The sequence below is a fragment of the Natator depressus genome, chromosome 6, assembly GCF_965152275.1.
Source record: "Natator depressus isolate rNatDep1 chromosome 6, rNatDep2.hap1, whole genome shotgun sequence".
In the NCBI taxonomy this organism is placed as follows: domain Eukaryota; kingdom Metazoa; phylum Chordata; order Testudines; family Cheloniidae; genus Natator; species Natator depressus.
Window position 1 is genome coordinate 28,756,730 of NC_134239.1, and position 921,522 is coordinate 29,678,251.

The 921,522-nt window shown below is 42.0% G+C and overlaps 13 protein-coding genes and 1 long non-coding RNA gene across 32 annotated transcripts; 7 read left to right on the forward strand and 7 right to left on the reverse strand.

Annotated features, from left to right (window-relative positions):
* Window positions 1–5,011: 5,011 nt before the first annotated feature.
* On the reverse strand, window positions 5,012–41,378 carry GTF2H1 (general transcription factor IIH subunit 1). The gene is made up of 15 exons (XM_074954887.1): window positions 40,973–41,378; window positions 35,247–35,415; window positions 33,908–34,100; window positions 28,110–28,272; window positions 27,175–27,268; window positions 24,656–24,805; window positions 22,780–22,859; window positions 21,003–21,133; window positions 18,344–18,431; window positions 15,697–15,785; window positions 14,381–14,498; window positions 13,136–13,226; window positions 9,723–9,838; window positions 8,584–8,676; window positions 5,012–7,921 (listed from the first exon to the last, which is right to left on the reverse strand). The coding sequence occupies exons 2-15, from the start codon at window positions 35,398–35,400 to the stop codon at window positions 7,835–7,837; spliced, it is 1,647 nt and encodes a 548-aa protein (XP_074810988.1). The 5' UTR covers window positions 35,401–35,415; window positions 40,973–41,378; the 3' UTR covers window positions 5,012–7,834.
* HPS5 (HPS5 biogenesis of lysosomal organelles complex 2 subunit 2) lies at window positions 41,254–89,311 on the forward strand. Of its 5 annotated transcripts, none has more exons than XM_074954884.1 (23): window positions 41,254–41,331; window positions 43,900–44,072; window positions 45,109–45,219; window positions 47,838–47,902; window positions 48,445–48,637; window positions 53,060–53,193; window positions 54,602–54,817; window positions 56,385–56,456; window positions 57,041–57,129; window positions 58,384–58,562; window positions 58,824–58,982; window positions 62,795–62,954; window positions 65,799–65,922; window positions 71,859–72,011; window positions 72,798–72,869; window positions 73,864–74,483; window positions 75,930–76,050; window positions 76,341–76,496; window positions 77,011–77,130; window positions 77,899–78,012; window positions 78,877–78,983; window positions 79,756–80,041; window positions 80,960–83,269. In XM_074954884.1, the coding sequence occupies exons 2-23, from the start codon at window positions 43,965–43,967 to the stop codon at window positions 81,018–81,020; spliced, it is 3,420 nt and encodes a 1,139-aa protein (XP_074810985.1). In that variant the 5' UTR covers window positions 41,254–41,331; window positions 43,900–43,964; the 3' UTR covers window positions 81,021–83,269. The 5 variants fall into 5 exon arrangements, 4 of the variants coding, with proteins under 4 accessions (XP_074810985.1, XP_074810987.1, XP_074810986.1 ...); XM_074954886.1 differs by lacking the exon at window positions 41,254–41,331 and adding an exon at window positions 41,416–41,432; XM_074954885.1 differs by lacking the exon at window positions 41,254–41,331 and adding an exon at window positions 41,595–41,612.
* LOC141988864 (serum amyloid A-5 protein-like) lies at window positions 87,734–90,326 on the forward strand. The gene is made up of 3 exons (XM_074954888.1): window positions 87,734–87,864; window positions 89,294–89,432; window positions 90,180–90,326. Exons 1-3 carry the CDS (start codon window positions 87,762–87,764, stop codon window positions 90,319–90,321), a joined length of 384 nt encoding a protein of 127 aa, XP_074810989.1. The 5' UTR covers window positions 87,734–87,761; the 3' UTR covers window positions 90,322–90,326.
* Window positions 90,327–104,386: 14,060 nt separating this feature from the next.
* Window positions 104,387–107,603, reverse strand: LOC141989974 (serum amyloid A-5 protein-like). The gene is made up of 3 exons (XM_074956918.1): window positions 107,501–107,603; window positions 105,274–105,412; window positions 104,387–104,528 (listed from the first exon to the last, which is right to left on the reverse strand). Exons 1-3 carry the CDS (start codon window positions 107,601–107,603, stop codon window positions 104,387–104,389), a joined length of 384 nt encoding a protein of 127 aa, XP_074813019.1.
* Window positions 107,604–110,100: 2,497 nt separating this feature from the next.
* LOC141988363 (interferon kappa-like) lies at window positions 110,101–110,634 on the reverse strand. Its single transcript, XM_074954143.1, has one exon. It carries the CDS (start codon window positions 110,632–110,634, stop codon window positions 110,101–110,103), a length of 534 nt encoding a protein of 177 aa, XP_074810244.1.
* A 16,378-nt stretch (window positions 110,635–127,012) lies between these two features.
* Window positions 127,013–129,366, forward strand: LOC141988865 (serum amyloid A-5 protein-like). Its single transcript, XM_074954889.1, has 3 exons — window positions 127,013–127,115; window positions 128,164–128,302; window positions 129,027–129,366. Exons 1-3 carry the CDS (start codon window positions 127,013–127,015, stop codon window positions 129,166–129,168), a joined length of 384 nt encoding a protein of 127 aa, XP_074810990.1. The 3' UTR covers window positions 129,169–129,366.
* A 5,036-nt stretch (window positions 129,367–134,402) lies between these two features.
* On the forward strand, window positions 134,403–151,455 carry SAAL1 (serum amyloid A like 1). 4 transcript variants are annotated; one of them, XM_074954890.1, is made up of 14 exons: window positions 134,403–134,499; window positions 137,556–137,734; window positions 138,880–138,993; window positions 139,195–139,236; window positions 141,098–141,181; window positions 143,393–143,472; window positions 144,140–144,199; window positions 144,482–144,597; window positions 145,420–145,603; window positions 145,876–145,958; window positions 146,074–146,262; window positions 147,397–147,593; window positions 149,039–149,131; window positions 149,837–151,455. In XM_074954890.1, exons 2-14 carry the CDS (start codon window positions 137,612–137,614, stop codon window positions 149,927–149,929), a joined length of 1,458 nt encoding a protein of 485 aa, XP_074810991.1. In that variant the 5' UTR covers window positions 134,403–134,499; window positions 137,556–137,611; the 3' UTR covers window positions 149,930–151,455. The 4 variants fall into 4 exon arrangements, with proteins under 4 accessions (XP_074810991.1, XP_074810994.1, XP_074810993.1 ...); XM_074954892.1 differs by lacking the exon at window positions 134,403–134,499 and adding an exon at window positions 135,348–135,512; XM_074954893.1 differs by lacking the exon at window positions 139,195–139,236.
* Window positions 151,456–190,279: 38,824 nt separating this feature from the next.
* Window positions 190,280–214,278, forward strand: TPH1 (tryptophan hydroxylase 1). Its single transcript, XM_074956919.1, has 11 exons — window positions 190,280–190,421; window positions 197,691–197,828; window positions 200,250–200,433; window positions 202,353–202,453; window positions 203,054–203,121; window positions 204,917–205,113; window positions 206,389–206,524; window positions 207,144–207,270; window positions 208,498–208,593; window positions 209,643–209,776; window positions 211,715–214,278. The coding sequence occupies exons 1-11, from the start codon at window positions 190,332–190,334 to the stop codon at window positions 211,887–211,889; spliced, it is 1,446 nt and encodes a 481-aa protein (XP_074813020.1). The 5' UTR covers window positions 190,280–190,331; the 3' UTR covers window positions 211,890–214,278.
* A 7,396-nt stretch (window positions 214,279–221,674) lies between these two features.
* SERGEF (secretion regulating guanine nucleotide exchange factor) lies at window positions 221,675–686,268 on the forward strand. Of its 6 annotated transcripts, XR_012639851.1 has the most exons (12): window positions 221,677–221,880; window positions 228,952–229,090; window positions 229,757–229,912; window positions 230,501–230,595; window positions 232,847–232,907; window positions 234,248–234,361; window positions 235,455–235,517; window positions 238,112–238,270; window positions 281,592–281,758; window positions 374,548–374,584; window positions 431,490–431,571; window positions 477,783–477,805. XR_012639851.1 is itself a non-coding variant. In XM_074954902.1 (11 exons), exons 1-11 carry the CDS (start codon window positions 221,851–221,853, stop codon window positions 446,582–446,584), a joined length of 1,227 nt encoding a protein of 408 aa, XP_074811003.1. In that variant the 5' UTR covers window positions 221,675–221,850; the 3' UTR covers window positions 446,585–446,599. The 6 variants fall into 6 exon arrangements, 5 of the variants coding, with proteins under 5 accessions (XP_074811003.1, XP_074811005.1, XP_074811006.1 ...); XM_074954902.1 differs by lacking the exons at window positions 431,490–431,571; window positions 477,783–477,805 and adding an exon at window positions 446,379–446,599 and having other exon boundaries at window positions 221,675–221,880; XM_074954904.1 differs by lacking the exons at window positions 431,490–431,571; window positions 477,783–477,805 and adding an exon at window positions 642,614–642,881 and having other exon boundaries at window positions 221,676–221,880.
* On the reverse strand, window positions 331,292–338,288 carry LOC141988364 (uncharacterized). The gene is made up of 3 exons (XM_074954145.1): window positions 337,873–338,288; window positions 336,846–337,284; window positions 331,292–331,364 (listed from the first exon to the last, which is right to left on the reverse strand). The coding sequence occupies exons 1-3, from the start codon at window positions 338,276–338,278 to the stop codon at window positions 331,292–331,294; spliced, it is 918 nt and encodes a 305-aa protein (XP_074810246.1). The 5' UTR covers window positions 338,279–338,288.
* Window positions 346,635–349,404, forward strand: LOC141988870 (uncharacterized). Its single transcript, XR_012639852.1, has 3 exons — window positions 346,635–346,700; window positions 348,460–348,499; window positions 349,242–349,404. It is a non-coding gene; the product is annotated as an uncharacterized LOC141988870 (long non-coding RNA).
* Window positions 493,067–649,602, reverse strand: KCNC1 (potassium voltage-gated channel subfamily C member 1). Of its 6 annotated transcripts, none has more exons than XM_074954900.1 (4): window positions 647,916–649,602; window positions 514,932–515,469; window positions 497,142–497,330; window positions 493,067–495,155 (listed from the first exon to the last, which is right to left on the reverse strand). In XM_074954900.1, exons 1-4 carry the CDS (start codon window positions 648,483–648,485, stop codon window positions 495,019–495,021), a joined length of 1,434 nt encoding a protein of 477 aa, XP_074811001.1. In that variant the 5' UTR covers window positions 648,486–649,602; the 3' UTR covers window positions 493,067–495,018. The 6 variants fall into 6 exon arrangements, 5 of the variants coding, with proteins under 5 accessions (XP_074811001.1, XP_074810998.1, XP_074810997.1 ...); XM_074954897.1 differs by having other exon boundaries at window positions 493,067–494,340; window positions 514,536–515,469; XM_074954896.1 differs by having other exon boundaries at window positions 514,536–515,469.
* MYOD1 (myogenic differentiation 1) lies at window positions 679,134–682,194 on the reverse strand. The gene is made up of 3 exons (XM_074956920.1): window positions 681,646–682,194; window positions 680,026–680,104; window positions 679,134–679,384 (listed from the first exon to the last, which is right to left on the reverse strand). The coding sequence occupies exons 1-3, from the start codon at window positions 682,192–682,194 to the stop codon at window positions 679,134–679,136; spliced, it is 879 nt and encodes a 292-aa protein (XP_074813021.1).
* A 5,058-nt stretch (window positions 686,269–691,326) lies between the features above and the next one.
* LOC141989978 (ferritin light chain-like) lies at window positions 691,327–699,366 on the reverse strand. 2 transcript variants are annotated; one of them, XM_074956922.1, is made up of 3 exons: window positions 699,209–699,366; window positions 693,568–693,714; window positions 691,327–692,600 (listed from the first exon to the last, which is right to left on the reverse strand). In XM_074956922.1, the coding sequence occupies exons 1-3, from the start codon at window positions 699,335–699,337 to the stop codon at window positions 692,103–692,105; spliced, it is 774 nt and encodes a 257-aa protein (XP_074813023.1). In that variant the 5' UTR covers window positions 699,338–699,366; the 3' UTR covers window positions 691,327–692,102. The 2 variants fall into 2 exon arrangements, with proteins under 2 accessions (XP_074813023.1, XP_074813022.1); XM_074956921.1 differs by lacking the exon at window positions 699,209–699,366 and adding an exon at window positions 698,748–698,940.
* Between the last annotated feature and the right edge of the window lie 222,156 nt (window positions 699,367–921,522).

Genomic DNA, 921,522 nt, shown 5'->3' on the forward strand with positions numbered 1-921,522 from the left:
CAGACTGTGAGGGCTGTACGGTGCTTTGCGGAGAACGCGTTAGGTCTGTGCTCACAGCTTAGTGTTTGGGGCTCATTGAGGCATCTTTCGTGTCATTTTCAGAATTGATGTTCATCAACTTTATTATATTGTAGTCACATTCAATGGCTCCAGTCAGGATCAGGGCCCATTCTGCTGCGGGCCATGCAGACACCACACCTACAACCAAGACAGAATAAGCAAAGGGGTAGTTTTTAAAATGAGGAAATCAGGCTCTTCTGTTTAAGTTGGATAGAAGAGTGTATGTGAACTTTGGGTGTATAAATTTAGCTCACTTTACTGTGATCTCTTTTGCAGTTCTCCCTCCCCTTCTTGATTTACTACCACCGGCTGTTCCTGCTTTTGCAGCCAGGACTTTATTTATGTGCCCCCTAGTGGACATTGTGTAGTTTTTGTTTAAGATGCTTAACTTGCTAGCATCAGAGAAATGGGGACAGCATGTACGGACTTGGACTCTCGTGTCTTGTTATATAAAGAAATGGTGAACAATGGTAAACCAAGTATAGGTCCTGCACAAGGGGTATTAAGCTTATTACTGGGGTTGGGTAGGCAAATCCCCTTCACATACGCTTTTTAGGAACAGCTCATATTGGAACAAATAGAGCCTTGAGATGACTGAGCTATGCCAGAGATGAATTTAAGAAACTTAAGAGCTCAGTCTGTTAAGCTAATCAAAAATATTGAGAAGTGACTTAATTACAGTATACAAGTATCTTCAGGGGGAGAAAATACCCTGGTTCTAAAGGGCTCTTTATTCTAGCAGCAAAAAGTATAATAAAAATGAGTGGCTGGAAGCTGAAGCCAAATTCAAATTAGAAATGTATACACAAATTTTTAACAGGGAGGGTGATTAACCATGGGAACAAACTACCAAGGGAAGTGGTGGATTCTCCATCTCTTAATGTCTTCAAATCAAGACTGGATGCCTTTCTGGAAATTATGCTTTAGTCCAACAAATTATTGGGCTCGATACCAAGGTAACTGGGAGAATTCGTCTGAAATCAGCAAGATGAAATTCAATAAAGACAAGTGCAAAATATACTTAAGAAGGAAAAACCAAATGCGTAACTTACAAAATGGGAAATAACTGGTGAGGTAGTAGTACTGCTGTCAAGGTCCCTCCCCCACTCTGAACTCTAGGGTACAGATGTGGGGACCTGCATGAAAACCTCCTAAGCTTGCTTTTAGCAGCTTAGGTTAAAACTTCCCCAAGGTACAAACTATTTTACCCTTTGCCCCTGGACTTTATTGCTGCCACCACCAAGCGTCTAACAAATATATAACCGGGAAAGAGCCCGCTTGGAAATGTCTTTCCCCCCAAAAATCCTCCCAAGCCCTACACCCCCTTTCCTGGGGAAGGCTTGATAAAAATCCTCACCAATTTGCATAGGTGACCACAGACCCAAACCCTTGGATCTTAAGAACAATGAAAAAGCATTCAGTTTCTTAAAAGAAGAATTTTAATAGAAGAAAAAGTAAAAAGAATCACCTCTGTAAAATCAGGATGGTAAATACCTTGCAGGGTAATCAGATTCAAAACATAGAGAATCCCTCTAGGCAAAACTTTAAATTACAAAAAGACACAAAACTAGGAATATCCATTCCATTCAGCACAGCTTATCTCCTCCGCCATTTAAAGAAATCAGAATCTAATGCATCTCTAGCTAGATTACTTACTAAGTTCTAAGACTCCATTCCCGTTCTGTCCCTGGCAAAAGCATCACACAGACAGACAGAGACCCTTTGTTTCTCCCCCCCTCCAGCTTTGAAAGTATCTTGTCTCCTCATTGGTCATTGTGGTCAGGCGGCAGCGAGGTTATCCTAGCTTCTTAACGCTTTACAGGTGAAAGGGTTTTTCCTCTGGCCAGGAGGGATTTTAAAGGTGTTTACCCTTCCCTTTATATTTATGACAACTGCTAAAAGGGATCTGGGGATGAGAGTTGATCACAAATTGAATGTGAGTCAGCAATGTGGTGCAGCTGTGAAAAGACAGGGTGTATTAACAGAAGTGTTGTATGTAAGATGTGGGATGTAACTGTCTCACTCTACGTGACACTGGTGAGGTCTCAGCTGGAGTACGGTGTCCAGTACTGGGTGCCACGCTTTGGGAATGATGTGGAGAAACTGGAGAGAGACCAGAGGAGAGCAACAATGTTGATAAAAGCTTTAGAAAATCTGATCTATGAGGAAAGGTTTAAAAAGTATTAAGGGCTGTTATAAAGAGAATGGTGCTCAATTGTTCTCCCTGTTCACTGAAGGTAGGACAAGAAGTAATTGGCTTAATCTGCAGCAAGGGAGATATAGGTTTAGATTTTGGGAAAAGCTAATGATCCAACCAGTGGACCAAATTTGGTGATGAATCCTGGTCATGTGCCACCTGAGACATGTTGTGCATATGCTAAGATGACGACTTAACTATACGGGTAGTTAAATTCTGGAATAGGCTTGTTGCTGAATTCCCATCATCCCGGAGGCTTTGAAAAACACCTACCAGGGATGGTCTTGATTTATCTGATCCTGCCTCCGTGGGCAGGACTTGATGTCTCTAGGTCCCTTCCAACCCTACATTTCTAGGATTCTAAATTTAATGGCCTGTGATATACAGGAGGTCAAACAAGATGACCTAATGGTCCCTTCTGGCTTTAAACTCTCTGAATCAGTCCCTCCCTTTGACTAAAGTAGTATATTTGCCATTAATTGCTAGTGTTTGCAACTGAAGGGTGACTTTTGGACACACTCCCAGGTGCTGTTTATTCCATATTACAGTAGTGACCCATCTGCAGCTAGCTAGGACGTTGTCACCTTTCCACCCTTATCCAGGCTTTTTTGTTATGTTAAGATTACATTATTGCAATGCACTCTACATTGGACTCTACTAGAGCTGGTTGGAAATTTTTTGACTGAACAGTTTTATCAGAAAATGCCAATTTGTTGCACCCAAAATGTTTCAGGAAACATCACAGGGTTCAGTGAACTTTTGGCAGATCAGTGTCAGGGTTCCAGTAGACCCTTGCCTGCTCAGCAGGTTTCTGTAGGAAACCTGGCAACTTGCTGGGGAACCCAATCTTCCAGGGTCCATGGCTCTGGGAAAGTCCCAGTGGATAAGACTGCAATTCAGGGAGCCAGCTCGGCCAAGAGTCTGCAAGTCCTGAGGTTCCCCAGCCCAGGACAGTCTGCATGGCAGGGCTGCCCCTGCCAACTCCAATAGTTGTTGAGTGAAATTGATGTTGTCAGTTTTACGCTGCTAATAGCAGTTGTGAAACAGACAAGAATGTCATTTTCACTCAGCAGCCATCAAGATCTTGGGCAGCAAACTTGGTTTTGTAAGCACAACCTGTCAGTGTTTCCAAAATGACTTCTTTGGAGATTTCTGGTTCATGTGAAATGTTTGAAAAATTTGGATCTAGTCTGATTTAGACCAAACCCGCAACATTACCCATGAACTGGAAATTCCACATTTTTGCCAGCTCTGTGTTACACCTTAAAATCAACTGGAGACTGAAGCTGTTGCAGAACACAGTGGCTTACTTATTGAGGGGATGTGGGGAGAAATAGAACAGTGCTTTAGAATCTGCAATGGCTGCCTATTGGTGTCTGGGTGGAATTTTAGGGGTTAGTTACGACCTGCAAAGCCCTGAATGGCCCAGGACTAGCCTACTGGAGGGATCACTCCTCCCCCTGTGCCATTCTGCCACAGCTGTGGTCAGCAGGGGAACTGAAGCTGACTATATGAAAGAGGACTGGCAAGGTGTTGTGAGGCCTCAGACTCTGGCACTCTTCCCCAATCCAAAATAGCCCAAATCTGATGATTTTCCAGGCATGTGCAAAAGATACCTGTTTGAACAGGTTTTCTACCTGATGAAGGGGTTGGTGGATGGCTGGCAGAGCTCCTGTGGAAGTGATGATTTTAAAGAAGCTGCAGCTTACTTATTTCTTGCATAATTAATTGAGCACCTTGCTTAACTTTATTTTAAATCAAGGTAGATGGTGGCCTAAAAAGGCAGATTTTTCTATATAAAGAGAAGCAAGGAACAGAGATGTGATAGTACAGTCCTATGGCTTTGGACTGTGTAGAAATTGTAGAGGATCAAGAAGGGTCAGACTGTATACAACAAAACTCATGCATGCAGAGGAAGTAGCATTGCCCATACGACGGATGGCAGGCACCCTTTCCTCTGATTCAATGGCCCAGTGTTAGCATAGTGCTTCTGGTAGTAGCAGAGCATCAGTCTTTCAGTGAGGCCTCCAGCTGAAGGACCCAACCCCATATTCTCCTTAAAGATCCCACAAGGACTAGCCCATTTTTTGTTTTGTTTTTTGCCAGATTCCAGTGTAACTAGTCACTGTAGCCGTAAGAATTCAGTAGATGAAATTCTTTACTTTCCATTCTCATTTTAGGGTTAGTATATGCTGTTAAGTAGCTGCCATCTTCCACCCTAGCAAAGCCCGCCTTTGAGAGATAGATGATGCAATTGTTACAGTACCTATAGGTTGTAAAGTATTTTTGGTAATTAAAGGTGCTATGTTAGTATATATAAATACTAGGGTTTTCCTATATTACAGTAAAGCTCCAAGACTTAAGAGGGGAGCAGGTTAATATACCACCAATGTCCTCTTATCCAATAGCTGTTGTACGACTGACTGGGAAAAGTCATTACAAGAGAACAGAGTAGCAATAGGAAGATGGTACTCTACTGTTGCAGCAACAATGAAATGCTTCCTACATTTAAAAGCTAAATGAGGAATTTCAGAAGATGTTTCAGTCACACAATAAAGAGGATTCCTTTGCTGCAAGTAAGTCCTCTTCTGAAAAGCACTCTACTGCCAAGAAGAGAGCTGAGCTTATGCCATATGCAGTGCCTTTGGCTGAGACCCATAGTTTGTTTTGGTTTCGATTTGTTTGAACATCGCAAAATACATAGTCGGAAGCATTAGAGAAGACTTGACTGCAGAATTCAGTAGGGTTTATTCTACAAATACTTTGAATCAATGCCAGTGATACAAGTTGTATGAATTTCCTTTAAAAATACAAGTCAGTATAAAAGATTCCAATTGGCATATAATGCAAGGTAGTGAATGATTCAGTTTCAAAATGGTTAAGGAATTGTCAGGTCACTTATTTGACCATGCTACAAAAATATTGAAATCAATGCTGTCAGGAGACAAGTACGTAAAGGAAGAAGTATTTCAATTTGTAGGAGAGAGGGTGACTGCCTCCCTTACTTTAGGAGGGGCTTGCATCTTTTATTGCCAAAATATTTGAAAGAGCAATATGCGCAGTGCATAGCAGCCTAGCTCAAATTGTTCCTGGACAGAACTGCTGCTTTCAGCATTTCTTCTCAACACATGTTTTATTAATCCATCACACATTTAGGTAGCAACAAGCTCCCTGGTATCCATGTAAACCTAAGGACCCGTGAAGAGGAACATATCCCTCCCTCAAACAATGATTGCAAGGCGAGGATTCCCCAGAGTGCACGGACAGTGTGCATATGCCCTGAAACTTACTAAACGTTTTGCCCAACACCATTTTCAGGAGTCATTAATGCTGTTGCTTCAGCCTAAATGCCACTTAATTTGATGTTCAAAACCCTACCTTTGTAATGTTAAAACAGTGCAACTGCTTAAAAAAAAATTCAGTGCAATCTTGCTTAAGTTTATCATAGCTCCAGGGAACATTAGAATGCAACTATATCAATTTTCCTCATTCCTGGTCTGATGAAAGTTCTTCCACTGAGAAATGTACTACAGTTTAAAAAAAAGCCACTTAGATTTACTTTATTTTGGAGCATACTGCTCTCTTTGTGGCTATTTGAAAAGCGAGATGTATGACACTGATAGGTGTCCAATGTTAAAGACAACTCTTGTGGGTCACTGTCTCCCTGATGTGAGTCCATTAAAATCCAGTGGAATTAGAGCAGGGATGAATGAGGTTTACTTTAGTTTTAGTTCACGGAGAAGTAGGTTACTTTGTTTCTACACAGACAGTAGGACCATAGACTACCAGAACACACACTGCATTTTTAGCAAGATGGCTCCCCCACCTCGTCCCCCTCCTGCGCTTTTCACCATTTAAGGTTAGAAAAACTGTTCCTCTTACTAAACCCAGCAGTCTGTGCGGTAGCAGAACCGTATTAGTTACCACAGAGCAGATAACAAGCACCTATCTGCAAGGGCAGATTGAGGGAAGCTAGGTTAACAATGCATTATTAAATTTCTAAACAAGGCTTCGTCAGTGCAGACAGGGAGAGAAATTCTGATTGTACCAAAAGCCTTATCAGACTATGCAACCCAAAAAAACTGCATACAATAAGCATGTAGCTTACATACTTTACTCAATGAGAAGACCCTCCACCCCTTCAAAGGGAGTAGCGGTAGAGCATGGACACCATAGATAGATTCTGCTTGTGTGTGTCTATATAAACACACACACATTTTGTCAGGATTAGGTGCCATCCCCTTACTGACAACATGCTGTAGGGTTTAAGTACCATTGCAATGCTCATCTGTCTCTCTAAGGTAAAGCCATTCTGGAGGCTGATGAGTCAATCTCCAATTTGAATGGCTGTCTGCTCTTAAATACATACTGTCATTCTGAGTTGTCTCAGTGTATTAAATACATCCCAATTCTCCAACAGTCACATTTAACCCAAGTCAAAAACTCAGTAGCCCATACCATGGGCCTTGTTAATGATCAAAATGAAATACAGCGTGTCATTACTGCATCTACTAATATAGAACAGGTTTACTTTATCTCCAAGTCAAATATTTAATACAAGACCGATAGGTTTTATGATCAACTCACAGTTTATGTATTTGGAACAAAGTATGGCACAGATTCCAGATACCTCAGGAGCTTGTGTATTCACACACTTTTCACTCTTTTGCAATGATTATCAATTCGCCAAAAATAGTGTGACAGTCAACAAGGAAGAGTGGAGAAAAACAGATTTAGGAGAAATCTCTCTTCTAAGAGGTGAAAGTAAGTGACTTTTCCTCTAGTTCTTTAGTAAGAAACTTTATTTTAGAAAATGCATTCTCTCCTTCTCAAAACAGATGCCACCTTAAAAAAAAAATTTGCAATAGCAACCCTTGCATTCAAAGGAAAACATGCAAACTTGATGGCTGAAAATATTCTGCATAAAAATCCAAGACACGAGGCAAAAGTGTGCCCTCCCCCACTCATGCCTTTAGGGACTCCAAACCATAAACAGCTTTCAGTGCAATGTCTGTTGCTTCCAGTTTGTGGGGAAACATATGGCCGAAGCTGGTCTTCTGACAGCTAATCTTGTCAGATGTTTGAAGCAAAAACAGTCTCAGCTATATTTAAAATGTCATTGTTAACCTCTGTTTCAGTAAGTACAAACAGAATTCAATAAAATGCCAGAATCCAGTGAAGAAAAACATTACATTCTACCCTGTGCCATACACATTTTAAAAAAATTAGACAAACAGTTTCAGATTTTATTAATACACCCTTTTTAAAGTTTATTTCTGAAAGCAGCTCTTTATGCAAATCAAAAGCAGTTCCTGAGTAACTGCAGTAAACAGCATCTTAAATATGTTATTTTTTTTTGCCTCTCAGCTCTTCTGTTTTGGTTCTTCCTCAATTTTTCCCTAGTTTCAAGTTTAATCACAGGTCTTTTTCCAAAAAAATGTGCAAGTTCAGTTAGCAACATTTCCAGGAATCCACATATTGCAGATGTTCCTGCAATATCTAAGAACTGCACATTTGCCAGGTTGTGTTCCTACAGCTATTGCAGATTTCCCTCTCCAACCTTTATAGCAGGAGTCTTCACGTTTTCTTCAGCATACGTCGGGACTGCCACGTGTGGAACTTATTGTAGGCTGTCTGCAGCATCTCTTCTATGTGATTTATCAACTGAAAGATAAAACAAAGGGATCATCCCAGTATCTGAGAAATGTGTGCCCTTACTCTGCTCAAACATAAATGGGATTGATTGTTGTTTCTCTCAGTATGAGGAATCAGGAGTAACTCCTCTAAAGCCTAGGGAGTTGCATCAGGGTATGTGATGTGAGAGGAGAATTGGCCGCAAGTTTCAATTACAAAATGTCTCGAAGTCAAGTATGGCAGAGTATCAGTAAAGACAGTGGATATGCAGTTAGCTAGTTCAAGGGAAACGATGTGGACAACTTATGTTCAAGTGCTGTACTTAAAAGCACTTTCCATAGTCACTGGAAACTAGCTAAACAGGCCGTTCATCCAGTCATTGAGAAATCAGACTATCAACTTGAAAGATGATAAAAGGAGAAAATTATTCCAAAATATAATACCCCTAACATCCTTTTCTCCATCAGCCATGGGTTTTTTTTTTTGGGGGGGTGGGGGTGGAGAGATGATGAGAGAAATACACTTAAGAAAAATTAAGCATTATACGTGTAGTTAACGGAACAAATTAAAACCCCCCAAACACAGGAGACCAAAATCTGCCATCCTGTGATAAATATGAGTCTTTTATTTTTTTTAAAAGATCAATATGTGCACAAATAATTGAAACTGGAAAGAATACTTTTTCCTCTTACATTTGTGCTTAAATACTGTCTCCGAATTTTTTCTTGGAATGGACAGAGCTTTGTAACTTGAAATCTTTCCAAGTTACTCTTCATTTTCATAACCTGAAAGAGATCAACAGGAAAAAGAGTACAAACTCCTTCACATGAACATTTTCTTGCTTTCAGCAAATTGCTCCTGCAAATTGAAATACCTTGAAGCTAGTACCTAGGATTACTGTAAATATGTACAGTTAAAGCAAATTGCTAGGAAGCACTTACTGTATTGAAAATGTGATAATCTTTTTGCTTTAAACAACTGGAAACAAGCACTAAATGGCTCTGCATTTTTCTTAAACTTAAGCTGTTTAACTGAGCATAATATGCTTTACACCTGTACTGTGGTAATTTCTACAGTATCTTTGTCAGCAACACCTCACTTTTAACATTATTTATCTCTCTGCTTCAAGCCAACAGCATACTATGATTTTTTTTAAGTTTTGCAGTAGAAGGCCCAAGCCATCTGAACAGAAGTTTTCATTTCACACAGTAACCTACAGTGGCAGAGCTAGAATCCTATGCTTTGTTTCCGATTCTTAACCCCATGCTCTAACCTTTTTGAAGTGCAGTTATACTCTGCAAGGTGACTAGAATGGCACAATGATTCTGTGGATGTGTGAGAGATTCTATACTAAACTTGCTCTGTTTAGACAAGTTCTCTCCTGCCTACCACTGTTATCTTCATTTTGAGATCCAAGGTTGATTGTATTTTCTTTCCAGTTCTCATTACCAGTAATCAGGATTCTACAATTGGAATATAGGTAATATGACAATTTCTGAGCCACAAGTATTCAGCCCCTTCTTCTGTACTGTAGTTAACAGGACAGCGAAAAACAGTTTTAGGCAATAGCACTGGCAGATCACACTCCAATTATGCAGAGGGAGCAGATCTGCTGAGTTAATTATGCTGTTTTTACATAGTGCCTTTCTGTCCATAATCATTTCAAGACTGAAAGGACAATCATAATGTAGAGTTATATATACCGCATGATTGATAGCGTGATACTACAGCTTGAATAAAAATACTTTCAATGGTCTCATTACAGAACACACACCGTTACAAGATACACTGACATTTATACTGGCAAGTTTATACCATCAATCCCTCTTACCTTTTCTTCTAGGAATGGTGTATTAACAGGAAAGCAGGACCAGAAGTGTCGCAGTAGCTCCCCAACTGCCACATACAAGTGTTTCAGTTCAGACTGAACATCATTTGGCACCATCTCTGCAATAGGAAAAGAAATTTTCTAAAAGGCATGTCACTTAAATTATGTAATGTTTAAGTAAAATAAGAGCTGGCTAATACATAAAGAAAGATGTTTGATACCTGTAACAGGAGCAGTCTAGGGCTCAAACAACTGTATTGTGCCAGTCCACAAACAGAGAGTCAATTACACTATTTCTTTGTAGTCTATAAGTCTCTTAAAAAAGATGCTCTAGGGCTCATTTAAAGTTAAGAGTGTTTATTAAATGTATCCCCTTGGAGGTAATAGGACCCGAAAAACCACCCAGAGTGGTTAGGAACACTGGACCTTAACCTGCTGCTACATCCTCCATTTTCTTCCAATGGGGGCTGAGGGTGAGAGCCCCCGGAGCACTTCCCCAACCTGAAGTGTGCAACACTATCACAATCCACTCATTGTGGAGCAGAAGCAGCACAATCAGTTTGGATCCTACTGACTCACATAATCAGGGTCCTTCCCTCCTCATGACATACAGGGGTAGGGGCAAGATCATGGTGGCAGAGGGGGTAGAGAGGAGAAAAATACTGAGAAGGAAAAAGCACAAAGAAGCTATAGGAGTGAAAGAAGCAAGGGAAAAGAATTAGAGACTGAGATGCACAGGAACAGAAGTTAGGGAAGGAACAATCAGACAAAGTGAGCAAGAGAGGAAAGGGAAAAAAAAGCAGAAATATAAAATAGTCAGTGAGGAAGAAGCTGTACAAGGAGCCCCCCAAAAGTCTGTGTGGGGATAAAATGGGGGAGGGTGGGTCCCCAGTAAACATGATGTTCTGGGGCCCCAAATTTCTCTCAATGCACTGTGCTGTGGCTCTTTAGCCTTGGCGGGGAAGGGGAGCTGTAGAGGCACAGTCCCAGCAGGGAGACACTGTGCCTGACTCGGGGGGTATGTGGCTGCCGTGCCTCTCTCACCAAAGGTGCATGGTGCCCTTGCTCCTGCATGAGGATGGCCTGGCCTGCTCCCTTGGGGAGGTTTGTGCCATTGCAGTGTGGTACTAACTGCACGGAGTCCTTGTGCTTCCAAAATGCCAGGCCTCAGACTCCCATGCGGGGCCGTGAGGGGAAAGATCTTTGAGCTGTCTCCCCTGTGCCCCTTACACACCTACCTAGGGCTGGGTATAGTTGAGCCCAAGTCTCTAAGGTCTCTGTCTTCACTGCTAAAAAAGGCTGCGTCTTTTACTTGAGGGTAACTACTGTGTCTGAGCTAGTCCTGGGTAAAAAACAGCTTTTTTAGCAGTGAAGCCAGGCCCTGAGACCGTTCCTGGCCAGAGTTCATCTCACCCTCTGCTTGTTCGCACGCACGCACGCTGCTCTTTCCTGGCTTCTCACAGGCAGGCAGCAATTTATTCAGTCTGGTTCAATTCAATACCTAATTGCAGCTCTCCAGAGCAGTCACACAGTCCTTCCCCATGCCAAAGCGTACTGCAAAGAGGTATCGTGCAGCAGAACCACAAAAGGCTAATAGCTGTGATCAAGTAATACAAACTCACAGTAACCTTAACTCCACGGTGTCAGCAGAACTCCAGAGACCGCAAACAATGCCGCTGTTTGAGTTTGTTTCATTAAGGAGCTTGCAACTCAGCATGGCCTCATTATAAACCTGGCCCCCAATACTATTTGCAGGCACTTGTAAGCTTTGACCTATGCATTACCCCAACACCAGAATTGAGCACTTTAGCTCTCTATAGTACCCCCAAGGTCTTACTACACCTTGCATTTTGGGCGGATCCATCCTACGTAGCAACTTACTATGCCTACTTAATTTGTATTCACTTCTACCCTTTCTGCATTCTTGAGGGTAGAAGAACTTGTGGCCTGCTGAGTAAGGTATTATTTTTTTAAGAGTGGGGTAGAATACAAAACAAAACCTGACAGCATAGGAGGGAAAACCCTGTCCTTTCCCACCTTTTATTGACCCCTTTTCATCTATTCTGAAGTGCACTCTACACTTTCCCTTGTGGTACCTGACTGTGGCTACTTCTGCCCTTGTTTCTGTGATGCTTCCTGTCAGTTACCAGGGAAGTAAGAGTGCAAACTGGGCCTTACAGGGACTCAGCTTAGTCGCTGCAAGGCTGAAGAGGCAGGAGCTCAAGGAGGTATAAGCAGGATCGGTTGAAAGGGGAAGAACTAAGTGGACACATAGGGCCTGTTATGCCTCTGTAATCCATAAGAAAAATTAACATTGAGCAATTATTTCATAGAGACAAGGTGGATGATGTAATATCTCTTTTGGTTAGAGACGAGCTTTTTGAGCCACACACAGTTCTTCAAAAGATACTCCGAGCATCACAGCTAAGTCCATTTAGCTGTGACACTCGGAGTAACTTTCCAAGACCTGAAGAAGAGCTGTGTGTGGCTTACACTCATCTCTCTCAATTGGTCCAATAAAAGATATCCCCTCACCCACCTTATCTCTCTAATATTTTGGGATTGGCACAGCTACAACTACACTGCATACAATTATTTCACAGACAGATTTGGTTACAAAATCTGTTTCCAAATCAAATCTACAGCTTGCTCCCCTGGCATAAATGAAGCTTTATTTTGTAAATGGCAGAGAAAATGTAAGAGCCAAGAAGCTACCCCTCTGCTTTTACACTGTGGCATACCTTCCAAGGCCAGGGAGTGTTGAGTTTTAGCCCTTAACTCAAGGTTTCAGAGCTTTCATTTGTGTACATCTGGCAGCTGGACTGCTGCTGCTACCTCTTATCTCTTGTGATTCCTCATTCCTACCACTGCAGAAAGCCAGCAGAAGGAGAAAGAAAGGGGAGGAGAAGCCTACACAAAGCAGGTGTAGAGATGAAAGCACCTAAGTGTGAGCAGAGATATTGGAGGAGAAAGTAGGTTTACTGGCTGTCCTCAACTCAGAGTGGCCACTTGGGTTTCACCCTATCTGCTCAAAATGGTGGCAACAGGTTGGAAGCAGCTAGACAGGGCCTTTAGTGGAGGAGTAATAAATGGTTTTACCTTTAAATAACTTAATATTCTGAGAGTCAGTCTGGCTTTGTTTGCTCCTAGCTAATTTAATTCCATTTACCTCTGCACCAGAGCCACCACTGCCTCCCTATCGGGCAGACTGGATTGCTAGTTTCTCTCAGAATTTTTCCTTTGTCACTTCCGCCTGATAACTTTTATACTTTGCAACAGTATTTTCGATGAATGTCTCTGCATTTGCTTTGTCAGTATAACCTGTTGTATCCAAAAATTTAAAAAGCCAGGGCACGCCACCTTGCTGTTGGTATAGCCTATACGGCTACAAGATAACTTACTATGCAAAAACTTACGGTTTATGGCTTGCTGTGTCCCACCCTGCATAAGGGCTCCTCCAGGTGACAGGGCTGTGATGGTGCTCGTAGCAGCACCACTTGAAAGAACCTTAAAAAAAAACCAAAGCCCTTTCATATCACTTTCCCCAGTGACTCGCTTTAAAACATTTTGGACAAAGTCTTAAAGAAAAGTGTGAACTGCACTGGCTCAGACATATCCATCAGGACGTTAGTTAGTGATCTTAGATTGAAATAATTTTGAATTTTGCAAGTATAAAAGTCATCTCCTCATTGATGGGATAGGGAATTGGACATGTAGTTCTACTAAGCATTAACTCATGTTGCCTTTGGAAGTTCCAGAACCCATGATGGGAACCCAGACAGCACCTGTCCACCAGTATTGTTCTCTACTTGATGTCTATAGTGTGGGTTCTTAACATGCACATGATATTGCTGAACTCGTGCATGTATTGGATGTAAGTCAAGATCATTCAAACTTTTAATAAGGCAATATGACAAGTGAAGGAAAATTTTCATTGGTCCTCATGACTTTACTAGAACTGTGACGCACAAACATTGTGGTAATTTAATAAGGGCCAAAAGTAAATTTTCTGAGTGCAAGGGAAGTTACGAGAACCAGCTGCCCCAGTCAACCTGAGGGCACAGCACACATGCAGCCATTTGGCAACCTCAGAGAGGTAGTAGCACCTGTGTCCTACAGATCCACTTAGTCACAAACCCACTGGCTGTGACCTTGTATTGCCATCAAACCCACCCCACCCCTTCCCGTGCCTGAGGTAAGGGCCGCCAGAGATAGCTCCACAACGTGAAGGTGGAGCTAAGTCCCCACGTGTGGCTTTCTGTTCTACCCTGTGCAGTACAGCAATGCTGATTCCACTACATTTGGAGCTTCCTCGCAGGTATGAGAGGGCTATAGGATTTGCCAATCAATACCAGCAAATATGGTAGTTACTTGTCTTAATATTACAACTTCAGAGAAGAGCTGAAGTGGTATGGCTAAAACACTGCTCTGCAACTTATTAAGTGTTGTTCTGATGGAAGACTTCACTTCTAAAATAGTTTCCAACATTACGCAACTTAATCGGAAAAGTATCAGGCTCATCTTGAGGGACAAAACTCTGTAAGTACCATAATTCTAGTAAGCCAAGAAATATCTAGACAAAGCTAATTTGACACTAACTTTCCAGTATTAAGGAGGGAGTTTTACTTTTTTGTATTTAAATTAAAATGAATTTTTCCTACCTGAGTTAGTCTGGGTACGTAGGCTTCCATTTCTTGTCTAATACTATGAAAAGAATTAATAATATCCTGACTGGTTGCATATTGCTGTGATTGAATTGGAGTTGGACCATGATAATACCTATGGGAAGAGAAAGGGGAAGAAAACAAACCAAAACACAAGGTAACTTAATTCTCAGTAGACTAAGATTTATTAGCAGTCGCACCTCTCAGATTTTAGGTGCTGTACAAACTTGGCTTTTGGCCTCTATTAAAAATTAAATAAATCAATAAATCCAGTGGTCTGATTGGAAATGTAAAACAATTAAAACTTAACTGGAAGCTTCCAAATTCCACCTACAACCTAATTTTCTCCCATACGTGACAGCAAAATGAGAAGGGACATGCCATTCTTGATTTTTTGTTATGCAGCTCTTAGGGCAGGTCTACACTTAAAATGCTGCATCGGCACAGCTGCAGAGCTCTCCTGTCAGCCAAGTTAATCCACCTCTGAGATGCAGTAGCTATATTGACAGGAGAAGCTCTCCCATTGACAAAGCGCTGTCTAAGGGGGGGCGGATAAGGTTGGTATGACTATCACTCGGGGGTATGGATTTTTCACAGCTGAGTGATGTAGTTATACCAACATAGGTCTGTAGCATAGAGCTGGCCTTAATGTCATCACCCCTTTTATGCTTTGCTCAGCACTGGCAGTACTGTCACTTAAACTGACAGACTCCAGATGAGTGGGGCAAGTCCCACCTCTCAGGACTAGTATTTGACAAACACCACTACACCATTTGGAAGGTTCTCTTTGTATCTCTTGTCCTGACAGTTGCAATGTTTTTCAAACTGAAAGCTTAGGTTCTGGAAGACAAAAGGGCAGCCCATCACAAAAGTAGTGAATCAAACCATTGAGAGTTGTCCCAAGTCAAAACCCAAGTACAATCTGTGTCTGTGCAGAGAGTGCAAATATTTCCAAATACATCATACCAACAGAAATGCTTATAAGATGTCTCAAACTAAATTAATAAAGGTACATTTGTTAGAGTTTCATACTCAGACTAAAATTATGGATCTCTTCTAGTAATCATTTGTAATAGGCTTACTAAATTCAAAAGTCAATATGAATTAAAGATACAGTTTTGAAAATGGTAACTAAAATTTATTTAAACAAGGTTTCAGATTAATTAAATTTTAATTTAGAAGCATTCAAACACAAAGCAGATTAGCATATTAGGGACAGATTGATTCTGAATAGATCATAAAGAGATTTATATTAGTTTTAATATGCTGAAACATCCAAAGAACTGCAGTTTTCTTTTATCCATTGAACTTACCGATCAGATTTCTTTAGGTTTAGTGCAATAGTTTTAATGCTATTATTCTTTCCTAAATCTTCATATTCAATAGCCTCCTGTAGCTTCACCTGCAATATGATAAGAGACAATAAAAACTAAATTACTTATGATATAGTTGCACATATACAGACTGTGCTTTTTTCCTTGTCAGAATTTCCTGGTAAGAGAATGGAAAAAGCCAAGATAAACGAAAAAAGCCCACGTGGCTCAGATCCTCTGCTCTGGCAGTGCATCACCAGCGTAGGTTGGGAGGAGAGGTGTATAGGTGGCTCTGGTTGTCTAGTGCAGTTTTCAGTGACACTGGCTGTGAAGGCCACAAGATCCCTATACTATTTGCCATGGCAAAGGGGGACCTCCTTTCTCCCATCACAGCCCAACTGGCAACAGCAAGACGAAGGAGGAGGATGGCGGCCTAAGAGCAGCCATATTTTCTCTATACCACAAGTGGATTACCCCCATATAAATGCGTCTTCCTTCCAGGGCAGGCTGTTGGCCCAGTGATTAAGATTCCCTCAGCAGCGCAGCAGGAAGTGGCCACATGCTGTGCTATGATCTCAGCCAAATCTCAAAGACCTTCACACAAACAGACAGGTCTAATTTTACAAATGACTAGCATTCCTGGGTATCCAACTTAACATCTTAAAGGATCCAGGTCTTCAGAGAGCAAGTACTCAGCACTTTCTGAAAGTCAGGTCCCTTTAAGGATCTGAAACTGGGCACTCAGAACTTAAGACACTCAATACCACTGGTTTCAGAGTAGCAGCCGTGTTAGTCTGTATTGACAAAAAGAAAAGGAGTACTTGTGGCACCTTAGAGACTAACAAATTTATCTGAGCATAAGCTTTCGTCAGCTATAGCTCACTTCATCGGATGCATCCGATTAAGTGAGCTATAGCTGACGAAAGCTTATGCTCAAATAAATTTGTTAGTCTCTAAAGGTGCCACAAGTACTCCTTTTCTTTTTGTCAATACCACTGGTCAGTTCTGAAAAGGTAAGACAATTATAATTGGAGTCAATGCTTGTGTGAGGGCTTCAGAATTGGGCTGAGTGTTTAAATGCACTGGAAGTTACGTGGTGGTAAATCCGATCGTAAAATTATTTCTACTATTTTTAAACTAAAAAGCACAGAAGCCAACTAAAATGTTTAAAAATTCCAAAATCATTGTCTTGTTATACAAATTTTTAAATGGCATTTGAGAAATTTTAATAAAAGCAGAAACTTGTCAAAGAACCTAGTGTCTGCCAGTTTTGAAGGAAGTTACGGTAAAACTCACTCTATGAATATATGAACAGGAAAAACATGACCAAAGCCATATTTAGGTAAATACTCTACTGACATCCCATGGGCAGAGCTCCCTGCCACCTTCCCTTTTTTAAAAAAACATGTTCACATGCTTGTTTTAGTACTAATGGCCTTTACTACTTTTTCTGCAGATCCTGGCCCGGATTTTTTTTATAATCAGAGCCACCTCATTTAAAAAAAAAGTGCACACATACATAAACAACCCTTTGTAGTCCCTGTTTATGTGCATATGTTACTTTAATACAAGAGGAAGGAACAGGGTTAATGTTTTTAGTGCAGGAATTTAACCTTAGAGCCAGTGCAGATATGTAGCTAAATAAGGTGTTCATTTGTGGTAGAAAATATTAAGGATCATTAACAGTAGTATACTTAAATATGATACAATGAAAATTAAGTGAAAACTGCTTTGGAGATCTCTTGCTTTCTTCATTCATTAAGTGTAGAGAGATTTTCCTTTAGTCCTGCTCTGTTGTTCATTCCCACTGAAAACTGCACCATATAGTGAAGTCAGAGCTAGTGACTGCCACAAAAGCTACAATGGGTATTTTCTACAAACTGTTTGTTACTTGTGTAGATTTCAAGTAATTTTTGGGAGTTGGGGGAAGTGTATGTGCAAAGGTTAAAAGTCAGTGAAGTTTTCCCTCTTAGCTTTTTGGATTGCAGTCATTCAAAACATTCTATTTTCTTTGCAATTTTTACATAATTCCAGTATCCTGAACACAGCAGCTCTGTGGAAAAATTCTAAGAGAAACACTATAGTTGCCTCATTTTTGTGCACCAATAATCAATCAAATTTGAAACTCACTTTCAGTTGAGCACTGTGATTCTGATGCAAGGTCAACCCTTTTAGCTTAAGTATCAAATTAGCATTCTGTTTACTAATAAGTAGTAAGTGTGCATTCCTTCCCCAATGTATTCAATATATTAATTCCATGCAGTGGTTGCAACTACTACTATCTTAATTCTTTGCCTGGATGTTCTCCTAAAGGTGCTCAGGCACTTACAGTGGTAATGCATAAATACAACCACACACAATGAACAGAACATGCCTTTTAAGATCCATTAGAAAGGTATGGGGGAAAATGTCAATATTTACTCAGTGAAAGGAAAAAAAACAGGAAGATTGTATCATCAATTAATGTTATTTGCATTTAAATAAATGAAGAGCTCTGTGTCAACAGCATGTTCATCTTAAGGCTGTTGTATTTAAGACTTTACATTCATATCATTCTTCATACTTTTAAGCAGATGATGCCTTATGCAGCTGTTCGCAGTATTATACGTCAATTGGAATTGCAGTGGAAAACTCACTTTGTTCATACCTTTTTTATTGGTGTCTGAAAGAAATCTGAATCCCGGGAGTTTCCATCCATACTGCTGGTCTCATTGTAGTGATCATTTTGTGCTTCTCTTAAAATAAAAGACAGTATTAAAAGGAAGCGAATAATAAGTCATCTTGTGGGAGACTGACATTTAGACTGAGGACATGTAGTAGGTTAATCTTTATTTCTTTCAAAAAGGTCTGCACTTAAATGCTGGACCCCTGGGTGTCACTCTAAAAAGGGTCAGTATTTTGTTGACGACGGGCAATGGGGATAAGATTCCTCATCTCTGCACAAACTAAAAAATAGTGTACTCTTGACATAGACAGGGAGGTAACAGGACCATACTGCAGTGAAGTCCTCCTGCCAACTAAAACTTTAGTCACACACGTTGTGTGCTACTGTTAATGCATTTACATCACATCATTTCCATGTCAGTGTTGGCACACAGGACAGAAACTACTCTCTTTTAGTCCTCTGTTATTTGCTGCTGCTTCCATCTGCTCTATGGTGTTGAGATCTACTGTTCTGTCCTCCCTGTTAAGGGTTTTTCTTAAGGTGTCTCTTGGACACCCTTGTTTCCTCATACCAGTTAGTTTCTACTTAACATCTTCATGTGGGAGTCCATGTTAGTTTCCGGAGTACAGCTACTCCTTCTGATTCTGGTGGAGATGAGTGGCTGGTGGCTGATTTCTCACATCTCTTCGCTGGTAAATATGCATTTCCAACCAATGCCCAGGATCTGTCATAGGCACTTATTTTCAAAGGGGTCTAGTTTTCTGTCTAACATTTTGATAGATCTCCAGTTCAAGGCCATATGATAGCACTGAGATTACGTTTGAATTGAAAATTCTCAGTTTTGTTCTGAGTATCTTAGCTTTCCATACGTTAAGTTGAATAAATGCTCTGGATGCCTTTCCTATCCTTGATGTCACTTCCTTCTTGAGGTCTCTGTTGGCCATGATGGTGCTGCCCAGGTAGGTGAACTATTCTACTTTCTCGATGTTTTTGCCTTCAAATGCGATGTTACTGCTTGATGTCTGGGTTTCCAGGATGTTTATTTTAGCAGATGTCTGTTCTGAGTTCTGCTTGGCATGCTGTATTTGCCAGGTTGTCTTTGTTTTTAACTTTTCAGGGGTGTTGTTCAGTGCAGGAAAATCTCGGCTTTCTAGGTATTTGCCATCTATCCATGCTATACCAGTATTTGTATTGCTAATATACTACTTTGTTATCCAGTCTATGACCATGCCAAACAACAGCAGTGATAAAATGCAGCCCTCATTTCATGCCACTCTCCACATTAAACCACTCTTGTGTGGTTGTTCCCCCCCTTAGAACACTTCTGATCTCTGCACATGGCCTTGATGATATGGACAACTTTAGCTGGGATGCTATAGAACTGAAGAATATTCACTATGTATGTCTGTGAAGGCTGTCAAATGCCTTTTGATAATCAGTGAAATAGGTAAGGAGGGCAGCTTGCCATTCTATACACTCCTCTATGAGGGTGCTAAGTGAGAATATCTGCTCTACATAGGCTCTCTTGGGCCTCAATCCTGTTTTTCTCTAAGCTTTGCATCCACTGCCTGCATCATCGTCTTTAGTATCACACTGAAGAAGTCTTGCCCAACACCACACTGTCACCTCCACACAAACTTGTCTGGAGTGTGGGAGTGCTGGGCGTGCTACGTTCACAGTATGAGTGTTGCTATTCTCCCTCTAATTGGCACTCTGATTCTGATTGCTGCTGTGCACATACAATAGGGAGTACTCCCACACAGGACGGGCAAGTAAAGGTGCCTTAATATCCAGATTGTGCATTTTGTAGAAAGGAGCAATATAAGTTTTGGGGGATGGAATGTTTCCTATCAGAAAGGCTTATTAAGGTAATGTATTCTATTTAAATGAAAACACAAATACATCATATGAGCAAATAAAGAAGCACTAAGGGGAAAATGTGTCTCCTAAAGAACAGACTGGATAAGTTGACTATAGTTGGCTGAGTTTTGCAGGACTCAGATGGAGAAGGAATCCTTCCTGGGCTGCACAGCAGCCACTACTGCAACAGAACTGTAACTCAGCCACCTCGTGGATCTGCATTAGTAAACCCAGTTGCCCTGGCTCTTCTGTCCCCTCCTCCTGAACACAGCAGTATAGGAAGCCCCTACAGAGCTATGTTAAAATGTGCAGGTGGCATGAACTCCATGTGATGTCCTTGCATCCAACCAATCTATCCCTCTGCATGGTAAAAACTGGACCAATTTCACTGCACTCATGGCCTTCTAGGCCTTAATTTGGGCTATCGTCTGGATGAGGTTGTCAGTTGTCAAATATTCTCTAAGGCAAATCAGTCAAGGCACTTTTTTAAAATAAAACATGAAAAAAATCCATGTTTGAGATACAGTACAGAAGAGGAATATATGAAGGTATTTCCAGACGACCATATTTTACGCCACCTTGTACAAAAATAACATCTTTAATTTTGGTGGTTGGCATAGCCTTATACATTGAAAGGGATTTTAAAAGTAAAAATGGAATCCACACTATCAGATTTGTTTTTAGATCATAATACTCCACAGGCTTCAAGATAACATTTGTAAAATTTTCAAGTTTGAATTAGTCGCCAGTTCGGAGAGCTTTTTCCTATGCTGAAACTTACTGTTTTCTGAGCCCAGCTGCAAGGACCATGGCACTGTGATGATTAAAGCGTTTTATAATGGCAGCATTGCTACTCTCCTTTAAGGACTTTGAGGAGTTTGATGTGGATGGCACAGAGGAAACACCATAACCCTGCAAGTAAAGTAATTAACAGTTAAGTTATTCCAAACTAACTGCAGCATGGGGCACAGGTCACTTGCAGGTTTAAACTAATGTAAATGGTGGAGGATTCTCTGTAACTTTAAGCCACAATTTGAGGTCTTCAGTAACTCAACCAGAGGTTATGGGTCTATTACAGGAGTGGGTGGGTGAGGTTCTGTGGTCTGCAATGTGCAGGAGGTCAAACTAGATGATCATTTTGGTCCCTTCTGACCTTCAAGTCTGAGTCTAAAAAGTGAGACCATTCCCTATGTTCCATTAGATCAGACATGTAGCAGTGATTCTGCATTTCCCATTTTCTGGGCTTCACTGAATGAACAGCATTGCAGTGTGGTTTAGAGGAATATACATAGTATTGGGAGTCCTCAGGGTCCTAATGCTGGCTCTACTGCTTCTGTGCAATGTGACCTCTTCACCTCTGCCTCGTTTCCCCATTTGTACACTGGGGATAGCACTTCCCAACCTCAGAGGGACGTTGAGAGCATTTATGCTTGTTTTGCACTTTGAACATGTAAACCTCTGTATAAATGCTAATTCTTTATTTTCAAACGGTTAGCTCCAATTACCAAATTCTTACAGAAGTTTACAGAAATCCAGTAGGCCAAGGACTATTTAGTAAACAAATGAATAGGAATGTCGTTCACCAAATCTGTCGTCATGTTTTAAATTTTATTAAGTGCTTAGGGATACAGCTTTATATCATTGTAAAACAATATAAAGTTGTATTAATTTGCACTCTGACTCTAGCTACTAATTCTTCTGTTTTAACCATTAAGTCAATGCTATCTTTGGAACTATCAAACAGGTCTTTGCTGTGTGTGGTGCAAAGTACACCTCTATAACGCAACCTGATATAACACTAATTCGGATATAACGCGGTAAAGCAGCACTCCGGGGTTCGGGGCTGCGCGCTTCAGTGGACTAAAGCAAGTTCGATATAACGTGGTTTCACCTATAACACGGTAAGATTTTTTGGCTGCCAAGGACAGCGTTATATCGGGGTAGAGGTGTATTTAGTATTTAATATTTTTAAATTGATATTAAGAAGTGTTGTATATAGTTAACTTCATTTTAAGTAAATAAGTTGGACCAAAAATGTGGTAACTTTTATATTTATCTTCGCTTTGATCTTAATCTTCTGTATTGTAGGATTCCTGTTTACCAATGCCAGGTAGCCTCTAAATGGAAAGGATTAAATAAGGGGAGGTCTATTTTAAAATAAAAAAGCTGTACAAGAATGCTTCTAGAAACAAAATCAGATTTTATACCAGTGTGCTTAGGAAGCCAGCTGAGGTAATGCAGCGCCATCAAATAAAGAAAAGATGCATAGCACACAGACTGAGAATACAAGTTCTGATTCTCCATCCACTACCCCAATGTATATCAGAAGTAACTCTGTGCAGTTACACTGGTGTAGAACTGATGTGATTAGAATCAGACCCAGAACATCAACACAAAGAGGAGAAATTCAGTGAAAAATTAGCATTGGGCACCAGAAGTTATTCAGTGGAAAGTTTGTATTTTGGTATTGTTTGCAGTCCTTTTTTAAGCTGATAAGTTGATCCAGTTTTAAAATGTGGAAAGTCTTACTTTTTTTGTTTTACAGTCTCTGTACTTACCTCATCTAACGATTTATCCTCCAAGGCCGTTAAATCTAGCAGTGGATTTTTCACCCCTTGAGACACCATTGTTTTTAACCCTATGAGAAGGAAAAAACCCAATGTCTTCTTGCAAAGTAGTATCTAAACAAGAATATCTGTCAACACTCAGGGCTGATAAAGCGTGAGCCTCCAAGTTATCTGGACTTCAGTACCTTTTTATGATTCCATAATTTTCTTACACAACATATAGTACTAAATTACTATTAGACACCAATATATGTGCAGGAAATTTATTTCTAAAACAGCACTAGTTGTTGCCAAACTTGAATTTGTAGTTTATATCTAAACAACCAACATGTAAGATATCTGGTACATTTTAGATTATATGGGTTTGCAGGAACCAGTGAACTGAACACTACAGGTATCAAAAAAAACAAGGCTGTATCTATTTTAGAACACAAGTATTTCTAAAAAGTACAACGATTTTTTTTTTAATCCTCCGAACATGTTCCATGGTTGGGAAAAAGGGTATTGTCAGAAGGTTTTGCATGTGTCCAAGTGCTATTATGTGCAGTAACTTTCAGCCCTTTATAGCATCTATCATTAAAGTCAGTCTTTTGCTCTGTATTTTTGAAAATTATTGCAGGAATTATTCTAACTAGTTCCAGATACTTCCACCCACAATTCTGAACATTTTCTAGTAATTCATCAATGGTACTGCCTTCAATATAAAGTATTATATTTAATTTTTAAATAGATAGTATTAACTAGTGGTTAGACCAGGGAACTGGAAGCCATAACTCCTATGTTCTATTTCCAATTCTGCCACTGTCTTACTGTGTGATCTTGGGTAAAACACTTAGCTTTTCTATGCATCACTTTACACATCTGATGATGAGGTATGGCTTTTGGTTGTTTTTGCTTTGTTAGTGTCCTTCAGCTGACAATCCCAGAATGAAAAGCATTCAGTATTAATATATTAAAGGATCTAATCTTCTCTCCATACATGTGTGTATCATTCGTGGATTATACACATGCATCAAGAGAAGATGACATTTTCAGAATATAACTGACGTTTTTCACCTCAAGGTCATGGTTTCAAATATGTCTCAGAACTGTGGTGGTCAATGAAAGTAGAACGTATTCAAATGGCCTGTGAAAGAAACCAATCTTTATCCACTTTCTAGAGAACTGATTTATCACAAAACCCATATCTGTTGCAAGTCTCAGCAGAGACATCACAGAATAAATAGTCACCTGAACAAAACTATGCCCTACTATCAGAGGTATGGTTAAGGCCCCTTCGTTGTACATTATGAGGAAGCTTTCACTGACATTATCCATGCTGCATGAGTTGTGTATAAAAAGGATTTTCTAGTGCTGGCATCTTTTAAGCACTAATTTGTTTCTAAGCATTTTAGTACAGGACCTGAAATGTCTTCCATAATCAGATACTGTAAATATATAGGTTTCAGAGTAGCAGCTGTGTTAGTCTGTATCCGCAAAAAGAAAAGGAGTACTTGTGGCACCTTAGAGACTAACAAATTTATTTGAGTATAAGCATCCGATGAAGTGAACTGTAGCTCATGAAAGCTTATGCTCAAATAAATTTGTTAGTCTCTAAGATGCCACAAGTACTCCTTTTCTTTTTGTAAACATTCAGCGTGATCAACACTGTCTAAAGATTACATCACAGGTCTTGGCTCCTGTCATCTTGCAGCATTTATCAAATAACAGGACAAATACATAATTTTTAAAAATGAGAATGTTGGTTTTATCTGATTAATCTAATGTGGCTTTCAAAAACTTAGCTTTATTTTTTTAATTAATTTTGAAGTTTCAGTTTACTGTGGCTACCACCACAATCACCTGTTGCAGAGAAAGAAAAGCTTACCTTTTTCATCCATTTTGGCACATTCAGCAAAGAGATCTTTTGAGCCTGTATTCAGCCTATCTCGATGGAAGTAGTGAGACTGGAAAAATCGTGTCCAGAATTCTTTTTCCGTCATATTATGTGGAACATTTTCTGCATATTTCACTTTTACTGCAAACAAACCAAAGTGTGTTTAAGCTATTTTGCAATTCAAGATACTGTATTAATTGTCGGTGTGTGATGGAAAATGACCAAAGCTTATGTTGAATAGGCGTAAACACTTACTTACGAAAAAGATATGGAGTTTGGATTTTAAAAAGAGATGGCAATTTATGCAACAAACTGAAGTTCTGTCATGCCCAACAATGCTTATTAGGTATTGGAAACAAACACCAATAGCCTATAAACTTTGAAAATGGTACAGCTGAGCACATCTGGAAAATTTCGAAGGTCAGAAGTCTAGTTATTTAAGAGGAATCCTTCCATAGTGTTCCCAAGATGGACTGGTTCTTTTTCATCCAGGACTGATCAAACTAATGTCAGTATCAGGGTCCAATCTAGCATTTGTAAATCAGATAATTTACCAACAATCTCTCATTAGAAAATTTTAGAATCGTTAAAAAAAAAATCCTTCAACTGGAGAGTGGAACTTAGCATGAACATTTACTCATGGCTTAAAGGCAAAGCAAACTGAATAATTCCAGAGTCTCTTTTCAGCCTCAAGCCTTAAAATTAGGGCCGTCAAGTGATCAAAAAAATTAGTTGTGATTAATTGCATATTAATCAAACTCTTAAACCATGGAATACCATTTATTTAAATAACTTGATATTTTCTACATTTTCAAATATATTGATTTCAATTACAACACAATACAAAGTGTACAGTGCTCACTTTATTTTTTATTACAAATATTTGCACTGTAAAAAATAGTATTTTTCAATTCACCTAGTACAAGTACTGTAGTGCAATCTCTTTATCATGGATGTTGACCATACAAATGTAGAATTATGTAAAAAAACCAAAACCCCTGCATTCAAAAATAAAAATGTAAAACTTTAGCGCATACAAGTCCACTCAGTTCTACTTCTTGTTCAGCCAATCGCTCAGACAAACAACTTTGCTTACATTTGCAGAAGATAATGTTGTCCACTTCTTGTTTACAGTATCACCTGAAAGCGAGAACAGGTGTTCGAATGGTACACTATTGTAGCCGGCATGTGCCAGATGGACTAAAGATTCATAGGTCTCTTCATACTTCAACCACCATTTCAGAGGATATGCGTCCATGCTGATAACAGGTTCTGTTCGATAACCATCCAAAGCAGTGCGGACCAACACATGTTCATTTTCATCATCTGAGTCAGATGCCACCAGCAGAAGGTTGATTTTCTTTTTTGGTCGTTCGGGTTCTGTAGTTTCTGCATCAAAGTGTTGCTCTTCTAAGACTTCTGAAAGCATGCTCTACACCTCGTCTGTCTCAGATTTTGGAAGGCACTTTGGATTCTTAAACCTTGAGTAGAGTGCTGTAACTATCTTTAGAAATCTCACATTGGTACCCCTTCTTTGCGTTTTGTCAAATCTGCAGTGAAAGTGTTCTTAAAATGAACAACATGTGCTGGATCATCATCTGAGACTGCTATAACATGAAATATATGGCAGAATGCAGCTAAAACAGAGTAGGAGACATAATTCTCCCCCAAGGAGTTCAGCCACAAATTTATTTAATGCATTATTTTTTTAATGAGCATCATCAGCATGGAAGCATGTCCTCTGGAATGGTGGTCAAAGCATGAAGGTGCATATGAATGTTTAGTATATCAGGCACGTAAATACCTTGCAATGTGAATGCCTGTTCTCTCTTTCCAGTGACATTGTAAACAAGAAGCAGGCAGCATTATCTCCTGTAAAATATAAAGAAACTTGTTTGTTTTAGCAATTGGCTGAACTAGAAGTAGGACAGAGTGAACTTGTAGGCTCTACAGCTTTACATTTTGTGTTTAAGTGCAGTTATGTAACAACAACAAAAATCTACATTTGTAAGTTGCACTTTCACCATAAAGAGATTGCACTATAGTATTTGTATGAGGTGAACTGAAATACTATTTGTTTGTTTAATTACAAATACTTGCACTGTAAAAATGGCAAAGTGAGCACTGTCTACTTTGCATACTGTGTTGTAATTTAAATCAATATATTTGAAAATGTAGAAAAACATCCAAAAATATTTAATACATTTCAGTTGGTATTCTATTGTTTAACAGTGCAATTAAAACTGCGATTAATATTTTTAATCGCGTGAGTTAACTGCGATTAATCGACAGCCCTAAAATATTTCCAGAACCTACAAAAAACACCACACTGAAGTAAGGAAGTAAGACCACATAAAAAGTGCAGAAGGGAGTAGGAGGGAATGTTCAGAAGCCCTGTACATTTTACCAACAGAAACAAGTGTAGGACTAACCCTCTAGTCTTCTAATGATAAAACATAAAATCAACTTGGCGTGCTTTGTATCACATATGTATTGATTTTTCTGCCTACCTGCAGGATAAGTCCTGAATATGGATTCAATAATATCTGAAGTTAAGTTATACCTCAGACCATTGCAGCCATCTGTTTGAGGCCGAACATCAGCCTATGGGAATAACATAAGAATACTGTCAAACTGGGTAAAATCTTGTTATGGGTTGAGTTAAAACCTTGTTAAAACTGATGTGTGAACCCACATTTAAGATAGCTGTAAGAGAGAATTAACCTATATAAACAAAAACAAAAGTAGCAGAGTGGGTAGTTTTTTTTTTTTTAAAGACACAGTACAAAATGAAGAGCAGCTTTGATTGGCTGTAAGCAAATAAATTAGTTTCCTTAAGAGACAATGTCTTTCACTATAAAATTGTCTTTTCAGGTGGGAAGAATGATTTATCAATTTAAAAAAAAAAGACCGAATACACACATTTCTTGGCTAAGAAAAGATAGCCTACAAATATCTGAAGGTATAAAGAAAAAGGGCAGAGGAAGTATCATACAAGGAGTAAGAAAATGAAATAGAAGAGAAAAAATTTAGGTTAGATATCAGGAAAATCTTTCAGATGGAGCGGTATAGCAGAATATGGAAGTGTAACAGGAAATAGAGGAAACCTCCTTTCTCATGACATTTATAAATAGACCAGACAGAACACTTTAGGGTATATGCAGAGAACAATCCTGCACTGACAAGGAGATTGGCTTAACTTCTGAGACTATGGAAAGATAATGGATACTCTTGTTTAGAATTGGGGAATTTCACTTACAAAAAACACCACATTAAAACTCAAGGCAGGGCCTTTTTTTTGTATTGCATTAGGTAGAAAAAGATTTCAAAGCAAATTGTATCTGGGGTAAAATTTAAATTCATCCACATTTTACAAAGAAAGTCTAGTCAAGAAATAAATGTTTTTGTTTTAAAATCCTTCCTATGCTATGTAGGTCAAACGTACCAGAAAAGCTGCAGAGATGCCCACATCCTGCTTACTAGGTGCCACAGAATTATCCACAGCATTCAAGCTTAAACGGTTGGCCCAGAATTCTTCAGCACTAATTACTTGGCTCACAACGAGATCTTTATAAAGCTGAAACAAAACAGGATCTTCTTGCAGCATTCTAGTAAAAGAATGTATTGAATAAAATTGAAACATTCCACACTAATTCGGCAGGATTTCCATGTCAATAAGCCATATGGGTTCCTGAAGGGAACAGATCAGTGAGGTAAGAAACGCACAGCATTGTCAAAGAAAAATTAATTAGTCGTACAAGTGAGATATTGAAGCCAATACTGCTATTCATATTGGCCAAAGGGGAGAGACTAAGGGTTTGTCCGCATGGGGACACTCAGTTGATTTGTTTTCACTTCCCTGAGAGTGTGAAGTTCACAAGCATTAGTTTAAAAGGCATTAAACTCCTGTATGGTCACTCATTCAGAAGTAAAATGGCCGTAGTTCGCTGTAGCTTAATCCTCACTTAAGAGTCCACCCAGGTTTAATGTGCTTTAATTTATGCACTTTAATTTCACATCTTTAGTTGATTCATCTTAACTTTTGTGAGTGTCCTTGTGTAGACAAGCCCTAAACAGAAACAAAGCTGCTGGATGAGGGATAGTTTTAATGGGCAAAAATGGTGATCCCTAGAAAAGTTAATACAAGACAGCACCCACAAAAAGAAAAAAGTTACTTGCCTTATAGTAACTGGAGTTTGAAAGCTGTTGTCAATGTATAGTCACTCTTGGTGCCCAGGTGGTTGAGATCGGAGTCTTAGTCTTTTGGCCAGCACTATCCAGTGGGGATGCACATGCACCCTGAGTATCCTCATGCTCCTGTTCCAAGGACATAAAGGGCAGAGCATGCCCAACTGCCACTATTTCCTTCACCATCACAGAATCCAGATGTTCTAGGACTCCATAGTAGCAGGGAAGAAGGATGGGTCACGGAATATACATGGAAAACACATTTCAAAGAACTTTTTTTCCTAAGTGGTTATTGATATATATTCCATTCTTGATGACTCACAAGCAGTGACCTGACACAAGTAGGTAGGTGCCTGGAGTTTACTTAAAGATTGAAGCACAGCACCAGACCTCAATGCTTCTACCAGGGAACACGTTTACTGAAATATGGATTGAACCACAAATAACTTCTTTTCAGGTGTCTGAAACAGGTATGCTTTGCCAGGCAGCTGTTGGGTACCTAAACTAGCTAATTTGTAACAAATCTTAATATAGACTGAACACACATGGATAGCCTCTGGGCTGATGCTGCTCGACCTTTCATTTTCTCAGCAAATGCTGTAAATTGATTCAGAGAGGTCCTGAAGGATTTAGTCCTTTGAAAATAAATGGATAGAGCTCTGCAAATAATTTAAGGTGTGCAGCCTAACCTCCCCCTGATTAATATATAATTTAGGGAAGAATATTGGTAAGTGAATCATTTGGGCAAGAACTTGGGATGGGGTGTAAGTGATACCTTATCTCTAAGAAATACGGTATAGGGAGGTCCTGTCATATGAGCCTGTATTGCCCCAACTCTAATTAGCTGATGTAACTGCTACTAAAAAGGATGTTTTCATAGATAAGTCAAGCACAGGGCTAAAGGTTCAAATGGGAGGAGGGGGAAGAGCATTAAGTATGCCACAACCATATTAAGGTCCTGGGAGGTTTCCTTACTAGTGGAAAAACATAAGGCCTTTAAGGAATTACACCACAAGGGGGTGAGGAAGGTGTAATAAGCAGAAGGGGCTATGAGGTGCACTTTAACAAAGCTAATCAACAGTCCAAAACTCTTTAGAGCAAGCAAGCAATCCAAAAGAGGAGGGACCTGGTTGTCAATAGGCTGTGATTCACATTGTTCACAGCAAATCCTGGATCTTTTCCATTTAGCAGCATAAATTAGTCCTATTCTGGACTAACACATGTTCCTCAGATGTCCAGAATGATCTGTCTGACGACATCCACTCAGTAGCCAAGCAGTGAGATGGAGGGAGGCTGGATTTGAATGCGAGTTGTTCATGTTGGCTTTGAGAGATTAAGTTTGATAGAAGAGGAAAGGTTTTCAGTGGATGAACTGGTAACAGCATCAGCTCCAGGTACCAAAGCTACCTCAGCCAGGCGGGAGCTATCATGATAACTGTGGCCGCATCCTATCTGCTATTCCTCAGCACCATGGGAATCAGGGATTGGCTTGTAAGCATACATCATCCCTGGTGAATCACTGAATAAGGAGTGTTTAACAGAGATCCTGGAGCAGAATCTGACATACTACTTGCTCTTGTCTGTTGTGAGTAGGTCTATTGAAGGATGCAGCAGAAAACAGAATCCTTGATCATCCACTGGTGGTCTGATGAAAAATGTCTGCTCTAGCAGAACATTTGAGCTTTCTGTAGACCTGGAAGATACTTGGTGCTAAATGCACCAGTTCCATAGCGAAACCACGTCCTTCTGCCATAATGGGGATGAATAGGCCCCTCTCTGCCTGTTTATATAAAACATGGCCATTGTGTTGTATTTCATAACTTGACTAGTTAGTCCTTGAGTCAATGGTAGGAACATGGCCCAGGCTTTGTGAAGAGCTCTGAGCTCCAATATGTTTATATGTAGTAGAATCTCCTGATGATGGTCCAGGTATGCTCCCAAACCCTAAAAGGGACAGGAAGATGGAGTGGGCATAGTATGGAACTGTAGAGAATATCCAGCTATGAGCATCTCCGTTATCAGGTTCCATGACTCCTTGAAAAATTGAAGGAGATTCCCAATTGCATGTGTGTAGGGAGTGGCACAAGAAGGAAGGGTGTTGATCCAGTAGACTGATCAGAGCGACTATCAACCAGCCGATTGAAATAATAATTTAGATATAGACGGAGAATGGGATGAAGTCATAGCCAAGACAGAAGAGCTCCTTTTTTGAAAATGCTGCCTCATTCTTGGAAGCTTTGAGTTTCTCTGGTGAAAGAAGGTACCAGATGGTGGTCTCTGTTTGGCATAAGTGTGAGGTCTTCCCTATTTTGTCCAGGGGAGAGTCTTCCCTGCCTGAATCAGAGACTGGGTGCATTGAGTGGTCTAACAAAAACAAAACAAAACAAAAAAAAAAGTAAGAAATCCCAAATCTTTAAAGTCCTTTGGGCCATAATTAACTTATTTCGAGGGGGCTGGACTAATGGGATCAGGTGATAGTAAGTTGAACATCTGGGCCTCATAAAAAGGCTTGAGAGGGAACAGTTGGAGAGAAAGCTGTGCCAGAGGCCACAGACAAGAAGAAACTCCTGGAGGGATAAGGAACCAAAGGGAGCAAGTTAAGCTCCTATGGGCGGCCTTGAGCTATGAGTTTGCAAGAAGCAGGGAGGTCCTTGGGATGAGACACACTGGGGGGGAACTTACTATGAAAATGACTCCAGGAAAAGCAGCCTAAAAATCAGTGCTGTATTACAGCCACAGGGAAAGATTTAAAGTATGGCTGTCAATCACAGTTAATGCCTGTGATTAACTGAAAACAAAATTAACATGTTAATAGTTTTAACAGTATTAATTGCATACCTCTGGAAGGGGAAGGAGGCATCGGCTGTGGAGGGACCCTACAGTGCCCAGTCAGGTGCAGTAACCCAATCTGCCTCCGGAGGGCAGGAAGAGGAGAGAAGAGAAGAGGAAGTGGCTATCATCCCAGCTCCGGCGGAGAGGAAGGGATCCTGACCCTGCTGTCCACCACTGCCCCCAGCCGGCCCCTCGCTCTGGGGACCAACCTCCCCGCACACCCTATTGTCCTTGGCCGGCTCCTTGCTCTGGGGACTACCCCCTCTGTGTTCCATTGCCCCGACTGGCCCCTTGCTCCCGGGGGGGCACCCCATAGAGAACAGAGGCCTGGTGAGCTCAGCCTCCCTGCACCAGCCTCTACAGTACTTGTATGAGGTGAATTGAAATACTATTTATTTTGTTTATCTTCTTTGCAGTGCAAATATTTGTAATAAAAAATATAAAGTGAGCACTGTACACTTTTTATTGTGTTGTAATTGAAATCAATCTTTGAAAATGTACAAAACATCCTAAAATATTAAATAGGATACCACTTATTTAAACAGTGCTATTAAAACTGATTAATTGCAATTAATTTGTTTAATAGCTTGACAGCCCAAATTTAAAGGTGGCCCAGAAGAGGCTGAGAACAGAATCCAGAAGGTGGGCTGAAGAGTAACCCAAAAGGGGCAGAAGAATTGTCTGACCTTCTGGTTGGACCTTTGCTATCCAAGAGCGAGACTGAACTTTAAGTGTGACCAGGCCACAGTGCCAGGTTGCTTGAAGAATGACTGCTGCAAAACAGATCAGCCAACAAAAGGAAGCGCGGGACTGGAAGAACCACTGCAATGTTATGTACTGACATGAGGAGGAGCTCTGACAGCAACTTTCACCTAACAACAGTCTTGCACAGTGAGTGTCTGTCAGAGGTATGAGCCTTTCCAAGACAAAAAGGCATCTGGGATGCCCATTGTTAACTGGAATTGCTGCCTGGCACAAGGGACAATACTTAAAGCCATGTAGTCTAATCCGTACTGACAAGAACATCCTGATCAGAGGTTCACGGGGAGGGAGGGAGGGAATCAAAATAAGGAAGGTAAACATTTCCAAAATCAAGTAACTATCCTAGCACTAATATAAATATATATACACAATTATCTATAAAGATTATGAAAAAGGTTGCATTGAGACCTGGACACTGAGGAGCTCCATTTTGCAGTTTTGGATGGTGAGAAGGAACTGAGCGGCAGAGGGACCCACTCTGCCCTTCGTGTCCTTGGTACAAGGACACTCAAGGTGCACGTGTAGCCCCAAAGGACAATGCTGGCCAAAAAAGACTCCAGTCCAAGCACGTGCTCAGCAAACAGAATATATAAATATGGAGAACTCAAATAGCCTATGTTTAGTTTCTTGTAGGCAGTGTATTTATTGCACCTCACATGTTAAGACAGTTAAAGAAGAATTTCCTACTCAAATTCTCACATTACCCATCAGAAATTCTAATTTAGAAATACTACAGAAGTAGACAGAAATCAGTTTGAGAGTTATTTAGAAAGGGGTAGTTTAAAAAAAGCCTAATTACTAATGACATAGCAAATTCTAGTCTGCAAACCCTCCATCATGTCCTTTCTAAATAGATACAACAAAAAATTCTATTTTTTTTTTTTAACACACAAACCTGGAGTTTTCCAATACTTCAAAATTATACAGCTGTTCCTACTCTTTAAAAATACTGTAATATTTAATGAACTGTGCACTCAAGTCTTATTTGCCATCCCGCTGAACACAAGTCTATTTAGAAAAATGGTATAGCTATGTTCAATTTAGGAAGGAAACTGTTTGGATAGAAAAAGTATTTGTATTCCTGGGTTGGGGAGGAAATGAATAGATTCCAATGCATCACTTATCTTGCTCTGCTTGTCTGCTAGAAGGAAGTAATTTCTAGTCTCTCTCTGAAATCCATTGATCCTTATAAGGTAACAGGTTAGTCACAAAGCTTTTAACAAAATAAATGGCTTGCTTACATAAGTCCTGTGAAATGAAAACATGCCCAGAGGAATTTCACCAGAATCTAAAGCCAACAGATTTTTACTACTGAAGTAGAACACAACAAGCATTTTTGTGCTACAGCAATATAGCTCAAGAACTGTTCACAAGTCATAAGAAACATTTATGTTGTAATTAGAGAGGGGGAAATGACAGATTCTCTTTTGAAGATCTTCTCCTTCTCCCCTCCCACTTTACCTGTTCTTTTCCTCAAGTTCTTTATTTGCTTTCCTCTTGAATTTGGGTAACAGCTGCTGAAGAAGGTCCTTCACTGCATCTCGCTCTTTCACTGCTGTGCTTTCATTAGAGAAGTGGAAGTTGGTTGTGTCCCCTGCATGCAGTACCAGCTGTAGCTGAATTTTAGCCTTTCCTTCCGGACTGATTTTCTGGCCTAGAATATATAAAGAAGAGCAATTAGTGATATAAGTACATTTATGTAACAAACTTTCTCCCCAGATCATTCATTTATATGCCGTTGTCGGTATCATCCCATTAAATCCTGATATCCCACATTGGTGGTATTATAGCACATTTCTTCCAGCCCTGGAAGAGAAGCATGCAGCTGCCTCTACAAGTTAGCTTAAAAGCTGCATCTCACTTTTCCCACTGCAACCAAAGACATCCTGGCCCAGATCCTGAGCTGCAGCAGAGTACTCCTTGGCCACCTTTATGTTCCACCTTTGCTAGTTTTCTAGCAAAACTCAGAGCAGCCCTCAGTGTCTGTTCCCTCCAAGTTGCAGGACCTAGCAATGGCCCCATGGTGCTGCTTAGAGCATCTGGAGATCACTAAGGCATAAGGATACCTGAGCCCTTCCTCCTTTCCCATAGCCACAGAGAAAAAGGAGATACAGGACCAACTAGGGGAGATCGACACCGCCCATAGTGAATATCTACCTGCTTCTACATTGAGGCATTATCTTATTTGCATTGCTTCCCTAAAACCAGCATAAACTGCCCTACCACACCTCAAGATCTGAGCCCCTTTCTCCAATATAACCCCACTGTATATCAGATTTTAATCTAGATTTTCAAAGATCAGAGGCTAGTATAATAAACCATCAGACTACATAACTCTACCAAACTTTAATCAATTTATTGTGAGCTGGGTTTTATAGAACAGACTGTGGCAGAGCTAGATGCACATCCTAATTAGCCGAAAATGGGTTAGATAGTTCCCTCTTGGGCCCCATAAATCCTGTATCCTCCAAAACAAGACATATGGCCTAGTGATTTTCCATTAGGCTACAATACATATTTCTGCTTCCAAGCGATTGCAGAGATTAACAAATTGGAAAAATGAAAAAAAAATTAAGAAATTTGGGGTCTACATTAAAAACACCTGAAAATTTTTTGAATTGCAGAATCTTCTATGCCTGTAATTTACTCCTGGTTCCACTCATGCTTGCCAGAAAGAATAATCTAATGAAATACCCAAATTGGCCAAATACATGTGAAATAAGGTTTGAGTCTTATTTAAATATTTACTGATAATTTGCATACAAGAGCAATAGATAAAATAGAAAGTGCTTTCACTTACATTTTATATCTGCATACATATGGCTGACTGTGAATCGGTCTTTGCCTTCAGGTGCCCATGCTATCCTTTCAGCCATAAGGTAGAGAGCCCCATCCTGTTTCTTTTGACGCACCTTCTTTACTATCAGTAACACTTCCTCAGATGATGTTGCCATGATGGCTATAAGGTGCTATTAAAAGCACATGGTACCGTTAGTTACTTAATTCAATAGCAATTAGTACAGTATTTCCATTGACCGATTTTTTCCCCAGTATTCCAACTTGTTTCAAGGCATTAAGACTTGCATTTTCACTTCAATACTTACATTCTGTAAACTAACAGCAGCATACAGTCACTGTCCAAGCCTTATGAGACACACTCTGAGCTCCACTTTATACATGCAGTCAAACATTTTCGGATTAAATAAAATAATCACATACAAATATAATAATCCACAGCCATATTATACCTAGATTTCTTTTCCAATCCTCCTTGTGCTCCAGCTACACCTACATTTCATCTAATTCCTATATTTTCTATTTCTCTTTTATGTTTCTTTACTGGTTTGTCCAGTTGTGAAGAGGGCTTATACCTCAGAGAGCATGTACATTCCAAATCCCCTGTGGCATTTCATAATGCTTTCCTTCTGTGATAGGAACTCTATATGTTAAAACTATTTGGAAGGGGAGAGGGACGAAAGTATCGTAGACTTACGTGTTCTTGCAACTGTGTACCTCCCAAGTAAAAAAGATGAACCAGTTACTTTCCCCTTCCTTCAGCACGATCCACTGATTACCATGCAAGACTTGAATGAGACTTCAGACACAATCATAATTTTAACTGGCCTATTTATTTTGTTCCCAAAATACTCAGGATCTAATCTTGCAACAACAGAAAAGAATGTTTCAGAGCAGCAGCCGTGTTAGTCTGTATTCGCAAAAAGAAAAGGAGTACTTTTGGCACTTTAGAGACTAACAAATTTATTTGAGCATAAGCTTTCGTGAGCTTCAGCTCACTTTATCGGATGCAGTGCTTAAAAGCTCACAAAAGCTTATGCTCAAATAAATTTGTTAGTCTCTAAGGTGCCACAAGTACTCCTTTTCTTTTTGCAGAAAAGAATGAGAGTTTTGTCATTGACTTCAATAAGACCTTTTGTAATTGGGAGGAAGGATAATGGGAGTGCTAATATCTTTTTTCCTTTATAGTTTTCCCAATCTTAAATTTCTCAAGAGAACAGATAAACAGTAACATACAAATTTTACTGTATTCCATCACTACACATTTCACTCCTATCAAAATGACATGAAGTTTCCTTCAGTACTATATCCTTTACATATTTTATTCCCATCCTACTCCTGCAGTTTTATTTGCCATGTACCTTACTGCCCCCTCCTCACTTTGCTACGAGTGTATTAAGTAGTTTTAGAAATCCTTTCAATACTTTGAATATGTACATGTACATTTTCTTATTTTAATTGCCAAGATCTACATCAATACTTTAAAAGAACACCTGTACCATATTTTACCACGTATTAATAGGCATCAGAAACCAATATACATATCCATTTATACTTACATAGGGATATGTTTTTAAACTGGATTTTAAATACTGTACAACGTTGAAAATAAAAATCTAATTGTTTTAAATTTGAACATCTATATAGATAATTAGTAATGACCAGCGCTCTGCTCAGTGAAAATCTTATAAGCTGAGCAATCAGACAAGTGTATTAAGTACAATATTTATGAGAGAAGATGAAGATGTATCTGCACGTAGGCTTTGGTCCAGAACCAGATCAACAGTTTTGCTATTGACTTCACTGCTGCAGTATTGGGCGCTTATGTGATTTCTGCCTGTTTGTGACAAAACTGTGGTTATCACTAGAATACTTAGTATTTAGGGTGCTATAGCTAGAGAAGTTCTGGTAATACTTTGCTTCAGAGGCAAAATGAGACATGTATGAAGCCATGATTTCAAGGTAGCACCCAGGATATTCTGTGCCATTTCCCCTTCCCCCCAATACCACTATTCTTTCCTGGTATTATTTAGGACACCCATCTCCTTTAAGATTTAAAACCTTCCCAGCTCTGGCTCTGCAGCCTCCCACAGGATTCTTACCCTTGCTGGAAGTAAGAGATTTGGCCACAGAATGAGAACTTCAGTGTTTTCTCAATAGTGTAGATTTTAACAATTTTCTCACTTGTTATTTTTAAAATTATATACCCCACGTTTACTACAGTTGAAAGAGGGCACAACTGCACTAAAGGCGATGGACTTCAAATCACACTGAATTGAGATGAATTAAAGGCATTTTCATGCTTAGGCTTAGCCTATTGTGCAGTTATACTTTCTCAGCTAGGTAATGTTTCCTCTATAAACAACTGATTTTCCAAATGAGAAAAAAATATCAGCTGTTCCTGATTTATCTAACAAAGACAATATTTCTGGCACCGTACTTTGCAGTGTGCAGCTTCTGAATGCATAATATCCCACAAGTAGCTTGTTCCATTGTCTGGGAAATTGAATGCACTAAATCAGTGCTCTTCTGTTCTTTTTCGGTCATTGCTATTTCTTTTGCTTTCATGCCTCTGTAATAACTGCACTTTAAAGATGACAGCTCTGACATAACTCTGTCTGCAAACTACTTGCAAGCAGCAAACATTATCCAAGATAGGGGGGAAAAAAAACCCTGGAGTCCTCCTTTAAACAGTGCATTAAGAATCAAAATATTTCACTAATCAGGGTTTAAAAAAATACTATACACCTACAACCTAACAAGACGAAATGGCTCCACCAGTTCGGTTCTGAGGTATTACTAAAACAGAAATCCAAATGCTTCTCCTCTAATTGCTGGTGGGAAGGCTCTCTTTTGTATCATCTCTAGATAATAAGTGTCTTCTCCACCATTTAAAGCTTTCTAGCTGCTGTGAGGGAAGAAAAGTTCCCCAATACTCTACCCCCCCCCCCCACTCCATTTTTTGGGGCACTTTCTCTTGAATGTCTGCAGCAGCACTGTGAAAGTGACATGATTCACGACAATATCACTGCTGCTCCCAGGGGTCTGAACTACAGTTGTCAAGCTGACAAGTTTTGTTAATTTTAATCTACTGTTTTTTTTTAGCAAAAGTATAAATTAGCAGTAAAGGCATTGGAGTTGTCTAGTTGAAACTCAGGAAGATGGCTCTTTGTCAGTTTACACTTGTTTCAAATTTGAAAGATTACCTTTGCAATCATGAAAGATAGAAACCCAGTTTTATTTAAAAGCTTTAATTCTGCAGAAATTGATAGTTAAGAGACCCCCACTCAAGACCGGTAAGTGGACTTTACATGCCAAGTACTAAGCAATATGAAAAGACAACTTGTTAGATACAGGTTTTTGCTGCTTTGCATAGACACGTATCTCTGATAGTAACTTATCTATGAAACAAGAGGTTATGTTGTTGAACATTTGTGTTCTGCAACAGGGCCTTTGAAATAATAAAATAGGTAATATTTTCAAAAAGCATGTAGATAAATCAGTGGTTCCAACTTGTGGGTAGGACTCCATGGAGGAGGCACAAAACTTCTCCCGGGACTGACACTTTCAGCTGTACATGACTACTGACACCACTCATCCTGCAGCATAAGTGGTGTGTTAAAAAAATGAAAACAAAGGAAGACTGAGCTGCAAGGGTTGTTTATTTCCCAGCCCATTTATGAATATTCCCCATGAAATTGGAAAAGGAGGGGTAAACGCAGCATGTGAAGAGTCCAGCAAAAATTGGACCGCAGTAGTGGGGAAAAGGATCTTCAACATACCCACTTCCATTTCCCTAGTTGGTGGATTAAGTCAGGCAGAGACAAGCTAGCAGCTACTTTTAAGCCACCTGCCTGGCTTCTTTGTTTCTCTTTAATTAGCTCTCCCCTACCATTCCTTTTCTCTGCTCCTTCTAGAGTAGCCAAGTAACAAGGCACCAGGGGATCTTGCCTATTCCCCTCCCACATGGATTGCTTTGGCAAGTGAGATTTGGATAGAGAAGAGAGGCCACCAGTACTCCTGCTAATAGTCCTGATTTGGCTGAGACAAAAATGGGTTTTGAAATGGTCCTAGACTTCTATGACAGGTGGACAAGAAAGGGAGCTCATCTGTCATTTTACTATAAGGAAGGGTAGAGCACAACAAGTTGTTCTTATTAGGCAAGCAAGACAACAAGCTGAAGAACTCTGGAACTTATGTTTTGGCCTGTCTACACAATAAGTCTGAACCCCTGGCATGGTTAGAAGCTTCTGTGGTCTAATGTAGTAAAAATTTTAGTTGCAGTAAGACTAGAAGAAACAACACATTACTTGCTTAAGTGAGAGAGAAAACTAAGCTGTGAATGCATGTCAGATGCCACCTCTTTTTAAATCGGTGGAATTTTCTTTTAGATTTTGGAAAAGGGAGAGTGGTGCTATCATTTCTTTGCCTTTGTATATAGGCCTAATGGCTGTAATCTCCAGCTAAATTTCCCAATATCAAACCTCTGAATCTTGAAGTTTCATTTCAGCTACAGTTTCAACGTCACAAGTAAAAGGAATACCGTAGTTTCCTGCCCTCTTTGGTACTTCTCACTATCTTGGATTTTATGGCAAGACAGCAATGCTGAACAATAGACAATTACTGGTGACATTTCCATCTCTCCCTTTCCTTAACCTTTTGTTCCAGTTTTATCCCTCCCTTTCTCAAGTTTCAGTGTCTCATGTATACCCCAAACAGAAAAAGATCACCCAATCTGTTGATGCCATCTGTGCTTCTGCACAGTGGTGCTTTTATCAGCAGAGACAGCACAGAGTATGGAGTGGTGAACAGGATCAACTGTGCTAGCAGCAGCACAGCACACGGAGATGTGAGCAGACCCACGTCAGTCAAAACACGTGGCAACAGGGTCTAAAATGGGATGCTGATTCTTTTAAGGAAAAAAAATGTAGGGAGGGAGGAGGTAAGCCTCACAACTATTTACAGAACTATAACTTAAACCTTGATCCTACAAGCTGCTCCACACAAGCAGACTTTCACACCCACATGGGGTTCTGCAGAGGTGCAGAAGTCCACCTGCATAAAGCAGCTTGCATGATCAAGGTATATATTTTAGGGAGGCACAGCATGATTATCTGAGCTGGGCTGCAACCAGACCATCAGGCATCAAATCCTGATCATTACACAATGGCATTTTTTATCTTTAACAAACACACGAGCCGGACCTTGGTTTTACCTCATTTGGAAGGGCACAGGGTCAGCAGGGCAACATTCCCACACGTTACACACCGCTGGATCAGTCCCACCTCAGAGAGAGGAACATGTTCCTGCCACCACGCGCCCCTGGGTCCTCTCCCGCCCAGCTTGCCCTGTCATTCCCTCAACCCGGCTGCACGCCCTCCCCCACGTCCGAGCACACCGTGTGTGTCAATAAATCCGCCTCTTCCCCCGGCCGCATCCCGCTCAGCGGTAGCCCCCAGGGCAGGACAAGCCGAGCTACCCTCGCCCGGCGATAGCTGGGGAGCCCGGAGCAGCGGGGGCCGGAGGCGGCCAGAACGCGTTGCGCTCTCGGGCTGTCAACGCCGGCTCGCAGGGCTGGGTGCCTCGCTCCCCGCCAGGAGCCAGCACAGGGACCCCGGCCCGGCCCATCCCCTCCCGCACAGACACGGGCCCCCGCCTGGGGAGCACCCCCGCTGCCCCAGCCCGCCCGGGAGACTCCGCCGAGCCCCTGGACACCGTCCAGACTCCTACCGTGCGGGCGGCTGCTCAGGCCCCAGGCCGCCGGGTGCGGGCGCGGCGGGATGAGAGGGCGGGTGGCGCTGGGCACTGACTCCAGCCGCTGCCGGTGCCGCTACTCGGGGGGGTCTCGCCGCCTCCTCTCCCATGGGGCGGCCAAACTGGGCAGCAAGGGCACGTGACCGGAACTAGCTAAAGTCCCGCGACGCACAGAGGGAGACCGGGTCACGTGACGGGGGAGACTGGTGTCGCCATGACACCTCCCGGTCACATGACAGGTTCTCCCCGCGACCATCACAATCCTGCATCACGTGACGGTTTCTCCCTTCCCCCTCCCGTCGCCATGACAGTGCACGGGAGGGGGTGGTGACCAGGTACCAACAACGCGGCTGCCACCGTCCGGTCACTCCCATCCCGGTCACCCGGCCCCGAAGAGCGATGAGTCCGGCTCCGTCCCTTTCGTTCCGCCTGTTCGGTCCTGTCTGTTCCGCTCCGGGGTAGCGCGGCGCTGAGGGGGGGCGGGGACTTCCCTAGGCAACCGCCCGAGGGGGGGAGGGGTGAAAAGAGCGTACCCGTCACGTGACGGGGGGAGAGGTTGTGTGCGCGTGACGCACTTTTTTGCGGGCGCGCGCGCGCACGAGGTGACGTGTTTCAGGTAGGCTGGGGAAGGATCGCGTGCCGTGGGGGCGGGGCTGGAGAAAGCAGCTGACGGGGCCGGCCAGGTTGGAGTTCGGTGGGTGAGTGTCCGCGCGGGGAGCTGGGCCAGGATCGGGCCAGCAGTAGCAGAGCGCTGGGGCCCAAGCATCGTGCAGTGGGTGGGTCCCATCCGTTTTCTGCCTCCCCCTGTCCCGGTGCCATGGTGTGACTGGCGCCCAGCTCCGCTGCCTAGGCAGTGCTGGCTCTCGCAGGGGCTGTCGTGCTCCCCGGCTGCCTCCCCTGGCTGCCACAGCGGGCACTGCCCCGCCAGCAACCCCCAGAGGGCGAGAGCCACCCTCCGCAGACTGGGAGCCTGCACTTTGAAATAACTTCTCGGTTTCGCGTCCTGGCGGCTCCGTGTTGTCGTTGCTAGTATGAGTGGCAGCCGGGAGAGTCTCCCCAACCAGGTCCTGGCCCTGTTGCCCAAAGTGTTTGCAGTCTGAGCTTAAAAGCGAACGTACACGTGGGTGAAACGTACGCGCCGGGAAGAAGCTGACCCCGATGGACCTGAGTCTGCAGGCAGACAGCGCTAGTGGCACTGCTGCTCCTTGGGAAAGCCACGGGCTGACTCTGGTATTTAGGTTCCTGTGGCAGCAATGCAGGAACATGTCAGTTTCAGGCTACAGCCTGAGGAGACTGTGGGTGGTAGACATGAGTACTGGAGTTATTCTCAGAGGGAAGAGGGTCTACAAAAAAAAGTTGGGGAGCTCCCCACCCATTCCTCAGAAGAGCCTGAAGGAGGGGAGGAATGGCAAAGCCCCTTCCAACAGTTGTCAAAAGCCTGTGGCAGAGGGGAGAAAAAGATCCTTTTCTAGGCGTGGGTGGTGTGATTTGTACAAGGGTACACTCCCTGAACCGTATTTGGGGAAGTGTGGATTCGATCTGCTACTGTATGTACTAGAGTGGGATTAGAGTATTTTGTTTATTAGGCCAAATCTCCCCTAAAACGTGTGAACAGCAAAAAATATGTTAGTCTGTAACCACTAGAGATGCTCCCGTCCATATCCTGGAACGGACTTAAGAATTCCAGAAGTCCCAGTGTTACTTCGTTGTCAGCAAATATCTTTGAAACTTGCTGTCAAAGTATGTGTCTTATCCTTCTAGTGACTGGTCCTCAGTAAATAAGTCTGCTGCTACTGGCAGTTAAGTGGTAGAAGTCTGTGCTGTGGAGCTAAAAATGCGCGCCCCCCTTCCCCCCGACCCTAATGACATGTAGAGTGGTCGGTATAAAAAAAAATGGTATGTTGTTTTTTGTTTTATTTTGATAAAGCTTGTGAGGAAACTGCCAATTTTGTATGCAGTGCAAGGTTTGGATGATGTGCAGGAAATAATGCATGGGGCCCCACACTGATGGTGAAGATAAAAATATTGAATAGCTATCCCATTCAGTGCATGAATGATGGGTCCTGTGGAAACTGTTGTACGTCGTTAGGGTGTTTCATAGTGCATGTGCACAAGGAGGCTGAATTAAGGTTGAATGGACTACCCTGGTTTTGGTATTTTTTAACTTTTGAGTGCTTGATATTGTAACATTCATATTTTAACAACATATTTTACATGTAATATCAATTTTAAGTGTGTCAATGCAGTGATTTACACTGGTTTAACCAGATTGATCTTCAAAATTGATTTTTAGCTAAATCAATGCAATTTGAGTCTATGGGCTGGGCTTAGATTGCACAGGAGACTGTAAACCCATCAGATATTTACCTTTAGGAATAATCAAATTGTAGCTCATCCAACAGACTAACATTTCCAGTGTAAGTTCATAGACAAAACAAACTAGGGCCCTGCCCTTGCAGTCGGATCCATGTAGGAGGATCCTTATGCTTGTATGGGTCCAGTTGCACGATCAAGCCTGCAGCCTGTTAGATCCCCCCGCCTTTGTATCTTCATGAGCAGTCTTAAGTCTTTGTCCCCATTAAAAAGGGTTTTCCTGTATAGCTATACCAGCTAATCCTCCTTGTGTAGGCAAAGTTTATACCAGCAAAAGATTTTTTTTGTCAGTATAGCTTATACCAGTTCTCTGAACAAAATAAACTGTACTGCTATACTCGTGTTTGCTATCAGGCTATATGAGGTTAGGGGTGTTTCCCCTCTCCCCCTCCATCCCATTTTCCTAAGTGACATAGCTATGTGAGCAAACTTTTAACTTTAGACTAGTTCTTAAAGAACAAAGGTGGGGCTAGAAAGCAAATTGTAACAGCTCAAGAAAGGGATTATATTCTTAAATTTAACTTCTGCAGGTACAGCTAGAAGCTGAAGTAAATAATGCACCAATGATTGAGTATTGCCAGGCTTTCTTAACTCAATGACATCTGTGCCAATGATACCAGAATCTTACAGCCATGTATTGGCAGAACTTGAATGTTTGGATCCATTGCTTTCTGCACTCAGGTTGGATTCTAGCCGTCTGAAGGTAAGTTTGGTTCTTGCTTGTTGCATTTTTTGCTTTGTTGCTTCTTGTTTTTCAGACACAGAAGTCAATATTTTTGTCATGCTACTGCTTGGTGAATGACTGCATAAAATTGCTTTGATTTGTATAGCTCTAGAAGCTATTATGCAATTTGCAGATTATGACTTAGTGTTTGCTACTTAAAGCTTGGGTCCAGTTTTATTACAGTCAGCAGCATGGTCGAGAACAGTGGCTTCTTGGAAGAACAGTTAAGAGCAGTGTAGAGCAAACAAAGATGGATCTTCTTTTGTCTGTTATGAAATAAATAGAAAAATCTTGCATGTATCTTTAAAAATGTTGCTTGCCCATTCTTAAAGTCAGAGTAATTTGCTGTTTAATTCTGTTTTTGAAGCAAATTACGAATATAAGGTACTTTAAGAATAGATTAGTCAGTTCCAGGAAAAATGCAATATTTACCCCCAAAGCCTCTAAGTGCGTAGTCACTTAATTTGAATTAAAACATTTGTATTATGATTTAAGGTTTATTTTTTGGTCAGCCCATGAAATCAGATGATTGGTTAAACTTTAAGTGGATGCTACCTTATTCCGATGTACAACTTAATAGCAAACTGTTCTACGCTTTGATCTGTGCTTATTGAGTATGATGGCAGATCCATCAAAAGAAAATAACTTTTGCCCTTGTTTAAAAAATATCGTCTAACAAGGTTTAAAGTGCTCAAACAGCTTATGAAAAAACCTGAATTTGTCTTTTTCTGTGTCCTTTATCACTAAATATATTTGCAGGAAAACAGTGTTCAAGAGTTTGTTTGCTTTTGCTGTTGACTCCCCTCTTTGAATGCATTGATTTCATTTCTCTGACAACCTGGCCTTGCTGTTGCATACCTTGAGGGGGGAAGGGGGGGGGGGAGATGAGTGGCAGGCATAGAATAGGTTCATTGTTAAAGCTTTTGTTTTTAACAAATAAAGGACAAATGAGATGCCATTATCAGTGGAATTTACGTTTAAGTAGCTACAGTGTCCTGTGTCATAATTTTTTCAGTGCACATGTATAGCTGTGTCTCGGAAATGGCTGGCTCTGGGCAGTTCAGGAGGGGGATTAAACCTGATTCAAAAAGATGGTTGGAAACAGAGGCTGTTCCTCACTCATAAGGTAAGGTTAGAATTATGCAAAAACCTCAGGAAGGGCAATATTTCAATTGAAGAAGTGGGGAAATGGTATATTCATATTAAAGTCCCAGGAACGTACAGCCTGTTGAATTATCCAAATAAGGTGAATTTTCTCACTACTTGTGTTTGAAGAGAGAGGTGGTTGTTTGCAAAAATAGCGCTTTGCAAAGTGTGGGGGTTTGAAGGAGGAGTAGCCTGAAAGGGTGCATAGTCTACTCAGTTGTTCTCCAGACTCATAGCTTTCCTTTTTTAAACAAGTCTCTCCCTCTCTCTCTCTCTTATGTTCAAAAGAAAATCTTCAAATCTTATGTGAAGTCAGCATATCCAGTTTGGAGATATCTACCTAAATTTGCAGTGAACCTGAAACAATAACTCTAGCTGTGAATTGCCTCAGTCATTTCAATGGGTGTTAACTCAAACGCCAATGATGATTCTCTATATATTAACACTGTTAGCTATTACTAAGGCTGCGAGTTTGTCACGGAAGTCACAGATTCTGTGACCTCTGTGACTTCTGCAGTGGCTGGTGTGGCTGGCTCCGGGGCTGCCTGATCAGCTCAGGCAGCCCCTGGACCAGTCGCACCAGCCCCTGCTGAGGGAGTCTCAGGCCACTGCCCCCGCAGCAGGAGGATTTTGGATGGCAGGCTTAGGGCTGGGGCTAGGGGTGCGGGAGGGGCAGTGCTTATCTTGGGGGGGGCTCCCCAGAAATGGTAACATGTCCCTCCCTCTCAGCTCCTAGCTCTACTTGCTGCCTCCGTCCGCAGGCACTGCCCCTGCAGCTCCCATTGGCTGCTGTTCCTGGCCAATGGGAGCTGCAGAGCTGGCAGCGTGCATAGCTAGGAACTTAGGGAGGGACATGTCGCTGCATCCCAGAAGCTGGGTAGGGAGCCTACCAGCACCAGTGGGGGTCCCGGGCCCACCAGCACTCGCGGCACCCCCCGGACCACTCCCCCAGCATGTGCAATTGCGACGCTCCCTTGACCGCTCCCCCCTGCAGCACATGCACTTGCGCCCCTGCCCCCAGCACCCATGGCACTCTCAATATTTAGTCAGGGGTATAGTACAAGTCATGAACAGGTCACGGGCAGTGAATTTTTGTTTACTGCCCCTGACCTATCCATGACTTTTACTAAAAATACCCGTGACTAAAACATAGCCTTAGCTATTACCATGCTCAACGCACTTAAGACTGGAATAGATCTTCAGAATATACTTCCTTTCTTGTGTTCCCCAAAGTTGGTGGCATATGTAAAGGACTAACTTGGGCTGGAGGAGGTGTTGAAGATATATAAATTAGGATTTTTAAAGGATTGTTGGCTTTTAACAACACGTGGCAGGATTGGAGGCAGAGAATGATGGATTTAATTTTCCTGTGCGGAGGAAGGGGGATCAGCTTTCAAAAAGCTGAGACTGTGTTATGCAATCTCTGCATTATTAGTATATCAAATGGTCTGTTTCATTTTTCACTGTTGTGGGGGGGATGATGGATGAATAAAAGTTTTGTTTATTTACAAGTCTTGATTTCTAAAAAAGTACAGAATTAAAACTGCTTTGATGCTGGTGATGGGATCAGTAAAGTCCTTGTCAACCAAATGATTTGGAGGCACCTCTATTACAAAAATTTCTGTTGTGTTGGTCTTCTTGTAAATGTATCTCCTTTCACTTGTCCAAGTGCTAACACTGTGCTTGCCTTGAGACAGACATAATTGGCAGCATTATTTTAGATATGATTATGCCTTTATTGGTATCCTTGTGTATTTGTGTATGCCAGCATTTCCCCCTTATTTGGTTACTTTTCAAAACTTTACCTTTAAACTTGAGTTGTGTACAATTATTTAAAAATATAACCACAGATTTCCAGTTGGCTCAAGGGCCATATGAAAGATCCCCTTTGTTACTTGAAGCACAGAGTGAAGAGGATGCTGTCTAATACAAATGGTATACTTAACTTCCGTGTGCAGGAGACTGTCTTTTTCACTGGGCCAAAGTAGGCTGTCAGTTGGACTCAGTTACACTGACGATTGGTAATTCGTTATGAAGCCTTTTGCATTGAGTTCATCAGTTTAGAATCCAATACAGATCAGTCGTGATCAGATATCTTTACAGTCTAACAATAGTTGGCGAATTGAAACCACAAACTCATTTTGGTTCCTTGTGCATTATTGCTGTTTGTATTCTGAAAACAACCCTCGTCACTGGCAGAATTGAATGGGTTTGAAAACTGAACCCTTGTCACTCATAGAGCTGGTTCCTTTAGTCCAGAATTTAAGACGTTGCGTAGACTGTGTCAGATGAAATAATTTTCATTGCCACTACCTATGTTCCTCTTCAATGGATAAACATAGGGCTTCAGTCTCCAGGACTGTCAGTTGGACGTTTTTCACAACCAGTAAGTTCCACTTAAAAAAAAAAAAAGTGAAGAGAAGGCAAAGAATCCAAGAGCACTCAAAGCAGCTATGAAGACTGACTTTCATCTCTTGTTGTAGTTCTCAGGTAGAGGATAAGAACTGTTTATAACTAAACGTAGTAATGAGAACTAACTTTACTGCTGCACTTGGAACTATATTCACTTCATCACTTGACTGGTCTTTCTTGCATCAGGAAGGTGCCATTTCCCGGGTTGCCTGTTGTTTACATGATGAAGATTATGTTGCTGTTGCCACCAGGTGAGAAATTCGATTTAATTAATTTTTCCCTTCCTGCCCCAAGGCTATAAAGCATCTTCTCTGCTGGAGTGTATTCCACAGTAGCCATGTTGGTCAATTTCTCTGTTAGCTAAGGCCTGAGACATTTCAGTGGCACGTGAAAGTGTGTTTGCTGACCTGATAAAGTGAAATGGGTAGCTAAAACATTTATACGTTGAAATTCCAGTTAGTTACATTTATTTAGCTCACAACGGACACCTTTATTGGCAGTTTCAGAACAGAGGCCCAGGTTTGAGTGAGCAACCCTCCAAGTCAGGGCTGATGTATGTTGGTAGGTTGGTGTGTGGAAGCTTGTATCTTTGGATAAATGTAGCACTTTATTTTTCAGAATGGTCAACCTCGTAATTTTCATATGTACAGCATTCAAACACAGCATTATTATATCAAAATGTATTCTTTGCTTGCCTCTTTCTGCAAGCAGCACTTCTTTACTACTAGTATAAATGATAGTCACTTTCAAAAGGTCAGTTCTCTTAAAAATGTTAATCTCCTAACTGTTACAGTCAAGGCCTTGTAGTTGTCTGGGAACTCAATCAGGAGCGTCGTGGAAAGCCAGAGCGGATTTATGTTTCCACTGAGCACAAAGGCAAAAAAGTCACATCTCTTTGTTGGGATACAGCCGCACTTCGAGTTTTTGTAGGAGATCATGTGGGAAAAGTGTCTGCTATCAAGATTAATACATCCAAACAAGGGAAGGTAAAATGTTACCCATTTTCTTTACAATGAGAGGAGATTCCAACAGACAGACACACAGATTCAATGTGTCCATGTTTGTTAGTAAAATCAGGGTGGGGGAAAGAATTCACTAGCAAATTAAGTTCTGCTCGTTTTAGTGACTAGACAGGAGTGATTAACTAGATACTGGTATAAATGTTTGCTTCAATTCTTGACTGTATATGTAGCTAATCCAGCAAGTGGCAATATAATGTAAATATTCTAAAATACATTAGCATTCAATTTGGAGGTACGATTTACCACTTTTAACAGACATTGAGTTCAGGGTGGATTTTTTGCACAGTGATGCAACTCCTTTTTAGAAGTCTGAGCTTAAATCCATAATTTCTGTCTTGGCGGTTACGTCAAATAGTCTTAAGTAATCAAAAGATGGATGCACCACTTATTATGGTACTTCTGCTTAATTGTAGAATCAGTCCATCACTGTACAGGATATTAAGTTATTGTCTACACTTATGGCGGCATATAGAATACAGGCACAGCACGCCCAGCTAGCACAGGTATAAATAGCAGTGTAGACATGTCTTAGGTGAGTAGAGTAGAGTGCCCTCCATTGCTAAACACATGAGTATATATTCTACGTAGCTCTCTACATGTTCAAGCATTGCCTCCTATGTCTACACTGCTGTTTTTAACAGTGTAGTATCAGAGTCCGTTCCCTGCCACGGGGAAAAGCTCTGGTATGGGGGAGGCATAAGGGAAACTCCTCCCCCCCCCCCCCCCCCCGCCAGAGACTTTCCTTGCTGTCGCCCCGCCAGAACTTCTTACTGTCATGTCTTGCTACACACCTCAGTGACAAGTGTGGACGCAGCCTTCTTTCACTGCGGCATGTAGTTACATGCATAGTGCCTGTAGACAAGGCAAAAAACAGTTTGTCACAGTCCTGGCTAAGCTTCTCCCACTGGATGCTTGGCAGACAGCTGTGTTTGTACCCACATGCTGGATCCATGTGCTGCTAAGCTCCTCTGGATAGGCTTCTGGTTTCTCGGGCACACTTCCCAGGCATAAACTCTCTGATGACACTTATGGGGAATGGGACCTTGTGATTGAGCAGTCTTGGATTCCAGGATCAGTGCTGACCCCCAAAACCCTCCAGTCTCCCCAATAGCTTAAGCACACCTTCCCCAGAGCTCCATTCTCATGAGTGTTCTGGTTCATAGTTTAATCCTTTTGGGACATGTGAAGTTAAAGGAGGTAACGCACAAGGACTTTCTAAACTAGTCATGCTTTATTCATCAATCACAAGAGATAAACAGATATAGGCAAAATTAAATACCTTTATGCAATTCCCTCCCCGAGTGCCCATGGTGAGAGGTGTTTGGATTTTGGTTAGTGTATTCAGGGTCCCAGGACCTTCCTCTCCTTCCTTCCTCCTGACCCATCTAGCCACCTTGTTCTGTGCCCTGAGAGAGCTACTCAGAGCACACTGTGTCCATTTATAACTTTCCAGTTCCTCTGCCATGTTACTCTCCTCGTCAGCCTCAAAGCTTCCCTCAGGTGATCAAGATCCACCGTCAGGTGTGCTGTTGCTTGGTTACTGCCTGTCTGAAGTCCAGACTGAAAACACTAGTTTCTTGCAACACAGCCTCCCCATATGGGTAACAGTTATGGCCAAGGTACACCTGTTTAAAATGTTAATGACTCTTGATGTTCCTGTCATAGCTGTCTAGTTAGAGTCTGTGCCATGTATAATACAGTCCCTATTATCAAATGGCTGATTCAGTATACACTGAGGCTTTCCATGGTATAGCAATTTCATAATATGAACCAGAATTCATAAGTTTTACATAAGGAAAGTCCCAAATCATGTCACAGCTCCACAGTTAAACATGTTACCAGAACAATTGCAAAAAAGAGCAAAAGTGGAACTGAAAATTATAGTAAAGTGGAAGTTCGGGTTTTGAGGTTCATGTCATGTCAGATCTGAACAATACATTTAGCATTAAATCTGCAAAGAACTTTTAGAAAACTGGCCTCTATCTTTTTTGCTTTTTTATAATTTGGGCTTCAGATATGTCAGGGCATTTTATATAAAAATTCATGGAGCAGTTGCTAAGCCTGTGACTTTTACTAATTTTATTATGACTGCTCTGTGATTCTTGATAAAATATGCCCTGACAAATGAGGGGGCACCGACCAGCTGCAGCAACACCTTCTGCTCTGACACCACAACCCTAATCGTGGCCTGGGAAGGGACGGGGCTTCAGAGCAAGCCCAACCTGCACTCACCTCGAGCACAGGGAGCAGTAGAGCTTGCATCCTGTGGGGCTGGTCCCAACTTCCCACTCTGGGCATTGCAACCAGGCATGCAGGATTGCAGCACTGCTCAGATTTGGCCCAGCTGCCTCTTCGTTGTGATAGAGGGGCAGGCCAAACCTGAGTGGTGCTGCAATCCCATACACCTGGTTGCAACACACAGAGCGGGGAGCTGGGCCCAGGCCTGCAAGACAGGAGCTGATGGTGTGAGGTGAGTGAGTCATGGACGAAAAAAGTCACGGATAAGTGGGAAGATCATGCTATTGTGACTCTTTCTTTTTTCCTGCCATGACAAATCTATAGCCTTATTTATAATGTATAAAATATAGCCTGTAAGAAGGCCTGAAAGCCTTTGTATTAAAGAAAAAAATCTGCTTGTTTTATTTTAGAAATATCAAGTAAGTCAACTCTATTCTTCCCTGGTTTTACTGGGTTACGTGGGGGACGAGAAGAGAAAATGTCTCCGGAATATATAATGTGTGCACTAAACCCTCTGTTGAAGGGATTGGACTGTTGAAACTCTGACGTACTTTCTCCACAGTGTTAATTGGCCATTGAAGCTAAATAATACCCAAAGGTTTAATAGTCAGGCTATGGCCTGTCTGTATTAGAGAATTGTAACGAACTTTTCTCTTGTGCGCCTCCTGGTTCAGCTGCATCAGTGTCATCACGAGTGAGAGCCCAGGTGTGTGCTACTTGTTGTATGGCCCACAGTCAATGCAAGGCATCTGTGTGAGAATTATGTAGTAAATGGTATTTAGACAACATGCCGCAGAGTAACGATGAAACTTGCTGGCATTTGTAGGTCGATTAAATGTGAAGCTAAGTTACCTTAGTAAATAGGTGTATTCCCTATGGGAATACACCTAAGGGAGACTATTGCACGCTTAAAAGAAAATGTGCATTACATGGGTAATGACTCTTTTATATAGAAAGAGAACTTACTAAAAAAAAAGTCAGAGAGGACTATGATGTACAACAATGAATATAGTACAGGTATACACTGATGGGGAGAAAAATTACAAGACACTATAGATAGGGCCCCCATCTTGCAAGCACGTATGTGAATAACTGTATGTGTGTGGATCAGAGGTTGGCAAACTATGGTCCGCGGGACCGTCCTGCCCGGCCCCTTAGCTCCCGGCTGGAGAGGTTAGTCCTCGGCCCCTCCCCTGCTGTCCCCACTCCCCCGCAGCCTCAGTGTGCTGCGCCGCCAGCGCTCTGGCTCGCCGCTCCTGCCGGGCAGTCTGGGCGGCGTGGCTGGCTCTGGCATGGTAAGGGGGCAGAGAGTCCCGGGGGGCAGACAGGGAGTAGGGGGTGGTTGGATGGGGGTGGAGGTTCGGGGGGGCAGTCAGGGAACGGGAGGGGGGAGCTGGATAGGGCATGGGAGTCCCAGGGGGCTGTCAGGGGGCAGGGGTGTGGATAGGGGTCTGGGCAGTCAAGGGACCAGGAGCAGGTGGGGCAGTCAGGGGACAGGGAACAGGGGGGTTGGATGGGGCAGTTAGGGGACGGGGAACAGGGCGGGTTGGATAGGCGTGGGAGTCCCAGGGAGCCTGTCAGGGGTCGGGGGTGTGGATAGGGGTCGGGGCAGTCATGGGACAGGGAGAAGGCTGGGTTGGATAGGGGGTGGAGTCTCAGGGGGGGCAGTTAGGGGTGGGGGTCCCGGGAGGGGGCGGTCAGGGGACAAGGAGTGGGGGGGTTGGATGGGTTGGGGATTATGAGGGGGGAAGTCAGAGGGCGGGAAGCAGGAGAGGGAAGATAGGGGGCAGGGGCCAGGCTGTTCGGGGAGGCACTACCTTCCCTACCTGGCCCTCCATATAGTTTTGCAATCCCGATGTGGCCCTCGGGCCAAAAAGTTTGTGGATAGTCCATTGAAATCTGTAGGGCTATTCACTCGCATAAACATTCTCAAATCCAGGGTTGTATTTGTAGGGGGAAAGTAATGGTGTACGTTATTGGACACAGGGCAGAGTTAAATTAATGTGAACAACCACAAACAGTTTGAAGCTTGCCGTTTTCTGACCTTTGAGTGCAGCAGTTTGCAATTTTTTCTTAATGTCGTTTTTATAGAATCTTACCAACATTGACCTAAGCCCAGTATATGTTATTTTTTGTTTGTTCCTTTAGGCAGCTGCTGCTTTTGTGATGTTTCCAGTTCAGATTATAACCACTGTTGACTCCCGTGTAGTTCAACTTGATTATTTGGATGGAAGACTGCTTATTTCTTCACTTACTCGCTCCTACTTGTGTGATACTGAGAGGTAAGTTATAGGCTAACAGCAAAAGTATCAAGACATCTCTTAAAGCTGGAAACTGATTCAAATGGATCAGCTGAAAGATCATTCTTTAGCATTTACATTTATTATTTGTAAATTTCATCACTCAACATTGTTACCATTTAGCTGGTCATACATACTCATCATTGAAGAAACTTACTGGCATATTGTAGACCAGATATTACCCCTTAACAGTATTATCTTAACAGTATTAACTTACTTCTTGGTTTTGCTTCTGATTTTAGGGGTTGGGTTTCATGGTTTTAAAATGAATGATAACTTTAGTTTACAGCTCTTCAGAACAGTATTTAGTGTCTACACTGCACATGCAGTTTAATGGACACAGTTAAACTTTGAGTTAAGCAGAGACAGCAAGGAAGATACCGGCCCTGCTGTGTAGACCCTAGTTAGATAGACCCAATTGGCTAGGCAAATATCATAGAAATTACTTTGATTGCTAAAGCAAAATAAGTAGTAAAAATTAATGCAGAAAGGATGCAATGTCTTCGTAAAGTACAAATTTAAAAATAATGGAAAACTGACTTGTATCAAGCAAACGGGTTTCGTTTTGGTTAAACTGCAACTATCTCATCACTCTATACTTTGAATTATAATAGTGAGATTTTTTGGTTTAACTTACTGGTCATCAGGAAGTTTAGACTTGAAATTAGATGAAGGTTTCTAACCAACAGAGGAGTGAAGTTCTGGAACAGCCTTCCAAGGGAAGCAGTCGGAGGCAAAAGACATCTCTGGCTTCAAGACTAAGCTTGATAGGTTTATGGAAGGGATGATGTGATGGGATAGCCTAATTTTGGCAATTCATTGATCTTCAACTGTTAGCGGTAGATATGCCCAATGGCCTGTGGATGGGATGTTAGATGCGGTGGGATCTGAGTTACTACAGAGAATTCTTTCCTGGGTGGTTGGCTGGTGAGTCTTGCCCACATGCTCAGGGTTTAGCTGATAGCCATATTTGGGGTCAGGAAGGAATTTTCCTCCAGGGCAGATTGGCAGAGGCCTGGGGGTTTTTCGCCTTCCTGTGCAGTGTGGGGCCCGGGTCACTTGCTAGAGGATTCTCTGCACCTCCAAGTCTTTAAACCATAATTTGAGGACTTTAATAGCTCTGACATAGGTTAGAGGTTTGTTATAGGAGTGGGTGGGTGAGATTCTGTGGCTTGCGCTGTGCAGGAGGTCAGACTAGATGATCATAATGGTCCCTTCTGACCTTGAAGTCTATGATTCTATTCAATAAACTTTACCATATCAAATACAAACTAAAATATTTTGGAAGCTTACGGTTATGAATGTTCCTTTGGTGGATACAGTCCTCCAAGAAAATGTTAAAACAGAGCCTGTTTTCTATATTGTCTAAATATATATTTTCCCCCACTAGAGAAAAATTCTGGAAAATTGGTAACAAAGAAAGAGATGGAGAATACGGCGCCTGTTTTTTCCCAGTTGGAAAGAGTTGTGGGAGCCAGCAGCCATTAATATATTGTGCACGTCCTGGGTCAAGGATGTGGGAGGCGAACTTCGAAGGGGAGGTGCTAAGTACCCATCAATTCAAACAGCTGCTCTCATCTCCTCCTCTCCCCGTTATTACTCTAAGGTAGTGGTATTGATGGTGGTTAGTGATAAATTGGGTTATGCTTTCATCCCGTGACTCTTTCTGTGAAAGCTACTCTCTGAAAGTCACAAAATACAGTAATAAAAAGTCAAGTCATGAACAAACACTTCCGCTTGTCATGCAGCCTAAAGTTTTCATTTTGCAGCTCTCAGAAATATTTGTTCAGCTGTTCTTTATAGCATCCACTCGCCCACACACTTGCATCCAAAAGTTTTCTTCTAAAAGGAAAAAAAAAAATCTTCTAATGACAAAAGATCATGCTTAAGTAGTGACTAATGCAATGGTTGCCATTTCAATTAGAAGTGCTCAATTTTTATTACATATCTTCGAGTTGGCAGGAGCTCTGTGCATGAGTGCTTTAAGAACTGATTTCTTTGTTTTGTAGTCAATTCTGGCTTCCAATTTAATGTAGCTGTAGCAAGTTATTGTCATATTTGATTAGAGAAGTGAATTCATACTTTGACTCTTGGGTTATATTTTCCATAGCAGAGATGCAGTTTAAAGTAATAAATCTACAGTGTTGCCTTTGGATGCTCTAAAATTATTATTACTAAACATAGAGCTGTTAATGCACTTCTGTTTGGTAACAACATGTTTGACTCTTTTTGGAATGGGTTAGGTTGGGGTAAGGGTCATAGCTTTATCAGAAATACTTCCAGTGTACTTTATGCCTATGGAAAATATAACTACATAATTATTTCATAGAATAATTAATTTTTTTCTATATTTGTATTTTTAAATGTTTTTGATGGGAAAAACTTTTAAACATACTGATCTCTGACCTTTACTGTAAATTATCTTAAGAGTTAAGGCAACCAGAGGTCTTGGACTCTTGTAAATTGCTATTTCCTGTTCTGAAGTATCAGTCCTTTTGTAAAAAGAAAAGGAGTACTTGTGGCACCTTAGAGACTAACCAATTTATTTGAGCATAAGCTTTCGTGAGCTACAGCTCACTTCATCGGATGCATACTGTGGAAAGTACAGAAGATCTTTTTATACACACAAACCATGAAAAAATGGGTGTTTACCACTACAAAAGGTTTTCTCTCCCCCCACCCCACTCTCCTGCTGGTAATAGCTTATCTAAAGTGATCACTTTCCTTACAAAGTCCTTTTGTAGTTTATGATGACCTCTTCCTTCCATATTCATGGCTATTTAAAATGCCAGTGAAAAACAATTACTGCTGTTAGTTAAAAGATTTATGCTAATCCATCCACCCTGTATTAATTTGAGAGGTAAATTGTAATATAGTCAGATTGTGACTTTAATAAATATTGAAATTCCTAAGTATTCCACTTTAGTAATAGTAGGTCTTTTGCCAATAAACTTTGTTCATAAGTGACAGAAAAAACTAAAGCCTCAATCTTACAAACATACCCATATGTTTAACTTCATACATATCACTTTAGTGGGACTAAATACATGCTTAAAGTTTAAGCGTGTGTGTAAATGTTTACGGGACTGAGGGTTTAAATATTTTGCTAACGTGTGTTTTGTAATTAGAATGAATAATTGTCAATTGCCATTTAGATATTATATGTTCTATAGGTTGGATCCTCAGTATAATACTTCCGCCTGCTCCCTCCAGTCTTTGTCTTTCCCAAAACTGTTATATTTGACGTAAGTATTTACCAGCACTTTGCTTTATTAACAATATTGTCTTTGTGTTAGCTTTCATCTCATCTGTTCAAATTAATATCCTGCCAAGCTCATGAGCAGTAGTTTTGATTTGTTTATCCTCTTCTTCCCATGCTCCAAATCCTCTTAACCCACTTCCCCCCAACCCTGTTGTCTAGTGAATTCTTTTCAAAATCCTAATTACTTTAAGTTTCCAGGTCTGTTCAACAAAATATAAATTTGTACTAACTTTTAGCATTTCCACTAAACGCATTTTTTTACGGGTTCACAGTTTCATGTAAATTTGCAAACCTTCTCCAAAAGTCTCAGTTTTTTTTTAAATCTACAAAATAATCTTCCTACCTGAATTCCCTGTATGCAGGTTTGGTTAAAGACTATAGAAAACAGATGTGTTAGGTCAGGAGGCTGTATCTTAAAGTTCAGATCTTGTTCTCTAAATAAAAAATAATCAATAGGTTAAGTAAATACACTATTAAATGGCGTACTCTGGCAAGAGAATTTCCTTCTGAAATGAGTACGTTAAAACTTCTTGAAACAATGCTTAATATTTTTTTCTTTGCTTACAGCGAGCATTGTGTTATGACGTGGACAGAAAGAGGCATTTATGTCTTCATTCCTCAGAACGTTCAAGTTTTACTTTGGAGTGAAGTAAAAGGTGAACTTTAAGGAACTTATGTTTTTGCTGCATTGTTCATTACATTTTGACTCTCTAAAGTCCTGTACTTACAGTTCAGTAAACCAATTTCCATTTCCACAAAGGGGTAAAATAACATTCATTAATAACTTTCTGGTTTAATAGTCAGCAATTTATATGACAAATTTTTGAATATTAAAAAAAAACAAACCCTTTGAAAACTAATCTTTACAAATTACTTATTTGGATGCCTGTGCAATGAAAGTAATAGGGGACAGTGTATTGAATCTCAGAAATAAAATGACCAAATGTGATTCAATGAAACATCATAAATATTATGGTTTTCTTTCCTTGCTTCTCCTTACTCCATTTTATTATCTTTCAAAGAATATCTGATGTGGATCTGACTCTAACAGATTAGGAGACTTTTGTATAGTGTTCTTCTAAATTGTATTGTATAAATTACATTCTTCAGTTTAGACAACTGCCGAGTTACACAGAAGGACTAAGAAATGTCAAACACATATGTGCTTACTATATTGGTTCTAGAACTGTTCTAAAAGTATTTAACTGCACTCTTGATATTAACAGTTCAAAATGCCAGTGTTATGGAGCATTTGCACATTAAGTGTTTCTTGTACATCAAATTAATTAAATCCTTAACAAGCAACTAATTAATTTCAAATAATGGGACCTGTCATTGTGCTATGTAGTCTCTGCGTTTTGGTTTGTTTTCTTTTCCAAAGAAAAAACATGTGCATAACTTGTAATTAAATACTTCCAAGTAACTTGGTAAAGATCAAAGGACTCTTAGATTTTAATTGTGTGCAATGGTAATTATATATTAACGTACTGTCATCTAATTTTATCCCATATTCTATTGGTCTATTTCAGGAATGGAAATTTGTTGTAATCATTAGTAGGCAGATGGAAAAAGTACAAACTGTTTCCAATGTGTTTGTGGCCGTGTCAGTCCCAAGAAATTAAAAATGTAAGGTGGCTGAAGAAATGTCTTTTATTGGACTAACTTCTGTTGGTGAGAGAGACAAGCTTTCGAGCTTACACAGAGCTCTTCTTCAGGTCTGGGGAACTTACTCAGAGTGTCATGCTAAATCTGTTCTACGTTGTATTGGTCCAGTACAGAATTTGGTCCAATAAAAGATATTACCTCACCCATCTTGTCTCTAAATTGTTTCCAAGTTTACCCAGAAATGGAAAGGAATACTGATAAGTACATTCATCCCTAAGACTTCTCTACTCATCTGTTTTATATAGATATCCAGGATATAGCAGTGTACAGAAATGAGTTGTTCTGTCTGCATACGAATGGAAAAGTCTCGCACTTCTCTCTTCTGCTAGTCGAGCGGTGTGTAGAACGTCTGCTAAGAAGAGGTTTCTGGAGTCTTGCTGCCAGAGTCTGCTGTCTTTTCCAGAACTCTGTTATTTCCTGCAGAGTAAGTTAGGACCTCTTCCCACCTCTTTACTACATCTATTCAGTTAAGACCTTTTGTCCTAAACCAAATCCTATAAAACTCTGCACTTCGGATTTTGGAGCTTTTTATCATGTTGAAATGTTATTGTAGAACTAATCAGCAATGATTCCTTTATTAGAAAACTTAGCCTATACTTGTATGGGTAGTAAATTAAAACCCATCTGTTATGTTTCATATGTGCATTAAGACTATTAACAAACCTCTTGCTTTTTGTATTGTTAGGCAAGAAAATTTTTGCCTCTAGACAAACTAGAGCACTTGAAATCACAGCTGGACCTCTCAACCCAAAGTGATGTCAGTAGCCAACTGGAAGAATTGATATCAAAGCTGGAACCTTTAGATTCTGCATGCAGCAGCAGAAGGAGCAGTATTTCATCACATGTAGGTGTAGATAAAGTTGAATTTTTTCGTTAATTGAGTTCTTCCTCATTTTGTTATAAGCTTGTCTTTTGCCATCTTTGACCGGGGTTGCTGGAGGGATGATACTGAAAATGCTCAAATGCAAAGAATAGGGCAGACAATCCCCAAAACGGGTAGTTTATTCTAATAATTATATTCACCAGGCCAGTAACAAAACAGCCTCTGTAATGCCTGACAGGTTCCCTTTAAGCACTCTAGCCTTTGGCTTCCATTCAGACAGCCAAGTCTATATGGTGAGGATTATTTAAAACCTTATTCACCATATATAAAGTCCTACCAGTCCCAAGGGATCAGACACATTACCCACCAGGTTTATGAATATTTCAGATCTTACCCAAATACATGCTTACAACCAATTCTTATTAACTAATCTAAGATTTATTTAAAAAGAAAAGTTACTGTGGTTAAAAATCATTATACATACAGATATGAGTATAGTTCTTAAGTCAGTTTCATAGCAGAGATGGTGATGATGCTGATTTGTAAAAATCCTTCCTGAATCGGTTCAGTAGGTTATAGTCCAATAAGCAGTTGATGTGTAGAGTTTGTTCAGATTCTTCCATGAGAATTTGCAGGGATAATTCAGGGTACACCTGGAGACCTCTTGCAACTTGAACTTCCTCATCAAAGTTTAAGCAAATCTGAGATAGTAAAGATCAGGCCCGAGCCCTTTATAACTAAAGCTCAGCAGATAAGTCTCTTGAGAGCAAATGATCACAGCAGGGGCCTTCCTGGATGAAGAATAGGCAGTGTATATTGTGCTTTGAAGCTAAACTTCTATTTCCTATGTATATGCTGATAAACTAGTTGCATTGATTTGCATTATCGCAATTACCCATTCAAATGGTTAATAGGTAGTGTACTGCACACTTCAAAGAGAAATAAAGACGATATTATTACACCACAAGTCTCATCTAAGTGTTAATATCCCTCTTTGATCTCTGAATCAATAGAATATAGTAATGAAACATTACAGACAGGAATTGAAGTTTAGCATGTACAAGCTAATTAGATTACATTGTTAAACTTCTGATAAGATATAGGTAAACAGACAAATACAATTAATATCTGCTTCTAATTCTTTAACAATAGAGGTTTACATTTCAAGAACTCCTAGTGTATTTAACATGGCTTTCTTAACTATATACAAGGAATGGTCCTGTTTACCATTTCAGTACTAGTCTAGTATGTCCTTAAAGGTTGATTTTTGGATCAGCCAGCTGCTGGTTGCTTAACCCTCGCTGGCTCAGTGTCACACAATCCTTCACTCTGCAGATTAGAAAACAGGTTTATCTTATATTTGCCTTTCTTCACTGATAGTGGTCAGATATTTCGGGTGTGGGGGAGGTAATATCTTTTATTGGACCAACTTCTGTAGGTGAAAGGTACAAGCTTTTCAAGCTACACGGAGCTCTTATTCAGGTCTGGGGAAGGAAATCAGAGTGTCTTAGCTAACTACAGTTTGAGACACATTGCTAAACGTAAGGGTTAACTCATATTGTAGGAGGCCACATGAAAAGAGGTGGGCAATTGAGGGTTTAGACTATTATTCATAAGGGGTTTGAAGTGGGCAATTAAGGATAGCAGGCGGTGGTGGGGGTATTACAAAGTGTTGTAATGAGCCATAAAACCAGTGTTCCTGTTGAGTCCATGGTTTTTGTTGTCCACCAGAGTTACGAATTTAAGTTCCCAGTTGACACCTACCACCCCACATTGGAACCCATACTGCACGTCATCATACAGTTAAAACCCATATTTAATGCGGACCACATCCTGAAGTAAATCTTTCTTGAGCACCCTATTCTTGTCTTCAAACAATCCCCCAGCCTTGCCAAGCTCTTCATCAGAAGCAAGCTCCCCACAGACCGGGATGTACCAACTCAGAGCAGCACCAAACCCTGCCAGAATAACAGATGCAAAACCTGCAGACATATCTCCACTGCTACAATGATCAGTACCTCACACAACAAACACACCTTTTGAGATTCATGGGTCCTACACATGCTTATTACAACTCATTCAGTACATCAAATGCCCCAAAAAAACTTATGTGGGTGAAACCAGTCAATCATTACATTCTTGAATGAACTCTCACAAAAAAATGATAAAAGACAAAAACACTTACTGCCTATGGGCAAACTTTTCTCACAAAGTGATCACTCCATATCTGGTTTCAGAGTAGCAGCCTTGTTAGTCTGTATTCGCAAAAAGAAAAGGAGCACTTGTGGCACCTTAGAGACTAACAAATTTATTTGAGCATAAGCTTTCATGAGCTACATGCTCAAATAAATTTGTTAGTCTGTAAGGAGCCACAAGTACTCCTTTTCTTTTTACTCCATATCTGTTCTTTCAATACTCGCCCTCAAATACCACAATACCCTCAAAAGGTGAGCTTGGGAACTTAAATTAATAACTCAGCTAGACACCAAAAAACACGGATTCAACAGGGACATTAGTTTTACGGTCCATTACAACAATTTGTAATATCCCCCACCCCCACTGCCTGCTACCCTTAATTGTCCACTTCAAATCCTTTATGCATAACAATCTAACCCTCTGTTGCCCATTTCCTTTCAAGTGGCTGCCTACAACATGCATTATCCCTTACGCTTAACAATCTGTCCCAACTTGTATTTAGCTTACACACTGATTTCCTTCCCCAGATCTGAATAGGAGCTCTGCATAGCTCAAAAGCTTGTACTTTCCACCAGCAGAAGTTGGTCCAATAAAAGGTATTACCTCACCAACCTTGTCTTTTTCATATCCTGGGACCAACCTGGCTACATCCACACTGCAAGATACTTAGGGTGTCTATTACTAACTAGACTAATGGGGATAGGAACCTAAAAATGTTAATTATGCAGTTTTCTAGATTTGTGAGGGTATGATTTGATAGATTTCATGTTCATCTAGGGCTACTTAATTCTATTCTCTGACTCACAATGATTCCTGCATAACAGTACTTCTCTTCTAGAGTTATATTTTAGAGTGCTGTAACATTCTTCAGAAAATGCCAGTTTGTGTGGAAATGTGACCTCATTTGGGCATAAGACCTTGTACTCAGTTTTAAAAATTGGCTTTAACCTTACTTACAAAAGTGTCAAGTGCTGTTTTACTCATGTGGTTGGTAAGATGTTGACCCTTTTAATGTCTTGTGAAAAGGAAAAACTTGCTTCGTATTTAGCACTTACATAGCTGTTTTCATCTTCGAAGCACTTTAGACAACTAATTATTCTCACAACATCCTGTGAGGTTATCCATGTTGTAGAGATGTAGAAATGTACAGCTTGAGCTGAACCATGACCAGGGAGAAACGTGTGTTTTGGGGAAAACTTTTGTGGAGGGTCTATAATTGCACTTACAATTGTGTTAGCAAACTAGTTATTTAAGAATCAATTAACTGCAATTATACCATGACCAAAACTCCCTTTATAGGCGAGAGGAAGTGTCTTGTACAGTGTGGCTTTGTCAGAGACGATATTAAAACTGAGGAGTTCTTAGTTCCTCATCTTGTGCTCAGCCCACCAGACTTGCCGTTTTTTTTGTAGTTACTCTTCCTGTAAAAGTTTCATTTTAACTCTTACTTAGTTCAATTTCTTTATAAATATACAGTGTGGCATACTCATCTGCATACAAATACCAGAATGCTTTTCCAGCATACATGTGTTTATTTCCAAGGTTTCAGATTAAAAGCTCTGGTGGTTCACTGAATTCTCAGTGTGGTTTAATAAGGATATTTTTGTGGCTCATGTGACTATTATTTGCCCCCACAGGAAAGTTTCAGTGTCTTAGACTCTGGAATTTATCGTGTTATTAGTCGAAGAGGCAGTCAGTCAGATGAAGACTCTTGTTCCCTAAACAGCCAAACATTGTCAGAAGATGAGAGACTTAAAGAGTTTACTGCACACCAGGAAGAAGAGCAGGTGGAGCTTGGTAATGGCTTGCGATGAAAATTGCTTTTCAGTTGCCTTTTTTGTGTTCAGCAAGTAGCTGGTGATATGGTGTCTAGGTTTAAAACAACAACAAAATCCTTTATAGCTGTAAATTCCATTTGTCTTCCACCATTTAGATATCCCTGATTTAAACCCTGTAAACTGTGCGGTGAATCACATGTGCCACATCTTGCTGGTAGACCTAAAGTCATCACTTATGTGGCCTCTTGTAGTAAAACATTGTACTGAAAACTTTAGGGTTGAGATCCTGACTCAATTGAAGTAAATGGCAAAATTCCCTTTTATTTCAGTAGAGCCAGGATTTCACTCAAGATTTCCTTTTTTTGTAGGTAACTCAGCTAGGTTATTCTTAGCATTAAGGCAAAATACCCTGCTTCAGTATTAATCCAGCCTCTGCTAGCCAGATTTCCACTTTCGTTGTCCTATCCTAACTCTAGTTGAGCCAGGCCTTATATTGGTGCCAGGGCGCTGGTCGGTGTGGGTCAAGAGCTTTTAACTTTCTTGCAGGGTTTCTTTTCTGGGTTTTTTGGAAGGGATTCCCTCCTGTACAGTTACACATGGGTGTATGAGGGATGCAATCTTTTGAAATAGTAACCCCATTATTCCACCCAATCAGCTTTGTTCTTTTCTTCCCCCAACAAATGTCCATCTCTGGACAAAAGTAGAGGCTTCTCTGGCTTTTCAAGGGGTAGTGTGATTTCTCGTTTCTGAAAAAAACACACCTTTGTTAGTAGCTCCTTTCTCTGCTGCTGCCTGTCTGTGTTGATAGAGGAAGCTGTTTAAAGCTGGGTAGAGGATAGAATGGCCTGCAGAGAGGGAGATGCTCTTGGGTTTCTGCTGGGAATATACTCCAGTGCTTTAGGGAGAATATTGGGGTTTATTTTTTGTATAGTGAGCTCTCTCTGCAGATGCACCAGAAGAGCTGGATGAGGCAGACCTGAAGGCCCACTCCTATTAAATATTAAACTCCTTCCACCTCACCCACCCAATTTAGAGCTGCTAGCTATGAGAAGGTGTGGAGTCTTTCTCCTGACCCCTAGGTTGCTGATGACCTAAAAATTAAGTGGGGCAGGAGAGCAAAACTCCCTTCTCATCAGGGAGTCAACCTGCTATCCCCTGCAGAGTGGGAACGTCCTGTAGGAAGGGATGGCGCCCCTTGTGATGTCCCTGATTTTGAATTGAACCCTGCTCTGTTTGGTCAAGAGGGAAGGTGAAGAATGCAGCTGTATTGGTAGACTCATTCTTTTCTAAAATCAAGTGGATTATACTAAAGTGTATGAAAATATGTCAGGGGGTTTCTTTGGCCTCTCTTTTTAGTAATCTGTTGGTGTCAGAAACTAAAATGTCGTAGTGCAACAATTTTTTTTGCCAAGGTGTTTGTGGACTTTCTCACAATGTGTGTTAAGAAAGAGTGGAAAATATAAAGGTTTAAAAGCTAATACCATCTTTAGGTAGGTTTGTACTATTAATAAATGCATGTTTTGTGACCATGAACTTTACACTTGTCATTTGTGACATTTGTTCACCCATTTTCACTTTTTGGTTATGCCATCTTAATGTGTTTTAGAATGTAAAATTTTCAAGTGAAGAGACTTGGCTTTACACGTTTGGAGTTAGAGCTTTCCTGTTGCTGCTCAACTAGTGATCTCCAAGTGGCTGGTTATTTCAAACTATAAAAGTCCTAGCTGCTTCTGTATCTCAGTGCATGTGAGCATCATTTGGTACTTTCGATCAGTGGTTTGCAAACTGCGGGTTGTGACCCAGAACTTGGTCGCGGAATGTAAGGTACTGGGTTGCGGCGGCTCTGGTCAGCACCGCCGACCTGGTCGTTAAAAGTCCCATCGGCGGTGCTGCCTGACTAAGGCAGGCTAGTCCCTACCTGACACTGTGCTCCGCCCCAGAAGCGTTCAGCAGCAGGTCCGGCTCCCTGGCGGGGGGGCACGGGGCTCTGGATGCTGCTCCTGCCCCAAACACTGGCTCTGCACTCCTAGCCAATGGGACGTGGGGGCAGTGCTTGCGGGCAAGAGCTGCGCGGAGCTGCTTGTATACCTTCGCCTAGGAGCCGGACTTCCTGCTGGCTGCTTCCAGGGCACAGCGTGGTCTGCGGTGCCAGGACAGGCAGGAAGCCTGCTTGAGCGCCCTCACTGCACCGCTGACCGGGAGCCACCTGAGGTAAGCATGCACCCCCCATCCCCTGCCCCACCCCTGAGCCCTACCCAAGCCCGGAGCCCCTTCCTGCACCCAAACCCCTCGTCCCTGGCCCCACCCCAGAGTCTGCCCCCTCAGCCCAGATGTAATCTAACTTTCCCAGCCCAAATGTAATCTAACTTTCATGAAATATCACTACATAGTTTAATATGACATATTTATGTTAATTTTTTTTGAGCCATCTTGGTTACCTGCTGAAAACAGCATTGAGCTGTTGCCTCAGAATAGGCCAGAAATCCATGTACAGAAGACAGTCACCCATCCAGTGTTCTCCTCTTACTGCCACTAGTTTGTCAGTTGCCTCTTTATCAAATAAAGATTCAACAGGTTAATAAAACAAATAGCATTACTGGCCTTAGACCAGTAGGTAAAATTGCCCTTGATCCCAAGGACTGTGTGTGTGTGTTGCTAGTTCCTATCCTATCTCCAGTCTCCCACTCTCCAAAAAAAAAAAAAAAAAAATCCATGATAGAACCTGCAAGTAAAAAAGAAAACACAATTTAGGCTACAAGAGTAAAATTTCCCAGTTAAAGGAAAGCGTGGGTCCTAACTGGATTATATGTTTCATTGTCAAGTCATTGCTTCATAATTTTATTATTTCAATTCCGTTTGTTAGACAACGTATCTCATGCTTCTGTGGTGGTTGAGACTGATCGGAATGAGACTTTTCTCCCATTCAGTATTCCATTGTCATTTCGTTCACCATCTCCTCTGGTCTCCCTCCAAGCTGTCAAGGAAAGGTAAAAATCATAGGATATTTGTTCATCCATTATATTCCTTTTTTTCTGAATTCATAGCATTGTTGATTCATACTTTGCCGAAAGATAAAATATTACATAAAATACACAATATAAAATCAAATTTGATAGGGAAGTTAGAGTTTAATCCTGACTCCAATGAAGATAATAGGAGTCTTGCCATTGACTTCAATGAAGCCAGGATTTCACTCTTGAGTTTTAAATGGAGGTTAAGAACACATACCATAGTCTTGTGGCTAGCATTTCCAACTTTTGAGTGAGTCTATTGATTGTGGCTATGGGATTTAGCATTTTGGTACTTAGATTGTTGAAGATGTTAAGGTCCTGCTGTGTATTTTAATGATGGTATGTATTGTCAAGAGATGTACCCCAAATCAATTAACTTGTCCCTTCCTTCCTTCAGTAAATCTTTATGCATTCCTCACAGGTATCTGGAATCAACTGTGGTTTATACTTACTATATGTGAACAAACCCAGTTTTATGTCTAAAAATCAAAATGTGCAGCTTTAAAATATAAAACAAGCAAGCCACTAAAATAAGGGGGGGAAATAGCTTGCATAAAACTGGTTATTTCAAAGCTCTGAATATAATGTATCTTATTTAAAACCAGAAGTGCTGGCCCATGGTGTTTGTAGCATTATCTTGAAATGTTGGGTTAGCCCTTTCATTCAGTTTTCTAAGGTAAGTGTATTGCTCCCAGACCCTTCAATAATAAAATAATGTTTTCATCAAATTACTTGATGTCTGTTAGTCTATTGAAAGCTTCATCCATAAGCTTTATGTGGATATTCACACCTCCATTTTCCTCTTTCCAAATACCAAGCTATATCCATTTAAAAAAGTTTATTACCAGAGAACATTAATTTTTACACAAGCAGAAAATTAAATCCATAAGTATTCATATGCTACATTCTAGTTACTCCAGTTTAAAGGCTTGGGTCAAGTATCCTATTTTATTTTGCGGTCTATAATCTTTTATAAAAATTTCCCTTCAACACTCACTGTATTTTAAGATCAGTAACCTACTGGGCTTAAACCCATTCCCTCTTCTTAAATTTGAAGAGCAGCTCTTTTTGTGTTGTACTGTGCCACCACTAGGAAGGGCTCTTTGAGTGGTGAATGTTAACTGTTTAACCAGAGAATCCAGAAGTTCTATTTCGAGTGATTGTACAAATCAGTTCCACTGTAGGGGGGTGTGTGTGTGTGTGTGTGTGCCTTGCACAATTGTTGGGAACCTTTTACCTGAGTGGTACCCAGCAGGGTGGGTCAAGCGCTCTCTGCCATCACTCGCCACTGCTTGCAGGTATAAAAGGACAGTGACAGCTTTTGTAACACTTCCAGTCTTGCTATTACATATTTATTTCACTTGCTCTTTGTATATAGTCTGTTGTTTAGTTGGTAGTTCGATATAGTTCATGGTTAGTGTTAGTGATAGGTTTCAGTTTTTAGATTCTTTATGGACCAAATTTGATTCTCAGTAGCAGGCACTGTACTGGAGCCATGCCTTGTTCTCTGGGGTTCAGGTCCCGCCAATCGTGTGCCAGAGCTTTGCCTGTCAGTGACCCACAGCCCAGTTGCCTAAAATGTTTGGGGGAGTCCCACATCAGTGGAAAAAGTGTCACATTTGTAGAGAGTTTAAGCCTCACTCGAAAAAAGAGAGAGCAGCAAGACTTAAACATCTCTTTATGGAGGCGGCACTTTACCCTCCTTTGGAGCCGTTGGGTTCAGAGCATATTCCAAGCCCGGCGCCATCAGTACAGAGACACATCTTCCAGGGACTCAGTACCTCGTTCAGCAAGGCCAGCTAGAGATGAGGACTCTGTGAGGGACTCGAAGGGGAAGCGTTTTCTAGAGCATTCCTCTGCCACAAAGTGGGGTTTGTCAACTCCAGAATCTATGCCAGGTCTGTTGAGGCTGACCCCTGAATTTATTATACAGACACAGCAGACTGAAGACCAATTCTGGTATTGATGACGTCAGAGGTAGGCTGCCACAGAGAATTGCTTAACCTTTTGGTACCGGCATCCCCAGCAGAGCAAGAGTGGTTTCAGCAGGTCAGCAAGAGCATGCAGTCCTGATGCCGCTTCCAATACCTAAGGGGCCAGTACAATCCAGAGGCAAGCCACTGTCACTATCCTGAGTACCACCACCTCTGGGTTCAGCTTACCTGTATCCTGTCTACATGGGTTCTGCTCCGCTGTTATTGCAGGACTCAGTCATCTTGGTCAGATTTGGAAGTGGGGTCTTCTGTGTCCCAAACCAGATGGCAGGGTTATTGTCCATCAGAACTTTGTGGTTTATGGATGTCCCAGTCTGAGAAGTCATGTCTGAATCCAATGGGAAAGGCAGAGGAGACCCTACTAGTGTTGCTAGAAAGACGAACAACCAATTTGCTGAGATCATGCTGGTGCAATTAGTATGAGGTAAGCATGATCCTGCTTGGCCTTGAACAGGACATTGGGTAGTAATGTATGCATTTCCTCTAACAGCAGCAGGGAGCTCATCTGTGATAGCATGAAACTCTGTCAAAGAACCTGGGCTGTGACCCCCTCTGGAGCAGAACTGATGGCACTTTCTATTGGTCTTTGTTGCAAACAGGTCCTCTTGGGGAGTTCTCCACAACTGGGCGGTGGACCTGGCCACGTCCAAACAGAGACCATTCATGGTGAGCGGAGGAGGACCTGACAATGTGTTCTGCTCGCCTGGGAAGCAAGCAGCTTTGGGGTGAATTGAGTTAGTTATACAGAACTCCCAAAGCAGAATTACCTCATGGCACAGCTAGAAGGAACACACCCCTCCCTGTCTGTTCACATAGGACATAGTCGCTGTATTGTGCGTTAACGCTAGCAGACTTTTCCCACACAGTATGTGGACGGAAGGTCAAACAGGCTAGATTGGTAGCATGTAGCTCCCTGATGTTTATTCGAATCCTCAGATCTTGTGAGGGCCACAATCCTTGAGTTGCAGGGTTCTGATATGGCCCACCCAGGGATGAGGTATCCATGACCAGCTTGAGCATTCGTTGCGGAGAAACGAAGGGAACTCCTGCACAAACATACCAAAGGTCTGTCCATCAGTTCAGAGAGGATAAAGTTACCTATGGAACACTAATCACTCTGCCTAAACTACGTCGCAGGGGACATACACCGACGCCAGCCATTCCTGAAGCCTTCTGAGGGCAGAAGTGTAGTCTGGTGTGCTGCACTATACAGGTACATGCCGCCATGTGTCCCAGAAGCTTGAGCCAAGTGTGTGCTTGGTAACTGGATATGCTTTTAGATCCAAGACCAGGTCTCTGAGCATTTGAAGAGTTGACAGGGACAGATACACTCTGACTTTTGTAGCATCCAAGCATGTGCCGATAAACTCTATTCTTTGCACGGGTTTTAGAACTGATTTGTCCATACTGAAGAACAGCCCTAGTGTTTTGAAGGTGGACTGAATGATGGTCATACTGGACAGTGATTGAGACTCGGACTGGCCTCTCGTCAGTCAGTCGTCCTGGTGGAGGAATCACATGGATTTCCAGTCTCTGCAGATACACAGTTACCTGCGCCCTGCACTTTGTGATAATGCAACAGGCTGCTGATAGGCTGAATGGAAGCACTGTGAATTGGTAGTGAATTCCATTGACTACAAACCTGAGAAACTTCTGGTGGTTTGGATGGGTTGCAATATGGAAGTAAGTGTCCTTTAAGTCAGGGGCAGCATACAAGTCGCCCTGTTCCAGGGAAGGCCAAATGAAAGTTTAGGGTAACTGTAAGGAATTTTATTTTCTTCGGGTACATGTTTAATTCTGTTAGGTCTAAAATAGGTCTAAGACTGCCTTTTGCTTTGGCACAAAGGAAACAGCATGAATAAAAACCCTTCCCACTGAGGAACAGAGGAACTTTTTCTCAGGCTCCTGCTAGAAGGAGAGATTGGACCTCCTGCTGAAGAGTGGTCTTGCAAGAGTGGTCCCTGAAGAGTGACAGGGAAGTGGGATTTGAAGAGGGGTAGAAACAAATTGAAGGGAATAATCTCCCCTCCCCTGCCCCCCCCCCCCCCAATCTACAGGCTTTCCACATGGCCACAGGGATGCCTCTTGGTTAGCACTATTGGAAATGGCTCACTCAACAGACTTTTAGGAAGCACTTCTGAGTAGCAGAAATCCTTCAACTAGATGTGCTTATCTGGCCACATGGAAACGTTTTTCTATTTTTTCTTAACAGAAACGGTGTCTCTCTAGTGCAGGCTTCCATTAACCATGTTTTGGATTATCTGTTGCACCTCAAACATCAAGACAGTTCAATTAAAGTCCATTTGGCGGCTATTTCAGCATTCCACCCTCTACTGGGTAATAAATCACTCTTTTCCAACCCCGTAACTATCAGATTTCTAAAAGGGTTGGATGAATTATACCTTTAGGTACAGGAACCTATTCCCCCAAGGGATCTCAACCTGGTGCTAAAAAAATGAACGGGACTTCCCTTTGAACTTCTTGCAAATTGCTCCCTGCTCCATCTCTTTATGAAAGTGGCATTTCTGGTTGCGTTAACCTCAGCAAGGAGGGTGGGTAAATTGAGAGCCTTGGTTTCCAAGCCTCGTTATACAGTTTTCTGTAAGGATAAAGTGTACCTCCTCCCCCATCCAAAATTCTTGACAAAGGTGGTTTCCAATTTCCACATTAACCAGGCAGTTTATTTGCCAACTTTTCCCCAAAAGCCTACATGTGTACAGATGAGCAAAAACATCATTTATTGGATGTGAGGAGAGCATTAGTCTTCTAATTGGGCTGCCCCAGACCCTTTAGATCTTCAGCACAGTTATTTGTCATGATTTGCAGCCAGGGTGAAAGATTAACTGGTTTCCACTTAGGAAATCTAGAAAGAAATCCTCTCTTGCACTTGTTTGTGCAGTTAGCTTATGTCACGCCACCTCTTACCTGGAGTATTGGCTCATTCAACTAGAGCACAAAGAGCTTTCCTCATGCATGTACCTGGTCGAGGCATTTGCAAAGCAGCTACCTGGTCATCAGTTCATACGTTTGCTGCTCATTATGCCATTTCCCGTCAGTCCAGGAACAATGCCAGTTTTGGATGGCTTGTTCCACCATAGCTGTTCAGGTAGACTCCAAACAGTTATCTGCTTGTGAGTCACCTGTAGTGGACTGGACCTGTGCAAAATACTTTGAAGAACAACAGTTACATAAAGGTAGGTAACTGTTTTTTCTTTCTGACATGGCTAAACCTGTTCTGACCTGGAGTGCAGGAACTTGAGGTTGCTTTTGAATCCTGGTTTTCTAAAAAACTCTTGCATGTTTTGGGCCAATATATTAGACTTTTGGAATGTAGGTAAGCCTTCCTTTGGAATGAGACATTCTAAGGGTTAGGAATGTATAAGTGAAACAGAGGACCTCTTAGAATGCTCTCTAATTTATTAATAACTGTAAATTACCTGAACAATTTTCTTGTCACTGTGAAGGTCATTATAGACCAAATTAAAAGATAATTAACAAAATTCTTGTGTGTGTGCTAATTTAGAGGCTTTGTCATGGAAAAATTAACCTCTCTGTATTGCAAATAAAAATCTCATAATTTGCATAATTGTTAAATCTCCTCTACGAGCAGCACAAAACCAAACTTCCAGTGTTTTATTTTGTGATTTCCATTGGGGCCTAAAAATCTTAGGAGTAAAGAACTTGATTAAAGCGTACAAGTTCTGAGATGTTTCTCACTGAGTGCAACATGCATTTTTTTCATGTTTGGTTCTGACTGACTGATACTTGCTGGTTGCCAGTGCGCCCATCTTCTCTTCCTGCCTCCTTCAGATGATAAAGGTTTCTGAAGTGAGAAGCTGGCTAGAAAGACTGAGATTTATTGTGTTGACTGAGCTCCCCCCTACTGCCATCTCAGTTGTTTGAACTTTTGACTTTTAGTGTTTCCAGCTTTGTACGCAAAACCACTGAAAAGATTGGCACCCTTCATATGAGTCCTGATGTCAGAGTGAGGCAGGAAATAAAAGATGATGAGGAGTCTCATGAAGTGACTGCTAGTATAGCCATGCACTCCCAGGAAGAAGATGAAAACGAGTAAGTTCAAGCTCGCATAGTTTTATTAGTCGAATATGCCAGCTGCTCAAGGACTGGGAACTCTTGTCTTCCACAATGATCCCATTCATTTAAAGAATGGGGAATCACATGATTCTGCTGGAGATTTTTTTCCAGCTGGCTGTATAGAGAGGCTCCATGAATTCATCTGGTTTCTCCCTCCTCCCCCACCCCCTTTCTCAATTTTTTACCTCCAAGCTTGTTCAGGTGTCAAACTCGTCTTGAAAATGGATGTTAACAGTTTACATTCGTGGTGCTGGAATGGTTGAGGAAGGGGAAACGAATATAGTTCCCTACTTGCCCTTCTTGGGTACCTAAGCAGGCTTGTTGACGCATGTGAATTTTAAAGCCTACATCCTATTTTTAATGAAAAGAGGAACAAGCAGCTGTATCGCCCTCAAAACTGGGTTGTTTAAGGGAATAAGAAAACACTCTAGTGGCTTAGTCATATGAATAAAGAATGAGAGCTAAATTGTTATCCGGAGTTAAATTGGCAAATCATTAAAATATTTTAAGCAATGAATTTGTAATAGCTTAGTGTTAGTTTTGTTTCTTGACATCTGAGAACCCTCATAGGTAATGAATTACAAGATGGAAGAAATTATTTTTCTTCTGCTCCTCAAGTCCAGCTGCTCCATAATTACTGTAGTCTCATTTGTCTGTTTCTCATGAAAAGTAACAGAGCTGCATTTCTCATAACAGAATTAATGCTATTTCTCCCTCTGTTTTGAAAAGAGAGCACAATTTTGTCTTCATATTTCTTTCTAGAGTGGAACTACAGAGCCAGCCTCAAGAAGAGGATCGGCTAAGAGATCTCAAGGTAGCAACGACAGAAGCTATGTAAGTAGAGAGCATAGAGCTATATTTTACTTTGGCAGAAAGCCTTTATTGTAAATATCTGCAATAAATGATACTGTGCAAGTATATCCAGACATGGTGTATGGCTATCTTGGGGGTGGGCAAACTTTTTGGCCCGAGGGCCACATCTGGATGGGGAAATTGTATGCAGGGCCATGAATGTAGGGCTGGGGCAGGGCGTTGGGGTATGGGAGGGAATGAAGGGGGGGGTTGCAGGGTGCAGGAGGGGGCTCAGGGCAGGGGGTTGGGGTGCAGGAGGGAGTGTGGGGTGTGGGAGGGGGCTCAGGGCAGGGGGTTGGGATGTGGGGTGCAAGAGGGATGTGGGGTGTGGGCTCCGGCCCAGCGCCGCTTACCTCAGGTGGCTCCGGGGTGACAGCGGCACTCAGTGGGGCTAAGGCTGGCCCTGTGCTGCTCCCGGAATTGGCCAGCATATCCAGCAGTGGCTCCTGGGGGCAGGGTGGGGTAGGCGGCTCCGCCGAGCGCTGCCCTCGCCTGCGGGTACCATCCCCAAAGCTCCCATTGTCCACCATTCCCCATTCCCGGCCAGTGGGACCTGTGGGGGGCGGTGCCTGCAGGTGAGGGCAGCCCAAGGAGCCGTCCCCTCCCCCCACATAGTTTGCCCTTCCCTGGGCTATCTGAAAGTCCTTACTTGAATAGTGGCTTTTTTCCATTAAAAATATAACTTCATTGTGAGTTTTGCTGAGAAAAAGAGGACTGTAGCATTAGAGGTAGAATCGAACAGTTGCCTACCAAGCTACATGAATCATTTGGAGGGGAGATCCCCAAAAGCAAGCAAGGAGAAATTATATAGTGACTTTCCTACTGTCCTGACTACTCAGGAAAACAGCATTGGTCTGACCAGTATCTAGGAATATACTAACGGTTGCGTTGTCCTCTTGATATGTCTAATAGATCAGCTCTGGCATCTCTTGATTATTAAATAGCAAGTTCAATGCATTTCCACTTTGTTTTACAGAAACAAACTGCAAGATCCACTGGTTTTGTTAGAACCACAATGCTTGAGAGGAGTTTTGCAGGAGTGGTTTTTGTATCTGGAAGAAACATTTGGTTTCAAAGAGCCTTCCTTTTCAGGTGACTGCTTATCCATTAAGAAAGTTAAGAACGTGCTTGCTGAAGAACAGAGTGAGGTTTTAGAAGAAAATATTGCACCAGAGCAACACAGTGAAGATCATGTAGGCAAAGGACAGACAGATGCCTTGCAAGGAATTACTGAACAGGATCAAAGTAGCGAAGCTCATTTTGGCAGAGAAGTGTGTGAAAATGATGCCAATTCAAAGGGAGCCTCAGACCATGTTTTTCAAGTGTATCCTCCATGTCTCATAGCGCACGATATTCAAAAGGACCTAATGGAGTTGACAACATTATGTTTTGAATTAAATGTGTTTCCTTGCGAGAATGGGAATGCGGAAGAAAGTGCTGAACAGGATTTACAGCGAACAATGTCATGGGTCTTGGCTTGCCAGTTCATAAAGGACTATTTCTTTCTCTTGGATTTAAAAAGACTGAAGCGATGTATTACAATCAATTACACTAGTAGTCCCAGTGTTTGGGAAACTTACATTGAGGGATTGAAAGGTAATGGCTGTGGTGGGTTTTTGTTTTAACTTTTAAACCAATTGAAGCTAAGTTTTAGGTTTTTGTTCTGGAAAAAATCCAGATTTAAAAAAATAAATAAATAAAAAAAATCCAGCCTGAGGGGACATTCCTTTCTGAACCACCTCTGAAACAAGTGGTCTTTTTCGTTTTTTTAATAAACAAAACTAGGTTAATAAGAACCAGTGGCTTCTAGGGGAAAATGCTTCTTGTTTAGTTACTACACTGATGTTATTTCTAAACAAGTTAATCTCTAGTGCAGCTGCAGTTAGCTGAACACGGTAGTGATATGAATCAAATGTGTTGAAACAGAATATGCAAATGTCAAAGAGAACTTGAAAAAGTGTGGTGCTGTTGAACTCAAATAATTTCAATTATTTAACATATAAGCCTAAAATTAGGGAAAGAGTTTCAGCACCCTCAGGGACAAAGTAGGCACAAATATTTCAGCTTGTTTCCAAAGCTTGGACGACAGCACATTTATGAAGATCAGCAGTGAATTGGAAAAACATTCCCCATATCACCTCAGACATCCTTTTCTTCTCCAGAAGTCCCTTCTGCCCTTTCTCATACCTTTGCACTCCAATGAATGAGGCTTCCTGGATGTAACTCAGAACAGAATTTGGTCCACTATATGCAACTTCTAAAACTGAAGCAAAACCTTTTTAGGCAGGTCTTCAGGGCTACCAATTGATAGAACCCTGATTCGGCATAGAAAGTTAAGCACATGCTTAAGTTTTTTGCTGGATGGAGGACTGTGTTTGGGCATGCAGAAATATGTTCCATGTTGGCGTAAGCAAAGTTTAGAGTAGAAAAGTATTAATTGCATCCCTGCATTGATTTGAGTGGAACTGGTTATTTGCATTCAGTTAAGGATGTGAGGTTTCGCAAGATCAGGGCTTATGTGCCCAGTTTGCTTCCTATGAATTCAGTTACAGAATTCCGAGTGACTTCAGTAATGTCCTTTATTGGTAATTTAAGCTTTAAGTTGAACCTGTGGTTCATTAACAGTTGGTGTTGAAATAAATTCAGGATGGTCTGTTCTGTACACGTGAAGCATATGTTCTGAAATTCCATGTGAGTTATGTAACTTTATATAGTAGAAAGTAAGTTGCCTTAAATCTTAAAGGGAAGGAGAAGTGGAAAACCTTATCTTGAAGTTTTTATACAAAAAAATTCCCTAACAAAAAAAAAATCAATTTAATAATGTTAACTTTGCCGTAACACTATTGATGGTAATTCAGTCAAAGCCAAACACACAGCTTAAGTGTGATTTACTCACCTGCTACCATTGCAGGCTAGAGATACATTTCCATGATGGGGACTTTGGAAGAATAAAGGACATTTTTCTCTTCCTTAATTGTTTTTTAAACTAGCTGAGTTGAAAAAAATAAAATCTTAAAACATTTACAATGTTTTGTGTTTCAGAACTGACTCACGCTAGTCCAGTGACTCTGGCAATGGAAAATGGAGATATGTTGAAAATATTAAAACTGTTAAATGACTTGGGGCCCTGGGATAGTCCTCTGTTATTGGCACATGCTCAAAGGTCTGTAGTGTGTGACTCTTTTTTTCTTGTTGGTTAATATGACAAATTTCAGACTGTCGGTTCACTTTCTGTTTGCCTTGCTCTGGATTTGTATTCCCACTAGCCTCTTCAATGTTTTGTGAGACTTTTTTATGGTAATAGTTCTAGTGTTAGCCTTGTTAAAGCGGAAGAACTTGAAACATGCTGGTAAATAAATTAGAATCTTGAAATAGGGTTGTATTTTTTTATCAAAGGGGCAATCTTGCTGTGATTTGGCATTAAAGATAATGTTTGTTTGTTTGTTTGTACAGGCTCTATGAAAAGTTTGGGGAAACAGCTATAAGGCCCTTGATCAAGTTCTACCCATCAATCTTGCCCTCTGACATCATGCAGCTTTGTAGACATCACCCTGCCCACTTTTTAGCATATTTAGACAGTCTTGTTAAATCAAAGCCAGAAGATGAAAGGTAAAGGGGCTGCATGTATGCTGTGTGCCTTTTTTTGTTGTTGGGAAATGGTTACGTAATAAAAAGACTGGATATCATCCAGGTGTGTGGGTTTTTTTAATGTAATGCTACTTTGCCTGCTCATTTAAAAATAGAGTGGAACTTAACATTAAATAAGCTTTTTGTTTTGCCAGTTAATTTCTGTGCACCAGTCTCTTCCCATGTTGCCTCATTACAAAGCAGGTTCCATTTTATCAAGATTTTTATAACAACTCTTTAATGACTTAGTGTTTTATAGACTGTAATGTATCAAATTAACTCAAACTAGCAATGGGAAACATTTCAATATGTAAAATTCAAATATGGATGTAGTCTGTAATATTTCTGAAGATTAAAGGAAATGTAACTTGTCTAGAAATCATCTTTCCAGTGCACTGATCATGGGTATTTTTAAATAGTATATATAAAAAGTTTATCAAAAGTTTACCATATTTGGTCAATTTAAAACCCATGGATTTTCCCATTCTTTTTTTAGGTCGTCCCTGCTTCAATCTCTTCTTAATCCTGAAGCATTACGACTGGATTGGCTGTGTCTGGCAGTTTCCCATGATGCGCCACAAAGAACAAATACAGTGGATTCTGAAGGAAACCCTAGGTAAGGTAGTAAATAATGTATATTTAATTGCACTGTGCAAACCAGATGTAGGTGTCCAGACTTTCTATGTGTTCCATGATGGAGCTGGCTACCTCAGAGTAATTTCACTTCCCTAGAGGGTGAAATTCACCCCAGTGGAGAGAATCCCTATAAAGCCTTCAGTTAAACAAATGGCTGTAAATGATGCATAGTCTTGCCTTGGCTCTTCTGCAGCAGGTTGAATTTCGTTCTAGAGTATGTTATCTCATCTACCTCAAGATGTCTAACAGCAGCAACCAAAGGATTAAATAACTTTCCTATCTTCATAATCCAGGCCGGAATGATCTCTTTAACGACTATAAATACATCTTTCTCTTAAGAAGCTGCCACTTCGTTTTTCAGAATCATTTTCAGTGTGTTTCTGGGGAAAACATTTTTTTAAAATGTGTGAAATTCCCCTACTGGCTCAGCTGGAGTATACAAAACGCCATTCCCTGCGCTGTGCACATGCCTCCTAATGTTGATGCTGATACACAAAAAGGCCACATTAACTTTTTTGTGTCCCTCTGTAATCACGTTAATCTGTGCCTACAGGGAAAATCTAATTTTAAGTGAATCTGTTAAGAAGATAGCAGGACGCACTGCTCTTTGAATTAATATTGTCAAAACTTCATGTGAAAGATGAAACAATCCCATTCATCTATTTGGCCTCCTGATAAAAAAAAGTTGTTGTTTTTTTTAAACTCATCAGAATGTTAACATTTAACTTGAATTAAACTGTCTTCCCAGACCACGTTCACATTTGTTTACCTGGGGCTATAGCCAACTGATTTTGCTTCTGATTAAACTCCCAGCTGATTTTGTAACAAAAGAGAGGATGGCTGACTGCTGCAAGTCATATGGGTAAGTCGGAAACTTTGTAGTTTACTGAAAAATTATGATTATTCTTGAAACTGGTTTAGTTGGTATCTTGGCCCGCTGAACATACAAATGAAAACCAATATGTTTCCTGCCAGTCTACTGTCAACTAAATCTGTTTAAATGAAGTATTTTGTGGCTGGCTTTATTTTAAAGTGTCGTCATGTATAGGTTATAAATAGCCAATGTGAAACATTCCTCTGCAGTATTACTGGTATTTTGCTTTGTAGCTAAGAAGCAACAAAGTCAAGTTGTAGCACATACTACACCATTACCTGTTAAGCTCTGTTTACTAGCCAACAAATGTTATTGACCTAAAATATGACCAAGGAAATAACCCCAATGCAAGTCACAAGGGTTATACCTTCATAATTACACTAATGCCTCTCCCATATTTAACCTGCTTTAGCAGAGAGAAATTTACCTATCAGTCTTCATGGACCTCTTGTAGGCATAAAGACATTCCCTCTGTTCCTAATTACCCCCACTCACTTATTTCCCTAATGACTTCCCTTTTCCTTATGCAGCTCTTACTTCCGTATGATGATTGTTTTCCACTTGACCCTTTACACTGTCATTCACAAAAAAACCCTCATTGTAATATGGGACCTGGATGTGTTGATCATTGAGCACTTATGACCTTTGTGAGGGTGGTGTTTGACAGAAAGCCGGCTCTAGTTCATTCAGTAAACTGACAGTTCTGGGGACTTATGGCATGGCCAGGTTATTCCTAGTATTTGGGGTTATTTGCTTTCACTGATGAGTTTGGTAATGAAATGCTGATTTACCAATGACATTAGTTTAGAACAGATAAGTATTTGATTTTGGAAATTTTAATCTTTTTTTAAGCTTCTGGCCTGGATATCTCTCTCTGTGTTTGGAACTGGATAGAAGAATAGAAGCCTTTACTAATATTGTTCATTTGGATGATATGAACCTGTTGGATGGAGAACATGGTTAGTGAATCTTAACTCATGAGCGCACCAGTAGAATACATGATCTATATTGACTATTTACTGATTACCATCTAAATATAGAGAAGCATTTATCGAGAGTTGAATGATGTATTTTTTAAGCACTGATGTAGCAAGATCACTTAGCGTTTTGTATAACTTCATATAGTATATTGTACAGCATAAATATAATGGAGTGTATAAATCAGTGACACTCTTTGTAGTTAAATTCTTGTCTTCCAACAAAACAGCAGTGTTTTAAAAAATAAATAAATAAAAATCATAGTCTTGTTTTGAGTGGTTCAAATCTCTTGACATTTTAATCGGATTTTTTGGCTCCAGCTTTCCCTCTGAGTTTTTGTTGCCCAGTACCTTGAAGGATCAGCTAATTCACTAGCACTATCTTGTGGCTTTTCTAGAATATAGTGAGCAAGTTTCTGTATCAGATGGCAGAATTGCAGTGAAAATCTACAATATACTAAAAAGACACACAAAGGAGCTCTTTCACTCTTAGTTGAATCCAAAATCTCAACAATGGCTATGAAAAAGCTGTTTTTAGTGCTAAATGTCCCATCAGCCCTAACAATTAGCTCCAATACACTTGAAAATGTTGTGTGCGACTGTCAAAAAATCAAATGCATTTTAAGCCATTTAACTAAGATATGAATGTAGAATGTTGACTCTAGAAAACTAGCTTCTTTTAAATGCCAATAGATGTAAAATTAGGTTGCTACAAGCTTTTTCCTCACAGCCAATCATTTAATTTTGCATTTAGGCTCAATTCCAGAGACCGTGGAAGAATGGAAGTTCCTTCTCCATCTTGCACAAAGTCACAGCACTGACCTCCACTATCATGGTACACAGAATGGGAATACTGTCGGCAATGGTAGCACTAATTGGTCAAACTGCATTACTGTTGAAAATGTAGCTCTTTTGTTGGCTAAGGTAATTGGCCCAGATCGTGCCTTGCCAGTACTGCAGGAGTGTGATTTGACGGCTGAATTCTCTGAGAGATTTACCAGGATCTGTGAAATACTGAGAATTGCTGAAAAAAGGCAAAGGTAAGATGGGGGTGTGTGTGTGTGTATATATATATAGAGAGAGAGAGAGAGAGAACTGTATTGATACTTCACTCAGTGCCATCCTAGGCCATAGTTTTGTCTTTCATTAAATTTAAAAAAAAGTGAAAACACTTCAGACTTCAGCTCCAAGAGTTTTTAAACAGTGTTACAGAGTGGTAAAACTACCTGAAAATACTTCTGTCTCCAATTTAAGAGGTATATTTGAGATCTGTAGCTTAAAAATGAAAAATGTATTAACAGAAAATATATTCAGAATAAATGTTTTAAAAAAGGGGCGGGGAAGGACTAAACTATCAAAAGTCCACTGCTGAAGAACTCAGAAACTCCTCACCTGTACTTCATCCTCCTATAGCTAGACTGCTCTGATGGCTGCTTCATAAATGCTGTAATAGTGCAATGAGACATTACAGTATTTGGGATTTGAGAGTCTACTTACACTGCAGCTGTTGAAGTAGTTCACCTACAAATACACTATTTAACTCCTTTACGAAAAAAAGCATGCATGGAAAAACATAAGAGGTTTTGGAATTAAGTGAATTAAGTTCTAGAAGATGGCACTTGAAAAGGTCCTATTGCAATCTCTGTTACACCAATCCTGAGGGGTGGTTACAAGCAAGAGTGAAGGCCTGGAATCTAGGAAGCTTTAAATGCTAGCATTAAATACAAAATAAAATAAAAAACCCCTGGTATCTTCTATTTTCTATTATTTACGGTTTGTCATTCATGCTGTCTATTCAGGTCAGTGGAAAATCTTTAAAGGCAGGGGCATGATAGGGCTCTCTCTGAAACTGAATTGTATTTATCTCTGCATCAGCCAGTTTAAACTCTTTCTAAAAGCTAGTGTCCAGCAAATTAGGTAACTAATACGTTGGATTTTTTTTTCTCTTTTGTCTGTAGAGCCCTGATACAGTCCATGTTGGAAAGGTGTGACCGTTTTCTGTGGTCTCAGCAGGCATAGCAAATATTCCAGGAAACACTGAAATGAAGTTGTGTACTGTGCATCTTCTACATTAAATTGCCTCTTAAGTTTCATCATCTCTTAAAGAAACAAACTCTTGTCCACACAATAATGTATGCAGCCACACTGCATGAAAATAGCACCTGAATTGGGTTTTCTTCTACAACTCTTCCTAAATAGTTTAAAACGTGCTTCTAAAACTGGTTTTAGAAATTGTTAGGTTGAAATACTCCAATGTTTATGTTGAAATTAAGACCACAAGTGTCTAACAGATTTGGGTTTTTTTTACAATAGGATTAAAAGTGCTGAATGAACTTGGTAATAACTCTGCATGAATTAAAACAGTTGGTTAAAAGTACAGTCTTTTGAACATTAAATTATGTTTGAAAATAGTGTATTTTGCCTTCAGCTGCTTTTCTGTGGGTTGGTTAAGATGTAAATTTCAAACAGATTAATTCTGTGTATACTGCGAGTATGAGCAGCCCCTGGTGGTAAATGTTAAGACTCACCCAAACTGTTTTCCCCTTCTGACATTCACTTATGCCAATGGCTGCAGTGAATCCATGCAAGAATGCAGATTTTTCCTTAATTGTATAGAATATCTGTTCTTTTGATTTATTTCTTGGAATAGCTATATCTTTATCTTAAGAGCTATGTAAAATAATGTTATGGGGTATTCATTGCATATTGTTGAAATATGCATTAAATCTTTGAAATACTCATTTATTAATAGACCACTGAAAAGACGTGTAAACACAGCATTCTTAAATTGTATGAATCTGTCATGAGGTCATCTTCAGATAAATTACCACACAATGAACATATCTTTAGATGTCAATATTTCATAACTGATTTTTGATCTTTTTGGAAGAAATGATGTAACTGCATACTTTTTTATCTAAAATTGCCTTAAAAAAAAGTATTTTAAAGGGAGGCTGTCAAGTTAAGAATCATATTTTTTAAAAACCTTTACCTCTGTTAAGATAAACATTAGATTATTAAAACTGAATATTTAAAACACCCAATTTTACTTAATCATTTGCAAAAACTAGCTTTATACCTATTCTGTTTACTCTGTGAACTTCCTAGAGCTTAGATAGTGAAAACAGACTAGTGAGATTTACTTTTGGTTTTAGCTTATTTCAATTTAGAGCCTCATTCACTAGCACAATCCTATAATATTTAGGCAGTAGTCAAACCCCAAAGAACTAACTCCCTATAAAAAAAAATTTGTCATTTTTTCCCTCGTACACTGACATTTTGTGAGTAAATTTATGTGACAGTATCCCTTTAAAATAAGAGCCTTTATATATTTTATGTATATAGTTTTGTCTCCATTGTTTGCTGCATTCCAAATTAATGGTTTTGTTTTATTTTATTTAAAAATTAATTATTTTTTGGTCAATGTGAGTTTTATCTGTGAAGTTTGGTCTGATATATAAAACTACAGTTGGATGGGTAACCTCTTTGTCTCAGTTGCTAGTACGAGTCACTCCCTTATGGTGGAGTGTTTCATAGCTCTTCTGGTGTGGGAATAAATGTCTACAGAAATAGGCCCAGTGGCAGGAATTTCAAACCTTAAGGTTCCTGTCTCTGAAAAGCCAACAAAACGTCCCCTTTCAATTTCAGTTTTTCCTGGCGTTGAGATTTTCAGCTGAAGTTGGGAAACAGCACAAATGTGCCATCCTATACCTTCAGGCACACCATGTCTTATTTATCATAGGTATAAAAAGGATTGGAAGTCAGGTACTCCTCTGTCGTCCTAACTTTGGTATTGCTATGCCATGAGGCTTAGAACAAATCACTTTACCTTTCTGTGCCTGTTTCACTCCCTCTACAAAGAGAACACTTCTACCTCATGTGGGTGTTAGAATTAATTAGTTCAGTTTTATACAGCACTTCAAAGAAGTAAAGATCTATATAAGTGGAAGAATCAACTGTCTCAGGAAAATACATAACCAGTGCTCTTCGTCAAAAGTCTAGCGAAATCTCTTCAGTTTAGAGGATAAACAGCTGAAAGCTTTGTGTACATAATAACCTTTATTTTAAAACGCACAATTAACAATGCTGACTTTTACAATATATCACAAACTTTCTTTCAAAGAGCTTGTTTTTCATCTTGCATAGCACTGTTCATATTAACCAGTTCTACAACAATATTTAAGTTTATTGCACCTAAAATGAACTTGTAGTCATGGTTTCAACTAATTTTAAGAGATTTCAATAAAAAAGAAAAGTGTTTAGACTTAGTCTTGATTTCCTTATTTATACGTGAATAAGATGTGAAGGATACGTGAACACATTGTGACTTCATCCTAGGAAATGCTGCATTTGCACACTTGCAAGCATAAGAAAGGGAAGTCCATCACCCAGATACGTCATGAGCCATTTAACACTTGTGTTTAACCTTTTTGGTGTGGAAGTGGAAAAAGGGATAAAGGGAATTTGAACGCAGACATCTTAGTTTTCTTAGGAATAGATCTAACTCTAATAATGTGAGACTTTAAGTCAGGGCCTGGACGAGTGGGAAGACTGCAAGAGATGCTATTTTGACCTTGTGTTAGATAAGAATGGAATGCAGACTGTAGCAGTAACTGCTGAAAAAAGTAAGATATCAGGAAGGAATATGTATAAACAAAACATGGCTGTTGATCATTATTGTATGCAACAAAAGGTATAAATGCTTGCCCTAATTGTTTATCTGGCGGAGACCTGCCTAGGAAGGGGGAATCCCTGTCCGTGCACGCTCTCCCCCTTGCAATTGCTCGAGAATAAACTGTCTCTGACTTGTTACAAACAACCCAAGAGTGAAGACTGCGTTTTTCTTCCACATTGGCTAATACTTTGTGAAATCCTGTCACTTGGCTTACGAGTAAGATGGTCTATATAGTGGGTTTGCGTGTCAAGACAAGAATCCAAATATGTTGGTCAAAAGAGGTGTAGTTTAAATAATACCGAAGTGAATTTACTTTTTTGTACATCGTTTCACAGAGGAAAAATATACAAAAGAGCCCAACTGTCAAATATTGCAAGCATGAGGACAACACTTTATTTTGATGCTTAGCTGTCCTCTGCTGGACAAATTGAAAGGTCTTTCTTGATCTGTGACTGAAACTGTACCTTTCCTCATTAGATACTCTAATCATCTGTCTTACTGGAATGCCCAGGCTCACTTCCAAGTTTCCACAATAAGTCTAGCCTTTTGGATATCCTCTGAGTGAGGCGTGGTAGGTCTCAATAGATAAGACAACTTCACTGAGAATCCGTAGAAATGGGTTCTACCAGTTAGTGCTGTGGCCTTGAATCTATTATTCTCTGTGCCTCAGTTTCTCTATTTGTAAACTGAAGATACTTACCTGCCTATGTGAAATGCTTGGAGATTTGTAGATGAAAAAGACTATAGCCATTCAAGGGGTTCATGCACCTGTGGCTGGTGCATGTGATCTCAGCATCAGGTGTGTTCCCTGCACAAACACCTTTTAAAAAACTCCAGTCAGAGCAATAAAGACTTGGCATTTCCTGACTTCAGTATGTTTCAATGTAAACGTTAAAATTGAATGTGCAGCCTTAACACTGTTTATGTGCATGTATGCATAGCTATATCGCCCTCAAATACTTTGTCCAAATTTTGGTAACACTGTATATTATGCCATTTTTTCTGATGGCCTTAGACACGTGTGTGACACTTATATCACTGTGTACAATCCGTAAGTCACACATGTAGTTTGTGAAAATAGTTTATACACAAGATGTACAGTTAATAAGGCCAGGGCCCTACATCACTCTCTGCTCCTCCTACAAGATTGTAGAAATAATTGTGTTCTTTGAGAGTGTTTTCAACGATGTGATTATATACACTGTAATGCAAACAGCTGTGGAATCTTATTTTTGCCTGTGTAGGTTTAAGAACTTTAGAAAGTTATGGCATTTAAGCTTTTAAAAGAAATCATATTCTGTAAGAACAACCCTGAATTTCACTGAATTATGCACATTACTGAATGGACAACTTTATACTCGGAATAGATGAAGCTTTTAAGATTGAGTAATATTAAAGGGCTGTCTGCATGATATTGTAAATTCCCAGCACTCTGCTTCATACTGCTTGCACTTTTAACTGTGCAGGTCCTACAGTAGTTGCCTGGCATACTGCATGGCAAAGTTAGCCACAGCAGCATACTCTTCCTTAGGAAATCTTTTAAAAAGGGCCAAAACATCAGACCAAACAGTGTTTAAAGATAAGGTGAGATTCTTAAACCCTCATGCCTGCCAAATCCAAAGTATTGTTACAAGGAACTTCCTTTTTTTCTTATCAAATGTTCGCTCCAGTCATTTTGCCCTTCAAGCTTTTTTGTTACAAAAGGACAAAATGTACAGAATCAATTTTCATTTCAAATTTTTAAAAAAATGTTTCTTTTTGGGTGTAGACCAGGCCTGTAAAATTTCAGTCCAGAAGCTTGAATGTTTTCAGAATGTTGAGTGAATGAAAAGAGGGCTAAAGGAAACATTTCGATAACCTTAAATACCGCTGTTAGGAGAGCTCCAGCTATACAACCCACCGCTACTTTAAATGATGATGTGCAGTGTCTCTGGTAGGCAGATCATAGAGGGTCTGAAAAACTAATGCATTACAGCAAGGTTTTCAAAAAGATGGAGTCACATAATTTAGGAAAGAAAATGGCTCTCTCGTGCCCCTTGAAACCAGAATTGTTTCCAATTCCAGGTATCAAAGGTGGAGATTTACCATAGTTCAGTTCATCTAGGGGAAAATGCAGTTGTAGTTCAGGGACTACTGAGCTTCTCAATCTCTACAGCTTTGTTACTTCAAGTAGTAAATGCTCTCCAGGATAACACGACCTAGGAGTTATCTTTCCCTTTTTTAAAGAACTAGTTGGAGTTTGTCTAGAAAAGTGTAGGTGCTCATGGGAATAAAATGAATAAGATTAAAAGAAAATTACACGATTCAGCCTAACATGTCATTTTGCTGTCAAGGCTGTTACTGTTGAATGTAGACACTTCCAAAAGCTTTCAGGAAGCTCAAAGCCAGATTGGTCAACAGAGCATTGAGCATGGACAGTACAGCTATGGTCTGTTGTGTTTACAAGTCATAGCATTCTGTTGGGCTAGTGAGCGGGACTGATTTAGCACTGGTTTCACAACACCTTCCCAATCATGATGACTTTATTCAGATTACATTCCCATAAGAACAGCTGCACTGACCATTTACAAGATCTGCTGTTTAGTTTACAAACTTTAGAGGACAAAGTCTGACCTGAACTAGCAGATATTTACCTGCATCTTTCCAGCTAGAATCAATAGGAGTTTTACATATTATCGCCCATGCACTTATCTGAGAATGTAAACCGTATTTACTTCATTTAAATACAATTTTGATAGTTCAGATTGTTATTTATCACAAATGAAAACACTTTACAAAGTACCCTGAATTCCAAATAGAGCTGATTATTCCAATCCACTGGTAATATTTTGAATTAAAAGATATTTTTGTAACTCTTCATATAACTGCATCTAGCTTATGGCTTAGATCTTACCAACAGCTACACAATAAGTTAACAGCTATTCATACAAATTAACCTCTCCCTTTTGAGGTCATAATGGTGGTAATCAAAGCTCGTTGATGTTCAAAATTTTGACAAGTTTCCATCTAAATTTAAAAGGGAAAAAATGAAAATGTCTACAAAGATGACATCCCATTTCTGACCAGCTCTGGTCATTTAAGTTTTATTTATTTCTATTACCATAGCCTCTTGGAGCCCAAGTCATGGAGCAGGACCCATTGGCTAGGCACTGTACCAACAGTACAAAAAGATGGTTCATGCCCCTATAAGCTGATGGCAAAGGCTTCTCCAGCTACCTGTGGCATCTCTTGTGCGATCCCCTAATTAGAATTACACATGAGGATAAAACTGATTTGGTGTCTATGGTACATGCAAGATGATTACTTAAAACTTCGGCATAAAAATCTCACATAAAATATTTCACTCATTTCAGTCATTAAAAAAAATTAGAAGCAAGTCAGAAAAAGTGATTGCCTGCAACTTCCAGTAAATGATGGACATTTCAGCATATTAGGCACTGGTGAAGTAATTGATCGTTGGATCAATAGAGAGACAATACAGACCGTGACCAATTGAAATCGGGAAGGCTCAAGAAGAAATAAGGAAATTTACTGCAGTAAATTCCCAACAGAAGCAATGTTTGTTTGCATTCAACAAGCAAAGAATTGCCCAATTTGAATTTAGTCAGGTTTCTGTAAATGATTTCCAATTTGCTCTTTGAGATAACGATTCCTATAAATATAGTACCATTTTTCTTGTGAGAATCCATCAGAAAGGACTCCATTTTTCCGGGGCTTTGCAATACAGCAGTGGTAAGTTTCATTCCATATGGAAACTTCATATTTGTACCACTTTACCTTGTTGTGTATTCAATTTTTGTCTTCGAACAAGTGATTTTTATGATGTAAAAACTTAAGCAGAAACGAAAACTTCTATCTTTACAACTTATGTCCCAGCCTGGTGCTGTGATGGCAGAGAGCATTTCATTTTTCTGAGTAGAAATCATCACTTTGGGAACTCTTCTGAATTGTGTGTGACCCTGAAGATCCATATACCTGTTCCAAAGCAGATATAACAGGAATTTACATTATGTCTGGAGTCTTTAAAAGATTGCCCAGTTTTCTGACATATATTCTCCTTTTATTACAGCCTAAAGAAGTGAACCATGAAGTTCTACAACTGCATGTTGTTGTTGTCCCTGGTACTATGTGTCAGTGCCCAGAACTGGTTCACTGATGCTGGATCATTCATAAGGGATGCTTATCGAGGTATGCTTTTTACTCACTGCATGTTCTTCCTCCAAACTGTTCTCAAAAGTTACGTGCAGGCAGCATGGTGTAGCTATTAATAAAAACCCAGCAAAGCCAAGCCAAAGGCAGGCGCTCTAGAACAATCTTTGATAAATTCTGGTAAATAAGAAATTTACTCAGTTCTTCACAAAAAGATACATTAGAATTTTTTTTTTGATCCCTTAAAACAATGTGGTTTTAGGTCCCTCATTGGGAGTCCAAGTACAAGACTGCTGAACCAGAGCAAATCAGCTGGCAGGTATGGGCCATAGATTGTAAAAATTATGGATCATAACTAAACAGATATTTTCACCAGACAAGATTCACTTAACATTTAGCAAGATGTTTAACTGCAACCTGTGCACCCAGCTGACCATGTTCTGACTGTAACTTCTGCACTTTCCTGATGTGGATCTCAGTGGGTCTAGTAAAATCTGGAGGCATATTAATACATTGAGAAATAATGGGTACCTTTTATTTGTTTGTTCTTGGTTCAGTGAGAGGTGTATGCCAATTCTCAGTAAAGGAAATCTAACATACTGTAAATGTTGGTTGAATATTTTCAGAAGCTTTCCTTCCCCTTCCCGGAAATGTTTCTGGGGTCAGATAACTTGGGTCCTGATTCAGCACTACAGGAATGAGCATCTTCTGCAAGGTGCTGAACTTCCCTTATTCCTAAATCATGTTTCTAAATCATAGCTCTACTCCATTGTCCTGGTGAGTCTTAAAAGAGCACTGAGAGAAATTTGAGGGTTTCTTTGTCCCTAAAGAATTCCCCAAAGATATTACAACAGAGTTTTGTGGAGATTCCATGTTTTTATGAGATCCTTCTCAAGGGAACTCCCTTTCATTTCCTCTTCCAAAGATGTCAGCTGGTGGAAGCTTCAGTTAATAAAATAGCATAAATAGCTGCAAATCCATGTATCTCTAATGGGAGTCCTGGGTACCAAAGGAAGTTGGGCAATTTTTTTTGGCAAATATTAAATTCACCAAAAAATGCATTTCAGGGGGACACTGCAACTTTTGGCAAATTTTGGTCAAAAATAATTTCAAAACTGATAATTTTCACAGTGAGCTATGCTGACATTTTGCTGCAGAAATGTCTATTCAAATCAACCTGAACTATTTTTTTTCATTTTGATGAGAAAAACCCTAACAAATCAGTTTTGGTTTGTAACTCAACAGTCTTTCTTTTTTGGATTTCTCAGATCTTCCACTGAACCAAAAAAATCAGTTTACTCAGCGATATATAGGAGCCTTTCTGCCTTCTGTAGAAGCACTATACTTGGAAGCCACAGTGCTGAAGTGTCGGAAATGGGGCTTGACGACTTCAGAGGAATGTGGGTGGAATAACCTCAAAGTGTTTTTAAATTTGTAGAGTCTCTATAATCCTTTCTCTCTTCTCCAGGCGCTGAGGATATGTGGCGTGCATACAGCGACATGAGGGAGGCGAATTATAAAAATTCAGATAAATATTTCCATGCTCGTGGGAATTATGATGCTGCCCAAAGAGGGCCTGGCGGTAAATGGGCAGCAGAAGTTATTAGGTAATGGATTCCACTTGGATTACGAGTTAAATGTCAGTAAAGAGCTATGCAATCAAATAACTATGAAGTACATTGTAATTCATAACTCCTTATTGTCCTGTTCGAAGCAAGAACATTTTTATTTAACCTCCGAACTATCTAAGTGTGACGACCGTGCCCATTCTTGAGTTGTAAAGGTGATTTCTGAGCTGACCTATTTAGATATATTCTGATATCAGATCTCATTACTATGTGCCAGGAGGCTGATGTGTTCACCACAGGGCTTTTAAAACTTAAATAATTGCAGGACCTCACTTTAATCTAGAACTGGTTCATATTGCTCTGGGTATTTCATCCAAGAAAACTATGATCAATGGTTCATTTACAGTCCTCTAATGAGGATTGTTTTAAAATATTGCTGTTCAATCTGATGACTATGATATAAAGGAGGCTTATGAGGAGTAGGCAGAACTTAGTGGAGGCAAGTAATGGGAAAGCTTTTTAATTCACAACTGCGGGACTGATGCACTTCTGGGATGACCGATGCTATTCACAGACAGGCTAAGATTTGTGTCTGTGTGTGTGTGTGACAAGGTAGGCGAGCTAATGTATTTTATTAGAATAACTTCTGTTGGTGAGGTATTTGTGCGTGTCCTCAGTTTTATGGAAAAGTAGGGATTAAACTGGGGAAAAAGTGAAAAGTAAATAATTTAGTTATTGAGATTTAATAATAAACTGTCTAAAGTAATCTTTGTTTCTTCTTTCCAGTGATGCTAGGGAAGGTTGGCAGAGTGACGTTAGCGGCAGAGGAGCCGAAGACACACGTCAAGACCAGGAGGCAAATGCATGGGGCAGAAGTGGAGGAGACCCAAACCGCTACAGACCAGAGGGCCTTCCCTCGAAATACTAATGCAGCCTGTAATACTTTACAATGGTTCCATTTTTCTACCAGCTGTGCAAAACCACAATAAATAAAACCTTAAATTTCTGAAGCTCTCAGTGAATGAACAAACATCCTCAGCTACATTAGAAAGGATAAAAAGCAATATACATACAAACCTTCATGATTTGGGGCCAAAGGTAACCCTTAACTGCCCGGGATTTGGAAGATTCTTCCAGATTATTTAACGATTGTTCTTTACTTGATTTGTTGCGTATTCCTGTGAAGCAGCGGGCACTGGCCACTGTCACAGACAGGCTACTGGACTATTGTGATCCATTATGAAAATTTTATTTTTTAGTGTTGTCCCCATTTTACAGACAGGGATCTGAGAGATGTTAATTGACTTGCCTAACATCACAGGGGAGTCTATAGCAGAGCTAGGAATGGAGTCCAGTCCTCTAACTATAAGACCATCCTACCTGGCTAATTAGTTGGGGGCATAAAAACCACCCTACAAAGGTTTAGGTATCATGGAAAAAAAAACAGAAATTTGTGGGGCAAGTCAGGAGGAAAGTTAACATTTTAAAGAAAAGATGAAAACACATTTTCTATGGGGCTGGGAGTCTGGGTCCACTTTAATAAGCAGTGATGGTGCTTAAGTTTTAAAAGTATATATTTATTGTCAGGTGGGTAGAACCGCTGTTCCGTCTGAGGTCAGGCTAGAAAGGCTGGATCAGAGTCATCACTGGATGAAATTTCCCATTGTTGCTGAAGACCAGGAGTGAGTAGAAACAGCATCAGAGAGGGGTGGCAAAACTAAGTTCAAAACTAGTTAATGTACATTGATAAAAACCTGAAGAGATTATAGGGGTTAAAAGACTCAATGCTCACAACTTGAAGTAGAAAAGAAAGAAAAGGAAAGTAGTAGCACAAAACCAAATCAAAATGAAACCAGTGTTTTCCGGCTGTGTGCTTCCCAGTCTTTGGATAGTTACCAGGCAGCTGACAGCAGTCTCATGAGAGGTTTCTGGTCGTGCATTTAACCCTAACATCTTCACTTGAAAACAGAGGAATCTTGGCTTTCAGAGTGGTAGCTGTGTTAGTCTGTGTCAGCAAAACCAACGAGGAGTACTTGTGGCACCTTCGAGACTAACGCATTTATTTGGGCATAAGCTTTCGTGGGCTAAAACCCACTTCATCAGATGCATGGAGTGGAAGATACAGGAGGCAGGTATATTCACAGTACGTGCAAAGATGAGAGTTGCCTTACCAAGTGTGGGGATCAGTGCTAATGAGACAATTCAATTGAAGTGGAAGTGGGCTATTCTCAACAGTACAATACCAAGGGAGGAAAAATCACTTTTGTAGTGGTAATGAGGCCAAAGTAATCAGGGTGGCCCATGTCAAACAGTTGACAGGAAGGTGTAAGTAACAGTAGAGTGAAATTAGTATGGGGAAATTAGTTTTTGTAGTGACCCATCCCATCTTCATGTCAGCCTAACAGTCCTGAGGAAGAGCTCTGTGCAGATCGGAAGCTTGTCTCTCTCCCCAACAGAAGTTGGTCCAATAATAGACATTATTACCTCACCCACCTTGTGTCTCTAATATTCAGGGAGCAACACAGCTACAACAACACTAATTACTCCTAGTCCCACTCTTGAACAAAAGATCAAAGAATTTAGCAGCATGCAGTGGGGGGTTCTTAGCATGACTCTGCTCAAATAATTTTTTAGGCCTTTCCTCAATTTTTAGGGTAAAAGTGCGTAGTCAATAGGCCTCACATCTTACAATTTGTTGGAGGCAGGGGGCGCTGTGGGGCGGCTGAGGCGCTGTCTGTCTGTGGGAGGCCGGGCTGCAGGGGGCGCTGTGGGGCGGCTGAGGCGCTGTCTGTCTGTGGGAGGCCGGGCTGCAGGGGGCGCTGTGGGATGGGTGAGGTGCTGTCTGTCTGTGGGAGGCCGGGCTGCAGGGGGCGCTGTGGGGCGGCTGCGGCGCTGTCTGTCTGTGGGAGGCCGGGCTGCAGGGGGGTCTGTGGGGTGGGTGAGGCGCTGTCTGTCTGTGGGAGGCCGGGCTGCAGGGGGCGCTGTGGGGCGGCTGAGGCGCTGTCTGTCTGTGGGAGGCCGGGCTGCAGGGGGCGCTGTGGGGCGGCTGAGGCGCTGTCTCTCTCTCTCTGGCTGGCCGCGGGGCAGGGTTGTTGGTGCCCGCCCCAGGAGCCGCGCGCCGGAGAGCGCTGAGCCCCGCTGGCCGGGTGAGCCTTGTGGGGTGGGATCCGGCCCCTCGCGGGGCTGAGCAGCTGGGGCCGATGCAGGAGCCGCTCCCGTCCCCGCAGCGGCGTGAGGGGTCGAGCCCCCGGGGAGAGGGAGGAGGGAGTGGGCCGCGACTTGCTCCGGGTGCCCCCCACGTTGCGCCCCTGCCTCGCCAGGCGTTGGGCGGAGTTGACTGCCCCGGCCTGTCCCTCCCAGACCAGCGGCTGCATGGGCGGCCGGGGGAGCCGGTGCCCCATGGGGTGTGCGCGCTGTGGGCTCTGGGTACATGGTGGTGCGGGGGAGCCTGTTTCAATAATCCGCCGCCTCCGAGGGCCCCGAGACGACTGGCAGCTCTTTTTTTCTCCATCCAAGGGGTCTTCAGCGAGTTGTCTCCAAGCTGCACCTCTACCTCTTCCGGACCTGCAAGCTGTTCTCTGCGACCGGGTCCGTTGTGGCCACCGAGGGCGCGGACCTCCTCCGGGTGCCCCTGCTACACAACCCCCACCTTCGTGTGCCGTGGCAGAGTCCCCCTCGGTGCGCTGGAGGCTGGTCCTGGCAGAAACCACCAGAATCAGACACTTCCTGGACTATGACAGCAGGCACTGGGTGGATCCCCGAGTGCCAGACAGTGCAGGGGGCTTTCCATCCTTCAGATCCTGCACGTACTCCAGGAGGTGGGGGCATGCTTCTTGCCTACCTCTCAGGTTTTCTGTGAGTGGGTCCTCCGGGAGAGTGCTCCCTGCTCACCCCTGACCCTCCGGACCTTTTCATCGGGCCCTGACATGTGAGCCCCTCGGCACCCTCCCGTTTATACTCTGACCTGGCTGTGTGCCCTGCAACTGGTTCGCTGCTGAACCGCACCACGGGAACAACTATACACGTTCGTGCTCCACACATTTAATTTCCTCACCCTCGTGTCCCACCCCGATGCCAAGTGGCAGGACTATTTACCACCTGTAGATGGTGAGGAACCCTGGTGGGCCAGACTCTTTTCCACCTCTGTCCAACATCCCACTGGGGATACTGGTTGGTGGCTCCTTCATGGAGCCAGGCGCACGGGGGTGTACCTGGCATGGTTCGCCCCCATTCCTGACATCTACCCTTTTGTGGCATGAGGCAGAACCTGGCGCATGCTTATCTCGTATGTGCCAGGTTGCAGCCCCTATTCTGGCTCCTCCAGAACCTCCTGTTGTGGTTCTGGATGCACTTTTCCCCATCTCTCGTCATATAGTCACACCCTTTCTGTGGCCCCATGAAGTCGTGAGACCTCGTCATCAACCTCCTCCTGGCACTGACCAAAGTGTCCATTTACAGCACCAGGATGAGGATGCTAGACAAGGGAGTACTCTGTGATTGTGGGGCCTATTTCCACTCCTCCCTGGTCTCACACATCCGGGCAAAGTTCCTCTGGGCAGCGTCTGCTGGCTCCTTAGGCAGCTTTTAGGAGCAATGGGTGCTGTCTGGGGTTCTCTGCTCGGTGTCGCTCTCTGGATCCCTAGTTCTGAACCTGTGGCCTCCACTCCTGTCCCTGTTATTCCTTAGTTGTTCCAAGAATTCATTTGGATCCCGCGTCCAGTGGTCCCTCCCACAAGGCTGGGGGGAAGGGCCTTTAGATGCGGGTGGGCTTGTGCAGCTGAGCAGCGAGTCCAGCTGGGGCTGATTCAGAAGCTGCTCCCATCCCCACAGCGGCGTGAGGTGCTGAGCCCCCAAGCAGGAGTGGAGGGAGCGGACTGCGCTCACTCCAGGTGCCCCCCCCCCCACACCATGCCTCTGCCTCGCCAGGCGATGGGCGGAGTCACTTGCCCCGGCCCGGCACTCCCAGACCAGTGGCTGCCTGGGTAGGTTGGGGGAATCGGTACTTCTTGGGGTGTGTGTACTGTGGGGCCTGTGTACCTGGGGTGGATGAGCTGGTGCTCCTTGTGGTGTGTGTGGTCTGGGTACATGGGACGGGGAAGCCTGTTCCCCGGTGGTCGTGTGTGCTGTGGAGTCTAGGTACTTGGGCGGAGGACAGGGGAGCCGGTGCCCTGTGCAGGGGGTGTCCAGGTGGGGTAGGGACCTGGGTTTAGAGAGAGTAGATGGGATGGAAGGAGGAATCAGTGCTATGTGGGATGAGGAGTTCATGCTGTGGTGGGGAAGGGGACACAGGTTGTGGCTGTGGGGGACCCTCCCATGGTTTGGTGGGGACAGGGATGCTGCTGGCTCTTGCCTGGAGTCACTGCATGGTCATCTCTGTTTCTAGAGAATCAGGATTGCTGGAAAGCTTCTGGTCCAGAGATCCTGCTGGATTTCTGAAAAATGGACCGGAATCCTTCGCCCCCTTCTAGTGATGCTGAGGACAAGGAGGCTGCAGGGGATTCCATTGCGAACACAGTCTACAGAAAGAATTGGCTGTTCAGTGACCTTACAAAACTGATTGACGTGCATGATAGGTCCAGATCTAATGCATCCGAGGATGCGGAGGGAATTGGCTGATGTGATTGCAGAGCCATTGGCTGTTTTTTTGAAAACTCATGGCGATCGGGGGAGGTCCCGGATGATTGGAAAAAGGCAAATATGGTACCCATCTTTAAAAAAGGGAAGAAGGAGAACCTGAGGAACTACAGCCTCACCTCAGTCCCTGGAAAAATCATGGAGCAGGTCCTCAAGGAAACCATTTTGAAGCACTTGGAGGAGAGGAAGGTGATCAGGAACAGTCAACATTGATTCACTAAGGGCAAGTCATGCCTGACCAACCTGATTGCCTTCTATGATGAGATAACTGGCTCTGTGGATATTGGGAAAGCAGTGGACGTGATATATCTTGACTTTAGCAAAGCTTTTGATAACGGTCTCCCACAGTATTCTTCCCAGCAAGTTAAAGAAGTATGGATTGGATAAATGGACTAGAAGGTAGATAGAAAGCTGACTAGATTGTCAGGCTCAATGGGTAGTGATCAATGGCTCGATGTCTAGTTGGCAGCCGGTATCCAGCGGAGTGCCCCAGGGCTGGTTTTGTTCAACATCTTTATTAATGATCTGGATGATGTGATGGATTGCACCCTCAGCAAATTCGCAGATGACACTAAGCTCAGGGGAGAGGTAGATATGCTGGAGGATAGGGATAGGGTCGAGAGTGACCTAGACAAATTGGAGGATTGGGCCAAAAGAAATCTCATGAGGTTCAACAAGGAGAAGTGCAGAGTTCTTCACTTAGGATGGAAGAATCCCATGCACCGCTACAAGCTGGGGACCGACTGGCTAAGCAGCAGTTCTGCAGAAAAGGACCTGGGGATTACAGTGGATGAGAAGCTGGATATGAGTCAGCAGTGTGCCTTTGTTGCCAAGAAGGCTAAAGGCATATTGGGCTGCATTAGTAGGAACATTGTCAGCAGATTGAGGGAAGTGATTATTCCCCTCTATTCGGCAGTGGTGAGGCCACACCTGGAGTACTGAGTCCAGTTTTCAGCCCCCCACTCCAGAAAGGATGTGGACAAATTGGAGAGAGTCCAGCAAAGGGCAATGAATATGATCAGTGGGCTGAAGCACATGACTTACGAGGAGAGGCTGAGGGAACTGGGCTTCTTTAGTCTTCAGAAGAGAAGAGTGAGGAGGGATTTGATAGCAGCCTTCAACTACCGGAAGTGGGGTTCCAAAGAGGATGGAGCTCGGCTGTTCTCAGTGGTGTCAGATGACGGAACAAGGAGCAATGGTCTCAAGTTGCAGTGGGGGAGGTCTAGGTTTGGTATTAGGAAACACTATTTCACTAGGCGGGTGGTGAAGCACTGGAATGGGTTACCTAGGGAGGTGGTGGAATCTCCATCCTTAGAGGTTTTTAAGGCCCAGCTTGACAAAGCCCTGGCTGGGATGATTTAGCTGGGGTTGGTCCTGCTTCGAGCAAGGGACTAGATGACCTCCTGAGGTCTCTTCCAACCCTAATATTCTATGAGTCTATGATAGGTATCATTTACTGGTCTCAGAAGATGTGCTGCAGACACTCTTAGGTACTGAGCTCTTTCTGTGTTAACAGTTCGCCTGCAGGTTAAATAATGGGTGTTGTAACATGGAGAGAAAGTGACCTCCTCAGTGAGTGACCTGCAATATGATTGCTCACTATGAATCCCTTAGTGGGGTCAATACAAGGGAGGATGAAGAGCTGTTTTAGCTAAAGGACAACTTTGGTGCAATAATAAATGGATCAGAGGAATGGGAACAGCATCCCAGTAGGAGTTGTGGGGGCAACCAACTCAATGAGTTTTAAGAAAGCACTGGAGAAATTTATGCATGTAATTGTATGACAGCGTTGATTGTGATGTAGGGAGTTAAGGCTTAAGAGCCTTTGGGTTCACTTCTGGTTTATGTCTTATGTTCCTAAAAGCTCATGCTTCAGGGTTTTAGTCAGCCACTGGCAGGAATCAGAAAGGGATTTCCTGCCCGCCGCTGCCCCCTCATGTATTCTGGGAGTGTTTTCCTTTTTTTTTTATTACCTTCCTCTGAAGCCTCAGGGATAACCAGGACTGGAGATAGCATACTGTACGGGGAGGGCCAGGACTATGGGGTGGCACCAAACATTCTCTCTCTCAGGTGCTTGGCTTGCTGGTTCTTGCTCACATGCTCAGGGTCTAATCGATTGCTATATGTGGGATCAGGCGGAATTTCCCTACAGGTTATATTGTCAGTGGCCTTGGGGGATTTTTGTCTTCCTCAGCAGCATGTGGATTTGGGTCACTTGCCAGGTTTATCTAAGTATAATCTCACATAATTGATTATTTCCATCCCATTTCAGGAGCCTCAGGTACTGGTACACCTCAGTCTTTCCTGTTCTCTGTTTGTGACACATGATAGTCTAGTCACTTATGGACTGTAAAATTTTTGTCAAATTTTTGTTGTTGGGTTTAGTGTTCAGGTGCTGGGTGGTGATGGTGGCCTATGATATGTAGGAGGTCAGATTAGATGATCTGGCTGTCCCTTCCCGCCTTAAACTGTATGACTGTAACTTGTTCTCATCGCTTTAGTTATTTGAAGTTCACTAGCGATCTCTAATATCATTGTATGATTTCATAACTTTAATATGGCTAGCCCAGTGCACACAATTAATTCTGATCCATGAGAGTTTCACTTTGTCACTCATATAATGTTTTAGTAAGTAGTCTGAAGATTTGTTATGAGAAATATATCTTAATTCATCTGTATGTAGTATCTCTGCAAAGGAAGTAATACGTGAACTTTTCAATAGAGGACCTTACACCCTCTAACAAATGTTGATTAAACTTCCCAGCAATCTGTCAGGTAGGTAAGTACTGTTGTCTCTGCTTTTTAAGATGGGTAAATTGAGCCAAGATGAGGTTAAAGACCTGCATCTCTTTCAAGGAAAGTCTTTTCTGCCTAAGACGATTCATTTAGAAAATGCTTAAAAATGAGCAGTACAGTTTTGGAAGGTCTGAAAAGAGTAGATTGTTAGTGACGTCTGGCTTTGGATAACTAAAGCAATAGTTGTAGTTCTTGACTGTGACTCCCTTACTATTGCCCCATTTTCTTTTACTTCACTTGATAGGTCATTAGCCCTGAAAAGAGTGACTCCAACTTGAACCTGAGGAAGTGCAGACAGAGCTAGATGAAGAAATGGAGAATGACATTTATAAAGTGTGGGACATGTCAATGGACGAGGTATGTTGGTGAGCATCCTGTAATGAAGTGTTGAATACAACTGTAAAGCTGAATAACGGATGAAATGCTGTGGTTGAGTGACAAGAGTGGTAAGGTAAAGGAGAATAAAAAGGAAAGACGCAAGTCTAAGAGGGGAGAATAATAGGTTGACCAGAGAGGTGAGACAGAAAGCAAGGGATTCCAAAACAACTGGATAAATGAACAGCGTAAAGAAGCAGAGAAATACACAAAAAGAAGTGTGACACAAGTTGTACTGCAAGATAAGAAAACTGAATGGAACATATGAGTTGAAGATGTCAACTGTGAAAGAGAAGCAGGGCAAATAGTTGAGGATGAAAAGCAAATCACAAATGAGGGAAAGCGTATTTTGCAGAGCTGTATGGAATTCAAAACACAGGACAAGTTTTCCTGTACAAATGAGGGAGAACAGAAGCAGGAGTTCTTAGAAGTAAAGATTTCACTAGAAAGTCTGAAAAAGGAAAGGTGCTGGGAAGTGACGAGCAGAGCAGTTAGGCGCAGGTGAGGAATACACATGAAAGGCAATGCACAAACTATGTAACCAACTTTACGAGCAAGGGCAGAGCGAATGGAGGAAGGCGATAATAGTAGTGATCTATAAAATAGGAGATTGAATGAGTTTAAGAACTATGGAGAAATCAGCTCACTGAGTGTGTGGGGGGAAAAGCACTCACCAGGATATTTCAGAGGAGAATGAAGAGGTACATAGAAGCATCGCTTGCAGAGGGACAGGCCAGATTTAGACCAGGATGAAGTATAAAAAGTCAGCTGTTTGTGATGAGACAGATATCAGAGAAGGAGCTAGAACAAATTTGGTTGTGTTCTAACAACTTGAGAGCCTTCAAACAGTCTTTTGATAGCATTTGGCAGAAAAGATTATGACAAGTCTTGAGAACATATGGCATCGCCAAGAAATTGATCAAGCTGGTAGAAAACATCTATAGCAAGTCAATGAGTGCGGTGAGAGTAGACAAGAAGCTGATGGAAAGGTTCAGGATAACCATAGGAGTGAGACAAGGATGCACCCTTTAGCTAGATTTGTTCAACTTGATACTGGAAGCAGTATTGTTTAGCACTGAGAGATAATATGACTCCTTTTATTTCATGTGGGAGGATAGTGAATCACCTTTAGATTCACAGAGGATATTGATTTCATAGCATTGTCCCAAGGAAGATTTACTGAGAATAACTGCCAAGGTAGATTAGGAATGCATAAAATTTGGACTGAAGATCAACACGAGGAAGGCAAAAACTGTGACAACTGGAAGAGAAGAGGGAAGAGGTCGAGATCAAACTTAGAGACAAAGAACTAGAACAGTTGGAAAAACATGGGAATTGCGAAGATGATATAAAAGAAGACTGCATTGAGAAAACTCTGCAAGATGTGGAAGGCTAAAATCAGTGTGTAGGAGACAGTTATCATGCCTGTACCGTTGTACAGGTTGGAATGTTGGAGTGTGAGGAAAGCCAAGGAATGTAAGATACTAACTGCAGAAATGAACTGGCTGAGGGGAGTATTGAGAGTTTCAAGACTGTGGAAAATGAACAATGAAATAAGAAAACAGGTAAAGCAAGAAATAGTGCTTTTATGGAAGAGTGAAGAAAGATAATTACAGTTTGGACACGTGTCAGGAATGTACCCGGAAAGGGCATCATTTTTGGTGGTATATACCAGAGTTCAAGGAACTAGAAATGAGGAAGACTGAGGATGCGTGTAGGATAGGCACAGTGAAGAATGATATAGAACAAAAAGGTTTAAAGATGAACAAAACCGTGGAACTGGTACAAGACAGAAAGTGATGAAAAGACTTCTTTCGGCCCCTTCATCGCTGGCCGATGGGAATCAAAGAAGAAGCTAGTTCCCAGGTTGATCTTTGAAGTAAGGGAGCCGGGGTATGGGAGTTGCTTGGCGTACAATCTGGTGGCCACTGGTTGAGGATCACCTGAGATAAATGGCTGCAATTCCTTGTATTTTACATATGATTTGAACTAAAGCCTTTGGTAATTAGAGCTCAATACATCAGCCATTATTGATGCTAATTCTGGTGGCTTTCAAATTTATAATGGTTGTTTAATCTTCAGCATTTTTAAGTATAGAGATGATGTGATGCTGCCTTTAAAATGACACATTTCTCTATAGCCATGATAACTATTATTGCTATTAAATGTAATTAAATCTGATCAATAGACTAGGTTTATCGGTTTGATTGACAAAATCCCAAGGTAGGGATATAACATGACTTGTTTATTTTGTGGGACAGATTGATACCCAAAGATTACAAACACTGAAGTATTAGCAAATTCTCAATTAAAGAAAAGAGATATTATCTGCTTCTCTCAATCTTCAAAATAAACAACTTGGGAGATGTCTCTCTCACTTCTTGTGGCTTAATGAGGTGAAATAGGAGGAGGAGGAGAAAATTTCTAATACATTCCTCTCTTGTACGCGCTGATCGAGTCTGAATGGTAATCCCTTCCCTTGTGTTTCTTTTTATATGCCTGATGTGAGGTCATTGGCTAAATTCTCATGGATTAGGGAAGGGGTCAAGTGTGCTGAGAGAAGAAAAATAATTAAAATATAATTTTTTTTTGGTACACTGTTGATAATTCAAGAATTTGGAGATATGCTGAGTAGGAGTTTGTAGAATTTCTCATTGATCGGATTGAAGGAATAAGGATGATAACGCCTGTGGACACACCAATGTACAGTAACTCCTTGCATAATGTTGTAGTTATGTTCCTGAAAAATGCTACTTTAAGTGAAACCATGTTAAGCAAATCCAATTTCCCTATAAGAATTAATGTAAATGTGTGTTGGGGGGTAGGTTCCAGGGAAATTTTTTTCACCAGACAAGAGACTGTGTTTTTATATATATATATATATATATATAGTGACAAAGTTCCTCCTCTGCCTTGGTGGGTCCTGTGCTTATTGGCAGTTTTTCTTGCCTCAGAGGTTCACAGCTCAAACCTGCCGTTCACTCAGTTAGCCTCATCGCTGGCCAGCGTGGGGAAAAGAAGAAGAACAATACCCGCAGTCTCTGCTGATTAAGCTTCTGGCCTGGATATCTCTCTCTGTGCTTGGAACTGGGTAGAAGAATAGAAGCCTTCACTAATATTGTTCATTTGGATGATATGAACCTGTTGGATGGAGAACATGGTTAGTGAATCTTAACTTGTGAGTGCACCCGTATAATACATGATCTGTATTAAATATTGATTGCCGATTAAGTATAGAGAAGCATTTATCCAGAGTTGAATGATGTGTTGAGTTTTTTAAGCACTGATATAGGAAGGTCACTTGGCACAGTGTATAACTTCATATAGTATATTGTACAGCATAAATATAGTTGAGTTTATAAATCAGTGACGCTCTTTGCAGTTTAATTCTGGTCTTCCAACAAATCAGCAGTATAAAATCAGTCTTGTCTTGAGTGGTTCAAATATCTTGACATTTCAATCAGATTTTGTTTTGGCTCCAGCTTTCACTCTGAATTTTTGTTGCCCAGTACCTTGGAGAATCAGCTAATTCACTAGCATCATCTAGTGACATTTCTAGGATATAGTGAACAAGTTTCTGTATCAGATTGCAGAATTGCAATATCCTAGAAAGTCACACAAAGGAACTCTTTGGCTCTTAGTTTAATCCAGAACCTCAACAATGGCTATGAGGAAAGCTGTTTTTAGTGCTAAATGTCCATAAGCCCTTACAACTAGCCCCCTCAGTGGCCACAACGGACCTGGTTGCCAAGAACAGCTTCCAGGTCTGGAGGAGGTCCTGGTAGAAGACTGGCAGCTCAGAAACATCTCGCAGAAGACCCCTTGGATGGAGAAAAAAGAGCTGCCAGTCGTATCGGAGGCGGCGGATTATTGGAACTGGCTCCCCTGCCCCGCCATGTACCCAGACCCCACAGCGCGCACACCCCACGGGGCACTCGCTCCCAGGGCCGGCTCTAGGTTTTTTGCTGCCCCAAGCAAAAAATTTGCTGTCCCAAGCTTAGGTGGGGCTGGGGCTCGCAGGCGGTGCTGGAAGCGCAGGGAGTTGATGTCACCTTCTCCCAGCGCCTGCAGGGGCTTTATCCCCTCCCCTGCCCTGCTCCCCAGGCCCGCCCAGACAGCCGCAAGTCTGGGAGTGCTGGGCCGGGGCAGGTGGACTCTGCCCAACGCCCGACAAGGCAGGGGCACGATGCGGGGGGGCACCCGGAGCAAGTTGCGGCCTGCTCCCTCCTCCCCTCCCTGGGGGCTCAGCGCTCTCTGCCACGCGACTGCTGGGGCCAGCACCAACAACCCTGCCCAGGGGCTGGCCAGAGAGAGACAGACAGACAGCACCTCAGCCACCCCACAGCGCCCCCTGCAGCCCGGCCTCCCACAGACAGACAGCACCTCACCCACCCCACAGCGCCCCCTGCCTCCAACAAATTGTAAGATGTGAGGCCTATTGACTACGCACTTTTACCCTAAAAATTGAGGAAAGGCCTAAAAAATTATTTGAGCAGAGTCATGCTAAGAACCCCCCACTGCATGCTGCAAATTTCTCTGATCTTTTGTTCAAGAGTGGGACTAGGGGTAATTACAGTGTTGTTGTAGCTGCGTTGCTCCCTGAATATTAGAGACACAAGGTGGGTGAGGTAATAATGTCTATTTTTGGAACAACTTCTGTTGGGGAGAGAGACAAGCTTCCGATCTGCACAGAGCTCTTCCTCAGGACTGTTAGGCTGACATGAAGATGGGATGGGTCACTACAAAAGCTAATTTCCCCATACTAATTTCACCCTACTGTTACTCACACTTTCTTGTCAACTGTTTGAAATGGGCCACCCTGATTACTTTGGCCTCATTACCACTACAAAAGTGATTTTTCCTCCCTTGGTATTGTACTGTTGAGAATAGCCCACTTCCATTTCAATTGAATTGTCTCATTAGCACTGATCCCCACACTTGGTAAGGCAACTCTCATCTTTGCACGTACTGTGAATATACCTGCCTCCTGTATCTTCCACTCCATGCATCTGATGAAGTGGGTTTTAGCCCACGAAAGCTTATGCCCAAATAAATGCGTTAGTCTCGAAGGTGCCACAAGTACTCCTCGTTGGTTTTGCTGACACAGACTAACACAGCTACCACTCTGAAAGCCAAGATTCCTCTGTTTTCAAGTGAAGATGTTAGGGTTAAATGCACGACCAGAAACCTCTCATGAGACTGCTGTCAGCTGCCTGGTAACTATCCAAAGACTGGGAAGCACACAGCCGGAAAACACTGGTTTCATTTTGATTTGGTTTTGTGCTACTACTTTCCTTTTCTTTCTTTTCTACTTCAAGTTGTGAGCATTGAGTCTTTTAACCCCTATAATCTCTTCAGGTTTTTATCAATGTACATTAACTAGTTTTGAACTTAGTTTTGCCACCCCTCTCTGATGCTGTTTCCACTCACTCCTGGTCTTCAGCAACAATGGGAAATTTCATCCAGTGATGACTCTGATCCAGCCTTTCTAGCCTGACCTCAGACGGAACAGAGGTTCTACCCACCTGATGACAATAAATATATACTTTTAAAACTTAAGCACCATCACTGCTTATTAAAGTGGACCCAGACTCCCAGCCCCATAGAAAATGTGTTTTCATCTTTTCATTTAAAATGTTAACTTTCCTCCTGACTTGCCCCACAAATTTCTGTTTTTTTTTCCATGATACCTAAACCTTTGTAGGGTGGTTTTTATGCCCCCAACTAATTAGCCAGGTAGGATGGTCTTATAGTTAGAGGACTGGACTCCATTCCTAGCTCTGCTATAGACTCCCCTGTGACGTTAGGCAAGTCAATTAACATCTCTCAGATCCCTGTCTGTAAAATGGGGACAACACTAAAAAGGAGAATTTTCATAATGGATCACAATAGTCCAGTAGCCTGTCTGTGACAGTGGCCAGTGCCCGCTGCTTCACAGGAATACGCAACAAATCAAGTAAAGAACAATCGTTAAATAATCTGGAAGAATCTTCCAAATCCCGGGCAGTTAAGGGTTACCTTTGGCCCCAAATCATGAAGGTTTGTATGTATATTGCTTTTTATCCTTTCTAATGTAGCTGAGGATGTTTGTTCATTCACTGAGAGCTTCAGAAATTTAAGATTTTATTTATTGTGGTTTTGCACAGCTGGTAGAAAAATGGAACCATTGTAAAGTATTACAGGCTGCATTAGTATTTCGAGGGAAGGCCCTCTGGTCTGTAGCGGTTTGGGTCTCCTCCACTTCTGCCCCATGCATTTGCCTCCTGGTCTTGACGTGTGTCTTCGGCTCCTCTGCCACTAATGCCACCCTGCCAACCTTCCCTGGCATCACTGCAAAGAGGAAACAAAGATTATTTTAGACAGTTTATTATTAAATCTCAATAACTAAATTATTTACTTTTCACTTTTTCCCCAGTTTAATCCCTACTTTTCCATAAAACTGAGGACACGCACAAATACCTCACCAACAGAAGTTATTCTAATAAAATACATTAGCTCGCCTACCTTGTCACACACACACACACACAAATCTTAGCCTGTCTGTGAATAGCATCGGTCATCCCAGAAGTGTATCAGTCCAGCAGTTGTGAATTAAAAAGCTTTCCCATTACTTGCCTCCACTAAGTTCTGCCTACTCCTCATAAGACTCCTTTGTATCATAGTCATCACATTGAACAGCAATATTTTAAAACAATCCTCGTTCGAGGTCCGTAAGTGAACCATTGATCATAGTTTTCTTGGATGAAATACCAAGGGCAATATGTTCCAGTTCTAGATTAAAGTGAGGTCCTGCAATTATTTAAGTTTTAAAAGCCCTGTGGTGAACACATCAGCCTCCTGGCACATAGTAATGAGATCTGATATCAGAATATATTTAAATAGGTCAGCTCAGAAATCACCTTTACAACTCAAGAATGGGCACGGTCTTCACACTTAGATAGTTCGGAGGTTAAATAAAAATGTTCTTGCTTCGAACAGGACAATAAGGAGTTATGAATTACAATGTACTTCATAGTTATTTGATTGCATAGCTCTTTACTGACATTTAACTCGTAATCCAAGTGGAATCCATTACCTAATAACTTCCGCTGCCCATTTACCGCCAGGCCCTCTTTGGGCAGCATCATAATTCCCACGAGCATGGAAATATTTATCTGAATTTTTATAATTCGCCTCCCTCATGTCGCTGTATGCACGCCACATATCCTCAGCGCCTGGAGAAGAGAGAGAGGATTATAGAGACTCTGCAAATTTAAAAACACTTTGAGGTTATTCCACCCACATTCCTCTGAAGTCGTCAAGCCCCATTTCCGACACTTCAGCACTGTGGCTTCCAAGTATAGTGCTTCTACAGAAGGCAGAAAGGCTCCTATATATCACTGAGTAAATTCTGATTTTTTTGGTTTGGTGGAAGATCTGAGAAATCCAAAAAAGAAAGACTGTTTAGTTTCAAACCAAAACTGATTTGTTAGGGTTTTTCTCATCAAAATGAAAAAAAAAGTGTTCAGGTTGATTTGAATAGACATTTCTGCAGCAAAATGTCAGCATAGCTCACTGTGAAAATTATCAGTTTTGAAATTATTTTTGACCAAAATTTGCCAAAAGTTGCAGTGTCCCGCTGAAATGCATTTTTGGTGAATTTAATATTTGCCAAAAAAAAAATTGCCCAACTTTCTTTGGTACCCAGGACTCCCATTAGAGATACATGGATTTGCAGCTATTTATGCTATTTTATTAACTGAAGCTTCCACCAGGTGACATCTTTGGAAGAGGAAATGAAAGGGAGTTCCCTTGAGAAGGATCTCATAAAAACATGGAATCTCCACAAAACTCTGTTGTAATATCTTTGGGGAATTCTTTAGGGACAAAGAAACCCTCAAATTTCTCTCAGTGCTCTTTTAAGACTCACCAGGACAATGGAGTAGAGCTATGATTTAGAAACATCAGCCTCCCAAATCTCCTTTAGGGCTTTGTCTACATACGGTTTGTGCATCAATGTAACTAAATCTGTTTAGAAGCCAGTTCAGTTAAATCACTGCCATACAAGTCCATTTAATCTAAATCCATTTAAGGCATTCTTAAGCGTGTCTATTCCAGGGTTTATCAGCAATTTAACTAACAATTTCTCAAACGATTTACACTAGAGACAATTGCGGACAACTTGGTGAGAATATTTAAGATGTGAGTGTACAACGTGAGAACAAAAAATCTGATTTCATAAATGTGAACCTCTATCTACCATTATAATTTAAAAAAAACCCCAACACTTCTTACAGCAAAAAGGTGAGATCACGGAGTATCAACCTAAAATAGAAGCATGAGGATATTTGGGCAAATAGGAGACAATAACTAGAATCAAAGACTATGCTGAGTTGTTTCTTGAGACTAAATAAATCATAACAGTAGAAGACCTCGTGGTCCATTTTAATTTGATCCACATCTCCATCCAGACAAAGCCTATTATATCTCACGTACCTCCCTGATTGAGTAAAGCATCTCTATTCCGGAAGGGTACTTAAGCACATGCTTAAGCTTTCTTAAACAAGGATGAATTTAAGCTTGTGCTTAAGAATGCAGTTCTGCAAGGTGTTGTATGCCCTCAACTAACCAGCCTGGGAATAAGGGAAGTTCAGCACCTTGCAGAAGATGCTCATTCCTGTAGTGCTGAATCAGGACCCAAGTTATCTGACCCCAGAAACGTTTCCGGGAAGGGGAAGGAAAGCTTCTGAAAATATTCAACCAGCATTTACAGTATGTTAGATTTCCTTTACTGAGAATTGGCATATACCTCTCACAAAACCAAGAACAAACAAATAAAAGGTACCCATTATTTCTCAGTGTATTAATATGCCTCCAGATTTTACTAGACCCACTGAGATCCACATCAGGGAAGTGCAGAAGTTAAAGTCAGAACATGGTCAGCTGGGTGCACAGGTTGCAGTTAAACATCTTGCTAAATGTTAAGTGAATCTTGTCTGGTGAAAATATCTGTTTAATTATGATCCATAATTTGTACTATCTATGGCCCATACCTGCCATCTGATTGGCTCTGGTTCAGCAGCCTTGTGCTTGGACTCCCAATGAGGGACCTAAAACTGTATCACTTTAAGGGATCATGAAAAAATTCTAACGTATCTTTTTGTGAAGAACTGAGTAAATTTCTTATTTATCAAAAATTGGTCTAGAGCGCCTGTCTTCAGCTTGGCTTTGCGGGGGTTTTTATTCATTTATTAATTTTTTTAATATCTACACTGTGCTGAGGACAGTTTGGATGAAGACCAAGCAGTGAGTAAAAAGCATACCTCGATAAGCATCCCTTATGAATGATCCAGCATCACTGAACCAGTTCTGGGCACTGACACACAGTACCAGGGACAACAACAACATGCAGTTGTAGAACTTCATAGTTCACTTCTTTAGGCTGTAATAGAAGGAGAATATATGTCAGAAAACTGGGCAATCTTTTAAAGACTCCAGACATAATGTAAATTCCTCTTATATCTGCTTTGGAACAGGTATATGGATCTTCATGGTCACACACAATTCAGAAAAGTTCCCAAAGTGATGATTTCTACTCAGAAAAATGAAATGCTCTCTGCCATCACAGCACCAGGCTGGGACATAAGTTGTAAATATAGAAGTTTTCGTTTCTGCTTAAGTTTTTACATCATAAAAATCACTTGTTCGAAGACAAAAATTGAATACACAACAAGGTAAAGTGGTACAAATATGAAGTTTCCATATGGAATGAAACTTACCACTGCTGTATTGCAAAGCCCCGGAAAAATGGAGTCCTTTCGGATGGATTCTCACAAGAAAAATGGTACTATATTTATAGGAATCCTTATCTCAAAGAGCAAATTGGAAATAATTAACAGAAACCTGACTAAATTCAAATTGGGCAATTCTTTGCTTGTTGAATGCAAACAAACATTGCTTCTGTTGGGAATTTACTGCAGTAAATTCCCTTATTTCTTCTTGAGCCTTCCTGATTTCAATTGGTCAGGGTCTGTATTGTCTCTCTGTAGATCCAACGATCAATTACTTAACCAGTACCTACTATGATGAAATGTCCATCATTTACTGGAAGTTGCAGGCAGTCACTTTTTCTGACTTGCTTCTAATTTTTTTTAATGACTGAAATGAGTGCCTAGCCAATGGGTCCTGGTCCATGACTTTGGCTCCAAGAGGCTATGGTAATAGAAATAAATAATAAAACTTAAATTACCAGAGCTGGTCAGAAATGGGATGTCATCTTTGTAGATATTTTCATTTTTTCCCTTTTAAATTTAGATGGAAACTTGTCAAAATATTGAACTTTGAATAACTTCAACGAGCTTTTATTACCACCATTATGACCTCAAAAGGGAGAGGTTAATTTGTCTGAATAGCTGTTAACTTATTGTGTAGCTTTCTTGGCAAGATCTAAGCCGTAAGCTAGATGCAGTTATATGAAGAGTTACAAAAATATCTTTTAATTCAAAATATTACCAGTGGATTGGAATCATCAGCTCTATCAGGAATTCAGGTTACTTTGTAAAGTGTTTTCATTTGTGATTAAATAACAATCTTAACTATAAAAATTTTACTTAAATGATGTAAATACGGTTTACATTCTCAGATCAGTGCATGGGTGATAATATGTAAAACTCCTATTGATTCTAGCTGGAAAAATGCAGGTAAATATCTGCTAGTTCAGGTCAGACTTTGTCCTCTAAAGTTTGTAAACTAAACAGCAGATCTTGTAAATGGTCAGTGCAGCTGTTCTTATGGGAATGTAATCTGAATAAAGTCGTCATGATTGGGAAGGTGTTGTGAAACAATGCTAAATCAGTCCCGCTCACTAGCCCAACAGAATGCTATGACTTGTAAACACAACAGACCACAGCTGTATTGTCCATGCTCAATGCCCTGTTGACCAGTCTGGCTTTGAGCTTCCTGGAAGCTTTTGGAAGTGTCTATGTTCAACAGTAACAGCCTTGACAGCTGAGGGTTTAAGGTTTCTTGAGGGTTTAAGAATCTCACCTTATCTTTAAACACTGATTGGTCTGATTTTTTGGCCCTTTTTAACAGATTTCCTAAGGAAGAGTATGCTGCTGTGGCTACTTTGCCATGCAGTATGCCAGGCAACTGCCTTGGGACCTGCACAGTTAAAAGTGCAAGCAGTATGAAGCTGAGTGCTGGGAATTTACAATATCATGCAGACAGCCCTTTTACATTCCTCAATGTTAAAAGCTTCATCTGTTCCAGCTATAAAGTTGTCCACTCAGTAATGTGCATAATTCAGGGCTGTTCTTACAGAATATGATTTTTTTCTTTTAAAAGCTTAAATGCCATAATTCTCTCAAGTTCTTAAATCTACACAGGCAAAAATAAGATTCCACAGCTGTTTGCATTACAGTGTATATAATCACATAGTTAAAAACACTCTCAAAGAATGCAATTATTTCTACAATCTCGTAAGAGGAACGGAGAGTGATGTAGGGCCCTGGCCTTATTAACTGTACATCTTGTATATAAACTATTTTCACAAACTGCATGTGTGACTTACGGATTGTACACAGTGATATAAGTGTCATACAGGTGTCTAAGGCCATCAGAAAAAAACAACATAATATATAGCGTTATCAAAAGTTTGACCAAGTATTTGAGGGTGGTATAGTGATGCGTACATGCACATAAGCAGTGTTAAGGCTGCATGTTCAATTTTAACGTTGGCATTTCCTGACTTCAGCATGTTTCAATGTAGAGTCTTTATTGCTCTTACTGGAGTTTTTAAAATGGTGTTTGTGCAGGGAACACACTTGACATTAACATCACATGCACCAGCTGCAGGCTGCATGAAGTTGGAATAGAGCCCTCTGCATGTGGCTCTTACCTATGCCATGTGGAAGTGTGTGTGTCAGGTGAGATGAGGTGCCATGGAGTCAGATGCTTTTGCACACGGGCTGTATTGCTTTTCTTTCAGGAAATCGTCTATTGTCTGGAAGTATCTCTTCAGTTTCAGGCTAGTGAGCAGGAGGTTCTCATTTCCTGGGTAGGTTATCTCCTTTCCCTTCTCAGCACTCAAACACATCCCCAGCTTCTCAATCTGCTGGAGAAGACCATTTTGGAATTCCTGTATGGAAGTCCCATTCCAGACAGCTTGGATGAGATTGTTGTTAAAGATATGGAAGAGCTCTTGGAGGATCTGTTGGATGGCTCCCTTGGCATTCTTTTGTAGGGACAGTCGGATCTTGAGGATAGCTCTGGGCTTGAAAGCTGTCCTTTCCTTTAGACACTGGAAAGGAAAGTTTCCACCCATTTTCTCCAGACGCTCTAGACTCTCGCTGGTCATTCTGGCTTGTAGAACATAAATCCCATTACAGCCCAGACATGAGATTTCACTGGAGAAGAGCAGCATGAGGCAACATTGCAGCAGCCACCTGCTGATCATGATGATGTCTTAGATTCCCTGTGTTTGTGTAGAACTTGAGCAACTGGTGCCTGTCCAAGGTCTTCCGTAGACTTTTGTGGTTTTGACCCCTGTCTCTGAATGGAAGTATTCTGGAGGAAAAGATTTTTCTTGCATCACTTTCTACTTTTCAAGGCTTTTCCTGCTTGAGGTTTTCACTTTCAGTTTCCTTCTTTTTATTTAGTGGAAGCGAACAAGTCCTTAGAAGAACAAAACCACAGTCATTACCTTGTTTAATATTAAAGAATCCCTACATTCCTTTCCTTAGGTCCCCCCGGCCCTCTTAGAGAAAGAAAATTGAAAGGGTAAGACAAGTATGATGATTAACAGTCACCCAGTTACAGGTTAGAGTAGGGACCTGTCTGTCTACTCCCAAGTTCCTGTAGTTAGCACTGCTAGGCAGGTCTGAATGTCTGTTACATCAGTAAGACTATCCATGCTTTTAACTAATAACAATGAATATTGGCCGATGGGCAGGCGTGGGGGGGAACTACTGCAGAGCTTCTTTTTGCTCGACTCTGCAGATAACCGCAGTGATGTGATGTGTAAAGCTGCTGTTCCTTCACCTTGCCAGCAGCTGGAAAACTTTCCCTCTCTGGTGTCGCACTCAAAATCAGAAAACTCTACTATGCTCTGGCTGCCTCATTCCCTCCTTCCAACCTAATATTATAGGGACCTTAATATTTGATAAGCATGGAAAAAATTCCTATGAGAGATTGGGGCCAGACAAGTCTCTATTAATCTCACGCAATTTCCTGGCCATCTGAGATAGGAGAGAGGAAAAACCATGTGTGGAGGGAATACCAGAGGATGGACAGAGGGCACTGAGAAACTGGGAGGTTTACTTAAGAACCCGATACCAGAATTGCTGACTTGAGTGTACATGAGCCTGATTCATATGGCTTGATTTGTTTGTGTGTGTGTCGGGCGGGGGTGGGGTGGGTCTTTCTGTAAGACTTGTGAATTCTAGTTGTTGTCATGAAATTTCCTAATCACAGGAAACCTCTTTCTACGTGTATCCATCCTGTTGGACAGGACCTACAGCAGGTTCTCACCAGGCTGAGGACAATGGGGGACACTTAACTTTAAAACTATGTTCTGATGACAGCATCTTTATGCTAAGTACGGTGCCTGAGTTGGGAACCCAGTTTGGCCAAGTTGGTGTTAAGGAGAATGGGGGTTAGGAGTGGAAAGTTACCGAAGGTTGACAGAGACAGATGACAAAAACAAAAGGTTCTAAAAGAAATCACTAGGGGAAGACGCACAGGACATTTGGGCAAGAGGAAGGAAGGGGATGAACTGGCCAAGGTCAGGTTAGCTGAGCCTGGGGGAGAAGGCTCTGCTTTTGTGCATAAAAGTGATGCATTGCAACAGAAGGATGTTGGATGACCCCAAGTGACCCTGATCCAGGCCCATAGAATGGCCTGGTGTTTTGAGGAAACTGAGGCCGGGAATTGTGTATAGGGTTTACAATTTAGATAACACTATATATTTACAATTAGATAACATTATATATTATGCCACTTTTTCTGATGGCCTTAGACACCTGTGTGACACTTATATCACTGAGTACAATCGGAAAGTCACATATGCAGTTTGTGAAAATAGTTTATACACAAGATGTACAGTTGTTAAGGCCAGGGCCCTACATCACTCTCCGTTCCTCTTATGAGATTGTAGAAATAATTGCATTCTTTGAGAGTGTTTTTAACTATGTGATTATATACACTGTAATGCAAACAGCTGTGGAATCTCATTTTTGCCTGTGTAGATTTAAGAACTTTAGAGAGTTATGGAATTTAAGCTTTTAAAAGAAAAAAAATCATATTCTGTAAGAACAACCCTGAATTTCACTGAATTATGCACATTACTAAATGGACAACTTTATACTCAGAATAGATGAAGCTTTTAAGATTGAGGCATGTTAAAGGGCTGTCTGCATGATATTGTAAATTCCCAGCACTCTGCTTCATACTGCTTGCACTTTTAACTGTGCAGGTCCTACAGTAGTTGCCTGGCATACTGCATGGCAAAGTTAGCCACAGCAGCATACTCTTCCTTAGGAAATCTGTTAAAGAGGGACAAAACATCAGACCAATCAGTGTTTAAAGATAAGGTGAGATTCTTAACCCCTCATACCTGCCAAATCCAAAGTATTGTTACAAGGAACTTCCTTTTTTCTTACCAAATGTTCACTCCAGTCATTTTGCCCTTCAAGCTTTTTTGTTACAAAAGGACAAAATGTACAGAATCAATTTTCATTTCAAATTTTTAAAAAAATGTTTCTTTTTGGGTGTAGACCAGGCCTGTAAAATTTCAGTCCAGAAGCTTGAATGTTTTCAGAATGTTGAGTGAATGAAAAGAGGGCTAAAGGAAACATTTCGATAACCTTAAATACCGCTGTTAGGAGAGCTCCAGCTATACAACCCACCGCTACTTTAAATGATGATGTGCAGTGTCTCTGGTAGGCAGATCATAGAGGGTCTGAAAAACTAATGCATTACAGCAAGGTTTTCAAAAAGATGGAGTCACATAATTTAGGAAAGAAAATGGCTCTCTCGTGCCCCTTGAAACCAGAATTGTTTCCAATTCCAGGTATCAAAGGTGGAGATTTACCATAGTTCAGTTCATCTAGGGGAAAATGCAGTTGTAGTTCAGGGACTACTGAGCTTCTCAATCTCTACAGCTTTGTTACTTCAAGTAGTAAATGCTCTCCAGGATAACACGACCTAGGAGTTATCTTTCCCTTTTTTAAAGAACTAGTTGGAGTTTGTCTAGAAAAGTGTAGGTGCTCATGGGAATAAAATGAATAAGATTAAAAGAAAATTACACGATTCAGCCTAACATGTCATTTTGCTGTCAAGGCTGTTACTGTTGAATGTAGACACTTCCAAAAGCTTCCAGGAAGCTCAAAGCCAGATTGGTCAACAGGGCATTGAGCATGGACAGTACAGCTACGGTCTGTTGTGTTTACAAGTCATAGCATTCTGTTGGGCTAGTGAGCGGGACTGATTTAGCACTGTTTCACAACACCTTCCCAATCATGATGACTTTATACAGATTACACTCCCATAAGAACCACACTGACCATTTATAATGACAGGTTTCAGAGTAACAGCCATGTTAGTCTGTATTCACAAAAAGAAAAGGAGTACTTGTGGCACCTTAGAGACTAACCAATTTATTTGAGCATAAGCTTTCGTGAGCTACAGCTCACTTCATCAGATGCATACTGTGGAAAGTGTAGAAGATCTTTTTATACACACAAAGCATGAAAAAATACCTCCCCCCACCCCACTCTCCTGCTGGTAATAGCTTATCTAAAGTGATCACTCTCCTTACAACGTGTATGATAATCAAGTTGGGCCATTTCCAGCACAAATCCAGGTTTTCTCTCCCCCCCGCCCCCAAACCCACTCTCCTGTTAGTAATATTTCCAACATACCTCTGAACAACATACTAATCCACAGAGACCTCCCTACCAACATTACAAAAAGAAGGATTCTAGGTGGACTCCTCCTGAAGGTCAAGACAGCAGACTGGACTTCTACATAGAGTGCTTCTGCCGACGTGCATGGGCTGAAATTGTGGAAAAGCAGCATCACTTGCCCCATAACCTCAGCCGTGCGGAACACAATGCCATCCACAGCCTCAGAAACAACTCTGACATCATAATCAAAAAGGCTGACAAAGGAGGTGCTGTTGTCATCATGAATAGGTCGGAATATGAACAAGAGGCTGCTTGGCAGCTCTCCAACACCACTTTCTACAAGCCATTACCCTCTGATCTCACTGAGAGTTACCAAAAGAAACTACAGCATTTGCTCAAGAAACTCCCTGAAAAAGCACAAGATCAAATCCGCACAGACACACCCCTGGAGCCCCGACCTGGGATATTCTATCTACTACCCAAGATCCATAAACCTGGAAATCCTGGCGCCCCATCATCTCAGGCATTGGCACCCTGACAGCAGGATTGTCTGGCTATGTAGACTCCCTCCTCAGGCCCTACGCTACCAGCACTCCCAGCTACCTTCGAGACACCACTGACTTCCTGAGGAAACTACAATCCATCGGTGATCTTCCTGATAACACCATCCTGGCCACTATGGATGTAGAAGCCCTCTACACCAACATTCCACACAAAGATGGACTACAAGCCGTCAAGAACACTACCCCCGATAATGTCACGGCTAACCTGGTGGCTGAACTTTGTGACTTTGTCCTTACCCATAACTATTTTACATTTGGGGACAATGTATACCTTCAAATCACAGTATGCCAACATTTTTGTGGCTGACTTAGAACAACGCTTCCTCAGCTCTGGTCCCCTAATGCCCCTACTCTACTTGCGCTATATTGATGACATCTTCATCATCTGGACCCATGGCAAAGAAGCCCTTGAGGAATTCCACCATGATTTCAACAATTTCCATCCCACCATCAACCTCAGCCTGGTCCAGTCCACACAAGAGATCCACTTCCTGGACACTACAGTGCTAATAAACGATGGTCACATAAACACCACCCTATATTGGAAACCTACTGACCACTATTCCTACCTACATGCCTCCAGCTTTCACCCTGACCACACCACACGATCCATTGTCTACAGCCAAGCTCTGCGATACAACCACATTTGCTCCAATCCCTCAGACAGAGACAAACACCTACAAGATCTCTATCAAGCATTCTTACAACTACAATACCCACCTGCGGAAGTGAAGAAACAGATTGATAGAGCCAGAAGAGTTCCCAGAAGTCACCTACTACAGGACAGGCCTAACAAAGAAAATAACAGAACGCCACTAGCCGTCACCTTCAGCTCCCAACTAAAACCCCTCCAATGCATTATTAAGGATCTACAACCTATCCTGAAGGATGACCCAACACTCTCACAGATCTTGGGAGACAGGCCAGTCCTTGCCTACAGACAGCCCCCCAACCTGAAGCAAATACTCACCAGCAACCACATACCACACAACAGAACCACTCACCCAGGAACCTATCCTTGCAACAAAGCCCGTTGCCAACTGTGCCCACATATCTATTCAGGGGACACCATCACAGGGCCTAATAACATCAGCCACACTATCAGAGGCTCGTTCACCTGCACATCCACCAATGTGATATATGCCATCATGTGCCAGCAATGCCCCTCTGCCATGTACATTGGTCAAACTGGACAGTCTCTACGTAAAAGAATAAATGGACACAAATCAGATGTCAAGAATTATAACATTCATAAACCAGTCGGAGAACACTTCAATCTCTCTGGTCACGCGATTACAGACATGAAAGTTGCGATATTACAACAAAAAAACTTCAAATCCAGACTCCAGCGAGAGACTGCTGAATTGGAATTCATTTGAAAATTGGATATAATTAACTTAGGCTTGAATAGAGACTGGGAGTGGCTAAGTCATTATGCAAGGTAACCTATTTCCCCTTGTTTTTTCCTACCCCCCCCCCCCAGGCGTTCTTGTTAAACCCTGGATTTGTGCTGGAAATGGCCCACCTTGATTATCATACACATTGTAAGGAGAAAAGGAGTACTTGTGGCACCTTAGAGACTAACCAATTTATTTGAGCATAAGCTTTCATGAGCTACAGCTCACGAAAGCTTATGCTCAAATAAATTGGTTAGTCTCTAAGGTGCCACAAGTACTCCTTTTCTTTTTGCGAATACAGACTAACACGGCTGTTACTCTGAAACCTGTCATTGTAAGGAGAGTGGTCACTTTAGATAAGCTATTACCAACAGGAGAGTGGGTTTGTGTGTGTGTGTGTGTGGGTGGGGGGGGAGAAAACCTGGATTTGTGCTGGAAATGGCCCAACTTGATTATCATACACATTGTAAGGAGTGTGATCACTTTAGATAAGCTATTACCAGCAGGAGACTGGGTGGGGGGAGGTATTTTTTCATGCTTTGTGTGTATAAAAAGATCTTCTACACTTTCCACAGTATGCATCCGATGAAGTGAGCTGTAGCTCACGAAAGCTTATGCTCAAATAAATTGGTTAGTCTCTAAGGTGCCACAAGTACTCCTTTTCTTTTTACTGACCATTTACAAGATCTGCTGTTTAGTTTACAAACTTTAGAGGGCAAAGTCTGACCTGAACTAGTAGATATTTACCTGCATCTTTCCAGCTAGAATCAAAAGGAGTTTTACATATTATCGCCCATGCACTGATCTGAGAATGTAAACCGTATTTACTTCATTTAAATAAAAGGTTGATAATTAAGATTGTTGTTTATCACAGATGAAAACACTTTACAAAGTAACCTGAATTCCTGATAGAGCTGATTATTCCAATCCACTGGTAATATTTTGAATTAAAAGATGGGTACCTTTTATTTATTAGTTCTTGGTTTTTGTGAGAGGTGTATGCCAATTCCCAGTAAAGAAAATATAACATACTTGTTAGGGGGCTTATTCCTTCACCCACTTACTTCCCTGGTCCTTCTCCCATGAACAGAGAGCAACAATACCCGAAGTCCAAAAGTGCAAACAATTCGATGTTTATTGGGGTGAACTTCCAGCAAGCATGATTCCAGTTTCCTTCCTTAGTGTCCTCCTTCCCAGCTCCGACACCACAGAGCCTTACACCTGTGTTCCTGTTCCCATTCCTGCCCTTAGCCAAACATGATTCCAATTTCCCCACCCCCATTCCCTGTTCCCATTTCCCCCTTTAGCAAAACATGATTCCAATTTTCTTACCCCCATTCCCTGTTCCTATCTCCCCCACCCACACACCCACCCACTCACTTCCTGATTGACTGCAGACTATATAGTAAAACTTGAGTTCAGCTTAGCTATACCTAAACCAATCATTTTCCTGAAATTTAACTAACGAATCCTAACATATTGTAACATGATTATGTAACCAATTATATCCCACCACCTTAATTAGTTTACACCCAGCAAAATTAATTATACAGCAGAAAGAAACAATCACAGAACCAGACAGAGATTATACGGACAAACAATAGTAAAGTGGGAACTATGATGACAAAACAATACAGAAGTGAGGATTTCACATCCCAGCTATGGATAAGTGAGTTCTTGCCAGACAGGATGCTATCAAACTAAGTTTCCTTTTACATCTTCTAGGCACTTCCCTTTCTCTGGAGGCGATAGGCATTATCAGGACAGGATTGTATTCCTAACAGCCCAATAGCACCTTCTTTCAATGTGACTAGTTTGGAATGTGAGGATGTGACCATAGCACTTCCCAGCTTATGGCTGCCTCTGCTGCTTAGCCAAAGGCCTTAGCCTAAAAACAGAGCTTCAGACTGTCACAGTAAGAGAAGGACCTTACACTGGCAGACAGTGATTTTGATTCTTTCTTTTATACCTCTAACTAGCCAAGTGATAAGAATACACCTAAATTCTTAAAGGACAGACCTTTGCAGACAGGCCTGAATATCTATATCCTAACAATACTGTAAATGTTTGTTTGTTGAATATTTTCAGACGCTTTCCTTCACCCTCCCAGAAATGTTTCTGGGGTCAGATAACTTGGGTCCTGATTCAGCACTGCAAATATGAGGATCTTCTGCAAGGTGCTAAACTTCCATAATTCCCATGCTGGTGAGTTGTGGCCATTTAACACCTTGCAGAACTGCACTCTTATGTCCTGACTGAGGAAAAATACTTAAGCACATGCTTAAATTCATCCTTGTTTAAGAAAGCTTAAACATGTGCTTAAGTACCCTTCCTGAATAGAGATGCTTTACTCAATCGGGAAGGTATGTGAGATATAATAGGCTTTGTCTGGATGGAGATGTGGATCAAATTATAGTGGACCACCAGGTCTTCTAGTGTTATGATTTATTTAGTCTCAAGAAACAACTCAGAATAGTCTTTGATTCTAGTTATTGTCTCCTATTTGCCATTGTACTTTTTAGAGCCAAATACCCTCATATTTCTACATTGAGGTTGATACTCCATGATGTCTCCCTTTTGCTGTAAAGAAGTGTTGTTGTTTTTTTTTAAACTATAGTGGTGGATAGAGGTTCATGTCTATGAAATCAGGTTTCTTGTTCTCACATTGTACACTCATAGCCTAAAGATCCTCATCAGTTTGTCCCCAATTGTCTCTAGTCTAAATCAGGTTAGAAATAGTTAGTTACATTGCTGCAAACCCCTGGAATAGACTCTCCTAAGAATGCCTTAAATTGATTTAGATTAAATGGACTTATGTGGCAGTGATTTAACTAAATTGGTTTCTAAACAGATTTAGTTCAATTGATGCACAAACTGTATGTAAACAAAGCCCTAAAGGAGACTTACGTTTTTAAGTTGGAATCACACCTCTCTACTCCATTGTCCTGGTGACCCTTAGAAAACCAGTGACAGAAATTTGAGGGTTTCTTTGCCCCTAAAGAATTCCCCAAAGATATTGCAACAGTGTATTGCGGAGATTCCATGTTTTTATGAGATCCTTCTCAAGGAACTCCCTTTCATCTCCTCCAAGGATGTCACCTGGTGGAAGCGACAGTTAATAAAATAGCATAAATAGCTGCAAATCCCTGAATCTCTAAAGGGAGTCCTGGGTACCAAAGAAAGTTGGGCAATTTTTTGGAGGGGCAAATACTAAATTCACCAAAAAATGCATTTCAGGGGGACACTGCAACTTTTGGCAAATTTTGTTCAAATTTGGCAAATAGTTTAGGTTGGAAAAAAAAAACTTCAAAACTGATAATTTCCACAGTGAACTATTCTGACATTTTGCTGCAGAAATGTCTATTCAAATCAACCTGAACAATACTATTTCTGTTTTTCATTTTCATGAGAAAAACCATAACAAATCAGTTTTGGTTTGAAACTAAACAGTCTTTTTTGGATTTCTCAGATCTTCCACTGAACCAAAAAATCAAGTATTTGCTCAATGGTATATAAGAGCCTCACTGCCTTCTCTAGAAGCACTGTACTTGGAAGCCACAGTGGGGAAGTGAGAAGAATGGTGCTTGACGACTTCAGAGGAATGTGGGTGGAATAACCTCAAAGTTTTGTTTTAAATTTTCAGTGTCTCTATAATCCTTTCTCTCTTCTCCAGGCGCTGAGGATATGTGGCGTGCATACAGCGACATGCGGGAGGCGAATTATAAAAATTCAGATAAATATTTCCATGCTCGTGGGAATTATGATGCTACCCAAAGAGGGCCTGGCGGTAAATGGGCAGCAGAAGTTATTAGGTAATGGATTCCACTTGGATTATGAGTTAAAAGTCGGCAGAGAGCTATGCAATCAAATTACTATGAAGTACATTGTAATTCATAACTAGTTATTGTCCTGTTTGAAGCGAGGACATTTTTATTTAACCTCTGAACTGGCTAAGTGTGAAGACTGTGCCCATTCTTGAGTTGTAAAGGAGGTTTCTGAGCTGACCTATTTAGAAATATTCTGATATCAGATCTCATTACTATGTGCAGGGAGGCCAATGTTTTCACCACAGGGCTTTTAAAATTTAAATAATTGCAGGACCTCACTTTAATCTAGCATTGGTACATATTGTCCTTGGTATTTCATCCAAAGAAACTATGATCATAGGTTCACTTGCAGGCCTTTAATGAGGATTGTTTTCAAATGTTGATTTTGAACATGATGACTATGATACAAAGGAGCTTATATCTTAGTGGAGGCAAATAATGGGAAAACTTTTCAATTCACAACTACTGCAGTGATGCACTTCTGGGATGACTCCTGCTATTTAGAGACAGGCTAAGATTTGTGTCTGTGACAAGGTAAGTGAGCTAATATCTTTTATTGGAATAACTTCTGTTGGTGAGGTGTTTGTGCATGTCCTCAATTTTATGGAAAAGTAGGGATTAAACTATGGGGGATAAGTGTAAAGTAAATAATTTAGTTAATGATATTTAACTATAAACTGTCTAGGATAACCTTTGTTTCCTCTTTCCAGTGATGCCAGGGAAGGTTGGCAGAGTGACGTTAGCGGCAGAGGAGCCGAAGACACACGTCAAGACCAGGAGGCAAATGCATGGGGCAGAAGTGGAGGAGACCCAAACCGCTACAGACCAGAGGGCCTTCCCTCGAAATACTAATGCGGCCTGTAATACTTTACAATGGTTCCATTTTTCTACCAGCTGTGCAAAACCACAATAAATAAAATCTTAAATTTCTGAAGCTCTCAGTGAATGAACAAACACCCTCAGCTACATTAGAAAGGATAAAAAGCAATATACATACTAATCTTCATGATTTGGGGCCAAAGGTAACCCTTAACTGCCCGGGATTTCGAAGAATCTTCCAGATTATTTAATGATTGCCCTTTACTTTATTTGTTGCGTATTCCTGTGAAGCAGCGGGCACTGGCCACTGTCAGAGACAGGCTACTGGGCTATTGTGATACATTATGATAATTCTCCTTTTTATTGTTGTCCCCATTTTACAGACAGGGATCTGAGAGATGTTAATTGACTTGCCTAACGTCACAGGGGAGTCTATAGCAGAGCTAGGAATGGAGTCCAGTCCTCTAACCATAAAAGCATCCTACCTGGCTAATTAGTTCGGGACGTACAAAGTTTTAGGTATCATGGCAAAAACATGGCCAATGGGGGCTGCGGGAAGCAGCGCAGGCCAAGGGACTTGCTGGCCGCCCTTCCCGCAGCCCCCATTGGCCTGGAGTGGCGAACCGCGGCCAGTGGGAGCCGCGATCGGCCGAACCTGCGGACGCGGCAGGTAAACAAACCGGTCCGGCCCACCAGGGGCTTTCCCTGAACAAGTGGCGGACCGGCTTTGAGAACCACTGATCTAACCAATTGAGGCTATGTCCGCACTACAAAGTTCAAAGCGCTGCCGCAGGTGTCAGTGTCTGGATTAGCTCTGAGCACTGGGAGCCGAGCCTGTCCACAGTAGCGCTTTAAAGTGCTCAAACTTCTTGCGCTGGGGGGTGTGTGTGTATGTGTGTGTTTTCACACCCCTGGGCCAGCAAGTTAGAGCTCTTTAACTTGCTAGTGTAGATCATCCCTGAGATTTAATTCAGTGAAACATTTTACATATATCCCCTCAGAAACAAAGAATCCCTTATCACTGTATCTGATTGCATAGAGTCTCATCGTCATTTCCCAAGTTGTCTTATCTGCTGCTGGGATTCCCTGAATTTTTAATTCTAATTTTTTCATCTTATTTTTAAAGCAGATGTTTATTCTGTTTGATCATCTGACGTCCACTCTGACTGAAAATCTGGCCTAGTGTCAAAACTTTGTTTTGATTCAATCCACCAATGGGGATTGCATTTTTGCAACTGTTATTTTGCCTCTCAATCCAGCCCTTAGTGTTTTTCCGCATGCCATTGCTTGTGTGTACAATTTGATTCTCAAATATTCAATAAAGGCAGTATACTAGCTCCTATAACATCTTTCTCAAAGGCAAAAATCTGTTGCAATTTTTGCTGAACATTAGAACTCCAATAGTGGATCAGACAAATAGTCCGTCTAGTCTAGTATCCTGTCTTCTGACAGCGGCCAGTGCCAGGTGCTTCTAAGGGAATGAACAGAACAGGCAATCACTGAGTGAACCATCCCATTGTCCACTCCCAGCATCTGGCAGTCAGAGGACGGTTTAGGGACACACAGAGCATGGAGCTGCATCCCTGATTATCTTAAGAATGGCCCTACTGGGTCAGACCAAGGGTCCATCTAGCCCAGTATCCTGTCTTCCGACAGTGGTCAGTGCCAGGTGCCCCAGAGGGAATGAACAGAACAGGTAATCATTAAGTGATCCATCCCATGTCGCTCATTGCTAATTTCTGGCAAACAGAGGCTAGGGACACCATTCCTGCCCATCCTGGCTAATACCTATCCTCCATGAATTTATCTAGTTCTTTTTTTGAACCCTGTTATGGTCTTGGTCTTCACAACATCCTCTGGCAAGGAGTTCCACAGGTTGACTGTGTGTTCAGTGTGAAGAATACTTCCTTTTGTTTGTTTTAAACCTGCTGCCTATTAATTTCATTTGGTGACCCCTAGTTCTTGTGTTATGATAAGTAGTAAACAACACTTCCTTATCTACTTTCTCTACACCAGTCATGATTTTATAGACCTCAATCATAACTCCCCTTAGCCATCTCTTTTCCAAGCTGAAAAGTCCCAGCCTTATAGAATCCTAGAATATCAGAGTTGGAAGGGACCTCAGGAGATCATGTAGTCAAACCCCCTGCTCAAAAGCAGGACCAATCCCCAATTTTTGCCCCGGAATCCCTAAATGGCCCCCTCAAGGATTGAACTCACAACCCTGGGTTTAGCAGGCAAATGCTCAAACCACTGAGCTATCCCTGCCCCCATCTATATGTCTTATTAATCTCTCCTCATATGGAAGCCGTTCCATACCCCTAATAATTTTTGTTGCCCTTTTCTGAAACTTTTCCAATTCCAATATATCTTTTTTGAGATGGGGCGACCACATCTGCACGAGGTATTCAAGATATGGGTGTACCATGGATTTATATAGAGGCAACATGATATTTTCTGTCCTATTATCTATCCCTTTCTTAATTATTCCCAGCATTCTGTTTGCTTTTTTGACTGCCACTGCACAATGAGTGGATGTTTTCAGAGAACTATCCACAATGACTCCAAGATCTCTTTCTTGAGTAGTAACAGCTAATTTAGACTCCATCATTTTATATTTATAGTTGGGATTATGCTTTCCAATGTGCATTACTTTGCATTTATCAGCATGAAACTTCATCTGCCATTTTGTTGCCCAGTCACCCAGTTTTGAGAGATCCTTTTGTAGCTCTTCGCAGTCTGCCTTGGTCTTAACTGTCTTTAGTAATTTTGTATCATCTGCAAATTTTGCCACCTCACTGTTTACCCCTTTTTCCAGATAATTTATGAACATGTTGAATAGGACTGGTCCCAGAACACACCCCTGGGGGACACCACTATTTACCTCTCTCCATTCTGAAAACCGACCATTTATACCTACCCTTTGTTTCCTATCTTTCAACCAGTTACCAAACCATGAGAGGACCTTCCCTCTTATCCCGTGGCAGCTGCATAAGAGTCTTTGGTGAGGGACCTTGTCAAAGGCTTTCTGAAAATCTAAGTACACTATATCCATGGGATCCCCCTTGTCCACATGCTTGTTGACCCCCTCAAAGAATTCTAGTAGATTGGTGAGGCATGATTTCCCTTTACTAAAACCATGTTGACTCTTCTCAACAAACTATGTTCATCTATTTGTCTGACAATATTGTTCTTAATTATAGTTTCAACCAGTTAGCCTGGTACTGAAGTCTGGCTTACAGGCCTGTAATTGCTGGGATCACCTCTGGAGCCCTTTTCCAAAATTTGCGTCATATTAGCTATCCTCCAGTTGTCTGGTACAGAAGCTGATTTAAATGATAGGTTACGGACTACAGTGAGTAGTTCTGCAATTTCACATTTGAGTTCCTTCAGAACTCTTGGGTGAATACCATCCTGTCCTGGTGACATATTGCAGTTTAATTTATCAATTTGTTCCAAAACCTCCTCTAATGATACCTCAATCTGGGACAGTTCCTCAGATCTGTCACCTAAAAAGAATGGCTCAGGTTTGGGAATCTCCCTCACATCCTCAGCTGTGAAGACTGATGCAAAGAATTCATTTAGTTTCTGTGCAATGTCCTTGTCATCCTTGAGTGCTCCTTTAGCACCTCGATTGTCCAGTGGCCTCACTGGTTGTTTAGCAGGCTTCCTGTTTCTGATGTACTTAAAATTGGTTTTGCTATTACTTTTTGAGTCTTTGGCTAACTGTTCCTCAAATTCTTTTTTGGCCTTCCTAATTGTATTTTTACACTTCATTTTCCAGTGTTTATGCTCCTTTCTATTCTTCTCACTAGGATTTAACTTCCACTTTTTAAAGGATGCCTTTTTACCTCTCACTGCTTCTTTTACTTTGTTATTTAGCCCTGATGGCTCTTTTTTCGTTCTCTTACTATGTTTTTTAATTTGGGGTACACACAGGGGTGAAAGTAACTTAAAGGACTTACGTAGGGCTGGGGTTCTGAGCAGCAGGGGGCAGGGCCTCAACCAGAAGAGGCAAGGACTTTAAATCCCCGGGTCCTTTAAATCGAGATTTAAAGGGTGCGGGGCTCCAGCTGTGGGAGCGGCGGCTGGGAGCCCTGGGCCCTTTAAATCACCACCAGAGCCCTATGGTAGCAGCAGCTGTGGCAGCAGCCAGGAGCCCCGGGGCTCCCAGCATGATTCAGCCTAATATGTCATTTTGTTGTCAAGGCTAATACTGTTGAATGTAGACACTTCCAAAAGCTTTGTTCATGGCAGGTATTTTGTATGAGCTATTGTCCAAGGGAAATTTTCAGAACATCTCCAAAATGCTTTTAAAGCTTGGACAATATATGAGTGAATTATTTCAGCACAGGAATGATTATTCCTTTTTAGGAGAATATACCCAGTTAACTTTCCATACATCATGAGAACTTATGAAAGGGCGAGGTGGTGGATTATGTATTTAATATGTCTTCAGTCACATGTCCTACTGTCCTACTTCAATAATATATAAAGTTTCCATTGCTGAGAAATCACTTGTGAGCTTTACATAGAATCTCAAGTTACAGAGTGGTGGTGAAAGAAGTAAAATAACCATAAATAATTGAAAAGAACAAACTATGACATCTGGAACATGCAGGAAGAAATTTGACACCTTCAGGGAAGAAATTCTGCAGAAGAAGCCAACCAGTGAGGAGGTTCAAAGCGAGATTGGTCAACAGGGCATTAAGCAAGAACAATACAGCTACTGTCTGTTCTCTTTACAAGTCATAGAATTATGTTGGGCTAGCATGTGGGACTGATTTAGCACTGTTTCATAAGACCTTCCCAGTCATGATGACTTTATTCAGATTACATTCCCAGAAGAATCACACTGAACATTTACAAAAACTGTGTTTTAGTTTACAAACTTTAAAGGGCAAAGTCTGACCTGAAGTAGCGGATACTTATCTGCATCTTTCGATTTAGAATCAACAGGAGTTTTACATTTTATCTCCCATGCACTGATCTGAAAATGTAAACTGTATTTACGCCATTTAAATAAAATTTTGATAGTTAAGATTAGTATTTATCAGAAATAAAAACACACTTTACAAAGTACCCTGAATTCCTGATAGAGCTGATGATTCCAATCGACTTGTAATATTTTGAATTAAAAGATTATTTTGAAACTGTTCATATAACTGCATGTAGCTTATGGCTTAGATCTTGCCAACAAAATTACACAATAAGTTAACTGCTATTCAGACAAATTAACCTCCCTCCTTAGAGATCATAATGGTGGTAATAAAAGCTAGTTGTTTTCCAAAATTCAAAATTTTGTAATATTTCCATCAAAATTTAAAAGGGAAAAAATGAAAATGTCTGCAAAGATGACATCCCATTTCTGACCAGCTCTAGTAATTTTTTCTATTACTATAGCCTCTTGGAGCAGGACCCATTGGCTAGGCACTGTACAAACAGAACAAAAAGATGGGTTCATGCCCCAACAAGCTGATGGCAAAGGCTTCTCCAGCTACCTTTGCCATCTCTTTTGAGATCCCCTAATTACAAATATACATAAGGATAGAACTGACTTGGCATTTATGGTATATGCATGATGATTACTTAAAGCTTCTACATAAAAATATTGCTCATTTCACCAATTAAAAAAAATTAGAAGAAAGTCCGAAAAAGTAACTGCCTGCAACTTCCAGTAAATGATGGACATTTCATCATATTAGGCACTAGTTAAGTAATAGATAGTTAGATCTATAGAGAGACAATACAGATATTGACCAATTCAAACCAGGAAGCCTTGAGAAGAAATAAAGGAACATAGAAGCAATGTTGGCATTCAACAAGCAAAGAATTGCCCAATTTGAATTTAGCCACGTTTCTATAAATTATTTCCAATTTCCTCTTTGAGATAAGGCTTCCTATAAATATAGTCTTGTGAGACTCCATCAGACAGAACTCCATTTTTCCAGGGCTTTGCAATACAGCAGTGGTAAGTTTCATTCCATATGGAAACTTCATATTTGTACCACTTTACCTTGTTTTGTATTCAATTTTTGTCTTCGAACAAGTGATTTTTATTATGTAAAAATTTAAGCAGAAATGAAAACTTCTATCTTTACAACTTATGTCCCAGCCTGGTGCTCTGATGGCAGAGAGCATTTCATTTTTCTGAGTTGAAATCAGCACTTTGGTAACACTTTTGAATTGTGTGTGACCCTGAAGATCCATGTACCTGTTCCAAAGCAGATATAAGAGGAATTTACATTATGTCTGGAGTCTTTAAAAGATTGCCCAGTTTTCTGACATATATTCTCCTTCTATTACAGCCTAAAGAAGTGAACCATGAAGTTCTATAACTGCATGTTGTTATTGTCCCTGGTACTATGTGTCAGTGCCCAGAACTGGTTCACTGATGCTGGATCATTCATAAGGGATGCTTATCGAGGTATGATTTTTACTAACTGCTTGTTCTTCATCAAAACTGTCCTCAGCACGGTGTAGATATAAAGCTAAGCCAAAGACAGGAGATCTAGAACAATTTTTGATAAATTCTGGTGGATAAGAAATTTACACAGTTAGTCACAAAAAGATACATTAGAATTTTTTTCTGATTCCTTAAAACGATGCAGTTTTAGGTCCCTCATTGGGAGTCCAAGCACAAGGCTGCCTGAACCAGAGCAAATCAGATGGCAGGTATGGGCCATAGATTGTACAAAGTCCTATGGATCATAATTAAACAGATATTTTCACCAGACAAGATTCACTTAACATTTAGCAAGATGTTTAACTGCAACCTGTGCACCCAGCTGACCATGTTCTGACTTTAACTGTTTCAATTTCCTGATGTGGATCTCAGAGGGTCTAGTAAAATCTGAAGGCATATATATGCATTGATAACTAATGGATAACTTTTATTTCCTTCTCCAGAGGTGTCACCTAGTGGAAGCTTCAGTTAATAAAATAGCATAAATGGCTGCAAATCCCTGTACCTCTAAGGGGAGTCCTGAGTATCAAGGAGAGTTGGGCAATTTTTTTTTTCCAAATACACCAAAAAATACATTTCACAGGGCACTGCAACTTTTTGCAAACTTGGGTCAAATTTGGCAAATAGTTTTGGCTGAAAAAAAAAACTTTAATAATTTTCACAGTGAAGTATTCTGACATTTTGCTGCAGAAATGTCTATTCAAATCAACCTGAACAATACTATTTCTGTTTTTCATTTTCATGAGAAAAACCATAACAAATCAGTTTTGGTTTGAAACTAAACAGTCTTTTTTGGATTTCTCAGATCTTCCACTGAACCAAAAAATCAAGTATTTGCTCAATGGTATATAAGAGCCTCACTGCCTTCTCTAGAAGCACTGTACTTGGAAGCCACAGTGGGGAAGTGAGAAGAATGGTGCTTGACGACTTCAGAGGAATGTGGGTGGAATAACCTCAAAGTTTTGTTTTAAATTTTCAGTGTCTCTATAATCCTTTCTCTCTTCTCCAGGCGCTGAGGATATGTGGCGTGCATACAGCGACATGCGGGAGGCGAATTATAAAAATTCAGATAAATATTTCCATGCTCGTGGGAATTATGATGCTACCCAAAGAGGGCCTGGCGGTAAATGGGCAGCAGAAGTTATTAGGTAATGGATTCCACTTGGATTATGAGTTAAAAGTCGGCAGAGAGCTATGCAATCAAATTACTATGAAGTACATTGTAATTCATAACTAGTTATTGTCCTGTTTGAAGCGAGGACATTTTTATTTAACCTCTGAACTGGCTAAGTGTGAAGACTGTGCCCATTCTTGAGTTGTAAAGGAGGTTTCTGAGCTGATCTATTTAGATATATTCTCAGATCAGATCCCATTACTATGTGCAGGGAGGCCGATGTTTTCACCACAGGGCTTTTAAAATTTAAATAATTGCAGGACCTCACTTTAATCTAGAATTGGTACATATTGTCCTTGGTATTTCATCCAAAGAAACTATGATCATAGGTTCACTTGCAGGCCTTTAATGAGGATTGTTTTCAAATGTTGATTTTGAACATGATGACTATGATACAAAGGAGCTTATATCTTAGTGGAGGCAAATAATGGGAAAACTTTTCAATTCACAACTACTGCAGTGATGCACTTCTGGGATGACTCCTGCTATTTAGAGACGGCTAAGATTTGTGTCTGTGACAAGGTAAGTGAGCTAATATCTTTTATTGGAATAACTTCTGTTGGTGAGGTGTTTGTGCATGTCCTCAATTTTATGGAAAAGTAGGTATTAAACTATGGGGGATAAGTGTAAAGTAAATAATTTAGTTAATGATATTTAACTATAAACTGTCTAGGATAACCTTTGTTTCCTCTTTCCAGTAATGCCAGGGAAGGTTGGCAGGGTGGCATTAGCGGCAGAGGAGCCGAAGACACACGTCAAGACCAGGAGGCAAATGCATGGGGCAGAAGTGGAGGAGACCCAAACCGCTACAGACCAGAGGGCCTTCCCTCAAAATACTAATGAGCCTGTAATACTTTACAATAGTTCTATTTTTCTCTTAGCTGTGCAAAACCACAATAAATCAAATCTTAAAATACTAAAGCTCTCAGTGAATGAACAAACATCCTCACCTACCACCACCGTAAGCCATATTAGCAATAATAAAAAACAATATCGGATACAAATCTTCATGATTCGGGGACAAAGGTAACCCTTCACTGCCCCAGATTTGGAAAAAACTTCCAGATTATTTAATGATTGTCCTTTACTTGATTTCTTGCATATTCCTGTGAAGCAGAAGGCACTGGCCACTGTCAGAGACAGGCTACTGGAATATTTTGATTCATTATGGTAATTCTCCTTTTTATTATTATCCCCATTTTACAGACAGGGATCTGAGAGATGTTAATTGACTTGCCTAACATCACAGGGGAGTCTGTAGCAGAGCTAGGAATGGAGTCCAGTCCTCTAACCATAAGACCATCCTACCTGGCTAATTAGTTGGGGGCATAAAAACCACCCTACAAAGGTTTAGGTATCATGGCAAAAAAAAAAAAAAAAGTCTGAGGAAGAGCTCTGTGCAACTGGAAAGCTTGTCTCTCTCCCCAGCAGAAGTTGGTCCAATAATAGACATTATTACCTCACCCATCTTGTGTCTCTAATAGCCAGAGAGCAATACAGCTGGAACAACACTGCAATTAACCTCTCATCCCACTCTTGAACAAAAGAGCAAACAAATGTGCAGCATGAGGTGGGGGGTTTTTAGAATGACTCTGGTCAAAATATTTTTTCAATAAGACTCAAATCTTACAATTTTTCGGCGCGAGGGGGCACTGTGGGGTGGCTGAGGCACTGTCTGTGGGAGGCAGAGCTGCAGGGGGCACTGTGGGGTAGGTGAGGCGCTGTCTGTCTGTGGGAGACAGGGCTGCAGGGGACGCTGTGGGGTGCATGAGACGCTGTCTGTCTGTTGGAGGTAGGGCTGCAGGGGGCGCTGTGGGGGGGCTGAGGCGCTGTCTGTCTGTGGGAGGCCGGGCTGCAGGGGGCGCTGTGGGGCGGCTGAGGCGCTCTCTGTCTGTGGGAGGCCGGGCTTCAGGGGGCGCTGTGGGGCGGGTGAGGCGCTGTCTGTGGAAGGCCGGGCTGCAGGGGGCGCTGTGGGGCGGCTGAGGCGCTCTCTGTCTGTGGGAGGCCGGGCTGCAGGGGGCGCTGTGGGGCGGCTGAGGCGCTGTCTGTCTGTGGGAGGCCGGGCTGCAGGGGGCGCTGTGGGGCGGCTGAGGCGCTGTCTGTCTGTGTGAGGCCGGGCTGCAGGGGGCGCTGTGGGGCGGGTGAGGCGCTGTCTGTCTGTGGGAGGCCAGGCTGCAGGGGGCGCTGTGGGGCGGCCGCAGCGCTGTCTGTCTGTGGGAGGCCGGGCTGCAGGGGCGCTGTGGGGCGGCCGCGGCGCTGTCTGTCTGTGGGAGGCCAGGCTGCAGGGGGTGCTGTGGGGCGGCTGAGGCGCTGTCTGTCTGTGGGAGGCCGGGCTGCAGGGGGCGCTGTGGGGCGGCTGAGGCGCTGTCTGTCTGTGGGAGGCAGGGCTGCAGGGGGCGCTGTGGGGCGGCTGAGGCGCTGTCTGTCTGTGGGAGGCCGGGCTGCAGGGGGCGCTGTGGGGCGGCCGCGGCGCTGTCTGTCTGTGGGAGGCCGGGCTGCAGGGGGCGCTGTGGGGCGGCTGAGGCGCTGTCTGTCTGTGGGAGGCCGGGCTGCAGGGGGCGCTGTGGGGCGGCTGAGGCGCTGTCTGTCTGTGGGAGTCCGGGCTGCAGGGGGCGCTGTGAGGCGGCTGAGGCGCTGTCTGTCTGTGGGAGGCCGGGCTGCAGGGGGCGCTGTGAGGCGGCTGAGGCGCTGTCTGTCTGTGGGAGGCAGGGCTGCAGGGGGCGCTGTGGGGCGGCTGAGGCGCTGTCTGTCTGTGGGAGGCTGGGCTGCAGGGGGCGCTGTGGGGCGGCCGCGGCGCTGTCTGTCTGTGTGAGGCCGGGCTGCAGGGGGCGCTGTGGGGCGGGTGAGGCGCTGTCTGTCTGTGGGAGGCCAGGCTGCAGGGGGCGCTGTGGGGCGGCCGCAGCGCTGTCTGTCTGTGGGAGGCCGGGCTGCAGGGGGCGCTGTGGGGCGGCCGCGGCGCTGTCTGTCTGTGGGAGGCCAGGCTGCAGGGGGTGCTGTGGGGCGGCTGAGGCGCTGTCTGTCTGTGGGAGGCCGGGCTGCAGGGGGCGCTGTGGGGCGGCTGAGGCGCTGTCTGTCTGTGGGAGGCAGGGCTGCAGGGGGCGCTGTGGGGCGGCTGAGGCGCTGTCTGTCTGTGGGAGGCCGGGCTGCAGGGGGCGCTGTGGGGCGGCCGCGGCGCTGTCTGTCTGTGGGAGGCCGGGCTGCAGGGGGCGCTGTGGGGCGGCTGAGGCGCTGTCTGTCTGTGGGAGGCCGGGCTGCAGGGGGCGCTGTGGGGCGGCTGAGGCGCTGTCTGTCTGTGGGAGTCCGGGCTGCAGGGGGCGCTGTGAGGCGGCTGAGGCGCTGTCTGTCTGTGGGAGGCCGGGCTGCAGGGGGCGCTGTGAGGCGGCTGAGGCGCTGTCTGTCTGTGGGAGGCAGGGCTGCAGGGGGCGCTGTGGGGCGGCTGAGGCGCTGTCTGTCTGTGGGAGGCTGGGCTGCAGGGGGCGCTGTGGGGCGCCCGCGGCGCTGTCTGTCTGTGTGAGGCCGGGCTGCAGGGGGCGCTGTGGGGCGGGTGAGGCGCTGTCTGTCTGTGGGAGGCAGGGCTGCAGGGGGCGCTGTGGGGCGGCCGCAGCGCTGTCTGTCTGTGGGAGGCCGGGCTGCAGGGGGCGCTGTGGGGCGGCCGCGGCGCTGTCTGTCTGTGGGAGGCCAGGCTGCAGGGGGTGCTGTGGGGCGGCTGAGGCGCTGTCTGTCTGTGGGAGGCCGGGCTGCAGGGGGCGCTGTGGGGCGGCTGAGGCGCTGTCTGTCTGTGGGAGGCCGGGCTGCAGGGGGCGCTGTGGGGCGGCTGAGGCGCTGTCTGTCTGTGGGAGGCCGGGCTGCAGGGGGCGCTGTGGGGCGGCCGCGGCGCTGTCTGTCTGTGGGAGGCCGGGCTGCAGGGGGCGCTGTGGGGCGGCTGAGGCGCTGTCTGTCTGTGGGAGGCCGGGCTGCAGGGGGCGCTGTGGGGCGGCTGAGGCGCTGTCTGTCTGTGGGAGTCCGGGCTGCAGGGGGCGCTGTGAGGCGGCTGAGGCGCTGTCTGTCTGTGGGAGGCCGGGCTGCAGGGGGCGCTGTGAGGCGGCTGAGGCGCTGTCTGTCTGTGGGAGGCAGGGCTGCAGGGGGCGCTGTGGGGCGGCTGAGGCGCTGTCTGTCTGTGGGAGGCTGGGCTGCAGGGGGCGCTGTGGGGCGGCCGCGGCGCTGTCTGTCTGTGGGAGGCCGGGCTGCAGGGGGCGCTGTGGGGCGGCCGCGGCGCTGTCTGTCTGTGGGAGGCCGGGCTGCAGGGGGCGCTGTGGGGCGGCCGCGGCGCTGTCTGTCTGTGGGAGGCCGGGCTGCAGGGGGCGCTGTGGGGCGGCTGAGGCGCTGTCTGTCTGTGGGAGGCCAGGCTGCAGGGGGCGCTGTGGGGCGGGTGAGGTGCTGTCTGTGGGAAGCCGGGCTGCAGGGGGCGCTGTGAGGCGGCTGAGGCGCTGTCTGTGGGAGGCCGGGCTGCAGGGGGCGCTGTGGGGCGGCTGAGGCGCTGTCTGTCTGTGGGAGGCCGGGCTGCAGGGGGCGCTGTGTGGCGGCTGCGGCGCTGTCTGTCTGTGGGAGGCAGGGCTGCAGGGGGCGCTCTGGGGCGGCTGAGGCGCTGTCTGTCTGTGGGAGGCCGGGCTGCAGGGGGCGCTGTGGGGCGGCTCAGGCGCTGTCTGTCTGTGGGAGGCCGGGCTGCAGGGGGCGCTGTGAGGCGGCTGAGGCGCTGTCTGTCTGTGGGAGGCAGGGCTGCAGGAGGCGCTGTGGGGCGGCTGAGGCGCTGTCTGTCTGTGGGAGGCAGGGCTGCAGGGGGCGCTGTGGGGCGGCTGAGGCGCTGTCTGTCTGTGGGAGGCCGGGCTGCAGGGGGCGCTGTGGGGCGGCCGCAGCGCTGTCTGTCTGTGGGAGGCCGGGCTGCAGGGGGTGCTGTGGGGAGGCTGAGGCGCTGTCTGTCTGTGGGAGGCCGGGCTGCAGGGGCCGCTGTGGGGCGGCTGAGGCGCTGTCTGTCTGTGGGAGTCCGGGCTGCAGGGGGCGCTGTGGGGCGGCCGTGGCGCTGTCTGTCTGTGGGAGGCAGGGCTGCAGGGGGCGCTGTGGGGCGGCTGAGGCGCTGTCTGTCTGTGGGAGGCCAGGCTGCAGGGGGCGCTGTGGGGCGGGTGAGGCGCTGTCTGTGGGAGGCCGGGCTGCAGGGGGCGCTGTGAGGCGGCTGAGGAGCTGTCTGTGGGAGGCCGGGCTGAAGGGGGCGCTGTGGGGCGGCCGCGGCGCTGTCTGTCTGTGGGAGGCCGGGCTGCAGGGGGCGCTGTGGGGCGGCCGCGGCGCTGTCTGTCTGTGGGAGTCCGGGCTGCAGGGGGCGCTGTGGGGCGGCTGAGGCGCTGTCTCTCTGTGGGAGGCCGGGCTGCAGGGGGCGCTGTGTGGCGGCTGCGTGGCGCTGTCTGTCTGTGGGAGGCCGGGCTGCAGGGGGCGCTGTGGGGCGGCTGAGGCGCTGTCTGTCTGTGGGAGGCCGGGCTGCAGGGGGCGCTGTGGGGCGGCTGAGGCGCTGTCTGTCTGTGGGAGGCCGGGCTGCAGGGGGCGCTGTGAGGCGGCTCAGGCGCTGTCTGTCTGTGGGAGGCAGGGCTGCAGGGGGCGCTGTGGGGCGGCTGAGGCGCTGTCTGTCTGTGGGAGGCAGGGCTGCAGGGGGCGCTGTGGGGCGGCTGAGGCGCTGTCTGTCTGTGGGAGGCCGGGCTGCAGGGGGCGCTGTGTGGCGGCCGCGGCGCTGTCTGTCTGTGGGAGGCCGGGCTGCAGGGGCGCTGTGGGGCGGCTGAGGCGCTGTCTGTCTGTGGGAGTCCGGGCTGCAGGGGGCGCTGTGAGGCGGCTGAGGCGCTGTCTGTCTGTGGGAGGCCGGGCTGCAGGGGGCGCTGTGGGGCGGGTGAGGCGCTGTCTGTCTGTGGGAGGCCGGGCTGCAGGGGCCGCTGTGGGGCGGCTGAGGCGCTGTCTGTCTGTGGGAGGCAGGGCTGCAGGGGGCGCTGTGGGGCGGCCGCGGCGCTGTCTGTCTGTGGGAGGCCGGGCTGCAGGGGGCGCTGTGGGGCGGCTCAGGCGCTGTCTGTCTGTCTCTCTCTGGCTGGCCGCGGGGCAGGGTTGTTGGTGCCGGCCCCAGCAGCCGCGCGGCGGAGAGCGCTGAGCCCCGCTGGCCGGGTGAGCCTTGTGGGGCGGGATCCGGCCCCTCGCGGGGCTGAGCAGCTGGGGCCTATGCAGGAGTCGCTCCCGTCCCCGCAGCGGCGTGAGGGGTCGAGCCCCCGGGGAGGGGGGGGGGGGAGCGGGCCGCGAGTTGCTCCGGGTGACCCCGGCGCTGCGCCCCTGCCTCGCCCGGCGATGGGCGGAGTCTCCTGCCCCGGCCCTCGCAGACCGGCGGCTGCCGGGGGAGCCGGTGCCCCGTGGGGTCTGCGCGCTGTGGGCTCTGGGTCCGCGGGGTGGCGGGGCGGGCAGCCGGTGCCCGGCGGAGGCGGGGTGGGGACCTGGGTTTCGGGCGGGCAGGTGGGGCGGCGGGAGGCAGCAGCGCTCTGCGGGATGCGGCGTTCGTGTCGTGGCGGGGAAGGCGACACAGGTGGTGGTTGCGGGAGATCCCTCGGGGCCGGATTAGCGTTTTGTGGGCCTGGCCCCACACACACACATCTGTGGGGCAAGGTGCAGGGGGGCTCGGGGCGGTCGGGCTCCGGCGTGACGGGCGGGCTGGGGGCACGGAGCCGCAGGGCGGCGGGAGCTGCCCAGCAGGAGGGCCCTGGTTACAAACCTGCGGCTGCCAGGCGCACACTGGCCTGCCCAGCCCCGGGCGGCCCGCAGGCCCCTTCCCCTTGAGGGCGAGCCCGCCCCACACCGCCCCCTGCCCAGAGGCCTCCCACCACAACTGCACCGCACCACTTTCCCCCCCAGAGACTTGCCCATCGCCTTTCTCACAGCCCCCCACCCCGTCACAGCCCCCCATATTCCTGAGGGGAGTCTGCACCAACGCATTACAATTTCTGCGCACAATATTTTAAGATTCTGCAGAGTTTATTCGTCAATAAATAAATGTGGAGGCTCCAACGTGGCAGTGGGGAGCACAGACCGCTGGTTGCATGGAGGTGGGAGATTACCCTGCAGCCTCCCCCCACCCCATCCTGGGACAGGGACTCGGCCGTGAGGCTGCACCCGATCCGGACACAGTGCAGGTGCCAGGCCTGCCCCAGAAACACCCTGGGGCCCTTCCCATCCCCCCCCCCGGTGCCAGGCGCATCAGGTTGTGGGTGAACAGGCTGAGCCCGGCAGCAGGATCCAAATGCAGAGGGACTTAGTGCAGGGCTAAGTGAGTTCTCTGTGGGGCAGTCTGGGTGCGGGAGGCTCAGTGGGAGAGCTGGATGCACAGAAGCTCATAGGGGGGTTTCGGGGCAATGGGACTTTGCAGGGGATCCAGGTGAAGGTGTTTGGGGCTCAGCGGGGAGGGGGGTTAGGTACAGGGGAGATGGGGTTCATTTGGGTGGGGGTGCAGGTGGTTGGGGCTCAGTGGGGAGGGTGTCTGGAGGGTTCATCGGGGTGGCTCAGATGCAGGGGAGATTGAGCTTGTCAGGGTGAGGGTTGGATGGGCCTGTTTAACAGGGGAGCCCCAGTTTCTGCCAAGGGGATGGCGCACCCTGGGTTCCAGCTTTCTCCCGCCCCTGCTTTCCCTTCCCTTCCTCTCCCCACTGCTCCATCTCCTCCCTATCCCACCCCTTTCCTTCCCCCCTGTCTCTTTCCCCCTGTCTCTGCTTCTTCCTATCCCGGCTTCCCCATCCCCTTCTCTTCTCCATCCCATGCCCCTTCCCCACCATTCCATGTCCTCCTCTCCGCACCCCACCCCACCCCCTTCCTTCCCCACTGCCTCGTTCCCCCAAGCCACAGCCTGCCCCTGCCCTTCCCCACCATAGGCACTCACTGTTGTACAGAAAACAGGATGGCTCCCAGCACACAGAAGGGGAGCTCAATCAGCACTAGGACACAGAAAGTGGCATCTTCTGAGCAGCACTCTCTTTGGGCAGCTCTGTGCTTGCAGAAAGGTTGGGGGAGGCAGTGGCATGTGACTCTGTGTGCCCCCATGCCTTGCCTCTGTTAGGGGATACTGCCTCCCCCCCCAAACTAAGCCCATGTGTGTTCTCAGCTGCCACCCCCCTCCCTTTGCTTCTCCGTCACTTTTGAAAGGGAAGCAAAGAAATCTGCAGGGGATCTGTTTTCATTCCCCCAGGAGTACCCCATACAGAACACCCACTGCCCAGTGGCCCTCCCCCGACCCTCCAGAGACCTACTCCCCCACGCCCTTTCTGCCCCCCAGCCACACTCACTGGCCTGCTGGCAGTGACTATGTCCATACATGGGCTGAGCCTGCAGCACTGCTGGGGCCGGACAGGGATCCCTCTGGCCCCTTGGAAGCGGCACAACCAGCCAGGACAGAGCGGGAACCTGGCCTGCCCGGGCCAGGCTCCCTCAAGACCCACATGCCTGGAGGGGGCCAGTAGGGCTGCCCCTAGACATGGTGGTGCCCTATGCAGTCCCCTGTGGGGGGGAGGAGGGGCTGCACCCAAGGTGTGTGGGGGGCAGGAGCAAGCTTGGGGGGTAGGGGGGAAACCACCCTCCAGCACGAGCTGGCGGAGCAGGCTGGGGCTGGGTCGCTCCCTTTCCTGCTGCCTGATGATTGCAGGGTGGGCCTGACCCCACACTCATGGGGTGGTGGGAAATGGAGTGACCCAGCCCCAGTCTGCTCCGCTCTGCTCCCCTGGCTCCCAGCCTTGGGACTGGGGGGCACAGGGGAACCGCCCCCCAGCACTCACTGGTGGTGCGGCTGGGAGCCGGTGGAGCAGGCTGGGGCCGGGTCGCTCCACTTCCTGCTGCCCCCTGAGCGCAGGGAGAGCCTGACCCCTGCTGCAGTCCCCCAGGACTTAGCTCAGGGGAGGGGGTGGGGTGAAGTGGGGGCAGGGCTGGGGTGGAGCAGGGGCAGGAAGAGGCGAGGCGGGGGTGGAGCAGGGTCGGGGGTAAATTTCCTGGCCTGCTCAGCCGGCTGGGAGATCAGGCTTGAGGCTGGAGCAGCAAGTCCGGACACTGGGGCCCCTTCTGAGTGTGGCCCAGCGCCATGGAGCCACTGGTGCCATGGTAAACCCAGTACTGGGACCCCTCCGTGGTTTGGTAGGGACAGGGATGCTGCCAGCTCTTGCCTGGAGTCACTCCCCACTCATCTTTGTTTCTAGAGAAGCAGGATTGCTGGAAAACTTCTGGTCCAGAGATTGTGCTGGATTTTTGAAAAATGGACCGGAATCCTTCGCCCCCTTCTAGCGATGCTGAGGACGAGCAGGCAGCAGGGGATTCCATTGGGAACACAGTCTACAGCAAGCATTGGCTGTTCAGTATCCTTACAAAACTGATTGAGGTGCGTGATAAGTGCCATTCCTCGGTCTCTGAAGATGTGCTGGGGACACTCTTAGGTACTGAGCTCTTTTTGTGTTAACAGATGACCTGCAGGTTAAATAATGGGTGTTGTAACATGTAGAGAAAGTGACCTCAGTAAGTAACCAGGGATAAGATTGCTCACTGTTATAAGGAAGGTGAACAGCTGTTTAAGCTAAAGGACAACTTTGGTGCAAAAATAAAGGGATGTAAACTGCTCATGAACAAATTCAGGTGGGAAATTAAAAGAATGTTTCTAGTCATTAGAGGGGTGGAAGCAGCATCCCAATAGTAGTTGAGGGGCAACCAACACAATTAGTTTTAAGAGAGCACTCGAGAAATTTATGAGTATAATTTATGAGTATGTATGACAAATATGTGATGTAGGGGGTCAGGGCTCAAGAGCCCTGGGGTTCACTTCTGGTTTATGTCTCATGTTCCTAAAAGCTTATTCTTCATGGTTTTAGTCAGCCACTGGTGGGGGGTCAGGAAGGCATTTCCTGGCCCCCAATGTATTCTGGGGGTGTTTTTCTTTTTTTATTTCCTTCCTCTGAAGCATCAGGGATGACCAGGGCTGGAGATAGGATACTGGATGGGGAGGGCCAGTACTCTAAGTTGGTACCAAACAGTCTCTCTCTCTCTCAGATGCTTGGCTGCCTGGTTTTTGCTCACATATCGTTGTATGATTTGATAACTTTAATGTAGCTAGCCCAGTGCACACAATTAATTTGTTATGAGAAATATATCTTACTCACCTGTGTGTAATATCTCTGCAAAGAAAGTAATACTTGAACATTTCAAGAGAGGACCTCATGCCTTCTAACAAATGTTGATTAAACTTCCCAGCAATCTGTCAGGTAGGTAAGTATTGTTGTCCCTGCTTTTTTAGATGAGTAAATTGAGCCCAGGTGAGGTGAAAGGCCTGCATATCGTTCAAGGAAAGTCTTTTCTGCCCAAGAAGATTAATTTAGAAAATGCTTAAAAATGAGGAGTACAGTTTTGGAAGATCTGAAAAGAGTAGATTGTTAGTGTCGTCTGTCTTTGGATAACTAAAGCAATAGATTGTCTTGAAGAATTCACTGTCACTCCCTTACTATTGCTCCATTTTCGTTTTACTTCACTTGATAGGTCATTAGCCCTGAAAAGAGTGACTCCAACTCGAACCGTGAGGAAGTGCAGACAGAGCTAGATGAAGAAATGGAGAATGACATTTGTAAAATGTGGGACATGTCAATGGATGAGGTATGTTGGTGAGCAGCCTGTAATGAAGTATTCAACTGTAAAGCTGAGAAATTTCTCTGCAGTGCTTCAGCCTTTCACTGAATGTCTTCAGTCGAAATGCTCTTCTAAGAAGAGGATTGATAGCTCTGGTTAGTGGAAGACTTAACAAGTACTCTTTGCCAGCTTCCGAACTTGGATGGTGTTGCTCCTTCTCTATTCTAGTTGGTGCTATCTGCTGAGGATCCCCTAAGCAGAGTACGCCTGGTAAGTTGACATAAAAGATGCCTGTCCCTATCATGAAATTTTTTCAAGTACCAGGCTGAGAATTGCAAGATTTTTTATGTGCTTTAAAGCAAACACTAGCTCATGAAGAAAGACCTTCTATTAGATACAGGCAGTTGCGTCCCGGGAAGGGAAGGGGCGGACACCAGGATGGAGTTGCGTTGGTGCTAAAGTCCAATATCTTTTCATATGTTGAGGAGATTTAGAATAAAATCTGCTTCTGTCACAATAGTACAAGTATATGCACTGACTTTAGCAGTGCGCAAGGAAGAAATCAATGAATTTTATAATGATGTACAGAAAGCAATACAAGAAGTTTGAAGACAAGATAGGTTATAGTGTTGGGAAACTTTCATGTGAAAGTAGGATTGGACTGGATTTCTGGGATGGAGAAACAGGCAGATTGAAACTCAATGAAGAAAGCAAAAGAGGAGAGAAGCTACTAAATTTCTGCCTATGCAACAACCCAGTGATAATGAACACCACTGTTCCAACAAAGAAAGCTGATGAGGGAGTGGAATTGGCTATCACGTGATGGGCAAAGTAAGAATACGATAGATGATGTACTTGTGAATCACAGGTGGAAATCAAGTGTGTTGTCATGCAGATTATTTGTGGCAGATATTGGATCAATTCATAAGTTAATGTTGGCATTGATGGGGTTGAGGCTGGGCGCAACTGAAAATGTTCCAAGAACTAAAATCTATGATCAATTTATCAGGAAATGTGTCAGGAAAGAATATAAAGAAGCTGTTCAGAAAAACATCATGTTTCTGGTGAAAGAAGAAATGAACATTGAAAAGACATAGAACAGTGTTTTGTTTTGTTTTTTAAAAAAAGAGGAATACACAAAAAGAAGTGTGACACAAGTTGTATTGAAAGATAAGAAAACTGAATGGGACATATGAGTTGAAGCTGTCAACAGTGAAAGACAAGTGGAGGCAAATAGTTGAGGATGAAGAAGCAAAGCACGAAGGAGGGAAAGAATATTCTGAAGAGTTGTACAGAGTCTGGAACACAGCAGATGAAATGGTCCCTGAAAAGAATGGAGAGGTGCATAAAGCAGTGCTTGCAGAGGGACAGACCAGATTTAGACCAGGATGGAGTATAAAAAGTCAGCTCTCTGTGATGAGACAGATATCAGAGAAGCAGATATAACAAATTTGGTTGTGTTCTAACAACTTTAGAGATTTTAAACAACCTTTTGGTAGCATTTGGCAGAAAAGATTATGACAAGTCTTGAACATATGGCATCCCCAAGAAATTGATCAAGCTGGTAGAAAACATTTACAGCAAGTCAATGAGTGTGGCGAGAGTAGACAAGAAGCTGATGGAAAGGTTCAGGATAACCATAGGAGTGAGACAAGGATGCACGCTTTAGCTAAATTTGTTCAGCTTGGTCCTGGAAGCAGTATTGATTAGCACTGAGAGATAATATGACTCCTCTTATTTCATGTGGGAGGATAGTGAATCACCTTAGATTCACAGAGGATGTTGATTTCCTAGCATTGTCCAAGGAAGATTTACAGAGAATAACTGCCAGGTAGACTGAGAAAGCAGAAAATTTGGACTGAAGATCAGCATGAGGAAGGCAAAAACTGTGACAACTGGAAGACCAGGGAAGAGGTCAAGATCAAACATATCTACAGTTGTGTGTCTCTATTTTCATTTGTCATTGACTGTAATTGACAAGCCTACAGGGCTTGGTAGATAACTCACCTGTCATAGTGAATCTGACAACTGCTTGATCCAGCCTGATTCCATGAGAGAAACATTTGATTTGCATGTGGAAATTATATTTTAAAAAGGAAAAAAAAGTCTAATTAACACTTTTTCTCCCCAGGATGTTGCATTATTTCTCCAAGAATTTAATGCCCCTGATATATTTATGGGAGTGTTTGCCAAGTCTAAGTGTCCTCGACTTATTGTAAGTATAGATTAATGGAAAGTGCTGTCCTGGGTGAACACTTGCAAAATATCCTCCCCTTTCTCCTTCCTTCTTGTTTTGTTTGTATATGAGTTGAATGGTAAGGTGGAGTTGGGGGGTGGCTTTTAAAATACACTACAGCCAGTGCTTTCAATCTTCCTTCTGCTCTTTGGTCTATGATCAGTGCTTAGAAAATGTTACAGGTCTTGAATGTAGGTATTTGTTCTGGTCTCCCAAAGTGATTTTGGTCTTAGTGGATTATCAGATATCAGTACTTACAATTCTGTCATTCTTATAATCACTTGTCTTGCCCCCTCCCCCTCCGCTTTTCAGTTCATGTGATTTTAGCAGTCTGTATCTCACAATCCGCTCTAGATAGGAATTAAGATTAGGAATTCCAGAAGTGCTCAGTGTTGTGACGGGTCTGGCACTGCTGCGCCCCTTTGGGGCGGGGGCGGGGGGTGTCGGTGCCTAGCCACTCCTACATTCCCACGCCTGTCCTGTAAAGGCGTTCCAATGTGGCCCAATGGCTGGCTTCCCTGTGCTCGCCCCTTAGTCGGGGTAGTGGGACCTACCCGCTTGACTCCAGGTGTCGCCCTGAGTATCGGGCAGTGTGGCCCGACGGCCGGGTCCAGATAAATTGCTCCCCATGTTGGGGTAGTGCAGCCTGGCGGCCGGAGTCTATACAATCCCCCTCGCAAGCAGGACAGTGTGGCCCGGAAGCCGGAGTCCATATAACTCCCTCTCAGGCAGGGAGGTGTATCCCAATGGTGGGAGAGGTAGGGGGACCCGGGCCTGCCCTCTCCACCGGGTCCCGACCCAGGGCTCTCCTATTGGCGGTGTTTCCCCTCGTGCTTAGCTTGGCGGGGATCCGCCTGCAACACATCAAGCGTCAGTGCAGCTTTGACACTGCCTGTCTCTAAGATGCCCCTGGGTCACTTCCTACCCTCAATGTCGCCTTCTCCAATCCTGCGGGGGGGTCCTCCAGTCCGTCCCCTCTGGCCAAAACCTCTGTCCTGGGCGTCGGGTGTGTCCCGGCTTGGCTGGCCCCTGGATCCGGGAGCTTTGGCTGTCCCTCCTCCAGAGCTGGCAGTGTGCCTCCTTCTCCTCCCGTGGTCAGCCTAGACTGAGCACCTTTGCAGGCTTTTATACTTATTCCCCAGTTGGCGCATGCCCAGCAGGGCTTCTGGGGCTGGGCTTCCTCTGCCAGGAAGGAAGGGTTAACCCGCACAATACCAGTGTGGGGCCACTCTGCCCCATCACAGTTGTCTTAACTCCACTCTCACTGAAGTCAGTGGAAGAAGAGTTAGGCTAATACTGATGGCTTTTGAAAATCTCACTTTTAATGCTTTATGTCATTTGAAAGTTGGGTTCCAAATTCTCTGATCATATATGCCATGGCATTGGCGTCTCTCCTTAGCAATTTGAGACAGTGGCTGCTAAAATTGTGTGTAATTTAAAGGTGGTGAAAAAAGATGGGAGTAAAAATGACTTTCTTTTTTACCTTTTTACCTGTCAGGGCTAGAATCCAAACTTTACGTTACTGAAGATTTGAGATTTCAAGGTTTCCAGTGACATTTGTTATTAGCACTGGTTGTTCACAAGATACTTCAGAGTCCTTGATCTCGGTGTAGAGCTGTACATTCTTTTGGTCATTGTCCAGGAGTGAATATAATCTGTTGGTGATATCTGCTGCATTTTGTTTTTAAAAATACTGCAATCAGCAATTGAGGTCTGTGAGGGGTTTATTGAGAAGATCCTTTCTCTTGTCAGGAGGCAAATATGTCATGGGGTTGCATTTGTGTGCTGAGTTCTTTGTTCTTATGCTGTTCTTATGCTTATGAATCCAGCTAAGCTCCAAACTGATTTGCACAAAGTATCTATTTGTCTGGCCTAACTAACGAAACCAGAGAAGTTTGTTGCAAGGTATATTCATTTTTGATTTTTTAAACCCTTAACTATGATAAGCCTGAGGAATACTTGCCATCATTTGTCCATAGTATAATTAGCCATCAGTGCATCCGAGGCATTCCTACATGACATCTCTAATGGAAACATTCAGTCTGTGTGGAAAGTGAACGCTCATACTAACTCATGTAGAAGAGAAGTGAGAACCAGCTCCCCCACAGTTAGATCTGTACCCTAAGGGCATGGAAAGGAAATTGTCACCTATATTGCATTGTCTAATCCCACTGTAATTTGACTTCACAGGAAATCTGTGTGGGAATATTGGGTAATATGGCCTGTTTCCAAGACATATGCATGTCTATTAGTAAAGATGACAATCTTGGGTGAGTTTGTTTGTGTGTGCTTTTGCTTTGCATCGTGTGTGTATATGTTTACAAAATATGGATTAAACATTAAGACTCTTTTTAGTCTTAGATTTTGGACCAAATAGATTAGGGTTAAATGTTAGAAAATTAATTTTATTGTAAATATTTTTGTCTCTGTAGTCGTTTCTTTTCTTTATTTTTTTTGACAAAGGAAGGGTCATTTATTGGGCTTGTCTGTCTTGAGAAGTGCAATGCAGATAAATTAATCCACTGTTCTGTATCTCACACGGGTTATGTTAAGAGGAGGAACAAAGTTTCTCGTTCTCTGCCCCAATTTAGTTCAGGCATTTCAACTGACTAGTTGCTGAATGGAAGATAATGCTGCTTTGAGAAATTTTCAGTGCTAAAAAAAGCTATGATGAAGAGAAGAACTATCAGTTAACCATGAGTCTCCTCCTAGCAACTCATCATAAACCCTTGAGCATATATTGATAGATGCCCAGGAATGCATTTTTGTCTGAATTTTTAGAATTGGAAATATCATTAATTTCTGCACAAGTAGAGGAGGATTTTACTTTTATGTTGCGGCAAACTGCTGGTATGAAAAATTGATGTGAAATTAATCCTGTTCTAAAATTAATTTTTTTTAAGAACAATTCAGTTAAATTGTAACTTTTATTTACAGACAAATATTATTGCAACATTTATGTGATTCGGACTCTCCTACTTTGCTGGAAACAAGCAGGTAGGGCATCTTGTTAGCAACTGAAATATTGATGTTTGATAGTTTTAATGTGTTCTAATGCTTGTAAATAAAATCCTTGAGAGTGGGCTGATTATTTTGTTTTCTCTCCCTTTCCATTCTTAAGTTCCACAGTGTACTTGGATTTCATCCCTCGTGGGCTTGATTTTTTTTCTCCATTGTATCAGTAGGATTAGTGTAAATCCACAGTAACACTACTGTAACTAGGACCTGACCCACTATATTTTAATTACATGCAAAGCTAAAATTGCAATTATTATCTAGGTTGTTGTTAACCTGCCTCTCCCAAGCTGAGGTGGCCAACATCTGGGTTGAAAGAATCCGAGAAAACCCATCTGTGTATGACTGTGTTTGTTTTATCATGTCAAGCTCTACAAATGGTAAGTTGCCAAGTAATTTGGGTATTGGTGTTGACAGATAAAACACAATGCTGAAGTACATCTGAATTGTAAAGACAAATTGTTTTGTTTTGAAAGTGTAGAATACATTAAAAATAGTAAACTTCATGAGTACAGAATAAACTGCATGTACTCTTGCAGGTTTTATAGATCTGTCCGATCCCTGAAGAAAAAGGGAAGATTGAAATCGGCCCTAGATTTACATCTGTGCAGGATCAAATTTCTTTCATTAAGGCAAATCACATGATCCTTATTGAAGTACATGTACTTGTTGGCATTTTTATTGTTTTAAAACAAGCCCATGTTTTCAGTTATTCCAGTGTAACATTGGTATCTCTTTTTAAGGTTTGCTATCTAAATGCACTGTTGTCTTGTTAGGACTAAACTGAAAAACACTTTTAGAAAAATAAGCCAAGTAATAGGCAGCTATTCTGCTTCTTCTTGTAACATTACAATTCTTACACTGTTTTAAGCATGTAGCTTGACTGACATTTATAAAAAATGTGTTTTTATTTTCAGCTAAATAAAAACAGCAGAACGTTTATGCAAAAATCCTAAAATTTCAGCTTTTTGACTTAGAAGAATGTCATCCCTACTGTTCCCTATTTTAAGAAATAATAATACTTTGCTCTTCTATTTGAGGGTCTTGTATGTTTGATTTCAGTGGGACTACCGAAAGTGTGAAGTGCTACTCAGCATGAATATTTATTCTAAATTCTGTTTTTTGTGTGTTAACATGGGTAAGAATTTTGTATGCTAGTTTTTCATTATTCATCAAAATTTATTATGTTTTTGTCTGTGCAGTTGAACTGCTGGTTAAAGTGGGCGAGGTGGTGGACAAGCTCTTTGACCTGGATGAAGAACTAATGTTAAATTGGATTAAAAATGGCTCTTGTCAGTCAGTGGGACAGTCTACAGATGATTCCCCAGAAGAACATCCAGATTTTAGGATTGTATCTTGTGTACTTGAAGCAGCAAAACAAGTCTGGTACGTGTACTTTTCCTCCTTCATTTTGGGGCTAGGGTGACTGCTGATTATCTTCTTGCAGCCCAATCCTGAAACTCTTGACTTCAGTGGGGCTACTCCTATGAGTAATAGGATTTGGTCCCTGTGATTTGTCATGTAAAAGTGCCATGATGATTTATTCTAAAGTTTCTTGTTGTTTGTGGGCCAGTTGGGTAATCCTTGTATCCTAGTGTTCATGAAGAGTCATTTTTCTATTAATAATGAACTCATCTGTTTTCTTTTGTTTGATGTAGCTCAGATAATCCAGAGGGGCTTGATGTTTATATGCATATCTTGCAGCTCCTAACCACAGTGGATGAGGGCATTCAGGCTATTGGTAAGACACTTGAATTGTTGTATATTATGGAACAATGCTGCAGTGACGTTAGATCGTGACAGATACTTAAGTAAAAAAAAATTCTCTCCTTGAATCGGTTTTTTTCTTTCTCAAGTGCAGTCTCCTGATGGAGGAAAAGAGACTTGGACTTTACTTTATGGTCTGGTTTGCCATGAACTCTGCCAGCCAGATGATCCACCGATCATCATTCAAGAGCAGAAGAGTGTATTGGCCTCTATTTTGTCTGTACTGTCTGCCATGTTTGCTTCACAGATACAACAGGAATATGTCAAGATGAGAAAAAGCAAGTATCATTTTTACTTCTTGTACAATTGATGACTTTAGAGTCATGCCAGTAGTGGGGTGGCATGTTAATTTAATTTATTAATGGTTACTCAAGACTGGTTTAGGGCACAGAATTGTTACAAGTTTAGAACAACATAAAGGTAACAAATTGGCCCATTATAAAGAAAGGGGTGACTTGCAAAATTCTTATCTAAACCAGAGTTCAGATTTAAATGTTTCTAAAATTCGGGGGGTATTTGGAGCTGGATTTTCAGCTGTCTCTCCTCTTTACCAGTTATGGTGATAAGTAGTAGAACTGCAAAAATAATACTTGTTAATGACAGAGGCTGGGGTTGCAGTTATTTTAAGAGGTAGGAGGGAATTCTGCATTTAATTTGTGCATTTTTATCATTTGCATCAACCATTGTGAATGTCTCTGAGAAATGGATGAAAACATAGGCTAGCCTTTAAGATGGAAAGGAGTGACATGGAATGAGAGTTGATTTCTTTAAGAGCAGAAAATTGCACTGCTCACTTGGCTGGCAGTTGGGTTTATTATTGTGCAAAGTTTACTGTATTACCCTCTGTTTTCCTTTCTTCAGATGGTGACTAAATTGAATGGCTTACAGCAATGTCCAGGTTTCCTTTGCTATTGGGTCTGGGCTTGGTGCAGCCTAGGTATACAAGTAATGGGGAGAGGGCTCAAGGTAGCACATACCCTTCCAGTAAAAGGGGGGAGATTGGTTTGGCTTAGGCATCAGAAGCATGGGAGGTATTGTGCTTTCTGTGAACTATTGCTGGGGAAATTCCCCCATGCCATGGGGCTATGTTTTTAAAGACACATGGCCTGCAGAAAGGAGTGGTGTGCAGTTATGATAGAGAGTGAGATACCAGTTGTATGTAACAATTCCCAGGTCTCTTGAGTTTTGTCTCCTGGATTGTGCTATCTCCTGACACTTTTAAAAACCTTATTGACAAACAGTGACATATACAGATAACCTATGGTCTTGAAGCAATCTGAATGTACATTTCTACATCCTTATCAAATCTTTCTTCATGTTTCAAAATGGATCCTCTTGACAGTATCTGGGGAAAAAAACCCAAATCTGTCTTTCAGTTTGTAAAACTGTGGTTTCCTGTTTTTGTATATTAGATATGCCTCTGATTGGGAGTTTGATTCGAATCTTACAAAACATGGAGGGCTGTGGGAAGAGATCTTTTGATAACTCAAAGAAATCACAGCCAGAGGAGACTAAGAAGTCAGGAACAGTTGAGGAAGACTTCCATCTGAAAATCTTGAAGGATATCTGTTGTGAATTGCTTTCCAATATGCTTCAAGAATTGACTAAGGTAAAGAGAAAAATTTTAGGAGGATTTTATGCAGAGGAGGGAAAGAGGAAATCTTATTATTCAAGGGGCATTTTCTTCCTTTTCTTTGCTCAAAGTACAACTATGTACCAGAATTGAGTTGTGTAAGGTTCTGATTAGAGAAGTGACTGGAGGCACAACTGTAACCTATATGGCACAAGATAGAGACCAAGATATTTCTGAGGACTTCAGTCAGTTTATCTCACAAAATAACCTTCTTGATGTACATTGGTAATTCCTTTTTGCATGTGAATTAATGAACTTAAGTCAGTGAAAGAATACATGTAGGTCTTTATTTAAGTGGCAATTTCTCAGCTCCTGGCTAAGAAGTTCTGAAGATTTTTTTTGTAAGAGCATTTCAACTGAGAGAATGTTTTCCCATTTTCTGTTCAGTTTTGCATCAACTATTGTCTCTAGACTTTCTTATTTATATGATGTATTTTACATGCTTTACAATACAAGGACATGTATATTTAGAGCCCTTTATTTTCAGTTTTTATTTTGTTTGATTTTTCCCAGGAATTTATCAGTGTTTATTACCACAACAACAAAAACAGGTGAAAATCAGTGCAAAAAATTATTAATAATTTTTCTGGGTAAATATTGGGGTTTATTTTGGTGGATGAAAAGACGGGGGGGGGAAGTATTTAGTAGATTAATGCTCTGAATTCCATTCATCAATGTGGTTTGCTGCAGAATTAAAACACAATGCCACCTCTGAGTTTAAGAACCAGTATATCTCTAATCCCCAAATAAAACTTTTCATTTGAATAAAAAATGTACTCTTGTAGCCTTAGAACTATTAGACTATGAATATTTACATTTAATAATTGGGACACATTGTGTGCAGCGCATACACTCAACTTCATCCTTTTCTCCTGTTTTTGTTTTTTTTAAAACTTTTGAGTACTTCCTTGAGTTCTGAAACATATTCTGATGCAGATTTTTGTTTTCTTCCCATTTGTGTATGTCAAATCTTTAAACCGTTATCTGCTAACAGCTTGAAATGTGTACGTGGTGGGTGTGAGATTCATCAGTACGTTCGGATGTGCATGCACTTCAGAGCTTGTGTGCGTGCCTGTGTACATCTTGTAGACTAATTTGTAGCTTTACTTCAACGGGCAGCTTTGCACATACACACAGACTAGTGTATTATCGTAATACAATACAATGCATGAGATATCTGTGTTTTCATAATAGAACAAGTTATTTTTTATATATTTGAATGATACAAAAGTAGGGTGGAACTCAGGAAAAAAAAGAATAATACTTTTTTGTAAAACCTGGGAGTTTTTTGGTAAAAATCAGTTTAAACTGAAAACGAAGGGGCTTATGTATATGGCACTATGCACGTGGCTGTGAGCTTATGTATTCAGCAACTGTTTATGAAATACTAGTTGCGTTTATTTTTTACTGTTGTTTTCTAGGAAAACATATTAGAGGGATTGAACCAGGGACATCTAAACGAACAGAAATGTTCCTGTGCGTTTCAGAATCTTTTACCACTATATTTCACTTCAGTGAGTATGTGACAAAATCTTTAACATGGGTGAGAACATGCAGGGCAATTTATAGCCAGGTTTAAAGAGGGCAGGATTACTCTGACATAAGATGCAATATCGAATGACACATCAGACATTCATATTTTCTTTCCTTTTCTTTTGGCTCACATCAGCCAAAACTTTGAGCTAGATCATCAGCTAATGTAAATTGGCAGAGCTTCTTTGTTTTAATAGAGTGATTTTAAAAAAAAAAAGCATATCTGATTTCCAAAGTACAAAAAATATACATATATTTTTTAAGCAAGCTCAAACCTTCACTGGTATTGGAGCGAATTGTATTCTATAGATTAGTCTGTGGATGTCGTTGGACTCAATGATATCTCGTGGCAAGAGTTTAGCATGATTCAAAAAAGGTTTAGCTATTTATATAGATAACTAGAAGATCCAGTTCTACATCAGTAAACGCTTAAAAAAAAAAGTCTTGGAAGTGATATAAACACTCGTTTTTCAGGCTTCAAACCAGCTTCTAATTTTGGATGTTTGGGGGGCAGATTAATTTGTCCTATAACTGCCTAGTGCAGGGTTTCTTGCACCTTCTTCTGAAATAGTACTGTCTGCTGTCAGTGATAGGCTACTGGAATATACAGACCACTGGTCTGAGCCAGTATGGCAATTCCTTCATTCCATCTGAGTGTATTTGGCATACTTGTGTTTTATTTCTAGGTGGAAAGTTTCCTTGAAGCGCTGCGTGAGGCTGATCAGACCCTTGCGGACAGTCTAGAAAAACATTTCCCAAGCCTGAGGCTGCAGACATAAGAAAGTACATGGAATATTTTCTTCCTATGGAATGAGGATTTTGACTGTTTCTTTGCAGTATTTTAGAAATCAACATGTCCGTAAACTCAGAAGAATGAGTTTAACCCCCTTACCTGCAGATGGTATTTAAGAAATTTCACAGATATTCCTGGTTAATCTTGGATTAACCTGATCTGGGATGGGGAAGGAAATAAACTCACTTGAAGTCAGTTCTTCATCCTGCAGTCTTGTCAGCTTTTGTGATCAGAGGCTTTTGATTTCTAGCTGCTTATTTGAAATGCAAAGCAGAACTATAAATATACTTTTGTATTTTAATAACCTGTGAGCTTGTGCTTTTCATCTGTTGAAACAATGAAATGTATGGAATCTTTTAAAATGCTACTGACTCTCTTACATTGTTCTTGGTAGGAGGGTTAGTCAAAAAAAAATCTTAAATATCTTCTAGCTAAGCAATCATTAATTTCTTCAGTCACCTCAGTAAAGCAGTTATATCACACTGATAAATGACTTGCTTTGTTTTGGAAGATGTCAGTAATGTGTGCAGATGTTATAGCAGAAATTTTGCAACCTATTCTGCTATGATGTCTGTACATCTGATTTCTAAGCCCGTTTCACTATGCGGCAATCTAGGGACTCTAGCTCCAACACAGTTTAAAATGAATTACTTTCAGGCTACACGGCAACTTCTGCTTGTTGTAGTCAAGTTGCCTGACGCAGAGTTGTAGAGTAGATCTAGATTTAATCTCTTGCATACAACAAGACGCTGCTTTTTAGAAATGCTCTCTATGCTTCAGTTCAGAAAAATATCAAACAGTTCTCGTTCCTTATTGATGTATGTTGTTATGTTGAATTATTTTGAATGAAATTAGAAATGGCTTTTTAGGCTGGGATTTTCAAAGATGCTTAAGGAAGTTAGATATCCCAACTCCTACTGAATTTCAACTCTCAAACACTTCTCAAAATCCCACTCTTCAGGTTTTTTTTTAACTGCAGTACATTTTCATATGTTTTATCTGGGTGCAGTGCAGCTCATCTTGTCTGCTGTGTTTGGACATCAAAGATATTACAACAGTATGTTGGCTCATGTCGTTTCTATAAACTGGAACTGGCAACAAGTAGACAAAATTAATTTGAGATATAAAGATAGGATGGAACAAGTTCATGGAGAATAGCTCATTAGCATACATTCATTCCACAGTTATCCAGATTTCTCTAGGCTTCTACTTTACTTGTCCTGAGTTACATGTACAGGTCGTAATTATTGAAGATACAGTATCTGTACGTGTGCTAAGTCTTTTCATCCAAACTTGTTTTCAGAGGTGGTATTACTCAGCCTTTCCATCAGGTAATTGACAGCATCTCTGTTGTTGGCAAGGGGACTTAAAAGCTTGAAAACGCTGACTGAAGTCACCATAAGAATTGCAGTCGTTTCTTGCATTTTTTATATGTTATTGGAAGCAGTTGGTAACTGAGTGGCTACAGGGTTTTCATACTACGTTGGCATTTTTGAATATTTTATTAAAACTACAGGTTTATAATAAAGTTATTTTTAAAAAGCACTTTGGTTTTCTTTACTTTGTGTCAAATATGCCTTCTGAAGAACTGTCAAATATTTACTACTGTCTTGAGTGAAGGTAACTTCTAAGAATAGAACTGAAATCTGTTTCCTGTTGTAAATATCCTGTGAAACATGTCCTCCTTTACCAGAAATTTGTTTTTAACACTGTCTCTCAATATATTGTAAGCCTTTGCTTTGTCACTAAAGCTAATGAGACAAATTACCTTTCTTCCAGTGGAAGTAGCCTTCTGGCCTTTTCCCTACATTATTTTAACGATGCTTATCTAAGAGAATACCATAGAAGTGCCTTTATTGGGAAGGTACCATAGGTTTCTTTAAGCATTCACAATCTTTGCTTGTTTTCATCTCTTGATGTGTAGTGCTTTACAAACTCTCCTTAAAGTAACTTTCATAGAAATTGAGAATGGAGAAGACCTATTAGCTCATCTAGTCCAACTCCTGGCCAATAGAAAGTCATTCCCCACTCCATATTATCAATGCTTTATGCAGAGGTTGTATGTGTTTTAAATGATTGGGTGGGGGCGAGAGGATTCAGCTGTTTCTGGAATTTTTTTCCCCATAGCCTGGGTAATATCTAGCATTGCAAGACATGGCCTGAACATTATATTCTGTGGAGAAAAAGTGACTGGTTTTAACTTTTTTTTTTTTAATCAGAGGAAAACACACAGGATCTGTTTAGATTTGGGTGGCTCTAAATTCAGGCTAGTGTCCTATATAAACAGAAAATGTCAAAGGTCTATGTTGTTAAATCCCTGTAAAAATGGTCCCCAAAGATATAATACGAGTACTTCTCAGCATGCTGTGAGAATGGAAAATTCTCCGTTCCATGCATTCTGCCTTTTTACAACTAAGCCGACTGTCATTAAACAACATTTCATCTACAAAGTTTTAAGATTAAAAGGGAATTGGACTGGTAATGGGATATATTATTAATATATTGGGCTTTAGGTGTAGGGACTCCCCAGTGAACAGCTCTCCCCTCTGAAATTCTTTTTCCCACTGTTCTGACAGAGTGCTAGAATTTTAACCTTCAGGCCAAGAGATAAGATTCCAGCTCTTACTTTTCTCAGGCTCTTTCCTGTGGGAATGATTATCAGCATAGTATAGTTTATTGGTGGAGTAGAGTCCACTAGTGACATCAGCCAAGCTGCTGGGTTCTTTTTAATAATTAGGGTGAATTCCTAGCCTCATTGAAATCAATGGCAAAATTCCCATTGACTTCAGTGGGGCCAAGATTTCAATCACAATCTGTTCACACCCATTTGATAGTGACAAAAAATTGTTCCCAACTGATGGCTTGTTTGGCCTATATGAGATTAGCTGAAGATCCTTGTCCAGCCCCTGCTGGACTGCAGTCAATACAAAAAAACACTATTTTAGTTAAATTAATAGATTTTAAGGCTAAGAAAGGGTCCACTAGATTATTTAGTCTTACTTCCTGCATAACGCAGGTCAAAGAATTGCACCCAGCTAACTCAGTATTGAGCTGAATAACTTGTTTGACAAAGGGCTTGTCAACTTGGGGAAATTTCGTGACATAGCTACAATGGAATTACTATTCTGTTATAATTATATCAGTACATATCCCTGTATAGACCTCTATTGTGGAATAAAGGTGATTTTGTGTGAGAAGAGTAATTACTCTGCTTCTAGTCTGCCATAAAATTTACTTTTATTCTGCAATAGCGGTCCATACAGGGACTTGTATTGATATAATTATAGCAGAATAATTATTACAATATAATTGTGCCAGAAAATTTCTCCATGTAGATATTCCCTAAATGGGAATGTAGATGGAACTCTCTCCTCACGACCCCCCAGAGTCAGCTCTTCATTGTCTGAGCTATGGTGTATTGTCAGGAGAGTGCAGGGAGAGGTGGGTTTTTTTTTTGCTTCTGCAACTCATCTGTGCTAGTCTATATATAAAGGGTTCAGGCTGCTGATTCGCACCTTTTGCTGGTGCTAAATTCTCATGAAAAGTTTGAAAGGCAAAAGTTGAGATTTTAAAATATTTTCAGTTGTGACATATTTCTTGGTGATAATCCCTTTCATGCTAATATCATTTAGAGCAGAGATCATGTTTACTGAGCCTGGGGACTTGTTAGTGTGTGTTTTAAAAACCCCCCAGTATAGTGGGTAAATACAGTAGAATCCTAGTTTTGCAGCACTGCGATAGGAAACCTTGCTGAACAAAAATCTGGCAGCAAACGTGCATTTCCCCTGCACACTAAGCAAATATATGTAATATTTTCAGCATTCAGAAATGGTGCAAGTTATGTTTCTACATTAGTTGGTGGTTTATGTGTGTGGATGTTATGCAAGGTTATGCAAGTGCAGTATCCATAATTACCACAAGGGATCTCTCTCAGCCTGGGCTTTTATATCGTGCTCCTGTTTAGATTATAATCTTTATTCTTAGTTTTGGCTCCCATTTCCAGCCTTGTTATCATGCTCATTGCCAAACCAGAGCTATCTACATCATTGTGATTTTGAATATCTATACCTGTTCATACAGGCAGGTAGCTTACTCCCGAACGGAATGGTTACCTTCAGTGACATCTTATCTTCCTTTTGTTAAAAGAAAGCTACATCTCTGTGACTAGTGCAGAGTTCTAAGAGAGAAACATATCAAAGTGCCGAACCAAGAAGACAGAGGATTTTGGTCCCAATGAAAGTGAACTTGGCACGAATCTTTAGTGATCTGTGACAGCACCAAAATATTACAGGGATGGGAGATTTAAAAATCAAGAGAAAAAGCTTAGTTGGTTCTATGTACAAACTAGGAATTGTATTTGAAAACACTAAATTAGATTCATCTATGCTGTAATTCTGTTGACTTCAAGGGAATTACAACAGATTAATTTGGCCCATGTTTTTATGTAAAATTGCAATTTATATGAGTCCTGTGGGTAGCTCCCTGCTGGTGGAGCACTGTCTTATAAAACCATAGAAACTAGAACTGGAATAGGACTGTTAGAACATTTAATCTATTCCCCAGCCAGTGCATGTTTGTGCTCTACATCCCAATTTTTGTAGAGTGTTGCCGTATAAATTTATATGTCCCAACTGGTGGGATTTTTACAATTTCCTTGTGGGGAGACTACACCACAGTGCTTAATGTTGGGAGATTTTTTCTCTAATATTCAGGCTGAATTTCTGCTTTATCAGTTTTATCCCATTAAATTTTTTAGTTTATACTCTCTCACCTCCCATGTTTTTTTCTCTCTTTTGTGATTATATAGTTCTCACCCTTGTATATCTGTTTTATCTACCTTTAATCATTCTTCGTAAGGCTGGCTATCTGCTTCATTTGTGACAGTGGTATGAAAGACGCCTGATACAGGATACCTTAAAATCAGTTAACATTCTGTATGAATGGTTGGTTTAGCTACCAGAAGAGCATTGCTGTTGTCTTTTTTTTAGTTTTTGTTTTGTATTTTCTTTTGTCCTCTTGGATATTTTTCTTGTCTGGAAGAAACTAAAATAACTTTTTCTTCCAAAATTTTTTGTTGATCACATACACACTCATTCCATATACACAGATATAAAAAACTATATTATACCAGAGATTTTTATGTAGCGTGTTTATTGAAGGTTAATGTTTGGCTAAATCCTAAAGTCCTTCTTCAGTTTCTATTTAGTCCTTACTGATCCCACTGACTTCAATGAAAATTTTGTCTGAGCAGTGGCTACAAGAGTTGGGATAAGCGCAAAGATCCAAAGTGTTATATGAATGAAATATCTGTACTATCTGGTCAAACAGGAGGGAAATACCTTTGGAATGAATATACTGTTCTACAATGTATTTTTCTTGTTAAATCTCTTCAACTGAACTATATCAGTGATTTTTTTTTAATAACTAGCTAAAATGTGTGTACAGAACATTCTTATATGGAAGAAGGTTCTGTAGCTAAGTAAAGCCCTGTCTACACTGGCAAGATTCTGTGCAGTAAAGCAGCTTTCTGCGCTGTAACTCCCGAGGTGCACACGCTGCCAAGCCACTTAGTGCACAGAAACTGCGCAGTTGTAGCACTGTATGACCCCAATGAGAGGCGTACAGCTTTCTGTATTGGGGCTACACCACTGTGGTGCCAGTGTAGACACCCTGGTGTCTACAGGGTGCTGCGATTGGCCTCCGGGAAGTGTCCCACAATGCCTGTTCTCGCCTCTCTGGTCATCGGTTTGAACTCTACTGCCCTGCCGTCAGGTGACCAACCATCATCCCCACCCCGTAAATTCCTTTGGAATTTTGAAAGTCCCCTTCCTGTTTGCTCGGTGATGCATGCAGTGGTTTCAGCACATCTTTCCAGGTGGCCATGCCTGCTGCACGCAACAGGTGATCCCCCACTTGGAGCAATGCCGAGCTGCTGGACCTCATCAGCATTTGGGGAGAGGAGGCTGTCCACTCCCAGCTGCGCTCCAGCCATAGGAATTATGAACCCTATGGACAGATTTCACAATGTATAACAGAAAGGGGCCATGACCGGGACACACTGCAGTGCAGGATCAAAGTGAAGGAGCTGTGAAACACCTACCACAAGGCGCGGGAGGCAAACCACCACTCCGGTGCTGTGCCCACAAGCTGCCGGTTCTACAAAGACCTGGACGTGATACTTGGTGGTAACCAACCTCACCTTCACTGCGAAGACCACTGTGGATACTTAGGTGGCTCATGTGCCAGTCAAAAGTGGACCAAGCCAGGAGAAGGAAATCTTGTACGAGGATGTGGAGGAGGAAGACCCAGAGGCAGAGGATGACTTGGAGGTCAGAGCTGCATGCAGCCAGGAGCTCTTCTCTACCCCAGAGGAGCCTAGCCAGTCACAGCTGTTGGATGTTGGTGAAGTGCAAACAGGAGAGGAAGCCCCTGGTAAGTGGATTTGATTTTGGGAATCACTGAAGCAAGTTATTGGGGGAAGGAGGGTTGCAGAAAGCAGGCTTGTCTCCCACCGCATGCCTAGTCTGAGTGGCAGAACAGGCTGTTGATTGACTCCCTCACTTCATGGGAATCTGCCTCAGAGATCTCCAGGAAAGTCTCATGAAGATATGGGGCAATCCACTACCACAGGTTCTTCGGCAGAGCTGCTTTGTTTCTTGCCCCATTAATGGCAACTTTCCCGAGCCACTGTGCCATCACTGGGGCGGGGACCATTGCTGCACACAGGCGAGCCGCATAGGGGCCAGCATGGAAGCTGCAGTCTTGGAAAAGACCCTCCATTGATTCTCTGCTGACCCTCAGCAGCAAGATATCTTCCATAATGATCAAATCCTGTGGAAAGGTTTCAGAGTAGCAGCCGTGTTAGTCTGTATTCACAAAAAGAAAAGGAGTATTTGTGGCACCTTAGAGACTAACAAATTTATTTGAACATAAGCTTTCGCGAGCTACAGCTCACTTCATCGGATGCATTCAGTGGAAAATACAGTGGGGAGATTTATATATACAGAGAACATGAAACAATGTAAGGAGAGTGATCACTTAAGATGAGCTAATACCAGCAGGAGAGCGGGGCGGCGGGGGTGGGAGAAAACCTTTTGTAGTGATAATCAAGGTGGGCCATTTCCAGCAGTTGACAAGAACGTCTGAGGAACAGTGGGGGGGGGGGAGGAAATAAACATGGGGAAATAGTTTTACTTTGTGTAATGACCCATCCACTCCCAGTCTCTATTCAAGCCTAAGTTACTTGTATCCAGTTTGCAAATTAATTCCAAGTCAGCAGTCTCTCGTTGGAGTCTGTTTTTGAAGTCTTTTTGTTGTAATATTGCGACTTTTAGGTCTGTAATCGAGTGACCAGAGAGATTAAAGTGTTCTCCGACTGGTTTATGAATGTTATAATTCTTGACATCTGATTTGTGTCCATTTATTCTTTTACATAGAGACTGTCCAGTTTGACCAATATACATGGCAAGAGGGGCATTGCTGGCACATGATGGCATATATCACATTGATAGATGTGCAGGTGAATGAGCCTCTGATAGTGTGGCTGATGTGATTAGGCCCTATGATGGTGTCCCCTGAATAGATATGTGGACACAGTTGGCAACGGGCTTTGTTGCAAGGATAGGTTCCTGGGTTAGTGGTTCTGTTGTGAGGTATGTGGTTGCTGGTGAGTATTTGCTTCAGGTTGGGGAGCTGTCTGTAAGCAAGGACTGGCCTGTCTCCCAAGATCTGTGAGAGTGATGGGTCGTCTTTCAGGATAGGTTGTAGATCCTTGATGATGCGTTGGAGAGGTTTTAGTTGGGGGCTGAAGGTGATGGCTTGTGGCGTTCTGTTATTTTCTTTGTTGGGCCTGTCCTGTAGTAGGTGACTTCTGGGTACTCTTCTGGCTCTGTCAATCTGTTTCTTCACTTCAGCAGTGGGTATTGTAGTTGTAAGAATGCTTGATAGAGATCTTGTAGGTGTTTGTCTCTGTCTGAGGGGTTGGAGCAAATACGGTTGTATCGTAGAGCTTGGCTCTAGACAATGGATTGTGTGGTGTGGTCAGCGTGAAAGCTGGAGGCATGTAGGTAGGAATAGCGGTCAGTAGGTTTCCGGTGTAGGGTGGTGTTTATGTGACCATTGCTTATTAGCACCGTAGTGTCCAGGAAGTGGATCTCTTGTGTGGACTGGTCCAGGCTGAGGTTGATGGTGGGATGGAAATTGTTGAAATCATGGTGGAATTCCTCAAGGACTTCTTTTCCATGGGTCCAGATGATGAAGATGTCATCAATGTAGCGCAAGTAGAGTAGGGGCGTTAGGGGACGAGAGCTGAGGAAGCGTTGTTCTAAGTCAGCCATAAAAATGTTGGCATGCTGTGGGGCCATGTGGGTACCCATTAGCAGTGCTGCTGGTTTGAAGGTATACATTGTCCCCAAATGTGAAATAGTTATGGGTGAGGACAAAGTCACAAAGTTCAGCACCAGGTTTGCCGTGACATTATCGGGGATACTGTTCCTGACGGCTTGTAGTCCATCTTTGTGTGGAATGTTGGTGTAGAGGGCTTCTACATCCATAGTGGCCAGGATGGTATTTTCAGGAAGGTCACCGATGGATTGTAGTTTCCTCAGGAAGTCAGTGGTGTCTCGAAGATAGCTGGGAGTGCTGGTAGCATAGGGCCTGAGGAGGGATGACATCTTCATCATCTGGACCCATGGAAAAGAAGTGAAGAAACAGATTTACAGAGCAAGAAGAGTACCCAGAAGTCACCTACTACAGGACAGGTCCAACAAAGAAAATAACAGATGGCCACTAGCCATCACCTTCAGCCCCCAACTAAAACCTCTCCAACGCATCATCAAGGATCTACAACCTATCCTGAAGGACGACCCATCACTCTCACAGATCTTGGGAGACAGGTCAGTCCTTGCTTACAGACAGCCCCCCAACCTGAAGCAAATACTCACCAGTAACCACATACCTCACAACAGAACCACTAACCCAGGAACCTATCCTTGCAACAAAGCCCGTTGCCAACTGTGCCCACATATCTATTCATAGGGCCTAATCACATCAGCCACACTATCAGAGGCTTGTTCACCTGCACATCTACCAATGTGATATATGCCATCATGTGCCAGCAATGCCCCTCTGCCATGTACATTGGTCAAACTGGACAGTCTCTACGTAAAAGAATAAATGGACACAAATCAGATGTCAAGAATTATAACATTCATAAACCAGTCGGAGAACACTTCAATCTCTCTGGTCACTCGATTACAGACCTAAAAGTCGCAATATTACAACAAAAAGACTTCAAAAACAGACTCCAACGAGAGACTGCTGACTTGGAATTAATTTGCAAACTGGATACAAGTAACTTAGGCTTGAATAGAGACTGGGAGTGGATGGGTCATTACACAAAGTAAAACTACCCCCCCCCCCACTGTTCCTCAGACGTTCTTGTCAACTGCTGGAAATGGCCCACCTTGATTATCACTACAAAAGGTTTTCTCCCACCCCCGCCGCCCCGCTCTCCTGCTGGTATTAGCTCATCTTAAGTGATCACTCTCCTTACAGTGTGTATGGCAACACCCATTGTTTCATGTTCTCGGTGGATATAAATCTCCCTACTGTATTTTCCACTGAATGCATCCAATGAAGTGAGCTGTAGCTCACGAAAGCTTATGCTCAAATAAATTTGTTAGTTTCTAAGGTGCCACAAGTACTCCTTTTCTTTTTGCATCCTGTGGAAAGTGTGGGCACAGGAATTATTATCAGGCCCCGCCTACAGTGCTGGCTCTCCCCAAAAGCCATGTGCCCAGTGTACAGGAGGGTCTGGGAACACAGATTTACCCTGCCCCTGTGGCTACTCACCATTTTGGGGGTCTTGTGGCTTATGTGTGCTTGCCTGGGGTCAGCCAGTTAGTGACTGGTGTGTGAGTACTGGCTGTGTTTTAAATCACTGAATCAGTGTTCTTTGTGTTGCAAACAAAACTGCTTCTGTAAAATATTGCATTTAAACTTCACAGAGGTGACCTTGGGAGGCCAGCCTCCCTTACCGGCAGCAGAACGGCTGCGCAGAATTAAAAAGCGGACAAGAAAAACTAAGGAGGACCCTCTGCGTGATGTTATGATGCTCTCCACCGCTGAGAAACAGGAACTGAAGGAGTGGTGGGACAGTGAGAAGAGGGACTGAAAGGAGAACACGGCATGCCAGAATGAAGTTATGGAGTGGCTCTTAAATGTTATGGAGGACCGAGCAGACACGCTCCAGGTGATACTAGCTCTTCAAACCAAGCAGCTCTGCGCTCGCCCTCCCCTTCAGCCGCTGTCACAAAACTCTTTCCCATGCTGCCCCCAGACACCGTCAACACACTCTTATCAACCTCCTGGCTCCAGTCTATACCCGTGACATTCCACTCCACCCCCCTGCGTTAATGTCTGTAAAATGCCCACGGTAATCCACAAGCTCCTGGAGAACCATTGAGAAATACCCCTTGCAATTAATGTATCTAGTGGCTAGGTGATCTGATGCCAGAATTGGAATATGCGTACCATCTATCACCCCTCCACAGTTAGGGAAGCCCATTTGTGCAAAGCCATCCACAATGTCACGCACGTTGCCCAAAGCCATGGTCTTTCGGAGCAGGATGCGATTAATGGCCCTGCACACTTCCGTCAACACGAGTCCAACGGTCGACTTTCCCACTCCAAGCTGGTTAGCTACCGATCGGTAGAAGTTTGGAGTAGCCAGGTTCCACAGTGCAATCACCACACGCTTCTCCAGTGACAGGGCAGCTCTCATTCTCGTGTCCTTGCACCGCAGGGTTGGGGTGAGCTCACAGTCCCATGCATGTGGCTTTCCTCATCCAGAAGTTCTGCAGTCACTGCTCATCATCCCAAATGTACATCACGATGTGATTCCACCCCACCACTCAGTGCTTGTTTCCTGAGCCCAAAAGCAGCGTTCCACTGTGGTCAGCACCTCCGTGAATGCCACAAGCAATCTCGTGTCATAGCTACTATGTGTGGTGAGATCAGTGTCGCACTCCTACAAAGGCAAGAGTTTAAGGAATAACTCCACTGCCACTTGTGACATGTTAGTCAGAGTGAGCAGCATACTGGTCAGCAGTGCGGGATCCATTCCTGCAGACCGAAGAGGCAGGGCGCGCAATACACAAACCAGTGAAAGATGGTGCCAAATGCAGATGGAAGCACACGGATTGCTGGGATGCAAAGCAATGTATCATGGGGCACTTGGACAGGAAACCAGGATGCCCCGCGACCCCCTCTACTTCCCACAAGTCTTAGCGGCAAAAGAGAAAGAGGTGCTCTGTGGGATAGCTGCCCAGAATGCACCACTCCGAATACGGCTGCAGGTGTGAACACGCTATTGCACAGGCAGCTGACAGTGTGAACACACAACAGCGGTTTCCCTTCAGCACTCTCTGAGCGGCGCTGTAACTCTGTCAGTGTAGACATGCCCTTAGACTCTTAAGGGTTTTTTAAAAAAAAACAACCTTATGTTGGCCTAACTCTGCTCCTGTTGAAATCAAACTCTCATTGATGTCAATGGGAGCAGAGTTAGGCCAACACTGAGCACTTTGAAAATCCTACTATTTAGCCACATCAATGGTTTTCAACCTTTTTTCATTAGCGGGCCTCTACAAAATGTCAAATGGTGGTGCAGACCCCTCTGGAAATCTTAGACATCGTCTGCGGGCCCCGAGGGGTCCACTGACCGCAGGTTGGAAACCACTGAGCTATATCATTTACATTTCTGCAGTTTACAAATTAGAGTTATGAAAGCAACATCTTTACTATATTTTCCACTTAAACATTTCCCTGTAGATCTTGGGCAAAATGTCTTGGTATCAATAATGGTCTCTCGCCTTTTCCTTCCCAAAGAGTCTGAACCTTTGTCGTCTTTGCTGTATTTTTGTTCTAGACAATAAAATCATATTTCATCTGTTGGACCAGATGAGACCTTTTGGGGTCTAATGTACCTGAGGTAATAACTATTCCACCATAGTCTTATGCAATTTCTCAAATCTTTAGTAGAGCACAAACCGTACTAGAGCAGCCTTAGGCTCCCAAGTTTCAATTGTGCACGTCAATCATACCAGGTAGTGCGTCCACAGCTGTAGGAGTAGGTTTTGCAATAAGAAAATACTCCTTCCTTTGCTTCCTTCTCTGAGTTTAAGACTTATTTTCTGATTTATCACTTTTTTTCTCCCATGCTACATAAAGTAGAAACAACGTAAGAAGCAGAAATTTAAGAGTGGTAAACTAAAGAAACAAATGTGTTCTTGCAGAGTAGTTACCGTGAAGGAAGCATGGAAAATTACTGTACCATCTGAAGTCGGTTGAAGTTTTCCACTGACATCAATGAGAGCTGGATCAAGCTTTTAGCAATGGGGAACAGAAAGGTGCACTGTGCAAGGGCTTAATTTTACATACTGACCAATGTGAACTGGATTCACAAGGAGATGACAGCAGTAGGATGAGATGGAAAAACAGCAAAGTGAGAGAGAAAAGATGAAAAAACACAAGAGAGAGGTAGGAGAAGAAGCGGGAATGGAGAAAGAAGAAAGGAATTAGGAGTAGAAGAATGGAAGTCTAGAACAGACGAGAGAAATTTCTAACAATCCCGACATTGAAGAAAAACGGGGTTAAATAGTAGTAAAAAGGGATGTTAATAATTCTAGGCCACTAACTTCCCCCTAAATGCCACATTCAATACACCATTGTATTTCTCTTAAATATGAGGTTGATCTAACATGTTGAAAAGTGAATGCACTTTGCAACCTTCTAAGAAGATGTGAAGAAGTTCAGCTAGGCTGGATAAGGTGGGAATAAACATTGCTGAAGATCAGAATGAACAGGGATATGAGGGCTTCTGATCATCCATCACAGTCTTCATTTGCCAAAGAGTGCAGTTTTTAACTGGTTCCTAAAATGAATGGGAAGCCAATGGAGTTGTTCAGCGATGGGTGTGTGTGTGTGTGTGATGCAATTTCCGTTTTTTGTACATGTAAAAGTTTGGGCAGCATTTCATAGAGCTAATACTGATTGTTATTTTGCAGTGCTTTGGCATTAGTGAAGTACCTTTCAGTGAGCTGCAGAATTTTATAACTAGTCAAACATCAAATTAAATGGTATCATATTATTTTGAATGTTTGCTACTTTTCTTTCTTGTGAAGGAAATAATTTCTCAGGCTGCAACATCACTCACTGAGGTGACCCAAGATATAATTTCAATAATTGTTGTCTAAAATCTTTTGAACTAGATCTAGAAACTCAGTCAACTAACACATTCAGTTCCTGTTAGGATCAAAACCCAAGGCCCTGATCCAAAGACTATTGGAGTCAATGGTAATTTTCCCTATGACTTCAAAGACGTTTGGAGTAGGCTCCAGGTGCAGAATAATCTGATTTACTGATGACTTCCAGCAGGCTCATGTACATAATAACTATAAGCCACAGTGATTTAGGCAGTCCCATGCTTTGTTTTGTTCCTTCAAGCTATTTAAACATTTTTCACTTCAAAACCATTTCAAAGGAAACTCTAAAGAGCAAATGCATCTCCATAGTCCTCTGTATTGCAATGATAGCAGTTATTAATGTTGCATTCTAGTTTATGCAGACAATCTTTTAATTGGGCACTGAGTTTGTATCAATATTATTTTTGTTGCCATGCAGAGCATTTTTGGTGACAGCCTATTTAAAGAAGAAGTTGTAACTTTAACAGGCCATCTGTTAACCCTCCTTAGAGGGAAATGCTTCCGTCAGTTACTCTAATGAAATCACAAAAATCATTTCCTGGTTTCCAGTCCTACCACAGGTCTCCTATCTTCTGTCAATAGAGGATATTGAAATACACAGGAAAGTGTACGTATACTTTTATCCAGCTCTACAATATAGCCACAACGTTATATTCTAGTGTTAAAGATCATAAATAACCTGTGACGTCAAACCTTTTGCAGTTATAAAAGGTGATTGATTAAAAATCTTCTACATTGCATAAACTCTGCTTTATTTAACATCATGGAATATGTTCGTAAATAATGATTTGGCTAAATAAAGAGTAGAGTCTTGTTTGAATGGGCACAGCATGCGGAAGGAGGGTTAGAGACGAACCCTGGGAGTGGCTGTATCTAAAGTCCCTCTTGTGCCTTGTTCAGGTCTGTCCTGATTTGTGAGGACTCTGATTTCATGGCTTAAGGGTGTAGAAAGGAAACAGTAGCACAGTAAATTCTTTTGGGACAGACCAATCCTATATAAAAAAGATAATCTGCCAAATAACTAGATAATGTTTGTGAGGCAGGCATTAAAATTAGCTGACTGAAGGAGGAGGTGAGAGGTAGGGGTGTGTGTGTATACACAAACACACAAGGTCTGAATGGCGAGAAAGATAAAAATGAAATGTGATTGTAGTGGAAATACATTAAGGAAAAACAAGCAATTTTGGGTTTATGGACTATAATATATAGAAAAAAGTAAGCTCGGTAATGTGTTGTATACAACTGAAAGACGTCTAGGAAGGAAAAACAGGAAACATGGAGGCAAAATTGCATATAAGGCATTAATAATGTGGATCCAACTGAAGCCTGCCTGGAGCTGTGACACCTTGGCCATTGAGTGTTTCAGGTTGTTTCTATGGGACTGTTCAAAACACAGATAAAGGGAAGATTTATCCTTTTTTGTTAGAGAGGATTTGATAGTCCTTGAAAGGAAGGAGGAGACGGATTTGGAAGATATTGGCACCGAGTCACTCTACATGGAGGCTGAAGATGCATGAGTCAATTACTTAGAGGACTAATGTATATTATAGGCCACCTGGTCTTGAGGATGAGCAACTAATAACTGGAGTAGTCCGGGTACAGACTGCACAGGCAAGCTTCTCCACACAGTTCAGCCAGCATATTTTAGCCCTGACCTGCAACACCCCTGCTATTCCAGTCTTGATCAGCTCTTGAGCATACTGGCAAACATAGAATCATAGGACTAGAAGGGACCTCGAGAGATCATCTAGTCCAGTCCCCTGCACTCATGGCAGGTCTAAGTATTATGCCAGTTGGTGAAGTGGTTTTATGATGTAGACAAATGATGACTAGGAAGAGCCTATATAATTCACTGCACTAGTGACCTGCTTGGTATTTGAACTTACTGTAGTTTTCCAAAGATGAAAGTCTAGCATAAGGGATTAGAATGATGACTTTTACTACATTTTTCTGCATGATTTGGGTGCATGTTTTGGGTCAAATTCTGCTAATCTATATCCCCTAATGAATTCAGTGGATAAGTCAGCACAGAATTTGGCCCTTTACGTGTAAATTATAGTCTCATAATGCAAACTTTGGTAAAAGTATATTCAAGGACTGTCCATATCAGTGTGTTCCATAGGTGTTCTTCATTTTACAACACAATGGTGATGTCATGGTGTGATGACTACTTTAGATCTGGAAGCAATTTTGCTGTATTTTTGCATGATCACTTGTGGGTAGTTGGGTGGCAGAGTGAATAGGGATTCTTTGCTTTCTTTTGGCTAATTCATCCCTGGGCATATGCCCATTAACTTCAGTGGGCTTTCAATCCAGGAGAGTGTGGCCCAATGGCTCTATTTTGTCCTGTTTTTGTGGCTGCCGCAGTCGTGGGTTATAGTAGCCCCTTTGGATCAGTGTCTGCATTGTGTACTACATAAAAGATGGTCACAGTTCCATGGGAAGCAGATGATAGATGAAAAACAAGGCATTCCCACTTGGAGCAAGAGTGCAAGGAACAGAATTACAGGAAGGAAGGAACAATTACAGGGCTACCCCATGGATGGCAATTCTGAATTAGAAAATCCCCTTGTAATGTTGATATATCATCCTTTAAATGCTAGAATGTTTGCTAAACCCAGAGTGTAAAGTACTACAGAACTGCTTTGGAGGAACGTGTCAGGTGCTTCATAGCACAATGCTGGCTGTCCTTTAAGGAAACAAACCGTGTTCATAATCTAATTAGCCTGTTTGCTCTGGATCCAGAGTTTACTCAGACTTGAAAGAAGTGAATTTAATTAAAATTAAACAAAGCTCTTCCCTCCCCCTGTGGTCCAGTCCCTTTGCTGCTTCTCTGAGATGACGAAAAGGCTATAAATAAGTGAGTAGTGCTTTTTGTTGCCTCGTCACAGAAGAATAATGAGAGAAACATTGAATCCAGGTGCAAAGTGTTCATAGAACCAGAGAAAAAGGACACGGGTGTATTTAGAATGAACTTATTACATTTAAATCTCGAGGGGTAAACACTGTAAAATGATTGAACTGTCAGAAGTTCAGTATGACACATTTACAGTGTGATCAAGATCGCGGTAAGAAAAGAGTGGGGACAAGAGAGGAAGCATGCTCAGTTGGTTCTGTTACAGAAGTAGGAGGCAGGAGACCTGTGGTCTGTTCCTGGCTCTCCCAGTGACTGTGTGCAACCATCAGCAAATAAGTTAACGTCTCTGTGCCTTAGTTTCCCCATTTGTAAAATGTGGGAAATAATATTCACCTATCTCAAGGGAGTGTTGCCAGGCTTATGAATATGAAGCCCTTTGAGATCCTCTGGTGACAGGAGCTATATAAGATAAAAGTATTTTTTATTTTTTTATTTTATTTACTGACCTCTCCTTCCAGCAGTCTTCTGGTAGGAATGGCAGCAGGCCCCAACTCCTGGAGTTAGTGCCTTGTAGGAACTGGCTGAAACCTGAGCCTGGCCACATTCAGAAACGGTTGTAAAAAGCATTTCTTTGGCCTGGCATTTTGCTATGGCTGTATTCTCCTGTCTGGTCAATGGGAACTGGGATTGGAACGGGGCCCCAGCAGCAAGGCTTTCCAACTCGCTCTCCTAGTAAAGTCATGGTGCCGAAGGGGATTTGTGTACTATTAGCGCCTTATGCCTGGAAAATATATTCTTTTTAAACTGTGCCAGGTGCAGCCCAGCTGCTGACCTGCAATATTTTCTTAACACCCATTTGTTTTCCATTTGCAAAATGAATGTGGGTGCAAATGACACTGAATGTGTGCACACAAATGCCATTTACGTTACAAAATTATAGGTACAAATGTAGTGGCAGCACTGAGGTGTCATTAATCATCTTTCCCTACTGCTGCTTTTCATACGAACTCCTACCAAAGAATCAGATGGATGCAATTCATTATAGGCTCAACCCCCATAGATTGTTTCAAAACATCTCCATAAAACTAGATGTGGGCTTGACCCCTAGAATTCAGTCCCAGGCTTTCCCAATTGCTGGAGCTTGGGTCCATTTCTACAAAACTGGTATTATAGATCTCCCCCTCCCGCATAAGATTTGGTACCTGTGCTTTACAAGCCTCCTCAGTGCCTCCTTCAATGTCATATAAAAATAAATAAAATAAAATCAGTGGCCACAGTAAAGAGCTAGGGCCAGAACCTGAGCTGGAGTAAATCCACATAATGCCATTGAAGTCAATGGAGCTACAGCAAATGACACTTGCTGAGGATCTGACTCATTTTGTTTCGAAGTCATGGCTGGCTTTGTGCTAATTGGCTTTTCTTTTAATACTATAAAGTATTTCTCTGAAATGAAATTTTGCACAAGCTGAAACTGAAAGCAGAGTCCCCTAATCAGACAGATGGAGCTCATTAACAGTTCATTTAAGAAAGATTTTCTTTGATGCAGACTAATGAAGTTTACCTAATTACAAAGTTGGGCTAATGCTAATGGTAGGTAAAATTTAATGACAGAAGAAGAAAGGAGACTCAGATACAACATGGGCTGTCATGAGAAGGCAGGTTTTGCTAATCTTGGCCCTAAAGGTTTGTATTAAAACTCTTGGCCATTGTAGGATCTGATTCCCCACCAGCATACTGTGGCTATGCACAAAGCCCCTAACGGCATGTGAGTGGGCAGAAAGTGTCTTTGATTTAATTTACCAAATTCATACTGAGCCAATGCTCCATCCCAGGGTGAGGGGACAGTGTGTTGTACTGGTACTGGGCCAGACTTTGGCCCCAGTAGCACAAAACAGATTTAAAACTAGTTTATGTGATCAGCTGGGGTTTCCCCTTGCATGGGGGATCCTCAGTGCCACAGAGGTGAGATGATTTATGAGGGAAAGTTCTGCGTTTTGAGTACAGTTGTCCAAGCTCATTTCACTTTGGACTCCCATGGTACCTAAAGAGTGGACTAAGGTAAAAGATCTCTCAGCATTCTGTGCTCCAGAACAGTGTACGGTTTATAAAGATGAACAATGGAGTGAACACAGAAGACTGCTTTAATAGGCAACCTGTATTTTTAAGCACCCTCTTGTAAAGCATCTTCAAGTTTGATCTTTAAAGACCCAGCACTTGATTTTCTTACTGGCTCCTTAGTCTGACAGTTTTCACTATATTTTTACATCACACCGACATATCACATGCAGTCTTTCTGTTTTCTAAATGTGACCATCTGGAGAACTTATACGGCATCTGACTGATTATGAATAAGGAAGATCGTGAAGTGTGTGTGTGTGTGCGTAAAAAAGACAGAAGGACGCCTGCTTCGTCAGAAGTGACTGAAAAGCTCTCAGCTGCGTTTGAGTGGATCAAAGCCTGCTGAGTTGCTTTCTGAGCTGTGCTTACTCATATAATTTAAAACTACAAAGCCTGCTCCATTGCTACGGTGCTTTTTCTTCCCCTCCGATATAAAATGTGTTGCTCGTAACCTGTGTGCCTGTTGGCCTAATTAGTATAACAAAATGTTCAATAGCTTCTGTCATTAACAAGATTATTTATGCATTTGATTATTTGGCCCTGTGTTTGGCTACACCAGGAAAGACTGAATAACTCATGAGTTTATTTGTTTAGTGGAACAAATAGCACAGTAGCAGTACACGACAGCGGCCCTGCGGTGAATGGTTTATACTGTATGTTTGTTTCCAGGGGTGTAGAAGGTGTTTGGAGGGGTGTAAAAATAATACATGATTTTGAGTGCAGGTGAAAAGTGTTAGACTAATAGCACTTGTGGCTGATATCCACAGAGAAGTTATAGCAGGGGCATGCTCATGGGGCTGTGGGCTCCAGGGCTTCCCCAGCTAAGTGAGGAATAAGGCATTGTTGTCCTCCTCTTTTCCAGTGTTTTATAATGTTTCCATCTTGCACCTCTTACTCTTAACAGAAGGTGAAAGGCAGCATTAAGAAAACAATCAAGATTTGCTGTTAGGAGAGGTTCTTAGAATAGGGCTCTTCAGCTACTATCAACATCACTAGCAGGGCTAAATATTTATTAGGATTGGACACCAGGGGCTTGATTCCACTGCCTGGCATAGACAAATACACTTGTGAGGACAAAAGGGGTGTAAAATGCCAGATCAGAATGGTAGTTTTTAAGATTTGCACTGGTGTCAATAACTGCACCAGGTAAGAAATAGAATCAGAGAACTGGAAGGGACCTTGAGAGGTCATCTAGTCCAGTCCCCTGCACTCAAGGCAGGACTAAGTATTGTCTAGACCATCCCTGACAGGTGTTTGTCTAACCTGCTCTTAAAAATCTCCAGTGACGGAGATTCCACAACCTCCCCAGGCAATTTATTCCAGTGCTTCACCACCCTGACAGTTAGGAAGTTTTTCCTAATGTCCAACCTAAACCGCCCTTGCTGCAATTTAAGCCCATTGCTTCTTTTCCTATCCTCATAGGTTAAGAAGAACAATTCTTCTCCCTCCTCCTTGTAACAACCTTTTATGTACTTGAAAACTGTTATCATGTCCCCTCTCAGTCTTCTCTTCTCCAGACTAAACAAACCCAATTTTTTCAATCTTCCCTCATAGGTCATGTTTTTTAGATCTTTAATCATTTTTGTTTCTCCAGTGTGTCCACGTCTTTCCTGAAATGTGGTGCCCAGAACTGGACACAATACTCCAGCTGAGGCCTAATCAGCTCAGAGTAGAGCAGAAGAATTACTTCTCGTGTCTTGCTTACAATACTCCTGCTAATACATCCCAGAATGACGTTTGCTTTTTTTGCAACAGTGTTATACTGTTGACTCATATTTATCTTGTGACCCACTAAGACACCCAGATCCTGGCAGTACTCCTTCCTAGGCAGTCATTTCCCATTTTGTATGTGTGCAACTGATTATTCTTTCCTAAGTGGAGTACTTTGCATTTGTCCTTATTGCATTTCATCCTATTTACTTCAGACCATTTCTCCAGTTTGTCTAGATAATTTTGAATTTTAATCCTGTCCTCCAAAGCACTTGCAACCCTCCCAGCTTGGTATCGTCTGCAAACTTTATAAGTGCACTCTCTATGCCATTATCTATACCACTGATGAAGATATTGAACAAAACTGGACCCAGAACTGATCCCTGTGGGACCCCACTTGTTATGCCCTTCCAGGATGACTGTGAACCACTGATAACTACTCTCTGGGAATGATTTTCCAACCAGTTTTGCACCCACCTTATAATAGCTCCATCTAGGTTGTATTTCCCTAGTTTGTTTATGAGAAGGTCTTGTGAGACGATATCAAAAGCCTTACTAAAGTCAAGATCTACCACATCTACCGCTTCCCCGCTATCCACAAGGCTTGTTATCCCATCAAAGAAAGCTGTCAGGTAGGTTTGACACGATTTGTTCTTGACAAATCCATGCTGACTGTTGTTTATCACCTTATTATCTTCTAGGTGTTTGCAAATTGATGGCTTCATTATTTGCTCCATTATCTTTCCGGGTACAGAAGTTAACCGTGCAACTAGTGGAGAATCAGGCTCTGGCTGTTAGGTATAGGCACGTCACATGGACAATAGAAGATGTGCTAAAACTGTTTACAGATGCTTTCTTTTCCTCTGTGTCTTAAAGGTTCCTGTATATACAACCGTATTTCTGGGGAGTTTGGAGATCCAGTTTTCATCCCGTTCTACTTGAGTTTTACCTTCCTCTGTTTCATGTATTGCTGTTGGATCAATTTGTGCTACCATGGAAATCAAGAAACCCCTCACTGACTTCAGGGCAACTGGGATGTATTCCAATACTGCAGACACTTTTTCTCCTTTCACTATTTTCCAGGCCTTGTATTTTGCACATTCAGTTTGAATCTGAAAGTTTTACTGATGACAACCCACTCAGGACCCTGTCCTCTCTCTTGTGTCATTTTCCACATTCGTTTACTATCTAGAGAGGTGACTTTATAATCTAAGTTATGGGATTTTCCATTCATGGGATCACTGGTAGTTGAAGGCTGCTCTAACTTGAGCTGAGGGGACCGACACAGCACTGAGCAGACCCAAGAAGTGGGGATTGCAAGTGGCACCTTTTCCCTCACCTTCGCTTGCAGATGAGGAATTTGGTCCAAAGAGTTTTTCAAGGATTCTACAGAGTTTTGATCTAGAATCTGAAAGCAATTTCGATTGGAACGTAGCTGATGGTACGTGCATGGTTGCATGTTCAGTGTCAAAAAGAAAGCAAAGCATAGTTAAAGTTTTTCTCTGTTCTCCTCAATATCCTTAAGCAAACCTTTCATAAAAAACTTACACAGATATTAATTGGCCAAATGACAACTTGTTTGCTCAGAGCAGCACCTAACTCATACCAGTCAGAGTGCTATTTGACTTCTATAAAAAGAAGAAGAAAAATGACTTGGTTCACATGAAAGGGCTTATGTTACTTCTTTCAACAATGCAAAGCAAACACAAAAACAGCTGATCGTCTGGAAACTGAATGCGCTTTACTACATTTACAGACTTTGTTTTTTTTTAAATAAGCATGGTTAGAGATTATTGATACTACAGCAGTTGAATCATTCATTGTGAATAATTGACCCAATCAATTCTGGCAATTTTTTTTTTACTGGAAAAAGGTATTTGTGAATATTTTAAAAATGATTTGACCAGTTCAAAGCTGCTTGAATAATATCTAATGAATAGTTTTTTCCTCTCAGTTATTATATAAATTATTTGCAAAGAAATGTTTTCATTATTCAATCAACTGTAAGTGATACTGTAGAATTACCTTTTTGCTAAAACCGTGCATAATGAGTCAGCCTGTCCAGTTACTGAGCTTCTGCATTCTGCATTAGCTGAAACCTCCAGATGCTTCTCAAAGTCACTACAAATGCAGCGGATTGCAGTATTCCAGCTCTAACTTTGCAAAGGGATGGCTGAATTGCTGTGGTGAGGTATTCACTGGAGAATAATGGTTCAATTGCCACTGGCAGAAGCGCTAGGCAAACAGCAGTTTTCCCCACGTTAAATTTCTGGCACAAAATGAATGTTTTCAATTAAGCTGCGCATTCTTTCAGAAGTTTTAACCTGTTCTTGAGATTTGGAGGCACTTACCTTCTTTAATTTAAAGAAAAAGGAAGCTAATATATCACTAGATAGCTAATGTGCTTGGAAGTTAAGGGGTAGGAAAATGGAGATGAGAGGATGGCTGGAAGAGAAAATTGTCAGCGAGACCCTATAGTCAGTGGTGTGCTACAAATATTTATGATACATTGAAGAAAATCAGTCAGAAGATCTGTTAAACCAGTAGTGTCCATAGCAACAAGTTCTGAGGATGAACCATAAGACCCACACAGGCATATTGTAATTCAAGCGTTCAACCTCTGCAATTTCTATCACTTAAGCTACAGTGCAGGAGGCGTCAGTCAGGTGAGTAAAATAAATGTAACAGTGAAGGGTGACACAGGTTTTCAACATCCCTTCCAAAAGGCTTGTGACAGGTGCTGTAGCATACGGTATAATCAGTGGAAGTTCCCATTGTGCTAAATGGGGATGCTGAGTTCTGCTACTGTCATGTCAAAAGACAAGATGGTAATTAGCGCATTCATGTCTCCTGTCAGCCGTAAATACATTTTCTTAGATTCACAGGGTGCGAGCCTCACCCCCCACTCTGGCCCCTTTACACGGGCTAAATCATCTGGAGTGGCACAGGGGGGTCCTAAAAGTCACGGTTTTGGCTGGAGAAGCATTCTCCCCAGTACAGAAACGGCAGAAGCCAGCTGTCAGGCTACTTCCTGAGGACTACCTCCCAAGTAGGGGGTGGGGCATGTCTGGGGCGGGTGCAGAACTGCAGAGATTCAGGGCAGCCCTGGGAGGTGGTTGTAATTTAGACAGGACCCCCAGGGCTGGTTAAATTATGCTGGGGGTCTCTCCAGGCCTTGGAGGATATAAAGGCGACTTAAAGCCACACTAGGTCTCCCCTCCTCCTTGGCTTCTAGTTTTATCCTGCACCTCTCAGAAACATAGCACAGCCTCTTACCTGCAGAAAGTAAGGCCAGCAGGGACCATTATGATCATCTCTATTTAGTAGCAGTCCCAAGAGAAAACTAGAAAAGCCCTTTTCCTACAGTTTCAAAGAGCTGCATGATACTGATCTGGGTGCTTCCTATTGACTTCATTGTTGTTTGGCTAAATCTCATGCAACCCTTGACCATTTAACTCCCCTGTAGCAGTTAACAAACAGAAACGTAAAGGCTGTGGTTAGACCTTGCAGCAGTCTGTTTCGAAGCAGGTAATTAAGACAAAGCAGACCTGGTATTTGATTGTCTTAAACCTGTTTTGTAGAGGGACTTGACACTTTATACCTCTTACTGTAAAAGCTTCAGGTAGCTGAATTCTGCCCTCAGTTAACACACGGGCAACCCCATTGGCTTGAAAGAGGTTACATGTATGTACCTGAGGGCAGAGGATGGCCCTAGAAACCTACTTCCCAGAACTGATAATGTGAAGTTGCCTCTGAAGATTAGAGCACTTTCTCCTTTCACAATAGGAGCAGATTTAGTCGACTCTGATGACCTTGAGAGGATTGAAAAGACTTTATGGCTGACTGATTATCTCTCCAGCATTCCTGCAGCCCTCAGGTAATTAATCTCATCTTTCTGTAGCAGATTAATATCTGTGCAGATCATTCTTGCCTCGTCTTCCTACAGTCCCGATCACTTGCGTTATGCATATTTGGGCAAATCCATTTCCCCAATCCCACCATGGCCCTTTATGGGCAGAGAGACCCGTAATGCATCAGAAATGGTTTGGTTTCACTACAGCCTACACCGAACGCTTGGGGTGTGATAAAGAATAGGTGGGGATGGGTGACAATACAGATTCCCAGTCATTCTGACTGTGCGTGTGTTGGGGGGGCGGGGGAGTCCTAGTGCATATAGGGACTGTTGAAACTGCTGCCGTGGATCAACTCTGCTACTCTTCCAAGGCACGTGAGAAAATTCCTTCCCCCAGACTAATGGAGAACACTGGTGCCAAGCCCATGTAGTTGGGCTTGGTGCAAGGTACAGTATGTGCCCCCACATTGTACCTAGAGTAGTACAGACACAGCAGTTCTAGCAGCCTCTGAGGCAGTTTGGACAAGTGATTAGACTCCTGGGGTGAAATCCTGACTCCACTGAAGTCAGTGGGCCTTAAATGGAGCCAAGATTTCACCATGGGCTTAAATCCATTGGCTCCTTTCCTCAACTTTGCCACTGACTTAATATATAACCTTGGGCAGATCATTTAACCCTGGCTTTTAACCTATCTATAAAATGGCTGTGGTAATCTGACCTTCCTCATAAATCAAGTACCAAACCCAGGCCTAGAGGGCTGCTGAGCAAGAGCCTTAGCCTTTATGCTATTGCACTGCAAAGGGGGAGAACAGGGAACTGCAGCTAAGACCCCACCACCAGAAGCTACACCCACTGACGCTGTTGGGTCAGGTGACTAGCACCAGACTGCTGATTGGACACCACTGTGCATAAAGCTTCCTGTTCCTGTACCACCCTTTGTCTAAGCAACTAGTTGCTAGACTTCAGACTAAGTAACTTCTCCTTATTCCTGGTTTTGCTCTTTGTCCCTGTTATCGCTACTTGTTACTGGTTCCTGCTTCCTCACCTTAAATCCAGTGACTACTCTGGCTTTGACCTTTGATGTGACTTCCAGTGGTGACCCTGACTCCATCCTGTGTCTGATCACTGGGCTGGACTGCCCCAGTATGGGCTCTCACAGATAGTGAGGGTTAATTGATTTAATATTTGTAAATCGCTTGTAGATCTGCAGATGAAATGTGATAGTTAAGGGCAAATTATATTAATAGTACTTTTCTTATCATTTTTTATTTAGTGGCTACTGTGGCTTTTACATTGAGAACCAGATTATAAAAGGATCTAATCAGATTTCTCCCCCCCTCCAAAAAAAGCCCCAACCAACCTAATTTTATAAGTTTTACAGTGGTGTTAATGCTATGGGCATGTATGTTTAAGAAGTCTACATTATTACTTTCCCCCCCTTTTTTTAAGGAGACGCTGAACAGGGGCTAAAGAATTAAGGTCAAAGTTATACAGTTACCATCAAAGAGTGCAGTGACTGAGGTTTCTACAAGTGGTTAATGATGGTCATGGTGAATGGGACAATTAAACAAAACACGCAAGATTTAAGCTACTCAGAGCTTCATGAGAAACCCGTGTAGGACAAGAACTAAATCAGTCACTTCCATAGGGCCTGATCATTCCACTGGGCACTAAAAGCTGCCCAAGAGGATGGAAACTCCATGAGGTTCCCCTTCTGGAGGAGGATCCTGCTATCAGGAGCAGGGGGTGCAAGTTTGCCCCCTGCAAAAGAAACTAGGGATTGAGCCCCTGGAATCCAAATTTCTCTCAGGATTTCCTACAGATCTCAAAGGCTCCTCCAGAGGTCAGAGCTATCTATGCAGTCCCTGTGTGAAATCCGAGACCCTTTGAAATCCATGGCACAATTCTCATTGACTTCACTGGAGCCAGGATATAACCCTCTGTGTCTCCACAGCAGCTTCTGGGCCTCCTGCTTCTTGCTCCAGCTCCCAAGCAGTGGATTTCCAATGAAGTCATGCTGACGGGGACCAATGCCATCTGTCAGGGTTCCTTCCCCACTCTGAACTCTAGGGTACAGATGTGAGGACCCGCATGAAAGACCCCCTAAACTTATTCTGACCAGCTTATGTTAAAAACTTCCCCAAGGTACAAACTTTGCCTTGGCCTTGAACAGTATGCTGCCACATACTGAACAAAGAACAGGGAAAGAGACCACTTGGAGACGTCTTCCCCCAAAATATCCCCCCAAGCCCTACACACCCCCTTTCCTGGGGAGGCTTGAGAATAATATCCTAACCAATTGGTTACAAAATCATCAAAGACCCAAACCCCTGGATCTTGGAACAATGGAAAAATCAGCCAGGTTCTTAAAAGAAGGGTTTTATTAAAAAAAAAGAAAGGTAAAAATCATCTCTGTAAAATCAGGATGGAAAATACTTTACAGGGTATGCAGATTCAAAACACAGAGGATCCCCTTCTGGGCAAAAATTTAAAGTTACAGAAACCAGGAATAAACCTCCCTCTTAACACAGGGAACATTCACATAAAACAAGATTTGAAAATATCTTGTCCCCTTATTGGTCCTTTGGGTCAGGTGCCAGCCAGGTTACCTGAGCTTCTTAACCCTTTACAGGTAACAGGATGTTGCCTCTGGCCAGGAGGGATTTTATAGCACTGTATACAGAAAGGTGGTTACCCTTCCCTTTATATTTATGACAGGAGCCCTTGTATGCCCTGGGGCTGCATTAATTTTAAAGACAATTCCCTACAAGGGTGGTGGATGGGCAATGTGTGTAGCATTCCCATTCCTGCTATTGGTCAGCCATGCCTCTTCCTCTCCCCATAGCTCTTGCCCCATGGAGAGCCCTTTGAGGGTCTACAGATGGAATAGGGTGTGAGGATAATGCTGCAGAGGTGCCAGCCCCCCTTTTCACATGGAACAAGAAGGGAGTCCCTTCCACATGTGCATTGTTTGGGGGGGGGGGGGAGATCAGTGATCCAGCCCTTTATATTTTCAGTACTTTTTAGTCTAACGATTGCCAAGTGAATTTCTTTACAGATGTATACCCAGAAAACTAATCTTGCTCTTAGGCTTTGACTGCAATGCCAAGGAAGACTAGGAGGATAGGACTTTATCCTGAAAGAGCCGGCAGACCCACATTGACCAGTATAATAGCATGTACAGAGCCATGCTAATAATTATGTCAGTTATTTCTTTTGGAGACACTCCACTTTACTGGAGCTATGCAGATTTATACAAGTTGAGGCTCTGGTCCTAGGAATTTTGTGGCTTCTCTCCTTGTTTTAATACTGCCCTTTTGCTCCAAGCATTAGGGTGCCGTGAAGATGGATTTATGCAATGGGAGTAATTAATTACCAGGGGATAATGTAATTGAAAGAACAGCTCTACCAGCTTTTCAGATAGGGTGATATTACAGTTCTTGTTATGTCAATGGAATATGTCAAGCAGGCACGTGTGACAGAACTCTACTTTTCAAAACGTAGGATCAGTTTCCTTGACCCAGTTTCTAGCAGGGTCAGATTTGTACCAGATTCTCACGTGCTGACAAGCTGAGTGTTTAGAGGGACTAGCAACTAGAAGCCAAGTGTCTAAAATCTCCCCCTAGCTAATAAGTGATTAAATGTACATAAGTCCAAAAAAACCCACAACCCTTTCTCACCTCTTGTGCAGCATGCTGAACATCATTAACACCATGTGGATTTTCTGGATCAATAATTGTTTCAATGTGACTATAAAAGGCCGTTAGAATAAGTCAAAGATTTTTACATGTGCTTAACTTTATAGTGAGTAAGCTAGAACATAAGAATGGCCTCAGTGGGTCAGACCAAAGGTCCATCTAGCCCAGTATCCTGTCTTACAGCAGTGGCCAGTGCCAGGTGCTTCAGAGGGAATGAACAGAACAGGTAATCATCACGTGATCCATCCAAACATTATGTGGTTATGTCTTTTCCTCTCTGCTTTCAGTGTCTTTATTCCCTGCTTTCTCTCCCATCTATGACTTTCATTTTTTCTTTTCAATTTCCCTTTTTCTATCAGTCTGTGTTTCTTTCTCTTACTCTGTCTCTCTCTCTTTCTCTCTCCTGCTGTAGTTTATTATTATTGTATGTCCTCGTTCCCTGTGCTTGCCTCTGGTCTTTTTCCTCTCTCTATCCTGGTACCTTTCTTTTCCTATGCATATTCCATTTCCCACCTGGATCTTCCCTTGTACTCTGTCATTCCTCATTCTTTCATCTTATTGTTTGTTTCAGAGTAGCAGCTGTGTTAGGTGCCCCAGGTACTCCTGTTCTTATTGTTTGCGTTACTGCTGCACCAACCAAGATCAGTCTCCACCAGGCCACCCAGCCACTAATCACATAGCTATAGACAGTCCTTGCCCTGGAGATTGTATACTACAACTAGACAAGACAGACAATGGAAGCGGTGTTATCTCCTATTCCTCTTTCCCCATATCAGTCTTATCTTTCCCTCATGCTCCTACAATATTTGTGGCCTTCTACACCGTATGCACCATGTCTTTCCTTTTCTCACAAATCTGTCATTCCTCAGTATCTCCTAAGTCATTCTTAAATCTATCCCCCGCAGTCTCACCTCTTTTCTGCCCTCCCCACTTCTTGCCGCCCGTGCACTCCTTAGCTATATTCCGGTGATTGCATGAGTTTTCTGGATCAGTCACTGGTCATCTTCTCCCACTCCAGGCCATATGTGTGGTGACCCTTATAGCCCAGTTGTTTTTACTGGGCTCCATAGGCTGGCTGCTGGCACCTTATCCGCTGCAATGTGTTGCCCATTCCATCCCTGCCCCTGTGGCCACAGTTAACATCAGCACCTCAGCTATATGGTCAGCCTTTTGAAGAAGGGTTAGGTGGCCATTGGCTTAATGGGCCATGAAAGGCAGCGCTGACTAGGGCCGAGTTGTAAAAGGAATACTGTTATTACTGAATCATCCCTGGATCCAAAATTACAACTTGGAGTTGAGAACACACAACGGGACATTTCGCCTTGTAAAAAGTGATATCCTGCTGCTAAATTTCCTGGTCATAAGGTTCCCTTTGTCCTCAGAACAAAGCTAGAAATGTTCCTTAGCATTAGATGTATACGCTTTTTATCTGCGGAGACATCAGGAATGTAACTTTCTAAGCATTTGATTTGTTTAATTTCCCCATTTGTCCAGACATTACAAAGACTCTGCTTTCAGATTAAGCCTTTTAAACTGTTCCCCTTACACCATCTTCAAATGCACGGCAACTACAGATCTGGGTTGTGGAGAGTAGAGAAGAACGGGGCAGACTGTAGTAAATATCCAGTGAAAAATGAAGTGGACCTTAATGTAGTCAATTCACGCTTCCATGGTTCTTCTCGTCTAGACTATAGGTCACTGACTGTGGTAAACTACAATTGTTATGATCCAGTGAACTGGGTTTAACCAGTGACGGTAGGATCAGGGTCCTGTTGTGCTAGGCAGTATCCACACACAGAATAAGACATAGTCTGTGTCCCAAAGAACTTTCCATCAAAATAGACAAGATGGATGAGGGGCAGGGACTGTTTTTTTGTTCTGTATTTGTGCAGTTCCTAGCACAATGGGGCTTCTAGGAGCTATGGCAATGTACACAACAGCAAAGGAACATTTAAGCTAACGTTTAAGGGGAAAGGTAAACTTGATGCCCAGAATATATCATCACTGGTTAAACTCAGTTCACTGGTTCATAACAAATATAGTTCATCACAGTCAGTGACCTGTAGCCTGTACGAAAAGACCCATGAAGCATGAATTTACTAAATGATGGTTCATTTCTTATTAACAAAACAAGAAAATTGTTAATCTAATGTACATTCCTGATTAACAAACTGATTTTCTACTGTAGATTGAAGATAATGGCTCTGGGTACTTTCGCCTTTTATTTTCTATGTCTGTATCCAGTAACGAAGCTGATAATTTCCAAGCTAGATTAAACCCTCATTCCTAGACTTCAAGCACAGTGCTGATGAGGGTGCCTCACTTGAGAAATGTCATCTGTCCAAAGAGAGAAGGGCTCTCTCTCAAATGGGCAGTTGATCACAGAATACTTGCCACCAGGGCACCTAATGAAACGATTTTCACAGTGTTGAATGAGTGAGCAGATTACCATCACTACATTGGTTATGTATGCAGTTTACTTCTTTGGAAAATTATTCTATTGTAACCTAACACATGCTGTTTCTCAAGGGAGATTGTAATAAGAAAAGTGTATTTGTTTGGAAGCAGTATAGTTAGATTACTGAATTTGTGCCTTTGTAATCTGAGTTGTGTATGGCACTTTATTTATTCTGTTACTTTATGAAGTTTAAGGGCCAAATTTTCAGCCACAGTCACGAAATTTGAATCCACAAGATTGCTCATGTGTGTGCAGCTACAAAATTCCATGCATGCTCATTTAGGGCAGGCAAATGAATTTTGCATGAGCAAATTGGTTGGGTACCTGTTTGTCTGATTTTGCATGCAGATACAGATGTATATGTAACTACATGTACTTTCCAGCCTCCAACATTTGTGCAAGTGTCAAATATTTGTGGCCTCAATCGATGAACGACATGGTTATCCATTAAGCAATAAGACATGTTATTCCTTTACAAAATAATGAGAAATTAAATTCCTTGTAGCTGGAGTTCTTGTAAAGCAGAATGCCCTGTAGATTTACACTCCCTGGTTCTAGTACTTTGAAAACCGGGGCCATATTCCGCTCTGTGCAACCACCGGATTGACACTTCCACTGTATCTTTTATTTAGCCAAGTTAGGCAGTAGAATCAAAATAAACTAATCACTAGTGCCTTGGTGCTTGGCCATCTCCTTCATACGATCCACATCCAGAATTTAATTAAGGAGGCTGTTTGTTATTCTAGTCAGCCTTAAGGATAGTGATCAGTTTTAGCTAAAAGAACCAAACTGAGTCTTCACCCACAACTGAAAGCAAACTGAACCCCAAAGTTTTCTGATGCCTGAAAAATTCTGGTTGACTTTTAAAATATTTTTTAACAAAAATTTTGGTCTGCATTTTCTTGGTTTTATCCAGGATGGATGATAGCAAAGGTACCATAATAGCACAAGAAAGGCATGCAGTGTTGTTGTAGCCATGTTGGTCCCAGGATCTCAGAGAGACAAGGTGGGTGAAGTAATATCTTTCATTGGACCAACTTCTGTTGGTGAGAGAAACAAGCTTTCAAGCTACACAGAACTCTTCTTGAGGCCTGGCCTGGCATGTCCAGGAAATACTAGAAAACTGGCATTATAGCCTGATCTTGGGAGACTTCCAAATAAGGGATATTCAGGTAAGTTTGGAGAAGCTTGGCTTTAGCAACTGAGCTTTTAGATACTTCTCTAAACTTTTAGAGGCCTAACCATGACCAATCAACTTTAAAATCATACCTAAGAGGAGAGGACACTATCTCTGACTGTTGCTGTGTGGTAGGTGCTGTCCCTGGTTAAACTCTTACAGGTTAGCCACATTAAGTCATATTATAAACATTTTACTGTTCGCTTGTTTGCAGTTTCTTTATTAATAACAGGATCTTGTACGCTTAAATTTTGTTGTAAAGATAATATTCTGATGAGCAGGAATATGAATTGTTTGTCTTTTGAGTCAACTTGTTTGCTGGAGAAATGTTTTCAGGAACCAGGAAGTGAAATGTCTATTGTGGTATTAAGAATATACAGCAAGTTAATGCTGTGTCACTTTATGAATGGAAGACTGAGTCATTGTGTCACATGAAATTCCTAGTAAAAGATCTAGGCAGACTAGAATTTTCCATTATGGGTCATGTCTTATAACATGTTCTTTTGATGCTCTTGTGTTGTTAAAGGAGCAAGGCGAGTCCCCATTTTTGCCAACATAGAGGTCCCCTTGGCAGCAGAAATATTTGAAGTTTCATGTCACAAGCAGGAAGGGCTAGATTTGGGGGTCCATACCCCCTGCACTGACAGAGACCAGCTTCACACAGGGTGGGTAGTGGTGGAGTCTCTCTTCCTGCTTGGCCCCCACCCATTCCTCTGCAATGCCAACAGAAGAGTGCAGTTGTGTTTCTGTGACTTTCAGCTGGAGGCTGAATCAGGGCTAGTGTGGTCCCCCAGTGGTCTGCAGGTTTTCTGCTCGCTGTTTGTTTATCACCAGCCAGGAAAGTGGCATTTTAGATTTGCATTTGTCCCACTAATGCTCTAATTGCAGACTGGTTCCCTGACTCCATTTATTAGAGACAAAGCCCTGATCCTGCAAGAAACTAATGTCCCTTACTCCCATGGGACTTCACTGGGAGGAGAAGAGGCTCAGCATCTTCCAGGAGGTGCTCAACACAGTGCAACCCTGGGCCCTATTTCAGTAGGAGCAAAACAATTTTGAAAAGTTCAAGGAGTGAAATTCTGTCTCTATGGAAATTTTACCTGTGTTATCAAAATAAGTCCAAGTACTTCCCTTCCTAGCCATTACTGCTCACTTGCAAGAGAGCTGCATTTCCTTTACAGTATTTTCTTAACAAAAACCAACCAGCAAGAAACTCTTTTATCCAACATATCTTCCTCCTTAAATGTTTAACCTAGCAGTCTGTGGGGGGCATAATTCTGATAAGCAGGAATATGAATTGTTTGTCTTTTGAGTCAGCTTGTTTGCTGGAGAAATGTTTTTGCCTGTTTGAAATCTGCAGGATTTGCCCCGAATCAATTATTTTAATGTGAGTTTCCTTTCATTCACATGCTCAAAGGATTCCAGGGGTGTTACTTACGAAAGTTGCCACGATAAGGATTTTGCAGAAGGAAATAAAGCCCTGTACATTTTCTCTACTTGATAAATGTCTCCAAAGTGAATAATCACTTACAAAGGCGAGGAGCTCAGTTTAGATAATGTTTGGAAAAATGCTTTTTAAAAAAGAATGGTTTTCCGTAGCTTACCTGATTGATTGTCGTCATTTAGTGTAACAGAGATCAGCTCCCACCCAGACAGGCTTAAGGGGCTAGTTCAAAGGGAGAACTGCTGATAGCTAGCACAATAGAATGATGATTGCTTACAAAACTACTGTAAGTGGATTTACCTTTCAAGGGCCTGATCCTGCAATTCATTCTATGTGGGCAGGCACCTGCACTGGCCCTCAGGGAACTCACTGGGACCCTGTGTGAGCAGCACAGTCTGTCCTTGTGCAAGGAATTGCAAGAGCAGGGACCAAGTTGATAAACAGGGGCTTGATCCTGTACCTTTGAAGTGATTTGTTGGAGTTTTGTTATTGACTTCAGTGGGAACATGCTTAAACCCTAGATTAGCTACTCACACCTGCTTGAAACTTTGTTTTATTTTCTCAGTTATTTTTTGTTTGAGAGGTGGGCATCTGAGTTCCAAAAAAAAATCTGATTAAAGTAAGGAAACAGATGAAGAAGGTCCCGTTTTAGAACATAACTGCTAACTTTGCCCCTCATTCAGCAAAGCACGTGCTTATCTTTATTCTCCTCTCTCACTGCCATATACTTTATTACCATATCAATGAGTAAATATTAAATCCTACTGGAAACAATGAGGCCTAATTATATCCTTTTTCAGGAATATATTTTTAAGGGGATAGCAAGTAAAGTTAATAATATACGAGGAAGTAGGTTTATGTAGGGGAAAATAGATCTAGATTTCAGACTATTCTTCTTCCTCCTACAGATAATCAAAGCCTAGTGATGACAAGATTATTATTTTCATCAGTTTTATTGTCCCATATGAATCTTCTGGTCTCAGAACAGGATGTTTTTGCTGCATTTTTTTATAAAAAGACTCACTACCGCTGTTTTAAATAAACATTTTAGGACTTTTATGACGGAGGGACATGAATTACACAATAGGGATAGAATCCTTATTCAGACAAAACTTGTTGAAATCAATTGGATTTTTGCCTGCATAAGAACTGCATAACTAGGCCCTATTGTTATAATTTATACTTTGTATTATACAAGTGCTTTGAAGACCCAGCCAAGATCAAGATCCCACTATGCTAGGCACTGTATATACAGGATAAATTGGGTTTGCCTAGGCACCTAAATGAATTAGGTGCAGTGGCTTTATCACAAGACTATTCTTCTTTTTGCAGTTTTCTTTGAGCAAGTTTGTACTGTGTGTCTGAAAAGAGCTGGAGTGAGATGGCATTCAGGGCATGACGAAAGTTTATTTATGTGAGTTTGGTTTTTTTGCGATGTTTATATATTTAAAAACATTCTGGGTGGATCTGATCCTGCAAAATACTGAGTGCTCTCAGTTTGCACAGACTGCAGTGAGAGTTGCTTAAATATGTCACTGAGGAAACATGAACCCAACTGAGGTGAGTTCACCTCAAGTGTCGAGGACCCTCAGTTCCTCTTTTAATTTAACCAGTGGAAGTTGAAATCACTAAGGACCTTGCAGGATCAGGGCCATCATATTTTTAAATAAAATCTAGTTGCTATGGCTCTAGGCACTGTGGGTGTGATCCAAAACCTGCTGACGCCCATGGGAATCTTTTGGTTGGCTTTGATAGGCTTTGGATTAGACCCAAAGTAATTTACTAATGTTCTGATTCCAGAAGTGATGACCAGGGCTGGCTTAAAAAAATAAAAACTTTCATGCAAAGTTTAAATAAAAATTCTTCCTGTTTTTTTGTCAAAACTTTAAAAAAACATTTTTTTTAACCAGCTCTCATGATGAACAATCCCAGCTCCTATTAGAGCCAGTGGGAACTAGAGTGAGAACTTGGGAGGTGTGTGTATGTGTGTGCGTGGGAGGGCTGAAGAGTTTGATCCAAAATAAAATATTTTTGAAATATTTTAGCTGCCAGTGACAATGTATTAGCTTATTTGTTTGTATTGTGATAGAGCCTATAAACCTTAGATAAGGACCAGGACCCCACTGTTAGGTCCTGTACAAACATAGAACAAAAAGACAGACTCTGCCCCAAGGAGCTTACACAATTTCAGAATCTCAGGACTAATATTCCTGGTCTTGCTATCATAAGTCAGCTAAACTCCACTTAAAGTCACCTGAGAGTTTTTCCTGAGTAAGGACTACTAGTATCAGGCTCATGCACTCCTCGTTTGATCAATGCATTACAAACAGGTTTAAAGTTTACTAAATTGAATGTTTCATGTTATCTGAAAAGGACAATGATTCTGAATCCTTATTACATGTGCAAGTACTTAACAGTTCCAAAAGGATGATAGTCATGCACCTTTTATTTTAATTAGCTGAACAATGTGTTCATTCCTTTAAAGAATTTGGGATTTATGCTTCATCCAGCACAGAAACTGGTGATGGAATCAATCTAGTCCATATCCACCAAATGTGGAGTTGGTATTCCTACTGCATGAAGCAATTTACAATCTGCACCTTGCAGGTTATTTGCAAAATACTGATGGGGCCAGATCCTCAACTGGTATATTGACTTTAATACAGCTAAGCCATTGACTTTAATACAGTTTTGCTAATTTACATCAGTTGATGATCTGGCTCTGAAAGTTTATAGAAAATTATTTGAGGGAGTCAGCAAGCATGTGGACAAGAGTGATCCAGTCAATATAGTGTGCTTGGACTTTCAGAAAAGAACAAGGTTTCTCACCAAAGGTTCTTCCGCAAACAAAACAGTCGTGATAAGAGGAGAGATCCTCCCAAGGATCAGTAACTGCTTAAAAGATAGGACACAATGGGTAGGAATAAATGGTCAATTTTCACAATGGAGAGAGGTAAGTAGCATGGTATCCTAAAGATCTGTGCTGTTCTGTTCAACATATTCATAAATGTCCTGGAAAAGGGGGTGAACAGTGAGGTGGTAACATTTACAAATGATACAAAATTACTCAAGATAGTTAACTCCAAAGTTTACTGAAAAGAGTTAAAAATGGACCTCATTGAACTGGGTGACAAAATGGCAGATGAAATTCAATGTTGATAAATGCAAAGTAGTACACATTGGAAATCATAATCCTGACTATATATGCAAAATGATGGGGTCTAAATTAGCTGTAACCACTCAGGAAAGAGATCTTGGCATCATTGTGCATAGTTTCCTGAAAACATCTGCTCAATGTGCAGCAGCAGTCAAAAAAGCGAACAGGATGTCAGGAACCATTAGGAAGGGATAGAAAATAAACAGAAAATATCATAAAAACCACCGTATTAATCCATGGTACATGCACACTTTGAATACTTCATCTCAAAAAAATATATATTTGAATTGAAAAAGGTACAAAGAAGGGCAACAAAAATGATTAGAGATATGGAACAGCTTCCAACAGAGGAGAGAGACCAAAGACTGGGATTGTTCAGCTTGGAAAAGAGCTGACTGGGAGGAATATGTTAGAGGTCTATAAAATCATGAATGGTGTGAAGAAAGTGAATAAGGAAGTGTTATTTATCCCTTTTTACATAACACAAGAACCAGGGGTCACCCAATGAAATTAATAGGCAGCAGGTTTAAATCAAACAAAAGGAAATACTTCCTCACACAATGCACAGCCAGCCTGTTGAACTCATTGCCACTGGGTGTTGTGAAGACCAAAACTACAACTGGGGTTCAAAAAAGAATGAGAAGTTCATGGAGGATAGGTCCATCAATGGTTATTACCCAATATGGTCAGGGATGCAACCCCATGCTCTGGGTGTCCCTAAACCTCCAACTTCCAGAGGCTGGGACTAGACAACAGGGTATGGATCACTCAATAAATTGCTCTATTCTCTTCTTTCTCTCTGAAGCATCTGGCACTGGCCACTGTCAGACACAGGATACAGGAATAAATGGACCATTGGTCTGACCCAGTATGCAGTTCTTATGTTCTTACATAAAGGCTGTGGCTATACAAATGTTTTTCTGGTAGGTTAATGCACTTGTTACTGATAATACCTTCTTTCGGTAAAATGGCTGTATGAAAAATTTGGAAATACAGACATGTGTGATCCATCATGGAGGATCAATTTCAGCACCTAACAAAACAGCTCCTTGCTGTCAGCAGCTTTGTATTAAACAGCTGTAGTTTTTCAGCACCACAGTTATCGGGACAGCTCCAGAGCCACAGCTGTGTGCCTGCCACCAGTACTGAAAAGAAAGGAAATTTAACAATAACCCTTCATCACTCTCAACCTTCACCTGCTTTATTTGAACCGACAAGAACAAGGAGATTTTGAGGCCACTAGGAAAATCCCTCTTCCCTAGATTTTTCAACACATATGGGATATATATGGTTATCCACTATTTGGAGAGCTCCCTGCCCTAAACACACACACACGCTTGATTTTCAATTTGAAATCAATCTGTTGTGATTTTTTTTGAATGGCTAGGTTTTATTTTTCTGCGGTCAAAGAGCTTAGCTGTGATCTGGACAGCAGTTCTTCCTTTGGTGCTCACTGTTATTAATCACAACTACCTACTCTGCGTTACAAAGTTTGGGAAGCTGTGAATGCAAAGACAGAAGCATGCTCGTGTGTTAGGAGTGGGATTCCGGCTCTAGCAGGCAGACTGTGCCATTGGTGATGGGAATGATCACATGGCACCAGCCAGATAACTAGATCTATTATGAGCCAGACTGAGCAGTGCTGGAGAGTCTGCTACGGGCCAGGGTAAAGATCATCGATTTGAGGAACAGCTAGGGGGCCTGGGCTCTTACCTTTAGCACTCACCTGTTCCAGAGACATCCTGTTTATTCTCCACTCCCCGTTCGCTCCAATTACATTACAGCGGGCCCTCATGCCACGTTCCTGGGGGGATCGAACCAGGACTGTTCCCGCACGGACAATAGTTCAGCTGGGCTTGGGTAAACTCCAGTAGACTTCAAGCCCCTTCCCCGTGGAAATCAGTGGCCAAAAACATGTTTAGATGGGCTGATATCGGTCTTCTGCGCCCTGATCAGACGCAGGGCTGCTGAAAAACCGTGACCATGATTCACACACAACATGTAAAACTTTTTCACGAAAAATTGTTCAGGGAAATTCGAAAAAATGTCAGCCAGTTCTCGAAGTGCTAAGGAAAGATGCTTTCGGAATTACACAGCAAGCCGCTAAAGGAAAGGACATCGGGGAACTCATTTCACCCCCAGGTGGGCGGGAGAGAACACCCGATAATACAGGATTAGATCGACAGCGAATTATTATTCTGTTTTCAAACTCAGTGTGAGGTCAATTGAAGCTCATTTTCAAAAGACAGAGATCTCAAGGGGACATCAAAGGTGGAGAAACCCGTGAGCAAATATTCAGGTAGCGACGGCACGAGGAATGGCTGGAGCATCATTTCCCCCTGAAAGATTCAGTTCGTTTCCCTGACCAGCTCTCACGTGCTGCAGGGCGAATAATGCCCCTGGAAGCATTAACGTGTGCAGCTTCCCGTCCTAAACCTGCGTCCTTTCTGTGCCAGCAACCCCACCCCGCCCCTCGTTCCTTAGTGGTGACTTGTTGGCCCTGTTGAAGTCAATAGGAATTGCCATTGACTTCAATGCAGCCGGGGCTGTAAGGAAGGGGCTCCCCACTGGTCCTAAAATTGCCCTGGGTTTTCTCGTGCGAGTGGACGGGCACCGCAAGAAGGGAACTGTTTGAGGTGGGAATCTGGGCGAATAATGGGAGCCGCTGGTAATGTCCGTGCAAATGATATTGTTGCCAGACAGCAAGAGGAGCCGTCCCGATTTCGCTCTCCTTGTGGCCCGGTCGCTTGCAGGCTGTTTTCTGGGACATCCCCTGAAGCTGGGCAGCCCTGGGGCTCTGCAGCCTTCAGTGTCTAACCCAGTGATCGTGTGGAAACCACCAACAGATCTGGACACGGAAAAGTGCCCAAGATGGTCCAAACGAATTCACAGGGTGGTTGTTTTTTAAAACCGGAACACCTCCCACCCCCAACCTGCTTATAGGACCCTAATACAAAATCTTCCCCCATCTCCCTCCCACCCCCAAAACTCACGCTTACCTCACCAAAATGGAGCCGAAAAGCACCCGAAAAAGAAAGCCCCCCCCCCTACTGTGTACATGGAAGATGGTGTGCTCTGGTTTGGGGTTGGGTTGTTTTTTATTTTTGCTATGTCTTTGCATTCATCTCCTTGGCTGCTTTCTCTAGTCGTTTCGTTCTCTTTCCGCTTCATTGCACTTCGTTTCGTTATTTTTCATTTCCTCTGTTGCTTTTGCTTTACAGACCCAGTTGACACTTTTCAACAGCCGCGAAGAGGGGCAGTGTGTCCCTGCCTAGTTAGGATTACTAGTAACTTATGTACGGTCGCCTTCAAAATAGAGGAGTTCTCTCTCTCTCTCTCTCTCTCAGTAGGCAGGTATGGAAGGGGTTTACAGGCAGTATACAATTGCTCCTTACAATTCATCTAGGAAATCTTTAGGCTAGGCAGAAATCACAATAAAGAAAAAAAGCTTCTTCGAAAACAAAGGGTTAAAAGGAAAGGAGGACTTGTGGCACCTTAGAGACTAACACATGTATTTGAGCATAAGCTTTCCTGAGCTACAGCCCACTTCATCGGATGCATGCAGTGGAAAAAGGGGTTCAATTGACTTCTGTGAGATTTAACAGCGCGGTGGGGATTTATTGCAGCTCGCACTGGGAGGGCTGGCTTAGGCGATAATAGGCGATTTACCTTTGCTGAGGAGAAGCTGGCCCTATATTATTAGAAGGCAGTTAGAAGCTCTGTTAATTTCCAATGGCTGGGATTGTAATTCACTTTGTCTACTTGGGGTGGGATGGGCGCGGAGGGGAACCGCGTCTGTGTTGATATCGAAACCCCGCTGAGTGTTTCTGTCTGTTTGCCGGGTGTCATTTCTTCTTGGCTGAGCGGTCTCCTGCTCTGTCGGCGAAGGGCAGATCTGGACGCTAACCCACCTCGATGTGTTTCTGGCCCTGGAGAAGAGAAATGATCACACACACCCCCTTCACTTCCTGACCAGCTTGTTTTATTATTGGGATCTTTGAGGTTTGCCTGGAGCTGGGGTAATGCGCTTAGCTGTCAGCCCGTTTCTAGGAGAAACATGTTATTTTTGAAGTACAAGTTAAACGTGAGAAATCGCTCCGGAGTTTTTTTGTGTCCGGAAGAGAAGCCTCCCAAATCCCAGTTCTCTCTCCGCTGGGTTTGCAGCGGGGTGAACTCCGGGTGGTTTCCAGTTCAGGGCCGTCTAGCTGAGCTGCCAGCCGGGCTGGTACAATGCGGACGCCAGGATCGGCAACCCCCGGCCTCCCTTTGCCCGTGACTGCCCGCCGGCCTTTGGAAGGGCCAGGATCAAACAGCCCCGGGGCCCCTTGTACCGCAGGTGAGTCACTTCCCGCAGCGCTGTCGCTGCAAATGGCCCCGCGGGGCGTGGGAGTGACGCCTCGCCAGGGGCGGATCCACTCCCCGGGGAGCGCCTCTCCCGTGGGCCCTGCGGGGGGGGGGCGCCCCTGCCGGTCCGTGACTGGAGTGGCCGTGACGCGCCCTTTTTTCTATTTGCTTTGGCAGGAGATTAGGAAAGGCTCTTCCTGCCCCCCCCCCGCCGCCCCTGCCTTCGCCCCGCATAAATAGCCCGGGAGCCGCGGACGGTCACAGATCTAGGATCCCGAGCTGCACGCCCCGGAGTCGCTCCTCCAGCACCATGTTGTCCAGCCGAATGGAGGGAGCCCGCAGGGGACGGTCCTTCGACTCCATGAACTCCAGCTTCGAGGAGAACCAGCTGAATAACGAGGTAGGGGAGCCCTGGGGCGGCGAGCAGTTTGTGCGGCACACGGGGATCAGCCCTGGACACCTCTCTCCCCCCACGTCCCCCACCTTCATGCAGCCGCTCCAGGCTGGTGGGTTCAGACTGATCTCAGCTCGTTGGGAGAGCCCAGTGGCGTCTGGCGACCGCTGGTTGACTCTTGTGGCTATTAAATATCCCCAAAGTATCCTAACGGCATCGGGAAGATGTTTGTGGTTCAGTAACCTCTAGTGAGAGCTTCTGCTTTGCTTCCCTGCTGGCAATGTCAGTGTTTTGTCTCTCCTGTTTTTTGGGCAATTCGTAAAACTCAGATCTCAAAGGGACAGATGAGATCTAATGCAGTCCAGCTAGACCAGTGGTTCTCAGCCAGGGGTACGGGTACCCCTGGGGGGGTACTCAGAGGTCTTCTAGGGGGTACATCAACTCATCTAGATATTTACTTACTTTTACAACAGGCTACATAAAAAAAGCACTAGTGAAGTTAGTACAAACTAAAATGTCATACGATGACTTGTTCATACTGCTCTATAGACTATGCACTGATATGTAAGTACAATATTTATATTCCCATAGAATTCTAAAATAAATCAATGGTGGAAATGAGACAGTCCGCAATTTTCAGTACTAGTGTGAGGTGACACTTCCATATTTTATGTCTGATTTTGTAAGCAAGTAATTTTTAAGTGAGGTGAAACTTGGGGGTACGCAAGACAAATCAGACTCCTGGAGGGGGTAGTCTGGAAAGATTGAGAGCCGCTGAGCTAGGCCATCAAGCTGTCTTTCCGCAGTACAGTCACATTTGAACAAACCTATAAACCCTGTGTATGATTGAAACCACTTCCAGCCAGGGGGCGATGCAACACCCCTAGCACCTCTATTTCCAGCACCTATGCTCTCATGCTACAAAAATACCACATAAGTCTCCTGATGTTTGAAACTACCATGAGCAAAAGGTGAGCTGGGCTGTCCATCTTAAGAGTGCATCGGGGACTTATTGGAGCCAGCACTGGGAGGGCTGGCTTAGGAGGTAATAGGAGATTTACCTCTGCTGAACCTGCCCTTGATGTAAGTAGTATGAACACCCCTTCCTTGAGATCTGGAGCAGATTAGGAAAGGCAGAGGCTCCATATTAGTTCAGCACTAACATCTGCCCTTCACTAACCAGGTCTGAATAAATTAGGCAGCTCTGCTCTAGAGCCATCTAGCCCCTTTCTCCACCACACCAGGGACAGGATCAGCCGTGTCCCACACCCAGTCGACATTTGGCATGAGGTGGGCAAGCCTATCTAAAGCCAGACAAGATGCACCAGTTTAAAGCAGCGGTTTTCAACCTGTCCCATTACACCAGAGGAAAGTTTGGGGGTAACACTGCTCTCTACCCATAAAGTCTAACATGAGCGTGTTCCCCGACCACCTGCTCCTGGCCCCTCTCTGGGGTTGCAAGAGCCTCAGCTTCAGAGCTCATGCATGGAAAGCATAAGGGGATTGGGTAGTGCCTTGTCTTGGGATTCATAAAGATAAAAGGCCTGTTTGCACCCCAAACAGTCAGTTTCACAGCCGTTTCATTAGGGATTAGAGATGTCTCCCCATGGGTATAACATGAAGCCAATGAATTCTTGAGCCTGATTTTCAGTCGTTTGGAATAAACAACCTGCTGACATTTTACTTCCTAATGGGATTAAGACAAACACCCTGGGGGCATTTAATAACTCCCCATTTAATCTTAGCAGTGCCCGTGTCCCGCTCTATCTGCACAGTCACCTACAAGATTAAGGTGGATTTCGCTGAGCCCTTTTCAGCCCCACTGAGAAACTCTATGGGTCTGTGAATTACACAAAGTGGCTATGGCCCACTGGACTAAATTGTGAGCTCGGGATTACCTTTCTAATGTTAAGACTGCTGAAAACATGGGGAACCCCCCACTCCATCTTCTTGTTTGCCAGCAGTTCTGCCATTGCTCTCAGGGTATTTTCATTTTTAGAAAAAGGAATCTGGAATTCTTGAATTTTTGGTCCAGATTCTGATCTCAGATACACACCAGTGTAAATCCTCAGTAACTCCACTGATATCAGTGGAGTTACTCCAGATTTGTGCTAGTGTACCTGAAATTGGAACAGGACCTGTTATTGCAAATTGTGCTTGTGTCTGAATAGGAAGGAAAACATTTAGCTAAGCAAGTAACATTCAGAAACATGAGCAAATGAAATACAGGTAGCATAGAAGTTACTTTTGGCTCTGTGAATGTGTGAGAAAGAGAGAGATCTGTTCCAGGAGGGGAAGAAGAAGAAAGGGGAAAAAAACCCTAAACAAGAGTAGGGTTTTAAAATGTGTCCGAGCATAGCGGATGAAACAGGCAGTTATCTGGGCAACGTCTGATTGCCCTTAAGGGTATTATTCAGTATTCAAATGAGATTGAAACTTTATTCCATTACTATCAGAAACAATAGCTTTTCCATGTTCAACAGATATTTCAGGAAGCCAAAGTAACCAAAATATGAATTGTATTGCAGAAGCTGGCCAGCGATGATATTTTGTTTTCCAGAATTAGGTCACATGAAAATTTTAAGTGAGGGTCCAATACCTTCCCTATCAGGTTGCATCCAATAATGGTCACCCAAAAGAACATTCCTTCATGCCTATTTAATAACAAACATGTTTAAAGGAAACTGAGGAAGTAACCTGCAAATCAATACTAATCGAGGGGAGGATTAAAACATTAATTGCCCATCAAGTTATATTCTCACATAAATTTGTCTGCCTAAATTACCGTAGGCCCCCCAAACATGGCTTTATAATGGAAATGCTGCCAGACCCTTAGTTTTACTTATGTTAGTGATATTATTGTGATATGAAAAATACAACTGGGCTGGATCATGTACTTCTACTGCACTCAATAGCGAAAGGCTCATCGACTTAAATGGGGGCAGAATTGTCCCCCTCTAACGTTCCCAGTTTACACAGTAGCCAAGTATGAATCTTATTTTTCCTTTAAATGCATGTTTAAGGAGAGCTTAAACCTGCTCAAAGCCACACAGATTCTAAGGAGCAATAGGTAACTCAATCAGCAGTAATTTACATTCACTATTCTATTTTAACAGAGTTTTTTCTCATCATTTCAGCTGTACAGTTAAAGGCTTAAAAAGATGGTTATAATTTTAGAAGACTATATTTAGATCTGTTTACACCCCAGTCTCGCACCCCAAAAGTAAATTAATAAGACAAAAACCCTACCCCAAGAATGGGTTTTACCTGAAAAGGGAGAAGTGCTGGAGATTCAATGAAGTCTTGTGGGGACTTTACTATTATTTTTTATTTTACATAGAAGGCACTCAGATACTACAGTGATGGACAGCAGTATAAAATTCTCAGATGGATGGACGTTGAGTGTGCATTTTCACTGAGATTTAAGTCCTATCAAAGGCTAATTGTTTAATAGATCACTGTTACTACATTATTAGATAAAGAAAATAACAATGAATTGGGGGAAAAGGTACCATTTTACATTTTCAAAATACTTTTTTCTTGCCTTCTGGCTCATATTCTGTGTAGAGACTGGCAGGTAGAGCAAAGAGAAGCATTTTTAAAATATGTATTCTAGTTAAATTATAAACTATTAAAATCAGTTGTTGCAACTATGTTACCATATTTTAATCAATAATTCATGCAGAGATTGGTTATGGTTTGTACCTTAACAGGAATAGTCTTAAAACACGAGGCCCAGTCCTGCTCTGCTGATGCCAGAGACAACAGAACAGGATTGGGTCCCATGTTGTCTGCTAGTTTTCTCTAGAATTATGACCCAATTTTGCAAGGTGATGTGTCCTCAACAGACCTCCCACTGAGCTGATTTTAATGGGAGCTGAGGCTGCTCATCATATCCCAGTTCCCATTAAAGGGCTTAGCACCTTGCACGATTGGGCCCATAATTCACAAAGGTGACCACCTGCATAGGAATTTTTTTTAATGGGGGTTTCTACCTTCTTTTGCCTCTTAATGAGGTGTAAAAAGGCTTGACAAATTATATTTTTAAAAGTATTTGTTCTGACTTTTTTGGTTTTTTACTGTAGAAGTACAAGGAATGTCAAGTCTAGTCTTCACTGGAGGACTTGTTTTTTTTTAGCTATTTATTGTGAGGTCCTTTCCCCCCTTCTCCATTCCTGGTTGAATTACATGGCTAGAGAGTTATGCAGGTTTTTACTTTCTGCTCTGAAAACTGAACATTTTATATTTAATCTAAGTGTTACTGTAAAAAAAATATATGTATATATATATATTAGCTTTCTCTCACTTCCCATTCCCTGCAAAGGAGTGCATAGATGCTAAGAGGAAAAGAAAAAGTGACTGACCAGGCAGAGGTGAATAGGCGGTGCAAGGAAGAACTGGAATGCTTGTGGTGTAGAATAGCTATTCTCTTCTATGCTACCATTTTGTTTTTGTCCTGGGGTTGCAGCAAAATGGTGGCTGCATTTACTCAGACCTCCTTCGCCATCCCGTTTTTTGTTCATTCTGTACAACATTATTATTGGAAGCCAGTGGTCACCACTGGCTTTTTCATCACGCAACGTATGCATACAGAAGAATCTGTATTCTAGAGATCTGTGAATTTTTAGTATTCCAATTTCTCTTCTCTTCTCCCCCCTCCCGCCCCAGTTTTGCAAGATGGAGACACTCTTCAGAAAGTACCCATTACAATATAATACATTCTTTTCCTATGCTTTCTATGTCCCAGAATGTAGCATACATATGCTTTGTATGCTACATAAATTGATCCTAAATATGACATTGTTTTAACTAGGTCAATATGAAAAGAGAAAGTATTAGTGTTCATTTGTAATTACAGTTTGTGGTCAGTTGCACATCTTACAATATCATTTATAACTATGTCGAATTTCAGAATAAGGTGGTGCATTACACTGTATAAAATGATTTTGCTGTCTGACAGCTTTCGCCCTCAGACAATGCCATCCCACTCTGTGTATCCACAATACAGACCCATATTCTTCACTTCTAACTTCAACTGTAGTGTTGCTGGTGAAGGATGTGGTCTGAAAATGGAAATGTGGGCCTCTGTGTTTGAGAATACCATGTTAATGCATGTGAAAGGTTATTAAATTTTCCTGTCTGTGCAATATGATACTACTCCCCAAACACCATAACTTGAACAGGTCCCTTTATGGATCTGATCCAAATCTCACTGAAGTTAATTGAAAGAGTGCAATTGCCTTCAGAGGACTCTGGATTAGACTCTATGGTCCAATTTCAGCAAAGGACCTAAGCATGTGCTTAAGCCCCAGTGACTTGAATGCACATTCTTGAGTGTTACGTCGAATCAGACTATGGGTGTGTCTACACGACAAGTGCTACTGTGGCACAACTGCAGCTATGCTGCTATAGTGTTATAGTGTAGACACTTACTACAGAGATGAAAGGTTTTTTTCCATCACTGTAGTAAATCCACACCCTCAAGAGGCTGTAGCAATTCTTCCATTGATGTATTGGTGTCTATAGTGAGGGTTAGGTCAAACTACATCTTCACAGCCCTGAATAATGCAGCTAGATTGATCTACATTTTAGATGTAGACAAGGCTTGAGTGATGAAGTCTACACCATTATTCAAAATCAACATTCGTCATATAGTAAAGAATCTTTAGTGGCGCCCAGGGGCCTGATCCGAAGCCCCTTGAAGTAAATGGGAATACTTCCATTGAGTTCAGTGGGCTTTGAATCAGGCCCTAGCAAAGGGGATAACACCTGCATGCTCCAAACTAATGCATATAATTATGAAAAATAACCCAGTTAATTGTTTTCTGCTCATATGCAGCTTGGCTTTCTCTGATAGAGTACCCATTACTTTCTCTGTAACCTAGAACTCTAGCTTCTCTAAATATATGTACCTGCTTCTGTTCTTTTTCAGTACTCACTCCTTGGGAAACACAAATCCTAACGGCTTTGCCCTGATCCAATCCCACCCTTCTGCTTGTGGCCTAGTATAAATCCTGATTCTACTGGAGTCATTCATTCCAGTTTTCCTAATCTTATCATTTGAAAAGGCCATCTGTGTGCAGATGAGGTAGTCCACTTGAAGCAATGTGTGCCAAAATTAGCTGGGCCAAGTCCAACATATGTCAAATAGAGATGATCCACCCATAAAAAAGTTTACTTTGCCAGAAATGATAATGGGATGCTATTTATAGATCATATGAGCTTGTTTTCTGTCTAGAGGTGGTGTCTGTCCCTGGATCTTTTTTAATCCATCTTGAAATAAGCATTCTCATCTTGTTTTCAGCAAAATGTCAAATATTTTGCCACTTCAAGCAACCTGCTTAATGTACCATCACTTAATACACAACATTCCTTAATTCACCATCAGAGAAAGGGAAATGAGGCAAAGCGGGAGCTACAAATGGGATGGGGGAAGAAGGCAGAGGGGGAATAAAGACATTTGAAGATCAAAATGTCATGCCAATTGATATATCTGAAAGCTTTATACATAAAACTTGCCAGAGACTAAACTGATCAGAGATTGTTCTGAGACTTACATGTCAGAGCATGATTCTGATAGTTATTTTAAAGCATATAGCAAGGAATTCTGAGAAGAAATTATATGGCTTTATTAATCAGATTATACCTAAGTTCCTAGTTAAGGGATTTTATTCAATATATAATTCTGGTTCCTTTAGGTTTTTGTCTGGTTCCTTTGTAAAAGTAGTCGCTTATGTCCAAACAGCAATTCTGACTCAGGGATACAGAATGGAGAGGAACTCCCAGTGCTAGGATATTAGGACTTAATGCTGCTCCCGTTGAAGTCAATGAGAGACCTTCCATTTGTTGACTCCAATGGGTTTTGGATGAGGCACTCTAGCTTTTCAAGTTTGTACTTAACCCCTAGAAAGTATTTTATTGAAGACTCACGCTAACCCTTATTACTTCTGTGAATCATTTATTTTTAATTATAAACTATACTTTTATGAAATATATGCATTGCATCCTGCTGAAGAACTACCAAAGACCTCTCAAAAGGGTCCACATTGATTTTTTTTTGAAACCCTATATTAATCCCCAGTTCTGTAAAGACTTGTACATGTTCCTATCTGTATGCATGTGAGTGTATATAATGATTTGAATGGCACTTTATTTTTGCAATTGCTCCATCAAAATGTGATATTCCTGCACGGAGAGCTGTAGCATATAAACTGCACAGGAGTCTTTATAGCTTATTATTATTCAACAAATCTATATTTTCTTATGTGCTTTTAGTTAAATAAGTCGAATTACACAATGGTTGAAGACAATAAAGAGAACAAAGACAATTCAGCTGAAAGAGGTAGAGCGGCTGTTATTTTTTCCTTAAAGAATGAAGTTGGAGGACTTGTAAAAGCGCTAAAACTCTTTCAGGTAAGTAGTCCTCACATTTCTACAGCTTTTTTTTTTTTTTTAATGTAAGTGTCATTTTGGCCCCCAGCATAATTTATTTCCCCTAGTAAGAAAAGACCCATAATAAACTCTGAATGCAAAATTGTGCCTGCAAAATTAGAGGCTGCGTTGATACCCCTCAAAAACGGGGCCCTGTCTCCTGCTCCCACTGAAGTCCAGAGAGTTTTGTCTTTAATAGGAGAAGGATCAGTACGCTTGGCCTTTTAGAAGGGCTGGATCTGAAATAATAACCCCCCTGATCAGAATACTCCAGATCTGAACTCTACTGCAGCTCCCCATTTCTATGGTGGGATGAATCAAAACCCCACATGTGCAATGTTTCAAAGGTTGGGAAGTTCAGCTCTGAACTCTGTGGCTTCAGCCTATGGGTACTGCTTGCTGTGTTTTCCCTTGAGTATGCTCCTCTTTGTGACAACTATCCTACATATGAAGGAAGACTGAATTAACTCTTTTCCGGATCACCAATGTCATTCCTTTATCAATGGAAGAAGCTGCATTACCATTGAGCAAGATGAGATACCCCAGGCTTTGAACATTACCGTCTATACAGCACACTGAACCATTGGGGAGTAAGTGGGTTAATACTGCTCTCCAATGTGTCCTTGCATAATGTTACTACTAAGAGAGCCCTATTCATTCATTTTATGAAACATTGTTAAGAAATATTCTTTCAGATAAAACAAAAGTTAATGATACTATTGGAAAATTATCATTTTCACTTTTTTTTTATTTTTAAGAGTAACAAACATTTGTTGACTTGATTGGCAGACAGTGATTTATAGTGACTCAACTGCTAATCAACTATACTAGTTAATTAACCTGCAGATTTTACGCTTTCATTAGCCAGTGGAAGGTTTGCTAGAATAAGGACTATAGGATTTGGTTCACTTTATTATGCCGCTCTGTGCTTAAAAATTTTAAATAAAATGTATTTTACTATAGTTATAAATTATAATGGTATAGATTTGATGAGTCAAACAATGAAATCATGGAGAGAGTCCTCAATAAGAGACAAGCAGTGAGGTATATATTAGCACAAATCAATATGGCTTCATGCCTGGAAGGTCGACGGTAGTTGCAGTTTTGCACTGAGACAGCTAGTGGATAAATTTAGAGAGGAAAGGAAATATATTCACATGATGTTCATTGTTCTGGAAAAGGCTTTTAACAGAGTTCCAGGAGAAAATGATACCAGAACTTTATGTGCAGCATGTTCAAGCCACGTATGTACGTGCAACAGCAATAGTCAGAACTTCTAGTGGTGAAACAGACAAACTATTGGTTAAGGTGGTGGAAGTGCATCAGGGATCAGCACAGAGCCCTTTCTTGTTTATCCTTCTCTTGGATACCCTTACAAAGAACATGCAGAAGGAGGCACCTTGGTGCACATTGTTTGCAGATGATATCATTCGACTCAGTGAGGAGCAAGTTAGTATAGAAGAGGAACTTGATAAATGGAAGGATGTGTTGGAGAGACATGGGCTCAAAATAATCAGAGGAAAAACAGAGTATATGGTATGGAATTTCAATAATGTGAACACTGAAGAATTATCATTGAAACTAGATGGGTAGACAATACTGAAAACACAAAGTTCCAAGTATTTGGGGTCCAGAATCCAGGGAAATGGTGGACAAAATTAGAGATAGGATAATAAATGCTTAGCTCCAATGGAGAGAGATAAATGGTGTAGTATGTGACAGGAAGATACTAGTAAGATTAAAAGGGAAAGTATACAAAAACAGTGGTCCATCCAGTTTTAATGTATGGCACTGGGCACCAAAGAAGAAACATGAGCAAATGATCTGTTCCACAGAAATGTGAATGTGGAGACGAATGAGTGGTGTAAGCAAGAAAGACTACATGAGGAATGTGTATGTTAGAGACATGCTCGAAATAACACCCATAAATGAAAAAATGAGGGAGTGCAGGCTCAGACCGTTTGGTAAAGCAAAGTCCTGACAACTACATGGGGAAGAGAATCCAACAGATCAAGGCTGAAGGAAAAAGGCAGAGGCTGACTGAAGAAGGAGTGGTTGGTTGGAAAGAAGGAAAAGGAAGGAAGACATTTTAACATGTGGGGTGATAGAGAGAGAGAGGACCCCATTTGATGGGATTAATGCAAGAAGAGGAAGACATTTCTACCATACTTCTAAATTAAAATTGAGGAAATAAAAGCACCCCTCTTTCATTTTCTATGACATGGGGAATTTTTTTTTTAAAACAACCATTCCTTATCTTTTTTTTAATAAGCAAGCTGCTATTAATAGGTCTGTTTACCTAAAGAGACTTCACAGAGATAATGTTAAGCAGTAGAATATTGGCTTGGCAAGCAGTGCAGATTATCTAATCAACCTGGCTTAAAACATTTTTCTTATAAATAGGAGAAACATGTGAATCTGATGCACATCGAGTCCCGAAAGTCAAGGCGAAGAAATTCAGAGTTTGAGATCTTTGTGGACTGTGATAGTAACATGGAACAACTGAATGAGATCTTCCACCTGCTAAAATCCCACGTCAATATTGTATCCATGAACCCCACAGATAATGTCACTGTGCAGGAGGATGGTAAGTATGGAGGGATGTTCTAGCAAAACTACACATGGGGAAGAGGATATTGTGCTACTTTCTTATGAGTTAGTTTTCAATCCTTTTATGTCAGGTATTTGGGAACTAGTAAAACAAGGAAATGGGGTAAAACAAAAGGTATGTTCCATTGAAAGCTATAAGATGAAATGCTCAGATGGTGAGTTGGCATACCTTCATTGAAATCAGTGGGGCTATGTTATTCACACCAGCTCAGGATATGGTCCATCACTTCAGTCAGTGCAAGGTATCCCTTCCTACACTTCACACTCTGTAGAGATCCATCTTGTGCTCCCCCAGTGGAGATGGTTCCATGTTCTATCCTCTGTGTAGAGATTCTCTCTGGTGCTCTTCCTCCCAGGCAGAGATACGCACCTTATGAATCCCTTCTTGCTCCAGAGGATGCCCCTCTTGTTTCCTTCTGACTTCCTTTCCCACATCAGGATGGTGAGCCTGGATTAGTGCTGGGCTCATACAAACCAGGAAAATGCTTTAAAATATCAATGAAAGAGTCTTTTTATTTTCTGGTTCCAACGTTCAGGGGAGGTGAGATCCACCCCAGAGTGCAGGTTGCAGAGGACACCCTCATCCTCTTAATTGCCTCTTGAGTTCACTTGTAGCTGCCAGAGCTAAACTTGAAACAGGCATTTCCTCTTTTAACCCGCTGGATTTTATTAATAATTTTGTGGATTTCATTGTAGCAGAACTGCTGCAGTTTCCTTACATAGGGTTTGGGAAGCTGCAGATTGGGTGAACTGTGACCCTGCCCCTGCTGAGCTCTGCATAGGCCAGCACTTTGACTGAGGGCCTGGCTGAGGGACAGGCGGGTGGCCAGTGGGTCCAGGACTACAGAGATGCAGTGGTCACGGCAGCCCTCCACGTTTGGGTTTGTACACACTGTTCTGAGCCAGGAACTGGAGTGATGGCCACAGCAGGGGGGTCCTGTGTAACTCCCTCACACAGGGCATGATTCTCTACCATGCTGCATCCTGGGTGCAAGGTGGCTGTAAAATGCTGTCATTCTGATTTGATGGTGCTTTCCACCTATTTTGCACTCACGTTGCACTGGTTGAAATGATTGCGTGAAGTTCAGGGCAACCGGAGTATCAGACTCCTAGTCTTTGCTCAGTTGTATATTACTACACAAGGTGCAGTGCAATGGAGAATAAGGCTTGTAGCTTCCCTGGACAACACCCATTTACTCTGGCTTTGTACAGGGGCAGGAGTTGAACATAGCCCAGCTGACAGGGGAACAAAGGCTCTCTTGGGCTAAGCAAAGCCGAGTCTGTAATAAACAATGACATGTCCCTTTAAGGCTGCAGGGCTACTGTAGCTGAGAACCCCAGACTCAGTCAGAAAAGCTATTAACATTGATGAGCACTTCTTTCTCCTTATTAGGGAGGCAGTGTGGTTCAGTGGTCTGGGCTCTACAGTAGGACATGGGAGACCTGGGTTCTATTCCCACTCTGCTGTGAAAATCACTTCACTGCCTCTGTTTCCCTTTCCACCCTTTGTCTGTATCTTCTAAAGCTATGTAGGGCAGGGACTGTCTCTTACTATGTGTTTGTACAGCACATAACACAATGTGCTCAGCTGGGGCCTGGAAGGTGCTACTGTAATACAAATAACAGCTAGAGAAAAACCATTTAAGCTCCAGGCCCTTAGTTAACCATTTCCTCCCCCTATTTTTATGACTTAATGCTCTTTAAATAGAGTGTTTTAGTGACACAGGAGGAAGTGTTAGATGTTGTGCTGGTGCCAGATAGGCAGAGGACACCCCCATCCTCTCAATAGCCTCTTGAGTTCACTTGTAGCTGCCATAGCTAAAGTTGAAACAGGCATTTCCTCTTTTAACCCACTGGATTTTATTAATAACTTTGTGGATTTCATGCATTCCTTAGACATGGAGAATACCCCCTGGTTTCCTAAGAAGATCTCAGATTTGGATAAATGTGCGAACCGTGTTCTGATGTATGGGTCTGAATTGGATGCCGACCATCCAGTAAGTAGCTTCCCTGCTTTTTGTAACAATGAGTGAAGACAGATCAGTTTTTGCCCTATAAGAGTGGCTTTGTGGTTTTGACTGTGTCACTCTGGGACTTATTCCTGGTGTCCTTGCTCAGGCATGGCTCTCATTGACCTCAGTTCTGAAAGCTTTAAATGGAGTCTTGCCTGTGTAGCAACTGCAGGGTTAGGTCCTGAATACTCAGACAAAAGGAATGCTGTTTTGAACTAGATTTATTTTTCCTCTAAAGTAATGACACCCTAGTTTTTCCCCACCCCCCCAAATAAAGAAAACAAATCGAACTGGGTATAATTTCTAATATTCAGAGCAATCAATTAAATAACCAATTTAGTGTAACGCTTTGAAAAAGGAATCCTTATCTACAGAATATACTTAAATCAAGAGTTATGTGCATGAAGTTGCTGATCTCTGTTTTAAATTGGGTGATTTATTTATTTCATAGACTAACAACCGCTAACAGGCTCCTATTTTGACCATTTATTTTCCCAGGACATGCTTTTACAATAGTGTTTTCTTTGTTAATAAGCTTATTTATTACAGAGATGGAAATGTGTATTACTTTTTCTCCACACATAGGGTTTCAAAGACAATGTTTATCGTAAGAGGCGAAAGTATTTTGCAGACCTAGCTATGAACTACAAACAGTAAGTATGACTCTTTGCAAAACAAGTCTCTTGCTTTGGAATAATGAGGTGGATAAAATAAGTAGTTCTCATTCACCAGGCCAGATCTCCAGGCCTAGCTGAGCTGTGTTTGGTATAGGAACCAGGGTGGGAGGAATAGAAAGGTTGATCAAAGCCACCTTACTATTCCCAGGATCTCAGATAGGTCTGAGGATCAAACTATAATTTAAAGCTAGCTATTTATGCCATCTAGAGTGGTCGCAATGGGATGGCTCCACCAGCTGGGAATAACTGGACTGTAGTGATTTCTGGCTTAACCCTCTGTCACTTATGGTCACTCCTCCATCTTGCCTAGGAACACACACTTGTAACTGAGAGAGTGGGGAACACATGCTGTAGAGCTGGCTATACCAGCTTCATGATTACCCTATTAGGGCAGATCTCTATCACCTTTGTGCCACCAGAGTGGGGCAAAGACGTTGAGGTCAGAATCTAGCCTGCTGACTGATAACTATAAATGAAGCAAGAAAATAATCATTATTCTAGTTTCTTGTTCAAAATAGTGCAGTCTGGTTCATAATAGGGCATTAGCTACAGTGGTTTAGAAGTGCACAGTGAAATGAAACTGAAAAGGGCCTTGTGGTATTTAGGACCCCACAGTGGGCTCTCCTCGAGTCAGATACATTAATGACTTAAGTGCTATAATTTGACTCTGAGCATACTTTTTATGTTGTTCCCTATCTGGGTTTAGATGTCAACCCCCTCCACTGGGAATGACACAGAAATGTTATAAACCTGTAATCACAGCAGCATACACTAATGCAGGGGTTCTCAAATAGGGGGTCGCGAGGGTATTACATGTGGGGTTGCAAGCTGTCAGTCTCCACCCCAAACCCCGCTTTGCCTCCAGCATTTATAATGGTGTTAAATGTATAAAAAGGTGTTTTTAATTTATAAGGTGGGTCGCACTCAGAGACTTCCTATGTGAAAGGGGTCACCAGTACAAAAGTTTGAGAACTACTGCACTAATGGAATCAGCAAGCACCGCATAAATCCAATAGTCTGCAACATTATTATGTTGATACAGTTATCTTTGGGAGGTTAATTTCTATCATGTTTGTTAGTCAGGCCCTGAAATCACTATTGGTAAAATCATGACACAGCATTCCGATTACCCTCAATGGGTTTTGACTCAAGTCCTCACAATAGTCCAGTTTAATCAAGATCCAGGAGGATAATGTGAGGTGATAGGCTAGGTTTAATACATTTTGACAGATACTCATGGTTTCTCTAGAAAAGCATGATTTTCACATGGCAAATGAACATTTAGATGCTTAGATTTATCATGATGATAACTGAGCTCATTATCTTTCCTTTCCTTTAAAGAAATTGAAAAGGTAATGAAGACTAGTAATATACAGGTTGAGGAAAAATTTTACATTCTTAGGTCCTGATCCTGCAAAGTCTTATGCAAGGGTTGAACTTTTTACTCCCAACGTTAAACACATATGGAACTCTTTGCAAGGTGTGGGCCTGAGTCCCTGAGCCAATTCCACTGACGTCAGTGGAAAGATTCCCATTGATTGACTTCAGTGGGAGTTGGATCAAACCTGTAGAGTGTAAGCTCTTCAGAGCAGAGACCACATCTAATCTTCCTGTGTATTTATAAATTATCTAATGCAACAGAGCCCTGATCCTGACTGGATGTTACAGCAACATAAATGTTAAATAATAACAGTACTAGGTAAATGAGTCATCCATTTCCAGAGCTATCCATTCTGAGCCATGACATCCTTTCTTTCTCCTTTCATTATAGCGGTGAGCCAATCCCCAAGATTGAATTCACTGAGGAGGAGATCAAGACTTGGGGCACTGTATTCAGAGAGCTCAACAAACTCTACCCAACTCATGCCTGCAGAGAGTACCTTAAAAACTTACCCTTACTCACCAAATACTGTGGGTACCGAGAAGACAATATCCCCCAGCTGGAAGATGTATCGCGCTTCCTGAAAGGTAATGTGCTAATTTCTCTGCTATACCAATGGGAGTTAAACACCTAGGTGCTTTTGAAAATCTCCCTTGATGCCTATCTGCATGTTTAGGCATCTATAAACCTTTAAAAAGCTGCCCCTCTGTCATCTGTGAATCACAGCCACTAGAAGGTGACATGCTCTCTCTCTCTCTTCATATTGGCACTACAAATTATAAGCAGTATTTAGCTACTAGATGGTGACTTCAGCAAGTACTATAATCCAATCAATATGGGGCAGGGGTGCACATGTACGTCGTGGGAAGACAGACAAACATCATGTAACGTTATAGAGATATGAATATTACATTTTTCTATTGCATGCATTTTAAGGGACCTCTTATGCCCAGTATATACTTTTTTGTGATTAAAACAATACCCTGGGTTTTATCTTGTTCCTGTGCCACATAACACTTTAAAAATAAAAGGACTGTATACAGCCACTGATGTCAGTGGAAGTTTTGTGTGGGGATCACATGATGTACATGACCTGCATGCTGTACATTTGAAAAGCACAGGGTCTGGTTTTAAAATAAATATCTGCCCTAAGAAGAGATCCTCTCTCCAAAAGGGAGAGGTGGTGGGTTTCCCATCACATGAAGTCCTTAAATCGAGACTGGATGTCTCTAGCTCAGTCAGAAGTTACAGACTTGATGCAGGAGTCATCTGGAGAAATTCTATGGTCTATGTTGTCCAGGAGCTCAGATTAGATTATCATAATGGTCCTTCCTGGCCTTAAAAGGTTTGAATCTATGAAAGCGAGTGCTCTGTAGTTCTGAACACAATACAATGAATCAAAGGAGAAAGAGAAAGGAATCATTACACAATGAGACCACATGCTATACTGACATGGACTGCAAGCAATGCTAACCGAATCATGAATAATACACGAGTAAATCATAAAGGCAAACAGCAACCCTTTTGACATTTTCACCCCTCTCCCTTATGGTCCTTTATTATAGCTTTCCCTCTCCCCACCATTTTTATATATGTGGTATTATTGTTTTATATAATAGTGAAATCTGTGGGCAAGGCCAGCACTAAAGTGACTGCTGGAGTTTGTGAATGAGATGGTTAGGCATTATCTTGGTAATTTTCAAATGTGGGAATTTTAATCATGGCTCATCTTTAGTTTTCCTCCTTGTCCTTGAGCAAAGCCATGCTGTGGTATCTAACCCAGAAGTAAGAGGAGAAACACAGTTTTGAACATCCTACAATTCTATACCACATTGACCTATGATTTATCTATTGCTTTTCAGAGCGCACAGGTTTCACCATCCGTCCAGTTGCCGGATATTTGTCACCCAGAGATTTCTTGGCAGGCTTAGCATTCAGAGTTTTTCACTGCACTCAGTATGTTAGGCACAGCTCGGACCCTCTCTACACCCCAGAGCCGTAAGTTGTTTTATTTCTGGGGAGAAGTCAAATATGTGCAAAAAACCTGTAGCTTATAGACAAAGTTTTTAAATCTGGGTGCCTGAAGTTTAGGCTCCTACATCCATATTCAGGCATCTGGGTAAGAATGGCCTGATTTTTCAAAGATACTGGGTGCCTGCATCTCTCACTGCCTTTAATGAGATTTTTGGATACACAGCACTTCTGAAAACCAGGCAACTCCTTTCTTAGGTATGGTATTTTCAAAAGCGCCCAGTGTTGGCCGAACATTGCTCCTCTTGCTCAATGATAAAACTCTCACTGACTTAAATGGAAGCAGAGTTAGGCCAACATTAAGCAATTTTGAAAATCTCACCCTAGGCTCCTAAATATGGGTTTAGGAGCTTAACTTTGGGCATCCAGATTTGAAAATTTGGGCCTAAGTATTTTTTGTAGAGTTAATATGATGCAATCTAATACGAGAAATGTTTTTTTTTCTGTCATTTTGAGATTAAATCATTTTTCAGTGTTACAAAGAGTTTTCTTCGGAGACCATTGTATTCATTGGATGGTGCTGCTTTTTCACTCCCTCAGCAAGAAAGAGCATCATCTCACAGCTTCTGCTTTGTTTCTTTTTCAGTGATACCTGTCATGAACTCCTGGGTCATGTCCCACTCTTGGCTGAACCCAGTTTTGCTCAGTTCTCCCAGGAAATTGGCCTGGCATCGCTTGGGGCATCAGATGAGGCTGTTCAAAAACTGGCAACAGTGAGTAGTATCTCAATCTTTGGTGGTGATAATCCCACTTGCATTGCTCTCAGCATCTTACAGGGCTGATCCCACTCCCGTTGAAGTAATTGGGAGATTTATCATTCATTATCAGCAGAAGCAAATCATTCACTGTATTGTCTGTTTCACTGGTTCTAAACTTTTTCTGTTCTGTAACTCCATAATAGAACAGAAGTGATATGAACTGAATGATATTCTCCATCTAGCCATAAAATAAGTGTCTCTGGGTATCATAACTTCCAGACTGAGAACCAATGGTCTGGTTCTTCTAAATCCAAGCCCTTTTACCTCTGGGATGAATTCCCACAATAATCTATTTCTTTATCCTTTAGAGTTAACCCAAAGGAAATATAGTTGTCATAGGATGCAATTGGTTGTGTATCTTTACAATTTAGTAGTGAGAGGGTTTTCCCCTCAACAAATTAAAAATATATATATTGTGGGTGCCCCATGTCCAAAGTCTTCTGGATGTTCTGAAAGAAATTTTAAGAGGGAAAAAATAATTATAATAAACCGAGACAATGGGTGGGATTTTTCAAAAGCACACAGCGCTGGCCTATCTTTGCTCCCATTGCCGTCTATGGGAGCAGAATCAGATCAATACTGCTAAGCACTTCTGAACTCTCCCCTCCCCCAAATATACCTACACAAATCTCCAAAGCCAGCTAACTGAAATAAACATAAACTCCTTCAGACAACAGAACTAAAGAGAAAACAGGGAGCTTTGCTCTTTTTCATGCCCCTCTGGCTGACCTCATTATTTATCAGTTTTTTAAAAATTCGGTCGCTTCCAGTGCTTCTATTAAGCTGTCTCATGACAATTTCAACTGGATGGTTCAGTGCATTTGTGTGACAGGACTAGAGCTCAGACTAGATTCTGCTGAGATCAAAAGTCTCTGTGATAAAGGTGAGCCTAGGGTGTGGAATAGTAGCAGTAAACTCACTGGTCAGAACTGTCCAGCTCAGTGGTTCTTAACCTTTCTCATTCTGGGCCCCCTTCCACTTAGCAAAATGGGAAAAGCAGGGTAATTGTGACCCTCTGACATTTGCTCAAGACTCTATTAGGGGTTGTTACACCCAGCTTGATAACCCTTGGTCTAGTTTGCTTGACTTACAAAATCTGCTGCACCGATAGTTGCATCTGTGTTGAAGACAGTTTTCCCCCCCACTCCATTTCAATTCTTTTTTGTTTTCCTTCTGTATCAGTGCTACTTCTTCACCGTGGAGTTTGGTTTGTGTAAGCAAGAGGGACAGCTAAGAGTCTATGGGGCTGGTTTACTTTCTTCCATCAGTGAGCTCAAGGTAAGAAGATGAAAACATCCTCCCTTTATTTGCCCTCTTTGTTCTCACCTGATTTTTGTGGTAGTTTATTCAAAATATTGGGTGGAGTGAGTAGCTATGGCCAATGGCCCATTTCAAAACTGTGAACTGAAGCATCATATCTTTGGGAAGCATTTCTTCTGGAAGCTCCTAGAGCCAGATTTTAAAAGACATTTAAAGGTATTGATTTCAATGGGAGTTTGTACCTAAATACCTTTAAAAAACTGGCTCCTAGAGACCTCTAGGGATGATTCTGGTTAAGTGAAAAAGCATGGAACTAATAATTGGAAATTGTGTCTTTTGGTGTGTGCTGAACCCTATTGCTCCCAGTAGTTTTAGATGGAGGTGAATGTGCCCTGCATTTCTTAGAATCAGGTCAAAAGTAGATGTGTTTTAAGCATAAGGCTCGGCTTGTCAGACCAGATTCTGATCCTATTGTTCTCATTGAGTAGCCTCTTGCTACATTTGCAGTCACATTGGCTTCAGAGTTCAAGTATGCTGACTTGCTCACATAACAAGATACTACTCCCTGTAAGTAAGGGGGGCAGAATGTGGCTCTTTAAGCATAGCCAGTTTCCTAAGGGTTAGCTGGTACTAATCTGCAGACACAACTCTTAAGAGGAAAAAAGAAAAGGAGTACTTGTGGCACCTTAGAGACTAACCAGTTTATTTGAGCATGAGCTTTCGTGAGCTACAGCTCACTTCATCGGATGCATAGCATATTGTATGCATCCGATGAAGTGAGCTGTAGCTCACGAAAGCTCATGCTCAAATAAACTGGTTAGTCTCTAAGGTGCCACAAGTACTCCTTTTCTTTTTCCTTTTTACGAATACAGACTAACACGGCTGTTACTCTGAAACAACTCTTAAGAGCTGATGTGCTACAGAGATTTCATTTATGGCATCATTTTGTCCTCTTCAATACGCTGTTTATATCCTCCGTTTTCTCCTGTGGACTATTTTGGTGCTGATACTACTCTGACATGTGCTAATGTTAATATATTTGCTTCAATGCTTTGTCTATTATCCAGCATGCTCTCTCTGGCAATGCCAAAGTCAAGCCCTTTGATCCTAAGGTGACCTGCAAGCAAGAATGCATCATCACAACTTTCCAGGAAGTCTACTTTGTTTCTGAAAGTTTTGAAGAAGCAAAGGAAAAGATGAGGTACAGTCTGTTTAATCTCGGTTATTACCTAAGCCAGATTTATTCTGATGTGTGTGTGCCAGCAAAAATTTCCTTTAATTTTTATTATCATGCTCTATTTTTAGCTTCCTCTTGGTTGAAAAGCTGCTGTTCAATATTTCCTCTCTCTCCCCTGTATTATTATAATTATTTTATTGTTATTTTATTATGTCAATTGATGTGGTATCTGAGCACATCACACATAACAGAAAACATCAGTCTATAAATGCCCACAAAGGAGAGCAATGTTAACCCCGTCCCTGTTACCTATCCATCTCATGAGAAAGAAATCTGAGAAAGAGGAAAAATAAAAGACAAAGCTTTGGTTTAGAGACATCTGGCAAAGGTAGGGCCATAAAGATGATCTTTGCATCATGCTATGAAGGCAAACTGACCTGAGGTCTGATGGACTAAGTTTCAGTGTCTGGAAGCCTCCACTGAGAATGGGTACACCATCCTGGCCCTGCCAGCAAAAGCATCTCTGCTGATCTCAGTTCTCACAATGGGGTGGAATTCTCCCCTGTGTAGAGGGACAGACAAGGCCAAAGCACTCCTCGAGTTCCATTTTGAGGGTTTAAGCGGGGGGGCATCAGATGTGCATAAGGTTTCTGTTGGCTCTGTGCACAAAGGAGAATTTTGCGCAGTGGGACATGAGAAAAGAAATGGTTTCTAAAGTAGCTAAGTCCCAAACCACATAGGCACTAACAGATTAAAAACAACAGCTTGAACTAGACCTAGAAACAGATGGGGTAATTTAGTGTAGTGCGGCGCACAGGTGTAACATGCTCAGACTGTATACCGCTACGTATGGGTTGGGAAGTGTGAATCCCAGTTTGTGTACATGTACCCACGCTAGCTCTGCTTGAGCTAGCACCCAAAAATAGCAGTGCATCTGTGACGGCATGGGGGGTGGCTTGGGCTAGCTACCTGAGCAAGTGCCTGGGAGCAGGGTGGGATTGTACTTGGGGCGGCTAGCCCGAGCAGCTGCCTGTGCTGCCACAGATCCACTGCTGTCGATAGGTGCTAGCCTGAGCAGAGCTCATGCAGGTATGTCTATGTGAGCTGAGAATCAGACCGCCCAGCTCAAAGGCAGATGTATGCACTGACCCATTTGAATCAGCTGCATCTGCTGTAGGTTTTTAACTTTGGCTGCTCTTGCCCCAGACAATGAGGATGAGTTCACCTGTCAATGTGAGAAGGAGGATCCTATAAAAGAAACACATTAATGGTTTAAACTGTTGGCTCATGAGGAAAGAAATATCTGCTCTAAACAGCAGGTGAAACGCTGCTTTCAGTTACACTAGTATAAATCTAGAGTAAACCAGTTGATGTCAAAGGACCTGATTCTGATCTCCCTTACATTGGTTTTATGAAAGTGTCATGCCATTAACTTCAATGGAATTATTCTGAACCAATGCAGTAAACAGTAATATCAGTGCAGAATGTAGCCCATAACTTTCTCCTGTGACATACAGCAGAGACAAAGTAGATGAGTTATTGAAGATCTAGGTTTAGCAAGCCCACTAGATAGGGCGCTGGACTGGGACTCTGGAGACTTGAGTTCAATTTCTGTCTCTGCCACTGACCTTCTGAATGACCGTGGATAAGTCACTTCTCTGCTGTGTGCCTCAGTTTCCCCATCTGTAAAATGGGGATAAGAATGCTGACCTCCTTTGTAAAGTGCTTTTAAATCTGATAAACATTATATCAGTATTATATATATCTATATAGATAAAGCTAGGAATTATGAAGGAGAAAAAGTGGTTTAGCAAATGGGTTACTGATGCTGACTTCCTTGTGGAATTCATGCCAAGCTCCCTTAGACAAAGAGCGATGACTGGCTCAGGGACACATTTGGCTTTTTGTTGATTTAATTTGAAACACCGTCTCTCTTTTTTTTTTGTTTGTTTGTTTGAACAGAGAGTTTGCAAAAACAATCAAGCGCCAATTTGGAGTAAAGTACAACCCATATACACAAAGTGTGCAGATCCTGAAAGACACCAAGAGCATCGCAAGTGTGGTGAATGAGCTGCGTCATGAACTGGACATTGTCAGCGATGCCCTCAACAAGATGGGCAAGCAGCTGGGCATCTAACTCGGCCAATCCTCAGCACTTTGCACTCAGCAGCTCTCTTTTTTTTGTCCTGTTCTAGGCATGAAGATACCTGTTAGGTGCTATACATAGAAACCTCCTCTCTAATAACAGAAGAATGAATGACTAGTTGGGATAGTTACTTTAACTTGCATGTTTCTCTACTTAACACCCTTTGCCCTTACAAAATGTTTACGTGACCCCTCTAATCCCCCCCACTCCATAAACCAATCAGGAAAGAAATGAGCTGCATTCATCCTTGAGAAGTTGGTGTACAAATACAGAAATCACCATATTGGATCAGAACAGAGGTCTGTCTAGTCCAATATCCTGTTTGTGACAGTGGCTAGGGCCAGCTACTTTAGAAAAAGGTGCAGGAAACCCTGTGGTAGACAGCTATGGGATAATTTACCCCCTGGCAAAGTTTTCCTCCTACCCTCCACTAGTAAGAGGTTGGTTTATGACCAACCCTGTCCCAGGGCCTCCAGTTCCTCAAAGTTCATCAGGAGAAAATTGCAGTGGTACAGGCCTTACCCCCAAGAAGGGGATCTGTACTGATCTGGGAAATGATGTGATTGGGAGATGTACTGATTCTGAACATCCTCACTGGGTGGCAACCTCTGTTTGCAACATAAAGCTGCTGAATGAAATCCTGACTCCACTGAAGTCAATGGGAATTTTGCCATTGACTTTAATGGGGCCAGAATTTTACCTGTTGTCCCGGGAGTAGCATTTGAGGGAGGCCAGTATTGGTAACACCACCTGCCCTCTGCCTTGGGGAATGAATCCCACCAAGGTCATGGCAAGCCATGCTGGCGCAGGGAGCTGTAGTTTACACCTCTCTAATTCAGCTGGGGAGAATGTAGACCTGTGTCTAAAAGCATTTTGAAATGGCATTTCAGTATCCACAATAGTCTTACAAAGGTGATGGAGCCCAATTCTTAAATAGCCACTGTCTAGTATCAGTTTATAGGGAAAACAAAAGTCCCTCTGATTACTCATTTGCATCATTGACCTTTCAAGATGCATTGTGATATGTCCCAATTCTCTTCTGTAGGGCCTGATCCTGAGGGGCACTGAGCACCCTGAATACCCATTGAGGCCAATGGGAATTGAGGGATATGTTTTTGGCAGGATGAGGCCCTAAATCTTTGTAGCTCATAGGTGTGTTCAAAGATCCTGTAATGAAAAAGAAATCTAAATAGAATTCTGCTGATGTGGGAAGCAGAGTCATGTGGAACTGGCAACGTGAAGCAGTAGTGAACTCTCCAGTTTTGTGAATGTTCAAGCATTGTGGATGTTTGCACTTAGTCACCCAGGGATAGTTTCTGCTCACTCTTAGAAGCTGCTCACTCTTAGAAATTAACGTCTGTAGATTAAATAAATACATTAAAAGGATATTATCAATTTTAGTAGGAAATCTGTGAAAGGCAGGGCAGACTTTTTAGCATGCTAAGTATTGAACCTTCACCACTCCAGGTGATAGGGGAATGTAGCTGTAAATATCTGTATATTCACTGGAAAAATGGGATAAAATCATGGCCATATTGAAGTCAATGGCAAAACTCCCATTGATTTGAATATAGCTAGGATTTCATCCCTGGATTCCTAAAAACAGGGTGTAAGTGAGACTTAAATATTGCAAATGTTCATGCTGGCCCTCTGCATAGTGGTGAATTTTACCCCAGTAGACCATATGGGCCACATACATATTGAACATCTTAAAATATGCTATATTAAGAGAGACCTAATTTAAAATATTTTTTTCCTTTTAAAATCAAATCTGGATGACTTTTTTTTTTTTTAAACATTTAGGAAAGTCAGACCATATTTTTGATAAAAATTCATTTGACTTCTTAAATTACACTTTAAAATAACCTTTGGGAACCTCATGTTTTTAGAGAAGAATCTATTCAGTTTAAACAAGTGATAAGTGTGGATCTGTTTTGTCTGCTTATGTAGTATTGGTTAGTGTTAAGATATTATTTGCTAAAACTATTGGATTTTTATATTTTCAAATTATAATCAGAAGATTGTAATAAGTGTTACTTCAAATCTTAAATCTGTATTATGTACAAATTTCAATAGGAAAAATTGGACCTATTAAATTTCTGCTAGATTTAATAATTCTAGTGTTTTGTGACGGGGGAATTCTATCTGTATTATATGATGCAAAGATAGGAAAACGCTAAGTTAACATGTTTCAAGTGATGTCTTTTCAGGTTATAACCACATTTATATTTGGTTTTACCATGTCCAAACCTGCTGGCTATGTAAAACAGTAATATACATTTAAGTTTTTTTTAAATATTGTGGATGCTTTAAATGATTAAAAATTGCTGAATTGTTAGCATGAAAATCAATGTAAAAACAAAAATCCCTAACTCTACAGCCAAGCAATAAATATGACTACTTGTGATTTATGGATTTACCTCTTTAACGGAACAATTCTGTTATTCTGGATGCAGTCTTGCCTGCACATAACACATATATGACTCCCACTGACGTCACAGGGATTTGTACGTATTTATTTGTGGAGGGAATTGCCTCCCCTTGTATTTTGCAGGCTCATGCTCCCATTGACATTCCTGAGACCTGGAGTGTAGAATGGATTTCTTAGGCCCTGATTCTGCAAGATGGTCCCTGCAGGTATACCCACTACCTTCAATGGGTCTCTGCACTAACGCAGGGCTCCATCCATGGGGCAATTGGGCCCCTAGGCTGTAAACATTTTGAGGGAGGAACTGTGATTATCTGTGCGTGTGGACAGCACCGTGTGTGTGTGTGTGATGTTCCCCTCTGTTGTCTGAACTGGTGATCTGCTAGGTCACACCAATCCTTGACTCTGGGAGCCAGGCTTGCTCTGCTCTGCTGTGAGAACCCCCACTCGTGGGCTGTTCATGCACAGCCTCTGGCGTGTAAGTTGACCCCAGCTACTTGCAACCGAATGACACTAGCCAATATCTCCGGTTCCAGACACAACCCTAGGAACTTCCATCTTGCAGTGTTCAGTTATGCCCGCTGGACGCTGCAAGCTTATATGAGTTCATCAGTTTAACAAAGAAATCGATAAGTACCAGGCTTGTTATCCCAAGGGGAGCCTCTGACACACTTCAGACCAAACACACTGCTTCAGGTAGAATAAACAAACAAATTAACTATAAAGATAGATGTTATGCTCTGACTTACAATCACTTAAGTCAGATTTGGTCAAATGAAATAAAAGCAAAAAGCATTCTAAGCTGATCTCAGCACTTTCAATGTCCTTACAAACTTAGATGCTTCTCACCACAGGCTGGCTGCTCTTCAGCCAGGCTCTCCCCTTCGATCAGAGCTTCAGTTGCTTGCTGCTGGTGGTGGTGTCTGTAGATGTAGGAGGAAGAGCATGGAAAACGTCTCCCTTTTATCATGTCCTTTCCTCCCCTTCAGAGTCAGGTGAGCATTACTGAGTCCCTCCAAGCAAGGTTAAGTAATTCCCCTGGTGTGGCCTCATGGAGGTGAGTCATTGCATTGTAGCTCCTTTGCTGGACAATGGCTGTTGATGGGTTGTTTGACATCCTGCCCGGGCGTTGGTTACTTTCCTTGCTGTTGCCTCTTGGGAGCTAATATCTGGCTGATTTCCCCAACTTACAGCATGTTTTAGTGACAACTATACTACACAGTTCTCATAACTTCATATGAATTAATGATATCAGGGCCGGCCCACAACATTTTGGCACTTGAGGCGGGGAACTCAAATGATGCCCCCATGCCCCCTCGCTTGGGCCAAAATTTTGAAAGTTCTCAATTCTGCCTTCTTCCTGTTCTACTCCTTTCATGGTACTGCTCTGCTACGTACCCCAATAACGGAGAACTAACAACTTAAAATGCCTTGTTCAAAAATTTTAAGTAACACTTACATTTGCTGTTCAGGCATTTGAAAGTTAACTTTTCTTGTCTGCATAGTAAACACTGGCATTTTTATCTGTTTGAATAATCAAAGTGGTGCTTTCCATGCCTTCTTGGTTGCAAAGATTTGAACTGCTTCCTGCTGAAGGTCCACAGTCTGGGCCAGCTCATGCTCTACTGAGATGGTTGCAAGGCCAACCAGCCTCTCCTGTGTCATTGTGGATCGTAGATGTGTTTTTATTAACTTCAGCTTGGAGAAGCTGCGTTCTCCACTGCCAGCCATTACAGGAAGTGTTAGAAGTATGCGCAGAGCAACAAAAGCTTTTGGAAAGAGGGTGGTCATCTTATTTGTGCACATATATTCCAGAACAGCCTTTGGAGTTGATCCTGCTGAAATGTATCTTGAAAGGGCTTTCAGTTCATCACCTAAATCACTCACATCAATATCGCGCATGTCATCATGTGTCACTGTCTCTAGTGCCCTGCATTGCTGGTGTAGGTCTTCTTCAGGTATAGTGAGGAGTTCTGGAATATCTTACAACATCCCAAATATACTGTTGTGTTCCTTGAGCTGCATGAAACATGCTTCAACTGACTGTATTGCACAATCTAGCACCTGGTTAAAGAATTCAACTTTGAATTGTTGCTTGGGGTCTCTTATGGGATTATCCAGTGCCTCGTAATCAAAATGTCTTCTTCGGTGATTCTTGTAGACTTGAATGGGTGGGAAAAATAGCTTCAGTGTGAAGTTCCTCTGCCAACTTCTGTGCACTTTTCAGAACATTTTGAAATCCCTCATCTGACTGGTAAGACTATAGGTATGACTTTGCTTTGTCCAGTTGTTCCATTACTCCAGATATATCAAGGTCAACACCTTGGAGTCTCTTGCTTACAACATTTACTTCAAATAGTATGTCATGCCACAACACTAAGCCACACAGAAATTTGAAGTTATGTGTGTTTCTGGTGATTCCATTTCCCTCTGCCACTGTTCTCCCACAAACAGTTCCTGTCATAGCATTATCCTCCATAATGGCAACTATGGCATCATCTATCTTCCCAATTTGCTGTGTGATAGACTTTATCGCCTCCACTCGACTTTCCCATCGTGTGGCACTCAATGGTTTCAGTGTCAGAGAGGATGTGCCCAGATGTTGCTTCAAAATTTGCCATTGATGAGTTGATGCAGAAAAAAATACAAAGATGCTTTGAATTACATTAAAAATTTCAGCAGCCTCACTAGAAGCTGATGCTGCATCACTGACCACCAAGTTCAATGAATGAGAACTGCATGGGACAAAAAAAGCTTGAGGGTTTAACTCTGGGATCCATGTCTGCACTCCTCTGTTCTTTCCTCTCATGTTGGCACCATTATTGTAGCCCTGACATCTCATGTCAGCTACCACAATTCCTGTATCTTCCAGCTTTTCAAGAAGCACATTTGTCATACCAGCTCCTGTAGTATCAGTGTCAATAAATTCTAGAAAATGCTCTCTGACAGTCACAATTGCAGGGACATTTTCACTAGGTTCTGTTACAAAACGCACCAATAAAGTCATTTGTTGCGTATGGCTGATGTCAGGAGTGCAGTCCAGAATAACAGAGTAATATCTTGCTGACTTCAGATCTGCAACAATCTTCTGTTTGACTTTTGTTGCCAGTAACTGTATGATCTCATTTTGAATTGTTTTTCCAAGGTAGTGGTGTGTGTACATTTCTTGGGTGGTGACTCTTCTTAGATGCTCCTGGAGTACAGCATCAAACTCAGCCATCAGCTCCACAATTTTAAGGAAGTTTCCATTGTCTGGCACATACAGCTGATCTGAAGTGCCACGCAGTGGTAGGTTTTGGGTAGCAAGCATTCTCACAATGGCAATGAGCCTTTTCAGAACATTTTGCCAGTAAAGAGATTCTGATGCAATCGTCTCTTGATGCTGATCATCTGTGGTGGCCTTTAACCTTAGTCTCATCTCAAGCTCTTTCCACCTATGGAATGCTCTCTGGTGATTTGCTGCCTTCTCATGGCATGACAGATTTCTAGCCAGATTTTTCCAGTCCTTTGTTCCTGTAGAACCCAATGTGGCTGGAACATTAGACTGGAAGAGTTTCCAACAAAAACAGGATGCAGCATTCTGGGTTTTTGAGTACATAAGCCATGGCCTCTCCACTTTGTCACCATTGGGGATTTCACGCTAGTAATGTGTTGGATGGAAACTTCTATTTTCATTGTCTTTGGGGAACATGAAGTTTTTCACTTGCTGTGGCCCATGCAGTACGAGGAAGTCCCTCAGGCTACTGCTCAAGTGGGTCCACAGTTCTGGATCATCTAGACTTAAGGAACTAAGCTCAGCAGCAGCTGTTTCTTGCGCTTCCACCACTCTTCTCTGATCTACACTTTTCTTCAGGAATGTGCATGGTTACATCCATTTAAGATGGAGATATGGATGCTGCAGTAGCTGCCAGGTCACCTGCACTCTGACTAACTGGAAGATCAGGCATCTCCTCACCACTCACATCCTCACTGGGGCCGGAAGGCTCACCGTGAACATTTGTGTCTATGTACCTCAGGAGAGCTCCTTCCTGCTTTGATAGAAAAGCTTCCTTTGCTTGCTTTCTTTTTCTGAATGCTGCCCCTGAGGGGCGTTTTCTTCTTTCATGCATGACTGCTGTTCTGTGCCAGCTACAGTGGCTCTCAACACTCAAGTGAAGGGGACAAATAAGCAGGCTGGTAGCAGGGCCTGGATGAAGGAAGATATCAACGTCTTAAGGGCCTAACTGGTTCCTACTACTTCAGCTGACTGCCTGTTCTCCTCAAGTGGGTTCAGGGAAGCAGCAAAAACAGGAAGCTCCCTGATTTCAGAGTAGCAGCCGTGTTAGTCTGTATCTGCAGAAAGAAAAGGAGTACTTGTGGCACCTTAGAGACTAACAAATTTATTTGAGCATAAGCTTTTGTGAGCTCACTTCATCGGATGCTTATGCTCAAAGGAGGCTCCTCCTCCTCTCTCTCCCTGCAGCTCCTGCTGCTTTCTGTTATTCCCTCTCACCTTTTCTCCTGCCTGCCTGTTATGTCTCTTGTGCCCTTCTTCCTCCAGCCCAGCACTTCACCATCTCTGTGCAGCTAGAGCAGCGAGAATACATATGCCCCAGCAGCACATACAATTTTCTACACTCTGGGTCCTAGTGGCGTCGTCCCCCCCCGGCCCCCCGCAGTCTGGCACCTGAGGCGGCCACCTCAGTTCGCCTCATGGTAAGGCCAGCCCTGAATGATACACATATATGGATAGAGAAATGACTTTCAGCAGATCATAATATTTCCCCTGATACCTTACAAGGCATGCTTTATACGTAAGATCAAGATTGTATGAAAATGAGGAATATGGGGGTTACAGCACGCTCCCCCAAGGTACTGAATGTCACAGTGTGCCACTGGAATAGAAATAATACTCATGCAGGGTTTGCCACTAGCTTTAATTGGGACAAAATCAGACCCCTTACACACAAAGGCACCTGATTCTCAAAAGCTTTATAATTTGTATAGCTAGTTATACCTGGGAAAAATGAATGTAAAAAAACCCTACCAAACTAGTCTGGAAGCATTTTACACAGGTGTAAATGACTACACTAAGTGCTCTTCTCTTTTAACTCGATAGACTGGTGCTAACATGCTGTTCCTGAGATACTTCACATTGTCTTTTAGTCTTGGTGCCCATGAATCCAAGAAATGTCACTGCCTGATGCTGCCACAAATAGGTAAATAAAATAGCAAATAACTAAGCAAGAAACATGCTTTAGGTATGGGCCAGATCCGGGTCCCTTTGACGGTAATAGCAGTTTTGCCATTGGCTTCAATGGGAGCAGTACCGCAAAATAATCTGCACCAATTGGTAACTCTTGAATGAATATGCTGTACATGCTTGTTTTATCTCATATTGAATAAAATTCACCTGTAGGCCTTGTGCAATCCCTCTGCCTATGCATTGCATAAATCTCATTTAAATGCTGTACTGATGTCATAATTGCGATTTAAATCGTACCTAGGCCTAGTTCTGCCCCACCTTCACTGAGGTGAATTACTCCCCACTGTGAATGCACATGCTTCCTAGTAAATGGGAATCGCCCAGTTGAGTCACCATTTTAAATTTTGAAGCCAAGGATTTTTAAGGTCACAAATGTGGTAGTTACCTACATTCCTGCTTATTAATATAGAGTTTGTTATTGTTATCACAAACACATTATTATCACTATTATTATGGGCCCACACACACAAGAGGGCTACCTTAGGATGCATCTTTGTCTTGGCTTCCCTAAAACCATCAGGCTGACTCTCTGCACATTATGCTGGGGCAGGGTTTAATAGTTGGTGAACATATTCTGTGTTTTAGTTCAGCCCCCCTGGTCTTGAGAGACACGACAGACCCTCTGTTTGCCTCTGGCAGGTGTAATCTGCATGGATTTCTGTGCAGGGCAGCCAAAATATAGTTCAAAATAGCCACAAGAGCATAATAAACTTGTGTTTATTTGGGGGCATAAATCCAGACATGAGCAGGAATTTGGTCCTCTGTATATAAACTGAAGTCTGAGACAGTACAACAAACAGATGAAGCTGAATACGGGATTAAACAATTGACACCATACTGGGATGTTATAGTCAAGAATATTTAAATAATAACAAAAGGTTTAGCATAATTCTGGATTTTTTAAAATTTGGACTATACCACAACAACAGTTCACATAAAATACCACAGAGACCAAAGCATATAATCTCTCAATATGCTATTAATTTGTGGGTGACAAATGATGATTTACTTGTATGGTAGGATCAGGGCCCTGTTTGTGTTAGGCACTGTACACACATATAACAAAAGGGCAGACCCTGCTCCAAAGAGCTTATAATCTATTAGCCATTTGGCAGTTTGCAAGTGTAATATCAAAATAGCTAATACAAAATTGTGGGCAAGTGTTAAAATACCAACTACTATCCTTTCTTGCAAAAACCACAACAGGAAAGACAATGCGACGGCTATTTCTAGATCTAGCTAAATAAACCACCATAACGGTCTTTAATTTTTATTTTTTTTTGTAAATCACATTTATATGATTTAAAACCCCCCTCATGTTTGAAGAACTTTGTGAAGATTGAAGCTAAGCATCTGAAAGGTAGGAAAGGCCAGATGGAAGGTTGTCTGTGTCTTCTGCAGTCAGAGGCCCTGAGCATACACCTGACGTTTTCAGAGTAGCCGCCGTGTTAGTCTGTATCCGTAAAAAGAAAAGGAGTACTTGTGGCACCTTGGAGACTAACAAATTTATTTGAGCATAAGCTTTCGTGAGCTACAGCTCACTTCATCGGCTGCATTCAGTGGAAAATACAATGGGGAGGTTTTATGTACACAGAGAACATGAAACAATGGGTGTTACCATAAACACTGTAAGGAGAGTGATCAGGTAAGGTGAGCTATTACCAGCAGGTGGGGGAACCTTTTGTAGTGATAATCAAGGTGGGCCATTTCCAGCAGTTGACAAGAAGGCGTAGGGAACAGTGGGGGAGGGGAGATAAACATGGGGAAATAGTTTTACTTTGTGTAATGCCACATCCACTCCCAGTCTTTATTCAAGCCTAATGTAATGGTGTCCAGTTTGCAAATTAATTCCAACTCAGCAGCTTCTGGTTGGAGTCTGTTTTTGAAGTTTTTTTGTCGCAGCCTTGCATGACAGGAGCACCGACGCTCCTGCTGGCTGCAGGCAGTGCCCAGGCGCGAGAGGCCTCAGGGCGGGAATGGGAGCTGGGCCGTGAAGCGGCTCCTTGTCTCCAGCTGCAGCGTGACGGATCTATGTGTACGTGAGGGGAAAAGTCCCCCTGGGGGAGAGCTCGGGCCTGCCCGGAGAAGGCTGGCTCCGGAAATGACAAGGCGCCGCGCACAGCACGCGTGGCCCTGGGTGAAAAGAAGCAGCGAGCGCTCGGCTACCTGTAGCCCAGCCAAGCTCCCCACCCCGTCCTCTCCATCCGAGCGCTGCCCCGGCGCAGGCGGGGCTTCAGGCGGGAAGGGGCCGGGCTGCGCGGGGCCGCCGGGTTGGGCCCATGGAGGCGGCGCGGGCGCTGTTTGCTTGGGTAGGTCGGTGCCTCCAGGGCAGGCGCCCTGAGCGGAGAAGGGGAGGCTACTGCCGGGGGTCTGGTTTGCTGCTTGCGCAGGGAAAAGAGAGAGACGAAACAGAGGCCGGGGAGGTATTTTCCTCCCATTCTCTTTCACCCCCCGGCACTTGTACCTGCCCCAGCAATTTCCCCTTCACTAAAACAAAATTATGGCTCCTTTGCAAGACCCCCCCTCCCCCCGCACCAGTGGGAGCCGGACTGTAGCCCTCTGTGCCTGCAGGGGGCTGTGTGTTGTGCCGCGTGCAGGTGCCCCTTGACCGTGATTTCTGGAGCCTTTTGCCGGTGGGATAATGGGTCCCCCTCACAAAGCCCCAGGCGTGGCCCTCACAGGCCGGGGTGGGACTCCTGCACCATTAGTTCTGGACGGGGGCTGTGGTAGAAAGGGGGCTAGCCGCGCACCTAGGGCTGGGCAGAGCAGCGCTGCCGGAGAGCCCCAAATGCCGCGCTTTGCAGTAGCGGGGGCTGGTGCAGCGCGTGGGTGTCACGGCAGAACGGTGTAAATAGGCTTCACCCCCTTCTGCCCTTTTATCTGTCAGACGTCTCACAGAAAATCGACAGTCCAGCCCATGCCCTTACACTGCCTGGGGAGCCTCGCTGTGGCAGGTCTGAGGAATGGGGGATTGCTGGAGTCTTGTAGCAGCCGGGGCTGCAAAGCCGAGGGGTGGGGAAAACGGCTAACTTTCCAGGAGTCCTTTGAGCTGCCACTGTCTTGCATAAAGACGGGTTTCAGAGTAGCAGCCGTGTTAGTCTGTATTCGCAACAAGAAAAGGAGTACTTGTGGCACCTTAGAGACTAACGAATTTATTTGAGCGTAAGCTTTCGTGAGCTACGTCCGATGAAGCTTATGCTCAAATAAATTTGTTAGTCTCTAAGGTGCCACAAGTACTCCTTTTTGTCTTGCATAAAGTAGAGTGAGTAGATTGCAGCCACTGTTGTGTTTAATATAGAGCAGTGGTTCCCAAACTTTAACAGCCTGTGAACCCCTTTCACTAAATTGTGAAATCTCATGAACCCCCCCTAAAAATGAATATTTCCAGGGGTTTAAGTTTAAATTTTCTCTGCACTCCAGGGGTCTCCTGCTGCTGGACCCTGTTGACTGCCCCGGTCAGCTGAGCTCCACTGAGCTAGGGCTGCAGCCAGCCCCAACTGCCCGGCCCCGCTCTCCCTGGGGCTCGGGTTGCCAGTCCTATGCTGGGGTTCGGGCGGCTGGCTCCCCCGCTCACAGGGGCAGGGCTCAGGCTGCCAGACCCAACTGCCCTTCCCCACTCTCCCTGGGGCTCGGGCTGTCTGCCCTGCAACCAGGTCCCACCTGCTGCCTCCAATGGCTGGGGACCTCTGGCCGCCATTCGTGAAATTTTTCTGGCGAACCCCCTGTAACGTTCTGTAAACCTCCGGGGGTTCACGATCCCCAGTTTGGGAACCGCTGATATAGAGAGATTATGCAAGAAGATTACAGGGCATAGCGTGAATGCAGCCTGCCACTCCTTGTGCATGGGCAGGCTGCTGTCCAAGTGAAATCAGTGGGGCTCACTGCTGCTGAAACTGTTTTTGCAGTAGGGGTGCTGAAGGCAGAAACCTTGTATTTGGGGGGTTATTACTACTTCAAGCCAGTGGGTGCAGCAGCACCCCTAGTTCCAGCCCCTATGATAGGGCTCCTTGCAAGGACAGCAGTTCACCCATGTGCACAATTGCAGGGTCAAGGCCTAGATTTATAACAAGTGGGAACATTGCACACTGGGTCCAGTGGTCTCCTCAGGCTGCCTGCAGTAAATGTGAGTGTGGCTATGCATTGCATTGTTGAACTCTGTGGGTTCGCCTTTGCGACTCCTGATGCAATTCTAGGGCACACATTATGGGCATTGCCATTTGTACGGTTGAGTGCTAGCAAAGCATCCCCTTATACAAACATACCACACTGAATAAAAGTGCTAAAAATAAATAGTAAAAGGCTGTAATGGCTGTATTAAGTTCTCTATTTCTGAAGCTACCTTGTTAATCTTCATATAGAACAGATTGTGTGCTTCTATGCTTCCTTATTAATGTTTATCTTTGTGATCCTCCCTTTTCTGATCCCATTTGAAAAAGTTCAGAAATAAAATATATTTTCTGAAAGATTCTATGTTATGCCTCCCCCCCCCCCCCAGCAGTCAGAATTTCAGCAGCTGTGTGTATTTTGAGAACTGCTACTGTCCAAAGTTTTTGAAAAGAAATCCTTCCTAGGAGTTTGAGAGAGAAGTTTGCTCTGGCAAGTGTGCGGTCTTATGCCACCAGTGTCTGCAGAATTTAAGCTTTTATTTAAAAAAGACATCAAATTTCTGTTTCTTATTGTTGTGAAGATCACCGTATAAATGTAAGCTGAATGTGATGTCTGCCTGAGACTGCTGACACTCCCCTGCCAGCTCTGCTACTTTATAGCTTTGCTAAGCATTAGCAGAGTGAAATTAACCGACTCAAGGCCAAATTGGGGTTGCTGTTCAGAGCCACAGTTGCCAACTTTTACGTGGTAAGTAAGCACCCCGACTTTCACAATAAGCCAAAAAAAATCAAGCTAATCCCATTTCAAAACAAGGCCAAAACAAGCCAATCCCTAAGAACCCCAACACTCTATGTGACTAGATCCACCAGGGGTGCAGTCTGGGACTGGGGTGGGCCTGCCGTGCACCCCAACTCTCTCCCCCCCCTTGCCCCCACTTGCTGGGAGCTGATTAAAAAAAAAAAAAGAAACAACAAGCTACAAGCCAAAAACTAGCTAACAAGTGACTCACAAGCCAGTTAAGCCAAAAACAAGCCCAATTTCTGTGGTTTTTTTTCATGGATTTGGCATGTCTGTTCAGAACCCTATTTAAAGGTTTCTGGGAATGGACACCTGAAAATGTACTCTCTCTCTCTGCAGTGCATCATTGCAATGTGTCATATGGTAATACAGTCACCTGGTATCCAACAAAAATAATCCATTAGTAGCGGATTGTGCCTTGGCCTTTACACCGTGGAAGAGGGAGCCAATGGGCTATGCATGCCACAACCCATATGCAAAAAGATCATAGCTGCTGATTGTCAGTCTGCATTCTGCTCAAATATCTGCATGGTTCGTGGACACCAATTCCTCTGAAAGTTCCCCCCTTTCCTTTGAAGTCAAGAGGAGTTTTGCCATTGACTTCAATGGGACCAGGATTTCAGCTGTGGTACATAAAGGGACATCGGAGGCATGGTGTGGATAGCTATAGTTGGCCCTACCTGCTCTGATACTCATCCACAAACTCTGGTGTGCAGTAGCCATATTGGTCAAAAATAGTCATCATACAAATTTGCAAGAGTAAGTGGAGATAGGCAACTGGAAGCCTTTCCCCCCCATTCTGAAGGCTGCTAGCTGCCCAAGGTATCCATCTTCTCTCTTCCTGCCGTCTCACCTTGCCCTTTTATTTTCATCATCTAATTGTGCTATACTCCTTGCAGTGTGTATATGAGTTTCCCTCCAAGAAGAGTTGTGCAATTAGTGAGCAGTGATAAATCCCCAAACCATCTGATATTATATGTACTATTTATAATGGAGTGATTAACACCAATTTCCAGCTTCCTGTTGAGCTAGAATCTTGAAATGTAATGCACACATTCATTGTAGGCCATGCAGTGCAGCCCAAATCCCTAAAATGAACTTTGACCTCTCCATCCAAGTGCCCTTTTGTGATACAGTCTTAAAATTTGCTACATTAATTTCTTATTGGTACCATCTCTCTTTAAGAGACATCAGGTGCTCCATAACCTGTGTGGGAGAGAGAAGGAACCCAGATGAGGCAGGGGATTTGAGGTGGAAAAGGGCCAGTGAAAAATCATAATGATTAATTTCTGTTTGGGGGCAGTAATTTTGGGCTGAGGTCAACACCACCCAGGACCAGGTGTTTGCTAAGAATGTTGTGGAAGGCAAGATAATGTGCTGTTGGCATTGATGTTGATAGCAGTCCATGAGTCTGGCTGATCTGACTATCAACTCGTGCTGCTGAGAATCCTCAAAGACATTTTAAGACTTCCCATATTTTATTTTTGGTGATTACTTTGTGCTATTTATTTAGCTGGCTTGGTTTTAGCTTATAAATATACCAGTAGCTTCTCTTTATGCCCTGTCTGAATTGAAAGAGCTGACTAATGAGAGACAAGTGTTTCCATTTCACCAGTTCCAACTTCCAAATGAGACAGCATGTGCTTCTTACCTCATTTTGTGGATAGTATGCTGAGAGAGCATCTACATTAATGAAAACTTAGTGGAGGGTGGTTACATTTATTAGCATAATTACTGCATGCATAATTTTAACACTAACAAGCCTTACACATTCTTTAGTTGTAGGCACACTGGGCTAAACTCAGCACTGATATGTTTGAGGAACAATTCGATGAATAGCATCGTAGTTATGCTAGCATACATCAGTAGTGAATTTGGCTCAAAGTGCCTCAAATTATCTTGCCAAATTTTCTTAGTTAGCCAGGGATACATTTTATTTGTACTATTATAAAAAGGAATTTGAAAATATTCAACAGCTTTTCTGTGGAATATTTGACAAGCCCAGGGCTCCATAAAAAGAACACAGCTTATGCCATTTGTATCACTCTGTGGGTTGAGGGTTTGTATGATAAGGAAACAGATGCATGCAAAAAATAAGCAAATTTTGGCATAGAGAAATAGGATAGCTGTTTTTTAAAATAATCAGCCAGATGTTCACAGTTGGTCTCTGCTTAGGGACTTATTTGGTAAATTAGTGAGAGCGGTGGCCATTTATACTATGTATGGTATCACAGTGCAGACCATTCATAGTTTTCCTTATGGCAGTCCGTGTGTTTGAATGAGAAGCTGCACTGGAATTGATTTGCTACTGCATGGTGGGAAGGATGGTTTAGTAATGGCTAGAGTACTGGACTGGGACTCAGGAGACCTAGATTCAGTTTCTGGCTTAGCCGCAGACTTGTCATGTGATCTTGAGCAGATCACTTAATCTATTTTTTGCCTCAGTTCTGCATTTGTAAAATGGGGATAATACTTTTTACCTGACAGGGATGATGTGAGACTAAAATTCAGGAAGGGGAGTGACGCGCTCAGTAACTATGGTATTGAGGGCAACATAAGTACTTAACTGACTGCCCACAGCTTTATGGACTGCATCAATGATGCTGACTGCCTTATTTTTCTGCATCTCAAGTTGTGAACTGAAACCCTCCCATGATTTAAAATGTAGTATAAACCTTGCTCAGCAGCTCTGAAAATCAGTCCCTATACTGTACAGTACAACATTCTGCATTACCTACGATATTTCTCTAAAAACAGGCGTTCCCTTGCTTAAGATACATCATGGCAGATGTAGCGATTGCTGTGATAAATATGTATTCTGTATTGATCACAATTGCAAATATTTTTTATGAGTGCTAGTTATGGAGAATCCTGCATTTGTACGCCAGCAGTTAGGCACTTCACATTTTATATTCTTTAATACCTAGTAGTTTATTAATGCAGTCTCTTACACTTTTACATAGTAACTTTTATCCATATGTTTGTGGTTTATAACAGGTTGTATGTGTATCTGCTACAGTTTTACATGCATACTGTAGGCATTGCCATGCATCTTTTAAATATTATGCGCAATACAGCAATTGCCACTTTGTCTCAATCCATTTGCTCACTCAGGCTTCTAGTTTACAGTGCAAATATTCTTAGGAAATTTATAATCTGCTTCTAATAATATTTCGGGCTACAGTGGAGGAAAATTAAACTAATAGATTTTAAAACCAGATGGGACCATCATGTAATTCTAGTTTGACCTGTTGCATGACATAGAATTTCACCAAATGATTCCTGCATCAATTACATAACTACTGTGAAAATATTGCATCTTGCAAATTTTAGTCTGAATTTGTATAGCTTTACCTTCCAGCTATTGGATCGTGTTATGCCTTTGTCTGCTAGATTAAAGAACTTCTACTTCAGAAATATTGTCCCCATATATCAGAGTAGCAGCCGTGTTAGTCTGTATCTGTAAAAAGAAAAGGAGTAACCTTAGAGACTAACAAATTTATTAGCGCATAAGCTTTCGTGAGCTACAGCTCACTTCATCGGATGCATGTAGATACTTACAGACTATGATCGAGTCACCTCTTAACCCTGTCTTGAATAAACAAAATAGATCGATCGTTAGAGCCCTGGGCGGATACAAAATTTGCATCTGCATCTGATCCTCAATCGCAAACGTGATATGAAGCAGATATCCGCAGATTTGCAGGGCTCTAGATATAAAATTTGGATCTGCATCCATCCGCGATATGCAAACATGGTCCGTGGATATCCCCATCTACAGATACAAAGTGGATAGCTGCAGATTTGCAGGGCTCTATTGATCTTTAGTCTCTCACTGTAAATGCAGGTTTTCCAGACCTAAAATCCTTCTTGTAGGTCTTTTCTGAACCCTTTTCAATTTGTCAACGTCCTTTTTAAAGAGTGGACACTAGAACCGGACACAATATTCCAGGAATGGTCTCACAAATACTGTATGTGCAGTGGTAATACCACCTCTTTACTCGTAATCAGCACTCCCCTCCTTTTTTTAAAAATTTCCTCAACAAAATTCATGTAAGAGTGCAAGATTTAAAGATGGAGGTGCCAACAACCTTTGCAAAGTGCTTAGATGGACCTGCTGCTCTTTGAATAAAATACAGCTCTTAAACTGTATGATATTATACATGCAGTATTCAGCTCTTTCAGCTTCACCGCAGTCTTGTGAATTCTTAAGCACTAGTGGATAAAATTGGCTGCTGTTTAGTGGCAGAGGCATGTTGAACTTGCACTATCTGATGCCTGCTCAGTAATTTTTAAAGGGTTTGCATATAATGGGCCTAAGATCCAAGGTGTCTGTGTTCTAGGTTCTGCATAACAAAATACGGACAAGTTGGGTTTTTGCAAACCCTAAATAAACCCATTTCTAATTAAAGGCTAATAAATTGCTTTATCAATAAAGCTCTCTCATATTTTTATTTTTCTGTATGTGTTTAAAGGGTGCAAACAGCTATGGGCAGCTCGGCCTTGGTCATAAAGAGGATGTGCTGTTGCCCCAGTCTCTGAAAGATTTTTCCTGCAAACATCAAAACATTAAGAGCATTGCTGGAGGAGGAGGACACTCTGCAATTATTACTGGTAACAGACATTCACATGACATATGTAATGCAAGGGCTGGCATGTTTCTGAATATGAAGCTTCTTGCTGGGCCTCTCCCGGCGCTGTGCTGCCACCTATGTGTGGATTGCAGTTTCTAGCAAGTGCCAATATGTAATTGCAAAGTGGAAAAGTTATTTGCTGCCAATGAATTGAATTGTTTTGAAGGGGAGTTATATTATTTCAGTTGCCTCTAATGGTTATTTTATGATTATGTGATAATTATTTCTTAGCCTGTTCTACCTGCTTAGTATGCAAGAGGGTTCATTACTTTGTGGGGAAGAGAGGATATTTCACTTTACCTTAAGTGGTGTCCAAACCCCCCTGATTGGAAAGTTCTACCATAAATAATGGCTACTTAGGAAATAGGAAAGATATGAAGGAGAAAGTGAATGGGATGAAAGACTTCCCTCTGAAACACTGAGGGGGAGCAATGTTAATGTTAGAATCATCTCCCTTGGCAGTCACATTCTCCATGGCTGTGTCTATACAAGAAAGAAAAATGTATTTTTAATTCGTTAAAGATATATAATTTTATCTTGAGAAGACAAGGCCTATGCATGCAGTGCTAATTTATCACAGGATCACAATGTGTGTATGATTCTATTTTGCCTGTGTTATGACTGTGACAGTGGTTTTATTTTGCAGGTGCAGGAGAACTCTTTGTATGTGGCCAAAACAAAGGAGGACAATTGGGACTCAATCACACTGAGGATGTCTTGTGTTTTACTTCATGCACTGCACTGTCTAGTGTTTGTGTGATACAAGTTGCCTGTGGTTGGGATTTTACAATCATACTTACAGGTAAGTCCATCTCACTAATAATAATACCTGCCTCTTATATAGTGCTTTCATCAGCATACCTGAAAGTGCTTTACAATATAATTATCTCCATTTTACAGATGGGGAAACTGAGACTCAGGGCAGTGTAATGGCTTGCCCGAGGTCACCCATCAGGCCAGGAGCAGAGCCAGGAATTGAATTCAGGTCTCCCAGTCCAGTGCTCTGTGCACTAGGCCATACTGTCTCCCACTGGGGCCTGGAGAAATATTATGACATACAGTAAAAGCACAGAGCTCTGTCGTACCACGGTCTGTACAAAGCCTGAGTGCTCAGAGATTTTATGCTATTTGCTTTGCAAGTGGAATTGCTGAATGTTCCGCACACTCCCTCTTCAGTTATCTTTAGACCTTTACTGAATATGGTTTATAAGACCACAAGCCCTTGAGCTTTTGGAAAAAGGACCGTTCAGTTCTTTATATGATGTGCTGTGGTATCTGGCATATAATTCTTTTAATGATGTGTTATGGTATCTTGCTTATAACCATAAATGTACCCTAAGGTATAATGTTATGAGTTGCACTGCTCCAACAAGGCTGTATTACGTTGCAGGAAATGGCCAAGTTTTATCCTGTGGGTCTAACTCTTTTGGACAACTAGGAGTCCCTCAAACTTCAGGAGGATGCTTGATTCCACAAAAGATTGAGGTAAAGACTCAACAAAGCTGTCCTCTACAGATCTGGTCCTGTTTTCAGCGCCCCAGACAAAACTCACTAAAATCAGTGGAAAGACTCCAATGGATTTCAGTGAGTTTTGGATCAAGCCCTTGGACTCATTTAAGAGAAGAGAATTACTCGTGTGAATGATGCATAGCCAGGATTAGGCACTTTAAGAGAGTGAATACTATAGACATTAGAAAGTCAGCACTTCAGGAAGTTAAGGGTCTGTGTGGGGGTGTGTGTGTGTTTTAGATGAAGAAGGTGCCAACTTTTACTAGAGGAGAATGGTACATTTTGGAAAAGGACATAAAATTTCATCCACACACATTTTAATAACCACGGTCAACCAAACAATGGGCCAAATCCTCAGATGTTGTAAACTGACTGAAGTCAAAGGAGTTATGTTGATTTTCCCCATCTGAGGCTCTGACTCAGGGCTTATAAGGTGTTAGAAATGTTTCAGTACACATTTGAGGAAAGAAGGAAAGGATTTCCACTGATCTTAAACTTTATTTAGTTTCTTAGGGCTTTATGTTTAAAAATTCAAAGGAGAACTTGTTAAAAAACACAGCTGATTTCAATACAATCAGCTGTGTTCTGGGACGTCTAATGTAGGAAAGGTTTTGTTCAGTTGAGTTCCTTCTGCTGGCACATGCTATATAAATGCCAATTCTTTGGTTTTGTGCTTCTTCATTTATAACTTAGCAGTGCAACATAATATGTGGAAAGATCTTTTAGCAAAGGTTGCAGAATCCATTCCTAAAATTTTATTTTTCATAAGAAAAATCAGTGTGAGAAATCAGCACTTTTGATCATCCCTACAATAAGAAACTAGTGTGTGTGCAGGGAAATTAAAATTTTATGGATTTTAGATGCATTTTCTCTGACATTATAAGCAGCAGCTAAAAAAAGAATTTTAAACGAAGTGAAAAATACATTAGTATTGTCCTCATTTAACCTCCAAACGTTTATCAAACCATATCAATTTCAAAAGAAATATGTTTGGAGACTAGGGAAACCCATTTCTTATTGGTCTGTCTCTTGCACTCATAAGCACTGAGGGGCAGACTCTTAAACCCCAGCCTGTGCTGAATAATACCATACTCCACAGATAGTCATCATTGCAGTCAATGGGAGTACTTATGGGGTAAGGCACAACTCAACATGAATAAGGGTATCAGAATCTGTGTCTGAAGTAATTGCTTTAAAAATCTTATAAGAAATAGCTACTGAGACTTATGTATCCTCAGAGCAGCTTTCCTACTGTTGGCTATGAACCCAGCAGTGTGAATGAATTCCTCATGGCAGCACTATTCTCTCCTTCTAATTAATCCCTATTTATACTTTGGTTTCGATTTTTAGAACATTAATGAAACTCTTTCCTCTCCAAATAAATTCCCATTTCTGTTGTATTGGAGAGAACTCCTGGTCTGTAAAGCTTCAGAAATGGCAAAGTCCTTTCTGGTTCTTTGGTTAGGATTACCAGTCTCATTGCCAATGCCAAAACCTGTCTGTTGCTTTTTTTAAATTCAGGGACAGCATGGTTATAGAAACGAGAGAAAGACCTGTAAAGTTATCTAGTCCTCTTTGGCACAGGGACTGTGTCATGCCTTATTTTTGTACACCACCTACCATCCTTGGAAGGTGTTGCATTACTACTGATAATTATAGTCTTCCACCCTGACAATGCAGGCTCATTCTGCATCTACAGTATTTTCTAGTGGGGTTTTACACAGCTGGTATAGATCTGTCAATTACTAATTTAATAAACCACTTGAGCAGTGTTTTGTAAGTACTACTTGTGTTACATTAAATGCTCATGTTCGCTGCCATTTCTTTTATATCAATATTACACCCACAAAACTATGTTAAAAGAATGTTAAGTTTGCAAAATCAAGCCCTCAAATTAGGAAATGCCAGAATTAAGGCATCCCATGCAACCTTACTTTGGTCCCTCCGTGCATAAGTGTTATAATACAGTTTAATTCAGTGTTCTTACCTAAAGACAGGGTCTGCTGTACTATTGCACTTCTGGAAGCTTTGCTTGGTTTTCTTAAGCAATTCCCAAGGCTGTTTTGAAATGAGACTGAAATATATTCTAAAATAAATATCTTTATGCTGAACTCTGTGACATATAGTCTGTAAATGTGATACCTTTTTCTTGCATTTGCATTGATAAAACGTGTTTCCCTCTGAGAGGTGTAAAATGCAAATATGATTTTTTCTTATGTTTGAATAGTCCCTCACAGAGAAGGTGGTGAATGTTGCTGCAGGACTCAGACATGCTCTTGCTGCTACAGGTGAATATGCCATCATAAATTTAACATTTCAGTTAGAAACTAATAGTACTTTTAGTATGTGAGATGTCTAATAGCTTACATTAAAAAAGAAGGCAGGGGAGGGAAAGGATTTATGATTTTATTCCTGTTCGCTACAGAAGCCATAGGAAAATGACACCTGAAAAATCCTGTCCAAGTTAAGGGCAGGCATGTTAGGCAAGAGCATGATAATGAATATGCTAGAAACACCTCTTTCTAAAAAATGGTGCTGAAAGAAGACTGTCCAAGAGCACGGGGCCAGATTTTCAAAGCTATTTAGGCACCTAAATAGCTTTGAAAATTTGGCCCTTAATGACTTTTTGGGTCTCCTACTATCAGCAGTGCTCTATCGTGGCGGGTCATAGTTTGTATGAACTTTAAGGCCTTTTCCTGCTATCTGTTTTCAGAATTCTCCAAGGCTTGATGGGGAGTCTTCCACAGACATTCTATGGATTTGGCAGGGTTTTGCTGCAATCAACAGTCAGCACATTGCTTTCTTGTTGTTACTTGCATATGAGTTCCAGACAGTTGGGTATTGGATGAAGGGGTAAAGGGCTGAGATAGAGACTAGAAGAAACGTGTAGTCTAGTGGTTGGAACAAGAACTAGGAATCAAGTACCCCTGAGTTCTGACCACAATTCTCAATTATAATCCAGATCTGGATACTTGTATCCTCTGGGCTAAATTATGACCAGCCATAGGGGTCTGAGCAGAGGACTACTGGGTATAAGAGGTTAGGTCACAGTGTAGCAGGGAAATCAGCCTCTGTGGGGTTTGTTACTCCTTTACTGCTTCCCAGCATGTCGGCCAGCACAGCTGAGTTGTCATGGAGAGTGTAGTAAGCTGTGCCAGGTAAAGGGGTGGCAGAATTTATTTCTCCACTGGAGGCTGAATTGTGGGACTTAATTGTGATTCTTTGAATCACAGTTTGGTCCCATATCCTCTCTTGAGGCAGTGCAAATACGCAATTCTCCTTACCGTGAGTCTTGAGCAACTCCACAATGTAGCCCTCAGGGATTTGGAGCAAGACACATACCCCTCTTTGGTTCAGGTTTCTCCATTTATAAAAGGAGAGTAATAACCACCTGCCTCTTGGAGGCCTTGTGAGGATTCATTCAATGTGTGTAAAGTGTGTTTGGGATGAAAAGGGTTGTATAAGTGGAAAATAGTATTCGTTATAGATAACTTTTTAAATTAACACCAATATAAACTAAGCCAAGCAAACACTCTTTTGAAATTAGTTAACAAGAGAAAAGCCAGTCAACTGAATTTGTCAGTAATTGTTGTGTTTTAACTTCCCTTTGTATGCTTGCACTGAGAAGAAAGCGGCATGGTGTTCCAGTGGGGAACAGGCATGGCTTCTTGGGCAAACCGGGCAAGCCAAGGGAAAATGATCCCATCCTTCTTGACAGCAAAAGAACCTTGTAAAGTAACAGGTAACTAAAGAATCACACTTTTTCTTTGTAAAGACAGTAGTACTGGGAACAGTAATATATAAACCATGTACGTATATACAAACAATGCACCTTTTCTTTAACCCCCTTGGTGTGTTATCTACGCTTCCCATAATTTTGCAGTGATTCAGATGCATTACAGAAGGTCATTACAGAAGTAATGGATTCATTGATGCTGGGTAAGGGGCAAATCCAGACCCCCTCCTGCATGGTCACAGTGGGAACTAGTGCAGCTGCTGTGTGCAAAGAGGGGATGTGGATGTAAGGGAGCTGTGTTCTGTGGCAGCAAGGAGGGGCTGGAACATGGGTGGGCTGATGTGCTGGGAGTGGGACTTCAACACTCCATGGACCCTCCTGTCTCTCTCACATTACAGGGATGTGAGTGGCCATGTTAACCTCCATGGAGTGGCTCTGCAGATGTGCTGTGACTTGCAGATAGGTTTCCCCTCTGTGTTCCCAAGCGTATCTCTTTAACACCTGGTCTTGGTGTTCCAGTGTGAACTGGCATGACCAGGGCTCGGGGTCTGGATTTCCCCTTAATCACAGGTTTCAGAGTAACAGCCGTGTTAGTCTGTATTCGCAAAAAGAAAAGGAGTACTTGTGGCACCTTAGAGACTAACCAGTTTATTTGAGCATAAGCTTTCGTGAGCTACAGCTCACTTCATCGGATGGATACTGTCACAGTATGCATCCGATGAAGTGAGCTGTAGCTCACGAAAGCTTATGCTCAAATAAATTGGTTAGTCTCTAAGGTGCCACAAGTACTCCTTTCCCTTAATCACAGAAACACATCATCAGCACCACATTTTAAATATGTTCTCAGGAACTGGCACAGTCATTTGCAGTGTGTCTGTGGTATGGAATGGGAACACAGGTTCACAATCCCCTGGACAAATAATGCTGACTTCCTTGGGAACTGTGTTCCATATGCTGAGACCTTCTGATGTAAAATACATAATACACAGCACTTATGGTGCAATTTCTGAAGTAATATAGTTCTGTTCTGTACTACAAGGGATCTGGGCATAGAGTTGTGTCTTGCCTGTACTTATTCCATGGAACTGATGTTTCCTAGGTCTGGAAGATGTAAAGGTGAAAAGAGTCACTGCCAGCTCCTACCATTCAGTGTCACTTACAGGTAGGCCCTAGGTATATATGTACGTATTAGTAGGCTTGGGCAATGTATTTAGAAGCTAGATATTTGTGACTCTTAATTTTTGTTCTAGCTGGGCTCTGCTTAGTTTGTAAAATCTGATGGGATCACAGCACAGCATGCTATAACTTCAGTGGTAGTCATTTGTTTGAAAGAGTAAATTATCAAAAAATAGACTTAAGTGGATTTATTTGCTTTGAACACCATCTCCTCCCAAAGAGATCCTAGCCAGCACCCATTCCTGGTTAGGATCTCTTTGGGGAGGAGACGGCGTTCAAAGCAAATAAATCCACTTAACTCTATTTTTTGACAGTCATTTGGGGGCAGGTTCTGATACACTTACTCCACAAATAGTTTCATTGATTTCTACAAGGCTGTTCTGTGACGCATGGTGTTACCTGTTGTGAGTAAGAGTTGCAGAATCTGGGATTTATCAATGCACCTTGGTGGGACGTGTTCTTCTAAATCATACAGGCGCTTTTGTAAACACTACCTTTTGCACTCCTCAGTCAGTTCTTCTGTGCTTGCTAAACAGGAACCAGCATGTTACATGGAAAGGCAGCTAGAGTGTTGCTCTGCGTGAAGGGAAACAGGATTCATAGTACCATCAATTTTAAGGGCGGAACCGATCATCAGATCATCTTGTCTGACCTCCTGTATATCACAGGCCACCCAGCCTACCTGCACGCTGAACCCAACAACTAAAATTAGGCCAAAGTATTTACAGCCAACAGGAGACTAAACTGTTGTGTGCCACAGGCAGAGTAGAGGAGGGACTGAGGTGCACCAGTGACTGAGGCCCCCACAATGGCAAGGAATTTATTGAGTGAGATATATCCAGATGATCCTAGCATGCAACCCGCACCCTGCATTGCACAGGAAGGCCAAAAAAAACAAACCCCAAGGTCATTGCAAATCTGACTAGGGGAAAATTCGTTCCTGACCCCACATATGATGGTTGCTTCTTATGCTATAGATTTATAACCTTGAGGCATGGAAAATGTATTAATCTTTCTGAAGACATGGAATCTTGAGTAAAACTACACGTTTGGGATCTCTAGCATCCTCTAAACTGTGCACCAGTGTATTTACTTGGGCTAATTTACAGAGAGCAATAATTTTGTGGGGAAACGTTGCAAAATGTGAGTTTTATTGAATTCTAAGACATGCAGACTGAGGTATCCCTAAGTATAGGCTACTCTGGGGAAAATCAATATATACCAGACTAACTGACATGTTAATTTATTTAAGTAGCAAATGGATTATTCTTCCATGTTTTTATTTTCTTGATTTTGATTAAGCAAGCAATCCTTTTTGGCTACAAAAAGACCAAAGCTCCTGATGCTAAGGATCCAAAGCTATTTAATAATAAAACATTTCTGTCTCTCTCCCTCCTGCATTAGCTTTTAAAGGTGTGTGTTTGACTCAAGGTACTACAGTACTTGTTTTTAAATTATAAGTGAGCTACAGTCTGCAGGGGTTTTTTTACAAGGATGTGAGGCACTGTTTATTGTATATTTCATTTCTGCTTAGTCTCTCCTGCCACCTGTTGGTGATACTTGGAACACCTCTAATTTGAAAGAGTTTTACAGAACTGTAGAAAGGATTGTTACAAAAACATATGGCACATTTTAAAAAAAGGATGATGAAGCTGTTAATTCACTCCTTCAGTGCTCAGCTTACTACTTACATCCAATATAGTAGCAACTATATGGCCTATAGGCATATGCTGTACTGCCTTTGGTTGTGTACAAATTACAGGGATCACATTAAAATATACAAAAGGGGCTAATGGTAAGTAGATTGTTGTAGCATCCTTAGTAAATTGTAAGCCACACAAATGGTATGTTGGTTATAGCCTTAGAAAAACTTAACTTTTTTTCTTTGCTTGAAATTAGCTGTTTCTGCCATATAGTTCCTCAGGGGAAAAGAAGATTTCCTTTTTTCTGGGGAGGAATTTTAGGCAAATACAAGAGTCAATTACTTGATTTTTCTCCCCCCTCCCCCTTTTTAATTGAAAAAAAATGACAGAGTCCTTTAGAAAACCTAAAAAATTCTGTTTTGGCATTCATTGTTTCTCTTAACGGTTCGTTAATGCGCTTTGATTAGTCCCATTTCAAAGAATACTAAATTCAAAAAATTGTTAATGCATGTCAGCAAGGTCTACGTGGACAGTTATTCAGTGGCAGGGTAATGTGGGTCAGATTCACACCCCAGCTTGCATTGTGATTTTGTGGTGTGTGTATATGCAATTTTTTTTATTAAACAAATAGAGGAAAAAATAGTAATTATCCACCAATCTATTTCAATGGTAGTCGATGTCCTTGTAGTGGAGAGAGGCATGAGCGGAGTTATTAGTTCTGCCTTGGAAAGGAAAATGTGTTGAGGGCCCTTATGGCTACCTTTATTCTTTACAATCTAGGGTGTGTGTGTGTAGAGGAGTATAAATAGTGGGGAAAATATACAAGGAAAATTGAAACTGAACTAATGTACTACCCTCCCTTTGTATTTTTCTCCATCTGTTGATATTTCACAGAAGTAGCTTCCCTCTAATTTCTTTACTTTTGTATTTATTTCAGATGAAGGAGAATTGTGTGTTTGGGGTAGCAACAAACACGGGCAGCTAGTGAGTAAAGAGACTTTTCTTGTTGAGCCCCAGAAAATAGATGCTCATTTTTTCTCGGGTGAAAAGATTGGAGCGGTCTGGAGTGGATGGACGCACGTAGTGGCACAAACAGGTAGGAGATCCGAAAAGCAGCCAGAAGTTACAAGCAAATACTTAAATATCCACATTATTCTAGGCAAAACATTATTTTAATTTGATCTTCCTCACTGTTAATAGTGATGCACAGAGGTGTTTTCAGATCAAGCTGTACAGTGATAGTCTTCAAAAAGTAGGGGAATGGACTTCTTTCCATCAAGAGTACTCCTGCTTCTCTGAAAACTTCGTATACAATAAGAGCGTCTGGCTTATTTTAGATGCTTGCTGCTGCAAAAGCACCAATATACACAAACAGCTCAGATCACCAGATGATAGAAAGGGGGTAACTCTCCAGTAAGTGAGAAGTTCCTGGGACCAGCCCTCTGGGCGAGGTGTAGCCTCGTCCTTGGAGAAAAGGAGTCTGGTGGTGTTCCATGCAGTGGTAGAAGATTTTGGCTTTGGTTTCCAGGTTGTAGGGTCATCATTGGTGAGAGGCCTCTGGCAGATTTCTATCAAGGCCATAGAAATTATACTTTGAGGAAAACCTACTGATGAGGCTCCTTGTGGTTCCTCTAGGCAAGGAGTTTTTCCGGGCAGTGGGATCATCATTAGTTAGGGAGGAAGGATAGTCTGGTGGTTAGGGCATGAGCCTGGGAATTAGGAGACTTTGCATCAGTTAATTGCTTGGCCACATTCTCAGGGCTGGCCTTAAACCAAATGGCACCCCAGGCGAGGAGTGTCTATGGTTGCTCCTCCTCCATTTGCTAAACTTTTGAATACCTTATTTTTTATTGCATTTTTAGCCCATTTTGCAACTTTGATGTATGATTTGCATGCATGATTCATCCCTGTCGTATAAGACAATACATTTGCATGCTAGGATCTGTAAATCTGTACTTACTCATGCCATATGTAAGCAAATAAAAAAAATTCATTTCCTCTATGCTTATAACAACTTTTTAATTTTAAGAATAACTGAAATGTACTAACATCAAGAAATTGAATTGTGCACCAACATTGGGTGGACCAGTGTTAAATAGTGTTACAGAAGGTGACATCATTGGAATATTAACCCTAGTCCTGTTTTAGATATTTTCCCATCAAATTTGCCCCTTTCTGCAAACTAGATTGCAACTGAGCTTTTTGCTTCCTATACTGAGCTCCTGAAGGCTTCTTTGGGGACATCTTTTATTTTCTATGGGGAAAAAGAGACAGTATTAGGGAGAGCAAAAGTCTATGTTCCGCAGACTTAGAAAGTCATCAAACGTTACTTCTTTTACCATGCTTAAGATGTAACAGTAGTTCTTTTATATTGTTACGTAGATAGGGGTTTGCTAGATAAGTTATTTACTTGTTCCCATAATATAAGAACTAGGGGCCACCAAATGAAATTAATGGGCAGCAGGTTTAAAACAAATAAAAGGAAGTTCTTCTTCACTCAGCGCACAGTCAGCCTGTGGAACTCCTTGCCTGAGGAGGTTGTGAAGGCTAGGACTATAACAGGGTTTAAAAGAGAACTAGAGAAATTCATGGAGGTTAAGTCCATTAATGGCTATTAGCCAGGATGGGTAAGGAATGGTGTCCCTAGCCTCTGTTTGTCAGAGGGTGGAGATGGATGGCAGGAGAGAGATCACTTCATCATTACCTGTTAGGTTCACTCCCTCTGGGGCACCTGGCATTGGCCACTGTCGGTAGACAGGATAGTGGACTGGATGGACCTTTGGTCTGACCCAGTATGGCCATTCTTATGTTCTTATATCACCGGTGTCTCTTTAAATATGTCTTTTATTAGTTGCTACTTACAGACTTCAAGTCTTAAAACACAAGTACACCTTCATAATTACACAGTAAAGCAGGGTTAATAATACCGTAGCTGGGCTTTCACTTCACTTTGTTCTGTCATCTCACTGACTGACTGGCGATGCCCCGCCGCTTATGTATCCACGAGGGCATGGCTCACAACATTCTAGAAGATTTGAGGAAAATGTAGTTCTCAGAAAGCCTGGAACATTCCACGAGATTATACAAAAGTCCAGAACATTCTAGGAGGTTAGTGAAAAATGAATCCATATATGGATACCTGAAACACATTACTTCAAGCATTCTATTTTCCCTTTTGTCACTAACAACAAAAACAGCACCTTGAGCCCGGTGCCCCCCAAGCCCGGCATCCCAGGCGGTCGCCTGGGTTGCCTGCCTGTAAATCTGGTCCTGCACATACTTCCAGTGTGATCTTGGGCAAGACTCTGTGCCTTGGTTCCCCATCTGTAAAATGTAGAAAATTCTTATATCAAATATTAAATGTACTATACAATTATAGTATTTATTTACCTCATGAGGGCAATGTGAGGAGAAATACATTAAAGACTGGGAAGGTGTTCAGCTACTGTGGTAATAGAGGCCATATAAGTACTTAAGATTGAACTCAACCTAGACAGAGATTCTGGATGGTACTGTGAGTCATCTTTGCAGTTATACAAGTGCATGCTAGCAGGACCACACTGTCTATACTATTTTGTGGTCGCTTGTGAACCCCAAAATGATTTTTCTTAAACTATTATAAAAAGGACAGTTAAAAATTATATGGCAGGCATCAGGAAAACCTGGTGGAATGGGATTTAGTTGTTTTTAAGGTTGGGAGCCTAAAAAGGTCCAATATTTCCTCTTTAATCTACTTCTAAATGGGAATGGCTTTTGAAATTTATCCCTCTGTAAATCTTGGTATTTATGTCATCCCTCATTACTATAACTTCTGAGTGCCTCTCGAGTGTATCCATTTGTTTTCACAACACTCCAGAAGGAGTTGGGGGAAGTATTATCCCCATTTTGTGCTTTATCGAAGACATCTATGCAATGAGATGTGGTAGAGGAAATAACAAATAATATAGCACTGTACTCATGTCTTCAAATAGACTAAGTTTTTTGCATTTTCTCTTAATACTAGCTCTGCATGTACTTGAGTTTTCTTGATTTCCTTTATTATTCTTTTTAAAAACTAATAAAAAGTTGTATTTAAAAATATCCCAGAAAATAAGATGCTAGGCTGTATTGTTCGGTTTTGGTGAGCCATCTCATAGACAGCAAAATAGAAAATATCCACACAAGACTGGGAAAACTTATTACAATGAGGGGGACTGTCCCTATGAGACAAGATGAAAGAAAATGAGTATGATTTTGATCTGATTCTACAGACCCTATGTCATCATGTGAAATTAAAGAAAATGGGACTATTCAAGTGTGCAGCGTATGCTGGATTGGGCCCTTGGCTTGGAAAATATAAGAGTCAGGCAATGTGATAGAGATACTTGTATGTACAATAACTGGTGATCTGATGATGGCCAGCTGGGGGCACTTTCATTGTTGCTCTGTCCAATAATGCAAGGACAGGAGGAAACTGGATAAATTAAAAAGCAACCCATTAAAAATGGATAACAGGAAATATTATTTTTAGTAACATGTAAGCAGCCTGTGGAATTTGCTGCTGCAGCATATGTCACTGGGCTGAGCTTCTCCCTGGCTCCAAAGCATGCGCTGCCATGCCCAATCTTTTGCACGGAGGTTTATTTCCTTAACAGAGGTTAGCAAACAAACAAAAAACAGCCTTTTAACTCTATCCTTGGCCCCAGGCTTCAGGGCCACCTTTCCCAGGGGTCTCTGGCACTCCAGCTCCTGGCAGCTTCCCAGTCTCAGTCACTTCTGCTCCCTTCTTGGAGCAACCCCCGCCAGGGCTGCTTCCCTGAGCCCCTGGTCCCTTGCTCCAGGGACCCACCAGAGGATCTAGCTCCTCTCCAATGTGGGGGTGTTTCTTCCATAGTGCAGCCTGTTTCAGTCCTTCCTCCTCCAGCTTCCCATTAGCAGCCCTTTATAGGCCCAGGTGTAGCTCAGCCCTCTTTAACTAGCTGGATTGGGCTCACCTGCTTTGGTCCCAGGAAGCTGGGCTTAGTCTATCCATAGGGACCCACTACTCCATGACAGCATATTATTTAGGCAAATAGCTTACTGAGATTAACAAAAGGATTCAATGCTTGTATAGAATAAAAATAGCATTTGCAGTTATGTTAGCTAGCATAAATTACAAAGGACATAATCCTTAGACTTTGCTGTATACATTGATTGTCAGCTTGGGGATGGGGTGGGATAGGCATGGTCAAGAAATAGCATTTCCCTGGTAGTTTTGCAGAACTTCCCAGAGGGGTCTTCACTTTCCTCTTAAACTTCTGTTTTAAGCCATCGTCAGAGTCAGATTGTGGGCTGGATGGCCTCTTTGTCTGTCCTGATGTGACCATTCATATGCTCCGATTGATTATCTAAAGACAGTATTTAGGAAGGGGCGACAAATCTCCCAGCATTATTATCTGCAGAGAGTTAAAATTATTGCACTGGTCCAAGGTTCAGGACTTGCTGTGCTAGGCCTTGATCCAGCAAAGCACTTAAGTAGGTGGTTAACTTTAAGCATATGAGTACTATAGTCTCATTGATTAAAATTCAGCACATGCTTAAGTGCTTTGCTGGATTGGTGTCATAAAGCATGGTACCAAATAATACTATTGGTGTGAGAGAAGAATGTCTATGATAATGTTTGATATATTGCAAACTGTTGTGCTAGAAACGAGTGGAATGCAATGGATCACTGGATACCAAAGCATTTTTGCATTCTAGTGGCAGATAGCATTTATCACTAGCGCTCATGATTCATGAGGTATGCATCACTTGAAAGTTGCACAAATCTGACAACTACCTTAACTTTTTTAACCCTACTTAAACTCTAGCCTGTTTTTGGAGGCTTCTGTCTTGAGAATTCTTAGAGCTATAACCAAGGCAATGCACTATTTGAAAGCGTATTATCTTTGTTTTCAGGTGGAATAAAAGCACTCATCTCTAACTGTAGGGTTCATGAGAAAAGTGGTTCCACCATTAATGCTGACACTGAAGTGGGGGAAGCAAGACGTTAGTCAGCATAACCTGATTTTAAAGAGTGGTGATTGTCAAAGCGATCAGTTTGTTTCAGTATTTGTTGGCAATGAATATCAGCTATGTGAAACTTCATGTAGCGGATATTTATCACCAGCAAACACTGAAACAAATAAATAGCTTTGACAACCACACTCTTTAACATCAGGTTATTTTGACTAATAGAGAAAACACTTTTGAAAATAATTTAAGTGGAGCTACGCTGACTTCTACCCTCTAAGGATCTGGGGCAAAATTTTCAAAAGAGACTAAGTGACTTAGGAACTTACTTCCATTTTTAAAAGTGACTTTTAGGCACATAGGAACCTAAGTCTTATTTAAAATCAATGGGATTTAAGATTCTCAATCCCATAAGGCCAAATTTTCAAAGGTATTTAGGCACCTGAAGATGCAGATAGGTGCCTAGTGACCTTTTTAAAAGTACCTAGGCACCTAACTCTCATTGATTTCAAGCACCTAAGCACTTCTGAAAATCCCATTAGGCATCTATCTACATCTTAGGCACCTAAATACCTTTAAAATCTTAGACCCTTAGACACTTTTGAAAATTTTACTCCTTCTCTAATATGTGTTCCTCCATTATGTGACCTTCTCCCTGCAATGAATGAGAGACTGCTTGAGTCTCCTGCTGCTGAGTTCATGAGCAGTTCCAGATTCCCCTGTAAAAGAGGGACCTAAAATCACCAGATTGAGGTACATGGATGGATTGAGGAAATAAAGGATTTAGGGGGAAAAAAAGGATGAAATCTGATATTTTCTCCACTTTGGCTACTATGGAAGGTGGAAACGGGATCTATGTTTATCACCAGAAACATCAGACTCAAATTGGCTTCAGCAAACAGAATCACAATGAAGGAACTTTGTTGTGTGAGAGTTTTACTTAGTTAATAGTCTATAACACAACAAAATATAATAGTTGAAATAGAAGTTACTTTAAGCTTCTCTGTTTCAGGACCCACCAGGACGAGAGAAAATTTGGGAGAGCGGTACAAATTCGGGCCCAATAACTGTTTTGAAGCATCATCCAGATCAAAAGTTTAAATTCCTGCCAACATGGCTGTAAAATACTATCTATCAGAGAAGACATATAATGAAAAGGGTTGGGTAAAACTTGAACATAAAATTATAAATGCTGCTATTCCAACATGTTCTCTTTCAAAACATTTTGATTTTTATCTGCTCAGACAAGCAGCAGTTGACTGCAGAGAAAACAGAACATTAAAGAAGTAAATGGGACAGCGATGTTGCTAAAAGCAACCATCTGGAGGAAGAGTTGGCTGTTTTTTTGGTTGCCCTGATTTGACACTGTGTAAACATGTCTCAGGAAGTTATTTCTTCATTATTAGATGTAAGGAAGCAACATGGCCTATTTTTTCCCTCAGTTACATTAAGTTTTGCCTCTCATACTTACACTGATCTTATTTTTAAAAACTGTGTTTCTTGTATGCTGTTGGTAGGGTTTTGCAGGGCAATGTTCAGCAATATTTGTGCTTTTCATTTCTTCCTACTTTCTCCTTCATCATAGTTGGGAACTCACTTCTGAGGTTAGGGAGATGCCTGACTTTTTTTTCCATGCAAGATATGCCATCGCATCCAATGATGATGAGAGTTCTCCTCTCTGTCATTCTATTGTTGTTTTTTTGCTGTTTGTTCTGTCACAAAATTCATTGGTTCAGGACTAATATACCTTTTTCTGAGGAACATGAATTGCTTGTCTGACTAGGGCTGTTGCTGTCTTTCACGGAATGTTCTATATTCTATATTCACATTCGCCTTAACTGATCTCCTTTAAGTTTCATTTTTTATCCTTCTAAAATTGGGTTGTTTCTGTCAGAGTATTCCAGTCTCTGTAATTTTGGGTCTCTCATTCCCCTTGTGCTATCTTATTTTCAGTAGCAGGTGAAGGTCTTCAATGCAGGCCCTCTGCTTCTGCTTTGATTCCCGGGTTCCCCACAAAAGGAGACATGTAGTTAAGCTTGTACAGCCCTCCTTGTGCTCTTTCAAGAAGAATTACCTTGTACAGTGAGGTCAGGTCCAAAGCACATTAAAGTCAATAGAAAGTCTCCCATTGCATCCAGTCGGCTTTGCATTAGATCCCTAGTGATCAATTAAACACCTGTATTAGTCTCTACTTTGCTTCCTATATTGATTCTTATGCTGAGTGACTTTTCAGGCACAAATTTCAATTGTAACAATACCTCTGTTACTGACCGCAACATCAGTATTGCTCTCCACATCAAGTACGCATCTGATCCAAATCTCATGCCTCAGTTCCCAGTTCCAGCTGTGCTCTCTGCAGCTAATGAGCACAGCACTGCTCTAGACAATGATTTTTGTCACCACAGCCTTCGTGCCAGCAAAATGCTCAATGCCGCAACAGTCATTGCTACAACAGGCATCTTCAAAATAGACAATGCCTTATAAACACAAGCAAGTGCACCCTCTCACCTTGCAAAACAGCGTTAGCTGTCATTTGTGGTCTCCCTCAACATGTTTACATCAGTCAGAGTGGAATTGCACATCGATCAATGTGAATTTAGAAGTTACTGCTCATCTGTTTCAAAAGAACTGAGCCCTCTCCTGGAAAGCTAAAGATGTAAATTAGGCTACTCTCTGAAAGAGTAGAACTCACCTGACTTGAAGGCAATCCTAAATATAGCAAAAGTGTGAGAGAAAAGCCTTTATTAGACTTACAGAAGGTGAATCATCATCTTCAGTTCAAAACAAGTGATTTCCTGATTAACTGGGATGGCAGATAAATAAGCTTCTTTAATCTGGGCTGTTTTATTATCTAAGTATTCTCCTGAATAAATTCACTAATCTATTTTTCATGTATCATCAAATGAAATTACACGTCAGTTGAGTTTGGATGAAGAAATTCTTGGATGAAGAAAAAAAACTAAAGAATTCCCAGCTCCTTCACCTAGAGGGAGTATCTCAGTAGTGCAGTTACAATGCTATTTCTGCCTCCTCTGCAAATCTCACTGCAGCTCTAAGAAGTCTCAGAGGAACAATACACAATCAACCCCTATGAAAACAGCTTCACTAGCATTAAATCCTGAAGCCAAACGCAATTACTGAATCTGAACTTCCTTGGATGTCCCTTAGCATCAAACCAGTTAGCACAAATAAAATTATTTTATGAGGTCTTTTCTGGCATGTTAGTCATCCACATAGCAAAACTGAATCATACTCTCTTAGTCCAATAAATGCCTTTTAAAGCAAGTGGGGATCCATCCCTGCTAGGATTTGGATGAAGGCAATAACTCGTGTCACTGGAAGCAAATGGAAATCTCAAGTCATTGTCTGCAGTACTTGCACAGGTATCTTCTTTCTCTATCACCACTGGGTAAGGCCATCACATTTGCTGCTAAGTAATGTAATAGGTCTAGTGCAAATGCAGCTAAGTAAGGCCTAACCTACGCTAGGAAATTAATTCGGTATAACTACATTGCACAGGACATGTCTACACTACCTACTTAAGTCAACCATGTTAGGTTGATTTACAGCCACCACTGCAGTGGCTCATGTCCACACTACCCTCCTTCTGTCAGTGATCTGCATCCTCACCAGGAGCGCTTACACTGACTGAAGAGGAGCAGTGTGGGGGGCTGAGAGCCAGGGCTGTCAGCTCCATGCAGCTCCCTGCCAGGAGTGGTGGGTGGCTGCCTGAGTTTCTCGGTTCTGGAAGTGCGGAGCCAGGCGGCTGGGAGCAGAAGCCAGGGGCAGCCAGGCTCTAGCTGCCCAGCTTTCTTGACAAGACAGCCAAGAGCTGATATTAGTAATGCAATGTTTGCATAGACACGGCATCACCCTAACTACACTGACATAAGCCATATGTCTCTTATGGAGGTGGAGTTATTATGTTTGTATAGTAGGGTATGTACATCAGCAGGACTAGGCTGTAGTGTGTGCACTGACATAATTAGGTCAATGTAAGCTGCTTTACGTCGACCTAAAAAATCCACACCCCTGAGCAACGCAGCTAAACCAAACTTTCCTCCGGCATACACAGTGCTGGGTGGATGGGAGAATTCGCCCGTCGACCTAGCTACCACCTCTCAGGGAGGTGGAATACCTGTGCTGATGGGAGAACCTCTCCCATCAGCGTAGGTAGAGTCTTCACTGAAGTGCTACAGCTGTGTGGCTGCAGTAGTGCAACTGCAGTGTTTTAAGTGTAGACAAGCCCTAAGTGGAGTTATGCTACTGATGAAACTGGCCTCTGAAGTCTAAGCAGTACATTTTCAGTCCACTAGAGGTCCTTTTCGGTATTGCTTTGAATTAAGTCTCAGAAGCAGCCCTTAAGGGATGCCTTGCCAGCCTTGGAATACTGAGAAGCTCCATTGGAGTCTAAGCACTGCTTTGTGGCTCTTACTTAGTGCCAGTAAAGCCTCCGTTGTTAAGGGGAACCTATCTTTAGCTCTTCAGCTGCCCTATTTTAGCCGAAGAATCCTTTGCAGAAGGGACTGCTTTTGGGTAAGGGCTACCTTAAATAAGGTGCAGTCATTTAAGGAGCTCACATTTAATGGAGGTTAACTGTATGTTGGGCATATAGCTTTGACCTACTAGAGCCTAGATTTACATAAATACTAGAATTTTCATTAACTGCCGTTAAGGGGAGATTCACAGTCTTGTTTCCCCTTTCCCTTCTTAAGAAGACCTTTAGAAAAATTACCTTGCCAAGAGGCAAAGTGCAATTTATATTATTCCAGACCTAGTAGCCAATATTGATGTGGCAACATCTGCCTTTAGGGGCATCTCTTTCTAACAGAGCTTTCGTTGCAGATTTGTTCCTCCATGGGTGGCTCAGATGTACTCTTCCTACAGTACTGAGCACACCATTGGCTTGATGAATTTGATTGCCAAAATGTTATATTTCATATGTTGCATGCAAATATGGGCTAAATCCTGCCCTGTATAGGTGAGAGCAGAGTAGACAGGCGGGTGTGTTCTCTGCTTCAGCAATCCAGCTGCCTCCATAGGGCACAGTCTGGTGAGGCAACCTGTACCGTTTCTCTGAGCAGGAGCAGTTTATGCACACAGATGCTCAGTTAGTGCCTCCCCCTTACACACAATCCACAAACCAATACCCTGGGGGATGTCTGTGTGGGCCAGCATGTTTGCCACATGTCACTCTTGGAGTTATGGAAAAAATGGGTGCATGGTTTATTTTCTTTTTTTTTTTTTTTGTGGGGAAGGAGGGAAAGATGCAAGGAGTCTTTCCCAAACTCTAAACTCTTGTATACTAATTAACACCCCTCACTTTATATTACTAAATAGTGCTATGACAGGGCACAGGAGCACTCTCTGGTTCTTGGAAACAAAGAGTTACCCTGGTCTCAGCTCCTCCCTTTGCCCCCAGTGGTAACTGGCTGCTTGGGAGGGGGTGGAGGGAGAATATCTTGGGAAAGGATTATAGCAGTGGGCTGAATGTCAAGCTGGGGAGTTTTTGTTTCCTTTTCTGCTTATGTGAACTTATTTTGCCTTCTTATGATAAACCTCATTCATTCTGGCCAAGACCTTGCTGACCACAGCTCTCTTTTTTCTGTTGAGCCGTTTTTCAGCTGACACATGCTTTCTAGGCTGGACTTCTGTCCCTGCGTCCTAAAGATACTTCTGAAAAGTAAACCGTTGTCCGTGGAGTGTACAAGATAATTACTACTGTGTTACTGAGCAGTAGTTTGCTCTGATGTATTGCCTCTCAGCTGAAGACCTCAAAGTGCTTTATGTGAATAAATCCAAACTTTACAACTTCCCCATGAGGGTGGTTAATTTCCTGTCTGTTTTGCAGATAGGGAAATAACCAAGTCTTTGGAAGGTTGGGTGACTTTTGAAAGGTCTTATCAGGAGTAAAACCCAGGTCTCCTGACTCTAAGTCCTGTGCTGTAGTCACAAAACCATCTATGATAATGTAAAAGTGTACGTCACAAGCCCCACTACTGGAGGGGGTTAACTGGCAGTCACATGTGAGATTGAGTGTGGGGCTATAAAGATAGAGGAAAAGTGGCTGGGGCTGCCTGTGGGTAAGGGTACTTCCTTTTTCCTCCCAGCTGGCTAAGAAGTTGGAAAGCTGTTCTGTATAGGTTCTTATACTGCCCTCATCACTGTAGTATCTGAGCGTCTTCCAGTAGTGCATTAAGTGATGTGACTAACACCTGCCACATGCGGTTTGTTCTCTCTCCCCAAGGGGAGAATTGTGTGTTCAGTGGGGTATTTTGTTTTGATAGGGAGTTATATGCTTTTGTTTTTAAAGACAATATTTTTCTGGCAATTGGGACCTGCTGTTCTGAGTGGCTTGGGTTTGTTTAGGATCCTTAATTTGAATCAATAAAATAAAGCTTTGAGGAAAGGGATTGAAATTCCTCTGCCGGTGAAAGGGTTCGTTATTCATCTTCCGGAGCTAGTGGTTCTGCCCAGTGCCTTACACCATCCTTTCACGCTCCTTTCTCAAATGATAGAGTTTTCCAGAAGGAGGATACGTCCATAAGAAATATTTACTCATCCCTCTCCCATCAGACACACATGCATGTGACATGTTGTGGGTTGATAAAAGATATCATCCAGGAATCTTGTGCCTGCTATCCTGGCCCTGTTGGTGGTGCGTGTTGTGAAATGCTACCCTCTTTGGTTGTAACATCCGTTTTGAACTCTTCTGCCTATAGTATGATTGAAAAGGATTAGATGCAGTACAAGTGAAATGACTTTACTACATTATAGAACAAAGTTTCAACAAGACACTTTTTCAGATTTGAAGTAGGCAGACTATAAATTGCAGTTAATTGAATGAATGTGACAAACGCTCAATGCCAGTTGGTGACAATCAAACACTTTGAATGAAGTCTCTGACATTCTTTCTAATGCACAATAGTTAAGCTTTCAGGGGCGGAGGGAGTGTGATTTTGAGATTTGGAAGAATATATAAAATATTAGAGATCGGTCAAATCAAAGTAAAAAAACCATTGGCAGGTCTTAAACTAAAAAAAACAGTGGAAAACTAGGTGGTTTTAAGGCTGAAAACTACTTGTATGGCTGCCCTTTTGCATTAAGCATCTTATCTGGTAAGGTCATTTGCTGTTCTAAAGTCATCTGGTGGAAAACTGTGTTCTTACCTCCCATATGTGATGCAATGGTTGGGTGTAATGAAGAAGGTGCGTTGTCATTTCTGAATTTCTTGTATTTTCAACCGGTCTAGTCATCATATTCAAATGTTCTTTTCTTATGTGATTATTACATAACCCAGTGTTTTTTAAAAAAGAAACTGAAATTCAGCTTATGAGCTGATCTCGCTCTCCATGATGTCTTCAGGTTAAAGGGAGCAGGGTCTGGCTATTAATGTAATAACATCAGCGATGCTGCTTTTCAGTAACAATGGGAAGGGTTTGTTATAATGCGTTTGTGCATAGGAAAGGGGATCTCTGTAACATGATATTTATCCTCACAAACACTCTGTGAGATAGGTAGACAGCTATTATTATCTCCATGTTTATAGATGGGGAGACAGAGACAGAGGCAGAGGCTAAATGGTTTACTGTGTGCCACTCAGCTAGTCACTTGCACAGATGGGATTGCAACACAGAACTTCCAGGTTTCCACTCCCATGCCCATTTGTCTAGTTTGCACTGCCTGTCCATGCAATGAAAAGTTACACTATAACAGTCTTTGTGCTTATGCATGTTGCTTGCTGTCATGATTGTTATTTGTTGTTTGTAATACAGTAGCGTCCTTAATAAAGGATTCATAGATTTGAATGTTGGAAGGGGCCATTACATCATCTAGTCTGTCCTCTTATGTAACACAGGCCATGGAATTTCAACCTGTTACCCCTGTACTGAGCTCAATAATTTGTGTTTGGCTAATGCTTTTCCTCCAGAAAGGCATCCAGTCTTGATTAAAAGATATCATAGGATCATAGGGTTGGAAGGGACCTGAGGAAGTCATCTAGTCCAACCCCCTGCTCAAAGCAGGACCAATCCCAATTTTTGCCCCAGATCCCAAATGGCCCCCTTAAGGATTGAACTCACAAGCCTGGGTTTAGCAGGCCAATGCTCAAACCACTGAGCTATCCCTCCCCCCCATACCAAGAGATGGAGAAGCCACCATTTCCTTTGGTAGTTTTTTCAATCATCAGGGCCCTGTTGTTACTAGGAACTGTACAGACAAATAACAAAGAAGATAATCCATCCCCAGTGAGCTTTCTGTCTAGGAGTGTGAGAGAGGAGACAACAAGTGAACAAAAGAGACAAATGGGATGGGGGAAAGTGGGAGGATGAGGTGACAAAATGAAGAGTTGAGCAGAAATATGTGGTCAGTAATAACCTCTTGTGGTACTTTGAGTTTGTTATATATATGTTTAATAAGCCCTTGTAGGACCTAACTTACCGGGGTGGGAAAAGAAGAAATTCTAGCCTAAACACTAAATAATGCCTAAGTAAAAATGAGTAGAGTGAAATGCGGACCAATATAAAGTGGGGTTTGGAGGAGTATTAATACAGCAAAGAGAACTCTGGCAATTGTGGAACAGCTTTTGCTTAAGTTAAAAATTATTTTTGGCAATATTATACACTCCCAATTCACACATTCTAGAAAAGATGGCAGGCTTCAGGTGATATTGAACACTACATGATAATGTTAATCATGGGCAGACATCTCTGTGTACGATGTCATTGTCTATAACTCATTGAGATATAATGAGATTGGTCTGTTGACAAGTGTAAAGTGATTTGTAATAAAAATAAAAAACAATTGCAGATTACTTTGCATTGATCTGCTTGATAAGGTCTGTCATATCCTAGAGAGTTATGACTGCAGCTAATGCCGGTTCTTATCTGCTGCTGGGTTCCATAAAATACCTTTTGATGTTATTGAATCTCTGTGACAAGTGAACAATATAGCTATGCAATATTTTGGAAGTGAAAGTGCTAGTTAAAACAGTGAAGCTTGACAGAGAATTGCCAGATCATGGAATATACATTCAGCATTGGCATGAGCTGTATTTTCAACTAAATCATCCTCTTACAATATTTTTCCTGGTGAGGTGTTTGGCTTAGTATGTCATAGTACTATGACTGATATGGCCTAATTTTCTGAAGTGACTAGTGATTTTTGGGTGTCTCAGTTTTTGGGTGACCAATTTGAGACACATTAAGGTGGCTCACCCTGATGGTTTGCATTCGAACTGGACAGTACGGACAAAGGGAGGGAGAAAAGGTATACAACATGAAAGCAGATTGGGAACTTAGAAAATTAAATGATTCATCCAAGGGCACGCAGCAAGTCTGTGGGAGAGCTTGGTATTGGACCCAGATCTCATGAGTCCCAGTCCAGTGCCTTAGCTTGAAGACTGTTCTTCCATAAAATAGCATAATATCACTTATTTTTATTTGATTAAATGGTTTTTATATTGCCTTGGTGGGGGTCAGTCCTGGACACACAGTACTTCCTTGCTAAATCAATGTTTGTACGGGTGCCGGTTGGACTATGTGGTTACCTAATGAAGTTTGTTTGTGGGCACCAGTTGTACATTAGTTTATTTGTTCTGATGGGTGAAAATGTGTTGCTTATGAACTAGCTGACTTTCATTCATTTAGACTTTATTGACTGCTTATAGTTGTTTTGCTTTGTCAAAACTGTAGTCTCCTTGGTCAGTCATTTTGTGATTCAAGTTGCTTTTTAATTCTGGGAACTTTAGCATTGTTAATATTTCTAAAATGTATGGAATTAAAGCTTTGCAGAAATCCATTTTAAGGAATCTACAGATCATTCGGAATACACAGGAGCAGTAATAAAGATCTTTGGTGCACATCTTTTGGTGCAAAGATCTTTGGCTCATTTTTTCCTTTAGTTAAATCTCTAAACTGGGTTCCCAGTTTCATCACACATTGATCTTTCACTGTCCTTTTAACTTACAAAGTTTATGGAAGCTGCAGCTATAGGGGCTGATGGAACTGTGTGGCAGAGTTGTTGGCAATTTGATTCCGGGCAGACAGCTGGCTGAAAGCTGACGTGGAATGCTGGACTTACTCTCCTGGGAACAGGAGCCAAATCAGAGGCAAGTGAGTGTGTAGGGGATGTCAAAATGCCATCTTGAGGGATGACTATAATTGTTTTATAATACTTTTCATCTGTAGCTAACAAAATGCTTCATGAAGAAAGCTGTTCCATTACAGTCATTATGCAGAGCTGTGATTATGGGAAGCACAGAGATTAAGGATATGTCTACAGAGCAGAGAAAAACCCACGGCTCGCCCGTTGCTGACCCGCTGCTTTTGAATGACCCAGCCTGCATCTCCTCATCACCAGCTCAGCCAGTTTTTCTAAGGGCTGCAGGGTGGCCAGTCCAGCAGGCCCTGCTAAGTATCTGGAATGGAACAGAAGACCAGTAGAAAGTAGCTCCAGGGGAGTGCGTGGTGCTGCAGTTAGGTCACAATCAACACACATAGTGAGTTATTTTTTGCTCACTTGCCAGCTCCTTCCCTTCAGTGAGAGAACTAGACGGCTGTCCATGGTCCCCCGCTGTAAGCTGGCTCACTCCAAAAGCTCTCTTAACCACAGAGCCTTCCACAGTCTTCCACAAACTGATGCCTCACTCCCCACCTCAGAGTATAAGCCTGAAGCCTAAGGGTGGTGCTTTACCTTACTAATTTATTAGACTCCAAGAAAAGTGTCAAAGTTTTCTCTGGACCAAGGAGGATGCAGTTTTTATTCAGTATTTTTTTTTTTTTTTTTATAATCTGTGGGTGGCTTCCATCTCGTTCTGGACCTATCCATTCTTGACCTATCAGAAAAAAAGAGATACTGCACTGATTCAAGCAGTAGGCAAAGAAATGTGCTTAGACCTGAAAAAAGGCCTATCTGTACTTCTCTGACCCCAAAATACCCTGTGATTCACAGCAGCCAATCAACATGGTCAGTTCATAGCAGTGCCTTTCAGGTTGTCGTCTGCTGCCAGAGCTTTGATGGTGAGTCTCTTTTCTGATCTCAGACAGCAAGGATTTCAAATTTATCACAGCATAGACAACCTATTAATAAAAGCCCATCTGCAAAGTAGACTGCCTGACACAGCACTCAAATCCTGCAAGAACTTGGCTTTATTATTAATACAGAAAACGATTTTGCCAGTGCCACTGCAGAAGAGCCTGCCTCTGGGGGCTCACTTCCCAGTGAATCCAGGAGTAATCATGCTATTAGAGCATTTCAGAAAATCTGGGATCTGCTGTGCTCACTCTCCAGGTCTTGCCAGGTTTAATCGCTGCAGTGGTTTCTACTCAGCACAATGGTAACCTCCCATGATGTCTTGCTCCATCTTTTTGAGCTCCAATCCTTCTTCCTCACTTTCAGCCCTACAGTATGGACAAGCTGCTTGTGCTTCCTTTTTACAAGAGCTACAAACAAAAGCTGTTGGGATAGACTCTGACTTTGTGTGGGTGAATCCCTCTTGGCAACTGCCCTCCCTTATATATACATTTGTATCTCATTTCTCTCAACTGACTAGCAGAGCTGGTTGTTGGCTCACTGCAAGTCTTGAGTTACATACAAAAATATATGTGGTTTGCAGGTTACCATAATGTCTGTAAATATGTGGCCAAGGATTGTTACAGCACTTTCTTCCTTGAAGTTCAGGGGTCAGCAGCCTCGTTGATGTTATTTTTAATTTTACATGCTTGGGACGGTTACACATCAGGAAGAACACTGGTAACTGCCCCATCTCCCTGGCGGTGCCCAGAATCCTTAGAAAATCAGCATTCCTATTGCTTCTGGTTTTCTGAATGTAATGGTGCTACAGCTGTAGTTAATTCTTTTTTTTTACTATTTTGTAATTCTATATTCCTGGTAATCTTTTTGCTCCCTACTGGGAGTTGCCTCTACACGGTCGCAATCTTGAAGAAAATGTTTCCACTGATTATATCACAATGGACAGATTAGGTTTGAGGTTTACCCTAAAAGTTTTCCATTCCGTGTTTCAGAGTTGTTCATGTGTACTGTTTCTCAACAATAGTTTGTTAACAATAGTTATAGAGTAATTCAAGTCTAGTTTATGGAGCAGCTGTGTTTTTTTTCCCCTTCCTTTTTTGTTGGACGTGAGTCAGTGAACCAAACTGAATGATTTTTAATAAGCGTGTCATGCCATATTTTGCTTGCATAAAAAGAGGAGGCCAGGAAGGTGCTAAAGCCAAAATAATTTTGTTTTAAATGTTTTCCCTAAAATAGAGATGTATGTGACTGGCAGTAAGCAAGATGGGACTTAATACATTTATTTGAACTTGAATAGACTTTCACAAACAAAATGTATTATGAGAGGATTGGCAAGCTGAGATTTGGATGCCCTTTGGAAAATAGGATTTAAATGGGTCTCAGTTAAATTTAGATCATGCTGGATGCTGAGAGCCTTTTGTCAAGGGGTTTAAAATGGAAAAAATAACCATGCTGAATTTTGCAGTTCTTTTCCACTCATCTTTGGATGTGACAGTTTGGAAAGTGTCTCTACATAGCAGAGGGTAAAGTGCACTCTGCCTGTGGGAAAGGAGGGTATTAAGAGGGTACCTGTGGTGATATTTGTATTTGTTATAACAATATTTTCAATATATTATGCATGTCCATTTCTGAGCAGTCTGCCTGTTTGCAGAGGCAGCTGACATTTTGTGAGACAGAAGGATGCAGTGTGCTACATGGGAGATACCCTGTGCTCTCACCTGAAGGCTTTGCTTTTGTTCTTCCATGTTTGTTTTTTTCATTTAATGTAAGTTAAGTCACTGCAGCTGAAAGTATATGGTTCCCCCTTGCATATGAGAAAGCATACCACCTGTTATTCAGTAGCTGTAACAGGTGGTGAAATCAATCTAAATATAATTTCCTTTCAGGAGGAAGAATTCAGTGCTATGTGTGACTGTGTCTGCTTCTTCTCTCTGGTTACCACTGGAGTACTAGTGACAGTTATTGCTAATGTTGCCTAATTGTTGTAATCCGTACCCTGTTTTGAGTTGCTCCTTCGTAGTTTCACTTTGTGTTCTGATATTTTCGCAGCCTCGTGAGATTAAGTCTTGTTTTAGTATGAAGAGAATAGGTTAAACACCCTTCCCTCCCCATCCCCCCCAATGCTTTACCCATTATTAAGAAAAATAGGAAAAAAAGAGAATGAGGTACAAAGCAAAAAATTTGCAGGGAAATACCCCAGTCTGAGAAGCACCTTTTAATGTTTCAGTGAGAACTGCTTTTGTTTTAGCAGAGTTAGAAGACTGAAAATCAGTCATGACATTCACGGTGAAATTTAGAAAATCAGTTCTTATTAACCTATCTCAGCTGTCACTGAATGAAGTCAATGGGAGAGCTCTAAGTGTAAATAAGATGCTATTAAGGCTATAAGGCTATCGTTTACAGTGGCAGCTGTCTGCTCAATTCTTAGGATTTACCTCAAACATGCAAGAGATTCTTATATTAAGTCTGATTTGCAAATACTGTGATTTTATTTTTATTTATTTTAATATATTGAAGTGCTAGAAAGGATGCCTATTCATATACTATAAGTGTCCTTGACGGAACTTAAAAGTATATCCTAAGTGCAACAATGTAAGCTAACCCACTACAAATCTGCCTCACCCTACAAATTATATTTCTTCACATTTTCAAATGCCTGGGGAAAAAAGATGAAAGTTGCAACATGCCTTGAAGATCATTAAGTCCTGTTTTCAAAAGTGATGTAAACTCTTAGGTACCTAAGCCTCATTGAAAGTCAATGGGATTTATGGTTCTAAAAGCCTAGGTTACTTTTGAAAATGAGACGTAAGGTCTTAAGTCACTAAGGCGTTTTTGAAAGTTTTCCTCTGAGCTATTTTGGTCAAAGTAGGGGAGCAAATTCTAGAGCCTTGGGACCCCTCACAGAGCATTCCTGGACCTTCACTTGTTTATATCAGTGGAGCTTCAGCTCAAGTTCTTCCATGGATCTCGACTGTGATATAACACTGGGGAAGAGGTGATCTCTTGGGTGGGTAGGTAGGTCCTAAGCCATTTAGGACTTCAAAGGTCAAAAACGTTTTAAACTTCAACTGCGAAGTCTCAGGCACCCAGGGCTGATTATGGAGCATTGGTTGAATGTGCTTATGGCAAGATAGGTCACTTACCAAGCAGGTTACCACTTTCTATACCAGTTTTTAGTTTTAAAAGTTGAATTGAAATTAGATTAGACTGTGACAAGATTTAGCTCAGCTTATGATTAAAGTCTTTATCACTTAACCTAATGATGAAGCTGAAAAAAGACAAGCGAGTACTGAAAACTCTCTTCCTTCTTGGCCTCTCTCTCAACCAGCATTTTAAGCTCAGGGCTTATTGGTGTCACCAAAGAAAGAGCTAGTGCTTGAGATAGTGTAACTCACTGGTCAGCGTGTTATGTGTCCCCCTCTGTACCTAACCCACAGAGGGTGTGAATGTGTAATCTCCTCTGGCTACAGAGATTTTTAGTTCACACTGTAGAAACTCATGCTTTCAGCTCTGGAGGTTCCTGGTTCATTCGCTGGCATTGGCGGCATTCACAATACCACATCTTTATGTCAATGGTGTTGTTATGCTCCTGGGAAAAGAGGAAGAACAGGCAGGTGGACTAGTGGCTGGAGCACTGAACTGGGACCTATTCCCAGCTCTGCGATTGGCCTGCTGGGTGACCTTGGCCAAGTCACTTCTTCTATCTGTACCTTAATTTCTCCATCTGTAAAATGGAGATAATTATACTGCTGCCCCCTTTGCAAAGTTTGCTTGAGGTCTACTGATGAAGAGCTATGTCAGAGCTAGGTAGTGTTACTGCTACTGCTTAGGCCCTGTCTATATTAAGGACATTTTGCACTAGTCTAACCACGCTGAGATAGTTACATTGATTTAGATCCCTAATGTAGATGTTTTGCAAGCATGCAAAGTGGGATTTATCTTGGTGCAGCTTAATCCGGTAGAAAACTGTACTGGGTGAAGCCCTGTTTGGCACTGGTGCAGGGCTTCCACATTAGGGATTGCACTAGAACGACTAAATCATTGTTGTCCCCTTGGTGCAAATTGCCTCAGGACTTGTCTGTGTAAGAAAATTGCATTAGTGATTTTAAACTGGTGCAAATCCCTCTGTGGATGCTCTTATTTTAGTTGAAACCAGATTTATTGTCATCTAGTTTACAGCAGTTAGGATAGAGCTTATGCTAAACTGAAATAAGCCACTCTTAAACTGAAATAAAAGTGTCTACACAGGGGTTTGGACCAGCTTAACTAAGTCACATAAAAACATCCATTTAAGGGTATGGCTACACTTCCAGATGTAGAGCGCTTTGAGTTAAACCAGCCTTTGTAGAGCGCAGTAGGGAAAGAGCTACAATCTGTCCACACTGACAGCTTCAAGCACAGTGGCGTGGCCACATGTGCGGCACTTGCAGCGGCATTGGGAGCGGTGCATTATGGGCAGCTATCCCAGCATGCAATTGACTGCAACGTTCTTTTCCAATGGGGGTGGGGTGGGGTGGAGTGTGACAGGGAGTGTGTTGTGTGTATGTGGGGGGAGAGTGGGTTTTTGGGGGGCTGAAAGCATGTCAGCGTGTTGTCTTGTAGACCTCCAGCAGCAGACCTCCTCCTCCTCCCCTCCTCTCTCTCTCTCACACAGACAGCATTCCACAGTAACAGCTTGCTTTGTCTCAGAGCCGGCTGTCAGAAACGGAGCTTTCAAAGGGCATATCCACATTCCTAGGTGAGTTCAAAACAATGAGAAGAGTGGCCACTTGACGTTAAGGGGATTATGGGACTTTTCCGGAGGCTGATCAGAGCTCAGTAATGCAACACGTCGTTCATACTGATGCCCGGGCGTTTCAGCCACTACGCAACAAGTGTTAATCTTCTCGTTGAGGTGGAGTACCAGGAGCGCTCTAGCCAGAGCCAGAGTCAGAGCGCTCTATGTGCCTTGCCAGTGTGGACTGGAAGTGAGCTAGGGTGCCTGGGGCTGCTTTAATGCGCTCTAACTTGCAAGTGTAGCCAAGCCCTCAGTTAAATCAGTGGAACTTTATTGTGTAGACAAGCCCTTAGTATAGATAGAGGCCGTGTATACCAGAGCTGTAAGAAGCATAGCGATTGCCACTTAGCAATTCAGTAATAGGATCAGAGGTACTTAGAAAAAGGTGAAACTAGATAACTTTTCAGTTGATGTAACACAGTGTTTTCAGCATGAGTTTCAAGATGGTGGTAATGCTGAGCAAAGAAACATCATCAGTATCTGCAGCATTTTAATATCATAGAATCATAGAATATCAGGGTTGGAAGGGACCTCAGGAGGTCATCTAGTCCAACCCCCTGCTTAAAGCAGGACCAATCCCCAACTAAATCATCCCAGCCAGGGCTTTGTCAAGCCTGACCTTAAAAATATCTAAGGAAGGAGATTCCACCACCTCCCTAGGTAACGCATTCCAGTGTTTCACCACCCTCCTAGTGAAAAAGTTTTTCCTAATATCCAACCTAAACCTCCCTCACTGCAACTTGAGACCATTACTCCTTGTTCTGTCATCAGCTACCACTGAGTAGACTTTGAACAGTCTAGATCCATCCTCATCCACCCCTTTCAGGTAGTTGAAAGCAACTATCAAATCCCCCCTCATTCTTCTCTTCCGCAGACTAAACAATCCCAGTTCCCTCAGCCTCTCCTCATAAGTCATGTGTTCCAGTCTCCTAATCATTTTTGTTGCCCTCCGCTGGACGTTTTCCAATTTTTCCACATCCTTTTTGTAGTGTGGGGCCCAAAACTGGACACAGTACTCCAGATGAGGCCTCACCAATGTCGAATAGAGGGGAATGATCACGTCCCTCGATCTGCTGGCAATGCCCCTACATATACATCCCAAAATGCCATGGGCCTTCTTGGCAACAAGGGCACACTCTTGACTCATATCCAGCTTCTCTTCCACTGTAACCCCTAGATCCTTTTCTGCAGAACTGCTGCCTAGCCATTCAGTCCCTAGTCTGTAGCGGTGCATGGGGTTCTTCCGTCCTAAGTGCAGGACTCTGCACTTGTCCTTGTTGAACCTCATCAGTTTTCTTTTGGCCCAATCCTCTAATTTGTCTAGGGCCCTCTGTATCCTATCCTTACCCTCCAGCGTATCTACCTCTCCTCCCAGTTTAGTGTCATCTGCAGACTTGCTGAGAGTGCAATCCACACCATCCTCCAGATCATTTATGAAGATATTGAACAAAACCGGCCCGAGGACCAACCCTTGGGGCACTCCACTTGATACCGGCTGCCAACTAGACATGGAGCCATTGATCACTACCCGTTGAGCCCGACAATCTAGCCAACTTTCTATCCATATATAAATAGTTAAGTGCAAATGAATGGATCTTGTCAGCTCTTGTTAAGTTTAACTAGAAATATGTAGTGATTTATTTGTCTTGACTGGCACTGTGGTCCTTTTGGCCAAAAAACGAGGATTTAATTATAAGTGTTATATATTATCATATATTAAATCTGTACACATACTTGAAGGACCATGAGAATGACCAAAATGATCATAGAATAATAGAATCATAGAAGATTAGGGTTGGAAGAGACCTCAGGAGGTCATCTAGTCCAACTCCCTGCTCAAAGCAGGACCAACCCTAACTAAATCATCCCAGCCAGGGCTTTGTCAAGCTGGGCCTTAAAAACCCCTAAGGATGGAGATTCCACCACCTCCCTAGGTAACCCATTCCAGTGCTTCACCACCCGCCTAGTGAAATAGTGGTTCCTAATATTCAGCGTAGACCTTGCCCACTGCAACTTGAGACCATTGCTTCTTGTTCTGTCATCTGCCACCACTGAGAACAGCCTAGCTCCATCCTCTTTGGAACCCCTTTCAGGTAGTTGAAGGCTGCTATCAAATCCGCCCACCGTTCTCTTCTGCAGACTAAATAAGCCCAGTTCCCTCAGCGTCTCCTCGTAAGTCATGTGCCAGAGCCCCCTAACTATTTTTGTTGCCCTCCTCTGGACTCTCTCCAATTTGTTCACATCCTTTCTGTAGTGGGGGCCCCAAAACTGGATGCAATACTCCAGATGTGGCCTCACCAGTGCTGAATAGAGGGGAATAATCACTTCCCTCAATCTGCTGGCAGGTCTCCTACTAATGCAGCCCCATATGCCTTTAGCCTTCTTGGTGACAAGGGCACACTGTTGACTCGTATCCAACATCTCGTTCACTGTAATTCCCAGGTCCTTTTCTGCAGAACTGCTGGTTAGCCAGTCGGTTGCCAGACGGTAGCAGTTCATGGGATTTTTCCATACTAAGTGCATGACTCTTCACTTGACCTTGTTGAATTTAATCAGATTTTTTTTGGCCCAATCCTCCAATTTGTCTAGGTCATTCTGGACCCTATCCCTACCCTCCAGTGTGTCTACCTCTCCCCCTAGCTTAGTGTCATCCACGAACTTGCTGAGGGTGCAATCCATCCCACCATCATTAATGAAGATGTTGAACAAAACCAATCCCAGGACCGACCCTTGGGGCACTCTGCTTGATACTGGCTGCCAACTAGACATTGAGCCGTTGATCACTACCCATTGAGCCTGACAGTCTAGCCAGCTTTCTATCCACCTTATAGTCCATTCATCCAATCCATACTTTTTTAACTTGCTGGCAGGTTTGGAACTGAAAGCATTAATAATACAAAGTATTGACATGAAACAGCCTAATAAGAATACTTTGCACTTTTACAACTAACTGAACTTTGAAACTGTGAAAACTGTGTATAAAAACACTACCAAACCAAAGCTCTTTGCTCATGCCAGCAGCAGCGCTTTGCACTCACTTCGTATAGGGTGAATGGATATATAAGATTCAAGGCCTGGGAGTTGAAACTGACCATCACAAAACAATGAAACAGATTGTACACTGTAGCAGTTAAATGTACAAAGTAAACAATTTGTAATCTGTCTCAGTTATAGTCATTTTAGAAGTTGCTTGGAGCAAAAGTAGGAAGCCATATTTTTAGATGGAAATTTGATTTTTTTCCAAGTTTACAGTGTTCTTTGAGCTTAAAACATTAATAGCTTTAAAAAATGCTACTGAACTGATTTGTTTTAAAGAAATATGGCCTTTTTATGTGTGTGGTAGTAGTGGGTTTTCTTTGTTTTTTTTTTTTTTTTTGGTAGAGATCAAGACTTCAATCAACTTTAGCATTTCCTGGCTTTTGACTAATTGATTACCACACCTTAGCTATTACTATTTCTGTATGTGTTATTTAAACACTAACATTGTTCTCTTGAAGAACAGTGATAGTCTAAGCAGCATTGTTAATGTCATGTGAATGCAACTTTGATGAGAGTTAGGTGCCTAAGCACTTTTGAAATTTCCACTAGATACCTGTCAGCACTAGGAGGTGCCCAATAGCTTTAAAAATCTGTCATTTTGTTCTTTTAATTGTTGCAGTAAAGTCTCGTAAGTAGTATGCATGTGTGTTGTGTGAATAGTTGCTTTATGTAAGATAGCGTGGGATGCAGAAGAAATATCAACCGTTATGAATATTAAGTACTAGATACATCAGTCTGAGATCTCATTTATGCTAAGGCCCCTTAACACTGTTTTCGCACCACAAATGAGCCATAAAGCAGGTGTAAGTTACACCTTTGTGCAGTTGGGAATCAGGATCATAGACTTTTTCAATAAATTTTTCCAATTGTGAAGTATAGGATAGTGATATGGGGGATCCAAAGCTCGCTAAAGTCAGTTGGGAAAGGCTTTGGATCAGGTTAATACACTGGATCAAATCAGTAATGTTTGTTAAATTTCCCAGCTTCCTTCTAGGTGCTAGAAATGATTCCACATCAGATATATCACCACGGAGTATCTTTCTGTCTTGATAAGTAAATAGATTTATAAACACAAAACCAAAATGTTTTCCCTGTTCAAGGACCTAATCCAGTGTTCTTGAGTGCACGTAAATTTCATTGACTTCACGGGGATTTTTGGGTGCTCAAGAACTACAGGATTGGCCTTTAAATATGCGCTTGACTCTAATATATTTATTTATATAGTTATCAACCTAGCTCCCTAAGCATTCCTCCATCTATTACATTAGTCAGAATTATGTAATATAATTAATAACATCCATATATAATCTCTTTTTGCTACATCAATTTTCATCTCTTTCCTTCTTCCGTGGAATGTGTTGCTCTGTGGTATGGATTTTCTTAAATCACAGCTTTTTTATAACTTTTTTTTGTTCTTTTGGTTATAGTATATGATAAGTTTTTGTATTTATTTCTCTAACATTAGTAACATCCAAGCCAATAATGTATTCTCACTACATATTACAGGTATATTTGTTGGTTCTGGGTTCTCAGTCTAAACTCTAGAATGGTATTAGGGTGGACTACTTGATTAATCTTCATTTGAAGAATTTTATTTTTGCAAGGCGCTATTGTAAGCAAGTAATAATAATGCAGTCTAAAGAGACTGAAAAACAAGTTGATTCAGTCACACTAAAATTGTGCAAGGCTGAGCAGCTTCTCCGTGGCTCTTTCCTAGAAGCTCATTCTATAAACTGTAAGACCGAAGTGGTTTATTAATATTGATTCAGATGCCTAGCCCTTTTAATCATAGGGCTTTAGCCTACCCCGTTGAATTAAAATAAAATCTTTATCATGTATATGATTCTCCAGCATTTTTCTCTTAACCTGGATCAGTTGCAAACCTGGATCTAGTTTGCTGTGCATGTGTTTTGATAAATACAATATTACTTTGTTTGTATTGTTTCCAATACCTTTCCAAGTAGAGTTCCAGAGTTTGTATTTAATTTCATTTTTTCCCTATCACTAAATTCTAGAAGATTGTGTGAGGTGGAACGAGCGGAGTTCCACAGGAAAACTACTGTTTCAGGAAAATGCAATGACTAACAGTCCTCTAGGGGACAGCATTGCTTTCTGGTTTTGACTTGTATTTGGGACGCTTGTCGTGAGATACTAAAGCCTAGAAGAAATACACTGGAATCTATCCCCATTTATGATGCTAAGGTGAAAAGCAAGCTTTGCTAGCACTTTTATATTGCCAAGCTAGTAACAAGACTTTTTCAAATTCAAATAATTTTTATTACTTCTTTGAAAAACCTACATATACCATTCAGAGAACCCACAGAATAAACCATGACCACTGCTAAGGTCCAGATTGATGAGATAGTCTTATCGTTCCTTAGCTCAGGGTGTTGTTGCTTCATGTTGCAGTTCTCTGGCAGGCCAGACTGTCTCAGTGCTTGGCCTGCCATATGCACTGGCCCTCATGCCATTTGCTGCTCGTCAGTGTTGGGATTTAGCATGCTACCATGCTGTTAATTATGGAGTGTCATAATGCATACTGTAGTAGTGTGATAAATTCAAACACAAGGTGACAGAGGGCAGCTGGGGCCAGTCTCTATCTCATCCTGAGTCCAACTCCCAAGGCTCCTGGCCCCAGTTGTGTGGCTTCACTAACATCATCCGCAGATTTAAGTTCCATTGGGCACTGGGATCCCTGATAGCCAAGAATCGGATCCACAGATCAGTGGGATCTGCTTAATCTGCCACTGCTTGGTGGGGACTCCAAGTCCTGGGGCCTCTCTGTTGGACAATATTTCCCCGTAGCCCTGTCGGACAGTCTTGCCTCTTTTCCTTCCCAGCCTCAGAGGTCTTTGCATCAGTTTCAGCCCACAGAGATTAACTGCCATCTCTGCAAGTCTTGGCTCATTCCTTTCCACGCTCCCCCAGCCCATGCCATTGCGCTAAGCACTTTGTTCTCCAGTTCTTACTTTCTTGAAACATTATGGCTGAGACATGAAACAGTCAACAGAAGTGCACTCACAAAGGAAGCTGGTAAGAGAAGATCAGAGTGTGCACTGGCCCTGTGGAAACAGTGCTTTAATTCTTCCAGTCTGAAGATAGATGTGGATCAGAAACTTATGATAAAAACCTAGGCATCATTGTGGACATCTCAATGCAATGGTCAACACAAAATGTTAGGATGTATACAAAATGGGTTAGAAATCAATGCTGAGAATATTGTAATGGCCTTATACAAATTAGTGGTGCACGCAATATAAACGATACTAAAAAGTCACTTTTTTTTCTGGAATAGTGTGTCCACGTGGTGCATTATACCAATATTACTTGCGCATCATAAGTGTACGGCTATTGTTCTGCTGGTCAGTTTCCTTATGTAGACAAGCCCTTAGTTACATAACTGGCTTATTGTGGATTCTGGTTACACTGATCTATTTTCTTGTGTAAGAGAATCCTGCATTTTCTAATATAATTGCACAAAAGCCAAAAACAGTCTTTTCATCCCAGTCAAACATCCAAATCAGTCGTATGTAAGCTATTCCATCATTTATTGATCGCATTATTCTCTTGTCACTAATTATTATAGGCAAAATCTGATTTCAAAGAGACAGTTTGAAGTACTGATAAGGTGTAGGAGGCCTTTGCAGAAAACTTGTCTTTATACTTCCCAGTGAGTTTTGGCCATGGTTATCAAAACTGCGTGTATAAATCAGGTTCCTAAGCCACAATTTAAGCACCCACGTTTGAAAATAGTAGGAAAAAGATCTTCTGAATTATCTGGTAACAATAATTTCTCCATTTTATAAAGGAAAAGCTAGCCCCTGGAGGAAAGAAATACTGTTTGCCAGTTCCCCTCTGCAGGACTCACTTTCCATCCAATACTACAATTAACAGAGTAAGAATGAAACGTTATTGGGACAAATTCCTTTTTGGGTAGGAGGGACTTAGCATATATTTTATACGAATCAGATGACCATGTAAGGGTTTCCTCTTGAAACTGTCATTTCCACTTCAGTGTGGTCATATCTTATAAAACAAGTAAACAAAAGAAGCAGCATGGAAACTTTGAAGAAGACACATCTCTTATTCAGCAAAAAGAAAGGGAATACTTATGGCACCTAAGAGACTAACAAATTTATGTGAGCATAAGCTTTCGTGAGCTACAGCTCACTTCATCGGATGCATTCAGTGGAAAATACAGTGGGGAGTTTTATATATACACAGAGACTGTCCAGTTTGGCCAGTGTACATGGCAGAGGGGTATTGCTATGCCATTGCTATGCCCCTCTGCAATGTACACTGGCCAAACTGGACAGACTCTACGTAAAAGAATAGATGGACACAAATCAGAAGTCAAGAATTATAACATTCAAAAACCAGTCGGAGAACACTTCAATCTCGTTGGTCACTTGATTACAGACCTAAAAGTGGCAATTCTTCAACAAAAAAAACTTCAAAAACAGACTCCAACGAGAGACTGCTGAATTGGAATTAATTTGCAAACTGGATACAATTAATTTAGGCTTGAATAAAGACTGGAAGTGGATGGGTCATTACACAAAGTAAAACTATTTCCCCTTGTTTATTTCCCCTCCTACTGCTCTTGTCAACTGCTGGAAATGGCCCACCTTGATTATCACTACAAAAGGTTTTTTCCTCCCCCACCCCCACTCTCCTGCTGGTAATAGCTCACCTTACCTGATCACTCTCCTTACAGTAAAAAGAAAAGGAGTACTTGTGGCACCTTAGAGACAAACGCCACAAGTATTCCTTTTCTTTTTGTGAATACAGACTAACACCGCTGCTACTCTGAAACCTCTCCTTACCATGTGTATGGTAGCACCCATTGTTTCATGTTCTCCGTGTATATAAATCTCCCCACTGTATTTTCCACTGAATGCATCCGATGAAGTGAGCTGTAGCTCACGAAAGCTTATGCTCAGATAAGTTTGTTAGTCTCTAAGGTGCCACAAGTACTCCTGTTCTTTTTGCGGATACAGACTGTCACGGCTGCTACTCTGAAACCTCTTATTCAGGTGCAGTTCTGTCTGCCAGCTCAGTTAAGATTTTTCTGTCTTGAGCACAGGATATTATATATACATATAGTTCTTTAGGGATATGAATCACTATGCATTTTCCTGCTAGTGTCTTCTCCCCCAAAGTGATAGTCAATTTGGCAGTTCTCATCTCAATGTTCTGCCCTGATTCTTGGTCCTGTACTCCATAAGAATTCCCTTGGATACAAATATTTTGTTTCAGGCTCCTGTCTTTGTGAGCATAGGTGATTGCAAGATGAGCAACTTGTTTAAAAGAAAATGGACAACAACTCTGTGAGAAGAGAAGGGCACATTTTGGGGATGATATAAAGCTGACAACAAGGGGTGTCCGAACCCATCTATTTTGAAGAATCAGGCTGGCAAGTCACACAGGACAAAGAAAGGCACTAAATCTTTTTTGCTTGTCTCCTCTTGCTTGCCCTTTAAGCAGAAGATTAAAAACCAGCATGGTTTAGCACACATGCATGAGATAATAATTGGAATGTGTGCAGAGACCTGCTGACATGTTGGATCTCAAAATCCAGAGTAGCTGTTGAAAAGGTCCTCATCACATTGTAGCAATATTTATCAATATCAATATTTATCAAAATCAGGTCTTCAAATGTTCTTCGGGTTTGAGTGCCTGCAGTGAACTGAGCCTGGCATATAAAATGGTTTCATGAGTCTTTTTTTTTTTTCCCCCCAGCTCTGCACTTCAGCACAAGTCAGTGACTCCTCCTCACCTTGCAACTTCCCACAAGGCAGGAGGATAGTCATGATTTCTTTCCAAGCTGTCCCATCCCATTGCAGTCTATGAAAAATGAATGTGACAGCCCTGCTTCTGCCAGTCAGTGTCCTTTTGATGTGTCAGAGGAGAAAAGGCTGTGAAGAACTGGAGTGCTTTTCATTCATGCTCTGTTGTTCTTCTGTTTTGTTCCCGTCCAACTTTATTCTTCTGAAAGAGAAATGGTGTTAAGCTCCTCTCTAGCCTGATGCTTAGGGGTTTGCACTGGTGTAGTTACATTGGTACAAATGTCTCTAACGTAGACAGGGCTTCAGTTGCTGGCTCCCATGTTTTATGACCTGTGGCTATGAAATGTTGAAAATCTCTTGCAATCACTGAATTCTAGCTGTAGGTTTGAGCTAGAGAAAGATGGAAGGGTTGGGAAGAAGGTAGAACTCAGGCTGGGTTGTGGGAGATATTTTGAAAACACAAATGGCAGTTAGGCTTGTGACTGTTATGGAGCTAGTTGCACCTCTCTCCCCTTTCTGGTCTCTCTGACTGCACCTTCCTAGATGTTGGGCCTCTTACCCTTACCTGTCTTGGGGTGGGATCCTCATGATTCTTTTGCTATTAGACCAGGACCCTGGCACACTACTTGTGTATTCCAGCCACTTATTACTGTGCAGATGCTATACTCTGTTGTTCAGTTATCGGGACCTTTAGAGTGTGATTCTGCAAGATGCTGAGGCCTCCCTCCCATCAATAGTAGCTGAGGCTGCTCAGCAATTCCAAGGATTGATTGCTTAAGGAGTTCAGCTTCCACATGCTACTTATTTCTCTTGATATCCTAACTCTCCCCATTTTTCATTTAAAAAAAAAAACTTGAGCAATCACAACCGCAGATGTAAATCTTGTGTCTTGCATGTCGGTGCGTCGGGCCTGATGTAGTAAAAGCCTCTGCAAATGGCCCCTCTTATATGTTCATTCTAACAAGCTTTAATCATAAGCTACAGGAAGAAGGCAGAACCAGCAAATGCATAACTCCCTCCTCTCATCTCCAGCCTGAGTTGAAGTCCCTCTTGTTTTTGTCTGAGCTTTCTTCCTGCTGCAAATCTTACTCTTGGGGGAATTCTGTGCCAAAAAATTAAAAATTGGGTGCACAATATTTTAAAATTCTGCATATTTTATTTGTCAAAATAACGCTATATAAGCATTCGAGTTTCAATTATTTTGGTAATTTATTTAAAAATACCTATCCGCAACTATGTCTGTAACAATACAGACAGACACACACACACACACAAGTCCCCCAGGAGTAAAGAGTTAAAGAAACCCCTACAACAACCCAGTTCCTGTTTTTTCTGCCCCCCAGAACCCAGCTGGAGTGCTAGACACCCACACCCCCTCCCCCCAGAGCCCGCTGCGGGGTGCCCTCAGCCCAGACACCCGCATCCCCTACCTCTCAGAGCCCAGCTGCAGCCCCCCTTCCCCCCCCGGCTAGCCCAGACACCAAAAGAGGCTGAGGATGAGGTGGACTGAGTCAGGGAGGGAGTTCCAGGTAAAACAGGGGTTGTATGGAATAAAGCACAGAACTGAGAGCAGAAGAAGGACATGAAGGTATAAATATAGAATGTCAGTAAAAGAGTTTGACTCATCCTGCCATAGTAGCATAGCGCTGAATTTATTTGCAGAAGTACACAGAACAGTAAACCTCTGGTAATACTATAATGCATTTGCAAATAGAGCTTTTCCATAGCTGGTTAATGTTTTATGCATCTTTGCATTTTAGAGGCATCACTAAATAGCACTTTGATTTTTTTTTCTCCCTACATGTCATTAGGATACAGTTGTTTTTAGATGAAAAGTCAAGCCCTCTGTTGAACCTTGAGTGCAGCAATTTTGTTTGCTGGGGTAGAGATGAGTTAGATTTGTTTTTAATTATGTAACTAAATTTAGGCAGCAATCTGCATTTTAAGGCATTGCTAATAAAAGTCTACAAGTGAGAGATGCATCATAGTTAGAATTTAAAATGAGCCAGCGCACAGCTGGTGAAGCAGAGTCGTGTCTCTAATCAGGAGGGAAGAGATATGAAAGGGCATTTTTTCAGTTTGAAAATGAATGCAAGGAATGATAGTTGGCTTAACATAACCCCCTGATGGTGCTGTTTCTGATGGGATGGCAGAGTGCAGAAACAACCGTATGTACTGGAGAGAAGCCCACATTTCAGTCTATCATTGACAATAGTTCTCCTCTAACTAGATTTTACAACAAATAGGTTTCATTTTAATTTCTTCCAAACATAGTAATTCTGGTTTGCCCATAGCCTCATCTGATACCTAAGGTTACAATGTCTTTACCAAAAAATCTAGCCTCACAGTATGTTCTACCGATTCTTGCCCAGTCCAGCTAAGCACTTAAGCACAAGTTCAACTTTAAGCATGTGAATATCTCCGTTGACTGAATACAGGTATTGCCCATTTTGAGTGTTCAGCCAATGTAAATGTGGAGGCAAAGAGACAAACATTTCTCTGGTTTTATTTTTTTAATAATGGGGCAATCTATGGAGGCTGTTCAAAGCTTCTTAAAGGTTTGGAATATTAGGTGCAGTCCTGACAGAGATGGCTCAGTGGACAGAGTGCCGGTGAAATTATCAGAGCTGCACAGTAATTAGCACGATACATTGAATTTATCATATGATGTTGTCAATTATCACCATCCTATTATCTGGCATGGTAATTTGACATGTTAATTCAGGGCCCTCTTCAGCACTACTTAGCTATTGCAAAGATCCCATTGAAGCATAATGCTTTAATAAAGTAAAAGGGAGTTTGCCAGAGTAAGGAGTGCTTAATTTTGTGCCCTTAACTTTTCTATCGGAATTTGTGCTAAAGGCCTCAAATTTGGGAATATTTGCTTTCCTTTTTAGGAACCTAACAGTCCACCTGTTTTAGAGAATTTTCTGCCCCATATGGTGAATTCCACTGAATAACATTTATTTTCTCTAAACGAGATACAATCTTTCAACAGGAAAAGCTGGAATTTCAAGGTTATAGAGCTGTGAATACAGGGGCGCTGGAACAATTTGTATAGTGGGGGTGCTGAGAGCCATTGAACCAAACTGTAAACCCTGTATATGATGGAAATGACTTCAAGCCAGGGGGTGCAGCAGCACCCTTAGTTCCAGCATCAGTGTATGAAAAGAGTGATATAATGAAAAGCCGTCTATTGCTCTGAGTTGATTTTACTGAAGAGGCATTAGTAGATACGTATGTCTAGGACTGTGTTTTGTGTGCAATTTTTTAATGGATAAATTTAAGGTATTATAAATAAAATACAAAAAAGGTACTGGAAACATACCCAACTATATAAAATATGCAGAAGAGCACCAAGAGGGATATGGATCATAGAAAGAATTAATATGAAATTTAGAGGTTAACAGCAGATTCAAAATGGACCTCAAATTTTTGCATAAGAACCTCTGAATTTTCATGAGAAAGAGATGTAAAAAGAATTTTATATAACGATTCCTATCGTAACTTTGACCAAATAAAGTTCTACCATTCATTGTGACTATTCAGCGATTACAAGTAATGTTACTTTAAATTCATCCATGAGTTGTAATAAAAAACCTAGAATATTAACTATTTTCATACGTAATTTATTGGATAGAATTTATGAAGAAATAGCTTAGCGAGTGTCTAGTTCTTGAATTTTGGGTATTATTAACTTCATCGATCCAAAGGCCAGAAAGGACCATTGTGATCATCTAGTCTGACGTTCTGTATAACAGGCGTCATAGAATTTCCCCAAAACAATTTCTGGAGATGTCTTTTAGAAAAACACCCAATCTTCATGTAAAAATTGTCAATGATGAAGAATCCACCACAAGCCTTGGTAAATTGTTCCAGTGGTTAATTACCTGCACTGTCAAAAATGTATGCTTTAGTTCTGGTCTGAATTTGTCTAGCTTTGACTTCCAACCATTTGGTTGTGTTCTACCTTTCTCTGCTAGACTGAAAAGCCCATTATAAAGTGTAATCAAGTCGCCTCTTAACCTTCTTTTGGTTAAACTAAATAGATAAACTCAAAGAGATCAATCACTATAACACAGGTTTTCTAATCCTTCTGTCGTTCTTCTCTGAACACCCTCCAATTTGTCAACTTGCTTCTTGAGTGCTGGACATCAGAACTGGACACAGTATTCCAGCAGTGGATGCACCAATGATAAATACAGAGGTAAAATAACTCTCTACTCCTACTCAAGATTACTGTTTGTGTTCCATGGTCACATTAATTCTTTTGGCCATAGCATCACACTGGGAGCTCACGTTCAGCTGATTATTCACCACAACCCCACATCTATTTCAGAGTCACTGCTTCCCAGGATTGAATCCCCCATATGTTAATATGGCCTGCTTTCTTTGTTCCCAGATGTACACGTTTACATTTAGTCATATTAAAACACATATTGTTTGCTTGTGCCCAGTTTACCAAGTGATCCAGATTGCCCTGAATCAGTGGCCTGTCCTCTTCATTATTTACCACTGCCCCAATTTTTGTGTCTCCTGCAAACTTTATCAGTGATAACTTTGTGTGTTTTTTCAGGTCATTGATAAAAATGTTAAATAGTGCAGGACCAAGAACCAATGCCTGTCAGCCCCCGCTGGAAACACACCCAGTCGATGACGATTCCCCATTTACAATTACATATTGAGACCTTTCAGTTAGCCAGTTTTTAATCCATTAATGTGTGCCTTGTTAATTGTTTCCATTGTTCTAGTTTTTTAATCAAAATGTTGTGTGGTACCAAGTCAAATGCCTTACAGAAATCTAAGTATATTATATTAGCACTGATGACTTTATCAATCCAACTTGTAATGTCATAAAAATATCAAAATAATTTGACAGGATCTATTTTCTATAAAATCATGTTGATTTGCATTAATTCTGTTACTTCCTTTAATTCTTTCTTGCTTATGAGTCCCATATCAGCTGCTCCATTATTTTGCCTGGGATCAATGTCAGGCTGACAGGCCTATAATTACCCAAGTCATCCTGTTTACCCTTTGTAAAAATCGCTTCTAGACTTATTGACAATCAACATTAATGGTCCAGTGAGCTCCTCAGCCAGCTCTTTTAAAACTTTTGGGTGCAAGTTATCTGGACCTGCTGATTTAAAATATGTCTAAGTTTAGTAGCTTCTGTTTAACATGTTCTAGAGATACTAGTGCAGGGGTCGGCAACCTTCGGCACATGGCCCATCAGGGTAATCTGCTGGTGGGCCACGAGACATTTTGTTTACATTGACCATCCGCAGGCACAGCCCCCCGCAGCTTGCAGTGGCTGTGGTTCGCTGTTCCCAGCCAATGGGAGCTGCGGGAAGCGGCGGCCAGCATGTCCCTGCCGCCCACGCCGCTTCAAGCCTGCTCACCATGTAAGACTGTCATCTGTTTTTTCCCCAAATATAGAACAGAAATACTTATTGAGCACTTCTGCCATTTCTGTATTTTTATTGATAATTCTGACATTTCTACCTAGTAATGGACCAATACCATTGTCAGGATTTTGTTTATTTCTAATCTATTTAAAAAACTCCTTATTGTCCTTAACTTTGCTGGCCATAGATTTTTTTCCTTGGGTCCCTTTGTTTCCCTTATCAATTTTATACAGTTGTAAATTTCTGAGTTATATACATTCATTCCTTTCTTCCACTTGTTATATATTATTATTTTTATTTTTTTATAGCTGCCATCATTTCCCCTCTAAACCAGCACAGCCTTCTTCCTTTATTGTGGCTTTTTGTGTGTCTAGTAAGGTGTTCTTAAATATAGTTAAGAGGGATGTCAAGATAGGTTACATAATCATGTGATAGGTGATGTAATGATGATGTAATTTTAAAATAGTGACAACTATAACTTCAGACAAAAATGAATCTGGAGTGATGTGGAAGAAACAAATCAACACATTTACTAAAATTCTTATCTGTTCTTTAAAAGTGGGTCAGTTTCAGTGTCAAATGTGCAAGACCAAAATCTCTTCAGCCATATGGATTGTTCAGGTACAACTAAGACTATTTATAGTTGTACCTGAACGGTCCATATGGCTGAATAGATTGATTAGGAAAGGGCTAAGAAAGAAAAACAACATACTTTACATTCCTGACAGCATAATAAGTAAGCATGGTGAAGTGTACAATGTCAGACAGAAATGTAGAAGTGTTGTAAGCAATATCATTAGACATGCTCAACTCCACTGACTTTGGGAGTTGGATTTCCGTTTTCCTTCATGGTGGCAGTGTATTTGAAGGAGGATATAAAGTATATTTAGAGGAGCTTTCATGAAGTTGAACTGCAGGTTAAAAAGTGAGGTCCCAATTCAGCAAGCATTTAAACACATGTTTAAGTCAATCCCTGTTCAGCAAAGCACTTAGGGATTTTCTGATTATGAACTATCCACTTTCAGAATAGGAGAAAATCAACTAATTCCATGTGACTGAGATAAAGGAAGGCAGATTTCTACGGATACATAAGACACCATGAATAATGTAACATTAATTTCAACATGGACCAGTTAAAAGCACACATGAAAATGGTAAAAAAAACCAAGTTCTGTACTATTGGTTTGGATATTAGTTTCACTTAAAATATGACACACTAAAGTTACACAATTAAGCCCATTGTTTCTGAGTTGGGATTCAGTCCTGCAAGCTGATGAGCAGTCTGTCCTGATCCAACACAGCGTGTGCTTAACTTTAAGCACATGTATAATTCTACTGATGTCAGTGAAACTACTCACATGTTCATAGTTAAGCATGAGCTTAAGTGCTTTCATGGATTGGGGTCAGAATGCTGAGCACCTTGCAGAATCAAGCTCTTACTAAACACTGTCAGTGTTTTGATAGAAGTGGAAAGAACTTCCAGCATGGTGTTCTGCATCCCGTCCCACAAATTTCAGGATTGTCTTCTATGTGCTGAGTCTTTTTATCTTGTCTGTTCTTGAACATCAAGTTCTGATGCCTTAGCAACCCACCTTGTTAAATGTACTCCACTGTCTAATTGACTCACTGCTAGAAGTGTTTTCTTAACTTGTAATTAAAAATTGTCCTTTTCTAATTTTAGATCAATATTCCTTGTTATGTCACCTTTAATTCTTAAGTAATTCATCCCTCAGCCTCTTATTCTATATGACTAATATAGTATGTATTTTTAGGCCATTATTAAATACCCCCTATGTTATAGGTGGCAGAATAGCAGTGCCTCTTGTTACGAGTGCCTAATACTTTCCATTATAACCCAATGCTTATAACTTTGACAGTCTTAAACCTTTCGGGATGGAATTTTCCATGCTTTGTGTCTGCCTCAGGTAGAATTTTTTTTTGTTCACATGGTAGCTACATTCTGCAGTAAAATTGTCAACCAATGTGGGGGTTGTGACTGTGGGAGACAGAATGTTCTCAGGCTCTGAAGCGGGACTATGGAATTCATTCCCATAAAAGATAAGTAGTAGGCATCCTTCAGTCTTGAGAGACCATGGGTATCTGCCCCCTGAGAGGTAAAGAATTTATTCAGCTGGTTTTATGGCAGCTGTGGCTGAAGAGCCCCATTTGAGAGAGACAATTTCTGCCGCAGCTGTCACATTTAAAGGTGATGTTTTGGCCCTTTGGGCTTTGCTTTCTGCAAGCTCTTTTCTCCTCTGCTAAGCTGGGCGGCTTCCTCTCGTAACTCCAGAGACCTTTGTTAAGTTCTTCTTTCCAAAGGCTGCGGTCTTGAGTGTGATCTTCCCAGTTGTTCACATCCATGTCCATTTCTTTGAGGTCTAGCTTGCACACATCCTTGAAACGCAATTTTAGGCGTCCTTTGGGTCTTTTTCCCAGATGCCAGTTCGCCGTAGGGGATGTCCTTTGGGATGTGCCCCATCATTCATTCAGCACACATGCCCAAGCCAGTGGAGGTATCTCTGAGGAGTGTTGGTAGGCTGGGCCACTTGAGCACCTCAGTGTTGGTGACTCTGTCCCTCCAGGAGATGCCAAAGATTTGATGAAGGCAACGTATATGAAAGCTGTTGATTCTCTTTTTCTGATGAGAGTATCAGGTCCTTGTCTTGCTCCCATACAAAAGTGTGCTAATAACACACGCACGATACACACAGATCTTTGTGTGTTCTGTCAGTCTGTTGTTTTGCCATCTCCTCTTGCTCAGTCTAGACGTTGTTGTGGCGGCTTTTCCAGTGTGGATGTCGAATTCCATTTCAAGTGAAAGGTTGACTGCGAGAGTGGATCCCAGGTATTTGAACTCATTCACCACTTCAAGTTCATAGTTGTTGATCTTGATGGAAGGTGCTTCCTCAACATTATGTTCATCTTTTTTAGGCTTATGGTAAGCCGAGTGTCTTGGCAGGCTTTGGGAAAATGTCTATAAGGTTTTGAGGATGAGCTTCTGTGTGGGTTGTCACTGCTGCGTCATCAGCAAAAAGGAAGTGTTGGATAAGGGCCTCCTCTGAGTCTTGCAAGACTGAATAGCTTTCCATCAGATCTTGTGTGCAAGTAGATTCCCTCAGTTGAGAAACCAAAAGCTTGTTTCAGTAGCCAGGAGAAGAAGATCCCAAACAGAGTTGGGGAAAGTACACAGCCTTGCTTAACTGTGCTACGAATCTAGAAAGCTTCAGAGCCTGAGCCATTGTATTGAACTGTGCCATACATATTTTCATGGAAGGATCGAATCATGCTTAAGAGCTTGGGGAGAGAGTTGTCAAAGCACAAATAGTCTGCCTCTACTGACAAGATCAAAAGCCTTTGTGACGTTGATGAAGACTATGTAGAGGGGCTTTTTTTGTTCTCTGCATTTCTCTTGAAGTGTTCTCAGTGAGACGATCATGTCAATAGTAGGCCTTTCAGCTCTGAAGCCATACTGTGATTCAGGATAGATTCTTTCTGCAAGGGTCTGAAGTCTGATCAGGAAAACTCGGGCAAAGGCTTTTCCCATAATACTAAGAAGGGATATGCCACGATAGTTGTTACAGTTGCTCCTGTCATCCTTGTTTTTATAGAGAGTGATGATATTGGCATCTCTCATTTCTTGTGGTATTTTGCCTTCTTTCCAGCACAGGCAGAGCAACTCATGAAGATGGTGCAGTAGAATAGATTTTCTGCATTTTATGACCTCTAACAGTATGCAGTCTTTTCTGGGGGCCTTTTCATTGGGGAGGCCATCTATGGCAAGGATAAGCTCCTCTACCGTTGGTTCATCGTTGAGTTGGTTCATAATAGGCTGGTTTTTGATGACTGTGTCTGTAACAATATTTTCAAGAGGGTAAAGCTCAGAGTAGTGTTTTACCCAGCGATACATCTGCTTGGTATAGTTGTTGATTGTTTCCTCTGTTCTTGATTTCAACGGGGCTGTCTTCTTTGATGTTGGACCCAAGGCTTTCTTGATCCCATTATGCATGTTTCTGAGGTTGCCTGCATCAGCTGCTACTTGGATGCGTTTTCATAAGTGCAGCCAATAGTCATTGGTGCAGCGTCGAGCAGTTTGTTGTACCTTGGTTCTTGCCACTCTTAGTGCTTGTAAGGTTTTTTCATGTGGGTCTCTCTTGTAGTTGATTTGGGCTGTGCGTATGGCATCCAAGACTGGTGTCAACACATTGGGATATGTGCTAAGTCAGTCGTTGGTCTTATTTTCCTTCTTCCCAAAGACAGCCAGCCAGCTGCATCATAGATTGTGTTCTTCAGTTGCTCCCACTTCAGCTGGGCTCTTATGGCACAATGACTGGAGTCAAGGGCTTGTTGGAGTGTGTTCTTGTACTGCTGTGACTTTTCTTAGTCCTCAGTGGCACTAATGTTGGTACGAGGACATCCTTTTACTTTAGATCTGTGTATTTTCTTTGGTTCTTTCTCTGCATACCAGAGAATGGTTTGGTCGCACTCAGCACTTTGATAACTGCGGGTAATGAGGACGGTGTTAAGGTTGGTACGCCTTGTGATGATAAGATCCAGTTGGTGCCAGTGGCCAGATCTGGGATGTTTCCAAGACGCTCTGAAGTGAGACTATGGAACTCATTCCTATGAAAGTTAAGACTGACATAGTATTAACCACTTTCAGAACTAAGATGGAGAGAATTGGGTGCCTAACTGACCTTTGTGCCTTTGAAAATCTTCCTGTAAATGCAGAACTCATTTGTTTGACTTAGTTTTCCTATAATAATTTCTGCACACACACATAAATAACCCGCTATCAACTAGTCAAGCTGTTTTCCCTACAGGTGGGAATGAAAAAGAGAAGGTGTTGTTGTTGTTCCAATTTGTATTTTTAAATACTCTGTCATGCTTAGATATTATGGTGATGTGGGTCATATAAATAAGGCTAAGATTTTGTCATGGTTATATTTAGTAAAAGTCACAGACAGGTCATGGGCAATAAACAAAAATTCATGGTAGCCCGTGACCTGCCCCTGACTTTTTAACTAAAATTAACTGTGATAAAGTGGTGAAGAAGGGGGGTCCAGCACTCACTGCTGCTGCAGCTCTGGGGTCCCCCCTCGCTACTCAGGATGGCTGAGAGTGCTGGGGTCCCCCTGCTGCCCATGGTGGCTGGGAACTGCCTGTGGCGGTGGCTGGGAGCTGCGGGACCCACCCGTCGCCTGCCGTAACTGAAGCAGAAAACGTCATGGAGGTCTTTGGAAGTCATGCATTCCGTGACCTCCGTGACATAATCTTAGCCTCACATATAAGTAACCAGATGTTTAGCTAGAGCTAGCCCTAGTTTCCTTGCTTTGTAAAGCACAGTGAGATCTGTGGATAAAAAGCACTTTCTAAGAACTAAATATTGTTGTTGTTCTTCCTCTCTATGGCCAACATTGCTGTTGCTTAAGTCTGTGCTTAAGTCTCATTGATGCTACTCGCAGCAGCAGAGTTTAAGCAGGTGTGTGTTTGTAGGATCAGGGCCTTTGCGACCAATCCTGCAGGTGATAGCATGTGGGTGAAAGGCTCTTCCCTTGCTTAGCCCCATTACAGTGAATGAGACTCTGCGTGGGGGACAGTAGTCGACTGTGTACTGTCAATTGTAGGATCAGAGCCTAAATCCAGGTCTATACTTAAAGTTTTTACCAGTCTAATAATGGTTTGGGATGTGTTTTTTTTTTTTAAGGAGATTTTTATATTGGCAAAAGCCTAATTGTAGACACAGTTGTAAAAAAAGTGCTTTTTCTGGTGTAGCTGATTTTGTTTGGGGGAACGGGTATAAGCTGTACCAGCAAAAGCCGGTATAACCTGTGTCTTCACTAGGAGGGTTTGCCCATATAGAACTGCTGGAATAGCTAGACCAGCAAAACTTTTCTAGTGTAGACTAGCCCTTAGTATCAGATTGTTTATTAGGATATACCATATGTTAAAAAATATACTTGCTAAAAATGTTTCAGGTGTGTATCAAAGCAGCAGTACTGTAGGGATTCTCTTTGTCTTACCAACTGCCTTTACATTTTTTTCTAGAATGATCTAATTTGATCTGGACTTGCCCCGTTAAGCTTTCTTGCATCCTTCAGTCTATTTAAGAAAAGGCTAACAGGTTTCAATCATGACAAGCACGCTTACTATAAACCCACTGTGATGGGTTGTCACCCCTGGGGTGCAGTCTAGGAGCTGTGGGAACTGCTGTGCCCCCTAATCCCCCAGCTGGTCTGGTCTAACTCACACTGCTTTGTTGGAGATTCCAGCCAGCCTCTCCAGGCCCTTTTATCACCCAGCGTGATAGCTGGTGGTGCCACACATCCAAACTGAGCTACCTGAGTGCTTTACCTAAGCCACTCAAAGACAGGCAGGAGACAACAGCCAGTTTCCCAGCTCCTCCACCATGCACCCTTGCTGGAGTATAAACCCAAAATTATACCATCTTGCACTGCACAGGGATCTGTACTGTGTTAACTCATTAATAAAGTTCACTTTCCCCTTGATGTGGGAAAGATATGCAACAGCCTTTTGTCACAGAGCTGAGATTTTCCCCAGACACTTCACTTAAAGGCACGCTGGTTTAGATAAAACAAGTTTATTAATTACAAAAGATAGATTTTTAAGTGATTATAGAATCATAGAATATCAGGGTTGGAAGGGACCTCAGGAGATCATCTAGTCCAACCCCCTGCTCAAAGCGGGACCAATCCCCGACTAAATCATCCCAGCCAGGGCTTTGTCAAGCCATTCGCTTCATCTGTAGAATGAGAAAATGAGGTTAATGATACTTAGCTTCATTTATAAAGCAGTTTGAGAGTTAAAGGTGAAAAGCTCTACATAAGTGCTTGTGACAGGGTAGACTAGGTCTGGAGGCCCTGCCCCAGAAAAGAGCAAAGGAGGAGTCCTCCAAGCAGCCTAGAGTGGCTGCAGGGGAGCAGCCAATCAGAGGGGCTGCTGGCGTGACCAATCAAGGGTCAGAAGGTCCATATAAAAGGAACCAGCAGAGACAGAGCAGTCAGTTGATGCAGGGAGCTTGAAGAGGGAGGACAAGGTGCCTGGCTGGCTAGAAGAGCAGCAGGACTGTGGACAGATCAGTGCAGGCAGGCTGAGTTCAGGGTACTGAGCCCAGGACCTAGCCAGACCAGGTGAAAGTACTGAGATGGGCCCTGCTGGTCTGTTAAAAAGGGCAGTTGTCTCCAGGAAAGAAGCCTTGGTGCTATGGCACCATACCAGTGCTGTGAGAAAGAACTAGGGACTGTATACCCTAGAAGGTGGGGGCGGGCAGTGTGTGTGACTTGGCCAGAGGGCTGAGTCATTGAAGACCTGCTGAAAGAAGCATCGGCCGGGGGTGCCACCCCGTTGTAAGAACTGAAAGAAAAGCAGGCTCACAGAAAGGTGGTGCTCGTGAGAGGCAGGTGCTGACGCCGTTACAGTGCTATATGCATTAAGAATGTCTATGCTTAGAGCAGGAGCTCCATAGTAATGGGCCCAATGTACTGTAGCATGGAAGGGAACTAAACTCTGCTGACATTATTTAAAATAAACTTTTCTTGGGGTAGGGGAGGGGCGACAAAATTCTGTTTCCTACCAAACAAATCAATATATTTAAAATGTTTAATAATGATTGTGAACATAAAAATAACCATACTGGGTGAGATCAGTGGTCCTGCTAGCCCAGAATCTTGTCTTCCAGCAGTGGCCAATGCCAGGTGCTTCGGAGGGAATGAACAGAACAGGCAATCATTGAGTGATCCATCCCCTGTTGTCCACTCTCAGCTTCAGGCAGTCAGAGGCTAGGGACACCCCGAGCATCTTGTGGCACCATTCCCCCATCATCAGTTACCATGCAGAACAAACCATTATTCTGCAGCTAACGGAAGTTTGTGGCAGAAGGTATCTTCTCTGAAGAAGACATAAACCTTATATTAAATACAGGGACACAGGATGTTTCTGTGCCAAATACTGGGAAGGAAGGAAAATCTCTTGGAATTTAATGTAAGCTATTTTATGTGCGTGTCTCTTAAAACAAAACAAAAAGGTTTCTTTTGTAAAACAAATATGTATACAAATTCTATACAGCACATCTAGAGGATGCAGATTTCCTGAGACAATTGCATGTACAATCCATGCCTCATCAGACATGGCATTTCTGTTTGAAAACTAAATGCTGAAATTTTGGGTAATTGCAATGAGTTTCTCAGCTACATTTTAATACCTTTTCTCCCATCATGCTCCAAAGAGTAAGTAGATTCCTCACTTTTTCACTGTTGTGTTCTCTGAGCTTTTAAGTAGGATGCAGTAAACAGTACATAGAGTCGACTGTTCTAGTTTTGAAATTAGCGTTCCAAATATTGTCTGGCTGCAATGGAGAAATAACCCACACTGTGCGTTTGTATTTAGAAACTGGCAAGGTCTTCACGTGGGGTAGAGCAGACTATGGGCAACTCGGAAGGAGTGCAGTGGTTCACGATGGACAAAGAGAGGAGGTGCAGAGATCATCTGAAGAACATGTGGAGCAGTTATCTAATGTGCCGGTTTCAGTGCCTTGCCTCGCTGGAGCATCTGAGGTAAGGGAAAAAATGTGTCCTTTTCTCAGCTTTAGAATTACCCCTCTTTGCACAAGTCAAGATGCTCAGAATGATCGCCTGAAAAACTGTTCTTCAAAATGAAGCAAAAACAGCCCTTCCCTCCCACTCAAGTACTCCGAATTTAATTTGATTCAATTATTTGTAATTCTTAAATAATCATTGTGTTCTGAAGCAAGTTTGTTCTTAGGTAGAAGCTGTGAGTGAGGGATTGGAGTTTTCATTAGCAAAAAGATGGCTTTAGATTTGGTATCTTCTTTAGATGTCAAATTTGAAAAGGAAGTAGTTGCTGCTGTAATTCTGTATAACAGATTAGGTATGACCCTAACCATTTTCAGTGTTGCTTTCTTCTGAAGAAATCTGAATATGCTACAGTTTAACCCGTGATCTTCCCGCACTTCACACAGTGTTGTTCATATTGAGTTTCACTCTTAAGGCAGTAGTGTTTTTAGTTCTGAAATGAGAAACAACCTTCCTTTAGTGGGCAGCTGAATCCAGAAGGAACAAATAAATTAGTATAACTGGAAAAAATGAAGTTACACAGTATGAGAAGTAGACTGTCATTTGAATGGAATTGAAGATCTCTAAGCGCATGATTCATAGTCCCTTGACATCAATGGAAAGACTCCCATTGACTTCAGTGGGCTTTAGTTCAGGCCCTAAATGATAGAGAATTTCTCAGAGGTTGGACATCCATGCCATCAACAAGGACTTTGGAAAAGAGTAGTAGACTTATTTTTGAGGAAACTGAGCAGTGAGACTTACAGGAGTCAGAATTAAACTGTTAACAAAGAAAGAGCGTGGAAAATTTGACACTGTTTAAGGAGTACTTGGTGCTGCAGCCACTGCAATAGAAAGATTTGGCGGAAAACTAGCCTTCTGTACTAAATCAAACAGTGCAAATCTCAAAATTCCTGGAGATCATTAGGTCCTGTAGAACAAAAGCTGGAGTTATTGTTAAACACGAAAATCTTGGTAATAGCCAATATCTTCAGTAGCATTACCATTTTAGAATACGGAGAGTTTTTCCAGGAATGATTGTCACAGTCCCCAAAGGAACTGCACCCCTTTATGATCTTCTTGGGTGACTACACTTAGGTCTCTATCCTCAAGCTATCACTTTTCTTAGGGTGGGATCCTGCTATCCACTCCCTATAGACCAGGGAGTTGGACTGCAGACTCGTGTGATTCATTATGATTACCTCAGCAGGTCTGACTTTAGTTCAGTGCCCGCAGTCCTGTTTTCTCAGGGGCAATGATACGGATAACCCGTGACCGCCTGCTTTTATAAACCAAAGTACTATTCAGAACAAAACCATTACCAGTGAATCATACCTCAGAAACAATAAACAGCTTAAAGGCAGGTCTTGGCTTGCCAGACAGTCATCCATCTTCTGCATGGAGATTCCGATAAGGTCAGAGTACTTCAGGCCCTTTTCACATGGTCTGTCTCTCTCGGTCACAGTTTTATGCCAGTTCTTGAATTGTGTATGAGTAACCTTTCTCCCCAGATCGAGGCTGTTTCTTCATACAGTTTGACATTTTTTGGCAGATCGAACCAGTATATATTATTGTCTCTGGGGAGTGAAACTTCCCCAGACTAGTTACTGGCACTAGGAATTTTCATTCTCCCCTCCCACCCCCTACAAATGACTTTGGGTCATATAGAAAATGTTTCTATCTCCTCATTTAGCCAGAAGTGCAAGCCAGCCCACAAAAATACTACATTTATAAAGTTGATATTGATAGTCTTTGACTATCCCATGCATCCATAGCATCTTTTGAATCTCACTACAATAGTTTTTGAATATTCCAGGCTACCAAAGCATGGCATTTGTCACAATGTCCATGGGAAAATATTGTACAAATCATCTGTTTAAGCACCAAATTATACCTTTGTGTAATTGCAGGTAGCGTAAAGGCTTTGGAAAATATGAAACTAGCAATTTGTTCAATAGCTCCTGGGTCCTACAATAACAATACAACATATTATTATAGAGTGCTTTTCATCTCAGGATTTCAAAGCATGTCACACACCTCCATTAAGCCTTGCAACACCCCAATGAGGTGATATCTATCATTACCCTCATTTTTATGGGTAGACCGAGGCAAGAAAGTAAAGTGACTTGTGTAAGACCACACAGCAAGTCAGTGGCAGAACCAGGAATAAAGACTGAGTCCTAGCTCAAAGTCCTTTGCTCTAGTCACTAGACCATGCACAACATTATTACTGTTAACTTTTATATGTATTATGGGTACTGCGTAGAGATCTCAGTCAGGAATGGGGTCCCATTTTGCTAGGTGTTGCATAAACTCATGGGAAGATCTAGCCTCTGCCCTGTGGGAACTTATTATTTAAGAAGACAAGTGATTCATGAAAGGTGGAGTTCTAGTCTATTTTTATACACCTTGCAACAGAAAAGATGGGTAAAAATCACCTCAACTTCCTTCAACTGCCCTCATCCCTATTCATCCTTAGGATGGTTGTGGGAGAAGGGTGGTCAAAGCAAGCATCACTGCTGCAGCAGCAGGGATATGGGATGATGGGAAAAGAAGCGAGAGCAGATAAGACCAGGGGCAGAGCTCTGAATGGCTTTGAACAGTTAGGTTACAATAAAACAAAATGATGCCAGAACTCAGGTGGAGTCTGCAGTCTACCTATAAGATTTAAGTCTTAATTTCAAGTGCAAATTGCAGTGTGAACGCCACACCAGACAGAGGGAAGAAGGAAGTTGCAGTCAATAGGGTGCTTGTCTGGGATTTAGAAAACTTGAGTTCAATTCCTACTCCTGAGGGCATTCTGCTCCAAAAAATTAAAAATTCTGCACACAATATTTTAAAAATCTGCAAAACTCTGCAAGTTTTATTTGTCAATAAATAAATGTAGTGGCTCCAGCATGGCAGTGGGGAGCACAGGCCACTGGTGCACGGAGGTGGGAGATCACCCTGCAGCCTCCCCACCTTCCACCCAAGGGACATGGACTCATTGGTGAGGCTGCACCTGACCCTGACACAGCACAAGGACGGGGTTTGCCCCAGAAACACCCTGGGGCCATGCCCCTCTGCACCAGGCACATCAAGTGTGGAGCAGGAAGGCTTAACCAGGCAGGATCCAAGTGTGGAGGGGCTCAGTGTGGGGTGAGAGGATTCTGTGTGGGACAATCTGGGTGCAGGCAGCTCAGTGCGGGGTCTAGATGTGGGAGGATCTGGATGCACAGAGGCTCGTTGTGGGAGTGGGGATTTCCAGGTGCAGGGGCAATGGGACTCTGCTGCGGCTTCCAGGTCAGGGCTCAGCAGAAGGGTCTGGGTGTGTGGGTCTCAGCAGGGGGGGGTCTGGGTGCTGGGAGCTCCAGATGCAGAGGTTGAGGTTCAGTGGGGTGGGATTCAGGTGTGGAGGGCTAGGGGGGCTCTGGGTTTACAGCGTGAGGCTTGGCAGGGGTGTCTCAGTACGGGAGGTCCAGATGCATGAGAGTTGGGTGGATGGGGGAGCAGCTTCCTCTACAATGACCCCTCCCCCTGCAGTTGAGGAGCAATGGGGGCAGGAAGCAGGGGAGGATGCTGAGCTTCCTGCAGCTGGGGGAGGTTTCTGGGAGTGGGTCTGACACAGCCCCAGCCACTCCTTGTAGGGGAAGGGGAAGTCCCAGTCCTTTTCTGCCTTCAGCCCAGCCATGACTAGCAGCTGATCCCGGCTCAGGGTAGGCGCCACTGGCTGGGGTGTCCACATCCCTGTGGTGATTTACCTCTCTGCCAGCCGCTTTGGTGCCTGAAACAATGTACCTGCACAGTTAGGGAAAGGTGCATGACTGCTCTTGCAGCTTCCCTTTGCTTCCCTGTCATAAAGTCATTTTTCTGCAGAAAAGCAAAGAAATCTGCGGGAGACATGAATTCTGCACACGTGCAGTGGTGCAGAATTCCCCCAGGAGTAAATTTCCTGCTCCACCACAGGCTTCCTGTGTGATTTATTCTCTCTGTCCCTGAGTTTCTCATCTGTAAAATGGGGATAATAACACTGCCCTACCTCTTAGGAGTGGTGTGACATTAAAGATTGCAAGGCACTGAGTACCTGAAATAGGAAAGATGTTTGGTTGCTTGTAGTTCTTTAGGGAAGTAGATTCTAAATGCCCAAATCAGTGAAAGCGACAACACCTAGATGTACGGTAATTCGTAAACAGCAACAAACTTCACCTCTGACCTGGGGAATTGAATGGTTGTAAACATCTGCTTTTCCTTTTGACTCCAACTATCCTCCTGCATGTGCTTGTGTTCAGTTCATCCTTCACTAATGTTAGACTCTCAGCCTGGGAATTTGAGTTCAAGATAATCACTGCCCACCTTCATCCCCTCAGAACTGACAGATTAAGCAGCAATGGCTGACTTGTCTGCCTTTCCTGCTGTTGCCACCTCAAGGAGAGGCCTGAGTTAAACATCTGTGCTTTGAGGTAGCCCCTTTTCAGTGAGACTAGGGAGGTTTAGGAGAAAACATTAAGAAGAGAGCAGAGTTTAAGGGAATACAGATGGACTGATTCAAATGCAGTATTGGCAAAGAAAGGACAGATTGAAGTTAACCTTAACTCCAATGTTCAGTTTGGGAGACAGTTCTTAAAAATAATATAATCTTTATCCTGAGTAGAGCCAGGTGATAATTGTTTTGATGAACAGAAATTTTGTTGAAAAATGCATTTTTTGAGGAGTTGGAAACAAAACTGAATTTTTCCCCCTGGAAATGTTGAAACAAAGTGTTTCAACATTTCACTTAGAAAATGTTGACATTTTGTTTAAAAAGTCATTTTGAAGTGCCATTTTGAGTCAATATTCAAAACGTTTAATTAGATCTGAACAAAATGATTTGGGTTTTTCGTTTCTTGTGGCAAACCAAAAATTCCATTTCTGTTTTAAACAATCCTTTTTTTGGATTTTTCAGTTCAGCCAGTGAATGGAAAAATCAATTATTCACTTATCTCTAATCCTGAGCCTATTTGTAAGTTTATATAAAATTGATTGAAATAAATTCTTGGCAAGGCTATAATCTGCTGGTTGCTTAGTGACTTGAGTTAGCATTGTTTAAAAATACAAGGGGAAAATTATGTTCAGATAATACTCAGCATCAAACATAAATAAGTTTGCTTTTTATTGTCGGTTTAAGGCTACTGTCCTGTCGTTAATGCAGACTGTGATCTCTGCTATGTAGCTTGTTGCTTCTACTCATGTGGTTGACCTACTGCTTTCTCCTGCAAAGGGTGGTGATTGTTCTGTGTGTGCTGCAAATATTCAGGATGTCATATCAGTCTGTACTGAAAATCTCCTTGTTTCTGAGTTAACCGTATGTTGCTTTAATGTAGCTTAATTCCATTACCTGTATTCACTTGGAAATGTTGTTGGGAAGTATAAGCAAAATCTTTTTCTTTTTTCTTCTTTAAATGTAAACAATGGGAAACAAAAATCAATAAAAGGGACAATCTTACAGCAATGTAATGACTGCTCAGCACCTCTTTCAGTGATAGCTTAAGCTCATGAAGAGTTGGTATCTATATTACAATCATGAAGCATCATGTGTTTAAATCTACTGAATAATTGTATTGCAGATAAATATATTATTTCCCTTTCTGTGCAGAATAAGTCACTGAGAAGAAATTTCAAGTTTGTGCTGAAATCAGTCATGTGGCATTATGCATGAGGTACTTTTGTGTTGTATGGGGGTCCTTGATTGGACCTCTTAGGAACATCTGATTCATCTATTGCCTGATGTACATTCATATCCGCTGCTCTTGAGATGAAAGGACAAATGGAGATTAAATAAAAATGGATTGAAATTTGATTAGCCTCTCTGTTTAGTGACTGTTACAAAGATCTATTTTATCTTTTCCTTCTTCTCAAAATGCTTCTCCAGCCTGTCTGGTATTTTTGGTTTTAATAGCTACCCTTTTACTGTTTGTGATATGTTCGGCATGTCGTTCATTGCAGCGAACATTCAGCGTAAGCAATAAACTGAGAAGAAGACATTCTATATGACTAAATGGCTTTCACTAAATTGAAGGGAAGAAGGGATATTTTCTCTTTGGGAATAAAGAATTGCCTTCACATACAGCCACATTCCCATTGTAGCCCTAATATCACTAAAGAAAGTTCTGCTAGTTTGCAGCTGATCTGGGCAGTGAGCACTGGAGTTTCTGAATGAAAAGAAAAATTAGAGCAGCGAAGTGAAAAAATGACGATTTGCTGCATTACACGGTCATCATCAAATGAGTGACTGTATGTGCTTAGTCCACTCCATCAATATCAAGCCAGTGTAATAATGGCGTATGCAGGGGGTCTACCACACATCTCAGGGCTGGAGACTGAGAATACCCTGTGAGCTGGAGTAGCTTCTCCTGGGCCTGTTGTGTGGCTCCCATGACCCTGCCCTGCCTTCCCACCCCCTATGGAGCCTGTGTGGAGACCTGTCCCTGCGTGTGTAGGGATTGTGCAAGCACTCCCGTGTGGCTGCTTCCCCTGTGCAGGGCATTAGGGGTGCAGTGTGTGTTGCACTGGCCTTTTGCATCTGGTAAATTTTACTGTGCAGTTAGGTATAGCTGGCTTTGTTAATACTTTACCCTCTTTGCTGCACTAATTGATATATTTGTTCATCCATAAGCCTTTGAAAGGCACGTGCTTTTATTTTTCACCCCACATCACTATATTATAGAGATATATAAATAATATTGTACTTGCAAGTGATCAAGCTTCTAGCTACGAAGTACACAATCTCAGCAGCTATCATAAGGTGACAAATCTCCGTGGGGAACTTTGCCTCTAGACTCCTGTAAATGGAGTAAAGGGAAACCCTAATCTCGGAAGAATAAAATACTTCAATAAAGACCCAATAGGAGAACATCTACTTCAAACTACTCTTCTAGTTTATATTGTGACTTCTGATGGTAAGTCAATAAATATTTCTTAAAATCTTGAGGATAGATTTATTTATAAAACATGTTAGCAATAAAGTGAAAATGAACACTTGGGAAGATAACATATTCATGACTGCTTTCAACTACCTGAAAGGGGGTTCCAAAGAGGATGGCTCTAGACTGTTCTCAGTGGTAGCAGATGACAGAACAAGGAGTAATGGTCTCAAGTTGCAGTGGGGGAGATTTAGGTTGGATATTAGGAAAAGCTTTTTCACTATGAGGGTGGTGAAACACTAGAGTGTGTTACCTAGGGAGGTGGTGGAATCTCCTTCCTTAGAAGTTTTTAAGGTCAGGCTTGAGAAAGCCCTGGCTGGGATGATTTAGTCGGGGATCGGTCCTGCTTTGAGCAGGGGGTTGGACTAGATGACCTCCTGAGGTCCCTTCCAACCCTGATATTCTATGATTCTATGACCTTTGAGTTACATATTACCCGCATAGCTCTGTGACAGAGTGGTGGACCCCGCACTCTGATCACTTAAGCCTTAACTAGCTCCACCAGGAAAGGCCAGGAAAGGCCTGATGGAGGAGGAGAGAACTTTATTGCCAAAGCAGAGTTGGAGGGTGGGGGTTTGATGAGCTAGGGAGCTAATTATCGCACCACCTGGGGAGGCTAGTTAAAAACACAGGAAGGAAGAGCAAAAGGGCAGGCTAGCAGAGCCCATAGGAAGAAAGGTCTCAGACTGATGAGGTCTCTTTTGCTTCCTTTCCGTGGAGAGAGAGAGAGAGAGAGAGAGAGATGAGGATTAGGAAAAGCTGTAAATAGACTTGCTGCACAGGATTCTGGTTAGCCTTTTTTGATGAGGGTAATAAATAAAATTCATAGAGGTGATAACCAATCAAAAGACATCTGAGACTTTTTGTGAGGGATCTCAGGACAGGAGAGGAGTCTACCCTGTTACAAGTTCATATGGCTTTATTTGTTCCATTGTATGCTGTAAAGGTTTGTAGCCACGGGCCATATGTTAGAGTAAAAATCTGAAAACAGAAATAAGTTTTATTTCTCTGTAAGAGAAATCCTATAGATACCCAACTCCGAAAGGCCAGATTTTGCTGTGTACCATTTGAGAGCAGATGTATGTATGGTGAGTTTTATGAGGGGGTATAATAGTAAATTATTAATTAATAATAAAATTAAAATAAAATTAAAAATTAATTAATAATTTCCCACTCTTTGTGCAGTAACTTTTTAATTAGTAAAGAAAATATTTTGTTAAAAGTGTTGGGTGAAAAATAAAAGCTTCTGTTAACACTTGCTCCTTGTTTCAATTCTGGGGTTTTGAGCAGTGCCATTGAATTGCTAGGACACCACTCAGTGTTGTTATTTATATGACAGAAACTTAGAGAAGGCGCCCCCTTGTAGTGGCACTGTACACAATCATAGTAAAATATGATCTCTCTCCTGAAGAGTTTATAATGTAAGTAGACAAGACAGACAAAGGGTAGTTGTGGAAACAGAGAAATGAAGTGACTTGCCCAAAGCCAACTGCAAAGCCAGGAATAGAAGCCAGGGCTCCCAAGTCTCAGTCCAGTGCTCTCTTCTATTACTGAAGGGGAAAGTTACCTGATGTGTGCACGCAGCAAATAGTGTTGATTATCCTGATCTTAATCCTGACCTTGTTTGGTTCCTTTGTGCTGCTGTCACTGTGCAAAGTGGCCAGAAAGCTACTGGATCTCTACAGCTAGCATGGGGGTGACCCCAGTTGGTGGAGAGGTGGCACAGGTTGTTTCCACCCCTCTTCTCTGCAGCCTCTAATGTAGGGCACGTGGTGGGCTAATTCCTGCAGGAAGGGATCATGGCTGGAGCACACTGCTTTCCAGCAATCCCTGGCTCGCAGACTGCCCTTTTACACCATAGCCAGCCGGGTGTGCTTTAGAGCAGCCTTGGGGATATTGGATGCAGCTGAAGGTTGGGGCACCAGCACTCCAAACTGCTTTCAGTGTTGGAAGTTTGTTCCATCTCCAAATCTTTCATACGTGATACTTTCTGGACAGTATAAAGGTTACTTCTGAGCTCCATTACAAGTATTGTTAATGCTCGTAGAAAAAGCTACCAGTATACAGACCCTTCCTTTTCACTTGAAGGAATACATTTGTTTCAATTTATTCTTTTTATAAAAACCATGGTAGGCTTTAGATATTATCTATGACCTGGTTCGGGGGTGGGTGTCCATTCCTCAATTCAGTATTTCTCACTAATGTTAATAGTTCATAGTTAAATGTTAATAGTTCATATGCATGTACAGCTGTGGTAATTTTGAATGTGTTATTAGGAAGCATATACTTGGTTTTGGAAGAACATAGAATAATTTGCCTTGTAACCTATGTGGGGGCAGATTATTCCACATCTGCCTACTGTGGTGTACTTAAAACTTTCTCTGAAGCATCGTGTTCTGGCCCGTCAAAGGCAGGATACTGGACTAGTTGGACCTAGGGTCTAATCCTATAAACCCAAACCATGGGTGCAATAAGATATTCAGAGGACCATGGCTGCTTCAGAGAGAGAATGCAGACCCCTTATGTAGGCGAAATGGTGTTATGATGCTATAGATGCCTTTCATAGGGTAAACATACCTTGTTTCCAGTGTTCTAGAGTTCATAGACTCATAGAAGATTAGGGTTGGAAGAGACCTCAGGAGGTCATCTAGTCCAATCCCCTGCTCAAAGCAGGACCAACCCCAATTAAATCATCCCAGCCAGGGCTTTGTCAAGATGGGCCTTAAAAACCTCTAAGGATGGAGATTCCACCATCTCCCTAGGCAACCCATTCCAGTGCTTCACCACCTTCCTAGTGAAATAGTGTTTCCTAATATCCAACCTAAACCTCCCCCACTGCAACTTGAGACCATTGCTCCTTGTTCTGTCATCTGCCACTGCTTTGAACAGCCTAGGTCCAACCTCTTTGGAACCCCCATTGAGGTAGTTGAAGACTGTTATCAAATCCCCCCTCACTCTTCTCTTCTGCAGACTAAATAAGCCCCTTTCTCTCAGCTTCTCCTCATAAGTCATGTGCCAGAGCCCCCTAATCATTTTTGTTACCCTCCGCTGGATTCTCTCCAATTTGTCCACATCCTTTCTGTAGTGGGGGGCCCAAACTGGACATAATATTCAAGATGTAGCCTCACCATTGCCGAATAAAGGGCAATAATCACTTCCCTCACTCTGCTGGCAATGCTCCTACTAATGCAGCCCCATATGCCGTTAGCCTTCTTGGTGACAAGGGCACACTGTTGACTCGTATCCAGCATCTCGTCCACTGTAATCCCCAGGTCCTTTTCTGCAGAACTGCTGGTTAGCCAGTCGGTAGCAGTGCATGGGATTCTTCCATCCTAAGTGCAGGACTCTGCTCTTGTCCTTGTTGAACCTCATCAGATTTTTTTTGGCCCAATCCTCTAATTAGTCTAGGTGACTCTGGACCCTATCCCTACCCTCCAGCTTATCTACTTTTCCCCCCAGTTTAGTGTCATCCACGAACTTGCTGAGGGTGCAGTCCATTCCATCGTCCAGATAATTAATGAAGATGTTGAACAAAACCAGCCCAGGACAGACCCTTGGAGCACTCCGCTTGATACTGGCTGCCAAGCAGCCATTGAGCCATTGAGCCCGACGATCTTGCCAGCTTTCTATCCACCTAATATTCCATTCATCCAATCCATACTTTTTTAACTTGCTGGCAAGAATCCTATGGGAGACCATATTAAAAGCTTTGCTAAAGTCAAGATATATCATGCCCACCGCTTTCCCTATATCCACAGAGCCAGTTATCTCCTCATAGAAGGCAATCAGGTTGGTCAGGCATCACTTGCCCTTGATGAAGCCATGTTGACTGTTCCTGATCACCTTCCTCTCCTCCAAGTGTTTCAAAATGGATTCCTTGAGGACCTGCTCCATGATTTTCTAAGGGACTGAGGTGAGGCTGACCAGACTGTAGTTCCCAAGATTCTCCTTCTTCCCTTTTTTAAAGATGGGCGCTATATTTTCCTTTTTCCAGTTGTCCAGGACCTCCCCCAATCACCACGAGTTTTCAAAGATAATGGCCAATGGCTCTGCAATCACATTAGGCAACTCCCTCAGCACCCTTGGATGCATTAGATCCAGACCCATGGACTTGTTCATGTACAGCTTTTCTAAATAGTCCTTAATCTGTTCTTTCACCACTGAGGGCTGCTCACCTCCTCCCCATACTGTGCTGCCCAGTGCAGCAGTCTGGGAGCTGACCTTGTCTGTGAAGACGGAGGCAAAAAAGGATTGAGTACTTCAGCTTTTTCCACATCATCTGTCACTGTGTTGCCTCCCCCATTCAGTAACGGTCCCACATTTTCCCTGACCACCTTCTTGTTGCTAACATACCTGTAGAAATCCTTCTTGTTACCCTTCATATCCCTTGCTAGCTGCAACTTCAATTGTGCTTTGGCCTTTCTGATTAGACCCCTGCATGCTCGAGCAATATCTTTATACTTCTCCCTAGTCACCTGTCCAAGCTTCCACTTCTTGTAAGCTTCCTTTTTGTGTTTAAGCTCACCGAAGATTTCTCTGATTTATATCATTCCCCAAGACTTGGTCTTGTCACCTATTTGTATTGGACTTTGCTACCCTGAGATATACTTGAAAACATGATTTCTTGCCTTATTGAGGGAGAAGACGATTTTGTGACTAAAGCGCAGGACTGAAAATCATGTTATTGGCTCTGTTGCAGATGATGTAAGTGGCAGCTGTTTCCCTATCTTTAAACATGGTCCTGACTCAGTCTCATTGTCGAATCACTTAGACCTCTTTTACACTCTAATGGTCAGGACACTGTCACTCACTCAGCCTCACTGCACTCTTCTCATCTGTGTATGGTTTGGTCAGCTGTGTACATTGGTATAACTCCACTGAAATTGCCAGCTGAGAATCTGGCCCCATATTTCTTTTGTGGCTAAAGGGCTCACGTTCATTTGCTCAGCTAACTCTGACCTGTTCTCTTCAGAAGTACATCACCACATAAGTGAAGTCCTTCACTGTTGGGACTGATGTAGTTAAGCTCCACTGTGAATACATTGAGTCACTGATAGCTGCTGAAGCTTCACTTTGGTGACGTGAATTAAAGATGAGGCTCTCCTGAAACTACCTTATTGGGCAATTCGGGATACTCTTCCTCATTATTATCTATTAAGTATTAACGATGTATTCTGTACTGTACAAAACTCAGGATGACACTGTTCTTGCTCCAAGGAGCACAACATGGACAGGTAGAACAGCTCACACATATAAATGCTTTGGATGAGTGGAGGAAGAACTCAGTGGAGCTACACCGATTTAAATACTGGATGTGAGGCTGCATTTCTTCCTTAGCAGTTAGTAGGCTTGTGGAAGAAGTGGAAAGGGATTTGAATTAAGTGTGATCTCTAAACCATCAAGCTTGGAAAGCAGTGGTTCTTGAAGAAATATCATCCTATCCAGAAAAGGAGCTTGGCTGGTTTTGCTGTGTCACTGGCAGTTCTGCCTTGTTCTGGTGATAACTCTGTGAAGGGGGACAAGTCCTTTTTGCTAGTATTTATAGAGTGCCTGTGGCAGGGTGAGGAGGACTGGCACATCCCTACCAATCCATCTCCTCTGTACATTTGGAACGCTTGGGATTGCTGATTAAACTCACAGGCTTTCATGAGAGACCCCTGTGGATCCAGAGCTCTGTTTTAATGTACTCAGTTTAGTATGAGAGGGAGTGCTGGTCTAATAGTTAAATCAGAGAATTGGGAATCATTCTGAACTCTGCCACCGATTCATTCTGTCACTTTGGCCGTGTCAGTAAACCTCTCCATTCTTCTGTTTGTACATCCATAAAGTAGGTATATAAAATGTACCTATCTTAAAATGGTGGTAGGAGACACAATTAACTTATGTCTATAAAATGCATTGAGATCCTTAGATGAAAGGAGCCATATTAATGTATTATCATCTTTTGTCTCAATATCGGTATATTGATTTTATTGCATTGGCATCTAAAGACAATAGAAGAAAACAGTCTCTTTGTGGTACTTTTTTTTTAGATGCCTTATTGAGTTTAGATGTTACTTTTGCAATTAACCCCCTTCATTACTAAAGAAATTTTGTTTTAATTAAAAAAAATTAAAAATTAAACGTCCTGAGTTCTTTTACTCCCCTCATCCCCACATATTTTTTTAAAGAACTTCTCCTCATTTCTTTCTTTGTTTGTGGGATATTCCGGTGGTGTCTGTCTTAGAGAGAGGTGAAAATTAACAGTGTGGTGTTGGAAGCTCGCTTACCAGAGAGAGGCTCCCTAACCTTGCAGTGTTTTGAGTCTGAAATAGAACTGAGATCAGGTGCCTGAGGGGTGTGTCATAGAAAAGAGCTGGAGTACTGATGAGCTGCTAATTTGGTCCAGAGTTGTTGCACAGATGAAAAGGTTTTGTTTATGCTACTTCAGTCTATCAGATGGATGTGTTAGGTAGCTGCATTCTGATACTTCATTATAAATTAGAAAAATGTAGCCCATGTCATCTGTTTTTATAACTAATCAGATCAGGAGGAAGCAAGTGTTACACTGCTTTTAAGGGCACAATTGCTTTATTTCTGGCTATCGTAATTTAGAATTAGCTCATTATTTTAGCCTAATTCGTAGCTGAGAAGAATACATACAACCTGTCAGTCTGATAGGTAGGTAATGTAATATTCTCTTTTCTGTCCATAGAGGCTTTATCCAGTTTGCTCTTGAGACTGATTGCCTCTGAGAAACTGGATTGTCTGATTTTTCCTTGATTAGTGTTTAAGATACATTGATAAAATAGCAGTATAAGGAAGTTCACTTTAATTTTTTTGTAAACAGGGAACATCCGTTTCTTGGCTTCTCAGTTTATCTTACACAATACCGAAATGTACACAGGTGGAATAAATAAAGGCTCAAGGGTAGTGGATTCCTAATGTAATTCACTGATGTTTGTGTCAATAAAAATAGAGATAAAAGTTTGTGTTGAAAGTATTGAAACTACCTCAGGTAAAATTGGTATTGAATTTGTCAAAGGAATATAAAAATAGACTCTTGATTCCACCCCCCCCCCAAAGTGTTAAGCTAGTTGTAGCAATTAGTTTGGTAGTGAAAAAGCAAAAGTTACTAATCCATGAGATTGCCAGTGAAAACTTCACCAGCAAATAGGGCTGCTGCCTGAGAGTTGCTAAGATAGGCCGTGATTCAGGGAAGCAATCCTGTGTAGGATAGAACTTGAGCATGTCCTGAAATTTGATGCATGTGCTTATGTTCACTGAAACCAAGCTTTAAAATTAAGCATGTGCTTCAGTGCTGTCTTGAATTGGGGCCATCTGTTGTAGGGTGCAGAAGGAGTAAGCCAGGGGCTCTCTTAGGTATATTGGTACCTTAGTTGGAAAATATATTAAGGCCTTTCTATCCCCTTTGCAACCCTCCTAGACAAAAGGTGTCAATGATACTGACAATACTATCAAATAGAGCAGAAAAGACAAGACAAAAATCATCTCTATTCACATTCGTCAGGGTTTCTCCTAGAATACGGCCTGAGAGGCAGGAACTAAAGAAATAAGATTTGCTTGTCATTTTGGTCAGGTCTCCTCCTTTCTCTTTCTCTCTCCTTTTATATAAGAGACTGAGGGTGGCGACATAGGATGGGAAGGGAACTTCTGAGTCATGGAGACAATTCCCCTGCTATCATAGGGAACTCTTGTCATATTTATCAAGCTCCAGCTTAAAACTAGTTGTTTGTCCCCAATACTCCTATTGGGAGGTTGTTCCAGAACCTCACTCCTCTGATGGTTAGAAATTTTCTTCTAACATGAGTTGGAACTTCTAACAACTCCCTGAAACCCATTCACAACCCATCAATTAAATACTTGCCCTATCTCACACAAGCATGACCCCAGTTCATAATGGTCATATTATGGCCTTGTTAGAGTGGTGGTACAAGGCTGCCCCCTTATGTCCCTGCGCTGGCTACCTGCACGGTGGGTAGCAGTGAGGGAGAGGAGAAGGATCCACAGACCCATTTTCATAGGTGGGTGAGAAAGGATGGAATCCCTCCAACGTGCTGGCCAAACTGTGCTGTGCCAGAGAGAGAGCGGACACAATTTACTCCCACCTCAAAACAGCTGGGAAAAGGGAGGGATATTGTGAATTGGTGAGTCATAGCTTTCCTTGCAGACTGTCTCTGAGGCAGCGTGACACCATGCTGCTCCCAGCACTGCACTTTTAGCCAAGTCACAGCTGAGCCCGTTGGTGGTTGTTAAATATTCTTACTAAACTAGCAAAAGCTAGTAACGCTTTCAGTGCCAGGCATGCACATGGCACAATATAATTTCTACCTACAAATAATTTATCATGCACAGACCTGTAAAAATAAACTAATAGTAAGTCTAAATACAGTGAAGTCTGCCTGAAAAGCTGCCTATCATAGTATGTAACTCTTAGATAGCACTTTTCACCAATAGATCTCAAAGCACTCTACAAAGTAGGTTAGCATCTCTATCCCCATTTTATAGAAGGGGATACTGAGGTATAGAGAAATAAGTAATTTGCCCATGGTCTACCCACAGGCCAGTGGCAGAGCTGGGTATAGCACCCAGATCTTCTGAATTTGAGTCCAGTGCTCTATTCACTGAGCCACGGTGCTCTATTCACTAAGTCACACTGCTCTGAAGAGAAACTGAAGTATTAGGTTGTCTAGAGTGGCTTATGAGCATGAGTGCCAACCTCAGGGCAGACTGTTTGGGAGTGGGGCACAGACCCCAAACTGGTTGTGTGTTCTAGAATTGGATTTCACCAACCAAGTAACAAGTGTGAACTCCTAAAGTACTGTAACAGCCCTAACATGGAGTCACAGGCAGTCCCATTAGGCACTCTGCTCTGTCTTATCAACTCAGGCAAGCATGACTTTGTGGTAAATGGTCACATTACACCAAAGATCACAAAATATTCAGGTTACTCCCAGTCCTGAAGGACCAGTCACTCATTCCAGGTCAATTTGCACCTTAGATCTCTCACCAAGGATAATGCTTGTAGCCAGTCCTGTAACAAACTAAGGGTTTATTAACTAGGAACAAGTGTCATTTACAAGGTTAAAGCAGGTAACACCTCTCCTCCCCCCAAATGAGTTAGTCGGGTTTCAAAAGGTAATAGTAACTTCTGTAGTAAGCAGACTCTGTATATCCTTTAGGGGTAAGCCAGGCAAAACAACTGGGGACTCCTTGCATGCTTAGGCTATGTCTATGCTACCACTTATGTTGGTATAACATATGTTGCTCAGGGGAGTGAATAAGCCACCCCCCTGAGTAACATAAGTTACACTGAACTAAGCGCTGGTGTGCAGAGCTTCTCCCGCCGACATAGCTGCCGCTGCTTTTTGGGAGTGGATTAATTAAGTCGATGGGAGGGCGCTCTCCTGACGGCTTACAGTGGCTACATGAGAGCTTATAGGCATGCAGATGTGCCACTGCAAGCTCTCTAGTTTAGCCATAGCCTTGGAAGTCCTCACCCCTCAGAGTCCAAGCAGCATAGGAATAAGAAGTTCTCCTTAACAGCCATTTTTATTCCCTTCCCCTGGTGTTCAGCTGTGATGGGCCAAGGGCTTGGGCATGTACCCTCTTTAGAGCTGTGGGGGAAGCAATCGACAAAGTCTTTGTTCCACTATGGCCAATTTGGGTTCAGTAATCCTTCCTGATGGGTAGGAGATAACACCTTCTGTAGGAATCCAGCATTTTGCATTAGGTGAAGTTTTTTTCCCTGTTTGGTGAGTTCTGTAGTTCAGAACAAACATTTTACAGTTATAGAACAAACACTTACTTATTTCCTTTTAGCATGGGATATAGAGGTTATAAGTGAGATTAATGCATGCAACAATTTACAAGCATTTCATAAAGTCTACACACTGCACACAGTGATATAAGTCCAATACCTATATTAACAATACTACACACAGGTGAGACAGACTGGTTTTCAGCTATGTATTTGTCACTGTTCAGTGAAGCCTAAGGGCCTTGGCATGAGTTGACACCTGATCTGCCAGCATCACATAGGCAATCTCCTAAGGTGTCTACAAGTGTAGAAGTTCTGCTTCACCTCATTCTAAGACTGCCTCCGAGGAGCAAATTTATCAACAGCCCTGAGAGCTTGCTTAAAGAGGTTTCACTGTATGAAATAGCAAATGATGCCATAATACTGTCCAGGCTTAACGGATATGCACACGGACCAGTGCCAAATCCAAATGAAATTATGGTTTAAGGCAAGAGGCTGGTAGAAAATGCCCAAGAGCATGCAGTTTTTCCTCCTCAATTTGTCATTAGAGCTGTTACAGAGAAGAGATTAACAAATCAATACAGTCTAAAATGAGAGAAAATCGATAGAAAACTGTAGTGGACTGGAACGAAGCTATCAATTTACAGTATTCTGTGCAGAGAACTCTCACCCAAGCCTTCTTTCATTGATGAAAAATAATACAAAATGGCTATTTTAGGGCAGATTAATTATCTGTTTTACTTGGCTGACCTTCATGACCTCAAGCCTTGCCACATTAAATTTGCTGGTCCAGCACTGCTAACTTTTCCTCTTATTAGTGCTACATTATAGTTAAGGTTTTGTGAAATAGCTTTATAAGTGTGCCATAAAATCGTATGCAAGCTAGAATCTGGCATATAGTGTGTCACCCCAGGAAAATTCTTCAGCCAACCAACCAAAAGTCAAGAAAAAACATTTTTTTTATTTTTATAGGAATTAGTTGGAACGTGGTCACATAAATTATTTATCTCTTTGCTCACCAACATTTATAAAAATATCATTATTGTTTTCTCTGTTTTCAAATGAAAACAGCAGAGTTAACATTTGAAAATAGATTTTTACTGATGATGTTATACAGGTTTTTGGAAAAATATTCGGAGTAACGTTGGGATATTGCATAGTGTACTACAAATGGATGACGTGGGGCAGATCTTAATGATTCCAAACTAGCTTTTGTTGTATATTGAATTGGTACATTGAACTTGCAGAAATGATTAGCTGCTATGTGGCTTTAAACATGGAATAAAGTATCTCTGAACAAAGTATGAACATGGAATAAAGTATCTCTGGACTGTACTTTGACTATTTCTCTCTGCTGTAAAATTTTATTTTACTTTTTTTGTATTGCATTTGAACTTTGAATATGTTCACATTGATACATTGTTGAGACTGGCACCTTTGCTCCTCTAATGTTCCCAGTCTTCACCTCTCTTTAATCCACTTCCTCCATGAACACCTCCATGCTTTCTCGCATGCGGCTGATTCTGTGTGTCACAAGCTTTGCAAAGCCACTGTTTAATCCTTCTTTGTATCTCTCCTTACAACTAACTTCTGCTGTGATGGTTACACAATGCTGCCAGGTGATACGGAGCAGGTGGTGAGTTTCATTGTGTGTGTGGGTAGTCTCCATGAAAGCATATTTGTGTTATTGTTACTTCATCCTCCCACCCATTGGTTTCTCATCCACCTGTTGTGGTCTTGTTACTAATCTAGACTATAAGCTATTTCGGATACAAGCTGCCTTTGAACTACATGTCTGGTTTGTATGGTGCTTATATAATGGAGCCTCTACTTGAGTTGCCACCACAATACAAACAATAATATGCAAAGGGAGACCAGGAAGTAATGTACATAATAATGCATAGTCTATTTACATAAATCCAGGAAATTAGAGATGTTCAATAGCATCTGGTCTAAATTTATCCCTATTTTAAAATGCTCCCTAAAAGCTCAAACCTGGTCCCACCAAATTCAATTGCAAAACTCCCACTAAGTTCTGTGGAGAAATCAGCTAAAGTCACTTACTCCTGTGGTCCAGTCACTGATTTGTTGCAGGGTGATTTGCATTTCATAAGAAGACTGTTTTTTAATATTTGTTCCAGCGTTAGGAAGGAGAAAATTATGAATCTCCTAGAAGATTGGTTCACAAAGTGCAAGCTCTTGAGGAGTTTTGCAATTCTCCCTGCCACCCAAGTATTCAGCTGTGTATATTATTCTTCCTGGTAATGCATGATTAGCAAGGCAGTGGGGAAACCCTCACTGCTCCCATGCACATATTAGTTTTTTTCTAAAGCATCCATTACCAAGACACATGGATCCCTCACATTCAGTTTAAAACCACACATCTAACAAATAGGAGCTGCACAGAGTGAACAATCCACTAAACTTATATGCAGTCCATGCCTTTGTGTAATGGGAAAGTGCCTCTGGTTAAATTGCTTCAGTGGAGCTTTTTCCCTCCCCCTTTTTTTCCAGGGCAGATGGGCTTACTTGGGGCCACACCTGTTGGATGAGTTTCACCCTTTATGAATTAGTGATTAATTAAAAGCTTGAATAAACCTATAAACTTTATGTATGGCTCTGAAAATCATCAGACTCTAGTGCAGGGGTGGCCAACCTGTGGCTCCGGAGCCACATGCGGCTTTTCAGAAGTTAATACACGGCTTCTTGTAGAGGCACCGACTCCGGGGCTAGAGCTACAGGCGCCAACTTTCCAATGTGCTGGTGGGTGCCCACTGCTCAACCCCTGGCTCTGCCACAGGCCCTGCCCCCACTCCACCCCTTCCCGCCCCCTCCCTTGAGCCTGCCATGCCCTCGCTCCTCCCCCTTTCCCCCAGAGCCTCCTGCACACCCTGAAACAGCTGATTGGGAGGTGTGGGGAGGGTGGGGGAGGTGCTGTTCGGCGGGGCTGCTGGTGGGTGGGAGGCACCGGGAGCGGGGGGGGGTTGATGGGGGTGCTGCTAACTTATTACTGTGGCTCTATGGCAATGTACATTGGTAAATTCTAGTTCCTTCTCAGGGTCAGGTTGGCCACCCCTGCTCTAGTGGACCATAAGGAAGGCTGTATTCCATTGGCAAAGACCCTCAGAAGAATATATCCTTCCCGCTGATCTTGAAAAGTTCACTTTAGAAATGTTAAGATGCCCAAGAGACATTTAACCACTATGACACTATGTAGGTACCAGTGACAGGGAAGGATAGGAAAGGGGTCCTGGAGGCCAAATTTAGGCTGCTAGGTAAGAAATCAAAGTCCAAGACCTCCATGGTCATATTCTCTGAAATGTATCCAGTTCCTTGTTCAGGGCTGCTTAGGCAAGCAGAACTGCAGGGTCTCAATGCATGGATGAGACGATGGTGTAGGGATGAGGGGTTTAGATTTATTAGGAACTGGGGAAACTTTTAGGAAAGGTTTCGGAGTGGTAGCTGTGTTACTCTGTATCAGCAAAAACAACAAGGAGTCCTTGTGGCATTTTAGAGACTAAGAAATTTATTTGGGCATAAGCTTTCATGGGCTGAAACTCACTTCATCAGATGCATGGAGTGGAACATACAGTAGGGAAGTATAAATACACAGCATATGAAAAGATGGGAGTTGCCTTACCAAGTGGGGGGTCAGTTCTAATGAGCCAATTCAATTTGAGTTGGAAGTAGGCAATTCTCAACAGTTGACAAGGAGTGGAAGTCACTTTTGTAATGTTAATGAGGCCAATGTAAACAAGGTGGCCAAGGGGGGAAAGGGGGAGCCTATACAGGAAGGATAGGCTTCACCTAAACCAAAATGGAACCAGATTGCAGGCACTTAAAATTAAAAAAGTCATAGAGCAGTTTTTAAACTAAGGGCTGGGGGAAAGCCGACAGGTACAGAGGAGCACGTGGTTCAGACAGAGACATCCCTTAGGGAAGGATCTATTAATGGAGATTCTCTATGTCCTAGTAAGGAGGAGGGGATGGAAGATGATAAAATACAGGTAGGATCTGATGAGAAACAGTCAAATGAAAAAAAGACCCATTCAATTATACCATGTAATGACAGACCGCTAAAAAGTGACAAGTTTTTAAAGTGCTTACATACAAAGGCTAGAAGTCTAAATAATAAGATGGGTGAATTAGAGGGCCTCGTATTAAATGAGGATATTAATATAATAGGCATCACAGAAACTGTACCCTCTGGGGCACGTGACATTGGCCATTGTCAGAAGATGTGATACTGGGCTAGATGGACCTGTGGTCTGACCCAGTATGGCCGCTCTTATGTTCTTATGACAGAGAAGAAGAGAGTAATGTACAATGCAACTTCATTCTGCAAATTGCTTTTGTATATTGCGTGATGCCGTATTTTGGCTTCCTGTTTACAAATTCTATCTTTTAAACCTGTATACACTAATGCAGAAGAATTTGTCTGTTAGATATATTTTTAACATTCTTGTAATCTGTAATTCTGGCCTACCCCTTTTCTCTGTTCCCTATTTTGATTTTTTTGTTGGGTTTTGTTTGTCTGGGGGAATTAAATCCCTCCCCCCTTTGCTTTTGTAATTTCAAGAGCAGCTTTAATAGTATTGCAGAAAAGCACACAGAAGGAGAGTTGTTCTTTTGTTATTTTTGTGGCTGCCTTGAGCAGAGTCCAGAAATAGCAATAGAAAACTGATTTTCCTTGCTTTTTTTTAATGAGGATTTAACCATGAAAAAGCAAAGATGCAGTTTTCACTAGGGTAAAGAAGATTAAACTGTAAAAGGGAGTAGCACATTTAGAACAGGTATGGGTATGTTAACAATCAGGAAGAGGATATTAAGCCAAGATTTTCATAAGTGACTAGTGATTTTTGGATGTCTCAATTTTTGGAAACCTAACTTGAGACTCCCTAAAAGGATCTGATTTTCAGAAACTTGAGAGCAATTTAGGATTAGAATGGAAACTGTTGTGTTGCCTTAAATATAGTGGCTACTACCGTTCTTGCTTTAAATGTAACTGTCCATTGCCAAGAACGCTCTGATGGCAGTATGTTGTCTTCCTGCTTTAGGGCGTGATCCAGGGTGCACTGAAATCAGTGGTGGGGTGTCTTTCCAGTGACTTCAGTGAGCACTGTATTGGAACCTTATGCACTCCTACACAGCAACGAAAAAACCCACGGCTGCCTTGTGCCAGCTGACTGAGGCTCACAGGGCTTGGGCTGCAGAGCTGTTTCATTGCTGTGTAGACTTCTGGGCTTGGGCTGGAGCCCAAGCTCTAGGACCCTGCAAGGTGGGAGGGTCCCAAGCCCAGAACTCTACACAACAGTGAAACATCCCTGTGAGCCTGACTTGGCTGTCACTGGCCAGCTGTGGGTTTTTCTTTGCTGTGTAGACATACCCTAAGTTTCTCAGAGGACGCCACATTTGACTCTGCTTCTTGAAGTACAAGAGAAGGAAGTGCAAATGAAGATCAACACATTTCCAGCAGGACAAACTTGCTCTTTGAACTGACATATCTTGCTGTCAGAACAGTCACCTCCACAAAATCAGTGTGTTTTGCAGGGTGGATAGCCTCTGTCAGAACCTGTCCAGTTGGTGGTCTTCAGGATTGTTGACAGTCTTACTCATCCAGAATTTCTGTAGCCAGTGAAGATGATTTAGGACCCAGTTCAACACCCACCAAAGTAAATAGAAAGACTTCCATTGGCACTGGGCCTTAGTTCCTTGAATTTCTTGGCTTGCTCAGGGGAAGAAGTGCTTTTCACAGTCAACTGTCCATTCACCTAGTTAGCATTAAAGCAGCTACCCCCATTTACTGCTGGCAATATGATCTATGCTACATTGAAATCATGTATCATATCAGCAGTAGCCAATAGGGAAGGTTGTTCCAATATAGCTTTGCTTAGTATTGTACATTGAATGTTTGCTCTATGGACGGTATCGTTTTCTCCAAATCTGAGATATAAAAAGGGTGGCTGCAGGCCATATTTTCAGACTAAATGGGCTGGCTTAAGTGGTAGCACATAGAATTGATCTAGATCAGAAATCTCTGCTTTATCCTGCTCTTGCTTTCATGCTATTGTTTGAATCATTAGATGTAGGGTATAATTTTTTAAAAGTGGCCAAATGATTTAGGAACCTAAGTCCCATTTTCAAAAGTGAGGTGGGCAGTAGGAGCCTAGGTCTCTTTGGAACTTATGGTCCGGAGCACCTTAGTCACTTTTGAAAATTGGACTTACGTGCTTCTGAAAAAGTTACCTGGAATCTTCATGTAGACTTCCCAAGAAATTGTAGGTTATGCTTCTAGTCCCTCAAGAGATGATAGGATTTTCACTGGGAATACAGGTGTGTGTTACTCTTCTCTATCATGGCAACACATGTTGGAGGTGGATATTTTTTAGAGAAATTAATTTTTCCAGAAAATATTATTCCCATTATTATTATTTTATTATAGCACCTATCATAGTTTGATTCCTGATGCCATTTCTGCTCTAGAAGAGCTGAAAATCCAATATGGCTGATACTGACCATTAAACCAAGGCGGGGGGGATGGATTTCTCACAAGTCAAGTGAGAGAAAATAGAAACATCTAATAAGGTGGCAGTCAGTTTTTAAATCATGTTAAGTTTCTATTTCATTTTTTCATTTCTACACTGGTGAGGTTATCAAGTTACAGTATCTACATTTGGGACATCTGTTTAAAAAACTTGGGAAAAGAAAAAATGTACCGTTATTAGTTGGGGCAATAAGGAAGTTGGAAGAGCCAGATAGGGATAGCATTTGGGCGTTGCATATTCATTAGCCATCAGGCTGACAAGCCTGTTTTTTATTTTACTTTATTTTACATTGGTAGCCAGAGGTGCACATAAAGTAGCAATAAGACTTGCAGCTTCAGAAAGGGAAGGGGAATGCTATGTGCACACCCGGCAATAGAATTCTATTTATTGATCCATCAGCTTGCGTTAAATCGTATGACATAAATCTTCTGGTTTTCTCTTGCACAGCAAGTCTGAAGTGCACATTGTTTGGTGAGGAGTGCAGAAAAGCAGCAGCAAAATGTTTTTGTATATTAAGAGCAATATTTACACTAATGATTTGTGGTGTTGGTGTCGTTAACCTTCATGTACATCTGGTTTCGTTATGTATATTATCATGACCTAAAAGCCATTCAGAAATACACAATAAAGCATCCAGCTCTTCTGTTTGAGTATAATGTTGCAAGAGAGGGTCTTCCCCCCCCCCCCCCTCTGATGAATGAAGGCACTGTTCCATTTGCTTTTGTGTATGGTACGTAAAGATGTTTCTTACGTAAAAGCCCTGGAGATATGCATTAGGAACACACTAGGACTGAGAGAATGCAGTGGATTCAGAGGTGACCTTTTGTTTGTTCTACGCCTCAAGTTTGCAGCCAGGCTGGCAGTGAAGCAGTGGGAGAATAGCTTTTTATTCATTTATGCTGAGTTCATTCTCAGAGTGCCATGCCAGGGATAATTATAATAAAGTCAATTTATTTAAGGACTTCAAATTTAGAAACTCTGCATACTTGAGGGACCTTTTGTGTACTGCAGCTGAGTTTAAACAGACACCGTTAGTCTTTTTTCAACTTTTTTTTCCCTTTTACTTACTGATAGCTTCTTCTCAATACCTTTATTACTACAGGGATCATAAATTACATTGCCACACATTCTTTCCAGCAACAGTTGACCTGCTTCTGGTGGGTCTCTTCACTTTCATTGAGGCTGCATATGTTTCCTCTTCAGTCTTTTTAACCAAAAAGGGAGCCGGGGCTTGTCTGAAATCTTCCTCTGGCATTACTGGGCTAAAACTGTAATAACTTGGATGTTGTTTGAAAAGTCTGGACCTAGTACTCCAATCTATTTATTTGTACCATAAAAATCTGATACACTGTGCTGCTTATATACTGGAGGCTTATAAACTCTTTTGAATGAAATGCTTCTACTTGCTTTAATACAATCCTTCTTTCTTGGCTTCATTTCTTTTTTACGTTCAATACTATATGTTGGCTGATGTTCAGGGGAAAAAATGAATCGGAAACATAAAGGAAGACAATAAGACATGTGCTAGCAAATTAGTTTTATGTTAAAGCTACCAAAAATGAATCTCTGAATTCCAGTTTTACTGTCCAGCTAAGCCATTCTGTTGTCATTCATTCAGTTACAATGTTCCTGAACAGTGATCTGAAATATAAATTTCATTTTAAATTGGGCAATAAAATTTATTGTCTGTCAAAGGTAGCAGTTATGATATACTAAGCAACAATGCAAATACAGTTGAGAACGTTTGCATTTTGCCAGCCAATTTTTGTATAATAGTTATAACTGAGGGGGAATGTGGGTGCACACACTACTGTTTTTCTTTGATGAGAGGATCTATGCTAGAACATCTTACTTTTTTGTAAATGGGTAGGCGTCTCAGCCCATTCTATATGCAGCACAAGCTTCTTAGATGAACCGCTGCATATGTTTGCTCTTATTCTTAATCTACTGTCCTGATGCCGGACTGTAATAATAACATAAACCTTAGCATGAGCTTCCTCCTGAGCTGTCTTTTTCTAAGATTTAGCCCCGTCTCTATCCCTCCCTTTAGTTCTCTCTTGCTTGAGTGAGTCTTACTCCTGAGTTTGACTGAATGAGAATCCCCTGGTTTGGTTGCTAGGATGAGTCAGCAGGTTAGCTCTGCACACCTAAACAAGGTCTTAATGCCTGTGATACTGTTTAGCATTATGACAGTGTTGGATTAATTAAGAGGGGAGAGACAATTTTTGGTTACCTTTGTTTAAATGCATGTTCATTTGATAATTAGCATATAAGAGTATTTCATTGTAATATTTCTAAAACATAGAGATTTGGATGAATTTGGGGAAAAAAGAGGAGAGCTTACAAAAAAGATATAGATCATAGAGAGCTATTGTTCCGCATTGTAAAGTCCACAGATTCTACAATGGGTCATCAGCTTGTTTGTAGCTTTTGGGGGCAGAATTCAGACCAGCCAGTCACTAACTCAGAGACCTGCCACAGATTCTGTACAGCCTGCTAGCTTTGCTCTGCTTCTGCAGCTACACGTAGTACAAGGAATAGAGCTGGGAGGGAAATCAGTTTCTTGTCCCACAGAACTTTCTGAGATTTCAAAAAATTTCCCATTCTGCATTTGGGACAAACTGGAGACCTTTTGAATTTTTTTGTGAAAAACCAGAGTCACACCCCAGAGTAGCCAATAGCCTGGTGGCTAGGCCACTTACTTGGGAAGTGACCCAGCTTCAAGTCAGGCAGAGCAGGGACATGAAACTGGTTCTCCTACATCCCAGGTGAGTGCCCTAACACTGGGCTATTGGCTATGCTAGGTTGGGTTTCTCTCTTTCTGGTTTTGACCTGATACCTCTCTTAACAAAAATTTTATCTCAATTTTTGTGTGAGAAGTTTTGGTTTCAATAAATTGGCATTTTCTGACTGAAAAACTGTTGTCAAAGAATCCCGCAGCAACTCTAGTGAGGAGAGACCTCCCTGCTGCAGTGCTTTAGGATCTTTGGATCTAGACCTTTTCTAAACTAAAACAAAACCTAACAGATAAATGTGTGGTGCAATAGAGTGTTTTAGTTTGGCTAGATCTCTGCCAAACTTTTCAGCTGGCTTTTGGGACTGAGTCACTTGATTCTTAGCTTCCATTTCTTCCTGTGGCTTTGCAACAGTGTTTGCCCTCTGCTAGACCCTAGCATGGCAGACAGTCAAGTTGGTAAGACGTTTAAAGTGAACACTATTTCCTCATGCACTTCTTTGTGGATAGAGTTAATATTTTCTTCAGTAATACCTAGCGCCCCCAACTGAAATTGAGGCCCCATTGTGCTATGTGCCATACATACCCTTTTTGGGGGGAGGAGATTCAGGGTTATTGTTGCGTGGGGAGTATTTTGGAAAATACATGCCAATTGGAGCATTGTGAAGGCAAAAAATTAACTCTGTTGTTGAAGTTTCTCTCTGAGTCAAGGCTCAGAGTCTTCAGAGTTTATAACATCCAGAATGGGGGGATGAAAACCACTAGGGGCAAGGGAATCTCACTTGAGGAATTCCATCAAGATTTCAACAATTTCCACCCCACCATCAACCTCAGCCCGGACCAGTCAACACAAGAAATCCACTTCCTGGACACTACAGTGCAAATAAGCAATGGTCACGTAAACACCACCCTATACCAGAAACCTACTGACCACTATACTTACCTACATGCCTCCAGCTTTCATCCAGACCACATCACACGATCCGTTGTTTATACCCAAGCGCTAAGATCCAATCCCTCAGACACAGACAGATACCTACAGGATCTCTATCAAGCATTCTTAAAACTACAGTACCCACCTGAAGAAGTGAAGAAACAGATTGACAGAGCCAGAAGGGTACCCAGAAGTCACCTACTACAGGACAGGCCCAACAAAGAAAGTAACAGAATGCCACTAGCCGTCGCCTACAGCCCCCAACTAAAACCTCTCCAGTGCATCATCAAGGATCTACAACCTATCCTGAAGGATGATCCCTCACTCTCACAGACCTTGGGAGACAGGCCAGTCCTTACTTACAGACAACCCCCCCAACCTGAAGCAAATACTCACCAGCAACTACACACCACACAACAAAAACACGAACCCAGGAACCAATCCCTGCAACAAACCAGTTGCCAACTCCGGCCACACATCTATTCAAGGGACTCCCTGGTAGGACCTAACCACATCAGCCACACCATCAGGGGCTTGTTCACCTACACATTTACCAATGTGATATAGGCCATCATGTGCCAGCAGTGCCCCTCTGCCATGTACATTGGCCAGACCGTACCCTCTGTATGCAAAAGAATAAATGGACACAAATCAGACATCAAGAATTGTAGCATTCAAAAACCAGTAGGCAAGCACTTCAATCTCCCTGGACACTCAGTAACAGACTTAAAAGTGGCAATTCTTCAACAAAAAAACTTCAAAAACAGACTTCAACGTGAAACTGCAGAACTGGAATTAATTTGCAAACTGGACACCATCAAATTAGGCCTGAATAAAGACTGGGAGCGGATGGATCACTACAAAAGTAATTTTCCCTCTGCTGATACTCACATCTTCTTATCAACTGTTGGAAATGACCAACGTCCACCTTGATTGCATTGGCCTCATTAGCACCACAAAAGTAATTTTCCCTCTCTTGATATTCACCCCTTCTTGTCAACTGTTGAGAATAGGCCACTTCCACCTTAATTGAATTGGCCTCGTTAGCACTGACCCTCCACTTGGTAAAGCAACTCCCATCTATTCATGTGCTGTGTGTATGTTTGTGTGTGTGTGTGTGTGTGTGTGTGTGTGTATATATATATATATATATATATATGATGAAGTGGGTTTTAGCCCACGAAAGCTTATGCCCAAATAAATGTGTTAGTCTCTAAGGTGCCACAAGGACTCCTCGTTGTTTTTGCTGATACAGACTAACATGGCTACAAGAATCTCCAACAGTTTCTCTCTTCCTTTTCTCCCCCATCCTCTCTTTAAGATAAAAATTGAAACACGGTTTTGCTGAATGGAGAAGTGCAACCTGAGACCAGCATGTCAAGTATGTGAACTTCATTTTCCCTGTGAAACCAGGACTCCTCCCAGCAGAGCAGACTGCATGAATCTAGAACTGCTGAAGTGATACACCTGTACTCTTGTTTAATAATACAAAGGTGGTTCATTAGCGCAGCCTGCAGATAAGTGCAGCTGCAGTTCCCTGTACAGAAGCTGCCAAGAGACCCCTCTTGTGTGTGTAGTTCTCTTTTCATTTAATTGTTGCTCTAAAATCCAAGGACTTCATGGACCTGCATTCTGCCCTGAGTCACATCACAAGGCGTGGCAAGATGAAGCAACCTTTGCGGATGAGTTGTCCTGGAACAAGCTGTTAGATTCAAAGTGCACCCAAAGACAACCACTTAGAAAAGGGGGACTGGAAAGTAAAAGCACATCTTGTAAGATAAAAGCAGGCTAGTAATACTTAAAGGTCCCTGGAGGGCTGGTCAGGATAAAAGATGAAACACATTAGAGAGCATCCTCACATATGGTGTAACCATTAGAGGTAAGCTTCATGTGGCTGTGATACTCTGATATCAATCATAAGGCAACACACAATGATACACAAATCTTGACTGGAATCCCACAGCATGATGGGGTATGGAGCTACTGGGCCAAGTTCTCTGCTGGAGTAAACTGGAGCATTGAAGTCAGTGCAGCTGTGCCAGTTTACACCAGCATAAAATTTGTCCCCTATGCCATAGGGTCATTCAGCTCCTGACCAGTGTCGTTAAGATAATGATATACAAGAGAATTATTAGATGTTTCAAATATGCTTGCTGATAGCTGATGCTGGCTTCCTATTGAGGGTGCGTAGTACCAGGCAGGATTAGACTCATCATGCGTTGCAGTAAGGCTTTAACACTGACAGGCACAGCAAATTTTTGAAAGCTGTTCTCATTAATATCTTTTGTTTTTATAAAATATATAAAACCCCATGCAAGTTGTGCCCTTAGTAATAGGATTGCAGGTTTGTGAAGACTGCTGTTACCTTCACCCTATCCTATCCTTTTTCTCTTCTCCCTCCATTTGTTATATCTGTGCCATCTTGTCTTAAGTTACATTCCCTGCTCCAAAAATCTTACAGTATATCTTATGACGTGTGTCAAGGTCCCTCCCCCACTCTGAACTCTAGGGTACAGATGTGGGGACCTGCATGAAAAACCTCCTAAGCTTATCTTTACCAGCTTAGGTCAAAACTTCCCCAAGGTACAAAATATTCCACCCTTTTGTCCTTGGATTGGCCGCTACCACCACCAAACAAATACTGGTTACTGGGGAAGAGCTGTTTGGACACGTCTTTCCCCCCAAAATACTTCCCAAAAACCTTGCACCCCACTTCCTGGACAAGGTTTGGTAAAAAGCCTCACCAATTTGCCTAGGTGACTACAGACCCAGACCCTTGGATCTTAAGAACAATGAACAATCCTCCCAACACTTGCACCCCCCCCTTTCCAGGGAAATGTTGGATAAAAAGCCTCACCAATTTGCATAGGTGACCACAGACCCAAACCCTTGGATCTGAGAACAATGAAAAAGCATTCAGTTTTCTTACAAAAAGACTTTTAATAGAAATAGAAGTAAATAGAAATAAAAAAAAAATCCCCCCTGTAAAGTCAGGATGGTAGATACCTTACAGGATAATTAGATTCAAAACATAGAGAACCCCTCTAGGCAAAAACCTTAAGTTACAAAAAAGATACACAGACAGAAATAGTTATTCTATTCAGCACAATTCTTTTCTCAGCCATTTAAAGAAATCATAATCTAACACATACCTAGCTAGATTACTTACTAAAAGATCTAAGGCTTCATTCCTGGTCTATCTCCGGCAAAGACAGAATGTAGACAGACCCACATACCCTTTGTTTCTCTCCCTCCTCCCAGCTTTTGAAAGTATCTTGTCTCCTCATTGGTCATTTTGGTCAGGTGCCAGCGAGGTTACCTTTAGCTTCTTAACCCTTTACAGGTGAGAGGAGATTTCCTCTGGCCAGGAGGGATTTTAAAGGGGTTTACCCTTCCCTTTATATTTATGACAACGTGTTTGTACAGTAGGACTCTGATCTGACTGGTGCCTCTGGGCACTTCAGCACTGTTGCCAACTCCCACAATCTTATTGTGAGTATTGCAATATATGGTCTTTTTTCTTAAAGACACAGATGCTGGTCCAGGGGAATATTGAATCTCCACTTACTTTTTTTTTTTTTTTTTTTTTGGAATGAAAATTTGTAGCCCTCATTGTTGCCAAGTTTAACTCAAAGCTAGAAGGCAGAGAAAAAGTGCCCAGTGTTTTGTTTTTCATGGGACTTTCATAAACAATCTTGTGATTTTTTTTTTTGCAGTCTGACTTAGGAGTTTTGAATGCTTGTGATTGATGCTATTGCTACTGTGATTTAAAAATGAATAATGAGCTAGTTCCTTCCATTCTTAAATAGATGGAATAGTACCTTGCTTCTTGAATAGTCCTATTGATCTGAGAAGGGTGAGTAAGGGTAATAGAATCTGGTCCAAAATGTACATTTTTTTTATCTAATTAAACTTTTATTTTTAGTCAAGAATAATATATTGTCACCCTCTGGTGCTATCGGCAAGCACACTAAGTGATGGAGGTATTTATGTTTATTAACTTGCCTTTAATTAGTTTGATGACATGACAAAGGTCTGCAACCAAAGCGTCTGTATTTTTGACATAACTGAAAAAGTACAGCTTTTGGCACCAAAAGAAAGCAAGTTTTAAATTATTCATTCTCACTGCCTTTCTTATTGGAATAAAGCATTTAGCTTTGCATTTTTGTTCACTTACCACACTACATATTTTAGAGACATGCTGTATAATATTATTAATCGTTGTGCAGGCTGATGTGAAGCTTTCTGACACAATATATTAAAAAAACATAGCTGAGAATTAGACATGAGAAATCCTCTAGAATAGTGCCAGGGGGTCATTGGTTCCAGAATAAGACTAAAAGTGAAATTGTGTCTAAATGACTTTTTCAGTGAGAGCTGAGCTGCTGGAACATACATTATCATAGTGATTGAAAAAATTATTTAATCTGTTCTGAGGGCTTTTAGTTAGTTTAACCCCATTTCACATTTCTAATGTTGATTAGGCCTCTGATCTATTGGTTTCAGTAAATATTTGAAGTTGGAATTTTCCATGGCCTTTGTCATGTCTTGGTTAATATTTCTTAATGCCGGGGAACTATAATTTGTTATGTGGAAGATTTAGAGAGTAACAGCATAGCCTCAGGGGTGGGGAACGGGGGTAGTCCATTCCCAGTGGAGTATCATGAATCCTAACCCAAGCAAATCTTACTTAATGTTATCGCTGTTCTGTGGGTGAAGGTGGCATGACAGTTTCCATTCTAAACTCCTGTTTTCAGTGGCTCATAATTTACTGAAAGTCACCTTTTGGGCTGAAATTTTCTGTGCCTCGTCTCTGCCCCAAGGTGGCTTTATCTTGCAAGACTGAGCAAAAATGGCTTGACCATTGTCAAGCAGAGAGAGAATGTTTCCACCCTTGAATAGCACCGATGGTGGCTGTGCTGCTATTTGAAAAGAAAATGTAATCTTCATGGGTGTTGAGAGAACTAATAAAATACATACTTTAGAGAAAAGGGAGACTTATCTCATAAAATTACTAGTCAAAAATTTAAATACACAATACTGTTAGGGCAGCAAAATTAGTGAAATATGAAAATAAGGTGGGAAAACCCAAGTTGCTGTGTGTACATCCAAAGCTGTCAAAAAAAAATCCATGAAAATAATAATTATTGTTGTATATTGTCTGGAGTCTTCAACCAGATTAGGGTCCCAATATGCTAGGCACTGCACAAGCATGTAGTAAATATGTTAAGGTGTTTGAATATTAGTACTTGATCAGGTAACTAAAGACGGTGGGCCTGATTCTTATTTACATTCAGCCCCCCTTTATACTCCTAAAGGTGCCTTGGATATAAACATAATTTGCACCGACTTAAAGGCACCTTTACATGCTGCCAGGACACTGTAAAGGGCCTGTGTATAAATGAGAATTAGGCCCAGTATTGTAATACATATGAAAATTGGAACAGAATTAACATTGTGTTCAGTCTTAGCTTTAACATTTCTTGACTCTTGAATGATTAACTCCAAGTACCGCAGCATTGGTTTTTTGCATGGCATATAGGTTTGATACACTGTATGTATAGAATAATCCTATGTAGTTATTTCGTGAAAAGATATTTTGCCTGTGGGCCAGGTGCAGGCTTTAAAAATTGAGTATTAAACGAGAATATTTTCTGTTGGGAAATTTGAAAGGAAGACCCCTACTCGGCACTAGGTACAACCAGACTCAAATGCAGATTAGATTGTAGATGGGATCCTTCTTGATAAGGAGGCAACCTCTGAGTAAAATGGGAATTAAAGTAATGATGTGCATTTTCCTATCACCTCTGATCTTCTGGCCGTATCAAAATGTATGGAAAAATACCCATAAGCCCTTTCAAGCTCCAGTTGTGCCCGTTCAGATAAAGAATACATACTGCCTGGCTATAGGTAGAAGCCGACATCTTTAACTTTCAGGGTTGGCCCGTGTAACTGGAGACTGCAAAACTGAAATAGCAGCCTGGACATTTATTTTTTTTAAAGCAGTTAGAAATAAAACACTCCTCCTCCTCCTCCTTCCTCACCTCGCCCCCCTACCCAAATCCATTAAATGGGAATTATAAAACAGCTAAATCTTCCTTTTTGTTACTGTTTCTGCCCTTGTCAGATGTTTCAAAGAAAGATGGAAATGGTGCACTGCAGTAATTGGAATGTCCCACTGAAGATGCTGAGATCAGCACATGTACATGGAATCTAGGCCAGGTTGAAGGACAGAGTGACCCTTAAGGGAAAATAGGGATGGAAATAGAAGCCATGTCAGGTTTTTATATTTCTTATCCACTGTCTTTTTTTATGGAGGGTCAAATTGGAGACTAAATATACAGAATATGACTAATATTCATTGCTACTGGGGAAGCATATTATAAAAGACATCAACTTGTACCCTAATTAAGAGCAGTTCTAAACCAGTTATGTTTAGTCTTCAAACAATGTATTTAGATATGACTGTCCTTTTGACCACATAGGGAATGGTCAGAGCAGTAGTGGGGCTTCTGCTTTTACATTTTTATTATACTTCTACGTTGGGATTTTAAAAGGGGCCTGAAAGGAGGTAGGCACTCAACTCTCATTGACTTTCCCATCATCAAGTCTTGGAGCACTGGGGAAGTTCCAGAAGACTGGAAGGGAGCTAATGTTGTACTAATTTTAAAAAATTTAAATGGGATGACCTGGTTGATTATAGACCTGTTAGCCTGACATTGATCCCAGGCAAGATAATGGAGTGGCTGGTGTGGACCCCAAAGGCCCAACCTGCCATTCAGAACATGACTTTGGACAATCAGACCTGAAATTTTAAAAGTGACTGGTGATTTTGGATACCTAATTTTTTGGCTGCCCAACTTGGGATACCTTGAAGGGGCTGAGCACTCACCCTCTGACAATCAGATCCCTTTAAGGTTTCGCAGGTTGGACTCCTAGTCACTTCTGAAAGTTTAGGCCTCAGTATCTAGAGCAGTACTTCAATTTTTCTTAATCATGCCTGACCGGAATGGTGTGGGGTTTTTGTTTGTTAGTTTTGTTTTAACACTCTGGATCAAATTTTAACTTGTATCCACTTACACCTCATCTGCATTTGGCTCGAAATATCTTTTAAGGATTGTTTTATGTAGCTGATACCTCTTCTCTCTTTCCTTCATTTTTACTTTTTCGGTTCACAGGACATGAAATGTAGAGGGGCACAGGGAAAGCTGTGTGTGGGTTTGACTGACAATTGCCCATCTAATACATTGGTTTTCAAAGGTGCAGTCATGCCTCTTTGGTTGGTGGGAGTAACATGGGTTTATTGGGGGGCATGAGGACGTGACCCCTACTCCAGCGCCTGCTGGAAGGAGGAAGAGGGATGGATGAGGAGCGAGAAGGCATGGCTTCTCCCTGTGCAGGAGTTCCAGGGTGGCTATACCAGCTTGCTCACCTCTCCAGAGGGTGATGTGCAAGTACCCCTGCCCTGGCTCTGCACTGGCATGCTGAGGATTACACCAGGGCAGAGGAACCTGCAGTCTGTGATTCTGGAAGTAGTCCTGGAAGGGTGGGGGATGGGGGCGGTACGAAGAGAGGGTCTCAGCTTGGCTATCTGTGTCCTGCCAGTGCTGCCCACCCAGAGCTTGCCCTGGACAGGGGATGCTTGCAGACTGTGGAGCAGCAGGGCACCCTGGCTGGAATGGGCTCACAGACCCCGGTAATCTGCGGGAATACTGTTCCTTAGAAAGAGGTGCCTGGGATTTGAATCTCCAAGGTGGGGTGTGGCAAAAAAATGTTTGGGAGCCTTTGACCTAAAGTATTGCTAGGACCCTGGAAATAGACTTCAACTTCAACCCAGGTTACACAGTTTACAGTGATTCATGAATAGTTAACGCCACCATTATGACAAACATCAAGCTGGCACCTTTAATTATTTTATGGCCACATAATGTGACTTTAGTGGTACTAAACAGAGGGTCCCAGGTAAGCAGCAAGGAGTCCGTTGGTCCTGTATCTGTTACAAAGACTGCCCTAACTAGAGCTGGATGGACTGCCTTGTAGCTGGGCTACGTGCTGGATAAATGCACAAGTGGGATGGGAGAGGGAAGGAAGTATCATATATAAAGTAGCCCTGTCCTGTGTACTCCTAACATTGCCCCACCAAAGAAGAAAAGACTTGGGGGAATCAGTGCAGTGGCAAATTTTTTAAGCTGTAGCTGCCCCCTTTGGGCTGCCATGCAAGGACCCCTTGGGAAGTTGAGCTTTGTGTCCTATAAGGCAGTGGTTCTCAACCTGGGGTATGAGTACCCCTGGGGGTACACAGAGGTCTTCCAGGGGCTACATCAACTCCTCTAGATACTTGCCTACTTTTACAACAGGCTACGTAAAAAGCACTTGCGAAGTCAGTACAAACTAAAATTTCATAAAATGACTTGTTCATACTGCTCTATATACTATACCCTGAAATGTAAGTATAATATTTATATTCCAATTGATTTATTTTATAATTATGTGGTAGAAATGAGAAAGCAAGCATTTTTTCAGTAATCGTGGACTCTGTCACCTTTCTATTTTTATGTCAGATTTTGTAAGCAAGGTGTTTTTAAGTGAGGTGAAACTTGGGAGTACACAAGACATGTCAGATTCCTGAAGGGGGTACAGTACTCTGAAAGGTTGAAAACCACTGCTATAAGGGGTGTGCACTTCCTGCTCAACACCCTGGAATCCAGCCCTTGCTTTTGAAAAGAGGAACCACCTTTATTAATAGATTCATAGATTTATAGATATATTAAGGTCAGAAGGGACCATTATGATCATCTAGTCTGATGGCACAACGCAGGCCACAGAATCTCACCCACCCACTCCTGCAAAAAACCTCTCACCTATGTCTGAGCTATTCAAGTCCTCAAATCATGGTTTAAAGACTTCAAGGAGCAGAGAATTCTCCAGCAAGTGATCCATGCCCCATGCTACAGAGGAAGGTGAAAAACCTCCAAAGCCTCTTCCAGTCTGCCCTGGAGGAAAATTCCTTCCCGACCCCAAATATGGTGATCAGCTAAACCCTGAGCATATGGGCAAGATTCACCAGCCAGATACTACAGAAAATTCTTTCCTGGGTAACTCAGATCCCACCCCATCCCATATCCCATGTTGTCTCATTTGCATTCTAAACATCTTAGTGTGTGTAAGATGGCAAACTTCCATTCTGTCTAAACACTGGTAATACTGTCTACTTTTCTACTGTGGGTGAGCTTCAGTGAATTCTGTTCATATTTGCTTTATTTTCATTTCCACATCCTCCCTTCCAAGGATAGCCAGTTTGTTAATACCTATTCCACCCCATGTGCTCCTCATCCAGAGATTTGTTGATAATTCCGTGATAAAATGTTTAGGAAAAATGCCTTTTTGAAACCTGTAATTGATTTTACTTCCAAAGACTGAATTTCAGGTCACAACACCACAAATCAAGGGATGGTTCTTACTGTATTGTCTTGGCAAAGGTCCCTCTCCCTAGGTGACAAGGATATCAGTCCCCTAAAGGGAAGGGTAACTTGTGTAGATCTTCGTGATACTTATCCTGGAAATAAAAGGCTGAAGTGAAAAGGTATTAGCTGTATCTAGGAGAACATACACTTGATGAGTTAAATCCTTTCCAGTGGGATATTTAGAAGTGTAGGAAGACCACTGGCTACAATAAAAATCAGTGTTTGGAAGAAGAAGCTTTTGTCTTGGAGAGCTAATGCAGATCTTGAGTAATTTTTGTGATCTCCAGTGCTTTACGTTTAGAGTTAATTCAGACGTGGTTAATTATTAACAAGTAACATTTAGCATATCCATTGTTTTGCCTTTCCTAGATAAATGAGGCTCTGCATTTTTAAATGTAAGATATAGCTCGCTCTCTCTTGATTTTCTGAAAGAGAGGATGATACAGCAAGTTACAATAGTCCTTACCATGACATTTTTATTTCACTGGATACCCTCTTAAAGGAGCACTGTGCTTTGTCCTTAAACTTTAAGATTGTTCAGTGAGTGCCACCCAGACCAGTAAAGTAGCTAAACTCACAGATTGAGATTTGTCTCCCCTTCTCTGGTCCCTTTGCAATGTATAAAAGGGCTGGAGCAGCATAAAGAGACCCTAAAAGCCCTATATCCAACCAGGAAGAGGCTGGAGGTGTTTCCCCTTGTGCAGTCACTGTGGAAACATCTGTAAGATTGCCTCTTGAGGACCCCCTTGCAAGATCTCGGGAAGGGAGATCTCTGTTGTTATCAGAGCTGCAGCACACAATACTGTGGAGATTCTTGGCAGTGCCAGTGCCCATGGGGCAGTCCTTGGTAGCTGCCATAACTTAGGTCTTAAGGGGTGTCTGAATTATGCTGGGAGCTTCTGCAGCCCCTGGAGCAGCCCGGAATTTGGAGAGCACAAAGGTGGTTTACAATCACTTAGGGTGTGTCTAATGCTGCAATCAGAGGAGTGATTGCAACACATGTGGATGCACCTGAGCTAGCTTTGATCTAGCTAGTTCAAATAACAATGACAGTGAAGCCACAGCAGCTCCAGAACCCACCCAGGACCCTAGGTATGTACTCAAGTGATTAGCTAATGATACTGCTTTGCTGGTATTTTTACTCGAGCTAGCTAGAGCAAAGCTACCTCAGGCATATGTTACTCCTGGGGGAATTGTGCGGCACAGCACATGCACAGAATGTATGTCCTCCCACATATTTATTTGCTTTCCTGCAGAAAAATGACTTTCTCATGGGGAAACAAAGGGAAGCCACAAGAGCGGTCATGCAGTCCTCCCCAGCAGTATGTTTCAGGTGCCCAGGGCAGCCAGCAGAGAGGTAAATCACTGTGGGGCAGGGGGCAGGACTGGGGAAGACACAGTGGGTGGCTCCTATCCTGCTTTGGGCTCAGCTGCTTGTCCTGGCTGGGCTGGAGAGGATGGGACTTCCTCTTAGCCTGCATGGCATCCAGGGCCGGGTCAGACACACCCCCAGATTTCTGCCCCAGTTGTAGGAAGCTCTGCAAACTCCCCTGCCCCTCACTTCCTTCACTCATCGCTCCTCAGCTGCAGGGAGTGAGATCCTGGTACAGGGAGCTGCTCCCCCATCCACCCAACCCGCATGCATCCAGACCCTCCCACACCCAGACCCTCCCACTGAGCCTCAACCCCTTCCCTACTCAGAACCCATGCAATGAGCCCCACTTCCCCTGCACCTGGATCACCCCAATGAGCCACCCACACCTGGATCCCCACCCCACCAAGCCCCACTCCTCCAAGCATCTGGATGCCCCACTGAGCCTGCCACACCCAGACCTCCCTGCTGAGCACCAACCCCCTTCACCTGGACCCCCTACAGAGTCCCATTACTGTTGCACCCAGATCCCCCCGAAACCCAGATACCCGACTGAGTCGTTCTGTGACAGATTTATGTTCCCAATCTGCCTGGGGCGTCAGGTGATCAGGCGGAGGCCTCAGGATCTTTAGGGAGGAGATGACAGAGTACACTGTGTAACTGAGTTTTAAAGCTTTATTGATAAAATAATAAAGTAACAGTGGAGAGTGCTGAGGGTGTGTTTGTGTGTGTGTTTCCCCACGTCACTCTGAGGAAGGAAGAAAGCGTTAGTGCCCCAAGCCCTAACCCACTTTCATACTCACACCCACAGTTCCTGAGGCTGGCCAGGCCTGGGTGTAACATAAGAAGAAGAGGGAGAGGGGTGGACGGGAATTCTGTCCTGTGTGCACAGGTTGTCCAGGGTCTGCTGTTGAACTCCGATTTGCCTCGGTTCTCAGAAGGGTTTTTAAGTCCTTGGTTCTTTTGGGGGCTTTTCGTTCAGCAACCTCTGTTCCCTGTGCTCTTTGTACCAGTCCTAACCGGGTGTTTGTGGCCTCCTCAGCTTTCCCAAAACACATCGGCTCCAGGGAAGCAAAACTTTGTTTTCCCCCCACTTCTGCTGGCCTTTGCCGTCTCGTTTGTTTTTGTAATCTCTTCAGTCCTGCTCAGCTTAGTTCGCCTCTTCTCATGGCTGGCGGGGGGGTTGGGTAAAATGTGAATGCAGCTTCCGACTTCTCGTTGAGCCCCTGACCTTGGACCGGGGCCAGCATCTTATCTTCAGACGGAACTAGCTGAGGTGTCGAGTTAACCTGTTCTTTGCTCTCTTCCTCCTTCTCCCTTTGGCCTCTCGAACCTGCAAAGGAATCTTCCACTCCACACTCACACTTTTGACCCTTCCCAAAATGCCTTGCGAAGCTTGCAACAGCGTTAGCAATATACAGTGCTGATCTGCCTCTCCCAGAAGACCCCCTGAAGGAGGGGCCATTGGGGTGTGACAGTTCACACCCAGATTGCCCCACACAGAACCCTCTCAACCCACACCTAGGTCCCCCCACACTAAGCCCCTCCACACTTGGATCCTGCCTCGTTGAGCCTGCCTGCCGACAGCTGGTGCACCTGGCACAGAGGGCCAGGGCCCTGTGGTGTTTCTGGGGCAGGCCCTGTCTTTGCACTGTGTCAGGGTTGGGTTCAGCCTCACGGCTGAGTCCATGTCCCGGGGGGAGTGGGGGGTGGAGCTGTACAGTGATCTCCCACCTCTTTGCAGCCAGTGACCTGTGCTCTCCAATGCCATGCTGGAGCCTCCGCATTTATTTGACAAATAAATTTTGCAGATTTTTTCAGAATTTTAAAATATTGTTCACAGAATTTTTAATTTTTTGGTGCAGAATGCCCTCGGGAGTAATATGTAAATCGCTGCAGTCACACCTCTGATTGCAGCGTAGACAGACCCTCAAAGATGCAGAACAGAATTTCACCTGTTCTTCTCCTGAGAATTGTGTCTAGTACAGTAACTGGGTAAGAATGAGAAGCAGGTTAGTACATCCAATTAGTGTAGAGACTGGGTTAAAGGGTAGAGCTAGACTGTGTCTTCATGCTATTTATAGTATTGTCGTGCTGTATTCAAGCAGAGATATATTGTTCTGTCAACATTTGCACTCTGAGTGAAGAACTGACTGTAAGACATTACAGATGGTTGACAGACTGCAGTTAATCCCAACTAATGAAGAAATGCAGAGCATGTTAATTTACATGTAAGTTGAAGCAATTGGCTGCTAACAAAGCCTTTAAAATTATCTCTGTACTGAGTGATCATAAATCACCTGTGTGAGACTAGGTTTCAGAGTAACAGCTGTGTTAGTCTGTATTCGCAAAAAGAAAAGGAGTACTTTTGGCACCTTAGAGACTAACCAATTTATTTGAGCATAAGCTTTCGTGAGCTATAGCTCACTTCATCGGATGCATACTGTGGAAAGTGTAGAAGATCTTTTTATACACACAAAGCATGAAAAAATACCTCCCCCCACCCCACTCTCCTGCTGGTAGTAGCTTATCTAAAGTGACCACTCTCCTTACAATGTGTATGATAATCAAGGTGGGCCATTTTCAGCACAAATCCAGGGTTTAACGAGAACGTCTGACGGGGGGTGGGGGGGGGTAGGAAAAAACAAGGGGAAATAGGTTACCTTACATAATGACTTAGCCACTCCCAGTCTCTATTCAAGCCTAAGTTAATTGTATCCAATTCGCAAATGAATTCCAATTCAACAGTCTCTCGCTGGAGTCTGGATTTGAAGTTTTTTTGTTGTAATATCGCAACTTTCATGTCTGTAATCGCGTGACCAGAGAGATTGAAGTGTTCTTCAACTGGTTTATGAATGTTATAATTCTTGACATCTGATTTGTGTCCATTTATTCTTTTACGTAGAGACTGTCCAGTTTGACCAATGTACATGGCAGAGGGGCATTGCTGGCACATGATGGCATATATCACATTGGTGGATGTGCAGGTGAACGAGCCTCTGATAGTGTGGCTGATGTTATTAGACCCTGTGATGGTGTCCCCTGAATAGATATGTGGGCACAGTTGGTAACGGGCTTTGTTGCAAGGATAGGTTCCTGGGTTAGTGGTTCTGTTGTGAGGTATGTGGTTGCTGGTGAGTATTTGCTTCAGGTTGGGGGGCTGTCTGTAAGCAAGGACTGGCCTGTCTCCCAAGATCTGTGAGAGTGTTGGGTCATCCTTCAGGATAGGTTGTAGATCCTTAATAATGCGTTGGAGGGGTTTTAGTTGGGGGCTGAAGGTGACGACGAGTGGCATTCTGTTATTTTCTTTGTTAGGCCTGTCCTGTAGTAGGTGACTTCTGGGAACTCTTCTGGCTCTATCAATCTGTTTCTTCACTTGGGTAGTAGATAGAATATCCCAGGTTGGGGTTCCAGGGGTGTGTCTGTGCGGATCTACTACCCAAGATCCATAAACCTGGAAATCCTGGGCGCCCCATCATCTCAGACATTGGCACCCTGACAGCAGGAGTGTCTGGCTATGTAGACTCCCTCCTCAGGCCCTACGCTACCAGCACTCCCAGCTACCTTCGAAACACCACTGACTTCCTGAGGAAACTACAGTCCCTCGGTGATCTTCCTGATAACACCGTCCTGGCCACTATGGATGTAGAAGCCCTCTACACCAACATTCCACACAAAGATGGACTACAAGCCGTCAAGAACACTATCCCCGATAATGTCACGGCTAACCTGGTGGCTGAACTTTGTGACTTTGTCCTTACCCATAACTATTTTACATTTGGGGACAATGTATACCTTCAGATTAGCAGCACTGCTATGGGTACCCGCATGGCCCCACAGTATGCCAACATTTTTATGGCTGACTTAGAACAACGCTTCCTCAGCTTTCATCCCCTAAAGCCCCTACTCTACTTGCGCTATATTGATGACATCTTCATCATCTGGACCCATGGAAAAGAAGCCCTTGAGGAATTCCACCATGATTTCAACAATTTCCATCCCACCATCAACCTCAGCCTGGTTCAGTTCACACAAGAGATCCACTTCCTGGACACTACAGTACTAATAAACGATGGTCACATAAACACCACCCTATACCGGAAACCTACTGACCGCTATTCCTACCTACGTGCCTCCAGCTTTCACCCTGACCACACCACACGATCCATCGTCTACAGCCAAGCTCTGTGATACAACCGCATTTGCTCCAACCCCTCAGACAGAGACAAACACCTACAAGATCTCTATCAAGCATTCTTACAACTACAATATCCACCTGCGGAAGTGAAGAAACAGATTGATAGAGCCAGAAGAGTTCCCAGAAGTCACCTACTACAGGACAGGCCTAACAAAGAAAATAACAGAATGCCACTCGTCGTCACCTTCAGCCCCCAACTAAAACCCCTCCGACGCATTATTAAGGATCTACAACCTATCCTGAAGGATGACCCAACACTCTCACAGATCTTGGGAGACAGGCCAGTCCTTGCTTACAGACAGCCCCCCAACCTGAAGCAAATACTCACCAGCAACCACATACCTCACAACAGAACCACTAACCCAGGAACCTATCCTTGCAACAAAGCCCGTTGCCAACTGTGCCCACATATCTATTCAGGGGACACCATCACAGGGTCTAATAACATCAGCCACACTATCAGAGGCTCGTTCACCTGCACATCCACCAAAGTGATATATGCCATCATGTGCCAGCAATGCCCCTCTGCCATGTACATTGGTCAAACTGGACAGTCTCTACGTAAAAGAATAAATGGACACAAATCAGATGTCAAGAATTATAACATTCATAAACCAGTTGGAGAACACTTCAATCTCTCTGGTCACGCGATTACAGACATGAAAGTTGCGATATTACAACAAAAAAACTTCAAATCCAGACTCCAGCGAGAGACTGTTGAATTGGAATTCATTTGCGAATTGGATACAATTAACTTAGGCTTGAATAGAGACTGGGAGTGGCTAAGTCATTATGCAAGGTAACCTATTTCCCCTTGTTTTTTCCTACCCCCCTCCCCGACGTTCTTGTTAAACCCTGGATTTGTGCTGGAAATGGCCCACCTTGATTATCATACACATTGTAAGGAGAGTGGTCACTTTAGACAAGCTATTACCAGCAGGAGAGTGGGTTTGTGTGTGTGTGTATGTGGGGGGGGGGGTGATAAAACCTGGATTTGTGCTGGAAATGGCCCAACTTGATTATCATACACATTGAAAGGAGAGTGATCACTTTAGATAAGCTATTACCAGCAGGAGAGTGGGGTGGGGGGAGGTATTTTTTCATGCTTTGTGTGTATAAAAAGATCTTCTACACTTTCCACAGTATGCATCCGATGAAGTGAGCTGTAGCTCATGAAAGCTTATGCTCAAATAAATTGGTTAGTCTCTAAGGTGCCACAAGTACTCCTTTTCTTTGTGTGAGACTAATAATTCAATAATAAATAATATATTTTAAATTAAAAACTACATAGCTTTAAATTATACTGTTATAATTTGATAACTTGTCCTGTAATTCACTGAATGAACTTCAGGCCATATGCCGAAATAATGTTGCAAGAAATAATTATATTTTACGGAACCAATTTATTATGAGTAGCAACCTCAAAACATGAATATTTTGTGTTCCAGATCTAATTGTTACAATGTTCAGGTTATGTGGAGGATATAGCTGCAGTTTAGTAAACATGTAGCATACAGTACATATAATTGTAAATAAAAAACAATTCCAAAAAGCACAACGTTTTTTACAGGGTGATCCACTTTAGCAGTAGTTTGCAATTTTACAATCAAGGAAAACAGTAAGATTAGATTCTGCTTCAGTGGAGAAATTGGTTTGCTTCCTGTGACTTGACTTTGGAAAAATAGATTCAAAATTTGTCAGTGGATTTCTCATCTTGATGGTTATCCTCCAGACTATTTTAAAAATTGGCACTGTTGAACTGACAAATATCTCTTCATCAGTACTTGACGTTAGCATGGCTGTACTGTCAGAATACTGCAATCTCCAGAGTATTATGTAGAGAAGTAGACAAAGAAGGAATGAAATAGGGAATAATTAGTATGCTCCATTCCACTGTATATTCTTTGTGAGCACACTTCATTTGCCAAAGAGTTATTGGTATAAGGCATTCTAATGAAACAACCTTGATGTAAGTCCAGCTGCAATATTTAGAAGTTCCATCCATATTTTAGGCTGGTGTTAAAATTCTAGGATATCTTTAAGGAAGATGTTTAGAAATAACTATTTTTTTGTTCTCTGTACACTTTTGCTGACACAAATCATCTGAAAATGTGAAAACAGCTAGACTGAAACAGCAGCTATACCTCCTCAGGTTAATTGTTCATTATGGAGTCTTCTCACCTGGAGCTGGCCATTGTTGTAACAGGGTCGTGGATTAGATGGACCACTGGACTGATCCAGTATGGAAGTTCCTATGTTCCTCTCCTCACTGCAGTATCAGAACAGCAAGCCAGGACTGCTAAAAATGACTAGAATAACTTTGTCTCTAATTGTCTTCACCCTGTTTTGAGAGCGTGAGTGTGTGTATAATATAATATATACACATACACACTACATAGCAGCATGAGGTGGATTTTCTTTGCCAGCCTGATGGACAGTTGCTGATTCATGAAAGAAAACAACCATCCTGCCAAGAACTGGAAACTTGCCATGTTGCTAAATAAGCTGAGATCCCACTCCCATGGGCAGAGTGGGATTTCAGAATGAACCATTACATAGTCTTCTTACTGAATGCAGCAAGATTGAACGTAACAAATGAAACCACTGTTATTCTGTGGTTTTTCCTCTTACTCTAATTTAGAACTCCACAACTAAGAAACAATTTAATGAAGGCGTCTTAGATTACATTTCCACCAAAGCAATTCCTTTTGCCAGTAATCTATTTGTTATGATAGTTCTCTGTATAGATAGATTCTATTTTACTTTTATCACCAAATTCTTTATATGTGGGGAGGAGGAACAATTCAGAGTAGATCCATGGATTGCAAGAGGGGTTTAGTTAACAAAATAAAGGTTCAGAGTGATGAGAGGAATTTTAATAAAGTGAAAGGTATCAATGAGGACAGGAGCTTAGAAGGATTCAGTAAAGGGTTGGACATTTTATGAATAACAGGAACGTCCAGAGTTACAGTAGGAAGTGTTAAAAACAAACTCTAAGAACTTTGAAAGGGGGATAAACTTTCATGCGTAAGGGCATCAGCCAATGCCTAACTAATGGGGGTTAGGAAGAAACTTTCCCTGTGGGCAGACTGTTCTGTAACTGCCTACTGTAGGGTTTCTTGCACCTGCCTCTGAAGCACTTGGTACTGGCCAGTTTCAGCAACAGGATACTTGACAAGATGGAGCACAGATCTGATCCAGTATGGCAATTCCTGTGTTCGTATGAAAACTTTTTTTCACCTAAATCCTGAAGTCTATTTCAGGCAAAATTCCCATTGCCTGAATAAGTACTGAGAGCTTGACGCTCTGCTCAGACAGAGCGGAGAAGTGGGTTGCAGAGAGCTGGTTGCAACTCCCTGGTCATACCTGACCCCCACATACGTAAAAGTGTTGGGAGAACTGGGCATAGAGGAACACTGCTCTGCAAAACTCCACCCACACTCAGTCATTGGAACATCTCTGACGTGCCCCTTTCCTCCTCCTTTGTGGCGAGGCAGCAGAACCATCTCCACTGGCTTTTATTGGCTGAGAGATTCCTGTGCAGGTGGAATTTGCTCAGTGCAATGTGGCCTTACCAAACTGGAGAATCCAGCCCTGAGTAAAAACTTAGGCCCCATTATTCTGTTGACATTAATGAGGCTGAGTAGTATCTTACTCCATGAAAAGTTTAAATTAATTGATGTTAATCTGACCTAAAATAAAGGGCCTTCTTGCAGAGTAAAGTACTGCTTATTTGAAGTAAGAGTGGGAAGGTCTGGCCCTGGGTGGAGGACTCTGTGTAGGAGATGGAACGTTAATTATTAATAGTAGTAGTGGCAACTGGTAGATAAGAGGAATAATCAACAGCAAATTTCTTATTTAAAATTCCTCCTATTTTGCATGTCTGCAAATCCATCAGATTAAAGGATTTTACTGCATATAAAATATGTGAGCTGCCAAATTCCTTAGTGATAAAGATGCCAGAGTGGATTATCATTTCTGTCTCAAGATGAGGGTCATCATTGGGTCAGGGCAGTGAATGATGAAATACAATTATATTGTACATTATAATAATGACTCATGTATTGTAGGTGCCTGTGGTATGCGGTCTGGATGTATTGCACATTCTGGTGGATGTTTAATTTTGTTTTCTCTTGCCATTGGCTGGCATCACCTCTCTTAATGGATAATCAGACTAGCTGTTGCAGAAATTTTGCATAAGAACTTCAGTGTCCATTTTTGGAACTTTGAATTTTGATTCAGTAAATTAGTGCAATTACAGTAGTACAGATGTCAGTGACTGCTTGTTTCTATTGCTTATCTCAAGCTACAGAGATTTTACAAGAACCTTTCCTCAACCAAACCAAACCTATTGCACTTTAATATGTAAACCTTTGCAATTGGCTCAGTTGTTCTGTTGCTCACGCAGTGGTGAACAGTCGTTTCCCAGAGTACTTCCATTGAAGTCAGTGGGACTGCTCATGTGAATAACTGCTAATACAAATCAAAGGCTCTCATTTTCTCCCCCAAATGATTTTAAACATAATAGGCCAGATAATTAGCTGGTGTTAAGGGATAGGGGTGTAAATCCATTGGCCCAAAGCGTGCCCCCTTATGCAACTCTTCAACATTGCTACAGTTGCATTCTACTTAATACTTTGTTTTTTATTATGGTCAGTGCTAAACATAATATGATATGTTCTTCTTTTGGACTGTCTGCATTGCCATTCATATGAAAGGGAGTTAAACCAAAATAGCATTAATACTGTAAATAACTGTAATTTTGTTTGTAAGGGTATGAGCGCAGCAAGAGAAAAATATGTCCCACTGAGTATCTTACTTCAAATTATCCCTGATAATGGGTAGTCAAAATTTTTGAATCTTCAAAAGCTTCAAATTACTGGAAACATGATTTTGTGGTTAACATGCAAGAATATAAATCAAGCAATCTGGTTTCTATTCCTGCCTCTTTGAAGAGTAATTTAAGACACTTATATTCTCCATACCTCAGTTTCCCCAACTGTCAAAGATACAAGATGATGTTCTTTGCAAGGGTGTTGTGAGACTAAATTCATTGAAGTCTGCAAAAGGTCTTTGGGGTCCTCGGAGGGAAGGCATTATGGAAGTACAAGGTCTTACCATTATTATAACAGAATACTGCCATAGTATTGGGCTCTTTTGGCTAAGATCTAGTATCGTGTCAATTTTCTATCAGACGACTCCTATGACTAGGGGCTGTTCCGTCTCTTTACAGAGAAGGGGACTGTTTGGTTCCATCTCTCACTACTGTGACCCCACTGTGTTGCAGTACATCACAATGTAACCTCACACCCAGAATAATCTTCATTGTTAGATATATATTGACACAGTGAGATAAACGTGCTGGATCAGATTCTGCCCTCAGATGTGTGTATGTGCAAGTATCGCTGAAGTTAACAAGAAGTAAGGTAGGTGTGGGTGTGTGTGCGCGTGCGTGCATGCGCCTGTGGTCAGGTTTGACTACAGGGTACTTAAGTACCTAATCTTAAATACGGCAGTAGTATTAGGGTTGCAGTTTTCCTTGGCGTTAAACTGTGGAGCCCTTCTGTAATGACAAGTAAATGAAAGGAGGAGAAATTGTGTGCTGGCTGTAGCGTTTTAAGTTACATAACTCATTAGCTGGTCCAGAGAAGAGATGCCAATGCTTATGGCTTTATCAGCCTTCCTTTCACAGACACTGAGCAGAAAGGATCATTTGGGTTTACTGTGTGTATATATGCAGGAGATTTACACGATTTAAAAATAGGAATGTTGTTCTTAATCTGCTGGGAACATTTTATTTTTTGTATTTGATGTAAAATAAGTGTATGAAAATGACTTCAGTTTAAATAGACTCCGTTGATACAGTACTTTTCCACTGAATTTACTAGGAGCTGTGAATGTGTTATAACAAACTGCACTGCAGGCTGCAGCATCTGATTGTCATGCCAGGAGCATCACTAGCGTAGAGCTAAATAGAGATTGGTGAGGAAACTGGGTCAGGAAACAGGCCTACTGTACCTGCAGAGACTGCGGAGTGCAATAGCAAAGAAACAGAGTGTCCACGGCATGGCACTGTCTTACAAAACATAGATGAGTAGGCTGGTGAGAACGTGTTTTTGATATTATGCATGGCTCACGCTAGAGATGCTTCTGCTCCCTGCTTCCAGCCCCTCTTTTTTGCCAGGTGATTTTTAGTCATGGCCATTTTGCCTCTCTCCCTTCTGTAGTCCATAATGCATTTTCCTTTCTCCCAGAGCTCAGAAATATCCATGCTGATTTCCTATAAAATAGGAAGGACACTGTAGGTTGATTTTTGTATTAAGTGTGGTGTTAAATGTCGTAAGATCAGTTAACATCCCTCTCCCCCATCACCGCATATGAAAACTGTATGAAAGGTATGTGGCAAACTGGCCAGGAATCTTGAGCACCTTGCTCAAAATAATAAAAAAGACCCTTCAATCTAGTTTGATTCACTTAATAACATTGGCTTATTAGTTGTGTCATGAAGAATAAAATTAAAAAAAAACAAACAAACAAAGGCGCTACAAGGTCAATAAAAAGCAATGCCATTCAGAAATGGAACACTGCATCATCACAGAATGTGGTTGTTGCATGAATGTAGTGTTAAACATCAGGAATGAAGGGAAAGCAAAGACCAAGTCCAGAAAGAGCACTTTGAAACACTTTTCCTTGGGCATTTTGAAATGAGCCATAAAAGAACTTTTAAAGTACTTCTCTCTGAGTTGCAGTGAATTGAAGATAGGAGGCAGAAGAAACATTGATTATGGCCCCAAATAGCCCTCTTTTATTGGAGATTCAGTACATTATTTGTGTATCTGTGTCAAGAGAGTAAGTGAAGACCTAAAAAAAAGAAGGTAAGTAAAACAGAACAATTAAGTGTGGGATTTTTTTAGTCCTTAAAGATTATTTTTTTAATTATAGCTGACACTGGATGGAGTGAAAGAACTTTTATCATTATTAATTTTGTTTTGTTTTTGAGGTTTGCTTTAGATGTGAACCAACTAGGGAAATGTGGAAACTGCAAAAATAAGTACCCTGTATATACATATTGTAGTTTGTAGAGGTCTGTACCACAGTAACTAAAAGGGAAAATACTTTTTAGAAACATTGTTATATGTGGCCCAATAACTGCCACAGATAAATGGAATATAGGCTAGTTTCAGAGTCGTCAACATTTTAGGCAGTCAGTCCTGCAAGGTGTTAAATGCCGTCATCCCCTCAATAGCTGACTTCAGTGGAAGTTAACGGGTCTCATGCAAAGCCCATTGAAGTAAATGAAAGGCCTCCCATTGGCTTCAGGGGGATTTGGATCAGGCATAAGGTGAGGGAAGCAAGAGCTTTGGTGATAGTCCAGGTTTTTTATATATCCCAGTCTTTGAATCTGAAATTGGAAGTGGAAGTTGAGAAGCCTGAAGTTTTTGTGTGTAAAAGAAAAACAGAACAAGAAGGGAATTAGCAATACAGCCTAAGTGCCAAAAACAGGGAGGAATCTCTCCTCTTCCTCCCCGCTGCCCATTCTCATGCCACAGCAGAGGTCAGTGATGGTAAGTTAGTTGTATTGATGAGGTAAAAGACAGGATGGTGATGCTACTGGTTTGTTGGTTAAGCCCAGTTCACTGTATCTGGTGGCAAAAGCAAAATGTCACAAACATGAGCACAAGTTTTTCATTTCAGCCCAGAAATAGACGCACATCCACAGCAATTTCTAGTTATTTGCAAAGATAATGAGTACCATTGCACGTCTTGAATCCATGTTGGCAAATCTTAGCTTGAGCTATGCATCCACTTCAGTATAGCCTGGCTAAGCAAAGTAAAGAGGAGGTTAGGGATGGTGCAATGATTAAGGTGCTAGCTTGGACCTGAGACCTGTGTTCAGTTCCCTTCTCTGCCACAGAACTCTTTGAACCACCTCGGGCAAATCACTTAGTCTCTCTGGGTAAAATGTTCAAAAGCACCATTTTCAAGAGTTATTTAAGCATGTGGAAGCCTAATCCCATTGCAAGTCACTTTTGCAAATAGGATTTAGGAGCTTTTGAACATTTTACCATGTGTTTCTCAGTTCCTAGTCTGTAAGATGGAGATATCCCTTCCCTATCTGACAAGGATATTGTAAGGATATATACATTAAAGATTGTGAGTGCTCAGACACTGGTAACTGGGACCACATAAATCCCATAGATAGGCTCAGGGAATTGAGGTATCAGAAAGGTACTCTGCCAGCATGAACTTAATGTTTAAATTAAACTGTGAGGGATACAGTGGAACAAATAGGATAAAACTTTCTGCCCTTAACCAACCACAGTCATTGCAGACTAGAGCTCAACCCTGCAGGCTCCCAAAGGAAGGTTATTGAAGCAGCCACAGTATCGCTTGTTGTTACCCATCAAACTCAGCTGCACTCAGCAAGGGGTTACAAACATCTCTTAGGCAGTGTGTTGCCATGGTTTTACATATTACCCTTAACCTATTTTCCTAACCTGTATAATACCACCTTTGTACAAGGCTTTAACCCCCTTCAGACAACAAGCCTTGAAACAGAGGACTCACAGGATATATACATAAAGTGGACAACACTTGATCATATATAACACGGCTACCACTTTGAAACAGCTCACTGGGTGCCATTCCAAAATGCATCTGTCTCAGACACTGACATCATTTCCTTCAGAAAACAGCTTGCAGTGTGTGCATTTCTGGGCTTTAACAAAACACCCAATGTACCATAAAAGCTTAAATGCCAGGTAAATGTGTGGCTTAGTCTTCAGGGTCTTTCCTCTTGTTTTATTGTCACTGACAGCAGAGCTCATGCGGTAGGAGCAGGGCAAGGTGAGACCGTATGCTGTCTGAGCCTGACCTTCTGAAGAATGACCATGCACAGTATCTTCTGGCAGAGGCATGGGAAATCTGCATCTCTGTTAGTCACTCAGAGAAGCACTTTTCCCATTAATTTTAAATGCCAGCTCAGTAGAGCTCTCTGAGTGGAGCTTTTTTCCCCCCTTTTTTTTTTTTGGAAAAGGCAGTCCCATGATTAAAAACAATAGCCCGCAGGACCTATGGTGGTGGTCTGAATGGGCTCAAAAAGGACATTTGGTCAAATTTTCAAACCTGTTTGCCTAAAGTTAGGCTCTGAAATAGTGTTTAGGCACCTGAATAAGTGGCCTGATGGTAAAAAAATTCTGAGCAACCCAGCAGCTGCCATTGACTATCCATTTTTAAAAACAGGCCACTTATTTAGGTGCCTAAATAATGTATTTGGAGCCTAGCGTTAGGCACCTAATTTTTAAAAATCTTAGCCTATGGCTCCCCATTGCTCTGCAAGGAATCAGGTCTCATAATAATAATAATGTTCTCACACCTGCAAGTGGTTTCTCAACGGATGTGCATTTAGGTCTCTCAGGGTATGTCTACACTACGGAATAAGGTCGAATTTATAGAAGTCGGTTTTTTAGAAATCGGTTTTATATATTCGAGTGTGTGTGTCCCCACAGAAGTGCATTAAGTGCATTAACTCGGCGGAGTGCTTCCACAGTACCGAGGCTAGAGTCGACTTCCAGAGCGTTGCACTGTGGGTAGCTATCCCGCAGTCTCCGCTGCCCATTGGAATTCTGGGTTGAGATCCCAATGCCTGATGGGGCTGAAACATTGTCGCGGGTGGTTCTGGGTACATATCGTCAGTCCCCCCCTTCCCTCCCTCCCTCCCTCCGTGAAAGCAAGGGCAGACAATCGTTTCGCGCCTTTTTTCCTGAGTTACCTGTGTGGACGCCATACCACCGCAAGCATGAAGCCCGCTCAGGTAACCGTCACCGTATGTCTCCTGGGTGCTGGCAGACGCGGTACGGCATTGCTACACAGTAGCAGCAACCCATTGCCTTGTGGCAGCAGACGGTACAATACGACTGGTAGCCGTCCTCGTCATGTCCGAGGTACTCCTGGTCGCCTGTGTGAGGTCGATCAGGAGCGCCTGGGCAGACATGGGCGCAGGGACTAAATTTTTAGTGACTTGACCAGGTCATTCTCTTAAGTCCGGCAGTCAGTCCTATTGAACCGTCTTATGGTGAGCAGGCAGGCAATATGTCCTTCTGCACCATCTGCTGCCAGCCAAAGATGTAAAAGATAGATGGAGTGGATCAAAACAAGAAATAGACCAGATTTGTTTTGTACTCATTTGCCTCCTCCCCTGTCTAGGGGACTCATTCCTCTAGGTCACACTGCAGTTACTCACAGAGAAGGTGCAGCGAGGTAGATCTAGCCATGTATCAATCAGAGGCCAGGCTAACCTCCTTGTTCCAATAAGAACAATAACTTAGGTGCACCATTTCTTATTGGAACCCTCCGTGAAGTCAACCCCGTAAGCCGTGTCCTCAGTTGCCCCTCCCTGCGTCAGAGCAACGGCAAACAATCGTGCATCTGAGTTGAGAGTGCTGTCCAGAGCAGCCCAATGGAGCACTCTGATTGGGCTAAAACATTGTCGCGGGTGGTTCTGGGTACATATTGTCCGGCCCCCGTTCCCTCCCTCCCTCCGTGAAGGCAAGGGCAGACAATCGTTTCGCGCCTTTTTTCCTGAGTTACGTGTGCGGACGCCATACCACCGCAAGCATGGAGCCCGCTCAGGTAACCGTCACTGTATGTCTCCTGGGTGCTGGCAGACGCGGTATGGCATTGCTACACAGTAGCAGCAACCCATTGCCTTCTGGCAGCAGACGGTGCAGTATGACTGATAGCCGTCCTCGTCATGTCCGAGGTGCTCCTGGCCACGTTGGCTGGGAGCGCCTGGGCAGACATGGACGCAGGGACTAAATTTTTGGTGACTTGACCAGGTCATTCTCTTTAGTCCTGCAGTCAGTCGTATTGAACCGTCTAATGGTGAGCAGGCAGGCAGTACGGATTGCTAGCAGTCGTATTGTACCATCTTCTGCCGGGCAGGCAAGAGATGACGATGGCTAGCAATCGTACTGTGCCATCTTCTGCCAGGCAGGCAAGAGATGAGGATGGCTAGCAGTCATACTGTACCATCTTCTGCCGAGCAGCCATGAGATGTGGATGGCTTGCAGTCCTTCTGCACCGTCTGCTGCCAGCCAAAGATGTAAAAGATAGATGGAGTGGATCAAAACAAGAAATAGACCAGATTTGTTTTGTACTCATTTGCCTTCTCCCCTGTCTAGGGGACTCATTCCTCTAGGTCACACTGCAGTCACTCACAGAGAAGGTGCAGCGAGGTAAATCTAGCCATGTATCAATCAGAGGCCAGGCTAACCTCCTTGTTCCAATAAGAACAATAACTTAGGTGCACCATTTCTTATTGGAACCCTCCGTGAAGTCCTGCCTGAACTACTCCTTGATGTAAAGCCACCCCCTTTGTGGATTTTAGCCCCCTGAAGCCAACCCTGTAAGCCGTGTCGTCAGTCGCCTCTCCCTCCGTCAGAGCAACGGCAGACAATCATTCCGCGCCTTTTTTCTGTGCGGACACCATACCAAGGCAAGCATGGAGTCCGCTCAGCTCACTTTGGCAATTAGGAGCACATTAAACACCACACGCATTATCCAGCAGTATATGCAGCACCAGAACCTGGCAAAGCGCTACCGGGCGAGGAGGCGACGTCAGCGCGGTCACGTGAGTGATCAGGACATGGACACAGATTTCTCTGAAAGCATGGGCCCTGCCAATGCATGCATCATGGTGCTAATGGGGCAGGTTCATGCTGTGGAACGCCGATTCTGGGCTCGGGAAACAAGCACAGACTGGTGGGACCGCATAGTGTTGCAGGTCTGGGACGATTCCCAGTGGCTGCGAAACTTTCGCATGCATAAGGGCACTTTCATGGAACTTTGTGACTTGCTTTCCCCTGCCCTGAAGCGTATGAATACCAAGATGAGAGCAGCCCTCACAGTTGAGAAGCGAGTGGCGATAGCCCTGTGGAAGCTTGCAACGCCAGACAGCTACCGGTCAGTTGGGAATCAATTTGGAGTGGGCAAATCTACTGTGGGGGCTGCTGTGATGCAAGTAGCCCACGCAATCAAAGATCTGCTGATATCAAGGGTAGTGACCCTGGGAAATGTGCAGGTCATAGTGGATGGCTTTGCTGCAATGGGATTCCCTAGCTGTGGTGGGGCCATAGACGGAACCCATATCCCTATCTTGGCACCGGAGCACCAAGCCGGCGAGTACATAAACCGCAAGGGGTATTTTTCAATAGTGCTGCAAGCTCTGGTGGATCACAAGGGACGTTTCACCAACATCAACGTGGGATGGCCGGGAAAGGTACATGACGCTCGCATCTTCAGGAACTCTGGTCTGTTTCAAAAGCTTCAAGAAGGGACTTTATTCCCAGACCAGAAAATAACTGTTGGTGATGTTGAAATGCCTATATGTATCCTTGGGGACCCAGCCTACCCCTTAATGCCATGGCTCATGAAGCCATACACAGGCAGCCTGGACAGCAGTCAGGAGCTGTTCAACTACAGGCTGAGCAAGTGCAGAATGGTGGTAGAATGTGCATTTGGACGTTTAAAGGCGCGCTGGCGCAGTTTACTGACTCGCTTAGACCTCAGCGAAACCAATATTCCCACTGTTATTACTGCTTGCTGTGTGCTCCACAATATCTGTGAGAGTAAGGGGGAGACGTTTATGGCGGGGTGGGAGGTTGAGGCAAATCGCCTGGCTGCTGGTTACGCGCAGCCAGACACCAGGGTGGTTAGAAGAGCACAGGAGGGTGCGGTACGCATCAGAGAGGCTTTGAAAACCAGTTTCATGACTGGCCAGGCTACGGTGTGAAAGTTCTGTTTGTTCCTCCTTGATGAAACCCCCCGCCCCTTGGTTCACTCTACTTCCCTGTAAGCTAACCACCCTCCCCTCCTCCCTTTGATCACCGCTTGCAGAGGCAATAAAGTCATTGTTGCTTCACATTCATGCATTCTTTATTCATTCATCACACAAATAGGGGGATGACTACCAAGGTAGCCCAGGAGGGGTGGTGGAGGAGGGAAGGAAAATGCCACACAGCACTTTAAAAGTTTACAACTTTAAAATTTATTGAATGCCAGCCTTCTTTTTTTTGGGCAATCCTCTGTGGTGGAGTGGCTGGTTGGCTGGTGGCCCCCCCCACCGCGTTCTTGGGCGTCTGGGTGTGGAGGCTATGGAACTTGGGGAGGAGGGCGGTTGGTTACACAGGGGCTGTAGTGGCAGTCTGTGCTCCAGCTGCCTTTGCTGCAGCTCAACCATACACTGGAGCATACTGGTTTGGTCCTCCAGCAGCCTCAGCATTGAATCCTGCCTCCTCTCATCACGCTGCCGCCACATTCGAGCTTCAGCCCTCTCTTCAGCCCGCCACTTACTCTCTTCAGCCCGCCACCTCTCCTCCCGGTCATTTTGTGCTTTCCTGCAGTCTGACATTATTTGCCTCCACGCATTCGTCTGTGCTCTGTCAGTGTGGGAGGACAGCATGAGCTCGGAGAACATTTCATCTCGAGTGCGTTTTTTTTTCTTTCTAATCTTCACTAGCCTCTGGGAAGGAGAAGATCCTGTGATCATTGAAACACATGCAGCTGGTGGAGAAAAGAAAAGGGACAGCGGTATTTAAAAAGACACATTTTATAAAACACTGGCTACACTCTTTCAGGGTAAACCTTGCTGTTAACATTACATACATAGCACATGTGCTTTCGTTACAAGGTCGCATTTTGCCTCCCCCCACCGCGTGGCTACCCCCTCAACCCTCCCCCCTCCCTGTGGCTAACAGCGGGGAACATTTCTGTTCAGCCTCAGGCAAACAGCCCAGCAGGAATGGGCTCCTGTGAGTGTCCCCTGAAGAAAAGCACCCTATTTCAACCAGGTGACCATGGATTATATCTCACTCTCCTGAGGATAACACAGAGAGATAAAGAACGGATGTTGCTTGAACGCCAGCAAACATACACTGCAATGCTTTGTTGTACAATGATTCCCGAGTACGTGTTACTGGCCTGGAGTGGTAAAGTGTCCTACCATGAAGGACGCAATAAGTCTGCCCTCCCCAGAAACCTTTTGCAAAGGCTTTGGGAGTATATCCAGGAGAGCCGCGAATGCCAGGGCAAAGTAATCCTTTCACATGCTTGCTTTTAAACCATGTATAGTATTTTAAAAGGTACACTCACCGGAGGTCCCTTCTCCGCCTGCTGGGTCCAGGAGGCAGCCTTGGGTGGGTTCAGGGGGTACTGGCTCCAGGTCCAGGGTGAGAAACAGTTCCTGGCTGTCGGGAAAACCTGTTTCTCCGCTTGCTTGCTGTGAGCTATCTACAACCTCGTCATCATCATCATCTTCTTCGTCCCCAAAACCTGCTTCCGTATTGCCTCCATCTCCATTGAAGGAGTCAAACAACACGGCTGGGGTAGTGGTGGCTGAACCCCCTAAAATGGCATGCAGCTCATCATAGAAGCGGCATGTTTGGGGCTCTGACCCGGAGCGGCCGTTCGCCTCTCTGGTTTTCTGGTAGGCTTGCCTCAGCTCCTTCAGTTTCACGCGGCACTGCTTCGGGTCCCTGTTATGGCCTCTGTCCTTCATGCCCTGGGAGATTTTGACAAAGGTTTTGGCATTTCGAAAACTGGAACGGAGTTCTGATAGCACGGATTCCTCTCCCCATACAGCGATCAGATCCCGTACCTCCCGTTCGGTCCATGCTGGAGCTCTTTTGCGATTCTGAGACTCCATCATGGTCACCTCTGCTGATGAGCTCTGCATGGTCACCTGCAGCTTGCCACGCTGGCCAAACAGGAAATGAGATTCAAAAGTTCGCGGTTCTTTTCCTGTCTACCTGGCCAGTGCATCTGAGTTGAGAGTGCTGTCCAGAGCGGTCAAAATGGAGCACTCTGGGATAGCTCCCGGAGGCCAATACCGTCGAATTGTGTCCACAGTACCCCAAATTCGACCCGGCAAGGCCGATTTAAGCGCTAATCCACTTGTCAGGGGTGGAGTAAGGAAATCGATTTTAAGAGCCCTTTAAGTCGAAATAAAGGGCTTCATCGTGTGGACGGGTGCAGGTTTACATCGATTTAATGCTGCTAAATTCGACCTAAAGTCCTAGTGTAGACCAGGGCACAGACAGCCAGTACATTCTCTGGAATTAGCCTTGCCTCAGGATTTTAGTTATTGGATGAAATTTTTCCAATTGTGGTTACCAGAGCTCTTATTCAGTACCTTTTGTACTGCTGTCTGGTGAATGTCCGCCATAAACTGGTTCGAACACCCTCCTGTCTGGAATGGATGCTGAATTCTTCCCTGGCTTCCTTTTATGGCACCAACATAACAGTGAAAGGCGGTTGGAGACTGGAGATTAATCACAACATTTAATAGGTGTAGAGAAAGATTCTCTGAAGTGGCAAAGTCTATTGGCATGAGCAGAAAGTTGGGAGTCAGGCTATTTGATTCCAGTGCTCTTTCATATGCTTTTTGTATGCAGGACAAGTCCATCAACCTCTCTCTACCTCTGTTCCCCTGTCTATAAAGTGGGTATAACAATATTTGCTCTCCTTTTTGAACCACTTTCAGATCCTCAGATTAAAAGGAACTGAAGGGGAAAGTACTCATCTTTTAATTCTAACTTTTGGGTCATGGAGCTTTGCAGTAAGTCCATTGACCTTTACTCTCATGAAGTATGGAATTGGCTTTCATTTTCTGAAAAGAGATGAGAGCAAAGCATTCAAATATGTATCTAACTTGTAGCATCAAGTATTAACTTTTATTGGGTTACACTACTTTTGTGACATTATTTCATGGGGATGCTGTAAGTGGTTTCCGGTCACCAATGTAAAAATTGGCAGATTTTGTAGTCAATGGAGGAGACCACCCATGGAGTTAAAGGAGATCAGTTGAAGTAAAATCCTCCTTGTCAATCATTATGAAAATACAATGGTAATCTTAGACGAGAACTTGAGAAGGAACAGTTATTACTGTGAAAGTGGCATGGCCTGGTAATTGAACCCAGATCTCCTGAATTACCAGTCCAGTGCTGTAATCACAAGACCATCATTCCTTAATGCACTCTCTATGAACAGGAATGATATTTGTATCGTAGGAACAGGAAGAAATAAATACACAGGCTACAATTACTCATGAGGTTGGAGGGAAAGAAATATTTTTGACATTCTTGCCAGTAATCGAGAGTGGCATGTACCTAAACATAGACTCTCTTCTGCTCTGAGCAGATTGTATTTTCCAGAATTCATGGTATTCCCGATCCCTTGAGTTAATAAGATGAACACTAGGGCCTTGCCTTTAGTTTTGGTGAGGCTGGTTTCAGGTTTCATTTTATAAAAAAACCCGAATTTCACTGCCCTGTTTTCTCTCCCTATTTAAAAATTCTTCCGCTAAGCTCATGAGCTTGTATAAGTTTTTGTTTTCATTTTTATTAAGTGAGCTTGCTTGCTTATGAAAATTCTTCATCTTTCATTGCTGAAGTAAAAAAGAGATGTATTTACACAGTGTATTTTATTTATATACTGTTTTTAATGTTCATATCTCAAACCCTCTGAATGTTGTTTGCCTTTTACATTAAAAATACAATGCAGTGCATATAAAAAAAATGGAAAACTTGAGTGTTTTGTTTTTGTTTTAACCAAAATAAAAATCTCTTCAAGGATGTTAACCGTTTGGCATTCATTCGAGTTGAAAGGGATAGCGCCTGGTTCTCGGCAGTATAATGGCAGCACTTAGCGTCATTTCAGAATGTTACCTCCCCCACCCCACTTGCGAAGAAGAAATGTGTATTTTGTATTTTTCAATATCCACTTTTTAATACATTCTCCCCCTCCACTAGTGTCCATAGAATCCTGTAGCTGAGTTTAGTATCACAAAGAAGCATTGGAAGTTGCAGCCGTTGAAGTACAGACACTTGGATATCCAATGACATGTCCACAACAGGGATTAAATAGATGGAAAAAAAAGGAGATGTTCTGCCTAGCTATCATTTCTGCTAAAGTTATCCCAGAGCTGATTTTGTCATGAGAAAGATGTTGATAAGTTTTTGGTTATCATCTGTGTATTTTTGTCAGGAATTAAGAATCTGTAATCAGTGAAAACATTACATGGTGCTGATGTGGTGGTAGGCCATTCACGTCTCAGTTTTATTTCTGTTCCTTTTGTATTTATTTTCATGGTAGAGTGAAGTAATGATGTCTTCTTTAACACTTAATAATAGAATATAGCAGCCCAAACACCGTAAGTACACTTTAGATAGAAACAAATAGTTAAAATATGCAAGGCTGCATTTTTAATGAGTTGCTGTGCGAGAAATTGTAAAATTCTGCGTTAGAGTTTGGGATTTGGGTGCTTAACTCCCTTAGGTAACTCCAGCTTCTGTTAACATTACACCAGGCACGTATAAGTATTGTGTGTGTTTGTCGGGGCGGGGCAATGATTGCAGTAGTTCAGATGTGTTACTGTCAGTACTTCTGAGCTCACAATACAGACAGTTTGCCTGAAAGGCTCCTGAGCCAATAGCTAAGCAGTTTACTGATACAGTACCTCATCCGAAGCCCATAGAAGTCAGTGGGAGTCTTTCCATTGACTTCAGTGGGCTTTGAATCTGGCCCAAACTAAACTTTTCCTTAAAGCTTGTTTGTTATGCCTATTTCAGATAAGAGCTCTTACTCTCTATTTAAAACAGTCCTGCAAGAGTGAATCGCCAGCAGTTCACCTTTATTTGGTTTTGATACCTAAGCACTTTTATTTGGATCTATACAGTTATCATAATGTGTGACATCCAGGTCATGACTCACTCTGCATTGTCTGTTTACAGTTGTCCTTTTTCTTCCCCACCTCTGGTTATTTGACTTCTGGACAAAATCCTGAGTATCTTTACTGTATCTCCACCCTTTGAGCTATACCACCCACGATGCCCAACTTTGAGGCCACAAGAAGTAGAATAGGAACAATTGGCTTCGATTGCTGTCCGTCATTACTATTCCTTTACTTTTACTTCTAGGGCTTGATTTTGAGTAATGACAGGTGCTACTCTCCTTTACTTCTGAACTGAAATACCTTTGAGGATTCCCATACTTCGGTCAGAGAGCAAAAGGGTAGGACCAAGAATTGAATTTTCAGTTCCTTTGTGCTACAATTAAGATAACATTCTAGCTCTTTGTTCTACAATTTTAAATTTTCCAGGAATTCTATAAAAGATTTGAAACAAAATAAGAGCTATCCCCATTCTTCTCTTTGGAAACCATAATATTTTTTTCTGTAAATGGAGTCTCTCCTACCGTTCCTCAGCTTATAGTGTGATGTTTCCCATTTCCACATTTGTTTCTGAGGTTTGCTAGAGCTTGTCTATGTTATAGACTGTACCAGAGAGAGGCACTTGGATGATAGGACAGATACAAGTACTCTGAGAAAGATTAGTCATGTCTGTAAAGACGAGATCATTGTAAACCTACTGAATGAACAGTGTGATGAAAACAAAACACGAGACTTTTTCTAGAGACTTAACTTCTGCCTATATTTAGTTCTTTCATTGTCTCCCAGAGGTTACATGTATTAAGGATGTCTTCCATTAGAAGCGGTAGTCATTCTATTTGTAAAATCCACTCTAAGCCTTAATGCAAAATCTAGGTCAGTGCCAATGATAAAAAAACAAGCTGGGCACTTAGTTATATTTTGCTTCTTTATCATCTATTTCCCTTGGGGCCTTTTGCTATTGTTAGAATTTCTGTACCTTCTTTTGCTCACAGCCCATTTTTAAGGATGCACAAAAACTTTAAGTTCAGCAGAGATTTGGAAGCATAACAAAATGATCTGTCATTTTGCAGCACTCTGTCACTACTGAATCCAGGGGCTAAACTCATTTTCTGCAAGTAAGCTTTCTGAGAGAAAAATATATGGACCAAAATCTCGAAAACTTTGGATTTTTGTTGTTGTTTAGTATTTATTGAGAGATCAGGGCCCCAGTGTGGTAGGAGCTGTACATACATTATATCTAGGAGCAGAGAGTCTCACTGCCCTAAAGAACTTGTAATCTAAATAGACAAGAGACATAAAAAGGATGGGGGAAAAAGTGTTACTGACACTTTTTTACAGATGGGGGACTTGAGGTACAGAGAGCTTAAATGACAAAACAGAATCATTCAAAATACAACTATACATGCAAAATGATGGGGTCTAAATGAGCTGTTACCACTCAAGAAAGATCATGGAGTCACTGTGGGTAGTTCTCTGAAAACATCCCCTCAGTGTGCAGTGGCAGTCAAAAAAGCTAACCATGTTGGGAGCCGTTAGGAAAGGGATAGATCATAAGGCAGAAATTATCATAATGCCACTATGAATCCATGGTATGCCCATATCTTGAATACTGCATGCAGATGTGGGTGTCCCATCTCAAAAAAACATATATTGGAATTGGAAACGGTACAGAGACGGGCAATAAAAAATGATGAGGGGTGTGGAACAGCTTCCACATAAGGAGGGATTAAAAAGACTGGGACTCTTCAGCTTGGAAAAGCAATGACTAAGGGGGGATATGATAGAGGTCTATAAAATCTTGACTGGTGTGGAGAAAGTGAAAAAGGAAGTGTTATTTACTCCTTCTCATAACACAAGAACTAGGGGTCACCCAATGAAATTAATAGGCTGCAGGTTTAAAACAAGGAAAAGGAAGTACTTCTTCACACAGTGCACAGTCAGCCTAGGGAACTTTTTGCCAGGGATGTTGTCAAGACCAAAACTAAAACAGGGTCAAAAAAGAACTAGATAAATTCATGGAGGATTAGGGCCCTCAATGGCTATTAGCCAGTATGGGCAGGGATGCAAAACCATGCTCTGAGTGTCCTGAGTCTTTGTTTGCCAGAAGCTGGGAGTGGATGACAGGGGATGGATCACTCGATGATTACCTGTTCTGTTTTTTCCCTGGCATTGGCCACTGTTGGAAGACAGGATACTGGGTTAGATGGACCATTGGTCTGATCCAGTATGGCCATTCTTATGTTCACAAAGGAAGCCAGTGGCAGAGCAAGGTTTGGAACTCAGACTGAGGGTTTGTCTACATGGAGAATTAGTGCATGGCAAGCCAGGGTATGAATCTACAGTGTACTAGCTTGCCACACACTAACTGGCCATGTGGACCCTGCTATTGTGCACTAAAAGTTCCAGAGTGCACTCTGACATATTACCACCCAGTGGGACGCTGCAAAACCCAGGATAGTCACAGCTAGACTGAGACTGTTGAGAGTTAGGGGAGTTCTTGCTTGGTTTATTGTCCACTATGTCAGGCTAATGAAAGAGTCTTAAAAGCCCAACTCACTTTTATCATTGGGTAAACGAAGGGTATAGGGATTTAAAAATGTTTTGACTTTTTAAACATTACTTATGAGACATTTCATTAGCCCATTTTGAGTGGAAATTTACAGTGAATTGTACTTATCTATTTTGGTACTTCTGAGGCCCTGATCAGTGTAGATCTGAGTGCCTTGCAATCATTCAGGGATTTATCCTCACAACTCCCCAGTGAGGTAGGCAGTACTATACCCATTTCACTGATAGGAAACGGAGGCACAGAGTAGGTTAAGTGATTTGTCCAAGAACAGAGTGTCTGTAGCTGAGCTGGGATTAGTACTAGATCTCTTAAGTCCAAGTTCAGTGCCCTGTCCATTATAGCATCTTTCCTTCCTGCATGGACCTTAGGTCTGTTGACATTTGAGAAAACTCAGTCAGACTTGTGCAATCAGAGGAGGGGCAGTTTGAGGGTACGTGACACAAGGTACCCTTATGCTGTATGAGCGTCAGTCTGATATACTATATAAAACCTTTGGATTGAGTACATATACTTATCTCTTGTGTAGCTTTGGGTGCTAGAAATCCCTCACACACCCACTTTGAAAAGTAGGAAGAGCATAAATTCACCTTTGCTTAAATAAACAGACGAAAAAATAACAAATCAAAGTAAAAATAAAACAAATAAATAGAAACCTCCCAAACAAACTCTGCAAGAGAGGTTTCCAGCTGCTCAGGGGAATTGTTGACATTTTGTGTGTCAAAGTTATGCAGCATGATTGGTTTCATCAGGGAAGGCGGACTCCTACCATACTGTGTACATAGAATCATAGATGTTAAAGCCACAAGGGAGCATTATGATCATCTAGTCTGATCTCCTGCCTAACACCGGCCATGGAATCTCACTCAGCAATTTGTGCATCACGCCCATAAATTCTGTTTTGAGTAATAGCTTATCTTTTAGAAAGGCATCTAGTCTTGATTTAAAGACTTGAAGTCATGGAGAATCCACCACATCCCTATATACGTTTTTGCAAAGGTTAATTACACTTTGACCATTGTTAGATATTGGAAATAATGTAGGTTTTCCTCCGGTAGAATCATTGAAGAATAGAGGCCAAGAAAAGCTGAGTTTTCCTGCAGGTCTACTATACTAATGTAATTCTTTTCTGGGTGAGATTTACAGAGCTGACAAGGTGATCTGGATGCCTAATTCCTATTTTAATGGGAATTGGGTATTGAAATCATGTAGTGGCTGAAATTTTCCAAGGTGCCTGTCTTTCTGATGAACCTTGAAACATCATCATCTTCCAATAAACCTATACAACGTATTGATAACCCATACATGTAGTTAGAAGTTGCGTCTCTTTATAAGTTCATATGCTACTCAAAATATGTATTGCCAAACTGGACTCAAACTTCTACATTCAGGAAAAGCATTTTTCTCTTTTCATGTATGATAAGAAATACTTTAAATTTAGGAAGGGTCCTATTTGTTATAATGATGAATTTTGAGTCACTACTACCTTCCTTCTCCCTTTCAAATATTACGTTATGCAGTCACACCAGCTTTTCAACCATGGAGAGTGAAATCATAGCTGTTGAAAGCTTTGTGTGGTCTTTTTCTGTCTTGTTAGTAATCTGCCTAGGTAGTCTCCATATTGTCATTTGGTTGATCATAGAGTTACATTTGCAGCTCCTCATGCAAAGAGAAGAGATTACATTCCAAAATCTTGAGGAGGCCACAGAATCTTTGAGTTTAAAAACTTTTGCCTCATTTCAGCAGCAATAACTGATCACAATCCGTGTTTTCTTATTGTTGATATTTGTTTTACCTCTTTATACATACTATTTTCCTTTTTCCTTTTGAGGAAGCTACAGCATTTTCACCATTACATTTTGTCACAACTTATTAATAGATATTTCTGTAACAGTAAATTTTGATGGCACTTCAAACACAAAGAGAAAGATGCATGTTCCCTTGTCTGAAGAATGTAGTCTAAATAAAACAAGACAAACCAACACAGTTTACAAATCAGTCACCCAAATGATTTTCATTACAAAAGGCTTATATTTTATTACAGATGATGCACAGCAAATTTTCACAGTCTTTTAAACAAATATGCCAAAGGTTGCATGTGTTCGTGGAAGAATAAAAGAACATACAAACATGACTGTGCCTTAGAGATGCAAACCCCATCCTGGAGAGTTCTTTTGTCCTGGTAATTGTTAGAAACGTAGGTCTCTTCTTGGGGAGGAAGAGGCTTGAAGAAACTCCTACTGTCCTTATTTAAAGCAGGCAATTGCATACAAGTGAGAGAACAAACTGAAGATTGCAGAATATTGTATTATGTGCAGTGTCATCATGTACATTAGCCATGTTGGATGTTGTGCTTAATGTTTTAAAAGTAATTTCAGAAGTAAACAGGTGGAGTGATTTTACTCTCCCATAAACTCTGCTCATCAAATAATTTCACCCCAGTACATTCAGACCAGACACAAGGTGTCAGCTGGTCCAGGTAATTCTATGTGCTAACCAATAATCGGAAAGAAACCTCAGTAGAGGGTGAGAAGCTGTTCAGAAAAATTTTACTGTGATGCTGTTGCTAGGGAAACTGCTTCTATTGTGTGTGTGCTGTGTGTGTTCAGAACAACTGGTTCATGTGGAGTCTGCCGCTTAGACATTGCAGCATGGAAAAACATCACCTGCTCCCCCCTGCTTTTGGTAGGTTTGAGAACCGTGAAGTTTGGAAAAGCCTCTCTTATCAGTAGCCCTTCTTTGTTAGTTTCATAGTTCATGTGTGTCTTTTGCTTGCCATGCCGAAAAATGAAGGAGAAGCCAGTTTTGTTGCTGAAGTGCTGTCTCTGTTTCTCACTCCTAGTGACAAGCCAGAATGGCTGGCAGGAGCAGGTAGAAAATTTTGCAATAGATACTGCCCCTTCCTCTGCAGATGGGGAGGAGCTTCTTGCAGTGGCAGTGGTATAGTACTACTTTGCTGTGTGTGTGTGTGTGTGTGTGTGTGTGTGTGTGTGTGTGTGTGTGTGTGTGTGTGTGTGTGTGTGTGTGTGTGTGTGTGTGTGTGTGTGTGTGTGTGTGTGTGTGTGTGTGTGTGTGTGTGTGTGTGTGTGTGTGTGTTAGAGGGGAGAGGATTTGAAAACTTACCGGGCACCATATGCTCCACAGACCTCGGCTCCCCAGGGACTCTCCCTGGATATGAGTGCACAGTAAGGTGTTGATGGATGGGCTAAAGATGAGCCAGAGAGAGGAGGGGCTAGCTCTGCTTACTGCTTGCGTCACTCTCTTGAATCTGCCTCCCCGCACATCATATCTCCAGGCACTGTGCAGGTTGCTCCTGCGTTGCAGCTAAGGTACTATGACAAATGGTCCTAAAAAATATTGTGGGACTTTTTGTCTGATTTAAAGGTGTTATCCCTGGTGTCCTGGACAAATGATGAATTGGGGTAATTTAAATTCTGCTTACCCAATTCCCCCTTCTCTTCAGTTTCAATTGGAAAAGGCCTTCTTCATTTCTTCTCATATGCTGTGTGTGCACTGCTAGAGAGGTGTCATGTTTCATGGGGCCAAACCACCCTTGTGCACCAGGTCACAATGCCACTCACTGAATTTTGGTCATGACGGGGCTTTGGGGCCAAACTTGAGTGGAAGTGTGGCAGCCAGCCCTGAGCTTCCTCACCGCTGCCATGGGGCTGGCTCCTGCACCAGGAGGCCGGCACCTGCCTGCCTGGCTTCATCATGTTTCCACAGCCCGTATTTACTCTCAGGGATGGGGCATGACACTGCACCTGGGCAAGCTGGGCCACAAGGTGTAGCCTTAATGTGGTGTGGATTCGGCAGGTTAGGCACTGCGGCCAGCAGCTGCAGTGGGGACAGCTTCACAGAGACTGATGGCGTGTACCTGGGGAAAAACTTCTGGGGGGTGCCACTTGATACACGCACACATGAGTTTATGTGAGAATGATTACATGACCACGAAACGCGGCAGATGCACAAGCCCCTCTGACCACACACAAGGAGATTGTGTTCGGTAGCTGTGAACTTGGGGGCGGCATATATCAGTTTGATAAAGTGAGCTTTCAACTTTCATGTGCTGCCTGCCATTCACAATGACTTTTAATTGCTTTTTTATGAATCAAAAAGATCCCACTTTTGCTGCCAGATGGTGGGCGAGTACTGCTAGATCCTAGACTGCAGTGCAGTGTATTCATATTTGTAGGTTATTGGAGCGAGAGAAATGAAAAAGGGCTTGGGGAGCCATGAGCTGACCGCCAAACAATGAAGTTGTGCTTGGACAGCCTTTGGGTGGAAGCTATATTTAACTTTAATGTACTACATAGCCCTCAATTTTTCCCCTCTAAAAGAGTTTTTGTTGTCCTGATGTGTTTTTAGACAGTTTTTTTCATTTGGTCAACAACATTTCATTCATTTTGTTTTGTGCTGAATGCATTGTTCTGTTGGTTTGCAGGAGACTGACAGCAGTGGAAGTGGAAAACTTTTCTTAATCAGTAAGCACAAGGTGGACGCTATTGCTGTCCTTGTTAACATGAAAGAATCTTTGTCTTCAGGCAGGATGAATTTAGCCTTTGATGTTTTAGCCCCTGAAACAGAATCCACTCGCTGCTTGGTGCCCCCCTTGGCCAGGTCTGGCATAGCAGCTTTCTTTCTAGGCTAAGTGCCCATTGCAGATGGCTGCTGTGGCAGTTTCTCATCTAGTGGCTTGGCCCTCTGGCTGGGTCACCAACTAAAGTCCACCCCTTCCAGGGTCACAATTGTCCAAACTGAAAGTCCCCAAAATGTCTTTAACACAAACAAAAATCCTTCCCTCTCTCTGGAGCATTTCCTGTCTTAGACTCAACCTCTAGCTCCCTTACTGGGCTCGATAACCCTTTTGATGGACTTCTTTCGGGTCAGTAGGGGGACCGTGTCCCACCCTATAGTCTGGGTTCCTGCCCAGGGCCCTGTACTAATCAGCTAAGTCTGCTCCTTTACCTGTCCTGCAGTTTTCCAGGGGCCTCTTCCTACAAAACCTCTTAAGTTCTCTGGGTCTCTCTGTCTCTTCCCTGCTTAATCAGGATCTCTCCCAGGCCTCTCTCTCTGGAGAGCTTTTCCCTACTCTGAGCTTTTTGCCTGGCTCTCTCTGCTGCCCTTCCCTTTCCTTATCACCCCTTGTGACAAAGGGGGTTTTATTCATCTTTTTATATTGCATGTGAGTCTTGCTGTCCTGTACTAATACTGTGTGTACCATAGTTTCCCAGTGTACTACACCAATACTTCGGTGATGGGAATTGGGTGTGTGACTTTGCTGAGGCCCTCAGGGCAGGTGAGGCTGCCCAGCTGTTTGCACCTATGTAACCTGAGACCCAGGAGGTGGGGGGATGCGACCAGGTGACAACTTCTGCCAGGAAGCAAGACAAAGAGAAGGAGGATGAGCAACAGCGGGGTGCCAGAGGTCGTGTAGCTGGAAGCTGGCAGTCTGGAAGAGGGGGAGTTCAGGGCATCTGGCTCAGGACTCTCAAAATGGACTTGGCTGAAAGTCACTGATTTCTGTAATAACAAGTTCTGTTCTACACTGTGTTCCTGTCGATTAATAAACCTGTTTTACCGGCTGGCTGAGAGTCACATCTGACTGCGGAGTTGGGGTGCAGGGTCCTCTAGTTTCCCCAGGAGTCCCTCTGGGGCGGACTTGCTGCGGGAAGCGCATGGTGTGTAAAGGGATGCTGAATGCTCCGAGGTCAGACCCAGGAAGGTTGAAGCTGTGTAGGATTCTTGCCCTGGAGACAGTATGCTCAGAGAGAGGAGGCATGCTCCCCTTGAGTCCTGACTGGTTTCATACGGAGTAGTTCCAGAGCACTTACCCAGTGACTCCGTGACACCCCTTAAGCCTGGCTCTTGTTCCCATTATTGCAGCCACCTTCTGCTCTTTATGGGGAATTTGCCTGATTCCCCTTAAATGGGGCTTATTCTGAAATCATCAGGTTTGCTTAGCCCCAGGCTCTTCAGCCAACAAGTAAAGCCACCAAGTTACAGTCTCTCTTGGTCAAGTGAGAGCCTCTATAGCAAAACATGTGGGAAAGCATTCAGTTAAAATGGAAGGTGATTGTATATATTCTATTTGCGACTGTTAGGGTTTAGGGTTGATAAAGCTAACACAACTCAGTTCTAAGGTTTTTCCTGCTTAATATTAAACCAAATAGTTTTTGTTATTCAGAAAAGCACATACACGCATGCTTAATTTTAAGCAGATGCGTAAGTCACAGTTAGACACAAGCTTTTGTACTTGTGTGCATGTGTTTTAATGGCACTTTGAGGCTACAAAATGTCGCAAGTCTCTGTAAGACAGAGAACAAATTATTTTTATCTCAAACAGTAGCCTCCACAAAATACTCCTTTGAGAAATGGGAAAGAGAGGCTAACTCTTTCAGGAATGAGTGCTTCAAGTTTTTCCTTAATAGAAATAGTTATAAGCTGTATGCTGAGATGACAAATTACAAGGTAAGAAGAGATGATTGATGTAAATGGTAAAGAATTTATACAAATACTGGGTTATTCAGCATCTTTTCTGGTTAGTGGGCAAATGAAAACAGGCTTGTAACATCAGAAAAAAGGAATGGCATTTCACACAAAATATTTTTCAGGATGTTGATGTGTGGTTCTAAGAAACCATGACTAGTCAAGCTCTTCATTCTCCTATAAAGAGCTCCCATTTCACTAGTAGGCTGTGATTTGAAAAGACAAATATAAAAATGTGTGTGAAATATTTAAAATATTTGGCTTTTTTAATACCCCTTCCTTTTCCTAAAAAGAGATCAATATATTTCCCCCCGTGGATTAATGTATGTTTTATTTATAGAAGAGGTGTGTTTCTTTCTTAAGCACTCTTAAGCATTTAAAAGGGTTCATTTAAAATGCAGTATAACTTAGGTCTGTTGTCATTTTAACAGGCTGTTCTTCTTACTCATTAAAATACAAACTTGGCACTGTTCGGAAAAATGTTGTTTGAAAAATCAACTAGCACACATTCCCCTCTCCTTGTGATTCTTCAGCCTGAATGAATTGCAGAGAGACCCTGTGATGACAAGAAAGGGCTTCAACAAGAATAGGAAGGGGCTTATAGTCCTCTTCCTACAGGAACTTTACCTGTCTTTACTGTGGATTTGATTGACGGAGGCTGAGATACTATATCAGTTCATGTACCCTTGTAGTGGAAAAGTTTTTCCATTGTTTAGCTTGGCTGAATCTTCTGCTTGTAGGCTACATTTTGTATCAAAGGAAATGCCCTCCTTTAAGCCCTGATTCAACAAAGCACTTCAGTATGAAATCTGGGGGGAAAGATTTGCATAGTTGGAATATTAAAATCAATTGTCATAACCTATTAGTATTTAGGAAGGATGAAGGTGGGTAAAAGGGGAGCGGGTGGCGGCACTCTGTTAAAAATGGCATCACCCAGTTTCCAAGTCACTGACAACTCAGAAACAAATGATTTTGTATGCTGCTAGATCAGTGTCCTAACAGGTAAAATACAAGATTGGGTGCTACGTGGTATCCGCTACACTCACCAAATCACACTCGAGAACAGGATGATCGGCTTCTGAAGCACCTATCTATCACAGGTAGGGGGAAAAAAGCTGTATTATCATGGAGAACTTCAATCGTAAATCCCTTGAGTGACACATGCTGGAGGTCTCATGCTGCCACTAATAAAACAAACTTGGAATTTCTAAATATTATAGATGATAATTTTCTAACTAAAAAGCATTGCAACCAGCATGGGGGAATTTTATAATAGACTCAGCTTGACAGATAAAGAGGAACTGATCTGTGTGGTTATTCAGGTGCTGCTTCCTATGTGCCTTCGCAGGTAGATATGCATGAGCTCCATGCTCCTGAGACCGGAGGTTTGTCATAAGTAGTGTCATATGGTCCATGCACACGCATCTGCTCCCCTTGTGCTCAGAGCCAAGGGCATAAAGGACTGACGCCTCTCTGGTTCCTTCTTATCGCTACATGGCTGGAGTCGGAATTCTTTGTGTGTCTACTTCCAATACCTGGAAATATATAGTGTAAATAGTTTTTAATAAGTTACAGTGTTTTAGTATTTTTATAGCCAGTATTGTTAGTTAGTGCCCCCACCTCAGGGAGCTTCTCCTCACTGAGAAGGACTATGTCAAGAGTCCTGAGGTTTAAGAACTGTATCTCCTACCCCTGTTCCTTCTCCATCAGCAATGAACTCTTGCCTTGATTGCCTTGGAGAAGCTCAAATCGCTGCCAAGTGCAACATCTGCTGCTCCTTTCCTCCTCAAACCCATGAGGGATGTGACCTCTGTCTGTGAAAGCACCTCCTGGAGAACACCATGAGTCCCCAGTCATATCCAGGCCAGGACACTTCTGTGAGCAGCGGCCTCAGACTGCGAGCAGTGCACCTCTTAGCATGAGCTCTGGAGTTGGGGTTAAAACAGTTAAGCCTGAGAAACCCTTTCATGAGAGGTCATGGCCATGCCTTCTCATGACCATAGGCATGAGGACAGATCACTATCCAGGTCTGCCTCTAAGAAAAAGGATCCCTCCTCGTCTTGATCCTAAGGAATTAAATCTGCATAAACCTTCTGTTGAAGAAGGAAAGGTGCAAGGGAAGAAGAATCTGGTGGTACCACCTCCAGTTTTGTCTCACAGGCCAAAAGATTAACACTTGTCAGTCCTGTCTGGGAGCTCCTTATTGGACTTCCATTTGATGGTTCCAGTACACTCCAACTGGGGATTCTCTGAGTACCAGATCATTGGATGTCCTGGGTCTGTTGGTTTCCACCTCAGAGACTCCATGAGCTCCATGAAGGGCTGAGGGCTGAAGCCTTTACCTCACTGGATTATATTTTTGCTCTGCCCTATCCTCGATTCCCTCTTCTGTTGGGCCCAGTCCTCCTTATAGACGTTTCCACGTCAGAAACCGCTTTGAGGAGAAGGGGATCCTCCCCTTCTGTATCCACAAGTCATAGAATTCTTCCAGCAGTAGAACAGTAGCCTACCTTTTCATCAGATGAATCTGATGCTCCAGAGAAGCCTTCCCCCTGAGGGAATCAAATCCAGAACCTATAGCAGGTCTTGGAGCCTCCTCCTCCTCCTCCTGGTTATGAGTACCCAAGGGACCAATGCTTTGGGGCTTCTCCCAGCCACTCAATCCTTCCTACTGGCCTTACTGGGCCCCATTAGAGCTGTATAATAGATTACCTGGATCCATGCAAGAATCACACCTACCTTCCTCTCCCAGACAGTACCACCTGACTCTATTGGAGTTTGCAGAGGAAGAAATCAAACTTAGTCCGCCACTCATGAGAATTGTCATCCTTCTCACCCAATGAGGCAGTTGCTACATCATCCCATTCCCTGCCTGATGATCACAGGCAATACGAGTAACTGTTACAGAGCATGGCAACCGAGGTCAGAGTTGCCAACTACCAGGCATTGTTAACGAAGTAGGACTTCCTAAAATACTCTGAATTTCTGAAATTCTGAGACAAACTTCCCTGGGAAGAGAGGGCTCAGGTCCAGCCCTAGTTGGTGAAGGCAGGTTGGGGTCGAAGACATCATTTCAATCAGCAGTGGATACAGCTAATGCTGTGTCTAGGGCCATTCCCACAGCTATAGTCATAAGGCGAGAATCGTGGTTTTGCTTTTTGGGTTCACCAGGGAGGTCCAGAAAACCACTGAGGATTTGCCCTTTGAATCTAATATCTTCAATGAGAAGACTGAGTCACTATACTCTCTTAAAGACTCTAGGACAACACTCTGCTCCCTGGGCATTTACACTCTGGCCTCAAAGAGAAAACACCACATGCAAGCTTACAGACCTAGAATGCCCCCACCCCAGCATTTTATCACTAGAGCCTTTATGAACCACTACACAAATGACAAAGGTTTCAGAGACACAGGTCTGCAGCTTCCTCCACCTCTGTGGACGCTACCCAGTCCCACCCATCCTCCAAGGGTTTGTTTTGATGAGACACTCAAGGATTGCCTACAGATATTGATGCTATGACATATTGCCCCCCAAACCTTTGGTGGTCACCTTACCCACTTTGCACACAAGTGGAGGGCCACAACAGACAACTGTACTACAGTTCATGCACTCTGGCTCACAAATGAGTTTATCTCACTCCTCCCCCCCCCCAAATTCCTTTCCGAGCCCCTTCTCAGGGACCACTCTCCAGAGGAGATACTTCATCAGGACAGGAGGTGAAGTCTCTCCTTCAGAAGGGGGCCATAGAGAGCCATCAAGAGAAGGGTTTCTACTCCCATATTTCATGGTTCCCAAGACAAATGGAGGATGGGGACCAATTCTTGATCTATGCCAACTAAATGTCTTTACTGGAAAATGAAAATTCTGCATAATAATAGTGGCATTAATAATTCCCTTCCTGGAGGAAAACACATGGTTCGTGGCCCTCAACATGAAAGCTGCTTACTTTCATGTGGATGTTCACCACTCACACAGAGAGTTTCTCAGATTCATGCTAGGAGAAGATCACAGCCAGTTTAAAGTACTCCCATTTGGGTTGGTGACAGCACCCCATGTCTTCATGAAGTCTTCTCTATGGTGTCTGCCCAGATGAGATGCAGTGGCTACACTGTCTTCCTATATCTGGATGACTGGTTATTAATGGGCAGATCAAGTCAAGAGGTCCAGTTGGCGACCCTATTCTTACTACACTTTGACATAATTGGGGGTCTGTGTAAATGAAGAACAGTCCCTTTTGCATTAGGACTACAGATTTCATAAATGCAACACCAGACTCATCCTCTGGAAAGGCCAACCTCCCTATAGGCAGATCTCAATCTATGGGTAGCCTGATAAATCAAGTCACCCTCAGACCTCCTATCACAGTCAGGGTCTGTTTTTCCCCATTTGGCCACATGGCAATGCACAATGCCACTCGCCAGACACCATCTCTGTTGCTTTCAAGCCTGACTTCAGTCTGTTTACTCACTGGACAAGGACAACATGAATCCCAGAGTAAAGGTCCAGCAAAAGGTCAGAGCCTCTCTCTTACAGGGGACAAAACCAGACCAGGTGAGAGCTGGAGTCCTCTGTCTTCCAGCCAAATCCACCCAACCACCCAATGCATCTTTACATAGGATGGGGAACCCATATGGACAAATCACACTGCACAAGGTGGTCCCCACCAGAAGCCAGAATGCATATCAATCTGCTGAAGATACAGGCAGTTCACCTAGCCTGCAGCTCATCCCCCCACACATATGATCCCATTACATCCGTATAATATCAGACAGCGTGATGACTTTGTCTTTTATAAAAACAAACAGGGTAGAGAGACATTTCTTCCTCGAGGATCGAAGCAGTGAATTTATGGAACTGATGCATCAAGAACCCCATAGCACTCCCAGCAAATAGTCTCCCTGGTGTGCAGAATACTCTGGAGGACAATCTCAGCAGGAACTTCTCCACAGACCATGAGTAGGAAGTTCGTAATTCTGTCTTGACCAAAATCTTCACCCAGTGGGGAACACCATCTTGGAACCTGTTTGCCTCTCAAACAAACAAAAAATTCAATCTCCACTACTCCAGAGTAATATTAGGCCGAGAGTCCAGGGGTGAGGCCCTTTTGTTATCCTGGATGGCTATCTAAGGTACACCTTTCCTCCCATCCCCCTCCTACCCCAGGTTCTTAGGAAAATTTGCCATGACAGGCGAAGGTTATCTTCATCACACCTCATTGGCCCAGATTGTTTTGGTTTCTAGACTTTCTACAAATGTCGTCCCCTCTATATTTGACCTTTTCTGGTTCTGTTGGCTCAGAAGAAGGGCAGGATCAGACATCCCAACCCAGACCTTTTTCATCTCACAGCCTGGTATTTGGATGGGCACCAGACTTAGAATGTTCTATGTTCCAGAGGCCAGCTGAACTGTCCTCAATCACAGCAGAACAATCTCCCCTAGAAAATGCTGTCTAGCTGAGTGGAGGTGTTTCCCTACCTGGTCACAATGGAAACAGTTGTCACCAGAATTGGCAGGTATCCTTGTCATTTTAGACTATCTTCTGTCACTCAAAATGTTGGGGCTTTCCACTAGCTCACTGAAGGCCCACCTGGCATCTGTAATTGTGCCTTCCATCCCTTGATGGAAGGGTCACTCTACCTTTACGCATCCTCTTACAATTCAATTCCTGAAAGGCTTCTTTAGGATCTTCCTGCTTGTGATGAAGCCCACACCACAGTGGGGCCTCAGCCTGATACTCTCAGCTCTCACCAGACCATTCTTTGAACTGATGGCTATGTGTTCCATGTCACATCTTTCCATGAAAATTGCTTTCTTAGTTAATGTCACATTGGCCAGATGAGCGAGTGAACTGGGAGCACTCATGGCTGTCCTTCCATACACTGTATTTCACACAGAGAAAGTCTCTCTTCATCTCCACCAAAAGTTAATTTCCAAGATAATTTCAGAGTTTCACACAAACCAACCCTATTCACTTACCAATATTCTTCCTAAAACGTCATGCTTCCAGTGAAGAAAAAAGACTACACTTCCTGACTGTCAGATGGGCCTTGGTCATCTATCTGCAAAGACCAAAACTGATTTGGAAAACACTGAGACTGTTTGTTTGTTTGTTTGTTACCATAACAGAGCTATCACGAGGACAAGCATTATCAACTCAGAGAGATTCTAAGTGGCTCTCTGGATGTGTCATTCAACGTTCTCATTTGGCACATATTCCTCTTCCAGATAGGGTAAACACTAAAGCAAAAGCAACCTCAGTGGCATCTCTTCGAGATGTACCAATAGTGGACATTTGGAATGTGGCTGCTTGAAGCTCCATCCACACCTTTACAAAGCATTATGCCCGAGTCCAGGTTTTCTCAGCAGATGCAGCTGTGAAGTAAGCAGCGTTACAGGCGTCCGTACCAACTGCATCCTCACACCTCCTCCTGTTTGAATACTGCATATCAAAAACTGTATGGAATACACATAGAGATCTGCACTTTAAGAAAGGGAGAGTACCTGTAACTGGAGGTGCTTTGAGATGTGTGGTTTCTCTGTATTCCACTACCCTCCCTTTCCTCTGCTTCAGATCATATCTGATTTGTATCAGATAAGGAGAAGGAACTAGAGAAGTGTTGGTCCATGCCACTCTTTATGCCCTCAGTTCGGAGCATTGAGGAGAGCACCTGTGTATGTGCAGACCATCAGAGACTACTTGCTACAAATCTCTCATTTCAGGTGCATGTAGCACACGCATATCCCCGCGTGGAATACAGATAGGGAACGCACATTTTGAAGAACCTTCAGTTACAAGTAAGTAACCTCTATTTGCTTAGATTCAGGTTGTCATGACTTGATTCCATTTGTCGTGTTCAAACAAAATGAAGTCCAAACCACTAATATATATACTTGGTGCTCTAGATGGGCCAGTTTCACAAAGCTGAAAACAATTATGAGCCAGATCTTCTGGAAGACAGAATGTAAACAGAAAAATGTGAAAGATAATTGCGAACTATTTAAAAATATTTTATTAAATGCCCCCAAAACCACAGAGAAGCCACTCGAGGAAGCCACTTGAGGAAGGCAGCTATACTGGTTAGAAAAACAAATCTGGCTTAGCGGAGATGTAAAAGCACCTATTAAAATATATACATATAACAACGGGGAATTTGATAGTTATGAATATAAATCAGAAGCTAGGAATGGTAGAAAACTGATAATGGAAGCAAAAGGACATAAGGAGAAATCAAAGGCCAGTAGAATTAAGGACAATAAGGATTTAAAAAATTTATATTAGGAACAGAAGGAAACCTAACAATGGTATTGTTCCATTATTAGATGGAAATGGCAGAATTATCAGTAATAATGCAGAAAAGACAAATGTTCAATTTCTGTTGTGTATTTGGGGAAAACTCCAGATGATGTTTTCATATCATATGATGATGATTGATGAAATACTTTCCATTCCAAAAGTAATTCATCAGTAGCTTTGCTGAATAGGGATATAGTTAAACAGATGCTTAAGGTTAAGCAAGTGCTTTTCTGAACTGGGGCCTCAGTCAGTGAACTGGATATGACACCAACTATAGTGGTAGTTTTCTATGAAGATGATACTACCTATGACTCTGTTGCGAAAGAAAGGAGTGTTCTGGCTAAGTGCAGAGACTAAATGGGTTTGCACTGGTATTTTGCTCAGTTTTTGTTTTAATTTATTCAAGATAGCTCAGCTCAAATGTAAAATTTGGGCTTTCTTTAATTGGATTCTTTATTTAAAAATGCATCTGTTTCTCTTGCATACATTACACAAAAACGTTACTATAAACCTAATGTACGTATATTTAGCATAGTCCAAGTGAGTTCGTCCTTACTAATTTTTAAAGTACTCCTAGTAAATATTAAAAGTATTTATTGTTTATATAGTACCCCAACATGCTAAATGTTTACCAAGCTGGTGTGGTTATCTAAATTGTACTGTTAAGTGAGGAGGGGAAAAGAAATATTAACGTTAATGATAGGCAAGAATAGTGCAAATGGATCTATAAATCATAATGTGACACATGCAATTCAATCCATTAGCTTTGTGAACAGTCTGTCAGTTAAACCCAACAGTATTATATAAAGTGAAATAAAATACACAAGAGGAAAGTGCACAGCAAAAAACCCTTTCACTAATGCACACTCAATTCCAGTTGTTTTTGATGCTGTTGTTTCTTAAAAACAAACAAAACCCAATGTTGTTAGAAAAGTTCATGTGTGTGTTTTCACTCAACCATTACTGAAAAACTTGCTTAGACTTCAAATACGTTAAAAGAAACCAATGATAAGCATGCTCTGCCTCAGGTTAACATTTAGGAAAATTATATCTACATATTAGAGCATGGGAACTGTTTTACAACGTTAGTTATAGTTGGTGCAGCCAGTCTGATTATAATAAATAAAGACACCTGGGAAGAATGATACTCTTTGAAACAGCTTGTGACATTCCTGGACTGGCTTCGTTCTTGGTCGTTATCATCAGAATACAATGAGCCAAGTTCATCCTAGGGCCTATGTGGGTTTGGAGTCTGGCTGAAGGCTTTAGAAGCCCCATTGTGGGATGACTGTGGCTGCGAAAGGAGACGGCAATGGCAGGGAAGGGGCATGGCTGTGCAGTGCCCAGGGGGATGTGTTGATATACTCTCCCCCAAACAAGTGCTACCTCAAACATAAAGAATCATTCAGTTTATTTTCTTCCAAATAACTGTACAATAGCTGGGGCTGATCATAGACTTTATGTGAAATCTGACTGCCTCTTCATGTTTATTTCCTCTTTGTTCCCATGGTGAGTATGCCTGTCTCTGGCAGACTCTGGGGCCCTGTTCTAGTTACACATTTCCATTATGTCTCTTACACCAAGACCATTCAATCTCTGTCTTGTTGCGTCAGCTCTCCTAGCCCTGGCAGCGTTCAAGGTGAGGCTGTAAAATATAATCAGTTTGTAGAATGACATTACTGTCTCTATCCTATTTATAACAGCCGAACATCTTGCTTTTTTGGCGGCCATTGCACATTGAACAGACATCTCCACTGAGCTGTCCACAGTGACGTCTAGATCTCTCTCCTGAGAGGTTCCAACTAATTTAGAATCCATCAGTATGTATGAGTAGCTTAAATTATTCCTTCTAGTGTATGTTATCTTGCACCTGTCTACACTAAATTTCATCTGTCACTATGTGGCCCATTAATCTAGTTTTCTTAGGCCATTCTGGAGTTCTTCAGAAACCTTCTTAATCTTGACCTATCTAAGTAAGTTTGTGTTACAGAACTTTGCTATCCATCCATTATTCTTTTTAACATGATTCTAACTGGCCTCTTAAATATACACAGTACTATAGAGGATGATCCTGCTTCATTGGAAAGATTCAGAACAGCAGGATTACCACAGCATAAGCTGTGTGTACAACATATACCATGTATATGTATTCTGAAAATGTCTTAAAGTATTGTTTTTTCAAAAAAACAATGTTTATTTTCCTAATCAAAATCTGATATATGGCATTGTCTGTATGTGGCAGGTCTGGAAAATAAAAGTGAGAGGATTCTTATGTATAATTGTATTGAAGTCAAATACAGCTCATCATTACTTTCTAAGGCTGTTCTGAAGATTCCAGAATATGGGAATGATGATGAGCGGTATTTCACAAATGGGGGTATTCACTAGGACTCATACCAATCTGTGGTCAGCTTAAGGTGATGTTATAATAGGATCAGCCATTTAACAGTCAGAATTTTTTTGAAAAAAATTCTATTATGGATTTCATATCTTGCAAAACTGATTATATTTGGTAAGGACAAGTTGCCTTGTGAAATGTGTTTAACAGTCCCACAGAAAAGAAAAATGCCTTTTAGTTGTAAGATTTATTTATGGAAATTCCGCAATTGGATCTTGAATTTCAGCACTACCTTTGGAAATTTGGTGTTAACATTTGTCAGAGTTGTGTTGATCTGTTTGCTTTATCTGAAATAATCCTTTCTCCCCTGTAGTTCGTGCATTATAACACAATGGGAACAGAGTTAGGCCAATGCTGGGCATGTTTCAGATCCTATTTCTTCTAATGCTTACAAGGTTGGTATCACAAATATGAAATGAGTCTATTTATACTCTGATTGGTCAGCTCGTTAGACCAGTGGATCTAGTACTCTTGACTAGGCTGGTTTTTTGTTTCACATGTCTTATGTTCCAGCTTCTTACTCAAGAAAGCGTTTACTTTTGAGGAAGAAAGAGGCATGGTTCTCAGACTATATAAATATAACAAAGTTTGAGTCAGAAGGGCCTCTTTGGCTTCAACTGCAGACAGAATCATTATTGGATCATCTCCACTCTCAGTATAAGGGATTATTGAAGACAGAGGATTATTGCACAGCATTTTTTTGTAGATGTAGGTTCCGCATGCGGGCATACTCCAGGCATAAACAAATCTTAAGCAGAGACCATAATCTCCTTACATCAAACTTCTCCATCATTGACATCTGTAATCAGAACATGGTAATGCTTAAGCTATCATTCCATTGTTTCAACACTACAAAGATCTCTTTGCTCCATTTAGGGTCATGTAATAAAGAATAATTGATCCAGATCATCTGCTAAAGCTGAGGAGTGCATAATACAATTTAGGAGGCAGCGTACTTTCTGGATCATCTTCTGGCTGTGCACTGGGCCCATCACCCCGTGTAACTTAGGAGAGTCCAAGTTATGCTGGCTAGTTAATTCCCTGCTGCCAGTGCACGAATCCCTTGCCCTGAAAAATGCAGTCCTGAGCGAACAAGTGAGGAAAAGGAAATTTGAAGCTGATGCACAAGTACAGAGAGGAAACAAATGATCATACCTCTGCATGAAAACAAAGCAGAGTAAATTGTAACACCTGCACTGAGGTAGAAATTGCAAGTGGAAATGTCTTGCCATTGCCTAGGTGTAGACCCTAATAGTCTGAAAACTACCACATATGGATTTAAAATGTACCATTGCAGTGTGAAACAAATTTACATTGTCCTACAGCCTGACTGGGTAGAGGTCTTTTTGTGGGCTGTCTAGTCAGGCTGGCATTGGCCAGCTTGCTACCACTTTGGGGGGTTATATGGGACGGAATGCATATTGTGCTCTCTGACCCCACTCCCAATACAGCTACTTCCAAAGGTTTGCAGTTCATTCTTCTCCCATTTCATCTTGCCAAACAACTGTGTTTCCATGATGATAGATGGCTTTCTGATTCAGCTACTGTGCAATACAGTCAAGATGTCAAAGCAAAAGACTTCACATTATTTTGTTATGGAATTAAACAAGCTTTATGCGAATTCAGCTTTCTAATGAGTATGCACTTAACAGCAGCCAGTATGTCACTTCAGAATATGATGTGTTTTTCCCCAAACTTCCTTTTGAGACTTGCATTAAAGTGCAGGCTCAACTGTCTCTATCTACAGGTTTCAGAGTAACAGCCGTGTTAGTCTGTATTCGTAAAAAGAAAAAAGAAAAGGAGTACTTGTGGCACCTTAGAGACTAACCAGTTTATTTGAGCATGAGCTTTCGTGAGCTACAGCTCACTTCATCGGATGCATAGCATACCTATCTACTGCATGCTAATCCTTACTTACCCAGGAGAACTTTTTCATTCATCTTTGTGCTGGGAGCTTGCGTGTTTATGGAGACACACTTATTTATTTCCAATACGTTTGCTGCAGGGTGATGGATTGTTACTAAGTGCTGCCCAAATATAGAATCCAGGCTTCAAGAGAAGAGCGTTACGTGACACCCTAAAGGTAAAAGCACCATTTATTGGAATGGGTAAAGGAGCAGGCAGGCAGTAGAATTCATGACTTGTGGAACTTATATAAAGCTAACTCATGGCATCCGCATGCCTGCAGCTGCACTGGAGACTAAAAAAGCCTCTTTGCAAGATGAGTTAGTTGATATATAAAACTCATACTTTTTCCTCTAAATGTTTATTTTGACATATTTCAGGGGAGGGGGAAGTATAATGTGCTGCTGTTTTTTTGACTTACATATTAAAGGTGGTGCTAACATTTTTCCATTTATTTTTGTGCGTGTACATTTGTAAGACTTGTGCTGACAACAGGACACAGCATTTGTCTTCCTGAACAATTGATGGTTATCTTACATAATTTTTCCCGAGGTACGTTTCAAATCGGGGTAGGTGGCAGACGTGCTGTATTTCCAGTGTCCTTAACATTCCCTTCTCTAGTATGGTGGAGGTTTTTTTCTTTTCTGCAGATACAATGTGCCCATATAAAGCCTGAGCCTGCAAACTCTTATTTATGCAACCAACAAGCCACACTGAGCTTCAGTGGGACTACTAACAAAAGTGAGGATGTGCAGTATTGGCCCCACTGTGTTTGAGTGACTTCCTTACTTGTCATTCTTCTCTGCAACATTCATTGGCCACGGTTTTCAGATAGGACTAGTGATTTTGGATGTCTCCGTTTTTGGATGCCTGATTTGAGACCCCTCAAAAGGACCTGATTTTCACAGGGTGAGTGCTTAGTGCTTTCTCTGACAATTGGACCCCTTTAAAGTGTCTCAAGTTGGACACCGGGAAAGTGAGGTATACCAAATCACTAGTCCCTTTTGAAAATCATGACCTTTTGGTTTTGACCCTGCAGGAAGCTACAGACCCAATTTATGATGATGGGTTTTTTTAAGATAAGGAGTCAAGCCCCTTTAAGGTGTCTTACTTCAAAAATTACCACTTGATAATGGTGCCTCGTAGTTCGGGTGCTGTTTTTTAATAAATGATGCACATACTTTGGGCTCCTCCAAACAAATGAAAAACATGCAAGAACAAAGAGAGGCATACCAATGAATCAGTGATTTGAAATAAACTTTTAAAAATAACATCTTGTTCCTTTACCAGATTTATGAGTGCTACAAAAGTCCAAGTAACTCTGTGATGTTAAGTTTCCTTGCAGGTCCTGTGTGCCAAATTCTGCCCTTAGTTACATCCCTGTAAATCCAGAAAAACTCAAGTGAAGTCACTGACGTTAATTAAGGCTTACCCCAGTGTAGGTGAATGCAGAATTTCCCCGAATGTGTGCACTACATTCTAGCTGCTCTGTCATTTCTTCTAGGCTAACTAAAATATTCCTAATCCATTATGAATTGACTATAATGGATTATTTTGCAATAAGAAAAAAGATGTAAAACCCAGACTCTTACAGAAAGCCTAAAACTGTTCCCAAATGTTATGCATTTTTAAAAGAACCTTGCAAATAGGCTGCTATGTAGAAGCTGATATTTTATAACCACATATTACACTCACCTTTGTAACTTGTATTTTAGGCTTTTAAATATTGAATAATAGAGTGTGCTTTGACAGAATGTTTGCCTACAGTTATTGCCTAATGGAACTGTTAGCTTCATTAAAGTGGCAGTGATAGAAATTAGCACATTTGGATTGATAATGATGACTTTTATGCTAGTTTTCTAGTTCTATCTATATTTAATACCATAGAAGGAAGATGCTGGAACCCTGTCCTTTTGGCATTCTGCAGGATAGAAGTCTTGAGCTGAAAACATCTGAATAATATGAAGGCAAAGATTTGCTTGCAGGTAGCATAGCAGAGTCAGTAGTGTGTCTAACAATTTTTGAAATATATAGGCTTTGTGTTCCATGTTTTCTTCCTCACATGTGGAAGAAGGAAAGTGTCTGATATGGGAACTTTTGATAACTCTTTGATGACCTTGCAGTAGTAACACATGTTCATGACAATGAGGCTTAATTATTCTAGCTTCCTCCTTAACACGGCTTCCCTGTTGCTTTCAGCTTGTTTAGAATAGAGCAACTAGCTTTCCCTCTGCTTTGAATAACCATGCATCTATTACATGCACTCAGCTGTGTTCACACTCCTTGCCTAGAACCTGACAGAGTGACTGTAAACTGACACTGCTGATTTGTAAAGATCTTTGAGGTATGCCTTGGCAGCATTTTGCCACTTCCCCTCACCCCCTTGGCCCTAATTCTGAGGGGTATGTGTACTTTGATCTCAATAGCATTTGTATCTTTGAGTCTGCAGCTGCTCAGGCCTTTCTAGAGATGGGTACAGAACTTGCTTCCTCTTGACATTTCGGTTCATCTGTCCCCACTTCAAAACAGACACAACTCCTCTGTCCCTTCCAAGTTTTTTTTTTAGTCTGACCACTCTTCTCCCCACATTTTGATTCTAAAAATTCAGGGCAGGGACCGTGTCCTCATTTGTGAGCATTTGTGCCTAGCACAATGGGATCGTGATCCTGACTGGGGGCTGAGCACTGTATCAGTTACAGAACCTTTCATTCTTCCTCTCCATTTCACAGTGTTTGTTCTCCTTGCTTAGAGTTTTAAGAGGTGCTTTATAAATCACTTCAAAAAATATTTTGTTGCTTTTGGATTAATGCTATCTCCAACTCCCACAAACATTCAAGACCCAGATTGCATCCATACTGTCACAGAGAGAAAGCAGAAAGGGAAATTTTGCATCTCCTGCGCAAATTAGGCAATATTCTGCAGTGAATCTCTCTGTATGTCTGCAGTGAGGAGGTGGGCTTGGGATCGGTTGTGGGGATGGACACAGGCTATGGCCAGTTCGTCTGTAAACTATGCTGATCTACTGATCAAACCCCGTTAGTGTTTGGGAGGTTTCCTGCCCCCAGGTTAGTTGAGAGGATAGGGCCAGGATTTAATCCCTTGCAGTACTCTCTACCCCAGCAAAGGCCCATGTGCTTGGGCTTTGTATGAGGGACCAGCATTTGGCCCATTATCTGGGTAAGGAACATTTTATGCCAGGCTGAAATAACAAAGCCTCACTTTAAATTTTATTATGACTCCCGCTTTGTAACAAAGCTAGAAATTGTATTTCAATAAACGAAAGATTAGATTGGCAGAAAATAGCAAACACAGAGAAAAGACTGTCAAATCTCATGATTATTTGGCCCTCACAATTTTCCACTGACATTCCCAGCAGCAGGGAATGGCATTAAACTGCTGCTCTGGGTGGGGTTATACCCTTGTGCGGCTAGCTTGTATTGCAATAAACTACATTTAGTCTGGTACTAACCAAGGAAAGTGACTAGGTTAGCAAGCTGCCTCTCCTTATCCATCAGGAGTCAAGTGATCCGGAAGAGGAACACAAAGTTCCTAGTGAAGGATCATTGGAAGCAAGACAGCTTCACTAATTATATTCAGTTCCTCCTCCTTCCCCCATATCAGTGGAATTCTGCATACAAAATGTAGTTAGTCAGTATGTGTCAAACAGTACAAATCAGTTACAATACATTAATCAAGGGCATGAAGGAACAGCACTAGGAAAGAATGATTATACCATATTATATAAACCTTGATCTTTAGTCATCTGCAATCTCTCTGTCAACTCTTATCATTCCCTTTTGGCTTCTAATCCCTGGAGGAATAAAGTCTTTCTTTGCTTCTGGCCTTGCTGGTTTCCTTAATGAGACAAGATCTGTCAAGGAGATCATGTCATTCTGTGGTCAAACATCTATATCAAATCTTAGATGAAAGAGTGCCTTTGTGCTCACCTTTTTGATCTTCTCTCCTCCCCTTTCTTCACGCCACAGGGTACTGTCTGTAGAATAACCATCCCTTAATGTACTAAAAATCAGAATGCAGTGCCTGCCATCTAAATGAAAGTCCTTAAACTTCATGTCTTCATTCAGGTTTAGAAATCCTATAGTACAGTGGTTTTCAAACTTTTTAGGCCGTGTACCCCTTTCCAAATAATATAATCTACTGGGTCCCCCATCTGAGATAGGGTCATAATATACTTATGATTAGATTGCCAAGTCTTACTGAATTAAATGTATTGTCCGTCATTACAGGATTTTACTGACGTACCCCCTAATGAGAGCTGGTGTACCCCTAGGGGTATGCGTACCTCAGTTTGAAAACCATTGCCATAGTATAGTATAATCTTTCCCCTGAAGGGAAGTGCTGGAGGCCCCCATATCCAAGGACTTTTAAAAGCTGATGTACTGAGGGAGCATTCCTGTACTGGCTGGGCCATGGGCTAGATGACCTAATAGTTCCTTTCCGCTTAGACATCTGTCATTTGAAAAATAATGTAGAGGCCTGCTAAAGGTATTTAGGGTTATTATCATGGAATGTTATACAGTTCTTTGAAGCTGAGTAAAGCATAGGTTCACAGCTACCTCTTCTCTGAATTGCCATGGTCAAGGCTCAAAAGCTTTGGAGGCTCATTCTGGGTAAGTGCCAATATGTTCAGAAGCTTGTCCAGGCTGCTTGAGATCTTCTCTCTCTTTCACCACTCACATCACCATGTCCAGCTTTCTCTCTCCCTCCTCCTAACCCACCACACTGTCCCTTTTCCCTCTTTACAGCTCCAGTCTTTCCTCCTCAACAGGTCTCTGACTTGATGCCCTCTCACATGGGAGAATTGAGAGAGAGAGAGAGAGAGAGAGAGAGGAAGGATGCTTTAGTAGTTAGGGCACTAAGGGCCTCTGAAGACCCTGAGTTCTATTCCTTCCTCTGTCACCTTGGAAAGTCACCTAGTCTTTCTGTGCCTCCGTTTCCCGTCTGTAAAATGCATAGCTCTTCTCTACCTTACAGGGATGCTGGGAGGATAAATACAATAAAGATTGTGAGGCACTCAGATGCCATGGTGATGGAGGTAATATAAGTATCTAAAATAGATCCTTCCATCCAGGACCCAGGAAAGGAAAAACAGAGAACTCCCCTTAACTTTTTTTTTCTTCCTCACATTTTGCGTGATCCTCAAAAGCCTCTGATTTGTGTTTCCATCCCCCTCTCATACTATCTTATCAATTTAATAATTAAATATTTTAACTTACTTATTTTTGGTATGTTTATACTTGGCTGTGCTACCTTGTGCCACCAGATCTCACCAGCTAACTTGGGTTGCTCAGTAAATCAGAGCATAATGAGTAGGAACACCAAGGAACACAAAATGCTACAGGATGTGGTGGCGTTAGCTGGCTGTCCGGGTTAAGGAGTCACTGTGCTGCTGATTATCACATTGTCACACTTTGCTGCTGATTATCCAGCACATTATCAATGATCTACAACCTCTCCTAGAAAATGATCCCTCACTCTCCCAGACCTTGGGAGACAGGCCAGTCCTTGCTTACAGACAGCCCCCTAACCTGAAGCAAATACTCACCAGCAACCACATACCACACAACAGAACCACTAACCCAGGAACCAATCTCTATAGTAAACCTCATTGCCTACTCTGTCCCCATATCTACTCTAGCGACACCATCAGAGGACCCAACCACATCAGCCACACCATCAGAGGCTCATTCACCTGCACGTCTACTAATGTTATCTATGCCATCATGTGCCAGCAATGCCCCTCTGCCCTGTACATTGGCCAAACCGGACAGTCCCTACGTAAAAGAATAAATGGACACAAATCGGACATCGGGAATGGTAACATACAAAAGCCAGTAGGAAAACACTTCAATCTTCCTGGACATTCTATAACAGATTTGAAAGTAGCCATACTTGAACAAAAAAACTTCAGAAACAGACTTCAAAGAGAAACAGCAGAACTAAAATTCATTTGCAAATTTAACACCATTAATTTGGGCTTGAATAGGGACTGGGAGTGGTTGGCTCATTACAGAAGCAACTTTGCCTCTCCTGGAATTGACACCTCCTCATCTATTGTTGGGAGTGGACTACATCCACCCTAATCGAATTGGCCTTATCAATACTGGTTCTCCGCTTGTGAGGTAACTCCCTTCTCCTCATGTGTCAGTATATTTATGTCTGCATCTTCACTCCATACATCTGAAGAAGTGGGGTTTTTACCCACGAAAGCTTATGCTCAAATAAATCTGTTAGTCTTTAAGGTGCCACCGGACTCCTTGTTGTTTTTGTGGATACAGACTAACACGGCTACCCCCTGATACTGTGCTGCTGATGTCTTTCAGATGTGATGTAGAGCAGGAGACCTGATTGTATGTGACCATTAAAGATCCCTGGGCTTGTTTAATAGGAGTTATTGGTGTTAACACTGAGGAGTCAGCTAAATTTCAGCTTGAATAGTTAGGTTCCATCTGGTTGCTTCTGCAGTTTCAGTTGGAAATGCCTTTCCTTGTCTCAAAGGTGTGTTGTGAGCCTTGATTAGTTGTTTGTGTATTGCTTTGAAATCTTTCTGATATATAGAGATTAAAATACGTTTATATGCATGTGAACAACTACTAAAACACTCTCACATAGTGTTTTGGTTTTTTTGGTAGAGGAGAGATTTTAGTTTGAAGGGGGTTGCATTGTCTAATATTCCAGAGGGCTTCAATAACTGCGAGAGATTGATTCTGACTCTCTGTTAAGATTTGTGACCTTTTTTTGTCTGTTTAAATATACAGCGTAACATAATTGCCGAACTGGAAAACAATATTGTGTGCAGAAGCTCCATATCTTCTTGACTTCAACGTATTTATCTATCCTCCAGGAATATGCAGATGTGTGCTAGAGTTTCATTTCTTCTGCAACACAGAAAAAAGACCAAGTAGCTGAAAAATGATGGCTGTTGCAGTACATACCAGCATTGTGTTACAAAACTATAGTCATCGCTGAATTAGTTGCACCTAATATAAGTGTGTGTTATGTCTTTGGTGATCCCATTCTCCCTTGCTGGCATGTCACCTACCAACAAAACATAAATTCTGACTCCTACTAATAGTTTTTTTACGTTGGGTGATTATTGTCTAATTTGAGGTGGGAGGGTTATATTTTAAGAGGCTGACGTGCTATCTGGGATGCACACAAGATGACCCTGCACTTCAAGTTGAAGCAGACAGGAGCCTTCGTTCACCTCTGGGTTATGCTGTCTTCTGTTAGAGTGAAGCAAGATTTCCAGTCTAGCCGGGGTTCTGCAAGAGGCAGGCACAGCCTTCAGTGAGAGACAAGGATATGGCAGCAGTGCCTGAGGGATGCACTGATTCAGAGAATCCCTTAGGAAGATTTTCCCAGTGGGGCTCCTAGTGGAGTCCAGGCTACATTTTAAAGTGACTGTGATGGGTTGGATCACAGAAACTCCCTTGGAGCTGCCAACTGATGTGCCAAGACTACTTCTGCCCCTGCCTTCCCTGCCCTCCCAGCTTGGGACTTCAGTGCCCTGTTCTGGTTTGTGCCAGACCCACTAGCCTGCTGCAAACCCAGACCCAGGTCTGAACCACGTCCCCTAACAGCTGTAGGCTTAAACTGAAAGAAGGTTAAGAAGCGTTCCTGTCTTTAACACTCAGATGCCCAACTCCCAATGGGGTCCAAACCCCAAATAAATCCGTTTTACCCTATATAAAACTTATACAGGGTAAACTCATAAATTGTTCACCCTCTGTAATACTGATAGAGAGATATGCACAGCTGTTTGCCCCCCCCCCCACTATTAATACATACTCTGGGTTAATTAATAGGTAAAAAGTGATTTTATTAAATACAGAAAGTAGGATTTAAGTGGTTCCAAGTAGTAACAGACAGAACAAAGTGAATTACCAAGCAAAATAAAATAGAACACGCAAGTCTATGTCTAATATAGTAAGAACTCTGAATACAGATAAAAACCTCACCCTTAGAGGAATTCCAGTAAGCTTCCTTTTACAGACTAGACTCCTTCTAGTCTGGGTCCAGCAATCACTCACACCCCCTGTAGTTACTGTCCTTTGTTCCAGTTTCTTTCAGGTATCCTTGGGGGTGGAGAGGCTATCTCTTTAGCCAGCTGAAGACAAAATGGAGGGGTCTCCCACGGGCTTAAATAGACTTTCTCTTGTGGGAGGAGACCCCCTCCTCTCTCCTATGCAAAGTCCAGCTCCAAGATGTATTTTTGGAGTCACCTGGGCAAGTCACATGTCCATGCATGACTTAGTTTTTACAGGTAGCAGCCATTGCCCACATGGTATCTTGAATGTCTCCAGGAAGACTTCTTATGTGGATTGGGGCCTTCCAACATCCATTGTTCGTTAAATGCTTCTTGATTGGGCATTTAACGTGCAAATTCCTTTCTAAAAAAGCTGACCAAATGCCTTAGTAAGGTTATTTAAAATCAAACACGTATACAGCCAATATTCATAACTTCGAATACAACAATGACACATGCATACAAATAGGATGAATATATTCAGTAGATCATAACCTTTACAGAGATGGGTTACATGGCATAGGTAGCATAAAACATATTCCAGTTATGTCATATATATACATTCATAAGCATATTTCCATAAAGCCTTATGGGGTGAACTGTCACAGTGACGTCACCTTGGGCTAGGGCAGCAGTGCAAACATCCTGTGCTCTCCTGTTGGGTGAATTCCCCACTGGAGCACAGAGACTGCTGCTGCTACCAGGGTTGCCATGTCCCTGCCCTGTGCTAGTGAGGGCAAATCAAGGTGACTGCCAATAGCCTAGTCTATGCATGGGACTTGCCCTGATAACAGTGATTGGTGGCACAGCGGCTGTTTCCACCAGTGCAGTTTTCCCCTGCTTGAAAAAAGCTGCACTGGTGTAAATTGTTGCTTATAGTGGGTTGTCTCATATGCATTAGGAGATTGCACTGGTGCAGCGACACAAGTGGTTAGTCACCAATGGCTATAATGGGGGCAAATTACCAGGGTAGACAAGGCCTATAATGCAGTGAACTCTGTTTCTGCTGCTGCCTTCCACTGTGGCAGATTCCCATAAACTCTGGTAAACTAGGTAGTGGATGGCTGTGTAGTGTAGGCAGAGATTCTCAGAGTGCTGCTGTTGGTGGCAGGTGTATGAGTGGATTACAAAACAGTGAGTGATCACCAGCTTGCTTTATTTTTCTGTCAGAGTTGCAGACTGGATAATTGTTGTTGTTAGGTATTGGAACAAAATGCCACTTTAGCAGAGCTGTCACACATTCTAAACAGCGTGTTCCGTTTTGAACACACGGCATTTCCAGTGGGGCCATTAGCTCTAAATATACAAGACCTACAGAAGCAGGGTGAACAGCCTGTTTCATAGAACTATCTGAAACAATATTTGTGTTCAGTATACTTTGTACAGAAATATGAGATTAGGTAGCTCATGCTTCACACTGATTTTATTAGCAGCAGCTTTAATATCCCATTTTTCATCATGCAGTGAAGACACAGAATTTGCTGTTTTGATTTTTTCCACCTATCGAGTCTTCACATGCATTTCCATGAGCAGATCTTGTTTCCATGGCATCAGCCTTTAAACCCCATCATTGGTGGGCTGCATTAGCCAATGAAAACACATAAAAAATCAATACTGCTATAATGTATGGCCCTGTTGCACGAAGAGTGCAATAATACAGTGATATGTTATGCATTTTAGTATGCCAGTGCTTGAAGCTCTGAGTAGCTGTAACACTGCAAGATAGAAGTTTTACAGCTACTTCGCTAGTACCGTTCCAAGGCCATTGTTTTCTCTGAGTCCTTATATATTAATTGTTCCAGAAAATGAGATTCATCACAAAATGCATGATGGCTTTTAAAACAATTTGTTTTTCTTATTGCAGTTTTCCCAACCCAGACGCTTCCATTTCTTGGCTCAATACATTCAAACCAGAGGAGATTTGTTGAATCTCAGCTGTCAACTTTATTAGTACAGCATCTATGAAATAAGATTCCAGGATTGTCCGTCACTCTGTATGTCACTCTGAAGCCTAGAATGTCTGAGTCAGTGTGAAGTAATGGAAACAGCTACAAGTATGGCTGAGAGTGCTTATTGTTCAGAGTATCATCAGGTTCAGTCATCACTGGGATTTGTGGTCTGTTACCATCCTATTTTTAAGTTCTCGGTCATGTTGACTTGATGAATTACACCCATGTGACAGTAAGGTAATAGCTATTGTGATGAACTCAGGACAGATGGCTGCAAGGAGTGGGAGGGGGGATAGAAAACAGTCCCAGATGGTTAAAAGGCCCTCCTCCCTATCAACTGAGGAGGGGTGACTACAGGTCAATCAGGTTCAGCTGAGAAGGGGTTACTAGAGATCAGTTAGGATCAACTGAGAGGGAGTTGCCTGAGGTCAATTAGGATCAGCTGATTCCAACTAAGGGCCACCTGAGACCTTTTTAAACCCTCCCCTGTTGGGAGAAGGGGAGTAAAGAGAGAGAGAAGGAGTCAAGCTACCAGTAGACAAGTAGCAGCAAGGGACAAGCCTCTCTAGGAGGGAAGGCTGCATTCCGTCCCATAAGGGAGAAAAACAAACCCAAACCACTGGCTGAGAAAAGGACAGACTGCCCCTGTGCAGCCAAGAAGGACTGTTTTACCCAAGCCCGTCTCACCAAAGCTAAAACAGCTGAGGCTGGTGAGACCGAGAAGGTGCCTTGCCACACTATGTAATGCCAAGAGTCTGAGACCAGTGTGGTATCGGAGGTAATTCAACAAGACACCATTGTTACTCTGCAGCTAATTTGCATGCAACAGTTTCATTGGTTGTATGAGGGAGACTGCACATATGGTGGATTACTTGGTCCTACTGCCACAACATGGGCTTTCAGCTACTAGTTAGCTAATAATAAGGTGTTTTCATGTCATAGTTGTGCTGTTTTGCATACTCAGTACCCTTGATCATAGCGTTTACTTCTAACATAATGATTCAAGACTGGATGTCATAGACGTATGCTAGCTCAACCCAAAATTGTGGGTTTCACGCACTTGGAGAAATCTTATGACCTTTGCAATGCACGGGCTCAGAATACATGATCACAATGATCCCTTCTGGCCTTAAAAATCTATAAATCTAGTATCCTTATTTAAATATTATATAGAAGAGTAGAGTTTGATTGCAGTTTATTCTGGTTAGTTCAGTAACCTCAGAGATTAGCAGTGAATTTCCAGATTTATTATTAACTGGGTGTATGGGTTCCTTTCCTGGTGATTTACTTGGTCAAAAGGTTAAAACTAGAAGGAAGTAATTAAAAGAACCTTTTATCTAGTGAAGTCCACATGATGTCTGATAGATGATTGCGGCCATCAGTCAATATTCCAGAAGAATGCAGAGGTAGCACTACCTGCCTGCAGTGGGTATGGTCCACTGAAGGAATGAGTATTAAATTATTAGGGATTAAATTAGGATATGGAACTTGGTCACTGAGATTCCCTGACATGTGTGACAGTAGCTCACGCATTTTCTATCTTCATAGCAGCAGCAAAAATTAAAAAAAGCTTTGTGGGTACATGTCACTGTTGACTTTAAAGTCCTGGGCAGAGAAAAAGAGAGAGAGAGAGAGAGAGAGAGAGAGTGGTGGAAGGGAACCTTTTAAAATATAGATCACACTTTTATCACAGATCATCAGGACAGAATTCATTTCAAATTGACATGGGGGAAAATTTCAGCCAAATTAGCTGCTTTCAGGTGAGTTTGTGGTGCTGCCTTTAACAAACAAGCTAAAAAAAGAATTGCATTGCTCTTTAAGCTATACAAATTACAAAAAAATTCTGAGTTTAATGCTGGTGGAAGGAGCATTATGAAATCTGCATTATGAAATCCTTTGCAGTACATGTCCTCTCCTGCAGATGAGGACAGGGGGGATAGAATCACTGGAAGCTTCACCGCACAGCCCTGCCAATATGCCTCAGTGCTGTTCAGGAAATATCAGTAGCTGTGAATGGGTGAGAAGGAAATTAGATCTTCATTGTCCATTTGATTCCTGATCTTTCTCCCTTTGACTCTGATCCCCAAAAGACTTATGCTTGTGCTTAGTTTATGTGCACAAATAGTCCTGTTGATACAAGTGCATAATGTAAAGGTCTTTGCAGATCTGTGGTCTACCTTGTGAAAAAGGATAGAAGTACCAATTGTGATTTTGGTTGTCTTTTTTAATGTAAACAGCTGTTTATTAACAAATGAAGTGAGACCACTAATGAAATTTTCTCCGAAATGTACAGTAGTGTACTTCAAACTTAATTTTACATTGTACAAACCACAATTGTTTTTCAGCCTCATTTTTAATTGCCTGCTGTGCTTGTCTTGGTCCAAGTACTGTATCTACTTAAACTTGTCCGCAGATTCTCTTTCATTCATTCACATTTCTTTTGCAGATTGCATGTGGCTCAGAGCATAATCTGGCAGTAGTTGGTAAGTAGCTTAATTTTATATCAAATGCTATGGTTGCTTTTTTTTTCTCATTTGTAAGTAGCACAAGATTAAAAGAAAATGTACCCAGTGAATTATTGCAGAATGCTTGGGAGAGCTGAATATGGTAGCAGAAAGGAGGAAACAATCTATTTGTATTGGTGAGAAAAGAAATCTGAAATATAAAAAGCACTGGTAATAATGATACCTGGATAGCACTTTTCAATGCTCTTGCTGACTAGCTACAGAGAAAGGGAGAGAGGGGAGTTAGAGTGTAACAGCAAAATTAATTTAAGTAGTCCTAGGACATATTTTACAATCGAACCATTAAAGCATGAAGTCTCAAATTCAAAGGAGCAGCTAATCTTGGTTAAAAAGTGGTAAACATTTTAAGTGAAATATTTCACGGAAAAATTCTTGTAGTTTTTGTTGAAATTTTGAAAATGTTCAAAATGTCAGCCAGCTTTATTTAGCATGTATAGTACCTCTCCACTTAAATGTGGCTCCTATAGTAATGGTGAAAGGTTCTAGGCCTAACACCAATGGAAAGATAATCCTGAATTTCTACTGACTTCACAGGATACCTGCTGATGTGCACTGGGACTGAAGCCCCATGATTATAATTATAGTAATTAATACCCAGTTCTTATATAGCACAATTTCCATCAGTAGATGTTGAAGTGCTTTTACAAAGGAAGTCAGTATCATTAGCCTGATTTTTACAGATGGAGAAACTGAGGCCCAGAGAAAGGAGATGTGACTTACTCAAGATCGGCCAGTAGCAGAGCTGTAAATTAAACCCAGGGCACCTGAGTCCCAGTCCAGTGCCCTAGCCACTAGGCCACACTCCTCTACTGGTTCAGGCTTTAAGGTGTTAAACAAGGAATTTGCCTAATTGTGACACTAAGCCCTGGTCTACACTAGGACTTTAGGTCGAATTTAGCAGCATTAAATCGATGTAAACCTGCACCCGTCCACACGACGAAGCCCTTTATTTCGACTTAAAGGGCTCTTAAAATCGATTTCCTTACTCCACCCCTGACAAGTGGATTAGCGCTTAAATCGGCCTTGCCGACTCGAATTTGGGGTACTGTGGACACAATTCGACGGTATTGGCTTCCGGGAGCTATCCCAGAGTGCTCCACTGTGACTGCTCTGGACAGCACTCTCAACTCAGATGCACGATTGTCTGCTGTTGCTCTGACGCAGGGAAGGGCGACTGACGACACGGCTTACAGGGTTGGCTTACAGGGAGCTAAAATCAACAAAGGGGGTGGATTTACATCAAGGAGTATTTCAGGCAGGACTTCACGGAGGGTTCCAATAAGAAATGGTGCACCTAAGTTATTGTTCTTATTGGAACAAGCAGGTTGGTCTGGCCTCTAATTGATACATGGCTAGATTTACCTCGCTGCACATTCTCTGTGAGTGATTGCAGTGTGACCTAGAGGAATGAGTCCCCTAGATGGGGGGCGGTTTGCAAATGAGTACAAAACAAATCTGGTCTATTTCTTGTTTTGATACACTCCATCTATCTTTTACATCTTTGGCTGGCAGCAGACGGTGCAGAAGAACTGCATGCCATCCACATCTCATGGCTGCTCGGTAGAAGATGGTACAATAGGACTGCTAGCCATCTTCATCTCTTGCCTGCCCGGCAGAAGATAATGCAATAGGACTTCTAGCAATCCGTATGGACTGACTGCAGGACTAAAGAGAATGACTTGATCAAGTCACTCCAAATTTAGTCCCTGCGCCCATGTCTGCCCAGGGGCTCCTGATCGACCTCACACAGGCGACCAGGAGCACCTTGGACATGACGATGACGGCTACCAGTCCTACTGTACTGTCTGCTGCCACAAGGCAAGGGGTTGCTGCTGCTGTGTAGCAATGCAGTACCGCGTCTGCCAGCACCCAGGAGACATACGGTGACAGTGAGCTGAGCAGGCTCCATGCTTGCCGTGGTATGGCGTCTGCACGGGTAACCCAGGAAAAAAGGCGCGAAACGATTGTCTGCCCTTGCTTTCACGGAGGGAGGGAGGGAGGGAAGGGGGGACTGACGATATGTACCCAGAACCACCCGCGACAATGTTTCAGCCCCATCAGGCATTGGGATCTCAACCCAGAATTCCAATGGGCAGCGGAGACTGCGGGAACTGTGGGATAGCTACCCACAGTGCAACGCTCCGGAAGTCGACTCTAGCCTCAGTACTGTGGAAGCGCTCCACCGAGTGAATGCACTTACTGCACTTAGAGCATTTTCTGTGGGGACACACACACTCGAATATATAAAACCGATTTCTAAAAAACCGACTTCTATAAATTCGACCTAATTTCGTAGTGTAGACATACCCTAAATGAGGAATCAGTGGGAGTCATGCCCTCCAGTATCCAAACATACATCCTTGTGTATCCTGTAAAATCAGAGCAAGTCTGGTAGTTACCCAGATAGACTATGAATATAATAGTTTTCATCAGAAAATATTTTGTGTGTGTGTTACAAAAATAGGGTCACGACTTATCCATTTTAGGTCCAAGCAGCCCATTTTATTTAGTACAGACTTTTTTTTTTGGAAGAGAAAGATTCTTTGGATGAACGGGTTTTCTGAGTCTTATCTGTCCATCTGCCTGTGATGGGGTGGACTATGCCCAGAGGCCCCCTGCTGGAGGCCTCGGTGTCCAGCCATACCTATCCCAGGAAAGGAACAGTAGAGGAGTCCTCCAAGCAGCCAATCAGGGCCCAGGAGGGCCATATGAAAGGAGCAGCAGAGACAGTCAGTTCCTTACTGGTGTTAGAGGGGTGGTGCTCCTGCCTGGCCAAAGGGAACTGCAGCACCATGGACAGCTCAGTGCTGGCAGGGAACCGGACAGCGAGGAAGAGCTGTTGGCTGGCTGCTGGGCCTGAACTTAGGTGAGCCCTGAGGTAAGGTGAAGCTTGGGCGAAGGTTGGGGCTGCGGGAAAGTGGCCCAGGGAACTGAAAACACTGTAGTTAAAGGGACATGGCTGAGACCTGGAGTAGTTGGTGGGCCTGGGTCCCCCCAGAGGGTACTGGGGAACTGGCCTACAACCGGACAGTGAGAAATGCCAGAAGGGGAACTGTAGTGGCCCAGCTGGAGACTGGAGCCGGAGTACACCAAGAGGGCAAAACCATTGCTTCCAGGGAGGAAGCCCTGGGGGCACGGCCAGATACCAGGGCCAGGACTATTTAAAGACCGCAGGCAGATCTGACGAGAAGGGGTGCTTGCGAGAGGTGGGTGCCATGCCCTTACACTGCCCCTTTGCACCTAATGAATGGAATGTCTGTAATAGCTCCCTTGAGCTCCCACTCACCTCCACAGGAATCATTACCGCATATCTTTGAAAACTGGCTATTTGATACGTGATGCACATTCATGTACTGTTTTCAAGGAGGTATTTATTTCATGTTGGGGTCTTGATTCTAGATTCATAAACCATCCACAGAGCACATTTTGGACGCAGCATATAATTGATTACCCTTGTATGATAAATCTTATTATGAACTATTCAATCTGATTCATTCTACTGACTATGGGAAGGTATCTCACCCCCCACCCCCAACCAGTTGTTCATTGTCACATGCCCTTGCTGATTAGGGACTCGGGTGCTGTTGAAAGCCAACTAGCAATCTGAAAACTCACATTGGGCTTCTCACTGAATTTATGGACTGAAAATTTAGCTAGTAGCAGATTTCTCCAGTGCAAGTGAAAGCAAAGTATTGGGTTTAAACCTTATCTCCCTGTCCCTCCCAATGTCCTCTTAGTAAATAATCTTCTGCCACATAGAGATAATCTCAAAAATAAATATGCAGGCAAAAGAAATACCTTTGAAACAACTAGCAGTAAATTTAATGTCAATTGTGTAAAGATTTTACATACCTAATTTCATGCCCTGTGAGTACACTCACAGACTTAGAATCATAGAATATCAGGGTTGGAAGGGACCCCAGAAGGTCATCTAGTCCAACCCCCTGCTCGAAGCAGGACCAATTCCCAGTTAAATCATCCCAGCCAGGGCTTTGTCAAGCCTGACCTTAAAAACCTCTAAGGAAGGAGATTCTACCACCTCCCTAGGTAATGCATTCCAGTGTTTCACCACCCTCTTAGTGAAAAAGTTTTTCCTAATATCCAATCTAAACCTCCCCCATTGCAACTTGAGACCATTACTCCTCGTTCTGTCATCTGCTACCATTGAGAACAGTCTAGAGCCATCCTCTTTGGAACTCCCTTTCAGGTAGTTGAAAGCAGCTATCAAATCCCCCCTCATTCTTCTCTTCTGCAGACTTCTGTAGGAATGTTCTCAGAGCATAAAGTTAAGGATATTTTTATTGTGACATCACAACAGAAATATTTTGTTGCTGTTTTTTTTTAAACTTAAAGCATTATGGTAAGACCTACTTGTGCCGTGAATTTTTAAAAAGGTTGAAAGGTTAAAAGGTTGAATTTTGTGGAAAGGATTATTTTTTCCAACCTTTCATAACTTGTTGCTAGTTCAAAATGGCCAACCTTTTCACTAGTTAAATACATCTCGCAATCTATAATAAATATGTATGTTTGATTGTACAGTTTTTCAATAGCATTTATAATAGAGACTTTAATGAGCACTGATAAATAATCTATGCTTTATTAGTAGATTTCCAAACACTTACCCTGCATAGATTTCAAATTAAAAAAAAACATAAACTTTCTATAGTAAAAGAAATATATAAATTAAAAACAGCCCCAAACCCTAGAATATTAAAGCAATTTCAATTCTGAAAGCATGCATACACGCACTTTATAGGCAAACACACATGGTGTGTGTTTTTGTTTGTATCTTCCTTTTAAGTTAAAACGTTTCCTTTGAGACCCAGAAAATACATTTTACATTAATTTCTTAAACTTAGTGAAGAAATTGTTCCTCCTAGTCTTGTTGATAGTGCAAATTGTCTTGAATAGGTCTATTTGGCAGCTAATTTTCCTTCCATGTTACTATGGACAGTCTATCGTCATGTGTGATTTTGTGCCTCTTCATAGGTAGCTTATTTGATGTACTACTTCCCTGTTTTTCCTCCATTAAAGTTTTTCCCTCCTCTCCCCTATAGGGTTGTTAATAAGCCCCAGTCTTATAAAGAGATTTACGCAGGTGGACTGTTTGCTCTTAGTGGATCTTTTGTAGAATTGAGGCCGTAGACCCTTCTCCTATTAAAGTGAATGGGAGTTTAGCTATTCACTTCAAGGACCCAATCTCACACTGCTGTTGTTGGGTAAATGGGGAGACCTTCTGTTCTAATCTGGTCATTAGGTGACCGTTAACGTTATAGAAATGTGAGAGACTGTGATTTGCCATATCATGTACTAATTTGAATCTTGGGAGTTTGAAATACTAGCTAGGATGTGGAAAATTGTGATTTTTTTCATGCTAACTTTTTAATGGAAATGTTCACATTTTTGTTTTCAGTGATGTTTTTTGTGTGTGGGGGCGAGGAATCTCATGACATGGAGTTTTGTCATTAAAATCATGCAGCTGTGAATTTTTGCATGTTCATGTGACCCTTTGCTTGAACAAGGATTCACATTTTCACATGGATCCAAAAATTATATTTGTAAATATTGGGCAACTTTCTGTCTTATATTTCCAAAATGCTCTCAATGCTCACATTTTCAGTTTTGTTAGGAAATTTTCACAGAAAGTTGTCAATGAAGTTCACAATGAAAGATGTCATTTTAACCTTGTATGAGAAGGTGTTAAACTTATGATACCGAGGAAGATATGATCAATAACATCTAAGGTCATGATGGATCATGCCATGATCTTTGCATGATACAACCATGTTCACAGTAGTGATGCTCAGCATGGGCTTAAAATTTGCAGGATTGGGGGACTAAAACCTTCAAACCCCTGAAAAAATTATATGATGAGACTTCTTCTGTACATGGAAGCATGGAAGTTGTGTGTTTGTGAGGAAGAGCTATATTACAGATTTTTCTCTCTGTGGGGCTATGTTCTAAACATATGTTTTCTAAGAGAATAATTATCCTGAAATACAACACTTGACATACTACATGTGGGATGTAGAATAATCAAGCAATATAAGTTTGTAAATGTGAAGTTGTTGTGAACATATGCATGTCTTTACTGCATTGTGAAGTACAAGTTTGAAGATGGAGTGCCTCCAGCATCAAAGAAGTGTAGACGTCTTATTAAATTAACAGGTCCTGACATGTTTACTGCTTTTGTTAAATAGTTGTACAGTTTTCCTAATGTAAGCATAAACATAATGTGTTTTCACTCCAATTTTCCTTCCTCTCCTCTATAATTTTAAAAAGAAAAAAGAAAAGGAGGACTTGTGGCACCTTAGAGACTAACCAGTTTATTTGAGCATGAGCTTTCGTGAGCTACAGCTCACTTCATCGGATGCATAGCATATCGTGGAAACTGCAGAAGACATTATATACACACAGAGACCATGAAACAAAACTTCCTCCCACCCCACTGTCCTGCTGGTAACAGCTTATCTAAAGTGATCATCAGGGAGGGCCATTTCCAGCACAAATCCAGGTTTTCTCACCCTTCCCCCCTCCCCCCCCCCCACAGACACACATACAAACTCACTCTCCTGCTGGTAATAGCCCATCCCTCTTTGAAACCTCTCTTTATAATGCGCATGATAATCAAGGTGGGTCATTTCCAGCACTAATCCAGGTTTTCTCACCCCCCCCCCCCACACCCCCCTCCAAAAACCACACACACAAACTCACTCTCCTGCTGGCAATAGCTCATCTTACAATGTGCACAGCAATAATCCAAGTTTAACCAGAACGTCTTGGGGGGGGGGGTTTGTAGGAAAAAAACAAGGGGAGATAGGCTACCTTGCAATAATGACTTAGCCACTCCCAGTCTCTATTCAAGCCCAAATTAATAGTATCCAATTTGCAAATGAATTCCAATTCAGCAGTTTCTCGCTGGAGTCTGGATTTGAAGTTTTTTTGCTTTAAGATAGCGACCCTCATGTCTGTGATTGCGTGACCAGAGAGATTGAAGTGTTCTCCGACTGGTTTATGAATGTTATAATTCTTAACATCTGATTTGTGTCCAAAACCCCCCCCCCCAAGACGTTCTGGTTAAACTTGGATTATTGCTGTGCACATTGTAAGATGAGCTATTGCCAGCAGGAGAGTGAGTTTGTGTGTGTGGTTTTTGGAGGGGGGTGTGTGTGTGTGGGGGGGGGTGGTGGTGGTGAGAAAACCTGGATTAGTGCTGGAAATGACCCACCTTGATTATCATGCGCATTATAAAGAGAGGTTTCAAAGAGGGATGGGCTATTACTAGCAGGAGAGTGAGTTTGTATGTGTGTCTGTGGGTGGGGGGGAAGGGTGAGAAAACCTGGATTTGTGCTGGAAATGGCCCTCCCTGATGATCACTTTAGATAAGCTGTTACCAGCAGGACAGTGGGGTGGGAGGAAGTTTTGTTTCATGGTCTCTGTGTGTATATAATGTCTTCTGCAGTTTCCACGATATGCTATGCATCCGATGAAGTGAGCTGTAGCTCATGAAAGCTCATGCTCAAATAAACTGGTTAGTCTCTAAGGTGCCACAAGTCCTCCTTTTCTTTTTTCTTTTTACGAATACAGACTAACACGGCTGTTACTCTGAAACCTGTCTATAATTTTACTCTATCCTCCTTGTGTAGTGAGTTATAAACAGGTAAATCCATTAAAAGATAAGATCGCAGTATTTTTGGCTTCCAGAATCCATTAAAAGATAATATAATTTGTTTTGGCTTCTTCTTGGAGAAATCAGCTTTCCTCATTTGTATAATTTTAATAAGAGATATAACTTTTAGAAAGAAGGGAAGTAAGACAACAAGACTTTAGGATGCAGAAGGGAAAATATTTATTTTTAAAAAGCAGATTTAAAAGCATACTGCTAACTCCCAGGTTGAAGGAGCTCCTTAAATCTAGGCACTAAGACTTGATAGTGAAGTATATAAAATATGAAGTTTATTGATCATGTCTGTGCAGGATGAATAGTCAAATAGCACTCACTAAACTTCCAGGTCAAATCCTCAGCTGTTGAATTGCAAAGGAAATCACTAGAGCTACAGAAATTGATGCCAGCTGGATCTGGTCCCCAAAGTCCTGTCCCAGCATGACTTGGTCTTCTACAAACTGGGGTAGACCATCTAGGGTGGGCCATTCTTTAATAGTTCCAGAGTTCTGGATAGGAAGACATCACAAACCATCAGAATAGTATTTATGATCCTTTTATTACATGCTACAGGTTGAAACTGAATTCATCTCCCTTGAACTGTTTTTTCTCTTGCAAACGTTCACTGGTTATCTGTTGTTGTAGGGTTATTCACAGTGGTTGAACTACTGACATTGAGTATGGTGACATTGAGTGTCACACGTACTGGACTGCTGCAAAACTAAACTAGTTGCCGCACAATTAAAACAAGACTGTATCTGTGGAACACATTTTCTCCCTGGTCCTCTTTATGCTGACAAAGTAAAATACTGTAGCCCCTGCTAGAGTAAATTGAAGTTACGTTTCCAGTAGAAAACCAGACTTGAAAGGTTTAAGTATAGCTGAAATGGTGCTCTGGAAATGTTAAGATCAATAAAACTAACTAGAGCTGGATGTGGTGGAGGAAGGCACAATACAGCTTTCCCACTAAGTTCTACTAGTGTAAAAAAGATCTATGGCACAACAACGTTCCCAGTCCTTCAGTCTGTCTCAAGCAAAGACTGACGGTCTCATTGAATTCTGCAGTGGGTTTTGTGATTGTCCACTAGGGATTAAGTCCTTGTCTACAATAAACATTTCCCCCCTAAATTTTTCCTCCAGTGCTGCTCCACCAGTGGTAGTAGAAGTGGGAGGTCTAATGTAGACAAGATGCCAGTGACCACTGGCATTTTAACCACCATGTCAGCTAGACCCACTTTGAGCTAGTTCAGATGCCACAGGTATAAAAAGAACCCGGCAGCTTCTCTGCTACAGCTTCTGTTGTTGCTGGTGGCTGTTGAGGTGCCCAGGTGGAAAATTCTGTGGAGAAGAGGCCAGTGGAGATATTTTGTAACATGCAATCTCCAAACCTTCTTTCATCTCTGTGAAAAGTAAGATTTGATTCTGTGTCTCCTGAAAGATAGCTACTTTTTAATGAGGCAAAATGTTCAGTGATATTGGAGGGCCTGATTTTCACAGTTGGTCACGTCTAATTGTGCACCTAATTTTTGCATCCATGGCTGCATACACAATTGGCCATTTGCAAACCCAAACAGATGCCTAACCAGTCATTTTCAGTAGATTAACTGTGCACATGCAACTGTGATAGCTGCACAAAATGCAAATTTTTAAAACCTGTGTCTAACTTTCCAGAGTACAGTGGTATCTTACAGAAAAAGGATCAGATTTATCTCTACTGCCAGAGTGAGGCATTTTATTTTCCTGTCCATGTTCACTGGATTGAGGGATAAGTGTACATTTTGTGTCAAGGTTGTATGGTTATCTGCAAATTTAATTCAAACAATCCCATAAATGTCAAGACACGGGCTTTCTGGTCCCACTGAGACTGAAAATCATCCAGTTGCATGGGAAAAAAATATTGTACATATCTTCTTGAATTGAATGAGAGAATCTGCTTTGTCAAGCAAATGAAGGAAAACATCTTTCTGTCAAAATTATTGGTGGCTCCTTTAATTTACTGAACTGAAAACTGCATAATAACTTCAGAAGTATAGTACAAAATCTACTGGGAAAGGTCTGTCTGCTATCTTGTGAAAAGCCTGGGTTTCGGCTTCTGGGAGAAAACGGGACAGGATGAAAGCAATGGATTCTGAAATCTCCACCCAGTTCACTTCCCTTTTGGGATGATCCCTCTCTCTCTCTCTCTCTGAGCTCGCTGCCCCTTTCGGCTGGACCCAGTTCCTGCCACTGAGCAGGTGAACTGGTGATAAAGAAACCAAACAAGCCCATGAGGCGAGGGCCCTCAGCTGTTGTGCTGGGCTCAGTCCCATGTGCTGCAGTGCTGGGAGCTGGGGCACAAGATGGCTCTGGGGGAAGTCCCTTGGTGGCCTGGTGGGGAGGGCGCACCAGGAGGAAAGGGCCTGCCAACTGGGCCTGGGGTTGGATTTGGCCCAGCCTTTCCCTGGGGTGTCCTGGGGAAGCCTGAATTCCCTAGTGCCCATCCCCACCTTCACACTTAGTGACAAGGGGCACACTCTCTGGAAAGGGCAGACCTGTGGGAGCTGTATCCTGCAGGGTGCCGGGATCCTGCCTGAGCTCTCTGCCTTGTTAGGGCCCTGTTGGCCCTCTCCCAAGCACTCCATCCAGCCCCTCCTTGGGGCAGGCCTGGGCTTCTAGCCCTATGCGCCTGCCCAAGAGTTGGGCCAGGACTGGCCAGGGTCATACAGGAATACTGCAACAGCAGCCTCAGCCAGTCTGCCACCCCTTTCCCCTAAGTCCTCCAGGCTGGAGGGGAGTGGAGACAGAGACCCCATCTGTCCCTTGAAGCCCCTCCAAGTTACCTAGGCTCTAGGAAGCTATCTAAGCGAGGCAGGCGCACTGGTGCTGGCGGACCCAGCAGGGCAAGACCCGCTCTCCAGCACACTCACCTGGGTCAATGTGGAGAATGGGGGCAGCCCCATACCCCAGGGCACCAGATCCTCCTGGCTCCAGATGGAGTGGGGGTTTGACCTGGGGAGGGGATGCACACTTGGCTCAGTGTCTTGGGGGGGGGCCTGGTCCTCTCTTCCCATGGGGCTCTGGCTGCCAAGGGGACATGGGCAGGGGATGCCCACAAGAGGGAGGCAGGCAGCAGTGGCACCTGTCCCATGGGGCTGGGCCTGACCAGTTCCCCACTCCGGCCAATTGGCTTTTGTGGGAGCCTGCCACAGCATCCCATAACGTGTGCACCCTCAATGCCCTGCCCCCTCCTGGCCCTGGTACACCAAGCTAAGGGGCTGTGCCTGGGGGACTGAACCCACTCTAGCCCTAGCCACTCACTGCCTATGAGTGTCAGGGATAAGTGAGAGAAAAATACGAATCCAAATCCAGACATAGTCTCTGAAATTGTAGCATTGACAACTGGCACCCACAGCACTGCAGTCTTCATCTTTATAATAAAGAAGGTGAAGGGTTTTCACACTGAAATCTTTTGCCTTTTAATCCAGAAGGTCAATTTCTTTTAGATAAGCTCCATGATTCCACCTAAATTATTGTAAAGAGCTTTAGACCAGGAGTTGTTATAACAGATTATGAAAGACATATTTCTATGGCAGAGTGAGCACCAATAGAGAAGGGAGGCTGGGGCAGCCTGGCAGACAGATCTCTATGTTATGCTGAGAGTGTTATTTAGATGTTCACGGCAGCATTACAAAGTGGCAGATGTTGTCGTGTGTCTGACATTCAGTCCCTGGGGACTCAGCAGGCAGTCACAAGGAGAAAATCATAAATTCTCTGTGTTTCTTTTTATCCTACCATAATACTTGGTGGAATCTTTAACATACACAGTGCAAGGCATTGGTGTTCAGCAAGGAGCTCAGCCTGCTATTCTATTACTTTATTTATTATACATGAAAAATCCCACTGAGTCTAGGGTCTCTATTGTAAGGGTGTCCTGGCAGACCAACATGGAGTCATGTTACAGCCTGCTGTCTCTTCTCATTGCTATACTAATCAAATTCACTGATTATTAAAGGGCACCTGGCAGGGCTTCTAGTAACCATCGTTGTTGTCATTTTGAAGGGGTTTATATGTTGGCCATCAAAATTTGCTTTCTGGCTGAACTACTTATATATCATTTAGCTGTCTATGGAGCTTTAAAGAAGTCTTTACAATGTAAATGGCTGAAAAGCAGCTCCTGCACATGTTGAAGATATACCATGGTGACCAGCTGCTTTATAAGTGCCTAGATATTTAGCCTTAGAATCACAGAATATCAGGGTTGGAAGGGACCTCAGAAGGTCATCTAGTCCAACCCCCTGCTCAAAGCAGGACCAATCCCCAGTTTTTGCCCCAAATCCCTAAATGGCCCCTCAAGGATTGAACTCACAACCCTGGGTTTAGCAGGCCAATGCTCAAACCACTGAGCTATCGCTCCCCCCTTGCCATACAACACAGAGATTCAAATGCCCACTGATGTTGGTGGGATTTGGGTTACTATTCCATAGAGTATTTTCAGTGCTCCAGGCGCATTAATCACTGCTCTTTTGGGATAGAAAATCAGAATGAAATTGAAACGTATGTGGTGTGTGTGTGTGCATGTTTTGCAGGTTACACTCACAAAGACTAATGATCCGACCTCTTTGGGACTTTGTCAAAGGGATACTGAGAGACAAGCTGCCAGTCTATTTTACTGAGTTAATATTGTAGCTGGTCAGATCAGATATAAAAATGTTGACTTCTGCATTTGAAAAGGGAATTCCCTGATAGCATCAGAGGAATTCTTGTCTCAACCAGTTGTCTAGTATCAGAGTGAATAGGAAGAGAAGATGCTACAGAATGAGAGGTCATCTGGATGCTTAATATAAAAAGGGCACAATACTGAGCAGCATGGTCTAGGAGATAGGGTACTGGACAAGCACTCAGGAGACATGGGGTGAAATCCTGGCCCCACTGAAGTCAATGGCAAAACTCCCGTTGACTGGAATGGAATCAGGAGTTCACCTTTGGGTTCTAGTCCAGGCTCTGCCATTGACTTGCTGTGTGATCTTGGCAAGTCAGCTCTCCTCTCTGTGTTTTACTTTTGTCCCTTGTGTGACTTGTCAATTTAGATTGAGACATTTGGATCAGGGACTGACTCTTATGTGTTTTTACAGTGCATAGCACAACACTGTAATACAAATAGTAAAATCCTCCTACTCCCTGCCAGATAGATCATCTTTAAAAATTAACTGGTTCTTAATGTATGTCTTTTTAAAAATGTAGATTATTTAGCTTATTAACAGGCACTGATTTTGTTGCTTAGCGGATTGCTTAAGTAAGCTCTTTTGGATCTACATGTAGTTAGCAGGTGTAGGTGTACTTGGACTCTGAAAATCTTGTTCTGCCAGATTCTAAAGGATTACCATATTGGGTTTGTCTTTAGAGGAAAGTTCACAATAGTTGTCAACAATGTTTTATTGACCTTTATGTGTCATCACAATATCAGCTTCTTAGTGTGTCTGGTATTGTGTTTTTATTGTGCGTTAACCTAGATTATGAAGCTTTTGGGGCAAGGTATCATGTCAATGGGTTGTGAGGATCCTGCTGCATCTAGAATTCTGCAAAAGCTTGGTGGAGAGGCAAGTGCAGATTATAAACCTCTGGTAATAGCTGAAACCCTCAAGTTGGAATTAGGAATTGAAATTAGTTAGGTAAGGTAACTATCATGGGAGAGCTGGAAAACTGGCAAACAGGCACATGCTGAAAATGCTGCAAGGCAAAAGCTTCATTGAAATAGATTGAGGACAGAGTTCTTTCTCACACTAAGTACCACCGAGAATGGAGAAGTAGTTCACCTGGCTATTGCTGGTTCTGAGAAAATTATGGGCGATTTGGAGGCTCATGACCATTTGAAAGCAGCAGTTATTATGTGGTTATATAGGATCCTTTGATTATCAAACAACTGCACCCAGTGAAAAAAATTGTTGTGTTTTAGGAAAGTAAGTTCTATTATTTCTGTTTTAGTTCCAATAGAGGGATTAAGTGGAACTACTTTATTTAAAGGCAATTGGAAATAAATTCAGGGTGGGTTCACTTGGCACACCGAGCATATTTACCTTAGTTTTCAAGAAAGTAAGGGGGAGCAACAGTCGTCCTGGCTTCTCAGGGAGAGAGAGATTAAAAGTGTGTTAGCAGAGAAGAAAAGTCTTTTTTATAAAAAATTGAATAGCAGGAGGAAGGAATAAGGGAAGTCTGGGTTCAGTGAGCAAATCCACACAGACACACCCCTAGAATCGTGACCAGGGGTATTCTGTTTGCTACCCAAGATCCATAAACCTGGAAATCCTGGACTCCCCATCATCTCAGGCATTGGCACCCTAACAGCAGGATTGACTGGCTATGTGGACTCTCTCCTCAGGCCCTACGCTACCAGCACTCCCAGCTGTCTTCGAGACACCACTGACTTCCTGAGGAAACTACAATCCATTGGTGATATTCCAGAAAACACCATCCTCGCCACTATGGATGTAGAAGCCCTCTACACCAACATTCCACACAAAGATGGACTACACGCTGTCAGGAAAAGCATCCCCGATAATGTCACGGCAAACCTGGTGGCTGACCTTTGTGACTTTGTCCTCACCCACAACTATTTCACATTTGGGGACAATATATACCTTCAAGTCAGTGGCACTGCTATGGGTACCCGCATGGCCCCACAGTATGCTAACATTTTTATGGCTGACTTAGAACAACGCCTCCTTAGCTCTCATCCCCTAACACCCCTACTCTACTTGCGCTACATTGATGACATCTTCATCATCTGGACCCATGGCAAAGAAGCCCTTGAGGAATTCCACCATGATTTCAACAATTTCCATCCCACCATCAACCTCAGCCTAGACCAATCCACACACTGGACACCACTGTGCTAATAAGCGATGGTCACATAAACACCACCCTATACAGGAAACCTACTGACCGTTAGACTTACCTACATGCCTCCAGCTTCCATCCAGGACACACCACACGATCCATTGTCTACAGCAAGCTCTAAGATACAACCGCATTTGCTCCAATCCCTCAGACAGAGACAATCACCTACAAGATCTCTATCAAGCATTCTTAAAACTACAGTACCCACCTGCTGAAGTGAAAAAACAGATTGACAGAGCCAGAAGAGTACCCAGAAGTCACCTACTACAGGACAGGCCCAACAAAGAAAATAACAGAACGCCACTAGCCGTCACCTTCAGCCCCCAACTAAAACCTCTCCAGCGCATCATCAAAGATTTACAACCTATCCTGAAAAATGATCCCCCACTCTCTCAGATCTTGGGAGACAGACCAGTCCTCACTTACAGACAGCCCCCGAACCTGAAGCAAATACTCTCCAGCAACCACACACCACACAACAAAAACACTACCCCAGGAACCTATCCTTACAACAAAGTCCGATGCCAACTCTGTCCACATATTTATTCAAGTGACACCATCATAGGACCTGATCACATTAGCCATGCCATCAGGGGCTCATTCACCTGCACATCTACCAATGTGATATATGCCATCATGTGCCAGCAATGCCCCTCTGCCATGTACATTGGCCAAACCGGACAGTCTCTACGCAAAAGAATAAATGGACACGAATCTGACATCAGGAATCATAACGTTCAAAAATGGATAGGAGATCACTTCAACCTCTCTGGCCATTCAGTAAAAGATTTAAGGGTGGCAATTTTGCAACAGAAAAGGTTCAAAAACAGACTCCAACGAGAAACTGCTGAGCTTGAATTAATATGCAAACTAGATACCATTAACTTGGGTTTGAATAGAGACTGAGAATGGCTGGGCCATTACACATATTGAATCTATTTCCCTAAGTTAAGTATCCTCACACCTTCTTGTCAGCTGTCTAAATGAGCCATCTTGATTATCACTACAAATGTTTTTTTTCTCCTGCTGATAATAGCTCATCTTAACTAATTAGCCTCTTACAGTTTATATGGCAACTTCCACCTTCTCTGTATGTGTATGTGTGTGTGTGTGTATATATATATACTTACTACATGTTCCATCCTGTGCATTTGATGAAGTGGGCTGTAGCCCATGAAAAATTATGCTCTAATAAATTTGTTGGTCTCTAAGGTGCCACAAGTACTCCTGTTCTTTTTTTGGGGGTTCAGTGAGTTACCTAGAGCATGCAAGAGAAATAATCCCCGAACCAAAAATGCAAGGACAACAGAGTGGCTGAAAGCACTAAGAAGTACAACAAATTAGGGTTTTAATATTATAATGCTGAGCAACAAATAATCAGAAAACTCAATCAGCAACAATGCAAAGCCTAATTTTTTGCACCCTTGCTAAAGGCTTTTGGTTCTGTGTATATAGTAACCACCAGAGACCTAAACTTGTTAATGTATCACGGAGAAGAAATATCGTACCTGAAGGGGGTGGGTGGAGAGAAGACACTGTACACATATTTAGAAAATAGGCCAAGGATGGTCTGTGAAGACCTCTCAGGGGTCATATTATGGCTCTGTTTTCATGGTTGCACAGGACAGTAAGGGGAAATAAGATCTCCTGCTATGCCCCTGTGCCACCTCCATGGATCTCGGGTCAAGATACATGGGGATAAGGAGGCACTGTGTACCTGCTGCTCCCCTCCTGAGTAGGAGGGATGGGAAGTGGGCTATTCATGATGTATTGATTCTTTCTTAAATGATGCTGTATGTGTTTCAATGGTGATCTTTAAATGAAATGTTTTCTGAGAAGGCCTTAATGTAATAGTCAAAGTCAGGAATCCCTATTAGAGCTATAACTCACCACCTCAGTCAGCCCAAAATTTAATATTTTACTCTACATCCCTGCCCTTCTCTGTAACTAAGTGTTAGATTATTATAAAGTGAGCATGATGGAAGACACTAGCTAAAGGCAGTGTGCTGGAGAGATGAAACTGCTGAATCAAGTGAGAAAGATGACATAAAATGCAACGTAAAGTTTTGCTTGTTGTAGATGGGTAGCACAGCTTGCTGTTCAGTTTGTATTCTCTCACTGTGCCTCAAATGTGATACTGAATCTAGGGTGCCTCAGAGCTGTGTTCAGTGGAGCATCTCGGGCAAGATCGTCATGTGGTGTAAATTAACACAGCTCCACCACGGAGCTTCATCCGTTTATACCAGCCGAGGAAGTGGTCCCTCAGGTTGTTCACAGCCTCTAATGGGACCTATTGTACTACTGGGAACAAAGCATAACAGATTCTCTGGTGTGAAGTGACCTGCAGTATTAGTGACGTGAGAATCTAAACACAAAAGGGCTACTTTGCCCCCTTCAATGTTTATCATTGGCCAGACACCTGGGGATTATTTTATTTTGTTATTTGTACTGTTGGTAGCACCTAGGAATTCCAGTCATGGACCTGTACCCAGGGTGCTGTACTGTACAAACATAGAACAAACAGGGGGTCTGAGATTGGTGATAAGTAGCCTGGGTGCAAGGACTGAGAGCGTAAAAACTGAAGGCAGTTCAGTATCTGATTTCCTACCCCCACCTCCAATCCTCAGGGCTCCCTGGCTGGGGCTGAAGCCAGGGAGCAGAGAAGAATAAGGTCACTCGATGGCTCTCTGTAAGCTTCTGGCCAGGTATAACATTATTGCATTAAAATATGACCATGCAAATCATTGTTGCTATCACTGTTATATAATTGCAACAAATCTTATACAAAATGTGCCAAGAAGATGTCAATAGAAAGGGTTAAGCAGCTCACAGGCTAAATGGCCCAGAGTCAACCTTTAGAGACATGTTAGAAAAGTATGTGAATGGTAATTAGGTCCATTCCATGCTTGATAGGCTAGACTTTTGAAATGCAAACCTGTATTTTTAGAGAATTGGAGGTGATACTAACAGTATGTGTTTACTTATATCTTGTTAGATGTTAGTCATGTAAACAGACATGTCTATCACTATAGCATTTGATTCAGAGATCAAAAGGGAATATTAACATTCAGATGAATCTTGGGTGAAATAGTGTCATTGTCTATATGTCTCTTTAAAGTTTGTGATAAACTGCTTAATGGATAAATTACCTTATGTTAATCCATGTAGTTAATTGCCAGTGGTGCTTTGGAAATAGGTCTACTTCAAAGTCTCCATGATTGCCTATTGTTTGCCTAAGGACTCCATGCTGTCAAGAGAAGGCCAGGAACTGTATAGAAACCCTTGGGTCTTGATCCTTTTTATCTCAGATTTGCTTGATGCGTCATTCAGGGGAAGCTTAAGTCGTAAGATTGAGATCTCCAGTCCTGTCTGTATCACCCTGAATATGAACATTGGACTATAACCTATGGACTAATTCTGAAAGAACCCTTTGCAACTACAAAGCTCACCATCTCTACTATGACAGGATGAAGTGAGCTGTAGCTCACGAAAGCTTATGCTCAAATAAATTTGTTAGTCTCTAAGGTGCCACAAGTCCTCCTTTTCATCTCTACTATGAATCTGATCTCAAAACTGTATTCATATCTGTATGTATACTGATCTTTTAACCAATACACTCTCTCTTTTCTTTTTTTAATAAATTTTAGTTTAGTTAATAAGAATTGGCTATAAGCGTGTATTGGTGTAAGATCTGAAATATTCCTTAACCTGGGAGGTAATGTGTCCGATCCCTTGGGATTGGTAGAACTTTCTTATACGAGGAATAAGATTTACAGTAATCCTCATCATATTTGACTTGGGTGTCTGGGTGGAGGCCTAAGGCTGGGTTGCTTTAAGGGAACGGTGTTGTTGGCTTCTGGGTAACCAGTAAGGTATTATAGAAGCTGTTTTGTGCTGGTTTGGTAAATCTAAGTATTGGAATATCCACCAGCTTTGGGGATTGTCTGCCCCATTCTTTGCAGTTGACCCTAATTGAGTAACTATAGTGTGGCTCCCTGGAACCCAGGTCACACCAAGTGACCACTTTTGTGCAGCTTTTCCATGTAGTGGTCCCTGCTTCAGCAGCTCTTGAGTTCCATGGAGCAGGGTTTAATAGGGTCTCAAATATTTGTCATTGATCTAATGATGAAATTTCAGTGATTCACAATGTAACTGAAGTGTTTGGACAGCTAGTTAATTTAAGGCTTGTTGCAGAGTGACCAGTAAACTTCACTCTGAGCAGGTGAACTCTGGTGAGGGGCATTGTCAGCATCCAGAAGAGTATGGGGGGTGGGGGCAGCAATTGGTGGGCTAGGAAGCCACCCTAGGAAATGGAAGCAATGAGGGGAGGTGAAAGGAGAGAGGTGATTGATGGATGGGAAAGAAGATGGGGATATGAGTGTGGATGAAGTGCACCTCTTTCTCAGATATTGGAGTATATTGTTCTTGATATATGATATGATATAGTATTGAAGCATACACGCACACACGCAACCATGCCTTAATAATGTTAAGGGTCTGATAAATCTTGTGTTACACACGTTTACTTTTAAAGATGAATCATTTGACTTTGTCCAGAAATGTGGCAGCATGGGATTATTGTAGAAACAATGGAATGATAAAACCATATGCTTCTGAAAGAGTTTTTACAGCCCACTGGATCAAGGACTTTCAGTAGGTTTATAGTAATTATTACCATTTGGAATTTTTATGCGAAATCTTACTGATTAGGACAGGATCACAATTTGATTTCTCTTCTTGCATTCTCAGGCAATATGATAGGTAGAGAGGGCAAAACTGTACAGTGGAAGACATCTAAGATGGTTGATGTTTGTACCCTGGCAGAGAGTGGGACTGTCAGTAATAGATACGGGGGTTGACAAAATAAAATCATGTGGGCTGCCATGTTCCTGCTACCTGGGAAATCAACTGGTCAGTCCTAGCAATTCCTGCTGTGGAAGGAACTGTCTGAGAAGGAAATTACATTTTGGGTGGGGATAGGATTGCAGACCCACCCAACTGTAGAAAACTCTCTCTCAAAACTGGCTACCTCACTGCCCAAAGGTAGCTCATGCTGAGGGGGCCATCCACCAGATCTGCTTATTCTGAAGTCTTCTTCCATTTACATTGGAAAGAGGAGCAAACTGATTTCTCACTCCTGAAGACTGCTCCTGCCAATGGGAGATCCTGTCCTGAAGGGTGATAGAAATCATCTATCAGCGTATGTCCATCTCTGATTTCTATGGTACTGTGATTCTCTGTCAATGAAAGGACCACAGTGAAATAGCTTTGAATTAGAAGTACTGTTGAACATGATGAGATTTAGACTTCAGATTTATTTGGGTCATTTTCTGGCGCTATAAAACATAACTCAATGAAACATGAAGAAATTCCTCTAATAGAGCAAGCCATTAATTTTGTTTCCTAGACATTTCGCTATTTATGTTTGAAGTGCTTAACCCACTAGGACCTTGGTGACAATTCTGAGTTACATGTGAGAGAGTGAGTGACATTTACAGCAGAGCATCTGCTTCCTCAAAGGAATTAAGCTTGAATTTGTTTGCTTTCTATAGTTCTTTGATTTTCAGGGCAAGCAGCTGCCGTCTCCCTGAGCTGAGACATCTCAGATAATGGGCAAAATGACAGGCAACACAAATCCACGTAATAATTTAATTCCAAATAGGAAACCCACTGAGCTTTAGAAATAGGTTGTTATGGTTTTTTTGGTAGCCTCCCTTCCTGTTTTTTTTTCTTAATTGTTCCTCATCACCTAAACACATCAAGGTCAGTTTTAAGCATAACGAAACCGAAAGTGAATTGTAAAACAGCATTATACTTTTTAAATTGACATTACCATGTTAATATACGACTCCGTGTCCGTGAGCGAGTGGGAAGTGTGTCCATTGTCATAAGCCATCTACAGAAAAATCAAAACAAGATGTTTAATGGAACTGTTATGTTAAAACATCTTTACACATATTCTAGTGCATTTTGTCGTATTGGCCAAATCCTCAATGTATATTTTTTTCTGATTATTGTCTTAACTAACCCTTACTTGCAGCTTCTGCAGAGTAAATATTGCTCTGTGGTTCTGATAAGAGTGATTCATAATCTTTTTTGACTGGGCTATTCAATTTCCTGATAACCGAGTAGATCAAATCTGTGACCTTTACTTCAAAGGGAGTCCTGTAAACCACCAATTCTTCTACATGTGACTGTTCCAGAAATAATGCTTGTATACAAATCCATCATCTTAACAGGCACATTACGTCAGGCAAGCAGGTTGATGTAGTATGGATGATAAATTTAAATTTAGAATATAGTGATTCTGTACTGTGCAAAGCACAAGTATTCAATATCTCTGCATTCCCTAAATGTAGAATTAGTTAAAGGTGCAATACAATTAAAAAGTTTAATTTACACATGCTATTTTTATAGGGAGGACGAAAAATGATTTATATTAATCTGTTGAACCGATTTCACTCTGGATTTATGCTAGCCCCTTTAGAAACCCAGGTATAAGGCTCTGAGGATTGATAGCCTTCTAGTCATGTGGCTATGAACGCAGAAAATGGCAGCAGCTTCATCTGTGCGACTGGGGGGATAGAGGGATAACACCACAAATAAAGAGGGAGGCTCTTGTTGGAAAGGGGGCATGGCAAGGGCAGCCAAGAAACACATTGGTTTCCACTTCCCTCAGCAACCTTCACTGGTAGGGCTTCTAGCACAAGCTGTCACCAGAAGCTGTCTCCCTCTCCTCCAACAGAAAATCCCTGAGTGAGTGACCATGACAAGACCCCCTGCTGCTCTCTGTGGGAATGAAGGCCCAGTTGGAACACAGTGTATAATTTGCACTCCCTTTGCCAGTTCTGGTGAGTCTGGTCAGTTACAGAAGACTAAATGGTCACATAGATTTTTTTAATATGCCCAAATAAGAAAAAATAAACTGCATTTTCTCCTACCACCAAGTCTTGCAGTGCCTGCCATTTATAATGCGAGTATGATGGTCTTGCTGTCACTCAAATGTCATTCAATTTTCCTTCAGTCCAGATTGTCCATCTTTGATGGAAGTGATTGAAGATCAGAATCCTGCCTGATTAAACTGTGTGTATAGTCTAGGTTAAAAAAACAAACACCACATGCCTATTCAACTGATTTGCTGAATCAACAGGAAATCACTTGATTTTTTTTAGCACTGTAGTAAAGAAATCTTGTTCTATTGACAAGTTCTGCATGAGTTTTCAATGTGATACTTCTCTGTCTGCATCAGTTCTTCCTCCCTCTCCCGTCTGCCACCCGCTCAGTCTAGGGTAAGGAAACCATATTCTGTCAAAACAAAGCACCAGGTAGAAAGTGGGAAAGACTTCTGAGATGAGTTTTTTGGAAGGGACCATTTAGTGGCATTAAAAGAGCTTCATATAATCAGCGACTTATTATGGTAGCATCCAGAGGATCCAACAGAGATTGAGGCTCAATTATTCAAGCACATAATAAGAGACCTCCCCTAATCTGGAAATCTTAGTTTAAATAGACAAGACAGACAAAGGGTGGGAGGCAAAACAGACAGACAGAGGGCCAAAGTGACTTGCCCGTGTCATGCAGAACATCAGTGGCAGAGGTGAAAATACAATCTAGGTCAATACAACCTAGGTCTCCCAACTCCCAGGTTAGTACCCAAAGTGATAGATCACAATCTTTACAGTGGAAATAGTGTTGCTATCGTTCATTGCGTTGGGTTGTAAATACCTGTTAAATTAAATGTCAAGAGTTTTTAATCAAGGATTTCTTTGTAGCACTCAAGAATAAGAAAATACAGAATGAAGGTTACATACTCTAGACGGATGCACTTTAAACCCTCAGTAAACTGCTACATCTGAGTGTATATTACAGAAATTTTAATTTTCTTAAAATTGATTTTATTTTGAAATATCTTGTTCAAGGGTAAATATATTCATAGATCTAAAGTCTTACAACTTTTACCTACTTTTTGAAGCTATTGTCATCTAATACTTTGAGTATTTTCTCCTGTGTTGGTGTTTGGCTCCTTTATTTTGAGCTGTGCTGATACACATTTGCACATTTTGCACGATCAGTCAAAGCCTAAGGAAGTTGTAGGGTTAACTATCAAGGATGTCAGTGCACTCATCTTTGACCTCCAGAGTTGGGAGCTCAAATCCTGCAATGGATATAAGTAGAAATGAATTTGTTGGTTTCATCCTAATGTCTAAGGGACATTTATCTGTGTCCTAAATCGACCACAAAATATGATGCAATTAGTAGTCTGTCAATATAAAATTTAGGATTGGAGAATTTTAGAATTGTTTTAGCAGGTTCTATTTGAGATAGCAAAGCAGTTTGTGTGGTGGCATGCATAGCGTTCAGCGATACTAACATCATCTCATGCTTTAGGACTGAGATCTGATTTTCAGGGGATTGTTTGGGCTGTCAGAACTCTTGACAGGTGCTGTGGCTGCAAGTTCTGCAGCTTAAAATATTGAATTGGATTGTCAAATGGGTCCTTCTTGCAGGCCTCAAAAAAAAAAGAGTTCAAATTATTATTTTCTTACTTCAGAAACATTATTGTACTACTCCCCTCTTTGCAGTGGCGGAAGAAACCTAAGGTTCATTCACTTCTTAACCAGTCAGCAGTCATTAACACTTTATAACTTTAAGTAATATTTTGTTGCTTGCCTCCAAATCCAGTGAACAATCATTAGTGATAACATTAGAAAAGGGATGGAGGCATATACTAACTACATTACTTTTCTTGCTTAAATGTTTCTGGTTTTAATTTCTCTACTAAGTAATTTTAGAGATTTAGGCCAAGGTTTTCAGAAGTGACTAATGATGTTGAGTGCCCCAATTTTTGAGTGCTTAATCTCAGACACCTAGTCTCTACAAAGCAGGCCTTGTTATGGTGTCTCAGATTGGGTATCCAAAATCTCTAGTCACTGTTTAAACTCTTGGCCATATAGGCTTTATTTTCAGCATCCTGATTATAAAGAGCAACAATGTGGCAATTTCTCTCAGCTGTTTTTTATTCTAGACCCATATTTGCCACCATCAGACCCCACATATTATTACTAGCACTGCAGTATTTTAAATAATTTATTCTAGAGACACTGATTGGTGAACCTGAAGTTATTGAAATTAATCCTTCAGGTGTGTAGCAATTCTCCAAAAAGGGCCATATTTTTGGAGTTTTTTTACCCACCCTACACATACTCACACCATCTATCATTTGAAAGCTTATTTTATGTACATTTAGAAAAAGTATGATGTGAAGCTGCCAGGTAGTGCTATAAGCCTGTAGGTGAGGTGAAACAATGGTACCCCGAATGAGAGAGTGTCATTTTTTTGCATAGTTCCAGAAACACCTCCAACACGACCATGACTACAGTTTTTACTGTTTAAGTTAATTTCAACACCTTAATGTGGTATTTATTGGTCAAAGTTACTAAACAATAATGTATTAAAATATTTTTATTGGTTTTGCATGGGCAAGTATTTTTTTCCAGAAATTATGAAACTAGTTAGCATGTGGCAAAAATGGTGAATATCAACTTTTTACAATATACTAACATGAAATGTTATCACATCACGTATTCTTAATTGTCAAAGTATCTCAAAAGTGTTTATAATAGTTTTCTATATTTTCAACTGAAATTTTCTGACCAAATCAATCTCACATTGAAGGTTGTGCATCAGTAACAGTAGATTGTGTGCCCATAGTTTGTACCATATAGTGGGTAGATAAAAATGTACCTGAATTCCTTATGTAATGTTTCTTCATCTGTAAGCTTTTGTACATACAATGTGGCATCTAGTCTGCCTAGTAGAGGGTTTTAATTTGTTATTGCCAATGTATGCAGTACTAACCTTTGCAGTATTCTTGAAAGCTTTTTAATTCAGTGACACTTATGCACAGTATTAGCATTAGGGATGACAATCCACAGCATCATATTATGAATATGCAAATGCAATGAGAGAGCGAAGCGGCCTAATAAGAAATAGCGAAGAAAAAGTCCACAAACAAGTCATTGCCTCTGCACTGGAGAGGGTTAAAGAGCATGTTCCAGGTCTTACCAACTATGTCATCAACAATATGACAAATCAGTTTGACCCAGCAGCACATCCAGAGGTGCTAATCAACATATGTGTTGGAATGCATGTAATATCAGATGTGCAAGAATCTCTACTGAAAGTAGCAGATATTGGTGAAGCACAAATGGAGAGATTTGAGAGAGACGCACTTGATTCTGATGAGACACATTGTTTCTTTAGGCCAGTCAAGAAATCTGGCATCAAAACATTTGCTGACATAGCCAAGAAGACCAAATTTAAGTCTGGCAAGGGAGGGACAATCACAGCACCTCTTAGTCCAGAAATTGTTTTCCACAGAGGCCTGTCCTTATCAAGATGCAGAGATGATGTTTCAATAACAACTGTTCTTAGTCACCCAATAGGACCTGTGCCTATGTTCCTCTCCCATGTTGACGGAACAATGAGAAGAACAGACAAAGCTGAATTAGGGCATCAGCTGGAAGCTCAAGCTTGTTGTACCAATAAATTAAAAACCAGCAGGATCTTATTAAAGGGAAAAAGGCAAAATACCACATTTATTGTGAATACAGAAAGAATCATAGTAAGCAGTTAGTTACAGCTGTAACATTCCATTCAATCTCATCTTTATTCACTCATTCATTCATACAAACACACACACACACACACACACAGGTTCTGCAAGGTTGTTATCATAGTAAGCAGTTAGTTATAGCTGTAACATTCCATTCAATCTCATCTTTATTCACTCATTCATTCATACAAACACACACACACACACACACAGGTTCTGCAAGGTTGTCATCATAGTTACCAGCCTTAGAGTTGCTCATGCCAAGCCACTGGCCAGGTGGCCTGGACATGAGGAGGGAGCAGGGCCTTGTCAGATGCTCATCTGATGCTCCTGGAAGTTGGTTTGCAGAATCAGACCCCAAAGTTCTCACTTTTTAGAGTCTCTTTTTATAGGAATTTCTTCCTAGGCCAGTCTGTGGGAATTGCTTCATCATGCTGTTGCTGAATCAATCAGCAGATGGCACATTCCTGACGGCTCCGTGCTGCTAGATGTTATCTTGTTCTTTGGTTCTCCCATTCTTGAGGCTGTTGGGTGGATTCCAGTCTGCCCTCCGGGGGTCCTCTGGTTATTTCCACTTGACGCCTTCTTCAGCCGATGGACACTGGATTCTTAGGCTGGCACCTCCCTGATCATTCAGTTATTATCCACACCAAGCATCCATCCACATACATCCTCTATCTCTATTTTAATCACAATTGTTAATACAACAAAAGGGCGGGGAGTCTCTGGGTGCTGTTTCTGTTGTTAGAGTATTGCTTTGAGTCTCTGTGAATTGCTTTGAGAACAGACTCTGTCTTAGAATGTACTAACGCAATTAGCAGCTTGCAAGTTTCACACATAGAGGGAGAGAAACAGTACCAAAACCCAAGAGACCTCTTAATTAGTAATACCCTGGAATTTAAACTATGGGGAATCAAACTCATTTGTGATTTTAATACAGAACTTCTTTAATATGATCCAACAAGCTGAAAGAATCCATGAACTAAGAGCATGCAACAAAGAAACCACAGTGTACATCAAAGATGCCCTGACTGTCACACAAGTGGTGTCTGGGGACAAATTCCACACATTCAGTGAACTGGTTGCTGAGTATTTGAGAAAGATCCTAAAAAGATTTGACAAACCTAAGTCTGTAATCAAATACTTTGACAGATATGACAACCATAACCCTGTGAAAACTGCAGAAAGACAGCACCAGACAGGAGGTAAGGCTGGATGCAAGAAATGCCAGGTGACTGGAGGACACCCTCTGCCTCCATGGAAAAAGTTTCTAACCGTGGCATCCAGCTAGCAGTCACTTGTAAATTTCTCTGTGAATATATGGTTCAAAATGCACCTGACCATGTAGGAGCACACCCAACACAAACACTCCTCCTGGCAGGAGGCTTTTCCAATTCTGAAGTACAAAGTCCATCACCAGTAGAGATGTTGAAGAAGCCCAAGACTTCTACAGTACTCAAGAGTCTGTGGGCACAAGGATGTATGTGCCAGTTTGGCTTTTGGTCTCTTGGTGTTAAAGGAACCATAGTGATTATGTCTCCTGATACAAATATTTAGGTCCTTGCTGTTCATTAGATAATTTGTATTGAAACAGGCACCATTACCAGCACAACTGACAAGTGTCATGCAATTTGTGATGCACTTCTGACTTCTGCAACATATTTCCTGCTGTACACACATTAGCAGGGCGTGACTCTGTCTCATCCCTATTTAATATTGGGAATAAAATCTGTTTTAATGCTGTCAAAACAAAGGGAGCTTACCACCTCAGATATCATGCCAAATAGGGAGAGAGTGACTGATAAGCCACAATTTCTGCTGCAGGGAAGTTGGTAATGGTGCTATATGACTAGAGCAAGAAAGAAAAGGACCTGAAATGTTTGTGCCTTATTCTGGCCATCAGAAAGGACAAGTCATTGGCCAAACTCCCACATGTGAGGACAGTTTTGAAGAGCGTGGCAAAAGAGCATCTTGGCAAACAAAGATCTGGATATCTTTGTACATAGGTGACCCAGATGTTGGATCATCATGGCAACATGGATGGAAAAATGAGGATGATGAACTATTTCCTGTGTTTTTCAAGGGTCCAGTGCCATTTGACCTTCTACAACACCTTATTTATACCTCTACCAGTAAGGGTCATTGCACAATCAACTATTTCTGTAGTCAGAACAAGCTTGCCTGCACAGAACTGTGTACATGCCAAGGCAATGAAGACTGTGGTAACCCACACACTCCCGACAGAGATCGTAATGATAAACAAGATGATGACAGTGATGTTGACTAGAAATGTTACCTGTGCTATTACATTTCAGTGAAAGCTGTACACATTTATTATTTAATTTTGTTTTATCCATTAGATTGTTGTGATGCTTTGAGGTCACAAAGAAATCAAATTTTGTGTCTTGAAACAATAGAGTCACTAAGAGAAATGAATGCAAATATTTCAAAGTAGTCATTTTATTGTGCTGATGGGGTGTCATTGTTTATCCTCATTTTTGTGATAATGGCACCATGTGATAGCTCCACATCATACCTCATCTTAAAGTAGACATAATAAGCTTTCAAATGATATATGATGTGCCTGTGTATAGAGAGGGTACACATTAAATCAACCAAATCAATGGTGTCTGCCACTCGGCTCCGTGTGCAAAGCAGCTGGAATACGACTGAGGATCTGGCACAAGGACTGCTCTCTCCTAGAAAGAAATGGATCCTCATCTTTCTAGTAGTGTATAGTAGCAGTTTCTAGCTTTGCTGTTGAGAAATCCACCCCTGTGCAGAGGGCCAGCACCAGGAGTTTACAGCATTTACATCTTATTGAAGTTCTTTTTAATGGAATTTAAATCACTGTCAATTGGTGCCCCTAAAGTATGATTTTGGTGTAGTAACATAATTTTGTTGCCACTGTGCCTACTAAAGTGGAATTTGGTTGCATTTTTAAACAGAAGAGGATGAGAGAGCTGTAAATATAAAGAATCAAGGAAAATATTTCATGAGTATTTTCATTGCTGTGAATTATTGTCAGCACTAAAATTATTCCATCATGCCACTGTCTTGTAACTTTTGCTGTAATGAATGTTACATATTCATCTTTGACGTTTCAAGTTATGTTTAACTGTGGTTCATTATGAAAAAGATAGGATTAGTTCCTTTTGCCTTGGGAAAACCAAAGAGTAATGGTGAAGTGACCGCAAAGCCTATTCTAAGCAACTATTCAAAGTGACAAAAATTGCAACCTCTAATAAAGGTGAAGCAGAACTGTGCTCAGTACATTGGTGTATAATCTGGGGTAGCCTTTAAAACAGGAGATTGGCTAATAAGGGAGGTTACTTGTTGATCAGTTTTCTCTATTCAGTTAAATGCCTGCAGAGCTGTTGGGCTGGATGTTCAACAATCCAAGTCTAACATTTTTGTGAGGTATAGTGGTAAGTGGTAAAAATCATCTTTTCAACCCCTTCTGAATGTATCATCTTCCTGTTTGTGTCCTCATGTTTTCCAGATGGTGTTCTTCATTTTAATTAGCATTGCTCTGATTCCGCCATCAGAGAGTTGATCGTATCTTCCTTGTCGGTATCCTTTGTGGTTTCTCTTCCCAGACCCAGGCTGGCATTTTACACAGAACATTCTGCTAGATTATCAAAACAAAGCCAGTTTGGGGATTGGATCAGCTTTGCTCTGACATGTTTTTGTTGATTGGTTTGTTTGTTCACATTACCAGACTGAATAATTAGTTGTCTTATGCTAGTTGGCCCAGATAGGAGAAGCATGGAGCCTGTAATCATCCAGATTAGTGGAAGTTTATCCAGGGTACTGCAGGTTTACATTGCATAAAAGAAGCAGTGGCCTGTGGATAAGTTAAAATGTTCAGCCTCCAGCGTGCTCCAATCCTCCAACATCACTGAGTTTGTTCAGAACAACAAAAAAGAATAAAAGGGAATTGATTACAAAAGCATCGATTGCACTTCTTTATTCTGACAGATCAGCAAGGGAATTCAGATGTGACATAACCATTCCTACCAAATTTTCCCTCTCCTCATCTTTATCATGTGAGTTTCAAATAGAAACTGCACAATTAAACGAAAAGCGGGAGACGTGCACATGTTTTTAGAATCTATTGTTTATCTATGCTTTGTGCAAATGCTATAGCTGTTTTGGGTAGAGAGCCGGTATATATAATTTCCAAGAGGCAGACACTTCATGCATCTTCACAAGAGTTACGACAAATAACTGAAGTGACATATTGAGGCTTCCAGCATGCAGTTTATAACGCCAAGAGTAAGGCACATTTATATGAGGACTTAAACAGCCTACATGAGTCTTAGTCATTCTCTATTATGCTCTTAAGAATCTTCACTATAATTTATTGTCTACCTGGCATGTCTACCTGGTAGTCATACCGGTGTGTAACTGACAAAGAATCATATAATCTAGGCCAAAAAAAGGTGTTTACCTCAAGGGAGAACTGATCTTAAATTGGTGTGGTTTTTTTTTTTTTTGTTTCTCTTCTGAGCTCATACCAATGGATCTCCGTCGTTAAAACTGTTTCTTCCTTCTCCTCGCTCTCTCTGCCGCTCATAAGATTTTAAAGGTACAGCTGTATATTTAAAATTGTAATTAGGGGAATAAAAAGATGCAGTAGGTTATGATGGAAGCATTCTCTATTCACAAGTGGCTGTGGAAAGCAACATTTTAGCAATATCTTCCTTCTTCTCTGTTTGTATGAGGCCCACATCCCAGCCTCTGCACCATCCTTGGAGCGTAGTGTCTGAATGACCATGGATTCCCATGCAGTTCCGATGCACCGGAGTGTTTGTTGTCTGCAGACAGATTGTGCAAAGATGGTTGCACCCCTTTCATTCCACAGAGCCATGGTCTGTGGCAGTCTACATCCACAGTAACAGAGCCTGGGTTTTTTTTCTGAGCAGGCCAGGAGAGGAGGAGGGATATGGCCAGTGGGTGGTGTACAACTGTGTGCCTTAATCAAAGCTGCCACTTTGAGAGGATGTTAATGAAGTGGTTGCAGAGGCTACTGTGACCCATCAGGTACAATAATGACCAATGGATAGGCAGGGAGAGGATTCTGAGTCCTGACAGCACCACTATATGTAGCCTGTTTACTTGGGCTCTTTGAGCGTGGATGTGCTTTGCTTTAAAGAATCATTTTGTCTGTGCCACCCTCAATCTGAATGGTTATTCAAACCTTTACTAGAGTTAATACATCATAAGAACAGAACATTTACTTGGGAGTAATATGATGAACCAAAGTCGTTACTATGACAACTTTTCTGTACTATGTTCGGGAAGCTTATTTAATAAATATAATTGTTATAGACTGTTGTATTTATTATATGTTAACAACATATATATATTACAAATATTGAACATTAAATGGCTGACAGGTCTCCAAATGTAATTATACATGAAGAATCAGCATCAAACAGGGATTGGTTCTTGGCTCTACACTATTTAACCTTTTTTATCAATGAGCTGGGAGAACACACAAAATCATGACTGATAAAGTTTGCAGATGGCACCTAGACTGGGGGAGTAGTAAATAATAAAGAGGACAGGTCACTAATAGCGATCTGGATCACTTGGTAAATTGTGTGCAAGGAAACGGTATGCACTTTAATATGGCCAAATGTAAAGTTTTACATTTAGAAGCAAAGAATGTAGGTCATATTTACAGAATGGGGGAATCTATCCTGGAAAGCAGTGACTCTGAAAAAGATTTTGTGGTCAGGGTGGATAATCAGCTGAACATGAGCCTTCAGTGCAATGCTGTGGGGAAAAAGGTCTAATGCAATCCTTGGATGTATAAACAGGGGAATATCAAGTAGGAGTTGGGAGGCTATTTTACCTCTGTATTTGGCACTCGTGTAACCACGGCTGGAATACTGCGTCCAGTTCACATGTCCGCAGGAAGGAAGTTGGAAAAAATGGGAGAAGGCTCAGAGAAGAGCTGTGAGAATGATTCAAGCATTGAACAACATGCTTCATAGTGATAGACTTAAGGAGCTCAATCTATTTAGCTGAACACAGAGAAGGTTGAGGGGTGACGACATTAAGAAAAAATATTTGATAATGCACTTTTCAGTGTAGCAGACAAAGGTCTATAACAAGATCTAGTGGCTGGAAGTTGAAGTTAGACAAATTTAGACTGTAAATAAAGAATACATTTTTCACAGATCAGGGTAATTAACTATTAGAACAATTTACCAAGGGTTACGGTGGATTCTCTCTCACTGACAAAAACAGGATATGTTTCTGGAGGTTCAAAGACAGTATATCAGGGAAAATATATGCATTTTGCCAGTTTGGGTGCATAGGTAATGCGGTTGCCATACAAGATAGAATTCAACTTCACTTACTCTTGTGGAAGGTTTCTTTTCAGTGAACTGAAAATATCTTGTAAATTTCTGAATTTGATGTGTTGTTACTAAAAATAGCAAGGTAAATTATACAATAGTATTCCATTCATTATTAATTATGTCTTTTTAAAGTCTGCCACTGGTTTATTCACTACGTGCGATATTTGGTTTATGATTTTGGTAAGTTGTAAAGTGGCCTAATTTAAACAAGGAATTTAATCATATTGAAACAAATATGAAGAGGTTGAAAATGCTCCTTTAAATCATCTCTGCTTATAGTTAACAAAGAATTCAGCCTAAAGGGTTCAACAGTCACATTATTTCTCTCGTGGCTCTTCAGATTTCCCATATAAAGAAAGAGCAGGGTACTCTTCCCAGTCCCCTTCTATAACATTCCTCTTCTGCCTTAACAGTCCTGTCTATTTCCCCATTAGTGTTCCTTCCAAAGCCCAAGCTTGTCAACAATGAAGCTATTATCAGCACAGTATGAAATCAAAGGTAATACAAAGATAGTTTTTAGTCTAGTCTTCAGCAGTGTTTTCTCTATGACGGGTATTTTTAATTCTGCAGCTGCTGAAAATTTATGGGAATTAATGTATGTACAGCCAGATAGATTATAAATCAGCAACTGATGACGTAACATCTGTACCATACAGATACATTCTCATATGTGTTAAGAAATGTGGGGAACTAGATCACAAAAATATCTTCACTTAACTAGTATGTACGGATAGCTTTAGTATGAGAGAGCATATAGAAGGGGGAGGGTTGGGCATTGTTGATTTCACATTTGTCTGCAGGTGTTTAAAGCCCAAAGTAGGTTGGAAGCCTTTTTTTTAACCGTGTGAATGCGATATCAGTGTTCCGTACATTAGTCTATATATTCTGTTTTGAGAAACACAGGCTTCATGATAGTCAGATAAATATTTTTTAAAGTTGAAGGAAAAAGTGGTGACAGGAGTCTTCTTTCTCCAACAGCTTTCACTTTCTTATTTTGGCCATATGGAGCAGCTAGATTCCTATTATCTGTAACAGCACCCCAGCCCTACCTATCTTTTCACAAATTAATCAATAAAATAGGATAGCTACAGCTCCCATCATGCACAGCATTTAGTGTGCCATAATAACTTGGAACCAGATTTATAAAGGTATTCAGCACTCAAAGGTGCAGGTAGGTGCCTATTTACAGAAGTGCCCAGTGGGCGACTTTCAATGACATTAACTGCCTAACTCTCTGAGTTGCTCAGTGGGATTTACATCATTAGGTGCCTAAATACTTTTCAGAGTAGCAGCCGTGTTAGTCTGTATCCGCAAAAAGAAAAGGAGTACTTGTGGCACATTAGAGGCAAACAGATTTATTTGAGCATAAGCTTTTGTTAGCTACAGCTCATTTCATCAGATGCATATACTTTTGTAAATCTGACCCTTAATCTGCTATGTTGTTAGAAGTAAAAATGTGCCAGTTTATTTAGTAGGCAGCTGAGTGCCCCGAGTGAGGTGGGCTTAATGGATGACCTGCAAACAGCAATGGTTGCGGAGGCTCTGGAACACAAAAGTCCTGATCCTGTGGCTTTGCCTTGGTATAGGGGTCCATCCATGTAGAGTAACTTATAAAATCAGAGCCTGAACATGCAGAGAGGATCTTTAAATGTTTCTTTTGTGGAGGTTTGAACAAAACTTTTTTTAAAAAACAGAATCTGATTTCTTTCTTTTTGCTCTTTTTCTTCTAATTTTCTGACCTGGTTTGTACCATATTACCACATTGGACTACATATTTCCCACTCTGTCCACCCCTACACATTCCTGAAATATCCAGGCAGTAGCAGGCATTCCTTGTCTCCATAGCTCTCGTATTTACTTGCAACAGTCAGAAAATAAATCCCAGTTATTTGGAAGAGCCACAGAGCTTTTATCGCAATTACTTTTAAAGAACAATTTAATTAGGGCTTGGGAAGCTGGAGCGCTTCACAGGCCAGGTATTCTTTTGCTTTTTTTCATTATAAGGCAAGTACTTATTGTCATGGGCTTGTACCAGTTTGGAGTGAAAGAGTATGCAAAGATATGAAGTAGACATCATGACTCTAGGCCAGGAAAGTTTGGGTACGTCCAAGCCACTTACTGTAGGAATAATCCTGCTGTGCCCTTCATCAGGGGAATTGGCACAAATGTAATCTATTATTTTCACTCTTCAAATTTGTAAAGGAATGTTGGGAACCTCTTTTCTATTTGTTTTGAGCACTGGTGTGGTTTAGCATTGCTGCCAAGTATCTCACTAATACTTTTGACTAGCACTCTGTGATGGGGCTTGGGGTACAATTCAGACGAATGAGAGGTTGTGTCACCTCTTACCCTGTAACCCTGAGTGTCTCACAGTGCTACTGTAGCTCCCAGCCTGGGACACTCACAATTGGCCTACAAGCGTGCAGCTCACAGCCTGAAGTGTCTGTGTGCTAGACAGCTCTGGTTCAGCAGCTCTGACCCCAGCAGCCTGTCTGCAGCCCCCCTCTGGCTGCCACCAGCCTTGGTTGCAACCTTCCAGGTGACCCCAACCCACTTCCAGACCCAAATTTCCCCCAAACCGGGTGCTCTGCAATATTCAACCCTCTCCAGGATAGTTCAGAGAAATAATAAGGTTCCTTTGTTCCTCTTAAGACACAAAAAACACATCACAGCTTATTAACTTAATTGGGGTAAATACATCCTTCAATTTAAACACAGCACTGAGTTAGTTTGTAGGAAAAACAAAACAAATTTATAAAAACAGATGCTAGGTTAAGTGTTGCCAAGTAAAAGCAATAAAGTTAGAAAGGGATACAAGCAAGTAGAAATGAAATCATAGAATCATCGGACTGGAAGGGACCTCAAGAGGTCATCTAGTCCAGTCCCCTGCACTCATTGCAGGACTAAGTATTATCTAGACCATCCATGACAGGTGTTTGTCTAACCTACTCTTAGAAATCTCCAATGATGGAGTTTCCACAACCTCCCTAGGCAATTTATTCCAGTGCTTAACCACTCTGACAGTTAGGAAGTTTTTCCCAATGTCCAACCTAAACCACCCTTGCTGCAATTTAAGCCCATTGCTTCTTGTCTTAAGAAAAACAATTTTTCTCCCTCCTCCTTGTAACAATTTTTTATGTACTTGAAAACTGCTATCATGTCCCCTCTCACTCTCCTTTTTTCCAGACCAAACAAACCCAGTTTTTTCAATCTTCCCTCATAGGTCATGTTTTCTAGACCTTTAATCATTTTTGTTGCTCTTCTCTGGATTCTCTCTAATTTACCACATCCTTCCTGTAATGTGGCGTCCAGAACTGGACACTATACTCTAGTTGAGACTTAATCAGCGTGAAGTACAACGGAAGAATTACTTCTTATTTCTTGCTTACAACAATCCTGCTAATACATCCTAGAATGATGTTTTCTTTTTTTGCAACAGTGTTATAGTGTTGACTCATTTTTAGGTTATGGTCCAAAATGACCCCCAGATCCCTTTCTGCAGTACTCCTTGCTAGGCAGTCATTTCCCATTTTGTATGTGTGCAACTGATTGTTCCTTTCTAAGTGGAGTACTTTACATTTGTCCTTATTGAATTTCATCCTATTTATGTCAGACCATTTCTCCAGTTTGTCCAGATAATTTTGAATTTTCATCCTATCTTCCAAAGCACTTGCAACCCCTTCCAGCTTGGTATCATCCGCAGACTTTATAAGTGCACTCTCTATGCCATTATCTAAATCATTGATGAAGATATTGAAGAAAACCAGACCAGAACTGATCCCTGTGGGACCCCACTCGTTATGCCCTTCCAGCATGACTGTGAACCACTGATAACTATTCTCTGGGAATGGTTTTCCAACCAGTTTTGCACCCACCTTATAATAGCTCCATCTAGGTTGCATTTCGTAGTTTGTTTATGAGAAGGTCATGCGAGAAAGTATCAAAAGCTTTACACTAAAGTCAAGATATACCACATCTACCGCTTCCCCCCCATCCACAGGGCTTCACCCCCATCTACCGCTTCCCCCCCATCCACACCCTGTCAAAGAAAGCTGTCAGGTTGATTTGACATGATTTGTTTTAGACAAATCCATGCTGACTGTCACTTATCACCTTATTATCTTCAAGATGTTTGCAAATTGGTGGCTTAATTATTTGCTCCATTATCTTTCCGGGTACATAAGTTAAGATGACTGGTCTGTAATTCCCCGGGTTGTCCTTAATTCCCTTTTTATGGCACTATATTTGCTCTTTTCCAGTCTTCTGGAATCTCTCCAGTCTTCTATGACTTTTCAAAGATAATCGCTAATGGCTCAGATATCTCCTCAGCTCCTTGAGTATTCTAGGATGCATTCATGAGGCCCTGGTGAAGATATCTAATTTGTCTAAGTAATTTTTAACTTGTTCTTTCCCTATTTTAGCCTCTTCTGATCCTACCTCATTTTCACTGATATTCACTATGTTAGACGTCCAATCATCACCAACCTTCTTGGTGAAAACCAAAATAAAGAAGTCATTAAGCCCCTTAATGACTTAAACAAAGAAGTCATTAAGCAAATCGCACAGTTAGGATGGCCTCATGATATTCTTTCCTTCCTGTAGACTTCCCAACCCCCTGCTGATTTCTGTGTAAATGGGGCTTTCGTTGTTTTTGGTCACACCTTGCTTAATTTCATTGGAGACTGGTAGATAGCTGCTTTCTCTCCTATATCGGAGGGAACCTATTTCTCACTGTTTGGCCACAGACATTAAAGCATAATATCATTAGGTATCCATATTTTGTCATATAATGTTAATACATACATTTCACAGTGGCATTTATCACCAGAGTACCATTAGCTTTCAGAAAAGACCTCACTCTATACACTTTTATAACACAGTAATATTGTATGCTATCAGTTGATTCAATTGCATATCACTTGAGGCTCAGCCCCCTCAGTCTTTATAGACCAGTAAACCGTTGCAATGTATTTTTTGAAAAGTAAAACCCAGATTAAGCATCTCTCTCCTGCTGGGTGAGGTAGATGCCATGTTGTCTCGTTCCCAACTTGTTTGTTTGATATCTTTATTTACCTTATATATAAAATTGGATCTTCATTGTCTCTGCTTGATGACCAGGCTGGTCAGAGAAGCAAATACGCATTCCTTTGTCAAGGGCAAACCTGTTTACCAGCTCCCTCTGACATGCCTGGTTTAAACATGCTTTAGTAATAATTCAAGCATTTATCCATAACTATTAATACATACTGTGTATATACATTATGCAAGAATATTAATGAGCAGTGAGTTATGAGTTTTCAGATGATACCCCACAAGGCTTTGTATTTCATACAAAGATTATCACAGTAGAGTGTAGGATGTGAATACATGGTTGCTTAGGGTCACACACTCCAATTAGTTGTCTGACCTGTTTATCTACTGTATGAGCTGCAGGCAGTTATAGTGGTCTCAAATAATTTTAAGAGTATCTCATTTTTTGAATAGGTTTCTTGACTCAATAGGACTTCTAATGGCGTAAAGTGCGAGTAAAGGTGGCAGAATTCAGACCTATAGGATGAATAAGTATATCTTTAATTTTAATTACGCGAAATGAATTTAACTGTTTTTGATCATGTAAAACAAATGTGCAGTTAACATAATACTATCTCACAGATGCTAAGGGTTTGAAAGAATAACATTGTATTGAGCAAAATATTTATTTGGACTGAGATTTTCAACAACACTTGAAGGGTTTGTATACCCCATTCCCCTAAAAAGTAATGAGAACTGCGTGTCCCAATTCCTTAGACAGGCTTGAAAATAAGAACCTTAGGATTTAAGATCAACTGTCTCTTATTCTAGATGTCCAACAATAACCTCTCAGTCATCTTACAGAAGAACATAGCCACTGAAGAGCAACTTTGTCTACACATGCTAAGCACCTCAGGTGTGTCCCCATGGTCAATGCTATCAAAGACAGCCAATAGTTCTAAGGAGCTGTCTATAAATTATGTAATACATTGTGTGGGTGTGGGTGGGATCATTAATTTTGCAGGTATGTTTGTGTTAAAAAGTGTTACAAGGGGTAGGTGGGTCTTGAAAATATCCAAAAATATGGGTTATGAAATTTATGGACAGTCCCTTTAAAAAATCAGAGGAGATAGATCTTTATCCATCACTAGATGGAGATGAACCAATACGGTTTCTGTTCTATACCTAGGTCTGCCGCTTGATTGACTAGGGTGAAGGATGTCTGAGTATTTGAAACACCACCAGAGCTGCTCAGCCACAACCTTCTCCTTGACCTTTCCAAAAAATGGGAAATTACATACTAGTCAGTGATACTAAATGTCTTGCTTTCTTGATCAGAGACCTTACATACCTTCCTTAAGAGGCAATGCTTCCCCTCTGTGTGGTTCTTCCTTCCATCAACAATGGGCCTAGCACTTTTCAATTAACGTTTACCTTCTGGGGGAGAGCGTGGATTCAGCTCACAGGTTCTGACCTGTAAGGCACCTCCAGCATCTCAGTGAGAGATACCAGCTGAAACTCAGGCAAGTAAATGTTGCGTTTTGTCCCCTGAATGCATCAGTCTTTCTAGCTGACAGTAAAGTAGTTCAGCCCAGATCCAAGCGACATTATCCTCAAAGTAATAAGAAAATGTTTTCACAGCAAGGAACTTGACTCTGCAATCAAGAATCAGCAACTTGGATTAACCAAGCTATTTACCATCTGTGTAGCCCTGGCATAAATGCTTTATGTCATGATTGATCAGATTAAGGATGAGACTTGGACAACTGGTGTTTTACCCTCATGGGATTGGTAATGGAACTCTGTATTCTCAATTATTATTTATTTATTCAGTGACTTTCATCTCTAAATAACCAGCTCATTTCCAGTCCAGTGAACAAAGCAAATGTGCCAGTCTTTTTAGCAGCAGGGGGAAAAAGATGTTGATAGTTCTGTAACTGAAAATGATTATCATTTGATTGCTTTTCCAAGGTCTTTGTCAAATGAGTCAACGGTCTCAATCCACTTCCTTGTGGACTGGTGTCTCCTTAATAAAAACAAACCAACGAGCACTAACTGTCTCTGCAGAAAGCTAATGGATCAAATAGACATACTGAATTAACCTCATCCCTGTAATGTCTTTGGAAGATGAGATAGCGTGATCTACTGGATGGGGCACTGGATTTAGGGTCAGGAGATCTGACCTGGGTTCTATTCCTATCTCCGTCACTGACCTGCTGTGTGACCTTGGGCAATTGTGGCACCTCTCTGTACCTCTGTTTCCCCTTTGTCTGTCTGGTCTGTTAGAATGAAAGCTCTTTGGGATGTGTTATTTTTAATATGTGTTTATACAGTACTTAGCACAAAGTGGCCTGGATAATACAAATTAATAATATCCCTTCCAGATTCCTACCAAACTTTATGACCACTGAAGAAGATCCTGCTCCTGGAAAATCCATGCGTAACTCAGGGTGAAAACAATGCATTGGTGTTTGTTGGGGCAGTCTTTTGGAATTTTACTCAGTGATGTGTGATACTAGTATAGTGCACGTAGTTGTGTATCGTAATACAGACTCTCAGTGCTCTGATTTGAGGAGACCCCTTTAACCTGGACCACAGCAAGGTGTTCCTTAGAGTTGGTCCCTCTGGATTGCAGAAGGAGGGGTTGAGGTATAGTGGTAGGGCATGACGAGGAAGTTTTCTCTGTCACTAATGGTAGCTGTTCTGTTAATAAAAGTCATCAGTGTTCAGGACTATCAAGCCAGCCCGTCTCCAAGAACTAGATTCACTTGCAAACATGTTTTCTAAGAAAAATATTGAGAAACATAGACTGTAAATCTAGCAAACAGGAATCCCAGCTTTTAGGTGCCGGTAGGGCTTTACAGCCCTCTGATATTAAATAGGATAGTTGGATTTGGCTGCAAACACAAAGTTTGCAGAAAACACTGATCTTAAGCCAAGTGCCTGTTATGCTTTCTCTGTCCTCATGAGAAGGCCAGCTTGCACATGTTTGGCAGTGAATTAGTTAATTTACTTAGTGTTTTATGTATAGGCAGCATGCAGCTCTGTGAGACTGCAGTGGGCAATGAAGCAGCAGAATTCAATTTGCAGCAGTGACCTAAGAAGGACTATTTTTAGTAATAAAATAGGTCAGGGAATGCAGTAGTACCGACTGATAAATGAACAGTCTTCTCCTTAACTCATGGGGTTTGTTTCCTCTTATTATACAGCAGCTCTGAGGTGGGGAAACCACATTAAACATTGTCACATGGTCAACGTTTGAATTTTTCATTGTGAAACAATCACAAGAAAACCACTGTGGTTTCTCAGGCTGTAATGAAGAAAGAAACGAGGTAAATACTTTCTTAGGGATTTGTGGAAGGGAAGACCACTTGAGAGCTAGGTGACATGAGTCATTTTAAGCACTGTTGTACAGTGCATATGGCAGGCAATTCTCCATTTTTACTACACTGGCAGGTTTTCGCATATTCCCTGTACTTGTCTCTGGAATTCATTTATTCTCTGTGGACCATGCAGGTGAGGGCTAGCATCTTCTTTTCAATGTGTGATAGATGGAGGAACTGGCTAAAGCTATCAGCTTGATTCTATGGCATTTTCAGTTTTCTCTTTGAAAGGAAGAACAATCTGGCTATGTTTGTTGTGGTGTTCAGCATCCTGCTTACAGTCTCTCTTTCCAGTGTCAGATTACTTCACTTATGTTCACCAGGGGTTCTATTCCTGATTGCAGAGGAGTCAGTGAGTGGCCTTGGACAAATCATGCAAACTTTTACTGTGCCTTTATTTTCCTCGTTTGCAAAACAGGTTTAATATTGTACCTACCGTTTGGGGATTTTATGAAATTTAATTCATTCATGCTTGTAAAGGACTTTGAGATCCTTGGATAACATATAGCAAAATATTTTATTATTACATAATTGTGTAATCAAAGTAGGAGGGAGCATGCACCACTGTCATGAAAGGTCATTTCTGTTGCTATAAGTTGCAGATATCTGGCCTTTATCTTAAGGTAGCAAGTAGGGCATACAATATACTTACAGTGTTGTCCTTAATAATGAAAACCCTCTTCTTATCAGATAATTTGACATCAATGCTTCATGTATAGTAATAGTAATTTTCCACTTACATGACCTGCTCCCTATTAACCCTTACATTTCTCAACTGAAAAACGAGCCATTTCAGTGGTTTGGCATTTGAAATTCATTTAAAAAACGCTGTTCCTAGTGGGATTGATCCAAAACCTATTGAAGTAATTGCAATGGAAATATTCTCACTGACTTCAATGGCCTTTGGATCAAGCCCCATAATCATGTATACAATATGTGTCCTGTCAGCTGCTCTAGTCTAATTCAGTATTCTTAAAGCAGCCCTCTTAATGAGAACATCAATGTTACTGTTTTTCCTTTGGCGCTAAAATGAAGGAAGCTTAATTTTTTTGCGTGGAATTGTGAACATGGCAAAAGCATCACTTATTGTAAACTTAGTCATTCTAGTCTCCCTGTCCACACCCCAGTCTTCCCACGCAACCCATCCCTTCTAACTCATCATAGGGGCCATGAGTAAATGACAAATCACGATCTGCTCACTGCATATGTATATGAGACTAGTCTCTTGCTAGCAAAAAACACTCATTGACATGAAGCCATTCATTATGCATGCAGTAGAGAGCTCTAGCAGGAACACTCTCTTTGTCTCCATTTTTAAGAGCTAGAGTGCAATGTTCTGGCCCTCCCAAAAAAATTACTAGTGTACGTGCCATAGCTGATGTGCTTCACTAACTTCCTTAAAGTAAAGATCATACGGTAGAAAGCCTGAATTTGGGAAGTAGCTAAGCCTTGCTTTTATATCATTAGTGTTTTATAGTGATTACGTTTAGAGGTGGTTTTAATCTCTCACATTGCATTAGGGGCTAATTTATTTAAAGTACATTTTTGAAAATCCCTATTCTTTATTATTTCCTGATCTTTCATCAGCAAGATGGATGAAAACAATTTGTGCTACAACAGAAAGCTAGCAAGACATTTTTAGCAGTGTGCCATCCCATTTATTCATGTAAAAATGTTTCTATTTCTGTCCCGTGGGTTACTGTGGTTGGTAATCAGATTTATTTTCTATCAGGGTGTGGATGAACTGTAGTGTCTGAATTCTGAGGGACATTATCTCAGATAGGAAAATGAATGGTCTTGCATCATTGATCAGTGTCACATGTTCACATTATGAGCCCGACTCCAATCTCAGCTGTAGTACACACACAGGTGTAAATAGGTGTTACTTTGGATGTACGCTGGCTTAACTGAGATCACCCCTTCACTTTAGGGTTATATGCTATACCAGAGGACAAATCTGGAGGTGGAATAGCATTTTTGTCTTCACCCAAGTTCGAATGTGAGAGTAGCTCCCTCCAAACAAAATCCATCATATAAATCCAGCTAATCTGCACATCTGCAGACCAGACTAACTTGGGTATCTTGTTAAACTGTATGCCTTCAGAAATCAAAGGCTTTCCAGAGAAGCTGATACAGATGATATCTGACATGGCAATGAAATTCTTGAGGCTTATTGTCATGGGAGTCTTCAAAGTCCATAAATCAGTACCTCCAATCCAGTGGCACCAAACTTCCTATCTGACCTTTCCATGTTAGGTTTCTCACTGGCACTCTCTGGACTGGGTCCTTGGGCTGGATGTGCACAAAAGGAACCACCTATTTTGGTCTGTCCATACCCTGCTCAAGGTGGAAGGCTCATGGACCCCACTAAATTCCAAAACTCTACCCAGACAAGGGGCTAAGGAGTAAAAGAACTAGTGAAACACTGTAACTGCTCCCTGACAAACACTGTTGATCCACTGTCAGCACTGTTAGCATTTGTCCCTGTATCTCTCTCATTTAATTGCTGGTGCTTCAGCTTTTTCTATGTATTTATTGAGAACTTGCTGGTGTTTTCATACCTGTGACTACTTGTCATCTCTGAAATGCCCATATTCCATCCCACCCCACCATAATATTGTTTCTATAATCTTAGTGATGTGTGTCATCAACAGCTGATGGGAGCATGTTCCCATGTAGCACCACAAGTTGTCACAAACAATGTCCTCTTATTATCACTGGTTGGCTTGACACGGCTTGCAAAATTAACATGCCAGCTGAAAAAATAAAATGTGTCCCCATGGTTCTTCCTGTAGGGTCTGGTGCTTCTCCGAGTGATACAGAGTGCTAGCAAATTAGTGTTTCTGTAGCTGCATGTCACTCCTAGATGTATTGCCTGAAGGAGGGAGAATGTCTAAGAATGAGGCCAAGGAGCATAGTGTGGCTCTTATGGGGTAGGATCTGCCAAGGATAGCAGAGTATATCCTGACACCAAAGTTGAGATGTCCTGAAGGGATACTTGTGAAAATATTTTTTTATTTACTATACCATATATGCTTGTGTATAAGCTGAGAAATTCTGGGCTGACCTTCAAGGCAGGTTTAGATGGATTCCCTTATATTTAGGTCAGTTTGGGAACAGCTCTGCCAATAGATCTGCAGCTCTCTGTCTCTCTCCTTTCTGCAGCTCTCTGTCTCTCTCCTTTCTGCCTCTTGGATGGTTTCTCTGGAACTATACAACTTTTGCAAGTCCCACATTAACATAACAATTCTCACAGCTCATTGGCTTGTTCAGTTTCCTGGGTATCTGGCTGGTGAATCTTGCCCATATGCTCAGGGTTCACCATATTTGGGGTGGGGAAGGAATTTTCCTCCAGGGCAGATTGGAAGAGGCCCTGGGTTTTTTTTGCCTTCCTCTGTAGCATGGGGCACGGGTCACTTGCTGGAGGATTCTCTGCACCTTGAAGTCTTTAAACCATGATTTGAGGACTTCAGTAGCTCAGACGTAGGTGAGAGGTTTTTTGCAGGAGTGGGTGGGTGAGATTCTGTGGCCTGCGTTGTGCAGGAGGTCAGACTAAATGATCATAATGGTCCCTTCTGACCTTAGTATCTATGAATCTATGAGTATCTTGAAGCATTTCACAAAGTGTATCCATTTGTTTCCGCCTCATTGTGCTCTGTAATTTTTAATGTATACCATTCCATCAAGTGCAGAGCAGGAACATAGAAGAGGTTATAGAACAGAGCAGTATTCTACCATTAATGTGCATTAGTTGAATTTTCCTGTCATCTTACCTGCAGCCCTGCTGTGGAGTGGGGACCAGATGGAACCACTTGCAGAGGGAGCAGAGTGCTCCAGGTTGTCATCGAACCACCTCCTCCTCCTAATGGGGTGCAAAGTTAGAAAAGAGAAAAGCTATTTCTGTGCTTGTTCCTAAGTGTTACAAAACCTAGCTGTCAGGTGACATATGAAAAGAAGTAATCACGATGCCAGTTAATGCCAGTAGTTAACCTGCAACTTTGGGCGTTATAGATCAATAACTGATCGGTTTTTAAATCTGTTGGGTAATAGTTAACCTCAACACCAGTTAGCAAGGTATCACTGGCATAATTTGAGCCACCAATGTTATGGGCATGATTTCCAAAGGAGCATCAACCTGTCCTCCATTTGGGTGTGTTGCACAGTTTTTTGCACACTCACACATGCACACGCCTGCATGCACGCTTCTTGTGCACTGTCACCTGCACATGCAAATGGTAGATTTTATCACTCCGAGGTACCCACTGTCTATATCCACCTGTTTCTTGTTTTATACTTAGATTGTTAGCTCTCTGGGAAAGGGTCACTCTTTTTGTTTTGTGTTTGTGCAGCACCAAGCGCAACGGGGTTCAGCTCGATGACTGTGGCTCTTAGGCATTAAAATAAAATAAATAAATAATAAATATGGGTGAGAGTTCACAAAAAGTACACTTGCAGTTGTACGTGTATACACACGAAGACTAACTTTTGAAGATTAGGCCCAATAGATGTTCTCTCTCTTAGTGTGTGTGAATGAGAGCATTCCAGGTGCATTATGTTACACACTCTACCTTTTTTATTAGATCTCTGGTTGGTGCTGAAACCGTGTTTGGGGGCGGGAGGGAGAAAGTGATTTGATTCCGAGATTTAGAGGTGACTTATGTCAAGATTATAGATTGTGCTGTGCAAAGATGGTGCTTTGATAAATAGGTTTATTCAGGAATCACAGCTGCAAAAATTGTAAGCGGAGGCAGATTTGTAGATCCTGCCCTGTGGGGGTTCTCCTCCCTGCCCCCCTTGAGAGAGTGAAAATCTGGAGGGAAGGAATTAGAGCAGCCTTTCATTACTGAGCTGGCAGTGGTAGTTGGCATTAACTGAGCCCTGCTGTTGGAAAAGTCTGGAGAATTGGTGCAGGCCTTTGCTCTCAGTTGGTGATGCTGAGACCACAGGTGCACAGAAGTCAAATGCAAAAGGAAAAGTCTGATAAAACAATAAATGTAATTTGAGTGAACATGAGCATCGTGTGGCTGCAGAATGGTCAGGGAGTGCCTGTCAACTTTGCCCTTCATTCACTTCATATTATTTTTTAAAAGCTTTGATTGTAAGCATTGTTCAGAATGTGCAGAGAATTACAGTAAATCCAGCCTTAAAATACAAAATTGAGCGTTAGGTCTCAGCTGTTCTGTGTGATTCTAGGTGTCGCGTTTCTCTAAAGAGCATTCATAATTCCTTCATTGCAACATTGGGGTTACAAACTTCAACAGAGGTAGCGTCAGAGTGCTCCTTCCTGGGGTGCTTGGCATGGAGGTTGGAGAGGAAGGTGAAAGAAGATATTGGGGGTAGGGGCATTAGATGATGGCAGTACGGAGGGGGAAAGGAGCATTTGCAAATATAAGGGAAAGAAAGAGTGATTCTGTTTCTCTAAGAGTCCCAAAATAGTCTACAGTTTTTATCCTGCTGTTCTCTTGTACCATTATTATCTGTGCATAGCTTTTCCATAATTAAAAACTCTTTTAGTTGAGCCTACTTTTGCACTGAAAGCAGAGTGAATTTCCAGTACAAACAATGGTGGAAAATACAAAATGAAACATAAGAAAAACTGTTCTTTGCTCACTTTTAAGAGGTTATTCTCAAGTCTCCAGCCCATGAATGCCAAAGGTCTATTGTAGGGCTGGGGGTGGGGATCCGGATCTTGGTCTTCAGGAAATGACAAACTTTCAACCCGAGTGAAGTCTGTTTGCTTTTTTCAAGGCCGTCTCCACAAAGAAAAGGGCTGCTTTTCCCCACAAAGAAAAGGGAAAGTTTAGATTAACCCAGCTTTTATTAAATACCCCCAAATTATTGAGCATTCATAGGCTTTGTAGAGCCCAAAAGCCAACAGTGCCTATATGAAATTCCCTCTATTGACTCCCAAAATAGGAAGCCAGGAAACAGTAGCTAATGCCCTTCTGTCACAGTTGGTTTTGATGCTATTTAAAAGGTATGCATATAATATATTTGTATGTGTGAAACATAGTATTTTAAACAATTCAGAATTAAAGTGGGGAGAAAGCATTCAGCTATACAGGTCTAATGCAGAGTACAATCTGGGGAAGGCTGAGGTTATGTTCCTGGTGACCATTATGCTGCTTTGATTTATTGGTCAGCTGAGTTAATTCATTATTTGTATATGATTATTTTTGCTGCTTGGTCATAATTTGTTACAGTAAACTTAATTAATGGATGAGGTGCCTAGAGCTTTCCCTGTAGGGTTTCTTATTGTTGCTTAAATCTGTATAAATAAATGAAAATATTTGGAGAGTGGTTGGCTCTGTAGATAACCTAATTCCCAGAATAGGGGTTTTCTGATGAATGTTTTTTACTCTAATTTGTAAGGCCATAGTATGAAAATTATTGACTTGAAAGGTTATGTTTGTCCTGATGTTTGTCACTTACATGAAGAAGTCCCTTCTGATCCAAAAAATGCCATGTTCCCTGCTGTATTTGGCTAACTGGTAATCTAAAATGAGAGATTTCCATGCACAGTTGATGGTGTACCATGAGGCAGAAGCAGAGACAATGGGTCTGACCAGATGTCGCTATATGTAAAAGAGTTGGCATTCAGACATCACAGTGAGTGGCACTGTAGAATGATAGGTCAAGATTTTCCTGACAGAGGAAAATGAGGTTGCTCAGCACTTCTGAAAGTCAGGTCACTTATTTATGGACCCTTAACGTTAGTGACCCAACTTTGAACAAGTGCTATAGGAAAGGCTTTATTTCCTGTGAACAGTATGACTTGCAGATATTCATCCTTTGAGCATCCTCCTGCCTAAAGCCATGTGAAATGGAAGCATTGAATCCACATTTGTATACCCTTTGTCGGGTCACTACTCTAGGGTATCTTCTTCTCTGCTGGTGTGTGTGGCAGCAGAGCTGAGCTGCTAGGGCATTGCTGGGAGTTCTAGGAGGAGATCCACATTTGCAGGGCCTGCTCTATTGGCCAGTCTATGGTCTGCTATCAGACTGTCTACACTCCTGCATGGGTCTTGTCACTGTTATTGCCTGTATTCAGCCTGCCCCTTCTGTGGCATGTAAAAATAACAGCGGGGAAGTTGCTGTTAATTATTTTTGCATTATAACCAGTGCTGCTGTGAGGGGGGAAGATAGGCCATACAGAGGCCATTTCTTGGACTCCTCTCCCTTCACTAGACATCTCTTCTGGCCACAAGGTTGCAGCAGCAGGAGGAGCTGCTTGAGGTGGCTGTGCAGCATGGGGGATTCTACCATGTGTCTCTTTTCCCTCTGTGCATGATCTCCACCACCCCCCCCGCCCAGTTTCAGACCACATTAGCCCCTATTTCTACTACCAAGTAGTAGGTGGGAGTGTGTACCCCCAAGTCAGCTTTGTTCCAGAAGAAGTGGCCACTCTATCTATTTATTTTATTTTATTAACTGATAAATCCACTATTGACTTCGAAGGGCTGGTGCAGGACCCTCAAGCCGTTAATGCTGCTTACTGTGTGTTCTATGAAAACGAACTCTGCCAATTAAAAGTTTATCTCTGGGAAAGTATGCAAGGTTACATCTTCTCTTGCACAAGTGTATGGGATAGGAGTAGCGTGGCTCAGGAGTATTGATCTCTGTGACTGTCGTGAGAGAGGTGCCCTGGTTCAAACCCTTGCCAGCTAGTCACAATTTTTAATCTGTCGCATATGCTTATGTTTGGTGATGCTGATGCTCTGTGTGTGTCGCTGCTGTGGTCTTCACTGAAATTTCCACATCCTTGTGCTATAACTTTGATGTTATCATTTATACCTACTGTCCCAAACGGGGTTAATAGTCCATTCTCTCCTTTGTCAAGTGCTTTGAGGACTCTGGATAAAAAGCCCTCTAATAAGAGAGAAGCATAAACATTAACATATGTGTGGCCTTCTGGGTAGCTTATCAAACAGACCCAGAAGAGTGAATTCTTTAGCAGAAAAGGTAAGATTTCCATGCTGTGTACGTTTCTAATACCTAAGTTATGATATCTTTACTTTACTTATACATTGCATTTTAGGGTACATGCTTTGACTGGGGTCCCAGTGTGGGCCAGCTATGGTCACTCAATTCGGGTGAACTGCAAAGAATGGGGCAGACAATCCCCATAAAGCTGGTGGCTATTCCAATACATAGATTTACCAAGCCAGCATAAAACAGCTTCTTTATTTCCTTACTGGTTACTCAGAAGTCCAAACAACACAGTTCTCTTAAAGTGATCCAGCCTCAGGCCTCCATCCAGGTACCCATGTAAAATATGATGAACATTTCTGTAAATCTTATTCCATCATATAAAAGAAAATGTTCTATCAATCCCAAGGGATCGGACACATTACCTCTCAGGTTATTGAATATTCCAGATCTTACCCAAATACACACTACAGCCAATTCTTATTAACTAAAATTTATTAAAAAACAAAAGAGAGAGAGTATGGTTAAAAGATCAATATACATACAGACATGAGTTCAATTAATTGAAGTGCAGATTCATAGCAGAGATGGTGAGCTTTGTAGTTGCAAAGATTTTTTTTTAGAAATAGTTCATAGGTTATAGTCCAATGTCCAAATATTATATTCAGGGTGTACCAGCATAACTGGGACCTCAGTCTTGTGACTCAAACTTCCCCTGATGAAGCCTAAGCAGATCTGAGATGACAGAATCAGGACCCAAGGTTCTTTTATACTATTTCATGTCCTCTTTGACAAATTTGAGGGTTGTTTATTTTGTAGGATGTTTAACTCTTTCTAGCCATGCATCACACATGCATAAGCTCTCTCTTTGTAACCGACAATATAGACAGTGAAATGTAGCAAAAACATAAAGGATCAAATTCTACTCACAAAAACCAGCTGATAAACACAGCTGCAACTCCATACCTCTCTACCCATAGTCCCTTTCTCTCTCTCTCTCCGGGATCCCTATCAAATAGATGGGTTTGTGTAGCATGCATTGAAGGTCGACACATTTGAGCTAATTTGGGCAAATGAGGAGAGTAAATTTCAGGGCATAGAGAATAACCAAAATGACATCCAAAACAATTCCCTCCTCTCAGCAGGCAGGCACTTCTAACCCTGGAATGTGACTGAACACATGGGCCTTGCAGCTTGCTTGAAGGTCAACAAATTCTGTGAATTCTGGACCATGGGATGGAGGTTAGGATTGAGGGAATAAATTCCAGAAGTCATGGGATGATTGTTGGAATACCCAGGACGGCGAGTCATCTTGTTAACATTCCCTCCCATCCCGGCCTGTAGTGAGAGTTATCCTTGCCCGTGGTGACTGGGTGTTAGCTCCCTAACACCATCAGTCTGTCAACCACTCAAGTTCTCTCCTCTAGGCTCTCCAAGGCCTGTCTTCACCTTGCAGATTAACAGTGGGGTGCTTCATTCCTCTAGTAATATTTTTTCACTAAGCCATGCATCTTATAACTTGACAAATTCTTATATAATGTTATCAGATCAGTGTTAGCGGGAACTTTCCTAACGGTTAGGAAACAGACTCATATACAGTCAGTTAAGAACACATATGAACAGTATGCTCTTTGCTCCCAAAGAGGCAGATTTGAATGGGAAAGCTTAAGAGACTCAGTGCTCTGCCTCGAATCTGACTGTTTTCAGAGCTCTGTTCAAAGCCCACCTTATCAGAGAAGCTTTCACAGAATAACCGAAGGTGAAGAATGAAGATAGCGAAGGAAGAATAAGAAGGGAGAGTGGAGACAAACAAGAATAACCAACAGAAAGTCTCTCCAACTATAAGCTATTGAATTCTAGAATGGCGAGAGCAAAGTTCAATTTCAGATGACATATGCATGCTCCTCTTAAACTATATTCGGCACATAGATACTGTGGTGATTGGTGCTGTATAAAGCCCACAGATAAATGAGATAGGAGTCTGTGCATCTACAGCAGAGGCAGCTTTAAGGCCTATATAAAATCTGTCTGCAAGCTTCTAATAAAGTAAAATACTTATGTCCAAGGTGCAGGAAGCATGGTGTTTTCATTTTTTTTTTCCAGAGATGAACATATTGTCTCGTTTCTCTTGTTTAAAACAATGAGATCTCCTGAGACACTCCCTCCATTGCATCCCCCCCTCCCCTGACTCCAGTGAGATTTAGGTGAAATCAAGGCTGCAGTGCACCGTATAATGCTTAGGTCAGAAATTCTCATTTCTTTCACACAGGCTGCCAGTAAGACTCTAAGGCCTCATCTGGCTTCTGAGGATGATGGGTCAGGAACAGCTTTTTCATACTAACAGATTTTCCTTTGGAAGCCCGATGCTGCTGCACCTGCAGAGATTAACAAAATAGTCAATAATGCTCAAAAGTCAAAATTGTAAAGTAACAGTTGGTTTGATAAGATGGGAAAGCTGCTGCAAAAAGCAATTAAAATGGATGATCAAGATTTAACATAATATGGAATTCTACTTTGATCTACAGGAAAACACATTCTATCCACAGGAAAAAATCCTCCTTTAAGACCGCTGAAATAAGGAGTGTATTTTTAAATGGGTAAAACTCTCTAATAATTTTCTGTCTAATGAACTATTATGAAAAATAGCATTAATACAGTTCATTGATGATAATGAACATTGGTTCTGTAAATGCATTTAGTTTCTCTACAGTAGATTTTCTATATATTCGAACCTGAGCATTTTATCTGTGTCATTTAATTTTCCTGAAAACCCTGTATTGAAGCTTGGATATGTTTCCTTTTCCCTTTTATGAATAGGAGACTCCTCATGGGAGTCTAGTTTCTGGCAATGGGTTAATGATGATTAGAACTTTGATATGTACTAGCTTCTACTCTTTTGTCATGCTGCTCACTCTCGAATGGCTTCTGTCCTGCCCAGCCAGTTACTTCATGGACTAAGGACACAATCTTGTATTGCTTTCTCAGATGTGTGCTTTTCCCTGAGTTCCAGACTATTCCCCCTATTTTAGACCAAGGTCATCACAATTTGGTTTCTCCCTGAGCAATATTCTGCCTTTTCATAGACCTCAGCTCCTTACCTAATAAGATTGAATGTTGATATGTTTCCAGATCCAGATATGCCAATCATGCCTTAATTGACTATAATGACTTTAATTGGATGAGAATAACAAGACAACAAAATAACAAAAATTAATAAATGGAGCTTAGTGAGTAGCTCCTTCTTTACAAGCTACATGCAGCTCACCTCATTCTTATGTCAGGTCAAGATTCTTAGACGTGACGAGTAACTTTTGGGTGCCCCATTGATGACACCTTAAAGGAGCTTGATTTTCAGTGCTTTTGGGAAAAGGGAGACCCTTTAATGTGTCAGTACGCAAAATAACTAGCTGCTTTTGAAAATGTTGGCTTTAGTCCTCAACTTCAGCTGCAACAGAGTGTCAGACTCTCTGCTCCAGGAGGCACTTGCTTATGTCAGAGAGAAGCTCTTTTTCTTGTTAATTTAACACCTCTACCATAGCAGTCTCAGGTATTCCTTTGCATCACACCTTCTCTTTCATTTCTACCTTGTAGTTCAGTAATCTTATTTCTCATGACGGTTGTATTTTTAAAGAGATCACTGAATGTAGACACACATTTCTTTGGATAGTTTCCACTGGCAATAGCTTCTGTTTGCCTAATCATTACTTAATATCTTAAGAACATTTACAGGGCAGCAGCTTCTCTTTTACTTTCTGTTAATCTCCTGGGTTTATTTCATTAAGGTGTTTATGGATAAAACTCTCAAGGCCAAATTCTCAAAAATGGCCTTTGAATTAGCACACACAAGTTCTTGTGTACCTTGAAAATCTAAATTTCATGCTTCAATTGTATCTGTGTTTGAAAATTTTATAGCAGAACTACCTAGTTTGATAGGTGATCTGTAGGGTGCTCAACATTTTTGAAATTCAGCCTATTTGTTTAGGTGCCTAATTCTGGATTTATGAATTTAACTTTAGTCACCCAGGTATGAACATTTTTGGTCCAGAAGATTATTGCTTTTCTTACGATCCTCCTCTGTCACTGGGACTGAGCTTGTGCACACAGTACCAGTGAGTAGAGGTGAGGTGTGACTCAATAAATGCTTTGCAGTATACAGAAGAGCATTAAACAGATCTTTCACCAGATCCAAGGAGTGCACTCCCCACTGAAAGAAATTAATATATGCAGAGAGAGAATCTTTTTAAAGATTTAAAGGCAGAATCAGACTGAATGAATTGAAGACAATGAAACAACTCACACGCACAAGATTAGCAAAAGGCTCAGAGAGAAGATGGAGGTCATGGAAGCTTGATCTCACTGCTTTAGTGAAAAGTATAATTGTATTTCCAGAAGTAGGAAGGAAATAGAAATATGCTTGTTTTTTATTAATTCCCTCCTTCAGGAAATTTTGTCAGTTGAGGATTCTGTCTCAGACTTTGATATAGAAAGAACACATGAGACGTGATAGCCCAAACTTGCTCCAGATCAAAGGCCAGGAGCAGTAATTATTAAAATCTTGAGATTCCAAGAGTCAGACAAATTGCTTCACTTAGAAGGGAAAAGGATTCAGTTACATACTAAGGCCATAAGATAATGTTCTTCTTAGATCTGAGAGCTGAAATTCAATTTAGAGGGTTGCAGTATGGTGCCCTGCAAAACTCCAGGCCCAGATTATTTAACAAGTATGAGGAAATGGGTGGCTTCCTGGATGTCCTTACAGACATTGATAACGAGAGGGAAAAGAGACCAGGAACAGACACCTACCCATGAGAGAAATGGAGAGGAACTGAGCTAGAATGTGCATATTAGTGAGAATGAAAGCGAGTTTCAAGATGATAATGCTGTTTATTGTCATGAGAAGGAAAGAAGGAGAGTTTTAGCAGGCTGATCTTTAACTGTTTGCTCCCAGGTTATGTTAATAGTTGGTGGTAATTGTTTTACCTGCAACAACCAATGCTTTTAGACAGAAGAAGCTGGAGGGGCGGGGAGGAAAAGAGGGACTCTGGAGGCTGTTTTTAGGTACAAAGGTGCCCAAAGTGAAAATGGCTGGGAGTGGGGAGTGTCGAGGGGCTGCCTACTGCTCCAAGTTGCATTCACCAGAGCTCTGAAATATCTGAGGATGTAGGCCTCTGTTTGGACTTTATTTAGAACATATAAATGCTTATAGGTATCTATTTACTCTTTCATAATACCTCACTTGGAGCCCTGTAGACAAGAAGCAGCATGAGACTGGTCCACAAAAGGGCCCTCAATCACTATCTCTTGGGTTTGTAAACACTTTCCTTGATTATTTCTTTTCTTCTTTTTCTGTTCCTCTCCCACATCTTGCAGAGCCATCCGTATTATATTGTACAGTTTTTTCAAGTCTTACTCCATGTCCCTTAATTTAATTTTCTTAGCAGTGCTTTCCAAAGCAAAATGACAGAGCTGAAAATGTATGCAGAGCTGAAATCGGAAGATCATGCTGACCTCACCATATCACCATCCCTCTTAAACAGTTGGGAGCAGTCTCCTATAGGTCCCAACTTCTTCAGCCTTTTAGGCAAAAATATGGGGCCCTGCAGTGTGGCCCAAATATCAGAAGTCCCTGGCTGTTTCAGATCAAGGGCAGAAGCTTGTTCCACAGAAGAGAGACCCTTGTGGAGCATCCTCTACTACCAACTCCCTTTGTCAAATCAAGGGAGATTCAGCTTGAGCATCATTCCTGACCATAACTGAGGCAGCGTAACACAGGGAAGGAGGTGGTCTTGGACAGGTCTTGGACAGGTCAAAACCAACACCTTAAACATCACCTGGAAACCCATAGGTAGTCACTGTAGACTGTAGAGCACTGGTGTCTCATGCTACCAATAAGATGTACACATACCAATCAGGCTGCTGCAGCCTGCACCACCTTTTGTTTCCAGATAGTTTTGAGGCATGCCCCCATGTAGAGGCCATTGGAGCAGCCCAGCCTTGAGGTGGCAAAAGGCCTGGGTTGCTATAGGAAGGCCTACATCCAAAATGCAATCTCCTGATCAGGCAGAGATGGAAGGAAATATTCCTGATCATGGCATAATCCTCTAGCACCAGCTGGGGATCTAACAGTACCCCTGTGTTACAAGCTTGAATAATATATGAGAGAAACACCCTCAATAAAACAAGGAGATATTATCCATACCATATCTTCCTTTTTTTCTTCTGGCTCAGAAGCATCACATTGGTCTTAGCCTGGGTTAAGCTTTATCCAGCTACCTCTGATTTGTGCTGTAGCCTTCTCCAAACACTGAGCCAGGTGTTCCCCAGTTACTGGTGGGATCAGGTGAAGTGCTCAAATGAGGATTTCTGCTAACCAACTGTCATAACCATAGGGGTAGCCTAAATTCCCCCTTACCTGTAAGGGGTTAAGAAGCTCAAGTAACCTGGTTGGCACCTGACCAAAGGAACCAATGGGGACAAAAGATACTTTAAAATTGGGGGGGGGGAGAGGTTTTGTTTTGGGTTCTTTGTTTTCTGTGGCCGTTCGCTCTTGGGACTAAGAGGGACTGGACATCAATCCATGTTCTCCAAATCTTTCTGAACAAGTCTCTCATATGTTGTGGAAAAATTAACCACGCGTTGTGTTTGGACCAGAACAAGCCTGAGGCTCCTTTATTGATTACAAGTGCAGGGGGGTAACAGCCCTAAGTAGCTGCCCTCCGATGCAAAGCAAACACAGCTTTTCAAAGCTTAAAACCACAGACAAATTACACATACTTCCGTAGTAATTACCTTATTTGGAATACATTGCAAAATTAACACTGGTCAAAAGCAAAAAACAAGCTTCTCCCCCACTAGGCCCTTCCTGTTATTCACTCTCTGTTCTTTTGCGGTCAGCGACCTTTTTAACACAACTGTTGCGGTTATATATTTCATAAGCTTGACTATTGCAAATTTGTTCTGTCTGGGGACTTTTCCATCCTGCCCCTTCATGCCCTTTCTGCAGAGAAAATCATTGTTCCGTTTTGGGGACTTTCCACTGTGACTTCTCCTACCCCTTGACACACATAAGCAAGCAGGATCTCAGTTTACGGCCTGCAGGCAAGCTTAACCAAAGTCAAGGCCTTGACCTGAGTTTTATGTCCTGTTAATTTTCCCTCACACGTATTTCAAACTTGTAAGTAACAGCCAGGCAAGGCGTGTTAGTTTATCTTTGTTTTCTCAACTTGTGAATTTTCCCTTTGCTAGAGGGAGATTTATCCCTGTTTTGTTGTAGCTTTGAAACTAAGGCTAGAGGGGTTCCTCTGTGCTCTTTGAATTTTCTGCTACTCTGTAAGGTTAACTACCAGCCTAAGTTTACAGAGGTGATTCTTTTACCTTTTCTCTTTAAATAAAATCCTTCTTTTTAAGAACCTGACTGATTTTTCCATTGTTCTAAGACCCAGGGGTTTGGGTCTCTAGTCCCTTTGTAACCAATTGGTGAGGATATATGCTCAAACCTTCCCCAGGAAAGGGGGTGTAGGCTTGGGGGAATATTTTGGGGGAATAGGACTCCAAGTGGTCCTTTCCCTGATTGTTTGTTAAATCACTTGGTGGTGGCAGTGATCCCAAGGCAAGAAAGGAATCTGTGCCTTGGGGAAGTTTTAACCTAAGCTGGTAAGAATAAGCTTCGGGGGTCTTTCATGCGGGTCCCCACATCTGTACCCCAGAGTTCAGAGTGGGGAAGGAACCCTGACACCAACCTTCTTTGTTTTGTTGCTGAGATGAAATTTATATTATCAGAGAGTCATATCTTCTCATTTGCTTATGTTTCAGGCATCAGGCTCTTCTCTGGCCTTTCAATGTTAAATCCTTCTTGCTCTTTTGAAAGACAGTGTCTCATTATTTCTCAAATGGCCAGCAAAATAATCCTTTTCTTCTTCCTTTTTCCAAAATGTTAATGTCCCACACTAGCTACCAAATGTTGTCTGCCTACTGCTTTCTATAGTCTCTCTTTAGATTGCTGTGAGTTTTTGACAAGACCAGCACTGTTTTCCTTGAGTCAGAAAAGTGTAAATAATTATGTGCACAACAGGAATCCTCAGGGCCCGTCTGCTTACCTCTACCTTGACAGGTTATTCTTTCACTTAGTCATTTTTACTTTTTATGTTTCACTGAACCTGCATTCAAGGGAAGAAGTTTTCTTTTAGGAAGAAGTCTGACTCTCACCTTGACAATTCTAAATATAGAATTGCCTGAGAGATGGGAGCATGTATGTAATAATACAGTTTTATTTATCAACTTCTTCCTTAGCGTTACCTTCTGGTATATTTCTGAACATGCCATCTCTCCTCCTCTCTCTTTAAAAGGCTATCAGAGTTTAAAATATATTCAGATATTAGACCTTTAGTTAAATTTAACTAATTAAGATTAACCACCACTTAATTAAGCTAACATCCTCAGGATAATTAAACTTCCTTAGATGGCATGACAAAGCCCCAGTGATTTACAGCCTATTCTGCTCCATTCTGAGAAAGTATCAGAGGGGTAGCCGTGTGAGTCTGGATCTGTAAAAGTGGCAAAGAGTCCTGTGGCACCTTGTAGACTAACAGACGTATTGGAGCATAAGCTTTCGTGGGTGAATACCCACTTCGTCAGATACATGTAGTGGAAATTCCCAGAGGCAGGTATAAATATGCAAGCAAGAATCAGGCTAAGGATAATGAGGTTAGTTCAATCAGGGAGGATGAGGCCCTCTTCTAGCAGTTGAGATGTGAACACCAAGGGAGGAGAAACTGCTTTTGTAGTTGGCTAGTCATTCACGGTCTTTGTTTAATCCTGAGCTGATGGTGTCAAATTTGCAAATGAACTGAAGCTCAGCAGTTTCTCGTTGAAGTCTGGTCCTGAAGTTTTTTTGCTGCAGGATGGCTACCTTTAAATCTGCTATTGTGTGTCCAGGGAGGTTGAAGTGTTCTCCTACAGCTTTTTGTATATTGCCATTCCTAATATCTGATTTGTGTCCATTTATCCTTTTACATAGGGACTGTCCAGTTTGGCCGATGTACATAGCAGAGGGGCATTGCTGGCACATGATGGCGTATATTACATCGGTGGACGTGCAGGTGAATGAACCGGTGATGGTGTGGCTGGTCTGGTTAGGTCCTGTGATGGTGTGGCTGGTGTAGATATGTGAGCAGAGTTGGCATCGAGGTTTGTTGCATGGATTGGTTCCTGAGTTAGAGTTACTATGGTGCGGTGTGTAGTTGCTGGTGAGAATATGTTTCAGGTTGGTGGGTTGTCTGTGGGCGAGGACTGGCCTGCCTCCCAAGGCCTGTGAAAGTGAGGGATTGTTGTCCAGGATGGGTTGTAGATCACTGATGGTGTGTTGGAGAGGATTTAGCTGAGGGCTGTATGTGATGGCCAGTGGAGTTCTGTTGGTTTCTTTCTTGGGCTTGTCTTGCAGCAGGAGGCTTCTGGGTACACATCTGGCTCTGTTGATCTGTTTCCTTATTTTCTTGTGTGGGTATCATAGTTTTGAGAATGCTTGGTGAAGATCTTGTAACAGATCAACAGAGCCAGATGTGTACCCAGAAGCCTCCTGCTGCAAGACAAGCCCAAGAAAGAAACCAACAGAACTCCACTGGCCATCACATACAGTCTTCAGCTAAAACCTCTGCTTGAACTAACCTCGTTATCCCTAGCCTGATTCTTGCTTGCATATTTATACCTGCCTCTGGGAATTTCCACTACATGCATCCGATGAAGTGGGTATTCACCCACGAAAGCTTATGCTCCAATATGTCTGTTTGTCTATAAGGTGCTTCAGGACTCTTTGCCATTCTGAGAAAGATATTTTAGGAAGACTCTTTGATTGGCCTGAGCAACAGTCATTTGGCAAAGATCAAGAACTCTGTACAAGTTGCACTTGCGCTAGTGAGGATTAGAGAATGTTCTTGGCAAATTTTAATGTTGTTTATTAAAGGAAGCACTTCCTAATGTTTTAACAAACATTCCCTATATTGTGTGTGAGAAACTGATCTCAATTAGCAAGACTTTTTTAATGAGTCAAGGTGATAAATTTATTCTTTTCACCCCATAATCTATCAGTTTTTGTAAAATAGAATTTATGCTTGCCCTTTCAGAGACAGCTTAGTAAGAAGTCATGTCTGGTTGCGGAAATCTGTGCTGTATTTTTCACAACTGTACATTCAGTCTCTGTGGTTTTTAAAAATAATTTATTTCTGAGTAAGGCTTAGCATAAGGAAAACAAATATAATAGTACTATAAAGATACTATAATAGTATCTATAAAGAATCTTCTATTAGTAAATACTGTAGGCTGAATTTATCCGAATGCAGATTTGTTCATTTAAAATCAAAATGGTTAATTCAAAGTGTGTTTTTCATAGAAGAACTGGGTATATGAATCAACATTTAAGGTGTGTGGCGTGATTCTCCTCCCACTTAAATTAGTTTTACACCAATGCAATTCCAGTTCATTTTCAATCCTGTGAGAGGAGAATCAAGTCCTGTTTGTGTGTATCGTCTTATGTAAGAAGAAAGGTTGGGGGTTTTTTTAACCCCTTTTCCTCATCAAAACGTAAACATTCATGTAATAAGATGCTTTAGGTACCATGTAGCATTTGAAAATGCACTTTCTACAATTACAGCTTGTTGATCATAGTGCACATCTTGCTTAAAAGAGACATTTGTGATACAGGGTTAGGAATGGGAATCTGTAAATCAGTTTCATTCTTGCTTTAACACTTGTTTAAAATCAGAAGAAGAACTGTGGGGCTTGAATCCTCAACTTGTGTACAGTGTTTAGATCCTGGTCTATGTACCAAGACCTCTAGGGGCTATGATAATACAAATAATAAATAATTGACGTAACTCAGTTGAAGTCAATGGAACTATGACAATTTACACCAGCTGAGGATCTGGCCTTTAATGTTTAACTATGGGCTGCAGTGAATAAATAAAAGGAGGTGAAGCAGGTGAATTTCCCAGCTTTTGGCCCACATTGTTATTCATTGTTAACAAGCAAAAAAGTAGGTTAGAAGTAAGGATATAAACCCCTGTTCAGCAAGATTCTCAACCTAACTTTGATCAGGTGAGCAATCCCATTTCAGTTTTTCATCAATAAAAGTTGAGATAGTCAGTGAGACTATTTAAGGATAGGCATGTACTTAAATCCCTGGTTGAGTCAGGGCCTGATTCACCAAAAAATGCACAGATTATATGTTTGGAGTCTACATCTGACCAAGTGATTCATCAAAACTCATTCAATCTAGGGCATACTTTTTTTTAAATGTAAAGCTGAATTTGGGTGAAGACTGTATTTCAAATTATTCTCTCAAGACTTTTATCCTCATTCAGGAGACTCAAAATATTTCCTTCGGTAGCTGTAGTTAGGAAAATTCTCCATAGTATGTTTTTAGCTGATCCTTTGTCTACCTGAATCTTATGACAGGGCTTGAGAGCACTGTTAGGACTCGTACAAAATTTTCCATCAAAACTTTTTTTTTCAATGGAAAATAGGGATTTCAACTAAATGAATATTTTAGTAGGAAGTGTCAGGTTTCCTTGAAAATGTTTTTCAGAAAAACAAAAATTTCAATGGAAAATAGATTTTTGGCAGTTTTTGTTTGCCAAGAACATTTGTTTTCAGCAGTTACAGAAAAGTCTAAACTTTCCACTGAAAATTTCAACAGAAATGACATATTTTTGCTTTCATCAGAATTCTGTGTGAAAAAAAAATCCTTTTCTGAGCAGCTCTAGGCACTATTCTCTCTACTTTTTAACTTTGGTTCAGTTGTTGCAACTTTTAAGGCTCTCAGGTTGTTGTCTAGGAGCATTGGGAAGTCCTTCTCCTTTTGTAGATTGAAGAAGCACATTCAGCTAAAATCTGTCTAAGTCTATGTATTGACCCTGTATCCTATTGTTCCTACTGTATATAGAATCTCATCCTATGAAATGATGTTTTAAAAAGAATATATTGAAATGTTTCCAGCCAAACACAGAAATATCACTTTAGGGAACATATGCTCTTGTGATAAGTTTTGTAACTGAAAAATCAGAGGAACGGAAGCAATGACAGCAATGTATATTCTTCTGTAGAGAGCAGAGAAAGAAACACGTGCCCCTCAAGAAAGGGAAAACAGTGTTCCTTGTTTATTTTCGTTAATCTAGGAAGGATATGTCCCATTATTCCTTTATCACTGTTTTTGCCTCCATATGAATGTCAGAATGGGATTGAGTCTTGTATAGTTGCCCTTCTTTCCAGATACTCTGTGTCCCCTTCAGTTTCTGTAGTATGTCAATTCTCAGTTTAAAAAGAAAAGTATATTACTGTACAAAGGAAGTCCTACATTTTTACCTCACTTTTACCAAACCATCACAGCAGTGACATGCTTATTATTACTTCAAGAGTTATTTCACTTTGTCCGGACCTGTAGTAGAACACTTCAACTTCTTTTCTGAAAACTCTGTATTCATTATAATTAATCTAAAATAATCCAGAATTGTTGACAAATGTAATTCCTTGTGGTAGGCGTTTGCGGCTGCTTTTTAAGTGGTTAGCACCCAGCAACTGTGCCCAATGTACATCACAAGGCATCAAGAGATAGTGTTTCATAGCAGCCATTGGAAGTATTTTTGTGGCTAATCCTCACAATAGGCTTTCCTCTCACTTTCAGCACTCCTACACACTTAAGGAAAGCAATATGCTAAAGTGACAGGAAACAATCAAAATGGTCACTATACACTTCATTTTTTGGTATAATCAGCATCCTAACCACATTGTCTCCATCCTCAGGCATGCCCACTTCCCACCCACTGCCCAGAGCTCACGTTTGTACCAGTGCAGTTTTACTCATGTTGCACAGCACTCCTCACATTTTTCTGTGTTATACAAAAGTCTCCCTCTTCAGGTGCTGAATCAACACTGAGTGATTTGCCTCTCTGCACCTTTCTCTCAGCAGCAGCCTGCAGTATTGAGGCCTGAGAGATGTACTGAGTGCATAATGGTTATTGTGTTTAACTTACCTACGCCAGGGCCGGATCTACCGTTTTTGCTGCCCCACACAGCGCTCCGAATTGCCGCCACCGTGAGCGGCTGAAGAGATGGGTACTGCTGCCAAATTGCCGCCGCCGCGAGCGGTTGAAGATAGAGGTTGCCGCAGAAACGCCTGTGACAGGGTGGGGCCAGATGGCTACAGGAGAGCAATAGAAGGCAGATATATTAGCCCCAGGTTAAGTAGGTCCCTTTTCCCTGGGTAAGGTAACAGGGAAGGTTCCAGAACAATCAGGAACCTTCTGGAGACAATTAAAACAGACAGTCTGATTAGAACACCTGCAGCCAATCAAGAAGCTGCTAGAATCAATTAAGGCAGGCTAATCGGGGCACTTGGGTTTAAAAAGGAGCTCACTTCAGTTTGTGGTGCGCGTGTAAGGAACTGGGAGCCAGAGACGCTAGGAGCTGAGAGTGAGAACACATACTGTTGGAGGACTAGAAGTACAAGCATTATCAGGTACCAGGAGGAAGGTCCTATGGTGAGGATAAAGAAGGTGTTGGGAGGAGGCCAGCGGGAAGTAGTCCCCGGAGTTGTAGCTGTCGCACAGCTGTTCCAGGAGGTACTCTAGACAGCTGCATTTCACAGGGCCCTGGGCTGGAACCTGGAGTAGAGGGTGGGCCCGGGTTCCCTCCAAACCTCCCAACTCCTGGTCAGACACAGGAGGAGTTGACCTGGACTGTGGGTTCACGAAAACGGCCAAGCTGAGGGCTGCTGTGAAGCTCCAAGGTGAGCAAATCCGCCAATAAGCGCAAGACCCACCAAGGTAGAGGAGGAACTTTGTCACATGCCTTAACGGCACCCGGACTGCTGCCACTTGCAGATTGCCGCCTCAGGCACCTGCTTGGAACGTGGGTGCCTGCAGCCGGCCTGGACCTACGCAGTCACAGCACTACCAGTATCTGTTGCTTTGTTTGTATGGCACTCTAGGCTACCTTGAATATGAAAGGCACTATTATATGTTATTGTATATTCAATCAAATTAGATCTGTTCTAGATGACTGTACTACAACTGTATGGTTATTCTTTGCCTCACTATAACTATTTGCAGAAAGAAAGCAGAAAATCCCATTTGTAGATATATTTTTTAGTTTGGTGGTGGCTGGAATGGCTAGTAATTATTAGGTGCATGCTCTATGCTTCAGCACTTTTCATTACTGTAGAAATAAATCAGGAGAGGAGGGTTCATTGTTTTATTAGCTCCCTGAAGGAATCAGATTGTCTTGTGAGCCTGCACTTTTACTTGTTTTTGATTTGCTGTTAGGGAGCAATGACTCTGAATGGCACTTTGACATGGGGCTGCTAATCTAGAAAACTACGCTAAATCCAGGCCAGGATGGAATAATTAGTGTTAAAATACATTGAATTCGTGGCTTTTTCAGTGCAATGTATCCAAATAAAGCTTGCTGGACTTTCAGATAACCCAGATGCACCATGGATTTCTTTGTCCAAGTTACTAGGGTGCTTCAGAGATGAGTGGTCTCATAGAGTTTCAAAAGCTGTGCCAGGGGGAATCGGCTCAGTGGCTTTACTGAGGCACTTCAGGCATCTGCGAAACGTTTGTTAAAAGTGAACGTAAGCAGAACAGCAGGAATAAGGGATGTGAGCAAGCTTGTGACCCCTTCTGAGTTTGTGACTGAAGAGTTCAGAATCACTGTGCCTTAATTTAAAAACTTTCTGGCAAAAAAAATTTGAGTCTTGATGCAAGGAGTGGGGCGGGGAGGGGTAAGAGACGTGCAGGCAGAATGTGAATGTAACTCCCTCACTGCCTTGAGATACTGTAAGAGAAATTAAGAGCTATTTACACATTCATGTAATCTGGAAATTTCTTTGCAAAAGGCAACAACTATCAGACTTAAGAAACAGCATCTGGAAAAAAGAAGGAAGCTGTGAATGCCTCATGCTGCAGCAAGGTGTGTTTATGGCTAGTATATTTGACACAAAGAATATGTATTAATGCTACAGTTTGGTTCACATGAACCGGTCTGAGGGGTATAAATGAGTGAAGAAGAGAGCTTTCTGTGAAATTCCATATCAACATAAACAAATGCTGTTCTGTGCACTCAAGAGCTGGGCCTTACAACAGAGACAATAAATGCTTTTGGCATCTTAGAGACTAACAAATTTATTTGGGCATAAGCTTTCGTGGGCTAAAACCAACTTCATCGGATGGGTTTTTTTTGCTGATACAGACGAACACGACTACCACTCTGAAATAAATGCTTTGTTGTTGTTGTTTGGATTCGTTTTTTGTTGTTGTTTTTTTACTGGTGCTTCAGTCTCAAGTTCAGCTTTTAAGTGTCTTGTTGCTATGGAGAAAGAGTCACTTGTATTCTGTGCCGTGAGTGCATATAGCAATACTCCTTTCCAGTTCCGTGGTGGTGCTGTGATGCCTCTGCATTCTGCAGCTTTTTCCCAAGGAAATCCAGTTCTAACCTGTATGTTGTCTCTTGATTGTCTCTGTCCCTGACTTTTTGATCTCTCTCTCTCTCTCTCTCTCTCTCCCCGGTCCCTTTGTGAATGCTTCTTTTCTATCCTTTTTCTCCATCTCTACTCTTACCTGTATCTCCTCTTCTGCCTTTACTTCTCAGCAATGCCTCCCTTTACCTGCACAATTAAATGAAACTATTAGCTTGCCCTTATCTCCTTTCTCTGACATACTCTTTTCTCTGCATCTCTGCTCAGTGAGGCATACCACACTGCTCTACAAGCGATAGTACCGTATATTTTTCTGCTACTCCATATTTTTTTTTAACTGAAGCATTCTAGCACTCAGGTACCTAATATACAGTGGCAACAAATAATAGTACTTTGACTAAACAATAATATGACACCATTAAAGCGTTGTGAGTTCTTACTGCTGCAGGGAAAGTATAATTTCTTGCATTTCAAAAAACTTACAAGTCCACTGTTCAAGCAGCAGCACCAGGATATAGTATTTCATATATATAAAACTGAGTTCATTGCCACTGCAGGGGTATGGAATGGTCACAGGTATGCAGTCTGAGAGCATCAGTTTATAATGGTCCATGCCCACAGGCCATCCATCCAGAGTTTCTGTCACCTGCTAACTGTGTACATGTGGTATGCTTATATGTAACTGGTGATTTCCCTTTCAGAAGAAAATGCCAGAAGAGTGGGTATCGGGGCAGAGCAGGAAGGGGGGCGGTATGTGAGGATGGAGTGAAGCGAGAACCTACATAGGTTCTGAAAGTTAAGAAAAACATCAGACCTTTTGAATACTCTTCTGAACAGAGCTCCACAGCTGTTGAGTTTCCCTTATCAATAGCTCTTATCCTTATAGGAAACCTCTATACATATTTTTCCAAAGTTGAGGCTAGGTTATTGAGTGCTTTTATATATATACTCTTGCCACGCGACTGCTGAGGTCTGCAAGGATTAGATAAAGGGGAAAAGTAGAGTATTTTTTCATTTTGGTGAGTCCTGAATGAACAGGGGGAGCTTGGAAAGGGCAGAGTACCTGCTGTGAATACAAACCCCCCCTTTTCTTGTCCTCTCCATAGTTTTTATGTAGTTGATCACAAGTTTTTCAAAAGGGCTCAGCTCCCATTTAGGCCCCTAAATGAAGTGGCCAGGTTTTCAACGTTCTGAGCACCCAGCAGCACCTGTTGAGCTGCTGAGCACTTCGGACAACCTAGTGCTAGCTGTATTGGACTGGTCTTTTTATATGCAGCAGTCATGTGCATACGGATGGGGTGAAGTGGCCCCACTTGTTCTTTTGGTTACCTTCACTTTAATATTATATTACATTGAAACTCAGTCTGTTCTCTGAATTATCTCTGATACCCTGCTGTGGAAAAAGCCAGCTCATCTGTTCCTGCTGCTCTTAGCTGAGATTGTTATTAAACTTCCATTTGTTAATTGTCCTGTGTCTGTTACCAGCCTGGGGAGTCTAACCTTGCCACTGTGGTGGCCACCCCTTAAGCACATGCATCTGTTTACCTATGCTCAGGTATCCTTTCTCTCTTGGGCGAGCATTGGTTTGGCCACGCAGGCACAGAATCAGGTTACACCTCTTTGTGGATCCTCTTAAATTGCATCCATATTTCCTTAGTCTCCTGAGAATAACCCAGAATTTCAGCTAACCTGTACCACACTCTGTACATTTAACACAGGGGTGTCAAACTCCTTCTGTTCTGAGGGTTGAACTTCTTTCCCAGTAATAGACCATGGGCCAATAAAAGATACTACCTCACTCACCTTGTTTCTCTGATATTCTGGGACTGACAGGGCCACAACAACTCTGCATACCTGGACCAGGTTGTAAGTTTAGGACTTTATGCTGCTTTCAGTCCACAGTGGCACTCTTGCTGATATCCGTCATTTTTTTTCTAATTCTGTGGCTGAATTGTAGACGAAATATTCCTTGAGAAAGAGAGACTGATTCTGTCTTCTGGTGGTGGTTAGGGCACTCGCCTGGGAGAGGCAGACTCAAGTTTCAGTCCCTGCTCCAGTGCATGCATACTTGTTTATACAAAGCAGAAGAGCTTCAGCAGGAGATAGTGAGGGAGAGCCACCTCAGAATGCCCAGTGGTTAGGGCACTCACCTGCTATGTGGGTGACCCCCATTGAAATCCCTGCTCTGAATGAGGTAGAGTGAAGACCTGAGCCCAAGTTTCCCACATCCCAGGTGAGCGTGCCAACAACAGGACTCTAGGGTATAAGGCTGGGCACCACCATATCCCCCTCCATTTTGTGAATGGGGACTAAGTCCCCTTGTAAATCTACTGCCATCCCCATTTTTTGGCAAAAACTATTTGCTAAATTTATGCTGAATTTGCATACAGTTTCGGTCAACTCGGAACTGCATTTTTCAGCAAATAGACTATCCTTCTGAAAAAATTCATCCAGGTGTAGTCTGTGGGAGATTTGCTCAAAGATCAAGGGTTGCTCAAAGATCAACCTAGCCTTTATAGTAACTGAACTGATTGTTGTTATTGGTATTGTAGTAGTGTCTGCAGGCCAGGGCCCCAGTATACTGTAGAATCATCTAACAAATCACTGTTTATTCAGCGCCTCAGTATCTTGCTGTACTATGTGGACCTCTCATCATCATTTTCCTCAACTTGATCTGTGTCTCTTCCGTGTTGGATTGTGTGTCAGTGTGTAGCAGAGTAGTTTTCTATCCGTTCTATCTACTGATGCTGGAATGGAATAAGAATTTCTAACAAACAACTTCCTGTGTAGATGCTTGATTAAGTTAGACTGTGAGCCCTCAAGTCAGGGACAGTGTCTTGCTATGTGTTTATACAGCGCTTGGGACAGTGTGCCTCCAACTTGGCTTGCGATTTTTTGGCACTATTACAATATAAAGAATAATAAAAGCATGTTATTATATGTCATAGTAAATACAGACTTCAAGTGCAATAATATAAAGGATGTCACTGTGGAATCTGGACCTCAACCATCAACATATAAAAGAGTGGCAGAAAAATCTTGTGGGCTTTTCCAAGGTTAACTGCTCATATTTCCATGCAGACACCACTTTGTTGGCTTGCTTTTTCTCATTAAATAGAAAGGTTATGGAGAACGAGGCCCTAATCTTACAGTGATCCCAGCACAGGGGACTCGTTATAAAGTTGGGGGTGGGGTTGCTTATTGCAAGTGGAAAATCAAAGTTGGTATAAGGGGAATATAATATATAATAAATTATTCATTCTACATTTATAAGTAGATTCATTTAAGAGTTACATATTTGTATTAATGGTACTGTACATGCATCATAAACACACAAGCGTGCTTTTAAAAAAAGTGATGTGTGTTTATCGAGTGAAGAGAATTATGAAACACAAATACTCCATCATAATTTCTTTGGCAAGATGAGCCCAACTGTGATGCTGAAGACTCTGACAGGTTTTCTTCATCTTGCAAGCCTAATTAGGTTTCTGAAGAAAAGCCTACACAGTTGCATTTAATGCCTGCAAATAAGATGCTAAATCAAAGAAGGATGTTTTGGAAAATAACACCTTTTTTCTTTCAGTTAAATGGAAGGGAGAGCAAGCCATGTATTTTGAACCTGTTCCTTCTCCCATTTAAGTCAGTAGAAAAGTCGCTATTGTAATGAAGCAGCAACAGGCTTTTTATTTGCATATCAACCAGTTGTGTCTGGTCTTTACATGGATGCGTGGTGGGAGGTGGGACATCAAGAGACTTTTCCCTCTGAGGCACACGTAAAGACCAGACAGAACTGTGCAGCCACTGCATTCTGGAGAGAACAGGCCCTACTGAGTTCCAGGTGAGCAAGGAAGGTTGTGGAATCCCCATCAGTGGCGGTTTTTAAGAACAGGTTGGACAAACACCTGTCAGGGTTGGACTAGGTTTACTTTATCCTGCCTCAGCACAGGAGGCTGGACTAGATGACATGGCAATGATACTTTTTGTGATATGAACATCTGCCTGCTGGGATCACCAAAAAGCCATCAGATGGTAACTGTGCTGGGAGGCACTTAAAGCATTAACACTGATTTAGTTGGGGATTGGTCCTGCTTTGAGCAGGGGTTTGGACTAGATGACCTCCTGAGGTCCCTTCCAACCCTGATATTCTGTGATTCTTTGGTTTTATGTAGATCTCACTTCCGCCAGACGTCGCGCTATCTGGGTCACATCCATTCCCTACTGACATGAGCTGGATTTGAACCAGTAACCCTGAGGCTTTCCATCCTAATTTCCTGAGCTATACAATCACCCATTGGGTCTAGACTCACATTTTGTGTGTGATTATAATTTCATTTCTTTCTGAATGAGAAAAATACATGTAGTTTCACCCTCCATTTTGTTCATTTCCTGCCCTCCCCTTTGTAAAATCTCTGTGAGGCCTAAGTGCTCAAAGATCTGTAGTGATGTTAGACAAGGCAAAATAACACTTCAGTGTAAATTTCCTTGCTGGAGCTAAGTAGGTTGCCACAGTTGTGTAATTTTAGCAAAAAATCAAGTTATAACCCAGGCAAGACTAGTACTATAAAAATCAAAATGACCGAAACAATCTCAGGATTTAGGTAAAGGATGCCTGTTGCAAAAAAATAAAGGAATGCGCTATTGCTTATTTTAAAACCAAGGGAAATCCAAAGGCAAGGGAAATGACTGTACAATATCTGTGCGTGATCATTTGAGAGTTCCACGCTTTGCTAGGATTTCTCTCTGGCATTCTAATCTGCCTCAAGTGGCTAAAGTCTGTTAGCTTTCTGCAGATGGAAACAGATCTTGACTTTGCGACGCACAGTCCATATCCTTGCGGGATGGCTCTCAGAAAAGATTAGCTTTCTTACTGAGTTCATTCTGACATTAAAATATGTCTAGCTTGTAATGATTTAAACATTAACACAGATGGTCTTAGCCATAGTAACCCATCTGTGTCCAGTGATAAAGTTCATCTGTTCAGTTCATGTAGTGTATTGTTTTCTTCATCTGCAGATATAGAGGCTGTCACAGTTCAGGGCAACTCCAACTCCAATCAGGGTCTGGCAGGTGAACAATCCTTCAAACCCAACCAAGGGTTTTTTCATGTGATCACAAGTTCATAGCAGCTTTTGGCTCAAAACAAGCACCCCCATGAATCTCTGACTCACTGCTTTATATAGTTTGGGTCTTTGACCTACAGAGATTGTGACTAGATCATCAGCCAGACAATGGTCCCCTCCTCAGGTCGAAGCTTCAAAAGGTTGGAGATGGTAATTTGCATTCACCTCTCCCCATCTCCCGGCATTTCCTAGGAATACCACCTAACTTTGTTTGCCTGGCACATGGTTTAAAAGAGAGCTTTGAAGCTTATAACACTTCCCAAAGTTTACATTGGCCACGTCTCCCACAAGAGAAGTTCCAACCCCACAATAATACACAGACGATGGAATGCAAAGGTACTTATTCAATAAGGTTTAATTTAATTCAGTAAGGTTTGTCCAGGATAGTGCAGAAAATTGCCATAATTGTCACATAGGATTTGTGCATATTTTAAAAAAAAAACTCTTTGGAAACAAGCTAGTTCATATGTAGACATCACCTGGAATATGGCTGTCTTCATAGGATTTTTTGGGTAGCCCCCCTGAGGTGCTCTGTAATGGAGGAGGGAGGATTTCTGGCTACGGGGAGGCATAGGAAGAAGGCTCGAGAGAGACTGACTTAAGGGCTTATAACAAAGGAAAGTTTGGTGGAAACCTGCAGCAGAACACACATAGGAATAGCCAGACTGATTCAGATCAACGGTTTATTTACTCAGTACTCTTTCTCTGACAGTGACCAGTACCAGATGCTTCAGGGAAACAACAAGGAATCCCACTGTGGACAATAATGTAATAACCTATCCATAAAGGAATGTTCTTCCTAACCCCACACAGATAGTGGTGGGCATATCCGGAATCATAAGGATTTATATCCTCCCTCAAATTAAAAATGATGTGCATTTGCCGCTGGAAACACTCTGATATTCTCCTAACCCCAGGTCATTTAACTCCAGGTAGGAAAAGGTTCTCTCTTAGGAGCAACCTCTTTACAATGATGCATTTTGTGGACTTAATGGCTAAACTAACATACAGTAACTGAACACCTCAGGTCCACACTCCCTGGTGTGTATGCAGGACAGAATTGCTTGTGTGACTTTGTAGAGATGCACTGGGAGCATAAGGAGACCCTTTTATTGTAGAGCCTATGAACAGGCCGGCCAAAGGCCAGGGGGTAGTTTTGGTGGTGGTGGTAACAATTCTCTCTGTCTTTCTAGTAACTCCCAAGTTCCCACCTCCTCTGGGAAGCCCAGGTGGATTGCCAGATTTTTTTGTTTTACTCCTACATCCCTAAGAGGAACCCAACTGAAAATGGGTGAGAGATGATTTAACCACAAGGAAACAGCATAATTAACAGCAATGGAGCAATATGAAAGTCACGTTCTGTGTCCTGGACAGTGTTCAGGGAAGATACTTTACAAAGGTTTGTCCATTTAACGAGGGAAGGCTGGGGAGATACAGTAATAGTGTGGAATAGACCCCTCCCCCACCTCTTTTGCTAATCTTTTCCCCAAGATCAGCAGAATTTACCATGACAGGCATTACAAATGCTCCCAATTGGGTTGTATGCAGATAGCAAATACGGATTTCGGTATGAAGTATAATCAGTGAGAAAGGAGGAAATATGTCTTTCAGAGGAGTTGGAGGGAGACCTTGAGGTACTGAAATCAATAGGAGTAATGAAAATAGAGATTCCCAGGAAGATCTGTTCCCAAGGAGGGAGTAAGGATTGTGGCTGGGGGAGACATGAAGCCCTAGGAGCAGAGAGAGTAAATCCTCCAAATATTACCATGAAGCTCCCTAACTCTACTTTGCATAGGAATAGCTTGTTAGCTTAGAAAATATTCTGATGAAAGCAGTTGCTGTTGCTGCTCCTTGAAGCATTGATTTGATGAGTGGAAAATGGTGATTGATTTGCAGCTGGCAGGAGTGATAGGACAGGATGGGGGACCATCTGAAAATGGATTTGGTAGCGAGCACTGAAGGCTTCCATATTATATCCCAGGGGTGCAACCATGTACCATGAATCTACTGAGCCAAGTGGGGCTGTAATTCTGCAATTTTGTTTTCATGCACAAAGGGGTAAACTAATTTGTTTAGTTAGCAAAACTATTTCCCCATGTTTATTCCTCCCCCCGCCCCCCCGCTGTTCCTCAGACGTTCTTGTCAACTGCTGGAAATGGCCCACCTTGATTATCACTACAAAAGGTTCTCTCCCTCCCCCGCTCTCCTGCTGGTAATAGCTCACCTTACCTGATCACTCTCCTTACCATGTGTATGGTAACACCCATTGTTTCATGTTCTCTGTGTATATACATCTCCCCACTGTATTTTCCACTGAATGCATCCGATGACGTGAGCTGTAGCTCACGAAAGCTTATGCTCAAATAAATTTGTTAGTCTCTAAGGTGCCACAAGTCCTCCTTTTCTTTATACAGGGTTTTGTGTTACACCTTAATCTGGGGGTGAGTATGGCTAATTGTAGTTAAGTTTGTTTTTTTTAAAACGATGGCCTTTTAGCATGTCTGTAGGAGGAATAATGCAGACCGACAGCTGATGCCTCTCAGTCCTGATCTGTTGTCCCAGTACGGTGATCTGTCCTATGAGATGATGGCTAATAACACCAGTGTCATGTGGTGGGAGTTTTGGGATGTGGGTATATATCTACTAAAAACTCCAATCGAAGCACTAAATTCAAGTTCAGTTGTAGGCGAATAGTCTCTTTAGATACCACAATGATAGATGCATAATGGGGGAGAAGGGGAGGTTGAAAATAGAGCTGGTTAAAAAAAATGGTTTTCTTGTCTCACCAAAAAATCAACAAACTATATTTTCCCCATTTTCAAAATTTTCTGTGCAAAATATGGACTTTTTGGTGAAATATAAAAAACTGAAATATTTTGGCTGAAATAACCAAAATCTTTAGTTTTGGGGTGTTTTTTAAAAAATTAAATAGCTATATTTTCTGTGGAAAGCAGACCTGTCATAGTACAACCCCACCTGGGGTACTCTCCCATGGCAAGCTGCAGCATGACTGATGTGCCTGCCTCAGTTTCCCCTCTCAGGTAACCCTAGGATTCTACATCAGGCTCCCTTGCCTCAACACTACTGCTCTTTGGGTAGTTTATTGCTGGTTTATTGCAAAAACATTGTGCAAATGGTCCAACACGTAAGTCCCAACACATAGTCCATTTATTGTTTCAGTGCAAGTAATCATTAAAACCCCAAGACAGTTTATCCCTTGTTGCCCCACATACCACGTGCCAATACCTTCTGCCACACCATGATTCTTTGACGGTCCTCTTCTGTCCCTCTTCTGTCTGTCTTCTCTCCCTCCTTCTAGATGGAGTTGTGACCTTGTTCTCCAGTGTGGAACTCCAGAGCCTCTCTGCTGGGAGATCATCCTCACCAAGGGAGCATCCCTCACCCTCCTTGGCCCTCTCACTGTTCCTCTGGGTCCAGCTCTCTAGGGTGGAGATGTCAATGTGTAAGCCCCTCTGCTACTCCCCTGTATTCAGCTCTCACCTGCCCTTAAGCTCTCCATCTTAGAGAGAGCAGGCACCTTTCTCTGCCACTTCCTCCTGCCTTCAGTCTTCTCCCAGGATCCAGTGCTCTAAAGCAACCCCTCACTCACCAGGTCTACCTTCCTTCTAGGCCCAGGTGCCCTTTTCTAAATCTGATTGTGGTCATCTGACCAGGCACAGGTGCACTGGCCCTGCTTCTTCTTAAAGAGCCAGTGTTACCCTGTGACAAGACCTTTTCATGAATAATTTTTTTGGTCAAAATCCCAATTTTCTGTCAACAAAAGGTTTTGACGGAAAATTTTCAACCAGCCCTTGTTTAAAAGCATGTTTAAAAAAAATAAACCTTCCTAACTCAATGTATGTGTAGCATTACCTCTGTGATTCATCAAAGTAAATGTGATTTCAGAAGTGGATCCAAGTTACTGATTTTTGGAGGTGCTGGGAATTCACAAGTTCCATAAACTTCAGCTAGAGTTGTAGATACTCATCTACTGTGAAATTGTGGTCCTTAAAATATTGAAATATGTGGGCAATCACGTCCCCATTTATAAAATGGGAAGAACGTTTCCTTTGTCTTGTTTACGTAGATGACAAGCTTTTTGGGTACAGACTGTGTCTTACTATGTGTGTATACAATGCCTAGCATAGTGGAGCCCCAGTCTTGGTTGATGCCTGTAGCTGTTATGGTCATAGCAATTGTAATATTAGGGAAGGGGGTGAAAACTTTGTTCTCTTCTTTGAGTAACTTGATGTTCTTTATTTTAAGGGCATCCAGAGAAAGATGAGTACTTTAACAGCATGCATAACAACACATAATATTTACCTGATTCTAATATTGGTTGGTATTAGGGAGTTTCAGACCCAAACACCCTAGGAATTTTTGAAGTGGTTGTGTACTGTGGGAGAAGTGGAGGAGATGGGTGGGGGCGGGGGAATGGAAGCCAGTTAAATGTGGTCTCTTTTGTTGCTGTTGTCGATCATTAACTCCTCGTTAACCTTTTGGTGTTCAGAATTCATCCACTTTTTAGAATATTCCTACTCAGGAGCTCTCAGTGCAGTAAAGATTCATGGTTGATTGGTATGGGAGTTAGTTTTCATCTTGGAATGTGCCAGTACAGTCATTCCACTGGGTGTGTTCAAGTGAAAGGGAATATATGCTAATAGAAGTGAAGTATATGCTAATGGAAAGTGAGTGAAATCAAGAAAGAATGGTTTATAATACATGAGTACATTCCATAGGGCATACAGCTTATCATTTACATTATGGACGCCAGATCTCTTCAGCTTTGTTTTGTGGTTCTCTGATCCATAACACAAAACAAATGGTTACACTTATTAACATACAAGGTAGTCTCTTTCTCCTCAAATGGTGTGTATTTATGTATAAAAACAGGTCTATTTTTTGAACGGGTATTTAGTAAATTGGTTTCACAAAGGCTTGCCAGTTGATTTCCCAGTAAAATAACAAGTAGGGTGCACTGACACAAAGTTAACTACAAATCACTGAACACTACATTTTGGGCCAATTTCTCTGCTGCTGTTCCTGCATTGGAGTCAAAGGAGTTTTGCCAACAGAGAATTTGGCCTGTTGTCTTTTGTTTGATGTTCAAAAATGCCTGATTACTCAGTGAGTCTTACAAGATTGGGAAAACCGTGTAGGGATAAATCAAGTTTAGACTGAAACCATCTCTTCTAGGAAATAATGTAGAATTAGGATAATCAGTGGCTAATTTAATTTCTGAACAAGCTCTGGCACTGTGTTAATTGCTGCAGTCCAAATTGGTGTAGCCCAGGTTGATGGCCTTATACCAGTAACAATTTTGGGTTTTGGGGGGTTCTATTCATCAGCTAATTCAGTTAAAAAGCACATTACTGCATACACAGGGTTTTAAACTGGGAAGCTGGTGTCTGTTGCCAAGCGGAATAATCATTTTAAGTAGCTGAAATAGATTAGTGCATGTTGGCAATTTTCATTTGTGTATAAATTTATTTTTAATGTTGCGGGGCATTGTTGGATGTTGCAAACATTAAAAGAGCTTGACGATATCTGAACTAGGATTCTGCTGTCAAACAGTAGGTGGAAATTGATTTTATTCTCATCATTGATTAAAATTTTATTAGCAGCCCTTAAAGATAGTGGCAAGGCAGCTCTTCAGGGATGAACAACCTGAAGACTTGCCTTCCTGTTTCCATAGCAACACAGCATTTTCATCCTTTCAAGGAGACCTAGCTTGCATCATGTACTGCAAGGGTATTAGATTCAGAAGAGAACTGTGTTAACAGTTCAGTATCTCGCTCTTTGCCCTAAATTATGCGGCATGAAATGAAAACAAACTAAATTTAAACAAGAAAAAAACCTCTTCCTGTGAAAGATCAGTCTTGTTACTACATTTTCTTTTTAGATGTTAATTGCACTAGATGAAGAAAAATAGTTTGTCCTTTTAATTGTTGTGCTGTTTTAGAGGCATAAAGTCGTGGCCGCACTGCTGAAAAAGGGGAATATTTGAAAGCTGAGGTACTGTGTTTTTTAATGGACTGCTCAGTTGTAAAACTACTCCTTATGCAAATGACTTCATCAGTGAAATCACCGTCTTAACAGTAATAGTTCCCAGTATAGTGGTCATTATTGATATATTTACAATTGCCATCAGTACTACATTAAGTGCAGGGAAGATGGGAAAGATTGTAGTAATGAGGCAAAAGGCAAAATTGTAAATGGTGACCTTGGTTTGTGCTAGTTTTCTGATACTACGGACCTCAGCACTGGAAGTGCGCCCTGTTAGAGGTGGCATTCTCAGGCATAACATGAAGAATCTGATAGTTTGGTACCCAGGATATGTACACCCATGTGAGACATTTCAGGTCACCCAGAGGTTGATGTATATTTATCACTGCTAATTTAACACTGTCCCACTACTGGATACGATGTCAGTGCTGATCAAGTGTTTTTGATTATCAAGGATATAAATTAATAGATTTGTCAATTTTAAAACCAGAAGGGACCATTGTGATCATCTAGTCTCACCTTATGCATAACACAGGCCACAGAACCTCACCACGACAGTTATGCATCAAACCCTTAACTTCTGTTTGAGTTATAGCATATCTTTTAGAAACACATTCAGTCCTGACTAAAAGACCACAAGTGTTGGAGAATCGCCCACATCCCTAGCTGAGTTGTTCCAATGCTTTTTTCGTCTCTCTCTTAAAAATGTGCCCCTTATTTCTGAATTTGTCTAGCTTCAGCTTCCAACCTTTAGATCTCTACATGACTCTAAATACCCAGATGTGCTTAAGTGTCATGTAAGCAGATTGCAGATTTCTATTTCAGTGCTGTGGTGATTTACATTCTGAATTAAAAAATGCTATTTTAATGTAAACATTTTACAGTAAACAACCACATAACAATGAGAGAAGTATTTAAGTGATGTGTACAGATGCAGGTCTGTACAATATTTTCTGTTCTGGCATTCAGAATGTTTTATTTTCTATTCCTCCATTTGTGTAAATTTTTCTGCAAAGGGTATTTGAAACATATCAAGGTCTATCAATAAAAAGCGAGAGCTTTCCCAGTAGCTGTTGCTATAGTTACACAGTGCAGCTCTTAGCATCATGCACAGTAAGTAAAGCACCTGCAATTCCTTAAAAACCCTTATTTGCAGGATAAGATAGAAAGAGACACTGCTGGCACATGGATGCAGCATTAACACCAGAATTCTTGGTTGCTTTGAGATTCTTGCTTCTTTATTCATCCAGTGGTCTGTGAAAATATCTTGTGGAGGGGGAGCAAAGGGGAAAAGATCTGTCTCAAAAGGTGCCTGATACCTTCTGCTTTTGAGGGAAGTAGTCTCTGCAGTTGCCTAGAAATCAGAAGATAAAGATGAGCATGAAGATGAGCTTAGAAAAATTTTGGTTTAGAGCATATCCCAAGGAAGGCTATAGTGACTGAAACACTGGTGTGTTTTGGTTTTAAGTGATACCACATCATCAGTGCTGGCTTACTCCAAATATAACCCACCCTCTCCTCTTTCCAGTAAATGGCAGCCTTCCCTCTAGAAATGTACCACCAGAATGACAAGCCTCTGAAACAAATAATCTGATCATCTTTGCAATGGCCTTTTAATGCTGTGGTGGAGAATGATGTGCCTTTTCTGGTTGTGGAGTATAATAGTTAAATATATCCTTAGGTATTTTAATAATACAAATGTTGAAATAAATATCTTTGGCACTTGGAATCAGCTTTTTATAAGCGTAGCTCTGGTATGCATAAAAATTCCAAAACCTGAATTTTTCATCTTTTTTTAACTGGATCTTCTTAATTTAAAATTAAGAATATATAAACATAATTCTAGTTCTCATTTCTACTTGGTATTCTGTTTATTAGCATTTTAAAATTTTGAAACATTATAAAAGTAAACCTTCGTTAACTGATGACGCCTAACCTGATCTTGGAGGATTTATAGTTTTGCGTAGAATAATGAGATTATAAAATTTAGCAATATGTTTCTTGTGATAGTTTAGTAATGCATTTGGTGGTAAATAGGTGAACAAACAAACAAATAGATGGTAGCATCCTAGGGGCTTTTTGCAATAAGAGCTAAACTGCATTGTCGTATCAAAACTATGGGGAAAGTCACTTATGCAAATGTGTTAATGATTGGAAACATAAGTATGGACAATCGTAGCCCTAAATTTGGTTTCCCAAAATACCAAATATAAATTAGGGGCTGAAACTTGACTGGATCAGATATTGTCCTCATTGTATGTGGGTGGAATGGGAAAAAGTCAACTCCATCCCTAGCTGGAACAATGGGACAATGACCTGGGACAACCAGAAAAGAAGCTTGGCCCACTGTGTTCCTCTTGGGGTGACTTCCACTTACATTTTCTTCCATCGTTGTTTCTAAAGTCTCCATAATGTTATAAGTATGAATAGTGTAAGATTGTAAGTATAAACAATTCAGAAAAACACTTTACTGTACTACTTATACTTATATATGTAGATTTTTCTATGATTTCAGTTATACTTGTCAGATTTAACTAAAGCTCAAAGTTCCTGTGTGCTTCACCAATTTCATCTTCTTAATTAACTCTAAGTAGCCATCTGAATAAAGAACTTGTTATTTGCAACTAGCACATGTTGCACCCCAATAAATAATTTTATAATTGCAATAAACAGTCAAGCTACAGCTTGTAAAATATTTTTGAGATAAGAAAGTAGTAGTATCCCTATTTTACATATGGGGAAATGGAGGCACAGGTTCTGTATTGTGGAGCAAACAGTATTAAGCAGCCTTACAAAATTCTCCTCAACCCTCCTTCCTATCATCCCCCCATCCCGAAGTAGTTTTATTTTAATGGCTGAATAAAGTATGATCAATTTATTTCATTATCAGTCATGTTAAAGGCCAGGTAGGTATATGTTCTGCCAGTGCATGGTAAATGTTCATGACTGTTTTGCAAGGCTGGACTAAAGGGACAGCTGACACAATACTTTAGGGTTATGATAAACAGTCTAATGGCTTTTTAAAATATTCAGACCTGTAGAGGAAAGATGCGATTAGCCTTGCAAATGGTTAATAAAATGGAAATGTGGTGGCTGGCTTGTTATTATGTATTTGCATTGTGATAACAGCTGGAGGCCCCAGCTGATATCAGGACTCCATTGTGTTCGATGCTCTAACAGACACAGTCCCTGCCCCAAAGAGCTTACAGTCTAAATAAACAAAACAGAAAAAAAGTTATTGGGGGAAGAAAGGCAGGCACAGAGAAATGAAGTAACTTGCCCAAGGTCACAGAGCAGCTCATTGGTAAGGCCAGGAATAGAACCCAGGTTCCCTGAGTCCCAATCCAGTGCCCTATCTACTGAACATGCTGCCTCCCATAACAGTTCTTCTCAGGGCTAGAAAGGGTGCCTCTGATCACTTCAGAAATTTTAGAAGCAGGATTAGTTTCCTGCATTCTCAGAGCTCAGTCTCCTCCCTCTGCGGCAGGAGGTATTAGAAACACAGCACTGAGAGGAGTTTTAAAGAAGGAAGCTGTTGGCTCAGCATGAATAAATCATTTCCTGATGGGCCTTTTCACTCAGAATCCACAAAAAAAAAAACCATTCCTCAGTGCTTTTCTCCCTGTTTCAGGGGAAAACTATTTGTCCTTCAGTCTCACCAGCAGAGCTTGTCTTTACTACAAAATATACTCACGTTAGAACACAACCTTATCTATTAACAGGTAACATGGTCTTGAGGATGTCTCTGCAGTCAGTGTGGACAAGAATAGGTTGCACCAAACCATCATTTCAGCTAGACATGTTTAAACCCTATAGAGACCACAGTTTAGCCCTTACTAGCTGAGATTGTGTCGAACATGACTTATTCTTGCCTACACTGGCTGCAAAGTCATGGTCAGCATCGTGATGATCAACTCAATTCATCAAAGCTGTGTTCTGAGAGAATTACATTTTTTAGTGAATGCAATGCCACCATCACTTAATTGTCTTCTGCAGGGCCAAAAAAGTCTCTATAGAAAAGGTGACCAACTGCAAAGAGAAAAGAAGTTAATTCACAGTTTTGTCTGGAAAGAGGTACTAAAACCTTGAAAGGCTAAGAAACAGCATGGATAGAGGTGTATGGGAGCTGTGGATTAATTAGTTAGTTTTGGTGTTTCCTTAAAACAAAGTTCTGAACAAGGTTGTCTTTCATGTTGGAAATTAAACACTTAGCTCAATCAGTAACCTTTCAGCAAGACAGATTGGCAAGGAGAGAAGGCATTGAAAATCAGAGCAGATGAAATTACCTGAACCGTTATTCAATGTACTGATTTACAGATAGCTGTAAACAACAAAACATTTCTTTCTCAAAGACATAAAAAGACATCATTCTTGCTCATGAAAGATCTACTGAAGGGTGGCCCTTTTGCTTCATATTAATAGCCGCACTCATGAACAGATCACCAAAGACCAAACACGTTCAGTTAGTCCATCGGTCAATTGAACAACTTGATGAAGAAGTCATTTAAAATAAAATGTACTCTGCCTGCTATGCTTTGAACGGAGCCATTGCTGGGCTTTCTTGCCTTTCCGATATTGTACATTTGAACCAAACTAGATAGCATAGGAGTGGTAAGAAAATAAGCCCAGATCCTGGAGATGAGCCATGTGACACCTGGTGCAGTGCTGATCGTTAGGCTACTGGGCACTGTTCTGCTCCTGAGGAATAATTTAATGCTCTATACTTTATTAAAGTCCAGCTTCCTAGTTACTTTATAGTATATTTAGTGGTAAGGTATTTCTGTTTGTTTAAATAAATTACATTTTAAAAGGTAATCAGGCCTACATTTTCAATAGTCTGGTGATTATCAATGCCCGAAATTTCTGGTTGCCCAAGTGTATGCTCCTTTAAAAGGGCTTGATTTTCAGAGGGTGGGTGCTCAGCATTTTCTGATAATCAGGCCCCATTAAAGAAAATTTCATCTTAAACATTTAAAGAGAAATTGGTGTAACGGAAAATCCATGACAGCTGCCACTTGCTGCTATAGATGCCTGTGCAAGGTCCTGTGGCAGAAAGTCTGCTAGGAGGGGAGGTTGCAGTACCAAAAGGTGCCCTCACTCTCCCTCTGCCTGAGATTCCATGGTAAGGCTGTGCAGCCCAAAAAGAGGGCATTGCAGGCTGGGAAGGTGTGGTACAGTGGGGTAAATGTAGATGACTAATTATTGCCGTGTAATCCACTGGTGAGTGGGTGTTATATGTCCTCCTCTGTGCCCAGTCCATGGAAGAGGCGAGACTGTGGCAGCCCTTGGCTTTTTAGCGCAAGCTGTAGAGACTCATATTTCCAGCTCTCATGGTCCCCAATTCAGTCTCCACTGATGGCCAAGATGGTAGCTCTTACATCTGCAAAACCCATACGCATGTGTTTCATTTGTATACTTGTCTGTGCAGAGTGGGTAACTGCATCTATAGATGGATTTTTATGCATAGTTACCCAGATTTCATGTGTAAATGCAGCATTTTCATAAACAAGAAAGAGATTTTGAAGGCATAGCATCAGTGCCAATATTGTTTATTATTTTCCTTTTTCTTTTACTAGGTTGATTATTGTTTCATATGTGGGTTTTTTAAAAATTGATTAATACAATTGGTAGAAGGGGTTATCCTAAAATAACACACCCCATTCAATTGTCCTATTGTCTGGAGTGTTTTCTTATCACTGTGATGATGACCGTCTTTGCAGTGGCATTGATCTTGAACATTTCTATATCAACTTTATTTGGATAGATCCCGAAGTGTCCTAATATTTACATAGAAGGGTCACGTCACCCAGCCACTTTGAGGTGAAACAGCAGTTGTTTAGAATCATAGAATATCAGGGTTGGAAGGGACCTCAGGAGGTCATCTAGTTCAACCCCCTGCTCAAAGCAGGACCAATCCCCAATTAAATCATCCCAGCCAGGGCTTTGTCAAGCCTGACCTTAAAAACATCTAAGGAAGGAGATTCTACCACCTCCCTAGGTAACGCATTCCAGTGTTTCACCACCCTCCTAGTGAAAAAGTTTTTCCTAATATCCAACCTAAACCTCCCCCTCTGCAACTTGAGACCATTACTCCTTGTCCTGTCCTCTTCTACCACTGAGAATAGTCTAGAACCATCCTCTTTGGAACCCCCTTTCAGGTAGTTGAAAGCAGCTATCAAATCCCCCCTCATTCTTCTCTTCCGCAGACTAAACAATCCTAGTTCCCTCAGCCTCTCCTCATAAGTCATGTGTTTCAGACCCCTAATCATTTTTGTTGCCCTTCGCTGGACTCTCTCCAATTTATCCACATCCTTCTTGTAGTGCGGGGCCCAAAACTGGACACAGTACTCCAGATGAGGCCTCACCAATGTCGAATAGAGGGGAACGATCACATCCCTCGATCTGCTGGCTATGCCCCTACTTATATATCCCAAAATGCCATTGGCCTTCTTGGCAACAAGGGCACACTGTTGACTCATATCCAGCTTCTCGTCCACTGTCACCCCTAGGTCCTTTTCCGCAGAACTGCTGCCTAGCCATTCGGTCCCTAGTCTGTAGCAGTGCATTGGGTTCTTCCGTCCTAAGTGCAGGACCCTGCACTTATCCTTGTTGAACCTCATCAGATTTCTTTTGGCCCAATCCTCTAATTTGTCTAGGTCTCTCTGTATCCTATCCCTGCCCTCCAACGTATCTACCACTCCTCCTAGTTTAGTATCATCCGCAAATTTGCTGAGAGTGCAATCCACACCATCCTCCAGATCATTTATGAAGATATTGAACAAAACCGGCCCCAGGACCGACCCTTGGGGCACTCCACTTGATACCAGCTGCCAACTAGACATGGAGCCATTGATCACTACCCTTTGAGCCCGACAATCTAGCCAACTTTCTACCCACCTTATAGGGCATTCATCCAGCCCATACTTCTTTAACTTGCTGACAAGAATACTGTGGGAGACCGTGTCAAAAGCTTTGCTAAAGTCAAGAAACAATACATCCACTGCTTTCCCTTCATCCACAGAACCAGTAATCTCATCATAGAAGGCGATTAGATTAGTCAGGCATGACCTTCCCTTGGTGAATCCATGCTGACTGTTCCTGATCACTTTCCTCTCGTGTAAGTGCTTCAGGATTGATTCCTGGAGGACCTGCTCCATGATTTTTCCGGGGACTGAGGTGAGGCTGACTGGCCTGTAGTTCCCAGGATCCTCCTTCTTCCCTTTTTTAAAGATTGGCACTACATTAGCTTTTTTCCAATCATCCGGGACTTCCCCCATTTGCCACGAGTTTTCAAAGATAATGGCCAATGGCTCTGTAATCACAGCCTCCAATTCCTTTAGCACTCTTGGATGCAACGCGTCCGGCCCCATGGACTTGTGCATGTCCAGCTTTTCTAAATAGTCCCTAACCACCTCTTTCTCCACAGAGGGCTGGCCACCTACTCCCCATGCTGTGATGCCCAGCGCAGCAGTCTGGGAGCTGACCTTGTTCGTGAAGACAGAGGCAAAAAAAGCATTGAGTACATTAGCTTTTTCCACATCCTCTGTCACTAGGTTGCCTCCCTCATTCAGTAAGGGGCCCACACTTTCCTTGGCTTTCTTCTTGTTGCCAACATACCTGAAGAAACCCTTCTTGTTACTCTTAACATCTCTTGCTAGCTGCAGCTCCAGGTGTGATTTGGCCCTCCTGATTTCATTCCTACATGCCCGAGCAATATTTTTATACTCTTCCCTGGTCATTTGTCCAAACTTCCACTTCTTGTAAGCTTCTTTTTTGTGTTTAAGATCAGCAAAGATTTCACTGTTAAGCCAAGCTGGTCGCCTGCCATATTTACTATTCTTTCGACACATCGGGATGGTTTGTCCCTGTAACCTCAATAGGGATTCCTTGAAATACAGCCAGCTCTCCTGGACTCCTTTCCCCTTCATGTTATTCCCCCAGGGGATCCTACCCATTAGTTCCCTGAGGGAGTCGAAGTCTGCTTTCCTGAAGTCCAGGGTCCGTATTCTGCTGCTTACCTTTCTTTCCTGTGTCAGGCTTCTGAACTCAACCAACTCATGACCCATCAACACTACTCAGGAGTTTAGAACAGAAAGTGAAAAGTGACTTCATGAATTGAAACTACTGGGTGAATTCTAATTGGCAGAATTCAGTTAACCAATTTTTAATTTGGCCAAAGCACTTGGTTTGACACACTGGATCTGTAATGATCACAAGAAGTCAAGACCTTGGTTTTTTTTAATCTCATCCTAAAGTAAACAGCTCTGATAAGACAGCACCCCCTAACTGCCTTCTGGAGCACTGATTAAATAACAGCGCAGGGGGAAAAATGCCACCAAATGACTCTCCAGCACCATTTCTTGCAACATCTGGGTTTTCCTGGATGCTTTCTAAAAGAGTTCTTGACCGTTCTTAACTGATGAAATCTGACACAATCACAACCCAGGGTAGTAGGATTGTCAGGTTAGCCTTCTTCAGAACATTGCTATTTTGCTCTGCTTTTTCCCTCAGAAAAGTAGCTGATCTACATTTTAAACAACACTCAGTTGGGAGTTCAAGGTGGGATTTTCAAAACGGCCTAAATGATTTGTGAATACAAGTCCCATTCACTTTCAATCAGATTTGTGCTACTAAGTCATGTAGGCACTTGAAAATCCCACTCTTACTCTGTACATCCCTGAATAGAATTAAGGGGTCTGAAGAGCCAAGAGAAGTGTGTCATTTTTGGCTCACCCTCATGTACAGTCAATTCTATTGGCAGGTAGTCTGGAAGTGGGGGAAACACTTATGGTTTCATACTATAACGAGAGACATTGATACTCAAAAGGATTTTTAGTTATAACAGATGGTGATGAGAAGTCAGGAGAAAAATATTTGGGAGTTATTGTGTAATGAAACAACCCAACATTCCTCCACTTAAAAACTTCAAATTCTGTCATTTTGATTTCCAAATATAGGAACAATATATAGAGCATATCTTAAACTCACATCGCAGATTACTCAGGAAATATACCCACATGGGCAGCAAACGTATGTAATATTTCAACATATGACAGTCAAAAGGCTGGCAACATTGTACAGTGAAGGCTTCCATTTCCCCAAAAGTGCTGGCTGGTGTGATGTTTGCTTTCTCAGGCTACGCTGTCCGTAATCTTCACAGGAACCTGAAAGACTTTCCCGCTGCTGAGCGACAACAAAGCAGCATCGTAAATCAAATCTCAACACTTTGTAGTGACAATATTTGTTAAATAATGCCATGTGTGACCTAAACTGAAACAACTGGACCCTTAGGAGCTATAGCTGCACTTGAATCAAGATTCAGAAGGTGATGAGAAAATGTTTTATCTGTTAGCTTCTCTTTCCCCCATTAGCTGCATGTTGGTACCCACCTATATCAGAATTCATTTTAATTTCTGTTGCAATTTTATAGAGACATTGTCAACCCAAAATTGGAATGGAAGAAAGGAGGAAGATGTTTATCTCATAGGGGACCGGGAGAAATGTATCAAGCAATCCCACGGAGGAGACTTTTTATACTCCCTACCTACTCCCTGTCTCCGAAGGGAGAGAGCAAACAGCCTTTATCTCTAATTCTGACAATTCTTGATTTGATAAACAAGATTGAAAATTGTTTTTAATTATGAAAAATACTTGGTGGGAAGAGTCCAGGGTCTCGGGCAGATTTGTCCCTCTTTGGGTGGTAGGGAGAGGGTTTTGACAGATATTCCTATCTGCATTCTAGCCGATTGCTTTCCTCCCTGGGGTTCTGTAGAAGATCAGGTGGAACAGTGCCAAGTTTCTGCTTGTGGTTTCAACCTGGGTTCTTTCTTCTGGCACGCTGACATTCTGGACTTGGCACTGAGTCCCTGAGTCTTTCTGGCCAATCTACTTTCTCTCCTGTCTCAGAACAAAGGCCAGATGTTCCTCCCCGTCTGAGGTCCCTGTGTCTGATGCACGGATGTTGGCCAAATGAACAATTTGAACTGTGATTATTCTGTGGAAGTCTAGGAGAATCTGCTGGAGTAGGAAATCTTTCACCGAAAATCACAGCTGTATTAAATGGAGGTGGTTTCTCTCTCTTTGCTTTCAGCCTGCAGTGATGACACTCTTACAAAGATTTACTTCACATGAAGAAAAGGAGTACTTGTGGCACCTTAGAGACTAACCAATTTATTTGAGCATAAGCTTTCGTGAGCTACAGCTTACTTCATTGATGAAGTGAGCTGTAGCTCACGAAAGCTTATGCTCAAATAAATTGGTTAGTCTCTAAGGTGCCACAAGTACTCCTTTTCTTTTTGCGAATACAGACTAACACGGCTGTTACTCTGAAACCTGTCATTATGCAAGATACTTCACATGTTCTCACTGGTTTGGGAGCCACTCCTGTTGTAAGTGTGTGGTGCTCACTAAATTGATTGGACCATAATGAGGGACATCGTTAGAATGTTCCCTACACCATCTAGCATGGAAGAGATTGTGTTCCCAGTGGTGATTGCATCAACTCGAATAGCACCTGAGATCCAGAAATACATGGCTCACCAACTGTGCCTGGTTTCCCAAATCCTTTTCTATGGCACTCTCTGCATTTCACCTTTCATTAATAGATCTGTCAGTATTTTTCTAAGTGTCACTTGCTACTAGGGGAATTTAGGCAGGTAGAGTGCGATAAGTGTAGTAATAATCTCAGGTAATTCAGCACCTCTCCTACAGAAGGATCCCAAAGCATTTTACAGAGACTTGGGGGCCAGATTCTGCCTTCAGACTACATTGTTAGAGGTTGAAGAGGAACTGTGCAATAGCTGGAGTAGCTGAAAAATTCTGACCTGGTCACTTCTTGAGAGTAAAATGGGTCACCGTTTCTAAGAAGTGTATCTGCTGTTGCTACCACCACACACCCACTCAAAACCAATCACCATTTGATCCTGTGCGTTTTTGGATTGCTCACCCATGGCTGAAATCTGACCACCTCTGTGATGAAATGCAGCAGCTGTTCAACACTGGAAGTGGTGGAAGTGAAGAATAACATCTCCAGCTGATGAAACTTAAGAGGGCATATTAGATATGCAAAATGTAATTACACAAGATGCTATAGGGTGAAATGGCTAAAAAGAAACAAAATCTCATTTGTGCCCCCCAGAAATAGAACATGATAAAATTTGCATCACTTAAGTACACAATCTTTGCCTGGACCAGATGTTGCAGGAGGAACTCCTCATTTGTTTAATATCAACAGGCAATTCCTGTAGATTTCGCCCAGCAGTTTCATGCAATTTTGAACTGATGTTTGGAGAAGCAGATCCAATCCTGCTTCTGAATCCTTTCCTTTTGGAGCTGTCTACTTCAATTTTCTTCCTGTACATTTTTAATTTTTGTGGAACTAAACACTGAATTTGCCTTCCACCGTTCCCTAATCTCTCACCTCCCTCTTCTGTATTTGTAAGAGCATTTATAGACCCATAGAAATGTGGGACTGGAAGGGACCTTGAGATCTCATCAATGCCAGCCCCTGATGCTGAAGCAAGACCAAGTAAACCTAGCCCATTTCCAGAGGTGGATTAAGGTTTCGTGGGGCCCTGAGCCAGGGCAAGTGGGGGGCCTCTCCCCACCCCTTCCGCCTGCAATCTCACCCCCTTTCTGCCCCTTCTGCCTGAGGCCCCACCCACAGCCCCACGCCACTCTGCCCCTTCCCCCCCACCGCCCTGCCCCATTCCACACTCGGTCAGCCCCATTCTGCCCCCCCACTACAGCCCTAAAACTGGAGAAGCTCTGTTCCCCCCCCCCCCCGCCAAGGCCGCAGCAGGGAGAGCTGCCCCAGCCCTGAGGCCGCAGCAGGGGGCTAGAGCTCCTTCAGTCCCGGGGCCATATTTGTAGTTTGACTGCTCTATTGGTGGGGGGGCAAAGCATGCCCATGCACGCGTGCACACATGTACGCTGAAGCCAGTCCCCTTGGGTTACTGGCTCTCTCCCCCCACCTACAGTAGTACCTGGGCTGCCAGTGCCGGGGGGACAGACAGGATGGCATAATGGGGGAGCCCCAGCTGCTACTGGCAACCCCTCCGGCACTGGCTGCGATGTCCCTGCTCTGGTGATATTGCGGTTGCCTCCCTGCTGAGGCTGCTGCTGCCCAGGGAGTGCTACATGCTGGGCTCCTGCTTCCCCCCCACCCATTCCTGTATCCCCTTCTCTTTCCCCTCCCCTTCTCTTCTCCTCACCCCACCTCCCTTGCTCTGCACCCCCTCATGGTTGTAGAGGAAACAGGCAGGCACTGGGACCCAGGACCAGGACCCGGAGTACAGGGGAAAAGCTGCTCTTTCCTGCTCTGTCCACTCCCTGCAAGCCGAAACATGCCTTGGGGTGGGGGACAAGCAAGAGAATGACAAAGTCCCCTCCCTTCCCCGCCAGGGCAAGCAGAGCTGGGGAGCAGGGTAGGGGCATGAGGGTGCCCATTTTTCCAGGGTCTCCTAATTGGCCAGGGCCCCTGGGCACGGGCCCTGTTGGCCCAGTGGCTAATCTGCCACTGCCCATCCCTGACAGGTGTTTGTCTAACCTGTTCTTAAAATCTCCAATGATGGGATTTCCATAACCTCCCTTGCAAGCCTATTCCAAAGAACGACCCCCATAGTTAAAAAGCTTTTCCTAATATCTAACTTAAAACTCCCATTAATTGACTGTTATGTACATTTTTGTGACTACTTAATTAATTACTTTAATTTCCCTAACACTATTAAAATATAGTTATCACTTTAGAACCACAGCCAAAAAAATATTGTTAGGGATTATTTTTCTCATACAAGGGAGTAATTCAGATCTACCTGCCTGTCAATTATCTAGGAAAGAAGAAAGACAATGGGCTTCTCCTTTGCAAGCCTTATATGGTGCACTGCTTAGCATCATCTGCATGTCTGGACAATATGGCTAAAGTCATTAATCATTTCAAAGCCCACAGAAAACAGGAAGAGGCAGGACATCTTGGTTCTCCTTTGCAATGGTCCCCGATTGACAGCTCTGTCTTCCAGTCAGAGAAGCCAGATTGTCACTGAATGAGGCTTGTGTGGACAGTGGTGGTTTTGCATTGCAAGGGTTTGTTGCAAACTTGCTTTTCTGTGTATTAATCCATCCTTATGGTTTGGCACTCCCAAAGTTTCACTTTGGATTCTCGGTTAACACTGCAGATTGTCAGAGTCATTCTCCATTCAGAGCACCAAGCTTCACCTAGCTTCATAATGAAACCAAAAACTTCACATGCTTTCCTGCTAACCCCTAAACCAGGTCAAGTTCACTAGAAGTGTTTCTGAACCTCATCAATCTTCTTGGTGGAGTTGGCCTGAGTTTTGAGCTCATAAATCTGGGAAGTTTTACGTGCTTTCATGTTTTGTTGCTAATATTCCATACAGCTCTACCCAAAACATTCTTCCTAATTCTCTTGTTGCCCTTTTTATACTTCATGCTTATCAATTCATTAAAACATGATCCCTGATAGAGAGTGGAGTGCTGGTCTTAGGCAGCAGCACTGTTAATGTGGGTCAGTGTTGATATTTCATATGTTGTTTGCTTTTTACTATCTGTCTAGGTGCTTATATGGTCCCATCACTGTAATATCTGAGTATTAATGAATGAATCCTACTCTCACTCCTGTGAGGTAGGGAAATGCTATTATCCCTATTTTTCAGACCGAGAGATTAAAGTGGCTTGCCCAGTGTCACATAGGGTCACTTGACCAAGGTAGCCTTTTCCTGCAATTGGGAAGCTGAGTCTGTACCTAGAATAAGCAGGTTTTATGCTAAGTGTTGGTTGGATACAATATCTGGCTAAGCCTTGGCTGGAGTTAATACTGCAACCCCTACCACTTCTAGAACAAAAGGCTGCTTAAAAATCAGTTTTCCCCTTCAACCTAGGGTGCCACGCCTGATGCCTGGAAAGAGGAAGGTTTCATTTACAAATAGCTAACAATAAACATTTTCAAATGAGATATTACAGGTCTGATCCCTGGCTTATTATGCAAAATAGACATACCTTTGGAGTCAGAGTACCTAACTAGCTTGCTGTTAAACTGCAGCTATTTTTTAACTGCTGAGACAGCCTTCGTATGAACTACTGGCTGTGTGAAAATCTTATTGGTATCAATGGGAAAAGTGGAAGTTCACTCAGCATTTCCCTGCACTGCTCTTGACTTTGGATTTCTGTCTCTGCATCAGGTGACCTCTGGGGTTCACCTCAGGTTACTTGTGAGGCATTGCAAAAATCCCTCATTTGTTTAATATCAACAAGCAATTATTTCGGACATCACTCAACAGTCACATACAATCATATCACCCGTTATTACACGCATCCCAAAACTCAGCCGCACACTCTCCAAAATGCAACCTGGCATCTGATCATGTAAAAGAAGAAAAAACAAATGGAATCCATGTTAAATCCAAAGCTAATGTATAAATATTTTTTCATGTAGAGTTAAGATGCAAAATTTCCTCATCTCAGAAAATAAACAGGAATTACACAGGTTTTTATATGCTCTCCTTTAGAAAAGGATGATTTTCTTTTTTAAAAAACAAAATAACTCATTGTTATTCAATGGAAATCATCCTTCAGGGCAGGGAATACCTTGCAGGCCCGGAGAATTTTTAGGTAGCTGTGACTATATAAATAACTTTTTAACTGCTGTTTTACTGAAAGTAGTTTTTATTGTAAACTGTCAGGGATTGACACTGTCTTGTACAGCACTGGGCACATTGTCAGCACCTAAGAATTATATTAAATAATTACATATTCATAACTAGACCAATGTACAATACAAAAAATAATACTTTTAAAAACAATTGTTCCTTGCCAACCCATCCTGTCTCTGGACTTTCATTCATGAGGGGAGGAATCATGAAAGTTCATATGAGGCTTTGTTTCTGGTCTTGACCAATGAAGCAAAAAAGAAATGCTGTCATAGTAGCAATGGGTACACCTGTAATGTCTGCTGTGTGTAGTGCCAAGTGTCTATACTCAATAGGTAATGATAATGCAGTTTGAAAGATTGTCTGACTATTTATGTTTTTATGCTGCACTCATCACCATGATATCTGATGCCTTACCTGATTGTCTGTGGAAGATGGCATCAAATTCAAGGTGCCACTCCAGGATCTGGATGTAGTGTCCTAAATTCTAATTATGCAAAAACAAGGGGCTTAATCCGCCATTGGCTTGAACCTGGTTAGTCATTTACACCAGTTCATTTGATTTGATAGCTCTTTACACCCACATTGCAGTGGTGTAAATGACTGCACACAGTGCAGGGCAAAGCAGAATGAGTTTCCTATGACCTGTGTTCTAGGCAGATGCCTTTCTACAGCCTGCTTTGCCCATTTCTCTCTTGTGGGAGGACCCTCTGCTAGGATCTTAGTGAAAGGTATTTTTCGTGTTTTGTGAAATAGAGCCAGCTTCCAATAACCTTACTCACATGGAATAGCATCTTATTTCGCAAGCAGTCCTGTGGATTCCAGTGGGGTTGTATGATAAGTACAGTCCTACTTGGTGTAAGTAAGAGTGACTGAATGTAACACAGTGTTTCTTATTGAAAAGATCCTGTTATTTCCACATATTGGACATGGCAGAAAGTGACACTCTCAATCCCCAATCAATAATACTTACCCCTGCCTTGGGTGCAGGGGACTGGATTAGATGACCTCTCGAGGTCCCTTCCAATTCTATTATTCTATGATTATGCAGTTTAGTCTTCTAAGATTAGAGAATGAATTAAAATTAAGGTAAAAGGAGTTCCAGCACCTTGAAACATCCCAACAACCAGTATAGTGTGTAGTCTAGTGGAGTAGCGGAGGCATCAGGTGAACCACAGAACAATCTGAGGGAAAAGAGGAACACAGAGAGATACTCCACATTGGCTAAGAATGTCCAGCAGTCCCTCAACAAGCAGACACCATCACTACTTCATTGTTATTAAGTGCAGAGTCTTAAAGTTTTAGTTAGTTTTAGTCTCCCTGTGCTTTAAAGATGCCACCATGTAGAGCATTCAAAAGCAATAACAAGTCTGGTAGAACTTTTCAGTGAGTAAATGAAAGATTAGAGAGACAAGGTGGGTGAGGTAACATCTTTAAGTGGATCAACTTCTGTTAGTGAAAGAGACAAGCTTTCAAGTGACACAGAGCTTTTCTTCAAGTCTGGGAAAGGCACCTCACCCATCTTGTCTCTCTAATATCCTGGGACCAACATTGCTACAACACTATTGCAATAATTGAAAGATTGGCAGGAAGAAGTAGTGATCATAATTTCTGCTAACTGTGCTTGGGGAAAACTTTAGACATAGTGCCATATAAAAAGTCAAGGTCAACAGCTGCAATTCTTTCACACCAATGTAAACCATGAGTGAGTCCACTGAAGTCAGTTGAGTTCCACTGATGGAAAACCACTGCACAAGGAGACTCAGGGATACCATGTGTATCTGGTCCACATCAACTAGCTTGAAGGTGGGTTATGAGTGGAAATTGGGTTTCAACCCAGCTTGTCTTCAGCATCTTAGCTGTGTACTCTGGGCAATAACAGGAGATAATTTTTGTCCTCATCTAAATATTGTGTTTTAAACCAGGAAATGCACAAACTTTTGCCCTCCTCAGAGATCATTATACTCATTGTGCAGTCTGACAAAAGTTCTCAAGAGAATAATCGTCTTGAGCTCCTTGAGTAGCAATTAAAAAGGAGGTTTTCTGGAAAGCAAGATAACTAGAAAGAGTGGGTGTAAATTCACTTCCATAATTCTTAACAAAACTGGCATTATGTAATTCATTTAATCATCATGTACTTCCATACGTGGCCTGCAATATCTTGAAATCCTGCCTTTTCTTATTCCCTTTTCCTCTGTTAATGTTATTAATGGCATTTTCTTTAATGAATGCTATAGAGTGTGTAGACCTTCCATTTATTGGGTGTTAGCTTATACATTTGCTTCCACACCATTGTGTTTTCCCTTCAATAGTGGATAATTCATTTTCACTTTGTTCCTCAGATTCTAAACATGTCCATCATTTCCTCTCATAACCGAACAGCCACTGCCAAAAAGACAAGGAGATATTTTTTCCAGTTCATTGTACGTTATATTCTCAAAGGCTAGACTCCCTGGAAACATCAAAGGGAACTACTATTTTCTGTCTCTTACAACATCTTATGGAAGACATATGGCCAAAATCACCTCTGTGTTGTGATGTATTGTTTCCTGCAGGTAATCGAGTGCCTTCATATCATTAAAGCAGTGATAGGCTTGGTCGACACTACCGAATTATGTTGACATAACTGTGTTGCTCAGGGGTGTGGAAAATCCACACTTCTGAGTGACGCAGTTATACCAACCTAACCCCTGGTGTAGACAGCGCTATGTCGACTGGAGAGCTTCCTCCATCAACATAGCTACCACCTCTCGGGCAGGTGGAGCATGGGAGATGCTCTCTCGTTTGCATAGGTAGCATCTTCACTAAGTGCTACAGCAGTGCACCTGCAGCACTGTAAGTGTAGACAAACCCTGATACTCAAGACACCTGATTTCTATTCCTGGCTCTGCCACTGGTTCATTGTGTGACTGTGAGTAAGTCACTTGACTTCTGTGGGCTATAATATCCCCATTGTAAAAGAGGGATGCTAATCTCTCCTACCATGTTGAAACTTAATGAATGGTTGTAAAGTGCTTTGAGATCCTTGGATGAAAGGTGCTAATCGAAGGGAAAATAATTATTTTACCCAGAGTACTCGAGAGTTGCTGAGAGGGAGAAACTATAAATTAGAGCTGCACTAAACTTTTGTAACAGATCCTGTAAACTCAAGATTACATTTTCTGAATAGTTTGTGAATTTAGTAAACTTGGGCTGTGTTTGAAGCAAATCCTGCCCAGGCTACGTCATGATTTCATCTTGGTGGTTTAGTAGAATCAGCCTGTTTCCAACCTGAAACCAGGCAAAACTCTGAAATTTTAGCTATTTTTTGCACGTGTCTCCTGTAAAGCAAAACTGCACGGTTTCTCATAATTCTACAATGACTCAAAAGAGAACACTTGCTGAATCAAGAAAAAGGAACTTGGAACTGTGTGAAAGGAATCTGATGAAATCCATGAATTGTGCAGTTACCAAGGTTTTACATAAGAAAATTCTTGACCTAACCTTTGTATTGATGACGGTGCTGTCAGTTGTAAGGGATATATGGGACTGATATGCCTTGATTGATTAATAACTACTGATTCCTTCTGGCCCTCACACATTAGAAAAACTATCCACCTATATTTATCCCAAAATTGGATTCACCTAAGAAGTAAAGACAATAAGAAAATGGTTCATGTTATGTGAGACACTTTGTCTAAAGACACACAGATCATTCAAGGTCAGGAGTTCCTCTCACCAAGAATAGAAACTAAAATAGCTAAATGAGTGTATTGTTAATCACCTAGGCAAGACTCTCTCTTATTATGCAGATGAATAAAACCTCTTTCTTCCTCTGAACCTAACTTAAAAAAAAGGTCCAAGCTACCAAGTAAGGGTGAAACCCTGCTTCCTTATGTAAAGAGAGCCATTGCACATTGTGAGGGGATCAAGAGATGGGCAGGGAACCTGCAGTTAAGTAAAATGACTGTCTGTAAGACTGAAGGTCAAATTGGACAAACTGCCTTTTACCCCAAGAAATCCAGGTCACATGTTTTCACCCCAGAGGATTAACTAGACATTGTTTTCTTTGTAAATCAAATATACTGTGGATAATTTGTCTTTCACTCCAAATTAGAATCTGCACATTTGTGTGCCTTCTGAGTCAGATCTATATCCTTCTAGGTACGGAAAAGATTCTTGTTAGATTATAATATGAAAGTGTTAAATATAAATCAAACAATGTATGGAGTATATCTTCCAAATTTAGAATATTATAAGGATTTTGTTGGTTTTCGTTGTAAATAATTGCTGCACTCTAGAAGTAATAGGAATTGTCTGGCACAAGGAAGAAGAAATGTTAAAAGATATAAATCAAGGTATTTCTTCAGGATATTAAGAGAAAATGCTTCAATTCCAATTAATAGTAGAGGCTAATAATGAAATAAAATCTTTGAAAGAGATCAAACGTAAAAAGCCTCTGATAAGAAAAGGATTGAAGAAGTTTGTTATACACCCAATCCCTCTATTTGATACCAGCGGAAGCAGCAAAGAAGCCAAAAGAGCTAAAAACTAAGTACTCACTTGGCATTTTTCCAATAGGAATAAGAGGGTGGCCTCCTTCTATGAGCTTTGAAATGAAGGTACATAAACTAAAATCTCTCACTATGGGAACAGTGAGAGCAAGAAGCCGAACAATCCTAAATATGACCGACATTCAGACCAGCCATGTGGAAAGGTCTCTTCCCCAACTCAGAGTTAAGCAGATAAGAAGATGTGGTGAGATTTCATTGCAAAGTTTGGGGTTCCCCTTCTATATTTTAATATAAATAACTGTCATTATCTTGCTGAGTCTCTCTAGTGAGACCTCAAATAACCATATTTTAGATTTGAACACCTTTGTATGTCTAAACAAAATTGGCCTAAGAGAAATTGAAAAGAATTGTGTTAAGCAATTTCTTTTAATATTCTATGCTTATCTCTTTTGGACCAGTTCATTCGAACTATACTAACCACACTCTTTAAAGTGCACAAGTGTATCCTTGGAAGTGTGATAAATGTGTTAGGTATTAAAGAATTGAGAATTGGTGTTCGTAAGTAACTGTAATAAGAAATCTTGGTAATTTGGATTGTTCCATGATATAACTGCTGAGCCTCAACTCCAGGCTGTGATGATTGTGTGCAAGACTGTAATGTGTGTATAGTACATACAATTGGTTGTGTCTACCTTTCAGTGAAGAACTGTTGATTCTATATTAGTGTGGTTTTGGGAGAATTAATAAGTTGTTGGTTGGTTAAAAATAAGCAAGTGTCCTGATTTGAGAAATACTGCTCAAGTTCAAAGTTGACCTGAGAAAAACCCAGCATTAAAACTAGTAAGCTAATGCTCCCTGAACTTGCTAAAAAGGGGTTATCCTGTTGGATTCTATTATATATTAGTTTCAGAGTAGCAGCCATGTTAGTCTGTATCTGCAAAAAGAACAGGAGTGACCTGTGGCACTTTAGAGACTAACAAATAAATTTGTTAGTCTCTAAGGTGCCACAAGTACTCCTGTTCTTATTATATATTGGCAAATCTAGTTTGTTAGATTTCGTCTTTAAAAATCTAACTGGCACCCTGGCAAATTCATAAATTGACCCCCCTTTGATGCTTACACAATGCTACAAGTAACTATGTTAACCCCCCAAGTATCTTAGCTGCTAATATTGGTACTGCTTGTGTCATAAATATAAAGGGAAGGGTAAACACCTTTAAATCCCTCCTGGCCAGAGGAAAAACCCTTTCACCTGTAAAGGGTTAAGAAGCTAGGATAACCTTGCTGGCACCTGACCAAAATGACCAGTGAGGAGACAAGATACTTTCAAAGCTGGAGGGGGGGAGAAACAAAGTTTCTTTCTGTCTGTGCGTTGCCTTTGCTGGGACCAGAGCAGGAATGCAGGTCAGAACTCCTGTAAAGGGTTAATAAGCAATCTAGTTAGATATGCGTTAGATTCTGTTTTGTTTAAATGGCTGATAAAATAAGTTGTGCTGAATGAAATGTATATTCCTGTTTTTGTGTCTTTTTGTAACTTAAGATTTAGCCTAGAGGGATTCTCTATGTTTTGAATCTGATTACCCTGTAAGGTATTTACCATCCTGATTTTACAGAGGTGATTCTTTTACTTTTTCTTCAATTAAAATTCTTCTTTTAAGAACCTGATTGCTTTTTCATTGTTCTTAAGATCCAAGGGTTTGGGTCTGTTTTCACCTATGCAAATTGGTGAGGATTTTTATCAAGCCTTCCCCAGGAAAGGGGGTGTAGGGTTTGGGAGGATTTTGGGGGGAAAGACGTTTCCAGGCGGGCTCTTCCCCTGTTATATATTTGTTAGATGCTTGGTGATGTCAGCAATAAAGTCCAAGGGCAAAAAGTTAAAACAGTTTGTACCTTGGGGAAGTTTTAACATAAGCTGGTAAAAATAAGCTTAGGGGGCTTTTCATGCAGGTCCCCACATCTGAATCCTAGAGTTCAGAGTGGGGAAGGAACCTTGACAGCTTGCCTGTAGAACAATATGTTTAAATATGAAGACTGTCCAAATAGTTGTGGGTTCCTAGGTGTTATGTAGTCATATGACCTTTATATAACACCTCATAAAGCAATATGGTGAACATTTATTTTTTTTTAAAAGTGTTTTTCTCCTAGCCAGTAAAACCAGTTTAATACATGCATTGGTTGCACACATTATTTTCTGATTACCTGGAATAAGATGGTTAATTATCACCTGCCTGTGGTAGTCTAAAGTCCGCTGCTCATACGCATGTGATTAAAGAAGACAGATTCAGTGGGAGTTTGGTTGGGCTTTAGACCTAAGTGATTTATACCTACATTGGGGAAACTTGCTTCACCTTTGGCATTTCACAGTATTTTGGATTTTAGGGACAAATTCTGGTTTGTTACACTGGTGAAAATCTGAAGTATTAAGTGGAGTTTCTCTGGGTTTACACTGGACTTGTTTTGTTAAATCTCCTGATTTCATTTATGCTTAGAATATTTACGCTTTAAAGAGGGAAAGGGGAACAGCAGTAATAACATGCCTTTGTGAAAAGTTTCAGAGTAGCAGCCGTGTTAGTCTGTACCCGTAAAAAGAAAAATTCTTTTTCCACTGAATGCATCCGATGAAGTGAGCTGTAGCTCACGAAACCTTATGCTCAAATAAATTTGTTAGTCTCTAAGGTGCCACAATTACTCCTTTTCTTTTTGTGAAAAGGTTACTCAATTTAACCCACAGACCGAACAAACAAATTTCTTTTTCCCTGCCTCTACCATATGCATAAATCATTAGATATGAGAACATGTTGCAATGCTTGTTTTAAATTCAGTTAGAAACAATTTGTAGCTGTATTAATACACATCACTTGTAATGGCGTTTCATCCAAAGAGATCTGGCACAGAGCCTTGTTGTTGGTTGTCATGTTCATAAAAATTGAATTTCTGCCTGAAAGCATGTGGGGCTGCTGTGGTTGCTTCACGATTTTATCAGTAATCAATTTGGAATAGGCATGAAATCATGACTGGTGTAGAGAAAGTAGATAAGGAAGTGTTGTTTACTACTTCTCATAACACAAGAACTAGGGGTCACCAAATGAAATTAATAGGCAGCAGGTTTAAAACAAATAAAAGGAAGTATTTATTCACACAACACACAGTCAACCTGTGGAACTCCTTGCCAGAGGATGTTGTGAAGGCCAAGACCATAACAGGGTTCAAAAAAGAACTAGATAAATTCATGGAGGATAGGTCCATCAATGTCTATTAGCCAGGATGGGCCGGAATGGTGTCCCTAGCCTCTGTTTGCCAGAAGCTGGGAATGAGCGACAGGGAATGGATCACTTGATGATTACCTATTCTGTTTATTCCCTCTGGGGCACCTGGCACTGGCCACTGTCAGAAGACAGGATACTGGGCTAGATGGACCTTTGGTCTGACCCAGTAGGGCCGTTCTTATGATCAAAAGGGAAGGAAAAAACAAACAAAAATACCCCAAAATGGAATCAAAGCAAGACACTGTCCGTGACCCACTCTTCTCTCCTTCTAATGCCTTTTCTGTAGGTATCTTCATCAGCTCATACAATGTAGCCCATGTCTGCATTACAGGCACTGTAGTAGCATACCTATAAGCACTATAGCTATGTTGTCCTAAATTTTAAGTGTAGACCCCATGGCTTCAACTTCTGTCTCTACACTGATGAGTCACAAATCTATGGTCTTGCTGCTTCTGCTCCTGCAGCTTGGCCTGCCACTCTGTTGTCTTCTCCTACAAGCATCTCCACTGACAACTTAACATTTCCAAAACTGAGCTCCTTTTCTTGCTCCAGACTCCCCTCTTTTCTCCATCACTTTAGAAAACACCACCATCTTCCTTGTCACACAAACACAAAGCCTGGGCATTGTGTTGGTCCCAGCAATCTCTCTCCAGCTTCTCAGCTCCCATTGGCTGGGAACCATGGGCAATGGGATCTGCGGGGGTGGTGCCTGCAGGCAGAGCTGCCTGGCCACGCCTCCGTCTAGGAGCTAAGCGAGTGGGATGTTGCCACTTTTGGGGAGCCCCCCAGGTAAGCACTGCCCAGAGCCCAGCTCACCCCGTCCCGTGCCCCAACCCCCTGCCCCTCCTTCACCCAAACTGCTGCTGAGGGGTGGGGGGCGGTGGTCTGAAACTGCCCCAGCAATGGCCAGTGCGTCTGGCACAGGGGCTGCCGGAGCTGCCCCTGAGCCAGGTGCACCGGTCACTGCAAAAGTCATGGAGGTCACAGAAAGTCATGGAATCCATGACTTCCGTGACCTCCGTGACAAACTCACAGCCTTATCCATGGTGTAAAGTTATATTGTGTGTTTGCATTGTAAACCTCTGTAATTGTGTAACTCACCAAACAGTAAAAGAAGCATTAATGAACATAAAGGGCTTGTCCTGCGTATAAGATGACCCATTGAAGGCCAATGAGATATTGTGTAGCAGCAAAGGAGAGAGGACCTGTTGATTGCATTCCTAACTCCCTCCAGGAAGGGGAGACCTATGTATGAACTCATCCCATCAGTTTGGATTCTGGAATGGAGGGGATAAAAATTTCTCACAAGGGGAAACTGAATCTGTTTTATGCTGTCTGGACTCCAGGGGGCAAAGATTCCTAAACAAAAGCAAAAAGATCCCCATGCTTCTTGGCATGGGTTAGCCCTGAAAGACATTTTGGATTGACAGATTACTACAAATCTGTCACCTTTTGAATCACAGACTGAAACTCATTTGTGTATATATGGTTGTTTGCTTTAACCTGTAAATGACTCTCTCATTTCTTTTTTCCTAGTTATTAAACCTTTAGTGAGTTTATTACAGGATTGTCTACAAACGCTGTCTTTGGTGTGAGATGTAAGGTACACATTGACCTAGGGTAAGAGACAGGTCTCTTGGGACTGGGAGCAACCTGAAAATTTTGTGATCTTTGGTGTAAGTGACCATTTATCACTAAGTCCAGCATGCCTGGGCGGTAAAATAGACTGGAGTGCCCAAGGGGACTGTCTGTGACTCCATGGTAAGACTGGTACAGTGCTTCAGGAGTTCATATTTGTTACTGGGTTGATGAAATCTAATTATAGAACATACCACCAGCTTGGGGTGTCTGCTCTGCTTTTGGTTGGCACTCTCGGTTGTGAGCTACTCCAGACGGCATGACGCTGTTCTTTGAATTCCTCCAGTAGCTCTCGCTTCTCCACCAAATCAAATACAAGTTTCTGGTCCTTGCCTTTACAACTGTTCACAAATCAGCTCCTCCCTGCTTATCTGCTTTAGTACTTTTTTCTTTTATACCAGACTTCATTGTCTTTTTTTTACTACTTTTGTAAAATTGGGGCACCCTGTAGTTATGTACAATAGCCTGTTGTGTACAAAATTCTTTTAATCGCTCTTTCTCTTTGCTCATATAAAGACTGTCACTGTTTAAGCCATCAGGCATTCTTTAGGTTTAGGGAGATGTTTTTGTCTGCTGTTTTCCGGGCTTTTAAAACCCTCCGTGGTATTTTTAAAAGATATGTAGTTAGACATTGTTATCTGTCCAAGTAAGTCATCTACTGCTCTTTCTTGTTCCATTTTTTTAAATATTTGTTGCATCAGTAATTCCACATAGCACTTTAATTATTCCAGATGACTCAAAACATGCTGGTCTTAGCTCATTTGGTTTTGAAGGAGCTGAATAAAAATTCTCCAACCAAATAAAATAGTAATCACTATGGAAACAAATCAGCCAATTGCATTTGTGTGTTGGACTAATCACTTATATTTTTGTACCACAAAGCTCATAGCAACAATGAAAAGGGTGTGGTAACAGTAGATGTTGCAGAAAAATGTAAAATTACCAAAATTCTATTCCCTATTAACATGACTAGATGGTTTTCCTACTCGAGGAGGTCCTGTATCTCAGATACTGTAATGTGTTAACTCTTAGCAAATGCTGACTCCTTAATAGTGACTGCTGTGCATTCAAGACATGCACAGAAATGGTCCTGGTAAGCAATACTCTAAACGTATTTTACATCGCTTCTGTACAATTCAATGTAGGGAAGACACCCCTCTGAAAACTAAACTAACTGCTTTTAAATCTTACTATAAAATGACTGGAAATTGATGGTTGAGCATGACATCAAGGTACCATAACTAAGGGGTTCACAATCTAGGGATCACAAACAGGTGTTGTGGGATCATGACCTTCCAGCACTTCATATTTCACTTAAATGGCTATAGATCGCTGCTAGATAGAAGAGTGATCTGAGAATGGCAAAGGAGGTAGCAATATGGGAAGAGTTGAGAACTAATGCCATAATTGCTTGCTGAGAATGTTACCCATGCTGGTGTTGAACATGCCCAGAAAGCTCTCCTATATTCAGTGAGATCAGAGACCTTTAAATGAAGCTCTGATTGGGAGAAGATGGGGATGAGGTAAGGGTGGGGGGTAGGAGAAAACTGGTAGCTCAGAAAACATTTTTCTTAAATCTTCCCGTAACACCTTCAAAGAACCTGCGAGGAAAGAGACCAGTATGTTGACTGAAACGCAAAGTGAGATGAATCTGCTTGTTACAGTCTCTGTAGAGTCTTAAAATCAATAAGCTGTTATTGGTTAAGTTTAAAAAAAAAAGCAAAAACATGATTCATAAATGTGTTATGCTCTGATCTGTATTTCTGGAATGATTATTATTTTTCAGGTGACATTTATTTTAATTAAAGTTGTTACATATTTCCTTTTAATTGGGAGTAATCATGTAAGATGATTGCAACATTTTCCATATTGGAGCCATCATGTTACAACAAAAAAGTTTTGCCTCCCCAGCATAGCCAGGAAGAAAGCCTTGGTTGTGACTCTTCCCTGGATTGCAAACTTGTTACTTATGGTATGTAGCAAGTTCCAGGCAGGATTTGAGTGCTTTTCAAAGGCAGATGGGTGGTATTATCTTTATTTCACAAATGGGAAAACTGAGGCACAGACAGGTTAAACTGACCTTTGATGGTTCAGCGGCAGGGTTATATATGGAGAAGCATCCACCTACTCAGATGTTCATTCAAACTAGCCAATTCTCTTGACTCTGCAAAATAGGGCTGGGAAATGAGGCCAACGTTTTCTCTTAGGATTTTCAGCATGTCCTGTCCTGCCTGGAAATTCCATTGGAACACCCATTCTCTCTGTATTTTGTTACTTTCCGTTTTGGTGCTGAATGGGATCCACAAGTGAAAAAATGTCCCTGAATCTTCTTCCATCTTAAAAAAGTTTTGGCATGAGTGCTGTTCTAAACATAGGTGGCATTTTACTGGGGAAATGTTTTTATGTCTGAACCAGCTTGCACATCACTACTCTGGGTTTAGAATTATGATTTACTAATGCATGGCCTAGTTAAGTAGGTGTCACATAGCCTTAGCTACCTGCCTACGGTGTCAGCTATTACATGATAATTAACTACTTGTTAATGCTGAAATTTAGGATCTCTGCTATTTTATTACTCATGTTTTTTAATATCCTAACCAGGACTAATCCATACTATGGGCCAATGGTGTCTGTTTTTCAGTATCGCTATGGGTAACCACAGCTCCAGGCATGTCCAAAGAGATGTCTGAATACTCACTGTGTTGTAGGAGCTGTGTTGAATTGTGTTGAAGAGAGGCTGAGTTAGACAAACAAGCGCAAATTTAATCCTGAACCCATTAAACACTGGATTGCTGGTAATATGCTGAAACTGTGAAAACATAGTAGTTTAATTAATTATCTTCTAAAACAGAATAGTGGATAGAGGGTATCCAGATAACAGATTTAGAAAAATGGCCTTATCTCTTTAAGTGGGTTTTGCTGTTCTTTTACCTTTTTTAATGTAATTGTGAATGTTCATATGTAAAGTGTAACTATTTTCTTTTATCTATTCTTTAACTCTTTTGTTTACTCTGCTAGGCTCTTGGACTCAGTTATATCTTGTATCAATGAGTTCCATGTGTTAATTATTGTGTAAAAGAAATTTTCTGAATGTAGACGATTTTGCTGTATGCTATAGTTTATTTTTTTCTGCATCACTGTTATATGATGAAATCAGCACTGTCCCTTGGTTTGTGATGTATTTGTTGACTCACATACTTTAATGCGGTATAGTCTGGCCTTGAACTTTACAAGGAATTCCTATTAACCCTTAGTTGCTCATATAAATCCATGGTCTTCAGAGTGACACACTTACGGTCCTGTGCTATACATCTGATAATTTTTTTTAGTATTCCCATGCAGCACAGCAGGTACTGCATCTAAATGTATGGGCTCCAAATGTGCACTTGTGGCGGAGCTCAGGTTGTTAATAGAACATTCATGCAGCTTTGAGGAACTACTGTACTGTGTCAGAAGGGATTCCCCTTACTTATCTCCTGCAGAGGTTACTGGGAAATCAGTTTGTAGAATACAATATTGTTTTGTGTTTAATAATACCTGGCTTTACTAACATTTTAATTTTTGAAAAAAAATTATGAAAGAAGAAGAACATTTTAACACTCCTGGTAATAGCATTACTTATCGTAAGTAGATTAGGGTAGCTAAAAGGAGAAGGGTGATCTGGCCAACATCTAGAATGGTCTCTTCCTGAATTTTGAAGATATTACATTATCTCAGGACTGTGACTTTTATTGCATTTTTTGGTTTTGTGTTTTCCATTTGACTTTAGAATTATACTTGATACCATTATTTCACTGTGACATTCAAAAGAGCCAGTTGCAGCAGAAACATAATTACATTACAACCATGGATTTCTGTTTGATCACACAAACTCAAAAGAGCATTCTGGCACACAAAAACCACTTCACGGATGGAACATGCACCACTGCTCAGAGTAAAAGAGTTTTTCCTCTTGCACTGACCATTTATAGAACAAGATTTCTGTGGAGTGTTTTGAGGTACTATAATGATAATACATTGATCTTGATTTGGGATGGAAAGAATATGAGTTAAAAAGAAAATAATAAAAATAGAAAATAACAAAAATATAAAACTAAAAAGGTAAGACACATCAAAGAAGATAAGAAGGTGTTACAAATAACAGCAATGCAAATTGCCAGGGGTTCATATAAAAAGAAACACAAGGAAAAGCCGTGAGAATTAAAGTGAAAATAGGAATAAATATATGATTGTATTGCTTCCTTCCTTTGCCACTTTGTCCACATAGACCTTGATTCTTCATGCCACTCTGTGCAGGTGGGATTAAAGTAAATAGTCCAATGCATGGCACTGGGGTTTGCCTTCTCAGAACAGCTTACAGAATGGGGGCACTAAATTGTAAGCTTTCTGGGAGAGTTTTATTTTGTGTCTTTAAGGTGCCAGCAGGCTTTTGTGAGGCTTGTAAAAATAATAAATTGTAATCTTATTAATCAATTCTTAACCCTCTTCCTTGCTTTTTAATTATTAAGGATCAGGAAGGAATAGGTAGATTGTAACTTATTCTCTGATAATTAGAAGATGGCTGATTATACTCCCTCCCATAAAAGAGCCAGTTTTGTTTTTTTACATTGGTTTGTAACAAATATTCTCATTGAAACTTTTTTCCCCTCTCCCCTAGGTGGTCATTGTTTCTCCTGGGGATGGAATGAACATGGGATGTGTGGTGATGGCACAGAAGCAAATGTTTATGCCCCGAAGCCAATCACAGCTCTTGGTCCTGGAAAACCATTCTTAATTGGATGTGGTGCAGGACACTCTATGGTTCTTTGTCAGACTCCAGGTTAGACCTTACACACTGGAAACCATAGCCGTGTGAATTTGGACACCTTTGCATAGAGCTTTTCGGAAGTGTTGTGAGAGAATTATTTAACACTGGCATAACAGCCTGATGGTACAGAAGAAAATGAGGGCAAAAAACTCCTTTGTTCTGAACCCGGAATTAAAAAAAAATTGCTAATGTGCTGAGAAAACTGTTTAATAAAGACAACATTTATAAATATATTGCTGGAAATTATTTCACAGGTTCTTTTCAAAGGAGATGACGTTGTCCATGGGTAAAATGAATAAACATTTTGCTTTGCTGCTACATAAATGAAGCAAGAAGGATTTTCTCCCCCAACATTTATGGTAACAAAATACAAAGTTCTTTTGGATGGTTTTAGCAGTTGACAACAGATTTATGGCATTTGCAGAGAAAGTGTTACTCACTGATGTAAGGGTGAGCTTAGGTGGTGTCTGAAGAAGTAGTGTGAGACTGTGAGCACACACAGGGATTGTTTGGTCTTTTTTAAATGGTGATGAGCACTTGCAGCTCCCATTGACTTTTGTTGGAGTTGTGGGTGCCTACTACTCTGGAAATCAAGCCATATTTCATAGACACCTGAATTTTTGAATATGTTATTCAACAAAGCGTTGGCTCCAAGTATGAAGTAAGTTTAACTAAGAAGGCTGTTGGAGAGAGGGAGGGTGCTTTGATCCTAACATTGACTACATCTGTATCTTTATTACACTATTATAATAGTATGGTTGTAATTGAATTTCCTTCTGCAGTAGAAACCCCAGTTATTTTGGATTTATAATAGTGATGAGCCAACCAGTTCATGTAAAACAAGAACGGATGAACCTTCTTCTGAAACTCAAACCAAGCCTGCACTTTTTGAGGTTGGCAAAGTCTAGCAGTGTTCTTTCTTTTTCAAATGTTCAAACCCCTCCACCCTTCCTGTGGGTCAGTAAAGGTGAGTTCCAGGCTACCACCTGGAAAGCTATACTATCAGTAGCTTCCGTTAGGTTTTGGAAGGGATCCTGTTTCAGGGCACAAGCCAACCTCTACTTAATAGGGTTAGGAAGAAACTCTCTGGGGGCAGGTTATCCAGATATAACTGCTTGCCATGGGTTTTGCTACATCTTTCTTTTAAGCAGCTGGGTTCTGGCTACTGTCAGAGACAGGATTCTGGACTTGATGGACCACTGGTCAAATCCAGCATGGCAACTCCTATGTTTCCAATTATCCTAATAACAGGGGGTTCTCAAAATTTCACAAGAGTGTTCTCATGAGATTTCCAGCCTAATATGCACACCAAATAAATCCTGGTTAAATGCAGATTAGCTGTGGTTACACTTCCCAGCCCAACTAAACCTCTGATCCCTTGAAAGTTTAGAACTTGGCCAAAACAATTTGTTCTAGGCAAGTGCTTGATATGGAAAGTTTGGGCCTCGCAGTGATTTTTGTGGGCTGAGTAGAGGAGAGGGAATTCCATTTTTAAAAACCTCCAACTGTTTGTGTTGAGCAGAATTAAAAAAGCTAATGTAGTGAACTCTTTTGCACACAAATACAGTGAGGAACATTAAATTGGATCTTTACCACCCACAGTAGTTAAATTTACTGTGGTATTTGAGGTATTTCACATTCTAAGTATCGGGAATACCACTGTGTGGTAAATATTCATTGTTAATGATGTCCACTGTTTCATTTTTAAAAGCAAGTTTACCAGGAATGAGCCTGTCAGACTAATTGCCTTGTTGAACTAGAAAAAATATTTTAAATGGGTTATTAGGAAATTGCGCAGGAAAATGTTCTAATGATATCATATCAATTCAGTCCAGTCATGAAAGAGAGAATTAGGCAATAAATATGGGCTGTAGGGATGGACTGTCCTTCTAATGGGAAACCTTTCACCCAAGTACATACACAAGAGAAGCTCCAAAAAGAGGATATGTATTTACAAATTTGGTCACCATGTTTAGCATACTTACAGAAGGTGGGCTCCCCAGCCAGCAATCTGGAATCTTGAGCCACGTTCTTTGAATATTAATGTGATCCTGAATTATGAATTTATGTTGTCGTGTGTTAACGTTTTATTGTAGCTTTGCCTTAATGGTAGCCAGGGCTCAGGAACTAGTTTTCAGGTATTTTTCTTTGCATTTTCAATGGGAAATAAACCTGAATGAGTGATTGAATAAAAGTATGAAGATGATATTCTATAGGCTAAAGCTATTTAAAAAAATGGAGGGACAATAAAGTGGCCCAATGCAGCCTAAAAAAGGGGCAGAAAAGATCCTTCTGTTTATGAAAAATTCATCATCCATGTGCTTGGATGTACAGTAACTCCTCGCTTAACGTTGCAGTTATAGTCCTGAAAAATGTGACTTTAAGTGAAACGATGTTAAGCAAATCCAGTTTCCCCATAAGAATGAATGTAAATTGGGGGTGGGGTTAGGTTCAGGGAAATTTTTTTCACCAGACAAAAAACTATATTTTCACCAGATAAAAAACTATATATATATACGTGCACACACAGAGTATAAGTTTTAAACAATTTAATACTGTACACAGCAATGATGGTTTTGAAGCTTGGTTGAGGTGGTGAAGTTAGAGGGTGGAAGAGGGTGGGATATTTCCCAGGGAATGCCTTACTGCTAATTCATGAACTAGCATTCGGCTGAGCCCTCAAGGGTTAACACATTGTTGTTAATGTAGCCTCACACTCTACAACACAGCACGGATGGAGGGAGGGGAGACAGCATGGCAGACAGAGACACAGACACACACCCTGTGTGTGGGAGAAAGAGAGAGAGATGCGCATTGCCCCTTTAAGTATGCTGACACCACATTTTAAGTACATTGCCTTTAAAAAGATCAGGAAGTTGAGACAGCCGCTGTGGCCAGCTCTCTTCGTCCTGAGCTCTGTTGTGTCTCTCCCCTGCTCGATATGGAGAAGGGTTAAGCGGGGGGCAGGAGTAGGGGGGAGGGGGACACCCTGACATTAGCCCCCTCCCCTGCACAGCAAGCAGGAGGCTCCCGGTAGCAGCTCCAAGGCAGAGGTAGGAGTAGCACAGGGCAGTGGGGGGAGGGACAGCTGAACTGCCAGCAATTGATATCCTGCTGGGCGGCTGCTGCACAGGGAACTTAGGGGAGCAGGGAGCTGATGAGGGGGCTGCCGGTCCACCCTGGTTCCAAGCCTCCACCAGCTAGCTCCAACGGGCTGCTCTTCCTGCAAGCAGTGGACAAAGCAGGCGGCTGCCAAACAACCTTATAAAGGAGCATTGCGCAACTTTAAATGAGCATGTTCCCTAATTGATCAGCAACGTAACAACGAAACAATGTTAACCAGGATGACTTTAAGTGAGGAGTTCCTGTATTTGCCCATAATAATGTACCATGTTGGATGTATTTACCTCTGGGAATGTACCTTTTCACCCTGTGAGCTTCTGTGCTACTTCTTACTGCCTAGGCTGTTCTTCAGTGGTTCTGCTCCTTACTGCTTTCCAGCCCCTTGTCTCTCCATTACGTACACTGGGTGATTTATCATGCCTTTTTGCAGGTCCCCTCCTGAAGTTTCCATCCGTTCCTTTCAGGCACCACAGACCTCCCAGCCATGTTAGTTTGCCTCAGCAGTCCCATCCTTCAGAGTAAGTTCTAGCTTGTTCTAGCTTGTGTACATCCCTTAAAACTGACTGGTCTCTAAAAGGGTCCCATATTGTCCACTCATGTGGGTTATTATTTATGTGTTAGTGCTGCAATTCAGTTAAGAGAACCCATACAAATTCACAGAAGTAAATATTATTTATTAAGTTACATAGCATTTGCTCCTTCAACCACATAAAATGGAAACACCTCAAGAAAGAGAAGGCTTGAAAAAAATCCTTTTAAACAAGTCTCCTCAGAGGTTAATGTAGACCAGTGGTTCCCAAACTGGGGTTCGCGAATCCTTGGGGGTTCACAGAACGCTACAGGGGGGTTGCCAGAAAAATTTCACTAATGGCGGCCAGAGGACCTCGGGCATTGGAGGGAGCAGGTGGGACCTGGTTGCAGGGCAGACAGCCCAAGCCAAAGGGAGAGCAGGGCAGGGCAGTTGGGGCTGGCAGCCCGAGCCCTGCCCCCAGGAGCTGGGGAGCTGGCAGCCCGAACCCCAGTGCTTTGCGTGGGGCCGGTAGCCCGAGCTCCAGGGAGAGCTGGACGGGGAAGTTTGGGCTGGCAGTCTGAGCCCTGCTCCCATCAGTGGGGCAGGCGGCAGCCCGAACCCCAGTGCTCCATGTGGGCCTGGCAGCGCGAGGCCCAGGGAGAGCGGGGCCGGGCAGTTGGGGCTGGCAGCCCAAGCCCTGGCGGTCAGCGGGACCTGCAGCCCGAGCTCAGAGGAGTTCAGTTGCCCGGAGTGGTCAATGGGGTCCAGCAGCAGGAGCCCCACAGAGTGCGGAGGAAATTTAAACTTAAATCCCTGGAAATATTCATTTTTAGGAGGGGGTTCACGAGATTTCACAATTTAGTGAAAGGGGTTCACGGGCTGTTAAAGTTTGGGAACCACTGTTGTATACTTTATTCTATAAACTAGGTTCAATGGGGGCAAGTGACAAAAGTCCATAGGTAAATAAAAAAACGTGGAAACCTGGGAGAAGGGTCAGAATCTGGGGGGAGCATGGGCCGTTATAGCAGGGATAAGGGAGAGACAAGAGAGAATATAGGAGGGAAATCAAATCAGCATCTTGGATGTCTGTTTGCTAATTCAAGAAGTATGGAGAATAAACAGGAGGAACTTGAAATGCTGGTTAATAAACACAACTCTGACATAGTTGGCATCACAAAGACTTGGTGGGATAATATGCATGACTGGAATATTGGTATAGAAGGGTACAGCTTCCTCAGGAAGGACAGGCAGGGAAAAAAGGGAGGTGGTGTTGCTTTATATATTAAACATATATACACTTGGACTGAGGTTGAAATAGAAATAGGAGACAAACTTGTTGAAAGTCTCAAGGTAAGGATAAAAGGGGTAAAAAACAAGGGTGGTGTCATGGTAGGGGTCTAGTACAGACCACCTAACCAGAAAGAAGAGGTGGAGGAGACTTTAAAAAAAACCACAACTAACAAAATCATCCAAAGCACAGGACTTAGTGGTGATGAGGGACTTCAACTACCCAGACATGTGTTGGGAAAATATTATAGCAGGGCACAGATTTTCCAGCAAGTTCTTGAAATGTATTGGAGACGATTTTTTATTTCAGAAGGTGGAGAAAGCTACTAGGGGAGAGGCTGTTCTAGGTTTGATTTTGACAAATAGGGAGGAACTGGTTGAGAGTTTGAAAAGATAGCTTAGCTGAAAGTGATCATGAAATGGTAGAGTTCCTGATTCTAAGGAATGGTAGAATGGAAAACAGCACAATAAACGAAATGGATTTCAAGAAAGCAGACTTTAGCAAACTCCGGGAGTTGGTAGGTAAGATCCCATAGGAAGAAGTCTAAAGGGAAAAACAGTTCAAGACATTTGGCTGTTTTTCAAAGAGACATTATTACGGGCACCATCCCACTGCGTAGCAAAAATAGGAAGTATGGCAAAGAGACCACCCTGGTTAACTAAGAGATCTTCAATAATCTGAAACCCAAAAAAGAGTCCTATAAAAGTGGAAACTAGTTCAAATTACAAAGGATGAATAAAAACAAATACCACCAGTATGTAGGGACAAAATTAGCAAGGCCAAGGCACAAAATGAGATTAAAATAGCTAAAGACATAAAGAGTAACAGAAAACATTCTACAAATACATTTGAAGCAAGAGAAAGATCAAGGACAGGATAGGCCTTGTGGATGGGGGAAGCTGCAGATGTGGGATATCTTGACTTTAGTAAGGCTTTTGATACTGGTTCACAAGACCTTCTCATAAACAAACTAGGGAAATACAACCTAGATGGAGCTACTATAAGGTGGGTGCATAACTGGTTGGAAAACCATTCCCAGACAGTAGTTATCTATGATTCACAGTCAAACTGGAAGGGCATATCAAGAGAGGTCCTGCAGGGATCAGTTCTGGGTCTGGTTCTATTTAACGTCTTCATCAGTGATTAAGATAATGGTATAGAGGCTACCCTTATAACATTTGCAAATGGTACCAAGCTGGGAGGGGTGGCAAGTGCTTGGAAGATAAGATGAAAATTCAAAATGATCTGGACAAACTGGAGAAATGGTCTGAAGTAAATAGATCAAATTCAATAAGGACAAGTGCAAAGTACTCCACTTAGGAAGGAATAATCAGTTATAAATTCATACAAAATGGGAAATGACTGCCTAGGAAGGAGGGATCTGGGGGGTCAGAGTGAATCACAAGCTAAATATGAGTCAACAGTGTAACACTGTTGCAAAAAAAGCAAACGTCATTCTGGGATGTATTAGCAGGAGTGCTGTAAGCAAGATATGCTGATTAGGCTTCTACTGGAGTATCGGCCAGTTCTGGGCACCACATTTCAGGAAAGATGTGGACAAATTGGAGAAAGTCCAGAGAAGAGCAACAAAAATGATTAAAGGTCTAGAAAACGTGACCTATGAGGGAAGATTGAAAAAATTGGGTTTGTTTAGTCTGGAAAAGAGAACACTGAGAGGGGACATAACAGTTTTTAGGTATGTAAAAGGTTGTTACAAAGGAGGAGGGAGAAAAATTGTTTTTCTTAACCTCTGAGGATAAGACAAGAAGCAATGGGCTTAAATTGCAGCAAGGGCGGTTTAGGTTGGACATTAGGAAAAACTTCCTAACTGTCAGAGTGGTTAAGCACTGGAATAAATTGCCTAGGGAGGTTGTGGAATCTCCATCATTGGAGATTTTTAAGAGCAGGTTAGACAAACACATGTCAGGGATGGTCTAGATAATACTTAGTCCTGCCATGAGTGCAGGGGACTGGACTAGATGACCTCTCGAGGTCCCTTCCAGTCCTACGATTCTATGATTCCTTAGGGAAGGAGGGTCTTGTGGTTAAGACTGGGACCCAAGGAGATCTGTGTTCAGTTTCTGGTTTCTTCACAGGCTTCCTGTGTGCCTCAGTTCCCCATCTTTAAAACTGGGCTAACAACACTTCCTTTCTTCCACTCTTAGACTGTAAGCTCTTCAGGGCATGGATTTTGTGTTTGTACAACACCTAGCACAAGGGAACGGGGGACAACTAGATATTACTCTAGTGTAAATAATGTATAATAATTCTTTGTAGACAGTGCAGTATTGAGTGTCAATAGCAAGTTGGTGTTTGTTCATTAGAAAATAAATCCCCTGTTTTTATGTGTTAGTGTGTTTGGTTTTGCAGAATAAAACCTTATGATAAGTCAGCTGATACCTTCTGAGCACAGAGGCTTTCAGCTGAAGGTCTGGTCTGTAAGAAAGGGAGAACACAATGAAAGGTTCCAACCCATGGCAAAAGTCACCTTCCTTGCTGCTTGCCAGAGAGCAACGAGGACTCTCCTTGTTAGATGTCCTGACTGAAAAGGCCAGTGTTTGACATCCGTCCTCCAGAGTGGTAGAACCCAAAGCCAATGTGCTACAACTACATAAATGCCTCTGGAACAATGCTAGATGTAAAGAATAACATTATGCAGCTCTTCGTACCTACACAAAGGTGGCCTTTTACATGTTGAATCCTACATCCATATTCAGATGTACACACTCAGATGGAAATAGCATAAACTGACACGGCTGTAATATAACATTAGGACAGAGTACGCAAACATCAGTGCAGTTAATTAAAATATGCAGACTTTCTTTTTTTTCATTGCCTGCGGGAAAATAAACCTTATGACATGCCCAACGTTCATACTGAAATAAGGTGGAGTTTAAATCACTTTTCAAAAGACAAGAAGTTCAGAGGTGACCCTCAGCCTAGACAGCTTCAGGCTGTGTGGAGAAAAAATAGAATTTATTTTATATATATTTGTTGTTTAAAAGTCATATGCAGTCTATATCTAAGTATTACTCACACAAGCCCTCTGTGCACCAGAGCAGGCAAATGACTTTTCTAACTCTTTTTAAGTTTGTTGGGAGGAAGGAGGAAAGTGTTTGTTTATTATTATTTCTGAGGTGGTGGTGTTCTTAGGGGGACAGGGATACCCAGGTTAGGTATTGTTTGTATTAGTTGGCCTTCTTGCTAGCTTACATTCCTGATTGCAGTTCTGGTTTTTGGTAGATGCTCAGAAACCTTTGTTTATCTAACACTGGCGTCCCTAACCATCAATATGATCTGAGTACTGTTGGTGTCTCCATGACTCTTGCCATCTGGAGCTGCTTTACAGGTAGTTTCTGTGTGTCTGATGGGAGAGGAGTACCTTTGCAAGGTTCAGTGACTGAGCACAGAGAAACTGAGAGGCTGAAGAAGGAATAAGATTTCATGTTTATTTTCTAGGCTATGTTTGGAGTTATGGGTCTTTACGTTGAGTTCGGGAAAGAGGCAAAGGGAATCAGACTGGGAGGCTGTTTCTGATGGGTGCAGCATGGAGGAAGGATGAATGTGGGAGCCTGGCATTTGGGAAGCACAGGGAATGGGCTAGAGTATAGAAGGAAATGAGGGTAGATAGATGGTGTGGAGGCTCCATGGGGGTCATGAAGACGAGGCAGTCAGTTAAGGAGAGCAGTGTTCCTATTTCTGGGAAGAGTGAAGAGACAAGCTGCCATATTTTACAAAGCTCTCCATAATTTTCTCTCTCCACGCAGGTATCTGATTTTTTTTTATATATCAGATGATGAATTATTGAAATTAGCGAGGTTATTCACAGGCAAATCACATCTTGAAATTCAAAGTTCCCTTCACACTGATCTGTAGTACATCCATTTTGACCTCCCACATTTTAGTAATCATTATTTCATGGGTACAGCCACATCCGGCACTCGCTGAAGCCAACAGGAGTCATTCCATCCAGTTCCATGGGTTCTTAGGACCTTGGTGATCGAAAAATCTGGTATATGTAATTAGGGAAAACTCATAGAAGCATGCAGTATATGTGAAAATAGGCAATGCTTCAGTCATCTGTGAACTTCATTTTTCTCACTGTTTGCCCCATCCAGTGTCAGAAACAAGATGTTGACAGATACTGTTCAGTTACTCAACAAATATAACCTTTAGTTTGTCTTTCTGATTAACACCAAGTTCCTTTAAAATTTCTTTTCTTGTAGCTCTTCTGGTGCCTCTAGAGCAGATTGTAAACCTGGTTTTTATTATTATTATTTTTATTTTATTTTAGCTGCGTGGGAAGTTCACTCTTTACATAAGAAGATCCAAGATCTTTTCACTAACATTTAGATAATGTCTGTGTATTTGCAGTCATCTGAAATACTTTGAGTAGCCAAAAATTCTGAGAAGACAGGAAAAATACTTTTAAAAACCCAAACACCACCATCCGCCCCCAACTTTCCCAGTAATTGCAAAAGAATGCAATGTATGGAAGATCATTTTCATCTCCTTCAGTTTCAGATGTTCTCTAATGGTGAAAAACTTGCATGCCAGAAAGCTGGGGTATGTACCGAAGTTGCAGAAACCTGCACCTAACACAAGGTAGCTGAAACTTTGAACCTTCAGAGTCCCAGCCCCAATCTCTTAATTTTGGTTGCACAACAAATATTAATGAGATTTTTAGGGGGAGTTATGTGTTTGTGCCTTGTTTGGCTCATGTCCTGATTTTATAAAGTTAGGATCTTGTCCTTACTGATTTCTCTCAGATAAACTCTGGTCTCAAAGCCATTGCTCCATGTTAAGAAGGATTGCTTAGAAGCCCTAAAAATGTGTATGTTCTGTGGAAAATAGTAATTTGTTAAGTAAACATCTCAAAGAAGAGTATAGTGAGCATCATTTACTGTGTACTCCTTGCAGGTTGAATTTGAGAAACTATATCAGTAAGGTTTCAGAGTAACAGCCGTGTTAGTCTGTATTCGCAAAAAGAAAAAAGAAAAGGAGTACTTGTGGCACCTTAGAGACTAACCAGTTTATTTGAGCATGAGCTTTCGTGAGCTACAGCTCACTTCATCGGATGCATAGCATCCGATGAAGTGAGCTGTAGCTCACGAAAGCTCATGCTCAAATAAACTGGTTAGTCTCTAAGGTGCCACAAGTACTCCTTTTCTTTTTTCTATATCAGTAAGACAACTGTTGTTATCATGTAGCAGTCTAATATGGCAACTCCTCCATTTTGGAATGAAGAGAATAATCTTTACCTCTTGGGATGGATGGACAGACGGACAGACAGACAGGAAGCAGCAAGGAAAGAGATTACCTCTTTCCCCCTCCCACCCTCTTACTCCTCCATACAACCAGTCTCCACAGTGACACTATAGATGGGGCCTTGATCTTTCAAACAGCAGTCTCCATTTTCCAACAATTGTTAATGCAAAAGCAGTTTGTATTTATTATTGCCTTTGTGGAATGTGGAAAGGGAAAATTAGATCGAAGCTGCCAGCGATGGAGATGGTATCTGCACAATTGTCTCCTGGCTCTATATTTGAATGTGAATCATACTGTATATTTTAAGAAAATGATGAAATGTAAACATACGGAATACTAAGAGAACACACTAGAGCATGCCTGAAAAGAGAATAAGATGCTACATGTTAATTATTCCTGAATTACCATTTGCCTTAGAGAGGGCAAAATCAGAGGTGGCTTTGATTTTGCAAAATTTCTGCAGTGAGAGGAGCCAGAACCAGGAATGGTTCCAGTCTAGATCCCTTTTTATCAGAACCTCCAGAGTTCAGTGGGCTCTCGATAAATGCTTCTGGTTTTAACCAATTCTTGATTGGTTTTCAACTTTTTGCCTCTGTAAACAGATTGCTTCACTCTGGCTCCTTCCCTTTTTCCAGATGTAATCGTTTCTCCTGAGTGCAGTAGGTATTTTCAGAAGTTCCATAGCAGTTCAGGAGAACAAATCCCACAGACTTTCAATGGGAATCGTGAACCTGACACTCAAGTGCTTTTGAGAATCTCTCCTCCCCTGTGAACGGGTGACCTTTAATGTAAGACCCTGTGCATTTCCGCAGGTTTCCTTTTCAGAAGTGGGGAGAATTTTTCTTGGCCTCTTATTCTGTTTGTGCCATCAATTTCATGCACACTGCTTCTAATGACAAAGGTCTTAGTGCTTTAAACTGAGTAAAAATACTGACTCCAAACCAAGTGGCACCTAAGCTAGCACGATTGAAGATTCACTGATCAACAAACAAACACTCTCTGCCTGCCATAATAGCCATGTGGGTGCTTCTTAATTCTTCCTAATAGCAACCCCCTGCTTTAAAATGAAAAAGAAAGGAATTCCTAGAAAGCCACTATATTCTACAGCATACAAAAGACAAGGCAACAGCTATTGTGCTCTGTAAAGACAGGTTCCTGTTCCTCATATCTTAGCCATAAGTGATAAGATAACTGTAATTAATAATCAGATCTACTTCTTATATAGTGTTTTTTGTCAGGAGAGGTCAAAACACTTTACAAAGGAGATCAGTATTATGTTTCCTCATCTGTAAAATGGGGATAATATCTACTGGGCCATGCTGCATTCCCTAGTCACACATAAAAACACACATTGCTAATAGTGATGAGAATGAAGAAAATGTATGCCCTCTGGCTGTTTTAAATCTCATCAGTGGGATTGCTCAGGGTTTATGCCTGTGCAATTAAGATCAAAATCTGTTCCCCTCCCTCTTTCTCTTTCGTCTCCCTCCCACTTGGACACCATAGTGGTCAGTGCTATACAGGGACCTATATACATACACATTCATTCACACCATTTTGACTGGAAGCTTTTTGAAGAGGCGACTGTGGGCTCCATTCGCTTGTCTACTATGGCCACTTTACACTGCTTAAGGAAACTCTTTGCTAGTGTAGTGCTCCCTCCCGCCGACCCCGGTTCTGTTGTAGGGGCATGGTAGAGTGGAGCTCTACTACACTTGGTTCTCCACTGGCCCAAGATCACTTGGGGGACCTCATGCCGCTGGCTCCCTGACACACCCCATCTGACAAACTCACTGGCCTCATGCCCAGATTCAACAAAACACTTAAGTAAGTGCTTAATTCCACTTGACGTTATCCAGGACTTAAATAGGTGCTTCTATGCTTTGTTGAATTGGGATCATGATGGGTTACATAGGTGAAGGTGCAAACACGTGCATGCACTAGTGTTAGGTTGTCTAAAGGGTGTGCACTGGTGCTTGATCTTCCAAAGTTTAGCTGCAAGTTTATGCGCCTGCAGTTTTGTCAATGCACAAGTGAAAGCTGAGGGCTGAAAATCTTACCCATACACACTGGGTTCAACAGTAGATCCCCAACTGTTTATTTTTTAAAGTATTTGCCTCATTATAGTCCTCCTTATGATTTAAGCGTCTTTGTATATAGTCATTGTGGCGGGGGGAGAAGGAGTTATAAGAGATGCATGCTTTTTCAATATATTTTTTAACTTGGTTGTTAAGCTTAAAGTAGTTAATTGACTTTATTAATGATCAGATATTAAAAATTGTGTTCATATTCAGACATCATACAAATATTTCAGCTACTATTTTGGATAAAGAAAGATTTGTATGAATGGATGAAAGATGACAGGCACTGCTACACGGAGAGGTGCATGATGTCTGGAAATCTAAAGAAGAGGGTCTAAAAGGCAATGTGCATAAATTCAGCACATAAATTAAAAGTTCAGTTAGTGTGTGATGTTGAAGACAAGGTTATCTCTGGGGTATTTCTGGGGAAAGGAAGTGGTAGCCTGCCTTGTTGTGAAGCTGAGAAGAGCCGTTGTTATGTGGGGGAGTAGGGCAAATATTGCTTTTTTTTTTGCCTCAGGGTATCTTCTTCATAAGTACGTCTGTGCTCAGCTCATTTCCAAATTTCATTGCTTTATCTCTGCTCTGCCTCCCTTGCGTTCTAGCCTGCTCATTTGTCCCAATGTCCATTCATTTCAGTGATGTATTTTCTTTGAGGCACTGAAACTTTAAAGAGAGAGCGAGAGCAATTTATATGAAAAATCATTTTATCCAGATTAATGACCATTACACTTGACTGTTATCACAGCATGATTAGCTAGATTCCTTTCTGGCAGGAGAGAATAGAAGCCACTTTCCATTTCCTTACTATTTGAAGTAACCGTTGTAGAGCCAGCATGTCATATATCATGTGTCATGATGATCTGGGAAAAATAATGCCTACATGCTTTTAGAAGAGATGAGCGGTACGTATGCAAGTTGTGTGACTATAAGGATGTTTTCAATATTATTTATTAGTCTACTTTTAAAGCCACAGTCCTGGCCTTATAAAATTCCATTAACCATGCAGGGGATTTCTGGAGACCTCCGATACTAGTAATGGGAGGCTAGATAGATATAACTCCATTGAATAAAGCCGTTTATATAACTCCTATAAAAAAATGCGGGTGCTCATTTCCTCCAGGGCAGAGGGAAGCTTAAAGGTCTAGTAGTGTAATCAAAACAGTTTGCCTGATTCTGATCTTATTTACACAGGTGTAAAAATCAGGAGTAACTTTCAACTGAGTTACAGCAGTATAAAACTAATGTGAGACCAGAACCAGGCCCAATGGGTGTAGTATTTTTAGTGCTACGTGCTTGCTGTGAAAGAGACAGATTTGAATTCATAAATGTTGTAATCGTGTTAACTCAGCACAGCCTACTTAGATAACAACAGCCTGTGTATGCAGATGAGAGAGCCTGATTCTCTGGGCACTTTGCTGGCATCACTGCTGCACTGACTAGTGCTTCCTAACATGAGTGCTTCGAGAACTTTCAAGTCTCTCAGCTGTTGCCTGCTGGACTGTCAGAATTGCTTAGGGCGAGATCAGGGGGTCTGTCATCGTTGTGGTACAGTTTCTGTCATGCAAAAGGGAACTGTGGAATCGCCAAGGAACTTGTGTTTTGAAAGTGCCCCCTGAAGGATAGTGAATGGGAAATGCAGTTCAATTTCTGAAGGTTTAGTGAAAGGCATCCAGAAAACTCAGTTACTGCAGGGTGGAGAGAAGAATAAGCAAGGAGATATATTTTTCAGTGAAAGACCCCAACATCGGACTGGTAACATGGTTCCGGGAGAAAATAGGACAGAAAGACAACTATCTCAGGGCTTGGGTACTCAAGCTGTTAATTAAAGGAAATACTCTTATTGGAACCAAGCACTGGGTAAGGGGAATACCTGTGTAGGATTTATTGGATTGAATTTTTAATCAGTATTAATTATTTTATGGTAATAAGGGAATGTGAGCAGATTTCACACTAGGTCTCTGAATAATGTTATTAAATTAATACAAAAGTATAGCAAATAAATCTATTTTTAGATCCTTAATACACTGTACCAAAAAAAACCTCATTAGCTTCTGCAAGGTTGGACCCTGGATTAGCTTGCATTCTGGAGATAAGAAACTGGCCATTATCAAGGAAGACCATGCCAGGATAGAAACAGAGATGGAAAATTACTCTTAAAAAAAGAAGGCAGGCTGAACTAGGAATTAGTGCATAATGCTAAATCAGAAAAGATGAAGGAGCCTCATTACTAGCTTGAAGTTCAGAGCCTCGGTGTTAAATCTTCTTCCTAAATCACAGGTCTGATAGCAGCACTTCTTTTTCTTTCTGGAGGTGGAGGTTATGGGGCTATGAGGATGTGGTGTGTGTATGTGTGGTGGTGTTTTTTGTTTGTAACACTTACCAGAGCCTTTGGTGTATCTTCCTTGATTTTTTTTTATTCATAATTCCTCAGGACCTCTCAGATTCTGTTTCTTTTCTTTTTCATTACCATCAGCAGTCCCAGATGCCTCCTTGCCTTCTGGCTTGAATGCTGCCAAGTGTATTCAATTGTCTGATACGATGGCAAAAGGGGAACTCTTAAAGAAATACTTTACCAGAAATGTTCAAGCTACTAGAATGGTCCTGGCAAATAAACTATACATTTTATTTGTGGAATCTGAAATGAAGTAAAATGTCATTACTTTCCTGAATTCCTGCTGGTGCCCTTTATATCTGGCAGCTAAGACATAACTCAGGCACCCGCAGTAGTTTAGCTCTGGACCTCATGCAAAGTTTCAGAGCTGGTGGATTATTAGGGCTCAGTGAAAAACAAGTTAAGACAGACTCACAGAAGTAAGAAAAACTGAATTCACTTAATCTACTAAAAAGACAAACTTTTATTATTTTGGGGGAGATGAAGAGATACCTAAATAATTCTAGATTTTATCTTCCCTGGTAATATTTACTAGTGCTGTGAAAACTTCAGACATTAGTTGTATCAAGTGTTTGCAGGCTTCCTTTGTTATCCACTAACCAAAATTACCGTTTTAGAATCAAATCAATACCAAGCTTCTCTCCAGCATTTCTGTTGGGAACACTATATATTTATTCAAGATTTCAGAAGCAAGTCTCTGGAAACCCCTGATCACTTCAGAAAATAATTCTGCTTTACACTGTACAGCAGGCACTGAAACCATGATACAAAATTTATTTCATGCTAGAATTGTTTTGCATAACATTGTGCATGCATTTTACTCAGAAGTACTAAATTGCATACAATGCTGTTGTCTTGTTTCTTAAACTTTGAGACAAGTTTATACTTGAGTATTCTCCTGATTTTTGTACTGTAAGTCTCAGGTTTAAAATAACACCTTTTTTTGTTTCAAATCCATACTGATTACTTAATATGAACAATTTGTTATGAAGGGTCTTCACGTTGGATCTATACATCAATAAAATACAACATAACCAGAGCTGGAAATTAAATCTAGACCAGCTGTTGCCATCAGGTCCAAAGAAAGGTTCCATGTGTCACAAGCATGCCAACGAAAACAGACAGGGAAAAAAAGGAGTTTCCTAAATTTACACAATTCTAGTTGAATTAAAAGTTCTTGATTTCCATGTCAGTGTGATGAGTTACGAAGGCATGGTCAATATGACCGATGACTGCCTGATGGCACTTTTTAAAACCATTACTCTGTATCTTGTATACAAAAAGAAGCAATCCATAGCAAATAAATGTACAGTTTTATAATGTTTTACATTTTGGCTACAACAATGTATGTAAAAGTAAAGAGCTTTCAAAGAAAATATATAACTTTGCTTTTTTCCCCCCTTAAAGTTAATCATACAATTGCAGTTTTTGTTTACTTCATGCAATTCATGCTATGAACAAAACAAAAAAGAAAGGAAGAAGAGATCTTCTACAGTTTTGTTACATTTTGGCCGTAGAAAAAGCCTGCATCTCTAGTACAACTCTGAAACCACATAGAATCATCCTTAAAACCTGCATGGAGCGAGTTTACTTTGTCCAAATGAGGAGGTCTTCTAAGCCTGCACAGTTCCACACAGCTGTTTATTAGCCATCAATGTTCATCTCCATCTCGCCTTGTCAAGTCACTCTGACTGCCTCTGTTGGCATATATTTAGCAATGACAGGACTTTCTTTGCAAAGATCTGCATGTAAAGAATACAATCAATACTTGAGCTTCTTTCCTGCGCTTTTCAAATCAAGCTTGGCATTTTAGTTTTAAAGGAAGGAGGAAAAGGTAGAGTAGCTACATGCAGAGGCAGCCATATTCTTCTTCAACAGGATTTTTTTTCCCATGCAGTCAGCCAGACTGAGACCTCTCTACAGTGTATCTGAGTATTGCTTTCAACTTACAATAGGCGCCCATGCAAAGTTTCATCCTACTGTGCTTGTTTGCTCAAACTCCTGCAGGGTTCCTATGGCTCAAAAATATCCTGAGAAAATCAAAATCTTCAATCGTTGGCACGTTTCAGCATTGACTAAATGCCTAACCCATTCCATAAGAGCCAGTGGATCCACCATCAGCCAAGATAAGCACATACCAGCATGGTGCACCATTAAAGAAATTATCTGGTGCATCCACCCTTCATCCTATGTACCAATATCATGCAGCATATGGCCCACCAGTATTATTTAATGCCCACCTAGTGTCATCTTTATACTATTTAAGGGTGTTGTCACCAAATGTCAGTAGTAACACCATGCTCACGAGGTGCTACTGTGAGACATGACATCTTCAGACTTAGTCTCCTGGATTATATGCAACATAGCATAGGCTAATTGTAAATAAAGCTTTTTAGACCATTCTCTGCTACTGATCCATGCTACAAAATAGATGGGATGGGAGACCAAGAACGTCTCACTGGGCTAGGAGAGCTGTAGGGCGCAGACACTGAGGATAATCCTATCGCTTTTCCGCTTATGCCAGCTATGTTGTTAAGGCTCCTTGACATTTCGTAACCTTCATTTAAAAGAAAAATGCAAAGTACAGCATTGGATCAACAACAGAATGGGCTAAGAATGAGGTCAACATTATGGCCAGTTAAGTAGCATCCTCATGCATTGACATGCTGAGAGTAGTATCACTTGCAACGTGGTTCAGAAGGCCTTGTAAGTAAGAGCAGGTAAAAAAAAAGGGGGTGGGGGGAAGCAGAATGGTTTCTCCAGAATGGGCAGACTGTAAAATAATGTAGGCAGTGTCATAGTTCTGTCTTAAAACAACTGGGGGGAAAAGTTAGGTGGAGGGATTTTTCTGTTTCTTTTCAGTGTAAACTTAATCGCACTTTCCCCCACTGACTCATGTATTTGGACCTCAGGCAAAAATTAAGGTGCCTCGTAGCTTTAAAAAACCCAGCATTTGTTCCGTTGCTATAGAGATACTACTCATTTGCTCACAGCGTTTTAAAAAAATAGTTTGCATGCATTCAATTTCCCCTTCCCTCCCCCCCACTCCCATCCTTTTCCAGACATGCACAAAAACAACCTCAGCTAGTATACACACATAGTTGCACAAACTATGGATGAAATTCAGTTGGAACAACAATTAAGATGCTCTCAACGTATTTCGAACAGGCCAACAATATGCTGACATTTCTTACTCTTTAGCCAACCGGCCTCTGTTTCATTCAGTAGAGAGAGCCTGCTTCGTGTTGGAGTGCATCATGAGAACTATACATTCCTCATACCAAAAGGTGTGCCATTTGGAGCATTCTCCTGATCCACTGAAGCAACCAAAACTGACTCAGGCTGAACGAAAATGGCCGATGCTTATCCAATACAGAATCAGGTAAAACACTTTGCTACAAAGGTAAATTTTAGCAGAGATACTTTCATATGAAAGTGCAGTGGTCCAACTATATCTTTGTTAATGATAATCCTAGAAATTATAATTACATACACTATCTATAACTGGCATTTACTATAGACTGTTGTCCATCATACAATGGCACATGGGAATTCTAAAACCCATACCCATGATATGGTTTACATCATAGAATCTTTGCGTTTTTTTAAAATACTGAATATATTATATACTCTATACAATACACCAGTGATGGACACTGATTCAATGATAGATAACTCTTCATGAAATTAACCACTACCAATTAACTTTTATGCACATATGTATTTCTCATTTTATACACGTAAAGATATCTGCATTTTTGATTTGCTTACTTTTCTTGGATTAAACCATTTGGGCAAGATTTAGTCTGTCATAAAAAAAATACAAGAAGTCTTATTTGTTTGTTTGTTTATTTTAGGACCTAATGTTACTGAACATATGGATGATTCTGACCATTATCTAAGTAAAATTAATTATTTCTGGGAACAGTCAGGATTTTAAAAATCAATTATGGTAAATATTAGTTTACCAGAGGAAACCAATTTTAGTTAGGTTACTTTCCAGTCATAAAAGAGGTCTATGCTAATGAATGCTCCCATATGAATCTCACTCTGTGTTCAATTTTACAGATAGGCATGATACAGAAATTAACCGAAGGGCTGTATAAACGCAGCTGAATAATTACTTTGTGGTTCTTGGTGTTTGCTGGGGCATTTATTTATTTTTGTCCACCAAAGTGTTTGCTGTTCACAGCACATTGCAATCTATGAGTCTTCCAAATGGGCAGCCTTCACTGCTGTCATAAATATTAATCAGTGTGTCTTTGGGGGATGAAATCATTTAAGGACATTGCAGAATATTGGGCGCTGAAACTCACTGAGCTAGCTAACATGGAAGATGAAACTGCAGTTGCACATGGTAGCTCTAGCAGCTTTCCTCTCCCAAAAGCAACAGATTAAAACCTCAAAATGCAGACATCAGGTTGTTATTTTAGTGCATATCTAAACCAAGCCCACTATTCCATGAGAACTAGTAGATGACTTTTTCTCTCTTTTTTTTAAACAAGGTCACTAACTATGTGGTTACAGGACCTCAGCTACATACCCTTTCTTATTCCTCCATCAGGCGGGCAGGGATATTCCCCGGTTGATAAGAGGAAGCAGGGTCCATATCTCTCCCGAGTGCCAGAGCGGGTAAAGGGCAGGCCCTCATCAGGCGTTATAGCCTGGTCTATGTGGGGACAGTCTTCATTTGCCAGCGCCGCCTTGGCCACCTCACCATTCAGTTTCGAATCTTCAAACATATAAGCAGAAGGCTATTGAAACACTAAGAACTGTTTATCAGAGTTAAATCTGTAGGTTCGGGATCACAGCTAAGGAGTAGCATGGTGATGCTTAAAAGGTAGCACATTTGTCCTAAAAACAGTGGCTTTGTGCACTGCACCAACATAAAATAAAATACGTTAAGTGGAAGGAGAAACAAAATGTTATCTCATTAGATAGAACAGCAACCTGTGGTACTTCCACATATATGGGGCAGTTTCAGAAATTGCTTTGCACTGGTTCCTAGTCCTGTGAGCAGAAGACTGCAGTTAGAAACTGGATCATGTTTAGCATGACGTAAGATGGTATATGAATGATCTGTGTCTTGTGAAAACTACTGAAACGCATAGAACTTTGGAGAGGCAGTTAATGATGAGTTGCATTGGAGTAGCTGAGTAAATTCTATTCATGCAGATTTATATCTTTTACATGGGCAAAAGACCCCCAAAGTTTGAACAGTTTGTTTTGTTTGGCTTATATTTTCAAATACACAGAATGGTAGTACACATTTTAGGCGGACGCACAGCATATATTATGTATGGGAATGTGACAGCAGAACATGGATTTTAAAAAACAATCCAGTTTCTGATTTATTCTGTGACATATGCAGTTTTTGCAATGCCAGCAGAGGATGCTACAGATGGAAAACAATACAGCAGCCCATGGATTTTGAAAATAAATTAAGTAACGTTTACCCTCTGACTGCAAATAATGAAAATGTGTCATTAAATTTGTCCACTTTACTCCACATGTCCCCATGAAGATAGACTGAGAATGGAATGTTTTCTGTATGTGATTTGCTTCACAGTCATAAAACAATTTAAAGTGCTCTTACAAGATTTGTAAAATGTTTTCAAAGTGCAAATTAGTATATTGAGAATATACTCAAAATATGGCACAGTTCAATAGGGACTTTTCAGCTAAAAGGAGGGGAAAACAGTCAAAATATAACCCGTCCACAAGAGCTAAACTATGTGCTTAACTGAGTGGGTGCAATTCAGAAATTTGCAGCAATCTAAACCCCGGTTGCACAATGCTTATTATTTAGTTACTGTACGGCACACACTACAGGTGATCCTACAGTTCTTAATGAAAGGGACAATGCACCAATAAGCTTTATTTCAACCCCCTTTCCAAAAACACCTGCTGACTTGCTCCAAACCCTGTGCAATTTTGACTATCTATTTTTCACTGGAGCTGAGGCCAAGTAAGAAAATAGATCCAAGTCTACATAGAGACCCTACAAAGAGAGAATGCATTAAATAGGATGAGCAAACCTTCCAGAGCAATAATTTCAGGATGGCACAATGGATAAATAATAAGCAAGGGCTTTTTGAGATTATAGCACTCTTCTCATTATCATATAAAATGATCTGCACTGATAAAGACACACATGTATGGTATGCATACTATTGTATGGAATGTATACTGTTTATGTACATACATGCTAATTGCATTTCATGTCTTGGTTTTTTCCCCAAGCAGATAAAGTGTTTCCCCACATAATCAACTCCATTTTGCAACGCTCCTACTGGTACTGTACCTTCTTTTTCCTTCCTGCAGAAGTGGTCAATTCATTTCCCCATAGAATATGGTGATGGCAGGGTTTTTTGTTTGTTTTTTTGACCAGCTACGTTTATTAATACATCAGACGCACTAATAGAAGCAACAGATACTTTCTGAAGATGATGACTAATGATGACTAATTTGAACAGGTTTCTGAAGTTTCAGGGCATAGATTGATTGCAATTCCTGTGTGTGAATAATATACTTCTATTTCATGCTCCTGTTTACTTTGCACAAAAACCACACAATTACCTTAATAACCATGACATCACATGATACTGAGCTGCTACTTTAAAACTCACACTGATAAATACTGTGAACTTTGCTATTCCTTAAGGGGATCAGTAATGCAGTGGGTTAGTGTACTAGTCTTCACGTCTACAGGATAAGGCCCTGATGCTACAATGAGTCAAGCATAGCGGGGACACCTATACCTGCATAGAGCCCCACTGTTTTCAGTGTGGAGCTCATTGCTGCACTGGGTCTTAGATTATATTAATTATTAGAGATAGTCCTGAACCAAAACTGTGTATCTGAACATTAGGAAAGTTTGGATCCTTCTCCAGATCAGAACTGTGTGCTCTGATTCATATCTAATAATAAGCAATAATTTAGATAGCACTCTAAAGCACTCTGCAAGTACAAGCTGAAATGCAGACTAAACCCACGGAGCACTACATCCATCCCTAAAATGCAGCTACGTCCTGGGTGTAACACATCACTATTGAACAGCACACACCACAGCCATTGTACTTCAGGCCAGGAAGTGAAGCATGCCTCATCCAATTGTAGTTGCAGAGAGAACTTAGGCAGAATTACTCGGCATTTGGCTGAGACATTGGAGTTAACAGCCTACTGTTTCCAAAACCAATACGAGATTGTCAATGAGCACAAATGGTCACAACCTCAGCATTACATCTCATCTGAAAGACACAACTCCCATAGCATACAGAAACCTAATGCCTTGGCTCCAGCTCAGGTTACAAGTGAAAATGAATTTGAGAGCATCACCCCCGTTCCTGGTTGTTCATGTCATGAAACCATCACTAAAGCTCTGCTCAAGAACTCAATGGAAGGGTTATTGAAAACTAAGATTGAGGTGCATGGCAAAGCTATGCCAGGAAGCATGTACAAAAACTGCCCACAGTATATGTGATACAATTTATTTTCTTGCTTTCATTAGCATTAAATTTACTCAAATGTTACAAGAGTTTTCAGAAGTAATAGACTTTCACATATGAGATTGGACCTATAATGTCTTCAGTGACACCCATACAACCCACCTGGTTTCAGGCTGCCTCTGACCCTGTATCCCCAGTTGCTAATCTCGGAGCATTTAATGATTTTTAAATGCACATTGTTGAATAATTGCCGCTTTAGAGTTTTCTTTCCATTCCAGGAGTTCCTAAAGATAAGGAACTGTGGGCAAATCATTCTTCTGCAATTTGAGCTACAGATCTCTGTGTATTCTGAAACCTGTTCCACCCACAGTACTTGTGTTGATGTCAATGGCTGTGCTACGCACGAGACATGTAGGCTATGCCATTGAGATCTGCACTGTGGTAATTAAAATTGCAGTGCTAATCACAGATGACAAGTTGGCCTATATTTGGGAGAAAGGGACGTCATGGGCAGAAGTGACTGTGGAGGGAAGTAGATTTCTATTTCTGTGAATAGGGGACTGAATTATCGTATTTTTTTTAGACAGTCTTTAGTATCAGTAATGGATTTACATGCAGAAATTTAAATTTCAGCCCAATCCATACGTAAGTTAATACTCAAAACTCCCATTGTCTTCACTGGGAGTTCTGTGCATGCTAAACATTTTCAGTAGTGAGGAGTAAGTGGCTGATCCAAAGTCCACTGAAGTCAACTGCAGTCTTGCCATTGACTTTGGTGAGTGTTGGATCAGAGCTTACGTGTACAGCTAAACTTGGCCCAAATGTCACTTGCAGCATTTACTTTAATTACACATTTAATTTCAAGGTACAGAGTGGATTGTGATTTTACTGTAAGGTAACTAAACGAATTAGGGCTTGATCCTGCACCCTTAAAGACAATGGAAGTGATGCCTGTAGCATCATTTCTGGTTTATATTTTTGGATACATATTTGTTCCAAAAATGGGCATTAGGCTAAACTTGGCATAAAATAATATCAACCTGCACCAAATTATTTTTTCCATCCGTTTAAGATTTTTTAAAATATTTTTGTATGTGAAGGATGCAAAATGGCTTCACAGTTAACTGAAATTTGCACTGTATGCTTTGGTGGGCCAGATTAAGACCTGATATTAGTAGCTCATCTCCGCTGATGGAACTGGAGATGTGCTTGTTTTGCGCCTAAAGGCAAATTCATGACATGGGCGACATGGGGGCAATATTTTCAAATCGCCCTAATTCTCTCCAAACAGGACCAAGATTTTTCAAATAGTTCCTAAATATTAGTAAACCTTTGGGCAAAGTGGGGCCAGTTTTTATGGTCCTGCTCTTGTTCCCATTAAAGTCAATTGCAAAACTCCTGTGGATTTCAATGGGAGCAGAATCGGGCTTCATGTTAATAATAAAACCTGAAGCCAGGGAAATTGTAGTGACCTTTCCAAGGAAAGATACTTGGTCTCAGGGAGGAATGCAATACCAGGGAATCATATTCTACCTGTTGTCTCTTGTTAGATTGTAAGCTTTTTGGAGCAGGGACCGAAAAGGTATTCTGCATTTGTACAGAACCTAGCACATTGGGCCTCCGGACTACAACTGGAGCTCCTAGAGCATTACCGCAATAAAAAAATTGTTTTACATAGAATGCCACTTAGATTTTGTTCTTTCTAAAAATCTGTAGCACGATATACCCCCAGATTAAGATATCTAACAAAATGCTGTATTACTATGGGAATACAAGAGCACCAAAGAAGCTCTTTCCATCAGATAATGGATGTGATAGGACTATTCACTGAATCATGGTATAATTCATAGTGTTTAGCTCTTCTAGGGCTTGATCTGAAGCCCGCTAGATTCACTGGGAGTCTTTCTATTGACTTCAGTGGGCTTTGGATCAGGCCTATAGAGAGGTTTCTTCTCTAGATCTCCAATTGCTTTACAAAGGAAAGCAAGTATGACAACCCCCATTTCTCCCAACAGGAAACAAAGGTACAGAGAGGTGTAGTGACTTGCCCAATGTCACACAACAGGTGAGTCTCGGGAATAATCCTAGTTCAGTGCCTCATTCCTAGGACTAAACTGCCTTCAAATGCTTATTTAATGACACAAGCTTTTAAAAATCCTCCATATTCAGCTGTCTTAGATATGGGGAGAAACACCAGCAGATCTCCCAGATAAGTAGTTTATTGCATCATTTATCTTATTGGGATCCTTGTTTTAAATTTCTTCATCCCACCCCTCACCCCCTTTAGGAAACTGCCATTAAAATGCCAAGGACTTTTCCAGACAAAAATTAGATTTCGAAATACAAAGATAATGGTACAAACTAATAAAAGCCACCAGGAAACTCAAAGGCAAGGCTGACAGTCCAGCCAAAACACAGATCTCCTCTCCCGTGTGTGTTGTGTCTCTACTGCTGTGCTTTGAGTGGTGCGCATGCAGGAGGAGGGTTATAACGGAGACTGGCCATGCCCAGTCTGTGGGCTCTCCTCCTTCCCAATGGCATGAGCTATAGACAAAGGTTCAAGGGCTGCCACTTTGACTTCACTGCCATTGTTGGCTTGTGCTTGAGTTAGAGCTGTGAGAAACATTTGTATTGAGCCTGCGACCTACTTGATCTGAACCCTGGACCCAGTTGTTCACAGACCTCAATGTATCAGTGCATCCATGAGCCTCACTCTGTGCTTCTGAGTGCTGGGAAACATATGCAGAGGTGGTTCCTGCATTTGGGAAGCCCAGCCAAATCCTCTTTTCCTCTTGCCAAACTTCTTCACGCCCCCACCAACTACCCAGTGACAACCGAAAGAACCCTTCTTATCTTAATGTCTTCAGGCGGTGTGGGGTTTTTTTGTGGGGTTTGGGAGGCTCCCTCCTTTAACTCACCCTGTCTTCAGAGCTGGGAAGTGGCCACTTTCCATAATAGCAGAGTCTGTGGGGTTGGGCAGATTGAAAGGGCACTCACTGTGGGTTGTTGCCTTCCCCATCCCTTACGGGATTTCCTGCCAGGCAAGGGTGCCACCTTCATGACCCGTGGGGCAATAAGAATGTGCCACTTCAACTGAAATGGGGCTGAGATATGCTCCCATAATTCTTAGCATGATATCCAAGGAAATCCTGCACGGTAGATTTATGGGTTGTCTCTCCCAGGGCATGAGCATCAGCAGGGCTCCCTTGCTATTATGCTAAAGAGTCTGGGGCCTCATTAGCCCTAGATTAGAGAGCTAGGTACCAGGAGACGTAGGGCTGTTTCTTCAGCTCCCACATAACTACTGGAGGAGGAAGCAGCATATCCTGCCCTCGTTCAAGGATTGAAGGAGACAGTGATCCACTGTATTCACGTCTACTCCCCAAAGACCAAACCCTGCTGAAGGAGCAGCTGCTTGGTACCCCACAAAGACCCAGAGGTGCAGCAGAGGGATACTCTTGGCCCCAGAAGGGGAAGCAGCAAGACATTGCTCTATCTCAAGGTAAGAAAAGGGGTCTTGGGTCTGGATGCAGGGATAGGGTGGGGAGGGGGAAGAAATGGCTGATTGTAGGGAAGGGCTAGTGCTGGGAGGATTCTAGTTACTTGAAAGATGAAGATCTGCTTGCTGAGGGTGTCCAGTCTAACTGAAACCTCCAAGCAAACCTTCGAGCCCTTGCAAACCAAACCTGCAGGGTTCAGTTGGTGAACCTCCACTTGCCCAGAACACTGCAGGGTTCTGATAGTCTTGACTTCAAGGGAGGCACCAAACAGATGTGGGTATAGCCTGTGAATGGTCCCACAAAGTATGGACTCAAACACTTATTAAAGCTCTTTTGGATCTCAATTCTGGCAAGCGCGCCTATCTTCAGCGCCTGACGCTTTGCTCCACTCCCAACAGACAGTGTCTCTTAGATGAACACTGCCTATAATCCCCATTGTGGAAACAGCTGCTCAGCATTTAGCCTCTTTGCACTGTTGCATCAGAGAAGGTAAATCTAACTGAAATGCTGTGACTGGAGGAGGGACCATTACACTGAACATCTATGGGTTACTTTATGGTTCCTCTTTACACCATTCTGGTAGTGTAAATGGGCCATAATAGACTCATAGGCGCTAAGTTCAGGATGGACCATCGTGATCATCTAATCTGATCTCCTGGACACCCCAGGCCACAGAAAGTCACCCACCCACTCTCGTAATAGATCCCGAACCTCTGGCTGCATTACTGAAGTCCCCAAATGATGGTTTAAAGACTTCAAGTTACAGAGAATTCACCATTTACACTAGTTTAAACCTGCAAGTGACTTGTGCCCCATGCTGCAGAGGAAGACGAAAAACCACCAAGGTCTCTGCCAATCTGACCTTGGGGAAAATTCCTTCCTGCCCCAAATGTGGAGATCTGTTCCAGGGGGTGTGGTTGGAGAATTGCCATGCTCTGGCTATTCTCAGCCACATGGTCAGTTAGGTAGTTGATTGCAAATTCAAGCAGCCCTGAGGTTGCTGTAGCTTATGGTGGGAGCTAGGCAAACCTTTAGGCATCCCCACAGTAGGGAAAGTGTAAATGGTGACTTGTAGTCAACTTTATCTCCCATCCTCCTCATTTCCTGTGCTGAACTATTAAGAAACGGCCCTTTTTTTATGTAACGATGATCAATCTGAGTTCCAAAGGAGGTTGTAGAGACCTGTAAAAGTGTAGGACCAAATCCTGGGAGCTGCTGAGCACCTGAGAAACCCACTATTTTTAATCTCTGATTGGTGGAATTGTCTGTCTTGCAATGCCCCTTCCTCCTGCTGGTGAACTCTTCTGTGTTTCCCCACAGTTGACGAGAGGGTCAGAGCATGCCATAGAATAAGGAGTTATGGGAATAGATTATGAATTGATAAAAATACAACCTTGCTGCTTTAGTGTCTGGGCAATTGTCAATTTGAAATTAAATATATCTCACTTGCAACTAAGAGCGAGATTAGAAGCAATAAACCTAATACTGTTTCTCTAGGAAACAAATACAAAAATACCTCTCAGCCTCTTTTTATCATTCCCTCCCAGACCCCACAAATAACATGCAGGTGACAATCAAAAGCCTCTGCCAGGATCTGATTCAACAAAATATCCATTTGGCTTCCACTCTAGACCATGCTAGGCTACAGAAAGAATTTTTTATGGACTCCAGACCCCTGGGTAGGGTTCAGAAACATGGATCACAGGCGCAGAGGTTTGTTTTTGTCATTGCTAAATCAGGCCCTTAAAATACAAGGGATATAACAACTACATGAGATTATCTAAAGAATGATGGGGAAGATATAATAAGCCACAAGCAATTGAAATGATGAAATTATGGCGTGGAGGATATGGATGGAAGTACAGCACAGAGAGCGTGGGTTTGAGTCTTTGAAAATGAGCTATGATGTGCTAAGATGGGAATCACTGATTTTTAAAACAGCAGGTCTCTAAGCCAGTATGTTTGGGACATTTTCTGCTGGAGAGCAATGAAAATTAATTGTTTTCCATGCAGACTATCTGAAAGAAATAGCACATTAGCTAGATCGTGCTTTCTTGCATCGTGTACTTACTCTTTGCATTAATACCTTGTGTCACAACCCAATGGCGTTACCTATAGTCTGTGACATTCCTTGTCGTTTTGTATTTAAAGAACAGTATTGTAATCTCCTCTGCTGCCCAATATGGAGCTCGGGTTGATGGGATTGGAGAAAAACTTCACAGAATAAAATGTGACAGTCTGTAACATACACAAGTTGCAAGCAACATACAATAATAACAAGTAAATGTTAACAAACAGAACGAGAGAGAGAGAGAAAAGAGAGAGAGAGAAAATGTGAAGAACATGTAAAAGAATTCATTTGTTCCTACACAGCAACTCAATTTCATTTTAGCTACCCCAAGATTTTCATGCTTTGTAGAGAGTCAGATGTAGTTATCTTTAACAAACACCTAAATATTATTTTACTGTATATTTTAAACTTATTCTGAAGTATTCTTGAGTAGATGTCACACCAACAGACTTTACGTTGGTACAGCTGAGAGCAGAATTTGTCTCCTCTACAGCAGAAATTTGGAATAATAGACAAATTCCCAGATGCTCCTCAAACCCGACCTACCTCTGAATATTTACTCACCACCATGTTGAAATGGGTCCCTCCAGGTAAGGTTGTCCCCCAATAAAGGTACTCCAGTGAATAAGATGACTGCCTCAGACAACCCTGATTGGCCAACATTGTGACATCACTGTCAGAGAATATCACCTTCAAGAGGCGTTACTTCCTGAAGTGAGGCGACAGCATGTTGGCTTCCTGTCTGTTGATAGGTTTGGAGGCAGGGAGTAGGTATAGGAGCATGAATAGATCAAGTGCTTCTTGCTCTGAAGATACTATTGGAAAGGTGTATAACACAATGGTGAGAGGTGTTGCTCCTGGAAGCGCTGCCTTCCAAAGAGGTACATTGCAGTCCCTGCTAGAGATGGTCCACCAATTCTGTACACTGATCCTGTACTTTTGTGAGTCAAATTAAAATCCTAGTGATTCCATAGACTGCAGTGGATCCTTGGGTAGGACATGGTGCAACATATCAGCTCAGTCTGGTGAGCCAGGTATTGGTTCCTCGCTAGGTAAAGTTCGTCTCCCTTAAGATCTTAGAGCACCAAATTGTGGATCTAGTTTAGATTTCAAAAATAAAGAATACAGTATGATGATCTGTAGGGTATGGAGCATGGATGAATGCAAAGAACAATGAGAGCAGAAATGGGTAAACTACCGGTTACTTCTGGTCTGTGCTTGTTTTGTAAAAGCAAATTTTCTTAGAAGTAACAGACAGAGAAAGCTTGGATGGAGTCTAAATCAGGTATAAAGTAAGAGGGTCATGGTGTAGTGGGCTGAGCACAGCACGAGGTGCCTGAGTTCTAGTCCCATCTCTGTTACCAATTCTTTCTGTGGTAGTGGGCAAATCATTTAGCTCATCTGCTTCAGCCAAACAGTGCTCAGATGTAAAAGTTGCTCTATTTTACATCTGACTTCCCATGGCCCAGAATGGCAATTCCAGCCACTGGGGATCAGTCAAGATGGAGGGATGCTCAACCCTCTTTCTCCCAGTAACACGACCTGCACTGGAGGATGGAAGTTGAATGATGTAGGAGCTGCTAGGGCAGGCGTATATCATTGGAGGCTCCCCCTAGAGTGAGGGAATACTTAAGGAGCTGGATCTGCCCGGTTTAAGGCTGCTTTGTGCTGGAGGACTGGCACAAAGCGGGCTTAATGGACCTGAGAATTAGGTGTCTGTGTCTCCATTTTCCCTTTTGTTGAAAGGATATAATACTTATTTGCCAACCTCAGTGGGGTGTTCCCCACCCCCCTTCCAGTGGTGTAGACTGGTGTAGCTCCAAAAGAAGCTATATCAAGTTACACCAGCTGAAGATCTGACCCAGTTTATTTCCAGAGAGCAAGGGCTGAAGCCACCGAAGGGATAATGGGGAGCTATTTTTTGGTTTCACATGTTGTATATGTGAAAAGTGCCCAGCTGACTACTCTGAAAACAGAAATCCTCTCTTTAACCATAGAAAAGGTACAGCACAAGCAAGGTAGAGCGACTTCCCCATATTTCTTTCCTATCTGATTTACAGGCTCCACTTTAGCGGTGAGAGTAGTTCCATTTCCATTCCTATTCAATACTTGACCACTCAGCTAGCACTGCCAAGAAGGGTCCCGGTGGTTTGGGGCTTTGGCCACCCCTTCTCCATTACAGCCTGGACTGAGACAACCATCTTGTTTCAAGTAAGCCTCCTAACAGCCATTGGATGGCAAAAGCTTTCAGCCACTGTTACCCTGACCTGAACCATGGCTTAGCAGACCAATATTCCATTCACAATTTCCTAAGTGTCTTTCAAATTTTAATGGATTGATGATATTTATATTAATTAAAATTCTGAATTAGAACAAAACTATAGTTCTATTGCTACTACAGGAAGTCAGACCACAGGTGGATAATTGCCCAGTGACATGTTTAGGAGGTGCTATTGGAATCCACTGTTCAAGGGATATTACAGAACCCCCTCTGTGCATGACCTACAGGAGACATGAAACCATGACAGGTGCCGGACATGAGAACTTAGTCTTTTTACCTCAAGCTGTAGGAGCTTATGCTGTAGCTGGAGATCCCGGGTTCAATCTTGGGTGACACCAAGGTGATCGTTATTGCACTGTTTTTCTATAAGTATTCAAATTTTGATATTTGGGATTAGGAATTATTAAATGGCGTTTGAATTTTAAAGACTAGAAAGGCCATTTGCAATTCAAAAATGAAGCTGGGGGGAGGGAATCTTCTCCCACTTATACCTTTTGTGACTCAGGCCCAATATAATAGTTTATCTAGGGCAGTGGTTTTCAACCCTTTTTCATTGGCAGACCACTAAAGAGTTTTGAATGGAGGTGTGGACCCGTTTGGAAATCTTAGACATAGTCTGTGGATCCCCACGGGTCTGCAGATCATGGGTTGAAAACCTCTGATCTAGGGTACATAAGCACCACTGTCTTCTGCTGGGGGGTGAATGAGAACTGCTCAGTTCTTTGTGGTTATGTATTATCTGGTGGCTAGTCTACAGCAAGGATAGAAACAGCAACGCTACTACAGTCAATTGAGATTCTTCTTTATCTTGAGTGGTATTTTGAGTGGAATGTTCTATTCCCTTTGTTGCAAACCTGTGGTTTAATGGACCATCATGATATTTATGGGTATGTATACGGCCACAAATTCATGGTACTCGTATCTTCAAAATGTGCAGTGTAGGTTGCATAAAACCTGCTTACGATCACAAACTGCAACTAGTGGACAAGACACCTGATTTTCAGAACCACTGAGTACCTGCAACTCCCATTAACTCCAGCTGGAGTTGTGGGACCTCTGCACTCCTGAAAATCAGAGGCAGTATGTTTTTTGAGTGCAGGTTATTTGGTTTATTTGTGGCGGCGGAAGAAGAAATGAAGCCTAGATCAACTTTTCTAGACAGTGTTTCCATTGATAAAAATTAATCTGAACCCAAAGGTGGCCCCAGATCATATTTAAAAATGGAGATCAGCTCTCTCTCGATATGTTACAATGAAATAAAAAATTCTTAGGGTCAAGTCTTGTCCCATCCCATGCAGAGAGTGGGAGAATTTGGGCATGGCTACTGGTCATTCTCCCTCTCAGCAACAGAGCATAACAACTGCAAAGGCTACGGCAGATGTAAAGGTGATGAACTAGCTATGGAGTGTTGGTTTATTTTGCTCCTCTCCAGCCCTTGATTCCCTTGCGATCCTTTCCCCCACATTCCTCCCAGCAGCAGCCTGGTTTCCCAAGCTCTGCATTGAGTGGAGAATTCAGCCTTCATTGTTTACAATGCTGCAAGGAAGTTACCCAGATTGCACAAATACATACACCCAGGGATACTCTCTATCTAGACCATAGCTCAAATATAGGCAGGGTGCTGAGCACTCAGCGGCGGAGGGAATCCTTATCTCCGGGTTCCGGAGAGCGTCAAAGCACCTGCAAGGTCTCCCTTCCAATGATGTGTATGTATAGAGAAATATAGAGAAAAGGTTTAGGTAGATCCTTTCACGGGTCAGGGAACAAAAATCACCCATCTCCTTTTCTTTAGGTGCTTAACTCTGGTCACTCTCTGTTTCCGTCTGAGTGCAGCTGATTCGTGGCACCAAAATGCAGGCAATGTTACAGACATCAAGTGGAGCTATGGATTCCATTAGTATTTCAGACCCACCATTATAGATTGGCAAACAGCATCATCCAGCTCTTCCTATGGATACTGTAGGACATAACCATAAAGCCAACACATCCTTCAGGCAGGCACACAGGGGTGAGGACAAGGAGAGTCACATGCAATTTTCATAACGAAACCCCCACGAAGTAGTTTGGAGATTTGTTTTGCCTGTTTTGAGGCTTTGTCACCAGCCTGAAACTTGGGCCTGTTTTGCAGTTGTTTGTGATCTTGGGCTGAGTTTCATGTTGTCGTGGGGCAGCATGTGGCTTTGGGCACAATCCCGGTAAAGCTGAACAGTTTAGGTTGAATTCTGTTTTGAGATTTGGGTTCACTTGATTTGTCATGCAGCTCTAGTTAGGAGACCTAATGCTGTCAAAGCATTTTGAGACTCTTGGGTGATATACAAGTGCAAGGGGTTACTACTATTATTATTACTCTTTGTTGTTAATTGTCTTTTTTGTTGTTAGGGGCATGCTTCTGGGACCCAGGCCATCCCAGCTCAGTCTCCAGCTCTGCTACAGACTTCCTGCGTGGCCTTGGATAAGTCACTTTAATCTCATGTTCTCCCAAACACCACTTGTAAAATGAAGATAATACTTCCTTCTACCCACCCTTTGCCTTTCTTGTTCAGTTCGACGGTAAGTCTTTGGGGTAGAGGGTTATCTTTTTCTTTCTCATTGGATCCCTGATCTTGACAGTGGCTGCTAGGTCATATGGCAATACAAATAGTAAATAGCAACAGAATCTGTTTTGGTGGGGTCAGGGCCTGGAAAGGCATATGCTTGTTTTAAAGGCATAGGCAACTAGGCCCATATAGTATTTAGCATATATCAAGTCTGGGTTTCAAGTAGTTTTACAGTCATGCTAGTCATGGGTGAAATCTACTCCTTTGTATCGTTTTGGGTCCAATTCTCCAATCTGCCCAGATCCCTTTGCTACATAAGTGGCAAAAAGTGAATTTAAAGTGGCCAGAGATTGTCCCTGGAGAATTCCCCCTGTGCAGGGGGAATCACTGCTGGCTTCAAGCTGCTGCCATGACTTCACACCTCCTGCCCCAGAAGCTGCCCCCTCCCTGCCAAACATAAGGGAGTGGAGAGACAGGGACATGGTGAGTTGTTGCCAGGAGGGGAAGTGTGGCAGAGCAAGGCTCTGCTGCGACCAGTTTGTCACTGGTTTAGAGCCACCTTGCATTAGTGGCATCAGTTAAAGCTCCTCCCCCCTCCCCGCCCCGATGATTTAATTTAAGCCAGGGCCAGACAGCTGAGAATCAAGGAGCCGTGAGCTCAGGTCCAGTGGAGAATCACTGCCTTTATGTGTAAATGATTAACCCAACACTTGAATGTTCTGTCATGGGCATTTCCTAGGAGAGACTCCATTGCATAGCTCATCTCTTGTCTACATCAGTAGCACTTCCAGTAGAGCAGGGCAGAAAATGGGAGGAGAAATAATGGCATGTTCACAATTTCCCCCTCATTTTTCTTAACATTTTTGAAATGTTCTGACCAGTTCCAGTTTCCACTTAAGAGCACCCCTGTGTGAACGATGGAGTCCCAGACCATGAATGGCCAGAAAGCCATGTCATCACATAAAGGAGCTATTCAGAGTCATAGACTAGGGGCTAACTTCTGCTTTCAGGGTCAGCCTGAGTAAAGATATCAGCATCTGGCCCTCAGACGTCTGTTGACTTCAGTGTGTTGCATGCACAAGACTGAGTACAGCATTTGGTCCACTGCATGCTTCTGAATCTGCCAATAAGAGGGCCCTGTTCTGTAGGCGGCTACTGTAATAGGTGGAACCATTTCCCCCGTTTCACCATCTTGTGAGTTTTTATCACATTGCTATAAAAACAGCATACATAACTGTACTTGATGTCTCAGTCATAAGCAACTAAACAGGCTATATGTTAAAGAATGTGCTAGAGGTACATGTTATTTGTCTTGTATCTCCTACAAAGTTCTATGAAACTGTACTGGAGTTTAACAGATAGAAATTGAAGGGAAAACATATGGATTGGGGTGGATCTCTTGCTGGAGACATTAGCACTAAATAATCCATTTTGGGTTCCTAGTTAATCACAGTTAATCGGTTGTCTGTAACTAGGCAGTGTGACTAATCCAAAGGTTTTACAGTATGTAGAACATTCATTACTTGCACATTATGGATTTCCACGGAATGCTGAGACTCTCGCTAAGTTTCACACACAGAACAGTACCTAGGAATACATGATTACTCTAGAAAGTGAGTCTCAAGATGGATTCATGCACTGGTCTTTCTGATTTGCAGACAAGGCTATGCAGAGCTTGCTTTTAACAGTGCGCCTCTGATCTGATCTGATTTTGCTATCAGTGGTGCATAGTGGTGATCAGGATCAAAACTCCAGTAACATGGTTATGGAGCCCATCTCCATCAGCTGAAGTACAAATGTGTTATAGGGCTGCTGAAAATATATATATGTACTCTTTTAATCAATTATTGCAGAGATGGATAATTTGCTGTCACTATCAGTACTTCATAGGTACTGTAGCAACAGCTGACAGAGCACTCATGGTGACAAAACAGTTCCACATTGAACCAAAGTTACACGTATTCTCAGGATACCGGTGTGGAGTTGAATTGAACTCGCAGAGTTCTTGGGTCCCAAGTCCTCAAAAGTTCAAGGACCAGGATATGTTATTGGAGAAACTTAAAGCAAGGGACTTCTGGGTAAGAAGTCATTCTCTAGCTCTCCACTAAACCACTCCGAATCTGGTGTCTCCCTGCCCACACAACAACTGGGTAGCTGGAGTGACATTCAGTTCTGACCCACCATTTTGTGAGTGCCCTCTTTTCCTCCTGATTTATAGAGCCACAAAGCATCTACTCATGAGGAAGTTACTTCCTTGCCTGGAGATGACTTTGTGATAAGCATTTGCAACCTGAGGGGAATGGACAGATAAAACTGTATGTGTGCATGAAGGGTAAAACAGTAAAGAGACAGTCTATCACATGGAGTGCAGTCGACCTAATGCAATGGGAGAGTTTTAAAACAGAAAAGAAAAAAAATGAAAGCTCTTTACCATCTAAATGAATTTTACATAGTTGCACAAAAGGAAAAAACAAAAACAAAAAACCCAAAGTCACCGTCCACTTCCTCCCACTTTTCAGAAATTAGCACTGGCATCCTAAAATTCACACACAAAGGAAGGTCTCACTTCCTTTGTGCTTCTTTCAATGACATCAACATGCATGGCTATGAGATGAAGAGACAATATCTCACCCATGAGGAGTGACAAACCAGAATTTTCTTCAAAGTGAAAAATGATAAGAACACAAGACCATCATAGGTGAAAGCTAGTTCTTTCAAAATGCCTCTTTGTGACTAAAGCTCAGTCAGAGTCACTCTATTGGTGACCTGTTTTATCTAACACAATACACGCTGAGGGAAGTATTTTGTAACAGGCTGAAGAATGCACACTGTACAGCTGGGCTGGAACCTCTACCAAAATGGTTATGGTGGTATTTTAAGTGTGAGCTGCTTTGAATTTACTGTTTCCATACAGTAAATAAATAGATGATATTCCACAGGTAGAGTAGATTATGGGGTAGAATCATCAGATTGGAGCCCTGTAATTTTATGCTATATGTGAGGATTCTCATAAAACTGAGATAGTCCCATAATTAACCACTAGCCATGGGATATTATAATATATTCCATGGTGACTAGTATTTCTCCCCAAATGTAATTAGTATGAAATTATAATGTTACTCTCATTGGGGTTTTCTTCTATTGCTGACATGAATCCATATAATTAAAAAATAAGACTACCCTGTTGTGAGATTATCACTCATTGCTGTTTACTACAAATCTGCCAGAAACGACCAGTATTATCCCTTTTCCAGTCAGCCTTTACTACTAAAAAGTTGAAAGAGCTGTAGATCATCAACCCATGCTTTCATGAGGAGCAAATATGTTTTAGCTACTGTAGATCAAAACTCTTCATAACTCTAAATGCTAAGCTCTAGTGTAATATAGAATGGGTTGGTTTGCATGCTATGGAGTTAACATCCTTACATCTATAATTGTCTCCTAGTGAGTCATTTTGTGTTAGTGTCAAGAATTTAAGCTATCGTTCTACTTTGCAGTTAATCATCTGAAAGAGATGGGATTGCCTTGTGAATATGCATGTTGGTGTAGTCGTCCCTCCAATTTAGTCGGCACCTAGATCTTTAATCAGATGCACAATACCTGCCGTTTAAAAACAGCTGAAGGGTCACAGCTGGAAACAAATTAAAAAACATCTGGCTTTTTCAAATTCTGACCCCGTTGTGTCAGAAATCTCTGTAAGAGCTGCGTACTCAGCTCCTGCACTGCTAGGAAGCATTCCGCTCTCAGGTGCCTCCCTGATGCACTATAGAGTCCAGCAACATGGCTGTAGAATGCTAAAATTTTCTTCCACTAGATGTAATTGCTCTTCAAAAATATCTTGAACCATGTATTCCCTTGACCAGGACCAAAGTTAAGGCTCCTGGAGTATGATCTCATCCTTAATTTTGCTGAGCAGCCTCCCCTGCGCCATTTGTCCCCGCAACCTAGACTTCACACATGATATTCAATGTGTGGTGGTGGGACTATAATGGATAAATGTGCTACCCATTGCTCTAAGAAAGCAGTCTGACTGAATCTTAAATCTCTACAAGGTATGGAGGTTAAAGATCAGATGGACATTCCTCTAAGAGGTTTCCTACCTGCTCTGTTAATTTCTAAAATTTCTTCTTGGGCCAGTGGGCATGTGTCGCTCTGAGTACTGTGGTGTGGAGAGTTTACGACAGATTTACAATAATTGGGGGATCCCAGCTGGGGTGGCCTCGGGATATGCTTCTTTTTTTTCTTTGGTAGCTTCTGCTTAGCCATAGCTAAGGAGTAATACATTCCGAAATTGTTCACAATGACGGGGACAGGCATGGCAATGGTCAGCACACCTGCAAGAGCACAGAGAGCCCCCACCAGCATGCCTGACCAAGTCTGAGGATACATGTCTCCATAGCCCAGGGTAGTCATGGTGACAACAGCCCACCAAAAGCCGATGGGGATATTTTTAAAGTGTGTATGTTCACTGGCACTAGGATCATTGGGTTTAGCACCTATTCTCTCAGCATAGTAGATCATTGTGGCAAAGATTAAGACGCCCAATGCCAAGAATATGATGAGCAGCAAGAATTCATTTGTGCTGGCACGGAGAGTATGTCCCAGGACCCGCAGCCCCACAAAGTGGCGGGTCAGCTTGAAAATTCGCAGAATTCGCACAAACCGGACTACTCGTAGGAAGCCCAGGACATCCTTAGCAGCTTTGGAAGACAGGCCACTGAGTCCAACCTCCAAATAGAAAGGCAGAATGGCCACAAAGTCAATGATGTTCAAAGAGTTTTTGATAAATTCCACCTTGTTTGGGCAGAAAGTGATTCTCATCAGGAACTCAAATGTAAACCAGACCACACAGACCCCTTCGATATAGGTCAGAAAGGCCTCGGTCTCCGCTTCCCTGTAGTGTCGCACGTGGGTGTCGTTGCCAGTGAATTCAGTCTCTGTTTTGTTCACGATGGGGTTAAATCTCTCGTGGGTCTCGAGGCAGAAGGTGGTGATGGAGACCAGAATGAAGAAGAGGGAGGCGAATGCCACGTACTGTAGAAGGAAAGTCACAAGAGAAATGTTAAACGGTAGATAAGGTACTAGGGATTTGCTTCTGAAACACATACAGAAAGCTGTTGGATTATTACAACTGAAGATGTTAACAGCTGTAGTGCCTTCTGCCTGTAGATTTAAGACATCATGCTTCATCTGCAAAGACAATCATTCACTCAGGCTCTGATTCCTTAAAGCACTTAAGCATATGCTTACATTTAAGCATGCACTTAAGTCTCATTGACTTGAATGGAACTTAAAGTTAAGCACATGCTTAAATGCTGCCCCAAACAGGGATGCCTTCCTGAATTGGGTCTCAGTGACTGCTGAAGTTACTGATGGAAAAGACCCACTAGCTCTCAGAATCCACTTGCTCTAAAGTGCAAGATGTACAGTGGCTGCCATAAAAAAGTCAACATTTATTAACAGTTACCACTGTCTTTTCTGTGAGGTGTAACAGTTATTTCTTTAAGGAGCAATTGTGGCATTCCAGATCTCACTGTGTGGTAGCTGCTGCTAAATGTTGACATTAACGGTGGCTCCTGCAGGTCCCCAGAAGAGGGCAGTGTCTGATATTACAGAATGATGGGCAGCAAAGTTCCATTTGTTTGTGCTGAAGAGACACGGCCTCACCAGAGCCAGCAAAACATGCAGAGGACTGGCCACAAGTCACACTAACACCTACTATTGTAAGAGTCTCCACAATTAACCCCCTCAGCCATCTTTTCCAAACCTTTCCCAGAAAGAGAGAGAAATACAGGGCCAGATTCTCAGCTGGTATGAATTGGCACAGTTTCACTGGCTTCAGTGGAGTGGCGTCCAGTTACATTGGCTAAGGATCTGGTCCATTACCTTGTTTCCCGTCAGAATGTGAGCATGCATTCGAAAACCAGATCATTTTTTTCCAAGCTGCTACATGGTTTCTTGTTTAATCATGTCGCAGTGAAGGTGGGAACGTCCTCCCAAGGCCCTGGGAGAGTTTGAATATTTGTTTTATCCACTTTTGCTCTCGCTTATCCCAGCTTTATCACTGGATGTATTCCTGATTTATGCCAATGTAACTGAGTAGAGGATGAGACCCAAAATGTACAACTCTCAATCACGCCACTTTCTCTGCCTAATCCCCATCAGGCATTTTAATTGATCAATTAAATAAATCAAAACAAAACACCCTTTCCCCACCCCAAGAATCTGTATGCATCTAATAATGTTCTTTGTATGTCAGTAATGGAAGCATCTCTTTGTAGATGCTGGAGATCTGTCTTCCTCAAGTTCAAGGTGTCTACATGTCGTGACCCCTTGACTAAGCAAGACACACGGAATACTTTCAACTGTGCCCGAAAGTACATATGCAACTGTATCAGTTTAAGAGCTATCCAAAGAAAATGTAATGCCCTTGTATTACTTTTATCAAGTAATGTAATCAAAATAGGAATTCAATGGGGTTGGTTTGGTTTGTTTATCGGATACCTGGCCAATACCACAGGGTCAGCTAAAAGAAATAGCTGCCAAAGGAATATACCTTTAAAAATAGTATCTGTGTCATTCTACAAGGCTAGCCTACAATCAACTACTGTGTATTCTTAGTGTGTAGCTAGTACAAAATTACACCTAACCTTCACGGTTAGTAAACAAAGTGAAAAGCAAATATTTGACTTGTCTCTATGTACTTCTTGGTATAGAGAGCAAACTGAACTGTTTGCAGAGGGGTAGGGGCCAAGCTAGCTTGTGCTGGGATTTTCTGCACTCCAAAAACAGGGGACCTGATTCTGCTGTAGACGAGATCAGAGTCCAGCCCAGAGTCACTGACATTAGTCTTGGTGCCGAAACAAAGGATGATCCACCCCCTTCTTTCTCAAACTATCATTAGTTGTATTATGGTGGCACTGAGAGGCCCCCTCTGTGCTTGGTGCACAGACAGACACCTGACAAAGACTTTACAATCTAAACAAACGGATTAGCCCCATTTTACAGTTAGGGAACCAAGGCAGTGTAACTTGCCAAAGGTCACACAGGAACTCTGTGGCAGAGCTTGGACTAGAACCCAGATGTCCTATAATCAGGAGGCCATTCTCCCTTTCCTTGCACCACAATATCTTACCTACATTTTCTTGTAATATTTCCATTAAGTCTAGACGAACTGAAAGTAGCCTTCTGTGGTTCAGTGATTGTTACGGATTGCTTCCACACCCCTCATGGAAAAGGTCTTATGTAAGGAGTGATTTAAGAAACCATCTTAACAGCTGAATGTAGCTGCCAGGACTGTAGTTTGCTGTCAGGAAGAAGAGTGATCTAAAGGTTAGAGAAAAGAACTGGGATTCAGGATTTGTCGGTGTCTATTTCAGCCTCTGCTATAAATTGGTGTGACTTTGGCTAAGGTAAGTTCTCTGTGCCTCAGTTTGCCCATCTGTAAAATGGTTAAGGTAATGAGTGAATTGACTCCAAGGAAAGTTTTGAGTTTTGCAAAGTGCTTTGAGATCCTAGATAAAGAGGCAAAAGCACTGCATACACTTTTGGAGTTTGCTTCGCTGGCTTTACCTAGCATCAGAATCCTCCCTGGAAAATAAACCACAGGCTCTTCTAAGGGCACAAAAGCTGAGATTTGCAGTGCAGTATTTGCGACACTCACATGTATAAATATAATTGAACATCACATAGGCCTGGGTAGGATTAAAACAACAAACAACCCCCCTTCCCTACACCTTTCATAAAGAAATCGGGAAAATATTTACCCTGGGCTCAGATCCTGTCTGCAAAATTTCAGCTTGGAGCAAATTTTTACCCCTGAGTTATAGACCCGTGAGAATAAGAGCTTCTGAAAGGAAGGCTGACACATCTGTAATACTGGAAGCAGAAGCACATGTTTCTAAAGCAGAGACGGGAACAGCACACCATCTGATTGTATTAAAATAAAGCCATTATGCTTTTTAACGGGTTCACGAAGGAGGCCCTTCAAACAGACGTAAAATGCAGTGTGCCTCCTGATGTGCTTGAGTAACTCCCATGAGCCAGTGTTTGCTGCATAGGACAACCTTCAGCATGACCTCCTTGCACAGCAAGAATCATTAGAAGTGACGATTTCTTGTATTAAAGAGAAGAAACAACCAAATCTGACAAGGCGTTTAAAGCCGCTGCAGTGACACACACTAGTGGTGTTGTTGGGAGATAACGTGACACCAATAAGGTCTCCCGCTATTCGTTCCTGCAAATGCATGTCATGGCTTCCTGATAAAGCCAACAGTTCTCAGCCCGTCATTCAGCAGAGCTCTCAAGCATGTGCTGTAGGTTAAGCATGTGCTTTAGTCCATTCTTGTTCAGCAAAACACAACACACTTTAATGTGGATAGATTTACGCACCTGCTTAAAGTTCAGCACAAGCTTCCGTGATTTGCTGAATTTGAATTGGGGTCTCAGTATTTTGGGTCTTCACAAAGGCTCATAAAAAAATCCTGTAGGGATAACATGATGATCAACCTCCCTCCCCCACCCACACTGGTTACCACTGTACATTGTTATAATTACTGCCTTATAGCATTACCAGCAAGGCTGTCCTATAACTCATGTTTGAAAAAATACTCCTTAATGATCTCATTCCTGTTGGTAGTTAGTTGCTTTGAAATCAGATTGGATTTTAAGGGACTGTTTTTTAAAAAGCAGCCTTCCCTTCTGCAGTTCATGTTTTGTGCCATAATAACACACGTATGCAAGAGATAGGATTTGTATGCAGAATAGCCATTTGGACAGACGGATCCTGAACATGGTGGGTTTGGTTCTCAGTTACACAAAGGCTCCTTTATACTACCCAGGCCCCTGTAAATTTCCAGAGGGGGGTCTAATGGGACATTGGTGTAAATGAGAATCAGGCCTGAAAACTCGATCGCCTGCATGCACGACCGATGGCATTTATCACCTGTCCATGCTCTGATACAGATTTTTAGACACTCAAGGTGGAGTAGCTGGCAAGTCAGTGGCTGATGCAAAAATGGCAGAAATTGGAAGGAAAGAACCACTATTGTCTTCTTCTAAATGTTCTTATACATGAATTAAGTGCTATCTGTAAAGTATACTTACCAAAGTGCAAACATAATCTGATCTCCCCAAATGCAATGCAGTATTGTCTTACATGGACCAGTATTCAATGCTATCAAAGAAACTGCAAGGGAACCCCACATTTCCCTCCTACCACAAAGGCTAACAGCTGCTCTTATCTGATGTCCGACACTACGGTGGCCTTATTTTCAGAGATGCTGAGCCCGTATAAATCCCATTGAAGCCAATGGGAGCTACATATGCTCAACACCTTTGAAAACCAGGCCACAGCCCTTTATTCACTGATAATTCCCTCTCCTATTGTCTATCCTGTGAGTTTTCTAATTTTCTTTCTTTCCATTTTATAGTAGAATAACTCTTCTTCACTGTCTCTAAACAGGGTGGGCCAGAAGAGTGGGAATTTTGTCATGTGCCCTTGAGTTATGCAATGGAAACTAACATTTTTTGATACTTAAAGCAAGTACCGAAAGTGTCGGAAAGTGATCAAAGCTCTTTTATCTGCTTGGACACTTGTCACATGTGAAGGATTCCTGCTGACACTGGAGATGCTGCTGCTGACGCTTTCATACCCAGGAGAGTGAAATCTGAGATTTTCCTAAACTGCAGATGGGGAGACGAATTGAGAGGAGGCCTTAAAAGAGAAATTTGCATGAAAATGTAAATAATGCAAAATGTTTACATTTTGGAGGGGAAAAAATGACAATCCTGAATAATCTCTGATTATAGCGGGCCCAAAATTGTCATGCAAATAGTCCAATGAGGCTATTTTAAGAGAAGTACAGAATGAGCTTTCTGCTGGCCCTTTTAAGGGGAGTTCATCGCTATCTAATTTATTTGGCCTCCTGATTTTAAACAAAAAAAAGCGCTCCCTCTCAAACAGCCTGATTCTCCATTGCCCTGCATCTTGCCGAGTCAATTATGCCAGTGCAAAGTGGGTGTAAAATGCTGCCCAAATCAGAACAATATGCTTTGTTTTGCACAGCGGGAAAAGACAACAAAAGGTGAGAGGCAACAGAGAGCCATGGCTAGGTACTCATGACTAATGGGCACAGCATCTCTCCACCCAGCATGGAGAGAGAATGAAAAACCAGTGGAATTAACACTAATAAGCCTCTTAATGCAGGCTCATTATGCAAAAAATCGGAATGTTTGACTAGGCAATAGCATATGGCCAGGTGCAACTGTCTAGTGCTGGAAATGGCCCTTGGAAACAGTAATATAACCTGCAGTAGTTCCAGTCTTGCAGGCAAGAAATCTTTACTTTTGCTTATTTTTAAAACAGAAACTTTGTTATTCAGTAGAATTCCCCCTGCAGGACAGGTGGATTCTAAGACAGAAATGCAGTGAAGGGCAGGAAATAAGGCACTGTACTGGGACTCAGGGGACCGGGGCGCTATTCCTGGCTCTGCCACCGACCTGCTGTGTGACCATGAGCTAGTCACTTCATCTCAGTTTCAAACTCAGTTGCTTTGGAGTTTGTTAAAAATGGTTTCCATGGTTCTGTTCATGACTTAGGCCTCACTTCCGCTAGGGACTGAAGCTCGTGCCTAATTTTAAGTGGGTGAAATAGTCCCACTGCAATCTCAAGATACATTGAAGTCAACGTGACCATTCACATACCTAGAGTTAGATATGTGTTTTAAGTACCGGGTTGAATAGGGGCCATGACTGTAAAAGTGAGCAAAAGCAAGGATCTTGTTGAAAAGCAATCTCTGCAGCTGTGAGACCTTTATTAAGAAATAACCGAATGAAAAGAGCTTTGGCATTTCTTTGCACATAGTGCTTATTAAGAAGCTGGTAATACTTAAAGGGGAAAAAAAGTCCAGTCTTGCTCCTGTAGGTGTGAATTCTATAAAAGCATTACCTAATAGTGTAGCCAGGTCCTGTTCTGTGAGGAGTGCACAGGCCAGTAGTAATTAGCTTGATCTTTCTTTCTTTGCCTCAATGTCAGTTCATTGGAAAGAATCAATACAGCCACTCACTTCAGTGAGCACAGTATTTCAGTCATAGGGCTGTTCAAATTTATGTTATTGTGCTGAGATCTAACAAAGAACTATGCTTACAAACAGACAAAGCCCTTGCTGGAGGATACGAAGACCACAACTCTCGTAGGAGCTAATGGATGCAATGATTATGTAATGTTGAAAAAATAGAATACAGATTGCAGGAGGTATCTCTGATTGCTTTAGGGAAAGTAGCGATCAGATGTGAAACAGCATGTGAAAAAATGTACAGTCAACTGTGGGAAATAGGTTTGTTATTTCTAAATTCTGTGTTTCAAAAACAACAACAACAAAAAAAAAAAAACAGAAGTGGATGGATCCCTTGAGTGCAAACCCTAATGTGCAGCTAGAGGATACATGTGCTGGCATGGTGACTCTTGGGACATGCAAAACTTCATTAAAATTGGAAGACTGGCTTGTGCAATACCAGCCCAGTACCGCACAGTGAACCAAAGTGATCAAGAAGTCAAGCACTGGAGCTGACTTTTCTGATTCCCAAGCAAGGGATCAATTGATCCAATTGTCCATCATCTGTTTTGACTAGGACAGGCTTAGCCTCATGGTCTAATGACAACCCTGTGCATTGCCACATAGGGAATGTGACTTCTGGTCTCAAGCTTTGTTACTACCTCCCTGGGCTGGTTGATGCTGGGAACACTGCAGAGACAGTAGGGTTCGGGAGGAAAGGAACTTTTCACATTGTCCTACCAGGGTTGCTAGATAGCAATTCCCATCACAACACAGACAGGTTTCAGAGGGAGACAGGCCCCCAGACTTCTTCAGCCAGACATATTGGTCAGCTTGATTCTGGGCCTTTGAAGAAGAAGAAGAAGAAGTAAGAGGTGGAGGGATGAAAGGGAAAATGGGAAGATTCCCATCTCTTGAAAATACTGTGTGGGACCACTGCCTTCTCTGTATATGATTCATATCAGTCAGAAGGGCTGTAAATATCCACATGACACTGTGTCTATAAAAACATTATTTAGACAGTACTGTCCAATGCAATAGCAATACATCAGTTGGGAAAAGTATATAAAGTTGCATGCTTCAGGGCATAAGCCAAACAATTGGTGGGGTCAGGAAGAAATTTCCTCGAGGGCAGTTTATTTCATAGCTGTCCACTAGAGGTTTCTTGCACCTGCCTCTGAAGTATCTGACGCTAGCCACTGTCAGTGACAGAATACTGCACTAGCTGGAGCATTGGTCCAGTGCGGCAATTCCTATGTCCATTTTGTATTTTTAAAAATGCCAGATCCACTAGGTGATATGTCTATTTTAAAAATTATTATTGTCAAATTATCCACTGTTCTGTTGCACTGACTCGTGGTAGCGCCATTATTAGTGATGCTTGTCAGGAACTTGACTCACCACCTTTATTCTGGTGCCTATTTTATCCTCTGAGAAAGTCCCACTTACTCCCTCGTACTCATCACCGGTTCTTTACTCTGACTATGAGAAGAGCAAAGCAGTTTTTGCACAATTTTTTGACTAATGAAGGGGGTTCCTCACTAGAAGTGGACAGAATCCTCTTGGCAAAACACACCTGCCTGGCCCTGGGTTTTATCACACTCATGACACTCATACCCAGTTTGTTGAGCGATTTGCTATGGTTTAGAGACAAGTTTTATTTTTCTGGTTTTGCATCAAAATCAGCCAAATTCATGGTGTCTGCTGGTTTCTTATAACATGCAGCCAGGGGAAACTGTGTGTCTCTGACTGAGTCTCATGGGGAGCTTCTGAGTTCATTAGAACTTGAAAAGCAAAGGGTCACTGGCCTACAGAGAGGAGAGTATTTACATGCACCTCTGAAACCACTGGGTTTACAGAGCTCTGCTTCACGCAGGCAGCAGTGCCTTAAGAAGTGCAGAGCATCTCCGCACCATGCCTTTTTCTCCTTCAGGGCTAGAGTGTGACTTGGGCTCTGTGCCTGTGCAGGTGGTAAAAAAAAAAACCCTGTTTGGCCCTAGACTGGGGCTACGTGGACCTTAGGTCTGGCTGAGCAGGAGTAAGTACTCCCTTCCTTCCTTCTGGGAGGGGTTGCGCAGGAAGCAGTGAGGAATAGGCAGAAACTTTGCTACACCCACCGTCCCTCCTCACTGCTCAAATAGCTGCGCACTGTAAAGGGGGTGTAGTAATGTACTGTTACTTTTAGCTGCCCAAAGCAAGGAGAGAGCAGGAGAGGAATTGTGACTGCAGTATGGGACAGTTGGGGTGATGCAGCTTATGTACCATCCTGTGCTGATGGGTGACTACAGACACAATCTAACACTTAGTAAGAGGCACAAGGGACCTCACTGTGTCCATTCTCCAACCCAGATCCAATCACAGCAAAGCATGATGGTGCCACAAGTCTTTTGGAGAGGAGGAATAAACGTTTTTGCAGTCTTTCGTGGCCCCTTCTGATTGCTCTTTGGGATGCTTTGCACAGGGGCAAAGGGAATCAAATCATTCCAAATATAGAAAAGGAGGAAAATGAGATCTGATCTTCAGCTACACTAAAAAGAGCAAACCCCTGGGGTTTTTTGGTAAGAGGAAACACTGCAACATATGGAACAATTGTGAATGAACCTTAATAAGAAGACACTTGAAATATGCAATGAGGGCTAATCCTAAATTTAGAGCTCTCTAAACTAATGAGCAAGATTGACTTTGCAGCTTGGTTTTTCAGTCCTGAGGTTTGCTTCATGGGCCGAGTCCTTGTTGCTATTCAGACAATAATGCTGATGCTCTGTGACAAATTAAAATAAACAGCTGTCAGAGCTGTAATAGATTTTAGTGTATTGAGACTGAATGTCTTATAAACCTATAACAATGTGGGCAATTTACCTGCATATTTTTCATACATCAGCTACCCCAGAAGGCTTAGGAGGTGGGTTGGTGTATAAAACATTGTCTCCGCATGCACAGGACTAAGGGCACATTGTGCAGAAAGCCACATCCCACAGAAAACCCACAGATGTAAGCTCTTTGGGACAGGGATTGGCTCTTACTAAGTGGCTGGCTAGATTGTTCGGCTCAACAGGTAGTGATCAATGGCTTGGTATCTAGTTGGCAGCCGGTATCAAGCAGAGTGCCCCAGGGGTCGGTCCTGGGGCCGGTTTTGTTCAACATCTTCATTAACAATCTGGATGGTGGGATGGATTGCACGCTCAGCAAGTTCGCAAATGACACTAAGCTGGGGGGAGAGGTAGATAAGCTGGAGAGTAGAGATAGGGTCCAGTGTGACCTAGACAAATTGGAGGATTGGGCCAAAAGAAATCTGATGAGGTTCAACAAGGGCAAGCGCAGAGTCCTTCTGTTAGGACGGAAGAATCCCATGCACCGCTGCAGGCTGGGGACCAACTGGCTAAGCAACAGTTCTGCAGAAAAGGACCTAGGGGCTACCGTGGACGAGAAGCTGGATATGAGTCAACAGTGTGCCCTTGTTGCCAAGAAGGCCAGTGGCATTTTGGGATGTATAAGTAGGGGCATTGCCAGCAGATGGAGGAACGTGATCATTCCCCTCTATTCGATATTGGTGAGGCCTCAAACTGGAGTACTGTGTCCAGTTTTGGGCCCCACACTTCAGAAAGGATGTGGAAAAATTGGAAAATGTCCAGCGGAGGGCAACGAAAATGATTGAGGGGGCTGCGGCACATGACTTATGAGGAGAGGCTGAGGGAACTGGGCTTATTCAGTCTGTAGAAGAGAAGAATGAGGGGGGATTTGATAGCAGCCTTCAACTACCTCAATAGGGGTTCCAAAGAGGATGGAGCTAGACTGTTCTCGGTGGTGGCAGATGACAGAACAAGGAGTAATGGTCTCAAGTTGCAGTGGCGGGGGTCTAGGTTGGATATTAGGAAACGCTATTTCACGAGGAGGGTGGTGAAGCCCTGGAATGGGTTACCTAGGGAGGTGGTGGAATCTCCAGCCTTAGGGGTTTTTAAGGCCCGGCTTGACAAAGCCCTGGCTGGGATGATTTAGTTGGGGTTGGTCCTGCTTTGAGCAGAGGGTGGGACTAGATGACCTCCTGCGGTCTCTTCCAACCCTAATCTTCTGTGATTCTATGATTCTATGTATTTGTACAGCTCCTAGCACAGTGGGGCCCTGCTCTCAGTTGGAGCCTCAAAACATGGTTATAATACAAATGATAAATAACAATAAGATTCTCCCTTGGAGCTGTAGGCCAAGATTTTCATAAGTGACCAGTGATTTTGGATTCCTCAAATTCTGGGCGCCCAACTTGAGACACTTTAAAGAAGGCTTGATTTTCCAGAAAGAGTTGAGCAGCTGCTCTCTGAAAATCTAGCTCCTTCATGGTGTCAGGGTGAGCACTCAACAACTAAGACACCCACAAACCACTAATCATGTTTGAAAATCTTAGCCTTTTTTGGTCATTAACCACAAGGTCCTATTCTATCATGGCCAGGTTCAAAGCCACTAGAAATCAATGGTAAAACTCATACTGACTTTGTTGAGCTGAATGAATCTGGTGCCAGTACATTGTGCAAACGAACCTGAGAATGGTCACCGGCTTGGGAGAAGTAAGATTGGCTTATTTAATTTGTTTTTAATATGAGAACATTTGCAAAGGAGGGCATGATTGCCATGTGAGTCTGGAAGCTGCAAGCAGGAAGTCTAATGGGGGAATCAGGAAAACATCTTCCCCTCATGATATAGTATAGCACAGTTAAGCACCAATGGCCACTCACATCTTTCTCTAAAGCATCCAGCATTGGATGACAGGACACTAGCCGAGATGGACCATTGATCTGTGCTGGCATTTCCCAGATGTGTTCATTTTTATGTGTCTATGTTCCTATTTTCATCACAATAAAGCATTTAAAATGAAATCAATCAATGCATTCTGATTTTTTACCTTATTATGATCTGTATTACAGTAAAAGCTAGAGGCCCTCGCTGAGATCAGGCACCCTGGTGCTAGCTACTCTACATACACACAGTCTGTGACAGTCCCTGTCCTTAAGAGGTGGCAAATTAAATACACCACACAGACATCTTTAAATGCATCTTTTATGTAGAGATCATATTGAGGGTTCTGAAGTTGGGATTAGTTAAAGGCAGGGCAGTCTTTTTAAATCTGAAATCATTTTGTGAATGAGAGATTAGGGTGGAAATCTCTCAGCCAGTAAAGACAATGAGGAAAGGAAAGACAATGATTTAGACATGCCACTCAACAAATATTCTTTCTATTCTTGTGGATGACAGTTTTCCAAGACCTAACTCTTGTCTATTGGTCTATAAAGTTCTGTTTCCTTTATGCACTTAGATGTGCACAGATCTATAATGGTATCTTGCTGATAACTTTTATTTTTTAAATAGATGCTGGGCAGCTTGATTGTTTGATTTTAAAAAAAATAAAAGCCTCCAATCTGTGATAATTTGGTTTTACAATCACAGACCAGTGGTGACTTTTCCTCCTTAATCCCAAGCTGTGTGCCTCACGCAGCGAGATTCTTGTTATAGAATCTTGTTGTCCACTTTACAGCCTGCAAGCAAGATCACTGCAGACCCACTACAGATGGCCACTGTAGTATGCATAACCTTGAGAGGGTCAAACCACTTTCAGTATTTGTTCGGAGCAGTGGCCCTTTTTCTTTTGTTCATTTGTCTTCACGGTACAGCAAAACGGAAGCACTCATAGGCACAATCACTCAGGGAAAGAGCATGGGAGCCTCCATGACCCATCGATAAGAATACAAGCTAACAAAACAAACAGGAAGTCATAGCATTCCTTGTCAAATGTACTTCTAGCTCTAATTATACTCTTATTAAACTGATCAAGCAACACTGACAAACACGAGGTTTCTTCAGGGGGTGCAGACTGGCTTTAAATATTATGGCTGCCTTTGCTGGTGCGGCTAAGGGGCCAGCATGTCAGACTGAAGCAACTCAGTGGGTCACAGTGCTTCGTATCGATTCCAGAGGCGTAGTGGTGCATTGAATCCAGATGCAGCTCCGTCGACCCTAGTGTAGGTGCTGCTGCTGCTTCTATCTGAGTTTGGTCAGCCTGGCACCATGCTGGCATTTCACTGCGAAAAGCAGCTGGCAGCTGGACACCAGGAGAACTGGGCACGGGTGGATTGACACCAAAGTGAAAGGGTAGAGCTGATGTGTACTAGGGATGCTTCCACCTTGCTTTCAGAGAGAGCGTGTAGGTAAAGAAATAAACAGTTGTACAGGCTAATCTATACAGACAGACAATGGGGGAAGGAAGCAAGAGAAACACGGGGATGAAAAGAAAGTGGAGGAGTGAGGACAATGCAGTGAGGAGAGAAAAGACAGAATTAGAAGCAGGCGACACAATTCATCATTGTTCTGAGACTCCTTTGCATCTGCGAGGCTAATGCAACGGGGCTACAGAGCAGCTGCAAGCCTCCTGTAGAAAACACCCCTGGATCCGAGAACCCTGTACACAAGTGGAGAGACAACTCTGTGCCACAGCTGACCCCAGCGGTGTTCTGGGGTGGGACAAGTGAAGGTGGGGCACAGAAAGCGGGGAGCATGGCCAGGGCATTGCTGCGCTCTGGTGATTCTGTGTTCCTGCAAAGCCCACTGGGGTCAATGCAACAGGAGGTTAGGGCAGCCCCAAGGGCTCCCTAACTTGTGTGGGATCTGCACTGGTTCATACCGTCCTTGAATATGAGGGGCACAAACTGCCTCCCCTGTGTCCCTGTACTGAGCTGTGCACCAGCCAAGGGATGAATCTAGCTCTGGAAAGGTTGGGAAGAGACAAGACAAGAGGAAACAATCCATTGCCTCTAAAACAACTGGCCTCATCTTGTCAATTAGAGCCAGGGGGTGTTGTTGCCTCTAGGAAAAAGAAGTCAGTTCAGTTATGAAGAGCAGGAGTGACAGGGAAGTAACACTTCATGATATATGAAGTACTTCCAACACTTGTACTTTTATAGTGAATCTTGTGATATTTGGTGTTTCTTAAAACCCTAGGTCCTGGAGTCAGGTGATTATGTGGGAATCTTGAGCACTTCCATCTTAAAAATAACTCAGTTTCCAGCCCTCTTGGTTGTGGAGAAAAGATTGAAAGCATTACCACTGAAAGCCCTAAACCCCAAGGCAGATGCAAAGAATCTAAGCTTTTTTATTTTCAGACATCTCATGGTTTTTAAGCCAATCTCATGATTTTTGGGAGTCTGAATTGTGAATTTTGACTAGCTGGGGCTGACAATACTGCATATGCATCATAGCTGTGTAGAGCTGATTGTCACCATTTTGTGATATACAAAACAAAGATACTAATGCTACAGTTAGTGAACCACTGGTGAATGGGGACAGCCCCTCTTGCATCAAAAACTGCTATTCTCTTCTGAGCTGAGCTGAGCTAGCCTTCAGAGACACTGCAAAGTTGCGGATGCCACCAGACTTGACCTGCCTAGTACTAAAATGTCTATAATCTAGTGATGAGTGTCTTACAGGCAATAAATATATTTTATTTTACACCCACATTTTTCTAGTTATGATTTTAGTAGGTCCTGCAGTGTTTGTTTTCTTTATTGGATCTACAGTGACTAGCAATCAAACACTGTTTCCAAAGGTAATGGCAGGCTGATAACATCCAAGATGCCAGTAGTTACCCAAGATAGCCAGATACTCTGAAAAGAGAAGGAAACAAACCTATCAAAGAGCCATGTGAAATGGTTTTCTGAAGGGGTGAAAGCCATGATAAGGTTTCTTAAAGGTGGGAGCATTAAAGATAGGTAAGCAGAGACAATCATCAGAAATCCATCAAGGATATGAAGGACTTCCTTGGAAGGACAGGAACATAAAGATCTTCACAACACCCCTCTAATCTGTGATACTCACAAGAAGTTAGTCTAATATTAGCTGATTTATATTATCGTCTTCCTTACCTGACTAAACCATCCCTGGTCCCAATGCAGGCCTTTTCCTGCAATATATTTACAACCGCAACTTTGTTTTCTACTTCTTCACCATATTTTATAAGCACCCAATAAAACATCCCTGTAATAAATATTGCAATAGGATGGCTGGTATGAATATATCACTGACCTCAACTGGATGGGCTCAACACTGCTCAACTCTGTGTCAGGGGCCCTATGCTCCCAAAATAGCTGACCAAGTCGTCTTCTGTTCAAGAGGAAGAGGCCAATGCTTTTTCAGGTCTGTCCCTGCAGCCAGTGTGAGGTGCAGCAAAAGTGATAACCTTCAAGTTCCTAGATGACCACAGGTGTGCTATAATAGTTCAAAGTTACAGGGGTCTACCTTTAATCAGTTACCCATTTTGCTGTTAAAGCAAACAGAAAAAGACAACGAATATGTAACTCTCCAACTAAGGCTTTCTCTGTTGCACTAGGACAGCTCATACATCCAGGCTGACACAGAATCCCACCTGAGATTATGCCTTTAATTATGCTGGTTTTGAGTGACTTAAATTAATTTTCTATTTCTAATATTAATGATGAAATAACTTCTTAAAATCTGACTGCTGCAGCCTTTGCATGGCAGCTCTCAAAGCATCATTTTTCACATACTCCACCTGGCTGAGCGAGGAAATGTGGGTATTCCCCAGTCTTTGCTTTCAAGTGCCTGAGGCAGTGGCGTATTAACGCCTAGGCCGACAAATTCGCAGGGGCGGCAAACTTTTAATAGCAGCCAGAGGCTGCTTCCCTCACTGCTGGTTTGTGCCCTCTGCCCCCGGCCCTGCCCCAACTCCACCCCTTCCCTGCCCCCATTGGTCCCCTTCCCCAAATCCCCGCCCCAGCCTCTCCTCCTCTCCTGAGTGCGCCGCGTTCCCGCCTTTCGCCCCCTCCTTCGCGAACCTGTTTCACGCACAAGCACTGGCAGGGAGCGGGGAGAAGCAGGACCTGGCGGCGCGCTCAGGGGAGGAGGCGGAGCAGAGGCAAGCTGGGCGGAGCGGCAATTATTTCTGGGCCTAGGGGCGGCAAAATCATTAATCCGCCACTGGTCTGAGGTATCATGTTCTGTCGGGTGCAAACTCTAGCTGAGAGAGTTCAAAAACTCTGCAATGTGAACTTGCAAACCAAAGGGTCTTGTCCAAGGTGATTTAATTTGTGCAGGTCCCTGTAGGATTCTTCCCCTCTCCTATCCCAGAGACAATTGATGAGAAAACTGATGAGAAAAATTGATGAGAGACAGTTCACTTGCTGTGGGTGAGTGCCTCCAAGGTCCGACGTAGTTATGAAACCGATATAGGAACATGTATTACTGGTGAGGTTTATGGAGTTCCTAATAGGTGTAACAAAGGAAACATTTTCTTTCTTCTCTCTCTGATTTTATCTTCCTGTCATATTGATTGAGATGACTGACATTTTTCTGCAGTGGGACAACTATCATCGTTTCTTTCTGATCAGTGCTTTATTGGCACCACTTTGCACAACAAGCTTAGTCCTCTAGCTTCTGAAAAGATTGCTGCCACAAGAAACCCTGGGATCCATTCAGTAACACTAGAACACTTGCATTGTGCAGCTTGCTCAGGAGGGACAAAATTCTGCCCTCGTGTTCGTCTGGGCAGCCCCACTGAGGCCAGGGGCAAATTCATCCCTGGTGGAACTCCACTGAATGTGGGCCAAGGGGATTATTCCAAAGAGAACACTGGCAGAATTTGGCCCAAGGGCTACACAGTAAATTTACTAATTTTCAGTGTTTCTGACTGTGAAATAGGGGGATGCAATTGATGGGCCCCCAAAAGTCCAAAAGCATATAGACTATAAGGATAGTGGACATGAACAGTACTGTTATAGAAGGAATGATAATTTATCAACGTAAATCAGAAACCTTTCTGGGAAATGTAATGGAAAAGGAAGATTAGCCCTTGCTGATCTATTTATGCATCTAGGGATCTGCACAAGAGCTGCTGGAATCTGTAGTTCTAGCATGTATTGCTAGCAGAGGGATGAGGACTCCACATTATCCCGTGAGTGCTTATTGGCGGCTTGCTACCACCCCCCAAAAGACCTCTTTGGATTTAGAGTCAGAGAAGTAGCTAGACCTGGCAGTTCCCCGAGTGGGTTTGCTAGCTCAAGATGGAGGCAGAGGCCTTTTTGGAAGGGAAACGGGGTGGCACAAAGCTACTGCAACTTCCTTTGCAATTGGGAGGGAGAGGCAAAGGGTGCCTGCCCAGCTGAAAAGTGATTGTGTTGGCCAGGAAGGGGCATGGCCAGACATGTTTCAGCTTTGCTTCATGTCTGCACAGAACGCTTGGTTCTGTGTGGAACTCAAACCTGCATGGCTGCAAACCCGCTCTGTGGGGTTCCTTAGCAGGAACCTTTTTCAATGTTATTTAGCTTTGTTTCTGGCTTTCTCTCCTTTCAGTGTCTTCTCTTTCTGCATCTGCGCCCCGTACCCCTTCTCTCATTTACAGTCCCTACCTTATTACTTCTAAGAACACATTTCTAGCCCTCTCTGTTGCCATGGCAATGTCTCTGTCTGCTTTGCTTGCAACCCTAATTTATCCTCTGACTGTTTTCACTGCATTCTGTTTCCAGGGCTCTTTCCCTCCTCCTTCCAGGCCACTTACCTTCTCTCCTGCCATCTTCCCTCCCCCATTCAAAGATTGTCAAGGTTTCTCCTTCCCCCATTGCTACAAGGTATCTCTCTCTCTCTCTCTCTCTCTCTCTCTCTCTTTTCCAGGCTCCCAAGGATCCTTTATTAAGGAAGCTTAGACTTGCAACTTCACAAACCCTTTGGGAGGCCTTTTCAGGTAGATTCAGAAACTGGGGACATCAGACCTCCAACAGAGTAGAGCCCGCTCCTCATCAGTCACAAGACCCTGGATGGATGGTTGGGACTACAAGTTACGCAGGTAGCTGGGATAGTACAGACCCCACAAAAGGGAGCGCTAGCATGTATGACTCATTTACTATTTAATGACTAAGAAAGGGAAAATATGTGGGGAATCAGGGGACAGGCCTCTGTATCTCCTGTGAACTGTAACTGACCAAGACCCTGGCTGATGCTCCTGTTCAAACAGTCAGCAAGATTTCTTTAACCTATGACACTTTGCCTTCTGTTTTTTTCCATGCCCCTCAATCCCAGGTGCAGGAAGTATACTTGCTGTAACCTACAGCTTCTCATCTCACCTTATCTTGTAAATCTGATGCCTTCTCTGTCACTCCTTATGTAAGAAAATAACACACAAAATTCTGTACAGTTCATAATTATTCTTATCTTTTAATAAAGTGTCAACATTTACCAAATCACAGCACTGACTATATCATAGTCACTTCCTAGTCTGCCTGTGAGAGAGGAGTGGTATACGAGCCATAACAGTAACCCTTTCAATAGTCACCTTCCTTTGTGACTATCCAGTCCCTACCATCTCTCTCTCCATCAGCCTGACCCACTTGTAGGAACTTTAATAGAAGTCAGGAGCCTAAATACCTTGAAGATCAGGACCTTCTTTCCCAGCGTGCCTTTCTGGGTCTGGCCCTTTAAATTTGGCAGAAGCAAGCAACTGCAACCCACAGGTGGCCATTTTGCAACTGACTGCAGCTTCGTTTTTTCCAGCTGGTAGGTTCTTTTAACTCCTGGTATGTTTTCATTTTCTTTTTCCTGTGAGATGATGGAATGTTCTCATGCTCAGACTAGTGAGATACTGCAGTTTCTCAGGTAACACGGTCTGGTAACTGCTGACTCCTGAATGGCAACAACTATGTACTGCTACAAGTAATACAAAGTCCCTTTTAAGATTCCTGATACCACAGACGATCTTAGGTTTAAGGAAATAACTGCTTTCATTCATGAAAAATATGGTTAACATCATTTTGCCATTGAACTTGATGAAGTTAGTCAGGGTTCTGATTTATGATGGATCAGTCAAATGGTCAGGGGTTTGTTTGGGATATTTATTGGTTTGGTCTAGAAACAAAGCTCGGAATCTTACCAGACCAACTTTTCTTCCCAGATTTCTGATAGTTTCCTAGTTCTAGATAACCTGGAAATACCACCAGAGAAGTCCTTCTCATGGTGTTTCAGAAATTCCTCTTCTAGCTCTAGCCAAAACCCTGAAGTGCAGAGATGTCCTCAACTTTAAATTTGTCAGCAAAAATGGTCCTGTTTGAGTTTGATGTCAACGTTCAATTTGGTTCCTGTTTTATCCAAATTGGTTCACCCACCCCTACTTCTGATATTCATAGAAGTACTATGAGAAATCCTATGACTGCCTGGGGGTGTGAATGGCAGTCATTACGTCACACAAGGTGGCCAATGAAAATTTCAGGGAAGCAACAAACATACAGACACCTAAAACTAATTAAAAGAGAATAACTGCTAATATTATAGGGCTTTAGAAACAAAAGTGGAGTAGTTATTACGCTGTCCAGGAGAGATACATTCATGCTAATTCCTTCATTACAGTATATTAGCTGAAATTAGAGTTTCTTAAAATTCTTTCTACCTATTTCAGTTCTGTGTATATTCACTGCATCTCATTCTGCTACTTTACTGTATCTGCAGATGTATGCCTTCTGTGCTTCTGCATATACACAACAAGGCACTATAAAATATCACCAGTGTAATGACATTAGTAATGCTTAGTCTGTCAGCAGTAAATGCAAATGACAGCATGTCACTTTTACTATAGAAAATGGGCTCTTTAGCAAGGGTATGTAGCATAACCCCAAATAGTTTGGGTTGGGATTTTCCAAGGAGCTAAGCTAGATTCTCCCCCTCCCCACTAGACTACACTGAATTTCAGTGGGGAGAGAGGTTCTGACTCTCTGTCTCCTTTGAAAATCCACCCCCCCCCTTAAGTACCAGCTCACAATGGATCCTTAATGACTTGGAACAAGTATTTTCATAACCTGCATCCCTCTGCCTCTCTTGCTACTCCCACCGTCACCCTCACCCTCAAAAGAGTTTTTAAAAGGGCCTTTCATAGGAATGTTTTGTAAAAATTTTTGCAGTGTTAATGCTGGTGCAGCTCCACCTAGGCAAGGCTCCAGTGTTACCTCATAGCTGGACTAACAAACAAGTATTAACACTGCCACTTACTGGGGCTCCCAAAAATATTAGTATTGGTGTTAGAGTGATGGCCACCATTTTGGCTGGCACACCAGGGACTGAACTGGTGAGCCTTAGAACTATAAGCCTAAGCTGTTACAGCTAAGGCTTTCTAGCTGGGGTTGTTTCAGACTCCTCTCCTCTGTGAGATGGGGAAGCTCTAACATTGACCAGTGGGTTACATAAGCAACAGCGAAACATTTCCACTAAAATATTCTTGGTGCCGACAATGCTTTCATCAAATCAACTAGTTGAAAAGATGGACTGCACTTTAAAAGAAAAGTTGGGTGAGTTAAACCTGAACTGAAGGGAAAATTGCTTTCCACAGAAAGTAAAAGGAATTGATTGTATTTTAAAGGTTGCCAGAAATATTATGAAACTGTTTAACTTGCATCCTGCAGAATATTCAACATTTTGCACGATAATAGGAGGGCTCAGCTCGGAGTGGAGTAATTATCTGCTGTGTATTTTCAGTGTTCTGCTTAGCAATAGCCCGCATGCAGATCAGCTATGAACACTTGCAGAAGTGCCAAATCATTTCTGGAGGTTATCAGCTGAGAGAAGGGATATTTGTTGTTTTAAATAGCCTTGTGGGATCTTTAGCATCCACCTGCACCACAAACAACCCAAAATAATACTTGGCACTCCCCAGTAAGGAGCTCTTGATGTCTTAAGTGCTGTGGAAACATTAATTAATGAATCTGTTCTCACAACACTCTTGAGGGGTAGGCAAGTAAATCCTATTCCTCTTCTGTAGACAAGGAGACTGTGAGGCACAGAGGTGAAGGTCCATCTTTTAAAAGATGTCAAATAATTTGGGGTGCCCTACTTCAGACACCCAGGTGCCTCAGGCTGATCAGTGAAAAACGGTGAGACCCAAAATTATGGGAACCTTTTGAAAATATGTATTTTAGGCCCAGATTGACTAGCTCCCAAGTGCCTAAATCCCCTGTGAAAATGAGATGTAGGTGCCAAAATTAGTTAGGCATAGCAATGCTGAGTGCTGCAGTGCCTAAACACCTTTTAACAATTAGTGCCTGCCTTTTCAAAAGGGGTAATGACCGTCAGTGCCTCAATTTTTGGGTGCTCAGCTTGAGCCACCTTAAAGGGGCCTGATCTTCTGAGGGCGCGTTCTCAGAACTTTTTGAAAATCAGGCCCCTTTAAAATGTCTCAAGCTGGTCATGAAAAAATCATCAGTTACTTTTGAAAATGTAGGGCCCATATGTCTGTCGTGTCAAATGAGGGTTATGCTAGGAGTCATACCTGTATAGGACCAAAGGTTTTACCAAGCCTGAGTTTTGTGGACTTGATGCAGGGATTGTTTGTGTGGCGTAGCAGAAAAAATCCTCCGCCAATGCTAGCGCCAAAAAGGTAGCTCCTAGATTGAGGTATGTTCCTCACCTATGTGTGTATGTAATGTCCACACCATGAATCTACCACCCCACCTCCAGCCCTCCATTAGCTCAAACCAATTCTCCCTCTTCACACTGGAGTGCAACAAGCTCCTCTGTGCAAGCTCCAGGATGCTTGGTCCTCCTTTCCTGTGCAGTTGAGCTACAGCAGCTCCACTGAGTCCAGGCCCTTCCACACCGATTTTTTTTTTTTGGCTGGGGAAGGGGAGATTTGCTCCACAGTAGGTAAATGTATATAAACAGTTACAGGCCAAGATTTTCAAAAGTGACTCGTGATTTGGGGTGCTTCCATTTTTTGTATTCTTCACTTGAGACACCTCAGAGGGGCCTGATTTTTCAGTCAGTGCTGACCCCCCAGTCTCTGACTATCTGGCTTTTTGAGATGTCTCAAGTTGTGTTCTGAAAAATTGAGGCACCCAGAATCACTAATCACTTTTGAAGATCTTGCCCAGGATATATATCCATGAGTGCAGTACCACAGTACAGCATACAAATATAGGGAAAGTGAATTGAACTGAGTTGGAGACTGCGGGTCAAACCAAAAGGAACTGCATTTTCCCCTCCATAATGTAACATAACTGGATCTCACATGTCCTTCATGCAGCACACCCTTCTTTGCTTAAATAAGAGGTTTGAGCAAATGGTTGGAGAAAAAATATATTTTAAAACATCTAGCTGTTCACCTGGATGTTAAGCTGGGGGAAGGGAGTCTGTAAGGAAAGCGAAACCTAATCAACAGGGCAATTCTGCTAATTTTTCCAAAATATCCTGCAGAACTAGCTGTGGGCCAGAGCAAACATGCATAGAGCTGGCTCTGAGGCTAAACTGTTTGAAGAAATATTTCAATACCTGGAGGTGTGGGTAGCAAACAAGCTTGAGTTAATTATATGCTGCACAAAACAAAAAGGAGGGAAAAATTAGGACCAAAGCCGAGCAAAAACAAGAAAGCTGTGACTTTTATTCAAGACAATTGTTTCCAGGAGCCAGCCAGGGCAGAAAATAGCATTCTGCATACAAGGTTTGTTTTCAGCCACTTTATCACTTCTGGGCTGCTAGAGTAAGGTGCCCATATTTCCCTAAAGTGAAACCAGGACACTGGGTAAGTGGTGATGCCAGGTGGCTCGGGCCAGCCACCAGTGCTCAGCCCTTTTGGAAATCCGGCACAAAGTGACTTGCCTACATGCATGTAGTAATTTAGTGTCTGAATCAGAACCCAGGTTTTCTGGTGCCTCGCCCCATATTCTAACAATCAGACAATGCTGCCTCCCCAAAGAAACTAAACTTGGCATGCACAATAACCACAACTAGCACATGATTTGGACCCCATTCTGCCTCCCTTACAGTGAGTGGTACAGTAAGGTGCTACTCAGTGGGAGGGTGTTCATGGCAGAATCAGACCCATGATAATACAGGACCTAAGCAAGTTAAAGATTTTGGACAGGAAAAAAAAGCCAGTTTTTAAAATGTCCCCGTCTGCTATTAGCATTTGCATTTTACAGACATTTTTATCTAAATACCAATGTCTACAGAATACTAAGATTTCCCCCCCCTTCAAAATAAAACCACTATTTTTAGGGGGTTGGGGGGATTGGGAATCACTGAATGTATTTTAAAAAGCAGTAGCCATGGTAACTGAGTTGCATTCAGTTACTAAGGTAACTGGTGCAGTAATAATGTTTGCTGTAAAGTCAGACAAACCGACTGATGATCTGTTCATTTAAGATATTGTATAGATTGTTGAGCTATTTTTATGCACCCAAATCTGTAAATCAGAAAAGCAATTTACTCTCTATTAACATGACTAATATACTATATTACTTCCATCTTCAGCAAATGTTTTCCTTTTAAGATTCCTTCGATGCTCACTATTAGTATATTTTTAAAACTCATTCTTCAAAGTGAATTGGATGATGCATAATAATATTGGGTAGGAATCTTAATCCTGGGAGAAATCTTGAAAAAGAATCCAACCATGAATTCTCCTGAAATCTTTCAAATTTAAACCAGAGCTTCATATACTTTTTAGCCAGAGACCACAAAGTAGGTTTTGCTAAAAATTTGCTAATGAATTAAATCAATACAATTTGGAATGAGTTCTATCTCAAACAATCAATATAGGCTCAGTGATCTACAACAGGCAGGCTACTAAATTGGTCTAAATAAATTTACAATTGATTTTATGTTTTAAAACTGAATTAGAGCATTTATAGTCTCAATGAATAAGATCAACTACAACTTATGCAAACAAGAATGTTTGTTTGGTTTGCCTTATCTAACACTAGTGGTGAACCTTTTTACTATTTAGAGTTATGTAACTTTTATTAACAAAATAACCTTCAGAATTGCTTGGCCCTAAAGCCCATTCTACACTGCAAACAAAACCGTGCCAGGAAAGCTGCTTGCAACGTAGTTGTTCCTTAGATACCTGTAACGAGGCTATTTTTTAAACTGTCTATATGGATCTTCATTACTGAAGTATCTGAATGCCTCCTAAACATTAATGAAGTGATTGTGTGGGTGCATGTTGGAGGGAGGGGGTATTATTATCCCCATTTGTAAAATGGGGACCTGAATTTCAAGGGAAGGATAGATAATTGCAACAATTACTCAGCTGTACTGGGGAGTAGGAATAAGGCATTCCTTGCCTCCAGGCTCAGATTGCAACTCCAATTACTTGCCTGATGTTTCCCACTGTGAATGAGTAGGGAAGGGTAAAGCTGTCGGAGGATGGTTGGCTCCTAGGAGTAGCTGGCTGAGTGCAAAGGCAGGAGAAAACTGCTTCATGGAAGGGGGTGAAGTAATAGACTCCTCTTCCTGAGCAAGGAGGACGCAGGGAAGGAACTGTGATTTGGAGCTAAGTCTCTTAAGTCCACAGTGCCCTTTCGGGCAGCTTATGCACCAGCCTTTGCTCAAAGCTGGACCCAATGTCACAATCTAGTCCTATGTGACCTGTCCAAAGGTATACAGGAAGCCTGAAACAGTGGCAAGATCTGAACCCAAATCTCTGTTTATCTAGATATTTATATTGCCCACATCACCCTAGTGTTTGTGTGCCTCTCAGACAGTGAATTTATCCTTGAAGCACTCCTGTGAGGCAGGGAAGTATTATAACCCCCACTTTACCAATGAAGACCTGAGTGGCAAAGACTGAGGGACTAGTTTAAGTTCACAGGGAAATTTTGTGGAAAGCTGGGAATTGAAACCAGGTCTCCTGACACCTGATGTACAAAGAACAGATTGGTCCTTAATCATGATTTGTAAAAAGATTATTCTGACCAATACTCCAGCATAGCTATGAAACACCAGCAAGGTCCAGTTAATGTCACAAACTGAAACCAGGTGTGGAACCAGATTTGCATAAAATAGTGGTATTAGTAGGTTCCTTCAGAGAGTTGCAAGGCAAGCTCTGAGGCTCAGTGTTGTGAGTAGTGCTGCAGGACCACATGGCTAGGGGCCAGAGAGGAGCAAATATAAAGAAGTAATTATGGTAAAGCCTCAAAAGCAGCTGAAGAGAGCAGGGTAGGTAATATGGCTTGTTCTTTGCCTTCCCTCAGGTCTGTAGGAACCTTTCCACAGCAACTCTGTATTGTAGGTGGTTGGGAGGGGTTGGCAAGAGTGGGATGCAGCATGGTTCTCTCAGAACCCCATGGGTGTATTTGGGTAGAGATCATAGTTGCCAACTTTCATGCACTAAATAAGCACCCTGACTTTCACAATAAGCCAAAAATCAAGCTAATCCCATTTCAAAACAAGCCAATCCCTAAGAACCCCAACACACTATGTGACTAGATCCCCCTGCATGCACTCTGTGCACCCCTGATTCTCTCCCCCGGCCCCTGCTTGCCAGGAGCCAATCAACAAAAAAGAAGCTAGAAGCCAAAAACTAGCCAACAAGCAACTCACAAGCCAATTAAGACAAAAACAAGCCCAATTTCTGCATTTTTTTTTTGCGGGGGTTTGGCATGTCTGATAGAGATCATGGGAGATAATGGTGATCCTAGATTTTAAAAGAACCTGGTTTACTTTCTCCTAGCAATGCATGCATCTAATACTCATCAACATTAAGTGACTCTCCTCATAATACACATCTGTAATGACCACTAGCATGAATCACTCTCCTGTCCTTGCTGCCTGCCCAGTAACTCCCAGTAATTCTCAATAAGGCTCTTCTTTGCATGAACGAGACCCAGTAGTATTAGCAATAAGTTAACTACTTCATAATATAATAGAGAGAGAGAGAGAGAGAGACTTTGCTCCAAGACCAGTTTTCTGGCACAATCAGGTATCTATAAGTGAGCCATCACTGTTAGGCATCTTAGAAGTTAGAAATGGGAAAAGGTTTCTTTTGTTCATCTTGCTGCAAATGGGGAATTCTCCCCTAGAGATTATTTTCGTGTAGTATTTGAATATAGCTTCTTAAAAAAAACCGAACTAATAGGAGATCATTTATCAGACTGGACATTTCTTGAATGAACTCGCTGTTAAAAGAACTAAAACCAAAACCTGTTGGGCTGAAGCTAAAATGCTACTGTTGATGTTTTGTTTTTGACGGAGGTAATCTGTTATTGCACGCACAGACTTATGTTTAAGCTGATAGGATATTATAAGGATGGTACTTCTGAATACCAAGTTTTAAAAAATCTGATTAGCCTGCCAGTTCGCCTGCATTCCAAACCTACTTGACAAACAGCCCAAGTACAAGATGTTCTTGTCTGCTGCAACTGATGGATACACGACACTTTCCCCCTTCTCCCACCAGACAAGTATCTATGCAGCAAATGGCTCAGTGGCTTAAAAATACAGTAAGTGCTGTGTAAAGCATTTATTACGATACTGTGCTCTACTAAATGGGACAACTTCAGCTTGAATCCCTGGCTTGGTCTCTAGGGTTGAGATTTTCAAAGCTACCTAGAGGTTTTCTCTCCGTAACGCTATTAGAATTTCATGGGAGATGTGTGGTTTAATTCCCCTAATGGGCTTTGAAAATCTTAACCTACATCCCTGTTTGGTGGAGATTTGGGCACTTGCTCACGCTCCAGATTTTATTTCTCCCACATGAAAGGGACTCTGCCAGTAAGGTGATACCACAGAGGGCAGGAACAGATGATGGCTGGGGGAGGAGTGGGGGAAAGAGAATGCTGGAGGGGGCTGGTACACTTTCCAGACAGACTGCTCTGATGCATGCCCATGCACTAGCAGCCGTGGAAAAAGAGATTCTCCCCTCACCTCCTAGGTAAATAGTTTTGCGTTTCCTCTCTACCCTCAACATGATCATTATGAATTTCTTCATTGCTTCACTAGCATAATAGTACCCTTAGGGCCTACTTTTAAACAGGTCATATCTTAGTGGGTAGAAATTCACCTAAAAAGAACCCCAACCCAACTGGCACCAAAAGGCACTCTAATTAACACTTGGCAGAGGTGCCAGGGATTGAAAGGGCCCTGGGGAAAGAGAAGGGAAACCGGTAGAACTGGTCCTTGCAGGGCAGAATTGAGGCATGTTTGTTGGGTGTGAAAGCTAGTACTGCTGCTTCTTGTGCTGTCCTGTTTAATCGGTAACTAGAAGACTTCAGTCTCAAGGGCGGTCAATCTCTGCTCAGTGTCCCCTTCTGGTGGCCTCATTTTAACCTTATCACCTGCACTCCTGTCCTTGTCTGTTCGTTGTCTGTCCTTCATGTTCAATTAAATTCTACGCTCTCTGGCAGGGAGATGGCCTTTCGTTATGCTAGGCTCCTCCCACCATTCCAGGATTAAAATAGGCTGGCATCCTCCATGAGTATTCAATTCTCCTTTAAAAAAAAAAAGTATTAAGAGAAAACCATCTAGCAGGCATTGAGCTATTATTCCAACACTAAGGCCATCCTGCCTTACAGGGTGAGGTGCCATTTCAAAGTTAGCACATTTTCTAGAAGATGAAATAGGCATTTTGTCAGGAAATAGTTATAAGAAATTATACCAAAGAAGTATACAGCAATCTTTGGAGTATATCAAAACATCTAAAAAAGGGACAAATTGGTTTATAGCTAGCTTTGACTCTGGGAATCAATCTCACATTATCAAGTGAATTGTCAGCAGCTGCTGTGTGGTGTCTGATGGCTCTTTGATATCCATACTGCAGTCTAAAGCCTGGAGGCTGCCAGTTGTTCCTCACAGGGTCCACCTGTACAGAACAACTTGCAGGATCAGGTCCCCAACGCGTTATGTGGCTAGAGGCTTAGGTATTTGTGTTGTAAGACTGAAGTTTAAGGGGTGTCTATGCTAATAAGGCCAACAAAATAGGACTGTCGGGGGGCTACAAGTGGCGAGCATTCTTGGAGTCACTGTGTACAGACAGGACCTTCATTCCTTCATTACTGGTTGTGATTTTCTTTCTCTTATCTTTTTCATGGGGCTTAATCCTGAACCGTGCCCTTATGGAGTGGTGTATCTATATGCACAAGGCAAAAAGCAATGAGGAGAACTGGAGAACCTGATCACATATTAATGACATTTCTGCCGCTGAAAAACCAAATAACTACTGTCTAGAAGCCAGAGTGGAGCTTAAGACAGGAGAATGTAGCGTAATTCCTCATTCACATGCTGAGGATCAGAAGAGCCCATTCTTCATCTACACCCTGCCCATTTTGTTTTCTTTTTTATTCTTCTACTTTGAAGGAGGATAGAGGCCGGATCCTAAATCCATTGACCTCAACAGGAGTAGGATTATTCATAATGCCAAAGCTCACTTGTCATCAGAGATTAAATGTGGGCACATTTGCACTGAAGCGTAACAATCTTGTGCGCTTTGCAAAGACTTGAAGGATCAAAGCTGTGGCATGATACGATGCAGTCCCTTCAAACCTACACCCATATCTAATCACTCATGGATCCGTATTATTGATGACAACTTTATAGGTCTTGGATTTTGGTTCTGGATACTCAGCCTGATCTATGCTTTTTTTGTTTGTTTGGTTTTTTTAAGGATGAAGCAGACATACAGCTGGGTAAATCCTCACCCTCACCAGCTTCTTATGGCACATATTTTATTCTCAAATTAGGAAAATCTACAGTCTTTCCTTTTCCCAAAAGATATAACAATGGGTGCAGAAGGTCAGACTAGCTGTGACCAGCTGCTTTTTGGCAATGGAGCGCTAAAAGAATATTAAATATAAGTAAATTAATTAATTAAAATTAAAGCCATAACTTAGATGAAAATTGTCTTAACACCTAACATGGTTTTTACCCTTTTAAAACAAGTTCCTAGTCTGTATTTCAAATAATCCCATAGAATATGTCAAATTAAAGTATCCCAAGTAAAAATATCTTTGGCCAAATCCTCCGATGGCATAGCTCCATAGATTTGACCATCCTTGACTTCAGTGGAGTTACACCCCTTTACACCAGCTGAGGATCTTGCTATACTTTATTTTGCCCCATTTGTGGTGTTTGTTTACCATTAGCACTCCATTCAGCTGGCACCATGAAATTAGATTTGTTGGTTTTACTCCTTGATCAAGTCCCTCAGAGCTATTTGTGAATAGCACCTTCATTTTCTGTTTTTTTGCACAGAATCTACTGCACAGTCTGTGATGGTTATAGTTTTCAATACTGACACTCCCCGGAATCACAAACACATCACTCAGACTGCTTATCAGATGTCAACAAATATTGACTTTTACATTACCTATGATGGATTTTGTTGATCTTTAAAAAACAAACCACCCTCCCACCTGTAAAGTTATAGGAAAGTTCTTGGTGGCTGACAGGCACTTTAGCACCGAGGGTTTTGCTGCTCTTCTTTATTTCCACAAGAAGCTTTTGATTGGTTTATTTTTACAGCTAACATCTCTGAAAATCCACTCACAATCATGTACCCGTCTTAGGGCCAAACTGAGAGCATATGCATGCAGAAACAGTTCCATTAGCTCTGATGGGGCTGGACCCTACAGAGTTTGACCCTTTCCTTCCTTTCCCATTGCTCGTTGATCCTTAAATCATAACATGGAGCAAAGTAATGAAGTGGTGAGCTTCCTGAATAACACTGTCAGGGTGAAAAACTTCCCCCTCCACATAACACCACAATGTTATGTTTAAGTTCTTAGTAGTATACATTTATATTAATTACACTAAGTGATGCTAATAATTTTGGTCCCCTTCTCATGCACTCCCTTCATCCCACAGGCCCTGTTTTTGCAATTGGATCCACTAATACAAACCCTTATGTCTGTGTGTATCTCTGTCAGAATCTATGGGACTCTGCAATGGTGCATTCATCCATGACAGTGGATCAAACCATTCCACTTTTGTCTTTCAGATTTGATTATTTGTTCTTTTTGTCTGGGTTAAGGTACGGGCAAATGGTAGTTATGAAAAATAGGACAAACAAACCCCCCCAAAATTATTAGCTGAAATAATAATAATAATAATATCTAGCTCATATAGCATGTTTCATCAGTAGATCTCAAAGCACTTTACAAAGGAGGTCAGTGTCATTATCCCCATATTACAGATAGGGAGACTGAGGTGCAGAGAGGTGAAATTAAATGTTTTTTCACTATTGTGAAACATCCATAAATTTCCAGACTGAAAAAAATTAAACCCCAGAAATTTTCAGACAGAACTGAGAAAAATATCGCCAATAGGGAGCATGAAAAACATGTTTTTACCTAGTCCTACATCTAATGAAGAATATGAATGAACATTCAGGCAACACTCAGCATGATTCATTAAATCCGTTTCTCTTTTTTTTTTTTTGTAGCATGGGTAAGGAAAAAATTCTTCCACACGGAAGTAAGCAAACAATTCTAAACAGCGGAATAGTGTGGTCAAGATGCCAGGAGATACGGGCTGCATTTATTCTGTCTATTAAATTTAAAAATTGAATTAAATACTTAGGCTCCCCAATGCAGCCAAAAGGTCATCTTTGGCAGCATGTCTGGAGTAGTAGCACATCATCACTGTGCTGATGCTTTAATGGTGCCGTACTTAGAGGTGTTGTGAGGGCTAAGGGAATGGCAAAAGAAATGATGTTCATTTTACATTTTAAATTTGTGGGTTATGTGTAACTAATTTAAGAATCTTGAAGAACAAAACAGACTATTAAAACATAGGCTTTACTTCAGCTGATATCCTCATTATGGCCCTGATTTATCGCAGCACTTTGCCATGTGCTTATGTCCATCAGAATTCAGCAAAGAATTTTAGAATGTACTTAAGACCCATTTAAGTGAATGGTCTCAAGCACATGCTTAAAAGCAAGTACATGCTTAACTGCTTTGCTGACTCGGGGCCTATGAACCTAATCTTAGTAGGCTTTACTCATGGAAAAGTCTTATTACCTTTGGTGGAAGTTGTGCCTGCATATGGAATGCAGGATTAGACTATAGGTAAAACAAGGTAAAGTAAAGCCCTGGGAACTGGATGATCCAAGTTACCTTGGCAGGTTTTTCTGTTAACTTGGACAGCTAGATAGACAAACAAGCCTTGCTTATCTCAGAGGTTTGTGCTTAGAGTACATTCCTAAGGTCAATAAAACATTGGCTTATGCAAGGAAAAGTAGCCTAACATTTTATAATCTGTTTTTGAGTATTTTGAGCAGCCTCTCTTTGGCCAACTGGCAATATATCAGGTGGGAAAGACAAATAAGTGGGTACCTTTTTTTCCCAAAGTTATTTCTTTCCACTCACTTATTGTTGTAGCAACTAGGGCCCCAACTGAGATTGGAACCACGATGTGCTAGGCACCTGTACAAACAAAATTAGCGTTCCTGCACTGAAGAGTTTACAGTTTAAAATGGCAAGACAGACAAAGGAAATATTATCCCTCTTATACTGTACCAGCATAGATAAAGAAGTACAACCCCTCTAATAGTATATGCAGTTACTAGGTACTTTTTTTCCCCGTTATAGCTATTCCTGTAGCTATTCCTGAAGGGGGATCACTATACTGATATGTCACCTTTCAGTTGGTATAACTGTACCCACATTAAGAGTTTTACTAGCATAATTATTCCAGTTTAAATAAATCACACTTCCAGCTGAAATAGTTACACTGGTAAAGCTTTTAAGTGTAGACCTGGCCTAAGCGATTTGCCGGAGACATTCTTGGTCCTTTTTTTTTTTTTTAAACCCAATTTCTCTTTGGTAGAAAATGCTATCATGTCACTGTAAATTGTTCAACATGATGTAATCATTGTGGCCAGACAGTGGAATGGCTGTGAACCTTTACACTGAGTTTTCATCATTGAATGTAGAGTAATCAATAGCTGTCTCCCTTCTCAGATTCTTTTCAACACATCTGACTGAGTTACAGTGCATGAAAAGTTTATCCGTTCCACCCCTAATCAATTAGCTGCATTCTGGAACAGCTGTTGGAATGGTACCCAAAACAGGTAATTGAAGGTGTCAGGGGAGGTTGAAAGAACCATCCATATGTAATGCACTGGACGTATGTTGGCGATGGGTGAACCTGGAAAGGTGTGGCAGTTCATTGGGGAAAGATACATGCTTCCAAAGTAGCCAAAGCCCTTGCAAACCCGACATGGATCTCTGGACATCCCTGGTAATATCTGCTGACATGGCAATCTTCTACTTTCCTGTGAGGACAAAACTGAAGGAAAGGGCATTCAGCATCAGTTGTATCGACAGCGGATTACAAGAGTTTGTAATACAATCCTTCCAAGCCATGACTAGAACAGTCCCATTGCCCATACTCAACCGTCAGCTTGATGAACAAGCTTATTTCTGCAGGCTGCTTGGAAGCTCATTGGTTTTATCCGCTTTCAGGGGTGGACCATGAGAAAGGCCAGCTTCAAGTGGTCAGAGATGCTGATTGGTTTTGGACAGAGGGTGAAAAGCCGCCCTTCCAGACTCCACTCCTGACTCACATACCAGATCCTGAGTGTGCCTAGCCTTGTGAACAGAGTCTACCACCAACAACCACAGTCCCATGTTTGCCAGGGCAGCCCAAACTTCTGAGAAAATTAATTATCTACGTGGACATTGAAATAGCCAAACGCTATCCACCTTGGTGACTCCAGTGCCACTATAGTGACTGAGGAATCCAATCAGTCCAAATGGCTCTTTGGAGTTTGAGCAGGGCAACCTGGACTCTGTCCTACAGCCACACAAACCCTAGCCTGTCCCCAACACTGTCATTTACACAGCAGGCAGACAGATCTGGCTTTAGGACAAGATATCCCCGGTGTTCAATATCCCCGGTGCCCATCTGGAGACAAATGCACTAGTAGCCATGTTGCAGAGTCATTCTGGCAAGTTTTGGTTATGTATGCGAGGTCTGAGGCCTTATCTCACGTCAAGTTACAGATGGTGTTTGCTGTTATTAGCTACCCAACCTTGTGTTCAACCACATGAAGCAAAAAGGTAGAAACTTATTCACCAATGCCTTGCCTTCTCAAGAATTATTACAAGGCATGAACAAAGAACCAGGCTTAAGTATCTTTGTCTCAGTTCATGCATGTTGCACCCTTAGTGCATGATATCGTCTTGCCTTGTCTCCCCTGCCCACTACCACAGAGTCAGAGGGAACTCAAGCTCTCACAACCATTATTCCCCCATGTGCTCCACATTCCCTGCACGTATCAGCTTTGCGCATCCACAAATGCTGCAGTGGAGTGCAAAAAAAAAGAAGAAAAAGGAACTCCCCTTATAGGTTACAAAATCCACCTTAAGCAGCAAACCACCACCAGTCCTCAATCTGCCCATTCCCTTTCCACAACATAAAGATTAACCCACGTGAACCCACAATTTATCATTTCTCATGCAGCCTACCTAGAACCTCCAGCTTCCTCCCCACAGCCCAGTTCTATACATATCAATATAAAACCTGCAGCAAAATGTAGGAGCAGCCTGAAATAAATTCAGTATCCAAAAAGAATTCTAGATGGGTTATGCTATTTATTATTGCACATAACTCCATTTTTTTAAACAAAGCTCTCACTTCTAATTTTCCTCAAAGCAACTGCAGAATTACCAGTGCTGTAGAGTTCAGTATGGGAGTGCCAAGGAACCAGGGAGTGCAAACAGGGAGAGCCGTGCTGCAGAATACATGGGGGAGAGGGTTTGATTATGCTGTAGTGCAATAAGCAAATCCAGTTGAACTGGATTGTAAATTAAAGTAGTCGTGGGCCCTATCCTGTTTTTTAATAATGGAAGGATAATGCAGCTTTTCTGGACACAGCTGCATATGGTTTCCATGTTCCGTTTTAGTCTGGCTTCTTGGCAACAAAACAAACAGCAGTTAATTGTATATATGTCCTTTCTGCTTAGTAGCCAGTCGTGTCAAAGACCCAGGACATGAAACACATTTGTAATAGTATGACCTTTATCTCCATTCCTCAGTACAACATAATGTCGACCCAGCTATCACGGTGTTGTATAAGTGCTCTCTTGTGGGTGTTCCCTATCATGACTGGAACAAAAAGATATTGAGAGGCAGAGAAAAGTCTTCTGTGTGTGTAAAAATTGTTTTCAGAGTTACAAGGTAGTATGGGTTCTTTAGTGTAGACCTCTCTAGCACTTTGGATTGTTTTTACTACTTATATTACTATGTTACTTCCAGTGCTTACTTTCCTTTTTATTTGGTTTGCTCACTGCTTTACTACGCATGAAGGACTTTTCAATATTGCTCCTTGCCTTATGGTGCGACAGCAGGGAGCAGAGAACAATGGTGAGCATGTTACATGGGTTGCCAGGTGTAGGCATGAAGGTACCTGAGTGCTTATGTCACTGTTTAGAGCTGTACAGCTGCTAAACAAAACACAGTAACTGCTGTGTTTGTTTTGTTGTCAGAAAGCTGAACTGAAGCTGAGCATGGGAATCATAGGCAGTTTTGGCCAGAAAAGCTGCATTATCCGCTCACAAATAAACAGGTTAGAACCCAATACTGCTTGGATTTAGTTATTACACTACAGCATAATCTAGCCCCCCCACCCCACTGCTCTGCAGCAATCTGTGCCTACATTTTGCAGCAAGATTCTCCCTGGTTCTCTGACACTTCCATGCTGCTTCTACAGCACTGGAAATTCTGAAGTAGCCTCAAGGAAAATTTAAAACGTGAGAGCTTTGTTTAAATATGGATTTAAGTACAATGATGAATAATATAACCAAATACAGAATTGTTTGTTTTTGTTTAATATTGAACTTATTTCAGGCTGCTTCTACATTTAAAGAGAGACAACTGGGTGCCTTAAAATCTGAATCCAGTAAAGGAGTAGTAACGATGTTGCTCAATGTTGTAATGGTGCTTTGTATGGTCAAAGAATTATATGGACTAATCAGTGCTCACAGTGTTCCTGTGAGGTAGCTGGGTAGGTATCATGCGCATGAGAAAATGGAGGCAGAAAGGTGAAATGACTTAGCCAAGGCCATACAGTGAGTCAGTGGTAGAGCCAAGATAGCACGAATTCCCAACCCTCTATTTTTTTCCTCCAGAGCATGCTTTGTTTCAAATAATAACACCAGGGAGCGAGACCTGTGGAATTAAAGTATAGACAATATGTTACCCAGGGTCCTTCAGAACCCAAAGCAACTTAACTGTTTCTCTCCAGGTGGTTTCAGGAATAAATCAATGGGAACACAGTGCTTCTGTTTGATAAATGACTGATACAAACAAGCATGCTCTTATCTAAAACTACTATTTATTAGATATTAAGCGCACACACACGCACACAGTAGGTTTAGGACGTCCCAGAGGATAGTTACCAACTGTCTGAGTTGGTTTCAAATGGTCAGCTCCCAGACTGCTGCACTGGGCAGCACAGCATGGGGAGGAGGTGACCAGCCCTCTGTGAAGAAAGAAGTGGTTCGGGACTACTTAGAAAAGCTGGACGAGCACAAGTCCATGGGGCCAGATGTGCTGCATCCAAGAGTGCTAAAGGAGTTGGCGGATGTGATTGCAGAGCCATTGGCCGTTATATTTGAAAACTCATAGCGATTGGGGGAGGTCCCAGACAACTGGAAAAAGGCTAATGTAGTGCCCATCTTTAAAAAAGGGAAGGAGGAGGATCCGGGGAACTACAGGCCAGTCAGTCTCACCTCAGTCCCTGGAAAAATCATGGAGTAGGTCCTCAAGGAATCAATTCTGAAGCACTTAGAGGAGAGGAAAGTGATCAAGAACAGTCAGCATGGATTCTCCAAGGGCAAGTCATGCCTGACTAACCTAATTGCCTTCTATGATGAGATAACTGGCTCTGTGGATGAGGGGAAAGCAGTGGACGTGTTACTCCTTGACTTTAGCAAAGCTTTTGATACGGTCTCCCACAGTATTCTTGCCAGCAAGTTAAAGAAGTATGGGCTGGATGAATGGACTATAAGGTGGATAGAAAGCTGGCTAGATTGTGGGCTCAACGGGTAGTGATCAATTGCTTCATGTCTAGTTGGCAGCTGGTATCAAGTGGAGTGCCCCAAGGGTCGGTCCTGGGGCCAGTCTTGTTCAATATCTTCATTAATGATCTGGAGAATGATGTGGACTGCACCCTCAGCAAGTTTGCAGGTGACACTAAACTGAGAGGAGTGTCAGATACACTGGAGGGTAGGGATAGGATACAGAGAGACCTAGACAAATTAGAGGATTGGGCCAAAAGAAATCTGATGAGGTTCAACAAGGACAAGTGCAGAGTCCTGCACTTAGGATGGAAGAATCCCATGCACCGCTACAGACTAGGGACCGAATGGTTAGGCAGCAGTTCTGCAGAAAAGGACCTAGGGGTTACAGTGGACAAGAAGCTGGATATGAGTCAACAGTGTGCCCTTGTTGCCAAGAAGGCTAATGGCATTTTGGGCTGTATAAAAGTCAGAGCATTGCCAGCAGATCGAGGGACGTGATCGTTCCCCTCTATTCGACATTGGTGAAGCCTCATCTGGAGTACTGTGTCCAGTTTTGGGCCCCACACTACAAGAAGGAAGTGGAAAAATTGGAAAGAGTCCAGCGGAGGGCAACAAAAATGATTAGGGGACTGGAACACATGACTTATGAGGAGAGGCTGAGGGAACTGGGATTGTTTAGTCTGCAGAAGAGCAGAATGAAGGGGGATATGATAGCTGCTTTCCACTACCTGAAAAGGGGTTCCAAAGAGGATGAATCTAGACTGTTCTCAGTGGTAGCAGATGACAGAACAAGGAGTAATGGTCTCAAGTTGCAGTGGGGGAGGTTTAGGTAGGATATTAGGAAAAACTTTTTCACTAGGAGGGTGGTGAAGCACTGGAATGCGTTACCTAGGGAGGTGGTGGAATCTCCTTCCTTTTGAGGTTTAAGGTCAGGCTTGACAAAACCCTGGCTGGGATGATTTAGTTGGGGATTGGTCCTGCTTTGAGCAGAGGGTTGGACTAGATGACCTCCTGAGGTCCCTTCCAGCCCTGATATTTTATGATCACCAGCTGGGCTTCCAGGATCCCTCTTTCCATCCAGATGATGGGGAGTTTAAATGTGAGCTCTTTGCCCTAAGAAAAGGTCCCTTGCACTGCTATGAGGTATTTACTTTTACCTTTTATAGCTCATTCTAACAAAGCACATAACCTACAGTGACTCCTAGTGGGTCAGCATAATAACCTCTACTGGGTCACCAATTCTCCTAATTTCAATAAACTACTCATCTCAAAACATTTCTAGTCAAAACAACACTATGTCGGGGCACCTAAAATCATTTCACTCACTTTCTTCCATAACTTTCTGTCCCATCCTCCCATTCTGATAGGCAAACTGCAAGTATGCAGCTGTCTGACCTTGCCTCACAAAGGCCTAAGATTATTCCTTGCTATGTGGTATTTGGTTTTCAGCTGGCTGTGGTTGAACATACAAAATGGCTGACTGCAGTTACTGTCAAATTCTGGGGTACATGCAGGAATGTCAAATTCCTGGGTAACAAGTAAGATAACCTAATACAAGCAAAACATGCTTGGATTGGCTCACCAGCTGTACTTGGAGTCACAGGAAAGTCACAAAAGCAGAGAGTAATCAAGTCACAAAAGGCAAAATAGACCCTCCTTACAGAATGTGAAGAACCTGTGTGCTCTATAAGGTCAATAGATTCCCCTGCAACAGCAAATGATGTAGCCACAGTTTAAGCAATCTGGCCTTTTTCTAACTAACTCTGCATTATGTAAATATAGAACAAGCACTGTAAGTTCTGGAGCTAGTATTTCATAGAAATTGCCCTGCTCTGGAGAGCAGCACATTCTAGCACAATATCTAATTTCCCCATGATTATTACATTTCTCCTGTGCAGGACACCCTCAAGCATTTGCTACATGGGTTGCAGAAGCACAGCTGAGCTGTGGATTATGAACTCTGGATATATATATTTTTTTAATTTAGTTTTTGGCTTGTAAGGGAAGTTCACTTAGTAGAAGCCTGAAAGTTTTGCTTTTTCCTGTTGAGATTCCATTTCCTGGACCCTTGGAATCTGGATTGCTTTTATAAGCCATTTTCCTCAACTAGCACTTCTCCATTATTAATATCTGACACAGTTTGGCCTGCTTCAATAAGATCTTTCGCCTATGTAAGAGTAAGTTCAGGCAACAGGCTTTCATGTGTTTATTTGCACCATACTCTGCTTCTTCTGTCTGGCTTCTAAGTATCTTATTTTTCATTAAATTTACATAGTCTTCTAGAACATACAGTCATGGTGTATTTTCTGCCTGCCAGAAGACTGCTGTTAGTCGTATCTCGCCAGCCTGCAATAACATAAAGTACGTGCTGCTCTATGGTGTATGCTACGCATGTTGAAGTATTTCTAATTAACTTGTTGGCCAACAGCTGGTAGATTAAAAGAAGATATGAGGCATCCTACTACCACTTCTGGAGATCCATTATTAGCAGTATTTGTATAACAGTAGTGCTTAGAGGCCTGGAGTGGGGCCTCACCCCTAGAGCACCCTCTGTGGGCCTTGTGCAGTGCCACCATTGAATCTCTGCCTCAGGTTCTCTGAATAAGGGTTTTAATAAGTCCAATGAGGCTTGCATAGTGAACAACACTCTTTCAGATATCTAGTTTGTTCAACCCCATCGACAGAACATCACATGAATAGACCTCCCCCTCAGTGTCTCTAGCTGGAGGGAGAAGAAGCTTAGTCAACCCCAGTTACGTCCAAGGTCCCTTACCAGTTAGGTCTTTCTGACCCAGAACCCTTTTCTGGAGTCAGGGGTCTCTTCTCACTAGGTGGGGGAGGGTCTCTCCTCTTGAGTCAAGGTCCCCACAGAGGCCAAACTGTGATGACCCTTCTTCAGGATAGCATAAAATTCCTCCTTTTTCAGGATTTATGCCATTGCTTGGTGAAGTCTTTCATGGCAGCTAAGTTTCTCTGAGGCTTAGCATCCAGAGACTTTTGCTTTCTGAAACTCTCCCATCCAGGTGCATTCTTCCTTGGTTTCATTTGTTGATTCCTCCCCCTAGGAAGCCTTCTCTGTAGGAGTTTTTGCTATATTCTGGGAACTGTTCCTCACCCCTGGAGTCTCTATTCTCCTAGCTAGGCCCTAGAGGGAGCAGCTTTCTTTTATCTTGCCCAGGTGCTTCTCTGACTACTTAACTGCCCCTTCCAGGAACTCAATGCATTAACTGGTCCCAGGTGAACCTGAGTTGCCTCATTTCCCCCTTATGGAGCCTGTCACAGGTGGGCTGAGCCCGACTCCTTCAGAGGACTAGCTACCCTCTGACAGGCCCCATCAAAGGCTGATGCTCCATTGTACTGTACTAGGCAGTATACGTACACATAACGGAAGTCCATATGTTGAAGACTCACAATCTAAACAGAGAAGAGGTGGGAGGGAACACAGATGCATAGAGAAGCAGTGATTTGCCTGAGTTCACACAGCAGCAGGTCTGCATTAGAACCTGGATTAGAACGCTGGGTCTCCTGACTCCTAGCTCAGTATCCTATCAACCAGACCGGGGTGCTTTCTGATATTTGAAGCCAATAGGAGTTTTGCTGTTGACCTCAAAGAAAGCAGGAGCAGGTCCTTAGTTCTCTAAGCAGAAGCCTCTATTTTTGGAGATGAAGGTCCTGGGTTGAGCCATCTGAGCCAAAACTTGAAAATTGTTGAATACAGAGCTGAAGCCATATTCACTCAGTTGCTTAGAGGGAGAGATTGAACTGTGCACCATCTCTGAACCTTCCTTTTAAAAAAACTGCAGTGGATTCTTGTCTGTCTGACTTTGGAAGGCTTTGGGCCTATACTCCTCACCTGGAGTTGACCTTAATTAGCTACCTCAAGGTAAAAACTTCTTGTCTTATCTTGATGTAAAATCCTACTGCAGACAACTCTCTCAAATTAGCTGTGTCAATGTCAAAATACCCTTTTCTGCAACAAGGACAAAGCCTCAATCTCTATGCTGTGTGCTTTTGCATGGATGGTTATGCTGCCAAAGTCCAAATGCGGGACAAGTCTGACTCCAGAGAAAGGACCTAAAGAGGTGACACTAAGCGTGTATTTATATATAGTTTATAAAGTATTTATAAATGATTAATAGATGTTTTATTAAATGGTGAATTGTCATAGATTATTATAGAATCCAGTAAATTGCTTATTGATCGGAGCCAAGCCTATAACGCCTTCTACTGTCGTGATTGTAACTATCTATACCTTATCCTACTCATGTCTGAAACATGCTTATGACATGTATTAATTCTTTATTAACCCTTTACAATCCATTTATAAATGTACTCTTGACTGAAAAATAGTAGGGCAGGAAGCTTTAAACAATCTAGGATTAATTTCTTTACCATAAATGATTTTTTTTTAATAACCTTGGTGTCAGGAATCAGCATGTACAATGCAAGTACTTGAAAGTAGCAACAAGTGTGGGCTAACACCAAATGTAGGCTGTAAAGAGGTAAATTGGAGTCTAAAATAACAATAATATTTTGCCCATATTTATTGCCCCTTTGGACCAAGGATCTCAAAGAACCTTACAGATTAATGAATGAAGTCCCATGACATACCTGTAAGTACTACAAGTCCTCTTTTGCAGATGGGGGCACTTGAGGCACAAAAAGGGGTGAAGGGCCAGATTTTCAAAAGAGTTTATCACCCATCACTGGGACCAAATTCTCAAAAGTCCTCATCACTCTCATTGTGACACTGATGGCTAGATTGTCAAGAGTGCAGCACCCAATACATTGAGCTCTACTGAAAATCTGGCTACTTATTTTGATCCATAAATGGGAGCTGAGTTGCTTTGAAAATCTGGCTCTAATTGTGGGTAACTGAGTCCTTTTGAAAATTCTGGCCTTATGAAAAGTCACACAAGTGGGGGCAGAATTTGGATTAGAGTCCAGTTGTGGGTTAATAGCCATTGAGGCTGGATTTTTAAGGAGCCTGTAGGAGTTAAGCAACTGATGCTCATTGAAACTCCTTAAGGTGTCTTTGCAATTTAATCCTTTACCATTAGGGCATGCTGGGCATTTGGGAGATGTTGTCTGCATTCAGCACCTTTGGAATAATGATTGGCGTAATCAGAGAGTCATCTGTTATATCCTTCTGTACTCATGCTGGGTGTACTATATAAGTTATAAGCAGGTAAGTCTCAAACATCTTCCTCTAAGGGTTCACTGAATAGAATTAGACAGTAGCCCCCAACATGTGGTGAATGAGTGAGTGGTTTATCAACAAGGGATTTCAATTTCCCATGTAAGACTATCTACTTCAGACAAAAACTGTTGTCCCTCGATCCACATGGGTAATTTCAATAAGCATGACGAGGAGTTGTGTGTGTGCGTTAGAGGGAGAGAATGTCCTAAGGTCTTCAGAACTGTCACAAAGGAAGCGTCAGAGTGCCCAAAGAAGCAGAATGCACAGAAGGGGATCTGGAATAATGGTTGACAAGAGCTGGCAATTTTGTGCAGAAAGAGGTCTGAGTGCAAAAAAAAAGGAAAAGGGGTGGGGGGGGGGAGTCAAGATTATAAACTATAGTTTAAGCCCTGCACAAAATACACGCTAGAATTATTTTACCTTTCTGATTCAACCTCATTCTTCCCCTACCTCCACCCTGTCATAACTGTAAACATGTCGTTTGAGGGTAGCACTCCTAACTGGCTTGCACCTGTCAGATTTCCCTTTCCTACCTTTCCCACCTTTCCTTTCTGCTATTTGAATTCTTATCCAGGGCAAGTGGAACTCTCACCCTCTCATGTTGTTTCAACATGCCAGGGACTCAGGATATGCTGCGGGCTCAGGGTGTGATCCAAAGCCAGTGTGTTGGAGCCAGTGATTTCAGGGGCTTTGGATCAGATCTTATTGCTTCATAAACTGGTAGCTAGGTTGGGGACTCTGTTTCTTCTGTACCATACTGAGCAAGCATAGCTGCCGGTCACCGATTTATTTGTTTTTATAAAGTACTAGTTGATGTAGCTATAACAACAGCAATCTATCTGGCTTGTACAGAGAAAATGTGGAGGGAAGTCATTAAAAATAATCTCCCCCACCTTTTGCTAGAAGGGCAAAGGGAGTCAGCTGTAGGAACTGGAGCTTGCAGAGGATACATGGAGAGCTCCAGCTGAACTCTCTTACCTTTTGGAGCACCTCCCCATCAGACTGTTCCTAACCTCAGTGATGTCTCTCCTCAGCCACCAACTTCCCCACCTCTCAGGAAATAGTCCCTGATTTTGATGGCTTCAGAAAGTGTCTGTTGACCTTCTCCAGTCTTCAAAGGCTACTTCCTGAAGCAAAGAGATCTCATGGCTATGGTGACTGGAGCCAAAATCCACAGCTCTGGGGGCAGTTTACATAATAGTCCCTGTTTCAAGTGGGACTGAATGTACTTAATCCTCTACCCCACCACTTCAAGGATAGACGGGCAGGGCTCTCATACACACCAACAGGGGAGGAATTACATTAACATGGCTGCTCAAGTTTTAAAACATCGCCTACAAATTATGACAGGGCACGTACCTAAGTATCTTTGCCCAGGCACTGGGGTTGTCCAGGATTTCGGTACAGCTCTGGGAACTGAAGGTTCTTGGTGGCTTCTGAAGAACCCGCAGCGGGATCCCAAATTGCTTTTCTTGCACAGGTCCAACATAAACAGCAGCTATTATTTTTATTTCTTGGCAATAGACAGAGGGACCTTTTAAATATTTTATCAAATTTGTTTTAATATATGGGGCTATCAGTGTCACTGGTTTGACCCCATGCACCCTGCAAACAGGCCCTCTGTAAGATTCTCCCACACCACTCTGCCAATCTACCACAGTCATGACCTGCAATAGCTTTGCCATTCCTGTCCTTGGCGATGGTGCCAGATTCTATGGTGTGCTCAGAAGAGGCTTCACCATCCTCACAAATATATTCAGAATCCAGACAACTTAACTAACTTAATAGTGATCTAGAAGCCTGGTGCTCCAAATAGATACTAGCAGAGTCTGGCCATATCTTTTCCTCCACTGCAACATACTATCTCCTTCCCCATTTTCCCATTAATGAGAATGCAAACATATATATTACATAGTTCTAAAACTTCTGAAGCAAACCCTAGCATAAAATATCACTGATAGGTATTTTGCTTTAGCCTTCCAAGTAAAAATAAAGATGATAAATCAAAATAACGAGGAGAAAGTAATTCCTTTTTTTGTCTGTGCTATTCATATAAATGTTGCAGTTTAATACATTTTAGAGGAGGATTTGGAAAGCTTTCAAAAGCCAGTATTGAGGTTAGATCATCCCTCTAGATAGCCTTCAAAGTAGCTGTTACTAGAGTGCAGATGAATAACACTAAGAAAGTCTTCTAAGTAGAACAGTGATAAACCTGAACCTGTCTTACTATGATATTTCACCTCTGTATTAAATGCTTCCTCAGACTAATAAGGGAAAAGGGAGAAAGCAATCATTTATCTAGCGAGCACATTTTTTGCCTAATTATGTGGCGCGAGTGACTATCAATACAGGAAAAATTCACCCCAGCAACAACTTTCTCAAATGTACATCTGTCTCCTAAAGAAACCAACTTACTTCTTGGAGTTTGTATCTGTTTCAATAAAATATTTAGATCCTAATCCTCCTTGCACTAAAGTCAATGTAATCAACTCCAATGGAATAATAGGTTTTGGCACTTAATATGTGTAATCATACCTAATAACTAATCAGATACATTTAATGTTACCATCAGATTTCATATGAGGTTGCCTAAAACTGTACTAGGTAACAGAGTAACAGCCGTGTTAGTCTGTATTCGCAAAAAGAAAAGGAGTACTTGTGGCACCTTAGAGACTAACCAATTTATTTGAGCATGAGCTTTCGTGAGCTACAGCTCACTTCATCGGATGCATACTGTGGAAACTGCAGAAGACATTATATACACAGAGACCATGAAACAATACCTCCTCCCACCCCACTCACCTGCTGGTAATAGCTTATCTAAAGTGATCATCAAGTTGGGCCATTTCCAGCACAAATCCAGGTTTTCTCACCCTCCGCCCCCCTCACCACACAAACTCACTCTCCTGCTGGTAATAGCCCATCCAAAGTGACCACTCTCTTTACAATGTGTATGATAATCAAGGTGGGCCATTTCCAGCACAAATCCAGGTTTTCTCACCCCCCCCACCCCCCTCCAAAAACCACACACACATTAATTTAGGCTTAAATAGAGACTGGGAGTGGCTAAGTCATTATGCACGGTAGCCTATTTCCCCTTGTTTTTTCCTACCCCCCCCCCCCCAGACGTTCTGGTTAAACTTGGATTTATGCTGGAAGTGGCCCACCTTGATTATCATACACATTGTAAGGAGAGTGGTCAGTTTGGATGAGCTATTGCCAGCAGGAGAGTGAGTTTGGGGGGGGGTGAGAACCTGGATTTATGCTGGAAATGGCCCACCTTGATTATCATGCACATTGTAGGGAGAGTGGTCACTTTGGATGAGCTATTACCAGCAGGAGAGTGAGTTTGTGTGTGTATGGGGGTGGGGGGGTGAGAAAACCTGGATTTGTGCTGGAAATGGCCCACCTTGATTATCATGCACATTGTAGGGAGAGTGGTCACTTTGGATAAGCTATTACCAGCAGGAGAGTGAGTTTGTGTGTATGGTTTTTGGAGGGGGGTGGGGGGGTGAGAAAACCTGGATTTGTGCTGGAAATGGCCCACCTTGATTATCATACACATTGTGAAGAGAGTGGTCACTTTGGATGGGCTATTACCAGCAAGAGAGTGAGTTTGTCTGTGGGGGGGCGGAGGGTGAGAAAACCTGGATTTGTGCTGGAAATGGCCCACCTTGATGATCACTTTAGATAAGCTATTACCAGCAGGAGAGTGGGGTGGGAGGAGGTATTGTTTCATGGTGTCTGTGTATATAATAATGTCTTCTGCAATTTCCACAGTATGCATCCGATGAAGTGAGCTGTAGCTCACGAAAGCTCATGCTCAAATAAATTGGTTAGTCTCTAAGGTGCCACAAGTACTCCTTTTCTTTTTGTACTAGGTAAGAAATGCATGGTGCAGCACAAACCCACATTTGCACAGGCAAAATAGGGATTTACACATCCAAGTACCCGCCTGCATTCTTAATTACCCAGCAGGTACAAAAGCCTGCACAAGCAGATGATTCTGGTGGATGTAAACAGTGAATGAACTTTTTTTTTTTTTAAAGCAGTAGAAATTAGGCATCAATGTTTGAAAATGTCTTTTTTAAAAATTATTTTTGTTGTTCTTAACAAGGATTAAAAATTGACAAATTAAGTACAACAGCCCCTCCCCACCACCCCAAAATTATTAAACAGGCATGGAATAGAAAAGCATGCTCAGAATCCTTATGCTACATAGAATACTGTGTCAAGTTTAAGGGCCTGATTTTCAAAGGGTGGGCACTCAGTATTTTCTGAAAATAGGGCGCTTTTTTTTTTTTTTTTTTTATGTCTGAAGCTGGGCACCCAAAATTGCATGTCACTTTTGCAATTTCTGGTCAATGTGTGTTTCTACAGTTATGCAAGGGAAGGGAGAAAATGTACCTCAGCTCCCAATATATGAATTATAGGCCAGTGCAAACCATTGTATTTATTCTTTTTCTTTTGAATGTTTAAAATGCACTATCCAAACTAACAATGTTGTCCCTGTTAACCTATTACATTAAGGAAATTTAATAATTGCATAGATATTCTCCAGAAATTTAAATTGAGAATAGATCTGGTCAAAAATTTTTTTTTAAAATTCTTGAAATTGTTTGTTTTGCAGGATTCCAAATGGACCTTTTAATCTTTTTGCTAAGCTTCCAGTCATGTTTGTTGGAAACTTTATTACAATGGTTATCAAAATGTTTTGTTTACTGACAAGTGGGTCTGCAGTAAATGAACAAATATCATGGTGATTTTTGGTAAACAACGAACAGTTTGAAAAAGTCAAGATGTTTTGTGTGTGTGCAAAAATTTTCATTTTTGAAAGGACTTTTTTTTTTTTTAAATGAAAAATGTTGTTTGAAAAATTTCAACTGAGGTAGGATAGAGGGCAAATGAAGCACACTGGCCCCATTATGAATCATTGCTCAGGCAAAATCCCTACTGAATTCATTGGAAGTTTTACCTGCTGAATAAGGGGTTCAGGTTTTGTGGTCCAGGTCCTCAGGTGGTGTGTATCTGAGTTTTATTGCAGTCAGTGGAGCTGCACTGATTTACATGAGCTGAGGATCTTGCCCAGTGCACAAATCTGGCTCCCAGATCAAGCCCTTTTGTCTTCGCCGTGTCCCTTTGAATTGGGTAGAGGGCACAGTTTGAATTTCCTCTTTCATCCTCAAGCCAGGTCTCTTTTTTTCAGGCTACGTTTATTGCAATAAACATGTTTTAACCTGTATCTGCCTGCCTCTCTCAGTCACAGTGGTCCCTTCTGGCCTTAGAATCTATGAATTTTTCATTAAATCTCCTCACTGTTCCCTTGGGGTTTTTTTCTGCCAGCCCCCTGAACTTTGTTAATCACAATATATTTAAAATTCTTTTCCTTCACTATTTCAGGTCATGCTTACATACCTTCCATTTTCTTTGAGAGATCACTGCTTCAAAGGGCATCCCAGTTTAATACAAATTCTGTTCTGATTTCATCCAGTTTTCAACATCCAGTTAACAATCTAGTAAATTTTTCTGAACATGTAATGTAAACCTGGTGCTGGCAGTTTCCGAATGCCTCTCTAATTAGGTAGCAGGTGCTGCTTTGGGCGGAAATGGGGAGGGTGTCGAAGGCAGATAAGAAGCTTGTCATATTTTTGAAGTACACAATATGTAATCTGTAACTACTCGAAGATGCGTTAGATACTACAGCAGTTCTGCTGCTGTAGACTAACATTGTTAGACTTCACATTTACTTCTGTTTCTGATTCTTCTACTCTGTAAGTCAAAATGTATCTTGAAGTTTTTACACGGACAATACTGTCCTTAAAGTCAGAGGGGTGTTTTTATACTGTGCACAGATGGGCTCAACCTAACCTGCCAGACCCTGAGGAAGTTTGGATTCAGATCCATGATCTGGAGTTTGCAGCATCTCTCTCTGATGGGCTGAAATGTAGATCCCAAAACATCTAAACTTGAGAAAATTTTTGGCTCTGCATCCAAATTTGATGACTTGGCTTTATCTGCATGCGGCCTATATTTCTTCAACTACATAGATAAAGATTCTCCCCAAGGTAATGGAGTTCGGGAAATGAGTTCTTCTTATATATATTGATTGTGGCCCCATACACCATTGTTCTACTCAAGCAAGCATTTCAAAACTAACATGCATCTACTTTAAAAGTAACCTGCGTTTATGCCCTTTCCATGCTCTGTGTAAAGTTCCATCCGTCTCAGGAGCTCAAAGTCCTTTGCAAACATGGACGAATTAAACCTCAAAACACTCATGTGAGGTGAGTTGTATTTATCCCTACTTTACACATGAGGAATTGAGGCACAAAGATTAAAGCTAGCTTTCAGAGTAACAGCCATGTTAGTCTGTATTCGCAAAAAGAAAAGGAGTACTTGTGGCACCTTAGAGACTAACCAATTTATTTGAGCATAAGCTTTCGTGAGCTACAGCTCACTTCATCGAATGCATACTGTGGAAAGTGTAGAAGATCTTTTTATATACACACAAAGCATGAAACAATACCTCCTCCCACCCCACTCTCCTGCTGGTAATAGCTTATCTAAAGTGATCACTCTCCTTACAATGTGTACTTTAGATAAGCTATTACCAGCAGGAGAGTGGGGTGGGAGGAGGTATTTTTTCATGCTTTGTGTGTATATAAAAAGATCTTCTACACTTTCCACAGTATGCATTCGATGAAGTGAGCTGTAGCTCACGAAAGCTTATGCTCAAATAAATTGGTTAGTCTCTAAGGTGCCACAAGTACTCCTTTTCTTTTTTTTAAAGATTAAAGCTGACATTTTCAAACGTGTCCCCAAAGTTAGACACCTAACGGCAACTTTAAATTGATTATCTGAAATGGATGGCAGCTGCAAGTGTGCTCCACACTTCTGATCACATCATTTATTTACAGATTCCTAAATGTAGATTTAAGTGCCTAACTTAGGGCACCCAAGTTCTGAAAGTTTTGGTCTGAGTGATTTGTCACGAACACAATCTGTGGCAGAGGCCAAGACAGAACACTGATTTCCAGAGTCCTGGTCTTGAGTTTTACCGTAAGATCAGACTTCCTCCAGGGATGTGCGTGCATACGCACGCAGAGTTGAAGAAGGTAGAAAACTAACTTGCAAAAATAATTCCACTTGCGGGTTTTTGCCTTTTAGCTTCAACACTTCTGAGTTGAGGCCATCTTGGGTTTGAAGAATTATTTCTGAGATGCACCCCACCATTGTGGATTCTTTCTTTCCCTTTTAAAAGGCATTACTCCCATTCCCCTACATAAAACAGATGAATTTTACAAAGAAACTAAACCAGACATTTGTCTCCTTTTTTTTTCTTTAACTGCATTGTCCTGTTTGCAGGAATTCTTAAGGCCATGACTGACTGACTGCTAACAACAATACAATGATATAGTACAAGCTTGCTTACAGCAGATTTCCTGTCAATGCAAGCTATTGATGGAATCAGTTCAACGAAGCAAGGTTATTTTAGTTCACTTTTCCCTACGGAGAGACATAGTCCCATCAGTACCATCCTTCCTGACAAGGTTATGTATCCAGCTGTGCTACAAAATCTTTTATCTTATTCTGTCCTCTTGTGAATGACTAGGTTTCCTGCCCAATTATTACAGTCTTCTGGGGCACTCCTGAGACAAAACACACAAGGTTAGTGATTTTTAACCAGCAAAGGACCTATGAGTTTGTGTGTCTTCAAATCACAAGCTGGATGACTTCACTTGTCATTAAACTTGCAAGCAAGATTCCTTTAGATCAGGGCTCAAGAGATAGCACATTGTTTAATTTAATGTTACCTACCTGGGTAGTAAAATTCATATGGAGGATGAATAGTCATGTGGTTAAAGTGTTGGACTGAGACTCGTGAGAGCTGAATTTTTTCCCTAGATCTGCCATGGATTTCCTGTCTGATCTTAGGCAATTTACTTCATCTGTGTCAGTTCCCCAATAGTAAAATGGGAATAATGCTACTTCCATTTTCCACCCTTTGTCTGCTCTGTCTATTTAGATTATAAATTCCTTGGGGCAGAGACTGTCTCTAATTAGGTGTATGTAGTGCACCTACCACCTTGAAGCCAATAGGTACGACTAGAATGCAAACAAGAAACTTAACACTTTCTAACTTCTGGTCTCCCTATTTGAGTGATATTTTTTCATCTCCTTTAAAAAAATGGCCAAAAATACTGGGATTTGGAACCTTTCACATCTGAGCTGCTGTCTTGAATCTTGTGTAGGCTGGTCATGAGCAAACATCTTTCCTACATAATGGCTAGATCCCTGCCAGCTAGCCCCTGTTCGATGTTGCTTGCTCTGGACCTCATGACTTGCCTTCTGGGACTTGACACAATCTCTAGGTCCTTTAACCCAAATAAGTAACTATTTAGTAAGCAGCTCTGAATTCCTCACTGCACTGATTTTCCTTCTCCAGAACACGTTTCATGCTCCTGCCCCTCTCCTGCCTCATCATATTTCTTCTGATATTGTCAAAAGCTTTTTAAACCTCCAAGAAATAAAAGTAAGAAGGTGAAACAATCAGAGCCTCATGATAGCCCCTTTGTAAATAATAGGCCAGACTAATCTCTAGTTTAACTCCATTAGTTACACCAGGGGTTAATATGGCCCAGTGTATAAGAGCGATGTGTCTAGGTGGCAGTGCACTAAAATTGAAAATAAAGCCACTGAACTAAGGTGTTAATGGGAGACTGATGTATATAATAAGGAGAGCTCTGGTGCAAGAGAGGGGTGGGGAGTTGTGACAGGACAGAGCTTTGTGACTATGGAATGCGGTAAACAAAATGGATCCGTAAAAGTTTTACTTGGCTGTGTTGTAGCTTTTGTTACACTTTTATGATTCTTAAATTCTCTTCAATGACCAAGGGCCCATTCCAGCAAAGCATGTGAAGCATGTGCTCAACAGAGTTAATGTGGGCTTTCTTTCTCTCTTTGTTTGTTTTTCTCTCTGCTAATGTACCTGTGACCTAAATGTGAAACAAAGGTGTTGCATGTCTCTTACTGAGTTCCTGTATCGTGTGTGTAGAAGGGATGTTTTCTTAAGGAGATGTGGCAAACTGCTAAAATCTTTGTCCAACATCTATAGGGTGTTGTCAGATCCACTAGTGGGCCAGATCCCCAGACAGTGTAAATCAGCATAGCTCCATTGACTTTTAAGGTTCAGGGCCAGTGGCTTTTCTCCCTTAACACCTGATCCTGATGGGTATTGAGCACTCACATCTCCCACTGATTTCAGGACCAAACCCCTCAATGGTACTTTTAGTGAAACTGATGCCATCAAGGAGAGAACTGTATATTTTTGACTATTGAGAGAGTTGTGTTGGGTCTTTTTCCATGATTTTACACAGATGAGCTATTATTCTTAATTAAGCCAAGATTTTACAGGCCATCCTAGAAAACTGTTGGATAAGATCATCACCAATTATCAATTTAGCTAATGAAAGGGATATAAATTGACATTTTGTGAACAGCAGTGTCCAGGAGGCACTCATGATATAAAGGAATTCTATTAACTGATGAACTAAGTCTTGAAGCCAATGCTGCCGCTCAACCAAGCCATCTAGCCATGGAACCTTCTCACAGTTGGGAAATAGCAGTTGATGTGTGAACAGGAGGCGGTGTACAATATCCAAGGGAGGTGCGACCTATTTTATAAAGGACCATGCAAAATTCAACATTGCAAAGCCATTATTAATAATAAATAAATATCACCTATATTACAGCATACATTGATAGGACCCTTTAAGAGATATGTGATAATTTGTATTCCCTCCCCCTAAAAATGTATATACAAAAGGTGCTATTCTGCGAGGTGCTAAGCATCTCGTGGGAGATGTTTGCTCCCTCAGCTTCCATGCAGCACTTCCCAAGAGGCAGTAAACACTCTTAGGATCAAGATTAGAGAAGAAGAGGAAAGAGAGTCTTAGTCTATTGCTTTATCCACTAGGCCAGATTGAGAGTAGAGAGCCAAATTGGGGAAGATTTTCAAAAGTGCCTAATAGATTTACCCCATGTCTCCTTTATTTTTGATGAGATTTATGCTCCTAAATCCCTTAAGACTTTTTGAAATTTTGCATTGGTAATCATCTACAGAAAGGTGATAGTTGGAACCATGGGAAGAGATGAGTCAATATATATAGAGAGAAGAGAGATGACCAAGAACAGAACCCTAAAAGAATTCTGACAGACAGAGAGGTGGATGAGGATGCGGAAGGAGCATTCATTAAGGGAGAAGGAGAGCCAGCAGAGCACAGAGTGGCATAGAGCTAGACACCCGAGGGGAGTTATATGGATCTCTTTTAAGTGTAATCATCTTCTTATAGATACGAGCAGGATACATACAAAATTGTTGTAAGAGCGTCTAAATTATACTTGACTTGATGGATTGATTATATCTGATTATGTTGATTATTGCTATTAAAATAATTTTGCCCTGATGAAAAAAATTATATCCCCAGTTTAATTGCAAATATTCAAAATGCAGGTTCAACAAATTGTAGAGCTCCTCTGCTGAAAAGTTCTAATCAAGGAGTGGTGTGTGTGTGTGTGTGTATAGAACATTGGCTCGAACATTTCAGGTCAATTTTTCATTGGGTGCGTTGGCAGAACTCACCACCAGGTTATATATGATCACATATATAAATATAGGCATAAAATTTAAATAGGAGTGAAAAATCTTTCAGAAGTTAAAGTGGCATGTAGGATGATTCAGTGGTTAGGGCACTAGCCTATGACTTGTGAAACGTGGGGTCAGTTCCCTCTGTCACAAACTTTCCTGTGTGAGCTTGGGCAAGTCACTCTTTCTGTGCCTGTGTTCCCTGTCTGTAAATGGAATAATAATACTTCCTGGAAAAGGGTAGCTGGCTCATTAAATGAAATTGGGCTCAGCTCTCCTGTTCCAGTCTAGGTGTGTCTTACTTTGGTGCAATGCAATGCAATGTCCTACTTTGGGTGGGGCTGTCCCTGGGAGATATAAATCAGGGTCCAGAACCGTGGAGGGAAGTCAGAGCCCAGATTCCTGAGTGAATGAATGAATGAGTGTTCAGAACCCTGAGTTTAAAGAAGGAGAGAGTCCAGAATTCTCAGAGTAAAGAGAGCTCAGAGGAAGAGTGGAGCAGGGCTGAGAGCTTCAGGGAGGAGATGCCCTGAAGGAGGGAGCGGTGAGAGTTCCTTGGTTGAGCAGTGGAACCAGATCAGGCTGGTGAAAGGGCAGTCAGGGGGGTCACCTACAAACCTCCCCAGGCTAGAGAGCCATGACTGGAGAGGGCTGAAGGTTGATAGCAGCAGAGGGAGACGGCTGCTGGCTCTCTGAGTTGAAGCTGGAGGGCCAGAGAAGGCTGAAGGTTGTGGAATGATGGAGGGGTGAGCTTGCTGATGTCTCTGGGCAAGAGGTTGAACCCCATCTGGGAAGGAAACGGGTCAGAAATATCTTAGCTAGAGGGGGTGAGGTGTGGTGAGAGAGGCTGGAGATGTACTCGCTGTTGGAGAGTTGGGACAAATGTACAGTTTGGACTGTGCTGGGGGGATTCCGGTTTAGGGTCGTGGCGACTTTTGGTAATAAATTAACCGTGCAAAAAGGGCTTTTTATGTACTCTGAAGGCTGTACTGAGTTTATTTGAGGAATCAAGAGAGAAAATGAGGCAAGGGGCCACTTGCAGGGCTGCCCTGAAGCCACAAAGGAGCACTTGGGAGGAGGCCACGCATTTTATGCTTCCCCACTTATAGTGGTGTTGTGAGGATAAAGACATTTAAAGATTGTGAAGTGCTTTGAGATCTAATGAAAAGTGCTATGTAAGAAATAGGTACTGTTCTTTTACAAGTGATAAGATCTCTAGATTTTGAGGGGATATGTACTAAGGGTGCCACATAGAAACTTGAAAAATTAGTATTTGCCAGTCATTTACTTACACACACACACACACACACACACACACACTCTTTCTGTATAAAGGAATATATATTTGTTAGGCAGTGTATACATCTAAGTACAATTGAACCTCCGCGTTATGAACACCTCAGAAATGGAGGTTGTTTCTAATTCTGAAATGTTCGTAACTCTGAACAAAACCGTATGGGTGGTTCTTTCAAAAGTTTACAACTGAACATTGTCTTACTGCAGCTTTGAAACTTTACTATGTAGAAGAAAAATGCTGCTTTTAACCATCTTAATGTAAATGAAACAAGCACAGAAACAGTTTCCTTACCCTGTCAAATCTTTTTTTTAAACTTTCTCTTTATTATAGGTATAACACAGTACTGTGCTGTATTTGTTTTCCCCCCGCCCCACTGCTGCCGGATTGCGTACTTCTATTTCCAGATGAGGTGTGTGGTTGACTGGCCAGTTTGTACAGTAGAGTTACAAGCACCAGAGTTCCAGCCTTTCTAAGTATTATGCCTTTCCTGTCAGGTTAAAAACGCTGGGTTTTGGTGCCGTACTTCCGTGAGCACTCTGATGTAAGCATTAATGGAGCAACGTCAGTGCAATTCTTTGGAGTAACATGGACAAGGAAAACAAACTGCCGCTGATATTTCATATTGTCGTGAGAGCCATTGACCCCGGTCAGCTGGAAAGTGCAAACACTCTTGCACGAATAAGAAAAACATTTTGAACTAACTTCATTGGCAAGCACTTTGTTGCCAAATGGCATCTCTCCAGTTTTTCTTTCTAGGGTTTTATCCAGTGCCTCTCATTGTGATATCTGAATAGGTCAGACAGGCTGGTCTTTTAAAGGTTCGTCCTGTGATGGATCATCTCCTCCTCCCCTCCCTCTCCCCCAAGCTGATCCCAGTCAGTTGGAGATCAGATGGCTCAACTTTTTTATTATATGCAGCTGGGGCAGAGATGGGGCTTTCCATAAAGAGCTGTGTGAACCCAGTTGGAGGGGGGAGACCCAGAGGAGAAGAGTTGGGGGAGTGCTTTCTCTCTGGGAAGCAGCCTGAAAGAAGGCCAAGAAGCATGAGGAGGAGAAAAGCAGAGCGGCTACTCCCAGGGTGAGCTAAAAGACTGATTGGAGGCATGAACCCTAATGAGCCACAGCCTGCCTGAGCAAATGGCAGAGAGCCCCTGGACTGTGGGATTGTTTGAGGCACAGGAGACTGGGGGGTGAAGTGTGGGACTGACTTTAATGGCTGAAATATGCCTCTGAGGAAGAGGCAGCCTCCTGAGCCTCCCTGGACTGAAGGTTTGGTGGTTTGCATATTTTTGTTGAATGCTGATAAAGCCTGTGGGTACATCTACACTGTGACCCCCTCCCCCCCCGCCCGCCCTCCATAGCAGAGTCTCAGAGCATGGGCTTGTGATACAGCTCTGAAATAGCTGTGTACATGTTCCTGCGTGGGCTATGAAGCCTGGTAAGGTGGGTGAGTCTCAGAGCCTGAGCAGGGAGGTATACATAGCTATTTTAGTACCAGAGCCTGAGTCTGTAGACCCAGGCTCTGACACTCTCTCTGCTGTGGGCTGTCTTTTTGCAGTGTAGACCTATCCTGTGAGGCTCCAGAAGGGGCTGGACTCTGTAAAGTGGTCTGGGTGGAGGGCCAGGTCACTCATGTGGCCAAAGGACAGTGAGACTGAAGCAGAGTTGCTGCATTAGTACATGTGGGGGTTTTAGACAGGAAAGAGCTGCTATGCCTGGCTATGAGGTGGTATGCCAGTGCAGGGATCACTCCTCTACAGAGCGCCACCTAAAGCTCTCATGTGAGCACATCAAAACCCTACTTACCTCTCCCACTGTTCCAGTTAGCAGGGACAGGACTTCAGTGTTTTGGTTCATATTACTGTGGGAAGGCTGACTGAAAAAGCAGGTTTTGCATTTTGCCCTGCAGATGCTGAGGTTTGTGGTCATCCTGATATCTTCTGAAAGTGAGATCCACCTTGGAGGGCCAACCACAGACAAAGAGCTCTACCTCTTTTGTATGAGCATTGCCTGAGACACTTTCAGTTCTCTCAGCTCAGTTGACCATACGATGCAGTGGCGTGAGGGACCCTCTTATCCACTCCAGGAGCAGCAGCAGGAGCTGCTCTCCCCTGGGGGTAGGAGGGACACTTCAGGGTGCCATTAAGAGGCAGGGTGGCAACCCTAGTACTTAACCAACAGCCATAGTGTATCAGCTTGAGTGGGCTGGACCCTTTGTAGTCTTCTCCTCATGCCACAGAGGCCTTTATTGGGCTGCTGTTGGTGGGGATCCCAGAGCAGTGGGTCTTGGAGCTAACACCCCATTGAAATACATGGTGCAGTTCATGCCTGTCAGAGCTATTGCTTCAGTCTGTCTGCAGACTTCGGCAGATATTGCAGCAATGGTTATGCTGGGGTCACATTTAGAAATTAAGCCCCAGAGCTGGAAAGCTTTTGGGGGAACAGAGAGCTGCTTTTTGCTTTAGGAGAAAGGGGGGAAAACTGTCTGACAGGTTAAATTTACGTAAGCAGTTCTGTAAAGCATATGATGTTGTATTGTTTGGAGTTTGTGTTCTGTTTTTTGGCAATGATATTTATGATATTTTTGGCAATGATATTATGGCAATGATAATGACAATATTAATTGTGCATATAAATATATTTATGAAAGGGTGAGACACTATGAAGCTATATCCTGAGGAAAGTGGGGTCTCCATGAGCTAGCAGGGAGTGTACTCTGAACAGTGATCCCAAATTCAATGGGAAGACCAGGACTTGGAGAGTAGAGATTCTGTCAGAGCAGGGTCTTTGTTGCTTGGTTTCCTGCCCAAAGATTCTCGACCCTATGTGGATCTGCCTTTGCAGGACCAGACCCGCTGTCAGTGAAGCTGACTTTGCAGGGCTGGACTTGGCAGCAGATAAGCTGGTGGCACTGACTTCACTGAACGAGAACTTGTCCACAGCAGATTGGAATGGGACATGGTGAGTAGACAGGTTGAGGAGAACCATCACCTGACACCCACTTTATTATGCAAGTTTGTATTTATCTTGCCTTCCCAAATAAAAGGTATTTGTGGTTTCATATTCCTGAGGACTCCTGAATGCTTTCAAGGGGGAAAGAAACCCCCTGTAAAGGTGACCAGGGTAACCAATATCTGGGCATGGATAAGATTTTAGGTGGCGCTCGAGCCAATCATTTCATTTGTTTAAATGGAATCCTTAAACATCATGTGACCCTAGCCCTTTACTACTGCCAATAACACCTGGCATAAGGGTGTGTGTGTGTGTGGGGTGGGTGGGTGTGAAGAATACATAAGCCTTTCTTCATATGACAGTTAGAGATTTAATTTGTCTTTAAATGAAAGCTGAGATTCTGACCTTATCACTTAGCCCCAGGAGCTAAGGCTTTAGGCACATCCCTGCAGTGCCGATATCTTGATCCAGCCCTGATCCAATACATCCTTTCTAACACTAGACAAGTCCACAGTGAGCTCCAAGAGTACTGCTACACAAGACTGCTCTTTGGCTCATGCTGTGACTGCTTCTGTCTGTCTTGGGGAAAGTAGTTATCCATTTGCCTCTTTCTGACAATGCCTTCCTTGTTTGCTCCTTCCCGGCTGAAGAATGATTAATTAAAGCTTTACACAAAACCATCAGATCATTCACAGGAAGCATTCTGCTGTCATTCTGAATTAAATGCCTAGGTAAACTGGCCAGGATCCTTCAACTAACTTCTGGGGAGCGATGCAAAATCTTTAGCGTGTGCTGCAAGATGTCTGATGTCAGTCAGAAAAGAAGAATGCCTTCTCCATTGTGTAGTCAAAAGAAGACATTCCTTCAGGGGAAGAGTGGGGGGAAAAAACTGGGAGAAATATAAATATCTATAAGCAGAATCCTACCGCACTGTGATTTAGTGAGCTAGGCACTCTCCAGCTCCAGTCTTGGCTCTGCTGCTGACTCACTGTGTGACTAGGATAAACTTATTAACCTCTACATATCTTGGCTTCCCTGAGAATTATTATTTACTATTAAACTAGAGCGTAGAGAGCCTAACTGAGACCGGAGCTCCATTGTACTAGGCACTGTCCACATGCAAAGAAAGAGATAATCCATGGTCTGAAAAAGTTTTTCTATTTTCTCTGTTTAGACTAAGGGTGTGAGAGAAAACAGAGGCAGAGAGAGTGACTTGCACATCATCACAGAGTAGGTTAGTGGCAAAACCAGGATTAGGATTGAGATCTCATGACCTCTAATTCATAGCTCTATCCAATAGAGCATACTGCATAAGACTACTTACTATCTCCCAGGGATGTTATGAGGATTAACTAGTTAATCTTCACAGGGCTCTTTGAAGCTGTAAAAAAATTCTAAGTATTAATAAGCAATGTAAGAGGAAAGCAGGGAAACAGATAGATGCTAATGGAAAGGAGAGAAGCTGACATGAGCTTAAAAGGTAAATAGATGTGTTTGTAATTTGCACCAAGACTCGTCCCAGAAGTTATAAGCAGAAACATTCAGATTCTTGGGGTTTAATCCTATAATATAACAATTTTGGGTGGGATTTCTAAACTGTTGTGATCTCACTGAAGTCAATGGGATTTTTGCCAATTACTTCAATGGGAGAAGAGCTAGGCCAACACTGAGTGCTGTTGAAAATACCACCCTTCATTGTCAAAGGTATGAGCTAGGTTGTTGGGCAGTTGGCCTCAAAATACAATGGAGTAAAGAAGCCTCCTAAGAGAATAAAAAGGGTGAGCTAAGTTGGTGCCTTAGTTTAACATTTTTGAACCTCATAACAAGATATGAAATAGGGTCTACAAGGCTGTAGCTCTTTCCTAGCAGATTAGATGCACTGTGCATGTCTTGACTCCTTAAGGAAACATTTGTAAAATTCCTGTGCTCTTGAGGCTCTCATTATTGGCAAATGATATCTTTAGCTATTAGGAATTCAGTATAATTAAGTGTAAATTATTTTCCACTGCAATAAAATATTAATTCTAAAACCTCAGCAAAGCTGGGTAATTATCAACTAAGTAGTAGCTAATTTAGCATCCTGAACCAGGTATGGAACTTTGCCAGGCCTGGAACTTTATCTGCTAAATCACTGCACTTTCACTTCTGTAGGGTTGCCAACCTTCTACGATTGTCCTGGAGTCTCCAGGAATTAAAGATTTATTTGTAATTAAAGAATATATCGTGTCATGAAACCTCCAGGAAATATGTCCAGCCAAAATTGGTAACCCTATTTCTGTGGCCTTCCGGTCTAATGGTTCCATCTTAAAAAATCTAGGTTAATGGGATCCTTTATTTATTTTTTTTTTTTAAAGGAAGCCCGTGTAGAAGTCTATTCACAGATTCTTAGGGTTGAATTCTTATACCTCCCAAGCTCAACAGTACAGCAGTTGTTGCTCCTAGAAAAATACACAGTTGGGTTGACTTGACATTCACAGATCAAAACTTTGCACAAATCACTACGGTTTTCCTTTAGGATTGTGTATAGATTTATATATTAGACTTAAATGAGCATGTCAGGCTCTCTTGACCTTAGGGGCTTTTGCTTCTGTATCTTTTGAGGAGTATGCTTCAGAAACCTTCATCAACATGTAACAGGAAGGTCACTCTGTCTCTGATGTACTCTGAGTAACACCAAATGATAGCCTTGGTGAGCTGCTGCTATGAACATAGAAAGCTTTGCTGTTCCATATATGGAAGCCAGGGGTTTGTGTTTTATTAGGTTAATACCCTAATGTAACCACTATCACTAATTTGTAACCTGTCTCTGGGGTTTATGATTTCCTGGCAGTGAATATGTATTCTTTGTTAAACTAAAATTCTGCACCTTATAGCCCAGATTGTGCCTTCCAGGGTGCAAAAAAATCTTTGACTTCCCTTATGGCACCCTATTCGAATGGTTTAAGTAGGATTTGTGTTTCATAGGCATTGCACTGCCCTTCTGCATGGGGATGAAATTCATCCAAAAAGTTTTAAGATAAGCACTACTCTGCACCACCATCCTGTGACATCGGGCCTGATCCTGACCCCATAGAGTTCAGTGGCAAAGGTCTTGCTGAATTTGATGGGAGCAGGGTCATGTCCACTGAGAAGTGCATTAGATCCAAGTTTCCAGAACTATCACTTATAGTTATAGTATTAAGGTGGTCTGTGTTTAGCTGTTTTAGGGACCAACTTCTTATACCATTGCAGGATATGTTATCACTTGTTGAATACTGTCTGATCCTCAAGTTAAGAGGAGGGATGCTAGTGCTGAGTACAATAATATCCAGATGCTGCAGGAAGTGGTGCTGGTTAGTCAGTTGTTGGAAGTCTTCCCTCTGAAACAGTTACCCAATATTGGGCCAGAGGTACCATTTTTCAAATGCAATGAAAGACCCTAACCACATCTGGATGACCCTAACCACATCCAGATAATAAAGAGCTCATTTAACTTGTTTTTGCAAGAGAATGAGGTTTTAGAAAAGGTGGAGGGAGGAGGAAAAGACATAGACCAAAAATGTCAAAGCTGGCTGTCTTAAAATCAAGCATCTAAATAGACGGCGGTTTCACTTTCAAAGGTGTTGATTCTGAGCAACCCCAGATGCCACTGAGGTCAGTGGGAGCTGTATATACTTAGTATCTTTGAAAATCCCTCCCTGTTTAGGTGCTTAACTTTACCATCCAGTTTTGAAAATGTTTGCCTTAGAAGATAATCAAAAGGAGAGAAAAGAGAAATTAGACGAGTGAGGTGAAAGGGGAAAATTAAGAAAAGGAGCTTCAGAAATGAGGGGCAGGTAATATTTTGGGAAGAAAAATTAAATTCCCCCTAGATAAAATAGAAATAGAAATGGAAAATAGGTTCATCAGATTCAGTAACCAACAACTGCTATATAGTTTTCATGCTTCTCTCCTTTTAATTCATGAATGTATTTTCCCACAGATTTCTGAAAGACCACTTGTGGTATTTGTCTGTTTGAATAAGTACTTTGGGCAACATTTTTCTTAAGTGCGAAAGTGACTTAAGTGCCTAAGTTTTACTGAAAGTCCATGGCTAAGTCACCTAGACACTTGAACATTTTTACCCCAAATCTTTCACAGAACTATCTGCCTATGAATTCTCCACAAAGTCAACATAATTTTTCCACACACTTCTTCAAGAAGTGGGACTAAATCGTATATCCCTCCCCACCTTTTGGCAGTTTCCTAACACCTCTGCTAAGGATTGGGAAAAAATTCCTTGTTTGCTGTGTAGGATGGATTTTGTGCTCTGAAGACTCTTGGTTTTGTATTGAGAGATAAAATCCTGGGCAGCAGTTAAGAAATCCCCTGGATAACTGCCTCTGTAATTCTCTCCAGTGAGATATCTGGAATTTGAGGGAGTAATTAACAGTTTACCGTCAGTGGTTTCCTCAACCCTATTGTTAGCTTTTCTTGGTTCAAGATTTTTGGACATCTTATTTTAAATGACAAATTTAACTTTGTGAACTCATTCAAGGTCACAGAACACATTTACTACATGTGGAGAAGGATCTAAAGCCCCAAATTGTTTGGGACCCAATTTATTAGAGACTTCTGGTACCACCTGTTCTCTGAATGGTAATTAGAATCCAGTGGGCAGCTACTGTGACTGAACTGTCCGAGGCCTGCAGCAGGCATTCTTATTGTCCTATTGGGATCCTGGATGTGGACGGGCTTCTGCCTGCCCACTGCTAAAGGACTTCCCCCAGCCTAAGGGGAGGATCCACAAGGTCTAGGATCTCCATTAGTTACGGTGGACAACTAAAGATATAACAGGGACAGGAGTGAGGTCACAGAGCTAAATGAAGGGAACCCGATGGGGACACCGAGCAGAGAACCCTGGACAGCACCCACTGCTCCTCAAAGGTGTCAAGGGAGTCAGCAGACACTGCCCAGAGGAACTCTGCCTGGATGCGTGAGCAGACAGAGGATCGGAAATAGGCCCCGCAGTCGCTGGAAACCCCATCAGCCAACCTCCTCTCTCTGGTCTTGTAGATGGCCATTTTGGACCGTGCTAGTAGGAGGTTGACAAAGAGGTCCTGCAACTTTGTGGGGCCATAGATAGGGAGTGCATAGATAAGGAGGTGAGGGGAAAAGTGGAGCCAAAAACGTAACAGAATATCAAAGAGGAGCCGGAATAGGGGCTGCAACCTGATGCACTCCAGATACACGTGCACCAGGGTATCCCTCATGCCACAGAAGGGGCAGGTGTCCGGGACGGGGGTGAACTGTGCCAAGAACACACCCATGCTCACAGCTCCATGAAGGAGCTGCCAACTGATATCCCCAGAGAGCTTTGGGACCAGGGTGGAATATAGGCTGGTCCACCAGGGTTCCTCATCCTCCAGCAGTGTCGGGGCGGGATGTGAAGGGTGTGGAGCATGAGCATGTACAGATGTTTCCTCAGTGCAGTCCGGAAATGGGCCGGCTGCAATTCGTGCAGCTGGCTCATGGTGAAGGGATGGGGTGGCCGGGTGGGGCCATGCGGCAGGGGCCCAATGAGAAGGTCCGGAGGGCCTGGGGGGTAGGGTGGGTGGGCGGCACCCTCCCACAGACCCAGTCGAGATAAGCCCAAACAATGGGCAGTAAAGCGGCCCTCACCTCCTGATGTACGCGCCGGGGAGTATGAGGTCTGGAGACGCCCATGTGCTGAGTGCACATCAGGGGATCCAGCCAGTCTCCCCGGTCATAGTCCAGGAGGTAGGCATTCTTATTGTCCTCACACTTAGAACTTGCTTCTTGTGATGATCTATAGGTTTTCATGGCATAAATGCCAAATGTGCTGTGTCTTGTTGCCTGACTGGGGAATGGGCTCTCCTATAATTATGGACACCAAAATTTTCAAATTTTAGATGCCTAAATTTAGGCATCTGTACAAATGTCCTGCTGGCCCACAACTCCAGCTGAAAGTAGTGGGAACTACAGGTGTTCAGCACCTTTGAAAGTCAGGCTACTTTTAGGTAGGGGCCGGCCTTTACATTTGAAAATTTTGGCTTGAGGTCTGAGCCAGTATTTAGTATCTCTTATATGGTGTGTGATGTGTTCAGTTGCCAAATAATAAATATATTATGTATTTTAGATATTTATTTTGATGATTTGTTCAGTGTTTATTGCTATAGCAGCTATGCTAAATATCTACATGGAAATAATGCTAGTGTTTGTAGGGGGGTTTGCAAGCCACATAGGGAAATGGAAAATCCCTTTTCCAGCTAGGACATTCACAGATAGGAGAAAAAAGACACAATCCACGGACTTAAAGATGAATGCTAATTGAAAACGGTAGGGACCAGATCCTCAGCCGTTGTAAATTGGTATGGTTCCATTGACTTCAGTGGTGCTAAGCTGATTTATATCAGCGGAGGATCTGGTCCTATATCTCCCAGAAGAAAAGGCAGCACATATCGTATATTAGTAGCCTAAACCCTGTGACCTTAATCAGACTAAATCTGGCAGGAGAACTGCATTCAGAACTCTACCAGACATGACTCCCCTGCTGCAGTTATGACTCTGAACAACTCCAGCACACTCCACAAGCTAAAGTAAGACTGGACATGTTTCTGAAAGATCTGCTCTAGTTCAAAGACACACTATTTTGGGAAAGTCCTAGGACTGTGTTATGCAGGGGAGTGGGGGTCAACTTACATTATCACAGTGGTCTCTTCTGGCCTTAGACTCTAGGAAGTGACTACAGTCCACAAAAGTGGAGAAAGGAGAGGTGCAATAATGGTGTTAAACATTTTGTGAAATAAACTCTGCCTACTGTAAACATGAGAAAAATGTACATTATTTTATATTAACTGTTATCTGAACTGACAGATGGACTGTGAATCCATCTCCCAGATGACCGAAGCATGTCTGCATTATTTTTAAGGCAGTATTGAGAGAGTCAAGCATTTGCTCATAGAATTGTTAATTTTGGAATGAAGTGTAGGTGTTTATAACATCTGGGCAGTCCCCTGACTAATGTCATGTCATCAGCTGATTCTCCATAGACTTTCTGAGAACCACATCTGAACCCAATGGTCAAGCAGACACACGACCATAAGGGAAAAATGAATGCACCTGCATATTAATAATCCTTTTCTTGTATTTAAATACCTTGAGGAGGAAAGCATTGCATGTTTTAGTGGGAATTTTCTTTACACTGTAAATAATATACCACCATAAGGAGCGTGGGTGACCTTAAAACTCCCATATCGACTTCTGTGGGGAATTTTGCTTGAGAGGGGAAGCTATCAAAGAGGCTTTTGCCTGAGTAAGAGCTAGAGAATGGGGCTTTAAGACATGTCCCCCATCTGCATGTGCATTCTTTGGGCCAAATCGTGCTTGCATTACTCATGCAAGTAAATACCATTGACTTTATTGGGAAAACTCCTATGAGTAAAGTGAGCAGGACTGGCCTCTTTGTAGATGTTAAGGAGGGGTCAACTTTTCTAGACATGTTTCAAGAAGGGCAGCCGTTATTATTTTATTAATTGTTTGTTGTATTGCATAGCACCTAGAGGTCTGCAGCTGAGACTGGAGCCCTTTGTGCTAGGACCTGTACAAACACAATGAGAGACAGCACCGAGGAACTTGTACTCTAAATGGAAAAGATAAAGGGGTAGGGGGAGAGGGGAAAGATGTGAAATGACTTGCCCCAAGCTCACACAGAAGATCAGTGGCAGAGCTGGCATTATCCTGGTTCCCAGTCCGTGCTGCTGTCCGCTAATTACACTGCTACCTCCCCTTACTTTAAAGGTGAGAAATACAGATGGAAAGAACAAAGTGATGTTACATGCATTTTACAGCTACCACCATAGTTCATACTGTCCATTCTTTTGAAAATCTCAGCAGTCTCCTATGCAAAAATAATTCTAGATCACTTGAAATATTTGTGGTAAATACTGTGAATGGCTTTTTCAGATTTTATTTACTACAAGTTTCCTCTAAAAACAAAGAACCCAGCTGTAAATCAAATTAAAATTAATCTGAAACTGGGTGATTTTCATGGTATACTCATTTTACCCACTGTACTGGCTGATTTTTTATTCCAGGGTGGATGAAAATCAATTACTTAAATCCAATTTTTTATTTTTTTTTTAAATTTCAATCAGATCTTTATATTTAAATTAAAAGCCAGGTTTATTTTAAAAAAAAAAGCATTTAAAGTTTGAAATTGCCAACCTATGTTAAGGCCTAAATCTATAATCTGTTAAAATAGTTTGAATAGAAAATAAAAAAAATTAAACAGTATGTTTGCTGCCAAGTTTTAAAGATAGTCAGACTATTGAACTGGTAGAAGTAAATGGCTAAGCACCTGGAACCAAGTTTGTTAAAATATTAAACCAGTTTTTGACAGCAGTAGTCTCTCCTGCAGGTGCAGAGGGAGTATTTTCTACATTTCAGTTTATTCACCATTAAGAAACCGGTTGGAAGCTGAAAAAGCAGGAAAGCTTGTTTTCCTCTTCCAGTTTATGAATAAAAACTAAGTAGGTATGAGAGGATGAGATCTACAAGAGTTCGAAACTCTTGAAGGACAAAGTGACCATAAACAAAAAGTTCAATTCACTAACTAAAGATTAGTTTAAATAATCAGTTATTATAAATGTTTTGCACTGAAAACTAACTTTCCCCCATGTATCCAGCACATTTAAGGTAGTTTTATTTAAATAAAATCCTGTTTTTGTACATTTTTAATTAAATTTGGATTTCCATCCAAATAGAGCTTGACACATTTCACAAGTAATAAAATTAATCATTCATCATTTTCTAACAGGAAAGAAAAAATAAAAATCAAGAATCTGAATAAATGTAAGTTAAGTTATTTAATTGTTCACATGTGTGTAGATATAGTGTTAGCAAAGTAGCATCAAATTTAGTATAAAAGCTATATTTAGTTCCAAATCAACATGTTATAATAGATTCTCATTGGTTAGTCACCATCTTTCTTTAGGAAAATATCTAAATGTACATTGCTCATAAGTATGGTAACTATTCTTAATTCTACCTGTACAAATGACCAGAAACAAATTAAAGCCAAGGGACCCTGCAACATTCTTATAATTATTTATTTACTTTCTGTAGTACCCAGGAATGTGCTAGGCATTGTACAAACACAAATGCAACTTCTGTCCCTATGCTAAAGGGCTTACCCTCTGAAGAGACACAGCAAGCAGACAGAATAGTGCTGGGCAGAAGAATGGGGTCTGATGCACAAGTAAAAGTGGCCAGGTGGTAACTGAACACATCCTGATTTAAAAAAAGACAAAAACATTAAATAAATATAAAAAATTTTTTGGCCATGGCAAAGAAGTGAAGTGAACCAAAGATACAGAGAGGGTATCTCTGTGGCTAGCCCAGGTCACCTGACTCAAGCTCATGTCGCTCAGCGTGTGGAGCTGTACAATTGTGGTGTTGACATTTGGGTTCAGGCTGGATCCTGGGCTCTGGGACCCTTCCCCCTTGCGGAGTCCCAGAGCTCAAGTTCCAGCCAGAGCCCAAACAACTACACTGCAGTTTTACAGCCCTGTAGCCTCAGTCCCACAAGCCCAAGTCAGCAGACCTGGCCCAGCTGCTGATGTTTAATTGCAGTGTAGACATACCCAGACTCTTGCAAAAACCCTTTAATTAGCAACAAGCTACAACAGCAGGCCCCTAGCTTAGGGCAATGTACTGTGCTAGTGTTGGAGGCGGCCTGTGTAGATTCACTCTAAATTATGCTCATTACATCATTTGCTAAGTGTCAGCAGCAAAGGTGCTACTGGCCAGAGGAGGGCTCACACTTTGAGAAGATGAAAAGTGATGATGATGATGACGACAGTGGGTTCGCTGTGATGTGCAAGCATATGGCCAATGTGCAATCCCGGGGACCTGATGAGAAGCTTAGTGGAATCAATGAGGCTTTCCATTGGCTTGGATAGATTTTTGGATGAGGCATTGGGGGGGAGGGGGGAATAGTAAATGGGGGCAATGCCCAGAGATGCCACTTGTGCATCCACCCTGGATATTGTTTGTTGCTCTATTGACCTGTTTCCTTTGGATTTAGCCTTTTCTCCCCTCCATGCTTCTGGTCCACTTCTCATACTTTGTCTAGTCTGTTTGTTTATTTGCATTACCACAGCAGGTTGTAGGCTCTTAAGGGAAGACTATAGATATCCATAGTAAGTGACAGTGTCTAGCACAATGGGTTGGCATATCATTTGGAGCCTCTAGGCACTACTGTACCATAAATAATCTTGACATTTCCCTTGCCGTGGGTATTTGCATTTATATGTATTTAGAATAGAAAGATTCCAATTGGTTTTAATGAGCTTTTGATCACACCACTGATCTTAATTTACCAGATTTTAGTGGGATCCAGAGAATATTAACATTGGATGTTATTAAAAGGATCACCTTTCCCCTTTGTTAGAATGGCCAGAAGTGCATATAACATTGCAAACCATATTTCTGCCTATAAGTGTCTAAATTAGAGTGTGCTGTTTGTATACAGGGGTTTTGATGTGCAAAATCCCTTAACAGTTCTATGAGAAGCTTCACAAACTCTGATGATTCCATTAAGGTTTTACAGAGAGCTCTATATTTAGTGTTCTCTAGTGGAAACAGGTAACGGTTTAATTAAGATCTGCACATGATTAACACCAGAGCTATGTGAAATATTCACTGAGAAATTAAAAAACCCACAACATTAAAATGGGCCTCTTCTTTTCCCACCCTTTGCAGAGCTTGTGCAAAAATGCAGTGCTTTCTGCAAAATTGTTCGTATCAGCGAATGTTCTGTGGAGCGAGCACTCTTTTTTTTTTTTTTTTTTTTTTAAGCACTATCTGGATGTCGATGCAAATTTCCAAGCTAAATTTCCTGGAGTGCTTTTCAGTTTTGAGATGGGTTGGTTGGGTGTCATAGTGTGGTTGAAGTTTCATGATATTTCTTGAGGATTCCAGATGATGTAGGTCTCCCACATGGCTCCAGGAGGACAAAAAGGGGTCAACAGAAGCCATTTTGCTTTGCTGCATAAAGCCTGTGTGAGAGGAAGTGAGACAACTGGTATCATAAAACTTCAAAGATTGCGAAGAGAGGGAACAGAGCAAGTATTGTCCTTGTAGTCCTAGAAGGAGCATAGCAGCTATTTAAATGGGAAGGTGAAATTACGGCTTCAGTTTTGAATCACAAGTGTTCAGGGAAAACTTTGAAAGTGAAAAATACTCCGTGGTCAAGATTTTTGAAAACGGGGCCTAAAATTAGGCCCCTGAATCCAAATTTTGGCACCTAATTAATAGGTCTGATTTTTACAAGTCCTCAGAATTCAGCAGCTCCCACAGAGATCTCTCAGGTTGTTTTAATTCATTGAATGGGTACTCAGCTCTTTTTGGAAAATTAGATTACTAATGTGGGTGCCTAAATATAGACTCAGGAGCCTAATTTTAGGCAGCCATTTAAAAAAAAATCTTGAGCCTGATTCTTGTATGCTGGGAATCCATAACCAAAACCACTTCTGTTAATCCCATCGCTAGCTCTTTGGCTGATCCCTTTTTAAGTAAAAATTGTCTTGCATAAGTGAGTAGGTACCAAACCTAGTGCCCTGCTGGTTACTTGGCTCTCCCTTTTCCCGCACTGGGCTATGCTGACTCCATTGAGCCACTTCAGTCTGAGTACCTCTACTTCCTCAAGTCCAAATGAGTGACGAAGGCTGTTAATTCACTCTCGACTAAGCCTCCTTTAAGGTCATTTTCCAGATTCCTTCTTCCTGAGGTGCCTCAACAGGGAGGTCCTGTAGCCTTCCCCCTCCAGTTTGGGTTAACTTCAGTAAAAGCAAAGAGGAAAATTTGCAATACGCGTTAAGCATTCTACAAGCACAGTGGACCAAATTCACTCCTGGAGTAACTCCACTGTGAGCTGCACCAGGGAAAATTTTGGCCTAACTAGACCAGTCATTGTGCAAAGCACAGCTAGCTGGGCACTGAGCTTACATCCAGAGAATACTGACTCATCCAAAAATAAATCCTGATCTCTTTACTGCCAAGCAGTGCTTTCCCCTGTATTTTCTCCATCCATGTTTACATTGTACTGGATCTTTGCTTTTATGTGTAAGGACTGTAGCAAATAAATATTAATAATAATGCCCTGCATTTCTGTGTTGAGTCTTATCCAAAAGGATCCCAAAAAACTTTGCCCATTGAAACTCAGCTGGTGATAAGTCAATGCTTCTGTGAAGCTACACCAGCTTAGGATCTGTGCACACATTCACCCACCACTAAAATGCAGTGACATGTGGGGTAAAAGACAGGAACTGTTCAGTAACACACCACAACTACACAATAACTGAGGACTGAAAATGGGGTTGGGCATGCCATGTCCAAATAAAATGGCGTGGGGGGGAGGGGGTGGAATTTAAGTGGATGGAATGTAGTCACGCAACTGTGACCTGAGTACAAAGAATGAAATCCATCCCCTTGGTGTGTGGTGCTCAGGTGGTACAAAAGGGCCAGAATCTAAGTTCTAATGGCCAGCTGGGAAATCAGTTTGCATAGATAAACTCCCTATTGGTCTAAAACTGCTGTAGCTGGCTCCTGCAACCGCTGTCCACACACTCCCAATGTTGGAGGAGGAGGAAGAGAGCATGGCAGTGCAGAGCTCCACTATGCCTATGTCCACTTGCTTGGGGTCCATTTAAGGACCCTATTCCACTGGCATGTCCGCCCCTTAGCTTTGCTAAACCTTCTCAAGCTTAGAGGTCTAAAACATAACTGGCACCTTGATAGCCCTTCTCCTCGCCACCTCTCTGATTGCAGAAGGTCATCTGGCCAACGCCCCTATAACTGTGGAAAATGCAATAGATCATAAATAACTACAATTGGACCACGATTTTTGGGGGTTTTTTTCTGTCTCCTCAAAGAAAACACCACACAGGTCAACTAACACACGTTTGCACAGGAAAGCCTCAAACTGAATGAACTCAGACTCAAAATTTGAAATGAAGTAGACTCTCTGGAAGATAAAGTGCACTGTCTGAGCAATGCAGAGAAACCTATCACTGTGCCAAGCTTCCAATAATTACCATTTCAGTTCAATGTACCGTAGGCTCTCTCTCTTAATCTTCTAAATAGGAAGTTTCGCAAGAAAAATTTAAATTTCTCTCCTACTATCTGTTGCCTGAATGGTCTGGAAGATTTAAAACAAAAATTAATCATTTTCAAATTCTTGAACCCGCTGAGGGCAAGTCATCAGCTTCTCCTTAACCATTTTATAGAGACATATGTCTCTGGGGATCACTTAGCAAGAAAATATTTTTTAAGTTTGCTCAAGGCCAATTTATCCCTGGCATTGAGTCTATTCAGCTGTAACTGCAAAAATAACTCGGATCCCTTCCTATAATTACTGCTGACTAACAGCACTTCAACCAACTGATCATCAAGAACTCAGCAGCCATATTTACTGTAAGCTAGGGGCATGATTCTTCTCACTTATACCAGTCTGTGTCAGTGTAACTCCATTAGCTTTGGTGAAGTTACTTACATTGGTGTATGTCCGGAGTAAGAGGGGAATCAGACCTGGGAGGCCAGATCCTCCATAAGTATGAGTTTCCTTTATTGACTTTAATGGAACTATGCCAATTTACATCAGTCAAGGATTTGGCCTTAGATATTTTTTCTTGACCACTAGCGAAGAAGGGATTTATAAAGTTTTTACCTAGATCCTTATTTGCCCTGTCTTGTCATGAGGCATGGTTTATAAGGTGAATGTTGATGGTTCATTTTAGTGGCATAAAAATTCACCAAACACAGTTGAAGAATGTGAGAACCTATGAATACAGGGTTGATTTGGAATACACCTATGTTAGGGGGCTTATTCCTTCACCCATTTACTTCCTTGGTCCTTCTCGCATGAACAGAGCTCAACAATACCTGAAGTCCAAAGGTGCAAACAATTCGATGTTGATTGGGGTGAACTTCCAGCAAGCATGATTCCAGTTTCCTTCCTTAGTGTCCCCCTTCCCAGCTCTGACACCACAGAGTCTTACCTGTGTCCCTGTTCCCATTCCCCCCCCTTAGCAAAACATGATTCCAATTTCCCTACCCCCATTTCCCCCTTACTTCCTGATTTACTGCAGACTATATAGTAAAACTTGAGTTCTGCTTAGCTATACCTTAACCTATCATTTTACTGAAATTTAACTAACCAATCCTAACATATTGTAACATGATTATTTAACCAATTATATCACACCACCTTAATTAGTTTACACCCAGCAAAATTAATTATACAGCAGACAGAAACAATCACAGAACCAGACAGAGACCATGCAAATAAACAATAGCAAAGTGGGAACTAATAATGACAAAACAATACAGAAGTGAGGATTTCACATCCCAGCTATGGATAAGTGAGTTCTTGCCAGACAGGATGCTATCAAACTAAGTTTCCTTTTACATTTTCTAGGCACTTCCCTTTCTCTGGAGGTGATAGGCACTATCAGGACAGGATTGTATTCCCAACAGCCCAATAGCACCTTCTTTCAATGTGACTAGTTTGGAATGTGAGGATGTGACCGTTGCCTTCCCAGCTTATGGCTGCCTCTGCTGCTTAGCCAAAGGCCTTAGCCTAAGAACAGGGCCTCAGACTGTCACAGTAAGAAAAGGCCTTATACAGTCAGACAGTGATTTTGATTCTTTCTTTTATACCTCTATAACTAGCTAAGTGATAAGAATACACCTAAATTCTTAGAGTATAGGCCTTTACAGACAGGCCTGAATATTATATCCTAACAACCTACACCGTTTTTTTTCCAAAGAGGTTGGCACTTACCTATGGGTTATATAATTTTGAATGGTGGAGGACCAAACAGGATACTTCTGCTGGAAGATGTTGGGCCACCAGACCTAGAACTGGAATGATAGCAGGACATTGGGGCTCACAGTGCCTCCATTGAAATCTAACCAGAATCTGGGTAAATGGGGGGAGGGGAGGGCTCTTAAAAATGCCTGAGTAACTCAGGTTTGAGCCAAAGACCATTTGAATCAAATGAAAGAGTTCCATTCACTTCAAAGGCCTCTGGATCACATTCTAGGACTCCTGACCAAATTCTCCAATTTCATAGTTCCAATGTATTACACCAAATGGTCTAGTGTGAAGGGGCTGGAGAGGTTTTGTATATAAGGTATAGCTCCCAAATTTGCAGTGGCTACTCGAATGACACTTTTGCGGGATTGAGTGAGTGAAGTGATCTTTTTTCTGATTCAGCCAGTCTCCGCCTTCTAATAACAGTACTTTAATTATGGCACTTCCATCCCAGGGTCACAAGAGGCTTTCATCTTCCTGCCAGGTACATCAGTATTAGTATACTCATTTTACAGATTGGTAAAGCTGAGGCATAGGGAGCTGATGTGGTGATTCTCCCCCACCCCACCCCCAGGTCCCACCGCAAGCCAGTGGCAGAACTGGGAATGAAAGCCAGGAGACTTGACATTCATCCTAAAGTCTTGTCCATTACCACAACACCATTCTTTCTCTATTTGTCCCTGAAGTGTTTCCTTCCCTTTCCCTAATTTGTGCCTAATCTCTCTCCCATCTCTTTTGCTTAATGGTGGTTTCCCCTTTGCTATCATTTGGTTCTTTCCATCCCTTTCCTCTCCCTCATCCTTTTCCATGACCTTTTTCCAACAGTGGTCCAGTCTCCCTTTTAGTCCCATCTCTTCCTGAATTTCTTTGTAACCTCTCTGGTCCTGTCTCCCTCACAACATGGCTGCCCCTGTGGGTAGAATTCACCACTGCTTAGGGCCAAGAAGCAGCAGTGCTGGCCTATTCTTCCCCACTTTTTGCCCCACTGTGCTGCACGGAGTAAGACCCAGTGTAGGTGAGGGAGCTGCCAAAGGGAAGGGGGAAGAAAGCTTGGCTGTCTACTAATAAACCTTGTGAGGAGCCATTAGAAGTGGGGAGGAAGAGCTGAAAGGGAAACCTTCCTCACTGCCTGCTGCCCCGCTCAGGAGCGACACTTCAGATGGCATGAGCTAGATAGTAACAGCAGGGGCGAATGTGTGACTTTCACTCCAGATTACAGCTGGTAAGGAATTTCCCATTGAAATGATTTTTTGACAGAATACTCTGCAAAAATTGAATTTTTCCATAGGAAAAACTATAATTTTGCAAAAATTGTTTTATTTTTCTGTCAGGAAAACAAAAACATTTAATTTTAGGTCAGTTCAGCATCAACCAAAATGGTTCAGTTTAACAAACTGAAAGAAACATTTAATTTGTCAGTCTGACATTAAACTGCAGTGGCCAAAGGTGCCACAGTGCTTCGTGCCCCCATTCTCTCCTTTGGCTCCTTGGCCAGACTACATCTCCCATAATGCACCTTGGTCTCTCCTCTGACCAAGCTGCATCATGGGAGTTCCATGATCACAGTGCATCACAGCAGATGTAGCCCATAGTGGTTCTTTTTCAATCTGTGTGTGAAAAATCTTTCCCTATAAATGGCCCTGCTACTACATCCTAGCCTCTCTTCTTCTTGTTTCCTGACTCGGAGAGAGAGAAGCGGAAAGGATGTGCCCCAAATTCTCTTTTCATCCCACAGAGTAGCCCATTTTTTAGAGCTTTAAAATGGAAGTGGCGAATGAGGTATAGGGACCAGTCTTGTTTTGTCAGGGGATACATGAGACGACCTAAAAGAACTCTTCGCCAGCTCAAATTTCTGATGCTGTGTGTTATGTTATATTGAACTTTTTCCTGTCAGTATTTAATACAACAGCCTTACATGACAGATGCAGACCAGAGGACTGAAAAGAGGGAAAATGTGTAGAATATTAAAGGGAGAGAATATTTTTCACTGTAGTGTGTGTTTTTCCTCCTTTTGTCTTTCATTCAACCCTGTGCCTCAACAGGCATGCACTATGCTGGGCAGATAGATTGGTGTTGGCACATGGAGTACAGCTGTTTGTACATGGCAATCTGTTTTTTGCAGTATTTACTAGCTAGTCAGCAGCCAGACTGTAAATAGAACAAACAGTTGGAGGTGAAGGGTCAAGATCATGTATGGTTGTTTCACAGAAAGGGAGAGAGCATGTCTTTGACCTTTAGCGCTGGCGACGTTTTGTAACTTGCTTCAGAGGTGCTTCTTACTCAACAAAAATTACAGCAATGAGAAATTGGTGAGAAGGGGTCATTACAAAGGCCTAATTTATTCTTGTGTTATCGCTAAACATTCCATTGCATATTAATTTCTGTATGCGATTGTCCATCATTTACCCCAGGCTCTTGTCCTCTTCCTCCCGGCCATGTGCCATGGTTGACTCTGCTCATGCTCCTTATTTAAAGCATGCTGCATATAGTGCACCCTGTACTGAGGATTCATTTACCCTGTTTTACTGATCGCCTAAGAATTCAATCCAACTCAGGGAGAGCCAGTGCTTAAACTTTCCTCAGGGGCAAGTTATCTCATAACCTCCTAGTGCACGGTTTCTTGCAACTTCCTCAGAAATAGCTGGCGCAGGCCTCTGTCAGACACAGGATACTGGGCTAGATGGACCATTAGACTCATCCAGTATAGCAGCTCCTATGTTTCTCAGGAGACTGGAGCTGAAGTCCAGAAGCCTTGCAATAAATTAGAGCTATTGAAACCATTTCGTAACAGTACAGACGGTCTGTCTTTTCCCCAGAAATGTTTGCATTTTTCTACTTTGGTGTGGGGTTCATTTGTAAATATACACACTGTCTTTGGCCTTAATTTTCCTTTCCTGGTTACCTTTTTATCCCTTCCACATGTTGACACATGGCGGTTAACTTTTTTTTTTAACTCCCACACTTCAAGACAAAACTATACCATGCAACTGATAACAGCTCTTCCTGTCTGCAACCACATTTTAGTCCAAAATGAATCTGAACAGCTTACAGACTCTGTAATTTTGAAAAATGAGGGTGGTGTTTAATATGGTTAAAGCCACTCAAGAAAGCGATAGCCCTTTTTAGAAGAGTTGTATTGAACTTTCAGTTAAAACCCTAATGCATTTATAACTCAGACAAGGTCACAGTTTCCAGGTAGCCCAGGGCATGATGGGACTTCTCAGATGCAAAGCACTAACGGGCTGTTAAACAAGCAGAAGAACCAAAGGAGTTTTTCCCATTTCTGTTCTTCAAGAAAAGGGAATGCGTATGCTGCCCAGTCCACAGAACATAATGCTTGCACACCTTGCAGGAGAATGACCCTATCTTGTCTGGTTCCCAAAACAGCAGGGTAGAGTGGAATGCTGATAGCCACCAGGCCTCTTTCCTTCCCCAGAAGACAGCTAAAGATAAGGGAGGGATCTTATTAGGAGGGCAGGGTTAGTAAAACTCACTAGCTTAGTTATGGAAGCCATTGGGTCTTGCCAACTTTCCATCTGTCTAATCTAAATGCTATGCCTATTACCATAGTATCTGAGTGTTTGGAGTTCTTCAGATTTGCTGGGTGGTGGTTGAATTTGAGCTTTCAGAAAGTCTTTAACAAGGTCCCTCACCAAAGACACTTAAGCAAAGTAAGGAGTCATAGGATAAGAGGGAAGGTCTTCTCATGGGTTAGTAACTGGTTAAAAGATAGGAAACAAAGAGTATGAATAAATGTCCAGTTCTCACAGTGGAGAGAGGTAAATAGCAGTGTCCCCCAAAGATCTGTCCTGGGACCAGTACTGTTCAAAATATTCATAAATGATCTGGAAAAAGGGGTGAACATGGAGGAGGCAAAGTTTGCAGACAGTACAGAATTACTTGAGATAGTTAACTCCAAAGCTGACTGTGAAAAGTTACAAAGGGATCTTGCAGAACCAGGCAACTGGGCAGGAAACTGACAGATGAAATTCAATGTTGATTGGAAAACATAATCCCAACTATTCATGCAAAATGATGGGTTCTAAATTAGCTGTTAACTTCAAGTTCTCTTTCTTTAATGGTATCATGGATAATTCTCTGAAAAACATCTGCTCAATCTGTAGCAGCAGTCACAAAAACTAACACAATGTTAGGAGCAATTAGGAAAAGACTAGATAAGAAGACAAAATATCATAATGCCACTATATAAATCCATGGTATACCCGCACTTTGAATACTGCATCCAGTTCTAGTTGCCTCACCTCAAAAATATTAGAATTAGAAAAAGCACAGAGAAGGGCAGCAAAAATGATTAGGGGTAGGGAATAGCTTCCCCATGAAAAGAGATCAAAAAGACTGGAACTGTTCAGCTTGGAAAAGAGATGACTAAGTGGGGATATGATAGAGGCCTATAAAATCATGAATGGTGGGGAGAAAGTGAATAAGAAAGTTATTTACCCCTTCATATAGCACACAAACAAGGGATCACCCCATGAAATTAATAGGCAACGGGTTTAAAACAAACATAAAAAAGTTCTTCTTCACAGAGTGCACAGTCAACCTGTGGAACTCATTGCCAGGGGATATCATGAAGGCCAAAAGTATAACTGGGTTCAAAAAGCACTTAGATAAGTCCGTGTAGGATAGAACCATCAATGGTTATTAGCCAAGATGGTCAGTGATACAACCCCATGCTCTGTGTGTCCCTTAACCTCTGACTTCTAGAAGCCGGGACTGGACAACAGGGGATGGATCACTATATACATTGCCCTGTTCTGTTTGCTCCCTCTGAAGCATCTGGCACTGTTGGAAGGATACTGGGCTAGAGGGACTATTTGTCTGATCCAGTATGGCTGTTCGTATGATTTTTAGGTGACTTCAGAACTTTAAGTGAACCTCACAGTGGGCAAATGTATGTAAACTGAACTCTCTGTCAAAGCTTGCTGAAACAAGGTGAACCCAAGCTCGTGGTTTCCATGCAGCAATATTTTGCAGCTTCAGGTTACAAGAGTCATAAATTCTACGTACATACAATACCCTTGGTGTATAAACAGCATCAGAGAACAACTAGAGATTACTCAGAGATTAAATAGTGTTTAACAGTGAAATAAATTCTCTATTTCTTGGCAAACCTCTTGATGCTTGTCATGGCTTTTCTGCTGACTCTGTCTGCCGTGGAAGGTCAAGCAGGCTTAGGTAGCAGGGCAATAATAGAGTCCAAGAGTAGTGCATTTCAGAGTTTGTGTCCATGTACTTTAGAAGTCAGAACCCACTGAGCATTTCAAAAGATCTAATAATGCATTACAGACCTACTTGTCCATAACTCTGTAGACTTTTGCAGTTTTGCTGGGCAGAGTGTACATGGTTATCTATAGACTCAAAGGCTTTGAATTTTTAAGGCAGTAAACAGAGATTTAGCAACTATTCCCATTTGTGTCATCAGGAATCTGTCAAACCAGTGTGCACTGCTTTGAAAATACAGCTGCAGAGGCTGAGAGGAAGTGTTTAGTGATAAGGACACTGGACTGGGGGTCGAGATCTGGGTTCAGTTTTCAGTTTTGTCACAGAGTCCCTGTATGACCTTGGGTAAATCACTTAACCTCTCTGTGTCTCAGTTACCAAAGGTAAAATGGAGATGATAAACTTCCGTTATCCCACCCTTTGTCTGTCTTGTCTACTTAAAGTGCAAGCTCTTTGCAGCACAGACCATCTCTTACTATGTGTGTCCCTGGTACCTAGCACAACAAGATCCCAATTTTGGTTAAGACCCCTAGATATTAATGATATATAAATAATAGTAAGCCATGTGTTGGCTATAATGCTGGTTGGGAAATGGAATTTACGTCCTTCATGAAGTTCTGAATTTTTTGGGAAAAACCTCATGCTGAATCTGTTTGAAAAGTCGAAAATGCAAAAATAGTTTGTGGAATGGAAATTCCAAAATATTTTGACTAGGAAACAGCAAAACTGAGATGTTTCATAATGTCAAAACAGTATATACTATAAAATATTTATAATTTTATAAATAAAAATTGTCAAAACAAAACAATCATAGTAATGAAGCCAAAGAAGTAGAAATGAAACAAAAAATCAACATGAAATATTCCATTTGAATTTCAACATTTTTTCATTGTTTTGAATTGTATTGAAATGGACACTTTCCTGCAAAACATTTAGTTCTATGAAACAACATTTTCTGATAGAAAAATATTCTGTGGTTGTTGTTGGTTGTTGGGATTTTTTTAACCTGTTCTCCTTGGCTGTAAGTGGAAAGCATCCAAATACTTTTATACTATTTACTTTTTAGACACTGAGACCATGCCTCCAGAACAACTTGATATATCAAAAAACCCAGTCTCACCATACCAAAACCCTAGATCTAAACACCTCCAAATTTTCAGGAGATTCAGTATCCAAACCCGGCTTGGTATCTGGCATTCACAGTTCACCCCTTTTCCCACAATCGTCCAAACCAAACCCTGTATCCAAGCCCCCAGACATTTAGGACATAGGACTTTGAAATCCTGATTGGCTTGGATCAATCTCTACTATTTAATTAATCCTTTCCCACATGTCCCTGCCCATACAAATTCATTGCATTATGTTTTTGTTTTTATCAGTGAAATCTGATAGTGATAAAATTCACCGTGCAAACCTCACTGCAACTTTCCATCCTAGGCACTTCACTGTTGTGATGGGGCCAAATTTACCATTCCATTGCAGCCCCTTTATGCTGTTAATTGAAAGTCACTACAACCCTGATCCTGAAAGCAGCTCCATGTGAGCATACCCACTAAGAGTTGCTTGCAGGACTGGGGCCATAGTTTGCATTGTTTTTAGCATCCGAGCAGCTTAAACCCGTGGGGTTCTACGCTAAACCATACGTGGCCAATATCATACTACATGTGTCTGAGCTTCATGCTGTCTTTCACTTGTCCAGTACACTTCTGCCTTCAGCCTGATATGTGATGCCTGTCACTTTTCTGTTGATCGCTTTGGGGGCAGCAAATTTCCCTGTTCATCTTTGCCAAACTAAGGAGCAAAAATAACAGCACAGAATTCTCTGTGGGAATAAGAATTATTGGGGGGGGGGAGGAAATAAAGGTTTGTGTTCTAACATTCAGTTTCTCTAACATTATTTTAGTACCAACAAATTTTGTGCCCGTCATTTAGCAAGGTGATTTAAAAATTGTTGCTTAGTATTTGAAACTGCAGCTTCAAGTGCATCTGTTTTGACTCTTGACCTGGTCCTGGAAGTTCCAGTTTCAGAAGCAGCGGATGTTTGTTTTAAAATATAACAAAACCAACAAAGCAAGCCAGATCATCAGCTGGTGTAAATCACTATTATCTTCAGTGCAGCTATCCTAATTTACATCACCTGAAGATCTGGTTCAATATTTTGTGCCTTTCTAAAAAGAAGCAATATATGGAAAAGAAAATCAGATTTGTTTTTGGAGTACGAAATATTTAGATTGTTGACAGGACGGATTCCACAGTTAATATAGTCATTTTGCTTTGTAATTATGATGTGGTGGTACTTCAAAACATACATAACTTCTTTTAAAAGACCTTTATTAAACCCTTTGAGCATTAAATGGATAATGGCAAACTCAGTTTCTGTGCATCAATTATGCACATCCCTCACTGGGATATACTACTCAGTCTTTGAATTCATATTTCTATTTTCCTCTTGTTTGTTAAATAATCACCTCAGAAACCAGTGCCTATATGGACACTTCATTTTATGTCTTATCCATTTTTTCCTCCTATATTACTAAGATGGCAATGTTGCCTAATGGGTAAAGAATTAGTGTGTAAATAAATGAAGAATGAAATTAGGACTGTTGAGTTGTATTCTCAACTCTGTTACATTAGTAGGCTCAGAGAGTCAGTATCTTGATGCAGCCGATGAAGTGAGCTGTAGCTCACGAAAGCTTATGCTCAAATAAATTTGTTCGTCTCTAAGGTGCCACAAGTACTCCTTTTCTTTTTGTGAATACATACTTTTCAGAGTAGCAGGCATGTTAGTATCTTCTTTGTGCTTCAGTTTATACTTCTATGAAATGGATATAATATCACTTACATATCCTACAGGGTCCAATTCATTAATGTCTGAACACAATTTAAGGTCCTCGGATGAAGGATTCTACACATGGTAGTATTTTCCAAGATTGTGTTTGTGCAGCCAGTATTCTTTTAATAGGTTCTGTCTCATCTTTTTGTATTGTACTACAGTTCTAATATACTATATTCTAAGGACAAAAAAGTACAGTAATACTGTCCGTATGCAGGAATCACTTTGCCAGGGCACTTTTTTGTCTAATAAGTTAATGTAAAGTTGAATTACATGCTCTAATCTTTATTCTGCTCGGCCTGTGTTTATGACCCAGGTTGACCTCTCTCTATTACCAATTCTATTTAGTTCTCTAATAGAATTCTACACTGGATTCTCATCCTTTGTACTGTTTGATCTGTGGATTCTTTTTGTGTTTTAAATCTGTTTCTAATTTCAGTCTTGGGTTTCCTATGTTAATTACAAGTACACTGTGCATAGGAAGTGCAGAATGATTGCCTTTCAAAGATACTTCATCCTCACATTGGCAATGTCATCTTTGACATGTTAATGTTTTTAGGAATAGTCTCCAGCTAGATAGGGAACCGCACTGCTTGTGTGAGAGGAAGAGGTGCTTGAAGGACAAATCAAAAGCCCTTTTCATTCAGATTAGTTGAGCATTGATTATCAAAAACTCATCTCCCTCAGAAATCTGCTTCAGAACAAAGTGAGGTAGGATAGTAACAATAATTGTATCAGATCCTTTGACGTTCTGATATTCCATAGCAACTTCACAACTAGTCCAATTACAGCGGTGGTCTACCAGAAAAAGAATGACTAGCTCTAATCCAATAGGGGTATTGCAATGAGACAGTAGACGACTGCATTAGAAGAGCATAGGACATGACCAGGTTTCTTCCACTGATATCCTCTCAGTGGAGGACAATGGAAAACAGTTTCTCCAAGATCAGTGGCAATCCTGGGAGAAAAAGTAGCTATCATGCATGCATAATAGTAATCCAATATCTTTATCATATAAAAATTAAGCTTGTTCATCTCTTGACGTAAATGCAAGATCATTCCCTATACCAATAACTATGGGCTGTATTGCCCCTTTGCAGAAAGCCCTGCATATGGAGCAGTGTGCATGCTCCAAAAGGGAATCGTAGCTCAGACTCACAATTTCTTCCCTGTTCTTCCATTGCTCTTTGGAAGAAATAATTGGCTACTGGTCCTGACCACTAGAGATTACTGCTGGCTGGCTCACTGGAGAGGATGAAACCAATTCCCTAAGCACCTGTGTTTGTGTGTGGGAAATATCTGGCTCATAGTCCCTTGTTCTCCCAACTCAGAAGTTGCCCCAAACAGAAAAGTTGATAATTCCCTAATCAAAAAAATACTTCACAAATATGGGAAAACTGAGGTTGGATTAATAAATTACAAAGTATTTATTAAATAATCATGTTAGTTGATTATATTGGCAGCAATTTTTGAAACCAAATTGCTTCTGTTACTTTGTCCTTTTTTTATTGAGAGATACTTAGCTGCAACCGAGACTATAATAAGCCGTCAGCAGATAATCCTGTGCAAACACTGGGACCTTGTTTCCAAGAGTGATTTATCACTGAGAACAGCAAAAAATAAAGCCTGAGGATTCTAGTCAGTTTCTGGTTGCATTTCTGAGCACACATAGCATCCATTTTCCAACTGCAGATCTTGTGCAGGTGTGTTCACCTGATGGAAAAGCTGCATAGTACTCGTCAAAAATAATCTCTGTCATGCATGACCATGCAGTCCAATATAAAGCTCCCTGAGTTCAATGGAAAAATGCCTATTGCGGTAAAGCAAGACCAACCGTTTAGTGGAGCAGGGATTTAAATAACTGGCACAGTGATCTCTCCTTTTTTAGCCATGCAAGGGGCTTGCACAGGTATTATGTACACAAGGTAACGCCCATTGTGATCACTGACAGATAGTCTCTCCATTACTGGATAGTGCACAGGAAAGGATATTAGAAATGTGGAGAGAATTGTCAATGCAAACTTTTCTCTTGGTGGCAATCCTAGCACTGACATTTCTGCTGCCTCGCATATCTGCTACCTACACATCTTCAACTGTTGATGGCACACGCTGTTCTGGCCACATGCCAAAACAGAGCAACTAGTTCCAGTGCCCCAAATATAAACATTTTTATTATTAGCACTTACATAATACTTTTAATCTTTAAAGCACTTTACAAACAATCATTAATCCTCACGACTCTCCTGGGAGAGAGATGAATGGTCTGTATTGCAAAGATTCAGGCCTGGTCTACGTTACAGAGCTAAGTCAACCTAAGTTATGCAACTCCAGTTACATGAATAACTCTCCCATCGACTTACCTTACATGTCTCATTCTAGCGGATTACCGGAGTTGACAGAGTGATCTGCGGTCAATTTAGCAGGTCAAGTGAAGACCCACTAAATCGACCCTGGGTGGATTGATCACGGCAGGGTTGATCCATGGTAAGTGTAGAAATACCCTCATTCTGAGCACCTGTGAAAATTAACCCATAAGTGGCTTGGCTAAAAGCTACAAAGACGGTCACTGTCTGAGTCAGGATTAGAACTCAGGAGTTCCTGAGTCCCAGGACTATGTTCAGGCCACTGACCTATGTCTCTTGGGGAGAGCAAAAGTAACTTTGTTACCTGTTGTATACTAGTGTGAAAGACTGATCAAAAAGCTCTGGATTTGGAATAAAGTTGCTTTGCTATTCTGGTGGGAGAGAATTGAGCACAGCTAGAAGAAAACATTTAGATACTCTGTTTAAATTGAACAACATACCGCAGGTGCACTTTCTTAAGACCCATATGTAACCAACATTAAGATTAATGAAAGATTCATGTTACAAATAAATAGTGAATAGCAGCTGAACATGAATAGTTGAAGACCGTTCCCCTTATAACCCTTCCCAGCCCACAAGTTTTCTTTAATGCTTATTTCCATGGTAATTCACTGATTGGTGTGGATTTGTCAGTTTTTACCTTCACATTTGTTTTCTGTTAGCTAATTCTTTGTTAATGCTTGATAGCTGCAACATATATTGATTTGCTGACCTTCAGTATTGTACTGAACACAAGATAAATACACTATAGATCTTGTTTTCATTGTAAGTTGTTGTATTATTGTCACTTTCTTTGGGGCTGATCCTATAGTCCTTACATCAAATTCCTGTTGAAGTCAACGAAAATGGTGATTGCAGGACAGGGCCCATTAGTTGACTTCATCCCACAGTCCCACACAAGGCAGGGGGTGATTTTCACAGCTGTCTGCAGCGTTAGAGACAAGGCAATGATAAACTCTTCAGTACCCTTGCTCTGGAGCAGTCACACAGGTAAAGCTCCCATTGGGCCCAATGGTAGCTTTGCTTGAGAAAGGGGCTATAGGATAAGGTCCTAAGTAATTAGATATCTAGTTGTGAAAGAACAGAGAAAAATAGGTACATATATTGTTTGGTCAGTTTTGTTTTTGCTCAGAGATCAGAGGCTTTAGAGCTCGTGGGTATATTTTACAATTTTCATGCTAATTTAGAAAAAATCATAGCAGGTATATTTTGAGTTTTTATATAATATTTGGTGTCAAATGCTTTCCCTGGGGGAGAGCTAAAATTGAAATAAATTATATACATTTTATAGTGGAAAACATTACTAGGCTTCAGGGAAGAGTAAATGTTGTTTGACCATGAGGATTACTAGAATTCTTATCTTCTTTCTTAGATATTCTACCAAAGTATGTAACTTCCTGATTTTAGGGTTCAGTTCTGCCAGATACTGAACATTCTGGTCCTGATCATCTCAAGCACATGCTTAACTTTATGTAGTGCCTTTATCTTTAATGGTACTACTTGTGTATTTAAAGTTAAGCTATTGCTTAAGTGCTTTGCTGGATTGGGGTGAAAGTTGTATGCATCTGGTTGAATCAAGTCTTTACACATTTATCAGAAGGAATAATTAAATCTTCAAAATTGATGGGAAGGTAAATAATGATTGGCTTGTTTTCTGCTGTGTCGTAAGTTGCTTGATTCTGTCTAAATCACAGTAATTAAAAATAATAATAATGTAAGGTATGTTTAGTAGAGAATGTCCAGGAATTGCAGCTCTGCAAGTCTGGTCTGGAAAGCAAATTGATTATTTTGGTAGAACTGCATGTTCTCTGAAAGCCAGTATTGGCAGGATGCTTCCTCTTAGGCCTTTTGGAATCAGCAGTATTTTCCATTTTCCCTTTATGAGTGGAGGTTTTCAGGTTTAAACACCATCCCATTTTATGCTGATATTAATTCTGGAGCTGAGGAAGCCATGTTCAGAGCTGGATCTTTCTCAGGTTCAGAACAGTCTTCAATTCTAAAGCTGGATCAGGTCTATAGTACTGCTTTCACTTTGGATGTGAAGGAACCAAAATCTTGCAAGCTAATTTTTTATGAGATTTCTACTGAACTGGGCTAGGAATCTCATAAGATCAATTATTCTCACAAGATTTCTGAATCCAACCAGAGGCTCCCTTCTAATTTTGGATTGGACCTTGAACCAGAACTGTAGTAGGGATAGTACTGGACTTGGTGATTCAGTTCCAATCCTCCCTGAAATTAAATGGGTTTGGATTTCAGGTTCGGGATTATTTTTGGCCTATCTCTAATTAAAACAAGAAAGTGGATTTTTGTTTTTGTAATAAAGGAATCGAGTTAAATCCCTTTTCAGTTAGGTCATGACAGTTACAATTCCCAATGTCTTATCTCTGATGACCTGCTCTACACTTCAGAATTAGATCCATTTAGCTACATCAGGACTGTGATTTCACATCTCGAGCGCTGTAGTTAGGCTGAACTCACCCCACCCACCTCCCATGTACACACAACTAGGTGGATGGAAGAATTCTTCTGTTGACCTAGCTATCGCCTCTCAGAGAGGTGGATTAACTACATCAGTAGGAAAACCTCTTCTGTAGATGTAGGAACATCTACGTTACAGCGGTGTACCTGCAGCTGTGCCACTGTAGCGCTTATACTATCGATGTCGCCTAATTTAGGGTTTATCTACATGGGGATACGCAGGACAATTAATCCAAATTAACTAGTGGCGTGCATTTAAAGCAGGTTAATTAAATGGCATTTAAACCCCTATGTGGACATTCTCATTCAGAATTAAAGTAGCCTAAATTCGGGTTAGTTTCATTCACAAAGAACTGAAATGCTAAGCATATAAACTGAAGATGTTGTTGTTATGTTAGTGATATCCCAGACTATCCTAATTGCAGACCTTGTTAACTCTTTAACACTTTTAGTATTATGAGAATTCAAGACTAATAAAAAGGATTATTTTGGTTGCACTCATGAAACAATTGACTCAAGAAGTGAAGAATCTGAGTACATTAAAGCATCTATCAAATTTAAATAGCATTTATATGACTCCAGAAGGGAGGACTGGAGCTGGATGGTCATTTAGAGCCTAAATGTCTAGGGTAGATGGTATCCTATGAACCGTTAAAAAGGTTTATTTAATGGTTTGGCAAGTTGTGAACATTCTAAAAATAATAATATTTTGTGGAGTGAGGGTTGGCATGAAATCAAAACCAGTGGAGGAAAATGAAGCTTAAGTTTTACCTTTTACAGTCTCTTAAAAGCAATAAATGTGTAACAATATTATTGAGTCTCAGTGTCGGTGATTTTCATTATGCAATAATATATAAAATCATCTCAAAGCATAACACTGGCATTTCTGTCCATAAGAATAGGCATATTGGCACAGAAGTACAGCAGATGGCACTGGGGATGGGACTGAATCCCAAATCCAGCTGATCCCGTGGTACAAAATGTGTGACATTTCAGATCACAATCCAGCTGTATTGTCTAGGCCCATCTCTAGGCCGGGATTTGCAGTGGTGACAAAGGGAGTCAGGGACCCAACTTCCGTTACGCACCTTTTATAAAGTCCACCTCTCATGAGACTAGGGGTGAAGTCCTGGCCCCATTAAGGTCACTGAGAGTTTTGTCATTGAAGCTGATGGAGCCAGGATTTCACCCTAGTCCTGGGATTCTGAAAGACACAGAATACAGAGCTTATCAAAACAAACCTATGATGAAAAATCTCATCTTAAATATATACATGACAAAAGGAATAAATCTGTGTGTAGTGTCCTGGAGGCCTGGTTAATTCTGGCAGAGTGTTCATTGAATTTAGGACTACAAGATTAGAGGCCATAGAGAAGAACATTTCCTGTAACCTGGCCTTTGTGGAAAAGAGGTCTGCTATGCATAGATATAGACCTGTTGTACATTAAGTGTTTCCTCAGGATCATCTCCCACTTGTCTACAATGTACAATGGCTTGTTTTTTTCCCTCTCCAAATTCATTTTGACTGTCTTAAGTCAGTTTTCCTAAGCATGGCCACAGTTCTATAACTCCTAACACTTACAGGAATCCAGCTTCCTCTACAGGCTACTTACAGCACTACACAGCTTACATTTATGACTACATTTTCAAACGTAGCCTCTAATTTTCAGTGCTTCAGTTTTGGGTGCATGATGTTAGACATTTAGGCCTTGACTGTCAGAAGTTCTCAGCACCTACAGTCCCCACCAAAGTTAATGGGAGCTGTGAGGGCACAGCACATCTTGCAACAACGCTCTAGGGACAATTTTTTTTCCCCCCAAATTTGGTGCTGAAGGTTAGATAACTAAATCCATACTTCAGCATCTAAATGAAAGTGGCCTGATTTTCAAAGGAGTTGAGCACCCACAAAACTCACTGACATCAATAGGAGCTGCAGGTGCTCCTTGGAAAATAAAGCTACCTTTTATTTAGGTACCAATGTACTTATATTGCATCAACAGGGGAATCTCAAGTAGGAGTAGAGAGATTATTTTACCTCTGTGTTTGGCACTGGTATGACCACTGCTGGAATACTGTGTCCAGTTCTGGTGCCCATGATTCAAGAAGGATGTTGCTAAATTGGAGAGGGTTCAGAGAAGAGCCACGAGAATGATTAGAAGCTCAGAAAACATGATAGTGATAGTCGAGGAGCTCAATCTATTTAGCTTAACAATGGGAAGGTTAAGTGTGACTTGATTACAGTCTATAAGTACCTATTTGGAAACAAATATTTGGTAATGGGCTCTTCAATCTAGCAGAAAAGTGTATAACACAATCCAATGACTGGGAGCCAAAGCTAGATGAACTCAGACAGGAAATAAGGCGTAAAGTTTTGACAGTGAGAGTGGTTAACCATTGGAACAATTTTCTAAGGGTTGTGATGGATTCTCTATCACTGACCATTTTAAATCAAGATTGGATGTTTTTCTAAAAGAGATGATCTAGAAATTATTTGGGGGAAATTCTGTGGCCTGTGTTACGCAGGAGGTCCCATGAGATGATCACAACGGTCCTTTATGGTCTTGGAATCTATGAATATGAATTTTGGTTCCTGCCACAGGGTGACTGACCCTTTAAGGTAGTGATGGGTTCAGCCCCACCTGTGATGGATTATCTGCCTTCCAGATGAGCTGCAGGACCAAATGGGGCACACCTGGCCCTTTTAAAAGACCTGGAAAAGCTCAGTTTAGAGGACAGGAACTACAGGAAGTGGGTTGGGTTTCTGTGGTAGGTCCTGGAGCACAGTGACTCCCAGGCTGGAGGAGAACTGGGGAGAGTTGCAAGGAGCAGAAAGACTCCCACAGAAGTCTTAGGTTAGTGGAAGATTCTTTAGAGCCCAGGGCAGGAGTCTGCAGAGGGCTGAGCCCAGAAGGGGTGGTAGAGTGTGTGTGGAAAGGATGGGCGGGTCCTCAGGGAAGAGGGGCTGTGCCTGGTCTGAGACTGGGGACAAGATTCTTTTGCATTTGGGGTTTTGTTTGGACCTTAATTCCCCAGAAGAAGTGGACCCTTATGTGACTCAGCCTGAGATCTAAGTCACCTCAGCAACTGCACATGCTGAAAGCTGTGGGTGGTGTTGAAAGCGCAAGAGAGAAACTGAGGCAGGGTGTCTGCAGTAGCCTGTCATGCCACAATGGGGTGCGCTCAGAGTCTGCATCCTACTGCATACTTAAATTTACATATCTAGGCTTAGAATTTTGGCCTGGGTGTCAAAAGCGGGGTACCTAAAAACTGAGACTTGCAAAATTAAAGGCTGGTTTTGAAACATTGTGGCTTAATTTCTGCTCAGCTTTCTTGTTTAACAACAAGACTGTTTCCGAAAAATTATCGTGAAAGCAGGCCCTCGCATCCAGGGGAAGGCTGTAAAACATTTCCCACCTTCAGGCCTTGAGATCCAACAAAGCACAAATATGGGTATCACTGCACTGCACTCAGTGACTACTCACAAGCATAAAGTTATGCCAGTGCTCTCCTGGATCAAGGTTCTTATTCTTTCTACTCTAGTGCAACTGCTCAGTGAAGGCATTTGTAATGCCTTCGAATAAGTTGCCATTTTCTAGTCCCCTTTTTAACAGTCACAAGCTGATTTCTTTTCAAAGATGAGTAACAATTGGCCTTAAATTTCATGTGGACATTGGGAGCTTTTCACAAGTTTTTCATTCTAAAGGAATACATGGAAGACTTTGTTTTAGAACCCCAGGACAATTGGCTCAATGATTTTCCTTGTTGGTCATGGTATCTTCAGTAATCATTATTTAGTATTTAAAATGGTTCATAAGGTCAGAGAGGCCTTGTTATTTCATTAGAATGAAACTATGACTACAGATAAGTCATTAAGGAGGCTATAAATCCCTATGCTTGTGTGTGTGTTTTAACAATGATTTGTAGTAAGCTCAGCATAATCTCTTTAAAATTTTAAGTAGAGTAAATAGGAACTACACTGGACACTTCACATTTCAGGAGAGTTTCCAGATTGACGTCAGTGGTGTTATGTTAGGCATGAATTTGGCCCACTTTGTTATGGAGTATATAATGATAAAATGTAAGAGGAAAAAAAGATCTTGGACTTGATTCTGATATCACCGTGAATCAGCAAAGCACTCATCTAAAATTAATGGAGTTACACTGCTGTAAAAGTGATCTAAGAACAGATTTAGACCCAGCATCTCCAGATTACAATCGCTAATAGCAAACCGCATATAAGATTCACAGAAATAATCTCCTTTTAATTACCTGCCCTCCAGTACCATTTTGCTGCGTTTTTGATCACATTGTTCAGTGGAATGGCACTCTAAGTAGTGGTGTATGTTGTAAACATAAATATCTAACAATTTACCAAATACAAGAATAGTGCAGGAAGTACGGATGTTGTCTAATAGCCTTATCATGCCATTGCCACACATATAAACAAATGAAAAATTAGCATGAAGCCTGAATTCAGGATTGGACCATATCCATGAGAAAGAACATAGGGTCAAAATAGATTACAGCATTTTCTACTGTTGGAAATGAACATGTGTGTGAAAATGATACAATCAATTTCCTTGCAAGGTTACAAAATATTTAGAATGCTAAAAATACACTTTTCCAATAGCCTTCTTAAAATGTTTACTTTTAACCCAATTGAATTGGTTTTCTTAGCTATAATTTTGAACCTGGTTGTATTGTCATTAGACTTATTATGTGAATACTCTGTCTGGTCTGGTGAAATGGGCTTATTTTTGAATATCAGTGTTCTTATTTGGCTGTTAACAAGCTGTCAACTTCTGTGAATTAGGGGGAGCAGACGTGGACGTGTTGAAGCTACAAGTTAAGACGTGGTCCCAAGACCTTCTGAAATGTATTGCTGGATTTTCAATGGTGGCTTATACCCAATTAGTCCTCTTTCATATTAAATGGGCACCATTAAAATACAATATTCCTTGTTCCTTGGTTTTGCAGCTTGGAACCCCTCTGCACTTAGAATACCATAGGTGTTCTTGTGATCACTGCAGAGTGTCAATGCCAAGAATGAAGTCCTGGCCTCATTGGGTAGGTCTACACTGCAATGTAAGCCCAGGGTTAGTGGGACTTGAATCAGCTGACCCAGGTTAGGGAGCCAGAGGCAATGCATGGAGAGAGGGTATGGGGGGTCATGTGCCTACCCAGATATGCTGTTTGGGTTGTACTGTGCATGCTCACATGGACTGAGCATGCTCAGTAACACTGCTGAAGCTGCTGCCCTCACTAGCTGCAGATACAGGTTGTCTCTGTAGAGAACCCCAGGCTTGAGCATCTTCATTATATTTTAACCATGTGTTAAGACTTTTCTAACCTGTGCTCAAACCTAGGGCTCTGGCATCCACATTGCTGTGTGCAGACCTGAGTCAAAGTAACCATATCACAGAGTCCATAGCACCCCTTGCCCCCCCAAATTGTGGCTGCTCTAGCCTTAGGGCAGTGATGCACTGGGGGAAAACTTTACTGCCCACCGTGTATATTACCAAGAAGCAGCTCATTTTGCAAAAGGCTTCATCTATTCGCTCTCCATTGCAAACCTAGGCGGCTCTCTGATAGTGTGCTTGCAGAGAGAATGGGTTAACGCTGACCTGAGCTGTGGCCATTTGCAAAGAGGGCATGGCTTCCATTTTCAGTAGTGTGGATTGCAGATTATTAGGATAGAGAGGACTAAGGAAATCATCCCATGGAATTGTGGGATACTTCCTTCTGACTCCTAGGACCTGAGTCAAACGAGGTTGCATCTATACTGAAAAGCAGTAGGGCTTGGAGCCTGGGTCCTGGTTTAACTTGAGCTCAGACTTTCCAGCCCTGCAAGGTCCTGGGACCCTGGGTTAGCACAATTGTAGTGTAGAGGCAAGGGGGGTGAGGCTTGAGCCTGAGCTCAAGCATGTTCTTACTTTACAGCATAGACATATCCACTGAAGTCAATGGGAGTTTTGCTGTTGAATTCAGTGGAGTGAGGATTTCATCCCAATTGGCTAGTAATTAAATCACTTTATGAAAGTCCCAGATCTGCCACTGATAAAATTCCACAGGTGATAATTCTACTCCATAATTGCTATGAAAATGGAATGATGTTTACTACATTAAAACTGTCATTTCTCACATGAACGATGCTGTAATTTTTAGCGAAGTATAGAAAAACACAGCATTTCCACTGGCCCTGACTGTTCCATGCCCATAACCTTCTGCAGCAGTCCTGTTCTTATGCAGGATGTCTGAGAAATTGAGTCATTTTTAAGATGTTAAATGAACCTGGCTGGAATTAATCTGAATGTAGCATTTTCTACCTTCCACTTCTGGAAAACACTTCTCAGCTCACACTCTAGGCCTCCTGTAGTATCACTGAGAGATAGACATGTTAGAAATGCCATAGAGAGGAAGAAATTGGGAAAGTAGGAAAAAAGTATTTGGCTACAAATAAAATTTGTACTCTTACAGCCCCAGAAATACTGTTAGCTTTCTATCTGAATAAGTGTGCTATCCCCACCTAGCTTCCCAAAGGACATTGCCCATATTTTCCATTGGATGCATCTGATGAAGTGAGCTGTAGCTCACGAAAGCTTGTGCTCAGATAAATTTGTTAGTCTCTAAGGTGCCACAAGTACTCCTGTTCTTTTTACGGATACAGACTAATATGGCTGCTACTCTGAAACAAGACTCCCCAGTAACAATGGGTGGGGGAGTCTCAATTGCCATTTATTCTTTTACTTCTGACATTTTTACAAGATGATCAACTACTCTCCTCTCCTTCTCTGATGTTCAGGAGATGAGGAGGGATCAGTCAGTCCACTCTCCATACTGCTCCTTTGGAGGGCCAGCAAGTAGGTCCATTCTCGCCAAACCCATCTGATAAGGATCTTCTGGGGACTAGCTGGCCGGGTCATCCCCACCCCCATCCTGTATCTGTGGGACCAGAATATTCACTGTTGGGTCTTGAGTGCTGCCATTGTCCCTTTAAACCTCAAACTGAGATTGTAACCCACGTTGGACCAATACCCCATTGCACTTTGGAGCCATCACAAAGCAGATATCTGAAACTAAAGCCAACTAAAACAGTGTTTCTGAGTGAGTCACTGCCCCTACATTTAGTAATGATACCGAGCAAGACTGGAGGGAGAAGGAATTTGCTCCTCAGTCAGATGCTACTGTCAGTGACCCCTTTTTGAAACCCTTTAAACTAGAAGTGGATATCTTAAAAAGACTATTCCATTCTACTAATGTTTGGAGAGGAAGAATTGTACAGATAAATTGGTTCTGAAAAGCAATATGGCTACACCGTGGCTTTTTGCTGAGGAAATTGGCTAATTACTAAACAGGACAACAAGCCTCATTGAATTAGAATGAAATTAAACTGCCCTGGTTCACTCTGACTAGACATATTTTAGATTATGCTATTTTATTGGGGGTGAGAGTAGGTAAGCGAGCAAAGAACATCTTTCTCATTCTATTTTTTCCCCTTGATATTTATTTACAAGCCCTGTGAGATGAAGAACGGTTTGAGTCTTGTGCTGTTCAGTGTCACCTTTCTATTAAATCTGGCTGCATTTTGCCTTAAATATTACAACACAATAAGAGGCCTATACTATCATTTTCCTCACAAAGTAAATAAAAGGTTTCTTGCTACCCAGTGGGTCATCTCATTTTCTCCCAGCAGTTCATAAAGCTGCTGCATGTAGCAAAAAGCGTTCTTGCTGTATTGACTTGTTTGTCATAAAAAATTAATCACTTCCCCTTTGATGAAGGGTGATAAATAATGACCCTCAAAGTGTGCTGTGGTCTCAAGTGTACTCAATGCTCTCAGCTTTTACTGGAGGAATTGAATGGGGTATCTGTAGGTCATGATTGCACACTGGTATCATAGGAACAAAGCTTTCTGTTGAACAATTCCACCTAGAATAAAAACAATAAACCCACAGTATGTTTGAGTAACCTTGGCAGAAGGGTTGAGTGTAACAAAATTGTCCTAACTCCCCGCCCCCACCCCTCTCTCTCACACACACACAGACACACACACACACACACTTACACACTTTACATACAGAAGCCTGGTGCATTTTGCTGCCAACCCAGGCAAATTAGGTACAGAAATCCATGTGCAAAATACATGAAATCTCATTGTACCTAACTTACATGAGAGTCCATGACCAATTGGAACATGGCCCATGCAAATGCAGCCAGTTATTTGCACTCACACTTATTCAGTTTGCACATGCGATTGAAATAATTGCACATGTCTGTTAGGCATGTAGCTGTATGTCTACACTATTGGAAAATCAGGCTCATGATTTCATATCACTATCAACTATAGTCAAATACATTTTTGAAGTATTGGCCCATTGCAATATTCCTCTGCTCGTTTAAAACCCTCCAAAGTCTTATAGACGATGTCTGTAAGATAGGTTGGAAAATCTACTCCCTTTCCTGTAAACTAGCCCTGGCCTGTTTTCTGTTGATCCATGCAATATATTGATAATAAGAACCATTTCCTCTGCATCTCCTGTCATTTGGATCCACCATCCTGAATCTGTGTCTGTCTTTCCATTTCATTTCAAAGCTCAGCTGCAAAATCTCTTTGTACCTTGTCTACAGTTCTCTTTTTTTCTTTTCCCCATCTGCCTGCATTTTTACGTTGCTTTAATTCCGTAAAGCACTTTGTAAGACAATTTATTAAAGATACTATGCAAAACAATTGATAGATATTGTAACTGTCTGTTGTCAAAGGGCAAAATTCTCCTTTCAGGTCTGCTCACTAGGACAGCAGCCCATTATTCTGCTCTTCCTACTTGTGTGGAATGTCCACTGATGGCACTGGGAGTTCTGCATAGAATCATAGGACTGGAAGGGACCTCGAGAGGTCCTCTAGTTCAGTCCCCTGCACTCATGGCAGGACTAAGTATTATCTAGACCATCCCTGACAGGTGTTTGTCTAACCTGCTCTTAAAAATCTCCAATGATGGAGATTCCACAACCTCCTTAGGCAATTTATTCCAGTGCTTAACCACCCTGACAGTTAGAAAGTTTTTCCTACTGTCTAGCCTAAACCTCCCTTGCTGCAATGTAAGCCCATTGCTCCTTGTCCTATCCTCAGAGGTTCAGAAGAACAATTCTTCTCCCTCCTTCTTATAACAACCTTTTATGTACTTGAAAACGGTTATTATGTTCCCTCTCAGTCTTCTCTTTTCCAGACTAAACAAACCCAATTTTTTCAATCTTCCTTCATAGGTCATGTTTTCTAGACCTTTAATCATTTTTTGTTGCTCTTCTCTAGACTTTCTCCAGTTTGTCCACATCTTTCCTGAAATGTGGTGCCCAGAACTGGACACGATACTCCAGTTGAGGCCTAATCCGCACAGAGTAGAGTGGAAGAATTACTTCTCATGTCTTGCTTGCAACACTCCTGTTTATACACCCCAGAATGAAGTTTTCTTTTTTTGCAACAGTGTTACACTGTTGATTCATATTTAGCTTGTGGTCCACTATGACCCCCAGATCCCTTTCCACAGTACTCCTTCATAGGCAGTCATTTCCCATTTTGTATTTGTGCAACTGATTGTTCCTTCTTAAATGGAGAACTTTGCATTTGTACTATTTACTTCAGACCATTTCTCCAGTTTGTCCAGATCATTTTGAATTTTAATCCTATCCTCCAAAGCACTTGCAACCCGTCCCAGCTTGGTATCGTCCACAAACTTTATAAGTGCACTCTCTATGCCATTATCTAAATCATATGTATGAAGAGCAGAATACCGAAGTTGAGCTCTGTGTATCTCTGAGAGGAAACTTTAGTCTTAAAGTGGTAATATGTATTATCTTGTCTAGTGTCTGTCCGGATGACTGTTTAAAAAACAGAACAAATCTTTTGGGTGTTTGTGTAATGAGCTACGTATTTTATATGGAGGAACTGCATAACGGATTAGGAGTGAGAATGCTGTAGGTGTCGTATTAGAGTGATCTTTACGAAGGGGCATTATAGAGAGGAAAAATCTAAATGTAAAATATCCAATTATTATTTAAACAGCTCTGTGCAGAATGTGTCGAGGAAAGCAGGTAAATCAGGGAGAGGACAAGAAGTTGTGTGTAAAATAATCCATGCAATGTGGTTGCTCTATAAATATTAAGGTAAAAGGCAACTTTGGGGGAATTTCCAATCTTTTTTTTTTCTTTTCATCAGTTATGCCCTAAATAACTGAGGATTTCATAGTACTTTTTTCTCACTCCTCATTGCTTTTTTTCCCTCTGCTCTGGGAATCTGCCAGCTACTCTTGGATTCTTGGTTTGGGTCATGATTCATCTGGGTTTTAAATCGTACAAGATGTATTGGTTTTAGATTTTGGTCGGGGTCATACATCCTGGGACCTTGCTGCTATTGCTGGTTCTTAATCAATCATTACCTCTTTCCCCTGTTTCCCTATTCACATGGCCAAACTGGATTTTGACTGTCATCTTATGTAATATTAGTGGAGCACAGAAGACTCTATTACCATTCCAGACATTGCCAGGACTCATCTGGCTTAGCATAATAGGGAATGGAATACAGAGTATGGATTCTATTCCCATTGCAGTCAGGGGGCAAAACTCCCACTGACTTCAGTGGTATAGCACAACTAATAGACGTGAAATTTAAAATCCACTGTATCTTGAACTGTTTCTTGGTCATTTGAAAAATCTGCTTCTCCTTTCTGCTTGCTTGGTGCAAAAGGTTCATTTTGTTAGCTCTGAGTTGTGACACAGATATTATATTTGTCACTGTCTAATCCTTGCAGTAAATATCAACCAGGAGTTAACATTATCTGCTGAACTACTTGAAGATCATTCAGAATGGCAGGTTATGGGCTGTGTAGATGAATGATGTGACATGATATGACTTCACATAATTGAATAAAACACAGATGGTACATGCATTGCTCTTGACGTGGTAAAATGCAGACTAAATAATTAGCATGTTTGTAGCTGACACACAAACTACATGTTTTCCTGTTTGACAAAATTTGTTGACCTCAGTAAAAATCACCTGCAGCTACTCATAAAGAGTTTTTTTCTTTTCTTTTCCATCTGGGTTTTGAAATAGCTATTGGTAAAGCACGGAAGTTGCTGTTGTGCAGTTGAAAACGTCTGCAACACACAGGACCAGATTTTTAAAGGCATTTAGATGCCCAACGATACAGATAATCACCTAGTGGGGTTTTCAAAAGCACCTCAGCAGGGAAGGCACCTAACTCCCATCAAAATCACTGTAGTTCACTATTGAAATCAATGGGAGCTAGGCACTTAACCTCCTCAGGAGCTTTTGAAAATTCCACTAGGTGCCTAATTATCTAAGTCTAGCCCACATAGCCTTCAATAACTTCCATGGACAGCCCAGCAAGTACAAGGCTCTGACTGAGCACTAAGCTGTTCATGACAAGCTGCAGCTTTGCTCAGTGGCTTGTCTATTAGTTTTTCTAAGAAACAGAATATTACCTTGTGACCTCGGGGCAGACAAAAGATGTGGCCTGAACCCAGAGAACATAGTATGATGTTGTCTTTCCTGAATGTAGACTGGCCCCCTGCCCTTGTGTGAAATCTGGACAGTGACGTTGGAGATTCAGAGCGGGATTCACCTACTAGCACAGTAACTTTGCTGCTTTGTCTCCTTCCCTGTAGGCTTGAAAGTTGACAGTCGATCGTGAGGCAGCATGTCCAGCAGAAGAGCTGAATCAATAGGTTAACCAAGCCCAGCCTTTCACATTGCACTATGCTTTCAGGCAGGGAGGCACATGAAGTCTTCCTGCAGCTGAAAGAGGTGGGGGGGGCGGGGGAGAGACTGGAGGAGGAGGGAGGAGAAGGAAAGGGGAAGAAGGTGGGAAATTGGAGAGGGACTCAGACAGAAGGAGGATGGAGATCATGGGTTTCAGAGTAACAGCCATGTTAGTCTGTATTCGCAAAGAGAAAAGGAGTACTTGTGGCACCCTAGAGACTAACCAATCTATTTGAGCATGAGCTTTCGTGAGCTACAGCTCACTTCATCGGATGCATACTGTGGAAATTGCAGAAGACATTATATACACAGACACCATGAAACAATACCTCCTCCCACCCCACTCTCCTGCTGGTAATAGCTTATCTAAAGTGATCATCAGGCTGGGCCATTTCCAGCACAAATCCAGGTTTTCTCACCCTCCGCCCCCCCACAGACAAACTCACTCTCTTGCTGGTAATAGCCCATCCAAAGTGACCACTCTCTTCACAATGTGTATGATAATCAAGGTGGGTCATTTCCTGCAGAAATCCAGGTTCTCTCACCCCCTCACCCCCCTCCAAAAACCACACACACAAACTCACTCTCCTGCTGGTAATAGCCTATCCAAAGTGACCACTCTCCTTACATCATGGGGTCCTACTGAGAGAGCCAAGGAGAAGCTGCAGAGGGGAACATTGAAGAAGTGTTCCTGTCCCAGCTGACACATGGCAGATGTGTAGCTGTAATTGTTTAAAAGGAAGCTAATCCATAGGGGACATCTTCAGTGTGGCCTTTGGGATTTTACGTCTTTCTAGTTTTTTTTTTGCCAATTCTCTGCAGTGCTGGGCAGCCTCATTGCTTCCACTTTGTTGGCTGTCACAGCCACTCTGGGTGATGTCAGCCTGTCGCCACTGGAACAGCTGTTGAGCTGTAAGTGTACTGCTGTCTGCCTTGCAGGGGGCCTATCCCTTATTACTAGGCAAGGCAGACTGCAATATGCTCACAGTTCTGCAGCAGTTCTGGTGGTGACATGCTGACATCACCCAGAGCAATGACAAGCAGCCAGCAGGGTGGTAGGAATAGCACTTGACTGATGTGAAAGAAAACGTTAAAACCATAAAGCAGCGCTGCCTCGTAAGACAGCCCTATTGGCTGCATCTGGTGTGTATCAGAGTCTCTCTCGTGTAAATTAATGGCATAGAATACAATGTTGTACGTAGGTTATAAATGCAGCTACCGTACATAGAGTCCTTCTTGGATTATTTGAGTGCTGCAGCAGAGTATAGAAATCGCCATTACAATGCACTGACCCCATTCAGGCACTGCATCGGGGGCAGCTCATTTAAGCAGCCTTTGTAGTATTTGGGTGCAACAGGAGAACTGCTGGGATTTTCAGACAGAATCCCCATGGTATATCTTTCTAGGCTGTACAACCAGCACAGTAAATGGTGTCCATAATAGATGGCTCAGTCTTGCTCTCATTGAATTTGGGAGTAAATCTATTCTTGACTTAGGTAGGAGCAGGTGTGGGCTTGGAAGAGTTAGCAGGTGCAGAAGTGTTTCGATCCATTGGAAGGCTAGCATCCTATTTCACTCAGTCATTCACTGAGGCCGGAAAATTGATGGTTAATAACTCTCTAATTATGGCAGTCCCATTTAAATATGATCCTTAGGAATTGGACTGTGAGACCTAATAGAAGTCTCTGAGCAATTACTGGCACTTTTAAAGAGGATACTGACAATCTCCCTGTAGACTAAAATGCATATTGTAAAAATAAGCATGGACTGTGATGAACGTTATTCGAAAAACAGTTCAGGAGTTTAAGTTTACCTTTGAAAATCGTTTCAAACTCATTTGTCTTCCGTCTACTGTAACTTGCATGACTGGACAAATTATGCTGTAGCTAGAGGTCAGTGAAACGTGGGAACTCTGAAGAAATTTAACAAACCAGAGGCTGGGTTTGAAGCTATTACACTAACTTGGCATGCTGCAGGTATAGTATCTGCCAACTCTTCTAAGAATATTCTTCTAAGTAGAGCAGCAGGGCTGGGGGAGCAATAGCTTGATCCATTGCAAACTTGTTTTCGAAAGGCAGTTTGAGTTGCCTAAGGTTTTAAATTCTGTGCACTCAAATTCTGAACTCTGAATTTTAAACTGCCCTTTTAAATGAAAGATATGGAGCCTGACCCTCATCATCTTTTCTTTTCAGTCACTTTGAAGTGCTTGCATACGTTTGGCATCCTGCCCTGAATTTACTTCCCGAGATAAATACACACATCAGACCTCTTTCAATAAAAAGGGAATGAAGAAGAGTTTCTCCTGCTCTTATCTTTCATTTCATTGCATTTTCTGTCTCTTTTATTTACTGTAGGTAGCGTGTGTGTGTGTGTGTGTGTGTGTGTGTGTGTGTGTGTGTGTGTGTATAACAAAGAAATTGCTAGATGAGTTGTGATTCAACTATTGCTCTCCATAAAGAACAGCTTCAGCGATGAGAGGATCTAGATTTATTGTTTTGAAGCTTTCGCTGGTTATCAAGAATTTTGTTTTTCTCCAAAAGATTTCTATTTAGAAGTGTGTTGGCCAGATCCTTAGCTGGTGTCAATTGGCATTGCTTCACTACTTTCAGTGGAGCCACACGGATGTATACCAGCTGAGGATCTGGCCCATGTGTTTCTAAATGAATTTAGTGTTGTGGAAGGTGCTAGGTTGGGAACATGGAAAACCTAATACCTATAGTACCAGTGCAAGCAACGCTTCTATCCTGGCCTGCAGCAAGCACCTTTGGGGGGGCGTATGGTAGTTCAGTCTCAAATGCCCATTCGTTCTTTTAACTCTTTATTGAAACTAACTGGATGGATGTTTGGTGAACCTATCTATTTCTGTACATTAGAGTTTTATATCACCATCCATCACTTCAGGACCTGAGCATCTTCTATGTAAATGTGGTTAGCAGTCTCACAATCCCTAATGAACTTCATGGAGACACTGGCTCTTCTCCTTTTGGGGGGGTATTAAAGCTCTGTTCGCAGTAGGGTTGTGGTTCTGTTTGAGGGAGGCCAAAGGGAGGGGTGAAATTGGGTAGGGAGAAGGGGGTGTCAGTGTTGTGAATGTCATTCTTGTTATGGCAGAAGGCTTTGTCAAAGATTGGCGTTTATGGTAGAATGGGCAGGATCCAAATTCACCTAATCCCCTCTGGAAGTTTGTTCATAGTTTGAATCCTTTGAAGATAGAGGTGAAGGGATCTGTGTCATGTCACTAAATCCGTGAGGCACCCAGTACCACCTTAAAAGGATGTATAATGTTGATAAAATGCTAGATCCAAGTCCTACAGTCAATGGGAGTTTTATCCAAGAAAGGAAAACATGATCAGACCCATGGTTAGTACTAGAAGAATATAAATAGAATGATCCCTGAACCAACTTTGGAAAATTATTCACAGGTTCATTTTCACTAACTAAAATGTCTGCAGTACTAGATATTCCTAATAGCTGTGTTTGCTTCTGCTGTGGTTCTAGTCACCTGCCTTTTTACTGTTGGTTTATTCCTCCTCTGTCCTGCGCTCATGGCAGGTACTCTTCTAACAACTTGAAGCAAAAGAGCTGCTTAATACATCAGAAATATCCACTGCTCGCCAAGTCTACAACTGAAAACAAGCCAGTTATTATAGCCATTTGTCAGTCTCATTTAAAATAAGAAATATAAGGTTGAATTAGCATTAAACATTTTCCTGCTGTGACTGTTTCACTGAACGCGTGCAATGAAAAAGACAAGCAACAAATAAAATTTCAGAATGTATATAGATTGAGCTGCTGAGTGCGACTTCCTGCATGCTAAGCCCACATAATGCATCGGTGGTGTTTAGGGTTGGTGATGGCAAAATCAAATCGATAATTATTTAGAGAGTGATTAAAAAAAATAGTAGCAGAGAAGAGACAGGACTCAGCTGCAGTGAATACAAAGATGATTCTTTATTCCAGCTGCTGCACACTGACAGACCCCGTGGTTCTCTCTAGCTCACAGACTGACACAGCCTGTGATGCCAAGTGCTGGTCTGAATTGTGTATTTCTAATTTTAAATTACACGAGTTTTCTCTGGACTAATAAAACCCCTTTGCTTTGGTCCCAAGTTGACAGTGTGTTTAGGCATCAGAGAGAGAGGTTTCAGAGTACCAGCCGTGTTAGTCTGTATCCGCAAAAAGAAAAGGAGGACTTGTGGCACCTTAGAGACTATAAATTTGTTAGTCTCTAAGGTGCCACAAGGACTCCTTTCTTTTTTTTAAAAAAAAAAGAAAAGAAAAGGAGTACTTGTGGCACCTTAGAGACTAACCAGTTTATTTGTAGTCTCTAAGGTGCCACAAGTCCTCCTTTTCTTTTTTCTTTTTACGAATACAGACTAACACGGCTGTTACTCTGAAACCTTTCTTTTTTTAGAGAGAGATGGTGTATAAAGTATGCCAAATAGTTCATTTACTTAGTCTCTCTCTCTCTCTCACTCACTCAAAGACTGTACAATCTCTCTTTTTGTTCTGTCTTTGTACAGCAACTAGCCCAGTGGGGTTCTGGTCTGTGCCTGGGGCTCCTGGATGCTACCACAATTCAAGTAATACATAATTTTTAAAAGGGCAAATTCAGGGATGCTATACTCTGTGACCCAGTAAATATCTTTTAAAAATGCACAACCGTGTAGCAAAAGGAGTGTGTGTAGGTATAAAGCCCACCAAAAGGCAGCCTTCACTTACAGGCTATCCGTTTACACAGATTTTATGCCACCACTTCCTCCGCTATTCATTCAGGTGTTACCATAGCAACTGCAACAACACATGGCAATGGAAGATGCAGCTCTGCTTCATTAAGAAAGACAACCACTAATGTACAAATTCTGTCCGTCTGCTCATAGGTTGGGGAGGCTGTAACATGCTGGTGGAGCAGAGTCTCACAGTCCTTGATAGGAAAACAGTTTTGTTTTATATCCATTTGAACACACTGTGCAGTTAAGATTTTTGCCTAAACCTCCCCCTTGTGCCACTATTAAATTAGGAATGAATGCAGATTATAGAGCTGGACGGAGGCCGGGAAGATTTCAGCTAGAATTGCCTACCACCCACAACCTATCTTTATGCATTAGGTTAGGGGGTAGGGGATCCTGTAATCCCCTGTGTGGGTTACTTTTGCATAACCATCCCTCCGAGTCTGTTTAAAGAAAGGAGGAGGAAAGTGGGTTAATGTTAACTCAAGCTCCCCAAGTAGGGTGGCCACCTTTCCAGGTTTTCCCAGGTGTGTCCCTTTCTGAGGTAGATGTACAGAGCACCCTTACAGATTTTCCCAGGACATACCACCAGCTGACCAGTTATGGTCTCAGGATCATCCCAGATGTCCCCCCCCCCCCTTTTTTTTTTTTTTTGGTACTTCAGAGGTGGTAACCCTAAGCACAAGACTGACAGGGCAGACAGTGCTGGGGAGAGCTGCGGTTGCCCCAGCCCCTGCCTCTCTACACCCTCCACTTCCCCATCCATGAAGCTCTCTCCTTACGGTTTTGCAAGCAAGTACATGTGAAGTGAAAATAGTGTTTTCTCACAGCAGTGGATAGCAGGTATATTCTGTCAGACGTTCTGGAATCTCCAAGTAGGTGCAAACACTGGACAGATATGGAGAGGGAAGCCACAGCACTCGGGAGCTTTAACCTGGGCAGTAATGTTGTGTGAATCCCCTACACAGGTGCCTCCAATCTTCTCCATCTTCCCTGTTTGTGCAGTAGACCCACACTGATTCTGTTGTGCCCAAGTTTTTATGGAAACCTAGAGGAGGCAAAGTTTGCCTTTTGTCCCCAAGATTTGTCTGATCCTACTCCCATTGCAGTCAACGGAATTTTGCCATTTATTTCACTGGGAGCAGGAGCAGGCCCTAAATGTAATATGTGTGTTTGCATTTTGATGGCACCAATATCTCCGCCAAAGTAGTGACATATAAGAGATTGTATTTAAAATACAGATTGTTCCAAAGTCAATTCTCTTTTTTTGGCACCCTTCAACAGGCGAAACTAAGGTCCTTATAAAGTGGTAATTACTGGTAGGAGGGGAGAGGAAAGGATATGTGCCAGTGTCATTACAGTGTGAAGTATCCTATAGAGGGCTTACATTTTTATGGGTTAAGAAATCGCTTTGAGGGCCATGAATGAAGGGGTCTCATTTTTTTTTCCCCTAAGAAAATGTATTAGGTTGGGTTATGTTTGTGGTGGTTTCTTGTTTGGTGGATGCCAGATTGCATGGTGATGATTTCTGTGATAACGTCTCCTGGGTGCAGAAAATTCGAACAGAACTCTGCCTGCAAGCTGCTCCAGACGTCTGTCTCCTATTGCTCCAAATGGAGACCTTGTTATCAATCAGCCTGTCACCTACCCCACTACCTGCTTCTATTAAATGATGGAACACACCAGTGAATAGCAAATTGCAAATACCTAGAAAGATTAGGTATAAAGATTATATGGATAACATCCTGGATACTGCATTGGAAGTGACAACGGCAACTCAGTGGTTGCTAATGCATTTTCCTTTGGTCAAAAATGAAGAAACAGCTTTAGGTTTTATTGTTTCTGTTTACAGAGGGATGCAAACTGGAGACGTGTGTAGAGTGAGTCTCCTGAGAAATATCTGTTTCAAGTAGCTTTGTATAATGTACAGGTAATGTGATGTCTAATTCTTTTATATTGTTGTACAGTCCTTTGGAAAAGGGAAAGTACTGTATAAGTGCTTAGTACTATTCCTACGTTTTCCAAATAAACGGGGCATTCTCAAGACCCTTTGGGAAAAAATTAGCTCTAACAGAACCCAACTACAGTGGAAGTTCTTCAGTCTTACTCCAGGTCTTATATATTCATCTATCCAGCCTAATATGTCATCTATACCAGATGCAGCAGCAACCTCTAAATTGTTATAGTTAAAAGTAGGCAAGTAGTTCCAGTTTTCAGTTGCTTAAAACGTTAACTTTTCAGCTTAAATGTTTCCAGGCCTTGTCTCTGCCCAAAAGTATCCCGCTTAAATATTAACAAATGTTGGCTAGCCCTTTTTCGTATGAGAACAGCGGGGGGTAATCTCTAGTTAGAAAACAAAATACATGCAATGTTTTGATCAGCTCTAGCCTTGAGGAGGAGTGAGGTAGAAAACTGAAATCTGTCAGGATGACAGCCCTCACTGAGGAGAAATGTCTCTCAGTGTCCCAAGGCTAATTGGTTTTGAATTGATTGACTTATGACCAGTTTAAAACCACAGTACACGCCCAAGCAGTACTTTTTACACAGAGGTTTCTCCCTAAGCCTGTAAAATGTTCTGCTGAGGGGAACTAAGGCTGTGAATGCACGCTGACCTAACTTAGCTGAACAGTGCAAACTTTAGTAAAGGCGTGCAATGAATGAAACAGATCTAGAGAAACACTTGCCTTATTTACTGTGCATCTTGCAAGGTTATATATACCCCACGCCTCAGGTCTACAAGACTGGTTCCCTCCAATGGACTTTGTAAAGTGTCTGAGAGAGGTTGTGCCAGTGGCTTTCAGCAAAACAGCTCCCCATTATGGAATTTCTCTTTTCTTGTTTAAAATAAATAAATAAAAAATCCACACCTAGGACATTCAATTTAAAAATATTTTGGAGGAAACATTACATTTGCATGGTTACCTTGCATACTCAAAAATCAGGAAATAACAAAGTTAAGGAGGCATAAGGACTTAGCGCCAACCCCTTGTTTGTATACTGTTGTTGGTATGTGCCAGAGAAACATAGAAGTCATTTATACATAAAAAAACAAACAAACCCACAGCAAACTGTACTTAAACTAAACACTCCAGATTAAGTGGAACAACAGTGGATAGTCAAAATTTGCAGGCATATACAGGCCACCTAAGTCCACACTTAACTTTGTCTCATCTCCTGAATTGCACCTATGCTGATTTATATTTCACATCTATGTGCAAGATAGTTTTAAAATTAACTAGACTGTCTACTTAATTACAGCTAAGAAAGGTTTTTCTGCTAGTTGAAACAAAAATACAGTATATGAGTGCTGAAAAATTATATATATATATATACACAAACCTTTGAGAAATAGGGCATTTTGGCAATGTTATTTCCCCTCACCTAGGTCCATTTCTTTTAGTGTGTGTGTGTGTTTGAGAGGGAGAGAGAGTGTGTGTGTGACAAGACATGATAATTTGGTATGTTATAAAGACTGTGTCTACATGAGTAGAATATCCACTGACTTTAGTCAAAAAGTAGCAAAGTTACGCCAGTCATCCCAAGTAAGTATCAATAAAATCTTTACATCAGACGGAGTCTATATATATGACACATCTTATAGAAAACTATTTTAAGAATGTTTTATAGAGTTCTACAATTTTTTAGGAACTATTTGTTATATCACTCCACCTGTAAAGGCAAGTTCCTTAATTACCACGAGTCCAACTCTTCAGAACTCAGAAGGAGCCAAAAAAAAATTTATAAATAGTTTTTCTATATCTAAATATGTCATGATTCTAAGATGCAGTAAATATCTGAAGACCATCTGGGGCTACAAGTGAATGCTGGAACCCATCAGAAAGAAGAGAATATCTTTTCTCTCCACTGGTATAAAGCTCCTATTTTTAGCCCCGGGGAGCTGTGAGAAACCAACGTAATCCTGTCACTGTTGCAGGATTGAATCTTACCTTTCCTGGGTCTCAGGAAGTATAATTCTGAGGGCAGGAGAATTCCACATCTGAGGGAAAAAGGGAAATATTTCTCGGATAGGTTGGTTTTTATAAAAGTCATTGTCTGAATCTGCTCGTACTGAGTTCTTTAGAAAATCTGACCCTCAACTTCCCTGTGCCCTCAGTTCCTCATCTACAAAATGCGGATAATAATACTTCTTTTCTTCCACTTTTTGTCCGTCTTGTCTATTTAGCCTCAGAGTTATTCATGGCAGGGACTGTAGCTTATGTGTACCTAGCACAGTGGGCCCAGATTTTCAATTGGGGCCTCTGGGTACTACCCTAATAGAGATAATAAATAAAAATAACAATCAGGAAGAGTGCACTATGGAGATTATATATAATATTTAAATGTCAACTTGATGGTCAGAAAATTACTAGAAAGATTAAAAAAAAAAAAAATCCCAAACAGTGTTGGATCCTCTTGAATGAAGAAATTATTTTACATCTTTAAGTTCAGAACAAAATCAAATCCTAAATTGTAAAATCCCAACGTTTCCTTAAAGTGAATCCCTTGAAAAGCCAACACTGAGGGGGAGTGAAAGGGGAGGGAGGGTACTATGCATGGGAAGGGAGAAGAACATACACAAACTTCTCTTCTTCAGCCTTCCAAAAAGCCTGGAAATAGTTCCAAGATGGGGTTTACAGCGTTAGTGATCTAACGTTCATGTAGTGCTTTTCATCCAGGAAGATCCCTAAGTGCGTTCCAAATCGTACAGAAGAATCACTCTGTCCACGAGTGAAGTACCAGCCCCCTCTGGGTGAAAGGAGTTAGCTGTTAAACAGAGTACAGCAAAACTACTCAAGGGTTGCAGGAGAGGAAGTGAAGAATGCTTTATCCAATTGATACTACAGCAGGAATTTTAGGTTGGCAGAATGTATTTCCCAAACTGCTCTTTGGCAATGGCTCTGAGGTTTAATGGTCCCCGTGAGCGAGCTGTTCCCAACTGATAAACTAAAGTAGGCTTATAAACGTGTGTGCAGGCAGGCAACTGAAATGCATACAGCTGTAAATCCAAAGTATGTGGGATTTAAAATAGATTCCTTAGGAAATCTGCTTGTACAATCTGCAGAATGAAGATGAAGGTATTTTGGTGCTATTTAATGTTCGTTCTTATTAGACAGGAAATCCTGCGATTAAACAGGAAGTTCTGTTGGATGTTTCCGGACATACTGGACTTTAGCTTCTAGACAATGGCCTTCATTCAAGCACTTAACTAGCATGGTATGACCAAATTGCAACCGTTGTTCACCAGCAAAGGGGTGGGGGCATCTGCGTCAGTGGGGCATTCATGCTGGGGAGAGAGGGGGTGATAGGCAATGTTTGCACTGCAACCCTCCCAGGGGGTTTGGCTGTCACTAAAGTTAGCAGATATGACTGAATCCTCCCATGGAGAAGGTCTGTGACTAAGATGGTGCCACTTTCACATTTCTTTTTCAGAACAGAACAGCCTCACCTGTGGTGAATTACCAGCACCTGTGGGTCCCTTGGCCATGCCCCTTCTTTGGCCATATCTGCCCACTTTGGGGGCTGTATTGGCCAGTGGCTCCTGGCCTCCTGCTGGAGCAGCAATGGTGAGGGGATTAGTACAGTCCTCTATAGGTGCTGGAATTAGGGTGGCTGGGGGTGCTGTTGCACCTCCATCTTGAAGTGGTTTCCATCATGTACAGGGTTTAGTTTGGTTCAATGGTTCTCAGCACCCGCACTATACAAATTGTTCCAGCACCCCTGCAATCCTCCATCCCTAGGCCTTTAGCTTGTAAAGGTTGGATGTCCCAGGGCACTAACTGTTTTGTTAATAAAATGAATCTAGGATGTTTACACAATAAACTTGCGGGAAGGTGGGGCAGGAGCATGGTATCTGCTGTGACCATGACAATTAATCTGTAAATAATTTTGCTTGAGTTTCCACAGCTTAGTTTATCCCTTTATTTTCTAGGGAATAAAAACAAAGATTTGGAGAAGGAAGGACAGAATGTTGTGGGTCATCCTAGAGTGTGTGAAAGTTTTCTACTGTCCTTTCATTTGCAGATCGGAGGGGGAACACTAGGTTTTTAGAACACTGTTTACCAGAATTACACACTGTACAGGTGCTCCTAGATTTGGATGTCACTCCTCTTGAAGTATTTAGCAGGCAGCTAGTGATGTCACAGTAACACTTCTGCTGCAATCTGTGGTTAGTATGATGATTGGAAACAACGGGACTAGAAGTCAAGATTCTATTCCTACCTCTTCCTGTGATTTTTTTTGTATGATCTTGGGCAAATAATTTAATCTTACTGTGTTTCAGTTTATACATTTGTAAGAATAGGTAAAATAATACTTATCAACCTCACAAAAATGTTGTAAGAATTCATATAATGTTACGTAAAGTGCTTTGATCCTTTGATCCTTATAGAAGGCATATAGAAGCGCAAAGGATTATTAGTATGTCCCCATGGAAAACTAATACTAATGAATCAAAGCTAAACAATTGCTGTATTCTCAGGCTTAAACTTTTTTATAATGTTTAACCCATCTCGGAGAACTCCTTTACGACCTGTTTCTGAAAGGTGCTGACCATCCGCAATTTCTGTGGGAGCTATGGAATCTCAGTCCTGACATTGCATTTCTACTGTGAGAAATTATTTTGTTAAAAATATAGTGGAATTCCATGTCTCGAGCCAGATCCTTAATGGGTGCTGTTCCATCAAACGTAGCAGTGCTATGGTTGCTCACGCCAGCTAGGAATCCTGTCCTTATTGTTTCGCAATGCCTTCCAGAACAAAGCCCTCAGTTTGGAATCGGAAAGCTAGGTTGGATTCTTTTACATCTCTTAGCAATAATAAAGGTTCCGCAATGGGAATTTTAGTTAAGGGTTCTGCTGCTGATACATAAGAAGGAGTAGAATCCATCTCATCCCTGCTCAGCTATGCTGGTTAGTGCCGTGCTAACAGGTGTAAATACTGTGGTAGTAAAAACTTATCTTAAGACAAGTCTACACTACTGCTTAAGTCAATCTAACTTACGTTGCTCAGGGGTGTGGCACTCCTTTCCTCCCCACCCCCACCCACGGAGTGACACAAGTTTTGCACTGTCCATACCGGCACTATGTTTGGGCTGGGAAGGAATTTTTCCCTTGCCACCATATTGGCTTAGGTGGATTTGTGTTTTTTTCGCCTTCCCCACAGCGGATTCAGATGGATTTGCAACTCATTATTTATGTGTAGGGCAGATGTCCAGTGCAGGCACTCCATAGGGAAGGTATACAGTAACCTGATAAATGGCTTAGAAAAGGGCTTAAAAAGAGGTATTTGGGAAAGGAGCGAACGGGGGTGGTTGGGGACTCCTATGATTGATACGGCAGGGAGCCAACCGCCATAACCCTCCTACAAGGTGAGGGGTGGATGGTAAGATCCCAGCAATGGATTTGCTGGAGAGACCTGGATTGGAAAAAAGAGGGGAAGCTGGTGGAAGCTCCCGGGTATGGTAGGGTCTCAGCAATGAATTCACTAGAGGGGCCTGGATGAAAAAAGAAGAAGCTGATAAAAGCCCCCCAGGTAATTATGGAATAAACAGGGGTTACCTGCACTGTACACTTTTATCTGCTGTGTAGTCCCAGACGTCTAATAATAAAGTTGCGGTCTGATTAAACCCATGTCAAGTTCTCCTGTCCTTCTTTCGGTACAGCCAGACAATCAAGGGTTTTGATGGTTCAGACTCAAATTGATTGTTTCTATAGTATTCCCTGAACCTGAAATCTCTGTTCCATTCCTATACGCCACAGCAGAAGCTGGGTCAATACACTCAGGAAGAAATTTTTTTAGTCTCATGGGACTCCTCTAAACTAGGCCAGCTGCAACTATGAAGGCAGACAACATATGGCATGAACAGAGCCCTGTTCTTCTTCTTTATTTTGTGTCTGAGTTTAAAATATCCAGATATACAGGCAATATTTTCCCTATGCTTAGACAAGATAAGTGGATCTTCTTCTGTGTTTCCCATTTGTTCCCTGACTTCTTTCTTCCTTTCTCATCTCCCAGTCAAATATGGTTTAATAGACTTATCAATGCTCTTGTCATGTAGAGTTCGGTTGCACATGGAATATCTTGCTACAGTGATTCTTCCTGTATGTGAGGCAAGAGACTTCCTTAAGTTTGAACTGTGGTTTGGGAGACAGTATTATAGGCATAACCTTAAATGTTCCTATGATTAACATACCTGAATTGCTGTAGGCTTTGCTTTCTTGTTTGTTGTCAGTTTCTCTATTGTAGGGGTGCTGAATATTCTGAATGAAGTAAAGATAAAAGCTGCCTTCTGGTGCCATTGATTTATTTTGAAAGGAACGTTAGCTCTTCCTACTGTCATAAAAAGATGTCCTTGCTTGACCTGCTTAAAGCAACATAACACTGAGAGTAAATATATTTTACTTAATAATTTGTAGTGCTATTATATCGCTACGTTACTGTGCCAGCGTTAACTAATTAGTCCTCACAATAGCCTAAGAGGTAAATAAGTATTGTCCTGATTATACAGACAGAGAAACCAATACTGAGAGGTTGTGACTTGTTAGAGGTCATGCATCAAGTCAGTGCCAGCATTAGAACTTGGAAGTTCCTGTCTTTCACACCTCTGCTTGCTACCCTAGACTGCGCTGCTCTTCCTTGTTACTATAGTATGTGCGGTATGCAATCAGTGAAGTTCTCTTCTATCAGATCATAAGCACATATTCATACTGAAGCCCCTAGAGAAGGGAATGCATATAATGAACCACATCATTTCATTATACTAATAAATGCTGAATTAAAGATTAACAACCGTTTGCCCCAGACTCGTTTTTTTAAATGATATTGGTTCTAACCATGTGCGAAACTATGCACAAGTGTGTGATAAATATTTCTGGATCTCACCTGCAATGAGAACCCGCTGGAGTAATACTTACTGGGGCGGACATTGCTGCTTCCTTGCCATCTCTCTGCTTTCAGAGGCAATAACTAACTGTCTTCTCTCTTAGCTACAGCAAGTACATGTGATGTGTCCTAGCCTCTTGAAGATACAGCGTCTTTGTTGAGAAAGACCTTTCCCTTTAAATCTCTCTTAAGATCTTTCCAAATATGATTCAGGGCCGTGGGTGTGTGGTGAAGATCATAGTTCGTACTTGGGGCATCACAAAGGGCATCATAGAGCATCAAAGTCTCTCTGTATGTGTTTGAGCTTTTGAGGAGATAAAGTTGGCCTCATTTTTCTTACCAGGTTGGTGTCTGTCCTTCATAGGCCACAGAAAAAATGAATGCATTAGAATATGTTTTCTGGAACCCCAAAATGTCCTTGGACAATGCCCTTCCAATGCAAGCCACATGTCAGAGATAGTACAAGTATTTTTCATTTTCACAGGCTGATCCTCTATTCAGTGACAACCTCACAACAACAAAACAGGCTTCTGTGACCGCGAAGGTTGATATTACAGATCCCCTCTTTGAAGGGCTCTTAGTCCGGCTGTTCTTTGCTTGCAGCAGGTTCAGAATGCAGTGGCATGATTGCTCACTGAGTCGAACGACCAGGATTACATCATCCCCACCTTGCATTCTTTATACTGTTTGCAAAGTGATGGATTTGCTTTAAATTGGCTGAACGTGGAGATTAAAACCTATGATGGTCTCAACTCAACACTGCTGGGTATCTGACATAATGCACCAACCCGCTTTCAGGATCCCAACCATTGCTTCTGGAGTCAGCAGGCATGTTTGCGTTTGCTGTGATGGCCACTGCAATGTGGAGTTCATTCCCCTTGACATGCATCTGATTTTGTTCCTCATTCAGAAGAAGCTCTCCCCCCTTTTCCCTAATGTGTCTTTACCTCCTGCCCACTGTTTCAATTGGACTGTCTGATTTGTTTTTGTGTTTCTGTTTTAAGGGGCTGTACTTGTGAAGTTTTTATGCTACTGTGTTTGCAATTACTCTGCTGCAGAGCACCCTATATGCTTTGGGAGGGAGAGTAGCTATATAAATAAAACTAGTGTTACTGTGTCCTAATAACCAACATTTTCACCACAGCCTCTAAGAGGCAAAGTACCAAAAGCAGAGGTGTGGATCATTCAGGAAGGAAGAGCTGTCTGGCATCTAGAAGATGTAATAACACCATGCAGCTAGGGTGACCAGATGTCCTGACTTTACAGGGGCAGTCCTGATATTTGGGGCTTTGTCTTATATAGGTTCCTATTACCCCCCACTCTCTGTCCTGATTTTTCACACTTGCTGTCTGATTACCCTACATGCAGCTAGGCCAAGGCTTGCAAGTGTGAAGTTTACAAAGCACGTACATATCTTCCTGATCTATACAGAAATTTGTTCCACACGTACCTGATTAAAAAGATCATAAACTTTCAGATATTTTTGTAGCTGTTCAGTGAAAAGTGTGCTCTATGTGGAAGCTGATTGAAAAATAGAAAACATTGTTTTTTGGAAAAAAAATCAAAAAGTGCTTGAAGCCATTTTCTTTATGCAGATTTCAAGCTGGAGGATTTTGAGATTTCTTGTTCAAAATTTTTTTTTGTAAAAATGTATATAGAAAATATTCTTCTCCCCCAGATGTTTTGTTTCCTTTACTCCTGTTCTCCCCTTACCCTTCTTTTCCTCCCTTTCTTCCTCTCTACTCCTTTTCTTTTTCTAATTTTGCCTCTGAAAAAAGAAGGAAGTGGGAGAAGAAAGGAAAAACGATCAAATAAAATATTTTTTGGTTTTATACTTCACACCCTCCCTCACACACACACCCCCTGCAATTTCACAGAGAAAAGGGAAATTTTTGAATAAACACTTCTTTGAGGGGAAAAATCTGACTTTGGAAAATAGAACTAGAACTGGTCAAAAGTTTTCTAACTAACTTTTATTTAAACCAAAAATTGGGCTGAGACAAAATAGTAGGATACACACAGAGTAAAACTGTTACTCTAAAAATCTTTCTTTAGCTAAAAACTGCACCCAGAAGATCTGAATTTCAAAGCCAAGGGGCAAGATTTGGAAGTGACTAGTGATCTGGGTTGTATTGACCTGAGACCCCTTAAAAGGGCCTGATTTTCACAGGGTGGGTGCTCAGCACTTTCTAAAAATAGCACCCCTTTAGGAGTCCCAAGTCTGGAACCCAAATAGTGAAGCACCCAAATCGCTAATCACTTTAACACCTTGGCCAGGGTGACTACGTTCTCATGAAAATGGGCATACTCCTGCCTGCAAGTGCCCAGTGGGTGTTATTTTAAACAAGTTGAAGAATTCATAATTGTTGTTTTGCGCGTAAGCTAAAGGACCTTTCCAGTACAGAGTGCAGGTGAATTTAATAGCATGTTTCCTTCCCATTAGCATGAGTGAGAGTTTTATGCCACTTGATCTCTACACACCATGCTGAAATTCTACCTCGTTGTGATTAATATCATGTACAGGGCAGTGCAATGGATGATTCTTAAGTTTCCGCATCTGTGTGCAAATCCATATCCCTACACACATCAGTTTTTGCTCTTTGTGAAAACATGACATAGGGCCTGGGACTACTGTTTCCCTTCCTGTACCCCCATAGGCCACAAACTGTCTGTATTGTGTTTTGCCAGGCTTTGCGCCCTTTGCCACCTGTGTAGATGAGTTTCTTTATGGACTCTTCAGTTCAGAGTTTAGCTTTATCTCTGGGCAATCTTCCTTTCAAACATATGGAGTGAGGCCTGTTTTCATGTTCCAGAGAAGCCTAGAATTGTTGTCAAACTGAGGAGCAAGAGACCGATTCCATAGAATGAGATTTTTGTTTTAGTGTTTACAGATACCAGAACTTATATTCACAGTATGTCTGCAGCTACTACCAGTGAAAATCACATTTGCTGAATTGGGCCTGCTTGACTAAACACCACATGCATTTCTGGCTCAGGTAATGTGATTAATCTGGTTGTGATAAATGAATGCAGGGGAGCTCCCTTTTATGGACACCCAGCCAGCCAGTTAGCTATAAAGTCCCTCTTGGTGGCTGCTTGCTTTACCTGTAAAGGGTTAAAAAGTTCCCCAAGTAAAGAAAAGGGAGTGGGCACCTGACCAAAAGAGCCAATAGGAAGGCTAAAACTTTTTAAAATGGGGAAAAAAGCTTTCCCTTTGTCGCTCTGTTGTTCTCTCTGGGCTGAAGAGACGGCGGCAGCTGGAATGCTGCGTCAAGTTTGGACCAGCTATGAAAATTCATCCTCCATACCTAGCAGGATTCATTGGGACAGGGAATGTTTAGATAAATGTGATTAGGTTTATTTCTTTTATTTTGGCTTGTGGGACTCCTCTGTGCTAACCCCAGATCATAGAATCATAGAATATCAGGATTGGAAGGGACCTCAGGAGGTCATCTAGTCCAACCCCCTGCTCAAAGCAGGACCAATCCCCAACTAAATCATCCCAGATGCTTTTGTTTGCTTGTAACCTTTAAGCTGAACCCCCAAGAAAACTATTTGGGTGCTTGACTTTTAAAAATCTAGCAAAAGCCTAAGTTCCAGATGTATTTTCTTTCTTTTTGTTTTAATGAAATTTACCTTTTTTAAGAACCTGATTGGTTTTGTGTCTTAAAAGGTCTGTGCATATGTTTTTCAATTAGCTCGTGCAACAGCTGGGTTTCCCTTTTGTTTGTTTTCTTTCTTGGCTTCCCTGAGGGAGGGGTGGAAAAGCCAAGGGACCTCAGGCAAAACTTCCCAAGTGAATTTTTCAAGGATTTGTAAGAGGCAGTTTTTCACTTGGGTGGTGGCAGTGTTTACCAAGCCAAGGTCAGAGTGGGGAATCAGCCTTGACAGTGGTAAAAAGGAATGTTTCTAGTGTATGTTTAAATTTACCATATCATGCACATACTTGTATGTATGCATTTTATTTGTGAACTAGGCCTTAAAAACATTGAACATCTGTGAGAGGGAGACACCAGGCCAAGCTGGTGTAAATTGGTGCATCTTTGCTGAAGTCAAAGGAACTGCACCCATCTACACTGACAGAGAATTCGGTCCAAAATCATAATTTTTCTTGCATGTCATTGTAACTGCATCAAACTGTCATGCAGTTCTCTAGAATCATAGAATTGTAGGACTGGAAGGGACCTTGAGAGGTCATCTAGCCCAGTCCCCTGCACTCATGGCAGGACTAAGTATTATCTAGATCAGTGCTTCTCAAGCTATCTGATGTGGGGGACCGGCAATTTTTTTTTCCAATGTGCGCACAGACTGGCAGGCGATGGCTTGCGGACTGGCACCGGTCCGCGGACCACCACTTTGAGTAGCACTGATCTAGACCATCCCTGACAGGTGTTTGTCTAATCTGCTCTTAAAAATCTCCAATGATGGAGATTCCACAACCTCCCAAGGCAATTTATTCCAGTGCTTAGTCACCCTGACAGGAAGTTTTTCCTAATGTCCAACCTAAACCACCCTTGCTGCAATGTAAGCCCATTGCTTCTAGTCCTATCCTCAGAGGTTAAGAGAACAATTTTTCTCCCTCCTCTTTGTAATAACCTTTTATGTACTTGAAAACTGTTATCATGTCCCCTCTCAGTCTTCTCTTTTCCAGACTAAACAAACCCAATTTTTTCAATCTTCCCTCATAGGTCATGTTTTCTAGACCTTTAATCATTTTTGTTGCTCTTCTCTAGACTTTCTCCAGTTTCTCTACATCTTTCCTGAAATGTGGCACCCAGAACTGGACACAGTACTCCAGTTGAGGCCTAATCAGTGCGGAGTAGAGAGGAAGAATTACTTCTCATGTCTTGCTTACAACACTCCTGCTACTAAATCCCACAATGTTGTTTGCTTTTTTTTTTTTTTGCAACAGTGTTACACTGTTGACTCTCATTTAGCTTGTGATCCACTATGACCCCCAGATCCCTTTCTGCAGTACTCCATCCGAGGCAGTCATTTCCCACAAATAAAAGCAAGAGAAAGTGTTATCTGAGTTAGAGAATCCTGATGATGCCTGATTCCTCTTCATGGGGAAATCTACAGGAAATACTGACCTAACTACCCAAATTCCTTGCTATTAAAGGTGAACTGCACCCCAGCGTAGGGCTTGGCACAAGCTCTGTGCACCAGTTTTAAGTCCTATTTAAGCCCTTGTGGGTTTAAGGAAGAATTAGGAGATGCCACTGGTTTTGTCCTGGGTTTTCTTCACAAGGGTGAGTTTCACTCTAATTGCCTTGACTATTGTGGAATTGCTTGTTGTTAATAATTTGCATATATATATCCTTGTGTGGCTGATTCCCAAAGTGCTTTTGCAGATGGTGACTTATTAATCCTCATGACATCCTTGTGATGTAGAGAAGTATTAGTATTATTAGTTTCATTATCCAGACTGGTAAATTGAACAAAGCTTATGAGGCCTAAATTGCCAAAGGCATCCACAGACTTGGGTGCCTGATCTGATTTTTGAGTGGTGCTGAGTACCTACAGCTCTCATGGACTTCAGATGAAGTTGTGAAAATCGGGTGCTAGGGCCAGAATTTTCCTCCTTACTCTGGCCTTTTTTATGGGCCTGAATTTGGCAGGGATAGAGTTCCCCAATCATTGGAACTGAGCAACGCAGCCACAGGCTTAATGGGCAGGAGGGGCCATAGCAGATGCCACTATGGGGATTCTAAATGGCATTGCCACCCATAAGTAGCTCAGCTTGGTCTGCCTGAACTTACGTGGCTCCCCTGCTTAAAGCCACCATCATCCCACTTGTCTGCAACTTCTGTGCTGTGCCTCTAAGGGTATCTCTACGCTCGTCAGAGGCGTGATTGCAGCCGGTGTAGGCATACCCACATGAGCATTAATTTAGCTATCATGGCTAAAAATAATCGTGAAGATGTGGTGGCATGGATCCTGGTGTGGGCTTGTAATGGAGTACCTACCCAGGGTCCCAGGTGGGCTTGTCCAGCCAGCACTGAAGTCCACACCGCTGCATCTTCATGGCTATTCTTAGCATGCTAGCTAAATGTAAAGCTATTGTGAGTATGCCTATGCTAGCTCTGTTCACACCTCCAACTGCAGTGGAGACAGACCCTCCTAAGGCCAACGCTGAATGCTTTTGAAAATCCCACCCTAGTCGTCTGAAAGGTAGAAACTCAAAAATTGGGGCACCCGAAAGTAGTGGATACTTCTGATACTAAATGATTTAGTCTTAGACAACCAGTAGCAGAACTAGGAATACAACTCAGGAATTCTATATCCCAGCCCTCTGCTTTAACCATTACATACACATTCCTCCTATTAATTGCAAAAGAGATGCTGGAGTTTTCAGCAAGACTTCTCCTGCATTTACATCTGCTTTAGATCCCTTCTTTCTGCCTTCCTAATAATTCTAAGAGACAGGATGACAGCATTGGTTAGGGGGGACAAAAATCTATAAATAATACGGTATATAAAGTGGCATTCACCCAGAGTCTTAAAACTCTCATACTCCGATTTGATTCTGTTATTTTTATAAACTTCATCTTTCTTGACACTGACAATGATTCGTATAAATATTAACTGATCCATTTAAATCAGCTGCATGTAAGAGTGAGATTGAGTTGTAGGATTCTTTGGGGCCCTACCCTGCAGTCCTTACTTGGGCTAACCACCTGATGAAATCAGTGCGAATTGTGCGTGAGTAAGGACTGCAGGACTGAGCCCATTAATCCTTTCCAAACTTGCCACACTCTCATATATCCTAACCACTGGATGGCAGATGCTGTATTTTTGATTTTCAGCAACACTGATATTTAAAACAGAAATAATATTACTTCTTTCTTTTGCAATATATAAAACAAGGTGAGTTAACCTGAACTGAAATTCTTCATCTACCCTAGTCTTAAGGGTATTTTTTGGAGTGCAGGGTGATTTCTTATCTGTGCCTCTATATTGTCTTGCGTGCTGTTTCTATTTTCACATTGTGAGCACTTCTCCCTTATACTTGGCCATGTGCTCTATCTTTATTATCAAAAAATGAGTAAGTAAAATATTTTAAAAATTGAAATTTGTCCAATGTTGTTTTTGCCCTAGTCTGTACAGAGAAGCTCTTTGGACAGTAAAAGAGGACGATTCCTTGTGTGCTTCTTACTTCTCAATTGTAATGAGATTGTATCTCTGTTATAGCTGGAATGGATATGACATCAGATAATAAGTAACACTAAGGAGCTGCTCCTGCTTTCATTGAAATCCAGTGGCAAAACTCCAGTAACAGATAAATGACAGCGGGGGATCTTCCGCAATCAACCCTGCAGAATAGTTCCTCTAAGTAACATTTGGACAAGGCATACATACCGTGAAGGTTGAATCTAACAACTGCAACATTTAGTGATTAGCGTATGCGGTGTTTGTATATGCCATAGCTATAGTGCACATACTGCAAAAGGTCAAATTCTGCTCTCCCTGACAGTGCTCCTTAAGGCCATGATCCTGCAAAGACTTGTTCACGGGCTTAACATTATGCACCAGTAGTTGTTCCACTGAAGTCACTTTCGTCAAGTGGTGACGTTGCACTTCGCAATATGAAGAATTCAATGTATCAGCTTCAACTCAAAGAAAATTCCTGTTCTAATAAAATATGGATGACTGTGACAAAAGTAGCTTTCCGAGGTTTCCAAGACTCTTTCCTTTACACATAATGTCTGAAAGGTGACAGAATGATAGCACTGGGAAATGGGTTAACTGTGTCCCTGCCCTGACTTTGGAGCCTACCTGTAAGGCTGAAAGTGTTGTTCAGTCTCTAGGGATGAAAAGCCCACCTCCCCATAGGATGCTAACTGTTTGTGGTGTAAACATCTACCCAGTTGAAACTGTACTAAGATGACAACTCATTTCATGGGCCATGCCCTAAAGTTATCAGCTGGCAAGGAATTGCTTTGAGTGGGTGATTTATAGCATATTCACATTGTGCTACCAAACGAGTGAGCTATCCGGTCCCTGAACTATCAGTACATGGCACTACAGATATCTGTCCTCAGCTATTAAGCCAGGGCCTGCTCCAGCTAAAGTCAATAGTGAAATTGTCATTGAATACAATGGAAACAGGATCTGACTCCGACTTGTTGGGAAATGTTGCCTTGCTTTACATATATTTTATTGTTATGTTGATTAGTCTGTGGAACTCATTGCCACAGTATGTCACTGAGGACAGGATTCAAAAAAGGATAGAATGTTTATCTGGATAACATAAATATCTGGTTATAATAAGAATTTTTAAAAAGGGTTTGGAAAGTATATAAATGCTCATTCTTTATCCTTTAAATGATGACTATTAAGAAGAAATTTTCCCTGGGGACAGGTTATTCCATAACTGCCTAGTGCAGAGTTTTTTTTACATCTTTCCCTGAAGTAGCTAGTACTGGCTTCCAGTGGAGACAGAATACTGGGCTAGATGGACAACTGGTCTCAATGAAACTGGAAATTCCTATGTTCCCATGTGAACAAATCTGAGATGGTTTTGATTCTGGCTGAGATGAAGATCATCTTGTTGCTCAGTGATAGAGGAGAGGAAAGTGATCAGGAACCGTCAGCATGGATTCACCAAGAGCAAGTCATGCCTGACTAATCTAATTGCCTTCTGTGACAAGATAACTGGCTCTGTGGATGAGGGGAAAGCAGTGGACGTGTTGTTCCTTGACGTTAGCAAATCTTTTGACACGGTCTCCCACAGTATTCTTGCCAGTAAGTTAAAGAAGTATGGGCTGAATGAATGGACAGTAAGGTGGATAGAAAGCTGGCTAGATTGTTGGGCTCAACGGGTAGTGATCAATGGCTCCATGTCTAGTTGGCAGCCGGTATTAAGTGGAGTGCCCCAAGGGTCGGTCCTCGGGCCGGTTTTGTTTAATATTTTCATTAATGATCTGGAGGATGGTGTGGATTGCACCCTCAGCAAGTTTGCAGATGACACTAAACTGGGAGGAGTGGTACATATGCTGGAGGGTAGGGATAGGATACAGAGGGCCCTAGACAAATTAGAGGATTGGGCCAAAAGAAATCTGATGAGGTTCAACAAGGACAAATGCAGAGTCCTGCACTTAGGACGGAAGAATCCCATGCACCGCTACAGACTAGAGACCGAATGGCTAGGCCGCAGTTCTGCAGAAAAGGACCTAGGGGTTACAGTGGACGAGAAGCTGGATATGAGTCAACAGTGTGCCGTTGTTGCCAAGAAGGCCAATGGCATTTTGGGATGTATAAGTAGGGGCATTGCCAGCAGATCGAGGGATGTGATTGTTCCCCTCTATTCGATATTGGTGAGGCCTCATCTGGAGTAGTGTGTCCAGTTTTGGACCCCACACTACAAGAAGGATGTGGAAAAATTGGAAAACGTCTAGCGGAGGGCAACAAAAATGATTAGGGGACTGGAACACATGACTTATGAGCAGAGGCTGAGGGAACTGGGATTGTTTAGTCTGCGGAAGAGAAGAATGAAGGGGGATTTGATAGCTGCTTTCAACTACCTGAAAGGGGGTTCCAAAGAGGATGGATCTAGACTGTTCTCAGTGGTAGCAGATGACAGAACGAGGAGTAATGGTCTCAAGTTGCAGTGGGGGAGGTTTAGGTTGGATATTAGGAAACACTTTTTCACTAGGAGGGTGGTGAAACACTGGAATGCGTTACCTAGGGAGGTGGTGGAATCTCCGTCCTTAGAGGTTTTTAAGGTCAGGCTTGACAAAGCCCTGGCTGGGATGATTTAGTTGGGGATTGGTCCTGCTTTGAGCAGGTGGTTGGACTAGATGACCTCCTGAGGTCCCTTCCAACCCTGATATTCTATGATTCTATGATACCTTGACCTCAGTGGTTCAGGAGCCAAATTAGCGGTCACCATTACCCAAAAGACCCACAGTCATGTGAATTCATTGTTTCATTTACTATTTATATTATTCTCACAGCAAAACGACTGACCAAGTATTATTATTTTATCAACTACAATTGGTTAATAACATAGTAAAAGCACCCTGATTGGGTAATAACCTAGACTGGTTAGTAATTAAATCACACAATGTTTTAATATCATGTGCTGCAAAGAGCCACAGGAGACACATTAAAGAGCCACTTGTGGCTCTCAAGCCTCAGTCTGAGTATCCCTGACCTTGCTCTATGGGTGAGTGTCCGCTAAACGGAGGCCAATTTTCGAGGAGTCATTTTTTCCTTGACATTTGGTAGTTTGCTTAAGTTGTTTTGAGTGTTTAGCGCAGAGGGCTGGCAATGGGCAAAAGGTGCATATTAAAGCACAAAAAAATCGGAGAGAAATAGAAGTTCTGTGGTTTCACACTGTCACTTGGTAACTTGGACAATGCAGTTCTGTACTTCATCAAACAACTTGGGAAACTGGACACACTTGTAAATAATTCACTTCATTGTCTCTTTTTATGATGATGATTATTTATTAGTTTATTAAGAATGATTAGAAAAGTACCTGCTCTCTACAAGGAAGAAGGTTTAAATGGACGAACGCCTCAAGTAAAGGGACAAATTGTTACCACCTGTTGAACTGGGGCACTGGGAGGTGGGGGGAGGTGCAAGTAGCGTCCCCTGTTCTTCACGCCCCTCATTTGGGCTGGTTACAAAAGCACAGTTTGTCAACCCAAAGGAGGTATTACTCCCATTTTTACAGCTAGAGAACTGAGGCACAGAGAGACTGTGATTTGCTCAAGGTCACATAGGGATTCTGGCAGAGTCTGGAATTGAACCCTGAGCTCCCAAGTCCCAGGCCACTGCCTTAAATACAAGATCTGCCTTTGTCAAAATAGGACATAAATTGGTCATGAGTGGTGCATAAGCCTTGCATGGATTTCACCCACGTAGCATACCTAGGCTATCCAGAACCACAGGATGAAATTTTATCAGGGTCAATTCAGCCCTTCCTCCTTCCCAGGAAGTTTGTGTGTATCTGTATTTTAGGTGGAACCTAAAACACCAAAGTCTGGTCAGCTCTGCATGAACATTAAAGATTCCATGGCAATTTTTGTAAAAGCAGAGCTTTGCCCTCTCGTCCTGGCCAAAATGTCTCCTCCCCAAAAGGTTAGATAGTGTATTGTTTGTAATGGCTTCTCTAGCTAAAAAGCTGCTGCAGTTAATGGTGGTGGATATAGACATGTGTTGGGTTGTGGGATGAAAAACAATATAGAAATGCTGCTGGCTTTAAAATATTCTTTTCTTGCAATCCTACTGACATCTGCAGCTAAACTAAACTTATTTTGTTTCTTAATGGAGCAGACTTTCTAAATGCCCTTTTCTCAAGAAAAGTGAGTGCACTTTTGTGGAATTGATGTATTGCTGTTTAGACATAGCTAACACTTTAAGTAATCCATACTGGTTTAAATTAACATAAGCTCTTTTAATAAAACTACTTGCACCCTTGGGATTTTTAGAAAGTATAAACATCTAGGACTAATCACCCAACTGACCGATGTTGCTTGCTTAAGCAAAACTCATATAAAAGTGCATTCATTTGGCACTGAAAAAACACCTGACACTAAAAGACATTGGTTAGGGTATCAAAGAGCTGGTTAAGGCATGCTTGATTTGTCTGGAAAACATAAGTTAAAAGCAATTGTGCAGCACGTGGGCCAAATCCTGAAAAATGCAGAGAAGCAATGGGCAGGTCTGCTTTAAAAAATGATGGCACATTATGGCCAAGATGATGATGATGTGGTTATTATAGTACAGACTAGAGGCCAGAGTCAAGGTGTAGTCCCCATGGTGCTTGGCGCTGTACATACACAAAGCCAGACACAGTCCCCACCCCTAGTCTAAACAGACAGAGTGGGAGGCAAAACAGGGGCATAGAGAGGTGAAATGACTTGCCCAAGGTCACTCAGACAAGTGGCAGAGCTGGGATTAGAACCCAGGGACAAAATCATGGCCTCATGGAAGTCAATGGGAGTTTTGCCATTCGCTTCAGTGGACCAGGATTTCACCTCAGGTCTCCTGACTCCATCCCCAGGGCCCTCTCTATTATACCACACTGCATCCATGCCAGTGACCATTTCCAGGTGTCAGCCCTTCTCAGGATTTGTCCCTGTATGTACTAGAAGTTCTCCTGAACATCTAATTCCTAATGTTGTGCCTGGAGCCTTTCTTTATCATTTATAACCGGACAAACCAGAACACTGGATCCAAATGCCAGAGTGTCTCAGATGCTGTGGTGAGGAGGGTTCTGTAAGAACTGGAATAAAATCGAATATAATGGTGGAAATTCAGTTTCAAATTGAAATCCACAGTTGAACTTTCTGACTTGTGTAAATCTCTATAACACATCAAACAATACATGATGTGAACTTACCAGGGCTCTCTCTATTTGTATGGGAAATGAAAACATAAGAATGGCCCTACTGGGTCAGACCAAAGGTCCATCTAGCCCAGTATCCTGTCTTCAGACAGTGGCCAGTGCCAGGTGCCCCAGAGGGAATGAACAGAACAGGTAATCTTCAAGTGATCCATCCCCTGTTGCTCATTCCCAGCTTCTGGCAAACAGAGGCTAGGGACACCATTCCTGCCTATCCTGGATAATAGCCATTGATGGACCTGTCCTCCATGAATTTATCTAGTTCTTTTTTGAACCCTTGTTTGAAATGCAGCTTTATGTTTTCTTTGTTGCTAAGGTGTGACCCAAGAACTTCTGGATGCCCTCTGGAGGGCACAGGGGAACACAAGGGTACAGGGACCAAAAGACTGTCATGTAAGGTCTCTACTGAAAGTAAATGTCACACTGGTCACCATAGAGACTAACATATTTATTTGAGCATAAGTTTTCATGAGCTACAGCTCACTTCATCCCATAACCACTGGAAAACATGTGGATGGATGTTGTGAACGGAGATGTTCATAAGGTCTGTGACTAGGGACTGGTCAACAGAAAGGCGAAAAACAGGTTTTCTTTCATGTAAGAAGTTTTTAAACTATCTGTCCGTATACATGTAAATGAAGTATTGCATCCATTTACAGACTTAGCCCGATGCTAATGAAGGATTTGGAAATCTTAACGGAGGAAATTTACAGGAAGAAGTAATACAGCACAGGAGAGCCCTGTTTTACAAGTAAGGACAATGCACTTTTAGGAGTATAACCATTTAATCTGTGAGGACAAGCCACCAGCAGGCTTGATCTTATGAGGAGGGGTCTCGGCCAATCTGGTTGAAAATGCTGGGGAAAGTACTTGGAGTAAGCCGTCTTGTAAGAGAGAGGGGAATGCCTTGTTGGTTAAGTTTAGACTCTAGAACGTATATTACGATTTTGTTTAATGTATAACCCTTTGTTCCCAGTAGTCTCACTCTACTGGACACAAATCAGATGTCAAGAATTATAACATTCATAAACCAGTCGGAGAACACTTCAATCTCTCTGGTCACGCAATCACAGACATGAAGGTCGCTATCTTACAACAAAAAAAACTTCAAATCCAGACTCCGGCAAGAAACTGCTGAATTGGAATTCATTTGCAAATTGGATACTATTAATTTAGGCTTAAATAGAGACTGGGAGTGGCTAAGTCATTATGCAAGGTAGCCTATTTCCCCTTGTTTTTTCCTACCCCCCCTCCCCCCCAGACGTTCTGGTTAAACTTGGATTTATGCTGGAAATGGCCCACCTTGATTGTCATGCACATTGTGGGGAGAGTGGTCAGTTTGGATGAGCTATTACCAGCAGGAGAGCGAGTTTGTGTGTGTATGGGGGTGGGAGGGTGAGAAAACCTGGATTTGTGCTGAAAATGGCCCACCCTGATTATCATGCACATTGTAGGGAGAGTGGTCACTTTGGATAAGCTATTACCAGCAGGAGAGTGAGTTTGTGTGTGTGTGTGGGGTTTTTTTTGTTTGTTTGTTTGTTTTTTGTTTTTTTGTTTGTTTGTTTTTTTTGGAAAAAGGAAAAAGGGGGTGGGTGAGAAAACCTGTATTTGTGCTGGAAATGGCCCACCTTGATTTTCATGCACGTTGTAAGGAGAGTGGTCACTTTGGATAGGCTATTACCAGCAGGAGAGTGAGTTTGTGTTTGTGGTTTTTTGGAGGGGGGTGAGGGGGTGAGAGAACCTGAATTTGTGCAGGAAATGGCCCACCTTGATTATCATACACATTGTGAAGAGAGTGGTCACTTTGGATGGGCTATTACCAGCAGGAGAGTGAGTTTGTGTGTGTGTGTGGGGGGGGGGGGGGCGGAGGGTGAGAAAACCTGGATTTGTGCTGGAAATGGCCCAACTTGATGATCACTTTAGATAAGCTATTACCAGCAGGAGAGTAGGGTGGGAGGAGGTATTGTTTCATGGTCTCTGTGCATATAATGTCTTCTGCAGTTTCCACAGTATGCATCCGATGAAGTGAGCTGTAGCTCACGAAAGCTCATGCTCAAATAAATTGGTTAGTCTCTAAGGTGCCACAAGTCCTCCTGTCCTTTTTGCGAATACAGACTAACACGGCTGTTACTCTGAAACTCTACCACTTGAATCTCTGCCCTTTAATAAACTTAGGCTTGGTTTACACTATCAACTTATGTCACTAGAACTGTCGCTCAGGGGTATGGAAAAGTCTCCCATTGGTGTAAGTAATGTCTTCACTGAGCACTACAGTGGCGCAGCTGTGCCACTGCAGCACTTGTAAGTGTAGACAAGCCCTTACTCTTGCTTTCACACACTCTCTCTCTCTCTCTCTCTCTCTGTCTATATAAAGTGCTGTGTGTTCAGAAGGGTGTGGATCCTGAGTTGAACCATGTAAGCTGATGTGTGCTGTTCCTTTGAGAGTAGTGGCTCTGAGACTCCTGGGGCTTTTCAGGGGAACAGGGGTTGAGCACTCCAGAGGCACTCTCTGAGGTCTCAGGGGTCAGTGCGTGCCTATCGCTAACCGGTGCAGAGAGAGCGTGAAGCCTGCAAGGCAGTGCTTGTGTTGCCTGAGGCTGGTGGTTTCAGGGAGCTGATCCACAGCAGGTACAGACAAGGCTTTCTCACGCTAAGGGGCAGGTGGTGGAGAGATGCCTTACAACATATCAAACAACGCATGATCTAGACTGATCACACACTCTGTATTTGAATGGGGAATGTAGCTATATGTTGATGGAGCATGATTTTCTGTTTTCTTTCATGCTAAGGAAACTAGGAGCTTATTACATCTGACAGAATTCTGTACCCATTTGGAAAGACTTGTAAGTGAATGTTGAGTTGATGGCCCAGGAAATGAAGGAATGTAGATGTATCTGCCCAGTCATGCAGACTGAAATGCCTATTTAAGTCACGTATGTTCTTGGGATATTGAAGAATTCCGTTAGAGCAGATCTTGCTTTTGTTGCTTAAAGAACTAGCTTTCTCCTGACTGGCTGGTTTTGGTGGCTTTTTTTTTTTAAAGGTTCTCTTTCCATCACTCAAATGAAAGTCCAGAAAGATGTTTTAAATTGTTTTATGCTATCACAGAATCATGACTGTCTTGACCTAACCTTTCTCAGTGTAAATCAAACAGTCCTATGGTAAGATTTATCGCGGCCAGTGAATTATCAATGTAATTACATAAGAGGATGCCAGCAGAGTGTGCCTGCGTTCTAAGAATGTGTGCAGCATATATGTAGCTGGCTCTCTGCAGTACGCTGAAATCAAAGATTTATTGCATTTAACAAAGACTCATTACAATGCAATTTTAACTTGCTGTTATTAAAGGGTCTTACATCATAAGCAATTACTGTAAAAAGCTTTGGACTTAGCTTTATTCATAATTTTTATAGCATGATTTATTAGAACCCCATTACGTCCCATAAATCTTATCTGAAGAAAATGAAAATCAGTTAGAGCCTGATCCCTTTTACCTTTACTCATGTTTGGTAGTACTTTATTCAGTGTCCAGTCCCCCAGAAATCAATGGGACTTCTCATGGAGTAAGGTACTACTCAGTGTGAGTAATGGTGGCAGATTGGGCCCTTAATGAGCATAGAAGAGGAATATCAAAATTGCACTAAAACTGTCAGCATTCAGATTTCACTGTGGGTTTATTTTATTTCATGCAATTCACTGATTCCCTCCAACTTTTTCATTCACATGCTGTACATAGGAGATACATGTTTCATATATTTATATAATGCAGTGTTCAGAAGAGAAAGCCAAGTCAGTCTTCTAATACTGTTGTTTCTCCCTTCACTCTAGATGCAGGATATAGAAACTGAGAAGCTAATTGCAATACAGTTGCAGAGACTCAAAATGGCTGCTCTGTTGTTGTTTTATTCAAGAATGCACTGGAATTGCATAAAATCAAATCTGTACAAAATATGGCCCAATCCTGCATCCCTTATTTGTATGAGTAAGGAATTCGCACTTGACTCAAGGATTGCTGGATTGGCTCCTGGTTAACAATCTTAACAGTCCCCATTTGCCCTTTCTCTTTACTAAATACAGCATTCAGATGTCATTTGATCAGAAATTGTTCAGACATAAAATTAAGTCTTGCAGTCTGAATAAAGACCTGATCTTATAGTCCTATGCAGGGAAAACTCCCATTGCCTTCATGAGTTTTGCCTGCATAAATACTATAGGTCTGAGTACAGTGTGTTTAAAGGTTTGTTAAGAGACTTTTTTTTTAATAATTTGAAAAATTTTGTTCAACTTCATTGTCAATAAATTACCAAGAGAGAGATTTATTTGTATATTATGCTGTAGTGCTTCAGAATCAATATATATAATGTATCTATTCAAGAAACATATTGTAAATGATCGGTTGTTCTGTTCAACACTCTCAGACAAATTAGCCTTTCTTTTTGAAGTTAATGGGAGTTTTGGCATTGATTACAGTAAGAGTAGGATCGGGCCCTTTGTAGCTGATTTCATATAATTCTCAGTTTACATTAAAAAATGAGGCAATACATATACACTTTGTTGTTATTTGTTACTTAAATAGCACCATAAGTGTACACAGCTCAGTATCTAATATGTGTTTTGCAATGAAGGCAAAACAATATTCTAGAATATTAGACTGTAGATGGAAAAATAATTTTACTATGTATGGACTAATTTGTAACCATCAGTTTTATGTATCCTACTTTAAAGTGAACATAAACTATAAATATGTTATAAATCAAAATTAACTAATCTCATCTCTCTTGCCTTCCCTTCCACACACAATGTGACACCATAAAACGTCAGTATTTTATTTCAGAGTAACAGCCGTGTTAGTCTGTATTCGCAAAAAGAAAAGGAGTACTTGTGGCACCTTAGAGACTAACCAATTTATTTGAGCATAAGCTTTCATGAGCTACAGCTCACGGGCTGTAGCTCACGAAAGCTTATGTTCAAATAAATTGGTTAGTCTCTAAGGTGCCACAAGTACTCCTTTTCTTTTTGCAGTATTTTATTGCCTTTTTTCCAACCAACACCAAAATAGCAAAGGTCAGAGTACAGGCAAAGAATATTTTTAGGGCCATGGGGCATAAGAGGAAAGACTGAAAAAACTAGATGCCAAATCTGACCCAATTGAAGTCAGTAGCAGCCCTCCCATTGACTGCAGTGGGACTGGGATTAAGTTTTAGGAGCATTGCAGAATGGTCTGATCTTGGAGTCCTTTCACATGCTGAAATGCCGTCCACTTTAATGGGAGTTGTGTTTGTGCAAAGTGTGTAGGGTCACAACCTCTAGGCTAAATCCAGTAAACCCCTTCATAACATGAACAGTCCCTAATCACATGAATAGCCCCATAGGATGAAACAGAAGCATAACAATAAATAATAAATTATAAATACTCAGAGTGTAGCAGAAGCAGGAGGGGGGTTAAAAATGGAACAGGTGGAAGTTTTAAAGTAACAGTAATAAGACCGGAACTAGGCCAAGGGAAGAAAATGTCCTTGAATCAGAATTGTCAGGTTGTGCACTAGCTACCTGAGGTAGACATGCAATTGTACCATTGTTATCCTCATCTGTCCTTCCACTTGAGACATCTTGACTGAAATCAGATTGTAAGCTTTTTGGAGCAGGAACCATGTCTTCCTATGTGTAAATACAGTGCCCAGGAGAATGAGGCCCTGATTCTGATTCGGTGCTACCATAATATAAATGATTTACAAAAATAATAATTGAAGTCAGTGGAACAGCTCACATGAGTATATGTGTAAGTGTGGTGGCTTCCATCTTGACCAATGTACCAGGTTCTTCCAGGACTGAAGGTAGGAGCTGCTACAGCTTGAGCTAACGCTCTCTAGCTGGGGCTACAAAAGACTCCTGCTCTGTGGATTGGGCATGGACTGGGACACATAACACACACCACCAGTGGGTTACATAAGCATTTTCAGGAATGGATCGCTTGATGGGAGAGAAAAAGGGTGAAAGGAGATATTAGAGGGGTATGAAATAATTAATTGTAAAAGGGTGATTAGCGAAAACCTTTTGCGCACCACGATTTTGTCTATGCCGTAATCCAAGAACAAGGGAACCTCTTGTAACGTTAAAAGGCAATACTTTTTACAAAGCTACAATGCAGTGTACTCTGTAATAAGCCTGTACCATTTTCTACAAAAGTACAGGGCAGTGAAAGGTTCAGGAAGTTTAATTACAGGATTAGACATGTCCTTCCAGGGGAAAACCCACAGGGAGGGACAAGGCAGGAAAATAATTTTGTGAGGGTTCCCTTCATGCAGTTTCCTTTAAATTCTTCCAGGAGGTGTCGGGGGCTTGGGTTTGCCATGCTCTGAAGGAGCCTCCATCCACAGCAGCTCTTGGTAACCTCTTTTTAAAGGGTGGCCTTAGCATGAAATGTGCTCTACAGGAAAATTAATATAACTAGAGGCAGAAGCTGGAACTCTGTGAAACCCCTGTAGGTTGGTCTGAAGGATAATGCGTGTCTCCCCACCACACTTTGCCCTTGCTTTCCTGGCTTGCCCCTCCCCATGCCCAGATGGATTTCTTCCAGGGAGGGGACAGTTCCCTGGAGGTGGCTAATTCTTCCCTGCTTCTAATTAGGAGAAAATCCACATAGAGAGTCCCTTGCAAGTGTGGATTCAAGGGGCAAACTTTTTAAAATAAAATTATACCAACTACGTTATAAAGTTACAGGGACTGTCTGTCCTTCCTTCTAGGATTGCCAACTGTGACTGAGAAGAAATCTCCCTTCTTCCCTCCAGTAGAGCATTGCAAGAACTTGGAAAGGTGGTTTATTATGAGGGCTGTCATCTAACTGTCTTATGTCTGGCTGGAAGCAGGATGTTGAGCTAGATGGACCAGTGTCTGTTCTAACTTGGCCATTCCTAATTACAAGAAGAGAATGTAAAATGGTTGCAACACACACACCCAATATCAGTAGCCACAGGATGATAATTCATTATGAAAACTTCATTAAACAAAAAGAAAAGGTCCAAGAGAATATCCTGAGTTTCCTTTGGGGGATTAGAATAGATTCCTCTGGGTCTTCAGATATTTGTGGAAACCAGAGCTAACAAGGGCTCCTAGCACACCCAGATCCCATGGAGGAAGTATGGCTCCTTCTGGATCCATGGTGTCATGTGCTTCCCATCATCTGCTGCACCATCAACACTCCTGCAGGGGAGGGTTCTCTTGGTGCAGGAGGAACTAACTTAAGTTTGAGAAGGTTGACAATCCTCTTGGGTTTGCGAAGGGAAAGTGAGGGCAACTCCATGAATGGTCTCACTCCCCCTTCCCACTTTGATCTACTCCTTCCTAACACAAGAAACCCATTCCTCAAGGATCACCCATGGAGGTAAGCAGGGGCTTCCATGGGGTCAAGAAGAAATGTGGGGAGCATGATGCAGGACCCTCTCTCATCCTTACCGTAAGTTTCCCATACGCCTCTCCTCCAGCTCACAACAGCTGATTTCCTCGCTCACAGGGAATATTGTATGAGCCTAGGATTTAGAAGCCAAGCTGCTGAATGCTGCTTTCCACAGAACTCCATCATAGCTGCACCAGCTTTTAATTTAAACCCTTTATTTAAAAGCAACAATAATGTTTCTTTGGAAGCACTATAAGAGCCCTCAGCATTGTTAATAAAGAGTTTAAAACATTTTAAAGCTAGCGTGAGCACACGCACACAAACTCTACTGAAAGCTCCAGATACCCTGACGTTGGCTAAGTTAACAACTGTCAGTTTAAAAAACCCAGCTTATTAGGGAAGTAGGAACCTGAATGCTGCAGTGCTTGTGTAGGCAAAACTCCCAGTGAAGTCAAAGGGGAATTTGCCTGAATAAGGGCTTCATGTTCAGACACCATACAAGGAAACAGCAACTAAAAGGAAAGAGGCAGGGTGCTAGGAAATTGTGTTTAACAATTCATATATCAAGTTGTCTTACAGATAATTATGAGAGGTCCATGCTAGTTGTTACAGTCTTGCCATCAGAATGCCCAGTAGATCTGAATAGCTTCTGTTTCACATAGTGCCCAGTCCTCAGCTGATGTAAACTCATGTAGTTCCATTGACTTCAGTGCAGCTGTGCTGATTTACACCCGCTAGGAATCAGCCCCTCTAAAGTTGCTATGTAGATTTTGTTGTTGTTGTTGTTTATGCTTACTAGTTTTAGGGCTAATTTACAAGGGATTTGGGTGTATAAAGATGCGGATAGACCCCCTACTGGAATTTACAAAGGTGCCTAAGTGAGTTAGGTGCCTAACTTCCATTAGATTTCATCTAACCTGCTTAAGAGCTTTTCTAAATCCCACTAGGTGTCTCTGCCTTTTAAGTACCTAAATACCTTTGTAAATCTGGCCTGTAGATTCTATTTTTCCAGTGATGATCATTACCCTATTTTCCCTCAATCCTATAGTGAGCTACTTCCCTCCACCCCCTTAGGCTTAAAAAGAAATGCCAGTTTTCAATCCATAGGGTAATCTATTACTGACTAGGCACTTATGTTTTAGCAACACAGACATTTTTGGGGTGTGGAGGGAGGGAATGAAGACGTGCATAGAAGCCAGCTTTGCCAGATGTAACATCATTTCCCTCCTTTCTCCAAATACACATCCAATCTGAGAACAGAAACAATAACATGTGACTTAGGTGATCAGTCACACATTTCAAATATTGAATCCAAATACTGAATATTCAAACTCATGCTTATTCTAACAAGTCCTAAACTGTCCCTCTACTGAAATATGGCCCTGATTATGCAAGAGAAGAAATAATAAAAAAATTTGCAAAAATGACTAGATTTGTGTGTTTTGATTTTTTTTTCACGGATAATTCCTGGAGGAAATAGTCAAAGCTGATAGATAATAATTGTATCAGATCTTGTCCAGAGAACTGTTGTTCTATTTATATATGTCACTATATGTGATCTATAGGGGTTTTTAATATATACTGAACATTTCAGTTTGTAAACTGTATTCTTTTTACTTGAGGGTATTACAAGGTACAGCTATAACAAGGATTTTAATGAAAATTCATAAGTTTATACTACCATGTTAAACATGTAATTTTGGTGAAGTATGAAAACAAAGCATTTATAAATCTAATGATCATCTTCACCAACAGTAACAAATATTATAAGCTCTAATTGGCTTATTTAAATGATTTAGTTTCTTAACAATTAATTTAAGCATTGGTGTATGACTAAAATATAGGGAGTAACTGGAAAAAATAGGACAGTTGGTTAAGATTCAGATGGAACTATATTCATGTGTTTGTTGCCTGATTATATTACTGTACTTAGCGTACTGTCCCTATATTAAAGAGGCTATTGATTATTTCACTGCTAATTAGCTGTAGTGAGTTTGAGGTATTTTGCAAGGTCTGTCATTAAATTATCACAGTATAGATCAACCTCTCTTTAGCTCCTTTACACGCACAACCATTGCATTTTGCTTTTATTAGCAAATGTTAAGTGTCTTTTAATGTCTTCTTAATGGACAGGGTGTGTGTGTTGGTGATGGTAGCCTTCATGTAAGTTGTTAAAATGCTTATGTTGTATGTGATTGGAGATAATTAAATGGTTCTGCTATTTAAAAGATTAAGTGTACAATGTACACCTTAACTTTGTGTAATGACTAGAATTCATAATGCTCCAGTCTTATCCACGGCAATACCTTAAGGAAAGGACAGCTTTAAAGCCAAGTAGAGGTTGAAACAAATGAGGTGTGCACACAGAGAAATGGGTATATAATTAGGAACAAATTGTATAATATCTGCAGAATAACATGAATTCCCTTATAAAAGAACTATCACCATGAGCCAATGTAAAGAGAAAGTCCTATCCCACTGGAATTCAAGGTTGTGCAAAGTCTTTTAATATTGATCATAAACTTCAGCCTCCAATCTAAATCACACCAGTATTTACATGACAAAACATGAGATGATTTTACAAACTCTTCTTGATTTTGCACGGGAAACATTGGTAGTTTGGCCTTAAGGCCATGCCACAAAATACGGGGCAGGTGCTCCATTTCTTACTGGGATGCACTTTAGCAGCAGATGCCTGACCACCAAAGAAAGCTGTTTCTAAAATCAATGTGTGTTAACACTTTGGTTCATTACAGGCAGCTGACGAAGCCTTTTGACAGATACCCTCTAGCCTTCCCTCCCCATTTCCACGGTCCCTTGGCAGATATCAGGAATTTGAAAGCTGCAGCTCAACAGAACTGTCTTTTTATGTTGTGGTAAATATTTCATTGATCCCCGTACTATTTAAAGAAGCTCCTTTTAAATTTTAACTTCTTTCTTTAGCAGGAAATCTCAGAAGAGTATGTGAACAAAAATCATAAAGAATATGCATAGAAACTACCTCAGGCACTGCTCTAATCTGCCCCATTCATTTAGTGTGCAGACGTGGCATCTCAGTGTTAGAGATCTTTGCTGAGACTTCACCATCTGTTCACATATTGATCTACTCTATCCTTCCATCCCTTTTCATCCACTTATTCCTGCTACAGCCATTTATTTTTTCCTCTAGTTTTATCTCATTTCTTAAATCCACACCCGAAACACTGATTATCCTCCCACACCAGTAAACCAGCCATGCCCATTTAGGGCTGGCAAAAGTTCTCTTAACTGTGCGTTTGTAAGATAGGGACCACATCAAGTTGAGCCATCTTCCCATGCACCTATCCCTCATCCATTTCTCTCGCTTAGCCAGAAAGATACCTGAGGGGTTGATCCTGATGCTACTGAAGTCAATGAGTGGTTTACCACTGACTTCAATAGGGAGAGAATCAGGCCCTAGATTAGCATATACATGAGTGATTATCCTTATACATCACTGCTCCTGAGGCACCTTTTTGGAGGAGTCAGTTGACTGATTCCGAACACACTCACATCTAGCTATGGTGTGGATCACACCAGCATTCATTTGCATTAAAACTGCATGCAGGAGGGAGGAGGAACTGTCCTTCGGTATCCAGGTAAGAAACCCATCAAACACATCTCTTCTCCATGCACCTTGTTCTAATGAACACCTCTCCCTCTCCACATGGAAAGGAAACAGCGGTTAGGTGGATAAGGGAGACTGAAGGACGTTTATCAAAGAGGCATGATGGGAAATATTTAACACTGCATGTATAAGGAAATGGTACATGAGAGCTGCCTTACAAACAGGAAACTCCCCAAACCTTTCTCCTACATTCGCTGTCTGCTTTAATGACTGCTTTTCATGGAGGGGAAACCGTGTCTAGGTTATCAAGGAGGATTGAAGGGGGAGCCTCTTTTGATTGGTAGGATATAATTGTGACCATTTGCATGCACGGTGGTGGGGAGGGAACTCATCCTCAATCCTTTGTGTACTACCCGCTCTAATGAATCTCTCTCCTGTCTCCGTGAAAGTGAGAAAGGGCATGGGTCCATGCAGTGCTCTAGAGTGTAGGTCTCCATGTGCCCACGCATGTATGAATGCTCTACACGGCATGGGCCCATGCACAGGTGCCTGCTCTGGAGTGCGCATCTCCAGGCACCCGTGCATGTGTCTTCTCTAAGCCACCTGTGCCCAGGCGTGTGTGCCTGCTCTAGAGTGAATGCAGTGCAACAGTGCAGAGGGTAATGAAGCTAGCAAGGACTGAGGCGGGGGACTGTCCTAGGCAAGATGTAAGCATGGTGATTAGGGTGCCAATTATATAGCTTTCCCTTGCATAGCTGGAGAAATAGCGCCCAGATACAGGGCTGCCACCTTCTCCAGAAGTTGCCAGACCTGTCGTCTGAGGCCTATGCGTGTGTGCCTGCTCTAGACCGCATGTGGCCGGGCACGTGTGTCTGCTCTAGACTGCAGCTGTCCCTGCTCTAGAGGCCAGGTCTGGATGTGACCAGGCACGTGTGTGTTCTCCAGACTGAGGGTAGATCAGCAGTGCTGAGGATAACGAAGCTAGCAAGGAGGACTGAAGTGAGGGGACTGTCCTGGCTGGGAAAGATGTAAGCATGGTGATTAGGGTGCCGATTGTATAGCTTACCCTTGCATATCTGGAGGAATAGGGGTCCTCAAAAAGTGCCCAGATTCGGGGCTGCCACCTTCTCCAAAAGCCCCCGGACCTGCCATCTGGTGAGTCGCTGAGTGCCAGGCGTTTAGTCATCTCCAGCTCTTCCTCGCCATCCCCGGAGTCTCCAGTGCCATCCGCATCTCCGTCGTCAGCACTGCTGTCCAGCGGTGCCCCACCAAAACTGTCAAGCGCTTCCTCGGCGTCCCGGTGCTGGCGGTAGGTCATCCAGCAGCAGGGCTCCACATCGGTCTCGTCAATGCCCCAGAAGGCCAGCTCCTCCTCGTACAGAGGCCCACACACATCCGCTGGGCAGTGCAGCTTGCCTGTGCGGTAGTAGTTCAGGATGTGGGCAAAGACGCCCGGGTGGCGGTCGAAGAAGAACTCATCTGTGCGTGGGTCATAGTCAAAGTGGCTGTGGGCATCGGGCTCAGCGATCCAGGCCAGCCGAGTGCCAGGCAGGGTGCGCAGGGTGCTGCGGTAAGTCTGGTGCCTAGTCCCTCCCACGTTGATCACGATGCGATCGCTCTCGTCGCCCTGGCCCATCTCGTCTCTTATTAGGCATGTCGCAGACTCATGCAAGGAAGCACGGCACACAGCAAGCGCATAAGGGGGCGGCTTCTTGACAGCAATCGACACCTAAACTGGTGATTTATCCAGCTGGTCAGGAATCACCTAGGCAAAGGGCACCCAACTGGTGTCAGTCCCTCGTGCCTGTTCTTCCAAATGCTGCAGCCCCAAGGGCACCACTGAAAGTTAATGCTGGCAGTCCTAAGGCTCCTTTTATTTGCAGTTAAAAGCTCTTGTACTGTTTTATTTTAAGCCAGGGTTTGGAGGGGAGAGGACACCCACTCCCGAAGAACAGCAGTCGCAGAGGTCTGCCAGGTACCTAGGTATGGGGCAGGGGGAGGTTCTTTCCTTAGTTAGATGTGGCCAGAAAAGAATCCAGTGGTGCACATCTGTTCAAGGAACCTCTTAGTTGGGAAGGAGGCGGCGGCTGATGATGGTGGCAGCTGGGTGCAGAAACAAACTGAGGGTGGGTGCGGGGGGAGAGGGTATAAGGGGATCGCAGACAGACAGACACACAATGGGGGATGCAGGGGGCGGATACTAGCGCCCAGCCGCAGCCACAGACCAGATCTATTGATGAAGGGTTGGGTGGTTGTTTTTTTTTAAAAAACCGCTCTCTCTCTCGCTCGTGCTGTACTTTAAGTCCTTGGGAGACCGACAGAAGCAGAGGTAGCTGCCTTTGGGGAGCTCCACACGCAGCGATCCTGATTTAAAAAACCCCCTCCCCTCCCCCCACCCCAATTCTTTGGGGGCGAAGGTAAAGCCACCGAAATGTAGAAGCAGCAGAAGGGGAACAACAACAACAAAAAATCTCCAGGTTCAGATCTTGAATCGAGACAAAAGCGACGGCTGCGGCGGGGGATTTCCCCCTCTCGGCTCGCTCCTTGTGGATTCACCTCACATTCTGCAGCAGTCCGACTGGCAGTGCCAGGCGCCTGGTACCTGCGAGCCGGCTTTGCCCGTCCTTGCCCCGCTGCTGAAGGAGGGATCACAAAGCGGTGCTCCCCGGGGGCTGCCCGGGCTTGGTGCTGAATGGACAGCGCTGCGCGCCCAGCTCCCGCTCCCCGCCTGAGCTTGGGGGGCGGGGGTGGCTCCTATGCAGAGGGTGGGGGGGCTGCAAAGGTGCGGGGGGGCATAGCAGTGGTGGTGGTGGAGACCCTCTATTCCTCCATCCCCCGCGGCTCAGGCAGCAGCAGGAGATCCAGCCGGGCTCCCTCACGCGGCTGCCGCGGGCGGCTTGTGCTGGCGATGCGGAGAGCAGCCCCCAGCCCCGCGCCCGCCCGCCGGCCCCTGAGCTCGCAGGTGGTGCTGGAGGCGGGGTGCCAGCAGGGAACGAGCGGCTCAGGCCAGCCAGCCCGGTCTCTGGACACTTCAAGACGGCGCAGGCGCACTGATCTCTGAATAGAGCAATTCTCCCTGGGTCCTAATGCAGAAGGGGAAACTCTCTCTCGCGCACACACACACACACACACACACACACACGATCACCTGAAATGCAAACCCGTTGAAATGGCAATCTCCTCCTCCTCCTCACTGGGTTGGCTTCCCGGTGTGTGTGCGCGGGTCGGGGTGCGTGTGCGTGCTCTGGACAGAAAAGCAGCTGTGCAAGACCCGCTGCTGCACAGCCCCTGTGTCTGTACTCCCCCGTGCTCCGCGGCTCTCCGCAAAGGTCCAATACGATCCTGCAGGGGAAACAGCTCACGTTATTCAGCTGTTTCTAGTTCTCTCCCCCGACCCCCCCCCCCCCTTCCCTGTCTCTGGGAACCTGAAATTAACAACTTCAGTGGCTGCTGCAGTGGCGGACTGTCTGACATGTTTATTCCCCAAGAACCTGGTCCCAGGAAAATCATGTGGGAGGGTTTATGGCTTATTTGTTTGCTTCTGGTTTTGCCCGAGGACACTGAAGTGGAAATCTCCATCTGCTTGGTGAAATAGACAGGGAAAAGGTCACATTGCGCCTCCTTCAATGTCATGAATGGGCTGAATCAGCTGGGGGTCTGTGTGTGTGTGATGTAGAGTCAGAAAATTGCCTCCCTATAGATTTTGCCGGTGGTCGCAAAATCTGAAAGGAGCTACGAATCATTTTGTGCTCCCCTCGAAAGCGTTTCCTTTTAATTCTGTACGCACAGGTACGGCACTTTGTGATGGATGAGAGGGAATCCCGTCATAAATTGCTTCCCCTCACCTTTTCTCGTGCCTTGATGCGGGAGTAGCACATTCTGACAAATGAAGGTGACCGTGGCAGAAAAAGGCTTCCTCTTGCCTTTCCTCCTTCCCTGACACAAGGGCAGCATCTTCTGAGGGCAGAAAGACACCCTCTGCAGAAATGGCTTCTCTCACCTGTCCTGTGCTATTGTCCAGTGAGGAGCAATTATTGGGAAGTGTCCCTCATTGATCAGGGCATTAGAGAATGGTTCTGAAGGAAAAAATATTTCATCCTCTAGTTAGTTTTAAATAGGATAAGAGTGTCAATTTTTAAAAAATACTATCCTGTTTGGAAAAGGTGTTGAATGAAAAGCAATATGGTACCCAGACGCCTGTTTGTTTCTTTCTCTCTCTTGTGCTGTCCCACTTCAGACTCTAAATTGCTCTGAAAAAAAGTTTCAGTCGGTTAAAATGGCCAAGTGACAGCCGTGTACATCATTTAGAAAAGTGAAGCATTGAATAGCCAGGAAATGAAGCTAAGGAACTCATCAATCTTACGCTGCCCACGTAATAAACATAAATACATTGAGCCTTCCCCCCACTATTGTGCACCTTTGTGCAGTCATTTACAAATGCAAGTGAAGTGGGTGTAAAATACCAACATTCCAATTTGATTGTTGATTAGGCTCAACTATTATATAAACTAGTAATTGCTCAGCATCATATGGCCAGGGGCAGATAACCCCCCCCCCCTCCCGCAGAATGTACTGAGGTCTTCTCATCACTATATTAACAGGCCTGGCTTTTGCCAGGATTCTTTATTCAAGGAGATATAGAGCTGGTCTACACTACAAAGTTAGGACATCTTAACTACATCTCTCAGGGGCGTGAAAAATTTCATGCCCTGAGCAATGTAATTAAGCCAACTTAAGCCCTGGTATAGACACTGCTAGATCCATGGTGTAGTAAGGATTTGCCCTACAGCACTTCAGTGGCAGAGCTGCAGCTGTGCTGATGTAGCATTTCTGAGTAATTATGTTGTTTTGTATGCCTCCCCTCCCCGCCCCACGGGACAATCTATTGGATGATTGTACTTAGTGTTAAATAGTTTGCGTGTATGGATCCTTTAGCCTTGTCTATTTGGAAAGATGTATGTTGACGATATATAGATAATAGCTGTGATTTTCAAAGCAGACTAATTCAATGGGGTATGGGCACCTGCTCCTTTGAAAATCCCAGTCAACATACCAAAGAGATTTTCTCTAAATGACTCCAGTAGGGCCCATTCATATGTGGAGAGGGACAGAAATGTAGGTAAGTTACCAATTTTTAACAAAGTTAATTGGGATGACCCGGGTTATTTTAGGCTGTAAACCTGACATTGATCCCAGGCAAGATAATGGAACAGCTGATTTGGGACTCAGCTAATAAGGAATTAAAGGAGGGTAATGTAATTAATGCAAATCAACACGGGTTTATGGAAAACAGATCCTGTCAAATTAATGATATCTCTTTTTGATGAGTTTACAAGTTTGGTTGATAAAGGTAATAATGTTAACACAATATACTTTGACTTCTGCAAGGCATTTCATGTGATACCACATGACATTTTAATTAAAACTAGACTGATATAGGTCTCAAATTGTAATTGTAAATGGGGAATTGTCATTGAGCATGTGTGTTTCCAGCGGGGGCCGACAGGCATCAGTTCTTGGCTATATGCCATTTAACATTTTTATCAATGACCTGGAATAAAACATAACATCATCACTGATAAAGTTTGTTTGCAGATGACCCGAATATTGGGAATGGTAAATAATGAAGAGGACAGGTCACTGATTCAGAGCAATCCAGATCTCTTGGTAAACTGGGTGCAAGCAAACAATATGCATTTTAATATGGCTAAAGGTAAATGTATTAATCTAGGAACAAAGAATATAGACCATACTCACAGGTTGGGATGCTCTATCCTCAGAAGCAGTGACTCTGAAAAAGATTTGGGGGTCATGGTGGATAATCAACTGAACATGAGCCCCCAATGCAAAGCTGGCCAAAGGGGATGCAATCCTGGGATGCATAAACAGAGGAATCTCAAGTAGGAATAGAGAGATTATTTTACTTCTGTGTTTGGCACTGGTACAACTGCTGCTGGAATACTGTGTCCAGTTCTGTTACCCACAATTCAAGAAGGATGTTGATAAATTGCAGATGGTTCAGAGAAGAGCCATGAGAATGGTTAAAGGATTAGAAAACACGCCTTATAGTGACTGAGCTGTTTGAGTCTATCTATTTAGCTTATCAAAGAGAAGGTTAAGGGGTGACTTGATTAATCTATAAATACCTACATGGGGAACAAATATTTAATAATGGCTCTTCAATCTAGCAGAGAAAGGCATAACATGATCTAATGGCTGGAAGTTGAAGCTGGACAAATTCAGACTGGAATATGAGTGACAGTAGTTAACCATTGGAACAATTTCCCAAGGGGCATGGTGGATTCTCCATCACTGACAATTTTTAAATCAAGATTGGATGTTTTTTCCTAAAATATATACTCTAGGAATTATTTTGGGGAAGTTCTGTGGCCTCTGTAATACAGAAGGTCAGACTGGGTGATCACAATGGGCCCTTCTGGCCTTGGAATTTATGAACCTGTTCATTGACCAGAAGAATAGACCTCAAATTACCCTCAGTAATATGCTTCAGAACATGGCTGTTAAATGCTTAAGGCTTCATACACAAACCAGTTCAAGGCTACTTCATGACATTCAGGGCTCATTACAGCTCCAAGCATGCTGAACTCAAGTCATCTTTCCACTTATTGTGACTGGTGCCTATTTTAAACTTTCTGTTTAATGGGATTTTTCAGAGTAAAATTGGAGACTGTCTATCTCAGACTTCATTTAGTAGACACTTTTCATAGCTGAGTTTGCCTGAATGGATATTTTGTATCTCTGAGACAACCACAGATAGTATTTAAAAAAAATAAAAATAAAAACAAAGCTTCATATTGGATTGACCGACAAATAGTTGGGACTGTACTCAGAACTCATGGACTAACCAATCCTCTGCCTGCAGAGGAGATTGCCTAGCATAATTTAATGTACTTGAAGTTATATATTATTTTAAGTGGTTTGTGAATATGTATGGTGCTGGAAACCCATAATACTTTCATTTGAAATACCTTGCCCAGTAGGTGTAATTTTATTGTGATAACATCTCCTGGGTCAAACCCTCAGCTGCTATAATTCAGATTACTTCAGTGGAGTTATGTTGGTTCCACTAGCTGAAGATCTAGCCTGCTGTCTGCAGAGCAGTTAACGGAGATGATGCCAGGTGGAAATGGTTGTCTCCTTTGAGGCTTTCTAATAACCCATTCACAACAAGCTGCTGTGAACATGTAGAATGAAACACAGAGGAGAAATAATTAGAAACATGGGATTTGCCATAACTGGATCAGACCACTGGTCTGATTCAGTGTTGGTCTTGAGGCCAAGAACTTTATCAAGGTTCAAAAAGAGTTTGGACATCTATATGGATAACAAGAATTTCCAAATTTCTACAACCTAGAAGTGACATTATACCTCATGCTTCAGGATTAAGATAGTCTCTAACTATTAGAGATCAGATGAGACCTTATGTGGGGAGGCAGGTTAACTTACAGATGTCCACTGCAGGGTTCTTACACCTTCCTCTGAAGCATCTGGTGCTGATCACTGTCAGAGACAGGATACTGGAATGGATGGACCTTGAGTCTGATCCAGTATGGCAATTCCTATGCTCCTATGTCCATCTAGTCAAGTGTCCAGCCACCGACAGCGGCCAGACCTAACTGCTTCAGAGGAAGAAACTCTACGGGAAGCAGTTATGGGATAACTTGAGAATAAATAGAGATTGCGTAGCTCCTTGGGCAGGAGCCATGTTTTCTTTTCTTGCTTGTACAGTGGCAAGCACACTGTCAGTGCTTAAAAATGAACAAATAATAATCACTTCTAGTTATTGCAAACAAGGGATAAAGTGCTTCACTGTAACTCTGAGATTTACTTTGATGAACCAATCATCATATTACCACATGTTGATGTTGGGTGTGGAGGTGTCATAGTAAAATACAGCTAGTAAGATGTGGGAGAAAACTGTTGACAATTTAATTATTTATGAATTGCAATTGCATAGTCAATGCAGAATTTAATGGACCAGATCCTCAGCTGGTATAGATCTGTCTAGCTCCATTGACTTACCCACAAAGTTATTAGAAATTATCTGATAGAATTTACATTTACCTGACATACATATTGAACCAGATCCTCAGATGGTGTAAATTGGCAGAGTTCCATTTCAATAAAGCTACTAGAGTGTTTTGAAACTCTAAGCTTTCAAGTTATAAAAGCATGCTAGATTCAGAATAAATTGCTGAGTGCTGAAAAATAGCCACCTTATCACCTTATTAAAAATACAAAGACCAAGAGGTAAATCAGGAAATCATTTCTTAAGGACCAATTCTTAGGTTCTTATGTTTCCTTCCCACATAAAAACACATGGAATGGTAGAAAATAATGAAAAACTCTGCACTGATTTTGGCACACTGTGGTTGGGCCACATTTATTCCATTAGTAATAATAACATAATAATCCAAGGGATAAGTGGGGATGGATTGCACACAGGGCCTGAAAAAGTTATGGAGGCTGGGGAATCTGTGAGGAAAACCTGCTCCAAAAATGAGGCTCTCTGGCCAGATGGTCCTTTCAGGCCCACCCTCAGTAATGCCAGCACTCCTGGTCTTGCCGCTGTTGACTCAGTTAGGGCATATGCTCTGGGATTCCTCTGATGGAGCTCACATTGTGCCGAGGAAAAATTATTGCTGCAGCATTAACTAATACCCTGCTTTGTAAGTCATGGCAGAAAGGGAATATATTACTCAGTGTCATAAATAGAAAGGGAAGGGTAAACCCCTTTAAAATCCCTCCTGGCCAGAGGAAATCTCCTCTCACCTGTAAAGGGTTAAGAAGCTAAAGGTAACCTCGCTGGCACCTGACCAAAATGACCAATGAGGAGACCAGATACTTTCAAAAGCTGGTAGGAGGGAGAGAAACAAAGGGTTTGTGTGTCTATCTACATTTTGTCTTTGCCGGGGATAGACCAGGAATGAAGCCTTAGAACTTTTAGTAAGTAATCTAGCTAGGTATGTGTTAGATTATGATTTCTTTAAATGGCTGAGAAAAGAATTGTGCTGAATAGAATAACTATTTCTGTCTGTGTATCTTTTTTGTAACTTAAGGTTTTTGCCTAGAGGGGTTCTCTATGTTTTGAATCTAATTACCCTGTAAGGTATTTACCATCCTGATTTTATAGGGGGGATTTCTTATTTCTAATTCTATTTTTATTAAAAGTCTTCTTGTAAGAAAACTGAATGCTTTTTCATTGTTCTCAGATCCAGGGGTTTGGGTCTGTGGTCACCTATGCAAATTGGTGAGGCTTTTTATCCAACATTTCCCAGGAAAGGGAGGGTGCAAGTGTTGGGAGGATTGTTCATTGTTCTTAAGATCCAAGGGTCTGGGTCTGTAGTCACCTAGGCAAATTGGTGAGGCTTTTTACCAAACCTTGTTCAGGAAGTAGGGTGCAAGGTTTTTGGGAAGTATTTTGGGGGGAAAGACGTGTCCAAACAGCTCTTCCCCAGTAACCAGTATTTGTTTGGTGGTGGTAGCGGCCAATCCAAGGACAAAAGGGTGGAATATTTTGTACCTTGGGGAAGTTTTGACCTAAGCTGGTAAAGATAAGCTTAGGAGGTTTTTCATGCAGGTCCCCCCATCTGTACCCTAGAGTTCAGAGTGGGGGAGGAACCTTGACACTCAGAATGGCTGTTTGACTTCTGACCCCTGCCTTGCCATGTCACTTTATTCCACATAACCCATAGATTTCATGGTGATTTGGTAGAGGACAGAGTTCACTATGGAAGGAGAAGAGGGACATTTTGTGTCCCCTGTCATGCCACCCTCCATTCTCTCCTTGGCATCGTGCAGGAATGGGAAGAAGCGGAGCCCCGGGACTTCAGAAATTATCTGAAAGGCTATGTTGAGACACACATAATGTGGTTCAAATTGCCTTTGTGGACTCTGGCAGGGGAAGTCATGCTTAGGTGGCCTGCAAGAGTTCTTTGAAGATACTGCTGCTATAATAAATAAGGGACTCTCCGTGGATATGATACATTTAGATTTTCAAAATGCCTTTGCCGAGATTCCACATTAGAGATTAATGGGTGAGATAAAGAGTTGTGGCATGTGAAGCAAAATAGCTGCTAGATATTAAACTCTCTCAGGAGTAATGTACAAGTGAAGTTATAAGTGGAAAGTGTTCAATATAGTCTATTTGTGTACATTATTTTGACGCAGGTGTTGGGAAGAGATCCTCAAATTTGAAGATTAATATTTCTTCCCCCTCTAACTTTGATGTAAAGAGGTAAGATCACATAAAGAAGAATGTAGGCCATCCTTACACAATGTGGTACTCTAGCCTGGAAACTAGAGACTCTAAAAAAGAATTTGGGGGTCATGTTGGATAATCAGCTGAGCATCAGCTCTCAGGGAGATACTGTGGCCAAAAGGGCTCATGAAATCCTGGGATGCATAACCAGGGGAATCTGGAGTAGGAGTAGAGAGGTTATTTTACTGCTGTATTTGGCACTGATGTGACTGCTGCTGGTATACTGAGTCCAGTTCTGGTGCCCATAATTCAAGTCGCATGTTGATTAAAATGGACAGGGTTCAGAGATGAGCCACAAGAACGATTAAAGGATTAGAAAACATGCTTTATTGGGATAGATTAAAAGAACTCATTCTATTTAGCTTAACAAAGAGAAAGTTAAGGTGTGATTTGATTAGTTTATTTATAAGTATCTATATGGGGGAACAAATATATGGGGAACAAAGGCTCTTCAATCTAGCAGAGAAAGGTAGAACATGATCCAATGGCTAGAAATTAAAGCTAGACAAATTCAGACTGGAAATTAGGCATAATTTTGTACAGTGAGGCTAATTAGCCACCAGAACAATTCACCAAGGGTTGTGGTGGATTCTTCATCACTAGCAATTTTAAAAATCAAGATTGGATGTTTTTCTAAAAGATCTGCTCTAGGAATTATTTTGGAGACGTTCTATTGCCTCGGTTATAGAGGAGTTTAGATGAGATTATCCCAGTGGTCCCTTCTTCTGACCTTGGAATCAATGAATTCCTAGGACACTGGTCTGGGGGAACTGAATGACTCATGCTCCCTCCCGTGTGATAGCATACAGAGACTTTTGTTTGTACTGTAGGTCATAGCTTGGGATTCAGTCCAGCTGGATAGTGACTGGCAGTGTTGTAGTCTGATGAGCATTTGGTGATATGTAAAATGAACTTCTGGTGTCAGTCCAGTTGCTAGTGGATGGATATCTACATCACTAAAAGTTAACTTTAAACATGTGACAAAGTCCCATAGACATCAATGGGACTACTCATGGCTTAAAGTTAAGCACAGGAGTAGGTGCCTTGCTGGATCAGGGCCTATTGCTGCCATTAGAATTGATGTCCTCTCTGCGAGTCTCAATGGAGAGACAAGAGATCAAAAGGGCATGAAGAATGAGCTACCTTCTCAGCCCTGTATGTGGTTCCTCCAGGAGAGCACTGGGGCATAAAAGGGAAGTTTGAGCTGCCTGCTTTTGCTGAACCCCTGAAGAAGACTTAATTCTTCTGGTCTGCAAGCCAGCATCTTTCATGAATTGTAAAATCATTTTTTAAAAAATAAAAGGATTGAGTTTGTGTTAGTGGCTGAGCCTCAAGCTGACAAACATAAAAATTATATGTGATTGAGCAAAGGAATCGTAGGGAATATGACCTAATGGAACAATTATGGAGCATGCTGATCAGAAAAATGATTTGAGGTGATTGTGTAACAATCACTGACACTGTAAGCCAAAATAACAAAAATGTACCAGATTGCATTAGTAGAGGAATAGACTATGAATCCGAGAGGTGATGCTATTACTGTGAACAGCATTTGTTAGAGCTCCATCTAGAATAGGGTCTATCTATCATAGGATATTATTCCCCTGGGGAGTTGAAACATAGGGCAACAAAGATGATACCAGGTCTCAAGATACAAAGGTGAACAAAGTGCTTACTCTTCCTGCTTCATCAGAACTCTGGAGACATGGAGGTGACTAATAGGACAAAATAGGAAAGGCATTGACAACGTATTCTATTGTGTAGAGGGTTTTTAAAATTATGACAGAATCCAGGTATTAAAACTGAACTTGTCCAGTCATTAATGAGGCTGTGCTTCAGCACGGCATTTAAGCACATGCTTAACATTAAGCACACAAATAGGCCCACTGAAGTCAAGGGGACTGCTCAGGTGCTTAAAGTTAAGCACATGAGTAAATGTTCTGTTGAATGGGGGGCCTAATTACATAGGGGGACACAGATGGATCTTAGATTTATGAACAGCTCTAAACTCTACCAACTACTTAGCCCACTTCCCTCCCAAGAAACTGGGGACATGGAGGGGTCTGTGCTGCAGGGGGCAGGGAGCTGGGGGCATGAATGGGTCTTTGCTTGGTGGGGAAAAAGAGCTGGGGGCATGCAGGGGTCTGTGTTGGGGGGGGCGGGGAGCTGGGGACATGGAAGGGTCTGTGCTGGGGGCAGGGAGCTGGGGACATGCAGGGGTCTGTGCTGTGGGGGACATTTTGAGCATTGAAATGGTTGGATACAACAAAAATGTCTCCTGAAATGAGAGAATCAACTCTCTGAAACTAAATCTATTTCCAAGGTTAATGTATTTATTTATTTTGAGAGTTCCTGATGACATTACCTAGTGTTGTGTTACAATCTCTCCTGCAAAGAGATCATGAACTAGATCTGGCTTGACAAAAAAAGAAATAAGGATGGAATTCCACCACTCACTGAGGATTATCACTTCCAAAACTGCTTTTGCTCTATCTTGCCACCAGAGTGAAAAGGACCAGAGGCCTCAACAGAAAAACTGGATCAGAACCAGCTTCAAGACTTTACACTAAGACCTCCCTGTCTAGCCAATTTCAGGTTGCAGAGGAAAACAACTAATAAAGGTACCCTATGGAAATAAAGAGGATTGTTCTCAAAAGAAACAATTGTTAAAAGGACATAAATCTCCTCTGACTTATCTCAATGCACATCAAGAATAATGCATCTGAAGTCCAAGACCTTGCCTCGGCATTTTACTGCCTTCTCCTTTGTCTAAAAGCTCCACAAGTATTAGAAGACACAAAAGAGGGATTTCACTATTTCCAAACCACAAATACTGGAAGCAGCAAATGTAGCAAAGTCATTCACCTGCACACCTTTAACGTCCATACACAATTATATCCCAAGTGATTGTACCCCTGAAAGGCTCCATAAAATGGGGAGAGTTAGTCAAGACACGTGCTGGAGGCTTGCTGTGTGGGATGGCAGATCCTTAAGGGGCGTTGTTCTGCGGACAGAACACAGTCCTCTGAAACGTTCAATGTGGAAGGCAAACTAGACAGTGCTGCAATTCTATTAGGGTTCAGAAGAGTGGGCAACAGGCCACTCTGCAGCACAGGAGTTATTGAACGCTTTTTACCAGGTGGCCAAGTTACCAGTTTTTGTCCAAAACAAAACAAAATATTGATTTAAAAACTCTTTGACCAGCTCTATCAAACGGATTACAGCAGCTGATAACAGCCCACCTTAATTGATTAGTCTCGTTACAGTGGGTATGGCAACACCCATTGTTTCATGTTCTCTGTGTATATAAATCTCCCCACTGTATTTTCCACTGCATGCATCCGATGAAGTGAGCTGTAGCCTACGAAAGCTTATGCCCAAATAAATTTGTTAGTCTCTAAGGTGCCACAAGTCCTCCTGTTTTTTTTTTCATGGGAGAAGAGTTATTGAGCAGGCAGGGACTTTATCTGCAATAAAAGTAAGAGTGCAATAGAAGAACAAACAGTGTTTTGGAGTTAGCTGCCCATGGGTGAGAGAACAAGCTATAGATACAAGCTATAGAGTTGCTCTCACTCTGTTATAATCTCAAAACAAAAGAGAGCCAGGGTTAGAACACTAGTCTCGCAAATGTGTTTATGCTGTAATTCAATCTGTGCCCTACTTTACTGTTTGTCAATTACATCACGCTGAGAATTGCTGTTAATGCTGATTCTTGTAACCATTCCGTTTAAGATCTTGTGATGGAAGGCTGTGATACACTTTAGCATGTACTGTACTCAGTATATTCCTAAAACTATAATTTAAAAACAAACAAAGCCATTCTTTTATATAGGGGAGTCCAAAATGCTATTGGTTTTCTGAAAGGCTAGACATACCACTTCACACTGATCTAGTTAGATCTCACAAATGACACAGGATGGGACCTACCACTTGGCTGAGAGTGTTCTATGGATAAACCTAAGGTGCAAGGTGTTGGTGAGGTACTTCGGGGTGTTGTCTTTCTGAAGAGATGAGAAGCTAAGAGCCTGATCTTTAGAGGTCATGTACGTTTTTTACAAGAGCAGTAATGTGATCAAAAGTGTCCTAATCAAATTCCGGCTCCAATATTCTGCGTGTCTAGGTTTCTCTTGTTTTCCTAATTGCCTAAGTTTTGACTGGATATAGTATCCTTCACTTCCTGTCTTAAACTGTTGCTCTGCAGTATTTAACATTTGCTACCATCTACCCTAGAGGGTTGCATATCATTCATTATATCACGCCATCATAATGGGCTGCATTTCACTGGTGAGTGAAGACTCTCTTCATCTGTTGTTATCTATCTCACAACCCTTTTCTATCACCCTTTTCTGCTCCTTCATGCATGGCAATATAGAACTTTTAGTGTTGTACAGATGCAAATTAAAATATCAGATAACAAAATTACTTTGGAAAAGGATGACCATAACAGTGTTTTATTAGGGATCTCCAAGTACAGTGAGATAAATGCAGGCCACAGTGTCTGATGCTTAAAAAAGCCCCAAAACAACCAAAAGCATATTTACTGTGGGCCATATGCTGAGCTGCTTAGTTTTCACTCAATCCTGACTCAGGCAAACACCCACTGAAGCCCATTCAGTAAATACATAGGGCCAGATTGGGAACTTTTTTTTTTTTAAACTGATATAGTTATTCTGGTGCTATCCCTAGAGCAGATGCATTTATGCTAGTAGAAAGGTGCCTTATACCATTATAGCTTATTCCCTTTCCCTTTATATTGCATAGCTGCATCCATACTAGGGCGGTTGTACTGCTTTAACTATACCACTAGAGTTAAAACAGTAGAGCTTTCAGAGTGTAGACAAGGCCTTAGTAAGTTCCTCAGGGTTTGGCCCTGGATAAGTATTCCCAGGCAGAGAAGTGATCATTCCCAGGAAATGTTGTAACTAAACACAGCAAAATATTGAAGAAGTCAGTCAACTATCTGCAACACAGAGTACAATTTGTCTGAGACCCTGGTTTGCATTCAGGAGTGGACATAAAGGTGATGCAGATTTTTAGCCTGTCTCCAGCTGTTCTGGATTTGATTTAAGTTCAATGAGACAAGACAGGAAACATTCAACATATAAAATGAGAGGGTTACCGCTGGTACATAAAGAATACATGCTGCTGAGATCCAACAAAGAACTCATGGCACCACTAGCAGGGTATGAATATTTCTACAGCTTTAAAAAAGCGTCTTTGGAAAAGCATGCTGAGGAGCACATTGAATTAAGCCTTGGAGCTCCTACAGTGTGTTATGGCCTAGATTTTCAAAAGTGACTAGTGATTTGGGGTTCCTCAGGTTTGTGGGTACCCACTTTGAGTTACCTAAAGGGGCCTGATTTTTCAGAGGGTGAATGTTCAGCATTTTCTGAAAATCAGGACCCCTTACGGTGTCTCAAGCTGGACACTCAAAAATTGAGGTAACCAAAATGATTAGTCACTTTTTAAAAAATCTTGGCTAATTTGTGTGTGTGTCTGTGTTTATATACACACAACTGGACGGGGCCACTAATCATTTCTTGACTTAGCCATGCATATATTTCAATGCTTCAAATATTTTCTTTCATTTACGCATGGAAAAGTTTAGGATCTATGTTTCTGATGGCATACAATGGAATATGTTGTATTTTGTAAAACTGGGATGTTTGGCTATCAGCTGAATATTTTTCTCATACATCAACATGATTACAATTTTTCCTTCCTTGGTGTATTTATATTGCATACAGAGCTGTATTTTTGTTGAATAAATCACCTCCTACAGCTGTTACTGTTCCACCAACCTACCCTGAGGTCGCAACAGTGATTGATATGTACTCAGACAAGCAGATGGGAAAACGACTTGTAAATCATTGTAACTAAAACTGTACGTGGAACTTTGGACTTTGAAAGGCAAGAACATTGCAAGCAAATCTCAGCAATGTTGATTTAAATAATTAAAGCACTAAGAATAAACCTCTTGATTAATCCCGCTTCCCAATATGTGACAAATCAATAACTCTGTGATTTGTTTCCCGGGATCTACCTGAGTAAATATTTAGCAAGCCAGTCACATGGAATAGGCCCATATTTAATCACATTTAAGTAATTGTTTTGGACCCTGCATGTGAAGGGATATGAAGTATAATCGTTCCAGCAGAGGTAGCTAAATTGTTGGCATCGTAGGTGAAATCCATTTTTTCACAAAGAGCCCTAGTAATGGGGGTTAATATGGGAGAAGAGGTGGGTGGGTAGGTGGGAAAGGCAAAATCTACCCCCTCTTTCCAGCTTGGGCCCAATTTCTGGGGGTGCAATGAAGACTCACTAGTCCTGTATTGCTATTCCAGCCTGTGGATCAGAAAGCACCAGCAGCTCCTTTGTACCACTTCAATTGGGTAGTGGAATTGTCCCGATCTCGGTAAATATGGATAGTGTAGTCCTGCCCCTAGCCTGTCCCTAACCTGTCCACACTGAAACCCTGTTCACTGTGCAGACTAGTGGGCAGGTTGCAGGGGGGCTGCTCTACCTGCAACTCTCTCGTGCAGCCCTAATGTAGGCTCATGTTGCTGAAGACCCTGTGCTGGTTCTGCACAGCATGGATGAATTTCCTTCTAAGCTCTGAGGTTTGCAGGAGGCTTATATTTAAACAGTCCATTTGCTTGTGAAGCGCAGTGATATACTTGTTCCTAAGACACCACATGTTTAGTCACCACTTACTGATGTAGAGTCTGATTCATCTCTGGATTCTGCCAGATTCCACTCAGCTAGCACTTGCCACTGGGCCTCCCAGCACTAGAAAAAGCCTCCCAGAGCAGGATGTGGGAGGTAGCTGCAGTGACACACGGTGCCCAGAGTTGGCCAGTACAGCCACAAAAGTGGGTATCATGAGCTAGGGAGTCCTGCTTGCAGGCATGACCCTGCCTGATTCCCCACTGCCTCACAGATCCTTGGCCTGAGGGGAGGACTCTGGGAGAGTGTGCCATGGAGTGAAGGTTTTTGGAGCCATCCTCTAGAATTTGATTGAGAATTACATCTCTGCTATAGTATCAGAAGGGTAGCCATGTTAGGCAGGCCAGGCCTCACCCACAGACAACCCGCCAACCTGAAGCATATTCTCACCACCAACTACACACCGCACCATAGTAACTAACTCAGGAACCAATCCATGCAACAAACCTCGATGCCAACTCTGCCCACATATCTACACCAGCCACACCATCACAGGACCTAACCAGACCAGCCACACCATCACCGGTTCATTCACCTGCACGTCCACCGATGTGATATACGCCATCATGTGCCAGCAATGCCCCTCTGCTATGTACATTGGCCAAACTGGACAGTCCCTATGTAAAAGGATAAATGGACACAAATCAGATATTAGGAATGGCAATATACAAAAACCTGTAGGAGAACACTTCAACCTCCCTGGACACACAACAGCAGATTTAAAGGTAGCCATCCTGCAGCAAAAAAACTTCAGGACCAGACTTCAATGAGAAACTGCTGAGCTTCAGTTCATTTGCAAATTTGACACCACCAGCTCAGGATTAAACAAAGACTGTGAATGACTAGCCAACTACAAAAGCAGTTTCTCCTCTCTTGGTGTTCACTCCTCAACTGCTAGAAGAGGGCCTCATCCTCCCTGATTGAACTAACCTTGTTATCCCTAGCCTGATTCTTGCTTGCGTATTTATACCCGCCTCTGGAAATTTCCACTACATGCATCCGATGAAGTGGGTATTCACCCACGAAAGCTTATACTCCAATACGTCTGTTAGTCTATAAGGTGCCACAGGACTCTTTGCCACATCTCTGCTATAGAATTCCATAGGATGGTATAACGCGCAGGGAGGGGGTTTCATTCTCTGTTATATTTTTAGAATTATTTAGTACCTTATTTGCATCAACCCCACTAAATCCCAGAGGACTCTTCAATAAGGGAGAATATTGCAGATGAATTTCTCCCGGGGGGACAGTGAATGTCACGGGTGCAGGAAGGTGTAATTTACATGTTCTTGCAGCAGTGAGTGTGAATCCAGACAGTAACATTAATTCTGCTATCTTACAACCTAGTTAACTGAATTTTATGAGGCACCTAGATTTAAAAAAAAAATACATGGGTTTCTGTAACACAAACAAACAAAACTGGCCTAGTGAAAGCAGCCATTCCAAACATCCATTAAACCAGGCAAAAAATGGAGCCCCTTAGGAAGAATTAATGAAAAGGAGATGCTAAAACTGGCAAGGATGGACTGATCCGAGAAGGAAGGCCTTACATTGAGCCTTGAATACAGCAACACAGCACCTCTGGCAGATATACTTTGGGAAAGTTTTCTGCAGAGTTGAGAATTGAGAAGACCTTGCTCTTCATTGAGATGGAATTGCAGAATGCACAGCAATGGCAACCTTCATCTTGTAACTCAATTCGTAAAGGAAAACGGTATTTATTTCTCATGTTAGATTACTGTATTGATAAGTGGAAAGACCCAAACTTGGATTTTCCTTTAATAAAAGAGTGCAACCTATTTTAAAAGAACATGATTTACAACATGTTGGCTGGCTGCAACTTACAACAAATCCATGTTTCTCGGAATATACCCAAAGCAGTACTTCTATGATGCGAGGGGTAGATGTAGATCAGTTCCAGTTCTATATGAGTCAAGCTCAAGCTGTGGAGCATATGTTCAAAAGGCTGGGCCCTAAATGCGAATGGTGATGTGGCCAGTAGGAGGATACTCTGCACTAAAGTGCCTACATCTCGTTCCCCCACACCCTCTGCTCCGATTATTTTGTTTTTAGGTTTGTGAAAATAAGAGACTAATAATCGTATTTAGAGCCAGTCAAATTGCAGGTATGTCCTTTGAACACTTCCTGCAAAGCTGGGCCAGGCCAACTCAGACTTGCAGCATCCCCATTATTCTAGTCCTGTGGATCTTCTGGTAAGTGACTGTCAATTGTGCAAAAGTATATGGTGATTTTTAGCACGTGGACAGTCACAAGCATCTACTGGAGGCTAAACCTCTAAACACAGTACGCTGAGGTAAAAAAACTGAAGTCCTAATGATAAACTTAAAAAGAATACCCTGGCAGAGTTTGCAAAAGTACAGAGAGTCAGCCCTGTATCTGGGACAAAATTGGGATAATTATTTGTGGTCATTTAAATTCCTCTTGCAGCTTCCTTGGAATCTGGTACTGGATTCTTCTTCGCCTTCTTTTCCACATTATGTCGTTGCTCTGCTTTGGTTATTGACTTCCATGAGCTTTGTGCCTGAGTTCAGACTGAGATAGGACTGCAAGATTTGAGTCATAGTTAATGATGTGCTTTGGGATCCTTTGGAATGAAAGATGCTATATAAACATAAGGATCTGAATGTTCACTTACATCCATTTTAAGGCCTCTTTATATTGATGCCACAGTGCAAAGGGGCCTTAGGGTAACTGAGACTCAGACCCAAAATATTATTATTATATTTTATCTATATTTGAATCCAGCCTTACTGGTGGTGAAAAGGTGAAAATTAAGTGGTTGCCCTACTTATTCCACTGAGCAAAATATTTTAATTAATTTCAACCTATTAGAACAGTAACCATGCTAGGTAGAGGGGTGAGAATATTATTAATTCGTTTAAGGCCACTTTTGTAAAGAGGCAGCTGCATCTGTATGCTTCTGCTTTGGCTACCAGATTTCAGAGCCACTGAGCACCAGACATTTTGCTTGTTATTATTTCTATTGCTGTCATGCACAGGGCCCCATTGTACAAGATACCAAAAAATAACACAGTAACTCTCTCACGGGCCCCAAAAGCTTGCAATCTAGGATTCAGATACTATGCAATAGGTTAATAAATAGGCAAATACGGTTTGGTGGATAGGAAAAGGGTAATACAGTCAGGGATGACTATATAAGTTAATACTCAGAGGTGTCCGCCAGTGCTGCCAAAGTTCCTATTTGCGTCAATTGCAGTTGCAAATGATAAGCCTGTCTGAAAATTAGTGTCTGAAGTTGGGGACCCCAAATGAGAGGCCATTTTTGAAAAGCTGATCCTTAATATATGTTTTACAATAACATGCAAATCCTTGGCTACCCATCAGAGTCACAGACATTTTTAAACGGAATATTCCTTCTCTTATTGCTTATTACAAAGCAGCGACCTGTAGAAAATATACTGTGTGAACAAGCAAACATATTGTAGAGAATATTGCACTGGCAGTGGATTCACTTAATGACCTAATCAATCTTTTCCATCTCTAGTTTTAAGATCCCATGTCTCTAAAAGATTAAGGAATAATGTGTCCCCATAAGCATCCTTTAGTTCCTTACAGGGCAATAGAACACACAGCCCCTACTGCAAAAGGAGGCCACAGAACAGATGACACAAGGTGACAGATTCAGGTAAAACATGAACATCCGGCTCACAGCAAGCAGGTCCAGTGTGTGACTATCTTCCTGCTCTTCCCCAGAGATCATGCAGAATCATTCAAGGAAGAATGGAAAAGAACAACCGCAGATAATGGGTACTGGAAATGCTTCAAGATGGCTTCTTAATAGTGCTTGAGAGCTTTGAAAGCACTGGGTTCAATCAATGTCTGTAATAAGGAAAGAAGCCACCGGTCAGCTTCTAGGCATGAGCTATAGAAACAGCTGCAGAACTAAAGAAGTGCTGTGGAGCATTCTCACTAATGTTTGCAGTTTCCATGTGAGGAAATAAACTATGTCCTGAACCTTAACCCCACTGAACAAATGTATGGGAATGTCCAGCTTCAGGATGAAGATCTCATCATCAATATTAGTAACCATCTCACCTGGGAATCTTCTTTTTATTCATGGACTTATTTAATCCATGCTGGCAGTCTGTGTGTCTTTGTCCCGCCAGGATCGCATGGAGATTTAGGAGTTTGCTACTGTCACTAAACCAATCGACCTGGGCCCTTCAGCCTAGACAGTAGGCACTCATACTTTTAGGCTCAGAGGTCCAGGTTCAGTCCATGCAGACAATCCAGATGGAGGCATCGCATAGTCTGAGCTTCTTTTTATCCAGATCCATCTCATGAGACAGAAGATGCATAACACAGATACTAGGTGCTCTGTTCTGCCCTCACTTACACAGTTACAACTTCGTTGAGCAGAATTGAGGGCACAATAGAGCCATCTACTGAACATGTGCTGTTAACATCTGTGTGCTCCATTCATTGGCTTTCAACCCTAGAATAAAGGATAAAAGAGTTTCTAGCTCTTCTATTTGAATAAGATTTTGCATATAAGAAGCTTGTGAAGTTTGGGAAGCAAGTACGCTCCCCCCCCCCCCCCAAGACAACATCAACGCACACTCCAAAAGGCCAGGGTATAGAAGGCTTCCGAATGTACATAAGAGATTTGCCTGAACAAATGGAGCTACATTTGGAGTCATCAGCAGAAAAGGCCTATGGTGGGAATATTCTTCAGGCCGTGGTTGCTCATGGTACTAAAAATAGTAAAACCTCACTAGTTTGTCCTTCATGCATCTGCCCACCCCATCACTCACGCCCACCAAATGGCTGCCTCTCCAACCTCCTCAGCCAAGATCTAACAGCTGAGGGCACACAGCATTTAGAAGCAGCTCTCTCGTGTAGTCACATATGTTACTAAACTTCGTGGCTTGTATGAAACATACTACAGCATGTTTTCTAGCACGCTATCAAGAATAATAAACGGCAAAACCAAAACTGTCCTTGTCAATCAAATAAACAAACCACCAGTGTGTGAGGCTTTACCTTTGCTTTTTTTCACTGTTTGCTCACATAGGACTAGATTGTAATGTTATGATCTGTCCTAGGTAGCTGCTCCACCTCAGGAGCAGGCCAAGGAATGAATTGTGACTCAAGGAGGCACCGTTCCTCTCCTGCTCCCCTTTGATCTGGGGAGGGAGTAAATTACCTCACATCTTTTGTAGAACAGCTTACTCCCACCTATGTGCCAAGCTGATAAGTAGGGAGCCAGGATTCACGTCCTTCTCTGCCTCCCACCCGCCCATTTGCTCACAGGTGAGAGCATTGGGGAGCAACCCCTGGTCTCCAGCACTCTGTGCCTTGGAGTCCCAGTCTGAGCAAAGCCAAGCAGAGGAGTCTGTGGAGTAGTGATCAGTGTTGAGTAAGGATGTTGGGTGTAGATTTGGAGACCAAAGGCCAGCTTCATTTTGGAAGGCCGGGCTTGAGACTGCAGGGGATGCAGGCTTCAGTCCGCATCAGTTGCTGTTGTGTTTGTTAGGTAATGGTTAAATAAAAACGATACTGTTAGACACAAGCTCCCTGTGTTTTAAGAAGAACAATTCAGGGTAGCAGTGCCCTCCCCTTCCTCACCTGTGCAGAAGCCTGTGACATTCTAACCCTTCGTCAATAATTTTCCAGGAACTGGTGGGATTGAGTGAGATTCTACTGTGCTGGCTGAGGTGCTGTACCTTGGTCGACTCCCTACATTGCTAGCTCCTTCCCTGGAGTGGGGGGGGGGGGAAGGGGGGGGGAAGTGAAGGCTGAAAAAAGCATTAGCCCCGCAAGTTAACTTCTTTTCTCAGAGTTGTCCTTTTCTAACACCTCACTAGGAAATATTTCAAACATGGGGTTCATCATTAGTTGGACTCATGACGTTGCTAGTTTGGCATATTGTTAATGTAATTGGCATTTGTACAGTTTTGGAAGAGCACATTTGGGGCTGAATTTTGTAGAGGTGTCTCTGATCAGAGGCCTAGCTCCTAATAAGAGTTTCAACCACCTCTGGATCTCCAATAAGGCAGACCGTGACAGAGCGGGGCACCTGTGCCCAGGGAATCCCTACAAAAATAAATTAAGAGGCAGGACAAATGTTGCTTCTTTTATCAGATTGCCATTATAATAGTGACATACATGTGATGGGCCAGATTAATCCCTGGTGCAACGCCATCATTATTCTTATTTTGTTCCTATTATTGTAGCACCTAGGATCATGGATCAGGACCCCATTGTGTTAGGCACTGTACAAACACAGAACAAAAAGGTGGGCCGCACCCCAGAAAGGTTCAAATCTCTCCTAGGAATAACTTCACATACGTGCATACACACAGGTGATTTCACATGCACAAACCCCACTTCATGCACATTCACCAGCCGTGAAAATGGCCCCACAATGTTAATACCTATAGACAAGGTTGAAAATGTTCAAACTCCTCTCTGCCGTAATCGCTGATGGGGGTACTCTATGGAGGAATTTGGCCCATTAACTTGAAGTAATTGTTTTGGTGTGAATGATATTTTATGGCTGAACAATGAAGACATATGATTAGGGTTAAATGAATATTTTTAAAAATACTAAAGGGACCTAAGACCTCTCTTTTTCATAGTAATATTGCCCTCTAGTGTTTTTTCTGAAAACAGCAATTACATATACTAGTATCAATGAACGACATAGAATTTATGCTCATTTTACAGCATACAGCACCAGAATAGACCTCTGAGCAGCCTAAATCTTTTAACAGCACAGCCCTGAAACCAGAATAAACAACTAAGCCGTGTGTTTACACACCCTAGAATTGGCTCAGTTCCTTCTTCCAATGTGAGTACGATGTAAAAGTAAATATATGATAACAATAATTACAGTAATATGTAATTTGTATAACTACAGTGCCTACATGACCCAACAAGGATTGGGCCCCATTGTGCTAGGTCATATAAATTCACATAGCAAGAGAGAGTCCTTGCCCTGCAGAATTTACAGTCTAAATCGACAAGAGAGACAAGGGATGGGGAAAAGGCAGCATTATTTTCTCTATTTTACAGATAGAGAACTGACGCCCAGATAGATTAAGTGATTTACCCAAGGTCACATAGGGAAGTCTGTGGCAGAGCTGGGAACTGTACCCAGATCTCTTGAGTCCCCATTCAGTGCCTCATTGCTTGAGGACTAGACATATTATGCTAAATGCTCTCCGAGAGTGAAATGCCTTCACCAAACAAGCAAAAATCTATGTTCTACACTATCAGAAACATGTAGCACTTCCAGCCAGATGCTGTTATTGTTCTTTATTATTTTATGTTTATTGCAATGGCACCTAGAGGGACCAACCAGGTTTGGGGGCCCCATTGTGTTAAGTGCTGAACAGACACGAGCACACAGTCTCCACCCCAAAGAGCTCATCTCTCAGGCACTGGGCTCACAGACTCTCATGTGAATCTCCCAAAAAAACAAAACAACAACAAAATCCAAACACCTCCCCCTCCCCACACAGACACAACCATCAAAGAAATGCACAGAAATGCCAGCCAATAATTCTGACCAGGAAATGTGACAATTAAAAAAACCCAACAACTGCACAAGGGGGCAGAATGTGTCTCCCTGACTCACAATGGTAAACAGTTACTCGAACCTGTAATCCCACTCACTTAAGGTAGGACCACGCAGCTGAGTAAATGCTCACCAAGGTGAAGAAGGGGTTTGCAAGCTGGCCAAACTATTTATGTTCCAAATAGCATCTTATTAGCAGAATAACTTGTCACTCAGTACCCTAATCCCACCCACTAATCAAGAAAAACAACACCCCAGAAGTCACACATGCCAGTCCAACACAGACGTCTGACTGCACCCACTTTTCTGCTACTGACAACACCCACAAGGCGACAATGGACAGAGACATGCCTGCATGTCAGTAAGGTCAGTTTGTCCCCAAGGATTATTTATCCCAATCCACTAACAAAATCAACTAAACCCACAGTTGTGCTGCAGTCAATGATGTTCTCGCAACGGCCTCCTTTCATCTAATGATTAAGCAAACAAACAAAATGATTAAAAAGAAAGGAATGTTGTATTACAAAATATACATTTGTGGGTGGTGTGGTAAGTGGTACATAGCTTATTAGGGATGGCCTACCATAAACCTTCAACATCTCTGCTTAACTCTGACACCTGTGTCTTTAGGAAAGGTCATTCCTACCATGTGAAAATACTTCTTATAACATGCTGCTCACTAATATAGCACATATTATATACCACATATGTGGAGGTAATCTCCCTGTGACACACTGCTAAACTTTGTCTTGGATTGCGGAACCTTGCATTACAGTAGCCATGCATGGTTGACTGCTTCACTTGCACCCTTGCCCAGGAATCCATCTCCCCCAGGACCACAGCTCATGTCCCACATCCCTCAGCATCTTCATGCACATGCCCTTTTCACTTTATAAATCAGCCAGCCAGAGAACTGTAGCATGTGTCCTCTTCACAATTTACACACTAATAAAATAATACTAAATCCTTTTTATGGCTCTGTGTCTGCTTAGATGTAAAAAGCTTCAGAGTAGTGCCTGGGTCTCCATATGTGGTTTTTATTGTGCCTAGCACAATAGGGTCCTGATCCCAATTGTGGCCCCTGAACACTTTGTTAGTACAATAGTGATAATACTCTTTTCCCCCCCCCAGCTATTTTTTCATCAACAAAAACTGAGAGGGGAAAAAAAAGAACATTTGATTAAAAATACAGCGTATTTGGGGAAACAAATGCAGTTTACATTTTCTCCTGCAGATGCTGCTCTTGAACAGTTGTTATCAGTCACAAAAAGTATTTCAAGGTCAGTTGAAATGGTCAGTGCTGTTAGCAGTAACGTCATGCTCTAAGTCTTAGGTCAGTGTGCTAAACAACAACATCTGTTCCTTTGGCGTGGGAGGGAGAAGATGAGGGCATGTTGATTTTATAACTAAAAGTCTGATTACTAAAATAATGCTTATACCAAGGATACAAAAATACAATAGGGGAAGTCCTGACCCTTCTGACATCAGTAGGAGTTATACATTTGATTTCAGTAGGGCCAGGCTTTCTCCCTGTATCTGCAGCACCATACCCATTGGTTTTCGGGAATGTGAAGGCCCATTTTACCACTGTGTACTGGTTTCACCACTCTGGTGACACTATGCAGGCCAAGTGTACCAGTGATTCTGGCTCTGAGCTTTTGAGAAAAGCTCTAGTCTAGTTACAAACTGGCTGGCTGACTTCTGTGATACATTTTTGCTATTAATCCTGTAGAGCCTTAATTCATGTCTAGCATTTGGTAGCCTATTATTGCTACATTTCAGCAACACTGGTATAATTTGTTGAGGCTTACATAAAATAATCCATTAGTTTGGGCTGCTAATGTGGCGATACAGAAAATTATAGCATTATTGACCTTTTGTAAAAATGTGAGCTAAATCCTCTACTAATTCTGTTACCAGGAGAGCTCCGAGTGATATTGTGGTTGTTGAGGTAAATTAATCTCTACTTTTAAGTCTTAAACACATAAGTCATTATTCAGAAATGACTCCATGTACAGTGGGCCAGACCGTAGCTCCCAGCTCCATCCCCTTTGTAGCACAAAGGAGCTGCCCTAATAAGTAAATCTCCCGGGAGCATAAAACTGGCATAGAGGGGTCTACACCACTCACTCAGCATAGGAGGCATTGCTGGGTCGACTGGGGGTGGAAAGGGACTGCCTTAAGTGGCACAATATAGAGCTGCTTTGTTACACTGGGGTCCCATTCAGTCTCTGGTTAGCCCTTCTATCGGGGGAGATGAAAGGTTGCTTAGAGATGCACTCCTGTCCCCTTCTACCCTTTGCCAGGTCCAGCACCAAATATTTTGAGGAGGGAACACACTTCACATTTAGGGGGAAAGAAAGCAATGTTTTTGTGACAGTTCCTCTCTCTATTTTAAATAAAATAGTGATTGTTGGAAAGCAACTAGTAGATTTGAAAGATTAGACATAAATTAGCTCTGGCTGCGAAGCATTAGTGAGAAAAGTCCAGGTAAGGTAGGCAAATATATGACATAAATGTGATTTATCGGAAGACTATCACTGTGATGTGAGGAGTAGTGTGTGTATAAAACACACACATACACACACATTTATGGAATACAGGGGGTGGTGCTGTATAAAGGACCTGTGTCATGAGTTTGGGAAGGCTGCTTTACTTACAACTAGTAAAGTCTCGAGTGGTTTATAGAGGTTATTCCAAAAGACCTTTCTATTACCCCACAGCAGCATGTATTCTGTAGCTGCCACATATCTTTCAGAAAAAGTAGTTCAGAAACGTTTTAGAACATGATAAACATTTTGATTGGAGCTATTTCTGTTTCCTGCAAGGCCATTTTTTCAGGCAGGTTGATCTTTAAAAACCAGCAGCTTGATTGAAGTTGTAGAGGGATTTGGATTCGGAGCAGTCATGGTAGAGATGGATTAGTGAAGAGAGTGCAGGGCATGATAAAGGCAGTTTATTACATGTCTCTGCAATTTATCCTATGGACATCACCACCACAAATGCGATATACAGGAAATGACTGATTGTGCTTCCACTGAAGTTAAGAAGTTTGTCATTGCTGTCCAAGTGAGCAGGATCAGGTTAATAATGATGTATAGAGAAAAGCAGAAACACATTATATTATTTCTCCTATTATTAATGTCCAAACTGTACCCAGTAACAAATATTTGATTAGTTTACAACTGAATATTTCTCCATGTACTCATATGGGTAGTCATATTGATGACTGTAGTACAACTTCAGTGAGTAAAGTGAGCAGTATTTGACCCTTAGTTTTCTCTGCAAAATATTCAGACCCTTTCATATCTCCCCAAGAGCAAGATATATTATTTCCAAAGGTGTCATTTAAAACTAAAATTCTCTATAAGTTCTAATAGACAGGATCCAGCTTAATACACTTCTTATTTTCTATTTTTAGGAGTGACCACACACTATTCATATCTTTTTATATCTCTCTAGTGGTCTTAATCATTTATTTCAAATGACAAGCCAAATTTTCCAAAAGGAGCATCTGTTATAAAACAGATTCTAAGTGGATAGTTTTGCGTTCTGTAATGTTTCTGATTAGAGCTGATTGAACTTTTTTTTAAAAAGCCCATACAAAATTTCACAGTATGAAATTGACCTATTTTTTTCTTTTTAATTTTTTGCATTTTAATTGAAATTTTAATTGAAATGGTTATTTACATTTTTTACCTAAAATAATATTTTTAGGAAGTGAAAATTTTCTATAATCATTTTGATTTAAAAAAAAGTCATGAAAAGTTGTGTATGAAATCAAAAATTTTGGAAAAATGAACAGCTTTTTGTGATATGTTTTCATTTTCTAAACTGAATGAAAAAAATCAACCAATTCTATTTCTGGTATTTGTTTACATCATAAATATCATCACATCATACATACATCAATGTCCAAAGCACAGGGTTGGCTCTTAATAAATACAAATAAAAAATATAAATTTGTTGTATTGTACTTTACCCATAACAACAATCTGAATAAAACAAATTATCATATCACATTTGGCTTCAATATAACACTCATGAGTTATGCAGTCAACCCTGATTCAAGAAAATTAAATGTTCCTGGTTCACATGTTTATCTTTATATATCCTTAGACCACTGAACAGCCAAAGACCACAGCCTTCCTTTAATTTTTAATATGTATGTGAGTTTCCTTAGAGGAGTAACATTCCATGAGGAATGTTGGTGCTTTCCAAAATCCAGGCCTGAAGTTAGCCTCTTAAATCTATGTGCAGGCATTTCAGACAAAAGTTTGGCCTGCTTCCCACAAATCCCATGGAAATCAATGGGAGCTACAAAGTGCTCAACACCTTTGAAAATCAGGTAATTTTTATGTAGGGGGCTCAATCCTGCAAGATGCTGAACATGCTAACCTGATTCAGTGAAACAGTTGAGTTCATTTTTAACTTTAAGCATGTGAATAATCCCATTGACTTCGGTGGAACTAATCATGTGTTTAACTTTAAGCATGTGCTTAAGTGTTTCACTGGTTGAAGAGCTCTGTACCTTGCAAGATGCAGCCCTCAGATGTAGATTTAGGAGCCTAAACTTAGACATTCAAGTTTGAAAATGTTGGACCACATGTTTAATCTGCTTTTCACTTTTGCTTATATCTCCTCTCTCATGGGCTAACTAAACCCTGAGATTTAAACATCCATAACTTTGAGGTGTTTGGAATCCAGATCTGAAACCTCTGATAAAATCTATTTCACTCAGTTACGCTGGTGCCCCGATGTAACACAGAGCACTCTTGGACCCATGAGCATTTTATTTTGTTCAAAATGGAGAGGGAGAAATTACACTGTCTTCAATAGTCCTTATTTAAATTAAAAATTGAACAAAAAATGAACCTTAAAATGTATATTTACATGCGTCAGTGCCCCATTGACCCCATCCCAGCTCCCATTAAGTCAACTGGCCTTTCCCCATTGACGTCAGTGGAGAAAAAGAAGGGGCCCTGCATAGTAAAGGTGTGAATAATTTTTCTTTTTTATCCATCTGTCTATTTTGGGACGTGTTAAGTGCTTGTTCTCTGTTGTAACATTAACGTCAGTATGTGGAAACTTGGGTTACTAAAATAAATAAGTGAAATGTAATATACAAGACTAAACAGGGAACTGTGTGCACACTGTCCAACACAAATGGCCTGATTCACCACTGTGCTGCTCCAGCTTTACATCAGGGTAACTCTGTTGTGTTGAATGAACCCTGGTGTAAAGCTGGACCAATGCAGTGGGGAATCAGGCCCAAATTTTATAACAATAATTTATGCAGTCTTGTATTTCCTGAGCAGGCAAAACTTCCACTGGCTTCAATGTACATGAGCATAAAATTACATCCATGATACTTTTATCAGCCTGGGAGTGTGGGAAGAGAAGACACTAATATCATGCAAGGCATCTTTTTCACTGTGGGCCTGAACCATTGTCTAGTGAAGGCAATGTCTAATCATTGACTTCAGTGGGCATTGGCTCAGTCCTTAAATCAATGTATTTGCTCTTTATAAATTAGGGCTTGATTCTGATCAAACTTACGCTGCTGCCATTCTGCTGCTTAAATGGTTTATATCAGTGTAAACGAGAGCAGTCTGAGGTCCATTTATTTTTAATTTGTCAAGGAAGAACTTATTAGATAGAGGGGCAGTATTAACTTCTGTGGGCTAGATCACCCCTTCCCACAGTAAAGCCAATGGGAGGCACCAGTGTGGAGGAAAACTTCCCGAGGATCCTCTCTCAAAGTTGCTCTCTGATCCTTGGGTTATGGAACCAGCCGACAAGGCCTGAGAATCACCTAAGATTGGTGGAAGGCTGGGGCAATCCATGCAGAGGCTGTACGCCTCCACCCTGCTTTAATGTCACCACTGTCTGAGCCATGCTTCCAGAAATTTCCCCTGGCTGATGCTGTCCCCAGGAGTCCTTAAAGAGGGATCCCCACTTTAGATGGGAGGGGGTTCCGAACACACCTCTTCTGGGTAAGCTCCACAAGGCTGGGGGGGGGTGTGATGCATCGCTCCATCCAACATGGGGCTACCTACTCCCCAATGTGAGACATGATCCCCACAGGCAGCCCCTCAGCTGCACCATTACCGAATTATTTGGAACATACGGTCATTTGCTTACGGGATTTTCTTAAGATTTATTTTTTCAATGTTTAAATAAATGCATAAATCACAGTGATGTGAAAAGAATGGGTTGTTTCATTCTGTGTCAGAGCAGACGGTTATTCTTGCACAAATGTGCACGTGTGGACGAACAGTAATTTATTGATATAAATCTGTATTCGGGGCATATAAATTTCATGGCAAGATCACAAACGTTGAAGGAGATTTAGTTCACTGGTTATTTTTAGAAAGGGCTCCAAACCAGAACCAGATCCCTGGATTGTAGCATTTCCAAAGACAGGGAAAGCTCAAATCCAAATCCAAACTTCACTTCTTAGGCCTTTCTCTAATTACGTGAAATCTGGACCCTCAAATATGAGCATCCCTGACTTTAGGGAAAGCTGAGGTGCAGGTCTGAACCTAGACATGGACCTGAGCTCCAGAGCGCCAACTGAGCTCCATTTATTTTCTGGTGTCCATGAATATTCAAATACAGAATGTCAACTTAGAGTTAGGACATAATTTCTTATCTAAACAGTCATTTGCTAATTTGGTACCTGATCCTGCATGATGCTCAGCATCTCCAGCAGGATGCTGAATAACCTTGACTGCCCATTAAGTGTAAGGGGAATTGAGGATTCTCATAATACTTAGCTCTTATACAGTGCCTTATGAGATTGACCCATTATATTGTAAACTCTTTGGGGCAGGGAATGAGTCTTTATGCTTCTAAAGTGCCAAGTATGTCTGGCTCTATGTAGATTTCTCAGATTATTAAGAAAGAAATAGGTCAGAAAGCACCTCAGTAGGATACCACGAAAATGGACCCCAGCTCACCAAAGCAATTTAGCGCGATAACGGGACTCCGTGGGACATGGCTGGATTGCTTTGCTGAATCAGAGCCTGAATCTGCCTCCTGCCAAGGCAGCCCTTGGAGCACCACTCCTAAATGTGGTAGTAATTCTAGAAGCCCTAAGGAAAGTCAGAATAACACCACTGATTTTATAAATAAGGATCTTTATTTAGAATATTGTTGAAAACATTCTGGGCAACCACATTGTATAAATATATAAAGTTAAAGTTTGGCACAACAAACCAAGCAACATTAAATATTTAATTTCTTTTTTTGTATTTTTGTTTGGGGTGGGTTTTTTTGCAAAGCAACTCTTATTTACAATTATACAAAAAAGTATTATAAAAAATGGTCCACAACCTTATTTTGGGCAGGATTGGGGGTAACAGTAAGGATGTCTCGTGTCATTACTCCTGACTCGTTTTCTTCTTTTCAAAAGTGTTACCAGAACTCAAGAGCCAGGTTCCCATTCCCCAAAGCACAGATTATAAACATTGGCCATCTTGTGCTATGCAATTTTACCTCTAGACATATTAAATAGCTTTAGTTCAACAACCAATAAATAATTAAGTGTATTTTGAAGTAATATAGGCTTGAAAAATTATATATTTGAAGGAATTTTCAGAGATATTTTAGTACTGGAAAAAGAAATACTTAAGTCTTTTCAAGGCAGGTCTTTGAGCTTGCAGCATATAGCAGTTTGTGTTTGCACAACAAAGCAGCTGGACCTGGCTTTATAACACCTGGTAGATGGGATTGCTGCTGCTGGTGTCCTGGGGAATCTGGGTGCAGTTGGTAGGTGAGGGAATTTGGGCTCCACTCTCACTCAGGGTAGCTCCTTCTTGGGGCGAGCACGGGTTGCCCTCAGCTCCACCTTCCACTGTGGGCAGCACTGGGCAGGTGGAGTTATCTGTGGAAATCCTCTCCACAATGCTTGATAGACAGTCCAGGCTGGAGACAACTGAACTCTTCCCATGTTTTGGATCTAAGGATAGAGTTAAAAGGAGATCAATAAACCCAATAAGTAATTAATGCTAAGGGGATGTATTCTTCCAGAGGACCCAAAAAACCACCAGCCTTGCATGGCTCTGAGCACATAAAGATTCAGTGGAAATGTATGTCAAATAAATATTATTGAAAGATGCCAATCCCTAAAAATCAGAGACAATATTAGAACTAGCAAAGTAGTGAAGGGCCCAAGCCTCAAAATTTGGATGTGGACTACTACCGGTCTGAGGGAATTTGGAGCCAGGGTTTTGGTTCGATATTGAAATGGGGCTGGTTGCCCTGGATTCAGCTGAGAACTTCTCCGAAGTTTGGATCCAAGGTTTTGGGTGGGTCAGTCTCTGTTGCAAAGCAGTTTAAAATCTGAAGCCCGTTTTCAGAGACGAATATGCATGCCAAAGCACAGTGTAAGGAATATAATTGTTACATGAAATGCATATACAAGATGTCCCCACATTTGCAAACAGAATCATGGAAACAATTGGGGAAGGGGTTATCCTGTATCAGTGCCCACAGCTTGCTGGCTGAGCACAAGTCGTGACAGAAGGGGCAGGGGAAGTTTTCTCTGCTGACAGTCTCCACCTCCACACACTTGTCTTTGGCATTAAGGCAAATACTCACCATTTGGTGATTCTGTGTAGTAGTTGCTGTCATAGCTATTCCTCCTGCGAGAGCTGCAAGAGGGCCCACTGTACTCCATCTGAAAACCAAAAGAATGGACGCATGACAACAGCTCAGAAGCAGAATTTTCACAAAGTCTCCAATTACCATCTAATTTCATATTCCAATCTCTAGTCTGCACCATAGCCCCAGTCCTTGCTGAAATACGGTAAATTTTTAGCTTCCCTGAATGAGGGGAAAAAACCTTTCCGGGAAGATATTAAATCCAGAATATTTTCTATTACTGAATTATTCCAAGGATTTTTTGCCACACACAAGGAAAAATTTGTAACTTTGTAATCAGTGATTGCTCTGACTCTTTGAATTACAGTACAGAACATTTGGTCCTTGATTTGTTACGGGAGATGGTGGGGAAAGCACTTAATTGTCATAATATTTTAAAAGCGTTTCCCCCATCAGTCATCTTTCTTCTTCACGCTCTTTCCATTATCATTTCATACAGAAAAACAGCCTGCCTGGTATGGTTTATACTTTGATACTTTCACACACAATGACAGAGATCGCACCACCAAAAGAAAAGAGAATGCTGTATTTTGAGGAGGGATTAGTTCCATAAATCTTCCCTCAGCTCTGCTAACTCTATTATCCTCCCAAACATTCAGCTCCAGTAATGACCATCCCCTTCAGGGAATAGCCCTCTGTCCCAGTGGGTCTTAAAGAGTTACTGTGATTCCCATCTCAGAGGTACTCTGTGTTTGAAGAGTGGGGGCCAGGGACAGCTAGGCTGCAGCCCTAGCTGTACAATGAGGTGAAGAGATTCCCCTTGCTCCCCTGCTCCAGGATCAGGAGCTCCCCTCTCTGTGGGTTCCCCTTATAAGGATCAGAAAATGTGGAACCCAAGCAAGACTTCTCCAGAGCTGCACTCAGAGGTGATCAGGAACCCGCAGTACCCCTATCTGCTGCTGCACTATGATCTCAGAGGGAAGCCCTTCCTAAGGGGTGCCCTCATAAGGGCCCCAGCTCTCCTCACTGAAATCAAAGTGTGATAGCACCCACTGTGACGGAGGCCAGAAAACTAGGCGTATCTCTCACCAGCCCTCCTGTGACTCCCACGTTTATTTCTAAGATCTCCTAGCTACTCTGCCCCAGGTCTGTCCTTGCAGGGTTCAGAGATAAGGACAGCAGGCACATCAGAATGGGGATCCCTACCTTTCCTCTCCCAGGGATCAGACACTCCCCTCCCTACACTCACAGGGGTTTCAAAGACGGGCTCCCCGATCAGGGTATGTAAGGGACCGCATCTCCCTTCCCAAGGAGGGGCCAGGATACATAGGAGCCCACTCTCCTCCCAGGGATCAGCGTGTAGGAGGGGACCACATCTCCCACCTCAGGGAGGGGCCAGGATACACAGGAGCCCTCTCCCCGATCAGGGTATAGATGGGGACCTCATCTCCCACCCCAGGGTCCGGGAACACGTTGGGACTCCCTGTTTCTTTCCCAGGGATCCGGGGGGCGGCTCCTCTCCTTCCTCCCGAGGATCGGGGTATAGGAGGGGGCCTCATTTCCCATCTCAGGGGCCGAGGGCCACGGCAGCCTCCCCGCCCCCCCACCACCACTCACCATGCCGTCGGAGCAGTTGGAGCGGGGGCTGGAGGCGTCCGACTCGCCGCTGTAGTGCTCCAGCCCCGGGTAGTAGCTGTCCTCCTGCTCCCGCAGCAGCGCCTGCAGGCTCTCGATGTAGCGGATGGCGTTGCGCAGGATCTCCACCTTGGGCAGGCGCTGGTTGGGGTTGGTGGAGGTGCAGCGCTTGAGCGTCTCGAACGCCTCGTTCACCTTGCTGAGCCGCCGCCGCTCCCGCATGGTGGCCGCCTTCCGCCGGTCGGCGTTGGTGGTCTTCCGCTTGCAGGCTTTGCAAGCCCACAGCAGGCAGCGGCCGGCCTGGTGGTGGCCGCTGGGCGCCCTGATGTGCTCGTCCTCGTGGTGGTGCGCGTGGTGGTGGGGGTGCTCCTCCGGCTTCAGCAAGCCACCCACGTGCACCAGCCGCGGGTCCAGGTCCTCGAAGAAGTGCATGTCCGAGGTGTTGAAGCAGGGGTCATCGTAAAAGTCGTCGGCCGCCGAGAAGGAGCAGAGGGAGCCATCCGTTATCTCCATGGGGCCTAGCAAGTCCATGGGGGCAGCAAAGGGTGGGACGGGCTGAGCAGGAATAAAAAGCAGGGGCAGAAGCCACAGGAACCCAGCCGATCGGTGCAAAGCAAACTGCTTTGATCGGGGAGTTTATTTTCCAGCCGCCAGATTAATTTAGTTTAACTGTCCCCCCACCCCCACAGACTTTTAATGAAGTCGCTCTCACACCACTGTCTCCAATTAATTGGGAGAGAGACACTTTCCTAGGCTTAGACAAAATAGTTCTTTAGCTTTGGCTGGTGATTGTCTCCCTTCCCCAGTTCAGATCTGCCTTGGCATGACACTGAAATACCCTCCGCCGATGGCCATCCAGATAGCACAATTTGTGACTCTTATTTATCCCAAAGCCTTGCTGGAGGGCGGGTGGGGATTCCTGCAGGGCGAGCTCCCTTTCACCTGCCGGCCAATCCCTTAGCCCCAAGCAGGCAGCGGCTGGGGTCTTGGAGGGGGTGGGCAGGGAAGGGGTCGCGTCTGATTGGAGGGCAGCTGGAGCCCTTGTCAGGCAAAAGTTGTAGGAAACTTTTTGCAAATGTCAAACTGCAGCCAGAAAATAAGCGTCACAGTGGGATCATCTTTATTTTAACTCTTTTCTGCATGAGCGCTCCTGTTCTCACCCTTGTTCCAATGGTATTTTAGGCTTTTGTGTCTATGTAAATGTTTCGGGATATTATTTTTATGGAAAGGCTTCCTGCTTAATAATACTGCAAAGAAAATAAAACCACCTATATTCAGGTTGTGATCTGTGCTTCTTCTACGGAGTCTTTTGGCACGTGCAAAAGATTTCTGCTGTTAAACTGAACTATTGGCTATTGCAGATGAGGTAGAGCTAGCTGGCTAAAATAGAGATTTCTCTTTTCTTTTATTGCACTTTGCAAAAGTTCTGTTCAGCGATTAAGAAACCATACAATAAAACGAGAGAACCAAATGATTGACAAAGAAAGGAATATACATTCCTTTAGTGGTAGCTTTCAAATGTATCTTCCCGGTGGTTGATATATTGAGTGGTCTCGCTTGTAAGGGAACATTGGCCCTTCTTGTTAATATGGGAATAGCAACTTTTTCGTTCAGACGGAAATATAGCTTCGCATTGCAGGTTGATTTTGTTTTGTTCCTATTGTAATGTGTCTTTTCAGGAAATGCGAGTGAGCTGGCTCCTGTTTTTAGGATCACACAGATGCACTTACGGTTTTTCCCTCTCTCTCCAGCCTTTAGTTTCTCTCCTGGAACCCTAATATTTTCTCATCCAATGATTTGCAAAAGCGAAAATCAAAATAATGCGGTGTAACTTTTGTACCTAGGAATAGGGCTCAGTTGATTTTCAAGGAGTCCGGGAAGCAGTCCGAAGGCGAAAAGGGACTACTGTATTATCGGTGTTTTCCCCTCTTTTCTTTGCGTGACTAACTCAGTTTGTGGTCTGACAGGAGAAAACATTGAACGGTTCGAAAACCTTCCACGTAGACTTCCCGTCACTTTGAATAGTCGTGACTCCGTTGTAATAGTAATGCCAGGTCTCTGGCCAGATAATCGTACTGTTGAGTTTGATTTGTAAAAGAACCCCCTAAAATAAATCGAGCTCGAGCCGACGAGCGTCACGGCCTTTGCCTGAACGCCGTGCGAGCCGTCTGGTGCGTGCCCACTTGCCAGCTGCCCCCCTTAAGAAAGGAGGGGACACTGACATTGATCGCCGGCTTCCCGCTGAAGATGCAATTGATTTGTGTGTTTGTTACTGTCTCTGGTTTGCTTTTTACTGCATGCAAAGCTGTGAGAATAGGGACCAAGAAGACAAAACGCGCGTTTAAGAGAAAAACTGGAGAGATGGCACCTTTCAGTAAAGGAAACGAGTTTTAAAGTGGGTGGGTATGGGGTTTGGGTCAAGAGCGTACAGAGAATGGCTCCTGAAAGGCAATCATTGCCTTAGATTATCTAGAAATATATTCGACCTTCACGGCACGCGTCAGCCTTTCGGGTGACAGAGAAAGGCATTAGGTGAGGGTTGTGGCCCTGCTGCCTCTAAAATGAAAGCCGCAGCTCGTCGTCACGTCGCGCGGCAATTCTCCGCGGTGAACTTGCTTTGCAGACAGAGCCGGAGGCCCCCCAGCCATTTCTCCCCTTCCCGTTTATTTCAGCCCCCGTTGACTTCGGGGCTGTCTCTGGGACAGAAATAGTATTTGATCAGCCTGCCCCTCTTTTCCAGGCTGATACCGTGTGGAGGGGGTGTCTTTCTCACACGAGGGAGAAATCAGGTGTAAATCTAGAAGAGGGAGGAAATGTTGGGGGTGGGGGGGGGAGGAAAGAGAGTGGCCTAGCGGTGTGTTCAAAGCGCATCACGCACGGGAGGGAGTTCCTGGCAGCCCCCCGGGGCGGGGGCACGGTGCTGAGCGCTCCCGGGAAATAGTAAGCGAGCCCGTGCAACGAGCCCCTCACGCCCGGGAGGGACGAACACGCCACCAAAGGCCCACGGACGCCGGCTCCTGGGGTTTGCTACAGCTCTCAGCGGCCGGGGCGGGGGCAAGGGCGTGAGGAGAGGGACGGGCCCGACGGGGGTTGGGGAAGATGAAGGGGGGGGGAGGAACACAGGGGAGTCAGTCGCTCGCGAAGGTTGCACAAGCTCGGAGCCACTAGGGGGAGATCGAGCCTCGCCCAGCAGCTCGTCGCGGCTCCATAGGCGGCGGCGCGCGGCCCTGCAAGCTGAGGCCGTCCAGCCCGCCCAGCGCGGCGCAGGGAAGCGGGGTGCCCGTGGAAACCCGCGGGTGAGGTTGGTTAGACGCTTACACTGAGTCCCACCCTTCTAATGCGGGTGTGTGTGTGTGTGTTAATCATCTGAACGCGTAGAATTAGGAAAGCTAGACCACCCCCGCCTCCATCCTGCACCTCCGCGGCTGTGTTGCACAACTCGCCCGCTAGGGGACGCCCCCCTCACTCTCTAAAGCTGCGTGTTTCCCGCAGTTGACAGGTAAGTTTCACAGAAACCCCCTAGGTCTCAGCCCGCCTCGGGCTCAAGCTGTCTCTTTAAATGCGGCTGCTGAAATATTACTCAGAAGGTTCATGGTATAATGGTGACACCTGCAGAGGAAACCTCTGTGCTGCAAGGAACGCCTGGGGCAGCTTTTTGGTGAGCAAGTGTAAAGCCAACAGCCCGGGTCCAGATCGAACCTGGGACCTTTGTGCATGAGCCTCTACCGCATGAGCTAAAAGCCAACTGGCTGTTAAGCAGACTCATTTCATCTCTCTCTTTAGGTGGTCTCGGTGCCACTAGATGGGACAGAACACCATGCCCAGGAGGTGTGTGGGTTACACAACCGCTTGAGACTGAAGGAGGTGTGCCAAGCCCAAGTAGAGCTATTGCAAGCCTGGATAGTTTGGGGCTACATTTTGACCTTACAGAAAACAGCTGTATGTGGGCGTGGGTGGCTGCTGGAGCAGCAGTTGAAGCCTCCTGTTGGTTTAGGAGCCATAACCTAACCCTGGTTAATGGCAGTCACGTATTTTGGGGACAAGTTGATGCCTCTAAGAAACCAATGGAGTAATGCATTAGTGATGAATCCCCTTAGGAGGACTGAGTTCACAACTATTTGTAGCTATCACCTCAGTGTAGCAGAGCAATAGCAGGTATGACATGGCCTACTATGGCATGTTGATTTGCACTGCAAGTTACCCCTTCACATAAGAGCATCTGTTTGTAAAACACTTGCACGGAAACTGACACCCATCCTCACTCATCCTGAGTACTCTCTTGCTGTGCATGTACTCCCATACATTTCAGTGGGACAGCTTCTGGAGTAAGGGTGCTACTGAGGCGAGCAGAGGTGACAGAATTTGGACCTTAGAAAAAAAATGTCAGCACCAAACAAATGCCGGGACACTCCCTTTACACAGTTCACATATAATGTTTAGAATGCTTTGCTTGCAGTTTAGAATATCACTTATTTCTAGCGTTTTAGCTGATGTTAATTCTCTTTGTTGCTGATTTAGAAGGGTTTGAACAGTTTCACCTCTGTTTCCATTTTAAAGGGGCTGATCCTGCAAAGACTTCTGCATCCCATGGATAAGATTACCCACAGGAGTAGAGGTACTTGCATGTGTGTTTGCAGTTAGCATTAACTGGACTTTCATAATCTTTAATCCCACATCTACGATCAGTGATTAGTTGTTTTCATAAATAAAACAAAACAATAATAATTAAATTATAAAGGGGGTTTTAAAACTGCTTAGCAGCTTCTGCTTGGAAAGGTGCAACAGTATATGTGTGTGTTTTCCAGCACTCTAACATTGTTAATGACATAAAGCAATAACACATATTTGAAATGAACACACCCCCAGTTCAAATCAGAACTTACTTTGCTGGTTTCATGGAATGGTTAGTTCTTTTCCTTCTGAGTCCTGTACAAGAATCAAGTAAGAGATTGTTGAGTCTCCTGTTCTTTTTGTTGAGTTTATGTTTGCACTAACAAACTCAGCAATGTTAGGAGAGAATGTTCTATTTAATGTATTTGTGTACATTTCAGAAGAATTGTAAGAATAAAAAAAAATCACAAAATTGACAAATTTTTGACAAAAAGAAAAGGAGGACTTGTGGCACCTTAGAGACTAACAAATTTATTTGAGCAAAAGCTTTTGTGAGCTACAGCTCACTTCATTGGATGCATTCAGTGAAGTGAGCTGTAGCTCACAAAAGCTTATGCTCAAATAAATTTGTTAGTCTCTAAGGTGCCACAAGTCCTCCTTTTCTTTTTGCAGATACAGACTAACACGGCTGCTACTCTTAAATTTTTGACAGTATCCCTGACAAAGTAAATTGTTAATGTAATTCATCTGGTATAGTGCTTACACCATAGTGGACCTGGCTGTGCATTCTATGTACATCTGCAACTCCCATTGACTTCAGTGGAGGTTCTGGGTGGGTAAGGTGTTCAGGATTAGACCCGCAGTGAGAACCGGAACAAGAAGGATTATAAACTAGAGGCAAGAGGGGAATCTTAGCCCACAATAGAGTAATAAATAATAAAATATAAAGGTGTTTTTAAAAAAAAAAAAAGCTAATCTGGTCTACAATTAGTTTCCCTTCTGCAGTTATAAACATAGTGTGATATCCTGGCTCCATCGTAGACAAGGGCAAAGCGCCCACTGACTTCAATGAAGCCTCTATTTCATCCATAGTCCATAAAATTAAAATATTTACTGTGGTCCAATCCTGAATTCCTATTCATACAACAGTTCAATTAGATTATTTATTAGTGATTAATTCTTTTTAATCATGTGATTTCATTTTTCAACAGTTCCCAATTTTCCATTTAAAAAGCCTTCTCAGATAGAGTCAGAGCTGAGCCCTATTAGTCACATTGTACCATTGCCCCTCACCCCCAAATCAGTTTTGTTTTAAACAGAAAACTGACTGGGTTGAATATTGTTCTGACTCTGTACTACCTCTTTCTTTCACTTTGTCCCCAGCGCTGAAAAGCGATATGTCCCAGTGAGATCAGCTATTGACCACCCTAACACATTCATAATTATATATCCCAGCTGTTCCTGAGAGGTAAAGTAGAAAACTTGTGGAACTCTTCTTGTTTCAACCCTTTGCTATTCTAACAGTGATTCTTGAGCACAAAAAAGAAGTAGACTTTCCTTTTTCTTTGTGAAGTATTTCCCTAGCAACTAAACAAAGTAAAATACATATTTTAATACTTTTAGATGTGTAAGAAACCGTATGTATTTTGAATGAGAAATTGGGAAGAAGGGTGGCATATTACAATTGTTAGCAATGTGAGACGGAGATAGGGCTGCTTGGTTCTACTTCTGGCTATGTCAAAGGCTTACTATATGACCTTGTCAAGCCATTTAACTTTTCTTTAACTTAGTTGTCCCATTTGCAGAATGGGAATAAGTTAAAACTATATATAGCTGTGTTATCTGGCCCTTTAAGAGGGGGTTCAAAGATCAGCTCTAAACCTGTTCCTGGTTCAGCCTACAAATAAGGCATTCTGGAACTTGTGCAGCTAGACTATGCTAGTTGTAGGCTAAGCAGCAACGAATGCTGGGAAAGGGAGTAGAGCTAGAAAGAGTTCTCTTTCCCCAGTAAGGCAGAAACTAGGGAGGTAACAACTCTTTGTGGGTCATTCCACCTGAACAGATTTTATTCTTGGGTCTCTCCAATCAAAGGTCTTGGAAAGTATTTTGGAAGAATATTGGGGAAAAGTCTAAACAGAGTGCCAAAGGGCTGGTTAAAGTACTGAGCATTTGGTAGTGTTTTGGGTTATTAAGCCAGAGCCTGGGGGAAACCTGGAGAGAGCAGAAGCTGCTTGTTGATCGCCGCCAAAGACCTGTGGCAGAAGTCCAGTGGTAAAGAATGACATGAGAGTCCCTGCACTGTAAATATTGGATTCATTTTGGACTATTTGTTTTGTTGGACTTCCCTTTAGCCTGCAATGGGAGGAGTTTTGGGAGTTGGCTAGGGGAGTAAATTAGCCTTCCAAGTTGAAAACTGATTGAGCCTACACCAGATTCTGGAAAGGTAAAAGACTCAAATAGCACGGGGGAGAGGTATTGTGAGAATTGTTCACAAACTACTTGGATGTGCGGTTTTTTTTTTTTTTAATTGCAATGTGTTGTTAGAAGAGTAGTTTGGTTGCATTCACAACTAACTAGCAGCATTTTGGTATTTACAAAGGGCTGAAGTGTGTTACCCATGCTTACATTAAATGGGAATCAGAGGAACTAATTATGGAATAAGTTACTGTTCAGCATGAGTATGGGTACTGGAATCTGGTCAGAGATGGAAGTATCCCTTTAACTATCGCAGCAGCCTAGGAAAATGATCCCAAACATTGCCATTTACAATAGTGTTAGTACAGTGGTTTAGACCATTCTGGTGTACTGTAGCATACTTATGGTATGGTAAATACTGTAGCATTTTTATGGTAGAAGGTAGAGGAAGTTATTTTTTCCATAAGAAGCTGAACAGTCCACTGGAGTAATAGAAGGAAGATTGGGAAAGTGACTTAGATGGAATAAGGCGTTACCAAAATAAGTAAGTGGCTAGAATGTCTGATTTACAGAAATGGGCACTTACTACAGCTGTGTGCAGCACAGCTAACTAAGAAATCAGACAGGGTTTAATTTTTGTTTTTTTAAACATTTCACTTTGACTGGTTTTCTTGAGTTTTGTTTCCCTCCTGTTTTCTTCCACTTTTATAACTATATTTTTGGTAGCAGATAAATAAAGGGACAATTCTGATATTAAAGATGGTTTGTGTGCTTAAAGAAATCTTGCCTGTCAAGTATATATAGTAAATTGAGAATTTTAGCGTTATATCTACAAAGTGCCATTTTTCTATCTAGAAATTGTATCTTTTCTAAAGATATTAGGAATATTAAAGTATTAATAAAAAAAATTGAAGAAAATTTCAAATACACTAATCTTTTGATGTAGGCAACTCCAAAGTGTCTAAATTTTGTTATACAGTGACTTAGTTCTATATTGGCAATACAGTAATAACTTACTGAAAAGCAAAATTGAGTGGGCACTCGAGTGGCCCTTTTAGTTGCTAATGAGTCATACCTACACTGGATACAGTGAGGATACAACATTGGACATTACTATTACCTGCCTACAGCTAATTTGGGAAATTCTGATGGTTGGTCCATTAATAGCAGAATGTGTGTGGGGAATTAATGCAGTTGCCTAGGTCTCAATCTGGCCAGGACACTACAGTTAATACCTCAGTTTACACTTGTGCAAATTGCCCTGGTATCTGTAGTGATGGCAAATGGTAGAGACCTTTGTTTTAAATCTTATCTGAAAGATGGTTTGACAGTCTCTACATGTACATTCTCCCCCTTTGGAAGACTATGGTAAGTGCTATAAAAAGTATGCCTTGTGAGATATCATTTGAAAACTCAATTTACTAATTATTGTTCTGGTAAGATGTGTGGCAACATTGTATGTAAAGTTATAGGAGTCTACTGTATGATATTACTAAAGACATCTTCTCAATCTGAGGAAGAGTCACAAACAAGTTCTCCAGAGACAAAGGTGAACCTATGCCTCAGCCAGATCTCAACAAAAAATCAAACGGACTCTCACCTGGTTAAGTAGCCATTCTTTGACAGGAAAGAGGATGTGGGTGAAAAAAATCGTATCTTGACAAAAACAGCTAGGGGTTCCTGTCCACACAGACTTGTTTCCTGAACCTCAGCTGGAGATGATTCTCAAAGAGAAAGACACCCCAAATTATTCCTCCTGTTCTCTCTACTCATGGCATCAAGAATACTTGGAGAACAAAGGAAGCAGCACTGGACTGAGGGAGGGATCCTGCCTGAAAGGAATTCAGTCAGTAAGACTGCTATACCATATGGTGAGAGACCTTTGCTTTGAATTCACTTAGCTTGTTAATTTAGATATGTTTTATTTTCTTGTAACCAATTCTGACTTTTATGCTTCATTACTTATAATTTTATCTTTTGTAGTTAATAAACTTGTTTTACCTAAACTAGTGTGTTTGTCATTTTATTAATAGAAAATGATATGCACAAATCCTGTTTTGCCAAACTTTACATGAGCTTGTATTGTCCAGGAGAGAGCTGGGCAATACAAGATGTACATTTCTGGGGAAAAGTCAGGGCCTGGAAACTTGCTGATGTTGATCTGCAGTGTAATTCAAGAGTAGCTGGCTGTAGCACTTTTGCAGTATAACTGGGAGTAATTTGAATGCTGGAAGCTTGTGTGTGAGCAGACCAGGTGTGGTAACTCTCACAGCAAAACAGTGTAAAAGGCATCCCATGTTGGAGAACTGAGTGGACACAGCTGTTCATTTGTCCAGAATGTACCCTGGGTAATGTCCCAGTGCCACAGCAATTCTTAAACAATATGCTGTCCAGCCAGTACAAGGAATTTCTGGCACACTAGTTCACTACTGATTCAGAGGGAGTTGAGCCATTCACCAAATAGCCTTTCTGAGTGCAAGCAAAGCCGATAACTAGCCCAATAGTCAGAAACAGTGGAATGCCATGTTTCTACAAATAAGTACTCATAACTGTGTACAAAACAATATCCTTCATCCTGGAGAAGTGTAGAACTAGAAATAACTTGGATAGAAAGCAGTTTATTGAATTACTCTATTATAATTGCTACAAAAGTTAGAAAAATATCATGGAAATCCCCCTCATTTTAAAAACAAGTATCTTAAAAATATCCATGTAATATTTACAAAGACAGTAAAAATGTTTTTAAATGATTACATAGTACAATCTGTATTGATATAATCTGGAACTAGGGGTGCTGCCGCATCCCTTGACTTGAAGTAGTAATAACAACCCAATACATGGTTTCCATCTTCAGCACCCCCACTATAAAAATAGTTCCAGCAGCACTGTATAATAGTAATTATCTTATCTGTTTTAATAATATAAACAGCTATAGTTTCTCCAGCATAGAAATTACTCTGTATTATAAAGGGTTTTTCTTTAAAAATCCTTCTATACTTAAAAAAACCTCTTTTGCACTAAATAATCCAACCAAACATTTAAGACAGGAAAGAAACCTAGAGGTCTGGTAGTTTCCAAATAAAGAAATGTTATTTATGCGTAAGAGACCCTGAAAGGTTAAATTAATGTTGACATTCTCTACATCTAGCAGGCTTAATAACTATGATACAAGGAGGCGGTATATTGCAGATTAGATTCTGTGCTGCACTTTGGAGGAGGCACAGCACAGCCCAGGAGGAAGAGTGTAAAGGGGCTGGGGGGGCGGAGTCATGGGGCTTTAAACCACCATTTTGTCTCCTGGATTTGAGACTCAATTTGGAGCCAAAGCATCCCTGGGGCTGACAATTTACATCAGCCTCCCCCGTGGCTGCCTATCGGTTTCTCCATTGCCCAGAATGGGCATAGTGCTCCAACTATTCCTTCTCTTGCCTCCGTTTTGCCCCTGGCATATCCTTGCACAGAGACTGTGAGGAGGGACAGCACTGGTTTGCATGCATTGGCCCTGTGCTGCTTCTCTTCTGGGAGAATTCTTTTAGGGGCTGTTGCAACCCCTTTGCAGTTCCTCTATATTGCTGAAGAGGTGTACAGGGGGTGCAGTGGTGACTAGAATCTGTCTCTATGCCTCTTTTTAGCTCTTCCTGTAACCGTTCCATAAGGTAATCTCCAAGGTTGCCTCTGCCATCTTGGGAACACACAAGCCTGTGAGCATTGGTCAGGAGGTCTCCCATCAACTTGATCTTCCGGATCTTGGGTTCAATAAATTGTTTCTTAATAGTGCTTGCACTATGAGGATCTGCATTCTCAATGCTCAGGGCATAAAGCTCTTCAAAATATCCCGTCACATTTTTCCACTGAACCAATGCTACTTCAAGGGCCTTCACAACATTGGACACATGTTCACAGTTTGGTCTCTGGAAACATAAAAAGCAAGACAGAATTGTCAGAGTCACTGCTATTTACCTGAAACGCTTGGTCTTCCAAACAAGAAATGCATTGCAGAAGGATGCTACATTTTGCAACAGCTCCTTCCATTTCTATGCATTTACTAAATCTTTTCTGAGTCAGTGGTCAGAATTTGCCACTTCCAGTACACTTACTAACAATAACGTTTCAATTCAGGCAGTAAGGATTCAGATAGCTGCAACTATAATGGAAATTCATTCTCAAAAAACAACTACAAAAAAACCCCAACAAAATATCCCTCCCTCCCCCAAACCTTTTGCTCTACACTATGAAAACTGAATGTGTTAAAGTTATTTAAGGGCAACTTTTTTACGCATGGCTGCTATAAATGAATGCTGTGAAGGGCATTCAGTAGTACTACACATTTAACTGTTTATAGGACACTACTTTGATACAGAAGTCTGAGGAGCCTGATTCTCCTATAACTTAAGAGCTTACACACAATTTTACTGATTTCAAGTTACTCTTGATTTATACTTGTGTAGGGAGATTAAAATTTGGCTTAAAAATCTCTGGGCCAAATTCTATTATTTCAGTTTTACACTGGTAGAACTCTACTGAGGTCAATGGACTTGCACCACAGAGAACTGAGGCCAGAATCTGGCCCTCAGTTTCAGAGTCAGTGGCAAAAGTTCTGCATAGCTACCTCTACCACAGCAACAAACACCAGACTGACTAGGGTAGCAAAATGTTAGAGAAAAATATAAATGAGTGCCCTCATTTAATCTTTGGCTAGAAAAATGAAAACCCCTAGAGTCAGGATTGCATGTCTAATAATAATAAAAGTCCCTAAAGAAGAACAAGAGTTTAAGTGAATATGATTGGGGAATTAAAGTATTTGGAAAGCTAATGGTGGATAGACCCAAAAGTTGGGAGTGACAGATATATGAAAGAGCAGATTTGTCTGCTGCACACCTGGATGATTCTGGTACAGTAATGGCCTCCTCTCTCTTGAAGATATTTCAGCATGGCCTCTGCAGCTTCCTTCTCTTCTTTAGCCTGCTGCTGGAAAAACTTTGAAAAGTTTGGTAGAGCCACATCAGACTGATCAAAAACTTCACCCTACATATTTAAACAACAAAAATTACTGTTAAAGTATGAAAGCCTGGAGTTGGGAGGAAAGAAGGGGGAAATTAATAGCCAACGGAATACAGGTCAATCAGATCGAATATTTAAAGAACAAAGGAGAACATTTTCAATAGTGCTTCTAACTGCCTTCGGCACCTCTAAAAACTTCCACCCCAATTATAACAAATGGAAGTAAGTCAAATATTCTTCCAGATCAGCTAGTCTGCATCTTTTTAAGAATACATACACACACCCCAGTTCACTGAACATTAGACATAGACTATTGTATTGGTGACACTGTTTGCTTTGAGTGATATGCTCCTATGACTTCTAGCTTCAAATGGGTTTTTGATTTGGGGGAAAAAATTAAACTACTATCAGAAACTGATGACTGTCTTCATCTGTGGGGAAAAGTATCCAGATCCTTTCACCATTACCATTAGCAGACCCAGAGGGACCCACTTAGGGCACCAAAATTATCAGCTTCCTTTCCCTCTCCACCAGAGGTAATGTGTAGGGAGGCCAAGTGTCCCCCTTAGACTGGCCTGCCGGGGTGGGGAGGGAGAGGAACTCTGAGGGGTGGCCACTGCCTCCCAGCCAGGCTCTCTCAGGTAGAAGCAGCTCCGTCCCATTCCCCACCTAGCTGCCAGGGAGAACAGCCAAACGTGGGGGGAGAGGCGCAGGTAGAGAAGGACAGACCTCTCCCTCCCCCCCCCCCCCCTGCAGCTAATGTGGGGCCGGGTGCAGAGGGCAGTGGCGGTGTCACTGGGCAGGGGAGACGTGGGAAGACAAGTGTCTTCCCCTTTAGATTGTGCCCCCAGTATGGGGAGGCACCAGTTGTCTATGCTCTCCAGATACCAGCAGCCAGGAGGAACCATCTCAGCCTCCTGACATCATTGTTCACTCCACTCTGAAACTGTAATGCTGGATTTTTTCCTCTCTCCTTTACTGCATTGCCATTGGTTACAGAAACACTTTCATCCCACCCCTTTCCTATCTACACAGCACTTTACCTGCCCAGTATCACTCTTCTTCCCCTTATGTTTCACCCTTCTTCTGACCTTTCCTTCTCTCCTTTCCCTTCTTCTGCCTAATCTCCTCACACTGAGTGCCCTCATCCCCCCACCCCAAATTGACTTACCCAGATTTCCATTTTGAAGAACAACTCCACAAGACAAAGGATTATTTAAAACAAACACACAATATTGAAACTGCTAAGGGCCCAATCCTGCTTTCCTTACATACCCAAAATTCCCATTGACTTAACTGGAAATGTTGGGTGCATTAGGAATGTAGGATTGGTCCCTTTAAGAGCCAGGACTTAGCTAAAGCTTTAACTTTAAGATATATAAATTTGGAAATATGAAAGAGATAAAAGAAAAAAGTTACAACAGATTTGGGTCACACAAGAAAAACAGACTGCATCAGTTTAATCAACCTCCTTATAGACAATGCTGACTAGTTATTTCCCTTAGAAAATATTACTAGTAATACATAACTATACATCTGTGTGTGTGTATAATTTATTTAATTATACACACACACCCCCTCTTAAGGGTACCACTTAGATCTACTATAAATAAATATATTAGAAGCCAAATTCTGCCACTCTGAATTAATGTAGAGAAGTACAGTAACTTCAGACACTCCAAGATTTAAACTATGCTCAACTGTCCGTTTTATTCATATTGGGTGGAATGCATGCAGACTGTGGAAAGCCAGTACCAAGACCTCTTCACCATTTAAGTCCCATAACACGAAGGTGCAAGGCAGACCACAGCACGTGAGGGCTTCTGGACTGTGGAAGAGGATTTTGCATTGGCCCTGCACAGGCTGATATGAAGCATGGTGAAAGGGTAGCACTGGGGGCCAGACAGGCAAGGAGCCAAAGGATCTACAACTACATTGATCCAGTGGTTCTAGCAGCCTACACAGGAGATGTAGAGTTGCCACTAGTGCAGACTATGCATTGGAGTAGTCTCTGCTGAGGGACTGTTGCAGCCCTGTGACCTACCTATGCACTGTGGGAGAGAAAGGTGTATGTTTGGGGGTTTGCATATCTTCTTCTGTCCCTGAAACTCTCATTTAGAAATGTGCACAAAGCCGAAGTAATTAAATCTGACACACAGTAACCATCTACTAAAACATGCCAAGAATGTGTTCAATATAACTTGTCCACCTCCCAAAAAAGAACCAACCAAACCTGCGACACTCTGCTGAAGGACTATAAACCATTTATAAGAAATCAACCTACATTCCTCAGTAGCAATGTACTATACCACTTTAAACAGAAACAGAATGGTCACAGATGCATAACAACAGGTTTCAGAGTAACAGCCGTGTTAGTCTGTATTCGTAAAAAGCATAACAGCTTCTCTTCAATCACTAGAACTCAGTTAAGAGAACAGAAGGGTATTAAAATTACATATTTTCTCATTAACACAACTTAAGATTTTATCTGAATATACCATATGTAGGTTGTGAATTGTAATATCAATCAAATGGATTAGAACTGACTTGTCTACTATCAATTTGATAGAAAATTTTCAACCAGCCCCTGCTATAAGTGCCAAGTGTTATAATAAATCTATTAAAAAAAAAAAAAACCCCTCTGCCTTAACAGGTGGATGTTTATCAGTTATACTTTTCATTTTTACTGGATTGACGCTTTACACCAAAGCTGATTAAAGGGTCTCACAGATACACGGAGGGTCAGATCCTGCAGTCAATCAATGGACATGTTGTCTAAGGAGTGCAGCATGGGGCATGAGATGTAGGGTGCTGATCATCCTTGCTTCCCAACAACTGATTAATAGCTTTTTTGTAAAGTACACATTTCTTTAATATCTGATATTTCGGCCTAATGTGTTGTTATTGTTTGACCTGTTTGTTGTGGGCTTTTGTTACTTAGAGTAAAACTAAAGACTCGTCTGCTGAAATCCAGGCATTGGTGTAAACAGTTTTTTTTTTTTTTTTTAAAGTCCATGTAAGATGAAACTACTTGCTGGTCTTCACTTCAAATATCAGTGATGTTCATAGGAAAACAAACTGTTCTTTCACTGATTCACCAACACAACCAGTTTTCACCACACACAATCTCCAATGCTTCCAAGCAATATACCCTAAAGCTGCTAGAATTCCTTATTCTTGTCCCCTCTTGTAAACTGATCTTATACACCCAGTTTTCCCACACAAGCTTTGCAGAATATACAAGGCACTGATTTGTTACTGTGTTATTATAGTTTTGTCAGCGTATCTCTAGTGATTTCAGTGGAGTTGCATTAGTGTAAAATTGGAGTAACAGTGGTGGAGCAGTCCCATGTATTTCTAAATTTAAGCATTCTCAAATTTAAGCACTCTCTCTTCAATCCATTAGTATTGAAAAGATCTATTCAAACGACTGCTCTGAAGCCTACAATCACCCCTCCAATAGTTGTCAATATTAGGACAAATAACTAGTAAGACTAAATTAACAGAAGCTTAGAATTTAATCACTCTTTTGCTTCTACTGATGGATTCGTTCTTCTGGGAATAATGCTAATTTCAGCTGAAACCACAGGGAGAGAGCAGATTCTGGCCTACTGTGGACATCCAAGGTATATTTTTAACACTCACCCTAGTAACTAAAAATACTGAGCCAGATCCTCAGCTGGTGCAAATCAGCGTATGCTGAATTGCTAAGTTAAACCTGCTGTGAGAACCTACAAATTGCATGTCTCTGGCCCATAGTGGTCTTTCCTTTCCCCACCTTCTCAACCAACCTTCATTCAAACTGGAACAACCTAAACACTGTCATGTGCTGAAAAACAACTGGGGATTTTGATGCTATTACACATGCCAAAACTTGAACTCCATACTACCATTATACCCCAGCAGTGAGATTGGTGCCTGAGTAAAACTGGGAGTGAGGAATTGGGAATCTGGAGTTTCATTATAACTGATCTCACTGTAAGTGGGTTTCCCATTAGTATCTTTAAGACAGGAGAGGGCAAACTACAGCCCGAATCCAGCTTGTCAGGGCTTTCAATCTAGCCTGCAGGATTGCTAGCCCCGTGGCACAGCGGGGCTAAGGCAGGCTCTGCCTTATTGCCTGCCCTGGCCCCGCTCCCAGAAGCGGCCGGCACCATGTCCCTGCAGACCCTGGGTGGGGGTGGGTGAGAGAACACAGAGGGTTCCGTGCGCTGCCCTTGCCTGCAGGCACTGCCCCCCACAGCTCCCACTGGCTGGGAACCATGGCCAATGGGAGCTTCAGGGCAGTGCACCACAGAGCCACCTGCCCCACCCCACCCCCAGGAGCCGCTGCAGGGACATGCTGGCCACTTCCGGGAGCAGCATGGGGCCAGGGCAGTCAGGGACCCTGCCTTAGCCCCGCTGCCACACGAGGTAAGCGCCGCCGGGCTGGAGCCCACACCCCAAACTGCCTGCCTTGAGCCCCCGATGCACCCCAACCCCCTGCCCTGAGCCCCTTCCTGCACCCCACATCCCACCTCCTTGCCCTGAGCCCCTTCCTGCACCCATCCCCTGCCCTACATTCATGGCCCTGCATGCCATTTTCCCCACGCATATATGGCCCTTGGGCCAAAAAGTTTGCCCATCCCTGCTTTAAGAGGAGACTACGCCCACAGGCTCTCATAAATTTAGCACAACACAGGGACTGCCAAGTTAGGGCTCCAAGGCACCCCGCCCACCACCTTGGTGCCAGGGCACGCTGTACAGCTGCTGGAACACACAGCTTCCGCCCCCCCGGCGTGGGCTCGAGGGTGGGGGGTGTGAATGAAAGTAGCCGCAGTATCTACATGCAACAGGACGCTGCGGGGGGGGGCGATTTCTGACCCTGGGCCTGGCCCACTTTGCCTGGGGGAGGGTGGTGGGGGCAGCCTGAAGCAGCGGGGGAGCGACGCAGAGCCGGGGGAAGGGTGAAGCGAGCCAGGAGGCGTCAGGGCAAGGGCCGAGCGGGGCGGGGGCAGGCAGAAGGCGGCATGAAAGCGGAGCCGGGAGGGGGAGGCGGGCGGCCCCCGCCGCCTTACCAGCGCCTGGAGGCGGTAGGCGAGCTCCAGCAGGGCGCTGGTGACCCCGCACAGGCCTTCCTCCACCGCCGCCGGGAAGTTCTGCCTCGCCCGGCTGCCGACCGCGAGCTGGTGGCCCGGGCACACGGGCAGGCTGCCCCGGCGCTTCTTCAGCCGGGGCTCGGCCATGGCGGCGGGGCGAGGACCCGCTCCCCGCCGCGCGGCGCCAAGAGGCCGGGCGCTCGGCGCAGGGCTGCTGGCGCGGGCGGGTTCCCCCTCTTACGACACAGAGAGCCGCGCGCCGCGGCCTCCCCTGGCTGCGCTCGCTGTATATAGCCGGCGCGCAGGCCCCGGCAGCGGCCGCTGGCCCCTGGGTGGGGCGCACCTTGCTGCACACCCCCAGCGGTTCCTGACACGCCTCATCGGCCCCCGAGTGCAACCCCTCCCCTCCTTCGCCTGCAGCGCGGGGGCCTCGTCCGGACCTGCCTTAGCCCGGGGAGGCGGTCGCCGCTGCACCACGTTGGCAGGCACGAAGAATAAGGCTCTGCTGCGCGGCACCCAGAGGAGAGCCTGCTGGGCCTTACAGAGCAAAGAGACTGGCACGGTCCCATCTGCTCAGCTGGCTTTGGGGGGGGGGAACTGACCCCAGCGCAAAGCCCGTGTGAAGTGCTACCCTCCCTGTTGGAGAGTGCTGCACTGCACTCCTGGGGATGGCTGCACAAGGTGCAGCGCAGTGGCTCATCAGGCCCTGCCAACCCCGACCCAGGAGTTCGCAGTCTGCAAAGAATTCACCCTTTCCTGAATGCACGCTGCAAGTATTAATAACTTTTGCAACGTTTGAACTCGAGATGGGGCCAGAACCAAATTCCCCAGATGTGGGCTCAGATCTGATTTTTTGTTTTGCAGCTCAGTCCTGTTTCTGTAACGGACCAGATGATGAAAACAGAGCTTACCTTAGGAAAGTTTGGATTCTGATTCATCCTTTGCATCCCCAAGTTTGACTACTTTTACACTAACAAGAATGTGAAGATTTTGACTGCAATATATTATGACGCATTTGAGTTTGTTATCAAATGCACATTTTCTAACACTCACGCTGAATATATATGTTTAAAATAAACTCCACACATTTACAGTGATAAAATAAACAAGAAAACTGAACATCAAACAAACAAACCAAGAAACAAAACAAACAACTAAGGGTTTTAATCAAGTGTGTGATAGATTTGGGCCAGATTTTCAACTTGAGTAAATTGACATGGTTTCACTGATCTCAACAGACCTATGCTGATTTACACCAGTTGAATATCTGCCTCATTACATCTGAGGTTCTGGTTCTAGCCCATCTCCAACTCTCATACAATTGAAATAGTGTTCATACTTATACCTACAGCTGTGAGTTCACAATAGCAAATGTTGCAAGCGTCAGCAGAATCAACGTTCAGAGTTTTCTCAGCGTCAAGTCTTGCCAAGATCATGCACACACACATTTGTATTGGATATATGTCTATTAAACCATCTACAGGATCCAGTCTATTGATGTTTTGTTTACATTTAAAACTTGAGCAAAGTGGATAATAGAATTGCAAAAGACAGCAGTGCCAACTGAAGAGACACTTGAGGACATTATCCTTTGAGGTACATTCCTCCACTGAAGCATGCATGTACATGCTTCCCTTTAATATCAATGGATATTAAACACAGCATGTATTGCTAGGACTGAAAACAGCTGGTCATAACTTGTGCAATCAGATACATTACTAGGAACAGAGGTGATTTCCAAAATATTCTGGGAACCAATTGATTTATTCCAATATGTGTTTTGTCATTGGAATTAGTCCTTTAGTCTTTCGTAAGTCTCAGACTATTGTCTGTTAAGGTAACCCTATCTGGCCAGATTAAAATATCACTGATTTTTAATAAAAATCTAATCCTCTCCTTTCTAGAATAACTTTAAAATATACTCATAAATTTCTAGGGTAACTTCTTGAGTTACTTTATCATATATAATGATAGCTGCATCTCTGTACATTATTAAAGGTAAACCCTTAATTAATATGTGCAGAAGTCAATGAACTTGAAGCACAATTAATCTCAGCACCTTTCAAATTTGATAATTTTCTGTTCAGTGATTTTCTGTTTAGTAAGCTTAATGTCACATTTTATTCTATGGAATATTTTTTCAAGCAAATCAGGTGATAGATTAAATAAAATACTACTCCCCCAAAGTCTATTCATAAATTTTCCATTGGTGTGAATCTTTATTCCATTGCACATTCTAATTGTTATTAGATGTGACTACATAAGGCAGATCAGACATAATTTGAGAATATTCTCGTAAAAAGGAAATGTGGGAAAAATGTGAATCTAAAACATATGCTTGTAGTTCAGTATTTACAGCTTAAGATATTTAAATAATCTTTATTCACACTTCCAAGGGGTGACCTCAGATTCTTCAATTTTTATTTAAATTAAATAAAAGGTTCCAACAAGCAGAATGTAAGTTAGTATTTCAGACCCTCATCCTGCAAACACTTAAGCACATACTTAATTATAAGCATTTGATTAGTCCCATTGAAGTCAATAGAACTATATACAAGTAAAGTAGGTTTGTGTTTAAACATTTGCTGAGCCTGAGTAAGGCCTGGTACATACTTAAAAACTTTGGTCAATGTAAAAGCACCCCCCTGATTGCTGTAGCTCTGGTGACCTGACCCCCAGTGTAGACGCAGCTAGATCGACAGAAGCATTGACCTAGCTACCATCGCTCAGGGAGTTGGTGTTCCTATAGTGACAGAAAAACCTCTTCCCTCTGTGTAGGCTATGTTTACACTATGGGATTATGCCAGCATGGCTATGGTTCCGTAGTAAGTACCTTACTTAATAAATTACAGTAATTTCAAAAGAAATATAGGTTTATGGTGAAAAAGAGAAAGAAAGAAATCACAATACACCACAGTTTTTGAAAGTTCCTGATGGAGAAGTGGGTGTTCCCTCTAAGGTCCGAGCAGGGTTCTGGGAGCTAGGACTCTTAGGATCTATCTATTCCAGGGTTTGCCACTGACTTGCTATGGTACCTTGGGCAAGTCACTTGGGATCTCTGTGTTTCAGTCAAGGACTGAAATGGGATAGCAGGGAAGAGGGAGATGGGAGTGGTACTCTTCTAAATTCCTACTTTAAACCAATGTGACGCCACTTGCAGTGGACAGTGCAGGCTCTGCTTGGTTTCTCAGACTGGCTCCCCTTTGTTAGGGTTCATGCCATAGGCCTTTCCTCTTCTTCTGTGAAATAAGTGTCAGTATTGCCATAGAATCATAGAAATGTAGGGCTGGAAGGAACCTTGAGAAGTCATCGAGTCCAGCCCCCTATGCTGAGGCAGGCCCAAGTAAAGCTAGACCATCCCTGACAGGTGTTCGTCTAACCTGTTCTTAAAAACCTCCAATGACAGGGATTATACAACCTCTCTTGGAAGCCTATCCCAGCACGTAACTGTCCTAGTTAAAATGTTTTTCTTACTATCTAACCTTAATTTCTCTTGCTGTAGCATTAAGCCCATTACTTCTTGTCCTACAGTCAGTGAACATGGAAAATAATAGATTGACCTGCTCTTTATAACAGCTCTTAACGTATTTGAAGACTGTTATCAGGACCTTCAGTCTTCTTTTCTCAAAATTAAACGTGCCCATTTTTTTTTAGCCTTTCCTAATAGGTCAGGTTTTCTAAAACGTTTATCATTTTTTTTAAGTCTCCTTTGGACAGTGTTCAGTTTGTCTATATCTCTCCTGAAGTGTGGCACCCAAAACTGGACACAGTACTTCAGCTGAGGCATCACCAGTGCTGAGCAGAGTGGAACAATTATCTGTTGTGTCTCATATACAGGACTCCTGTTGATACATTCCAGAATGCTATTAGCTTTTCTAGCCACTGCATACATTTTTGACATATTCAATTTGTGATCCACTATAGCTTCCAGATCATCTCATGATGAGCATTCAGAATATTTGGTGTTTTTCTTAAGGCCCCAGCTGCTGAATCTTATTATATGAGAAGCTTGTCTTCCATTTTTAAAAAAAGTTTCTAGCCTTCCTGGTTGCAGAGAAAAGCCTATAAATGTGAACCCTAAAGTGTTCAGAACCAGAAGGCAAATAAAAAGAACCAAAATATGTTATAAAATCTCATGATTTTCAAGTCAGGATCACGATTTCTGGGGGACTCATTCATCATTTTTAAATGCTTGGGATTGGTGGGACAGTATTGCAATATGATCCTGAGTGTAAGCACCAGAATGAGATGTCACTAATGTAGATTGTGCAGATCTTCCTATTATGTTTGTCCCTCTCCTTTCTAATATGCTTTGATCAATAGTAAAATAATTAACAATGTTGATTCTTCAGTTATCATAGTGTTAAATTGTATAGTCAATTGCTTGACCACACTTTGGTTTGTTATGAAATATACTCAAGAGACAAAATAACCAACATCAGTTAGGTTTATTGCTGTGAGCCATTAATTATACAGTGTGGAAAAAACATTCTATACGATACCAGTCTCTGGTAGTGTTGTTATATTCACCTTATGTGAAAGGTTGGTCCCAAAGTTACACTCCTAATGCATCTTTTATATCGAACCTGTTTACAAGTACAGGGTTCTTTGTGCACCATCTGAAACTACCTGTAATAAATCAGCTTTCTATCTTGTTTTTCTGATTCCTAGGTTTTCCCCTTTATGTCTTTGTTCTGAACACATGAATTCCAAATACCACAGGATGTGCAGGCACCTCCTAGGTTTGTACTAGGGTAGAGCAATCATGTTTTGTCCTCTTCCTTTGGGACATTCCAGTACCAGCCTATGAGAATGACTCCCTACCAGGTGCTAGGGTAAAATAATCATATGTCATGAGCCTGACAACTTTCCTTTCTACTTAAGCCAAAGCTTACTTCAGCTAATGCAAGGTGTTATGGGATACTTAATATAAATGAACAGGATTATAGTGAAAGTAAAGGCCAATTTAGGCTATGTAACTGCTATAATATTTGTGCTTAATTCTATCTGTGCTTAATGCACACGTGTGTGTGTGTGTGTGTGTGTATGTGCTAACCAGCATGTATTGGTCAACAATATTTAAAACCGGTTGGCAAATGACTTTTCTCATGCAAACAAAGGTCCATGAAAATTTAATTTTTTTCATAGTTTTCATCTAAATATTTCTTTAAAAAATTAAAAGTTTTCATAGAAAAAACAATTTTATTTTTAAAACAGAGGTCTTTGGTTTTTAAAACCCCAAGATATCCTGGTTTTTTTGATGAAAACCCAAATATTTTAAATGAAAGATTCCATTTAGTCAAAAAAGCCATTTTCCATTGAATGTTTCAGTGGAAATTACAATGAACAGGAACAGTTTACACCTTTCAGAGCTATTGTCTCAGGTAGACCTCACCACAAATTACATTCAGTTTATATTTTGAAATTTATCTTCATGACAAGATTTCTTTCCCCCTTCTTTTTTTTAAAAATGGCAGCTGAAATTTTGGAGCACTAGACAGCAGCTCAGGGGATGTGGTATCTTATATACATGCTGCCTCCTCCAATTGAGGCGACTCTGGTTACCTGTCTGTAAAATAGGTATAATGATGCTTAACCATTTCACAATAATGCTTTGAAATCTTCTGATAAAAGATATATACTCTGCATTTTATATCAGTGAAGCAGTGTTCCTTTAGGTCAGTAATACAGAGGGTTAAAAATATAAAGTGTTGATATTACAGGATAATGCAAGCTGGCTAGTTTCTCAGAAGAAAAGTCACCCTTTCTTTCATGGTCTTCTTTTTTTATGACAGTATCTTACATGTATTAGTGAATTAATTATCTTCACCACTCCTGTGAGGAAGAGAAATATTATCATCCCCTTTCAATGATTGGGAAGTGAGGCACAAAGAAATGAGATGACTTACTCAGGGTCACCTAAAAAGTCTATGGCTGATCTGGAAACAGAATCCAGATTTCTTGAGTCCCAGTTCACTATCTTAACAAGACCATCCATTAGTACAACTCTCAATACCTATTAAGAAAAGTTAAACCAAGTAAATTGCACTGCAATCAAAATTAATATGGAAAAGCTCCATTTCAGAATAACCTCAGGACTAACTGCACAGGATGCTGTGGGTGTCAAAGAGTTGATGCTATTCATATCCGGAAGGGGGGAGAGGGAGCTTGCATCACTCCTCCAGACACTCTTGTGAACTTATGGCTTGGTTTTCAAGTAGTACTGTATCCTGTTTGTTTTCTTAGTTACAATATTTCCACTTGGCACAAAATAAGTGCAGCTGTTCTGTGAAGTTGGGCTTAAGAGGAAGAGAAAGTCCACCCTCCAAAATCGAAGGGAAGGATGAAAATCTTAGGAATCCCAATATATGTATTCCTCACTTTGGGAAAGTTAGAACCCACTTTGTAATCTCTGTGTATGGATTTCCTGGGTCAAATGAGTCTAGGAGAGATCGTTGCCCACACTAAATCCAGCAGCACAAAGTAATCTTAAAGCTGCAGTAAATGCACAAACTGGGATTTCCCTAGCATCAGAGAATTCTCAGCTGATGTACAGCCAGCTCAATACCAGCTTCCTCAAAGCATCTGCTGTAGCTGGTTTCATAAGGTGCCATTACAAACTAGTACTTAACATAGGCGCCAACTCCGTGGGTGCTCTGGGGCTGGAGCACTCATGGGAAAAAATTGGTGGGGTGGGTGCAGTCAAACTCTCCTCCCCATCCCACCTCACCTCCACCTCCTCCACGCTTTTTCACCTACTTCCCAGTGCTTGGCGCCTCAAAACAGCTGTTTAGCGGCGTAACAAGCTCCAGGAGGGAGGGGGAAGGAGTGGGAACATGGCGTGCTCAGGGGAGGAGGTGAGGCCGGGATGTGGATTTGGGGAAGGGATTGGAATAGGGGCGGGGAGGGGACTTTGGGGAAGGGGTTGGAATGGGGGCAGGGCAGGGGTGGAGTCGGGGCAGGGCTGGGGGCAGAGGCGGGTTGACACCCACCAGCGCCAGCAGAAGTTGGCGCCTGTGGTACTTAACTTGTACTGGGGGCTGGTTTCACCTCAGACCATTCCCATAATCTGGGGCTATTTACAATCTTAAAGTGAAGCACATGCCCAGGTGTTTTACTGAATCATGGCCCTTGAGGCTAGATCACCCCCCGCCCCAAAAAACACCAAAACCAAAACCCAAACCAAACCAAAATACATCAAAAACACCACAACATAGGCTCAGTATTGCAATACCTAATTTTAAGCACCCTGCTGCCTACTGGAAACCACAGCTCATGGTTAGGTGCCCAAGCTTCCTATACAATGCTTGGGGAGAGTTAAGAGCCCAAGAATGAGATTCAAAATTACCAACATGTTGAGTGGGGAGCCACCCAAGCTAGCCAAAAAAGAAATGTTGAGGAGCAGGGTGTGGCCTACGCCTCATCTTGCAAGGGAGTTAGGCATCCACCTCTGGGCTGGAGGGAGATGCCTCCCTCTGCTCATATTTACAGCCGTGAATCCTCTGCTGGAGTTAGGGGGCTAAGCCAGGTCCTTCCTTGCAAAAAAACCCCAAGGAGACAATGCTTCCCTTATACCCAATAATTATAGCACTCATTCAGGATGGGGGTTCAAATCGCTCCTCTGCCAGGTGCGAAGCAGAGACTTGAACCTAGCTTCTCCACCTCAGTGTACCAACTGTTGGGCTATGGAGTCTTCTTAGGTGAAGTGGCGGTGGTGGTGAGGATCTCTCAATCTTTCCCATTGAAGCTATTTCACTTTAATTAATTGTTCATTGGAACAGGGACTGGAACCATGGTGTCCCCCCTTCCAGGTGAAAGGCATTCTCACTCTGGCCCAGAACAGTCAAGTATTTATGCAAAGTGGCACATCTTAAATGGGGAAGATTGAGAGAAACCCACCCTACAATACCCCACTGGTTAGGGCATTTCTGATGGTGGGGGGAAACCTGGGTTCAAGACCCTGCTCCACTGCGGACAGAAAAAAGATTTGAACCCATGTCTCCCACATCCTGCATGAGTGCTGTAGTCACTGTTATAAGGGATTGCTGGCCTCATCTGTCTGCCTCCAGTTGTGTTTTGTGGTGGAGCCCAATCTAGTAGCTGTGCTCTAAGGGAGCCCCTGAGCATGTTTACTAGATCAGGCATAAGGGAGATAGGCAGGGGAATACCCAGTTTGTGAATGCAGCTGGTGCTTAGGCACTGAGGTAAATGCCTGGAATCAGGATTTAGGGAACTGAGTTGGTGGATACTTCAATACCATGGGCATTTAGGTGCCTACAGAGTTAGGTGGTAGCTGAACAGGGGACTTGAGGATCTAAATTTTGGACTTAGGCAGCTGAAGTGGCAGTTAGGCACCTACATCCTTTTGTGGATCTAGCCCTTGCTATCTTGTGTTTGAATGTCTTGGGACTGTTCTGCCAGAAAACATTAAGTAAAATAATACGCAGCTGTATGTCTAATGACCGAAGCCAAACCACCACAATAGAGCCTACAGAATTGCAATTACAGTTATGACAAAAGACACCCCATGCTTTTACATTTTCTTTCTACTCTGTTGGCATAATGTACCAGTGAGGACTTTCTCCTGTTCTCAGTGGGCTGCAACCAATCACCTAAAAATATCCATTCTTCTAAGACAACATTGCAAGCATTTGGCTCACCATGATCTTCTGCTACCTAGTGCTTGAGTCTCTCCCATAAAAGCTAGTACTTGCAAGCTACTTTTTTATTATCTAGACTTCACTCTTACTGAAGATTTATTCTTACTAAGATTTAATTTGCCTGTCTTTAATCCTGAGCAGCAGGATGCTTTTAGCATCTGTTACTTCATCCAGTTACCATCTTTTAACTACTTTCTGGTTGCAACAGCACTTGTGTGCACTTTGCAAACTTATGTTTCAGTCTATTAGCACTTGTTTACACCTCTGTTTGCTGGAGCACAGATCCAATGCCCATCAATGGCTTTGATGAAAATTGTGACCAGTCTGCTGTGTGGGGCAAAAGCGCAAGATTAAAAATTGTCATGCATTTGCCCTGTAAATCTGATTTCGTCTGGTCTCATGACTTTGTTTTGTCATTGGCTGAATGAAACCTACATTCATCATCAGAAAGTGGGAACTGAGTCATAATCAGAGGTGCTGGAACAATTTTTATAGTGGGGGGTGCTAAGGCCATTGAACAAAACTGTAAACACTGTATGTGATGGAGACCGCTTCAAACCAGGAGGTGTGGTGGTGTCACGGAGTCTCCAGGGCAAAGCTCTGGAACTACTCCATACAAAGCCAGTCAGGACTCTGGGGGAGTATGGCTCCTCTCTCTGAGCATACTGTCTCCAGGGCAAGAAGCTTACACCACTTTGACCTTCCTGGGTCTGACCTCAGAGCATTCAGCATCCCCTTCCACACCGTGTGCTTCCCACAGCGAGTCTGCCCGGGTGGGGCTCCTGGGGAAGCCAGAAGGCACTGCACCCCAACTCTGCAAACAGAAGATTTATTAGTCAACAGGAACACAGCATAGAACAGAACTTGTTAGCACAGAAATCAGTGACTTTCAGCCAAGTTCATTGTGGGGGGAGGGGAGCCCAAAGCCAGGGCTCTGGTCCTCCCTCTGCGCCCCAAGCCAGCCGCGACTGACTAGCTTCCAGCTGCCTGGCCTCTGCCCTGCCCATTGCTCCTCCTCTGGCCTTTGTCTTGCTTCCTGGGCCAAGAGTAACCTGGTTACATCCCCCTAGGGTGACCAGATGTCCTGATTTTATCGGGACAGTCCCGATATTTGGGGCTTTTTCTTATATAGGCTCCTACTACCCCCCACCTCCTGTCCCGATTTTTCACACTTGCTATCTGGTCACCCTACATCCCCCTCTTGGGTCTCAGGTTACGAAGGGGAGGCCATAGCATCCATGCAGGCAGCTGGAGCAGCCCCCGCAAAAGTCACACACCCTTATTCCCACCATCCAGACTTGGGTGCAATACACAGGGAAACTAAGGCACACACAGCATTCATGCAAAACAGTAAGACTCACATACACCATAACAAGAGAAAATCCCCACTATGTCACAGGTGACACCCCCAGCAACCCTAGTTCCAGCACCTACGGTCAGAAGCTAATATGTACTCAAAAGGTGTGCATGTGTAACCCACACACTTTCTGGGTGTGGTGTTCTGTCCCATCTAGTGGCACCAAGACCACTTAGAGAGCGATAAAATGAGTCTGCTCTACAGCCTTAGCTAACAGCCTGTTGGCTTTTAGTTCATGCAGTAGAGGCTCATGCACTAGCTCCAGAGATCCCCGGTTCAATCCTACCCACCGAGGATTGGGGTCTGTCGGCGTTACACATGCACTATTCTTGCCCCATTCTCTCTGTGTTTGCTTTCCTTTGTGCAGCACAGGATAAATTAACAGACTACACTTCTAAATTGTTTCTTTGACTGATTACATTATATGACTTGTGACGTGAAAAGCACCTTGGAATTTGAGGGGATTAATGACTAGAAAAACATAAGGAAAGAATTTCAGTCCTCTTTAAAGTAAAAGTGGTCATCAACAAAATATGGTATGACAATGAGATGATGAGACCGGTGTGACTAAGGCTTCAAGTGGAACCTACTGAGAAATATTTTTCTGTTGTGTCATCTAAACTTTTGGGAAATGCAAAAAGTTCAAAAAAGTTACCGTGTGTTTGTAATGCTGCAAACATCAGTATGTGTTAGCAATGTTAAAGAAAATGATGATGGCTTCTTTATGTTAGATCCTGATGCTTTTGAAACCAGTGCCTTTACTCTCATTGGATCAATGGAAGCTGGTTTGTGCCCCAACTTTTGGACTGAAATTTGTTGAAACTAAGGGCTGATTGATTGTGCGGGTGCACACAGACAAGTAGCCCTTACTTAAGTATGTTTAGAAGCTCTACATTTCTTTATGATGGCATACAAAATATCTTAACTTTTCCCAGTCCTCCTCTGAAATTAGGCACAGATCTGTTACTGAAGGTCTCCATTTACTCTTCAAAAGTTTAATTTACCTTATTTCCATCTCCTTTTCTAGAGGATGTTAGAATTTCTTCTATTCCCTGGTGGTCATTGATTTTTTTGCGTGCCCACAGCATACGTTGTCCTTGTAAGTAATGAGACTCAAGACTACATAAACATGTTCTTCTATTGTCCTAAATTCTTCATTGTCCTTTTTAAAAACCGAGGCAAAGTATTTGTTTCGGTGTGGGGCCGTGTCTAGATTATCTTTAATCTCCACCTCATCCTCAGTGTTTAGCAATTCCACTTCTTCTTTCCTTGTTTTCTTTTCATTTATATGGTTATAGAACCTTTTACTATTCATTTTAATTCCCTTTGCAACATCCAACTTTGCTTGGCTTTTGGCAGTTCTCACTTTATCCTTACACTTTCTGACCTCCAAGAGGTAGCTTTCCTTGCTGATCCATCCCATCTTCCATTCCTTGTAGGCTTTCTGATTTCTCTTAATCACATGTTTGAGATGCTTGGTCTGCAACCCTTCCCTCCGATTTTTTCCCCTTGCTTAGGATGCAGGCTTCAGATAGTTTCTGCAACTTTGACTTAAAGTAATTCCAAGCCTCCTCCACATATGGATCCTTGAGTTCTTCAGTTCAGTCCACTTCCCTAAGTCCCTTAATTTTTTAAAGTTTGCCCTTTGGATATCAAGGGTCCTAGTTGCAGATCTATTTTTGTTTATCCTTCCATTTAGTTTAAACTGAATTAGCTCATGATCACTCAAACCAAGGTTGTCCCCCACAACCAGTTCTTTTATGAGGTCCTCAGTACTCTCACTCACCTCTCCCGAGGCTGATGCATATGCATCTCCTTGGGAGGCATCTACAAATCTTTGAGAATCTGTCCTTGGGAGGCAGTGCCTCCCTCCCTGCCTGCACAGGCTTTTGCACATGTATGCTGGTGATTGCACAAGGGCCTGAGGACCTGTGGCCTGTGAGTGATTCTTGGGGATCTCAGGGGCTGGGGCCTTTAAACTAGTGTAAAGCCAAACAGAGACGGGCCCACCATTTTTGCTTTCTGTTCAAAACATTTCTCGCAATCCATCTTTTGTAGTGCATTATTCTTTAAAGTTCAGGTATAGTGAATCCCAAATCCACCATGTACTGCGATTATATAGAGTGAGAGCAATACACTGTAAAGTTCTGATAACCAAGTTACTTCAATATGCTTTAAAGACAGAGGCTCTGAAGGTGAACACTAGTTGTAAGTTCCAATTAAAGACCTCTGAGACACTTTGCCCAGTCTGAAACAGAATCACTGCCATGACTTTGATTACTTCTAGTGTAACCATGGGCCAAATTTTGCTCCTCTACATTCCATTGATTTCAGTGACATTGCAAGGTACAATTGAGAGCAGACTTTGGCCTCATGTCTGTTGGGAAGTTGTCAGATACTGTACTGTTGGCACTGGGACAATGTTTATTACATTTCACCACACATAGTGGTACTGTATAATACTTTACTTTTTAATTTTCAAATTATTGACCTAGTCTAAAAAGCATCTAGCTCTAAATCCTAAAAAGCTAAGATCCTTTCTGTCTGAGACAGCAGCATGTACACCACTATCACATGGAGAAGCCTGCGGAACATATGTGTATTTAGATGCTTATTAAGTACTTGGGAAATATTTTGCTGGAGGCCTTGCATACAGTGCCTGTTGATAGTAGAGTTGGGAGATTAGCTAGATATCCACCTGTATTTTATTCTAAGACTATGTCTACATGAGGATGAAAAACCCGTGGCTGGCCCAGGTCAGCAGACTCAGGCTCACAGGGCTCGGGCTCTGAGGCTGAAAAACTTGCTGTACAGAAGTCGAGGCTCGGGCTGGAGCTTGAGCTCTAGGATCCTGGAAGGGTGGAGGGTCCCAGAGCTTGGGCTCCAGCCTGAGCCTCAACTTCTACACAGCAATTTTTAGACCCCCCAGCCTGAGCCAGCTGACCTGGGCCAGTTGTGGCTGTGCTGTGGGGCTTTTATCATGGCCACCCTATTTTGAAACTACTCCACCCAATCTGTGTGTGAGAAACCCATTTTTAACATGTAGTATCTTGGGGGAGACTCGCAAAGGCATCTCACTGTCATTTGTGCCTTTGCAAATCTCCTTGATCTTTTGCATTTTCCCCTCAAAACAGCAAAAGCAGTTTGTCCACACCATTTTTTTGAAAGGCCTCTTGGAGTTGAGTGCAATAATAAAAGCATTTTAAACCACTAGTTCCAGTTGTTAACATTCTTATAACTCAAAAGTGGCCTAGCTGAGTGTTTGCAATACAAATGGCTCAGAGCAGTTTGCTCTCTGGTTTAAACCTTGCATACCAAAAGTCCACCTGGAGAGGAGGCAGAAGAGGAGAAGAAGAAGGAAAAAAAAGGTTGAATAACTCAGACACAGCTGGTTTGCAGGAAGTGTGCATGTCGACTGGCAGTAGTAGGAAGAATTCTGTTCAGCAATTTTTGCTCTGTTGTCTTTATGTTGTCTTCCAAATCAGAGTACTGCACTTCACAGACCAGACTTTCAACTGTGCGTACAACAGGTGCACCTGCAAACAATGCACACGCACTTGTTGCTCTCATAGAACCCTTGGGGCTAGATTGTGCCTGTAGGCATATGGGACTCCAAGAGTCCCTCATTGCCACCTGGCAATAGGTTCACTGCCATGTAGAAGCAACTCTTATCAGGCCTGACCAACTCACAGCACCTAACACATTGTAGACAAATAGTATGACAGCATTTAGTGCCTTGTAAGATAGCAAATGGAAGTCAGTAACACACTGCTCATTAATATCATTGTGAAATATATGTATTAATACTATATGAGGAGTTATGGATACTCACTGATATTATGCTTTAATGCCTGTAACCAAAGGGAGAAATCAGTTTTCTCCCAGAGAGGATGGAAGGTAGTTTCTAATGTAAATTGAGCATTGTGGAGCCAAATACGAGAGCTGCATTTGCACGGAAGTCAACAGGAAAAGCCAGTTCATCTTGACTCTGGAAACAAAGACAATAAAGTTCAGGAAATATAAGAAGATGCAAAAGTCCATTTCGTTATCCATTTACTGAGGAGACCTCGGGCAGGGCATAGGGGAGTCTGAATCCTGATTTGACTGCAAATTAGCAAGCTCTACACAAAAACTTTGAGGGTGAGAAAACTGCTTTAGCCGAAGAAGTGTAGCTTGCTAAAGTTATGTTTAGTTTCTCTGAAGCAAGTTATGCTTTTGTTTTATTTGTAACCAATTCTGTTTTCACTAGCCTTATTTAGTATCACTTAAAACTCTGTTTTTGTTAATAAATATCTCTTTATTTTATCATAGGTAGATCTCAGTGCTTAGTTGAATCAAACAAGCTTGTGTGTACATGGAGATAGTAGACTTGGTAATTTCTGTGAGTGTCCAGTTACAGGGATGGGTGTTTCAGGGGAATGCTCTTTCTGGTGGCTCAGGAACTGGAGTGCACCAAGTGCTACCTGTAAGGCAAAGTAAGGGCTGGCAGTGTCCTGAGAAGTTTGTCTGAGGCGAGAGAGAGTTGTCACCCAGTTTAGCAGTGGGGTTACACAGTCACCTGAGGTTTTGGGCACCTTGAGAAAGTGCCAGAGCGTAGCCCTGAGCAAAGGGCAGTGCATAAGGACTCAAGGCTAAGGGCTGCATTTTATGATTTGCTTGTATAGCTGTCAAAATGGAGCCCAAACTGGTCGTGGCCTACACGTGCTACCTCAATATAAATGTTTAATAAAAATAAGCTTCACTGCCTCAACAGATATTTTGCCTCAGAGACACCCAAGTGACTCACAGTTCTCTCCCTGCTTCCCCCTTGCTAACTAAGAACAGTAATCTAATGCTCTCTCTGAGTTCAGTTGCATTGGCAGGCACACCCAAAGTCAAGGTAGCCCACTCAGGAGAGGAAAGGAGTGGACGTGTAGTCCAAGTCACAACTTAATCCTTCATTTGGGCACAAACTGGATAACTGCAAACTCGTAATTGGGCTTGCAATCCTCCTGATGTGCATTTGCACAAATTTGGCGGTTTGTGGGCACAACAGGTGCATGACTAAACAATTTGGCCTTCTCTGAACATCTGCAAAATGCCACTTGCTGCTCTGATTCCCAGCTTAGCGCGGTGGTCAGCATTACAGTCAGAGCTTCAACTGGAATCCAGAACTCTAGAGAAGCTGAGGACAATCTCCCAACAGTTGTATTTATGAATTTGAAGAATCCTTGGGTTTCGTCAGCTGAGAAGGCTGCTAATGCACTCTGTACTGCTTCATCATGATTGCTATTTGCTTGAATTCCTCATTCATTCTGTAAAATTGAGCTCTGTATTTTTAGAGAATACAGTTATGCAACATTCTTGTGCCAAATTCGTTCTTCGGTTCTCTGACCCCCTCTGGTAAGGCATCAGGACTTCCTAGTACATGCCACAGTGTTTAGTAAATAAAATGCTTGATGACTCAGTATAATGGGAAAACAAATACAATACAATTGCTGAATGTATGTACCTGTATGTAAAAACATCAATGCTTTCTATGGCTCTCATGTTAAAATAGTGGTCCATAGCAATTTCCCATTGTGGTAATTTGGCTGCAAACTTCACTAGTGCAAAACTCTTTGGTTTGCTTTCCTGCCTTTTCCTCTGAGAGTTTTATAGCTCAGTGGAGATACATTCTTAAAAAGAGAAGCTTTCTGAATGATTGTAAGCAAAGCTAGGTTACACGTAATCATTAAGGAAATGATGAAGCGCTGGATGGCTGAGGACATTGGTACTGGAATTTGGGGTGAGATTTGCTGTTGTGGCTGAGATTGCTGCAGCAGAGAAAATAAGTTTTGGGTCATTGGAAAGCTGGTTATGGCTTCCTGATTCTCCATTTGTCTCCACTTTAATCCCCATCTTAGTGGATATTAAAACAGTCTGGGAGCTGCTTTAACTTACACCAGCTGGTAATAGTCCTCAAAGGGCCATCCACCAGCTAGGGATAGCTGGGGCACAGTGTACACTCTCTCCCTTACATTGGGGGTGTAAGTGTAGGAGCTGGCTATATCAGTTCTGTGCCTGTGCGTTGTGCAAAGGGAGAAGAGCAGGGCAGTGAATCCGGCCAATGCACCCTTTCAGCTCTTTGTAATTAAATCTGAATCCAGTACAGATCTGTTGTGGGCATCTGGCAGCAGGTAAGTGGTGTATGTGAAACGAGTTGTCACCTCAGTCCGCTTCTGGGAGGACAGGTGTCCATGGCATTGCAGCCACCACCACATTTGGCACCTTTGCTAGAGGTCATGGTAGCAAGACAAGAAATTAAATGGGCATGAAGACTGAATTACCCACTTTCTCACCCTTAGAAGTGATCCCTCTAAAAGCAGGGTGAGGCAGATAACTAGGGGTTTTTATCCTGCTTCTGTTTTTTTGCTGTGCCTGTTGCACAGGTGTCGTTTCCAGTGCTGATAATCTGATACTTTCCATGATCACTAAATTTGCTTTATTTAAACACAAAAATCTGAGTCTGCTGAGAGATACAGGGGATGGGAGAAGAAAAGGAGCTAGGGCCCGACCCAAAGTCCATTGAAGTGAATGGGAAGACTCCTGTTGACTTCAATGGATTTTGGATCAAGCCCCTAATTAACAGGTGTGTAAAGCGTATAGGATACATGGTGTAATACCACGTCCCTAGAGGGTCATTAGCAGCAGGGATTGAGTCTGGGACCTGTGGATATAAAACCATGAGTCTCTACTGACTAAGCTAAAAGAGCAACTCTGTTACCCACATATGCTACAGCTGTGGCTCTGTCTAGACAGCAAAGAATAAACAGTGGCACCAAGTCTCAGAACCAGGTCACCTGATTCAGGTTCCTGGGCTCCGGCTGCAGGGTTAAAAATAGCACAGATATTCCCACTCAGGCTGGAGCCACTCAGAGCAGGAACATCTACACTATTTTTAGCCCCAAGTCAATTGACCCGGGCTCTGACATTTGGCACCACAGGTTTTTCTTTGCAGTGTAGACATGCAGTGTAGACAAGATTCTGAACATTCATCTTTGAGACTAGTGCTCTGAACAGATTCTAAACAATGAAATCTGTTTGAGCTAGGCTAGGCGTTCAGACACGGCAGTGCTGACGGCCATATAAGTACCTAGCTAGTTCCAGGCTCTGATATTCTGGTAGCCACTTGTATTGAAGTGGAAAATAGTATAAGTGGAGGGTCTTGGATCAAATCTGTGGAATTAGATAGACTGTGGAACTCAAAGTACCAGTGGGGCCAATAACTAGCAGGATTAAAAAAATACAGACAAAACAAACAAGCAAACAAAACCTGGGGGGCTTCACTAGATATTGAAAATATCCAGAGATGATATATCCCTAGATAGAATATCCAAAGCAAATCCCTGAATTGTCTAGAATAATTTCTCTTCAAGAGACATACCTCAAGGGACATCAACTGTGCGGGATTATAGAATGTTTCAGAATGAGAAATTCTTTGCTCCCATATCCGATTACCACACCATTCTGATTTGTGCATCAGGGCACACCTGGTGGAATTGTGGGGGACATCCTATGAGGGATGAGGAAAGGGGGCAACAGTAAGAGAATTTAGTTGGTGGGAAGGAGGAGCTGACAATGTGGCATGTATAGCCCATGACTCTGAGCCAGTTATTCTAAAGAAAAGGGTAGAAAGTTTAAGAAAAAAAAGGTTTAGAAAAAAAGACCAACTCAGAGTAAAAAGAGAAAAAAGAACAAGGAGGGAAAAAACAAGCAAACAAAACCTCCCCACAATCTCTTGTGAAAATGGAAAACCAAGGAAAGCGAGTGGACTGGATACTCAGCTGGTGTAAATAGCTTCCTGGAAGTCAATTGCCCTGTGTTGATTCACACCAGATAAGGATCTGGCCCATAGTGTCCTTTATAAAGCTATCATTCTCCCCAGATATTTGTACCTCCTCTGTTCAAAGAGGCACCTGTTGTTGGTGGAGGTGGCAATGGTGCTGGATTAATGCACATGCAGTCAGTCTGCTTGGCCCCAACCCTTTGGACCCAAACTGAACCCCAGCTGCTGCTCACCGCAGCAGGTGCTTCGTACAGGCCCGAACAGCTGTTTGAATGCACATTGTTATGACCAATAGGAGGGAGGAAGACCCTGAAAAGAGTACATCATATTAGCTGTCTTTTGGTTAGCTCACTAGTCAGCCCAGCCTGCGAGAGGAGACAAGGGTATGCAGAGGAATTCAGATTTGGGAACCCAGCACACAGAATAGAACACAATATTTTAGCATCTCCTTGTGGAAATGAATGCTAGAAGAAAATATAAATAGAGGCAGTCATACTGTGCAGAGTATGCCTGCGAGGCACAGCCGAGAGTAAGGGGCAGTGCAGAGCTGCACAGATCTCTGGAGAGCATTAGGAGGCTTCCTCTGGAAGGCTTCCTGTCCCTCCTTGAACACCCTGGCATGCAGGGGAGGGGGCCTTCCACTACACTCCATTCTAGGGTACAGCCAGCTCCCCTATTTCCTCTTCTATTCCTCCCTTCCCTTCCAGGCCACCCTGGATCCCCTGCGATTTGGCTTCTACCCTCTTCACGCTACTGAAACGTCTCTCTCCTAACCCGCTCTGACCTCTTCATGGCCCATCCAGATGGTATCCAAACCTTGTTGCTTCTGATGCTTCCATCACATTGCCAAGAGCCAGGCTGTTCTGTCAGTTTCCACCACAAAACCCTCACACACTTCAAGTTCTTAGAGCTAAATCCTGAGGTCCTTACATTTTTTTTTTGTTCTGTGTATACTCAGTTCTTACTCAAGCCAATTCCCTTTGAAGCCTCTGTAAGGACTGAAGAAATGCTGAGCAAGGACTTTTCCCAGTGTCCTGACGGCAGATGATTGTAAGAGGTGATTATTTGGGCCATATTTCATTACAGCATGGCCCAGCCTGAATCAAGGAGAAAAACACTAATATTGAAGGCCTCTATTCATCAGGAAATAGGATTTCCACAGGTGCCAAGTTGCAAATGCTCTGCGTGCCTTTCAGGCTTGGCACACAGTGCTGCTAAATCCTGATTCAGGATGCAAGAATGTCTTACGACCCCTGCCATGTAAACCACTGTCTGACTATGTTTGGACGTTGGCCGTCAGTGCTGACAGCAGGCAAGCATGGATGAAATGAGCAGCTTCTATTCCATACTAAATAAGCCATATTAAACATCCCAAGTATCCTAACTCAGTTCATACCTTCTGTAACAAATACAGTAGTTTTTTTTTGTAATGAGAGCTGACATGCAGTTGGTAAGAACCTGGACTTTCTTTCCTTGCCCCAGTCACAAGATCTAGGGTCTGGTGACAAAGGACTAGAGTCAGTCACCATATTCTTTATGTAGGATTACATAGAAATGTATTAATCTCAGATAATATCATATACCAGCAAGGCCACAGCACCCCCTTTGAGGGTAGACAAACGTTTTCTCCATTTTGTTTGTTCTACCTGTTGTCCATAATCTTATATTTGGAGTATAAGATTTTTGAGGCAAGGACTGTCCCTTTATGAGTCTGTACAGTGGACAATGCAGCCTTGGCCTCCAAGCACAACAGCATTATTATTGGTATTGATGATAATATTATAAATAGGGAAACTGAGGTAGGGAAACTAAGAGAATGAATTGCTCAAGGCCTTTGAGGGAATCTGTGTCAGAGTCCAGATTGGAGCTCAGGAATTCTTGGCTCCCATACCTGTGTCCAGGCTTCTAGACCATGCCTCTCTTTCATACAGTTAGACACTTGGAAGTGACACCACACACCTATCTGCGTCTTTATGCATCTACAAATCTTTGAGAATCTGTCCCTAAGTATCTAAGACATGTTTGAAAATGGGACTTTGGTGCCTAAATTACATAGGCACTTTTATCCCTGGTCAAAATGAGTGGGGAAATGACAAATACACTCTCTGGGGAGGAACAAAAGAGAGAAGCGTTTTTGGAATATCAGCTCACATGTTATTACTTACTAGTCTGAAGGTAGGAAATGCAGGACTCTGTAGCAGCTGCACGTGTTTTTAGGGATCTGCACCAGAGAGTCTTCTACTTTGTCTAAGATCCTTGTTAGGCTACGAGGAATTCCCAGTCCAGTACCAAAAATATTAAAGGTGCCCTTTACTGTATTGCCTACAATTAGCTTGCTGCCACTTGGAAAAACAATCATTAAGTGGTGAGTAAAAGCCGTGTCAGAAATGGAACTTGACAAAGTGGTAACACATAATTACACCGAGTGACATTCTTCACACCTGCTCTGGAGCATAACAGTAGCTGGCTGACTTAACCCGTGGCACTACAAGCAAAGCATTGTACTGGGACACAGCCCGGACACCGATTAAATTACACACTGATTAGGTCTTCAGCTTCTCTCTGTCAGTGCGGACAATGAAGAATCAGAGAAGTGGACATTAGAGCTTTAGCAGGCCTTGCGCTCTCCAGCTAAGGAGGATTAGTTTGTAAATGGTAAATTGTGTTGGGGCCAATAGTCACAAAGCTGCTGTGTGCTTTGCCCTTTTGCTGGCTCAAAGTGGGAAGTTTTGTGGAGAAAGAAACCCACCGGCACGATCTGCACGGAAAATGAAGGTCAGCCCCTTTCTTTCTCGTACAAGAGCAGGAATAAACCTGTGTAGATCTGCTTTTCGGAATCACTGTCAACACTAGTACCATCCTTTTATACAAAGGGTTTGGGGCCAGATTCCTCCCTGTGCAGCTGTTGACAGAGTGACAAAAGGGTTGCAGCTTTTGCCTCCCATACGCTGGGGCTGCTGGGGGCTGGTCCAGTACCTGGCATAGGCTAGGTCAGCCCTCAAGGCTACTCTAAATGGTACCCCTCCCTCAACGGCTTCTATGGGCCATTGTAGGGCTGCAGAATTATGTGGGTCCCATCAATTCTTGTCACGCCAATGCTCTCCCTATACCCAGCCTAGAATACTCCCTGCAAAGGGGACTTGTTTGGAGTTGGCACAGAGCCAGCTCTGCCACGCTGAACAGATATCCTTTGCTTGTGCTAGTCACTGGAGTTGGAGTGGAGGGCTTTATTCCTGCCTAATATCCCATTTGGGACCAGCCTAACTGTGCAAAGGGAGTGTAGGGTGATAATGAATCAGGCCTTCTGTATCCTTTTGTGACACTTTCAATCTAAGGGATACAGCCCATTAAATATTCTTTGGGCTATTTTTTTTTTATTTTTTAGGGAGGTCAAATCCCAGGGGGAAGCACAGTTGCATGATTTCTTTCCTTGCTACATGAATGCAACACAGCCTCTTTGCTTCTACTATATATCCATTGTCTTTACATTTCCACTCCCTGCTCATCATAAGTACAACAATTTTTAAACAAGAGTCTAAACCAAGGGCTGGACTAAGCCAGTACTCAGTACCACCCGTTGATCAGATGGTTCCAACAGGTTCTATAGAATTGAAGCTTTCTTTAAAGTAAGGCTGAGATTTTCAAAGCAGCATGGGGAATGTGGACACCCAATTCCCATTAGGTTGAATTGGCCTTGGGAATTCAAATACTCTTGGCAGCTTTGAACAGCCTAAAAAGCCTAAAAAAGGCAAAGGCAACCTTCTGAATATGACCCAGTGTAATGTTATCTTTCCGAATCTGTAAATACAAATAGAATCAATAGCCATGGGAGGTGTGACCACTCTCTATTCAGCTTAATATATGTTGACTCTGAAACTTAACGATGGCATCTACATTGACAGTATTGTTAGTTATCTCATTGGTGGCTATTTCAGCAGAAATATCTAGATACTGTAGGATTGTGGGTACGGCTTGGTTAGTGTACCACTTTTTTTTTTTTTAAATTCACCATGTTCTGACTCCTAATCTCAATTAAGAAAAAAATTGTCTGGGTTCCTTACTCCTAAATGCCAGGTCAGTTTTGCTACAAAACACCAGTTCTTAGAGTAACTAGCACATAGTATGTCATTTCTCCAAAAGTACTGTGAGTTTCCAAAATCTAGTTTAATCCCCGCAGTTTCCTAATGCTGTACAAGGTGTGACTTTTTACAAAAGTTCAGTTAAAAAGGACTCCGTTGCCAATAAATTTAGCAGCTGCTTGACATAAAGTAACTATGGCTTAGAGTGGGGTTGGTCCTAAACTGTGAAAAATTAGATCTACTTTGAACATCCAGTGCCATGTTTAATTCTGTGGGTGCTTTCAAAAACATATTTTACGAAAAACATTTAAAAATAGTTGTCCACAGGTACCAATACAGGATTGACAAGGGTTAACATCACTAACATCATGTCAGAACTTCATATTGTTTTAATGGTTATTAATGCCCTGCTGTTGGAAGACAGACGGTGCCAGCTGTCAGTTAGAATGCTACCTCTCCACTGGTTTGCCTAGGCCTACATTTGGAATGGGGAGGCTGTTAGATTCTCCATCCTGCCTGAGCTCAGATGCAGTATGTGTGTGTGTGTGTGTGTGGGTGAGGAGTTGCGTTGAGCCAGTTACAGTTCCCTGATCCCAGGCCACCTGGCCCCAGAATGAGCCAAGTAGCCATCTGCTCTAGAGCCATGTTCTGAAGACAATGACAGTTTTGCCTGAGCCTGATCTCCAAACTAGGCCCACAATGTGTAAAGTTTGGAAGAAAACAGGACAGAAAATGCAAACAAACACATTCTCCCATTGACTTCAATGGGCTTTAGATTGGTCCCAGATCACTGTTAACAGCACCAGCCCTGAGCAGTGCATGCTTTTCTTTCAATATTGCACGTCTCTGGGCACCAATAGGGGGAAGCAGAAATGGCAGACAGCAAAGAGGAAAACTGTTGAGAGGAGAAGAGGAGGCGAAGCAACTTTGCAATGTCAGGATGATGATGAATATGGAGCAGTTAATTAGCTTTGACTACATGATATTCATTATTCATCCAGATGTGCTTGTCCAGCGGCCCCACATGGGGATGGCTATTACTTTGTATAATACCCTTTGAATTACATCCACCATTAAGGGAGTGAAACAGATACCCAAAGGTGCAACACATCAGTGTATTGTATCAAATTAAGAGAGGCACTTTTTGGCAGGCTGTGATAAACTCAGGTTTAAGGTGGCATTAGATTAGGCTTTAAATGTATTATTGTTTTGAACATAATAACACAACTGAAAAGAGCTAAAAGCATTTCAGCTGGTAAAAGAAATGAAACAAACTCTACTTCATTTCCTGCAGCCTGGAACCAAAACAGGATTGTACAGCCTGGATAAAATGGCATTGGCCCGCAAGGGGAGCAATTGATTGGATCATGCCAGTACTGGAACATGCTGAGAGCAGATTTGATTCATTGGGAGGAATGGCTTGGATGATCTGGCCAAAGAATTTAGGCTGTCATTTGTCATAAGTATTTTTAATGACTTAGACTCATAGACTTTAGGGTCAGAAGGGACCATTATGACCATCTAGTCTGACCTCCTGCACAACGCAAGCCACAGAATCTCACCCACCCACTCCTGTAATAAACCCCTAACCTATGTCTGAGCTATTGAAGTCCTCAAATCATGGTTTAAAGACTTCAAGGTGCAGAGAATCCTTCAGCAAGTGACCCGAGCCCCATGCTGCAGAGGAAGGTGAAAAGTTATGTTGGTTGGGATTGGAAAAAAGCTCTGGTCTCTTCACCAGAAGGACTCTCAACACCAATGATGTCTCCTATTGCACTTGCTTTATGGAGAATAGTTTGTCTTGGCATAACAGTTATTCAAAGAAAGCACCATATATATTCATCTAGCATCCTACAAAACCTGGTTAGTGATGTGATCTCGTCAAAGGAACAGGTTTATTTTTATCCATTTCCTGCTAGCAAAAAGACCCGGGAATATATTACATTCAGACAACTAACTGAAGTTTCCAGATCACAGACCCTGGTTCTAATGGGGGACCTCAATTACCCTGGCATCTGCTGGGAGAGCAATACAGCAATGCACAGACAATCCAGGAAGTTTTTGGAGAGTGTTGGGGATGACTTCCTGATACAAGTGCTAGAGGAACCAGCTAGGGGCAGAGCTCTTCTTGACCTGTTGCTTACAAACAGGGAAGAATTGGTAGGGGAAATAGAAGTGGGTGGCAACCTAGGCAGCAGTGACCATGAGATGGTTGAGTTCAGGATCCTGACAAAAGGAAGAAAGGAGAGTAGCAAAATACGGACCCTGGACTTCAGAAAAGCAGACTTAGACTCCCTTCAGGAACTGATGGGCAGGATCCCCTGGGAGGCTAATATGAGGGGGAAAGGAGACCAGGAGAGCTGGCTGTATTTTAAAGAAGCCTTATTGAGGGTGCAGGAACAAACCATCCCGATGTGCAGAAAGAATAGCAAATATGGCAGGCGACGAGCTTGGCTTAACAGTGAAATCTTTCGTGAGCTTAAACTCAAAAAGGAAGCTTACAAGAAATGGAAATTTGGACAGATGACTAGGGAGGAGTATAAAGATATTGCTAGAGCATGCAGGGGTGTAATCAGGAAGGCCAAGGCACAATTGGAGTTGCAGCTAGCAAGGGATGTGAAGGGTAACAAGAAGGGTTTCTACAGGTATGTTAGCAACAAGAAGGTGGTCAGGGAAAGTGTGGGACCCTTAATGAATGGGAGAGGCAACCTAGTGATAGATGATGTGGAAAAAGCTGAAGTACTCAATGCTTTTTTTGCCTCGGTCTTCACAGACAAGGTCAGCTCCCAGACTGCTGCACTGGGGAGCACAGTATGGGGAGGAGGTGAGCAGCCCTCAGTGGTGAAAAACAGGTTAAGGACTATTTAGAAAAGCTGGATGAGCACAAGTCCATGGGTCCTGATCTAATGCATCCAAGGGTGCTGAGGGAATTGGTTGATGTGATTGCAGAGCCATTGGCCATTATCTTTGAAAATCCATGGCGATAGGGGGAGGTCCCGGATGATTGGAAAAAGGCAAATATAGTGCCCATATTTAAAAAAGGGAAGAAAGAGAACCCGGGGAACTACCGACCGGTCAGCCTCACTTCAGTCCCCGGCAAAATCATGGAGCAGGTCCTCAAGGAATCCATTCTGAAGCACTTGGAGTAGAGGAAGGTGATCAGGAACAGTCAACATGGATTCAACAAGGGCAAGTCATGCCTGACCAATCTGATTGCCTTCTATCATGAGATAACTGGCTCTGTGGATATGGGGAAAGCAGGGGATGTGTTATTCCTTGACTTTAGCAAAGCTTTTGATACGGTTTCCCACAGTATTCTTGCCAGCAAGTTAAAGAAGTATGGATTGGACGAATGGACTGTAAGGTGGATAGAAAGCTGGCCAGATTGTCGGGCTCAACGGGTTGATGTCTAGTTGGCAGCCGGTATCAAGCGGAGTGCCCCAGGGGTCGGTCCTGGGGCTGGTTTTGTTCAACATATTTATTAATGGTCTGGATGATGGGATGAATTGCACCCTCAGCAAGTTCGCAGATGACACTAAGCTGGGGGGAGAGGTAGATATGCTGGAGCGACCTAGACAAATTGGAGGATTGCGCCAAAAGAAATCTGATGAGGTTCAACAAGGACAAGTGCAGAGTCCTGCACTTAGGAAGGAAGAATCCCATGCACTGCTACAGACTGGGAACCGACTGCCTAAGCAGCAGTTCTGCAGAAAAGGACCTGGGGATTACAGTGGACGAGAAGCTGGATATGAGTCAGCAGTGTGCCCTTATTGCCAAGAAGGCCAACGGCATATTGGGCTGTATTAGTAGGAACATTGCCAGCAGATTGAGGGAAGTGATTATTCCCCTCTATTCAGCACTGGTGAGGCCACACCTGGAGTATTGCATCCAGTTTTGCATCCACCCACTACAGAAGGGATGTGGACAAATTGGAGAGAGTCCAGTGGAGGGCAACAAAAATGAGGCTGGGGCACATGACTTACAAGAAAAGGCTGAGGGAACTGGGGTTATTTAGTCTGCAGAAGAGAAGAGTGAGGGGGGATTTGATAGCAGCCTTCAACTACCTGAAGGGGGGTTCCAAAGAGGATGGAGCTAGACTGTTCTCAGTGGTGGCAGAGGACAGAACAAGCAGCAATGGTCTCAAGTTGCAGTGGGGGAGGTCTAGGCTGGATAGTAGGAACCACTATTTCACTAGGAGGTGGTGAAGCACTGGAATGGGTTACCTAGGGAGGTGGTGGAATCTCCATCCTTAGAGGTTTTTAAGGCCCAGCTTGACAAAGCCCTGGCTGGGATGATTTAGTTGGTATTGGTCCTGCTTTGAGCAGGGGATTGGACTAGATGACCTCCTCAGGTCTCTTCCAACCCTAATATTCTATGATTCTATATTGGTGATGGGCCAGGGCAACTGTGGGCCTGGTTTTTACATAGTTTTTTAAAATCAATATAACGCAGTGGAGTTCCTGCTGATTTACACTTCAAAAGAGAATTGGATATTTTATATGGAAACCAAGAATATCCAAAGTTATCATAATTATTTATAAAAAATATAGTCAGTCTTTAAGTATTAGAGACCAGGAAGCAGATCATCCCACATCTGCCTACTGCAGAGTTTTCGTACATTCCTCTGAAGAATCTGGTGCTGGCCATAGTAAGATACAGAATATTGGAATAAATATCTGAGTCTGATTCCAGTCTTTAAATTGCTATGTTCCCATGTACACTGGGGTAAACAAGAGTAGAATTGGGGCTTAGTTAGGCCAAGGCTTTGGTTTCTGTTTGGAGCTAAATCAGGGCCATTGTTCAGGTTTAGATTAAAGGGTGCTGAAATTTATTGAGCTATTCTTAAAAGATTTTGTCTGTTAGAAACTTGTACAGAAAAAGAAGCCCCTTGTGATTTTTGATCCAACTTGCAACTCATGTCACACAGATGGATTCTGATGCAGGGATTCAAATCACACTCCTCCAAAATTCAAGCAGTTTAAAATCTAGGTTACAGTGTTCACCCAACTGTATATATTTAATACCATTTACAATTTGATCTCATAAAAATGAGAATAAATTAGTTATTTTCCACACATAAAACATATATACTAGGAACTTGAATTATTTATTGAGTTGGAGGTACCATGAAATGCCTCATGGTACTTTGCAATCACTCTGCAATAATAATTTTTCATATTCATAACTTTTAGTAACTTCAGACTGACTTGCCATATGGACTATTTTTAAAAATTATTTTGTGGTGGTGAGGTAAATAATTTGTATCACTACTGAGGAATACATTTTAAACGCAAAGACAAGGAGGTCTGGCCACATGGAGCCCACTAACTTTGGGACACTTTTAAAAAAATTTGCACACAAAATTGTCATAATAAATAACCATTATGACATCTAACATTACTATTATACAGTCCGGGCAATGTCATCATTTGCACCTACACTTAACTGGGCCACAAAATTAGAGAGAGAGAAGAGTCCCTATAAAATGAGGGAGAGTCCCCATTGCTGCTTTAAGCCACTTGCCTGAACTTCTTTGTAATACTTTAAAATTAAAACCTTAAACTGAATTGTTTTCAGTCAGATTTTGTTAAGTTCTGTCATGAAACGCTGATTATGGAGCCAGTACTACAAGTGGAGATATTAAATATAAAAGGATAGTTAGCTATCAGAAGTCTTTTTTTCAGCTGCTAAGCTTAAGTACCTTAAATATAATATACTTGGAACAGCAGAAATGTTAATTCAACCCTTTAGTTCCCATAATGGTGACTTAAATATGTACAAGGTTTGAATAAGGAGGATTTTCCAGGAATCATTTTAAAACTAACTAATCAAATTAACCTTCCTTATCCCCAATCTAGAAAAAAGTATTTATTTCACAACATTAACATTTGTTTTATTGACAAAGCATGTATTTGTAACTGAGTTATGACCCAAACGTGTACAAGATAATTTTTTAATCGACATACATTAGTTCAGTTTCATGTGGTTCGGTACAAGACAGGAACGTGTTCTTTATTTTTGAATCATTATTTGTGGATCTGTGTATTGGTACTAGGTACACTTCAAAAGGTTTATACTTTAATGAGATGTTGCTGCAGATTACCTGGAAATGAATTTTAAAGCTACTGGGTCAGATCCCCAGCTGGTATAAAGCACAGTGATGGCACCTAAGTTAGCGGGGCTATGCTGATTTGTGTCAGCTAAGGATCTGGTTCATTATCTAAATTACTAAAAAAAAAATTGTGTAAAAGTTGTGTCGGTTCTACTTTAGAAGAAATAATTTAGGATGTTCTAATTTAGAGGAAATAAATAACTATATATTTACTTTCTGGGTACATGGCATATACAACAAGCTGTTAAGAAAACCATGACATTCTTATTTGTACCATGTCAAATAAAATGGTATGAAAAAAATCTTTCGAGCTATCCTCTGATTTAGTTTTAAAATAAAATGAGCTAAACTTTTTTTTTTAACCTTTTGATATAAATGACAATATAATGAGAAATGATTTTCCTCCTATGTATATTGTATATCATGTTTTATAGGCAGGTGACACGGGTATTATTGGCATTTAAAGTTTGATAACTGATAATGAAAAAACTATACAAATTCACTTCCAAAACTTGTTTATATTCTCAGGGCCAAACTCTCAGCCATAGGCTCAAAGAATGCACCTGCAAATGTATACACATCCTATTGTGCCTTATTTCTGCAACTGCACCTCCAGACCCACATATTTACATCTGCAAATAGACATCTGTGCTGTGCCAACATCTGTCTTCTTTGCACATGCATATGTCTGGGTTTGTATATGAATGAGTGTGCAACTGGGAATTTGACCCTTTGTGTGTTTGTTCAAGCACAAATATACTTGTGCTTATTTCTGACTAACTGTGTAATAGTCACAAAATTTATGTGAGTACCATCACACCTCCTCATATGTGCCTGACTCTGCCAGCCTCTAGTTGCTGCCATACACGATGTGTAAGACGTAATACTACTATAGTTAACACAGATTCTCCATTAGCTCCAGGGAGGCCTGTGGCTTTGGCTCCAAAGATTTCTGGCTTCTAACCCTGATGCTGTATGTGAGGTTTGTACCTACAAAACTGTTCCGTAACCTTTCATTTTTGATGAAATGGAAAAGACAGAGCAAGACATCCAGGGTGACCTACCAGAATACAAGAAGCAACTCCTGCATTACACTTGGGTTTGATTAAAAGAGCTTCAGGAAACCATTCAATTCATTTGAATATAGTTAAAAACCTTTTAATCTGTATATATTTCTGATAAAATTGACTTTATCAGTCAAATTAACCTTGCTGTTTTTACTAGTTTTGTCACGTTTAGAATAAAAAATAATCCTCTCCATTGTTTCTAAATGGCATTTTATGTTGTATAGCATTATTCAAGTTCACATGTGGTCCTTGTCTCTAAAACTAGCCCTAAGGAAAAAAGAACCATAAATTGACAAAGGACTAACCAGTGGCATGACCCCATTTATAATATGAGACCCAAGGAACTGGCTGAATCATACATTTGAGAGCTGAGTTAGTTTTCCAAATTGAATGGTCAAGTTGAAAAGTTTCAATCAAAAACCCTTCCTGTTTGAACAGGAAAATGCTGATCAAGAAATCTACCGCTGGTGGCAGAAAGTCTACGGTTATCGAAGCAGGACTTAGTAAAAACTCCTAGTTGTAATTTACAAGGTTCTGGTGAACTGAGCATGTGGCAATTTTTATAACAAAAGGGGTCTTCTTAATCACCTTCTTTTGTGTGCAAATTAATCACTTTTTGTGAAATTATTTCATGTCCTTTTCAGGATTTTTATCAAAACATTATCCAGAGTTTCCTTTCACCAAATACTCTTTCAGTAAAAGTCAATTTTTATAAGGTTTTTGACTGCAAAAATCTAAAAAAAATGGTGAAATAATGAAAATCAGGTCCATTTTAAACACTTTGAAATGACAACTTTAGAATTGTGTGTTTTTTTCAGGAAAATATGTTTTCATTTTTTGACCACGTCTGATAGTGAATAATACTTGGCAGAAAGAAAAGGAGGACTTGTGGCACCTTAGAGACTAACCAATTAATTTGAGCATAAGCTTTCGTGAGCTACAGCTCACTTCATCGGATGCATAAAGTGGAAAATACAGTGAGGAGATTTATATACACACAGACCATGAAAAAATACAAATTGTAAGGAGAGTGATCACTTAAGATGAGCTATTACCATCTTGCTATTACCATTGGCAGGTTTGCATTGCAGGGTCACGTGGTCACAGGGCTTCACTTGAATTTTCACATTTGTAGGAGTTCCAAATGAAACCAGAATGAATTGCAGTGAAGCTCACTCACTGCCTAACAAAACCAGTGTATTTCTCCAGAGCCGCCCCCCACCCCACAACTCCATGCTCACAGCTTACCTTTAAGTGTCTTCAAGGATGTGGGGAGAATGGGGTAGCTTGCAAGCTCTCTCCTGGCTGGCCCTGCTCTTCCTCCTGCAGCTTTTTTGGAGTCTGGCTGGTAACTCCGCACCCCCCACATCCAACATGAGCTTCTTTTGGGTGATGAGCAGACTTCGTTTCACTGCTGACTTTACTTCATTCTGAGTCATGGAAAAATGAATGAACTCTATTGTCACAGTGGATTTTGGGGTGTCTCAGCCCCAGAATGAGGGCAAAGAGCAGTAGCAATGAAACCAGAAGACCCTGGCTTCACTGCTGCAGAAGAGAGGATGAGTAAGTTTCAGGAAGATTCTAACTTTATTTGAATCACTTTGCCCATTCCTAACTGAATTAGAAATGAACATGTCCTTGGCTCCTTGTTGTAGTGGGATATCCTTTTCACTTTGAAAATGGCAACAGTTGCTGCTTGGTTTGAGAGAGCATGTCTCTTTTTAAGGAGGGTATCAGTGGCTGTTTTATTCTTTAATAATTGGCTGTAGATGATTCCCTCCTTTACCCCTCCCTGCAGTCCAAGTGAGTCGTGCCCATTGTGCACCTGAACCTCACTGGCCTGGGGAGCCAGAGTCTAGAGGCAGTCGCCAAACCTAGTATTTATTATATCAACTGGCTATGGTTCTGTAATGGTAGCAGTAAAGGACAGTGGACACCCCAAGAGATAGAAATTCAGCTCAGTGCTCTCCTACAATGAATTCTAACAGATGTTTGATTCCTAACATTTTATCTCATAATGCATCTCTGCATGGAAAAGTACTGTGAGCATGCTTAGTCTTGGAGGTAAGTTGTATGGGGTGTCACTCAGCAACAATGCCTCCTTCCAATTAAAGTGCAGTAGAGGCATGCCAGTACAATCCTCCTTGTGTGGAAAAATGATTGTTAGAGTAGATGGCTTTGGAGAAGGGGAGATGGGGGGCCCCACAGCTCTTCCAGGTGTTTGGAAAGATGAATCCTCCTTTTCCCAAGTAAAAAGAAAAAAAACAGCAGTTCATTTTAAGATAGAAAAATGGCAGCTAAGCCTTTTATTCTGAATTTAAGGAATTAAGGAAATATTCTCAGATTCATTTTTCTTTCTTGTAACGGCTATTAACTAACCCCCAAGACTTGATTTATTCCCTGAAATTGCATGTGGTGAAAGAAGAGATAAGAAAAAAAAATCCAAAATCCAATTTATAATATCTGGACTGTTCTTTTGTAATAGGTCCAGCTACATCTTAGCATACAGGAACTTTGATTTTTCTCCCATGAGTCTTGTCTGATAGATTCATTACGCGTTGGGTCTGTCTCAGGTTGCAGGCATGCTGGTATTTCTTTCCAAAACTAGAAAGCCACATGAGCATTAGTTAATAATCCTTTACTATGGTAAATATAAACAGTTTGTCTAGAAATTTCAGTTAAGTGACCAAAATCATCTGGTTAGGATTTATTTAGCAGCATATGCAATACAAGGGCACATAAGAGATATGCTAGATATCCTTTATATGTCTAGGGCTAAATCCTGGGGCCCATGGTTACGGAATTTCAGTTCTTCAGCTGAAGATGGTAGAGTGTTTCCTCAGTAAAGACTAAATAAAAATTGAGTAAGGACTTCATAATTTGGCCTGTTAGGAATATTCAAAGCAAGACAACAATCCAGTGATGTCACACAATAACAATGGCATATTTCCAGTACTCTTATCCTCATTACCTATACACCAAGCAGAACAGTATGTTCTTTCAAGCAGTAAGGGCGGGATTTTCAAAAAGCACCTTAGTTGAGCTTGTCAAAAAAAAAAATTCAGTCAAATAAAATTTATCATGGAAAACTTTTCATTATTTTCTAAATTGAAAACCAAAAAAAAAAAATCTTTCCCAAGGAAAATTTTTGAGAAAAAATACGTTTTGTTTCTTTCAAAAATTTTAATGGAAGACTAACTATTTTCCCACCAGCTCTATGGGAGACTTGTATTCCTCACTTACTTTGGTGATTTTGATAATGTCACCCAAAATGTCCATGTTTACTTATCAAATTATTGGAAGAAACTAAGAGTGGAGAAAGGTATAACAAGTTAAAGCCAGACAAATTCAAATTAGAAATAAGGCTCAATTTTTTTAACAGTGAGGGTGATTAACCTTTTGGGTCAAACTACCAAGGGAAGCAGTAAATTCTCCATCTCTTGATGCCTTCAAATCAAGACTTGCAGGAAGGTATACTTCAGTCTCAATACAAGGTTGTGCTTTAGGCTCAATGTTTTAGAATATTCTTTAGGTACGAGACAGGGATAACTGGATGAAGTTCTGTGGCTAATGTTACACAGGAGGTCAGACTAGATGATCATAATAGCCTCTTATGGCCTTAAATCTATTAATCTAATGATCTTTGAGGAACAATTTCCTAATATATTGTGCACACAGCAAACTGCTACAGCTTTGTTTTAACACAGATCATGGCTAGCTTCCTTCCCCTGTTCTCAAGCATGTGAACACAACTTGTTCACTTGTAAATATGCTCAGTATCACAAGACGATCCTCTTGAAATGCTAACATACCCTCACTCACATTTCCTTCCAATGACCACAGTATTAGGACCAGTAACTTCTTTAATAGGTGCCAATGAATCTTTAAGCATTTGATGTCTGCCAAATTTTGCTATATTGTAGGCATACTTGCTCTGTTGGCTTTAGGGATTCACCCATATACATGCATCTGAGGACAGAATTTGACGCATAATTGATTATAAAATCATACATATTGTTGGAAATTTATCAAATGGGTTGCGTGGAGGAGAGAATCCCTTTTACAGTATTTCAAACAAATGTCTTTGGAAAAACTGAATTGGACTTGAGAATTTCCGGCTACCTGTTTGGTTCTGCCAAGACTGCCAGATTTGTGGGCCAGTACGAGTGTCTTCTGTTGTAGTTCTGAATCTGCATGCACTGGATTATCAGATGGCAGTAAAAGACTCATAAAACAGACAATACGTGATTTTTGGCTTGTAAAGGTCAAGGAGGAGGCAGCTCATATTCTTCAGAGACCTCTTTTTGATTTTAAGTCCTGGCAGGAGAAACTAAACCTTGTTTAACCACCCTCTAGCCAATAGTACCACTCCAGCCTGATCTATTGAACTTAAAACACATTTGATATGTATGATGGGGCTTACTACAAGGTCCTGCCACTCCACCTGAATAACTATAATGTGCTCATAAATCAGAGGAGGACATTCCTCTGTGACACTCTTCTGAATGGCCTACTGAGCTTACGCCTGTGTTAGCCATCAACGCCTCTTACATAAACACACATAGTACTCTAAAGTAGGGTCTTAGAAAAGCACAAACAATACATTGGCACAGAGAGGCCACACAAATTCAAGAGCTGCCAAGTGGAAACAAAAAAGCTCTTGCAGATAAAATATATTCCAAAGAGATATATGCAGAGAGTAAATAATTCATCCTGGATTTCATTCCTCACAACATGCAAAGGCCAAATGCAGAAACAACTCCCTCTCTTCCCCCTCCCTCTGCCCCCACCCACCCAAAAAAAGGAAAGAAAAAGAAAAATGAAAATAAGGGACTTCAGCAAAATAATGGTGCAGGAAACTTCAAATGACGTGAGATTCATTTTAAGCGTAACTAACATTTTGTATAAAACTCAGTTTGTACAGTTCATCATTTCTAATTTAAGTAATTTAAAACCAAAGAACACCTCATTTGCATGCAACAGAGGTCATTGTTCATTTAAATTAAAAAATGGCCAGTTGAGACGCCTGATGGAGTTGATCCAAATAGAAGACCAGGGATCTAATCGAGCAAAGCACTTAAGCATGTGCTTAAAGTTAAGCACGTGCATAGACCCACAGAAGTCAACAGGGCTATTCAGATATTTAAAGTTAAGTATATGCTTTCATGGATCAGGGGCCAGATGAATTAATCCTTTATTCTTGACTAGAAAAGCTTGTTACATTTATTGATCTATTTAAATCTGAGAGAAGGATGTGCATCTGATTATGTGATGACGATGGACCAGATGCACACAGCTTTTACTCTAAACTGTGTAAGGTCACCAGGATTTGGCCTTAAAATGATAAACATTCAAACTTATTTATGAAATAATCTCACTTATGTAGTCACCTCTCAAAGGAGATATAGTCCCTGCCTTTCCAGCTACATGCTCTTTATTTTAAACATAGGCTTGTATGTGTGTGCTAGAGCAATGTAATACAAAACTCAGCTCAGCAAGAGAGATGTTAAAGAGCATCCCCATCACACACATACTGGGCTACCCCGCTATTACTCTTATAAAATCAGTGTGCTCACACAGGCCTGTGCTTTGATCTTAGTCAGTAAGGAAAATGCTCCAAACAATAGCAGATGGAACACACACAGTCAAAAGTGACAACAGGCCATGAACAACAGAAGTGCCTGCTGTATCTTTCATGTGTGTTACAAATCACTGGAGACTGACAAAGTTAACAGGTGCTCTGAGAGATACGCCCCACCAGCCGAATATCGACATGTTGTGGAGGTGGCCAATGTTTGGAGGAGCAGGTAGGAAAAGAAACAAGGAACAACCTTTGTATGGTGGGTGGTCTGCTTGTTATCTTGTTACAAATGACAACGTCTTAGTGCACAACTGGGTGCCATAGCATAAGCATTTGAACACATGAAGGTTGGGCCCACAGTTGAGACTAGACAGTAGTGGGACTCGGCATTGCTATGCACCTGCATTGCAAACCTTCTGACTCTCCGCTCCCATTGAAGTCAATGTGCTCAGCACCTTGCAGGATCCAACCCCAGATGACCAGTGATACTGTTCTGAATATAATTTTTGTACATGCGATAGATTGCAATGACATTTTTCTCTAAGTACTTTCCCTAGTAAATATAACTGGCCAAGTCCTGTGCTCCTTACACAGATTTACTCAGTCCTTAGAGGTAAATTCCTATCAATGTCAAACATTTTATAATAATTCAAAGTGACAGTATATTTCAGGTGATGATAAACTAAGCGGGGTGCAGAGGAAATCTGGGTGTCATATTTATTTACTTTTCAAAACTTATTTTGATTTTTTAAAACATGCAAAGAGTCCCCAACCTATGCTCAGGATGCCCCATTGAATGTTTAGATCAACAATTATAATGAACCTCTAAAATGGACTGTCTACCACCTGATACAAGCATAATTCATTCCACTGCATTGTACCACGTCATATACCCCCCGCATCTCTCACCCCTCCCCTATTCTCACAAGAAAAGGAGATAATGGCACTGAGCTGAGCTCTTATAGATGGGTCTGATGCCTCTGAACTGAACTCTTGTGGCCGACTACAAAATAGAGGCTTTTTATTCTTTGATGTAAATGTTGGCAACTTGGATTTAGGTCTTGTAATGGATATTTTCTTTCTGCTTTTGTTGTGGTGTTTTGTTGTTTTTTTGTTCAATTTACCTCACCAAAGAATGGGAATAGCACTCTTCCTGAATAAAATCTAAATAAGGACTTCAGGATTTGAACCAAAGAAACCAATCTGGATAGCTTTATTTTTAATTTCAATAGTGTTACCTTTAGATTATGTTAATTGAAGGAAGCAGACGTTTTAAACAAAAAGCAATGCAGCGGGCCTAGCACTGCGTTCCTGATTTGATGTCATAGTCTCTACTGCGGTGGACAAACCTTTGGTCAGAGTAAATATTAGAGAAAGATTTTTACATCCACCAAAGCAAAGGCTGAAACAGCAACTTTAGACATGTGCTGCCCTTGGTAGTGGCTCATCACTGTGGTGCAGCTGTCACCTTACCAATGACAGCATCTGCTGCAATAGGAAAGTGACATTTAGGCTTAGAAGCCTTTTGAAAACTGACAATCCTGTTTTTTAAAAAAATCAATCTCTATTTACACAGTGTTTCCCAAATAGTAATTTACTTAGGGTTCAATCCTGCAAGTGCTGACCACTGTGGCTGATCCGGCAAAACATGTGCTTAACCTTTTTTGCTAGTGGGACTGCTTATGTGCTTAAAGTTAAACACATGCTTTCCTGGGTTGGAACCAGTATGCTCAATACCTCATAGCTTTTCCTAGTTTCTCAGTTCACAGGCAGTCTTCAAAACGGTTTAATTGCGGCCCCGAGACTGGCATAATCGAGCCCTGACAGATCCACATGGATTAAAAATCTCTTAGAAATAAACAGTCCAGGAGCAATTTTAAAATAAGTAACTTCATGGGCATTTACATGATTGCATGTTACATGGTTTACTATGTTATAGTCTACAGACTACAATGATCCTTGACTAGTTCTTTAGCAGAGGGGGGAAAAATCAACAGATGGTAGAAGCAAAATATCCACTACAAAACAAAAACAATTTGCTCTTCTTTTCTTTTCAGAATAAAAAGCCTCCCTACTTTAGACACTACCCCCAAAATGAAAAGTTCAGTACTACCTCGCTCCAACTGGACTGTGCTCCCCAGCCCAGCACACTGTTATAGGAAGCATGCTGCTATTACCTTTAGTTACTGCTAAATGTTTATTTTAAACCAGAAATAGAACTGGAATAATTTATGTCAACAGAATCTGAAGGAATTCTACTTATTTATCTTGGACCTCTTTTACTTAATAAACAAATCAATAAATCTCAGTTTTACCCATAACGCCTCTGTCCAGACTAATTGACACCTGCTGGGGTTGTGACAATAGCATGCACCTGTCTCAATCAGCAGGGCACGTTTTATTTTTCGCTGGAGATGATGGCCATGATAATCACCAAGAATGACTCCCCCTCATGCTTGTATGACAGACCTAGAAACCTATTACAGCGTCATGAGTTTAAATACACAGCTGGTTCTCAAATTATAACACTTAAGTTCAGGGGTCAGTGCAGTAAAAGCAGATGCAATTATGCTTTTAGCCCTCATGGCTGCATCAAAATGGCTATTTCTATGGCAAAAGAACTTTGTTCATTGTATATCAGGTCTGGCAATCAGCTATTTCTCTGCTCTATAATACACATGGGCTTTTTACCCTTTAAAGCCAACCTGGAATTAACAGTAGCATCCTGAAAATCAGAAAGGATTTTCCCCTTCTTTAATTCAAACTTTGAGTAATTCTAAGCAGAATTTTTGTCCCATCCAGTTGTCCGCCACTTTCTCAGTACTATAAATAGCTCCAGAGGAAACAGAACCATTTAGAGTTCATAAAGAGTGGAGTAAAATCAAATTGGGACAAAGGAGATGCCACAATTCCGAGGTTTGGCTCTAAGGGTCCAATAATACGGCTAAGGGGGTGTGGCCAGATTGCTACGCCCATACAGAACCATTGACTTCATTTGCATTTTGCAGGGTGCAGCAGCCACATGCTATCCATTGCAGGACTGGAACTTGAATCTCAGCTATGTACAGATGGTTCTACAACAATTTGTCTCCTTACAATAAGTCAACTATTTTAAACATCATAATGTGGCCAATGAAAATGTTGGCCATATTTTATCTCTCTGTCCTTATGTTTGGCTACTGCTTTCTCCCTCTGCTTCCATTCATTACCCATGTGAAATTATTTTTTATCATAGATGTTTCTTTTCATTTCTCCAATCTGAATTTCACTCCATTATTTTCTGCCAATGTTTCCAGTCTCATTAAGTCTCTTTGTATTATTTCTTTGTCTTTGCTGGTGTTTGCAACTCTTTCTAGATTAATGGAATTTGCAGATAAACCTAATGTCTATTATCTTTCCCAAATTACTCATGATACTTTTATGTAAGTCAGGTAGCACTTTACTTGACAAGCCATTTTACTGATTTCATTGTGACTACTTGTGACGCGAGGTAAAATTCAGCATAAGTAAGGGCATTAGAATGTGCCCTAAAGATGTTAAACAAGACCAGATCTATCACCAATCTACAGTAGTTGTACCCAACTAGACCCCACTCTCAACGCATTGCTGTTGTTTATTATCTTTTTTTAAAGCTTTTCAGCAACTTTTTATGCCTATGAGAGTGTGCGACCCATCTCAGATGCATTACTATATGTCACTATATTGCCGCTGCTCTGTGACCCTTGTATGCTATAGGTCATTCCTACTCAGCAAAGCATTTAAGCACGTGCCTAACTTTAGGAATGTGCTTAAGTGCTCAACTGAACAGAGACGTTTAAAACCTTTTCTGAATTGTGGCCTAATTTTGTAATTTTATTTAAAAAAAGAGACTTTTAAAAAAAAATCTCTAAATTGGGGTTTGAAATATTATTAGGGTAGTTACATTACATAAATCCAACAACTTCTGTGACACTGGAAAAAAACAATATGAATAATTTGAATTTACTTATCAGATATAAAGGTTTAAAGGTGCTACACAACTGCAAGACAATCTGTGTAACAATATTTACACAGTATGCACAACAGAACAGTGCAGATACAATGCAAGATACAGGTATGGAAAGTCATGCTAGTGCAGCCCAGTGGTACAGCAGCTGCGAAATGCAATACCATGGACCAAGTTTAAGCCTGGGTTTCCAGTCTGGATGAGAGAGAGAGATGACACACTCTAAAAAGGAGTGAAGGGTTTGCTTGACGTTTAGAGAATGAGATGAGGAGTGTTAGCTGGTGGAACACCAACCTGAAATTAACAAGTGTGTTAATGTTGATGGCAGGGTCAAAGAGAATAGGGGAGAAGGGAAGAGGAGTTTGAAATCATCAGATCAGAAGCAGGGAGCTGTCTTGACAGATTGTGAAAACCCAAGAATACCTAAGAGGGAAAAGAAATTAGAAGTGAATTGTGTGGGAGCAGTCACTGACATCAATAATAAAGTTTCCAGTTAAAAGGAGAATAGGGACCTGAATCAAAGCACATGGGACTCGATGGAAAGACTCCCAGTTGTTTCAGTGGGCTATGGATCAGGGCTTGGAAAAAGCAAATCCAAATATAAGGAAATAAAATCAAATAATTTGCATTCCATGGACTATAGATTCCCCACCATTCAGACAGCACACTCGGGAAAGAAAGACAGAAGTGTAGGAAGGATTCATTATTGTCTGCGAGGGGAAAAATTTAAAATTAAGTTTGGTGATGCCACCTGCTCTTTCAAACCATAGCAGCAAATTAGAGAGGGATTTTGAAAGATTTCTTAAGCCATGGTTGGAGGAGAAATAGCATCATGTGTGATGGAAGTGAACCCTCCTCAGTTTGGGATCAGGGGAAGAAACCAAAGATCCCAGGATTCATGTCCCATGCTGCTAAATGTTTGGTGTATTGTTGAGATGATGACTTTAGTCTGTAGTTTTAAAGAAGGCATCTAGGGGACTTTGGTTCCCCTCACTTATATCTACCACATGGTGGCCACAGATGAAGAAATGCTAGAACCATGACAAGCCTCTCATTATGTGCCATAGCACAGTGGGAAAATATAAAACATTCCAGTTTGGTCTTAAAGAGAATATTGCCTAGTAAAATGAACTTGAAAGACAGCAACAGGGTTATGTCCTATATCTGTCATTTTCAAACATGTTTTTCCCCCAATATCCAATATTTTAATATATATCTCAGTCATAATTTCAGAATGGAAGATACCTCCAGCAAGTGATGATACTTACATGAAATTATATTTGGACTAATAGCTAAAACATGTTAGAAAAATACAAGAAATCAAATACGATTGGGGTATACAATAGATTCTCCAAGTTTCTGGTTTTGTGATTTTTTTTATTGAGCCACTTTTTTATTGTGAACTGCCAGTTAATTTTTTTGTTGTTGTTAAATTCTTTGTTTAACCATAACTGTGACCAAAGAGAGGAATGCACTTGACAAGTGCAATAAAGCAACTGCTCAATGTTTATGGCAAGTGCTATACTTTTACACTATTAATTCAAATTGCCTGGAATCTTATAAAACTGTGAACAGTATAGGATTACCTACCTTGCTAGAACACACTTGAAATGGATCATACTACAAAGTAGCACACATTTCCCTATCAAATTTTAGGGGAAATATTCTTGAGGATATTCTTGGAGCACAAATACTATACTTAAATTAATTCTGCATTGATCCTAAAACTTTTCAGACAAAACATAATGTACCAAAATGATGTTTTTTTAAGTGGAATGTACAATATTTCAGAGGTGGATTGAAGTGCAAAGTGCATAATAACCTTTTGTTCTGGAGTTCTTTTAAACTAATGAATTTATCTCACTGGATGTAGTAGCCTTTGCTATAGCATTAAGACTTAATTAACCTTATCCTTAACACTTCTACCAGTGAACACAACCAAAGACACTTGAACCTATTAGAAGATGTTGCAATAAAGAGGAAGGAATCCAGAACCAAAAAGAACAAATATTTTCTCAAGCTTATGAAAGATTGTACAGGAAATTTTACTACTCAAGGCTAATTGGTGAAATTTGCTTTGAGCTGGTCATTCTACAGATTTTTGCTGAAAACTAACATTTTCATTTCAATAGTCAAAGGGCTGCACCTGCAGATAAATTATTTATGTTCGTATTGCAAATTAAAGCCCAGATTCAGCAAAGTACTTAAAACACATGCTTAAGTTTTATAGACTTCAGTGGGATTTAAGCATTCACTTAAGTGATCTGCTGAGTCGGAGTGCACTGAAGCACATGCTTAAGTGCTCTACTGAATCTGGGCCTAAAATTCCAATATTAATGTTAAGTACTAAAAATCAGTCCTAGACTTTAAACTATAGTTCAGTCAATATTCTTTAGCTGAGGTCCTGACATAAATAGTGGCTGTGTAATGGGGCATCTTTGTGTTCCATTTTTTTTTCTGTTCAGTGACTACCGTAGTAAATTTGGGGGCAAATTTTGCTCATCGTCTTCTTGCAAGTAATTCAACTGAAAAACACCAGGAATAGTCTCTTAGGCTCTGAACTGGGACTGTGGAGATCTGGATTCCATAGGCTGCTTCCTATTTGACTCCTGGCAAGTTGCTTAATTACACTCTCCTTTGTCTGCCAACATTATTTAGATAGTTGTCTTTGTGGAACAGGGACTGTCTTTCACTGTATATATGTACAGTGTCTAGCACATTGGGGTTCCTATCTCAGCTGGAGCTTCTAGGCATTACTGTAATACACATAATTAATAACAATGAGGGTGAGTAAAATTAGCCTTTACTCAAGCTGAAACCCGATTTTTCTAAATGCAATCACAGCAAGTCAACTCAGATATTTGAAACATTTCCTTTTCTTTTGAGTTCTTCCCATCACCACCAAATTCATATTCTACAATCAGAACTCACCCACTACTACAGATATTCCAGACCCAAATAAGACTTTCTTCTCTTCAATGGTATTGATTCTGCAGGGCTAACAATACTGAAAACTAGTGTTTTGTTAATAAACTAAGGAAATATGACTTGGATGACATGTGAGGCCAAATTTAACCCTTGTGTAGCTCTGTTGTCCTCATGGGATGGAGGTAAGAGTTTATTTTAACAGAGGCAATTTTCTGACTATTCCCCCACATTAAATATCATTTGTTTTCATTCAGTGATTTAGGTAAAATTTGTAATGATTTAAGATATGACCACCATTCCACACACTTGTCCTTAAGTGTCTGAGCCAGCTCCCATTGAAGTCAACGGGAGTTTTGCTTCTGACTTCAGTGACAGCAGAATCTGGCCCATAGGTGCCTTCCAAAAATTGGTCGCCTTTGGTTTCACAGAAAGGTCATTGTGTTTTTGAATGCACTCTAGGGATGATGTTGACATTTTCCAGCTGTCTTGCTACATTATCCCCATGAATGTGGGAGGTAGAGTTGTATTCTGGTTTTAAACTGCACTATTCTTCAAAAACAAATCACATCCCTAGTGAGGTTTGGTAACTTTCCTCCTTTAAGCAGATCCAAACTATACTTTTATTTTTTAGAGGATTTCTTTTGTGAGGGTAGGACTTGAAATTATATAAATGAAAGAACTGTGTTTAAGGCTGGGTGCAGATTCCTTTACCTCTACATGTGCTTTTCCCCTCCCCAAGCTCATTGTAAGATGCTCTGCAGAGCGCAGGAGGAGAAGTTTATCACATGCTGTACATTATTCTGTAGCTAATGCCGGCTATAATTTCTTACGCTCCGCTCACTAATCTCTTCCTCTCATGCATTATTTCCTGGTACAGCATTAGCAAACCACATGCTGATCCACTGGTACTTCATGGATTTGGAAAATAATCCGTGAGCCCACAATGATGTAAAACATTAAATATTGTTTTAAGTATTGGAGGCGCCATCCTGCCTACACGGTACTTAAGGTGGGCAGTGTGCCAGCATGTCTGCTGGCATACAGCTGAGAAACAGAGCATGCCCACTTGCAGCGAACAAAGCAAAGCCCAGGACAATAAGGCAAGCATGATGACAGACAGAAAGGGGCTGGTATGTTCATGTGCCATTTGACCATTATATCAGCTTTGGAAATTATACTGTCTAGAGGGCTAAGAGTTTCTTTCTACACTCCTGCCTTACTGCCTGCACCTGCACATCTAAGGGGAGGCAAGAATGAAAGAACACTTTATTGCTCTTCCAAGGGCTCTTCAAAGTTATTTATCACATACCATTTTTGTACTAACTTTTAATACTTTGCAGTTGCAAAGTGAAAAGGGAACAGAACCAAGAAAAGACACATACAACCTGGTGTTGTCTGACAGAGCCATGAAGCAAAAAGCAACGAGGTTTCAACTGTGTGTGCGCGCGCGCACACGGAAAACCAAGTGACCTAAGGAAGTTTAAAATGCCTCCTTACTGAATGGCTGCTGACTTTGATACAATAGAAGTGGCCAAAAGAAACCAGAGGAGGTTTGATCACAGGACTGGGAGCTGGGAATTCCTGAATTCTAACCTTGCAACCTCTGTGACCTAGGGCAAGTCACTCAGGCCCAGATTGTGCTTTTACACCCAGCCCTGAGCAAAAGGCGGTGAGTAAGCTGCCCCATCGTAGACCAGCCCCTGGGGGCATAGTAAATAGGAGCCACCCCCATGAATCACAACTTCTCCCTGTGCCCTGGGGGAAAAGTAAGTTACTTCATCCTTTCATCCCCATTGTGTACCTACACAGCCTATCTTTCTGGCAAACAGATGCAGAGACAACACCCCTCCCCACCCTCTTGCTTACAGAAAGGACTATCAAGCAAGTAGTCCTGACTCTCTCCACTATGGTAAGCGTCACTGTTTGAGTAATAGGGCCAACTAGGGACCTAAGGGAGGAGGGGATACGCTCTCTTCCTCATCCATGCTACAGAGTCAGGACTGTGACAATGTAGACCCTAGTCTCTCCACATGTAGGATGCAAGACGGCAATTCTTAACTACCTCCTACGGGTGCAGTGATGATGAGCCTGAAAAGAGGCTTTGAAAATGATGTGTAGTAAGTGTTATTTCTTGAGGTAGGGCTGGGGACTACAGTTGTTTGCAGGACCACATTGAGAATTTTGAGCTCAAGGGATACTTGAGCTTGGCCCCGTTACCTCATCCATTCATGTTCCTTAGTCTCTCCCTCTTGTTCTTTTCCCTGCACACAGCCTAAACCATGTTTAAAGGACGTGTTGCACCCTTCCGCCAGCCTTCTGTCAACTCAACCTCCTTCAAAGTCATGCTGGTTGGTGAGACCACTGGTGGTGCTCCTTGGATGCCGACAGGCCAATGCTGCTTTTTGCCTCTTCTCTCTGGCGTATGTATTCTATATTCAGTGCATATACAGACAGCAGTGAGAATCAGCAGCTCAGCTCAGAAGCATCAGGGAAGCATCACCAACTGTCTCAAAACCTAGGCTGGATCTGAGAAACAGGAGCTCAAGGAGGCACTGTGGAGTATTTCCTGGAAAGATAAAAGTGTTTTGGATTATAGTAGTTTGTAAAGGGTCGCTCATCCAATCAGGGAATAGAAACAAAACCATGTGACTGACATTACCAATCACTCAGCTCAAATACCAAATTGTGAATATTGATATTCAAAGGAGTACTTCCTGGGAACAGTTCTCAAGTAACCCACATCAAACAAAAATAGGTAAAATTACAGTCTCTCTTTGCAGGAAAGGTCAGGGAAAAGGGCTATATTCACAAAATTGTTTGTTGTGAATTTTCTCCACTTCTACTAAGAACTACAATTAATACAACAAAAGTCATCATGTGTTGTGTGTACACACACCTAACATATGTAGAGTTGATATCTTTGTGAAGAACTGCAGAGATATAAGATGGATATCTTGCATCTCTGATCACCTCACCTGCCCTTTTGACCACTGATCCATCTGTACCAGGATTCATTTTAACAGCTTCGATCAGCTACCATTATTTAAAAATCCACCAATCATAAAAGCATTTTCTCTTCCTCCTTCCCCTAAAAAGCCTGGCTCAAGGCCCTGGATGGGCAAGATTCAGTGTTGAGCCAGTGATAGCTTTTCAGGATATAAAGAAGTGTTGCAGTTTAAGGTACAATATGTCAAGGTCCACCTGGGCTGGAAACAGGATTTTAATCCCCTTGGGAATGGGGGATTTTTCAGTTTCCTAATGGGACTCAGCACCTGCTTCTAGCCCTGCAAGAGCTCTAGAATAAGGAACACAAAAGTTATTATTAGTAATTGAGCCCCATTAAAGGCATATGTTCTTATTTCAGTTATGCCAACACTTGAGTGAATGTCACATCCCATGCCCTGGGGAAGTTATTCTGCCTTAAAATGGCTGAGGTAACACTTAGAGGTTTTCTGTTGGAGTGCAAGTTTGATGAAGTTGGGCAATGTATTGCTCTTTTGCCAGAAGCTGGGAATCGGTAACAGGGGCTGGATCACTTGATGATTACCTCTTCTGTTCATTCCCTCTGGGGCACCTGGCATTGGCCACTGTCAGAAGACAGGGTACTGAGCTAGATGGACCTTTGGTCTGACCCAGTATGGCCATTCTTATGTTGGCATCTGTTGGAGCTGGAAGTGAACCTGGTGGAGTGAAGGGCATTATCAATAGCATAGTAGGCAATGTGAAGGAGAGAGAAATGTCTTTCCCTTTAACTTCTTATTTCCATACTGGTGTAAGCTTAACTATCACTAAATATAGGTTTTTGTCTGTTAATATTCATTATACATGTCAACTCACCAGCATTTTGCAAGTAGCATGTGCAAATCAGTTTTCTCCTCCTTTCACACCTTGCTGTTCAGCCTGATTGGCTCAGATTGCAGGTGAACAGGTTCAGGACCCCCTTTTAGCTTGATTGCTAAAACAGGTAACACAGGTATGTGTCTGGTGGATCTGTAACCCACTGGTCTTTGTGTGTTGTGTGTCCCCTTTTGCACCTGATCTATAGGGGATGTCAGTCTGTTACAGCCCCCAAATGCAGGCTGGCAATTTAGCTTCAGCTGTGGAGATTTGTGCTTTTAGTTTTAGAGTTCCCCAGTGTTTTGTCCACAATGGTAGCTTTCAGACCTGTAGCTACCTAAAGGTAAGGGAGATAGTTACAATTCAGTTTTCTGTGTATGTTACCTTTTAAATGTAAAGTATCAATTTTGTCATCTCTGGGCTGAGAGTCATCTCAAGACAGAGGTTCTTGGGGAGTAAGAGACTCACATTATACTATTCCTTCTGGAGAGCTTGTTCCTTTTTCTGGGCCCATTGTTTTTCCAGACTAACAGTACTTTTTTGCTTTTGTTGTATTGGAAAACATGACAATGTGTATAACTTGAAATGTTGTGGAGAAAATGTGAAGACGTGCGAGATGATGAAATTCCACAGGGTCGATGTGCTGTATAATGTTAAATGCACCAGAGACATTCTCATCAATATCATTTTAATGTGGTTTAATTTTTTTTTCATTGTTTGTTGTAATAGGAAAGTACAGATTTCCCGCATACAACAGGAAACTTAGTTCCACCAACAGCAAGCAACCTTGAATGGGAGTGTGCTGGATTACTCACAGCAGAAACATGGCTGTTATGTGCTAATTTTAATGTGTCCTGCCAAGGTCCGTTTGTGGGGGTGAGATGAAAATGTGTGTGTCAAACTGTGAAAAAGATCTAGGGTGTACAGAGTCTTATGGAATGTCTAGAGGTTTTATGGATTCCCTCTTCTCTGCTTTCAGTTCCCTGACTCCTCTATTAGGCAGTGAAAACAAGAGGCACGAATTAGTGGTTGTTTATGAACTGTGTCATTCTTGCAAGATTTACTTATTCTTTTTTTAGGACTAGGTTTGTATGTGTGTGTGTGTGAGAGCAAGAGAAAGAGATTTTTTCCCCTTCACACAGAAAGAAAATCAATTTTTTACCCTATTTTCCATTTTAAATTGATTTTATTGTTTTTCCCCTTGTTTCTATTTTATTTGCTTTTCATCTGCCTCCAAAAGTGGCATTCTTACGGTGATGACATCAGCTCTGCGGGCAACTAGGATGTTAGGGATCAGAACCTATGGATCTAATCCAATGGAGTCAATGTGAGTCTTTTAATGGGAGTTGAATAAGACCCACAGTGGATGTCAGTGAGCACAGGATTAGGGTTAGTATCAGTTCTCACTAACATTTTTCTAGCTGGTATAGCGCTAAGTCTGCACCCATTAAGTCAATGGGAATTTTGCTGTTGATGTCACTGGATGCAGGTATAACCTACATGTTTTTGTATACAGCATTTTATACTGAAGACCAAAGAGTGGCAGAGCACCAATCAGGGAGGAGAAAGGGATTTGTTTTAGTTAGGTGTGCAGAGAAGACCAGGGAACCCGCTATAAGTGACCAGGAAAAAATCCACAAGAGGATATTGGTAATTACTGAGCAAAAAAGCAATAGCTGATTAAGTCAGTGTAGAAGTCACCGTTAATGGCAGGCAAATTTACATGTCTTGATATATTCTCAGCTTAGGGGCTGAGCCAATCGGAGTGGAGGGAAATGTGATACAAGATCTGGTGAGCGTTCTCATTGGTCTCAGCTGGGTGATGGAAGATAGAAGGCCAGGGAATGTGGCTTCTGTCAGGATTAGCTCTCAAAACCAGCTTGGCAACAGGTGGCTCTTATTCCCATCTTTACCTACTAGGAAAGTTCTTACTGAAACTAATGTTAGGCCACGCTGGAGTGCCATGTGGACCCAGAGATAGCATTGGAAGAGAGGCTCCCAAGAGACTTATCAGAACAGAGAAACTAAAGAAAGTGAGTCTTCTGCATTTATGTAGGAGGCATGGCTGTGGACTATAAAACCATGCAGTTTCAGCACTATAGTGATGATGCAGATGTTACAGATCAAGCTAATGTTTCATGAATATCATCCTTAGCATAAGTGGCAGAGAGTGAAAGTTTGTATAAGAAGGATTATGCGGATCACCCTACCATCTCTATCCAATAGATTTCAAGTGATGTTTAAAATGCTTTGCTTGCTGCTTGTATTAAATGTGAATATTTATGTACTAAGTAATTATGTGTTGTTTCTCTTGGGCAGTTATTGGGAGCTATTAATAAGATCCAAGTTCAGGGTGTCAATACGACGGTCTGGGATTTGACTCCCTCTTTAATGCTTTCTGAATAGTTCTGAAATGATAGGACTCTGGCATGTGCTCCAGCTGAAAGTTCTGGTGAAGAGAAGGAGGTTGGTCAAGTAGACAAGGCATTAGACTGGGACTCAGAAAACCTGTGTTCTGTTCCTGACTCTGCTACTAATCTGCTGTGTAACCTTGGATAAATCACTCCAACCCTATGCCTGTCTTGTAAACTTTCAACTGTTAGCTTGTAAGTATCAAATGTTATCACATAGGGAACGAGAGGTCCTGGAGATCAAATATAGGCTGCTAGGGAAGAGATTAAAGTCCAGACCTCCACAGTAACATTCTCTGATGTGATTCCAATTCCATGCACAGAGCCAGTTAGACAGACAGAACTGCAGGGTCTGAATGCATGGGTGAGATGGTGGTGCTCAGAAGTGAGATTTAGGGTTATTAGGAACTGGAGAACCTCTTGGGAAAGGAGGAGCCTGTACAGGAAGGATGGGCTCCACCTAAACCAAAACAGAACCAGACTGCTGGCGTGTAAAATTTAAAAGGCCGTAAAGGAGATTTTAAACTAAGGGCTGGGGGAAAGCCAACAGATGCAAAGGAGGACACGGTTTGGACACAGAAATCTCTAGGGGGAGGATTTATAAAAGGGGATATTTTATATTCTAGTAAAAAGGAGAGAATAGATGTTGGTAAACTATAGGTAGGAAATCAAGAGAAACAGTCAAACGAAAAAGAGTCCCATTCAATGACACCACACAAAGGCAAGCAACTGAATAGTGACAAATTTTATAACTGCTTGTATACAAATGCAAGAAGTCTAAATACTAAGAGAGGTGAACTTGAGTGCCTGAAATTAAATAAGGATATTAATACAAGTAGGCATCACAAAAACTTGGTGGAATGATGATAATCAATAGGACACGTTAATACTCGGGTACAAGATACAAAGGAATGACAGAATAGGTCACACTGGTGGGGGAGTGGCACTGTATGAAAAAGAAAGCATAGAGTCAAATATAGTAAAAATCTTAGATGAATCAAACAGTATCATAGAATCTCTATGGAGAGAAATTCCATGCTTAAATAAAATAATAATAATTAATAATAAGAGTATAGCAGTTGGAATATACTGCCGACCACCTGACCAGGATGGTGATAGTGATTGTGAAATGCTCAGGGAGATTAGAGTGGCTACAAAAACTGAAAACCCAATAATAACGGGGGATGTTAACTATCCCCATGTTGACTAGGAACATGTCTCCTCAGGATAGGATGCAGAGACAAAATTTCTAACACCATTAATGACTGCTTTTTGGAGCAGCTTGTCCTAAAACCCACAAGGGGACAGGCAATTCTTGATTTAGTGGTAAGTGGTGCACAGGAGCTGTTCCAGGAGGTAAATATAGCTGAACTGCTCAGTAACAGCAACCATAATGTAATTAAATCTAACATCTTTGTCGGGGAAAAATACCAAAGAAACCCATTACAGTAGCATTTAACTTCAAAAACGGGGACTACATAAATATGAGGAGGCTAGTTAAACGGAAATTAAAAAGGAACATCCACAAAAGTGAAATCTCTGCAAGCTGCATGGAAACTTTTTAAAAAACCATAACAGACACTCAAACTATATGTGTACCCCAAATAAAAAAATAGTAAGAGGATCAAAAAATGCTACCATGGCTAAACAAACAGAGTGAAACAGGCAGTTTGAGACAAAAAGACGTTTTTTTTTTAAAACTGGAGGTCAAATCCCACAGAGGAAAGTAGAAAGGAGCATAAACTCTGGTAAGTTAAGTGTGAAAGTATAATTAGGCAGCCCAAAGAAGAATTTGAAGAGCAACTAGCAAAAGATACAAAAACTAAGTTCTTCAGAAGCTGGACAAATACCAAACAATTGGTGGGGCTACTGGACGATCGAAGTGCTAAAGGAGCACTCAAGGAAGACAAGGCCAAGGTAGAGAAGCTAAATGAATTCATATTATTCGATATGGGGGAGATCTGCACACCTGCTATTCTTCTCAGGTGAGAAATCTGAGGGACCGTCCCAGATTGAGCTGTCAATAGAAGAGGTTTTGGAACAAACTGATGCATTTAACAGTAATAAGTCACCAGGACCAGATGGTGTTCACCCAAGACTTCTGAAGGAACTCAGATATGATATTTCAGAACTACTAATTGTTATGTAATCTATTGCGTAAATCAGCCTCTATAGCAGATGACTTGTGGATAGCTGATGTAATGCCGATTTTTAAAAATGGCTCCACAGGTAATCCTGGCAACTACAGGCCAGTAAGTTTTAACTTCAGTACCAGGTAAATTGGTTGAAACTATAGTAAAGAACAGAATTATCAGACATATAGATAAACACAATTTGTTGGGGGAAGCATCCACACAGCTTTTGTAAAGGGAAACCATGCCTTACCAAGCTATGAGAATTTTTGAGAGTGTCAACAAACATAAGGACAAGAGTGATCCAATGGATATAGTGTACTTGGACTTTCAGAAAGCCTTTGACTAGATCCCTTACCAAAGTATCTTAAGTAAAGTAGGCAATCTTGGGATAACAGGGAAGGTCCTCTTATAGATCAGTAACTAGTTAAAAATTAGTAAAGAAAGAGAAGGAATAAACGGTCAGTTTTCGCAATGGAGAGGTAAATAGCAGGATTCCCCAAGGATCTGAACTGAGACCAGTGCTGTTCAACATATTCACAAATGATCTTGAAAAAGGGGTAAACAATGAGGTGGCAAAAGTTACAGACGATACAAAATTCCTCAACATATTTAAGTCCAAAGCTGACTGAGAAGAGTTACAAAGGGATCTCACAAAATTGGGTAACTGAGCAACAAAATGGTAGATGAAGTTCAATGCTGATAAATGCAAAATAATGCACAGGTGAAAACATAATCCCAACTATACATGCAAAATGAAGGAGTCTAAATTAGAAAGAGATCTTGGAGTTATTGTGAAAATTTTGTCTCAGTGTGCAGCAGCACTCAAAAAGACTAAGTGAATATTAGGAACCATTAGGAAAGGGATAGATAATAAGACAGAAGTATCATAATGCCACTCTGTAAATCCATCGTATGTCTACACCTTGAATACTGTGTGCCGTTCTAGTAGCCCCGTCTCAAAAAAGATACAAAATAGGGAAAAAAGACAAAGAAGGGCAACAAAAATGATTAGAGGTATGGAACAGTTTTCATCTGAGGAGAGATTAAAAAGACTGGGAGTATTCATTTTAGAAAAGTGATGACTAAGCTGAGATATGATAGGGTCTATAAAATGATGAATGGGTGGAGAAAGTGAGTAAGGAAGTGTTATTTACCCCTTCACATAACATAAGAACCAGGTGTCACCCAACGAAATTAATGCTCAGCAGGTTTAAAACAAACGAAAGGAAGTACTTATTCACAGAGCATACAGTCAACCTGTGGAGCTCATTGCCATGGGATGTTGTGAAGGCCAAAAGTATAACTGGGTTCAAAAAAGAATTAGATAAGTTCATGGAGGATAGCTCCATCAATGGCTATTAGCCAAGATAGTCAAGGATGCAACCCCATGCTCTGGGTGACCCTAAACCTCTGACTGCTAGAAAGTTGGGACTTGACCACAAGGGTGGATCACTCAATCAGTTGCCTTGTTCTGTTCATTCCCTCTGAATTATCTGGCACCAGCCACTGTTGGAAGACAGGATATTGGACTACATGGACCACTGCTCTGACCCAGTATGACCAGTATTATGTTCTTAAACTCAGTGGAGCCTGGACTGTCTCTTATGTGTTTGTACAATGACTAACACAATGGGGACTCAGTCACAGTAGCATTATGAGGGGTCACCTAAAATACAGATACATAATAATGAAAGGAAGAGGAGTGTCATAGTACTTGTATGTGACTTGCCTCAATATCCTTTTACATAGGCTCAGGTTCTGTAGGGCTGGCTGAAATGAGTGTTTCAAGAGAGAAAAACATCAAACTTCATGAACTCCTTTTAGATTACTAGGGCTCATGAACTGTGAGCCCTAGTAATCTAAAATATGGCCAGACTACATCTGTCTGGTGAATAGGTACACAATAAATATATCTACCTGACATCTCAACAGAAATCCTTTCTGAATTAACTGCCACTAGTCAGGATCACACAGGCAATGGCCAAAATGAAAGACAGAAAAATAAAGATAGCCCAGAAGCATGTACTGATTTTTAACATCAGAAAAGTTCCCCGTAATCTCTGTTTCATGATTCAGAATTTTGTAAGTGCAGTAAATTGATGAGAACACACCAGATTTCTGCAGATGGAAGAGGAAAGAACTGAGCAAATACAATGTGTGCATTTACACAGTTTGGAGCTCAAGAGGATTCAGCCAAAGGTTAATCTCAACCCACCCTAAACTGTTGTGCTGTGTGGTGTCAAACAGCTGTTGTGTTCTACACCAGAGTTGGTGGCTGGATTTTTATGGTGGGTGACATGAGCCCATCTCTCTTACGAACTATAAGTACGGTGTTATGAGGCTTATTTAGTTAATATTTGTAAAGTGTGTTTAAAATCCTTGAATATAAGATACAATGGAAGTGCCAAGTAATAATAATCAATCAGCCATTCTGTCTCCTCACTTCTCATACACCGGAGAAATGTGAAAAGGAATTAGTAGTACATTCTTGAAACGTGAGTCAGTCTGTGCTGAGATGTCCAAGAAGAAAAGCTGTAAAAAAAAAAAAAAAAAAGAGTAGATGTGGGGGAACAATGGACTCCTCCAAGAGGGGATGAATCTTTGGCCACCTGTCATATCCTATGGCAAGCCAGCCTGCTGTCCTCTTTACCAGCAAGCATCCACAAGAGTCTGGATATACATAGGAAAAGAAGACAAAGCTTTGAGCGCTAGCCGCAACTTGTAGAGACCCAGATCAATGTTCTCTTCACCTGCACCCATTGAGAAGGAGTGAGGTAAGCAAGGTGTGGGGGGGGGCGGACGTGAAGACAAGAGACCTATAACATTCGTGCTCTGCAAGGACTGAGAACTATAGCAGAAGACTAGAATCATGCTGGCCTAGAACAGCTATCTACTCAAGGGAAGAGTGAGCAAACATAAAGCATTTTGAGTGAGCTATCAGTGAATGAAAACAGGAAGCTTTGGATGAAAGTTGACCTGAAACCTTAACTATAAACATTCCAAGCAGCATCTGGAGACATGTAGATATCTAATGTACACACAGCATGACTATGCTTACATAGCTTCATCACATGTATAGCATGAAACTGCTCCTCTAATCACTGTCTCCAAGCAATGCAGGAAGGAAGCTGTGTACAATGTGAAGAATTTACTTTATTTTACTAGGGGTACACACATGACACTGTTTCTAATGATGTGCAAGGAACTCTTCATCCCTCCACCCACCCCTGTTTGCATGTAATCTTTGGTTTCAATGATTCACCAGCCTGTTTTCTCATGGCCTTTATTGGCCTGTCCACTCCATTATTTTATCTTCAGTTCTTACCCTTAATCCTTCCTAGGATGCAATAAGAAAGCATAGAGAATGACAGCCCAACAGAGATCCATACAGGAATATGCCAGTGAATGACAAAAATCATGGAAGGTGTGAAATTCTGTGGTGTTTTGTTTTTACCTTGGGTAATGGTATAAGCCAAAGAGAATCCACACAGCTGTAAAATGGCAGAAATTGTAAGGGATACTAAAACAATCCTCCAGGAGTAAAGTCTGTCTGGCCTAACATTCCAAACTTTGTCAGGGTAGCAATTTTAAGTTGCATTTACATAAAGATTTGAGAATGATATGGCACATATTCTATACTTGCCTGCCCAACATGTTGAAAGATCACCAAGACCCATCCCTGAAATACTTACCCAGCGTGGCCCTGCGGATGAGCTTGCTGGCAGGCCCAGAAAACCAGGGATAGCTTTGGGTCCTTCTTGGAATCATCCTTTGATATGCTAGGGCCTGCATCCTAAAAATATTTAAAGTTTTTCTTAACTATATGGGTTTCTTAGAGGCTCAAAGCCTAACAATTATGAGAGTGTCTCTTTAACTCATTAGAAATGATCACAAAATATCTGAAGATGAAAACTTAAGAAAAATCTCTTGGCTTGTAGAAAATGAACCTTGATAGTACATTTATTGCATGTGTACCATCTACACCCCTTTTCAGTGTTATTGGATCTATAGTTGTGTTTTTTTAAAAAAAATTCATGTTTTTGGAATTGTTCACTTCCCCAAAAGTTTCATTAAAAAGTAATTTCTTTTATATATATATATATATATATATATATATATATATATATATATATATATATATATATATATATATATTTAAAGTACTGAGCCAGTGTAGATCTTTGGGGCGTTAGAGTACATTTGGAAGACTCTGTTATCTATAAAGGTTCTTCATGGTTCATAATAGCTGCTCTTTGTTTTTGCGTTAACCTATGGTAAACAGACCTAATACTAAGATGAGAATCAAATGGTCAATGTGATCATAATCTTACCTTTGACTCTCAGCCAACACTCCTTGTGTGAACTTAGTTCTAACGCTCAAATCTGCTTCTCCCTAAGAGACGATTTTTCCGTGTTCAATCCCATCTGTCATGCAACTTTCACACTCTGCACTACTTCCAACAATAAAATCATTTTCCACTGGATTAAGACTGTTGTGACAGCTTGGAAGCCTCCTGCTGGTTGGTGGGAAACCAAAACACTTAAACCCAGGAAGGTGGACTCTGAAGAGAACATGGAGAAAAATTATGTTGCAAACAGATGTACAGACAAACAGCCACACAGTCTTGTGGTGTGGACTGTTTTCCTGCCCCATGGTTTTACCTAGGGAAGAGAATCAAAATGTACAAGTTTAGATTGGATTAAGTGTGAAAGCCAAAGGAGATCCTCCGTTTGTGTACGAAGGGTTCAATCCTGCATCCACTGATGTCAGTCTCAGAGCTCCCATTGACTTATGTTGTGTAGGATCAGATCCCAAGATGACAGATTATTCTGCAGAAGTCACTGCTGCTAATGATCGGTGGGTATTTTCTGTGTCCTATCATTCTGGCCCATTCCTTTCCTGTCATTGCTGTTGACCTCTTCACTGGCTTGCACTTGTGTTTTCAGCATCCAACAGCTCAAAACTCACAGTAATTAGAGTCTGCTGATGCTGTGTCAGTGGAGCCTGATTACATCTATAACCGGTGAGGCAGAACTGACAGATGAAAGTGTTCGCTGAGCTCTGTTGCTGATCCAGAAACAGGGAAGGCAAGGCCTGAACACAGGGACTTGACAACACTCCTGATCTACATGGGCATGCCTTTTTAGAGCTGAGAGGCACCACGAGGTGCTGTAGCCAAGCCCCTGCCTAGTGCTGAGTGAAATGATAGGTCACCATTCTGCTTCCTGCATGGGGGCAGCAGTTAGAGCAGAGACTCCCTGCATCTTCAAAATCTCTGTGAGTCTGATCCAAGACCTGTGGGACCTAATGGAGGTCTTTCTGTTGACTTATATGGGTTTAGGCTCAGGGCCCTAATGTGCCCATTCAAAATGAGGTAGAATTTAGTCCATAATGTGGATAGGGCTTAAGAGGATCATGTTCACAATATCATTCATGCAGGAAACAGAGCTGGCCCAGTCCAGCTCCCATTGGAGTCAGTAGCAGGCCCTATGTGGTAAGGTATGTTTTTTCCAAAAGGGTTCCCCACTATGAAAAAACTGCTTCTTTGAGAACTTCCAGAGTGGACTGTGGTTAATGCTTTGCCTTGAATAAAAAGGAGTATCATGGCAAAATTCTCTTTACTTCAAAATCTAGCTAGGCCTGCTAACAATGGATGCTTAAACATTATGCAGTCTCACTAGCATTTTTGTATGAAACTCAGTGCTAACAAAAGCACCCAGCCTAGTGCTAAATTCTGATTAACCTGGCAAATAGTTGTTTCAAGACAATAAAAGCAACGAAGAGCTCAACTCTCTCTCTCTTTAGCTGTCACTGTACAATGCTGGTAAGGTGGAGCCTGGCTCTTCTTCAGCATTTCTCCTATGAGTCTTATACTTAATGACAAGTTGGTCTGAGAAAGCCCTAAAGGTTTCACCATTGCCAACAACATTCTTCTTGTCTCGTTTCATCTTTGACATGTATTCAGGGTTCATTCTGGAATGTTGCATACCTGGATCGGTTCTCCACCCGACTGTGAGAAGGCAGAGTTAGAGATTCACCACACTGGAAAGCGATTTAGCAAATATTTGGAATCAAATTTAGTCTGTGAACAGGGTAAAAAAAAAACCACGGGGCCCAACGACAGATAAAACATGTGCAAGTGTATTCTGGAGCTATCAGACACTTGCCCCTCTTCGCAGGCTCAGTATAAGGCCTATTTTTGAAGTGTGCAGCCAGATAAGCTGCAGAGTAGGCCAAAACAGAGCATGGCTGCTCTCACAGATTTTAGGCATACACACAGCAGTGAAATTTTCAAAAGAGGCTTCTGTGTATCATTCATGCCATCACTGGTTAGAGCAGTGATTCATCTAATCCAGTAGCTCTTCACTGACCAGAACCAGATGCTTCACAGGCAAGTGCAAGAAATCCTGCAGTTGCCGGATATGGGATAATCTGCCCACAGCGAATTTAGCTGCTAACCCCCCAAAAAGCTTAGATTATCCTCCGAAGCATGATGGGTTTATATCCCTTCCACATTTTTAAAAGTATTTATTATTGTAACTCCTGGATATTAGCCATATAAATGTCTAACGTCTTTGAATCCTGCTAAGCTCTAGGTCTCAATGAGATCTTGTGGCAACAAGAGAGATCCACTGGTTTGAATATATCATCCTCAATCCATGAGCCCCAAGAACAGAATGATTTGCCAGTTTATTTGATGTTCAAGACAAGGTTAAATATATATGCAGCAAGGCTGTGGAGACATAACATTGTCCGGTGGCAAAGTTGGGTAATTAAGACTCAGGGTTAGAGCTATGTGAGACCTACAAGAAGTAGTTTGTGACGGTTGCTCAACCTGAACCTTACAGATTTAGTTTGCAAAGGCTGAAAATTAATCCACCTCTGCAGGTCTCTCTGAGGTAGAGGGAATGACAGTTGGAGAGAAGGGAGGTTTAGCTGCCATTCACCAGGTGCAGCTGCAAACCTCAGGCAAGGTGAACCACTGAACGTGAACCACGGAACATGGACTGACATTGTTGACTCTTCAAACCTCAAACCCAAGGTCATGTTTGAATGGATTCAATATGAATACTTTGCACAGTTCTAGTCATGACTCCTGGCTGTCATAAACTTGCTTTGCACCATTGGGCAAGTCATGTATATTCTCTGGTTGAAATCCAGACCCCATTGAAGTCAATGGAAGTTTCACCATTGACTTCAAACGGGCCAGGATTTCACTGGCTGTGCCTCAGTTTAACTGTCTGTAAAGTGGACATAACAACATCTACTCCCACTGGTATTATCACACTTAGTAATTATATTTGTAAAATGCATAGAAATCTTCTGAAGAAAGGCACAATATAACTGCAAAGTATTTTTAACGCTACTGAATAGTGTTCTTCCTGCTTTATGCGTGGACTTGCAGTGGATTATCCAATTAGATATTTCCAACTCTATCATTTAGTAGAGAAGATGGTGGCAAAATGTTTTGGATTGCTTTGAAAATATCAGCCAGTGTTTGCTGGTGTAAGTCGTTTTCCAAGAACAAAAAAACTGAACCAGCTAAAAATCTCTGCTAATGAGCAGCAAGATAGATGCAGTTATATAAAATACAGGGATACCATACCTTTTTATAAAACACACACACATATATATATATATATATATATATATATATATATAAAATATGTGTTTGTAGAATATGTATATTGTAGAGTATGAACCAATTAAAGGAGCTGAAGCTAATATGCTCACCAAATGAAACATTCATAGTCACTGGAGCATTTTCAGTATTTGGTCATAAGAAGAGCCATACTGGGTCAGACCAAAGGTCCATCTAGCCCAGTATCCTGTCTCTGACAGTGGCCAATGCCAGGTGCCCCAGAGGGAATGAACAGAACAGGTAATCATCAAGTGATCCATGTGTGAATTTATTTGCATGGATTTCTTATTAGTGACATGTATCTTTTCTCTTAGTAAGAGTGACACAGCCATCAATCAGTTAATTTCTATGTACCTGCAGTTACCGTGCAGTTCTTAAGTAATACTTTGAGATACTTCAGGGTGGCAGTGCAAATAAAACAGTGGGTATGTCCCCAAGCTTAACATTCACTGATGTTACTTAAGAGTATTGGATCCTGGCAATGGAATTTGTGGGAAATTTGAATGATTCTATAGGATTTGAGATAATTCTATAGGGTTGCTACAGAACTATGAATATTTTGCAGACTCTGTCACCTTAATTTCATGTGAAACCATTGCTCCCTTAAATAAAACATGAATTCAACAGTAATTAGAATTATCTATATGAAGTTACGAAAAGCAAACATACACCCAACTGCCTAGTTAATTTATACTGGAAGTAATTGGACACACCCAATAGGAAGCGTAATGGAATTTTACCATGAATTGCAATGTTCTTTTCAACTCAATGGTCTTTTCCTGATAAACCTGATAATAGAGTCACTCAGGGGGGCGGGGGTTGGAAATTGGATTACTTAAAGTTTAAGAAAGTCATGAAATAAACCTTAGTAGTTTCTGTGTTTCCTTGTTCTTTACAGTTACTTACAATATGTTGAATGGCCTCTTTTCAGCCTCTCACTAGCATCTCACATAGCATGTCAGTTACAGAATATACAGAGGGATCCACTGGAATTATTATTTATTACTTGTATAGGAGTGGCTTCTAGAGGCCCCAGCCAGGTATTAGCGCCCCCATTGTGCCATGTGCTGTACACACACAATGAAAAGACTGTCCCTCCTCCAGAGAGTTTATCCATCTGGAATCAAAACAAAACAGGGGGGACACCTAGTTTTCCATCCTGTACAAAATGTGCATGCCTCTGATTGAATAACGGACAATGATGTACGCATGGACCTCCTCAGGCACTGTAATGGAGATCTGGCCCTACCACTACCTTTTATTCTAATAGCAAGTCACTATGTTATTCAACCATGAAGACAACTGCTGCCATCTACTGGATAGAATCGCAAGTGCTCATCTGTGTGCAATTGGCCTTTCAGGTCCTAATCCAGCAAATTTGCTCTGCTATGCATTTACAGAGGGATCTGTCTGCCTGGGGGAGGGTTCAGAATTGGGGCCATAGTTCTAACAGCGAGTGGAGGTTCTCCTCTGGCGGAAGTAGAAGGTGCTTGTGCTCTTAGAAGTTCCAAGCAGCCAGGGTATTCAGCACAGTGACAACCAGATAACCGGCTGGGTTACAATACTTTGCATTACTCTAGCACTTTCCATTCAAGGATCTCAAAGTGCTTTACAAACTTTAATGAATTAAGCCTCACAGTGCCCCATGAGGTACAGCAGGGAAGAACTATCTCCATTTTACATATGGGAAAACTCAATCACAAAGTTACTGCGTTTGAGGCTGGGTCTAACATGACCATGCCGGGGAATAAGGCCCTACATCAGTCCACCACACCTGCGTGGCTGCATTTGACCTGACTGAATCACAGCACTGGGTAGAAGGGAAAAGCGAAAGCAGCACAGCTGGTTTGGATTCCTGTGAACAAGCCGGACGAACCATAGCTCTGTACCCGGAACATGTTACTGTACATACTGGTCAGTGGAGCTGGTTGGACACAAATGAAGAGTGTGTGTTGGGCCATGTAGTAATAGATCACTTCCCCACCCCCTTTCCCCAATGCAAGAGTGCACTGAAGCAATTGCATCTCAGAGGGCTGCCTTGTGGCACAATCTCTTCCAGGGCACCCCTGCAGTCATGCAGCTTACACACTGCTTCTTACTCAGGCTTGTGCCTCAGGGCACAATCTTTAGTTCCAACTCGGTCACTCAAGATGTTTGTGCATTGCTAGAACCAGAGCCTAGATCCTCTGAGTCCCGTGTTTTAAACATAACTAACAGTCTACTTACAAGGCATTGGAAATGATGAGTTATATCTTAAAAGGAAATACCTTAAAATCAGTGCCTCTCTTACTGATCTTACTGAGATGTGAGTTCAGAATCCTGTGTTTCCCTTCTAAATGCTGCTGGTATGTCCCTGGCAAGGCATAAGTTCAGGATCTTCCCTCGTAAGTGCTGACAGCTGAAAGAAGCTCAGGCAGCACGGAGAAATAGCTTTATGGGTTTCTGATCTCATTACCCCAACTCCTGCAAAGGAAACAAAGAATCCTAAAATCAGCCCGACAGGCAAATATAGGGAGGAACTGAATTCCCCAAAACCGGCTTTAAACATCTAAATATATATAGTTTCATTAGATACATAAGGGCAACAAGCTAATCAGCTGGTGTAAACTGGAGTAGGTTCACTGAAGCCAATTTCCATGAGCTCAGGATCTGGCCACAGAGGAGCATGACTGGTAGATATTCTGGCTGCCTCAGTGCTGGGGCTGCCTTCAGAAGCAGACCATGCCATGGGTGAGCACTCCCACCATCTGTCCCTCTGCTGGAACGTGGTTCCTGGCCCACCTGTCTCAGAGCAACCACAGTGAGCCCCAGGTATTATTCCCTATAGAAACTTTCGCAGTTGTACTTAATGGGCTTGCAGAAACTTTTCGGTGTTTGTTTTAGCAGGGATTTGGGGTGGAATTCTGTGCCAATAGCTTTCAGATGAGTAGTGTGCAATACATGAGTCCACTTCACAAGCTTTTACTTCACACTAACAGCTGCTGTAGTGTTGCAGAAATAAACTTTACAGCTTTGGCTGCATCCTGTTAGTTCAGCACATTATTAATATACCAGCAGCTTGCTGTGTTAGTTTCCCATGAAATGCTGGTTTAAAATACAGTTGGTTCTGGGTTGGATCCCTTTCCATTACACTCTATTCACCTGAAGCTCTCCTTCTCCCACACCCAGAACTTAAACTAAAATCTGCATCTCAAGGAGCTTTCTTTGCAAGTGTCTAATGAAATATTAGCTGGCCCCATCAAAGAGAGAAATTGGATCAGATATGAAAGAATCAAGTTGACGTTCACCAGGTATATTTAGCTGCCGTGTCATCTGACACAATTTTATTGGCGAGAACTAGTTGTCTTTCTGCTGCCATAACAAACACCTGTAATGCTGGCAGTAATTTATTGGTTCCAAAGAAACAGCTACTGAGTGGCTCTGTCCCTTTAGTGAGAAACAACCTGGGGAGGGGTAGATCGATCCTTAAATATTATTTATTCACTTTGCTAAAAAGGAGCACTGGGCACTGTTGGGCCTGAATGAAAATTTACCAAGCCTTATGTTGTATCACAGCAAAGTCTGGCAAATACATGTCTTCCTGAGTGAGAAACTTCTGCACAGCAAGTCGCAACAAGATAGATGCTTTATCAAATGGGTATTTTAGTGGGCGACTCACCACAGCATTCTCAGAGCTACAAATTAACATATTGCCTACGGAGGTTTTTAGACTAATGAAACATTTAGCCTTTAAATTTCAGCTCACGCTAGTTGAACTACAAGTTCGACTGTACCTTAATACACTGGGGTTCAGGTCCACCTTTAGTTCTAATTGTTCTGATGAAACCGTTGTATTAGAAAATCCTGTTCCTACTTACATCAGTGCCATTTGCTGGGTGCTACATTTGGAGGAGGCCGCATGTCTAGGTTGTGTTCTGAAGCGTAGCTCTTCAATATGAGGAGGCCGAAGGCGCTTGCCTATGCCAGTTTGCTTGTGATTAGAATGGATGCAGAGAAGACCCGAGCTCTAACACTTGCCCTGATTTTTCAGCACAGCAAACTGTTTTGTTGAGAGGTTGCTTCCTGAAGCTCTGTCTTGATCAGACGGAGGCAATGCTGATAAGTCAGAGGTGGGCAAACTACGGCCCGCGGGACCGTCCTGCCCGGACGGCAAGCCCCCGGCCCCTCCCCCGCTATTTCCCCTCCCCCACAGCCTCAGCGTGCCACGCCGCCGGCGCGATGCTCTGGGCGGTGGGGCTGCGAGCTCCCGGGGCAGTGCAGCCGCAGAGGCCGGCCTGTTCTGGTGCAGCCGCGCCGCCAGCTACCGGTGCTCCAGGCAGCGCAGTAAGGGGGCAGGGAATGTGGGGGTTGGATAGGGGGCAGGGGAGTTCGGGGTGGTGGTCAGGTGTGTGGATGGGGGTCTGAGGGCGGGGAACAGGGGGGTTGAATGGGGGCAGTCAGGAAGGAGGGGGGTTGGATGGGGTGGCAGGGGGCTGTCAGGGGACAGGGAGAAGGGGTGGTTGGATGGGGCAGGGGTCCTGGGGGGCAGTCAGGAAGGAGGGGGGTTGGATGGAGCAGCAGGGGGCAGTCAGGGTGGGGGTTCCGGGGGTGGTCAGGGGACAGGGAGCGAGGGGGAGGGGTGGATGGGGCAGGGGTCCTGGGGGGGCCATCAGGGAACAGAAGGGTTGAATGGGGCAGGAGTCCCGGGGCGGGGGCATGAGGGGGTGAGAAGCAGCGGAGTGGGGCCGGGGGCTGGGCCATGCCTGGCTGTTTGGGGAGGCACAACCTCCCCTAACCAGTCATCCATACAATTTCCAAAACCCAAAACCCCTCAGGCCAAAAAGTTTGCCCACCCCTGTGTTAAGTTGAGGGAAGCAACTGAAAGATCTGGTCAGGTGTATATCTGCCCCTTTAATTGAGGGTGCATGCTTGTCATTTGCCTCTAGAATTAACAATATGGGATACTGGCATCCAGGTGGAGCTGAAGGTGCTGATTTTGACTTAAAGCCCCAAATGTCTTGGATTTCAGACACACCTCTCTAGCCACGACATCCTATTTGAGCTGTGATCAGCAGAAGCACTCATGCTATTTCTGTGCTATAATAATGATGAGGCTGGTGGGAAGATGTTCTCTGTGAGGGCCCCAAGGCTCTGGAATGGCTTCCTCTCCCAGTCTGAAATAGCCTGAATTTGTCAATCTTTATGGCACCTGACTGGCCTTTGAAGAGAACTAGGGGAGTCTGAGCTACTGTCTGGCAATATTGGGATGTTAATATGTTTATATTAAAGTTGCTGCTTGGTAGAACAGACAAGGCTGGCTGAGTGTGTTGATTTTTATTAGTTGTCAGGTCACTCTGAACTTGTGTATGGGCATCTTTGGTTATTAGAAACCAAAATAAGCAAACATAAAGGGAGATGGTAGCAGGGCTTTTCTCATGAGGTGACTTCAATTCTGGAATTTACTCCCTACCTCTTGGCATGACATAGCCTGAATCTGTTGGCCTTCAGACCATGCTGCAAAACCCATGCATTCACATAGGAGTAGACATTCAAATACCGAGAGAGAAGTTAGGTCCCAAAATCCCATTGAAAGTCAATGAAAATTGGGTGCCTAATTTGCATTTTGTGCCTTTTGAAAATCTCCACCTGTTCCCCCCAAACAAACAAACAAACCTTTTTGTATACCCTTCCCTAACGGTTGATATTTGGGAGTGATTTCATATCTAGGTGGTTATTTTCTTATTTACTGGTTTTGGGGTGTGGGGCAGCTGCTGGCTTTTCTTTTATGCCATTGTCCTTTGATTGTGTCAAATGCACCTAGAGCTCATGAGAGATGTTTCTTCAGAATTGGTTAGATATTGAAATAATAAATAAAAACTAAACATAAAACAACAGACTATGAGGGAGGGAACTTTAAGGAAGGCAAATTAGAAGTGGATGTGGAGTGGATCACTTCCAAAACCTGTCCTTGGTTTTTCTTTGTGGAGTGATAATAAAGAACCAGAGATACAAGGTGGGTGAGGTAATATCTTTTACTGGATCAGCTTCTGTTGGTAAGAGAGACAAGCTTTCAAGCTTACAAAGAGCTCTTCTTCAAATCTGGGCAACCTAATAGCATGTCACAGCTAAATACAGGCTGGAACAGATTGTTTAGTATAAGCAGTTAACACATATTTCAAGGGACCCTTCAAGGTGAAGTGGCCTGTTAGCACCCCTCCAATCATAGAGAGCAAAGAAAGTCAGGGAGGAAAGTCAGTTGGGGTGTGGGGGTTATAGATTGTTGTAATAAGCCATAAATCCAGTTTCTCTATTCAGTCCATGAATTTTAATGTCTAGCACAGTTATGAATTTAAGGTTCCAGGTTCATCTTTTGAAAGTGTTGTGTAGGTTTCCTTTGAAGATGAGGACTGATAGGTCAGAGATAGAGTGATCGCTTTGTGAAAAGTGTTCACCCAGAGGTGATAGGCTGTTTTTGTCCTTGATCATTTTCCTGTGCAAGTTCATTTGAGAGTGCAGTGATCGTCAGGTTTCACCCACTAAGCTGTTATTGGAGCATTAGGTGCACTGGATGAGGTACACACATGTTGTAATAGACATTGTTAAGCAGCTCTCAGGTAACCAGAGGATTGCAAATTCATTTGCAGAGTCGCATGGAAAACAACCTAAGGCCCCAATCCACTGGAAAATGTCTATCTCGACAAACCCCTGGAAACCATAGCTTCTGATCTATTGTGGCCTTGTGTAGGTCTCTGAGGTGCAGAAATCAGTCAAATGGTTCCAATTTGTGCCCCCAGAATAGCAGAAGATAAGTGTTTCCTCAAGAGGTGCTGGAACTAGGGTTGTCAGGTGTCCAGTTTTTGACTGGAACGCCAGGTCGAAAAGGGACCCTGGCGGCTGCGGTCAGCACCACTGACCAGGCCGTTAAATGTCCAGTTGGCGGTGCACTGGGGCTAAGGCAGGCTCCCTGCCTGCCATGGCTCCGTGTGGCTCCCGGAAGCAGCGGCATGTCCCCCTTCCAGCTCCTAGGTGTAGGGGCAGCCAGGGGGCTCCGCACGCTGCCCCCAACCCAAGCGCCAACTCTGCAGCACCCATTGGCCGGGAACAGCGACCAATAGAAGCTGCGGGGACAGCGCCTGTGGACAGGGCAGCGCACAGAGCTGCCTGACCACGCCTCTGTGTAGGAGCTGGAGAGGGACATGTCGCTGCTTCCAGGAGCTGCTTGAGGTAAGCCACACCCCAACCACCTGCCCCAATCCTGATCCCCCTCCCGCCCTCCAAACCCCTCAGTCCCAGCCTGGAGCACCCTCCTACAGCCCATACCCCTCATCCCCCAGCCCCACCCCAGAGCCTGCACCCCCAGCCAGAGCCCTCACACCTCCCGGCACCTCAACCCCCTGCCCCAGCCCAGAACCTGCACCCCCAGCCCAGAGCCTGTACCACCTCCCACACCCCAACCCCCTGCCTCAGCCCGGAGCCCTCTCCCATACTCTGAAACCCTCGGCTCCACCCCCAACCTGGCACCCCAAACCCCTCATCCCCAGTCCCACCCCAGAGCCCGCACCCCCTGCCGGAGACCTCACCCCTCCCACATCCCAACCCACTGCCTCAGCCCAGAGCCCCTTCCCTCACCCTGAACTCCTCATTTCTGGCCCCACTCTGGAACCCACACCCCCAGCTGGAGCCCTCACCGCCCCCCCCGCCCCCCCCCCCCGCATCCCAACCCACTGAGCTAGCCTGGTGAAAATGAGCGAGTGAGGGTGGGGAGAATGAGTGACAGAAAGGGGGATGGAGCGAGTGGGGAGTGGGGACTCAGAGAAGGGGCATGGCCTCAGAGGAGGAGGGGTGGGGCAGGGAGCGGGGCAAGGGTGTTCGGTTTAGTGTGAGTAGAAAGTTGGCAACCCTAGCTGTAGTTGAGATGGCTCAGCTTCTTTCAGGAGATGCCTGGCACATCATAGCATTAGGCCATAATAAAACTGATAGCTTTGTCCTACAATTAACAACTGCAGGCCAGATTCTGCACACAGTTACACTTGGATAAATCCAGAGTAGCTCATTTTACTTTAATACAGATATTTCAGATTTATTCTGGTGTAACAGAGATCAGAATCCGTCTCCATTTTTAAAGTAGATAGTTATATTAGTGCAGTATAATACCAGCTCCTTATTTCCTTTAGCATTTGCTCTTTCACCCCTGGGAATTTTATACCCCCTTGCCCCTCCCCAGTCCACTTTATGAACATTTATCATAGGATTAGAATTGATTTAGGGCCCAGTCTTCGCACAAAGCATCCATTGTAGCAAATGGGAGTATTTGCTCTGTGGGGACTGCAGGATCAGAACTTGAATCCTTTAGCAATGAACTCTACACCTTTTTTGTCAATAATTTACTAATGCTATTTCTTATGGGCCTTATTGTCATTGCCTTACAGTTTGCTAACTCATGGCTCCATTCAAGAGTTTGTACTTCAGAATATATTCCTTAGCTATGGGGCTTTCAACAGGCCCTAAGGAGCTGAATTTCAATGGGATTTGGTATCCTAACCCCCGTAGGCTCTGTTGAAAATCTTGGCTTAGTTTTACACCTTGTGCATTTTGCTTGTTCTACCATATTTTTTACATGCTTAACTTTTTTGTGTGTGCAAATGTTTCCATACCTTTTTTTGTTCCTAGTGTATTTATTGTTTGATCTAGATGCATATCCAGAGGCTTGGTCTACACTACACTAAAATGTTGCTCCCGCCGATGTAACTCACTGGTTATGCTGACTTAACTCAACCTCCATGAAAGGCATACCACTTAGGTTGACATAGTTAGGTCAATGCAGTTTCTTACATTGACTATTGCTGGCTCTCAGAAGCCTTCCCACAATGCCCCACACTGACAGTTAAAGTGGTGCAAGCGCTCGTGGTGAGGAAGCGCGCTGCTGACAAAAGGAGCATAGTGTGGACGTGCAAAAGTGATTTAATTACTACGATGGCTGTATGTCAACATAATTTAGGTTGACTTAATTTTGTAGTGTAGACTTGCGCTTAGCTACACAGAAGTTTGCCCACCCATTTACCAATTTCTTTTCTTCTGTTATGTTTGCCCTCATTAATATTATGCAGACAGAGAAGATGATTTTAGTGAAATGGTTTGATTCCCATATTTTCTTAGCAACAGGAAAATATTATCAATATTAACTTAAAAATCATAGAAATTACAGATAAACCAAATTACAGATATACCACTTTGACTCATTTCAGGAAAAAATCCATAGATTGCAGTATCATTTTATTTGAGTTTATATAGACTGCAAAAGGAAAAGGAGAACTTCCCAGTCTGTATTGTCTCCAAGTCTTGAAGAGCAAGAAAGTATAAGAAAATCCTAAAAGCTTACAGGAAAATAAAGATGAAGGAAAAATAGAAACTAAAGAAAATTGTTTTAAAAGAAGAATTTGTCTTTTTAAGCACATTAAAACTACCTTTCTATTACTGTCTTTTTCCAGGGCAGTATCACGTTCCTTTTATAAATCAAATCAGCATAGTGATAGGCAGATCATTATATGTCTTTGGCGTGTGTTTTGTCTGTGTTTGATTTCCGCCATGAGAAACAGGTGTAGAGATGCCTTAAGTGGCAAGGCGGCTAACGTATGCAGCGAGTTCCTCACAGCCTCTAAATTACAATTTTGCTTCCTGTGCCATGACCTTAGGTCCCTGACCCACAACTGCAGCGTATTTTCTGTGACTAACAGCTGTAATTCCCTAATTATCATGCTGTGGTCACCTGCTGTGCTGTAGGTTTTGTTACCAAGGAAGCAAACCAAGTTTTCCCCCATTTTCCTACCCTTGCTCTATACATTTCCAACTGCTGTAAATCCACCATTTGATGCAGCCCATAAAGACACTCAATTGTATCTCTTATTCCAAGGCCCCAAACTCTCTAAAACACACTATCAACACAAACATTTGTAGAGAGAGGGGAAAGTAGATCACATTAAGATAGTTTATCTTTTTTTTTTTAACCGTTAAGCACCTCGTTCAAAATGATCCATGACTGGAAAGTGAATCATTATATAATGGGGTGAATTTCAATCTTTAGGCCTGAGTGATACTGCAGGCCTGATTGTGTAACTCAGGGGTTCTCAGACTTTTGTACTAGTGACCCCTTTCACACAGCATGCCTCTGAGTGCGACCCTCCCCCCCCATACATTAAAAACACGTTTTTATATATTTAACACCATTAGAAATGCTGGAGGCAAAGCGGGGTTTAGGGTGGAGGCTGACAGCTCACGACCCCCCATGTAATAACCTCCCGACCTCCAGTTTGAGAACCCCGGGTGTAACTTGTCTGTAGTCCTGCTGAACACAGTGTAACTAAGCACACACTATTTCTGAGACATTAGCTGTAGAACCACCTTCCTGGAAAAATAATCAGTACTCTCACATTAGGCAAGCAACAGCGCTTCTTGCAAGCTGTTAAGTAGGAGCATGTGGGTGGAGTGAGGGTATGAATGTAATTGTTCAGAGGATGATTGACAAGGTAATGGGATGGATGTGTCCTTTCTCCTAGTCTTCTCAATTCTTTGAGCTCTGTAAGAACGATCTCTTTTGCAGATGGAGGTGAGAACAGATCGACACTAATCTTCAGGATTAGACTAATACAGCCAATCTATAAAGTGACAGATAACAGTAACTAATCAGGAACTGTCATGGAAATACTGTGAGCACTACAATAAAATGCTTCATAACCTGTCGGTTTTTAAGGAAAATATATCTTTATATGATAATGCTCGGCACTTATGTAACACACACACTTTCAGAGCCATTCACTAATTAATCTTCACAACTGCCTTGTGAGATAGGCTCCCAGCTAGGCCCTGGTGCATTCAGAATTTGGATCATAATGTGAATGTGTTTCTGAAGATTCCAGTGCATCAGTAAATGACATAAAGGGTTGGACACTTACCTGAGGTCCTTGCTCAGGAAAAATTCCCATTGCACGCCGTGGAAGCTTTTAATGAGTGTGTAGTTCTCCCAGCTGGCCCAAAGGAATTTGTGTCTCAGTTCTGTCTCCAGCAGTTGACACCCATGTTTCTCCACCTCCACAACATTCTGTCAAAGCAAATATAGAGCTTTAAGTGATGTGACATTGGGAGGCCGGAGAACTATTTTCTACTCGATACTGTGCCATGGACTTGCTGCTTGGCCTTGATCAAGTCACTTTAATCAACCTGTGCCTCAGTTTCTCTGGCTGTAAATTGGAGATAATAATGCTTACCCATGTGAGAACTATGGATGGAGAATGCTAAATAAGTGCTAAGTATTATTGCATACAGTGCTATATATGTGCTGAGTATCATTATTGTTACATTTAACACATGTGAGATATCTACAATCTGAGTTCTGTTAAAGGTGCAATGGGTACTCACATTCTTCTGATCTAAGTCATTGAAGCTCAGATCACACTTTACAGAAGTTCAAATCCTGGTGTCTTTATAGTCAGTAGGGGTTTAGTCATTGACTTCACTAAGGCCATGATGTGATTCAACATATTTGTGAAGATAAACTCATCGTACTGGAGACAGTTACAGTTTCTGTTCCTGCACTGTCATGGTTTGTTTGAACATAGTTTTAGTAGCACTTGTCAAAATCTTTTAAAATTTCAACCAAACTTTTGAAAATTCCTAAAAAACCTAATTGTTTTGCATTTTTTTGGTGAAAATTTAGTTGTTGTTTTTCAACTAGCTTTAGCTTCATGTTTTTTATGATAATTATTACAAATATAGCATACATAAAAACATAAATATAATAAAGACCTGCACATGTCAATGTTGGATTTTGTAGAAATCTTACTTGGAAAAATCTTTGATTTAATCATAAACTGGATAGTGCTTCTGACCCATAGTATCCTGTGATATATTCCAATAATCTAAATCACTATTTTGGTTTAACAACAGGAGATGGGTTGGATAGAAGAGATTAAAAAATGAGACCCCAATTCTGCGACCAGAATCATGTGCATGGACTTTTGCTGAGACCAGCTGGGCTATGCCTGGATACAGGGGTCTGTCTGCACAGTTCTCTTTGCAGGATGATGGCCTGATTAATTTCAGCTGCTTTTTTGCTAAAAGGGGAAATCTGTTATGATCCTGCTACTCTTTTACCCCTGACCCCACACAAAACAAAAACGACTTTTTCATTAGAAAGAACCACTTGCATTAATAAAGGCTGCAAGGTCAGGGTTTGTACTTTCCTTAATTTCCTGTGGTCTTTCTTTTGGAGTAATCATATAGAATACTTACTTAAAGAAAAATCTGAGGCTGTGTCCTTCTTTGGTTCTTCATGGTATATAAAGAAGGCATGAAAGGGTTTTTTTTTTTTTAGTTGTTCGCTTTTAAAGAGTTTATTCTGCTTATTATTTATATTAGAAATTCAGGTCCTGTCTAGTTTGGAAAAGTCTATGATAATTGGAAAACTAGTGAAATAATAGCATCACAAGAGTTAAGAGAGTAAACGTTGAACTGTTCAGAGGGAATTTTAAATAGACTGTTAATAACTCTTGGGGTTTGTGTTTATTTTTTTTAACAGCTATTAACATCAATGACTAATTAACATTTTAGAGAAAGGGCAACTTTGGTGAAGATTCCACACTATCTCCCCTTTAATCAAACGTGTGAGAGATCACAGTCCACATGCTCTGAGATTTCCAAAAAGTTCTCCAGAAATAGTAGGGAAGATGAGATGTGATGTTCCTGATATTTCTGAGGCAAGAAAGAAGCAGGAAGAGAAACCCTAACACCTTTTTAAAAAACAAAATCCCGTTAAACCAACTGTAAACACAATAAAGAAGCAAAAATTGGGTGTACATCCAATTTTAAAAAAGCATTTGCAAGTCATCTTCACCTCGTATTATATCTAAAACACAAAGAAAAAAACTATTGTTGAATTACTTCCACAGTGTTAAAGTAATTAGCACTACTGGTCCTATGATAATAGTTCCTTCATAGAAATGTGTCTATACATAAGGTAGCTTCTTAAGGCAGAATTTGCTATTTGATGACTTTTAGAATCACATTTCTTCTAATCACAATTGGAATTTTTTTAAAAAAATACAAATTAATTAGACTTGTTTTGGTCACCAAGGCCTCCGTGGATCTGTGCTGATAGGGCAGAAAGGCTTGAAGATAGTTTACCTGGATTACATCCAAAAAGATGTAAGTCATCACTTCTGCAGACCACTTTTGTTGCGTCCGTCTGTCTGTCTGTCTAGATAAACTCGACAGGTCTGGGAGAAAATGTGAAGCACGACAGGAGAAAAGTTATTGCTGGGATGATGCATCAGACAATAAAATCCTTCATCCTAGCTATTGCCCACCGAGAGGGAAATGTAGTAATATGTTTACACATAGAGTTAGAAGAGCTGAAGTAGTCTAAGTTTTTTTTTATGTGCAACACAGAGAAAGGAATTCAACCCATTTTGTAAATATTTTCCCATAGGCATTAATAAATATGAGGACACTGATATTAATTTAGAGGTAAGACTTTGCATTCTAGAGACCATGGGCCAAATCCTGTAGTCTCTACTCAAGGACAGAGGCTACCCTTGGATGTCTCAAGAACCAAGTCTACCCTTGTGCAGCTCTCATGGTCTTCAAGGGGAGCCATGTACATACTTCTCAAGGCATAATTTGGCTCTTAGCTCTTAATCAAGGAAAACACCAGTTGGCTTTAATGACCGTTTTTCATGATGTCAGAACTGAAGCCCAGATCCGAGGGTCTAGCCAAGCCGTGCTTGGTGCAGGACCCGGGGAGAGGTTTCGGATAGAGGAAGCTGACTCTAAAAGCTACCTTTCCTCTCCACTGATCCTCAGCCCGACCATGGATGGAATCTGCCTTGTGTGAAACTCAGAATAGCTTAAGGGTTCTTTTAAATTATGCCAGCTAGTGCAGTACCCTGTGGTGATTAGGAATTGATGGAGAGCAGTGGACTCCAGTTCCACCCCAAACTCACCCAAGAATGGCCCCTGCACCTGAGAGAGCTGGCTATGCTGTCTTTACACCACCAGTATTTCCCCCTGTATCCTGGGCTGCCCCCTCAGAGCAGCTCTCCATCTCCCTTTGTATTAGTCTAGCAGTGCAAAGGAATAGAGCCAAGGGGCCAGGGTATATCCCTGAGTAAGCACTTAGCAGGATTTTACCCATTTTTTTTTATTACTGTACTGTAGAAAGCACAGAACATATAACGTTATAAATTTCCTTCTGGGCAGGAGCTATGTAGGGGGTCAGAATAATGTGTACATCTTTTAAATAGTGTCTCATGTAAATTTCTCATGGAAAATGACCTTCACATATTGTCTTGTACAGATCAATAAGATTTACTATATATTGTGAAATCTAAGCAAAACCTTGATATTATTGGCTGCTCCTGTAGAGAAAGTTCTTTACTCACTGTCGTCTGACAAAATATGCTAAATGCCACACAGCAGAACTAGTGATGGAGCTACCAACTTTATATTTTATGATCACACATGACTCAGACTATATATCAGGAGCATGAAATTGATTTCAGTGAACACAGACGGATGTATTTAATGTCAGGGGTGAATGTTACCCCTTCCCTCCTGGGTAGTTTCTTTTCCCCCTCAGTACTGTGCTATCTTTTACAGTGCACTGTACTCAAACACTAATTGCAGAATGCCTAGAGCAAGCATGTTACTGATGAAATGAGAGAGCTAGCAAATGTATGTAGTTCTTGAGCTTCACGGGGAATGAAGTCTTTAAAAATAATTAAAGATCATTCTGTGTAAGCAAACTCCCCTGCTCCTTTGAGAACAGTGTGGAGTTTTAACAGAGGAACAAGTTGGTTTATTTGCTGCCCTGACTTAGCAATAATCAGGAAGCCCTAAGCCCCAAACTCATTTTTCTTACTCTCGCTGTAGAAATCCTGGGTTTGCTTTGAAGGGAACAGCAAAGACGCTTCATCCCACACCACAGCAGGGAACTATTTTTCCTTTTTAACTGGTGCAAAGAGAGAGTGTACCAAAGACCATGACTTTCTAAGCAGCATGAATTTCAGCAGGATCTGAGGTGCCTAGCTCCCTTAAGCTTCTTGGAAAATTCAGCCAAAATGTAGCTAGTATTTTCAGAATATGAGTCAATATACCTCACTGACCACTTAGACGTTATGCCTTGTGACCAGTCAAAACCAGTCCAACTTGACAGGCGAAAAAGGTCATGTGAAAATTCTGTCCAAATTCTCAGGCATTCAGATGGACATCTCAGACATTGTCACTGATCAATTACCAGATTTCAGAAACTTACCTCCCATTGTTCCAAACTCCAAAAATAGACCTATTTTGATTTTTAAAAACATCCATGTGAATGATCCACTCAGGTCTACTCACAAAATAGCATGCCTGAGCCTGCTCCCTCCTAAACTGTGCATGGATATCAAGGATGTAACATGGCTGTTAATGAGACCACAGTCAGGTCCGATTCTCCCAGTATTAGAGCAAGAGAACTGAGAGTCAGGTGACTAAATGCCTCTGAGGATCTGGGCCTGAGTGCGTCAGTGTCAAACTGCCTGATCCCCTGCAGAGCTGCTAGTAGACCTAGGTGTCCCTTCCTTGCATTAAGAGCTTGCAAGCACTGTGGTTGCCTCCTGCTTGGGTGTTTTGATGAGGGCTCCCAGTGCCTTCCCCTGGGTCTGGGAATACTCACACAGCAAAAGCTATAACTTGACTTCATTATTTGGCGAAACATTTTTTTTGTATCTCATATAACTGGAGACAATACAAACAAAGTAGGGACCCACACACACACAGTGTTAGGAGACCTGCTGCATTCAGGTTTTCCATGGAGGCTATTATTAGCAGGAATCGGAATGATGGAACTCATGTCTGGTAAGTTGTATTCATAACTGAGATATTCAAGCTGTGTCAACTGGAGTAAAGTTACATGGGGATATTTTTACTTCTTAGTGGTTGGGCATCTGCTGCTCCACTGAGAAAGCACAGAATCAACAGTTGTCTGGATCCCCTTCGTTACTTCCTACTGCAAAGATGCTACACCAGTTTTGAATAAGTAAATTATTATTACACACTTAAGTATCAGACATACTGCCTTTGTATGGTAACTAATATATTGACTGGAGAGAAGATGAAAAGAAGTCCTCATTTTAAAATGCAGGCATGTTGCTTGTCTGCTTTTTATTGCCTGCATCTCAGAAGTGTGGATTCATATGGTGTGGTGCACAGAACAAAACTTTGACTCTGAAGATCAGTGGCTTGGCCCATGAGTGATTTTGACCCTAACATGGCATGGGATTTTTCCTAAGATGGGATACACATTGCTTGTTGGTTCACATCCGGTACTATGTGAAAGGACCTCATTGCTTGAAGATGACTACAGGTACTCATTTGTTACTTGATACAGGATGATGGTAGTTCATATGAATTAATTTTCACTCATAAAAGATGACCCAAAATAACCACCTTATGGCTCTGTCAATCATGACTATTCCTAAACTCATGAAAATAAACTGATTATCCACTCCACTACGCTCATGTATTTATTGAATTTCCACTGTGTACAACGTGCCTATCAGGGTCTTCATCTCCACATACAAAATATAAAATCACATATATTGAATCAACAACAATATATTTATCCAACATCCACTTTTTTTTATTCAGATTGAAGCATTTTGATCAACCCCAAACATTATTTTTCCAGAATTTTATGAAAAATGTTTGATTTTGTTCTGATTTGGAATGAAAATAAATTTTGAAATGTCAGAATTTTCTATGGAAAAGCAATTCTGAGTTTCATCCAGTTCTAACCTCTATTGAGGGCCTATAAGCTTAAGTATTGAAGCACATACAGGATGCAAAATTGTCCATTATGTGTTCCCCACAATATCCTGTCACATTTAAATGGCTGTTTCTATAAGCATAGTAGAAGCCTCTCTAACTGGGCACACCAGGAAAAAAGCCTAGTCTGATTAAGCAAAGAGGCCATTTAAAAAAAGTTTGATAAGAGTTTAAAATGATGTAAAATACACAGCTGACAATTTTTATTATTATTTTCATTGTGGAAGAGTCTAGCGGCCCCAATCAGCAATCAGGGCACCACTGTGCAAGCTCTGTATCCACATAACAAAAAAAATCCCTTTCCCTAAAGAGCTTACTGTCTAACTAGAGGTACAAGATAAAAAATGACACTCATTGCATTTCTTCTTCCTCTTCATTTGGTGCCTGATATATTAATAGAAGAGCTTAGAATTTCTTTTCTATTTCTATTTACTGCCTGGTTAAACATCACTTAAATCCTTGATACTGTCTGAATGCATCCCCACGAAGCAGAATTTTTGCTAATCTTATACCTATTAAACAGTACAATCATTGACCTTCGCTATCATTAGGTTACAACAAGCCCCCTGGAAGGCAGCCCAATAAATCAGACGCTGTGTTTAAGCAGAGATCTGGCATGCAGTTGGAGCCAGTGGGGAAAAAAACTCCCACTGATTTCAATAGGAACAACATTGGACCCTGAAATCACCCTTATTAAGGTGCTGCATTCACACTGAGATAGTTTGGATCAACAGTAGGATAAAAATAGAGGGCCAGATCCTCAGTTTGTGTAACTTGTGCTAGTTCAACTGAAGTCAATGGAGTTGTGGCAGATTTACACCAGCTGAGGATCTGACCCACAGAGCTCTCCCTTTTTTGGAAAATTTGCTACATCTCCCAGGGTGATGCATTTTAGCTGTAGATCATTGTGACCAGTTGTGAGTCGGGTACGAAAAGCCAGGGAATGAAAAAGTTCAGGATGTATTTACTCTCACTAAACAGAAAAGAGGAATGTTTTCCCTTTTAGAAACAGAAGCAGAAATGAACTTGGTCCCAAAGCTAAAAAAACGGATGAATGCACCACTAGATAGGATGCTAATACCATTTGTGTCAGCCTGCCACAGTGGAAAACTACCCTTTTCTACTATTCCTGTGTAATGCAGTATTTGTCTTGTACACGTAATGTTTTGGTGCCATCTGCCTGGTGAACATTGCGTTTTTCCTATACTTCATTGTGACTTTGAGATAAATGCCCAAAAGATCCTTTTTGCCTGTAACTGATATCTGAATCCGGATGAAAATGGTTAATATAATTTCTTACTTAGATAGCACTGAAGATGTGCATGGCACTTTACAAAATAGCGAAAGATGCCCCAATGTTAAGACAAGATCAGGTTCTAGGGCTTGTCTACATAGTGTTGTAGTTTGCCCCAGAGACGTGTAAATTTTAGTATGTACTAATGTGCACTAACTAGCCCTTGTGGACCCTGCTTGTGTGAACTAAGAGTTCCCTAGAGCGCATTAATGTAGTCCCATTTCAGACAGTGCTATGTTAATGCACACTGTGTTCAAACAGTATTATGTTCCCGGGCCACACTATTAGGCACTAAAATGTACACCTCTCTGGTGTGGACTAAAACACATCTTTGACAAGCTGCTAGTGTTATTGTTGGACAGATTTTCAGCATCTGGTTTTGTACCTGGAAATTATTTCTTTGCAGACACAAATTAGGTCACTTGAACATCTAAGCATCTGAGTGTCACCCCAAAATCAGGTACATAGATGAACAACTGGCCTAAACTGTGGGTGCAAATAATTCCAGGTGCAAACTGGTGTAAGTTACAGGCACAAAAATGGGGACTTGGTTGGAGTAACACTCAGTGTTTGGCTCTTATGGTGAAAACTTGCTCCTGTTGTGTCCTCTTTTTGCTGCTAGTGTTATTGTTGGACAGATTTTCAGCATCTGGTTTTGTACCTGGAAATTATTTCTTTGCAGACACAAATTAGGTCACTTGAACATCTAAGCATCTGAGTGTCACCCCAAAATCAGGTACATAGATGAACAACTGGCCTAAACTGTGGGTGCAAATAATTCCAGGTGCAAACTGGTGTAAGTTACAGGCACAAAAATGGGGACTTGGTTGGAGTAACACTCAGTGTTTGGCTCTTATGGTGAAAACTTGCTCCTGTCCTCTTTTTGCACAAGGAATTACTTCAATTATAGTGTATGCTAATTTATCCTGGAAACACTGTTTATGTAAGGCTGGAGTGCAAATTCTTTTTCTGAAAGGGGTTTTATGTCCATTGTATGCTTTTAAAAATTGTATGTACTGTTTTCTAATTTTACATTAACTTAAGGGCTGATCCAAAGCCCACTGAAGCCATCAGGTCCTCACTGATTATGGATGATGTCAGACTTATAAAATTGAAAATGCAATGGGCAAGATCCTCAGCTGATGTAAATCAGCATCGCTCAAATTAAGTCAATGGAATGACACAGGTTTATACCAGTGGATGATCTGGCCCAAGCTCTCCATAGTCTATCTTTTGAAAATAGCTCATCATCCACTATCAAGGTCAAATTTTCAAGAGAGCTCAGCTCCTGTTTATACAACCAGTGCTTGGCCAGTTTCTTCTAAAGAAATCAGCAACAAATCTGGCCATAAGTGTCACGAGGAGAGCTGGTTGGGGCTGAGCACTATTGAGAACCTGGCTCTTATTTATAGATGCCTACATGGGAGCTGAGCTCTTGAAAATCTGGCCCCAGTTGTGGGTGCTAAGCATTTGAAAATCTGACCCTGTTTGTCTATGAAACAGGCACAGCACAGGTAGCAGAAGTGTACCCTTGCCCCATGCTGCTGCACCAATGTGCTTCAGTCCTGACATGGAGAGACCACCTCTAGGGTCAAACAGTAAATCAGCCAGCAAGCCTTCCAGTTATGATAGAAAGCTTTTCTTAAATGTAGGAACCTGTCCACTTGGAACTGAACTGACACCAAGACAGACATCACACAGTAACAAATTTCAGCCACTTGGAACCTGCTCTGCATTGAAACCAGTGACTTAGGGAATATCAGCCTGGCAATCAGAGGGGTGATTGTAGCAGTGGAGACATACCTGGGCTAGCTTTGATCTAGCTAGCTTGAATAACAAAGGCAGTGAAGCTGTAGCAGCATGAGCTAGCTGCTTGAGTACTAACCCAGGTCCTGGGCAGGCTTGTATAGTCTATGCCACCACCCAGGCTGCCGTGACTTCACTGTAATTCAAGCTAGCTAAATCCAAGCTAGCACAGGTAAGAGAAGAATGAGGGGGGATTTGATAGCTGCTTTCAACTACCTGAAAGGGGGTTCCAAAGAGGATGGATCTAGACTGTTCTCAGTGGTAGCAGATGACACAACGAGGAGTGATGGTCTCAAGTTGCAGTGGGGGAGGCTTAGGTTGGATATTAGGAAAAACTTTTTCACTAGGAGGGTGGTGAAACACTGGAATGTGTTACCTAAGGAGGTGGTAGAATCTTCTTCCTTAGAAGTTTTTAAGGTCAAACTTGAGAAAGCCCTGGCTGGGATGATTTAGTTGGGGATCGGTCCTGCTTTGAGCAGGGGGTTGGACTAGATGACCTCCTGAGGTCCCTTCCAACCCTGATATTCTATGATTCTATGTCTACACATTTCTCTACATGTGCTGCAGTCACACCTCTGGCTGCAGTGTAGACATACCCTTAGACATGAAAGGGTTTTCATCCCCTGTATCAGCCAATATTTCTGCCTTTTTAGCCACCAAATTCCTTCTGAGTTTTGGCTCCTTTTATAGAAGGTGTTTCGAGCTTATATATTTTACACCATTAATCCATCATAGCTATCTAGTTTCTTACTTTTAAAAATATCTATTTCCCTCCCCTATTGTAGCTGATGCTGGATAATGCATTTCTTGCTGGAGACTTTTTAGCACCCAACAGTTACACTAATGGACTCAAACAATCTATACAAAATTCAAACAAACAGAAGTGTTGACATTACAAAAATCTTAAACCCAATTGTTATTTTTGTTTCACAAAATTGAGCTCAGTAAAAATCCTATGGGTTTAAAATGCAGAGATTATAATAATTATAACAATCTATGTAGCTCTTTTCATCAGTAGAGTTCATAGTGCTTTGTAAAGGAGGTAAGGATCATTGGCCCAGATCCTCCAAGGGTGTTAGGTGCCTGAGGACCCTTGAGGATCTGGGCCGTTATCCCTAGTTTAAAAATGGGGAAGCTGAGGCATGGAGCAGTGACATGTTTTGCTCAAGGTCACCCAGCAAGTCAGCAGCAGAACAGGGAATAGAGCCCAAGTTTCCTGAGTTGCAGGCCCTATCCACTAGACCACACTGCCTCCTATAAGCACATCCTCATTCAGTATAATGCAGTTTTTAAAAATCTCCCTAGTCAACTGGCCAAATTTGAACCCCTTTACTCACATTGAATAGCATCTTATTAGTTTCAGTGAGATTTCTTAAACACCAACTAATAAGCATGAGTTTGGGTATCAGAATCTTGCCCCAAATAATGGTTTTCCCTGCATCATTTAATGCCATCCATGTTTAATTAGAGTTCCTCATTGACTTCGGTGGGAAGTTCTGCTTAAAAACTGATAGTATGTTATTATCCTCTTTTTCTAACAAATGCAATCAGAATATTTCTCGGACCCAGGTATAAAGTTCCCATATCATCTATTTGGAAAATTTAGAGGCATTCAATTGAAGTTTCATCTCTGGGCTTGGAATTCCCTGATCATCATGCAATCTCCTGTAATGGCTGGAACAAGCTGTACCCTGCATAATGTTTTTGGACTTTGACTGCAGTCTGATCATTCCAGACTGGCTCAATGAGAGATGGGAATGGCAGGAATCTGGTGAGAGGATATGTGCTCTCCACCAGACTTCTTGCTGGCATCTCTGCAGGGACATTGTTTCTGAATGTTTCATGAGGATAAACAGAGCTTAACTAATATTTTTCAATGATGTACAAGATAAGCAAAGAACATATTTAATATGACAGCTATTTGCATATAGTAACTAGAGTGCTGGTATCAAGGTGAGTCAAATAATAGCGAGAAGATTACACATAGACCATACTTGGGAGCACAATGTGGGAATGGTGCAAGTAGCCTCTCCTTCATGCCCTTGCATGGCTTGGATCATAGATACATAAACCTGAGGATTGGAGGCAGGGCACTGTGAGTGATGGGACCTAGACTACAGAACCTGCTGCTTCTGGCAGCCTAGCAGAGCCCAACTGTTAACTTTAATAGCAAAGTGCAAAGGTCATATTTTTAACTGCACCTTTGCTGTGTCTTTTCTTATTTTTCCAGTTTCCCAATTATAAACTGATGTTTGTTTTCACCTCTGATGTGGCCAGGCACACTGTGACAAAATAATGTTTAAATAAGTTTTAACTTTAAAATGAACAAACTCTTCATCTTCCATTTCAAAATCACAAAACTTCATTTGCAGAATATAACTGCAATTCATGGAGCCCTGGAGATCAAAACTCAGAGGCTAAAATATGGCATCCCCGGCTCCCATGGCTACTTTACACCATAAATATTCACTAATGGGAAAAATAAAACATTATAGTTAGAAAGAGGGCCCCATCTAACACATGTGGCCAAACAGTTGCTAAAGAGAGGCAACGGCATTTGAATATCTTTTAACCGATGTTTTAATGTGTCCTGATTTAGCATGTCCATCTTGTTCTTTTTGTATTCTGCAGTCAGAATCCATCTTAAGAATGTGTGTTGTTAATTCAGTTTGTTTCTTTTATTAGAAACATGGTAAAACTAGGAAAAATACCGCTTGTTTGTTTTATTCTGAGTTACATTTGTGCCTAGCCATACCTTTAGACACATTACAAAATCAATTGCTTGCCTATCAAAAAGATGGTCTTTATAGCATGCCTGGAAGGTGATAAATCCAGACTGCTGAACTATGGGGGGGGGGGAGTAAATTTGAGAGCCAAAAACCTTTCATAGGCATTGCCCCTTCCCAATTAATACAGGGTGCTTCCACTAGAGCAGTATTTCAGAGGGAGAAAGGTGTATTATACACAGACATTATTTGCCAAGCAAAAAAAGAATGTGAAATTAAATGCCAACAGCAGCGTAGCCAACTCTTGCAATTTTATTCCAAATATCTTGCTATTTGGTGTTCTTCTTAAGGTCCCAACTCCTGGAGTCATGTGAGAATCTCAGCTTTCATTCCAACGACAAAATAAGTTTCTAGCCCTCCTGGTTGTAAAGAAGAGCTTGAAAACATGATTCCCCAAAGCCCCCAAACACAGAAGATAAATAAAAAGAACTATATATCTCTATATAAATGTTGAAAATCACTAGTCAAAGGCACAGTTAAAGACATATAGGGCTTCATTCTTAGATCTGCCATGGCCCCTTTATGCCATAGCTGTACAGCTGACCTAACTGGCCAACTGAGGGCTCCTTTGGGATAGAGGAATCCCTGGTGGCACGGTGGTTGTATATGCAGCCCAGCAACAACTCAGCCTCCAGCCTAGGGGACATGGCAAAGGAAAGCAGTGTGCAGTACACAGTGGCATCAATGTACCATCCGCTAGCCCCAGAATAACAGAAGAGCAAAGGCATTTTATGGCCACCGTTACAAACCCTTCTTCCCCTTGGGTCCTGCACCCAGTGCAGCTCAGTATGACCCAAACACAGGACCCATATTTCCTGATTTCTATTCCATCAACTTTTATTACTCAGGTTATTTACATGAAAACAGGATGGTTGTAGCTTAAGAGATGATACCTCTCTACTTGCTGTTCTTCCTCATTCATTGCCATTTCTCTGTGACATCACTTAGTGGTTGATATGGGGATTATTATGATGACACAATGAGGAAGTTCTTTGCTCATTAGTTTCGCGAGGGGAAGCTTTAAGAAAGGATTAGGCCTACTTAGTCATTTAAATAGTATTTTGGGATCTTAATGGAAATGTTTTAACTTAAAAGGAGGACGCAAACAAGAAATACACAGTGTGTATATTTACACAGCATGTATGCATCTAAAAGTGTGTGTATGGCAGCATGTGTTGTGATAAACTGCATTTTGGCATTAATCTTCATCCATTTTATACCTCAGATTTGAAAAGTCCCCAAACTGCGAGGACCCTGATCTACCTAGCTAACCAGGAGAGCTGATTATGTGAACAATATTTCTTGCCCCACAATCACACTCATTCCTCATAAATCCTAAAAGACGATGAAGGCATAATGAGCATAAATTAAAGTTATGTTAACTGACTCTTTTAGAAGGAGAAGCTGCTTCATCTTAGTGCAGCTGATGAATTAGTGACCTTTCAGATCTCTTCATGGATGGCCAAGAGCGGTTAAAGTGACTGTTGTCCAGCTTTTTCTTTTACTTTAACTGTATCTGACAATAGTAAGAAACTATTAGATTTTCTTGCCAAGTGATGCATGGTAGATAAAGTAATCTGAAGGCTGATGGGAGTTGTAACCAGAGCTTTCATACTTTCTGTATGATTTGCAACTGTATTTGTAGCTTTCAGAAAGTGTTGCAATTATTGTTCCAGTCATGGTCTATAATCTAGATGGTGAGTCACGTAAATGCCTTTCCATTCTGTTTTGAAGTACCATACACTATAAAATGGAACAAAAATGAACTGGGGGCTAATAAATAGCCGTTTACATGGTGCTCCTCCATATGGCACTCCCTGCCAAAGGAGGGTTCATTATAGAGCTTTTAACACTTGGCAGAAAAGGCTAAAGAATTACTTTGCAAATAAGTCTGGTTGCCTTTTTTTAAAAAGGGTCCTCTGGATCTCTTCTAATGGGATAGAGCCTGATACTTTTGACAGTATATGTGTAAATTCCACTTCATTTCTCTTTTGCAAGGCTTAGAGATCTGAAGATAGAAAGGGAGAGGCTGAGCATACAGATTTTGTCAATGAAAGTCTGGGAAGCTTGTTATTTTGCCCCAAAAGTCCCAGTGTATATTTTTATTTTTTTTTTTAACTTACCGTAACAAAAGGCATATAATCTTCTATTTTTTTAAGTGTTGGAATTTTAATACATTTTAAAAATGTGGCCCACTTCATTAAATAACCACCACCAACAACAAAAATGTACAGCTATTTGATCATTTTTCCCCCCATGCATTTCAGAATATAGATCTGACTCACTGATGTAACAAGGGAAGTTAAAAATTTACACTAGTTGTTACCAGTGAGGTATCTGAGCATTGTACATCATGAAACTCAGATGCGCATACATTGAATTGTCTATCACCATACACAGGGCTTTACCTCTGTGCTACTTTTAAAAATTAATTATGATCACCAGTGGAAATACTGTAATGATTTGCACCTGGCTTATCAGTGACTGGCAAGAAGCTGAAGTACTTAGAATACTGTTTGGATTTCCATAAGGACAACACATTTCTGCCTAATGTAAATCATTTCCTAAATGCCATTTTAAATAGATTTTAAGGACTTCCTTTCCACAGATCCAACAGTAAACAAGGACAATGATCATTAGTCAAAAGAGAGTAAAGAAAGAAAACAGAGAGAGTCTAATTCTTGGACAGGTTCCATGCGAGAGGAAATCCACCAAAGGTAGTGGAATCATGCCAGTGTTAAAAGGTGTAATAATTGAGTGGATAAATCAGGCCTACAATGTTTTTATAACATTCTTCCATTTTTGTTTTAATTTTGACTCAGTTATCAACTTGTAAAAGTATAAGGGTACCATTCCTCTGGGCTTAGAGGCCTGCCGCTGGCTGATTAGTTCCACCACCTGCACCTGAGAAACAGCTGGAACTTAATTAGTGATCTTTATTAAAAAGGGCAACAGGAAGTAGAAAAGGGGCCTGCAACACCCCGCCAAAAGCTGAGGGGCTATGGAGCCTGCTCCCAATGGACTGCTACTGGAGCTATTGCAGAGAGGAATTGCTGCAGAAACTGAATGAATAGGAGGGAGGCTGTGTGAAGTCTTTTATTACTGAGGCTTTGAGTTAAGAACCAGGACATTTTGGTTACTGAAGTTACTGGCAGGAGGGACAGACTTGGGAAAGGGGCTTCTGGACCTGCACAGACTTTGAGGGAAAAGTGTGCAAGGTTTTGATTGATTGCTTGATTGTTAAAAAGGGTCAAAATAAAACAATTATCTGTGCTGGAAACTGCTTCTCTGGATTCCTTGAGAAAGCTCAAACAGAATAACCCAGGGAGTGAGCTGGCTCATTAAGAGCAAAACCTGCTCCTGGAGGAGGAGGGTGCTATAAGATAGTAATGTAAAAGGAGTGGGGCCTCTTTGGTTGGTTTTTTTTTTTTTTTTTTTAAGTTCTCTTATACCTGGATTTTGGGGAGGTTGAGATGCTTATACCCTGTTTTACTCTTTATTTTCTAATATTCTAATTTTTTTTATTCAGCATAGCCAGTCTTAAAAACAAACACTTCCGAGTGTCTATTTATTAATATTAGCACTGAGGAATCTACACAACCTGCTCCAAATGAATGGTCTGATGTTGCACAGAACCACCAGAAAGATGGCTGTGACAAGGGGCAGAGGTGCTAGGCAGGGTTCCTGACTGAGAGCAATCAGAAACTATGGGCATAGAATACCCTTGGGGGCGGGGGAGAAGCAGCTAGTAAGGTGGCTTTATGCCATCTTTGAGTCTTCCGGATTCTGGACTTCTGTGGCCCTAAAATGGGCACCAGCCTAAGTTGGAGCAACCAAGAACCCAGTCAGAGCAAGAGAAGAGGTTCTAACCTAAGGCAGTCTTTTCAGGGCTGCTTGTGGGCTGTGCAGCAGTCCAATATCCCAGTAATATCTGGTTTCTGGACACATCTCCTCCCATCTTTTCTTGTTTCCCTGGCACTCTCCTTATACTGTCATTTGCATTGGCGAGCAGCAGAAGGCACTGATGACATTGCTCCTGCACTGAGAAAATTCTTCCCTAGCCCTTTGTTTTTCTAACAGCCTCTATATGCCACCACCACAGCAGCATACAGGGAAAGAGAGTTGGGGGGTTGGATGGGGGGGTAAGAATCAGCCTCTACATGCTTACACTAGGAAACCATGTAAATATGCATCCGATGAAGTGAGCTGTAGCTCATGCTCAAATAAATTGGTCAGTCTCTAAGGTGCCACAAGTCCTCCTTTTCTTTTTGCGAATACAGACTAACACGGCTGTTGCTCTGAAACATGTAAATATACCATAGTTCACTGACAGACAGAGAAGTAACCTCTCTGTTTAGGAAGGAACCGACTAAGCTATTAGTCTGAGTAAAATTGCTGTCCTTGATTAGAAGGGAATAATTTTAGTTGTAGTTCATAGAGGAGGACCTTTTGGCTTCTCTGTTTTAAATTAAAACTTTTAAACTCAAACTACTGAAACTACATGAGAGAGAAAATCCCTCTGTGAAAGACACCTGCTGTTGAAACTTAATGGCTAACTCTCCCATTTGACATGGACTTTAAAAATTAAAATAAAATCTCTCTTATATCTCATTGGTGTCCAACAATATAACTTTGTTGGGTTTTATGCTGGACTTTGACTTTCATGATTATATTCCTTAATATTCTGTTATGTTGATCTGTACTGCTTTATGTTAGGGAACAGTAAAACCTAATGCAATACAATAAAGATGGCATTACATATACTGATAAGTTGCAGCAAACAGCAAAGCAAACATTTGAGGATGTTGTTTGGCCAGGCGATGGGCCCCTGACTTTTCAGCCTGAGGGTGAGTGACTTACTTGAAAATAAATTCTCTTGAATACACTAGTAAGGGAAAACACAGTTGGAAAAATTGGACCTTTCTACTTTAGATTTCCCCCCTCACTGTTCCCATGTACCTGACTGCTCCGCTGCTATTTTTTTCACTTGTGGATGTTGCAGCAGGAGTGGCAGCTCAGGCTAGCCACGCAAGTTCAAGCCTGCCTCACCCACTGCATCAAAGCCCATGCTGCAACAGCCACCCCACTATTTGTAGTGTGCTAGCTCAAGCAGAGCTAGTGTGGGTGTCTACCCAAGCTGGGAGGCATGCCAGTGTAGACCCAGAGGGTACCCTTGCAGTGGAATGAATTTGGTCGCACATTACAAGGACAGGATTTGGCTAGACGTGCAAACTTCCAGTGCACTGAGTGGTGCAGGGTATAGCTCCACAAAAGGCAGGAGAGAATCAGGCTCCAGGGTAGAGTTGAGACCAAAGGACCTGCCAGTGCATAGGTCCTTCAGTTGCTTGCTCTCAGCAGGGGCACGTAAGAAACACACCAAGCCACTTGAGCCAATAGACTGATGCAGTCCTCACAGAATGGCTCTGCAACGGCTGTATAGCTATGGAAGAGGGTAATCCCTCCTTCCACCCCTCCCATGCCTGTTGCCTAACCTAGTTCAGCTACTGTTCAAACTAAACCAAAAGGCATGTAGCAAGCCACTGGCAGAACTATGTAGGGAACTGATTTACATCTTCTTGCATTAGCCAAAGAAAATTAATGAGAAAGTCCATTAAAAGAATAAAAGAAAATGGTGCATTTAAAAAACAAGAAAATAAATTTTCCGTATTTTCAATGGAAGATCCCAGCAAGCGTCAAACTAGATTTTGTTTATTTAGTATTCAGGGCCATGGGGATTTGAGAACATGGATTGTATCTTCCTGGTGGGAGAATTACTATGAAACGATGGACATCCATGTGAATTCAGTTTTGTGTTACCCATAGATAATCTCTGAGGGCACATTATGAATGGTTCAGACAGCCTGATAAATAGCAAAAAAAAGTTATAACAACAGGAGTCATATTAACTCCCTCCAACTATAAGACAGTGATACTTCAGAAAGTGGTGAATCAGAGGTTACAAGTGACTTGGGAAGGTCAAACTGTCAGTCAAAACACAGACTCCAGCAACTAAGCAAAAGATCTGGACTATGCAACAGCACAGCCAAAAGTCACTAGCACTCAGTTTGATACATGATCAGATGCCTGACTTATATAAGAAGCACAAATTTTACAGAGGTCATAAAATTATTTAGTTTGGTCAAGCTTGTGAGAAATTAAGGAAGGACTTAGCTAAAACAGATGATTGAGAAACATTATGGTAGCTGGATTTTAATTTGCAAAATGCAGCATGCTACAAGGAGCAATTTTAATTATATATACACATTAATGAGCTCTAAATTACCTGCAGCATTCATGAAAATTATCTAGGTGTCACTGTGCATGGCCCTATGAACATTTTTGCTCAATGTCTAGTGGGTCTTTAAAAAAAAAAAAGATATTGGATTGTGTTAAAGGGGTAAAAAATAACACTGAAGTATTATAATCCGAGTTATAGAGTTTAAAGAAAGAAAGGCCCACCAGATTATCTAGTCTGGCCTCCTGTATATAATAGGCCACCACCATCATCTGCACACTAAACCCAACAAAGTATTACAGCTCTTGAGAGACCAGACTATTATATGCCACAAGCAGAGAATCAGAGGGACAGAGCTGTACCAGTGCCTAAGGCCCCCACAATAGCAGGGAAATGACTAAATGAGAGAGCTAGATAATCCTGGCAAGTGCCCTGCACCCACATGCTGCAGAGAGAGGCGAACAGCACCCTCCTATACCTCCTCCAAGGTCACTGCCAATCTGATCTGGGGAAAAATTCCTTCCTGACTCCACATATGGTGATCAGTTAGACCCTGCATGTGAGCAAGAACCAGCCAGCCAAGGACCTGAGAGAGAGAATGTTCTTTGCTACCTCAGAGTCTGCCCTGCATTGTCCAATGTCCTATCTCCAGCCAGGGCCATCCTTCCTGCTTCACAGGAAGGAGATAAAACCCCCTCCCAGAATACAGTGGAAGGCAGAGTTCCTTCCTGACCCCTGCAGGTGGCCAGCTGAAACCTTGAAGTTTGGGCATTTAGGAGCATAGATGCAAATTGGAAGTTAAGACCCTGGGCTGTTGAGCCATGTCCCCTATTATCACAAGCAACCCCATCATACCATCACACTCATAAATTTATCCAGTTCTCTCAAAACTAATTAAGCTGTTCCCTCCCACCCCCAACTCCTAGCTGTACCAGATCCTCACTTCTCTGATGGCTAGAAAAACTTTCTTCAAATTTCCAGTCTGGATTTGTTTATATCCTTTTGTTCTTGTGCCAACATAGTCCATTAGCTTAACTAGCTCTTTACCCTACCTGGTGTTTACCTCCCTAGTATCTTGATAAAGAGCAATCATACCCCATCAGCCTAAGCAAGCTGAGCTCTTCCAGTATCCTCTCATAATATAGGCCCTTACAGTGGGGTGGATGAGCCCCGCACTGGTGTACAGCTCTGGGCTCAGAAGACCCTGCCCAGCCATACTTGAGGAGCACGCTCACATTAGAGCTGGGGACTCAAAAGGGAGCAGCTTAGCTCAGTCTGGGTTGGCGGAGCAATTGAGCTCTGCAAACTCCTGCAGAGAAGCCGTGGGGCTCTATGCAGCTGAGACCAGGCCCACTGCCAAGTTGCCACAGGTCCTTCACTGCATGGGGGCTGGGAATGACTGGCCATGGCTGAGAGAGGAAAACCCTCCTGAGCACGATCAGAGAGAACGGACTCCAAACAACTGACTAGTGGCATTGACGGAGGAGCCGAAAATGGGGTAGGAAGTGGCCCAAGGGACAAGCATAAGGGCACCTGCTCCTAAGCCAAATATTTGAGCTATTATTCACAAGGTCCTGGGCTGAAACCCAATGGTGCAGGAAGGACCTAGGTCCCCTTATCCCCTGCCACTGACTCTCACCACTGGGTACTATGGCCATTGACTCTCGCCACTGGGTGGAGCTGCCAAGTTCAGACTTCAGCCCACCGACAGTCCTCCAGTTCCCTGATCATCCTAGTAGTTCTTTCCTGCACCTGTTTATTTACATTCCTCTTTCTTGCACATGGGTGACCAGCACTGTACACAGTATTCCAAATGTGGTCCTACCAGTGCCTTGCACATTGGCATTAATACTTCTCTATCTTTACTGGAAATGCCCCACCTAATACATCCTAGGTTCCCATTTGCCTTTTTTCACAGCCACCTCACATTGGTGGTGCACAGTCTTCCTGTGATTGACCCACACACCCATGTGTCTCTCCTCCTCTGTCTCTTCCAACTGATGAGCACCAAGCTTGTAGCAGAAATTCTTATTGTTAGTAAGTGCACGACCTTGCACTTTGTGCTATTGAATTTCATCCCATTTCTGTCACTCCAATCTTCAAGGTCATCCAGATCTTCCTGTATACTCTTCCAATCCTCTTCTGTATTGACTGTCTCCCATCTTTGTATCATCAGCAAATTTAATTAGCACACTTAGTTTTTGTGCCAAGGTCTTTAATAAAAATATTAAATAAGATTGGTCCCAAGACCGATCCTTGAGGAACTCCATTAGTAACCTCCCTCCATTCTGATAATTCACCTTTCAGCACAACAATTTGCCTTCTCCCCCTTAGCCATTCCTTATTTACTGTACCATGCTTGTACTGGTACCCATCTTCCATAATTTAACTAATAATTTCCTATGTGGTATCATGTCAAATGCTTTACTGAAGTCCAAGTATATTAGATCTACTGCACTTCCTTATCTAAAAAAATCAGTTATTTTCTTAAAGAAGGAAATCAGATTAGTCTGGCACGATCTACCTTTGGTAAACCCATATTGCATTAAAATCCCCTTTACCACTTTCCTCTATGAACTTAATTATTCTTTCCTTCACCATTTGTTCTAAAGCCTTGCATACTACTGAGGCAAAACTAATGGGTCTGTAGTTACCCAGATCACTTTCCCCCCTCTCTTAAATATAGGTATGACATTAACTATTCTCCAGTTATATGGTACAACCCCTGAATTCCTTGCTACTTGACTAGCACTCTCACATGCCAATTCTTTCAGTATTCTAGGAAATTATCTGGTCCCTCTGATTTGAGCACATTAAGCTCTTTAAATTATTCTTTCACATCAGATGTGGTAGCTTCCATTTCTAGGTTTCAGGATGCATCCGATGAAGTGAGCTGTAGCTCACGAAAGCTTATGCTCTGTTAAATTTGTTAGTTTCTAAGGTGCCACAAGTACTCCTTTTCTTCCATTTCTAGACACTCATTTCCATCAGCCAGACTGCCTTCATGCACATGTTCCATATTTTCATCCCTATTGAAAACTGAGGCAAAGTGTTCATTTAATTTTTGGACCATACCTAGATTATCTTTAATCTCCTTCCCATCCACATTGTATAGTGGCCCAACCTCATCCTTCCTCATTCTTTTTTTTTATATAACTAAAATACCTCCTTATTTTAATTTCCTTGACAAGAGGTAATTCAACTAGACTCTTAGGAATTCTCACTTTATTCCTCTATTATCTGACCTCCATGATGTAGCTTTCTTTGCTAATCAGCCCCTTTATCCATTCCCTGTAGGTTCTCTACTTACTCCTAATAACTTTTTTGAGGTGGTTATTCATCCAGCTGTGCCTGTAGCCTTTCCCTACAAGTTGTTTCCCCTTGCTTGGGATGCAAATTTCAGTCAAGTTTATCTGCTGAGAAGAATCTTTTCTGTGAGTGCCTCCCAGTGGTTGATTATCCCAAAACCTTCCTCATAGTACCAATCTTTGAGCCATCTTATGATCTTCATAATCTTGTCACACCTTCACATACAATCCTTCTCTAGGGACTGTAAGTATTCCACTGAAATAACATTATATGAACTGATTGTGCAGCCTCATGCTGAATAATTCTGTTTTGGTCACCCCACCTCAGAAAGCGTGTGTCAGGGAGCAGAAGGGGGGGGGTCCAGAGAAGGACAACAAAAAATATTAGCGGCACAGAAGGATTTCCAGATGAGAAGTGGAAAAAGATTAGCATTTAGAGAGGAGACAAATCAGAGGTGACATGGAAGAGGTCAATAAAATAAAGTAGGGAAAATATAGCGAGAGGTTCTATTTCCCTTTTCTAGAACAAGGGGAGTCCCAATGAAATTAAAAGAAAACAAAGACATATCTTTTAGAAGGAAATAATTTTTATACTATGCAAAATTAACTTGTGGAACGCTTTGCCACATGAAACTGAACCCAAGGGTGTAATCCATATTTATATTCGATAGGATACAAATGCTATAAACCCTTATGTTCAGGCGGACAACCATAACTACTAACTTCCTGAGGTTAGGAAGAACCTTCCCATATTGCAAATACATTCTATAATTGTCCAATGTGGGGTTTCCTGCACCTTTCCTTGAAGCCTCTGGCCTTCAGCCCCTTCCTTCCTATTTCTGGACTAGATGGCCCATTGATATGATTCAATGTGATAATTCCTATGATTGCAACAATAATGCTTAACAAATAACAATATGCCACTTCACATAATTTGGTGCCTATTACAATTTGCCTATTACAATTTTACTTATTAAGATGATTAAACCACTCAATTTATAGTACAACAATTCTGCAAGTGAATATAAGATCACATGAGCTATGAATTAGTTCCTTAAAACCAGTGAGTATTAAAGTGACCTACTGTGTTGGGGTACTTGAAGGAAAAGGTGACTTACTAAGCTTTTCACAAAGGCAGCAAAAGAAGTTCATAAGGCCGAAATGGATATGTGGTCAGGCAAACTCATATATTTACCCAACTGCTGGAGTTAAACTTAATGCTGATAGATAGGCTCAGTGGATGAACCATGTAAATGTGGATTAATGGTTTTAAAACAAGGAACCTAGAGATTCAGGAAGGTAGTCAAAATATGTAATTTAACCATGAAGAATATTTATTTTTAATGATGTGATCTGTGGGAAGGAGAGAGACAAGGCTCGTCTGAGAGTTCATGTTCAGTGGGAGGCAGTGGCATGTCATGTGCATGTTCATGAACGTGACGATATGCCATCCACATATTTCACGGAAAAGACCCCCAGTGTAAGACACTCCAGGGCACTAAATAATGGACAACTTCCAACAGTCTGCTCTCTCCAAGAACACACACTTTATGACTGAGAAACCTGCTTTTCACTTGCTGCACCCCATATGTTACTCAGCTCTCTGAAGGATTGCATTTCTGGTTACTCTTCAAATATCCAACCAACACAAAACACTAGTTCCTCTTGTTCTCATTTAGGGTCTGATCCAAATCCCATTGAAGGACTCACATTGATTTAATGGGTGTGTGTGTGTTGAACTGGATCCTTATTTGCGTGAAATTCACCCTTCTGCAGACAGACAGCTCAAGGCATGCGGTACTTAAACCCTCAGAATAAAAGTAGGGATTAACTAGTGCATAGGCTTTGTGACAGTCCCTCTGCACAGAGGTGAATTTCCCTTATTGACTAGAGCTAGGGGGAAATTTGGCAATTCAGGAAGACATTCCAGGGGAGGAAGAATTGTCTGTTTGTGTGGTTGAAAGGCATAGGATTAGTAGGTGGAAGAATGGAGAATCTGGCCTGAGCTTTGACAGTGTAGTGAAAAATCAGATTCAGGTTTGCTGCACAGATTTCACTCCATTTTATTATTGACATCCTGAGGGCCTAATCTTATGTCCCTGTGCGGAGATTTTGCTTCCCTCCCTGTGCCACCACTCCACAAATCTCAGTGAATGACTTACAGCCTTTGGGAATCCCATTGACTTCAACAGGATTGTGTGAGGTGTAAATCAGCACTGCCTTTGGCCCTGTTTCTTAAATAGCAGGGATTGGAGTGGCAACCATGTAGCTGCTGGATGTAGACAAATATTCACATTGTACTCTCTCATTAAGGAATAAATCCAGAAGAGATTTGTGTGCGCGGTTGGTATGTTTTAACAGAGCTTAAAAAAAAAAAATCTGACCAGTTTTTAAGACTTTTCCTCTCCCCATGGAATGGAGATGTTTTCATAGTTCTAAGCCGCTTTCAGACATTGTTATTCATGCTGCTGAAAGCTAAGGTTACACAGATGAACTGTCAAAACCAAAGCACTTCCACAGCACACAAGCTGGGAACAGTGAAAAGTTTTACAAGTTTTGTTTTGTTTTTTAAATGGAAAACACTAGTTTTCCTGTGGCTGTTGCCTTTATTTAATGGAAATTAAGTCACTGAATAGTTCTAACTACCAAAACTGATTATGTACAATTGATTTGTTTCACAGGCCCCATTAAATGGTTTTAATGGAGACATAAATGGCCATTTGAGGCATAATTCTGCCTGAATAAACTTCATAGCACAAATTTTTAAAACATTGTGGCTAATTCTTTGGCAACGTAAGAAAGTACTATTACTAATCTTGCATGCTACACAACTGCTAGATTTATCCATTGGCCAAGTAACCCATCTTTGTTTATTTCCCTCTGGGAAGTTCCTGAGCATGGTTAGCCAATAACTGTGTTTTTTATTAACCAGAGATGAACACTGAATCTCTCTCTCTCCAGTTTTACTGAGAGGATTTTACATCCCTGTAAAGTAGTAGCCCAGACAAATAAACTAGCTGTGCTCCATGGGTCAAACTCATACTGGCCCAAGACTCTCCACAACACCGACCCTAATGTAGGGGTTACGTGAGGGCACAGCTGTCTGGGCAGTTGCACAGGGGTGCATGTGCACAACAGAAATGTCTTCTGCAGGCCTGTTGCAGCAGGTCTATTTTGGGGTGAGCCAGGGTAGTTCAGTGACAGGGCAGAAGAGGGGCCATGGAACTGTGATTATGCACATCCATTGCCTTACGCAACCAACACAAGAGAGCTGCAGATGCTACTCCATCCTGGAGAAATAAAAGCCCCAACCGGGGAGAAAGCTGGTCTGTGCAGTAGCCCCATACCCTGGTGCTGGATTGAGGTGGTGAATTCATATCAAGCCTCAGGCTCTCTGTACTCAGGCGCTATGCGGGTGGTGCATTTCACCCTCTGTACCCGATTTTGTTCGAGAAAACTTTTTTTGTTCAAGATCTGTTTCTGAGAACAGAAGCCTTTCTGCAAACTTATCTAATTCCTACTTTTACTTTCCAAAACTTGTCCTTATAAGAACAAACCAACCTGTAGCTGATTACAGTAACAGCACAAAGCACTACAATAACCTATCCTATTCTGCAGTGTCTGGGGCTGTTACAGCAGTTTTCAAATAAGAGTTGTTTGAACAATGTTTATTGAGGTTGCAGGCAGCACTAGTGACTGACTGAGATTTGGTTCACTACTACCCTGTCCCAGATTCTCGCTAGACCTAGCGCTGCTTTGAATTCATAACCCTGCCATTTGAGTAATTTTGACTTAGCACCAATGCCCTTGGGTCCTTTTGTTGTGTGTTTATGCTCACCCCAGCTCCTCCATATCATACCTTCCCCCACCCTCACAAAGCATTTTACTATTACTAATAAAAAATAATGGTGCTGTCTTTATATGTCGGGGATAAGTTACATTCCAGTCTGGAACATGGATATCCCAGAGCATAGCTGGATGCGCTGACTGCACAGCTGATCTGTCTACCACCAGGAGGGGCTATCATTGATTAAGTTTTATTCAATTGGACTGAGATTTTCAAAGGGGCCCATGGGAGTTAGGTGCTCAGTTCCCATTAAATTACAATATAAGTTGTGTACCTAACTTCCTTAAGCCCCTTTGAAAATACTAGCCCTGATGGCAAGAGTTTCCCGTATCTGGCCATCATTTCTGTTGCTGCACCTACCAGACATGATCAATAGAAGGATTTTCCATGGAACAACAGATAAGTACATTGCACTCCTTTTTCCATGCATTATGTGCATCGGCTTCCCCTGGACAGCCTTATGGGATGACTGGGTCTGCATGCTGTTGTTGGTTTCTCTTCAGTCAAGGAGTTTGAGGCGCGAGTGGTGTTCACATCCATCCTCCCCGTGGAAGGAAAAGGCCTGGGTAGAGACCGTCGAATCGTGGAAGTCAACAAATGGCTACACAGGTGGTGTCGGAGAGAAGGCTTTGGATTCTTTGACCATGGGATGGTGTTCCAAGAAGGAGGAGTGCTAGGCAGAGACGGGCTCCACCTAACGAAGAGAGGGAAGAGCATCTTCACAAGCAGGCTGCCTAATCTAGTGAGGAGGGCTTTAAACTAGGTTCACCGGGGGAAGGAGACCAAAGCCCTGAGGTAAGTGGGGACATGGTATACCGGGAGGAAGCATGAGCAGGAGAGCGTGAAAGGGGAGGGCTCCTGCCTCATACTAAGAAAGCAGGACAAACAGCAAGTTATCTCAAGTGCCTATACACAAATGCAAGAAGCCTGGGAAACAAGCAGGGAGAACTGGAAGTCCTGGCACAGTCAAGGAATTATGATGTGATTGGAATAACAGAGACTTGGTGGGATAACTCACATGACTGGAGTACTGTCATGGATGGATATAAACTGTTCAGGAAGGACAGGCAGGGCAGAAAAGGTGGGGGAGTTGCATTGTATGTAAGAGAGCAGTATGACTGCTCAGAGCTCTGGGATGAAACTTCAGAAAAACCTGAGTGTCTCTGGATTAAGTTTAGAAGTGTGAGCAACAAGGGTGATGTTGTGGTGGAGTCTGCTATAGACCACCGGACCAGGGGGATGAGGTGGACAAGGCTTTCTTCCAGCAACTAACAGAAGTTACTAGATCGCAGACGCTGGTTCTCATGTGAGACTTCAATCACCCTGATATCTGCTGGGAGAGCAATACAGCGGTGCACAGACAATCCAGGAAGTTTTTGGAAAGTATATGGGACAATTTCCTGGTGCAAGTGCTAGAGGAACCAACTAGGGGCAGAGCTCTTCTTGACCTGCTACTCACAAACCGGGAAGAATTAGTAGGAGAAGAAAAAGTGGATGGGAACCTGGGAGGCAGTGACCATGAGATGGTCGAGTTCAGGATCCTGACACAAGGAAGAAAGGAGAGCAGCAGAATACGGACCCTGGACTTCAGAAAAGCAGACTTTGACAATCTCAGGGAACTGATAGGCAGGATCCCCTGGGAGAATAACATGAGGGGGAAAGGAGTCCAGGAGAGCTGGCTGTATTTTAAAGAATCCTTGTTGAGGTTACAGGGACAAACCATCCCAATGTGTAGAAAGAATAGTAAATATGGCAGGCGACCAGCTTGGCTTCACAGTGAAATCCTTGCTGATCTTAAACACAAAAAAGAAGCTTACAAGAAGTGGAAGATTAGACAAATGACCAGGGAAGAGTATAAAAATATTGCTCGGGCATGCAGGAGTGAAATCAGGAAGGCCAAATCACACCTGGAGTTGCAGCTAGCAAGAGATGTTAAGAGTAACAAGAAGGGTTTCTTCAGGTATGTTAGCAGCAAGAAGAAAGTCAAGGAAAGTGTGGGCCCCTTACTGAATGAGGGAGGCAACCTAGTGACAGAGGATGTGGAAAAAGCTAATGTACTCAATGCTTTTTTTGCCTCTGTCTTCATAAACAAGGTCAGCTCTCAGCCTGCTGCACTGTCAGCACAGCATGGGGAGGAGGTGACCAGCCCTCTGTGAAGAAAGAAGTGGTTCGGGACTATTTAAAAAAGCTGGACAAGCACAAGTCAATGGGGCCGGATGCGCTGCGTCAGAGAGAGCTAAAGGAGTTGGCGGATGTGATTGCAGAGCCATTGGCCATTATCTTTGAAAACTCATGGTGATTGGGGGAGGTCCTGGACGACTGGAAAAAGGCTAATGTAGTGCCCATCTTTAAAAAAGGGAAGAAGGAGGATCCTGGAAACTACAGGCCAGTCAGCCTCACCTCAGTCCCTGGAAAAATCATGGAGCACGTCCTCAAGGAATCAATTCTGAAGCACTTAGAGGAGAGGAAAGTGATCAGGAACAGTCAGCATGGATTTACCAAGGGCAAGTCATGCCTGACTAATCTAATTGGCTTCTATGATGAGATAACTGGCTCTGTGGATGAGGGGAAAGCAGTGGACGTGTTGTTCCTTGACTTTAGCAAAGCTTTTGACACAGTCTCCCACAGTATTCTTGCCAGTAAGTTAAAGAAGTATGGGCTGGATGAATGGACTATAAGGTAGATAGAAAGCTGGCTAGATTGTCAGGCTCAACGGATAGTGATCAATGGCTCCATGTCTAGTTGGCAGCCAGTATGAAGTGGAGTGCCCCAAGGGTCGGTCCTCGGGCCGGTTTTGTTCAATATCTTCATTAATGATCTGCAGGATGGTCTGGATTGCACCCTCAGCAAGTTTGCAGATGACACTAAACTGGGAGGAGAGGTAGATATGCTGGATGGTAGGGATAGGATACAGAGGGCCCTAGACAAATTAGAGGATTGGGCCAAAAGAAATCTGATGAGGTTCAACAAGGACAAGTGCAGAGTCCTGCATTTAGGACGGAAGGGTCCCATGCACCACTACAGACTAGGGACCGAATGGCTAGGCAGCAGTTCTGCAGAAAAGGACCTAGGGGTTACAGTGGACGAGAAGCTGGATATGAGTCAACAGCATGTCGTTGTTGCCAAGAAGGCCAATGGCATTTTGGGATATATAAGTAGGGGCATTGCCAGCAGATCGAGGGACATGATCACTCCCCACTATTCGATATTGATGAGGCCTCATCTGGAGTAGTGTATCCAGTTTTGGGCCCCACACTACAAGAAGGATGTGGAAAAATTGGAAAACATCCAGCGGAGGGCAACAAAAATGATTAGGGGACTGGAACACATGACTTATGAGGAGAGGCTGAGGGAACTGGGATTGTTTAGTCTGCAGAAGAGAAGAATGAGGGGGGATTTGATAGCTGTTTTCAACTACCTGAAAGGAGGTTCCAAAGAGGATGGATCTATACTGTTCTCCATGGTAGCAGATGACAGAACGAGGCGTAATGGTCTCAAGTTGCAGTGGGGGAGGTTTAGGTTGGATATTAGGGAAAACTTTTTCACTAGGAGGGTGGTGAAACACTGGAATGCGTTACCTAGGGAGGTGGTGGAATCTCCTTCCTTAGAAGTTTTTAAGGTCAGGCTTGACAAAGCCCTGGCTGGGATGATTTAGTTGGGGATTGGTCCTGCTTTGAGCAGGAGGTTGGACTAGATGACCTCCTGAGGTCCCTTCCGACCCTGATTTTCTATGACTCTTACCCTCTTCTCGAGGCCACTCTGTGCTTCAGGTCACACTCCAACTATTGCTGCTCCTTTTTCCTTCTGCTGATTCTAGAGAGCTACTGCTGACTTTAAATAGCTACTACCATTCACCCATACAGCTCTGCACACTCTTGCTGTTCCCCATTTATCTCCTTTCCTGTGCTCTGTGGTTTCCCAGCTTTCCATCTTATTCGCCAACTGGGGGGAGGGAAATTGTGACTTATTTTAACACCTAATTCTTGTATGGCATTTTTCATCAGTACTCCCCTAATCACTTCCCATAATACATTAATAACCCCCACAACACCCCTGGGAGGTAGGGATGTGCTATTCTCCCCCATTTTGCAGATGGGAACTAAGGCACGGGTAGGCCGAATGTCTTGCCCAGGGTCACACTGGAAATCTGTAGCTGAGTTTGGGATTAAACCTGGGTCTCCCACTGCCCTAACCACTGGACCATCCTTCTTTTCTGAACCTTCCTTCTGTGTATTTTTGGCTCACCTTGGATTAGGGAGAAAACCCAATCCAGTTTGTTTGTTTTTTTGGTGGGGCTGGGGTAAAATGACTGATTATCATTCCCAAAGTTGCTTACACAGCCACTATTTACCCTGATGTTAAGATGTCCTCAGATCAGAATACAATAGGTTGGATTTCTCCACTTCTCCTGGGTGTGTTTTGTTCATATTTACTTGTTTCAAAGAGTTTTTTTTTTAGATCATGTGGCTTTACATGCTGCCTCACCTCAAGGACACCAGATATGTAGTAAATCTTCCAAACAGAGAGGTAAGTAATACTTTCTATACGGACACTCCCTACACTTACTGGATTTCCTCTGAGATATGTTTAATAAAACTGTTGATGGATATGGCCCAAATAATTGGACTGAAATTTACCACCTTTCTCTCAACAAAAGTTTCCATACCTAATTAAGGTTTTTTTATACTTCTTTTTGGACAGTCTAAAACACTGCAGTGGTTCAGTGCTTACTTTGATCTATAACAAACAATTCAAAGCGAGAATTATGGAATGCTAAGAATGTCAGGCACTCTGTTTTTATTATGACACTTTAGAGATGTCCAGTACTTACCTCCTCCAAGTCCCCAATGGCTAAATTAGGCTTCGTACAAGTATTTAAGAGTTGCCATACTTCTGCAGACAACAGTGTGCATCAGGTTTCACATAATAACTTGCAAGAGGCCTTGTGACTGCCCGCTGTGTGCCTGATTCACCACTGTTAATCTCGTTGTACACCAGGTGTTAACTCTCTCTATTCACGATTGTGGGGAACAAAAATCTTCCAAACAGGAGGTTTATGAAGTGCTATCTTTCTGAGTCTGTGGACAGCACTAGTGTCCGCCCCTTTACTCATATTTTTTGCCAAGCTTTCGCAGAAGGAAATGAGTAGAAACAGGGTAAGTTTCTAATTCAGCAAACAGGTGTTTACATCATTTGACCAGCAAGGGGAAAATTACATTTTAAAACCTGCGTTAAATAGAAAATTGATTGACAGTGTTAATATTATACAATATGCAGTTGTGACAGGCGTCGGTCGGTCCTCCGAGCCCCTAGGGGCGATGGAGAGCAAGGGTCTCCGTGGCAGGCCTCGGCCCCACCTCCTGTGCGTTGGGGAATTAGCGGGAAGGTGTGCTGGCCAGAGTCAGTAGCGCGCCCCTCAGGCAGGGGAGCGCCGGCAAGAGTCGGTAGCGCGCCCCTCAGGCAGGGGAGCGCTGGCAAGCGTTGGTAGCGCGCCCCTCCAGCAGGGGAGCGCCGGCAAGAGTTGGTAGCGCACCCCTCCGGCAGGGGAGCGCCGGCAAGAGTCGGTAGCGTGCCCCTCCGGCAGGGGAGCGCCGGCAAGAGTCGGTAGCGCGCCCCTCCGGCAGGGGAGCGCCGGGGTAGGGGAACGCAGGCCCACCCAACTCCACTGCGTTCCAGCCCAGGGCCCTGACAGTGGCGGGAGGCGAAGGTCCCGCCGCTGGGTCAGCGGGCAATCCGCACCCGCTGACCAAACACACCCACCCCATGGTGTAGTTGGGCCCCTGGGCTACTTCCTACCCGGTCTCTCTCAGGCGGGTCGCTCCGGTCCCTCCATCTCCTCCGGGTATTCCGCGGCAGGCAGCTCCGTTTCCTCCGGGTATTCCGCTGCGGGCCACTCCCGCTCCCCCTCGGTATCGGACTCACGCTGGCCCGGGCTGCAGTCAGGCCCCTCCAGGTCCTCTGGGTATTCAGCGGCCGGCAGCCCTGGTTGCCACAGGCCTTCCCCCCGGTCAGGCTCCTCCTTGCCCAGGGCTTCGCCTGGGTCAGGAGCAGGATCACGAGGGAGCAGCCTGTGTCTGTCTCCCTCCCTGGTGCTCTCCTCACTGGGCAGAGGGCCCCGCCCTTTGTACTTCCTGTCCCACCCTTCCCCTTCCGGGGATTGGCGGAAGCTTGGCATGGCCCCGCCCACTCAGGCTCAGAGGGTGGCTCTTTACCCTCTGGTTCGGAGGGGAGCCACCCTGGCTCCCTACAGCAGTGCACAAACAATAGCTTGCAACTTTGTATTCTTTTAAAATGCAGGGGCTATGGCCTTGTGGAGAATTGAGGGAGCATGACAGAACAAATGATTTTCACCCTAGGTAGAACTTTTAATCCTTGTGTCAATAGGGACTTACCAGGGTTCTACACAGTACTTGCAGTGCTGGAATTTTCCCCCAGTTCCTTGTGATGCATTAGTGTCTCTCAGATACTGCCAGACCAGTGTATTGAGGCAATATCAGGGGACAGAATTTGTCCCTGGTTTGTTAAGGAGAAACATCTCTCTCAATAGTAAGAGCAATGGATATAGAGAAAGTCACCAGCCAAGTCGATTTATTTTTGAATAAACATTCCCTTCTTCAAGTCTGCTCTGCTGTGATAGACTGTTACATCTCTTGAATACACTGTTTTCATGAGGTCCATGAAGCAGAGTAGCCGTTGGTGTTATGAAGTCATGAGTTTGAAAAGAATGCCAGTGCATTTGTCTACAATCCTAAGAAGGAAGCCCGCTTTAGGAGCCCTACAAGGTAGCTGTATTTTCCTGCCCTGGTTGTTTAGGATATTTGGCTAGCAGATTATTATATATATCTATATTGCAACAGCATCTTTACAACAGGAGAACACAGAGTGGTAGAGAGTTGGTTCAACAAAAGATTAGTGTTCTGCCGTTGCTACATAACTTGACTAAATTCAAGAGATGAAACTGAAAATGTTCACAATTTCAAATACTACTTAGTTTCAGCAGGGAACAATCATCCACTGTAAAGAACACCATGCAAGAATAGATAGGCTTGGAGTGTGTTCTGTACACTTGAGAAGTTCTGGAGGACAGTTGATACTTCATTGGTCTTGAAGCTAAACATTTTCAAGGCATCTTGCCTAGATGTACTTTTGTATGGTTGTGAGTCATGGATTTTAACCAGAGCACTCTGAGAGATTAAACAGCTTTGCAACCAGCTGCTATAGGCTGATACTTGGCATAAAGAAAGAGGATAAAGTTACAGTCTTAGAAGTTTATAGGAAAGCCAATAAATGCCCTCTAACAACAATGATGCAATGACGGCAACTGAGATGCTTAGAACATGCCTTTAAGAAAGGATCCAGAGGGGGCTATAAACAAATATGCCTTGTATACTGCTATTCATACAAAATGCTGGAGGGGGATACCCTGCTTATTTTACTGGCATTACACTGCATCTGTCATCAAGTTGGAATGTCCACCATTTGTGCAACAGATCAAAGGAACTGCTTGCAACATAGAACATGGAGAATTGCTGCCTTCTCCAAATAACCTGCAGTTTAGTATATCACTAATGTGAATACTAAATATATGGTATAACAATGGCTGGGCGGGAAGAGGATCAGCATGAAGGATTAATATAAAGGGGATTAATGTAGCCCATGATATATTGCAAAAAGACACAGTTACAAGAAATCCATTAATAAAGGTAACATTTTTAAAAATCCCCCTGGCCCACAAAAGTGAGCCACATGTTCCCCACTGCTATTAAATGGCACATTGTAGAGGAAAATGTCCAAGGTACCTGACGGTTGGCAGGACAACCCTGTACATAATTACTGTACCTGAAATTTTGCACAAGTAGGCAGCAGATGTTTGGTCTCAACCTTTCTCTGTGTGTTTTTACAGGGTCATATATCTTCCTCCCCCCAGCAGTTACTGGTTTTCAGAATCCAAACCTGGAAGAATAGGGAGACTTATCATATATAGCAAAAAGAGCAAAATGTTGATTTTTGCTGAACTCCTTTGTCCTCATAACTGGTCGCTCAGTTAAGAAAATAAGAACTTTTCTAATTATGTTCAGGATCTTTTATCTCTGGATCAAGGGAGGTTTCCAGTCAAAGACGACATGTGTTTGCACTCGGTGCCTGAAGGATAAAAGGATTTTTGTGAAATATTGGCTCTATTTATAGTCTTTGTAATATAAGAGCTAGAGGAATCCTACATTATGCCCATCATCCCAGTATCAGAGTATTGTATTGTTTTAAACACTATATTTGACTCAGTTGAAATATTAGAACTAAAGGCAACATACACCTAGTATTGCCAAACACAAACATTCAAAAACTGAGTTGGGACCAAAAAAAGGCATAAGTGACTAACTGGCTTAAAAAATGTGACAATTTAAAAAACAAATCTGGGGTTCTTTCTATTTTCCTGCTGGTTTGAGTATTTGCGGATCTTGTTTTTAAACTTTCTCCAAAATCATGACAGCTGGATGCTCCCATAATCACCTGACTCCAGGATGTGGGGCTTTAAGAAAGACACCAAATAGTATGAGGCTTGCAGTAAAATTTCTTTTTTCACACATTTTCTTTTTAGAGACAGGAAATTTAATAAGTGGTGTATGCTTGTCTACTTCTCCACAGAATTCATAATTTAAGTTTCCTTGAGGACAAGGTATGTTATCTCTTGAATTACTGATTTCCTGTTCATTTTGGAGTTCAGGTACAATACTATCTTTTTTCCTCTCTTCTTTCTGCTTAGCATTGCATCCTATACAAGCCCCTTCCTACTATCACTGATCATTCAGAAAAATATTTTCTAAACAATTAACTTTAAATTCCAAACATGATTGATTTAGGGCATGAAATAAATGTAAATAATCTATTCAATAGCACTGGGGTGAAGGGGAGAGAAAGTCTGATATCAGGGTGTAATCCTCACGACTTCAATAGTATGGAAGAGAATTCCCCGTGTCTCTAGCTGTATGCTTGAATTTTAATATGCCTCACATCAAACCTAGGGCATTAACTCCCATTGACTTCAACGGGCTTTGGATCAGGGTCCAAGTGGGTGCATAATGTTCAATGTTCTGTGGATATAAGATCCATTAAAATATAATGGAAGGAGAGGACTCTTCAGCATCAATCTCCAGTATGAGTAAGGATGCTTAAATGAATTGCTGTGCTGTGGCAAACTGAAATCTCAGCTGCAAAGCAGTCTCTGTAGAAGGCACTGAAGTTCAGACAAGTTAATTGAAGAAGCCTCAGTTGCGTTTGGTACTTATACAGGGATTTTTCACGTACAGTAGCTCACAGAGAAGGAATGAATGGCAGCCTTTACCTGAGTAAGTTACAGACAATCAATATGCATCTGTAGTAAATGGGCTACTTAATTTTTAATGCCTCAGTTTTTGGGTGCCCAACTTGAGACAAATAAAAGGGGCCTGGTTTTCAGGGAGCATCTGATTCCATTCTCTGACAATCAGGCTCCTTTAAAATGTTTCAAGTTGGGCACCTGTAACTTTACAGGTTATCCATTCCTAACTTAGAGGTTTGGAAAACCAAAATATGACCCACCACCCAGTGCACCAATAGCATAGGATGGTGAATAAGTACAAGTGGGGCATCTGCATGGCAGACTCTTAAGACTGTTCTCTTGCATGCTAATATACATGAAGCAAAAATAGTTCTCCAGGCTGCTCTTGATGATCCCACCATGGAGAAGTACCAGACCCAGGACTGACCCCTGCAGGACCCCACTAGAGACACTCCCAGTTTTTCAGGCAATCATTGATAACTACTCTTTAAATACAGTCTTTCAATCAGTTGTGCACTCACCTTATAATTTCATTTAAATCACTTTTTCCTAATTGGCTTCTGAGAATATCATGTGGGACTGTGTCAAAAGCCTTACTAAAATCCAGATATCACATCAACTGCTTCCCCCATCCACTAGGCCAGTCACCCTGTCAAAGAAGGAAATTAGGTTGGTTTGGCACGATTTGATCTTGACAAATCCATACGGGCTATTACTTATAACCCTTTTCTCCTTAAAGTGATTGTTTAAGGAATTTGTTCCAGTAGTTTATCGGGTATCAAAGTTAGGCTGGTCTATAATTCCCTGGATCTTCTTTATTCCCCTTTTTAAAGATAGGTGCTATGTTTGCCCTTCTCCAGACCTGTCCTCCATGTGTTCTCAATGATAACTGGCAACGGTTCTGAGATTTCTTCAGCTAGTTCCCTAAATACCCTAGCATTAATTTCATCAGGCCCTGCTGACTTGAATACATCTAACTTATCTAAATGTTTCCCACCTGTTCTTTTTCTATCCTGGCTTGCATTCCTTCCCCCTTATTGTTAATGTTAATTGTGTTGAGTATCTGGTCACCAATAACCTTTTTAGCAAAGACTGAAGTAAACTAGGCATTAAACACTTCACCTTTTGTGACACCATCCGGTATTAGCTCTTCTTCCTTGCTAAGTAGGGGACCGACAGTTTCCTTCGTCTCTCTCTTGCTCCTAATGTATTTAAAGAACATCTCATTGCCTCTTATGACCCTTTCTAGGTGTAACTAATTTTGTGCCTTAGCCTTTCTGATCCTGTCCCTACATGTTTGCACAAGTCTTTTGTACTCCTTAACAATTTGTCTGTGTTTCCGCTTTTTGTGGATTCCTTTCTGATTTTCAGTCATTAAAGAGCTCCTGATGGTGCCACATTGGCCTCTTATGAGGGAAAGCTAGGAAGAATAATATCTGGATAATATTAGAGACAGAACTGCAAACTGGCTCCTTGAGAAAATGCTAGTGGCCCTGAACTCCTTTATCCCTTAGATTTTCTCCCCATGGGACCTTACCTAGGAGTTCTGAGTCTGTTATTCAACATTATTATTAATAATTATTTACTGTTGTGGCTGCTACTGCTGCACAAACTTCTAGTTGCAGGTAGAGTTCTAGAAACACAAAGAAACAATTTCCATTTTCCCTTTTTTTTTTTAAACTACCTTGTCCTCCGAGTGACTGAAAGGTGTAATACCCCTTAATAAATAAACAAAAAATTGCCAAAAAGTGGTCCAGATTTTGCCATCCATTTAAATCAGTGGAACTATTCAGAGTGAGATATGAGACAACATGAGTAAAGGTGTCAAAATCTAACCTAATTAATTCGGTCATTTGTGCTTATATGAACAGGAGGTGATACATAGCAGTTCTACACAGAAGAGGGAAAGGAGTGGATAGTGCAGGGAATTGGGTATGGGCAACAGAGCCTGTAACCCACAGGTCACTTTGAAACTGGCTCAGGTCATTAATGACTGAAAGATGTTGCCACCTGACAGCTGTCTAAAGGGCTATGTGAAATTAATTGTTTTTCCACTGCAAGTTGTAGTGGATAGGTGTCCACATCACAAAAATTACCACCACCATTGGCACTGACACCCTTGCTGGTGGTCTCATTACTGCAGAGAAGTGTAGACTAGAATGGTCATGGAGACTGAAACACCCTCTATGTCTTAGTGATAGACTGGTGTGAGAAAGCGCCCATTGCTATCAGGCTGCTTATCCCCATTTTGTGGTTAAAAGAGAAATGTATTTGCCTCTCCCATCAATTTAACACCTAACCTCACTAACAAATAACTTTTCAATAGAAGACTGAGGCAACAGTGTTCACCAAAGTTGAAAACCACAAACATTGATATCAGAGAGAGAAGAAACAGCAGGATGCTGAAGAGAGAATGTATTAGGGAATTGGGCAGAGGACAAGTTTTTGATCTTTTGGAAAGTGACCATTTGAAATGATGCTGTACTTGCTGAGAAGATGAGACAGTTTAACACATGAATGTTAGCATGAATGACAGGTTTCAGAGGGGTAGCCATGTTAGTCTGTATCAGTAAAAACAATGAGGAGTTGTTTTCATGTGCTGTATATTTATACCTGCTTACTGTATTTTCCACTCAATGCATCTGATGAAGTGGGTTATATCCCATGAAAGCTTATGCCCAAATAAATTTGTTAGTCTCTAAGGTGCCACAAGGACTCCTTGTTGTTAGCTTGAATGATTGTTTGGCCAAAGATTTATACCCGAAGTGCATTGTTTGTCTGTGTATATAGTTCCACACAGGCAGCAGAAACCGTATTGCATGACTGGAAGGTGCTCATATGCCACCTTAGTAAACAGAATAGGAAGGACAGTTTTAGGATTAAGGCACTAGGTTGGCTTCAGAAAATCAATGCTATGCTGAAGACTTCCTGTGTGACATTGGACAAATCACTTAGGGCTATATCCTGAAACTGGATCTGTGTGGGTTCTCCCCTTCACAGGGAGGCTGCAGCAGGAAACGGAGCTAGTGGGTGACAGATCGGGAAGTTACAGTCTCCCCTTGGGCTCAGATTCACAAAGGTATTTTGGTGCCTAACTCAGATTGACTTTAATGGGAGTTAGGGGCCTAAGAATCTTTGTGAATTTGGGCCTTGGTGCCTGGCCTGGCCCTAGTCCAGCTCCTTAACCAGCCAACCATCCTTTTCTCTCCTGCCACACTAGTGTACTGACAAAGTGGCTGCACATCTCATTTCAAAACTGCATGCACAATAAAGTGAATTTTAAATTCCAGCACCAAGTATCCATGCCCAGAACCCTTGCACATTCATCGGACCAAAGAACAGAATCAGTTCTAGGTGATTGACGTGACCAGTTACAGTGAAGCACACACTTTTATTTGAATATTTGTGACTAATCCATAGACTGAATAATTCAGACCCATATTAATTGAATAAATGCAAATAGGGTGAAATTCACCCCTGTCCAAAGCCCAGAGAACTAGTGTAAGGTCTGTGTATCATTTAAGTACAGGATCAGGATCTATATTTGTTAAAATATGGGGGAGGTGGCAGGGGGAGAGATTCTGAAGGTAATGTCAACACACCTCCCACTTGAGAGATAGATTTGCAATTATTAAACAGGTAACCAACGCAACACTAAATGAAATAAGTTGGGGAGGGTTTGTCATCATCAGAAGCTCGCATTTACTCATGTAAATTTTTTGCTGCCTCTTTAGTTTTCATTCACACAAATAGGTATGGAAGCACAACAATAATTTGCTTTCTTTTATAGTGAGTTAATTTTGTTTTGCTTTTGAAAACTTTGCATCATGGTGATCTGTTTCCTCTTGGCTCTTTCTCTGTCACATGTCATCTTCTTATGTATTTAGAATATAGGCCCAAATTCTGGGTGGAATGTTGCACGTGCTCACAGCTTCACTGAAATCTTTTTTTAAAAAAGACTTCTCCATCATTGAAAATAGCAATCAGTGATATCAGAGAAAGGAGAAACACTGTGATTAAAGTCAGTGAGTCTCTGTGCACGGACAACTGTCTGCCCATCCATCGTCAATTGCAGGACTGGAGCCCTTAATATGTGATAAAAAGAAGTTCAAGATCTAAAATACCACTGCTGGTGCTATGTATTAGAACTAGATGAACTTCTTGTCACTGAAAAGAAGGCTTGGGAATCTTATATAAAACAGTCTTCTTGTGAAATTTATGATGGTGTCTGCTTCTAGATGGACCAGAATCAGGAGCACAGAAATGAGAAATACAGCAGGGGAGAGAGAAAATCAGACCTTTCTGAGCATCCAAAGCACTGGTTCAAATGTTAAGCAGTGTCAGTGTCAATGTTATTGCCTCCAGAATAGATCATCCATTTCCAGCTAAGATCTTATAAGGGCAAAGCAGAAGAAAATACAATGGACATCAGTGACTGTTAAGGATTCTTAGCACAGCTTCAGTCTTTTCAACAGGATTTACTACTGCATGGTTTTCTGCACAGAAGGGGGTTAATTTGAAGAAGGAAAGCATGATGTCTTTAACTATTCAGTAGTGGCTACTCTAGTTACACTCTGAATACTGCAGCTATTTGCTAGTATGGATGCCTCTCAGATATCTGGGTGGCATAGGACCTCTTAACCTGTCAAAGGTCACTAAACCCATAGATTTATGAGACTGGAGTAGTAAAAGCTTGTTACAGGGGGAAGATAACATGTGCACAACTGGTATGTCTATTTTTTTTACTCAATCAGTTCCAAACCCTAGGTTCTTAATATTGTAAATGTTGTCATGTTCATGATTTATTTTACTTGTGGAACTAATCTGATAGATGAGAAACGTCCATAGTTCATACTATTATAAATCCAGTTTAGAAAACTGTTGTAAAGCAACATATGTAAAAACGCTGCTTAATATCGACAGTATAGTATAGGGACATAGACGCCGCCAGAGGCCAGTGGTCCATTTAGACTAGTATCCTGTTTTGATAGCAGCAGTACCAGTTACTTCACAGGAAGCTACAAGAAACCTTGTACTGGTCAGCTCTCTCTAAGTACTTATGTGGCTTTCATCATCATAGTATCAGAGCTCCTCCCAAGTGTGTTTTTTTAAGCCTTCCTCCTTTCGTTCCCAGCGTGTCGGAAATTGATTAGTTTTATAGGGTTTGTGTTTGAGTGGGTGCATCTGAAGAACTTACCGAGGGAAAGCTAAAGTGGAGTGGCATTTTGCAGTTAGTTTTCAGGGCTGCTCTTATGTCTTGCAGGAGTGAATCCTATAGTCCAGCTCCTGTAGGGGTTCTCGCCCACACTTGTGACCCTCTCCCTATTGGCCAATAGTTCCCTTGTTCCGATGCACTATGGGTTGGGGCAGTTCCTGGGTCTGCGGGTCACCTTGTTACCCTCCTACCTCCACTGAGGGAGACTTGCTCGTGCTTAACTGGCTGTCAGCTCCCTGACAGCACCAGTTGTTAGCCTCCCCAAAACTCTCCTCAGGGCAATACCAGCCCTTACTTTGCCTTGTGGGTTAACAATGTGCACCCCAATCCCTGAGCCCCTTTGATGTTTTCCACTGTAGTGTTCAGCCCCTTATCCACTGAACACTGTCAGAAATACCATGTTGTCTGCTGTCCCCAAAGGAACAGCATCCATACCAGCTGGAATAATTCAACTCAGGATCAGCTCCTTGGATACTACCACAGCATTGAGATTGATAATAAATGTATTTATTTTGTGTGTGTGTGTGTGTGTGTGTGTGTGTGTGTGTGTGTGTGTGTGTGTGTGTGTGTGAGAGGGAGGTGGGGAAACAGATTCAGGAGAAAGTGAGTAAAGGTAATGGAAACAAAAGGGTTACATACAAAATAGAAATCATAACATGATTTCTAGAGACTAAAATTAACAGGCTAACCTTCTGTCTAAAGAAGTTTTTCACCCCAAATATCCTCTGTAGCATTTCAACCAAGCCTGGCTGATATCCCATTTTCATTAATGGGAAGGTGCTGTCAGTTTATTTAGGTGCAGGATACATGGCTGTCTCCTTGCCTTCAATTTATATCCTCAATGATCCTTGGGGACAGTAAAACTCACCATCTCTTGTTTTTCCTGAGTACTAATTCTTCCCTATTTTTACATCCTCTTGTTGTCTTTGTATGAAAATAGAGCTCTGTAGTGTTGGTTCACACTGCTTAGTTTGCCTGCTGACTGAGAGATAGGTGAATAAACATCTTTTGTCTGGCAGAAAGCCTGTGTCAACTCTGCCTTGATACAGACTTTAGGAATGTATTTTTAGCATGCATACATAACTCCTTAAGTAGTAACCGTACATACATTTCGCAAGTATATTAATGATTTAAAACCTCAGATGATCTTCTTTGGTGAACCAGAATATACATACCAACATCAGGATATTCTTGTAACCCCCTTGGCCAATTGGCATTGAGGTCTTAATGGATCACCTGGTTATAATAGGATATCATGGTGATGGAGGAAGAAGTGATCTCTTTGGTAACTAGGGCCAATCCTAGCTCCTGAAGAGTTTTGTGATAAGGACCCTGAAGTGACCATTACAGGTCCTCCTGATACAAGAACAATGAGATTCTGATTGCTAGTGAGAATGAGCAATCAGAGCAATCAGAGCAATTATGAGAATGAGCACTCCTACTTACCCTGTCAACCTTTGGTATACCAGCCATTACTTTATATACTTCCTGTGAGTTTACTCTAAACTTAAACATTCTGAACTCCTCAAACTCTCTTCACATGGAAGTGTCTTTATTATTTATATTACAATACCACTTAATTACCTCATTGAGATCAGGGCCTCATTGTATTAGGTGCTGTTCCAACCCGTAGTAAGAGACAGTCCCTGCCCTAAAGAGCTTGCAATCTCAATGGACATGATAAAGAAAGGAAGCAATACAATCCTTGCTTTTACACATGATGGGCATCTGAGGCTCGGACACATCAAGTGTCTTGCCCAAGGTCACACAAGAAATCTGTGGCAGAGCCAGGAATTGAACCCATATTTCCTGAGGTCTTATCCAGTGCCTTAACAAACAAGACCATACATTGTCTTATAACTTGTTGGGCATTTCAGAACTATTTCTGGTGTTACTTCTGGTATCTCTTTTCTGAGCTAAGGTAAGCATGACTGAAAACAATACTACAGGTGAGCATGAATGTATAGAATGTCACCCTTACATTTTGTTTGCACATTGGGCAAATATTTTCATTAAGCCTCCTTAATGAGTCAAGGCTTTTTTTCCTTGGTGGTTATAGCTAATGCAGAATGTTATACAAGCAGTTCAGATTATGCCTTCAAATGTGCATTACCTTTAGCACTGATTTCCATTTGCCATTGTGCTGCCCAGTCACTGTAGTTATGTCATATGCCTCATAACAGTAGGGATCTATTATCAACCACCTGACCAGGACAGTGATAGTGACGATGAAATGGTAAGGGAGATTAGAGAGGCTATCAAAATAAAGAACTCAATAATAGTGGGGGATTTCAATTATCCTCTTATTGATTGGGTACATGTCACCTCAGGACGAAATGCAAAGAGAAAATTTCTCAATACTTTAAATGACTGCTTCTTGGAGCAGCTGGTACAGGAACCCACAAGGGGAGAGGCAACTCTCGATCTAGTCCTGAGTGGAGCGCAGGATCAGGTCCAAGAGGTAACTATAGCAGGACTGCTTGGAAATAGTGACCATAATATAATAACATTCCTGTGGCGGGAAGAACACCTCAACAGCCCAACACTGTGGCATTTAATTTCAGAAAGGGGAACCATGCAAAAATGAGGAGGTTAGTTAAACAGAAATTAAAAGGGACAGTGACTAGAGTGAAATCCCTGCAAGCTGCATGGACACTTTTCAAAGACACCATAATAGAGGCTCAACTTAAATGTATACCCCAAATTAAAAAACACTGTAAAAGAACTAAAAAAGAGCCACCATGGCTTAACAATCATGTAAAAGAAGCAGTGAGAGATAAAAAGGCATCTTTTAAAAAGTGGAAGTCAAATCCTAGTGAGGTAAATAGAAAGGAGCATAAACACTGCCAAATTAAATGTAAAAATGTAATAAGAAAAGCCAAAAAGGAGTTTGAAGAACAGCTAGCCAAAAACTCAAAAGGTAATAACAAAATGTTTTTTAAGTACATCAGGAGCAGGAAGCCTGCTAAACAACCAGTGGGGCCCCTGGACGATCGAGATACAAAAGGAGCACTTAAAAACGATAAAGTCATCGCAGAGAAACTAAATGAATTCTTTGCTTCAGTCTTCACCGCTGAGGATGTTAGGGAGATTCCCAAACCTGAGCCGTCTTTTGTAGGTGACAAATCTGAGGAATTGTCACAGACTGAAGTGTCACTAGAGGAGGTTTTGGAATTAATTGAGAAACTTAACAAGTGACTGGGACCAGATGGCATTCACCCAAGAGTTCTGAAAGAACTCAAATGAGAAATTGTGGAACTATTAACTATAGTTTGTAACCTGTCCTTTAAATTAGCTACTGTACCCAATGACTGGAAGATAAGCTAATGTAACACCAATATTTAAGAAGGGCTGTAGAGGTGATTCTGGCAATTACAGACCGGTAAGTCTAACATCAGTACCAGGCAAATTAGTTGAAACAATAGTAAAGAATAAAATTGTCAGACACACAGAAGAACATAAATTGTTACGCAAAAGTCAACATGGTTTCTGTAAAGGGAGATCATGTCTTACTAATCTATTAAAGTTCTTTGAGGGGGTCAACAAACATGTGGACAAGGGGGATCCAGTGGACATAGTGTATTCGGATTTCCAGAAAGCCTTTGACAAGGTCCCTCACCAAAGACTCTTACATAAATTAAGTTGTCATGGGATAAGAGGGAAGATCCTTTCATGGACTGAGAACTGGTTAAAAGACAGGGAACAAAGAGTAGGAATAAATGGTAAATTTTCAGAATGGAGAGGGGTAACTAGTGGTGTTCCCCAAAGGTCAGTCCTAGGACCAATCCTAGTCAATTTACTCATAAATGATCTGGAGAAAGGGGTAAACAATGAGGTGGCAAAATTTGCAGATGATACTAAACTGCTCAAGACAGTTAAGACCAAAGCAGACTGTGAAGAACTTCAAAAAGATCTCACGAAACTAAGTGATTGGGCAACAAAATGGCAAATGAAATTTAATGTGAATAAATGTAAAGTAATGCACATTGGAAAAAAATAACCCCAACTATACATACAATATGATGGGGGCTAATTTAGGAGAAAGATTTTGGAGTCATCGTGGATAGTTCTCTGAAGACGTCCACACAGTGTGCAGCGGCAGTCAAAAAAGCAAACAGGATGTTAGGAATCATTAAAAAAGGGATAGAGAATAAGATGGAGACTATCTTATTGCCCTTATATAAATCCATGGTATGCCAGATCTTGAATACTGTGTACAGATATAGTCCCCTCATCTCAAAAAAGATATACTAGCATTAGAAAAGGTTCAGAAAAGGGCAACTAAAATGATTAGGGGTTTGGAACGGGTCTCATATGAGGAGAGATTAAAGAGGCTAGGACTTGTCCGCTTGGAAAAGAGGAGACTAAGGGGGGATATGATAGAGATATATAAAATCATGAGTGGTGTGGAGAAAGTGAATAAGGAAAAGTTATTTACTTGTTCCCATAATATAAGAACTAGGGGCCACCAAGTGAAATGAATGGGTAGCAGGTTTAAAACAAATAAATGGAAGTTCTTCTTCACTCAGCACACAGTCAACCTGTGGAATTCCTTGCCTGAGGAGGTTGTGAAGGCCAGGACTATAACAGGGTTTAAAAGAGAACTGGATAAATTCATGGAGGTTAAGTCCATTAATGGCTATTAGCCAGGATGGGTAAAGAATGGTGTCCCTAGCCTCTGTTTGTCAGAAGGTGGAGATGGATGGCAGGAGAGAGATCACCTGATCATTACCTGTTAGATTCACTCCCTCTGGGGCACCTGGCATTGGCCACTGTCAGTAGACAGGCTACTGGGCTGGATGGACCTTTGGTCTGACCCAGTATGGCCATTCTTATGTTCTCAGTCTTCTCTAATCTTGAAAAACCAAAATAATTGTTTTCCACTTCTCTGATTCCCTTTTCCAGATAATTAATTGCAGTATAGGACCTTGGGACACCCCCCTGTTCACCTTTGTCCCAGCCTTGAGATTACTCCAAGGAGAAACAGTTGCCCACAGCCACATACATGGGGCAGGAAAAGGGCTGTGTAGGAGCCACTACCCTGCTCCTTCACCAGCTGGGGATTCTCTCCCACAGAGGGAGTCCTCAGGCAAATACATCCATTGGCTTTGCAGCTGCTTTTACACCCAGTAGACCAGCACAAAGTGCCTGCAGTGTGGGTTTAGTATTCACTAAGAAAATCTCAAAATATCCTTTAGGCTATTTTAAAGAATGAGCTAAGAGAACTTGAAGAACTTGCAGAAAGCAGATCTATCTTCTTGGAATTCTCCCAAGTTTTAGAACCTAAAAATTTAATTCAAATGACCTATTCCTTAGAAATATGCCAGATCCTCCTCTGATAAACTCATGATACAGAGCCTGTTTATAAACTCTGAGCTGAACTTAGACAGCTATAGTCTTTGTGATTTGTTTGTTTTTCTTCAAAACATGTAGCTATAATTATAGCAATAGGTTCACCCAAGGTTTTCCTCAAGGGAAATCAAGTTTCACATTTGTATGAGGGGGTGTGCATTCACCTGTTATCTGTGACCTGAAGAAAGCAGCAGGCCATTGGGTTCATGGAATCACTGGTATGTAGAGCAGATGGTCAAAACAGTGGATTTCATGGACCAGATTTTTCTCTTACACTGTTAACTCCAGAACAACTCCCTTGAAATAAATGAGGTTATTCTGGATTTACACAAGTGTAACGAAGATCAGAGTTCGTCCCCATGTCTACAACACAGTACCTCAATGAACAATGAGAAGATTTGGTGCACAGCTAAAGGCCAAGCCTGGGACAACAGAAGTCACATCTCACAGTAAAAGATAAATATGGACACTTACTATAAGTGATGGAATTCAGCTGCCTCTTTAAATTAGATTTACCACCCATTGTGAAAAGCTACTGTGCCTGGGGTTCAGCATGTCAAGCTGTCCTGCACAGGGCTGGTCTCAGGGGGTGGAAATCAGGGCAATTGCCTTGGACCCCATGCCACAAGGGCCCCCACAAAGCTAAATTACATGCTTCAGTCCTGGAGCGGCGGCATGAGGCTTTGGCTTCAGCCCCAGGGCAGCGGGGCTCAGGGAGGGAGTGCCACCTCCTGCACCTGACTCACCTCAGCAGGCTGGCCAGCCTGGGGTTAGTGTCCACACCTCTGTGCCCAGCTCCAGCTCTGCCCCCAGCGACCACTTCATGTGCCTTCCTTGGAGGCTTAGTTTCTGCCCTAGGCCCCAGAGAGTCTAAAGCCAGCCCTGATCCTGCAGTGTCTCAATAATGTGGCTACCAACCTCAGGGCAGGCTGTTAAGAAACGGGGTACAAATCTCCAATGGCAGTAAGTTCTATACTTAGATTTCATCAACCATTTTGTGACACTGCTTCCCATATTTTTCATAGTAATATTATGATTGTGTCATAACCATAATGTATTTTATGCAAGATAGGTCATATGAGGTATCACTGGACAGGTTACGATTTACTGGATATGATTATCCTATTTGTATGCATGTATCATTTTCGTATCTAAAGTTAGGAATATTGACTATACCTCTGTACTACAAAAGCGTTTGCACCTGGGGAATGCCCACCAGACAGAACGCAATCAGTCTGGCTGGCTAGCTGGCAACAAGTCAATAGACCATTAGGGAGAACAATAGGTCTTTGAAGATGTTAATCTCCCACCTTCCTGGGATGCTACAAACAGCCTTTGACTCATGGCTGCTTTGACACTGCAGGGTCATGTGATCATGTCACCTGGTAGTAGACTCCATGACAGAATACCAGAATTTTTCCACTAAGGAGTGGGGGAAACCACACTGGAAAACAAAGGATTCCCGCCATATGTAAAACCTATTTAAGGCAGGGGAGGGACAAAATCGTTCTTCATTGAATCCCCACCTAGGATGGCTGCTGGAAACATCTAGGAAACAAAGACTGAGTGGGGGAGAAGAGCTGAGCCCAGCTGTGAAAGAAATACCTGGAGTTTAAAGCTGCAAGCAAGAGCAGCTGGCCTTCAAGAACCTCTGCAAGCTGCCTAAAGCAACATTTAGGGTGAAAAATTATAACTTGTAACCAGTTTCTTTAGCGTATTAAGCTTAGCTTGTGTGTGTGTTTCATTTGCTAGGTAATCTTCCTTGATCTGTTTGCTAACCTTTATAATCACTTAAAATCTCTCTTATGTAGTGTTTTCTCTAAAACCAGTTTGCGTAATTCATAATGGGCAGGGGGGAGGCGAAGCTGTGCATATCTTCCTCCACATTGAGGGAGGGAGTGGATTTCATGAGCTTACGCTGTACGGTTCTCTGTGCGGCACAAGGCAATACAATTTTGGGTTTACACACCAGAGGGGGTGTGCATTTGAGTGATGGGCAATTCCTTAGCTGAATCCTTCCCATGCAGTGCTGATTTCAGTGTCTGTGTCTTTCTGCAGCTGGGTGTGTCCCTACCTCAGTGTGTGTGTGTGTGTGTGTGTGTGTGTGTGTGTGTGTGCTGGAGGAGGCTTGTGAGCCTGGCTCTGCAGGACAGTGTAAGGGAGCCCAGGCTGGTGGAACGGGGAGTACACCAGTACATCAGGTGGCACCCCGGATGGTGGTGGTGGTGGGGGGTAACCCATCACACGTTTATTAAGTGTAAACTCCTTGGGCACCAGAACAGCCTTAACATGGAGTCAGACAGTCCCCTGGGGCACTCCGATTTCTCTTGCCACCCAGGTAAGTTTACCTTTGTGATTGATGGGTCCTTCCACCAAGGATCACAGCAATATTCTGGTTACTCCTAGTCCCAAAATACCAGTCATTTACCCCTCTCCTCCCCCCCATGATCAACTGCACCTTAGATCTCACACCAAAGACAACACTTCTTGCCAATACTATAATAAACTATCTAAAGATTTATTATATAGGAAAAGGAAACAAGAATTATTTATAAGGTTAAAGCATATATACACACAAGTTCCAATCTTAAATTCCAAAATGTAATAGAAGCTTCTAAAATAGGCAAGCTCCATGTGTCCTTTAAGGCTAACACAGACTAAACACTGGGGATCTTTTGCTTATGCGTAGTAATTCCTGCCCCTCAGGAGATGTCTACGCTGCAATTCAACACCTGTGGCTGGCCCATGCCAGCTGACTCGGGCTCACGGGGCTCAGGCTGCTGGGCTGTTTCATTGCTGTGTAGACTTCCGGGCTGGCTGGAGCCCAGGCTGAAAGTCTATACTGAAAAAGGACTGTCAACCATTTACAGAAATTCATCAAAACAACAGCTAAAGTAGCTGTGTTACATCCAAGAAAACTTTGGTATTGGAATTCTGAAAATCTTGCAGTCATGCTGACCATTTCTTCACTGATGACTAATCTGCATACAGGAGAGTCTGGTAACACAATATTTTAAGTTTCTGAATGCACACAAGATGCTCAGCACACAAGTGACAGAGTATGTTAGTCACATACCGATAAATCTAGTGGGGTATCATTTGTTTGTCATGTTCTCAAAAGCTAGTTTCTAAAGCTCATTGACATTGCTGGGAAGTATTTCTGCACATCACCCTAAATTCCACTCTGTGCTGCAGTTCAGCCACAATTTGTTCTCGTGATAGTCTGTCCAGATGTGCTACTTGGGAGTTCTCACTGCCTTTTCTGGTCACAAACCTTCACTTCCGCTCTGAACCGACAGCCTCTTCATAGGGCTGTCAGCATCCTTTAATACTATTATACAGTCTTTTCTAATAGGCATAGACTCGAGGAACTACATTTGAAAAAAGTTACAAGCTACTGTATTTACATGTTTGAGACTTGAGGACGCCCCAAAACAAACCTGGGAATTGAATACAGGTACCATGCACAGACACAGGGTGCACATGAGATTTTGAAATGAGGCACAAGTACATATGAACATATTTTCTGTACCATGCCAAAAAAAAATAATAATTGGAGAGAGTGGAACTATGCATATTGTCAACCATTGGAAATTTCAAATAATATTAATGAAAATATATATTTGCATAATGTATTTTATCCCAATAGATTTACAAGCTATACAATATAGTTTGTAAAGCTATATATGTAAAAATAGGGATCACTTCACTGCTGGGGTGAAACATAATGGATGTGGTACTCTTGCATACTGTTAAACGGTTTGGATAAGTAGAGAAGAAACGGATGGAACGCACCCACTATAGGGCTGGCTGAACAATTTCCATTTAAACTGTTTCTCAGTAGAAAATTGGGCTTTCAATGAACCAAAGTATTTGCTTTCTGCAGAAAATATCCAGGTTGTCAAAAGCCTTTGGGATGAAAATTGAAAACTTTTGATAAAGCTCAGTTTTTCAATTAAAGAATCAGCATTTTCCATAAAAAAGTCCTCTTTTCCAACCAACTCTAAGGGTATGTCTACAATACACTAAAACACCTGTGGCTGGCCCATGTTAGCTGACTTGGGCTCATGAGGCTATAAAATGGCAGTATAGATGTTCGGCCTCCAGCTGGAGCCGAAGCCCTGGAAGCCTCCCCGCTTGTGGGATCCCAGAGCTTGACTCCAGCTGGAGCCAGAACATCTATTTGCAATATTATAACCCTGCAGCCCAGGCCCACTAATCCGAGTCAGCTGACCTGGACCTGCCACAGGTGTTTTATTGTAATGTAGACATAACTTAAAGCACTGATTAGTGGAATGTAATTACCCATGCTGGAATTTGGCTTTAATATATCCACTTGTGAGAGAAGTGTCACATTACCCTGAGTGATCAGGAACTAAATAATAGTCTGAGAGTCCCAACTTTTAAACTAATAGAATTGCTGTATACCAACATACTGAAGTCAACTATTAATTATATTTGCTGTAGCATCTAGAGTCCCAGTCATGCTGAGAAATCCAACGTTTTAGGTGCTATGCAAAATCATAGTATGGGAGAGTCCCTGACCTGGACACCTCTGGGATGAGTTATATTTCCGATATCACAATCATACCATCGAGCAACACACTAGTTTGTAACCAAGCTGTAGCTTCAGTTTTCAAACTTGGATGCTGGCATTAGAGGACCCATTTCCTCAGGAGCTTGACTATCCATACACTTTTTGTAACTTTATCACAATTACCAGTTCCTGCACGCGTATCTAAAGGGACTGCATGCACATCTCTTTTTTTTAATATGAGAAAAAAAAATCTCCTGCCACGTGTTGGCATTTTGACACAATACTTGCTGTTAGGTCTTATATGAAACATCCTGCTTCTTTTCTCTGATCCCTTTCAAATTACTGGAATTGTCATTGTTTCTTTGGAACATCATCGAGCAGCCATTGAGGAAGCTGATTGATTGATTACCAAGCTCTTTTACCCATCCTCATCTGAAATAATCCATATCCCCTCCCTGGCACTGTGCACGTTGCATATTGCAGTTATCACAGACTATCTTTACAACAAGCCACCGTGGCTGAGTTGTAGTACAGGTGTGATTTATAATGCACCTCTGCGCCTGGTGCTAGACAGTAAGTTCTTGCTTGAATTGAGAGCGGGTATTTCCCTCCCCCAACCCTACTGCTCCTGGAATGGTGTTTACTGTCATCAGGCAGCTGGCCCCCTGGCTCTGGCATTTGACTGCTCTGGGCGTGCTCTGACAGATTTCAGCCAGCTCTCTCCTGACTGGCAAAGTGTGTCGTCATGCACACCCTGCAGCTGTCTTTGGGATGAAGAAGCTACTTTTGGGGTGCCAGCCAGTCTGACTGCTTTGCAACAAGAGATTGTCAGGATCCCCATGGCTCTTTCAGAGACTGAAACTTTTTTCCAAGTTGCTGTAAAGCAAAGTTCTTGTTTCATACGGTCTCATCTTGTCTCTGTGCTGACTATGGCCCCATTGCTGTAAGCAGTGTTCCTAGTCAAACCTAGTCCAGTAAATGAAAGACATTAAATGCTTGATTCTATCACCCTCACTCACCGTGAGTAGTACCTTACTCCATTGAAATAGATGGGACTACTTGAGGAGCAAAGTGCTTCTCAGTGAGAGTGAAGGAGGCAGAATCTGGACTTCAGTGTTTCCGCTTTCTAACAGAGAACAAAGCATCTGCACCAGATCATAGGCCTGATTCTGCACCCTGTTAGAATGAAGTCATTAGATTTTTTTTTTTATACAGGTATAACTAATTCTAAAAACCAGACACCTAAGACTAATGGATAGGATTACATCACTAAAACCACCCGTGTAATTGGTAATCTCTTCACTATGGAGAGATTCTTTCACAATAGAAATGGATATGGACATTGAAATATCCCACCCTACAGGTTAGGATTGAGGCATGCTGATGGGATGAACTTGCTCCTCTGTTATCATTTTCTGTATCTAGTCTATATACACACACACCTAAAGAATCCAGTGTAGTCATAACCATTGCATTCACTCAATTTGTATCTTCTATTTTAAACAGAATATTAAAAAAAAATTGAAAATCCAGTGCCTTGTTTAGTAAAGATAGTATGTGTTGACACACAGGTGTTACCCAGAAGGGCTAAGAGTTTCAGAAGAACCTAGGGTATGTCTACACTAGGATAAAAAAGTCTACATCACTGAATCTCAGAAACCAGATCAGCTGACTCAGGCTTGGGGCTATAACACTGCAGTGTGGACACTGGGGCTTGGACTGGAGAGCGGGTTCTGAGACCCTGCAAAGAGGGAGAGTCTCAAAGCCCTGGCTCCAGCCTGAGCGTCTACACTGCAATTTTATAGCCCACAGCCCGAGTACCGTGAACACGAGTCAGCTGACTTGAGCCATCTGTGGCTATGCCATGGTCTTTTATCACAATGTAGACATATTCTTAGGAGCCTAAAACCTATTGAAAGTCAGTGGGTCTTTGGCTACTAAGTTACTTAAGTGCTTTTGAATATTTACCTTCTTTGATTATGATTTGATAATAGCATATAAAAATACAGGGCCATTTCTTCAGGGGGTGTAAACTGTTGTAGCTTCAGTAACTTCAGTGGAGCTACTCCCAGGTTGAAACCAGCTGAAGAACTGGTGTGCAATTGTTTAAAAAATATGCAATTTTAACTTTAATGTATTGGAGTCAGCTGCACACTATAGACTTTGTACTGTGCTGTATCTTTTAAAAAAATAATGATTTGCAAAAGCACCTTTCTCAAGTCCTTGGTGCTGATATACATATTTAAACTGCACCCAGTTAACCCAGAAGCACACAGATTAACTAAACTAGATTGACTTTAAACAGCCATCACTTACAAAGCGACAACAATGAACCAGCTGATAATGAATTCCCCTCAATTTTTCTCAGTATTCTTCAAGCCATAAAGAAAACAAATATGCCCTGCCATGTATCTGGAAGGTCAACAAGTTTGGACTATTCTGGACCAAGAGGGCAGTCCTTCACAGACCATGCTCTGCCATCAACCCAACTTTTAAATCCAGGGGACTAACAACTCAATTGCCTCATTGATTGCGACTGTACAGTATTGCGTAGTAGGAGAGTTGTGTCACTCAGGTAACCAGGGACCAACTCATTTAGGACATTATAAGTCAAAACAGCTTAAACTTCATAAACTAACCATGGTTGGTGTCATGTGCTATTGACCTAGCGTTCATTAGAGGAGGGATGATCTATTGGTTAAAGTACTGGGATTTGACTTTATTCCACAGACTTCCTGGGGCCAGCCACATAATCTGTCCGTGCCTCGGCTCCCCATCTGCAAAATGGGGATGACAGCACAATATCCTCTTTTCTTTCTCCCAACCTTTGTCTGCCTTGTCCATTTAGCTTGTAAGCTCTTTGAGGCAGGGCCTGCATCTTATGATGTTTGTAACCACCTACCACAAATGGGCCCCCAATCTCAGTTGTGCTACTGTAATATAAATAATAGTAATAATAATCCTGGCATGAGAGGCTACTTAATGAACAAGCAGCTGCATTCAGTACTAACTGAAGTCTCTGAATTGTCTTGAGGTTTAGCCCCACAGGAAGGGTATTACATTAGTGTAATCTCAAGGTGACAGATCAACTATAGTAAAGCCCTCCTAAGGGGTGAAATATAATGATGTTGCTGACCCCTTCCCTTTTCCTTCTTCTTGACAGGTGCATAGGGGTGGTGGGGAACAGGGGAACAAGAATCACTCTGGACCACAGCTGCTATCTATGCATCAAGGAGCAGCTTAGTGACTAACATGATATCAAGATTGTGAACATTGAGTAACCAATGACAAGCACATTCCACTTAAGGCTGTATATTATGCCCATCATTTCTTCTTGTTGCTTGCTCCAACCTACCAATATTATCTCCCTCTTGTCAGTCAGTTAGCGTTCATCCAAGGCACACTCTTAATCAGACACTAAGTTCTAAACTGCACCAGCTGGGTGGGTTGATGTACACAGTAAGTGTCATCAGACTAGAGAAGACACTACAGTCCCTTATCACCTCAACTCTGGCCTCATCGATACACTGACTAGTGGACAAGTAGATAGTGCCCCATGAGACAGTAACTGTGGGGTAACTAAGCAGCCACCCAACACTGCTCTCTTAATAGGGAGAATTTGAGCCACTTGAGCCATTCCAACCCCAGATAATCACAACAGGCTGTCACCAAACCCTCATGGTCAAATGCATTAAAAAGAGCTGCTAGAGTTAAAAGAACCATCTTACCTTTGTAGTAAGTGAGGATAGTGGTGTATGCAGGGTAGTCACAAAGGATCGTGTGTATATTCTTTCAGTGTATGAACAGTCGCATCAAAACTATGTTAATCTATTTCTTGGAACTGCAAACGTAGTGCATTTATATCTAACACATGTGTTTTTCTATGTGGGGGGTAAGCATGTGTTACTTACTAGTAAGTAAGTACTTACTAGAATCATATGTAGAGATCTTACTGCTATCTGTGGCAGACAGTGTCTTTCTGGGCCCTTCACATGCTGCGCTTTACATTGTTCTTATTTTTGCTAACAATTAGTATTGAACAAAGACTCCCTTTTGTCAGAGTGAAAAAGGGGCAATCTTTGTATCCGTGCCAAGGGAAGAGTGTGTCTGCCTTATTTACTTTGCTGAAACCACTGGTATTCATGGGGCCTTAACAGCTGGCTCTGATAATTTGCTTTAATTGAACAGGTTTACAGTCTCTCTTCACTGAAACAATTCTCCACATCACACGAGCTTGCATACCAAGAAAAAAATGAAAATTTAAGAGTGTTGGCTAACAAGACCAATAAGCTCATTGTTTAAACAAGAGGCCAGTTGTTTGGGTACTTGAGTATTGTGTTCATAGAACATTAGACCCACATTAGGGACATCAGCCTAATCCATAGCTTGCTGCCAGGTGGTATAGAAATTAATCTTCTGCTTCACCCAGGGTATTAGTTGCGGTATTTTTAAAGGTTTACAACCAAGCGAGGCAAACAAGTGAAAGATTCTCCTTGTTGCTGAGGCTCAGGGCAGCGTGGTGAAATGAATTTGCAGACATTTACATGTTTTTTTCTAAACATGTACTCTGCAGGGATGAAAGGGCAAATGAAATGCCCTGAGTACAGATTGGAACAGAACAGACCACACTCAGCCTTCGCATGACTCCAGACACCAGGGAGGAATTTGATCCACTGTTCAAATGTGGATTAAAAGTGCTAAGAGCCAGATTTTCAAAACAGGGGAGGAAGGGGAAAGGTGGCTTTAAACCACTGCTACCACCACGTTTAATCCTGGGGCTAGGTAGGGACTGGGCTGATCCCCGAAGTTAGTGGAGTTTAAGGGCTGCTTTGATTTGTGCTCAGCTGGCTCTAGCCCCAAGGGGCTGTTCCAGCAGCTCAGCTTGGCTGCAGTGTAGACACACCTTGGCCGTCCCCACAAATACTAAATGAGGGTGCGGTAGAGCTGCCAAAAATTTCCCTTCACCAGCCAGTGAAGTTGACTATTTGCGCTACCAGACCAGGGTGCAAAGAGACAGAAGTGAGTGTCAGAATCTGGCCCTTTACGTGTAACCATATAATGCTGTTCTCTTTGCTTAATTACACTTTAGTAAATCAACACAAAGCTTGGCAACTCCTTCACAGCACAGCTTCCAGCACTATCCTCAGCAGAGACAAAGGGCCAGATTTAAATAATATTCTTCTTAGGTACCTAGCACGCAGAGAGGTATCTACTCGAACTTATAACGACCTAAGCAGGTTAAGTGCCTAACTCTCACTGGGGTAAAATGTAGTTAGAAGCCTAAACGGCTTATGCACTTTTCTATATCCCACTTATCTGTACCTTTGGTCAATTTAGTCTTATCTGCACCTTTAGTCAATTAGGCCACAATCATTAAAGGTATTTAGGTGCTTAACGCCCACTGAACTTTAGTAAATCTTTCCCAGAATCTCTTGTGTGCCTTTATTCAGTTGTTAGAAATAGCACCTTAGTGCCAGTGTCAGAGGTATGAGTGATAAATGAGGACTATATTCTATGCTCAGTAGGATTTCTAATGGATGTAGGACTTCAGAATTTGGTCCTTAGACATTAGAACAGGAATTAAAAAGGAGCTGACATTGAAGAGCTACCTGGCTTGTGTAGAAGCAGCCCTATTCAGTTAGGGTTAAAATTGGTCCCTGTGCAGAGGGTCCAGCAGGAGGCCTGTTCACCACTGCAGCATAGGACTTATGTGGGCCTCGTCCTTGCCTTCTCTACAGGAGGAAGTTTTGTTTCATGGTCTCTGTGTGTATATAATGTCTTCTGCAGTTTCCACGATATGCTATGCATCCGATGAAGTGAGCTGTAGCTCACGAAAGCTCATGCTCAAATAAACTGGTTAGTCTCTAAGGTGCCACAAGTACTCCTTTTCTTTTTTCTTTTTACGAATACAGACTAACACGGCTGTTACTCTACAGGAGGTGAATTTCATCTCAGGTGAGCAAATTTTGACATTATAAAAAAGTGATGAGTCACATCTGATGCAGCTTTGCAAACTTTTGTCTTAAGCAAAACTTCTATTTCCACCAGCAAAACCAGAATCTTTTAGAATTGACCAAAAGGACAGAGAATCACATTAGTTCATTCAATGACTCTTCCGCCATCTGATCAATGGCCCTGAGCACGCTCTAGCCAAGGCAGAGTTGAACATGAGATCATACTTTAATGGCACAGATGTTAAAAACCCAGATGTGCTGGTCATGAGACTGCACATACGGACCTGGACAGTCAGTGACAGAACTTCAATCCAGGACAATGTGTGCAAGAAGGGGAGGGGAGTGGGAACCAGAAGAGACAAGGAATATCAATGAGGAGATGTTCAGGAAGTTTACCATGATCTCCTCCCCTTTCTCACCCTGTATGAACACCATCTAAACACTCAAAGTTGCTTTTTATTAGTATTATAACCTCCATCATTAGTATTTTCCTTCAAGCCTCCATAGATGCAGTCCAGTAGTAGCCAACCCCTGCACCCTATCCCAGCTGCACTACAGATCTACTGCTGCCGCAGGTGAAGTGGAACACACAAACCTGGCTGTGGTTGCTTTAGATGTGTTCAAACACAGCGTGCTTGATGTGCTGCATACAGGACACAGCCTGTGGTGCCTTTCTGTCTGGCCTTGGAGGCTGTGTCTAGGGCAGTCCTGTACCCCACTCCTGCGCCCACGTGGGGAAAACTGACGTCGAGGCATGGAGCAACTGGCACTGTGGCTCGCTCCCCTCCTCCAACCCTGCTCCTTCACACACCCCTAGGGGGCTGTGGCGGGGGGGAGGAGAGCGAGGAGCAATGTCAGGGCTCCCTGCATCCTGGTCACTTTCCCCACCTGAGCTGCATATGGGACGGGCAGGAGAGCAGCAGCTCCTGATGCTCACCGCACAGCACAGCTAGGGAAAGTGACCTGGACACACACAGCGCTTGGTGTTGCTCCTCTCTCCCTACCTTACAACCCCGTAGAGGGGCACAGAGGAATGTTGGGGGAGGGAAAGGGATAGGGGAACAGGTGGGAGGGGCAGGGTTTAGGGGCAAAGGGGGGAGTGCAGGGATTATGGGTAAAGGGGACATAGTACTGGGGTTAGGACTGCAGGGGGCAGAGTTAGGGCACAGGAAGGGGTGCAGGGGTTGGGGCAAAGGGGGCACAGTGCAGGGGTTGGGAGTCTGGGGAGCCCACAGGGGCTAGGGGCAATGGGGTTGGGGGGAAAACCCCATGCCCATGTCCTTCCCCCTGTACTGGCTCAGATTGGTGTGGGGAGAAGGTAGAACCATGGCCCTCAATTCTCTCCAGTCCCCAGTGTTACCAGTGCTGGACTCTCCTCATCCTTGCATTAGGGAATGCAAGAGCAGGGATTGTGACTAGCCCACACACAGGGAGCCAAGGCATGTGGAGCAAAGACCTTTTGCACTCTCCCCATTTCTCACATGCCAGAGCTAGCCACAATATAACCACACTGCCAAAATTTTTCTTGCAGCAAGGGAAGTGCTCTGGCACTCTGAATCATGGCATTGTATGAGGGAAATGGAATGTAGCATGGAGAAAACCAATGAGCTCCCAAGCAAAGCTGAAGTGGTGGTCAGCTGCTTCCTTGTTTATCTCTTCCAGTGGCCCTTTTGCCACTGCTTCTTATCCACATCATGTAAATGGGTCATTAGCACAATTAGTGAAGTTAGAGAATCTAGTGCTTTATTGGCCCCCAGGGGAACGTGATGACAGCAGTAATCTCAGCCAATCAGAGAATGCAGGAAGGAATACCCCAAGACATGCATGACCAATAAAATCAGCACGGCTCAAAATCTGAAAAAGTAACACAAAGATTTAGCATAAATTGTTTTCAGTTTTCCCACCGATTTTTATTGCGGAACTTCAAATTTTTGTAAAAATTGTCTCCACTTTTGCCAGTTTTTGTGAATCCATAGTTTGATGTGTAAGGAAAAATATTTCACGTAGTCCTACCTAGTATCTTTGATGAAAACTAACTCCAATGGCTATGATTTTTCTCCATAAAAATTGGGAAAGCTTCTTTGGTTCCCTGTTGTCTCTCTTAATTAGCAGGATCAAGCCACAATAACATAGCAGGAAGACATGTGACCTATTAATGTGTCTAGCCTATGGATAACATTCATGGAGTGTGAATTGAAAAGTGAAGGACAGGGTGAAGACAGGTGCAAGTTGGACTGGTCAATATCCAGACCCTTGGCATCTGTTTGCCACATGACTGAGCAGATGACCAATTTATTTCTTCCCAAGGCATCCTAGTTGAAGCCCAAATAAACCTGCTGTAAGAGAGTTACAGCCTTCTTCAAATGCAATACCACAAAAGCCTTGTGACCCATACTCCTCCTGTTAGCATCCTGAAACGATGGATAATTAACTACAGTGTTTATCTACATTCCTCTTCCATGTCTACCCCTCCTGTCTGCAGTGTCTTTTGCAGTGAATTCCTGCATGGCATTTTAGCCATTTCGCTTTCACATTTTGAGGTGGAAGTTTAGGGTTGCCAATTTTGGTTGGACGTATTGCTGGAGGTTTCCTCACATGACAATCTTTAATTAAAAATATTAATCTTTAATTTCTGGAGACTCCAGGACAATCTTGGAGGGTTGGCAACCCTATGGAAGGTGTAGTTCCCCAGTAAACTTCTCTTTCCTTATTCAGACACAGGCACCCACACATTCACAGCATCTAGCCTAGAAACCAGCAAAATATCAGTGACCTGCATCACATAGCATTGTTTTTTGTGTTTCTAAAGTTAAGACTAATGCAGATTCTGTATTTCCCCCCCGTATTTAACCAGGTTCTAGGCTCAGATACCCCTCCATAATAAGCAAGGTACTGCAGAGGCCTGGAAGGTTCTAAGCCACTCAAGTCTTTGCAAAGAGGGATCCTTACATTAACGGATTAAATATTACTTCAGAGCTGAGAGGAATTTTTCTCAGATTCACACAAGCCACTATATTTTTAGATTACGTTTTTATAAAAAACTCTTCAGAGCACATAATTTGAGCTTTGTGGAAATGTATAGTCCCTGTTTGTGTGCGCCTCTCACAAAGGGATACCCATTTAAATATAATAGTTATCTGTGTTTTCACTGTCTGCGCTTTCACGTCTCCAATTGTATGCTGGAGTGGGATATCAGTGTTTCTGCAGCCTGCTTAGATCCTATAGCTTTTTAACAGGAGATTAATTAACTGATGGCTCGTGGGGGCAAGGGTAGACTCTTACTAGGTGTTCAGTACTTAGTACACTGGGGCCTCCATTCTTGTCGGTGCTAATGTAAACAAATGATACACTCAGAGACACATTTTTGGATGAATAATCACTGATTAGAGCAAAAACAACGAGGAATCCGGGGGGGGGGGGGGTATGTACATTGGCCAAACCAGACAGTCTCTATGCAATGGACACAAATCAGATGTCAAGAATTGTAACAATCAAAAACCAGTAGGAGAGCACTTCAATCTCCCTGGACACTCAATAACAAAAAAACTTCAAAAACAGACTTCAACAAGAAACTGCAGAACTGGAATTAATTTGCAAACTGGACACCATCAAATTAGGCCTGAATAAAGACTGGGAGTGGCTGGGTCACTACAAAAAGTAATTTTTCCCTCTGTTGATACTCACACCTTCTTGTCAACTATTGCGAATGGGCGATGGCCACCCTGATTGAATTGGTCTCATTAGCACTGACGCCCCCACTTGATAAGGCAACTCCTGTCTTTTCATGTGCTGTAATATATATACCTGCTCACTGTATTTTTCACTCCATGCATCTGATGAAGTGGGTTTTAGCCCATGAAAGCTTATGTCCAATTAAATTTGTTACTCTTTGAGGTGCTACAAGGATTCCTCGTTGTTTTTGCTGATGCAGACTAACACAGCTACCCCTCTGAAACCTGATTAGAGCAGACGTGCTTTTTAGAGAGATTTATGCAGAGGAGACATTTGAGCAGACATGTTAAAATTCATGAAGCTATCCTAATTCACCGATACTTTAACCAGTGTTCAGTGGTCACCAAATATTCACAGGTAAGGCACCATGAGTAGCAATAGATCAAACTCAGGGCTCAGATCCATGAGTAAGTTTTTTTTTGTTAGCTTTTTCAACTATTTGACCCTGTGACCACACACGCTTCAGGCCTCCAGACAAGCTACTGGGCAGGCTCTAGCAGGGTGCAAAAAGCCCACCCAGTTCATTGAGGCAGTTCCCCACATCAATCCTTGGTCAGGGTTCCTTGAAACTGTCTTAGCAGGCACCTCAGGCTCTTCCCAGGCAGGCCAACAGTGTTTTATAATCAAGCACAGAAAAATAGTCTTAAAACAAACTTGCCAGGCCTGCTTTCCTCCAGTTGGGCTCTGGCAGCTCACACTCCCTACAGAAGTGCAGGGTTGGGCCTTTCCTCTGAGAGCAAAGGAAATGGCGTTTGTTCTCCACCCTGGTCGGCGAGCACCTGAGCTGTCCTTCTCCCCTTTTTAATTGCCCCTTCGTTACCTGACAGTGAGTGCAAACGTAACAGGGCAGGGCAAAGTAGGCCCACAGCAGCTCATTAACCCTTTTTAGTATACCCCATCACAGCCCAGCTAACCAGCTAACAACCAGCTAATTCTGGTTGGTTCCATTTAGCTCTTTAATTGCACAAAGTCATTCTCAAAAAGAAATGCGAAGAGCTATATTAAAGGGTCAAATTTTGTCCTCAGATATTCTCACACAGCTCCCACTGCAGGGGGCTTAACGGAGTTTCACTTTGTGTTTCAGACGTGCTTGAACCCAAACTGCAAAGCAAAATTCCAGAAGAGCAAACATAGGTGAACTGAAACTGAAGTTCACTGGCAGAGCTGATTGAGTTACTTGCCTTTGCCTAGTTCTACCAAAAGCCAAATACCTCATTTCCAGGAGAACTAAAATCATTCAAAGATTTAGAAAAGCAAAGGCCAGTAAATAGCTGTAGCAAGAGAAGACCAAAGAGGTTGTTTTTGCCAGGGTTTGATAATTTAGGAACCTAGGTATACCCAGAATGGATTAGCCCTAGTCTAATATCCTGTCTCCGACAGGAGCAAATACTAGATACTTCAGAGGACGGTATAAGATTCCCCCACTAAGTAGATCTGTGATCTCTCCCCCATCCCTGCCCCCACCCAGCCCCCGGTCTCCTCCTGTTCTCTAATGATTAGATATTGGCTTAAGCCCTGAAGCCTGAGTTTTAACATTCCTTCCAAAATTTGTTGTAAAGGAGAGTACTACCAGAAGTCAGGTTTGAACCTACATCTATTGCATCTTCTTACAGGCCAACAACTTAAACCTTCAACTATTCTAGTATCTAATATTGTACATCTAACTTGCCAGCCATTCAATGCTTGGTTAGGTTACTGTATTCTGATTAATAATACGTTCAGGAACAAAAGGATGTTGAAATGACTTCTCAAAATATCAAATAGTTTTCTTTACAAAGCTTCTTCAACATATTGCTCAGTGGATGAGGTGGAAGGAAGGAACACAGACTACAGAGGGAGATTAAGTGGACTGAAAATGATTAGATGAAACAGCTGTAGGGATCTCACTTTTGGCAACTGCAACACAATTCTAATACCTAAGTTCTAAACACTCTTTAGCAAGAATAAAGGATAGTCATCTCTGATTTTTCAGCAAACATTAAATGCACGGTGATTAGGCTAGTAGGATGAATGTTTTATTAGAGTGGCACCCTCTAGAAATGCCACTAAGAGTCTAAGAGTCTGCCAACATTTCCATCATATAACCCTGGTTTTCAATAGATTATAACATCACTGGAAAGGTTTGCTCTGGAAGAAAGTTTGCCATACTATGTTGGGAAGCAATGTTGTTTGGTATTAAAATTTTTGCTTGAATCTGTCTGGCTATTTTACTGCTATTGAATCATTAAAAGAAAATTAGATTTCTTCTCTTGATCGCTAAAAATACATGCTTTCTAAATTAAATTTTGCAGTCAACTCAATTGTTAACCTACGTGCAGAGGACGTACTTTCAACAACATTTTATACATGTGTTTAAGAAACTTGGTTAGGGCCTGGCCTTAACTGGTGTCACTGCAGGAGGACTTCAGAAGTAGAAATCTGTGCAAGATGCTTCTCTCCTGGAAACCCACTAAATATACCTATGTCAGAAGCTCTTGTGGGTTTTCTGAAATCAGCGAGTTAACCAGTACATTTGGGCAGTGGACTACCTGATAGAAACATGGTGCATTTTTTACACAGTGGTTAAGACAACCTTATGACTGCTGCAGGGTTCACAGTCTGGAAGAAAGAATTTTAGCCAAATTCTGTGCTTTTGAGGATCCCCTTGCATAAGTGTGAAATTTGTATGGACATCTGTGCAGCACAAGAGCAGCATAATGTCCTAGGTGTGCTGCCTTTGATCTTTGGAAGATCCATGTTGACAGGGCTTCCATCTTGTTTCCAACGTCTTTAACCCATACTTACCCTTGTGTGGCTCTTTACATTCAGGTTTTTGTTCCTAAAATGCATTTTATTTTGACGTTCAAATTACAAACTGGGGCTTTCTAGTCCTTCTCCCCCCTCCCCCACCTTCATAACAATGACCATCTTCCAAACAATGGCTCTGATCCTGAAGACACATGCCTAGTTTTACTGATGTGAGCTGTGATATTGAGTTCATTAAGCCTGGACAAGGTTCTACTCATAGAACTTCTTCCAGATCCTCCCTTCATTTGAAGGGGTTTCCATGTTCACAGAGGGGGGCAAGTTGAAAATCCACAAGACTGCTAAACTCCCTGGAGAAACCAGCCTCTATCCCTGCAAATCCTGGGTCCCCTCTGTACTACCCTCTAGTCTCCTTCACGGCAGCCATGTTACCATGAGTTATCTCCCCATATAACCCCTACCTTATTTTGGAGAGTCAGTGTGGTCTACTGGATAAGGCATTAGACCAGGACACCTGGGTTCTATTCCTGACTGTGCCCTTGATGTGCTCTGTAACTTTGGACAAGTCACTTAACCCATTGTCTATTTAGATCATAAGTTTTCTGGGGCCAGGACTAGTTCTGACTGTATATTCCTGCAGTGCCTAGCATAGCAGGAGCTCTAACCACTGGTGTAAAGGAGGAGGCCAGGAACGAGCACTAACTCTTTATCTTTCCAGGACTATGCAAATCCACAAAGTATGCGGCAAAGAATGGTTGTTCCTGAACCCCACACACTTTCACCTTCTCCTGACATGCAGAGTTACTGTGCAGAGGCTCCACAGACTCTCATCATGGGGGAAAAGAGGAGGAACAGTCACTGGAGATGGCTTCTTCCACATTCTTCACCTCCTTCACAGGTCTCGTACGCATAAAGGATATAGATCCGAGTCATTTGGGCAAACCTAATGCCAGCTTCCAGAGGGCATGCTCTACTGTGTGTTTAAAAAACAACAACAAAACCTCCAAATGGATTTAAGCAACATTATGCTTCATGTAAAGGGTATGTGTCAGAAGGAGAAAGTAAAGCTAAACGATGGACTGGCAATACGGATAAAAGTGCAAAGTAATGCCCTTTGGAAAGCGTCATTCAAACTCCTCCCTATGCATAGGCAGATTCCAAATTAACAGTACCCGTTCAGGCAAAAGAATATTTCTGCAGTATTCCTTAGTGAGCCTCATTGTGGGCGGCTCAGTTATGACCTCTACTCCATGTGCAGCAGCGGTTTTTAACAAAAGAGGTAAACATGTTAGGCTGCATCAGGAAAGGATCAGCTAGCTCCGAAAATATGTAAATGTCATTGTACACATCAATGGTGGGCCCTGACCTGGAGTACCGTGTGACGTTCCGGCCAGCCCATCTGAAAAAAGCTATAGAAGAAATAGAGGTGGTTCAGAGACAGATGACTGGAGTGATAAAAAGCATGGAAACACTTCTCTATGGAAAGTGATGATTTAGTTCATTGGAGAGTAGAATAGGAGGGAATATGACTGTAAGCTCTACAGTAGAGGGGCTATCTTTGTTCTGTGTTTGTACAGCACCCATCACAATGCGGTCTTGGTCCATGACTGGTGCTCTCACAATATAAATAAGAAAGAAGAAGAATACAGAAGAAAAGGTAAATTGGGCACCTCTATTTAATTCCTTATGCTACAAGAACAAATAGATATTTAAAAAGCATTAAATTGGGAGCAAGGTATGTATCTCAGTATTTATTGCAAGCATGTTATCCTGGTAGTGGAGCACCTTACAAAGTCTAAATCTATACACACCCAAAGGGATGGGGACTATAACACCTGGTGCAGAAGAAGAAAGAGGGTCATATGGTGGTTAGGTTCCAAGCCTAGGACTTGGGAGACCTGGTTCAAGTCCTTGCTCTGTCATAGACTTCTGATATGACCATTAGCAAGTCATGTAGCTTCTCTGTGCCTCAGATCCCCATCAGCAAAATGGAAATAATAGTACCTCACAGGGCTAGAGACTGTGAGGGGCTCAGATACTATAGTGCCGGGGGCCATATACTTACCTAATCTTTCTTGGGGCCTTTTGGTGCTACCCTAATGTAAACATTCCTTAATTTTAATAGAGGGGGAAATGTCCCTGGGTGGGAGAAGGAGAGCACTTGTTAAGGGATGGCACCATGAGAACCAGGAAGCTCCTTTATGCTACTATCTGGCTCGTTGTTTCCAGATTTATTTTGTAATGTAGAGTGGGGCTTTGGGGTTTTCTGAAAAAACTTACATTTGAGCATACTAGGAAAGACATCGGCTTTGGCAGTGCTAGTCCTATCCCTCTTTGCAGCTTTCCCATGAAAAGGCATTACCTCTGTTACTGGGCAAAATGTCAAAAATTGACTGCTAAATAGTAATTGTTTCTTAAAGTGCAGCAGAGTCCATGAAAGCCTCTATGGAGGATCCTTTTATTTATTGGTAGCTGTTCTGGTTTGGTTGGGTTCCTAGCGTTACGTTTCTAGAGAAATACTGATGCTCAGAACACCACATGATAAAGGAAGAAGTAAAAACAATAAATACAAATGAAATGTAATCTTGGCCTTTTCTGATTTTGGTGCCTTGTGTCTTCCCTTTCAGTCACTCTCCACTGCAGAATATTCTTTATGTCCTTCATCAATCTTGTACTTGGTTGCAGATGGAAAATATTATCTCTGGTTTACAAAACATGGCCTGGTTTCCTGTAATATAGCACAGGTTGGACAAATCTGTCATTTGAGCAGTGTGTCTATTCTGTGGCCAATTCTGTAATCTACAAGCAATGTGATCCTAAACAAGGAATCTCATGTTAGCAGCCAAGCTTGGAAAATCCCTGTTTAGCATGATTGCTGCCAAAACTCTCTCACTTGTTAGAGACACACTCATTTGCAATCCGCAATTCTAGTCATTTTTTCATTTCAGCTTTTGTAAAATTTCTCCCTCAGCCATTGTAGTGCTGGCAAGATTGAGTCTGGTTACAACGTGCATGACACTGCTCTAAACAGAGCAACGTCTGAGAGGCACATGGATGCAGTGCAGTGCAGAGTCTTTTTGTTTTTATTTTGAAAACTGTGGTCTGTGCAAATGCTTTGTTTTGCAGATTTGAAAGAGACAGAGCCTTGAACCAAATCAACATTTAAAAACAGATACATCAGATTTGTAATCCCATTTCAGATCATTAGTCCATCAGGTCTGTATCTTGCCTCAGCAATGGCCTTCACAGGGAGGTTAATCCATGTTCTGCCACACTTATTACACAATTCTGTGCAGATGGAGGGGAAAATTCCGTCCTGTGCCCTGAGATGATCAGCTTCTGCCATGACCATGGCATTTGTTTACCCTTACCGAGCATACATAATTACATCTCAAAACTGTCTATCAATAAAATAAGCTGGAAATATTAAATGAGTCGTAGGACTAGCCAGCATTTCTTCAAACCTGGCTGTGTTACTTCTTCTGCCATTTCATTGGCTAGGCTGCCTACACACTGGTCCAATTGTGTGCTGTGCCTCTTGGAGGTGCAGCACACAAGTGCAAACTGGAGGAGCGGAGCTAAATTAGCTTTAAGCCACTGGTGCACCTGATTCTGTATTGTTTCAATGGCTTGTATGCCTTCCTAACCCCCAGGATTCCTACTCTTCTGCTGTGAAGATCAATGTTTTAAAATATAAGGAGGAAGGTGGACCCTGTAACTTCTCATTCTCAGCAGTCCCCAGCTGGATCTGGACAGACAGGTGGGAGTCCACAGCACCTACCTATTGTAGGTGGAAACATTAAATGGGAGCCAGCCCAGAACTACATTACTGGACTGATGTGAAACTGCTCTTAAAGACAACCTCTGTGGAACCTGAGCTAAGTCGGCTGGCACTGACAAATATCAGTGATCTAAGATATGGACCAAGGTCTTTATGTTGCTTTGAATTGTACCATATCTTAATTTGACTTCCTGTGTTTACCAGAACAGAATTGATACAGTTACCATCTCTTTTGTGATCAGAGGTAATTTAAAAATGAGAGCTGAAGGGAAGGTTTCACTCTTCTGGCACGCCCCTGCCCTCCATAGCTCCTCCTGACCGGCCTCAGGTTTTGTACCCATTACCCTCTGTCTGGCAGAAAGCTCTCCACAAACCCTCTTCACACAGGCCTGAAAATGGGTGCAAACCCAGCTAGAAACACAGGTGAAACCACAGTTTCTGAAAAATTCCCACTGCTGCAGCCAGGGGAGCCGGCTAAAGCATGCCACCCTTCCAAGAGCCAGAATGAGATTGGAGCAAGTCACCCACACGGGGCCAGATCTGCAGCTTCAGTGGAGTTAAATTAATTTGTATCAGCTGGGGCTCTGGGCCATGAAAGCTACATCTGAGGTGATTGTTAAGGAAACTGATGGCAAGAGGGGAGCACATTGACTGACTTCCCAAGCAACATTTTTGGGGTCTGCTTTTTGCTTTGTTTTGAATAATTATTTTTACCAAACATAACAGCCATTGTGGCTCAGACCAAAGGTCCATCTAGCCCAGTATCCTGTCTTCCGATAGTGGCCAGTGCCAGGTGCCCCGGGAGGGAATGAACAGAACAGGTCATCATCAAGTGACCCATCCCCAGTCACTCATTCCCAGCTTCTGGCAAACAGAGGCTAGGGACACCATCCCTGCCCATCCTGGCTAATAGGCATTGATGGACCTATCCTCCATGAACTTATCTAGTTCTTTTTTGAACCTGTTCTAGTCTTGGCTTTCACAACATCCTCTAGCAAGGAGTACCACAGGTTGACTGTGTGTTGTGTAAAATATACTTATTTTGTTTGTTTTAAACCTGCTGCCTATTAATTTCATTGGGTGACCCCTAGTTTTTGTGTTTTGAGAAGGAGTAAACAACACTTCCTTATTTACTTTCTCCACACCAGTCATGATTTTAATAGGCCTCTATCATATCCCGCCTTAGTCCTCTCTTTTCCATGCTGAAAAGTCCCAGTCTTATTAATCTCTCCTCCTATGGCAGCAGTTCCATACCCCTAATAATTTTTGTTGCCTTTTTCTGAACCTTTTCCAATTCCAATATATCTTTTTTGAGATGGGGCGACCACATCTTCATGCAGTATTCAAGATGTGGGCATAGCATGGATTTATTATCTATCCTTTTCTTAATGATTCCCAACATTCTGTTCACTTTTTTGACTGACGCTGCACAATGAGTGGATGATTTCGGAGAACTATCCACAATGACTCCAAGATCTCTTTCTTGAGTGGTAACAGCTAATTTAGACCCCATCATTTTATATGTATAGTTGGGATTATGCTTTCCAATGTGCATTACTTTGCATTTATCAATATTTAATTTCATCTGCCTTTGTTGCCCAGTCACCCAGTTTTGAGAGATTCTTTTGTAGCTCTTTGCAGTCTACCTGGGACTTAACTATCTTGAGTAGTTTTGTGTCATCTGCAAATTTTGCCACCTCACTGTTTACCCCTTTTTCCAGATCATTTATGAATATGTTGAATAGGACTGGTCCCAGTACAGACCTGTGGGGGGCACCACTATTTACCTCTCTTCATTCTGAAAACTGACCATTTATTCCTACCCTTTGTTTCCTGTCTTTTAACCAGTTACCAATCCATCAGAGGACCTTCCCTCTTATCCCATGACAGCTTACTTTGCTTAAGAGCCTTTGGTGATGGACCTTGCCAAAGGCTTTCTGAAAATCTAAGTACACTATATCCACTGGATCCCCCTTGTCCACATGCTTGTTGACTCCCTCAAAGAATTCTAGCAGATTGGTGAGGCATGATTTCCCTTTACAAAAACCATGTTGACTCTTCCCCAACAAATTATGTTCATCTATGTGTCTGACAATATTGTTCTTTATTATAGTTTCAACCAGTTTGCCCAGTACTGAAATCAGGCTTACTGGCCTGTAATTGCTGGAGTCACCTCTGGAGCCCTTTTTAAAAATTGGCATCATATTAGCTATCCTCCAGTCATAAAACAGAAGCTGATTTAAATGATAGGTTAGAAACTACAGTTAGTAGTTCTGCAATTTCACATTTGAGTTCCTTCAGAACGCTTGGGTGAATACCATCTGGTCCTGCTGATTTATTACTGTTTAAGTTTATCAATTTGTTCGAAAACCTCCTCCAATGAAACCTCAATCTGGGACAGTTCCTCAGATTTGTCACCTAAAAAGAATGGCTCAGGTTTGGGAATCTCCCTCACATCCTCAGCGGTGAAGACCGATGCAAAGAATTCATTTAATTTCTCTTCAATGGCCTTATCCTTCTTGAGTACTCCTTTAGCATCTTGATCATCCAGTGGCCCCACTGGTTGTTTAGAAGGCTTCCTGCTTCTGATGTACTTAAAAAAAATTGTTATAACTTTTTGAGTCTTTGGCTAGCTGTTCTTCAAATTCTTTTCTGGCCTTCCTAATTATATTTTTACATTTCATTTGCTAGAGTTTATGCTCCTTTCTATTTTCCTTACTAGGATTTAACTTCCACGTTTTAAAGGATGCCTTTTTGCCTCTCACTGCTTCTTTTACTTTGTTGTTTAGCTACAGTGGCACATTTTTGGTTCTCTTACTATGTTTTTTAATTTGGGGTATACATTTAAGTTGAGCCTCTATTATGGGGTCTTTAAAAAAGTTTCCATGCAGCTTGCGGCGATTTCACTTTTGGCGCTGTGCCTTCTAATTTCTGTTTAACTAACTTCCTTATCTTTGTGAAGTCCTTTTGAAGCATGTGAAGTATCTAACAGGCCACATATGTATTGCAGCAATCACTAAGTAAAATAACAGCACACTAAAAAACAAGCACTACACTACAATAATTTCACTCTTTTGAACAAATCATTTGTTCCATAACTATGCACTTAACATTTATATTAAAAGGAGGATATAGTGTGAATATACATTTGATTCCTTGTTCAAGTTCTCCTTTCTAAACTTTTATAATCCTGTTTAGCTGAGCTGGGAGCATAATGTTTCCATGAATATTTGCCTAGTAACAATGAAGCTCGGGAACAAAAATAAGATTTCAAATACCAAGTACATATCATGAGCTACTGACAAAAACAAAACAAAACAAAAAAAACCAACCTCACAGATCCAAAACCATTTTTATTCATCAAGTAATTTTGAACATAAAATTTAAGCCACTTGCAGACAAACGGCAAATAGAAAACAGAAATAAGTCACTTATTTGCTCTACATTATCCATTCCTGTTTCGTTTTTGTGAGCACGTTTTCCCTACAAACCTTGTGTTATACTTAACACTGGCTTCCTAAAGAATCTTCAAAAGATTGCAAACTCTATGGGGGTTCTATCATCCGCCTTCATGCCACATAGAGCTCAGGGCTACATGCTCTCTGTGCTTTGTACTTCAAGGGACAAGAAATGGAAAGGGAGAATCTCAGTTTTCATTTAACAAAAAATGGTTTCTAGTTCCTCCTTTGTGAGGAGGAAAACCCAAACTTTGTGCCTGGAAAACACAAATTGATATAAGTGAAATGTTTTGCATTGATTTTTTTTCGAAAGAGAACAAATTATTCACTATAGACTTCTAACCACAACTCAAGGCTGGCTTTGAGAACCGTGAAAACCCTGGCCCTTGAGCCCTCCATTTTGGGGGGAGGAACACACAGAATCATGCGGTTGTATCCAAATAGAGGATAAAACAGAAATCAAAAAGGTAGAAAGTAGAAAGCTGATAAGAAGAATTCACTAGGGCCTGTTCTACACCTAAAACTTCAGTCACCCTAGCTACGTTGCTAGAGGTGTGAAAAATTCACAACCCTGAGAGACATAGTTAAGCCAACTTCAGTCCTCATATAGATGTAACACTGACAGACCCCAGTTGTTGGCGGGCGAGATCGAACCTGGGACCTCTGGAGCTTAATGCATGATCCTCTACTACGTGACCTAAAAGCCATATGGCTATTAGCTAAAGCTGTAGAGCAGACTCATTAATCTCTTTCTCTAAGTGGTCTTGGTGCCACTAGATGGGACAGAACACCACAACCAGGAGATGTGTGGGTTACATAGACACTGCTGGGTTGACAGCAGAATTCTTCCGTTCACCCAGCTCCCACCTCTCAAGGGGGTGGATTAACTATGGCAATGAAAAAACCCATTCTGTTGCTGTAACAAGGGTCTACACTATGGTGCTACAGTAACACAGCTGCAGTGCCATAGCTGTGCCACTGTAGTGTCTGTATGTAGACAAGTCCTAAGTTTGGCTATGGGCCACAGAGTGGACTAATCAAATTTGTAGCCACAGCACAACTTTAGTAAAATGGTTCTCACAGCCCATTTGGGAACCATGTCAGTCTCTCAGATTAAAGGGGAAAACAAACTTAATTATGGCAAATTAATGCCACCTATGGTATATGAGAATCAAAATGAAACTGACCCAGTATCATGGAATCATGTCCAGACTGAATTAAGTGTAAATAAACAAATTGCATAAACTGGAGACAGTAAAATGAATAACCTAATTTAAGATCTTTTAAAAATTCTTTCATTTGTTTTAATTTAGATCATAACTAGAAACATAGCTCATTTGTTTTCTTAAGTAATTAACCCCTGGGTTCCTTCAACTGTACGTTTGTTCAGTGGATTAAAACAAATATTTTACAAGCAGAAACATGATTCCACATTAACATTAAAACAAACAAACAAAACACCAACCAAAAAGCTGACCTGTGCAATCCATGTTAAAATAAATGAAGGCTCAAAAATTTGTAATTGTTTGCAAAGTCGTTCCACGTCCACTTTAGATAATGAAACAACTTCTCAAAGAAGCTTATCCATGGACAGCACATCTTTCACTTATCACATATTCTACCTACCGCATTTGTTTCCTGTCCTGCCATATGTTTTTTGCTAAATAAATGTACCATAGATTTGCTCCTTTTCTAAGTAGATATTGATTGCTTTAATTGTTTGGAATTCCATACGCTATGCAGGTGTGAAAGGGGCTAGTGATTTTATTTCTGTACATGGTGTATATTTCAGTGTTAAAACACCATTAATTACATGGGCATAAATTACATTTTTGCCTTATACTTAAAAAAGAAATCCCACTTCGGTTTTATGTGACATTGTTACTTCTGACATTTTATATGGCGAGATTTTTTTTTTTTTTTTTTTAGGAAAACTTTATAAGTCACTTTTTCCCTGTAATTACTTCTTCCAGACAATCTCATATGTTATACATATATTCCTCAATAACTAAGGGGAGTAAATAAACCACAACCATTAGGATTGTGAAAATATGGCACAAAGCACCACTTTAAAGTAATTGTTTAGCTGCAGTGCAGTTATCCTTGTCAAAACAACAAAGTAACACAAATGTTTACATTAAGGTTATCTTTTGTAATGTATGCGTATCTTAGTAACACTAAAATAGAGCTTCACTTACCAATGCTTTATTGATGTTAATGAATGTAATTGCCTTGTGCAATCATTTAACAAAATAGTGGTAAATCTATTTAGAAAATCCAGTGCTATATTAATACTTTTAACAAATTATTATAAATAATGGCAGACTTTCTACTGCAGGTGGGACTTACACAGAGCATGAGCTGGCTAAAAAGAACACGATCAAGATACAGAGGTACTTCCACATTGCCTCTTCGGTCCCTGAAACAACGAGATTTACTTTCCCCTATGCCTCATCTCAACTCCAAGAGAATTTAAATTACAATTACATTGTTGGGTGACCCCATAAAAACAAAGACAGCAAACCCAGGGCTCTGGTTCTATCCATAACTGAAGGTCTATGCACATATGCAATGCTGTTTTTCACTCAGGAGAGAAAATGATCTGGATTGATTAGAGGCTAGGCACCTGTGGATAATACAGGACATAGCAGGTAAAACTATCAGAGCTTTACTGAAAGGCTCACAGCAGGCCTTTAGTTGGTTACACAAATAGCAGCTCAGGAACATACCAAACTGGAACAGGAGACTGACTGCATCCTTGCACAACAAAGAAGGCCTCCAAAGACAGACCTAATATTGCTTGTTTAAAAGTGTGTCACTGGAAGCCTAGCCCAGTGGTTAGTGTGATAGCTTGGGACTTTTAGAGTCACAGAAATACAGGGCCGGAAGAGACCGTAAAAAAGGCATCAAGTCCAGCCCCGCTGTGCTGAGACAGGACCAAGTAATCCTAGACCCTCCTGATAGGTGTTTGTGCAACCTGTTCTTAAAAACCTCTCATGAGGGAGATTCCACAACCTCCCTTGGAAGCCTATTCCACAGCTTTACTACCTTTCTAGCTACATCTAACCTCAATCTCCCTTGGTGCGAGTTAAGCCCAGTACTTCTTGTCCTACCTTCAGTGAACATGGAGAACAATTGATTACAGTCCTCTTTGTAACAGGCCTTGCCCATTTGAAGACTTACCAGGTTTCCCCTCGGTCTTTTTTTCTGAAGAATAAACATGCCCGGGTTTTTTTTTTTTTTTTAAGCTTTTCCTCAGAGGTCAGATTTTCTAAACTTCTCATTCTCGTTGCTCTCCTCTGGACTCTCTCCAATTTGTCCACATCTTTCCTAAACTGTGGCATCTAGAATTGGACACAGTACTCCATTTGCGGCCTCACCAGTGCCAAGCAGAGCAGGACAATTGCCTTCCATGTGCTATACACAACACTGCTGTTAATACTGCCCAGAATGAGATTAGTCTTTTTAGCAACTGCTTCACATTATTGATCCATATTCAATTTATGACCCAACGTAATCCCTAGGTCCTTTTCAGTAGTAATACCACCTAACCAGTTATTCCCTATTTTGCAGTTGTAGATTTGATTTGTTTTTCCTTTCCGAGTGAAGTACTTTGCATTTGGCTTTATTGAATTTTATCTTCTCGAATTCACACCAGTTCTCCAATTTGTCAAGGTCATTTTGACTTCTAATCCTATCCTCCAAAGTGCTTGCAACCCCATCCAGCTTGGTGTCATCCACACATTTTGTAAGCATACTCTCCACTTCACAATCCAAACACAATAAACAAATTAAACAGTACCAGACCCAGGACGGCCTCCTGCAGAATCCCACTAGAAGCACCTTCCAAGTTTGACAGCAAACCATTGATAGCTCTTCTTTCAATGTGATCTTTCAACCAGTTTGTGCATCTTCCTTATAGTAATTTCATAGACCACATCTCCCTATTTTGCTTATGAGAATGCTATGTGGGACTGGGTCAAAAACCTTACTAAAATCAAGGCATATCATATTTACTGCTTCTCCCCATCTGCTAGACCAGTAATTCTGTCAAAGAAGGAAATTAGTTTGGTTTGACATGATTTGTTCTTGTCAAATCCATGCTGGCTATTCCTTGTAAACTTATTATTCTCCAGGTGCTTACAAATTGATGGTTTAGTAATTTGTTCCAGTATCTTTCTCAATATTGAAGTTATGCTGCCTAATCTATAATTGCCCAGGTCATCTTTGTTTCCCTTTCTAAAGCTAGATACTATGTTTGCCCTTCTCCTGTCTTCTGAGACCTCACCCATCCTCCAAGAGTTCTCAAAGATAAATGCTAATGGTTCTGAGATTGCTTCAGCTAGTTCCCTAAGTACCCTAGGATGACTTGGAAGACCAAAGGTCAGTTTCCTGCTTTGCCACAGTATTCCTGTGTGATCTTGGGCAAGTTGCTTAGTCTCCCTGTGCTTCAGATAATAGCATTTCACCTCATAATATCCTGATGAGATAGAGCTCAGATAGGCATCATATAAGTACCTTTGATAATTAGTATGAAATGAGTGTGTACACACTATGATACATTACCACCACTGTGCTCGTCCATGTGTACTGAAAAGCAAGCAATAAAAATAAAATACAATATAAATTCAAGAGTGGCATTCTTGTAAGTTTACAAACTAGTATTTGAATATCTTTGCTTAATGTTTACTTATTTGTAAGTGCACAATACTGCACAATTATCCGTCCAAATTCTGTAGCTGTTCGGCCAATGTCTTATGTCACAAATGGATGCCCTGGTATTTCTAGCTATGCAGGGGGCAAACTATACCAGTCAGGATGAAATGGATTCTGAGCATTCTGACACTCCAGAGACTTTACAATTGTGGAAAGCTGATAAGATTTCAGAGAACACAATGAGATTTGAATCTTTGGAACAAACAGTGGATAAAGACAGAGGAAATAAAACCAGATTAATTTGAAATAGCTTTATTACTTCAGATGCAAACTGTTGCCTCTTATCTTCAATGTGACACTCAATTACAAGTTAAGAGTGCTGGAGAAAGGAAGAGGAGAAGGGGAAAAAAACCCCAAAGGATATTCAGGAGACCTGGCAATCTTCACAAACAATGTACAAGAATGAACAAAGATGCTTTGGATACGTAAAGGAATTTGCTGGCAGGTTAACATCTCACATGTTAAATAGGTGAAACTGCATCAGGAGATGAAAACACAGAAATGCTAGGAACACACTTTTTAAAAAAAGATTTTAAAAAAGATTTCTCGGCGCAAAAGCAGAGTGTGTTGGAAATAAATACTTGACCATGTTGTTAGAATCATGCTTTATGTACCAAATTAGATCCTGATCCAAAGTCCATTTGAAACAATGGAAAGATGATCATTGACTACACTGGGCTTTGGATCAAGGTCTGGGAAAACTAAACCTCTCTCAGTGGAGTTCAACAGCTTGATTCCCACAGCCAATTGACAAGATATTTTCTGGTGAACATAGTTTTACAAAACCCTGTGTTGCTCTGTCAGAGGGAACATTTGCTTTGTAACATTTTCTCACTGTGCTATTGTCATAGTGTTCATTGGTAATCATTACAGGATGTACTAATTTCATGTTTTAAGTTAAATAAGGGAAGAATTAAGACTGTGTACGGATACAAGAGCAAAAATAAAGGGGAGTGTTTTCACTTTTTAAAATGAAGAAAAACTTCACTTTAAGACTAGAACTAGCCCTAACTAATAATAGATTTAATGAAATCCATTGCTTGTCGAAAATAAACCTTCCTTTGAGCACACGCCCTCAGCCCTTCCAAGAAGGCAAAATAGGAAGGATCTTAATCCAGCCAAGGAATGGAATTCCTGTGAGAAAGGTCACTGCTGGCATATAACATATAACATAGCTTGCTGCCTACATTATCTCCAGGAGCATGTGAAATATTAGGCTGCAATACTACAAAGGCTGCATACCTTTACCCAAAAGTAATCCCACGGAGGTAATCATTTCCCAAGAACATCAGTCATGTTTGTTGAAGGCATTATTAAATTATAGACAAATATCTTTACATTATATAAAAGCTGTTTTCTCTGTAGAGAATCACAGCTAATTTTCTAATGCCATGGACTAGAAGAGAAGGTTTACAAGGCTTATCTTCCTGGAAAAAAACTGCACTTACCCATGCCTGTTTGAGAACCAGGGTGTTCAAACTACAGGTTGAACCTCTCTAGTCTGGCACCCTGGGGGCCTGACCGGCAGGGCTGGCTCTACAGTTTTTGCCGCCCCCAGCAGTGAAAAGAACTGCTGCCACGGATGCCAAAAGGGAGACGCTGCAGCCGATTTGCTGCCGTGGCCAGCGGAACAGAGGGCCTTAATTGCCACCGCGGCCGGCGGGAGAGATGGCAGAATTGCCATCGCCCCGGAAACACTGCTGCCCCTTTCTAACTGCCGCCCCAAGCACCTGCTTGGAAGGCTGGTGCCTGGAGCTGGCCCAGGAGGTCAATGCAGAGTGCCAATGGGTCTCCATAGGCGCGGGAAGTAGGGATGCGGGGGGTGCTGCCGCACACCCCAGCTTTGCGCCCAGCGTGGCCTCCCGCCCGGCGGTTCCAATGCCAGGTCCAGGTCCCAGCCACCAGCCTCTCACTCAGGGTCCCAGCTGCCAGCCCCAGGTCCTCCCCCTCCTTCCCAGAGCTTGAACACCAGAAATCTGCTGTTTGCTGCGCTCTGGAAGCGCTGGGAGGGAGGAGGAGGAGTTGGAAAGCACAGGGCCACCAACATGTGAGAGGTGCAGGAGGAGGGAGGCACGGGGGGCGGAGGGGGAGCTTGGTGCCGATGGATGCTCCGTACCCACTAATTTTTCCCCATGGGTTCTCCAGCCCCAGAGCACCCATGGAGTCAGCGCCTATGCCGGACCACGGATGTTGCCAGACCAGGGAGTGATGGATCAGAGAGGTTCAACCTGCAGCAGCTTCTTTCTTCCTCAGTGGTCATCACCCTGGTCATGAGTGAAGAGCATTCTTCAAATTCACATGAGCATTGCTTCAGGATGTCTTCTCTAGGAAAAAACTACTAGTAGTCTGTAGTGTTCACACATGAAGGTTTAGGTAAAGTCTACAGGGGAGCCTTGGTCTGCTAACTCACCTGAAAATTACAATTCCCTTCTTCACCAGGATTTTGCCTTGTGCTAGTGACCATGTTAGCTTAGGCTCTGTCTACGTTACAGAGGCACAGCTAGAGCACTGCAGCCTTGCTACTGTAGCATAGACACTTGCTTCAGCAACAGAAGGGTTTTTACACCACTGTAGTTATTCACCATTCTGAGAGGCGGTAGTTAGCTCTATGGAAGAATTCTTCCATTGGCAGACCAGTAGGGCCTTAGGTCAGCTTCACTATGTGTCTCAGGGGTATGAATTTTTTACATCCATAATGACATAACAAGGTCAACCAAAGTTTTAGGTGTAGACCAAGCCTAATATGTGGTAAAAACACACCTTTTTCCGAGTGAAGACAAGGCCATAGAGACTCACCAGGGAAGAGCTCACCCCTGATTAGTTGTTAAATAAATCTCACTCAGCTGTTGCCCAGCAGGCTCATCCCACGACACAGTGATCCAGATTGGAAACAAAAAGCCATGGAACTGTATGGTTGCATCCTTCTCCTGTTTGGCTTGAAGATTCTCTCCTTCTCTCTCTCTTCAACATTGTAACTGGCCTCTCTACCTCTTTTTAATTTTTTTTTAAGTTACCTCTTTAGACGTTCTCTTTTTAAACTGTGATATTGAAGACATTCCCATGTAAAAATTACTGGGATTTGAACAGGTATAAAATCTCTCTCCATCCATTCCCAATATACTCCCATAACACTGGGAAGCTTTTTTTTTTTTTTTTTCTCTCCTGACTCAATTCATATGGGGCCTGATTCTCATTTGCCAGCCAACAGAAGTGCAAAAAGGATTTAGTGTCAATGAGAATCAGTCTTTTTATAGCCAAATCTCTTTCCGCATAAGTATCTGGCACTTTCATCTTCTAGTTCCAGGGAGCAAGTTCCCTGAGTGCACTATTCCTGATACAAACTACCCTGATCCTTCCAAAATCTTCCTTAAGACGCAGGGGGCTGCTCCTGCACTACTGAAATAATTTGAAGCTTTTTGTTATTGGTTTCAGTGGACACAGGATCAGGTCCCAGGGGAGGACTCTGCAAGGTTAATTACATGCACTATAGCTCTCCCAAAGGACACAGTGGCAAATACCATGGAATCATTTGCAGCCTGTTAGATCATTAGGACGAGCTTAAATATACTCCACTTGCCTATGTTTCCCATTCAGTTCTATCTGGCAATACATTTCTTCTTTTCCTGTTTTAAATGTTTGTGGAACATTAGTTTGCTCTTAAACAGTTGCAGTTTCTCTCAGAGGTAGCTACATTTCAATGATGGGTGGAATTATCCCAGTGTGTCTGTTTATCTAACAAGTTTGTTAAGATAAAGGGCTTTGGGATCCTTTGCGACTAGACATTATAAAAGACGATAAATAGAAAAAAAAGAGCAGTCTCCAAATAGGCTGGTTTCAAATAAAGAAATTTGCTACAGTTTTAAACATCTGGGGAACAAAAACAAGTTTCTGACTCCAAAATTAGATTTAATCCAATGGATCTGATTCTCCTTTCATCTCCACCATTGTAATTCAGGAGTATTTCAGTTGAAGTCAGTGTCTTTGCACTGGTGTAAGACAGGATTAGGTAAAAAGAGCACTGCCACTATACAAATTGTTCCAGCACTCCTGCCACCAGCCAACAGTGAGCGTATCTCAGCTCCATTTTAGCACAGTTCCTGACAACAAAAACTATTTCCCTTGTCAAATTGAAAGTACCATAGAGCAGCAAGAGACGTCATTCATCTAAGTGCCCATTTGTTTGTGGATCCCTGTAGCCTCAGCCTGTTTAAACGAAACTATTACTACAAGGTAATGGACCTTTCTGATTAAGATGGCAACAGAACCAAGATCACTACATCAGCACAGTGCCCTTTACGTTTGAGGGGCTGGTGGGTATGAATCATTACAGCATGCCCCTAAAACTTTCCTGAGACAAGGTGGGTAAGGTAATATCTTTTGCTGAATGAACTTCTGTTGGAAAGAGATGAGTTTTTGAGTTTACACAGAACTCTGCTTCAGCTCTATGTAAGCTCAAAAGCTCGTCTCTCTGACCAGCAGAAGTTGGTCCGATAAAAAGATATTACGTCACCCACCTTGTCTCTTTAATATCCTGAGGCCAACATGGCTACAACCACACTGCATATATGTATGTATTATATGTGAGATGACCAAAACAACTAGAAAAGCCAAACATTTCAACGGGATTTTAAAACGATACTTAGTTAATTTTGAGGTCATTTCGTCTTCACAAAGCAGACATGGAATCTCAGTTTCTGCTGCCTTGTTCAGACTTCTATTTCCAAACTAAGATAATTAGTTCATAATTAAAACAAATTTTCCTTGCCTTATTTTCACCCATTTGCCTTCCATCTCCACAGAACTTACATCAGAAAAGCCACCAGAAGTGAGCAACTGAGATCAAGAACTATCATGTGGAAACTTGAGCCAGATGCTTCCATAATGCACACAGTAAAGTACAATCTGAAGATGTCTAAATATCCAGAGAGCTGGGATCACTACTACTGACCAGCTACGAACTGTGCACATCCTAATATATTTATGTGTTACTCCCTCTCCCCAGGTGTCTGTTTGCTTCATCCACCTCTTAAGTCTTGTATTTTAGAGAGTGTAAGATCATCAGGGCATGGGTTGTCACATTATAGACTGGCTAGCACAATGCGGCCCAACCTGGTTTTGGCCTTAAGGTGCTACTGCAATATAAATGTTAAATAAATAAATGATGTGAAGAACCTCCAAATATGGAGGAATGTATAAATGAAAAGAGAAAATATGAAAATGCCAATTTTCATATATAAGTCTGTACATAATAAAGCCTGGACTGGTAGTATGGAAATAAGGGGCATCCTGGAAAACAAAAAGGAACATACAGAACTGCGGGGAGATCACGTATGCTGGTACCCATCCATTTTCAGCGTTTGGCACTCTCATTCATTTTTAAGCAATGGACATCGCTGTAAAAATGTTTTCGTAGTGTTAAAATTAAAGTATAAAATGATAACATTAGAGGAGACTATTAACAAGAATGTTTTACCTGAAAAAGCAAACCTTCAGCTCGTAGCCTGAAACATTTCAAAACAAATGTATTCTTTTTATTATTATATGCCTATGCTCATCACCGTAGCATTTAGATGCGCAACTGCTACATTTATATTGTATGTGTAAAACTGTAGGGTGAAATCCTGGCTTTACTGAAGTCAATGGGAGTTTTGCCATTGACTTCAGTGGAGCCAGGCTTTCACCTGTTGAGATCAGGAGCCATGCGATTTATACGCAAGTCCACTGAAGTAAATGGAGAGCTGCCCATTGATTCAAGCCTATAAAGAGAAGCATATACCTACACACTAATAGCATCACTGTAAGAAAAGATTTTAAAAGTGCTCATTGTCTAAAGAATTACCAGGTATAAGTATAGGTGTAGTGCAGGTAAAGGAATCATCACTATCACTGCGTTATGCAGTTACTGAGGAAACAGCTGTTGGTTGATGTTGACCTAGTAACATTCTAATTTAATCAATTTATCTAATGCATCTAACCTATTTAATCCAATTGTTCTATCTGAACAATGTCTTTACTCCCACCTTTTGTATCTGTAACAGTATTAATTCAGCTTCTATTTTCAGTAGATCCCAGCAAAATACAATGATGCTAGAAAACACTCAGCAGACCATTTTAACACTTATCTATGTTTTGTGATTTAGGTGTTGATTTAATCTATTCTTTCCCAATTCAAAATAAATATATTCATGGAGGTCGTTGCTCTAACAGGCCTCCACCTGATACTTATCCATCCTATATATGGACAATACAATGCGATGTTTGATAAGGGGATGCATATATTTTAAATCTAAAGGTAAAAAGCTTGGGCCATATCCTCAGTTTATGTAAACTGGTACAGCTCCATTGATTTCAGTGGGGCTGATTTACACCAACTACAGTCTCGTCTAAATACAAAAATTCCAGTATAGTTAAAGTGGGTACAACCTCCCTAGTGTGGAGCCAATTATGCTGGTATAAAAGTGCTTTGGTATGGCTTATTTCCATACAGGTAGGGGAACAATCTATACTGCTATAATAATAGTACCTAGCTCTTATACAGCACTTTTTCATCAGTAGATCTTAAAGTGCTTCAGAAGCGGAGGCCAGTACCATTATCTGCATATCACAGATGGAGAAACTGAGGCACAGAGCAGTGAAATGACTTGCTCAAGGTCACCCTGCAGGCCAGTGACAGAGCTGGAAATAGGACTCAGGTCTTCCGAGTTCTCATCCAGTGGTATGTCCACTAGGCAACACTGCCTCCCACTTTGTCACAATTGTACCAAAACAATCCTAGGAGGCTGAACTGGTATAACTATTTCAGTAAATAAATTACTCCCCTAACTGGAATAGTCAAAGCAGTACAAAATCTGCATGTGGACCAGGCCTAAGGAACTGACCCATTATTTCTAGTCTCTGGAAGATCCCTATGCCTATGCTAAACAGTATCAGCAGCACGTATCTATAGTATTGGTAACCTGTACTGATGTGTATTTGGGTGAGGGGGAAATCTCAAGCTGCAAACCATCAGGAGCTGTCAACAACCTCAACAAATCTCAGAGACATCTGTGGCTTATCAAGCAAGCAGCATTTTTTCCTACATTAATCTCCACTAGGCCTGCCCCAGCTTTCATTTCAAAAGGCTTGGCATTATATCTTTAAAAAAAAAAAAATGCTTGATTTCTTCAGATGCAGCTGGTTCAGAGAACGGTCTTTGAAATCCGAGCATGGAGATGTTGACATGCTTGTTGCAAGCAGCTTGCAAAGCAAGGGACAATGCTAATTACTAAAAAAGGTTTTCTTTGGTTCCCTTAAATGAGCTAGGCTGGGAGGGGTTTTTCATCATCTTCCTTTTCCTTTGTAAACCAGCTGAAGGGGGGAGGGCTGCTTCTAAGTGGCTGTTAAAGAGGTTTGATCTGGATGCAGCATGCACGTGCCAACCACCCTCCACCCATCAATTCACTCTGCAGAGCTTGTAAAACCATGACATTATTTTGTCCGAGGTCTTTGTTTTGTCTCCAAGGATGTCACCTCACTTTGCAAACCAGCCCCACACTGTCAAACAGGCAAAGTGACTGGAATTGTGCACCATTCTCAGTAGCATCCAGCGCCTCGAGCTGACTTGGATTTTGCTCTTCCAGGCCTACGCTACACAAGTGCATTTTAAGAATAAGGTCAGAATTCAAGGGGCCCTTGATCACTGTCAGTACTCAATGCTACAGCCTCCTCCTGCTCCTTGGCCTCCCCAAATTCACTCCCCAGTCCATGCATGATGTGGCAGCTAAAATCATCTTCCTAACCTAACCACCTCAGTCTGTCCATAATGGCTCCTCCTTGTCCACTTCATCAAGGTTAAACTTCTAGGGTGACATCAAGAGTCCAGATCCAGCCTCTTTATGCAGGTAGAATGGCCTTAAAAGCCCAAGTTCCAGCTGAGTTAAGAAAAATCCTCCCTCCCCTCCAGTGGACGTGCAGTGGAAGATACTATAGCCATAAAGCTGTGTTCTAAGGACCCCTTTGCGCACCCGGCCACAGGGGGCATGTCTGGGCTAAGGCTGCAGCATATAGTACTGTGGAGATTCCGGGCAGTGCTGTAGCTCATAGGACAACCCTGGAAGGCTGCCATAACTTAGGCAGGGGTCTCTGCAGCCCTTGAAACAGCCTAGGATCAGGAAGGCACAAAGGTAGCTTATGCCACCTTAGTTGTCCCACCAACCCTGCCTGGGCTATACTGTGCTGTCACTTTACAAGTCTCAGTACAGAAGTCTCACCCTTTGTCTTCCAAGGCTCTACATAACTCTGCCCTTGCCTGCATGTGTGACCTAGGGCCAGATCCTCAGCTGCTGTAAACTGGCAGCTCCCTTGAAATAACAGAAGCTAAACCCTTTCCCACCAGCTGAAGATCCGGTTTGTTCTGTGATTCCCTGCTGCTTCCAGACACATCCCCTGGCTTTTTTCCTATGCTAGCAATGCTCTCCTACCTGTTGACAACTAGACTATTATTTCTCAGCTCACTGGTATTCTTCCCCTTGAGACTGCTTTCATCTATGCAGCCTGCAAGGAGCAAGGCAATAACCACCATTATGCATATTATAAAGTAAGTGCTCAATGGGCTGAACCAGAAAGCTGTGTGTATCCCTGCTGAACACCACTATTGCTGTGCCCTTCAATCTTCCTTCACCCCATCCCTTCCTGCTGTTTGTTACCTCCCACTCAGCGTGTCATATATACATTAGCTTGCAAGCACCTCAGGGCAGGGACCAGATCTTCCTATTTATGCAGTTAAGCGCCTACCATTCCCAGACACCGTATTACATGATTATTTATTAATAATGATAAACTGACAGAATATTTTAGTCAGGCCATTAATCAGCCAACTTTCCAGTTTTCAACTACAGTTACTATATACAATTCTACATTTTCCCATCATTTTCCATTATTTGTATCTTTCTTCTGTACACAGATTTGATGATCACGCAAATAAGGTAACCCAAAATCAATGGTGCAAGCTGAGTGAGTGCTAAGCAAGCATCCCTACACAGTACACACAAGGGAACTCAGTTTAGCTTGAACCATCGCTGCGCTACTCCAGTCTTGGGCCTCTGTGGATGTGATTTTCCCTTGTTCTCCCACATTCTTGCATTAACATTACATGTGAACTCATTTCACTCCACTCAGATTTTTCCCTAACCAGGGGTGCTGGAATAATTTGTATAGTGGGGGTGCTGAGAGCCATTGAACCAAACTGTAAACCCTGTATATGATGGAAACCATTTCAAGCCAGTGGGTGCTACCGCACACCCAGAACTCCTAGTTCCAGCACCTCAGTCCCTAACTTTGAGATCCATCTTTGGCCACTTCATATGAATTATCCTGGGCTCAGCTACTGTAGTTTCATAGATTTTAGGGACTAATCTGATCTTCCACATCACACAGGCCATAGATGTCATCTAGTGATTCCTGCATCTTTCCCAACCACTTGTGTCTGAACCAAAGAATCTCTTTTCAGAAAGACATTTAGGGCTTTATTCTTATTTACACTAAGATGTCTTTAAGGATCTTTTACATTGCTAGAGTGGTTTAAAGCAAATGTAAATGTAACTTATGCTCAGGTTCAGGCATCCTTTGCAGAGCCAGAGCAGTGTAAAGTAGCCTTAGTGTGGAGGAAAATCGGGTCCCCAGGGTCTTAGTTCGGCTGGTAACTTTCAATTTGCCCTTTATTAGTACATAGAGCAGGATGCCAGCCTCCTTTATAGATGTAAAATACAAGAAAAAGGATGGCAGTGATCAGCACAGATGAAAGAAAAAGGCTAATGGTGTTTATAGTTATAGCCCTTCTTCCAAGTCTGTTCCAGCTGTCTCAAAGTAGAGTGATATAAAACACATAAGTTCATTGTATTTCACAAGAGCGTCTCCATATGCTTTCATATCACATTAAAAATGTCAAAATATATTTATGTCCGAAGCATGCATGCCACAAAAGGGTCAGAAAGTATTTCCAAAGCTCAGAATGCACAGTCCATCACTACACTAAATCCTGTTTGTCACAAGTATGTCAGATGCTGAGTTACAAATATGTCAGACCAAGTCATCCTCCTTAGTTAGCACAGTGGAGCTCTGCACTTCAAATTAGCTTTGGTTAAAGAAATGGATGTAGAATCATAGAAATGTATGATTGGAAGGGACGTCAAGAGGTCATCTAGTCCAGTCCCTTTCACTGAGAGAGGACTAAGTATTTTCTAGATCATCCCTGATAGATGTTTGTCTAACCTGTTCTTTAAAACCTCCAACAATTGAGATTCCATAACTTCCCTTGGCAATTTGTTCCAGGGCTCAACTATCCTTACAGGTAGGAAGTTTTTCCTAATGTCCAACCTAAGTCTCCCTTGCTGCATTTTAAGCCCAGTACTTCTTGTCCTATCCTCAGTAGTTAAGGAGAACAATTTGTAACAACCTCTTTATAACAACCTTTGACCTACTTGAAGACGTACGTCCCCCAGTCTCCTCTTCTCCAAATTAAACAGACCCATTTTTTCCCAATCTTCCCTCATAGGTCATGTTTTCTAGACCTTTAATCATTTTTGTTCCTCTCCTCTGGACTTTCTCCAGTTTGTCCACATCTTTCCCGAAGTGTGGCACCCAGAACTGAACACAATACTCCAGTTGAGGCCTTATCAGTACTGAGTAGAGTGGAAGAATTACTTCTCATGTCTTGCTTACAACACTTCTGCTAATGCATCCCAGAAAAATGTTTGCTTTTTTTTTTTTTTTGCGCAACAGTATTGCATTGTTCACTCTTATCTGGTTTGTGATCCACTATAATTCCCAGATCCTTTTTTGCAGTACTCATTTCCTGGTAGTCATTTCCCATTTTGTATTTGTACAACTGATTATTCCTTCCTAAGTTTCCTTACTGAATTTCATCCTATTTATTTCAGACCATTTCTCCAGTTTATCAAGATCATTTTAAATTCTAATCCTGTCCTCCAAAGTGCTTGCAACCCCTCCCAGCTTGATATCATCTACAAACTTTATAAATGTACTTTCTATGCTATTATCCAAATAATTCATGAAGACATTGAACAAAAACCAGACCAAAGACAGATTCCTGAGGAACCTCATTTGACATGCCCTTCCAGCTTGATAGTGAACCATTGATAACTACTCTGAGTACACTTTTCCAACCGGTTGTGCACCCACCTTCTGTGTTGTCTGCCCTTTTAAAAAATTAGACCATATATTTTGGTACCTAATTAAGAGGTTAAAAACCTAACTTTAGATACCCATTTTTGAAATTTTTGACCAAAAACTCATTAGTCCTATGAAGTATGTAAGTATTAGCCCCATTTTTCAGCTTGGCAGAGGTGACTTACGCATTGCACAGAGGAAGCCAGTCTCAGGATGGAAGTCAGAACAGAAAAGTTTGTGTAGTTGATGTAGCAGCAAATTACAAAACAAACAAACAAACCACATCTCTTTGCATGGGGGCTCAGCAGAATTGATGAACCAGAGGAATTCTGGAACAGAATCAGCTCAACAGTGAGAAAAACTTAAATCTGCACCTGTCACCTACCATCCAATAAAAAATGCTACGTGAGGTTTACTGCCTGCCGTTCACATTGTGTAAAATGGTTGGAGGGGAGTCAAACTTCTTCTAGTGAGAATGCAGAGACAGGGAGCTTCAGACATGTGTGATGGACTTGCTGAAGAGCCAGACCATTTTGGGTTAAGCTTCGGAGACATGAGAATGCCTTCTATAATCAGGATTGTGATCTGGGCACCTCAGAGGCAAATCCTTAGCTAAATAGAATGCCATCTGAATTGCTGAATTTACTATTGCTGGATGTAAGAATCACAACAGCACAATGGAAAGTCCAGCTCAGTCCCAATATCTCTTAGTGGTTCCACAAATCCCTTTACTATAGTTAGGCCAAATGACTCTGGAACTCAACAGAGAAAGACTGTTCAATGGTTACAGTTTTAGGGCCTGATCCAATTCCCACTGGAGTCAATAGGAAGTGAATCAGGCACAGCCTCTATATTTTCACGAATACCAGCAAGCTGACTGTGGATTGTGATCTCTAGGCGATCATCAACTTTAACCACAGCTATGAAGGTTCATCCACTAGAGCTACCAGAGCCATCTCCATACCCTCCTCCTGTGAAGGGCTGAGGATATTGGTGGAGATCAGATACTTTTCACTTCATCAGTCAGCAGCTTCTCAATAACCTTGCCTAAGAAGGAAAGGCTAGCAACAGGGCAGTGGCTGGTGAAGTCACCTGTACCAGGTGATGTCATTTTGAGAATCAGCTGGACAAGAGCATGTTTTAGGGTAGAGAACTACACTGAAGTATCAGAGGTAGACAAGTATAATTTTAGTCTGTGGGGTAAACTAGATAAAGCATTATGCAGTATAGGAAATTAAATATCACTTCAAAGTAAAAGTAGAGACTGATGCATTGCTGAGCGTAATTTTTAAAAACACACTCCTATTGCACTTAATTTTTTTCACTAGCACTTACATACCCCAATGATAGGTGTCTGAAATATTACACATTCTTCTGCAGGTTTTATAACCCAAAACAGAACCGGCAAATTAACCATAAATCTCTTTAGGTATTGTGCTTTTACTTATGAAAATACAGTTCATTTCAAAACACTCCTGTTTCCTCTCTTAGCTGCCTATGCTGTTTGCTTACTCCAATTAATTCACTGCTCTTGAACTCTCAGAGTATGTCTACACAGCAAATTAAGGTGTAATTGTAGTATGGATGGGCATACCTGCACTGGCTTTAATCTAGTAACAATAGCAGTGAAGACATGTCAGCACAGGCTTCAGTGTGGTCTAGCCACCAGTTGGGACACTGGGTATGTACTTAGAACATAAGAATGGCCATACTGGGTCAGACCAAAGGTCCATCTAGCCCAGTATCCTGTCTTCTGACAGTGGCCAATGCCAGGTGCCCAGAGGGAATGAACAGAAAAGGTAATCATCAAGTGAGCCATCCAGTCGCCAATTCCCAGCTTCTGGCTACTTGGGATGCTTGCTCACACTGAAGCTAATGCCATTATGCCTTCACTACTATTGTTACCCACACCAGATAGATTAAATACTAACACACTTTATTTGCTGTGTAGGCGTACCCTTAAAGAGAGATTCTAATCTCACATATGTAGGTGTAAATCAGAAGGAACGACACTAAAGTCAATGGGGTTACACCAATGTAAACCCAATGCAAGTTAGAATATAATCAGGCCCTTACTGTACTTACAGTATGCACCTTACTATATACTAATACAGTGGAAACCAATAATCTTCACTTTTGGAAGAAAAAAGGCATATTATGGGCCAGATTCTCATCTAGTGTAAATTGGCATAGCTCCACTGAAGTCAATTACACCACCTCAGAATCTGGCCCGTGGCGCCCAGACTGTTTGCAGCTTGCATGAGGTTGTTATGAGGTTGTTGCTTTTGAGCTGTACAAATTTTGCCTCTTTCATAAAGTATACAGTAAAATGAAACCTGATAATAGGCAGGCGGTTGGAGAGTTATGATCACTTCCCTTAATTGGCTAAGGATTACAGTTTATTATTTTTCTTACCTAGTCTCCCCTGTCATCTCTACCTCAGCCTGTTTCTTTATCTCATCCACCTGTTATGTCTTGTCTGTTAGACTAATATCATTGGGTTGGGGACTGGTACTTCCTAAACATTTATCAAGCACCTTGCGCAATGGTGTCTGAGCTACTTGCCCACTAACATAAAATGTTTATTTTTTAATTAAAAATAGTAATCTGAGTAGACAATACTTGCACTGTGTTTTTCAAAGATATACCCAGATGTTTCTACCACATCACTGAGCGCTGTGTGGATTTGAATCAGGATTTCTTTCGTAGGTAAACCCTCACGGGTAGCATTGTATTCTTCATTCAGTTTTATATTTTTCAGTTTGGATGCAGCTCTGAGAAGTTCCTTTTGTTCACAGGCTTCTCCTCACAGAGCTTGATCCAAAACCTACTGAAGTCAATCAGAATCTTTCCACTGATTTCAGTGGGCTTTGGCTCAGGACCATGTTGCATAAACTGCATCCAATGTGATGAATCAAGTCATCAAGATGCGGCAGTGCAGAGTCTCAGGAGCACAAGTTTGTCCGAAATGCAAAACAACAAACTAGTTCTAGATTAACTGTTAATATAGCTAAATATATTTGTCAATTGGCACTGCTACCATTGCATTGCAGCACCCATGAGTATAACATCAAGCAGGTTTGTTTGCACTTTGAGTAACCAGATATGTCATCTAACACTGATGGTAAAAGGTGATAAACATTATGACTATCCCAGAAACCAGGGGTTACAGACAGGCAATGCAGTTTCCTGAAAGCCATTTTAATTTCCATTTTGAAAGATACTATCCACATAGCTAGGGGGCGCTGTTCAGATATGCTTTCACTGCTTTATTATTGACTTAAAGGACATTTTAAAAAATTCGTACATTTGGTCATGTCACCCAGACTTTACGTGTTTCCATGCTACTGGATGATTTAAAGATCAAAATGTCATGGAATATTTTAGCTTTTAAAAGCCTTCTCAATTAACAGCTTTTCTTTCCCAGCACTCATGCTACCAAACAGTAGCACCGCTACACTCTGGCAAATTTTCCACCTCTGCTACTTCCACAAGAGAATTTGTGGGTAAACCACAGAAAAACAAACATGTTTCATCCACATTTCATATGTTAGCAGACTTGCAGCTAGCAAAAGATCTCAGTAGGTCTGTTTCTAGTTCATGACAGCCTCCTCACACCCATTAGCAGCCTCACCAACCAGATTTGTAAGATGACAGAGTAACACTTTCTCCAGCCTTCAAGCTGCCTCCTTGATATTGCCTAGTTTCAGAATGTTGCTACTCTATCCTGTTTTGCTATTACCGGTATTTTATTTTGTAGCAATTACAGATAAGGAACATTCTTTAACGTTACAAGATTTAAACCGCTCATGTATGGCTTCATCAATGTCATTGTTCTAAGCCTTGCACCATCAAGGCTTTTCTACCACTCCCAGCAAATAACCTCCTTTTTTCTTTACTCGCCTAGATCTGCGTACAGGCACAGGGAAACGCTTCTGCTGTTCTTACCAGACTCATGTATGCGGCATGTCTGCCTGCCCTTTCCACATAATACCTTTCTCTGCCCCTTTGTCTGTGTCTGTTAAAGCCCTTTCCATGCCACATGACTATTCCAAAAGAGGGAAAGGTGTTTCGAAATTTGGGGAAAATTTCCAGCTCAGAGTTTATTCTGTGCCTCCATATTATTACTGCTGGAGAAATGTCCCATTATGTATTCACAAAAAGAAAAGGAGGACTTGTGGCACCTTAGAGACTAACCAATTTATTTGAGCATAAGCTTTCGTGAGCTACAGCTCACTTCATCGCCGATGAAAGCTCACGAAAGCTTACGAAAGCTTATGCTCAAATAAATTGGTTAGTCTCTAAGGTGCCACAAGTACTCCTTTTCTTTTTGTGAATACAGACTAACACGGCTGTTACTCTGAAACCTGCCATTATGTATTGAAATTTGCTGTGCAACTCCTACCAATGCCTGCAGAACTGGAGTGCTGAAGAATTCCAAAGGACTTGTACCAACACAGGATTTTACTGTCATTTTCATTTTGAAAAAGTCTTCCCTCTAGGGAATCAACATCGACCTTGTATAGCTAATACAGCTGAAGAACACCAAAAAGCTTCACCTATCTTTAAAACATGTCTGTGTGGTTTCAGTTGGAATCACCTCGGTTTCTGGTCTGTATTTCACAAATTTTATAGGGACCGTGGTTCAGTGGCTACATGTGCCGAAGAGTAGAAAGCAAGACAGTTTCACAAATTAGACCTTTCTTCAAAGTGTTCTTTCCCTGATATTATAACCCAAAGGGCTCGAGATGCCTGACACAGTCAAGAACAGTGTGGGTCAACTTCAAAGGGGCTCGCTATTGACATACAAATTCCATATCACCTCAGAGATTCTATGTGCCAATTTTTTCAATAATTAGGCTCTACAAGCAGAGATGTGAAATTATTATTTTAATATTAGGCTTCCTTTTATCTTTGAATGAGACCATTTGTTTTGGCACTGGCAAGGCAAACCTTAATAAACTGATTGGCAAACAGTATGTTTAGCAATGAAAATGATACCCGGGCAGGGATTAGAATATAAGCAATAAGAGGGAATCGAGAGATTTAGGAAAGGATATGATTTATAATGACTTTAAGGAGGATAAGCTTCTACATCTGTGATTGCCTGATTGTATAATATTTTTAATTGATTATCAGAGCTAATAGGTTTATTGTTTCATGTGAATAAAAGCTGTTTTATTTTGATTTTCATTTGCTTTTATTTTACAGTCTATATTGACATGGATACTCTTTGTAGGTTTTGGCCTTATCGTGTTGTATTCATTCCGTGATCTGAGACACCTAAATTAGCTTAGGAGGCTGGCGGGGGTAGGGGGAGAATCTGAAGATACACCTGTTATTCTCCACAGTAGTGTTGTTTTTTTTCCCTCTTGAGTTTTAGGAGGAAAACTGTGGAATTGTTTATACTCAATGTCCTCCTCCCGTGTCCCCCTTAATGTGTGCTGACAAGATTCCCCAGCAGTTGGCCACCCCTTTATTCCATTGTCTTCCCCTTCCTATTCCACTTCCAGCTGGGCTCTGCTGCAAGTTTTTCTTCAAAGTTAATGTGTTGCCCTCCTCTTCTGAGCTTTCAACCCAGGAATCAATTATTTGTGGGTAATGAAAGCAGAGCACAAGGTAGTATCAAGGGGTACACGGGAACAGCATTCTTTGACCCACCAGAAGCCAAGCACATACCACTGTGGCAGGCCTGATATTTTAGCAGAGCTGGTCAAATACATTGCCAAGAATATCTGTTGCAAAGTTAGGCTGCAGTTCAGGAAAACACTTAAGCCTGAGTTTAAAACCCACGTCTATTTTGAAAAAAAAACAACAACGAGGAGTCTGATGGCACCTTAAAGACTAACAGATTTATTCGGGCATAAGCTTTCGTGGGTAAAAAAAACACTTCTTCAGATGCATGGAGTGCAAATTACAGATACAAGCAAAAATATACTGACACAGGAGGAGAAGGGAGTTACTTTACAAGTGGAGAACCAGTGCTGACAGGGCCAATTCAATCAGGGTGGATTTGATCCACTCCCAATAATTGATGAGGAAGTGTCAATACCAAGGGAGGGAAAATTGCTTTTGTATTGAGCCAGCCACTCCCAGTCCCTATTCAAGCCCAAATTAATGGTGTTAAGTTTGCAAATAAATTGTAGCTCTGCAGTTTCTCGTCGGAGTCTGTTTTTGAAGTTTTTTTGTTGCAGGATGACTACTTTTAAATCTGTTATTGAATGTCCAGGGAGACTGAAGTGTTCTCTGACTGGCTTTTGTATGTTACCATTCCTGATGTCTGATTTGTGTTCATTTATTCTTTTATGTAGAAACTGCCAGATTTGACCAATGTACATGGCAGAGGGGCACTGCTGGCACATGATGGCATAGATAACATTAGTAGATGTGCAGGCAAATGAGCCCCTCATGGTGTGGCTGATGTGGCTGGGTCCAATGATGGTGTCACCAGAGTAGATATGGGGACAGAGTAGGCAACGGGGTTTGTTACAGGGATTGGTTCCTGGGTTAGTGTTTCTGTGGTGTGGTGTGTAGTTGCTGGTGAGTATTTGCTTCAGGCTGGGGGGCTGTCTGTAAGCAAGGACTGGCCTGCCTCCCAAGGTCTGGGAGAGTGAGGGATCATTTTCCAGGATAGGTTGATGATGTTCTGAAGAGTGTTTAGCTGAGGGCTGAAGGTGATGGCCAGTGGTGTTCTGCTATTTTCCTTGTTGGGCCTGTCCTGTAGTAGGTGACTTCTGGGTACCTGTCTCACTCTGTCAATCTGTTTCCTCACTTCCCCAGGTGGGTATTGTAGTTTTAAGAATGCTTGATAAAGATCTTGTAGGTGTTTGTCTGTGTCTGAGGGATTGGAGCAAATACTGTTGTATCTTAGGGCTTGGCTGTAGACAATAGATCTTGTGATGTGTCCTGGATGGAAGCTGGAGGCATGTAGGTAAGAATAGCAGTCAGTAGGTTTCTGGTATAGGGTGGTGTTTATGTGACCATCACTTATTTGCACGCTAGTGTCCAGAAAGTGGATCTCGTGTGGACTGGTCCAGGCTGAGGTTGATGGTGGGGTGGAAATTGTTGAAATCCAGGTGGAATTCTTCAAGCACCTGCTTCCCGTGGGTCCATATGATGAAGATGTCATCAATGTAGCGCAAGTAGAGGAGGGGCACTAGGGAACAAGAGCTGAGGAAGCTTTGTTTTAAGTCAGCCATGAAAATGTTGGCATACTGTGGGGCCATGTAGGTACCCATAGCAGTGCCACTGACTTGAAGGTAAAAGTTGTCCCCAAATCTGAAGTGGTTGTGGGTGAGGACAAAGTTACAAAGCTCAGCCACCAGGTGTGCCGTGGTCTCATCAGGGATACTGTTCCTGACAGCTTGTAGTCCATCCTTGTGCGGAATATTGGTATAAAAGAACTTCTACATCCATGGTGTGCAAGATGGTGTTTTCAGGAAGATCACCAATGCATTGAAGTTTCCTCAGGAAGTCGGTAGTGTCTTGAAGACAGCTAGGAGTGCTGGCATAGCATAGGGTCTGAGGAGAGAGTCCAGATAATCCTCCTGTAAGAGTGCCAATGCCTGAGATGATGGGGCGTCCAGGATTTCTAGGTTTATGGATCTTGGGTAGCAGATAGAATACTCCTGATCAGGGCTCTAGGGATATGTCTTTGTAGATTTGTTCCCGTGCTGTAGCAGGTAGTTTGTTGAGCAGATGGTGTAGTTTCTTTTGGTACTCCTCAGTGGGATCGGAGGATAGTGGCCTAGCCACTCCCAGTCTCTATTCAAGCCTAAGTTAATTGTATCCAATTTGCAAATGAATTCCAATTCAGCAGTCTCTCGCTGGACTCTGGTTTTGAAGTGTTTCTGTTGTAATATTGCAACTTTCATGTCTGTAATCGCGTGACCAGAGAGATTGAAGTGTTCTCCGACTGGTTTATGAATGTTATAATTCTTGACATCTGATTTGTGTCCATTTATTCTTTTACATAGAGACTGTCCAGTTTGACCAAAGTACATGGCAGAGGGGCATTGCTTACACATGATGGCATATATCACATTGGTAGATGTGCAGGTGAACGAGCCTCTTATAGTGTGGCTGAATTTATTAGGCCCTGTGATGGTGTTCCCTGAATAGATATGTGGGCACAGTTGGCAACGGGCTTTGTTGCAAGGATAGGTTCCTGGGTTAGTGGTTCTGTTGTGTGGTGTGTGGTTGCTGGTGAGTATTTGCTTCAGGTTGGGGGGCTGTCTGTAGGCAAGGACTGGCCTGTCTCCCAAGAATTATGAGACTGATGGATCGTCCTTTAGGATAGGTTGTAGATCTTTGATAATGCGTTGGAGGGGTTTTAGTTGGGGGCTGAAGGTGACGGCTAGTGGCGTTCTGTTATTTTCTTTGTTAGGCCTGTCCTGTAGTAGGTGACTTCTGGGTACTCTTCTGGCTCTGTCAATCTGTTTCTTCACTTCAGCAGGTGGGTATTGTAGTTGTGGAGTGGGGTGGGGGGAAAGAAAACCTGGATTTGTGCTGGAAATGGCCCACCTTGATTATCATACATATTGTAAGGAGAGTGATCACTTTAGATAAGCTATTACCAGCAGGAGAGTGGGGTGGGGGGAGAAAACCTTTTGAAGTGATAAACACCCATTTTTTCATGGTCTGTGTGTATAAAAACATCGTCACTGCATTTTCCACTTTAATTATGCATCCGATGAAGTGAGCTGTAGCTCACGAAAGCTTATGCTCAAATAAATTGGTTAGTCTCTAAGGTGCCACAAGTCCTCCTTTTCTTTTTGCGAATACAGACTAACACGGCTGCTACTCTGAAACCTGTATATTTTATAAGCAGCTTGCTCACTGACATTCAGCCAACCTCAGACTCATAATTATAGCACCTGACTGGCAAAGTCATCAGTTTTAGTATGAGTAGTACAGCCATCTAAAATAGCACAAGTCAAAAAGTTCACTGTGTACTTCTCGTGGATTGACAGAGGCCTTAAGTTATACAATAAGGGTCTGACTCAAGTCCACTGAGTTAACAGAAGTTTTTCTATTGAATTGGATGGACTTTCGATTAGGCCCTAAGTGATCGCCCTTCAAAACTTTGCAGTTTTCTCTTGGATAAGACTATATCTCTGTGAACAAGTTATAGGGAATATCTTGGGAAGACTGCAAATACTAAAGTAATGTTACCCAAGGCAATTGAAAAGTTTAAGGGCAACCACAGTTTCACTTTTTAAAATAAAATGGTCTAAACCAACAGTTCTCAAACTGTGGGTCGGGATCCCAAAGTGGGTTAGGACCCCATGTTAATGGGGTCACTTGGGCTGGCTTAGATTTGCTGGGGTGCAGGATCAAAGCTGAAGCCCAAGCACCGCCGCCCGGGGCTGAAGCCTGAGTGCTTTTTCAGTTTACAGGCCCCTGCCTGGAACCGAAGCCCTTGGGCATCAGGTTTGGCCTCCCCTCCAGCCCCCACCTGGGGCTCAGGCTTTGGTCCCCACTCCTGGGATCATATAGTAATTTTTATTGTCGAAAGGGGGTTGCAATGCAATGAAGTTTGAGAACCCCTGGTCTAAACTGATCTTGACACTAAGGATCACTTCATTTATTTTATTTTTCATTGCTATACAGTTTCCTAAGATCCATTAAATTAAGCCCCAAGATGAAGTGATCTTATTGTATAAGTTCAGAGAACCATTCTGCTCCAGCCACTAACTGGTGGCAGATTTGCAGCTCAATTAGTATACATCTGTCACAAAGGCTTAAAAGAAAATTTGGCACTTCCCACTTTAAGTCAACAGTCTTTAGTATTGGGGAGGAAAAGGCAGAATATATCCACAGGTCCACCGACAGCAATTCTGGGCCCAGGGCAGAACAGTCAATGGGTGCTCTTCAGGGCTTCCACATGCCCGCCCGGTTGCCTTCGCTCCTGCTGATACCAATCCATGTGAGCCTAGGAGCCCTCCGGCCTGCCCAGGCAATTTAAAAGGGCCCGGGGCTCCCAGCCAGCAGTGGTGGCCCCCAGACCCTTTTAAATAGCCCGGGTCCCTGGGCAATTGCCCCCGCTCCACCCCATCGGCGGGCCTGTATATCAATACTGCCCGGGTTCTACTGATGAAACAGACAAAGAGCCACATGAAATAAGAACCCAGGTTGGTTCTCGTGAAGTTGTTACAAGTGAAGACAAAAACTGTTCTGTTGCAAATTACAAGCGGAAGCCATCAAATCTTGTTTACCCAGAAGTGTTAAAGATTTAGGGCTTGATCCAAAGCTCACTGAAGTCAATGGGAATCTTTGGAGCAACTTCAGTGGGCTTTGGATCATGACCTCATTGTGCTTATCCAGTAGAAACAGAGAATTCATTCTCCTCCTCATTTTTCTCATTTTACCCTATTTCCCTTCCTACCCAACACACTCCTTCACTGCAGTGGAATTCTGTTGTTTTTACAAAATGTCCAAACAGAAGAGATGCTTCAGGAAAGAAAGGAAATGCAGGTAAAATGGAAAAAGTTCCCTCCATTTCAAAGTTCTCAACCTCAAATCTTGAAACGCGCAGCTAAAGAAAGTCCCAGTAGAGGGCCTGCTCCTGCTCCCATTGAAGTCAATGGCAAAACACCCACTGACTGCGGAGGGAGCATGAAAGCGAGGAGACTGAAGTAACTGCTGGGATAAAGAGAAATATTTTGATTAATATTCATAAATCCCCCAGATGAACCTGGTTGTCAAGAAGCATTTCACCTATTTCCCTATATATCAGTTTGTTTAACAGATATTCAAGCCTATGCAGTTCCAATTGTCACCCTGCAGGTATGTGATGCTGCATTGATCATTTTTTAAGTTGCTTGTACTGTATTGGTAAAATACTTCCAAGCCAACCTCATCCTGGAATTCTCATCTAGCCAACCTCATCCTGGAATTCTCATCAATAGTCCCCAACCGTGGTGGTGAAAATAGAAGTCAAAACAGAGCTGAATGGGCTCTGTATTGCGCCTCTGTACAGTCCCTCAGTCTCATGTGTCCACAAGCATTTCAAAAGCTTGCTACATTAAAAGAAATGAAATTTCATGTAACTGTCATAGGCAGAGCCTTGTGCTCCCAGAACCAAGCTTATGAGTTTAGGTCCAGCTAGGTTCTGGGCGATGGAGGTTTTGGTAGGGTCAGCTAATCACCATGAAATAGTCTGTAGCGTTGACCATACATCACCACCAGGTAAGCCCTGATTCAGGAAAGTAGCCCTATTCAGGACAGCGCTTGAGCAGTTGCTTAACATTAAGCATGTGCTTAAGTGCTTTCCTGAAACAGGACATAAGTTTCAGAGTTAATATCCCATCAGGAGGAACAGAATAGCTCACTCCTCTCCAAACAATGGTTTCAGGCTGTTTGCAGACTCAGGCACAAATCACCCCATGATTTACACTCAGTTCAGCTGTGGAAGGTTCTATCTGCAGCTATAAATCAGTAGACATGTTTAATGAACATTTAGATTGTGGAGGACAATTCTGGGGCAAGATGAGTATTCTGTATCATATTTTGAAGCCAAGGAGCCATTGATCTACGGAGTAACATGAGATGGCAAATCAGCTTTTAAAAATAACTTTTCAGAATATAGTTGCAATTTTAAAAATAACGTGGGGTTTTAAGAGTTCAAAAAAAAAGAAGAGAAGATGCTATATGGATGTTTTATAAAAATGTGATTACAGGTGGCATGGTATTTTGATAAACTTGTCTCACGTTTATTCAGAGACATTTTAGCTGTGGATTTCCTGGTTTCTTTGCCAGAACGAGTGAGTGACTTCACAGGCCAGATTTTCAAAAAGTGCTCAGCTCCTATTTAGGCAACCATTCCTAATGGAAGCCAAGCACTTTCGAAATCTGGAACCAGTTGTGGATGCTGCACACTTTTGAAATTTGGGTTTCTACAAAAATACAAAACAAAAGGGATGGAAACAGGGGCTGAAAGCAGGATGATTTTCTCAAATCTTTGTTCCTGATTTTCATTGTGGCAGAGAAGCCAAGGAGTCGGCAGCTTAGGGCTTTCTTACACTTCAAGTTTTCCCACTTTAACTATACTGATACAATTTTATTTTACTGGCATAAAGTTAAATGTTGACCAGCCCTTTGATTTCTCAGGATTGTAAAAGATGATAATCAAATCCAGTGTTGTTAAAAGGGTGTTAATGAGAGTTTTAAGTCTAATGAAAGTATACCTTCACAAATCTTATGATACATTTCAGGGTTTTTAAAAAAGCAAACAAATCGTTGCATCCTCAGGTTAAATGAGACATTTGCATGCAAAAAACTCCCAAATACTAGCTGCTCTCACGAAAACTGGCTAAGAAGGGAGACTTTGGTTAGGCATCTGCAAGGTGATGAATTCTCTGAAGAAGAGTGAGATTTCACAGTGCTCACCTTTCACACACTAGTGCTGATACACTGCTTTGTGACATTCTATTTCAGTCACAGACGTCACACAGGGAACCTGTGCCATCAGAAACCCAGTCTGATCAAACATCTGACCTTTTTTGTGGTGCATGGAAATGCAATACCTAACTAAAATAAGTGAAATCTTTGGCCTCACTCACGATGTTACTCTGTGCAAAACCATTATCATAAACAAACCCAGAACAAACTTTATACACTGAATACTACTTATCCTTTCACCCCCTCAAAATGGCACTTTAACAAGATAGACAGAAAAATTAAAATGTTGGAAATAAAGAATGCAAAAAGCAAGCACCAAATATACACACAGGAAAGAACAGATACAAAAGGGAAAACTCTGCCTTCAAATGTGCACACGTACTGCTCATTGGCCCCAAGAGCAGGCAACATGTAGAGGCTTAAAAGCAGATTTATTACTACTACTGCTGGTCAACACTTTTTTGATTTTAGACTTTTTAATGAAAAGTTTCCAAAGAAGTTGTGAAGCTTTGTTGCTTTTATTTTTAAATCACCCCTAGTGATTATTATTAATAATTATTATTTCTATGAGTAAATCTCAACAGTGAGATCTGCATAAGACAGAAGAAGACAGTTCCTGCCTCAAGGATCTTACAATCTAAAGTTCAGAGAAGTTAAGAGCCAAATTCTGGACTGATTTATACCTTGTACAATCTCATTTACTGCACTGGGACTCTGTATGGGCAAACTTTTACATTAGAGGATGATGGCCCAAAGAACCTAATCTGAATAGAATACTTATTGTCAAATGCTTTACAAATCCACCTTCTCTCGTGAAGAATTGTTTTCTAACCTATATGGATGAAATATACAACTATAGTCCAATATACCCTTTTTGTCTTCTGAAATGAGTACGTGTCCTCATGAATGGACTTTGCTTTTCTCCATTTCTGCACTTTAGACCGGTCAACATGGATGCACATATATCAAACCATGAGCATTCAAAAGTGAGGAAATGTGCATATTAAACAGTGCAGAGTTTTTAAGAGGGTTTATATGACCATTGGAGTTACAGTAGTGAGGATACAGAAGAATGGGCTGTGTAGCTTGATATTATTCCAAGACATGGGATAATTATCTACTTTTGATGGTTCCTTAGGACGACCTCACACACCATTAGGTCTGGGAGATTTCCTTCAGCAATTGTCTGAATCTGTGGCATATAGGCCCTAATTTAGCAAAACAGTTAAGTGCATGTGCTTAAATGATTTTGAATAGTCCTGTTGAAGTCAACGTGCTTAAGTGCTGGATCAGAACAGTATCGTATATATGTAAAGATTCAGTTAGTAGCAAAGGAAGTTTAGAATGATTCTGAACTACTTTTGATTGTTCTAAGAGATTACTTCATCATTAGAAACATCTTCTGTAGTATCAGTTTCATGTTCTTGCCATTTTTGTGTAAAAGTTTTTAAAAAGTGTAAATGGAGATCAAATATAGAGCTAGAATGAAGGATGTCCTTTATAATAATGGATAGCTCACTGGGAAACTATTGGCTCTACTAAAGCTAGTGGGAGTTTTGCTATTTACTTCAGCAGGGCCAGAATTTCCCTAAAATATATGAGAGCAGCTAATCTCAAACACCTTGGGCTGGAATCACAGAGGAGCTGTAACTTTATTATTTTTCAGTGCAAGTCTTACCTTTCAACACTGGATGGAGCAATTCCCCTGGACTTCTTTTAGAATAAAACATGTGAATATACAGTTATGATGTAGAAAGCTGGAGAAAGTTACAGTTTATCACCACTTTGCTCTTTGATGTATTACAAAAATTCATCACTTTGGAAAACCAGGCAGATTTCTATACAAGGATTTGGGAACCTAAGATTAGGATCCTATTTTTGAAAATCTTGGGCCTAAATACTAAAAATGGATTACACTCAGGCATGTGACTGTACTTCTACTATCCTTATGAAGGCATTGGAATTTAAGAGTGATGGAGCATGATTCTTCCCTCACACCAATTCTACCCTGGGACATCTCCATTTCCTGCTGTAGCCTAGGATTTGTGAGAAGAGAATCAGGTTCAGGTTTCTTTACTTGCAGTAACATTTTGAAAAAGGCTGTTCCACTTTGGCATGTTTGAGAAAATCACAAACACTGTGCGGGGAAAAAAGAGGAAGGGTTCACATTTACATTGGCATGTTTCAGAACCTGAGTGGTCTAATGGATCTGCAGTGGGACATTTAACACGTTTCATGTGAAATATTGCCTCCATCTTATTCAAGTGCCAGAGTTACAGGTTACCAGAGAAATGTTCAGGCCACTGTTTCAAAGGCTTTTAAAAAGATTCCACTGTAATCAATATACTGGCGAGTTATAACTATGGCAGCAGCAGTTGGGTAGCTGGCTTACTTTCCAAGCCTTTAATCTTGGCTTGGTTATATCAGACAATGCTGCCAACAAATGCCATGCCATAAAAGGTGGGTATTCTCACTTTCCATGATTAGAGCTTAAGCCTACTCAACATGGACTTCCTGAATGATAATCAGAGTTGGGCAAACAGTCAAGTTTTCGTGGTGACATTTTGTAAACTGCCGTCAAAGCTTCTGCAATATAGTGTACCACATAGGTGTGAGAGACTGAAAATTCACCATCATCTGGCAATCATCATCAGCCCTGATCCCGCAGGCAAGGCCATTCTGCTAAGAGAAAAAATATTTTTGCTTGTGGTAGGAGATTTTTCCCCAGCACACCTTTTGGTAAAGTGGCAGAATCCCCTTTCAGAATAGAAAGGTTTGGTATAGTTCTAGTGATGATTACATAGTACAGAACACCATAAACGGCCCAATATTTCTGGCCCAACATCCAAAGAACCTGTAGGAGTTACCTACAGGGATGCATAATGTTTAAATAGGGGATGTTATGTCAAGTTAAAGGAGCTATTTCAGAGAAAAAAAAACCATCCTAAAAAGGGGTGTGTGTTCAGCTCACAGCTCATCAGTGGAAATAAAAGGCTCGAGTTCAGTGAAATGCTTTTAGTGACATCCACACAACTGATTTAGGGATAAATTCTACTCACATTTAAGCACATGCACCTCCATAGTGCACACACTAAATATACACCTGAGTGGCAAGTAGATTTTAAAAAAAGACTTTTTTTAAAAAAGCGATAACAAGTGCTAGTTGTTGAATTTGGGGTCCTTGAAAATAAAATTGGAAGAGCCTTCTTGTAAATGCATTACCCTTATCAAACTCGGACACCATCAGCTAGATCCTTGGCTGGTGTAAATCAGGATAGCTTCATTGAAGCCACCTGAGGACCTAGCCCTATATTCACACTGTAGAAACTAATGAAGCTGGTGTGCACATGCAACTTCCACTGAGTTAACAGAAGTGGGATGTGTATATTTGAGGGGGAAAATTGGTCTTTCAGCAGCCAAGCTGTTCAAGCCATTCCAGACAAAATGCCCGGTGTCCTGCTTCTTCTCCTAAAGGACTTTGGCACACATCTCCATAGAGGAGCAATTTCCCAATTTGAATGAAAGCTACAATTCATTCTTGCCCATGAGGGGCAGCATGTTTCTCCATCTTATGCAATATATTCTTCAACTAGGCGTCCAAATGTCCATCTTTCCTCACACTGAGATTTTGCTATGCACTGAAAATATTCTGTCCCAAGTTTCCTAACTTGGGGAATGTTCCCCGCCAACAGTTCTTCTGAAGTCCTTACACAAGTTTGAAGAGAACATTCATTCATCAATTTGAAACAAAAATCGGTCACCATTTGAAGGTTCAGTTTAAGCAAACAGACTCCTTTACTTTACTATTTGGCTTAAATTACCCAAACTCCCCCTGCTTGGGAAAAAAGTTCAGTAAAACATACACCAAGCAAGTTTATTTATTGTTCATATGTCCCGTCAGGTCAGTACTGAACCAGTGTCTCCAGAGGATGCTAAGCTTCTGAATGTATAGTCGTCTGGATGAGACATACAACTGAGGTCCTGACCACTTGTCTTTAAAAAGATCCATGAGGAGTGTTAGCCCCAGTGTCCTGGTTTCATCACAGTTGCCATTATATCCTGCCATCCTAACATTTCTCTATAGTTATAATTGAAGTGAATTATACTTCACTTTTCATCCTAAATTGTTACGTAGTGTTGCTGTGTGCTGCTAATTGGCTTCTGCCTTCGACCCCAGAAACCTACACGTTAGTGGGTGATGTAGTGGTCCCTGGTTCTGAAAGGCCAGATTCCTGATATGGGGAAGCGTGCAAAGGGAATGAAACTTACATGTGATTTTGGAAATCACGGGAAGCTTTGCACGGGGTGGATGAACCGAAACAAACGGTCGTTACGGGAAATCGGCTATTCTTGTCTCGCTGCAGCTCTGGCACATTTTGTTTTCCAGAAACCAAGCTCCATGTTACTGTGTAACAAAAGTAAATAATGACTCATTAAGTCTCCATACGAAGAAAAGCTGAAAGCTTGCCCCCCTGAAAAGAATCTGCACTAGGAAACTTGATAATGTCACCAACTCCAACAGCAAACATTACTTGCAGAATTTATGGAACTACTCTTTCTATCAAACAGCCAGCAGTGTGCTGAAAGCAGGGCCCCCCTTGGTTATGCGGTGTGTTCTTACTATCACGCAAAAGCAAAGCTCTTTGATTTTGATAGGTAGATTTCTATCTGAAGAAAAGGGAATCTCAACATTATCTATCCAAAAAGATAGCTTGAAAACACTGCCCAAAAGGTACAAACAGAACATGTCTTCTTACTGTAGAGGATACTATATTTTAAAGACTGATTCAGTCTCAGAAGGTCCCGTTTTAATGTCGCCTGAACTTGACTAGCAAATGGGAAACTGAGGCACAGAGAGGCTAAGTGACTCGCTCAAGGTCACAGAGGAAGTCTGTTGTAGAGCAGGACTTGAAACCAGATCCTAGAATAGTTCCTTAATAGACCATACTTCCTGTCTGTAACTCCACTGAAGTTAATTTCTACAAACCACTACCATCTGGCATTGGTTAAGCAAGCAATAAGCTGAGACTTATTTCTGCTAAACTCTCTTAATTCTGTTACCTCTCATCCTCCCATTCATCCCTACCTCGTCTGTCCGTTTTGTCCTCCACTTGCATTCTGCCAAATTGCAAGCTCTCTGGGGTAGGGACAGTCTTCTTTGTAACTTGTTTGTAAAGAGCCTAGCACAGTGGAGCTCTGATTCTTGACTGCGGTTCCCAAGTGCTACCCTAATAGAAATATTAAGTAATAATATAAACTAGTGTGAACCAGCGTGAGAACAGAATCAGGCCTTTTTATGCATTCCTACCCACACTATTGGAAGTTTATCATCTTGAAACAAGCCTGTATGTGTCTTGTGAAGTATTGTAATAATTGTCACAGTATGCAATCTCCTTTGTAGACAGGCTTGGGCTAGATCCTTGGAGAAGCTCCTGCCACCATCTAATGAGGCAAATATAGTCTATTCTAGGTAAAGGATATTGATTCAGTTGCAAAACCAGCAGCCCCATTCTTTGGCATCACTAGCACTATGGGTCCTCCATTCACTCCAGCTAAACTTGGATAGAATTCCAGAATCCTATAAGTGCTGAAATTCTGCCTTTATTTTTGACTGTAATGCCAAAAGGTACTGGAAAAGCTTTGCTAAATTTAAGAATTGCTCCCTCTTCAAGTATCATTTTTGCTTTCTTATATTTTAAGGATCTGATACCATCCTGAAAGACGTTAGCTGCCTTGTCCAAAAATTTAGCTAATTTTAGTTTTGCAGTTGAGTTCATAATTTCTTTTTAAACTGGCAGGCACTTCACACTTTGTCAGTGCAGCTGAATCTCAGTCATGCATGACCCCCTTGCTAGAGATTTAGCCTATGGTGTTTAGTGTTACAGGTTACCTTCACTGTAAACCCCCACCCCCAAGGAGTGAGGATTTCCACTGTATGTTTTAGGAACACTGAATTTCTATGCAGCTTCACCTCTTTAAGCGGCCTCTGACAATCCTGCTGTGAAATTACAGAAACAGCTGATTGTGTATCAAGCCCCATTTTAAGTCTTACTCCTTCCACTCGTAAAAAAAAAAAAAAAAAAAAATCCAAACATTTGTTTGTTGTTCAAATTAAACTAAAGCGCTGGAGAGAGGCTATAGCAATTTCAGTAGACTCCGTGTTGTCAGCTACATACTGATGAATCTCCAATCCTGTGGTGGTGTTTGCTTCAATTTCTTCCCATTGCTACAGGGTTTGTCCTTGAACCAACAGTCATTTGCATTGTGAGACCCCCCCACAACGAAAGCACACAGTGAGTGTTGCCCATGCTGTGCTTTTGGCTTGACCCTCAGTTTATATGTTGCGCAGATCACATCATGCTGTTGCAGATTCCTGGCATCTTAAATAGCTATCTCCATTGATACAGCAATTGCTAGTGGACATGTTAGGGTTAAATCAGTCTCAGTCAACAGCTAGTTTTGGATTGCTTCATTTTGCATATGACACACTAACTGGTCCCTTAATCCATCACAAACTCTCTCCAAATTGGCCATAATCTGTTAATTTCCCCAATTCAGACACATAGAAATTGTTTCTTTTTCTTTTTATTCTGTTTATAAAGGGAGAAACACTCTGCAATCTCCAGTGGGTTTGGAGGTGGGTGATTTTGTAGGATTTCCACAATCTCAGCAAATTCTGCCAGTTTAATAGGAGCTGTTACACAATGCAACAGGTTGTATGTTTTAGCCTCCATTACACTCAGTAAAGCCACCACATTTCCCCATCATTTATGCACCAGTCCGTTCTCCGGTACAGGTGGACCAGTCCTCTACTGAGCTATTAAACAAGTCCATTTTCCTCAAACGGCCAGACATTTTTAAACGTTTTTTAAGTTCTCTAAATGAGCAGGTGACTCACAGTCCTAGTGGCTGCAGTTTTCTTTTCAATTTCACTAGGCCTCTGCAGTCACTCCCTGTACCACTGTTTTCTGTGATTAGAATCCTATCTTTGTCACCCACTGCTTGTGTCTTTTGCACTTTACACAATATACGTGTAAGGAAGGAACAAGATGGGCATGGAGGGTGTGTTCCAAATAATTACGTTTGCTAACGATACATACAATATAAGGGTTAGCTGCTGCTAGCTCTGGGAAGGGTCTGGTGGCGAGTGCCACTGGAGGGCTCACAGAATATTTAGAGAGTTACTATCTCATTCCTATTTACTGCACTAGCCAAGACTCTGCCACAGATGAAAAAACTATAACTGCAATGGCCTGGAGACCTAGTAACTTCAAGTCTGAGGATTCATAATAACTGGCAAAAATCTGTCAACTGAGTTAAAGAGTTGATTGTGAGCGGTGGATGAAGTAGTGACTATCTGAAAGTGTTTTACACAAGGGTTTTTTGGGGGGGGTGGGTGGAGGGGGAAATAAGCTTTGCTGTGTGGAAAGATGATTCATACATTACATTGGGTGATAATTTGGGGTGTTTGAGATCAAGATACAGATCCAAATTTTGCAGTTTATAGCCATCTATAAATTAATAACATGGACTAAAATCATGCTTGGGAGTGGTGCACTGTTAAAACAGAAGACTGCTGTGTGAACAGTCCAGCAGGTCCCTACTAATGGACACTGCCAGACAGAAATGGTTTACATGTGATGGCTACTATTGGTTTGCTTTCTGAATACATTAGACTATAATCCAGTTCATTACAGTATAATCCTGCTTTATGATGCACTGAAAGGAAAGCAGGATCAGGGAGCATGAGTCTGAAATACAGCGTACCTCAAGACATACCTTTCTCCATGCCAGCATGGTTAGCAAAGAAACATTCATGCTTTGATGATCAAGCCGTGAAATAGCACAGAACCCAACTAAGGGCTCGATCATGTAACCCTTAATCACACATGTAGTGTTTATTCATGTGAATAATCCTGTTGATTTCTACCCATGGGAACTTCTCTCATAAGAAAAACTTGGATGATTCAGGGTTTCAGCATCAGGCCCGATGAGTGTTCTCCAATTCAGTTTGCCTTCCGCGTACCCCCTCTTTCTTAGACATGGCCAAGAACACTTTTGTAGCAAAAACTAGCTATTAAAAGTTGCCCAGGTACAATGTACTGACAGTTGGTATAGGATTCTCCTGCTATATGCTAGTCTGTATCTGTAGGTTTAATTTTTCCATTGAATAGAAAATATATGGAAGAATTAGAAAACTGTGCCCAGGTTACATAAAACATAATTTTTATGTTTTAACCTCTGTGCTTTGGTCACTGCTTCCATTCAGTTTCACTGAATTACAGAGTATTCTCTCCCTCAGCACACAGGCACATGGAAACTATGCCTAGTACCTCAAACTCATTCTTTTTTACTAAGATCATATTAAACCTGTTTCCCAAAACAATCCAGCTTTGTTAGAATGTAACTTGTACACAGAATAAAGAAGTTGTTTGTTTGTGTCCTGCCTTTGCTGTCATACATCCTACCACTTGGGCACAGAGATAACAGGAAGTACCTAAGCAGTAAATGCCCTTCTAAAATTACACTTTCATTGACGTGAATGAAGACATGACAATGTACTCCAGTGGAGGCTCTGCTTCATAGCATATTCTGCTGGTGTAAATTGACTGATTTCAAAGGAGTTGTGCCAATTTATCCTAGCAGAGAAGTTGACCCATTGGGGATCTATTGAAGAAAGTCACTTAACACAGTTGATCGGGACAGCTACGAATGTCAATCTTCGCAATGTTAAAAAACATGATCAACTAGCATGCAAATATCTCTACCAAGAATCCCATCAAAGGCTGAATGATCGATCTTTGTAACAGACAATCCCTAACTTTCATCCGTAGGTTGCCATTTAAGTCTAGCTAAATCGTTCTTGAAAAATGTAGGTATGCAGTATATACCTTAGGTATGTATCTATATACTTAGATGCAGAAAGAGCCTCCAACCCCCAGGAATCCTGCATTCCTCTTCTTTCAGTAAGCTATCACTCACTTAAAGTGTAAGAGAAACCAGCTAAGCCCACAGGGGGGATGGAACTATTTTAAGTAATAGCGTCTGACACCAGAGGAGCATGAAATTCAGTCCTGCCATAGCTGAAATACCTAACCTCCTCAAAAAAAAAAAAAGTCTATAATCTGAACTTTCCAAATGGCTTTAAAGCTGTAAACCAGTAACAATTGTGAGGTGGGGAACCTGGCTCGCTACTGTAAATCTCAATAAATTAGCCACAGAGACAAGTATAAACAAGTCAATTTGTTTAAATTATATTTTGCCTAAGGATATAATGGTGACATGAGTTATTTCAAATCTTTGCAGGACCATCGCAGTGGGCATGAAATTACCTGATTTGCCACTGCATGGTGGGTGGGTACTGTGGCTGAATGTCTCATATGGAGTTACAGGAGTGCCAGGAGAAGATGCCTCAGTGTTCTGATATTTGCAGAGATTACAGCTGCCTCACAGCTGTGTGTGTCTGCATGCACATGTGTGTGTGTGTGGACTGTTATTACTTTAGTTTTTGCTGTTTATTTTTCCAGCAACACCCCAAGCTCTTGAGAGCAACTGGAGCAAACAATACTTGATATAAAAACTAAAAGGTCAGCATCACGCTTGACAGACTACCAAGAGCAAAAAAGCCAGCCCTTTAATAAGAATAGCCCAACAGAAGACCTTCCTGATCAACCGACCTCCTGCCCAAGGGCACGAACGAATGGTGGACTTTTTTCTAATCAATTAGCTCTCAGCACACCCTTTGAGGTGGGGGAGTAAGAATTATTAACTGGAACTGATGCAGAGAGTTAGCCTCTAACTCAATCCAGTACTAGAGTTAGGGTCAGAGCAAAGGAATAGCACCCCAAAGTAAAAGCACTCTGTCTGAGACAGATATTGCCTCCAGAAACATGGAGATCACATGCATTTCCTCCTGAACCAAGCCAGCCCAGTGCTAAGGGAGACAGCACCACAACTCCATCACTTCCTCCCCACGCCTCTAGTACACCAGGACTAAACTCAAACTGGGGTGCAAAGACTGTGATTGTACTTGCCTCCTGAGGTTCTGGGCCTCTTGTACCCTTCAAGTCAATAGATATTTTGCTGTTGGACTTCAGTGGAAGCAGGATCAAGCGCAAGGTCACAGGGCAAGTTAGTATCAGAGCCAGGATGGAAAACCAAGTGTCCTTACACTTAGTCCTGCCCTTTAACCACTTGTGCTATTCTTCCCAGTTTAACATATAATATTCACTCAATGTCTGGAGGAATATATTCAAATTCAACACACTGTTTAACATTGGAAGTGATCTTTATATTCCATACTAGGCGTACCGAAGATAGATAAATCATATTAAAAATGCTCCCCATTGTACAGAAAATAGTACTTATTAGACATGTAGCTTGAGTAAAATTGTAACCTACTTTAGAGCTGTATTCAGCTGATGTACAGGTCATGAGTCACTGAACTTACTTTTATAAACTGAATGTGCAGTCCGTACATTTTATTACTTGAAGACTAAGGGACAGGCCCTCAGATGGTGTATATTGTCAGAACTCTATTGAGGTAAATGCCACCATGACAAGTGATACAAGCTGGGAATCGGTCCTTAAACTGTGTGGTGCTATTCATAAAAGTATCATGTAAAATCATTGTACTGAATTTTACCCTTATATGTAATTGTTCCCAAACTACAGCTGTTCATACTCAAGAGAGACTAATCCAGGTGCAAAAATAGACAGAGTTAAGCATGTTTTAAAAGAATTTTCCCCAAAATGAATAAATGTGCTGGGGCAGTGTTAATTTTTCTATCCTTAAATACTGTTCAACAAATCTATAAACAACAGAATTTGGAGTGCGGGGAGGGTCAGTTCTTTCAGTCAATCAACCTATAAGGAATTTATGCACGTTGGGAGTTACCACCCATGCCCTAAAAACTCCATTGCCAATCCAGGAAAGAACAGAGCTCAAAAAATTATAACCTTCTAAATAAACCACATTATAGTTATTGGGCCAGATCCTCTGCTGTGGTACATTGGCACAGCTCCATTGATTTCATTCTGGCACACATTCTCTAAGCTTATCTGTTTATCTAACCAGGGATTCCTGCATTTTCTGCACATACTGTTGTCTTTCTTTCTTAGACAAAGGTCAGCTTGTATACCTATCATGAATCACTCACTCTACAACCAAAAATGGAATACGGCGCTACATGTTTACACACAAAAGATTAGTGAAAAAATCATCTGATCATACTTTCAGTCCATAATACAGTTATTCCAAAACACAGGCAGTAATGCATCTGTTCCAGGCCTATGTGTTTGGTCTCTCTTACCAAGGTCTCAAATGTCTCCGTTTAAGCCTTATTATCCACATAGATACTACCATAGCAGGCACCATATCCATGCGTATAATAATCAGTACAACATATATCATGAGTTAAGGTATTTTGATAGTGGAATGATGAAAACAGAGCAAAGCAGCACAAAGTTATGGGTCAATATTATTTACTTCAATGGAGCGCTGATGAACTACAGCAGCTGAGGAGATGCTCTGAATATATTCAGTTTGTAACAAATTTTGGCTAATTTTTCTTTAGCCCCTTTCTTGCTTGTGAATGCTGGAAATTGGGTCACATTGGCAGACTACTGATCTAAAACCCAGCTTCTAACCGCACCACCACATTCACGTGTCAGTCAAATGGCTAATACGATTAATGCTGCCAACAGGAAACAGTACAGCGCTGAAGACAGATGTTTAGCACAATAGGAAGTGTTTATTTTGCTGTCTCTGTGCTGTGTGTAAGTCATTGGGATTTCTACCACTGCCTTCCAAATGAGACTTGAAAAGCTTCATGTTTAACAGGTGAAATAATGGATAAAAACATCCAGAAAGGGAAAGGAAACGAAAGATCCTTCTGCTTGTTGGGGATAAAAAAGGCCTTGTTGCATTCATATTGCCATGCACATGTCTTTCAAAGTATGCTGTACATTCAAGTGGGCATTATTATTTGTATTACAGGTAGCTCCTTAATGCACCATCAGGGATCAGGGTACCACTTTGTCAGGCACCGTACAGACGTACTGAAGACAGTCACTGCCCCAAAGTTACCTATGAATGAAGAAGCTCTGCATGGAAGAATAAAACAGCTGAATAGTCACCCCTTTGAAAGTTATGTGACATCATCAACAAGAAAAGAAATTTCACTCAAACCACAGATAGGCAGCAATTATAAAGTGAAAAAAACAGCCCGAAAGTCTACACCATAATTAAACAGCCCCTTAGCCTGAGCCCCAGAAGCCCAAGTCAGCTGACATGGGCCAGCCAGGGTTTTTAATTGCACTGTAGACACAGTGTGACCAATTCACTCGCTCTCTCTTTTTTTTTTTAAATTTCCAAAAATGCAAAGAAAGGGGAAAAGCAATTCAGGGTTTCTCTTTCTAGAGAGGTCTTTTTAACTATCTCTTTCTTTCCAACCCCCACCCCCTTTTACAACTGTGTTTTGTTCCCTTAAACTCTCTAAGCTTGCCCATAGATAGGAATAACTTCAGATGGCAGGTTGTATAATGGGAAACTCTGGGGTTTTTTTTAGAAAAAAAGTTGTGTTCTTTAAAAAAAAATCAAACAAAGTAACAAAAAAAACCAACTCCTTTTGTCCAAGAGGCAATCAGAAGAAATCTCCACTCCTGGTCAACTCTCTGGCAAAGTTTGTGGTTTTTTTAATTGGTTGCTTTTGCTTTCTCCTGTTCTATGTAACTGAATTGAGAAATTATATTAGATTAAAATGAATCATGATGATTTCCCATTTGTGTAAAGAATTTAACAGTACTTTTGCTGGGAAGAGCAATATGATCTTGGTCTCTATCTGACAAATTATTTTAAGTGAGGGCTGTTAGGCCCTTGACACTGGAACAGTACCTGTGCTCTGAACACAGAAGCCATTAGGAAAGTGCAGATCAGTTGGTCAACATCATGTGCATAAAATAGCATGTACAATAATATGCAAACCTCTTAGATGACACATAACACTAACATAAGATGAAGGTCAGTCATGGTCAGCAAGGCTGGCATTGAATACACACAAACTCACTGATTGTCAAGTCTCTCCTCCTTGCCCCTCTACACCTATGAGCAGAGATTCTCTCTAACCAGAGTTGTATTTGCCACACTACAAGACCCCAGAACAATTTGGGGATTTTATTTTGCTTCTCTAAACCAAGTTTTGCCCTGTCCGTATTCGCTCCAAGCAGTTTTGTGATAGGAATGCATGTATCACTCCTTCGCAGGTATAGATTGGCCAACCTTTGTAGGGGCAAATTCTGCCTGCAATTACATCCATCTTTATGATCTTCTAGAATGATACAGCCTTTTGATGGAATTTATAAACATACCATACAAAATTCCATTGCAATGATATAACTCCTTAACTGCTACTGGATGGTTTAACAATTCTAAAGAAGGAACATTCTCTATTACATCCTATAGGATTTTTTGAGCAATTTCTATCGAATCATATTGGCCGCACCCCTGTTGAATGCTAGAATACTTTCCCATGCAAGCTCACTGATATCAGTAGGGTTGCATGGGTGGAAATGAGACCAGTTTGTGGCCTGTATTGTGCTAATCAGTCCTCCTGTGGTTAAAGCATAACACAAAATAGCTACTTACAGGAAGATATCAAATAAAACCAACAAATATGGTTAAGGTTTCTCCTTCTAAACCCTTCGATACTTTCAAATGAAGCTGGTTTCCCTGTCTCAGGGCTCAAAGGAAAAACCTCTCTCCCCTACCCCTTGCCTTTTAGACATCCTTCCTGATGAGGGAAATCAACCACATTTTTCCATGTCAGGGTTTCACTGTAATCCCTGCAGGGGAGGCAAGCATGTCACAGATCAAGATTTACCCTTTCCACCACCAAACCTAGGGCAGGATGATTACCACCCATCCCGTGGTTTCACTTTGTTTTGTCTGTTGTGCAGTATTTCAGAGCAGGTTGAGTGTAGACAATCTGATGGGGATATTATTTTAAGGATCATACAATGATGTGAGTATGGAAAGGATTTTTAAGCACCTGGTAAGTATGGTGCACTCTAGGTTCCACGCTGCTAAATGATCTTGCAATAGAAAAGTGTGTTTTTGGTAGCTTGCAGTTTTCAGATAAGTGTTACTTGCTGATTAGCAATGGTCTTAGAGGTGGGACTAAGCATCAGTAGCACTGTAACTCTTAAGTGTTCTTCCTTTATTTCCTAGTCAAAGCAGCAGTTCTCTTTCCATAGATAATGAATCACGAACGCAGTCAATGAAATTAAAAAAGAGAATCAATATTTATCCTGACTTGCTAGATGGTACTGCCCTAACGTTATCTGTACAGTTTATGAACATGAAAATCAAAATAAGTTCTAATTTTATTGAAGCTAGAATTTACAATGCTAGGGCCTGATTCTGCACACAGTGAGATCAATGGCAAAACTCCCACTCATTTCAATAGGAGCAGGCTCAGAGTCCTACCTTCCCAAGTTAAGTCTCAAAATTAACTGACTTAGACACTTTCTTTCCTAGGATTTAACCCAAAGTCGGTGCTTTGAAGCTGTCAGTTTCAAATAATGTATTTGGTATTTGGATTTCTAAAGTTTTCATTGGGGTTACAACTCCAGATTTTAAACCCTAGAGCAACATTTCCCAAACAATTGGAAGCTAAAGCTCCCTTTAATAAGTGAAGCCTATAGTAACTCCTTTCCATCCTGCCATGTATAATTAAAGGCCTACTCATATTTTGACATTTTAAAACTTGTTCCTTGTACATCTTCATAATATAGGGTGACCAGATAGCAAGTGTGAAAAATCGAGACTGGGGTGGGGAGGTAATAGGCGCTTATATAAGAAAAAGCCCCAAATATCAGGATTGTCCCTATAAAATTGGGACATCTGGTCACCCTATCATAATATGCTGTTTTCACTTCTGTTTTACATTGTTAGATGAATGGTGAAATAGTTAGCATAAATTACTGTGCAGCAGTCAGAACAACAGCTGTAGGAGGGAACTCCTTGATAGATAAGGTGTGACCTTGGGAGCCCCTCAATGCCAGCTGGCAGAGGACCCACTGTATTGTAACTCATATCAGGCCGGACACACTCACTACCCCCAACATTCTGTTCTCATGATATGTATCTAAAAGGTGTCATGTAAGTTATCAGATGTAAACTAGCGACATGCCGGTCCTGAAAATCATTGCATGATGTATGTATGGGTTGTGTACAGAGTTAATATGCGTGTCGTAAATATGTTTGGGAGGCAGCAACATTTTTACTATAAAACTTGCGCAATTTTCCACATTCGCCAGAAAGGAAAACTCACTATATTTTCTTAGTTCGATTTTGTCTGTTTTGCAAACTGTTAATATAGATTTTTTGTAAACACTACTCAGCCAATTTCACTGTACACCAATGATATGAAAAGAACTGCTATGAAACAGGATTAATCAAAAACGCATTTCAGTGATACATTATTACATTCATCAAATTGATATGTACATGTGGCTGCGAAGGCAGGAGGCAAAGGATAAATATAAGGACAAGACAGTTTTCTATATGGTCTTTAATCAGTGATGAATATACCTGAGAGTTGGTATCACTTACAGTATTTCTGATGCTTCAATAGAATCAAAGGGTTACCTCAAACTTTGATCACCATTTTTCCATTTCCCACTGCAGTCAATTTTTCCCAGTCCAATATGCTAACCAAGATTCTATTAAATAAACTTGATTTTAGATTTTGAAGAAACTCTGGCAACAGTTTCACAGAACTGGTGCTCCCCTCAGGTCTACAATCAGTATCAGTTTCATGAAATATGCTCATGTTCGCTCCTATCAATTTTTAAAAAGAATGGGTGCGACTTTCATTCCAGGCAGGTCCTATGAAGGACTGCACATGGATAAGGCAGAAGGTGGGGATGGGGCATGGTCCAAGGATGCACTGCCATATAAATCATCCTGTTATGTGCTTGATAGCGGAAGCTACTTCAATATCCCCCTTTCTAAACTTACCTCTGCCCTCCACCCAGACCAGCTACTCAGGCTGAGTTCTGGGCTAATGGTTTGGTCCACAGTTTCTTACAGCAATCAACTTAATTAAATAAAAATGTGCCTTTCTCTGTTAATAAAAGGAGATGAAATATTATACCTCAATAAGTGGAGGCACTCTCATTTAACAATTTGCAAGCTCCTGCACTTGCCCCCAGGGCCTGCTTCAGACTAACTCACTGTCACACTGGAGCGGAAAAGCTGTAGCCTTATTTACACACCACAAGGTTACAAGGCATCTTGTTAGGGGAACTCCTAATAGCCATGAACTCTCTAGTCATTCACAAATCATTTCCACCTTATTGTGCTACCAGTAAATCCATAGCTATAAGACACTGCCACACATGAAGCGGCATGGGTATTAATTAGTTCTACCTCATACCCCAGTTGCCAACAGCACAGCCTGGCTTCCTAGAGTGGAATAGCCAGATGTTTTATTTAACACACATTAGAATTCCACAGATCCATATTGTATCTTCTCCAAATCCACACTGTCCAGCTTTGTAGGGGAAAAAAAACACCAAACCATAATGACTTTGCCATGACCTAACCCCATTGTACTGCTCTGCAGGTGGCCTGATATGATCCCTGAATCTATCAGAATGCCATCTGCCAGTTACACTAATTCCACACTTTGGAAACCAACTGTGTCACAGCTGAGATGGCTGCCGCTTGCTACAGGAATGTGTGACAATCTGACCAAATCCTGCCTGCTACAGACATCTCTCCAATATTTGAACCAAAATGATTGCACTTGTAATGTATATTAAAACTTTGTGGAATCAGTGGGCCTGAGTCTTCCATGCTTTGTACACTGGGGTGTCATTTATATCTGAGCAAAGTGAATGCCAAGGTGGGACTAAATATTACCACTGCCATGAGTGAGTGGAGAATTGTGATTTGATAGTGTTTTACACCTACTTTATATTAGGTGTAAATGACTACATAAGGTACAAGGTACTCCAGGACCAAACCCAGTTTGTTTGCTCTCATGGAAAAGTTTAGGTTTATTTCTGCTGAATTATATATAGGGATTATGCGAAACACTGTAGAATTTAATAGAGAATTCTAACCTTTCTATAGATTTTTTGAATCCTATTAAATTATATAAAGCAATATAATTTTCTGTCAAATTATATAGGAGAGTTAAAAATCCTATCGAAACATTATTTTCTATTCAGTTCTGTAAGAGTTTTACATAGAGGAAAATTGAATTGAGAACTTTCCCTACCAGCCCCTTTTTCCAAAGTGATTCTCACATGTATATGACACACAAATGGCTTTAATGATTGTTGTAAGTTTTAAAAGTCCCAAGCTAAATAATACAGTCCTTGATCAGGTGAAACTCACACTAAAAATCGATAGGAGTTTGCCTGGTTAAGGCCTAAATCAAAAGAGCAGAATTTGGCCCTTCACTGCTATATATGGAAACTGTCATTAAAAAAAAAAATAAAAGTCAGCATTTATAAGAGATTCTACAGAGTTATCAACATTATTTCCTGTTCTAAGTACAGGGATGGCATTTCAAGTATCGCTGTGCAGAAACTTGTCAGATGATGGTCTTTTAAGAGTAACCACTTTATTTGCTTCCTTTGTTATTGAACAATTTATTGCACTACTAACTTTCATTTTTCTAGAAGAACTTTACTTGATTATAAACCTAAGTCACTTCAGTAATGCAAAATGGGCACTTGTGCACACAAATTGGGTAAAGGGGCTTGGAAATGCCTACCTGTTTGTGCAGTTACCCAAATCTGGAGTCTTGTATTCACCACACAATGTGTGTGCATTTGTAGAGGCCAGCTGAAAATGGATCAACATGGGTTTAAGGAATCAGGAGATCTGAATTCAATTTCTGTCTCTGCCAGAGATTTCCTGTGTACCCATAGGCAAGTCACAATGTCTGTCTCGCAATGTCTCATTTGTAAATATATATATATATATATATATATATATATATATATATATAATGTGCAATGTTAACTGACCAGGTGGATGTTCATATAACCTGCCACCATATCATTGTTACCTTCTTCATCAGCTCAGTTAAACTTCATATTTTCCCCCTCACTAGTGTTGTATCAGTTGTGGTCCTGAATGCAGATGAAACAACGTAATTCGTTTCAGCAGGACATCAACAGCACAGTGAATTGACATGTGTAGGTTTTCCCAATAGCAAGCTCCAAGGCTTGCCAGATTAGTAGCCATTTTTAAAACCACAGAGGTGGTGTTCCACTTAATTGCTGCTGTGAAAGCAAATGCTTTATTTTTATTTGACCTCGTGTTATGGAATTAAGTTATTACTGTTTTTAGATCTGGATGTATAAACACCAGCTTAAGGCTTTACTTCAAAAAGGTTCAGGTAAGGTTGAAGATAACCTTTTATACCTTTCTAAGTAAACTGAAACCAATGTTGTTAGTACCCGTTCCCTTGAGACCACAAATTAATCTTTCCACATAGGGCATAGTGATAAGTTAACATTTGCCACCTGTTAAAATGAACAATTTTAATTTTAAAAAATCAGTTTAAGTGTAAATAGACTGTCCTGAAAATACTCCCCTGGCCTGGATTTACTGCAAATATTTATGCGGAAGATTTTCAAAGGTACGAATGGTTAATTAGGCACCCAGCTCCCACGGATGTCTTTTGCCTTTGAAAGACTCCCCCTCACTATTAAAATAACCCAGAATACACCCTATTCTAGACTGTAGGTCATATTCTGCACTCAGATGCATGTTTATGGCTCCCACTGAATTCAAGGACAAAATCTGATCTTCCTTTTTATTAATATCTGTCTGTGTAGAATACCCATTCTAAATTCTTGCTCCTTTTATCCACCGAAATACACACTACTACAACCCAAAAGTTAACCTTGTTCTAGAACAGGTGCATCAAATTCATTCTGGGGAGAGGGCCTAATTACATTTCTAATTCTGATCTCTGCACTAGGTCTACAGCATTAAGGCTATATATGTTCTCAACACACAGCGGAGCTCCCATTGATAATAGTTGTTTGCGAGAGTATGAAGTACAAAAATGGCCTTTATGTAGTGACCAACTTACGCAGCAGTAGTTTTCAACCGGTGGTCTGCAGACCCCTGGAGGTCCACAGACGATATCTAAGGGGTCTTCAAAAGGTGATCATGAAAATCAAGTTTCAGATCCTAGAAAAGGCATTCCATTTTTCTGATCAATCAAAAGTATGTGAATACCCCCACCTACAGGCCAAAACCTGGAAGCGTTGTCTTTACCATTGAAGCTCACAGTTTAGCACCTTTACTCACGCTGTGTCAAGTGTCATGCCGAGCACGTGCAACATTTACAGTTGAATTCTGTTCAGTCAGTTTTTAGTCTACGATATCTGTGATAGGGGTCTGCAGACCACAGGTTGAATTTCCAAAGGGGTGCACACCTCCATTCGAAATTTTTTAGGGGTCCACAAAGGAAAAAAAAAGGTTGAAAACCATTGTTATAGATGGTGCAGTAGGAAAGAATATGCTGGCCACTTTTAGGTCCGCTGCTATTTCTCGCCTTTGTTTGCCTAGTTGCACAAGCAGTTACTAATTTGTGTACACTATTGTGCTGACTGTGTACAATTTTGGTATATGAAAAACATTGGTATATGCATAATATGCCTTTAGATGTGAGTTTGTAGTTCTCTTAGACCTGTTGTTTAGGACTGTCTGCAGACTCAGGAAGAAAACACTGAGTTAGCTACACTTGGAAGGTTATTGTCATAAGTATTAGGACCAGAAACTTACTTTTCTTTTTTTAAATGACAGAATTTGAATCTATCATGCAGCAGAATGAATACTATCCCAAATGGACACATCTTATCCCCAGGATTCTCAAACTGGGTGTCGGAACCCCTCAGGGGTCTGTGAGGTTATTGGGGTCGCGAGCTGTCAACCTCCACCCCAAACCCCACTTTGCCTCCAGCATTTATAATGGTGTTAAATATATAAAAATGTGTTTTTAATTTATGGGGGGAGGGGTCACACTCAGAGGCTTGCTATGTGAAAGCGGTCACCAGTAAAAACGTTTGAGAGCCACTGTCTTACCCCTAGGCAAGGTGAATGAAATCATTGTTTTAGAGACTGTTTTAGGTTGGGAGGGGTCCAAAACAGATTCGGGAGCCTAAATCCTTTAAGCCCCTTTGAGACTCCCAACCATAATAACTGGGGGTCCAATTCTGCCAGTCCCAAGAGGGACTGCTCACAGAGTAAGGTACTTCTCAATATGAGTAGTGCTGGCAGAATTTGGCACCAACTGTAATTACATGTATTGAGTTTATCAGATACCCATCTGTCCTCTTATTAAAATTAACCCATTACCTTCATATTTATTTTTTAAAAATCAGCCTGTATTTCTATCACTATATAAGTTATCTGTATTCCAGCATAGATGACAGTCTCCTATGTACAAAGGGACATGAATCAGATCACATACAGATTCTCCCTACAATAATGAAAGAATCACACTGGATTGTTGTTGAACTATGTTAAAACCATAGCACTTTCTAGCAGAATGCTAATGCAGACTCTCTGGCCTGCATAAACAATGGTGAACTATATTATTTCTGTGGTGAAGGCATTATCAGCTACAGTTGTGGCCCTGACATTAGACAGACTGTTGTATTTCAAGTGGCTTTAAGAAGCAGCAAATGTTGAAAGACCTGACTGTATTTATGGGAATGGAGCCATTGAAATAATCAGGCGTGTGTGTGCAAGGCTGTGAAATGCACAGCGAACACGGGGGTTGCATTGCCATGGTATATCTTGAGCTGCGATCAAACCACCCAAGTGGAACTCGCATGCCAATGTCTGCAAAGTCATGCATTAGAAATAATTAGATAATTTAGGGATGTGCTCCAAAGCCCATTGAAGTCAATGGAAATTCAATTGACTTCAATGGGATTTTTTTTTTTTTATCAGGCCCTACATTTGAGTCTTCTGGTCAGGTAGCGAGCTTCTGCATTTGAATGGCGGTATCTGGAAACGATACTTCATAACAAATTAGGTAGTTCTGTGAGCTCCAAGGTGCTCTGTTAGCTCTCTTTCACCATATGACACGAGAGCTGCATATAACCAGGCCCTTCAAGACACAGGTTTATCGTGGGACTTTTATCAACTTTGGGACAAAATCATCCCTGCTTTAAACTCTGTTAATGTAACGGAGCTGACCTCAGTGGAGTTAAACCAGGGGTGAATTTGGCCCGTCATCTTTTACACACACACAAAAAGCAATTGCCTTTACTATTGTGGTACTTGAAAATCCAGCAGTAAAGAAAATTCCTCAGGAAGGCTGCCCTCTTGAAAAGTATCTTGGCGTCTTAATATGGTTCAAACTGATTGTTAAAATAGAAGAGAAATTAACATAACCCTGAGGTGGGGGATGTTGCAAAAGAATCCGACAGTATGATGAATATGTTCGTCTCCTGTATCTAAGCCACACTTACTGCTACAGTCTGGGTCATTCATGTACTGCAAAGAGATCATAAAACACATTTATAAGGCTTGCTACAAAGCAATTTTTAAGGAGTAGCTACATGGTAGCTGGCCTGCACCAGTAATGGACATTGAATTGCATGGGACAAAACCACCTGCTTTGTTCAATTGTATCTAGGTATTGTTTATTGCTACCTATTTTCCCCCTAGGAATTGATTATATACTCTTCTGCTTGGAGCAATCCAGGCTCTCTCAGGGTTTTATCTTCAGCCATGTTCTCTTTAGGGAAGAGTGGATAGAAAAACATTGCACCCCAATCCCAGGCTACATCTGAGCAGTAGAGGTAGGTGGGCAACGGTGGCTTAGGCCAGTTCCCAGCGTAAGTCAGAGAAACCTCACAGCTGCTCTAATTTATGCCTGGCTACATATGGCCTACGAAGCTGTTCAGCATGTAGGGATCCCCCAGAAAGTCATCCGCTGTCCGTTTAAACGGACATTGCAGCTCAGTGCTGCCGGGGCTGTGCCAAGCAGCCAGAGTAGACCTAAACATGTGAATCGCGAACATTTCTTCTGCTGATTGAAATAACTGAAGAACAGGTGTGCTAAGTTAGCATGGAATTAACCACAGCAACTTGTGAGCGTTACCATGAAATAATGTGAGGTTTTATAGAGTGAATGGAATTGCAGGGGATTATTACTTCTGCATGTGCCATGAGTAGCTGTTGCCTATTTTAAAGCTGTGCACAAACAATAGCCATCATAGTGTTGTTATAAACAAGTCCTGCTATCCAAATCCACACTGATAGGTTGCAGCTAGGCAGCATAGCAATTAGCTGCCTAATCAACAAGTAGAAGTTTCATTCTCAGAAACCAATGAATATTTTACTTATACAATTTCCAATTAAATATGAAAGAGCAAAAACAGAGAATTGGTTTAGTAACCAAGTACAGTGAGCTCTATTAAATCTCAGCATTTGCTATTGCAGAGCATAGAAAGTACGGTTGTACTGTAATCAAAGGTTTCAGAGAAACAGCCGTGTTAGTCTGTATTTGCAAAAAGAAAAGGAGTACTTGTGGCACCTTAGAGACTAACCAATTTATCGGAGCATGAGCTTTCGTGAGCTACAGCTCACTTCATCGGATGCATGATGCAGGGAGGAGCTAATATTGCTACTACAGTGCACCATAGTTATTCTTTTATCTTCTGTGTTATAAAAATTTTGATTAGTTTTCCCATTGATGTTAAATCTTAGGATATTGACTCATGTATTAATTAAATATTAAGGAAGGATATTAAACATTAGTTAACTGAAAGATCTAAAGTAGTATTTTTCCTGAAAATAAAATCTGTATTAGCCTTAATTTAATTTACCAAGATAATAAAAGCCAAAGAGCTTTATTCTGGCAGAATGGTATCATTTGGAATAATTTAATTAATCTGATTTTAATAAAATTCAGAATCAAAAGTACAGCTGTTGAACCATAATGTTTCTTGAATCCCAGGAATCACACTGAAAACTCTTCCTTTCTCCCATTATCATGAGATGGTCTATCATTTGTGAAAAAGAATATTTTTAAAGCCCAGTCAATTATTAATTGCCAAAAATCTCACAGTATTTTTTGAAGCACAGATAATTTGTGCTGAAATTCACGCCTTCGCTTTCACAAGCAGTCTCTAATTTGTCTCTTTGCTATTTAAAAAGAATCTGGATCATAAATTGTATGAGGGGAGGGTACAAAAGAAAGAATGTTGCTAAGGAGAAGTTTTATTCAACTCATTCATAGAATTTTCCTTTGAATTAATACATTCAGAATCTATTGCTTTTGTTTCTTGTGGGGGGCCAAAATACGCACACACAGAGTGATAAATACCAAATATAAAAAGGCTAAAATACACATAACACATACATCTACTTATACACTTTTGCTTTATATACCTTCACTTCTCTCTGCACAATCCCCATGTTACAACTGCATGCAGAAATGCATTTCCTTTATAGCAGCTTTGAAACAGTCTTCACAGTTTATCTTTACGCTTAATTCTTTGCAGCTGTTGCTGACTGCAGACTGTACATGCAAGTAACAGTATGAGGGACTCCAACTGTACAACCAGAATACTATAGAATCAATTTTGTCATTTCTGCCTCTCTCCACTTAATCCCCTCTGCTGGCCACGATCCAATGAGTGCCTCCTGAAAAACAGATGGCAGTAACTGATATGTTTCGTAACTGTGGCCAGTTAATAGCTCAGGATAACAGTGAGATAAGGACCAGGCAAGCCAGAGTTCTTGAGGCCAGCTGCTGCTGTTTTAACCCTTTATAGGGCTGAACAGGGTGGGGTTCAGAAGTTGCATAAATCAAGTTGTTTGCAAGGCTTTTGTGATAAGTGTGAATTATTTCAGTTCTCTGTGTCTTTTTACCATTTTGTTTTTCCAGGGCATTGTTATACTTAACTCTTCCTTAGCACCTTCTATCCAAGGATCTCAAAGTCTCTATAAACAGGCATTAATTAAGCCTCAAGACACCCCATGAGATAGGCAATTGTTGTTCCCAGTTTACAGATGGGTAAATTGAACAATAAAGTTAAATGACTTGGCCCATGTCACACAGAAGTTTATGACCAGATTCTGATATCAGTTACTGGTGTAAATCCAGAAAGACGTGAATTAAGTCGAAGGAGTTACCTCTGCAACAGAGAGGAATTTGGCCCTCTGCAACTAATTTAGACATATAAGCTAAACTTCTCCATTCCCAGAGCTCTGTCCTGTGCATCTCAGAATTCCAGGGTTGATGAAGAACAGCTGAAAAACAAACAAGTAATACATTTGCATCACATATTGACAACCCTTATTGCAATTTACTGAAATACAAGGGCTTAATGGCTTTAAAAAAAAAGTAGAGTACAAGTGTGTTACTGAAAGAAAGTCATTTCAAGTAGGGCTGGTCAGAAAACAAGAATTCCATTTTATGGAAAACGTCAAGATTTTGAAATTTGTTTTCATTTCACATTGGAATAAAAATGAGACCTTTCAAAATTTTTGATGAAGAGTGTGAGAGACACACCAGTGCCCCCCAACCCCACTGCAGAATAGTCAATAGCCCAGTGGTTAGATGCTCACCTGGGATGCAGGAGACCCAGGTTCTCTCTTGTCTCGAGAGAAGAAATTCCATGCTGGATCTGAGAAGCCTTTCCAAGAGGTGTCCGGTTTTCAACCGGAACACCGAGTCAAAAAGGGACCCTCCCCAGCCTGGTGAAAATGAGCGCATAAGTGAGGGTGGGGGAGAGTGAGTGATGGGGGGGGGATGGAGTGCGCAGGGCGGGGTCTCAGAGAAGGGGCGGGTAAAAGGTGTTCAGTTTTGTGCGATTAGAAAGTTGGCAACCCTAAGAAAGATTCCTGACCAGTTCTAATTCAAAGTGAAAAAGACAGTGACTGTTGCTGGCTGGTGCATGCCATCCATATAAAAGTTCAAGTGTTGTCAGTATCCTCTCATGATAGGGACAGGAAGAATGACTTTGGAGACTAAAGTCTCAATACTTTAAGTATGAGTAACTTTGACTGACTACTAACCTGAGTAACGTCAACGGGACTGAGTACTAGAGACCAAGGTACTAGAGAGACGAAGGCCATATATTTAAGTAGACAGTCAGACATAGTATTCACCTGAGTAAAGTTATTCCCAAGTCTAAACCTTTGCCAGATCTAGCTCTGAAGGACTTCATGCCATTTGAGACTATAGCTGAAAGCTTGTGAGAAAAAACTCTGATGGAACCCTTTTCATTCAGAAAATGCAACACTTTCTTGGGGGGAAAAAAATGAAAAGTTCTGAGGCAGTTGAAACATCCTCCACACAGCTCTACAACAGTCCTGCCAGTGAAGCAACAGCAGTGACAGGGTTCAAGGGAAAGCCTCTCTCTCCAAGCAAAGGTCACTGTGATCATAAACATTCATTACTAGCTAACACATTTAGTGTTTATTCTAATTAGGGATAAAAAAACACATCTGTTAAGACCAAAAAGATGAAGGAATAAATATGAAAGAATATCACAGGTTTAGTCCAAAGGTGGTTTCTTGCCACATTATTCCACCTCTTTTAGTAGCTTGGGTTGAATCATCACCTTCTCACTCATAAGTAGCCTTGGAGAAATCACAGCATAGACATTCCCATTGCAAATGTACATTTTTTAACGTGTGTGTGGATTCCTCTCTTTCATCCAGCAGCTATTTTCTAACATGCATTCTCACTCCAATTACTATTGTTACTTTCCAGAGCTGCTGCTCAGAGACGTTATGACCTCACAACTGCAGAATCTGCTGTACAAGAAAGGTCTGATAGAAATATGATGGGAGAGACATTTCCAGGAAATCTTGCCAAAATTATTGAATAATGCTGAGAATTTTTGTTTTCAACCAGCGTAGCTAGCTTGCGTAGTTTGGGATGTATTGTAGGTGGTTGTCTGACAGTTACTGTAGCTCTCATGTATCCAGGGCTTTCTTGATGATAAGCTCAGTTTTCCTAGCATATTTAAGAGAAGACGTGTTTAGAAGTGTCCGTTCTCAAAACAATGTATGTTTTAGACCAATTTTTAGGGTAAAAAACATCTCTGTACATGGAGGCCTGTTGGCCCTGTTAGTAGTAAAAGAAATTCAGTTCCAGTTCCTTTCTCCCAAGCAAAACCCAGCTGACACATATTTGTCACAGATAGGCCATTTGTAGCAAAATATATATAAAATTATTTCTATTCTTTCCTCCCTATCTATCTTTCTTGTCACCTGTCCTTGTCCACCTCTTCCCTTCAGCCAGGGTGGTGAGCAATGTTCCCTCTAATTTTTGACAGGCCGTGTGTGCAAAAAATTTCTTCTGTGCAAATTGTTGTGCTTCTGTGCAAATTTTTGTGCACACGGTGTTTCTCAGTGTGCGCGGGGTTTAGGATCTGTGTGCGCACACACACATGTACAGGTTAGAGGGAATAGTGGTGGTGAACAAACTGAATGGTGGGTGCAAAAATAAGGATGTAAATTTTACAGGAGCTAACGGACCTGCAGAAGGAGAGCTGCCTTTAACAAAATATGACCCTGCATGTCAATAAACGCAGCACTAAAACCATTTTTTGCAGCAGCATCCGTTAAGCTAGAGAACGTGTATACTTTTATAGGACCAGCTGTCAAAAGATGGCTTACTAATAGCAAAGGTAGCTGTGTCTGAAAACACTAACATGTGAATCCTGGTGCTTTGGTAAATTATCGCAGTTAGTATGGTACATTCTGGGATTTTTTTTCCCCGCCTTCTGAGGCATTTGGGATAGGTCACTGCAGAAGACAGGATTCTGGATTAGATGTTTCATTGTTCTCTCCTGGCAGTTCCTTATGGTCCTATAACTAAAACTTATTTTTAAATATACCAATACATGTAAATATATGCTGCAAAATCACCTGTAATGAAATTTCTATGCTTAAACTCATTATGGTTGTCTAAGGAAAGAAATTAGGTGTCTAGCAACAGTTAACAAATACAGTATACTCCACTCAGTGTGGAGAGCCACTTTATTGGGATGTTTTCCTGAGAACCAATTTAGCCCAAGGAAAATAACTGCTAATGACTGCCGCTTTACTCAGACAATATTGGTAGAAATCCCAGGTAACGAGGGAAAATTGGCAGTGCCAGGGGGTTAAATGGTGTTAATCACATGTGCAGTTCAATTCTTTTAACATAGATGTTGCCAAATAAAGATAGAAAGAAAAAATAAAATGAAATCCAGTGACAACGTTTCATAGATTCATAGATTTGAAGGCCCAAAGGGACCATTGTGGTCATTTAGTCTGACCTCCAGAATAACACAAGGCAAAGAACCTCATTGAAAATATTTACATCTGTATGTGGTAACCCTTAAGTCCTTTCAGACTTTTTCTTTTTTAAAAATGGCTTCTCAAAGGGAAGAGCCCCCAAAATGAACATTATTTTTATTATGGCCATTTTACTATACATTCATATCCATTTTTGTTACATAAACTCACAGTAGTAAACTAGCAGAAGACGGCAAAAAAAATGAATACTTCAAATCCAGAAGACAAAAGGCATTGTTTCAAAATCAAGGTAAGGTTGCTGAGTCACAAAAACACACTTGCCTCATTTACAAAAGTCAAGCACTAAGAATCAAGGAAACCAAGTTAAGATAAAAACAACAAGGAGTCTGGTGGCACCTTAAAGCCTAACAGATTTATTTGGGCATAAGCTTTCACTGGTAAAACACCACTCCTTCAGATGCATGGAGCTAAAGAAGTGGCGTTTTACCCATGAAAGCTTATGCCCAAATAAATCTGTTAGTCTTTAATGTGCCACCGGACTCGTTGTTGTTTTTGTGGATACAGACCAACATGGCTACCCCCCTCATACTTGACAAGTTAAGATAAATATCTACCAGTTCGGGTGGTGATGAAAACTGTCCAATCCTACACATTCTCCTGTTGATCCATGCAGCTCTCCATCTTTCAAGAACTCTTTCGCAAAAACAGACTATTATAGATTCACACCCACCCCCCAGAAAGCAACAGGTCAGCGGCCCCACCTGGTACTGTTCTCTGGGAATGGAAGTACAGGTGGCCTGCTATACCTCTCTCTCTATTGTTTTGTGGGAATGAATAGTATCCTGCACCCCCTTGCCAACCACATGCAGATAACCTCCATTTCTCTCTTGACTGGCTACCTCTCACCCATCCACCTCATCTGCACTGAAGCCCCAAAGTAACCCATCCCTCCAAAGGTACACTCCCTTCTACCCAGACCCACATCTTCCCTCAGTCCTACCCAGACCTGTCATCCAACCAGCCTCAAACACTGCACCCTCCCATCAGCCCCCCCTTGTCCCACCCCAGCCTGCAATTCTTTGACATGTAGGTCTTCTAGGTCCACAACCTCCAAACAGCTACTTTCCCACATAGCCAGGCCTCATATTCAGCCTCCCTCCCACACAACACACTATACCTTGTGACCATGAAAGAGCCACGTAGACGGCTGTAACACTGAGCAGATTGTATTCCCAGGAATGGCAGAAAGACCTGTAGCACCCCACACCAGACATAGGAAGCAGTTGGCCCTTATCTAGCAGCCTCTTTCCCCCAAAGTTGCAGTGACAGCGAAGTGCTCCAGGAGCAGATGGAGGGGTGAAGATTTCCAGGTGTCCTTCATAAACACCAAAAGAGAATGGGGTGAGAGGGCCTGTGTGGGCAGGTGAGAGGGGCTACAGGACATCTGTAAGGTCTGGGCAGCCACGAGGGGAGGGTGAGCTGTAGGGAGAGCTTGGAGAAATTAGCTCTGAGCATGGTGGTCTCAATACCTGAAATCACCTCCCCTGCCAGGTAATGTTAGTTCATGACTAGCCCTGAAGCCAGGGGAAATAGTCGAGTTCCAGGTCATGAGTCTGAATCCAAATACCACCAGAACTAGGATGAATGTACAATAGTAGAATTCTTTATTGAAATGTAAAATGTACAAAAAATATTAATGAGATTTTTTATTCCATTTTATACTCCTGAGATAGAGAATCTAGTAAAATCTCTTCTTATATTAGATTTGTCATGTGAGTAGTATGGGTGAGACTACAGAAAGTATTGTCTGATGGCTAGAGTGCTACTTTGGGACTTAGGAGACCTATATTCAGTTTCCTGTTCTCCCCTGCGACAAGTCACTTAGCCATTTTTGTGCCTCAGTTCCCCATTTGTAAAATGCCCTACTTCACTGTGGGGTTGTGAGGATAAAAACATTATAAAATGATGAGATGCTCAGATACTAAAGTAATGAGGTCTGAATAAGCACCATAAATATCTAGACCCTAGGGAAAAACTGCAAGGTGTAGTTTTGGCTGTGCAACCCAAACAAAAGCATGATAATGTAAAGAGGAAGCTCTTACGGGGGTATGAATAAATACAGAATCACAGGATTGGAAGGGACCTCAAGAGGTCAGCTAGCCCAGTCCCCTGAACTCATGGCAGGACTAAGTATTATCTAGACCATCCCTGACAGGTGTTTGTCTAACCTGCTCTTAAACCAGGGCCGGCTCTAGGCACCAGCAAAACAAGCAGGTGCTTGGGGTGGCACATTTCTAGGGGCGGCATTCCGGCGCTGGCCAGACCACCCCTAGAAATGTGCCCCCGCCACCCCAGCTTGCCTCCGCTCCACCTCTGCCTCTTCCCCTGAGTGTGCCGCGGCCGCTCTGCTTCTCCCCCCTCCCTCCCAGGCTTGCCACACGTGAAACAGCTGTTTTGCGTGGCAAGCCTGGGAGGGAGAAGCCGAGCAGCGGCACGCTCGGGGGAGGCGGCGGCGGTGGTGGAGCAGAGGTGAGCTCGGGGGGGGAGTGGTTCCTCTACCCCCCCATTACTTCCTGCGCTCCCCCCCCACCTCTGCTCCGCCTGCTCCCCTGAATGCACTGCCTCTCCCTCGCCTGAGAGGGAGTGGGGAGAAGCAGAGTGGCGGCATGTTCAGGGGAGCAGGCAGAGTGGAGGTGAGCTAGGGTGAGAGGTTGCGGGGGGGGGAGCTGCAGGAAGCAATGGGGGGGAATGGAAATGCGGCACGCCCTGGGGAGAAGGCGGGGCCAGGGATTTGGGGAAGGGGTTGAGAAGTGGCAGAGCTGGGGTGGAGCCGGGGGCGGGGGACACACACACAAAAAAAAAAAAACGGGGGCGGCCAAAAATTTTTTTGCTTGGGGCGGCAAAAATCCTAGAGCTGGCCCTGTCTTAAACATCTCCAATGATGGAGATTCCACAACCTCCCTAGGCAATTTATTCCAGTGCTTAACCACCCTGACAGTTAGGAAGTTTTTCCTAATGTCCTACCTAAACCACCCTTGCTGCAGTTTAAACCCAAAGCAATTTTTCTCCTTCCTCCTGGTAACAACCTTTTAAGTGTTTGAAAACTTATGTCCCTTCTCCATCTTCTCTTCTCCAGACTAAACAAACCCATTTTTTTTCAGTCTTCCCTCATAGGACTTTCTCTAATTTGTCCACTTCTTTCCTGAAATGTGGTGCCCAGAACCGGACACAATACTCCAGTTGAGCCCTAATCAGCAGAGAGTAGAACAGAAGAATTACTTCTCGAGTCTTGCTTACAACACTCTTGCTAATACATCCCAGAATGATGGTCGCTTTTTTTGCAACAGTGTTACACTGTTGACTCATATTTAGCTTGTGATCCACTATGACCCCCAGATCCCTTGCTGCAGTACTCCTTCCTAGGCAGTCATTTCCCTTACATACTTTATCAAACATTTCATATCAACATTTTCATTGATGTTGAAAGGTTTGAAAACATTTTCAAGGAATTCAATCCCCCCTCCTTTGCTGGCATTAACAATGGAGACACTCACAAGTATTCCACTGGTTGAAGTTCTTTTCAGATGGGGGACTCCGTTTTTTGCTGTTGCAATGTTCTGTGTACAGACCTGGGACATTAACATTCCTCCTGCTTGGCATGAAAGGAGGTTTGGTTTTGTTTTACAGGAACTCAGCGTTATTCAGTGGGAATCATCCTCTAGGACTATTGGAATGTTAGGGCTCTAGAACGCCACATTCGTGGCAATATATAAATAAATATAAAAGCAGCTAAGTGTCTTTGCTAAGAAGAGGTGTTAAAATATCCAGCTGCCTGAGTAAGCTGATTATCAAAGTATGCATCCTAGTACCTGAGGGTATGTCTACACTGCGATCAGACACCGCTGCTGGCCCCGTCCAGCTGACTCAGGCTCACAAGCCTTGGCCTGTGGGGCTGTTTAATTGCAGTGTAGATTTCTGGACTCAGGCTGCAGCCCAAGCTCTGGGACCTTCCCACCTTTAAAGGATCCTACATCCCAGGCTCCAGCCCAAGCCTGGAGGTCAACACAGCAATTAAACAGCCCCCTAGCCAAGCCCTGAGAGCCTGAGTCAGCTGGCGTGGGCCAGCAGTGGGTGTCTGATTGCAATGTAGACAAATCCGCAGAGGACATCACGATTCCATGAAACACTTTTCTTGCAAGAGATTTCAATGTGTGGAGCCAAATTCAGGCCTGGTGTAAGAGAGAGCACGTCCACTTCAAAGTAGTTAGATCAGGATTGAATTTGGCCTCTGATTTCTGATGAAATCCCCACTTGGCTGGACTCATTCTTCATTTTAAGGGCATAAAAGAAAAGGGTTCTCAGAAGGCTGAATCCTGCTTCTATTGAAGTACATCGGAATTCTGCCATTAACTTTAATGGGAGCAAGATGAGACCTTAGACAAGAACTCTAAAAATGTGGTAAACGAACATGACATGGAGACTGAAGCCTGCGATCTTAAAAGTCTGAGATATACCATAGTTTTCTCCTCTATCACCCTGCTTTAGGTTGTACATTACACTGCAGCGAAGGTTCTGCCCTCGGGTATAGCAGACAACTTGGCTCATTAAAATTACTGAGCTAAATTCCGCAGTTCTTACTCAGGTATTTCTCAGGTACAATGTCCATGGACTACAGTTTCAGTCAGATGAAGCCAATGGGAGCGTTGCCTGAGTACAGACTGCAGAATTAGGCCCATTAAGACCCACATCAGCAATGGGAGAGCGACCACGATCCGATGCTTTATCGTGCAGGGATTGTAATGATTATACGTTTTCTAATCCTCCTTCCTTCTGGCGAAACAATAGATTTACTATGACTTTATAGCCACTGTATGTCAATCAGTTGGGTTTCTATCACCAACATTCTTTCCTTACCACTGACACGTTGCTTCCACTTGGCCATAAGCCGTGCAGTAAACCCCTCCGTGCTGTGTAGTTTGATTCAGACCATACAAACACCCTGCTCACGTGCCCTTCTTGCATGAGCAGAAGGCTGCGGTTGAACATCTTGTTTTTTCATTTGCTATAGACATTTGTTCTTGCAGCTGACCATATGCAGGAGAATTTGCTTGTGTTCCAGAAAAGGACAGCTGCACCACAAATTACCTTAAACCTCCTTGCTCCAGGGATTAGCTGGGTACAGTGAAGTGTGTGTATCTGAGGGCAGGGGTCTTTTCTAACCATAAACACAGTTATTAACCTTTTATTTACCAGAGACATTTATAAACTCAGACGTGTAGACAATTTTGCTATCATCAATCACTTCTAGCTGGTAATACACATTTTAAGATGGCCACCCTCAGCCCAAGCATGAGGCCCTTTTCCTGGTCTATTTCTTTAGCCTCTGTCTTCCTGGTGGATTAACCCTTTCCCAGCAGAGCTTTTTACAGGCTTCCCATATTTGGAGAGAACACACAAGTCTTTGGGGCTCTGGCTATGGAAGACTGGGAACTTTCAGCCTCCCTCCTCACCTCTAAGCCTTCATGAAAATGTACCAAATTCCCCTTTTTAGGGCCTGACCCAACCACCATTGGGAGCCTTTCCACTGGCATCAATGAGCATTAGATCACTCCCTGTACTTCTCCCAACCTGCCAAGAAGCACTTTTCCAATGCAGCATCCTCAGGCCTCACCACATATACAGCACTGTGCATCTTCCCACAGCTCTCACTGCATGGAGGATGACCAAAAATCTTCCTCTAGACTCAAATGCAAATGGTAGGGAATGTTGGCAGAGTGGAAGCACGCCATTCCTCTCCTGACGAGTGTCACTTCAGTAGCATAGAATTAACCTCAGGCACTCACTTTTGGTAGGTAGAACATTATCCAGAGTCAAACAGAAAGCCTGTGGCACAGCCAAAAATTGAACTCTGAACACTTGAGTCCTAAACCAGCGCCTTGATTCCTTAATTCCTAAACCAGTGCCTTGATTCTTGAGAAGCACTGATTCTTGACAGGTTTCAGAGGAGCAGCCGGGTTAGTCTGTATTCGCAAAAAGAAAAGGAGGACTTGTGGCACCTTAGAGACTAACCAATTTATTTGAGCGTAAGCTTTCGTAAGGTACAGAATGCATCCGATGAAGTGAGCTGTAGCTCACGAAAGCTTATGCTCAAATAAATTGGTTAGTCTCTAAGGTGCTCCAAGTCCTCCTTTTCTTTTTACTGATTCTTGAGTGCTTCTCAAGACTCAATCTAACAAGGTGGAGAGCACAAAAGCAAAAAAAGTAGAAGGGGTATTAGGAAGGAGAAATACTTTTTGACAATTTGAAGATAAATCCACTTTCTTGCCTCTCTATGACATACTCTCCAATGAAAAGCCCTATGCAGGTGTCCCACTCCTTACATAAAGGAGTCTTTTCTTAGCTTTAGTCGGATTTATTTAGCTGTGTGTATTACCCTTTGCACCGTCTCATCTCCTCTGTTGGAAAATTAATGGCACAGTTAAACACTGGGCCACATGGCTTCAGTGGTGTTCCATCTAGCAGTGGTATTGCCCATTATCTTGGCTACTCAAAGTACTAGACAGCCTATTGTACATTAGTTGGAGCTTCACAGCAAACAGCATCTTGAAACATGCTAACGCATTTTGAGAGACACCCATCTGCAAATCAACCAAGCAAAAACAAAACGGAAAAGTTGGAAAATGGAATAGAATTACTCCCCATGTGTGGAATCCTTCCTTTCTGATAGCATTTTTTAAAGTATTTGGCAGATTGAAACAATGTATTTCTACCTAGTTTCAGGCAGGAGTTTTCATAGCCTTGTCAACGTTTCCATTTATGGCTGGATGCCTGCTTAAAAGTTTAAACACCTGCTAGCCAACTAGAATTGGGCATTCAAAGATAACTTGTATGATAAGAAATAAAAATGCAGTGCAGCTAATTGTGATTTTCTCCAGTTCACTCTAATGAGTTATTACTTTGGTAAGCACCAGTCTAATTGTCTCATGTCATGGTGCAAAAATTAGCATCCCAGCCAGATGTGCAAAGTGGCTGAAAGAGCTGACAGCTGAACATCCTCCTGCCCAGCAATTAAATGCCAGATTGTGATTTTAAGACAGTTTTGACCTGGAGAAAGTGCAGCACTATCCTCCTCCTGACCTCCCTAGCTAACAGGCTGTATGTGTGTGTGCGTGCGCGTGTGCGTGCAGGCTGCATCTCCTCCCTGATACCTCTGGGGGCACTGTGCACCTCTGGGACACAGAGGGAGCGGTCTCTCTGCTCCCTTGAGTCCTGCAATTGTGTCTGGCCCTTATGAGCCCTCCACAATGGCCACATGAATTCAGACACCAGCTGGTCCTACACCTCAACAGTTCCCGACAGTTTCACATTTTCAGATGTTTTCAGTCTCTGCCTCTCTGCCATGCCCATCACCATTGTACCTAGGCTAGCTGGGAGAAACATCAGTGCTTCGGGGGCTCCCAAAGTGTTTTCTTTATTCTATTCAATTTGTGGTAAAATTCTTCTTCCTTTTTCTAATGCAGTGTTCAAGGGAAACATCTATTTGTCCCTATTCTACCCTCCTGAACAATGACAAGTCCCAGAAAGATGGCTCAGTCTAGTCATACTTTTGTTGTATAGTTAATAAGGGTGCCAAATAATATGGGTCTGAGTCAGGTGGCACGGATAATTCTAGATGATTTTAAACATAAGGACAAACTGAAAAACCCAATTCATTCAGGCATCACTCAGTGCTGCCAAATTATCCATCTGGTACATGAAAGTGTATGCCTGGGGCCAGATTCCCATCCAGTGGCAAAAGCAACCGCAGAACCCTGGCACCAAAGAGTCTGCCTAGAGAACCTGTGACATCCACTACGTCTGGAGCCCAGAGGAGCTAGCACACTGCATATAATGGGTGGTCTTAAAATAGAGGGTGCTGGGGTAGGGCACACAGGACTGAAGCTCAAGACAAGAGCAAGTTTTTCACCTGTGCCTAGTGAAGTGAGCGTAACCAGTTTTTTGGATGCAAACCTTGCTACAGTTACCCAGATGCTTCTATAGCAAAGTGTTCCTGGCTAGCTGAATGTCTGTGAGTATGAAGGGTATTTCAGGGACTTCAGTGGGCGCGGCATATTTCTTTGATCATCTCCCAAACTGAGCTCCATGTTCCACGTACCCCTATTATGCGCATCATCATAAATGTAATGCTTTCTATCTGACTCAGGGGCTCTGAGATGCATTGTTACTCCTGCTGTAATTGTCTGTTTGTGAAGTCACCATGTGGACTTGCATTTCCTCACCCACACTTACAGTTCCGCAGAGACTGAGATCCTTACACTAAACTTTATTGGAGATACATTTCACAACACAGGAAGCAGAAATTGCCCCATGGAACCTGGAAACATTGGGAAGCATAATGAAGCCTGGAAATGTGTGACAATAGCCCAGATTGTACATTTAAATGGATTAACCAAACCAGGAATGAGTTGTTTTTGCGTTCTCCGTCTCCTCCCCTTTCAAAGATCATCATCACTTTTATTCTCATATCTAAGTCATACTGTGTTACACCCTTGAAAAGCTAAGGGTTAGAAATTACTAGTACAACTATGTAACATAAGTTCCTAAATTGCATGAACTGTCTGCAACCAAACCAGGAACAAATCTAAAAATAAGTCACTATGAACATGAGCAGATTATCCCTTGTATCTTAAAAAGCAACGCAAAAAAGCACCCAAACTGTTGAAAGAAAAAGCAAAAAAACACACAGCTCAAGCAATCTTCCAGGCACCATAACCAAAAGGTAAGAATCTTCCTTCAAAATGAGTGCTGGCTAAATGTAAAAGGAAATATGAATCACTACAGAGACTGTCTACTACCTCCATGAGGAACAAGTAATATCATTGAACAGTTGGGTTTTAGGAGTACTTTGAAAGTACACTATCAAGACTGCTAATCCTGAAATTAAATCTAGCAGCTTTTGTTTTGGTTGGTCACATCACATTAAAAACCTTCTCTGTCAGTTTCTGGAATATTCAGTTATAATATTAAGTGCAGGATGATTGTAAATGTCAATAAACACCTTGGGCTCACAAGAATGGAGCTGGGAAGCAGAGAGTAGTTATAGACCCTGACAGAAAAGCATGGCAAGCAGACGTTTGCAATCAAATTTAGTATTCTGTGTTTGTTCTTGTGGGTTATTTCAGCAGAAAAACTGGGATTGTAACCATTTGTAAGGGTGATATTTTTCTAATCTGGAGGGATTGCTTTTGATTATGACGTTTAGAAGTATGGGAATTAAATTTGTGACCTCTCAACTTTTCCAGTATCCCTTTAAAATGTAGTTTTGTTGCAAGAAAGGACTACGTAAAATTAGCACCTTACTCAAAGTATCTGCTTCCTAATCAGAGCCGTGTCTACTTTAGATTTGGAGAGAGTTACTACTTTTTACCCTCATTAGCATACTGCTACGAGAGAGGGAGTTGAATCCAATTCTGGCTCTTGCATCACTAACAACATTGTTGACGAAGTTCTATGGCAGGGCTAAATTCTGTCTTTAAATCACCTATACAACTCATGAGGGCACAACTGGAAGACACTGGGGTTTGTGTCACTGTAACTGAGGACAATATTTTTTCTGCATAATTTTTATTACTAGTGATGCTGCACAAGCCGCCCTTGAAAAAAGCAAAACAAACCCCTATAAACCTGACTTTAGATTACATTTGCAGGGCTGTTGATTAGAAAAAAATTCCTTTTTTACTGTATAATGGATACATTAGAACTGGAATCAGTGAGATGCTATAAACAAACAGTCACATTTCAGACTATCAAGCTAAACAAAGACATGGCTTTTTCATAAGAAACCGCTCTACAGGACACTATAATGCTTTTTGTCAATCTAATTTCTTCCCATGCCTGGTATGCAAAGTAAAAGGGAGAGTTTCAGGAAATAGGAAGCAGTCAGCATAACTACAGTAGAACCTAAGAGTTACGAACACCTCAGGAATGGAGGTTGATCATAACTCTGAAATGTTTGTAACTCTGAACAAAACATTATAGGTCGTTCTTTCAAAAGTTTACAACTGAACATTGACTTAGTACAGCTTTGAGACTTTACTATGCAGAAGAAAAATGCGGCTTTTAACCATCTAAATTTAAATGAAGCCAGCACAGAAACAGGTTCCTTACCCTGTCAATTTTTTTTTTAAACTTTCCCTTTTTTTTTTTTTTGAGTTTACGTTTAACACAGTACAGTACAGTATTTGCTTTTTGCCTTTTTTGGGGGTTTCTGATTCCTGATTGCGTACTTCCGGTTCCAAATGAGGTGTGTGGTTGTTCATAACTCTGGTGTTCGTAACTCTGAGGTTTTACTGTAAGTATAGAGAGGAAAGTAATACACAGACACTTCTATGACCTTCTTCATGGGACAGGGCTCCCCCTAATGTCATGCTACAGAATTTACTTTACAGGTTTGCGCATTTTCTTTTGGGTGTTCCAGAAAGCTGGAAAGGATGGGAAGTTCCTAATGTTTCTATTACATAATAAAATAAGATGGTAGCTTTATGCTTCAGCAGGGAGCACTACATTTTCCCCACTCACTGGTGAAAGGGAGAAGGCAGCTTAGAGCAGTGGGGGGGGATATGGAGATACCAACATTGATTCAAAAGGAACCTCTGGGAAGCAAAGAAAAGTTGTTGGATATATTTTTAATACATTCAGCAGTTTGGTTTTGATTTTTATTTTGTTAAAAATTTGGGAGGAAAAAGAGAAACAACCAGGTATGGTCTTCAAGCATCTTGGGGTGTGGATCTCACTGGACACTGGAAAAGCCTTTGCAGGGTTGATATTTCAGATGTGTTTATTCCATTAATAAGCCACAAGGTGGTAGTAGGGCTTGGGGGCATATATGATGCATGTGTTTATCTCTGTACTCTAGAGGTATATAGGTCTGGATACTGTGAGTTATCCTCTCCATAGTTAAGATCACAAATGGCTTCCATTATAAAGCTCTATTTTAGCCTTTCTTCCCATAGATTTGGCTTGGAAAATTGGTTTGGCCTGAAAATTTCCAGATTTACTTTAAGGGCAAAGAAAAGTGTTTCTGCAAAGTTTAAAGAAAGTTCATCAAACTGTTTGAGTCACAGGTCACGAAATTTATTTATTTTTAAATCACTCAAATGTGAAAAGACGACTTTGATCAGTTTCTACCTCTGCTGCAGACTGCAGGAAATGTCCACTCCCAAGGGGAGGAAAGCCTCTTTTCTCTTCCTCTTCCCCACCCTATTGCAGGCACAGAAAGAAACATTCACTCCCAAGGCCCAGCACAGTCTCTCCCCATCCCTTGTCCCCTGGAGATATAGCCTTTCCTTATCACTGGCTCTGAGGCACTGGGCTTCACTCTGGCCATTCACAGCTGTGCCTCAAGGGGCTTCCCTCAAAGGCAGCAGAGTTAGATACTGCTTTACTTCTCCACTGCTGCAATCTGCAACCACCAGCAAGGGGCACATAGTGTGATAATTTTCAGCTCCTTACAGCGGTATCACCCCTTCATCATTACCTTCAGCACTGAGGAGAAGGAGGAGCTGGGGGCAGTATAATTGTTCACATCCTCCTATGCATGGGGGAAGAGGCAGGATTTTCACACCTGTCAGAGCTTCATTTGGTATCATCCTCTACCATGGCAATAGTACGTATTTGATCCCAGTGCGGGGAAGGGAGAAATCAGGAACAAGAAAAAAGGATGGAGAATCCTGGTGCTTACTACTTGTTTTCAAATGGTACTTGTAGAAGTCACAAGTGCCAGAATTCTCCATCCTTAGGATCAACCACCCACACACACACACACCACATTTATAACATTCTCTTCTCTATTTCTAAATCCAAACAGCTCACCTAAAATGTGTTTATGGCACAGGCATTGTTTATGTATAAAACAGCTCCACCAGCAAGTGATCGGACTGCCAGAAAAAAGAATAGCGTTGAAAGAGTTAAAGAGTTCATTGTACTTCTACACATTTTAAGAGATCATCTTTCAACAATGGCAGTAAAATCAGCATGTAGCCTTAATTTTCTATGGTTGAACCTTGAACGTGAATCATTGTATTACAATGTAGTTATTGGTTTCAACAGGAAGAGGATTAAGCCCAGAAAATCAGGTTAGGAACCTGAGACTGGACTGAGGAAAATGGAATTTTTCTGGTGCTAAAAACCTTTTAGGTTATGCAAAATACATTAAAATTTTAGACACGACATTTCACCATTTAGAAAATATTCTTGGTATCTCAGAAAATAACAGTCTTGAGACAAGATAGAGGAACTGAAGAATCTAACTAGTACCTAGTCCTTTCTGAGTAAAAAATTGTATCACATTATATATACACACATATATATACACATTGCATAGTAATACTGTCTATCTATACACACATATATAGTGGCTGCCATTCAAAAGTCCTTATTTGTCAACAGTTATCACTCAATGGTCTTAGAAGTATCACATGACAATCACTGTAGATAGTAATTATATGTAAAAAGTTATAACCAATTGAAAACAGGGTCTTCTAATGGAAATGTTAGGCAAACTTAACTACAGGTGTTGGTACCTGCTCTGCCTGTCATCTGAGGATATCATATGGCAATGAGTTGAGTGTACACATTTAGGTCCTACATTCATCTACTGAATCTGTTATAATGATTCTTCATTATTACAGACAGAGCTGGTCGAACCACCTATAGTTAAGGTTTCCTGACACTTTCCACTATATGTAGAGCTGAGTGAATCATTTTTTGTTGTTGGCTGGTGGAACAGAAAAATAAATGTAAAAATATTCAGGACTTTTTATTTTTTCAGCAAACCAAAAAAGTTAAAAAAAAATCATTTTGCTTTGTCCAAAAAATTTTGTTCTACCTAAATGAATCATTTCATTTAGCAAAAAACTTTTCATTTAAAAAGAAACTTTTTTATAGATGAAATTGAAGTAAAATTCAAAATGAAAAGTCATTTCCAGTTGAAGTGTTTGAATGTTTTCCTGAATTTGTTCGGTCCCCCCACCCCAGCTGAAACAATTTGGCTAAAGTTCAGCTGAAAAAAAATTAATCCAGTTTTAATTAAAAGACCCTGTTTTCAGGGACTTATAACTGCAGCCAAGCTTAAACCATTTGGGCTGAAGTTGTCCAGGCTGGGTGTCTGCCTCACTCTGGCAGTCTACATTTTTCTGCTTGTTCAAAGTTTCAGCTAACACGGTTCAGCTGTTTCTGAGAATCTGAATAAGAAAAATGCATTATTTTGCCCATACTATAAAAAAATTCTCACAACCATTTCGCTGAGAAGCTATGGTGCCTCCGTGCTTTGGATCTGGGATTAGGCCTTTTGCTGTTCCCTGTAAAAATTCACCCAATTTTGGCCAAGTTATAGATCTCTGAAAAAATCTCAGCTTGCACATGCTCTGTTCCTCTCAGCTCCTACATGCCAACTGGATTCCACATAATCTATTCGTACAGAGCAACTGAGCATAATCCAGCCCAAAGCTACAAGGGCTAGACAGGATTTTCCTTGCAATTGCTTGGCCCAGCTTTAGGAGCCACTGCGGTGCCAGGCACCTGAACAAAGAGCAGAGAGGCGGTCTCTCCTGTAATCTCAATGCTCCTCCTGCTGGCACCCAGGCAGGATGAAGAAGGAACCACTTGATTTGAATGCAGTAGGAGTGAGAAATGGGAGGAGTGGGTGTGGAATGCAGGAGCCAGAGGGTGGGGAGGTTGGCTAAGGAGCAGCAGAGAGAGAGAGGCAAGAGCCCCTGAAGAGATAGTTGGGTAGGAGAAGAGAGGGAGAGTAGCAGGGCAGGGCCGGATTATGACATTCTGAGACCCTAAACAATGTCAAGTGTAAGAGGCCCCATACCATTAAAAAAATTATTATTTTCACAGAAAGGACATTGAATATATAAACACAAAAAATTTATATTTGCATATATACAAAGGTGAAGTTGTAAAAATAGAATAATAATCTAACTAAAACTTGTCTCACAATATGCCTGTTTGCATGATAAAATAGTTTTTGTCTAGGATTTCTAAATGAGTAGGTATGAAAACTTTATATCTACAGCAACACAAAAGCAGTTACACAGACCAGTTTACTTAATGGAAGCAGTACAACCTGCAGCATTTCTGTTTGCACATCACATTAATTTTAACCCTGACCTTTAAAACATTTTCTTCCACGATTTCTGGAGAGAAAAGTCATTGATGATGTCCTCAAATGATAAGCTATGGAGTTTGTCACTTTCGATGCACAGAATGCTTAGGGCAGATAGCTTTTCTTGCAGCATTTTCTAGGCAGCCATCTCTCTTCCTGTTTGCTTCTCTATCCTCTGTCTCCCTCAGGACCACTAATTAATCTTGAGTCAACACCTCGGACACACAGAGTGACAACAAGCTATATGTGTGAAAGAGAAAGAAAGAATTTACCAGAAAAAAGACTGGTAATCTCTAGACAGGCATGGAGAAAAACTAGCCTTTATTTGAGCAAATATAATGAATATTATAGGCTTGCATTGCCTATAAATCGTATATGCACATAGTTTGAAATAACTTGCTCACCAAGTACCCAGAATATTTTGATATATATGTATATCCTTCACTTCTCTCAAAACCCTCTATTTATCCTTTCATTGGCACTCTGATATTTACTGTGAAGGTTCCTGAAACTGACGGAGGGAAGCCAACACAAATTTATGATCCACTCGACCCAAATCCATAAGACGATCACCTGCAAACTCAATCACGTGAAGCATGGATAGCCGCATGAAGCAGAAAGTGGCGTGCGCACTCAAATACACAATTGTACATATATACAGATCAAAAAACTAAGAAAAACAGGAGCGAAGGCACTACACGACTGAGTGTGCTGGACCGTAAACAAAAGATGGCGGCCTTCCAACTATTACCAGCCAAGGGGAACGCTATACATGATGTCACTCCTAGGACGAGTCATGAGCTTGGCAGGATTGCTTCACGACACTGCCGTCTCCGACCTCATATTTTCCCCACTTTTATCAGCAGTGAGATTTATTTATTTATTTAAATAAGTTATGAAGGCACACTCAGAATTTTACCAGTAGCAGCTGGCCATCAAAATGCTGCCTTAGGAGACTGAAAGAAGACTTACTCGTAGAAATACTAATTGTGTAAGTGCAATTATTGTTTTTTTTCTCAGTCCTGGCCTCCCCCTGTCAATAATGAACAATTAGAGAAGGGTAAGGGTATTTGTGTAACCAGATGTCTATATTTAGAGAGAATCTTCTTTGCCCCATATCTCCTTTATTTATCAACCGATTTTGATACAATTTGAAATGGAGCCAGCTTTTTCTTTTTTAGAGGCCCCTTATATTGCGAGGCCCTAAGCTGTAGCTTAGTTATCTTATGCCTTAATCCAGCCCTGGAGCCAGGGCATGGGGGTTTGTGGCTACGCTCAGAGTGGGAGATGACAGGAGGCAGAAGATTGGATGTAGATAGGTGCAAAGTGGGAAGGAGCAGAAACCAGGGTGGAGGATGGTGGACAGAAGCAGAGGGAAGGGGGTTGGATTGGACCAGAAGGAGAGTTTGGCAGGAGCTGGAATGAGGGGGTGGATAGGAGTAGAAGAGGGACAGGAGCCAGTGCGGAGCAGATACGAGCAGAGGAGGAGAGGGACAGGCTGGGGTCATAGGAGAAGAACAGTCTATAACTACCAGAGCACACCCACCTCAAAAACCTGGAATCGAACCCAGGAGTCCTGAGTCTCTACATTCCTCTGCTGTCCGCAAATAGTGGTGATAGGCAAAGTGTGTGTCTAATCACCCTCTAGAGGCTGATCCACATAGAAGATAAGAGCATCCGTTAACCCTGCTGTGGATCTAAAGGTCAAAACCCTGCTGATGACCCAGTTTGGGGGTCAAGATGGTTTCATGTGATTGAATTAATTTTTGAAGAAAAAAAAATTAATTCTTAGGAAGTTACATCCAAAAAAATGCTAAGAGAATGTTAAGGTTGCAATTTCAAGCACTCAAAAATTAGTAAGTGCCGGACATAAGGTTGCCTGGTGCAACCTTAATTTGGCCCCTTTGTGAATATGCACTATGCTACAGTTCTTTCCTAGAAACCCAGCCTCTTGCAGAGAATCAGTATTTCTTTGAATCCTCTTCCTTCAGTGTCAGTTTGCTGGGTTTGGGTGGTGTGCATTAGTCAAGACCTAGGGGCCACACACTGAGGGGGAACTTGCTCAACTTTGCAACTTTAATTTTCTTTTACCAGCTTTTTAAATGTAATTATGTTTCAGTAGCTGCCAGAGGCCGCACTCAGGATTGTTGCCCCATTAAACTTTGTGTTTTATAAACACATAATTAAAAAGCAGGTCTAACCCTGAAGAGCTTACAGCCTAGGCCTGCACAAGACAAGGTGCTACTGTGGAGTGTAATAAGCAATAGGAACAAAGAAGGAAGGAGGAGAAAATTACAAAAGCTAACAATATGCCTGACTCGATTGTTCCAAAACCTTTCAATAACCACTGACTATTTTTGTGTGTGTGTGTGTGTGTGTGTGTGTGTGTGTGTTAGAGAGAGAGAAACCACTGCCTGCTTCTGTTTTTGTTTTATATTTTAAATCTCTGCTGTGTGTGTATATATATAAATTTCTTCTGGAATCTCTGCTGGCTGGCTATCTACTTGATGATGTTGGACATGGTTACATGAACCTGTGACTTAAAACAAAGATCTGTAAGCTGGCTCTGGTGCTGGATATGCACCTGGCACCACTTCCCAATCTGTCCTCAGGCACCTCTCGCTCAAGTAATTAAGGTAGGATTTTGACCTAATTCCACATATTAGATGCACATCTTAAATGTTCTTGATGAGGATTTTCTTAAAAGGGAGAACAGCAGTATCTTATTTTAAATAATATGTTGTAAACATCTTCAATTATTTTGAACTTCAAATGACATTAGTAAAAATAGACTGGGTGAGCAATGAGTGAGTCACGTACTTGGTAAACATGTAACTCATCTAGGTTTCTAGCCTACTGCAGCTATCGAGATCGTAAGTTAACTGTATCGGAGAAGAGGAGAGGGAATTCACAAAACTGTAACAAAAGTCCAGCGCCTTTGGCGACATATGGGCAAAAATAGCCCCTCTGACAAAACTATCTGGCTTTTATTTGATTTGAAGAAGACTTTAGATAAATGGAGGAGGTTGCTTTCACAGCTGAACACACCACCACTTGAAGGAATAGCCACTGCATCTCTTTAATCATTTAAAGTCTTCTTGGGCGCTTCCATTTCACTGGCAAGTGTAACAGTCCCAAATATAGGATTTGCCACACATTACAGTTGTTTTTGTTACGACTGGTGTTATGTTATCACCTCCAAAACTCAGCTAATATCAGGATCCCATGGTGGCAGGTGCTGTGCACATGCATAAAAACAGTCCTTGCCTCAAAGAGCTTGGAAGCTAAACAGACAAAGGATGGAGGAAAGGAAGTATTACCCTTCACTTTTATAGATGAAAAACTGAGGTAAAAAGAGATTAAATGATTTGCCCAAAGTCACATGTACAATTTATCCTAGATCTTTCGAATCTCCATTCAGTGCCTTTACCTCAGGACAATGTCTCCTCTCATTCTATCAAATCCAGTATTTTCAGCCATCTCTGACAATGAAGTTAATTCCCCCCACTTTCTGACCACCATCTCTAGTCAAAATAAAGGCTAAATTATAGTTCCCCAGTGCAGGAGATGTAGGTTATGTCTACACACCAACTAGACACCCACAGCTGGCCTCTGCTCATGGGACTCAGGCTGCGGGACTGTTTCATTGCTGTGTAGACTCCAGAAACCACCCACCTCATAGGGTCCTGGAGCCCAGGTTCCAGCCCCAACCTGGAAGTCTACACAGCAATGAAACAGCCCCCCAGCCCCAGCCCGAGTCAGCTGGTATGGACCAGCCACAGGTGTCTAGTTGCTGTGTAGACATACCCTTAGGGAGCAGGTAGAGGCCTTTGCTCCAGTGCATATGTGGAAGAGGCAGCCATTATTTGGCAGCTTAAAATTCAGAGGCCTAATGTTCAGCTCAAGGGTAGGAATAACTGCCATTGAAGTTAATGGGAGTTACTTGTACCAGCCAGCCAGATAACCAGGTTCCTAAATGGCAAGGAAGGAGATGGGATAGCACCATCTGCTGTAAGCATCTTACCTCTATTCTGTTTCACTGAACTCACTTTTCCTGATTTTGCCGCTCAAACCTCTAGTGAGTTCCTTGTGGAGCTTTTGATCCATTTGGACAAGGATTCTAGTCTGAAGAGAAAAGCTGACACTAAATGCTTCCCTTGGGCTGCAATCCCTCACCAGCTGATCACTAAGCGAACAAGAATTTTAATATTTTTTTAAATTCTATTTACTATATAGGAGATGGACCCAAAACAACTCCCTGGAGCTGATCACCATCACAGATTTGGGTCTGCTAAAGAGCCAGATTTGGGCACAAGGGTACATTTGCAGAAATCTGATCCGTCTTTACAACAGCCAACGCACCCCAGCTCCTCCCAGACCTAGACACTGGCCTCTCCCAGGTTTACCCTTTCCAAAGGTCACCAGGCTCCAGCAGAAATATCCCCCTCCCAACCACGTGGGTGGCAACCCTCAGGGGCAGAGGCATCCTCAGAAACACCACAGACTCTCTGGCATTCACCAGAAGCAGTGGTAAGGCAGAGTGAGGCTCAGCCTGGATCCCCGTGATCCTGAGATACAGACACCAGCAAAGAGCCTTTCTGTGAGGGCATGTCCCACTGCTCTGACCTCTGTGCATTTTCCCTCCTCCCCCAGGCCCACAGCAATAAAGAAAGTACCTCAGGATGCCAGCGATGACAGAAAATTCTTCCCTCTATAGCTTGATCTGTGAACATTCTTCTCCCTCTGCCGATTGCCTTCCCCCCAACCCCCTTCCTCCCCTCACCTTCCAACTCAAGTCCTTCACCTGTCAGCCTCACTCTCTGTGCACCTCACCTTCCTCCTCCTCCTCCTCTCTCTACCTGCACATCTCTCTACCCTTTCTTCCTTGCTCCCTTTTATCCTACCCCCGCTAACTCATCCCCTGTTGTCATTCCCTCCAGATGTTCCTATTACCACTGCCAGGACTTTGCCTTTATAACACATCCCTTTCATACACCCCACCCTTCACCTGTCTTTGGTAAGCTCTTCTGGGCTGGGTGTCTTCCTAAATGTCTGTATCACACATTTGGGCATGAGTCGAAAGAATAGTAAACATGGCAAGCGACCAGCTTGGCTTAATGGTGAAATCCTAGCGGATCTTAAACATAAAAAAGAAGCTTACAAGAAGTGGAAGGTTGGACATATGACCAGGGAAGAGTATAAAAATATTGCTCAGGCATGTAGGAAAGATATAAGGAGGGCCAAATCGCACCTGGAGCTGCAGCTAGCAAGAGATGTCAAGAGTAACAAGAAGGGTTTCTTCAGGTATGTTGGCAACAAGAAGAAAGCCAAGGAAAGTGTGGGCCCCTTACTGAATGAGGGAGGCAACCTAGTGACAGAGGATGTGGAAAAAGCTAATGTACTCAATGCTTTTTTTGCCTCTGTTTTCACTAACAAGGTCAGCTCCCAGACTGCTGCGCTGGGCATCACAGAATGGGGAAGAGATGGCCAGCCCTCTGTGGAGATAGAGGTGGTTAGGGACTATTTAGAAAAGCTGGACGTGCACAAGTCCATGGGGCCGGACGAGTTACATCCGAGAGTGCTGAAGGAATTGGCGGCTGTGATTGCAGAGCCCTTGGCCATTATCTTTGAAAACTCGTGGCGAACGGGGGAAGTCCCGGATGACTGGAAAAAGGCTAATGTAGTGCCAATCTTTAAAAAAGGGAAGAAGGAGGATCCTGGGAACTACAGGCCGGTCAGCCTCACCTCAGTCCCTGGAAAAATCATGGAGCAGGTCCTCAAAGAATCAATCCTGAAGCACTTACATGAGAGGAAAGTGATCAGGAACAGTCAGCATGGATTCACCAAGGGAAGGTCATGCCTGACTAATCTAATCGCCTTTTATGATGAGATTACTGGTTCTGTGGATGAAGGGAAAGCAGTGGATGTATTGTTTCTTGACTTTAGCAAAGCTTTTGACACGGTCTCCCACAGTATTCTTGTCAGCAAGTTAAAGAAGTATGGGCTGGATGAATGCACTATAAGGTGGGAAGAAAGCTGGCTAGATTGTCGGGCTCAACGGGTAGTGATAAATGGCTCCATGTCTAGTTGGCAGCCGGTGTCAAGTGGAGTGCCCCAGGGGTCGGTCCTGGGGCCGGTTTTGTTCAATATCTTCATAAATGATCTGGAGGATGGTGTGGATTGCACTCTCAGCAAATTTGCAGATGATACTAAACTGGGAGGAGTGGTAGATACGCTGGAGGGGAGGGATAGGATACAGAAGGACCTAGACAAATTGGAGGATTGGGCCAAAAGAAATCTGATGAGGTTCAATAAGGATAAGTGCAGGGTCCTGCACTTAGGATGGAAGAATCCAATGCACCGCTACAGACTAGGGACCGAATGGCTAGGCAGCAGTTCTGCGGAAAAGGACCTAGGGGTGACAGTGGACGAGAAGCTGGATATGAGTCAACAGTGTGCCCTTGTTGCCAAGAAGGCCAATGGCATTTTGGGATGTATAAGTAGGGGCATAGCCAGCAGATCGAGGGATGTGATCGTTCCCCTCTATTCGACACTGGTGAGGCCTCATCTGGAGTACTGTGTCCAGTTTTGGGCCCCACACTACAAGAAGGATGTGGATAAATTGGAGAGAGTCCAGCGAAGGGCAACAAAAATGATTAGGGGTCTAGAGCACATGACTTATGAGGAGAGGCTGAGGGAGCTGGGATTGTTTAGTCTGCAGAAGAGAAGAATGAGGGGGGATTTGATAGCTGCTTTCAACTACCTGAAAGGGGGTTCCAAAGAGGATGGCTCTAGACTGTTCTCAATGGTAGCAGATGACAGAACGAGGAGTAATGGTCTCAAGTTGCAATGGGGGAGGTTTAAATTGGATATTAGGAAAAACTTTTTCACTAAGAGGGTGGTGAAACACTGGAATGCGTTACCTAGGGAGGTGGTAGAATCTCCTTCCTTAGAGGTTTTTAAGGTCAGGCTTGACAAAGCCCTGGCTGGGATGATTTAACTGGGAATTGGTCCTGCTTCGAGCAGGGGTTTGGACTAGATGACCTTCTGGGGTCCCTTCCAACCCTGATATTCTATGATTCTATGATTCTATGATTACTATTCTAAATAAATAGTAACAGATGCATCCAATTAAGAGCTAGATTTTGCTCCCCTTTCTTACATCGTGCAGGTCCTTGTTCAATGAACGCTTCATCAATGGGTCTATTAATCAGAAGGACTATTCACAGAGTAACATGCAACTGAACATGAGAAAGGGGTAGTAGAACGTGGCCCTTAACAAGGAACTACCATGGAATTCTTGGTTTTCTTTCAACATTTGATTCCAAGGTGATCGATAGGATCTGGGATTCAACGTTTCAGGCAGCTTCCATTTTGTGCATGTGTGAAATTTGTCTTTACTAAGTCTAACTTTAGCCAGTGCCATTAGCCCCCAGCATGCACGAGCAGCTAGTATAATTTAGAAAGAAAAAAAGGATAGGATAAAAAATACTTCCTGATGAGATTTCACATAGATATAAGGCTCTCAGCTAATCTGCAATGTCCTCCCAGAAACAATAATTATTAACCACATCACATAATGCAAATAGCTAGAGTTATTTCAGGAAGTTATTAAAATAAAACTTAACAGTAGAAGAAAAATTTCTGCCCAGAGAAAAATATGTTTATATCCAGGAGCAGATTTGATTTATAAAAATTGTATTAATAATTCCTTTGTTTTTAAGTCAAGGAATTTTTGATACTTGACAAAACCCAGAGACCAATACAAACATTTCTGTTTGATATGTACAGTGTATTAAAAATACAAATGAGAGAAATTGCAAAGCCAGAGAAAACATCTTTATTAGAGCGCTCCAGACTCTCTAGGGCACTGGAAGATTTCTTAACCTTAATAGAGTTGTTTAACAGTGGACTTAATTGTGCATTGGACCAGGTGGAATTTTTTCCCCTCTACTTGTTCATAGCAAACACCATCCCAAGATTGAAAGTTTCAGGCAATCAATATTACATAAAAGAGTCCAGCAGAAATTCTACCCTACTATCAAGTCTGGACAAATATGTCTAATTCTATAGGGTTAAGAGAGGCAACTCACTAAATGTTTCCACAATTAAATGGATTAACTCCACCATTAAATTATTTGATTAAAAACTTATTTCCATTACCTAGCTAATATTTCCAATAACTGTTTCCCATAGACTCTCTCAGAGATAACTGACTGTAATCTGTTAAATAACATTACCACAAGCCAGCAAGGTTATGAGACCACAGCCCCATCAAATTGCATAGACACTGGGGAGAAATCCTGCCCCATTGAAGTCAGTGGTAAAACTCCCTTGCAGAAACTAACAGCAGATTCTGCCAGGCAAAGTTCTAAGGTCTTTCAGAAGATAAATTAACACCATGGCCAATGCAAATCTTATTTTCTTTGGATTTTGGTTATCATAGTATGACGTGGTGTCATTCACCTAGAGCAGGAGGCTATCAAAAGACCACCTGCCCCTCTTAAGTGGTGTATCTTTGAAGTGGAGCTGTGTCTGGGGGCCATTGAGGGAGGCCTGGGAGCCACCTGCATATCATAGATAGGGACACCTCTGTGCCAGCTCCAAATAGTGGGAAGAGGGGAATTGTGGATGATCCAGGACAGTCTCCAGGCAAGTATATTTCATTCCTTCCAGCCCATGGAGCTCCACTCACAAAGCCCAAACATCTGGGCTTCTTGCAGGGAGGAGTGAATTGTGCCCAGAGAGAGTGTACTCTTAAGCATGAGTAGCAGTGCACTGTCCTTAAATTATATGGCTGCAATTAAATATTAAAGCTAAAGGAGACAGTGGTATTTGCCAATAGTTATTTAATCAAGTGTGAAGTGGAGCATCTGAAAAACATTGCCACATTCTGGAAACACAGTGCCCTTATTTGATATCACCATATAAGCATCAAACTATTTTGTTTTAAAAGCCATGGTAAATTTGTGAATGAAACTGTGCAAGAGGGATTTAATAAGAGATCCACAGCAAGTGTTCAGTGTTCTAGATGTTGCCTACCACCAGGGTAGCATGAAATCATTTGATAATTACACCACAGCCATGCAGGATTAGTGTACCATAAAAATATAGGGCTGCATTATTTTTATTTATATAACAGATGGATCTAAGAGAGGGATTTTTTTTAAATAAATGCAACATCATAACAGTGTTGACAGACGATTTAAAAGTGCTACAAGATGGTCAAGCCAAAAACCTAAGAATGTTTCCATTTCCCTTTTTCTTGTGTCAAGGAGAAGAAAGCAGAGAAACAAATGTTGATTAATTATATGAATTCCATCCTTTTTGTACATACATCTTTATGTTTTCTTCCACTTGCTATCTGTCTATCTTAGATATTACCCAAAATGGCGCATATTATCATAACATCTGACTCCCTCATAATCTTTAGTGTATTTCTCTTCACAACAAACCAGCGAGTTAGGGAAGTAAAAGTACTGAACGCTATTAGAACTGCAGTAAATGCTAAAAGTACATTCTGAAAGTAGAACTGTAATATTTCAAGAAATCTCTGTAAAAACACAGAGGCTTGAGGTGTGTGGTGAAGCAAGGAGCGCTTGTATTTTAACAATTACATTATTTTATTCATAAGCTATTTAACTCATATTGCAGAAATCAGAGCCTGCTGTTAGCTGCAGCCGCCTGTTCTCTTGTGAAGCCAAATAGACCCAACTTCCAATATGAAGATAAATCTTTTTGACCCCTGCAGCCATACCCCACAACAGCTCCTCCACACACAAGCTCCAAATTTCATATTTTAATCTGTATCTGAATGTTCAGGTGCATTCAGATCTGTCAGTATGTTGAGCCAGAGGTCTTCATAAACAGGCATTTATTAGGGAAAACAGCACTAATTTACAAAGAAAGCAGTCTGACTTCCACTTTGGTTTATTCCTAGTGACTGCACCCTTTTCTAGAACTACCCACAGAGCACAGCAACATCTGCCGGTTGAACTGCATAACTGCACACAAAGATTACGACCAGATCCAGGGTTTGACTCAGGCTTATCACTAAAGATATAGTTTTAGCATTATTTTCTCTCTACATTCAGGAAGTTTTACTGAGGTCTGTCTAAAGCTGAAATTCAGAGTTTTCTGAAATCCTGATTCCCGCTTGCCCTCTGAAAATGTGGTTGAAGTGATGCCTAATGGTGTCTACAACTGGTTCTCCCTCCACAGGGGTGGGGGTGTAAACTGCATCCAAAGAGACAGTTTTAATTTGGCATATGGAAAATGCAAAAAATATCTTCACACCTGATAAGCAGACTAGGTCATTTTTTCAAGGAAAAATGGATTTTTGAATTATATGAACTTTTTTTGCAACATTTTTGTATTGCTTAATTTTTTTGAGAAATAAAACCAACATTTTTTTCAAATTTTCTCTTCCTTTGTTTCAATCTCCTCCACTGTCTCCTTCCTTTTCTCCCTCCACCGCTCTTCCTTCCAGTGGAAAGAGAAGGGAGAGAAAGGGGACTGTTTTTTTTTTTAATTGAAACAAAATTGAGGGTTTAATGAAAAATTTTAAAAATCAAAAGAATTTAAGTAAAGAGAAAGGATTTCTTTCCTTTCCAATATTTTCATAGTAAATACAGAATAATTCTAGGCCTACTATTAAGTCTCCCATTTTGTCTGCCATATTCTCCTGGAGACTCCCACTACCAGGTATTGTCTCATGGACTCTCAGGGAAACAAACTGGCAGTAGCCAAGACACACTGTACCCACACACTTTTAGTTTCTATCCTCTCAGTAAGGTTGTTGAATCTATGCCTGAAGGAATTTTGTTGAGATCATGGTGATTAGAAGCTGTGGGCAGGACATCCTGCCCTCTCATTTGTAGTAAGACTTAGGAACATAGACCTTATCAGGGCATGCTGGCAATTGAGTGTCTCAGATTCCCTCTAGGCAGCAAGAGGGAGGCTTCCAAATGGCAGAACAAGGCTAAGAGATGGCTTGTATGATCCAGCTCTTAGTAAACTGGGCAAGCCCCTGAGGAGATAGAAGGAAGCTCTGTCTCCCTCTCTAAAACAATCACAAAGCTCAGGGGTCCTGCCCAGAGCTCCTGTGGGGAAGTAGGTTTATTAATGGAGTTAAGAGGGGGATTTTCCTTCGGTTCATTGAGAGAGCATTTTCCTCCCCTCACTGTGATGGCTGGGCTCCTCATTCCCCTTCTTTTAGTGGCTGTTGGAGTTTTGATTCCTAGGCCAGAAGGGACTATTGTGATCATCTCGTCTGACCTCCTGTATAACACGGGCCATGGAACCATCCCTCTGAGAGACTCCATTAGATTGTCAGGGAATAATATCTTTAATATTATAAATCCAAGCTTTTAACTTAGTTTGTATTTAGTGCTCCAGCTTCACTAGGATTTAAAGGCACCCAGCTGTCTAGTAAAAAGATTTAGATTCGTTGATTTTTATAGCATATTTATGACTGAGGCTGCAGTGAGGGAAATGAATAAGAAGGGATATGATAAATGAATGGAAAATAATAAATGTCATAGATAGGTGAATGGCATCTACCTTTTCTCACAATACCAGATAAGGGGGCATGCAATTAAATGGGAAGGCAACTAATTTAAAACTGATAAAAGGAACTATAGTTTCACACAACATACAATTAGCCTGTGGAACTCATTGACACAAGATGTAATTTAAGTCAAGAGCTTAGCATGATGCAAAAACTGACTGGATGTTTTTTTCTGAGAGCAAAAATGTGCACAGTAATAATAGTAACAATTTTTAAATAAACAAGAGCTTTGAAAGGGATATAAACCCTCAGTGCTCCAGGGTGGAAAGGCAGTTTATTCCATAACTGCCTAGTGCAGGGTTTCTTGAACTTTTCTCTGAAGCAACTGGCTGGAGCCAGGGTACTGGACTATATGGACCACTAGTCTGATCCAGTATGGCAATTCTTGTGTCCCTTTAACTGGACTAACTGATATCTCATAAATCCTATCAAGGCTAAGGCTAAGGGTCATCTATTACATTAATGACTAGCTGGCAAATGATTTACTTTCATGGCTGACTGATAATGTGCTAAATAATTATTTACTGTACCTTTTAATTTTTTAAAAAGTTCTCTCTACTTGTTTCACAATGACAGTTACAGGTTTTATTTAGCTATAATTCCCATACTAGTCAGCATATTGGTAACAACGTAAACCATGAAAGCAGGGGCAATGCACAGTTATCAAACCACTCCCCAGTGAGGAATTTCAGATATTCCAGTCAGATAGTTAAGGGCCATCTCTTTTAAAGGGAGAACAGACTGCAGATGTCATATCTAGTTACACCTCAGAAAAACCTTATGAACATGCAAATCTCCAAAGACATCACCCTGCACACATCCAGGCTAGAGATTAGGCTTATTAGGCCTCTCTATACCCTGATTTCAAAAGGTATTTGTCTGCCTTTCCCCCTTTAGGATGCAAGAAGTCAACAATATAGCTGTCAATAGGGAATATGGTTCAGAAAACACAGCTGTAGGATTAAGAACAAGAGACCAAGAGCAAGTGTGCTTTAAAAAGAAAAAAAACAAAAAGATTATTGTTCAAAAATGCTCTGCACTCCACATTTCAAGATCAGATTTGTGTATTAGTCAACAAATGTAAATTTTATTTAAATGTCTCTGCTACATAATAATGACAAAGAGGAACAACTAGCATGTGAGTAACATACTAGACAAATCTCACATTGCCAGGTCTCTGGGCTAAAGTCAGACATTGGAAACAAACACACCCATATCCCACGGAAGTTGATGTTCATTTCAAGGGTGTAACTGAGGGCAGAATTTAATGTTTGATCATGACATGAAAAAATGACCAGAAAAGTAAAGGCTAGCATGTTGAAAAGTTTCTATGCGACTGCATGCTCAACTTGAAACTCCTTTAAAAGGGCTTGATTTTTAGAGGGCAGGTGCTCAGCTTTTGCTGAAAATCCAAGCCCCTTGAACATCTTGGGCATTAAAAAACTAAAGCACCCGAAATCACTAATTACCTTTCAAGATTTAGGCTAAAGTCTGTATAATGAAGGCATATAGAGCAGTGGCACTTTGAAATCCCCACACCTTCAAAACCTCTCCAAGCTTACGTGCTACAGTGCTTTGGCACTAAATTAACCATGGTCATCTCAGATTTTTCTGTTTGAGGAGGATGTACATTCACTAGAGCTGGTTGAGAGATATTCACTATGATATTCACTATGATTATTCAAAAACGTTGGCTTTTTCTTCAAATTCATTGTTTGTGAATAATTATTTTTGTTCTTCAAACAGCTATAGACACACTGGGACTGGTTTTGGCAAGTTTTTTTCCTGTCATTCATTCAATTATTCTCAAATACATTTTTCCATTGTTCTCCAAGCTCTAATCTTGGGTTATTCCACCCTTTTACCTTGCCCAGTTGTGGATCTCTTGAAGCTGAAACCTCACAGTGTGGAGATGAGGTAAGGCTACAATGACAGACCATGAAAAGTGTTTAATATTGCTTATTCATCCTTTTTAGTCCTCTTTGCATTTAGTTCTTACACTAATTTAATATATTCAGATTTGGGGCAGTAGCCAGAATGAGGACCATGGACAACATGCATATAGCCTCATAGTTGGTGAAAACAAACCATTTGATATTAAGTCATATACCTTTGAATCAGGTGCATGGTGTAATCAAATACTAGAATGTAATCAACTGTTCCATTAGCTGCGTAGGGTGAGAGTGTTTAACTAACCCCCACAACAGACTCATTCTACTAGATCATGTATGTGGTAGGTAGTGGGACATGGGCTGTTGGCCACAGCAGGAGTCAGGAGCAGGGAATCAGAACCAAAGATCAGAACTGAGTTACCTGGAGTCAGGGAAGACAAGAGCAGGGCTTGGCTGCATCCAAGGCTTAGACAGGGGTAGATTAAGGCAGAAGTAGAAAGTAACACAGCTGCACTCACATACTTTGGTCAACCAGCACCCTGTTGCTGCTCCCCTAAGCCAATCAGGTGGTTTGGCCAATGAGGTGGCTCAATTGGGGCCCAGCTGCACTCATTAGACTGTCTCTGGGTTAAGCTGGCAGGTAAGCAGGATAACTGTGGGTCCTTGCTCTTGACCATATGTGGTCAAATGCTTTTTGCAAGGTCCCCAGAACAGCTGTATCTATTGCACAGTGTGAGCCTACTTGAACAGATGACAAATAAATTACATCACAGCCAGCTTTGTGAGATTCAAGAATTGCCCTGGGTGAAGGCAATACATACAGGAGAGGCTAAATAACATGCAAAAGAAACAAAATCTTGATGATATGCTTCATGAATGGCAGTTACTCAAATCTCCACCCTCTACCTGTGCTATCTCCATGACTTTGTTAGTCTCTGGCCAAAAATCTACATAAAATGCTACTTGAAGATCAACAGTCTGTTAGGTACTGGGCCATTTGGGAGACAATGACTGGGGCTATTTTTAGCTATCACCATCTGAGTAACAGCTGCCATCTTTTTGAAATTACTCATGGTTAGCCACTTGAGCAAGGGGGAGGGATGCTGCTGGGGGGCTGAGGTGAGGGTGGGGAAAGAGTGAATGTTTTTTGTATGACTGCATGGAATGCATGCCACAGAGGCTGTCAGCACAGATACAGAATGTTTAACAATGAAAAACTGTTGACTAGCAATTCATGTTAACCTATGGATTCACCAATACCATAGTTTTTAGATTAGTCAACATGTTAACTCAGCAGATTGCAAAAATGCTAATCAGGAAAAATCTGTCCTCCAAATGCCTGATCCAGAAGATGAGAAGCTAGATGGCACAATTCATCAGATATGAGATGACAGATTTGTTTTTAACAGACCACTTTGAATGACCAAAATTCATCATGTTCTAGGTTCCAGATAACAGATCGCACCTATAATTCCTGGGAATCAGTGTCTGCGCATTTAGGATTCATTGAAATAATTCAAAGAAGAAAAGAAATACAATGAATGATGAGCAATCAATAACCAATTCAAGAATCAGCAATTCTGTATTCAAATAATTCATTAAATGTTTCACTCCTACCTAGAAAACTGGAAGACAATTCAGCAATGAGAGAGCTATTCACTGTATCTCTTAATTCTAAATAAGATAAAAGGACCAAATTCTGTTCTCAGTTACAGTGCCATAAAACCA

What these genes read in the sequence shown, in the direction of transcription:
- GTF2H1 (XM_074954887.1), bottom strand. Translation starts at nt 35,400, where the DNA reads ATGGCAACATCATCTGAGGAAGTGTTACTGATAGTAAAGAAGGTGCGT. An exon ending in GCATCTCTGCAGCTTTTCTG is followed by an intron (nt 27,269 to 28,109) that starts GTACGTTTGACC and finishes TTATTCCCATAG; the next exon opens with GCTGATGTTCGGCCTCAAAC. An exon ending in ATTCAGGACTTATCCTGCAG is followed by an intron (nt 24,806 to 27,174) that starts GTAGGCAGAAAA and finishes GTTTGTTTGCAG; the next exon opens with TAAAAGTGAAATATGCAGAA.
- HPS5 (XM_074954884.1), top strand. Translation starts at nt 43,965, where the DNA reads ATGACATCTGTGCCAATGATACCAGAATCTTACAGCCATGTATTGGCA. An exon ending in TACTTGTGTGATACTGAGAG is followed by an intron (nt 53,194 to 54,601) that starts GTAAGTTATAGG and finishes TTCCCCCACTAG; the next exon opens with AGAAAAATTCTGGAAAATTG. An exon ending in ACTCTGTTATTTCCTGCAGA is followed by an intron (nt 58,563 to 58,823) that starts GTAAGTTAGGAC and finishes TTGTATTGTTAG; the next exon opens with GCAAGAAAATTTTTGCCTCT.
- LOC141988864 (XM_074954888.1), top strand. Translation starts at nt 87,762, where the DNA reads ATGAAGTTCTACAACTGCATGTTGTTGTTGTCCCTGGTACTATGTGTC. An exon ending in CATAAGGGATGCTTATCGAG is followed by an intron (nt 87,865 to 89,293) that starts GTATGCTTTTTA and finishes TCTCTTCTCCAG; the next exon opens with GCGCTGAGGATATGTGGCGT. An exon ending in TGGGCAGCAGAAGTTATTAG is followed by an intron (nt 89,433 to 90,179) that starts GTAATGGATTCC and finishes TCTTCTTTCCAG; the next exon opens with TGATGCTAGGGAAGGTTGGC.
- LOC141989974 (XM_074956918.1), bottom strand. Translation starts at nt 107,603, where the DNA reads ATGAAGTTCTACAACTGCATGTTGTTGTTGTCCCTGGTACTGTGTGTC. An exon ending in CATAAGGGATGCTTATCGAG is followed by an intron (nt 105,413 to 107,500) that starts GTATGCTTTTTA and finishes TCTCTTCTCCAG; the next exon opens with GCGCTGAGGATATGTGGCGT. An exon ending in TGGGCAGCGGAAGTTATTAG is followed by an intron (nt 104,529 to 105,273) that starts GTAATGGATTCC and finishes TCCTCTTTGCAG; the next exon opens with TGATGCCAGGGAAGGTTGGC.
- LOC141988363 (XM_074954143.1), bottom strand. Translation starts at nt 110,634, where the DNA reads ATGATCAGCAGGTGGCTGCTGCAATGTTGCCTCATGCTGCTCTTCTCC.
- LOC141988865 (XM_074954889.1), top strand. Translation starts at nt 127,013, where the DNA reads ATGAAGTTCTATAACTGCATGTTGTTATTGTCCCTGGTACTATGTGTC. An exon ending in CATAAGGGATGCTTATCGAG is followed by an intron (nt 127,116 to 128,163) that starts GTATGATTTTTA and finishes TCTCTTCTCCAG; the next exon opens with GCGCTGAGGATATGTGGCGT. An exon ending in TGGGCAGCAGAAGTTATTAG is followed by an intron (nt 128,303 to 129,026) that starts GTAATGGATTCC and finishes TCCTCTTTCCAG; the next exon opens with TAATGCCAGGGAAGGTTGGC.
- SAAL1 (XM_074954890.1), top strand. Translation starts at nt 137,612, where the DNA reads ATGGACCGGAATCCTTCGCCCCCTTCTAGCGATGCTGAGGACGAGCAG. An exon ending in GGGACATGTCAATGGATGAG is followed by an intron (nt 138,994 to 139,194) that starts GTATGTTGGTGA and finishes TCTCTATTCTAG; the next exon opens with TTGGTGCTATCTGCTGAGGA. An exon ending in AGTAAAGATGACAATCTTGG is followed by an intron (nt 143,473 to 144,139) that starts GTGAGTTTGTTT and finishes TTTTATTTACAG; the next exon opens with ACAAATATTATTGCAACATT.
- TPH1 (XM_074956919.1), top strand. Translation starts at nt 190,332, where the DNA reads ATGTTGTCCAGCCGAATGGAGGGAGCCCGCAGGGGACGGTCCTTCGAC. An exon ending in CCTCTCTACACCCCAGAGCC is followed by an intron (nt 206,525 to 207,143) that starts GTAAGTTGTTTT and finishes TTTCTTTTTCAG; the next exon opens with TGATACCTGTCATGAACTCC. An exon ending in CTTCCATCAGTGAGCTCAAG is followed by an intron (nt 208,594 to 209,642) that starts GTAAGAAGATGA and finishes TCTATTATCCAG; the next exon opens with CATGCTCTCTCTGGCAATGC.
- SERGEF (XM_074954902.1), top strand. Translation starts at nt 221,851, where the DNA reads ATGGAGGCGGCGCGGGCGCTGTTTGCTTGG. An exon ending in AGAACCTTGTAAAGTAACAG is followed by an intron (nt 234,362 to 235,454) that starts GTAACTAAAGAA and finishes GATGTTTCCTAG; the next exon opens with GTCTGGAAGATGTAAAGGTG. An exon ending in GCACGTAGTGGCACAAACAG is followed by an intron (nt 238,271 to 281,591) that starts GTAGGAGATCCG and finishes GTTTGTATTTAG; the next exon opens with AAACTGGCAAGGTCTTCACG.
- LOC141988364 (XM_074954145.1), bottom strand. Translation starts at nt 338,278, where the DNA reads ATGAAGGACAGAGGCCATAACAGGGACCCGAAGCAGTGCCGCGTGAAA. An exon ending in AGGCGGAGAAGGGACCTCCG is followed by an intron (nt 337,285 to 337,872) that starts GTGAGTGTACCT and finishes TTTCTCCACCAG; the next exon opens with CTGCATGTGTTTCAATGATC. An exon ending in CCCAGACGCCCAAGAACGCG is followed by an intron (nt 331,365 to 336,845) that starts GTGGGGGGGGCC and finishes TTTTGCCACCAG; the next exon opens with ATACAGTGAACTGGGCTTAA.
- KCNC1 (XM_074954896.1), bottom strand. Translation starts at nt 648,485, where the DNA reads ATGGGCCAGGGCGACGAGAGCGATCGCATCGTGATCAACGTGGGAGGG. An exon ending in TTTAGAAATTAACAGAGCAG is followed by an intron (nt 497,331 to 514,535) that starts GTAGGAAACCTC and finishes ATATGTTTGAAG; the next exon opens with ATTCGAAACTGAATGGTGAG. An exon ending in TGATGGAGGAATAAGAAAGG is followed by an intron (nt 495,156 to 497,141) that starts GTATGTAGCTGA and finishes TTTTAAATGAAG; the next exon opens with GTTACGAAATGTCAAGGAGC.
- MYOD1 (XM_074956920.1), bottom strand. Translation starts at nt 682,194, where the DNA reads ATGGACTTGCTAGGCCCCATGGAGATAACGGATGGCTCCCTCTGCTCC. An exon ending in CCAACTGCTCCGACGGCATG is followed by an intron (nt 680,105 to 681,645) that starts GTGAGTGGTGGT and finishes TTTGGTTTTCAG; the next exon opens with ATGGAGTACAGTGGGCCCTC. An exon ending in CTACACAGAATCACCAAATG is followed by an intron (nt 679,385 to 680,025) that starts GTGAGTATTTGC and finishes CTCTATCCTTAG; the next exon opens with ATCCAAAACATGGGAAGAGT.
- LOC141989978 (XM_074956921.1), bottom strand. Translation starts at nt 698,915, where the DNA reads ATGGCCGAGCCCCGGCTGAAGAAGCGCCGGGGCAGCCTGCCCGTGTGC. An exon ending in CCTACCGCCTCCAGGCGCTG is followed by an intron (nt 693,715 to 698,747) that starts GTAAGGCGGCGG and finishes TTAAATATGTAG; the next exon opens with GGTGAAGTTTTTGATCAGTC. An exon ending in ACTGTACCAGAATCATCCAG is followed by an intron (nt 692,601 to 693,567) that starts GTGTGCAGCAGA and finishes TTATGTTTCCAG; the next exon opens with AGACCAAACTGTGAACATGT.